Source organism: Myotis yumanensis, unplaced genomic scaffold (assembly GCF_028538775.1).
Source record: "Myotis yumanensis isolate MYYU_CA2020_CCGP unplaced genomic scaffold, mMyoYum1.0.hap1 SCAF_3, whole genome shotgun sequence".
In the NCBI taxonomy this organism is placed as follows: Eukaryota; Metazoa; Chordata; class Mammalia; order Chiroptera; family Vespertilionidae; genus Myotis; species Myotis yumanensis.
In genome coordinates this window covers 60,957,107-62,110,539 of record NW_027223754.1, presented here as the reverse complement: position 1 = coordinate 62,110,539, position 1,153,433 = coordinate 60,957,107, and the positions used below count along the sequence as shown (strand labels likewise).

General features: G+C 39.6%; 1 protein-coding gene, 1 non-coding gene and 4 pseudogenes across 5 annotated transcripts; all 6 read right to left on the bottom strand.

Annotated features, from left to right (window-relative positions):
- Positions 1-1,923: 1,923 nt before the first annotated feature.
- LOC139005003 (peptidyl-prolyl cis-trans isomerase A-like) lies at positions 1,924-2,409 on the bottom strand (annotated as a pseudogene).
- A 1,944-nt stretch (positions 2,410-4,353) lies between these two features.
- Positions 4,354-4,760, bottom strand: LOC139005002 (U6 snRNA-associated Sm-like protein LSm3 pseudogene; annotated as a pseudogene).
- Positions 4,761-63,025: 58,265 nt separating this feature from the next.
- Positions 63,026-155,260, bottom strand: LOC139006164 (elongation factor 1-alpha 1 pseudogene; annotated as a pseudogene).
- Positions 155,261-266,275: 111,015 nt separating this feature from the next.
- Positions 266,276-267,843, bottom strand: LOC139006163 (zinc transporter ZIP1 pseudogene; annotated as a pseudogene).
- Positions 267,844-478,851: 211,008 nt separating this feature from the next.
- KLF12 (KLF transcription factor 12) lies at positions 478,852-1,141,373 on the bottom strand. 4 transcript variants are annotated; one of them, XM_070408948.1, is made up of 10 exons: positions 1,141,294-1,141,373; positions 1,094,549-1,094,629; positions 893,308-893,350; positions 808,492-808,555; positions 751,899-751,988; positions 664,753-665,299; positions 632,034-632,169; positions 581,191-581,253; positions 537,871-538,028; positions 509,490-519,097 (listed from the first exon to the last, which is right to left on the bottom strand). In XM_070408948.1, the coding sequence occupies exons 4-10, from the start codon at positions 808,522-808,524 to the stop codon at positions 518,916-518,918; spliced, it is 1,209 nt and encodes a 402-aa protein (XP_070265049.1). In that variant the 5' UTR covers positions 808,525-808,555; positions 893,308-893,350; positions 1,094,549-1,094,629; positions 1,141,294-1,141,373; the 3' UTR covers positions 509,490-518,915. The 4 variants fall into 4 exon arrangements, with proteins under 4 accessions (XP_070265050.1, XP_070265049.1, XP_070265048.1 ...); XM_070408949.1 differs by lacking the exons at positions 509,490-519,097; positions 1,094,549-1,094,629; positions 1,141,294-1,141,373 and adding exons at positions 478,852-478,959; positions 961,748-961,885; XM_070408947.1 differs by lacking the exons at positions 1,094,549-1,094,629; positions 1,141,294-1,141,373 and adding an exon at positions 961,999-962,143.
- On the bottom strand, positions 493,616-493,808 carry LOC139007952 (U2 spliceosomal RNA). The gene has a single exon (XR_011471075.1). It is a non-coding gene; the product is annotated as a U2 spliceosomal RNA (small nuclear RNA).
- Positions 1,141,374-1,153,433: the final 12,060 nt, after the last annotated feature.

Below are 1,153,433 nucleotides of genomic sequence, written 5' to 3'. Positions count from 1 at the left end.
ATATTTCATATAGCACCTATGCTGTTTGTCTCGAGCTCACTTAAAAGGAAGAGTGGTTTTTATATGAAGAGGAAAACCAAAGCCCAAAGTCACCAGACCAAAGGAGGGCTAAGAAGGAGAACTACCTTCAGAGCTTCTAGCCGTTCCCAGCCACTGGACCCCATGGGTATCCAGAGCTTATGGCACAGTGAGTCCCTCTCAGCCCCGGCTGCAGTCTTTGAGTTGACCCACGACCTGAAGGGGGCCACTGAATTTCAGCTTTGCTCAGGGAGGGCCATGGTGCAGGGGAAACCCTGTCCAGCCTTCCAGGGAACTTCCAGAGCTGCGAAGTGGGGGCTGCATGCTTTGGTCAATTAGGTGTACTTCCCAGATGGTTGTGCTCCCTTTTGCCCTTGTTCACATGACTATTTGCCTAAATGTTTCATTCTGCTTTACTCTTTATTCCAGGGAGGAAAGTGTTGGTAATGGAGAGGGCAGACCAAGGGCAGAGAACTGCTCATTTGTCTGCATCACGGAAAATATAGGATGTGCAGGCAACATCCTTTTAACTGGCTTAATCCTTTCAGCGAGACTCATTTCAATGAGCTCTATTGTGTTCAGTTCTTATTGGAACATGATAAAAATAGAACACTTAGAGGACTATGTCTATAGAACCAGAGTGAAATGGAGAGTTGAGGTAATTGTCCAGATAATCCAAGCAAAACAAAACGGAACAAAATAAAACCAGCCATTGTTGGGAAAAAGGCAGCGTTAGGAGCCTGAACCGTCCAGTCTGGTTCTCTACATTGTTCAAATTCACCAGCTCTGCATCTGTATTTACTTTTTTCTACGTAGACTGAGCCTAAGTTATGTTGAAGAGTTTTTACCCCGATATTATCTCAAGTACTAACTACCTCAAAAAATGCCTTTGCTTTAAAGTATCCCTCTCAGTGCTATTTCCCGGCGAGGGGGAGGGTAACAATAGATTTACACATGTTATTATATAAGACAACAGTATAAAGAGTAGATGGCTCTGGAGATTGGGAGGTTTCTTTTTCATTTGTTTTTGTGAATTCCCCTTAGCTGGTTGCTAAAGCAGGAGATGGTTTATCTACACACTAACATGTTTTAAACCTGTTGCTTTATGCTTGGCTAAGTGCCTGTCATGTGTGTTGGCTGCCAGCACAACAGCTTGGCTCATTTGGAAAATCAAGGAACCCAATTTCCTCTGAGATAGTAGCTGGTAATATTCCACTGGATGAGAGTGAGACACTACCCGGCTTGCTGATGTCGTCTTGGCCAGAGTTCTCCTTAAACTGGCTTCCCATGTTGGGACCGTGACTTGCCTCTCACATTACACTCCCTGACCCTGTTGTTTTAAAGGCACTGCTTCTCACACCATTCTTCTCAGACAGACGCAAACCTTTTCATTCTTTCATTTGATTTTTTTTCCTTTTGCCTCTTTCCCAATGTAACCAATCACCAAGTCCTGTGGATATTTCTTCCCCGAAAGCTTCTCTGATTCTAAGCTTTTATTTATTACCATTGCCTGAATTTGGGTTCTTATTTTCTTACTCCCCCCAAATCCCCTGCTTTTTTTTTCAGTTTCATCCATTTCTAATTTGTCCTAGGTAAGTGCCTGAGCAACTTTCCTTGAAGCTCTGCTGAATTGAATTGTATTTCCTTGTACAAACTTCTTCCATAACTCCTTGCCTGTAAAAAGATTTTTTTTTTGACAGACAATTGTTTCATTTTTATTTAATAATCCTAAACTTAACTCTGCAATCCAGCTGGACTGGGAAGGGTAAGGAAATTATGGAACCCAATGAACAGTGTGAGAGCACAAAGATTATAGAACATTCTAAGCAGATGGGGTGAAGGGGTGCTCTCCTGAGCTACAGAAGGAATGGTCTGGTGGTTAAGATAAAACACAAGTCAAATTTGTCAGCGTTGTCCACAGTCAGCAATGGTGATCTTCTTGCTGGTCTTGCCATCCCTGGACCCAAAGCGCTCCTTGGCTGTCACAATATCCATGCCTTCTTTCACCTGGCGAAGACCACATGCTTGCCATCCAACCACTCAGTCTTGACAGTGCCGATGAAAAACTGGGAGCCGTTTGTGTTCAGTCCAGCATTTGCCATGGACAAGATGCCAGGACCTGTATGTTTCAGGACGAAGTTCTCATCCTCAAATTTCTCCTCATAGATGGCCTTGCTGCCTGTCCCATTATGGCGTGTGAAGGCACATAAATCCCGGAATAATTCTGTGAAAGCAGGAACCTTTATAACCAAATCCTTTCTCTCCAGTGCTCAGAGCATGGAAGTTTTCTGCTGGTTTTGGAACTTTGTCTGCAAACAGCTCAAAGGAGACGCGGCCTAAGGACTCGCTGCCGTAGAAGGCGCTGTGGAAGAACACGGTGGGATTCACCATGGCTGGTCACGGGCAGCTCCGGGCCATGGTGTCTGCAAAGGGCTGCAAAAACAGGCTTTGTTTAAATATCTCACCAAGGCATTGAAAGATTGTCATTTTGGTTCTAATGACTTCCCAGCCTTGTGTGAACTCATCTCCAGCAAGTCCTTCTACATGAAATGCCCTTCCTTGCTCTTCCTTACCCATCAAAATCCCAACCATCTCCCAAGACTAGATTGGGCATCCCAATTCCTCCAGGAAGACTTTTCTGACCACCTTGGAAAGAAGTAACTGTCTTTGAAATGGAGTCACGGAACCTTAGAGTTTGAAAGCATCTTGTAGGATTTTGAATCTAATTTTCTATCCTCAAAATCCTTCGATATTTGTTTGAACATATCCAAGCTTGGGAGCACACATGGCAGCTCACTGTATTTTTGGACAGCTATTATTGATAAGAATGTATTCCTTTCTTTTTAAAAATCTCTCTCTCTCTCTCTCTCTCTCTCTCTCTCTCTCTCTCTATCTCTCTCTCCTCTCTCAATTTCTGCCTCCCTGTACCTTACTTGTCTTTGATCTGTTCTCAGAAGAGATACAGAAGAAAGATCTTCCTTCTATATCAAAGACCCTTAAATATTTGATGAATGCTATCATAGCTATCTTGACTAATCCAAACACAACCCCATTTCTGTAGTTATTTTTCATATTAAAACTAGGGGCCCAGTGCACGAAGATTCATGCACGGGGGTGAGGGTGGGGAGTTGGGGGGGTCCCTCAGCCCGACCTGCACCCTCTCCAATATGGGAGCACTGAGGGGAGCCCTCTCCAATCCGGGAGTTTCTGTCTGTCTTTCCAATCATATAAGTGAATTGTCTGAGACCCCCAACCCAGTTTGGTTCGTTGCTCACAGAATAATAAAAGCATTTTTTTTTTCTTTGCTTCATTGGTGGAGATTTCCTGGAAGTTTTAGGATATTTTCCCTTTAATTTTCCTAGACACTCTGATTTTACTTATGTCTCTCACCTTTGCTTTCCCTCCATCCCCCACTGCAACAATAACTTGCTCCAGGCTCCCTTTGCTCTAGTGTTTAGGAGAACCATCTGCCACCAGAACTATGATTCCCAGCATTCCTGGTGCTCCCCAAGCTCTGGGCTTCTGCTTCTGGTCCTGAGGCTGCCATCAGAACTACTATTCCCAGAATTCCTGGTGCTCCCTGTGCTGGGAGTGACCGAGGGAGCCAAGGCCCCTCAAGCCTCTAGCTCTCCTGCTCTGCTCTCTGCCCAGTGACCAAGGGAGCCACGTCCCCTCAAGGGAGCGACCAAGGGAGCAACCGAGGGAGCCACGTCCCCCCAAGCTGCCGGCTTTCCCGCTTCTGCTCTCCACCCAGTGCCTGTGTGTGCAAATTAACCCGCCATCTTTGTTAGGTTAATTTGCATATCCACCCCTGATTGGCTAGCGAGTGTAGCAAAGGGATGGTCAATTTACATGTTTCTCTTTTATTATATAGGATGGTTTCTAGATAATTCTCCATCTTGATTGTTTTATCTCCAGGTGTTAATAATTTTAAAATGTACATTCTAGGAAAAACACAACTTTCTCGATCCATAGTATTCATTCTAGAGAACTTGATCTATCTGTATCATTCATTTGGCTTATTATGAGCTGTAGTATTTACAGGTTATTTTATTTCATTTTGGCCATGGTGGAGGGAGGGGCTATTTCCTGTGCCTTTGCATTTTTTTTTTTAAAACAAACATCAAATTTAATTTAAATTAAAAAAATCAGAAATTATCTGGAAAAAACAATGGAGCAAATCAACTCCTAAAAAAAGAGGACTGCGTTTTTGTGATCACATTTATTGGAAGGGTTGGAGAAAAATAAAAATGCTATTTAGCTTTAGAATTTGTGAGTTATATGCAAATAAACTCATTTCAGGAGCAGAAGAATCCTTGGTCATTTCTTAATATCAAAATTTACGCAGGTTTCTCTTTTGAATATCTTCTGCCTTTAAAGACGCAATCATATAAAGGCTCCTAATTTCCACACAGGATATATTCTTTGTTTCAACCAACTCTCAATGGAGGGGCAACTAGGACAACACCATCTCCCCGGACAAAAAGCATTGGAATATTCCATTTTGTTGATTTATATATCTCTTCATATGTTTCTTCATCAATTTCTATAGTAGTCACAGTTTCTTTCACATCTCCCAATATCATATTTAAATGTTGATCATAAGCATGTAATCTACCTCTAAGCTCTCTGTCATTTCTCATTTTCACATAAATTCGCTCATCCAGGCTGAGCCTGATAAGATCCAGGGGCTCTTCTACAGTGTTGGTAGTTTGTTGCTGGTCCACATTGTCTGCCATGTTTCAAACCCCTGCCTTTGCATTTTTGCTTGTAAACTAGATGATCAGCCCTGGAGAGCAGCAGCTTGGGCCTGGAAATGTCTACATCCTTCAAAAAAGGCCCTGCATGTAGTAGGCATTCAATAACTTGATTTTGGAAAACTAACTCTAGGTGATGAACATTGCTAAATCCAGTTTCACACCTTGTATTATTTGATCTCTTGGCAGCATTGCCGCTGTTGATAAACTTCCACTGGAAAGTCTTTTTTTTTAAAAAAATTGATTTTTATTGTTGACACTATTACAGATGTCCCCTATTTTTTCCCCCTTTGCTCACCTCCACACAGCCCCTGCTCCCCCTCCCCCACCTGGCTTTCACCACGCTGTTATCTGTCCATGGGCTATGCATATATGTTCTTTGGCTAATCTCTTCACCTTCTTTCATCTAGTACTCCCCACCCCACTTCCTTCTGACATTTGTCTGTTTGTTCCATGTATCCATGCCTCTGGTTCTATTTTGTTCGTCAGCTTATTTAGATCCCAAATATAATTGAGATCATATGGTATTTGTCTTTCTCTGACTAGCTTATTTCACTTAGCATAATAATCTCTCAGTCCATCCATGCTGTCACAAAGGATAAGAGATCCTTCTTTCTTAGAGTTGCATTGCATTCCATTGTGTAAATGTACCACAGCCTTTTTATCCACTCATCTATTGATAAGGAATGGATAAAAGAGTTTTTCCTGGAAACTCTTCCTTTGGTTTCCATGACAATCCACTCTGCAGGCTTTTTAACTCATTCTCTTCACTTTTCAGTATTCTTCTATAATTCATCTGACTCTTTGGTGGGTAATTTCTACCTTTTTATCATTAGAAATAATGTTGTGATCTACAGTGTTGCAGGAGCATGTTACTCCTCCTGCCTGTCCAGAATTATTCTTCTAGTTACTAGAATCTAGTAGTCGTTGTCTGATGCTCTCTGGAGCCACATTCTTGCACTCTTAGCCCAGGCACTCCGAAGAAGACGCAGGAGCTGGGCACATGGCCTAGGTCTAACCACAGGATTCCGCTGCCTGCAGTGATTGGCTCAGCGACAGGCTTGTGATTCAAAAGAGCCAACTAGGTGCAATGATTCCCTGGCTGAGACTTCTGAGAGACTCACACCCTTCCCTCAGATGAGTTACAAATGAGACATCAGGAAAGTGATACTGCTTAGACCATCTTGCCACCATAGGGCGTCTCAGAATTGCACTCAAGAGGAAAGCAAAGTGGAACAAAAAAACAGAAACAACAGAAAACAACAAAAGCAAACAAAACTTGACTTTTAACAAAGTTCTTTGAACTCTGACGTTAGCCTGTTATGCGCCTTGATGCTTCATTTATTGAACCAATAAATCCTTATTTTTAAGTCTGTTTGCATTGAGGGCTTGGTCTCTCAATGAGAAAGCCCTGTTGTAACCTCTTTGTTCACATATTATTGACTTCCCGGGAATTATGTCCTTTGGGTAATAAGAGCTAAGATGTATGGAGTGCTCACCTTGTGTTAGGCTTCATGTCAAAGATTTTACATTCATTATAGCATTTGGTCCTTCCAATAACCATTGTCCATAGCTATCATTATAATCCTCATTTTACACAAAAGGAAATTGAGGCCCAGAGAAATGACAAGTACAGTGTCACGGGCCAGCAAGTGGCAGAGCCAGAGCTGCGTCGCAACCTGCCTTTTCGTTACTCCTAATTTCCTTTATTTATTCCTGAAGAACAAAAACACTTTGTGAAATCAGACGACCCGAGCACATAAAGTTTCTTTAAAGAACAGTATAGTTAAAAGTTTTGGTCTTGGAGCAGGATGCAAGAAAATAAAAGGCTGGAGTTTAGATGGAGCAAAAAAAGAAAAACATGCTGAGAAAAGTCCCAGAGATGGGACTGAGGCATGTGCGTGCGTGCTTGCGCAATGGGTGAACTTTAGGATTCCTTCCAATTGTAGAATCTAGGATCCTAAAAAGATCAAGTCTATCCATAGCTAAAAGCTCAAGTGAAAACGTGAGTGATGAGATTGGATCAGATTTTGAATGCTACTTTAAAAAGTCTCCTTGTGATTTTAATTGGAAGTGGAGAGCCCTTAATTCCTTCAGAGGGTGTGGTAGACTGCTGCTTGGCCCCAATGAACTATACCTCCACTCTGATTTAAACTTCACTATTTAACCAGCTTTGGCCAATTTAACATTAGCACACATAATGCAAATGGAAGCTCGAAAAGCATTTGCACATTTGGGTTCATTCTCTTGGAAGCCTCTTTTTTTCTTTCTTTTTAAAAAATCTTTATTGTTGAAAGTAATTGCAGCCTTGACCGGTTTGGCTCAGTGGATAGAGCATTGGCCTGTGGACTGAAGGGTCCCGGGTTCGATTCCAGTCAAGGGCATGTACCTTGGTTGCGGGCACATCCCCAGTGGGGGGTGTGCAGGAGGCAGCTGATCAATGTTTCTTTCTCATTGACGTTTCTAACTATCCCTCTCCCTTCCTCTCTGTAAAAAATCAATAAAATATATTTTTTTAAAAAAGAAAGTAATTACATATGTGCCCTTTTATCCCCCATTAATCCTCCTCAGCCCTCTCCTCCCTCGCACCACCCGCCCCCCCCCCCCTCGTCCCGCCCCCAGTCCCAGGCTTTCACCATCTAATTGTCCATGAGTTATGCATATATACATACAAGGTCTTTGGTTGATTACATCCCTCCCACCCACTCTCCCCGCATTTTTCCTCCGAGATTCCCCATGGAAGCCTCTTTCTTGGAACCCAGCTGCCAACAGTGAAGCCCAAGCAGCCACAGAGAAAGGTCCATGGAGGAGAAATGAGGTCACCTGGCTGACAGCCCCAGCTGTGCTCCCTGATGGCATCCACTATCCCTGGACAGACACGTGCAACGAGGCCATATGGGATGCTCCAGCCATTCTAGTGTCCTGGTCATCACATCTGAAGCAGAAAAGTCACCTAGTCCACTCTTAGATCATGAGAAAGAATAAATGGTTATTTTAAGCCACTAAATTTGGGGTGGTTTGTGATGCAATAATAGATCACTGAAATGGTGGAAAGTGGTCTTCCTGCTCCTCGCCCCCCTCTTCCCTCCTTCTGGCTCTGTGGTCCATAGATGATGCAAAGACAGAAGGAAGCCTCATGTCCCCTATCCTGAAGGACCATGATTTTTGCACCTGTGGCTCTACCTTGCATGTTTTGGAGCTTCAGACTTTTGTTTCTAGCTGGTTATCAATATTTCCAAAGCAGAATGCCTTTACTTTCACTGCAAAACCCCCTTCTTCCCCCTTCCCCCATTTTGGTTATTGATATTGCCATGCACCCAGTTGGCCAAGTTAGAAATATCAGATTCATTTAGACTCTCCCTTCATTCTCACTCCCCATGTGCATTTACCATAATGTTGCTACCAGCCTGGCAATGGCTGCATTGGAAAGGGGATGGTCTAAAGGTCAGGAGATCTACTACAACAACTCTATTAGAGACTGCTAGGCAGCTGCAACATGGACCTGTTTTAGAAAAGAGACAGTAAGTAGCTAGGCCTCTAGACAAGTTGGAAAAAAAATCTCTCTTCTGGTAGTTTTACCTCCATAGTGAATGGGTATAGGTTTCTGTCCCCTGTTCCCACCTCCAGTCTTAGCTGGATGAAGATCCATTACAGTCAGGGCAGGGTAAGGAAGGAGGCTGCATCCCTTTACATACGAGAAGACTTATTCAGGCATCCTTCTTTGTGCAAAACCTGAAACAACTGCACACATTTTCCAAAAAGTGTTTTAAAAAGTTCAAAACATATTTAATAAACATGGAGTTGAATCAAGTGTGCTACATTTAGAATATGTTATATTATAATCACAATGAAGTATCCTGGCACTTTTCAAGCCAGGCAATCTGGTTGCATTGCCTTCTTCTTGGTGTACAACAAGCATGTCAAACTCAAAGGCTTACAGGGGCCAAATAAACAAGATTTAAGTTTATGTGGGCCGCAAAAAAACCCAAAGCTTCAAATTTCATAGAAACGTAGGTTTATTTTGATAGAGACATGCTGACTACAAAGGACTGAAATAAATGAGTAATCATTAACATAAAATAATGGAACATTTTAATAAAAATTAATATTTTTTTCTTGAACATTAACTTCTCAGACACTGAATAACTACACAAATTAATAAGCATAACACAAATAAGCCTATTTTTCTTGTTCTCCAAAAGTGAAATATTTCCTGTTGCACACACTAAACAAGTCAGTACAAGACTAATGACATGGCAATCGGCTGCTAAAATATTCGCTGCTAGTATTAGTGGAGAGAAATGGTGCTCCTGCGCAGAAGGCGAGTAAGGGAAATGAATGTAACACGATTATAGTAATCAGTCATTAGCGAACATTGTAGTTCGTTATTAATAATTATGTATAACAGGATATTGTAAGAATTAAGTTATGAAATTTTTATTAAAACGTTTCTTACATACCGTTATATTGGCTGGGCCGCAAAAATATTCGTTGTGGGTTGCATGCGGCCCATGGGCTGCAAGCTTGACATGCTTGGTGTACAATAATGCCATAGACGTTAGAAACCACTTATCATTTTTGGTTTTTCTTTTCCCATTTTTCCAAAGACAACCTTGCTTTCCTATTTAGCATGAGAAAAGGAGTCAAGAGGCTTGGATTCAGAGCTGCTGTTGGTCTACGTGGTGTCTCAGTGCATGTTATAAGGTGACCTCTTTGGGCAGCAGCAGCCCTGGGGGCAGATGACACCCTTCTTTGGGGGTGGCTGCACTCCCATCTCAAAACGTACTGACTGGTTGAGAGAGTGCAGGTTGGATTTTAGTCACTGCTTGCCTCCTTAGCCAGGGGCCTTTGCACTATGGAGAAAGAGTATACCTGTTCTTGTATCTCTCCTGGGACTCTGGAACAGCGCTGCCATCAGCAAGGTGTGTGACTTCACGCCTCTGATTTGGGTTGCCACTATGAAGATAGAACACTGCATTCGGGGCCAGGACACTTGGGTTGGAGCATTACCTCCTCCAACATGACCTTGAGCAAGTCCTTGATCTCAGCAGGCCCTAATATTTTTGTTTGGAAAATGGAGGTGGGTAAATTAGAGAATCTCCTCCTGATTTAAAAAAGTTTGGGCACTAATATGCTGCAGAAAGTCAGGCATGCATTCAGAATCTTCAAGTTTCATCACAGTACTTGCTTTTAATAGTCTGTTGCAGTCTTCCCTTATTGCAACCCAGTCAATTAGTCAATTTCTCTGTGTTTTAGTCTTGCTCTATTTGTCAGATGGAGATAATAAGGGATGCCTCAGAGGGATTCGGAGAGGATAAACTAATTAATGGTCATAAAGTCCTAGTGGCCGTGAGCCTGCTAAGTGGTTATGATTCTAAACAGATCTTTATAGTTCCTTGGCTGCTCACTGCCTGAGCGTCAGCACCATTTATAACATGATGTTCTTTTTGATCAAAATAGACTCTGAGGCATTGGGAGGAAGCATGTCAGGAGCAAAGGATAGCATACTGGCTAGGAGGGGCTTGGAGGAGGGTCAGAGGTGGGAGTTGAGGAAGAAAGGAACCAGTGAATGGAAGGAATTGCTCTTGCAGTCGAAATTTTTGGAACCCTAGTTCCCGGGAAGTTTCTCTCACTGGTAGGGTTAGGTAGTGGCAGAAAGGATGCTATCGAGATTGGTAGATGCACATTCTGGCTCTGTATGTGCTATTGGTATTCCTGACTTTGGGTTCCACATTCTCCTTATGTCCTTAGGAAGGCAAGAAAGCAGCCATAAGGAGGACAGGGCAAAATCCATTTCCTTAGGAGTTAGTCTTTTTAAAATAATATATTTTTATTAATTTCAGAGAGGAAGGGAGAGGGAGAGAGATAGAAACATCAATGATGAGGGAGAATCATTGATTGGCTGCTTCCTGTACGCCCCCACTGGGGATTGAGCCTGCAACCCACGCATGTGCCCTGACTGGGAATGGAACTGTGACCTCTTGATTCATAGGTTGATGCTCAACCACTGAGCCATGCTGGCCAGGCAAGTATTGTGTGTGTTTTTTTTAATCTAAGTTATGTTCTGGACAGTTTGGCATTTCAGAAACTAGAAAACAAAACAAAAATAAATAAAACTAGAAACTATATTTCAGAATAGAACATAAACATGAGCTATTGTCTACATCTAGATTTAAATTTGTCATTGAAGCCTTTTCATGGCTTTTCAGTTGAAATTAATTTCTTCTTTCATTTTCATATTGCTTCATAGACTGCCATGTATTAGAGGTTTTTTATGTACCTACCATTATAAATTGTGAGTTTCTTGAGAGCAGACATTTTATTAATCTACAAGCTCCTCATAGTGTCTAGCATACCTCTTTCAACATAGAAAGTTTTCAACAACTGCTTATTAAGCTGAATTGTGTTATGCTATATGAAGAAAGAATATGAAAGAATTGAATAACTTTATTTCAAAATTTTTGATCTTTTTAGATTTTTCACCCAGATAAAGAGTTTTTTTTTGATATAATATTCTGTGAGGCTAGAATTCCCTTTTGATGTAATAACACAGGAACTAGCTTATTTGGTAATCTAATCATATCACCTGGGAAATCACAAGGCAGTGATATAAGAGGAAAAAAAGGAATGAAATGAATTTTGGGAGTAGAAGGGGTAGGTGGGTAGATCTAGGATAGGAGTGGATGGGTAACCTGGCAGAAGTAGCAAAGGAAAATTTCACTCATTTTATGAGTTGGCCTTTGGGCAGATTTGATTTTAGTTATATAATGTCTCATGCGGACAGTTCCTCTCTGTGAGTCCCTAGATATGGAGTGACTTAAGTCCTTGGTTGCCCTACGTCACCAAGAACATTAAATGAGGTAAACACTGATCCTGCCTTATGATTTGATTGAACTTTGTATAGTGATATATATTGTCAGCAGATCCTTCTGCTATAATTCTGGCCACACAATTTGCTAAGAAATATTTACCTTTGCACTCAATGTATCTACAAAGCAGAGCTATAAGGTTATATTTCCATGTTCTTTGTGAGCAAAAGGAAAGTGTACTGACTGCTAAGTCATATGTTCTCACCTTACATGGGAAAATATATGGATTCAAAGAATTAAAGTGTTTTGGATCTGCCTTTGCTTCAAGAAGTTATCTGATTCCTTTTCTCATTTCACAAATGGGGATACTGAAGCCCAGAGAGCTTTAATGATAATGCTTATGGCAACTAGATGGGGATCAGAATCCAGGATTCCAACTGAATCCTGGATACTATTATAGTTTTCCCTTCCTGTGATGATATTGTCTGGCTTGAATTCATAGAAGTGATCAATTTTGTTTGGACTTATATTTTGCTTCATTCAGTGTATCACATACAATTCAGTAGATTGCCTTCTGTGTGGGCTTATTACCAGGATTTGCCAGCCCATGGCACTGGAGTCTTTACAGTAAGGATATTAGGTTCCTCCTAGCTCAGAAGCCATATGACCATTTCTAGAGGGCTTAACATGGTATATTTAGCAGCTAACAAAGGATTTCTTGGAATAATTGAGTCCATAATATGTAATGCAAACCATTTATTGTTACTCTTGTGCCAGAAAGGAATGCTTTATGCTGCAAGTATGCTGACTAACTGGCTTAAGCAATAAAGATGTTTAATTATCTCACATATAAGTGGGTGAACAGAGGTTCAACAATATCTTCAAAGTCCAAGACTCTGGCTTTTTGCTTTACCATCATTAGTGTATTGGGATGCAGACTCATCGTCTCAAGATGCTGCATTGTTTCCTGGCATCACATTTGTATTCTAGACAGGAACATGGGTCAGTATCGGTGACTTTATTTCCTTTTTGGGGGAGCTGAATAAGTGCTTTTTAGAAGCTTGTTCACCTCTGACCTATAGACTTTCTACTTCTTATTGGTCAGAACTCTGTCATACATTCACTCTTGTCTGGAAAGGAACTTGGAAAGAGTTATATAGTTTTCCTTCCTTCCTTCCTTCCTTCCTTCCTTCCTTCCTTCCTTCCTTCCTTCCTTCCTTCCTTCCTTCCTCCTTTCTTTCTTTCTTTCTTTCTTTCTTTCTTTCTTTCTTTCTTTCTTTCTCTCTCTCTCTCTCTCTCTCTCTCTCTCTCTCTCTCTCTCTCCCTTCCTTCCTTCCTTCCTTCCTTCCTTCCTTCCTTCCTTCCTTCCTTCCTTCCTTCCTTCCTTTCTCTCTCTCTTTCTCTCTCTCTTTCTTTCTTTCTTTCTTTCTTTCTTTCTTTCTTTCTTTCTTTCTTTCTTTCTTTCTTTCTTTCTTTCTTTCTCTCTATAGCAGATGCAGGCAAAGAGGTGTTGAGTTAGCCAAGCTTCGGTATAATGTAGCCCAGGAGTAAATACATATGACAACTACAACTATAAGTAATATTCTATAGCAACTTGTAACTCTGCTTCATTGTCTGGTTCATCTTCCCTGATGAAGAAGTCAGGAGGTGGGCTTCTTTGTCTGGTTAGATTCTAGAGAATTTACTGGGTGTGCCAAATGTGCCCCCTGAGGAAATGCAACATTAAAGTGTCAGTATGCAGGCTAGGATCAAGACGTGAACAAAAATGGGTCATCCAAAGGAGAGAAAGTAGATCAAAGTGGTTAATGTTATGGACTCTGGAGCCTAATTGTTTTGGGTTTAAGTTATGGCTCTGTTGCTTCCTAACTACTTCTCCAAGTTACTTTACCTCTCTAAGCCTCAGTTTCCTCATGAGCTTAATGAGGATAATAATAATATTAATTGGTTTGTTGTGAGAAGTTACATTTTTCAGTCCCTGGGCACAGTCTCAGGATCATAGTGGGTGTTCAATATCATCATCATTGTCATCATCATCAGCATCATCAAAACAGGAAGGGTTTGAAGTATAGGCATTACGAATTGTTCTATAGAATGAAGAACTCTCAGAGCCTGAGTTATGAGAGGAGGTTAAGTGGAAAAGCAAGAGAATGAAATCAGGCAATATATTATATGTTCCCTTAGTGAGAATGGGCTGTCTCCATTAATAGGATTCCCTATTGCAAGATAGCTTGAATGATTCATACATGGGGTGCACCTCTTATCTTGCAGCTTAAACATATCTTTTGGAAGGTGGTGTACTCTACAGGATTCAAGAGTATAGAAATAGGATGGTGGAGGGGAGAAATGATGGCAATAAAACACCAAGGAAAGAGAGGAGGTGAGAGTCTTCTGGTCATTGACCTTCTGCCAAGAGTGCCATAGGCTGATTGGATCCATTCACCACAGAAGACATAGAGCATTAGCTTTTCCCTTTTATCTTCCCTGCCCTGCTTTGATTGAGTGTGTGTGTGTGTGTGTGTGTGTGTGTGTGTGTGTTATTAGTTACTGGAGATGCCCATGAGCAGTGCTCACTTATATAGCAGTAATCCTAGGTAAGGTGGACTTTTGGGCTTTTGAAATGCAGCTTGGTTCACAGACTTGTGTGATGTGTCTAAATCTATCACTGGCTATGGTGTAAGGTGGGGTGCAGATACAAGACAAAGTTTAGGTGGTTTCCAGCCACCTTTCAGGCTGAACAATATCTGACTACCAAATAGATGACTGTTTCTCTGTATCAACAGCTATGACTAGTCAGTTGCATGGCTTCCTCACCTTCCAGAAAAAAGCTGATGTAGATGATAGCATTAAACACATGTACTAGACACCGTTATCCATGTTAACTAACGTAATACACAAAACAACCCTATGAAGTAGGTATAACGATTACCCTGCTTTTCACAGATGAGAAAACCGAGGTCAAGTAACTTACAGAGATCACAAAGGTGTCTGTTGTTTAGAAAGATGTGGCCAGGTGTAAACCTGCATGCCTAGACTTATGCTATGACCCATTCCTTTAGAAAGGCTATAAAATTAGTCTGTGGTTGTTCCTATAGATTGTTTTATTCTAACTTTTTCATGAAAAAGTGGGGTTTAATGAAACATTGATCCAAACCCTTTGTACTGTGATAGAGATAATAAAAAAAGAGCCCATGTCTAGGCTTTTCTTGACATTTGTTAGCAGATGACCAGTGCAACGCTCTTCTTTGCCCTCAAAGTACACACACAACAAGATGACTAGCAAGTGGGTAGATTTTCCCTATGCTTCTTAGGGTGGCAGATTGTAGGAGTTCAGCTTTAATGGAGAAGTTTGAAATGAGGAGAGGTTGTTGAGGAAATGTTTAGGAAGATTGAGTGGGATTTTGTGAAGGATGAATAGAAGATGATTGGGCAGGGGAAAGATATGGAAGCAGAAAAGAAATACAGGGCTTAATTATGAACAATTCAGTTTGACTGGAATATAAGGCATTTGAAGGGGAATATTTGGAAGTAAGATGGGAGGTAAATCATGGATAATTTAAAACATCAAACCAAGGAATATAAATTCTACTCAGTAGGCAATGGGGAACCTATTACCTAAAATCTAAGTAAAAATTGGGGCACTGGAGGAAGAACATCATTTATTTCACTTACGCCTCCATAAATTCAACCTGGGCTATTACAGCCTGACTCTAACTCCAGATTGAAGACTGTGACAGAGTAATTTCAACCCTCATTATTGTCTTCCTGACCACTACCAGGCATTTCAAAGTAAGACTGAAGCAAAGTACTGTTAGACAAAAGGTAAATGAGTGGGGCTTGAATTTATATTTTCTCTCAGAGCAGTTAGTTCATTTAACAAATGTTTTGAGTATTTTTGAATATTTTTTTTTAGGTATGGTAGATATAACCATTAATGAACATGGTTAAGGGAAAATGGTAATCTCCAAACTTAATCTATTGCTTATCTTAGTGGCTCAATCTTTATATTCTTGCATCTGACCTCTTTTTGTGCTCCTATGGAGCACCCAGGTCTGAGCTACCATTATTTCTTGCTCAACGTCTTTCATAGCCTCTTCACTGGGTTCATGGCTTTTATTCTTGATACTCTATACACACATGGCAGCCAGAGTGATGTCATGAAAACCAAAGTTAGGTCTCACCACTCACCTTCATTAAACCCTTCAGTGGTTCCCATGTTAATTAAGTTAAAACCAAAACACCTCTTCACACTCCACAAAACCCCATATGATCTTGTTCCTGCCAAGACCTTTGATCTATCTCCCACCTCCCTTGGTCTTGCTCACTATATGCTCCATCGTCACTGGCCTCTTGCTGTTTCTTGAACAGTTGTAGTGTATTCCTGCCTCAGTACCTTTGCTCTTACTGTTCCCTCTGCTTGGAATGTTCTTTCAGGTTCTATCGTGGCTGCACAATGCCACTTCCCCAGTGGCATTCAAATCTCTATTCAAATGTCAACTCCTCAGAGAGCCATTCTTTGACTAGTTATCTAGCTGTCCTCATGGCACTCAGCACTACCCGAAATTATACTTTGAATTGTTTGTCTATTTGTTTATTGTGTGTATTACTCATTAGAATGTAAGCTCTGAGAAGAGAGGACTTTGTTTACTTGTTCACTGTGGTATCCTCAGACCTAGAACAGGTCTGGCCCATGAGCACACATTAAGTATTATTGAATGAATGATTATTATTGGGACATCTGTCACAGCCTTTGTCCTTCAAAAAAGGGAACATCTATATATGTTTTCCTTATTTAACACAGCTTTAAATTTGCCCCTCTTGACATTTGCAACTTCTGAATAAGCAACATCATTTAACCATCTGAATGGCAGTCTGCAAATAGTAGAGCGTATTTCTGATTTTAATTCTTTTGGCTTCTGTGAATAGTTTGTCTCTGGTTGTTAGTAATTAAAACAAACAAGCAGAAAGACTCATATTATTCTATCTCAATGCCAAATTGGATATTGCTCAATTCAAAATTAAATGTACACACACCCATAAAACTAGCCAAACTGGCTATTACAATTACATAAAGTTCCTTGTGTTCATTAGCAGTGTTGCTTTTCATGGGTTTATCCTGTTTGGCATATACATCAAAGTAACAGTCATAAAGACGTCTACAAAAATTTGGAGCATGTAGATATGAAAAAAAATTTAAAGATTTTTGTTTGTTCCCAGCTAAATTGCAACAAAAGCATAACCCAGTTATTTTTGTGCTATAAAGCTTAAGGCACAGAATAGAGAAATTCAGTATTTTGTCAAAACTTGGTACTTCAAGCTCAACTGTCAGAGTCACCTAAAAATGACAGATATGATTCAGCTTTGTATTCTGCATCTTGGGAATTAGTGTCAGAATACCAGCCCTGATATCTTTCGTGAATGATTCATTTGGTAACATGCTTAGCAATTCTGAGAGGCAGTGATGCTGGCCACTAATATTAGATTTTTAGAAGTTGCCTAGGTTTAATGGGATTGGGAATGTGTTCATTTGTACTTGGGGGAGAAAGGATCTTGAATCTGCTATTCTGATTTTTAATGTTTTTATTTGAACAAGAGAATGAGCTTCTTTCCACAGCTTTTCATTTTCCTATGGCAATACCTATGCATGAGAAAAACAAAACTATAATAGTTCAGGGGAATTAAGAACACAAAAGAGTGACAAAATGTTTTATAAAGGAAACCTTGTAGATTGAGTTCATGGAGGTTTGATGAGTATATTGAGTAAAAAAATATTTAGCTTAAATTCATTGTTTGATTCAAAGTCATGGGTCCATACTTTTTGAATATAAGAAATTCAGAAAAATTGGGGCAGATGGTTAGATTGAAATTATTGCCACCTGGTTATTTGGTTTTCATGTCTGTGTCTAGGGAGGACTGTGAGCTCCTTGGAGTTAGAACCGTATTCAGCTTTATTTCCTATTGTCTGGCATGGCAAGTGGGACAGCGATGATTGGCTAACATTACTGAGCTCACCACATTGAGGCTATATTAACTGCTTTGCGTGCATTGCCTTGAATTCCCACAACAATATATTCTGTCCATATTTTGTGAAGGAACTGAGGTTTAGAGATGTTCATAATTTGCTCCCAGTCACATGGCTAGTGAAATGTTGGACCTGGGATTTGAAACCATTTCTGTTGTTTGTCTGAACTCCATGTTGTTAATTATAATGCTATGTGTTTATTGCTTGAATGAGTGAGAGAGTAGCTAACCAAGGACGCCCCCTCTTCAACCTGGCCCCCATGACTCAGTCAAGAGTTAAAATGTGATAAACAGTGAAAGGGCGAGGGCTACGCTCTCCATCTTGCCCCGAATCCTCCATTTTTGGGCAGAGCCATGTGCTCAGCAAGGAGCTTCTTCCCGGAAGAAGCCCAAGCCTCTGCTAGCCACACCTAGGGTTTCTTTAAACTAACCAATGATAATCAAGGGAAGTGTGCGCCATAGATATGACCACATCCTGTGTAACAAGACACTGACTTGTGCCTGGCCAATCAGCAGGGCCCACAGTCCTCTCTCCTCCCCTTACTCCAACGCCCTATAAAACCCCTCTACCCACAAAGCTCACTCTCTCTGCCCCAGCCGCTGCGTCGGCGAGTGTGTGTGGGGGGGCTCAAGCTAGCTTGAATAAAGATTCTTATGCTTTTGCATCGGACACGGCTGGCTCCCTGGTGTGGGATCCTGAGATCTGGGCATAACAAACATAATTGGACAATGATAATGTTTTAGACCTAACCATGGTTTCACCAACCAGTGTGAGAGACCTTCAGTGTGAATAAGAAGAGATGGAGGGGGTTACCTGTGTCATCGGTTAGCTCCAAATACAGAAAAGACAGCAGACTTAGAAAATAGGGAGAGAAAAGAAATGCTATAAAAGAGAAATTAAGCAAAAAGAATAGTAGGAATTTTTAAAGAGAAGGTAGCTTTTCATTCCTGGGAGTTTCTAAAGTGATGCTTTTAACCCCTCATTTTATTTAGATTCCCACTGGTATGCATGGAGCAGGCAAACAAAAAAGCAAAAGGTTTGAGCATGTCTCTGCACACTGAGACCCCCCCCCCCCGCCCCCCCTCCCCCGCCACACACACACACACACACACACACACACACACTCCCTTCCCCTGAATAACATGTGCTTTGGAAACAAATGGGTGGAAAGTTTTGCCCACTTTGGCTTCCTTTGCTTTTGTACGTGGGTGTAGGTTTTTTGTGCCCAACTCTACCATGGGGAGTTCAGGTTGCTTTAGCTTCTATGGAGTCCCAACAGGGTGAGACATGTGCCTGTGGTTGCAGGCCTGTCTCAGGAAAACTTGCCATACTGGATATGGAAATCGTTAAAGCCAAGCGGGAGGCCAGGCTGTCTTATTTTCATGCCGATACTGGGGTTACTTTCCTCCTGTGCAGCCAGACCAGGCATGGATGGAGTGAGTGGGACCAAGAGGAAGCCATTTGCATGTAATCCGCACCCGGCTGTTCTGGAGATGTTAGCCGAGAGAGCCATCATCATAGACAACAGGCATTAAAGAGGAATCCAAAAAACAAAGGATAAGAAACCTCAGGTTTTTCCAGCCCTTGTCATTTCTCCTCCCTCTGGACTACAATCCTGATGGCTCTCAAGTGTTTTAAACAGATTCTTTTCTGATTTCCTACTTTGGTCCTTGATTCTCTGTCAGGACTGTCCTCTGGCTTCTATTTGGCCAGTGGATTTTGAAGTAGCAATTTAAGCCTCAGCATAGTGTGCTGCAGAGCTGCTGTAGGAAGAGGTAACTCACTGTTATAAAGCCAGCATCAGCAGCCATTGATGGATGATGTCCTCCTGAATGTGACTGCATAAGAATTAATGATGGTAAACATCAGTGTTAAGAGATTTAATTTGGATAAACATTATAAAGCTTGTCTGCCTCATCAGAATTTATCTGATCCTTTTCGTTTTTGCTTTCTTTCCTCTGTTCTGCACATTTTTCAAAACCAGGTACCAGTGTGAAAGTCTTCCTACTTCCTTGTCTGGGACAGGAAGGAACTTTGTGAGACCTGACATTTTCTGTGGTACTTTGATAACTTCTACTTCAGGGGGAACAGATGCACACCAAGGCAAAACCAAACAAGATACCCAAAGGTTCTGGTGAGAAGCAGCAGCACTTTAGAGGAGTTCAGGTCTTTTCTGGATCTTGCTTTACTCTTTCCTTGCAGGTAGCAGTGGATCTGTGAGAGGGCTTGCTTTTGACGGCTCCTACCCAGAGGACAGACAGCCTTATCTACCATCTGTCCCCTCCTTCCAACCCTCAGGTCTTTCTGAATCCCTTTTTGATTTCCTGAAAGGTGCTCGGGACAAAAATGATTCACATCGAATGCATAGCTAATATGCACCTTTCTCAAGGAGGATGAAATGGTCATTGTTCCAATCTTCCAATCTTCCAATGTGACTTTCCTTTTCTGCGACAGAACCTAATTTCTCGCATCTGTTCGTGTTTACTGGTTGGCAGTCTGCTGTCCTATTCTCTGCTGGGTGTTGTGTGCTCCTGCTTGTGTGAAAAGACTCATCAGGCCGAACCATAAGCAGGCAGAGCAAATGGGACTTTTGGAAAAAAAGGAAATTGTTTGGTAGGAGCTTGTATTCTTTGTTTGATAACTGGACTGAATACTTTTTTAAAAAAATATGTTTTTATTGATTTCAGAGAGGAAGGGAGAGGGAGAGAGATAGAAACATCATTGATGAGAGAGAATCATTGATTGGCTGCCTCCTGCAGCCCCCACACTGGGGACCAAGCCTGAAACCCAGGTACGTGCCCTTGACTGGAATAGAACCTGGGACTCTTCAGTGCTTAGGCTCATGCTCTATCCACTGAGCCAAACCAGCTAAGGCTGGAGTGAATACTTTTTAAAGACTATTTTCCCCGTTGGGACAATCAGAAGAACAGTTCCATTCATTTTATAGTTTCTTGTTAGGTACTTAATTTATTAAAAAAGAAAGAAAGAAAATTCCAGGAATCCATCTGTGGTTACATTTCACAAGAATGAAATTCACTAAAAAATATGGCTAAACACTCTTTGTTCACATTTTCTCCACCTTTGGACTGATACCAGTCATAAAACTCCATCTTGTATAGACAATCTGTTTAAATAAGTTACTAAGAAACCCAAACAGGTGTAAAGGTCATTCTTAGTGTGAGTGGGCTTTCTTTTTGCTGTGGTTATAGCCAAACCAAAACTCACTTGGAGATGTGTTTTATAGTCAATATTTTAAACTGTAAACCACATTATGTGATTGTGGAACCGCACCCAAGAGAGTCAATTTCCCTGTTTCAGAATTCTTGTGCGATTCAGTGCATAATTCATGTTCACTCATCATGTTCTCACTTTGTTCTGCCCTCGGAGTTTCTGAACAGGTTGCTCCACTGCATTTTAAACATGTCATCTCTCCCAAGGTGTATTTTAAGAAATATATGGGCAATGAAAAGGAAGCCAAATGTGTCCTTAGGATGAGAGGCAGAGGATATTGTTAACAAACTGAAAGGCTTCTATTTCTGGAGAGCCAGAGGGAAAATGGATCAAATGATGGTAAGGGCATGTAAGTTTGAGGGCAAAAGCAAGTGCATTTAAAGTGAAGAGACTATTTGCTGAGCATCGGTTAGATATCAGGCATTTTGTTAAGCACTTGACATACATTATCTCATTCAATCCTTGATAAGCTTCCCTGGAATATCAAGAACATGGGTTAAAGAAGGTGAATGACTTGCTCAAGTTCTCATAGCAAAGAAGTAGTTGATAGACAATTCCAGCCTAGTGTGGTTTACCTCCAACGCAGCCTGTGTCCCAAGGCTACCTCTGTGATGGAGCCCTCTCTGTGGTGGTCTCCCAGATCCCTGCTCCCCTGAGCTTTAATGTTTCAAGGGCAAAAGAGTAGAAGTGTCTTTTGGGATTTGGCCTGTTTTTTTCAATGATAAGATAATGAATGGCTGTTAATAATGCTGAAAATTTGGGTGTTCTTGGTTGGCTTAGTCAAACTGAAGAGCTTCTTTGCTCATCTGGATAGAAAAGAAATAATGTGTGACATACAGACTTATCTTGCTTTTCTCTCAGTGTGAGCAATGGTGAGTCATTACTTTTGATAAAGTCAGAGCAGAATTTTTTTCTGTGCAAACAAAAGAAAAACGTATTGTGTTTTTTTTTCCCCCCACAACCCACTCCTCCTACCTTAAATGAATCTATTAAATCACCTTTGTTAAAATTGTATTTTAAATGAAACTTTTAAAACTCCTTTTCCTTCCAGCCTAGAAGCAGGAATGTCTCCTTTCTCCTCCAGTCTTGCCTCAGGAAAAAGGATACTTTCAGAACTTGATAGGTGAAGCTACCTTAGCTGACTTTGGAGATTTCTAGACCAATGCTTTTTTTTTTTTTCCCCTCCAAAGATAACACATTTATAGCAGTAATTATTCTGAAATGTAGTATCACTTTTCTCCATTCATTTGTGCTATGTGATTGAACTTTCAGTCAAATAAGATTAAGAAAAAATACTCATATTCTTCTAATTAGGAATTGGACCTCAAGGACCTTATAATTTAGCTGGAGAGTCACAAAAAACTGTAACACTTTAGTTCTAAGAGATGGGGATACTTATTAAGGGAGGGCTAGAGTAGATGCAGGAGTGTGTTACGGTGGGGGTTAGACTGGAGGGGCAGTTTATCACTGCTGCCTGGAGTAGCTGAAATTAATGAATAAGTCAGTATTTGAATAAATCTTGAGGAAGCAGGTGAAAACTACCAGGAAGAAGAAATTGCCATGCAGCAAGTAAACAGGAGAAAAAAATTCAAAGATCGGAATGAATATTGAATATGAAGAAAATGGTGAAAAATATTGTGAAAAACAAAATATATATGTTTGTCATGTAACTACTAGACCAGATTCTTTGCTTCCTTCTGCAGGAGTTTTGTAGAATGAGTCCCAGCAAGACTTGCAGCTGACTATAGCAAGATATGGGAGGAAGATAAACTTCCTTCATTTTTCTCCTACTTGACATATCTTAGTCAATGACAGGCACAAAGCTTTGTTAGTGCTCTTGTTGCTAAGACAACAAAACGGATGACTAACTGGCATATATTATAAGGACAACAAACTAAAATGAAGACCATCTATAATAGGGTTCTTAATCTCAGCACTGTTGGCATTTTGGTATGGATAATTTTTTGTTTGAGGGGGATGGAGACCATCCTGTCTATTGTAGAATGTTTAGCAGTATCCCTGACTCTCCCCACTAGATGCCAGTAGCACCCCCAACCCACTGGCCCATTTGGGAAAACCCAAAATGCCTCCAGACATTGTCCAGTGCCTCATGGGGGACAAAATCAGCAGCTGAACTCTACTGCTTTACAGTAGATAGAATGACCTAGTAACATGCATAGTTTCTTTACGCCTGGAAACTTGCTGAGCCAGGGTGAAGATTTACGACCTGAGAAAAGGCAACCACAGCAGGTGTGGAGCTTGAGAAAGGGTAGTGTCTCTGTCCTGAAAGGACCTGAGAATTAAGAATATGAATGGTTCATCTTTGAATCCTCTTCTTAGGGCCTAGCACAGTTCCCACAACCTAGCAAATGAATGATAAATGTTTGTTAAATAAATGGGATGTGTGCTTAGAATTTTTTAGAAGAAATCATAAGGACAAACAGCTATTTACTTGAAGCTGTAACCACTTATCGGCTTATTGTGCTCTATTTGAGGGTCTCTTGAAAACTGCAAAAGTAACCAAGGATACCAGTGTGATTACATGCAGCAAACATATGAGAAAAGAATAGAAGGACAAATGTCACAAAGCCTGTTTTTCAGGTTTCTTATAAGTGTAGGGTTTGCAAGAGAAGGTGTATAAAGGAGTAGGGTGAGAAGACTGAAATCCACCAGCCTCCCCTGTGTTGGAGATTACTTACAGTTCTCATAGCTTCACGTTATTAGTTTAACATCTCTTGCCTTTGAACTTGGAATCTTGTCCTAATCAGAGGTTTATGTATCTTCCTCTCAAGGGAGCAGGTCGAGATTCCTGAGTCCTGAGCTGTGGATCCTCTGCTTCATTTACTCAAGTGAAAGACTTGGCTAGTGAGGAGTGAAGGAAGATGTGGTGGAGTCTAGGATGGGAGATGAACTCGGTGTGTCAGAGATGTATGCGTCCATCCTTCGTTCAACAAAGTGAAGAATGAGAACAGCCACCTCACTTTTTCTTCTCTTGAGACTCTTATTTCCTGCCTTTACTCCCATCTTTCATTTTTGAGCAACATGTGATTTTGTATTTAACATACTCCTATTATGAACAACTAGTCTCAAAATTCCAGGGTTAGGATTTGAGGGGACTTCTCTTTGGAAGATGTTTATGTGAAAATTTTCAGGTTGGGAATTCTCCAGTGAGGCAGCTTTCACCGACCTCTCCTCTTCTGAATTTCAGACTCATTTATTCAAGTGTCTAGTTGATATTACTACTTAGATATCTTGCAGACATATCAAACATAACATGTCCCCAAATGAATGATTTCTGCCTACACCCCCCCCCCCCCCCCCCCCCCCCCTTGCAATGTGCTTCTGTGCCCTTATCCAGCTCATTGGAAGGTGATTTCATCCTTCCAGTGGCTTAGGTCAAAATCTGTGAGGTCATCCTCAACTCCCCTCTTTATCTCACACCCGATCATCACAATCTAAATTTTATTGGCTTTACATTCAAAGTAAATCTAAGATCTGAACATTTCTCACCACCTGCATTGTTACCATTCTGGTCTGAACTATCAAAAACTCAACACAGTGGCCAAGATAATATTTTAAAATTACAAGTTAGATCTTGCCACTCCTTTGCTCAAAACATTTCAATCAATGTTTTCCTATCTTAGAGTGAAACGACTTCTTTACATGGTTTTACAACTCTCCCCACCCTTTTATCTCTCACACCTACTGGTATGTCCTGCTAGTCTCTTGTCACTCACTCACTAGCTCACCTCCTATTTGCAGTTTCTTAAACATATGGGACATGTCCCACCAGTTCCCTCAGCCTGGAGCCCCCAGGTATCCATGAGCTTACATTTGGCCCTTCAATTTTTGCTTAAATATCACCTTATAATGAAACCTACTGAAACCTACTGTGACTATGCTATTTAAAGCTACGATCTGCTTTTCACTCTCCCTTCAACATCTGAACTTCTTATCCTTCAGCCCCCCACCCCCACTTTTTTAAAAATAAAAGCACCTATCAACTTCTAATAGAATATACAATTATTTTTTCAGTACATTTATTTTTCATCTCCATGTTAGAATGGAAGCCTCAAAAGGTCAAGAGTCTTTGTTTAGCCCAAGTACCTAGATACTCATAAATATTTGTGGTTGAATAAATATCTTTTTCAAAGCACATGTTGGCTGTTTACTCAGTCTTTCTTCCTACTCAGTCTCTCTTCCTGCTCATACTGTGAACTCTTTGAAGGAAATAATCAATATAATGCACTATATTACAGTGGTTAATAGTATTCTTTTCTTTAAAGTGTGTTCCTCAAATTGCATATGCTTCAGGCCCCATAGAACCTCTGCTCCTGTACCAATCTCATAGGGTTAGTATGAAAATTAAAAAGTTAATAAAGGTACAGAATGGCTATCATCAACAAATCAACAAATGACAGGTGCTAGCAAGGATGTGGAGAAAAGGGAACCCTCATGCACTGCTGGTGGGAATGCAGACTGGTGTAGCCACTGTGGAAAACAGTATTGAGTTTCCTCAAAAAATTAAGAAATGGAACTTCCATTTGACCCCGTGATCCCACTTCTAGGGATATGTCCTAAGAAATCAGAAACACTAATCAGGAAGAATATATACACCCCTATGTTCATAGAAGCACAATTTACAATACCTAAGATTTGGAAACAGCCCAAGTGCCCATAAACAGATGAGTGGATAAAAAAAACTGTGGTACATTTACACAATAGAATACTACACAGCTGTAAAAATGAAAGAACTCTTATCATTTGCAACAGCATGGATGGACCTGGAGAGTATTATGCTAAGCAAAATAAGCCAGTCAGAGAAAGATAAGTATCACATGATCTCACTCATATATGGCATCTAATGAACAAAATAAACTGATGAACAAAATAGATCCAGGGACATAGAAGCATGGAACAGACCGTTGAACCTCAGAGGAAAGGTGGGGGCGGGGGGGGGGGGGGGGCCAGGGGCGTGAATGGGAAGAGATCAACCAAGAACTTGTATGCATATGTGCATAACCCATGGTCACAGACAATAGGGTGGTGAAGGCCTGGGGAGGGGGTGGGGGCAGGCTAGATTTGTATGTTCCACCATCCCCTTGTGATGAGCTCTGTGGCTAGAACAGAGTAGGGGGCAAAAGAAACATCTTTGCTAACAAATCAATTGAAAGATTATATGTATATTTATTGAATCTATTGAGGTTACATTGCTTAATAAACTTTTATAGGTTTAAGGTGTACAGTTCTATAATACATCACCTGTATATTGTATTGAGTATTCCCTGCCCAAAGTCAAGTCTCTTACCAGCACCATTTACCCGCCTTTACCTCTTCTATCTCTCCCAACCCCTCTTTCCCTCTAGTAATCACCATACCGTTATCTGTCTGTGTGTTTTTTTCTTAATCCCTTCACCTTTTTCACCCAGTCTCCTAACACAACTCCCCTCTGACAGCAGTCTGTTCTCTGTATCTATGTGTCTGTTTCTATTTTGCCAGTTTATTTTGTTCATTAGATCCTACATATACGTGAAATCATATGGAAGATGTCTTACTCTGACTGGCTTATTTCACTTAGCATAATAATCTCCAGGTCCAGCCATGCTGTCACAAAAGGTAGGATTGCCTTCTTTTTCCCATTGTGTAAATGTATCACAGGTTTTTTAATCCACTCATCTACACTTGGGCTGCTTCCATATCTTGGCTATTATAAATAATGCTGCAATGAACATACAGATGCATATTTTCTTTTGAATTAGTGTTTTGGATTTCTTAGGATAAATCCCAAGAAATGGAATCCTTGGCTCATAAGACAGTACCAATTTTAATTTTTTCAGATAACTCCATACTGCTTTCCACAGTGACTGCAATAATCTGCATTCCCACCAAAAGTGCAAGAGGGGTCCCTTTTCTCCACATCCTCGACAATACTTGTTGTTTGTTGACTTACTGATGACAGCCATCCTGTCCTTTGCCCGGTTTTTTTAACTAGATTGTTCTTTTTTTTTTTTTTTTGCTGTTGAGTTGTATATGTTCTTTATGGAATCATTGACTGGGTGCCTCTTGCATGCCCCACACTGGGGATCAAGCCTGAAACCCAGGCATGTACCCTTGACTGGAATCAAACCTGGGATCCTTCAGTCTGCAGGCTGACGCTCTATTCACTGAGCCAAACCAGCCAGGTATAAGTTCTTTATAAATTTTGGATATTAACCTTTTATCTGCTGTATTGGTGATATGATATGTTCTCCCATTCCATGGGTTGTCTTTTCATTTTATTGATGGTTTCTTTTAATTTGATGTAGACCCATTTATTTTTTCTTTTGTTTTTCTTCCTCTAGGAGATATATTAGAAAAAATATTGCTTTGAGAAATGTCCAAGATTTTACTGCCTGTTTTTTTCCTAGGATTTTTATGGTTTTGAGTCTAACTCTTAGGTCTTTAACTGTTTGAGTCCCAAGCAGCGCGATTGCGCTGCTTGGTATTTCTCAACATAAAATAAAACAAGCGCTATCACGCTGTTTGGGTCTTTTCGTACTCATTTAGAGAAAGCGCGGTTGCGCTGTTTGGGATTCTTCGACAGTGTTTTTTCAATACCCCCTGGGACTCAAACGAATCGTATGTTTTCTCGACATAAAATCTCAGCAGCGCAATTGCGCTGCTTGGGACTCAAACGGTTAATCCATTTCCAGTTTATGCTTGTGTATAGTGTAAGAAGGTTGTCTAGTTTCATTTTTTTGCACATATCTGTACAATTTTCCCAACACAGCTATTGAATAGACTATTTTTACCCCATTGTATGTTTTTACCTCATTTGTCAAATATTATTTGACCATTAAGGCGTGGTTTATTTCTGGGTTCTCTATATTCTGTTCCTGAATAATTATATTTTGATATGATAGTGCAACCATCTTTTTAGGTTTCTTATTTCTAAGTGCCACCTTCCTTCCTGTTTCTTTCAAAGACTATTTTTTTTAGTAGTTTTAGATTCATAGCAACATCAAGAAGAAAGAACAGAGATTTCCATATACTCTCTGCCCTACATATACATAGCCTCCCACATCATCAACATCCCTCACCACAATGGTACATTTGTTACAATTGATGAACCTACACTGTCATATCATAATCACTCAGAGTCCATAGTATACATTAGGGTTTAGTGTTGCACATCCTATGGGTTTGAAAAAATATATAATAATATGTAGCGACCATGATAGTATCACACAAAGTATTTTTACTGCTCCTCCTATTCTTCCCTCCCCATTGATAACTCCTGGAAACCACTATTCTATATTTTTTCCATAGTTTTGCTTTTTCTGTAGTGTCAACTAGTTGGAATCAGGGAATATGTCTTTTCAGATTGGCATTCTTCCCTTAGTAATGTGCATCTAAGTTTCCTTCACATCTTTTTTTTTTTCTTCACATCATTTCTTTTTAGAGCTGAATAGTACTCTATTGTCTGGATGTACCACAATTTATTTATCCATTCACTCCCTCCTTCCATTTTAAAGTTAGATTTCTATTCTAAGGGATTTGTCTAAAGAGTCATTTGATTTGCTCGTATTTTATTATGTACCTATCAATACAGTATCAAAAGATATGGTATTTCAGGACATTTTAATCTGTGAATAAGACTGAAGGTCAGAATTATTTATTTTTCTCAGCAGTTCTTAACTTAATGTGGTGCTAGACTATATAGTGAGCATAAACACATACTAATCACAGTGAAGTTGAAATGAGACTTAAAAATGGCCTCTTTCTTCTTTAATGGGCCTATGCTAACACTGAGTTTTTCTAAGGTTCTTAAGTTCAGTCTTATCTTTTCCATCCTATTGATTTCTTGTACCTGCTTTGTTTATATTAAACATATTAGTAAGATTAATACATTTTTAATGTCTGCCTGAGATAGCTGTTTCTATATGGTAAGACAAGCCCTCTGAAGTAGATCTCAGAAAAAAAGTAGTTAAGACAAAGGTTTAGAAATGACTACTGAATTGTTTTTACATTTTTACTTTCCCTTTTCCTCTCAATGCAGTACAATCTGGCTTCTGACTTCACCATCTGCTGAAATAGCAGTTTCAGTGGGTTACTGTTAGCTCCTAGCCACCAAATTGCCTTCTGATGAACTCTCATTCTACTTGGTGTCTACACTGCTTCTTGAAACAGCCCCTGACCTTGGATTTTGTGGCAAGTTTTGTTCTCTTCTTTGGCTGTTCTTAGTATCCTGCCTGGACTCCTCAATGTTCTCCAAAGATTCGTCTTTGGCTACCTTCTTGCTTAGTACACTTTGCCAGGGGTTAACTTTATACTTAACCTATGTTTGAATGGTTCCAAAGTCTATATATTCAGACTTACCCTGAACTTCAGACCCAAATTTCCAGCAGCCTCCTGGAAATGTCTGTAAGAATACCTTTCAGGTGCCTCAAACTCAACATGTTGCTCAAGTATAACACACTGTCCTCTACTTTTAGCCCTACTTTCCCTCCCCCTGGGCTCTCCATCTCAGGTAATAGCAACACCATGGACCAGGTTTAGAAACACTGGAGTCATCTTTGAGTCATGTCTCTCCTGACCTCTCCTCTTTCCAATAATACATCCTCTCTACACAGTTGCTATTAGCCTTTCTAAGACATAACTCTAAAACACCAAAATGGTCTCCTGTTTTAAAAGACCTTCACTATCTTTCTATTGAAAATGACATTTTAAACACTTTAGAAGGGTTTGTTGGTAAAAAAAAATCCTGACAAAAAAATAACTGAAGGGAAGATAACATGACACTACAAAAAACTTTCCAAAGGTAGAAAACCAAAAGCTTTAAACTATTGAACAGTGAAATATAGAAAAATGTCTCTAGAATTTTGTATTTATTCTCTGAGAGTTAGATTGAACATAAGCTCTCTTTAGATTTTGACCTGATAGCTTAGAGTTTTTAGTTTCTTCCTCATATTTCAGTGCAGTGCAAGAAGACTTAAACAAAGAACACGTCTACAAAATTCACGTTTTTTTTAATTGTTATTTTTACCTTATACCAAAATATGAGTGAATACCTGTTGGTTCTCTATTGACTATATCTAGATCAGTATATACCAAATTTTTCTGCAGTTGAGTAAACATTTCAGTTCTTCACATTATTGTTCAGAAGGAAGAAAGAGGAGAGAGGGATCAGAAACAGAGGAGCTGGACAAGCATCATCCCACTGAGGAAGGGGCTGAGGAGAAAAGAGAGAAAGGGGTACATTGTAGCTAGGCTGGTATAGACCAGTGGTTGGCAAACTGCGGCTTGTGAGCCACATGCGGCTCTTTGGCCCCTTGAGTGTGGCTCTTCCACAAAATACCCTGTGCGGGCTGCGCGCACGTACAGTGCGATTGAAACTTCGTGGCCCATGCACAGAAGTCGGTATTTTGTGGAAGAGCCACACTGAAGGGGCCAAAGAGCCGCATGTGGCTCCCTAGCCACAGTTTGCCGAGCCACAGTTTGCCAACCACTGGTCTAGACCATTTTTCACGACACCAGAAGAAAAGGTGAGAAATCCAGTTCATCACTGGATTCATCCACTTATTTGATAACTTCTGACATTGTGTGAAGCAGACATAGACCACAGAATTTTCCTACGTCAGACATGTTGTGTAAGAAAGACCTCATCCCGTGTAATATCGTTCTAGAGCACTTAACACTGAGGGATTTAGCATATGTAGAATGTAATCACTTCCAAAATTCATGCACTATTGAAGAAAGAACCTTCCACACCAACCAGTTATTCAGTGTGCTGTGGATTTTCTGATTTACATCTTGACAAGTGCAAAACTAAAAAAGAAAAAATAAAGTTTGCATCTGTCCTTTTTCACCTATGGAGTTAGCTTTTATCACCCATCTCACTCTATATAAAGACTATTCTATCATTCAGGAGTATATGGTTTGTTAATGTCATTCCTGATTCATGTTTTCCAATCAAATAACATCAAGTATGCCACTCATTCTGTTTTTAAATATTAAATGTCTCCACTCTTTAGAATCCATAAATGTTGGCTCTTAAAAAAGCAAAAACAAAAGATACATATAGTAGATCTCCCCGTGAAGTAGGAGAACATATTCACATCATTTAAGTGGAATTGAAAGAAAGACACAGGTTGAAAGTAAAATACAGAACTGAAAGTAAAATATTTATAAAATTATCGGAAATCTTTCTTGGAACAAGGTAGATATGCATACATAAATAGGCCTAAGAGAAGGAAATTTGAAAATTCCTGACATATAGTCTTGCTCATACATCTACTGTGATGGATAACAACAGTTTGTTTGGTTATGATCTTATATTCAAGAGTTGGTAAAATAAATGTTTATAGTAAACACCAGGTACCTCCTGTGATGTGGAAAGTTGAATATTTTATGTACTTAAGCTGTTAGAACATTAGCATCCAATGTTAAGTACTAGTGACTTTAATAAAGTTCAAATATCCATTAAGTGTTTTTTAAATTTATACTTTGTTAAAGTATTAAGATGTTCCCCCTTCCCCCTCCATTGACCCCCTCCACCTGTCCCCACCCCACCCTCAGGCCTTTTACCACACTATTGTCTGTGTTCATGGGTTATAAATATATGCATTTAAGTTCTTTGGTTATTCTCTCCTCGCCCCCATTCTGACCCTTCCCTCTAGAGCAGCGGTTCTCAACCTGTGGGTCGCGACCATCAGAAAACACATATAGCATATCAGATATTTACATTATGATTCATAACAGTAGCAAAATTACAGTTATGAAGCAGCAACAAAAATAATTTTATGGTTGGGGGTCACACAACATGAGGATCTGTATTAAAGGCTCGCAGTATTAGGAAGGTAGAGTCTGGAGAGAAGAAAAGAAAGAGAGAGAGAGAGATGGATTTGTTCCACTTATTTATGTATTCATTAGTTGAGTCTTGTATGTGCCTTGACCAGAGATTGAACACACAACTTTGGTGTATTGGGAACACACTCTAACCAACTGAGCTACCTGACCAGGTCTCCATTAAGTTTTTTATTTTTTATTTATTTATTTATTTATTTTTTTATTTTTCGCTTAAAGTATTACAAAGGGTATTACATAAGTGTCCTTTTTTCCCCCCCGCCCTTGACAAGCCCCTGCCCTCCCTTACCCCCCAGTGTCTTATGTCCATTAGTTATGGTTATATGGGTGCATACAAGTCCTTCGGTTGATCTCTTACTCCCCTCCCTCCTGTCCCCCAACCCTCCCTGGCCTTCCCACTGCAGTCCGACAATCAGTTTGAGGCAGCTCTGCCACTGTATTTATTATTGTTCAAAAGTTTGTAATGGTCTTAATTATCCATGAATGAGTGAGATCATGTGGTATTTTTCCTTCATTGACTGGCTTGTTTCACTTAGCATAATGCTCTCCAGTTCCATCCATGCTGTTGCAAATGGTAGGAGTTCCTTCTTTTTAACAGCAGCATAGTATTCCATCGTGTAGATGTACCACAGTTTTCTAATCCATTCATCTACTGATGGGCACTTAGGCTGTTTCCAGATCTTAGCTATGGTGAATTGTGCTGCTATGAACATCGGGGTGCATATATCCTTTCTGATTGGTGTTTCTGGTTTCTTGGGATATATTCCTAGAAGTGGGATCACAGGGTCAAATGGGAGTTCCATTTCCAATTTTTTGAGGAACCTCCATACTGCCTTCCATAGTGGCTGCACCAGTCTGCATTCCCACCAGCAGTGCACAAGTGTTCCTTTTTCTCCACATCCTCTCCAGCACTTGTCGTTTGTTGATTTGTTGATGATGGCCATTCTGACAGGTGTGAGATGGTACCTCATTGTTGTTTTGATTTGCATCTCTCGGATGATTAGTGACTTTGAGCATGTTTTCATATGTCTCTTGGCTTTCTGAATGTCCTCTTTTGAAAGGTGTCTATTTAGATCCTTTGCCCATTTTTTGATTGGATTGTTTATCTTCTTTTTGTTAAGTTGTATGAGTTCCCTATAAATTTTGGAGATTAAGCCCTTATCAGATATGACGTTGGCAAATATGTTTTCCCATGAGGTGGGTTTTCTTGTTGTTTTGTTGATGGTTTCGTTTGCTGTGCAGAAGCTTTTTATTTTGATGTAGTCCCATTTGTTCAGTCTCTCTTTAGTTTCAACTGCCCTAGGAGCTGTATCAGTGAAGAAATTGTTTTGGCATAAGTCTGAGATTTTGTTGCCTTTGTATTCTTCTAGAATTTTTATGGTTTCCTGTCGTACATTTAAGTCCTTTATCCATTTTGAGTTTATTCTTGTGTATGGTGTAAGTTGGTGGTCTAGTTTCATTTTCTTGCATATATCTGTCCAATTTTCCCAACACCAATTATTGAAGAGACTATCTTGGCTCCATTGTATGTTCATGCCTCCTTTGTCAAAAATTAGTTGAGCATATTGGTTCGGGCTAATTTCTGGACTCTCTATTCTATTCCACTGATCTATATGTCTGTTCTTGTGCCAGTACCAGGCAGTTTTGAGAACAGTGGCTTTGTAATACAGCTTGATATCTGGCATTGGGATCCCACCTACTTTGTTCTTTCTCAGGATCGCTGCAGCTATTCGGGGTCTTTTTTTATTCCAGATGAATTTTTGGAGAGTTCGTTCTAGATCTTTGAAGAAGGCCATTGGTATTTTAATGGGAAGTGCGTTGAATTTATAGATTGCTTTGGGTAGTATGGACATTTTAATGATGTTGATTCTACCAACCCAAGAACATGGTATGTTCTTCCATCTGTTTATGTCTTCCTCTATCTCTTTTTTCAACGTCCTGTAGTTTTCTGAGTAGAGGTTTTTAACCTCTTTAGTTAAGTTTATTCCTAGGTATCTTAATTTTTTTGGTGCGATGGTAAATGGGATTGTTTTTCTAATCTCTCTTTCTGAAAGATCACTATTGGTGTATAGAAATGCCTCAGATTTCTTGGGGTTAATTTTGTATCCTGCTACATTGCCAAATTCATGTATTAAGTCTAGTAGCTTTTTGATGGAGTCTCTAGGGTTTTGTATGTATAATATCATGTCATCTGCAAATAAGGACAGTTTTACTTCCTCTTTTCCAATTTGGATGCCTTTTATTTCTTCTTCTTGCCTAATTGCAATGGCTAATACTTCCAGTACTATGTTGAACAGGAGTGGTGAGAGTGGGCATCCCTGTCTTGTTCCTGTTCTTAGGGGAAATGGTGTTAGTTTTTGACCATTGAGTATGATGTTGGCTGTGGGCCTGTCATATATGGCTTTTATTATGTTGAGGTATGATCCTTCTATTCCCACCTTTCTGAGAGTTTTTATCAAAAATGGGTGTTGGATTTTGTCGAATGCTTTTTCTGCATCAATTGATATGACCATGTGGTTTTTTTCTTTCAATTTGTTTATGTGATGTATCACATTTATTGATTTACGGATGTTGTACCATCCTTGCATCTCTGGGATAAATCCTACTTGGTCATGGTGTATGATCCTTCTGATGTACTGCTGGATCCAATTTGCTAAGATTTTGTTGAGGATTTTGGCATCTATGTTCATGAGGGATATTGGCCTGTAATTCTCTTTCATTGTGATGTCTTTACCTGGTTTTGGTATTAGGGTGATGCTGGCTTCATAGAATGAGCTTGGAAGCGTTCCTTCCTCTTGAATTTTTTGTAGTAGTCTGAGGAGGGTAGGTTTTAGTTCTTCCTTGAATGTTTGGTAGAACTCCCCTGTGAAGCCGTCTGGCCCTGGGCTTTTGTTTGCTGGAAGCTTTCTGATGACTGCTTCAATTTCTTCCATAGTTATTGGCCTATTGAGGTTTTTAGATTCTTCCTGATTGAGTTTTGGAATGTTGTATTTTTCTAGGAATTTGTCCATTTCCTCCAGGTTGTCTAGTTTGTTGGAGTAGAGTTGCCCATAGTATTGTTTAACAATCATTTGTATTTCTGTGGGGTCTGTTGTTATTTCGCCTCTATCATTTCTGATTTGGTTTATTTGGGACCTCTCTCTTTGCTTCTTGGTGAGCCTGGCTAGGGGTTTGTCAATCTTGTTTATCCTTTAAAAGAACCAGCTCTTGGTTTCATTTCCATTAAGTTTTTCAAAAAAGCAAATTAGGCCCAGCTGGTGTGGCTCAGTGGTTGATCATCATCTACCCATGAACCAGGAGTTCAGGGTTGGATTCTCAGTCAGGGCACATGCCTGGGTTGCCAGCTCAGTCCTCTGTAGGGGGCATGCAAGAGGCAGCTGATTGATGATTCTCTCTTATCATTGATGTTTCCATCTCTCTCTCCCTCTCTGAAATCAATAAAAATATATTTTTAAAAAAAGCAAATTAATTGAGTGCCTAGGGTAATGTTCTCTGTGCTATCTATTCAGCTGTGAACAAATAAAACCCCTCTGCCTTCACTGGAGATGGCTAATACAGAGAGCTATTTGCCTGACACCGATTTGAGCATTTTACATATATTAACTTTTAAAATCTTCAATTAGCCCTTTAAGGTACTATTTTTATCCCATTTTACAGGTGAGGTAGATGAGGCACAGAGTTGTTAAAAATATTGTCCAAGGTCCATATTGGTTATCAGTGGTAGAGCCACGTTTAACACCAAAGCAGCCTGCTATAAAGATAAAATAATGGAAGCATAATTCATAGTGATAAGAATTTCCCCCCAGAATATGAGGTCATGGGTGGTTCCCTGCTGTAACCTATATTCCAAGTTGTCACTGATTTTGAAGAACACTTAATCCAGGGATTAAGCACTGTTATTATCCTATGGCACTTGTTGATCTGCTTTGCTATAAATATAAAAAAAGTATTTTATTAGATACTCGTGATTTTAGAAACATTTGTTATTTTAGATTAGGAAGATAAAGCCTCTAGAAAACATTCAAAGGGAATGATAAGGTTTTGCATCCAGGCTACAACATGATTTTTTTGTGACCACATCCTATAGAATGCTCATGCTCTCTGGATAGGATCTTGTATTAAAGTAAAGCAGAACATGTAATGGCTTGATTGAACTTGAGACCAGCATTCAACACAGGGACCTGACTTACTGCTTGGGAATGCTTCAAAAAACAACACTTGATAGTAATGTTCATACTGATGTACTTTGAAGGAAATATGTCACTTGTGTTATGCACTGAAAGTGCTTTCAAATGAGAATAAGTTTCATATGAAACCCAATTCAAGCCTCAATAGCTCAATTGCTGAGAGCATAGAACTGATGAGATCACACACAGGCCAGTCAGCTCTACTCCATTGTATGGCCTGAGACCACGCCCCTCAGCCAGGCCAACCAGGAAAGTCCATGTAGTGGATTAGCAAAAATCCACCACACTTCTGGAAATACAACTCAAATGCAAGCTTTAGGGATGAATCAAGCTTCATCTTTACATGTGGAAAATTGTACCAGAAAGCTTAGATGTCTAACATTTATGCGGTTTTTTTTTAAAAAAAGAAAAAGAGCCTTTTTGATATATTTTCAAGTAGGCTCCTTGGCTTAGTTATACCAAGGCAAGGCAGGTAGGTTTAATGGATTATAACTAGGGACATATTGAATTTCAACAAAATGTTATGGGGATGATTATTAAACTTCAGATAACTATGCCATTTCAGCTATATTATTATTGATATTTTAAAAATTATGGTCAGAATTAAAAAAAAAAATCAACCCCTGTCCCATTTTGGGTCTAATTGGTCAGTGTTTGAGGTGGAGGCCAATATGCATGTGTGTGTTTATGTTTGTGTGGTTCCAGAGTCTCCTATCAATGGTCTTAGTAAATAGAGAAAATATGAATTGGATCCAATAAAGAATTTCAAGATGTGCTGATGTAGTGTTGGTATAGGTTGAATTGTGTCTCCCAAAAAGGTATGTCCAAGTCCTAACTCCTGGGACCTGCAGATATGACCTTATTTGGAGATAGGGTCTTTGCAAATGTAATCAAGTTAAGATGAGGTCATACTGGAGTAGGGTGGGCCTCAATCCAATAGAACTGATGTCTTTATGAAAAGAGTGAAAGAGACATACACACATAGAGGAGAATGCCATGTGAACATACACACACAAACACACACACACACACTCACACACAAACACACACACACTGGAGTGATGCAGCTGTAAACCATGGAACACCAAGACTGGCCAGCAACCACCAAAAGCTCAGAAGAAACAAGGAAGGACCCTCCCATAGAGCCTTTAGAGAGAACATGGCTCCATAGACACTTTAACTTTGGACTTTTAGCCTGCAGAAGTATGAGAGAATGAATTTCTGTTGTGTTAAGCTACCCAATTTGTGGTACTTTGTTATGGCAGCCCTAGCAAACTAATGCAACAAGCATCATGCCCCAGTGAGGTGTTGTGGGCCAACCTAGGAAGATGAGAAGCTCTCTGGCTGAATCCTGAAACGTCAGGTAATGTTCATGTTTCAAGCACTCAGCTGCAGAGACAGTGTGGGCCTGTTAAACGCCCTGCTTGGCAGCCCCTCAGCAGAGGCAGAGCTGAAGAAAGTGGGTGGAATCAGGGAGATTTAGTGAGGAGAGACTTGTGTAGATTAAGTTTAGCATAGAGAAGAAGAGACCAGTGCATATTTGTATCTGGAGGGGAAGAAAGCAATTAGAGAGGGAAGTTTTGAAGAGGCTCTGTGGAGAAAAGCTATTTGAAGCAGCGAGGTTGGGGAAACTTCGAGCCAACAGTTTTTAGACAAACTTTTAAGTCGTCTCACTACAGAAAAGTGCCATTGAATGAGGTCCTTCAGAGTCCGTTCAGAGTTCCTGACCTTTGAGTAAAGCAAAGCACAATAACTTGGGAGTCAATAGACTAGAGTTTGCATCTGTCCCAACTTCCCCCAACTTATTAGCTGTTGGCCTTGGGAAAACGGCTTAGCATCTTTGCTCATTTGCTTACATGGGAACAGTGGAGAATACATCCAAAAGAGGATTGTTGTGAGAAATAATGAGATGATTCTGTTTGGAAAATGTCAAAAGCCTGGGTGTGGTAATTAGCAGGTTCTCAATAACAAATATATACTAATACCATCTAAGTGAAACAGTAATAACTAATAACGAAAGTGTCCCTATGTGAAGGGACCTTTGCATTCTATCCCAGAGATGGAACAAAGAATGCATGTTATTAGACAGTGTTAGTTGATCATAGCACTCTATCACAGAAACCAGAAGTGGCCTCAGAATTTTTCAATACAGTGCTGTGGAAACTACTAACAATGTATGTGTTGCACATACATTGAAACACATTTTATATTCTGACCTACCGTGTATTTAGGCATAGAATTCTTCCTGGCATTTTGCCATTCAGATCAATAGATATGGACTATAGTTTGAAAGTGAAAATATCAATCTCCTATATATACTACTAGCCAATCCTTTATTATGCAAAATAAAGACCAGGTTATCATATTTGCCCTTTACTATGTTTTTTAAAATGTTATGTTTAAAAGGTATCAGTAACTTAGAAAGCTCACAATGAAATTGAAATAAAATGTAGCCTAAAATTGTACTTTTCTATTTCTTCTAAACTTCAGGGAACATATAGCCATCATTTGTAAAGACTTAATTCTAAACTTTGGTTAAAGTTATTGACCAAGGTTTTCTCTCACTTGAATATGTGTAACATTTATTAAAATCAAATAAATGCATAGGACTGAGGGTAAATATGTATATTCTCTAAAGTCTCAGTAAAAAAATCTACTCACAAAGCAGGTTGCAGTGTCTTGCTTTTCAAGTGCTTGTGTCTGTTAATGGAAGAATTTTGTTTGTACTGTGTATGAAAAAAATAAATATATGATACATTGGAGCGTGGTGATAAGATCATGTTTCTATGGTATCATTTTTTCCCCAAGTATTTCAGTATTTTAAGATGTTATCTTTTTCGTTTTCACAGCATGCTAAGGACATGTTGTTCTCACCTAACAGCTGAACTTGAGGTAAGCAGTTACTCTCTTGCATAAGTCACTGATTGAGTTGGGGATGTGATATTAAACAGCATTCTATTCCCTAGTCCATTGTGACCCTGCAGCATTTTTGGTCAATCCATTAATCCATTTTCTTTTTCTCAGTTAATGACTACACAGTTGATTCTTGCTTATCTGCTCTGAGGGGAAAGGAAAGAACAGGACATAATCTTAAATGGTAGATGATACAAAAATAATTTGGATTTGGCGATAGAAAATGTTTTTGTACTTGCATTGGAACCTGGGCGTGTCCGGTGTACCGGAAATTTATAGCATTCCTGTCCAAGTGAAGAAACTAGGCAAGGAGACCCAGGCTGAGGATAGGCCCCAGTGCACCTGATTTGTCTCTCGTGACTCCCAGCCCACCTGCTCTACCCACTTTGCTCTGCTGAGGTCAGAGAGCCTCATTTCTCAGATTGATTCATGGAATCAATCCAAGTGAATCTGCCTTTTCTTTCTCTCTAGATTCTATTATGAGGCTTTCATTTCATCTTTTTCCTCGGTCTCGGAGAAACTGGTGACTTGAAATAGCAAATGTTAATCATTTCTTAAAGGTTTCCTTTTTAATGCAAAGGCACTAATGATGTGCTAAGGAAATTTAAAGTAAGCTTTTTGTGAACATGTAACAGTAAGAAGAGTGCAGGAAAGAAATTGAAAGCAGTACAGTGCCAGGTAATGGCAAGAGAATGAGAGACCTTATAGGAAAGTGAAAGTATCTTTTTACTCTAAATTTTGTGACTGATGAGAAATTCTTTTACATTTATTTGTGTGTTCATTTAAAAAAACAAACACTGCTTAATATCTACTCTATGCCAGGGATGATTAGTGACTGAATTGATGATAGGAATTTGCACATAAACAAATACTAAAAGTTGAAAGTTAAAACAGGTTGATGGTATTTTTGCAACATTGTTTTTTTTTATTCATTTTTATTGTTTAAATTCTTTATTGTTTAAAGTATTACGTAAATCTCCTTTTCCCCCCATTGACTTCTCCCCCGCTGCTCCTACCACCCAGCACATGCCCTCACCCCACTATTGTCTGTGTCCATTGGTTATGCTCATAGGCATGCATGCAAGTCCTTTGGTTGATCTCTTACTATCTCTCTCCCTCCCACCTTCCCTCTTAGGTTGGACGGTCTGTTCGATGCTTCTATGACTCTGGATCTATTTTTATTCATGAGTTTATGTTGTTCATTATATTCCACACATGAGTGAGATCATGTGATATTTATCTTTCTCTGACTGGCTTATTTCGCTTAGCATAATGCTCTCCAGGTCCATCCATGCTATTGCAAATGGTAAGAGTTCCTTCTTTTTTTCACAGCAGCATAGTATTCCAATATGTAGATGTACCACCATTTTTTAACCTACTCATCTGCTGATGGGCCCTTAAGCTGTTTATTTTCTCACTAACTAGGAGTAGTCTAAAATAACATTGTTTAAAATTATTATTGTTGTTAATATGCTTTTGTTGTTGTTTTTTTATAGAGAGAGAGGAAGGGAGAAGGAATATCGATGAGAGAGAAACATCAACATCGATCAGCTGCCTCCTGCACCCCCCGTCCTAACTCCCACCACCCCCACAGTCCGGGCATATGCCCTGACTGGGAATGGAACCAGTGACTTCTTGGTGCATGGTCTGATACTCAACCATCAGATCATGCACCAAGGGCTAAAATTATTTTTAATTGGTTTTTATGTTTAACAAAGTTATAGATGCACAAACTGAGAGATTCAAAAAGTGTTTCAAGATATGTTTGAGAATTATTCTTCTTTCATTCCCTCACTATCCACTCCTTACTCTCCACCCCTCCACCCCTCCACCCCTGCCCACCCCCAACATCCTCCTCCTCCTCTCATCCTTTTTCTTTCTCTTTCTTTTCAGGCAATCACTCAATTTTATTAGCTGATTTGTAGGGTGTGGCATTTATCTCCTTGTTTCTAAATAACACGTTTATATTCTTTTAAAAAATATTTTATTGTTTAAAGTATTACAAATAGTAGTACATATGTCTCCTTTTTTCCCCCATTGACCTTCCCCCAGCCTCCCCTACCCCCCCAGTGTCTTGTGTCCATTGGTTATGCTTATATGCATGCATACAAATCCTTCGGTTAATCTCTTACCACCTCCCCCCACCCCTCCCCAGCCTTCCCACTGTAGTTTGACAGTTTGTTCGATGCTGCTCTGCCTCTGTATCTATTTTTGTTCATCAGTTTATAATGGTTTTTATTATCCATAAATGAGGGAGATCATGTGGTATTTTTCTTTCATTGACTGGTTTATTTCACTTAGCATAATGCTCTCCAGTTCCATCCATGCTGCTGCAAATGGTAAGAATTCCTTCTTTTTTATAGCAGCATAGTATTCCATTGTGTAGATGTACATAGTTTTCTAATCCACTCATCTGCTGATGGACATTTAGGCTGTAAATTGGAACATCCGGGTGCATATATCCTTTCTGATTGGTGTTTCTAGTAACTTGGGATATATTCCTATAAGTGGTATTACTGGGTCAAATGGGAGTTCCATTTTTAAATTTTTGAGGAAACGCCATACTGCTCTCCACAATGGCTGCACCAGTCTGCATTTCCACCGGCAGTGCACAAGGGTTCCTTTTTCTCTGCATCCTCTCTAGCACTTGTTGTTTGTTGATTTGTTAATGATAGCTATTCTGACAGGTGTGAGATGGTACCTCAAACACATTTATATTCTTATCTGTCCCTCTCTTTTGTTAAAATTTTAGGAATCATCTATTGATCATCTAGCGAAAGATGAGGATTTAGCTCTTCACACATACTTTCCACCCCCTGCTATATTCAGCCATGTTTCCCTGCCTTCTCTCTTTTAAATAGAGTTATCTTGTTATTTTGGTCAGATTAAAATTCAGTCTTCACATAATGCAATTACATAATACATAATATATTGCAAATAATATGATACATTGCATACAAATTAAACAGAGTAAGCCATGTAGTATATCATTAGTACTTTCCCTTTCCTAAGGAAGTTTTATTTTCCTCTGGTGTTCTGGAAATTTATGGCATTCCAATCCAAATATTTTTGGGATTCCTTTGTTTTCTTTTTCTGTGGATACCAGGTTTTACATTGACTCATTTTGTTTCCTCGTTTATTCAGAGCATTTCCTCCACTTGCTTTCTGTACATCAGTGCAAGGCAGACAAGTAGTCTGACACTTCACGTGTCTGAATATGTCTTTATCTTAAACTTCCCATGCAGTTAGTGGTTTTCTTGTGAATGGATTTTGATACTGGGAATCATTTTTCTGCAGAATTTTGAATGTATGTGTTCTGTTTTCTCCAATGTTTTAGCTAGGCATGTCATTCTGATCTTTAGTCTTTGATATGCAACCTGTCTTTTTCTCTCTGGAAAATTGTAGGATGAACTTTTCTCAGGCCATGTGTTCTGTAATTTTACCATGATACATTTCCGTCCATTAGGCTGGATACTCAGAGAACCGTCTAATCAGGAAACTCATTTCTTTTAGTTCTAGATAATTTTCTTAAATTATTTTATTGCTGATTTTATTTTCATCCATTTTCTCTGTTCTTTTGTTCTGGAACTTTCATTATTTGGACAACGAAGTTACTGAATGAATCCTCTAATTTGGACACAGTCTTCCAATTTTCCAGCACCATCATTTTGCTTGTCTTTCAGGGATATTTTCTCAATGTGATCTTTCACTCTTCTATTGAGTTTTTCATTTCTGCTTTTCTTTTTAAATTTCAAAACCTTTTTTGAATTTTGTAATCTACCTCTGTGAGGATGCTAATGGTACGTTTTGGTAAAATTTTTCTCATTTTGTTGTCTCTGTTTCCTTTGCATTGTTTCTTTCCCTCATGCTGTCTTTTATATTAGATATCTTATCAAATGTCTGGTGATCCTTGGTTGTCTTCTCATATTTAAGAGTGGGGCCCTAAAAGTTGTTTGGAGTTTCTTAGCCTGGCAGTGGGCCTTGCCAGTTGTCTGGTTCACTGGACATTTTATCTGAGAACTCGTAGTGTTAGCACCTTCAATTCTTTTATCTAAGCCTGAAGAATGCTCAATTTCCCAACACTTAGTTTGCACACTTCCACTTAACCCTTTCATTTTCAGAATGGTCCAAATGCCCTTGACTTACTTGGTGTCCTCTGATTCATAGATCTTCTCCCTACTATCTCCAGAGAGCCTTTAGTTTTCTTCTGCAGGAGGATAGGAATAGGAGAATTTTAATTGCTGCTCAATCACACTTCCAACCAGTCCTCTTGGATTTTAAGCCTACTTTCATCCCCAGTTTTAGATTACTCAATGTTGTTAGTTTCCAAGGGTTGGTATAATCTAATTATTGGCTTTCCCTACCGCTTGCTTTCTGAGATCTGCTAGGTCATCTACCACTAATTGTTTTGTTTTTTTGTTTCTAAAATTTAGTAGCTGTCATCATATCTCCCATATTCTTTGTCCTTTGGTGTAATTTTGGTGGAGTTTGCAAGATATTGGCGGCTTACCTCTATTTCAAATTGATATTTAAAATTATTAAGAGGTCTTATTAAATACCCATCTGCATCACGTGGTCCTTCCCTAGGCATTCTATAATAAAATTTTACCTAGGGAGTCTCAAAGGATATATGCTTACCGAGTAGTAGAGAAATAGCGAGTGAAAGAGATGTGGCAGTGAAATTATTGACTAAGGTTATCCGTATTCAGAGTATTATACTCAAACCAGTACCTGTAGGCTAAATCTAGTGGTTATTGTCTGGCCTATATATCATTAAAATTTTATAAAAATAGCCTTCTTCTATAAGTAGATTTTTATCATTATTTATTTTATTAATCCACATTTCCAAGTTCTTTTCAAAACTAGGCAATCTGTCAATAATGGCTCTGCATTTTCATATGCAACAATTGGCTGGAAATGAGAAGGTAAGGCATGCTTTTTGTGTATCCATAAGTCCCCTTCACCTGTCTCCACCCAGTCTGCTTCTCATTTACATTACTGGCCTGGCCCTTGTAAGCAATCCAGCCTCAGAGGCTAGACACACTGGACATCATCTTCCTTGGGGGCAAGCAGCCAACGAGAAAGGACATCCTTGAAAACCAGCTGCAAAAGCAGCTGCAGAAGGGGTTCCAGTTTTATTAGCCCTCACTGATCTCTCTTAGAGATATTGTCCAGGGGACCATATCAAAAGACACTTTGGTTAATATGGAATCAAAGTAAGGGAGTAGTTTCTGTGAACCAAAGGATTAGTGGCACTCCCTGAGACCAATTCAGATGCGTTTACATCAGGAGGATAGGAATAGGAGAATATTCCGTGTTTACATTGTCCTACCAGGGACCAGCCAAAGTACAGGGTGGGGCAGAAGTAGGCTTATAGTTGTTCATATGGAAAATAATACAATCATTAAGAAATAATAATACAAGAATAAACTGTTTTGTATATTCACAATTGTATAGCTCTCTGATTAAACCACCTTCTAATCTACACTAATAAAAGAGAAACATGGTAATTGGCGTACGACCGCTACCCTTCCCATTGGCTAATCAGCATATCCTTATGCAAATTAACTGTCAGCCAAGATGGCGGCCGGAAGCCAGGCAGCTGGAAGCGAACATGAGGCTTGCTTCCTCCAGGGACTGCAGACTCCAATGTTCCCCGCCTGCCTTGACGGCCTCTGAGCTGGCAGTTTGAAACATTCTAACAAATATAGAAGGCCGGGATCTCAGAGCTGGAGTTATACATTGTTTCGATTATAGAACCGAAACAAACCAGATACCTGCTCTCAGAGATAGAGCCAGAGCTAAAGCTGGCCCAGAATAAAATAAAAAAAAGGAGTGGTTGGGAGCTTCAATCAACAACCATCAGCCTGAAAGCAGCCCTCAGCCCCTCACCCAGACTGGCCAGGCACCCCAGTGGGGACCTTCACCCTGAAGGGTGTGTGACCAGCTGCAAACAGCCATCATCCCCTCATCCAGGCTGGCCAGGCACCCCAGAGGGGACCCCCACCCTGATCTAGGACACCCTTCAGGGCAAACCAGCCTGCCCCCAGGCCTCTATCCTATATAATAAAAGGGTAATATGCCTCCCAGCACCGGGATCAGTGGAGCCTCGAGGCCTCCTGGCACCGGATCAGCGTGACAGAGGGCAGCGCCCAAACCCCCTGATCGCCCTGCGGCTCTGTGTGTGACAGGGGGCGGCGTCCCAACCCCCTGATCGGCCCTGCTCTGTGTGTGACAGGGTGCGGAGCCCCAAACCCCACCACCACCACAGGCCCTGCTCTGTGCATGACAGGGTAGAGCCATAACCTCCCCATCGGCCCTGCCCTGAGTGTGACAGTGGCGGCGCCCCAACCCCCTGATCAGCCCTGCTCTGTGGGTGATAGAAGGCGGTGCCCTAACTCCCCTATTGGCCCTACTCTGTGCGTGACAGGGGGGAGCTCCCCAACCCCCTGATTGGCCCTGCTCTGTGGGTGACAGGGTACAGAGCCCCAACTCCCCTGATGGTCCCTGCTCTGTGTGTGACAGGGGGTGGTGCCCCAACCCCCCAATCAGCCATACCCTGAGTGTGACTGAGGGTGGCATCGCAACCTCCTGATCCGCCCTGCTCTGTGCATGACGGGGCGGCGCCCCAACTCCCCAATCGGCCCTGCTCTGAGCCCGACCAGGGGCTGCACCTAGGGATTGGGCCTGCCCTCTGCCACCCGGGAGCAGGCCTAAGCCAGCAGGTCGTTATCTCCCGAGGGGTCCCAGTCTGTGAGAGGGCACAGGCCGGGCTGAGGGCCACCCCCTTCCCCCCCCCCCCCCCCATGCACAAATTTTTGTGCACTGGGCCTCTAGTAAATATAATAATATATTAATATCTAAGCTTATGGTCAGGCCTTGTTATGGCTTGAAAGCAACTTTACTGTCTTAGATCATGACACTAATGATAATAATAATGACAACATTAAAAACAAATCTTTATTGGACGTTTGTTGGTGTTATCGACTGACATATATATTCTATCAAGGAATCCCCACAAACTAAAGTAAGTGTTATTTCTTCCCATTTGAGACTTGAGAAATGTGAAAATTAAGTAATTTATCCAAGGTTACATGATAATGAGTGAAAGAGTTAAAATTTGAACCCTGGTCTGCCTGATTCCAAAATCCATGGTTATTATCAGCATTCTGAATTTGTATGTCCTCGCATTCCTCCTGAATTGTCAGGACTCTTGGTTGTACTGATAGAAGCCCACATCAGCTTACATGACAAAAGGAAATGTAATTGAAAGGGCTAGGGTCTCACCGACCTTAGCAATGATTAGGGCTAGAGACCTGAATGATGTCAGGGCTCCCGATTTGTCTACCTTGTCTCTGCTTCCCTCTGAAGTCTGCCCCATATTTGCTCTCTTCATGGTGAAGCAAATGGGGAAGAAGTTGACCTGTCTACAGGCAACCTTTGATTTAGTGACTTGAGAAATAAGAGATTCTTTTTTTGGCATCCTCAGCAAAGAAATACTGGGAAGATTCTCAGTGGTGCTGTTTGGTTCATGTGATCTACCTGGACCAATTGCTGTGTCCAGGAAAAGAAAAGACTCCAATCTGAGTTCCATAAAACCCTTTCATAAAGTTAGTAGTGTCTGTTAATGTAAGGAAGAGGGGAAAGGAGTGATGGAGAGAAAAAATTAATAACTACTGTGCCTCCATATGTGTGATTTTTAAATATAGGATTTAGTTTTGCCATAAATGGAATAGTTTTATCAGAAAAAAAGGGAAAAATCTGGGAGGCAAAATTTTTTTAGTATTCATAGGATAATCTTAATGTTCTTTTTAAAAAATTCTCCAAGGCACCTTAACTGTTGCCCCCAGGTGCCATTTCAGAGCCTTTACAGGGGCTGATGGACAGTGTTCACTGGTTACAAATACACTCCCAGTTACATAACTTGAACATGGACAGGTACAGACTAGATTTTGCTATTTCCAAATAGGCCCAGTTTTACACAAAGAAAAGACTGCGTATATGCATTGCCCATGGACATAGACAATAATGCAGTGAAGGCCTGGGGTAGGGCAGGAGCTGGGTGGAGGGGAGCAATGAGGGAAAACAGGGGGGGACATCTGTAATACTCTCAACAACCACCACAACCACCACAACAAAAAGAATAAATGGATTTAGTGGATTGAGGAGTGAAGCGGGAACTCCTATTGAAGAACTATTACCAGGGGGAATCTCATCTGAAGAGAAGATTCCTAGAGGCTATAAGATAGTGCTATTGAAGAGACAAAAGAGAAGATGCCTGCCAATTAGAACAAAATTCCAGGGAAGTTTGAACTACATGAAAGAGATTTAAAACAGAAGAAGTAAAAATGCTGTCAATTGGCAAGTTTGCGTATCTCCTACTCTTCTATTATTTTATAGGAAGAAGATTAAAGAAAATAAAGAAGCTATATTTAATATGCTTATGTGAATAGGTTAAATTAATATATTGCTATTATCAGATCAGATTTACATTTTAGAAAGTTAATTCAGGCTTCTGTTTTAAGAATGTAATGGGGAACATGGGGATGAATGAGAGCGAGACTGTTTGGGAGTCTTGTGATAAAGAGCTGATGGTGGCCTGGACCAGGGAAAGAATAGCAGGAAGTAGGGTAGATTTGAGAAATAACAGAGGAATATTAGGACTTGGTGCTTGTTTGGAGATGGGAATGGGAATAGGAAAGAGTGAAGGATTGGCATCATCTTCCATCTAGTTTTCTGGTTTGGGCAACGGGATGGATGAAGATACCATTTACTGAGATAAAGAACCTGAAGGAAGAACAGGTTTGGGTGGGGGGAGATTCTGAACTCAGTTTTAGACATGTTGAGATTGGAAGTTTACAGTTATATTTACACTAGAGGCCCTGTGCACGAAATTCGTGCACGGGGGAGGGGTCCCTTCAGCCCAGCCTGTACCCTCTCCAATCTGGGATCCCTCTCACAATCCTGGACTGCTGGCTCCTAATCGCTCACCTGCCTGCCAGCCTGGTCGCCCCTAACTGCCCCCCGACCCCCGCCGGCCTGATCGCCCCTCACTGCCTCTGCATGCCAGCCTGATCATCCCTAACTGCCCCCCTGCTGGCTTGCTTGCCCCCAACTGCACTCCCCCCTCCTCGCCAGCCTGGTTGCCTCTTACTGCCCCCCCTGCTGGCCTGGTCGCACCACACCCTGCTTGTTCAGTCGTTTGGTCGTCCCTCACTAACCCCCCTGCTGGCCTGGTCATAGGCAGCCATCTTTATGAGGGCATGAGCATTAATTTGCATATTACCTCTTTATTATATAGGGTATATACCCAAGTCTGTCTTATATTAGTCAACAAACAAATTCTGTTAATTCATTCTTTGATTTTTTTTGTTCATATTTGCTCTTTCTATTCTATTTTTTTTTCTACCACCATAATTTAGATTCTCATCACCTCACCTTCGAAAAGATGAATACGATTCTGTCTTATACTTTTCCTAATGTTTGCTCTGTACTAGGTTGCAGTATTACTCTACTCAAAAGCTGATTTTGCTATGTCATTCTCCATCTCACATTTCAGTGCTTTCCTATTGCCAACATAATACTTTGAAGATTGCTTACAAATTGGCTTCTAACACTCCGAACGTATCTATCTCTTTCCTGAGAGTTTGCCTCAGTTTGGTCAAGTTAGAACTTCAAATACAATATATTCCTCCCTGTCTGCAACTGTGCTCATGTCGTCTTTGTGTGGCCTGAGTTTGCTTCTCTTCTCTACCTATCCAACCCTTTATTATTTTTTAAATTTTTATTTATTTTTTGTTAATCCTCACCAGAGGATATTTTTCAATTGACTTTTTAGAGAGAGTGGCAGGGAGGGGAAGAGACAGAGAGAGAAAAATATTGATTGGTTGCTTCCTGCAGGCATCTCGACCAGGACCTGGGATCAGCCTGCAACCGAGGTGGAACCTGGGACCTTTCAGTCCATGGGCCAACGCTCTGACACTCTATACACTGCACCGAACTGGCTAGGGCAAAGATTACAAAAACACACATATACATATACTAGAGGCCCAGCTCACGAAATTCGGTCCCTAGGCCTGGCCTGTGGTCAGGGCCATCTTCCCCAGCTGCCCACAGCCGGCCCCACCCACCACCACCACCCACCCCTGGTTCCTTGTTTGCCATTGGGTGATCGGTGCCTGATGGCTGGGGGAAGGGACTGAGAGGTTGGCTGTTCCTGCCCGCTCGCCAGCCCCACCCCCGCCACAGGTGGCCATCAGGCGATCGGAGCCTGTCGGCAGGGGAAAGGGACCAAGAGGTGATCAGTGCACCTCATAGTGATTGGTCCAGCGGTCGTTCTGGTTGTTCTGCCTTGAGGGTCAATTTTCATATTAACCTTTTATTATATAGGATAGAGGCCTGGTGCATGGGTGGGGGCTGGCTGGCCTGCCCTGAAGGGGGCCCCAGATTGAGGTGGGGGGTCCCCGCTGGGGGACAGGGCCAGCCGGGCAAGGGGCCTTGGGGTTTGCAGGCCAGCCACGCCCCCGATCAGGGTGGGGGTCCCCACTGGGGGTCGGGGCAGTCCTGGGCGAGGGGCCGTGGGCAGTTTGCAGGCTGAACACACCCCAGCTTTGTCAGGAAGGATGTCCAGAATGATGTCCGGAAGACATCTGGTCTATCCAATCTATCTGGTCTAATTAGCATATTACCCTTTTATTAGTATAGGTATATTTTGGGGGTGGGGGTGGGGCTTAAAAGGCAAGAATTTATTCTCTTGCAGTCCTGGAGGCCAGAAGTCTGAAATGCAGTTGTTGCAGAGCCAAGATGCCTCTGAAGACTTGGGGGAAAATCCTTTCTTGCCTCTGCCAGCTTCTGGGACTCCTGGCATTCCTTGGCTTGTGGTTGCATCGTTCCAATCTCTGCCTCCTTCATCCCATGGCCTCCTTTCCTGTGTGTCTGTTTCAAATCTCCCTCTGCCATTTTTTTTATTCCATTAAACCTGATGAAATATATGCAAGAGTTGTTCTTTGCTCCCTCCAGAAATTCTGATAAAAGGCCGAGAGGCCCACCAGAAGACTAGCCTTGAGTATGTATATGGAACGCTCATGAATAGACAGCCAAGGATCCACCAGAGCTATGAGGGAAGTCCCTCACAAAAAAGCAGGCCAAAACAGGGGGGAAAAAAATACTGTGACTGCAATCTCCCTTTCCAGTTCAGGCACAGCCCTAGGGTGGCTCTGCTGGGCTTTAGGTCCATGGGCAACATGTGGAGGTCCTTGGGCGCTGCTTAAAATATTTTTATTGATTTCAGAGAGGAAGGGAGAGGGGGGGAGAGAGAGAGAGAAAGAGAGAGAGTGAAAGAAGGAGAGAAAGAGAGAGGGAGAGAGAGAGAAACATTAATGATGAGAGAGAATCATTGATCAGTTGCCTCTTGTATGCCCTCCACTGGGAATTGATCCCAAAACATGGGCATGTGCCCTGACTGGGAATCCAACCGTAAACTCCTGGTTCATAGGTCGACACTCAATCACTGAACCACAATGACCGGCCACCCAACTCTTTAAACTCAGTCCACATCATACTTGGAGACCATCAGTTCACTCCACTTCAGCTCATTCTAAGTGCTTCCTTCTCTGAAACTCTGAGTTGCTGTCTGTGCCCCTCCCATGGGCACTTAATCTTATAGTGCATTGTTTTGCAATTTCATGTTCATTTAATCTCTCTATAGAAGACTGAGGACAGAGATCAGGTATCACACTACTTTTGTATTCTCCAGAGTACCTAGCATAGTTCTTTGTACAAAATAGGCACTCAGTAAGTATTTGTCAACTTGAAACATTAAGGTACATTTTTCCTTTCCCACTAGCCTTATCTCTGCCTGAGTAAATGAGGTTGATATGTGAAAGCAGTTGAGATTAAGCAGGTAAAGTGGAAGAATAAACAGGAGACAGGAGATTTTAATAAAAACTTTATAGTTATTTTAAAAAATCATCATTAACTTTAAATCTGTTCTTTAAGCTTTTAAAATATTCAAAGTTCCCCTCTCATCCTCATGTCAATTTTTTTAAAGTTTATTTAAGTAATAAAAAGCACACAGGTGTTAAAAAGAAGAATAATTACTTTAAAAATATTTGACAACAAAAATAAACTCTTTTAATAAAAAAGTTCTCTTGTGATCTTTTTTGTTTCATATGACTTCATGGCAAATCTCATTAAGTTTTAGTAAAGATCACCTATTTTGACTCCAAATTGACTTGGTTTGGAAAAAAAACTAATTTCTTTTAAAAAATCAATGATAAATAAAATACTTAAATCATTTTGGCATAGATAGCAATATATTTGATTATAAATCTAAGTCTTCAATAAATAGGTATTGGGAGTTAAAAATGACCAAAATATGAACTAATAAAAAATAAATAAAAAGAAAAAAACACTTAGACTGTGATTCAGTGTGAACATTTTCCATGAAACAAGCCCTGTTATTTTCCCTACAGAATTAGAGAAGTCAACTTAAAGCGTATTTAAGTCAACAGAAACTGTTCTAGGTAAATGAATTTAATCTTCATGGTCACTGACACACAACAATCTTGTTTCTCTCTGGATTTTATTCTTTAAGCAACTAAGTGACTCATAAGCTCAGAAAATATTTTCTGGTGCAGGTAAGTCTGAGCTTAGCATGAAATACTCTGAATATTTCTTCTCCTCTTCAGATGAGTATTTCAAAAATAACAGCTCTTTCCTGGAAGGTGTAATTGGCTTTTGGTTAGGAATGTCTAAAAATGATTGCCCTTTTGTGGAATGTATTTTAGGACAAACTGGAATACACTTTTTCCTTTCTCCATCCATCAAAATCCTACCAATACTTAGGGTTTAGTTCAAATGCTGCCACTTTTATACAACTTTGCTCTATTTTTAGGCAGAATTAATCACTCACTGCACCTTTTTTTGGGAGAGAAGTGATATCTCATAATATTTATTTCAATTTATCAAATCCCATAGTTGGTGTGTATATTTGGTTTTATTCCATGGAAACTATAAATTATTCATCTTTATATTTCCCTTTGTACCTTAACATAGTACTTCACGTGCAGTAAGTGGTCAGTAAGTGAATATATTTTATTTTTCAATGTTTAAAAAATTATAACAAAATAATACATAATGATAGTTAATACAATTCTATTGAAAGGTTGGTAATACTAAGATAATAGCCCATTTTCCACTTTTTTCTACCACTAATCTTGCTTATTAGAGGAAACCACATTTAATTTCTTTAAAAAATATTTTTATTGATTTCAGAGAATAAGGGAGAGGGAGAGAGATAAAAAAATCAATGATGAGAGAGAATCATTGATTGGCTGCCTCCTGCATGCCCCCTGCTGGGGACTGAGCTCAACCCGGCATGTGCGTAATCTCGAATTGAACTGTGACCTCCTGGTTCACAGTTTGATGCTCAACCACTGAGCCACACTGATTGGCCACATTTAATTTTTAACTGTTTTTGAGTTTTAAAAAATTAAGTTCTTCCGATGGTTACCTACATTTCACTAAAAAAAAACACAACGTAATTCTTTATTTCTTTTTAATTTTTAACATTTTCTATTGATTTTCTGTTATAGAAAATGCCCATTTTGGGAGATGATAATTTTTTAAACTTCCATCTTTAACTACCTTTATGCTATGCTTATGTTATTTTTCTTTCTCAAAGATTGTATGTAGTCCCTGGAATAAAGGGAATATTCTCAAATGCCTTCTAGGAGCCTTCTGTCCTCTTGCTTGCCATCTGGATGGCTCCCTCACAGGTTATTACAGAGCTGGCATTTTGGGACTGTTCTCTTTTGTTCTACTTAGTTGAATTTGCTTCTTTCTAAATCTCATAACTTCTTACTTCTTGGTTTTCATCCACATTTTTTGGGGGAGTGTATCCTTAGGAAACTTCCTAATCAAGGATGCATGAAAGGGAAATTTTCTTAGTACTCATTGATTTATATTTGATTTGTAGTGTGGTTGGATAGAGAATTCTGTGTTAAAAATCATTTTCCCTCTGAGCAGTGAAAGCAATGGTCAACTGTCTTCTGGTGTCCAGTGCTGCTGCTGACTCATTCCTTTGTAGATGAGAATTTGTAAGATTTTAGAAACTTCCAGTTCTCCCTGGGGTTTGGAAATTTCCTAATGACATATTTAGGTGGGGGCAGTTTTTGATTCTTCAGCTCGGGAATAGTCTCTTGATTATTTGCTTGAAGATTTTAGATCTGTCTAAATCTTTATTGGGATATATAATTCACATACTATAAGTTCACCCATTTAAAGTGTTCCATTCAATGGCTTTTAGTATCTTCACAGAGTTTTGCAACTATTATAATTATGGAATTTTATAATATTTACATCATCCTCAAAGGAAACTCTTACCCATTAGTGGTCACTTCATATTCCCCCCTTTCCTCAGCTCCTGGCACACACTTATCTGCTTTCTGTCTCTATGGATGTCTCTTTCTACATATTTCATATAAATGGAATCGTACATTATATGGCTTTTTGTATCTGGCTTCTTTCACCTAGCATAATGTTTTCAAGGTTGATTCACATAGTAGCATATATCAGTGCTTCCTTTCTATTTCTGGCTGAATAATATTCTACTGTATGGACATATCACATTTTGTTTATCCATTCATCAGATGATGGACATTTGACTTGTTTACATTATTTTTTAAAAGTATTACTGCTATGAACTTTCAAGTACAAATTTTAGTGCAAACATATATTTTCACCTCTTTTAGATATATTCTATGAGTGGAATTGCTGAATCATAAGGGTAATGATTATATTTTAACTTCTTAGATCTTTGTCATATTTTTTAGTTCTCACTTTCCATAGTACCCTGTTCTTATTTTACGATTTTAACATATTCTTAAACATCTTTAAGAAACCAATTAGTTTTATTGGTTACCATTGCCACATCTGCTGTCTCTTAGAAATCTGTTAAAATCTTGTATTCATTAATGCTCTTTATCTTCCCCCTAATTCTTTTTATTGTTTTGAGCTTACATCTGAACATCTGTTTAGCAACTTTTACTGGTGTAAATCCACCATCTTGAATTCAAATCAACAGATATTTGTTAATGGTTATCCAACTGCCTCCTAAAGTGGAGGTTAGTAGATTCTTTACATATTGTCTTTCTATTTACCTTCACGTTATAACCATGGAGTACTTTATAAAAATCTGAACTGTGGAAACTGACTTTATAGGCAACTACTATTATAGCAATATATTTGACCCTAATAGCTAAGAGATTACGACCATGATTTTGACATCGAAAAGAGTGGAATGAAAACTACTTATACTATTTTATTGGCACGGAGTTTGCTATTGATTCACATTATAACCAAAGACAAGTAATTTATCTTTTTCCCCTTCATCTACCAAGTAGAATTTATAATCCCTCCAGAGTGTTATTTTATAAATTTATCGACTACTGAGAAGTATTAAATAAAACACATTTCCTATGTTCAAACAAATAAAAAAAAATATAAAATAGTATCAGGTTGGACTCCATTTTTATATGAAGAAGGATGCTAGTCTACCCTTGGTCATGCTCACTATCCTATCCCTTCCTGGGACAATGTGTAACTCTTAAGAAGTGATTGACAGTCAAGCGGTAATTCAAAGTATACTGGTTGTCATGAAGAGAGGTAATTGTATTGCTTTTGGGTTTCCCCACTGATTCCTTTTTTTAAAAAGTATTTTTACATTGAATTTATTGGGGTGACATTGGTTAATAAAATTATATAGGTTTCAGGTGTACAATTCTACAATAACCATCTGTATATTGTATTGTGTGTTCACCACCCCAAGTCAAGTCTCCTTCTATCACCATTTCCCCCACTGATTCTTATACAAGGAGTTTCGTGTCTAGCACTACCAGTCTGGAGCATTGATGCTCTACTCAGTAACTTCCCCACTCTTCCATTTTTGAGAAAGTTTTCCCTATGAACATGTAGGGCTCGGTTACTTAGTGGCTGGATGGACAATACTTGCTTAATTCTCTAATTGGTGGGATGTGTTCACCAGGAGTATTGCAATGAATGGGTGATTTTTTTCCTATCCAAGACTGAGCTCAGTTTTTATAGGGAAACTGCATGTTTCTATGTGTGGCCTTGAGAAAAATTTCATTATTCATCTTGATTTCCTTATTGGAAAACAGGAATACCTGTAATGGTTTGATCAAATAACCACTGTGTCTTGACTGAACAAGGAACCTCAGAAAATGAATGCTTCATATGGCCTCATTTGTCAATACTGCATATTCATTTCATGGTTGGGGTGAGGACACCCCTCCCCCCTCCCCCCACACACAGTTACTAGTTACTAGTGTGAGGCCTCATTCCTTTGCCAGCCTTAGCATCTATCATTGCATTCCAGATTCTATATGATTTAACTTGATAATGAGTTACAGGCTTAAAATTATATGCCATGGGATGACTCATTATGAATAGGCATACTTCTATCATCCAAGTGGGCTTCTTTTAATTAAAGGACTGGGAAACTTTTAGAATGTGGCTTTGTTAGTCTAAACTGTGGGAGAATAATCCTTTCCTTGGTGAGTTTAAGTTGCGTTGCACATGGTGTTGGTTGTGGTTTTCTCCAATGAATCTCATTTTTCTTTTTTCTTTTTTTTCTAGTTTCTAGTTGGTTTGATGTTGCTGGTATTTAAAACTTAAACAATTCTAAATTTTAAGTTACTTTGGCTTTCCAAGAGGGCGCATTTGAGTCAGGATTTCCAGAAATGCAATTCTACCCAGGAGTTTTAGAGAGAAACATAACTTGGGTGTGCTATCTCAAGCCTCCGTGTGTCCTAGAGACTAAATTCTTTCTTCTCTGATTTTTTTCTTCTCTTTCTCCCACAGTCCTCTTTATTTTCTCCTCTTTCTTCTCCTTCAAACTGCTGCCATGGTGGCTTTTAAATGTATTTAAACCTCAAGAAATAAAGACACTTTGTAGTTCCTGGGGCTAATGTCCTGAATTGAGAACAGGTCATTTCTGCTTTCAAACCTGTATGGTTTTTCATGGTAAAGATATTCTGTGTTGAATAAAAGGTCCCACTGCAGGATATCTAAGAAGCATTGCATCTTAGGAGTCCTGGGGTTGTGAAAAATGAAGTGATTGATCATATGAACTGGCTAGGAAAAAAGATAGCAAGAATCTTAAATTATGTATTTGTTCATGAAAAGGCTTAAAGGCTCTGAGCCACATTCAGCTCCTTAATTCCACACATACACCTCTCATTGAAGCTAACAGCTACCATGGTATCTCCACTGAAGTCTTTGGATAACATACTGAATGTGTTAATATTATATCATACTGTAACTTGGGTGTTTGGCAGGGAAGCATGCTTCTCTCTTTAGAAAAAAATTAATATTTTCTTGATTCTCTGATAGAATGAATACTACAAAAGAATATTGCAAAACCTTGGAGGTTTGGCAAGGTTTCCCATGTGGGTGAAAAAATGTTGTTCTAAAGCCAAGCTGGAATTGCTCATGAAAATATGACAAGAAATACAGTAAAAAAGAACTTTAATCATGAAAAAATACACATATAAATGTATAAAACAACATAGTTTATGGACTTTACCAGCATGTATTAGTAAGTACAATGATGTCATTGTGATATCATGAAAACTGCAAATCTCTGTTATTAGAAATAATTGGGATCTCTTTATTATGCTGATTTGTCTTATCAGATTTCCTCTGTGTTTGGAGCTATGTCTATTGGGTGTTGATATGTTTATAATTTGCTCCCACTCCCACTTCACCTCTACAGCTTTGTTATATAGCATAGCACTCTTGCTTCTCAGAAAAGAAAGCTACTTAAAACTGGAAGACCTTTTATCCTTGTCTTTATTCTCATTGGGCTTATTAAAAATTAATCACTGAGATGTCCCTAGTTTAGAGGCAAAATTACTTTCCTTACTCCAGCGTCATGATTTGAACTTGTGTTTTAACTGATTTCCATATGTCCCCCTTTTTACCCAACCATAACCTCTTAAAAATGCTTTAGCATAGTAATGCTTTTCCCATTATGCCACATGATAAATATATGGGACAAAGGAGAGTGAACAGGCTGTAAAAGACTAGTCGGTTGGATAAACGATTTAGTGTTTTCAAAAATGATTTATTTTTTGTTTTGTTTGTTTTTTTTAACAAATTGAGGGGCATATATTGAAGTGTGTTTCCTAAGCATTGGTTCCGTAGATGTCTGTCTTTCCACTTATGACTAGCTGTTCTTTCTACAGAAAAATATTTAAAAAGTGGCTTCAGGAATTCCCTATGAAGAAAAGATGTCTAATGTAAATTGCCATGGTTATTGTACCCCATAACTCCTGGGACTGTGTGTATTAATGGCGATTCTTTGTTCGATGGCATATAGTCAATTTCCCCTAAATTAGAGAAACTATTACTTGCTAAATGAAGGAAGTGAAAGAGTCTTCACAGAGTAGGTTGGGGATTTTCCCAAACAAAGGGTATACTATAGCTTAGCAGGAGTGGGAGAAACAGATGATTGAATTTCCTGAGCAGTAGTTAATGAGTAATCAATGAAGCATTTATTAAGTTATTCTTATATTCCCAAAAGTGAAGTAGTCAGTGTGAGAATCAATGATGTCTCTGACATAATATTTTGCCTGAAAGGAACTTATGATCTGGTTAGGTAATTTGAACTTTACATATCAAATGAAAGTACTACATTCTTTAGAACTGTCTGAAATGGGTAAAGAGTTAAAAGAAGAGAGATATTAGTGATGCATAGAGAAGCTAGAACAAGATGAAGGAAGCTTAAAGATGGTCATTAGATAATTTTAGGTGGACATTGAGACTCCTGGCCTGAGAAATGAGCCTGAGGGGCCATATCTGAAATTTGTTGAGGAGACAAGCATTAATGTGCAGTAGTATTTATGGAAAATAAGTTTGAGGACCCTGATCATTGAAGGCAGATGAGTTTAACCTTGATAAAAAAAGGGAAACCATAGTGGATTCCTAATGAAAGTGTTATACCAGGAAGATAAATCTGCCAGCAAGGGATAGATTGGAATGCAATAGGGAGATATTGAAAGCTGATAGATTTGTTAGAAGTCTGTTTTTAAAAAAAGTAATTTATTGAGGTGAAATTCACATAGCATAAAATTAACCATTTTAAAGTGAACAATTCAGTGGCATTTAGTACATGCACAATGTTGTACAACTATCACCTCTATCTGGTTGGTTCTAAAACATTCCCATCATTCCAAAATAAAACTCCTTACCTATTAAAAGCAGTGCCTCCCCCGTTTTTCCTGCCTCTGACAACCACCAGTCTGTGGATTTATTGATTCTAGAAATGTTATAAAATGAGATCATATAATTTGTGACATTTTGTGTCTGGCTTCTTTCATTTAGCATAATGTTTTCAAGGTGCATCCCACCTTGTTGTATGTATCAGTACTCCATTCTTTCTTATGATAATATTCATAAAGTTATGAATATTGTCAACTTTTTACTAATGTGGAGGAAGGTGGCTGAAATGACTAGTCTAAAACATGTTTGTTTAAAAAAGTTTTTAAAATCTTTACCTGAGGACATGCTTAGAGAGAGACATTAACCAGTTGCCTTCCTCATGTGACCTGACCAGGGATTGAACCCACAACCTAGGTACCTGCCCTGACAGGGAATCTAAATGGCATCCCTTTGGTGCATGGACCACGCTTCAACCAACTAAGCCGCTCCAGCCCGGAGAAAACATGTTCTGAAGCAGGAGTCACCGTTAAACTTTATAATTCCATTTTCTCTACATAAACTAAGACTCTAAGATGTTTATACCTGGGGAATTGAGGGAGATAGACATAGACATAGTTGAAGGGAGATCAATTTTAGGGAGTAGGATCTGGAGTTTAGAATAAGAATGAAATTAGTAATTAGAGGATATGTGACAGAGATCTGAAAACTCAGGAAAGAATTGAGAGTTGAGGTTTAGAGTAAAAAAATTTGATAATCATTCTTTATGTTTAAACTGATAGTGGTAAGTTAGAAAATATCCTGATAATGGGAATGGACTATTCCACAGAATGTCAAGGATAAATTTTATTTTGGCAAAGTGTTTGTTCTGCCTATAATGGGACAAAGTTTAAAATTGGAGTCAGAAGATTTATGGAGACAAGGAGCCACGCTGAAGAGGTGTTGCCCAAGCTTATACCAGCTAATGTGGCAATGGAAATATGGTGGTGAAGGCTCAATGGTGTTTCAATCCTGTTAAATGCCAAACCTACAGACACCAGAGAGTTGGGTGGAATGGTGGCAAGACCATAAGATTTTGAATCAATTAGACTAGGGTTCAAATACAGACTCTGAATGTACTTAGACAAATAATTTAACTTTTCTGAGCAAGGGTTGGGAGGAGGATGATTAAACAAGATAACATTTGCGACAGTGAAAGGTAGATAGTACTAAGATAGGGAATTGCATATACAATATTTGGAGGGGTAGGGTAGGCAGAGAGGAAGCTGAAAAATCTATGTGGCACTCATGTGTTGGGGAAGATGAATGCTGAATCTTGAAAAGAGAACAGAGAAGCAAGTTGTTTGTTTGTTTATTTATTTATTTATCTTGTTTCTAAAAGGAATTATGAAGATAGTTTGCAAAGATGTATATATAAAAAAGTAGTTTACAAAGGTACTTTATGAAGGCACATATATCACAAGATCGAAATAAGTAAAAATTAGGTTTAAGAAAAATGAGACAGCCCTGGCTGGGTCCTTAGTTGGTTAACCAAGGTTGCAGTTTTGATCTCCTGTCAGGGCAAAGAGAAGAATCAACCAATGAATGCATAAGTAAAGTGGAAAAACAAATCTCTCTCTCTCTCTCTCTCTCTCTCTCTCTCTCTCTTTCTCAAAAGAAAAAGATAAAAATTTAAAAAAGAAGAAAAATGAAGCAAAGGCAAAGTAAAGAAATAGAACAAAAGAATCCTCAAATGGACTCAGAACATAAACCGAGTGGCATGAATTTGATACCCTCGCTAGAGACAGGCTATAAGTTCAGCTTGAAATATTAGATATTGTTGTTTCATTTGCCATAGAGGCATCTAAGAGCAACTGTCCAAGGCTGAGAGAGGGCAGCTGGCAAGGAGGCTGATAGAGTAGTTAACTGCAGCTAGTAAATGGCTTTCTTCTGATGGATATCCCACGTCACTGCTGTAAGCACATCTTGCTGTCACATCTGTTAACAGCTGGTGTAAAACTTTGATTTGTTTTTCAGGGGTGTGTTTAAGTAGATAAAGGTTTTGTAAACCTTTCACGCTGCTCCTTTATTACTTTGCATCTCACTAAGTGGTTTTTACGAAGCCCACATATTGAAGCCATCTGAGGGAGCACTGGAGAAAAGGTAGGTTTGCTTGGTGGTGAGTGACAGTAAAGATCGGGCTCTTCATCCCCAGGATGAACTGGTTTGCAGAGAGGAACTGACCGGGCTCAGAGAGGAGAGTAGACATTTTAGCACCTTTTGGATTGGATCTTCAGTTTGGCATCAGTATTTTGTTTGAACAAAATTGCCAGAATATTAGAAACACACATATTTAAATATCAACACGCTTCAGAAATACATTTCTAAGCCAACAGTACATACATGTTTTGTTGAACTGATCTTGTCAGTCACCCACATCTTAGCTCTATTCCTATTAGCAGTAAATTATAGTCCGCATTAACTCACAAAATAGTATGCCTATGTCTGTATAGCTTTAGACATTTAATGCGCATCAGGGAATCTGCTATGCTCTGAATGTGTCCGCCCAAATTCACATACAATCATGCATCACTTAACAGTGGGGATACGTTCTCAGAAATTCCATTTTGTTATTGTGTGAACATCACAGGTAGCGCTTACACAAACTTAGATGGTATAGCCTATTGCTTCTTAACTACAAATATGTACAGCATATGACTGTACTGAACACTGTAGGCAATTGTAACACAATGGTAAATATTTGTTATCTGAACATATCCAAACGTAGAAAAGATACTGTAAAAATATGGTATAAAAGATAAAAAAATGGCACACCTGTACAGGGCACTTACCATGAGTGAAATTTGCAGGACTGGAAGTGAGTCAGTGAGTGAGCAGTGAGTGAATGTGAAGGCCTGTACAGTACTGTAGACTTTATAGATACTGTCCCACCTGCACTCTCCTGCTACCTTCTGACAGGGTCAGAAATAGAACACTGAGCTTTCGATGCTGCTCCATGGACAGGGCTATGGACTGGATTGACTGGAAATATCTAGAAGAAACTGGCTTACCCAGGTGTAGATCACCATAATAGAGACTGTCAGGAGGGAGTGAAAAGTGGTGGCCTGAGGATCAGGAGGAATAAGAAATCAAGATGGAGAAATGAAGGAATTTTAAATAATCCTCACCTGAGGATATGTTTTTATTGGGGGGGGGGGGAGAGAAAGAGAGAGAGAGAGAGAGAGAGAGAGAGAGAGAGAGAAACATCGATGTGAGAGAAAAATTGATGGGTTGCCTCCTTTATACATCCTGACTGGGGATGGAATCTGCAACCTAGGTAGGTGCCCTGCCCAGGAATTGAACCTGCAACCTTTTCATGCACTGGATGATGCTCCAACTAACTGAGCCACCCAGCTATGACAACATAGGGGATTTTCATGGCAGTGTGATTTTTGCCTATTGCATGTTGGAGCAGTGATTAGATTAATAAACTTTGTGGCAATTCATTAAAAAAGAGGATGTTTAACATGGAGAGGGCGTGGAACTGAAGATTCTCAGTTTTTGATTTGGAAGTCTGTGTTTGGTTCCACTGTCCCTATCTGACACAAAGGGCTCTCTCTGGCATTGAGCTGGTGGAAGAAATAAAACTTATCTGTGCTTTATATCTTTACAACCTGAAAATATTTCCAAAGTACAGGGACAGGCTGGCTCCACGCTGCCCCAGAAAGCTTTTACTAAGGTGGCAGTGTCATTTAAGGCTTGTTAACACTGCTTCTTTGGACCTGTATTCTTGGACAGGATCTTAGGTCCTCAACAAGAATTTACAGCGATGCACTCTGAAGACCATCAAGCTAGATCTGGGATGGCAGTAGTGCCCTCTGAATATGTAATGCTGGGGAGACAGGCTCCTCTGTGCTGAAACAGGTCAGAGGCTGACTGGGAAGTAATATGTGCACTCAAAATTGAGGTGTTGTGAGTGAGAGGGAATCTATGGCCAAGCCTCATAGATACTGCTCCCATCAGAGAAAAAAAATTCTTCCTGAACAACATACTCTCTATTTCTTACAGGAAATTCAGCTCCGTTATAATTTTATGTGAGCGCCATAATGTACAGTCTTTTTTTGACTGAAAAGTCATTATTTGGCACGTGACCATATTGAAACTTAACCCCTAAAATGATGGTATGAGGAGGTGGGGCCTTTGGAGGTCGTGAGGATGGAACCCTCATGAATGGTATTAGTGCCCTTATAAAAGAGGCCACACAGAGCCCTTTGCCCCTTTCCTCTATGTGAGGATACAACAAGAAGTCTGTGACCTAGAAGAGGGGCCTCCCCTGACCATGCTGACACCCTGATCTTGGACTTCCAGCCTCCCAAACTCTGAGAAATAAATTTCTGTTGTTTATAAGCCACCCAGTCTGTGGCATTTTGTGATAGCAGCCTGAATGGACTAAGGCAGTACCCATATCTACATTTATGATTCACACAAACACATTCTGAATAAGGCAGAGCTGATATTATCATTCTGATTTTATGAATGAAGAAACATCTTCAGAGTGTTTAATTTAGACCTAAGTTCATATTTCTGGGAAGTGCAAAGGTAGAGTGAGATCTTTGCATTCTGCTTTTCCCATGAGAAATAGAGAAACCTACAGGATCCTGGAACCGAAAAAAATGCAGGAAAATGATATTAGTAAAAAGAAATAGTCAAATCTAAATAAAATTTGAAGTTTAGTAAGTAGTAATGTACTGATGTTGGTTCTGAGTTTTAACTAATGTGTCATGGTCATGAATCTAGAAAGAGAGGGGGCCAATCTGAACAATTACGCCCCCCCCCCCCCCCCCATTAAACTTTGTTTTAATGAGTCTCAAAATTCTGTGACAGATTTTTGGTCAAGTTGTCTGCATTGAAAAGCAATGATTTTAAAGATGAATAATTTAAAAACTGCCTCACACACAGAGAAAAAACCAAATGGTTCACAAAATATTCTTTCCTTCGGAAGGTTTTACAATGTTTTATAATCATTAATCAGCCTTTTACTATTAAACTTCGGTGGCCAATTGAGACAAAGAGTTCTGAGACTGTTCTTCCACCACTGATTAAGACTGGGGTGGCAGGTATTGGGGAAAATATCCGTTTAGCCTTCTGAGCTTTCTGGTCAGACCTGGTGACTGCCAGCTCCAGCTGCCTTCTTGTCCACTGCTTGGATGACACCCACAGCAGCTGTCTGTCTCCTGTCATGAACAGCAACATGGCCCAACAGCAACATGGTAGTCAGAGAAGTTCTCAACACACATGGGCTTGCCAGGAATCATGTCAACAATGGCGGCATCACCAGATTCCAAAAACTTGGGGCCATCTTCTAGCTTTTTCCCAGAATGACGATCAATCTTCTCTTTCGGCTCAGCAAATTTGTAAGTGATGTGAGCTGAGTGACAACCAGCACAGGTGCTTAGCCAGCACTGATTTGGTCCGGATGGGTCAGAAAACTCACCTGAGCTGGAAGCCAGCTGTTTCCATTGGTGGGTCATTTTTGCTGTCACCAGCCACATGGCCACGGCGAACATCTTTGACAGACATGTTCTTGATATTGAAGCTCACATTGTCCTCAGGAAGAGCTTCACTCAAAGCTTCTTGGTGCATTTCAACAGACTTTACTTCAGTTGTAATGTTGACTGGAGCAAAGGTGACCCCCGTGCCGGGTTTGAAAGCATCAGTCTCCACTCGGCCCACAGGGACAGCACTAATATTACCAATTTTGTAGACATTTTGGAGGGGCAGACATAGGGGCTTGTCAGTTGGATGAGTTGGTGGCAGGCTAAAATCCAAAGCTTCGAGCAGCGTGGTTCCACTGGCATTGCCATCTTTACGGGTGACCTTCCATCCCTTGAACCAAGGCATATTAGCACTTGGCTCCAGCATGTTGACATCATGCCAACCAGAAATTGGCATAAATGCTGCTGTGTCAGGGTTGCAGCCAATTTTCTTAATGTAGGTGCTGACTTCTTTAACAATTTTCTTATATCTTTTGGCCATAGGGTAGCTCAGTGGAATCCATTTTGTTAACGCCAACCATCAGCTGTTTCATACCCAGCGTGTAGGCCAGAAGGGCATGCTCACGGTCTGTCCACTCTTGGAGATATCTGCTTCAAATTCACCAACACCAGCAGCAACAATTAGGACAGCACAGTCAGCCTGAGATGTGCCTGGACTCGTGTTTCTGATGGAGTCTGTGTGTCCTGGGGCATCAATGATGGTTACATAATACTGCTGGTCTCGAATTTCCACAGGGAAGCTTCCGGCAAATGGTGATACCACACTCATATTCAGCTTTCAGTTTATCCAAGATCCAGGCATACTTGAAGGAGCCTTCCCCATCTCAGTAGCCTCCTTCTCAAATTTCTCCATGGTTCTTTTGTTGATCCCACCATATTTGTAGACCAGTTGGCCAGTAGTGGTAGATTTGCTAGAATCTATGTGTCCAATGATGACGATGTTGATATGGGTCTTCCTTTCTCATTTTGGGTTTGGTAGTTTTCACAACACCTGTGTTCTGGCAGCAAACCCGTTGTGAAAAAGCTGAACAATTATTATTTTAGAATACCTGTATTCTTATTCATAAATAAGAATTTTATAAAAAGATGCTGAATAACGTGCCAGAGAATTATATTTTAAAAAAACAGAAGAATAGCATCTAAAAACATAAGCAAGAAAGAAATAAATGGAAATAGTGTCAGGTGCAATATCCCACTGCCTGTGCATCTACAACTAACTTAATTCCTTCCTCCTCAAACCTGCTGTACCATTCAAACCGGTTGTATGAATGACATTACCAGAAGTTGCTAAGCCAGAAACCAGAGACTCTTCCTTCTTCCTGAGCCCTCCATCCAATCAGTCATCATGGCCTGTGGCCTCCATTTACTGAGTATCTCTCTCATTCCTTCATCACTGAGTTCAGGCCTCCAGCATCTCTCTTACATCAAATATTTACTGCAATAGTTCCCTGTCTGTTGCCCCTGTTTCCCCTCTTCTCATTTTCCTTCTCATTTTCTAGCAGCATTTTCCCCTTCTTTTTTTCTTTTTCTTTTGGAATTTTTTAAGATTGAGAAAAATCCAAGAGAAGAGAATAATTCACATTCTAATCACTCAGAATTAATCACTGTTGACATATTATTTACTTAGTGCCAGTTTTAGTTCTGACAGAAAAATCACTCTTTTGTTTTTAAAAAAATAAAAGGGCCTGCATTCCATATAAAGTACTGAAACAAGATAAAAGAATTACAAAGATGAAAGTTTAGAAATCACCTCTAGTCTCATATTGCAGGAATTATCATCGCTAAATTAGTAGACAACATTCTAGTCCTCTCTCAATACACAGTCATCTTTCTAAGTTAAAACTCAATCAGCATCATTCCCATTCTTTTTTTTAATTTTTATTTTATTGTTTAAAGCAGTACACATAGTAGTACATATATCTCCTTTTTCCCCCCATTGACCTTCCCTCAGCATCCCCTACCCCCTGCCGCATGCCCTTATCCTACCCCCGCAGTGTCTTGTGTCCATTGGTTGTGCTTATATGCATGCATACAAGTCCTTTGGTTGATCTATCATTCCCATTATTAAAATCCTTTAACCTTCCAATGTAATTAGGAGAAAAACAGCAGGTGAAACCAAATTGAAAGATAGTTTGCAAAACTGACCAGTACTCCTCAAAACTGTCAACGTCATAAAAATAAGAAACACTGAAAAATTATCCCAGCCAAAAGGTACATAAGGGGACAGGATTCCTGCATGGGATCCTGGAACAGAACAGGGACATTAGTGGAAAACCAGGTGAAACTTTATAAAATCTGGAGTTTAATGGGTAGTAATGTGCTATTATGGAGTTCTGAGTTTTGACAAACGCATCATGATTGTATAAGATGTTGACATCAGGGGAAACTAGATGAGGGATAGACAGGAACTCTCTGTATTATCTTTGCTACTTTGTTGAAATCTAAATTTATCTCTAAATTCCTTCCTCCCTTCCTTCCTTCCTTCCTTCCTTCCTTCCTTCCTTCCTTCCTTCCTTCCTTTCTCTCTCTCTCTCTCTCTCTCTCTCTCTCTCTCTCTCTCTCTCTCTCTTTCCTTCCTTCCTTCCTTCCTTCCTTCCTTCCTTCCTTCCTTCCTTCCTTCCTTCCTTCCTTCCTTCTTTCTTTCTTTCTTTCTTTCTTTCTTTCTTTCTTTCTTTCTTTCTTCTCTCACCTGAGGATATGTTTACTTTTTGTTATTGATTTTAGAGAGAGGAAGAGGAGAGAGAGAGAGAAAAAAAACATCGGGTGAGAGAGAAACATCTATCAGTTGCATCTTTTATGCATCCTAATCGAGAGTCGAACCTGAAAGCTAAGTATGTGCCCTGAACTGGATTTGAAGCTGAAAATTTTTGGTATGTGGGATAATGCTCTAACCAACTTAGCCATCCAGCCAGGGCTATCCCAAAATTTAAAAAAAATTATATGAAAAAACGTTCCCCAGAAAAAGAAAATCTTTAATGGTATCTCTTAGCTTTATACTCCTTAGCTAAACAGACAAGGCTTTTTATGGTTTAGGGCCTGCCTTCTTCTCTCTAGTCCCATTTCCTATAAACCTACCTACATTATTATCCACCCTTCACTAGAACTATATGTTGGAACTACATAATCATGGCAGGTTTTCCTTAGCAAATCTGCTTTACCTCCTGTGTTTACTTCTTCTTTAGTGTTACCTTCTAATTTTTTCCCCTCCTATACTTTTTTCTCAAGTCTGTCTACTCCCTTTCCATATTACCACCCTGTCTGAATCTGCCATCACATCTTACTGGGATTACTAAAATAGTTTTCCAACTAGTTGCCTTGCACCCACTCTTGTTCCCATCCAATATATTCTCTATTCATCAATTACGGTGATTTCTTAAAGTACAAATTGAATTGTGTTCTTCTTAAACTTTTCACTGGGTTCTCTTTGTTCTTAGAATAAAAATCCAAAAACCTCTGCAGCCTTATCGCTGTAAGAGTTCAGGGGCAGCATTTCTATATCAGGTTTGATGATGAAGTACAGTGGTCAGAGAAGGGGTTTTATCTTCAAAGTTATACTTTTGTAGGTTGCATTTGTCCCATCTCCTCATTTGGTTAAGTCCTACTAATTACTCAGTAACCATTTTATAAAAACTTTCCCTGATGTATCTCCCTCTCCTTGTCAACTCTCACACATACCATTGATTTCTGTCTGAGGAGAGGAGAGGCTACTATCTTCTCATGGTTAAGAGATATTTGGCCTGAGTTTGAATCTGGCTCTACCTTTAAACACACACACACACACACACACACACACACACACACACACACAGAGGAAGGGAGATAGAGAGAGAAATAGAAACATCAATGATGAGAGAGAATCATTGATTGGCTGCCTCCTGCATGCCCCACACTAGGACAGTGGGGATCAAGCCTGCAACCCAGGCATGTGCCCTGACAATGAGCTGAACCATGACCTCCTGGTTCAAAGGTCGACACTCAACCACTGAGCCATACCTGCTGGGCTTGCTCTACTTTTTAAAAAGATATATAATTTATTGATTTTTTACAGAGAGGAAGGGAGAGGGATAGAGAGTTAGAAACATCGATGAGAGAGAAACATCGATCAGCTGCCTCCTGCACACCCCCACTGGGGATGTGCCCGCAACCGAGGTACATGCCCTTGACTGGAATCGAACCTGGGACCTTTCAGTCTGCAGGCTGATGCTCTATCCACTGAGCCAAACCGGTCAGGGCATGGCTCTACTTTTTAACATCTATGGGATCACAGGCAAGCAACCTGGTCTCTTTGAATCTGTTTTCTTAAAAGTTGTTCTGAGAATTCAATAGTTATAAGTGCCTAAACATCACCTGGAAGCAGACAGGTTCAGAAATAGCTGTCATTATGCTGTACTGTGTTCTTCGCCTTTGTGACCCCAGACACAAATACAACTACTGCATTATATTGGCATTGCTGGGTTTCTAGCATCCAACAGAAATACTTGTTGAATAATTATTGTTTCCTTTGTCTGGAATTCACCTTCACTCTTTCCTCACCTTTCTCCATGTAATTAGCTAATCAATGTGTGCTCCTCGTTCCACCTCAGCTCAGTTCCAGTTCCACTGAAAGCCTCTTCTGCTCATGACACTTTCCTTTGACTTGGAGATTGTGCCATGGCTCCTATTGTTCCCTCTTGGTTAGAGCAGCCTGTCTCTCTCATTAGATAGTCCTGTGAGACTACCACCATAGGCTCACTGTCAGTCAATGACCATAGGCTCAAAAAGAAGCTCCTGAAGGTGTCACATAAGTAAATAAATAAATATATTATTAGATTAGTGTCTCCAGGATCACAGTGTTGTTTTGCGGATCAAATGGTAAGGTCTCAGTAATTTTCCTACCTGAAGTGTCTAAAGAATAGTGAAATAGCCCTAGTTGGTTTGACTCAGGGGATAGAGTATCGGCCTGAGGACTAAAGGGTCCCGGGTTCTGGTCCTGAGGGCATGAACCTTGGTTGCAGGCTCGATCCCTGGCCCCGGTTGAGGTGCAACCAATTGCTGTGTCTCTCTCACATTGATGTTTCTCTTTTTCTGTCTCTCTCCCTCCCTTCCATTCTCTCTAAGAATCAATGGAAAAATATCCCTGGGTGAGGATTAACAACAACAACAACAACAACAACAAAGAAGAATAGTGAAAGAGTCAAGGCTCTCTGATATAATCCTGGCAATTAGTAAAGACTTAGAACTCACTGATATCAGGGCTTTTGGGTACAGGAAAATGAAAAAGTGTTTGATAACTTTTAGGTGAAAAGTGGAAAGCTGATAAAGTTGAGGAAATTTAAGGGTCACGTACTCACGTTATATCTATATGAGTAAAGTTCTCCTGAAAAAAGGTAGGATAAGCGTCTCAAAAACCTTCTCTTTTTAAATACATCCAGATATCTTGTATGTTGTTTGTCCATGGTAAATGTTTGCAAATGCAGAGTGGAAGAACATGAACACACATCAATAAGAGTAAAGCATGAAAGAATCTTAGAGGCATCTGGTCCACCTTCATGATGAATGCACCAACAATTCTCAGAAGGTTTCAAAATGAAAGATAAAAATTTTTTATGCATCAGGTATAAAATTAAAAAATTAAGTAGAACTTTTCTAGACCCTGAGTAGGGATCATTTTCTAAGCTCAGTCAGAATTATAATGACAGAGAAAAAGTCAAATTCTGGGTTTTCTTAAAAAATAGAGGATGGTATTTTTATATTCTAAGGCACTCATTCTTTTAATTTTTATTTTGTTCTGAAATGACCAACTAGTCTTAAACACAACAGGAAATTCAGCTCACATCTTTCCCAGATGGCAAATTGCCAGTATCCTTTTAGGAAGTCTTTAAACACGGGGTAGTTCTGGACTATTGCAATTGTCCCAGTGTGAACCTTCCTGTCTATGGGGCAGTTTTGGAGTGACTTGTAATTTACTTCCATTTTCATTTTTATTCAGCAGTAGAGATTCAAGGCATATGACCATGAAAGACCAAAACAATTTAGAACCATTTTAATTTGGTGGCTACTTCTCTCTTTTATTCTTTTTAAAAAATATTTTTATTGATTTCAGAGAGGAAGGGAGAGGGAGAGAGAGATAGAAACATCAATGATGAGAGAGATTCATTGATCGGCTGCCTCCTGCAGGGCCCCCACTGGGACGCTGGGGATCAAGCCCGCAATCTGGGCATGTGCCCTGACCAGGAATCAAACTGTGACCTCCTGGTTCATAGGTTGATACTCAACCACTGAGCCATGCCGGCCAGGCTGGTGGCTACTTCTATCGCAGAATGTAAAAACTGAGAAAAGCAATAACAAATAAACAAACCAAACACATTTTTGGCTCTTGTATGCCACAGAAAGATGAAAAGAATAGATTACTTATTAGTAATGGGAACTTGCGTTTTATAACTAAGTCATTGGTGAGTAAAAGTATTTTTTAAGAAAATTAAAAAAATTAATATAAAAAATCCATCTCAGATAGGAACCAAATATTCAGCATTGAAACCTTGGTTTTTCTTTTTTTTCTATCCTCTTTGTGGAGGAGCAGTCAGATGATTGGAACGTTGGTTAACTACAAATTTGCATTGTGAACAACACATTTATATCACAAATGCCAACTCAACATGGTGTTGTTCATCCATTTGTGTGCCAAACGCATGATCAGAAGTGGGCTGCATTATGGGGAGAAAGAGCTAAGGTGTTGCAATTGTCATTTTTGTAGCAGCGGGCAACCTCAGCAAAGTTATAAGGAACTTTCTTCAAGTGAGATCAATCTAATCACAAAGGATTATATTTCTCTGAGATTTAAAAACACTTTTCATGAAAAAAGACTAAGAAAGTGAAATCTGAGAGTGCCAGCTCTCCCAGCAGGACAAGCATGAGGCCATATTGAGACTTAATTTTCTTTTGAATACTTTAAATGAGAATTTGGATTTACCTGAGAGCTTTAAACCTGATTGACAAAGCCCTTGAGGCCTTCTTCTCAGCTGCAAGACAAGAAGAATTAATTGGGCTAAATAATGGAGTCAATTTTGTTAATTCTTCAAGTAGTACAGTTTCTTTTCTGTTTTAGTCAGTTTGAGAGCTAAATATAATAGCAGGAAAAATCAGATTTACAAACTAAAGGTCTTTCCAAGTGATTTAAATACTAAGGGATGACTGAGCAGCATAATGAAGCTCAAGATTCAGAGGCACAGAAGACTATTGAATTTATTTTTAAAAAATATTTTTTTTGGTTAATTCTCACCCGAGGATAATTTTCCATTGATTTTTAGAGAGAGGGGGGAGATAGAGAGAGAGAGACATTGAAGTGCAATAGACACATTGATTGGTTGCCTCCCACAAGGAGCCTCAATCAGGGCTGAGGTTTGGCCTCAAGCCTGCAATCGAGGTATGTGCCCTTGACCAGAATCAAACCTGAGACCCTTCAGTTCACAGGCCAACACTCTATCCACTGAACCAAACCAGCTAGGGTGACTACTGAATTTAGAAAATCCAAATTCTCCTACAGATTACTTATTTTAAAAAAAGTTCACAAGTTAAATTTCACACAGTATTTAATAAATATGATCTATCCCTGATCATGACATGTTGAAAAGTTGTCACTGTGGAATTTTGATCACATGATAAATACAAAGTTATTACATCTTCCATTTTTATAGATAAAGAAGCCTATTTCTTTTAAAAATATTTTTATTGCTTTTAGAAAGGAAGAGAGATAGATAGATACATCAACGATGAGAAAGAATCATTGATTGGCTGCCTCCTGCATGCCTCCTACTGGGGATCAAGCCCACAACCCCAACATGTGCCCTTGACTGAAATTGAACCCAGGACCCTTTAACCCACAGGCCAACATTCTATTCACTGAGCCAAACCAGCTAGGGCTATAAGTAGTAAATATTGAAAAATATTCAGTTCCTTTTTACAACCAATACAGAGAAATACTTGAAAACTCTGTGGTCTCCTCACCCCCTTTTATGGACGGGAAGGCAACTCCAAATTACTCAGGAAAGGGTATATTTTATGTGAAGAGCCAGATGTAGAGAAGGGGAAGGAAGACCTCTGTGTTCAATAGGATTTATTAATCATGAAGCTGCGCACTATAGCCACTTCTTCTATAAAAGTCTAATTGACGTCAATGACTGAACATTCACACTCATTGCCTTTGATTTAAGTCTTATCTTGGTTTCATCATACCACCCACCACCTCCCTCCACCTTCAAACAATGGCCCCATCAAGCCAGTTCTGAGCAGGCCCCAGGATTACTCTCCTAGGGGAAAACTGAGCATTACCTCACTTCCTGAAAATGTGTCCAACAGAAACAAAACACTTCTCTCTATGAAAAGCAGGCAGCAATATTAATGTTTGCCAATTTGGTTGGTGATCTGCTCAATTCAGGGACCAGAGAATGTTTGTAGCAGGGCTAAATGTGTACTAGTGTAGCCTTTGGAGGCTTTCCCCCCCGTCTTGTATATATTTTTAGCAAGTGAGAAATAGTGCTCTTTCATAATAAAACAGATGGTGGTTTGCACAAAATTAACATGATTTGGCTTTCACTAGGCAAAATGAAAGTCATGAGTGATGCAGTATTTCAAATCAAAGATATTTTATAGAACATTAACATATCAAGTTAGAAGAATGTTCTTTCCAACCAAAAATATTGATTCACTGAAAAAAACCCCAGTGAAATAGAATTGTTCATAAGTTATGATTGCTGTTCCCATAAAAATATTTTCTGTTTAAATTTATAACAAACGTTCTGAGGAGGAGAAATGTTTTTCCTATGTCCCATTTAACAACACAATAACTTTGTTTTCAAAATCTCATTTTATTCTAGCTGGAAGACATATGATCTTATTACACAAAACAACCACTTCATCTCTACAGAAACTTATTATTGGAATATATGATTATAATGTTTTACAGAGGGTGTAAGGCATAACCCTCATCAAGTTTAGACTATATGTGGTGCAGCTGAAACCTCATCTTTAGGAGCGTTATATAGAAATTATTTCAATAAAGTTATAAGCACAGTTCAATATTAAGACACTGACAGCATTTAATAGAAATGCAATCATTAGTATTACTCCATAATGAGAGTACTAAATAATATTATTAATAAGCAATCCATTGTAATTGCTTCTGTTTAATAAAGAAATTTAAAAAATGGAAAAATATAAAATGTGGGATAAAATGATGGGTGTGAGCTTTGAAAAGGGAAAGTGTCAGTGAGGTGCAAATGCTAAAGTATGAATACTGAATAGGTGTGGCAGGTCATTCCATGGAGACATTCTTCACACACTGCTGATGTTATCACACATGAACATTCCTGACCCCACATCTTCCTGCCTTTAAGTCTTTGACATGCCCTTCCCTCTGACTACAGTTCTTTTCCCTCCCTTTCCTCTACCTTCCTCAGGCAAAATCTTAGGAATAGTTTGGGTCTCACCTTAGGCATCCCTTCCTCTGAGGGCTGCCCTGAGGACCCCATTCCTCCTACTTCTGGTGACTAGATTGGTCTCTCTACTTTGAACTTCCGTCACACCCTAAGCCTCTCCATTTGTATGACCTCCCATGAAATTTATTGCTGCTTATATTCTCTAAACAAGATCAAAGATTTGGCTGTCATGCCAACATACTACATACCCATCTCTTCTGGCACAGAACTTTGGGTATAGTGATGCTCACTGTATGTTTCATGAATTGAACGAACAAATCTTCATTTGTATAGAATTAATTATGGTCCTTCTGTCAGTAGGCTATTAATTGTTATTATCTCAATACTTACTTGTTAAATCAGAAGATGGATAGTTCAAAGAAGAAAAAAACACCATTTTCAGTTTAATTATTATATCTCCTTAAATTTTGTATGGTGGATATATTGAATAAAGGCTCTAAATAAGTTGAAAGCAATAACAAAACATATCTTAAAATTAAAGTTATTTTTTTGCCCTATTTAACTGCAAAGTTTAAAGAGTAAGCTTGACTTTGGGAATGAATGGTGTGCAGTTATAAAGCCATGTTTCTTTCTTCTCTTTTATCACTGGTGTCTTTGAGTTGACTTCATTCTTAGGCAGGATCTCCCTATGTAGAGGACAAGTAGGCCACAGGCAGCTGACATTGCTTATATATGGCAACAAGATCAACAACTCCTAAATGTCCTGACTAGCACTGTTAAGGGTTATACATCCATCTCAGGATTCATGATGTAACCACAATAGTTGGAACTTTGGCCATCTAAGAAAGTGCTTATCCAGTGTCTGTAGGGGGAAGATTCTCACAATAAAGAAGAGTTTGTTACCAGAAAAATGGGGAAAGAGAGTGTGTGGTGAGCAAACACCTTAGCTACCATGGCTTTCTGCCAAGTAAATACTTAGTATTCTGGAAAGTCATTTACATTGGCTCAGATCAGGCATCTTGCTTTTACTTGATTGATATGGAAGCTGATGGGAGAGCACTTTGATCATTTGCTTCCTTTCATGTATTGAGTCATTACACGCAATATATGTCTAGGGATACAAGAATGAAGAGGACTGACAATAGTCCTTGCCCTGATGGAACTTATATTCCCAGAAAAGAAACAAATATGATCATTAAAAATTATAATAAAGGCTATAAGGGAAACAAACTTGGAAGTAGCCATGGAGTAACTCATTTTCTTGATCTTTTCTTAGTGTCATCAATATTAATGAGGCCTACCCTGATCTTCCTATTTAAAATTATACTCCCCCTGAATTAGTGTTTCAGATTTCTTTGGATATGTACCCAGAAGTGGAATTGCTGGGTCAGTTCCATTTTTAATTTTTTTGAGGAACCTCCATGCTATTTTCCACAGTGGCTGCACCAGTCTGCATTCCCACCAACATTGCACAAGGATTTCCGTTTTCTTCACATCCTTGCCAACTCTTGTCTGTTGATTCATTAATGATAGCCATTCTGACAAGTGTGAGTTGATATTTCATTAGTTTTAATTTGCATTTCTCTGATGACTAGTGATGTTGAGCAGTTTTTCTTGTATCTATTGGCTATCTGTATGTCTTCTTTGGAGAAGTGTCATTTTTAAATTGGGTTGTTTGTTTCTTTGGTGTTCATTCGTATGTTCATTGCAGCATTATTTACAATAGCCAAGATACAGAAGCAACCCAAGTGCCCATCAATAAATAAGTAAATAAAAAAGTTGTGGAACATATATTCAATGGAATATTACTCAGCCATAATAAAGAATGAAATCTTACCATTTTCAACAGCATGGATGAAACTAGAGGGTGTTATGCTAAGTGAAATAAGTCAGTCAGAGAAAGACAAATACCATGTGATTTCACTTACATGTGGAATCTAAAGAACAAAATAAACACACAAAATTAAAACAGACTCATAGATACAGAGAACAGACTGATGGTTGCCAGAGGGGTAAAGGTTGGGGACTGGCTGAAAAAGGTAAAGGGATTAATAATGCACAAATTAGTAGCTACAAAATAGTCATGGGGATGTAAAGTACAGCACAGGGGTTACAGTCAATAATATTGCAATAACTATGTACAGTCCCAGGTGAGTACTGGAAATATGATTCTCTAACCATTATGCTACACACCTGAAACTAATTCAAAATAATATTGCATGTAAACTGTAATTGAAAAAAATAAAATAATACTCCCTCCATCCTTCCTTGTTCACTTCCAATTTTTTTTCCTTTTTTTTTTATGCCCTCTGGCATTCTAACATGATCTGAATTTCTAACTTACTCTATATTCAGTTGTGACTTAAATATTAAGTTTTTATATTTTGTTACCATTTATGATACATGTCCACTAGGATCCCCCCTAAAGACAGGTATTTTTTTCTGTTTCCCGCACCCCCCCCCCCCCCCCCCCCCGCACCAGTGTATCTTCCAGTGCTTCAAGCATTCAAGCATAGTAAATAGTTGAGATAAAGAATAGCAGAGAAGATAGGGGAAAGCAATGGCCTTAAGGATATAAGATTTGAGTTGAGATTTGGCCTCAAGTCTTCTTGAGTCTTAAAGGCCCTGATTATCTGCCTCTCCCTTTCTTCTTGCCCCTAACTCCGTCTCTTGTTCATTCCTCCACAGCCACATTGGCCTTGGTGTAATTTCTAAAACATACCAAGCTGTTTCCTTCTTAGAGCTTCCCCCAGGCTTCTCTCTCATCCCCTCCACACCTGGTTATTTCTTCTTTACCTCTTTTAGACATTTGTCTAAATGTCACTTCCTCAGGGAGATCTACTTTGCTCATTCTCCAACCCACTACTCTAGTTAAACACTCTCATTACATCTTGTACTTTTCCTCAATAACATGATATAAATACTTGCATAATTATTTTATTTATTTGTTAATTCTCACCCAAGTATAATTTCTCCATTGATTTTTAGGGAGAGTGGAAGGGAGGAAGGATAGAGAGAGGGAGAAATAGAGAGAGAAAGAAAGAGAGAGAGAGAGAGAGAGAGAAAGAGAGATAGAGAGAGATAATTATGTGAGAGAGACACATTGATTGGTTGCCTTCCACATATGCCCCGACTGGGGACAGGGGATCAAACTTGCAACCCAGGTACATGCCCTTGACCAGAAATTAAACCCAAGACTCTTTGGTGTGTGGGCCAGTGCTTAACCACTAAGCAACACCAGCCAGGGTAGGATAATTATTTTTTAATGTCTCTTCCTCTCAAGACTATAATTCCCATGTGGGCTGGAACTGTGTTTATCTTATTCGCTGTCTAGCACAGAACCTCATGGTTGGAGTTGAATACATATTTATTGATATAACTAGAGGCCCAGTGCACAAAAATTTGTGCACTCGGGGGGGGGGGGGCGTCCCCCAGCCGGGCCTGTGCCCTCTCCCAGTCTGGGACCCCTCAGGAGATAATGACCTGCTGGCTTAGGCCTGCTCCCAGGTGGCAGAGGGCACGCCCAATCCCTAGGTGCAGCCCCTGGTCAGGCTCAGAGCAGGGCCGATTGGGGAGTTGGGGCGCCGCTCCCTGTCATGCACAGAGCAGGGCGGATTGGGAGGTTGCGATGCCACCCTCAGTCACACTCAGGGTAGGGCCGATTGGGGGGTTGGGGCACCGCCTCCTGTCACATTCAAGGCAGGGTCGATGGGGAGGTTGCAGTGCCACCCCCTGTCACGCACAGAGCAGGGCCAATCAGGGGGTTGGGGCGCTGCCCCTTGTCACTCACAGAGCAGGGCCCATCAGGGGGGTTGGGGCTCCGTACCCTGTCACACACAGAGCAGAGTCAATCAGGGGGTTGGGGAGCTCCCCCCTGTCACGCACAGAGCAGGGCCCATCAGGGGGTTGAGGAGCTCCCCACTGTCACTCACAGAGTAGGGCCGATAGGGGATTTGGGGCACCACCCCCTGTCACACACAGAGCAGGGCGGATCAGGGGGTTGGGGCGCTGCACACTGTCGCACTCAAGGCAGGGCCGATGGAGAGGTTATGGCTCTACCCTGTCACACACAGAGCAGGGCCCATGGGGGGAGGTGGGGTTGGGGTGCCGCACCCTGTCACACACAGAGCCACAGGGAATTGGGGAACTCCCCCCTATCAGGCACACAGCAGGGCTGATCAGGGGGTTGGGACACCTTTCCCTGTCATGAACAGAGCAGGGTGGTTAGGGAGGTTGTGGCCCTGCCCCCTGTCACTCACAGAGCCGCAGGGCAATCAGGGGGTTGGGCGCTGCCCCCTGTCACGCTGATCCCGGTGCCGGGAGCCTCGCTGCTCCGCTGATCCTGGTGCTGGGAGGCATGTTACCCTTTTACTATATAGAATAGAGGCCTGGTGCATGGGTGGGGGCTGGCTGGTTTGCCTTGAAGGGTGTCCTGGATCAGGGTGGGGGTCCCCACTGAGATGCCTTGCCAGGCTGGCTGAGGGGCTGAGGGCCGTTTTCCGGCTGGCGGGTAACTGAAGCTCCCAACTGCTCCTTTTTTTCTTTTTATTCTGGGCCAGCTTTAGCTCTGAGGCCTCTGCTGCTTTGTTTACCTTCTGTATTTGACACAATGTTGCGGTCCAGCTGGCTGAAGCTCGCTGACTGAAAGCTGGTTTCTGGGGTTTTGTTTAGCTTCTATATTGGCAACATAGTTGCTTAGAGTTGCAGCTGAGAGGCCAGCAAGGCGGGGAACGTTGGAGTTCGCCATCATTGGAGCAAGCAAGCCTCCCTGTTCGCTTCAGTGCATGGCTGCCGGCCGCCATCTTGGCTGACAGTTAATTTGCATAAGGATATGCTGATTAACCAATGGGAAGGGTAGTGGTAGTACGCTAATTACCATGTTTCTCTTTTATTAGTGTAGATGAATTAAATAGAATAGGTTAAACAAAGCACAATTAGACTGGCCTTTTAGTTATTTCATTATTCATTTATAGACCTTTTATAGTCACACCCATTTAATTTCTTTCTGCCCTTTTCCTTTAACATCTTTACTTTCAGGTTTTTTTTTTAAATCCTCATCCAAGAATATGTTTTTATTGATTTTTAGAAAGAGAAGGAGGAAGAGAGAGAGAGAGAGAGAGAGAGAGAGAGAGAGAAACATTGATGTGAGAGAAACATCGATCAGTTGCCTCCTGTACTTACCCTGACCAAGGATTGAACCTGCAACCTGAGTAAGTGCCCTGACCAGGAACCCAACCACAACTCTTTGGTGTCTGGGATGATGCTCCAACTAACTGAGCCGCCCAGCCAGGTCTTTACTTTCAGTTTTAATGTACAGTTGACCCTTGAGCAACATGGGGGTTAAGGGTGACAACCCAATGTAGTTGAAAATCCACGTATAAGTTTTGACTCAACAGTCAGCCTTTCACGTCTGCAGAGTCAACCCACTGCAGACTGAAAACATCATTTTCATTCGTGGTTGGGAATCTGTGATTGGGAATGAGAAAATACTGTTTTCTATTTGTGGTTGCCTGATCCTCTGATTCGGAAACCCTCGAAGGAAGTGATGACTGTATTTGTTGGGAAAGAAATCCACGTATAAGTGGACCCACAAAGTTCAAACCCAGGTTATTCAAGGGTCAACTGTATTTTTCTTCTTCGTCCTAGTCTAGCAGCCTTTCTTCATCCGTTTTCTTTGACAAGAGCATGTCCTTTGTTAGGAGTTCTTGGGCCACCTGTGTCCACAAGCAGGAACAGTGCAACTGTCTCTCCTACTTCCCTGCGTTGGGCACAGGGTCATTCAACTGGTCTGGGCCAATTCCTTTACACAGGACTGCATGGCTCCTCTTCCAGACTCAACTGATGGCTTTACAATGCTAAGAAAAGTGCCTCCTCTAGAATTCTTGGTTTTAAATAAATACCCCTCCAGTCAAGAGGAGCAAAACTTGACAGTAGGAAACTACTGTGTGACCATATGCCATGCACTGGGATGGCTCTGAGAGGGTATGAGACCCTCTTCAATGAAAAAAAACCACAGAAAACCCCAGCTAAAAAAGAGATAAGCACAGGTTAGCATGCTAAGACCAGGGTTACTCTTTCTCAAGGAGAAAAGTCAAGGTCATTTTAACAGGAGGAACAACCCAGGTGAACAGGGGTTGAAGCACCGACCAGGTTCTTTTCTCTTTAGTGGGGCCTGGACCTACAACTTCTCCTCACAAGGAATCCCTAGGAAGTCCATTGGCACCCAGCTGAGGTGAAAGAATTGGCTGACCAAAACCAGATCAGGGCTGTGGAGAGAAGTGACATCCTTCAGCAGCGGCTGGGAGGGCCAATAGAGAGAGGATTGTAGGGGGGACACAGGCAGCTAGAAAAGGAGTTTGCCTCGTGTGGCTTAGTCAAGTCAGTTACATGAGGCTCAGCCTTCAGCTGGGAGACTTGGCTTCACAACTCCCACCCAGCTCCGGATGGAGCTCATGATACAGTTTTACGTAATTCTGCCTTTATCCATAGAGCACGATTAAACATGAAACCTGTGTGGCAGAAAGGGCCGGCCACAGTTTTCAGTGCAGAGCTTTTCAACAAAGCCATAAACGAGGTGAATCATGGCTCGCCCCAGCTATTCTTTCCTCTTGTGTAATTTTAATCCTCTTGTATGTTTCTGAGCTAATTTCATCATTTCAGCTATTTGTCCAAATTAACCCAAACCCTTAAAATTTCAAGGTAGTTTTTGTTACTACTTAATTTTTCATGCCAGGTTTCCCTATTGGATGCAGGGATGCCACCAACATCAGCATGGCTGGCCGTGTGAGTCCTTAGAGTATCTCCTTCTCAGGAGTATCTTCCCTGGAGATCAGTGGGTCATACTTAAGTCTTAGGGGCTTCTCCATTGTAACATTTGAACAAAACTTTGTCACTGGGGACATGGTTCTAGAAAGAAACCTTTAAAATAGTGATTTTCAATCTTTTTCATCTCATGGTACATATGGCCTAATCACTAAAATTCTGTGACACATCAAAACATATCTTTTTTGCTGATCTGACAAAAAAAGGTTATAATTTGGATGCATTCACACCAGATGGCTATTGTTGCATTGGCTGTTGTCATTTTTTTTTATTTGACAATCTAAGAGAAAAGAGGTCAGTGCCCTGACTAAATAGTCAGGTATTGCATATTTTAAAAACTCCTGCAGCACGCCAGTTGAAAATCACTGCATTACAATGATTAAATGTTCTAACTGAAATGTTTTTACTGCTAGATTTGAAAAACTGAAGATAGGAGAGCTAACAAGTTTACTGTTTAGGAGAAAAAAATAGAATAGAACTGTTACCAGTAAAAGGTTCTAATCTAACTACTTAAGTTGTTTTTTTTACTTATTTACTTATTTATAACCATGTGGGAAGTGGATAATCATTTTAAAATATCTTTAGTATAAGGGACTTTTATTTAACCAAAAGTATTGTATACCTTATTTTGGTATTTGAGCACATGTTTAAAACTTGGTTTGTGGTAAAATGTAGCATTTTCCCCAGTGTTATTTCACATGGTAGAGTTGCACAAAAAAGTGAAATTTTGTATTTTATTACAACAGAGGACTAAGAAAGATGACTAACTCTCCTTATTTGGAGGACAGGAAGTGGCCTAGGATTAAGATCCAAAAAAATCAAATTTGTTTGATGTTGCCAGTAGTAACCTGCCTTGATGTGGCTTCTTCAGATGCAACTAGAACTAAAAATTGTGACATCTACAAGTGGTGGGAGAGTTTGAGAAACATTAGTCAGAACCTGTTACCTGGAATTTCAGCCATGGAAGTTACAATTCCCAGGGTGTATGCATGGTCTTACAGAATCTCTGCAGTTATTATTTCCTGGAGAAAACAGTTGTTTGAGAAGACCAAGATTAATTGAAATAGAGTTCTGAGTATTCTTTCTAAGCCATTCAAATGTCTTTATTTAATCGCCGTAGCTACCTCAGCTCCTCTAGAAAGCAGTTTTTGTCTTTCTATTCATTGACTGAATAAGAGAAAAAAAACCAATTTTTGGTTTCTTGACACTTGCATCAAGATAATCTAATGTTGGAACTATCGGGGTCGGGTGGGGTGGGACACTTTGTAAAGTATATGATTGTCTAACCCTTGTGCTAAACAGCCTGAAACTAATACATAATAATATTGAATATAAACTGTACTTGAAAAATAAAATTTAAAAAATTGTTTGATGTTTCTTAAAGATATAAAGCTGGACTCCTCACTGACCAATAGAATTCAAGTTTTGGAAACTGTATTTTTAACAAGCTCCCTAAGTGATTCTTTGGCATCCTAAAATTTTGGAATCGTTAGTTTGTGGTATAGGAACAAATAGCCACACATAACGAATGCTTTAGTTTGATAGTAATACTATGACGTGAATTTATTTTAATGAAAACTAAAGCTGATTATTTAAGACACTGTTATTGCCTATTTCTGCTTAAAGAATTCTCTATAAAGAATATGACAACTCAGGGTAAAAGAGAAAATATAATTTATTTTAGCATCCTCTGATCTTGAGCTAGAATATTCTAGACCAGTGGTTTTCAAACCTAACAGTGCATCAGACTCACTGGGAGGTTTTTTTAAAAATAGATTGCTGGGCCCTATCCCCAGAGTTTCTGGTTCCATGGGTCTAGGATGGGCCCTGAGAGTTTACATCTCTTACAAGTTCTTACATGTATTAGTGCACCAGGGTTGCGATTGCAAGAAACAGAAATTTATTTTTCACAGTTCTAGAGGGTGGGAGCCCAAGATTAAGGTGTTGGCAGAGTTAGTTTCTTTGGGGCCGCTCTCCTTCCTTGCAGATGGCTGCTCTCTAACTGCCTCTTCTTTCACATGGTTTTTTCTCTGTGATTTCAGAGAGGAAGGGAGAAGGAGGCGGGGGGAGAGAGACTGGTGATCAAGCCCGCAATCTGGACACGTGCCCTGACGGGGAATGGAACTTTGGCCTTCTGGTTCATAGGTTGATGCTCAACCATTGATCCAGGCCAGCTGGGCCCTGGTGACTCTTTATGTAAGGATACCAGTCAGATTGGATCAGGACCCATCCTAATAGCCTCATTTTAACTTAATTGTCTCTTTAAAGGCCTTATATCCAAATATAGTCACAGTCTGAAAAGCTGGGAGTTCAGGCTCCAACATATGAATTTTGGGGAGACACAATTCAGTTCATAAAACTAAATGATACTGAGGCTGTAGGTCCAGGGACCACACTTTGAGAACCACTGTCTGGACTTCACTGGTGAGATAGGGAAATGACTTCTGAGAAGACATTTCCCAATCGTGTGAGACAATCCTTGGCTTTCCTTCTTTCTACCAACTTTCTCTTGATGATCCTTCCTACTTCTCTGTTTTAATTATTTTCCTTGGCAGATGATTTTCCAGGCTTCAGCTTACCTCCTTCTGTCCTCAATGACTTCAAGTCTGTGTCAGATATCAACCTCGGTGTCTTGCCAGCAACGCTTATATATGAGTGTTTATATATTCAGCCCAGCACTTACCTGGGTTGTTGCAGTCCTGCTCTTCCTCCTGCTTTCCCTGTTTCTGTTCCTGGCACGATTACTCACTATACATTTAAATGGGCCTATGGAGTCTATTTTCCTCTCCCTTGCTCCCCATGCCTCATAACCAAATGAACAGCATCTACCTATGCATTTCAATATTCCCATCTCTTCTTTTATTTCCCTTGCATCCAGCTCTATTTAGGTCTCATTAATTCGCCTTTGTATATTGCAATAGCCTTCTTGCCGGAATCATTTCTTTCAGTGTCTCCCTCCTTTAATGAATACTATCTACTGTTTTAGAGTAATCTTCCTAAAGCATAATTCTAATAAAAAACATCAAGTGTTTTTCCTACCACATGTTCATGCCCTGCTAAATAAAATTCAGGGTTCTGTTACAAAAAGACAGGGGTGAGTAAAAACCTATCAGACTCTGCTAGGCTGCTCCACTGACTCCCCAAATATGCATACACACCTTTTCTTTCATATGTAAGATCTTTCCCAGGTGAAGACACCACAAAGTACAACACAGTTATAGTCTCCAGCTCAAGGTTAAGAATCTCTGCCTACATGCAGTTGGCTTCTTCAGATCATCATAGTCTAGCAAAATGTTACTGCTCATCATACCCAGTATTTGACGGTAGAGTAGAAACATATGACTGCAATATAACTTACTTGTGGAAAAGGGGAAAACCATAGACATTAGGCCATGGCAATTTTTATTTTTTATTTTATTTTTCAAAGATCTACCATTTCTTTTTAAAAAAAAGCACATATTTTTTAAATTTTTTACAGAGAGGAAGAGAGAAGGATAGAGAGTCAGAAGCATCGATGAGAGAGAAACATGGATCAGCCGCCCCCTGCACACCTCCTACTGGGAATGTGCCCGCAACTAAGGTACATGTCCTTGACCGGAATTGAACCTGGGACCTTTCAGTCAGCAGGCCAACGCTCTATCCACTGAGCCAAACCAGTTAGGGCAGCCCACGGCAATTTTTAAATACTGTTGTGTCGGAATAGTGAAGACGACAGCACTGGCAGTGGAGTGCTTTCCATAGTTATTGTCCTCAGTGTGCCATGGCTTTGCCCTCTGGGGTGCTCTCCATGGTCCACTCTCCTCTGTGCTCTTTCCAAGTTGGATATGAGAGAGTAGACTCTTTGTGGGGGCTGCATTCACACCTCACCTCTTTTCTTGGGATAAATTTGAGGACTCGGAGTTTGTTTTAGGGATTGGACTGTCATGATGCTGCTGGCTATGCTTGGGATACCACTAGCAGTACAATTCCCTAAAAACCTGAGGGGGGTTCCAATCTACTTGCTGCTATTCCATGTCATATGCGAATAACCAGAATCAGAGGTCTTGTCTTGACATCGTTTCTAAGACTAAAGACTCTGGTTTATTATATAATTGCATACAGGCCTCTGTGCTTTGCCAGCTCCCTCTTCCCCAAATTAACATGAGATTGTTTAAAAAATAGCCATGGTGATCTTTGCTAACTGTCTCCACAGTTTGAAAAGGCACGGGACCATTGTTCTTGTCTCCTAGGAAAGTTGAGCATTGCTCCTGCCTCTGGCCATGGCCTATGGTTTCACTTAGAAAGTATTCAGCTTTTCTTGATCTAAAAAAGCTCCAAATCAGTCTCTCTGTTAACTTAGTTTGTGGCCTAGAGGTGCTTAGCAAAGCTGTATTCCCCTCTACTCTGCTGACAACTCTAGCCTGGACCCATCTCTTTCGTGTAGTATGTTGTTGACAGTGTCAAGAATCAGCCAACACAAACATTCTAAAACTTTCCTACCATTTTCATTAATGCTACAGTCCTTTGTACCTTACAAGGTTCTGCTAGCCACTGTTTTACCAGCATTGCCAATTCACCAGTCTGCAATAGTTTTGTCCTTGCTGATGTCACTTATCCACCTCCTTTAAACTAATCTTACATTTTAGCAAGTGCAGTAGCTCTTTTGGCTTCAACACCTATGTTACTTAAAATTAAGTTTGGGTGCATATGTCAGTGTCTTAATGCTATGTAAATATATTTCCCTCTCTTGTAAAATAATTTTTTTTATTTTTTTAAATTTATTTTTATTTATTTTTTTTGTAAAATAATTTTTTAAAAATATATTTTTATTGATTTCAGAGAGGAAGGGAGAGGGAGAGAGAGGTAGAAACATCAATGATGAGAGAGAATCATTGACCGGCTGCCTCCCGCACACACCCCCGTACTGGGGATGGAGCCCACAACCCAGGCATGTGCCCTTGACTGTAATCTAACTTGGGACCCCTCAGTCCACAGGCCAACACTCTATCCGCTGAGCCAGACCAGGTAGGGCCCTTGTAAAATAATTTTGAAGGAGGCAGTCTAGAACCAGTATAAAGGCTCTGCAGTGTCATGAATGTTCATGATCTTCTAGCTTTCCTCTCCACCTGCCTAGAGTGAGGGCATTGACCATGTGCTTCAAATGGTTGTTGGAATTCCAGCCATCACATCTATTCTCCACACACAGATATAGGAAGAGAGAGAAGAAGGGTATACCCTTTCTCTTTCATTGAGATTTTTTTTCTGGGCTTTCTATATTACATTATATCTGAACGGTCAAGGTTTAGTCACCTAGCTTCAAGTGAGGCTGGGAAATATAGATTTTTAGCTGGATCGATGTATCCAGCTGTTTATCAAAGTTCTATTACTAAAGCAAAGAGGAAGGTAGGCATTGAGGTAAGAAATGATGCTCTGTCACAGGTAAATCTGTAAGCAATTATAGAATAAGGTAAAGAGATTTACATGCCTTAGAGGAGCTTCAGGTTCATTTCAGTGGAGGCCCAGCTGGACGGGCTATGGAAGTATTTCAGAAGAAGGCAACACTCAAAATCATTCTTCGAGTAGGAGAAAAGTGGGACATTGAAGCTGGAGAGCCCGAGGCACTCAGTCTCAGGGTCTTGCCAATGTCAGATGAGTGCAGCAATTTTGGGCCCTCGTTGCCTCAGTTATCTAACCCTAGTTGCAACCCTAGACTTGAATAAAAGATACGTTAAGGAGACTGGTGACAGGCAAGAGTGGGATGTTGGCTCTTACAAATTCCAAGCAAAGAAATAGAAGGCTGCTCCCACACATGTCAAGAAGAAAGCCCAGCACGGTAGGCTAGTTCCACTAAACAATCTGGCAATCCTTCAAAGAAAGGAAGAATTTTGCTGCTAACTAGCAGAGTAATTTCTTGTAGACCATTCACCAAAGACAACTTACATTCATTTTGCCATAGATATTTTGAGATTCTGGGTAGTATTTTAATCACCTCAGATCCCAACATGAAGAAACATTCAGGGCATTTGCTATGATGTTAATGTGGCTGACACCTGCTGTACAGGCACACAAAACAAAGGGTGTGTGTGTGTGTGTGTGTGTGTGTGTGTGTGCGTGTGCGCGCATGCTCACACAGTCAGCGCGCATGCTCACACAGTCAGCGGGAGTGAGCGCTTTGTGCTTTCCCCCTGTAACACTGGAGGGAGGATGCAGGGCAAGGGGGGTGTTGTTTTCTTAGTCTGAGAGTAACATGGTTCACATGTATCCAGTATGAAGATGAGTGGTTACAAAAGCTTTTAATAAAAAAAAAAAAGTAAGCTGGGAAATGCAAGACTTTGGTTATACTGCTTGGTTATAATATCATGAAAGCAGTAAATGCCACATCACCTCTTTAATAACTTCTTTAATTAAGAAATCGGAGTTCTAGACTTATAATTCCTATAACCACATTTAGATCCTGATTTTCCTTCCAATAATTGAAGATAGTGAAGCTATTGGTAGATGAAGATATTGGAAACCCCATGCATTAGTTGGCCTACCTTCAGCTCTGTGGTAGCGGGTGGGGAGTTGGTTATAGGCAACAAATGAGAAGGAATGGATGCAGTTTATTGTAGTCTCCAGATGCCAACTTCTTGCCATACATTACCTCATAAGCCTCTTTGTTCTTACCTCTAATTATAGATAGAAGACATGGAGGTTTATAGAGATATTAAGTTTCTTGCTCAGTGGTCATCTTGCTTATATTGGAGAATGTTCTCAGATGGTCACCCACTTCCTCTTGAGAAGAATATATTGGGTAACCCGAACATAGAAAAGTTTTTTTCCATGTTTGATCCAAAAGTTAATTCCTTGCAACTTCTGCTTACTGGTCCTAATTCTACCCCTGCCACTAAAGGGTTCAAAATATGCAAAAATAGTGTTCTTGTTTGCAGATTATATGCTTGTCTCCTGATTAAAAATTCAAATTTCTCACATGGTCTGATTTCAAACTTTTTCCTCATTGGACTTGCTATTCTTTGAATATATTCCATTTTGTTGATAAACTTAAAAGAACTGAACACAGTAATCTGCCTGTGTGTTTCTAAATGCATATTCAAAAGGGAATATCCTTCATTCTAGATATTTTAGTTCTATTAATGGAACTTAGGATTTCATTGCATTTTCTAGGGTGTCAGGGAGGGGGCAATAGTATTTATAGTTGATTTCTATTAAATGTACTAGTGACAAAAATCCAAAATCTTTTCACATTTCCTTTCGCTACAGCTTGTTACCTTCATACACTGCTTCTGCGGTTGTTGTTTATTTTTGGATGCAAACACAGATCTTTAATTTGTTGCAGTTAAATAGCATTTTATTGAATTCAGTCCATTGCTTCAGTTGCTAAATATCTTTTTGAAGATTGATTTTGCCAACTACTGTACTCATGATTTCTTCTGGCTTCGCTTCCACAGCTCATTTGAAAGCCTGCCCTTCATATTTTCTAAGCAAATACAACTAATAAACAGAGCAGAGGTCTGACCAGTGTTGGCACTCCTCTCTGCTTGACATCGGTCCATCCCGAGGAGACCGCTCCCCAGCACCTGCCAGTTGGGCAATCTATTCTTCTTGTGCTCCTTTTGGCATTCGGATCCTTCTTTATGTTTTCCCTTCAGCGATGCCCTAAAGTCTTTCATCACTTCATGTTTGAAGCTCTACACATTTTTCAAGGTCTCATTCAAAGCCACCCACTACATGAAGTCTGCCCTGATTCATTGTCAATCTCCAATTTCAGAATTGCCTTTGCATAGTTTAATTCTTAATTCCCAACCCCCAGTGATTTTCTGTGAATGTAAACTGCATATTTACCTCCTGTCTCATGAAAGCAAGAACCACATTATTTCTTAGCCTCTAGCATCAAGCTATGGCAGGGCTAGGCAGAGAGCAGTGTTCATTGTTACTTGCTTTTAATTGGTTAGGCCAGTAGTTCTCAATGGCAGATGGTTTTGTCCACCTCCTCCTAACCACCCTAGGGGAAGTTTGGCAATGTCTAGAGACATTCTTGGTTGTCCCAACTGGGAACGGTGCCACTGGCTTCTAGTGGGTAGAAGCCAAGGATTCTTCCAAACATAGTAAAATGCACTAGACAGCCCCCTCCACACCAAAGAGTTATCCACAATGACAATGGAGCTAATGTAGTAACTCTGTAATAGACAATTCAGGTGTGTTTTGATTTTTAAAGGCTGCTCTATCTACCTGATAACAGGTACACTTTGGTGGCAGGTAGCACATTTACTGAACCTTCCTAGAATGAATGCTGTCTCCACATAGTCACCTCTGGAGCTCAGGCCTGAGTAATTAGTCCTGGTTACATTACTGAAAAGAGATGATTGTAGGCGAGTCAACAAGTATCTCTACAGGCGGAATGAAACTGATTCCATACGCTACACCTAAAGATTAGTTTTATTGGTTTCTGGCTATGCCTTGCTTAAGTATCTAGGTTTTTGCCTCAGTTTATTTCTAAGTTAAAGTGACATAATAATAGCTTTCCTCCAGCTACTTCATAGAGATAATTTTGAAGAAAAAAGAGATAATGCACATGAAGAGTTTTGAACTCTTTGATTGGGAAAATTACTATTAAAGCATTAATAATGATAATTAGTAGTGGTAACCTCAGGTATGGAGGAACAAATTTTATATACTCCAAAGAAAAGAACTAATTAAGGCAAACGTGTTGTTCTGGATCTAACTTCTGTGACCAGGGTTGGTCTCCTAAACTATAAATATGCCTTCTGACGATGACCTTGGGAGACCCTACTGGATACTCTGGCCCGGACCCATGAAGTGTGGCCAGGCCAAAAAATAGTGGATGAGGGACAATAAGAAAATGTTTGCCAATCTTGGCATGCATGAGTGCTTTTATTATGATTTAAAGTTGAAACCTTACTAAATGTATAAAGTCATCCTTTGATGAAGTCATCTCATTTCCATGTTCTCTCACATGGTGCAGAAGGATTTTCAAAACAGGAGTGAAGGGACTTCTGAGTGATGACACTATGGCTGGTCCCAAGCATGTGTCCCTGTGGCATGCAGTCTCTCGTCTCCAGACGCCTGCCGCCTCACCTATTTGTCTGTGACTCTGTGGCTGTTGTGTGGTTGGCATCCACCCCCACACTGGCGTGCCAAAGGAGTGAATGAACAATGGGATACCCTGGCACTGACGGGTGTTTTAATAACTGTGGAAAATGAGGAATTTACAGATGCATGATTCAAGCTCCCACTTCAAAGGTGCTCAACCGAAATCCTCCTGAAATTAGAAGCAATACTACTGAACACAATGCAACCTTTTGCATGGCTGCCCAATGTTACTATAAATCGGTGTGTGCAGTGTTTGGGAAAGTTACATTACTGGAAACAGATGCCTTGCTTTCATCTGGAATTTATGTGTAGTGTTCAGTAGGTAGGACCTGCCTGGGAAATATGAGGTGTATAATGGGAAACAATTTGCTTTTCACTGGCAGCCAAGACTCAAGACAGGCCAGGGCTCTTTGACCAGGGGCTTAACCAGCAGCCCTACCTGGCTGGATCTTCCATGTCTGAGCTGCCTTCACTCTGAATGAATTGAGAGCATTCTCTCTCTCCTGAGCCTGGTCTGAAGCTCTACCAGGAAGGAGGCAGAATCAGTCCTGTGTCCACTCCTTTCTCGGTAAACCCAACTTTTTCACTACTTCTCAGGGAATACCCCGAACACGTACAATGTTTTTAGTGGACGCCATCTCTCCTGCAATGGCTTCCTATTCAGGCCTATCTTCCTCAGCCAGGCCTAGGCTCCAGGCTTACTTTTTCCTTTCAGGTGCAATTACTATCACTCATCTAATGCTGAGCATGTCCCACACTGCACAAGTGCTCAACAAACTTCACCTCAACTTGTGAGGTAGATATTTTTTATCCTGTTTTATACATAAGGGAACAGCCTCAAACAGCATAAATAACTTGCCCCAGGTCACACAACCAAAATTAGAAGTAGAAAACATAATTGTGATATTTCCCATTCTTTCAGATTAGCAGCAACACAACGATTTAACTCGAACACAGTTTCACCAGTAGCATTTATATCTTATGTCTTCTTGGACAAAATGCCTGAATGCGAGGCCTTTTGTTATTGTTAGATTTTCCCACACTGTGGCAATTGTTGAGGGGAAGGTGGAGCCTTTTAACTCTCTACCAAAAATATCACCCAGATGGGAAGGCCTGTGGTTTGTTAGCCTGATTTCTCGTCCATGAGAGAGTTCTGTAGCTCTTCCTACCAGACAAGAGGAATCCTGCACAGTGCTCCTAAGGGTCCTGTTGTGTGCCTTGAGGATTCTCATTTTCCCCCTCTAATTTCAAGGCTGATATGGTAAAACCTTCAATCCAGGTTGACGTCAAGTGTTTTCCAGATAGTTCCTTTACAAGGTGGCTCTCTGAGACAGATACTAACTGTGAAATAATGACTACTAGCAGAAGCCACAAGACTCTGTGCTATACTATTTTTATCACCTCATTTCACCAGAAGACATTTGAAAAATGCATTGCAATTTTAATTTTGAGGAAATTAAATAAGGAAAACGGAACAATTTAAATGATTTTCCCAAATACACACCATTTAGTAAATCCAGACTTAAATTGACGAGGCAATAGAAGCAATGTTAAGAGTTTAGTTAAGGCTGATGTGACCTATAATTTATTACTTTTTTACTAGATCCAAAATTATAAACTGGATGGTTGTGCATGGTTGACTGTGGTAGAGATTGATGGTAGTTCAGTTAGAGATCAAAGAAAAATCATTTTTCCAGTTCTCTACCCATTCACATTGTTTTTTTCTTTTTCTTTTCTTTCTTTCTTTTTTTTTTTTTAAATCCTTCCTACTGTTCCTTCCTTCCCAGAGAAAGTGCAAGCCAAGAAACCTTTGGAGTGTGACTTCAGGTCCAGGCTGTACTTCAGTGCCACATGACACTATACGTCATTAATTGCTGTTTCCAAGACGCCTTGGATGATGGAGCACTTACTGGAAGTCTGTTGTCGGGGGGAAGGAGGTTAGCGCATGGACAAAGCTATCAAGTTGGTACAACACTTCTTTATTATTATTATTATTTTTTATTTTTTTGTTAATCCTCACCCAAGGATATTTTTCCATTGATTTTTAGAGAGAGTGGAAGGGAGGAATAGTGACAGAGAGAGAGAGAAACATCCATGTGAGAGAGATACATTGAATGGTTGCCTCCCACATGTGTCCCAACCGGGACCAGGGACTGAGCCTGCAAGCCAGGTACATACCCTTGACCAGAATCAAACTCTTAGTCTGCAGGCCAATCCACTTAGCAAAACCAGCTAGGGTGGTACAACACTTCTTAAAGTTAGTTTATTTTTTGCCTTTCTTCCTGTATATTGAAAGTATATTAATGTTATGTATTTCTTCTTGAGATTTGGCCTTGGTAACAATACTTCCATTCGTCATCGAAGTATTTAAAATATTTCCAATATGATTTCTTTTGCATCTCATGAATTATTTGGGGGTGTGTTTCTGACTTTCCAATTGCATGGGTTAACATTTATTTTTGTGTTTAGTGTCTAACTTGATTATAGCATGGTCTGAGAAAATGGCCTTTCTATATCCATTCTCTGAAATATGTTGAAACTGGTTTTATAACAATTTTTAGTCAATGTTTGTAAGTTTCTCATGTGCGTTTCAGAAAAGTATTTATTTTCTAATGGGGTGGTCCAGAGTTCTATATTTGTCTATTAGTTCAAGCACACTGATTTTGTTGTTGAAATAGATTTCTTTTAAAATTTCCCTCTGCTTGATTTGTCAATAAATGAGACAGGTATGTTGAAAGCACTTACTGTGATGATAGATGTGTTTATTTTTACAGTATATTAATTTTTGTTTTAAAAATTTCCCAGTTATTTTATTAGGTAAATACAAATATAGAATTATTATACCATACTGATTAAATTATGCTTTGAAAAATTTATTCTGTAATAGAGATTTACTTTATCTTTAATAATGCTTTCTGCTTTAAAGTCCATTTTATATTATGTTAATTTTATGGCCCTAGTTGTCATAATTTTGATTAGTATTGGTTAACATAGTTTTTCTTTCTACCTTTGACCTTTCCATATGTGTATATTTTATAGAGTATCTCTTGTGAAGTCTATCTTTAAAAGAAATAAGGAAATAAGGATGTATTTTGACTTGCTTCTATCATCTTACTTTAACTTTCAACTTGTCTCTTTTTTATACTCTTTTTTATTCTTTAGTGAAAATACTTGAAACTTTTCTATCTTTTCAGAAGACCTTTATATTTTAATAAGATGTAATATTCCACTCTGTTCATGAAGCCGAAGTGTGGCTGTGGAATTAACAACCAAAAGCGTACACAGAAGCTAGGTTTCTGATTCCCAAAACAAAAAAATACTTCAATCATTTGATGCCAATAATTGTCTGATGGTTGAAAAATTGTGAACTTTTGCATAAAGCACAAGTTTTTGTCTTGAGACATGCATGAAAACACTACAACTTTTTCTCACAAACTGATGTAATAATGACTTTGCGCTCTTCTTTCCTGTTTGTATTTCCTTTTCACCATGTCTGGATTTTTCCTGGCTGCCTAGTTTCCTGGATCTTTTGCATAAAGCTTGCTGCCCCCCTTCCATTAACCATTACTCATTTTTTTTTACCAGCAGCAACACAGTAGCCCACGGCCATTCACACCTGCACACTCTAGCAACTCACACAAAGAAACAATTACACTTTCATATTTGAGATATATAATAAACAAACAAACAATGAAGCTTACAGATTTGGATGGAGTTGGAGAGCAAGAGAAACAGAGCTTTTTAAAGTTCATGGAACTTTTCTTAAACATTCAAAGATACCAATCTGTTTTGCTTGATTTGCCACATGCCCCTGTGCTCTTCCATTCCAGCTTTTCCACTTTCAATCAGTCATCCCTGGTCTGAAGAATTCTATGTTACAGCTTATTCAAGAACCTATTCTGTTGAGTGACGTTATAAAATAACGTCACATTTTCCATTGCTCAATGGGAAACATTTTCTGAAAGTCACTGAGAGAATTAACAATTAAAGTTGTAGGAAAAAAAAATTAAAGTTGTGGATGAACAGGAACCACGGGAAAAGAGACTTCTTTTTATGTATTCTTTACAGTATTCAGAAGTTAAGAAAGATCAGCACCAAACTTAAGAATACCACCAAATGTCTCTTTGTAAGTTAATGATCCCATGATATGATATTGTCCTTTCTTGGTAAACTTTGGTGTCGATGCTTCACATGATCTGTCCAGGTCTTTACCTGCAGTTGGCTCTTTTGGGCTGTTAGCTGGCATGTGATCAAGCAATGGAAAGTGACACTTTATATGCATCTAAGCAGATTATTTAAGGCAAATTTTCTGGGGGAAAATCCAATAGGGATGACTACTGGTCTTCCTTATGGTGAATAGCATATGGATGTTGAAACTGTCTCCAATTACTCCATTGGTTTTTGCTGGTTTTGGAACTCAAAGTCATAGGGTTTTTTGTTTTTGTTTTTTTTTTAAATAGTTTTAGGAGATAAGGATCAAAATTAAATATCCAGAACAGGTGCGTGTTTGCAAATGTGCGCATGCATTGGCACCTTGCTACTTGAATGTGCAGTGTGTGCCAGCTTGGCAATTGTGGGTGGAATTTGGGCATTAGCTTGAGAATGCAGCCTGTGGTGTTGTGTGTTTTTTCCTCATCCAAAAAAAAAAAAAAAGCATCCAAGATTTTATCTTTTACATGTGAGCAGAGATAAAGAGTTCCTGCTGTGTCCATTTCCTAATCCAGAAATGAACACTGAGAAGTGAGTTGTCCCACGTGAGATAATTGTGATTGCCCTCCTAAGTACTTCTTTCAAATGCCTCTTTATAAAATCTGTTGTACTCTTTGCAGCCTTCTTTTGTGGAATATACAAGATAGAGTTTAACCTCATCCAAATGAGTAGAGTCATTAGTAAGAAACTGATTTTTTTCAGTGCAAGAATACAGGATGCCAGTGGGTTATTGAGCTATGTGGAGATGTAGGCCCTGACTTAAATGCCCTGCAGGCTGTAGTTATTGAGTTTATTTGCTTATTTGCTGTCCATACTTATTCTGTTTCTGTCTTATGGTAAAACTGACATTCCTATTTTTAATTCTGCCCTATTAGCTATCCTTGACATTTATTGTTTGAATTAACAAATAGTTGATCATTACTGGAGCTGGGCAATGTTTATACAATGCTTATTCCATTCTCTCTGCTGGGGCTATGCTTGGATATTCCCAAAGTGGATTGGATGGGACACAGGAGCAATTACACTTCAGGTGAGGGCTTGTGGCAGATTGCCCTCCCCAACAATCTTCCATACCACATCCCCTTTATACTGTGACCTTGACCCCCTTTGAGAGATGGGGGTCTACATCGGAGCAGTATGGCAGAAGCGGACACTCCGTGTCTTCTGAAGCTGAGTCAGACAAGGTGATGAAGCTCCTGTGTTGTCACTTATTTTTGGAGTCCTGAGCCATCATGTAAGAGATCTGACTTCCATGCTACAAGAGAGCCCAAGACACACAGTGAGGTGGTACAGCCATCAGCTCCAGCTGAGATCCTAGCCGACAAGCATCAACCCCAAACACATGGGTGAAGACACCTCCAGATGATCCCAGCCTTCGTCTGCTGAATCTTTCCCCCGAATCCCGCTTCTTCCAGGTGTTGAGTCTTCCCAACTGAGGGCTCAGATATCATGGAACAGAGACAAAGAGTTCCTGCTGTGTCCTTTCCAAATTTGAGAAGCACAGAATCTTGGAATGGTTTGCTATGTAGCAATGGTGACTGTAACAAAACCCCAGGGAGTCTTCTGTAAGTGGAGACCAAGAGCTTTGGTGCCCATATTGGAAGACATTGTGTGAGGTAGTGGTAAAGATATTGAGCTCTGGGGATGGAGAGGTCTGAATTCAAATCCTGGTTCCGTCAGTTGCACCCTAGGCAAGTTCTATAAATTCTTTGAGTTCCATTTTGAACCTATAAAATGGGGACCATGCTAATACCCCATCATGGGGTTTTATGATAAAATATTTGTTATAAAACATTCAATACAGAATAAGTACTCGGTAATTTTTAGCTATTTTTTTTGTGTGTGAAATAAGTTTGAATTTTCAAAGAATCCTATTAGTGCCTTCCTGATTTTCAGCTGTGTTCATGATAATTAAAATTTTCAGATAAATTATGTTCTACTATATTGCTATTAAGATTTGGCAATGCCATTTTCACTACTCGAAATACGGAGAGAAAATAGCAGTATATACACTCAGAAGCAGAGGTTGCTAGATTATAAGTTTGAGGAGTCCAGGGATCACAGCTCTATCATCACTGCATCTCCAAAGCAAGCACAATTGAACACAGAGAAAATGCTCAATAAATACTGTTTGTATGAATCACCATAAATTCTGTTGGTGTAGCTTTTGTACAACACTGAAGATGGATTCACCTCATCATCTGCTTATTTTCAGAACTGTCAAAGATAAAGAGGAATTTTCTGAAAAAGAAAAATTATCCAGAAGCCTAAAATTTAATTATCCATTACAGCTATTTTCAGATTATTTAATTTTATTTAGGGCCACAGAAGCACACAAAACATTAACCCAAAATATTTTCTTCATATTCTTAGAATATTATGATGGATATGAAATAATTTGTTAAGTAATTAGCCCCAGACATTTTTGCATAAGTGCTTATAGTTTGGGTTTTTATGATTGAGAGGCCAAATTGATAATGTTGAGGAAATGCTCTGATTTAAATTAATTATAACCTTAAACTTGCTTCATAATTGCAATCACCCTAGGCAAGGGGTCAATTTTTTCATTACAACATATAGAACCTTAATTAGAGTGCAGATTATGATCTATGGCAAGAGATTTTGATATATGCTAGCAACCCAACTTTAATGGAAACACTAGAATCTGATTTTTATTAGATGAAACAGAAACAAGCTTCTCTCTGGGAGTTGGATAATCTTGAAAGCTTTAGCATTTTATTGATGACTAGCAGACAGACCACAAAAGAAAATTTTGCTTTCTAAGATCCAGAGTTATGTTATCCACAGAGTTTAGGTTATGCTATGGTGACAAAAAATACAAAATTTCCTTGTCACATCAAATTCACTTAAGGTTCAGGTGACTTGCCATATGTTTGATCTTGGGGTGCCTGCATCTCCCTATTTGTGTCTGTGATCAATGTGGCTGAGGAGTGGATCCTTCTGCTCAGAAGTGATGTATGTCACTTTCACTTCACACCTCATTGGGCCGAATAAGTCAGTTTCCATCTTCAGTTTCACCAGCAGTCTTTCTGCTATATGTCTAGGGATGGGAAGAGAATGGGAAACATTGGTGAGCCTTGGTAATGTTCCAGGGAGTAACATAGTGGTTGTAAGAATCTGGTTCAACATCTTTTTAGGGGAAATCTTTTTTTCACTTGATGAACATTGAATTGAGTAAAAATAAATCTTGCTTCTTTAATATAATCAGTAAAAACTGAAGTATAATAAAATGTGGTACAATTTGCTGCAGAATGGATTTGATAGGACATGGTTCTGTCTTGGATTCTTTCCAAGGAGTGGGGATACTTAGTGCTGAAGCTGCCAGGGGGACCTGGTTACAGCATTGCTTTGCTGATAATGTAGTTCTGAGGCCTAACTCTAGAAGACGATACCATAGGGACGCTCTCATTTAATTATCTCCCCCTTGGTGTGGGCCCTGAGCTAAAACACAGTTTGCAAAGCAATCATTGGAAGCTACTGTAGAATATTGTTACATTTCAGATGGTTACTATATGGATTTAAATATCTATTTTTCTTTTTCTAAGACTCAATGTACAACTTCTTCTATTCCCTACCAGTCATTGTCCTATTTTCAAGAAAGGAATACAGGGTGAGGCAAAAATATGTTTACAGTTGTTTGTATGGAAAATAATATAATAGTTAACATATAATATACAAGAATAATCTCTGTGTTTCACGTTCTCACAACTGTAAACCTACTTTTGCCCCACCCTGTATATATACATAGTGAAAGTCTGATAAGATCCAGTTGGTAAGATGTGTTAGTTGTAATCTTTTTTTTCACCCCTCTAAACCAGCTAGGGTATATTATACACTTGCCACGTTTTAAAGGCTGGATATGATTTCCTGTCATGATTTTCTACTGCTGCATATGGGTTCTTGGCCTATGCTAGGAAAGTGCCAGTAATTTGAACCTCTTGGCACTTTCTTTAGTGGCCTTTGGCCAATAAGTGCTAAGCTAGCCTTTGACGAGGAGACTTTGGACCAGTGTGTTGGTGGTACATTCTTGGACCAATCTTTTAATTGAAATGAATCATGGCGAAATCTGGGTTAAGAGGTGACATTTATTGTGCTTTGTGTTATTTTCATAACACAAAACCAATCCCTAAGTGTAACTAACAAAAGAACTTCCCTGGTATACTGTTTTTGTCATATTAACCCAGGATTTTACTGGTGAGCATACATGGGGGTCCGGGTGGGGTTGGCATTGTGTTGAGAGTCTGTGGAAGTGTTATGCAATGGGCCTTTCCCATTAGGTGCCAGGCATTTGAGAAACAATCTCAATCAGGGAATGCACTTGATTTTGGTGTTTGTCCACATTTTCCATTCTTTTATTATTACCACATACAATTTTTATTCCTAAAAGCACTTTGATAGTCTGTCACCTTTTCAATTAAAAAAACGGCAGTGCATTAAAGGATGCTGTCTTGCAATAGAAATAAAAGAAATTTCCATTTATCAGGTGACCATACAGAGTACTGGAGTCAATATTTGAAAAAGGAGCATTAGTACCCTGGCCTGAGGGCATTAGAACATTGTTTACCAGAGATGGCTCTTTCTAGGAAAAGAAAACGAGAAGAAGGCACATTTTGTGAAAGAAGCTGATCTTTGCCACTAATGAGAAAGATTTAATTAGATTTTTCTTATATAATTTTCTCTCTTGATTTCCCCCCAATTTATTGTCAGATACAATGCCATATATGTTGTTACATTTATTCCTTCATTCATTTAACAATCATTATTGATTAACTACTATGTGACAAGAAAAGGCTAAGTATTAGGCATAAAGGAATATGACTTAAATCATTTTCTGTCAACAGGAGGAGATAAATAGATGAATAATTAGAGAAAATAAACAAGGTGTTATGGGACCACAAAGAAGGGTATATATAAGTATCTAAGAGGAAGGGGAGACAGGAGAAAGATTATCACAGCTTTCTGAGTCTCCAAGGATAAGGGTAAGTAAATCAAAGGGGAGAGACTGTTCCAGCAGAGGGAAGAGCCCAGAGACATTAATTAGTGGAAGGGTCAGGGAGTGGCAGGTGACCTGTGATGATGGAGCTTAGGTGAGAGAGGGACTGTGGCAGATGAGGCTGATCAAAATCTGGAAGCCAGAGTCATAACTGAGGACTTCAGAGCCATATCAAGGACTTTGGACTTCATCCCATAGCTGGTGGGGAGCCACTAAAAACAAGGGAGGGCTATGATCTGATTTTCATGTTAGAAAGATGACTCTAAGGCAAAGCAGAGTTTTGATTGGAGGCTGTGTTCTTCCAGGTGCAAGAGATGACTGGAGTGGCAGGGGCATGGCAAGAAGAGGAGGTAAGGGATATTTACACTGTAAAATTAAGGGAACTGAAGTGATTGGATGCAGAGAGTTAAGAAGAATCAGTGATAATTTTCATATTTCTGGCTTGTGTTACTGAAATATAAGGGGAAAAGCACATTTGAAGGGAACGTGTTTGAAATGCTTAAAAATTGAAAAGGATAAATTTGTTAATCTATTGGTCAGCATTTATTGAATGCTCAGTATGTGTTAAATATTATAAATTGTATGTTGTAACTGATTTAATCCTCACAACCACTATGATAGCTATGCTAGTTAACTTCATCAAATTTAATAAATCCATCAATTGTAAAACACATCCTGATATCGAAGATGTTAAAATTGTCCTTCCTAGAACTGATAAAATATGGTATTACTCCCATTTTATAGATAAAGAAACTAAGGCAGAGAAATTAGGTAACTTATGAAAGTCACATAGAGGAGCTAAGATTCAACTAAGCAGTTTGGCTCCAGAAATTGTTCACTTAATCATTGTGCTATGTTACCTCTTGGTACACATGAATCTCAGGAGAGAATGATCTGGAGGGAGATTGAGATCTGAGAGTCATCAGATCTATTATATGGCAAATGTGGAGATGGTGTGTATGGTACATGATTCATAAATTTGTGATAAAGTCATTTAAGATAAAATGGAAATAAAACATTGATGATTACCTCTAATGCTTATTTTGATACATTAACAAGTCTCAAAACATCAAAGGCCACCTATTTTAGGCAAATGTTCTATAAGAGAAACGAAAGATGCACTATCAAGAGAGTGGTAGATCAGAATTGCCCAGACTTCCTTGAGTGTATTGCATTTCCTCATACGTCTTGTGAAATAACAGCTGAGGTTGAACAGGATGGAAAAGAAATCTCCTTGAGGACATTCCTATACAAGTGTGCAAAATCAAAATCAGGTCTGTGGGTTTGCATGTTAAGGTCATGAGATCTGTACTCCTGGGAATGAATTCCTTAGTTGTGGGCAGTGTGTATTTGGCCAATTGCCTTTATTTATTAGTAAGAGGGCAATGTCATTCAGCACAGTGAGTCGCAATATTTTGGATGCAGTCCTTCTAACCCAATAGCAACTAATTTGTCGTTTTAGGCACAGTATTTTTCCTTCCTTTCTCCCACCACCCTTCTTTCCTCCCGTTTCTCCCTGGATTCTCATTTCCCAACGGGGGAAGCAGAGGGTGAATATACAGGCTGTTAAAGGCAGGGACCCAATTACAGAGTTGCAAGGGAAATCCAAAGAAACATTTGGAGCCCAGTCCTCAATTTGGTTTAAGCTTTAATCAGGCCAAGGGGATAAATGGAGAACAGCTCCGAGGAGGAGGGTTGAATAAAACCAGCATCTCCATGGCCTCTCAGCAGGATCAGGTGCAGAAGGTAGGTATTAATTGTCTCTGAAAAGAAAACAGGAGAAGAGCTCGGGAAAGAGGGCTGCTCCAGTAGCCAGGCTTCCAGATGGGGTCAGTATGAACAGCTTATGAGCAGCTGTGGCTTAGCCCACACAATTGCACATGTTTGTAAGTGCCTTTCATCTAACTTGTTGAGAGTGTAATGACAATAAACAGAGCCAATGAAGAAGCCACTTCAGCAAGGAATGGGTTTTCGAAAGAAGAAAGCCATGTTTTGAAGAATAATTCTAAACTTTTAATTTGCTGCATTTTGGCCCCTGAAGAAATCAATAATTTCTTTAATTTGCTATGCTTATTTAATCCCACTCTAGTTAAATCATTCTCATCAGATGTTTTTTTTAATTCTAAAATATTGCTTCTTTGTTTTTAGAAGGGTGCTTGGGTAGGAAACATTCTATTTATATCTCTTTAGCTATCATTGGCATAAAACAACTGTCTCTATATTTTTACTTTTTATTTGTTTTCTAGCATGACCTCTTCTATCAGCCCAACAACCCATATTAAGTAATTAGATAAGCTAGGTGATAAACTGCCTTATGTAAGTCTTTTGAAAAGGAGGTGGCTTATAAATACATTCCAAGAAAAATACAAAATAGTGCAAGCACCAAAGTCATTTTAGAGAGGATGGAAACAATTCCTTTTTTTTTTTTTTCACCAGAGAAGAATTTGGCGGAGATAAGACCTGAGACATGGAGAGAAAATATAATAATTTATGAGAGGTAGAAGTGTGTGATAGATTCTTTGGTGAGTGTCTGGGGCGGTGGAACCCAGGCAGGAGTTGGGGTGGGAACTTCTCAGAGAGCATATAAAGAATTACATTGTGCAGCTGCTAACGAAGACTGTGAAATGGTGTCCTCCATAAGATGAGGACATTTACATTTATCTCCTTTAATCACAAATTCAGAGGTAGGCAAGCTGGTCTGGTATATGGAAGCTCCCTGACATCATCAGGGACCAGGCTATCTACTCTCATCCTCGAACTTACAAAATAGTTGTTGGAGCTCCAGCAATCACATCGATAGACAAAAAAAAAGAAAAAAGAAAAAAGAGAGAGAGAAAGAGAATGAGCAGAAGGGATCTTCTACCCAAGACAGTCTCCTCTAAAGAATTTTCCCTGAAGCTCTACTTAATAACATGCCTATCTGAAAAATGCCTGAGAAAGGTAGTTTTCTGAATTGGGCACCCATCTCCCTCCCATAATATTTCTGCTAATAAGGAAATAGGAGAGAATGGTCATTGGGTAAGATCTAGTTGTCTTTTTTTTTTAAATATATATTTTTATTGATTTCAGATAGGAAGAAAGAGGGAGAGAGAGTAGAAACATCAATGATGAGAGAGAATCATTGATTGGCTGCCTCCTGAATGCCACACAGTGGGGATGGAGCCTGCAACCCGGGCATGTGCTTAGACTGGGAATTGAACCATGACCTCCTGGTTCATAGGTCAACACTCAACCACTGAGCTGTGCTGGCCAGGCAATCTAGTTGTCTTTGACATACTGAAGTGGGAGGGAAAGCAATAGATTAACAGCATGGAAGGCAAACCATGCTGGTTTATTATTTTAGCTAGGGTCAAGTTTTTTTCAGAATGCAAACATTGCCTTTACAGTTTAGCCCTGGACACTAAACAGTCAATATTATAACATTGCACTATGTCCAGGTATGGCTGAGCAACTAGGGCAAACAATTACAGGAAATTCGTAGATTATGGAAGAATTGAATATTGATACTGACTGATCACATACTTCTATAGGGCTGTCCTTCCTTTAAGAAGGTTACTATAGGCCTGGCCAGTGTGGCTCAGTGGTTGAGTGTTGACCTATGAACCAGGAGGTCATGAATCCATTTCTGGTCAGGGCACATGCCTGGTTTTGGGCTCAATCCCCAGTAGGAGTTGTGCAGGAGGCAGCCAATCGATGATGTTTCTCTCATTGATGTTTCTATCCTCTCTCCCTTTCCTTTCCTCTCTGAAATCAGTAAAAAAAAGAAGGTTGCTATAATTTTAATAATAATAATAATTATTATTATTATTTTGAATGGTGTTTGAGACTGAGGAGGTGAATGTGGAACTGGCTCATTTTGTTTAAACTTATTTTCCAGAGAACTCATAAGCAGCTGAATTCGTCTCCCTGGATGCCATATGATAGAAACAATATGGCCCCAGGGGTTTCAGAAGGGAACTCTTTGATCACTAGAACTTTTCTTATTGATGTCAATGGTGTAATAAACAACTTTGTGTAGTTGGTTGTGGTATTTATACTCTAAAGAAATACAAACCTCTGATATCTATCTTGCAGCCCTCTGTCCACCAATAACCATCACAAAACTCCACGTGTCCTTCACCCCCATTCAGCATACACTAACGGAATTTAAGTAGGGTGTTCACGTCTAAAAAAAAAAATCCTAAAACAACAAAAAACTTTTCTTAACTTTAACAAAATTCTATAATTACATCAAATGAAGGTAAGTGGAAGTTACTGGTAACGTAGTTCTACCTCATTTGAAACGTTTATTTTGTCTTCTAACTGAAGTAACCTTCTGGGAATAAAGAGTGGGTTTCATGATGGCAATTGCTTTACATGGCGATAGTAAGCTACAACATACCCCCGGAGACTGGGCTGGATTGTGGATCCCACTGGCTCCAGAAAGCCTCTGTGCTTGGATTCCCTCCACTGGGCATGAAACAAGGCACAAAATTGACCGTTCTTTTTTTTCTCTAGAGAACTTTGTACATAGCTACACTCCCCGTGTAAAAAATAGAAATGCTTTTGTTTTAAAATATGAACCAAATGAACCAACTTAAGAAATGTGGAAGAAATAAATTCAAGTGTGTGAAAGAATGAGGAGGCAAAAGGAAATAATTCTATTATATTTATTTTTCGACAAGGGCTTACATCTGTTTCTAATTTACACAGATTATTGACACATCTGGTTGTTTGGCTTTAGGAATTGTAAGTTGCTGTAGTGGCATTTATTTTTTGAATCAACTCTTCAGACCACCCTGGAACTCATGCAAACTAGTTGGGAGAGAAGGTTGTAATATTTTAAATAAAGTTACCTTCTGGCATTTCAAAACCAGTGCAAATGGATCCTGTCATCTTGTGTTTTGTAAATTGTGGTTTTGCATTTTTGACACCTGCAGGAAAAATAAGACCAAAGCCAAAGGCGTGATGGCTTGACAATGACAAATTGTAATAGCCAGATAAAGCCATCAAGGGGACACTGGAGATGGGTGTAAGGTTAGCCATTCACAGTAACCATAGGGGATCCTAATTCTAGTAGAAAACAAATAGTAAAGGAGTGACTGATGAAAATGCTGTTTTAACATGGCCTGATGGGAATACACATTCTAACAAGGAAAGTGGGACTGTGAAGAAGTAACTTTGATTAATACTTGACCTCTTGGATGGATTTCTTTTGTAATTAGGAGTTAACTTTTCTCCCTATGTGGTCTAATTGTAGTAATTTATTCCAAGAATATGAATAATGGGAATCATGGAGTAGACCTTTAAGATTTTAAAAAACAAAAGCATGATGAAACACTTATTTCATGGCAAATACTTCTTAAATAGAGTAGCACGATTTTACTAAAATAAACAGAAAGCCATACATCAAAATCCTAATACAAATTGGTAAAAACAAGGCAGAACCCTCCAATAGATAGTTCTTTAGTCTAAAGGTACAATATAAAGCATTAAGCACACAATATGATTTGATTAGTTTTGTGAAGAAGGCTCTGGAGTTTTCAGAGTAGTGTTGGTCCTTTGTTTTTCCGTCACAGCAAACATTAAAATTTTCTCCGATTGGAGATAAAGTTTTACTAGATGGAGTGAGATTGCACAGCAGATTGACATTTAAAAATGACATATGGCTTTAGCAGTCTTTACAGGCAATTTTGCATCCCATTTTGAAAGGAAATGATCATAATTATAGAACATCTGATATATCTTAGAAACAAACTTATCTGTTGTGCTGACATTCCCTTGTCTTTAGATATCATTTTATTGAATATTCACAAAGCAAAACACCAAATGTATATCAATGCCAGAGATAAATGATAAAATGTCTCAAGTATGAACCCACAGTCAATTTATAATGTATAATAAAGGTGTAATTCCTACAACTTTTTGGTAGAGATGGCAGAGAAGGAATCAAAATTAGGAGGTCAAATTCCAAAGACCTCACCTTGCATAAAATAGCTATGTAATTAGCAACGTCTTATCTCCATTTCAGTACAGTCTTCTACTTTAAGAGGCTGATAGGTGTCTATTGGGGTCAATTAATGGCCTCTGGGAATGATTTCATTGGAACTCACTAGGGTGTCATCATAGTATTGTCCAATATTGACTCAATGATTTTAAAAATATTATCACTTCTAGCATCACCTATAATCCCGTCATTTTCAAGCCTTAGAGTTCATAAACGTATGAGTCACAAAGCTAATATGGAATATTTCTAGTTGATCTTTAGTGTCTAACTCTTGATTAATTGACCTTTAATAGATGTTTTGACGATGGAAGATGGGAGTGATGGTGAATTCCACAAATAACACAAGCATTTCATTTAAGCAAAACATCACCAATTTCTTCTAACCAGAGTAATGATAACAGTAGATTGGCGTGCGTTTTGATCCATCCTCCCTTCCCCCCTGTTCACAGCAAGTGACACAGGTTATTCGTTCAAAGTAGGGGTGAGGGGAAAGATTGTTGAGGAGTTTCAAGTTCCTTTAAAGATAAACCTTTGGAAATGCTCATGGACAGTGACAGCTAAATAGTGTACTGGTAGGACCACTTCCTTAGACACTGTCAGGAGGTCTGGGCAAGTGTGGAGGGATTTCTTTTCTGGATGGATCATTTGCTGGGCCCAGAAGACAAACATTGCTTATTGTACATTTCTCTTTCCATAAACCTTTCCTTGGCCTGGTCCAAGCCTCTATTGGAGCTACAAATCAAAGGATAGGAAGGAGCAGGACTGGGAGAAAATCGAATGTGAAAATGCCAGTTCGGAGAGAAGAGCAAAGCAAGAAGAGAAAGCAGGGAAGCAGATGCAGAACTAGGCTTGATCCTCATTCTTCGGTTCAATTTCTCTGGTGTGCTGCACAACCAGACCTCACGCCCCCTCCTGTCTTGCTTCTGTCTGGAATTAGAGACCTGAAGAAATATGTCTTGGGGTAAATGCCATTGCGTACTTGAAACCAGGCAGTTCCAAAAACGCTGGAGGTGAAAGGCAGAGTTAGAAGTCTTTGGTCAAACTTTCTTATGTAGATAAGGAATCAAGGCCCAGGTGAAGGGATGAGTGGAAAACTCTAAGCGTGACCCAGGGCAAACAAATGTATTTCTGCTCACTAATGCTTATTACTTTATTGTCGGTCTCCCCTCACTAGAATGTAAACTAAATGAGGGAAGAATATTTGGCTTTTGTAATTGACAAAAATGCCTTTGATTTTCTGATCCTAAGTAGGAGGAAATAATTATTGAAAATATTCAGACCATTTAATAAACTGTCTCTTAGTGTTTACTGAACATGTAGGGTATGTCCCATACTGAACCTGGTGCAGTGGGAAGAGAAAAGCATGGACTCTACACAGGCACATTTGATGCCTATAAAGCAGGCATTCAGTGGCGTGATAAGCAAGTGAAAACACAGGTGACTTCTCTCTGAAGGTGAGAGTTTAAGATTCAGAGGAAGGAAAGGAACTTTCCTCTCGAGCCTTCTAGGTCCAACAGGTTAGATGGAAGTCATACAGGCATCATGTCAAGCCATTTTCCATGAAGCAAGTTTGGCCTATCACACACACTTGGAAAGGGAGGACCTTAGAATTGTTTTGGTTTGTGGAGGTGGCAGGATTTCCGCCCTTCAACTATTCTGGACAGCCTGTTGCTCAGCAGGATTGGGAATCTTGAGGTGTTTGCTAATCGTTACTTGAATCATCAGAGGGCCTCTTCTTATTGTTCTCTTGCTTCTTTTCTGTTTTTACTGGTTGGAGCACACTCAGCCTTGCTCTCTCATCAACCAGAAATTCCTATTCTTTTGACTCATTCATTTCCTTCATCAGGTAATATCAAAATGAACCACTATATTATCAGGGCTAATCCTTACATGATTTACTGTTTCCTTTTCATCATCCAATCCTTAAATTACTATCAACTATGTTTTAGATTTACAGTGCTTGTTTTAAATTTATTTCCAATAGAAGATGATATTTTATCTGTTAATTAGTAAGACCTTTTATTCCATATCATAACTTTAACCTTTTAAGCATTATTATCCTTTTACTTTCTGGATGAAGACTCAGTATTTTATAGTTATCTAGAAATCTAGAATTCTTTACCTTCCTTTATAAACTTATTTTGTTACTTTAACTAATATAAAACATTCCTTATTGCTTCTCTTTTTAGTTAAAAATTGTGTTGGGGCTTTATATTTTATTTGGTAATGTTAATTTTGGTATTATTATAGAAAATCTCTAAAGTCCAAATTTTGATCTTCAGTTTTCCTGATGAGAGAATATACATTCTATATTCAAACCGTCCTTTGAAATTTGGCTCAAATCTTTTGTTCCATATTCAATGAAAGACAGTCCTTCTGAATGCCTTAGGGAATCAAGGGAATAGGGCACCTCCTTTCTCCGGGCCTCTTCTGGCTGGGTGCCGGCTTCTGCTGATGAGTTCAGTTCATGGCTCACCCACCTCCCTTCTACACACGCTGTCCCCCACACAGGGTGCTGCCCAGGTCCTTCTTTTCCACATTCCAGGGCTGTATAGCAGATGTTCGCTGAAGTTTAGGGCAATACAGTTGTTTCATTAAAAGAAGTTTGAGGAGGGCAGGAAGGAGGTGGGTAAGAGATCAACCGAAGGACTTGTATGCATGCATATGAGCATAACCAATGGACATAAGACACTGGGGGGTAGGGGAAGCCGGGGTATTGTCAAGGGTGGGGAAAAAAAAGGACACATATGTAATACCCTTTGTAATGCTTTAAGCAATAAAAAAAATAAAAAAAATAAAAGAAGTTTGAGTTATAGATCATAAAAATTAAATATATATTATTAAAGGTCCTTGAGAACTTCATACTCTACTTGTTTTAAGCAGGCTGCCTGGTTTGTAATCTTCCTCTTTATTCTCCTTCTTCCCTCTGGTCTCAACTCCAGCTTTTCAAGTCTTGTTATTTCTTACACTGTGAGTTTAATTATCATGTTAAGGACCAGGGCCTGTCTTCATAATCTTAATTCACACATAACTTTTGATCTAGGAACATTCCTGAACAAGACTATATATTTTTTCCTGTGATGAAACCTGGCATGTGTTGTCAAACTCCACGGCAGCACATCCCTCATCCCTTCTTTCAAAAAGATAAATTTTAACCCAGAGGAAGCCATACTCTCTATTGGCTAAACCTTTCAGTATTCTCCTTATTTTATTTATTTATTTTTAATTATATTTTTTATTGATTAAGATATTACATACGTGTCCTTATCCCCACGTTACCCCCTACCCCCCCCCCCCCCCCCCACTCATGCCCTCACTCCCCCGGTTGTCCATGTCCATTGGTTAGGCCTATATGCTTGCATATAAGTCTTTTGGTTGATATTTCCTCCTACTCCCACTATCCCCTACCTTCCCTCCAAGGCCCGACAGTCCAATCAATGCCTCTCCGTCTCTGGATCAGTCCTTGTTCATCAGTTTATGTTGTTCATTATATTCCACAAATGAGTGAGATCATGTGGTATTTATCCTTCTCTGACTGGCTTATTTCACTTAGCATAATGACCTCCAGTTCCATCCATGCTGTGGCAAATGGTAAGAGTTCCTTTTTCTTCTTCCTCTTCTTAAAGAATACCTTTCAGCATTTCATATAATGCTGGTTTGGTGGTGATGAACTCCTTTAGCTTTTCCTTATCTGTGAAGCACTTTATCTGACCTTCAATTCTGAATGATAGCTTTGCTGGATAAAGTAATCTTGGTTGTAGGTTCTTGGTATTCATCACTTTGACTATTTCTTGCCACTCCCTTCTGGCCTGCATGGTTTCTGTTGAGAAATCAGCTGACAGTCGTATGGGTACTCCCTTGTAGGTAACTGACTGTTTTTCTCTTGCTGCTTTTAAGATTTTTTCTTTGTCTTTTGCTCTTGGCATTTTAATTATGATGTGTCTTGGCGTGGTCCTCTTTGGATTCCTTTTGTTTGGGGTTCTCTGCGCTTCCTGGACTTGTAAGTCTATTTCTTTCACCAGGTAGGGGAAGTTTTCTGTCATTATTTCTTCAAATAGGTTTTCAATATCTTGCCCTCTCTCTTCTTCTGCCACCCCTATAATTTGGATGTTGGTACTCTTGAAGTTGTCCCAGAGGCTCCCTACACTATCTTCATATTTTTGGATTATTTTTTCTTTTTGCTTTTTCGGTTGGGTATTTTTGTTTCTTTGTATTTCAAATCTTTGACTTGATTCTTGGGATCCTCTTGTCTGCTGTTGGATCTCTGTATATTATTCTTTATTTCAGTCAGTGTATGCTTAATTTCTAGTTGGTCTTTTTTCATATCCTCCAGGGTCTCACTAAATTTATCGGTGGTTTCCAGAAAATTCTTGAAAAACCTTATAAACGTGGTTTTGAACTCTATATCCAGTCGTTTGCTTTCCTCCATTTCTGTCATTTGTGACCTGTTTCTTTGTATCCGCATTTTGGCTGCTTCCCTGCGTTGGTAGAGTGGTTTTGTGTGCTAGGTGTCCTATAGGGCCCAGTGGCTCAGCCTCTCCAGTTACCTGAGGTGGACACTCTTGGCGCATCCCCTTGTGGGCTTTGTGCACAGTCTTGTTGTAGTTAAGCCTTGATTGTTGTAGGTATCACTGGGAGGAATTGACCTCCAGGCCAATTGACAGTGAGAATCAGATGTGTCTGCAATGGGAGAACTTCTGTGCTGGAGACACCCTTATGGGGCAAGACTTTCTTCAGTGGGGCTTTGGTGCTCACTGAGTCTGCCCCCTGAGTGTGTCTCATGGATCTGAGGAGTTGTAATCTGGATGGTCCCACTCCGACCACTGGGTACACCGGCTCTTGGATCTAAGGAGGTGCTAATTTAGCCTCTGCCTGAGGTTACCCAGCAGGAGCTACGAAGAGATCTGCAGATTCCCCTTCCTTTTTTGGAGTTTGGAGGTGCCCAGATGAGACCCAGCTGTGAAGCAATGCAAGCTGCTGTGGGGCCTTGGGCCTTCTCTTGGAAGTTCTGAGTCTGCCTGGCCCAGCTGCAATTTGTTAGGTCATTTTCAGGTTGCAAAGGGCCAGGGCATTCATATGCAAAAGCCTCTGCAGCAGCCTGGGTGGGTTGGGGTCTCAAGGAATCAAAAGGGCGGAGCAAGCAGCTATGGCTGATCCTCAGCCCTGCCCTAAGGGGCCGTGCGTCTCAGTGTCCTGCTAATTGCTGCAAGCACCTCTGAGGGAAAGCTGCCCTCAAGTTCTGAGTTCTGTCTGCTGCCAGACAGTCCAGTTTCTCCCCGTATGAGTCCTGGGTCCCCAGAGACTTCCCGGAACTGGAGTTCAGAGCAGTCGGGAGCTTGTGACTCCCTCCTGATTCAAAAAGGCAGCCGCGTCCTCAGGTGCCAGCCCCTTTCCCAGCGCTCGCTCGAGCCGCGTACCTCTGCACTTTACTTCTGCAGCTCCTCTGAGTCTCAGTGTGCTTTTCTCTTTCCTTCTAGTTGTAGAATTTCCACTCAGCCAGCCTTCCTGTAGTTCTGGATGATGTCTGTTTTGTCTTTTCATTGTATTTTTGAAGTTGTTGTGGGAGGCAGCAATTTCCGGTGTTTACCTATGCTGCCATCTTGGTTTTTTTCTCTATTCTCCTTATTTTAAATGTCTGGTCTTATTTCATTAAAAATATTTTAAACATTATACTTTATTTACATTTTTAAAATCCCATAAAATTTTTGAGAGCTTAATACAAGTGAATACAAGTGAAAGTGAAAATACCAGGTCAGCTTTGACAAAAATTGTTTAGCATGCATGATTTCAAACAATTTTACCTTACCATTGCATTTAACTTAGTTTCTTTTTCCCCTCTAGTGATTCAAAGTTATACATTCCATTTCTATTTTTTATGATTAAGGTCAACTTAATATACATATATAGTTCTCTACCAACATCAAGAATGAAAAAGTATGGCCTGGGCGGCATGGCTCAGTGGTTGAGCGTCGATCTATGAACCAGGAGGTAATGGTTCAATTCCTGGTCAGAGCACATGCCTGGGTTGTGGGCTCGATCCCCAGTGAGGGGTGTGCAGGAGGCAGCTGATCAATGATTCTCTTTCATTGTTGATGTTTCTATTTCTCTCTCCCTCTCCCTTCCTGTCTGAAATCAATAAAAATATATTTAAAAAAAAAGAATGAAAAAGTATGGATATTCCCTGGGCTAAATGAAGAAATTTAACACAACTTCCCAATACCCAGAAGTTGTTGAAATAATCTGAACTTTTTGTTTTCAGAGCATTATTATTTTATATTATATACTTTCAATTTCAAGAACTCTCTTCATATTTTCAAACAAATGTGTCAAGTTTCACCATTTCATTAACAACAGTTGTTTAGACTTAACTGTAAATTTTACCGACTCTATTGGTCGCTACTCTTTTGGGATATCTTTTCCTTTTCTTGAATTATTTATTTTAAAAGAAAAATGCCTCCAGTTTATGGAGCCTTGGGCACCTAAAGCACAGCAGGGCAGGCAGCTTCCCTTGCTTTGGCCAGCTCTGCCCTTGAAAATGAAAAACCATAAATGAGACCAAATCTTCTCTACTCCTCATGAACTTTGACCCTGGGTCTGAAGCTTAAACAGGTCCTGAATTTGTTCCATGAACTTTTGTGGCCTGTCCTAGTGTGGGGCCTGTTCTGACCTGGAGGGTCTAAGTCAGGATCTGGGTGGATTTAGGCCTGGTTGGCTTCTCCTCTGCTAGCTGTTTGGGGTGCTAACACTCCCATCACCTATGCTGTTTCTTGATGAAACTCCGGTTCTATAGTATTATTTCAGGAGAAATAGAAAGCAACATTCATGTGTTCAGGACATCTAATAGTTCTGGGTTTGTACCTTGAACAGGTATTTTTTACTCACCTTTCTGTTTTTCTCTTCACCACCTCCCATATCTGCTTGATTTTGTTCTTCATGTACGTTAAAGCACACACATTTCCACACTCAACCAGAGGGGAAAGCACATTGTTGGGTAAATAAAATAATATAAAGACTAGACTCCAGGAATCTGTATCAGGGCAGTGAAAACACCTCTTAGCAGGTATAACATTTCTTATTTCCTGTGCTAAATTGGTCATGGTCTGTCCTGCAGGAGCACACAGTGTTGTTGGGAGACCTGATAGTGCAGAGGAAGCATTACATCGTGGAAAGAACAGATATGGAAAATCTGAGTTCAAATCCCCACATCATCACTAGTGAGTTGTATGAATTTGAATAAGTTTCTTAAATTCTCAGAGCCATAGTTCTGATTTCTTCTGACAAAAACAGATATTTTCATTAAGAGCCACAGAGTTTGGCAGAAAGAAATACAGAAGAGAATTAACAATGAAGTCTCTCTATTTTTAAGACTATACCCCACGAGGGAGGCAAGACAAGCACACCAAGTAATGTGAGAACATCAGTGTCCTCTGTGACAAATACCCTCCTTGGTGCTCCTATGGGATCAGAGAAAGACACAAGATAGTGGGAGAGAAAAGAGATGTTATGTAACATCAAATTAGCTAAAAAAATACACTGTTTAGTAATTGTGATCTATCATCTCAGTTTTAATATAGCAGGTGGGTCACAAAATTGGCAAGAGAAAGGGAAATTCTGGGACAGGTGGAGTGGCCATGTGGGCAGCTGGCCAGTGTCTAGTAGCCACACTCATCCCCAGAGAGAACATTCTACTATCAGATAGGATATGTTCCCAACTTGTACAGTGTCTTCCATATGTCTCAAAATACTAACCGCCTTAGGAGATGATGTAAAAGAGCAAATAAAAAGTGAGGAAGAGAGATTACCCAGGACAAACAAGAAGAATGGAGGCCAGCTGTTCTCCATTCTTCCCCAGGGACAAAGAGTTCTGTCCTCTGATCTGTCCCAGCACGTTATCTTATTGCACTTAGCACTTTCTACCTTGGATTGTGATTATTTATGTAGGAGGCTTATCTTCCTTACTGAACTGCTAGTGTGTGGAGCTCAGCGCTTGCCTCCTTCCCCTTTAGATCCCCTCAGCATGGGCTTTGCACTTAATAGGAACCCAGTGACTGTGTGTTAAAGGCACAGAGAGGCTGTTAATAGCCCTGGTTGGTATTTAAATCACACTGAGTGAAAAAAGCGTTTCTTGAGGGCTGTTGGATCAGGGGATAACTGACTGAGGGAATGTTATCCCCTCTAGAGGTCTTTACAAAAAGTAACGTATTCTTATCAATTTGAAATGATTTAAATATGGTATTGAGTGTGCCAGAGGCAGAGAGTGGCTGAGCTGTTCAGATTCCTTCCAGAACTTGGAGCTCTGGTTCTGTGATGGAAAACACCAGCTTCAACTTCTCATTCTTTCATTCACTCTCTTCTCCCATCTCTTGGTGAAAAAGTACTTAAACCCACCTGAGAGCCATAAATTAATGGTAGGAGTTATGCACCAGGTGCCTTCGTGAAAACCTCCTCTTACCTAAAAGAGATATCTGGATTTGGGATCATTCACCCGAACAAGGTCCAGTCCTTATCTGAGGCCGGCAGGTCTGTCTTTCTGCTGCTCTCATGACTGTGCCCTTAGGAGGAAATCGGATGGTGGGGCAGCCCCCTCACCTTGCCTGGAAAACATTGAGGCCGTTAATGACGTGAATGTCTTCAGCTACATGGCTTTCTGGAAATCTTCCAAATAGGAACTCTAACCTAGGCATGAAGAGTTCCTTAAGGCATCTAAGATTTTTCTGCTTGTCCTCGGAGGTAGCACCACATGTCAGCAATCATAAATGGAGGCCAGGAAAGCTTTTCCTACTTTTTGCTCTGAACCTTTCACATTTAGAGAAAATAAAGGGATTTCTGACAAGAAATCTTCATTTTTCCATTTGACAGTGAAATGACATTTCTCTATTTGAAAGAAACGTTGCCTCTGGAGTCTAATTTTTCGAATGCTCAGGAATGAGATGTTCAAGGACCATTGAAGGTGCATCTTTCCCTTTTTGATTTCTCATTTCACTCGGGCTTCAGAGATTCCACATTTGCTTATATTTCCTAGAATTTCCTTTAGAAAAAATGATAGTAAAGGCTGGGGAACTGTTGGTGATTTGATGAGACTGGGTTCTTTGGGAAAGAAAAGAGAATAGTGGTTCAACATTGAACTGAATTGTCTTGAGCCTTCACTCTGGGTTGCTGGAAGCTGGAGATGGCATCTACATATCATTGCTTACCTCTTCACCCCAGGTCTCCAGTGGGAAAAAGGCCTGCAGAGTGCAATAAACTGCCCAGAGACTGTCATATTGGGTCATGGAAGGACATATTACTCAACTACACATATTGTGGGAATTTTAATTGTATAAAATGCTGCTCTGCAGTATGGAGTCACTAATCCCATGTGACTATTGAGCACTTAAATGGGGCTAGTCTGCCTTAGCTGGTATGGCCCAGTGGATAAGGCAGCAGCCTGTGGAGTGAAGAGTCCCGGGTTTGATTTCCATGGCACATGCCCAGATTGTGGGCTCAATCTCCAGTGGGGGGTGTGCAGGAGGCAGCCGATTAATGATGATCTCATTGATGTTTCTATCTCTCTCTCCCTCTCCTTTCTTCTCTGAAATCAATAAAAATATGTTTTAAAAAAATGGGGCTAGTTTGAACTGAGATGCTCTGTCAGTGTAAAATACACATTACAATTTCAAAGACTGAGTGCAAATAAATAATGTAAAATAGCTATGGTTCATCAATATATGTCAGAATTATAATACTTTTGGATATATTGGGTTACATAAAATATACTATTAAATTTTAACTGTTTTTAAAATATGGCTACTGGGACATTTGAAAATACATATGTAGCTCAAATTATATTTCAATTGGATGGCATTGCTTTAGACATAGCACTGGAAAGGAATGGGAGTAATTCTCCTCACTAGATTTTCTCCTTCACTCTATTTCTTGTAAGGACTGAAATGGTCAACTTTGGCAAAGATTCTTTGAAAGGTGCACATGCCCTTCTCCATGTGCTTCTTGTTAGATTATAAATATTTTGAGTGGCTTCTTGTCAGAGTGTCAACAAAACCATAAGAGTGATGACTTGTGTTAGGTATGGGTTTTAGGATTGCAACATTAATAAGACCTGGCCGCTGCCCTAGGAACCAGCTGTCTAGAGATAAGGCAGGTAAGTACACAGCTGCTAGAACCAAACTGGAGAGGTGCTGTGGAGGAATCTGGCACAGGAGGTTGCTGCATTTCCATCATGAGAATAGGGATTCAGAGGATGGGGTGTTCCTCTGGATCACCTGTTTCTATACGCTCCCCAGCTCTACTCAATTTTATATATAATATATTTTATTTGTATATGAGTTGTTTTTATCACACAGGCAAGAGAAAGTCATTGTAAAAAAGGAAAGAAAAAAGAAAAAAGGAAATACAGATAAAGCAGAAAACACAAACTTCCTGGTGCCACTGTTAGCATCTGGGTATAATCTTTCCCAGTCAAAAGTCTCTCAAGTGTCAGACTCAAACTCAGATTAGGCATAGCAGAAAGGAAATTTGTGGCTTCTCAGAGATTTAAGCAATTATCAAATGTATATATGTCTATTCCTCTCTATTCATCTTTCATTGTGCTTTTATCTGTGCTGGCTTTATTCCCAGGCAAACTTTTTGCTTATTCTGGAATGTTGGACCCTGGCAGTTCAGGCTTACATGATCCTTTGTGCCTGAAATTTTAGTAGAGGAGATATAGATATGGATATAGATATAGATATACTAGGTAGACATAGATACATAGATAGATACATAGAAAATAAACCATTGGATCAATCTCTGTGTTCAAGAAAGATTAATCTAATTGATCTAACCAACAAAACCCTGAATTGAGAATGGAAAAAGAATGTTACCCCACAGACAAAGAGGCAGAAAAAAAAAAAGATGTTTGTCTGTCTAGTCCTGTCCACCTACTTACCAACCTACTCATTTATTTGGCATAATAAAGTATTTGGGGGATGATGGAGGTAGGGAAGTACGTTATATTTCTTTACTTAATAATGCAGGCTAATTTTACTGAAAGGGGCAAGACTAAAGCCGGGTTAGCAGGAGAACTATTTTTAACTCAATGTGACATTAGACTGAGCTTTGTCCAAGAAAAATATTATTGTTCTCCTTGGTGAGGTGTGCTTACCTCTTCTTAGTTGACATTTCTAGTAAAGGAATCAGTTGTAGCTGTCTCTGGTAGCAAGACTGAACTGGACTTAGAGCCTATATGTTCACTTTTGCTCAGAATAGGAGGGTTCATTCCCACCCCAACCCCCCATCTACAATAGAGACCTACCTGATGGGTTAGCCAGGGCTGGAGGTGTTGCTTGACTTGGCTGAATGCAGGAAGGACTTAGGAGTAGAATCTCTTCTCGTTGGAAAAAGGGAGTGTTGCATTTCTTAAGGGAGAGATTGGGGTGAGGGAACAGGACTGATAGATTAAAGAAAAAAGCCACAATTGAGTGTGTGTGTGGCATCTAAAGAGACCAGCCATGAAAAAGAGAGCCTTTTCAGGGGACACTCTTGTTGCAGACACCTAAGGCAGTCAGGACTTTCTGTTGTGTTATATGGGAGCAATGACATGGGAGCAATGACATTACATAGCATTCTTGCTTTGTTCCTCATACTACTGTTTCAAGATGGACTTGACCCCGCAATAGCTACAATCTTACTTGGCAAGGTAGGGTCTGGAAAAGGGAAGGGACATATCTGCCTTCATTCTATTGGGAGGAGGGATCTGATGGGAAATGGATGTCAGTCCTAAAGGAAGAGAGTTTAGAGACCAATGTGGCAGCAATGGCAAAAAAAGGCTAAGTATGAAGATAAGAATAAATTCATGAATCTACATCTGTTTTCTGCTAAGAAAGAATGTGAGACATACTACCTTTGGACCAAAAAAGAAAGGTCTGACATTTATATATATAAACTAGAGGCCCAGTGCAGGGGGGCTGATTGGGGGTGGGGCTGGCCATAGGGTGGGGCTGTGGGTGATGGGCCATTCAGCCCCATCCCCAAATGGGGTGGGGGGGGGCAGATAAGGGGTCAGCAGCTGAGGGAGGGGCCGTGGGAGGTTGGCCAGCCAGTCCCACCCCAGATTGGTGTGTGTGGGGCTGATCAGGGGTGGAGCTAGCTGGGGGGAGGGGCTTCAGGCCAATCGGGGTGGTGGGGACTTATTGGGGGTGGGGCTGGCTGTGGGGAGGGGCTGTGGGTGGTGGGCCAGCCGGCCCTGCCCCCAAACGGGGTGGGGGAGCAGATTGGGGGCTAGTGGCCTGGGGGAGGAGCCATGGGTGATTGGCCAGTGGGCCCTGCCCCTGATGGGAGTGGGGAGGCTGGTTGGGGGTGGAGCTGGCTGTGGGGAGGGATTGTAGGAAATGGCTGGCCCTGCCCTCTTTTGGGGTGGAGGGTGTGATCAGGGGTGGGGCTGACTGGGGAGAGGGGCCGTGGGAGGTTGGCTAGCCAGCCCCACCCCCTGATAGGGCTGGTTCACTGGCCACAGTGGGCATCATAATGACTGGTCGTTCTGGTGTTCTGGTCACTGGCTTTATATATATATACTAGAGGCCCGGTGCACAAAAATTTGTGCACTCGGGGGGGACGGGGGGTTCCCCAGCCCGGCCTGTGCCCTCTCGCAATCTGGGACCCCTCAGGAGATAACGACCTGCTGGCTTAGGCCTGCTCCCAGGTGGCAGAGGGCACGCCCAATCCCTAGGTGCAGCCCCTGGTCAGAGCAGGGCAGACCGGGAGGTTGCGATGCCACCCTCAGTCACGCTCAGGGTAGGGCTGATTGGGGGGTTGGGGCACCGCCCCCTGTCACACTCAAGGCAGGGTCGATGGAGAGGTTGCGGCGCCACCGCCTGTCACGCACAGAGCAGGACCAATCAGGGGGTTGGGGCGCTGCCCCCTGTCACTCACAGAGCAGGGCCAATCAGGGGGTTGGGGCACCACTCCCTATCACCCACAGAGCAGGGCTGAATCAGGGGGTTGGGGCGCCGCCACTGTCACACTCAGGGCAGGGCCAATGGGGAGGTTATGGCTCTACCCCGTCACACACAGAGCAGGGCCCGTGGGGGGCGGGGGTTGGGGTGCTGAACCCTGTCACACACAGAGCCGCAGGGCGATCAGGGGGTTGGGGCGCCTTCCCCTGTCATGAACAGAGCAGTGCGGATAGGGAGGTTGTGGCCCCGCCCCCTGTCACACACAGAGCCGCAGGGCGATCAGGGGGTTTGGGCGCTGCCCTCTGTCACTCTGATCCTGGCGCCGGGAGGCCTCGCGTCTCCACTGATCCTGGTGCTGGGAGGCATATTACCCTTTTACTATATAGGATAGAGGCCTGGTGCACGGGTGGGGGCCGGCTGGTTTTCCCTGAAGGGTATCCTGGATCAGGGTAGGGGTCCCCACTGGGGTGCCTGGCCAGCCTGGATGAGGGGATGATGGCTGTTTGCAGCTAGTCACACCTCCTTCAGGGTGGGGGTCCCCACTGGGGTGCCTGGCCAGTCTGGGTGAGGGGCTGAGGGCTGTTTTCAGGCTGGTGGGTGACTGAAGCTCCCAACCGCTCCTTTTTTTCTTTTTCTTTTATTCTGGGCCAGCTTTAGCTCTGAGGCTTGGCTCCAGCTCTTAGGCCTCCGCTGCTGAAAGCAGATATCTGGTTTGTTTAGGTTCTATAATCGAAACACTGTTTCAACTCCAGCTCTGAGGCCGGGCTGGCTGAAAGCAGGTTTCTGGGGTTTTGTTTAGCTTCTATATTTGTAACAATGTTTCAAACTGCAAGCTCAGAGGCCGGCAGCAGCAGGCAGGGAACGTTGGAGTCCTCCATCACTGAAGCAAGCAAGCCTCCTGTTAGCTTCAAGCTGCCTGGCTGCCGGCCGCCATCTTGGCTGGCAGTTAATTTGCATATTGCCCTGATTAGCCAATGGGAAGGGTAGCAGAGGTATGGCTAAGTACCATGTTTCTCTTTTATTAGTGTATATATATATATATATATATATATATATATATATATATATAATGTTGGAAATGCCAACATCTCCCCTGTAGATACTTGTTCAGCAAAGAGAACATTTAGAGTCACTTGGGTTTCTTTCATGATTTTATAACAATTGACCAGTTTCTAATAGAGAGGAACTAGGGGGGTAAATACTGAAAGTTGGGTGCCCTGAATGGCAATAATTCTCAGACCCCATTAAGGGTGCTTCACAAGCTGTCTCTGTGGCACCCAAACACTTCTCTTGGTCTACTCTAAGATTCTTCTGGCTCTTGAGAAAGTAAAGACTTGTTTAGGCTGCACAAAGGTCAAAGGGACACAAATAAATAACGGGTGTGCATACTGAATAAAGAGCAACCTTTGTCTCTAGAATTGATATCCCACCTGCTAATCTGATCATGTTGAACATGGTTCTTAGACTAACATAAGACATGATAAAACTTGACTTATAGAACAATGTACTTTGTAAAATAAATAATTGCAAAACACTTTGAATGTATAAAGTATTATATGGATCCTTAATGATCATGGCAATTATTTTACAACTTAATTGTGGGAAAATGAAAGGAATAGAGTGGCTCAACGAATTCAAAAATTTATCAGACGGTGTGTTATAAAGGAGATAAAAAGGAAAGTTTGTAGCTTACTGCCACATTCTGTGAATGTTAAACCTACAGTCAAACTGCTCAGCATTTTTAAAACAGGAGAGAGGGTTCTTAGAGTTAAAAAATGATTTTGATTATGCAGATAATTAACTTAAAGTGAATTGCATTTTACATTCTGTAAGAATAATCTTTTAAAGAAACAAAAAATCTTATGGGCCCTCTTGGCACTAGAGATGGCAGAGCTGATGAAATAGTACACACAGGAGAAGACTTGTGCATTTGAGACATGACTCTATCCACATGAGTGAAATTTTGGAGCCTGTCTTCAAACTCTGAGCACAGTTGAAATTACATGGGTATCTTTTTACAAAACACACTGTATATTGAAATAATGAGATGATATAAATTTGGGCTTTGATGTGGATTTACTAAAGGCAATACTGTGTGGTGTACACTTTGTCAGGGATTACAAAATACTGGGTGTTTGTTCTATCCATAGACTTTCCCTGCGGCTCCTGAGAGCTGCACAGCGTAAGTTGAATACAAATGGATAGTCAAGTTTTATTGTATTTGGCTACCGCGTGTATCAAAGAAATAACTTACCATTCCTGTTCCCTAAAGGTGCTTTTGGCCTTGGGATTTCTATACCTTTGGTCCTTGGCTACAATAGTTCATACATAATAAACAGAGATTAAAGTTGTTCCTATCATGAGATGAATAATATTTAACATAGCTATTCAACATATCTAACCAATAACCTTTGACCAAGTCACTGGAATAATTTGATTTTAAAAATCAGATTTCATCCTGCTTTGACGTGAACTGACGCATGACCTCCAACTAAAGGTTTGAAATGGGCACTGAGGCATACATGGCTTTCCTAACCTGTAAGGAAGGTCAATGTCCAAACAGTCTTTCATATTTGCAGTTCAGATTTACTCTCTCACTATCATTTTGCAACCCATCTGCATAGAGTTTACACCTTTGAGGTATAATCCCAAGTAATTTATCACTTTTTCTGTACACTAAAATTAAATGGCTTAATTCTCAGGGGATTAGTTGAGAAAACATTTGCTGTTTCGGCCAAGCCCCTATAATCTATATTTCTCCAAGTTGTTAAAATGTCAAATTGAAAGAGGGTCAAGTCAAGCAACAATAAAGTTCAAAGAGAATGAACTATACTCTCTCCAGTTATTGCAATTTTTTATCGGTTTCATTGATTCAGGATAATAAATGCACATGGCTGTAAGTTTCAGAAACTCAAGAAGATTTTAAGAGAATCAATTTTAAGAATAAACGTATCACTAAAAAGAGGATTTTGCTGGCAAGGTCAAGAGCTGGCTTTTCCTGAAAAAAAAAAAAAAAGGAAAAAGAAAAAGAAAAAGCTGGCTGGGGTTTTCTCACAGATCTTTGTTTGATGATTTCCAAACATTTAAAATAATATACCTGCTAAAAGTATGTTTGAAAAGGTAATATGGTCGAGTAGCACAATTAACAAATTAATGAAATCACTTTCCGTTTACCCTTGATTATAATTGTTAATTGCTGTTGGTTAATCTAAGTAAAGCCTTGGGCCTTTATTGAAAGTGTTAATATTTAAAGCATTGGCTGCCTGAATTTCTTCAACTCAAGACTTGTGAAACTTAAACACACTTGTAAACTCCAGGCATCTATTAATGACCATCAATGAGCTGTAATCAAGGCCCGGATCTATTAGCAAAACAAATAAGCAGCCCTTGGAATTAAAAGGTAAATGTAAGAATTCATGAATATACTAATTGCTCCTTCATGTTCCAGTTGTTAGCTCAAATTTGGCTCCCAGCAAAGTTTTTCTTTTCCAGCAAGAGAAACTGTACGTGTGGCATGCACAAGTGCACACACACATGGGAAGTTATTACCTCTATGGGGAATTCAGCCTTTTAAGTACTTCTGGAAAAGAATGATGTGTTAACAGTTTTACTTTACCTTTAATATTTGCATAGGCACAGTCCCTTTCCCACTGTTATTTGAAAAGCCCTTTTCCTTATTCCTTCTTAGTCATTTCCTCCTCTTCGGTCTGACTCGACCTTGAATGTTCAGGCATTTGCCCACATTGCCCATCTGCCCACATGGGAGCTGGTCTCTTCCAAGCAAGTCCCTGCACATCCTGACAAGGGCTGAGTGTGGGTAAGAACCAAAGGCCAGACAGTTGTTTGCTCAGTGGGGGGGGTCATTACTAGCAGGGAGGACAGAACTGCTTTAGGGATGTCCTATTGGTGACCAATTGCCCCTGCCAGCCAGCCAGCCAGCTAGCAGGAGGCCCTGTGTTTCCTTTCTCTTTGATCAGATACTTGAGCTAGCTGTACCTATAAAAGGCTAAATTGCAAAATGCAGCAGACTCTTCAAAGAGTAGCCATGAAGTTGCAGGACACAGTGGGTAGCAACATGGATTGTTTTACAGGGGTGGGGAACCTTTTTTCTGCCAAGGGCCATTTGGATATTTATAACATCACTAGAGGCCCAGTGCACAAAATTTGTGCATGGTAGGGCGGGTGTCCCTGAGCCCAGCCTGCACCCTCTCGCAATCCAAGACCCCTTGGGGGATTACCAACTGCCGGTTTAGGCCCTAAACTGGTAGTCAGACATCCCTCTCGCAATCCAGGACCACTGGCTCCTAACCACTCACCTGCCTGCCTGCCTGATTGCCCCTAATTGCTCACCTGCCTGCCTGATTGTCCCTAACCCCTCTGCCTGCCTGCCTGATTGCCCCTAACCACTCTGCCTGCCTGCCTGATTGCCCCTAACCACTCTGCCTGCCTGCCTGATCACCCCTAACCACTCTGCCTGCCTGCCTGATTGCCCCTAACCCCTCTGCCTGCCTGCTTGATCACCCCTAACCACTCTGCCTGCCTGCCTCATTGCTCCTAACCACTCTGCCTGCCTGCCTGATCACCCCTAACTGCTCACCTGCCTGCTTGATTACCCCTAACTACCTCTGCCCCAGCCCCTGCTGCTGTGGCTTCATTCGGAAGGACATCTGGAATGATGTCCAGAAGGTCGTTTGGCTGTCCAGTCTAATTAGCATATTATGCTTTTATTATTATAGATTTGAGGGCCATAGAAAATTATTAACTTAAAAATCAGCCTGTGCCTGTCGGTTGTAGCTCAGTGGTTGAGTGTCAACCTATGAACCAGGAAGTCACGTTTCAATTCCTGGTCAGGGCACATACCTGGGTTGTGGGCTTGATCCCCAGTGTGGGACATGCAGGAGGCAGCTGATCAATGATTATCTCTCATCATTGATGTTTCTATCTCTCCCTTTCTTTCCCTTCCTCTCTGAAATCAATAAAAATATATTTTAAAAAAATTAGCCTGCTATATTTGGTCAAACATTTAATTAACTCACCCCTAATGCCTTGGCAGGGCCAGACCAAATGATTTCATGGGCCTTATGTGGCACATGGGCAGGACGTTCTCCACCTCTGGTTTAAAAGAATATATGCATTGATGATTTTCCATGTCTGCAGAATGCATGAATTAGATACACCTGATTATTGCTAGAGCTTTGGGACAGGCACTGTACTAGGCACTTGAGATAAAAATCAATCTTCTGTCATTCTAGGATTCAGACTAGAAGGGAGGACGATTGCAAGGCCCTGCAGTGAAGTCAAAATAGAGGGCTGTGCAGGCTGCCAAGGAAGCATCCGCAGTCTCCAGCTCTTTCTCTATGTTCAGGGATGTGTGGTGTGTTCACAGTAGCACTTTCTGAAAGGTCAATGACTGAGATTGCAAGATGGACTAGACATGAGGTTGTGTGGTCTGGGCTCAGGAAGGCCAGCAGAGGCTACTTATAAGAGTCTGAGAGATGCCGAAACCGGTTTGGCTCAGTGGATAGAGCGTCGGCTTGTGGACTGAAGGGTCCCAGGTTCGATTCCGGTCAAGGGCATGTACCTGGGTTGCGGGCACATCCCCAGTGGGAGATGTGCAGGAGGCAGCTGATCGATGTTTCTCTCTCATCGATGTTTCTAACTCTCTATCTCTCTCCCTTCCTCTATGTAAAAAATCAATAAAATATATTAAAAAAAAAAAAGAGTCTGAGAGTCGATGAGGACTTGGTCTCGGTGAGCTTGGTGGAAAAGAAAAGGTTAGATACACATTTCACACACACATACACACACACACACACACACACACGATATGCTCACAAACATGAAGTTTTTGAAATATAAACTATAGAGCCCAAAGCGGTTTTGTGGGGTCTAAAAGCCCATGCAACGTTGGCTTCTTTTTTAGGAAAAGGAAAATCAGTTACAAAGGTGAGTATTGTGAATGAGAAAAATGTTTTAAATTTGACAAATATCACAAACATCACAAAATTTAGAAATATGACATCATTTTTAGTCACCAACTATCTGACACACTTCTGTAATGCTTTTGTTCCTACATTTTTTTGCTTTGTATTTTTATTACCTCTACATATAACAATATTTTTGTAATATTATTATCTGTGGAGAGCCTGGAAAAATAAATCAGTCTTTCCTCTAGCACAGTTAATCAAAATGTGTTTTTTGTTGTTTTATTGATGGGATGCATAAAAGCCCCAACATTACTGCTACAGAGCTATCCCCTACAAACACAGGAATTCTAAGTCCTTTTGTCAATTTCCAACAACAAAGAAAAAGGTATGGCAAGTGCAGAGTTACACTTGCTCCTTTTTTGAGCATCCTCTGGAAAGAGCTGTCTCTTTTGCACTCAATGCGGATAAGAATCAAATCCTCCATTTATAATTTTTGGTGTCTGGTGACCAGAGGAATTTCACAGGCTGGCTTTGGTTTATTCTAAACTTTGCTCCCTCTCTACGACCCACAAACTTGAACATTTTCAGACACATTCCCACTTTTGTAGAGCAAAACAACCTTTCTCATTGTTTTGCCCCTTTGTGTCACAACACAGGGTGAATACGTGCAGTGAATTTTAGGAGCATTATTTTCACACAAGAAGGGAAGTGACTGCAAACGAGAGAAATATAAGCACCAAATCAAACTAAATAGTATATCCTCTATTCAATCTCCCTTTAGCCCAGAGTTTCTCTGCCACGGCACTGCTGACTTTTTGGACTAGGTCATTCTTTGAGGTCGGGGCCTGTCCTGTACATTGTAGGATGTTCAGCAACACGCCTGCCCCTATTTCCCTCGATGCCAATAATATGCAGCCAGTGAGAACAACCAAAAGGTCTCCAGACATTTCCAAATGTCCTCTGGAGAGCAAAATCACTCCCACCAGGCTTGCCACGGAGAAACACTGCCTTGGACAGATGCCCCCGGATGCACTACGGCCATTCCGACACTGCAAGAGAGGACCTTGTCAAAGCAGAAGTTTCAGTGGGCATGTGACAACAGTCTTTCCCAATTGCAGTTAAAATATTTTACTTGCAGATTTTACTGAAACATGCAAACACGTTGCTGGCTACTCTCCAGGCCTTGGGAGGGACCTATAAAGAAGGGTAAGTATGCCTGTGGGAAAAAAATAAGTGTCAACACAATGACAATAGTGAGGAGTTTGTAGTTAGTACCAAGGTCCAGAACTGGGTGATTGTTGCCTTGAAAGAGACAAATTTTCATGCAAATCTATTATTTTGTTGAATGGGTCATAAATCCGACCTAATCTCTCATGGATCAATCCACTGCAAGAAACACTGACATGGCCCAGAAACTGACATAACCTTCTTGGCTCACCGGGGAAGCATAAAAATCCCAAAACTTCTTGAGATTGGTTGGCAATGCAAACTATTTCGTAGGATTAAAAGAAGGCACCTGGCTGGTGTGGCTCAGTAGTTGAGCGTCGACCTATGAACCAGGAGGTCATGGTTCGATTCCCGGTCAAGGCACATGCTCAGGTTTGGGGCTTGATCCCCAGTAGAGGGCCCATGCAGGAGGCAGCTGGACAATGATTCTCTCTCATCACTGATGTTTTTATCTCTCTCTCCCTCTCCCTCTCCTTTCCTCTCTGAAATAAATAAAAATATATTTAAAAAGAAAAGCTAGTAAGGCATTTTATATACCAGCTATATAACTTGTGAATCAGTCCCAAGTAAGTCTAGGTAAGTACTTTCTTCCCTAAGTTTAGCCAGCCTTCATGTGAGACAATCTTCCTTTTCTCCTTGTGATGGAGACCATCTTTGCTCAAGAGGCCTTTATCCTTAAAGATCATACCATCACTAAGGAATTTTAAGTGTTCTGCTGGATACTACTTGAAGAGACATATGCTCATTTCCACAATGCACCTGTTTCTATGATGGCTTTCCTCCCCACTCCTCTCAGTTAAGAACACTACCTAAGCACTAGCCCTCTTTCTTCTTCAGGATAGCAAAAATAGCTTATGTGTACTAAGGGCTTATCAACAGCCTGAAATGTCTTATGAATTTTTATGTGCATTATCTTATTTTATTCATACAACACTCCTACGAGGTAGGCAGAAGACAAAATTGAGTCTTAGAGAAATGAAGGCACTTGCCCAAGACTACACAGTTAGGAAATAGTAGAGCCGAGATTCAAACCCCGGCAATCTAACTCCAGAGTCTGAATGCTTAACTTTCATTATGAACACTGTGACTGTAAAGATTTCTGTGTGACTTATGTCCATATGGATGCAAAGAATGTTATGGTGATTGGACTAGAAAGGGCTTAATAAATTCTCTATCATCATAGGACAGCCAGCAGCACTTCACTGGGATTTCTTTAATACAAATTGCCCAATCAATGGCAGTTCCATGATGAATAATGATAGAGAATACTAAACATGGAATTTCAAAATTGGGAGGAATTGAGTTGGATATCTATATGACATACATGTATTTCTATGTGACAAATAGACATAGGTACATGTATTTCTATATAACATATAGGCAGACATAAATGTATTAAGGAGTATCAAAGAGTTTTGATTGCAGAACAACTTGACTAGATGTAAATAATATTCTTGGAAGGTGACCTCTTCCTGATAAGAGACTTAAAGGATGCTCTCAATTTTGTACATAGAAATCCTTCGGAGATTTGTGTATATGTGAGAGTGTATGCACACTTCCGTAAGGCAATTCTTTTTCTTGCTACTGTGGTACCATCCTCACAAACCTATGATTCACAACAGGAATGTAGCTTGGAACTTCTGCTATGTAAGCAGCTGCAGATACTTCAAATACCATTGTACATGTGATCCAGGACTTGCTATAAATTTGCCCCTAAAAATAAAGTAACAAGTGACTGAGCAGCAATAGGAATTAATCACTGCAGTGCTTGAATGGAATGTGCTAGGCTCTACCTCAAAATCCTTTTATAAAAAGATTGATATAATTAAAACAACAACAACAACCCCAAACCCAGAACACCCAAAGATACTATATTTGAGCAAATGTGCTGCAAAATTCTGGAAAAAAGATTTTTTAAAAAAGGAAAGACATGGTAAAAACAAGTGTTTCCACACCTTCTATATCATTGGAAATAGGATGATATTATTACGTCACTGAAGAATTTATCATACAGAGGAATTTAAATTGGATTAAATCTTGGTACACTGGGATTTTTTGAAGGCTGAGGGGATAATCGAGCCTCTCAGTTAAGCCGTTTGCCATGATGAGAAGTAACTTCACAGTTAAAATTTCTACCACAAATTGTAGCAAAAATTACGTTGGTGATTCAAATGTGAATAACCATTTGAAATCCCCAGACAACTCAAGCTTTTAAAATTAGATGTGAGCAATTGAATTCTTTAATTGCAACCAAAGGAACAAACAAACAAAGAATATGACTTCTTGAAATATACTTTTTTTCATCTGACTTTAACAGATTCAGTATCCAAGTCCAACACCCCTTGTCCCTCTGACCCCTGATACTTCCTCAAAAAAGAGAAGGAAGAAGGAAAAAAAAGAAAAAAAAAAGATAATGAAAGAAAGGAGACAACATTAACCAGAAGAAAAATGAAAAAAAATAACATTAACCAGCACTTATAAAAAGGTCACTAAAAGGTGAGAAGGATGAAGGGATTAAGCAAAGAAAGACTCATGGACACAGATAACAGTATGGTGATAGCCAGAGGGAAAGTGGGGTGGGGAGAGGTGGAAGGCAAAGGGGGGCGGGGATAATGATGATGGAAGGAGACTTGACTTGGCATGGTAAACACACAATATAATATACAGATGATGTATTGTAGAACTGTATACCTAAAACTTGTATAATTGTATTAACCAAGGTCACCCCAATAAATTAAAAAAAAAAAATTTAAAGTGAAAGGTGGAAGCTGGAGCCAGTAGAATTTTCCTGAATTGGAAAGGGTAGCACCAACGTTTTAAGGAGGCATCTGTAGCCTTGTGATCTGCAACTGAGGGAGAGAAAACAGGTCACGGTAGCCAGGCAGCCAGCTGAGTACCCTGCAATCATACATTTTAATTCCTCCAAATGGAATGGGAAGAGGGGGGCAAGAGAAGGAAAAAATAAAAATTAAAAATAAAAAGGTCACTGAACAGATGGTTCAGAAAGGCCTCTCTGTTCTGAGTCCACCATAGGTAACAAAGTTTTGGGGCCATTTGAAAGAGAATTTGGTTGAAGATCAATTTTTGACATGGGGAAAGTGAAAGAGGTTTCTTAAACCCACTTGAACTACCAAAGATGAAAGGTTAAAAGCTCTAAAGACCAAAAACTACATTAGCAACTGAACAGTAAATACCATCAACAGAGACAGAAGAATTAGCAAAACAAATATTAAATGAAGAGGGGGAAAAAGAATTCATTTCAGAAGCCAAAAAAAAGTTCCTTTTCTTTGTATACCAAAATTGATTTTGCAGTTTTAGACGGAAGTACTAATGGGTAATTTCTGTTTAATGCTTTCTAAACAAGTGCACAAAATCACTCTCAACTCCAAAGGGGCAAGGATCAAAACCGGTAGCTTTTCTTGGACAGCTTTGCCTCTGCTCCACACTATGTTAGGAGCTGTTAGTGCTTCTACAAAGAAAGATGATGTATTATGGTCTGCAGCTCTCTTAATCTTACATGAATTTGGCCTAAAACCATGCACTATAAACTTGTGTTTTGTGACACTCTTTGGTTTCTAGAATAGCAGTGTTGCAGGGGAAACCTGCTATGGTGTTGCATAGCACAAATGGTTATATCTTATTAATTTAACATTAATAAGATATGGATCTCTGAAATCTATACCCACTGAACAGCTCTCCACTTCCCTTTCCCTCTGACAACTACCACTCTGTTTCTATGAGTGTGAGTATTTTAGGTAACTCATACCTAAATACTACTTTTCTGGATCTCTGACAAATACTACTTTTGCATCAATATTGCCTTGTAGTTTCTTTTCTTCTATTATCTGTCTGGAGCAGTTAAATGATTTTTAATGGAAGGGAACATATACTTCAGCCCATGATAGCATCATGTTATTATATATCAGTAGTACATAAAGTTTATAATGATGACCGTGAATTATCAAAAAGAGGATAAACTATGTTCAATTGTCTCTTTAAGAAGGCAAGAAAACGCATTATTGTTTCTAACTATAATGGTAAGTTTTTTTTCAAGGTTCCTAAGAAAATTACCTCAACATAATAAAGGCCACACGTGATGCTAATGGATACCTGCTCTTGCCACTTCTATTCAACATAGGACTGGCAGTACTAGCCAGACCAGTTAGGCAAGAAAAAGGAATAAAAGACACCCAGATTAGAAAGGAAGAAGTAAAATTATCTCTGTTCACAGATGACATTGTATTTTATGCAGAAAATCCAAAAGATTCCACAAAGAAACTGTTAGAACTAATAAAATAATTCAGCCAAATTGCAGGGCCTAAAGTTAACACTCAAACATCAGTTGTTGTTTTTGTTTTTACACAACAAACAATCCAAAAAAGAAATAAAGAGAACAATCTCATTTGTGATAGCATCAAAAATAATAGAATACTTAGGAATAAACTAAACCAAGGAAGCAAAGGTTTTTAGACTAAAAACTAGAAAACATTACTGAAAGAAATTAATGAAGACACAAATAAATGGAAAAACTTTATGTTTTATGGATTGGAAGAATTAATAATGTTGCAATGTTCATAGTACTCAAAGTAATCTAGAATCAATGCAACCCCTGTCAAAATCTCAAGGGCATTTTTTGCCGAAATAGAAAAAAATATCTAAAATTTAAAATCTCAAAGGACTCAGAATAGTCAAAATAACCTTGAGAGAGAAGAAAAAAAAAGCTGCATGCTTCCTGATCTCAAAACACGTTACAAAACTACAGCCAACAAAACTAATGTAGTTTTCACATAAAGGTAGACATATAGATCCATGGAACAGAATAGAGTATCTAGAAATAAGACCTAGTGTGGATGGTCAAATGATCTGTAGTTCTACAAGTGCACCAAGACTACACGATGGTGAAAACACAGTCACTTTAACAAATGGTATTGGGAAAACTGGATATCCACATGCAAAAGAATGAAGATGGACCCTTACACCATATATAAAAAGTAACTCAAAATGAATTAAAGACATAACATAACATTTGAAACTCTAAAATTCCTAGAAGAAAACATAGGGGGGAAGCTGTATGACATTGGAATGGGCAATGATTTTTTGAATATGACACCAAATGCACAGGCAGAAAAGAAAAACTAACAAATAGGACTACCTCAAACTGAAAAACTTCTGCTCAGCCAAGGAAACCATCAATAGAATGAAAAGGCAACTACAAAATGGGAGAAATATTTGCATATCATAGATCAGATAAGAGGTTAATATCCAGAACATATAATGAATTAATGTAAGTCAATAATAACAACAAATAGCCCAATTTAAAAATGGGCCAGGGACTCAAATAGACATTTCTTCAAAGAAAATATACAAATGGCCACTAAGCAAAAGAAAAGATATTCACTATCACTAATCATCAGGGAAATCCAAGTCAGAACCACAATGACATAGCACCACACACAGGTTAGGATGGTCACTATCACAAAACAAAACAAAACAAAACAAAACAAAACAACAACCCCCCAGAAAATAGCAGTGTTGGCGAGAATGTGGAGAAATTGGAACCCTCGTGCACTGTTGGTGGGTTTATAAAATGGTGCGGTGGCTATGAAAAACAATATAAAAGTTATTTTAAAAAATTAAAAATAAAATTACCATATGATCTAGCATTCTCACTCCAGCTATATATCTAAAAGAATTAAAAACAGAATCTTGAAGAGATATTTGCACATTCATATTCATTGCAGCATTATTCACAATAGCTTAGACATGGAAGCAACTAAAATGTTCATCAAGGGATCTCTATATATAAAATCCAAATATGCAAATAGACTGAATGGCAGAACAATCATACAACCAAACAACCGGCTGCTATGACATGTGCTGACCACCAGGGGGTGTGCGCAGAACATGGCGGGTGTCAGTAGCAGGCAGCTGAGTGCGGAACATGGCAGGCATCAGCCCCAGCAGGATGGTGGAGCAGGTGAGCAGGGGTGCCAGACCAAGGTGGGGTGTCAGTCGCTGTCATCAGGGCACGCATCTGGTAGTTATTGAAAATTCTTTGCTCCCGTGCACTGCGGTCCCACCTGGCGCTCACACCTGCTGCTGGCCTTGGCCCCGCTTGCACCTCAGGGCTTCTCTACCACCCCCTGCTCCTGAGGGGTGATTGGGGCTGGCAGCCACCTCTTGCACCCGCTCTTGGTGATGTCCCCTCTCGCACCCACAGCCGGCACCAGAGCTGCTGCTCACACCTGCTGCTGGCACCTGATGCTGGTCCTGATCACTTGGCACCATCGGCGGGTGCAAGTGGCGGCTACAAGTGGCGGCTGCTGGCCCTGATTGCCCCTGAGGGCTTCTCCACCTCCCTCTGCTCCTGAGGGGCGATCAGGGCAATAGCTGCTACTTGCACCTGCTGCTGGCGCTGGCCCCACATGTGCCTGCTGCTGGCACCAGCCCCAATTGCTCTATGCCCTCAGCAGGTACAAGTGGGGCTGGTGCCATCAGTGCAGGAGCGGCAGGAGTGGGGCTGCCAGCGGGGGCCGTGGTAGGGGGGGCCAGGTGGGCAAGTGTAGGCCGAGACCTGTCCTTGTGCCCACTGCAGCCTTGTGGCCCACAGTTCCTTTCAAGGTGCATGAATTCGTGCACTGGGCCCCTAGTAAATAAATAAAAATGTGGTATATACATGAAATGAAATCTTATTCAGCCTTGATAAAAACAGAAATCCTGGCACATGCTACAACATGGATGGTTCTTGAGGACATGCTAAGTGAAATAAGCCATTTTAAAAAAACAAATACTGCATGAGTCCACTTGTATAAGTTACCTAAAGTACTCACACTCACAGAAACAGAGTGGTAGTTGTCAGAGGGAAAGGGAAGTGGAGAGCTGTTCAGTGGGTATAGATTTCAGTCACACAAGATAGAAAAGGTCTAGAGATCTGTTGTGCAACCGTGTGCATATAGGTAACAATTGTGTATTGTACGCTTAAAAACTGTTCAGAGGGTAAGTTTACGTTCTATGCTTTTTATACCACAATAACAAATTCAACTGCTATATTTTTAGAGTTCTTTAAGCTTTTAAATTTAAATTCATTTGAATAAATTTCTGTTTCTTCTTGTACTGCCAGTTCTTCTTACTTCTGGATGTCATAGGTGTATCTAGTTTCTAGTTCTGTCTAAGGCAGCGGTTCTCAACCTGTGGATCTCGAACAATGAAAATACATCCTGCATATCAGATATTTACATTATGATTCATAACAGTAGCAAAAATTACAGTTATGAAGTAGCAACAAAAATAATTTTATGGTTGGGGATCACCACAACATGAGGAACTGTATTAAAGGGTCGCAGCATTAGGAAGGTTGAGAACCACTGGTAAGGTAATAAACAATGTTGAGATGAACACCTGAATATGACCCCGTCTCTTACAAATGCTTGGGTTTCGTGTACAGCTTCTTTCTTCTCCAAAGCCTATTTCCCTAGTTATGCCTCATGAATATACAGATTTTAAAAATTATAGCTCAACAGGAAAAATAACCACAGAAAAGTATAAATAGTGAGAAGTCTCCCTTCTATTTCTATTTCCCAGCCCCCATCTTCTTCATCTGAGCAAACAATTGTTTTGACAACCTTACATAAGCTTCCAGAGATATATAACTTAAAACACACACACACACAAATGGGAGAATATAATAAAGCTGTTCTCTACTTTCTTCTTTCACTAAATAATAGATATTAAAGATGTATTTATTATCTCATATTTGAATCAATCTTATATAATAAAGTGGTAATATGCAAATTAACCCTCACACCCTCACAAGATGGCTGCCTACAACGAGACCGGCAGGGGGGTTAGTGAGGGATGACCAAACAACTGAACAAGCAGGCTGTGTGGGGCAACCAGGCAAGCAGGGGGGACAGTTGGGAGCAATCAGGCCGGGGAGGGAAGGCAGGGGGCAGCTAGGGGCGACCAGGCAGGCAGGCAGGTATGCGATCAAGAGTCAGTGGTCCAGGATTGTGAGAGGGATGCCTGACTGCTGGTTTAGGCCTGATCTCCGGGATTGGGCCTAAACTGGCAGTTGGACATCCCCCGAAGGGTCCCGGATTGGAGAGGGTACAGGCTGGGCTGAAGGGACCCCACCCCGTGCACAAATTTCATGCATCGGGCCTCTAGTATCATATAATAATAAATTAGTGGATAAATGAAATTAATTTAATTAGTGTATATTGATGGATATGGCTGTTTTCATATTTTTATCATCACAAACTATAAGAATGCTATTAAAAAAAAGAAATCCCATGTGCAACTCCAATGCATAAAGCAGGTGATAGGACTAGTGTATAAGCCCATCATAAATCCAAGGCAGATAAAATAAAACCATTCAAATTTACCATAGGAGTTAAAACTTTCTATAGTAAGATGTTTATGTGACATGATGCACCACTAAATATGATGCTGAGATGAGCACAGAGGCTCATGGGTGACACCCCATGACTTTTGTCAAGTATGGTTGATCCAGGACACGACGGCTATGGAACCATGTTTGCCCATAAATGGGCCTGTGAACGTGTGAGTTGTAATAACGAACAGTAAAATTGGTGATACGTGTGCAAGTTCAAATGCATGCTCAAAAATGTCAGGGAAACCTCCTTTGAGTTTATGCAGAATAAATCAACATGTTGGAAATATCTAAGGTGTTGAAATGTGGTGCTTAGCATGTTGCACTGTGTATTGATTTTGATAGGAGTTTAAAACTAAAGAATGTAATTTAAAACCTGAAATCTAATTTCTTACTTCTCAGATTGGCAAATATGATAAAAGTCAATAACTCAAGGTTTGGCAAGGCTGTGGGAGACCAGCACTGACATGCATTGTTTACGAGAACATATACTTGCAGACATTTTGGAGAGAAAATTGGCAGTTTTAATAAAAAAATATGCATATCCTTTGATCCCCCAGCTACATGTTTTGGGACTTTCCCCAAATATATCCATGTAAAATGGTTTTAATTACAGCACTGTATGTACTCACACAAATTAGAAACTCTCTAAATGCCTAAGACGGTAAAAGTACTTAGATAAATCACAGTGTGCATTACTTTAATATGTAGCTGATTAAAAGAATGAACATATATGCATGAATTGATTGGAAGGAAAGGTTTCCAAGGTATTTCATTTAGTAAACAGAGCAAGCAAGGTAGGGAACAGCTGTGTATAAAGCCATCTTTTTGTGTGTGAGAGATAAAAAGGATATATATCTACATGCACTCACCTGTGTGAAAGATTTCACAACCAACTATTGATACAGTTTACTTCAGGGAGGTGGGTTGCGGGCTCCGAGGTGAAAAATAGACTGACCTTTCACATTTTTCTTGCCCTGTTTCATGTGTTTTCATAAATACACATTTCAAAATATAAATTGAAATAAATTATTTATGGAAGCACTACAGTGTTTTTAACAAATTAAATTAGAAAACCACTTTTCAAAGACTCCACTCTTAAACAGAAGATAGTGGTGAAAATTCAGGGCATGGCAATACCACTGCCAGCTTGTTAAGTTACGGGGAAGCAGAGGACTCCAGGTTCCTTGATTTTCAAATCAGAATGTTTTGAAATGAACTTTCAAAGATTTCTTCTAAGATGATGATGGGAAGAAGGTTTCACTCCAGAAGAACCTAAAGTGGCTGGGAATTAGGTGGGTGAAACGTCATTCGAGCAGTTGCCAAACCTCGGCTTTGCTGGGCGGAGGAAGGAATTTTCTAGGAGCTTTTGGGACTCGCATAATCACTGGGAGCCCCATTTCTTTTGGCAGTAAATTCTTACTATTAGGGTGTAATAGTCTCTCCCAGACTTGTAGCACCACTGTACACATTTTGTTTACTTTTATGGTGGAGATGGAAGGAAAATTCCCACTATTTTAATGACTCATTATTATTATTTTCTTAGCTTTCTTTTAGTTCAGTCCATCATGAACAAACATGAATAACAGAGACATCTCAAGAAAAATCAAAAAGAAAAATTTCCACTGCTCAAAGAGAACTGTCCTTTCATACTCTGGTAGACCTCTCCTCCGTGGCTTTTTGTTTGTTCACTCATTCAATTTGAGCTTTCACGTGAGCCATCACACTGTCTATACAATTTCATTTCCTGTTCAGACAGGCCAGGGAAGCGCTCCTCAGGACCCTGCTCTATAATAAGGATGTAAGGGGACCTGGATCATTACTATTATCATGGAACAGCTACAACCAACCAAAACAGTCATAAAACTCCTTAGGAAAACGTGGCAGCAGGTCACTGAAGGTAGATTTAGAGAGTCAGGCTGAGAAGGGAGATGGATGATAAAAATTAAATTCGGGGACCAGGAGGGTTCTTGATTTGTTTGCATTGTGTGACAACTTCTCCACTTGCAAGAAGGGAGACGGATCCTTTGTTTTCTTGTTGTGTGTGTTCTCAGCCACAGCTCCTCCTGATCTGGCAGAGCCACCCCAGTGGGGAAAGGACGTCTATCTGCCAGCCCAGACTCGGTAGAATCAAACCAGGCATGTTTAACTTCAGGTAACAGGGCATTAAACAAATAGGCTTTTCGTTTTCTCTTCTGATAAAGCTTCAGGAGGGAAGCTGCGACCGGCTGCAATTCAATGGATGGATGGTGATGGGGCTGGCCCTCTGTGATCCCTTCAGGCCTGCACTTTACGGCCTCATGGCCGCTGCACTGCAGACACCGTGACTGCTCTGAGGTAGGGAAGAGGGAAAGGGCACTGCAGCCAAAAGTGCTTCCTTTGATCAGGAAATCCAAAGCTACCTCAGAATCCCCACGTCTGCTCATGTCTCACTGGCCAAAACTGGGTAAAAAGGCTGCCCAGGCTGCGGGAGAGGCTGGGAAGAAAGGTTTATAGCTGACCGTATTGCTCCATCCTGTGAAATTGGGATTCTGTTGTGGAAGAAGTGGGAAGCAGGCATCCTGGACACAGACACCTCGTTTTGTTTGCCACAGGGGACAAAGGTTATCCACTTCAAGGTTCTTATTTGCAAGATGCAAGTGGAAGAAATGTTTCCTTTGCTTGCTGCCCCAGAGCTGGGTGTGGTGGAGGATTAATGAGAATGGGACCATGAGAGCAGCGAGCAAGGAGATAGGCCAGGAGCGGAATGTCAGCTTTCCTGGCATCCCAGGATCACCCATGTAACTGAATCTCAATCACTGCCCAGGGGAATGGCCACCTCATGTCCACCTTGAGCCTATGAGGGGCTTGACCATGTGGTCTCATCATGTGCAGTCATATGTGAGGGGGAAATGGACACTTTCCTCTCCCTACATTTCAATCCAACACCAGAGAGGTAAGCTCTGGGAAAAAGAGCGGGTGTGAGAGAAAGCTGGGTATACTTGTCACCTTTAGATTATGGAAGTCAGAGAATAGACTCTGAGGGTGGGCAAGTAAGCTTTGTATTACATAAAGTGGCCTGAATCTTACAAACCTCAATCAATGAAATGGCAATGAATACTCTGAGTGCCTGAAAAACTATGGAGTCAGACTGGGATGCTGTAAGGAAACTGCTACTCAGCGGGAGAGGAGGACTTGACTAATCGCAGTCATAGAAGCTATTATGGGTGGAATTGTGTTCCCCCCAAAAGCTACGTTGAAGTTTTAACTCCCAGCACCTGTGAATGTGACCTTACCTACAAATAGGGTCTTTGCAGATGTAATCAAGTTAAAATAAAGTCCTACTGACTTAAGGTGAGCCCTGATCCAGTGTGATTGGGATCCTTATAAGAAAAAGGAAAACTGACCCAGAGATGCATTAGGGAGGATGCCACGTGGAACAGAGGCAAGAGGTTGGAACGATTCAGCTGGAAGCAAAGGGAAGCCAAGGATTGATAACTACCATCACAAGCCAGGCAGAAGCAAGGAAGGTTTCCATCCAGAGGAAGCAGAGCCCTGCTGACACCTTGATTTTGTACCTCTAGCCTCCAGAACTGCGAGAGAACAGATTTCTGTTGTTATTAACCACCCACTTCGTGCTACTTTGTGATAGCAGCCCTAGGAAACTAATACAGCAGCCACCACAGTAGGAGAAAAATCGCTTTATATGTATAGGCCTAATGACGCGAGACTGTTCACGAAACCAAGACACACACCATCTTTGGTATGGATTGACCTTCCTTACTACACTATTTTCATTTCCTTACCTGGGCTTAAATAAAAACTAGTCTTTAATTGCTTTGATTTTTTCCCCCTAAAACAGAAATTGGTCAGGCTTGTCTTGCTTAGAGAATGCACAGTGTGTTTTTGGTATTTAGGCATTTTTAATTAGGTACACAGCACTTATTAGAGAGAAAGCATTAATTGCTACCCAACTCTCTTAATAGTATCTGAGAGAGGATATCTTTAACTGTCTCTTCTGGATCTCTTTCTGTGTTTTTTTCCCCCCCTTGTATTTATTTTTGCAAGGGGGAAAATTTTATTTTCACAGGCTTGAAAGTCTTGTGTCTTCTTACTCCTATCACAACATTGTACATAAGGCAAAATTAAGGAAAAGCTCTATCCATTCTAGCTGTCCATGGTGGTCTTATCCTATCTCTTGGTTACCATGGCAACAAGATTTGAACTTTAGCCATTCTCTTGTCTTACCTAACTGGTAATATACGTATGTATTTGCGTGCTTGGATGGGTAGGGAGAGGTAGGTGAGAAGCTAACATTTTTGGAGGATTTAGGGTATTCACAGAGTATCTGTGCTACATGGTTTATTTTATGGAAATTTCCTGGCTAAATTCTTTTAGCATTTTGCAACTTGCCTTCTGCTTCTTACACAACTTAAAAATTTTTCCTAAACATTTAAAATAATTTAAAAACAATAGAACTTGGTAGTGTTAAGTTTACTATAGTTTCCTCACATCTTTTTTAACTTTAGAGAATACTAAATCAAATTTCACCAAATCACATTTTGAGTTTTGCATTAAATGCTAATTTTAAAAACAAAAATGATATGATGAATTCTTGAAGAATGATATCCCAAATTTTTGGTTAAGATTAAAAAACATTTGATTTGTTTAAAATTAGAATACCCATATAATTATGGCACACTAATTATATTGGGATATTTCCCCATATTTCAAAGTCTATGCTTTGAAATATATATTTGTCAATTTGAGGATGTTTGACATATTTGTTACTGTAAACATGTTTTTAATAGGCAAGTATAAATATCACTTGTTAAATCTTCTAATTCTTATAAAATTCAAGTTAATATTTAACACATGAAACAAAATAATAAAGAAAGAAACCCTTAATGCTGAAGTTTCATCATTAAAAACTGCTTGAAAGTTTTCTGAACTTAATTTGAACCTTTATTTTCATTTAGGGGCCATTAAGGAATCTGACAGGGGATGACAGAAACACAGTTGAAGTTTGCCTTTAAAATAACTTTAACCCTTTGAATGCATGTTCCAGGGCAGCATTAGAGAGTAGTCAACCTGAGACAGAATTAGGGGAGAGAGTTACTTCTGGAGCCTCTGTTTCTGTCTGGTGTTTCTTCTCTTCCTGCACAAGAGTGATGTGAGGTGCATAGGTATCTTGGGAACAGGATGCGTGGTGAGGCCAGTCACCAAGATCTGAACTACAGGGGAAGCAGGGGAACTTTCTGCCCCCTGGCTTTCCCCTTCTCCTGTTTCCTCTCTTGGTTACTGACTCTGCCACCCAAGCCATGAATATGGGAATGACTTTCATGATGCAGTGCATAACGTTTCAGTTACTGACAGACCAAGTATATGATACTGATTCCATTAAGATGATAATGAAGCCTGGCTGGTGTGGCTCAGTGGTTGAGCATTGACTTATGAACTAAGAGGTCATGGTTCGATTCTGGTCAGGGCATAAGCCCTGGTTTCAGGCTCAATCTCCAGTGGGGGAGGGAGGCATGCAGGAGGCAGCCGATCAATGATTCTCTCTCATTATTGATGTTTTTATCTCTCTTTCCCTTCCTCTCTGAAATCAATAAAAATATATTTAAAAAAGATTATACTGAAGCTATAATATCTATCTCCTAGTGACTCTCAGCCACCATAACATTGTAGCACAATGCATTACTCATGTGTTTGTGGTGATGCTGGTGTAAACAAACCTAGTGCACTGCCAGTGGTATAAGAGTATAGCACATTCAGTTATGTATAGTACATAATATTTGACAATAATAAACGATTATTTTACTTATTTATGTACTTACTATACTACACGTTTCATGTTATTTTAGAGTGTACTCTTTCTAATTATGAAAAAAAAAGTTTGCTGTATAACAGTATGCTGTGTGACACCTGCATCAGCCTCACACTCTAATGCTTACCTCGTCCCTTGGTTACATCTTCTCTTTGTTAATTTAATCTTGTGTTGTTTTCTATAGTGACTTGCTGTACAGGTTTGTAGCCAAGGAGCAATAGACTATACTGTATAGCCTAGGTGTGTAGTAGGTTTGTGTACGTGCACTCTATGAGGTTAGCACAGCAACAAAATTCCCAACATCACATTTCTCAGAAGGTATCCCTCTGGTTAATCAGAGCATGGCCATACTTTCTTCCCCCTGTTTCTACTCTTATTAATACCCAAGTCTGATGTTACCTCTTTGTCCCTTTCTCTCTACCCCTTGAACTTATTTGAAAGGACAATTCCAATAATCTCCTTACTTGCCCTCCAGCCCAGCCTTATCGCCAATCCAAATTTGATGCTGATATTAGGGAAATCTCCCCAAACCACAAATATGATCATATTACCTGCTTACAAACTTTAGTTCTCAATGCCTTTAGGATAAATCTTAATTCCTAGAGCTGGTCCTTATCTTCTGACCAAGCTGTATCTTTCACTGTGGGCTTCCCAAACCTTCACTCACATCCAGAGTCACTGCTTCTGGAGTGGTCAATGGTACCTTCCCTCTGCCCAAAACTCCTTTTCCCTGCCCTGTCTTTCTTTCAAGACACCATGTTTCTTGAGTTCCTCTATCAGTGGTTCTCAACCTTCCTAATGCCACAACCCTTTAATACAGTTCCTCATGCTGTGGTGACCCCCAACCATAAAATTATTTTTGTTGCTACTTCATAACTGTAATTTTGCTATTGTTATGAATCGTAATGTAAATATCTGATATGCAGGATGTATTTTCAGGGGTCGCGACCCACAGGTTGAGAACCGCTGCAAGTATTTCCCTTCCCTGAAAACAGAGCCCTTTTTTCTCTTGTACCTTGTACCTATTTCTTTCATATAACTACTTTGCAGTTTTTCAATATCTAATACTTTTACATGATTCAGCTCTCTGCTCCCCAGTTAATAGTAAGCCCCTTGAAAACAGAGGCTATTTTATTTATTTTTATATCCTCAGCACTTAGCATGGGACATATTGATGCTTAATATTTTAAATAAGAGTACGAGTGAATGAATGAATGCAATACAATTATCTTTGGGTTGGTGTGGGCAATTCTGGGTCATCTTTTTAAAATGTTTTTTAATGTGCATTTTGAGTGTGTTTCTTTCTATACCAGCTTTGGTCCTATCCTAACATTACCTGTCCCTCCTGATTGTTTTATAGTTGCTTTACCTGTAGCTTCTGTCTCTAGCAGGATTTGGCTTTCTCCTGGAGCAAGTATTATCTGCCACCATGCACTATCTACTCTCTTGTATCCTATTTCTCTTTCTTTGTGGGGATGACCAAAGGTTTACTGTGGCTGCAGTACAATTGGCAGCTGTCAGAATCAAAACTCATTAATAAAAAAACGATAATGCTTCAAAGTACATTACATTACTCCTTCAAAGTCCTTTGTGAACATTATCGTATTAATCATCACAATAGCTCAGGGGAAGATAAACATTGTTGGTTATCTTACCTAGATCATATTTTGAAAGAACTTTTTTTTTCTTGTTATTGTTTGATTATGCTATGAAATCTGGATAGCAATTTTCATATTGGTTATTTGGATATAATTTGATATGCTGATGTAAAAATGTCCCTGGATCCGTAAGGTGGTTTTTATTTTTATTTTAGATGTCTCACCCAGACTCTTGTTGAATTCTTTCTAGAGGCTGAGCAAAGAATAACAAGCAAAAGATCCAGATACTCCTGCTCAAGGATTGAAATTTTCTGAGTAGTTTGAGGCTCATTAAACCATACATACACTCATGATCTAGAAATCAAAAGATACACATAGTAGGTGCTCAAGTAATTGTTGAATGACTGAATGATGTACTAATTTATAATCCGGAAGTTTAACTGAGGGTATTTGTAGGAAATTAGTATCCTAGTCAGGAATTCCATTAGTAACTGGTATCAAATAGCTAAACAACAATTCTTTTAGGAAAGGAATTTTACCTAGAAAATCAGCTTAAACAAATGTACTCAGTATTTCTGTCCCTACCTCACTTCTAGGATTCTAGCTTTACTTTTCACATGTTTCATGTGTCTTTGTTTACAAGTTTAGTTTCCCTTCTATAGCAGGGACTCTATGTCCTTCTGGACTTTGCAAATAATGGTGCCTCAGTAAAGGACTGTTGAACTGGAAAAAAATTAACTAGAGAAATCTTTCCTATAAAAAATTGAAAGGTGGACAGGTTCCATTTCAGCAATGAGCTGCAGAGGCCCTGGAGGATTTTCTTCTTTCTGGAGATGCGCAGTGTCACAGTGTTTGGCACTTTCTATGTTCTAAGATGGAGTCTCATTTTGTGGGACTGTCCAGGGTAGAATGAGCATCAGTGCCCCTAGACCTGTTATCTTTGGTGATGAGAAAGTGTGTTGGGGTGAGACTTCATGAGGTTTACTTCACATTTTTTCCAGTCCAGGCAAACATTTCTGGCCTCATAGACTCTGTCAATTCTATGTCCACCCTGTAAGCATAGACTCTAATGCAGCGGTTCTTAACCTGTGGGTTGCGACCCCTTTGGGGGTCGCACGATTCTTTCACAGGAGTCGCCTAAGACCATTGGAAAACACATATATAATTACATATTGTTTTTGTGATTAATCACTATGCTTTAATTATGTTCAATTTGTAACAATGAAATTGGGGGTCACCACAACATGAGGAACTGTATTAAAGGGTCTCGGCATTAAGAAGGTTGAGAACCACTGCCCTAATGACTAGGCTAAAGTCGGACTGTATTGGTAACCAAGCATCTGCCTTTTTTAACACATAGTTTTGTGGCAACTGGGTGTGGATGTGGGTGGAGGGTGGGACATTTCTCTTGGCTTGTAGTTCCCCTCCTGCTTGAGCACACACACACTTTTCCCTGGCACCCTTCTTCCCACTCTTCTCACTGTTACTCCAGGGAGACCTGGTGCCCAGGACAAAAACGGAAGCTTTCTAAAAACTTCCTCAATTTGAGCACACTCTTGAAGTCTTTCTCTGAGCCCCAGGGAATTGTGACCCATTATTAAAAAACAATGAGTAGAACATGCAGGCTTCTATTTGCCATTTTTTAAAATTAAGAGATAAAACACCTTTATGCTTTTCTAAAATCTTTTTCATTCTTGCCTTGTCTTTTCCATAAGAAAGTGGGTGATGACATCCTATAGAAGAAGCCTAGCAAAGAGGATTTAATAAGTCTAGATCCCCATTAGTAATGTGTACCTCTGCCACTTTGCTGTAGAGGAAAGAGTCTTAGCCAATGGCTTTTCAGGAAAATGATAATGCTTTTAAAACAAAAATCCAAATTTCTAGTAAATCTAGTTTCCTCAGCTTCAGCTCTTAAGCTTTGCACGTACCAGCATATGCTTCATCATTATTATTTTGTTAGTATATTTTTTAAATTTTTAAAAATATATCTCTTTATTGATTTCATAGAGGAAGCAGAGAGAGAGAGATAGAAACATCAATGATGAGAGAGAATCATTGATTGGCTGCCTCCTGCACACCCCCTACTGGGGATCGAGCCCGCAACCTAGGCATGTGCCCTTGGCCGGGATCGAACCTGGGACCCTTCAGTCCACAGGCCGATGCTCTATCCACTGAGCCAAATCGGCTAGGGCTGCTTCTTTCTTTTTGAAATAATATTGTTTTGATGAAATGTCTGTGTCTCAGTTGTCCGTGTTTTGCACAGCAGTTTTAGATTGGGTATTCATAGCAATCATGGCTGTGATTTCTATCCTGAAGAGTTTGCAAAACAGGAATATCCCCAGTGCTGAACTTCTCTTAGGGAGCTTTCTATAGATTTTGAAAGCTACAGATCTCTCTGTGTAGCTTGATATTTAATGGCCTTGATTAGAAAAATGTGAACCTCTGTTTTCAAGAAAATCCTTGGAGCCAGGTCATGTCTTGGATGGAGAAGCCCAAGTAGTAGACCATAAACATGTAGGGCAACCATCCCCCAACTCCTTTTCAACCATGTTCGCTCCCCTTTTATCTTTTCTCTGTCTTGAGGTGGGCAATCTGATAATTAGCAAATCAAATGTTTTCTAGAATTTTTGAAGCACTTCCAGGGAAAGTAATTACAATTTGAAAGTCACTACAGCAAAGCTCTAGCTTGTTAACTAAAACTGTAATTAGGAGACTGAGCAGAATTTCTGAAACTGTTCACTTTCCTCCTAAAAAGAGCAATGCTCCCTAATCTAGAGGACTAATTGGACCCATGATTCTTGGAGGATTGATTTCAGAGCTCGCAAGTTTAGGATTGAAGTATTCATGACCTTTACTTGAGAAGGAACATTTGTACCTGGATTGTGATTCTGTTCCATGTCTTTGAGATAAACTTAATTTGATTTATGGGGTCAGTCCTTAACCTTTTGAGTTGTCAAATTAGTTGCCAAATGGAGGCAGGGTGTGGGTGTGTTAATTTTTTCAAGCATCAACTGCGAGATCCATTTAGAAGTCCAGCAAACTTGTCTCTCTTATGCTTGGCTTCCTCATTCCCTCTCTGAATTCTGCCCTCTCCCCCACCTGAGATGTTAATTACAATTTCAGCTCTGATATCAATAGAGCAGTAACTTAACCTCTTAGGGTTCAATCTTCTCTTAAGAAAATAAGCAGAGACTGCACTGAAATGATCAATAAAGGCCTCTTTAGTTGCTAACAATTGATGATTACATGGGGTCTGGTCTCCCACAGCCACAGAGCTATTGGCAGTGCCCTATGCAACTCCTCAGGCCACCATTCTCTTAGGTTCCCACGTACCTGACCCTGGAGTTGTGCAACACAGTGGCCCCATGTGGGGAGGTTTGAAAGGTGTGACCAAATTTCTCCTCAGCCTTAAAAAGCCTTCCTTTCCAGATGCTTTGAAATGTTGCCACTGGAGACCCAAGTTTAAATATTATTCTCTCCAGTATGATTCTTGGACAGATAACACATTAAATCATTAACAGGTTATGTGAATTGTTTTTATTTCCTCCATGACAGGAAGACCCAAAGAAGTATGAGAACTCAGGGTAGATGGTGCTGGAGAAGAAATACTTTCTTCTATTCTCTTAGAGGTTCTGTGGCTGGGTCCGAGAATTAGGCTAGTATAAGACTGATTAACAGGATAAAAACATACACACTTTAATTAATATTTTTACATGCACACGGGAATCTTCAAAAGGAAAACGAAGACCCGAAGAAGTCGTGAGGCCCCAAAGCTTATGTAACTTTTTAAACGAAGAATGATAAACTGTGGGGATGTGACAAGACAAAGGGGCTTGGGCTAGGGGGGTAAATTGTGGGACAGTGACTAAGAAACATAAGGGGGAAATTAATGGCAGATCAAGTTTATTTTAGTAAGTTTGTTTGTACAAGGCCATTTTGGCTTCTACTCCCAGTCTCTAGTGATAAGAACATTCTTCTTTTCCTGGAAAAATAAGGGCACCTTTCTCACGGGAAATCTTATCACCTACGTTTAGGTAGAAAAGGGTAGGTCAGAGAGCCCGTCCTCCTCTATTGTTTCTCCAGTGCCTTCAGCTCAAAATAATCAGGAGGCCAGAGCAGAAGATGCTGGGGTGGCTTGTTCTGAACCTCTTCACTGGAGAGGTTGGGAGTGGGCGGGACAGGGAAATTGAATAAAGGCTTTCAAGTCAGAAATAACTGAAATCAAATCATGGATCCATTAAGAAGATGTGTGACCATGGGTGAATTATGTCACATCTGGGCCTCAGTTTCTGTCTCTGTAAGGTGTAATGTCTTCCCCAGGAGGACTTTTGTGAGGATTGAACTGTATAGCTCCTGCTGTATACACCAGGTACTCCTTAAAAGGACTATTACCTATTACTTCATCATTTTACCCACAGCTAGATTTGCAATTAGATGTTCCAATCATCTAGTTGAAAACAAAACTCAAATAGAAGTCTTGGTATTCAAGGGACAAACAGACACACCTTCCCACTTGAGGAACAACTTTTACATTTCATAATCGTCTGTGCCTGTGGCACAGTTAGGCTGGGATGCCAAGAAGTACTTCTCTGATCTTCCTCACCATTCTCTCCTACCTCGGAGTTGTTTGGCACATGCTTTGAAATGTGAAAATGGGGATGGTACTCTGTAAACAGTGAAATCATTATGTTAAAAGCTCATTTTATTTTCTTCCATTTGAATATGAACTACAGTGCTGGAGATAATCTTTGTTTTTGTAGGGAGTGGGTTTTTTTTTTTTCTCTCTCTCTCTCTTTTATCTGTCTTCCATTAGGGAAGTATTTTTTGATTGCTTATACCATTTATTTTGTGGAAATAAGAGTCTATTGTTCTATCAGGGAAAAAAACCACTTCAATAACCATTTAGAACAAGGAGAAGAAAGGAAAGTATTTTGGAGAAAAATAATTCCTTTCCCATATTTCTCTTAAGTTGTGTATCTTGGAACTAGTTTTCCATTATAAGGAACTCGCCTTTTGTTTATGAAAAAAATCTCTAAGAAGACAAAACCCATAGGATTTGTCCATTTTCCTAACTAATTTTCAGGCACGATGCAAAACTGCCATTAAGGATCTCTGATCTTTGCCCAGTCCGATTTAAAAATATTTGTTTAGAGGTTACAAAAAATTTCAAAAACATGTTAAAGGACTTTTAAAAAAGTTGACTCCCCTTAGGAACTTGGAAATTAGATTTTTAAAATGTTCTCTGAGCTGCCTCTGAAATTTAATCTTGACTATCATTATACTGTCCTCCTAGCAAAGCGTAGCTTGATCTAGCTTTCAAGCAGTGGGATCATGGAGGTGAGAGCCGGTCGGACAGTGTGCCCAATTTGGAGGTTTTTTCACATCTTTTATCTCAGTTCACCACTTGGATTGCAAAGGCTGATTCTTTTTATGGAGTGCATTTCCTTTTCTCTAACCAGAAATACTTGCATCGAGGCATATTTGCTAACATTTTTTCTTTGTGTATGTTAGGTGTGTTAGTGTTTTCCCTCAGCAAATAGATTAGAGATTCCATGAAGCTGGGGGACCCTGTATGATACTCTTTGGAATTCCTTATGGTGCTCAGTTCAGTGGTGGTCCCTGTTATGCCCAGATTTCAGGATCCCCAAGAAACCACATCAGGGAGCCAGCCATGTCCGATGCAAAAGCATAAGAGTCTTTATTCGAGCTAGCTCGGCTCCCCCACCTTGCCGACACAGCAGCAGGAAGCAGAGAGAGATAACTCTGTGTGGAGACGGGTTATATAGGGGGAGTTGGAATAAGGGGAGGAGAAAGGACTGTGCTCTGCCGATTGGCCAGGCAAGAGTCGGTGTCTTGTTCCTGGGTGTGGCTAGCAGAGGCTTAGACTTCCGGGAAGAAGCTCCTTGCCAAGCATGTGGCCAAGGTAAGATGGAGCACTTACCCTGGGGCAAGGTGGAGGGCCTAGCCCTTACCCTGGGGCAAGGTGGAGGGCCTAGCCCTCGCCCTTTCAGTCCCTTTGTAGCTGCTCCATAAACACTGTACTTGTTCATTTATTGGTTGATTATCTGTTAGCTCAATCTGTAATCCAGTAGAAAGTTAGAAAAAGGCTCGAAGCCCTTTATGCTCAATTCAGCTAACCAGAGAGAATTTCTAAAACAAAATGTTCACTTATTTCTGTGCCCCAACTTGACTACACACCCCTTCCCTCCTGATTAGGTATGAGCTGTAAAAACCAAGATGGCCCTGCTGAGTTCAGCTTGATGTTTTAAAGGATGGAAAGATGGAGCAAGTTCTTAGATCTTTTTGTGTTGGATCTGCTGATTATAGTTTATCACACCCTCATTAAACTGTAAGGCAGATACACATAGCTTTTGGATGGTTTGCAGAAATACTTCCCTCTCTCTAAAGAGATAAGAATTGGCTGCATTTCTATTTTGCTGTGTTTTGTTGAACTCTTCTTTAAGGAACGAGGCAATCACACTGACTTATCTTAGTTTGTGAGAAAGCAGGGGCGAGCCTCTGATCTAACCCTGCCATTTTACACAAGACGAAGGCTCAGAGGGAACGAGTGGTTTATAAGGCCAAACAGCCAGCCAGAGGCACAATCAGGGCTACTTTGTTTTGTTCCCCTTCCGCCTTCCTTCACCACTTCTTTTTGGTAAGTAAAGGGATTGCTCCGGAGATAAGTTTAATCTATTTCTTTTTTGGTTGACCTTGCTTACGTATAAAATGGAGATGTCATGGCAATGAAAATATTTCCAAATTCCACCCATAGCTCTTATGGAATTTAATGTTGAGTGTTAGATCAAAATGTGAGGCCCTTTAAGCTATTTAGTAGAAATTTGCCATATAAGACAGAATATTATTTTTCTGGTTTGATCAATGTGGATTGTTATTCAGTCATCATTCTTTTTTAAATTTAATTTTTTAAAGTTTGTGGTAAAATAAACATAAAATTTACCACTGCAACCATTTTTAAATGTACCGTTCAGTAGTATTAAGTGCATTCACAATGTCATGCAACCATAACCGCCATTCATCACCAGAACTCTTCATCTTGCAAAGCTGAAACTCTGTACTCATTAAACACTAACTCCCATTCTGCCCTCCTCCCAGCTCCTAGCCATACCATTGTAATTAGTTAGTTATTTTTAATAGAAAAGGAACAAAAGGGAGGCCATACATTATAAGCATGTCATTTGGGCAGCTTCAAGCAGGAAGTTGCATTTCACACTTCCCAGGGCACCACCAATGCATTCCCTGCAGATCACTGGGGAAGGGACTGCACTAAGGGAAAGATGGGTGCCTGAGCAGTGAGTTAAGTTGACCTAGGGAAGGTGCTTGCTGTCAGTCAAACATGGAAACAGAAATCACTAGTCAGAAGGGGTGGAGTCGATGCAAGCCCGTGAAAATACGGGAATACTTAATCCCCTGAATGAAGGAGTTCGCACTTTGGCCCTTGGCTCCTGGGGCTCTTGGCTCCTAGGGCTCCCAGCTCTCTTCCATTTGCTCATAATGGTCTTATAGCCATGCGGACCCCACATGCAATGGACTGATGGACTGCAACTGGGAACACAAACTAAACTAGCCTGACTCTGCCTTCACGGGGAACGGAAGCTCAGACACTGGCTCTGATTTTAGCTCTGCTGAAGCCCCAGCTACACTTTTTCTATGGCTGGACTAAGGAAAATGGGACCTTGGAAACTCAGGGATTTCATTTCATGCAAATAAAAATCACTCATTCTCCCATGCAAGTCTCAGAAAATTCTTTTTCTTGGGATGTCATATAAATCATATTTGTCATTTTGTGGCTGGCTTATTCTACCCAGAATAATGTCCTCAAGTTTCATCCATGCACATCACACATCACAATTTCCTTTCTTTTTAAGGCTGAACAATAATTCACTGAATATATATATATATATATATATATATATATATATATATATATATTGTCTATATATAGAGAGAGAGGTGTCAAATTAGACAAGAGGTCATTTTGTCTATCCATTCATCCATAGGTGGACACTTAGGCTGCTTTCACCTTCCAGTCATTGTGAATAAAGCTGCCCTGATTATGGGTGTACAAAAATCTGTTTGAATTCCTACTTTCCATTTTTTTGGGTGCATACCCAGAAGTGAAGTTGCTAGCTCATATGGTAATTCTATTTTTAAATGTTTGAAGGATAACCACATATTCTCCACAGTGACTGCATCATTTTGCACTTTTACCAACAGTTCATAAGGGTTCCGATTTCTCTTCATCCTTGATAGTTTCTGTTTTTCTCCACACTTGCTGTTTTCTGGCATGTATGTTTTTCTTTTCTTTGAGAGTCATAAGATAGTGTATTTTTGAGATTAGACAAAAAAGGACAATCATGGAGAAAAGCCAAAGAGTAAATATCTCTCCTTGCTTTTCCCAGTCACATCATGCTAATGAATTTAAATTTGATTATGATTTTTAGGAGATATATGAAAAATAGCTCTGGAGGAACCAAAAAACATAGGCGTGTTATTGTTCTATCATCACAGTTTGAAAGGTGTGGCAGGAGAAAGTGAACAGAGACTCTCAGATGAAACACAATATTGATATTTGGCATGCTCAGAGGATTTTCCACCCAAAGATCTGAAATCCCTTTACCCACAGTAATTACGCCTCTCCACCAGGGCCCCCCTGGGCACAGCCCGGAAGTCGGCAGAGGTTGACTTTGGCGCCTCCGGCCTTCTCTTGCGGTAGCGCATTTCCTTTCTGGGGGTGCACTTGCCACTAATTGCTAAAGAAATAGGTTCCTAGGCACCAAGCTGAGCTACTGAATCAGAATATCTATGACTGGGCCCAGGGATCTGCATTTTAACTACATATCTCACTCTCATCCTCATGATCTTCTTCACACTGAGCTTTACAAATCACTGAGCTAATAATCATGCCAGCCTCCCACAGATATATGTTCCTCTTCTGCCTGACAAACTCGCTCTTCTGAAGTGTAGATGGCAATGGTGATTGTCTACAAGTGTTCTCCAATGATATTGGAAAAGCTCTTTGCTTTGAGACAGGGTTCTTCCTCTATCTCTTTCGGAATGTTGGGCATTTGGAGTTGAGTTAAGGAGGGTAATTTTGAAATCTATTAAATATTAAATCTTTTAAATCTTAATTGCTAGTGTTTAATTTTTATTTTGCACAGAAATTTTTATTACTAATGATTTTTGTCACTTGGTCAATTGAACAGGCTTGGTATTTGAAATCAGAGTCTTGGGTTTAAATCCTGACGCATTCTCTTGTTAACTTGGTCATCTCACTAATTTACTTACGTGTTCTTAGCTTCACTTTCCTCATTTATGACATGGAGAGAAGCCCTGGTCTGTTAGCTCAGATGGTTAGAGCATAGTTCTGATATGCCAAGGTTGTGGGTTTGATCAGGGCACTTACAAGAATCAACCCTCTAAAATCAATAAAAAAAAAAAAATGGAAAAAAAATAAATGGAGATAATACAATAGAAATTGAAGTATTATTTTGAGAGGTAAATGAGATAACTGGTTTTAGAGAGTTGCCTATGACAATGTCAGGCACACATTAGATGTCCAAAATATATTCAATGCACATGTACTGAGGACCTTATATTAATTGGTTGTGGTAGGGGGTAAAGCGTTGAAGATAGCCACAGTGACCATCTAACAAAGAGTTTAAGTCAAATCAAAAAGAAAGACCTAGAAGTTGTTTTAAGGGAAGGTAAGTGTTGAAACAACATTCAATCATGTGACAAATATTTGTTGAGTTTCCATTACATGTACAGATGGTTCTGAGTTAGGCATAGATATCCAGTGATAAATATGACATATGCGTTTCCTCATGGAGTCTGCAAGTGGGAAGTGGGACACAGAAAATAAACTAGTATACTAATAATTAAATGGATAACACCCAATAGTGAGAAGTGCTATGAAAGGATTAAGGCAGGGTTATGTTAGAGAGATGTATTAGTTTTCTACCACTGCTTTAACAACTTACAACCAGCTATGAGGCTTAAAAATAATGAATATTTATTCTCTCAAAGTTTTAGAGGCCAGATATCTAAAATCAAGATGTTGACAGGATTGGTTCCTTCTGGAAGCTCTGAGGGAAAATTCATCTCATGTTTCTGTTCTAGCTTCTGATGGCCACTGGAAACCCTTGGCATTCCTTGCCTTCTAGGAACATTACTCTTACTTCTGCCTCCATCTTCTCTTTACCTTTTTCTCTCTGAGCCTCTGTATCTTCGCTTCACAAAAGTACACCTGCCCTTCAATTTAGGGCCTATCATAAATCCATGATGATCTCATCTTGAGATCCTTAAGTTAATTACATCTGCAAAGAACTTTTTTCCAAGTAGGTCAACTTCACAGGTTGCAGGAGTTAGGACTTGAACACTTGGGGGTGGGGTCAAGACTCAACTCACTACAAGATAGACTGTGATTGGGTGGGAAGCGGCTAGTCTACTTTGGATAGGATGGTTGTAGAATGCTTTTCTGAAGAGGAGACACTGATCTGAGACTTGGGCATGAGAAGGAACCAGTCATTCAACAAGAAGGATGAAAGGCCCCATGATAGAAAAGGAAAGGAAAAAGGGCCAGTGCATGGAACAATCAGAGTGAGAGGGAGAAAAGTAAAGATATGGGAAGAGGCCAGAAATGTAGGAGGGGGCTCAGATTACTCAGGGTTTTATAGTCAATAATTTTATGCATGTGTTTTATTATTGCTGCACTAAGAAGGTACAGGAGAGGTTTTATTAAAGACGTACAGTAAGCAATCAGATATGTGATTCTGGAGCTCAGAGAAAACTCTAGACCAGATATATGTTTGCTAGTTATCCTCTTTAATAAAGAGGTAATATGGAAATTAACCCTCATACCATCACAAGATGGCTGCCTATGACCAGGCTGGCAAGGTAGTTAGTGAAGGATGACCAAATGACTGAGCAATCAAGCTGCGTGGGGCGACCAGGCCAGCAGGGGGGTTAGTGAAGGACAACCAAATGACTGAACAAGCAGGCTGAGTGGGGTGACCAGGCTGGTGGGGGGCTGTGAGGGGCAACCAAATGACTGAACAAGCAGGCTGTGAGGGGTGACCAGGCCAGCAGTGGGAGGGGCAGCTGGGGGGCAGCTGGGGGTGACCAGGCCAGCAGGGGGGGAAGTTAGGGGTGACCAGGCTGGTGGGGGGGGGCAGTTAGGGGCGAATAGGCGGGCAAGGGAAGTGCAGTTAGGGGTGACCAGGCTGGCAGGGGAGGCAGTTGGGGGTGATTAGGATGGCGGGGTGGGGGGCAGTGAAGGGCGACTAAGCTGGCAGGGGGGCAGTTAAGGGCAATTAGACCAGCATGCAGAGGCAGTGAGGGGCGATCAGGTTAGCAGGGGGAGGCAGTTAGGGGTGACCAGGCAGGCAGGCAGGTGAGCGATTAGAAGCCAGCAGTCCAGGATTGTGAGAGGGATGTCTGACTGGATAGGGCCTAAACTGGCAGTCGGACAGCCCCCGAGGGATTCTGGATTGGAGAGAGTGCAGGCTGGGCTGAGGGGATACCCCCCCCTCTGTGCACAAATTTCGTGCACCAGGCCTCTAGTCAATAAAATGGTGTTTTAAGCTATGGTACAGGATGTGGTCACCTAGGGAAAGAATAGCAATAGCAAAGGACAAAGTTTGGGGTCATCTAATATTTAGAATCCAGGAAGAGGACTGAACAAAAGAGAGTGGGAAAGAGTGGGCAAAATGACAATAGAACATTAACTTGGCAAAATGAATGTTAGTGGTATCTTAAAAAATGACTTCAGTGGAGTGATGGAGATTAAAATCCAACTGAAGTGAATTAGAGAATGAATAGAGCCCGACTGGTATGGCTCAGTGGTTGAGCATCTATCTATGAACCGGGAAGTCACAGTTTGATTCCTGGTCAGGGAACATGCCTGGGTTGTGGGTTTGATCCCCATTAGCAGGCGTACAGAAGGCAGCCAATCGATTCTCTCTCATCATTAATGTTTCTATCTCTCTCTCCTCCCTTCCTCTCTGAAATAAATAAAAATAGATTTTTTAAAAAAGAGTGACTGGAACATGAGTAGGTGAAGACAGTTTAGGTAACTCTTAAGATCTTTATTATGAACAGATGAATATATATTTTATTATCCAAGCCAAAATACTTTTGAGAATGAAAAGGGGAGGGACATGATAAGAATAAATAAAATTATGTAATTAAAAAATTAGGTTATTGAAGCATAATTTATATACTGCAAAATTCATTCTTTTAGATATATAATTTGAGGAGTAAAACTACATAATTTTGAAATAAATATTAAAAAATTGGTTTAACAAATTGAAAACCATTTTCAAAAATAAAATTCTCTCTAAAAATAAAATTTATATGTAGTAAAAAAAATAGTCCTTACTATATGGATTTGCTGAACAATAAAAGCAACATAAACAAAATAACTATTCTTGACATATGTTCACAAATTTGAAATGTGTCCTTTGTTGTTATGGATCGCCATTATTTTTCTAAAGAATGTACTTTTTCCAATGTTGCTTTATTATCTGGAATTTTTCATAAACTTGTCTGCAATCTTCAGTGTTGTATTTTGTGAATTAAAAATTGAAATTATGATAATTTCTTTACTTTTCTTTTTAAAACACAATATTTTAAACGACAGCCTCTAACTCCAGCAGGGATATGTGATAAGTTTACAGCAAGTTTTGTTAATTGAGGAAGTCTTCATTTCTCTTCTCTTTCTTTAGAGGGATAATGTGCTTTATTTTTTAATTTTTTGTTAATCCTCACCCGAGGATATTTTTCCATTTTAGGGAGAGTGGAAGAGAGAGAGAAACATTGATGTGAGAGAAACATGTCGATTGGTTGCCTCCTGCACGAACCCCAACTAGGTCCCTGGCCGGAGAAAAGCCTGCAATCCAAGTACCTGTCCTTGACTGGAATCAAACCCAGGATTCTTTGGTCCACTGGTTGATGCTCTATCCACTAAGCCAAACTGGCTGGGGCGAGGTATAATATACTTTAAATATTTGAGCTCAATATATTTTTTAAAAATATATTTTATTGATTTTTTACAGAGAGGAAGGGAGAGGGATAGAAAGTTAGAAACATCAATGAGAGAGAAACATCGATCAGCTGCCTCCTGCACACTCCCCACTGGGGATGTGCCTGCAACCAAGGTACATGCCCTTGACCAGAATCGAACCCGGGACCCTTGAGTTCACAGGCTGATGCTCTATCCACTGAGCCAAACCGGTTAGGGCAATTTTTTTTTTTTTTAGTTTATTTTTCCCCCTTTATTTAAATCACCTTTTAAAAAAATATTTCTGTAAGACAAAACTCTCTAATTTACTCATCTTCACATATAAGTCTTTGATTATTGTACAAATTTTAATGCTATAAAATCATAGGCCTTCCCAATTTCTTTTCACTTCTGTATAAACTATTATTTTTTCCAATAACAAAAGGAACTCTATCAAAATGTGCTCCCTCAAAATTAAGATATTCTAAAACACAATTATAGAATTTCACAATCAAGTCTTGTATAAGGAGTGAATTCTTATCACTTAATCTGAAGTTACTGAACGTGGTACTGAAATTGTAGGGATTAATTTCACTGCCTTTATATTTGTAAGCTTTATTTCCAATCATTCAGTTTATGGAAAGCCTCAAAATTGGAAAGTTTTTTGGTGCTCAATGTATTGACTGCTCTGATTAAAATTGTCCAGCTGATTCTAAACAAAATACAACAAAAGTTTGGAGGACTTATTTATAGAGAGCACATTACCATTGTAGGACTTTAGTTGTATTTACAAAGTAGATATTTTTAAACTCCAATTAATTTTAGGCAGCAAAGAGAGAAATAATTTACTGCTATGTTGAAGTAATTTTTTACATTCAATTATTTGGTAGTTCTGTTACTTTTGTATAAATATAAAATATTTCTATTATGATCAGTATATTATCTTTATTTATTTATTTGTGTTTGTTTGTTTGTTTATTTATATAATCCTCACCCGAGGACATTTTTCCATTGATTTTTAGAGAGAGTAGAAGGGAGAGGGAGAGACAGAGAGAAACACCGATGTGAGAGAGGCACATCAATTGGTTGCCTCCCACAGCCCCCCTCCCCCCGCAGTGCCGGGAGCTTGCAACCGAGGTATGTGCCCTTGACCAAAATTGAACCCAAGACTCTTCATTCCTCAGGCTGATGCTCTATCTACTGAGCCAAACCGGCTAGGGCAGTGATGGTGAACCTTTTGAGCTCGGCGTGTCAGCATTTTGAAAAACCCTAACTTAACTCTGGTGCCGTGTCACATATAGAAATTTTTTGATATTTGCAACCATAGTAAAACAAAGACTTATATTTTTGATATTTATTTTATATATTTAAATGCCATTTAACAAAGAAAAATCAACCAAAAAAAATGAGTTCTCGTGTCACCTCTGACATGCGTGTCATAGGTTCGCCATCACTGGACTAGGGCTTATCACAACCTTTTAGATGCAATTATGAACTACAGGAGCACAAGAACTAGTTCCTAGAACATATCTGCACCAAAGTTTCATTTAGTAGGAATGCTGTGCTTAATAATGACACCATGTTCTACCACATTTGTCTCTGTATATTCACCACAGGCAAAAAAAAATAAAAAAAATTATCTTCCATGTTGAATTTTAAGTGGCTTTACAATACTATTCACAATGAAGTCAAGTCTTTCAACATTTACAAAATGAACCTCTAAAAACAATCCTGTATTTCATGAAACAAATTAAATAACTGAACCTTATTGGAATTAATTCATTTTTTATTTGGAGCATTAATATTACTGATATAAAATAAGCATTATTTTAATGTTAGCAAAGTTCTTCTGCTAATGAAATCACACATTGATAATCATCACTTTAATCGTGCACATGTAAAAGAAAACTTGGAATTCAAATAGGAAGAATTAATTTACAAGAACAACTATTTGATCTAAATGATTATGCCTAATAGAACGATATGCATAGGCATCTTCTGTAAGCTATGCATGTGAAATTATCATCTTTGGGCATAGCTCTTATAAACTCTTATTAAGTTTTGCAATAGATGTTGATGTTCTTTCAACACCTGTGTATCTTCTGGTTTTGGCCCTCACGGTAGGTAGGTATGAATGTCAACAACATTTTTGCAATTACCATTCTGTGTTAATGTCAACAAACATTCTTTTCTTCCTCCGTCTCCCTCCTCTTCCAATTCCTCTTCTTCTTTGTGTTTGTCTTCATCTCTAGCTTCTTCTGTAACCATTCCGCTAAAGACTAGAGGAACATGAAGAAAGACTATTGCCCTCATTGTGGAGGCTGCCCTGATGATATGAAAGGAATAACTTGCGAACCAGAGATCCTTTCAACTGCTCTAATGTTCCCATGTTTTGCTTTATTAGCATTCATATTTACAATGTGTCTTTCTCCTAAAGATCTAAAGAAACCATACTATTATCATATCACAGGGTTGTGACTCAAATATATGCAAATTTAGATGTAAAGGGAGGATGATTAATCTAGGGGAGGCCTTGCTTACTTGGTGCTGACTTGCTTCTTTTTTCCGTGGGGAGCATGAGTTTTCTGAATCAGCTAGTGTGTCCCTCGGTAGTGGAATGATGACCTAGCACCTCTCTTTGCTGAATCAGAGGGTGCTGTGTGCTCACGTTTCCTTTGGGTTCTGTGACTACAGGAAGCTCTCTCATGCATACTTATTATTCACACGACGCATCAGGTAACAAGCAGCAGCAAAGGTTAATTCCCAGGGAATGCCAGCAGGACTACTCACTCAGAGGAAATGGGTTGTGATAAGAAAAAAAAAAAAAAAAAATCACCTGCAGCTAAAGGCTTTTATTCTCTTTCCAAGCGTGTTTCATGTTTAAATATCGCTTATGTGGAAAAAAGCCAGTGATATTTTGAGTGTGTGCGCGTTGTTTTGTAAGTCGGGGTGATTCTAATATGATCAGCAGAAATCATGAATGACTCATTTGGGTTCTGCTTGTTACGAAAACATCTGTGTGATTTCTTTTTCTGATAAAGGCATTTGATTGTGAGTATTCCAGAAGATTCTGTTTTTTATATTTTAATACTCTTGGTAGATATTTAGTTAGTGCTTATTGTGTGCAAAGCTCTGTACTAGACGCTAGGGAGGTTACGGGAAGAAAAGAGGAAAGAGACATCACGATGACTACAACAGAAGCTTTCCATAAGTGGGTAGACATAGCTGAACCCAGGAATTCATAGACTGTCTTTAATTATCTCCTTTTTTCTCTGTGTGGGTTTAATATCAGGTATCTTCTTTTCATGTTATGGCAATGACAACTACCAGCAGTTACGGGCTTATATTATCCTTTCAGTTAGGGATTATAGTGAAAAGCCCAAACTTCTTTCTTAAAAGAGTCGGGGGGGGGGGAGCGGTCAAGAAGGGGGGTAATTCCAGGGAAAGCTCTGATTGGGCCAGCTGGGGCCACATGTCCACTCCTGAACTTGGAGGATGGATTACTCTGGCCAGGCCCCAAAGCTGTGAGTTGTGGTCAGTCCCACTTGAACTATGTGGACTTACGATGGGGCAGAGTTGTTTTCGAAGAATTGTTAGGTATCTAAACATGTATATTCTACTACACAAACTCTAACTCAACATGTCCAAAACAGAATTCTACATCTCTTCTTCTTCTTCTTTTTTTTAATGCCCTTGACCATAATCGAACCTGGGACCCTTCAGTCCGCAGGCCGACGCTCTTTCCACTGAGCCAAACCAGTCAGGGCTCTTCATCTCTTCTTAAATCAGCTCCTTTCTTCATTCTCTTCTCAGAGAATGGCTCTGCCATCTTCTACTTAGTTGGCCAAACCAGAACACTTGGAAACATTCTAGACTCTCCCTTTATCTTTTTTTTTTTTTTTTAAATCCTCATCTGAGGTTTTTCCATTGATTTTTTAGGGACAGTGGAAGAGAGAGGGAAAGACAGAGAACAACATCGATGGATTGGTTGCCTCCTGCATGGAATTGAACCTGGGACCCTTTGGTTCACATGCCGACACTCTATCCACGGAGCCAAAGGGCGACTCTCCCTTTGTTTTTCACTTTTCATGACCAATCACCAAGTCTTTCCAGTTTGAATTTACTATTTCTCAGATCTGTCCACTTTCATCCAATCTGATCATACAATCTTTATTTAGGTTCACCACCATCTTTGGATTTTATAAGCCTTCTAACTAGTGCTCTGCAGTCCAAATACATTCCTGACTGGGAAACAGTGACCTTTTCAAAGTAAAATTCTGTTCATTTCACAGCGCAGATTAAATTACCTCAGTAACTTTTCATTTCCCTCAGAATAAAGAGTGAACTCGGCATGTTTGAAAGGTCTTTCTTGGTTTGACCATAATATATACCAGTGCCACAGAATAAAAATTTATGTTGATTGTCAGTTTTGCTTGGTGGTAATTTAAAACTTTATTTTTATAATAATGGATTTAGAATAAGGCAAGATGCAAAATTTGAGTAATTTTAAGATAAAATAATAAGAGTAGACATGGAACACTCACTGAGATCTGGCTCTCCTCTCCTCTTAGGCACGTGGGCTACCTTTCTTGGCCCCTAAGATTGAATGCTTACTAGTAGTTCTGTCTAATGCTTTATGAGCAGGTCCTTCAATTGCTGGTGTGAGGCCTCCCAGACCTCTATTTCCTTCTGACAAAGTGATTTGCAATATTTTCAGATAGTGCCTCTCTGTCAGCTTGGATCTTGAAGTGGGAATTATGCTAAGCAGATTTTTGAGTCAACTTGTGATAAACATGAGGTGGGAGTAGAAGAAAATCTTTTAATTTTAAGCAAATGTTGGGGATGTTTGTTGCTGCAGCACAACCTCCCTATCCTACTTGAGGCAATAATCATCCTCTCCAATTCTATGGAGGCAATTCTTCTCACTATTCTGCTATTAAACATTCACATGTAGCCCTGGCTGGTGTGGCTCAATTGGTTAGAGCATCCTCCCATGCACCAAAAGGTCTCGAGTTCAATTCCTGGTCAGGGCACCTACCCAGGTTTCAGGTTCAATCCTTGGTTAGGGGTTGGGAGGGGATCAGGGCATGAAAGGGAGGCAACCAATGTTTCTCCCATTAATGTTTCTCGCTCCCTCTCCTTTCCCCTCTCTCTAAAAATCAGTCAATCAATCAATCAACCAAATATTATAAATTCAGGAGCAGTTTGAGAAGTACTGTTTTGTGGCATCTAGCTTAGTGCCATATTTCTATTAGATGCTTAATTAATGTTTTAGAAGAGAATACATCATATCTTGAATGATTTTAATGTGATCTTTTCTGAAGTTAGGAGTATATATTTTTGGCTTTTCTGTATAATAATTCTAGAGCATTAATTATTAAAATGATCTGTGGCATTTTATTTCTAGTTTTCCCTTCACAAATGGCAAATACTATTTTTGGGACACATATAACCACAATTCCAACACATATTCTAGTACCACATAGCAGTCATAAACCACAGTCTTTTTCCAAATTTATTTTGTAAATACCTAAGGAATTTTTAGCATATTTAAATTTTCCTTTCCCATGATAGAAATGTGATGCATCCAACTTTGCGAGAAACACAGAAATGGCTACCAGTGGAGGTGGGTATTATACATACACCACAATGTCTGTATTAGAAGTTAATCTTTTCCCAAACAGGTTTAAGAAAGGTGTAAGTGAATGCTTGTAAGTTTGAGTCAGTGTTGGAGAGCAGTAAAAACAAGTAAGGAATGAGCAGATTTCAACAAGACAGTTCTTTATTGCTATAAAACTACTCTATGCCCACTCCACCCTAAAAATCATTGCAATAGGCAACCGTGGGACTCATAAAGGACTAAGAACACTCACACTGAACGATGCAAAACCCTGCAATTAACAATGCTGAGACAAGCCATGAGATTCCCAGGGGTGGCCTCATTCTCTTTCTATCTGAGTGAAGACTCTTCACTTGTTTAGGTTTGCATATATTTGGCCCTGGAAGTTTAATAACCTCTACTGATTTTGCTTGTTAGTTGTTGCCTCATTCATTCATGGAGCACAAATTTAAACCTTTCCACATCTCTAAGTAGGAAAAGAATTTCTAATCTGGAATAAAATGTAAACTCTTTTAAGATATTAATGTATTTAGTTTTCATATAGCTTAAATAGTCACATTTTTAGAAATGCTTTTTGAGAGTAGTACAGCTATGAAAATAAGTTTATATAGAGAAATATCTTACTTAAACTTCAAACTTTATATAAAATTTTATTACAGGTTTGTTTATTTTTGAGTATTAGTATTTGTTTCATTTTATGACTAGAAATTGGATTCAGGAGAAAGTGTCCATTTTTATTTATTTGCAATAGATTCAATAGATTTAATTCCTGCTTTCTCCAAGAAGTTTTCTCTGTTTCATTATATCCACATATTAATTAATCAGATACATTTTTATGTACATGCTTCATATCTTTTTATTTTCTCTTTTTTTGTTCCATATATATATTTTTTAAATATATATTTTATTGATTTTCTTACAGAGAGGAAGGGAGAGAGATAGAGATAGAGAGTTAGAAACATCGATGAGAGAGAAACATCGATGAGAGAGAAACATTGATCAGCTGCCTCCCGCACATCTCCTACTGGGATGTGCCCGCAACCCAGGTACATGCCCTTGACCGGAATCGAACCTGGGACCCTTCAGTCCACAGGCCGACGCTCTATCCACTGAGCCAAACCGGTTTCGGCATTATTAAGAGATTTTTTAAAAATTAATAAATCTTTATTGTTCAGATTATTACAGATGTTCTTCTTTTTTCCCCCCATAACTCCCCTCCACCTGGTTCCCACCCCACCCCATGCCCTTACCCCTTGCCACTGTCCTCATCCATAGATGTAAGATTTTTGTCCAGTCTCTTCCCACACCCCCCACACCTCCTTCCACCCAAGAATTGTCAGTCCACTCCCTTTCTATGCCCCTGATTCTATTATATTCACCAGTTTATTCTGACTTAATTTTTAGGTTCACTTGTTGATAGATATTTATTTGTTGTCACTTTGTTGTTCATAATTTTTATCTTTACCTTTTTCTTCTTCTTTCTCTTCTTAAAGAATATCCTTCAGCATTTCATATAATCCTGGTTTGGTAGTGATGAATTCCTTTAGCTTTTTCTTATCTGTGAAGCTCTTTATCTGACCTTCACTCCTGAATGATAGCTTTGCTGGATATAGTAATCTTGGTTGTAGGTTCTTGCTATTCATCACTTTGAATATTTCTTGCCACTCCCTTCTGGCCTGCAAAGTTTCTGTTGAGAAATCAGCTAACAGTCATATGGGTACTCCCTTGTAGGTAACTGACTGTCTTTCTCTTGCTGCTTTTAAGATTCTCTCTTTGTCTTTAGCCCTTGGCATTTTAATTATGATGTGTCTTGGTGTGGTCCTCTTTGGATTCCTCTTATTTGGGGTTCTCTTTGCTTCCTGGACTTGTAAGCCTATTTCTTTCATCAGGTAGGGGAAGTTTTCTGTCATGATTTCTTCTAATAGGCTTTCAGTATCTTGCTCTCTCTCTTCTTCTGGCACCCCCATGTTGGTACGTTTGAAGTTGTCCCAGAGGCTCCTTTCCCTATCTTCATATTTTTGGATTCTTTTTTCGTTTTGCTTTTCGGGATGGGTGTTTTTTTGCTTCTTCGTATTTCAAATCTTTGACTTGATTCTTGGGATCCTCTAGTCTGCTGTTGGATCTCTGTATATTATTTTTAATTTCAGTCAGTGTATGTTTAATTTCTGACTAGTCCTTTTCCATTTTTTTGGCATTCTCGTTAAGATCCTTGAAGGTCTCACTAAGTTCCTCGGAGGTTTGTAGAAGATTCTTGAGTAGCCTTATAACTGTGGTTTTGAACTCTATGTCCTCCATTAGTTTTCTTTCCTCCATTTCTTTCATTTGTGACATGTTTCTTTGTCTTCGCATTTTTGGCTGACTGCGAGGACCCACTGTGTCTACAGTGGAAGAACTGCTGTGCTGGAGACACCCTTATGGGGTAGGACTTGCTTCAGTGGGGCTTTGGTGCTCACTGAGTCTGCTTTTTGAGTGTGTCCCTTATGGATGTGAGGAGTTGAAATCTGGTATCTGACCAGGGGTACCCTGGCTCCTGGATCTCCAGTCAACCACTGTGTGAGTCCACCCAGCAGGAGCTACAGCGATATCAGCAGATTTCTCCTCTTTGTTTGGGGTTTGGAAGTTTTGGAGTTCTCTGACCCAGCTGCAGTTTGTTAGGTTAGGCTGCAAAAGTGCAGGTGATTCCTTTGTGCTGCTGCGCACAGCTTGGGTAGGGATGTAAATTTAGTGGGGCGGGGTCTCAGAGAATCACCAGGGCGGAGCAAACAACAATGTCTGTCGTCAGCTATCTCTGTGACTCCGCGTCTCTGTGTCCCGAGTCCCTCTGCATCCCCGAGTCCTGTGCCCCTACAGCAACAATGATCCCTGCGAGCAGCTCTGGGAGAAAGTCACCCTCACTTTCCGACTCGCTGCAAGACAGTCCAGTTTCTCCCCGTAGGAGTCTGGGGCCCCAGAGTCTCAACATAAATGAGTTCAGTGCATTCGAGAGCTTCTATCCCCATCTGATTGAAAAAAATCGCACACCCAGGTGCAGCTGCCTCTTGCGTGCCTTTGTACCTCTGTTCTTGGCGTCTCTGCACCTCCTACCCAGTCTCAATGTGCTTTTTTCTTTCCTCCCAGTTGTAGAACTTCCACTTGGCCAGCTTTCCTGTGGTTCTGGATGATAACTGCTTTGTCTTATAGTTGTAGTTTTAATGTTGTTGTCGGGGGCAGCACGTATAGGTTTATACCTTATGCCGCCATCTTGGTTCTCCCAAAAGATTTTTATAGTGGTATCTTTTCAGGAAACTTAGATTTTCTTAAATGTTTGAATTTTCTATTTTTTGCATTATAGTGAGCCTCTTTTATAATGTGTCATCTCCTTCATCAAAATAACATTATAAAGTCGCTTAAGTGCCAGGACTACATGTTTTTCTATTCTTCCATTTCATAGACTCCAATATAGAAATTTCAAACATTTTAATAACTATAGATTTTTATTAAAAGGATTAGAATATTTCACCTTTTTCTCAAGGAGCTCATTTAGGTGTCACCGTTCACTAACTTTAAACTATGCCTATTATATCTCAATAAAGATGGAAACAAAATAAAATGAAAATTTTATTATCATAAGTTCCATAAGATCTGTATTTCATTGACTTTTGTCACCATTATTATTGAGAACACAAGGTGCTGCTCATAGTGTCTAGAATTTAATCAAGGTGTATCCCCTCTTGCAGTGGAGTGTGTGTGGGGAGGTGGGTAGAAGTGGTTCACCTTGGGTGCAGGCAATAAGGGGTTGTAATATCTGCGGAGAACTTAAAAACACACAACTTAAAACTAACTAGATGTCAGTCTGCTTTCGTTATGACCACGTGCTAGCATTTCTAAGCAATGGCTGTGGCCAGTGACCCCTCCCCTCCAGGCGCACTGTTCAAAGCCTTCCTCTCATGGTCTTGGTAGGCCAATACTCTAGACCCCATTTTTGTTGTTGTTGTTGTTAATCCTCAGCCAAGGATATTTTTCCATTGATTTTTAGGGAGAGTGGAGGAGAGAGGGAAAGAGAAAGAAACATGGATGTGAGAGAAACAAATTGATTGGTTGCCTCCTGCAAGGAGCCTGGAACCAAGATTCCTTGACTGGAATTGAACCCCAGACCCTTTGGTCTGCAGGCCGACGCTCTATCCACTGAGTGAAACCAGCTAGGGCAAGGCCCCAATTTTTCAAGCTAAATTGCTTACTATTTCACAGAGGCTACGTATTTCAAAGCACTAACATTCTATGTGAAGAATTTAGCACACTTCTGAATAATCTTTAGCTTCAAAGAATTAAGTTAGCTCAAGGAAGGGAGCAGTTTTATCTTTATTTGAGGATGATAAAGAATAGCCATTTACTATGATTCTGAGCTCAAAAAGCCGAGGGTTGTTTGTTTGTTGAGGTGGCCTTTTTATTGGTAACTCAGCCATCAAAATTTCAGAAGACTTTTCAGTGTCTTCCTTGATCTCTGCCCTGATCGTTTCTTCTTTATCCCCCTTACTGTAAATGTAGGCCACTGAACTTGGCAATTAAAGATAAGCGAAGGTAGCTGGCTAGAATTGGGAATGTGTCCACAAAGAACACATGCCTGAGTAATTACGATATCAATACATCACTTTTATAGTTCTCATAATGTGTTTGCCTAGGACATCACCACAAATTATTCACAGCATGTGAATCCACTTCATTGAAAACATTATGCGAACAATCATAATAATGCTCTTTTTCTCTCACAATTGCTCAATCATTTATTATGCCTTTTAATATTCTAACAACTGTGTCTGAAAACTTAAAGCAACCAAGAACAAGGTGATTAGAATACATTTACTCTGTATCTGTTTAGGAAAGCAGTGTTTTATGGTAAAAAATATATATATTTTTTAGATCCACCATTTACGAATTGTGTGGGTAACTTTCAGCAAGCCCACATTTCCTGCTCTAAAAAGGAAGAATGATAGCAGCTAATATAACCCCCCCTGTGGAGTAGTAGTGAAGAATAAAGGAAACAATGTACAAAAAATGACTTTGAAAACTTAAGTAGAGCTGGCAGACTCAAAATTCTACAGGGGCCACAGGCAGCACCATGTAGGAATTAGGCTCAGTGTAATGATTAGGGCAGTGGGGTGTGTAGTTGCGCTGAAGAGTGTGGCCCATGACTAAATCCACCCAAATACACTTGTTTGTTTTGTAAAATGTACCAGAGTATCACTGATTATGACTCTAATTCAAATGCTCATACAGAGATGTAAGGGTCATAGTTATAGGAATGTGTATGGTATACGATGTCCATTTTCTGAAATAAAAGAAAAAGAAATTAGCTATTGAAAAGGCCTGTCCAGCAGCAGAAGGGATTTAGATTAAATATTAGGAAAAATTTCTAAATACTTCAAAAGTATATTATCCACATAACAGTTTAAAATAAAAATATGGTCATAAAGTCCCCACATGTTTGACAGAATGCCATATTTCTTCCTCTCGAGTTCTCTCCTGCTCCCTCCTCAGCTGTGTAAGATTCCTGAGAGGTACCCCAGGTGTGTCAGTGGGTAGAAGAGAGAGTGAACAGGAACTGCTGTTCTGGCTCTTCACTATGTTTTGGCTGCTGCCCCATGTTATTGTTGAAGGTAAGTCCTGCACAGTCAGAGCAACATTTACCCATTGGCTGTCCTGCCATGAGCTAAACATTGGCTGGCTCCAAGCCCTTTAAAGATCATAGCAATGCCCCATTCTTGGAGGGCAGGTTATAGCTGTCTTGTTTTATACCAACAAACTCAGCTATTTTTCTTCCCATAGGTAATTTTGTGTTGAGTGCGAAATTTCCAACAAAGAACTGGCTGAAACAACAACAAAAACAAGAATGAAAAGGTCATGTGTAAGATAAGGTAGAACATACTTGGAGAGGAAAGAATAAAGATAAAGTACTAACAACAAAGATAACATTTAACTTACATACAAGTCACTTTGAGAGTGGATTAGAAACATTAGAAAAGAAGCCAGTAATAAAATATATAAAGTAGAAAACTTTTTTTTCACCTGAAATAAATATGGGTATAGAAATGGAAAACTTTTACAGTACTCTACACAAAATCATTGAAAAGAGCTTCATACCTAAAAACGCTTGTAGTATTTAAAATAATTATTTATTTCTTTAAAAAGTAAGATAAATAATCAAAATTCAAAATGTACAAAAGTGTTTATGGAGGAAAGTCTATCCTATCTCTGTCTCCTCACTATACACACGGTGGCATTCTACACATACCTTTATGTGCCTTTACTTTTTTTCACTTAACAGTGTAGCTAAAGTATTTTCTATATTTTCGAATCAATGAGCTGCTTCTTTAAAAAAAAAATTTCCAAACACTGTATAATGGTCTTTTATCTTTTTTTGAAAAACAACACAGCCAATTCAAAGTCAATAAATCCTACCCACATGAACAGAACTTTACAAAAGGCTTTTAAAACTTCTTAATCATGAGCAGACAATCAAGGATTACCACATATTTAAGGAATCTTTCTGAAATGAAAGAAAGAAACTAGACAGAGAAATATAGAAAAAAAAACAACTTAGAGGTTTGTTTTGTTTTGTTTTTTTGTTAATCTTCACTCGAGGCTATTTTTCCATTGATTTTTAGAGATAGTGGAAGGCAGGGGAAGAGACAGAGAGAAACATCGATGTAAGAGAGATACATTGATTGGTTGCCTCCTACACGTGCCCTGGTGGGGATTGAGCCTGCAACCCAGGTATGTGCCCTTGACCAGAATCAAACCCAGGACCCTTCAGTTCATGGGCTGACACTCTACCCACTGAGCCAAACCAGCTAGGGCAAAACACAACTTAGAGGAAATGAAGATTACTCATGAGAAAGAAAAGTTAAAAAAATATATAGTACTTTTAACTTTAGAAAGATAAGGGAGGCAAATGTGTCCATAAAATAATAATTGCAGAAAACAGAAATGGAACATACAGAGAAAAAAATGGCTTATTAGATATCAATAATATGTTAGTAGAAATGAAAATATCAATATAAGTATTGGGAAATAAACTTGAGTCAATAGTCTAGAAATTAGAACAAAAATATAAAGACTTGAAAAATAGTAAAGCAAAGGTAAGAAAAATCATAGGACCAATTCCATAAGACCCAATACTGGAATAGTACAAGTTACAGAAATAGAAAACAGAACAATCAGAGAGGATAAAATCATTAATGTTATGATTCAAGAAAATTTTCTACAACTCTGAATTTCCCAATCAAGAGTTTCTATCAATGGATGAAAATAAACCAACATACAATATTTTACATATTAAGACCCTTGGGAAAAAGAGGAAGTTCTACAAGCCTCAAGGGAGACAAAGTATCATATAAAGGATTAGAAGTGAAAGTGGCTGCAGGTTTCTTAATAATAACACTAGAAGCTTGAAGATAATAAAGGATTGCCTTTAAAACTATACAGGAAAGTAATTTCTATACTAGAATTATTTTTGCAGCCACACTAACAATCAATGTTGAGGGTTAAATAACGATTTCAAACATTCTATTTTTACATGTGTTTTTAGTAAGCTACTGGAGGATGAACTGCCAAAATGAGGAGTAAATGCAGACGATGAAGATGTGTGACTCAGGTAACAGGAGATGCAGCACAGGAGAGTGAAAAATAATGGGAGATTTCCAGGAAGACAGCTGTGTGGACAGGCCTGAATAGAGACAGTCTAGCTAGAAGAGAAACAGAGGACTCCAGGAGGATCTAGACAAGGTGACTGACTTTTTGGAAAACTGTACTGGTGGCCTACTGCAACATCCTTGACATATTAAATGAACTTTGCTAAACTGAAAAGAAAACTAAAAAAAAAAAAAAAAAAAAAAAAGAAAGAAAAGAAAAAAAAACACAAACCAAATCGATGACTAACTCCAAGGGGTGGTGGGGAAATAGTATATTAAAATGCTCAGCTGTGAATAATTTTTGCATGGTTTTAATTATGTAATATATTATAGTACAAATACTATGGATTTGCCCCCCAAATTATATTAATTTGGGGATGCAGAGGGCATTAGAGAAAATACATAGCTAACAATATGAAGATGGCATATATTTGAATAATTATTCTCCCTAATGATCAAATTCTCAGAGAGAAATTAAAAGTTCAAAGATTGTACCCCTTGCTGGTTAAAGTTCATAAACAAAATAAAAAACTCCAAAGGAATTAAATTTCTCTTTCTTACCCTGTGAATTAATATCCAAAGAAATAAAAATCCTTATTAATTTCATATTCTGCTCAGTCCTAGCCAGAGAGGTTCCTCTTTGCCTGGGTAGCAGCCACAACCGAAGCTCTTTTCACAGGTGCTCTGTGGATTTCTGCAGGACCTCAGAAATTAATTCCATTCAAAGCCAAGTCTCTGACACATGCGTCACTTTTAGGAATCTAAATACTTAACAGTCTGTGACAGCCGTGGGCAAACTACGGCCCGCGGGCTGGATCCGGCCAGTTTGAAATGAATAAAACTAAAAAAAAAAAAAAAGACCATACCCTTTTATGTAATGATGTTTACTTTGAATTTATATTAGTTCACACAAACACTCCATCCATGCTTTTGTTCCGGCCCTCCGGTCCAGTTTAAGAACCCATTGTGGCCCTCGAGTCAAAAAGTTTGCCCACCTCTGGCTCTATGAGCTCATCACATGGCCTCACACAATGTATAAAAATAAACAGTCCACAGACCCAAAATCAGTTATTCCAGGCAAAACAATGTTCCTAATATCCCTGTCCTTAGAGTAGCCAAAGACCAAAGGAGAAGCTCAAGGTATCAGAATGAAAAAGAAAATATTCTTGGTTTTATCTTCATCTTTCTAGAGGGGTCAATTAATTATATTAATTTTTGGAATTATAACCAAAAACTTAAAATGAGGTGAGAGTAATTTCCCAGAAAGAAGTAAACTTTGGCCCATGTATTTACTGGGTCTTTGGGAAAGGCCGCTCTGCATACTGGCTTCTCTGTCAGTGACATTTGAGACACACTTCTTGTAAAATGTGGCTTTGCCTCCTCGGCCCCCATGTTTATTTCAGCCTGATGGTCTCCTTCAGCCGATTCCTGAACTGCAGCTGCTGCTGATGTTTCTGAAGCATCTGTCTCTGGGGCCTGGTGAGGGAAAGTACATGTGCCATATGATGTTCCTTTCTTTGCTTTTGAATACTGCAGGCCACCTGTAGCATTACTTTCTGCTCTATCATTTTCTACAATAGCGGGATAAGCTTCTAGTGCAGGGGTGGGCAACCTTTTTGTGAGTGCGTGCCAAAACCAGCAAAATCTCTGACTCAAAATTCTTCCATGTGCCAACCCTAATTTTTTGAGAACATGTTATGCCTACTTGATATCTCTTAAGGTGTACATATGTGAAGAACCTTGAAGAAATAATAAAATTCATTCGAGCGACAAAAACACAGTATATGATGATGAAAAATACATTTATTTTTTAATGTATACATGTACACTGATAGTCCGACAGAAAACTTTATGACTCTGTTTGACATTATTAGTGGGACTTTTGCTGCTGCATCACTGATGACAGAGATTTTACATCAGGTTTATATTTCGTGACCTTCAGAGATATGCACAAGCTACTACTTTCATCCGTCAGGCTACTCCTATTATTAGACTTAACAAAATTCATCACTGAGAACAGAGATCCACAAGCGTATGTGGATGAAACCAAAACACTGGTCGGATCTAGGAAGGCAGGGAGAGTTAAGGCAGAGGCATAGAAATTGCTCTTCCCATCTCTCTTCAATCCATGTCTATGGTCTTTAAGATAACTTGTTATGTAAAATTATTTATTTATCTAAGATTCACCTACACTAAATTTATCTAAAAAATAAAGAAGTCAATATTAAGAAAAAAATTGTAAATGGAAGATTATAAGAGAGGGTTTTGAGTGCCAGCAAAAGTTACTGGCGTGCCATGTTTGGCACGCGGGCCAGGGGTTGCCCACTCCTGTTCTAGTGCTTTATTCTCCCCTACTCTCATTGGCTATATCCAGGAAGATTCAGCTGAGTTTGGGGACTGGCCTGCTAAACATCTTCCTGGTTTTGTTTTGTTTTAAGTATATAGAGCCATTGCACCAAAATATTGAGATTTTTAGGGACCCTGAATCAACTCAGAAATAAGACAACAGAGGGCAGGGAGAGCACAAAAATTGCCTTGAGTAATGAAAAAGTATAAATTGGAGGACATTGCAGTATCAGTTTCCTACGGCTGCTGCAACAAAATATCACAGAGTGGCCTACAACAACAGAAATGTATGGTCTCACAGTTCTAAGATTCTAAAAGTCTGAAATCAAGCTGCCAGCAGGGCCATGCTCCCTCTGAAACCTGTATGAGAGACTCCTCCTTGCCTCTTCTAGCTCCTGGTGTTTGTTGGGAATCTTTGGAGTTCTTTGGCTTATAGGTATCACTCCAATCTCTATCTCCATTGTCACATGGCTGTCTTCTCCCTGTACGTCTCTTCTACGGACAACAGTTATGTTGGATTCTGAACCACTCTAATGAACTCAGCTTGATTATATCTGCAAATATCCTATTTCCAAATAAGATCATAGTCACAGGTACTATGGATTAGGACTTCAAAATATCTTTTGAGGGGTTATAATTCAACCCATAACAATAAGTTAGAACTGGAGCCAAATGGATGAGCTACTAAGCCTCAAAACTGGGCAGACTTCCTTGTTCAGCTAGGGTGCTCTATTTTAGGGCAGGACTCTCCATGTCAAGTAAGACTTATGGCGTGAAGAGTAGAGAGGAGCCTTTACTTCTGGGAGTAGTTAACCCTCCAGAGCAGTGGTTCTCAACCTTCCTAATGATGTGACCCTTTAATACAGTTCCTCATGTTTTGGTGACCCCCAACCATAAAATTATTTTCGTTGCTACTTCATAACTGTAATTTTGCTACTGTTATGAATCATAATGTAAATATCTGATATGCAGGATGTATTTTCATTGTTACAAATTGAACATAATTAAAGCATAATGATTAATCACAAAAACAATATGTAATTATATATGTGTTTTCCGATGGTCTTAGGTGACCCCTGTGAAAGGGTCGTTCGACCCCCAAAGGGGTTGCGACCCACAGGTTGAGAACCACTGCTCCAGAGGGAAAATCATGGGGCAGAGCTGAGCATGCCCATTCTTTCACATTAGACTAGTGTTATGCCACTCGTCTCCAGGGAGATGTGAGTAGAGTGGAGAGAAACCAGGAGAGTCCACATGAAAGGAAACACCAGGAGTGGGGAAGAACTCTCCCTCAACACAAAGGTCAAGAACAAGTTTGGAAAGAAAATCCATAAAATGTAAAAAATTTTTTTATCTTAATAATATCTTTACTCTGAAACTCCAAATTATCTTTATACATCTAGGAAGTCAGGGATGAATTTCTCATCTTGTATAGGTAAACTCAAAGTTAATATCACTCTGATTTTGGTAACCAGAGAAATATATTTTAAAATATACATATTTTAAAAACTGAAATCAAATAACTAAGAATTAAACATTGGATACGTAGCTTCTAAAAAATTCTGCAGAAGGTAAAAATAAACAAAGTGTATTTCATATATTATAGAATACAAACATCCACGATTCAACAAGAACACATAAAGAGCATTTACAAGCAAATTTTAAAATGATTAAACACATTTATTATATCAGTAAATATGAATGATTTAAAGACTACATTAGGTATCCTAGACACTCAGTTAGTCAAAGTACAAAATAACAATCGTCAAATGTTTATCAATAAATAATATTAATAAAAAGAAAACAAGGATAACAATAATTTGCATGACAATCATTAATAAGATTCAATTTCAATTTATATTGCTGAATAACTGGAGAAAGATACATGGAAATAAGCTTTAAAATAAGAGGAGAAATTGACAGAAACAATAACTTAATCTCTCACTCTTCCCAGAACCTTCTTCTGTCCTCTACTCCCAAATAAGGGGGTATACAAGATCTGAACAATGTAATTAATGGGCATGAATTGATAATTATATAGTATATAAAATAAGCAATAATTCTTTTCAGGTGTTCATGGAATATTATCAAAAGTTGATCATATAATTTGATCATATGCATACACAAAAAGCCCTAAAAAATGAAACACATTCTCTGACTACAGATAATAAGTCAAAAATAAATAGTAAAATTTAAAACAAAATGAAATCTTTTTTCAAATAGACTATAATAATTTTAGTGAGTGGTCATTTGAGAAATATTTCTTAATTTTTAAATATTTGGAAAGGATTTGATTAGCATCTATTTGGAAAAAAACCCTGGAAGATGCCAGATTTCTATTCAGAAGCAAATTCATAGACCTACATTATATGGAAAAAATGGAAGGAAATAAATATTCAACTTAAGGTGGGGGAATAATAACTATGATCGAAAAACTAAAGAAATAAATAAAAGTACTCTAGAGAAAAGTACATGTCTAGTTATTAAAAATAATTACAAGCCTAAAACTGAGACAGTGGGATTGATAAGCAGTTTTATTTATTGTTTCTCTTTCTGTTTCTACTAGTTTGTAAGAATCTGTTGTGTAAACTCTGAGGGCATATTCACCTTGTCAGAAAATGGGTTCTGGAGCAATTGAAAGAAGAATGACTATTGGAGAGTGGGCAAAATAGGAAACATGTAATGTAGTACTCTTTAACCAACATCTTACCATTTCCCCCAGCTCCTGGAAACACTACCAGTCTATTTTGTTTCTGTAAACTCAAAATCCAAACTTTTTTTTTTAAGATTCTAACTGTAAGTGATACCATATAGCATTTATTTTTCTTTGTTTGGCTTATTTCATTTAGCATAATGCCCTCCAGTTTCATTCATTTTGTCACATATGGCAGTATTTCATTCTTTTTTATAGCTGAATAATATTCTATTATATATATACTAGAGGCCCGGTGCACAAAAATTTGTGCACTCGGGGGGGAGGGGGGTCTCTCAGCCCTGCCTGTGCCCTCTCACAGTCTGGGACCCCTCGGGAGATAACGACTTGCTGGCTTAGGCCTGCTCACGGGTGGCAGAGGGCAGGCCCAATCCCTAGGTGCAGCCCCTGGTCAGGCTCAGAGCAGGGCCGATTAGGGAGTTGGGGCACCGCCCCCTGTCATGCACAGAGCAGGGTGGATTGGGAGGTTGCGATGCCACTCTCAGTCACGCTCAGGGTAGGGCCGATTGGTGGGTTGGGGCACCGCCCCCTGTCACACTCAAGGCAGGGTTGATGGGGTGGTTGTGGCGCCACCCCCTGTCACGCACAGAGCAGGGCCCATCAGGGGGGTTGGGGCACTGCCCCCTGTCACACACAGAGCAGGGTCGATCAGGGGGTTGGGGAGCTCCCCCCTGTCACGCACAGAGCAGGGCCCATCAGGGGGGTTGGGGAGCTCCCCCCTGTCATGCACAGAGCAGGGCCCATCAGGGGGTTGGGGAGCTCCCCCCTGTCACACACAGAGCAGGGCGGATCAGGGGGTTGGGGTGTCGCCACTCTCACACTCAGGGCAGGGCCGATGGGGAGGTTATGGCTCTACCCCGTCACACACAGAGCAGGGCCCATGGGGAGGGGGTTGGGGCATTGCACCCTGTCACACACAGAGCCGCAGGGCGATCAGGGGGTTGGGGAGCTCCCCCCTATCAGGCACAGAGCAGGGCTGATCAGGGGGATGGGGAGCCTTCCCCGGTCACGAACAGAGCAGGGTGGAGGGAGGTTGTGGCCCCGCCCCCTGTCACACACAGAGCCGCAGGGCGATCAGGGGGTTTGGGCGCTGCCCCCTGTCACGCTGATCCTGGTGCTGGGAGGCATATTACCCTTTTACTATATAGGATAGAGGCCTGGTGCATGGGTAGGGGCTGGCTGGTTTGCCCTGAAGGGTGTCCTGGATCAGGGTAGGGGTCCCCACTGGGGTGCCTGGCCAGCCTGGATGAGGGGATGATGGCTGTTTGCAGCTGGTCACACACCCTTCAGGGTGGGGGTCCCCACTGGGGTGCCTGGCAAGTCTGGGTGAGGGGCTGAGGGCTGTTTTCAGGCTGGTGGGTGACTGAAGCTCCCAACTACTCCTTTTTTTCTTTTTTTTAAATTCTGGGCCAAGGCCTCTGCTGCTAAAAGCAGGTATCTGGTTTGTTTGCGTTCTATAATTGAAACACTGTATCATCTCCAGCTCTGAGATCCCGGCCGGCTGAAAGCTGGTTTCTGGGGTTTTGTTTAGCTTCTATATTTGTTACAATGTTTCAAACTGCCAGCTCAGAGGCCGGCAAGGCAGGCGGGGAACGTTGGAGTCCTCCTTTACTGAAGCAAGCAAGCCTCATGTTCGCTTCCAGCTGCCTGGCTGCCGACTGCCATCTTGGCTGGCAGTTAATTTGCATATCGCCCTGATTAGCCAATGGGAAGGGTAGCGGTCATATGCTAATTACCATGTTTCTCTTTTATTAGAAGGCCTTCCCTTCTCCTGGCTGCGGGCACCGGTTTTCCTCTGGCACCCAGGACCCAGGCCTTTGCTCTGGCTGGAGCCGCCTTCCATCCTCCATCTTCACGGCCCCAGCCGGAGCCACCTTCCGTCTTCCTTCTTCGCTGCTCCGGCTCGCCTTCAGTCTTCGCTCTGCCTCTTGGAGCCTATGTATGCAAATTAACCGCCATCTTTGTTGGCGGTTAATTTGCATATTGTGCTGATTAGCCAGTGGGAGGCGTAGCAAAGGTATGGTCAATTACCCTGTTTGTCTATTATTAGATAGGATATATATATATATATATATATATATATATATATATGTATATATATATATATCACAATTTCTTTACCCATTCATCACTGATGAATACTTAGTTTGTTCCCATATCTTGGTTATCGTAAATAATGTTGCAATCAATGTGCAGTTGCAGATGGCTCTTCAAGATACTGATTTCATTTCCTTCTGCTATATACCCAGAAGTAGGATTGCTGGATCATATAACAATTCTACTTTTAATTTTGAGGACCTTCCGTAATGTTTTTCTTTTCTTTTTTCTTTTCCCCGCCCTTGACAATCCCCTGGCCTCCCCTACCCCACAGTGTCTTATATCCATTGGTTATGCTTATCGTAATGTTTTTCATAATAATTGTTCCAATTTATTTTTCCACCAACAGTGCACAAGGGTTCCTTTTCTCCGCATCCTCATCAACATGTTATTTCTTGTCTTTTTTATAATAACCATTCTAACAGGGGTGAGGTGATAACTCATTGGGCTTTTGATTTGCATTTTCCTGGTGACTTATGATGGTCAGTACCATGAAAAGGTGTGCTTTAAATATTGAATATATACTTCATTAGAAATCTAAAATAAAAAAGACTGAGAGAACTTTAAGGCAAGGGAATTACCATTTTTATGTTTATATTCTTAGTGATGAGCACTCTAAATTTGTGCTATAATTAATTATTAAACAAAAGCCTCTTCAGTATATATATTTATTTATTTCTCAAACAAAGGAATAAATGAAAAGTGTGGAGAAAAGCCAAGTTACATTACAGAACTGAGAAGAAGTTCTTTGACTGGGAGGGGCATGAATGATCTTTCTGTGGTTGTGAAAATATTCCTTATCTTAATCTGGCTGGTCATTACCGAGGTATACATCGTTTAAAATCACTTTTGCTGCACACTGAAATTTTTTACATCTTACTGTGTACAAATTATAGCTCAAAACCAAAACCAAACAAATAAGAAAAACTGAGTGTCCAAGAAAAAAAGCTTATTTTTTGGTATGTTTGATCAACTTTTGCTTCTTGTTTCTTTTCTCCTATTAAGCAAAGTGACTTAAATTTGATTAAGTTTTGATGTGGAATAGATGCAGTAACTACTGTGAAATTTGTTAGTATGGTTGCCTATCTCTAAATAGTACATAATTGTTACCATTGGCTGTTTTGATGGTAAGAGAAGGGTAAATCTACAAAGACATGCTCTCTTTTTCAACTTTACAAATTATTTCCTGCACAGGAACAATCAATCTATGTGTTGAAAATAGAAAATTCATCTAATAAATTTTGTAGATCCTTGTTTCAGTTATCCTATATAATAAAAGCCTAGGTGGCATCATGCTCTCATGCAACATCATCACAAGATGGCTGCCACAAGATGGCTGGCAGGGGAGGGCAGTTGGGGGCAAACAGGCCAGCAGGGGAGGGCAGTTGGGGGCCATCAGGCCAGCAGAGGAGGGCAGTTGGGAGCCATCAGGCCAGCAGAGGAGGGCAGTTGGGAGCCATAAGGCTGGCAGGGGAGCAGTTAGGTGTCAATCAGGCTGGCAGGGGAGCGGTTAGGGGGTGAATAGGCTGGGAGGCAGAAGAAGTTAGGGGCTATCAGGTAGGCTGGCAAGCGAGCGGTTAGGAGCCAGCAGTTCCAGATTGTGAGGGGGATGTCCGACTGCCGGTTTAGGCCTGATCCCAAGGGGTCCCAGATTGGAGAGGGTGCAGGCCAGGCTGAGGGACACCCCCCTCCCATGCATGAATTTCATGCACAGGGCCTCTAGTACTTTTATAATTTCCTTAATACCAGCTATCTTCTTAAGTCATAGTTCTGAGTCATAGAAAGAGCTCAAATTAAGGCTGCTCAAGTGATTTGAACAAGGCAATATTTCTTTTCTTCAGAGGTGGATACTTTAGTCTCTTTCTCAAGTGTGAGTGCATCTAAACTCTAGTCCATTTTCTCGTTAACAGGATGTAATGAAGATGTAACATATCCACAGGTTATTTACAGATGGCCCGTATTTTTCACTGATTTCTAGCATGTGAGATCAGTTATCATTTGGTGGCATTAGAGTCATCTCAAAAGCATTTTTCCCATGGTCAAGAGAATTTCAAAGATCACATTTATCAGGTCTTGGAAATGGACAAGTGTTTTTTTTCCACAGGATGTGTGCAACTGTCTCCCCTTGACTCAGCCCTTTGGTATGGTGTTTTTATTTGAACACAGTTGTAACAGCACAGAATGTCTATCGAGGTTGTTTTTTTTAACTATGGATCCGATCCTGCTAAAATGTCAATCTTCGAACTTTTTAATGAGTATATTGGGTAGAGCAGGAGGACAGGAATGATACAAAATAATTTCTTAAAAATTAAATAATAAAGACAATTTTTGAATAGTTAATCAAATCTATCCATATTTAGAACTTTGTAAGTGTAAAAAGAAAAATCTACAAATATATTACCTCAAACTGTGAACAAAAAAAGTGCTGCACAGTTAAACACATACACATTTAATTGTGGCACTAATGTACTATTTTGTGAATGTAAAAGCATTTTCTTCCAAGGAATTTAATGCACTTCATGATCCAGGTGGTCATCCCTCACTAACTCATTTATTCTCATTTGCTCAAAAGTCATCTATACTTCTTGCCTTATGAATCAATTTGAATAATGTCACTTTATAATTTTCAAATTATTCAAAATAGATGAATATTAATTAATCATTTTTGCTTTACAGATCCAATAGTGGACTCATATTGTCTATCAAAGCAGAAAATATTCAAACTGTATCTATCAAAGGTGTTAGAGAAAATATTTCTACAATGGGAAGGCTGTTGAAATAAACCTCCACGTCTCCTTCAAACTCTAAGTAATTTTAGGCATGGGTCCTCTTTAGGGCTAAAATAACTAAGCAACAATGGCAGGGCTCTTTCCTGACTATCTTACAGGCATTTTACTTATATTATCTCATATCCTCAAAACACTGTAGTAAGGTTGGTATTAATATTCCTGTTCTACAAGTGATATTACCGAGATTCAGAGAGGGGCATTTAACTAGTGAATTGTTTATCTGAAATGCAAAAGTAGGTCAGTCTGATTCCAGAGTTTACACTCTTCTCATTGCACTTGCACTGGGCCCTGGAAGGATTCTGGGACACCACGATGGTGTGGAAGGACACGGCATTCCATGATTTTGTTATTCTCTTTTATGACATGGTTTATCACATGGTTAAAGCAAAAAGCAAGGACGGCCTGTGTCTCAGGACTTTCTCTCTTCTTACCCAGGGGCTGCTCCCATGTGCTCTCTTATGGCCTGTGATTTGGCGAGTCTCCAATACGTTAGGACTGTGACATTCTAGTTTCTAGTGTCACTGGCTCTCTGAGGAGCAATGAGGGTGAGGAAATACCCAGCGTACAATGAAATGTCTGCATGTGAGTGGATTCCTGAAGAGTACAAAGGGAACAAACACCTTACATTCAGAGAGGATTCCAGGCAGCACCATTCTACACCTTCTCTCAGGGGCTCAACCCATGCCCTCTTTGTCAACATATGTTCAAATGCCTCATTGGCCCTGCATGTGTCTTAGTTGGCATTGCCTTGTTTTCTGCCCCACAAAAGGGAACAATTGAGCTTAATAGGTAACCAATCACCATAACTGCACTTTCAGGTGGAGATGGTACTGGGCTTGAAGGAACCACAGTTCCAAGGTTCTAACTCACTCTCTCTGGATGGCAAATCAGACAATGCAGGTTTTAAACACAAAAACTCAAAACAATCAACAAACTAACAAAACCCCCATAGGCCATGGAAACCCATGATATCTGCAAAGAACAAGGTATTCATCTTTGAACAATATGGAAAGAACACACAGCCTTTTGAGTCGGTTAGGTCAACCTACATTTGAGTTCGTCCTTTCCATTTATTGTTTTATAATCTTGGGGAAGTCATTTAACCTCTTTGAAACTTTGTTCTTTATCTGTTATGTGGGGACAATAATTTTGACCTTATAAGGTTGTTGTTGAAGAAAAATGAGATCTGTACAGAAAGTACCTAACACAAGGTGTGGCGGTAAATCCTTGGGAAATGCTGGCTTCTTCTCTCCCTCCCTCATGAGTTTTTCCTAGGGAAAGGTTGTTTTACAAGGTCAAAGGTGCTTGGCTTTTAAGAATCTTGAACTGTTTATTTTGCATACGTTTTAAAAAATAGCTTTGTTAACAATTTAGGAAACACAACTACAAAAGGATAATCTAGACTCTCCAAAACTGTATTAAAAAAAAAGAAGGTAATGGAAAAGCAGAAGAGAAAGACAAGGAGAATGATGTGTACATTATTTACCAACAGGAACACTTCCCACGCACAAGCTCTAGGCACCTCATTGCTTTGTAAACTGTATAGTCTTCTCAAGTCCAGGGCTTAAAAGTTAATGATGTGATCCATTCAACCTGCCATGTTTTATTTATGTTTTCTTCAACAATGACATGAATAGTCAAAAAACAATGCCCTGCTTACTCTGTGAACAAGAAGAGGAAAGGGGGGTGGTGTGTGTGTGTGTGTCTGTGCATGCACGCACACACGTATTTGGGTCTCCCATGATTTGGGAGTCAGGGTGATTTTAATTAATCCAAATTCAAGTTTCTTTCAAAAACTTCTTAATAATGTTCCAAAAAAAAGCCTAAAACTATGAATAGCAAGTCACAAAAACTCTGTGGACCTCTCTGTTGAAGACCAACTCTCTTCCTCTCCTGCTTCAGTCTGATTACCTCTGGGGAATGTGCTGTTCCTTGGAATGAATCAGCCCTACACAAAATAAGAGAGGTTGAAAAGTTTAGAATGTGGAAAATATGTGGAATTTGCTCTTGAATAATGATTTGTATTTTTCTTTTGCAATAAATATGACCAATGACCCAAATAGAAGGATGGCAATTACTTAATGAATCAAGCTTTAGAAATGTAAAAACACTTCATAATAAAAATGAACGCAATAATAGTAGGAAGCCAAGTTAAGTAAACAAGTATAATGCTCCTTGTATCTGTAGATGTACATTTGCAAATTCCAAAGCTATGACTGCAGAAGGGATTATTCTAATGATGCCAGTGCTCAGTTTTCATTGCTTGTTGGATTTGTTCTTTTGAATTGTGAACAGATAATGCTTGGCACTGACTTTCCTCACCCATCTGGGAGTCAGTGAGCTGGGAGGATGTGTCACTCGTGTGGGACTGTGATTTAGCAGTCCCTGGCTCTGACAATCATTTACCTGTATGCAAGGAACTTTTGCCCTAACAGTCTCAGGTCTTTCAAAGTAAATCATTTCCAAATCTGTTACAGCCTGTGTAGAAATATCTTTTTTCCCCTCAGTTATATATTTAAAATCTGCTGTCTATGTGAAGCTGTCCTTGACTACTGACCAGTCCCTTAATTTGTGAAGTGGGATGTATTTCCAAACTTTAGGGGAGAGAAGACATTGCCTTTATAAAAGGGTGGGTGAGAGAGAGAGGAAGCAAAGCTGATTCTGCACAGATTCTGGCCAGTATAGAACTCATGGAGTCACCAACGTGAACATTTTTGTTATTTCAGAGAAGAGCTGGCAGTCACTTGCCTGAGGGTATACGGTGCCTCAGATTGGTGACTTTGAAAAAGTTGCAGCTTTTCTTATAAAACAAGAGATTGAATTAGATGATACTTAAGAGTTCTTCCTGTCCCAAGATATGTGAAAGCAAAAAAAAAAAAAATTTTTTTTTCAAGGTCAAGAAAATCTTTTAGAAATCAGGGAGCTATTTAGATGTTAAAAACAAAAGTTTCAGCCTTATTTCCCTTCCTGGTCTCTGAGTAAATTGCAGTAGGTGGGAGATTATCCTGAGTTATCTGATGGCTGTGTCTATAGCTGTTGCTGTCCTCTGTGCCAACATTTCTCAGATGTTCCCATGCATAAGAATCATCAGAGAAGCTGTCAAAAAGGCAGTTGCAAGGGTCACACACAACTCCAGAGACTGTTCAGTATGGGGGCTAGGGCTCAGGAACCTGCTTTGGAAGACATTGCAGGAGATTCTGATGTAGGAATCACTAAAAGTCACTGTGCCCTCAAGGGAGAGGGGACATCTTTCTGGCAGCTATGAGGGGTTACCCAGCTAGTGGTAAGGGTAAGGGTAAAGCCTATTTCTGCTTAGGGAAGCTTGGTTGCAGGTAGGGGAATGCACAGTACTACTCATATGGGTGAGGTTGAATCACTGCCAGAAACTACTGGTCTGTTTCATCTAAAAGCAACAAATAAACAAACCTATTGAAAAAGCATTACTTGAGAAGAAAACAGTTCTAAGTATCCCAGCAGTTAGTGGAGAGTAAGGGAATTAACTGAGGGAACATGAGGCAAGGAAAGAATTCTTATCAAATTTCTAAAATGTGCCAGGTGCTTTATATGCATTGTCTACTTTAATCCTTACAACAATTTATGAGCAAGGAATTAGTTCTACAGTTAACCCTTGAACAGTGCATGGGGTAGGGGTATGAACAAACCCACACACAGTTGAAAATCCACATATAACTTTTAACTCCCCAGAAAATTACTAATAGCTTATTGCTGACTGGAAGCCTTACTCATAACATAAATAGTCAATTAATACCTATTTCATATGTTCAATGTATTATATACTGTATTCTTATAATACAGTAAACTAGAAAAAACATTATTAAGAATATTATATATGATGAACAAGAATAGATCCAGAGACAAATGGCGGTTGAGGGGGGGGGCACGCGGTTAGAGAGCAACCAAAGGACTTGTATGCATGCATATTAGCATAACCAATGGACACAGACACTGGGGTGGTGGGGGCTTGCCCGGGGTGGGAATGGCTTGGGGATGGGGGTCAAGCGGGGAAAAAGGAGACATATGTAAAACTTTAGTCAATAAATAAATTAAAAAAAGAAAATTATAAGGAAGAGGAAATAATTTTAGTATTAATTTTTAAAAATCCAGATATAAGTGGATTCATGCCGTTGAAACCCATGTTGTTCAAGGATCAACAGTATTTTGTAAATAAAGAACCCGAGGCTGACAGATCCATTAATTCTCAACCTAACTGCACATTAGTCTCACCTGGGGTATGAGGAGGAGAGGGACACTGAAAAATTGTTTATGCCAAGCAAACTTGTTTATGCTGAGCCCATACGCCCAGAGATTCCGAAACCATTGGTCAGGTCTTGATATCTTTGTAAATGCCCTGAAAATGCTAACGTACAACCAGTGATGAGCATCACTGTTATTAACCAAAGCTCATGGGATTAAAATGATTCCCAAATGACCACTCACAGTGCATCTCCTTCGCCCTGTTTTGGGAACAATTCTGTGTTTTAGCCCGAACCTCCACAATAAGTTGGTTGAATGAAGATCTGACTTTGTTAAAAATGTGCTCAGGTCATAGAAACAAAATCTTAGAGGGGAATTTTGCATAATAAAACTTACGTTATTTCATTATTACTATGATCCTGAGAGGTCAGTAATATTGTTATGGTCCTCCTTATAGTTGAAGAAACTGGGGTCTGGGTTATTCATAACTTTCTTAGGGACAAAAATTGGAATTTATATCAGAGTCTTTGGAGTATTGACCCCAAGAAGGAATATATCTGTCAAAAAAAATCTAGTTAACTGTGGTTAACTGAGCCCAAATTTATAATCAGAGTCTAGCATTCATTGTTTAGAGGGAGCATCTCACACATGCTGCATTTCAGAGAAAAGTAACAGACTGGGCTGCCAGCCTTCTGCACTCTGTTCCTGACATCTGATCCAGCTCATATAAAGGAGTTCCTGAAATCATATTTTGACCAATGGGCTGAAACATGTTCATCCAATAGGAGCTATATAGCTATATTCTCATTTGCATATTTATCTACCAAAGCATCTTGGTAATGATCAATCAGGACACTTGATTCTTACCAATCAGAACAGTGTTATATGGACCAATCAAACTGTGCAGATTTGGATTCCTCAGTGGCATAAAAATGAACCAAACAGGGACTAAGGCATGCACTTTCTCTATATAAGCAGGTCTCCCCTTTGTTTTGGGGGAGCACACTTTCAGTTTACACCAGAGGCTGTTTCCCAAGTTTGCAAACTGTTCACCTGAATGAAGTCTCTACTTTTACTGCACTCCAGATTGGGGTCTCCTGTTGGCATTGTATTGGTAGCAGCAAACCTTTGTTGACACGAGTATGCCAAATTCTGGAGTACACCACTCCTCTTACCTCAGAAGTTTTCCTGAATATTTTCACCTTCTAAATAACTACAGTTTTACTATTCCAGGTGGTTTAGAATTGTGGATTTTTAAAGACTTTTTGTTTCACTATATTTATCAAGCTCATTGCAAGGCCATTTAATCTCCTGAAAGTCATGATTATTAAACAGAAGCAGTGATATCAACCATATTCAAAAATGCCATGGTAATGAGTAAATACATAAAAAATAATTTTTAAATATATTTTTTATTGATTTAAGAGAGAAAAGGAGAGGGAAAGAGAAATAGAAACATCAATGATGAGAGAGAATCATCAATTGGCTGCCTCCTGCACACCCCACACTGAGGATTGAAGCTGCAACCTGGGCATGGGCCTAATGGGGAATCAAACTACGACTTCCTGGTTCATAAGTTGACAACCAACTATGGAGCCATGCCGGCTGGGTGTAAATACATGTTAAATGCTTTTTGAAAAATATTTTGTTTTACAATAGGAAGAAGAACAAGTCTTTCCCTTGTAATATCAATGTTATATTAATACCTTAATAATAATATTAAAATAAGAAATAATTAACTTACCAATTTTTTTGTACTTTATTTTAAAATTAGGACTATGCTGTAATATCAGCATTTATTTATGTAGCATTATACATTTTTTCCATAAGTTTCTAGTGTCCTCTTAATGCATTTAACTCTACTATAATTGCATCAAAAAGGATGAGTAAAGTTTTCAGGTAAGGGACAATGAGATGAGGGTGTTCCAAAAAGAGGGAACAATATATTAAAGAAATAATAAAACTACTACAGTATGACTAGAATGACAAGTGCATATGGTTGAGAGGTGTGACATGAAGCTAGAAGGTAAGCAGGGTAAGATCATAAAGAATTGCCAAAGAAATAATTTTAAACTTTTTCTTCTAGATCTGCACCTTCAGTACAGTAGCCACATGCGGTCATTGAGCACTGGATAGCGGTTAGTCCAAATGAAAATAAGCTGTAAGTAAAATACATACTTATCTTTAAAGACTTTTGTCTGAAAAAGTGCAAAATATCTAATTAATAAATTTTATATTTATTATATGTTGAAAAATAATATTTTGGATCAAATATAACATGTCATTAGAATTAATTTCACCTGTTTCTTTTTACTTTCTTTTTAAACATGCAAATACCCTTCAATCTAATATTTCTTTTCTTTTTTTTTTTATTGAACACTTTTTTTGGCCTAGTTAATGTACCGGCTTTTATTTTATTTATTTATTTATTAAATCTTTATTGTTCAGATTATTATAGTTGTTCCTCTTTTTTTCCCCCCATAGCTCCCCTCCACCTGGTTCCCACCCCACCTCTGCCCTTACCACACCCAATGACCTCATCCAAAGGTGTACGATTTTTGTCCAGTCTCTTCCCACACCCACACACCCATTCCCCCCGAGAATTGTCAGTCCACTCCCTTTTTATGCCCCTGATTCTATTATATTCACCAGTTTATTCTGTTCAACAGATTTTTTATTCACTTGATTTTTAGATTCACTTGTTGATAGATATGTATTTGTTGTTCAAATTTGTATTTTTACCTTTTTCTTCTTCCTCTTCTTAAAGGATACCTTTCAGCATTTCATATAATACTGGTTTGGTGGTGATGAACTCCTATAGCTTTTTCTTATCTGTGAAGCTCTTTATCTGACCTTCACTTCTGAATGATAGCTTTGCTGGGTAAAGTAATCTTGGTTGTAGGTTCTTGGTATTCATCACTTTGAATATTTCTTGCCATTCCCTTCTGGCCTGCAAAGTTTCTGTTGAGAAATCAGCTGACAATCGTATGGGTACTCACTTGTAGGTAACTAACTGTTTTTCTCTTGCTGCTTTTAAGATTCTCTCTTTGTCATTTGCTCTTGGCATTTTAATTATGATGTGTCTTGGTGTGGTCCTCTTTGGATTCCTTTTGTTTGGGTTTCTCTGTGCTTCCTGGACTTGAAAGTCTATTTTTTGACCAGGTAGGGGAAGTTTTCTGTCATTATTTCTTCAAATAGGTTTTCAATATCTTGCTCCCTCTCTTCTTCTGGCACCCCCATAATTTGGATGTTGGTACGCTTGAAGTTTTCCCAGAGGCTTCTTACACTATCTTCATATTTTTGGATTCTTTTTTCTTTTTGCTTTTCCAGTTGGGTGTTTTTTACTTCTTCGTACTTCAAATCTTTGACTTGATTCTTGCGATCCTCTAGTCTGCTGTTGGAACTCTGTATAATATTCTTTATTCAGCCAGTGTATGCTTAATTTCTAGTTGGTCCTTTTCCATATCCTTGAGGGTCTCACTAGATTTATCAAGGGTCTCACTAAATTTATTGGCGGTTTCTGGAAAATTCTTGAAAAACCTTATAACCGTGGTTTTGAACTCTATATCCAGTAGTTTGCTTTCCTCCATTTCTGTCATTTGTGACCTGTTTTTTGTCTCTGCATTTTGGCTGCTTCCCTGTGTTGATTGAGTGGCTTTGTGTGATAGGTGTCCTATAAGGCCCAGTGGCTCAGCCTCCCCAATTACCTGAGGTGGACACTCTTGGTGCACCCCTTTGTGGGCTTTGTGCACAGTCTTGTTGTAGTTAAGCCTTGACTGTTGTTGGTATCGCTAGGAGGAATTGACCTCCAGGCCAATTGGCTGTGAGAATCAGCTGTGTCTACAGTGGGAGAACTTCTGTGCTGGAGACACCCTTATGGGGCAAGACTTGCTTCAGTGGGGCTTTGGTGCTCACTGAGTCTGCCCTTTGATTGTGTCCCTTATGGATCTCAGGAGTTGTAATCTGGATGGTCCCACTTTGACCACTGGGTACACTGGCTCTTGGATCTCTAAGGAGGTGCTAATTTAGCCTCTGCCTGAGGCTACCCAGCAGGAGCTACAAAGAGATCAGCAGATTCCTCTTCTTTGTTTGGGGTTTGGAGTGCCCAGATGAGGCCCAGCTGTGAAGAAATGCAAGCTGCTGTGGGGCCTTGGGCCTTCTTTTGTATGTTCTGGGTCTCTCTGACCCAGCTGCAGTTTGTTAGGTAATTTTAGATTGCAAAGGGCCAGGTCATTCATATGCAAAAGCCTCTGCACACAGCTTGGGTGGGGCGGGATCTCAGGGAATCAACAGGGCGGAGCAAACAGCTATGGCTGATCCTGTCTTGCCCTAAGAGGCCCTGGGTCTCAGTTCCGTGGTAATCGTGGTAATCCCTGCAAGCACCTCTGAGAGAAAGCTGCCCTTGAGTTCTGCCTGGTGCCAGACAGTCCAGTTTCTCCCCGTATGAGTCTGGGTCCTCAGAGACTCACCCGGAACTGGAGTTCAGAGCAGTTGGGAGCTTGTGTCTCCCTCCTGATTGAAAAAGACAACCACGTCCTCAGTTGCCAGCCCTTTCTGCATGCGCCTCGGTACCTCTGCACTTTACTTCTGCAGCTCCTCTGAGTCTCAGTGTGCTTTTCTCTTTCCTTCTAGTTGTAGAATTTCCACTCAGCCAGCCTTCCTGTTGTTTTGGATGATGTCCATTTTGTCTTTTAGTTGTAGTTTTAAGTTGTTGTGTGAGGCAGCAATTTCAGGTGTTTACCTATGCCACCATCTTGGTTTCTCCTATTTTATTTTTTCCTATTTCTTTTTTTTTTTAATGTTTTTTTTTTTTTAATTTATTTTAGAGAGAGAGGAAGGGAGAGGGAGAGAGAGAAACATCAATTGGTTGTCTCTAATCAACCAGGAACTGAACCCAAAACCTGCGTATGTGCCCTGATCTGTAAATGAACCAGCAAGCTTTTGGTGCATGGGACTGCATTCAACCAACTGAGCCACACCGGCCAGGGCTCTTTTTTTTTTTTTAAAGCATGGTTACATGGCAATTTAAAGTTATATTTGTGACTTGCATTGTGTTTCTATTGGCCAGGACTGCTCTAGATTGGCATCAGTAAAGTACAGCCTGTAGGCCAGTGCATTATTTTGTAAGGTCAATGCGTTAAGAAAGATTTTTACATTTTCAAAAATTTTTTTAGAAGAAGAAAGTGGTGGTGGTGGTAAGGAGGAGGAGGAGGAGAGACAAAAACTGCAGGTAGCTCAAAGGCCTCATATATTTACACATGGCTCGTTCCAAAAAAAGTTGCTGGCCTCTGTCCATGGAACAGGAGCATTGGCATCACCCAGGAGCTTGTTAGAAATGCAGAACCTCAAGCTCTACGTTAGATTTACTCTTACGGATTTGCATTTCAACAAGATTCCCAGGTGATTCATATGCATGTTAAAATGTAAGAGGCCTAAGGGTAGATGATAGGGAATCATTGAAAGATATTAAAGGAGGAGAGTGATGGGTTTATTGTCCTACATAAAATCCTTTCTTTTACACTTAGATGAATTATCTAAGTACTTTGTAATATTTTTGTTGAGAGGATGAATAAATATTTTATTTTTAAAATATTAATTTTGAAAAACTATTTCTGAATTGACACTGTGTCTGAGATGAATTCAATTGACCTAACCCCATTAAGAAATACATTTTACTTTGATATTGAGTACACATATGAATATTTAACTGAAATCAAAACTTCACAAAACAGTATTTATCTTTGCTAGAGACATGCTATCTATTTTATATTCTATTCCATTCATTTTAATCCATTCTATTTTATGATATCCTCCCCTCCCTTCCCCTCCCCTCCTTGCCCCTCCCCTCCCCTCCCCTCTCCTTCCCTCCTCTTCCCTCCTCTTCCCTTCCTATTCTATGCTGTTTCTAGCTTTGATGGATTACCTGGTACTGAACTAGCCTTCCCACTATAAACAACTATAAAATTTGGTGAAGTGTATAAGACTACTGTTTTTTGGCAGTCAACTCTTAGGGAAAAAAACTTTTGAGATGTACCTCATAATCACCCATTCTATTTGGGCATAATTTTCTTACTGTGATTCAGAGAGTTGGAGTCTGAGCTGAGCATGGTTATTCCATTGATCTGAGGAGACAGAGATCAGAATCTGGAATAACTGAAATGGCTGGAATCCATGAGTCAGGACAACAGAAATGAGAAAATGAGGGGACCAAGGAGTTCATGTTGGATTCACCCATGAGTCATGGCTGAGGGTTAGGCTATTCATCATGGGCAGGGTGAGACCACCTGAAACTTACTAGAGAGCAGCTGCTACAGGATTGAGAGCAGAAGAGATTAGAGCCCTGGCTGGTGTGGTTCAGTTGTTTGGGCATCATTGCATGGACTGAAAGTTTGCCAGTTGGATTTTATGGTCAGGACACATGCCTGGATTTCGGGCTCAATCCCCTGTGGGGTGTGTGCAGGAGGCAACTGATAGATGCCTTTCTCTCACATTGATCTTTCGCTCTCTCCCTTCCTCTTCCTCTCTCTCTAAAAATCAATTATGTATATATATAGAAGGCTAAGTGACTGACCGTACATCTGTCCAACCAATCAACCAACCAACAGGCCGGCTGGTACATATGACGCGCACTGGAAATTTAAAAATAAACATTGATTTGAGCATGCCCGATACATATAAAGCTCTCACTGGTGCCAATCGCACACGTGTGTTTCCATCTGTCATGGTTGATGGTGAATTTGGCTGTTTTTGTTAACATTCTGAAGCTGAAAGAAAGCATAGAAGAGTGTGTGATGTTAAAGTTAAAGGTGTAAATACTTCATCATAAGGGAAGTTAGTCAAGTACTCTGAAAGTGCTTTTCCTCTTAATGTGGTATGCAGTGAGATATTAGAATAAGTTTAATCACTTTATCAGTCATTGTTTGCATCACTGTTGTTTTTATATCATGCTTTTGTTGCTTTTATATCATGTTTTTGTTGTTTTTATATCATGTCTTTGTTGTTATTATGTTGTTATTGTTTATTAATCAATTTATATATTATTTTTATATACATTTTACTAATTTTCTTTAACCTCTGACACTTCTATTATAGAGAAAGGGAGAATAACGATATTAAAATATTTCTTCTAATTAATTTCCTTTCAATGTGCATGAATCTGTGCACTGGGCCACTAATATATATATATATGTATATATATATATATATATATACATATATATATATATATATCCTCCTATCGAATAATAGACAAACATGGTAATTGACCATACCTTTGCTACGCCTCCCATGGGCTAATCAGTGAGATATGCAAATAACCGCCAACAAAGATGGCGGTTAATTTGCATGCATAGGCGCAAAGCGGAGGAGCAAAGACTGAAGGTGGCTCCGGCCCGAGCAGCAAAGGCTTGAAGGCGGCTCTGGCCAGAGCAGCAAAGACTGAAGGCGGCTCTGGCCCGAGTGAAGGCCTGGGTCCTGGGTGCTGGAGGAAAACCGGTGCCGGCAGCCAGGGGAAGGGAAGGCCTATTGCACGAATCTTTTCATGCAACAGGCCTCTAGTGTATATATATAAAGAATAGACTAGAGTTAAGCATGCTGAAGGAAGGGTGTACAGAAAAATACTGGAGTTCCAGCCTTGCCAGAGAGGAGAGATCACAACACTAGCCTGGAAACCCAGAAATGACAGCACCTAGAGTAACACCAATTTAAGACCTGCCCTAACAAAGCCAACCCCAAAGCTCTAGGGGAGACAAATTTTGTAGAATACTGATTTAGTTAGCTTTGACCACAAATTGCATCCAGTCCTATCTGGTCAATTTGACAAGTACAACCTTGATAAATGAGTATAGCTGGAACTGACTAAATTAGTTATTATACCTGAGGTTGAAAGAGAACATCAAAGTATATATTCTATTACTACTGAAGCATTTTCATAAACAAAGAATATTATTTTAGTTGATCCCCAAATCATCATTCATTTATTACTTTATTCGTTAAATAACTTCTGAAGAACTCATCTGAATCTTATATTGAGCTGTCATTAGGGTTACAAAAAATTAAAAAGATAATTCCAACTGTCATGATGCATACAGTTAGTGGGAGAGATAGTGTTTATCTATGAAGCTATTCCAGCTGATAAGTACTTTGACACTTTGCACTTTCCTTGTATTTCTATAAAGTATTTCCAGAGTCGTATTCTTTTCCTGGTGTTACAGATAATGTGATTTTCCCCCTCATACTTTTAGCAGTTTTACTAAAACAATTATTTATCAAATAGCAGAAAATCTGTTCTAATGCTTAAATTTATTGACATTGTTTTAGTAATATCCTAAGATAATTATGCAAGTTAGTTTCCAAAGTATCCTTGTTAAATTTTAATTTCTGCACTACTATATATTAATTCACCTTTGAGATTTAAGTGAGACATCAGTCTAACATTTTATTAGAAAAAACTTAAGATGGTTTCTGTTATTGTTTTTTGAAGTTGGAGATTTTTTTAACAGTGATTCAGTATAAGAAGTATTCATAATTTCCTTAAATATGAAAGTAAACTCAAAATAAGAGTGCCTCACTAATGTGCTGCTGCTGTGACGTATACTAGTACCTGCAGACTGCTTGGTAGAAAAGCCCCAGTTATCATTATTAATTATTACAACTCTGCTGCTGTATACAAAGTGTATTGGGAATTTTGGTCCATGTGAAAATAACAAACCCAAGCTCTGTTTTCTCTGATCTCTCAAAGCAGGGTGTATACAAAACAGGTAAACATGTAAGCTGTCAGCAGCATTGGGAAACAACTCTTCAGCAATCGCATCACCTTTATTCATTTGATATCCTTCAGCCAGACTCAGTCTAATCTTATAATCATTTCCTTATTGGCCCTAGACTGTGTAAAAGTCTGTAAGCTACATTTTGGAAGGAGACAGAGTATAAAACTGAAACTATAAAGTAGTAATAATAAAACTTATAAAAGGTCAGTTGAAAAATAATCTCAGATGAGGGCCTCTTCTGCCGCCTCCATGAATTCTTTCACATTACTTTTTTTTCTTTCTTTCTTTTCCATGTTCTTAATTTTGGTTGGAGGGATGACTTAGAATAAAATGCTGAAGGGAAAATTTCTCATGATTTAAAAAAACGCAGGGGTGTTGTTGGTTTCTGTCTACTTCTGGGTTAGTACACAGTGGGACTGCTTGCCACGTTGTCATAGTTATGGAAATAACATGATGTCCTCAGGTCCCACCAGTTTGGTGCGGAAAAACGCAAAGGGAATATAAATCACCTAAATGATGAATCCCAATCCTTTTAACAGCTTTCATATTTATGAAAAGGCTGTGGATTTGTAGCATGGAAGAGAGTAGATGATTTTACTTTGTTGGAATAATTCAAACATCTGCTTCTTACTTTGAATGGATTCTGATTTAGGTGCCTGTACAAACTTGAGATCTATAAAACTGACTAGCAATGTTATATTTTTAAATTTATTCTCTCTTTGCTTTAGGGAGCTCCAGAACCTAGGAAGTGACTAATGATATTGCAGGAGATATATTAACTTAATTCTTTCATCATCGATTTTTGTTTGGGACTGCATGGTAACAAGCAAAAAATAGAGACTAAATGCTCATTGTTTGGAGTGGTTCTACCTTCCTGTTGTACAGCACTAAGATGCAGTTATGTTCCACAATTTAAAGGGTACCTATATTCTCCATGAGCATCACAATGATTCAGCAGTTTAACCATAAGCAACAAAAGCAAAAAGGAGAAAAGCAGAATGTTCAGATTCTGACTTCGTATGGTGTGGATGGAAGGATTTCACAACCAATCAAATTGAAGCTTTAAACTCAATAGAGCACCTTAATAAAAAAACTATACAATACTGGATGAATGTGTTTTAGCACGATCACTAATGTTTTATTTGGCAGTTTAAGTCTTAAAAGAGAAACATCTTCATTCTTCCATCCTGCCTGATAGCCCACTCTTTCTCCAAGGAAAAGGTTGTTATTTTCCCTACGTTGATGATTCCAATAACTTGTGTTGAAGCTTTGCAGAATTTCATTCTCACTTTAGATCTATTGCTTTATTATTTTCCAAATCGAATGTTTTGTAATCTCTAAAAGAAACAGTGTTTGCAAATCATTTTTTTTTCTTATCCAAGTATCTGCTATTTCTCCCATTAATCTCTCTTTCCCTCATTTTTTGCTTTCTCATTCTGAGGAGCCTCATCTGAACTTTCTTTAGTTACAGTATAATTTAAATCTGATTTCATAAGCTGATTACTGTAGGGCCAGATGACAGAAGAACCTCCCAAAAGATCACACTTAATACAGGAAGTGAGGTTAATGATTCAGTAGGCGAAACTCTTCTGACTCACCGTACCACCTAATAAAATGCTATATTCACAATGGAGATTTAGTAAATGTTTGTTGACTGGTTACTCTACTGCTGGTAAATCCTGAGTATAAGGAAAATGTCCTGTAGGAACCAACCTATTTCAGTTCTAAAGATTAGGAAACAGAAGCATCAAGAAATCAAATGACATGTCTGTTACAATAGATGAAGGAGTTTGTAGTAGAAATCTTCCTATTACTGGCCCTGCATGATTTCTCTTCACTTCTATCTTTCTCATCTTTAAAAAATTTACATTATGTCACTCTATATACTTTGAAAGCCTTCTTTTTTGGAACATGGCAGTAAAAAAGAATAAGTACTAGGACGTTAGATTCTGAAATGTGCCTTTGCCATCTGACCAGATTGAGCACAACACAAATTGGAGGCCAAGTTTCATGTAGTTGATAGTTGATCAGAAACTATGTGGTAATCTGCAACAACCAGTTCAGTCTGTAGACACAGAACCGGGCCTGCTATTGTGCAGTGCTTTTTATTATGTTGGCTGCCTCTGAGAAGTAGTCCCTTCTTGAAACCATACTCTGTGAATTAATTACCTTGCGTGGTTTAGCAATGACTGAAATTTTCAGGAGGCCTGGGATAAGAATGCACATATATACTACATGCCCTGAGTATTTTACATACAATTTCAGCAAGTTTATAACCCTCTGAATCTCTTTGTGTACCTTCTATGGTACCATGGCCTATAAAATAAGAATTTCTGGTTTAGAGAACTAGAGTGTGTATCTACTCTTGTTTGTTCATTTGCCTCTTTTTTTTGGTGGTTGGGGGCACTAAGTTGTCTAGTCTGTGTTTTTGTTTTGTTTTGTTTGTTTGTTTTTAATCTTTACCCGAGGATATTTTTTTTTCCATTGATTTTCAGACAAAGTGGCAGTGAGGAAGAAAGGGAGGGGAGAGGAGAGAGAGAGAGAGAGAGAGAGAGAGAGCGAGAGAGAAACATCTATGTGAGAGAGACACATTGATTTGTTGCCTCTTGCACAAGTCCTTACTGGGGCTGGGTATCGAACCCGCAACCCTTCAGTCTGCAGGTCAATGCTCTAACCACTGAGAAAACTGGTCAGGGCACAAGTTGTCTAATCTTTAAATTGTTTTATAAAATTTTAATGGTAAAATTATTCCCTTTCAAAGTAGAGAGTAAATTTCAAAATATTTGTGACTACCATTCACAAATAAAATCTTCCTGCTAGAATGTAGAAATTTTGTCTCATATTGAAAGTTAGACTCCTAATATCAGAGTCATCATGATATTTAGAATTCTTTCCAATTCAAAAAAAATAAATAAATAGAGGAATCTTTAAAGGGGAAAAGACCTATATCAGAAGTTAGCAAACTAAGGCAGGAGGGCCAAATGGATCCTGCCTCTTGGTTTGCAAATAAATATTTTTGGTGCAGAGCTGTGCTATCCATTATGGCCTACAGCTGAGCTTGAGCTACAGGAGCAGAATAGAACAATTGCATCAGAGACCGCAAAGGCGACAAAGCCTAAAAAATATATTATCTGGCCCTTTACAGAAAGTTTTACCTACTCCTATCCTATACCATTCTAATTAAAAACTTCTCAACCTTAATGCTATTGGATATGTGTGTGTGTGTGTGTGTGTGTGTCTGTGTGTGTGTTTGCGGGGGTGGGGGGCAGGGTGTCTTGTGCATTGTAGGATGTTTAGCAACATTCCTGTCCTCCACCCACTGGATGCCAGGAGAACTCTCCCCCACAAATGGTAACCTCAAAAAGGTCTCCAGATATTCCCAAATGTCCTGGTTGAAAACCAGTATTCTAACTAGATAGGTCCCATCTTGGCTAGAGGGGAGAGGAGTCCATACCTATTTCATGACTTAAGGAGCTCTTCTATTAGATCCTTTCCACTACAGCATGCTTTCTTTCAAAGAAGTGCTGTCTTGCCCAGCCGGCATGGCTCAGTGGTTGAGCATTGACCTATGAACCAGGAGGTCAGGGTTCGATTCCCAGTCAAGGCACATGCTTAGGTTGCAGGCTCAATCCCTTCTTTTATATATATAAAAGAAGGGCTGTTTTCTGCTGTTATATCAGTTATATCCCTCTTTTTCAGTTTTTAAGAGGCAAATTACTATTGATCTCCACCTCTTGACTAAAAATACATTTAAAAACCTTGTACTTGTTAAATCACCCCTTTCCTCATTATTTATTAAGTGCTACTGTCACTTCAAGTCCAAATAAATGGAATAATTTTGATTTTCTATAATAGAAAAAAGTAGCAATTGTATAAATATCACAGATAATAATTGTGAGTTTCTCATCTTTTATAGCTTGGTGCCAGTGTGTAGAACCATCTCCATTAAGAAATTCAGTGAATGAGAAAATATTATAGCAAATATCCCAATCAGAGCATCATTCTCTGAGAATGTGAACTTGCTTTCCTTTCTAAACTCTTAGTTGATTCTATTTCTCTTAAGTATTGCTTTAATAATATAATTATACAAGTATTTTTCTTTTAATTTCTTCATCCATTTAATGACAAAACCATATATATATATTTATATATATTTCTTCCATCTTTTTATAAACAAAAGAATAACTTAAAAGAGAAACTAACTTTCTTTAAGGAATATTCTCTTAAAAACTGACATCTAAAGTTAAAAAAATCTGTGTATTTATTTCTAGATAGGTAAACAAAATTACAATTTTAGCCCTCTAAGTAATATTCTTGAACCTGGTAGCATGTGTACTTTCTGATCTAAGTAGATATTATCTTTTAATATTTACCTTGAACAGATATGAATGAATTAGGTTTGTGAAAAAATCTTGTAGAAATCAGGCAAGACATATTTATATCTTTCATAGAGTCTAATCTGAGGTGGATGACATTTACGCAGAAAAAGCTCTTTCATCCCTTCCGAATGAACTGACATGATCTATTACTGCAAATAAAACCCCACACAGATTATTGAGAAAATAGAAGTTAGTGGTCAGGACTAAATTAATTATTTAGAGGAGTGAGAGGTGAGTTAAAAATAAATTTATTAACTCCTGTACAATAATGATCTGCAGTTATCCTTTCTGACTTTTACCTGATGAGGTAAATATGACCTAATGTCCTGGAGCTTTGTTTCATACGTGTGACGACTATGACATTGCCATGGATCCGAGCAAAATATTGTTTCTTCGGCACTGCCCTTGTTGTCATTACCATTATGCAACCTTCATTTTCATTTAGTTTAAATTAGAGAACCATCAGAGTTTAGTCAAGTTACTGTAAAACAATCCCACAGAATGTTTACCATTTTTTGTATTAAAACGTCTTGTCAAGGGAGATATGTTCCTTTTTTTATTTGGGGATAAGAAATAACTTAAACTATCAGGAAAACAAATATTAACACAACATTTTCTCTAACACTAATGCCAAAGTGATCAAAATTCCTCATGACATGCAGGTTGAAAACATGTAATGTTTTCTTTACTTTGTCTTCAGTGATACAAGGTGGTCTCTTTTCTTCTTTTGTTCAACAATAAAATTTCCAGAGCCGGAAACTATTACCCTTTCATACTTGTGCTGGTAGTTACTCTGACCTTTTTACACAAAGAGTGAAAAAAAATCAATTCAAACCCACAAACCAGTGTTTTTATTTTGAAGAAAAACAAACTTTTTTTTTTTTTCCCCATGAAAGGGGAGAAAAAAAGAAAAAGAAAAAAAGAAACCATAGCAAACAAATGTTTAGTGATTCACAACTGCTTGTTCTCACAGTTGTGGTGGTTATTATCCAATTATATGTGGTTTCTCCTGTAGCATCTTGTCTGTGTATTTTACGGGTGTCATTTTGTTTATTTTTGCTTTGATTATTTTAGAATTAGTACAACATATAGTATGTCTGAGTGCATCAGTTCATTTCAGGCCCAATCTTGTAAATCTCCACACCCATTTTGCATAAAAGCTTCCACAGATCAGATGAAATCATGTGTTGACGACTTGCATGAATCTGGTGCTTAAAGAAAGTTCTAACATTCCTCCTCTCCTTTTATTCTCCAGGTTGCTTCATTTATATTCACTTACATAATAAAACAATATTTGGATCCTCAGAATGTGCCCGTGGTGGTGCTCTCACATGATCTCATTTCATTCTTTGGCCAATTCTGTAGTGTCGGTGTATATTTATTCCCATTTTATAGATTAGGAAACCACGGCTCTGGGGATAAGATTTTTTACAAGATTACATAGCTAGAAAGTACAGTTCTATGATATTATAATTTTCTGCAACATGTATTTGTTTACCAATTTAGGTGTCTGTATTTGTACATTTATATCCTATATAATAAAAGCCTAGGTGGTGTCACGCCCTTGTGCCATGCCCTCGCGTGATGCCATCACAAGATGGCCACCACAAGATGGCCGTGCGCACAGCGGAGGTGGGGACCATTGGCCACTCTGCGTGGTGAGGCCTGGGGTCCTACAGCTCTGCATGGCATGAAGGAGGCTGGTCCTGGTGTTTCTGCCACCTCACGTGGAGGAAGCGGGTCCCGGTGGAGGAGGCAGGTCACAGCAGGGGAGGGCAGTTGTGGGTGATCAGGCCTGAAGGGGAGGGCAGTTGGGGGCAATCAGGCCATCAGGGAGGCACTTAGGCTTCAATCAAGCCAGCAGGGGAGTGGTTAGGGGGCGATCAGGCTGGCAGGCAGAAGCGGTTAGGGGCAATCAGGCAGGCAAGCAGTTAGGAGCCCGCGGTCCTGGATTGTGAGAGGGATGTCTGACTGCCAGTTTAGGCCTGATCCCTGCTGCGGGTCCCAGTTTGGAGTGGGTACAGGCTGGGCTGACCCGCCCCCCCCCCCCCCCCACGTGAATTTTGTGCACCAGGCCTCTAGTAATAAAAATAAAATAGTTTAAGAAATGAATTACAGTGTTCCTTAACTGAATCATTGTGAGGGAAAATAATAAAGAGAAATCATGTGAAAACCTTCTTAATTCTTAGGCTGTATATTCAAGACAACACAAGAATTGCCTGGAAAGTAAAATATTTAATTAATCAAAAATTTATTTTCTATGTGGCATTGCTATAGAGTTGACTGATCTTCTTAGGAGATGTTTTGGCTTTACAGAGTCTGTGGCATTAGGCTAGCCTATCTCTAGCATTGGTGGTCTCCAGCTTCCTTCTCATGTCCTTTCTCCATGCAACAGCAGAAAACATTGGCTATGTAGGTGGCATTTTGCTTAATTTTGAATAAACTGAATTGCATTTCTTTACATTTTTAAAGGCCACTTAAATTTTTTTTTATTGTGGCAAAACATAAATAAAATAAAATTTACCATTTTCACCATTTTTAAGTGTGCAATTCAGTGGCTTTAAGTGCATTCACAATGTTTTGTAACCTTCAACACTATCCAGTTTTAGAACTTTTTCATTATCTAGAACAGAAACTCTGTACCCATTAAACAATAACTCCTCATTCCCACATCTGGTAACCTCTATTCTATTTCCGTCTCTATGAATGTGACTAGTATTTTAGGTACATCATATAAATTCAATCACACAACATTTGTCCCTTTGTGTCTAGCTTGTTTCACTTAGCATAGTATTTTCAAGATTCAGCCATGTTGTAGTATGTATCAGAATTCCATTACTTTTTAGGCTGAATAGTATTATATTGTATGCAGGTACCATGTTTTGTTTGTTCATTCATCTACTGATGGACTTTTGGTTTGTGTTCACCTTTTGGCCATAGTAAAAATAGTATTATCAACATTGGTGTACAAGTATCTGCTTAAGTTCCTACTTTCATTTTTTTTTTAATTCTTTATTGTTGAAAGTATCACATATGTCTCCTTTTCCTCCCATTGACCTCTCCTCAGCCACTCCTGGCCCCCAGCACATGCCCTCGTCCCCCTACTGTCTGTGTCCATTGGTTATGCTTATATGCATGCATATAAGTCCTTTGGTTGATCTCTTATCTCCCTCCCTCCCCCATCCTCCCTTGCTTTCCCTCTGAGGTTTGACAGTCTGTTCAATGCTTCTATGTCTCTAGATCTATTTTTGTTCATCAGTTTATGTTGTTCATTAACTTTCAATTCTTTTAGGTATATACCCAGAAGTGGAATTGCTAGATCATATAATAATTCTACCTTTAATTTTTTGAGGAACCACCAAACTGTTTTCTATAGCTTCATATTGTATATTCCCTACAATAAACAAGGGCGCTAATTTCTCCACATGCTTGCCAACACTTAGTATTTTATGATTTTTGTTTGTTTGTTTTATAATAATATCAGCCTAGTGGTATATATTTAAGTTTCTAATAAAACATTTTCCATAAATTATAATTAAAATAGACCTATATATTTCTGTACCCATTTATTTTAAGTAATGCAATCTCCTAATTTGCATCTCTTGTTTCTGAATATAATGGTAAGGATTATTGTTGGAAGAATTTTCTGAGGAGTACATGTTTTGAACCTATCCTTGTAGTCAAATTTATACAACCCTGAGTCCCCTGAAATTAATTTATATAGTTTATGACAATGTAATCTTTGTTTTAGTATTAAGCACAAATTATGTACACTGTCAGAACACTTTCTGGGAAACAGAAATAGCAGTAAGCTTTTGAAATATTAAATTCTAGGGAGAATCAAAGACACACAAGCTTGATTTTTTTCAGGTGAATCAAATCTTCACGTTCTGCTTAAAATACAAAACAGATATGGAAGATCATAAAAATAATTAGCAACGGCTTTTATTATTACATACAAATGTAATGCAAAGAATGTCATCCATTCTCACCCAGGGGAAGGTATGAAATTAGATCAATGCAGGAGGAATTGCCACTCTGCCTTCCTTCCCGTGAAATTGCTAATGGGGAAGAGAAAACAGGCTTTGGTACAATGTCCAAAGCAAACCAAACCTATTAATGATTTCCTTCTCATTACACCTAGGTTTTAGGAAATTATGTTAAAAAGAAAAATGTCTGGGGCCTAACTACAATGATATTGTTTTCGTTGTACTGTATATTTTGAGAAAATGGAGTTTTTAGTTAAAATGTTTATGGCCTTTAATCTTGTTAATCTTAATTGCAATGAAGCACTTCTTTAAAAGCCCCAAAAGTTGGAACGAAATAAATTTTTGTTTCACTTACCTGCAAGAAGATATCATAGCTACGACTTGAAATTTGATGAAATTCTTAAGTGGATGGCCATATGTTAACAGAGTAGTTGGGCCAAGGTTGTTTTATATTAGAGAACTTTTCATCTGTTTATGGCTCATAATAGTTTTGAAATTTCTGAAATACTATTTTCCCCACCTTAGCAAGAAATCTGTAAGAAATACAACTTTAAATTGTAAGATTTTTTTTGCTTTATCCAATAATTAAAATTTAAGTATCAATTTCTCTGGGTATTGCATATGTACATCAAATAAGTCCTTACTAGTATTTTGTCATACTCTCAGTTAACACAGAGCCTGGTGTGTGGTAATAGTATTTGTGGGAGTGAGAAACTTCTTAATTTAGCCCTCGTAGTATTTTCCAGACTGTAATGATACGCAAAAGGCAATATTTGGGGAACGTCTGGGATTGGGGAGTGATTCCTCCAAGACTGGGTAGAAGAAAGGGTGTTAGTAGAAAATATTTGTAGAGTCAGGATTGGGAGTCGATAGCTAAGTTTTTCTGACCCACCCCCACTAACCCAAATTCTTCTGATCTGATGGATGTGCTCCCCCTCTTTGCTTCTCTGTCATATATGGATATTCTCTGTTGTCGGAAGCCGGTCCATCCTTGCTGCTTGACACAGTCGCTGCAGGAAAGAAACATCTGCACAGCATATGTTTCAATGGACCTGGCATATATAGCATACTGTTCTTAATATGTTTGCTCTCCTTAGCGCCATGTGTTTTAACCAAGGTCACCTCTCCGAGAAAGGTTGTTTCCCCAGGTGGGGATTTTTCCCTGAGGTTAGGGAGGGGATACAACCCCTTAATTAAGTGCCAGGCAGGTAGTTAAGCTACATAATCTTTACTCCCTGGAATGGAGATAAGAAACACCCTAACCTTTGTAATAGAAATTGACAGGATTAAAACCGGCTGGTATAAATACGGATGTAACAAGACAATAAACATCAGATCCTCATCAGATCCTCATCAGTTCCTAACCAGAGCTCCGACCAGAACTTTGGCTGGAGATCCTGGCTAGAGGTCCTGGCTAGGCTGCTGATCAACTGAAGGCTGTCTTCGTGTCATTCCTTCTTCGCCGACTTCGTCCACACCTTTGGGGACCCCTGGACCTGCTGGGGTTGGACCCCAGCACTCTGTGACAACAGACAACTGTCCTCTAGATGAGGTTCCTGGTAGGGCAAAGGTAACCTGTGGGAGTAGTGACGTCTCTTCGCCAGAGCACTCTATGACTGTTGCTCAGTCACCAGTGCTTCGTGGCGAAAGTGATGTCACTAATCATCAGAGAGATACAAATTAACACTGCAATGAGGCATCACCTCACACCAGTCAGAATGGCTATCATCAACAAATCAACAAACGACAGGTGCTGGCGAGGATGTGGAGAAAAGGGAATCCTTGTGCACTGCTGGTGGGAATGCAGACTGGTGTAGCCACTGTGGATAGCAGTGTGGAGTCTCCTGAAAAACTAAAAAATGGAACTGCCTTTTGACCCAGCAATCTCACTTCTGGGAATATATCCTAAGAATCCCAAAACACCAATCAGAAAGAATATATGGACCCCTATGTTCATAGCAGCATTATTTACAATAACCAAGATCTGGAAACTGGCCTGGTTGGTGTGGCTGGGTGGTTGAGTGTCTGCCCATGAACTGGTTCAATTCCTGGTCACAGGCTTGGGTTACAGGGTCGATCTCTGTTGGGGGTAGTGGGGTGCATGCAAGAGGCAGCTGATCAATGATTCTCTCTCATCATTGATGTTTTTATTTCTCTGTCCCTTCCTCTTCTCTGAAAATTAATAAAAACATATTAGAAAAATTAAAGATCTGGTGGGCCCAAGTGCCCATCAGTAGATGAGTGGATAAAAAAGCTGTGGTACATTTACACCATGGAATACTATGCAGCAGTAAATAAGAAGGAACTTTTACCCTTTGAGACAGCATAGATGGACCTGGAGATTATTATGCTAAACAAAATAAGCCAGTCACAGAAAGACAAATACCATATGATCTCACTAATATGTATAATCTAATGAACAAAATAAACTGATGAACAAAATAGCACCAGAAGCATGAATACATGGAACAGACTGGCACATGTCAGAGCATGGTGGAAACTGGATAAAAGAAGGTGAAGAGAATAGCCAAAGAACATATATGCATATCTCATGGACACAGACAACAGGGTGATGAAGTCTAGGGGAAGAGGGGGGCTGGGGGCTGACTGGAGGTAGACAAAGTGGGGAAAAATGGGGGACATCTGTAATGGTGTTAACAATACAAAAAGTGGGGGGCAGGATGAAGCAACCTAGACAGGGAGGAATTCTCCCCCTCACCCTTACAAAGTAGTGTGAGCTATACTACCCTCTCCCCCAAGCCCAGAGCCTCTTGGAGAATAATGGTAAAGGGAGGAGAAATCTGAGATACTAACATCCTATAAGGAACTATATACCCATTTATCCAAAGGGATGTTTAACTCCTATACAATAATGATCTGCAGTTATCCTTTCTGACTTTTACCTGAGATTGAGAGTTTGTTCCTTTTATCAATTCTGGAAACAGTTCCACTACTATCTCTTTAAATAGTGCCTTACCCACATTATATCCCATTATATATAGCTGTCTTTCTTTATTCTCCAAGACACTGAATCTACTTAAGCATTTTCTTCATAATGTCTGAAAAACAAAGGTTTTTGTATTATTTTAGTACACAAAATATTTGTTGATTTATTGTTGCTTATTCATGTATTCAATATTATTACTGAATGCCAATTGAAGGCAAATGTGCTAGAACCTCACTATGTGCTGAATATATATTGTCCAACAAGGAAAGCACAGTCCTAGTCTCATGAAATTTAAAGTTTGGTTACTAAAAATGGAATAGCATTAAAATAATAAAATATTTGTTGTCAGTGATTTTAAGACATGGAATAGCTGTCATTTATTTAGCATTTACTAGGTGCCAGTCATCAGGCTAATTACTTAAATACAGCATTATCTTATTTATCAGTATATGTTAAAACTCCAACTGTCTTATTTCAACATAAAAATTTTATGTTCTAGACTCAGTCTTTTTCAGAGTAATCATCTACCACTCTAATTCACACCTCCACTCAGGTGCCTTGAGCAATTTAACTTTTCCAGAATCAACCACATGTTTCCAGGGTTTCACCTTCTATACCTTGGGAAATCCTACTAATCTATAAATAACTCAATTTTACTTCTTTACCAACTATTATAACATTTCCCATGTTGCAAGTCTTTCCCTTCTCTGTGTTCCTATAACAGTTTATTCGAATTCATATAATAGGAACTTCTGCCTTCAGTATAGCTGGAATACCATCTAGACTGGATCAGATTTACTCTCTTGCATGACACAACCAAAGGATGGAAAACATGTAAGAAACAATTTTCAAGACACTGAACAGTGGTCAACAATTGGTCTCAGTGATTCCTGAGATACAGATGAGCCCTCTGATTGTCCCACCTCATTGTCTGGAGAGCATTTGCAGGCTGCTGAATAAGGAGAGGGAACCCAAGTTGGGATACATGGCTAAGAGCCAGGGAAGCCAAGGTGGCTAGAGTTCTCAGCATAGAAGAGTCATCAGAGAGGAAGGAACTTCACAGCGGGAGAGTTCCAGAGACCTGCAAAGGATCTCCCATTGGTGTGCTACTGAGTACTGGTCAGGAAATTATTGGGGCTGGGGGGCTGGGGAAAGAGCCAACTAAAAGGATTCTAGGTGACAGTGCATGGAGCATATACGGGGTTGAGAATTGTGGCTGTTTCCACTAGCCAGACTCTTCTGTCTTCTGCATAAGGCTAAGTAGGTGAGGTGAGTGGGAATGGGGTGAATATCACCACCCCTGGATTGTTCAAGTCCTTGATGGTGGCACTGATCTCCATGCTCTCTCCAGGAATGAGGTATTGTTTTTGCTTCACTACTTTCCTAGATAAAGGCAGTTCTAGTGGCTTCTACTTGGTTTTTTCCACCATAATGGCCTTCACTTCACAGGTTTGGGAACCAATGTGGGGATTCTGCCAGCTGCTAAGTATACCTATTCCAATTCTGCATTCTGGAACTGGGGAAATAACTGAAGGATGGATTCGGAGACCCACTGGCTCATTGTGATGGGTCTGAGATAAAACTTCATTGATTTTCTGACCTCTATAAGCCCCTTCTGTGATGATGGGCCACAATGATGTTTTAGATCTTTTGGAATTTGTATTGGTTCAGAGCCAGTGTCCAGTGGTTCCTGAAAGGCACAGTCACCCTGGTAAAAGGCTGTAGGTCCCTTGGGGAAGACTGGAAGAAAAATCAACAGTATAAAATTTTGGCAGCTTATCAGGTTCCTTCCTCAGGGGTCCTGTAAACTGGTTCAAATGTGGAAATTGACTGAGAGGCATGGCTTTCTGTTTTTATGATTCAGATTAAAGTTTTGTTCATTTGACTTGGAACTTTTCTGTTTATACGGAGCAAGTAAGAATTTAGTAGGCTTTCTAGCTATTTCACTTCTAGGAAGACCATGATCAAGTAGCCAATGCCATAGATATTCACTAGTCAGACTACTTTGATAGTTACTTCAACTCTGCTGTCCATTAAGGTAGCCAGACACACCTTTCCTCCAGCAGGTGGATGCTGCCACTTGGCCTCTGCCACCCTGGGATTCAATTATTCCTGTTGCATGTAGGCTTTCCAATTCAGTGACTGCAGAAATTTCAGTTTCTGGCCAGAGAAGATTGATTTCAGAGTTCTTCAAGGATTCCAGGGTTCACCACACAAATTTATTTCTCACAGTTGGGGTTAAAAGATATATCTTCTAGACCCTTTCAGTATATGAGAGTAGATCTTATATGACAAATCCACTTCAATATTCCAATCTCCCCAAGCCTTTGAATCCCTTCCTCTACATTAAATCAAAGCAAATTTGGCATTTCTAATTTATTCACTGTGGGCCACCTTTTTGTCTATGTTTTAGCCAACCAACCAAACTGTTAGAATCCTTCCTAACTCCCCAAGCTGCAACATTAAATGCAGAATCTCAGCTTGGCCCGTGTAGCTCAGTGGTCATGCATCGAACTATAAACCAAGAAGTTGTGGTTCAATTCCCGTCAGAGCACATGCCCAGGTTTCGGGCTTGATTCACAGTAGGAGGCGTGCAGGACACAGCTGATTCTCCTCATTGATGTTTCTATCTTTCTCTCCCTTTCCCTTCCTCTCTGAAAAAAATAAAAATATATTTAAATGCATACATCTTAAGTGTTTCAGAGCCATGAGTTTTGACACTTGAATAAATCTGTGTAACCTCTGTCTATGTCATGAAGAGTGAACTGGAAGGCAGCAGGACTAGAAACATGGTAGAGGCCATTATGGGAGTCAGGATGGTAGGGCTTGTGAGAAGGAACTTGAATGAAGAGATATTGCATAGATCATCACATCCGGCTTTTGTGAAAGGGTATCAGTGGTGAGGAAGAAAAAGAACTCAAAGATTTCTCCCAGCTTTCTCCTTTAAGCAACTAGCCATACAAGAGTATTATTTCCTGAGATTGTGAGTACTCAGGAGAACGCTATATGTGAATGTGTATGTGTGGTGGGGAGAAGCATAGATGAAAATGCTGATTTCAGTTTTTGACATATAGATTTTTTTCTGTGCTTGCAGGACATTCAAATGGTGATGTCCACAAGAAACATGACTGGAGTTCAAGAGAAAAAGAACTTGACTAGAGATATAGAGTTCTTTATCATTGGCAAATAAGTGGTTATTAAAAGATGGCAGTAGGTGAAATTGTCTACAAGGAGATGTGTAACTCTTGGAGATAATTAGTATATTGTTTCCTAAAGTAGGTTCTATGGTGGAACTAGTTCTATTAGATACTTTGAATAAAATTATTTTGTGGTCAAGTAAGTTTAGAAAATGCATCAAATAGTACCATTATCTTGAAAATGTACAAGATACACTATTGGATTAAAAACTAGGAAGTCCAACAGTATCAAAATATGTTTTAATTTTCATAATGCTGTGTTTCTCAAACACTCCAATTGTCATACAGTGGGAGAAGAAAACAAATCTTATATGTCCTTTCTACCTTGTGGTTTCATCTTACTGATGACCTACACCCAACCAACTTGGCCCTGGGCTAGTGGAGTTCTGCTTCACTTTCCAGTAACAGTAGGATGTAACAAGTCTTTGTACAGAGAGTTTCAATGTGATCAAGTATTTTTGTTTGTTTCTGTTTGCTGAATGCTTAACATCATATTTAAACAAATCTAGTTGTCATGCCCTATATTCACTTTATTCTCTTAATTTAGTTTAAAATTTGACATTGGTGTTATTTTTGAATACTAAGATAACTACACTTTTGCTTTATTGTAGTGGGGAAGACATAAAATCATTTCAAGATGTTTTAGAATATAGTTAATATTCTTATTTCTTTCCTTCTTACCTAATTTATTTATGGCTTTGAAAATGTTGTAGCAGCAAGGTGGTTGTTAAATTTTTCTATGGTAAAATGAACCCAGGCTGTGAAGATATGCAGTGCCTATTCAATTAAACAGGGTTATTTTATAGTTTAACAAGAGAAAAAGTATCCAGGTATGGTCTTTTAAAATCAAGTTAGCTAACTGCCTTAGCTGGTTTGCTCAGTGGATACAGTGTCAGCCTGTGGACTGAAGGGTCCTGGGTTCGATTCTGATGAAGGGCACATGCCTGGGTTGCAGGCTCGATCCCCAGTACGGGGCATGTAGGAGGCAGCCAATCAATGATTCTCTTTCATCATTGATGTTTCTATCTCTGTCTCCCTCTCCCTTCCTCTCTGAAATCAATAAAAATTAAAAATAAACAATTAAAATAAATAAATAAAAAATCAAGTTAACTGGAACAGTACTCTTATCTACTCCATGGATTCATCAAGTGCCTCTAAGATCCTGACCTTCAAGGTCATCAGGGTCTCTCAGCTAAGCATTGAGCCTATATTCCAAAATGCCTTACTGACCACTCTACCCAGATGTCCTCAGGCACCTCAAGACTGATTTATCCACAACAGAGCTTGTCTCACTGAAAGGAGATATGGGAAAGCTCCAATCATTTCTATCAAAGCTACTTTTCTTCTCGGTTTCCTATCTTACTTTGTGACATTCATTGATTTATTCATTCAGCAAATACTTACTGTATACAAAGAGTCAGTCATTGTTTTACATCCTGGAGTAGAGCAATGAAAGAGACAAAGCACTCATATTTGGATAATATTTTTTCTTAGTTCAGAAATTCAGTCAAGTATCAAGTCACCTTGACCCTTTTCTCTATTTTTTAAAAAACCAGTACTCCACCAATTCAGTTGGTCTGAAATACTTTTGTTCTTCTGGACTCACTCCACTCCACCCTCCTGTGACAGATTGTCTTAAATCAGATTATCATCTCTAACCTGGGCTGTTGCAATATCCCTCCCTTGTCTAGTTTCTCTGCCTTTATTCTCTCCTTCTTTCTACTTCCGTCCCCACCCTTCTGCTAGACTTATCCATCTAAAACTCAGATCTGATCAAGTACTTCTGCTTTAAAATCTTTGATGACCTTCTGCAGATGACACCTAATCTTTGAATGGATCAGGAATCCTAATCTGATTTCATGTACTTTCTTAGGCTCATCTCCCACTTCCTTCTACACTCCTTACAGAACTTCTCCCAGACATAATAGGAGTTTGTTATTCTCTGTTGCTATGCTATGCTTTCTTTCTCCATGTACTTACTTAGAATCACCTTCATTGCCTCCATTATCATTAAATAGACTCATGAAATTCAGACTTCTACAGCTAAAAGAAATAACTTTCCCTCTGTTATTATACTTCTATCATAGCACTAACGAAAACTAAGTGCCGATGTGTACCTCTGCCCCACTAGAGACTGAGTTTTTCAAGTAGGAGTTGGCAAACTTTTCCTGTAGACAGATTTGCAGGCCAAATGGTCTCTGTGTCAACTACTCAACTTAGCCATCTTAGTGTGAAAGCTTCCATAGATAAAATGCAAAGGCATGCGTGTGGCTATGTTCCTATAAAACTTTATTTATGGACATAAATTTGAATTTCATATAAGTTTCATGTCACAAAATATTTTTCTTTTGATTTCCCCCCCAACTCTTAAAAAAAAAAAAAAGGTAAGAACTATTCTTAGCTAGTGGACCATACAAACACAGGCTTGGTCTGTGGGCTTTAGAACTATTCTTAAGAACTATTCTTAGCTAGTGGACCATATAAACACAGGCTTGGCCTGTTCTAAATGGAAGGGCTTTTTCATACTTATTTTCATATACTGCTGGAAACCAACAAAATACCTGGCACTGAATGAATATTTGCTAAAATGAATCATATGGTCATATGGAGACAAATGTTTTTCATTTTATGTTATCTTCTACCACAAGCTGCAATGGTGTGATAGAGTAAAATTTTTTTTTAATTAACTGAGGATTAACTAGGAAACCATTTTTAAATTTCAACCTTTGTTTAAAATAATCTTTCTGAAGTATGCTATTCCAATTTTCTGCCCTAGTAAGTACAGTTTAGTGAGTACATTTAATGATTATCTTGCAGTGCCCCCAGGTCATGTTTAAAGATAAGAATTCTCATTGTGCCGCCAAGTACGTGTAGGCATAGAAGATATAGCTAATTGAACTCTGAATGCAGAGAGTGGGATTGACTCTAGAAAGTGCCTTTTTGATGTAGAGGCTAATCTCTGATATATACTTGTTTTCTAGCAAGCTCTTTTCTCTGTAAAGTGGAACATAGGAACCAAAACCAAACTAATCACTAAGAATGGTTCTTACCAGTTGGGTTCTAATTCTACTGCTTCCTATATAGGAAACTCTGAACATTGGTGTCATTGATTTTTGTGTGTCTTTCTTTTTATCCCCTCACACAAGGGAGTTAAAAGTGCAATGTTGATAAAGGAGAAAAGACTGAAAACAAGCAAATTTGTAAACATCAACCTTAGGAAAAAAATTGTAGGTACATATTGCATAAATGCCTGGTTTTAATGATCCAGTTGAAGTTTTCCTTTAAATTAGAGTGCCAAAATGGAAACTTAAAACAATATAGTAGTAGAACAAGCTACTGAGATTCCCTCCAGATGGCAAACGCATGGAGCCTCATGGTTTTTTTCCACCTAAAGTTCACCTGACCACTTTCTTCTCTTCAACTCATGGTAGATTCTTCACCTTATTTATTCAGTATGGTGCAGTGGGAAAACTACACTCATTTGGATCAGAAGAACTTGAGTCTATCTTTGTTCTATAAATTAAGTTTTTGCTAATATGAATACTCACTCCACAAAATTACAATGAGATTTAATACTATAACACTGGATGGTACCTCATATATGGAATTTTCAGTATGCATGCACTCCCTCTACTTGCCCATCAAATATAGAAGAATAACATAATACTGAGTTATATTTCTCATCACTTTGTCATATATTAAGAAAGGGCCTTAAGTGATAGTCTTGTTCAGTAACTGCATTCTAATAAAAGAGGCAGCATCCTTATTTTTACAAATATAACCACTGAGGTAAAAAAGGATTAATTAACTTGTCCAAGGTAAATCGTGCCACTCTTTTTTTAAAAATATGTTTTTATTGATTTTAGAAAGAGAGTAAGAGAGAGGGATAGAGAGATAAAAACATCTATGAGGAGAGAAACATATCGATTGGCTGCTTTCTGCATGCCCTCTACTGGGGATCCAGCCCACAACCAGGGCTCGTGCCCTGACAGGGAATTGAGCTGGTAACCTCCTGGTTCATAGGTTGGCGCTTAATCAGGCAAACTGAGTGGGCGTTAAGTGCCACTCTTGAGAGAGTTGTCACTGGGAGAGATTAATTTGGCCAATGAACCCTGAGAAGATAAATGCAGCTAGGGGAAGTTCCAGACAAGGGTCAGCCTGAGCCTGTTGCAGCTCTTCTCCACTGCTGGGGTCCAATCCCAGCGGGTCCAGGGGTCCCCAAAGGTGTGGACGGAGTCGGCGAAGAAGGAATGGCACGGGGTCAGCGTTCAGTTGATCAGCATAGTTGGGTTCTCTTGTCAGGGTCTCCTGCCATGTTCTGTAGCCATGTTCTCTTGCTAGGTTCTCCAGCCAGGGTTTCCAAATTCTCCAGCCAGGTTCGGTTGCCAGGTTCTTTTGCCATGTTCTGTCTAGGTTCTCCAGTGAAGTTCTGTAGCCAGGTTCTGTCCAGGATCTTTTGCCATGTTCTCTGGCTAGGTTCTGGTTAGGATCTGACCAGGATCTGATGTGGATCTGATGAGGAGCTGATGAGGAGCTGATGTTTATTGTCTTGTTACATCCGTATTTATACCAGCCGGTTTTAATCCTGTCAATTTCTATTACAAAGGTTAGGGTGTTTCTTATCTCCATTCCAGGGAGTAAAGATTATGTAGCTTAACTACCCGCCTGGCACTTAATTAAGGGGTTGTATCCCCTCCCTAACCTCAGGGAAAGATCCCCACCTGGGGAAACAACCTTTCTCGGAGAGGTGACCTTGGTTAAAACACATGGCGCTTAAAGAGAGCAAACATATTAAGAACAGTATGCCATATACACCAGGTCCCTTGAAACAGCAAGGATGGACCGGCTCCCGGCACTCCACTCAAGATACAAAGTGTAAATATCGACACCAAGTTGGTCACCCAAGCAGGATGCTTTCAGAGGCATTAGGGAGAGCCCTCTGGCAAAATCTACTTTTATCCTAAGTGTCATTGTGTTTGGAATTTCATAAGAATTTGCTCTTTTCAGTTAAGCAGTGTCCTGGAAATTTTCTTCTTTTCTCTATTTATTCAAGAATCATTTATGGATCTTAATGTGCTAATGCTGTACTAGGTAGTTGCTGGGGTCCAGCCCCAGCAGGTCCAGGGGTCCCCAAAGGTGTGGACGGAGTCGGCGAAGAAGGAATAACATGGAGACAGCGTTCAGTTGATCAGCAGCCTAGCCAGGATCTCTAGTCAAGTTCTGTGTCCATGTTCTCTCGCTAGGTTCTGTCTCTAGGTTCTGTAGTCAGGTTCTGTTGCAAGGTTCTCCTGCCATGTTCTGTCTAGGTTCTCCAGCCATGTTCTGTTGCCATGTTCTGTCCAGGATCTTTTTCCATGTTCTCTCACTAGGTTCTGTCTCTAGGTTCTTCAGCCAGGTGTACAGAGCATGAGACTCTTAATCTCAGGGTCGTGGGTTCGTGCCCCACGTTGGGCGCCAGTTGTTGGGGTCCAACCCCAGTGGGTCCAGGGGTCCCCAAAGGTGTGGACAGAGTCGGCGAAGAAGGAATGACATGGAGGCTGCATTCAGTTGAACATCATAGTCGGGTTCTCTTGTCAGGGTCTCCCGCCATGTTCTGTCTAGGTTCTCCAGCCAGGTTCTATAGCCAGGTTCTGTCCTGGATCTTTTGCCATGTTCTCTTCCTAGGTTCTCCCTCTAGGTTCTGTCTTTAGGTTCTGTCCAAGTTCTCTTGCTAGGTTCTGTTTCTAGGTTCTGTGTCTAGGTTCTGTATAGGATCTCCAGCCAAGTCCTGTCTCTAGGTTCTGTCTAGGATCTACAGCCAAGTCCTGTCTCTAGGTTCTCTCTCTAGGTTCTCTAGCCAGGAACTCCAGCCGAGTTCTGGTCAGGATCTCCAGGGAAGTTCTGGTCTCCAGCGAAGTTCTGGTTAGGATCCAGCCAAGTTCTGGTCAGGATCTCCAGCCAAAGTTCTGGTCGGAGTTCTGGTTAGGAACTGATGAGGATCTGATGAGGATCTGATGTTTATTGTCTTGTTACATCCGTATTTATACCAGCCGATTTTAATCCTGTCAATTTCTATTACAAAGGTTAGGGCTTTTCTTATCTCCATTCCAGGGAGTAAAGATTATGTAGCTTAACTACCCGCCTGGCACTTAATTAAGGGGTTGTATCCCCTCCCTAACCTCAGGGCAAAATCCCCACCTGGGGAAACAACCTTTCTCGGAGGTGACTTTGGTTAAAACAAATGGCACTAGGAGAGCAAACATATTAAGAACAATATGCTATATATGCCAGGTTCCTTGAAACAAATGCTGTGTAGATGTTTCTTTCCTGCAGCGACTTTGTCAAGCAGCAAGGATGGACCGGCTTCTGGCAGGTAGTAGAATAAGATCAAACAAAACTGTCTCAGTTATTAAGATGTTCATAGTCTGCTGAATGAGACAGAGAAAAGTAATAATGCCCATAATTGCTAGCATTTTCCATGTCTGAGAAACTGTGTAAATTAATTTGCAGGTATTGTCTCACCTAATTCTCATATAAAACATAAATTAGAAGCTATTTTAAACCTTATTTTCCATATGAAAACTGAATCCCAAAGTGGTAGACCTGGCCTAAATTAAGGCCAAGAGAGTAAAAATGGAGAGGGAAGGATAAAAAATGAATCAAGAAGGCTTCCTGGTATTTTATTAGGTGCTATTTCTTAATATTTTTTGTAAGTTTCTCCTTTTCTCACCAAGTTCCTGATGTTGGAATGTCCCCGGGCTCTGTCTTTATTTTTCACTTTTCTATTTTATTTTCTCCCTCAGCTAACTAATTTAATTTTACAGCTATGAAAACCATCCATAGGCTGGCAATTTCTAAATTTATTTCTCTAGCCCAGTGATGGCGAACCTTTTGAGCTCAGCGTGTCAGCATTTTGAAAAACCCTAACTTAACTCTGGTGCTGTGTCACATATAGACATTTTTTGATATTTGCCGGAAGCCGGTCCATCCTTGCTGCTTAACACAGTCGCTGCAGGGAAGAAACATCTGCACAGCATATGTTTCAAGGGACCTGACGTATATGGCATACTGTTCTTAATATGTTTGCTCCCCTTCTTGGCGCTATGTGTTTTAACCAAGGTCACCTCTCTGAGAAAGGTTGTTTCCCCAGGTGGGGATTTTGCCCTGAGGTTAGGGAGGAGATACAACCCCTTAATTAAGTGCCAGGAGGGTAGTTAAGCTACATAATCTTTACTCCCTGGAATGGAGATAAGAAACGCCCTAACCTTTGTAATAGAAATTGACAGGATTAAAATCGGCTGGTATAAATATGGATGTAACAAGACAATAAACATCAGAACCTCATCAGTTCCTAACCAGAGCTCCGACCAGAACTTTGGCTGGAGATCCTGGCTAGAGGTCCTGACTAGGCTGCTGATCAACTGAAGGCTGACTCTGTGTCATTCCTTCTTTGCCGACTCCGTCCACACCTTTGGGGACCCCTGGACCCGCTGGGGTTGGACCCCAGCAGATATTTGCAACCATAGTAAAACAAAGACTTATATTTTTGACTAGAGGCTCAGTGTACAAAAATTTGTGCTCCTGGGGGGGGTGGGTCCTTCAGCCCGGCCTGTGCCCATTCACAGTCCAGGACCCATGGGGGATGTCCACCTATCGACTTAGGCCCACTCCCCAGTGGATCAGGCCTAAGCTTGCAGTCAAACATCCTTCTGGCAGCCAAGGAGCCCTTGGGGGATGTCCAACTAAAGGCTTAGGCCCCCAAGAGATCAGGTCTAAACCGTTAGTTGGACATTCTTAGTGCTGCTACAGAGGTGGAAGAGGCTCCTGCCACCACCACTGTGCTGGCCAGCCATGAGCCAGCTTCTGGCTGAGTGGCACTCCCCATATGGAAGTGCACTGACCACCAGGGGGCAGCTCCTGCATTGAGCATCTGCCCCCTGGTGGCCAGTGCGCAACACAGCAACCGGTCGTTCTGCCGTTCAGTCAATATGCATATTAGCCTTTTATTATTATTATATAGGATACTTATTTTATATATTTAAATGCCATTTAACAAAGAAAAATCAACCAAAAAAATGAGTTCGCGTGTCACCTCTGACACGCGTGTCATAGGTTCACCATCACTGCTCTAGCCTAACCTCTTTCTTAAACTCTAAACTTATATATCCTATATAAACTCTAAACTTATATATCTAAACTTATAATTGCCTATGTGAAACCACCCCTTGGATATATCATAGGTTCATCAAATGTAACATGTTCAAAGCTGAGCGCTCATCTTCCCCTAAACCTGCTTCATCTATCCCTGTTGATTACTCCATCCTTACAGTAGTTTAGAACAAAAATCTTAGAGTCCTTTGTGATTTCTCTCATTCTCGTATTCACCACATTTCAATGTGTCTAGAAATCTCATTGGAGATTAACACCACCAGATAATAAGATTTATTGGTATCTACACTAATAAAAGAGAAACATGGTAATTAGCGTACGACCGCTACCCTTCCCATTGGCTAATCAGTGAGTATATGCAAATTAAGTGTCAGCCAAGATGGCGGCCAGCAGCCAGGCAGCTGGAAGCGAACATGAGGCTTGCTTGCTCCAGGGACTGCAGACTCCAACGTTCCCCGCCTGACTTGCCGGCCTCTGAGTTGCAACTCTAAGCAACTATGTACTATGTTGCAAATAAGAAGCTGAAACCAGCTTTCAGCCAGCCGGGATCTCAGAGCTGAAGTTATACATTGTTTCGATTATAGAACGGCAAACAAACCAGATATGAAGCCTCAGAGCTAGAGCCAGAGCTAAAGCTGGCCCAGAATAAAATAAAAAAAGAGAAAGAAAAGGAGCGGTTGGGAGCTTCAGTCAGCCTGAAAGCAGCCCTCAGCCCCTCACCCAGACTGGCCAGGCACCCCAGTGGGGACCCCCACCCTGAAAGGTGTGTGACCAGCTGCAAACAGCCATCATCCCCTCATCCAGGCTGGCCAGGCACCCCAGTGGGGACCCCCACCCTGATCCAGGACACCCTTCAGGGCAAACCAGCCGGCCCCCAGGCCTCTATCCTATATAGTAAAAGGGTAATATCCTTCCCAGCACCGGGATCAGCATGACAGGGGGCAGCGCCCAAACCCCCTGATCGCCCTGCAGCTCTGTGTGTGACAGGGGGCGGGGCCACAACCCTCTGATTGGCCCTGCCCTGAGTGTAACAGTGGCGGCGCCCCAACCCCCTGATCCACCCTGCTCTGTGGGTGATAGAGGGCGGTGCCCTAACTCCCCTATCGGCCTTACTCTGTGTGTGACAGGGGGGAGCTCCCCAACCCCCTGATGGGCCCTGCTCTGTGTGTGACGGGGGGCAGCACCCCAACCCCCTGATTGGCCCTGCTCTGTGCGTGACAGGGGGTGGCGCCGCAACCTCCCCATCGACCCTGCCTTGAGTGTGACAGGGGGCGGTGCCCCAACCCCCCAATCGGCCCCACCCTGAGCGTGACTGAGGGTGGCATCGAAACCTCCTGATCTGCCCTGCTCTGTGCATGACAGGGGGCGGCGCCCCAACTCTCCAATCAGCCCTGCTCTGAGCCCGACCAGGGGCTGCACCTAGGGATTGGGCCTGCCCTCTGCCACCCAGAAGCAGGCCTAAACCAGCAGGTCATTATCTTCTGAGGGGTCCCAGACTGCAAGAGGGCACAGGCTGGGCTGAGGAACCCTCCTCCCCGCCACGAGTGCACAAATTTTTGTGCACCGGGCCTCTAATCATATATATTCTGATATGATTTATGGAGAACAACACGTATAATTTCTGTGGTGTTCTTGACAAAATGCAATCCAAATCACAAGAAAATATCAGATTTAAATTTTGGGATATTCTACAAAATCATTACTCATCAAAAGTGCCATTGTCATGAAACAGAAATACAAAGGAACTGTTCCTGGAAACTAAGGAGAAACAACTAAATGCAATTGGAATCCTGGAACAAAATAAACATTCGGGGGTGAGGGGCAGGGGGAGATGGAGAAAGTCTAATAAAATTTGTATTTTAGTTAATGGCATTGTATCATTGTTAATTTCTTAGGTTTAAACTGGAATCCTGGAACAAAATAAACATTCGGGGGTGAGGGGCACGGGGAGATGGAGAAAGTCTAATAAAATTTGTATTTTAGTTAATGGCATTGTATCATTGTTAATTTCTTAGGTTTAAACATTACACAACAGTTCATATAAGTTGTTAAAATTTGGGGAAGCTGGGTGCAGGTTATATGAAAGCTATATATTTTTTGTAATGTTTCTATAAGTCTAAAATTATTTCAAAAGGAAAACAAGACAAAAAAGGCAAAGAAAAATTGTTGTCCCGCCCCCCCCATTTCAAATTTATGTAGAATTTGGTCACTTCTTATAACCTTTATTGAAACCACTTTAATTTAGGATATTATCCATCACTTAAATTATTGTAAGAACTTCCTAATTTGTCTTTTTGCTTCTATTCTTGCTCTGCCAAAGTCAGTTTTCAATGCAGTAGCCAGGATGATTCTTTTATAAGTAAAAAATAAAACCCTATAATTCTTCCCCATTAGACTTAGGTAAAGGCCACAGCTCTTACATTGGTGCAAGAAGACCTCCTACCATCTGGCCAGGTTTCCCTCTGATGTCCTCTGGCTCCCCTCTCCACTCTTTAACTGGCTACAGCCACACTGGCCTCCTTGCTCTCCCCTGAACATAGTAGAAATATTCCCATTATAGAACCTGTGCACTGGCTCGTCCCTCTAACATTATGGCTGATGCCTTCATACTTGAATATCATGTCTCAAGAAGCCTTACTTGCTCTCTTCCTTAAAAATTTCACCCCCCACCGCCCACTGTTCATTCGTACGTACTTGCATTCCCAATCCTATTAGCTCTGTTCTACTTAATTTTCTTTCCATTGTACTTCTCATCTGCCAAGATACTGTTGTTTTTTATTTATTTATCGTCATCGTCATCATTATCATCACCATTACTATTAACAGTCTGGTCTCCAAAAACTCAAATGTAAATAAACTCCAGGAAGACAGAAATTTTCCCCATTTTGCTTGCTGATAAATCCCAAGAGCCAAGAAAAATTCCTGGCACACAGTAGGCACTCCATGAACATTTGATGATGAAATTGAAGTAAAGGTAGGATAGAAATTGAAAACTACTGTTGTGGTGAAGGAAAAAATAGGGCGTAGTGCAACTCTCTGGCTGTTGATGTGGGTAGTGGGAAGGTTGACTGCTCCACTAGTCATTACACAGGGTAAGTTTATAAGGGAAGCTATTGTTGAATATGCCTATGGAAATGTCCAGTAAACTGCTTAATCTGTAGCTTTGCAGGGTAAATACCTGGGGTAGGGAGAGGAATTTGGAAGTTTCCTCTTGTAAATGAAGGCATGAGAGGAATGGGAAAAGGAAGGTCTCTTGCAGTTTAGAACACACTTGTTTATTATATCCATAGCTGAACTGGAGGGTGCCTGAGCGACTCTGCAAAGCTAGGGGAGGAAGGGATGGAGAAAAACTCACAAATGGATGTGACTGGGTGCTGGAGACCCATTTTGGCCACTCCACAATTTGACAGAAAAATAACCCTTTTATGATTGAGGGAGGGAGAAGATTAGAGAATGCAGAGAGTTCCTTGTCATTTAAAGTAAAGCAGAACCAAAGGATGATGAGGCAGGGTTTCTAATGCCCTACCCCAAATGAATCAAATCAGTCTTAAAATATATGCAATTTTTCTGTTATAGCTGAGCCAGAGTTGGGGCAAGATGGGGGACAGTAATGTGGTGTAGAGGAAAGATCCTGGCCTAACTCTTAATTTTCTAAACTGCAACAGTCAAAGAACACTCAGTGTTGTTTTGTGTGTTTTTTCCCCCTGTCTTTTAGATGATCACCTTCTCCTTCCTTCAGAGCATAATTTTGTCATTAAAGCTTTCACTTGGCAAGAATCTGACTCATCAAGGAAGATGGAACTCTGTGTTTGCATGCTTCAAGGCAGAGTTAAAGTCTACTTTGGCAAGCCTTACAAGGAAAGAGAGAAAAGAAAATAAGAGCCATAAATCATCTGGAGGCCAGAATACAGGATTAAAGATACTCGATCCACTTCAGAAAGGACTTCTTCTAGCATGTTTTTACCTAATGACCCTTTATTCGCCTATCGGCTTTTAGGTCACTTGGTTTGAGCGAGGGAAGTGACATCGTATGTTAGAGGCTGCTGTGGGGAGAGAGGAGACCTCATGAAGACTGACATAAGGCTTACTCCTCAGAGATCCTTCTGAGGGTCCTTGTTCTTAGGCTGTGTTCACTCTGAGAATTTCACATTTGTGTTTATGTTTTTGTTTATGTTCCTGTTTCTAAAGTACATCTTCAGAAATAATAAACTCTTGTAACTCAACCCCTGTTGGCTGTATTAAACAGAAGAGAATGGCATGATTCCTGTTCTGTAACTAATCTGCTCTCCTTCACATGACTAATTTAAGTTGTGCAAATAAAAGTCTTGGTGAGAATCAGTTTTTAAGGGAACGTATACTCCATGAAATTGGGCAATTTTTAAAATCTTGGCTCTTAGATTTGTGCTTTGTACACCTGAACTATAATGAACTTTTCTTCCTTTTTAGATAGGCTAAGAACACTTCATCATGAGTCACCTAGGTAATTATTACCTGTTGATTTTGTAATAAAATACTGCTGATCAAATCTATGTCACTCTTTACATTATGACGGGGTTTGGGGAGGGGGAAGCAATTTATATGTGCCAGATTAGCTCTAAAGACCAAACAGAAAAATACTTGTTATAGTTTGTTTTTAAATGTAATGATATTATGTGTTAAGAAATTATGTGTAAGGAAACTACAGAACTTCAGGTAGTACAATGAGCTTTACTTCTCACATATGGAAGGCTGTCCTACCTTAATTCTGTTTATCAGTATCCACTTAGAAATGAGGTAATTTGAAAAAGGAATCAGCACTTTGGAGCTCCCCATAACCTTCATATTTTATAGCTTAAATTTAGTTAAAGGCAGTCTTGAAAGGACTGCTTGTCAGTTCATTGTTTTCAATGAGAATATATTTACCCAGAAAGAAGAAAGAAGGAAACTAGCATTTATTTAACTAGGGTTTCCTGCTATAGTGTGTTTCCAGTGTAACGATGCATGCACCCAAGAACTTAGTATACTGTGAGTAAATATTTGTTGAATGAATAAATAAGCAATTAGCCAATGGCAAAGTGTTCTCTTTGATTCCAGGGACAAGGGGAGCCTTTCAAACACATTCACCTATTGTTCCCTGGAATTGAGATAATATTAATAGAGGAAGTACTTATGGACCTTCCACTGATGGCTTCCCTGCCTTAGCACTAGCAATGGAAAAGTGCCCTCACATTTTCCTGAATACTGTGGAGAACTAATTACTGTCTGGCTGGGAATAAAAGGTCAAGGGTTGTAACTGTGTAATCTTTCTGGGACACTCAACTTCCTGTCCTATGCTGGTCCATTGGCCATGCCCAGAGCAACAACTTCACAGTGGGAGAGTCTCCAGTTTCTCCTCTCCCTCCTTCAAACTTTCACTAACCAGCTGGAAGTGTTGATAGCAGAGTTGTGCTTTAGCATTTGGCTTAGTTGTGAAATAAATATAGCGATAACTACTTCATATCCTTTTTTTTTTTTTACAGCTGATGTGATCAGAACCATCTAGGTCAGAATCAATAAGTAACCATAGAGTCTTCATGTCCCAGGTGTGGATTTTAGTCATCTTCTTTACACTTGTATAAACCACAAAGACAAAAGCTAATCCTATTGCATAGCCATGGTGCTTCCATAATAGGCCTGGAGAAGTTAGCCTTGGTTTCAGATATGTCTAATTAAGCCACGTCAATTTGGAGTGGGGGAGAATCAGATGAGGTCGATGGACTTACTGTGAGTAAGCAGGAGACTCATGTTTCTAAGGTGCATTCGGTTACTTCAGGTCAAAGAGATTTGCATGACAAATTTTTGCACCTGGAAATATAAAATGCATGCTTAATGATTGCATGTGCGGTAAAGGAAATTTTATTAAGGCCTCAGGGAAGATTAGACTTATAGGCCGTACCTGCTAACACCAGTGGAGAGCAAGCGCAGAGGCCAGTTGCAAGGATCACAGTCTGAGTTTAGAGCAGGTGGGCACGCAGAGGCAGAGCAGTACTCTCTATCTTTTTATGGTGGTACCAGGCGTTAGAGCTGGGAAATGCCTCTGAGCTAAATGAGCGGCAACAGCAGAAACGTAGTGCTGCCCTTCTTTATGTGGGGAAGATTAAGCCTGAGAAATCTAAGAACAGTTTGAATAGTTACACTGAAAATCTGGCAAGATGAGAGGTGAGTGATTAAGGTGGTTTCGGTCTAAACCATAGTGAGTGCTCAGCACTCTCTGTGGCACAGCTCCTTTGGCAGAATCGCTACGCCCTTCCCAGGAGAAGCTTGGGGCTGAAAGATTAAGGGCATTGCAGGTCAAAGGTTAACTGTGTTAATGTATTTATTTGGGAAAGTGTACAAAGGCCCTTATTAACCTTGGCTTTTGAAGATTGAGCTGTCAGTCTCTCACTTTCATGATCACATTTTCATCTAAAAATGTTTTCTAAGTAGTCCAGTATCAAAACAGGATCTATGTACCTCAGGTAGGAACATGTTACACTGCACGGTACTTGTAATACTATGTACACTGGCAGCTTTGTTGGTTAGATACCTATCATGTGAGCTATTCTTTTGGTCCTAAAATTTAGTTATTATTTCAGGAGAGAAGATAATTTATTTAAAAGAAGAAGAAAAAGAAGGAGACTAAGAATAAGAATAAGAATAAGAAGAAGAAGGAGAAGAAGAAGAAGAAGAAAAGAAAGAAAAGAAGAGAAAAGAAAAGAAAAAGAAAAAAGAGAAGAGAAAAGAAATGAGGTGGCAGAATGTTCTCTATTACTAAAAAAAAAAAAATCCTCTTTAGAAATTAAACTTTGAGTTCCCTAATCTTTTAGGGGAATACTTACTACCTGAAAAAAAGAGAAATGCTAGATGTCTTTTAGTCTGAGGGGGGTTTAGCAACAAACCATTATTGTTTGCAGACTGATTCTTCTGTGAGAAGGCAAGCTTTCTTAATGACAGCTTCTGCAATAACAAGCCATGATATAGTACTTACCTGAATGCAGCAACAACTGTGCTGTAAGCCAAGAAGGAGGAGAAAAAAAGTTAGTATCTTGTGCGTGAGAAGCTTGTAGATACCCTGAGGTGACTTCATATAATTCTGAAATAGCAGGTAGCTTCTTGCATAGCTAATCGAGGCATCAGCGCCCGGAGCAAGTGGAGGTGGCTGACAGTGTACTTTGGTTTCAGATGCATTCAGCTCTTTTTGAGTGATAGCTTAATTCATATTCTAGTTTTTATACTAAAAGGGTATGTGTTCTGCTTTGGCAAATATCCTCCCCCATAACCTGACAGCTCTGTGCTTTGCTAAAGCTGCTGATCTTAATGTCTTGTATTTGTTCATTGTACGTGGTGAGAAAGTTAGTGCAGCTGAATAAAGGGAATGGTTGTTTTCCTATTTTCTAAAGCATGCGACTTATGCCCCCAGCCTCCACTTCCATTCATTGCTTAGCAAAGGCCACAGGTGGCTCACCTGAAAAACTTGAAATACACACTGGAGGCGAGTGGAAAGAGCCTACAGAGAAAGGAATCATCCTGACTTTGTGAAGTGGGTGGATCACTTCTGGAGAGAGCAGTCTCTGGGTCAGAGTGAAGGTCACGGAGTGATATGCTTAGATAGTTCGAATTGCCAGTGTTTTCAGGTTTTCCAAAGAAAGCCTAACAGGGAATGGCTTTGGTGTGTCATCAAGTCGATCTAAGACCTGAGCTACCTTTGTGGTTCTATGAGTCTCCCTGGTTGAGTACACAGAGGAAGCAGTTTCCCTAAGGACCGCTGGCCACTTGCTTGGCAATCAGCATCCTGAAGCAGATGTGCCTTACAGAACCGAGGGCTCCGAATCACATTCATTGCTTCGCTACTCAGGAAGCTGCAAGTGGAAACTCCACATGCAAAGAGCCCATAATTTTGCTCTAATAGATATTTAGCAGCTTAAACGAAATAACAAGGAATACGTTTACCCAGGCGCCATGCAGGAAGATTTGGTGGGTATTTTACATTCCACTGTTTGAAAGGAAAAACATCATTTTTTATACTTTCCCAAGATATACGGATATTTTGGTACGCAAAGCGATAATACATAGCATACCTTTAAAGTTGAACCAAGTTCGGTTTGTCCCAAAGAACTTACTGTTATCAGTATAACACAGTCCAATCCATCAAGTTGAATTTTCCTTCCAAATCAGTTGATCAGAACTCCCCAAGCAGCCACTTGCTTTCTTGCTTTGTTTGTTGATTTTCTTGTGCACAGTGTCAACAAGTCCGAATGCCAAGACTTGCCACTCTGTGTCTGTTTTCTCTTCATCCCAGGCCCCCAGCTCTCTCAGGGCTCCTTTGTGGTCCCTGAAGTTTTCTTTTTGAGCCACTTGGGACTCCATAGGTCCAGGGGTCCTCAAACTACAGCCCGTGGGCCACATGCGGCCCACCGAAAACATTTATCCACCCGCTGGGTGTTTTTGCCCCCGCTGCCTGTTGCTTAGCAGCCGACTAGTTTTTTTTTTTTAAACTATAGTCCGGCCCTCCAACGGTCTGAGGGACAGTGAACTGGCCCCCTGTTTAAAAAGTTTGAGGACCCCTGGTCTAAGCAGAGTTTATTATCCTTCCCCCACTTCCGGTCTCACGTTCCTTCACGTCACAGTCCTGAGTCTCTTTTGATCCCTCAGTGGCAACTCCATTCAGTGCTCTCCCCCTACAACCCTTGCCCTCATGCAGCCCGCCTCCGCCCCTCCCCCCTACCCCTGCCCCCAACTCTAGGCTGGACCACCACCATGCCCACAGGATTATAGTGCAGTGGCTACCCTGGCAGAGCACTCAGGCTCTGCAGTTAGAACCTATCTGGGGTCAAATCCTGCCTTTGCACTTAGTGTGTGACTTCTCTCACTACCCATCTGTAATATGGAAGTCATGATAAGACTTTCCTTTCAAACAGGAGCATGCCACGTAAATGTTAGTTAGTATGAGTGTCGACTGCTCTTCCTGCTTCTCTACCTCACCATTCCGCCCACCCTCAGCAGAACTGTCTTCCTTCTACCTGGAATAGACCAAGTTGCTGCACTCCTCCACAATCCCTGGACATTGCCAGTCCTGACGGGCCAGGTTTGCATGCCCTCAGAGCCATTCCTGCCATACCTACTTCACACCCAGATCTCCTCTGCACCCTTCATCCCAGCCCTGCCCATCCTCCACCTGGAATGTCACTTTCTTTCTCTGTCACTTGTTAAAATTCTACTCATCCCTGGAGGCCCTGTTCAAGTACCACCTGCCCGAGGAAGCCTTTTTATCTAAACATGTTTTGGCATCTTCCCTAGCCATCTAGTTAGAATTGATTACTCTTTTGGCCACAGTCTCACAGCATTTGTTTGCATCTCTGGTTAGAGTTGGCCAATGGAGTTTTGTAATAGAGTTGTTTGCTCATATTTATCTCCTTTAGGGGATGCTAAACAACTTCAGGGCAGGAATTGTGGCTTTTGAAAATCTCGGTATCTACGTAGTGCCTTGCTTATTATGTGTAATCAATCAATGCTTTCAAATTAAATTAAATTATGCATTTATGTATTTACAGGGATAGCCTCTAAAATACCTGTAAGTGAGCAGGAGCCGCTGGCCTGGGCACATTGATTACCAAGCTTAGTAGGCAAGTGTGGCTTTGGGAACACAAAAGTAAAGTGAAAGGCACAAGACTTTTCCATCTTTTTGACAGACAGCAGCAAGGGGAGTCCTCAGTTGTCTCAGACCCTTGATGAGATAGCCGATGGGATCTGAGCTGGTGGGCAGAAGTCATTTTCACTTGGGCTCACAATGGAGAGGTTAGGGGACAAATGTTTCCTCCTCTTCTTAGAAAGTAGAGAGAGGGAGAGCTCCTTCTGCTTGGTGTATCGTTCCTACATGTGGTTCCTGGCCACCCATGGCAAGATCTGGGCAGGGAGAGCTGAGAGTCATCCTTGGATTGCAAGAGGTTGACATTTCATAGAAAGCTTGATTTCAGCATAGAGGACACTCTTTGTCATTAGATAAAAATGTTCACTAGCGGTGCTTATGGGAAAGGTGCCCAGACTGCCTGTATCTAGGATACTACTGGTCCACGGAAACCTCTCTTCTCTTCCTTCCCTGATAACAGAGTTGCCTCTGGAATGTGGATGCCTAGCTCAGGACTGCAGGTCACAGCTTCCTCTCCAGGTAGGTTTTAGGCAAAGAAATGTGCTCAAAATGCATCTGTGCAACTTCTCACTCATATCCTGAGGGAACATCTCTGGCACTGGATCTCCACGTTTCCCTCTCTTCCTACTGGCTGGGGCGGACACCATTAAATGAGCCCTGGGAGCCATTTATTGAAGAGAGCAGAGCTGCATCAGCCTGGCTCCCTGAATGTCTGTGTGAAGGACCACCTCCTGCTGTAACTGAGGCTGCTTCAGCCACTGTGATGCATTTGTTATAGTACTATCTGTCTCTTTCATTCTACATAAAACTCTCAACAAATATTTATTGAACATTGACTATGTGTTGGGCCCTCTCTATGTGAAGGTGTAAAAGCATGAATGAATGATTCATAGTTCCTGTCTTTAGGGAGTTTGTAGTTAGGTTGGACAGATAAGACACATAATAACACTAACTGTACAGGTATGCTATATCTCTCAGACCACAGACAATAACCACTAGAGATTAGATTCCTTTAGGTTGTAGTGAGCTGGAAATTTTCATGAAGGAGGTCGGACTTGAGAAATTTTTAAAGGATAGATTATATTTGGAAAGGTGGAGAGGTTCAAGGCAGGCATTCCGGATGGGCAAGTGCAGCCTGTGTCTTGAGATTGGGGAAGGTGATAGTGAACCCACTAGTTAGGACAGATGGAGCAATTAGTCTGCACCAGGGAGCAATAGAAGTTACCTTGGGTGTGATTGGGGAAGGTCTTGAATACCAGACTGCCTTGGGAATTGGTTTCTTCCTGCAGCCAATGGGGAGCTGTTTAAAGCAATATCATTGCATACCGGTATGAATCTTCCTATTTGCATGGAGTTACCCAAGCAACCTGTTGTTTGTTCACAGAGCTGTTGTCTTGGCACCTGGTAGGAAGCTGAGAAAAATCTGGTACGATCTCCAAAGTACAGTTTTTCTACAAAGAGCTGGTTTGTGTACCAAGGCCCTGAGGCCATTCCACAGAGCAAACTGCGGAGGAACAAATACATGGAGGGTTGTGTCACTGACTCAATCCTTTTATCCCCACCTTTAAAACAAACTTCCTCTCATCTGCCTAGTCTCCCATTTTCTACACCACTGACTTCTCACTGCACCTGTCTTTGTGTAATTACTTCTTTAAAAAAAAAAAAAAGCAAGTAAACTTCGCATGCTTAATCTCATTCTTCTTACCTCACTAACTGGCATTTTATGGATTTCCCTGTCCAAGAAGTCATGTTCAGACTCGGTTTCTCTTCAGTTAACCTTGTTTGTTTTTATTTATCAACCACTTAGCAACATAGTCTTTAAGGGAGTTCTCCTTAACAATTGGTATCTTACATGCATCTCTACATGCATTGTGTAGATTTTTTCAGCTACTCATAAACTTCACTTCCTTTTGAACCAGTGGCAATTATGTCAAAACTTGAAAAAGTCTGACTTATGGAAATTTTGTTTTTGGGTGTTTTATTTTGTCTTATCTCCAAAGAGTTAGACTCCTGTGGTCTTGAAAGGTGCAAAAGTTTAGATGAAGAGTTTGATTGCAGCTGGTGAAATCTGAGTCATAACTTTCAACTTGGGTGGGCTAACATTAATTTCAATGTGTTTCCTAAACATGTGAGGGTGGAAGGTCAAGATGCCAGAACAATATTCTGTGACCCTTTGTCCCAAAATGACCTTTCTTAAATTATTGAATCAGATGTGGGAGAAAATGGGGTAAAAATAAGAAGGCTTCTCAGATGTTTGAATTGTATATATTCCTGCTAATATAATGAAAAATGTTGTATAATTCACTTTAACATCCCAGAAAATAAGGAATGGGATCTCCTTTAGAGCTATAGAAAAAAACCTTTCAACTTGTACATTTTTCCAGTCTCAGCAACTTCTTAAGTTATGAAATATTCTGTAGCTTTAATCAACAGAGTTGTGGTCAACAGTATGGTAATCCAGCTTCATTTCTATTATATTCTGACAAGTTGTGTTTAAATCGGTCATCATACTTAATTCTTTAACTACTATCTCTGTGTTCCCCCTCCTTACAAGAATAGGACTATTAATTAGGGAAGTGAGCCCACATTGGTGCTAGTATCACTAGGATGCTTGCTAAAATAATGATTGGGAATGAACTGTTTATTATCTTCATACATATATGGCTTTGCTTGTGTTTTCCTACCCCTTCCTGACAGTTGTTTCTTCCTTTAGTTTCTATCTTTTTCTCCCACATTGATTTTCATAGTTTTACATACCATCGTTTTTGTTTTTAAAGTTTATGGTTGGGGATGGAGGAAGAATGGAGAGTGACTGTATATGAGTATGTAAATTTCTTTTTGGGGTGTTGAAAATGTTCTAAAATTAATTATGGTGATGGCTACATGACTCTGAATATACAAAAATATATCTTTGAATTGTGTATTTAAAACATATAAATTTCTTGAGCACCCTGGCGAACCAGATTCTACTTAGGTCCTGGGATCAGAGGTAAATAAACAAGTTTGTTATTCTCAAGGGATTGACATTCCAGTAATAGAAATACATACTAAATAATTTTAAAGTTATTTCATATAGTAATAAATGCTTAAAGTAATATTTAAAAAGGAAAATAGTGTAGAAAGTTAATTTTTATTTAAGATGGAATCTTCAGGAAGGTTCTCTCTGAGAAGATAACCTTTTAGGTGAACCTGAGTGAAGGAGGAGAAACCCAGACATGTGAAGACGTGGGGTGAGAGCACTCCAGGCAAAGAGAACATGTAGGATAAAGTTCTAGTGTTGGTGGAGCAGCTCAGGGGTCACCTCAAGCAGTTTTTGTAGGGCAGGGTAAACCCTTGATTTTTGTTGTAATCGCAATGGGCATTCATTGAAAGATTTAAAGGAGGGGCATGCTATACTTGACTTCCATTTTAAAAAGATTCAGAGACAAGTCAGAAGACTGTTGCCATGTTGTAGGTGGGAAATGATGTTTGTTTATATTATGGTGAGAGTAGTAGAGATGTAAGAAGTGGTTGGTTTGAGAGGAATAGCCCAGTGTGTGTGTCTTTGATATTTCTTTGCATGGTATGGCATATGGCATACATGATGGACACTTTGAGTAAAAAAAAAAAATTGGACAGAGCCATTTTGGAAGAGATATCTAAGCCACAACATAAGACCAATGATATATTGACCTTAGATGCCATAAAAGATTGGCTTTTGAATTTCCCAGTAGTTGCTGAGTTCACGAAAGATGCTACTATGGACTGCAGTCCAAACTTGTAACAACAGTAGAGATAATACAGAGTAATTCCTTTGTATTTCACCGTTCATCACAATGCAATGCTGAAAGGGAGGATTTCATTTGAGGTTAAAGATATTGTGCAATGGCAAAGCAGGGGTGGTTTTACTTTTAAGGTAATCTCTTTTCTATATCTTAATATCTTCCTGTCACTGCCTCCACTTGTCCTAGTGATATTTGCTGAGTTTTAAAAAGCCCAAACCTAGAATTTAGAAGGCCAGTATCATTGCAATAATGGTCTCTACAGAACAAAAATGGAAACCTTGAGAAGTGGCACCTACTCTCTGCGTGATCCACCTCACTATTCAAGATGTGAAGAGGCCACAGGAGTTGCTGAGAATCAGTTTCCATATTTAGATTTCTGGTTTGCTAGAAATTAACTGCATCACAATAGGTCTATGCTCCTTTTCTGGGAAGCAGTTGGCATGGAAGGGGAAGAACATGTCTTTTAAATATGAGTTTATAGCCTGGTTCGGCCACTTACTAACTGCAAGGGCTTAGGCAACACACTTCACTCTGGGCTTGATGTGCTGAACTGCAATATGGTGGCAGTAATCCACTATGTTCAAAAATAACTACTTTTGAGCATTATTTCTATGGGAGATCACTGATATAAAGTAACTCAAAGCCTGGTTTCTTTACTTCCCTTCCCTTTTCTTTCTGGAGGAAGTAATTGTCAGGTCTAACTTTATTGCTTAGTCATATTGCAATTGTCTTGAGAGAACATAGGAGGGTGATGGCTCTGTGGGAAAGGCTCACCATGGTGCTAAGTTGGGCGCAGAGTCCTGGCTTCCCCTTTAGGACACACAGGAATAGCCAAAGTAATCAAAGATTAAGTAAGCTGATGGGTTTCTATAATGACGCCAGGATCTCAATCAATGGTAAAGATATATGACTGGGAGAAGGAAAAGTAAAAGCTGGTGATGTTGTAAGCACACTTGGATGAAGGCTACTGAGAAGGAAGAGGACTGACCCTCCATTCAGATGCAAGTGTTTGACTTGGTTACACTTTGTTTCCTCTCCAAACTGGCACTTTCTTTCCAGCCCTCAAATAAAGAACAGCCATTTGATTTTGTAATGTAAAAACTATTATTGCCCTTAGGAAAAAGATTACTGAACTCTCTGTACCTAGTGTTTATGCCTTTAATAAGCACAGTGTTTCCAAGAGAATTGAATGCCTTTTTGTACTCTGATTTTTTTTTTTCTACTACTACCTCTGAGTTTTGTACATTAATGTCTGGGAAACTTGTTTTTACAAATTCACAGAAACCTGACAAACAGTAGGAATTTGTTCTCTGTTCTGGAGAGATGGGCAAATCCCTAACGAGCTTGTTGATTTCACGCTAACCTCTTTGCTGAGAGCCAGGCGCCTTTCTTTTTTATGGAAAAGATTTATAGACAGGAGTAAGGTTCATGGGAAACATCAGACTCAGATAACTGCAGCTTTAGCAAGCAGCACCACATATTGGAAGTTCGCTCACCTATATATGAAAACTTGTATGCACTCTAACGTTTGACTGAGTTTGCATATAATATTGCATGTTGATTCCAACCATGACGTTATAAAGGGCAATGGCATAAAAAGACCCGATAACTCTCCTAAATATAAAAGCCTAAATATGAGACGGAAGATGAAGAAATGAGGCTGAATAGAAAAGCAAGAGTCAGATGGCAAAATGCTTTGTGTGCCAGCCTCAAGGGCTTAAACTTTCTTCTAAGAAAACTTCATGAGGAGAAGGAAAGCCATGGGAGGCATGTGAGCCATAAAGTGGGATATTCAGTCATATATTTTAGACAGGTCTCTCTTGGGGCTCTGTGGAGGCTTGATTTGAAGGGGGAAGACTGGAGGCAGGCAGAGACCACCAGGCGGAGAGTTGTGGAGAAATCCAAGTGAAGAAAGAGGACGTCTTGAAGCCAGGTCATGGTAGTGGGGACAGAGCTTGGGACAGGTCTGGCTGAATAAATGAATGAAGGAACAGTGATAATAAAACAACGGCAATTGGAAGATGTGATTAATTCACTTTTTTTTGGCTAGACAGTTTCTTAACCAGTCAATAGATTAGACTGTGTTGAAAAAAAACACCAAAAAAGTTTATAGTTGGTGTCAGCAATATGACAAGAGTAGGAGAGATCAGCCTTTCTTTCCCCATAACAAACAATAACAATTAAGTACCTATCCAAAACCCAAAATTGTGCTGGGGGGCTTAAGAGTCCAACTTAGAACCTATAGCAGCACAGTGGGGCAAGAAATGGAGACTAACAAAAAGGATCACTGCGAGATCAGCTTAGCTGAAATGTCTGGAGATGGCTGGGAACAAAGATGAGGGTTGTGCAATTAGTATCAGCCACATGGCAGACGCCATCCTGGCCCCAGTAGTCTGATCTGTAGAGGACCTGGCAACCTTTGCCGCTGAGGACCTCCCCAGCCCTTGCAGCTATACTCCTCACAGCTTTCACAGAGGAGAACCTAATAGTGTTCATTGGCACAAACCTCAGTGACCTGCTCCTCAAAGGACACTGGAAGCTTTTGCCACTGAAGTCACCAACAACCACTGCAGTTGCGGATCCCTGGAGAGAAAACGCTGCTGTGTGGCCTCCCTAAGGCTGTTTTGCCGTTCTCGGACCAGGGCTGGCCCCCAAAACACGGTGCACATGCTAGACCCCAGAGCCACACCTGCTCCACGTGCACCCCTATTTCAGATCCAGCTCTGGGACTGCTCTTCACCTGCAGCCACTCTAGACCCTGGCTCCATGGCTGCCCTGCATTTGACCATGTCTCAGGCACCAGAGTTATGGCTGCTTGTAGGCCAGCCAGCATCCTCGCACCCACTTCCGGGTGAAGTGTTTACTCACCAAAACCAATCCATAACCTCAAGAAGAGGCCACTTCTCCAACAAATGTGCAGACATCATTGCAGGGCTACACACACACACACACACACACACACACACACACACATCAAGAAAACAAGACATCACCAAAGGAACACAAAAACTTTTCAGTAACTGACTTTAAAGAGGTGGAGGCAAATAACTGAAAGACAATGAATTTAAAATAATCCTTTAAAGGAAGCTCACTGAGCTACAAAAGAACACAGATATTTGACACCAAAAGCAAAGGCAACAAAAGCAAAAATAAACAGGTGGGACTACATCAAAATAAAAGGCTTCTGTATGAAAGAAACAGTCAACAGAACGAACACAGAATGTAGGGGGTGGGAGAAAGTATTTGCAAACCATATGTCAGATAAGGGGTTAATATCCAAAATATATAAGGAACTCATAGCAACAAACTAAATAATCTGATTTAAAAATGGGCAGAAGAACTGAATAGACACTTTCCCAAAGAAAACATACAAAATAGCCAACAGGGACACGAAAAGGTTCTCAACAGCAATAACCATCAGGTAAACACAAATCAAAGCTACAATGAGATAGGGACTCACACCTGTTAGAATGGCTATTATAAAAAAGACCAGAGATAAGTGAAGTCTAGTGCAGTATTGGTGGGAATGTAAATGGATGCAGCTACTATGGAAAACAATATAGAGACTCCTCAAAAAAATGGAAATAGAACTACATATGATCTAATAATCCACTTCTGCGTATATATCTGAAGGAAATAAGTGTCTCTAAGAGATATTTTCACCCTCATGTTCATTACAGCAGTTTTCACAAGAGCGAAGACATGGAAACAACTTAAGTGTCCATTAGTGGATGAATGAGGAAAAAAATAGATGGTATACAATGGAATATTTTTTTTTAATTATTAGAAAAAGAAGTAAAACCTGCTATTTAGAAATCCATGACATCATGGATGAACCTGGAGGACATTATGCTAAATGAAATAAGCCAGTGAGAAAAAGACAAATACTGAGCAGTACAATTATATATGGAATAAAAAAAAAGTCCAAGTCATAGAATCAGAGAGTAGAATGGTGGATGCCAATGGCTGAGGGGTGGAAAATGGGGAGATGTTGGTAAACAGCACAATTTTTCAGTTATAAGATGAATAAGTTCTGAGGTTATAATCTAGAGTCTGGTAACTATAATTAATAATACTGTATATTTGAAATTCACTGCAAAAGTGAATATTTAACATTCTCACCACACACAAAGATGTAACTATGTGAGGTGATAGAAGTGTTAGTTAACTTGATAGTGGTAATAATTTCACAGTGTATATGTATACCATCATCATGTACACCTTAAATAAAGGCAATTGTATTTGTCAATTATACTAATAAAGCTGTAAAGAAAAAAAAACTTAAAAAAATATAAATATATTTTTATTGATTTCAGAGAGAAAGGGAGAGGGAATGAGAGATAGAAACATCAATGATGAAAGAAAATCATTGATCGGCTGCCTCCTGCACGCCCCACACCGGGGATAGAGCCCACAACCCAGGCAAGTGCCCTTGACTGGAATGGAGCCTGGGACCCTTCAGTCCACAGGCCGACGCTTTATCCACTAAGCCAAACCAGGTAGGGTGCAAAAACATTTTTAGGCAGATTTATCAGGAGTGTTCAATTTGGTTGTGGAGAATCTGTAGGCCCTGGACAGAGTGCTTTTCCAGGAACCTTCAAAATATTGCTTTACCATCATTCAGAATCACTTTTTAGGAGATTCTCCCATGAAAATACCAAATGTTATTAAGACCAATGAAAGGAAAATTGCAAGATAAAATATTGTATATTTATTTTACTTGTGTTGTTTGATTCTCTGTATGTCTACGTGATTTCTTTTAGCCCCAGTAAGTCTCTAATGCTTGTAATAGAGTTCATCTCATTGGTTACTTTCACTTTAGGAAATAAGGAGAAGATTTAAATGGAAAGACACAGTATTAGTTGTGCTTTTTAAAATTATAAAATTTATAGGATATTAAAACATCTGGTATGCTTGGTGTGAAATTACATATTATTTGGATATTTTCCACTTTGTATCCTCTTTATGAAGTATTTACAGTTTCTATTTTACACCCTCTTGAATCACAAGATCACAAATGCAGGAGTCAATCATCTATAAAGAACATACATTGCTGGGGTTAACGGGGAGATGTTGTTGGTCAAAGAGTACAAAGATTCAATTATGTGCAATGACTAAGTTCCAGGGATCTGCTGTACAGCATGGTGGATATAGTCAATAATACTGTAGTATATGCTTGAAAATTTCCAAGAGAGTTTATACTAAGTGTTCTTACCAAACATATATGAATGTAATTATGTCAGGTGATGAATATAGTAATTAGCTTGATAGTGGTAATCATTTCATAATTATTCATATATAAAAACATCACATTGTACATCTTACATATATACAATTTTTATTTATACTGCAATAAAGCTAGAAAAAAATAAAGAAATGCAAACATCATCAAAAGCTAGATTATTTACCACAAATGCCTACTGAGATGCATAAATGCCTGTGGATAAACCACAAAAGTGACCATAAAATTTTAAGGGAAAAAAATACATTGTTATACATAAAGTATACATTAGACAAAATCATATTTTCACCCATGCAATAATCTTGTGCTGAGAGAAAATTATTGAGTTAGAGTGAGAAATTAAGAGATGGGTTCAAAAAACAGAAGAAAAACTCCTTTACTTACAATGTAGTTGATGAGACAATATACAGTATTTGATTAACTAGGGTGGAATATTAATAAAGACAATATACAAGACACACTAACAAGCACCATATGGTTGGGAACCAAATGAATGATGGTGACAGTAAATGTCCAAGGGAAAAAGAAATTTACTAGTATTTGAGCTCAAGTGGCTCCCAGTAGAATTTTTTAAAAAAATATTTTTATTGATTTCATAGAGGAAGGGAGAGGGAGAGAGATAGAAACATCAATGATGAGAGAATCATTGATTGGCTGCCTCCTGCCTCCTACTAGGGATCGAACCTAGGTATGTGCCCTTGACAGAATAGAATCCAGGACCCTCCAGGCCACAGGCCAATGCTCTATCCACTGAGCCAAACCAGCTAGGGCCCAGTAGAATTTTAAAATAATATATTTTTATTGATTTTTAGAAAGAATGGGAGGGGGGGGGGAGAGAGAGAGAGAGAGAGAGAGAGACATCAATGTGAGAAGGAACATTGATCTACTGCCTCCTGCACTCTCCCCCCCGGGTATCAAGCCTGCAACTAGGGCATGTGTCCTGACTGGGAATTGAACTGGCAACCTTTTGGTGCACAGGACAACACCCAACCAACTGAGACACACTGGCCAGGGCACCCAGTAGAATTTGTATAAATGGAGAAGAAGAAGGAGAGAATGCAAAGATAATGACATATGAGTTATGCTTTTGAAGAAAGGGAAAAATGGAAAATTGCAGTCTGAAAAGTAGGTTGGTATCTAAGGATAATTACAATATGTCCTGAATATTAAGAGTCACCTTTGAGTCTTGGGTTTGCATCCTAAAATAGTTACCTACTTATTAATTTTCTTTGGGCAAGAAAGCATCTTTCTAATCCTCAGATTCTTCATATATAAAATGTAGCTAATAATAATTATTTCTTAGAGGTGTGTATGTGTGTGTGTGTATTAACAGACATAATGCATAAACGAAGTGCTTAGTAAAGTGTTGTTTAGTAAATGGCAAACTAAGGAAAGTGAAATATATGTGTCCATAGGTAACCAGAGGTGGTATTTGATGTGGACAGTGACATAATAAAAAACTGCCATAAGAAAACATGGTAGGATAATAATGTAAAAGGTAGACTAGGGAGGGGGATGGAGTTATAGGCAAGGACAGTGTTCAGGAAGCTATTGCATTAAATCTAGCACAAGCACTTAAATGTCCAAATTATAATGGTGATAATGGGAATAAGAACAACAACAACAACAATAGGAAGTTAGATTTAGAGATTTTGTATAGAAGAAAAATAGGACTTTATGACTAATTGAATAATGGTAAGGGGGTAAAGGTGAGAGGAGATCTACAGGTAATTCTGAAATTTTGAGATCCTTTGACTTAGGAAATGGTGATGTATTAACAGAGAAGTGCAGAGGGGTAGCCAGTTTTCAGAGGGTAGAGTGGGGTTAGTGTTGGATATGTTATTTTGCAGGTAGGCTGCAAAATGAAATTGCTCAGGTGCAGTTTGAGAGGCTCAGAGAGCAGACACTACACCTGGGAGAACCTCATACTTTGAGGAGTGAAAATGGATAGAGGAGCCTGGGAAGAAGGCAGGTAAAGGACTGGCAGGGTAGAAGGAGAAGCCAAGGGATGTAACAAAATGCAGAGAAAGGAACTTCTGGTGGCAAGTGCAGGATCTAATGTGTAGACAGACTACACGGCATCTAAGGAATATGCCAAGGCCCCTGGACTAACTGGGAAGGAGGGCATTTTTAACCTTTGAATAGGTTATTTCAGAAACACAGTGGGTTGAAGAGAGACCAGGGTGAGAAGAGAAGGCAGCAGGAGGGGCAGAAGGCAGCAGGAGGGAAGTTTGACAATCAAAAGAAATGGATTAAAAGCAACAGGAAGGCAGATGGGTTTTTAAGATGCCCTTTGGAAGGCAGAAGAGGCAGAACAATTCAATAGGGAAACCTAAGTGCGCTGGAGAGGCAGGGATTAACAAAGAAGTAATTTCTTAGACAGGAATATGATAGAATGGAAAGAAGGCAAGGAACTTACCTACTAGATAAGAAGGAAGGAAAATACAATTGATATAAAAACAGGTATTTTGAACTGGGACTTGCCCTAATCTTGGAGAAATTAAATTTGAAAATGAAATTTAAAATGGTCTCCAAATTGGGAACTGAGAAAACAGGAACCAATAAAAGAAAAAGGAGGGAAATTCTTCTAGAAAAAGAATCATGGTGTTTGGGCCATCTTTAGAATAGTAAAAGAACAGAGGCATGGATACATGGAACAGACTGACAGCTGTCAGAGGGGAGGGAGAAGTGACAGAACTGGATGGAGGAAGGTGAAGGAATTAGCCAAAGAACATATACCCATAGGCCATAGACACAGACAACAGTGTAGTGCTGACCAGATGGTAGAGGGAGACTGGGGGTTGGGGCAAAAATGGGAAATGGGGACATCCGCAATAGTGTCAACAATAAAAAATTAAAATAATAATAACAACAATAACTGAAAGAATAGTAAAAGAACAACAAATGTCAAGTCCAATATTTTGGGGCGAGCCATGGCATGGTCAACTAAAGAATTATAATAACCTATTATAATTCATAAAGACATTGGTGCCTTATCATAGAATTTTTAAATAAATTAATGCAAGTAATGGCAAATTCAAGGTAAAGTGGTACTAGGGAACAAGATTGTTTTTGGTGATGAACTGTGAAGGGAGGAAAATTGGCATTTGCTGATCAAGTGGAACTATGAAAAATTAAAAAGCAACAAACACAGTAGGATATAACAGTGTAGAGTGTTTTGACATCAGTCAACAACCAGTAGGATTGTCCAGAAAATACATTGAAAAAGGCAGTGGAAGTGATCCAGTGAATAATAAATTGTTCTTTTCAAGCCGCCCAATTAGAAAATGACATGTCAACATATAAAGAAGCAATATAGCAGCATTTTATCATCAAACATGCTACGTTGACAACCCAACCAACTGAACAAAATGTTACAGAGTAGGACAGGCCATTGTGAAGGGAAACGGCTTTCAAGCCAAAATAAATACTATTACATGTGACATTTCAGAATGGCGAGGCTTCAAAAGCATAGCAGGTGACATAACCCTTACTAATAATGAATGAGAAGAGAGAAGTACCCTGGGATAAATGAAGAAAGAAAAATAAAAGAGAAGGCAGAATTTAGATCAATAGTGGTTTAAGAGCATGGACTACATTTCAAGAAACCTGTCATCTAATCAGTCTTTGTGCTTGAAGGTCCAAATCCGTTCCACTTTGAAGGGTGCCAGATGTCCAACCAGTGCATGGCGCTGGTGCGGGGCGAGTGCCTGCTGCCCTGCAAGGACGCGCCCGAGCTCGGCTACGTCAAGGAGTCCAGCAGTGAGCAGTACGTGCCTGATGTGTTTTATAAGGACATAGACAAGTTGGGCAACGAGATCACCCAGCTGGCCCGTCCGCTGCCTGTGGAGTATCTGATCATAGATATCACAACTTTCCCCAAGGATCCAGTTTATACTTTTTCTATTTCACAAAATCCATTTCCTATTGAAAACCGGGACGTGTTAGGGGAAACACAGGACTTCCATAGTTTGGCCACCTACCTGTCGCAGAATACCTCCGCCATGTTCTTGGACACCATCTCGGACTTCCACCTCCTTCTCTTCCTGGTCACCAATGAAGTCATGCCTCTGCAGGACAGCATCAGCTTGCTGCTGGAGGCCGTGCGGACCCGGAACGAGGAGCTCGCCCAGACCTGGAAGAAGTCGGAGCAGTGGGCCACCATCGAGAAGCTCTGCAGCACCGTTGGGGTGCAGCTTCCGGGCCTCCATGAGTACAGAGCCGCAGGGGGCTCCTCGCATGCCGCCACGGCCGCCTTGTGGGCCTGTGAGCACTGCACCTTCATGAACCAGCCGGGCACCGGCCACTGCGAGATGTGCAGCCTCCGCAGGACCTAGGGCTTCGGCCCTGCTGGCAGGACTGGGCCCCCGCCCGCTCTGAAGCTGGACGTGGAGACGGCCACTCTTCATGGAGGGGGGGGGGGGCTGCCCCGGGGTCTCCCCCACGAAGCCTCTCGGCACCAGCCTTCCTGGAAGATGGAGCCCCTCCCAGCAGAGGGGCAGGTGCTGCGGACGCCTCTCGGTGGGAGGACTGGCGCCCCGACAGCTCTGCTTGCTGCCAGCCTCCCCGTCCTCTCTGGACACTGTTTGCTCTTGCCCCCACTGGTCGTGGCTGGGCTCTTGCTGTCCTCTGTAGCCTGTTCTCTGGGCAGACCTCTGGTGCTCAATAAGACACTGGTAATGTTTACTTTTACCAAAAAGATAAGCTTTTCAAATTTAATACATTGTTTGAGAAACCAGAAACTTGCCTTCTATCTACAATTGAAGAGACTTGTTTTTAATGGCAAATTTACTTTTATTTGTAAATGAAAAAATTCTATACTTTAAGCAGAATGGGTTGAGAATTATGTCAGATAAATAGGGTTGGGTTATTAGTGACCTATATATTTTATTAAAATCAGATTTGTGATTGAAGCATATGAATTATATTTTAAAAGCCTATAGCATAACTCTTCACTTGAACCTATTAAATTTTAAGGTTAATTTGCCAGGCATTTTGATCACTGGTTCTTAACATAATTCAATGAGCAAAAGGACTCTCTTAAATCTTTGAAACAGAGAAAGAATTTCCAAATTAAAGACCAATTTCAATCAACATATAGTTAAGGAAGACTTGCTTATTAATTTTTTTACATTTTTGTTTGAAGTTGTATGTGATTTGTTTTAAAATACAAAAAAAAACATTTACTATAAAATAAAGCATGAAGATAAATGTCAACTTCAGGTCTTCACGTAGTCATAGGGCTGATTTAAGTAAAATTGTGATGTATGTATCTCGGGGATATCATAGGATTTACCTGTAAGGCTAAAGTCAGAGAGTCAGAGACTGAAAATTTTCTATTGGCTTAAGTGGCCCCATCCCATTAAGATGTTTCATAATTGGAAGAGCTGAGAAGTTCAGGTTGCCACAATCTCTACCCTGAAAATAGGCCCAGTAAATCAAACTTCCCCAATATTTTATTTATTTCCAATTGGCTATTGCCACATATAAACATTTTTATTTTGGCTCTATTCATTGAAGAAGTGTTTTAAGTTGTTGAAGACTTAGTGTAAGATATGACCATCTGTACAAGATCATTCACTTTACAAGCAGAGATTATTGAAAATATATTTTAGTGTGGGACGTAAAATAAGTGCAGCACAAGATTCATCTGTAGTGTAATTTTTATCACCTTATCCTAATATGTAAAAAGCAAGGGGCCTTCACGACTGAAACAACCAGACGGACGACCAAACAGCAGGCTGCGTGGGGCAACCAGGCCGGCGGGGGGGGGGGGGGGCAGTTGGGGGTGACCAGGCTTGCAGAGGGAACAGTTGGGGGTGACCAGGCTGGAGGGGGAGCAGTAAGGAGTGACCAGGCCAGCAGGGTGGGGCAGTTGGGGGATACCAGGCTGGCGGGGGTAGGGGGGAGGGGGGCAGTTAGGGGCAATCAGGCAGGCAGGCAGGTGAGCAGTTAGGAGCCAGCAGTTCCAGATTGTGAATAGAATGTCTGACTGCCAGTTTAGGCCCAATTCCTGGGATTGGTCCTAAACCGGCAGTTGGACATCCCTCGAGGGATCCTGGATTGGAGAGGGTTCAGTCTGGTCTGAGGGGATCTCCCCTCCCCCCGCACGAATTTCATGCACCGGGCCTCTAGTGTAGGAATAAAATTGTACCTTTTGAGTTTAAAGGCCTGACATCAAGGGGGAAAGGAAAAAACCTAACCTAAAACTGAAATTGCTTTGCTTGTTAAAATGGAAGACTAATGTTCAACTACAATCTTTACTGTACACAGATTACAAAAATAAGGAACTACTTTTACAGTAAGTCAAATTGTTAGATCATATTTTTACACCACTAAATCCTAGTAATAGAAAAAATAATATGTCAGGAAATCTACAAAAAGATTCAACAGCAAGTTGAGACTTGGAGAGCAAAAGAATTGCATAGTACCCACCTGTATCAGCTTAGCTATAATTATGTAGATAAAATTATGTGTACCTTTTTTCATTCAGTAACCATTTATTCAATTCAATTCAATAGCTAATAATGAAGAACCTGCCACAAAGCACTGTGTTAGGCAATAGCAGAGCGGCACAGATAAGTAAGATGCTATAATCTCTGTTCTGAAAGAGTTTATCATCTGATGGGGAAGATGGACAAGTAAGTCTATTATAGGTATGGCTGTGACAAGTGCTATATGATATGACAGTTTAAAAGGAAGTATCATTAATTTTACACTTGATCTTAGCCAAAAGGCCGAGAAGCGATAGTATCATTAATTTTATCTGGAGGATTTAGGAAGGCTTTAAAGAGGTGAATGGTGAGTAGAACTTCGATAGGCAGAGAGGGAATAAAGAGCTTTCCAAGTAGAGAAGCAATATGTTGGAGAGTATTTAAGTTTGTCTGTAACACATAGCCTTGGTAGAGAATGGTTGAAGATGAGTCTTCTTGGGGATGGGTTGGAGATAAAAGATATTGGAGCTGAGAAGACCAGTAGAAAGGCTAGAGAAGCTTCGATGGAGACCAGAATTAGAGTATTAACAGTGGGAATGGAAGTGAGCCTGGGGCTGTGTGGGCCTTGTGATTCTACCTTGATCATATTCTTTTTTGATGCCTGAAATGATCTCCTGGAGAATTTCTGTTCATCTTTCAATAAACACCTCCTGGTGAAGTCTTCCTTCACCATCTCAGATGGCATATGTGCCTCCATCTTTGGAGCCTCCATAGCATTTGCTCAAACTATGCTTGGAGTTCTCATAGGATGCAGTTCTTCTGGGCAGCAAATTGGGAAGAGAACTTCATTTTGTATCCATTGTTGATAAGGGTAGTAGGTGAAGATGGACAGCAGGCAGCTGGCATTTCCATCTGTGTCTCAGGAAGAACATAAGGTTGAGGGTAAAGATTTGGGAAGAATTTTCATAGAAATGGTTATAGAATTAGATAAAGTTTAGGAAAAAATAAATTTAGTACATGCTGAGTTCCAGAAGTCTTTAAGATATTAATTTTAAAAAAATTAAGTGCTAGCTGTGGACTTAAGTTTTACAATCTAGATGCTAGTAAGTCTGACCAAAAATAAAGCATGTTGTTTGGTGGTAGGCTCAAGGTTTTTGCTGGGGGAATTTAAAACCTGATCATAGAAAGTATTATTAATATAAAATAAAAAACATCTTTTCTAAAAAAATTTAGGTGTCATTATTTTAATAAGGTAATCAAATACCCTAATTGGAGCTTATACTACTTGGGGATTTGTAGGTTATAATTATTAGCAGGAGGATGCTGTTTATGTGAAAAATCAACAACTAGCTTTGGAATGTGCATTAATTCATGACTGAATAAATACTGTTAGAAGAATAAACCCAAGTGTGTGTTGAAAGCAGTCATTGGTCCTCCAACCATTGCCAAATCAGTAAGCTCAGGAGAAGAACAGATCTGTAAAATGATGCTCTGGAAGACATAGTTGGTGAGGCTATGGGAAAAATTGTTTTGCCTCACAACTTACTTAAAGTTACAATATAAAGAAAAAAATAAGCAGAATAATTTTGTTTCCAACTATATTGAGGAAGCTGCTCAGAAAGGACTTTTCTGAAGGAAAAAAAGTTATCTTGTTTTGTCATTTGTTGTTCTAGTTGTTGATAAGTCTGGAGTTAGCATGTTTTTTTCCACGTTGGATTCTACATAAGAGTAGAGAGGAAAAAGTTTTGGGGTAGAGGGATACATGAAGCAGATCCTGCAAGAGAAGAAAAGAGAGTGAAAAAAAGAAAAGTGACCTGGGAATGAACAATTCTTGACAAAGTCCAGGAAGGTGGGAATAGAATCAGGAACAGAGTGAGGAGGAGCACTCAGGGAGGAAGCAGGGGTGGGAAACCTTTTTTCTGCCAAGGGCCATTTGGATATTTATAACATTTTTCTCCAGCCATACAAAATTATCAACTTGCCTGGCTGGTATTGCCCAGTGGTTGAGCGTTGACACATGAACCAGGAGGCCATGGTTCGATTCCCGGTCAGGACACATGCCTGGGTTATGGGCTTGATCCCTAGTAGGGGGAGTACAGAAGGCAGCCAGTCAATGATTTTCATCATTGATATTTCTATCTCTTTCTCCCTCTCCCTTCCTCTCTCTGAAAACAATAAAAAAATCATATTTAAAAAACAAAAAAGAAAAAAGAAAACACAAAATTATCAATGTAAAAATTAGCCAGCTATATTTGGTCAAATATTTAATTAACTCACCCCTAATGTCTTGGCAGAGCCAGACCAAATGATTTCACAGGCCTTATACGGCCTGTGGGCTGGATATCCACCCACTACAATGGATGAGCATAGAGGCAGAAGGTGCTCTAGGGGAAAAAACCTGAGCATGAGTTGATGCCAGGGAATCAAAAGTAGGCAGAGAGCAGGCAACAATGTCTAAAGTAGCTTCTACTGCTAGAGAGTGCCAATCCATATTTATGGAATTCGCTAATCTCTCGGGATGATGATGAAGAGAGCAGAAAAAGGTAGAGAGAAATGGAGAATTTGGTTTGAGACTGTTGGCCTTACTGCTGTGCTCACAGTGGTTAGAGCGTCAGCCTGTGAACTGAAGGGTTGCAGGTTTGAGACTGTTGGAGATCTCTAAGTAGTTTTAAAAGAATGATAGGACAGGATGAAGATTGGAGGGGTTCAAAGGAAGAGAGTAAATTAGGGTGAGCAAGAGAAGAAATGGATTAATTGAAAAGAGAGTGATGGGGTTGACTGGGTGGTGTGTTTGGTTTTCTTTTGTTTTAGCAAGAAGGAAATTAGAGGTCATTTGACTGAAGACCATATGCAGCCTCAGAGGAACCAAGAAGAGCCTTAAAACAGAAGACTAGGAAAACTGCCTATGTGAGAGCACAGAATGCAAAATATAGAGCAGATTTTGTAAAACTAGGCCAGTATAACATGCCTCACCAATGGCTCTCAAAATTTTTCCACTGTGCACACATGGTTGAGAATATTCATATGGTCTATGCTATCATGGGACTCTATAATTTCTGGCAAATTAATTGTAATTTCACCTCATTCTCACTCACTCAAGAAAGCCTACCAAGGTACAAATGAGAAAGGGTAAAGTTGAATCCACTCTCATTTAGACAAATCACTCGCATGCGTAAAACAGAAACCAAGAGAAAGGGAAGGTCCAGAGGTCTGCATTAAGGGGATAATGTGCGTCAGGGACATGGACGAGGGGGCTTTTGAGCTTCAGCCATTCAGGTTGAGAGAAAGGAAAGGGCCCTGTGGACAAATAAATGAGTCTTGAGATATAAAAAAATATGGTAAAGAGGAGAATTGGGGGAGAGGTTGAAAGCTGGGGAGACTATGAAGATGGAGAGACTATGAGGAAACATGGTGGAGAGAGAGTCTGGGGAGGGGTCCTCAGAGCAGAGCTGGTTCAGCTGTTCCGACCTGTCAGTGTTTCTCTGCTGGGGCCAGAACAGGCCCTAAGATCTCCGGGCCAGGCGACAGGATGGGGCCACGTTGCAGGGCGGTCCATAAAAGCAGTCTTTTTGTTCTGCTGGTGACTACAGACTGGCGGGGTGGGGTGGGGAGATGTCAGACGTACCAGTTTTGCCACCTCTGTCCTCTTTTCTTCAACTTTTGAAAGCTTCATGGGCAATGTGCATAGTTAAGTCTTTAAGTGCCTCTCAATCAGAAGGGATTTTCCACAAGGACCTACAAAACTGCAGATTACAGTGGTAAAAATGCTTTTCAGTCAATAAAAGTCCTGTTTTACTGAGCAAATTTCTTTGTGATGTTTAATTTTGGTTCAGGTCCTGATTCCAAGAAGTGAAATTTGGTGGAGTGAGAAGGAAAAACAACGCGGAAAGAAGAAAACCCCAAGATAGCCATTTAAAACCCCACAATCAGACCTTGTTTATGTGATGTGGACGCAGAGCTTTCTCTTTAAAAAATGCATGCGATTAAGAAAATACTTTGAGAACCTAATAATAGGTCCCTGAAACCTGAGATCCACCTCTCATCTTTCTAACTCTTGGGAACGCAGTTAATAAGAACGTATGTTTTTAATACACTGATTCTTAGCAACAAAGTAGTTCTTTAATTAGTACAAAACTTGAATAATGCATCGCCTATTATTGTGCACGGCACATAACATTCGGTAACTTGTACCGGCAGATTCATTTACATATGTCACCACCGTACCTGTAATTTAGTTTAATGCCAGGTCAGTGTGCCAAGTGTGTGTGTTTAAAGTTTTCCCCAACAGTTGTTTCATGGGGCACCACAGTAATGACTAAAGCAGTGTCTATATTCAGAAATCATAACCAGTCAAAGTGACTGTCCCTTACAGGTACCCACAGTTATTCTTTGCTCACACTAGGAGCTCACTTTTTAGGGGATTATTTAATATGATCTTAAAAAATAGGAAATACTGCCTGAAAGTATGGTCAATTAGTTGTCCATAATTTTGCCAAGAGAGGTACTATCTTTTAGGCACATGAAATCAAAATAAAAGCACAGGAGTTGAAATAAATCTATGAGACCCAGTCAGATTGTTAATTCATGGGAAAGACCAGATGCAGATGATCTGACAAATCTGTTTTGGTTTTAGTTTTTCTAATTTCTCACATCATGATATGTAGTTTTCTGATCCAGAGAATCATTTCTTGGCAGAGAAAACAAGTTTTTCCCACATGACCAACTTGCCCAAAAGGAGGATGTCCGAAAAAGAATGTGTGCCAGGCCCTTTCTACATCAATCTCAATCACGATGTCTTGTCTCTGCAGGTGTTGTAGCTAGAAGCTTTGAGTGAAAAAGGACTCCAAAAATAGGAGACTTCAACTTCTATATTGAACTACTCTCTACTCTCCTGATGGACTGTCAGTAGGAAGAGTATAGTTTATTCCCTCACTCCACACTAGATTTAAATGGGCAGATAACAGCAGGATTTTAAAAGTTTTTTGTCATGCCTTAAATCCTTATGATTTAGAGTATTTTGTTTGTCTGAATGGCTAACCAGTACAAACTGTGGCCATCAATATTAAAATGGGGAATTCCTTCCTTTGGTATTCACAAGCATAACATACATAATCCTTTATCTCTGGCAAAGCTATTAACTTTTTGGCCTTTGGCTGGTTGATGTATATAGTATCTATAGTTATTGCATGCAAGTGTTCTCAACTGACTTGCAAACACTTTGATCAAACCGGCTAAACTTGATTTTCCAGATTATTCAAGAGACAAGGTACACATCTATCAGCTTTACAAGTCCTGGCAAGCCATCAAGACCCCATGCTCCCCCACTCCCTTCACCAGAATCAAAGGTACACAGGGAACCAGTTCTCATTTAAATACGCAGCATCAGAATCTTGCCTCCACTTTCACAGTTGTAGCAGCAGAAGAAAAACAACAGTCGAAGTAAGAAAAAGGTTTCCTTGGCAAGGATGCCAAACTAAATAATGACACCCAAAGCAAAAACATGCTTCACTGAAACTAAACTTTAGTCAATTCAGCCTACTTAAAACAAAGCTTTTTTTGTGATTTCAAAAGTGAACATTGTACTTTGCTCTGGCAGCCATTTATATGTTTTTGAATGATCCGATTATGCATAAATCCCCGGCCTAAAGGCCTTTCAGCACCTCAATCCCATGAGTGATTTGAAAACATGGCTAAAAATTTCTAGATACAGTACCTGCCCTTTTCTTCCTCTTAACTTTTTAAAACATACACTTCGAGTGACAATATTTTGACATACATTGTCATTGTATATCTCCTCCCCCTACCCACTCTCTTTTATTGCTTTGGAAATGTTTACAGGAGATCAGGGTCTCCACTTCTTGTTCCCCAGGAGCTCACGTTCATCACCACGTCATCTATTTCTGTTTTGTGGATGCCGCCATCCTATTGAGTTCACTAAGGCAGAACTATTTGAAGAGGCTATACATGTCCTCCTTTGTAATCCATGTAATTTGTAGTAGGGTGGCAACAAACAAAAGTCAGAGGTTTTCTTGTTTTGTTCTTAAGTAATTGAAGCAGCGATGTGTCAGGGTCTCTATTTGAACAGGGACATGTATGGTTGGTTTGTGAGCAGCCGACTGGACAAGAGAGTATAGATGGTTTGTATTTGAGACACATGGTGGTTTGGCCAAGGTTACAGCAGCAGAGAACAATTTCAGGGCCCCGCTTTTGAATATATTTTTATTGATTTCAGAGAGAAAGGAAGAGGGAGAGAGAGATAGAAACATCAATGATGAGAGAGAATCATTGATGGGCTGCCTCCTGCACATCCCACACAGGGGATCAGGCCTGCAATCCTGGCATGTGCCCTGACCAGAAATTGAACCATGACCTCCTGGTTCATAGGTTGATGCTCAACCACTGAGCCACACCGGCCAGGCAGGGCCCCGCTTTTGTTTGGAGGACTTCAGAGCTAGCAATGCTAGCACAGTCCTAGGGGAAAGTGCACTGTTCAAGGCAATAGTTCTTGAAATACCCTGAACTATGTCCCAGGGTCATTCGCAGTTGACATTTTTTTTTTTCTTTTAAAATAGGAGAGATGTCCCTATTATTTTGGCTAATTTTTTAAATGTGCCCTTGCAGTCTGTGTCTTAGGAGTTTCCATTGATGTTAACAGGACACTTTCCTTACTTTTCTCTATAGCATCTTCTGGCAGCTCTGTTAACTCTTGCTCAGCATCACAGGGCAAGTCGATTGAAGGTTGTCTCCATGGGTACCATGTAGGTGTGAGTGACAAGTATGGTGAAGCCATAAATGACACTTTCTACCAGGGCATACACTCCTGGGGGGCTGTAGAAATCATAAGACAAATTTTCCACAGGTCACCCCCATGTTCCATTGTAGCCATGAATTGATCTCTGAAAGCCAACTCTGGGAGAGGGTAAGTCCATAAACCATCATGGAACTTCCCTGAAGAGTTATTGCTGCTAAGTCCAAACTTTAAGAAGAATAAATAACTATATTTAGCAGCTTGGATGGGGTGGGGTTTCAGGGAATCAACAGGGCGGAGCAAACAGCTATGGCTGATCCTCAGCCCTGTCCTAAGAGGCCCCCAGGTCTCAGTGTCCCGTCTCAGTGTCCTGCGGTAATCGCTGCAAGCACCTCTGAGAGAAAGCCGCCCTCGAGTTCCGCCCGGTGCCAGACAGTCCAGTTTCTTCCTGTATGAGTCTGGGTCCCCAGAGACTTGCCCAGAACTGGAGTTCAGAGCCGTCGGGAGCTTGTGACTCCCTCCTGATTGAAAAAGACACTGGCGTCCTCCGTTGCCAGCCCTTGCCCCGTGCGCCTCCATACCTCTGCACTTTACTTCCGCACCTCTTCTGAGTCTCAGTGTGCTTTTCTCTTTCTTTCTAGTTGTAGAATTTACACTCGGCGAGCCTTCCTGTGGTTCTGGATGATGTCTGTTTTATCTTTTAGTTGTAGTTTTGAAGTAGTTGTGCAAGGCAGCAATTTCAGGTGTTTACCTATGCTGCCATCTTGGTTTCTCGTCTTTTGTTTTTTTTTTACCTTACATGTATGTATTTATAAATATTATTTGGAATTGTTTTGTGCACTGTTAATCTTAATTATATGGGATATTCTGTGTATTGATTTATTTGCTTTTTTGGGTTAACTTATTTTCTGACATCTATGTTGATAACTTATAGAGACAATTCATTCACTTAAGCTTTTATTTACATTATGTGAATAGAGCCTAATTTAATGATTCATTCAGTTACTGCAGGTACATTTAGGTTATTGCCAATTTTGTGTCTTTACAAATAGCACCACAAGAACAAGTTGCTTAAATATTTCTTTGGTCATGCATGAGAGAGTTTCTCTCAAGGGTATATGCTTAAGCACAAAATTACTGGGTCACAGATTATATGTCTCTTCAAATTTACTGGATATTTGAAAGTCATATAAATGACTAAGAGTTAGTATGCAGAACATATAAGAATTCCTAAAAATGTGAGAGAGAAAAAAATGATCCAATAAAATAAATGGACAAAGGATATAAATAGACAACTGAGTAAAAAGAAACTCCAGTTGGCCAATAAATATTAGAAATATGTTCAACTTACTAGTAGTCAGGGAAATGCACTTTGAAACAAACCAGCAAACTCAAAAAATTTGGCTACTGTATAATACATTTCACAGTGGCAAAAATTGTAAAGCCTGAGAAAAAAAGGATGCTGGAGCAAGCATTCTAGGAGTCATGGTTCAGGATGATAATGAAGTGGCATACCCTTCCTGGGGCTTTGTTATTTCATCTGAAGAATGAGGATGATCTCTAAGAATCCTGAAAGCCCTACTTTTCTTTAACCTCCTCTCTCTGTTCAATTAAATATGATTCTACCAGCACTGGATTCAGGAATGAATGTCATGATGTGCAGGAGAATAGAAGGTCAATAGGAGGCACTATAACTCAGAGTTGAAACTTTGGAGAAGGAGTCCTAAACAAAGCTGCATCTAAAGGAGACTTGAAGGTTGAGTGACATCAACTGCATATCAAGAGGAGCAAAAATATAACCAAGCAAAAGCAACGAACAGCCTGAGGGAAGAATGAGAAGTAAAACAGACTATCTAAAGCAGTGGTTCTCAACCTTCCTAATGCCCTGGCCCTTTAATACACTTCCTCATGTTGTGGTGACCCCCAACCATAAAATTATTTTCTTTGCTACTTCATAACTGTAATTTTGCTACTGTTATGAATCGTAATGTAAATATCTGATATGCAGGATGTATTTTCATTGTTACAAATTGAACATAATTAAAGCATAGTGACTAATCACAAAAACAATATGTAATTATATATGTGTTTTTCAATGGTCTTAGGCCACCCCTGTGAAAGGGTCGTTTGACCCCCAAAGGGGTCGCGACCCACAGGTTGAGAACCGCTGTATTAGTAGAATTTTAATTGCCTACTATAATAATCTGAACAATAAAGATGTATTTAAAAAAAACAAAAGACAACACAGAATACTGTTTTCTTCTAGGAAAAAAAGCTGGATAAAGGTAGGCTGTTCAACTAGGTCTGCAACACTTTTTTTTTTTTTAAAGAGATTGGTGGAAAGTATAGAAAAACTAACGTGCTAATTCTGAGTTGTGAATAATTAGTGTATGCATTATTTGTGCATGCTTTAAATATTTTCTAGGTAAAGAAAAAGTATGGCAACAAGGTATGTCAGAACCTTCTTTCAGGCAGAAGTGACAGAATATGCATACCTTCGAAACCTAGGAAAACAGGAGGCATTTGAGGAACTTAGAGAAGAAGTGAAGAGTTCTAGTGTTGAGAGAAGGTGCTAGTGAAGGGGATGAGGGCGGGTTGGGGTGGCGGGGAGAAAGGCAGATCATGAAATACCTTGCTGGCTGACATAGAGTTGGGAAGAATTATAGGCCTATGAGTATTGTAATTCCTGGAAGGAGAAACATATCTGTGAGAATAATAATGTTTGATTGAATCTTTATAACTCATTTTATTTATTTTTATTTTTTTTTAATTAAATCTTTATTGTTCAGATTATTACATTTGTTCCTCTTTTTTCCCCCCATAACTCCCCTCCTTCCAGCTCCCACCACACCCTCCACCCTCACTCCCCACCCACTGTGTTCATCCATAGGTGCATGATTTTTTTTTTTTTTTTTTTGGGTGCGTTTCCTGATTTTATTGGCGCTGGCTACACAGGTCCATAGGTGCATGATTTTTGTCCAGTCACTTCCCGCATCTCCCACACCCCTTTTCCCCCCAAGAATAGTCAGTCTATTCCCTTTCTATGTCCCTGATTCTATTATAATCCAGTTCATTCTGTACATCAGGTTATTTATTCACTTGATTCTTAGATTCATTTGTTGATAGATGCATGTTTGTTGTTCATAATTTGTATCTTTACCTTTTTCTTCTTCTTCCTCTTCTTAAAGGATACCTTTCAGCATTTCATATAATACTGGTTTGGCGGTGATGAACTCCTTTAGCTTTTCCTTATCTGTGAAGCTCTTTATCTGACCTTCAATTCTGAATGATAGCTTTGCTGGATAAAGTAATCTTGGTTGTAGGTTCTTGGTATTCAGCACTTTGAATATTTCTTGCCATTCCCTTCTGGCCTGCAAAGTTTCTGTTGAGAAATCAGCTGACAGTCGTATGGGTATTCCCTTGTAGGTAATTGAGCCTCTTTCTCTTGCTACTTTTAAGATTTTCTCTTTGTCTTTTGCTCTTGGCATTTTAATGATGATGTGTCTTGGTGTGGTCCTCTTTGGATTCCTTTTGTTTGGGGTTCTCTGTGCTTCTTGAACCTGTAAGTCCATTTCTTTCTCCAGGTGGGGGAAGTTTTCTGCCATTATTTCTTGAAATAGGTTTTCAATATCTTGCTGTCTCTCATCTTCTGGCACTCCAATAATTCTGATATTAGACCGCTTAAAGCTGTCCCAGAGGCTCCTTACACTATCTTCACACTTTCGGATTCTTTTTTCATTTTGCTTTTCCAATTGGGTGTTTTTTGTCGAATCTTTGGTTTGATTATTGTGCTCCTCTGGTCTGCTATTGGGTATAATATTCTCTATTTCAGTCAGTGTATGCTTACTTTCTAATTTCTTTATCGTAGCATCGAGGGTCTCATTAGTTTTCGTGAGGCTCTGCACAAATTTATGGCAAGCCCTCAAAATTGCGATTCTTAGCTCCATATCCTCCATTTCTGTCATGTTTTTTTGTCTCCGCATCTTTTATGCTTTCTTGGTGCACCCCCTTGTGGTCTCTGTGCGCAGTCTTGTTCTAGCCAAGCCTTAATTGTTGTAGTTAACACTAGAGGGATTTGACCACCAGGCCGACTGGCTATAGGAATCAGCTGTATGGAAAACGTCTGCCTTCTGGGGAGGCGCTAATCCAGCCTTTGCCTGAGGCGATCGGCAAATGGCTGTGCGCAGGGTTTGGGCGGGGCGGGATCAACAGTGCGGGCGGAGGGAGCAGTTATGGCCACGCTCAGTCCCGTTCCCAGAGGCTCTGCTTCTCAGAACCCCGGCAGCCGCTGCAAACCTCGGAGAGAAAGCTGCCCTCAGGTTCCAACTGATGCCGGATAATCCCGCTTCTCCCGTTTGAGTCTGGGTCCCTAGAGACTCGCCCGGATCTGGAGCCCAGAGTCTGAGACTCACTCCCGACAGAAAACGACAACCGCGCCCTCAGCCACCAGCCTGCTTTGCGCGCGCACCTCGGTACCTTTGTATTTTCCACACTGCGCCGCCTCTGAGCCTCGATTTGCTGTTCTCTTTCCTTCTAGTTGTAGAGTCTCTCTTCAGCCAGCCTTCCTGTGGTTCTGGGTGATGTCCGTTCAGTCTTTTAGTTGTATTTTTGAAATGGTTGTTTGCGGCAGCGGTCTCCGGTGTTTACCTACGCCGCCATCTTGGTCTCGGACCTATAACTCATTTTATATGAGTAGATTATAAGAGCTGAAAAGGAACTCAAAGGTCATCTAGTTCAACTCTGTCATTTTGATCATAGAAAAATGAGACCTCAAAAAGTTAAAGTAGAAAAAAAAAGGGAGGGCATTTTATATAAGGATATTGGGACACAATTAATACAATCATTCAATATATTTATATTGGCTGACTTCTATTGATGTGACATGTAATTGTTCTTTAGAGATAGTAGGGTTTTAAAAGAATGGTGCAGAGCATAGATCTATTTTAATAAGGAGATATGGATATTGTTTTTACTATTGGGATATAACAGTGTAGACTTTTTAGTATCAAACTGGTAGCACCAAGTGGGCAGCTGCCTGTGATATGGGATATTCAGAATGGAGAGACAGAATACATAGTGACATTGGAGTTCAATTACCTCACAGTTGTGTCCAGATGGGTCCTGCTTGCTGGCTGATCAATATCATGCCGGATCCCTCTGGGCTTTTATGGCTCCAATAAAGACTATTTCATTAGGTATCCCAAGGCCAAGAGATAACAGTGAGGGTTTTCCATGAAGATCTACAAAAGGTGACCTAAATGGTTGCCTCCATTGAGATGGATCACTTTGATTTTTCTCAGGTACTTTCTTCTGGTATGGACCAGTTATGAGACCTGGAAAACACCATCTTTGTCTCAATGACGTCTTGCTGAGGCTCACTGTTGGGTCTAACTGCAGGTAAAGGTAAAGGAGGCAGCATGAACCACTCTGTCCAAATTAGCTCATCCATGGGCTATCCTATCATAATTGACCTCACATTCTCCCATTTAGAAATACTGACTAGAGCACCAGAGGGGCTTGATATCTCCTTTGACATGAACATATGGGGCCACTCATAGAAGAGATTCTTCTGAAGGTAACTCCAGCTTTTCCCACAGTGTATCAATACTATGAACCATACTATATTGAATCAGACTAGCTAATTGAGTTTTTAAAGGAATGAGGAGCTTTGTTCTATAGGCAGGTTTCAGCATACTGATGATAGCAAAAAACATTCCATCCTTGAATTTCTCTGGGCCAACTCTTCTCAGACATCTTTAGGATAGGTTCTTCTATTTTACCTGTTCTCAGAACTCTGCATTTTCCTTCGTATCACCTATTAATGATTGGATTAAATACTCATTTGAGTGATATGAGTTTAATGTTAACCTTCCTAGATAAACTGAAGTACAAGGAGCACATCTCTCTTATTGTATGCATTATCATGGAGCCCTAGCCTGGTGTCTAATGAAGAGTAGGCACCAAACATGTACTTGTTAAATGATTACATAAGTGAATGATTATAAGAAAAAAAAAAGAGTGAATGAAGAATGAGTGAATCACTGGATGGTATTGTTGCAGCAGCAGGAACACTGCAAAGGAGGGTAGCCCCATATAGGTCACCATAGTGGGGCCCTGTCCTTCAAATTTGAGGTGGGGCAGGAGCAGCAAATGTTTTAAGGGCAGGAAGGAAAAATCCCTGGGTTGTGGGGGTACAAGGACCTGTTTCTGAGAATAAAGAAACTTAGTTATCCCTGGAGGTATTCCAAAGTCAAATTTAACCTATTTCTTATCTTTCCTGGGTTGGCCACATCAGAACACTTCAGATGATTGCTGCAATTTCACCACACAAACTTAAAAGACAATGAATTCTAAAGGAGGGCCTTGAGAGAGTCTCTTTAAATACAGATTTAGTCATTATGGAGTTTGTAACTTTTGGCGCGGGTAATCCTTAAAGTCTTAACACAATAGTTCCTTGTAACTAGCATTGTCTTTTATGACTTAATTGAACTATCCATTTGTGAGATGACTCAGGAAATAAAGACCTTGCATAAATATGAAATATTATTACTATACCATTTGATTCCAGATGACTTGCTTTAAAGAACAATATGTTCACATTTACTTTCCCATGACATTTAAATCTTGGGTCATGAGATTTCCAGAATAGGAAGTACAAAAAAACCCAGAATATAAAATTAAGTCATCGATGCGATCTAGCCACTCCCCTGTTTACTTGATATCTATATTGGTCAAAAATATAGAAATCGATGTAAAATATTGAGTTTTGATACTGGGTTGAAGAATAGAAGTATAGATTTAATGGTGATTATCACTGATCCTCACTTTAAAACCTAGTGTTTCAATTTATTTTCTGGTTCAGAATAAAATAAGAACTCCATGTTAATATTGCTTCTTTTGAATATGTCACATACAGGTTAAAGGAGCAGTTATAACTTCTTTGGCCTCCTTTTGAATAAATTGAATGTGTATATAATGTGTAATCTCTCTCTCTCTCTTTTTAGAATGGACAATGATTTATTTATTTTTAAAATTTAAACAGACTTTACTTTTAAAAGCAGTTTAGGTTTCTAGAAAAATTGAGCAGAAAGTTCAAAGAGCTTCCATTATCTTCGCTCTCCTCCACCTTTACATTGCCCCTATTATTAACATCTTGCATTATTTTGGTACATTTTTACAAAATTAGTGAATGGATATAGATATATCATTATTAATTAAAGTCTGCAGTTTACATTATGTTTCACTTTTTGCATCATCCAGTTCTATGGGTTTTGACAAAGCATGATGCCATGTATTCATCATTACAGTAACATACAGAATAATCTCACTACCTTAAAAATCTCCTGTGCTTTACCTATTGACCCCTCCTCCCCTCCCCAAACCCCTCAATGATTTAATTTTATAAAAAGTAGAATCGTATTCTTCTAATAGCAACATAGAATAATGCCAGAAACATGATGAAAATAAAGGGACATGTATAATATTTTATTCTCATTCTATTATTATTTTTAATCTTATTACTTCAAGCTCTGCTTTTGAACAATACATTGATAAATACAAATTTAATAAATTTTTCAGAAAGCTTATAAATTTATTCTTATCCTCTGTTTCTGGCTCTAATGTTGGATTCCATTCCCCCTGCCCCACCTTCCCTCCCAAAGGACATGTCTGGAATAAGAATAGAAAATTTCTTCCTTCTTTCCCTCGCTCTTTTACTGAAGGTGAGAGGCACTAAATTGTCAACTGTGGTTCATCTGTGAGTACAATTACCTCTCATCCCCAAGTGGTCAAAATAATCACATACCCCCATCAGTAACACCATCTTTAGCATCATTGTCTATACTATCAGGAATCTCTATTAAATACCTATATGTACACCATGCTCTTTGGCTTGACCTATCAGAAAGAACTACTTAACAGTCCTTCTCTGGATCTCAAGACTTGCCCAGAGCTTCCCCTGCCTTGCGGAGCGGGTGCTGGGATTAAGGAAACCCTTCACATGGAATTGCCAAGCAATCAAGATTAGGGCCCTAGGATGGATACTTCCAACATTGTTGCAGTGTGTTAAGGAATTAAAGCACATTTAAAGAGGATGGAGGCGGCATCTCTCCATTCTTGACCAAAAGAACAGGAATTTTCCAGATCTGCAGCCACTGAACTCCCTAAAGAACAGCTTGCCCAGTTCATGTGAGTATCACATGACTTTCTTTAGCATTTGTAGAATCCAACATGTTCTCTAGAGCATGATACTTAATTGTTTTCATTATTAGTTCAAAAATAAAACATGGTGACTACATTGCCATGGCTGCTCCTCTAATTAATAAAAAGACTGTGTTGAATTTAAAAACAACTAACTCTTTTCATGTCCAAGTTACTTTTAATCGCTATTATAAATTATTACCTTCTTCCACATCAGAGGTGTCTTATGACTAAAAGACGAGACAGTCGCCATGATGCTTTTTAACAATGACTCTTATGTTTCTTCTGGTAAACTCATAATGTTAATTACACTCTACAACAGTTGGAGTGCCTTCCATCAAGGGCCTCGATGCACCTTACAAATGTCATGAGTCATCAAAGCCCTTCTACTAGTATAATGGAGGTAAGTATCCGTGGCCACAGTTTTATAGTTAAAGAAGCACAGAGAAGGTTAGTGTTTTTGTTTTTTAAAGTGGAATATATTTTAGTGAAAACATTTAGTCATTATTTAAAAAGGCAGAGAATTTCAATGAATATTTATTGAATGAAACTCAATGAAAATAAATGAATGACACAACTCATCAACAAGATCTGACTATCCTGGCAATGAACACCTGGACCATATTAATTATTTGGAGGAGTGGTGAATTGATCATAAGTTATCTAATCAATCAATGTTTACAATGATTACTGTAGAAACTGGTGAGTTAACCATCAGAATGATAAAGCAGATCTAGAAAATAGAAATGGCCAAATATTTTTGTAACATTGATGCAATAACATTGCAATTTAGAGGCAGAAGATTCCAGAGATGATTTAGTCAAGCACTTTCATATTTCAAATGAGAAACTTGAGATACCGAAAGGTTAATAAGTAACTTGCATGAATCATTCAGCTTTTAAAACCTTAATTTAATTTTTTTATACTCCCTTCTGCTTCAGACAGGCTTTAATTTGGCTCAGTCACTCAGCTAGTTAGTGGCTTCGCTAACTAGAATCTAGGCTCCTGACCTTAATTGATCCACCTTTCCACTAAATCCCATTTTAAAAAATTTTCATGAGTGTCCTTCTACACCCTAACTACCATAAAATCATGGGATGTGAAATTTGTAAGAAGGTCACTTTTGTGATCTTCCTTTTTTTAATCAGTGAGGCGTCTGACATTCAGGGAGTTTAAGGGAATTGCTCAAGGTTTATGGCAAGTTACTGACAGACACAGGCCTAGGATCCCCATTCCCTGTGAGCCTTTCACTCCTTCAGAATCTGGAACTAAAAGCAGGATCCTAATACCCCAAGCCACCAATATAATTTTGTCATTATTCTTTGAAATCCTCTTTTACTAAAGACAAATGAGAAAAAGCATGAGATAATATTAAGAATTTTAAAATGAACCCCTCACCCCTGGCAAAAAAAATAAAAATAAAAAATAAAAAAAAATAGTCCAGGGCATGTTATTAGGTCAGTAGTAATTAAGGTTTCACCTATTTATTTGTTATCTTTTCAACCTGTGAATTAAGGCAATGATGACTATTATTTATCACAAGGACACTGAGGAAGTGAAGATCTCAAAGTGCTTACTAAATTTTCCTTTTAAAATTTTTTAAAAATATATTTTTATTGATTTTGGAGAGGAAAGGAGAGGGAGAGAGAGAGAAAGATAGTAACATCAATGAGAGAGAATCATTGTTCAGCTGCTTCCTCCACGTCCCCTACTGGGGAATTGAGCCTGCAACCCGGGCACATGCCCTTGACTGGAATTGAGCCCTCAGGCCTAAGCTCTATCCACTGAGCTAAAATGGCTAGGGCACTTACTAAATTTTCAAAGATTAAGTTATTTCTATTAAGGTTTCAAAGTTGTTTATTTTTATTTATGATGAAAATTGGCAATGACAGGTAAAATGTATGATAACCCTGATTGAATATGAACATCTACAACTAAAACAACATGTCAATTCTTAACTACCATTGATAATTAAGAATTTCTAGCATTTTTATGTGTTTTAAGTTTGTATCATCCCATTCTATATCCACAAAATTTTAATTAAATGGGGATCACTAGATAAAACAGAAGAATGCTGAGTTTTCAAGATGGCTTTTCCTCTTATTTTCCATAGCCCTCCTTCCTTTAGAAGCTGTCATACAATTATATACTTTGGACCATCTTCTCTACTTTTTTATAAGGAAAAACTTATAAAAGAATACAACTGTGTCAAATAAATCTTGCAATATAATATATAACACTTTCCATGTGTATGGTGTTTTTCAATGAAGCTAGTAAAGTACATGGGCAATTCTTCAGAGATCACTGAAGCTGGTGAAATAGACACTTCTATTAATGAGATGGAAAAGGTGAGCGCTGGGGTGAGGGGCGGGTGACCAAGCGCGTGATCAAAGGCTTTCCTTGAATCATATAGTTTCCAAGTCTTCAAGTGCTCCTGCTACGTCCTCAACTTTAATGGCAGATATAGCAGGCCCAGGGAGGTTGTATTGGCTTCTGATTCTGAAAATCCTCACCTCTAGACGTACTTGCTGTGACTGATATTTATTCCGTTGCCTTTACATATTGTTTCCTTGACACACATATGCTCTACATATGAAAATGATTCCCTTCTATTATTTGTATAAGAAATTCACTGTAGAGCTCCTAATTACTCTATCTCTCGGTGCATACTTAGGGTCTTGGAAAGATTCTAAGTGGAATTTGTACTGCGAGTTGAATATTAATAAGATAAGAAGAAACAAGTTCCTCCTTCCCTTTAGAGCCCCAAACTGGCCCTGTGAGTAGGAACATAAGTTCACACTGCTAGGCCTAGTTGTCCCAGCTCTTTACCCAGTTCCCCATTAGTACCTCATAACCACTTGCAGGGATCACTTCAAGGTAGTTGGGATTTTCTAAGCAAAATATTAAAGAAATCAGCATCCTCTGCTTTAGTTAAATGCTTTGTTTTATTAAAAGTCTGTAAAATTTTAACATGCTGCTCTTCTTTTTACTTTCCTTTTGAAGTACCAAAAAGGTTAGCAATGACACTTAGCACAAGAAACAAAGCATTTCAAGCTCTTTAAAGAAATACAAACAATATTTACATTATGCCTGTATTTTATAAGTACAAATGTTTATTTCTATAGATTGTTCCTCTGGCAGGCTCATTCCTTCCTTTCCTCGTCTAGGCTCCTGACTTCAACATAAAAGAAGCAACGTATCTACAGAAAAATATTCTAGGTTTCTATGTAAACGAGGATTAGAAAGTTGAGACTGTGCACATATTTCTTTATTCTTCTCAAAAGCTGATTGATAGGTAAACCCCAAGGCAAAGTTTTAATCAGTGGTTATGACACTTTGTACTCTTACATCTTCCACCATCTAAAAATACCAAAGTGTTTAACAGCAGTTGAAATGGAATCCTCATAACATCTTTTCAAATTAAATAGATGGTTTGCACTACTAGTCTCATTTGTTAGAGAGAGAAATAGGGATGTTAATGTGTATTACCTGAACCACAAAACATAGTCACTGAAAATCTAACTTCAAGTTCTTGCCCTAAGAATCTGAATTTAAGTCAGTTCAATAAATAGGTATGGCATTTTCAACTATGTGCCATGCACCAGGCTAGTTAAAAATTGTAGCATAGGTGGGAAAGAGAATCAGAGTTAAATCAAGGTTAGTTTCCAAGCCATCAATTTTGTATTTAAAATTGTGACTATTCAGAAGTACATACTTTGTATTATGTTCTATAGCTGGGAGGAAACATGTAGAGAGCAATGTGAAGTCCAATAAATACTCAGATATGAGAATGGAGTGAATAATTGGTAACTAAGTTATTTCAAACTGAAATAAGATTGAAATTTACTTCGATGTAATAGAAATTTAAAAATATATTTGGCCCTAGCTGGTTTGGCTCAGTGGACAGAGCATTGGCCTGCTGACCCAAGGGTCCCTGGTTTGATTCAGGTCAAGGGAACGTGCTCAGGTTGCGGGCTCGATCCCCAGTAGGGGGCGTGCAGGAGGCAGCCGCTCAATGATTCTCTCTCATCATTGATATTTCTAACTCTCCCTCTCCCTTCCTCTCTGAAATCAATAAAAATATGTTTAAATATATATATATTTAAAAAAATAAAAATTTGTTTGCCAAAGCTTCTGAAATTACTTTAACTTCTAAGAGCCATTCTATCCATGATATTAATGAGTCTTGATCATATGCAAATCATGATTCCAGGTACTGAGAAGATCCAGAAATAAGAAGCCAAGGGCCTTACTCTGAGCAGTGCTCATTACTAGGTGCTACGATGGAATATGTGTTTATATAGAGTCATTATCTCTGTTTTTCCGGTAATGAAAGTCTATGTTATTTTTCGGCATTATCCAATCAATAGCTTTGGTTTACTTAGCCTCCTACTTTCAGTAGAATTTATAGAACTCTTTTTCACTGTATCTTTTTAGCATCGTTGTGATCAAAGCAATGCTGTTATTACTTTCCCCACTTTATAGATAATATACTGAAGTTATTAAAAAGTTATGTGAATTGTTTGAGGTCAAGCAAAGTCTCCTTACTGCACTCTTTTTTTTTTTTTTTTTCCACTAAACTCTTTTGCCTGAACAAGGACCCTTTGAGGTTCCTAGCAAAAAGTAGAAAGACACTTGATAATTTTTTTCAGTAAAAATTTTAGTTATTAAAATATTTTATTATAATGTCATTACAAAGAAAAGAAGGAAAGAAAAATACATCTTATCCCACTCACCCAGTTTCTCTTTCTAGATAATCATGTTTGTTCATTTAAAATTTTAAAAATGAAATTGTAACCCTAGCCTATTTGGCTCAGTGGATTGAGCATTAGCCCGTGGACTGAAGGGTCCCGGGTTCAATTCCAGTCACAGGCACGTATCTCAGTTGCAGGCTTGATCCTTGGCCCTGGTCTGGCTTGTGTGGGAGGCAACCATTGGATGGGTCTCTCTCTTACATCGATGATTCTCTCTCTGTGACTCTCCCCCTCCCTTCCACTCTTTCTAAAAATCACCGGGAAAATATCCTTGGGTGAGGATTATATAAAAAAAAAATTTGTATCATATAAACTGCTTTGTGTCCAATAAATGTTGAACGATTGTTGTACTAAGTGTATGAATGAACTCTAAAATAATTTTACCCCTGCCTTATGGCACATATTCTCTGCCTTTCATCATTTATTTATTATATTTCTTGTTTTCTGAATGAGGTTTTAGTTGGTTGGGGTGAAATTTATACCCGATTCGCCTTTATTTTTTTATCTCCTCAGCACTTAGCTCTACACACTGAACAGAGTATGTGCTCGATAAACATTTGTTGAATGAATACATGATTACTTCCACTGGGAAAAATAAAACACGGACATGTGGGTGACAGTACATTGCCTGCTCATGAGATCCTTGAGGTCTGTGGCTTGTTTTTTTTCTAGTAGCATAGCATGTAGCTGAAAGCCTGACTTAAATTCTAGGTCTCATATTTATAGTGTCTCCCTCAGTAGCTACCTGGTTCCATGCAGGTACTTCATAGATATTTGTGAGATGAAGAGAACAAGAAAAGGAGGAAGGGGAGAGAAAGTAGCTTTTTAAAAATTAATGCTTCCTAGTTGTGGCATGCTTTCTGAGGGCCAAGAACTGCTCTAAATGCTTTACTTGGATTATGTTGTTATCTATTGAGATAGATCCAATCAGTATCCTCATTTAACAAACCAAAGCACAGAGGGAGTAAGTCATTTGTCCAGGCTCACATAGCTGGTAAGTGGTAGGAACAGGATTCAAACCCAATTTTCTTTATCACTCAGTTGTACCACCTTTTGATACAGCCGCACGGAGTTTCAGTGTAGCACAGGAGGAAAAAAGGAAGGAAGAAAAGAATGGTTACCAGCAGAGCATCATGACAGCCAACATGTGATAATGCAGAAAGCACTGGAGAAACATCTGAAAGCCCTGTATCCCAAGAATGGTTCCTGAATCATTTAAGTTAATCCAATTACTCTGGACTTGCTATTTTAATCTGCTAAATGGGTGTAGAACTGCCTTACTCAGAGTTGTTGCAAATTTACATAAACACAATTTGAACTGAATGAAGTATAATTTTTATGGCCATGGAAGCTGAATATTTTGATAACTTTTACATAATGGCAGAGTATACTTTGTCTGTTACTCTCAACAAATCTTTTTCACATAACAAATATAATTTATTCAACTGAATAGAGGCACCAAATTGAGTGTTATTTGAATTTGCTAGATCATTTACAAATGCAGTTTGAGAAAATGGAAAAATTTTCAATATTATCATAGATTTTTTTTAATGAAGTTTTTTCAATGCAGCATAGATGGCATCTCAGTTTAAATTTGACACATGTGGTTTTGCCCAAGTATCTCACAACACAATGGTGGGGAAGTGGTTTGAGATGGGGGTAAATATATAATCAGAGGAAAGAGCTCCCCCTACTGATCAGCAATGACATTTCCTACCACACCCTTGAAAGTCAACTAATACAGAATGTTAGGAACACAATTACCACTACCACCAACCACTGCACACACACACAAGCACACAAACCCCACTATTTATTGACTATTTATTATTTGCCAGGCAATTAAAAGCTATTTCCATTAATTTTAATGACAAGCCTTGAGTAGTAGTAGTTAACAGCAAACACTGAATCCCTGCCACCTGGGCTCAGAGCCTGAATCTGCCATTTTCTAGGTGAGTGGCCCTGGGCACTTTACTTCATCTCTTTGGGCTTCCATTTCCCCATCTGTAAAATAGAGTTTTTGATAACTTCTCTCTTATTGGGGTGTTAGGAGGATTAAATAAATCAATGTTTGAAAAGAGCTTATAAAAATGCTTGCATATAATATAAAAAAAAGGAAAAGAATGGATGAGGATGCTGAACTCTTCAAGAGGAAGTCAGGAGTTGAACACAGACTATCTGACCCCCAGTGCCCGTGCTCTCAAGCACTAAGATATACAGCTTCTTTAAAAAAAAAAAAATATTTTATTGATTTTTTACAGAGAGGAAGGGAGAGGGATAGAGAGTTAGAAACATCGATCAGCTGCCTCCTGCACACCCCCTACTGGGGATGTGCCCGAAACCAAGCACATGCCCTTGACTGGAATCAAACCCGGGACCCTTCAGTCCACAGGCCGACGCTCTATCCACTGAGCCAAACCAGTCAGGGCATACATCTTCTTAATATATGACTGTATGATGGAAATAAACCTAAAAGAATTAAACCTAAAAGGGGGACATGTGCTTGGGTTCTTATTTTCTGATGATGATTTTGCTATTTAAATAAAATAAAATTTAGCCTTTTCCACTTTTATCTTGGATTCCTACTCATTCTTCCATCCCTTAGCTTTATCCCATTGTAGCTATAAGAATTTTCATGAAAAACAGCTATAATAATCTCCCCAAGTTCTAATGATCATGGAGCATTTCTTTTTTTATGTTCCTTGCAATTTTGAGAGCCATTCCTAAGCATCTCTTTGTCATTGTTCACAAATTTCTCATTTCAAGGTTCTGGGTTGACCTGATTGTTAAAATCACTACTCAACTCCTGGGCAGTAGTCATAATAATCTGATCACTACAGTGAAGCTGCTCGTGGGAATGTTCCCAGGAGGTCATAAAGAAAAGACCTGATGTTTGGCATAGAATTGAATTAGCACCAACTTCTGAGGTAGTGAGTTCAGACTCATTGGCACAATTTGGAATGTAGGTAGCAGGGTAAAACCCAATGCTTTGGTTGACTGATGATTCTTACCTGAGAAAGGTAAATACACTAAAGGTAAGGGGGGATATTAGAGGAAAGTCTAAGCTTCAGTCATCCCCAATTGAAGATGAATAAGAAAGCCATAGGAAAGTCAGCAGGTTACAGCTTCTTTTCCTCCCTCAGTCAACATATTAGAAGGTCTAGTCACAACTTAATTATATGTGGGATGGGATAAAATATTTATTGGGGAAAATTATTCGAGATTTATTACACCATTTTAAGTATAGTTGGATCTCTCTGTATTTTACATGGGATTTACAAAATTTGTTAAGCATCTAGGGAGAAGCAAAGATAATTAAGATGTTGGGAAACAGAATAAATAAAGAAAAATTAAAGGACTGTGGGGAATTTAATCTGGAGGGAAAAGCAATTAGGGATAACTTATGCGTTTTCAAGTCTATGGAATGTTATTTATTAAAGAAGAAGTATTTGTTCTCTATTTCAATACAGGTCAAAAATAGAAATGGGCTTAAGTTGCCGCAAGAAAGCTTATGTATACACACAAGAAAGAACGTCTTGATTAAACTCTAGAACTTACTAAGGAAGGAAATTGTAGGTCTTTGCTTTAGGAAATCTTTAAAAATTGAAAAGGTAAGCCCTGGTAATCTGATGTGGTGTTGGGTTGAAGCAGAAGGCTTAACTGGAATTTCTTTAGGTCTCATCTAGTACTTAAATGGCATGATTGCATAAATAAGAATTTGTCCACAAAGCAGGAAGAGAAGCAGACAGAACAATCAGGCACGACCCATTTAGCAATGCAGTTGCTATTCTTGAGCAAAGATTTTTGAAATCTCTGCTGTGAAGCAGAGTCACAGTGTAATAGCCAAAACCTTATGAACACTCTGGAAGGTCCTGATCAGGCATTCATTTTTTTTTAGCCTTACGAATAAGGTCAACTTGAGCAGCAAAGGACATACTCCTCATTTTCCATTTGTGCGGAAATAATGAATATTTGTGTGTGTGTGTGTGTGTGTGTGTGTGTGTCTCAAAAATACTTTGTTATAATAAATACAATATTTTATTTTAAAAAAAATATTTTTTTATTGATTTCAGAGAGAAAGAGAGAGGGAGAGAGAGATAGAAACATCAATGATGGGAGAGAATCATTGATGGGCTGCTTCCTGCATGCCGCATACTGGGGATCGAACCCACAACCCAAATATGTGCTCTGACTGGGAATCAAACTGTGACCTCCTGGTTCATAGGTCAACTCTCAACCACTGAGCCATACTGGCCGGTCAATAAATACAATATTTTAGATAAATTTGTCTGAGATGTACACAATTTACTTACTTTTTGGTAGTTTTCTGATGTAGATCTTAAGTTGAAATTAAAAGCTGTGGTCAATATCTGGGAATGATGGTGAAGTGTCCCCCAAGATTTTGAAAATAAGGTTTCCTTTATTTCTTTCCTAAGTTAGTTTTTCTTAAAGTAAAAATTGGAAAATTCTTACACAGTGGATATGATTAGATACCTAATCATAGAGCTTTTGGAAGCAACTGATACTTCAATCAAGATAAACTGAAGAGGAATATTAGAAAGGAGAACTAGAGTATAGATGTAACTTTGTAACTCAGTATGCGGAAACTTAAACCTTTGCTTCCTATCCTGTATTGGAGAAAGCATTTGTGTATATAACAAGGCTCATCCACTGTAGAATCTCAGAAAATGCCTAGTAACCAAAGTAGAAATTGTCAAGGGAGACTTGGCAACAATCTCCTCTACCGGCCGAGTGTCTCTTGCTACCCAAGATTCGCTCAGTCCTCATGTTTTGACTCCATTCCTGCTCACAAAACAACCTTCAGCTAATTTGACTTCCCACATCACTTGACTATGGGAGAAAGTGTATTGATTTGCCAAGTCAATCATTCCAACCTTCCTGACGGTTAACTTTTTCATTGTAAATGACTTGTAGATCAGTCCTTAGGAGCTGAATTAACATAAATCTACCCAGAAGAGGTGGCTCACCCATTGGCATACTGATATTAGTGGTTTGAATCTACAGGTTTCATAGCCTGGCGTATTCACTAAGGTAAATGGAAACATGTAGTGGTTTGAGCAATCTCTTTCTCTCTCTTTCTTCTTCCCTCATTATTTACCTTTCTCAAGCTGAAACAAAAATATGATCTAAAAATATTTTCACCTAAGTGACTATTCTCCAGCTCATACAGATGAGAGCTCCCCCACTAGTCCTGCCCAGGTAGAAGTGAGGAGACTGGGTCAAAACTCTGGGAAGGAGACACGGAGAGGCTCTCAGGCTGCCTAGCAAGTAGGATGATTCTCATGCCAGAACTGTGATAGATGACTCACTAGTTCAGCAGCCACATTTATCAGACACTTTGTACCTCAATCATTTTGAAATATAACATCCTGGTATTTACTGGGACACATACTAGCAGTTTCCTGTATGCTCTCCAGTGCTCTACTGGAATGGCTTTGTCTAAAATGACTGCATGCATCATAAACTGTATAGACATACATGTTTTGGTTTCTGATTGTCATGGATTTCCTGACTCTTGCACCAAAACTCTAGTGGGTCTCACTACCACACTACCTCCGGCTGTGACCTTATCAGATTTCATAAACTAAAAAGGCCTTGGCTGGAGCAGTTCGTGAATGGCAGTGCTCCAAGGAAAACCAGGTGCTACAGGAAGTGGAGTTGGTGATTCAGTCAGGTGCATTCTTTCTTATGATTCAGGCTGACCCACTGACTAATCATTGTGAGTGGGCACCCTGCTCTCAGGAGCCCTTGTGAATAAGCTGTATAGAAAAGGTCTTAATCACTTTTGCTGATTAAGAGCTTTCACAGAAATTGCTCTGTGCAATGCCTTCAGAATTTCAAAAGGGAGGAATTGATTCTATTGTGGTAATAACAGTTATTGGTAATGCCATTTAAGGTATGCTACGTATTCTACTTCCTATCTTTACTCAAACTGAAATGTGGACAATGTCATTCAGTACTCAAGGCATTTTGCTTCAGAGTTAATTTTATACTTAGCAATGAGTGTATTTATTCTTGTTGGTTCTTTTTTTTTTTAGTTTGTTAAGTCTTTAGATTCTAAAGCAATATATGTAAGTAAGGTAACTTGTTTATTTAATTTATTTGTGCTTTCTCTTTATGATTTAAAATGGTCTACTAAATAGAAGCAAATAAATTAATAAATAAGAAGACCAAGGCAAGAAGAAAATATGAATAAGAAAGTAATAAGAGTGAGGAAAAATATATATACATACATATACAGGACGGGGTAAACTGTAGGTTTACAGTTGTGAGTACGTGAAACAGTTTATTCATTATTTATTAATTTTATCATTATTTATTAATTACTAGAGGCCCAGTGCATGAAAATTCGTGCACTTGGGGTGTGGGGTCCCTCAGCTGGTCCTGTGCCTTCTCCTAGTCTGGGAGCCCTTGGGGGATATCTGACTGATGGCTTAGGCCCGCTCCCTGTGGACATCCCTGTGGGAGCGCACTGATGACCAGGGATCAGCTCTGGCCCCGCCCCCCATAGTCCTGTTGCCACTGCCACTGCTACTCCCTCTGTGGGAAGCCACCGGCAGGATGATCAGGGGGCCAGTGCCAGCTGGCGAATGGCCAGCCCTGCCCCCTCCATTGCCCCTCCGCCGGTTGCCGCTGCCCCCAGATCGTTGTCCCCTCCCTCTGCCCTCTGGCACCTGCTTTGGCTGACCTGGGGCCACCCACTCACCAACTGGTCGTTCCGCCTTTTGGTCTATTTGCAAATTAGGCTTTTATTATATAGGATTGTATTATTACCCATATAAACAACTGTAAACCTATTTCCCCCTATCCTGTATATATTTGGGTATACATATAATACAGTAGGTCCTTGGGTTATGTCGGAGATCTGTTCCTATGGCGCAACGTAACTCAATTTTCGCCATAAGTTGGAACCCACCTACATAAGCACCTACGTCACTCACATGGAGCACATACACAGCAGTAATGAAGTGAAACAGTAAAAAAATTTAAAAGAAAGATAACAATTCCTGACCTTTACTTGTGGTAAATAAATAATAAAAAACACAAAGCACATATGTACATACATTGAAATGACAGCACTTTTCTTTTTTAATAAATAAATGGGAGATGGCGACATAGCCACGAAACGATGTACGTTGAGTCCCTGACGTAACCCGAGGACTGCCTGTATATATATTAAAGTATCTGTAGCACATGTCATATTAACCTATTAATAACAAAACTATTCTTGCCTGATTCAGAGGAAAAAGTCAGAGTAACAATTAAGCTCTTGCTGTTTGCCACGAGATAGATCTGGGTTTACGTCTCAACTCCTGCCATCTACTAGCTGTGACACTTTGCACCCATTACTTAATGTCTATATGGTGAAATGTAGATAACAATAGTATCTACCTCAAAGAGTTATTAATGAGTAATAAAGGAGATAGCCAATGTGACCTATTTAGCATGATGCCTGGTACATAGCAAGGTGTAACAAATGGCAACTATTTTTATTATGATAATAATTATTATATTAATTCCCATAAATTTATGCTTGACTAGAAGAGTACCCAGTAGGCCTTTTTTCCTTAACTGCTTTATTGATATACAGTTCTTTTTTAAAAAACACCCGTCCTTTTGAAGGTTGAAGGAGGCATGAGTACAGCAGGCCATGAAGTATATTACATCATTCATGTCCATTTCTTCCCAAGGCACAGAGTGGGATCTCACAAAGACATCCCTGACCTACCTTGGGGGCTGTAACCAAGTTCCTGCTATACTTCAGGCTTGCAGTGCCTTCATCACTTACAACTTTCCAAGAACTATATGTATGTCTCTTAAAAGTTTTGATGGTCAATACAGGGAGCAGCTAATTTTATAAGCAATGTAAGCTTGCAGTTTTCTGGGTCATCTTCAATCATACGTGATAGGGGGTCTACTTGTCTTGGCTGCCCCTCATTGTCAACAGAATCTGCCCGGTTAGCAGAGACCTCTACAACCTTCAGGGGTCCTCACTTAATTCCTCTGTCCTTTCTTGTGGAGGAACTGTCTCTGATTACTGTCACAGGCAAAGCCACCTACTTACTTTGAGTGAAACTTTGATCCTGAAATATAAGAGTCATCTTAACGAAGCAGAAGCTGCCTTGGGCAGGGTCACAGCTCACGATGCATGTGGGGATATACAAATCTGCCACGGAAAGTACAACCAAGAGGTCAGAGACCGGCTATGGGAAAGAAAGGAGGGGACCTCACTGTCCTCTCTACACACCTCCTACTGGGTATGTGCCCGCAACCAACGTACATGTCCTTGACTGGAATCGAACCTGGGACCCTTGAGTTCTCAGGCAGATGCTCTATCACTGAGCCAAACCAGTTAGGGCTATCAGTGATTTTTTAAAAATATATTTTATTGATTTTTTACAGAGAGGAAGGGAGAGGGAAAGGGTTAGAGAGTTAGAAACATCGATCAGCTGCCTCCTGCACACCCCCCATTGGGGATATGCCCGCAACCAAGGTACATGCCCCTGACTGGAATCAAACCTGGGACCCTTTGGTCCACAGGCCGACGCTCCATTAAATAAGTACTATTTATTTCTTGAGGGCATCTACTATAAGGAAAATAAATCATCCTTCAAAAGCATCTTATTAATTAATTAATTAATTTTTATAGAAACAACTTTTATTTGGGTAACATGTCCCCAAACAGATCAGTAAATAAAATAGATTCTAGAGAATATGGCCCTGTGCACAGCCTAACCGCTGCCCCCCCCCCCCCAAAAAACCCCTGGGGGTGAACATTCTCCTTCCCCGCTTGGGATCCTATGGTATAAAAAATTTTGGCAGCTCAATGCTTATCATCTGTTTGGGGCATCATGTCCATGTTCAGTATTTCCAGGGTGCAGCAATGGTAAGGCCCACAGATCTGCAAACCCTCCCTCTACCCCAAATCAGCAAACATTTCTGGCTCACCCAGAATGGGACTAAAATAAGGAGCAAGAGGACCCCTTCACTGAGGTACTGGGCAGGGCTCAGTGCATCACTGTGCTTTGAGAAAGAGGGAGGCATTTTATTTGGCACTTTAAAAATAACGAGCAGAACTGGAGAAGCCAGAGAACCAATACTGGCAGGAAGAGGCCACTTGGCACTGGTGTCTTGGGAGAAGGAAAGAAGGAGGTAGATGTGAGAGTAGGAGCTAAGAAAATTAGGAGGGGTCCACTCCAAATGACAGAGGGCTGAAATGGGCTAGAAACAAGAGAACTGCTGACTCTGGGCCTGTGTTCTCTCTACTTCCATCCCAAAGCACCTCAGTATCATGCCCAACTTTAGCCTCCCCGGTGTCAGTTTGTCCGTGTGTAGTGTCTGCCTGATTCTAGCACTCTACTGTCTTCCCTAATATTAATGTCTCTTGATCATGTCTCTAGTGACTTATCATGCCTTGTCCCTTTAGCCTGTGGACCAGGCTTTTGTCTACCCACTTCTTTCCCATTGGTCAAATTGTTCCAAAGGCTGCATTCCCACCTCTCAGAGAACTTTTTGGTTCTCAATACTTCCCTTCCCCATTCCTGAGGGGAGGTGGATCAAGGGCACCTGGTACCCAATCTCCCCTGCCCCTCTTGGAGCCCCTTAGACCTGAATGAAGAGTAGGCCAGTAAGTAGGGCAAAGCCTGATAGGAGCAGAATGACCTTGAGGATCCTTGGCTCAGTAGTGGCCAGCTCCTGGGGCAGGATTTCCAAGAAGGTGATATAGAGAAAGGTGCTGGCTGCCATGCCCTCCAGCTTAGACTGGGCCAGCTGGTGCAGTGGGCCAGCTCTCTGTGCCAGAGCTGCTCCCCGCCCAATGCCCAGAGGTGTCATGCATGAGAAGAGGATGCCACAGCCAGCCACTACCTTTGCTCACAGGTGGCTCTGCAGCAGCCTCAGGGACAAGCTGACAGCCAAAATACCCTTATGGAGCAGCAATGCCAGACACAGCTCCATGGCCCGAGCCCGGTTTCACTGTAGTCCCACTGCCAGCCCCTTGAACACCGAGTGCAGAACCAGGGAGAAGACCAATACACAGGCACGCAGGGCTGAGGGAGCTGCCAGAGCTCCGCCTGCCTGTGGGAGGCCTTGCCCATCATGCCAGTGCTGTGGCCCACCATTCACTGTTCCCAGCAATGCCCTTGTCTCCTCTCGAGGTGGTAGCACTGACTGCTCCTTGTAAGCCGGTGTGATCTGCTCCATCACCAGGACCAGGAAGAAGCCCATGGCCAGGATAAACTCTTGTAGGGGAAACTGGAGCATCACCTTCAGGGCTGTCAAGGCCTCATCTATGGCAGACAGGGAGTCAGGCAGCAGGTCCAGGAGATAGGTGGCCAGAATCCCCCCTCCTCCCCCCCGAGACAAAACAGCTTACAAGGCTCAGGGCTTTCTGGCGGAAGGCTGAGGCTTCCAGGTTAGCTCCAGGCCGGCGTAGCACACAGGTGGACACTAGACTGCAGATGAGAGTGAGCACCAGCAGGAGCACCAGGACCCCCAACCTCACCTCCAGTCCCATGGGCACTGGGGGATCTGAGGCTACGGCCTCTGGGCTCCACACCAGGAGCTCTGGTTCTCCCTAGGTGGCCGTGGTTGCTCCAGTGACTCTCAGAACTTCTTAGTGTGGTAGGCAGTTAGACAGACATGAGCAGAGCAAGGACCATGGGCCAGATACAGAGGGTCGCCAGGGCCCAACCTCGTTTTGTTGGCTGCAGACTGAAGGGTCCTGGGTTCGATTCCAGCCAAGGGCATGTACTTTATGGCAGGCTTGATCCCTGACCCTGACCAGGTGGGAGGCAACCAAACCATGTGTCTCTCGCACGGATGTTTTTCTCTCTCCAAAAGCATCTTTTAGGCACCCCATATTTTTCTTCCAACATTTCTTATTAAATATAGTGATTAAAGTTTACATATAATTCAGGAAAATTCAAAACTAGCAGATCTTTCCATCTGATAATAGGGCAGCCATATGTGGGGTGGCAAGCTTGGTGTTCACATGCTAGAAATGAGCTTGTCAAGCTGTTCTTTGTATTGCCTCACAGCGTGTTCTGAGAACCTTTGCCCTTAGTAGATATTCAATTAAGCAGAGTAGTCAAATTGCTAAAATAACATTTCTGCACTGGATTTATTTGTCCTAGTAAATTCTTACCTGAGTACATTTCAAACTTTTCCATGGTCTCCAAACTTGTTCTCTTCTCAAATTACTAAATATGATTACTTTTGGTGGGCTTTGGAGTCAGAATGTCAAATCCCGGTTCATGCACTGACTAGTTGTGTAACTTGAAGCAGGTCATCTCACCTTTTTAATCCTAAATGTTCTTGTCTGAACACTGAGTATTACTAATAAGGTTGTGAAGATTAATGTGTCAATTGCTTAGTGCACCACTTAGCACAATTCATGTTAGCTACTACTACTATTATGGTTATCATTTCAATGTTAAATGTTTATTTCAAAAGTGATCAATTTAAAGGATGTGAGAGTATAATATGCAGAAGAAAAAAATGAAAAGACACATAAACTTAGGAAGAAATGTTGCAATTTACTAAAATTCAAATAAATGCAAATTAAACATTGATAGATAAGTTTTACTATAAAACTGGAAATATACTTAAAATGATCATCTTCAATTTGGGCAAAAAAATAATTAAGCAAGCAGGTACTCTCAGACCTAAGAGTGAGACTATAAATTGGTATTCCTTTTTGGGAATGCAACTTAATATGTATCAAAGGTTTCAAAAGTTTCACACTCTTGACCCTATATTTGGATGTGTCCCTCATGGAGATAGTCAGTGAAGCTATCAAAGCATTATATATAATAATGATAAATGTGAAACTAATTTGTGAAAACTCCTGAGTGGTAAAATCCACCAGTTGAACATTATGAGGCTTAAAAATAATGTTCTCAAAGAGTACTTAAAGTTAGAAAAAATACTCCTGTGATATTTCAAAACTGAATAGAGTATATGACCTCACTTTGTTATTAACATATAAATTATATACATGTATCAGTGATATTTTTATTAATTCTCACCAGGAGATATTTTTTCATTGATTTTTTTCTCTTTTTTTAAAGAGAGTGAAGAGAGGGGTAGAGACAGACAGAGAAAAATATCAATGTGAGAGAGACACATCAATTAGTTGCCTCCCACATGTGCCTGCAACTGAGGGACATGACCTGGACCAGAATTGAAACCAGGACCTATCAGTCCATGGATCGATGCTCTATCCACTGAGCCAAACTGACCAGGGCTATCAGTGATTTTTAAAAAAACATATATTTTATTGATTTTTTTACAGAGAGGAAGGGAGAGGGGTAGAGAGTTAGAAACATCAATGAGAGAGAAACATCGATCAGCTGCCTCCTGCACACCCCCCATTGGGGATATGCCCGCAACCAAGGTACATGCCCCTGACTGGAATCGAACCTGGGACCCTTTGGTCCGCAGGCCGACGCTCCATCCACTGAGCCAAACCAGTCAGGGCTATCAGTGATGTTTCTAAACATCTCCACATAGACGACCAATAGGTATCTCAAACTTGACCTCTATATATCCAAATTTTTTAATTCCCAGCTGCCAGTCTCTAAATCTGTTCCTCCTCTAGTCTTCCTTATCTCAATAAGGGGAAAGTCATCCATCCAGTTGTTCTAGTCAAATATCTGACATCTTTCCTGAATTTGTCTCTTTCTTTCATATCCACAGCCAGTCCAACAGTAAATCAATTCACCTCCCCTTTCAAACGACCCAGAATCTAACCACTTTCCACCATCTCCACTGCTCCATTGAGTCTTGGCTTGCTCACTGCTGAGGTCTCTTAACTGGGGTCTTTCCATCAGCACTTCCTCCCTCCATGCTCCTTTCTGAGAGTGAGCCTTTAAAATATATCCAATCCTGTCACTCTTCTGCTCCAAGCCTCCAAAATAGAAGCCAGATCTATGTCTTGGCCTACAAAGGCCTTCTCAGTTGGCATTTCTGCTCTCTGAATTCTTTCTCTACCACTCTTTTCCTCAACCTGTTGGTTGCAGCCACACTAGTTCCCTTTGTTTCTAATACCCACCAAATACCCTCCCTTTCCACTGAGCCTCTCTGTCTACTTTTACCTCCACTAGGAAGGGCTGGTGCCTTTACTACCTTTAGAAATTTGCATACGTGTCATCTTCCCATGTGATAACTCATAAGTTATATTGATAGCTCAGTTCAAAGTTTAACATTCTAGTTCTTTTTTTATTATCTTTTTAACTTGGAAATCTTGGTTCCTAATAACATTAATATTAACTTACATGTTTTATTTTAATAAGTAAAAATATACTTATTTTGTAATATACAAAAGTACAAGAACTACAATATTACTAATAATAAACCGACTGAATGCAAATATATATATATATATGTATATATATGCCCTAGCCATATCCCAATATTTCCTCCTCACTTGGACAGCATATTAAAATAGCACATATCACCAAGTGACTTTTTTATCCTCTTTTGTTTGTTTTATTTATTTATATTAATTTTAAGACTATTATTATTATTTTTCTTTAATTCTTTGTTGTTGAAAGTATTACATATGTCTCCTTTTCCAAGTGACTTATTTATATTTTCTTTGTGTACTCTCTCCCCCATAGAACCCTTGAGAAGTGATGACTTTTCTTTTGTCCCCTATTGGATCTTTGTTACTTGAAACAGTGCCTGGTTTATTTGTGAAATAAATAAACAAATGGACAAATAAATGCTATATCTTTAGATAAATTGGTGCTTTTTACTTTCTTGTTTTTATTCTTCTGAACTTAAATGTTCAAAAATGACATTTGTTTTTTACTTTTATTACCAGAAAAAAACCCATTCCACTATAAATGCTATTCTTTTTATGTTTAACTTGCTAATTGCTAGTAGTAAAGGGCTAACTGAATACATAACCCTTTCAAACTTTTATGTATTTTGTCTTGGGTAGCTCTTTGTCTTTTCTTAACTCACATTTCCTCTTTTATTCATGGCATAATTGAAGACATCATATTTTTGCCCTTTCTAAATCTGAATCAGTATTAGACTGGTGCATTAACTCCTTGCCCATCCTTTAAACTTTTAAGTACTCCTGCCAGTAGCACAGCAATTATTTTGCTGTTTGAACCTTTAAATTTCTATCTTCTCTCTGCATTTCTTCCTACTTTGAGGTCAATGTATCTGTGCACATTGGAAGTACACTAATATTTATAGGACAGAACAGGTCTGGGAATGTGGCTAAGTCATTTTATATATACTATATCTTTTCATCCCAACAATAACCCTTTTTAGCAGCTATTGTTGTTCCATATGCAATAACTAAGGCTCTGGGAGGTTAAGAAACTCATGGGCGAGCACACAGCTAAGAACTATTGGCGGAGGGCACATCTGTCTGACTCCAAAACCTACACTCTTCACTTTTCATAACCCTCTATGGTCACCTCCCTGCTCTGTAATTTGTTTATTTATTTCTACATTTGTACACTCCCTCCTTTCGGAAAGGATCTGAGGGAGATGATACTATTGTTATTATTATTATGCTCTGGTTTCTGCCTTCATACTACCTAAGCCCAGGAGATTGGGGAGGAAGGTATGGGCCGCAGATGGATTGTGGAAGAAAGCTCATCCTGTTACCACAACCCATCCTCTTAGCATCAGCTACCAAGGGTGATGAACTTGCCACAGAATCTGGGATGTGTCTGCCAGGGGCAGTGTTGGGGCATTTGCTACAGGGTGATGCCAAGCTTAGCATGATGAGATTTGATTCTTAGCCACTGTACTAATAGGTCTTTGCTCTAGAGTGTTTATTAGTTCTTTGGTTATCTTTTTTAAAATGTATTTTTATTGTTGATAGTAGTACAAATATTTCCCATCAGCCCCTTTCCCCCCCTCCTCCCCTCCCCCCCATCCCCCCTTCTCCCATCCCAGGTCATTATCTTTTTTTTTTTTAACAGATGAAAAAATTTGGGTGGAAGAAAATTAAGTAATTTACATAGCAGGGTCCTAATGTAATTCTATTGGGCTTTATTGTCTATTTTCTTTCTATGTACTCATTCTATTTATCTGTGTAAATATTGAGATACATTGGACCATGGTTCTAACACTCAGGGTCTTTTAAAAAAGAACAGCCCTGGCTGTTGTGCTCAGTGGTTAGAGCATTGGCCCACCCACTGAAGGAGATCAGGTTCGATTCTGGTCAAGGGTACATACCTGAGTTGCAGGTTTAATCCGTGGCCCAGTAGGGGCCAGTGCGGGAGGCAACTAATTGATGAGGTTTCTTTCACATTGATGCTTCTCTCTCTCTCTCTCTCTCTCCCTCCCTCTCTTGCAATTTCTCTAAAATCAATGGAAGAATAGCCTTGGGTGAGGATTAACAAAAGAAAAAAAAAAGGAGAACATATAGAATAGTTTTAGAATTTGAGACTGCTGAGAAAAATGGCAACATTTCAATGAAGTAGAGAAATGTAACCTGGCCTCCTGGGCTTCACATAACATGCTATTGATCATCTATCTGTGGCTTCCTTTGTGGTTTAAATATGTCTCTACACGTTCACTTGTATCATCAAGATGTTGATATTCCTCACCAAAATTAACATTACCAAGCCGCTTTGATGTATAAACGTCTGTGTAAGAAAGTTTAAATATTGACTTGTCTAGGTACAGCATGGTGGTTAACAAAACGGCTTTCTCAGCTCTTTTTCTGATTTTAACTGATCTAATTCTATTGCTAAACTTATCTAGAATGAGGTCTTCTAAAGGTTGCTTGTACTTGGGAAGAATCAAGTTCATCTTTGATGGTATTCAAGGGGCTGTAGATGTAAGCTAGTTCCACCAGTGTCGGGAAACTGTGAGTCATATCAACTCTCATGCTATCTGACTTTGAATGAAGAAGGGCAATGTTCACATAGGAACCATTTTATGTTTTTTTTGTTATGTTAAGAACAGATTGAGCTTATTCTAATGCTCTTGCAGAACTCCATATACCCTTATATGAGAATAAATTTTCAGGATTTCATAAAATAAGGTTCAGCCTTAACGAATGTGACCAAGGTATCTGAGATAAGTGACTCAAACACAACAAGGGAAAGATACTCATAGTTTTAGCATTTAAACAATTTTGTATTTACTTGAGATTTTTTGAAAGTCATAATTGCTCATTGTTTTCATTTTATAGCTATAAAAGAAAATCAACCATTGAAGAGAAAAAGATAAAATGTTTAGTCCCTAAGGGATATGTTGGTGTTGTCTCATAAAAAAAGAGTCAATACTTGATGCAATTATTTGCATATTAACCTTAATGCACGATCTTAATCTCATGATTATTTCCCAAGATAATTTTTTAATGTCCACATTCCCTGAGTACTTTGTGCCACTCCCAGGCATGTGTATATGTGACTAGGTCTGCAGGCCTGTGAGGACAAGTGTACATACAAGTGTATACATAGATAATAACCAGCCCTTCAGGGATATTAGATGTGCTGAATGTTGGAAATGGGGTGTTTGATGACCTTTGCCAAAATGCAAAGTGAAAATTGGCAAAGTGAGCTTTATCACTTATAACCATAGTTTTGGAGATGGAAGAGATAATTACCTAGTCAAATCCCTTATAATATAGAGGGGTTTTCTTTCTTTCTTTTTTTTTTAGGATATGTTTTTATTGATGAGAGAGAGAGAAACATTGATGTGAAAGTGAAATATCCATTGGTTGCCTCCGATACAAGCCCTGAACAGATATTGAACCCAAAGCCTAGGTATGTGCCCTGAACAGGACTTGAACCCAAAACCTTTTTGGTGTACAGGACAATGCTCCAATCAACTGAGCCACTCAGCCAGGGCAGAACTGAGTGTTTTCTTATAGCACATATACACTCAAGAGATTGCTTACCCCACCACAGTGCTCTCTATTATGTTCTCAGCACTTACTGCTTAGCACATAGTTCCTACTAACTACCTGTTAAATGACTGACTGATTGACTGACTGACTGACTGACTGAATGAATAGATGAGTAAATGATAGAATGAGTCTTTCCATGTGACTAGAGATTGTGCAAGCACACACCAGGAAAAGAAACCCAGGTGCTTCTTATCTTTCTTACTGTAGTTCCTATGAGTTTTCATGTTAGATCCTTATACCCTATTCCTGGAAACGCCACCTATTTTTAGCGGAACTAGGCCCTTTCCTTCCCTTATTTCACCTCTTTCCCAAAGCTTTACTTAATAACTGGATAAAAAGAGATTTCTTCCTCAACTCCATTTTGTCTGAACATGCAGCAACATATGAGTCACTCCTCACTTCTAAGACACAATAGAGCTGTGTTTGCTATAAATATTTACTGCCCTGATCTCTGATTTACTTAATATTAACACAATGTTCTGGGTAGCCTCAGAAGTTTGATAGATCTATACTAGTGTTTGTTTAAGATCTCAAACTACTTTGGGTTCTAAATTTGGTAAATATAGGATCCATTCCAATTAAGGCTCTTGACAAAGTTGAAAACACTATATCTTTTTTTTTTTTTAATGAAATGATAGGCATTGTTCTAGAGAATATTTGTCTATCTATCCATTTATCTACTTAACCTCAAGTACTTCTAATGATCTCATGAGGTAAAAGATGTTATCCTATTTTTTTTTTTTCCAGATGAGGGAGCTGAGACTACAAGCAGTTAAGTGACTTTTAGAAAACACTGGATCCAGGATTCAAATTGAGATTGGTTGGATTCTTCAGATCAAGTTCTTTTCATGACATTATGCACTTACTTCTTCCCACCCCATAATTATGGACGCCATTTAAAGGCACTGGGACCATTAAGCACTGACCCTGTGTGCCTGCCTACTAGAGACAACTTTTGCTCCATTAACCCTTGCAGGCCTATAGATCCTAGGAAGACAGAGACCATGAGAGAACAGGGTGTAGAAAACTGTTCTCTTGCCATATCTTTCAGACCAGTTTATAGTATCACTGAATGGGGAGCCAAGTGATATGATCTCTTCATCTTCTCAGAATCAAGGCTCATTAATCTCCCCTCCATATCTATGGGGCTACTTTATTTATTTTTTAAAATTGATTTCATAATGCCAAGCTGAGGTGGGAAGGTCAGGGCCATTGGTGACTTATATTTTAAAAGGCATTTACATATTCTTTAACATTGCTGCTATAACACTATTCTCACACCTCACTTTTTTCACAGCAATCATTCACTTAGTCTCCATCAGAATATGATTTTTATTTTAAATTAGTAGACAAACAATGAGTGTCTGTTTTGTGGGATTTACTCTAAAAGGTGCCAGAAGAATATAAATATGTATATGACACTTCTGTTCTCTTTCCAATGGAGGAATAAGACATGTAACTCTTGTAAGCTAATCTATGATCAACACTATAAATTCATTTATTCATTCATTCCATCAATAAACATTTATTAAACTTTGCTCTGTGGAAGACATGGACTATTAGCATAAAAGGCCAGATGATAATTAACTTAAAGGATGTGCAGATAAGGAGGTTTAGAAGAGACAGCAATTATAGTCAGAGAAGAGAACAGGGAAGGTTTCATGGAGGATGTAGCATTTGCACTGGATCTTGATGACTCTGCAAAGGGAAAGCACCTTCGGTAGAAAAGTCCATACAAATATAAGGCCATGGGGCCAGGTTACATCAGGAAAAAGCAAAAAGGTAGAAGTTTGAAGAACTGGGGATAAGTCTGAAGAAGGTTAAACTCCTCCTGGGAGACAGGAACCATGTCTGGCAAGGTTGCTTCATGAGGGCTCAGTACATTCTTGGAGTGACAATCAGGCCTCACATCACAAGAGTGGATTTATATGGAGAGGATATATTTGTGGAGGACTTGGAGGTGATGGTGGTGGTGATGATGGCAGATGTGATAATGACTGTAGTGATCTGGCGTAAGGGTAATGGAATAGGAAGAGCATACTCAGCAGGAAAGGCAGATCATTGGAAAGGAAATGGAAATCCTGCATTCTTCCTACACCATATTATTGGTGAAAGTCTATCCTACTTCTACTTAGGGAATGCAGCATCAAAGATGGCATTAGGCACAGGGGAGATCATGTAATTGATAATTCAGTCAATTTAATAGTTAGCTAACCTAATTAAAGAAGGCAACGAATTTAATGAGAGCGATTGGGCTTCTTTCAAACAAAAGAAGACCCAATTAAAGACAAGTAAAACTGGTTACAAGGAAACAACCTAAGATGTATAATTAATGTGTAATACTTAATGTCATAGGATAGAATTAATGGATAGTATTAATTTAAGTAGAACTGTAAGATTTAAAAAGCATTTGGCACTTAACATGAATAAGCAATGTTATTAGTATCTAATATCCCCAGAGATAAGTATCATTATCATTTGTTAATTTCATTTAAGATGCTGACATATATATTCCATTGCTTGCCCTTATGAAATTCAATGCATATGAGGACCTTATATTATATAGTCTTGAGTTTATTAGGAGCCGCATAAATTCTTTTGTATAACATCATTGAAATAAATAGAATCAAAATAACAATCTGTTTTTGCTTCCAGGATTGTTGTTCTTTTTTCAAAAATTCCCATTAATATTATTTTCAGTTGGTTTTTGATGTTCCCAGAATGGCTTAGGAGATTATTGCCCTAGGATATTATTTTTTAAAATAATAGCGATTACTGTCTAGCAACTTTTCTTTACTCAGTCTCACTTCCAGATATATAATCTTCAAGAAACACAAAAGTCCTTACCTAATACTTACATATATGTATTTCTTCCTTCTAATAGTTGTAAACCTATATTTTAGAATTTCCTTTTCCTGAACCCACTTCCTACATTTACTTACTAGTTTTTTAAAATTTATTTTTCAATTATAGTTGACATACAATATTATATTTGTTTTAACTGTACAAAATAGTGATTATACATTTATATGCCTTACAAAGTGATTATCCTGATAAATGTAGTACTCATCTGGCACCAAATATAGTGATTACAGTACTATTGACTATATTCTCTATGTTGTGTTTTAGATCCCCATGACTATTTTTATAACTGGCAATTTGTACTTCTCAATCCCTTTCACCTTTCTCACCTATCCCCCCAAACTACCTTCCATCTAGCAACCATCAACTTGTTCTCTGTATCTATGAGTTTGTTTGTTCATTTATTTCCTTAGAGTCAACACATAGTGAAATAATATGGCATTTATCTTTCTCTATCTGACTTATTTCACTTAGCATAATACCCCTAGGTCTATCCATGTTGTCACAAATGGCAAGATTTAATTCTTTTTTATTGCTGCGTAATATTTCAGTGTACATATTATTCATTAGTTTGACAAACATTTTTTCAGATGCCTATATAACACATTGACAGGCAGTTTGGAATGAGGATGAATTTGGAACCTATCCATCTGATAGGCCAAGGTTAGGATCCTGACTATCTCTTTATATAAAACTCTAATATGCAAACAGACCTAACGGCGGAACAACCAAACAACCAAACAACTGAACAACTGGTCACTATGATGTGCGCTAACCACCAGGGGGCATGTGTAGAACATGGTGGAGAAGGTCAGCAGGGGCGCCAAACCAAGGTGGGGCACTGGTCACTGTTATTGGGGCAAGCCTCTGGTGGTTACTGAAAATTCTTTGCTCCCACACGCCATGGTCCTGCCTGGTGCTCGCACCTGCTGCCAGTGCTGGCCCCGCTTGCACCCACTTCCGGTGCCTGGTGCTGGCCCTGATCTCTCAGCACCATCAGCAGATGTGAGTGGCAGCTGTTGGCCCTGATCACCCTTCAGGGCTTCTCCACGCCCCCTGCTCCTGAGGGGCAAGCAGGGCCGGCAGCCACCTCTTGCACCTGCTGCTGTTGATGGTCCTGCTCGCACCCACTGCCAGCGCCGGGCCCTCTCGCACCCACAGCCAGTGCCAGAGCCACTGCTTGCACCTGCTGCCAGTGCCTGGTGCCAGTCCTGATTGCTTGGCGCCGTCAGTGGGTGCAAGCCGCGGCTGCCAGTCCCAATTGCTCCTGAGGGCTTCTCCATCTCATCCTGTTCCTGAGGGGTGGTCGGGGCAGCAGCCGCCACTTGCACCTGTTGACAGCACCGGCCCTGCTTGCACCTGCTGCTGGCACCAGCCCCAATTGCTCTGCACCTCAGTGGGTGCGAACAGGGCCAGCACTGTCAGCACATGGGAGCGGTGGCAGTGGGAGCAGGGCTGCCAGCAGACAGGGGACTGGGGGACGCGGCAGGAGGGGCTGGGTGGGGGCACGGAGGATGGGCTGAGACCCGCCCCAATACCCACCACAGCCTCGTGGCCCACAGTTCCTTTCAAGGTGCACGAATTTGTGCACTGGGCCCCTAGTGGTATATAACAGTCATGTGACCCTGGACAAGTTGTTTAAGCAGCTTGAGCTTTGACCTTCATTTGTGGAAGGGAATGGAAATGCTTGCCTAGCACTGTTCTTGTGAGAATTCAAAACAATGTTTACCTAGTGCCTGGAATACGATGGACCCTCAAGGAAGGATAGCCATAGGGTATTTTCCTTACTTTGTTGGCAAATGCATTAGTCTACTTTAGTTTTGCACTACAATGTCCTAGAAGAGAGAGAATTCAGGGGAAAGTGTCTTTTAGCACTTCTTCATTTTTTTGTGTTTCTTGCTTTCTATATATTTGACACTTGAAATCTCATTTCATGCCTAACTAAACTCTGAGTCCCCTCAGTTTCTCCCAGTGCTCCTCCTACTTCCCAGAATGTGGTGTACTAGCACCGGCTGACTACATGGAAGGTTACCCCTGCTTCCTCAGAGTTCACCTCAATGCTGACAGTGTTTCTTTGTCATTTCTTCCAAATCTATAGGCTATCATAATGTTAGGGAAATCAAAAATTCACTTTATGAAATAATTTTGTTTCTGATTTATGGAATGGAAATAATTTCAAAAGAAGGAGCTTTTTTCTAGTGTAAAGGTTCTAAAAGGCATGAATGGTATTTCTGGTAGAGAACATTTTTACTTGTTTGCTTTGTTACTGGCTGCAAAATAGACAAAATATGAAATTGCACTATAACATAAAATGTACCTGCTTGTTTTCTTTTTTTTTTATTGCTAAAAGTATTACAAAGGGTATTACATATGTGTCCTCCCCCCCCCCCCCCCCCGCCCTTGACAATCCCCTGGCCTCCCTTACCCCCCAGTGTCTTATGTCCATTGGTTATGCTTATATGCATTCATACAAGTCCTTCGGTTGATCTCTTACCTCCCTTCCTCCTGCCCCTCAACCCTCCCTGGCCTTCCCGCTGCAGTTTGACATTCAGTTTGAGGCAGCTCTGCCTCTGTATCTATTATTGTTCAAAAGTTTGTAATGGTCTTTATTATCCATGAATGAGTGAGATCATGTGGTATTTTTCCTTCATTGGCTGGCTTATTTCACTTAGCATAATGCTCTCCAGTTTCATCCATGCTGTTGCAAATGGTAAGAGTTCCTTCTTTTTTACAGCAGCATAGTATTCCATCTTGTAGATGTACCACAGTTTTCTTTTTTTTTTTTTTTTTCATAATAAAAATCTTATAATTTATTTATATTTTTCTACCTCTTCCTTATTACTATAATATAATGGCTAAGAATTCTCTATCATTTTCTTTCTTCTCTTTCATTTATATTTTTTTTTTTTTTTTTTTTTTTATTATTTTTTTTTTTCGCTTAAAGTATTACAAAGGGTATTACATAAGTGTCCTTTTTTCCCCCCCCCCGCCCTTGACAAACCCCTACCTTCCCTTACCCCCCAGTGTCTTATGTCCATTAGTTATGCTTATATGCATGCATACAAGTCCTTCGGTTGATCTCTTACTCCCCTCCCTCCTGCCCCCCAACTCTCTCTGGCCTTCCCACTGCAGTTTGACAATCAGTTTGAGGCAGCTCTGCCTCTGTATCTATTATTGTTCAAAAGTTTGTAATGGTCTTTATTATCCATGAATGAGTGAGATCATGTGGTATTTTTCCTTCATTGACTGGCTTGTTTCACTTAGCATTATGCTCTCCAGTTCCATCCATGATGTTGCAAATGGTAGGAGTTCCTTCTTTTTAACAGCAGCATAGTATTCCATCGTGTAGATGTACCACCATTTTCTAATCCATTCATCTACTGATGGGCACTTAGGCTGTTTCCAGATCTTAGCTATGGTGAATTGTGCTGCTATGAACATCTGGTTACATATATCCTTTCTGATTGGTGTTTCTGGTTTCTTGGGATATATTCCTAGTAGTGGGATCACAGGGTCAAATGGGAGTTCCATTTCCAATTTTTTGAGGAACCTCCATACTGCCTTCCATAGTGGCTGCACCAGTCTGCATTCCCACCAGCAGTGCACAAGTGTTCCTTTTTCTCCACATCCTCTCCAGCACTTGTCGTTTGTTGATTTGTTGATGATGGCCATTCTGACAGGTGTGAGATGGTACCTCATTGTTGTTTTGATTTGCATCTCTCGGATGATTAGTGACTTTGAGCATGTTTTCATATGCCTCTTGGCTTTCTGAATGTCCTCTTTTGAAAGGTGTCTATTTAGATCCTTTGCCCATTTTTTGATTGGATTGTTTATCTTCTTTTTGTTAAGTTGTATGAGTTCCCTATAAATTTTGGAGATTAAGCCCTTATCAGATATGACGTTGGCAAATATGTTTTCCCAAGAGGTGGGTTTTCTTGTTGTTTTGTTGATGGTTTCTTTTGCTGTGCAGAAGCTTTTTATTTTGATGTAGTCCCATTTGTTCAGTTTCTCTTTAGTTTCAACTGCCCTAGGAGCTGTATCAGTGAAGAAATTGTTTTGGCATAAGTCTGAGATTTTGTTGCCTTTGTATTCTTCTAGAATTTTTATGGTTTCCTGTCGTACATTTAAGTCCTTTATCCATTTTGAGTTTATTCTTGTGTATGGTGTAAGTTGGTGGTCTAGTTTCATTTTCTTGCATATATCTGTCCAATTTTCCCAACACCATTTATTGAAGAGACTATCTTGGCTCCATTGTATGTTCATGCCTCCTTTGTCAAAAATTAATTGAGCATATTGGTTCGGGCTAATTTCTGGACTCTCTATTCTATTCCATTGGTCTATATGTCTGTTCTTGTGCCAGTACCAGGCAGTTTTGAGAACAGTGGCTTTGTAATACAGTTTGATATCTGGCATTGAGATCCCACCTACTTTGTTCTTTCTCAGGATCGCTGCAGCTATTCGGGGTCTTTTTTTATTCCAGATGAATTTTTGGAGAGTTCGTTCTAGATCTTTGAAGAAGGCCATTGGTATTTTAATGGGAAGTGCGTTGAATGTATAGATTGCTTTGGGTAGTATGGACATTTTAATGATGTTGATTCTACCAATCCAAGAACATGGTATGTTCTTCCATCTGTTTATGTCTTCCTCTATCTCTTTTTTCAACGTCCTGTAGTTTTCTGAGTAGAGGTCTTTAACCTCTTTAGTTAAGTTTATTCCTAGGTATCTTAATTTTTTTGGTGCGATGGTAAATGGGATTGTTTTTCTAATCTCTCTTTCTGAAAGTTCACTATTGGTGTATAGAAATGCCTCAGATTTCTTGGGGTTAATTTTGTATCCTGCTACATTGCCAAATTCATGTATTAAGTCTAGTAGCTTTTTGATGGAGTCTCTAGGGTTTTGTATGTATAATATCATGTCATCTGCAAATAAGGACAGTTTTACTTCCTCTTTTCCAATTTGGATGCCTTTTATTTCTTCTTCTTGCCTAATTGCAATGGCTAATACTTCCAGTACTATGTTGAACAGGAGTGGTGAGAGTGGGCATCCCTGTCTTGTTCCTGTTCTTAGGGGAAATGGTGTTAGTTTTTGTCCATTGAGTATGATGTTGGCTGTGGGCTTGTCATATATGGCTTTTATTATGTTGAGGTATGATCCTTCTATTCCCACCTTTCTGAGAGTTTTTATCAAAAATGGGTGTTGGATTTTGTCGAATGCTTTTTCTGCATCAATTGATATGACCATGTGGTTTTTTTCTTTCAATTTGTTTATGTGATGTATCACATTTATTGATTTACGGATGTTGTACCATCCTTGCATCTCTGGGATAAATCCTACTTGGTCATGGTGTATGATCCTTCTGATGTACTGCTGGATCCGATTTGCTAAGATTTTGTTGAGGATTTTGGCATCTATGTTCATGAGGGATATTGGCCTGTAATTCTCTTTCATTGTGATGTCTTTACCTGGTTTTGGTATTAGGGTGATGCTGGCTTCATAGAATGAGCTTGGAAGTGTTCCTTCCTCTTGAATTTTTTGTAGTAGTCTGAGGAGGGTAGGTTTTAGTTCTTCCTTGAATGTTTGGTAGAACTCCCCTGTGAAGCCGTCTGGCCCTGGGCTTTTGTTTGCTGGAAGCTTTCTGATGACTGCTTCAATTTCTTCCATAGTTATTGGCCTATTGAGGTTTTTAGATTCTTCCTGATTGAGTTTTGGAATGTTGTATTTTTCTAGGAATTTGTCCATTTCCTCCAGGTTGTCTAATTTGTTGGAGTAGAGTTGCCCGTAGTATTGTTTAACAATCATTTGTATTTCTGTGGGGTCTGTTGTTATTTCGCCTCTATCATTTCTGATTTGGTTTATTTGGGACCTTTCTCTTTGCTTCTTGGTGAGCCTGGCGAGGGGTTTGTCAATCTTGTTTATCCTTTCAAAGAACCAGCTCTTGGTTTCATTGATTTTCTGTATTGTTTTTTTGGTCTCTATGTCATTGATTTCTGCTCTAATCTTTATTATCTCCTTCCTTCTGCTCACTCTGGGGTTTTCTTGTTGCTCTCTTTCTAATTCTTTGAGTTGTAGAGTTAGATGATTAACTACCATTTTTTCTTGTTTTTTGAGATAGGCCTGTAGAGCTATAAACTTTCCTCTCAGGACTGCTTTCATTGTGTCCCAGAGGTTTTGGATTGTTGTGTTTTCATTGTCATTAGTGTCCAGGATGTTTTTAATTTCTTCTTTGATGTCATCGGTAACCCAATCAATATTTAATAACATGCTATTCAGCTTCCAAGTGTTTGAGTATTTTGGGTTGTTTTTTTTGTAGTTTATTTCTAACATTATGCCATCGTGGTCTGAGAAGATGCTTTTTATGATCTCAATCTTCTTGAATTTGTGGAGACTTTGCTTGTGACCCAATATGTGGTCTATTTTTGAATATGTCCCATGAGCACCTGAGAGGAATGTATATTCCGCAGCTGTGGGGTGTAGAGTTCTGAAGATGTCAATTAAGTCCATCTGATCTAGTGAGTCATTTAGGATTGCTGTTTCTTTGCTGATTGTTTGTCTAGCGGATTTATCCAGTGATGTCAGTGGTGTATTAAAGTCCCCTACTATGATTGTGTTATTGTCGATATCTCCCCTGATATCTTCCAGAAGTTTTCTTATGTATGTGGGTGCTCCTGCATTGGGTGCATATATGTTTACCAGGGTTATATCTTCTTGTTGTATTGATCCCTTTAGTATTATGAAGTGGCCTTCCTTATCTCTGGTTATGGCCTTCACTTTGAGATGTATTTTGTCAGATATAAGTATTGCTACCCCAGCTTTCTTTTCCTTTCCATTTGCGTGAAAGATATTTTTCCATCCCTTCACTTTCAGTCTGTGTGAGTCCTTTCCAATGAGGTGGGTCTCTTGTAGACAGCAGATGTATGGGTCATGTTTTTTTATCCATTCAGCCACTCGATGTCTTTTATTTGGAGCATTTAGTCCATTTACATTTAAAGTTATTATTGAAAGGTACTTGTTTGTAGCCATTTCTTTTTTTGTGTGTGTGTGTGGCTGATTTCTTTCTGAGCTTGATATTTCTTCTTTTACACCAGTCCCTTTAGCATTTCTTGCATGGCTGGCTTGGTGGTGATAAACTCCCTTAGCCCTTTTTTGTCTGTGAAGCTTCTTATTTCCCCTTCAATTTTGAATGATAGCCTTGCTGGATAGAGTATTCTTGGATTCAGTCCTTTGCTTTGCATCACTTTGTAGATTTCCGTCCATTCTTTTCTGGCCTGATGTGTTTCTGTTGAGAAATCATTTGATAATCGAATGGGAGATCCCTTGTATGTTACTTTCCGCCTCTCTCTTGCAGCCTGTAAGATTCTCTCTTTATCCTGAACATTTGCCATGGTAATTATGATGTGTCTTGGTGTGGGTCTTTTCGGGTTCACCTTGTTTGGGACTCTCTGGGCTTGTGTGACTTTTTTCTTCCCCACCTCAGGGAAGTTTTCTGATATTATTTCTTCGAATAGGTTTTCTAATCCATGTTCATCTTTCTGTTGTTCTGGCACCCCTATTATTCGTATGTTGCTTCGTTTCATGTTGTCCCAAAGTTCCCTTAGGCTCTCCTCCTGTCTTTTAATTTTTTTCTCCATTTGCAGTACAGTTTGAGTGTGTTTTGCTTCCTTGTCTTCTAATTCACTGATTCGGTCCTCCGCTTCTCCCAGTCTACTGTTGATACTTTCAATGGTGTTTTTTATTGCAGCTATGTCGCTCTTCATTTCTTCTTGGGACTTACTTAAGTTGTTGATTTTTTCATCTGTTTCTTCTAGCTTCTTGCATACGTAGTTGAGTTTTTCATCTGTTTCTTCTTGCTTCTTGAACATCCGGTGCATGTACTCTAGGAACCTTATTCTGAATTCTTTTTCCGTCATGTTGCATATCTCTGTCTCACTTAGCTGCTTTTCTGGCGAGTCCTCCTTTTCTTTCCTTTGGGGGTTTCTTTGTCTACCCATGTTTGATCTCACTGACATTACTTGTTGTTGAATCGTTCAGTGGCTGGACCCTGGGTGGCAGTGGCTGCTCCCTGGGTGGCAGTGGCTCCTCGGTCTGTGGTTGCTCCTTGGGCGGTTGTGGTAGCAGCGGCTCCTCTGTTGATAGCAGAGCCTCTGATGGGTGCTGTTCACAGTTGTGGTGGCTCTTCTGGCTGGTGGAGGGTGGCTTCAGACGCAGCAACTGTTCCCCAGGCAGAGCGTGTGGTGATCAGGAGGCCGCTGTTGCTTGAATCTTTCCGTGGAGGGGTGCAGGTCTCCCCTTGGCTCTTGCAGTCGCGCTGTTTGCGAATCGTTGCCTCCGGGTCAGTAGCCGATCTCTGGATGCCGGTGAACGCTGCCTGAGATGGCGCGGTCTCGCCGCTGCGCTGGCGCCCAGAGGGAGGTTTCAGCCTCAATCTCTAACCATCCGCATTTTTTAGGAGTTTTCTGTCTTTCCTGGCTGCAGACTCTCTCTCAGCTGAACCTCCCCAGCTTGATCGGGCCGATTGTTACCCGTTTCAGCTGCTCGCCCCTATCTGGTCCGGGACAAAGCACCAACACGTCTGTCTAAGCCTCCGCCATTTTCTCTCCAAAGATCCACAGTTTTCTAATCCATTCATCTACTGATGGGCACTTAGGCTGTTTCCAGATCTTAGCTATGGTGAATTGTGCTGCTATGAACATATGGGTGCACATATCCTTTCTGATTGGTGTTTCTGTTTTCTTGGGATATATTCCTAGAAGTGGGATCACAGGGTCAAATGGGGAGTTCCATTTTTAGTTTTTTGAGGAAACTCCATACTGTCTTCCAGAGTGGCTGCACCAGTCTGCATTCCCACCAGCAGTGCACAAGTGTTCCTTTTTCTCCACATCCTCTCCAGCACTTGTCGTTTGTTGATTTGTTGATGATAGCCATTCTGACAGGTGTGAGATCGTACCTCATTGTTGTTTTGATTTGCATCTCTCTGATGATTAGTGACTTTGCCTGCTTGTTTTCTTGTGGTTTATATTTTTAGTGCTTGACTGTTGATTTAGCTTTGGGTTGTTTTAAAATTATGTCATATATCCTGGCCAGTGTGGCTCAGTTGTTGAGCATCAACCCATGAAACAAGAGGTCTCTGGTTTGATTCACAGTCAACGCACATGCCTGGGTTGTGGGCTGGATCCCCAGTAGGGAGCATGCAGGAGGCAGCTGATCAAAGATGTTTCTCTCTCATGGATATTTCTATCTCTCTATCCTTCTCCCTTCCTCCCTCTCTAAAAAATAAAATCAATAAAAACATATTTAAAATTATATCACATAGATACTGTAGCCAGATTTGAAAAGGGAAGAAAAGGAAAGGGAAGAAAAGGAGAGAAACACTTCCAGAACAAAGATGAGAGAGAGATGAGAGAAAGAGAGAGAGAGAGAGAGAGAGAGAGAGAAATGGAACAAGATTCAGTTTGTCAGGGAACTAGACATCAGCGCGTCTCTAAGTTTTACTGAGAAGTCACAGTTTGCAAAGCACAGGAACTGCAGTAAGCTTGGCATCCAACAGCTGGTGTAGGACATTGACTCAATAAATAATCTGCTGACTGGCTCATAGCAGCTACTTGTTTTCTTCTAGTTCTCTATGTAAGTGAGACCCATTTCTCCTGCTTTCTTCATTCTAACTTCATAAGACAAGAACTTTTAACTTCTTGGAACTATTGCAGGGAAAGCTTCTGCCTTTCCTTTCACCCATTCTCCTTCAAAGTCACGGAGCAATGTGCTGAGGTAGAGAAAGGAGACTTCACATGTGTAGCTCAGGTGCTCCAGCCTACATCACCCCCCGCCCCGACCCCCCACTTCCTGTGCTGGCCTTTTCAGTCTAGTCTCCCTGGAGGGTGGACACATACTTGTCCTACTTTTAACCTCCCATGCAAGGCAAACCTGGCTCAGGGCCCAGCACCTACTACATAAAGACAGGCCAGAGGCCCATCTGGCCTTGGGGCCATGACGGGTACACTCTTCAGCACACTTGGACAGGCCTCTTCACAGATTCTCCCCACGAGGGATTGTTGGTCTCAATTTTGGGGAAATTTGAAAAAAGCCTCTTTTCAACTGGAAAGTCAAGTCCAAATCTTATTTTCCAGGCCAGGCTTACAGCTAGCATATTTGGATTCCTATCTGACTTTTGAGTATATGGGTCAATTGTGTCAGTCTCAGAGGGTTAAGGGGATGAGGTGTGTTTAATGATTTTCTTTGCGAGATGCAAACCGTCAGACTTCTTTATCCCATGGCGAATTTACTGGGAATGTTTGAGAAATAGGTCCAAGGGCTAATTTGTATAAACAAAAACAAGTCTTGGAGAGATCAAGGCTTTGAGCTTAGCAGAAGTAGGAAGTATGGGTCCTTATTAAAACACACTGTTCATTGGCCTTTTATTTTAAATGCAAAATTTCAATTTTATTAGGTTGTTCATTGAACACATGCATGTAATCAAAAGTGTGGTGCAGTCATATGAGACTTGTTGAGATGCATTGCAGCCCAATGCCCCTCTATCCTTCTTCTTTCCAGTAGAAACCATTTTCAACTCATATCACCAGTTCTTTTCGTATTTACCTCCAAATAACTAAAGAACACATTTGCTTTGTTACTTCTAGATTTTGAAGTTGTAAACAATACTTGTTTACTTAGACTTTATTTTTTGACTTCCCACTTTGGAAAATAAGGGTTTAGGTTGCTTTCAAACTCCATCTTCCATCGCACAAACAACCTTCCCATGTCCCATTCTCCTAATACACAATCATGTGTTGCATAACGATATTTCAATCAACAATGGATTGCTTATCTGGTCCCATCCTATATAATAAAAGCCTAATATGCTAAGTGTCCGGTTGACCAGTCTGCCATTCAACCAATCAAAGGGTAATATGCTAATGATATGCTAAGGCTGCTCAACTGCTTGCTATAACATGCACTGACCACTACGGGGCAGACAGTTGATCAGTTGCTATGATGTGCACTGACCACTAGGGGACAGATGCTCCAACTGGTAGGTTAGTTTGCTGCTGGGGTCCGGCTGATCGGGATTGAGCTAGATGGGTCAGACACGCCCTGGAGCCCGCCCATGGTCCCTCCCTGGCTGGCCAACCTCTCGCATCCCTCCCTGGCCCTGATCGTGCACTGGTGGGGTCCCTTGGCCTGGCCTGTGCCCTCTCACAAGCTGGGACCCCTTGGGGGATGTTGGAAAGCTAGTTTTGGCCCGATCCTGCAGGCCAGGCCCAAGGATCCCACTGGTGCACGAATTCGTGCACCAGGCCTCTAGTAAGAATATGATGGAGCTGCAAACCTCCTATCACCTAGTTTCACTTTTCAAAGCTGTCTCCCCTAGATATAGCTGGCCTGTCTAGTATGGAGTCCCTCATTTCTGGTGCTCCACTGTCATTTTGGGATCTCTCTTCAGTACAATCCTGAGGATTCCCTTCATCACTCTTGTGTTGGATCCCTTCCTTCCTGGACACTAGGCCTTCCTTGTTCTTTACATTGAGGACATCCTCTGGTAACTTCCTGCCTAAAACACTCAGTATAGTGGAATCAGACTTTGATTTCCCCAGAGATGAGTCTCTAGTTATACAGCTCTCTTTAAAGTTAACAGAAGTGAGTTACATTTTAAGATTTAAGATTTTCCAAGTAATTTTATATTACCACTGGGTTATATTCCCCTAAAAAGAAACAACGAGAACTTTATCTGAATTTATAGATATTAGCCTATCATCATGACTAAAAACTCACATTTAATAACACTGCAAATGCACACACACAATCTTAAGTGTGTGCATGTGTGTATATATATGTATATACTGATAATACACACACACACACACACACACACACACACACACACACACACTTGTACCTTTAAAAATCCCAAATGATTGATTGACTAACTGTTGTAACAAATTACCACAAAGTTAGTGGCTTAAAACAACACAAATTTGTTATCTTACAGTTCTAAAGGTCTTTCTCAGGATGACATTTCCCTGGTTCTGACTGATTCTTTTGCTTCCCGTTTTCACCATTTAAAAGACCCTTGTGATTACTTTGGGCCCACCCAGATAATTTATTTTAAGGTCAGCTTATTAGAAACCTTAACTCCATCTACAAATTTGATTCCCCCCCTTGCCATGTAATATAACAGAGGCACAGGTTCTGGGGATTAAGACATGGATATCTTTGGGAGCCATTATTCAGTCACAACATGCTAGAACTCTTTCTTCCCCTGAAATGTACTTATTTTTGGAATAGATATGATGATTTTTACCTTTGCACACTCATAGTATCAATTTAATAGTTTAGGACAGAAAGTGAACAATAATTTGGCCAATCCAAACTTGATGGACAATTAAATTGGCAGAAAGGCAGCTGGGGCCCTGAATTTGTTCTCAGTTTACCAACTTTGGGCTTTGATAAAAAAAAGATACATTTATGTCATCATAAATTAAATAAAGAAAACATTATTTTAAATTACTTGGTTCTAACAATCTCCATAAAAGTGGCTAGGCTGATTATACACAAATATAAGCTTTTATATTCTTCATTTTCTTTTGAGTGCTTTTGCTTAATATTCCATACAATTGATTTCAAATAGTCAGTGTCATTATATCATTTCTGAAAAGATTCCTAACAGCAGTACATACCACACAAGTTAAATAACAGCATAGACAGAGATGCACACACACACACACACACACACACAACCACATACCTCCCTATTGTTAATGGTCTAGAAGTCAGAGTCAAAGTGGAGACTGTTGTAAAAATATTAACATACTAATCATCATAGATTATTGCCTCAAAAGATACACTGAAAATTAAAATAGGCATTTTCCAGGAAAATGAATAGGTAACATTTGGAAGGGCTGCATCTTTCACTGGTCTGTCTAATAGGCTCAGGGTTTCATTTCCTTTGTTTTGCTCAAGTCAGTAATGCAAATGTTACGCTCCCTCTCTAATAGTGCCCCTTAAAAGTAAGTTGATACTTTGGAGCTTTTAAATGGACCTAAATGGTTTTTAGGCATTTTCATTTCTACTGGCCATGGAGACCCTAAGGGTGGGGAGTCATGCCTTCTTTGTAACTCCTCAGAGTCCCTGCAGAGCCCATTATGGGCTTAGCAGGATTTTTGTTATTCACTTGGGAATACGATAGTTGGTCAGTACAAAGTTGTCTGTAGAAACGAACAGGAAATAAACATTGCTTACATAGTACAATTACTAAACTATTTACTTAAAGTACATTTTCCAAGCCTATTTTTTAGTTGCGATCCAGAGTATAGGAAGCTAAGGGTTCTATAAGATATCTTTGAACAGGGCCATTTTACTTTAAATTAGTGACGTCTCTTTGACTCCAATGATTCAAGAGTCAATTAAAATAAGTTAGAGTTGAGCCTGAAACCATTTGTCCCCTCCCACTTCCCAAGTTTCTAATTGCTTTGGGTGCCTGATCTAGAGGCGGCCAATAAAATAGTACAGTTTTCTAAGCTATATATTAATGGGCAACTTAGAAAATGCATGTGGGTCATCTTCCATCTCCAAACTTGGTGGAGCAAATTGCAACGGATGACTCATTTCTCACAGATCCAGCATGTTAAATCAATGAGCGTGTTTGCTTGAATCTTGTCTCCTAATGAGCTGAAACAGATAGAACATTTCTCATGCATCCAGATGGAATTATTTTGGAAAGTAAACGAATGCACATGCCCACACAAAATTCCTCTGCTATCTCTGGCCAGATTCTGTTAGTTGCTCACCAAGATGATTTGCCAGCAATAGGAGACCAAGCTGCTCCATAAGATTATTGGCTCCATCGGAATTCTTCCAAAAGACAGATTTTTCTATTTTGCTTTCTCAATTTAATAATACCATGTACAATATTTTCTAGATGAGTTTATGTGTGTATCCATGAATGTGGGGGAGCTTTAAATTTTTTTTTACAATAGTTGGAATTTGCTTAATAGGGTTATTTGACTTGACATTAATCATTTATTTCAATAATTGCTAACAATTAAAATTATTTAACTAAGCTCATTGCCCTTAATATATAAAATTCTCTTACAAGTCACTAAGAAAAAGTATAAACAACGGGTAACAAGTAATTTGCTTTGGTTATGCAAATTGGAATAACTTCTGGAGGGCAACTTTTCAATGTGTATCAAAAGCTCTAAAATGGCCGAAGCCGGTTTGGCTCAGTGGATAGAGCATTGGCCTGTGGACTGAAAGGCCCCAGGTTCGATTCCGGTCAAGGGCATGTACCTGGGTTGCGGGCACATCCCCAGTAGGAGATGTGCAGGAGGCAGCTGATCGATGTTTCTCTCTCATCGATGTTTCTAACTCTCTCTCTCTCTCCCTTCCTCTCTGTAAAAAATCAATAAAATATATTAAAAAAAAAAAAAAAGCTCTAAAATGTATACTTTCCTGTGCCACAAGGAATTATACTTCTAAGACTACATATTAAGGGATTGATAATGGCCATATATCAGATTTTACAAGAAATTTAATTGCAATGCTACTTATTGAAAACAAACAAACAAATGTAAAAATTTGAAATAACTTAAATGTCCCAAAATAGGGAATTGGCTTCTGTTAGCTCAGATACTCTCAAAGACAAAAGTCAAGATAAAATGAGTAACACAGTAGATTTACTAGGGTAAATGCAAGTGAGGGAGAATGAGGAGGGAGAGCTATCAGACAACAATGCAGGTCCCACCCTTGTGAAGGAGAGAGGGAAGGAAAGAAGTTTGGGTGGAAGGGTCTTGGATAGTAAGTAGTGCAGCTGAACAGTTTGGTAAGGTTGATAGTCTTTAAGCCAAAGCTGCCTATCAAAGAGGTCCTGGGTCTCTCAGGACTTCTCAGGGAAATGTGACTTTTGTTCAAATTCAATGGTGGGTGCAGAGAGCAGCAGCTGAAGCTATCAGTCAATTACATGCCATGCAACAGATTTAAAGGAGTATTTTCAGAGCCACCATGTGTTAAATAAGTCCCAGCACAACCACACATGGATTTAATCATTAAAGTGAACTAATGAATGATTGTTGACAAGAAAAAATGCTTATAATTTACTTTTATTTATAATTAAAATATTAATCTACCTAAAATTTTAATTAACTTTATATTTTTTAATATATATATATATATATATATATATATATCACAGATCATTTTTATACCTTTTACAATTTGGGGAAAAAAGACAATTGAGATAAAGAAAACACATTAACAGAATTGTCATTAGAAAGACAATTCAATTACTTCACATTTACTATCACTTTTGCTTTCATAATCTGTGATAATCACAATAAGAAGACAGAAACTTATAAAATTCAAATGAGTATGGGTCAGTCATACATGAATCTTAGATTGAGGTAACTAATCTGGTTAAAATACAGGGCTGTAATTAAGGCTTTTGCTTTGAAATATTTAAAAATGAAATTTCTTTTATTTTTTAGAAAGAAGTGATATATGTGTGGGGGATACAATGCTGAGTGGAGAAACAGACCTTGTTGATTACTAAGACTTGATTACCCCGTAGGGAAGGCAAGGAGAGTAACAGGTTGCAATGAGTTCTATCAGGAATGAGTAATACCAGTTTACCTTATGATGAGTCTGGGGCCTTATCTCTCTGACCATGACCTTGTAAGCATGTAAGGTCAGCACCCCCCAAGGGTGAGAAAATAGGTGGAGAACAGGAAAACCCTCCCACTCAGGTAGCATTTTGTATATGCCCGCTCTGTTCCATGTTCCCACACATCCACCTCTGAGTATATCATTCGATGATGATTAATAATTGCTGTGATGAGGACCTTTGTATACATGCCAATTTGCAATTAGCTACTTCAGATTGAAAAATGAAATTTTAGAGCTGGAAGCTCTAAATAGATTGTGCTATTCCCATGATGCTCCATGAATGAGTTCCGTGGTCAAATAAGTTTATGGTAGTAATTAGTATATTAAGAGATGTGATCAATCCTGTCATAAAACTCCATTTAACTTTGTTTAATACAGTATTTCTGAAACATAAATAAAAGTGAAACTCTTCATATAATAACTCTTAACCCACTGTGTCCAGGAAACGCACCGTGGGGAATGAGAATCTTATCCTATCTTTTCATTTTCAAATGAAAACTCTGAGGCTGAAAGGGGTTAAATTACCTGCCTGGGCCACACAGATGGGCACATGGCTCACTAGTGAGACTGACTTTGTCTATAGCTCCCTCTTCCTATTATTAAAATTGATATGGCCATTTTACCGTCTTTTTTATGTAAAGGCAGTTAGACTACTTTTGGAAAAAATACAAATAACCAAAATAGCTACTTCAGAAAGTATCCAAATTATTTGAAGTATACAGAAGGAAAATAAGATTTGCCCTCTTTTTCCTTTCTCCTCAGCTACTGTTTTCAAGATGTGTTTTAGATTTATTGGGCTAAAGAGCAAGCTTCCTTGAGCGCTGCTTCGGAATAGCAATTTATTAATTGCTCCTGAAACGATTCTGAGTTATGTTTCTTTTATTGGATTCCATCGTGGAATGCCTCAGAGCGTGCTGCTTTTCTTTGATGCTTTCAGAGTTATTATGGAGGTATCCTTTCTGCCAAGTGGAAAGCAGATTAAAAAGCAACCATCTAACTGTGTGCTTCGGGGTGACTGTAGATTCTTCATCTCCTCTGGGAGACTGAGCAGCTGTACCCTCAAGTTGCCCCTTCTCCGGCCTGGAAGGCTGAACTCATTTCCCAGAAGATTAGAAGTAGATTGATGTAAGGGTGTGCAGGCTGGGGGTCAAACCATAGGCTAACTGGCTCTTCCAGTTGTTGATGTTTTTGTTAAAGTTTCCAGTGATCTTGATGCCTCATGTTGAGTAAGAGATCCAAGAACGTAGCCAGGTCGCTGGACTGAGACCAACTATACAAATTCTGAAGCTCTGCTGGGCTTGCACCAAGAAACACAGGTGGTCTCACCGAGCCACTTCAATCTGAGCCCGGCCTGAGAAGAGGAGCAAATACCTGGGTGTGTTTATTATTCTCTAACAAATATTTTCCCATTTATTTCATTTTTAAAACAACCAAAGAGAGAGCTTATTCAGCTGTAAAAATGAATTTATGTCCCGATTCGTTGACTTTTCTTTTGTCTTTTCCTCAGTGAAAGGGCAAAGAGAAAGTGCTGGCAAAGAGCAATTATTTCTACAAGGGCATCCATTAGGGCGTCCTGAAAAGAAAGCGTAACTTGACATATTTTGGGTGGGGAATCGGGCAGGGGTCTCCTGCCTTAATTATTTCTGGACTGTTCCACAAAGACCCTGTGAATGTTTGTTTCCACAGAGATCTCGACAAACACTGAAGGCTCATCAACCAGAGTGAATTCCCTCAGTGAGATCGCGATCCTCTGCCAAGAAGCAAAGGTCATCCCAGCGGAGTGCCGTCTTCATGTGCAGCCGCTACGGAGTGTCTGGAACAGAGTGAGAACAAAAATTATCCCAGTTCGACGCCCCCTGACTCTTTTGGGAAGAATCCCAACAAAACTGCCACTGGGAATTCAGAGAGCGAATTTGGAGACTGGGCAAGGGCCAGGCTAAACAGAAGAGAATAGCATGCTGATTTAGAGACAATAAGATAAAGGAAATAAATGACTCAAAGAAGTGTTTTAAGCCAATATTTACACCCATATTGCCATATTTACAGCTTAAACACTATGCTCTGGACTTGCAGGAAGTTAAGTTTTTATGTGTCTCTTAATGAATGTTAAGTCAATAATAACCCAAACAATGGGCCCCAGTGAACTTTACTATGAAGGCTATACAGTGAGTTATTCAAATGGAGTCAGAATCAGTTGAACTCTGTAAGGCACATTTTTAGAAAAGAGATTTTCAAATTAGCCATTCCTAGTATGATTCGAGGCCTTATAAAAGTGTTTATTAGTAAAGAAAACCATGACACGGAATTAGAAGACTTCTTATAATGCTTGACTAAAAACATCTATACAGGAGATTTTATTGTCAACAGTAGCAACAGTCAAAGAACAGGTGTCAGCAATATGCAGACAAAACTAATTCAAGGGCTAATTAGCAAACTAATATACGAAACTGTAACGTCTGTGACAGCTGGGCATCTGAGCAGATAGAATGGATTTTATCAACTGGTTGGTGCCATGTAATCAGTAACTGCTTTTTTTTTTTTTTTTTTGAGACATCTGACCCATATTGGCTTATTGGCATGTCCAGATGAATGATGAGTAAGACAGAAATACTTTGATAAACATAAAACACAAGCACAGCAAAAATACCACTGAATTCTTTGATCTTAGTGAGATGCTCAGACAGCATTTTTGAAACTTTTATTTTTCAGGTGCCCCATTGTTCAGTGCCCTCTGTTTGCATTTCCAAATGTAATAAAAAATGACAGTCCTTCCAGTCTTTCTTAAAATGTCAAAGGCCACCCGCCCAGCATGGCTCAGTGGTTGAGGATCAACCTATGAACCATTCACGGGGTCACGGTTCCATTCCTAGTCAGGGCACATGCCTGGGTTACAAACTTGATCCCCAGTAGGGGATGTGCAGGAGGCAGCCAATCAATGATTCTCTCTCATTACTGATGTTTCTATATCTCTCTGTCTCTTTCCCCCTTCCTCTCTGATATTAATAAAAATATATTTTTAAAAAATGTCAAAGACCACAGGAAACAAACCTCATTCAGAGACTTCCCCACTTGTGTGTATCCCGCCAGAGAACCAGCATCACAGAGCAGACCTCACACATTGAGAGCACTCAGTCCTGGAAATTCTGACTTACTGAAAAGAAAATCCTTCTGATCAAAAAAGATAGAATTCTAATTGATGGCTTGCATACAAATTAGTAGAAAACTGTTACACCTACCCACAATCAAACAGAGCATCACATCCAATTCCCTACCAGTAAAGACTCAGACTTCATTATCACACAATTTAGAGGACACCTCGTCACCACACAGTTTAAAAAGAAGGTTGTTTATTTAGTCACTAGCCTTTTCTTAAAAGGCAAATAATGGGATTATTCAGAGTTGTAGAGGTAGAACCATTGGTGATAAACATATGTGTAAATTTACCTCTGCAACCTCAGTTTTTTCATTGGCAAGACTGACAGTATCTGTCTCCTGTGATAACAATATTTGTATATATCAAATTATGCAGCACATTGCCTGGCAACTTCCATTAATTAAACCTGGGCAACTTGTTCTTACTATGAGAGATTTCTATTGATAGAAATCTGTGGTGGGTTTTGAAACATGTGTACTCATGAAAGAATGTGAGAGAAAAAAAGCAATCAATAATAACTATCTTAATACTTTTAGGAAAATAGTTTTGACCTCAAGGATTTCCTGAGTCTTGGCTCCCCACTTCCCAGATTTCTTTATACCAACCTATGAATGCCACTAGGCTAGGCAAAACCTTTGAACCTGTTGGGCAGGGAGAAGCCCTAACAGAGACAGTAAAGAGCATAAATGAGAAAGGGGAAATTAAGTTGAGTATTCCTCTGTTGGGTATTTTTACCAAAATTTCCAGGCAAAATGTGTCATGGTGAGCAGATACTAAGTAAGAGACGGTTGCTAAGGAAAGACAAATTAAAATATATGTTGATGATTCCTAGGAAAATAAATGAGTTGGCAAATAAGAATAGGTATTTCCCCCCCTTAAACTCAAGCCTCTTATTTTTTTTAAATATATTTTATTGATTTTTTACAGAGAGGAAGGGAGAGAGACAGGGAGTTAGAAACATCGATGAGAGAGAAACATCGATCAGCTGTCTCCTGCACATCTCCTACTGGGGATGTGCCCGCAACCAAGGTACATGCCCCTGACCGGAATCGAACCTGGGACCCTTCAGTCCGCAGGCCGACGCTCTATCCACCGAGCCAAACCGGCTTCGGCAAGCCTCTTATTTTTAATCTCCTTTTAGCTTTATCACATTTAAAAAAATCAGTGCTTCCTTAAAATCAACCCCCATCAATATCATTAATGTACTGTTGTACTTATGATTCTAGAAGATGCTGTAGGTACAAGAAGTTGAAAGAGAGGCAAGCACTGGCCCAGTAAGGAATGAAATGACCAGGGTGGTCTGTAAGAGGACTCAGTGAGCAGGGCTGGAGCCCAGGGATGGGTCCTGAGGGGGCAAAGGGCATCAAAGGAGCCCAGGACAGACCAAGGAGCCAGAAACACACAGCAGGTACAGGGAAGCAGAGGTGTCTCCTCATGTGTGTAATAAGCCAGGAATTATATGCAGGTGAGGTCCAGGCCAGGTTGGAAAGGCTCATCCTGGGAAAACAAAAGTGCTCATTATTGGGATCAAGGTAACATACATCAACATTTTGTCATGGCAACCAGGGCACTGTGTCTCAGGCTCCTAGATCCGCATGTTTATTCTCCAGTAAGTAAGCATGTTTCTATAGTGGAGATCCTATGAAAATTTCAACCACCTCCAAAAGATTTTAGGAACATATGCTCATGGCACATCCATATTTCAATCATGAGAAACTGGAAGAAAGACTTTTTTCCCCAATCTCAACTATTTTAGTAGGTCATAGAATAAAAAAAAAAAAATCAATGGGGAAAAAAAATTTGGCCTAGAACATAATTCTCAGCTTCACAAATTAAATCCAGCCACTGTAGTTTCTTAATTTTTAAAAAGTACAATTTGTATTCAATATGCTAAATCTAAATTATGTAAAAAAAGAAAACTAGTATAAATGCATTATCATTCTAAGAAAAGAATAAATGGCCACCCAATAAAAATAAAGTATATGCCCATACACTTATATATTCTATTTTCATTTAAAACTATAAAACTAAAATGCTTGCTCCCAGATTTACTCTTCTAGTGACTTATAACAAGATTTTTTTTCAACATGAAGTATTGAAGTATTATTAAAATACTCTGCTTTTTGTGAGGATTTTTTTTCTTTCACAGACAGATATATTCATCCCCCCTCTCTGTTGTTCTTTAAGCAATAGTATTTTTCAAAAATATGCTTTAACATTAGTTTTACAAGATGCCTGTAGGTGTTTTCAAAAAAAGTATTATTGACAAAGGCGTTCAACAAAAAAAGAAGTTTCTTTATAACAATACTTTCATAGCCTTTGTTATGAGAATGTTCATTAAGAAATTTTAAGGTTTTCCAGAAGACAATGCTTCCAACTTACTTGGTTTGAAAAACTTGACTTCAAGGTGGATCTATTAACATCTCTAAGAAGCAGAGATGTTAGAACTAAGCAAAACAGCTTGAGAAATGCTGCTTTGCACAAATGGACAAAATGAATAGATTTGTACTTCATGCCTTTGTAGAGCTATTGAGCTTTAAAAATCAGAATGAACCTTCTTTGGGACTAAAGAAAACAAAAATACATGATAAATATGGTAGACCTATTACCTTAATATTTTGTTGCTTTTCAAAATCAATAGCAACAAAATAGTTTAAGTTAGAGTAACCAAGGGTAGGAGAATGTCAGAGTAGAAATTACTTTCCTGCTGCTCTTCAAACCCAAGAAAAAGAAAGGGTTAAGAGGGAGACTTTGCCTCTGAAAAAAGAGAATGCACTTGTGGTGCTGTGTATGCGCAATTATTTTTAAATGCATATGAGTAGACACTGAAGTTTAATTGTCTGCCGGTCATGTGTCCAGGGCCATTTCCTCACTCCTTTTTGGTCAGGCTAAGCACACACAGCACTGACTGGCAACATCATCAGTTTTCTGCATGGAGTGAGGAACAAGGGGGAATTGTGTAGCTAATGGAATGGGGAAGATAGCTGCATCTACCTTTTTCAGAACAGGAGCTTTCTTATTCCGTTTGAAGTATTTTAATCACTCAGAAGTCATATATATAACCCAGAAACACTATTCAAGGAGAAATATTCAGGATTCTTTTAATGCCTTCATTTTTAATCATTACCATTCTCCTTTGTTGACAGGGATGCTCCAGAATGAACTATACTTGTTTTGTGCATATGTGCAAACATTAAATCAACAGTCATTTGAAGTTAAACTATGCTTAATTTAAACGGGCTTAACTAGAAAAAGTAGGCGTATTCAATACAAAAAGCACTACTGAGGGTTTATAATTTAGTTAAATCATCGTATCCTTATAGAATTCCCAACTGTCACACAACCACATTGCTCTCTGGATTTCTGCAGATACTGAAGGGCCATTAAGTCCTTAACATACCTCAACAGCTGTATGAGCCCATTACGTCTACAATAGAAGAGAATACTGATTCCAAAAAGGAGGAGGGGTGCAGGCGAAGAAGGCAGGCTAAAGTCTAAACCTAATTAGCCATTCAGAAAGTTGCCAGCACACATGAGTTCATATCTTCTTTCCACAGTGATAGCATTTGGTTTCTATATGTACATTCCCATATCCTGTGTGTACAATGTAAGCTTTGTTATGCCGTGTCTGGCTGATGTTTTGCATCACTTTACAACAGGCAGTAAATGCGGCTGGTACGTAATGTACCTGGGGGTGAAGTGTTGCTGGAATCTCCTTTTGGGCAGGATTCTAGCTGGCAGGCCCATGATGTTTTTTATTTCCCTATCTCTCCAACCCTCCTGTTTAATGACAGTCTTAGGTTTTATTTGCTTCCTCTGATCCGACATATTTATGCGAGGGCAGTTCTAGAATACATAAAAGTCAGTTGCAGGGTGGTAATTATTGACCACGGTTTTACATAGCACCTCATGTGGTAAGAAGATAAATGCATAAGCACCTGGTAATAGGAAAGTCTCTGACTGAAGGACCAAAGGACTTTGTCATTTTACTCCACCCTCTGTGAGTCAGTGAAATGGATTGAATTATAAGCCAGAAACCAACACTCCAATTTGACGAAACTCATCCCAAAGAGGAAAGTGTCACTACATGTTGGCAGTTTATAAAACACGATGAGCTGCCCTCATCCATTGGAACCGACATGTCCTCGATAATACCAACATTCTTTGTAAATTAAATAGCTATTAATTTTTTTAAAAACCTGTCAGGATCTGCTTATGCAGTGATACACATGTGATCATAGGCAGTTCCATTGTGTCAGAAACATAGAAAAAGCCCTGGCTGGGTAGCTCAACTGGTTAGGGCACCGTCCCGATATGGCAAAGTTGCGGGCTCGATCTCCAGTCAGGCACATATAAGAAGCAACCAATGAATGCATAAATAAGTGAAATAAAAAATTTCTTCCTCTCTCTCTCTCTCTCTCTCAAACTGATAAAAATTTAACAAACATAGAAAATTATAACATATTTAGGAATTTTTAAAATAGTGCCAGCTTCTGGGAATCTAACGGCATGAACCTAACCTGAGTTAACATTCTGGAAATTTCTCCACATCTGAAAGAACTGAGTCCTTGGATGCTGATGTATGTCACCAGGTCACTGTGGAGCAGACCCCCAATCAATCACAGAGCAAATATTCATTGAGCACCTATGCGGCTCCAGGCACCGCGCTAAGGTGCAGCACCGAGAGGACAGGAATCTTACTTACCCATTTCCATTTCTCAGCTGCTTGTTCAACTATCTCTTGTCAGCGACACGATACTTGGGGTCCCTTCTTTCCTTTCATGCCTCTAAGGAGATGACCTTCTCTGGGCCTTGTGCCTTTAAGGCTGGCCCCACAAAGGATATTCTCCCACCAAAAAGGAGTGGGTTATGTTGATGGTTTCCCTGAAAAGGAATGTATTTCTAGCATAATACTAAGGTAACTTTTTTCTTCTTCTTGTAACCACCGTGGACCTCAAGAGAAATTCCCTAGAATTATGTTAGAGCACATTACCAATTCTTTTGCAAGCTTATTTAATGACCTGATGATTAGAACAGAGATTGTAACATGAAGTCACCCAAGACAGGCCTAAAATAATTTGAGAATTTAGAGAAATTTTCTGACATGTCTTAAGGATAAACCACTGCAAGAGTCATCTTAAAGTAAGGCTTTATCTCTGATACATCAGCTTATAACCTTGGTAATGACGTGTCTGAGGCAGACAGGATATGGCCAACTGGGAAGCCAGGGTATAATCGGGGGCTTATTATCAGCAGATCTCACTTAATGGAATGTTATCAAGGTACTGCTGAAAATTGCAAATATTAAGCTTGAAAAACCTTGTGGTTTCTTTGTCCATAATATTTGAAAATGAGAACAGCAAATGAACAGTGAAAATCAGAGCTACTGGATATGTAGGTTAGGCCCTGCAAAAGGGCACCATGCAGAGAAGGCAGTTGGCTGGGGGTAAATCCAGCTTGCCCCATGCTCATGGGGCCATGTCCCCTGAGGTGAGGCTGCATCTGCCCAGGGGGGTGCCTTTTTCATATTGCACAAAGGTGCTGTATGCCATGGATCTGGCACTAGCACACTTGTCTGTTTTTCAAGTTCTATCAGGCCAATGGAAAAGAGGCACATCTCACATGGCTAGGAGTTGGGAAGGGCTGTCTTACTGCTAGTGGGGATGCTGATTCCAGCGAGGGTTGATGTTCTTTCCCTAAGCAAACTGGCACACCAGTGATTCCAAGATACTAGATAAATCCGGGGATTGAACAGCGCTGTTGTTCCACTCACCTCCCTTTCCTGGAAAATTGTCAAGAACACAAGATTTTCCCAGAGCTAGAATAATTACTGAGTAGAGTCCAGCCCAGCTGAGAAATTGTAGAGTAAATTTCTCCTGAAGGCCATGTCTCCTGCATCTTGTCACCTGAATCAGGGTTGCAGTTTAAAAGTCTGGTACAAGGGACTGCAAGAATATAGAGCCCAGACTTAGAGCTGCTCTCTGCACAAAGTGACATTAGCTTGTAAAAAAATCTGAGTTTCCAGTGTTATCACTAAATGCTTCCATGAAATTGTGTTGGATCTCATTGATTTTGTGGAATGTTCCATATCTTAATGCAACCCTCCTTTGTGTGTGTAATATGAGAGTGTAACAGCTCAAGAATTACCACATTGCTCTGCACTACATTTCCTAGCTCAACTACACACATACTCCAACCACTATCAGTACCAGTAAAATTAAATGAGAGAAGCTATCAGGAAATAGATAAAGAGGCATACATGAGACTTTTTTTTTTTGAGAGAATGAGGCCAGGCAAATGGATTTTAAAATTCTGTTTCTATGACTGCACCGCATTTATAAGCTGAAGGCATCAAAAGTTGACATTGCTCATAGAATATCAAGGGAAAATTATGAAAAGGAAGTATCTATTCTCTCATTACCAAAATGTAAATTATATGTGCTCTTGAAGTATGCCCTTTATTTAATTTTAATGCATTTTAAATTTTAATATGTATTGCTCTACATGAATCACCCTCTTTGTTTCCAATACCATTAGCAACCAAAATTTGAGGAAAGGCTTCTATTTTCTGGCAATTCAAAGTATTTTATGAAGTATAGCACATAATATTGTCTCTTCCATAGAGGAGGGATTCAATATTTGTTGAAGCAATTTCAATGTGGTATGTTAGCTATGATCTACAATGAGAAGGTAATGACTTCCTATAGTTACAGCTTAAAAGGATTTTTCTATTGCCATTTGCATTAAAAATTATTGGTTCTCAATAAAACCAACATCTAGTTATAATATGTTGGCCTCTCTCTCAAAGATTTATGCAACAAAAGAGATTCAAAGTCAATTGTTTTGAGCCAAATTATTTTATTATCCTATAAAGAGACTCTATAAGGTCTGAATTCTATTGCACTTGAATAAATCCAGTGACTGAAGAACCTGTATTTGATGTATGGATTATTTAAGTCAGTGGGCTAGATAGGAGACAAACATTATTTTTTATAAACAAACAGCTAGATCAAGAGAAAAATAAAGATTTGGCTCAGGTTTTGTTGTACTTTTGACTTTGTAAAGGAGAAAGGCACAAATACAAATCACTGTGATACAAGTTAGAATGTGAAAAATGTCTGACAAGAGGCCCTCCCACCCCCACCTCTCAAACTGGGACAGATGTTCAGAAGACAAGCCTGGGATAGGATTGAAGACACCACGGAAAAGGTGAAGAATGTGGCATGAACACAGACATGCCTCATTTGATTAGAGTAGAAGACACGTAAAAGGGAGAAGTTGGAAGATTGAGCTGCAGGATAGGTTAGAACCAGATTAAAAAAGGCCTGGAATACTGTGTATAGACAGTGGCATCCTGTTAAAAGTAGAATAACCAGATACAGAGTGGGAGAAAAGGTTGCTGCTGCCTTGGTAGCATTTGCTGATTTTCTATCCCCACACAAGGCCCCTGTACAAAAGTGAAATTAGGAAGAGATGATAACAAACAGCTTTCATGAACTGGTACAAATCAACTCCAACAAACCAGGGACTACGTGTTAGTTGTAGCTATGAGATGAGAGGAGATTGCAAAGGGAGAGTATAGAACAAACAAATAAAAACACAGAAAGGCCAAGAGAGAACCTGTGGATTGCTTGTGCTTGATGACAGTGAGGGGACGTGGAGCCAGATGAGGAAAAGGAATTAGAAATCATTAAAACAGAAGATCAAGATGAGTGAGTGGCACACAAGTCAGAAGAGGGGAAAGAATACCACAGCTGAAGAATGACGTTGAGTTTGGCAATTAAATAAATTTGGGATTTTCAAAGAACAGCTTTAGAAATCAGAATAAAAGGGATTAAGTACGGAACTTGCAAACTATAGATTTATATTTATTAACAACCACCAAATGATTGTACCCTCTAAAGGAAAAACTGTACAGGGAAATAAATGTACAAATTAGTCCAAAAAGCAAAGTTAAAAATTCCACAACCAAGATTTTGGCAAACTCTCCATGACTCAGCTTGTTTGAGATGCTTCAGTGACTTTCACTTTCTCCTCCACTTCTTGAATTTGTCCATTCAAAGAAGCCCTCTTCAAGGCTTATCCATGAGCAATTAGGCGTGATATATGAGGTAATTCTTTTTCGGTCTAATCCCACATTGAAAAGAATTTCAAAATGATTAAATCTGGAAAGTCCATTGAACTCTTTATAAGACACTTTGGTGCTGCCTACATTGAACTGTCCACCTCTTCTCCTGTTGCCTTCCAGAGCCTTTTATTGCTATTTGTCTCTCTAAAAGCTGAGAGTACAGGAACCTCAGCCTTCAACAAGAGTTCTCCCAGAGCTCTGGGCCACAGAGTTTCATATACATCAGGTTTTTCTCAGGCCCTTTACCTAAAGTGACCATAACGTTTATTTTACAAAATGAGAGACTTAGGAGAGTGAAAGACTATGTATGAATAATTACAGTGGCACTATATGCTTATAATCACCTTTACCCCATGAGAAGGCTTGCCACATAAAATACAGGTCACCTGGTTAAATTTGAATTATCTATGGAGAATGGATAATTTTTAAATATAAGTATATACTATGCAATATTTGGGACTTATACTAGAACTGGGTGTCTGGATGTTTATTTGCTAAATCTGACAACCCTAATCCCAAACCCTTTACCACGTGCATAAGCAACACATCATTTATATGCAGAGCAGCAAAAGTTTTCTAACCTAAAATAGGTTAATTGCAGAGTTTAGTGCAAAATGAAAATGTGGGGTCTCAATGCTCAAAAATTATTACACATTTTCAGATGGTAGCAACAGAGTACTAAAGCAAGCACGGGCTCTGGGTGACTGCACAGATCACATAGCCATGAAGCTGGAACTGGTTTTCCTGTTTGGTAAGGCGCATTTTGCTGCAGTAAATCTGAAAGCATTTCCTCCTACATGTATAAAATAAACAGGCGAAAACTAACATGCTTAAACTTCAGATTTTAATGAAACAGTCTGAGTGATAACTACATTTGGAGTGAATCTTGATTATAAGGAGCACAAGAGTGGGGATCATGCCCAAATATCTAAGAAAACTTCTGGAGGATATCAAGGGAGAGATTGACAGCAATACACGCATAGTAGGGGAATTTAATACCTCTCTAACACCACTGGATAAATCCTCTAAACAAAAAATCAGCAAAGAAACATCAATCCTAAATGACTCTCTAGATCAGATGGAATTAATTGACATCTTCAGAACATTTCACCCCAAAGCTATAGAATATACATTCTTCTCAAGTGCACATAGGTCATTTTCAAAGATAGACCACATATTGGGGCACAGGCAAAATCTCTTCAAATTCAAGAAGATAGAAATTATATCAAGCATCTTCTCAGATCACAATGGCATAAAATTAGAAATCAACTACAAAGAAAACAATGAAAAAAATCAAACACCTGGAGGCTAAATAACATGCTATTAAACAATGATTGGGTTACCAAAGAGATCAAAGAAGAAATAAAAAGCATTATGGCAACAAACGACAATGAAAACACAGCAATCCAAAATCTATGGGACACAGTGAAAGCAGTCTTGAGAGGGAAGTTCATAGCTCTACAGGCCTGCCTCAAAAAACGAGAAACAATGGTAATAAATTATCTAACCTTACAACTCAGAGTTAGAAAGAGAGTAACAAGAAAAGCCCAGTGTAAGCAGAAGGAAGGAAATAATAAAGATCAAAGTGGAAATAAATGACATAGAAACAAAAAAGATACAAAAGATCAACAAAATCAAGAGCTGGTTCTTTGAAAGGATAAACAAGATTGATGAACCTCTAGCCAGGCTCACCAAGATGCAAAGAGAGAGGACCCAAATAAACAAAATCAGAAATTAAAGAGGTGAAGTAACTACCAATTCCACAAAAATACAAAAGATTATGAAAAAATACTATGAAAAACTCTATTCCAACAAAATGGACAACCTAGATGAAATGGACATATTTTTTAAAAAATACAAGCTCCCAAAACTCAATCAGGAAGAATCAAAGAACTTGAATAGGCCAATAACCACTGAAGAAATTGAAGCAGTGATAAAAAATCTTCCAGCAAACAAAACCCCTGGTACAGATGGCTTTACAGGGGAGTTCTACCCAGCATTCAAGGAAGAACTAAAACCTGTCCTCCTCAGACTATTCCAAAATATTCAAGAGGAAGGAAAATTCTCAAGCTCTTTCTTTGAAGCCAGCCTTACCCTAATTCCAAAAGCATGATAAAGACACCACAAAAAAGGAACTAAAGGCCAATATCCTTGATGAACATAGATGCTAAAATCCTCAACAAAATTCTAGCAAATCAGATCCACCATTACATTAGAAAGATCATACACCATGACCAAGTGGAATTTATTCCAGGGATGCAAGGATGGTACAATATCTGCAAATCAATAAACATGATACATCACATAAACCTATTGATAGGTAAAAACCATATAATCATATCAATCAATGCAGAAAAAGCATTTGACGAAATCCAACACACTTTCTTGATAAAAACTCTCAGCAAAGTGGGAATAGATGGATCATACTTCAACATAATAAAAGTCTTATATGACAAACCTACAGCCAACATCATACTCAATGGGCAAAAACTAAACTCATTTCCCATAAGAACAGGAACAAGACAGGGATGCCCAATTTCACCACTCATGTTTGATATAGTACTGGAAGTGCTAGCCATAGCGATAAGACAAGAAGAAATAAAAGGCATCCAAATTGGAAAGAAAGAAGTAAAACTGTCCTTATTCGCAGATGACATGATATTATACATAGAAAACCCCAAAGACTCCATCAAAAAACTACTAGATTTAATAAATGAATTCCACCTTCAGGAGAACAGAACAGATGAGGGGCCACACAGGACCTGGGTACAGGTTTAAGGCCATGAGGGCAGCAAAGTCTGGGATCCAGTTATCAATAGTATGGGCTAACTGGGAACAAGAGTTGGATAGGCTCCTATTAAATATATATTCCTAGTTTCATGGACATTTTATTCTGTGGGAAAGGGAACAGATAGTGTAGAATCAAGGCAGGGTCCTCAAAAGAACTGAGCCCAGAGCTGAGGTCATCTTCTCCACATCTAAATGTGATACTTTCCAGTCCTTATTGTGTTCCAAAAATGGGCTCTAAGTTACTAGCCTTTATTTTTTTAAAAATATGATTTTATTGATTTTAGAGAGGAGGGGAGATGGAGAGAGAGATAGAAACATCAATGATGGGAGAGAATCACTCATCGGCTGCCTCCTCCACACCCCCTACTGCGGACCTAGCCCTCAACTCGGGCATGTGCCCTGGCAGAAAATTAAACTGTGACTGCCTAGTTCACAGGTCGATACGCAATCACTGTGGCAATGTATACTGTGAATCCCTGAGATTTCTGACCATGAAACACTGTGTGTGAGTGTTCTACCTTCACCCGCTTTTATTTTCTTGTTCTTTAGTCTTGCTAGGTGATGTCATCCATATCCAAGGCTTTGATCATTAACTCTATTCCAATGATTCCAAATTTTTCACCTCTCTCCTGAGCTCCATGTTAACTACCAAACAGCTATAGCTGAATACACAAATTCCACACTGATAACTCATCATCTACCTCTAGTCTTCCTATCCTAACCCACTCCTCTAGTGACTTCCTTCTTAGTAAAAGTTTCATCATCTGACAGTTTCACCATTGCCCTAGTCAGAATTCCAGAGGTATTTTGACTCTTTTCTTCACCTCCTCCCTAATTTCTCTCCACATGTTGTTGATTCTGTCTCTTTGGTATTTCTCCAGTCTCTCAGATCTATCACTTTTCAAGGCTCTTATCATTTGTTGCCTAGATTCCTGAAACTTCCTATTTCCCCAATCCTTCTTTTACATTGCAACGACAGTATTCCTTTATGATTGCTAGGCAGATATAAAATATTGAGGAAGATTTTTATGAATTAGAATGAAAATATCTCCAAGATATATAATTTTTAAGTTTAAAAAAGTCAGATGTAGAACTGGGCATAGATATTGAGTTTTATGTAAGAAAAAAGGAAAATTAAAATATATTTACATTTATTTATATTTGCAAGCAACTAATAAAAGTGGTTATCTGATAGAAGCATTTAAAATGGGTGTTTTGGTGGCAGGGATGAGATAATAATTCATTGTATACCTTTTTGATTATTTTGGTTACTTTGAAAATGTGAATATACCAAATTAAAAAATTAGTAAAAAATTAAAGCTATGTTATGAATTTTGCAATTATTCATATAATATAATAAATGAAAATGAAAAAATTAAAGAATGGAAATCTAAAAATTTATATATCCAATCATGCCACTGATTTGTTTAAAATATTCCTGGGTTCACTACTATTACGTTTAGTACCAAGTGAAGACCGTTAGAATGGCCTAGAGATCCTTTCAGGATATAAACTTCATCCACTCTGGCAGCCACATTTTCCCCAACACCCTCATATGTTCCACACTATGGTCATATTGAGTGATATGGTCATTGAGATGACATTTTCCCATTATTTGGAATTCCATACCACCTGAATTTCTGCCTGCTTAACTCAACTGTCTTCATGACTCTGCTCAAACACCATCTCTTTCCTCTAAATTGAATCAAGTGAAACTCTTCTGCTTTATTGCTCTATACCTTTCTTTCTTATTGTACTCACCTCTTTGTGCTGTATTAACTTACATGATTCTTGATGTAAGCTATGCACACATTAAAGATGAAGACTATCTTGTATTTATCTTTGTATCTGAAGCACACATGTAGGGCTTGCTCAGTGTATCTACACATGAAAAACAAATGAAAGAATAAATGAGTGACTGAGTGAATGAATGAAGAAGGGCACTTATAATGCATTTATCTCTCTCCTATAGGATCCTGCTATGGACCCAGATGGAATGCACTAGAAAAAGACATTGTTTTGCACCATTTATATCACTGATTTGCTTAAAATATTCCTGGGTTCAGTGCACCTTACTTATGGAGTCTTGATTTTAGTACAGCTTCTATACCTGATTCATGTTGTTGCCAATCCCTCATGCCTAAATCAAAATTACAGTTGGCTCTTCCTATCTGTAGTTTCCACATCTGTGGATTAAAGCAACCACAGATAAAAAATATTTGAAAACAAAAAGTTACATTGTTATTGATATGCGTTATACAGTTAGGCCTACAATGGTTGTGTCTACCAAACACGTGCTGATTATTTTCTCATTATTATTTCCTGAAGAATACAGTTTAACAACTTATATAGCATTTACATTGTATTAGGTATTATAATGTAAGTAATCTGGAAATGATTTAAAGTATACTGAAGGTATGTGTTAGTTACATGCAAATAGTACATCATTTTATTTATTTTTTATTCTTTTAAAATATTTTTTTATTGATTTCAGAGAGGAAGGGAGAGGGAGAGAGATAGAAACATCAATGATGAGAAAGAATCACTGATTGACTACCTCCTGCATGCCCCCACTGGGGACCGAGCCTGCAACCCAGGCACGTGCCCTTGACTGGAATTGAAACCAGGACCCTTTAATCCACAGGCTGACGCTCTATCCACTGAGCCAAACCAGCCAGGGCAGTACATCATTTTATATGAGGGACCTGAGCATCTGTGGATTTTGATATCCAAGGGGATCCTGGGAACCAATCAATTCTTCTCAGATACTGAGGGATAAATGTATCCTTCACAAATTAATCCCAAGTGCTTTCTGTCCTTACTGAAATAGTTTAGCTTTATAGTTTTATTTCATTTCAACTTTCTGAGAAAAGGGTCAATTTCCCTAATGATTTTTCCAATTTTTTTCTGTGTTAGGGTTCAGTCCTGGAATAAGAAGAGAGAATAAGGGGAGACAAATGTGGATCTTTTTCTTCATAAATAATGCCCATGAGTAAGTATCAAACACAGTATTTCATTCTCCCCACAAAACTGCCAAAGAAAAAAGGATGGCAGTTCATCATTCTGGGAATTGAGATGTAAATTATTCCATAGGTCATGGAACAAGTATCTTTCTGGAATTAGGAATTTCTTTTTTAAGTCTTGAGAATATGTTTTAATAATTACCTTTGGAATGAACTTCCCTGGAAAGACACAATTTCTCTAAATAATGCAAAAAATCCTAATTTTGATTAGCAAAATCTAAAGTAAAATAGATCAGTAACTTTCAAGCCGGTTCTAAGTAACCTGGATTCTAAGGATGGGAGGTTATTCTGGAATTCTGAGCAGAGTCAGGCCCACCAGATCTCGATATGGGGCTGCCTCAAGGGCTCTGAGAAGGTTACTGCTCAAGTCTTGAGGTGGAAAGAGCCCAAATGATAAATCTCAGGCCACTGGCCTCCTTTTCCAAGCATCAGGGGTATTGGATAACATTCTCTACTTTGATGTTATTTCACTTATTTGGGTTTTGGGCCTGTCAATACCACAAATTCACAAAGATTTTAATATTAAAAGAGATTCTGACCCTAGCCAGTTTGGCTCAGTGGATAGAGCATTGACCCATGAACTGAAGGGTCCAGGGTTCGATTCTGGTCAAGGGCATGTACCTTGGTTGTAGGCTCAATACCCAGCCCTGGTGGGGGCTCGTGTGGGAGGCAACCATTCAGTGTGTCTCTCTCACATTGATGTTTCTCTGTGTCTCTCCCCCTCCCTTCCATTCTCTCTAAAAATCAATAGGAAAATATCCTACTTGAGGATTAACAATAAACAAGTAAACAAACAAATAAACAAATAAATAAATTCTTTTTGTGAACTACACTGAGAAAATTATTCTCTGGACCTAACAGCTTGAACTCCACTGCTTGTTTTTGCATTTTAGGTAAAGCCTCATGCGTTGCCTACTATTGTTCTGTTGAGACATGAAGAAATTTTGCCAGGCCATATTTTCAGAAACGTTTAAAACTGAATCAGAGAATATGCACTCTGAAAGATGTGTTAGTGTTAGGATTTCCAACAGGTGACTGAAGCAACAAAAAATTAAATAACTTGCCCAACGCCACTCAATGAATATTTGTCAGTGTTATCTTAGGTTTTGGACCAAGATTCTGTGCTCATTTATGTTGCATAAAAGCTCAAACACATCTGCCTGTCTCTTTCTCTCTTCACACACATGCTCACACACACTATATTGCGCACAATAAGGACATATTTTATTACCTACTGCAAGTTGAGCTAAAAAAGTTAACTTAATGATTTTAAATGTCATAGATCTCACAAATGTAAACTAATAGAAACTTTATGACTATTTTTCTAAAGCCTAAAGGGTAATTTTAATATAGATGTTAGTACCCATGAAAGACATCAGATAGACAGATATGATATCCCATTTCTTTCATTTATGTACAAATGGAGGCTGCTCATCTTCTGCTAGCACATTTCTTTCTGGTAAAATCAAAGGTGCTGAGGCATTTTGGTACTCTGTCCTTGAAGGATTATTTGTGTTTCAAAATATGTGTATTTATTGCAGGCGCGGGGAGGGTGAAGGTAGGATTTGGACTAAGAAATGAATGCATTTTCAGTAGGATTCCTAACTAGATCTTCTCTGGGCACAAAAGCCGTGGTGACTGCTACAACAATATCTTCATGTTTGACAAGCCTATTATTGTTGCATAACTTTTAGGCTTTGCCAAGGAGCAACACAGCCTCACCTCTCTCATCTCAAATCCTTGGGCTGGCACTGCGGTGGGCAGTCTGTGTGATTTGGCTCTATGTACCTTCTCTGTATTTCAGTAAATTTGGTCTATTATTAATCATGGATTTCAATCAGTGATTTATTAATAATTCTTCCAGTAGTTCTTTATAAACCTCATCTATAATACTATTTTGGGCCATTTTTTGACTGGATCGATCACATAAGAAAACATTTGTCAGGTACTATCTGGCAAAGTCTGTCCGGCTTGGGCTCCCTGTGCTTGGGTGTGATATTACTACTACAGGCCAAGATAACATGGCTTGGAAGAGGTGTAAATCTGACAGCCAAAAGTCAAGAGAAGAAGGGAAATGAACATGCATAATAGTTTTGTTTTGAGGAAAGACATGAATAGTCATAATGAGCCCCCAAAAGAACATTTACTTAGAAGCAGACTTGAAACCTGGCATGTGAAGAGAGTTCTAGAGTTAAATATAACTGTGTTGCATTATCCAAGTGTCAGTTTGTGAGTCATTTTTGAGAGTTAAATGAAAACTTTTTCATAAAATAGTTACTAGAATGTAGAATCACTAGTTTTCTCTATGTATTCCATTGAGTTATTTAGTTTGCATGCTGTGGTCCAGCAGCAATTCTCATACATAAATACAGAATACACATCTGTCTAAGCCAGTGGTTCTCAACCTTGGCTGCACATTAGAATCACTTGGGAATCTTTTTAAAATCCTGATTTCTGGGCCTCATCCTCTGGAAATCCTGATTCTTTGTTATGGGGTGGGGCCACAACATTAGTAACAAAGAAACAGAATTTCTGGAGGATGAGGCCCAGAAATCAGGATTTTAAAAAGATTCCCAGGTGATTCTAATGTGCAACCAAGGTTGAGAACCACTGGTCTAAGCCCATTAAAAAAATGACTGATGCTTTAGCCTAGAAATGTGCTGTTTTTTTTTTTTGTTTTTTTTTTTTATATCCAAAACCTTTTTTTTTGATCTTATAATTATGGGTGAGCTCACACTCAAGTTAAAATTGCATGTATGAGATTTAAGATTTTAAAAAGACATGATGCTGCTTCACATGATGTAAAAGGTTTTGATTTCTGATTGAGGACAAGAAGCAATGGAGGGAGAGATTCCTACAACAAAAAATCAAGCAATGAAGAAATCTACATTAACCTTTCCTCAGTGGTTGCCACCATAAGTAATGGTCAACTCAAGCCCTAATCATTCTCCAAGAAGGAGGAGGAGGGTTGACAGTACTCTTTGCAAATGGGAGCATTGGGGAGGAAAGAGTTGGACTTGGAATCATAAACACCAACAAGTTTTTTTGGTGGGCAGCCAAAAGCCTTCTTGTTGGAAATGCCCATGTCTTTCCCAAAGCATTTGGCTTACCTCCTGACATAATTGCATCTGAAAGAGAAATATTTAAATGGGCTGGAGAGAGGGTAATGGAAGGATTGCAATTACCAAGGCACATACTGGATTACTTTAAGTGGCATCAATTGGCTTTAAGGCAAACTCAAGGATCTGGCCTAGCATAGCTCTTCAATGCAATATGCATCTACCCTCTCTGAAGGTAACACTATGTGCTCTTAGGTAATGTAAAATAAAGGTTAGGAGTCAAGATGTAATTTGAACAGAAATCTGTTGGGAAAAACAAATCATAATTTCAAATGTGGAATAATGCCAAAATGATTGAGTACGCTGAAATAATGGTCAAGGGGCTTTAGGTAAGTTTGAAATGATATAAATGATTTTAAAAATTCATGTAAATATTTATTTGAAAATATTTGGAGGCACCAATAAAGAGCGGTTCCAACGCTTTAAAGCAAAACACATCTTGAATATCCATCCAATAGATAAAAAAATCAGAAACTTTGGGTTTAAAAACTTTGAGCAAAATAGAATAAAGCGAAGCACTAAATGTAGAGATATATGTTTTACTGTCTAGCTCTCATGTCATTGGCTGTGTGTCAGCAATGCCTACTTATTGAGTGCTGAAAGGTTTAGTTAGATCCATTTCCAGTCACTATAGAGGCAATGAGCTGTGTAGATTCAGCCGTATAGTTCTCTTTCACATGATTTATTGTTCTATTCTTTGCCTTTCTTGCCTCTTTGCTTTCTTCTCATACAGATTCTCTCATGTAACACCTCCTAAACTCATTTGTCTTTCTTCTCCTCCTCCATCTAAAACTCCACCTCTGTCCCAAGGCTGGTTTCCCCTATAAAGCATCACGTTCATTTTGCCCACTTGCCAAAGCCCACTCTGCCTTATTTCTTCTTCCAAATCATGTTCTACCAACTAAGCTCCTTTGCTACTTGGTCAAGTGAGTCAGATACAACACATGCATTTAAAAAATGTTTATCTCTGTGTCTAATTAGTTGTGTTTTTAAATTAATTTTGAGAAAGAAAAGGAGAGGGGGGAAGAGAGAGAGAGAGAGAGAGAGAGAGAGAGAGAGAGAGATGATTCTTGTATGTGCCCTGACCAGAGATCAAACCCAAAACTTTGGCGCATCAGGATGATGCTCTAACCAACTAAGCTACCTGGCCGGGGCCTGCAACACGTGCATTTTATATATGATATTCTGGAAAAGGGGTTGAGACAAGACCACTCTAAAACAGCCTATACATAGGAAGTCACAATAATTAAAATAATATGATAATGGTACAAAAAATTGGTATATGTATTGATGTCACAATAAAAGAAGAATAGGGAAGCTAATGAATTCTGACATGCAACATAGCTAACATTTACTGATCACTTACTATGTGCTAGATGTTGAATTTATGTGTTTCATAGTCACAGTAAGCTGACAAGGATGTGTGATATCTGAGGATGTGTATCATTAGACATGCAGGAGCTGAAAGTTGAAGTAATTTTCATCTGGACTGGTGAGGCTCAGTTGGTTGGAGCATTGTCCTTTACACTAAAAGGTGGTTGGGTATGATCCCTGGCCAGGTCAGGGAGTGTGCAGGAGGCAGCCCATTTCTCTCTCTCAAATTGATGGGGAAAATAAGACATTTTTTGGGGGGCTAGCAATCTGAATCTGTGCCAGTAATCTAATGTACATTCTTGATAGCCTATAATTAAGTCACTGCCCCTTTCTCCACAATCTGGTCTTGTAAGACTGGTTTATCTAAATACTCACATTTTACAGAGGCCATAAACCATGAACAATACAATACCTGGAGGGGGTTATCAGCACTGGCACCAGGCCAGGCCTTTAGGTGTGGTCTCACAGCCCCCATCGCAACACACAGGGCTTTTTGCAAAGCCCAGGAAAGGTCCGGAAGTTCCATCCATATTTGGGGGACAAAGAAACCAAAGGGTATAAAGGTAGAGCTTCCTCCATATTGGTGGGCTCAGGATTTGGAGAGAAACAGTCTCCCCCGAGTCACTGTACTAGTACATGTGAAACATCTGAAAATAAATGGGTTTATCCTGTATTTCCAAGTACTCCTGTGTATTTTTCGGTCGCCTGCTAAATTCTGTATTAAGTTCAATTAAAAAAAAAAAAAGTTGAAGTAACTTTCCCAGAATCAGCTGGAGCTGAAGCTAATATTGAATCTAGACCACTGGACTCCAGAGCCATATCTTAACCTTTACACTCTACTGCCTGTGAAAAAGGCAGTTTAATAAAGCAGTTGGGAAAGTAATCATCTATACTAATAAAAGCCTAGGTGACCCTCATACCCTCGCGCCCTCACGTCATCACAAGATGGCCGCCCCCATGTCATCACAAGATGGCCACCCCCACATCGTCACAAGGTGGTCATCCCCACATTGTCACAAGGTGGTCATCACAAGATGGTCGTGCGCACATTGTCACAAGATGGCTGCCCCCACGTCGTCACAAAGATGGCCACCACAAGATAGCTGCCACAAGATGGCTGGCTGGGGAGGGCAGTTGTGTGTGATCAAGCTGGCAGGGGAGGGCAGTTGGGGATGAACAGGCCAGCAGTGGGGGCAATCAGGCCTGCAGGGGAGGGTAGTTGGGGGCCATCGGGCTGGCAAGCAGAAACGGTTAGGGGCAATCAAGCCGGCAGGCAGGTGAGTAGTAAGAAGCCAGCAGTCCCAGCTTGTGAGAGGGATGTCCGCCTGTGGGACTGAGCCTAAACCGGCAGTTGGACATCCCCCGAAGGGTCCCAGATTGGAGAGGGTACAGGCTGGGCTGAGGGACACCCCCCAGGGCACAAATTTTGTGCACTGGGCCTCTAGTTAACTAATAAGTATTTTGGGTATAATAAGTCTTATGGTTATTTTATACCATAAACCAAAATGAACCAAGAAAAGTGTTACATATTTCTTTAAGCCATGGAAAAACACTAGAAACCACATCCTAGAATTATTTCAATCCTATAGGAATGACAATTTTGTAATTGTTGAACAATATAAAATATTACAGAAACAAAGTCACACATTTGTCTACAATTGATTTTATACTACTAGAGGTCCAGTGCACTAAATTTGTGCATGGGGAGGGAAGGATCCCTCAGCCCGGCCTATGCCCTCTCACAATCTGGGACCCCCTGGGGATGTCCAACTGTTAGCTTAGGCCCGATCCCTGCAGTCAGACATCCGGCAGTCGGACATCCCTCTTGCAATCTGGGACCACTCTCTCCTAACCACTCGCCCACCTGCCTGCTCAGTGTGCGTCATAGTGACTGGTTATTCCGGTTGTTCCGGTTGTTCCGTCATAATGGTCGCTTAGGCATATATATAATTGACTTTTAAACTTCAAAATAAAACTTGACAATAAAACAAAACTTTAAAAACTATCAAAACAAGAAAATATTTATGATAAGTATGATTAACAGAATTCATGTCTCCAGTACATAAAGAGCTTTAGTGTTTATAAAAATACAAAAATTGGCAAAAATGATTGACACAAGAGGAAATACCAATGATAGTGAATAAATTTTTACTGGTCAGGCCATATACAGAGTGTTAAAATTATTTTTTAAATGAATTTTATTATAAAAGTGATATAGAAAAATTAAATATGCTATAAAAACAATTAGGATGATGAAAATAGTTGAAAAAAATAATCAAATGAGGAATGGTGAACAGTGAGGCTACTGGGGAAACAGAGTTAAGGGCCTTGGAAAGTAGAAGGTGATGCCCAAACAAGATGCCCAGATAAGCCATGTTTGATTCACGAGGACTGCCAGACCTTGAGCTTGGAAGAGGCTCAGAAATTAGGATGGAGCTTATGGCAGTGGTTATCAAATTTTAACATGCATTAGAATCACTGGAGAGCTTGTTAACACACAGCTGGGCTCCTCTCCCAGAGCGTCTCATTCAGTAGGTTTGGACTGGGGCCCATGGCCTGCATTTCTAAGGGGTTCTCAGGTGATTCTGATGCTACAGGTCTGGGGCTCTCTCTGAGAACCACTAGCTTATAAGAATCATCTGTAGACAAAAAGCTAAAGGTGGGAAGTACAATGAAATAACAATGGAGAAAAGGAGGATGGAGGGGGAGGAGACAGGGAGAAGGAGAGAGGAAAGGATGGAGAGGAGAAAGAGAGAAAGAAAGAGAAAAGCAATAAAAAGGAATATTTTCTCTCACCAGAGAATATCTATCAAGGGCAGCTGAGTGGGGCTAGAGAGAATTACTGACAGGGCAGACTGAAATGACCTAAATTTATGATCACCATTCTCTCACCCTGCCCTGTCCTCTTTCCTTCCCTTTCTTGTCAATGATTTTGAATGATTAATAATCTACCATGACCCAGTCGCCCCACCTCTAGACTGCACCCCAGCCTTCACTTCTTAACTAGCTTGCATTCTTTAACTCTTCAAAGTCTGTCTCCTGCCTTCACCTCTCCCTTGAAATCACTCTCTTAAAAGTCACTGAATCTGTGGATCTGTTCTCAGTCCTATATGCTTGACACATCAGCTGTGTTTGACATTCTATCCACTCACTTTTCTCTTGGTTTTCATAACACACACTAACCTGGTTCCCTTTCCAAATATGGAGTCCCTGACCTGCATTTTTAGTTGTTTCTTTGTTTGCAACCAGCAAAGAAGACTTTAATATATTGAGTGATACAGCAATACAGTAATAGCGTATTGGTGATTGGTCCTGATTATCAAGGGAGATAAGGTAATTTCTATACCATAGGTGCAAAAAGGAGTGTGTTTGGAATCCAAAGTAATTGCAGAGGCACTTCTTAGCACTTTATCATTTGGGAGTTAAAGTTCATGAAAGAAGACAGCAACCAAATACAGGCAAGAACACTAATGGCTCAGACCCTTTAGGAAAAATAGTGTGAATCATCCTACCATGTAAAGAACCAAAGAATGCAAAGGAGTCAAGGTGCTGGCTGAGGGCAAAGGGAACCTGAAATCAGTTGCACAAGAGAAAATCCACATGGCTTCATGACCAGCTATGAAACAAGGACTATAGTTACTAGGAATATTTTCTTCTCTCCTTTGTTATTTATATATTTGTGTATTTTAGTTCTTCATCACCATCCTGCCCTCCAGCCACTATGTTATATAAGATGCGTTGGTGGTGGAACTTTAAAAACTTGTCTTTAAGTTGTAAAAAATGAAAGGGGCATGTGACTGAACTAGAAGACTTAATATTTCCAAGAGATGAAGAGTGACTGGTGAGATTATTTTTGTCCCCTTTATGAGAATAAATTTCCATATCTTCTCAAAGAGACCCTCCCTGATTACTCTAACGTTGGTCCCTTCCTATACTTATCCACCTATTTGTTTTATCCTTTCTGAGACTTGTTAAAACTTATTATGACTTTCTTTCTTTGTCTAGTTTTTATACTTTACTAGGGGCCCAGTGCACGAATTCATGCACCTTGAAAGGAACTGTGGGCCGCAAAGCTGCGGTGGGCACAGGGGCGGGTCTTGGAGCATCCTCCTTGCCCTTGCCTGGCTCCTCCTGCCAGGCCCCTGGTTCCCTGTCTGCTGGCAGCCCCACTCCCGCTGCCACCACTCCCATGTGCTAAGGGTACCAGCCCCAATCACACCAGCTGACAGCACAGAGTGATTGGGGCCGGTGCCAGCAGCAGGTGCGAGCAGTGGCTGCTGCTCCAATAGCCCCTCAGGAGCAGGGGGAGGTGGAGAAGCCGTCAGGGGCGAATGAGGCCAGCAGCCACCACTCACACCCACTAACGGCACTGAGCAATTGTGGCTGGTGCTGAGCACTGGCAGCAGGTATGAGCAGCAACTCTGATGCCAGCAGTGAGTGTGAGCAGGGCCGGCACCAGCAGCAGGTGCGAGCACTGGGTGGGACCGTGGAATGCGGGAGCAAAGAATTTTCAGTAACTACCAGAGGCTCGCCCCAATGACAGTGACCAGTGCCCTGCCTTGGTCTGGCAACCCTGCTCACCTGCTCTACCATCCCGCTGGGGCTGATGCCCGCCATGTTCTGCGCACGCCCCCTGGTGGTCAGTGCAAGTCATAGTGACAGGTTGTTTGGTTGTTCTGCCATTCAGTCTATTTGCATATTAGGGTTTTATATATAGAGAAGATTTGCCTATATTACTGGTAGGGAAGTTCCAGAAATAGTTTCTGTCTCAAATTTATATATTTACATTTAGCATAGTACCCAACATAGTAAGAGCTCAATAAATACTTGCTGATTCAATAAATAAATTGGCAGTAATAGGAATGGTGTGTGTGTGTGTGTGGGGGGGTAGTTTAGAAGGGTTTCAGGTCCCATCAGTTCTCTACACAGCAGCTTCTTAAACCTGAACAAAAATTAAAATCCTTTAAAGTCACAATACCTTGAATTTTAGAGTAGCTTTTAGAATAAATTCTTCTAAAGTCCTCTAAAATTCTTTTGTTGTATCAAGGAGATAAGTATATTTTGCCCAGATAAGTATATTTTGTCAATGAAGACAGTAACATTGAGGACTTATAATTTAGCAAATACTTATTCAGTATCTATGGTGTGTCATTGGGGATATTGCAGTGAACAAGCTTGATAGAGCCTTTGTACTATGAGGCTGACATTCTAGTGAGGAGGGCACAGGCAATACATTGGTTAACACATCAATATATGAGATAATTACAACTGGTGAAAATACTCTAAAAAAATAAAACAAACTGATATAGTAAGGTGGCAAAGGGGGCAGTACTTTGGGTTAGAAAAGTCAGGAAGATTTGTCTGAGAAGTTGATATCTGAGCTGAGGTATGAATAGCAGAAAGAAACAAGCCATGTGAAGATATGAGGAAAAAGCCTTGAAGCATCAGGAAGGCCAGGTGTAGGGTACAATAAGTGAAAGGGGAGGAGAGGTAAGTGATGGTGCCAACACAGACAGAGTTGTTAATATAAAAAAGAAAGCAAACGGGAATGAAATAATTTTCATAAACTGGAAAGCAGGAACTAGCAACAAAACAGAATTTCTGTCTAGTTTACTGGTAAACAGACCCATTAACACACTCTAGGGGAGGGTGCCACTGAGAGAACTTAGTCCCTGAATGGGACAGAAAACCTTAGAAATGCCAAAAGCCCAGGAGGTGGGGGAGGAAATTCCTCTGCTGGGGTGCATTCAACAAGAACTAGATGATTTAATGCAACTTTTGAACATGCGCAATGGGAGTCAGGGTGAAGTAATAGAGGGGCAGGGCCTAGTGTGGGAACAATTAAAAAGGTAATTGGATTGGGTAGAGAGCATGAAACCCCAATAGAGTTTACTGGGAGGAGGACCCAATCCAAGCCCAGGAAAAGTGAGAAGTTTGGGTTGGATGACTTCAATTGTTCTTTGTCTTCTACCCAAACCAAGAAGATATATGGAGGATTAACAAAAGCCTCATGGCAGTATTTCTAGAGCCTGCCCACCTTCTGGGTCCCCGAGGGTGTATTGATTCCCATTAATTCACAATAAAGTCTTTCCATCACGTTTAAACTTCTCCACATGTGCGCATTTGGAATTCTTTCCCCATGTCGCTGCCAAAGGACCTATTGTGCACGCCGGCCACAATGGGGCAGAAAGACATCCAGGATCATATGGGGTCTCAGAGCCATGCTAACATGTTTGAATTTCATCTTTAATGTGATGAAAATTCATTAGAGAATTTCAAGCACCAACTCATCATTTTGGTTAAAGATGTTAAGGATGGCCAGTTAACCACATGTAGTTTTCTCCTCATATTACAGGACTTTTTCTGAAATAATAGTAAAGGAATATAAAAGGCATAAAACTTTCAGAACAATGACAAGGGGATAAGAAACAGCAGGAGCTAGAGCATGACCACATATTTTTGGAAAACAGAAGCAGATGGACAGAGGAATGGTAACTGATTTAGATAGAAGCAGGTAATTATAACCTAAAGTATATGCAGAGAATACCAAAGAGAAGTCAGTCAACTTTACTGCCCAAAACTTGAAGTTATGAGGTACCATGGAGAGTGGGGTGGGGCAAAGGCCTAGAAATAAAGAGATTGGATGGAAGTTTATATATGAAAATGTTAGTCTCCAGAGGCTCATGCCCAGTCATGCATCAAGATGATGACTTCTATGGGAAGAGAGGAAACACATATTCTATGGAGAATTTGAACTTGAATCATAAAGGAATCAGGGGCAATGTGAAGGACAATAATAGAAGATTAATCTAAAACCTGCTAATTGAGTAGGGTAAATTCCCATTCCCTTTTACTAGCTTGTTGCACAAATGTTGGTCTATACTCTACAGGCAAGAAACTCAAGGAAATTTTTCTCAGAAGAACATGGAAAGCCCCAGAGCACACTTTCACATCATTCTCTGACTAGTCAGCCTACAGTGAAGCCCACCACTTGATCAGTCCTGACCCAGGGACGTGATATAGTTTCCAAGCGCTATTAAACATAAAATAGTGAGATAATAACCATTAGACATTTGAGAAAAACCTCCAATATAAAAAAGAGATCAAAATAAACAAGAAAAAACCCTAAAGGAAGCAAATAAATCAAAGAAGAGCATAATTCTTTTTTAAAAAAATCTTTAATATCATATTGCATATCTAATATGGGATAAGGAAACTATGAGAAAGAAACCAACAAAGAAAAAAAATTAGGCACTCCTTCTCTAGGGAGAATGCCCCCTGCCATTCCCTTCCTCCATAACATGGATCCCCTGAACGCTAAGGGACCCCAGGAGACTTGCAGCCAGGGGAGCAATGGTCACTGGCAGCTCATCCCAGGTTAACCCTCGGAACCTGTCTCCAAGTTCCCCTTATCTCTGACTTGCCAGTGAGCCAAAGCAGCCCAACCTAGGCTCTGCTGTCACTTCTTCTATGCTAAGCCCTTCATTGTTCCACAATCCTCCCCAGCATTAATAAATGTACCATCTGAGTGTGTATTTGCTGCAGTCAATAAATTTTTGCTTGCTTGGCTACACTTTGTCTCTTGATTGAAATCTTTCCTTCAAAAAGACAAGACTTGAGGTCTCCTCATCTCACCAGTAACAAAAGGACTGCAGCAGGACATGTACAGCCCTGGAGAATCTTGGGACCCTGTAGCACTCAGCACTTGTTTTCCTTCTCTTCCTTCTACGTTTCCTAGCTGCCTTCTCTTCACCAGATGCTCTAAGGTACAGCTGTGTCTGGACATTAAAAAAGCAAGCAAACAATGACATGACAAGGTCATGCCAGAGGCCTGTGGGGGCCCTGAGGAGTGGTAACCCCTCTAGAGAGATCAGGAAGGCTTCTGGAGGAGGTGGTGCTTAAGATGAGGCAATAAGGCAAAGGGGCTTGCTTGCTCAGCCCAACAGTCTTCAGTGTGGTCCCCAGGGCCAGCAGCATCAGCACATTCTGAATTAGAAACCCTGGGGGAGGGGTCTCAGCTGCAAGGGAGGCTGGGAAATGGAGTTGGACAACCTTCCAGGTGATTCCAGATGCCTGCTTCAGTGTGAGAACCACTTGTCTAGAGAAAGGGAGGGCATTACCACTCCAGAGAATATAAATGTGAAAAAAAGTACAGTGAGAACTTCATGAATTTTGTTTATCTTTGGTCTTAACCCTGCTATATTCAAAAGTAGGACTTGTGTCCCTTTGACTAGAAAACAGAAACCAAGCCCATAGCACTTGTGCAAGCTGGCTTTCTGAAAAATTTCTTGCTGTTTTAAGAGTGGGTCAACAGGCTAGAAAATCAACTTATCTATTCTTAAACTTTTATGTTGAATGCTTTTTTCCCCCAACATTTGAATTTAGTTTAATTTGCACTTTAAACAAGACATTCTGGAATCTACACTAATAAAAGAGAAACATGGTAATTAGCGTACGACCGCTACCCTTTTCATTGGCTAATCAGTGAGTATATGCAAATTAGCTGTCAGCAAAGATGGTGGTTAACCGCCAACAAAGATGGCAGCTAATTTGCATACATAGGCCCAATGATGGGAGGCAAAAGGGGAAAGATGGAAGAATGGTGGCAAGGCAGAGCTGGGGGGTGGGCAAAGGCGGCCTGCAGGGCCGCCTTTGCCCGCCCTCCAGCCAGTGATCGCCATCAGAAAGCCCAGCAGGCCAGGCAACACCCCTGTCAGGGGTGCTGGTGATCGCCATGGCCATCGGAGGAAGAGAGAGCCAGGGTGCAGGACCACAGGGGCCAGGGATGCCAACTAGCCTGCAGTCCCCTGATCTGTGATCTTGAAGGGAGAGGTGCCTGCGGCCTGGATATGCGATCACGAAGGGAGGGGCGGGTTAGCAGGCATGGCAGCACCCTGAGCACGGGGTGCAGGCCCAGGGTGCAGCCATGCCTGTAGCCCTCTGATCTGCTATCGTGAAGGGAGGGGCGGGACCACAAGCATGGCGGCACCCAGGGCATCAGGTGCAGCGGTGCCTGCAGCCCCCGATCTGCATGGAGAAGGGAGGGGTGGAGCAGCAGACATGGCAGCATCCTGGGCACTGGGTGCAGGCCCAGAGTGCAGCCATGCCTGCAATCCTCTGATCTGCAATGGCGAAGGGAGGGGCGGGGCCACAAGCATGGCAGCACCCAGGGCATCTGGTGCAGCCATGCCTGCAGCCCCGGATATGTGATCATGAAGGGATGGGCGGGGCCACAGGCAGGGGAGATCGGGGCTGGTGGGGCAACCGCAGAGGTCAGCCAGCACTCATGCTCCCAACCTGCTCTCCCTAGGAGTCCGGAGTGGAGGACGCTCTCCCTGGGAACCTGGAAATCCGCCTCCCAGGGCAACTGTGCGGAAACCAAGCCTGGCGAGCCATGGAGAGGGCAACCTACCTGGAGGCCACGCAGCTTTTATAGTTGAAGTCGCCTTGGATGGAGGACTGGGGTAGCAGGGATCAGAGTCGGCCAAGTCAGCCATGGAACCCCGGGTCCCCGACAAATGACTAGAGCACATGGACTTCAATGGTCCTCGGTCACTTGCTGAGCAACAGTCAGCCTGGACCAGGAATCAAACTCAAAACCTAACAGAATGGAACCCAAACCTTTGCTGTGGCAGAGGAGCTCTGACCCATAGCAGGGGCCAGGGCACACCAGAGGGATTTTGTTGAGGGGCCCTGACAGGCGGCACCCTGAGTAGTGGGTTAGAACCTCCTCCTGATACAGCAAGGTTGCAGGTTGGATCCCTGGTCAGGGCACAGACAAGAAGCAACCAAAGAGAGCATAGTAAGTGGAACAACACACTGATGTTTCTCTCCCTCCCTTCCTCTCTCTAAAATAATCAATCAATAACAATGAAAATAAAAAATAAACCTTCTGGCCCTAACCAGTTTGGCTGAGTGGATAGAGCATCGGCCTGTGGACTGAAGGGTCCCAGGTTCAATTCTGGTCAAGGGCATATACCTTTGTTGCGGGCACATCCCCAGTAGGGGGTGTGCAGGAGGCAGTTGATCGATGTTTCTCTCTCATCGATGTTTCTCACTCTCTATCCCTCTACCTTCCTCTCTGTAAAAATCAATAAAATATATTTTTAAAAAAAATAAAAATAAACCCTCTGGCTTGCAGAGTTGCTAAAACAGTTAGAAAGCAAAGTCTCATCCCTTCCCGTTCATTCAACAAATACTTCATATGCTCCTTCAATAATCACACTGGGAATGGGTGTTTGTTTGTTTGTTTGTTTGTTTTGGTTAATCCTCACCTGAGGACATTTTTGCATTGATTTTGTTTGTTTATTTATTTATTTTTTTACAGAGAGTGGGAGGGAGGGAGAAAGACAGAAACTAATATGAGAGACATCAAATGGTTGTCTCTTGCTGAATCCCCGACCAGGGCACTGGATTAAGCCGGCAACCCAGGTATATGTCTTCAATTGGAATCCAACCTGGTACCCTTCAGTCTGCCTGCAGAAGCACTATCCACTGAACCAAACCAGCATTTTTTTTTCTTTTTAAGTCCTCCTCTAAGGATATGTTCTTTTCATTGATTCTAGAGAGAGAGGAAGGGAGAGGGAAAGAGAAAGAGAAACATTGATCAGTTGCCCAAGCAACCCACAACCTGTGTATGTGCCCTCACCTGGAATCGAACTCATGACCCTTTGATGCGTGGGAGGACACTCTAACTACTGATCCACACCACCCAGGGCCTGGAGCTACAATGAGTTCCCTCAGGGGGGGTGCTGCTCATCCAGAAGCCGAGCTCATGGCTGGTGAGTGCAGCGGAGGTGGCAGGAACCTCCGAGGCAGCACTGAGGAGCAGCGAGCCGAGTGGTAGGGAGCAGCAAGCAGGTGGGCGGTAAGGAGCAAGGGGTCCCAGACTGTGAGAGGGCACAGGCCAGGCTGAGGGATTCCCCCCACCCACAGTGCACGAGTTTCGTGCACCGGGCCTCTAGTGTGGGATATAATGATCAAAATAATTTAATGAACAAGAATAGATCCAGAGACAAATGGCAGGGGAGTGGGGGGTTAGAGAGCAACCAAAGGACTTGTATGCATGCATATTAGCATAACCAATGGACACAAACACTGGGGCAGTGGAGGCTTGCCTGGGATGGGAATGGCTTGGGAGGGTGGTGGGGATCAAGTGGGGAAAAAGGAGTCATATGTAGAACTTTAGACAATAAATAATTTTTTTAGAAAAAGAAAAAAATATTCTGAGTTAGATGTTATATACCCTGATCCTCCAAGTCTTGTTCTTTCTCTTCCTCTTTCTATTATTGTGTTTCTTGTTCAACTTTAGAAGTTTTTTTTCAACTTAGTTTTTCAACTGTTTTTTTGTAACTTAAATAAAAGAATAAAGATATGAAATTATAAATCAGGTTTGAAAAATAATTCAGAGTACTTAAGGTTCAAAATACACAGTGAAAGTCTACATGCTAGGACTTGAGCAGTGGAAGAAATTCCATTAAAAAATGAGATGACCAGACGGCTTCACAGGGGAGTTCTACCAAACATTCAAGGAAGAACTAAAACCTACCCTCCTCAGACTACTACAAAAAATTCAAGAGGAAGGAACACTCCCAAGCTCATTCTATGAAGCCAGCATCACCCTAATACCTAAACCAGGTAAAGACATCACAATGAAAGAGAATTACAGGCCAATATCCCTCATGAACATAGATGCCAAAATCCTCAACAAAATCTTAGCAAATCGGATCCAGCAGTACATCAGAAGGATCATACACCATGACCAAGTAGGATTTATCCCAGAGATGCAAGGATGGTACAACATCCGTAAATCAATAAATGTGATACATCACATAAACAAATTGAAAGAAAAAAACCACATGGTCATATCAATAGATGCAGAAAAAGCATTCAACAAAATCCAACACCCATTTTTGATAAAAACTCTCAGAAAGGTGGGAATAGAAGGATCATACCTCAACATAATAAAAGCCATATATGACAGGCCCACAGCCAACATCATACTCAATGGTCAAAAACTAACACCATTTCCCCTAAGAACAGGAACAAGACAGGGATGCCCACTCTCACCACTCCTGTTCAACATAGTACTGGAAGTATTAGCCATTGCAATTAGGCAAGAAGAAGAAATAAAAGGCATCCAAATTGGAAAAGAGGAAGTAAAACTGTCCTTATTTGCAGATGACATGATATTATACATACAAAACCCTAGAGACTCCATCCAAAAGCTACTAGACTTAATACATGAATTTGGCAATGTAGCAGGATACAAAATTAACCCCAAGAAATCTGAGGCATTTCTATACACCAATAGTGAACTTTCAGAAAGAGAGATTAGAAAAACAATCCCATTTACCATCGCACCAAAAAAATTAAGATACCTAGGAATAAACTTAACTAAAGAGGTTAAAGACCTCTACTCAGAAAACTACAGGACGTTGAAAAAAGAGATAGAGGAAGACATAAACAGATGGAAGAACATACCATGTTCTTGGATTGGTAGAATCAACATCATTAAAATGTCCATACTACCCAAAGCAATCTATAAATTCAACGCACTTCCCATTAAAATACCAATGGCCTTCTTCAAAGATCTAGAACAAACTCTCCAAAAATTCATCTGGAATAAAAAAAGACCCCGAATAGCTGCAACGATCCTGAGAAAGAACAAAGTAGGTGGGATCTCAATGCCAGATATCAAGCTGTATTACAAAGCCACTGTTCTCAAAACTGCCTGGTACTGGCACAAGAACAGACATATAGATCAGTGGAATAGAATAGAGAGTCCAGAAATTAGCCCGAACCAATATGCTCAATTAATTTTTGACAAAGGAGGCATGAACATACAATGGAGCCAAGATAGTCTCTTCAATAAATGGTGTTGGGAAAATTGGACAGATATATGCAAGAAAATGAAACTAGACCACCAACTTACACCATACACAAGAATAAACTCAAAATGGATAAAGGACTTAAATGTACGACAGGAAACCATAAAAATCCTAGAAGAATACAAAGGCAACAAAATCTCAGACTTATGCCAAAACAATTTCTTCACTGATACAGCTCCTAGGGCAGTTGAAACTAAAGAGAAACTGAACAAATGGGACTACATCAAAATAAAAAGCTTCTGCACAGCAAAAGAAACCATCAACAAAACAACAAGAAAACCCACCTCTTGGGAAAACATATTTGCCAACGTCATATCTGATAAGGGCTTAATCTCCAAAATTTATAGGGAACTCATACAACTTAACAAAAAGAAGATAAACAATCCAATCAAAAAATGGGCAAAGGATCTAAATAGACACCTTTCAAAAGAGGACATTCAGAAAGCCAAGAGACATATGAAAAATGCTCAAAGTCACTAATCATCCGAGAGATGCAAATCAAAACAACAATGAGGTACCATCTCACACCTGTCAGAATGGCCATCATCAACAAATCAACAAACGACAAGTGCTGGAGAGGATGTGGAGAAAAAGGAACACTTGTGCACTGCTGGTGGGAATGCAGACTGGTGCAGCCACTATGGAAGGCAGTATGGAGGTTCCTCAAAAAATTGGAAATGGAACTCCCATTTGACCCTGTGATCCCACTTCTAGGAATATATCCCAAGAAACCAGAAACACCAATCAGAAAGGATATATGTACCCAGATGTTCATAGCAGCACAATTCACCATAGCTAAGATCTGGAAACAGCCTAAGTGCCCATCAGTAGATGAATGGATTAGAAAACTGTGGTACATCTACACGATGGAATACTATGCTGCTGTTAAAAAGAAGGAACTCTTACCATTTGCAACAGCATGGATGGAACTGGAGAGCATTATGCTAAGTGAAACAAGCCAGTCAATGAAGGAAAAATACCACATGATCTCACTCATTCATGGATAATAAAGACCATTACAAACTTTTGAACAATAATAGATACAGAGGCAGAGCTGCCTCAAACTGATTGTCAAACTGCAGTGGGAAGGCCAGGGAGGGTTGGGGGGGAGGAGAGAGGGGATTAAGAGATCAACCGAAGGACTTGTATGCACCCATATAACCATAACTAATGGACATAAGACACTGGGGGGTAAGGGAGGGCAGGGGCTTGTCAAGGGCGGGGGGGAAAAAAGGACACTTATGTAATACCCTTTGTAATACTTTAAGCGAAAAATAAAAATAAAATAAAATAAAATGCATTCAAAGCAGAACCTAAAAAAAAAAAAAAATGAGATGAAATAAAAAATACAACTTTTCAAAAGTAATCATGCCACTGAAAATAGGCAATGGGGGAATGCTGACACAGCACCAAAGAAAATTTTATAACTGTATACCCAAAAATTATCAAGTTTGATGGTAAAATATAAAATTACTTTCAGACATTCAGGTCTGCCAGGTCTCAATAAAAATTACATCCCCAAATGAAACACAAAATAAATTTAAAAAACTATTTTTTAGCTCTAGAATATAAAAATATTTACATGAACAAAATAATGAAAACCCTGATAACCTGTTTGATAAGAAAATAGGAAATATTACTATTATGAGATAAATGGAGGAGTAGAAGTAGGAAATGTTGGTACAGAAGAGCTAAGTCTTCACCAACCATAAAAGGAATCCAATAGATAATATCTAAATTCATAAACCAAGAAATAGAAATCATGTTATTTAGAAATGTAGAGATCAACAATAGAAAATAAAACAAGAAAAGGGGTAATAAGGGATGAGATAAGGAACTGCTGTTTTTCACTGAAGTTTTTAAATACCATTGTATATTCAAAAATATGTGCATATATCACTTTGATCAAATATAAACAAAACTAAGGTAAAAGTTGATTGTGTAGGGGAGTGGCAGGAATAAATTAAACAAAGAACTTAATATGCATATATGCATAACCCATGGACACAGACAATAGTGCAGTGAAAGCTTGGGGGGTGTGGGAGCAGGGTGGAGGGGGTCAATGAAGGGAAAAAGTGGACATCTGTAATACTTTGAACAGTAAAAATAAGTTTTTAGAAAAATGTTGATTGTGGCAGGGTGGTGATTAGATTGTGGAGAGGCAAGAATAGAAATAGGCTTTTGTTTCAGTGGTCAAAATGAGAGATAAAATTGTCTGGGGTCAATGTGGTAGTGGTAGAGAGAGAGAGATGTAGACAGATTTAGAATGTGTAATGGAACTGAGTACATTTACTGAGATATTGGCTGTGGGGTGTGAGGAAAAGAGAATTATCAAGGATGACACCTAAGATAGTAGATGGTGGTACCACATGTCAAGGTAAATAAGCTTAAAGAAAAACTCGATTACTGAATGTGTCAATCAAGATTTCTGTTTTGGGCATATTGTTTGACATTCTTATCCCTTCAAGAAGAGTATCAAGAAAGCAATCCAATGAAGTTTTGGGTTGAATTGTATCCCTCAAAAGATGTTGAAGTTCTAGCCCCCAGTACTTTTGAATGTCATCTCATTTGGAAATAGGTTCTTTACAGATGATAAAGTTAAATTGAGGTAATGAGGGTGAACCTTAATTCAACATGAATGTATCTTTATGAAAAGGGGAAATTTGGACACAGAGACAGACACACAGTAGGAAAATAACGTGAAGACAGGGAGAATGCTGTCCATTAACTTTGATAAGAATGTCTGAAGTTACCAGAAGAGAGAAATATAACAGATTCTTTCTTACAGGCCTCTGAAGGAACTAATGCTGTTGACGCGATTTTGGACTTCTGGACTCCAGAACTGTGAGACAATAAATTTCTGCTGTTCAAGTCACCCAGTTTGTGGTACTTGGTGACGGCAGCCCCAGAAAACCAATATAGAGAGATATGCATCAGAGATTTGGGGAGATGAACTAGTGAAGATACACATTTTGGAATCACATGAATATAAATGGCATTTAAAACCATGTGATTGGGAAATCACTTAAGTAGTGAGTGCAGATGCTGGAGAGTCAGGGTTGAGATTGGAGTGCTCTCATATTTAGAGACTGAGCAGAGAGGGAGGAGAGAATAAGTGGCCAGGGAAGTAGGAGGAAACCAGGAGAATGTGGTGCCATGGAAACCAAGAAAAAAAATGTTTTTGTTGTTTTGTTTTGTTTTGTTTTAAGAGAGAGTGGATAGCAGCTCAGATGACCAGTAAGATGAAGACAAAGAGAGATCACTGCTTTTGGAAACACAAGACTCATTATTGACTTGAGTTGGCACTTTCTTCTGTTTGAAGAGGGTTGAGGATAGAATTGGGGGTGAGGAAGTGAAGACACTATAGAGTGCTCTTGTGAGATGAGTTGCTGTGAAGGGGATCAGAAAACACAGTGGTGGCTAGAGGAAGACATGGGATCAGAGGAGCAGTTTTAAATGATGGGAACAATGGTGATGGATGGGTTATCTTTGTGGAGGTTAAGTGACAGAGGTGGGTGAAGAGCAATCTTAGTGAGCTAAAATTTTCAATAAAATAAGGTCAGTGGCCAAGGAGAGGTTGCTAATAAAAAATAAGGAGAAAAACTAGATGAGTGGTCTGATGGCATAAACATCAAAGAAATGAGGGCTTTTGATCGAAGAAGGAAAAGAAATGACTTAAAAACCACAACATACCCCAACTCCAGGCTCTTGTGTACAGAAATATAAGGAAACCAAATAGCCTCCTCTGAGAAAGCTACAGAGGGAGTTGTGACCTATGGTCAGAACCCTCACTTGCACTGGCCTCATGCAGGGCAGCTGTGGACATTTTGTATTTGTCATTTTACATGCACTGCCCTGGGTATTTTATTTTACTTGTTTTCTTTTATTTAAAAGGGCTCCCCAAATTATACACATTAAGGACTCCAAAAACCTAGCTCCACCCTTGCTTGGAGGAATGGGTGGGGTGGAACTGCAGATAGTTTCAGTTAGTTTAAAAGAGTCAAGAGAGCATTCAGAGAAAAGGTTGACGAAATAGGGGAATTTGCCAATGATGCATGGTGAGATGTAGAGAGTCTACTAGAAAAACGAGAGAATCAACTTTCCAGAGATTTACCAGTCACTATCTGTAGACAAAAGAGGAACACAAATTTTTCAGTCTCCCCCTTCATTTCCTTCATGCAAGTTCCATTTTAAAACAAGGCATGCCATCCTCTGACACTTTCTATGAATATAGTATTTCCCTCGGTCTACTGGTTGAAAGATGATATCTATAATAATAAAAGCATATATGCTAATTAGACCAGACAGCCAAACGTCCTTCCGGACGTCCTTCCAGAAGTCCTTCCAGACAAAGCTGTGGTGGCTGCAAGGGCCAAGGGCAGGCAGCCGCAGCAGCCGGCAGCAGCAGCAGTGGCGGGGTGATGGGGATGGCGCCTTCCCCTGATCAGCCCAGTCACCTCCCACAGAGGGAGGTCAGACTGTGGAGCCATCAGTAAAACATCCCCTGAGGGCTCCTGGACTGTGAGAGGGGGCAGGCTGGGCTGAGGGACCCCTGCCCCCAGTGCATGAATTTTCGTGCACTGGGCTCTAGTAAAGAAATAAAAATAAACTATTGATAGCTTCAATTCTTGGTGTGGACAAATATTTCTTAAACAGGGCAGAAAAAGTGCTAATTTAAAGGGGGAAAATAATAAATTGATCTGTATTAAAATTAATAGCTGTCATTAAGAGACACCATTATCGGAGAAAACCAAGATGGCGGCATAGGTAAACACTGGAAATTGCTGCCTCGCACAACCACTTCAAAAAAACAACTAAAAGACAAAACGGACATCATCCAGAACCACAGGAAGGGTGTCTGAGTGGAAATTCTACAACTAGAAGGAAAGAGAAAAGCATACTGAGACTCAGAGGAGGTGCGGTGTGGAAGTAAAGGGTAGAGGTATGGAGGCGCACAGGGAAAGGGCTGGCAACTGAGGATGCAGCTGTCTTTTTCAATCAAGAGCAAGACACAAGCTCCCGACTGCTCTGAATGCCAGTTCCAGGCGAGTCTCTGGGGACCCAGACTCATACGGGGAGAAACTGGACTGTCTGGCAGCTGGCAGAACTTGAGGGCGACTTTCTCTCAGAGGCACTTGCAGCGATTACGGCAGAACAGTGAGACCTGGGTCCTCTTAGGGTAGGGCTGAGGATCAGCCATAGCTGTTTGCTCCACCCTGTTGATTCCCTGAGACCCTGCCCCACCCAAGCTGTGCAAAGAGGCTTTTGCATATGAATACCCTGGCCCTTTGCAATCTAAAATTACCTAACTAACTGAAGCTGGGTCAGAGAAACCCAGAACTTCCAAAAAGAAGGCCCAAGGCCCCACAGCAGCTTGCATTGCTTCACAGCTGGGCCTCATTTAGGCACCTCCAAACTCCAAACAAAGAAAAGGAATCTGCAGATCTCTCTGTTGCAGATCTCTCCATAGCTCCTGCTGGGTAGCCTCAGGCAGAGGCTAAATTAGCACCTTCTTAGAGATCCAAGAGCCAGTATACCCAGTGGTCAGAGTGGACCATCCAGATTACAACTCCTCAGATCCATAAAGGACACACTCAGGGGGCAGACTCAGTGAGCACCAAAGCCGCACTGAAGCAAGTCTTGCCCCATAAGGGTGTCTCCAGCACAGAAGTTCTCCCACCATAACCACAGCTGATTATCTCAGCCAACTGGCTTGGAGGTCAATTCCTCCCAGTGATACCAACTACAATCAAGTCTTAACTACAACAAGACTGTGCACAAAGCACACAAAGGGGTGTACCAAGAGTGTCCACCTCGGGTAATTGGGGAGGCTGAACCAGTGGGCCCTATAGGACACCTAGCACACAAATCCACTCTACCAACACAAGGTAGCAGCCAAAATGTGGAGACAAAGAAACAAGTCACAAATGACAGAAATGGAGGAAAGCAAACTACTGGATATAGAGTTCAAAACCATGCTTCTAAGGTTTTTCAAGAATTTTTTAGAAACCGATGATAAATTTAGTGAGACCCTCAAGGATATGAAGAAGGACCAACTAGAAATTAAGCATACACTGACTGAAATAAAAAATATTATACAGAGACCCAACAGCAGACTAGAGGATCCCAAGAATCAAGTCAAAGATTTGAAATATGAAGAAGCAAAAAAACGCCCAACCAGAAAAACAAAAAGAAAAAAGAATCCAAAAATATGAAGATAGTGTAAGGAGCCTCTGGGACAACTTCAAGTGTACCAACATACAAATTATAGGAATGCCAGAAGAAGAGAGAGAGCAAGATATTGAAAACCTATTTGAAGAAATAATGACAGAAAACTTCCCCTACCTGGTGAAAGAAATAGACTTACAAGTCCAGGAAGCGCAGAGAACACCAAACAAAAGGAATCCAAAGAGGACCACACCAAGACACATCATAATTAAAATGCCAAGAGCAACAGACAAAGAGAGAATTTTAAAAGCAGCAAGAGAAAAATAGTTAGTTACCTACAAGGGAGTACCCATATGACTGTCAGCTGATTTCTCAACAGAAACTATGCAGGCCAGAAGGGAGTGGCAAGAAATATTCAAAATGATGAATACCAAGAACCTACAACCAAGACTACTTTATCCAGTAAAGCTATCATTCAGAATTGAAGGTCAGATAAAGAGCTTCACAGATAAGAAAAAGCTAAAGGAGTTCATCACCACCAAACCAGTATTATATGAAATGCTGAAAGGTATCCTTTAAGAAGATAAATAATTTGATGAACAGAGTAAACTGGTGAATATAATAGAATCAGGGACATAGAAAGGGAGTGGACTGACAATTCTCAGGGGGGAAGGGGTGTGGGGGGGTGCAGGAAGAGACTGGACAAAAATCATACACTTATGGATGAGGACAGTGGCAGGGGTAAGGGCAGAAGGTGGGGTGAGAACTGGGTGGAGGGGAGCTATGGGGGAAAAAAAGAGGAACAACTGTAATAATCTGAACAATAAAGATTTAATTTTAAAAAAAAGAGAGAGACACCATTATCAGAATAAAAACTCCAGCCATGGATTGGGAGAAGACATTACCTGCAGTAGTGTAGTAATCAAGGACTTGTATAAAGAATTATATGACGTTTGTTGAGTCTGATTCCAGTCTTTATTTTATGAATAAATTTTTGCTTTATTACTGTTTGTGCATTATTTTACAAAAATGGGATCATACTACGTATTTCAGTTTGTCCCCCTTCCCCCTCACTCCATTTAATAGTGTACTACAAATGCTCAGGTCTTAGAACTATAAGGCACAAATAAAACCATTTAGTCTAACCATTTTTTATGTCAATGTCATTTTGTTTTTTTAAATAATTGAGATATAATTGACATGTGACATATGACATTATATTAGTTTCAGGTATACAATATAATTATTTAATTTATGTTTCTGAAGTAAATCACCACAATAAATCTAGTTAACATCTATCGCCACACATAGTAATGCATTTTCTTTTTCTTTTGATGGCAACTTTGAAGATATACTCTTTTAGCAACTTCCAAATATATAACACAGTGTTGTTATTTATAGTCACCATGCTGTGCATGACATCCCCAGGACTTATTCACTTTACAACTGGAAGCTTGTACTTTTTGACCACCTTCCTCAAATTCCTCCTCCCTCAGCGCCCTCCTCTGTCAACTAGTAATCTGTTCTACATTTCTTATAGAATCCTGGAGCAGTGAAGGGACTAACTCAGGGTTACATAACTGATTGAAACTGGTGGAGTCATGTGGCCTGACCCTGATCCACTCACTGCTCCTCATCTTGAAAGTCTTAAAGAGACCTTGCATTCGTCCTTTGCTCTCACCCCAGGCTGTATCCAAATGGGTTCCTGCTTCTTTTAAAAAAATATTTGTGAAAGTAAGTTTCATGATTTCTTTCACTAGTTCATTTTTTGGGGGTGCCTGGATTCCTGTAGGGATACATTTTGATGAATTATAATTCCCCTTTATCCTCAGGATGAAAAAGAAAAACTCTTCAGGAGCAAGAAGGAAGAGAAACATTCACTGCTAAGAAGGTTCAGGTTGCAAACTTCTCTTGCTTATTTATTGAGGTTAAAAGTTAAACAGGATTAGGACAATCATATTTTTCTGACACATTGACTTGCTTCTTAAGAAAACATATTCAGCTTTTTTTTTTTTTTCATGAATCATTTCAGTAGAAGAGCCAGAAGTTATGTTCTTATGCTGAGTAGAAACACTGAAGGCCCCTTTGTGAGGAATTTAGCTTGCTACATGTATTTATTTGGCTCTTTTTTTACCTTTGGGCTAAATTTTGACTTAAAATTTATGCATGGAGCCAGAGGAAAGGCATTTGGGCTCATTTTTGTGATTTTCCACAGACAAAATTAGCACCAAATTTATGGTCCTGATAGCGCTGTTCTCCAAACTGTGGCCAGGAAGGTTTTCTCATCGTTGTCACCATTTCCTTCTTTCTCAGTTCCCTCCAATTACTCTTTCCCCTGGTTCCCAATATCTGGCTACTTTGTGCTGGTGAAGAAGAAAAAATAGGGCTGAGACTACAAGAGGAGCAACTCTTCAGAATAATAATGTGATACTAAGAAATCTCCCCTCCAAATGAACTGCCACAACATGTAATCTTTCATTTCATATGACCCCTCTGTTTGCAGAGGTCATAACCTCTGTCTGTAGAAATTGCCCACTGTCGCTGTTTGATGCTTCAGGTATGAAGCACACTTTCCATTTAGGTTTTTATTGGAATATAAATACTACTATTTTCTGGACAGAGAATTAAATTTCAAACTCACCTAATAAAAAATGGGCAGAAATTATTTACCATGACATTTCCCCTTCATAAAGGGGAGATGGGAATATTTATTGGTTTTATTCTGATTGTAAATAACTTAGGAAATATAGACACATATAAAAGAGAAAGTGAAATTCTATATAACCCTGCTATTAAAAGATGACTATTGACATAATTTTAGTAGATCCTGCTATAAACATTCTTTTTGTAACTAATTTTTAAAAAATTAAATATCCATTAACCTTTTTGTATGTCAATAAACAAATTTACATACTTATTGAATTAATATTTCACCTATAAATGTACCATATTTATTTAACTAATTCAGTATTGATAAACAGTTGACTCTAGTTTCTGCCAATGTGTGAATCCCTGTGATGAATATCTTTATATCTAACTAGAAGCCCAATGCACAAAATTCGTGCATGGGTAGGGTCCCTAGGCCTGGCCGGCAATCAGGGCCGATCTGTGGGGTGACCGGCAGGGAGATCAGGGGGCCCCTGCAGGCATCCACCTTGGCTGGCCTGGGGCCTGCAGGCTGGGGGCAGATTCTACATTAAGCGTCTGCCCTCTGGGGGTCAGTGCGTATCAGTGACCAGTCATTCCACTGGTTGTTCCTCCGTTCAGTCAATTTGCATATTAGGCTTTTATTATATAGGATACCCTATGCTCTTCTCCATCAATTCTTAAGGACTGATCCTTAGAAGGAAAAATCCTTGTCAAATGAACTAAGGCTTTTAATACATATTGTCAAGTTTCTCTCTAGAAAAGTTTTAGCAACTTATGTGCTCACCAGCAGTGTATAAAAGTGATGTGTTTCCTACATCTTCAAAAGTATAGACATTCTTACTCTAAAAACTCTAAGTCTACTAGGTGACAGCTTACCATCCCATTGTTACTTAATTTGAATTTCTTTATCTGTGAAATTGAATATCTTTTCTTATTTTCCATATGTAAGCCTGATGAAGTAAATTCTCTTTTCAAATCTGTGCCCATTTTTTATGGGAGATAATTTATTGATTGATTTTTGAGAACTCATGTATTAAGTAGAGTAACCTTTTGTCCAACATGTGTTTTATGTATTCTGTCTCTAGATTTTATTTATGGTGGGTATTGTTCTACAGAACATGTCATCTTCAATAGTCAAATCTATAAATCTTTTTCATAATGATGTCTGCCTTTGGGTATCATGTTCAGAAAGGCCTTTTAAATCAATTTTTAAAATAAAGCCATACACAGTAGTTTCTTTTTGTACTCAATAATGGAAAATATGAATAGATTGATGACAGAAGGGTCTTTGAATTACTAGAGGATGTCAGATCGAATTTTTAAAAATATTTTTTTATTGATATCAGAGAGGAAGGGAGAGGGAGAGAGTGATAGAAACATCAATGATGAGAGAGAATCAATGATTGGCTGCCTCCTGCACACCCCATACTGGGGATTGAGCCTGCAACCTGGGCATATGGCCTTGACCAGAATTGAATTGGGACTCTTCAGTCTGCAGGCTAACACTATCCACTGAGTCAAACCAGCCAGGGCTCACACAGTGTTTTTTAAGCATAGAATTTACATCATTTTTTACTTATGGCAAGTTAATGAAAGATAAAAATATTTAAAATTCACAACTACTTTGTGATTACAATTTTCCAGACCTCATCAGACTTAAAAGAATATACATTTTGGTATTTGGCATTAACAGCCATCTATTTTTTATATCTGTATTTATACCATTCCAAGATATTCATTTTGTTTTCTTATTGAGTAATAACTCAATAAAAATTCAATTGTAATGCGGAGTAAGTAAATAATATTGAAAAGAATAGTGCTTAAAATCCTATTTAAAGTGATACAGTGATATCATAGCAAAAATTAGTATATTCATATTTCATAAACTACTATTTAAATTAATTATTGTTTCCATAACTTATTTAAATTACAAAAAGTAATATATTTGAATTTTCTCAGAAGCTAGAATTGTCTAGACATTTCAGTTTTTAATTAGCAAAAGCATAATACTAGTTTTTCTCCCTTACTTAAAAATATTATAAAATTTGTAGATATACTGAAGAGGAGAGATGAGGAAATACATGCTGGGAGAGAAAAGGAAGAGCAGTCTAGACACTGGATATTTTCCATGTCACATCATTTTTTAATTCTATGCAATGTACTCATCTTTAGGGTACAGAACTTCAAAATTCAAAATGCTCAAAATAAGTTAAGTTTTAAATTCTGATAGCATTTTTTAAAGAAAGTTTCATAATATTTAGATTTTAAAAAATCACTGAGTAGTCAATTAAAATACCTCTCATATTTCTTATCAGTTTTAAAAGGAGCCTCAAAACGTCCAGGCTTGATCACAATTAATGTCCAAGAACTCTGTACTGCCCTGGCTATCAGTGGCCCTGCCTACCAGTGACCCGGGCACAGGTTTTCATTTGCTCTGGCCCTCTTTTGGTCCTGTAAATCTTTCTTTCTTTCTTTTTTTTAATTCTTTATTATTTAAATTATTACATACTAGAGGCCCAGTGCATGAAATTCATGCACAGCGGGGGGTGGGGTGGGAGTGTGTAACCAGCAGTCGGACATCCCTCTCACAATCCGAGACTGCTGGCTCCTAACTGCTCACCTGCCTGCCTGATTGCTCCTAACCACTTCTGCCTACCAGCCTGATTGCCCACTAACTGCTCCCCTGCCAGCCTGATTGATGCCTAACTGCTCCCCTGGTGGCCTGATGGCCCCTGACTGCCCTTCCCTGCCAGCACGATTGCCCTCAACTGCCCTCCCCTGCCGTCCTGATCTCACCCCCAACTGCCCTCCCCTTTCGGCCTGATTGCCCCCAATTGCCCTCCCCTGGCAGCCTGGTCGCCCCCAACTGACCTCCCCTGCTGGTCATCTTGTGGTGACCATCTTCTGGTGGCCATCTTGTCACAGCCAGCTTGTGGCGGCCATCTTGTGATGATGACGGTGCGATGCCACCTAGGCTTTTATTATATAGGATGGTATTACATATCTCTCCTTTTTCCCCCATTGACCTCTCCCTGGCCACCCTCACCCCCCCTAAAACATGCCCTCACCTCCCTAGTGTCTGTGTCCATTGGTTATGCTTACATGCATGTATAAAAGTCCTTTGGTTAATCTCTTCCCCCACCCCACCTCCCTCCCCTCTGAAGTTTGATGGTCTGTTTGATGCTTCTCGTCTCTGGATCCATTTTGTTCATTGGTTTATGTTCATTATATTCCACAAATGAGTGGGATCATGTGATATTTATCTTTCTCCAACTGGCTTATTTTGCTTAGCATAATGCCCTCTATGTCCATCTAAGCTGTTGTGAATGGTAAGAGTTCTTTCTTTCTTACAGCAGCATAGTATTCCATTGTGTAGATGTACCACCATTTTTTAATGCACTCATCTACTGATGGGTACTTAGGCTGTTTCCAAATCTTAGCTATTGTAAATTGTGCTGCTATGAACATAGGGGTGCATATGTCCTTTCTGATTGGTGTTTCTGGTTTCTTGGGATACAGTCCTAAAAGTGGGATTACTGGGTCAAATGGGAGTTCCATTTTTAATTTTTTGAGGAAACTCCATACTGTTCTCCACAGTGGCTGCAGCAGTCTGCATTCTCACCAGCAGTGCAAGAGAGTTCCTTTTTCTCCACATCTTCGCCAATATTTGTCGTCTGACGATTTGTTGATGATAGCCATTCTCGTAGGTGTGAGATGGTATCTCATAGTCATTCTGATTTGCATCTCTCAGATGATTAGTGACCTTGAACATGTTTTCATATGTCTCTTGGCCTTTTGTATGTCCAGTTTTGAAAAGTGTCTATTTAAGTCTTTTGCCCATTATTTTTTTATTGGATTGTTTATCCTCCTTTTGTTAAGATGTATGAGTTCCTTATAAATTTTGAAGATTAAGCCCTTATTGGATATAAAATTGGCAAATATGTTCTCCCATGCAGTGGGCTTTCTTGTTGTTTTGTTGATGGTTTATTTTGCTGTGCAGAAGTTTTTATTTTGATGTAGTCCCATTTGTTTATTTTCTCTTTAGTTTCCTTTGCTCTAGGAGCTGTATTGGTAAAGATATTGCTGCAACATGTCTGATATTTTGCTGCGTAAAGATTCTTCTAAGTTTTTTATGATTTCCTGTCTTATGTTTAAGTCCTTTATCCATTTTGAGTTTATTTTTGTGTATGGTATAAGTTGGTGATCTTGTTTCATTTTTTTGAATGTATCTGTCCAATTTTCCCAACACTATTTATTGAAGAGACTGTTTTGACTCCATTATATGCTCTTGCCTCCTTTGTCAAATATTAATTGAGCATAATGGCTTGGGTTGATTTCTGAGTTCTCTGTTCTGTTCCCTTGGTCTATATGTCTGTTCTTGTGCCAGTACTGAGCATTTTGAGAACAGTGGGTTTGTAATATAGCTTGATATTTGGTATTATGACCCCTCCAACTTTGTTCTTCTTTTTCAATATTGCTGTGGCTATTCCGGTTCTTTTTTTATTCTATATGACTTTTTGGAGAGTTTGTTCTAGGTCTGTGAAATATACCATTGGTATTTTAATGGAGATTGCATTAAATCTATAGGTTGCTTTGGGTAGTATGAACATTTTAATGATGTTGATTCTATCAATCCATGAACACAGTATATTTTTCCATTTGTTTATGTCTTCCTCTATCTCTCTTTTTTTTTTTTTTAAAAAAATATATTTTATTGATTTTTTACAGAGAGGAAGGGAGAGGGATAGAGAGCCAGAAACATCGATGAGAGAGAAACATCGACCAGCTGCCTCCTGCACATCTCCTACTGGGGGTGTGCCCGCAACCAACGTACATGCCCTTGACCGGAATCGAACCCGGGACCCTTCAGTCCGCAGGCCAACGCTCTATCCACTGAGCCAAACCGGTTTCGGCTTCCTCTATCTCTTTTTTCAATGTCCTGTAGTTTTCTGAGTACAGGTCTTTTACCTCCTAGGTATAATTTTTTGGTGCAATGGTAAATGGGATTAGTTTTTTTGTTTGTTTGTTTGTTTCTCTTTCTGTGAGTTCATTATTGGTGTATAAAAAAAGCCATAGATTTCTGGATGTTAATTTTGCATCCTGAAAATTTCCAAATTCATTTATTAAATCTAGTAGTTATTTTTATGGAGTCTTTAGGGTTTTCTATGTACACTTCATTGTCATCTGTGCGTAATGACAATTTTACTTCTTCTTTTCTAATTTTGATGCCTTTTATTTCTTCTTCTTGTCTGATAGCTATAGCTAGCACTTCCAGTACTATGTCGAACAGGAGTGGTGAGAGTGGGCATCCTGTCTTGTTCCTACTCTTAGGGAAAACAGTTTTAGTTTTTGCCCATTGATTATGATGTTGACTGTAGGTTTGTCATATTAGGCTTTTATTATGTTGAGGTATGACCCCTCTAGTCCCACTTTGCTGAGAGTTTTTGTCAATAAAGTGTGTTGGATTTTGTCAAATGCTTTGTCTGCCTCAATTGATATGATTATGTGTTTTTTTATCTATCACTTTGTTTATGTGATATATCACATTTATTGATTTGCAGATATTGTACCATCCTTGCATTTCTGGAATAAATCCCACTTGGTCGTGGTATATGATCTTTGTAATGTAATGCTGGATCTGATTTTGTTGAGGATTTAGTATATGTTCATCAGAGATATTGGCCTGTAATTCTCTTTCTTTTTAGTGTCTTTAGCTGGTTTGGGGATTAGGGTAATACTGGCTTCATAGAAAGAGTTTGAGAGTTTTCCTTCCTCTTGAATTTTTTGGAATAGTCTGAGGAGGACAGGTTTTAGTTCTTCTTTGAATGTTTGGTAAAGCTCCCCTGTAAAGCTGTCTGGCCCAGGGCTTTTGTTTGCTGGAAGTTTCTTGATTACTGCTTCAATTTCTTTGGTGGTTATTGGCCTATTCATATTTCTTTATTCTTCCTGATTGAGTTTTGGACGGTCATATTTTTTAGGAATATGTCCAATTCTTGTAGGTTGACCAGTTTGTTGAAATAGAGTTGTTCATAGTATTTTTTTTACAATCCTTTGTATTTCTGTGGGGTCTGTTGTTATTTCACCTCTTTCATTTCTCATTTTGTTTATTTGGGTCCTCTCTCTTTGTTTCCTGGTGAGCTTGGCTAGAGTTTCATCAATCTTATTTATCCTTTCAAAGAACCAGCTCTTGGTTTTATTGATCTTTTGTATTACATTTTTTGGCTCTATGTCATTTATTTCCACTCTGATCTTTATTATTTCCTTCCTTCTGCTCACTCTGGGCTTTTATTGTTGCTCTCTTTCTAATTCTTTAAGTTGTAGAATTAGATAATTTATTATCAGTTTTTCTTGTTTTGTGAGGTAGGTCTGTAATGCTATGAATTCCCTCTTTGGACTAGTTTCCCTGTGTCCCATAGATTTTGGAGTGTTGTGTTTTCATTGTCATCTGTTTCCAGGATGTTTTTATTTCTTCTTTGATCTCTTTGGTAACCAAATCTTTGTTTAATAACATGCTATTTAGCCTCCAAGTTTTTGAATTTTTTTGATTATTTTTATTGTAGTTTATTTCTAATATTACTCCATTGTGATCTGAGAAGATGTTTGATATGATTTCAATCTTCTTGAATTTGAAGAGACTTTGCCTGTGTCTCAATATGTGGTCTATCTTTGAAAATGTCCCATGTGCACTTGAGAAGAATGTATATTCTGTAGCTTTGGGGTGAAATGTTCTGAAGATGTCAATTAATTCCATCTGATCTAGTGAGTCATTTAGGATTGATGTTTCTTTGCTGATTTTTTGTTTAGAGGATTTATCCAGTGGTGTTAGAGAGGTATTAAATTCCCCTACTATGCGTGTATTGTTGTCAATCTCTCCCTTGATATCTTCCAGAAGTTTTTTATGTATTTCAGTGCTCCTGCATTGGGTGCATATATGTTTACCAGATATATGTACCCTCTTGTTGTATCAATCTCTTTAATATTATGAAGTAGCCTTCCTTATTTCTTGATATGGCCTTCACTTTGAGGTCTATTTTGTCAGATATAAGTATTGCTGTCCCAGCTTTTTTTTCATTTACACTTGCCTGAAAAATATTTTTCCATCCCTTCACTTTCAGTCTGTGTGAATCACTTGTTCTGAAGTGGGTCTCTTCTAGACAGCTATATGTGGGTCATGTTTCCTTATTCATTCAGCCACTCTATGTCTTTTGATTGTAGCATTTAGTCAATTTACATTTAAGGTTATTATTGATAGGTACTTATTTGCAGCCATCTTTATTCTTTATGCCTGTGTTCCTTCTTCCCTTTCTATTTCTTCTTTTTACGACAGTTTCTTTAGCATTTCTTGCATTGCTGGTTTGGTATTGATAAACTACCTTAGCCTCTTGTTGTCCTACTGACACCCCTATTATATGGATGTTACTTCATTTTATGTTGTCCCTAAGCTCCTTTAGGCTCCCCTTCTGTTTTCTAATTTTTTTCTCCAATTGCTGTTCAGATTGGGTGTATTTTTCAGCCTTATCTTCTAACTGACTAATTCAATCCTCTGCTTCTTCTAGTCTACTTTTGAAACCTTCCATTATGTTTTTTATTGTAGCTATATCATTTTTTATTTCCTCTAGATTCTTACATAAGTTGTTGATTTTATCATCCATCTGATTTATGAACTGTATGAACTGTATGACTCTAACTCTGAATTCTCTTCTGACAAATTGCATGCCTCCATTTCATTTAGTTTTTTTCTGGCGATTTCACCTTTTCTTTCCTTGTGGAGTTGTTTATTTGTCTCCCCATTTTTGCTGTCTCTTTCTGTCCTTGGACATCCTGCTTGAGGTTTCAGAAGTTGAAGACCCTATCAGGGCAATGGTCCAGAAATCGTTAGCCCAGAGGCTGGGTGTGCCTTGAGTCTTACGTCTTCATTGTTTCTGCTCTGAGTTGTATCCGCATCTCCTACGGATCTGGTCCCTCAGTTGTCTGCTTCATATGCTCAGGGTTGTGGGAGTGTGTGCACAGTTCCTCTTGTGTGAGACTCCCTGTGAGGATCCAGAGCCCTCTGACATGCAATTCACTGTGAGGCCCTGGCACCTGTGGCAGGGTGGCACCTAAGTTCCCTCTGGCAGCCCACTTGTCTTTCTTTTTTGCTTTATCTCTATTGTAACCCAATAAAAAAATGTTAACTTGAAAATTTCCTCTGAAAACATTTCACAGTCCAGGTGCCAATCCCACAATTTACTCAGGGCAAAACATTCAATACCTTCTATTGTTTTGCATCTAACCTGGGTTCTCAGGAAAATTCAATTGTAAAAGGCTTTACATAGGATGACTGTACTTATTGTCCAAACTATGATACCTTTAAGAGTGAGAGGATTGTATGAACTATTAATAACTGAGCCAGTATAACAGGGTTAAACTGGAAGTGTCCCAGGCAAACCAGGGCAAAATATCACCCTATCTAGAGTAAGATTATAAACTATCCTGTGAGAATATTGTCATACATTGAATATAAACTCTTATTGAGATTGCTTATTTAGGCACATCTCTAAATGCTCTGGTATCTTAAAGAAAGAAGAGGTAAATTCTAAAACTAATCTGGCTATCTTTTATTAAATTTAAGGCTTTCTAGTCCCCATTCCCAATAAAACATGTTTTTTTTGTTGTTGTTGTTGTTGTTGTTGTTATTGTTTTGAGGTTGAGAAATGACAGCTAAAAAAATAACATGAAAGATTTATAGGAAGACACCTCCACCTGAAAAGCCTTTGAAAGCATGTGTTTATGTTTTTAATCTGTATGTTTGCTTGTTTTTGATGATTGTGAGTGTTTGTAACCCTCTAGGAAGGGAGTTACTGGGTTAGAAAGTAGTTTGTGTACAGTAAATATAAAAAGCAATAATAGCTAATGAGCAGTATACCAGGGTTTGAGTAAGCAGATAATTATCATAGTCATTCCACATCTATTACCTTTCATACTTATAAACACCCTATAAGGTACCATTAGTCCCATTTTACAGATGGAGAAAATGAGGTTCACTAGCTTGCTTAAAGTTACAAGTTGGGATGCAACAGAACCACTGTCTGAATCAAACCCCGTGATCTTCACATGTTGTTTCTCTCTTAGGACCTGGAGATTGCCATTGTCTAATCTTCATCACCATCACCTCAAATTTCCCCTGGGATAATTAAAGGCCTATAATCATAATAGAATCTTATGCACCTTTTCCAGCAAAAATAAGTGTTATTTATTTATATTGTTTATGGTCTTCCAGTCTACCTGTTATGCCTGCTTTGCCAACATGTTTAACCAAACAGAATTACAACAGCCTTCCACAACTGATGGTTGTATACCAATGACAGGAGCAATAGTATTTACTCAGCCACAGTGGTTTTGGAGGTAATAATGAACTAAGACATTCCAATATTTTCCTAAAACAGATGACAACCCTGATCGTTCAATCTCCCAAAATGGCAATCTGCCTCAGTAGCCAGTTTGAGCCACTTCTTATCTAGGTCTGTTTCCTGTGCCCCACAGCCATAGCACCCCATCTTCCTGATCCAGACTTAGATAACAAGTAGTAACAGGACTCTGATTACTGTGAAAACTGTTCATAGGAACACAGTCAATGACACACTGATGAACATAAACTTAGTATGTTCATAGGAACACAGTCAATGACACACTGATTATACGTAACAACGATACCCTCACTAATGAGACCTTCCTCGGTGTCTTTGTAACTGGGGGGAAGGCAATCAGAGCCTCCTATGGGAGACGAGGTCCAGGAATATTGCGAACATTGGCCCTGAAAATTCTGGCAATTGTTATGTCCATCCCTATCAAGACTGGCCTACAGTTCACCTCCTGAGATGTTTTAGAGTCACTCTGAGGTGAAAGGGTGTGTTTTCCTGCTTTGAGGCATTTTTAATCCATTTTCCTGAAGGCAAAAGTGGAGACTGCTGGTCTCTTTGCCTGTTACTTTCTTTCTGCGGCCCACAAAATTTAGCATGCTGATTGAAGCATTTATTAGAACAGGTTCCAGCAGCATTTCTCTACTAACTTTATCATTCTCCCCTGTCTATAAACATATCAACATTCTCCCAATTCTAAAAATCAAAACAGAAAAAAAAAACTCCACAAAAACCTCACACTAATTTAACATTGCCATTCAAATTTTTTCCCTATCTCTAGTTTTTTAAAAATTGATGTCATGCATTTTAAAACATCATTTAAAAACATTTTAAATGATTTATTTTTTTAATTGCAAACAATCCCAGCCTTTTCGAAAATGGGCAGATAAAGTACTTTTTCTCCCCAAACAACGTAAATAGTAAGTTGCCAACATGATGCCCCATTACCTCTAAGTATTTATGATCTGGGACAGAGACCTCAATACATTCCTTCTCTATATTCCCCTCATGAGAAATCACAATGCTTTATCCACAGATCTGCCATAGGATATGTATAACTCAACTTTACCAGACAATGCCCACATCTTCTCCACAGAGGATGTCGCACTTTCTGAAACAAGTGTGTGTTTTCCACCGTCTTCATGAACTCGCCTTGCTTTAATCCTACTCAGTCTGGCCTGAATCCTGTGCTCTCTGGGAAGGGCTCTGCTGAGGATCCTTCCAAACCCCTTATAATTCACAATCTGATGCTCTTGTTTCCTTTTTTGTTTAATTTTTGTTTGTTAATCCTCATCTGAAGATATTTTCCCCATGGATTTTTAGAGAGAGTGGGAAGGAGTGGGGGAGAGAGAAACATCGATGTGAGAGAAAGACATTAACTGGTTGCCTCCCACAGGCACCCTGACCGGGGACAGGGAGTGAACCTGCAACCCAGGTATGTGCCCTTGACCAGGAATCAAACCCAAGACCTTTCAGTGCCTGGGCCATGCTCCAGCCACACCTGCCAAGGCTGATGTTCTTGTTTTCTATTCTCATCCTCCTTGGTTGCTTTGTAGCACTTGACATTTTTACCTCCCTATACTTTTTGAAACTCTGTCCTCATAACTGGTTTCATTTGTTTACTAATTTATTCAACAAATATTTATTTGTCGAGCACATGTGATAATCCAGGCATTCTGTTAAGCATTGTATCCAATGGCAAGTCTTCTGCTCTTATACTTAAAAAAAAAATATATATATATATATATATATATATATATATATATATATATATTTTATTGATCTTTTTACAGAGAGGAATGGAGAGGGTTAGAGAGTTAGAAACATCGATGAGAGAGAAACATCAATCAGCTGCCTCCTGCACACTCCCTACTGGGTAAGTGCCCACAACCAAGGTCCATACTCCTGACTGGAATCGAACCTGGGACCCTTGAGTCCACAGGCCAATGCTCTATCCACTGAGCCAAACCGGTTAGGGCTGCCCTTATACTTTTAATGCCTTCTTCCAAATTAAGAATAAACTTTTTCCACATCCTTCTATAATATCCTAGCCTTGCTTCCATTACTGCCATACCTGACACCAGTGGTTTTGAAATAGAGGGCCAAAGGTCTCTGCCTTTGGGAACCAAATTACTGTGCCAGTGAATTGACAAATCCATGCACCTGGTATATTTCAATATTAGACTAAATAAACATTTGCTTTGTGCATAGAATCTCTATATTGTTCAAATGCAGATAGGTAATGTGGTAAATTTATTCCAAAGTGAATTTAGAGTAACTTTGTCTTCATGTATTATTTTCTGTGAAAAACTATAACACAGTGGTTATCATGTTGGGTAGGGTACAAGCTTTTTTGATGCTTACAATTGCACCTAAGTTTCCAAAGGCATAATTCTGACAAACCTTACATTTTCTCTCCCCTCACTACTCTGTCTTCAAGCCTTTGCTAGAGCTCAGTGTCTTATGGCTCAATTTCTCCTTCAGAAATTCTATCCAGAGTTCAGTTTTTATTTCAAAAATCCCATACTCTAAGGTGTCTCTTCTTGCCCACTTTTCCCTCCGCACTATCCTTTCCTATGGTTGTCCCAGGCCTATGTGTAAGGGACTGTGTTTTACTTGTCTCTGTGCCCCTGAAACACCCAGCAGAGTGCTGGCACATCATATTAGCAAATAAAAAACTATTGTCAAATTGACACGACCATCATCCCATGAATAATCAGCATCACTAAATATATAACAAGACTTCTACAGTACAGTCGGTAGAAATAAGGTGACATATTTCAAGGATTGCTTACATTATTGAAAAAATATTACATGAACCTATCATTATACTACTTTAGGGCTTTTAGAACTCTAGAATTCATCTTGCTTTTAAACTATATCCAGCCTATAAACTCAATGCATAAGAAATTGAATTATCTCATGTTTATTTCACATTCAAAATAAATTTTCTCTTATAGATGATTAATAGAATAAGCTACCTCCAAACAATATTGTCTAATTACTGCATTTCTAGAAAGGATTAGCTTATGAAAGTTAAGGCAGGAGCTTAGACATAGCACTGTGCTATGATAGAAATATCACTACCGTTATTTACTGTACAACATTGGTAGATTTTTAAGTTGTTATTGGGGAAAAGACTCTCTCTTTCTTCTCTGTATGCCCTACTCCTAAAATAAACCGCACTGCTTCACACATAATGTGCACTCAAAGTATCTATTAAGCGAATACACTCACAGCCACAGGAGAGACTCTGTGCTAACCTGGATGTCAGTCCAGTTAAGCAAAACAGTGATTATTACTATCAAGGCCCAGTAGATAAGATAGACCTTCATTTATATTTATACTAGTAGCCCTATGCACGAAGATTCGTGCAAGAATGGGCCTTCCTTCCCCTGGCTGCCAGCACTGCCTTCACTCTGGCCAGAGCTGCCTTTCTGCTTTCCCACACTGCCCAGAGGCCCCGAGCAGCTGGGGCTGTGCAGAATGCCTGCGTTGTTGCCATGGCACCTGAGTATGCAAATTAACCCACCATCTTTGTTGGGTTAATTTGCATACTCACTCCTGATTGGCTGTTGGGCATTGCAAAGGTATGGTCAATTTGCATCTTTCTCTTTTATTAGTGTAGATAAGAGAAAATTTTAACCCCTTTATTCCACTTCTTTTTCCCATTTTATCAAAATTATACAATACATCTTTTCTCACAGAGAATTTTAACAAATTTTGATTAAAAAAAAAAAAAAAGATGGGCACCTTTCTTGGATAGCCAGCATTCAATCTACCTAGTCGTTTTAGCTCTGTTCCAGTTATAAAGATGTATCTCAGAGAAACAGAGAACTACAAATCTTTGGAGACCTTCCAAAGTTTCAGAATATAATTTTGGCCCATCTACATCAATCAGGGGAAACTGGAAATGGGAAGTTCAGGAATCATTTTCCCCTTGCCCTTTATCTGTGATTTACGTATTATCAGCTGAGAGTCAGGATATCACTTCTCTGCCAGTTCAGAGGCTAGTAATTAGGATTTTAACTGGAAAATCATCTAAAAATCATAAGTGATACTTCTGCAGAAAGAAAAATCACTTCGTGTGATAGCACTAACAGAGCACCAGAAAAAGAAACCATGAGGCCCAAATAAGAGAGACTTTTCTAGGGAAGAGTGTAGAAGGCATGACGCTGTTTCAAAGCAGCTTTGTGGGACTCATTAAAACTATCCCTCCTCCCATAACAAAGCTAGGAACAGGATCTGAGAAATCCCAAAAGAAAGAAATGGGACTACTGTCAGAATAACAGTCATATAACTTTGGAAACTAACACTTCATAGCAGTAGGATTAGGAAATATTCCTTAAGGTCAATTGATTCTATCACCAGACAAGCTATTTTTAAAAATGTTTTTTAAAAACCTCTATATAGTCTTTCTGGGGTGCGGTACTTATTTCCTCTGTCCTTTATCTTGGCAGAACATCCCCATACTTGGTTTCCCACAAGGAAATGCCAAATCCTAACACCAGACAGTTATACTCAGAGCAAATAAAAATTATTCCACATTTTCCTTTGCAGATCAATCATCATTATTATTACCCATTATATTTGTAAAAAATGTACCCAATTGTTTAATACATTTCTAGCCACTTGGACATGTATTTTTAAAGATCTCGGCTTTAGTAAAAAGTCAAAGAAAAGAGTAAAGCTTGATAGTAAATGAGATAACTAGTTAACATACTTCAGGGGTTCCCAGGCCTTATCAGACATGAGGATTTTTCAAGACAGGGCTCTCTTCCTGCAGATCCTCAGCTCCAAGTGTGGGCTGTGAGGGGCAGCAAGGAGAGGCGGCCCCAAGGTGTCTCTGTCTGGAGTCAGGCCGGTCCCTTTCAGGTTTAGTCATAAGGGTGGAGAAGATGCCCAGGGAGGAAGGTGATAGTTCAAGTAGTTGAGATATACAGTCAAGCTTAATACCTCCTCTCACTGAGAATCAAATAAGGAACATGAACAATTCTCAGCCACAAGTGTGAGCCAAAGCAGGCTGACCTTGGCATTATCCATCTCCTAGAACTTCAAACGTCTATTAAATTGCTACTTATAGTTTAACTCTAATCCTAGGAGGTTGATTTTTCTTCATTAGTTTTAAGAAAATGCAAGGAAGACGCATTCTTCTTTAGGTTTCATCCCCAGGTGCATGCCACATTGGATAATCCAGAGTTTAATGAGACTTACTGCCTTGAATTTTCTAGTTCTGTTCATAGCAAAATGAGCTAAGTAGAACATTCAGATACACAATGTTAGCAATATCACTGCTTCCCAACTCCTTTGAAAGAGACAAAAATACCTTCTGCTAAAATGTTGCTTTTTGTTTCTTTCTCATTCTTCCTTAAAAATATACTCTGAATATCCATGGCATTTATTATTATTATTACTATTATTATTATTCGTGGAATGAACTACATTCACTAAGGAGACCCAAAGATGTGCTAAAGCAGAAAGGTAATTTTCTTTAGATTTTATCCTGCCTATTAAAACCCCCAAACTCCAAAGCATAAAGTTTGACATCATGAGTGGTTTCAAAGAGTTAGCAAGTTTAAACAGATTCATGTAAGAGTCAAGGGTATTTTTAATGACAATTATCACATATTAAAATCCAAGTAAACATCATCTATGACCTGTGTTAAAACAAAGTGTTCAACTACACTGTTGTAAAAAAGAATAAACTCTTACCATTCGCAACAGCATAGATGGGCCTGGAGAGCATTGTGCTAAGTGAAATAAGCCAGTCAGAGAAAGATAAATCTCACATGATCTCACTCATTTGTGGACAACATAAAGTGATGAACAAAAATAGATCCAGAGACTGTCAAACTTCAGAGGAAAGGCAGGGGTGGGGTGGTGGTGGTAAGAAATCAACCAAAGGACTTGTATGCAGGTATATAAGCATAACCAATGGACACAGACACTGGGGCAGGGGGCGGAGGGTGAGGGCATGTGCTGGGGGGTAGAGGTGGCCAGGGAGAGGTCAATGAGGGAAAAAGGAGACATATGTAATACTATATGTAATACTTTAAACAATAAAGAATTAAAAAATAGTAGTAAAAAAACAAACAAAAACAAAGTGTTCATGCTTTACTTGATTCTTGAAACAATCACATTAGGCTTAAATAATGCCTCCCAGGGCTTGTGCTGAAACACATGTTTTCTTAAGCAGCATGGTCTCCATGAGAAATAAATTCCAAGTAAGTAAATAGGACATGAGGCCACTTTACAATGTGTGAGAAGGTAAAACCAGAAAGTACCTTCTAAATTAAGCCAAATAAGGACAGAAATACTATGTGACAAGTTTGTCTACTAGTAACTCTATGTTGTTAATTCATCTTTTTTTCTGAAGCTGTTTGATTTAATATGGTCTTAAAAAATAAATGTATGTTACTGAGCTGATGCCAAAGCCTACTTTATGGTGTACTCTACTTTTTTAATATTGGAAGAGTGTCAGACAGAAAACATACTTTAAAATTTAAAATATCAGGGCCATTTTTGTTTTTAGTTTATTAATTTATTATCTATCTATTTTTATAAAATATTATAACAAAATAATATGAGCCCCCAAAGGCTAAATTTTAAAATTGGCATTTTTAATACCTAATATAATATTGCTTTACTTTTATATTTTGCATTTTATTTTTATTTTTTTAAAGCATCCTATTGAGGTTTGGATTGACATACAAAAGAACTACATATTAATAAGTACAATTTGAGTTTGGCGATAAGCATACACTGTGAAACCATCACTATGATCAAGGCCATAAACTTATCCATCATCTCCAAAAGTTTTACCCCTTCCCCTTTATTTATTCAAATATATTTTTGTTTTGTGGTAGGAGCACTTAACATAAGACCTAGCCTCTTAGCATATTTTAAGTATTGAATTAGAATTCCTGTGTTGTACAGCAGATCTCTAGAACTTACTCATCCTGCATAACTGAAACTTTGTTCTCTTAGACCAACACCATCCCATCTGCCCTTCCCCCTGTCTCTGGTTATCACAGTTCTGCTCTGGTTCCATAAGTTAGACTATTTTAGATTTCTCACAGAAGTGGAATCACGCAGTATTTATCCTTCTGTGCCAGGCTTGTTTTACTTAGCATAGGTCCCTCCATGTTGTTGCATGTGGCAGGATTTCTTTCTTTCTAAAGGCTGAATAAAATCCCATTGCATATATATATATCACATTTTCTTTATTCATTCATCCATTGATGGACATTCAAGTTTCTTTCATATCTTGGCTATTGTGAATAATGCAGTAATAAATCTGAGAGTGCAATTATCTCCAAGATCCTGACTTCAATTTCTTTCATATACCCAGAAATGAGAATCCTATTTTTACTTTTTTGAGGAACCTCCATACTGTTTTCCATAGTGGCTGCATCAGTGTAGTACATATACACCAACAATCCATAAGGATTCTCTTTTCTTCCTTTTGTGGGTTTTTTGGATAATAGTCATCCTAACAGATGTGAGGTAATACTCCATTGTGATTTTGATTTTCATTTCCCTAGTACATGCTTTTGACCGGGAACTGAACCCATGACTTGTTGGTATGTGGGCTGACATTCTAATCACTGAGCAACACTAGGCTGGGCCTCCTCTATCTTTCTATTGCCTCTGTCCCAATCCTTCTGTCACAGCAGTTGTCACACTGAATATATATCATGACTTGCATACTCTTCTGAGTCCTCTCCCAGATAGTCATTTCTGGATGTCTATTCTTCTGTGTATGTCCCATAATGCCTTACACAGTACCTGGCATATAGCAGATGCTCACTAAAATTTTTCAGTGAATAAATGAATGAAATAAATAATGCCTTAATTATTTAAAGGCCTGGAATTGAGCCATTTTAAAGTACCAGGGATAGCAAAATAGGAAATTTCAGTATTGCTATTTAGAGGTAGGCATTTCATAGGTAGGAAGCTTCCTTGCTGCTTATGACCCTTTCAAAGGGCAAAAAAGAAAGGAAAATAAAATCTTGTAAATCATGACAGTAATTTTATTGGCTCATCAGATTGATTTGGTGGTAAAAAAAGTTTTTGTTAAAAAGTATAACTAGCCAAAACAAGAAAAATGCTGTTACCCCTAACAATTCCAAAAGCTTGACATGAGTATTGCTATTCTGAGATACACATATTTGGTAATGATTTGTTTGTTTGGGTTGGTACAGAAAATGTGCTGCTGTAACAAAACCATAAAATAGTGTGTGAGATGGAATCTTGAGTATCTAAAGGTATTTAAAATAAATATTTCTACCCTCAAGTTTACCAACTTTCAAAACAGATGTCTTCCATCAAAGAGAATAGCAGATTTTTTTCTTCTTTAACTTGGCAGGAATTTTTGTAATTTCTATACTCTTGATCCTCTGATAGAGAAGGGTTTTGTTTTGTTTTGTGTTTTTCATTTTCATGGTTTTGAGTTGTTCTCTAAGAGACAGAGGTAATGTGGTGCAATGGTTAAGGACGTGGACTTCATAGGCAGGCAGTAATGAGTTTTAATCTCAGATCAAATAATAACAATAGCTAACATTTGTGGAGAGCTTACTAGGTAAGTATCTCTTAGCTTTGGGATACTTCTCTTTTTCTTTTTTTTTGGGGGGGGGGGAATACTTTTCTTTACATTGATTATTTTATTCAGTTTTCACAACTTAAGTGATACTATTATGCTTACTTTTTAGACAAGGAAACTGATATTTAAAGCACTAAATAAAATTGTCAAGTATACCCAGCTAGTTAGTGGAAAGACAGCATTTGAATCCAGGTCTACTTCATTCCAAAACCCATATTTTAACCATTACACTTTTAAATGCCTACTAACCGTGTCCTTGGTCAAGTTCCTACGCAAGTCTGCATTTTGTGTATTATGTGGGCATTATGGGAATTAACATTTTTAGCCATACTTATATCTGGAAAAATAGATTTCAAGATAACAAAGGTAATGAGAGACAAAGATGGATATTTTATAATGATAAAGAGGACACTGCATTAAGAAGACATAACACTTCTCAATATATATGCACCCAATTAGGAAGCACCAAAATATATAAAGCAACTACTAACAGAACTAAAGAGAGAAGCTGACAAAAACACACAATATTTAGGGGACCTAAATATTTCAATGATAGTTCTCTAGACAGATCATTCCAACAGAAAATCAATGAAAAAAAAAATCAGTCTTAAATGACACTATAGACCAAATGGACATAATTGACATTTACAGAACCTTCCATCCCAGAACATCAGATTGTACATTCTTCTCCAGTGCACATGGAACATTCTAGAGGATAGACTATATTTTAGGTCACAAAAGTAGCTTCAACAACTTTCTGTTGACCTCTTTTCAAGTTTACTGATCCTTTATTCTGCATTGTCCAATTTGCTGTTCATCCCAACAATGCCTTTATAAATTCAGATATTGTATTTTAAATTTTAGGAGTATTTTTTCTTTTTTACAATTTCCACAACGCTAGTGAAATTACCTATTTCTTCATCCATTTTCCTGAAGATCCTTTAATACGTTTACCACAGTTATCTTAAAGCCCTGGCTATCAACTTCAGCATCAGAGTGATCTGTCAATCTGTTTTGACTGATCTTTTTCTTGACCATGGGTCACATTTTTCTGTGTAATATTTTGTAAACAATTAATAACTTTTTAACTGTTGATGCACACTTAGTAATTTTAAAATATTTATATTAGGCATTGTGAATTAATACATTATAGGGATTCTGTATTCTGCAGTTTTCTATGAAGAGTATTGAGGGGGTTTTAGCAGGCAGTTAAATTACATGTGGATCACCTTGATCCTGTCAATATTTGACTTTAGTTTTGAACCATGTTAGGGTGGATCTATTTCAGTTTTATCTTAATTCTGGGATGTGATTCTCCCCCTAAAGGTGTGGCCCTTCTGGGGTTTTAATAGGAAGTTCAAGATGTTACCTTAGTAGGACTTAAATGTCAAATTCTGTCCCCTCAGGACTAGGCAGATGTTGAAATCTCTGTTCAGCCCTCTCAGCATTCCTGCACATGATTTACACTGGGACATTACATTCTTGCTTCTCATTCGTGCAGTTCAGACAAATCTGATGGTAGTTGGTAGGCAGATTTGAGGATCTGCTCCCACTGGGGACGGACGGCTTCCTGCGCAGAATTCCTTCCTTCAATTTCCTGGCAGCCCTGAACTCTGACTTCTGACTTCTCAGTACAGAAAGACTTCTGCTTTTTTATTTTTTTTTATTTTTATTGATTTTTTACAGAGAGGAAGGGAGAGAGATAGAGAGTTAGAAACATCGATGAGAGAGAAACATCGATCAGCTGCCTCCTGCACATCTCCCACTGGGGACGTCCCCGCAACCCAGGTACATGCCCCTGACTGGAATCGAACCTGGGACCCCCCAGTCCGCAGGCCGACGCTCTATCCACTGAGCCAAACCGGTCTCGGCAGACTTCTGCTTTTTGATTGAGTTCTAGATCCCATATGCTTCACTGACTGGGTTTGCCCTAAAAAGAAAAGCCAGAAAAATTTATATCTTATCCACTTTGTTTCCCTTATTTCAAAGATTATATTGCCTCCATTTTCTGCCTGCTTTTGGTTGCCCTTTAAAACATTAAGCATTTGTATTTTATATTTGGTCCAGAGTTTACAATTGACAAAGGCAGGAGGATTATTCCGCTCTATGCTACTCTTTTATTACCAAAAGCAAGAAGCATACATTTTCAATAAATTATATTATGAATATTAATCATCTTTTTATCAATGGGATACCTACTATTAATGCTACATGTCTTTGGCTTAGGACCACATCTGACTATAGAAAAGTGCTTTCTAATTATAAGTCATCATCATTAGAGGAATGACTTAGAGCTCATCAGAAGGACAGCCAAAGAGCAGGAGACGACTACGGAAGAGAAAGTCATGGTAGGAGCCCAGCCCTACAGCAGTGTGAACTCATGATAACCTGCTGTCATTTGCACAACATCCACTGCAGCTGTCTGTGACGTTCTTCTTATAGCCAGATGTTGCTTCTGAAAAAGTCATTTTAAAGTTCATAAACTCGGGCAGAGACTTTTAGTTCTGACCTGGTGTGACTAATATACTTATCGTACGGCAGAAAGAGAAATCAAAGAAAAATATATAAGACTGATGAAATCTGGAAATAATATTCTACATTGGAATGAACAAAACTCATTGCCTGCATGCAGATCGTGTTCATATGCTCCTACTTCAGAAGGATGTAGGAAATTGTGTCACATAATGTGCTCATGTGAAATGTGTAACACATCACTTATTCATGGCATTTTAGCTAGTGTTCTAGGCCATAGTTGCCTTTATTTTATTTATTTATTTATTCATTTTTAAAATATATTTTTATTGATTTCAGAGAGCAAGGGAGAGGGGGAGAGAGAGAGAGAGAGAGAGAGAGAGAGAGAGAGAAACATCAATAATGAGAGAGAATCATTGATCGTCTGTTTCCTGCACTCCACCTACTGGGGATTGAGCCTGCCGGGAGCCGGTCCATCCTTGCTGCTTGACACAGTCGCTGCAGGAAAGAAACATCTGCACAGCATATGTTTCAAGGGACCTGGCATATATAGCATATTGTTCTTAATATGTTTGCTCTCTTTAGCGCCATGTGTTTTAACCAAGGTCTCCTCTCCGAGAAAGGTTGTTTCCCCAGGTGGGGATCTTTCCCTGAGGTTAGGGAGGGGATACAACCCCTTAATTAAGTGCCAGGCGGGTAGTTAAGCTACATAATCTTTACTCCCTGGAATGGAGATAAGAAACGCCCTAACCTTTGTAATAGAAATTGACAGGATTAAAATCGGTTGGTATAAATATGGATGTAACAAGACAATAAACATCAGAACCTCATCAGTTCCTAACCAGAGCTCCGACCAGAACTTTGGCTGGAGATCCTGGCTATAGGTCCTGACTAGGCTGCTGATCAACTGAAGGCTGTCTTCGTGTCATTCCTTCTTCGCCGACTCCGTCCACACCTTTGAGGACCCCTGGACCCGCTGGGATTGGATCCCAGCATGAGCCCACAACTTGGGCATGTGCCCTTGACCCGAATCAAACTTAGGGCCCTTCAGTCCACAGACTGATGCTCTATCCACTGACTAGGGCCATAGTTGCCTTTAAATGCAGCTTATGAAAAGAAAAACTGAATTTCAAAACCACAGATGGAGAAAAATATCAACAAATATTTATCAAATGCCTACCATGAAAAATCTATGCAGAGTACCCAAAACACTGACTTCATTCTAAAAATGACAAATATAATCAACACTTGGTGAAAAATGACTGGACACATAAAAGTTTTAGGGAGCACTACAACTTGAACCAGAACTTAAAAAGTGAGGGTAGCAACTCATAGGAGAGGGAGATAGTATCCAGGAATGGGGATAAACATAACCGAAACCTAGGAAATAAAATGACATGAATTAAGAGAAAATGTCAGTTTAATTGCTGTGGTGTATACATTGAAAGGCATGAGACTGAGTTCATAGGTGGATCAGATAAGGTTAAAGCGAGTGTCAAATATTAGAAGGAGGAGTTTGATCCTGCCAATAGGATATTGCCCAAGTCTAGAAGATAGTAAATGGAAAATATTATATACTTAAAGAAAAAATCTTTAATGGAGAAGGTGTAATTGTTCTTATGATAATATCACACATTCAATTTTACTTGATATTACTTCTGAAGTTTTTCTCAATAAAAAAGATAAAACAGTATATTCAAGCAGCAGAGGAAAAAAAGAGACAGATTCTACACTTTCTGGGAGCTTAATTACTATGATAATAATGGAGATAATTATTATGGTGATGTATGAAAGGAAAGACCTTTTGCACACATAGCTTTTTCTTCTTGATTGTACCCCTTTTTAGGAGCGTATTTCCACTCTGGTGTAGCCAGTTACTTTTAAAGCCACTTTGTGCAGCACACACTCAAGTTGACATGAAAGGGACTTTTATTTTGTGTGCTGAATTGTACAAATCCACCTCTTGTGAATGCATTTATTCACTCACCCATTCATTATTAAACAAATATTAAAGAGCATCAGCAATGTGCCAGATATCATTCTAGGCACTGGGAACACTAGATGACAGGATTCTTACCCCACAAAACTTACTTTTCTGGGCTTGCTCCTTACTCTGCTCCCTCTGCCTCCTGGAGGTCACAGGCTTGCTGCTCATTTTTGTTCCTTCAGACTATTACACAATTCAGCCTGTTACAGTTAGGAATCTCAGCTTTCCTGTCTTCTCTCCTCTCAACTTTCTTCTTAGTATTGTATAATCTTGGAGAACTTCCAGAGTAAGACCTAGGCTTTCTGAGGTACACCTTCTATATCTCAGCCTGCATGAAGAATAGTTCCAAGTTGGTCACAGCCTCGCAAGCCCCAAACCTTGTTAGGTCTTGGGAAAAACAAGCTGGATATTAACCTACTTTACTTTGAACAAACCATGGTGATGAACAGATTCTCTTTTAAGATATACTAAGTGTTTTTATAGCATACACACTACAATGACCCACATACTTTTCCCTCAGTTTATTAACATAATGCCTCCTCTTTCATATTATCTTCTTTGTTGAAATAAAGCAACACTCATAACTTCATTATGGAATTTTATTATTTTACTAGAGGCCCGGTGCACGAATTCATGCACAGGTGGGGTCCCTCAGCCTGGCTGGCGATTGAGGCCTATCAGGGGTCCGGATGGTCAGGGGGAGGGGCCATGGGAGGTTGGCTGTGGGAGTGCACTGACCAACAGGGGGAAGCTCCTGTGCTGAGCGTCTGCCCCTGAGCGTCTGCCCCTGGTGGTCAGTGCACGTCATAGTGACTGGTTGACTGGTTGGACTGGTTGTTCTGGTTGTTTGGTCGTAATGGTCACTTAGACTATATATATATATATATATATATATATATATATATATATATAGATTCCAAAGCTCAGGCTACCTCAGCCTGTCTTACTGGCCTGACTGGGCCACAGGACATGCCATCCTGCAAATGAAGACTATATATTTCATGCTTCCTAATAATTCATTAAAGCAGCTTAATTCATAAAATATTTCACAGCTACCATAAGTGTGAACTCAATGGATTTAAGCATTTAGTTATGTAAGTATAGTAGACACACACTGGGTTATCTGACCTCCCTCCTCTGGGATTCTTCTGTTACCTTAATCCACTCAGTCACAGGCACAGGTTTTTGGCAGCCATCTTCACACATTGTGAGAATGTCCAACAGACTCCAGTTTTATTGGTCCAGGGGTAGTCACCTGAAATCAGCTGAGCCTAGCAGAGTCACTTTCTTGACAATTTTGACTAAAGTCCAAGAGATTCCACCCTCAATGGGCTGGTGAAAGAAGATGTAAACTTTTGGGGCATGTTTTTTACCGCATAGATCAGGAAGCAGAGAAAATAGTCTGGAAAGACAGAAGGAGAGCAAAAGAAACAGAAAGATGAGAAGAAAACTTTGGTGGGGTATCGGGGTCTTTGAAGAGGTTCCCATGACTATCTCATTTCTGGCATATTGTGAATACCCATAATATGTTTTTTAAATCCCCCTAGACCTCTCAGTATTCTAGATGTCTCCCAGTATTTACATAATAAATCACCCCCCCTTTTTACTTTAACTATTGATTTGCATGATTTGAACCCAAAAGTCCTAACTAAAACAAGAAAAGTTAATCCTAAAACAAATTTTAAAATTCATTTAAAATAGAAATTCATTACGTATGTTCATTTTCCCTATTCATATCATGAACATTCTTTGTCTAATTAATTGGGAATTTTATGTCCTACACTTACTAAGTACTTCTTGCTTTAACATGCCCTTCCTTCTGTTTGTAATGCCTCCCCTTTAATACCTAGCAATCAAAATCTGGGTCAAAACTCGGGTATTCCAGGAAGTCATCACAACATAACCCAACCCATACTGGTTTCTTCTTAATTCATTGCTCCACAGCCCTAAAACCACACTGGATTATTTTGCATGTGTTTAAGTGTCATCTTAAAATTATACTTAAATTGTTTTGTCTACTAATATTTTTTTTCTCCAAAGAGCCAATAAATTACTTTGCAAAAGAGATAAAACATTTTACTCCCTATTTTATTTTAAATAGCTCCAGTACTATGAATTGCACACCACAGGTACCCATAAGTATGTATGAACTGTCTAACACATCCTAAATGAGTATTCAAAAATCCCAATTTTATAATACTGGGAGCAAATATTTGAAAACTATTGACTTAAAGATGATAGTGATATTGACTTAAAATAAGATAGTGATGACAGTTAGAAAGGCTAAAAATGTTAATCATCTAAAGTTTACTTCACTCATAGATTTCCATTTCTTAAAGAGAAGCAGTGTCAGAGTTCTAATACAAATTATTTCATGCATAATATGTTTGGATGACTAAACACAGAGGTCCCACCTTCCACATGAAGCAAAACAAAAGTGCAGCTGTCCTCAGAGTCCAGTGCTTTGGATTAGATTTCCCAGGTCTAACTCATCAGATGCAGTGAACAGTAAACTTTGTAGAAAGAGCACACACTTGCAAAGCTATGGAGAGCATGAGACATCATAACCTCTGAAAAAGTGTTTGTAAAAAGCAGAGGAAGCCAGGCTGGGTGGCTCAGTTGGTTGAGCGTTGTCCTCTGCACCAAGAGGGTTGCAGGTTAGACTGCCAGTCAGGGCACATACTTAGGTTGCTGGTTCGATCCCCAGTTGGGGCCCATACTAGAGGCAACCAACTGATCGATGTTTCTCTGGCACATTGATGTTTCTCTCTCCCTCTCTCTCTAAAAGTTAATGGAAATAGCCTTGGGTGAGGATTAAAAAAGAAAACATAGGGAGAAAATTTGTAGATTCTACTTTATAATCTATAGTGTGTCATAAAAAATTTACCATCCTCTACTGATGAGACTGTTCTTTAATTGTAGATGTGTCTTAAAACATTTTTTAAATTCATCAGCAATTAGAAAATAATGCAAATGATCTACAGGAATTCTTATCTTAATGTTTCCTGAGGATCAGGAGGAAGCTATTGTATAAGACTGAAATACATAGAAATTTTCTCTAATGAGTTTTAATTTTTATATTGTCACATGCCCCGAAGCTACTAGGATGAGAACATTTTTGCAAATCTAAAATAAATAACTGGAGTAGGTCTGTAACTCACAGAAAAACACAGCGTGTTTACATGAATACCTCTTCTACTTGATTCCTTTGACCTGAGAACTTGAGTGAAACTGAGAAAGCTGCCAAGTTCCAATGCTGGGAACAGACCCAGCCCAGCATGATTTTTATTCTCTTCCTCTAACTACCTGGAAACATTATCTCAAATAGATAGGGACTGAACATTTACAATCCCACTTTCACCAATCATTATTTGTGATACTTTTGAGACTGCATATATGCGAAGAATGGCAAATTATTCTGTTTTAAATCATGTGTTAGGTGTGAACAGATGTAACTCAACCAGTTTTCTTGCTTTTTCTTCTTATTTCTCCATCTCTGCCTTCCCAAATCCAGTACACCTTGGATTTTTATCCCTTGCCTTTGCCCCAACATATTTTGCAATGTCAAATCTGCTTCTGCTCAAACTTTCAGACCACCAGTTTCCCCCCAGCTGTGGCCCTGACAGGTGACACCTCTGGTCATGTTTCAGGTATAAGGACTTTCGGAGCACTTGTTGGATCAGGAAAAGCCGGTAGGAAGCAGGCAAGAGTATCACCTGAGAAAGATCAGCAGAGGAGCTGTGCTGTCAGGGTTCTTCTCTGGCAACCTGGTAGCCACACCTACTCCTCTGTTGCTGCCCTGAGACCGTCCAGACCTTTCTTCTCTTTCTTGGAGTCTGCTCAAGTACCGGCCACTTTATCCACTGCCATGTCAATTATCCTTCTTCCAGTCTTACCTCAATACATTTTATTTCAGGATCAGCAAAGTAGACATATACTTTGTCTGATCAGGGTATTTGACCATTTCTTTAAAACAGCAATTCCTTTCTCTTCCTGAATTTCAGACCTATTGGCTAACTAGACAGCCATCAAAAAGTTTGCCTGGTTCTTACTTGACCAATCATAAATTGGGATTTCTGCAGCCAAAATTTTATATGAGCAGCAAAGAAGTTTTTAGGTAAAGCCATTCCACTGCAGTCTACCGACTCAGTCAGTGTGTGGAAACATCTCTCAAAGATACTCAACCTCATTCCAAGAATAACCCCCACCTCCCAAGTCACTACTCAATTCCCCTTTCCCTTCCTCTCTGACTATCCTTATTTTAACCTGTCTCATTATGTCAGAAAAAAATTAGACATTTCTTATGATGTATGTTTGGCTTAAGGTCATAGCAAGATACATATAATGCCTGGCGGGCGTGGCTCAGTGATTGAGCATCAACCTATGAACCAGGAGGTCATGGTTCGATTCCTGGTTAGGACAGATGCCTGGGTTGTGGGCTCGGTCCACTGTGTGGGGTGTGTAGGAGGCAGCTGATCAATGATTCTCTTTCATCATTGATGTTTCTATCTCTCTCTTTCCCTCTCTGAAATTAATAAAAATATATTTTTTAAAAAAAGATCTGATCCGTATAATAATGAACATGTAAACATCAGACCTTAAAAATAACCTAAATAAGCAAAATGTAATTTTGGCTTCACAAACTATCTATTTTCATTTTCTTTTATGTTATCTCCTTAGGTTGACCCATATCACAACATCATTTCAATTTAAAATTTTTTCCTTATTGGTTTTATGGTTCCCATATTTTGTAAATGATCTACCATTTTTCTTTTTTTGGTGTATGTTGGCTTTCAAATTTTTAAAAAAAGTAAAATTATCTAATTTGCCATTAATAAATTTTTGACTTACCATGCATGTAACAATATTTTTCCCATGTGGGTCATTATACTTTTTATACAAGGAAGAAATAACTTTCAGATGTAGGGAGCCTTTGGAATGTACGTTTGAGTCCTTTAGAAATTCAAATAACCCTAACTTTTGGATGCAAACAAAATAGAAAGACTTGCAAATGTTTGTAATCCATAATAGAACTTGCCCTTTTATCCAAAGAATTTTTCAGCATTTCAAAAATGCTAGTGAGAATGCAAAATATTACAGCCACTTTGGAAGACAGTTTGGCGGTTTCTTATAAAACTAAACATGCTCTTATCATACCATCTAATTGTGCTTCTTGGTATTTACCCAAATAGATTGAAAACTTATGTCCACACAAAAACCTGCACACAAATGTTGATAGCAGGTCTATTCATTATTGTCAAAACTTGGAAGCAACTAAGATGTCCTTCAATAGGGGATTGTATAAACAATCTGTGGTGTCTTCATACACTGGAAAATTATTCAACAATAAAAAGAAATGAGCTATTAAGCCACAAAAAGACATGGAGAAAATTTAAATGTATATTGCTGAATGGCTTTTCAGAATAAGTCAATTTGAAAAGGTTAAATACTATCTGATTCCAACTAGTTGACATTAGAAAAGTCAAGACTATGAGACAATAAAAGGTTGCCAGGACTTTGGAGAAAGGGAAGGAGTGATGAAAAGGTGGAGCACAGGGGATGTTTAAGGTGGTGAAACTATTGCTCTATATACTATAATGGTGGACACATGTCATTATACATTTGTCGAAAGAATAGAATTTGCAGAAAGAAGAGTGACCCTCATGTGAACTAAGCACTTTACTGAACAATCATATATCGATACTGGTTCATCAATTCTAACAAATATACCACAATAAGGCAAGATGTTAATAGTAGGAGAACTATGGGGGTGTGTGGGGGAGTGGGGAATAAATGAGAGCTCTCTGAACTTTCTGCTCAATCTTTCTGTAAAGCTAAAACTGCTCTAAAAATAAATTATATTAATTTAAAACAAAACAAAAATGAGCCTACTTCTGGACTATGACAGGGTAAGAAAATCATAAGGCCTTTCAAGGGTACTTTGGGTAACTTCATGGCCCTTCAGTAGAATGGTGGACATAACAAACCTGAAGCAGTCCGTGCATCTTCGGTGCCAACCTCTTTGAAAGGTGCTTTCCATGCATTACCTCAGTGGAGCCCTGTAAGGCAGGTATTGTATGAGGCTTGAAGCTCAGAGAGGTTACATAATTTGCCTCAAGAAAGGAAATGGGAAAGCCAAATTCAAGGCCTGGGACTGCTCTGTCCCCATCCTCAGGTGCCCCCCTGCTGGGTGAGTCCAGCTGAGATTTGGGATCTCTCCTAGAGGTGGCCTGAGCTCCTGAGTCGGAGGGAAAACACAGTCGGGGGAGAATACTTGTGCGGAAGGCCTGTATGGATGATCTGGCATTAATATTAGATAATACAGAAAACACTCGCAACATCCTTTATAATCCTCTCAGGATATTTTTATTACAATTACGGGTAGCATCCCTTGAAAGGTAACGCCCGCAGTTCTCCATTTACCCTACTATATTCTTGTCTTTACTCTGCTCTTACATTAAAAAAAAAAAAGTTTCAGGGCTCACATATTACCTTTGCTAATTTTGAAAGAGAAGGAAAACCTGCAGAATCAAAAGCTCAAATAGCTCACTTAAAAAGCACTTGAGAACAAGAGAAAGTTTTATGTGATTACATTAATAGCAGTGACAAATGCATGTAGAACACTTAACCACGGTCTGTGATGCAAAGAAAACCCATTTAGGTGTCATTCATCTTTTTCGCATTAGTACAGCGAGTACTCTCTGCTTTCTCTCCTGCTCAGACAACACTTGAGTTAGAACCCTGCATTTTCCAGAAGCCGGCCTCTGAACTTTTCCTTCTAGCTCCCTTTCATAGAAATGGTTTAGACTTGGAAAACCAAAATATAAAACATTTTTTTTTTCCTTTCAATTCTATTTCTCTAAAAAAACTTCTTTGGAGACACTCTTTCTTCGAAGGGACAAAATTTTTATTTACCAGTTGGCTATCTCCAGTGCTCTTCCTCCAAAGTAAATAAACGATGCAAAATAAATCCTAACTCCTGAGGAGGTAGTTCTAAACTCAGAATCATGAACAGAGGGAAATAGGAGATAGGAGAGAAATTAGTGATGGGATGTGAAGAAACTGGGTGGGAAGAGAGAGGAGACAAATGAAAAAGGAACAGAGAAATGTGAATGGTTGCTCTGAACCCAGCTTCCTACAGTCAGGGACTTGTGGAGCATGAAAACTTCCATAAACTTTAGCAATTACCCCCCACCCCCACCCCCTCCATGCACATAATTAGGTTGTGTGATGTGGTGAAAAAAATATTTTTTTATTGACAGTCAGGAGCCCTGAGACTAACTACCCGGGTCCTTGGCAGGCTGCTCAACTGCTCCCACCTTCCGTTTCCATACTAGAAAGAGTGCGAGTTGGGCCTGAAGATTCCCTTGAACTGTTCATCCTTGGCTTATCTGAAATGGGTCCTGGAGAAGTTACTTGTGCAAAATCATATAGCTAGAGCAAGGCCAGGGTCTCCTGAGGAAGCATTAAGGTTTTTATAGCTTTCTTTGGGTGGAGTGGTCTGTGAAGATGTTTATTCCACGGGCTGAGGCAGGCCCCTAACTTTCTGAACTGCCCTGTGTTTCTCCAAACCTCTTTACAATTTTGTTCTCTCTTTTCAAATTTTCTTTGGTGGGTCAAGTCAACCTGTACATGATATTCTAGCTTTAGGGTCTGGCTCATTTGTCCTGCAACTGAGAAGCCTGGAAAAGAGCAGTCTGTTTACTAACGGGAGCAATGAGGCAGCGCCTCACTAGAGCAGAAAAGGGAAATCAGGCAGGTAAGTGCTTTGGAGCAGGGGGAAGAGAATCAGACCCTCTGTCTCCCCTCACCAACCTCATCCCATCCCCCACAGCTGTACAGAGGGTCTCTGAGCTCAGTGGACAAGAGAGCCACTCTCCTCTCTGCCCTCCCAACACTCAAGTAAAGACTCCCAAAGGGGTTTCTTGCAAACTTGAGTTTCTGATGTGGAAGGAAATGTTTCCAGATATTAAAAAGAAAATCAACAAGCTCCAACATCATACAAAAGAAAAGGAAATACTTAGGTTTGTAATGTTGAAGGGATATTAAATAAGAGATAGAATTTTGGTTATACCAGATATGAATGCCAGTACTATAGGAAAGAAACTCATAAAACATATCAAGCCCAGGCAAAAATAAAACAAGCAAAAATAGAATATCATTTGAACTATAGCAGGCCCATAAATTTAGCTCCATAATTACAAGCCAACACACATACCATATTGTACAACTGAGCCTGAAAAGGGGGAAATTAACAATAAGCCAAAAAGCTTTTAAAAGTAACATAGTGAAGAAGGAAAAAAAACCTGTAAAGCTGCAAAAGTCAGAATAAGTAGTATCTGGGAAGAAACAGCAACAAAATATGTGATTTTCCTTTTTAAAGATTCTGGATTGCAGAGTGCATATGAGACGGTGGATGAGTCAACCTGGGTGGGTAGGCTCAGTGTGTTTGACAAATAAGTTTTGCTTCTCACCAGGACATTTGGATAGTACATAAATAGAAACCTTCTTTTCATCTCGAGAAGCATAAGGAAGTGCTTTCTCAGAGTGAATATTTTCCTCAAATCAATTGGAAAAGAGAAAGAACATTTATTTCCATGTTTCTCATATCTAGCAAACTCTATTGACCTCAGGTTGAACTTGAAAACATTGTTCTAGTACAGACTCACTCTAAATTCCACACTTGTCTTTCTTTACCATCTGTCAATGGTCTTAGAAACATCATCTTCTGCAGTACCTCCCACATTAAAGAATGCTTTTCATTTTGTGGGGGGCGGGTTAGAATCCCCGATAGTGTAAATGCCAGCGTGTGAAGTTGGGCATGTGCCTGTCGCCAGCCTCCCCACAAACCTCTGGTGGTAGCAAGGGGTCTGTGCTAGCTGATGAGCTACGGTGCTAAACCCTGGGCAAGACAAACTGTTGGTGATTTGGCAGTTACTTGTTAAATCAAGATGTTCTTTTTCACTTGGTTGATGCAATAGCTCATACCTTCTGGGGTCTGGAGAGACAGAGAACCCTCTGGCCCTTCTGCGAGTACCATTCTGTGAGTGCAGCACTCACCATGCCAGGCTGTTGTGTTTCTGAAATGATGAGCTACTTCCACATCTGTTTCTACCCTGTGTAGAAAGCAGCTCCCAGCTGCACGCTGCTAACCTCCTGTTGCCAAGGTCCAACGTTTGTAGAGCTGGAGGTGTGGTATGTGTTCGGAAGGTGATACTCTGCTCTCTAGTTGCTTCGTACCCAGTTTCTGAGCCCTTCCAAATTTAAAATTCAAACTTTCCGTTTCTACCTGGTGTTAGTAAACTTGTTTATTTCAAAAGGAGAGGGAGGAAGGATAACTATATACATGCCCTAGAGAGTGAAAGAAATTGTCCAAAGGAAACAGATCAAGTGCTTGTGTTTTTCTATTTATTTGTCCCTCTGCCTCTATTCTCTTTGAGTTTCTCTTATTCAGTCTCTGACCCACAGTTGGATCTAGAGTACAGATCACTATCCTTAGAAGGAAACTGAATAATTAAAGGTCATTCAATATACCGTCATTCTTTTATGTAACCTCCAAGGGAAAGGCACTTAGAACTAACAATGCTGTCCGGTTCAATTCTGTAAAAGTAGAATTATCATTGTAATCCTAGAATGCCATGCTTTCTACTCAGCATAGGCCCTTCATGCTCATTCTTAAATAGTTGCCTTTATATTTATTTGTCAGGATATGTAATAGGGTGAGCATTGCGGGGCATTTTATTTCTTCAAAGAGCTGATGTTTGAAAATCTCAAATATTTGCACTTACCTTAATTGCCAAATATATATATGTATATTTAATTTGCATATACATAGTTGGAAAATATATACTTAATTCATTGTCAAGTACATGTATGTATGTGTGTATGTGTATATAGATATTTGATTACCATATATATTTTCCCTTATAACACATTCTACTTTCAAAAAATTCAGATTTTCTCTTCGTTTTCTTTTAGATCAACTCTTACATGTAAGATACAATAGTATGTAAACTCTTACTCACTGACTAAATATAGAAATTCCATGCATATTGAACATAGAAATTCTGTGGATTTCATATTGCAGTCCTTTTTTGCCTGCCCAGAGAAATATTGGGAAAAGATCTGCACGTACGCATACATATTGCTCCTGTTGGGAAATGTCTGCTTGAATGAAGAGGTAGGATTTCTCCACTTTTGTGTGGGGAGCACGGGCTGAACAAGTGGTTAGCTGGGATGTAAGCTGCCCTAACAAATCTCGGTACTCTGGGTTGGGCCATGTGTTGTAGAAATGTTTGATTTTACATTTGCTGTTGCTTCCTGTCTAGAAGACTCTTCCTAACATTTTTTACATGATGTTACTCATAAAAAATAAAAATATTTGTATCACAAACTGGTAAACTTAAGAGTATTTGGAACGTAGTTGGGGATCCTCTCTGGGACAAGCGACTTACTCCAGGACTGGGGCCATCTCTTACCTCCTTGCTGCCTGAGAGCTTCCTTGTCTGGCAGCACACCAGTTGGAATCAAACCCTCATTGAGCAGGGTTAGGCAGGCAGGCTAGGCAGTTGCAAAGCAGGCAGGCTTGGGTTTTTTCTCCCTATCTCCATCCATGTTATTCAGTACTGAAAGTATTTACTAAAACTCTAAAAGATGCAGCCACTGGATTTTTAATGTTCTACTTGTAGTAATCAGAGCTGTTCAGGCATGACACATAAATGCGGCAGTTACATATCTGGATTTATGCTTATGTATCTTAAAAAAATGTGTCTAAGAAAGAAAAATGGATTATTTTCCATCTTTCCTTCCACTTTATGTTCTGGGTCTCCCGTGTGTCTTACCCATTCAGAAAGCACTCCCTTTATTAGCCCCAGTTAAAACTACCATTGTCCGATAATTAAAGTAATTCAGGTTAAGATGAGAATAAAGTTGAACCCATTCCATTTAAAAGAGTTTGTGACCACAAATCAATCTTTAATTACTGGAACACAGTGCAGCAGCAAGTGTTCTTAATTTCTTCACAAATCTGTAGGACACACTCCTCCTATTTATCTTCTTTTTTAAGGAGTAGCCTATAGGGAAGCAGTTTTTTTTGTGCCAAAGAATCTCCCCTTCCTCCCTGGAGTCCCTCCCTTTCTTCCCTGGTTCAGGAAGAAAAGAGTCTCCCATTAAAGAGAGTGTATATTGGCACCGGTAGCTGAATTCTCAAAACTTAAGTCAGAATTAGGTGAAAAGTGCTTCTTTTATCCTTGATCAAATTGTCTTGAGAGGTTTAGTTTTGGGCTAAGAACATCAAAATGTCTGAAAGCTCAGCTCTATGCTAAAAAAAAGGAGACCTTGATCATAATATTACCAAGACCAATTGGTTTGCCTCCTGCTTATGGCTGATGCTTGGCTGCTCACCGGCAGCATCGCGATGTGCTGAGCTGGATAGCACAGGACTTGGCATCTGAAAGACTAAAGTTTAATCCTGATTTGGCCCCTTCCCAGAAAGGTGATTTTGTGTTGATTACTGAAGTTCTCTGAATTGTCTGTTTCCTCATCTGTAAAATGGGCTATTCACCCTAGCCAAGATATGGAAACAACCTAAGTCTCCACCAATGGATGGATGGATAAAGAAATTATAGTGTGTATTTATAATGAAATATTATTCAGCCATAAAAAATAATGAAATATTGCCCTTTGTGACAACATGGATGGACCTTATAGGCATTACACTAAGTGAAATAAGCCAGACAAAGGTAAATATCGAATAATCTCTCAGATGTGGAATCTAAAAAATAAAATAACAAAGATACAGAGAACAGATTGGACAGATTGCTGTTTGCCAGAGGTTGAGAGGGAGGAGACACAGACATGAGCGAACTGTTTTTTTTGTTTTTAATTTAAATAAATTAAAGACAAAACAAAACAAAAAAGGCCCTAGCTCAAAGAGACTGATGTGCCAGTCTGAAGTTGCTGAGCACATACAATCCCATCTGTAAGAACTGGTCTGAAATTAAGTGCATGATACTGGACTATGGTTTCTATAAGACATTTCTCAGGCCTCTATCCTGTCATGTGACTTTGGGTTTTGATTAGGGGAGTCCGGAGGTAACTTTCTTTCATCCTTAATCTTGGGGATGGGGAAAAGATAAAGTAGAACTTGCCTGTACATTTAGTCTAACCCCATCTTACCTAATAATAGACAAACATGTAAATTAACTGTCCCTCTGTTATGCTCATCAGCCAATCAGGAGAATATGCAAATTAACCCAACAAAGATGGCAGTTAATTTCCATACATAGGGGTGAAGCGGCGGAGCGAAGACTGAAGGCTCCGTCCGAAGTGAAGGCCTGGGTCCCAGGTGCCGGAGGAAAACCGGTGCTGGCAGCCAGGGGAAGGGAAGGCCTGTTGCATGAATCTCTTCGTGCAATGGGCCTCTAGTCCTATATAATAAAAGTTTAATATGCTAAGTGTCTGGTCGTCTGGTCAGCCATTCAACCAATCAAAATGTAATATGCTAATGGTATGCTAAGAATGTTCAACCATATGCTATGATGTGCACTGACCACCAGAGGGCAGATGCTCTGACCAGTAGGTTAGCTTTCTGCTGGGGTCCTGCCAATCAGGCTGAGTGAGATGGGCCGAACATGTCCTGGAGCCCTTCTATGGACCCTCCCTGACTGGCCAACCTCCCGCATCCCTCCCTGGCCCCAATCATGCAATCTGGGGCCCCTTGGGGGATGTCAGAGAGCTGGTTTTGGCCCAATCCCACAGGCCAGGCTGAGGGACCCCACTCGTGCACAAATTTGTGCACCAGGCCTCTAGTCCTATCTAATAATAGCAAAAATGGTAATTGACTGTACCTTCGCTACGCCTCCCATAGGCTAATCAGTGTGATATGCAAATTAACCACCAACAAAAATGGCGGTTAATTTGCATATACTGGCTGGGAGCGTAGCAAGCCAGGTGGCCAAAAACAAGCTGGGCGGTGGAGGTGGGAGCAAAACAACCCAGGCCGGTCAGCTGAGGGAGGCGGGAACAAACAACCCAGGCAGGGCGGCTGAGGGAGGCGGGAACGAAACAAGCCGGACATCCCCCGAGGGGTCCCAGACTGTGAGAGAGCACAGGCCAGGCTGAGGGACCCCCCCCTCCCCGAGTGCACAAATTGTTGTGCACTGGGCCTCTAGTATTAGTAATATCAAGCCAGGCTTCCCTGGGAAGCCAGAAATCCCTGCAGAGTTGATTCCATTATCCTGGAGACCTGCTGTCTCAGAAGCAATGCCTGGGTCATGATCAGATCGTGGGGATGCCTCTTGCTCCCTCCTGTCAGGAGCTAAGCTCCATCCCTGCTGCACATTAGAATTTTCTATGGAACTTAAAAAAAAATACTAATAACAAAGCTCTCATCCCAGAGATTCTGATTTAGATGGTGTGGGTTAACAGTAATTTGTTGACTGCCTCAAGTGATCCTCACATGCAGCCCTGGTGAAAACCACTGTGCTAGATATTGCAAATCTGAGTGGCCTGGAGGCCTTAAAGGTCAAGGTTGGAGATGTCTGATGGTCAGACACTGGAGAACCCTGTCTCTCTCAGGCCAGGACAAGAGAGAAGGAAGTGGGTAAAATTAGCTCTGCCTGGAGCAAGTGCTGGGCTCTGATATGCAGCCCTTTCTTGTCTAATTTTCTGAGTAGCTGTTGAATAACAGAATGTTGAAGGTTTTTACAACATAACTCCAGAGGCCTCATTTAAGCTGATATCATTATGGACTTTTAAATCTCCTGCTTGCATTTAGTTCCTTTATTTCTGAATTAAGAAGTACTTAAAATGTAATGACTTACTTGAATTGCTTGTTCTGTAATGGTGGTTACAGTGCTGTGCTCTTAAACCACTGCACACGGAGGATATTTTGATCAAGTCAGAAAGAGCAATGTGAAAGCATTGAAATTATGGGAACAGAACCAAGATGTCTCGATTTCCAGTCCTATCTATCAATTAAAGCACATGATATAACTCAAGAGGGCCCCTCCTCTCCTTGAAATAGTGAGATGGACCTGCTTTTTTTCCTTCCTTTTACTGACAAGGATCTCTGGCCAGCCACAATGACCACATTTCTTTTCTGCCTCATCTGATGAAATCCTTTCTTACCCTTTCTTGATGAAATCTAATTTCCACTTTCATTCTTGTCTATTCACACCCCCAATGAACCGAGTCTCCTCCTCTTCTTCCTAGTGAACAAAGGCTCATACTGAGTAAATAGTAATCTTAAGCATCTTAGAAAACAGAAACAATATCTAGTCTGTCATTCTTAAATAATTAGAAGCTACTTTAAGAACTATATAAAAAGTAAAAACTAATGCAAAAATAAGTATTTCTGACTTAGATATCTGCACATGTAGATTCATGTAATTACCTGAACCAAAGTCAAAGTCAAAGGGCCTTACTGTCCTTATGCTATTCTCCTCCCAGCCCAAAAGATATTAATTTCAATACTTAAGGAGAAAATTTATAACCCACGCATTCTGATGTAACCAGGATGGATTTAATTACCTTTAGTCAATTTGGGCAGGCAAGCATAAGGATAGTTGTGAAAATAAGTTCCTACTAAATCAGAAACTGTCTTTCATCCTAATGACAGTAGGGCTAAAGAAAAGAAGAAGGTTTTTTAAAAATACATTTTTATTAAAATTTTTAGAGAGAGAGGAAGGAAGAGGGACAGAGAAATTGAAACATCAGTGAGAGAGGAACATCATCAGTAGGCTGTCTCCTGCACACCCCCTACTGGGGACCGAGCCCATTACCTGGGCAAATGCCCTGACCCTGATTGAAATCGAACTGGTGTCCTCTTGGGTCCTGGGTCTATGCTCAACTGCTGAGCACACCGGCCAGGCAAGGAGAAAAGTTTACCATCTGACTTGCAGATGGAGGAGAGCACTTCAGAAAAGGAGCTCTCAAGGCTCATTGCTGGTTCCCTCTGAGTAGCGGATTCCTTCATTCCACAAATAGGTACGGAGCACAATGAGTTTGTTGGAGGTGTAATATCTCGTTGGGAGGCAAGGTGACTCTGATAAGTAGATCACCTGGACCTGCCTGGGCTTAGTGTACCTGAATTTAAAATGATCTCTGGATCCCTGGTCCCAGGGCAGCCTTATAAATGATTTACCAGTTTCTTGGAAAATCGTCTACTTATTTCCACTTTTAACTTTATTTTTATAGAGTTGGGCTCCACAAAATTAAAATTCTTTACATTTTCCTTCTATTTCTACTTACTTCATTGGAAAAGGAAGTCAGTTTGTATTCCCACTTCCGTACCATTTACATTCTTTACCATGATTCACTTTACTACTAATAAAAGTAACTGTTCTAAATGAATTAGAGAATCTAGATGGATATTAAACAGGTTCACTGAGCACATTGGGGACCTGTTTTCGAAGCCCAGTAGTGTCAACCCTGTGGACTTAGGCTTTAGTTCTACCGAACTTGATTGTGCTTTTGATAACTGGCAGCGTGTCATCAGGGTGGATTGCCAAAACACTTAGGGGAAGTCACTTGATCAACTTGTCCTTGGCGCAACAGCCATTCTGAAAATAGACATACTCAAGTGAAATGAGTTATATTAAAGTCTTATTCCAAATGTTCAGTTAACTGAGTGCATGTTGTGTTTGAAAAACATGTTTTAGAATGTGGAATCATTTTACAATAAAATGAAAAACCCTGCCTTGATTGCAGCATTTAGTTTTGAGACATGTCTCCCTATGATCTGGAGTGCCCTTCTGGGCTGGCCTCCCTTGCCATGATCCATTTAGAGATTTCCAGGCATATACCAAAGTAGGAAAGATTCCTATGTCTGGAAGTGAGAGAAAAAGAACATGTAGAGAAATTTGCCAACACAAATACACAAATCGAGGAAAAATATATATTTTTTACAGCCATAGGGTTACCCTTTTTATTATAAGGTGAATTTTTATAAATTCATTGAACACACAAAGATAAATGAACAAAGGCTATAAATCAACGGTCCTCAAATGAGGAAATATGGTTCATTCATTCATTAGTTTAATACAGTTTTGTTTGAGTCCTTGAGATGCAAAACTCACAAATTTGTCATCAGGTCCCTAACTGAGACAAATCAGAGGAGAGAACCTCACCTCCTACACATTAAGAACCTCCATCAATATTTCTAGTCTAATGACTACAGAGAGCATTGCTTTAGCCTAAGATAAATGGACTTGCGGGGAGCACTCCTGAGCCCTCCCTACCACAAAGGAGTATCATGTACTATGGTTACTTAGTTTGCAGCTTTCAGACAGGTAGACTTGTTATAACTGCCAACACCAAGTCATACCTGGTACCGTTCTTTAGCCTCCGAGCAGCATTTCTAGCTTGCACCATTTCCCTTGTGCTTCCCTTTCCTGTTTACCCCTCCTCACTTCCTGCTGCCTGGGTACTACTCACTAATTTAGGACATAGAAATAAAGGATATAATTTGAGACCTAAGAGTGTGGTGGAAGCAATAGGGACAGAGTGAGTAGATAAATTCATGAACTACTTCAGATACTATCTTGGTAGAACTTGACAATTTTATTGGATGGAAGCTTTGGGTGAGAAAAGGGGAGGAGTAATGGAGAGCACTCTTGTTTTCTTTTTCTCTCTCATCTGAGGATATTTTTTTCCATTGATTTTTAGAGAGAGTGGAAGGGAGGGAAGGAGGGAGGAAGGGAGGGAGGGAGGGAGGGGAGAGAGAAAGAGAGCGAGAAAGAAATATCGATGTGAGAGAGAGACACATTAATTTGTTGCCTCCTGCAACTCCCAGACCAGGGCCAGGGATCGAACCTGCAACCAAGGTCCGTGCCCTTGACCAGGAATCAAACCCGTGACCTTTAGGTATGAGGGCCAATGCTCTAACCACTGAAAGCACCAGTCAGGGCCACACTCAGGTTTTTTATGTTAGAACCTAGGGGTCATGGTAACTGCAACCAAAATGGGAAAATTACAGGAAGAAGAGTATAAGGAGATGAACTTCAGTTCTGAACATGTTGAATTTGTTGAGTTTGGTCTGTGAGATACCAAAGAAGAGGGTTTGGTTATATTTATCTGGAGTTAAGCAAAAAGATCTGGGCTGGAGATACATATTTAGTTGTCATCAACATAAAGATGGGAATCAAGCCATCCATGGGTGTGGATGAGATTGCTTAAGGCTTGTTTATAGTGAGATGGTAGTGAGCACAGGCTAGAGACCTGAGTAACCCCAATTATTTAGGGATGGGTCAAGGAGGAAGAGGTAATAAAACAGCTAGAGAGAGAAGGAAAATTGGGAGTGTGCCTCTGTTCATTCTGATCCCTTTCCCTGGAGTGACCTCCCTCTCTTCTGTGCATGGTCAAATACAGCTAATCCTTCGAGGCATCTCAAATATCTCTTTGATGAAGGAAAACTTTTTTGATTCACTCTTTACTTCCCCAAGTGCATACAAACTGCTTTCCTTTCTCTGCTTCTACAGAACTTCAAACAAAAACAAAATTGTGAACGCAGCCACTGAAAACACCTCGTGCCCCTACCCGACTGTTTTCTGAGCTAGTAAATAGAGTACAGGTGATTCTATTTATCTTTATTCTTTAGATAAATTAGCACCAAGCAGTACATATAAAATGATCAATAAGTGTTCAATTAGTTTTACTGGTTTGGCATTGAAAACTTTGTTCCTCATTCTGATAAAGATTTCAGCTCAGTGGGACACATTATTCAGAAAAAAATATCTATATGTTTTAAAGAACTCTTGCTTTGTAATGAAATAAATTGGTTTGTTTTTATAGCCTTTGTTTTATTTTTAAATTTATCTTTATTGTTGAAAGTATTACATATGCCCCCTCCCCCATTTTTCCCCCCATTGAACCCCTCTAAACCCTCCCCCTCCACCACCAGGCTTCATGGCATTGCAAGTTAATTAGTTTATTATTCATGCCACACCTACTTCCAAAAAGGATTTGAGATAGCTTGCAGTGAGTCACATGAATAATTACATATTTAAAAACAGCATGAAAGCATCAAGCACTGGAAAAAGGTGATAACATTACCTGATAAAATAGACCAAGGAAAGTTACTGCAATTGAGGTTAAGATATAGTTTCTTACTTCTTAGTAGACGAGGTGATACATTCTCTGTTTTTGAACAGCTCTGGAATTTTTGTGGGACTTTGTGTAGGTGGAGGACAGTACATTACTCAGACTAGCTAAAATTCTGCTTAATTATACCCTTAAACTATTTATTTGCAATGTTATATATAATATGCTTATAAGTGGCCTGTGAACTAGAACAACAAAAAATAACTCTCTCACTTGCAGAAAAAACTAGACAGACCTTCTGTCCTGCAGAATGAGGATTCTTTTAAAGTTAAAAACAATTTTAGCTATCTGATAATTGTATTTTTAGAACATATTGCTCAAAAATAATGACAAAAACTACTGTAAATCTAGTAATCCTTAAATATTTTCAATTTTTAAAAACAATATTTATGAATATATTTTTAAGAAAAGACACACATATTTGCATAAGATTACATGTATAGTATAGACATTACTTGGTGAATACGTGAATTTGGAAAGTTTTTGCAGTAGCTCCAGGAGTCTTCTGATCAGAGATTAGGAATCACTGTCTAAGTTAGTGGTTTTCCAAGTTATTATTGTAATTAGTTTGTTTGTTTAGTTGTAATTGGCTGAATAGAACTCATACTCTGGAGATCAACAAATCACAGATCAGATGAAGACTAGAATTGTATTCTATCTGAATGGGTCCACAGAGGAATTTATCAAAAAGCCTATTATCATCCCACAAAAATTATACAAAAAAGAAAATATGAAATATCACCAATTTTCCTACATGCTGATGATTAGCTTGACATTTAATGTTAGCTTCCTTTATTTTTATTCTTTAAAAAAATATCCATGACTTTAAAATAGGCACTGCCTTTCACTTTGTATCTTCAAAATTGCCAATGTCTTCTGAGAACCTTCCCAAAGTACTAGATTCTTTAAATTGTTTATTAGTCAAACATATGGACTTTGAGGGGAAGATGATACTCTGTACTTCATAAAATCAAATGGAATTCTGATTTTTCAAACTTTTACCAAAAAAGGGTATGTTGAGGTAAATTTTTTCTCTAAATGTTTGTTTTACCTACTGCTACTATATCACAAAGCACATGCTATAATTTTATTCTGTGATAGAATGTCCCTCTTCTAAATGTTTTTATAATTCAAAGGTAATGTTCACTCATAATTTCTTTAGGTCACCTTCATTTCTTAATGTTGGTAGAATGTAAAAAATTCAAGAATCTTTCTTGGTGTGTTTTAAACATATACACATACACGCCCACAAATCATGCTAAAATCCACAAGTGAAAGAATGAAATTATTTTTCCTTCACAAGCCAGCACTTCTGAATCAGTGCTCAGTATCATTGTTGGACATCTTGCATCTCACAGATTATTTATACTGTGATTCGACATAGATGCTGAACCCTGAGAATCTACTACTGACTCAAGCTCCTTGAGGGCAGAGGCAGTTTCCTACTGAGCCTTGTATTTAGCATAATCTACATTCACAGAATTTAATTCAATTAAATATAAATCCCTATCCAAGTATGAAAGAAGACAGGTGCCTCTTGCTGCCCTCTCCACCCTTTCAATCCCATCTTCCCATCCCTGATCCTATCCCTCAGTCACTATAAACTTCTTTTGGTACCCACCTGCCTCTCTCTGAACTAGCCTTTGGCCTTTTGCAAATAGTATTCCCTTCTTCTGAAATATCCTTGTCCACTTTTTGCCTGGCTACAGTATATTCGTTTTTCAGGTCTATGCTTTTCCTTGCCTCTTCTCTGGGAATCCTATATAATAAAAGGGTAATATGCAAATCAACCGAACAGTGGAATGACCAGTTGCTGTGACGCTCACTGACCACCAGGGGGCAGATGCTCAATGCAGGAGCTGCCCCCTGGTGGTCAGTGCGCTCCCACAGGGGGAGCACTGCTCAGCCAGAAGCTGGGCTGATGGCTGGTGAGTGTAGCGGCGGTGATGGGAGCCTCTCCCGCCTCTGCAGCAGCCCTAAGTCCGAGTGCTCCCAGATTGCAAAAAGGTGCAGGTTGGGCTGAGGCACCCCCCCCACTCCCTCCCCCAAGTGCACGAATGTCATGCACTGGGCCTCTAGTCTATATATATAAAAGCCTAAGTGACTGTTAGGGCTGAAAGTCCAGAATAACTGGTCGACCAGTCACTATGATGCTCACTGACCACCAGGGGGAAGACGCTCAATGCAGGATCTGTCCCCTGGTGGTCAATGCACTTCCATAGCCAACCTTTGCTGTCTCTCCCTGTGGCCAGCCAACCTCCCACAGTCCCTCTCCCCTGGCCCTCCCTCTGGCCGGCCTTGGTAGGTCCTGATCACCAGCCAGGCCTAGGGACCTCACCCATGCACGAATTTGTGCACCAGGCCTTTAGTCTATCTATAATAATAAAAGCAGAATATGCTAATTAGGCTGGACATCCTTCCGGACCACCTTCCGGATGAAGCCAGGGCTGCAGCCACGGGATCGAGGCAGCCTCTGTGGCTGTGAGGGAGGGATCAGGCAGCCACCGTGGCTGTGAAGGCCTACTCTTGCACGGATTTCGTGCATTGGGCCTCTAGTATATATAAAAGCCTAAGCAACTATTCGACCATTCGACTGGTAGCTATGATGCACACTGACCACCAGGGGGCAGATGCTCAATGCACAGGAATGGAAACATGGAATAGATTGATGAATCTCAGAAGGAAGGGGGGAGGGGGGGAGGGTGGGAAGAGATTAACCAATGATCTTATATTCATACTACAGGCCCCAAATCTGTGCACTGGTGAGTTCCCTCGGTCTGGCCTGCGGGATCTGGCTGAAACTGGCTCTCCAACATCCCCTGAGGGTTCCCGGATTGTGAGAGGGTGCAGACCAGCCCAAGGGACCCCAGTATTTTGTAAATTCCTAAATCTGATTAAGTGTCCTTCAAGATTTGCTCCCAGAACATAATGTGCATCATAGCCCTCATCAAACTATTGTAATTGAACTATCCCTACTAGATTGTAAACTTGAAGGCAGGCAGAATTTATTACTTTATTTACTTACATATCCTCAGGATCTTAGTACAATGACAGCGACTTAGTAGGTGCTCAATAAATACTTGGATAAATAAATGAATGAACAAATAAGTGTAACGACAAGAAATCTTTTCTCAAGAATTCTTTCTTCCAGAATCTCTCCAGCAATTATGACTTATTGTGGCCTTGTTTTAGGTTAAACTCTGTTGCTATGTTTGTAAAAAACAATCAAACAAACAAACAAAAAAACCCTCACCAACCTGCTGAAAATAAATGGTCTTGAAGCTGGAAGTACCATAGGATCAAATCTTGTAGCTGTGTTCACACCATTATATTTGGTGTAAACAAGAATAGAACTCAGGCTCCTTGCCTTCAGCTGAAAGATGCCAACCTAGCCTTCCTCCTCCAGTTCCCACACATGCCCGCAGATATGCCATTGAATATGGGGATGTGATCTCTTCATTTTTATTCATTCAACAAGTATTGATTAAGGGTCTCTTGAAAAACAAAACCAAAACTGTGGACTTGGCAGCCACTCAGGAACCAGAATTCCACTGAAGCATGCCGTCATTTTAGCAATCATGAACCAAAAAATGCCAGGCAGAGAATGGGTAAAGTAAAAACCCTTACACACTATTCTGAGAGTGCTCTCTCAGCTATAAATATGTATTGGCTAATCCTTTGATCAAGTCTTAATATATGCTTTTCCTCATAGTAAGGAGTCGTCCCCACCCTCTCTTACAAAAACAGATTAAAGCACATTGAGAGCCATCTGGAAGAAGATGCTGGTTGATTAGGGTTCAGTCTCTCTCCTTAGAGAACAGTTTACACAAAATTACACTGAATAGAGTTTCAGAATCAAGCTGCTTTTCCCTTTTCCTTTTACAATATGTACTTCACAGAATGCATACTGATCTCTCTTAAGACATTTTTCTCTTTTATTTCCTAGTCTCTTTCTGACAGAAATTCTTTTCTTTGCAGGGAAATAAGGCTTTTCTTTCATTGCTTCTATTCCCTTGATGACATGAAGTATTCAATCACAACCAATTTGCAGATAATGTTGTGCTAGTTTCTTGTGTGTGTTTGTCAGTTTCGTCACCTGTGCCAGATTGTCAAATGCATGCCCTAGATAATGTTGATACCTTAGTCAACAAGTTTCATCCTGCTTCTAAATGGAAATGTTCTGGAAATTTTCCTCTTGGCTCTTTTTTTTCTTGCCTGAATCTTTTTGGATGACTCGGAATTGGATGTTCTTTGCTTGGCCAGTGCCTCATGTTCTGTAGTACTTCCAGTTACAGAGTTAACCCTGTTGTTAGCTATTTGTTCAATCAACTTGTGAACAAGGTGTCAAATTAATTCTCTAAGTCACTGTAGGTCATCAGCTGGGAAATGCAGATGAGATGTTAACAAAGCAAACCTTCCACCAACAGGTCCAAAGGTGTCTTATCAGTGGCAGTTTGCTGAGCCTAAGCTCTTCAGGTGGTTCCACTTTGCCCTACAAAGGAAATTTAAAACATCAAATGCTAAGGAAATGCTGCTAAGAGTCTAGCAACCCAAATTTTCAGTATAATTTGGGTAAAGTAGCATGATCAATTTTACTTCAAAGTGCAGGATGGGACTACCTTTGCTTTTGGTGTGGGGAGGGACAGGCAGACGGAAAGAGTTTAGTGTTAGTGTTACTGATCTCATCTATATTGGTGACTTACATTGCCTTACTAAAAATGAAGTGAAAGATACAAGGCAAGGTAACTACAGACTGCAGATTTCTAATTGCCAGATCTCTATCCATATATTTATGGAGCCAGATTCTCTTTTTCTCTTTATCTTAGTCAATAGCACGAGCTGTGTGAGTCGGCTTGTTGCTGCTCTCTAAGTTGACAACCATAATTGAAAAGTTGGCATGTTCCTGGATTATGACACAAAGATGGCACCTTGTTCTATGATCAACTAATGCTCAGTAGGTAGGAATTAGCTATGGTTGGGATAAGAGCTAGAGGCAAAATTCTTGGGTTCTATGGTCTCCATGCAGGCTGACTTCAGGGGCATGTGACCATAGACAGTTGCTTAAAATCTCTATTCTTGGTTTAATAACTCTGTTGTTGCCTTCTTGAAATCTTAATAATTTTTGAAGATGAGGCTTTGCATTTTCATTTTGTGCTTTGTCCAGAAAATTATGTAGCTAGCCTTGTCTTTAAGACATGTTGTTAAGCCTGGCCAGTGTCTCAGTGGTTAGAGCATCAACCCACACATTAAAGGGTCTTAGGTTTAATTCCCAAGAATTAATGGCATCTACCTAGGTTTCAGGCTCGATCCCTGGCCCTGGTGGGGGCTTGTGTGGGAGGCAACCAATCGATGTGTCTCTCTCATATAGATGTCTCTCTCTCTCTCTTTCCTTTTCATTCTCTCTAAAATTAAATGGAAAAAATACCTCTAGTAAGGTAAGGATTAACAACAACAAAGAGACGTGTTGTTGAGAAATTATAAAGTGGTGTAGAAAAATATGTATAGCAAATGTTTAGAAAACCTCAACTCATGTATCTAGGCTTTAACCCCCCTCCCCCCCCCCCCCCCCCCCGCGCCACACACACACACACACACCATACTTGAATATATATTGAGAGACAATTTTGAGTTGTAGTTAAGAGTAAGGACTCTGCAGCTAGATTGCCTGGATTTGAAACTTACCATAGGAAAGTTACTATACATCTTGGTGCCTCAGTATCCTCACTTGTATTATGGATAAAAATAGTTCATATTTCATACAATTGTTGTAAGGATTAAGTTATTTAATAAGTGGAAAGTCCTTAGAGCAAAGGCTGGTCCTTAGTAATACTAGATTATCTATTATGTTATTGTTTAGATTATGTTATTATTATTTAATTAGATTATCTCTGGCAGACTATGTAAGAAACTAGTAAAACTGGTTCTCTCTAGACAAAGGAACTAGGGAACAGGAGTAGAGGCAGAAGTGGGCCTTGCGACTCAAACTTACACCAGTTTTTTTTTTATAAAAAACAATATAAATTATACATACAAAATAAGGCAAACATTTATTTAAAGATAAAACATTTTTAATGTTAAAAAGTACTACAAATTTCAGAGACAATTAAACAATATTTTTATGTAATTGACTAACAAACCTCTAAAACACTTTTTCTCCACACTTTTTGCTGAATAATCTTTGTGATAATTGTATAATATTGTCTTCTATGAGAAAATAAAGATATCTTTATTTCTTGTGAGACTAGAAAGATAATTCTCTTTTTTCTGTCTATATATTTTAAATCAGTGCTATTAAGGTAACATACCATAAAATTTATCATTGTGAGTGCATAATTTGGTGATTTTTTGGCAAATTTATATAGTTGTACATGTTTTAAAACATTTTCATCAACCCAGAAAGTCCTCTCATGTCCGTTCACACTAGTTTTATTAAATTCCTCAGTGTTTTATTCTTTTTGATGCTACTATGAATGGAATTGTTTTCTGAATTTTATTTTCTGATTGTTGCTAGTATTTCATACAATTGATTTTTAAATTGATTTTGCATCCTGAAACCTTGCTAAAATTGCTTATGTTATGGCATACTTTTAACAATATGTATTTCTTATGATTTTGTACATGTAGGATCATGATGCCTGCCAAATAAAGTTTCACTTTCTCCTTTCCAGTTTGATTGCCTTTAATTTTTTTATCCTTGCAATTCTGTACTGGCTAGAAGCTCCAACACAAAAAGTGGACATCTTTACTTGTTCTTTTTCTTTGAGGAAAAGCACTCAATCTTTTATCACTAAGTATGATGTTAGTGGTAAGTTTTCTCACTCTGTTTTAATTGCCCTTCAGTTTGTGAAAATTCCCCTCTATTCCTCATTTGTTGAGAACCTTTATTATGAATTGGTTTGGATCTTGTCAAATGTTTTGGCTGCATCTATTGAGATGTTCATGTATGTTAGTCTTTTATTCTATTAACTAGAGGCCTGGTGCACAAAAATTTGTGCACTCAGTGGGGAAGAGGGGGTCCCTCAGCCCATCCTGTGCCCTCTCGCAGTCTGGGACCCCTCAGGAGATAATGACCTGCTGGCTTAGGCCTGCTCCCGGGTGGCAGAAGGCGGGCCCAATCCCTAGGTGCAGCCCCTGGTTGGGCTCAGAGCAGGGCCGATGGGGGAGTTAGGGCGCTGCCCCCTGTCATGCACAGAGCAGGGCCCATCAGGGGGGTTGGGGCTCCATACTCTGTCACGCACAGAGCAGGGCCAATCAGGGGGTTGAGGAGCTCCCCCCTGTCACTCACAGAGTAGGGCCAATAGGGGAGTTGGGGCACCGCCCCCTGTCACACACAGAGCAGGGCCGATCAGGGGGTTGGGGCGCCACCACTGTCACACTCAGGGCAGGGCCGATGGGGAGGTTATGGCTCTACCCAGTCACACACAGAGCAGGGCCCATGGAGGGGTGGGGGTTGGGGCGCCGCCCTCTATCACCCACAGAGCAGGGCCAATCAGGGAGTTGGTGCTCCGCACCCTGTCACACACAGAGCCGCAGGGCGATCAGGGGGTTGGGGAGCTCCCCCCTATCAGGCAAAGAGCAGGGCCGATCAGGGGGTTGGGGCGCCTTCCCCTGTCACGAACAGAGCAGGGCGGATAGGGAGGTTGAGGCCCCGCCCCCTGTCACACACAGAGCCACAGGGTGATCAGGGGGTTTGAGTGCTGCCCCCTGTCATGCTGATCCCGGTGCCGGGAGGCCTCGTGGCTCCGCTGTTCCCAGTGCTGGGAAGCATATTACCCTTTTACTATATAGAATAGAGGCCTGGTGCACGGGTGGGGGCAGGCTGGTTTGCCCTGAAGGGTGTCCTGGATAAGGGTGGGGGTCCCCATTGGGGTGCCTGGCCAGTCTGGCTGAGGAGCTGAGGGCTGTTTTCAGGCTGGCAGGTGACTGAAGCTCCCAACCTCTCCTTTTTATCTTTTTTTTTTTAATTCTGGGCCAGCTTTAGCTCTGAGGCCTCGGCTGCTGAAAGCAGGTTTCTGGCCTTTGTTTACCTTCTGTATTTGATACAATGTTGCGGTCTGGCTGGCTGAAGCTTGGCTGACTAAAACAGGTTTCTGGGGTTTTGTTTAGCTTCTATATTTGCAACATAGTTGCTTAGAGTTGCAGCTGAGAGGCCGGCAAGTCAGGCGGGGAACGTTGGAGTCCACCGTCACTGGAGCAAGCAAGCCTCCTGTTCGCTTTAAGCTGCCTGGCTGCTGGCCGCCATCTTGGCTGGCAGTTAATTTGCATATCGCCCTGATTAGCCAATGGGAAGGGTAGCGGATGTATGGCTAATTACCATGTTTCTCTTTTATTAGATAGGATATGTATTATATTAATACATTTTCAGATGTTAAACCAACTTTGTCTTCTTTGGTATAATTCCTTTGTATGTGTTGATGGATTGGGTTTACTGACATTTTAAAGACTTTTGTCTCTATATCATAAGAAACATTGTTCTATAGTTTTCATTTCATGTAATGTTTTTATCTGTCTTTGACATCAGCGTAATTCTGACCTTATAGAACAAGTTAATAAGTGTTCACTCTCTATTTTTTTAATGAATTTGGATAAGACCAGTATTATTTCTTACTTTAATACTTGAGAAGATTCAGCAGTGAAGCCGTCTGGACTTGGACTTTTCTTTGAAGAAAGATGATTAGTAACTAATTCAATTTTTCAACTAGTTTTGTTCTAGTCAGTTATTCCATTTTGATGGGGAGAAACGTAGGACTTACACACTATCTGTACTCACTGGTTTCAGAACTGCTACATTTTTGTGATTTACAAATTAAGGAATTCTGATAAATTCTATTTTTTGCAATTCCCATTAAAAAAGAGGGGAAAAGCCCTGGCCAATGTGACCCAGTATTTAGAGTGCTGGCCCCAAAACAGAAGCGTCTCAGGTTGGATTCCTGGTCAAGGGCACCTACCTCAGTTGTACTTTGTTCCCATGTCCTGGTTAGGGTGCATGCAGGAGGCAACCAATTGATGTGTCTCTCTACATCAATGTTTCTCTCTCTCTCTTCTTCCCCTTGTTTCCCTCCCTTCCACTCTCTCTAAAAATCAATGGAAATAATATCCTTGGGTGAGGAATAACAAAACAAAAACAAAGGGAAGGAAACCTATGGAACATTTTTAACTGTAAACACTATATGACTGAGTATATTGCTGATAAGAGACAACTCTATTTTGCCTAGACATCAGTGAAAACAGAAACTTCTATTTATAATTTTACTTGTCTGCTGTCTGTAAGAATCTGTCACAGACTTGCTTCTGGTTCCATATCATTCATAATTAGTTTCACTTCCACTGTGCATACACCTCCAGTGTTGAGAGCTAGGTACTTTAGCACACCTTCATATAACATGAGCTCTGGTCTGAATACCTTTGTGTCATGATACCATGTGGGCTGGAAAAATGGTCAGTAGGATTATTTGTTGAAGTTAATTCTACTTTGAATCTGCTAGTAATGATGTAACTACACACAGAAATGACTGCAAGCCACATAAAAAATATCCCATTAAGTCCAAGATGAAAGTGCTCCCTACTCAATTTCCCCTTAGTTGGAACCCTAAAATGCCAATGGCCACTCCAATGCCAATAAAAAGAGAGAAGGCATGGCAAAGTAGGACTGGAAAGAAACATAATTCTCTACTAATTTGTGATTAAATTATCTAACTTTTGAAAATATAAAAATGTTAGCTGTGTGAACATATTGTTGGGTCCCTCAAGAGTCTCAAAAGGAGTCCATGCAAATGAGGGACCCTGCAGCTTATTTTATGAGTTTCATGGTAAATGATAAATTAAGGTCTGGGTGTAAGAAAGACCGACTCCAAAAAGCACTGAGTTCCGTAACTTTCTCTCAGAATTTTGCAAGGTGTGTACCTGATCTATTGAATAAATTTCCTGCGCTTTACCTTTCTCACATGGAATAAAATTAGCAACAGTAATTGTTGGCCTTTTTAATCACTTCCTGCATGTTATGCACTTTAAGCGCATTACCTCAATTCTCACAATCTTTTGAAATAGGCCTTATCAAAAATTTCCATTTTACAATTAAGGAAAGTGGATAACTTTCCTGAAAAATACTAATGATGACTTCATATCATTGTCCTGTGCTGTTAATGTGAAAATAAATAATACATGTGTCTCTATACTCTGAAACATTACATCAGTCCCCATCAGAGAGAGAGAGCTCTTATAAGTGTGAGAAATTCATCAGCTCACCTGCAAGTCAGAGGACCATTAAATGGCCAATCAGACTGAGCAGTCAGGTCCTGGAGTGTCTCCAGTCTACCATTACTGCTCATCAGGATACAGGTCCAATGGGCAGGATAATGGATGATTGCACACAATACACAGAGCAGTGGTTTTAAAACTTTACTGAACATAAGAATCATAAAGAGGGAATCGTACTGTTGAAAGCAAGGATTCCTGGGACTTATCTCCAGATATTCTAATTCAGTTGGTCCAGGACTGGGTTTCAGGTCTGCATTTTTATTAGGTATTCTGGGTGACTTTCATATAAAGCTTCTTGGATTGTAGATTAAGCACAGAGAAACTGATTCTTAGGGGAGGAAGCTACTAGCCTACTTGGTGTTATTCTTTTCCCTGTGTTTTTATGTCCTAACTTTAAAAAGAGAGAATGAAAAAAAAAATATGGTTACACCACCTACTTGTTAATGCTTCTAAAACTTTGATCCCTCTGGGAGATGATTTTGCATTGTTATGTATTATTTGGATTTTATTGTGAGTGAATTTCAAGTGTTTTCTTCTTAGGGCAAGTTTTAAAAATATATATTTTTAAAAATATATATTTTTATTTATTTCGGAGAGGAAGGGAGAGGGAGAGAGAGATAGAAACATCAATGATGAGAAAGAATCATTGGTTGGCTGTCTCCTGCATGCCCCCACTGGGGATCGAGCCTACAACCTGGGTATGTGCCCATGACTAGAATCGAACCTAGGACCCTTCAGTCTGCAGGCTGACACTCTATCCACTGAGCCAAATCAGTTAGAGCTAGGACAGGTTTTAATATAAAGAGAATATAAGGGCACAAGGTCACTGCAATTGATGAGATCTTCCCAAGGAAAGAAAAGACAGACAACTGGGAAGGACAAACTTGCCAATTTCTTCATTTCGCTTACACAGAGTAATGCCAGACAGGGCCAATAAGTAACTTGTTACTCTGTGAGACAGCTATGGGCAGACCTTGGCATTAATTCAGCCAGCTTGGATTGCAGCTAAAAGAAAAGGAAGATCTGAAGTTTAGGAAGAGTTCTTAAACTTAGAGCCCAAAAACCATATAGGGATTATATGTCAGATTTTACCAGGTTAGGGATACTAATATTTTGTCAAATATCTCTGAGGTACTGTGTCCTTTAAGATGTAAACAAAATTCACTGGAGCACATTCCAGGTGAATTTAGTGAATTGGAAGCTTCTGTGTCCTCTCGGTTTCTAGAGGAGGTGTCCACACATTGTTCTGTAAAGGGCCAGATGGCAAATATTTTCAACTTTGTAGACCACACAGTCTCTGTCACACTTACTCAACTCTGCCATTTAAGCAACTATAGACAATATGTAAACAAATGAGTGTAGTTGTGTTCTAATAAAACTTTATTTATAGAAACAGGTGGCATCCACATTTGGCCTAAGGGCTTAGTTTACAGAAACCTGTTCTAGAAGGTGCAGATGGCTTACTGCTTATCTGTGTATGTCTAATTCCGAGTTTCTGCTTCTACTGAATTAATTCAGTTTACTGGTCATTTTATAATCCCTTGAATTTCTCTCTATTCTACAATTTGTAAGGCTAGAAATGGAACTCAAGCAGTCAGCATGGAAGTTTATTTACACTGAGATCCAACCGTGAGACATGTTGCTTGTTAATAACTTACATGTCATGCTCCAAAGTGTTATATAATTCTCGGCTGACTTGATGTGGAAAACAGGTTGTATCGCCTTGCACTAGAGGAAGCATGAATGGAACTGATAGCTTCTCAGCAAATTCTTGGGGTAGGGGGAGACACATGGGGCTCCATATATTACTCTGTAAACCAACAGTTGTCAAACTAGTGCCCCAGATTACGCTGGTCTGCTATCAAATTGTCTTCTCTGACTGAAAAAAAGTATGGGGTTCCTTCATGACACTTGGAATTCAAAAAATGTCACATTTCCCCATTTTGCTAAATCATATTAAGTACAGCTTGAACTTTTTATTTTCTAAGATTTCTGAGAGGTCCAAACTCAGTGATTTTTCAGTGCTTCTCTCTCTACCTTGGACCTTAGCAGAGCCCCAAAATTTGTTGGCTACACATCTGTGAGGAAAATAGAGAGCGGCATCATTCCTCAAGCTCTCATGCTTAGAGCTGCCATATGCCATGTTTAATGTTTGTTAAAATATGGCCAGGTGTCAGGCAGTCCCAATTGTCCCATCCATGAATGACTTAAGGACCTTCACTAAAACTCACAAGATCATAGGACTTAGTTCATAGTTCTTTCCTCTGCAAGAGGCTGCATTTTAATCAGCTCTGATCTATATCACTTATGCAAATCGATCCTTTTATCCTCTTCAGTAGCAAGAATCAAATCAATTTCCCAGGGACTTGGTTGCTCCCATGACCAAATTTTAAATCACTGAGCCTCTGAACCCCTTTTTTTAAACTCAGGCAATCCAGTTTAATATTCTTATTGGGTCCAGAATGCTAGAGAGACAAATTGTTTTCTCCACTTTACAACCCCCACCACTCCATTATTTTGCTCCAACTAGCCCTTTCTGTTGTTACATCTGTCTGGTCTTGGAGGGGTGGTAGAATAATTCTTTTGTTTCTTTCTAGAGTTTATAATAGTAAGAAGTAATAGCACTTGATTTCTTCATACAGTATTTTAAAATTAATAAATTTTAAATGAACCATTCTGTTGTAAAGATTCTATAAATAATAGCCCCGTGTTCTCAAGGTGTAGGATTTGACATAGTAGTATCATCTCCTGGGAACTTGTTAGATAAGCAAATTCTCAGGCCCTAGTATTTACTGAAATAGAGTCCTGGGAGTGGGGCCCAGTGATCCACATTTAAGCCCTCTGGATGCTTTAGATCAGCGGTTCTCAACCTGTGGGTCGAGACCCCTTTGGGGGTCGAACGACCCTTTCACAGGGGTCGCCGAAGACCATCAGAAAACACATATATAATTACATTTTGTTTTTGTAAATCACTATGCTTTAATTATGTTCAATTTGTAACAATGAAATTGGGGGTCACCACAATATGAGGAGCTGTATTAAAGGGTCGCGGCATTAGGAAGGATGAGAACCACTGCAGTTTAGATGGATGTGCAAGTTCAAGAATCACTGTTCTAGAAAATGTTATACAGTAGGTCCTCACTTAGTGTTGTTGATAGATTCTGGGACTTTAAGCCAAAGTATGGATAATGAAACCAGTTTTACCATAGTCTAAGTGATATACACAAGAGTTAAGTTCCTATGGCATCTCATTCATATTAAAATGAAATGATGCTCAACTAAATGGCATTATTGGAGGATCTGATATACTTTTGACTGATAATCTGCTAGAGGAAAATCTGTCATCTAGAGCTAATGGTAATTCTCAGATTAAGACTTAGTCTTTGGTCCTTTTTCTAGACTCTCTTGGAATGCATGTTTTCTCAAATTACTTGAGGCCCTCTTGTGGCTATGAGAATTCCCAAATGTATCACTAGATCCCTGACTATTATTGCCCTCTGGCCTTGTATTGTTTCATTTCAGGAAAGCTCAATTTTAATGTGTTGACATTACTTCAAACTATATTCTTCATCTTGCCCTACCACACAGATTTTTCTTCCGCTTTACCCCCTGTATTATCAATGAGCCTGGAGCAGGACTGGACCTGGTACTCATTAGGTTAACTTGGATAAGTCACTGACTTCAAGTGCAAAATTTAAGGGGACTCCAAAAATCTCAGAATTAAGATAAATATTATTTTAATGAATTTTGAAAGTTAAAATTAATGCAAGAAAATCTATGATGACCAAAATAAACATTTTTGAAAGACATTTAATGCCTTGTCATACCAAGCCATATTGGATTGAGATAAAAGGGAAAAAAATCAGTAATATTGATCTTGTCTTTATTTAAAATTTTGATATTTTGTTCATTATGTATACTTTTGCATAGTTTTTATTTTAAAAAGTACTGCACTAAAATATTATCTATCGTGGTTACTGAATTTTTTGCTGCCCATTTAAATTTTGTCCCTGAGGAGTAATTTTGTGCCTCACTTCCCTCACCAAACCCTGAAGAGTGGAATGTCAATGTGTCTCCTATGCCTCCCATACAAATGCAATTGCTTTATAGAGATGCCTCTTACTCTCTCCTCTGTGTTCTCAGATGTCTCTGCTAATTACAGATGGAACCAGCAAGCAGGAAAGAAAGTTGATTATAAGCAGTGATTTGAGGCAATGAAAAGTCTGCTGACCTGTCGAACTCATCTTCTTTCTTTATTTTAGATTATTATGCATAGTTGACACATTGGTCTCAGAGGAAATAAAACACATTTTGGTTCCAAGTTCCAAAGGAAATACATGGAAAAGTCTCAGATCCCATAAGTCTCCCTTGTATTGGTTTAACAAGTGATGGGGCTCTGGAGAGCAAGTTCCCAGGTAAGAGGATAGTTGAAATGGAAGGCAGAAGCCTAGAGCAGAGAAAGATAATCACTTGCCCAAGGCTCAGGGCTATCTGCTCATCATCTCTTTAATAACTGCACACTCAGTGTATACTAAACAACCTTATACTTGCTCACACACTGCCTTATAATTAGTCTCTAAATGAATCAAACGTGTATATTTATCTTCTTCAACCAGATTGAACTTTTTTATTTTAGGGTTCATGTTCTCTCTCTCTCTCTCTCTCTCTCTCTCTCTCTCTCTCTCTCTTTGATTCTAGTCTTTGAAGAGGATGAACTACATAGCCATTGCTGAAGCGTGCACTATGCCACATTTGACTTCATTCATTCAATTCTTTTCTTTATTAAGTTCACAGTACACTTGAGATCTAATACAACTGAGGAGATGTCATTGAATGAAGCAACTTCATATTAGAGGAAGTTAAAAGCGTAGTTAGCTTTGGTGTCTACTAATTGCTGACAGTTATATGGAGATAATCTCAATTCTCCAGGAGCTTCTAAAGCATGGAGGTAGATGCCCCAATGCAGACATATATAAATAGTACATATAAAATAGCTTAAAACATTAAATCAATATACCAAAGTAAATTGACAGTTAAATCATATTCTTAAGGGATAGCATTGCTTCTTTCATATGTTTCCAAACCAAATGCTACACGTACCCACAGCCAAACTCATGGGTCTTTGAAGATGCAAGCATTCTGAGCACAAATTCACCTTTCATGCAAAAATTCCAAAACCCAGTCCACAAACATGCCCTTCATAAATCACCACACAGTCTCTTCAGTTGTAGTACTATACAAATTAAATTGTCAAGAATGTTTTCCTTTTATAGCAGTTGACTCAGTATCTTTTACAGTCTTCAAAGCTGTCAGATTTCTACATTTGAACTCCAATAAATAAACTTACGCCTTTCTTTGTATTTAGAAGTTTACAACATAGAATTTCAAGCTCTGACCTGTTGAGAAAGTTACCGTACCAAGTGGGATTTTATTACTATGGTAACTTAACAAGAAAGAAGTATTAAAAGCAATTTTCCCTAGTACTTTCAGGAGAGTTTGCCATTTATGACTTCAAATTACTGTCTTACATTTTTTTAAAAAAATATTGGGCAATGATCTTTAGATGGAGCATTTATTTTATATTCTTTCATGTTCTAGAATGAATTTACAAGTGTATTAAACAGAGTGAGTATTTTTTGGAACATTTTTGTGCTGGTGGAAAGTTGTTCCGCTTTTGTGGGGCTTTGTGCCATCAAGAAAGCACATATGCCAATCCACTCTACTTGGTTCAGCAACTGCAGCAGGCAAGGAGGAAACGGTGTCAACTATGTGATGATTTAATTTGTTTTGAGCTGATGAATGGCTATGGGAAGTGCCAATAATTGATGGAAGAAAGCCATTCCAAAGTCACTGTCCCAGAGATTCACTGAGAGAGCCACATGTGTAAACATCTTCTAGAAGATATTGCCCCATTGCCAAGTTCACTGGGACATGGGTACAGAGCCCTCACTGTGGTTGACCTTCAAATCTGTGAGGCACAGGAGCACAGACATACAAATGAAGGACATGATATCTATTTCTATGTATTATATTTACAGAAGATTCAACAAAGGGATACCCGGATGACTGACACAAGGAAGGGCTCACAATAGTATTATACACCTACTGTACAAGATTGTGAAGCTCATGCCCTGATGGAGGGAGGGACCCTTCACTGTCAGTACTGTCCTGGGGAACAAGTGAGTCACTGTAGGAAAAAGCCACGGCCTTCAGACATTTTGCACAGTGCTTTGCATAAACAAGTCATGAGTCAACTTTGAAAGGTATGAGGTTAAAAGCAACTTTTCATATTAAAATTTTGAAATGAGCTCTAAGCCTTATCACAGCAAAATGTGTGTGTGTGTGTGTGTGTGTGTACGCACATATGTGTTTTGCTTGGTTCTTGGTTACTCCTCTGAAGGTCATCCTTCCAGGGTTTGTCTGCTCCTACAATACCTGCTGAGGGTGAGTCAATTCCCTTTCAGTTGGATATAATTTGCAGCCACATTATCCTGTCTAATAGGAACCAAAAGCAGCCAGAAAGATTTCCTGCGGAGCAGCTGGCACATGCAAATGTGAGGCTGCTCATTTTAATTTGGGTTGTCATGACATTTCCTCAATTACCTCACTGACCTCACTTCCTTACACTGCTTCAGCCTCACTGTCTAGAAGATACAGACTTGTTTTCTTATTTGGAGAGCCCAGAGAAAAACCATGAGCAAGTCTGGATGTTACATTGCTCTCAAATGCTGGACATAGGCAGAATGTGTCATTTGAAACCATCACCTACCAAGAATACAACGGAACAAACCTGCCAATCGAACATTCATTGGGCTTATTTCTTTGTCAAGGAGCCATTCATGGATGATTTCTTCATTTTACAAATAGAGAGAAAAAAGCTCATAAGTGGTAAATGTGGAGGATGCAGAGCACATTTGGCTAAGAAAAATAATGTAATATAAGTATTCATGTGAGACCACCTGGATGGCATGGACACAAATTTATGTATGTTCTGTAAAACAGTTTTCCCTCATTCTTCCAGGTAGATGCTTAAGAAATGCTAGCCCAGCCAGCATGGCTCAGTGACCTATAAACCAGTAGGTCATGGTTCGATTCCCAGTCGGGGCACATGCCCGGGTTGGGGGCTCAAATCCCAGTAGGGGGCATGCAGGAGACAGCTGATCGATGATTCTCTCTCATCATTGATGTTTCTATCTCTTTCTTCCTCTCCCTTCCTCTCTGAAATCAATAAAATGTATGAAAAAAAGAAATGCTAGTCCTCATCTTCACTATTGCTGGCAAAATAAGATTGCTAATAGCTCTCAGTTGTGTTTCAAAACATAGAGCAGAAAACTATTGGTCAAATCTCTGCAATCACTATAATTTGTCATTAAGAAGACATTCGGTACACATTCTACCTCTTTCTTATGAATAAATATCCATTAGAAAAATGCAGTAACCAGTAAACGGACACATAAATATATGATAAACAAATTATAAATGTAAGGTATCTTCTCATAGCAAGAGATATGATATGCTTTTCATTAACAAGGGAAGAATTAGCACTGATTGATATATACATGGCCAAATACTTATATAGAATTAGCCTTTGGGGTTAGTGTGGCAAAATAAGTGAAAGGAATGGTTACAGTAATAATTCTCTGCTAAATTTCATGAATGCACACAAAAATTTTTCATTTCTTATTAGCTGTCTTTATACATTGCGAATGAATAGAATTTACTGAAGTAGATGCTGATGGACATATGGACAAATATAAGTGGGACCTCTGCTCATGTTCCTTCTGTATAAACTCTGGAAAAATTCAGGCCAGTCTTTCCCAGAAGTGGTGAGGGCACACTGTGTCTGAGATCAGGTGGTCAGGTGCGCAGCCTTGGTGAATAGGCCTGTTCTGCTAATATTTACCAAAAGCCACAAGTTCCTGTAGCTGGGCGATCCGGGAGCTAAGCGATTGTTTGAGCAAACTGAAGCTTTCTTTGGAAAATCTTGGCAATGGGAAGTGCATTTGCGTCTTTATTTATAACAACTGTCATACATTTTTCCCTCTAAAGAAAAATAAGTCTTTAATTTCCTATTGAAATTGTTCAGTTGACAGAACTTTTTGTTATGCAATAACCTCATGTATAAAACATGAAGCAGGAACAAACTGCCTGTACTATATGGAAATCTTCTGAAAGAAAGCTCTCTTCAGTTTGAATCATTTACATTTAAACACAAAGATGATCTTATTGAAAGCAGTGCTGTATGAAGTGGATGGCTGAAATAATTTCCAAGTTTCATTTCTTTAGAGTACAGATAATATGGTAGTAAATTGAAACAGGCACACAGTGATAATTTTAGAAATGGGTTTGCAACCCAATTATGACAATATTTTTTTTTCATAACATCTTCTAGTGTGATATTTTTCAAATATGGAAGAATACTAGAACACTTATCTTAGAGATACACAGCCTACATTATGTGTATAAATATTATATCTCATATGCACTACCTGTCTACATAATTCCTTAAACTTCAGCAATGTCTTAAAGCTGAGGAAGGCACCTAGCTTATGAGAGCACTCTATCCCTCTATCCTCAGTTGGATTCTGGAAGGCTACCAAGCCCCTTTATTCTTTCAGACTCTGTTGCATTCCCCTTACTGGCTACAGCCTGGGCTCTGGATTCCACAATTACTCCGTCAAAGCTGGGGACTGGGTCAAGTCAGAAAGCCGGGCAGTAACAACAGCAGGTCCTTTTAGCTATTACATTTCCAGAAATTCTGAATTCTGCTCATTTCCCCTGCACCCTATCCCCACAGTTATTTGGAGACAGAAAAGGACTTAGTATATGTGACCCAGCCTAAAAACACATCCGAGATCAGTAATTTCAACTATAATCTGAGACCTTCAAATAAACCTGTATCATTCCAAATGGACTAATGTTTTCTGAGCAGGTCTTGGCTAGCTTAAGCAACAGTACAAGAACTCTCTGGAAATGAAGCAAAACAAACACATTGTTTTGCCAGCTAATTAGCTTTCTGATTGCTGATAGGGAATGTTAAGTTTCCATGTGTTCCTCCTTTCCAATACCTTGGTCTGGTATTAGTTTAGCCTTATTATGGCAAAAGCTATATGGTATGTGTTTGTTGACCTGTGTAAATATGTTCTTTCTGAATCAATCAAATATTTTTATTGAGCTCCTTCTATTGCTAAGCACTATGTAAGGTGCTATGGTTATAAAAGAGGCAGAAGATTCAATCCTGAGTTTCAGGTTTACAATTCTGTTGATAAGACCAAATTAATGGAAATTGAAAAGGCAATGTATTGCTAACTGATCCAGTATTGAATTAGCATACGATGAAAGAAGTTCACAGAGTAATGAAAAGATGTGGGAGAACTGAATGGGGAAGGTTCAATGCATAAGGTAACACTGGTAGCTATTTTTTGAAGGATGGTCTCAACAGGTAGAGTGGTGACAATAGCCTTTAGCAAATGGTCCCAAAAGGAATGACCATCATAAAATTGGAGAATAGGAAAGAGACCTATTTCACATTCATTTCATATTTATGAATATGAAAGATGTCATACTTTTTCTCTAGACATATTGTCTGTCTGAACCATGTAATTTCCTTCCAATGCAATAATATGTTATTCCAAATATAAAATGGTCACCTGAAAAAGGAAATACCTTGTTCTCAGATTTCCTGAATTACAAGTGCATTTTTTTTCTTCAAGGCCAGGAAATTAGTATGATAAATATGCTTTTTAATATCCAGTGAGATTTGGGGAATGTAATCTTAACAGGATCCAATACTTGGTAACTCAACGAATCAAGTTTTAAATGCCATGATGAAAAAGAATAACATATTTCTTACTAACTATGTTAAAATAAATGACCTTTAGGACAGCGGTTCTCAACCTGTGGGTCGTGACCGCTTTGGAGGTCCAACGACTCTTTCACGGGGGTCGCCTAAGACCATCAGAAAACACATATATAATTACATATTGTTTTTGTGATTAATCACTATGCTTTAATTATGTTCAATTTGTAACAATGAAAATACATCCTGCATATCAGATACTTACATTATGATTCATAACAGTAGCAAAATTACAGTTATGAAGTAGCAACGAAAATAATTTTATGGTTTGGGGTCACCACAACATGAGAACCTGTATTAAAGGGTGGCAGCATTAGGAAGGTTGAGAACCACTGCTTTAGAAGAACCTTAAGCTTTTCAGTGATCTAAAGATGCAGAAAGATAATTGTGATATAGTTAAAATCTAGTTAGCTCCATAGAGTCCACCAAGGACTCCTTATGCTTATGTATTAGCATGTCCTAGGTTTGGTAAAGCCATGGTTACCTTACTATGGCCAGAAACTATCTCTCTCTCTATTTTTTTGCTCAGGAGCAGTGCCCCCCAAAAGGCAAAATGCCTAGCTCTCCAAAGCTAGATCAAGATTGCAAAAGTCCTGTAAAGTATCATTAAAGACATTAAGTGTCATAAAGTTTCAGAGTTTGAAGACATTATAGAGATCATTATCTAACCCTTTCAGATGACAGTGAAGAAAGGTAAGCTGTATCAGAAGTCCTGGCTTTGGGGCTGAGGGGTTCGAGCACATCCACATGTAACTTCTAATTTACTCTGTATGTGGATAGTCCCTTCTATTTTCTTTCTTTCTTTTTAGAAAAGTGAGCATTCATTTTTCTCACAGGTTGATAAGTAAGGTGGGATAGCTTTGCTAATCGCTTCTATTTTCCACAAACTTTCAAAAAAGCCTGTTTGGAAGTTACCATCAGGTCTCTTTTTGCTAAAAGGAAAGAAACTTCTCAGAGGCCACAGACTGGTGATATTGGTGGTCATCAGCTGTTATGGACTGAATGTCTATGCTGGTGTGATGAGTAAATGCACAAAGAAGACAAGAAGACTAAGAGGGACCTGAACTTGAGCAAGTGTATGTGAGCACCATATGTCCTCTCAGAGAGCCCAAAGACCATTTGAGGCTGATTAATTTATGGAAAACAAGTGGGTGGGACTCAAGTATCACTTTAGGGGCTTTACAAGGAAATATAACCTTATTTAATACTCATGTGTATCTTAGGCTTGAACACTTAATTGTAAAAATTTTTGTAGTAAGTACCAGAGACTGGTCCCTTCTTCTTTATTGGAGAGAATAATAAATCATCATGCAACAGACCATTTTCCAGAAACTCTTGAATGGTTTCCTTAGTTAAATAAGTGTGAGATGAGTACTGAGCAGTCTTTAGGTGGGGGAAGAGTATAATGGGAACACTTTGTGGCCTGGCTGAAGCTAACTCCTCCCCATTTGCTAGAGAGGAATCTGATAAATTGCAAAAGAAACCTAGGACCTTTTGAGAGAAAAGGAACCTAGTCCTGCTCACGTCTTGGGGTGGACCAAGAAAAGTGGACCAAAGACTTAAGGAAGCACATCAAGATTCTTCAAAGGGAAACACAGCAAAGGAGAATGAGGCATGGGAGCAGTAACCCTTAGCATATACAAGAGGAGGGCTATCTTAGGAAAAACATTGTGGCTGAACTTGGAATTGCCTTAGGACCCAGCTCTGCTGGCACATTGCTGGGGTTTGGGAACAAAGGCTGAGCATTGAAACCTGGGATACCCTTTGGTTGAGTTATGAGGTGTCATCACAGAATGGACATGCTTTCATGGCACAGTGCACGTCTAGTTTTGAACAATGGCATTTAATGGTAGCAAAAAACAACAGTAATGCAGGATTAAACTCTTTCTTCCACAGGACTGAGTAAAAACCTTGAGCTTCTAAACTTAAAAAGAGTCTGTATGTGTGTGGGAGGGGAAGACTTTCCAGGGGAGGTCTCAAGAGTGAGATGCTGGACTTTCCACTAATAAGTCATGTGGATGCTCATTGGAAAAACAAAAAGATTTCACTGCTTTGTACCCCCTTGTTAATGACTCAGGACAAGCTTGTTACATTTGTAAAATTATAGAGAAATCACACTGTTGCATTATATAGAGTGATCCCAAATCATAATGCATATTATGACTTTCCCCCCATGTTTATTAATTTAAGTGTGAGGTCCGTGGAATCTTAGATTAGCCGAAATCCTAGAAATATTAAAGAAGAGTTTGTGTCTTCTAGAAGGTCTATGAGAGCAAGTCATAGCACCTAAATTCCTTTGCTATCAACTAATTCCTTAATCTCCCTTTTAACTGATTTCAATGGAAGTCTGAAAGAATATAATATGAATGGTGGGTAATTTATCAACCTGTGGCTTCTAATTATATACTTGATCCAATATCTTTGTTGCATTAATATATCTCTTCATAATTGACAAAGCACTTTCATATACATTATGTTATTTGTGTCTCACTTCAACACTGATGGACATGTAGAACAGTGATTATAACTCTATTAATACATGAGGACACTTGGGCCCTAAGAGATTAGACAATACAACTATAAATGAGTATAAGAGGGCTTAAATTTAATTAATTACATAGAAAAAAATAGCAACTTTACTGTGAAGACACATAACTAAGTTGTCAAAATTAATGTCACCAATAATGAGATACATCAGTATTATGTACCTTCTGATATTATGCATTGAAAAGGGCATGACATCACCTTTGGATGATTGTTGGCAGATATACTAAACCTGAATCATTAGAAAATATCAGACACAGAAATAGAGGATCATTCCACCAAATTGGCCAGTACTATTCAAAAGTGTTGAGATCATGAAAGACTGAAGAACTGTTCTAGGTTGTAAGAGATGAAGAAACCATGACAGTTAAATGCAATTAGAGAATCTGGATCCTGGACCTGAAAATGGACATTAGTGGAACATTTGGAAAAATCTGAATGAGATCTATAGATTAATTAATAGTATTCTTGTCAATGTTAATTTCTTGATTTTTCTAATTGTACTGTGGTTATGTAAGATGTTAACATTTAGGAAAGTTGTGAGAAGGGTTTACAGCGAGCATGTCAAACTCGTGGCCCACAATGAATATTTTTGTGACCCAGCCAATATAATGGTATGTAAGAAACGTTTTAATAAAAATTTTGTAACTTAATTTTTACAACATCCTGTTATATATAATCTATATATATAAAAGCATAAGCGACTGGCCTACCAGCCTGTAGCTATGACACACAATGACCACCAAGGGGAAGATGCTCAATGCATAGGCATGGAAACATGGAACAGACTGATGAATCTCAGAGGAAAGGGGGGAGTGGGGAGGGCGGGTAGAGATTAACCAAAGAACTTATATGCATGCTAGAGGCCTGGTACACAGATTTGTGCACCAGTGGGGCCCCTCGGCCTGGCCTGTGGGGATCGGGCCAAAACTGGCTTCCAACATCCCCCAAGGGGTCCCAGATTGCGAGAGGGCACAGGCCAGGCTGAGGGACCCTACTGGTGCATAAGTCAGTGCACCGGGCCTCTAGTTATTAATAACAAACTACAACATTCTCTAATTACTCATTACTATAATCGTGTTGCATTCATTTCTCTTATGTGCCTTACATGCAGGTGCACCATTTCTCTCCACTAATACTAGCAGCGAATATTTTAGCACTGATTGCCACGTCACTGGTCTTGGCCTGACTTGTTTGGTGTGCGCAACAGGAAATATTTCACTTTTGGAGAACAAGAAAAATAGGTTTATTTGTCTTATGCTTATTAATTTGTGCAGTTATTCAGTGTCTGGTAATTAATGTTCAAGGAAAAATATTATTTTTTATTAAAATGTTCTATTATTTTATGTTAATGATTACTCATTTATTTCAGCCCCTTGTATTCAGCATATCTGTATCAAAATAAACCTACATTTCTATGAAAATTGAAGCTTTTGTTTTTATGCGGCCCACATAAACTTAAACCTTGTTTATTTGGCCCATGTTAGCCTTTGAGTTTGACATGCTTGGTATACAGGAACTTTGTGTACTATTTTTGCCACATTTTTGTAAGTCTGAAATTATTTCAAAATCAGAGTTAAAATAAATAAATAAATAAATAAATAAATAAATAGGTTTGCTCTTGCAGCCAAGCCAAATTAATTTTTATCTTCAATTACAATTTTCATAAATTTCAAAATTCAACTGGTAATAAATAAATAGACCATTTTTGCAATAGTCAAACCCATGGATAATGTTTCTATGGGATTCTTCTATGTTCTACAGTAGAATTCTGGGAGATACAAAGCATGGAGGCAAAGACTATCGGTCCTGGATTTGAATAGACCAGTGATGGCGAACCTTTTGAGCTCGGTGTGTCAGCATTTTGAAAAACCCTAACTTAACTCTGGTGCCGTGTCACATATAGAAGTTTTTTGATATTTGCAACCATAGTAAAACAAAGATTTATATTTTTGATATTTATTTTATATATTTAAATGCCATTTAACAAAGAAAAATCAACCAAAAAAAATGAGTGTCATAGGTTCGCCATCACTGGAATAGACAAATCCCAACCCTGCCATTTTCAACATATATCTACCTCAGTTTCTCTATCTGAAAAACGGGGTAAGTAATGGGATTATAGAATTGTTGTGGGATTGAATGATTCAATGCATGGTAAGCCCTTACCACAGTGCTAGGTATATGTTCCAACTTTTTAGCTATAATTAAATTTAAATAAAAGGGTGGAAAAGGATAGCTTCCTGGGCCAGTCACCACTTTGTGTCCGAATGACTCCATTGGTTGGTATTTCACCAACTTAAATGGACATGCTTACTCACAAGCCGTTTAAGGCATGCTCACTACTAATAAAAAATCGAAAAGAAAGGATGTCATTTACACAAATTCCCTAGGGATATTTTGAAACAATAAGTGAATCGCAGTGAGAAGCTCGAAGTGGAAAATATCTCAGCCATCACCCTGCCATCAGTAGTCAGTTGGGTATTGTCACTGGAAGAGAGAGTGGAAAATAGAAGTTCTTTTCAGAGGTTTCTCTGCTCATGATGGAGAGCAGGGAAGAAGCCATGACTGCTCCGGGAGTCCAGCAAAACCTGCCCTGAGTGGGCGGACAAAGCTTTAAACAACTTGGAAAGCCTCTTCAAAGAACAATTAAAAACAACCTCCCATGGTGGGAGGTGAATCTGGCTGGGAGACTCCTGCTATCTTTCCCCCGGGGTAGAATTCCCAGGCTTCTGCATCCTTGCGGAGTGGCCTTGGCAGTGGACTCTGAAGTATGTTCCCTTTTCACTTTCCCGGGTTCAGAGTGGTGGTGTGAATACACGGGGTAAAGAACATCTGGCTCCCCTGAAGCTGAAAGAGATTTGCAGTCAGCAGGTGGGGGTTGGAGGTTTATGAAAATAGTGGGGCAAAGTTCATTTTGTGGACAACTCTTGGCCATGGGTGTTATTTATTTCAAATTTTATGCTGCTGAGCTCTTGTGGGCTTATTACAGACCAGTTCATAAACAAACACGCGCTAAGTTGTGTCCTGGGGATAAATGATGAGTTTATGTGACTTTGGGGTTGCGTGTTCGAGGTAAGAGGGGAGCCACCACGAAGGACTCGGCGTGATAAACTGAAATTCCAGGCTACACCCCTATCTGGGCAAAAGACTGCAGAAAAGTCCATGAACTGTACACAAGTGTTCAGGCACTAAATTAATGTCTTCAATGTTTCTAAAAAGAGTGGTTATGGACTAAAGGCAATAAATAATCCCACAGAGCATCCAGCTTTAAGTGTATGAAAAGATAAAATAAATACTTTGGAGACCTGAAATATTCTATAACATAACTTTAAATATGCATTTAATATTTCTAACAATGATTATCCAAAATCATAATTTATTCAGTCACCTCGTAAATATCAAATTGTGTGTCTACTACTAGTATATGCCAGAACGATATATGAGCCAAGCTTCTAACTAATTTATGGTCAATATTTTTTTGATGACTTGATAGTTTCCTCTTCATAAGAAAGCTTCTACTTTTTGATGTAATGAGCATCAAGAGATATCCTTTGCAACTCAAAATAGATCCCCATGTAGCAGTTCTTTGCACACACACTGTTATCTTTATGTGTTTAAAGTGGTGGAAACTCATTGGATGACAGGATGAGTAATCATGAGAGGGTTATGCATGGCAGTCCTGTCTGAGCAGAGCCATAAAAAAGGAGGCTGTACATTCCCAAGCTAGACATGAAACAGAAAAATGTTTATTTCTCACTGTGAGGTCGATCTCAATATGATCTCAGGAATAAAAGCCATCATCAAAGAGAAAGAATCACAGTGATCCCACGAGATCATTTATCCTGCAAGTCCAGAGTGTCTTTTTTGCAACACAAAATGTAACAGGTAGGCAATGATATATTTGAAACAGAAGCATGAGTGGAAAATAATGAGAGAAACAGCACATTGGAGATGGAGAGAATCAGACAGCAGTTAGAGGGAGAGCGAAAGAAAAGTAGATACCCCTGGAAGGACAGAGAACCCTGCCCTAACTCCCGACATGTGATGCAGTAGTGTTTGTAGCTCGAGCTGCCCTCCCTGCTTCAGTCCATGCCTCACCCTCAAGAGAGGTTCCTCCCCATACAGAATGGTCAAAAGCGCTAGAGAGGATACAACCCCAAGATTTGACATCCATGTTAGGGAGAGTTCATGTTATGAAACTGACTCTAGATGAATAGCAATATTTATTGGATAACTTCATTATCTGCAGAGTAACCCAGAGTGGGAAATAGTTTGTGAGTTAATGATGGGATCAGCATGCTTTTCAGTTCAATCAGTAGAACTCTCCATTATATTGTGACCTTCAGCATGAGATAATAGTGACTTTGGTAAATAAAATAGAAATTGGACAGTTAAGAATTTGTTAGTGAAATCTGTGGATGTTAATTCAACCCAGTCATGGCTGAAACCGGTTTGGCTCAGTGGATAGAGCGTCGGCCTGCGGACTCAAGGGTCCCAGGTTCGATTCCGGTCAAGGCCATGTACCTTGGTTGCGGGCACATCCCCAGTGGGGGATGTGCAGGAGGCAGCTGGTCGATGTTTCTCGCTCATCGATGTTTCTAACTCTCTATCTCTCTCCCTTCCTCTCTGTAGAAAATCAATGGAATATATTAAAAAAAAAAAAAAATTCAACCCAGTCCATTGGAAAGAGGCACTCTCCTTGACAAAAACAATTATTCCAATCCTGCAAGGGTGAATTTGATATCTGGGACAAGAAATCTCTCTCTCTCTCTCTCTCTCTCTCTCTCTCTCTCACACACACACACACACACACACACACACACACACACTCACAGCACACTTTGTGTATCAACTGTACTCAATTTCTTTTTGCCATTACAAATTTCTGTGCTTCAACATCAGCTCAGTGTTCTTTGAAAATCATTTTCCTGCCCTTTCTAAGCCATCACAAAAGTTTATTGCTCTCATCACCTTCATTATGTTTATTACTCTCACTGCCTCTGCTTTTGAACTACCCCTCCTTCCTCTTTGGGAGCACTCACTCTAATTCCTTAGTCTAGTGCAAGCATGTCAAACTCAAAGGCTAACACAGGCCAAATAACCAGGCATGTGGCCCATGGGCCGAGAGTTTGACATGCTTGGTCTAGTATATAAGGCCTCAGATTTCAGTGCCCATTTTGCTTGACTTCTCTGAGGTATTTGCTACAACTGCTTCTGACACTCTCTCCTCATTTGTTTTCTAGAATACCACTCTCTCTGTTTCTCCTCTGCCCTCTCTGACTCTTCTGTTTCTTTCCTTTCAGTGTCACTGTTGGCTAGAGCTCTGTCCTGGGCTCAGCACTCTAACTGGGAAATTCATCCTTCCCCCATGTAACCCACTTACGTACTCAGCACTCTCAAATGCAAACCTCTAGGCTGGCTTCTTCTCCATCACTGCAGACCAAAGTAAGTAAAACTCAATATGTATGGAAAGAAACCCTCATTTTTCTTCCCAAGCATGCTCCTACTATCTTTCTTAGCTTGGTGAAAAACATGTCCATCCATCAAATAATCCAGGGCCAAACTTGGGTTTCTTAGATTCATCCCTTCTTCTCATTTCCTACGTTCAAATCTTTATCTACTTCACATTTCCCAAATCTGTCTACTCCATTCCACCCTAACTGTTGTGCCTCAGTCCAGGGCCTTATCACCTTTTAATTTGGGAGAAATTTAAATATTTTTACAACTGATTTTTCTGCCTCTATTCTTGTATACCACTAATTGATTATCCACACTTCAGCCAGAGTGATTGTTTTAAAATTCAAATCTAATCAAATTACTTCTCTAACTTAAAACCAATTATTGGCTTCTCATTGCTTTAACATCTCTCAAATGCTCTTAGTGTGATGTGTAAGGTCTGATACAGCCTGCGCTGTCCTGACCCCTGGCTTCTCTTCTTCCTACTGCCACAGGCTGTGGTCCAGGCACAGCTCAGTAGAAAAAAGGTCATGAATTGAACAGCTGGAGTGATTGATCCTATAGGCTTTAATTGTATCTAAAAATATATTCTTAAATGGCTAAGAAAGATTAGGCTTGATATTTCCTTTGCCTCTATCAGCTTGCACACTGATGTATAGATTATGTTGAATGTCATCATTATTGGATATTGTTTTCATGGCCTTCAATCTTATGTATACTGGTTGTTCAGGGCCCATGTAGTGCCTCATACCATTTCTGGTATTTGTTCCTGCTGAGTAAAGAAGACCTTCTTCATGTTCTAACAAAAAAATGGAAAAATTTAACATCACATAGCTAGGATCTGAGGCTCTCTGGCAATAGCATATGTCATTAATTTCAGTCTTTGATAATCTGAGAAGTATGGAAATTTCCCACCTCCTACTCTTTTGCAGGATTCACAACTCTGCCAAGTTTTATAGCTCATTGGGATATTTACAAGCTAAATGTTGAACTGTGGAAAAAAGACATCTTCACATCTTTAGTTAGAAACTTCACAAAGAGCATGTGTGGTTAGGAAGGCAAAACACTGGATTCCATTTCCAGCTTTTCCAGGAATGAGGGGTGGGATCATGGACAAATTCCTAAACCTTTCTAGGACTCAGTTTCCTCGGCTGGTCTCTAAAAGGACTTCTAGCACGAAAGCAAAACAAGACAATCAAAACATTGACAATTTTTTTTTTTTAAATCCCTGCCCAACATAGTGACTAATGACTGTTTCCTTCATGGGGAGGGGATATATAAATTGGCTCTTGAAGTTTTCAAAAGTAGTTGTTCCTTAGGTCCCTCAGTCTTTCACTGCCTATAGGTCAAGTTATGTCCATGGTAAAGTAGCTACTGAAAAACTGAAGACACTTTTCCCCCTCACCAACTTACCCTGTGGATAACACCCTTTCACGACTGCTGGTGGTATAATGTACAGCCCGAAGAGTTTCTTCTGCTTTAAAAGGAAAATCAGCTTTTCCTCTGGGTAAGAAATACCCTAGAGCTTTTTACTACTCTGAAATTAGCATGGAAAAGTGAATGTTTAAAAAATGGTACCCAGTGTCTTAGTGGCTGGCCCTCAGGAGTGAGGGGTGAGGAGCCACATGAAAGGAGGAAGAGTGTGCGTGGCAGGAGACTTTCAGAAGTGAACTTTCTATAGAGGGAATTTCCATGTCACTTTCCTCAATTCTTTCACACTCTCCCCCAGAGGATCACAGGATCCTTCTCTTTCCTTTCAGAATAGATGACAGACAAAAAATGCGTGGACTAAAACCAGACTGGAAGCACAATGAACATTTTGGCTTTATCAAAATTGGAAATCCCGACATGCTCAGGGTGACTATGTTTTCTGTCATCCAGAAACAATTACAGCACAATTAAATTATAAATTGCTAATAAAATTATCTGAAAAAGTCCATACATTTGGAAATTAATGCACATAACATAAAATCATACTGAAAATTAGAAAACACTTAGAACAGAAATATTTTTTAAATCACACATCAAAATGTGTGAGAAGAAAGTAAAGCAGTAATAAAAAATTTTTAGTTTTAAATGTATGTTAAAATAAAAAGTAATGCATTAAATGGCCAACCCAAGAAGTTACAAAAGATACAACTGAGTAAATTCAAAGGAAAAAGGAAGAGAAAAAACAAAAAGCAGGAATTAATTAAAATATATTTAATGCTGTAGAGAAAAATAATAAAATCAATGGCTTATTCTTTGCAAGGCTAATAAAATAGATAAATCTTTAGAGAGATTTCTCCACATAAAAAGTAGAGAGAGAGAGAGAGAGAGAGAGAGAAAGAGAAAGAGAAAGAGAGAGAGAAGAAATAATAAACAATGTTGGAAGTAAAAAAAAAGTGGGGCTTATCTGTAGATGCAGCCTAGATAAAAAATAATAAGAAAATACTATCAATAATTGTGTGTTAATAAAACTACATATTTGAGTGAATGGCAATTTCCTGGAAAAAAAATCATAACATCAAAACTGACTCCAGAAAAAGAATACACCTGAATAGTACACACTGTAATGTAGACACACACACACACACACACACACACACACACAGGGGTGGGCAAAATAGGTTTACAGTTGTTCATATGGAAAAAAAAATGCAGGTTATGATTATAATAATAGCTTTAACTGTGTTTCTCTCATACTCAAGACTGTAAGCTTGCTTTTGACAACTCTTGTATATATACCAAACACTGCCCAGACAATTTTACAAGTTCTACCCTATCATATCCAACTGTTCCAAGGAACACTAATCAGTGAAAGCTCTCTGCTACTTTGCATGAGCTCATTTGAACTTGATTCTTTAATCAGAAAAGATAATATGAGAAATCAAAATTATTCATTCATCTCCTTGGTCCTCATAAATGTAAACTTTCTTTTAAATAGAGTAAGCCAAAGCTAGCAATGAATTTATTACAAGACATTATTTCACCACATTAATAGATTAGAGGAATAAAAATTATATGGCTATCTTATTATATACAAAAAGTGGATAAAATTTAGCAACTTCTGAGTTGATAAATACCCTGCAACTAGGAATAAAAGTGATTTATTCATCCTGATAAGGAGTGTTTTTCAAAAAATCTATAATAAAAATCATACAATTCAGTAAAAATTTAATGTATTCTTTTAAAATATGGAAATATGAACCAAAAAAATTATGCCCACTATCACCCTTTAAACTGGAAATCTCATCCAGAACAATAAGATGAGAGAGAGAGATTTTTAAAAAAGAGCAAATCTGCTATTATTTAGAGACTTGAGGCCTGGTACACAAAATTCATGCACTAGGGGGAGGACGGAGGGTCCCTCAGCCCGGTCTGCATTCTCTCACAGTCTGGAACCCTTGCTCTTTACAGCCCACCTGCTTGCTGCTCTTTACTGCTCAGCTTGCTGCTCCTTAGGGCTGCCATGGAGGCAGGAGAGGCTCCTGCCACCACCGCTGTGCTTGCCAACCGTGAGCCCAGCTTCTGGCTAAGCGGCACTCCCCCTGTGGGAGCACACTGACCACCAAGGGGAAGCTCCTGCATTGAGAATCTGCCCCCTGGTGGTCAGTGCACAGCATAGCGACCGTTGTTCTGGTCATTCCACCGTAATGGTTGCCTAGGCTTTTATTATATAGATAATATGATTATAAACAAAGAGGATGAAAGAGAATGTACAGGAAATTAGAATAATAAGAGTCCAGAGAGGTTGTGGGATAAATGCTTATTATTAAAAAAGCAATCATTTGACTTTAAATTATCCACAAAGAGAAAATTTGATTTAAAAAATGTAAAATTAACAATAATAAAAAAAATATATGATACCTAGGAATAAATCTAATAATGGTGTGCAAGACCTGGTTAGAAATAATTATAAAATTACTGAAAGAGATTAAAGAAACTGTAATATCTAATAGATATTAAATATCTAATAGATATCTAATATCTAATAGATATTAAATATCTAATAGATATCTAATATCTAAGAACAGGGAAAGACATGCTGTGCATAGCAGTAGGAAAAATCAATATTAAAAATGATATCAATTCTCTCATAATGCAATCACAACATTATGCAAAACATGGCCCATCATCTGATTCATTACATTACAAACAACCAATGTGCCAGCCACTTACTTTGTTCCATTTCATATTTAAAGTAGTATTAATAAAAGCCAAATTGAACTGTGTCAGTTTTTAAATAGGTACTGGAAAATTAAGTGCTCTTTTTTCCCCTCACCAGCTGACCCTGCTGACAACACCATTTCACAAACACTGGCAGGAGGATGCACAGCCTGAAGATAGTGTGCCACACTCTTTAGGCAACGTTTTCATTGGGAGATTTTTGTTAGTCAGAGAAGCGTCTTCATGGCCAATAGAATTATAAAGTTCCCTTTGCTTCTGCTCACTGTCCTATCATGATTTCCCTGGTACTCACTGTGTCCCTGCTGTCAAAGTAAGAGGGAGAGGCACGTTAGGTTTTGCTATGTTGGGTAGTCATGGAAGTTGAAGATTAGCCACTCCTCTGTGTGGGGCTGGTTTTCTTCCTAGAGAGAAGCAGAGGAGCTTCTGGCTTCTAGTCGTGGTCAATCTCAGCCTCAATTAGTCCCTTGTCTCCTCATTCCTTAAGCTGCCCAGATAAAGCCTCGGGTGAAGGTAAGGTGGCAGCAGAGCTTACTGGCAGCTGGTAGAATCCAGCTTTTCTACTCGGCTTGCAGAAACAGCTTTGGATAGGGCTTGTCCCCTTACTGACAGGTCCACGATTAGTGTTGTTAATGCTCTGTGACAACAACATACCTTTAGCCCAGAATCAAACACTGGGGGAAAGTGTTGTGAGCATTTCACTTTGACTCTATCACCGAAGCCTCTAACTTCTACAGTTAAACATCCTCCCTTTTTCTTGTTTTCCACTCTAGCTACATCTCTTTTCCTCCCTCTAGTTCTCATCTGTACAGCATCTCTCTTGTAATTTTAACTCCATTTCATTATTCTTTATCCCTTTTTCCTTAATTCTCTCCTTACCCTCATTTGCTCTTCTTCTATACTTTACTACCCCGCCCTATCCCATTTTTCTTCACTTTCTGGGTATGTCCCAGGTCTCTACCAACTTCCCAAGGTTCTCTTCCTCCTTGATCCTATTCCCTAGCCCCCTGGCAGTCACTCTTCTACAACTTTTTTACTTATCTCATGGCAGCATGTAGGCCACCATTCTAACTAGAAGAATGAGCGAAACTCCCAACACAGCAGATGCACATTAACAGAACAAAAACATCATCCAGATGAGGGTCTGTGTTCCATGAACTTCCAAGCCTCCTCCTCTCTTGGCAAATGTATTTCTTTATTTTCTTTTTTGTGTAGGCAGATAATGTTTCGGATAATACTCTAGAGATTAATTATCATGAATTAGCCCAATGCCATTTTTACAGCTATGTTTTTTATTATTTTATATTTAAATACTGACTTAACTAGGAATCCAGAAACGCTAACCAGAGCTCTCTGCCTAAGTTATCAACAAGACTATTTTACAAAGAACTGGCTACTCATGTGTGCTTATGAAATTGTAATTATATGTGCCTCAAGAAATTAAGTCAGTGATTAACATGTATTTCAGAGGGAAACTATGTCCTGGCTGTTTGATTTGTAGAATCATTTTCATCTTTGTATCCTTGGTACCTAACACAGTTCTTCATGTCAAAGAGAATCACAGAAAGTGCTTGTGAAACAAATATTGGTTCCCATCCAATGTATCCTTCTGGGGCCCCTAAATACATAACTGAAAGACTCTCATATTTCCATTCCTGTAACAAATAACAAAATTTGCACATAAAAGATTAGCATGACTGAATTATTTCTTGGCATTCAAATAATCTTTTACAATTGCAAGCCATTTTATAGTTGTTATGAACTAGCTATTCATCATAAAAACTCTATGGAAAGGGGATTTTTACAAATTTACTGATGAAAAACCTGAGGAAGAAAAATGTATATCAGATCCTTGAATAATGTCATCTAGTTCTATGTCCTTTCCTTATAACATCAATGAGATGCTGTAGGAACTTAACTCTTGTTTATATCAATTAACCTATGATAAAATAGCTTATGGTTTCATTATACATCGTTTTGCTTAAAGTCACAAAACTATGGACAATACTGAGAACTTACTGGGCACAGATCCTTACAAGTGATAGTCCCCCCCCCCCCCCAATTTAAAACAAATAGTAAAGTCATAAAGGAAAATTATTTATTGTGACATATTATTAAAACATAGCTATTTTTGAGTAAAGAATGGGAAGAAATAATATGAACAGGAAAAAAAATATTGAACCAACTTCAAGTGATCTTGAAAAGTCTCTGGATTTGTCCAGTTACCACCCCCCTCACCCCCCCAGCTTTCTCTCAGTTTCTCTCTATATAACTAAAGAAATAGCAACTTAGCAGCAAAACTCAGTGCTGTATTACTTGGTGGAAACTATTAGCACAAAGCAGAGGCACAAATACTATGTCTTTAATGATATTTCAAAAAGCATTTCAAAATGGCTACCCCTAAAATCATGTTTTTTTTCCATCTTTTTAATTATAGTTTAGTGATTTTTTAAAATTCTGAATTATATATAGAGGAGGTGTAGGCACTACAGCAGGTGATAGTTTAGGGCCTCTAAAGGCTAGTCCAGGCAGGACCCAGGTATAAAGCTTGGCCATTGACTTCCCTCTAAAGTTTTTACTAACATTTTTGTGTTTTTAGCAGATAATCATATACATGAGCAGAAGTGAATATAGGCCAGGTAGCCATAGAGAAATCAAAACTGCCAAAAATATTCATCTGACCCACACTGAACACGGCACCTATCATTACAGCACTATTAAAAGTATTAAGTACAGATTGTGGGAGGTTGGTGAGGCAATCTTGTTCACAATCAGGCTCAGGACCACTTCTGGCCCTTAGCTCTCTCCTCCCCATCCCCCCATTATGGAGCTGAGACTGAAGACTTGTTAGCTAAGGCTTAACCTGCAATTCTCCTGTAGCAGGGTGGTCAGGAGAAGGAGAGCCGTATAGAGTTGTGAAAAGCAGTGGGCTTAGGGGTCAGACAGACCTGACTTTGTGTTGTGGTTATTTCACTTCCTAGCTGTGTAATCCTGGGCAAGTTTCCCAAAGTCCCTGACTATAGAGACAATAATACCAATCCCATAGAATCTTGGGAAAATTAACAAAAGAAAAATAATGTGAAGAATTAGAAAATGTGTGAAAGCTGACCTGGTACAAAGAGTAGGTGTTTAATAAATGGTAATGACTGCCCAGCCTTTGAGTCTCAGTGGTTGAGCATCAACCTATGAACCAGGAGGTCACAGTTCGATTCCCAGTCAGGGCACATGCTCGGGTTGCAGACTCTGGGAGCTGTGTAAGAGGCAGCGATCAATGATTCTCTATCATTGGTCTTTTTATCTCTCTCTCCCTCTCCCTTCCTCTCTGAAATCAATAAAAATATATTTTAAAAAATGGTAACTACTGCCACACAGTAATCACAGCGTGGGTACCTAGATAAGAAATCTTTAATTATCTAACCAATATTTATTGTACACAAACTATGAACCAAGCACTGGATTAGGTACTGAAATGGGCTATAGACTGTTTCTGATGTGGGGGAAAAAAGTAATACGGGAACTGGAATTGAGGAAAAGATGTGTAATATGACAGAATGTTTCGCTCAGCCCCTTGACCAAGAGAGGCAGTTATTCCTGCTTCTACAGGACGAATTATCAACAATCAGAGGGTCTGTAAAGTTGATGAACCCAACACCAGGCAAAACTAAAACAGGTATTTTCATTTCATGCAGTTTCCTTATTTTAAACTCCTCCTCTCATGGGTGAGTTAGCTCCAGTCATTTAGATGCTACATCCAGGCCCCTCCCAAGTTACCTGGATTTCAGCTCCAAACAAAATGGACTGGATAAGGAATGGAAAGCAAAGTAGTTCCTGTCCCTTCCCTCCAGCAGAGAAAAGTCTACCAAGTCTACCAAGATACAATAATAGCCCCCCAAAAACTGTCCTAATACTGTGAGCATTTAAATTTACATGGCAAAAGTGATTTTGCAAATGTGATTAAGTTAAGGATCTTGAAATGTGAAGATTATGGAGGCAGGCCCAAGGTAATCGCATGTGTCTATAAAATATGAAGACTCTTTCTCAGACGTGATCAGAGAAAGACAAGTACAATGGAAGCACCATTAGAGAGATGCTACATTGTTGGCCTTGAAGGAGGAGGAAGGAGGGCATGAGCCAAAGAATGTGTGGGGCCTCTAGGAGTTGGAAAAGATAAAAAAATTAATTCCCTCCTATGGTCTCCAGAAGGGATGTAGCTATGGTGACATCTTGATTTTTATCTCAGTGAAATCCATATAGGAATTCTGTCTTGCAAAACTATAAAATAATAAATTATGTGTTGTGTTAAGCCAATAAATTTGTGTTAATTTGTTACAGCAGCAATAGAAAATTAAGGCACAGGGGACAAGGAAATAAGAACTCTACCCAAAGAGGGAGAAATTAGAGGGACTAAGGCAGAACAGTGGAAAAGTGAGTTGAGTGAATCCCCTTTCTTCACCCAGAGACTACACACAACATGAGCACCATGTGGCTGACCATGGATTAAACCAGAAGCTGGGCATTGGCATACAACAGGCATGTACACGTATTTGCCCCCTTTAAAAGAATTTGATTCCCCATTCTGGGGCATTTCGTCTCTAAAGATCTCTGTCCTTATTTTACATCCCTGTCACTATTTATTACCTTCTTATAACTTCTCATGAGGTGTCAGCATCTTGTTTCATTTCTGGATTACTCATTTAATACTTTATTTCACATTAGAATATAAATCCCCTTATTCCACATTAGACTGAAAACTCCAAGAACGTGTGTATATTCATCATTGTATTTGCAATGCTCATTCACTGCAGAATTAATGAGGGCATCTCTATCTGCCTTCTGAACCTGTCATCCCCTCCAGGCCCCTACTGTCCTCTCAGGCCACAACCTACCATGGAATTCCAGGGAAGGTCGGTATGAACTAAGAAGGAGGTTGGTCCTTCAGTAGCTCATGGTCAAGGAATTGATTTGTTTACAGCAGCTAAATCATTTATTAAAGTTCATTTTGTTTTGTTCTTTGGGGTTAACCTCAATTTCAGATATGTGAACCATTGAGTGTTAACTTTTAATATGATCATGAAACAATTCTGAAAATCAAAACACTAAAATAGTCACCCTACAAGGGCAGGAAAATATGTGGTTTTACTCAGTGATCAACTTGAAATACAAAGCCCTTGAAAATTACAAGGAAAATTATCCAAAGGGGAGCCAAAGGCTAGTAGAATGGACCAGCCAAAGGTCATATATAAAAAGACTAGGTGGAGCTAGAAAAAAAATCTAGAATTCATGATTTTTAGTTTAGAAGTTTGTTTGTTTTTTTCCTGTTTTTCTTAAGCACCTCTTTCCCCAGCAGACCCATCTGAAGGTGGGTGGGACTTAGACAAATTCTGTTTCTTTTTTAAAAAACTTCTTTCCCCACTCCTCCAAAAAATATGTTTATACTGGTAAAATCAGGTGAAAAAAAAATGAGCCTCATTTCTTATAAGAACCAATTGGTCATGCTAGAAAGATAGGGCAGGGCCCTTTCCTCATTTGCTGTCCCCCTCAAACAACCTGAAACATGTGCCATAAGAGTCCTCAAGTATTGCCCAAGAGGGCCATATTTGGCCCTTTAAAAGATGCTCAACACAGTCAAATCTACCACAGCAATTAAATTTATTGCTTTGCATTTCTCCATCTCTTCTCCCCATTTCCTCTCTGTCTCTTGTTGGTGTCTCATGTTTGTCCTAGACTGTAGTTCTGGTACCTTCTCTAATTTAGCTCCTGGCCTTTCTCTGTTCAGAAACTGATTCTGGCCTTGCTACATTACTCCACCTCTGGCTTCCCAAACAGGACTTGATATTCATCCCTGTCTTTCCAGCCAAAAACCAGCCTGCTCCAAGTTTCAGTCTCAATTAACATAGCATGTGACAGGCTCGCTATGCTAGGGACAACTCTCTGTTTTATTATTTTTCTTGTTTTTCCTGATAATCAATGAGTGAGGTACTTATGATAGAATTCTTCTCTTTTCTTTCCTTTTAAAAATGTTTTCCACTTAGAAACAGAAAATAGAATGGTAGTTAACAGGGGGAAGGGGGAAGGAGGAGTTGTTTAATAGGTATAGAGTTTTAGATCTGCAAGAAGAAAACTTTTGAAGATCTCTTTCACAACAAGGTAAATATACTTAACACTACTGAACTGCAGATTTTTTAAAAATGGTTACAATGATAAGTTGTACATTATGTGTGCTTTTTAAGAATCACAACATTTTTTTTAAAAGAAATTAAATTTTTTTTTTTTCTCAAGCGGGGGCATCTGCAATACTTTCAACAATAAAGATACATTTTAAAAATTTTCTCCTGAGCTCTGCTCTTTATGCTTTTTGAGTATTGAATTAGGTACCAAATTTATGCAACTGAATTCTAGCATATACCAACTGGACCTATCTTTAAGTTTGCCCAAATTATTATTTTTCACTTCACAGACCTGAGCCCAACATATGGAAGTATATTATTCCAGGAATAATGAATGGTTGAGCACCAACTATTTCCTAAGCAGTGGCAGAAATTCAGAGATGAATTGAACACAAGTGATTATTACTGAAGTTTACACACCTAAACTATAATTATTGTAATAATTGTAACAGAGCTTCCATCTATTACATGTTACTCTGTGTCAGAAACTATAATGTTTTACATACATTATCTCTTTATATATTTTTAACAACCTAATTAAGTATATAATTTTTCTCCAATTCTACATTCATTTTTGTGTTGCTGTTAATCCTCACCCAAGGATATTTTCCATTGATTTTTAGGGAGAGTGGAAGAGAGAGAGAAAGACAGAGAGAAACATCTATGTGAGAGAAACACATTGATTGGTTGCCTCCGACCAGGGGCAGGGCCCAAGGAGCCTGCAACCAAGGTATGTGTCCTTGACTGGAATGGAACCCAGGACCCTTTGGTCCACAGGCCAACACTCTATCCACTGAGCAAAACCAGTTAGGGCTCCACAGTCCTTTTAATGAAGTTGATATGCACCCATTCAAAAAGTGAAAACAGGATGAAATCTATTGAAAATGGAATTAATATATATTAATGTATTTATGCCAAGCAGAGTACTGAAGAGTCTTACCCATGACATTTTATCTACATTTTACAGATAAGGAAATTGAGGATCAGCCAGGTTAAGAGAATTGCCAAAGGCCATTTAGCTAATAAGACAAACAATGTATCTGGAACCAGTGTCTGGCAGATCCCCAAGGCTGCATAAAATCTTACCATCATGTGGCCTTTTTACATAGCAGTAATACAAATGGGAAAGTGGTTAAGTGTTTCCGGGTCTATATAAAATCATATAGGAGATGAGAGAAGAGATTTACTCCCAGATGAAGCTGGTGAGGTGAGAAAGTAATCTAAGAAGGGGAAACAACATATGTAAAGGAGCAGAAGGAGGAACACAGGGCTTATATGTAGTAAACAAGCAGTCAAGTTGGCTGGGAACTTCCTGGCAAGAGGTAGAGCAATAGGAACTCAGACCAGGAAGCCATACAAAAAGCCTGGGCCTGCAGGACTCAAATGTGTCTAACGGGTTTGGACTTCAATAGCAATGTGGTGGAGAACCATTAAGATTTTTTTTGTTTTAAGAGACAGAGAAAGGGAGAGGGAGAGAGAGAGAAACTGGCGTAAGAGCAAAACATTGATTGTCTGCCTCCTGTACGCCCTCTACTGGAGATAGAGCCTGCAATCTGGGCATGTACCCTGACGGGATCCAAAGGCAACCTTTTGGTGCTAGGGACAATGCCCAACCAACTGAGCTACACAGGCCAGGGCCCATTAAGATTTTTTGAGCAGAGAAACTACAGGACCAAGAGTTGAGTTTCAGGTATGTTTATCCACCTAAAGTGTTGGAGATAAACTGAAGAGAGGTTAGCAGAGAAAAAAGAAAAAAAGAAAAGAAGAAGAAAGAAAAACCTAGCTAAACTTCCCTCTCCTCAATTCTACTTCTTTTTAGGTTCACATTGGCCTTGACACTGGGAACATGTCCTCAATGTGTTGAAATCAAGGATTCAGTACTGTATTTGCCTGAAACTACTTGTTTTTCAATGAATTAAATATAATTTTTAAAAAACATTTTCTCTTAAATGTCTGTAGGTTTAAGACATAATTTGAAGTTCATTTTCCAGGGAAGAATCCAATTTGGCTTTTGTTGTTCCTGGTCAGATATTATATGATTTTATTTTTTTATTGCAAGCTTTTAGAATGGTTCACAGATGTTGCTGCTAAAATAAATCCTCCTGGAACTATTTGGTTTGAAAGAATCTCTGTTGCTGTAGGTTAAATGAATAGGAGACCTCATTTAAAATTTGAGGCTGTATTCAAATTTAGAAAATAATAATTCCTTAAATTTATAGAAGGCAGTCATAGGGACAAGTGAGACAGGTCCACATAATTGCACTTACGGTTGAGTTATGCTGTGTTCAAACTAAAGATCATCTCTCCCAAGGACACAGAGATCAACCAGATCAATGTTTTTATAAGTTAAGAAATTCATGCTCTTACTTGGTCAATTATACTGAAGAAATATGGTTATTAAAAATACCTCTGGCTTAAATTGTACATATGGACATGCTGTAATTTAAAAGACCATTTACCATTAAAAATAATTTTTTAAAATATGGTCAAATATAAATATCAACTAAACAGCAAAACAGCAACTGTCATTGCATGTAGGCAGCACCTAAAATGTATTTCTAGTCAGCTCAGCCATTTCCACTAAGTCTTCATTGTCACCCACAAATGAAGGATTTGCATGTCTATATCTCCAATTCTGACTTATCTTTCAAAATCCAAATCTATAATATTCTACTATGCCTCTCTCTAGCAGGCACCTAACACTCAAGATGTCCAAACCATTTTATCCACAATACTGTTGCTCTTGCATCTGGTGCACAGATTTAGCCCTGGCCGGGTGGCTCAGCTGGTTGGAGTGTTGGATGGTACACCAAAAGGTCGAGGTTCAATATCTGGTCAGGGCACAAACCCATGTTGCCAATTCTATTCTGGTCAGTGTGCCTAAGGGAGGCAACCAAAAGATGTTTCTCTTTCACATCGATGTTACTCTTTCTCTCTCCCTGTCTCCCTTCTTCTCTCTAAATATCAATAAAAACATATCCTGGGATGAGGATTTAAAGAGAGAGAGAGAGAGAGAGAGAGAGAAACTTATAGTTAACCAAGTCTGAGAAAATCCATATCCTAAGATCAAACTTCTATCTAAAGGCTCTTAGCTCTCCTGCAGTAGTAAACATGTTTATCCCAGGGTTTCATTTGGTGTTGGACCCCTTCTGTGTATAACATCTATTAATATTTTGAAAAACTGGTGATCACAAAAGATACTTGGAGAACAGCCACTGTAGGCCATTTTTGATTCCTCCTCTCCCTTAATCGCTACATAAAATTCATCACCTCTGGTGTAGTTATGCTGAGAGTACATCTAGAGCCACGCTATCTGAATCCACTTCCTGACTTCACCATTTACCAGTGTGTTAAGATCTGGGAAAGTTACTTTATCTTTCCTTGCTCAGTTCTCAGATCTTTAACGTGGCTAACCCTTCTTAAGGAATTGGAAGCATTAAATAAAGCAATGCATGCAATGCACTTAGAATAGGGCCTGGAACATAGTATCTCCTAAACAAATGTTCACTTGTATTACTGTTATTGTTAACTCTTAAATGTCTCCAATATTTGCTGTTTCCCATTGCTTTTGACACTTCCATGATTTAGGTACTCATGATAACAATAGCAATTTACATGTAGCATGGTTCTTTATAAATTTACTTGATGTTTTCATGTGCATTATCCAATTAAACTAATAAAAACTTCATTTACTCTGTTCACAAACACTCTACTTTGAAATTAATTCACTACACTGCCATTTAATTCTTTTTAATGCACAAATCTAATGATGCTATTCTTATGCTCAAGGACATTTAACGACCTTCTAAGGGGGGCACAGGCTGCTTTCCCATCACAGGGCGTATACTCTATTCACCCTGTACCACTCCTTGAGTACAGATACAATGGGCTGGTACTGTATTTGTTTTGCCTTGGATACCGCTTCTTTCTTCTTTTACTTATTAAAAATCCTACTTATTTTTTAAGGTCCACCTCAAATTTTTTCTAGTCCAGGGAATATTTCTCAGTTCTATCTATTAACATTCTCTTTATGATTTTACATTTTCTAAAAAAAAAACACAAAACACCAAGAAACTCATATAGCCCTGGCCAGTGTGGCTCAGTTAGTAGGAGTATCATCCTATACACTGAAAGGTCCTGGGTTCAATTACAGGTCAGGGCACATGCCTACATTTTGAGCTCAGTACCCAGCCCCAGTTGGGGCACTGATCGATGTTTCTCTCACATCAATGTTTCTCTCTCTCTCTCTCTCTCTCTCTCTCTCTCTCTCTCTTTCTCTCCTCCCTTCTCCTCCTTCCCTTCTCCCCTCTCCCTAAAAATCAATGAAAATATCCTTGGATTAGGATTAAAACATACATATATTTTAATTATCTGTATATATAAAAGGCTGATATGAAAGTGTCCCCTCAGGAGTTCTACCGGGAGACTGGGAGTTCGCTCACTCGCTATGATGTGCGCTGACCATCAGGAGGCAGTGTGGAACATGGCAGGTGACCAGCAGCGGTGGTGGGGCACTGAGGGAGTGAGGGAAGGGGGAGGCGGGGAGGTGGGGCACCTGATTGGTCCTGATAGCCTGCCAGGCCTAGGGACCCTACCCATGCATGAATTTCATGTACTGGGCCTCTAGTATATATATATATATATCTCATATAGTATTATGTTCCATTTTACACAATTAATTTTAGAGATACAATCTTCCACATTAAATTGTGAGCTCAATGAGAGGCGATGTCAGATTCATTCTTTTATACTTTACCAATCAAACACAATGCCTTACATAGAGTAGGTGTTCATATAGATATTTATTGACATTTGCCTAGATAGAGGGCTTCTTACTACTCATTAGGATATAGCACCCCTTAACCAAATATTACATTTAAAAGAATCAAGTGATTGGTAATCCTCTCCTTGCCAAAAGTTTCTACTCTTTACAAAAGAATTCACAATAGAACTTTTAATAGGGAAGTGAGTCAATATCTTTAAATCAAAACATAATCACATGGAACTTTTTAAAAACACACCCACAACACACACCTGTATCCACTAAGCATCCCAGGATTCTGACTTCTTGGGATAGTACCATGTTTTTGTTGGGATTCTCTTGGAATAAATATAAAAGCCAATTAATATACTGGCTCTATAATAACAATATCATATCTTCATTTTTCCTATGGAGACTTCCTGGTTGGCTCTCAGAGAAGTGATCTAATCTACAGTCTCACTCCCTAATCTAAGTTCACTTTCAGGTCATATGTCCACAGCTTGTTTCTGATTCAATGACCTCATCTCCTTCAAGGTAGTACCTCTTCCTTCAAAGGCTGCTATTGGAAAATAACACTGGAGACTTACCTACTACAGATACAAATTTTCCAGATCTGAAGTATGAAACTCGCTCTGTGCATTGTTTTCAACAGTTCCTTCCTGGTTTAGAAAAGGATGGCTAGAAGTAGGATGAGTAATTCTTTAATAAACCTTCTATTTTCTGACAAGTGCATTTAATTAATGTTTCCCAAACAAGTTTGAATGCTTATGCTTGAAGGCATATTTTCATTTTTTTTTCTTATTCTATGACTACAGCGGGACTCACGTCAGGTTTAAGTAGGAGATGTCTCTGTGGCATGAAGAGGTTTGGGGCCCATGTAATGGGTCACATTCTTTGTTTATCCCAATACTTACTGATTCACACTTATACACAGTCTAATGCTCTAGACTTCTTAGCCATTACTGCTCCCCATGACTTGGATAGTTCAATTCCACTTTTCTGGTTAATGATAAACTATTATCTATCCCTGTTGCACCTCTGCCAAGTGCTTTTTTTCCCCAGCAATTACTTTATAGTTATTATCTAATCTTTATAAAACCATGGAGGAAGTTTTCCCATCTAACAGACGGTAAATGATTAAGGAGAAGACAGTTAAAGAACCTGCTCAAGGTGACACTGTAATTCAGTGATAGAATAATACTAACTGTTCCCAATGTTCATTTTCCATAGTTCAATATGCAAACCTCTGAATGTTATCTGAGTTTGAGTTCATTTATAGTTGCCTTATTTTTCTTAAAAATTACTTAGTGGCTACGTAAAATGAGAAGATGTGTATGAAAGTATGGAATAGAGCTACAAGTGCTCTGTAGAGAGTTATATGCTGATTTTATTATTGTTGACCACCAACTTGGCTGGTATACACCCGTTTTTAAAACAATTGCTTGATTACAAAAACAGCTACAACCACAGGTGCAATTAAGTACATAAGCTATTAAGACTTTCCCTGGAAATTATATAAATTATCAAAATAATATTAAAGGCTATATTTTAAATTTTTTAAAATTAAAAAAGAGTATATTTTCCCCTAGAATGTTTGTATTCATTTCAGTGGCACACTCTACTTTTTATTAACCATTATAATGTTATTGAAGTTTCAATCGCACTGTATGTGCACGCCCGCACGTGGTATTTTGTGGAAGAGCCGACCACTGCTCTAGGTTATCAAACAACATTTGGAGTTGGTTCTAATGATGATATATTGCTATTCATGGTAAAACTAATTTTTGAGATAAAAATTTCATTCTACATTTTGTTGTCAATCCAACAAAATTTTGGTGTATGTAATTATCTTATAGTGTATATTTTATCTTATAATAGTGTGCATTTTATTTTAGTTTTAAGGAACCCTCATATAAAACATCCTATATAATAAAAGGATAATATGCAAATCAACTGAACCCGGAATGGCTGGAATGCCCGTGGCCCCTTGTCCCAGCCGTCCTGTCCCCGATGGCCCCCATCCCATCAGGCGGGCAGCTGGACCCCACCAGGGCATGGATTCGTGCCCTGGGCCTCTGGTACATAATAAAGACAGGACATTTTTAAGTCTTTTCAGATGCATTTCCATACCCTATAAATCTTGTTTATGGAGTTTCCTATCTACTGTGGCAGGCCACCTCAACGCAAGCACTCTGCTTTAAGTGTCAAAATAGATAAAACAAACAAATAAACAAAAAACCAGACACAATTCATTGTGAGGAAATGGGCTTCAAAGGCAGTCACTGACAAGAAAGATAGACTTTTCTAATGATCTCAGCTTCTCCAGCATCAACAGCGAGGCCTGGCTGACCTGATTACGGTGTGTGGGGACTCTTGCCCACCAATAACTTCGTTCCCTTTCTCTTCCTGGGTGCAGAGAGACCACATGCCCAGCCTTCCTGCTGCCAGGTGTGACTAAATGTGCCTACATCCTAGCTAATGCAATGCAAATAGACGTGTTATGTGTCATGTCCAGGCCAGGTTTAAAAAATGTCCCATTGTGATCTTTCCTTCTTCCAGATTTCTGGGATGAAGAAAACCCCCAAGATGACATTGGAAGTTACGTGGCAGAGCATTTCCGGATGATTAGTGACACTGAGCACCTTTTCATATACCTGTTGGTCATTTGTATATCTTCCTTTGAAAAATGTCTTTCAGGCTCTTTGCCCATTTTAAAAATTAGGTTATTTGTTTTTTTGTCTGTTGACTTGTGAATTCCTTGTATATTTTGGATATTAACATCTTATCAGAGATATAGTTTCCAAATATTTTCTCCCATTCAATATGTTGACTTTTCACATTTTGGGAATCACAGCTCTGCCATAAAGGAGATGAGGAGAACCATTGGCCAACCCTGTCAAACCGAGAGACCAGCCCACAAGTTGCACATGCATCAGACCTCAAGAGTAGACACCCCAGGCTATGTGGGACACAGGGCCAGGGCCAGTCAGGTAACTTATGTGTCCAGACACAATCCTTGAGAGGAGCAGAGTCAGGAAAAGAACATCTATGCATTTTACCCAAATGAGACTGAGAATTTATCTAATGAGATTGTTTAAATTATTGAGTCAGAAAACATGAAATTGTTCTATCATAGCATATAGTACCTAGCATTGTGGGTATTCATGAAGGAAATAAGCTTAGTTGCAGGATAAAATAAAAAGAGAGTACATTTTCTCTATACATTGGATTGCAGTTTGAGTGCATTTGTGACCCCATTTCTATTTTCTAGATAAATAAATCAATCATCAAAGTTGGAATTATATTCATGATACACCAAACACTAAACCTCTTTTAAAGCTCAGCCCAGTATTTTTTTTTATAGACATTGCTGCCTCCTGTCCCCATACTCTGTCATTGTGCCTTAAAACTCAGATGTAACCCTTGGACTTTGTTTTGAGATCTAGTTATAACTTATTGTGAGGGAGAGAGAGTAAATGCTTTTGAGGGGTTTACCACAACACACACACACGCACATATCCACACAGATTTGAACAGTAAATATTTCCTATGTGTTTACACACACATAGGCAAACATCACAAAGTACACATGTGCATGTGCACAAAGTTGTGTCATAGTGTATAAAGAATTCATTTTGCATACTTATCTGTGCAACTATGGATACCTGGTGATTTCTCATAGGCTTTGGGTACTTCTTGTTCCTGTGCCCTAGGAGGAATGTCTGAAAAGGAATGTGGCTTGCTTGCCAAATACTCTACTCTCCTGAGGTCCACCGTTTCTAAGAGGCAGTAAAAGGTTCTACATTACCTTGCCCTTGGAGGGATGTTCTTGGGGAGTGTATAAGCACACCCCAAGCTAAAAAAGAGTTAGGGAGTCTATAATCTTCCTCTGGGAATCATAAATGAGAAATAAAAAAGCTGTTCAATGATATTTCAGAGTACCATGTAGATCTGCTTCCCCAAGCAACTTACATTCTTTGTAAAAATTACAAGGTCTTGGTGGGCTCAATAGAGTAAGAATAGTTCTCTCCATATGGTGCTGTCATACTAGTACTCCCAGAAGGTTCTGGCAGTTCTTGGTATATGAGGAAGTGAGGAACAGTGGCGACCCTACTCCACGGAAGATGTGGCTAAAGGGAAGCTCTGTTATCAACTGTTAGTGAAAGGACCCACATAAAGGGGAGCAGCTGGCACAGGAGATGTAAGTGGGAGCCAATGGAAGTGACTAAAGAGAATCACAGGAGGGATCTGCTAAATAGGACTTCTACCCTGTAGTTCTCTTCCAGGGTGAATTTTTCTAAAGAGATAAGGAAGTCAATCCACATTTCCTACTTATCATCCTATGAGGGTAAAAAGTGAATTTTCTTATTAAAAAATTAGTGGAGTTAGAACATCAGAAACTCCAGGTTAGAGCTTATGTCAACACAAAGACACTGCCCACCGCTTCTAAGCCTTGTGAGTAGACTTAGGGAAAGCGCGCTGTATGAACATGAGATGGTGAGTGGTAAACAACTGCGCCTGTAACCTTATGTTAAAACCAACAGAACTTCAGCCAACAGTCCTTCTCTTCTGCATTTAAAGCACAAACTGGAAAACTGTTGAGTTTGAAAGGTTTATTTTGAGCATTGCTGTCACCTGTGAAAGAATCCTATATGCAATCCTAAAAGCCTAATATGCAAATTGACCAAACAGCGGAATGACTGGTGGAACGACCGGTCACTCTGATGTGCACTGACCACCAGGGGGCAGATGCTCAATGCAGGAGGTGCATCCAGCCCGCAGGACCCAGGCCAGCCAAGGCGGGTGCCAGCGGGGGCCCTTCCACCCCCAATCGTCCAGCAAGTTGCCCTGCAAAGGGAGGTGACCAGTGGCTGCAGGGCGATGAGGGGGCGTGGCCAGCTGGCGAGTGGACTGGAGCTGCACTCCCTCTCAATTGCCCTGCTGGTCACCTCTCGCAGAGGGAGGCAGCTGGTGACAGAAGCAGGGGGTGGGGCCAGTGAGTGGGCAGCACCAGGCTGGCCAAGGCAGGTGCCAGCAGGGGCCCCGATTGCCCCACCAGTTTCCCCACAGGTCAGCCCTGATCGCTGGCCAGGCTAAGGGACCCTACCCATGCACGAATTTCATGCATTGGGCCTCTAGTTTTAAAAGTAATAGCACTCATAAAACAAAGCTGAAGAGCAGCAGACTGCCCCCCACCCCAATCTTTTAAGTCACAAAAGTCATGAAAAAGAAAAAAAAACCAGCATATAAAAGAAGAGTGGAGTGTTCAGTTCACCTGCTGTGTCTTACTTGATGTCTAAGGTTTAAATAGGTATGTAGTACTCTCTGTATCTCTAAACTTTGTTCTTAGGTATAACTGCAACTCTTCAGTTATATTGAATCACTATTTCCTAATGTTGAACTATTACTGTATTCCTAAAATAAATTATATTTTTAATGTCCAGATGGATTTTTATTTATGACTCTATATCTTAATAATCTTATTTTTGCTTGCCATCTTTGTCAAGTCTTAGTAGATTATGCTAGCCACATATAATGAACTACCATGTCCATAGTTATATGTGCTCCTTAACAGCTTCATTAGCATAAATATAATTTATTCTAAAAAGATTTTCCAGAAATTTATCATAAGAACTACAGGGAAATTCAGGAAAAATAACAATTCTTTGACAAATTTGTTGATTTATTTTGTGGTTATTGTTCCTTTGCTGTACTGTTCTTTTAAGTTCTCCCTGTTTTCATTTTTTATATTTATATATTTCCTAGAAAAATCACATATTTCATCATTTTCCAAGTATATTAGCAAGGAATTGTGGATAGTGTTCTCTTAAAATTTTTAACTTCCCATGAGTCTATAATTATATTCATCTTTCTTATGTTACCTAGTTTTGGGTTGAAAATTTAATTTATCAAATGAGGTATTTAAATTTCTAAAAATGCATAGCTTGACTGTGCCTTATAAGCATCTTATATAGCAATTTATACTCAAACAACATCAACTTAAATGTTAGTGTTTGAGGAATTTATCTAAAAGCCCACATTCAAAGGATGTAAATATGCAAAAAAAATGTGAACACTGTGAGAACAGTGAAATTTCAATGAGCTATAACCAACTAAGTGGAACTATCCAGTTGGATTTGTGTCTTGTTTTCTGATTTTAAAAGCAAATTGTATGGTGAAAACTCACATAAGATATATATTAAAAATAAAAAAAATTCTTCAAAAGGGGTATTTGGGTCAATGTATATTAATTCCAAATTCCCATACCCTTTTTCAGTTATTAAAAAAATATACATTTTTTTTTATTGATTTCAGAAAGGAAGGGAGAAGGAGAGATAGAAATATCAATGATGTGAGAGATTCATGCCCCCTACTGGGGACTGAGCCCTCAACCCAGGCATGTGCCCCAACTGGAATCGAATCATGAACTCCTGGTTCATAGGTCAACACTCAGCCACTGAGCCACACCAGCCAGTTCTTATAATAACCTTATTCAGTTCTTTATAATAACCAATTATGTCCAGAATGATGTCCTGAGACATTGCAAAATTATCATCAGAAATTACATTGTCTTTACTGTACTAGTCAGGAAATGTCATGAGTACGTTTCTTTTTTTTCCTCTTTACAATTTATTTATTTTTAATATATCTTTATTGTTGAAAGTATTACAGACATCTATGAGTACATTTCTATAAGAATTGGAGTAATATTTACAAGGCTTTTGACACAAAGATATTTCCACTTAATTCTTGATCATCTACAAAATACCTCATTCTTCGAGAGCATTTAAATGAAACATGATTTTCTAGTATTTATTCTATACCAATAACAATAATGCCTGCATTTCCTGAGGGCTTACCATGGGCCAGTTGTTATTTTGCCGCTTTAACTGTATAACATAACAACATAATGAGAAAGGCAGTGATGAGGAAACTGAAACACAGAGTGATTAAGTCACATAGCCAATAAATAGCAAAGTCAGGACTCAACCCCTGTCTTCCTTCCGAGCCTGTGTTCTTAATTCCTTACTACACTATCTACCAAATGGGTTGAAAAATGTGAGGCCACAATCACAAGAGAAATCCTTTGTAAATTTATCATTGGCTGGTATGAGACAGGACAACATGACCTAGCAATATGGCAGCATAGCTCTTTCGAAGCTATTTCACCATACCAGTGACAGAGTGGCTTCCCTAGTGCAGAGACACCTTTTTCTGCCATCCCAACAAATAATTATGTCCATCAAAGCATTAGCATGAACACCTAGACCGTTTCTGCATTGGCTTCCTAGTCATGTGTAAATTTGCCCATTCAAAGGAATTAAATCTGAAGGAGCTTTCGCCTCAAGATGTCGCCATACCTAAATGAAGTATGTGGTTTTATTTGTTTGTGGCATCAGTGTTGGGAACCAGGTGCAATGTTCCTAGCAGATCAGAAGATGTGCTCCCCACACAGGCCACCCTCGAAGAATGTTTTCTTTCACAGCCATATGCTCTTTCCAACTTGGCATGGGATGGAAACTTTGGTTTTGCTTCTGGAGCATCCTTTGTTTTTAAAAAGCTAATATTCATTTCCTCATTTTCCTTGGCAAAAAATAAAACAGTAATAGTAATAATAGTTGGCACTAACAGTGAGAACCCAGAGAAAGATTAAAAGTAGCAACTAATTAGGCTACTCCACTTCATTCAAAGGGACACTCAGAAATTTTACTTAAAATCACCAATCCATACCTAATCTCAAACTTTTCCATTTTCATAAATTTATCATGATTTTACCATACTTCCATAACAATTAGACCAAAGATAATAATCTTATTCTGACTCTTATTCTGCATGGCCTGTTAAATGTTTGCACAGCACAAGTCTTTCTTTGCAGGGACCGAATGTATGTCACTTTTATTGTGCTTGTTACCTTACCTGCCAAATGAGTATGAGTTTCTCTTAGTTCTTGTACTTGCTTAGTCACGCAATGTCTTCTTTAAAAAAAGAAAAATAAAGGAGCTTAAATAAAACAAACAGTTGATATTGATCTAAGCTCACTACAAAGGAAAGTAATTAAAGGAAGGATCATTATTTCTCTGATGCAATTGTTAGTCGCCCCCACAGTAAATTCTCTACTCTGATTATTACATTCAGAAATTTGACCTATTGTATTCTAGCTTTTATTCAGTATAGTTCAATTGAATTACCTCATGAATGTGATCAAGGCAGTTTTATTTGGTTCTTGTTTTAGTAAGTACTGTCTTAGTCAGGAGCTGGGATTTCGTTGTTTTTAAAGACTCTGGGCAAATAACTTCAATACGAGAGTCTATAGAAATATAACTATGTCAACAAAAAATGAGTTGCTATTCAATGTTAGTCTAATTATATCTTGTATTTACTATATTGAATTCAAATGAGAGAGAACAAAGTCTTCACATTTAAACTGTATCTTAGCAACTTTTATACATTCTATATAATAGAATAAAATGGAATAGTTTAAATTCTTGTTGAAAGGGAATTAATTTTGTTTCAGTATGACAAGACTTCAGAGCATTGTCCTTATTTTAAAAAATAGAAGAAAATATGCATAAATTGATGTTTTCACTGCATTGATTTTCTATTCATTGTCTTCTCTGAATATTGAGCTACTCATAATTTTGGAATAACAGCAGTAGATATTATAATACAGCATTTAGTATTTAACGTGGTTGCATCTCATTCCTTCATATGAAAGTCTTTTCTTTCTATTTTTTCATTAAATTATTTATTTCTAGTCTAAGCATGGTCATGTTCTGCCACTTACTGGTTTTTGTTTGTTTGTTTGTTTGTTTGTTTGTTTTATTTACACATGTTATCTCCCCAATTAGAATATAGTTCCCTTACAAAAAAGGGGAGCATATATTTCCTTCTTTGTATCTTTAACATCTACTTAAGTCCCCTAAATATTAGATAAGCAAGAAATATTTATTGACTATGAATTGAAACTTACTCAATAAAAATGATTAAAGAGTGAGAAAATAATGTACTACATATAATATAATATTAGAACAAAGAGGATCAATATTTATGAAGCAAGTGTGATATACCTGGCACTATATATACATTATGTAACTTAATCCTTGAGGTGATTATAATTATTATTTTGCTGCAAAAAGATTTATTGTTTTCATTTTGTTCAAGGCATGGGAGAGAGCTCAAGGGTGGTTTAAAGGAGGCCTAGTGGTTGCAGGGAGAGGCTCCTAGTTGTACATAAGGGTGAGCCTTTCAAAGAGATACTTGCCCAGCCCAGCCTGGGGACTGGCCAGCCTACAGAGGTTAGTCAGATGGTTGCCCATCTTCTTGATGAGTTTCACCTCCTCATCCAGGAAGTGGTTCTCCAGAAAAATCACAGAGAAGAGGGTTTGCAGGGGTAGAACCTAGGGCATGCAGATCCAAAAGGGTCTGATTCAGGCTCTTCATGACCATGGCAGCTTCCATGGAGTTAAGTTTTATCCCACTCATCTTGGGAAGGCTTCTGCATGTCCTGGAAGAGGGCATGGTCACCATGCCAGTTTTGCATCTTCAAGAGATGCTTGGCACCATCGAGCTTCTTCTTGGCCAACTTGAGGAAGAAGTACCCACATCCTTCAGAGCCACATCCTCATGGTCGAAATAGAAGCCCAGAGAGAGGTAGGTGTAGGAGGCAGCCTCAGCCTCGATGGAAAAATTCTAATGAGTTTAGGAGATCATGGTTATTTGGTAATAAGAAGTTATGCTAAAAAAAACAGTGTTGACTGGTCTCAAAAACCAAGGATGGAAGAGATAGTTCCAAAGGTGGTGACTGAAAAAGAGGTTGGAGGGTGGTTGGAAGGGAGAAGAAGGGGTAGCCCTAGATCTGTTCTGTCCAAATACTGTTGGAGGAAGAGACAGATCTGCTGAGGGCACTCCCTTGAGGTAATTATTTATCAGTTACACTTTTCAAAGTGGAAATAGAGAGACTGGATGAGGTGAGGTTCAGAAACTTAGCCAGAATCAAACAGTTTAAAAGCTGTAGAGGTAGATCATAGATCTGGCTGACTTGAGAGCAGGCCCTCTTTCCGCTGTGCCATGGTGCCTTTCATGAAAACATTAAAACGCAATCTCTGCACAAAACTGGATTGATATTTGGTCTGTGAGAACCGAAAGATGTTTCTTGCTGCCAAAGATGGTGATTTCTTTTCTTCTTCTGCTGAAGATTCCAGGGGAAAGCAACTTGTCACCATACTATGCAAAGATAGGTGTGTACTACAGACTATTAAAAAACAGTTTTTAAAAATGAGAGAAAAGAAACTTCTGATCCCAAATCAGAAAATGTAGATGGGGATATAACTCAGTGAGGAGATAAAATTCCCAGAAAATTTGGCAGTATAAGAAGAAAAGATGAAGGTATAGGAAGAAACTCATATAATGTCCATATCTGAGTTTTTAAAAAGGAGGGGAGAGGAGAAAGAATGTATACATGGAATCTTTCTGGAAATATCCATAAAAAATATTGGTTTCTCCCAAAGAGGGGCACTGAGTACTGGGAGACTGAGAAGGAAGAAGAGACTTTTCACTATATACTCTTTTTTATGTTTTGAATTTTATAAAATGAGAGTTTGTTTTAAAAAATCAAAATGAAAAATAAGCAAATTAAGAGACTGATATGGTTTCATAAATATCTCTTGAACTCAGAACTAAAGGATATGTCTAATAATAATAGTAATAACAATAGTTAAGTTTTATATATATATGAATAAATAATTTACAGAATTTTTTTGCATATGTTATATAAATTAACAATGAAGTTATAATGGCATCCCTTATAAGAGGGAATATTTTTATAGACAAGGAAACAGACTAAGCAACTTGACCCAGGTTGTAAGCAATAGATGGCATCCTAATGTTTTGACTCATAGTTCAATATTTCCATCATACAAAAGATAGCAGGAGAGACAAACAGTCCAGAAAAATACAGAAGAGTACCTTCAACCTGTTATAAAGGGACAGACAGAATAAAGCCCGGATTAAGATAAATCTAACAAACTAAGTAAATTCAGAACAAGAAGTTAATAAGCCTCCCTACTTCTGAAAGATGTCAGAGACAAGATGAACTTGTTTGCATTCTAATTTTTTTTTATCATCTTTGTCAACATGATTGGCTAAAAAAGAGGGGAAACACTTGTGAAGAGGCAACTGAAGCCTGAGATTGGTTAAGGGATAAAAGGAGAGGATGTAATTACTCTAAATGAGTTTGAAATTCATTACTCATATAGATTATATCTGGATACAAAAAGAGCTTATGTTAGTGAATTGTGGTGGACAATGGAGGTGCTATATATGTACATACCCAAAATTTGGGTATATATTACCTACACAATCTTTAAAGGGGTAAAGAAAATAGATCTTGCAAACTACATGCCATAAACTGAGGTATTGATTCTAGACACAATTCTAAACAGAATTAACAAAGAATATCTTGGAAATCCTTAAAAATCCCCCAGTCATTGAGTGGAATCAATTAGATTATGCATTAGTTTGCTAGGGCTGCCATAGACTAGTGACTTAGTAGAAATTTATTTTCTCACAATTCTGGAGACAAGAAGTCTGAGATCCAGGTGCTGGCATGGTTGGTTTCTTCTGAGGCCTGTCTCCTTGGCTTTATATAGCCATCTTTCCCTGTTTTCACATGGTCCTCCCCAGTACCTGTCTTCAAATTTCCACTTCTTCTAAGGATAGTGATCATATTGGATTAGGGTCTACCTTAATCATTTCATTTTAACTTAATCCCTTCTCTAAAGATCCGATCTCCAAATAGTGTCACACTATAAGGCACTGGGGGTTAAGACTTCAACAAATAAATTGGAAGGGATAGCATTCATCCCACAGTAGATTAAGTCAGACTTCTTTTTATTTTAAATGACAATATAGTCAGTCACATGTCATTCAATGATGGGGATACATTCTGAGAAATGAATTTTTAGGTGATTTTGTTATTGTGTGACTATCAGAGTGTACCTACAGAAACCTAGATAGTATAGCCTACTACATACCTAGGCTACATGGGATAGTCTACTGCTCCTAGGCTACAAATATATACAGTATGTTAGTGTGCAGAATACTGTAAGCAATTTAACACAGTGGTATTTGTTTATCTAAACATATCTAAACATTAAAAAAGGTACAGTAAATATCTAATCTAATAAAAGAGAAACATGCAAATTGACTGCATCTCTGCTACACCCCAAGCCATTCCCACCAGACAAACAGAGCGACTATATGCAAATTAACCCAACCAAGATGGCAGCGGGCAGCCATGGAGCTGGAGCAAGAAGGAGGCTTGGTTGCCCCGGCAATGGAGGAAGCCAAGCTTCCCGCCTGCCCTGGCTGGCTGTGGCCTCCACTCAAGGCAACAAAGTTTCAATTATAGAAATTAAATAAATCCCAGATACCTGCTTCCAGCCAGCCTCCACTGGGAGCTTAGGTGGCTGGGGGCCGGGACCAGCCTGCAAACAGCCATCAGCCACTCACCCAAGATGGCAACACCATCATGGGGTGAGGGTTCCGCTGGGGGGCTGTGGCCAGCCTGCAAACAGCCATCAGCCCCTCACCCAGGCTGGCCAGGCACCCCAGCAGGGACCCCTACCCTGAAGGGGCTGTGGCCAGCCTGCACACAGCCATCAGCCCCTCATCCAGACTGGCCAGGCACCCCAGTGGGGACCCCCACCCTGAAGTGGCTGTGACCAGCCTGCAAATAGCCATCAGCCCCTCACCCAGGCTTGCCAGGCACTCCAGCGGGGACACCCACCCTGAAGGGGTTGTGGCCAGCCTGCAAACAGCCCTCAGCCCCTCACCCAGGCTGTCCAGACATCCCAGAGGGTCCCCCTCCCTGATCCGGGACACCCTTCAGGGCAAACCAGCCGGCCCCCACCCATGCACCAGGACTCTATCCTATATAATAAAAGGGTAATATGCAAATTGACCCTAACAGCAGAACGACTGAGAATGACTGGTCACTATGACACACACTGACCACCAGGGAGCAGATGCTCAATGCAGGAGCTGCCCCTTGGTGGTCAGTGCACTCCCAGAGGGAGCTCTGCTCAGCCACAAGCCAGGCTGATGGCTACCAGTACAGCGATGGTGGTGGGAGCCTCTCCCGCCTCCTCAGCAGCGGTAAAGATGTCCGACTGCAGCTTAGGCCTGCTCCCCGCTGGCAAGTGGACATCCCCCAAGGGCTCCCAGGCTGCCAGAGGGATGTCTGACTGCATCTTAGGCCCAATCCCCCGGGGAGCAGGCCTAAGCCAGCAGGTAGTCATCCCCCAAAGGGTCCCAAACTGTGAGAGGGCACAGGCCGGGTTGAGGGACCCCCCTGAGTGCACAAATTTTTGTGCACCAGGCCTCTAGTCTACACTAATAAAAGAGAAACATGGTAATTGGCGTACGACCGCTACCCTTCCCATTGGCTAATCAGCGTATCCTTATGCAAATTAACTGTCAGCCAAGATGGCGGCCGGCAGCCAGGCAGCTGTAAGCGAACATGAGGCTTGCTTGCTCCTGGGACTGCAGACTCCAATGTTCCCCGTTCCCCGCCTGCCTTGCAGGCCTCTGAGCTGACAGTTTGAAACTTTGTAACAAATATAGCTGGCTGGGATCTCAGAGCTGAAGTTATACATTGTTTCTATTATAGAACGGCAAACAAACCAGCAGTGGAAGCCTCAGAGCTAGAGCCAGAGCTAAAGCTGGCCCAGAAGAAAAAAAAAAGAAAAAAAGGAGCGGTTGGGAGCTTCAGTCAGCCTGAAAGCAGCCCTCAGCCCCTCACCCAGACTGGCCAGGCACCCCAGTGGGGACCCCCACCCTGAAGGGTGTGTGACCAGCTACAAACAGCCATCATCCCCTCATCCAGGCTGGCCAGGCACCCCAGTGGGGACCCCCACCCTGATCCAGGACACTCTTCAGGGCAAACCAGCCGGCCCCCAGGCCTCTATCCTATGTAGTAAAAGGGTAATATGCCTCCCAGCACCGGGATCAGCGGAGCCAAGAGGTCTCCTGGCACCAGATCAGCGTGACAGGGTGCAGCGCCCAAACCCCCTGATCGCCCTGCGGCTCTGTGTGTGACAGGGTGTGGCATCCCAACCCCCTGATCGGCCCTGCTCTGTGTGTGACAGGGGGCGGTGCCCTAACTCCCCTATTGGCCCTACTCTGTGCATGACAGGGGAGCTCCCCAACCCCCTGATGGGCCCTGCTCTGTGCGTGACCGGAGGGGGGGAGGGGCAGTGCCCCAACCCCCTGATTGGCCCTGCTCTGTGAGTGACAGGGGGCAGCGCCCCAACCCCCTGATTGGCCCTGCTCTGTGCATCACAGGGGGTGGTGCCGCAACCTCCCCATTGACCCTGCCTTGAGTGTGATGGGGGCGGTGCCCCAACCCCCCAATCAGCCCTACCCTGAGCATGACTGAGGGTGGCATCACAACCTCCCAATCCGCCCTGCTCTGTGCATGACAGGGGGCGGCGCCCCAACTCCCCAATCAGCCCTGCTCTAAGCCTGACCAGGGGCTGCACCTAGGGATTGGGCCTGCCCTCTGCCACCCAGGAGCAGGCCTAAGCCAGCAGGTTGTTATCTCCCGAGGGGTCCCAGACTGCGAGAGGGCACAGGCCGGGCTGAGGGACCCCCCCTTCCCCACCGAGTGCACAAATTTTTGTGCACCAGGCCTCTAGTATAGTATAAAAGATAAAGAGTGTGTGCACATTAGCGACAGGGCAAAGTATGTGAAGGGAGGTGCCCTTAGAGGGAGAGTAGAAGTCAGGAGGAGAGAAGGAGAGAGGAAGAAAAAATAGGAGGAAGAGAAGGGGAGAGAAAGGGAGAGCAGAGACCAAAAGGGACCCAGAGAGATGAAGATTGAGATGAGAAATAATAAAAGGGAGAGAGGGGGAGAAGTATGGGTGGAAGAAAGGGAAAGGGGAATGGGACTGGGAGGAAAGAAAGAGAAAGAGAAATGGATGGAAGGGGAGTGTGTGCACACAGGTGTGTGGGTGTGGGCATGCTGTATTAGGGGCAGGCTCCTAGACTTGCCTTCCTCCTGGCTTTTTCCCCTGGCTCCCTCACCAACTCCGAGTCTTAGCCTCGGGGTACACAGCAGATGAACAGAGTAATGAGCCTCCTTGACTATTTAAACCACCCAGAACTAGCAATAAATTCATTTTAATCAGGGCCAACCTTTTCTCCCAACATTGCAAACAAATTTTTGGTCATAATCCATTATAATTTTACTAGAGGCCCGGTGCATGAATTTGTGCATGGGTAGGGTCCAGCCAGCCCAACCTGAGCAGGGCCGATAGGGCCAGGCCAGCTGCTGGGAGGGGCTGCGGGCAGTTGACAGGCGGTCCCCACCCCTTGGTCAAACTCTCAGTCAAGGGGACAATTTGTATATTAGCCTTTTATTATATAGGATGGGGTCACTGTAGTAGTAGTATATGTAGTCTGTCGTTGATTGAAACATCAGAGCTTCATTATGCGACACATGACAGCACAGCTGAAAAGAGAAAAATGAAATATGCCTGATTCTTAACCAAGATGGAGGAGTGGTATATTAGAATCAATTGACACATTTTTTTTAAAGTATATTTCCTGTCCTACATGGAAATTCTGATTATTTAATATTTTCTCTCTGCCCCAATTGAGGGCTACCATGTTACATTTGTAAAAGCCAACATTTTTTGGATACTTGCTATCAGTCGGGCACTGGTTAAGTGCTTTATGTGAGTTCTTTTATCTAATCTTCATGAAAACCCTATGAGATATTAATATTGTCCTCATTTTGTAGGTAATAAATCTGAGGCACAGGAGCTTAAGTAACCTGAAAATGGTCTCAAAGCTAGCAAGTTGAGGAACTAGAATTCAAAACCAGTATATCTGGCTCCAGAGCCCATGCTTGTAATCACTGTATCATCCTCTCTCATAACAGTGTACCTGAATTTCAGCAAAGCATTTCTCATATGACTTTGTGAACACAATGATATAATGGAAACTGAATTATACAACAGTTAAATGGGCTGATAACGTTTGAATGACTTTCTAAAGAACATTAGCTAGTGGATTGATTATGAAATGGAAAATGGTCTCCACTTTCATGCCTTAGGCCTCTTTCTTTGCTTCAGCTCCAGTTTATATTTAAATCAATGACTTACAGAAGATCATAAACAAGAATTTTAAATTAACAAATGAGATAGAACTGGGAAGGATGGAAATTATTTGTATTTTAGAATTAAGATTTGCTTTTTCAGCTCTGTGGGAAAACACAAAGGCGATCATTTCTTTGAGGGCTGAGGCCAATGGAATGAGGATCACTTAGCCTGTGGGTTCTCAGAAGCATCACAAAGGCTTCTTGGTCTCTCTTGATGTCACCTTCTAGTCCTCCTGATAGAAAAGTCATGAAGAACATGAGGACATGGAATCTGGGGGGAAATATGAAAGAGGTGACTTTGTGAACCCTGACATAGGCATAGCTAGCGGGATAAGGCCCACTTAACACCTCACTCATGATCTTAACCCAAGACTTCTGAAGCTTTGACAATTTCCCATGTTTGTTGGTTTGGTTTTTACTCTTGTTTATTTCTCTGTAGTCATTACTAGGAAGATTCCCGAACCCTTGAAATCACAAAGGGCCTAGGTGATAATCTTTGAAGAGGGCAAGTAAAGGAGAGACAAGGATATGGTTTTTTGCTCTTCAAACTTGGGGGCAGAGATAATGGGAAGATCCGAGGAAGCGGTGTGACTGGTGACGGAGGCCAAGAGTGTCTGTCTTCCTGCAGTTGAGAAAGGAAGGTCTATAAACTGTCCAGGGGCCCCAGGACAGAAAAACAAATTCCTAGTAGAGCCTCTAATAATGACTTATTTAGTAAATGCACAAGAGTAATTTTAAAGTAATGAGTTTCCTGCAGAGGAAAGAATTATAGAGGGGATTTGTGTTGAGAATAAGAGGCTATTGTAGATTCTGTTATGAACCTATTGATTCTATTATCCACGATTCTATTATCATTGAGACATGCAAATTAAATAGATTAATTATTTCAAAGGACAGTTCCAAGTCCAGAGGTTATACCTAGGATTATACACTGATAAAAGTCTACTATATATTTGCAAAACTTATGAGTAAATAAAGTGTTTTCAAAGACTTTACATCCAATATTTACATTATCTCCTTTAATTAATCACTGGTCAAATAGCTCCAATCTAGTTTCCACTTCCACCACTCTACTAAGTTGTTTCTAATAAGTGATCACCTATTTTCTACATAAAATGGATGTTTTTTTCACCCTTATTTAACTAGATGCACATTCCTTCTGCTCCTGCTTTCTATAATGGCACCTGGTTCCAATTATATTCCTATCTCTCTGACCATGCCTTCTTGATCTCCTATCACCATTGCAGGCTTTTCTGGCATCTTAAAAACGTGGAATTCCTTGGGGTTTTTCCTTGCTCCTGTTTACTTCTCAAGCTCCAAATTCTCCTAGGACAATCACATCTAAAACCATGGCCTCAAACAGCTAGTTAGTGATATATCCAGCTGAGTCACTCTTCCTGACCTTTAAACTAACTTTTCCTACTGTACACTGAGCATCTTCACTTAGACATCCCAGAGGATTTTCAGACCAGGGCAGGTCTAAAATGGAATGATTCATCTGGCCTCCTAATTTCCTCCTTGCTCCTCTCTCAGTGTTTCCAGTGTTGTTGGATAAAGTTTCTGAATTTCCAAGTCATTAACCTGGAAATAGTTTTGGATCTTTCCCTATTTCACACTCATAATCAGTTACTAAGTGCTGTTGTTTCCTAATCATTTCTTAAACCTTTCCCTTTTGCTACCCACTTGGTTATTTCCATAACTCCAATATTTACCCTCTTTTGCCCGACAGTTGTAATTACCTCCTGCTGTGGTATTAGATTTCATCAGTCCAATCTCCACATCACAGCTTAAGAGGGCTTTTGAAAACACAAACCTTGGGGTGCCACTGCTCTGCCAAACTTGCTCACCATTGCCTTCAGGATTAACAACCTTTATACCTCAGCACAGAGTACAGTCTCACGCAGGTCTACATTTGTGCCTTTCCACCCACCCTTCCTTGCTAGGCACCACATGTGCAAATCACATTATGCTCTGGATAGTTTCTGATCACAGCATACTCTACCACACCTCTTTGCAGGTGTTATCACCTGTCTGGACCATTTTGTTCATTCTCTCTTCTACTCAGCTCAGACATCACTTCTTTTCTGACATCTTTACTAGCTGTCCCTTTCCCCTGAAAATCAGGAATCTCTTCTATGCTCCTGTGGCACCCTGTGTAAAGCTCTATATTTGTACTTATTCTGTACTAGAGGCCCGGTGCACGAATTAGTGCATGGGTGGGGTCCCTCGGCCTGCCTGGCTGGCAATCACGGCTGATTAGGGCTGTCTTGCCCAGTCCCTATCAGCCCGGCTGGTGGTGGGGGCCTCGGGGGGGGGGGGGGGGGAGAGGAACTATGGGAGTTTGGCTGTGGGAGCACTCTGACCACCAGAGGGCAGCTCCTGCATTGAGCGTCTGCCCCCTGGTGGTTAGTGCATGTTATAACAACCAATTGATTGCTCGTTCAGTCAACTGGTCTTAATGGTTGCTTAGGTATATATATATATACTAGAGGCCCGGTGCACAAAAATTTGTGCACTCGGGGGGCAGGGGGAGGGGGGACCCCCAGCCCGGCCTGTGCCCTCTCGCAGTCTGGGACCCCTCAGGAGATAACGACCTGCTGGCTTAGGCCTGCTCCCGGGGGGCAGAGGGCAGGCCCAATCCCTAAGTGCAGCCCCTGGTCAGGCTCAGAGCAGGGCCAATTGGGGAGTTGGGGCGCCGCCCCGTCATGCACAGAGCAGGGAGGATAGGGAGGTTGCGATGCCACTCTCAGTCACGCTCAGGGTAGGGCTGATTGGGGGGTTGGGGCACCGCCCCCTGTCACACTCAAGGCAGGGTCAATGGGGAGGTTGCGGCGCCACCCCCTGTCACGCACAGAGCAGGGCCCATCAGGGGGGTTGGGGCTCCGTACCCTGTCACACACAGAGCAGGGTCGATCAGGGGGTTGAGGAGCTCCCCCCTGTCACTCACAGAGTAGGGCCGATAGGGGAGTTGGGGCACCACCATCTGTCACACACAGAGCAGGGCGGATCAGGGGATTGGGGCACTGCACCCTGTCACACTCAGGGCAGGGCCAATGGGGAGGTTATGGCTCTACCCTGTCACACACAGAGCAGGGCCCGTTGCGGGGGGTGGGGGGTGGGGGGGTTGGGGCGCCACACCCTGTCACACACAGAGCAGGGCTGATCAGGGGGTTGGTGTGCCGCACCCTGTCACACACAGAACCGCAGGGCAATCAGGGGGTTTGGGCGCTGCCCCCTGTCACACTGATCCTGGTGCCGGGAGGCATATTACCCTTTTACTATATAGGATAGAGTCCTGGTGCACGGGTGGGGGCTGGCTGGTTTGCCCTGAAGGGTGTCCTGGATCAGGGTGGGGGTCCCCACTGGGGTGCCTGGCCAGTCTGGCTGAGGGGCTGAGGGCTGTTTTCCCGAAGCGAGTGACTGAAGCTTCCAACAGCTCCTTGTTTTCTTTTTTTTTTTTATTCTGGGCCAGCTTTAGCTCTGAGGCCTCCGCTGCTGAAAACATCGATACAATGTTGCTAAAGCCCGGCTGAATGAAAGCCGGTTTCTGGTGTTTTGTTTATCTTCTTATTTGCAACATAGTATATAGTTTCTTAGAGTTGTAGCTCAGAGGCCGGCTAGTGAGGCAGGGAACGTTGGAGTCTGCAGCAAGCAAGCCTCATGTTCGCTTCCAGCTGCCTGGCTGCCGGCCGCCATCTTGGCTGACAGTTAATTTGCATATACTCACTGATTAGCCAATGAAAAGGGTAGCAGTAGTACACCAATTACCATGTTTCTCTTTTATTAGTGTAGATATATATATATATATATATACACACACATATATATACTAGAGGCCTGGTGCACAAAAATTTGTGCACTCGGGGGGGAGGGGGGTCCCTCAGCTCGGCCTGTGCCCTCTCGCAGTCTGGAACCCCTCGGAAGATAACGACCTGCTGGCTTAGGCCTGCTCCCGGGTGGCAGAGGGCAGGCCCAATCCCTAGGTGCAGCCCCTGGTCGGGCTCAGAGCAGGGCTGATTGGGGAGTTGAGGCGCCGCCCCCTGTCATGCACAGAGCAGGGCGGATTGGGAGGTTGTGATGCCACCCTCAGTCACGCTCAGGGTAGGGCTGATTGGGGGGTTGGGGCACCGCCCCCTGTCACACTCAAGGCAGGGTTGATGGGGAGGTTGCGGCGCCACCCCCTGTCATGCACAGAGCAGGGCCAATCAGGGGGTTAGGGCGCTGCCCCCTGTCACTCACAGAGCAGGGCCCATCAGGGGGTTGGGGAGCTCCCCCCTGTCATGCACAGAGCAGGGCCGATCAGGGGGTTGGGGCACCACCCTCTATCACCCACAGAGCAGGGCCGATCAGGGGGTTGGGGCGCCGCCACTCTCACACTCAGGGCAGGGCCGATGGGGAGGTTATGGCTCTACTCCGTCACACACAGAGCAGGGCCCGTGGCGGGGGGGGGGGGGGGTTGGGAGCCCGCACCCTGTCACACACAGAGCTGCAGGGTGATCAGGGGGTTGGGGAGCTCCCCCCTATCAGGCACAGAGCAGGGCTGATCAGGGGGTTGGGGCGCCTTCCCCTGTCACGAACAGAGCAGGGTGGATAGGGAGGTTGTGGCCCCGCCCCCTGTCACACACAGAGCCACAGGGCGATCAGGGGGTTTGGGTGCTTCCCCCTGTCACGCTGATCCCAGTGCCGGGAGGCATATTACCCTTTTACTATATAGGATAGAGGCCTGGTGCATGGGTAAGGGCTGGCTGGTTTGCCCTGAAGGGTGTCCTTGATCAGGGTGGGGGTCCCCATTGGGCTGCCTGGCCAGCCTGGGTGAGGGGCTGAGGGCTGTTTGCAGCTGGTCACACACCCTTCTGGGTGGGGGTCCCCACTGGGATGCCTGGCCAGTCTGGGTGAGGGGCTGAGGGCTGTTTTCAGGCTGGTCATGCACAGAGCAGGGCGGATTGGGAGGTTGTGATGCCACCCTCAGTCACGCTCAGGGTAGGGCTGATTGGGGGGTTGGGGCATCGCTCCTTTTTGTCTTTTTTTTTTTTATTCTGGGCCAAGGCCTCGGCTGCTGAAAGCAGGTATCTGGTTTGTTTCGGTTCTATAATCGAAACACTGTATCATCTCCAGCTCTGAGATCCCGGCCGGCTGAAAGCTGGTTTCTGGGGTTTTGTTTAGCTTCTATATTTGTTACAATGTTTCAAACTGCCAGCTCAGAGGCCATCAAGGCAGGCGGGGAACGTTGGAGTCCTCCTTCACTGAAGCAAGCAAGCCTCATGTTAGCTTCCAGCTGCCTGGCTGCCGGCCGCCATCTTGGCTGGCAGTTAATTTGCATATTGCCCTGATTAGCCAATGGGAAGGGTAGCGGTTGTACGCTAATTACCATGTTTCTCATTTATTAGATAGGATATATATATATATATATATATATATATATATATATATTAACAGCCTATGTATTCAACTATCTCCTTCGAAAATGCAAACTCCTTAAGTAGATATAATGTATCATTTCTCTTTGTGATCTGGCAGTTAATACAGTGCCTGATTTATGGTGGATTACAAACATCTGTTGGATGAACAAAACATGTTCTGCCTAAAAAAAAATTAGCCAACATTAAAAAAAATCACTAGGATAAACTTACACAAAGTGATTGATTTCCATTGCAGAGCATTTGCGCATTAATGAAGTGCATATACCTCTGACAGGCATGCCTACATCACCTGAGATTGCTGACCTCCAAGAGTTCTAGCACTACTTTTGCCCACTGCAACAGCCAGGAGCCCATGAGCAAACAGCAAATGAGGCTCGGGAAGACTCCCTGGCCTTGGATGATCACCTGGCTTATCTTCAATGCCCCTGGTTGACCTCCTATATACCCACCCTCCACTCTCATAGGCTTTAACAAGAGGTAACTAAGAGGATACAAAGAGCAACAAGGCCTGACCGTCATGGCTCAGTAGTTGTGCATTGACCTATGAATGAGGAGGTCATGGTTTGATCCCCAGTCAGGGCACATACCTGGATTATGGGCACAATCCCCAGTGGGGAGCATGCAAAAAGCAGCTGATCGATGATTTTCTCTCATCATTGATTTTTCTATCTCTTTCTTCCTCTCCTTTCCTCTTTGCCCACTGCAACAGCCAGGAGCCCATGAGCAAAGTTGTTAAACTTTGTTTATATTTCAACCCATGGCCTGTTTTTTTTGTTTTTAACAACTTTGTTTAACAACTTGTAAAACAACTTGAAATATATATATTGATTTCACACAGGTATGTATGTGTGTGTATATATATATATATATATATATATATACACACACACACATACATACACATATATATTTAAAGAGGGACAAGTATATAAAGTGAGGAGGGAAGGACACTTTGAAAAGGCCCAACATGAGCAAATAGTTATCTAGAGAATGGAAGCATCATGTCCCATGACTCCCAACTGCAAGGGAACTAAGAAATAGTGCATGAAACTAAATCACAGACCCTGCAATGTACCAGAAGGGAGACCCTGCACGTCAACTGGCAGAGCAAGAAATTCAGAGACCACAGGTGGTATACCTCATTTGAAAGTGGGTAATTTGTGACCTTAAAGAAAATTGCCGAGGAGGTGACACAAGGCATGCTGAATGCCTGCAGGAGGCAGCAACGCGTTTATGCTACAGCAGTCAGTTATGTGGTCACTGTCAGTTTATCTTCTGTGGACAAACAGCTTATGGGACAAATCCAACCCATGGCCTGTTTTTTTTTTAACAACTTGTAAGCTAAAATTATTGTTTAAATATTGTAAAAATAATAAGAAAGAAGAGTATGCAACAGAGAGCATATGGCTGCAAAGCTTACAACATTTACTATCTGGCTGGACCTTTACAGAAAAACTTTCCTGGCCCCTGTGTAGACCCCTCTGTACCCTTATATCCCACTCACTTCCAGAATAGTTTATAAAACTTCACACAATGAGTTTTTTGAAAATGATGCTCTTATTACATTATTATAGCCAACTTGGATTTCTCCATATTCAAAGTTAAAAAGTATACCTTATTATCTTGCTTCTGTGAATAATTTTTATTTGTAGTGAACCTCTATGTTCTAGTGGGGTAAAGCATAGGTCAGGAAGTCAGGAGATCTGGTTCCCAGTGACAACATCAGGACTATTTGCAGATCTTAGGCAGCTCATTTAACATCACAGCGTTCTCATTTCCTAATCTGCAAAATGGGATCATGCCTGCCTTGCTGCCCTGGCATGGTGTGAGGATATAGTGAGATAACAGATGTAGCACACTTTGCAAAGTTGAAAGGGAGATACAGATAGAGGCATTATTATAAATATGACATCATCAACCCTTAATTATGGCTACTTTGGAGGAAGATGAAAGATAAATTGTTAGTTATTAGTGGAACTTTCTACTCATTTATTCTTTTATCTCTTTCCTCATTAAAAGTTTAATAAAACTAACAAGTGTCAAGACTGATTGAGTTTAAAGTTTGTTTCCTTTAATTCAATAAGTTTGTGTATTTGTTAATTGTGTATTATGTGCTTAGTAATTTTGAGAAGAGGGAAAATGAGTCACTAATGGCCAAAAAACATCATTAGAATTTGAGGAGGGAGGAAGATAGATACCGAATAAATTTTAAAATACAAACAAACAAAAACACCACACACTTTTATTATCAGCTATCTATTTTATTTTTCTTGGACATATTTTATTCTTTAATTAAATCTTTATCAAATAAGCCTTATTAGATTATTTTGCTCAACTGTAAATTAATGTAATTGTTCTGAGCAACTATAAACTAATGTAATGTTTAAGGTAGGCTAGACTGTGCTATGATGTTTGATCAGTTAGGTGTATTAAACGCATTTTTGACTTATGGTATTTTCAACTTACAATGGATTTATTGGGATGTAACCCCATCCTAAGCTGAGGAGCATCTATATTTATTTCCTCTACTTTGTCCCTCTTTTCTTCACTTACTCCTGGAAAAGAGGGTATAGGACTTCCACTTCCTTTTCCCAAGTGCTCAGAACTCCTTTCATATTTATGACTCTTTTTTCCTGGGCAATGAGCCTCATGGTCCAGCTTCCGTAGGTATGAAGAAAAGCTTCTCCACATTATGGCAGAAACTGTGTGGTTCTTTAATCGAGATATACTTGACATATAACATTATATTAGGTTCAGGTGTATGATATAATGATTCAATATTTGTATGCTAGTATATTACAAAATGATCACCATAATAAGTCTAGTTAGCATCCATCACCAATCATAGTTACACATTTTTTCTTGTGATGAGAACTTTTAAGTTCTACTCACTTAGCAATTTTCAAATATATAATACAATATTATTAACTACTAGAGGCCTGGTGCATAAAATTGTGTATGAGGGGGGGGGCGTCCATCAGTCCGGTCTGCACTCCTTTGCAATCCAGGACTGCTGCCTGCCTGATTGCCCCTAACCACTATGCCTGCCTGTCTGATTGCCCCTAACTGCTCACCTGCCTGCCTGATCACCCCTAACCGCCTCTGCCTCAGCCCCCGCCACTGCGGCTTCATTGGGAAGGACGTCCAGAATGATGTCCGGAAGGTAGTTCGGCTGTCCGGTCTAATTAGCATATTACGCTTTTATTATTATAGATCAGCCGTTCTCAACCTGTGGGTCGCTACTCCTTTGGCTGTTGAATGACCCTTTCACAGGGGTCGCCTAAGACCATCCTGCATATCAGATATTTACATTACAATTCATAATGGTAGCAACATTACAGTTATGAAGTAGCAACGAAAATAATTTTATGGTTGGGTCACAACATGAGGAACTGTATTTAAAGGGACAAAAGGTTGAGAACCACTGTTCTAGATAGTCACCATGCTGTACATCATATCCCCAGGACTTCTTTATTTTATAACTGGAAGTATGAATCTATGATATGGTTCTTGATGGGCAACACACTAGAAACCAGGAAGTGTTGTAGAGAGGGTTGTGGCATTAGTTAAGAACCTTCAGCAATTATTTAAGAGCCTTAAAATATGATTTTTATTGTATCAGGAAAGATGACTTGGAACAAATGTTAATATGCTGATGAACATATTCTAAGGTGGGAATGCAGTTCTGTCCTTAGAGGAAATATGAGCCAAATTTTCTAAGAAAATTATTTATTCATTCTTTATATAAGTATTTATAATTCCTTCTATAGGTCAGGCAATAGGTTAGGCACTATGGATCAAGTGATGACTAAGACCCAGTTTATTTCCTCAAAACGTTTATAATCTAGTGGTAAAAACAGACAAGTAGCTTGACAGTTATGCTGTAGTGCGATATATAAAGACTATAATATGACCAGGATGGGTTGCAAACAGGGAGGCATCTAGTCCTGGAATCCAGGGGGACTATGGGTTGGGAATGCCATTAAGCACAGCAGTTAGTTAGAACTTAGTGGAATTAAGTATGCTATCAACCTATGCTATAACAGGGGAATTCTACTTCTGGTAAATATCCCAGAGAATTATATATAAGTCCACAGGAGATGCAGATGAGAATAACAATTGTAATATATTGTAGTTTGTAACATCAAAGAGTTGGAAATAACCTAGGTGTCTATCACTAAGGGTATGCATGGACATGCATGGTATTTGCTGCTGATGGAATATGTAGCAGTGAGAAAAAATTAGTTAAATGGACATATATCAGCATGGAAGATCACAAAAAAGTAGTGAATGAAATAGATATGAAACAAAATGAGGTTTAGTGCACAACTCCAGTCATTTTTATTTAAAAACTCTATATAGCCGAAGCCGGTTTGGCTCAGTGGATGGAGCATCGGCCTGCGGACTGAAGGGTCCCAGGTTTGGTTCCGGTCTAGGGCATGTGCCTTGGTTGCAGGCACATCCCCAGTGGGGGATGTGCAGGAGGCAGCTGATTGACGTTTCTCTCTCATCGATGTTTCTGACTCTCTGTCTCTCTCCCTTCCTCTCTGTAAAAAATCAATAGAATATATTTAAAAAAAAATAAAAACTCTACATAAATTTAACTACATAGCATCTTTAAGGATGCATATTCATCTAAATAAATAAGGAAAGTGAAATGAAAAGACATATGTTTAATGTAGCTAAAAGTTGCAATCAAGAGGAATGGAAGAAAATGGTAGGGAGAATAAAGGAGAAAAACAATAATAAATAATGACATAAAAAAATAACATCAAAACTATACTGGGTTGAACAGTACCCTCTCTAAATTCATGTCCTTCCTGGAACTTCAGGGTGTGACTTTATTTGGAAACTAGAGGCCCGGTGCACGAATTCGTGCATGGGTGGGGTCTGGCAGGCCCTCCCTGATGGGGGCCATTGGGACAGGCAGGCAGAGGGGAGGGGCTGTGGGAGATTGGCCGGCTGGCCCCACCCCTGATTGGGGTGGGGGGGGTTGATCAGCAGGGCCATGTTATCTCTGAAGTATATATATATATATATATAGTTATATAGTTATATATATATATAATTGTTTCAGATATAATTAGTTAAGATGAAGTTGTACTGAAGTATGGTGGGCCCTTAATCCAATATGACTGGTATTCTTAAAAGAAAAGAAGTGACATAGAGACACACATGCACAGAAGGAAAACAATGTGAAAACATGCAGGGAGAATGCCATATGACGATGGAGGCCAAGATTGAAATGACATCTCTACAGACCAGGACTGCCATAGATTGCTGGCAACCATCAGAAACTAGGAAGAGACAAAGAAAGGTCTCCACCTTGAGCCTTCAGAGATAACATGGCCCTGCTGATACCTTGATTTCAGATTTCTAGCCTCCAGAATTGTGACACAGTAAATTGCTGTTGCTTAAAGCCACCAAATTTGTAGTGCTTTGTTATGGCAGTTCTCACAAACTAATACAAAAACAAAATAAGGTCTTGCCTAGACCCATGATAATGGCCATAAGCTGATGTATATTCATCTGAGTTATTAAAATAAATAAAGGCTTCAGTGGAACTCTTTTTTATTCTGGAATTGGGTGATAATATTAACAGCAATATGAGAAGCCAACATTATGCTAAGACTTGTACTCCATAGAATTGTTCTATGCCTGGGCTGCATTTTGGTTTATGCTACCTCCATGGTTGTGTACAAGTAGCTATCAAAGAAGGGTCTCCTCTTTCTGTAGTTGGAAACACAGCCCAAACTGCTTAATTGGGGGTATTATTAGAAAAAAATATTGGATAAGTCTGTGTCAATAATTTCTACAAGAGGTTCTTAGGTCCCTATCAAAGAACTTTATTTCTGAGAATGGCTATTTTAAATTCTGTTGAGGAACAAAAGCACTAGAACTGGTCCCAAATCTCAGTTAACTATTGGCACTTGAGGAAAGGTGAGTGAGCATCTGAGATTATACCCTGAGATGTGGCTTGTTCATAAAAACACACATATTCCCCCAGAACTAATGGTCTGAGCATCTGCTTCCCCTTTAAAGTCAGTATTGTTTTGACTTAGAAGCAGAGAGTGCTGCTTCATGACTGAGTACCTGTCCCTGTTGATACTCTACCCTGCTTACAAGCCCTTCCATAGCTTTTCAGACCCAAAACCTAACCAAGATCAGAAAGTTTCAAGACACATCCTTTAAAACAATTGCTCTCAGTTTCATTTTTCAGCTTTATTGATGAATAATTGAAAATAAAAATGTAAGATATTTAAAGTGTACAATGTGATGATTTGATATACATATACATACATTACAAAAAGATCTCCCCCATCATGTTAATTAACGCATCCATCACCTCCAATATTTATCCTTTTTTTTCTTTTTGGTGTGACTATTTAAGTTCTACTCTCCTAGCAAATTTGAATTATACAATACAGTGTTATTAACTATAGTCACCATGTTATTACACACTAGGGGCCCAGTGCACGAATTCATGTACCTTGAAAGGAACTGTGGGACACAAGGCTGCGGTGGGCACAGGAGCGGGTCTCTGCCCATCCTCCATGTCCCTGCATGGGCCCTCCTGCCGCAGCCCCTGGTCCCCTGCCTGCAGGCAGCCCTTCTCCCGCTGCCACTGCTCCCACATGCTGATGGTGTGGAGCGATTGGGGCTGGAACCATCAATGGGTGCAAGTGGCGGCTACTGCCTCAATTGCCCCTCAGGAGCAGAGGGAGGTGGAGAAGCCCTCAGGGGTGATCAGGGCCAGCAGCTGCCACTCACACTCGCTGATGGTGCCGAGCGATCAGTACTGGCACCAGGCACCAGCAGCGGGTGCAAGTGGGGCTGGCACCAGCAGCAAGTGCAAGTGCTGGGCAGGAACGCAGAGCACGGGAACAAAGAATTTTCAGTAATCACCAGAGGCTCACTCCAATGACAGTGACCAGTGCAACACCTTGGTCCAGCACACCTGCTCACCTGCTCCAACATCCCACTGCAGCCGACACCCGCCATGTTCTGCGAGTGCCCCCTGGTGGTCAGTGCCCGTCATAGCGACCAGTTGTTCGGTTATTCCACCTATTTGCATATTAGCCTTCTATTATATAGGATTAGATGCTAAGATCTTAATCATAACTAAAATTTGGTACCTTTTACCAACCTCTCCCTAATTCTCGTTACCTTATGATTCTCAATTTAGATGCTCAAAGATTCACTAGGTAATTGTTAAAATATTGATTCCTTAGGCCCCTGTGCCCTCCACCACAATACTTTTCCTCTCCCCCAGAGATTTCTCATTCAGGAACTAATATGGGCACCAAAATATCTGCATTTTATTAAACAAACAAAATAAATACTTCAATAAGATTTTTGACAATACTTAGAGAGATTATTTTCTATAATTTCCAGTTTTGATGTGCCTACAATTCACTTGGTTTCTTGTTGAAGTGCATATTCTGATCCTCTGTGGGTTTAGGATGGGGGATTTCCAAAACTTCTCACAGGTTCCCAGGTGGTGTGGACACAGCTGGTTCAGAGACAACCCTTGAGGCAGGAAGCTTTCAAGAACTGGCGCCTCAGCATCTCTGGGAGTGACCCCCATCATCAGTATTTTTCTAAAGCTTCCAGATGATTCTAGTATACAGCTAGGTACTATGCGACAATGCTAGTAGCCACTTCCATGTGGCAATAGTAGCTTTTAAACTCACAGACTTTTTCCAAGCACACACTGACAGTAATTGATATTTCAAAAGAAGAGATGATTGGCTTCAAGAGAAAATAAATTTAAGAAAAATAAAGCCTTGGTATAACCACAATATTTTTTATTTAACAAAATCATTATTTTACTGCTAAAGAAACACTGGAATTATTTTCAACTATATTCTTTCCAGCTCATTCAAAACATTGTGAATAGACCTCCTGCTTTTGTCATTTGAGAATCAGAGTTTATAGTGATATTTTTCTTCTTTGTGTCTGAAGTTAATCCTGACTTCTCAGCTTCTTACTGTACTGATTAAGCTATGGGATAGTGGTTCTGAAACATGGCTGGACAGCCCTTAGATACTTCTGTGAGTTAACAATGAGAATGTAAAAGACATCAGGGCAGTCACACGCTCACTATGTGGCTTTATCCCTCAATTTCCCTCAACTGAGTACTCAGCTATGTCAGAAACTGCCTCTGGCTATATATATATATATATATATACTAAAGGCCCAGTGCACGAAATTCATGCATGGCGGGGAGGGAGTCCCTCAGCCCGGCATTCATCCTCTCCAATCCGAGACCCCTCAGGGGATGTCCAACTGCCTCTCATAATCCGGGACCACTGGCTCCTAACCGCTCACCTGCCTGCCTGCCTGATTGCCCCTAAACACCTCTGCCTGCTTGCTTGATTGCCCCTAACTGCTCCCCTACTGGCCTGATCACCCCTAACTGCTCCCCTGCTGGCCTGATTGCCCTTAACCACCTCTGCCTCACCCCGCACCCAGGACCCAGGATTTCCTCCTCCGGCCGGTCACAGGGACCCAGGACCTGGGCTTCCCTCTGGCTGGCTGCAGGCACCCAGGACATGAGCCAGCTTCTCCCAGGCCGGCCACAGGCACAGGGGACTGTGGGCGGGTGGCTTTGCCTGGCTGCAGCCACAGGTGCCCGGGACCATGGGGCAGGCAGCTTGTCCCTCTCCTGGCCTGCAGGCACAGCCACTGGCGCCCAGGACTGAGGGGCGTGTGGCTTGTCCCTCAACCTGGCCACAGCCTGGCTGGTCCCATTCCTCTCTCGTGAGCTCATTTGTGCCTGGCTGGTCCCCATTCCTCTCTCCCCAGTGTTGAGTGTCTGAACCGTTAAGGCGTGATGGCATGAGGGCGTGATGTCCATTTGCATATTAGCTCTTTATTATATAGGATAGCTCTTTATTATATAGGATATCTATATCTTCATTGTTGAAAGTATTATAGATGTTCCCCTTCCCCCTCCCCCACTGACCTTTCCACCCCACTCTTGTAGCAGCAAATATTCTGATTGTTCAGACCAAACCTGGAATCCAGTTTCCAAATACTTTTTTTCTTTCTTCCTCTTTGTGACCTTTTGCTTACACCAAATGATTGATTAACAAGGACACTATTTATACAATTAAATTCTGTTCTCTATAACCCCACCTGTTTCTGTGGTTTCTTCAAAGGGGCTTCTAGGATATTTGATTGCAAGGGCTAAATTTCTTCAGTTTCTGATCATTAAAGGGGATGACAATGTGAAAAGTACCTTGCAAATTGTATTATACTAGGTCCTCACAGTTGATAGTAGTAGTAATTCCATCTTCTTCTGAGGTGATTAGGAATAGCATTTATCCAGATAATCAAAACATTTCTCTAAAGTAAGAAATTGTTTTAAAATGATCTAAACTATCAAAATGTTATACCATTTGTAAGCAGAACTGACATTCGGCCACTATGCACTGGCATGGCTGTACCATTGCTGAAGTTTGAGTGCCCTTTCTGGTGGGACAGGCATTTGTTCTGATTGGTCAGTGTCAAAACCATACTGATTGTTAAGATATTTGGATATAATCCCTCTATATTTATCAAGCTTTTGACGTAGAATCAAAATTTCTTTGAGTATAGGTCTTCTGATAGGAATTCTGATTCTTCCCATAAACCACACCATAACATATCACCTTGAAATAAAAATCACTTAGTGCCGAAACCGGTTTGGCTCAGTGGATAGAGCGTCGGCCTGCGGACTGAGGGGTCCCAGGTTCGATTCCGGTCAAGGGCATGTACCTGGGTTGTGGGCACATCCCCAGTGGGAGATGTGCAGGAGGCAGCTAGTCGATGTTTCTCTCTCATCGATGTTTCTAACTCTCTATCTCTCTCTCCTCTCTGTAAAAAATCAATAAAATATATTAAAAAAAAAAATCACTTAGAATGCAGAGTACAGACTTCCACAATTTTAAGACCCTCTCCCCACAATCTTTCAGAATATCTCAATCTTTTAAGTATGGACCTCACATAACAGCAATTTTTAAATATCACCATAATGAGTCTTAACAAAGCATTCAATCTAGTTTTCATAGAATCAACAACTTTCTTCTCATACTCATATTTATAGTTTATGAGTTTACATAATATCTAATTAAATTATGTGATTATAAGAACAAGCACAACTGTCATAAAATGTTTGGGAACAACACAACTGATCCTGGTTAACATATAAGTCAACTGCTGGGAGTGGAAGTTTCTAGGCTTACTATATTTAGCCCCCTAGTGTCAAGGGTTCAATCTACGAGGACCATTGATATTAGGTGGCAGTATATGAAATAGCTAGTGTTCCATCATTTTTTTACCTACAAAACCATAAATTTAGTATGATTCAATCAGTATGTTTTACAGAGTGATGCATAAATAGCTGGTCTGTGAGTTACCTGCAGGTCAACTGAGGCAGCTTCTATTATACTAGTAATATTAAAAGAACAGAGATGCTGTTCAACACTGTGCTTCCTCTTTAAGATTTTGGACTGCCCTTATTAATGGTGCTTATTCTTCTGCCAAGCATTTCACAAAAGCTTTCCTATCACCCAAAGCAAAAGTTCAAAAAAAAAAATGCTATTGTTAAACAAGTTTGGGAAACACCATACACCATACCTATTCAGGAGATTCTTAATGCTCATTAACATATTAAAGCCTTTGAGAATTCCCATAGCAAAGGTCTTTGTTTAACTTTGTTTACCTTAGGGTTTCATAAATTTATTGACAAAAGTAGGCCCATTTCTTGTAACATCTAATCCTGCAGAGCTAATGTTTAATGAAACAAACACAGTTTAGTAAACACAACCCAACCAGCATTAAGCAAAGTATTATTCTGATTTTGCAGTAGATTAAACAAATTCCATCTCAATATCTGCTCAAAACAGTACAATGTGTGCAGATGTCCCAAAGCACTATACAAATTTCATTTCATGTTAGTGCTCTCCCCCATACAAACAGAGAAACAGAGATATAAAGAAGCATTAGGTTGCTTGCCAAAATACACACAAGATTGAGACAAACTGGAACCAAAGCCCACATGTCCCAACAATGATTTCTAAGCTGTGTTTATCAACAGAACCAAATTGTAGCTATTCACCCGATTCTAACTGCAGGGGTTATTCAAGCAAAGTTCTGCCTTGGTAATTGCATTTTCAATTACTGAATTTTAATACAACACACTTGTAACATTCACACATATTAATTTTTGGTACTTTTCTTCCCTTTTGTTAACGGAGTGGTTAAGAAAGCAAAAGAGACTCTGCCCCTCACTTAGACACACGTCTAACTGAGTAGTAGACATTTCTTCATGTTATTTTAACATTAAATAAAATAAGAATCAAGGTAAAAAGTGTATTTAAACCAGAAATAGAAAACTCGGCTTTGCAGCTCATTGGGACAGAGTAACATTGACCTATACGTATATTTGATTTCTGATGATTTCCATCAATAATTGAGAAGAGAAACTGTAAAATTTCTAAGGTACAGGGATTCAAGGATCTACTGTCTTAGCTCAGAAGCTCATTGAAAAAACAAGACATAAATATATGGCTCTCTGTTGGCGAGATTCCGACCTCGAGAGAATGAATTTCAGTCATTTATAAAGCTAAATAGATTTATGTGTTCTGAAGCTTGTCAGAATAATGGGTGTTTCCCAGTATTTGGAATTGCATGCTACGTGACAGGGGAATAACTTTTAGAACATACCTGCCCACCCCCTCTGCCAGGGTAGGAGGTGGGGAATGTGATGTATGACTTAAGCATCAAATTTATAGACATCTTTGCTGCTTATACTTTATCTTTGAATACTCTCCTACACCACAGGGCCTCATTCCCTCTGTCACAAACAATATCTGTTATTTCAGAACACTGCAGTGCTTTACCTCAAGGCCGAATGAGAGTTGTCAAATAGAGATGAAGAGCCTTTTGGCAAAAAAAGTGCTCTTAAAATGTTTACCTTCTCATACCTAATGGTTTTAGATCATATCTTATTAGCCTAGGAGACCATTATATAAAGTACAATTAAGATCTCCTTGACATTTTCTAGGAGTTCCAGTTCAGCTCTGCTAATGGCTATAACTTCATTGCTTTTTTCCCCCCTTTTAATTTAATGCCACACAGTGTAGGAAATGCAGTTTACAATAACGTGGACTACCCAGGGTGCACTTGCAGTAATTACACAGAATGTCAACAGCCTCTCAAGCTGGGTCCTGTGTTGATTGCTTCTTGCGACATTCTCATTTGGTCAATTTGTTAGAATTATACCTCTACTTACAGGCTCCTGCCCCCCCCAAAACTGTCCAAAAATTGTTCTCCAAACTTTCAGTTTGATCTTGTCTATTGAGTTTAATATTCCCCAGATGAGAGAGATGAATTAGAGTTAGGCCTAAGAACTGGAAAATTATTCCCATAGCCAGTATCTCACTCATAAAGTCAGTAACTTTCATTCAAGAAGCAGCTACTGAACCTCTATTCTATGTATTCAGCCCTATTTTAGGCGCTAAGGACACAAAGCTGAGTAAGATCCTCTTCTGTTGTTCAAGTAAGAGAGCTCAGAGACATGTTTCCACACACAGAAAAAACTCTTCACAGAAAAGAAACCCACAGGAGTTAACACGGGCCATGGAGTTCTATCCATACCCCCTTTCCTTTATTCCTTTACATGTTTTCCTCCATGGGCCCCTGCTCTCCAGACCTCTGGTTATCAATAGGGTTTATGTGGTTTAGAACTTGGTAAAGAGATAAAATTTATGTAGTGCCCATGCTGTATGTATTGGGCTCTATTATAACCTATACATACCAACTCATTTAATCTTCACAATAAGTCTATAAGGCAGATATCATTATCTCCATTTTACAGACAAGTAATCTGAAGTACAGAGATTTTTAAGTTTCAGACAGATAGTGAAGAGGGAATCTGAAGCTTGATACTTGATTATTTGCCATCAGAGAGCCTGATACTGCTCTGCCATTAAGAGGAAAGTCCGGATAAAGTATGATAAATTAAACAATACAGTCCCCAGAAGATGATTAACATTTGTCATAAAATCAGGATGGTTGAAAAAGAAGAGGGTCAGGACAGGAAGAGAACAAAGACTCTTCTTTTAGCCATCCCTGCTTCAGTACCAATGGGACCGATTTTTTGTAAAGAGGGATTGAGGTTATAACAAGAACAACCGAATCCATATGTAATTCCTAATTATTTTTTTTCTAATTCTTTTCTGTTGTTGTTGTTAATCCTCCCCTGAGGATATTTTTTCCATTGATTTTTCAGAGAGAATGGAAAGGAGAGGAAGAGACAGAGAGAGAAAACATCTATGCCAGAGAGACACATCGACTGGTTACCTCCCACACATGCCCCCATCTAGGGCCAGGGAATGAGCCTGCAACCAAGGTACGTACCCTTGACCTGAATATAACCCTAAACCCTTCAGTCCGCAGGCCGATGCTCTAACTACTGAGCCAAACGGGCTAGAGCTGTAATTTGATTTAAATATACTACTGCTTAGATTAACTTAGTGTACCATATGGTTGATCCTATATGAGAGGTTCATTCAATCAAACTACCCAATTTTGTTTTATTTTTCCTGAGACACTCATTATTTTTAAGCCCAATTTTGAATCTGAAAAGAAGGAGCAAATAGGCAAATAGGTTAACTGCTCAGGTTAGCACTAGATTTGAGAAAGTGCTAAATTACATACTAGGAAGTGTTAAACCATTGAGATGCCTTGCCTGTTATGAAAGGATCACCTTCATTCTCAAAGTTAGAATGGCTGGGGTTAGAGTTTCTCTTTCCAGTATCAAGCATAGTTTTTACTTGCTGGACTGGTTAAAGAACAGGTTGGGTCCTGTCTCTAGATTTCTTCAGGGTTAAAATGTGAAAGAATTGTAAAATAGCTGTGCTTATTTGCACTGGCTCCTATTTAGTTCTCATTGGCTTTGAATACAATTTATTACTTACCATTTATGTTCTTTTTAAGCTATTTGATTATCCTTTTTCTGACTGCAAATTCATTTGAGTCTGGCTAAAATAAGCTCCAAAGTTTATTTATGATTCTCTTGGCCATTGAGTTAGATGTTTTTTGTCATTCTTTAGATATTATCATGCTGTAAGTTATTGGTCATAAAACTTTTGTACATTTTTATAATTGTGTTGGCTAAAAGAAACAATGTTTTGTCAATATATTTGAAAGATGAAATATGTTTGAGAAATTTATTTTTAGCCATATATTTATATAAAAAAGTCTTTTTACTACATTTCATTACACTTAGTTATAGCTGGCTTTACAATCTCTATGCTGAACATTGAGCTTATAAAGTTTTAGTGCAAAATTTTCTATAAATTAATATAATGTGGATATACTTGTAGTATTAAAATAATAAAAATCTGGGGTTTTATTATGAATGAATAAAAAATACTACCTTTTTTATTTCATTTAGATGAGACTGTTTTGCTATTGCCTTTCACTCCTGAGTAAATGCAGAGTATGTAGGACAAATAAACAGATAAAATAAGAAAATGTAATATCATACATCACTGACACATGCCATAATAGCATTCATGATGAGAAAATGACAATAAAATGCTTTGTTTCTCAAAATAAATATCTAGACTTGTATGTCAAAACATATATCTGCTATGTTTGTCAAACTTGTTAACTTATACAGTTAAGATCTGTGCATTTTACTATGTTAATTATTTCACAAAATATTATGCATTGTTTAGAAACTTACAAAATGACAGGTAGAATTACACTGGTAAGCATTTTAGTGAAAATTTAAATTTCATTTAAAAAATAGTACATGGTAAAACTATACCATGCTATGTATGAATATTAGCATGTGTATAGATTCATTCAATCACTACCACAATCAGAATACAGAACAGTTTCATCACCCCCAAAAAAACTCCCTCATGTCACCCACTTTTTTCCCTCATACCCTTAACTTTGGCTATCACTGATCTGTTCTCCATTTATGTCATTTTGTCTTCTGGAGAATGTCATGTAAATGGATTAATACAATGTGCAACCTTTTTTTGTAATTCTCACCTGAGGATATTTTTTCCATTTATTTTTAGAGAGAGTAAAAGGGAGGGGAGAGAGACAAAAACATTAATGTGTGAGAGAGACTCATTGATTGAGTGCCTTCTGCATGTGCCTGGAACCGGAGCAGAGAATGAACCCTCAATCCAGGTACATGCCCTTGACCAAGAATCCAAGACCCTTTGGTGTGCAGGCCCATGTTCTAACCACTGAGAGACACCAGCCAGCGTGAGCGTGCAATCTTTTGAGACTTCCTTCTTTCACTCAGATAATGCCTTTGAGATCTATCCAAGTTGTTCTATGTTTCTAAAGTTCACTCCCTTGTATTGCCATATAGCATTTCATTTTATGTTTTTACCATAATTCACTTACTTATTGAAATCATTGAAGAACATGTAGGCTATTCACAATTTGGGCAATTACAGAGAAGCTATAAACTTTTGTGTACAGGTTTTTGTATGATCCTGATACTTGATTTCTTTACACTAAGTGCCTATGAGTGGGATTGCTGGGTCACATATAAGTATATGTTTAACTTTATAAGAAACTGAAAACTGTTTTCCAAGGTGGTTGTTCCATTTCTGCATTCCCACCAATTCTGGTGGCTCTGCATCCAAGCAAATGTTTTTCAATCCTCACCAGAGGATATGCTACTGGTTTTAGAGAGAGAGTAAGGGCGGGGGGGAGGGGGGGGAGAGAGGTAGAAACATTGATGTGAGAGAAACATTGATCAGTTGCCTCCCATACTCACCCGGACTAGGGATCAAAGCCACAACCTCGGTATGTAGCCTGACTGGGAATCAAACCCAAAGCCTTTCAGCACACAGGACGATGCTCCAACCAACTGAGCTACCCAGCCAGGGTGCAAGCATTTTTTAAAATTTTATCCATTCTAATACACATGTAGCAGTATCTCGCTGTGTTTTAATTTGCTTTCTTTAATGGTAATGACTGTGAACATTATCAAGGATTGTGAAGGGTTTGAGATGCTCTGTACTTGCATGATAGCAAGTTAGCCTACAGTAGGCCCTACACAGTTTCATGAATGCTGACAAAAGACATGAGTCTCCAGAGTCAGAAACCAAGGACAGCCCGATTGCTAACAGCAGTAGAAGTAGCTAGAGCAGCGGTTCTCAACCTGTGGGTTGCCAACCTGTGGGTCGCAACCCTTTGGGGGTCGAACAACCCTTTCACAGGGGTCACCTAAGACCATCAGAAAACACATATATAATTACATATTGTTTTTGTGATTAATCACTATGCTTTAATTATGTTCAATTTGTAACAATGAAAATACGTCTTGCATATCAGATATTTACATTATGATTCATAACAGTAGCAAAATTACAGTTATGAAGTAGCAACGAAAATAATTTTATAGTTGGGGGTCACCACAACATGAGGAACTGTATAAAAGGGTCGTGGCATTAGGAAGGTTGAGAACCACTGAGCTAGAGGATCAGCATGTGCCCTGCTTCTACAAATGCCTATTTCTACAGAATGATATGAAGAGAGCCAGGTGATACCGGAATGTGCAGTGGATGGAGTTCCAGAAGAGGAACCCTGATCTTAGAGAACCCAAGTCTTTTATAATGGGCAACAACAAGCCTCTCTACCCTTTCCTTGAGGGAGGCACCATCTTTGTCTTCAAAGGCTATTTGCTACACAAATATCCTTGAAATACTGTTTGAAACAAAAGCAGCCCATGCCTCTGATCCAACTCTTGGGGATAAAGCAGAGAACAAGAGTCCTGTTCTGGTGGAGATCACACTATAAAAGAAGAGCTGGGAGGGAAGGTCATGGAGGGAATTTCACCAATAGTATATTGTTAAAATAGCCATACCCAAAGTGATGAACATGGGAGCTGGGGCTGGGTCAATCAAGATGAAGACCAGATGAATCTGACAAGGGGGCAGTGAAATAGAAAAACAGTAGGATTCATAACATTAACTAAGAAGGAGAGAAAAGAAAGGAACATTCCTAAGCTTCAAGTTTGTTTAAATAAAACTCTGCATGGATACAGAGAACACGCTAATATTGCCAAAGGGGAGAAGGGAAGAGGGGATGAAAATTTTAAAAAAGAAGAAAAAGAAATGAATAAATTAATAAAACTTTTCAAGGTTTTGGACCATGTTATACATTCAAAGCCTACATTAAATCAAGTCATAAAATATTAATATTAACTATGTATTTAAGCAAAAAGCATTTTTGTAATTCCATTCCGGACGTCAGACTGTTTAATTTAGTGACTCTGATCAAGCCACTCACTTTATATTTATTTATTTATTTTATTATTATTTATTCATATTTATGTCTTTACTTATTTTTTTGTGGATGTATTTCCACCTACAGAATACAGGCCAAAATATATGTTTTTATTCTTTTCACAGGAAGATCATGGCCCATTCAGGAAAGGATTGCAAACTTGTAGCTCTAAGTGAAAATTTCTACTATCCTATATAATAAAAGCCTAATATGGTAAGTGTCCGGTCGTCCGTTCAACCAATCAAAGCTTTATATGCTAATGATACACTAAGGCTGCTCAACTGCTCGCTATGATGTGCTCTGACCACCAGGGGGCAGACATTCTGACCAGTAGGTTAATTTGCTGCTGGGGTCCAGCTGATTTGGACTAACCCACCCTGGAGCCCTCTTGCGGTCCCTCACCGGCCCCAATCATGCACTGGTGGGATCCCTCCGCCTGGCCTGGGCCCTCTCACAATCTGGGACCCCTCAGGGGATGTCAGAGAGCCAGTTTCAGCCTGATCCCGCAGGCCAGGCCGAGACCCCACTGGTGCACGAATTCGTGCACTGGGCCTCTAGTAGTATTATAAGACACTTTGAAATTAGAAGTATTTACTTTTTGTAAATGTTTACAATTGGGACTCCTTTCAAGCTGTGTAAGGTGGGTGATCCTAGTGGGAACAGACATCCAAAGGTTCTGCTGGATGAGCATCAGGTTGGACCAGAGATATCTGCTTGGATGGGCGAGTGCCTCTTCTAGGGTTCATTATAGCCATCAGTACAGAGAATCCTGAATCGCCAGGGTGGTTTCACCTGTGCCCAGTTAGTTGTTCCTCTTTTTTGCCACATGATTGCCATTGTTCTTTCTCTTCTGCTCTGAGTTCCTATAAAGATATCCTTTGCTGCTACTGCCACCAACTACATTAATTATGGTGCAGAAGCCCTTAGAAGGCTCCCTCACTGGTGCCCACTGATCATGCCCACACTACAGCTTTCTGCAATGTCTGTCCTGAAGCTATTAATGTTCAGGATACTGACTTCTCTGCAAGGCTGGCTTTATCTTCTAGAGCTCCTGGTGGTGTTTTCCATCACTGCCCATGCTGCTACACCAGGGCTACCACTTTGCACTCTTAACATTCCAAGCAAATTTTAGTAAATTCATCCTTGATTTTTTGTTTGTTTGTTTTGTGTGTGTGTGTGTAGGGGGAGTGATATTTGTCCCTTTATTGCCACACAATGCAATGAAAAGACTCTTGTCAAGGACTCATTAGGACTAGGCCAGTACCTGAGTGGCAAACTTGGTGTGATTCTCACAATCTAATCTCCCTCTCCCAAATCTGCCCTGTGTTCTTGAGTTATTATCTGCCACTAGGATGTGTCTTTTCATGGGATTTTTGTTAGTCCTTCACTCAACCTTAAATGGCTTGCCTCTGTTATCCTGCAGATGGGTCCAGATTTGCTGAATCCCGAGTGCACACAGCATCACTGGCTAGATATAAGTAGTCTCCCAAGTGTAGTTACATTTCACGTTTCTATTAGGTAACCAGTGACATTCTTAGTAGACTTGTTTCCTATATTTTTGAATAATAAAAGTGGCCAATATTTACTTAGCACCTCCTATACACCAGGCACTGTCCTAAGTCATTTATAATCAACATCTCATTTAATACTCTCAATCCCAGGAGGGAGAGGCTTTTGCTCCCCCATAATTTAGAGATAAAAAACGAATGGTTCCTGAGAGGTTAAATATGTTCCCCAAAATCACACACCAGGAGTGACAGAGCTGAGTGTCAAACCCCAGCTGTCTCTCTCCAAAGCCTGCAGTGTGAAGCCTGCCCGCCCTCATACCATGAGAAGGATGCACATTATTACATCTAACACATAAAGTCTGTCAGGAGGTCCTCTAAATTGATTTAGATTTATTTTAAATAGTTTTTAAATTGGCATCATTGTATCTGATTACATTTTTTCTAGGCTCAGCTAGTCATTCCCATGTTGTTTCTCAACTTATGTTCCTTTGCAAAACTAAATTTTGTTAAAATACTTCATAAGGAAGGTCATATACTAAAATTATATGAGATGTGATTTTTCCAGAATTTTATATCCAACTTGCCCTCCTTTTGGTTAAACGTGTTGGAAAATGGTTTGTTAGCTGAAATTAAATTGCCCTTTTAAAAATCAGAGACAGCCTGGCCGGTGTGGCTCGGTAGTTGAGCATTGACTTATGAACCAGGAGGTCATGGTTCGATTCCCAGTCAGGGCTCATGCCTGGGTTGTGGGCTCAATCCCCAATAGGGGGTGTGAAGGAGGCAGCTGATCAATGATTCTCTCTCATCCTTGATATTTTTTATCTCTCTCCCTCTCCTTTTCTCTCTGAAAGAAGTTCTTTCTGGAGCTCCTGGTGGTGGGCAGGGGGATGGGGGGTGGAACTACATGCTGTGGGACTTGGATGGGATGGTGCCCTCTTATTCTGAGCCAGTAGATGGGAAGTTCCCCAGCCCAGGTCTGAAAATCTTGTCTTGTTGTTTGGCAACCCATGTGTGTTAATCATTCACCTCAAGGATTTCTTAAAGAGTATTTATTCCCAAAATAGAGATGTGGAAGTCAGTTTATACCGCTGGGCAATAATTCCATCTCTTGTAACTTTCCCATAGGAATAAATCTGATCAATGTCACTGTTGTTGAAGTTATACAAGTGAACCAACTATAGAGTGGAATTTCCCCCCTGGCACCCTCCCTCTTGTTTTCGTGTACTTTGTAACCTGAGGAGAAGTTTCCACGAGGAAGCAGAGTTTATGTTGAAGTTACTGAGTGATGTATGGAAGATCTCAAACACAGAAGCTGCCTTCAGACTTTAAAAAAGAATAAAACTCTGTTGTGTCCACGATTGACCTGTGCAAGTAGAATGCTAAATGTTTTCCTTTGCAGAGGCGTTGGCAAGGTTCCTTCCCTCACGTGAGGATCTTACAAGATGCCCACTGTTCTCCATTCTGACGTCCCCATGGTGACAGAACCGCCTAAATAACACTGCCCATGAGGGATTTTCAGCCCTTGGCAATGATGCTCATTCATGATTGTGTGGGCAGCATTCTTTGCTTTACGTAGGAAAAGATTGCCTACTGTACGGATGCCTGCCTAAATGTAAGCTAAATATAAACACAAAATGAAGAAACGACTTAATTATCTAATAGCTCTGGTTAGTATTTGGATTATTTGAAACGAAATTGAGAAGTTTTTCTGTGTAACTCTTCAAAGCCATGTAACTTGGTATATGCAGTAATATCAGAGATTAAAGCTATGGAAGTTTTTGCCACTCATTTCTTCTTTATTCAAAATTGCTTATTTTTTAAAAATCTTTTCCATTTCAATTTTATTATAGAAATTAGTATAATTATGTGAACATATCTGAGCCATACCATTTAATAGAATTGAATCAGGAAGAACAATATTTTACCTGGAAATTTTTGACAAATGTTGTTTACGTTTATTTAATCTCTAAAATTACCTGAAATCTAAATTGAGGTCTAGTTTTGAGGGTCTTGTTTTGGGCACTTTACTGGTGCTTTATCTCTGGAACCAAGTTGGTTCCAAACTGAAGAAAAATTTTGATCATAAGCACAATCCACTTCTCTAAGGTGAAACTGCATAGAGGGATTTGTGAAGCCTCCACAGTGGGGTATTGGATCCCTTATTTATAGTGAAAAGATATCACGTTCTGGGTCCAGTCCCTGACCCAGAAAAATAAAGGATAGCTGAATGAACAGGTAAAAACTAAAACCATTTAGAGAAAGAATCATTAATTAATTTAATTTCTTAGATATTGCCTGATGACACTTGTGTTTTTAGATGAATGGTTATGTCATTAAATGGTAGCTGTTGTTCCCCAGAGATGCTAATAATTCTGTGGTGATTGTATAAATGGCCAAGAATTACTGGGTACTCCAATGTTCCCAGGCCAATGCTATATACTAGTATATGTTTTATATGTAATCACTCATTCATTCATACAACCATCCTGCAAAATTGAAGCAGGTTCTATTATTACCCTCAGATCCTGGTGAGGGGTTTGAGTCTCAGGGATGAATTTACTTAATTTGGTCAGAGGGAGAGTGGAACAGAAGGGAAACAGAACTGACATGCATTGAGCTCCCAGTATATGCTAGGCATGCTACACTCACTAACTGAAACCAAAAGAATACCTAGAAGAGCAAACGTTAACCCTCTTTTAGGAAGGAAGACTAAGATTCTGAGACATTAAATAATTCCTGAATATATGTCCTAGAAAATGAAAGTAACAAGAGATAAATCCAGGACCCCTCAGCATCTGGTCATTCAAGATAAACAAGGGATCCAATTTGCAGCACCCCCCCGCCCCCGCCCCCAGTACTCTGTATGCAATTTCACCTTATACAGAGAAGGAAAAAGTCCCTTGTGGACTTTTGTGCATTTGGAGACCCAGGAGATGTTCCTGATTTCTATGGAAGTAGACAAGTGATTACAATCATAAATTTCTCCTCTGTGTGGCTATAGAGATAAAACTTAAATGGCATCTGTATTAGTTTCCTAGGGCTGCTGTAGCAACGCACCATAACCTTGGTGGCTTAAACAACATGAATGTATTGTCTCACAGTTCCGGAGGTATACGTTCATAATTAAGGTGTCAGGAAGATTAGTTCCTTCTGAAGGCTCAGGGGCAGAGCTCTTCAGGCCTCTCTCCTTGGCTTGCAGATGGCCACCCTCTCCCTATGTTTCTTTATATCACCTTTCCTCTCTGCAAGTCTGTTTCTGTGTCCAAATGTCCCCTTTTATAATGACATCAGTCTTATTGGATTAGGACCCACCCTAAGAACCTCTTTTAATTGGTTACCTCTGTAAAGACCCCCAGCTCTAAATAAGGTCACGTTCTGAGGTAATGAAGTTACTAGCATATGCTTTTCTTTTTTGATGAAGAGACACAATTTCACTCATAACAGAATTAAATCACAGACTTTACAGAAAATGAACTATGGTGGTGCAGAGAACTCTGAATGCTTATGAAGCATCTCACTGGGCATTCGGTCCTGTTATTCAGGTTTAGTTCAGAACTAACCACTGGCTAAGGAATGAGAAGAAGAAATAAACACAGTGAGTGCTGGACTCTAGATTCTATAATGTGTAACACTGACTTTCTTTCCTGGCAGAGAGGTGTGCTGCCACTCCCCTTCGTGTGAGACCCTAGGAAGAAAAAGGACGTCTTGCTTGGGTCTCTTGCCAAGCTTCTAGTCCCACTGACCCAGTGGTTGACATCTTCCCACACTGGGCAGTGCTGAGAGTGGGCTTCTATGTAATCAGAGGAGCTCTGATGGCCTGCAGCTCAAGCAGAAAGACCTGAATTGGTTTCTCCCTTATGTTCTTCAGATCCAGCACTGTAACAACTTCGCTGTGGAAACACGGTCTGTGCTCATCTTTCTAGTCGTGATAAGCTGCACTCCCTTCTTAGAATGTCTACCTTTGCCCTAGCCGGTTTGGCTCAGTGGATAGAGTGTTGGCCTGCAGACTGAGGGGCCCCAGGTTCGATTCCGGTCGAGGGCATGTACCTTGGTTTTGGGCACATCCCCAATGGGAGGTGTGCAGGAGGCAGCTGATCGATGTTTCTCTCTCATCGATGTTTCTAACTCTCTATTCCTCTCCCTTCCTCTCTGTAAAAAATCAATAAAATATATATTTTTTAAAAAAAGAATGTCTACCTTCACATGTTGTCTAGTTGGCAGGTAAGATAAATGTAAATTTGATATTTATCTGATCTACTCATGTGGAATCCATATGATAACTTTAGTATAAACATATTCAGATGCAGATTTATCTGGAAATATTTTCAATGATGAATTACATATATTTTCTGTAATAGGATTCTGAAAGCTCACTAGAAAAAAGATATGATCTCGGAGGCCAAATTGGTGGGTAAATAGAGAATTGTTATCTCTGCTGATAACATTCTTGCAGCTTACTATATGATGTGGGAGTAAAGGTCTGAGAGAAAACTGGAAAATGCTAAAATGAGTGAAGGGTTTATATTACCCACACATGAGTGCTTGTATGTGTGTGTGTGTGTGTGTGTGTGTGAGAGAGAGAGAGAGAGAGAGAGAGAGAAAGAGAGAGAGAGAGAAGCCAGAAGAGTGAGAGAGATAAAAGAAACCCTTTACAAGTGTTTTTGACACATTCGTGGTCTGCTCCTAGAATGCACAAAGGTATAATTAAGTCAACAAAATCTGAGTCTTAAACCCAGGAAAATCTCTATTTTTACTCCAGGAACCAAGGAGCCAGAATTATTAAAAGTAGGGGATTCCTTGTAGTAGAAACACAGTCATAGATTCCTAAATTCCCCAAAGTCTGACTTCCCTCATTAACCTGACTTTCTCCTTCTCATACCAGGTGTCCTATTTGGAGATCCATCTCTCCCTGAGGATGGACAGGAAGAATAATCTTATCTTCTAGGTGAGATCCACTCCTGACTCTGATGGGTGAAGCTAGACCCTCGATTTCTCCAATGGAAAACCATGGCAGAACACAAGCCAATAATCCCAACATCCATACAAGAGAGGTACACTAATAGTCATAGGTGCGTTGAGACTTCACAATCTGTGTTCCTTTTTATCCATCCATAATGTTGTTGCTAGTATGGATTGTGTCCGTTAGATTTTGGGCTTGATGAATCCTGGGATATAAGGCCAGCTAAATGCCTTAAGAAGGATAGAAAGATGTTCCAATTTGTATGGGAAGGGCTCACAGAAAGACCAGGTACTGAAGGCTACAGGACTCAATTGACCAGGTGAGTCATATCATTCTCATTCTCCCATCTCCTGAACATCCACAGCTATCAGCAGTTACCAGAAGATATAACCCAGTTAACACTTATTTCCCAAGATCCAGTTCCAGCTCTTCTCTCTTTAGGCCTTTCTGTTGTTAAAGCAGTTGGTTTTCATGTGAAAATTTTCAGAATTGCCTAAGAGTGCAAGAGGCAGGCTTTTCCCTTTAAGTCATTTATATTAATGCAATTACTTAAAATAATTATTTCTCTTTTTTATACAATGCATAGCAACACATTTGTCTTCCTCAGAAAATGATTTCTATAACTATACAGGTATTTTGGCTTTAATAATAATTTAATTACCTTATGTTTTAAAGTATTTGAAAACACACTGGAGTATGAATTAATTCAGAAAGAGGTATATTGTCCCAGTTTGTTTGTTTTTGCTGGCAGGGTAAAAATATTTTGCTCTATTTGCCCAATTCTGCTGATTTCAATAGCTTTTTGTATCTAATCTAATTTACTCCAGATTCTCTAATAAAGCATTGGGGTCTGAGAATGGCATTAAGTATATAAAAAAGTATAGCAATGAGAAACAGTGATATATAACTGGTAATATGCTAAACTGTAGTTCATGGCAGTTTTTATGATGTGTTTCTGTGTCTGTAATATGCTTATCCATCTTGTCTCCTTACACACATTCTAGGGAGGTTAGGGACTGTGATTTATTATGCATTAAAGAAACTAGCCCGTTGTGGGTGCAAAAAGAAAGCATATGCATTTCCTTGTTATATTTTATCTAGCCAATGAAAAAGAACCTGGTTTTGAAGGGACAATATTGTTTACAAAGAAACCATATATTAGATATCCCTAAGGGATATTTTTGATAACAAGCACCACTCCAGATCTGGGCACACAGCCCTGAAGATGCATAAAAAGAAAGTCAGTCTTGGCATAAATTGTGAGGAGCTGTAAATATTAAACAAAAGCAACATTTCCAAGTAGTAACTGTTCAAAAATATATAAAACTAGAGGTCCGGTGCACAAAATTAGTGCACTCAGTGGGGGGGGGGGGGGGGGGAGTCCTCTCACAGTCCAGGAGCCCTTGGGGGATGTCTGACTGACAGCTTAGGCCTGCTTCTCCCATCAGTAGGACATCCCCAGTGCTGCTGCTGTGGAGGCAGCAGAGGCTCCTGCCACCGCCACTGTGCTCACCAGCCGTGAGCCCAGATTCTGGCTGAGCTGCACTCCCCGTGGGAGCGCACTGACCACCAGAAGGTAGCTCCTGCATTGAGCATCTGCCCCCTGGTGATCAGTGCATGTCATAGCAATGGGTCATTCTGCTGTCAGACCTAAACTGGCTCTCTGACATCCCCCAAGGGGTCCTGGATTGCGAGAGGGTGCAGGCCAGGCTGAGAGACCCCATCAATGCATAATCAGGTCTGGGGAGGAACACGGGAGGTTAACCAGCTGTGAAGGGACTGCAAGAGGGCTCCAGGGTGTGTCCGGCCCATCGCACTCAATCCTGATCGACCTGACCCCAGCAGCAAGCTAAACTACCAGTCAGAAATCTTCCCCCTGGTGTTCAGTGCACATCACAGCGAGTGGTTGAGTGGCCTTAGCATATTATTAGCATATTATGCTTCGATTGGTTGAATGGCTCAGGGAACAACCGAGCACTTAGCATATTAGGCTTTTATTATATAGGATGTAGGAAAAGCTTCCCTAACTTCACAAAATGAAAAATGTAGGCAGTTGGGGAAAGAATTAATATACACATTTGTATGTCTGTTCAATGAGAAACTTCTATTGAAGTAAAGTATAGGTAATCCAGAATATTTACATAGTAAACGCAAATTTCTTTTGATCCACAGGTTTTCTTATATTTTTGGTCAAACAATGCTCTGCTATTATATAATGAAAGCCATTGCATCTTGTCACTCAAAGAATCAACACAAGTTCTAAAGAAGTCACAATAATTTCACATTTTAAAACATAGTGAAATATGATATAGTCTGAATGATATGTAAAAAGTGAGAATAAATCAACATTTATCTGTTTATATTGTGGTTGTGATTCACACTAAGGGGACATCTAAAAGGATAGCAGTAACTTCAGAAATAGTGATAGGCCTTCAGGTTGTAGATGTATGTTGTGATACCCTTTTCCTCTGCACGTTATTCCTTAACTAGGTTACAATAAGATTGATTAGTGAATAATGCTTCACTATATTTCACTACTGGCAAGCCTGGAATTGCTTGCTTTTCAGTGCTGTCATTAATAGTACATAGCAGCAGCTCACATCAACACAATGTAAAGCTACAAGAAACTTGAGGCTATACAAAGGAAATGAGAATGGTGTCCAGGCACTACAGTCCCAGACAAGCCTGAAATTGTTTTTAAAATAGCTAATTAAAAAAAATTGAATCTAAAAATTGACTCATGGAAGATATGTTATTCTTGGAGTAATAGAACATGTAAAAGTTCATTAAGACCATGAAGGTTCCAGGGAATGTCACCAATGAACTCCATGTCAATACCCATGCTTTCTCTCCCTTAGTAGCTCCTCAATAATAAGATTTCACTTTGTAAGAAATTGTATACATTTCTGTAATAAAATGTGTTTGCAAGTCTAAGCACACACTCACTACAAAGGCATCAGAAACAGGTTGAATGCCAAAGGTAGAAAACTTATATTTAAAAATTTTAGATTTAGAAGTTGAGCTGTAAGCAAGGAAAAAAATGAATCACAGAGATCAGCTATTCAAGGAGATATTCAACCGACTTTGCTGATTGTTTTAATGCTTCTAGAGTTCATTTTAAACTAATTCCTATAAAAATGCACACAGAACTCATTTCAGGTGGCACCCTTAATTATTTTAGATCTTCACCCAAGAATATTTTTATTGAATATAGAGAGAGCGAGCGGAAGGGAGAGAGAGAAAGAGAGAAATATCAATGGGTTGCCTCCTGTGTGTGTTCCAACGGGGGAATCAAACCTGCAACCTTTTTGGTGTATGGGATGACACTTAACCAACTGAGCCACTGGCCAGGCCACCCTTAATTTATAAGTCACAGAAGAGCCCAAGACAAGTAAGAGATCAGAAAGGAAACGCCTGTAATTCTTGAGGAATGTAGTATACAGGGAGGATAAGGCATCCAATGACTACAAATATCATTGATTAGGACTTCATTAAAAAATTGTGTTCACTTTGAGGTCCCATGAATAAGATACAACTTAGAAGACTGTGTAGTTAATCCTTAAAATAAAATCCCAATGAGTATAAACTAACTTGATAGCTATCATCTACAATGGAAGACTGAAGAAGAATGAAGGACATAAATTATTTTGATGTTACTGTGTTGACTGAAATAAATACAAGAGTATAATTAAGTCAATGAAACTTATAAAATAATGCAAAAAAAAGGGTAAGCCTTAGAAAGAATATACTTGCTTTCATAGTTGTGAAACTTGGGACTTTGGTAAGGAACCTTATTTTTTGGAGACTATTTAAGAAATACCTACTCAGCTGACTTTATGGATGGTTTTCATACATTTATAATTTAAGGGGGAGGGTGGACAAGATGGCCTCTTGAGTTATTTTCAACCCAACATGACAAGTTTTAAGTAGAGGTAAAATTTATAACAAAACACCATCTAAAGTATAAACACATGCAAATCTCTAGTTGGCTTAGTAACAGTCATTAATATGTTACATAGGAAACAAAATTATGCCTTACTGTTGCTGATTTATTTTAACAGTAACACTCATGGAAGATATATTACTTTAAAAGGTTAAAATGGTCTTCTTTGCATACACAATTTAATACATAGTCTGAGGAAAACCCAACCACAATGAATCTCAACTATTTAGATGTTGATATTATCATTTGAGTGGGTATGCTGCAAAAGCATATTTGAAATCAAGAGGGTTTGCCAAAAGAATTAGAAGATAACTGCTCTAGATTTAAGTAACAACAACATGAAGATTGAAAAAATGTTGGACTGTAATGTTGCTACTTTCTCTAAAGATTCACATACTTGGTTGAAATATTATCATCATTCATACATTTATTCATTCAACAAGTATTTATTGAAGTGTACTGTGTACCGAAAACTAATTGTAGCACTGGAGAGTCAATGGTGAAAAAAAAAAAAGACAAAATCCCTACTCTAAACTTGTAGCTTATTTAGAGTTTACAAACATGTGATAGAAGACAGCCAGTAAATAAGTAAACTAATAAAATTCTAGGGTCTCATGGATTCAACGAAAGAAAGAAAGGGATTTGGTAGAGAGCATCTGGATGGGGTTGAAGGAGGTAGAGTTGGGAGTACTAGATAGTCTGGTCATGGATGGCCTAGATCAGAAATCAGGAAGGCTAGATTTTTACCCAAACTTCTGCCACCAACCACCTGACTGGCCTTAGATAAGGGACATCTGTGGAATGATCAGATTAGTTAGACTAAATAATTATGGGAGCTTTTTAACAGCCTGTGGTAGGCAGAATGGCTCCATTAAATATGTCCCCCCCTAATCTTCAGCCCCCCACAGTCCACAAAACCTGTTACTATATGATGTTAGAATGGCAAAATGGACTTTGCAGATGTGATTAAGATTAAGGATTTTGTAATGGGGAGATTATCCTAAATTACCTGGGCGAGCCCAATCTAATCCCAGGAGTCCTTAAAAGTAAAGAATTATTTCTTCTGGTTACAGAAAAGTTAGCAGAAAAGAAATGCAACAGAGAGATGCAACAAAAAAGGGAAGTTGGAGAGATCTGAAGTGTGAGGAACTCTACCTGCTGTTGCTGGAGAGGGTCCATAGGGAAAGCATGAGAAAGAATTCGTGCAGCCTCTAGAAGCAAAGACCAACTCCTGGCTGACAGCCAGCAAGGAATGGGGGTCTCAGTGCTACAACTTCAAGGAACTGAATTTAACCCTCAACCTGAATGAACTTGGAAGCAGATTCATCCCCACATTTTCCAGAAGGGAACAGGGCTCTGCCAGCAACTCAAATGGAAAGAACCCAGCCTTATGAGACTCTAAGCAGGGAGACCCAGCTGAGATGAGCTCTGAGATAATAAATGGGTGTTGTTTTAAGCTGCTAACTTTGCAGTAATTTGTTGGGACAGCAACAGAAAACAAATACACAGCCACTAAGTCAAAACATGGGGGTCATTGTCTTGCCCTCCTTGTCTTCTATTCCTCACACTCCCATCACCATCTCCAAACAATAATTCCTATCAAGTTTACTTCCAAAACATGTATTGACCCAACTCATCTCCACAGAACTCAACTTCCTCTTTCATCTGGACTGCTCCAAAACTGGTCCTTCTACCTCTGTCTTATTTTGACTCTTGACCTTGAACCTGCCCTCCAAATGACAGCCAATAATTTACTTCAGAAATGTAATTATGACATCTCTTTTCACAAAATATTTCCACAAACCCAACAGATTCAACTTCAGCCTCCATGGACTACAAAGACTATGCTCTCACTATGGAGACATGTGGCTTCCCTTCAGTACCCTTGGATCCAGGCCTGTAGCATATCTGTTCTGAGCTCTGCTCTTTAGAGGGCTCCGGTCTGGGGCTCCCTGATCTTCTGCACTGGTCAGTTGTCCATGTGACCAAGGGGTAAAACTCACTTGGAGTCCATGCTTCCTCCTTGTGGACCATGCTACTGATGTCTGATCCTCCAAATTCCCTGGACAAATAGCCCACAGCCCTTCCAGTACCTGTATGGGACTCTTCCCTGAGTTTATGCCCTAAAGGATAGACCATGACTCTGGGCAGATCTGAGGTGGGATGGCCAGGGGGCAAATGTTAGCATTGCTTACAAAGAGAGGAAGGCGGACTGACCAGGGAGCCAGGAGTGAGAAAAGTGGAAATTGTGCTATGGCATAAGGACTGGCTCTCTCCTCACTGTCACATTTCTAGCCTGGAATTCTAATAAGTTCCAGAATTCCAATGTATAACACAGACGTTCAGGATGTTATGATGCTATATTTGCCAAGGTAGGAGGATAAAAGTTATAGCAGTTTACTAGCTTAATTGATCACTTCTAAATATTTAGACCTAGGGTATGCCGGCTCCATGTGCATTGTTGTTCTGATCCCTGTACATGTCAGGGGTGTTTTTTCCTCACATGTCATGGCTTCACGCTTTTCCCTCCTATGTTCAGGCTCTTCCCACTGCCTGAAAGGACCTGCCGCTATTCTCACAGAGTTCAGGATGCAAGTCAGCGGTTGCCTCCTCCAGGAAGCCAACACTGAGTCCCCAGTGCCCCTGCCCATTCAGTGGGTACGTATGCAAAGTTATTAACTAAGTCTCTCCTACACTGTAAGATGAAGAACAGAGGCTGCATTTTCTTCCTTTCCTTGTCTCACTACCATGGAGTCTGGCATGTGGTATGGGTTTAATTAAAGTTTACTAAACTAAAAGCAAATGGTTCAATCAGAACACATTCAACAAACATTTATTGAGGAATAAAATAGCACAAAGTGAGGGGAAAATTAGTGTGTGTGTGTGTTGAGGGGCAGTGGAGGGGGTAGATGTGGCAAATTCCTTTTTTCAGATCACATTATAATAAGAGTCCATATTTCTGGAACACTAACCATTTGCCAGAGATTGTACCAAGTCCTTTACATGGGTTGCATTCAATTCATGCAACTAGATGAGGTAGGAACTATCATTATCTTCATTTTACAAATGAGAAAACTGAGGCATGGAGAGGATAGGTGACTTGCGTAAAGACCCAAAGCCAGGAGGCGATAGAGCCTGAAGGGACTCCAAAGCTTCAGCTTTGACCATTAGGGCACGCTGCTTCCTGACACCTCCCACACGGAAGGGAAACTAGACCCACAGGGCCTTTTTGAGAAAGAGAGGATAGCTATGGTAATCCTCAAGGGCATGCGTAAGAGTGGGCTGAAAGTTAATTGCATGCACTTCAGAAATAAATGTAGGAACATCTGAACTGTGTAAATAACAATAAGATTGAAAAGTAAAAAGGAAATTTAGATTGAAATAAGAAAAGCATAATACACTCTGCTGAGGGTAAGCTGGTGGCGTGTTCCAAAGAAAGCTGGGAGGTCTTGTCAGAAGGTTCCCGCTGCAGTGGAGTTTCTGGAAGCTTCATAACACAGGATGTAAGAGGAGAATGTATGGGGGCTGAGTTAATCTTCAAATCCAAATGTAATACTAACACAAGTTTTATATTAAAATGTTTTAAGACATAAATTCACAATAGTTTTTCATTTAAAAGAGGAGTTGCCACGTTTCCTAAAATGTTATTTAAAGCTACTTTGCATGCCAATTAATTGGATTAAATTATTATTTTTATTATTTTTTAATTGAATTCAGAAAAGCAACTATTTTGCCATTTGGGGAACCACATTCATGTCATATAAGCAGTACTATTATTATTGCAGGCAAAAACCCATCCACAAACTCTTTTGTATAAGAAATTTCTTTATTTTGTTGTAACTGAACTTAATGTTTATTTCTATTTCCCATTTTGCCAAATGGATGAAAATTTTATCTCAGTCTATGTAATGTGGTCTCCTAACCCCACCTTCACCTACACCCTCCTTTCTCCAGGAGAAGATCTAAATTTAGAGTGCCTTACAGGGATGTGAGGCATGGGAAGGGCTGGAGGGATGAATGACATCCACACTGGCATTCCCAGAGCACCCTTACATCATTCTTGCCTCCAGGCACCATTTATCCTTAGGTCACTGCTGAATTCCTCCTTCACAACCTCAGACCTTTTCTCTCCCTCCCACTCTTGTGTGTGTCCATCTGTCCGAAGTGTAGAGGATAATTCTATTGGTTCTGTGTTAAGGAGTAGGAAGGAAAGCCTTTTGGGGCCTGTTTGCCCAATATCACCTCTGCATCCCAGCCATGAAAGCCCAAGATGCTAGAAACTCCCTTGCTCTTGAGGACTCAGTTCCACTTTGCTCTTCAACCTTCTAACTATATCTAGGGCAGCATGTCAAACTCACGGCTGGAGGGCTGCAGGCCTTCAGCCGTGAGTTTGACATGCTTGATCTAGGGTCTCTGTCGGCTCCTCTCCCCTGGGTGTTTGGCTAAAGAAAAGCAGGTCACAGGCCCACTTTCCAGAAAGCAACAATGTCTAAGCTCTTTGCATCTGCCTTTTGAGCTTCTCCTTTCTCATCCCAGATCATCTTTATCTGGCCCTGGGCTGGAATTGCTCTTACATCATTATGCATTGCTCCACATCGTTGATCTCATTCCAGGACCCAGGCTTATGAAATAGAGTAAAACCTTGACATAATGGACTAATTTTGGTGAGGTGGTGTTCGTTATATAATAAAGTAGGTTTATCAAATGTGTATGTTAAAAAAATGACAAATTAGTTTACCTGTCTTTATTTATGTAGACTCATGTGTGTTATGAAAAGTTTGCTTTCACAGAAAAGTTTTCAGTGATTTTAAATATGTACTAAACTGGAGGCCAGTGCACAATATTCATGCACAGGTAGGGTCCCTAGGCCTGGCCGGCAATCAGGGCCAATTGAGGCCTTCCTGCTGCTGGCTGGGGCCTCCCTTCCCCCACTGCGGACTACCAGCCAGGGCCTTCCTTCATTCGGTGCCACCCCCCGGTGGTCAGTGCACATCATAGCGAGCGATTGAACTCTGGGTCTCCCCGTCAAACTCTCGAGGGGACACTTTGCATATTAGCCTTTTATATATATAGATAGGTCTAGCAAATGTGTGCATTCACCAGTCACTGAGAGTGAACAAATGCACATGGCTGGGGCATGGCTAGGGCTCACGGGAACATCGGCCAGGGGCTGCATTAAAACGGCTGCAAAAAGTCACACCAGGGACAACAGAACCAGTCACCAAGCAATGCGATGTGATCACGTGCAGTCATTTGCCAAACGTTTACAAGTGGTGACTCTTGGATTTAAATATGTAGACTATAGTTGTGGATCTGTAATATTTATTTATGTAGGTGAAATTACTACAGTGTTTTTTCCAACATATGGCTTATTTGCTAAAATTTGTTAAAAAAAATAACAGTGAATTAATAACAAAAAGATAACCTGTTAATTTAATGATAAGCAAATCTTGGTTAAAAGCATTTTGAAATTAACAGGGTGTTAATTTTCATATATGACATATGGACCAGAAGTTTTGTCCATTAAATCTGAAATCCTTTAAATCAAGGTCTGAAAAATCGAGGGTTTACTGTGCCAAAACCAGGAATAGACTTTTGACTGCAATTTCTTCTCTTCCTTGATACTGTGTACAAGAAATTTCCTACTTGCCTGGGCTTAAGGAACAGCCATAGGAGTGGGGAAGATGATACAAATGCGGTAAAACTTACAAAACACTACATCACTGCCATATTTCAGGAAAAAGGCACCAGATAGGGAATCAGGAGATTTGGAACTTACCCACGTGATCACCGGAGGTCATTTCCTCTCTGGCACACGGTTTCTTCATCCATATAATGAGGGCTAAGAAGAGATAATTCTCCATGTTCTCTTTTAACTCTAGACATGCTACTTTAACTGATTTTTTGGGAAAATTTTCACCCAGTTCTGGTTACTTTCTCTGTGATAATATAGATGTGGTAAGTGAGCAGGGGGTACACCCCACTCCTACCCATTTGCAGCATGAAGAAGTAGAATCCCTAGTAACCATAAGCAAAATTAATGAATTGAGGCTAATATCAAATTTCCAAAGCTAAAATAATTCATGTAATGGATTCACCTGATGGAATTTAAAAGTTTTGTTCCCTAAAATTGAAAACCTTAAATATACATAGGCTTCTCCTCACTCTCTTTTAATGTGTCCTAATTAGTACCACAGTTATTTACTTTCTATGAACTTTTCAGTTTGCTTATTATTAGAACTGGAAAATTTAACAAGGTCAGTGAGTAACTGAGAAGTGTTTTACAAAAGAATTACAGTTATATTCTCATGAACATTTAAAAAAGTGGCTTGTTTTAAAAAGTTGTGGACTGTTTTATACAAAGTTACCAATTTAAAAAATAAATGACTGGTAGTAAAACTCCATCAGACATGGTCAAGTGTCCTTTTTGAGAATGTATTCCAAAATGTAGAGAGAAAAACACCCACCAAGTAGTAAATAAAAAATAATGGCTCGTTTCTAGGCCACCAAGAGAAGTAGACATGAAGTGTTATTACAAATACCACACGTTGCTCTAAATCAGTGTGGCAGAGCCTACTGGTGTTGTGTGCTAACTCCTTTGTTATTATTTTGTTCTCAACGATAGAGCTGGTATGATATATACAGTATATGTGCTATCAAACACCAAGGTCATGCTTCCAGTTTTCACAGAGCATGAAAAAAATTTCATACAAGTCTCATTTCATGTTTGATGCCAATTACCCGTGTGACTTTGAGAAAGCCCTTTAGCTCCATTTGCATTAAGAGTTTAAGAACGTGATTTTTTAGAGCTCTGCCAGCTTTACCATGATTTGATTCTGTACCTTTTTCCTTAGGTGTAAACTAGAGACAATAATGTTTGTACCATCTCTTCAGAGTTTATATGAGAATTAACTATATTTTTTACTCAGTAGTGTCTGTAATTTTGCATTCATGTAATTATTTGATTAATGCCTATCACCCTAGTAAGCCCTTAGTCCTGTGAGAGTAGGGAGAGTGTCCGTCCTACCCCCTGCTGTATTTCTCTGACCTAACACAGTGCCTGGCACATCACCGATGCTCAATTCATAAATCTGTTGAGTGAGAAACTTCAGCCTAACCTGGGTGTTCATATGGGACACTGAAAACATCTCAACCCTGCTTTCTCAGAAAAAAAGTTACAGAACATGTGGTCATGGTTTTTATTAACCATTGATTAAAAACCAAAGTCCTTTTTAGAAGCAGAACACCCTACATTAGTCTTGCTTGAAGTACAGCCCACAGACCAGCTACATCAGTATCAACTGGGAACTGGTGAGAAATGCATTCTTTCTTCACCCCAAGCCTACTGAAAACAAAAACAAAAACAAACAAAAAAACAAAACAAAACCGAGAGTAGAGCCCAGTGATCTGTATTATCACAAGCCTTCCTGGTGATTCTGATATATACTAACACTTGGGAACGGCTGCCTCCGTCTTCTTTGCACATTGCCTTTGTATATTATAAATGTATTTCTTTACCCCCCTCAGCACAGATTAATATAGTCAGCTCAACATTAATTTCCTGGCTTAATCTTAGAAAATAATAACAATTACATCAACAACAAAATAATAATAATATCTAATGGTTTTTGAGTACTTACTACGTTCCAGGCCTTGATTACAGCTCACACATCTCAAAGAAACTTACGAGGTCACAAATATTGTTCTATCTATATTATATATAAAAACAAACAAGATTTTTTAAAAATTTTCTATGGTCAATAAATAAACTACTGCTTTAATCTCAGTGGCCTAGTACCAGAGCTGGGCTCTTAACTACAACATGATACGGATTTGGTGCCTAGCTGAAGGTGGACCCCTTCTGCTTTGGGTCACAGCCATGTAGTGAGGGGCAAGTGAGCAAGTCCACACAGCTGACCTGACTCCACGTTTAGATAAAGAGCGAAGCACCTTCCCAGGAGATGGGTCACAGGATGCCTGACATTGAGGTCATATTATTCCTTAAGAATTATCTTTGGGTCTTTTCTCATGTGAGGGTGGATTGTTTAGTGTTGTCTACATAAACTTCGATGAGTGCCAAAAACTATGATTATTTCCAGTTTGGCAGAATTGCTACTAATCAGTCATTTCTGGAAATACTTAGACAATGGTATCCATTGTTTCTTGAGATTTATTTTCTCCCTCATCAACCTCAAAAGAGAACGTGGAAAATGGAAGAAGGGAATACGTTGAGGTGGGAGGTAGAAAGGGAGGGGAAGAGAAAGAATATGTAAGAAGAGAAGGAAAAATGTCAGATGTTGATGCTTTATCGTATCTTTCACTATTGGTGTAGGAAGTGTCACCCACAATGAATCAAGAGTAGGTGGAGATCTGCCTGGTCACAGTATCACGGCAAAGAGAGTGAAGCAGAGGTCCACTGGCTGCAGGGGAACTGGATGTGTGGGCTGGGGAGACCTTACCTACTTACTGGGTGGGAGAAGTCCAAGGCTGTTACATGTGGCCAGAATGACTGATACTAAAGAAGAAGAGGCAAGGAAGGCAACAGATGGATCATGCTCAGAGGCAACAGCTGATGGAACTCCCCGAGGGCAGCTGTGCTGATGAAGCTGGCTGCCTCGGCCTTCCTCCGAGAGCTCTCCTTAGAGACTTGCCTTTTCTACACCATCCAGGGTGGTCTCTTCTAGGGGCCCAGCCCAGGGCAGTGAGAAAGAGTAGAGAGCTGTTACTGAATGAGTTCCTACAATGCAAGGAAGTTTGCTACTCACTTTACAGATACTAATTCAGTTGAATCTCCCCAAATATCTATGGGGTAAGTGGTATTGTATCCTTATTTTATACATGAGGACACTAAGGTTCAGATGTTAATTAACTTGTCCAAGATTACCAACTGGTAAGTAGTAGAGCTACTCAGATATCACTAGCTCTATGTTTGTTTGTTGGTTGGTTGGTTGGTTTTTATCAGATGCTGCCTCTTAAAATGATAGGAGGGAGAGAGAGGAGAATAGAGCATTTTAGGAAACAGTGCTACTTCTTCAGGTTACTAGTAAATAGGAAACTGTTGAGTGAAACTAGACCTCTCCAGCATATTGCTCTTAAATGATCTTTTTGGAGCTTGACTAGGTCCCTGGTTAGAAATAATCAAAAAGTAGTCTATGAATTTAAACAATTACTATACGTGTGTGTGTGTGTATAAATTGATCAGTGTTTCCCAAAACATCAGTGTGGGGGTAAAAATGAGATCATACTGATAATTTTTCTTGGACTTTCATGCTCCTGTACTATTATAGACCCCCTCAAGACAGCCTCCAATTACTATAAAGTCTCCAAGGCTGTTTCATGTGGGCTCACTAACAAGTCTTATGTCTGCTGCTGGGTCTCTCAGCACTACAAGCCAAGTTGCTTGAATTGGGTTCATGATGCTCACGGTAGTAGCCATGCCCACCTGGAGGGCACAGCTGACCCTCTGGTGCTCTCAGAATAGCCAGTGCTGCTGGCACTGCTTCTGTGCTACAGATTGGGTGGACCCACTGACAGGAGCCACCAGAGGCATTCTTACTAGAATTTTCCCGCATTTCTTGCGTGAATTTTCCCACCACTTTACTGGAGTGACCAGACATGTCTGAAATCAGTAATGTATGCTTCAGGGGTTCAAACTGGAACACCCTGTGCATTTATGTGTGCACACATGCATGTACACCCCACTTTATATATAAGTGGATCAAAGCTTTAAATACAAGGGAAAATCAAGGTTATATAAAATATAGTAGTAATGACTATCATTTCCAATCATGTAATTCTACTAATTTATTTTTTCAACACAGAGAGACTTGGCCAAGATGTTGGAGAATAAGGAAATCCTATTAAAACAGGACAAATAAGATACATAATAAGAAAATGTTCAAAGGATATAAACTTTTGTTCTTCTTATAAGTGATATTTTCCACAAGAGGCATAAAGCACTTTGTTTCTATTACGATGGGGTATCCTTTGGATTATATTATTAGGTACTAGAGGCTCAGTGCATGAATTCATGCATGGGTGGGGTCCCTCGGGGTGGCCTGCAGGGATCGGCCCCAGCTCATGCTCCCAGCCTTGCAGCCCTGCAGCCCTGCTTGGCACCCTGCCGTGGCCTGGTGCTGCCCCCTCATCCACTCCACCATCTTGCCTGCAGGGCGATCAATCAGAGCCAGGCCCCCCTGCCCGGCTCCCTCAATGCCTGAGAGCTGGGTGGCAGCCCCGCCCCCCGCCGCTGCCGCTGGTCATCGTCTGCTGGGATTGGCGGGGCGATAGGGCCCCCGCTCACACCCGCCTTGGTCTGGCACCGCCTACTCACCTGCTCCACCATTCCACCATGGTCCCACTCTCATCAGGGCCCATCAAGGCCAGTAGCACTTCCACTGTTGCCCGCTGCCAGCGCTGTGTCGCCAATGCCCATCATGTTCCACACTGCCCCTGGTGGTCAGCGCACATCATAGTGAGCGGTCGAACTCCTGGTCGAACTCCTGGTTGAACAATTTGCATATTAGGCTTTTATTATATAGGATTATGGCTAACTGCCCTAGAATACCATATAGCCAGATGGTCTAGCCAGTCTCCATTGCAGATCCCCTGACATTGATGGAGCAACAGCAAACAGAGCAATGGAAGGTACAGTATTGTACCTCAATATGCGGAGTCTTGGGTGCTGAACTCCATTGCCAGCTTCTAATGAGCTGAACAGATCTCCACAGAAGACTCCTTTTCCCTAAACTAATGATTATGTTAAGTAAAAAAGCCAGACATTGAAGGCCACATATGTATGGTTACATTTATCTGAAATGTACAGAATTGGCAAATGCAAAGAGACATAAAGTAGAATAGTAATTCCGGAGGTTGAGGGAGGGGAAATTGGGAAGTGACTGCTAGTGGGTAAGAGGTTTGTTTCTTTATGGGGTGATGAAAATATTCTGGAATTAGTGGCGATAATTGTACAACACACACACAGTGTCTTGCACACACAGACAGAAGCACCTACCCCAGCCTTGGGGAAAACTGGATGTTGAACTTATTAGCAAAGTCTCCCCAGATGTTAAAAAAACCTGAGGTCAAGGAGGAGTTAGCCCAACAAAGAAGGGGGTGGTAAAGGCAGTTGGGAGGTGGAGGAAAGCCATTCACAGGATTCAACCAGGTACAAAGGCACATAGACAACAGAAAGCAAGTGATTTGGGAGCAGAAATCCTAACAGAGGAGCAGGCTCCTGTGTTGGCTGAACCATGGCTGAATTCCTCCTGAAGGACTGCCTGTCTCCCTACATCTTCAGCTGCTTCCTTCAATGGTGAAGAGAGAAAGATAAAAATGACCAGTCTCCTGCCATAGAAGAGCTGGCCTGAGGTGAGGGTTAGAGAAAGACAGAAGGAAGATAGTAGAAATAAATAGATATTGGTTATAAAATCGTGTGACAAGTGACTTCAAGGGATGGACATTTAGTGAAAATCAGGGGGTCAGATTAAATAAGAACAGAGGTGAATATTCTGGCTTACGCAAGAAAATGCCTTTGTTAGGCAAAGTAAGATTTTCCATTTAGGGGGTGTTTAAGCCAGGAATATGTGGGATGTTAGCTCTCGCAGTGGGTGCAGCATCTCCCCTCAGAGTAGGAAATGAAGGAGTGGCCCTCTCAGCTCCTGACTGGGCTCCATGGATCCTCCCCAAGCCACTCTAAGGGCACTGTCTGGGCAAGGGGAAGAAAGGGACACTTTGGCAAGTGATGTCATTATGCAGTAATGAGTAAAGTAAGTACAAGTAGATGTGTATGTGAATGGCAGTGATTCATGAAACCAGGAATCAGTTAGATCTAGGTAAATCTATCATAATGAAAGACAATATTAGTACAAGTGGAAGAATGGAGGAAGTGTACAGTTCCGGGGCAAACCCTTTCAAGGAGAGGAAGTCACAAAGAGAACTGGGAGAATGAGAACAAAGGACAAAAGGACCTAATGGAGGGGGAACGTGGAGGTGGCCATGGAAAAGAGGGCACAGTCCATCAAGCCTTTTCTGCTGCCCAGTCTCCACGAGGACACCTGTTTATGGCCTTTGGAACCAGAGGCAAACAGATAAAAGGAGGTTCGTGTGCCTGCAGCAGGAGGAGGAGGATTGAGAATGGTGATCATGGAAGTGTTTTATACTTTGAGCCTCTCCTTCTACTTTAGGGAGACAATGACAATGTGTTGCAATCGTGGAGAAAAGATTTTTGAATGCAGAAGAGCAACTAATACAAAAATGTACTGACTACCCTATGTCCCTGACAGCGCTCTCAGAAACACATGTCTCTTGGCAATACCTCTTTCCTAAGTCCACACACACAGACCAGCAAGACCAGGACAACCACTTGAATGTCACATAGCTGTGGAGTCCAAAATGATCTCCTTATTTCCCTCTCTTATCCACCAATATGGCTCTCTTCCTATGTCTTCTCCCAGAAAATATCACCATGGTCTCATTGTGTAGGCCGATAACATAGAAACTGTTGCTATCCTACCCATTCAATCCACACACCCAATCAATACTCGAGTGTCTTTCAATAGTCACTTAATGCTCACACCAGCCCCTTAAGGTTTGTAATTTTATGCCCATTTCAAAGATGAGGAAATTGAGGCTCAGAAAGTTTCAAGTTACATGCCTAAATGTGGCTTAGCTAGTTAGTTAGTAATACAGGAATGATGAGACATGCAAAACAGCTATCATTTCACTCAAACTACAAACCAAAAATGACCTACAAGGTCCTCCAAGAACTAGCCCCCTGACTCTCCTCATAGATTATCCCTTACTGCTTTCACCTCCTGTTCCCTGTTACTGTTCAGGAATTCACACTGAAGGTCCTGGCTTGGCACCTGCTGTATCCTCTCCCTGGAAATACTTCCTTGCTGAGTCACCAAGATGGCTCCAGCAAGGCCTCTTCTCTGTGTCACTGTGTTAAAGACTCCCACTTTGAGTGCTCTTTCTAAGAGAGTGGCTCTCGCCTGGCCTCCTTTTCCCCCTTCCCAGCTGTATTGTTCTCCAGCACATTCATTCACCACCTAATGTCTAGATCTGAGGGCAGGACCTTTGGTAACTTCCTGTCTTTGGTACCTAGAACACTTATTGCTGTGGAGAGCGTGGATGCTTTATAAATATTTGACAAATGTGAGTTCAACCTGGCAAATGCCTCTTGGATCCATCTGTCTTCCCCATGTCTACTGTTCTACCTTGGCTCGGGTCACCTCCATAGCTTGTCAGGACTCCTGCCCTGACCAAGTGATCCTCAATGATCTCCCTGCTTCCAGCCTCTGTTGATTCAAATCCATCATTCACCTTTATCTGATTTTTACATGGATACCAATGTTACTGGGATCCATTATTCACTTTCATCTAAATTTTACACTGATGGCAAAGTTACCTTTTTATTATACTCATCTATCATGTCATTTACCTCTTCAGAGACCTTCAAAATCTCCACTGCCTACCATAAAATATGCATTTCTTACTTTGATATTCATAGTCCTTTATCACTTTGCCTCTAATTACATTTACGACAAAATTCCCCTAGTAATATCCTGTGCTCCAGACATACGAAGCTGCTCACCAGTCTCTGCAAATACCAGGGATGATCAGATATGTTGCATTCTCTACCAGTTGGAATTTTTCAAAAACCAGTGCAAATGTCACTACCAAAATAATAAATTTATGGGAGAATATTTGAAGAAAGGGACAAAGAAAAAGAAAAGAGGAAAATAAAATAAGTTCACTGCTTTTGCAAATGAGAGCTAACCCACGAATAGATGAAGCAAAGATTGGAAAAAAGATGGAAAAGAAAATAGAAAGCAGGCTAGAAACAGGACTATTAGAGTCCTGATGTTGAAAGACAGCTGGAAACTTTTGAGTTTTATTTGGTAATATAAAAATTACTTACTTTTTCTACCTTGTTTCAAAAGGCTTAAGGTTTATAATAGCTATGGTTTCTTGAGTAGAACATATACGAGGCCAAATTCTGGGCTAACATGTTTTCATGCCTTAACTTATCTAGTATTTGCAAACCTATGGGAATGGTGATGTAACCCCTGTATTTTATTTGAAAAAATTTTAGATTTAAATTATTTGGTCAACACCACAGCTGGTAATGGACAAATTAGTTTTTAGAGCCAGGAAAACCTGAATCCAAGCCTCATGCTCCTTGCTTATATCACGTGGATACCTTTGAAATTTGGAGATGTGCTCTGAGTAGTTCCTTTTTCTGTTTCATTTCTTCCCTCTCTTTTCTGGCCAGGCTGTTAGATCCATGGCTACACATAGCAGCATACTTAAAAGTACTATACTGTACTATACTATGTTACAAAGCACAGAGCCATTTTCTTACAACAGCTACCTCTGAATTTCTCCTTTTAAACTTTTTACCCAGGGTAGGTTTCAGTTGTCGTCTTTTATAAAAAAAAAAAAAAAGAAGAAGAAAAAAAAATCTTCAAAGTCTTCAGTATTGTATTTTTAATACCTAAATTTTAAAGAAAAAATTCTGAAATATATGCCTAGTGGAATTATTTACATTTAGGGGACAGCATATAGTGAGACCCTTAAGTGAATGAGCTTTGAAGTCAGAGTTGTCTGGGTTCAAATCTAGCTGTGCCATGTACTTGCTATGAGACCCAAGTCAATTTTCTTAATTTCTCTCTAAGCCTCAGTTTTCACATCTGCAAACTGGGGACAATAATGGCACCTACCCTGTAAGAGTATAAGGAGGCTTCAATGCCAAGTATTACTAAAATTTAAAGTGAGTAACATAACGCAATACTGGTAGAACTACTTATAAAACTACGAATAGAATAGGAAGTTCATCTGGAACCTCCTTTTATGCAATTCAGACCTGTCTGACTGTGCTTACAAACTGATAATATTATCTTAAGGAATCCAAAGGGGGGAAAAAAAGAACCTCACAAAGGAAGGAGTCAGGTGGGCAAGTCTTTGTCATGGGATGGTGCAACCTGAAGATAAACTGGTTATAAACTTGGATTCATCTTCCCCTCACAACTCTACATCAACATCATGGACCTGTGACTGGTGGGAGTGAGAAGCTGGCTAATGGAAACCTCTAAGTGTGCTTTCAAAACACCATGACACACTGAGGCACAAGCAGTACTAGTATTCCATCAAGCAAGAGAGAATTGTGGAAAGGGAAGAACTGCATTCTTCTAGCTGCACCTCACACATTGGGTAGCTTTAGTGTCTCAAAGAGTGCTGCATCAGTGATAAAAGGATTGGTGTTAGCAAGGAGGTCAATTATCTGTAAGGAGAGCAGAGTCTGGCAAATTAGGGAACCCAAGGAGGGAAAAGGAGGCTGGTGCAAAAGAAAAAAATATTCTCAGGTAGGAGGCAACTGAAAACAATGGGATAGTTCCTCAGAATTTATAAGACGTTATAAACATCCTCAAATAGCAGGTACAAGAGTGGCGAGGAGAAATAGCCAGGGAAACCTAGCCTAGAACATCTGTGACAACCACCACGTGAAAGAGACTAAGCTAGTGCAGAATGTGGTAGACTATCACAAAATGGCCATAAATTCTTCCCATCCATTTGTAATATAAGTTTGTAGCTCCTCCCATCAAAGGCAGGGCTTAGTTTCTTCTTTCCTTGAGTCTGGAATTGGCCATCTTATTGCTTTGGCCAGGGGCACATTAGCAAACTTGATGAAGGGCCTAAAAAATGCTTTCAGTGGGAGGATCCCTCTTCTGCTGCTCTTGGGATCCCTACAACAGCCACCATGTGAACGAGCCTAGGCTAGCTCAGTTACCTTTTTGTCCCTGTCAACAGCCAAGAGATGTGAGTGAGGACATTGGCTTCCAAGCTTACCACAAACATGACTGATTCGAGCTAATACCAAATGGAACAGAGGTAGGATGTCCTAGCAAAAGCCATTCCAGCACATATTGCTGAACCACATAGAATTGTGAGCTAAAAGGGGGTTATTTTAAATCACTAAATTTGAGCTGGTTTATAATAAAGGTTTTACTTACTGACATCCATAGATACATTCATCTATCTATCCATCTATCCGTTTCTTCACCTTTTTCTCTAAAAGGTACACACGGTTATTTACAACAAAGAACTGAATATTCAATAGTTAATGGAAATATTAAAAGATAGAGGAAGTATATACACTGGTCATGAGGTCTAATATGATTTCTGTTGGTTAGCATTACATTTAACTCTGAATTTCTTGAAATCTTAACCAAAAAGCAAAATATGTGAGTAACATAAAGACAGATCAAACACAAAGTTCCAGTTATATGCTAAGTACTTCACATATGTGGTTACCAATGTTTTCAGTTTTGTGAGCTGGATATTACTATTCCCATTTTACAGATAAGGAAATTGAAGACTTGAGATGTTTCTTTACCCAGCTAATATGTGAAAAGCTGAAATTTAAATTGAGGAGTGTCTGAGTCTAAAATCCATACTCTTTCTAAACTCAGGCAGATAAGCTACTGTACTTTATAAAATGTGATATAGTGTATAGTAAAAGGTACTCTAAATCTTCTAAATGTCTCCTTTCTTCAGAGCATTCACTACTGCCTTAGTTCCAAACCCCATCATTTCCTAGATATACTCTTGGGCTCACCTAATAGCAAGTTTCTGTCCATCCATTCTTACCCCACCTCCACCCCGTACAGTTTTGTAGGAATGACCTTATTAAAATTCAAAGATGATTCTTTCAAGTTCCTGAATAAAATTGTTCAGTGACTCCCCATTATCTTTAAGATCACAGTCCTTCTATCCATGTCTGGAGTTTCATTTCCCCCCATTCACCACTAGGCTTTCCCCATTCTCTGCTATACTGACCCACTTTCCAGTCCCTGAGCAATCACCATTATCTAATCCTTCATGCTCTGCATTCCCAATTCCTTTTCTCACTTCTCAAGACTGCCGCAGCCCCACCCCACCTTCTGCCTCAAATCTTTCCAATCAATACTACTTCTTCAGGAAAGCTCAAAGATCCCTAAACTGCCCAGGCTGAATTAGGCAACATGAGGCCTCCTGGATATGCCTTTAAACTTAAAACTCATACTCACTGTAGGCAGTTAGACGGACATGAGCAGAGCAAGGATGCTGGGCCAGGCACAGAAGGTGATTGGGGGGAAAGCCCTGGGTGCCTAGCAAAGGACAATTGTAGGATGGGACCTCACCCCCAGGAATATTCCTTCCCTAGCCTATCACTGGTCATGCAGTTTGGACCCCCTGACCTTTCCTCTCTAGAGATAACATCTAGGCCTCAGTTGTATTTCAGCTCCAGGCCCAGAGGAGCCACAAAACCATCCACAGCTGACCTCAGGACCAGCTGCATTGAATAATGACCCCTTGCCCAGGTGCCAGCCAATCAATCAGTGGAGATCACAACCCTGGAAGGACACACCTGGAAAACTGCTGAGATCATCCCCTGGGGTCTCCCCTAAAATCTCCATCCTTAAGACACTTAGGAGGGAGACCAGTTCTCTCTCCTTCCTGGGAGCCTGCCCATTCCTTTCCCTTCCCCCTTTCCCTCTCCCACAGGCACATTATTATTAGCTTCCTCACTCCAAGCTCCAAGGGCCCTTCTACCTCTTTAACTTGTTTCCTAAGCACATTTCTTCTAGAAATTACTTTTTCTACCTTTGTGATTTGCCAAATAAATGTTCTCTTATAGTTGGAGTCTTGGTTCTGAATTCCTTCCTAGCCAGAACTCAAGTATCGAAGTTGCTGAACCCAAGTCTGGTCCTACCCCAGCAGTCTAACAGTGGGTGCTGTTTCTGTTGCCTACAACAATACCATATCAGACTCTATTGAGGAAGAGAGTGTGTCTTGTTCATGAGTTTGTCCATAAGCCCAGGGCCTCTCCCCGCACCCAATCATTCAAGGAATATTTGTTGAGAGAGAATAATTGTCTTCAACAACAATATTCCCAACGAATGCAGTAGTCCCCGTACAGCTGATTTGAAGAAACATCTCAATTCCTCTGTAAACTCTAGGCCTAGTTATATTTAAAGTGATCCTATTGCTTCAAATGTGTAGCCTTTCAAGATCAAATATGAAAGGATATGCTGGGGTCCAACCCCAATGGGTCCAGGGATCCCCAAAGGTGTGGACGGAGTCGGCGAAGAATGAATGACATGGAAACTGGTTTCAGTTCATCAGCATAGCGAGGTTCTCCCTCCAGGATCTCCAGCGAAGTTCTGGTCAGGATCTCCAGCGAAGTTCTGGTTAGGAACTCCAACCAAGTTCTGGTCAGGATCTCCAACCAAGTTCTGGTGCCATGTTCTCTCGCTAGGTTCTCCAGCTAGGTTCTCCAGGTTCTCCAGCCAGGTTCAGTCACCAGGTTCTTTAGCCAGGTTCTTTGCCATGTTCTGTCTAGGTTCTCCAGTGAAGTTCTGTAACCAGGTTCTGTCCAGGATCTTTTGCCATGTTCTCTGGCTAGGTTCTGGTTAGGATCTGATGAGGGTCTGATCAGGGTCTGATGTTTATTGTCTTGTTACATTCGTATTTATACCAGCCGATTTTAATCCTGTCAATTCTATTACAAAGGTTAGGGCGTTTCTTATCTCCATTCCAGGGAGTAAAGATTATGTAGCTTAACTACCCGCCTGGCACTTAATTAAGGGGTTGTATCCCCTCCCTAACCTCAGGGAAAGATCCCCACCTGGGGAAACAACCTTTCTCCGAGAGGTGACCTTGGTTAAAACACATGGCGCTAAAGGGAGCAAACATATTAAGAACAGTATGCTATACATGCCAGGTCCATTGAAACACATGCTGTGCAGATGTTTCTTTCCTTCAGCGACTGTGTCAAACAGCAAGGACGGACCGGCCTCCGGCAAGGATACACTTTAGAAGGGAAGGAGGAAGGGTTCCCAAATTAGAAGCTTTCAGCTTTGGACACTTTGACGGCTTCTCCTGCACTGGCCACACCACTGACAGTCTTTCATGACATTCATGCCCCGGACTTACCTCTCCAGCCAGACAACTCCCAGGGCCACACCTTCCCTTTCCACCCACTAGTGCAGTGTGGTAGCCACTCCCCCAACTGAGGCACCACAGCGGGTGTGTGTGTGTGTGTGTGTGTGTGTGTGGTACCATTATGGAAGAGAACAGAGAATCCTGGGAGAGATAGGGAATTTGGGTCAAGAATGGAGCACTATGGGATAAAACAGAGCATTTGGGGAGAGAATGGAGAATTCTGGAGAGGAAGAGAAATGTGGGGGGATGGAGGATTCTCCACTGGAGGACTGTGGTCGCATACAAAGGATTGTGGGTGAGAATGGAAAATTGTGAGCTCAGGGGAATTACAGGAAAGAAGATACTGTGGGGAGAGGAAAAGAATCATCCGATGCTCTGCCACTGCCTTTCCCACGGGCCCACCGTGGGTGGTTCTGGCCACGCCCTCAGCCCCTCTATCCCAGGTCACGCCACCTTCGCTCCTTAATCGCCTCCCCTTTTCCCGCCCCACAGCTCTTCTGCTGGAACTACACAGCTGTTATCTATGGACATCCCGCAACATTCCATCATAGCCACTGAGAATTGTGGGAGAACACAGACATTTTTGGGAGAGACAGAGGATTGTGGAAGAAGCAAGGACTTTGGGGAGAAATTCGAAGTTGTGGTAGATATAGATAAATGGTCAGTGCTTTACCTGGTCCATCCTACAGGAGCTATATCCCCTCAGATATGGTTGTGCCCCTGTTCTCCATCTGGGTCACGTCCCCTCTTGCTTTCACACCCCCATCTCCCCTGTCTCTGGGCTCAGCTACTGTCCAATCACGCCCGTGAGTGTCTTCATAGCCACACCCAACCTCTTGAAGCCGCGCTCCGGCCCCACAAGGACCACACTTTTCTTGACTGAGCTATACCCTTCTCTCTATCATGCTGCTCTTTTCACTAACCCTCTACCTTCCTGCTTGGCCCTACCACAACTTCTGAGGCAAAAGTGCTTTCTTCCTCCCAGGCTGCTCCCTCTTCTTGTAGCCAGTCTGGGTCCTGTGAGCTCAGGTGTGGGCACACTCCTGCCCCCGGGGCCTCGCTCCCTGTGCTCTACAATAGCCATGCTCCCTTCTGTCCACCATACCCCTTCCGTAAGGCTGTGCCCTAGGGTTCCACCTGTATCAAGGCCCTATCGGCTAGGCCTTGGCAAAGGCACTCTGTCCTAACCAGATAGCCTCCCTCACTCAACCACACCTTACCCTCCAAGGCCACTCTCCTAGTACTGCCCAGTGCTCATCCAAGTTCACTCTCCTCCCAGGATAGCCACACCCCATTCACTGGGCCTGGTCAGGCTCCTCTTGTCCAGCCAAGTCCTTTCAGCCCAGGCCATCCCTTCTCTCACCCCCACCACAAGTCTGAACTCCATCATTGCCACATCCTGACAATCAGCAATCTGCCCCATTCCCTGCAAAGCTAGATGTACTCTCCCAGTTTAGCTATTAACACTTCCTTTCCCCACCCCCGCCTCCCCCACTACCACCCCCCAGAAACCCAGGAGGAGACAGGGCTTCTAGATCTCTTGAGAAACCCATTCAGCCCCAGAGCTTGGTTCCAGGAGCATTTATAGAGTAAAGTGAGGCTTGTGGACTCATAATTCTTGCCTAAAAAAATGACTTTCTTCAGGTTCCTCCTACCTCTCTAAACAGGACTTGATGAGAAGCAACTTGATTATTCAGCGGGGAAACAACTGGTGGACAGCTTGCTGACCAGGTTTCCTCTTGTGATTTTTCATATCCACTAAGCCCATGTCCCTTCTAGCCAAGTTTCATGTCCTCTAACTCAACTTGTGGACCAAGTTTGTTCTGGCTCTTTGTCTTTTTTAAGTTTTTTTCTTTTTTAAATACATTTTATTGGTTTTTTACAGAGAGGAAGGGAGAGGGATAGAGAGTTAGAAACATTGATCAGCTGCCTCCTGCACACCTCCTACTGTGATGTGCCCACAACCAAGGTACATGCCCTTGACCGGAATCAAACCTGGGACCTTTTGGTCTGCAGGCCGACACTCTATCCATTGAGCCAAACCAGCTAGGGCTGTTCTGGCTCTTTAGCTGACCTTAAGTGCCAGGCATGAGCAGGGGATAAGCACACTGCTTCCTGATGTTTCCTCCAGGTGACCTTTCCTAGGCACCTGGCGCCCTGTTGCTGTCCAGGGCCTGTCAAAACAACGCCATCCTGGGACTGAACCTCCGGTTGCAGCCCTGAGCTCTGAGACTATTCTGCTGTCCTTATTCTTTCCCTTTAGGACTCTGGGTCCACAAGAAATCCGCGAAGAGGTTATAACCAGCTTTCTTTTGGAGGTTTCTGAACAATACATAGGAATAAACTTAACCAAGAAGGTGTAAGTTTTCTTTCATAAGGTGAAAACTACATGGGTGAACTTGCTAGGTAAATATTATAAAACACTGCTTAAAGAAATTTTAAAATACATAAATAAATGGAAAGATATCCCGGGTTTGTAGACTGAAGTAATTGTGAAAATATTCCTATTAACCAGAGTGACCTAAAGATTCCGTGCAATCACTATCAAATCTCAATAGGGCCAAGCCAGTGTTGCTCAGTGGTTATGACCTATGAACCAGGAGGTAACAGTTTGATTCCAAGTCAGAGCACATGCCTGGGTTGTGGGCTTCATCCCCAGTGTGGGGCATGCAGGAGGCAGCCAATGAAAGATTATCTCTCATCATTTATGTTCCCATCTCTCTCTCCCTCTCCCTTCCTCACTCTGAAATCAATGAAAATATATTATAAATAAATAAATAAATCAGAGTGGATTCAAGATGATCACTATTATAATGTTGCTTTCAATCATACAGGCTTCGAGTGGGAATTGAACTGAATACAGTCATGGGAGAGCATCTCTAAAGTAAGCTTTATCCACTATGTGCATGAGGGTAGAAGAAAGGGTGAGAATTTTGTCTTAGATTATCTTTCTTTTCATTTCTCTGTCAGGCATTTGACAGAATCATGCAGATGACAATTGGAAGTTACACTTTCTGAAAAGAGTATTTTGTACTGAGGCTGCACCCACATGTTCTGGGAACTAGAAGAGAAGTAAAAAGTTAAATTTGATCTTAAAGTCAAGAACCTAGATCAGCACTCCTTCAGCATGTGAGTTTTCTATTGCTGCAAAACAAAATCCTACAAACTTAGTGGCTAAAAACAACACAAATTGTGTTATCTCACAGTGACCCACCAACACTGTGTGATAGATCCTTGCTCAGGGTCTTCCCCAGCTGAAATCAAGGGACAGTCCAGAGCTGTGATCTTACCTGAGGCTCAGGGTCCTCATCCAAGTTCACTGTTTATTGGTAGAAGCCAATGCCTGTGGCTCTAGGACTGAGGCATTCAGCACGTAGAGGCCCCCACTGTTCCCTGCCACCTGGCCCTTTTCCCATCATGGCAGTTTGCTTCATCAAGGCTACTGTGAGAATCTCTCTGCCTGCTAAGGGCTAGCTCAGCCAGGGTAATCTCCCTAACTTAAACTAAACTGATTAGGGACTTTATTATATCTAGAAATTTTCTTCCTTCTTTTGTGAATCTTGGGGGCTATCTCAGGATTCCACTGTCCACGCTTGAAGTGGAAGACATTGCCCTATGTTAATATTTGTTACTACTGATGTTGCTGCTGAGATTCTTGAAGATCCAAGAATTGCCTTTCACAATTTTCATTTGGGGAAACAAAATTATCTTTTACCTTCACAAAACTAGTGCAGAAAATAGTTGTCTCTTCTTGGCCACTTGGATATATTTCAAATTGAAGAAACTCTTAAAAATATATTTTTATTACAATTAAACTGTGGGAAGCTGTGTGGGAAAATCAGACTAGTTAGTTGAAAGAAATGTAGATCATGAAAGAGACTCCACAAGAAGAGGTCAAGGTACCACTAATTAAGAAAAGATTGTGTTGAATAGCCAGTCACCTGGATTAAATTAAATCTATTTCCTTGGATACAAGGCGCCTGGACTCAAACAACCAGTCTGTTCTAGAATCCCTCTGTGCCTTTTCAGTAACCCACAGAAAATTTGGTATTCAATACTTGGAGTCCATAAATCCATTTAAAAAATAAGAATGCACATTACTCTCTGGGAGGTCTGTTTTTTTTCTAATGAGCAAAGAATAAAATAATTATCTCACACAATGCTGCAGGTGTAGCATGCAAGAGCAACTTCAGTAACTGTATGTGCAATTGATAATAGGTCTCCAGTGAAAGGACATTTTTGGATCTCCCTTTTCTCATAGTTTCTTTTCTTGTAAAGTAGCTGATGCCAAAAATAATTCAATTGCTGTTAGGGGGGCCTTCAAAAACTGCACTCATGCTATTGGGTCCTTTGTTTAATACAATCTATCCATATGCTTCAGGTTGGCCTATACAGAGAGCTCAAACCTTTGTGAATGCCCTTGGGAAAAGATGCATTGCCTCAGTTCTGAGTCACAAAAGGCAGTTTCTTGACTCTGCCTCTGACTTATATTCAATTGTGTTGGTGCAATTTTTAAATGCCAATAGAGCTGAAAATATCAATAGTGTTTCAAAAATAAATTACTTTTTGTTCACATGTAATTGTGAAGTCCCTGGATTAGGAACTGTGAAGTCTAGTTGAGTAGCATTATTCAAAGATGCATTTGTGTCTGATGTTATGAGCGGCATGGATTCCTTTGTAAACCATTGTCCTGACACTAGTTTACAAAATGCCAGATGCTCCAGTGGAAAAAAACAAAAACAAAAACAACCACACACACACAAAAAAGTGGTTCTGGATTTGAAACTAATTAAAAACAGAAGGTTAATTTTAAAAATAAAAACACTTTTATTGGATTAACCAACAAGTAAATTGAAAAACAATAAAAATTAATTTAAAACACTTCTGAGTTCTAGAAATACTGTTGCTGGCCGCCTGTCTCCCCCTTCAGCCCTCAGCAGATGATTTACCTTATTTCACTGAGAAATTAGACCACCCCAGGCAGTGTCCCTTCAAGCTCTCTTCCCACATCTTCAGTGCACACTTAGCAGGTGCTCCATGAAAGGCTGTTGGAAGAGGAATGGGATCCAAGAATGCCAAAACCCATTGCTGGGTCCTTTACTCTTGTCAAGTACAAGAGATACTCTCTTCTTAATAATGCCGCCTAAAGACCTAGTCCTCCACTTGTGCTTTGGCTTCATCCTCCAAAATAGTTCTTAGATCCTCCTTGTCAAGGACCTGGCTCCCTTAGTCAATCCTCTTGAATAACTTCTCTCTCTCCATCTTTCCATTAACAAGTAAACATGCTTCAGCTCTCATTTCTGATATGTGTGTGTATGTGAGTGTATGTCTGTGTACATATTACATATGTGTATGTCACAATTTATTTAGACTTTCCCTTGTGAAAAGCAATTTGGTTTGTTACCAAATTTTGGCTCTTATAAACACATGTCCTTGCACACAAGTGTGACAATTTCTCTAAGGCAATGGTCCTCAGAGTCCTATTTCAGAGCTATTAGGATAAAATCTCCAAGGCTGCGTCTTAACAGCCTTTAAGATAATTCTAAGGAGCAGCTTCAGTTGAATACTACAGCTCTAGAGTGAGTGGGCCTAAGCCATCAGTCGGACATTCATAGCGCTGCCTTGGAGGCGGGCCATTGCACCGGCTTGTGGCTGAGTGGCGCTCCCCTGTGGGAGCTCACTGAGCACCAAGGGGCAGCTCCAGCATTGAGCATCTGCCCCCTGGTGGTCAGTGCTCGTCATGGCGACCAATTGTTCCACCATTTGTTCAATTTGCATATTACCCTCTTATTATATAGGATTCTGTTCACAACTGTATTAAATTAGTAGACTAATTGACACCTTTAAGATATTACCTCCCCTTTCTTAAAAATTGGGTATTTCTTCATTTATCTAGGTTTACTTTCATATCTTTAAAGGTTCTTAAATAATAATAATTCTTTACATCTTTTAACTACTATAAAGGTTGTTTTTGTTATCTATTTATAACTTATTGCTATTGTAAATTGCATCTTTTTTATCATGACTTTTAATTGCTTATTAATAATGTTGAAGAAGGCTATCAAAATTTACATGTTGATATTTATCAAGTAATCTTGTAGAGTTTTAGTCCATCTAAAATATCTTTTAAAAGAATACTCTATCCTTTGTATGACTGATTTTATCCCCAGGGCATTCCCCATTCCCCAAAGGTAGTACAATACCAGGTCGATATGTAATGTGGAAAGAGCAAGTTCCTACTCCATCTCCCTGCTCCAAAAATTCACTTAATATGTTGTCATGGGATAGAGGGCTTATCAGAACTTAAACTGATAAGAACAGATACTTATGCTTGATCTTTTCCAAAAGGCCAAGAATTGATTATCATTTTTTTTATGTATACAATCTTACTGCAAATGACAATTTATACACACACACACACACACACACACACACACACACAACACACACTAGAGGCCCAGTGCATGAAATTTGTGCACGGGTATGGTCCCTAGGCCTGGCCTGCGATCAGGGCCATCTTCACTGAACCCACCCCCTCCACTGCAGGTTGCCCTCTGTGTGTGGGGGGGACCAGTGGGGAGGGGGCCTTGGCCTGGCACCACCTGCATCCCCCGTCACCCACCCCCAGTTCCTGTTGACCCAGCTTCCGGGAGCACTGTCAGCAGGCAACCATCAGCTGGTAGACCCCTTCAGGTATTGCTTCAGCTGTAGAAAGCCACCCTGCAAAAGGTCATATCTTTTCCCTCATGGCCAGTGGTAATGGATCTTGGCCCAGTTCAGGATGACTCAGAAAAGTCCTTCTAGTTCCACAGCTCTACTGGTATTGACTGAGGCTGTGTTGGGACTACTTCACAGTTCAACTTTTCCCTCTCCCAATCCTGCTTCCTTCCCTATCCTCTCAATGGCACTTCTTAATAAACATCCTGCATGCCAAACTTCATCCCAGAGCCTGATTCCCAGGGCACCAACTAAGACACAATGATTTGGGCATCCCTGATGTTTGCGTGGCTTGTTATCAATCAGAATCTAAGGAATCTAAGATTACAGAGAGAGAATGCCTCTGGGTTGTTGGGCAGAATGTAAGTTCCATGAATGTGGGTATATTCATCTGTTTCATTCACTAATATATTGCACACATGTACAAAGGAAAAATATACTGAAGGATATAGGGAGAACCTTGGAAGAGAGAATAAAATAAAAAAGTTTTGAAACCCAGGACTGTAGCCAAACTCAGGCGTATAATGAGGACACTGAAATGGGTGTCTCCCCTTGTATCACTGCCTTTGAAAACCACAGGTTGCTGCCTCCCCTGCTGAAAGGAGTCCTCCATTGCCTGTTTTTATTCATATCACTTTGTTCAGAATTAAAGTCCAGAAAGGAGTGTCATGTGTCCTAATCCTGGCTCTCAGGGGCAAGGATTTTTTTTAGCTTTGGAAGTGGGAGATCTCATCTCTTCCTCTCCAGGACTTTTAAAATCAGGAACTCCCCACCAAACAGCAAGGGGAGTTCAGATGCTGGGCAGCCAAAAACATGTAAAACTGTAGCTTCTATAATTGTACTATTAGGCAGTAGCATCTTAGTAAATGTTTAACTAGAACTCCAGGGGGAAAGAAGCATTGATTTGTAGTATTTGCCAATTAAGGAGATGAAAGTATCCCACTATGTCCCATTTCAAGCTACCAATGTGTGTTTCAGAACACAGAGTTGGGAAGAGATGAACTTAATTCTCTCATGAGCCGGCTCATGAATACCAGTATGATGATAGTTATGTTTGATTTCTCCTTTACAAAAATATGACAAAAAAACACCCCACATTCCTCTTTAGTTACAACCCTTAACAGCTGATCATCACTTGCTAACTCCACCACCTCAAATCATTCCTTCCTTATCTCTATGCTAAGTCCATCTACTCCATTATATATCATCTAATTAAGTCCCGGTGGCCAATTCCCTAAACTCTTTTCTGTGCTTGTTATAGCATTCTCTACCTGTGAATTGCTGTGTCTTTTATGAAACTCTTCTGTTAGTGTCTGCAACACCACATTCTTTTGCGGTCTCTCTGATTCTCATCCTGGTCTTTCTCAGCCTCTTTTATAAACGCCCCCCTTTCTGTCCTCCCTTTGAAAGCTAGGCTTTCCCGTGGCTCCGTCGTGGCCTCTCTTCACAATCTACCATATCATCTACAAAATAGAGACTCCTGAGTCTACATCTTCAGGCCCAATTCTTTCCATTGAGGCCCAGACCTATACCAGCAGTTGGAACTGCTTTGGGATAATTTTATCTGGCTGCTTCCTAGGCATTTCAAATTTGATAAGCTTAAACCTGAACCTGATGCACTTAAACTTCCACCCATCTTGCTCCTTGCTCCACCCCCCATCTTTTTCCACCACCCCTAGCCAAATCTTCTCCTTATATGTTCCTTATCAAAACCAGAAATATGTGATCTTCAAGTCTCTTTTCCTAACCCACATCAAATTATCACCTAGTCTCATACATTCTTTCATTTGAAATATAATGGCCTAAGATAAAGCCAAATAACTCTTGACGAATGCAATATCTTCCTTACTGGCTTTCTTGCCCCACTACAAGTTATTTGAAAAGTGTTCTTGTTCGAAGACACATCTGAAATTGCCACTAACTTAAAATCCTTCAGCGATTCTCAAAAGTTCTCAGAAAAAAAAATTATAGTTCATTAGCAAGACATTCATTGTCTGTATGGCTAATTGCCAATCCTATTCTTCTGCTACACAGCAGTAAAGTGATTTTAAGAGTTGATCCTTGCTTCAGAGGTAGACCCTGTTTAGTCTAGCCAATCATGATGATCTCATGCCCCTTGTCAACGATTGACTTAGGAATCCAGGGCTAAGACCACTGATGCTGGGTGACATTTATTGATGGAGCTGTGTGTTTATGACTAAGTGGAGCCAATCTAAGACTGAAGTGAATAAGCTTTATTCCACAAATAAGAGAGTTCTCTCGCTTCCCATGTTGAGGAGAAACAAACAAAGAATGTAGCCTTGATTACTCTTGGCTACTACCTTAATAGGCTGAAATTGATGTATGAAAGACAAAGCAGAATGGTGAAAAAAGTCAATAAACTCTAAGCATGTCATGACGTATCTTACTTTTTTTAGGTTGATTTGAAGTCATCCTAAACATTATAAGCTTCGTCTCTCCTTATTTGTCCTCTTGCACTCAAAGTGTTGTCTGCAGACCAGCAGAGCCGATAGTACCAAAGAATTGGTTAGAAATATGGGACTTCAGTCCCCACCCTTGATCTACTGAATCAGAATCTGCATTTTAATAAGACTCCCAGGTGATCGTATGCACATTAGAGTTTGAGAAGTGCTGCTCTTGACCAGTGGTTCTTGAAGTGTGGCTCCCAGGCCAGCAGCAGCAGCATCGCTTGGGCCTGATTAGAAATACATGTGCAGAGGCCTCCAGACCCGTGGAATCAGAAACTCTGGGGGTGGGTCCCAGAAATCTGTGTTTTAATGGCTGCCACTTCTCCTCCAATACCATTTCTATTTTTAGGTAATACTGCTACAGTCTGTCTCTAGACCACTTTTTGAGAAGTATTGTTTACAACCACTGTTTTCTAAACTTAGCCATAGGCTGAAACCACGCAGAGAGCTTTAGAAATTACTTATATCTGCACCTTATCCTAATAGAATTCTGACAACACATTTAGAGGGTAACCTGGGCATTGGGTGTTTTCAAAGTTTGCAGGGTAATTTAATTTCCAGATAAATCTGATACCACTGAACTATACTCTAACCATATTAGGCTACTTTGGCTGTTTCTCCACAACCACAGGCTTTCTCTTTAGACCAAATAACATGTTTTTCCCCACTCACTTGTATTTCTTTACCAAACTGACTTGTATTTGCCATTCACAACTTTGTGCAAATATCACTCACCTCTTCCCAGGGGCTTTTCCTGATGGCCAAGTTTGGTTTCAGTGCCTCTGCCATGTACTCGTGTGGCAGCCCGAGCAGCTTTCACACTGTACTCATTTCATTTCTTCTGACCTGTCTTCCTCATGGAAGTCTTTCTGAGTGTGGTAAGTCAGCCATATACACTGTTTCATTCCCCAAGAGTAAAGGAAAACTGGCGCTCAACAAGCATTTGTTGAACATTAGGGCAGGGATTGTGTCTTCTACTTCCTTGGTGGTTATAATAGGTCCTCAGAAAATATTCATTAAAGTTTTCATAATTGCTTCTTAAAGGAACTTTTTAAATTTGAAAGCCCTCAAATAAAACTAGAAAAAATGCTATAGATGTAGGAAAATTAAGGGAAAATAAAACTAGGTAAACTTAGCTTAAACACATCAGTTTCCTGCTGTATGAGGACTGCACCTTGTGTAATTGAGTTATTTTTTAGTGGGACCGGGAGGTGGGTAAGACTGGATTACCTTGATGACTGTATATAACATTGAAACGATTAAGAGCTTGGATTAGGGGGCAGGTAACCCCAGCTTTGCCACTTACTCATGGTATGTCTCTCAGCAGCTGCTCGACTTTTTTAAGGCTCAGGATCCTCACTTCTAAGATTGGAATAGTAATGTGTGCCTCACAGGGATATGTATAAGTCAAATGAGACAATATTTTTCTGGCATGTAGCACATAATCAGGGTGGTACATGGTAAATGCCCCACTTGTGGGAGCTAAGAGCAAAATTCCACTTAGACTCATGGGCAGAATTTGGTGCCATCTTTGCTGATCAAATGATTTTTTAAATATAAGCTTGATCTCCTCCGACTCTTCTTGTTTTATATTTAATTTCCGATTATCCATGGACAAAAGCAGAAAGAAACTTTTGTTACTCCCTCCCTGCTGTATTCACAAAACTATGCTCTTATAAATATTAGTTTCAATTTTTTCTCCAGAACAATAGCTGCATTACAAAGTCATGGAAACTTCCTAAAGATGGCCAGAAGGAACAGAAAGATGAGTGGTGGGGGAAATTTGTGGGTAACTGGCTCATGCAACAAATTTTTTTGTTTGAATTGTAAGTCCCAGGGATGCAGATTTCCACAGCAATCACCAAGCTGTGTGAGAGGAAAGGAATCATATAATGCCCCTGGAGGTTGAGTTGTGGCCCACAGCCATAAAATACAGCCCTTTGTGTGCTGAATGCTGAACCAGGACACATTAAGTCAAGAAGTGTTTATTTTATGGGCATCAATAAAGTGAAAGCATAAGGTGTATGAACCGAATGGGGCTGGTCAAGGACAGCTAATTCCTGCAAATACCTTGTTACTCATTGAATGTAAATGATCTACTTCTGCATTTTATCATGTTTACACAATGATATTTTGTGGTGGCTGCTTCCAGGATTATGTGTATTTTTAATCTGGGAAAGTCCAGGGCTTAATCACCCTTACGCTGAATAAAAAAGGTCATTGGTAAAAATCAGGAACCAATTTAAAACAAGAGAGAGATGGCAAGTTTTGCCAAATGTGTACCCACTTATTTCAATATTTGCTTAAACATCCATTGTCTCGAAGCAAGAAATGGCTTCTCACATTGCAAATAAAAGACCAGGTGTTTTAATTGGGCAAGCAGCAGCAGCAACAACAACAACAACAACAAAAGGAGTACCCTCAAATGGTGCCCCCTGCCTTCCTTAGCCACAGAGGGATACCTTTGTGCGGATATAGTGGGTAAAAGGGATTAGGGTAAGAGGAAAATAAGCAGAACCTCAAACTTCAGATACAATATTTTATTTAAACGATGTATCATCCTATGAAGTCATGACTCCCATTTTACAATAAAGAACCTGAAAATCAGCAAGCCTGATTTATTTTCGCAAAACTCACACAGCTAGTGAGCAATGGGGTTGGTCACCACCCCTGGGTGTATCTGCTTCGTTTAATCCTGAGTTTTTCTCTACAATATGAACTTCTTTTATTTCTTCAGAAAAAAATAAATAAATAAAAATAAAAAATATTGTGGGCATGTGTGTTTTCTTTATTTATTGTACAACTTAACACCTGTAATAGATGAGCTCATTAGCATGTAGTGGTCAAAACATAGGCTTGGTTCTAGCTCTCCTAGTCATGTGACCTTTGACAAATTTGTTAAACTTCAACTTGAAGTTCAACTTTAAACTTGAACATCGGTTGCCTGATCTGTACAGTGGAATAATGTCAACAGCAAGATCGTTGAGCAGATAAGAATAACAATCCTGCAAAGCCCCAAGAACAGTGCTTGGGATAGCAGAAATGCCCAATAGACGTTAACTGTGGTTTGCAAGTGCATTTTGTGCTCAGGCTTTAGGTAGGTGCTCAGAAAGGATACAAAGTTGAGAAATACATGATTATTGTCCTTGAGGAAATTGGCCAGAAAATAGAGAGAACTTGCCTTTAAATATGGTTTAGGGGTTTGTTTAATACAGAGAAGAAATATTTGGGGGTTTTGGATTTTGTATGCTGAATAAACGTGTTTTACATACCTGAAGATTATTATTTTCTGTGGAATTTCTACAGCATGAAAATTCATCCCATTGAATTTCAGCTCATTAATAATATCCTACCAAACAACCTGTTCAAGGACAGAAAAAAAACTCTCCTAAATGACAGACATAGAGTGGTTTAGAAAGCTTAAAAAAAGACTAAGTTAATGTATTCATAAATTCATAAATATGATTTTGACATGGATAAATATATACACATATAAAATACATAATCTGAAGCTGTTTTATGATGCAACATTTCTAATGTAAATATTCCCAGCAAGGCATTAATACATTTTTTTAAAAAAGTTATTTATCCTCTGTCACCTTGACCAATTCTCAACCATACCCCAGAGGGGCATTCAATTCTCCTAGAGGAAAAAAACAGAAATTTACAGGGAAAAAAGTATGCCACAATTCTCTCAACCTATTTTTTCATTTCTCATCTTCTTCCTATTTTCTCTTTTTTATAAAAAATTGGCATTTGATGGCAGTTTGCAGTCAAATAGCACACTGCTCAGTTTCGATTTGCCCAGAACACTCAAATAAGAGAGATACCTTCAATAAAGCAATTTGTAGGACATTTATTTTCTAAACATTTTCCATTTGGGTATTAGATGAAATATCCACCTGGGTGTTCGATTATGTGGACTCCAGTGCATGAATATGTAATTTGACCATTCCTCCTACTCGGCAGGGAGCACGCAGCTCAGTAACACATCCTTTACCTCTTTGGCAGACTTTTCCTGGGCAAAACGATAAACTAAGTAAAGTTATTTTCCAGGACTCTTATCTCTCCTTCATGAACTTTTGCAATGTCTCCCTTTACCCCTGCCCACTTCTATAACTCCCAACCTCTGCAAGTAGCCACAACCACCACAAAAACAGCACAGTCACAGGAGGGCAGTGCTTGCACTATCTTTGTTCCTCCTCTTAATTCAAAGCTGCCCTTCTCAATACATTTATAGATTCATTCTAAGTTCATATAGTTCATACGGTTCATATTAAGGTGTGATAAGGCTACCACTTTTGCCCTTCCAGGCTTGTTGAGTAAGTGATAAGAAGCCTTAGGCAAATAAATGCAGTCTAATGTGTAATTTCAAACACCAAGTGAACAACTAGGGAATATATATACTGGGGAGGTGGGCTAGAAGGGGTATTGTTAGCTGACCCCAAAATAAAGTAGTTACCAATCTGTGTATGCTTCAGGCAGGTATTGTCTCATCCTTAGGTAGCTGTGATGTCCTTTGTCCCCACAATTAAAGCCGACATTCACAAAGTGAAATATTGCCTCTACTTTTACAGGGAGACCACTGGGAGATGGCTCCAAACCCAATGGGAGGCAGTGGTAATAATAAAAGGCCCCTTGCTTTGGATCTGATTGAGAACCAGGGCATCTCAAGGACAGAGTGTTCTGAGAGAGGCAGAGGGACTGAGCCACCGTGTGCTGTGTGCTGGACTTTCACCCAAGTTCACAACACAGACAGGTGGCTCCTGCTTCCTTAGGGAAGGAAACACAGGGAGGCAAGTGGCAGGAGTTGAGCTTCCTGTATGTTCCCTTCCCTCCTGAGCAGTAAAGTGGGCATTCCTTCCCTTCTATGAACTTGAGAAGCCGGGGATGACAATAAAGCTCTTCCTGAAGTGACTTTGGGGCCGGCTCTGCACCGTGAGCTTCATCTATGATGTAATCACGTGGACACCTCACAACCACGGAAGGTGGTGTTCCTGCCCCCCGTGTTAAGATGGGTCTTCTCGGGAGGAGCACTTGGCAAGCACCACTCTGCGGAAAACTGAATAACCATTCGGAAACCACTTCCATCTGGCCTTCAAGCGAACCCTCTCCCCTCGGTGCTGACATTTTCAGTGTCTTCAACCTTCTGTAACAGAGCCTGTAGCTCTACCACTATAATTTTATCAAAAGTTTTTTTCTTAACCTCTGTCCTCAAAACACAGTTACAACTTTAAAAAAACAAACAACAACAACAAAAAACCTAGCTCCTTTGGCACAAATGGAGAAGAATCTATTTCCAAGTTTGGTCGAAATGCCACATCACACCCACTGTCAGCATCTGACTGGGGCCTCTCTGTTTTCCTTCTACACATCAAACAGGTCATATCTGTGCATTGACGCCAACAGGCCGATGGCATTTTCTTACGGGACAGGAATTGTTCACTGATAATCCATTCAAAAGAAGCAGGATTATAAGAAATAAGATGAGAGAGTCCTCCTTTAGCTGATAAGGAAGGAAAGAGGCAGCAAACACTGGTGCCTACTGGGAGCTTTATGGAGCAGTTGACCTTGAGACCCTGCTGTATGTAAAGATTAAACTGCAACTTCTGGTTAACAGATTTATAGAGTTTTACAAATACCTCGGCCTCAATATTTGTGCCTTTATCTACTTCTGAACTTTATTACTGCTCTGTGTCCAATGATAAACACAGAAAGCCAAGAGATTAAACGATGAAAAAGAGTCAGAAGGTTGCCTTTGTCATCTTCGGTGTCCTAAAGGCTTTAAGAGAGAGGCACCGCTTCCACCAGTTAGAGATCCACTACCCCTCACCTTGCACAGGTGACAACAGTCACCTGATCAATAAAGGCAAAGACAAAGAGGAAGTGGTCGAGAGCTATGGTGGAAAACAGCTAGGCGATGACTCCCAGTTTGTTGCACACACAGAATCTAAATAGATACTTCATTGGATACATTCAGCACACTGGTGAATAAATATAGTTACACATCATAATGAAGGGACTCTTGCTTTGATTTTATGTGAATAAGGGCAGCCACATCAGTGTCAGATGCATTTTTTTAAAAAAATATACTTCTTTATTGATTTCAGAGAAGAAGGGAGAGGGAGAGAGAGAGAGAAACATCAATGATGAGAGAGAATCACTGATCGGCTGCCTCCTGCACATCCCCTACTGGGGATCAAGCCCGCAACCCAGGCATGTGCCCCTGGCCGGAATCGAACCTGGGACCCTTCAGTCTGCAGGCTGACACTCTATCACTGAGCCAAGCCGGCCAGGGCAGAGATGCATTTTTAAAAAAAGAAATGCAAAAACGTTTAGGCCCCATGTGGCCTGAATGACTTTAATATTACAGAATCCTTCACAAAAGACAGGAAATTACAATGTTGGAATAAAGTACATTAATATTGGAATAAGAAAGGAAAGATCAACTAACAGTGTGAGGAGGTGGCCTGTTTCCACTTGCCCTGGATATGAGGAAGTATTGTGTAAGCTCATGCCTTGTTGCTCCTGAGGTCCCTAGTGTCACAGGGGAAGCTACCAAACCATGTGAATGCTACGACTTGAGGGAAAGCAACCTTTCAGACCAAAATATTAAGTTTCTAATCCCCAGTTCTACCTACTCAGCAAGAGCTATAGTCAACAAATTTTTTATTTTTACTTGAGGAAAACAATTTCTTTTTCTTTTTGTCTATTCTTTAAAATGTATTTTAAAATTATAGTTGACATAAAATATCATATTAGCTCCAGGTGTCCAGCATAGCAATTGTACATTTATTTTCTGATTTTAGTGAACTTTGTGTACCAACTATCATTCTGAGTTCCAAAACTCTTTTCATCATGTAGTATGTCTTTAAAACCCGACCAATAGTCAACTAATCAGATGAAAGCTATTTCTAAATAGATACTTATGTGAGTTATGATATCAATTTAGGGTTTTCCAAATGTGAATTGGCTTAAAGATTTTCTTTGGAAAGATGCAGAAGTATTCAAGTCACAGAAATAAAAAGACATTTTTAAAAAATTGTCATAAGACTTTGTGGATTGAAATAATGAAAAGTGAATCAGATGCTAAAGAGCGTAGGCACTGGCAGAGAGTCTGAGCAGAAACTTTCAGGTAAATTGGCACCTTGTAATTTTAATAATTTTTGAACTTTTCACAATATATTCATAAAAGTCTATTTTCTAATGTTTGAAAAATGGAATTTCCTACTTTACCATATGTATATAGATAAGGAAGTTTCAGTGAAAGGTTATGGAATGCAATTTGATAAGCCACCTACTGATCTTAATTTGACAGGTGAAAAAAATTTAATTATCAGTTATTTCACTATGCTTTATTTAAGAAAGCATAACATATATATATATATATATATATATATATATATATATATGTAGCAATGAGTATAATACACATAGTCAATTTCTTAAATTCTCTCTCTCATAAATATATGATAGTGAGAGAATTTAAGAAATTGACTCACATGATTGAAGAGGCTTAGTGAGCCTAAAATCTGATGGGCTGACTGGAGACTCAGAAGACTTGTAGTTCAAGTTTAAAGGCAATCTGCTGGCAGAATTTCTTCTTGCTCAGAGGAGGTCAGTCTTTGTTCTATTAGGCCTTCAACTGATTGAAAGAGGCCCACCCACATTATGGAGTGTAATCTGCTTTACTAAAAGTCCACTAATTTAAATGTTAATATTATCCATAAAACACATCCTGAGTAATGCTTGACCAAACATCTGGCCACTGTGTCCCAGCCAAGTTGACAATAAAATTAACCATCCTCATGGATAAGTTGGTCAGTGTGAGAAACAAGGACACCTGGATTTTCTTTTTTTTAATTTTTTATTTTATTGTTTAAAGTATTACAAATAGTAGTATATATGTCTCCTTTTTATTCCCCATTGATCTCCCCCAGCCTCCCCTACCCCACAGCATATGCCCTCACCCACCCCCCATCCCAGTGTCTTGTGTCCATTGGTTATGCTTATATGCATGCATACAAGTCCTAGAGGTTAATCTCTTACCCCCTCACCCCCTGCCTTCTCACTGTAGTTTGTCGGTCTGTTCAATGCTTCTTTGCCTCTGTATCTATTTTTGTTCATCAGTTTATAATGTTCTTTATATTCCACAAATGAGTGAGATCATGTGGTATTTATCTTTCGCTGACTGGCTTATTTCACTTAGCAAAATGCTCTCCAGTTCTATCCATGTTGTTGCAAATGGTAAGAGTTCCTTCTTCTTCTTTTTTTTTTTTTTACAGCAGCGTAGTATTCCATTGTATAGATGTACCATAGTTTTCTAATCCACTCATCTGCTGATGGGCATTTAGGCTGTTTCCAAATCTTAGCTATGGTGAATTGTGCTGCTATGAACATAGGGTGCATATATCCTTTCTAATTGGTGTTTCTGTTTCCTTAAGATATATTCCTAGAAGTGGGATCACTGGGTCAAACGGCAGTTCCATTTTTAATTTTTTGAGGAAACTCCATACTGTTTTCCACGGTGGCTGCACCAGTCTGCATTCCCACCAGCAGTGAAGGAGGGTTCCTTTGTCTCTGCATCCTCTCCAGCACTTGTGGCTTTTCCCTGGGTAAAGTTGGTCAGGGGGAAAGGAGAGAGGCAAGTCAACCAGAGGCTTTCAAACTGTAATTTTTATGTTGTGTCACACACATGCCCATGTGTACCTAACTAAAATCTGCTCTTTGTCTTCTTTTCTCTTCCCTTTCATTCCATTCTATCATACCCTATAGTGTCCCATTCCATTCTTTATTTGGTTTTTGAAAATGTTCATTATTACCAACTAATTGGATTTATTTGCCAGTAATGGGTCAGTTTACAAACAATGAATATATAATTTACAGGTGTGCACATGCACGTATGTGGTAAACCAAGGAGGAGCTGACAGGACAGTGAACAGAGAGCACAGTTCAGACCTTGAAATGATCCATAAACCAAGAGAATGAGGAGATTGTGACAATGGCAGCAGCCCTGCCTCCCTTCCCCCAGTGCTGCACACACCCTCAAAGTTCACAGAAATCTTGGGGAGAGCTTTGATCTTTCATTGGGTATGAAATTAGGGATCTGATCATCTGCATGTAATATTGATCTTCTAAGGAGTCATGGAGGCCTTCTGATTACCTGTGTTACTAAAGCTATTTTCCATACCTTTAAACTTCTATAACTCCTCAGGCAGTTCTGGTACTGCCTAACCACTTATATTTTATACTATAGAAACTGTATATTTATCTACTAATAGGCTATAATCTATTTTTGGTCAGAGATTATGTCTTACATACAATTTTTGTGTCCCATATCAAATAGCACAATACCTATACAGTGTAATAACAAATATGTGCTTTTTCTTATTTTATGTATGCAAAAGTTATTACTACTAACCATAACAACATTGACTTGTTATTAGTGGCTGAATAAACTTTATGAAATTTCCTAACCATTTCTCCATGTTTTAGACATTGCAAACATATAATTTAAATGCCCACTTAAGATGCATAATGTTACATATATCATGAAATAATCAACATCAATGCCCAAGTGACTCTGCGGATTTTTGCTGAACATATTAAAAAACAATGGCTCCAGATAAGTAATGAAAGGTGAAGTAGGCCTACAGACCCTAGTTCAGCAACAGAATGTACTGGCCACACTAGCATAAGCCTTAAGGACCCTGCAGATGACTAATAATGTCAACCACATCTACCCCATCACCTGGTCTATGGTCAAGTTTAAGAGTTCAGAGGAGTCTGAGGCAGCAGCAAGACTACCCTAGAGATGCTGGAACTGACCTGAATCTTTGGTGCAGTCTGAAAGCTCTAAGGAACTATAGACATCACAGACTTATCCTGCCTTGCAATCCAAACAATGGATTGTAATGTGTGCATGTAAACTACAGCTATACTAAGAGAAAAGGGGGCATTATAATGGCCATACTTGTATTTAAGTAATTCTGGAGTATTCCTTAGTGAACCTGTGTTTAACATACCTGCTGATGTCACCATGGCCTCATAAAACTGAGCTTCACACAAACACACATACACACACATTTAAACAGTGAAACTATAAAAGAAAAAGATAATGTAAAAGTTGTTTCTGTACAAAGAAAATGTAATTTATTTTAGAAATAGACAATCACTCAAGTGCATGACTGTGTAGGCGTTCATTGGTGAATTTAGACTAAACAGGAAGTGATGTAAATTATAATTATTACACTGCTGGGAGAGAAATATATTAAATCCAGACAGCACTAGGACAAAGAACAAGGAACTCATTGTGTTGAAGGAAAGCATGCAACTTTGGTGGGAAGACAATGCACTATATGGTATGAAAATCATCAGTGACCATTTGGGACTAAAATAATATTTTAGGGAGTGTAATTTTGTTCTAGCACTGAAATATTTTTTTTTTTCTGTTTGATAAAGCCCCAAGGTATTCTAATCTTAAACACATTGCTGTTTCCGTGCATTTAACTATTTCATGCTGTTGTTTTATAGTCGTTAACTTTGAGAGAATAAGAAATAATGAAGCCATCAATGCTTAGATTAGAAATCTTAGATCTGGTGAAACATCCAGAGCAGTGGTTTTCAATCCTCATGTTGTGGTGACCCCCAATTTCATTGTTACAAATTGAACATAATTAAAGCATAGTGACTAATCACAAAACAATATGTAATTATATATGTGTTTTCTGATGGTCTTAGGCGACCCCTGTGAAAGGGTCATTCAACCCCCAAAGGGGTCGCGACCCACAGGTTGAGAACCGCTTATCCAGAGGAAAGGTGAGGATTGTGGAAGTTACAGAATTATCTAGCACCTATATAATTCCACTTATTGTTGAAATATCCAAGAATCAATTGGTAGAAGACATATTGACAAATATTTACCTTGAGAGTAGAACAATGTTGTGCTCTATTCCATTGCATTTATGTCATTGGTCTATCCTTAGGACAAAACCTCATGTGATGAATTGAAAAAAAAACACACACACAAAGAAACAAGCATGGCCAGCATGGGTCAGTGGTTGAGCATTGACCTATGAACCAGAAGGCCATGGTTCAATTCTCAGTCAGGACACATGCCCTGTTGCAGGCTCAATTCCCAGTAGGGGGCATGCAGGAGGCAGCCAATCAATGATTCTCAGCATTGATGTTTCTCTCTCCCTCCCTCTCCCTTCCTCTCTGAAATCAACAAAAATATATTTAAACAAACAAACAAACAACAAAAACCCCACCCAAAACAAAGCTAGAGAGCTGGTTTGGCTGCTTGCATGGTTTAAAGAGAACTCTCAGAAAATCAGGCCAAAGACATAAATCGATTGCCCACCTTACCATTTTGTTACAAAGTCATATCCAAAATGAGGTAACTGAATGAATTAGGTTCCGCCCTCCAAGTTGCTACCATGCTTGGAGGTGTAGAACAGGATAGTTTATTGGTCCCTGTCTTAATGGGATATTTCTAAATTAGCAAAGCTAAAGCCTTCACAAATAAATTAGTCAAAATGTGCTGATGGTTTATTGCCTTAATTTCCAAACCATCTTAGAATTTTGTAGTGAATTATTTCTGTTGTCCAGTTGATGCTGATAGCTGTAAAGTGAAGCTCTCATTGGGAGAGAAAAATCACTCCCTTAGGACTCTTTCCTAGAGCTCAAAGCAGCAGATTTGGGAAGTCAAAGCCACAGTGCACTGATCCTCCCAACTGATGCGAACATAGTGTGCTCTGATGGGAATGCAGTGTGACCAGCAGCCTCCTGGCTCTCACCACACAGTGTCTTTGAGTGGAACAGAACAATTTCACAGAACTCATCGCTCATTTGGAAATAGATCTGACCAGTGATAAAGTTAGTCAAAATTAATTTCAATCTCTGATTTCTACGTTATTAAACTACACTATGGTTTGTGGAGTATGAAATGAAGGATAGTGCTTTGCTTGGTTTATTTCTATTTATTTGTACATATACAATCAAAGGTATTTGTTGAAAATTTCTATGATACTTGTTGCCATTAACTGTCTCTTTCACCTTTGACCCTGCTCTCTACCTCCATTATTTTTCATCTCTAACCCATAGCCTTTTAGTGGACACCAATACTTGAACCAGACTGACTAAGAAAGTGGCCTGAACTCAGTGCCTCTCTTTTTCATCTGTAAAATTAGCATAATAGCAGAACGTAACTCAAGATTTTTACAATGAAAAATGGGACACATATAATGCTTAGAACACTTTCTGGAATCTAGGAAGTACTTAAATGTTAGTTATCATCTATCATGTATCACCATTCTCTGTAATTGTTAGTATTTACTACCATATCCTTTGTTAAATGGATTTTTCTAGATCTTCAGTTGAAGAACAATCTACAGGAAGATACTTTTTTAAGTGCTTATTTTAGCCAACTACTTAAAATTCTACTCATTAATGGCCTTATTTTCAAAAGCCTCTACAATCCAGTTTTCTTTAAAATTTACAGAAATCACCTAGCCTGGGCATGTGCTTGATGGATAATTCTACATTTAAATGACACATAAAGTCTGAAGAATTATAACTAATGGAGATTCAATTTTAGTCCATGAAAGATGTATTTTTTATACCACTTCCTACTTCTGGACCTTTTTTAGTTTTACATTCATTAAAATATTGTTAGGAATCCCTCTTCAGGTACTGGCTGTTATGAAATAAAAATCCAGTTCATTTTTTAATGTAGAGTCTATCTAGTTCTGTGTTTTACATTACTAGAGAGAAATGGTAAAACTTTTCATAACAAAGGTTTAATTAGAATGGTTAATAGCTATGATTTCAAAAATGTCTGAGTCAGCCTTAGTAATAATTAGGGAGTTTTGTTCCATACAAAATGCTTTATTTAACCTTCATGCCTTCATTCAGATAATTATACAAATGCATACAGTTAAAGGTTTAAACTCTATTTCAGTTCACAGCTCAATTCATAGGAAAGTTGAATACAGAAAAGCAATGCACCAACAGAATATGTCTGAGACACCATTAAAAACGATAACACTTGTTCATTTAAATCTCTGAGAATAGACTGGAATAATCATCCTCTGAGAGAATCTCATTAGGAGGGTCTCCCTTTACATTATCATAGGGCCAAAAAAAACAAAATCACCATTTTACAGTAAAAGGAAAAAAAGCTCTGAGTATATTTACAATACATACACTATACATAAATACAAGAACAACACTTACATAATATTAATAAACTTATAACAGAGTCTGCCTAAACACTACAGAGTATATAAATGCAGAGAAAACTATTGGGAAATTAGATCTGTAGATAAGCTGGAGAAATAAATTCATTCGTTAAAACTCTGAACAGAAAACCAAATGAAGATTTGGAAATGAACACACTTGCTTGCCAGTATCATTGAGGCGGGGTGGGGGGTTATCCTCTAGTGGGTATGACCTCCTCTGGGCACTCGAACTCGCTGGGGTTAGAGACCCAAGAGGCTTTTGTAAAATTACATCCGACACGTGAATCAGATACAGCACATCTATTCAATTTGCTGTTCAGGGGTTTCAAGCCTAGAATAACTGCTTTGTAGCCTAAAGGATGTTTTTGTATTTTTACACAGATAGATCCTGTAATCCAATCACCATGTATAATGAGCTCAGTGTTAAGGAAAAGGAAAAAGATGCCTGCTTGATTTGGCCAAAGATGATATTTTTCTTTAATCCCACGTATTTCTTTTTTTCAAATATGACTGAGAGATTTATTCAAAAGAACGTGACTCCCCCCACCTCCCCCCCACACAACAAAAGCAATGTCTAGACTACTACTAATTATAACTAAGTCATTTTAAGTGGCAGGTGGGTATCTTAAAGGTGGTCTGTTCTCATCGTTTCACAAGACACAACATTCTGAGTACATTCTTCTATGGACAAACGTGAATTTGCTGGTTTCTCTCTTTTTGTAAATGAACATGTTATGATACACATAATTGCATTATGATGCAGGATGACATCATACATAAGACGATGTTTTCAAGCTGGTTTTGTAAGTAGTTATCTCATTTCCACACAGAGTTGGTTTGCCATGTGATGCAATGTGTCCCACAGACATGAACAAAACAACACAGCCACCATTCCGTGTGTGTGTGGGGGGGATGGTAATTTTTAAAAATGAGCTTTCAAACACAACAAATTGTGGACAGACAAGTTGATAGGAAAGAGCCTTGAATATAGGCACCAGTGCCCCAGTTCAACAATACCCATCCAATGTAATAAAGTTTGAGGAACAAAATAGATACTACAGTCTGGATGCAATTACAAAATTCTGCTATGGGAAAACTAGAAGCACAAGTAGGGCAAAAGCATTTTCTATAATGTTTTATGCAGAATCTTTGGAGCATGAAATTAGCGGAAAGGAAAGACATTGATAAGTCCTCAAAGTATCTTACTTTTTGATTACTTGGACACTTTTAGTAGTAGAGTTTGACCCAAATGCTACTCTTCCATTCACCCTCATTTCTCAACCAAAAAATCAATCTCCATAAAAGTCTTGGTAAGCTTGCTTTGGAAAAAGCAAGATATAATAATTCACACAAAGAGTCATTGGTTCTTGCTTTACACAAAGAGCAGACTCTCTTGGCTCAAGGATTTTAAATGTCTAGAGATGAAGTCTAGAATGAAAAAAGTACTATTTCCACCATTCATCTCTTTTCAACTCAATGAAAGGTGTGGTTTTGTTGTTGAGAAATTATTGCTTGTGGAACCCAATTAACTGGGAAGAGAGCCCCTCTCCGAGTGGGATGTGCACACCAAACACTGGCTTTCCGTGCAGGAGGGAATTTGTTTATGCAGGTTGATCTCTTCTCTCAGCCAAGTAACAGGGAGAAAGATCATAATTCAGGAGATTCATTTTCAGAAAAAGAAACACCATGAGAAATGACATTCTCTTAATGTTTTCTAAGTCCATTAGTACTTCTATGAATCAATACTGTCAGAGACCTTGTGATACACAGAAAAGGAGGAGGGGATTTCATTTCTCTAATGTTGGACAGCTTCTCACAAAAATTCAATTAAACTAACAATACGATGAACAAATTATTTCTAAGATTATTTAAAACATTCCCAGGTGGTGCTGTTAGGTGAGAAATCTGAAAAGGAGTGATCTGCATCTCTCCTTGCTCATCGCCCGAATGTTTATGATTGCCACCTTATTAGCAGCTACTAGGAATGGGCTGTTATTAACAACTAGTTCCATGGAGGTACATTCCAAATGCCCCTTAAGCAGCCTCTCTCTAGCAGGGCTGTAGAAGTGTGAAGGCTTTTAGTACATCTAAAGAAATGCACAGAATGGTAAAAAAAACCAACAAAAAACACAAAAAAAACCCCACTCTGGCTAAAATGCTACAAAGTAGGGGAGAGTTTTGATGATTTGGGATCTTTAGGCCAAACATTTAGGAGGATGGTGACATGAGGGTACTGACAAATTCAGGGAGACATCTGGTTATTGCAATCTGCATATACTAGGAGAAGACAGATTTCAAATATTCTGTTCCACCGTCATGTGCTATAGCATGTCCCTGTATCTTACTTGGAAAATATGATAACTATGCATTCATAATAAAAGCTACTTAAGAGTTAGATATGGAAAGTTGGCTGCTGGGTACACAGGTGCTGGGTGCTTTGGTGGAAAGAATACGGGCTTCAGAGCCAGAGACAGGTCGCTTCACATCCCCACTTTGCCATTTATGATTTCTGTGTTTGAGGACCACACAGCCTCTCTCCGTGCCTCAGTTTACCATCCATAAAATCTGAAATTGTTGTGCAGATGAGAGGTAATGTGTCTTAAAAAATTAGCTAGTACAGGGCTTGGCACATAGTAAGTGTTTAATAAAGAATAGCCATTGTTTCATAGCTTGCTGACCTTTTGACCTTTCATGTTCTGATAGTACTTTCAGACAACTTCCAGAAAGCAGCCCAGTCAGAAGACCTGATTTCAGTAAGGTTAAGGCTTTCCTTTGACACTTAATTGATTTTCCACCTTCTCCGGGCTCATTTCTTTCTTTCTGAAACTTGGAGGAGGAAGCGGTAGAGGGCTTTCTAGGCCTGGGGTCTGGTTCTGGAGAACACCAGGCATCCGGGTCACCTTCACTGTCTACAGCCCGAGTGTTTAATTACTGTCATGCTTTTAAATTGCTCTTACCAAATGTTTGGTTCTAAAAGAGTATAATTTTACTGATAGCCCTCAATAGCTTGTTTGGGTGGATTTATGCTGAGATGGCAGGGCTGGAGAATTTCCAGGGCTCTTGTCTACCCATATAATTTCGTTGTATATTTCTATTCATGACTCCACTTTTAGCAGTAAAATAATGATAGCTCAACGTTGTGAGGTTCTAAACGTAAATCTGGAAATTTCCAGGACGAACTGCAAACCTTGGCTTACTTGATGTCAGTTATATCTCAGTAGACATTTTAGGAGATAGATAATTGTGTCAATATTCATTCCAAAAATGGTTATTCGATGAGAACAGAAAATATCAGGAAAAAGGGAAACAAAGATGGATTTGTGCATTTGATATTAGTAGATAAAGTAAGGCAAACAAATATCTCTAGTGTTTTGCTCTAAACAAATTGGCTTTTGTTAAATAAACACAACTTTTTGAGGCACACTCAGTGCTTCCTAAATTTGGGGCAAATCACAGTGAAGTTTTTATCTTAAAATTGTAACTGCCATATGCCATAGTGTATGTTGAAGATAACTTTAATATTCAGGTTTGCATTCTGACATTCTGTAAGATTGAATTAAGAAATACCAACATCAACAAGATTGGGTATATTTAAGAAGACACAAGAGAATTTTTTTGTGCGTGTGTGAACAGATCCAAATTACTGTGTGCATATATGCATGCGTTTCTCAAATGTAGAGGAAAAACCCAGTCTGAAGAAGAATTATTGCTGTGTAAAAGTATAGGAATATCTCATTGGTCATAATGTTTATTGACAGGCACTTTCAGCTTTTAATCACTTCGGAAAATGGGTATTAGCTTATTTCTATTGCCAGTATAGATTCATTTAAATGTGGCCGAATCCATAACACTTAATCTTGTCAAGATGTAGCTACTCCTAAAAGTATACCCTCTGTAATTAAACAAGAATAAATACCAACACCTGTATAGTTTTCATTTTTATCAAGAACTACTTGGTCGAGGAGGAAGATAACTGAGAAAAGAGAACAATGGCTAGATACTTCTCTTTAGCATAAGCAAAAAGCTGTGCAACTGTTTCCCCCTTTTCAGGTAAAGACATTTTGAGTTTGGAATCAGTTGTCTGCAACTTAAAATGATTTCAATGTGTTTTAAACCACCCTGGCTGAATTGAGACAAGTGGCCACTCCATTTGTCAGAGCACAAGGGATGTGCTGTGAGAATGTGGAACAGAGTTCCCATGGCAATATCGATAATTGCATGTAAGATATACAAGGCATATCTGAACAAGTTTTCTTTTTTTATTGTGATGAAAACTAGAAGCTCTTTTTCCCAACATACTTCATCAAACTATTTACAACCCCTGTAAAATTTGTGTTTGAAAATACTTTTTCCACTATCACATATGTTACGAATACAGCAAAATATCTTCACTCTATTTTTTTAAAGATGCAGTATCCTCAATTTCATTTTCTTATGAAAATCTGAATTTCTATTGCAATTGCACAGTATTTAGCACACTTAAAGTACCAATGGACATGAGTTGCTAAACAGACATTACTCTATAATGAACCTGTGAAAATATAGCATTTAAAATTTTTATGTACACTTCTTAACTATAAAATGCAGGCAAAGTCATATATAGCATTATAAGTGGATTCCCCATTAAGGTAAATAACTTACATTTGTAGACAGTATGGATTATTACAAATTCATTCTTTTAAAAAAGTTTTCTGTTGATATTTATGAGCCCACTGGCTGCTGCATATACAGGTATGTATACAGGTATGCATGTATCAGTGGTGCCTGTGCAGGTAAGTACATGGCAGTGTGGGGATAAGTAGAAATGTAATATGGAAGACATAACTTACCAAACCTCATTTTTAAACAAAACCAAATCAAAGCAAAAGATTTTTTAAATGAGATACACTACCTCACAATAACTGAACAAAGAGATTTGGTCAGTGAAGTTGTAGAATACATTTACTCCTGAAATCTATAGGCATTAGTAAAGAGCAAAATCTGAGACTGGATTATGGACTATGAGCATTAAGGCTTCCTGGGCCTATTATGATGCGTAAAAGACATGCCCAGTCCCTTATATGAAGGTCATAACTCAATGTATCATCCATGCTGGTATTCTTATCACTGCTGAATTCTGTCAACCCTTACTATCAATGCTAAGACACCTTTATAACAACATTCTGGCCACATTTCTAAGCAGTCATAACAACATAACAAAGGCGTATTCATACATTTGAAGGCCTCACCTCACCAGATTTATTCAACTGTTGCTTTGGTAAGTATAATAAATAAAGTACAGAATAGGAATACTGCATCTTTATCCATATACATGTTGTCATTCTAATGAACTGATTCCATAAATGTAGAATTATACTTAGGTTTGAAACACAAACGGCAATTCGAAGTTTAAAAAGGTTGTATAAAAATGAACACAGCTTTGTATGAGCTATTCAAAATTTCAACCATCATGAGAATGGCCTTTCTAATCTAGAACTGGCATTGTAAACACTGGAGCTTTTTCTAAGATCCCCTCCTCCCCCAACAATCCTCTTCCTATTTTCCACTTAAACTGTAAAGTGAAAAAAAAAAGTGCTCTTTTCCCCTCATTGTGGTTTATGTTACTGTTACTCAACTGCTTTTTGGAAATAAATGTCCAATAGTGCTTTGTAAAAGTAATGCCAGGCAGTAGTATGATCTTTACGGCCAAGTCATTAGGAATTTCAGTCTAAATGCCGTAAGAGAATGTAAGTTCTCCAGCAGGCTTCTCCGAGTCCGCACACAGTTGACAGGATGGGGCCGGAGGAGGATGGGGAAGTGTGAATCTCTTTCTGACAACTTAAGATCAGAACATGAAGAGGAAATCTATTGAAACCTCAAAGCCTGAACCTTAGTGCTTTTCCAATCATGTGAACTCCCTTGAACTCAATCTCCACAATGCAGAGAGAGAGCACGGTCTCCTGTAGCTTCTCAAGCCATCTCCGGCACCCGTGTGTAAGTTCCCAAACGTGCACACATGTCCAGCTGCAAAGTGGCTGAACAGCCTCAAATTTCAGACCAAAGAACACTTCTAGGGAGAGAACATCTGATGAGTCCTTCAGATTCTACTTATTCTATTCATTATCTACTGTGCTTTTTAAAAGAGGCTAGAATGGACATAAAACTACATGGAGGGGGCTATTCTTTGCCTAAAGACATTCCTACTTATAAAGCCAATTCCTTCTCTCCCAAACCACTTTCCTTTCCATGGGGGAACATTTATAGAAAACTCAAGTAAGTTTGAGTCCTGGGGTGAGAACAGCAACTCATTCACTACTTGTGCTTGGATTCCTCCTTAGAAGTATAGACACGTCAAAGAGGGAATGGTGTTAACACTGACAGGTTTTATCAGTTACCTTACTGTCTCAGTCTGGTTCCCCCTTTCAGAGGATGAGGAGAAAAATGCACTTTCCCGAATCTTTCCTATGTTATTATAGAGGAGCAGCTCATGTAGTTCTGGGCTAAATTTAAATCAAGCTGCCACTCAGGAAGCTCCCACTGCCTGTCAGTTTCATGAATTCTAAACACTATTCCTACCTGTAACACCCTCAAGACATCTCTCAGCAGAGAGCAGGATTGGCCCTTCTTATGAGAGCAGTTAGGATGAAATTAAGCCTACACGTCACCTGAGTGATTCACCTACTACCTGCCAACTAGGTTCTGGGACTAGCTGAGAGGGTTCCCCACTCTGTGCTCTTTGCTGCTGACCAATAACCAATGCTGGCATGCATCAAGCAACCCTTTTCTATTCCACGTAGTCACAGGCAATGAGAAGTAGCAGTTGCATACAGTACAGATAAAAGTTTTTCCAGTTGGTGGAAAAAAAAAATCCCAGTGCTTGGTGGGTAGTAGATCGTGTAGCTGAAGAAGCTATTTGTCAATAGAATTGCAGCCCTTGTTGGAGGGAAATTGCCTGATGAATTTTTCAGACCTGGCAGAAAATGCAGAGCACATATTTCTAAAGACAGAATTTGACCTGAAAATCATTATGCTGTTGCTTGAACATTAGAAAATAATTCCTTTTAATACCATCCAACACAAATTGTCTTTGTTTCAATGTTTATAATCCTTGCTTCATCAGAATAAGATTAACTGAATTAGAAGACGACCCTTAAAAAAAGGATAATTCTGCAACTGGAAATTATTTCAGAATGTTCAAACATTTAAAAATGAGCTAGTAATATTGTGAGGTTAATTTGTGCAATTCCAAAAATCAAGTGTTTTTAATGAAAATATATTGCAAAAGTCTATATGCTGGCAACATTTGTATCTAAGCTATAAAAAATCTTAACAACAATAATAACTAAAAACCTCACCAAGCCCCTTAGCCACATAAAGCTGAAAAAAACCCAGCTTTTAGTGGGGGGAAAAATATGGTATTTTTTCTGAAAGAATGCTTGTTGGTAATGTATTGCTTTGTTTACTGTATACTTTGCTAGATGCCAAAAAGGCTCATAATTTTAGGGGGTCAACAGGACTGTAATCTCCTCTCACCCTCAGCACAGGATGAGTGGGTTCAACATCCCTGCAGGTGCCAATGCAGAACCACTGGGTCCTGACAGAGTGTAGAAAACGAAGTCGGGATAGAAGAACCCACTGGAGAGTCTCGTAGCCTTGGCCTCAAGTGAGGAAACGAGCACCAGGTCAGGCTTTCCTCGGGGAGCACGTCCTTGCTGCTGACTGTGTTCCAAGGAGAGCTGACCCATTAACCCAAGAGTTAATTCCCTGCTATGCCTCCCTGGCCTCGTCACCAAATAACCGTTTTCAAACAAGAGAAGGGGAGCATAATCTTTAATTGTGGTAGTCAACCTAGCAGGACAACAAACAGCAGAAAGATTACCTCAGTGCTGTGCATGTAACCAAGACCTCTAAAATGCTGGGGTGTTTTTTACAATCCCTTTAGTAAGTATGAAAATTGGTAACGTGAGTCCTCAGTGAAGTTATTGTAGGAAAGTCCTTTTATTCGTTATTGCTTTTCTCCTCAAGAGGCGCATTATTTCCATCTCTGCTTTGTCTGATTTTTCATGTTCACTGACTTTGCCTGGGCAGCCCCACCTCTCCTTACCTTGGTGCCAGTGTGTCTAAGAAAGTTTTTCCCTCCCCCCTGATTCCTTGTAATCAAATCCTAGGGGCAGGAAGAGATGATGCCTGGGTGACAGAACACTGCAATTTGAAGTGGGGCAGTAGTTTTTTAGACAGGCTCTTCCTATTCAACCACAGAACAGCCCTGTGCCAGTCCATGCCAGGGCAGACACCGGGACCAGACTCCGACTGAAATGTCGCCGCCCCTCTGCGCGAACAGATGAACAAAACAGAATCAAAACAAAAAAAACAACAACAAAAAACCAAAAACAATCAGCAACAAACACATGAAAGACTCAATGTTGGTTTTCTTCAGGGCATGGCATAATGACAAGTCGCGGGCGCTATCTAGCTGCCGCCATCGCTATTGCAAAGGGCTGCCTGAGTGCCCCTTTCTTTTCAGGGGATGGAACCTCTCCAACAGCTTCTTCTTTTCTACGTCCGTGCTGCTGGCTGGTAACAGATTGGACGGGGGTTCTATCTCACTCAGATGGTAACTGAAATTCCTGTAAAAAGAGGTTAGGGGGCGGGATGATGGGAGAATCATCCCCAATGTGAAAGGTCTCCGCTCTAAGCCATCCATTTGTGGTAGATGACCTTTACAGTATCAATAACAAAATGTCTGACAGCTCAGAAAGTGGACAAGCTACAAACATCGTTCAGTGGCCGAGCACACAGCACGGAAAACAATGCCGGTCTCTCCCGCATCTGTGTCACCGATCTGATCTCCCAGGCCAGCGTGAAGACGGGTCTCGTGGAGTCGCGATGGGGGTTACCTGCAGACCGAAAGGAGAAGTGTTCCTTCTTGTTCCTGCTCTGGTTTCAGACATCGTGGGATGGTGATGCCCTTTTGTGTTAACACTGTGGAGGGGAGTCAGCCCTGCTGAACCGGGTGCCGCTAAGAGAGCCAGCTCTTACGCTCAGCTGGACGGGTGGCATCCCTCACACCAGCATATGCCTCCGGCGGTGCAGTGCCAAGTGGTCTGACCGGGAAAAGCTGCGATCGCAGTCCGCGCACTTGAATGGCTTCACTCCCGTGTGTTTGCGGTAATGCCTGGTCAGTTCATCCGAGCGAGCAAACTTCCAGGTGCAGCCTTCCCAGGTGCACTTGTAGGGCTTCTCCCCTGGAAGACACAAAGGGACACGCGCTTTGGTGCTCCATCACTTTTCTGTAATAACCAAGCCAGCACTACCTCCTGGGAAATGGCTGTTTTCAGTGGGTTTTCCATTTGGTCATAATCCTTCCTCAGGAAACTTAATCATCCCATCAGCAGGTGTGGGGTCAGATGGGGGGGGTTACAATCTCCTCTCTCCTGCCGTGACATCTGGCAAGTGCGTTAACACTTGCATCTTCCATTACAGGCAAATTACTCTGCAGTCAAAATATCAAAAGGCACAGACGGCTACTGGGTGGAGCAGCCGCGGACCACTGGTAGACTCCAATGGGCTATCAGAGCTCTACCTTGCTTGATGTGGCTCTACGGCTGAAACGCACAACAAATCACCAACGGTAGTTAATTACGTTTTGTTTCAATACTCCAAAATGCGCATCTCACTTAGATGGGTTAAGGCTACTTTGGAATACAATGTCCACTTATCAGTAACTGAAAATAAATATAATTGCATTAAAATGGAAAGCACCCCCTCCAAATGAGGTATTAATAAGTACATATAATTCATAAACATCTACTTTTTGCATGTCTATTGGGAACGAATCTGAGATATCTTAATAGTGTAAAGTTTAAATACTTTTTTCAGTGACTTGGGAATTAGAGCAAGCCCTGAGGAATCCTAGAATCGGTTCAGTGTAGAAAGTTAGAGTAAAAAGCAGTCTGAAGAAGTATGTAATCTGACCAGGTCCCTCAGTCAACTTGGAAGGACAGTAAAATATGCAAAGGCTTTGCTGGGAAAAGATACACTATCTATTGTCCGAATGAGCTCCCAGGGGGAGCGGGACAATAGCTGACCCAGGTGTGCTTTTTCCTGGCTCTCATTCAGAACGGGAGCCCTGTCCCCATGCAACCCCACAACACTCATCTCGCCTCTGCCCCTGCCACCCAGTAGCCAACAGCATGCTGCTTGGCCACATGTGGCCTCTGGTGGACAGGGCCTGAGAAGGGAAGAAAGCTACCTGTTGATCCGTATGTAGAGAGCGGCAAAGTGAGCACTGTTAACCCCACTTTACGGATGAGAAAGCTGAGGCTCAGTGTAGTAAAGCAACTTCCCCATGGCCAGTAAAAAGATGTGTTAGGCTCCAAGTCCAGCACTTTTCACTGTGCAACGGTGGAATGGGTAACTCTTTCCTCATCTAAACTTCGTTATCTCTTCAGACATAGTGCTACTTTCGTAGCTACTCCCCAATTACTCACTTCCTATTCCTATTAAATCACCTATCACAGAATATACAGATTTTGTTTAGATGCCTTTCTCCTTTACCAGCTTCTCCTGAATACATGGAGATCAAGAACCAGGTCTCCTCTAGTTCAGTATCTTCACAGCCTAAAATAGGTACCAAGCAAGTGCTTAAATGAATTAATAACACTGCAACACATACACAAAGGCACACATACACAGAACTACGAGTAATGCCTACATGGGAAAACTAGATGGAACTGGACCCAACATTTTTCATTTAATTGTTAACGAAATACTATCTATTATCAAATGGCCCTTTCAGAAGTAAGTGAATAGTTCAGACCAGTTAAATCTACAACTATTGATGCACTTAAGTGTGGCCCAAAGAAACCTCCAGGTTACTCTGAAAGGGTTCATTTCAAGAGGAAGCCTACTGACTGGATTAACCCCACACCTCACCTTCAGACTCATTCTGGATGTTCTATGGAGACAAAAATCTCCTTTGCAGATGTCTATTGACCAGAATTTAACAAAATTAAAAAAATAAAATAAAATCAGCAAAACCCCTAACTTAAAAAGATTGGAGGGTGTGTGTGTGTGTATTATATTGCATATCAATGGCAACTGTTGACAAGCTTTTATTTACATGTCATCCCTGTATGTTTTTGAAATTTAAATCACGAACATGGATTCTAGTAAATTCAGCTTGATATAAATCATGTCTTCATTTTTGGGGCACTGAGCTCAGGTAGCTGACCCTTTGTCACCAACAGGTATCTCCTAGCTATCATCTCGTATGTTACTATGGAACCAGCCACTGAGAGTATAAGGCCTAAGAAGGGAAGGCTAAAGGATTTTCTTAATTGGGAAGAAGCATTTCTCAGTTGTGTGGTAGGAGGATGTGTGTGTCCAGCTTGGTGAGGAAGTGTCACATGAGCATGGGTGGGATCAGACATGCTGCTGGACCCTCACCTGGCCATCCCAGGTCAGGTGAGGGGAAGAGGCTCCACAGCTGGATGGGCCTAGAAGGTCAGTAAGGGCAAAGAGAAGGAGACACGTACTATCTGACACTTCACAGAAACTTTGCTGACCTTTGATGTAAGGGAGGCACCTCTGCTTTTTGTAGGCTTTTGGATTCTGTGAACTTACTGAATTGGAGTATATGATGCAGATGGTTAGTTTGGGATGGGTGGCTATAGGATAATCACTCATTCTCGACTCAGGACCTCAGTTACAATTCTAACAATTCTCTCAGTAATAAGCACACAATATTTAACATCAAATACTCCGAAATGAGAGTCCTCGGCATCAGAAAACGAGTGATTCTCTGAAAAGGCTCACTGGATTCAATCAGGGTTTAAAAACTATTTTCAGGATCTTTTTTGCTCATTAAAAAATGAAGGTCTTCGTTATGCGGGTGAGGGTAGGTCAGGAATGTCTCTCTATACTTTACCTGGTAACTGAAAGAGCAATGATTCTACACAGAGATGAAGCTCCCTCACCCCCATACTTTTTAGTACAATTGTGTTACAATGGAGGGAAGAATCAGAAAGCTGGAGCTTAGATGTTCGGCAATGTTTCTAAGATGGATATTTCAAAGGGGAGGAGTAGGGAAAGCAACAAGTTAGGGCACTGGACCAGGGAAACAGTAAAAATCTGAAAAGTACTTTGTGAGGTAGAATCAAGTGCAATATGTGATCATGAAAGACAAAGGTGGCAAAATGGGTGAAGGTGATCTAAAGGTACATCTTCCACTTATAAAATAAGTCATGGGGATGTAATGTACAGCACGGTGAATAGTGTACAGCATAGTTAATAATAATACTGCATTATATAGCTGAAAGTTGCTAAGAGATTATAAAAGTTCTCATCACAACAAAAATTGTATCTATGTGTGGTGATGGATATTAACTACACTTATTGAGTGATCATTTTGTAACATAAAAATATCAAACAATTATGTTGTACACCCAAAACTGGTATGTTATATGCTAATTATGCCTTAATAACAAAAGAGATAAGGGAATAGACCTCAAAAATACAAGAGGCATATATTTCCCTAGTCATGAATAAAACCAATAAAAATAACATATCGTATATAATAAAAGCCTAATATGCTAAGTGTCTGACCATTCATTCGACCGGTCGCTATGACGCACACTGACCACCGGGGGCAGACACTCTGATTGGTAGGTTAGCTTGCTACTGGGGTCTGGGGGAGATGGGCCAGACACACCCTGGAGCCCTTCCATGGTCTCTCCCCAGCCCCAATTGTGCATCAGTGGCGTCCCTCGGCCTGGCCTGCACCCTCTCACAATCCAGGACCCCTCAGGGGATGTCAGAGAGCCAATTTCAGCTCGATCCCCACAGGCCAGGCTGAGGAACCCCACCTGTGCATGAATCTGTGCACTGGGCCTCTAGTAAGCTTATAAGTGATTAATGAAGGCATAAACAAAGAATATAAACCTCCACTGAGGAGGGGAGGAAGGATAAAGTATGTCAAAAACCAGTAAATTTAATTATCTGAGTGATAAATGAGTTTTCCTTAAAAATTTTCTTACAAAAATGTATAGATTCTTTTAAACATCAAAAAAATCTTATGCTAAATACTAGAGGCCCGATGCATAAAAATTCATGCAAGAGTAGGCCTTCCTTCCCCTGGCTGCTGGCACCGGCTTCCCTCTGGCACCCGAAACCTGGGCTTCCCTCCGGCCGCCAGCAGGCACCCAGGACCCGGGCTTCACTCCGGCCCCGGCTTTGTCTGGAAGGACGTTCGGAAGGCTGTCTGGTCTAATTAGCATATTACTCCTTTATTATTATAGATTCCTGGTCCTTACTACCTCCTTAATAAAATTGGGAAATGGGTATTCTATCTCCATGTTTAAAAACAAAAGAGAAAGCGGGGAAAAAGCAAGGTCTTCTAATCTCGTTTCAAAGTCAGAGGCCAAGCTGTGGAGGTGGGGGAAGAGGAGACGGCTACTCTGAGTAGGCAGGGAGCTAGCTGGCTCCGGGCCCTCGCTAAAGAGAGACCTAGGTTTTGATTGTACCCACCCAGTGCCTAGCATTTCATTATAAAACAAACAAACAAACAAACATGAAATGCTCCTTTTGAACTAGTCAAGTTTTAGAAACAGATATAAGAACAACTTCAGTGGCTACTACATTGTATTAAACAGCACTTTACACTTTGTGCTTGTGCTTTGAACAATTTAAAGGGTATAATCTTATAAACAAATTAAGATAACAGAAACTAACTTCCTGATGTAAATAAAACTAACTAAAGTGGTAAGTTTGTAAGATACATTATAGTGTGCATAAATGATCTTTGAAGGATATAATGAAGAACAGACAGAATTCTACTTTCTTTCCTTTAAATTGTGCTAGAAAATAGAAAGCTAAATTTAATGTTAAAATGTCAGTGGTAGCCCTGTCTGGTGCTGGGTGGAGAGCAGTTGTCTTGTACACCAAAAGGTCGAGAGTTCAAATCCCAGTCAGGGCACATACCCAGGTTGTAGTTCAGTCCTGGTGGGGGTGAGTGCAGAAGGCACTGGATTGATGATTGATGTTTCTCTCTCTTTTTCTCTCTCTCTGTACCTCTTCCTTTCTATGTCTCTAAAATAAACTAAAAAAAAAGCATGTTTTCAGGTGAGGATTAAAAAAAAAAAAAGCTGGTGGTAGAGAAAGAATGGCAGGTAAGTTTTCCACAAAAGTCTTCTTATGGGAAGTGTTGGCTTGGACAACAAAAGGAGTCAGGCTTCTCCCCAGGTCCATGTTCTGCTGCTCACAGCTGGTCTACATCAGGCTGAACGACGGCGATAGTACACATGACTTCTAGTAATTTCTTTAGGAATAGTGAATTGTCCTTAAACTCATTTCAACTAGAATTCTGCAAATATACTATTCAAAACTGTTTTCCCTAGAAATAAACTAAAAATGAAAATAGCCTGCCCATCTTCTTCCTTTTTTCTAACCCACAAATACACTTACAATCCCTTGTGGCAACATCACTGAAAATATATTCAACATTTTTCAAAATAATTGAAAGTTTTGACTGCACCATCACATCCCCTTTGATTTTCCTTATATTAATCCTATGAAATAATGCAATGATAGAAAATGGCATGGCATATGTCTTAGTAAATGATTTTTTTTAAGTTGCTACTGTATAAGGAAAATCAAAGGACGCAAGCTGAGTAATTGGGAGTTTAACCTAAGCCATCCCCCCTCCCCGCCACATGTGGGGGCTTATTAACTTCTAAGTCTTCAATTCTGAAGTGAAGGTCCTGAGGAATCCACAAGCCATTTCTACTTTTCGTATTTAACTAGAAGAATCTTACCATTTTAGCACAATTTCTGCCCTCCCCCAGTTCTCTAAAAACAACAAAACAATGACAAAAAAAAAACACCCCCCCTCCAAAAACACACACACCTGGACTAAACTATAAAAGCATCTGATGCCGAAACCGGTTTGGCTCGGTGGATAGAGCGTCGGCCTGTGGACTGAGGGGTCCCGGGTTCGGTTCCGGTCAAAGGGCATGTACCTTGGTTGCGGGCACATCCCCAGTGGGAGATGTGCAGGGGGCAGCTGGTCGATGTTTCTCTCTCATCGATGTTTCTATCTCTCTCCCTTCCTCTCTGTAAAAAATCAATAAAATATATTAAAAAAAAAATAAAAAAAAAAAAAAAATAAAAGCATCTGAAAAATAAAATGTTACCTGAAACTAGGAGCAAGAGCTTCTATTTACTAAAGTAAAATAATCCTGTAAAGTTTTAAAAAAGACCATACCTAAAAAAGAGGGTTTGTTAATTTCATTCTAAAATACTCTTTTTAACTCTACATTTGGGGTTTATGTTAAATATAATTTGTTATGCATATCAGCCTGTGTGTGTGTGTTTGTGGTGTGTGTGTGAATGTGTGTGAGTGTGTGTGTGTGTGTGTGTGTGTGTGTGCGCGCGCGCACACGCTTTCACAGGCAAGAATCCTAATTAAGTGTTCTGGGAAAATAAAAACTCACATTAGGATTTTTTTTTTAAATAGTCAACAAAGTGATTTATTATGAGAACTGCTGTCTCTTTCAATTTTAGTCAAAGAAAAGGATTAAGAGTCACTAAATGCATTTCCATGACATTTACCCAGCAGAAGGCATAATAAAGGCTAAAGAAAACACCAGGTATTGAAAGGATTCCCAAAACTCAGGAAACAAAAATAACTTTTTCAGGTACCTCCCATTTCACCATGGGAAGTGCTGAAAGGTAAATTTGTACTGAGACAAAAGACAGGTGCCCTTTCATATTAAAATGACGTGTGAGCAATACACATAAGAGGAATGTGCAGTTTGAAAATGCTTGGGTCAAACAAAACACCCATGTTCTCACATCAGCTTCTCTATTATTTTCTCAAGCAACTGAAAAGGAACACCTTTTGCAACAGGAAACAGGCATTTTCTTTGGTTCAGAAGTACATTTCTGAAATGATCCCCGGTTTAACTTTTATAAAAAGGTGCCCCAGACACTGACAAATGAGCTTCATTACACTCAAGGTTCAACATATTTGCTGTGACAATCTGTTTCACTTGAGGAATGGTATTTGCATATGAGGGAGAAAAAACCAGAATCAAGATTCCTATCTTGTCTTCTGGTTTCTGTTACATTAGTTCATAAAAGTTCACAGAATTTTAGATCTGGAAGGAAACTAGGTGCTTTTGAAATGAGAAAACAGAAAGCTAGAGCTGAGAATGGATACAAGGCCCCTAAATTGTCCAGGGGTAGACTAGCTGCCTTCCTTCCTGGTGGGGTGAAGGGGACCTGGAAGAGCACAGGCTTTGAAATAAGGCGGAGTGCACGCTCCAATGCAGGCTCAGTACTGACCGACAATTCAGTCTCAAGCTAGGGAGTTAAGCTTTTGGAAACATGGTCCCCCACCTGTAAAGGGGACCACTATTCTTACAAGCACTGTTGTGAAACTTAGAAATACACAGGCCATGTGCCCGGCCAATGAAAGGTGCTCAATAAAGGATGTTCAATTGTAAGGTTATGAAATTCAAAATTTTTGTTTTTGTCTCTGCCCAGGTAGCTCAGTTGGTTAGGGTGTCATCCCGATACACCAAGGTTTCGGGTTTGACCCCGGGTCAGAGCATATGTAAGAATCAACCAGTGAACGCATAAATAAGTGAAACAATAAATTGATGTTTCACTCTCTCTCTCTACTTTCCTCCCTCTTCCCTTTGCTCTCTCTCAAATCAATTAAAAAACAAACACAAAACAATTGTTTTTGTTAAGAAATATAAGCAATAAAAAATGAAAAATAGATCCTTTTGCTATTTTTAAGGAAATGAATTAAGGTTTTTAGGTAACTAGAATGCCTATACTAATCTTGATTTTTTCTAACATTTTAGATATAAAATTATTTTTTAGGCCAAACAGACCAATCTGTTCCATAATTTGCTCGATCCATTTGGTTCTGTCAACTCAATCAATATGTTAGTCTCTGCCCCACAGAATTTTCTGGTCTGAGTTAATTGATTATCTTTTTCATTATGTGTCAACAAGACCTTCCCCATGCAATTCCATAATGGATCTCTTTGATTAAAAAAAAATTAAAATAGATAGTACTTTCTATTTACCACACTTGTCTCTAAGAGCTTTCTGGATCTGAACTCATTTAACTTTGACAATTTCCTGATGAAGTAGTTGCAATAACCAATCCCACTTCACCAGAGTTAGTATGTGGTGGAGGTGGGATTTGAACCCTGGGAGTCTAACACCAAAGTTCATAATCTTAACCAATACTCTATAATGCCACTGAACACTTGAAATCACTGCTTTAATAAATCAGGGTATCTAGTCAGAACTGGACCAGCAGACTAAGAATGTGAATTAGCAGTTACAGTACAGACAATGTGTTAACACAGAGGCTTAGCCCTTCTCATCTAGAAATCAAATATAAATAAACAAAAATATCATATAATAAAAACATATTTTACTCAAAACAAAAAGTTCAAGGTCTAAGATAGTACTTCATTTGGCTGTTCTGAGTTTATTTCCATGTAGTCACAATATTTATTTTCCTGTGGGTCTGGTTACTTTTTCCTCAGTTTCTTTTGCAGAGACCTCTTCCTTTACTTGTTACATAAATGTTTACCAAGATTTTGACTTTGACTTCTCATCTGCATGTTTTCCTTGGCTCCCGTGGCTTCCACCACAACTCATCAGGGAAAGATTCTGAAGAATCTACACCTTGGTCTCTCTCCTAAGCAACACAGAGATAAGACATTTCCAACTGACAGTCTGAAAGCAACCTCAACATGACCAGAACTCTACTCAGCATCTACCACCTAGACAAGACATGTTCCTCCTTCTGTTTGTCTATCTGGGGAAAAAAGGCAACTCCATCTACTGTGGTATCAAGTCATACATATCTCCACCTGGAGAGATTTCTTGGACTCCTTCCTATCTGTTAGTCTCTACCTGCCCCAACCTGACTATGACATCTGCCAGTTCTGTCTTCCAAGTATCTGTCTAGTTCTCCTCGCTTCCTTTACCCACACTGTGCTGGTCAGCCTTTCTTTAGATTCTCACCACCGCTCACCAATGCCAACTTCTAATGGTTCTGTTTCCCTCTCTTACGTCCTACCCCTCCAAGTTATTGTCTGCACTGGATTAAATGAAAACTTCCTGGAAGGCAGTCTGACCATGTAGCTCTTGGCATCCTGCACACACCTGTGTTAAAACTCTCATCACGGCCCACTGTGTCTGGTGGTTTTCCTGTCTGCCCACCCCACTCAGCAGCACGGCCCTGAGGACATCTTTGAGCTCTGTTCATCACTGTACCTCCAGGACCTAGCACAGTGCTCTGTGCTAATAAATGCTTATTGATTAAATGAATGAAACCAATTTAATTCAAATACTTCTTATGTGAAACAAAGAGAGTACTGCTTTCATTGTATGCATTCTACAATTTGATCCTATTTAATGAATTTGAATATTTATTTTTGAGGGGGTTGGGGGGATTACAAAAAGGGTAAAGGGGGTCAAATATATGGTACTGGAAGGAGACTTGACTTTGGGTAGTGAACACACAATGCAATATAAGATGATGTATTATAGAATTACAGACTTGAATTCTATAAAATTTTATTAACCAGTGTTACTCTAATAAATTTAATTAAAAATAAAAATAAATAATAAATATTGGAACCTAAAAAAATAAATGAGCTGTCAAGCCACTGGAAAACATGGGGGAATCTTAAATGCATAATGTTAAGTGAAAGAAGCCAATCTAAAAAAAGGCTACATACTCTATGATTCCAATTACATGACATTCTGGAAAAGGTAAAACTATGGAGTCAGTAAAAAGATCTGCATTTGCCTATAATTTATGAGGGTGGAGGAGAGATGGAAGGAAGGATGAATAAGTAGAACACAGGATTTTTAGGGCAGTGAAACTATTCTGTGTCATACAGACACAGATGGTGATGCATTTCATTATCTAAACCCATAGAATGCGCACCACCAAGAGTGAACTCTAATGTAAACTATGGGCCTTAGTTAAAAACAATATATCACTACTAGTGGCCCGGTGTATGAAATTTGTGCACGGGGTGTGTGTGTGTGTGTGTGTGTGTGTGTGTCCCTCAGCCCAGCCTGCACCCTCTCCAATCTGGGACCCCTTGGGGGATGTCTGACAGCAGGGATCGGGCCTAAACCGGCAGTCGGACATTCCTCTCACAATCCGGGACCGCTGGCTCCTAACCACTTGCCTGCCTGCCTGCCTGCCTGCCTGCCTGCCTGATTGCCCCTAACCACTTCTGCCTGCCAGCCTGATCGCCCCCTAACCACTACCCTGCTGGCCTGATTGCCCCCAAGTGCCCTCCCCTGCAGGCCCAATTGCCCATAACTGCCCTCCCCTGCTAGTCCAATTGCCCACAACTGCCCTCCCTTGCCACAACCTGCCTCCTCCACGCTACGAGGAGCTGTGGGACCCCCCAGGCCTCATCACCGGGCCCCGCCTCCACTGTGCGTGTGGCCATCTTGTGACAATGTTGCTCGCGAGGGCCACCTAGGCTTTTATTAGTATAGATTGTCTCATCAGTTGTAACAAATGCACCACACTAATGCCAGATGTTAATAATAAGGGACACCAGGGAGTGGGGGAGGAGGGTGTATGTGGAGACTCTAAACTTTCTGCTCTTTTTCTGTAAATCAAAAGCTGTTAAAAAAACATCTACTCATTTTAAACTATATATATATATATATATATATATATATATAAATAATCCCTTATCAAATATATATATATATTCAAAAAGAAAATAATTTGAAAGGTTTTTCTTTAAAACTAGTGCCATTTAAAGGTCTACCTGCAAAAAATAATCTTTTTAAACCTTTAAAATTAGGAACACAATATGTGATGGATATATTTACTCGGTAATTATTCTTGTTATCAAGATTTTTATGGAATTATCTTAAACATTATAAATAAACATTATTTTTACATATTTTCTTTAATGGAGAATATATTTTCTACAAAAATAGTTTCTCATTATCATTAATAATTCCATTAAGGCCACAAATATTATATAAGTAATAGTTAATTTTGCCATTCAGAAAAAGATGACCACAATCATAATCCAGTTACTCTTCGGCAGAGTGTGAGGAAGTACAAGGGCTGGGGATGTTCCTACCCTACTCCTTACAACACAGCTGTGAGGGCTCTATGACAGAACAAAACCTGAGGAGAAGGAAGGGAAATAGGGAGCATGGTCATAATTTTTTAACTTTCCACGGTCACGGATGATTTATGTATTAACAACAACAGAATTAAGAACTGGTAGGCTGTTTTAGAAGCCTTTACTTTTCTAAATGAATAAAAAAAATGAATTTTTAAAAAAATAAATAAGGTAACATTTTAAAAACCAAACTGAATCAAATTCGTACAGCACTGGTACGAATCCAGGTAACTGTACATCTTAGGTTCAGTGTATTTCTCATAGTAGCTCTCTATAACAGGTTAAAATAACTCCTTTTCCAGAAGTGAAAACAAATGTGATACTTTCACAGCATTTTGTTACCGATGCAGATTTTTCGGCTTCATTTTCAGAGGTGGCACTTTAGTGCGTGTGCACGTGGGTAGGTGATGTTACCCCGGCACTCGGGATGCATCGCCCCTTCTGTGTTGCTTTTGCAATTTGTGTCTCAGGGCTTTCCTACCGCACTCGGCGTGGTCGATGTTTGAGGATGGGGTTGTCTCCTCAGCCGGAGTGAGAACTCCTGGCTGTCCTCATCTTTACTGTTCACAGAGCTGGGTGTCCAGCAAGCACTCCAGGTGGCTTAATTTATCTGTTAAGATTTCTGGTCCTTGTCTTGTTACTGGTTTTCTAACAAAGTAAAATTGTAGCAGACTGGAAAGAAAGACTAGTTCAAGTTAGTGAGAAGCCTTAAAAATAGACCATTGAAAGTCGCTCGTGTCTTATTACTTCAAAGTACTCCAATGACCTAAATCGGTAGGTGACTGCGGAGTGTGGCCCTGGCGGGGAGGAGACTGGCAGGTTGTTAGCAAATGTGCCTGAGAGCAGGAGTAATGACAACAGTCCAGGCTCTAGAGAAACCGAAACTAGAATCCCAGCTCCACTGCTTGACTACAACAGGATAGGGGACAAGTGCTCTGACCTTTCAAGGGATTTACAGATGTGGTTACAACGTGGAAGCACTAGCAGAGCTGAGCGCTGCGCATGGGGCCTGGCAGGGCCTCAGGAAGTATCAGCTCACTCCCACCTACGGTCGGTCTCCATGTCTGTTTACGGCCTTCTCTTCTCCTCACCACACACCCCCGTTATCTTCAAAGTCTCCCCTTCCCCTCCCCTCATGCCAGTCAGACACCTGCTGTTTCTGCTGCTCCAGTGTTTCCCACATACCTTCCCTTCGGAGCATCGAGCTGCTACATCAGGGACATTTCCAAGTGCTTTAGGGTCACAGAGGATGGAATTCTACCTGCCTAGGAAGGAGGGTGGTCAGAGACCTTCTGGGACAAGGTGACATTGAGGCAGTTTCAACAAATAAATAGTTTACCAACTAAAGAAGCAAGAAGAAAGGGGGCACTTAGGAAGGTCACTGCAGGAAGGGGGAAGAATGGGCTCCGTGCAGTTGGGCATATCTGGAGATTCGTTCATTTGTATGGCTGAGGAATAGGGGGGTGGGGGAAGTAGGGAAAGGGCCAGCAAATGATGTTGAACAGATGAACAGGATGAGAGGGGCCTTGCACGCCCAGCATAGGAAGGTGTCCCCAAACTGGCCATAAGAGAAAGCTCCTACTGTATTCCTTTGTCACTGTACTCGTGCCCTTATTATAGGGTTTTGCACACTTGGCCTTTGTTATGACTATTTTGATGAGTCTTATCTAGTACACGCATGGACAAGTTCATTGATGATGGGGTCTATGTCTCTTTCTGTCATTTTCAAGAAGAAAATCTACAGTGTCTTAGACATGGACAGTTCGCAATATATATTTCTTTTGTTGAATTTGTCTATGAATGGGTCTTTTTGAATGGACACTATGCTTTACTATTTTAAGTATATTCTTTAAAAGATTATTGACACTCAATGAAGGAAAAACACCACATGATCTCACTCATTCATGGATAATAAAGACCATTACAAACTTTTGAACAATAATAGATACAGAGGCAGAGCTGCCTCAAACAGATTGTCAAACTGCAGTGGGAAGGCCAGGGAGGGTTGGGGGACAGGAGGGAGGGGAGTAAGAGATCAACCGAAGGACTTGTATGCATCTATATAAGCATAACTAATGGACATAAGACACTGGGGGGTAAGGGAGGGCAGGAGTTTGTGAAGGGTGGGGGGGGATAAAAAGGACACTTATGTAATACCCTTTGTAATACTTTTAGCAAAAATAAAAAAATAAAAAAAAGATTATTGACACTATCGTTTTATTAAAATGACAAAAGGGCCTATTACACAACAGTTAGCTTTACTTCAACTTTTTCTAAATTATATAAACTTTAAATTAGTAGAGTCTGAAGTAAAGAGATAGGTGATTGTGACGAGTGTATACTACATTATCCAAACTTTTTTTTGGTCCTGAACCTATTGTTCACAATAATAACATATGTCCATATCAGTATCCATAGATATACAATTTCAATTCAACAAATATTATTGAGCCCCTACAATGTAGTAGTCATTATACTTACTGGGGATATAAAAATGTGTCCCCTGTGGTAATTATGTAACAACTTGGCATGTTTATGTTTAAAGTTAAAAAAGAAACAGACGGCCTGAGATTCACAGAGCAGCTTGTCTAAGTTCACCAACCACTTAGGGACCAAAGACAGATTCAGACTTTTGTCTCCTGTCTTCAGATTTGGTGCTATTTCTTTTCTAGTTTTCTATTTCTCAACAGTTACCAATATGGCTTATATCTGTGAGCTGTTTCACCAGGACTTACAAACAACTTATGAGAAGAGGATTTTTACATGACAAAAATGTCAGCTTGCTCTTAAGTGATTAATTATCTTGACATCACTAAGCACTATGTTTTATCTAACAATGAATCTAGACAGAGGTTCTGATGTGGAGCTTTATATGTAATGAGTTATTTAATTAATGAAGATAGACGTGAAAGCAGAGGCAGCACACTACTACCGAAGGTAAGATTAGCGACCACGGACTTGTGAACTAAAGGCCACCAAGATGCATAGCTGTCACAGAACACAAGCTTTTCTTTGTAGAAATATCATCAAATCATTTCAGAATCTCATCCAGTAAAACAAGTTGTCAAATTAGAAGCAAGATATATAGGAAGAGCAACGAGAAGGAATGAGGCAAATAAAAAAAGTGAAAAAGGCTGGGGTCTGTAAGCATTCAAGATTGATGTGTGTATGCGTCTATGTGTGCATTCCAAATACAAAACCATTATCAGATATTAATTACAGCATATGGTATTAATTACAAAGGTTTCGTTCCTCAAGGGAAGAGCTAAATAGTGCATCATTTCATTCATTTGTAAAAGTAGGAAAGGACATATTTTAGAGATTTTAAATTCAAAATTGGTTCATATTTTAAAAGCATCTTTGTGAGTTAAAGTACTGGATGTGTAAAATTCATATATGAATAATTTTGACAAACATAGATAAGAAATGTGACTCCTTTATGTTTACCAATTTTAAAATTTAAGTATACAGTTTTCACAGGAATTAAAATGAATATTAGATAAGATTGGCTAAATGAGCCTCATAGATTTATTAGAGAACAGGCTATCATGTTGGAATATAAAATATTTCCAGATTCATTTGGAACTAAATATTTTAATATGTTGCAATTACTTTGTCAAAATTCTGGTTTAAAATTTATCATTTATCTTTATTTTGCCTTTTCCTTGTTCATCATTAAACTGTGAAATTCTGCAGATCACGGACAATCGCCTCATGTCATACAGACCGCTAGAGGGTTCTAGTTTCCTCTTTTCCAGGCCCTCTGAGACCAGACCAGCTCAACATCTGGTGCTAGTGCACCATCTAGTGGCTTTGGAATCACTGCTGTCTGAGTGTAATTTGCTTATTGTACTGCCTTTGAGAAAATACTGTGGCATGTATTTTTAGAAAGTATTAAGAATTCTAAACAGCAATGCCAAATAAAATGAAAATACTTTCTTCTAAAATTCACACTTAAATCATTTAATAATGACTTTAATTCTTAAAATGAAATGAGAGAAAATCACAGTACATAGTAGTTGTATATAGCCCAGATTTAAATGACCATTCATTTACATATACTACATATTTATTTAAATTCACTGTACACTGCTTCATGGAGATAAATCACACACAATTTAGACCAGTGAATAGGAACAATTACCTGTTGACAATCACGTGTGTGTGATTACTGATATATATATATATATATATATATATGTAAAAAACACATATATATTTGTTTGTTCCCCTCCCCCCCACTACTTTTTTAACAGGCCTTAAATAATTTACCACTTGTAGAAGTCAGTTAAGACATTTAAAATATTTGATCAAATCTTTATGCCATTATTTAAACTGCACATTTACAAAATAATCCTTATTTTTCTTTTAAAAAGGCATTCTTCAGCATTTTTTAACTCTAACTTCCTTGCTAATATCTAGAAGATGTTCCTCTTTCACATTCTCACAAATGTTTCACTTGCTGTCTAAGTCCTAAATAGAGGACTTGATCATGTACTCATAAAGCAAAAGATCAATGTTAAAGGTAAAATTAATGTGACTTGCTCAAAGAAAGCTTCTCATTGCTACTTGCTTATCTCCCATAGCATGAGTAGTTCTCATAAGTCATCTGTTACAATCCATAATCCCAAACTTCACATTATTGCCAGTCACACACGAATAACTTGCTCAATATGCCTGAAGCAAAGGTAAGGCTAAGAAGATATTTATTGAAAGCAAAGCAAGCCAACCAAATCCCAACAGAACCTGTGTGGATTTCATTTTGAACACAAAGTTATGAAATCTTACAAATAATTGTAAATCAGGAATCAGTATGGGCTCACTTTGAACCAGTGGCAGCAAATAAACCAAATTTCATTCTTTCTTTTGAAAAATCCTGTTCTTTGATAGTTTAGAAAACTCCACCTTGCACAATGTCACTCTGCTAAGTGGATGAATGAATTTGGCATATGGTTTATAGCAGGAATCTCACATAGACTTTTTAATGTAGCTAAGGGATCAAGAAATATGGATTAGATGTCGGACAATTAGGTGGATTTTTAATTACTGATTGATGAATTAAGACCCATAGGGATAGAAGTTACTAGGATCAGCTCTCAGAGTTTTTTCTTTGAACCTGTCCTACTCAATATCTGGCAAAAATAGAGAAACTGGAGGAGAGAGATACTATACTAACAGCAAGTTGGATGGGAAGAGGGTTCAAAGTTATCTCAATTTAATAGAATAATGGGTCCAAATCAGTAAAATGAATATAGAATAACGATCTCCCAGACTTGAAGGTGTATGCGCAGCCTTCACAGTAATGATGCTGGCCTGTGTCTCCTACAGGAGATCATCCAGACGATGGCTGCACACACCCAGGGAGAGGAAACCCACTAAGGCATATCTCGCTTTATTGCGCTTTGCTTTATTGTGATTCACAGGTGTTCACGCCTTTTTTTTTTTTTTAAGTAACAAACTGAAGGCAAGATTCTCCATCAATAAAAATATTACGACTCGCTTTACTGCGATGGTCTGGAACTAAACCTGCAATATCTCTGAGGTATGCGTGCAGTCCCGAAGGAGCCATCATTTGAGGGACGGATCCAACTAAAATTTGCATGTTTAGGTTTAAAAGAAATCAGTTACAGGTACAGGGGATGGACAAGACCTAGTTTTCAGCAGTTTTTCTTTTTTTTAATTTAATGACCTAACAGAAAATCAACTGTTAAAAGACTTAACATTATCTTTGACTCTGTTAAGAGATGCCCATTAACAAGACCTGTTCCCTCAACTTGTGGTGTAGAAAACTGAAAAAGACACAGTGATAACTTGGAGTATATCTAGAAAGATGTGGCTGAGAGAACTGAGGGTGTCTGGAGAAATGAAGGTGCCAGTGGTTCATGCCAGTGTTATGAGGAGCACCAGGGTCAGAAAGTGAAAATTACAGTGTGATAATTGGAGTTAGCCCAGTCAAGGGACCGAGAGCCAAACACCACTGTAAGAAACAATTCAACATGGCAAGAGAGGGGATGGTAAGGGTACAAACTTATAACTAGGAGATAAGTTCTGGAGATCTAATGCACAGCATGGTGATTATAGTAAACAAATTGTTCTCCCTACAAAAAAGAAATGATAATTATGTGACACCATAGAGTTTTTAGCTAAGCTATGGGAGTAATCATATTGTAATACATAAATGTATCAAATCAACACATTGTACACCTTAAACTTATACAATGTTATATGTCAATTATGTCTCACTTAAAAAACACAAATTATTAGTCTAGTTACTAACTCTTTACTGATTTTAAACCCAAGTATTTAATTATCTACTATACAAAGAATATGCCTTCAGAAATGTCACCCAACTTATTTTGCATAAGAATAAGCTCTCTGATGCTCAAAGTGCTTGAAGAGAGATGGGAAAATGATGGCTGTGTGAATAATACTCGATCAGGACCCACACTTGTACACACAGGAGATGATGACAGCTGCAGCCACAGGTGTGAAGGTCAAATCAAAGGTGTATACGTGTGCAGAGAGCAGCACAGCAGTGACCTGACCTCTGTGAGAGATGACAAACACAGGATCCCCCTAGGTAGGAAACAAACTAGATTCTGAACCATTTGGACCCCAGAAGTCTATGACTTCATTTGACTAGTAAGCCAAGCTAATGAATTCCACTTCAGCATGCAATGTTTATCTCGCTTTGAATTACATTGCGTACATCATGTCTGCCCTACTTCCACAGTATATGGTAAAACTTGTAATCTTGTAACGCCATGGAGTCATATCCCTTAGTAGTACCAAGTTAAACCTTTTCCTCTCTGTCACTGTTCATCACTTGGATAAATGGAATAGAGGTGTCCGTGTGAAAATGAGGCTAATATGTATTTTAGAAAGTTCAGGGAGAGGAAGGTAATTTAAAATATATGACGACTAACCGAAGAAAGGTCATTCTTTTATTATTTAAGCAGAAATGGTCCCATAAAAGTACTATGACTTGATCATACTATAATTTTGTTCACTATCTAGTGATAGAGTAAAACAGGTTACTCATTTTCATATCTCTATACTTCATGCTTTGCCCCAATGATAAAGAAACTGATTCCAAAATAGTACCTAAGAAACAGGAGAAAACTTCTCCTGGGGAAGCTCAGGAACAATGGAGAGGGAGGAAACAAACTCAGTGGGAAAAGGGGAAGGTATTGGAGGCAGGGAAGGAAGAGGGAAGAGGTAATTTGCAAAATGTGTTGATTATTTTGTAAGTATTAAAAGTATAATGCATTAAATGAGCAAAAAAGTCAATTTCTGATCTAATAATGCTTTTGTGACTTCAGGCAGGCCTCCTCCTCTGCCATCACTTCATTATCATCATCACACACACACACACACACACACACACACACACACGACCCCTGCTTTCACGTGAGGAGACACGGGGCAGTCTCTGGAAAGGAGCCTTGCAAGTGTCTCTTAGAAGAACGTGGCTCAAGAATGGCAAAGGATGACTTGAATGACTTTACTACCTCAGCTGGGAAATGGTTAATTTAGTGTGGTTATGTATTTTCATTTATTTTTTGTTAATCCTCACCTGAGGATACCTTTTCCATTACTTTGCAGAGACATAGAAGAAATACTTCACTGGTTGCTAAAGTTCACTAAGACTTAAGCCTCTTTCAGCTGAGGGAGGGAAAGCATTCTGCTCAGAAAGGAACTGAACTGAGGAAATGCGTGCGATGACACCATCCAGCACCTCGTGGCTCCGGAGGTGACCAGCTGGCCCTTTTGGACTCTCGCTGACCCCCGGCGAGAAGCCCTGCGGACTGTACCTGTATGTGTCCTCCGATGAGCCTTCAGGTGAGAACTTTTTGTGTACACTTTGTTGCATCCCTCAAAATCACATCTGTGAATCCGCCGTTTTCTGGAGTCTGGGGATTCAGACCGTCTCTGGCGTCTTGTGCTCTCAATACTAAATGGTGAAATGGAACTGGAAAGAGAAAAAATGGAGTTAGACAGTGAGAAACACAGCAGTCTGTCTTGGTCCTCGTAGCAGGAGACCTTTGTCTTACAGTCTAAGCTTCACACAGACGCAAGGCCCCGGTCCACATTTCCCAGACACGTTTCATTTCTCAGTCTCAAGGGCAGGCAGTTTGATCTATTTCTGGTGAAACACTCGTAAGGAGTGAAAGAAATGCTTAAACCAACAACAAGACAAAAACAAAACCTAAATGAAAGCAGTGGCAGGTGACTTGATCCTCATTTTTGAATAAGAAACAAGCTGGTGGTGTTGCAATTATACCTTAAAATTGTGAACTTCTGAACACGCTTATAGAGAATATTCTAGGAAGTCCTGCTATAGACAACTGACAAAAATGAAAGCATTTAATAAGTAACACGAGGGTCTGAATTGCACATGACAACAGAGAAAATCGTGTAAAATCACAATGTACATTTCAAAACAAGTGAGGTCGGGCTGAAAGAAGTGCATCCGTACATCAATTACATGACTCATGACAAGCTATTTCTGTTCGGTAAAATGCACCTGACATTTAACTTTTACAGTTGGTGGTTTTTCACGGTGAGGAATAAAGTTCATTGTATTTAAAGATTAGCTGTACCACCATTAAGGAAAAAAAAAGTTTAACTATGAAATTTGGCCCCAACTTGCACGTTGTTTAATCTTAATGCCATGGTAGAAAAACAGGATTAGCTTGTAATGCCAGGTAATTGATTAACATGCACTTCTTCAAACCTTAATCTCTTTTGATTGCGATAGAAATGAAGAACATGACTCATTTTTTGTTATTCATGAAGTTTAAAAAAATTATAGTGAAATAGAATTAAATACGTCTACTGTACTACACCATACTTCTGCTATAACAAATTTAGCACTGTTGATATTTTGACATATTTTCTTCCAGTTTTCCCATGTGTTGATGCTTTAAAAATGTATTTTGTATTAATAAATCACCTTTAAAATAAAACCCTGTACATTATAGCTAGAGATAAATCTTTGTCTTCTATAATCAACCTGATCCCTTCTCCTCCTCTATCATCAGTTTTCTTTAAATCCTTCCAGTTCTTTTAAATTATGCTTACGTACCCATATTTGCATTCATCAAAACTCATAATATTGCTTTGTGCTTCTTTTTTTAAAAAAATATATTTTATTGATTTTTCACAGAGAGGAAGGGAGAGAGAGAGTTAGAAACATCGATGAGAGAGAAACATCGACCAGCTGCCTCCTGCACATCTCCCACTGGGGATGTGCCCGCAACCCAGGTACATGCCCTTGACCGGAATCGAACCCGGGACCCCTCAGTCCGCAGGCCGACGCTCTATCCACTGAGCCAAACCGGTTTCGGCTGCTTTGTGCTTCTTAAGAGATAAAATAATATACTGTTCACATCATTCTGAAAATGGTTTTTCATGCAACATTAAGCATTTGAGATCTGTCCATGTTGATACGAGCACAGCAGTTTATTTATTGAAGTCCTATGTATCATGACTGATTCCAAGATGATTTTTTCAATATTTTAATGTTGCCAAAATTAGGATTCTTAAAATTAGTAGCTTGTCATAGTTTAACTGGCATACTGTTTTTTCTTTAGTAATGGTACATAAACCAACTGTGCATTTTCAATAGATGACATTTTAACTTAGGTCAGGGGTTGGTAAACTTTTTCTGTAAAGAGATAGATAGTAAATATTTGATTTGAATTTTGAAAGCCAAAGAGTCTATGTTGTAACAAATCAACTCTGTAATTATAGCATAAAAGCAGCTATGGACAAAATATAAACAAATGAGTAAGCTATGTTCCAGTAAAACTTTATTTATAAAATAAAGAGTGGGCTGTATTGGTCCATGGTTTTAATTGGTTGATACCTGACTTAGATGAAATATGATAATAGTCCAATGCATATTCACTCCAGATATTTATTTATTTATTTATTATTTATTTTTGTTAATCCTCACCCAGGGATATTTTTCCATTGGCTTTTAGAGAGAGTGGAAAGAGGGGGAGAGACAGAGATAGAGAAATATCGACGCGAGAGAGGCACTTTGATTGGTAGCCTACTGCATGCACCCTGGCAGGGGTTGGGGACCAAGCCTACAACCAAGGTACCCGCCCTTGATCAGAATTGAACTCGTGATCCTTCCAAGAGCCGATGCTCTAACCACTGAGGAAACCGGCTAGGGCCATCCAAGAGTTTTAAAATCCACTTCCAAAGTGATGGCCAGAAGATTCTGTCTTTTTAAATTTATTTATCTTTATTGTGAAAGTATTACATATGTCCCCCTTTTTTCCCATTGACCCCCTCCATCCCGCATCTGCCATCCCCCAAGGCCTTCACCACACCATTGTCTGTGTCCGTGGGTTATGAATCTACGCATTTGTTCTTTGGTTAATCTCTCCCCACCAACCCACCCACCCCCATCTCCCTTCTGAGATTCATCAGTCTGTTCTATGCTTCTATGTCTATTTTGTCCATCAGTTTATTTTTGTTCATTAGATTCTACATATGAATGAAATCATGAGATACTTGTCTTTCCCTGACTGACTTACTTCCCTTAGCAAAATACTCTCCAGGTCCCTCAATGCTGTTAGGTTATTTCTAACATTTTATTGTAACATTGCTGCAATCAAGTTTTTAAAATTTATTTTTCTAAAATATTTTTATTGATTTTTAGAGAGGAATGGAAAGGGAGAAAGAGAGAGACATCGATGTGAGAGCAACATCCACTGGCTGTCTCCTGCACACCCCCTCCCTGGGATCAGAGCCTGCAACCTGGGCATGTACCCTGACCAGGAATTGATCTGGCAACCTTATAGTACACCGGATGAGGCCCAACCAACTGAACCACACTGGCCAGGGCCAATCAACTGTTTTTAAATGTCTCCTTCTACACATGTGCCTTTCAAGTTTTCAATATATCTTTTTACTTGTAAAAAGATTCAGTAGCAAAAGCTGTATATTATTAGGTAAGTTAAAATAGAAACGATGTTTATCTACTGTGTCTTAAACAGTTTTATGTAAGATCTCTATTAGTAGAATGAAAAAAAAAAAAAAGAGTTATCTAAGCCACTTTTTCCAGCCTTCTTATCAGTCAGTGTGGATTTGTGGTTATCTACGTAACTGACTCAGTTGCAGGGATTGGAGCCTATTGTGAAAAGAGTCAAAACGGTGTGACTGGCATGCTCACAAAAGAACAGCTTTAGTCAGTCCTGACAAGGGTGTGGTTCTTGTGAACAAATAAGATTGTATGTGTGAAAATAGGGCAATATTTCCTGAACATCTAGTCAGGACAATAAATATGGATCTTGGTACTGGGGACCTCAAAAATAGAAACTTTTGTGTTTTGATATGTTTGCCATCTTCTAAATGGAGAAAATAATATGGTATTTGTTTCCTTCAAATTATAACTTAAAGTCTATAATAAGAGCCCTTTTTTGGTACACTACTTTATATATACTAACTAGAGGCCTGATGCACAAAAATTTGTGCAAGAGTAGGCCTTCCTTCCCCTCGCCCCCACCCCCGCCTCCTGGCCACCGGCAATGGCTTCCCTCCGGCACCCGGGACCCTGCTCCCTCCTCCGGTTGCCCGCAGGCACCTGGGATCCAGGCTGGCTTCCCTCTGGCCCAGCTTTGTCAGGAAGGATGTCCAGAAGAGTCCAGCCTAATTAGCATATTATCCTTTTATTATTATAGATGTGAAGAAGTCTAAATACGCATAATTACACACATACTGTTTTGTCTACAGTTGATTTTCTATTTCTCTTGGTATGTATTGGTGCATAGAGAGAAAAGTGAGCAATACTAGTAAATCTGAAATCAAAACCAAATAATTATTTAGCAGGTCTATAAGGGACCAATGAAGTAATGCTGCAATACAGTCCACCAACCACTGAACTATATGCCAGGCAGAGGAAGGAGAGCAAAGGCTACAGAATGGCATGAAATTACTTCACTAAGAGTTCTTAATTTACATGATAACAAAGACCTGTTAGATGGAAATCTTTAATGCTACAAAACTTTGTACCCTTGTTTTCCTCATTTTAAAGAGAATATTTTTTGGGACATTATAAAGAACATTTTATCTGTGCAATAAAAATGAAAATAATTCTTTAAAAAGGTATATGCAATTAATAACTGTACCCAACAAAGCTGGACTTAAAACGACACGTGATGGTAAGAATACTCCTTGGTTCCCCTTTTTAAACGGCAGAGTTATCCTCATATGTCAAAGAAACTTCAGCTGGGTTGTACCTTTCAGAACTACTTATTTGATCTCTTTGTGGAAAAGTGGGAAGGTAAGTGGGGCTGAGGGAAAAGGGGACCAGAAGTGCAGAAGAACTTAAAGGACACAGGGAAGAGGAGAGGACAGTCCAAGTCCACAGGGAACGGCTGTTGTCCTGGGGCCCACAGCATGCTCCGCAGTTGGCTGGGACGGTTAGAAGACAACCATGAGTAGGGAGGTTAGCCAGTCAATCCCATGGCAGGAAATGTGACAGTCAAGATGCTGGTACCAAGTCCATTTATAACTCTAGAGCAGTGGTTCCCCACCGACTGGGGAACCACTTTGTTGGCCATGCCCCACCGACACATCTTTAAAATCCTGATGATCCCCTGTGACACAGAATTCTTATTATCTAAAGAGTGAAGTCCTCTTCACATGGAGGAAGTCTAAAAGGCCATTAACTTGGTCTAAACAAGCTTCCAAAGAACATGGTATCCATGAAAGAGAAAAATAAAAGAACACAAGGACAGTTGAAGTACTGAGGAAGAAATCACGAAGAAATTATTTAAAAAATAATATTATCAAGTGATATAAAAATAGCAAATAAAATTTCAAAACATATAATAGAGAACTGAAATGTATAATATGTCACAATATATATTTATATATTGTATATGAGGCCCCTAGAACGATAGAAATGCAAAAAATTCACTATTAATAACTCATTCTTGAATTGTCCCCCTTAAAAATCACATTGCTCCCCAAGTTGGAAGTCACTGCTCTAGAGCCTATTGTGGACATTCAAGGAATTCTTGTTAAATAGGAAGAATGAAAGCATGAATTAGTGTATTAACTTAGGCATTCCTAATTTTTAATTTAATATAATCAAACAATTAACCCCTGTGATTAATTTATTTTCACTAGGATCCTTTGATTGAAAATCTTGAGATAATGGTTCCTCAATTCCTTGCTCTAACTCTTTCTCTCATTTACCTAAGTTTCATATTTTAAGTGCTATTCCAAAGTGGCTACTAAATAGAAGGGAATGCAGGTAACCATTAAGATTACATGTACCAGAAGAAGAGAGAGAGAGTAAGGGAGTGAGAACCTATTTGAAGAAATAATGACTGAAAACCTCCTTACCCTGGTGAAGGAAAAAGACCCATAAGTCCAGGAAACAAAGAGAGTCCCAAACAAGATGAATTTAAAGAGGCCCACACCAAGACACATCATAATTAAAATGGCAAAGGTTAAAGACAAAGAGAGAATCTTAAAAGCAGCAAGAGAAAAGCAGTTAGTTACCTAGAAGGGAGTTCCAGGTGAAACTTTGCAGGCCAGAAGGGAGTGGCAAGAAATATTCATTGATGAAAAGCAAGAACTTATAACCAAGATTACTCTACCCAGGAAGTTATCATTTTTGAATCAAGTTATCATTTTTAATCATTTGAGAGATAAGGGTTCTCAGACAAGAAAAAGCTAAAGGTTCATCGTCATCAAATCAGTATTTTAAGAAATGTTAAAGTTTCTTCTTTAAGAAGAAGAAGAAAAAAGGATAAAAAAATATGTATAATAAAATGACAATAAATACATGTCTACCAACAATTACTTTAAATGCAAATGGATTAAATGCTCCAATGAAAATATATAGAGTGGCTCAATGGATAAAAAGACAATACCCTTACATATGCTGTCTACAAGAGACTCACTTCAGATTGAAAAACACACATAAGCTGGAAGTAAAGGGATGGAAAATAATATTTGCTAAAAGTGGAAACAAACAAAAAAGCTGGAGTAGCAATACTTATACAGGACAAAAGAGACTTTAAAACAAAGGCTATAAAAGAGACAAAGAAGAACCCAGCAATTCCACTTCTTGAGTATTTATTTGAAGAAATCCAAAATACTAAATCAAAAAGACATATGCATCCATATGTTCATTGCAGCAACATTTACAATAGCCAAGATATGGAAGCAAGCTAAGTGTTCATCAATAGATGAGTGGGTACAGAAGAAGTAATGCATACATATAGTACAATGGGAAATGACTCAGTCATAAAAAAAGAATGAACTCCTGCCATCTGCAACAGCATGGATGGACCTAGAGGGTATTGTGCTGTGTGAAATAAGTCAGACAGAGACACATGTCGTATGATTTCACTCATATGTGTAATCTAAAAAACAAAATAAACAAACAAGCAGAATAGATACAAGAGAACCTTTTGATGGATGCCAGATGGGACGGAGTGTGGGTGAAAAAGGTGAAGGGATTAAGAAATAAAAATTGGTAGTTACAGAATAGTTCAGGAGAATGTAAAGTATAGTGTAGAGAAAGAATATATCTATAATAATGAAAGCATAATATACAAATTGACCAAACGACCAAACAGCAAAACAACTGTCTGGCGACCTTCCGGATGACCACGCTATGACATGCACTGGCTCCAGGCCATCCAAGGTGGGTGCGATGCGATTGGTCGAGGGGCCCGCCAACGCCCCATGATCACCCTGCAGAGGCAGGCCCAGGCCACCAGCTGGTGGGGCGAATGATGGAGGGGATTGGGGGGGGGCGCTCCGCAATCGCCAAAGAAGGAGGCCCAGGCCACCAGCTGGTGGGTTGAAAGATCAAGGGGTTGGGGGGGGGGGGGGGCTCCGCAATTGCCCCAAAGAGGCCCAGGCTGGGGGCACTCCGGTGAGTGAGCACAGCCTCCCTCTGTGGGGTGATCGATCACAGGGCCCCATGATCGATCTCCCTGTAGAGGGAGGCCCAGGCCAGCCAAGCGATTGCACCCAATACCTGTTGCCCAGAGAGGGAGGTGACCGGTGGCGGGGGAGGGGAGGGCAGCGCTGCATAGATGGCAAGCAGTTAAAGCAGCAGGGGTGGGGCCAGCTGCTTGCAGCTGGGGGAAAGCCCCAATAGGCCCTGATTGGCAGGCAGGGCTAGGGACTCTTTTCAAGGAGTCCCAGGGAGGGCACAGGCCGGGCTGAGGGACACCCCTCCCTCCCAGTGCACAAATGTCATGTACTGAGCCTCTAGCAGGGGTCCTCAAACTTTTTAAACAGGGGGCCAGTTCATTGTCCCTCAGATCGTTGGAGGGCTGGACTATAGTTTAAAAAGAAACTATGAACAAATTCCTATGCACACTGCACATATCTTATTTTGAAGTAAAAAAACAAAACGGGAACAAATACAATATTTGTATTTGCATGTGGCCCGCGGGCCGTAGTTTGAGGACCCCTGTGAGTCTAGTTCAATAATATTGTAATAACTATGTACCATGTGAGATGAGTTTTATCAGAGTGATCACTTCTTAAGTTATATAAATGTCTAATCCCTGGTTTGTACATTTGAAATCAATATAGTATTGTGCACATTAACTGTAATTGAAAAATAAAAAAATATTTAAAACATCCCATATGTACATGAGTACCTCAGTTCTTTGCTCTAAGTTCAAGAGAAGGGCATTCTAAAGCATCGTTTACAATTAAAATTCTCAGTGGAAGGCCACTGAAATCCCTCTGAACATGCATAGGATGCTGGTGAATAAAATAAAAATCTTCCCTTTGATCCTAGTTAGCATCTAGGTAAGTGGCAAAAGGTGAAGGAATGATCCTTTCTCTCAGCAATGCCATCCTGTCCTGTCTCACTCCGGGGGTCAGAAGCATGGCATTTGGTAACAGAATAGCTATAATGACCCTTTGGGTGTTTTTATTCCGCCCAAGCTTTCTAGGCAATATTTACTTTGTTAAAAGGCACTTAAGATATCCTCAACTGCATGAAAACTGACCTCTGTGCTTCAAAAGCTGGCCTTGTTCTAAAGCATGGGATGCACAGGTAAGTACTGCATATACCAGCATACGATTCTTCCAGTAATTCTTAGTCATAAGCTTGGTATGATGAAAACGGTGGAGGGAAACAAGGGCTAGTGTGTTCCCAGAAAGTGCACTAAACACATCTGTACGGTTCAAAGAAACAATAACTAAAGACCCACTCCCTTCCCCAGAAGGTTAGACCATTTAGAATAGTGAAGGAACGCCTGAGGGGGCCTCCTAGGCACTGAGTGGGTAATAATTAGATCTAGAGAGAACAAATGAGTGAATCATGACTTCAGTTGCACAATAGTCCCAGTTGGAATGGCAGGTTAAATTAGAATTAAATCCAGAGAGGCTTGAAAAGTCACATCCAGGAACAGCTCTATTTAAATAGAAGGCACCGCATGACTGCCATGAAAGAAATTAAGGTTAACTGTAATCAGCAGGTAATGAAAGACCATTTGTCACGTGTGACCTTAGTGGGCTGAGATGCCCTTCACTGAAATTGGAGTTTCTGTAAGAGTTAAAAAAAAAAAAAAAAGTTAGGACATTCTTTTAAGGCCAGAAAGAGGGCACACATATCACAAATTTTAAAACCAGAGCAGAAAACAGTGGACTAGAAGGTACACTAGCAGTTTCACACAGACAATCTCAACAGAGCTGGGAACATGCGTGAGGATGACAATGACAACTGACATTCAGTGAATGCTCAGCATGTGCCAGGCACAGCTCTCAATGCCCTAAGATTCAAACAACTCTCTAGGCCAGCGGTTCTCAACCTGTGGGTCTCGACCCCTTCGGGGGTCGAACGACCCTTTCACAGGAGTCACCAAAGATCATCGGAAAACACATATATAATTACATATTGTTTTGTGATTAATCACTACACTTTAATGATGTTCCATTTGTTACAAGGAAAATACATCCTGCATATCAGATATTTACATTACGATTCATAACAGTAGCAAAATTACAGTTATGAAGTAGCAACGAAAATAATTTTATGGTTGGGGATCACTACAACATGAGGGGGTCGAGGCATTAGGAAGGTTGAGAACCACCGCTCTAGGCTATTCTTACTATCCCTACTTCACAGATGAGGAAACAAAGGCACAGAGAGGGGAAGGCCAACGCCACAACAAAGAGGTGGCCACACCGAGATTTATTTGAACCCAAGTAATTGACTCTAGACCCCAATTTTGGTTACTGCATTCTCCTGACTCAGACAGATACATGGAAGATAAACCAGCATCTGATAAAATAGGAAGAAGTAACAAAATAATCTGTATCATTTCAGTTTTCCCTCTAACCCAATTATAGAAAACATCAGCCCATAAAAGCATTTGAAAATGTACCCTGCTAGAAGGCATATATATACTTTTCTCTTGAGAATTTTAAGAGTATTATGTTTCACAAATACTGCCAGTGGCGTTAGGTACTCAGTATAATTATTTAATGATAATCTACCTATGGAAATACTTTCTTAAGGTTGTAGTAAAATATACATTTAAAAGCAGGGGAATAAATGTTTTTAGAAGGCAGAGTTGGGCAGTGCTGTGCAACTGTCTTCCTTCACCATCAAAGGCACTGAACTAGTTTCTTACCTGCAATGCCCGTTAATTATGATTGTACCAAAAACGATTCTAAGTTTTCTGCACCATGGAAGTGCCTTAAAGGAAGGGGGCCATTCAGTTTTAAAACATATATTTAGTACCCTTTTCCAAAGTTCATTTTAAAATTATTTTGAATAAAACATTGAATATCACCTACTGGAATTCTGAATTAGTTGCTGACATGGACATAAGAACCACTTTCGTGCTAGTAAATCAAACACCACAGTGGGAATAAAATATCAAGGCCACAAGCGAGAGAGAGAGAGAGAGAGACAGAGAGAGAGAGAGTGAGTTAATGAGACTTTCACTTAACCAGAAGTTCCCTTTTTGGAACTTCCTTTTTTGGAACTAGAGATTCTATTCATGTGGACAAGCCAGACATTTCTTTTTCTTTCTTTGCAGGCTTTCTCTCAGCCAGCAGATGGCTCTCAGATGCAGGAATCCTTGTACTTACCTTCCATACAATAACAGACTCTACTAGCTCCTATCAAATCACGTCAATTTCTTTTCTGATATTAACTGGGGAAAAGGTGCCATTTAAACACACTCACTGTCTAGTCCCCAGAAGCTACATTCCGAGGCAGTGCGGATTCACCAGCATGGAGTCCGCTTCCATTCCCAGGCGCAGACTCCTGGAAAACTGTAAGATTAGTAGCTGCCAACCTTTCCAGGAGCTGTGATAAATAAAGCATTCCACCACTTCATGTTCTAATGTGGATTCAATAAAAATGTAGTGATTTTCAAAAATCTATAAACCAAGACTATCCCTTTGCTACAATGTGTCAAAAAGCTCACATTATTAGCATACATTCAACTAGAAATTGGTACATTTTTCATATGAGCAGATTATGTATTTCTAAATATTGTTTTATTTTAATTTAAAAATCCACTAATTAAGAGATAACTGATTTACAACTGGGCCTGTTTTGGGGCGAGTCTGTAGGCAGATTCAGAGTATATCATGATTCTACTTAAATATAATAACAGCTACTACTAAGTATTTTTTCATCAATTTATAGACTATTACAATACTCAAAATTGTTACAGGCCTAAATTTCTGTTCTTTTCTTGTTCTGATATTAGCATGTAAAACCATAAGCTGTACTAAGCAGAAAGTTTAAAGACAAAACAAAAAAAATGGCATTAGCTGTGATTGCTTTTATTAATAATTTAGGGAGAAACAAGGGCTCTGAAACAAGCATGGATTTCTGAATTAAACTGGACATTAAGTGGAAGACACATAACTGACTGAACTTTTCCACAGAATTTCTTCAGAGAACATTGGGGTTTGAATTATTGTTTATGCCAGGAGTTGTAGCTCCATGGATTATTTGAACCTTAAAAAGTCTTTCTAGGTCCAAACAGGATTATTTGAATCTGAATGCCTTCAAGGAAGGCCCTGTTCCCCCCGGGCTGGCGAGAGTGCTACCACTGCCCACCGCCTTAAAGGGCAGCGCTTTACATCTATCTTACTGGTGTGGCCCTTGGACCCATCTCATTCTGAGACTCTCTAGAACTGTGATAAGTTAGAAAAACGAGTTCTCCTTATTTCATTAAAGATAAACTTTAAAATCCTCAAGAATGAAGACAGTTTTATGCATGCCTCTCTAGAAATTGGCCTATCGGTCGCTACTTGAAAGTGTGAAGGGTAGGAAAGGGAAGAAGTAGCATGGGGAACAGGGTCAACCTCATGAGGACTTTTCCAAGTGCATTCACCAAAGTCTCCCCTTAACAGGGCTCTATGGCAGAATTTGATATAAAGAGGTTAACTTTTCCATATCAGAAGGATCTTATTATAAAGCAGATTCACTAATAAGGTGGTCTTATAAATGTAATCCTGGCCAGGACAGTACATAATAAGACTGTGTTTTAAATATTAAAAAAATATATGAAATGTTCCAACTATACAGTTCTAATGAGATACTGTAATGTAACCATAAATAAACTTTGGAAGTGACCATCAAAACAGGCCTCTGTCTACTTTATGCTGATCATTAAGCAGGTCTAATGTTACACTAGAGATTTGTTCTGTTAAAGAGCACTGGAATTATATCAGTTAACTAGCTGCTACTTAGGCTGATATAAATTATTAAAACAGATTTTACTGCTTGTATGGGGATACATTCATAACAAGACCAAGGAAAACTCATTGGTAATGTTCCACTTGAGTTTTTGTTGGCCATAAGGGTGATTTGGTGCCTTAAATAAGGCATTTCTCAAAATGTGCACATATTTGAATTTGAAGACAAATAAAAATCTTCCCATATATTGGAGAAAATACTTTATCTGTTTTTTATTTTCCTTCTCAAAAACTTTAATTTTTGAATACTCTGCCAAGTTAATGTTGGAAAAGTAAGAAGGTAAGTCAGTGTGATCCAAATTCATATTTAAAGGACATTTAGAAGATGAGGAAACGGAGGTTCAGAAAGTTAATTAAATTAGTTACTGTGCCAAGGCCATATAATTACATAGTAGCAGAGTTGAAGCCAGGAGCCATTTCCTGACCCTTAATCCAGGACTTTTCTACTCTCCAATGAGGTTGAAGAAAGGTCTGTATTATAATTTTCACTTAGGAAGAACATATGAATTTTTATTTATGAAGGAAAATCTGCTTGGCAACACTGATTTTTTCTTAAAAATCAAATAAATAGTGAGAACTGAAATTCCTAGCCTATTTACTTTTTTGCTTTGGCTGCCAGGACACTCAGCCACAAATAGCCTAAGATTTGCTGTGTTTATTTTCCACTCGAACTCCCAACCGCAAACCATTTAATTTTAAATAGTAATTTTTAAATGTATGTCTTATGAAATTCTTTCTGAACTACAGAACATGCTGCTCTTAAAAGTGTGGAAAATATGTGAGATTTAAATCTCAGTTTTAATATGAAGACTTCTAAATTAAAGTTTTGTGATTAATAAGCACATATTATTGTCTTTAAGAAAAAGATCCCACAAGAATCCTATTTTTTTTTTTGTAGCTGTTCCTGTAGGAAAAGCATAGGCTATAATCTGAAAATCTAGACATGAATTATAGCTTATTACAATTTATCAGCTATGGCATCTTGGACATTTAATCTCTTTGATTTTCAGATTTTCGTGTTTCAAATGTGGAGGTGCAGGAAGATTAGCCAGTAATATAAACCTGTCACTCAATGTCCAATATATCTTCAACACTTCTTAAACTTCGGCTCCTTCTTCTTCCTCTTTTGATTCACATACCATAAAATTGCCCTATAAATTGTACAATTCAGCATCATTCATTATATTCATAATGTTGTAGAACCATCACCTCCATCTGGTTCCAAAATATTTTCATCACCCAAAAGGAAACTCAATCCTCGTTATCGGTCATTCCACCTTCCCTTGGCCCTAGGCAACTGCTAATATACCTTCCGTCTCTATGGATAAGCCTATTTTGGATATGTGCTAAAAAATAGAATCATAAAAGTATGTGGCTTTGTGTGTCTAACTTCTTGCATTTGGTGTAAAGTTTTCAAGGTTCATCCATGTTGTAGCATGCATTGATATTTCACTGCACTTTATAGCTGAATTACATTCTATTGTATAGATATACCCACTTTTATTCATTAGTTGATAGATGTTTGGGTTGATTCACTTTTTGGCTATTATGGTTAATGCTGCTATGAACATTTGTACAATATTTTGTGTGGAAATATGTTTTAAATTCTCTTGGGTATATACGTAGGAGTGGAATTACTAAATTATATGGTAATTTTATGTTTAATATTTTGAGGAATTTTCAAACTGTTTTTCAAAGTGGCTACAACATTTTAGAATTTCACCAACACTGTAAAAAAGTTATAATTTCTTCTCATCCTCACCAACACATTATGTCTGTCTTTTTAATTTCAGCCATCACAGTGCGTGTAAAGTGTTATCTCATTGTGGTGTTTATTTTCATTTACCTAAATACTAATGAAGTTTAGCATCCTTTAATGTATTCATAGACCATTTGTATGTGTTCTTTGGAAAACCATCTATTCAAATTCTTTACTGATATTTAAACTGTGTTGTCTTTTTATTGTCAAGTTGTATAATTTCTATATGTTCTAGATACAAGTCCCTTATCAGATATATGATTTCCAAATTTTTATCCCAATCTGTGGGTTGTCTTTTTATTTTCTTGATTGTGCCCTTAAAGCTTTAAAAGTTTTAAGTTTTGATTAAGTCCAATTTAATACTTCTTTACTTGAATGTGTGATTGGTGCCATATCTAAGAAGGCTTTAACTAACCTAACATCTTGAAGATTTACTCCTATGTTTTCTTCCAAGAGTTTGAAAAGTTTGGCTTTAATATGCAGATCTATGATTCACTTTAAGTTAATTTTTTAGTATGGATTAAAAAAGGAAATAGTCTGATTGCATTCTCTTGCCTGTGATATACAGTTGTCCCAGTATTATTTGTTGAAAAGATTATTCTTTCTTCATTGAATTGTCAAAAATCAATTGACCATAAATGTATGGATTTCTGGACTCTCACTTATATTCCATTGTTCTATATGTGTACACTTATTGTAGTACCATATGGTCTTGATTTTAGAGCTTTTAGGTAAATTTTGGAATTGGAAAGTGCTAGCTCTCCAAATTTCTTCTTTTTTTAAATATATTTTTATTGATTTCAGAGAGAAAGGGAGAGGGAGAGATAGACACATCAATGATGAGAGAGAATCACTGATCAGCTGTCTCCTGAATGCCCCCCTCCCCCCCCCCCCCGCCACACACTGGGGATCGAGCCTGCAATCTGGGCATGTGCCCTATCCAGGAATCAAATAGTGACCTCCTGGTTCATAGGTTGACGCTCAACCACTGAGCAACACTGGCCGGGCGGTGTTTTTCATATTAATACTACTGATTCAATAAAATAAAACAGCAAATACTTTCTGTGAGTTCACCATAAGAAAGCAGGTGGGCATACAAAGGCATCTTCAGAGAGTTTATAATCCTGTGGGTTGTAGGGCTTGGATATTTATTTACCGCAAACAGGTGAAAAAGACGGAAATATTTGGTAATTCTGTGACATGTAGAAATCTAACCTCCACCCCTAAAAATTATTTGCAAATCTTTGGAGGTTTAATAGTATATTCTCAGGGCTACCTTGGCCACTAGCATTAATCCTAATGCTACAATCAGCACCATCCTCAATTTCACACCAAGAACAACCACATAAACTCATCTGGGCATTTAGTGGCCCTTTTTGCTACAGATGTTGAGGGACTCCTGGAGCTTCAGCTCTCTCTTCCTAGTGTTCCCTGTGTTTGTAAAACACGTTTGGCCATCTCTGTGCTGCTCACTGTCCCACCCAGCCTCAGGCAAGTCTTCATCTCTCTGGCATCCTCTCTCCTCTGATTTCTTCTCCCACCCCCACCTCATCTTTATTCAAGAGAAACACAACAAATTCCTTCCCTTGGCACGTGCCGAGCTGCTTTCCCCTACCCAGAGCCTTGGGGCTAAGGTTATATCCAAGTCCTTGGCGGGGAAGTGGGAGTGGGGTTCAGCGTACAGTCTACCTGCAAGCATTTCAAAAGGCTCATTTTCCACATCAAGGGAGTTTTGTTCTAGAGGAACTTGGTGCCAGCTGTTGAGATAATAAAAATTTCTCCAGCTTATATATGCAAATCATAATTATACAAGCCATAAAAATGATGTGTGATAAAAAGAGGAATAATAAAGGGCTATGGGAGTAAAGGGAGAGAGTATCTAATGCTGTTTGAGAGCATCAGGACAAGCTTAATTAGGACACCAGCAAGTCAGTCTTAATGAACACTGTTATGCGGAATGCGAGTGGTAAAGAGAAAGCAGGAGAGATCAGGATGACCAGGGCCAGGCACCATGGACTGTGAATGTTCTCTTAAAGAAAAATGCACTTTGTAGGTCCTGGAAGTGTCAGGATTTTTTTTTTTTTTTTTTTTTTTTTTTTTATAATCGATTTTGAAGAGGAAGAGAAAAGGAGAGGGAGAGAGAGAGAGAAAAACATCAATGAAGAGAGAGAATCATTGACCAGCTGCCTCCAGCATGTCCCCTACAGGGGATCAAGCCCACAACCCGGGCATGTGTCCTTGTCCAGAATCGAACATGGGACCCTTTACTCCACAGGCTTATGCTCTATCCCCTGAGCCAAACTGGGTAGGGTGGTGTCAGGTTTTTTTGTTGTTGTTTTTTTTAAGATTTAGGAGGAAATTTCTGGCTTATGAAAGTAGGACTCATTGTTGAGGAAGTGATTAATGTTAAAGCCTTTATTAATTAGAGGGCTATTTATTGCCATCATCTAAGAGGTGGGGAACCTTATTTCTGCCAAGGGCCAATTGTGATATTTACAACATCACTTGTGGGCCATACAAAATTATCAACTTAACAATTAGCCTGCTATATTTGGTCAAACATTGAATTAACTCACACCTAATGCCTTGGCAAGGCCAGACCAAATGATTTCGCAGGCTTTATACCGCCCAGGGGTCGGACGTTCCCCACCCCTGATAGTGAATTCTACCTGAACCAAATCTGAATCAGAGGGGAGCAATTCCAAGGCATTTCAGAAGTCGATGTGTCAGTCCTTTGCGACTGACAGGATTGTGGTGGCCAAGGGAGAGGGAGGAATGAAAGGAGACCCTTGTGTCAGCCTGGGTGACGGGAACAATAGTAATGTCATTAACCAACCTAGAGTCCACAGGAAGAGTGGCAAGATAAGAGAAGCTAATGATTAAAATTAATCTATACATAAACAATAGATTTATGTTTAACAGATAACAGAGTGGCATTTTCTTTTCATTAGTTAGACAAGCAATAATTTAAAAGGGTAGCAGAAACTAGGTAATGAAGTATTTTCAGGGATAACTTGAATGAGTTTTATAAAAGAAAGCTCATAAAATAAATTTAATTTAATGGCAATGGGATTTCGTTAAGTGCTATCTAATCTGTAATTCTAAAGGCTAGGTACTTTGTAGAGAAAGTCAGAATAAAAATGCATAGTTTATGTTTATTCAGTCAATTAACATTCATTAAATTCGTTTAGGGATATTACTAAGTTTATAGTTGGCAGTTTATATACTTGATGACCTAGGTGATTGCTTTTCTGATTGGTTTTAATTATAGGCATTTATTTTTCAGGACCTCAAAGAGATCCACTTAAGTGGGGGGAGGATGGAGGGATGAAAGCAGCAGGTCTGAGGTACCCACTATTGCCCTGGGCAGCTTGCTGGGTGGTTTATACATTAGAAGAGCTTGAAACAGAAGGACTGAAAGATAACCGCCCAGAACCAGCAGGGTAAGAATCTTGCCGATAAATGTTTAGTTGTGTCTTAGAATATTTTTAGCTTCCCTAAACTCTTTTTCTATAAAACAATAATCCCCATCTTGCAGGATTATAAAAAGGATGAGGGTTATGAAAATACAATACTTTGTATGAATAGGTGGATATTCAGGAAATGACTGAAGTTACTGTTGCTTCACTTAATTTTAATCATTAGCTTCTCTTATCTCACTACTCTTCCTGTGGACTCTAGGTTGGTTAATGACATGACTATTGTTCTGGTCACCCAGAATAACTTCATTATTAACCCCATTTTACAGATAAGGAATCTGGGATTCAGTCAAGTTACGTAACTCGCCAAGAGCACAAAATTAAGAATCGGGTGCTGCCTTTTTTAGCAAGTGTTATCCAAATCACCAAAAACAGAGCCAGACAGAGGAAATGCTCACAAGAAACTTGCTGAGAAAAGCATCTCACATGTAGGTTCCTTCCTTACTCTTCGCCTCTGAAGGCTGGGGGGTCCCTGAACTCAGTCCTCCAGCCACTTCTCTTTTCTGTTTCAACTCTTTCCCAGGGTGATTGTGTGCATTCCCATGCTTTGTATAGTGTGCTTCATACACCGTCTTTTTGTATGTGGCCTATTTTAATTTCTATAGCCCCACTTCCTTGAGCTCCAGACTCACATATCTTTTTGACCTTCTACTTGTGTTAGACATATCTAATGTAACATGTTGAGAGCTGAACATGTGATATTTCCCCCCAAACTCACTCCTTCCCCAGTTTTCTCTCTCAGGAATTGACCGGTTCCCTCCTGGTAGCTCAGAAACAATAAACAAAACAAAACAAAACAAACAAAACAGGAGTCTATTGTGATTATTCTATTTCACTGACAACCTGTCAATAGGACCTATTGGCTCAACTTACAAAATGTATTCCAATATTGAATACTGCTCACTAATATCATAGCCATACTCATGTTTTATCTGGCATCCTGCTATAGCATCTAACCAGAATCCCTGTTTCCACAACCTTCCCCCTGCCCTTTCCTCTCTTGGAAAGTAAAAATAAACTTCCTCTCTGCATCTCTTCTTTTAGTTGTGAATTCTTTCACAGCCCATGTCACCGGCCAAGCCCTAACAACTGTCATTAAGTATTTTTCATTATCTTTTCTTATACAATATTATCTCAATTATGTATAAAAAGAGAAATTAAAATAATGTACAATAAAATTTATCACTAAAGAAGAATTTTAGAGCAATATGACACATTTTATTTGATCTGTAGTTCTCTCTATGATAGACTAACTTCCAAAAATAAATTGATGCTCTAATATAAATGATTATGTACCACTGATTTTTGAGATGTCTTCCCTTATTTAACAACCAATGCAATGTATTTCTTTTCCTTTTGTCTTTTATCTAGACGATCTGAGGGCAAGTTCTGAGGCCTTTCAAAAACGCCGACTTTCCCATAAACCTAACAAGTCACTATGGAGCTTAATGAATACAATGTATTACTAGCAATGACATCAGCATGAATTATCAGAAAACATTTGTGAATCAGATACAAAGTTCATACTAAGGACCACTTTAATTTTCCCTGTTTATTGGGTAAACAAATTTAACATAGACTAGAAAGGCTTTTACTTTTTCTAATTCTGTGCATGAATATACACATCTGAGAAAATATATGAAACTTTATCTGAAACCTGTTTTTCTGCAGGAAAAACATTAGTTCAAGAATATGTACACTATTAATAAGAGCTAATTAAACATCTTCTTTCTCTGTGAGTCTCTCAAAAGATGACTGAATTGAGTTCCATTCTTTGCTTGTTACTTCAAAGCAACTAGTTAGACCTTCTTTGCCCGGTCAGGGGAAGCATTCTTGAAACTCGCTCTCTGAGTCCTGAGGGGAAAGCATTTTGTGCTCTAACATATGTCTAAGCGCGAGACTCTGCAGCATATCAGTGTGGGGGCAGACTTTTAGGAAAATGCAGGAGAAACAGCGGAGCCGTCTGTTCTGACAGACAGTTAATTCACGAATGCAAAGCTTCCCCAGTGTTCATGCGACTTACACATCCACAAGACAGGCCTAAGCATTCCAGGAGCAAAGGCGAAACGTGAGGCATAAAATGGGACACAGCCTCAAAGTGCTAACAGCATTTTTACATATCCATTTTTTTAAGTGTATAATAACTTCCTCCATTCCTAAAGCATCTTTCCTCTGAGAAGTTTAACTTCTTCTAAAGATGTTTTATTCATTTTTAAAGTTGCAATTCATCCTGACAATGTTTCCATGGAACAGAAAGAAATTTTCCTGCATTTTATAGGAGAAAAACCAAAGCCCAAACAGGCAGCAGATGTTAACGTGAGGAGCACAGAGGAGAGTGACTAAAAGCTCATGCATGCTGTGACCTGGAGACGCACCATGCCTCCACGGACAAGGGAGCCTGCAGGGACTGGTCCCACGTCTGCGAGTGGGTTGCACCAACAATGCTCCTATGATCCACAAAAGCTTTGGGTTGGTCAGATATAGCTGTGACTTCAAAGCCTTAAACTCTGGTTTTCTTGCAGGACAAGAACCTTGCTTTCAGATTTACAAAGAATAGCGGCAAAGACTTATTGTACCAGGTAATCCCCTGGATCACAGTTATTCATACGGTCCTTAGGCCAACAACACATTCTCTCTTAAGTCCATGTGCAACGGGACCTTCAAAACTTCAGGGTCACTATTTTGAATTATTTCTATTGCAAATACATAAGGCTAAGACCATAAGACTATAACCCTCAAACTTGGCCCTCCAATTATAAATTTCATATGTTTATCAACAGCTCTATTGCTCTCATGGTTGATTTTAAAATAATAAATTAGTCTAAATTTATGAAAAATGAACTTATATTAATAAAATACTACTTTTACTTCTTTAAATATTCCATGGAAGGCTTCGTTTGTGTGTTTTTTTTAAACTGTTGCTTTAAAAAAATCTCAAGAAGATATTATTATAAGGTCTGTCACTTATTTTGTATTTTATAATCATTTACTGAGCACCTACTATGTGTGCGCACAGCACTACGCTCCGGGGGTTCAGCAGTGAGTGAGGTAGTGATGATGGTCCCTGCTCTCACCTGCTTATATGTAATACAGGCTGCCAGTGACAAGAGACTTCACATTTCAGCAGCCACTTATGTAGACCTTTTAAAAGAGAATGGAAAGCCTATTGACATGGTGTGTTTTAAGTCCAAACTGCTAAGTTTTCTCTTGTTTTGTGGTTGCTGAGCAGAGCTAACAGTTGATTTAATAAAATGCTGGGCATTTAAAGATATAAGCAAAGAAAAAAAATGTTGGAAGCAAATGGTACTGCACATTATTTCAGATTCTTGCTATAGGCATTAGACTTGGAGAAGATTACTGAATATCTAGGGTGTTCTGTGAAACATGCATAATTTTTCTCTTAGAAAAGAAGAAAATTTTAAGAATTGGACCAAATATTTGAAATTACTTGCTAGCTTTACTCCAGTCAAACCCGAACTCTAAAGATAGAGTGTGTGTGTGTGTGTGTGTGTGTGTGTGTATTTTATATATATATATATATATATATATATATATATATATATATATATATTTCTATTTATATATATTTCTATTTGAGAGTATTACAAATAATAATTTCCCTCTTACTAAACTTTTTGGTATTGAAATAATAATAACTAACATTTTTAGAGTTATTTAATGTTAGATACTTTGTTAAATCTTTTACATGTATCATTTCATTTAGTTCTTCCAACAATTTATATGATAACATTGTTATCCCATTTTACAGATGAGTAAAATAAAGCTTAAGTAACTTTACAAAGAATGAGGACCAACAGTAGAGTGTTAGTAATTTCAACCCTCTTAGTTGCATTTCAGATGGACTAAGGACATCAGCCGTATTTGTTAGTAAAGTCCTCTTTTCTTCAGCTTTGTCTACACTCCGTTTCCAAAATCTGAGCTTAAAATATGAGCAAATATGGATGAGGCATATTCATATATGAATTACCCAAGTACTGCATGTGTTGCATTGTTACTATTACTCATTCTTCCAGAAAACTTCCTCAGGATCAACTCTTCTTAGGTAGAGTCTTAAATTCTGTTGTCTGATCAGTACTATCTTTCATAAAATAGGCTACTATTTTAAGATCCTGAAAGCACCAGAGAATTTTGCTTTGCCTAAAAACTTACTATACAATTATCTAACAAGTTGAATGTATTTAGAAGGGAGAAAAAAGTACTAGAAAGAACTTTTTCTCATTCAATTAAAGTTACATGGAAACTTCTTTAGAAACGACTTCTAAAAAAAACCTACCAAATGAAAAAGCATGCATATTATGTTATATGCATAGGTTGATGTACATTTATGTATATTTGGAAACAGTTGATCCAAGGAACACATCTAAAAAGTCATTTGGTAATAGTCTGCTTTAGAATCACCAATAATTTCAGAATAGTTACCTTATTTTGAAGTTCTACTGTGTTCATGATAAAAACAAAGGTGGTTTCTAAGAAAGTTGTGACATCCAAGAGAAGGAGAAAGATCATACACTGAGAATTCTTAAAATTCACTAGTTCCTTGAGGCAGGATTGTATTTCAAGCATTCCAGAGATAAAACTAATCTATACCTTTAAAGAGCTTTTGAAAAGCAGTTTCAACCCGAGAACCTTTCATGTTTATCTGGAAATTCTTCTTTCCCCATCTACAAATATTTTTTTCCATACTTCAAACAAAACCAAATGTCAAGATCTATGGCATCTTTGTACTGAAATAAAATACAGCTGATATGTCTGCTTTAAAATTCTCCTTCCACAAACAGAGCTGAAGTCTGACTTTGGGCAGCGTGAGTTAGCAGACCCAGCGCTCAATTTGCAATGAGCAGTTCTAAATGTGCCAGCTCTGTTGCACAGCGGCTGTTACATAGATCTGATCACTGAACCTCTATTTTGGACCCTTAATTTTATCACTGACAAAATGGGATCAATAACATCTATGTTAATGTCCCAAAGGTTGGTTGTGAAATTCCCATAAGAGAATTGTTAAAGGATGAGCATAGGCCCCTTGTAGTAGGGATCTTTCCAAGGCAGGTCTTTATGGAATCCTTTTGACAAGCCAGTGGTAGGAGTGGAGAACAGGTGATAGGGGTCTGGTTGGTGGACAGCCTGGAGCCTGGGTCAGCTACACGGGAGCTGGGCTAGTGTGGGGAAGGTGATGGCAGCAATAACCAGCCATGCTGGGGGTGGGGGAAAGCACAGGGCAGTCCGTGGTGGAGCCCCGGGGCTCAGGAGCAGGGACATGGGCACTGAAGAGCAATGCAAGAAGGGACGGGAAAGCAGCAGGTGCTCTGAGGGCCAGCCTGACAACATCATACTCATCACCTGCACAATTTCTGTGATGATATGAAGGAATCAAACTACAGGGTGAGACAGCATAGGCGTGCACATATATGTGGATGTTTGTGTGTACTCTGTACTTCATTAGCGTTCATTATTTTCTGAGTGCAGCCAGTTGAGTTGACCTTCAACAAGGGCAAGTGTTTCAGAAATGAAGAAAGCTGGCATTTATGCATCCTGGTGTTAAATCTCGAGACGATGGCTGTACCTAGAAGTATAGAACCTTCTTGTTTTAGCAAGCTACATTTTTTGGACCAGGCTGCTAATGTAATCAGTTGCTTTTATGAGTACCTACAAGTACAGCTATTATTTATCAATTAGAATAAACAATTTATTCATTTATTACTTATGAGAAGCTGTAGTTCATGTGTTTGTGTTCATTACTATGAATCATCTACAGTATGGGGTTGTTTCTGTATGTGTGTTCTCAGATTCCTGGGGACACTAGAGGATGCATATTGCAAATACACATTCGCATAAAGGGTATGATTCCTGTAGGAAAGCGGTGGCACTCCTCTTTCCGAGCTGTGATGAAGGTTGTTAAGCTGTGGAAGAGCTCACCGTGGGCTGTGCCAGCAGCCGGGAGCAAACCCTGGTTTCCCCCCTCCACGTGCACTCATTCATGTGACATTTAGGTCGACTGGACTGAGAGCTGAGGACATACTCAAACCAATATAATTACAGCTATGCTATTTACAAATATGAAATGTAGCCACTATTACCCCCAACGTGTATCTAACAAAGGCCATGTTATACCTAGATTGTGACAATGACTAGTTTCACAGTTTGTGAAAGTATCACAGCCAAGAATCACTAGACTTCACATACTAAGTCAGAGTACCCAGAGAAAAAGAGAAAGAAAAAGGAAGTGCTCCTTGTCAACAGGTGTTATTGTACAGCATGACTATAATTTCTAGACTCACAGGCCTCCAAATCCATGGATCAGCACCAACCTGCAAAAGCAAGGCACCAGCCGTCCAGTGATAATAACACCATGACTCTGATTTCACTCACTGCTATTTTCAAGACAGCCAACAGTTTGAAAGCACGAAGTCAAGGGCATGCCGCTACACAAATGAATCAGTAACGGTGGAACAATGTTAGTAGTCATGCACTACATAATGCCTCATTTTTACATTTCAAGGATAGTCATGACTTAATAGGTAGTACATGCTGCCTACACCAGGCAAAAGGCTATTACAGATGCTTTCAAAATGGGTCTGTAAACCCAGTGAAAAATCCGCATTCTAATGGCATCCATAGGGGAGTAGCAGCAGGCTGGTGAAGGTCCACAGATGAAAACAACAAGCGACAAGATTGCGTTACCAACATTAGGAGTGTGCATCTGTACAGCTGGGCAAAAATGATGGACTGCATTAGTTCAATTACTTCTCAATTTGCACAGGTGGTAAAACACCCTAGGGGCAGCACTACAGGGGCAAAGGCAGTGGAGACAGACACACTGGGTTAGAACTTGTAAGTGAAACTGTAAATAATGAATTCCCTTACCTCAACCAACGCTAACTGCTAGGGCCTACCATGATTCAGTCTTTAAAAATGTTAAACTGGTGAGGCACAGAAGCCCTACCTATGAAAGAGGTGATATGATCTTTAGAGAAGACTATCAACACAGAGTAGCAAAGTAACTTTGTTAACTCATTCCTGAATGTTTGAACTCTGTGCCAAAGACAGAAACTCCTGGGAATACTTGTATTCCCCGTGTTAGCATGGTGCCTGGCAAGCAGGAGGCACTCAAAATATATCAGACTTATAACTCATAAGTTATTTTGATTGAGAAAAAGTTGGAAAAAATCTTAAAATATTCCAGAAAGTATTCTAAAAGAATTAGAACACTTCAATTTAAAGCCATGCCTGACCCTTTATGGGCCAGGCCTTATGCAAGACATTGGGGACTTGGTCAAACAGAAAGAAGCACACACACAAAGGGACACACTCAAGGGTCTGACAGAAATTCTTCATGGGAGCCCAGAGCAGAAAGTGATCAACCCAAGCTGTCACCAGCCAAGGGGAAGGGCCTTAACTTTGGTGAAGGCTGTTATCATTAAGGGAGATTGTACAAACCGAGACGGAACTTTGGAGAGCATGAACATTTAAAAAGCAGGTAAGGGAAGATAAGTGAACTGGAGGGATGCCACAGAAATATCAAGGTCAACATAGTGAATCACAATAAGGAATTCAGTTAATCTAGGTCTGTAAAAGAGTCAAAATATGCCCTGGCCAGTTTGGCTCAGTGGATAGAGTGTCAGCTGTGGACTGAAGGGTCCCAGGTTCGATTCTGGTCGGGGGCACATGCCTGTGTTTTGGGTTCCATCTCCAGTAGGGGGTGTGCAGGAGGCAGTCGATCAATGATTCTCTCTCATCATTGATGTTTCTCACTCTCTCTCCCTCTCCCTTCCTCTCTGAAATCAATAAAATTAAAAAAAAAAAGTCAAAATATGTTTTAGCCCTGGCTGGTCTGGCTCAGTTGGTTGGATCATCCTCCTGTGCACTGAAAGGTCACAGGTTTGATTCCTGGTCAGGGCACCAATGCCTAGATTGTGGGTCCGATCCACAGTCAGGGTGCATGTGGGAGGCAACCGGTCAATGTTTCTCTCTCATGTCAATATTTCTCTCTCTCTCTAAAATCAATTAAAAAAACAACCACAACAACACCAAACACATATCCTTGGATGAGGATTAAAAAAATACTTTCTAGACATTGATGAGATAATTAATGTTAGCTATATATTAGCTATGGCCCTGTATAAACTAGCTTTGTATCCCCTTGTAATAATAATAGTTGACATTTATTAAATATACTAACCACTATCCTTAGAGCTCTATATGTGCTCGTACATTTAATCCTCACAATCACCATGGGGCAGGTATCAATGCCAAACCCTATTTTCTAGACTAGGAAACAGGCACAGAGATATTAAATAATTACAGAGATAATACGCGGTGGTTGAAATATGAAAATATGCAGATGGTTCTTTAATCCCCACTCTATTCTGCCTTTCCTCATTTTTACGACTAAGAAGATAACTTCTTTGAAGACATCCCACATAATGGTTATGAGGAATAAATGATATGCATGAAACTGTCAAACTATAAAAAGCTGAAGAATGTACAATGTCATGGAAAGGTGGTTCTTACAAGGAGCACTGTCCATGTCCTGAGGAAATCAGACTTCGCTGTTTCCCTTTGCAGAGAAGTGTTAAAAATGAGGAGTTTGTGGAGAATCACTTTGGAGACCTACCTCTACCACCAGAGGATGAATTATTTACTAGCAATATAACCAGGCATGCCTGGGAGCAAATTATTAATTTCAGGGCCCATTTCTAATTCTGTATTCAGTTCTCTCTATCATCAGGTAGCACAGAACACACAGCGGGCAAAGTCAGACACAAATGATGCTCAGATGATTGTCTGAGAGGGTAGATAATTGGGAGTTAGCATTTTAATAAAAATAATAGCTAACATATATGATCCTGCTCTGTCCAGACCTTTAACCCAAATTAACACATTTAAATTTTAATCTGGTGAGCTCTAGGAAAGAGATATATTTGCTGTACTTTTCCCCAGAAAAAAATGGTGGTAAGGAATTTGATGACTCGCTTAAGGTCGGAGAGCCAATAAATGTAGCAAACAGGATTTGAAAGCTAGCATCCCCTGATTTCAAAGCTTGTGTTTTTTTGTTTTTTTTTCCCCCATTGAGTTGCTTAGACTTCAATGTTTAAAATTTATTCACCCCAGGTCAGTTTTAAAGGCATTAGTGTACTGTTGGTGGGAATGCTGACTGGTACAGCCACGGTGGGAAGCAGTATGGAGTTTCCTCCAAAAATTAAAAATGGAACTGCCTTTTGACCCAGTGATTCCACTTCTGGGAATATATCCTAAGGATTTCAAAACACCAATCAGAAAGAATATAAGCATCCCAATGTTCATAGCTGTGTTATTTACAATAACTAAGATCTGGAAACAGCCCAGGTGCTCATCCGTAGATGAGTGGATAAAAACGCTGTGGCACATTTACACAATGGAACACTACGCAGCCATAAAACAGAAGGAAATCTTACCTTTTGTGAAAGCATGGATGGACCTAGAGATGATTACGGTAAGTGAAATAAGCCAGCTGGTAAAAGACAAATACCACATGACCTCACTTACATGTGGAATCTAGTGAACAAAATAAACTAACAAACAAAATAGAAACAGATAAGAATACATGGAACAGACTGACAGCTGTCAGAGGTGTGGGGGGACTGAATGAAAGAAGGTCAAGCAATTAGTCAAAGAACATATATGCGTAGCCCATGGACACAGACAACAGTGTTGCGAAGGCCATTGGGGGGCTGGTGTGTAAGGGGGTTGGGTGGAGGTGGGCAAATGGGGGTAAAAATTACATTCAGTAGAGACCACATTCCCCTCTGTGGCCAATGACACTGCGTGATTTGCTCTGATTGACATTTCCTATCAGGTAAATGATCTTTCCTTATGGTCATCAGAAGACACTTTAGTGTGTACTCTGGGACCAGGGACCTACCGCTGCTATGATCCTGGGGAGGTCCAGCTTCTTAGCTCTTAGAAAGATAAGTGATTAACTCTACACACCAACATGGACGGACACTCTGCACAGTGCCACTTAAAATTCAGGACCTACTGAGCCAGTTAATAAAGATTTTAAAAAGATTAAAAAGAAAGATACTTATTCTTGGTTCACCTGAGAGTGTCATAGGTCTTAAGCCTGTTAAACCACAGACCCAAATCTTGTTCCAAATCCGATTTCCAGAGTTGTGGTATTTGTGAGTGCTTGTATTTTTGAAGGTATGACAAAACTAGAAGGTTGATGTTCAAATCAAAAACAAAAACAAAAAACACAAACAAAACCACCAAATCAGTACACCCAAAGGACAAAGAATTTAAAAAACACACACACAAAACCCTACTCACACAAAGACCATCCAGGAGGTCACCCTTTATTTATTGGACTAATTATAAGGAAATATAAAAGGGCAAGCTTTTATTAACCAAGCTTTTTTCACTCAGCCATAAAGAACTGCTAGGCAGAAAAGAAGCAATGAGACAGGGTGTTAATATAAACCTGATAATTAAATTAAGAATCAAGTGGATCAGAGAAATAGGCATAAATGGAAAAGTCAGGGGGAGGTAAGGAACAGAACCCTCATCTTTTGTGGGAACAAGAAGAAAAAAAGGAAAGCAATCAAATAGATATTTTTAAGGCATCAATAAATGAGGTTACATTTAAGAGAAAAGTGAACTATGAAAAATAATACCACTGAGGCATTTTGTAGCATCTTGGCTTCCATAGTGTAAAATACTTTCCTATATAATCTCCTCCATTTATTTTCATATCATCCCTGCAAAATGTATAGGGAAGAGCATGCATGTGGAACTGAATCTCGCCCTAGATCACATAATTAGAGAGTGCCAGACAGGCCCCAAGTCTCTGAAATTCAGGTCAGTATTCTTCCACTCTTGTTCTAGCGCTTTGTTGAATATAACAATTACAAGCAGAGAAAGAGTAGAGATCATGTAACCAAGGTTTAAAGATGTTTCTAACATGAAAAAAATTATTGTTTCCCTCTGAATCTGAATGTTTCTACTTTTAAAAAAAATATATATACTTTATTGCTTTACAGAGAGGAAGGGGGAGGGATAGAGAGTTAGAAACATCGATGAGAGAGAAACATTGATCAGCTGCCTCCTGCACACTCCCTACTGGGTATGTGCCTGCAGCCAAGGTACATGCCCTTGACCGGAATCAAACCTGGGACCCTTGAGTCCACAGGCCGACGTTCTATTCATTGAGCCAAAAACGGTTAGGGCTGTTTCTACTTTTTTAAAAATACTGAATGAGGAATAGGAAACAGCCCTGAAAAAGTTGAGGGGAAACTACCAAAGCAGGGGATCCAAGTTCTAATTCCAGGCCTAATTTTCAAACTTGGACAAAATTATTTAAACTCTCTGGGCCTTGGTTCTCCCACCAAGATGAGGATTTTGATCAACATGCCCTGAGCTTGCTGCACCATGTGCTACTAAGTATGTTGAAAGTCAGGAAATGATGGTCCTCACAGCAGAGGGCCTCCATCTAGAGGTGAGAAGCGGGGAGACCACTGCACACAGGCAAACAAATGATGAACATAACCTGTGATGAGGGTAGTCATTTGGTTCATAGGGTGGCACTGAATCAGAGAGAGAAGAGGCTGATGGGATGGAGGACTGCAGGAAAGACTGCACAGAAGAGAGTTCTTTTTTTGTTTTGTTTTGTTTTGTTAATCTTCACCGGAGGATATTTTTTCCATTGATTTTAACAGAGTGGAAGGGAAGGAAGGAAGAAGGGGGGGGGAGGGGACAGAGAGACTGATGTGAGAGACACCTTGATTGGTTGCCTCCTGCTCACACCCTGACTGGGGCCAGTGATCGAACCTGCAACTGAGGCATGTGTCCTTGATCAGGAATTGAACCCACGACCCTTCGGTGTGCAGGCTGAAATTGCCGATGCTCTAACCAGTGAGAAACACCAGCCAGGGGGAGAATTCTTAAATGGAGTCTTCCAGAATTAGTTTTCTTGGCAATCAAGGTGTTTTGGAAAATGTAAGTTCAGCATGACTAGAATGTAGGGCCCAAGGAGGATAGGGAAATTTAAGAAAAGTGAGGTATGGAAGGAGGAAAGCAATTGTCTTGAAAAGGGTCCCATAAATTGTGCTACAGATGGCAAGGCTGGGCAGAGTGAGAAAGAGAGGAGCAATATCATTTGCATTTTATACACATCACTGTGGGCATGGTGAAGGAAGGGGCCTTGCTAGTCTTATTAAATACATGTCCCCAGAGTGCCGGAAAGGGACCAGATCAGAGTGGATACCATATGTTTACTGAATAAAGGAACAAATGAATGAACACAAATATTCTAGAAAAGTGAGAATGCTATTGAGTAAAATATAATTTCAAAAGTGACCAGGTTGGTAAGTGACATAGAATGTAAATGCTTAAGTTGTAACTTAAGGTTAAATACAGGAAAAGAAAACAAAAGCAAAAAAACAACAACAACAAGAGAACAAGAGGGGCAAGGAAGTGAAGCAAGGTAGAGAAAAGATACAGCTCATGGATTCTGAAGGAAGCAGTCGGGTTTAACAGAAACGAGGAACACTGATTGCTATCCTCTCTTTCTAAAAAGGTATTACGGATACCTTCTGGTGTTTCTGAAGTCCTTTTATCTCAGAAAACCATCAAACAATCAACAACATTCAATCAAGTCCCTCATTCAGGAAAGAAGAGAGGGGCAGACGTAGATGGACTCACACATTATCCTTCCATTTGCTCGCTTCCCACGCCCATGCGTCTTGCTGTAGTGCTCTGGGAGGCACCCTTCAGAAAGACTGCGGTGTCTACAGTGTGCAGAACGGGGCTGTGCAGTCCTAAAAGGAGAGGACTGCCAGCCACAGGTGGGAGCATTTCTGCCCATCTAGGCTGTCTATCTATCTATCTATCTATCTATCTATCTATCTATCTATCTATCTATCATCTATATTTATTTATTTATTTAATGAGGGAGGCTTTGCCACTGAAAATGTCCTGACAAGAAGATTTTTAAAAATGTCTGTGCTCTGAAAAGTAAGGTCTGAATAACCAAAAGGAAAATGGCCAAATGGCATGTTATTCTTGTGGCTGGTACCACATTGGTTTTAGGTTTTTGCATAACTCCACGGAATCTCGGGGTGCCTTCACCTCCTCCTCCTCCATTTTGGTGGAAACAAGAGGTAATTTATTAAATGCTTATACCCTCTTCTTAATGGTGTTCCCAGGAACGAATCTCTGCTCTCTTCTCGCTGGCTTCCCTGCTATCAGTGGTTTCCTCTGAAACAGAAGAGCGTCAGCCGCCCACTTTAGTGAGAAGTAGCCTTCGTGGAGCTCCCGGGGTTACCATTTGAAAGAGATAACCTGGGTTATGGAAAGGACATTCTCTATTAGCCACAGTAACAGGAATCTCCCAAATAAGTGAATTTCATTAAGCAAGAGGAAGATTTCCAAGGACTCAACATGAATTTTTATGGCCGATAACAAGGCTGCTGCCCACAAAAATAGAAAAACCCACCAAGGTCAGAAAATGTCCATATGGAATGTGGGCACAATACCAACAAGGAAAGGGGCAGAATGAGTCCAGTCCCCCTTAAAGGGAGAGACTGAGGCAGCTGGCTACATTTAGTTGTATGATGACATTATATCAATGTCTACGTTCAAGATCATTTCATGAGCATTCACAGCACACTCTCAAAATGTATCAGTTTTGACCTCTAGGTGGCAGCAACTTTCTTCTGTTCTCCACATGGTTGCCTTTGGTCTTTGTTTCCTACAGGCAACAAAAATCCACACTTCCTTCTTTTCCCCAAATAACCACTTCACAGCCTGTAAAGTTTGGGGAAGATTGCTGTAAGCCACTTTCACTGGAAGAAATCAGGCTATTCTTACGGTTAAGCTACAGGGTTCATCAGAGAGCACAACATAATTCAAGTCTAAAGTGAAAAATAACAGCAAGGTATTTTCTTGCTTTCCCCATCCCTATTCACTGCGAACTCTGAAGAGAGCAATGTTTCTTTTCCTTTACAGATCTCCGAGGGAAAAAAGCAATGAGTAGAGAAATGGGAAAATAAATGGAATTGGAGAGCTTTCTACTTTATAATAACAACAATTTAGCCCTATGGGTGATGTAAATCATCGCTTTCTAAGGATGTGACCCGATATCTTCATTTATGAAGGTGTCCCAAGTATATTGTCGGATAGAAGAGAGGATTTAATGATCACAATCATGATCAGATTGGTAATAAATAGAGAGTCACCCTTCTGGTTTATTCAGCCTTTACAGAAACTGAGGGAAATGGCTACATCCATACCCTAAAACGCTACCACTTTTGCTTGGATGTAACATGTGCCTCTTCTGGAACATGCATTTACCTATATATAGAACCATAGTCCTACCTGCTCCGGATTCTACCTTGTTAGAGTGAAGAAGGACCCAAGAGAGCCGAAGTGAATTATAGCTTCATTTGAGGCTATAATAAATGCTGGGTGTATCAGTGAAGCAGCGAGGTGGTAGTAAAGAGATTCCTTTTATGGAAAGTTCAAATCTGATTGTGGGCTAATACCCATGGTTTATGAAGCACTTTATTTCAAGGTGATGTTATAAAGAGTATCATCTCTTTTATACTCTCCCCAAGATCAAATTTGAATAGTTTGGGTCAGACACCATTCATTCATTCATTCATTTAATAGTAATGCTGAAGTACAGGAAGTACAGTGGGGCCTTGACTTACGAGTTTAGCTCGTTAACTCAAATTACTCTATCAGCTCAATGCAAAAAATCGGCCAAGAGACAGCTGGTATCTCAAAAAACTCCTTAGTCGGGACACTCCTAAGTCAAGGCCCTACTGTATAGACTAATTTAGTGTAAGTGAAATAGTTACACCAGAATTTGAGTCTGTGGACTCAAGCTTTATGCATTTTATAGGATGTACCTCTGTTTTGACTATCTTATATATCTAATCGTAATTATGTATGTTTGGCTTTAAAGGCTGCTTCTTAAAATATGCGATTTAAAGTAGGAAATCTGGGAAAATGAATGGTTTAAAGGACTTAGGATGAAAAACTGTAAGTGTTGAAGGAGAAGGAAGTCTACCTATTTTGACCTTCTTATGCTTCAGTCACTGAATAACCAAGAGTAAGGCCTGAGAGACTCCATTCATTTTAGTTACTACTTACAGAGCACCTTGCCATCCAAAATGTAAGAAACGATGGCCTCCAAGGAATGACATTAAAGTTCATTAGCTACCTGTAATGGCAGCGTCTAGTTCACTGAATAGAAGGGACAATCAGTGGTGCCAGTTTATGAAGAGCTGTAATTCTTCCCATCATTTATTGGTATCAGCACCTCCTTTTCCTTTGGGACACCATCCTCTCCTCATCACCTGTGATTCTCACTACAGGGGGTCTTTCTTGGACTGTTAACCAAGGCTGGGCACCTGAGCCAGGCTGGGCCCATCAGACTCCGAGGCTTCCTCTACTGCGATTTTAAGGAGGTAGCAGCAAGGAGCTGCACTGCCTCACTCTAAGCCTCCACCTGCTTTTTAAATCCTGCTCCCTGGACCCTGGTGCTGTCCCGGTCCTGTGTTTCCTGAGGCCCAACTCTTCTGCTCTTCCTGTGCCTCCATCACCTGCCTCATGTCCTTCTGCAAAATTACCTTTTGCTTAAGTTGACAAGACGCAGTCAGTTTCCATTACTTTCCACAAAAGATAAAGGAGACTAATCTGAATGAAATTTAGAGAGCGGAGAACGGATTCCAGCAGAGTCCTCAGCCCTCCAGCTACTGTCAGCTGTGGGACGTATGTTGAAATCTGTGTGATATTGGGTTGGCTTTAACTTTTGGATTAATATATCACACATTCTCTATTGCTCTCCTAGAATGGATTAAAAGAAAATACACTAACTATGAATATGTTTCTAAAATATACTAAATATATCTTAAGTAATCTAGTACTATATTTAAAAATGTAATAAACAGCCAATTTTAAGGGAATTACTTAGAAACTATGAAAACTTAGTGGTCATAGTTATAGGAAGTTGAGAATACATATAATTTTAAAATTGCTAGTTCACTGTCCATGTGTATACAGAGAAATCTCAACTAGGAAGATAACATCGAGAATATGACTGACAGATGAAAACCAAACCAACACTGCTGGTATACTCAGCACTTTCACAGGAAAATCTCCTCTAGTTTTATTATCCTGAGCAGTATTCTTAGCATATTTCAGAACACATTAGGATTTTTTATTGGGTCCCCATATCAGTCATTATTCTTCCAAATATACATTTAGAAGACAGCTAGAATTAGCCAATTTGTCAATCCATATATATCCATTAAAGGTACTATAAAACACTAGGAAAGAATGCGGCTTCTCTGGATATAGTATATAAAAAAAAGATCTTTCGTCATTTTAATTTGATGTTAATTACAACATGGCATGCTATCATATATACATATTTTTTCATAGTGGGACACAGTTATTTTTTCTGCATTACTCATTCATCACTCCCCAAACTCCCCTCATTGGTCATCTTTCATTACAATATGACCACTATTTTAAAGTTCTACCTCTGACCAAGTTTAACAGGGAAGGGATTATGATGGAGAAGAATGCACACAGCACAATTTAAAACTCATAAAATATGCAGTTTAAGTAGCTTTTCTAGAGTAAGTCATCAATCCCGATTGTTTCATTTTAAACAGCCTATGTGTATAAAACCTACCTAGAAAAATAACAATTATATTAAAAAGATGCTACAAATCCCAGAACTACAAACAGTTCATTTTATTTCTCTTCTGTTGCTGCTTACTTTGGATTTAATTCAGCTCTTTTTGTGGTTTCCTAAAGTGGAAATTTAGATTATTGATTTGAGATTTTTTTCTTTTCTAATATATGCACCAGTGCTATAAATTTTCTTACAAATTTTAATAGGTTGTGTTCAAATTTTCCACTTAGCTAAAAATATTTTGAAATTTCACTTGTAATTTGATCTTTGACCTATGCATTATTCAGAAGCATGTTGTTCAGTTTCCAAGTATTTTTAGATTGTCCAAACAATCCTTGGGAATTCTGAACTAATAGCTCTAAGTCATGCCAAAATTAGTTAATCAACAGAGATGTTTTGTTACACACTAGTACCACACCTATTACAGTGCTGAGAAGATGCCAGGAATCAACAAGTACACTGATATGGCCTATGGGTTCTTATAGCAGGTTTCTAGTAAGACACTAAAATGGTTCTGAGTAGTAGGTTGGTAGAAACAAAATACTCATGGACTTTTAATTGAAAAAATGTCTCAGAAGTGGTGATCTTTAAAGCTCAACATATTCTTATAGCCCTAATACTCCTAAATAATTGCAGAAAATAATCTATCTTAAATTTTTTTCTCCCAATTACCTCTATTTTGACTGAAGCAATACAAGGCACAAAAATCAGCTATTACTAATAGGAATGTGAAACACTTATCATGAGGTTTTTTGCTGAAATTCTGGGTAATAGAGAATTTATGAAAATTAGACCAAAATCTTGATGGATGTTAATCTGAAAGATGGTACACAATTTTAAAGTATACATAATTGTTACCAACCTAAATTTGAGGAGGTGGTGGAAGTAATTAGCAGGATACAAAATCAACACCCAAAAATCGATGGCTTTTTTATACATCAACTAGGGGCCCAGTGCACGAATTCGTGCACCTTGAAAGGAACTGTGGGCCATGAAGCTGCGGTAGGCACAGGGGCAGGTCTCTGCCCATCCTGTGCACCCCCGCCTGGCCCCTCCCACTGTAGCCCCTGGTCCCCTGTCTGCCGGCAGCCCCGCTCCTGCTGCCGCTCCCATGCGCTGATGGCGCCAGCCCCGCTCACACCCGCTGATGGCGTGGAGCAATTAGGGCCGGCACCAGCAGAGCCTGCGCTGTCAGCGGGTGTGAGTGGCAGCTGCTGCCCTGATTGGCCCTCAGGAGCAGAGGGAGGTGGAGAAGCGCTCAGGGGCGATCAGGGCCAGCACCGCTGCTCACACCTGCTGACAGCACCAAGTGATTGGGACTGGTGCTGGGCACTGGCAGCAGGTGAGAGTGGCAGTTCTGGCGCTGGCTGCAGGTGCGAGTGGGGCCAGCATTGGCAGTGGGTGCGAGGTGTGGCTCTGGCATGAGCTTCGGGTGTGAGCGGGGCCAGCGCTGGCAGCAGGTGCGAGCTCCTGGCGGGATAGCATTGTGCGGGAGCAAAGAATTTTCAGTAACCACCAGAGGCTCGCCCCAATGATAGCGTCTAGCACCCCATCTTGGTCTGTTGCCCCTGCTCACCTGCTCTACCATCCTGCCACAGCCAACGCTCACCATGTTCTGCACACGGCCCCTGGTGGTCAGCGCATGTCATAGCAACCATCTGTTTGATTGCTCGGTTGTTCCAGTTGTTCCAGTTGTTCCGGTTGTTCTGCTGTTTGGTCTATTTGCATATTAGCCTTTTATTATATAGGATAATAAATTCTCAGAAAGAGAAACTAAACAAATAATCCCATTTACCATTGCAACAAAAAAATTAAAATACTTAGTAATAAACTCAACCAAGGAGGCAAAAGACCTATACTCAGAAAACTACAGGATGTTGAAAAAAGAGATAGAAGAAGATATAAACAAGTGGGAGAATATATCGTGTTCATAGGTTGGTAGAATCAACATCATTAAAATGTCCATACTACCCACGGCAATCTACAGATTCAATGTAATCCCTATTAAAATACCAACAGAATTCTTCACAGATCTAGAACAAATATTCTAAAAATTTATATGGAATCAAAAAAGACCCCAAATAGCTGCAGCAATCTTGATAAAGAAAAGCAAAGTTTGAGGAATCACAATACTAAATTTCAAGCTATACTACAAAGCCACCATAATCAAAACAGCCTGGTACTGACACAAGAACAGGCATACAGATCAATGGAACAGAACGGAGAACCCAGAAATCGAACCAAGCCATTACATTCAATATTTTACAAAGGAGGCAAGAGCATATAATGGAGTCAAGAGAGTCTCTTCAATAAATGGTGTTGGGAAAAATTGGACAGAATCATGCAAAAAAAAAAAATGAAACTAGACCACCAATTTACACCATACACAAGAATAAACTCAGAATGGATAAAAGACTTAAATGTAAGTCAGAAAACCATAAAAATCATAGAAGAAACCATAGGCAGCAAAATCTCAGACAACTCTATAGCAATATGTTTCAGATGTATTTCCTAGGGCAAGGGAAACTAAGGAGAAAATAAACCAATGGGACTACATGAAATAAAAAGCTTCTTCACATCAAAAGAAACCATCAACAAAATGAAAAGGAACCCCACTGTACAGGAGAACATATTTGGAAAGCTGATACATCTGATAAAGGGCTAATATCCAAAATATATAAGGAACTCATACAACTTAACAGAAGAAAGACAAACAACCTAATTAAAAAATTGGCAAAGGACTTAAATAGACATTTCTCCAAAGTAGACATACAGATGGCCAAGAGACATATGAAAAACTGCTCAAAGTCACTGATCATCAGAGGGATGCAAATTAAAATGACAATGAGGTAACACCTCACACCTGTCAGAATGGCTATCATCAACAAATCAACAAACTACAAGTGCTGGTGAGGATGTGGAGAAAAGGGAACCCTAGTACACTGCTGGTGGGAATGCAGACTGGTGCAACCACTATGGAGAACAGTATGGAGTTTTTTCAAAAAATTAAACATGGAACTGCCATTTGACCCAGTGATCCAACTTCTAGGAATAGATCCTAAGAAACCAGAAACACCAATCAGAAAGAATGTATGCACCCCTATGTTCAGAGCAGCACAATTTACAATAGCTAAGATCTGGTAACAGCCCAAGTGCCCATCAGTAGATGAGTGGATGAAAAAGCTGTGGTGCACTTATACCATGGAATACTATATAGCAGTAAAAAAGAAGAATCTCTTACCCTTTGAGACAACATGGAGGGACCTGGAGAGTATCATGCTAAGTGAAATAAGTCAGTCAGAGAAAGACAAGTATCACATAATCTCACTCATATGTGGAATCTAAGTAACAAAATAAACTGATGAACGGAGTGGATCCAGAGACATGGAAGCATGGAACAGAGTGTGGAATCTCAGAAGGAAGGCGCGGGAGGGAGGATGGGAGGTAATCAACCAAAGACCTTGTATGCATATATGCATAACCCATGGACACAGAAAATAGGGTGGTGAAGGTGGGGGGCAGGGGTGAGCTGGAGGGGGATAATGGGGGGAAAGGGGGACATATGTAATACTTTCAACAATAAAGAATTATTTTTAAGCCCTAACCAGTTTGGCTCAGTGGATAGAGCGTCAGCCTGAGGACTCAAGGGTCCCAGGTTTGATTCCGGTCAAGGGCATGTACCTTGGTTGCAGGCACATCCCCAGTAGGGAGTGTGCAAGAGGCAGCTGATCGATGTTTCTCTCTCATCGATATTTCCAACTCTCTATCCCTCTCCCTTCCTCTCTGTAAAAAATCAATAAAATATATTTTAAAAAAGAATTATTTTTAAAAAAGAATTTAACAGCAGATCCTGCACTGCAACATTTTTAAAGGTGTGAATTTGGAGGGATTTAAAGTATAGCAACATCCTGGAGGCACTTCTTTTCATTGTAAGCCAGTGGATACAGAGAACTTACAAACTGGCTCATGATTATATGAATGACACCTATAAATGAAATCTAAAGGCAACCTACTGTTACTTATTTATCAACATATATGGATTAAAGAAACCAGGAAGGCTAGGGATTTGGGGAACTGGAAACTTCACATATTAAAGTCCATATAAATTATTATAATTTTTGCCCTGTAAGTAAAAAAGCAAAGCAGTGGAATGCTCTGGTAATTAAGATAACATAATCCATATTATCTACAAATAATGAGCATGCAAGAAGCCACATCATGATGATAAACATGTTGGCAGGGAGAAACTGCCACATATGGGAGTGGGCAGCAATGTCTTCATTAGGCCTCTCCTACTTCTCCTTTTTCTGCCCCTGTCACATCAATATCATGGGAGTTTTCCAGACAAAAACCTTCTGCTTAGCTCAAAATGAATTAAGTATTCGTCTTATTTTATCTTCTGCATTTCTCCAACAGTAGGTAACTGCTGAGTAGCAGAAAGATGACTGGCCAGTGTGCAAAGCCTGGGTTGATACCCCCTGCTGACATGTTACATTTTGGAAAGTGAGTTGAACTGAACCCAATGATGCTGACATCTCTTCTACAGCTCGGAAATTGATAACGACTACATTTGGAAATGCTATGTCTCTCCTTAAAGGGCTAGCTCTGCATCAGCTTTCTGAGAGGTTTCTTCCAATATCAATGGCTTCAGTGCTTTCCTCTTTTAAGGAGACGCTTTAAACAAGAATGACTGTTCTTTTTTTTTTTTTATGACAAAGATTTCTACTAGTTACATTTTCCAGAAGGAGTCTATGAAGTCATGCCTAACATTTGCAACTGTACGCATTAAATATTTAAGTTCATTGTGGCACTCCATCTCCCACCATAAAACGTCCGTGTGAAAAGGCTCTTCCTGCCCTCCGCCAAGATTTGCGACACAGAACTTTATCACATCCAAATGTGAAACGTGATTCACACCCAGAATGTGTCATCATTTGCACTGATACTCTATTCAAAACTGGAGCCTCTTTGTGTATACAGCTGCATAACATTTCAGGCATGTGGGTAAGAAATAAATCATAATTGAGACTAATAATGGCAGCATCCAATTGGTTAGAGAAAATCACTTCTATTTTACTAATGAAAATTCCTATGAACAATACTTTATTTTCTATGTCATCATGTACATTGCCCATAAAGTCTCTATCATGTAACACCCACTACCACTGTTACATAATAGCTCTAGATGGATGTTCCGAGTGCAGAGCACAGCTACTATCACCACCATCATCAAAAATAATATATGCCCCTCCTTTAAATCTTCACAAATGGAGCAGGGTAGAAGGGTTCTAGAAGTGCAGGGGAGAGAAGAAAGGGTAAAAGGCTAAAAACAAGCACATGCTAATATGGATGTCTTCAGAATACACTGATCTAGAGAATTTTGGAGACTTAAATTAACTTCAATGTTCAGTTCAGCCATATTCTCTACGAAGCCCCTCCCTGTCTTGCTCCCACCAAACATGGGGTCCAAGTTTCTATTATATCTTCGGGGATAAAACAGCTAAAAGATGACTTGGAAACAGCTACTTTATGTGGGTTTGATATCAGAATATAATAGCCTGATACAAAAAGATCTGTAAAGAACAAAAGTCTATCTGCATTTCCAACTCTCTAACAATGTTTGCCCTATTCCCCCCAAGTTGCCTCAAATGGAGCAAAATATTTTCCTGGCATTACCACATACAAGAGAGAGTGGCAAATGATCTTTAAACAAGTTTATACAGTTATTGGACAAAGGAAGGTGTGATCAACTCTTAGGGCCAATGTTGGAGGGAAGAGGAGAGATATGACTCATGAAATAAAGAAGGAAATTCATATGCTAAACTTCAAAGGCTTTATGAATCCTCAAATCAAGAAGTATAACTATTGTGGGCTGGCTGTAAGGGGAGAGCCATTCTGATGGAGAGTTTATGTCTGGCCTGGGTTGCTGCCTTTAAGGGACTGTAGTTGTGCAATGATCCCGTGTTCTTTGCTGGGGTGCTAATATATCTTGACAGAAGTTCTTATTGCCATTCTTTAATCCCTGGGAGTTAGCAGGTAGTTACAGCAACCTGGCTCCATCCTAACATCTGTTTGGACCCCTTACATGCGGGTGCTTTCATCTTCTCCCTGGATACACACATTTGTTACATTTTCTTTCCATTCCAGCAGGTTTGTTTGCCTTGAACAGAAATCCTTTTCCACACATTTCTTCATCTCCAGAGGAAATGCTGCCACAGGAACGAGGCCAGTGGATGCCGCCTCTCATATTAACATTTTGTAAAGAAAAACACCACTTAAACTTTAAACCATCTTTACTCAATGATAAACACTGGTTTGATAGCTCAACCACAGCCACTGACATTTGCAACCTACCAATTGTCATGCATTTTCTATCCTTAACTTACAAATTCCAGCCTTTTCATCTTTTCCTGGGGTTTAATTTCTTGTTTGATGAACACCATTTTTTTACCTGAATAAAGCATTTGCTAATTCCACTTCACAAAAATCACCTAAGTCACTCATATAAGAGTGTTTGCAGATCTCACTCAATCCGGAGCCATGCTGGTGTTGAACTTCACATCTAACTCTATAAATTACCCCACACTTTTATTTGGGGGAGAGCAAGGGTCGCTTTTCCTCCATCTCCCTTGCTGAGCATGAGTATTTAAACTTCCTGAACTCTCAGAGCCAATATTTCACAAAGAAACAGTGAGTGATTACCAGTTGACCAGAGGTAGATGCTGGGTGATTCACTGGCTTCGTCCCAGCTGGGTGATTTATTTCCATGTACCAGCTTCGCAGTATTTACTTAAGGAACATTCAAGGTAGTACGTACACTAGGAATTCAAACTAACTCATGACCAAATGAAGCACATGGCCAAATGCTCCTACTATAGTTCATTCAGAAATGTCTCCAGGTCCTTGTAAACGTTTTTCAATTTATAAAGAAGGCACTACCTCAACCCTCTGCTTTTCCTACTAATTCTGGGTCTTTACTCAAAAATCTTCTCCAGGTTGGGTTTTCTCATAGTCTCCTTCCTTCTTCTATACTTTCTCTTTTCTCATGACCTACTCTCAAATTAGTATTAAATAGAGTTGATAATATTTCCCTCTGCACATTATACTATGAATATATCTCCTTAGGGAATTTTTTTATGTGTTGTTTATATGACATCGCATAATATTGAATATTACATGTGTGATCACACACACACACACACACACACACACACACACACATACCCTACAAGACAGTGAGCCCCTTGAGAACAGAAACCATGTTTTATTTATCTTGCTAATCTAGTGCCTTGCACACAGCCAGGGACAGTAAATAAAACTGCTGAATAAATAAAAGTTGAATTTTAATTTTATCAAGGCTAATAGTAAAAATCTTTTCTGTTTTTCATGGCTTACTTCTCAGGTGATAAAAGTGGTTTGAACTTACTAACCGAATAATGTGCTATAAGTTATGTAGGAATGAGTTATCATAACTCTAATCCTCCGGGAAGAAAAAGTGAAGGAAAGAATATTTGTTATTCACTCAATGTTCCACAATTAGTAAAATAAGTTGTAGAAAATGGATCTCATAACTGACATTGTTGTACTCTATCCATTAACTTATGTTGCTCACTTGAGCATTTCATAGTCTCTACATGTAATAAAGTTTCTTTAGTGCAATATGCTGTGTGCGGAGAAGGAATATCAATTCTGTGCAGTCAGGAAAAGCCCCGGTTTCTCCCTGTTCTTTTATGTAATGGCCATCAGCGCTATTTTCCCCTCAGCTTCCTAGGTTGGACAGGGGACAATATGCTTTAGTGACCGTGAGAAAGCATGTAGGAGGCCCCAGCTTTTAGACAGTGTGTAAGCAAATAGCTGAATCATCTGTGTTCCATTTCCCTCTCTGTGCAAAAAGAAAAGCATAATATTTAACAACATCACCAAGCTATTGTGAGGGTTAATTTGATTTAATGGGGGAAGGGAGGTGAGCTGATTAGACACCATTCAAATTCAAAGAATCATTATTATGTGTCTAAAAATAATCCTGATTTAGGAATAAAATTAATTTGGAAGCTCAAGCTTCAGTAATCATCTTCCCTTACTTAAAAAAAAAAGCCATGATTTTTAATCAAAATCTCATCCTAAGCACAATTTAGTGAAGTAAAAATGGATACCTGTGCATTTCCACTCACTCCTGAAGTAAACAGTACACAGTTCAAGTTCAATCAATCCTTCTTTCCTTCCTTCTTTTATGAAGATACATTATGTTTAGAAAGAGTAATTTTGTGCAATGGAGTAGTTAATGTGAACATAATGGATTTGAAACCTACATTAATTAATTAATTTTTTGTTTCACATAAAACATTTATAAAACATCTTAAATCGCTTCTTTATAGGATCAATCAATGATTTGTGGTTGAACTAACTTTTCAGGTCATTTCTGATAATTTCCATCTATATTTCTGTTCAAAAGCTGGTGAGTGAAAGAAGATACTTGTATTCCCCAAATTTAAAAATAAAATCCTTGGATATTTAAAGCCCAGTCAGAAAAACACACACATCTAAATAATAATCAGTGAAATTAATATAATAGACTAGAGGCCCAGTGCACAAATTCGTGCACGGTGGGGTCCCACAGCCTGGCTGGTGATCGGGGCTGGTCAGGGCCAATGGGGGCCGGTCGGCCAGGAGAAGGGACCCCGAGGAGGTTGGCTGTGGGAGTGCACTGACCACCAGGGGCAGCTCCTGCATTGAGCATCTGCCCTCTGGTGGTCAGTGCATGTCATAGCTACCGGCCAGTTGTCCAGTTGTCTGATCATAATGGTCGCTTAGGCTTTTATATATATAGATTACTTTACTATGAAATAGAAGTTGGTGCCTGAGAAAAATCTGAATTATTGCCTAAATCTCATTTGAAAAGCTTATAGTATTTTCCAAAAAGGGGAAAGAATTTTTAAAAATGTAAGAGTTGACAATCCTGGGAAATATATCATATCTGTTATGAAAAAAAAATATTACATTCAGTTTTTAGTGAGTAAAGAGTTTTGGCTGGAAAGGAATTTTTCAAAGGAAAGGGAGACAACGTAATTCAGTTAGTAGAAACATATTCTCTGTAGATGGACTTTCAAACTCTTTCATTTCATGGCACACATAAACTAATTACTGAAATTCTGCAGCACGCCAAAAATATATTGTATTTTTTGCTGATCTGACAAAAAAAAGTAGGTATAATCTTGATTCATTCACCCCAGATGGCTACTGTTGTTTTGGCCATTGTAATTTTTTATTTCACAATCTAAGAGAAAAGAGCTCAGTGTCCCTGACTAAATAGTCAGGTATTACATGTTTAAAAATTCTTGAGGCACACCTGTTGAAAATTGCTGCTCTACAGAGGAATAGAAATAATTCTATTTTGTTATAACACAGATCTATTAAAATTTCCCATAAAACGGAAACATTCTCATAATTTAGGCTGTGTACTCACCAAGCAAACTTCTGGTTATTCATCCGACTTCCCCTGACCCTTGATACTGGGGACGGATGTACCCTGTAGATAGATGAGAGTAATCTAGTCATTGAAAAAGCATATTCCCAATTACGAATGAACAAATGAAAAGGCATCTGGTTTATAAATAATCTTTTAGACTTGCTTTACTATCAAATCCCCAAGAACCTGGTCACCTCTTAGTAAATGGATGCAGGTAAGTTCCTATGCCTGCAAACCTGAAGGGTCTCTTTTTTCCCTTCTGTACCACCTATACCATGACAGGAGTTTCTCATATGTTCACTGTGAAGACCCCTAAAAGAGGACCAGCCGTTTTAATTAACTGATTTCATTCATTCAATCCAACAAAGAGTTACCAGCTAGAGTACCTGCCCTAAATGGGCCCTTTCTGCTACCTATTCCCACATACAGGGAGGGAGGGACATAAGAGACAGTCTGAGAGCACACTTTCTCAGTTAACTTCTAGACTTAAAAAAGCAAGATAATAAGGGGATCAGGATACGCCACCCCAAAATATGCTACTTTGGCGTAAGGATTATTTTCAGCTAAAAGTAACTGAGAAACAGCAGACTTGGGAGGAGCTCTCTATCTTCTTTTAGAGGCCTAATAGCAGGACATAAACTTATCTTTTGGAAAGAAAATTTGCACTTGTAAAGGTGTCCCTCTCTCCCATCCTGGGAAGAGTAGTACATGGTATAACTTTTATCACCAGAGATGGTACTGAAATGAGTCTGCCTAAAAAAAACCTTTATTTACCATTATTTTTCCGATATATTTCCTACTCACCTTCTTACAACTTATCCCCCATTGAAGCCTAGACCCCTTTTCTTTTGACTAGTTCTTTCTCCACAATTTATCAGCCTTTGTTAAAATGGTGTACAGTATAAGCTCCAAATTCTAATCACATTTTTAGTTACTTATCACTCAGTACTTTCACATGTTTGCATGTTATACATATAAACTGCTGGGCTTTTTCCCCTCTTGCTAATTTGTCTTTTGTCAATTCAATTTTCAGCCTCCACCCCCACTGAACCTGAGCGGATACAGGAAAAACTTTTTTCCTTCCCTACAATAATTTCATCCAAATGTCCAGGAACAGAATCTGGGGGAGGAAAGAGGGGCCAATAGTTAATTTCTAGAAAAAAAGGCCTTCTAGATATGATGCTCTACAGCTTTGGGCTTTGAGGAATGCAAAGTCAACTAAAAACTTCAGCTAAATAATAAAGAAGTAAAGACTAGACTGTTGTACACGCTTCCAGGGCTGGAGTCATCCCCTGGAAACAGTTTAAATGTCCGTGACCTGCTGACACCTTCCAATCACAAGCCAGCTGCTGAACCGCCCCCTCTCTGTGGGTCACTCACTGGCAACACCACATGCCCTACTTCCTGCTTCCTCCTGGCCAACTTCCTGCGTTACTAGGATTTGTGAGGTCTAGGCAGTGTTTTAGCTTGTCTTAGCTTGACTCTTTATGTCTCAGACATTACTCTTTTTTTAAAAAAGATTTTTATTTATTTCTTATTTAATTTTTTTCTTTATTGATTAAGGTATTACATATGTGTCCTTATCCCTCCATTGCCTCCCCCCACCCCCCTGTTGCCTGTGTCCATTTCAGGCATTACCCTTATTTATAAGACAGAAAAAAAACACAGGGATTTTAAACTCCTGTCAAAGTCCAGTTAGAACCGAAAGTTCCAAGGTTCCTCAGAACCCCGGTTTTCCCTGAGTGTTTAGCAAGTGGAAATCATTTCAAAATAGATAACACAGGTCTAGCCACTCAGAAGGGCCAACTTGCAGTCTTTCAGTACAGCCAGAGCCAGACTGCACTTTGCACCCGGAAGGCTTATTTCTTCCAACTTCCCTTATTAACATTCTTTCCCTCACAGCACTTCTCAATGGCTACTGCAGCTGAGCGGCTCAGCACAGATTTTCTGCTCTGCATGGGGGAGGGGATGTTAATTATGCAGAAAGATGGAGGGAGGCCAGACAGCCCCTCTGGTGAACTGTCTCATTCAAGCAAGGCCCACTTCCTGCTGTTTTGCAGCTACAAGGATCACCTGTTGGTCTTGGCGCTGGGCCAAACTGGGGCCTAGCGGAAATGGCAGACTGGGCTAGAAATGAAAGCCTGTTCATAGTCCAGCATCCCAAATTGAGGAGAGAGGAAAAACATGCCGTAGAAACGTGTAGGAAGTATTCGAAAGGTAGCAAAACTCTCTTTTTTCTTCTTTTTTATTTCTTTCAGTTTGTCTGTTTGAAACACAATCATCAAAATGGAACTGTGAGCCAAAAAAATGTCTCCCCAGTTAAAGGCCCCGTCCTAAGGGGAAACACCGGAAAGCCTCTTGAACCTCCCCGGCATCCCCACTGGGGTGTCAGAGTTATGCTGCCCAGATAAAGCTTTAAAAAGTAATAGCCCAAATACAGTTACTTAATTCACTCTCCAGCCTTTAAAAGTTTATCTCTTTTATTGCTTCCTCCTTAACCCTGGGATTTCTATTCATCATGATCATTCCACTTGTTGAAGTTTACTAGTAAATATATGCTCTTATTGATGGTTCTCACTGCATATATCAGCAGAGAAAAACAGGCCTGTTTGACCTTTAATTATAATATTCTCTAGTTATTTGTATCTTGCAGTAACACTTCACTGAACCATCCATATATCAAATACTATAAGCAGGTAATTTCTATAACAGTTTAACAGTCTTCAAAGAATTCCCAAAATTATAGCATTTCTTCAAAGAATTCCCAAAATTATAGCATTTCTTCAATGAAAATGGTAAAACAAGAAAGCTTTTTCCCCTCCCCCAAATTAGTAAATGGATAACCTGGAGCTTATTTCACCTAATAAAGTACACCATAAAGGTTTACATTCAGCTATCTCCCAAATTGTATTTTTTCAAAAGGCTATGCAGTGTTTTTCGTGAGCTCAGTCTTTAGTCTTTTTTGTGGCACTTTTGCCATCGCCTACCATCTTTCCACATGTAGCAGCCAGGCAGGTAGCAAAGTCAAAACCCCAGTAGGAGAAACTACCACCTAATCTGCATGCCATGCATTATTCATGACCCCCTGATTCCTGCACCTGCATCTAGGCAGGAAGCTTGCAGGGAACATTCATTATTCTTCCCCTTAGCCTCACACAGGCTTGATTACTGCTAAGCCACTTTGTTCTGTAACTAAGGGTTTCAGGCCTCAGTACTAACTGCTGGATATGGAAAGAAAAAAAAAAATCAAGATGCTGGAGAAAAGGGCAATCTTGGTTGTTGTGTAACACGTACTGAATCCTACAATGTGCTCTTCTGCGACTGACAGTTTATGTCAGATGGAAATGCTCACATTGGTGATTTACATTACACAGAAAATGGGAAGCTGCACCATTCAGGCCATGCACACCAACTGTTCTATTTATACACACTTACTCAGTGTCTGAGGCAGACAGCATTTACCCAGTGCTGGGCTTAGCTTTCCTGCTAAGCATGTGAGAACTTCTTAGGTATCTTAATACAGAAATGACTCTTCCTTCTTTGGGCATACGCACCAAAGGACCTAACCGTTAAGTTTTGTATTTTAATGACTAATATTTAGAGTTAAGAGAATATGATCACTCTTTTTCAAATTTTTCATGAAGCAACAGAATGGCTGGTGGTTGGAAGTAGGATGTGAAAACCGGACACCCAGCACAAATTACGGATCACAGAGGAATTGCTGGGGAAGGGTACCGATCCAACCTTTTTACTATCCCCATCACTGCAAAGCAGTGACAACTGAAATGTGACAATTTAATTTCAATCTTGTAGCCTCCAATGAAATTAGGATGAAATGTACAGTACACACTGTGTAACCAGGCTGCCTGGGGTGGAATTCCAGCTCCACCTTTGATCAACAGTGTCATCCTAGGGTGAGTTACTCAACCTCTCTGTGCTTCAGTTTTCTCACCTGTACAAATGGAGGCAACAATGATAACCACCCTCGAGGGCTGGGAGATTTAAATGAGTTAATAGCTGTAAAGTGTTTAGAATAGTGCTTGGTACCCAGGAAGAAGTTAGCTGTTATCACTAGCAGAGCTGATTATATTGGAAGGGATGGAAACATGGAAACTGACTATCCAGCTCATTCCAAGTGACTAAGACAACAATTGTGCTCTATAGAGCCTGCAGTCTTAATTACTGTGCTTCTATGACTTGCCTAAAGATGAGGTAACAAAGAGAAATGAGCACATATAGAGTAACATGAACCAAATAATGTGATTTCTAACATATGGCTTACTCTACGGTACCTCATTTTTCTATGGTTTATTAGAAGACCTGTGTTCAGTTATGTCCCATTCAAGAACAAGTAATCATGGCGATACAAAATCACTTCCATTTACTAAGACCTTACTATGTGCTAGACCCCATGCTTAGGACTTTAGGTACATTATCTTATTTTATGCTCATATCCTTATTACCCATATTTTAAGTTTGAGAAAATAGGTTTAGAAGAGTTAGATAACTTGCCATGGTCACAGAGCTAGTGAACAGCAAAATCCGAACTTGAACATAAGGTATAGCTGACTTGTCCTGCTTCAAATTACCTTCCAGCCCTTAAGACCACATAGACAGGGGTGGATAAATGTAGGTTTACAGTTGTTCATATAGAAAATAATACAATAATCCTATCTAATAAATAGGTAATATGCAAATTGACCATCACTCCAATACATAAGATAGCCACAAGATGACCAGCAGGGGAGGGAAGTTGGGAGGGACCAGGCCTGAAGGGGAGGGCAGATGGGGGAACCAGGCCTGCAGGGGAGGGAGGGCAGTTGGGGGGACCAGCCCTGCAGGTGAGGGCAGTTGGGGGGACCAGGCCTGCAGAGGAGGAAGGGCAGTTGTGGGGGACCAGGCATGCAGGGGAGGGCAGTTGGTGGGGACTAGCCCTGCAGGGGAGGGCAGTTGGGGGCAACCAGGCTGGCAGGGGAGGGCAGTTAGGGGTGACCAGGCTGGCAGGGGAGGACAGCTGGGGGGGATCAGACCAGCAAGAGAGAGCAGTTAGGGGCAACCAGGCTTGCAGGGGAGGGCAGTTGGGGATAACCAGGCCTGCAGGGGAGGGCAGTTAGGGCAATTGGGCTGGCAGGGGAGCAGTTAGGCATTGATCAGGCTGGCAGGCAGAAGCGGTTAGGGGCAATCAGGCAGGCAGGCAGGCGAGTGGTTGGGAGCCAGCAGTACTGGTGGGATTGGGCCTAAATAGGCAGTCGGACATCCCTTGAGGGGTCCCAGATTGGAGAGGGTGCAGGCTGGGCTGAGGGACACCCCCCCCTCGTGCATGAATTTTGTGCACCGGGCCTCTAGCTAATAAATAATAATACAAGAATAAACTCTGTGTTTCATGTACTTACAACTATAAACTTTCCTATATGCCCATACCAGTATATTCCCTCCACACTAACCTAGAGGATGCAATAAAGTAAATTAAGTCCAATTGTACATTCTATAGTATAAATGATGCAAAGTAAAAGTGTTGTTGTTTTTTGGCTTAAAGTTGGCACTGTACTAAATAGCAGACCATGTGGGTACTCACAAAAATACATTCATAGTAATATGTAATACACTCTGTTCTCTCTTTAACTGTTTATGAAAATTCCTTGTTACTAATATTTCTATTTAAATACAAAATGTGCAACAGTGTAAGTGTATATGGTAAAATTAATTCTAGCTACATCTACTCTCTCTCTTTCTTTTTTTCCTAGAATCCAATCCAGTGTGTGTTCACACCCCTGTGATGAAATCATTCCTATCATCACCATCAATGGCCTCCATGTTTTCAAATCCAATGGTTAACCCCCCAGTCCTCATCTTCTCAAATTCTAAGCAGTCACTGATCACTCAATCCTGAAAAAGCTTTCTTTAATCAGCATCAGTGACATTCTCTGGCTTCTGTCCTCTTTTTTTGTTTGTTTGTTGTTTTTTTTTTTGTTTCCTTTGCTTGAAGCTCCCTCTCTCATTCTTTTAAATTCTAAATGTAGGCCTGGCCTGAGGCTCTCTTTCCTATGACCTTTCTCTTCCCAATTTTAACTCACAAGAGTCTCCAAAACAGTTACCCTCATAACCTTGATGAGGGCCTCAGCTAAAGGCTTTATATTCCATCCATATTATAATGACCCCCAAATTTCTATCTCTATCATTATGCCTATATCCTCTCTGAATACCAGACTCAGATTTTTCAATCCTAACTTGAAGATGTTCTTTCCTTTCACCCTAGTTGTTTGGCTCAGTGGATAGAGCACTGGCTTGCAGAGTGAAGTGTCTCAGGTTCAATTCCGGTCAAGGCCACATGCCCAGGTTATAGGCTTGATCCCCAGGAGGCAGCCGATCAATGATTCTCTCTCATCATTGATGTTTCTATCTCTCTCTCCCTCTCCCGTCCACTCTGAAATCAATAAAAAAATATATATATATTTTTAAAGATGTTCCTTTCTATATCCGTTTCAAAAATTGGTGGTATCCTTCACCCAACTTCAACCTCAGAATAATATTTGAGTCCTTTCATGCTCTTACACTCCATATATTAAATAGACTGCTTAATACTGAGGAAAATCAGAATAAATTATTATTTCACACACCAATAAAATATTTATTATAGTAAATTACTTATTTAATAAGATTAGAAATTTTCATTATCAAGATCATGAGAAATCATTATGTACAAATATTTTCTATTCTTAAGTTCATTTTTTTCTGTTTTTCTTAGCCCATACTTTCATCCATAAATTTTTCCAATTATTGTATATAATACACACTGTAAGAACTCAGTTTACTACATTTGTAAAATATTAACCTAGAAATAATTCCACAATTATTTTTAAATACCAGCATTTACCTATGCAGAATCACATAAAAGGTAATTTTAAAGTAATTGTTGGTATTATTTCTTTTTCATATATAGTTATGCTGAATACAAGTTCTCATGGTTATTCAGGTGAACCTGGATATTTTTATTATAATATATACATATACATATATACACTACACTTGGCCCAATAAAAATAAGCATGACCAGTGTTTACATTAGGTGGTCCCTTTTTATTCTCTGCTTTTACCAAGCCACTGATTAGATGGCCTTTAGGAATGCCAGATATTTTCAAAGACCCCTCCTCCCCACTATATTTGCCTCTTTCTCATATGCAAAGCCATTGATGTTATTTTCAGAAGAATGGGCTGAACTGGAACATCATATAGAATTAATGGGATAATTTTTTCCTGTCTACTCTAACAGTGTAAGTTTTGTTAAAAATATAGTATTTTGAAGGGAACAACATGTACTTCAGCCGTGCGCCAACAGAATGAGGAATTCTAAAAGGAGGACATTTGGTTTGCACAAGCATATGCATTAATCCCAGCCTCTTCTCCCAACACCCCTCTTGCTCTGTGTGTGGCAGTGACACTGAAGGGTCCCCTCCCTCCTTTGTCACCTGGTTAGCTGATGCTTAACTCTAAGAAGCCATCCAGAACCTCCAGGTCTAGGTCAACTCACAGCATAGGGTACTTAGCACATGTTAGTGGAAGATTACACTTTTTTGTAAGTTTAACTCGCCTGTCTCTTCAACTTGACAATATGCTCCAAGGGACAAGGGAACTTTACTCGTTTTGCTCACCATCAAATCTCCATTACCTGCCATGCAGTGCAGTGCACACTCAATAAGTACCTGTTGGATGCTTAGCCCTATTTTCCTACTAGACTGGAACTTCCAGGGTGGTTGGCAATGGCCACACCTGTCCCAGTCACGATGCCATCCTCAGAACTTAGCACAATAAGCAAGTAATAGACATTTGATAAGCCATGAGATGTAGAAAATAAAAAGTTTTAGATTTAGAAATCTGAGCTATGCCACAGAATTGTTTACTAAACATCCCCAGAATAATTGATCAACATTAATTAAATCCAACAAACTTTACTCAACAGCTACTTTCAATGAAGTCTTGCATTGTGGAGTAAGACAGGATCTCTGTCCTCCAGATGCTTAGAGTCTAGTTGAGATAAACAGGTAGCAACAATCATAGAATGGGGTAGAGAAATGAAAGGAGATTTCAAGTTTTATTGGAGTGAAGAAGGGGTTAGAATTAATTCAAACTGTGAAATAACAGAAAAGGTCCGAGGAAGAGACCTTTAGGCTGGGAAGTGAAGGATAAGTAAACTTTCAGAATCAGGAGTGAATGATGCTAGGAAGATAACTTCAAGAAGAGGAGCTACGTTAGTCCTCTATATGGGAGAGTGCATTGTGGTGTGAGGGGAAGTTTCTTAGAAACTTTAGGGGGAGATGAGCTAGGATGTTCATTCACAGTTAGAATACAGATCAGTCAATAAATGTCTGAATATGGAGTTAGTAATTGGGGCAGTCAGCTGTCGAATAATATTAATCCTCTGTTGCTCAGAAACATATACACATCACTTATATCTTTAATTTAACCAATTTTATTACTACCTATTATTTATTCATTAATTTAAATACTAATTGAACATCTATTGTGCCAGGCACTGTTCCAGGCTCACAAGTACTGCGAACTGTGTCAGGGGAAGGGGCATTACATCTATTAAAACGTGGTTCCTGACTTCAGGAGGCCTACAGCATGACATGTGTTTAGAAAAACAATTGACCATCATGGTGCAGTGTGATAAATGACCATAAGAGTAGACAAAAGGGACATCTTAATTAAGCTTTGCAGTGGACCTGGAAGCTTATCTAGGACAATTTAGAGAAACACTGAGGGTAGATATGTCCAATAGCAAAACTACAAATTGTGGGTGACTACAGTAAAGGATCTGGCAGGCCTGGAGGGGCTGGAGATTATGTAATCATGGAAGTAGTAGGAATGACAGAGGGTTGTGGGAGGAGAAAAAGGAAGATGAATATATACGAAGTTAGCTGTTACCCCTGAGATTTGGTGGAAATATATTCAAAGTGTGGGGAGGCAAGCAGAATTAAGAGAACAGATTATGGATAACACCTGGGTTTCTGAGATGGTGGTCAGAAGAGCCAATATAAGGAATAAAGATCATGTTTTGGATTAAAGAGAATACAATGAGTTTCTGTCAGGCGCATATACAGACCTGGGGTTCAGCAGAGAACTTGAGGAAGAGAGCTAGAGATGTGAGCATCTTTATCATATAAATGGCAGATAAGCCCCGATTTTCATAGAGGCAGGACTTAAGTGAGAATATCTGTAGAGCAAGGGTAGGACACCAGGAAACACTACATCTTCTTGGATAACTTTAAAACCCTCTTCCTACTCAAGCAGGGAAAGCCAGATATCCCCAATTACTGATGAGACGTTGGAGCCTCATGGACTGAATTTAGGTCAGATCAATATCAAGAGAGGTAAGACAGGATCTTTCTACCCTGATGTCAGAAAAGCCCCACTGTTTTTCTTTCAGTGCTGCCCTGGGCAGCAAATGGCACTGATATCAGTTCTGTAAACAGCCCAGAAACCCAGGAGGCATCCTTAACTGACCTTCTCTCCCCATATCCAACCCATTTCTGTCCTGTGCCCTACACTGTCTTCATTCTTTCCACTTTTCATTTGCACAGTCACTAACCTATCTTAACCCACTCCTCTCTTATCAGCACTAACCCCAAACCTTCTCCCCCAATCCATTTGCTGCACTAGAGCCATGGTGTTCTTTTTAAAGGCAAATCTGTTCTTCTTGCTCCCTTATCCGTTAGTGGCTTTTCACAGCTCTTGAAATAGACCTACATCTCAACATGAACTAAATGCCTATGATCTGGCCCCTGCTCACCTTAAGCTTCATTTTCCAAAAATGTCCCCTTTCCTCTCCCCTGCTTTCTGTGATCCCCGATCTCCTTTCAGTTTCTCTTGGCTCAGTGCCTTTGCATGAGTTATTCCTTTTATGTAGACCCCGCAACAGGCCCTCTGTCCCTGCATCCAGTTAACTTACTCACACCCGGCTCTCAGCTCACATATCACCTCACAACACATGACTCACCAAAAAGGATTACATCTGTACATTATAGACTCTCACTATTCTCTTCATTGTCCTGCATAGAACTTACCAGGTCTGCAGTTATATAGAGACACGATAATTCAGTGAAAAGCAGGAGCTATTCCTCTTTAACTCTCCACAACTTGCCCAGTATTGGACCCTACATCTGGTACAAAGTAGGTACACATAACTTACTGCTCTACAAGTAAGAGGAGATGATGAGAACTCATTATATAATAATCTGGAAAAATAGATAAGTAAATATAACAATGTAATACATATATTCATATATTTAATATATACTAAAGATAAAGTACAAAGTGTAAGAGAAAATGAGAAAAAGTGATGTAGCCCAGGTGTCGTCCAAGAAAAGCATTGGACCCACATCAACCTACACCCTGCACCATCTGCACAAAGGACCCATCTGAGGCAAGGGTGCCTAAGCAGACATGGCTATCACTTCCTTACCTTTGGAGAAACCTGTGGAAAATTAGTAGCCATTATGGAGAGACTGGTGAAATGCAAATGAGGTCTATAGTTTATTTAGTTAATAGTGTTGAACCAATGACAATTTCTTAGTTTGAATAATTTTAGTATGGTATTTCTGCAACCTTTAAATCCTAAAATTAGTTTAAAATAAAACATTTTTAAAGTGCTATTCTTTTGCTGGGGTAAGAATATAAGCAATATAGATTTTCTAAAAATGACTTTTTCCTGTTTTATTTAGTGACATATTTTCTATTCTATAGATGTTTATAAATATAGAGTACATATATAAATATGTGTGTACATGCTCTCTCACTCACTCATTTTTTAAGTAAATAAACTCATCAATTATACTACTTTCACCAACATGATTTTTAATGCACTAGGTACAGACTTATTAATAACAAGTAAGTTGAAAAGTAGTAGAAAGAAGTAAGTAAAATAAAATAAAAGATGAAGATATTTTAAAAGGTTAATAATGCTCATGTCTACAGAGCAACAACTTATATTGTGGGACCTAACATTTATTCAGGTAATATAGAACCTAAATTCCTGCATTCATCTGAGATACCCTCATAATTGCTTCAATTTTCCACTTCATTTTGCATGTTTATAAGTCTGACAGATTATTTTGCAGTGTTTGGTGTATGGTGCATTAAGGTCCCTGTCCTTTATTACATGAACTGAAGTACTATGATTTAGTCATTAGTGTGGACTGAGTTGGAGGAATTTCATGAACTGACAGACATTCTGATTGGTAGTTATTCTATTAGTCACACTGGTAATGCCTTTTATTCGGTGTGCTCTGTTGAGAAATAATGTAAGTTGTTGAAAAATTACTTTAAATGCTTTTATTGCCTCTGGCTGCATTCATTTTGAGATGCCTCATTTAGGCTAAAAAAAGAGGCAATGTTCAAATATGTAATATGGGCATTTTGTCATCTGAAAATGGATCTATTAGAATATAGTATTCTCTCAAGGTGTTTTAGCTCACTAAGCTGTACCATTTTTCTTTTGAGTAGGACAAAATTTTTCACTGTTTGGTTCACGGTCTAATGAAAATGGCAAAACTAGACTTCAAGATGATAAGCCATATTTAAGGAGAAAATGTAGCTTGCATTTCACTTACAATAAAATTTCAAATGCTAGAAAAACCCCAACCTGGTATTTATATGTAAACATTATCTTTAATGATCTATCCTATACAATAAAAGCCTAATATGCTAAGTGTCCTGTTGTCCATTCAGCCAATCAAAGCATAATATGCTAATGATATACTAAGGCAGCTCAACCACTTGCTATGATGTGCACTGACCACAAGAGGGAATAAAGTCAACAGGTGACCAGTCACTATGACTTGCACTGACCACCAGGAGGCAGGCACTCCGACAGGTAAGTTAGCTTGCTGCTGGGGTCCAGCCAATTGGGACTGAGTGAGATGGGCCAGACATGCCCTGGAGCCCTCCCGCGGTCTCTTCCTGGCTGGCCAACCTCCGGCGTCCCTCCCCGGCCCCGATCGTGCACCAGTGGGGTCCCTCAGCCTGGCGTGCGCCCTCTCGCAATCCGGGACACCTTGGGGGATGTCAGAGAGCCAGTTTTGACCTTATCCCACAGGCCAGGCCGAGGGCCTCCACTGGTGCACGAATTTGTGCACCGGGCCTGTAGTATATATATTAAAGCCTAAGTGACTGTTACAATGGAATAACAGGAATGACCGGTCACTATGATGCACACTGACCACCAGGGGGCAGACGCTCAATGCAGTGGTCGTCAGTGCGCTCCCACAATGGAAGCACCGCTGAGTCAGAAGCCGGGCTCACGGCTGGTGAGCCTCTCTCACCTCTGCAGCAGTGCTAAGGAGTGGCGAGCCAAGTGGTAAGGAGCGAGCAGTTCAGGCAGTAAGGAGCGAGCAGGTGGGTGGTAAGGAGCAAGCAGGGAGGTGGTAAGGAGTGAGCAGGTGAGAGGTTAGGAGCAAGCAGGCAGCAGTTAGGAGCGAGGGGTCCCGGATTGCGAGAGGGCGCAGGCCACCCCCCGCCCTCCCCCTCACCCCCCCGCACAAATTTTGTGCATCGGGCCTGTAGTTTTAAATAATGTGTTTAAAAGAAATGAATTTATGTTTGTGTGTGTGTGTGTGTGTGTGTGTGTGTGTGAGAACCCTGATTTGTCTCTTGACGGACAATGTTTAAATCAAAGGGAAGTCATCTCAGAGATGGATTCAGTACTGAATTCCAGACAATCTGATCAGTAGGCCACAGAAGCCGTCCTCTCATTGCCCAAACTGAAGGCCAAGAAGCTTGGAGGACTTTAAGGCAAAGGAGCCAGGAACTAACCTACTAGCTTATGCAGAGACACTTTACTTCAGAAATTGGCACCTGTGACCAAGAGCTGCCAAACACATCCATCAGCATCCACAGAACTAAAGCTCCCTTAGGCTCTCCTCCTGTCTTTTAATTTTTTCCTCCAATTGCAGTACAGTTTGGGAGTGTTTTGCTTCCTTGTCTTCTAATTCACTAATTCGGTCCTCCGCTTCTCCTAGTCTACTGTTGATGCTTTCAATGGTGTTTTTTATTGTAGCTATATCGCTCTTCATTTCTTCTTGGGTCTTGCATAACTTATTGATTTTTTCATCTGTTTCTTCTTGCTTCTTGCATAAGTAGTTGATTTTTTCCTCCATCTGGTTTATGCATGCTAGGACCCTTATTCTGAATTCTATTTCTGTCATGTTGCATGCCTCTGTCTCACTTAGCTGCTTTTCTGGCGAGTTCTCCTTTTCTTTCCTTTGGGGGTTTCTTTGCCTACCCATGTTTGATCTCGCTGACATATGTAGATGTTGAGATGTTCAGTGGCTGCTCCCTGGGTGGCAGGGGCTCCTTGGGTTGTGGTTGCTGCTCAGACGGTTGCGGTAGCAGCTGCTTTCCAGTTGGCAGCAGCTCCTCTGGTGGGTGTTGTTCACAGCTGTGTTGGCTCTTCTGGCTGGTGGGGGGAGGCTTCACGTACAGCTGCTGTTCCACAGACAGAGGTTGTGGTGATCAGGAGGCTGTGGTGATCAGGAGGCTGCGGTGATCAGGGGGCTGCTGTTGCTTGGATCTGCTGCATTGATTTAAAGGCACAAAATACAACAGAGCAAGGCACAAAGTACCAGGCACTGAACACAAGTATATTCACAATATTAATAACCCCAAATAAAGGTGACCACCCGAATTAAGAGAATTAGGGGATAAGGGAGAAAGAAGAGAAGAAGATAAAAGAGAGAACAGAAAAGAAAAATAAGAAAAAAAAAAAACAAACAAAAAAGGAGTGCAAAAATAGAATTGGGAAAAAAGAGAGCGAAAAAAGAGAATGAAGTAGAAGCGGGGAAGAGACTATTTGTATGAGGAGCAAACTCCAATAGAACTGCCACTAATCTCAACAAATTCCAGCAACAGATCCCTGGAGATGAATGCAAACTACAAACCACCAATAATATCAAGAGGGGTAAGGGAAAACAGAAGCACAAAAATAACCAGGGTGGGGTGGGGGAGGGAAAGGAAAAACCAGCAGAAAAAAAAAAAGAAAAAGAAAAAGAAAAAGAACCTCACAACCAGTCCTAAAAAAGAAGAAAAAACACAAAACAAAACAAACAAATAAAAAACAAAACAAAAACAAAGCCCAATATATTCAACAATCAAGAAAACAATAGAAAGATAAGAGAAAAAAATGTTTGGAAAGTGAAGAAGGATAAAGAATAGGTGTATAAGGATTTAGAGCAGTAGATTGGAAATAGGATATATAAGTAGGGTGGAATTAGACAGGGGGTAAAAAGAAGGAATTGGGAAAATCTGAAGCAGGAATAGGGTAAGAGAAACAGGACACCAAAAGGGGAAAAGTAAGGAAGAGGGTTTTAGCAAAGAGGTGAAATTGAGATAGGGAAAATTAATGCTAAAGGAACGATGAAAATAGAATGGAGAACACTAATCCCAAAAGAAAATAAAGAGAAAATAAAATGGCACTTTAAAAAATGGTAAAATGGTAGCAGTAATAATACTGGTTAAAAATAAAAATGTGGTAATTGAAAGGGTAAAATCAGGTGATGGAAAAAGAAGAAAAAGAAAAAAAAAATTGGTTTCTTAGTAAAAAGGCGAAAAAATAAAAAAAAGAAAAAAAAAGAAAAAGAAAAAATTTGCAGTAGTGATGGTCTTTCGGTTCTTCTACTCTTCAGCCTGGTTCGCCTTAGTCCTGCCAGGTATTTAGGAGAGTGTTGAATTTCCCTGCATTACACTGTTCCTCCGTGTTGTAAATCACAGTCCTGATTTTAAAGCAGGCCGTATTTGTGATCCAGTCTGCCTTAATTTGTATTCCCCTAAGAGTCAGTTTGTGGCTCAGCCTCTGGGTGGCAGTGTTTTAGGGTTGGCCTCTGAGGCTATACAGCTTCTCTATCCTTTTTTAATCCTTACCCTGCTCTGTGTTGTTGGTGGGACTGAAAGTCCCTCTATAGGCCAGACCCTGGTAACTCCCAGGGACTAATCAGCTTGTTTTAATCCTTTATCTCATACAGGGTGGAATCTGGGTGTGGCTGTGCTCCTTGCCTGGGGGGCTGGGGGGAGGAATTCCACCCTCTGGAGGGAGTGGCTGCTCCAGTCCTGGGCCCAGGGGTGTCTCAGCACTCAATTCGCTGCCACTTCCTCCGGCTCCCCCTCTTTCCTCAGCCTCTCCCCAGATTCCCCTAGTCTGCACCTTCGCCCTCTCTTCAGCACAGGTGAGTGTCTGTATCCGAACTGTCCTATGAGCAGGGTTCAGTGAAAACAAAGAAACAGACAAACGCCGGCTGGCCGCAGAAACGCTTCTCTCTTACAGGTCTGGGAAACGCTCCTCTCTTACCAGCACTGCATGATCTGGGAAACGCTCCTCTCTTATGGGCACTGCATGGTCCGGTCAGTTCTTCAGGATGCCCCCTTTAGTCTCAGTTCTCCGCAATCACAAAATCCAAATCTCAAATCTCCTGGCGCCAGCAAACCCTCGGAACTCCTTACCCCGGTCAGGGTCTGTGTCTGTCCCAAGAGACGCGGCTGTCTGCCATGCAGTCTCCCTCCGACCCTCTGGGCTCAGGTCTGGCAAACTTTCCTGCCCAGATCCCTGGTTTTTAACCTTTCCAGGGGAGGTCTGCCCTTCCCGGCTGCAAACCGTCTCACCAGCTGAGTAAATTTGCCAATTCGGGGTGGGTGTTATTAGTTTCAGCTGCTTACTCCGTTTGCTCTGGGACAAGACCTGGGACGCGTCTGCCTATATCGCCGCCATCTTGCTCAGCATCCACAGAACTAAAGGTGTTTGTGGAGATCAGCAAGGAGAATATGAAGTATCACACGCCAGCTTACCAACAGATTGGACGAACAGCAATGCACCCGCCATATAGCACTTCCAAAATGCACCCTCCACCATTGATCAACATCGCTTACACTAGCTGAGTTCACATTCACCATTCCCTTCTCTGCACCACTGTCAGCCACCAGTCTGCCCTTTCCTCTGCTTCTGTAGCAGTGGCCCAAGAGGTTACAGAGCTTATCCTGCGGAAACACGCATTGCTTATTACACTAATAAAACAGGCAAATCCAGCTGGTTTCGATATTTTGCTTATTTCTGAATTTAATACTGAAAACTACACTGGTATTCTGGTTGCTTATTAAGCTCCAGACCATTAGTGTGATTGAAAAAAAAATAACTAAAAACAATTGATTAAAATGTATTAAGTGCTACTCCGTTCCAGGCACATCCAATATAGGTAATACTAAGGTTGTATAATAACAATACAAGGTTAAGAATCTCAGTTCTCTAAATAGGAGAGTTGTCACAAGACAGTAAGTAATGGAAAAATGGAAACTCATTACTCCAAGTGGTCAGAGGAGACAAAATTCACTGCAAGGTAATGCATGAGGTTTGGGTTGGGTCTCGTGGGACACAGGGAGAAACAGCCAGATGTGCAGGTGTGCAGGTGAGGACAAAATTATGAGCAAACAGGAAGATGTGGGAAAGATGAGTAGAGCATGTGCAGCCTGGGCTGAAGGAGGAGGTCACAAAAGGCGATGCAGCCCTGAGAGTGGAATGCCTTTGATGACAGGTGATCCATGTTTTGGGATTTTTCTCTCAAGAAAGTGCAAAGCTGCCGGAAGAGTTCATTGCAGAGGAGTAATGTTATCACATAAGAATTCATCCGCAAGTGGTGTGCAGAATGCCTGGAAAAGATAATCCTGATGACACTACAATGCTTCAGATGCAAAGACACAACGTCTAAACTGAAGAGGTCTCAAGGGAAGGGAGAGAAAAGAACAGATGAGATAACAAGAAGGATTGACACTGGACAGAGGAAGGTAAAGGGGATACTGAAGTTTTGAGACCAGGGGAATGATGGGAAACATGGTTTAATTTTAGGCAGTTGGGAACGAGCAGCTGCAATTCAGGAAGGAGGGTAGACTTACAGGAATGGATCCGAGTTTCATAAACATAGAGGAGAAAGCTGCTGCTGAAAAAGCAGGTGACATTTCTAAAGAAAAACCTGCAAAGACAGGAGTTGCAAGGGTGCTGGCTCTGACATATCTTACAATGGGGGCAGAGGAAAAGAATCAAGGATGTGAAAGGAAAAGTCAGCAAGAGAAGAGGAAAACTAGTAGAAAAAAAATAATGTCGGAAGTAAATACAGTTACTCTGTCAAATTTTTTAAAAGAGAAGACAGAGAGAAAGAACAATTATATGGGTCCATTAGCGACCACCATCAGAACAGATTTTTGGAAAAGCTACATAAAATCTTTAGAATGTGAATGCTTCAGAGTGGGGATAAAGAATGGTGGGGAACAACATCTGCTTGAGAATTTTTTCCATGAAAGAGAAATACCTGGAATTCCAGAGAAAATCATTTGGTTTTTCTTTTTTTCTCTCAAGAAAATGGAAGCTCTAATGCTGTATGTTAGATGGAACATGCAACTGAAAAGAAGACCTAAAATTCTTGAGAAAGGAAAACTGAGTAACAAATCCCAGAGGAACCACAGGATCAGGAGAATGTTCTCTGACACATATGGATAAATATTTTCTTAAAAGTGAGAGCTTACTTTGAACTTCATGCTGTGCTAAGAGTTTTACTAAGGCTAAGTTCAAACAAGCAAGACAAACTAAGTCTCATTTATCCACACAACAATCTCCGAGGTAGGTATCATCATTCCCACTATGTAAATGAGAAGAGCAAGCTTAGAGAGGCTGTTGCATACCTAGTCCAACGTCACAGGCCAGAGCTGAAACTCACGTCTTGACACTCACCACTCACGCCCCACTCTTAAAAAAAGTCCCACTCTGTTTATTTTATGAACAAAGAAGTAAATCTATTTTTTTTTTTTTAAAAACATGTTAAGTAGAGATTAACTAGAGTAGGACATATAGCAAAATTTAGTTACCACTTATAATTTCATATTTACCTAAGGATGCTGTTTGCAATTGAGAATTGTGTACATGTATTCCGGAAGTAGTCTGAGATCTTTAAATGATCATATAATGTGTACATCCAAATATTGCTTATAACACACATATGAGTCTGCATATACTAGTATATGGTATAATAAAAAATACGTATTTGGTGTTTGCCCCAGGTTCCTGGTACAGAGCTCCAACTCCTAGAATTTTCTAAGTGACAGCAGAGTCCTTCGTTATTCATAGCAAACCCCCTTTGACTGCATCTGAGTTTATGTTAATGAGGTGACCCTTCATAAGGGCCCTCACAGCCACCAGGAAGACAAAGCACGTGATTAGAAGGTTTGAACTTGGAGTCCCACACTGGAGCAGGGGAAGGGGCCGGAGATTGAGTTTAATCAGCGATGGACAGTGATTTTTCATCCATCATGCCTGTGTAATGAAATTTCCATAAGATGCCCTGGATGACAGGATCTAGAGAGCTACTGAGCTGGTGAACACATGCGTGTGTTGGGAGGGCGGCAAGCATGGAAGCTCTGTACCGTACCCCCCCCCCCACCCCACCACCACCACCACCTTGCCCTGGGAATCTCTTCCATTTGGCTGTTCCTGAGTTGCATCCTTTATAATAAATTGGTAATCATAAGTAAAGCACTGTCCTAAGTTCCATGAGGCATTCTAGTGAATTATTGAATTTGCGAGGGGGTTATGGGAATTCCCTCTCAAATTGTTGACCAGACAGAGGTGTGGGTAGTATGGGTGCCATCAAGAGTGGGGGCTGGACCCTTGACCTGTGGGGTCTGTGCTAACTGTGTAGTCAATGTCAGAATTGCATTTGAATTGTTGGATTCCCTATTGGTGTCAGAGTATTTGCTTGTGTTTGGAAAAAACAACCACACAACATACTATACAAATAATTTTATATTGGACTTTCATAATACTCCTATTTCCCACGTGGTCTGGCCAAACACAAAAATAATGCACATAACACCAGTGTCAACAAGCGCGGTCATGATTTTTGAAGTCTATAAAGTTAAAGCATCTACCAAAAATTCTGCAAAATGTTGTTGGGACTATTTTCCCCCCTTCATCATCATTATTAGAAAATGTGGAAGGATGAATCGCCATAAAATAGAATTAACCTATATTTAAATCTACCAATCCTGATGACTCTCTTTTAAATAATCAAGACAAACTGAATTTACAAAATATGATTAGAGCAGTTTGCTTAAATTTGTAGTCCCTGATTAAATACAGATGTTATGCAAAATAGGCTGGGTCTGGAAATTGCCCACAAAAGCAGTCTTATTATTTAGCATTATTTTTGCTTTGAAAAAAAAGAAAAAGAAAGCAAGACTCTTCAGAATCCCAGTGATATCTGCAAAAATAATAAGAATCAACTTAGGAATAAAGAGAATAAAAATCGATACATGTATTAAGCAACACAAAGTATAGGCCTAAAAACTGCACATTATCAAACAGTAAAATAGAAATGCCATGATTTAAACACATGCACACACACACACACACACACACACACAACAAAAAAAAACAAAACAAAAACAAACAAACAAACAAACAAAAAACTGATGACATTAAAATAGAACCAAGTGATGGTTTCACTTTTATGTTTCCTGCCCAGGAAATCTGAGAAAAAAAGCAATATGATTCAGTGGTTGTGCAAGGAATACTATTACATTCAATATTTGAAAAGAATAATTAATGGATCAAAACAATTTCTTAGTTTCTACTGTTTGTCAGGCCCAGTGCTAGACACAGGTGATGTAAAGATGCCTAAAACACTGCACCCACCCTGGAAGTACTTTTCCGGATGATAGTTCAAATATAGACATTTCAAGGAAGGGCCGCATAAGGCCTGGTTCAACCACCAGCAGTTGTACCACTTACTGGCTGTGTTGTCTATGGGTAAGATATGGAAGCTTTATGCCTCAGTTTCCCCATCTTTACAATGGGGTACTTACATTGTCATTCAGAACAATGCCTCGAGCGCAGCATGTGCTACAAAAGTCTTAGCTCCCGTGATGACCTTGTCCTTGCCTAGCAGAGGCCCTGGGCTGCAGGGTGATGTCTGCCCAGGGCTGCTTGTGTCTCTGTGTCTCATTTTCCTCCTAAGCAAAGGCAGTAACTATGAAGAGGATCCTATGTCCCGGCACTGAGCACAGGTTAAATGCTAAAAGATGAAATGAAGATCGTCACAAATTAGCCAGCTTCTAATTTGTACATAACTAGAGATATTCATCATGAAGAAATGTAAAAGTTTAACTGTTTTAATAACAAGTAACCAGGATATTACAACATCCTGTTAAATAGCAAGATAAACTCAAATCATTATAGCTGTAGTAGACTATATTCTATTAGAATCCTAGAGTAACCAGTATTTTGGAAACTAAATGTTAAACTTACTACACAAATGATCTGCACAAGTATGACCCAGTGGTGGCAAGGCGACTTTAGTTTCTCTTTAGTTTTGAGTCTGTACATTCACAAATTTGGTGTTACTTTAATATCAGATGAGTGGCTGGCATGGGAGTCAAGAATGTTTACTGAGGGGGGCAGTTTGTGGGGCTAGGTGAGAAAGATGAAGCGATTAAGTACTAACAGGCAGTTCAAGAATAGTCACAGAAATGGAAAATCAAGCATTGGAAATACAGCCAACAATATTCTAACACAATTATGTATGGTGCCAGGTGGATCCTTGAAATATTGGGGGTAATACTTTATAAATTATACTAGAGGCCCGGTGCACAAAAATTTGTGCACTGGGGGGGGGGGGGGGGGGGGAGGAGTCCTTCAGCCCGTCCTGTGCCTTCTCATAGTCTGGGATCCCTCAGGGGATGTCCACCTGCTGGCTTAGGCCTGCTCTCTGGGGGATTGGGCCTAAGCTGGCAGTCAGACATCCCTCTGGCAGCCCGGGAGCCCTCAGGGGATGTCCACTTGCCAGCAGGGAGCAGGCCTAAGCTACAGTCGGACATCCTTAGCACTGCTGAGGAGGCGGGAGAGGCTCCCGCCACCACCACTGTGCTGGCAGCCGTCAACTTGGCTTGTGGCTGAGCAGATCTCCCCCTGTGAGAGCGCACTGACCACCAGGGGGCAGCCCCTGCATTGAGTGTCTGCCCCCTGCTGGTCAGTGTGAGTCATAGTGACCAGTCATTCCCAGTTGTTCTGCTGTTAGGGTCAATTTGCATATTACCCTTTTATTATATAACTGTTTAACTGTTATGCTGTATACCTGAAACTAATACAAAATAATGTTGAATGCAAACTGTCATTGAAAAATACAATTAAATAAGTAAATAAATTTGTAAAGGGGGAAGGGTTTACTAAATAAGTAAAGGGGCTGTACTGTCAGGGGCTCTAATCTGCCAATCCGACTCCTAATTGTGGCTGAGCTCACAAAAGCATCACCAGTCCGAGCCGGGCGGAGCAGGGCCGTCAGTTGGACTGATTTACTGTATTCTGTATGCTAAGCAGTGTTGAAGAGCTAGAACCTTGAAATTCCCTTCCGCTCACATACGTACAATTATGCTAAGTATATGCCTGCTCGCCTGTTTGAATCCATGCAAAGCAAATAATGGATGCATTAAATTACAGCTTTTTTAGGTAACAGCATGACCAACATAAAGGTTCAAGGGTTTCAAAAATAGGATATTTTTATCTTATATGTGAATTACTGTAGAATGCCAGTGTAGTCTCCTGAGGGTCTGCATATACCCTACATTTTTACTTTGACCATGAATGTATCCACAAGTATGCAATTTAGAAATACATTGGCACAATGTTAAATTTAAATGATACCATCCTGTTCTTCCTATAACCTTTAATAAAAATGTAGCATCTTCATGAACTTCAATGTCTTTGTTTTATAAACCATGCATTTGTCTAACATAGACACATATTTAATACTGGCTATCATGTTAAATTTCAACATGCATAAGCCCTGGCCAGGTGGTTCAGTGGGCTGCAGCATCGTTCCATACACCAAAAAGGCTGTAGGTTTGATTCCTAGCCCGGGCACATACCTAGGTTGCGGGTTAGATCCCTGGGTAATATAAAAATGCATAGAATATTGCAATCGATGTTTCTCTGTTTCTCCCCTCCCCACCTCCCCGTCCCCCTCTCTCCTTTTCTCTGTCTCTAAAATCAATAATAAACACACCCTTGGGTGATATATATATATATATATATATATATATATATATATAAAAAGAAATTTAACGGCATCTATATGCCAATTCCAAACCACCTTTAATTAAGCTCTCAGAACACTGCTGAATTTGGTATCCCGACAGCAATTTTTAACATGAGATCAAAACTTTTATTTTTTTTACAAGAAATGCCTGATTTATTATTGGGTGATATTGGTTAATAAAGTTATATAGGCTGCAGGTGTACAATTCTATAATACAGGGTATAGGGAGGGATAAATGGTGATGGAAGGAGACTTGACTTGGGATGGTGAACACGCAAAGAAATGCCTGATTTAAATCACTTGTGTTTATGAACCTTTTTCCTGGATCCAGAAAAAAATACAGAATAGGCTTTCTATTTTTTAAAAAGAGAGGAAAAAAATCGCAATTTCTGTCGCTTCCTTCACAGCTTCACCTCTGCAATGGATGGCCAACCTCTGCCCTCAGGACAGTTCCCAGGGACTGTGCGGGCAATTCTATAGAGGACAGGTCTGTCCTGGGCACACAGAAATTAGCTTTTGGCTCTTGTATCAAACACACGTCATGTTCCTTTCATCTACACGCCAGCACTCTAGTTCTGTTGAAAAAGATTTTGTTCCATGAAGTTGCTTTTATCTCTTTTTGATTTTTGTTTCAGAACATTTCAACCTTATATATTAAATTTCAATTTAAGTAACTAGCTAGAAAAATGGAAATTCTCTGCAATTAATTTTTCTTCTAACTGGGGAAACTTGCACCTTCACATGCTGCTAATTATGACATGGATAACAGTCAGAGTCTGGTGAGAAATGACTAGTTTTCATACCTTGACAGTCGTCTCAGCAAACTGCCAAGTTCCTTCTAGAGAAAATTTCACACTTTGTGTACACTTCAAAATACTTTGCTGCTATTTCTGAAAGCTATTAAGACTCCATTTTCTTCAAATTGTAACAGTTTGAGTCATTAATAAAACTCACAACTACTGAGAAAGATGTTCATTTCACTATGGCGAGTGAAGAGCATGAATGCTTTGGATAACACACAACAGTTTCATAAATTGCATCTAAAGAAAAGGTTTGCATGCCCTCGTTTTTCTACAGATATTTTCATTTTTCAATCACTGGCCTTTAAGCGAGGCTATGGCTGGGGTCACATGACACCCTCTATTTGGGAAGTACTTAGCTCACAGGAAGCCTTCCCGGTATTATCTCATTTAGCCTCACAGAAGTCCAGTAGCACAACCAGAGGCATTTCTCTGTTTGCATTTGATAACTAAGCACCTTAAGGGGTTTGGGGACTTGCTGGGTGTCACAATAGTGCTAGTCAGACAGAAATGAGCACCGATTCTAAATGTATTTCTTTTCCTACTGCTGTGACAGAATCCGGAGCCAGGAATAATTCTGCAGATGATCTGGTCTGTGCCCGTTGCACCCCTCCCCTGACTGAGGATAACACCACATGACTTGTCCTGGGTCATAGAGTCCGATTCAGGCCACACAGGGACTAAGAACTCCCATGTTCGTCCAGAATGTAATAGGAAGGATGTTTCAGAGTCAGGCAGAGCCAGGTTTGGACCATTGTTCCAAAATACACTGCTTATGATCTCGTGCAAGGTACATAGACTCACTCCACTTTAGGCTCCTCATCCCTGAAGTGGGGGTATTCATACTACCTAATGCAGTTGTGAGGATAAAAAGAAATAAGGGATGTGGTGTATCTGGCTCATAACCACCCCTCAGCACACACTGTTTTCTTTCCCTCATTCCAAATCTCTGTTTACACATAATGCTACCAAACTTTCAAATTTCATCCCATAAAGTAAAAGCACTCCAGCAATCCATAGTTGCTTACAAAAATAGATTTTATGTGTCTTGTTTCTGATTTTTTACATGTAATCTTTACATTTTGTTGAAGTGTTATCTATACTAATAAAAGGGTAATATGCAAATGAACCGCCACTCCACGACAAAGATGGCAGCGCCCACAGCCACAAAGATGGGACACTTGGCTTCCTTTGTTGCCCCAGCGATGAAGGAAGCCAAGCCTCCCGTAAGCCCCGGCTGCCCACCGAGGGCCAGCCTCTGGGTGGCGGCCACGGAGCCGGCCAGAGCGGGTGGGAGGCAGCTCCGGCCTGGACCGAAGGTGGAAGGCGGTGGCCAGAGCGAAGGCCTGGGTCCCAGGTGCCGGAGGAAAGCCAGTGCCCACAGCCAGGGAAAGGAAGGCCTATTCTTGCACAAATCTTCATGCATTGGGCCTCTAGTAACATATATATATATATATATATATATATATATATATATATATATATGTATATGTATTCCTTTGCATTAAAATACTAAATCATACAGTAAACATTACTATCCTTATTATAATTTAAGGTTTTAAAATGTAAGTCAAAACCCACATAAGTCTGCTCTGGCCAATATACTTTTTATAACTTTATTTTTGTATTTTCTTTTCTTTATTTTTTTCTTTATTTTTTATTAGGGAGAGGGAGAGGTTGAGAGAGAAACACTGATGGGTTGCCACCTGTACATGCCCCGACCAGTGATTGAACCCAGAATCTGGGTCTGTGCCCTGGTTGGGAATCACACTTGCAACCCTTTGGCGGATGATGCCCCAACCAGTTGAATCACACTGACCAGGGCTGTCATTTGTGATTAGAATTGAAGTTAATCCTTCCAATTATCAAGTATTTTGTAAACTGACCCCTGCTGACACTATTTTACAGCAATAACGGCCAATATTCTCTAGGGTAGTGGTACTTAAAACTAAGTAATAGAGATAGGAATAATTATCTATTACATTCTCTCTACTGCATGCAGTGTTGGGCATGATGCTGGGGTCATAGAAAGCACCCTTAGCTAATGTTCATGGAATGCCACAGTACATTTAGGACCAATTTTATAAAGAAGCAGAACTCAGCTAATTCTGATGTTTCCCTCCTCAGAGTCTTAATAGGTGAGGAAGGAGAAGGAATCCTTATCTCCATTTTGCAACTGTGAGTACTGAGGCTGGGCAACTTGCAAACAGAGCCAGCAGAGCACACAGGTGGAATTAAATAAAATTCAGAGTAAGGACACCCAGTTCCTGGGCCTCCACTAAATCACATTCTCTCTTCCATGAAAGTCCTTTCTATTCTTCCAGGAAATAAAAATAACACATTGTGTGGATTAAAAAAAAAAAAGAAGAAATTCTATTCTGGTCTTGAAATCTTTGATGAAAAGGGGGAATTGCCCCTTGGAACATGCGTTCTACATTTTAAATTCACAACAAACACATTTTAAAAGAATTCATTTTCATTCCTCTCAACATCTCTAAAACTTTGTGTGTGTGTGTGTGTGTGTGTGTGTGTGTGTGTGTATGTTTAAGTTGTCTGGGAATTAAATGGACATAAACAAAAATAATAACCAGAGTGAGTGGATAGATATAATTTACTCTTTATATAAAGTCAGGAAGTAGAACTTTTTAAAAAATGTTTTTCATTGATTTCAACAAAAGAGTAAAAGAGAAGGAGAGAGAAAAACATTGATGTGAGAGAGATACATTGATTGGCTGCCTCCCAAATGGAGATCGAACCCGAAATGTGGGTACGTGCTCTGACCAGGAATCGAACCTGCAACCTTTCACTGCATAGGATGATGCTCATTCAACTGAGCCACACTGGTCAGGACAAGAGTAGAACTTTTTATTAGATTTAATTAACACAAGTGTATATTCATATGTCCACTCACATGTAATAAAAGTTACAATTTATTATTATACTAGAGGCCCAGTGCATGAAAGTTGTGCACGGGAGGGGGGTCCCCTCAGCCCAGCCTGCACCCTCTCCAATCCGGCAACCCTCAGGGTATGTCCAACTGCCAGTTTAGGCCCAATCCCGGGGATTGGAAGTTGGACATCCCTCTCACAATCCGGGACCGCTGGCTCCTAACTGCTCACCTGCCTGCCTGCCTGATTGCCCCTTACTGCCTCCCCCTGCCAGCCTGATCACCCCTAACTGCCTCAGCCTGCCTGCCTGATCATCCCTTACTGCCCCCCCTGCCAGCCTGACCACCCCTAACCACCTCTGCCTGCTGGCCTAATCGCCCCTAACTGCCCCCTCTGCTGGCCTGGTCACCCCCAACTGCCCCCCCCCACCAGCCTGGTCACCCCCAACTGCCCCCCCTGCCAGCCTGGTCACCCCCAACTGCCCCCCCACCAGCCTAGTCACCCCCAACTGCCCCCCCCCGCCAGCCTGGTCACCCCCAACTGCCCCCCCCCCCCCGCCGGGCTAGTTGCCCCCAACTGCCCCCCTTGCTGACCCGATCGCCCCACACAGCCTGCTGTGCAGTCATTTGGTCGTCCCTCACAAACCCCCCTGCTGGCCTCGTGACCCCACACAGCCTGGTGTTCTGTCGTCTGTCTAGTTGTTTCGGTTGTGACAGCCCCTGGCTTTTTATATATTAGGACTGTCTGTTATCTAATGATGTAATTTAAATGAAAGTATCTACACTAATAAAAGAGAAACATGGTAATTAGCGTACGACCGCTACCTTTCCCATTGGCTAATCAGCATATCCTTATGCAAATTAACTGTCAGCCAAGATGGCGGCCAGCAGCTAGGCAGCTGGAAATGAACATGAGGCTTGCTTGCTCCAGTGACTGCAGACTGCAACGTTCCCCGCCTGACTTGCTGGCCTCTGAGCTGCAACTCTAAGAAACTATGTTGCAAATATAGAAGCTAAACAAGACACCAGAAACCAGCTTTCAGCCAGCTGGGATCTCAGAGCTAGAGTTATGCATTGTTTCGATTATAGCAGCGGAAGCCTCAGAGCTAGAGCCAGAGCTAAAACTGGCCCAGAATAAAAAAAAAAAAGAAAGAAAGAAAAATAGGAGTGGTTGGGAGCTTCAGTCAATTGCCAGCCTGAAAGCAGCCCTCAGCCCCTCACCCAGACTGGCCAGGCACCCCAGTGGGGACCCCCACCCTGATCCAGGGCAAACCAGCTGGCCCCCAGGCCTCTATCCTATATAGTAAAAGGGTAATATGCCTCCCAGCACCGGGATCAGCGGAGCAGCGAGGCCTCCTGGCACAGGATCAGCGTGACGGGGGCAGCGCCCAAACCCCCTGATCGCCCTGCGGCTCTGAGTGTGACAGGGTGCAGCGTCCCAACCCACTGATCGGCCCTGCTCTGTGACAGGGTGCAGCGCCCCAACTCCCCCCCCCCCCCACAGGCCCTGCTCTGTGTGTGACAGGGTAGAGCCATAACCTCCCCATCGGCCCTGCCCTGAGTGTGACAGTGGCGGTGCCCCAACCCCCTGATCCGCCCTGCTGTGTGTGTGACAGGGGGCGGTGCCCTAACTCCCCTATCAGCCCTACTCTGTGAGTGACAGGGGGGAGCTCCCCAACCCCCTGATGGGCTCTGCTCTGTGCATGACAGGGGGCAGCGCCCCAACCCCCCTGATGGGCCCTGCTCTGTGCATGACAGGGGGAGCTCCCCAACCCCCTGATGGGCCCTGCTCTGTGCATGACAGGGGGCAGCACCCCAACCCCCTGATTGGCCCTGCAGAGTACGGAGCCCCAACTCCCCTGATGGGCCCTGCTCTGTGAGTGACGGGGCAGTGCCTCAACCCCCTGATTGGCCCTGCTCTGTGCGTCACAGGGGGTGGTGCCGCAACCTCCCCATCGACCCTGCCTTGAGTGTGATAGGGGGCGGTGCCCCAACCCCCCAATCAGCCCTACCCTGAGCGTGACTAGGGGTGGCATCACAACCTCCCAATCCGCCCTGCTCTGTGCATGACAGGGGGCGGTGCCCCAACTCCCCAATCGGCCCTGCTCTGAGCCTGACCAGGGGCTGCACCTAGGGATTGGGCCTGCCCTCTGCCACCCAGGAGCAGGCCTAAGCCAGCAGGTCGTTATCTCCTGAGGGGTCCCAGACTGCGAGAGGGCACAGGATGGGCTGAGGGGCCCCCCTCCCCCCTGAGTGCACAAATTTTTGTGCACCAGGCCTCTAGTTTTTATATAAATAAGTGATATTGTAGCATAATTTCAATGTAAGTTTTCATACTTCCTCATTGAATTGACTTTTTAAAAAAATCCTCACCTGAGGATATGCTTTTTAATTGATTTTAGAGAGAGAGGAAGGGAAGAAAGAAGGGAGAGAGGGAGAGAGGGAGAGAAACAACAATGTGAAAGAGAAACATTGATCTGTTCCCTCCCATATGCATCCTGACTGGGGATCAAACCCACAACCTGGGCGTGTGCCCTGACCGGGAATCGAACCCACAACGTTTTGGTGTATGGGATGACACTCCAACCAACTGAGGCACCCAGCCAGGGTTTGATTTTTTTTTCCTACCATGTTAACTGTCATTCCAAATAAGCTATCAGGTCCAAAACAATTACTGTCTTCTTGAGGGCAACATTTTGTGGCTACTCTAAAGTGTTTCAGAAGTGACCTTTAAGTACACAGGGATGACACAAGCATCCTGCCTCTATTTATTAGGCAGAACCTCATGCTGTGCATATCTAAGTATTAACAGTTTCCCAGCTTTGTCTAACTGCTCTTGCATTATTTTTCCTGCAACTTGATTTGTTTGCCTGGTTGTTAATTATCAGTTACACCATACTTGGTACATTTATATAAACTACCTTGAAATTACTTTTTAGATGGGAAAAAGAAAAAGTAAAAAAATAAAATATACAATCCTGTTGTCAGATCAAATGTCACGGCTATTGTTCAGGAATAATGACCCTTGTGGGCAAGAGAATACATTCATCAAAACAGGAACCTGGCATCATGCTGGAGTGGTCTCAGAAAGTTGTTCCCACAATTTGCTATTTGGTTGGTAGAATGAACTAAATATGCTAAGCCACGGAGCTACACTGAGTGGCCCGATTATCATGACCACCTGACGTTTGTAGGCAAATTAGCTATAATTTTGCGCTGAAGTTGCTAGAGGGCCAGACCATTATAAATAGGGAAGTAAGTTGTTTACCACGACAGTAGAGTGATTTTTTTTTCTGAAGGTAAACAACGCGATTTAACAGCCTTTGAATATATATATATATACACACACATATATACATATATATCCCATATATATACATATATATGTATAAACATATACACACACACATATATATATATATATACACACACACACATACATATACACACACACACACATATATATATACATATATACACACACACAGTATATCAGCTGTTTCATTTGCTCTCTTACATGTTCATAGACAGGCAATTCCCATGTGTCATGGAGACAGGCAAATAGACATAAACAAACCCAGACTCTGAAGGTCACTCACTATGGTTCTGGGACAGATAGCAGGTTAAATGACATTTCCAGCCAGTTAGCTGCGACTCCATTCTCTCAACTGATTCCAACACATCAGTGAGCCCTAACACTCCAATGTGTACCCATTTCTTAGTTGAAAGCCACCAGTTCTAGAAACCTTTTTACAATGAAATTATACACAGAATCCAAAAGTATAAGATATAACAACAATATTTAGTTATACAAATTATTTTATAAATGAATGTCCTTAATAATTATGAAGTAAATATAAAAAGAATATATTTTGATAAATACCAAACTCTGACAGTTTCTGTAATATTAATGGCAGCATTCGAATTGCCTTGTATTTTGTTTCCACTAAAGAGCACAAAACTGAAATTCATAGTTTTAAATGGTCAGAGTGTTTAATAGACCATCTTCTACTGGAATAATTTAGATTAGCTCTGGATGAAGAAGTACTAAAATAATCTAGATTATTACTGTGTGGGAGTAAATGATGAACCTTTTGAGGTATTTAAAATATTCTTTATCTTCAGCTATAAGAAGGCCACATGAATGCATTCTCTTATACACTTCAGATGTATATATGTAACAATACCTTACAGTAAAACAATGACTCAGAGGCCTGAAAAAGAGTGACGGAAATTCTTGTTTCGAAGTTAATTAATACAAACTTCTAACAAATGTATACATTTATCATTAACAAGAACCAAAATGATTTCTAATGTATTATCTTGGCCACACATGCTAAACATTCATTGGTTATTAAACAAGTGACTGCTAGCCCATGGTGAGGGCACATGCTGAACACGTGTGCCTGATGCTTGATCGAGTCTGGCTCATATGCGCTGGAGTGATGTACCCAGCTGTGCAGTTTTTTGTGAGTGGACATCTATAGACATGGATTTGGAAAGAACTAGTGCAAAGTGACAACTCTTACATACAATACAAAGTGATAACAGGAAGCAGCAAAACTAACATTTATTGAGGTTTTATTACATTATAGGCACTCGGCCAAGTTCTTGCGTTCACCACAAGAGTTACATTTACTGGAATTTTAAACATATGAACAGAGATGGTTAGAGATCTGTTTTGTGACCTGCCCCCCAAATAAGATGATCTGGTAGTACAAATTAGCACACTTATAGGCTTCAAGTTTGTAAAAATATTGGTAGGCAACTCACTTACATATAATTGTGTTATAATTGCAACTTAAAAAATAATTAAACTTCATTAAAACGAGTCCTAAAATCTAGAATTCTATAGGTGTTATCTTGAAAAGCACAATGAAAGCAACTTTTCTGATACCAGATGTTATCTTCTCATTCTCAGAGTTTATAGTTGGCACAATAGAGTTATCAAGTTTGGAGCCTTGACGTGAATGTATTTCCTGACTTAGGACTCCCTTCCTTAACAACCATTATCTTCAAGATTAATATTTTTCACATAAAAGTTATTGACACTTTTTATTGTGTCTCTTACAAATTATCTATTATCATTAAATTAAATCTTATTTGACACTTTTATTTCTAAAACTCTAAATTCCAAACACCTGCTTGATTGCTTAAATTGAAGTAACTGATTATTGATTTTTAGAGAGAGAGGAAGGGAGAGGAAGAGAGAGAAACACCAATTGGCTGCCTCCTGCACACTCATTACTGGGGATCAAGCCAGCAACCTTCGCATGTGCCCTGACTGGAATCGAACCTGCAACCTTTCAATACACAGGATGATGCCCAACTGAGTCATGGTAGCCAGGGCAAAGTACCTGACTGTTAAAAAACAAATTTATAAATGTGGATCAAACTGTGCTAAACCATAATACACATGCTCTCCTACTTAAGGCGAAGCTATCATTCTAGACAGTTCTTATGAGTCACAGTAGAGGAGAGACACAAACTTGGACCCACAAAGCAAAATGGCCCAGACATTGGATGGGTTAACAGAAGTTATATTTACCGAGGAGAGATTAGGCCTTTCAACTATATTAGCAAGTCAACAGTTTAGTACATAATAGACCTGAGTAGGCCCTAAGAGATAATTTAGTTCAAACCTCTTGTTTTCTGTTTAGGGAAAAAAGAAGTCCACAGAGGTTAGGCAACATGTTCTAGGTCTACTGCTTAACAGTGATGGGGCAGACCGGCTCCTCAACCCAGCTCTAAAACTATAGTTTTTGCCACATATTGGAGTAGCCTTTAAAATAATTGCATGTACATAGTTATACACACCTCAATGTATTTAGCAGAGAAAACATACAACTTATGTCTTGTTTTGTTTTTTTTTGTATTTATTCCAGTTGAAACAGTTAAACCCTGCCTATTGTCTGATGTCATTTTACTTAAACATAACTTTGAAAACATTAAGTTCCCCTTTTGCTCCTGATGAAGCAATTTCAAAACTCTAACTCTTCCAAGTTGTCAGTGTAACATTCTGACTTTGCACCATCAGCAATACCCCGTTTTCTTCCTAAAAAGGTATTATTATAAGGAGAGTGCAAAGATCATGAAGGAATACAGTGGGGCCTCAACTTACGAGTGTCCCGACTAACGAGTTTTTCGAGATACGAGCCGTCTCTTGGCCGATTTTTTGCTTTGAGTTGCGAGCTAAAATTCGGGTTACAAGCCAGCTTCAGATACCCCACCGCTAGTTGGCGCAGCGAACGTCACAGTGAATGCCACAACATCAGCTCAGCATCACATGTCTCACTTGTTCACAATTGATTTGACATACGAGCTCAGTCACAGAACGAATTAAACTCGTAAGTCAAGGCCCCACTGTATGTAGATTAACCTGTCCTATGCAAGGTTTACCTTCACTTTAGCCAACAGAATTAAGAAACCATTAATTAACACATTTATTAGATACCTTTATCTAATCTTTAATCTAATGTAACAGATAATTTATCTTACCTATCTACCTGTGCTCTGCACTGCGCAATACACATCTTTGGAGTCCCTGTCTCCCAGCTACAGCCTGGTTACTACTGCTCTCCTCTATTTCTTTATAACTGGTTTCAAAATCAACAAAGTCTGGATTTTACAAGCATCAGACTTGCTAAAAAAGCCAAGTACTGATGCCCTTTTCCCTCCTAAATTGGAAAAGAACATTTGAGACAATCGTGAATCTTTTTTCCCTGGTGATAAAGATGGTTTTGTCTGACCCAAGCAGACTTTCCACAGTGACTGGTGACTTCTTGGCATATATTCAATGCTCAATAAATGGGATCGTGCAGGAACAATAACATAAATTGCTGCAAAGGAAAAGCTTTAATGCCCTGGAAATCTTCTTTGAATACAAATATCCTAGGTATCACAGTGGACAGAAAATGAAATCTTTCTTTGCATGTTAAAGATGACATTCTCTACTTGTCTCCTCCTCAAAGCCTAGCATGGCATTTTACAAAGGCAAATGTTCAGTAAGCATTGAATGAATTGAGTACAAGAATGAACTAATTCCCTTCTGATGTTTGAGGTGTCATTATGTAGCACAATGCAGTCACTCAAAGTGATCTGGTAATAGGCTACATCTACTTGGAAAACTAGTGATTTCCTATAAAGATAAACATGCACCTATCTTTGACCTAGAAATTCTCCTCCTAGGTATTTACCTAAGAGAAATGAAAACATGTCCATGGAAGAGCTGCCTGCACATGCATGCTCATAGAGCCTTACTATAATAGCCCCAAATTAGAAACGACCCAAATGTTCATCAAGAAGTGAATGGATAAATAAATAATGTTATATCCATACAGTGGAATACTACTTAGCAATGTAATAACATGCAAGAATTTCAAAAACATGTTGAGAGAAAGAAGACAAACAAAGGGATACATAGTATGTGACTCCATAAATGAAGGACTTGAACTAATCCTTGGTAACAGACACAAGAAAGTGGTTGTTTGGGGGCTGGGAGGAGACAGTGAATTTACTGGGGTGACGGTGGGGCACAAGGCAACATTCTGGGTGAAAGAAATGTTCTGTATCTTGATTTAGGTAGCAGTTACATGAATACATACCATTATTGAACCCTTAAAACAAGTGAACTTTATTATATGTAAACTAGAGGCCTGGTGCACAAAATTCGTGCAGGGGGGGGTGTGTCCCCTCAGCCCAGCCTTCACCCTCTCCAATCTGCGACCCCTCAGGGGATGTCTGACTGCCAGTTTAGGCCCGATCCCTGGGATTGGGCCCAAACCGGCAGTCGAACACCCCTCTCACAATCCAGGACCGCTGGCTCCTAACTGCTCACCTACCTGCCTGATCGCCCCTAACTGGCCTCCCACCAGCCTGATAACCCCTAACCGCCTCTGCCTGCCAACCTGATCGTCCCTAACTGCTCCCCCCTGCCAACCTGGTCACTCTCAACTGCCCCCCTGCCAGCCTGGTTGCCCCCAACTGCCCCCTTGCTGGTCTGGTTGCCCCTCATTGGCCCCCCTGCTGGCCTGGTCACCCCTCACTGCCCCCCTCTGCCAGCCTGGTCACCCCACACAGCCTGTTGTTCAGTCGTTTGGTTGTCCCTCACGAACCCCCCTACCAACCTGGTCACCCCATGCAGCCTGCTGCTCAGTCATTTCATCATCCCTCACTAACCCCCCTGCCAGCCTGGCCGCCCCACGCAGCCTACTGCTCAGTCGTTTGGTCGTCCCTCACTAACCCCCCTGCCAGCCTGGTTGCCCCACGCAGCCTGCTGTTCAGTTGTTTGGTTGTCCCTCACTAACCCCACTGCTGGCCTTGTCGCCCCACTCAGCCTGTTCGGTTTTCTGTTCAGTTGTTTCGGATGTGACAGCCCCTGGCTCTTTATATATTAGGATGATACCTCAAAAAATAAAAATAAATAAACCCCATTAATTGTTCTTAGGCCAATGACTCCCTTTTTATATTTCCAGTTCTCTCTAATCAGTTCCAGTTACAGATCTACAAATACCACCAGGACAGTTCCATTTGAATCTTTCATCATTATATCCAACACTCCTCCCAATTACATTATTCACTTCAAAGGTAAGGCCATTCCTTCTTCCTCCACTTTTTCCTTTAGAATATAGTTATCACTAAAACTATCAATTGTTCATTTATAATATAAATCACAAATCCTTTCCCTTTAAGATGGAAGGCAAGAAAGAGCACTTTTAACGTGTAGTGGAAAATGACATTTGACTAGGCACCATTAATAGCATTCCTTATTAGTTCTATGATGTCAACTAAGTCACTTACTTTCTTGAGTCTAATTTTTCTTTTCTGAAAAATGAGATTATTCATTGTGAGGAACACTGTGAGATACATAAATAAAAATAAATTAATAACAACAAAGCTCTACATTTTTATTACAACACTTAGGGCTATTGTTACTGATACTTATTCAAAAGCCACCGCCAGAGCCTGGCTCAGGCCCAGAGCTGCTCATGTCTGAGCTACTTCAGTAACTTCCGATATATTCTTCCTGATTTATTTAGGCACATGACCAACCTGTTACTCATTTTCATGACTAATAATTAACCATGCAATCCCTTTTAGAACACTACTGTATACGTTTGATCTTTTAAAGATACATGTGGCAAGATTTATAAAACCCCACATTCGTTTCAAACGAGCTGTCATTCTGGAAACTTGGGTAAAAATGTAGGTGTGAAAAGCCAAAGCTATAAATACATTAACAACAACAACACGAGTTGATTTCAGTAAGTACAAACATGATTTTTTTTATTAATTTATTTTTACTCTTACTTTTGTGAATTTTCACCAGAGGATATTTTTTTCCATTGATTTTTAGAGAGACTGGAAGGGAGAGTGGGAGGGGGATAGAAAGAAAAACACTGATGTGAGAGAGACACGTCAATTGGTTGCCTTCCACACACACCCCAACTGGTGCCAGGAATGAAACCTGCAACCCAGGTACTTGCCTTGGACTGGGAATTGAACCCGTGATCTTTGAACCACACCATCCAGGGCCCACATTACATGTTGTTAAATCAATGACTGTTTTTTTTTCTTGAACAGTTTCTAATTTTGCTGTATATTGTAACATGGTAAAACCTTTACTGGTCTGCTGACTTTACTTGGTAATCTAATCTAATAAAAGACAAACATGCAAATTGACCATACCTTCGCTATGCCTTAAACCACACCCACCAGCCAATCAGAGTGACTATATGCAAATTAACCCAACCAAGATGGCAGCCGGCAGCCACGGAGCTGGAGCAAGCAGGAGGCTTAGTTGCTCCAGTGATGGAGGAAGCCAAGCTTCCCGGCCGGCTCTGAGCTCCACTAAAGGCAACAAAGTTTCAATTATAGAAGAAAAATAAACCCCAGATACCTGCTTTCAGCTGGCTGCGGCCACGGAGCTGGAGCGAGCAGGAAGCCAAGCTTCCTGCCTGTCACGGGGCTCTGAGCTCCACTGAAGGCAACAAAGTTTCAATTATAGAAGGTAAATAAGTCCCAGAATAAAAATAAAAAAGAAAGGAGAAGCTTGGAGCTTCCGTCACCGGGGGGCTTGGCCAGTCTGAAAACGGCCCTCAGCCCCTCACCCAGACTGGCCAGGCACCCCACCAGGACCCCTGCCCTGATCTGGGACACCCTTCAGGGCAAACCAGCCGGCCCCCACCCATGCACCAGGCCTCTATCCTATATAATAAAAGGGTAATATGCAAACTGACCCTAACAGCAGAACGACTGGGAATGACTGGTCACTATGACACACACTGACCACTAGGGGGCAGACGCTCAATGCAGGAGCTGCTCCCTGGTGGTCAGTGTGCTCCCACAGAGGGAGCTCTGCTCAGCCACAAGCCAGGCTGATGGCTGCCAGTACAGCGGTGGTGGTGGGAGCCTCTCCCGCCTCCTCAGCAGCATTAAGGATGTCAGACTGCAGCTTAGGCCTGCTCCCTGCTGGCAAGTGGACATCCCCCGAGGGCTCCCGGGCTGCCAGAGGGATGTCTGATTGCCAGCTTAGGCCCAATCCCCCAGGGAGCGGGCCTAAGCCAGCAGGTGGTCATCTCCCAAGGGGTCCCAGACTGTGAGAGCGCACAGTCTGGGGTGAGGGATCCCCCCCACCCAAATTTTTGTGCACTGGGCCTCTAGTAAGATTCATAAAAAAGCTGTAGTGAAAATTAGTATTTTAACTCCACCATGTACTTTGCCCAATATAAGATGACAAGAAGATATTTTAATCTCTTGACTTCAAAAGGCATTTATTTTTTCTAATCAATTTTTTCTTTGAATTTTCCTATTATATATTAGAAACATTTCTTTAAATGTACAATTTAAAATACATTTTATATTTTCATTAGAAAATTGAAACTATAAGAATCAATTCCATATTTTCTCTTATTTGTAGTAGTGCTTACATACAGAGAGCTAAAGAGACTGGATGCAGCATTGAAGACCAAATATACTTTTTGCTTAAAGGTCATAAAGTTTTAGCTCAAAGATTTTATTTTCAATTATCTGTATAATAGCTTCAATTTTTATGTTTTATTTCTGTTTTGCCACTGTTTTAGCCCACAGCTATAAAATTTCAGAAATCAGGGGGGAAAGGCACAACAGCTAATGTTATTCTTGACATCTTGTGCACTATAAGAGATTAATCAATGATAATTTGAGTTTAGGGACTAAACATAAATTATTTATGTTTTTAGTCTATTTTTAAGTTCTCCTATGACTGACCCACCACGAAGTGGACAGAAATGATAAATCACACAGTTAACCTGGTACAGTAGTTCTGAAACAGCAACCTCGGGCAGTCTAGCTACATCAGAATCAACTGACTAGCCTTTTCAAAACCATATTCCCAGCTATTTCCCCCAGGTCTCCTAAGTCAGAATCTCCCATGATGGGACACATTATTTCTCCAGGCTCCATGGGCACTTCTGATGCACAAGCAGTCCTTAGAACCCTTGATTTTGCAGATGCCTTACTCTCAGCGTTCTGAACCTTGTACCAAACTTGAATGAGGGCTTTCTGCTCAGCTACCTGCTTGAGATACTAGGAGGTTGGTGGGTTCCATAGGACTCAGGTACTTCCCAACAATAAGAAAATTATTCTGTTTTTTTGTTAACCTTCACCCAAGGATATTCTTTCCATAGATTTTTAGAGAGAGTGGAAGGGAGGGGGAGAGACACAGAGAGAGAAACATGGATGCAAGACTCACATTGATTGGTTGCCTCCTTCACTCGCCCCAATTGGGGTCAGGGATTGAGCCTGCAACCAAGGTATGTGCCCTTGACAGGAATTGAACCCGGGACCCTTCAGTCCATGGGACATTACTCTAACCACAGAGCCAAACTGGGTAGGGCAAGGAAACATTTTTTTTAACATGAGGACTTGATGAGGAAAATGAGACAATGTTTAAGAAAATACAACCCCCTATAATTAAATGAATTAAATACATATTACTTGTAGTTATCTAAACAGAAATATGTTCAGTAAAATATACGTAATTGCAAGTATAAATACCCTTCTCTCCAGGACACTGTTGAAATCCTTAGCTGCCAGGATCATTTAAGAGAGAAGCCCTGTCCTTGTCCAAGTCCAACTATCCTTAACCATAACTATATTGAAAAGATTTTGCTTATTCAGCTGGAATTAGCCTTCTGTAAAGTTCTCTATTTTAGAAATGCAAAAGTACTTGGTGAAATAAAATATTTCTGAGAGTATAACCCTGGAGATGAGGATTTAAACTATGAAATTCAAATATCAAGACAGAATGTATATACTATAGTTATTACTGATTTAAAAATACATTAAATGAATTTAGAAAGAAGAATTTATGAGATCCATCAGAACCATCCAGAAGTTTTATAATGGAACAATGCTAAAATTTGCTACAATGTAGGAAATTAGATTTTAAAAATAGGTAAATTAGTAATTTTAATTGCTTGTACAAACAACAGTCTTTATTTTCCAAAATAGTCATTACTCTCTTAAAGCTCCCATCTCCATGGGAAGCTCCCTACCCATCTCCCTGGGGTAGAGCATGCTGGGCTTGGTCATGTGACTTGCATTGGACGATGGGAGATTGGCAGATGAGTAACTTAAGCAAAGACTTAAAATGTGTTTGTACAAGTTGGGCTTGCCTTTTTGTGCTCCAGCCACTAGAATGAGAAATACATGCCCTGGGTTGTCTGTTGGGTTTGGAAAAATTAGAGAGAGGAACAGTGCAGCTCCAACAACCTGTAGACCTGCCCCAGCTGCCTAGCTGATGCATGGAAGAGAACTGTTTTATGAAGTGTACCAATGAGTTTTGGAAGGGTTGTCCATATAGCAATAGATGATTAAAAAAGAATTTGGTATCAGACTTGGGGAGGTATCATGTATGTATTTTAAGTATTAAATTAAATTTTAAGTTTGGTGGTAGTTATTATTGGCTAACCGACTCCATCCCTGTCCATATTTTTCTTTTCCTTAGCCATGTTCCAATAATTGGGACCATGTAAACTAGTTTGGGCTGATAAGATATAAGCAGATGTCACAGGGTGGGCTCCAGAGGAGAGCTGACAAGGTTGGCTCCCATGTTCCTCTGGTTAGTTATTTTCTTTGTTTTGCTTCTACTCCTTCCCTTCTGACTAAAATGAGAGCAGCATACCTAGCAATATAGCTGACTTCATATAACTATTGGGAAGAAAGCCACAAGTAAAGGATATCAAAACAGAAAGAGAAAAGAAACCTTGAGAATATTCTGAGCACCTCCATCAGCCTGTCCTGTTATACTAGAAAAATTACTCTGTTTGAGCTCTCTAGTAATGTTTGTTGTTACTTGCAGCCAAAAATGACACTAACCAATATTTAGAAGGATAGACAGGTAGGTAGGTAGGTACCTAGGGAGGGAGACAGACAGAACTCTTTTTATTCAAATTCTTTAGAAAGATACATAATTCTATCTAGAAATATTATTTGACTTAATCTAATATTAAAAATTAGATGGAGCCCTAGCCAGTTTGGCTCAGTGGCTAGAGAGTTGGCCCTTGGACTGAAGGATCATGCATTTGATTCTGGTCAAGTGCCCATACCTTGGTTGCAGTCTCAGCTCCATCCTCGGCCCCAGTCAGGGTGTGTGCAGGAGGCAACCAATCAATGTGTCTCTCTCACATCAATGTTTCTTTCTGTCTCTACCCTTCCTTCCCACTCTCTCTCAAAATCAATGGAAAAAAATCCTTGTGTGAGGATTAACAATAACAAAAAAATAAGATTGATAAAATGATCATTTTAGCGAAGGATATATAATTACATTAAAATTAAGTTCAAGCTTCACTTTTTTATTTTAGATATGCTTTCCCATAACTAGAGATGAAATAACACTGATAATAGATCAGATAATTTTAAAACTAAAGTGTGGCAGATTTAATGTAGTTCATAATTTAAAGCTTGGAGTTCTTTTTTCCTACGCTAATAATTTAGCAGATTAATCAGAAATATTATCAACATTTGCTGGCATTTTTACTATGCTAACTGCATATGGGTTAGGATTTCATTGTAGGATAAGCCGTGATGCAGCTTTTTTCTGGGTGGCCACACTCAGGTATGTGATTGTGAAAGCAGAATATCATGGTAAAATGTCCGCCAGGTAAGATTCACTCTCATCCAAGCTCTCTTTCTGTTATCTATACCACATCTTTCTATATAGCAGCCAGTTCTCCATGAAAACTTATCCTTCAATTTTTTTTTACTTCCATTTGATGCATGTAAGTAAATGTATTTGATGAGATTCAAGTGTATGCCAAAGTGCTATAAAGTAAAGGAAAATTGTGGCACACTGGCTATAACTCATGAAGAGTAATAAGAAGAGAGAGTGTCTAGAGCATTTGACTGAAAATAAAAAAGATTATATCCCGGTGAATTGAGTTAATTTTGACTCTATTACAGTATGGTTCTTTATCATGTGTACTCTGACTATATTAACAAATGAAATAGTGATGAATCGTTCCAGGAACTTGTAGAAAACATTAATATTTCAACATTATCACTGAGTATCTATGTCAACACACATCAAAAATGCATGAGAAATGACTAGCTATACTCACTAGTTACATTCATTAAGAATATATATGAGAAATATAAATTGTGTACATAAATTTGCAATATGATTATAGGTAGAACATACAGAAAAAAAAAAGCTACATGAAGAATGCTCTTGGGAAAATATGTCAAGCAACTGAAACCAAATAAATACTTGTAATCAGTTTAAAGTATACCGTATGACCACATGAAATACCATTCTATTTAAAATTATGAGTTATCTTATAAATTATTAGTATTAAGTCATTTTTAAAAATAATTTAAGAGTAGCAAAAATAAATAGCCACTCTCAAATAAAACTGGTTCCTCAATTCTATCCATGATGTAATTTTGGAATCCCTTACTTAAAAAAATAAAAAGTTTGGCTTTTAAAAGTTTGATTTATATTTATTTTTAAGTTAATCACCAAGAGGTAATAAATTCGCATGAGAATGAGGTATGACACTTTGAAAAACAAATCAACACTCAGTTACCCCAATAATTTTCAAATATTTAGAAAGGCTAAAAATTGTTTATACTTATATTTATAGAAGAAGATGATTATTCAGTTGTGGTGGGCTGTGTGTCAAATTGATTGTTTAACATTATGCACAGAGTATAAAATAGCCACCAGAGAGATGAAAAATAAAAAACACTATTAAAACAGCAACATCTGTGCAATAGCTCTCCCATATTATACCTTTTATCATTTTGTTTTGTTTTTTCCCTTAGTGCCCTTGACTGGAATTGAACCTGAAACCCTTTGGTCCACAGGCCGACACTCTATCTACTAAGCCAAACTGGCTAGGGCCCTTTTATCTTTTAATGATCAAAAAGATTTTTGCATCACAAAGTCTGAGAATAAGCTATAGTTACATCATTTTTAGGGACAAAAGTGTTAATGGCTGCTAAAGACAGTAACAATATATAATAATTTTTTTCTAGGATAGTAAGTTTTTTGCTTCATCAGGGGATGTATGTGTCAAGAACCCAGAACAAAAAAAGTAGGCATAAAATAAGCAAATGTTTTGAAAGAAAAAAAATTTAACATGCTCGTTTTTCCTTTTTGTTGTTGTTATTAAATGACTATCCTGACTCTCTCTAGGAATGTGATGCTAGAATAATGAGTTGGCCTCTATGGAGCTCAATTTCTTCTGTAACATTAAGACATTCTAATTATGTTCTCTAGTTGGTCAGTGAGTTTGTTTGTTCATTTATTCATTCCGGAACTTTCCTGCCTCAGGGTCTCTGGATTTGTTATTCCCTCTGCCTGGAATGCTCTTTCTTTAGAGATCCTTGAGACTTGATATTATAACTTTTCAGGTCCCTCCTAAAGCAAGATCTTATGAGAGTTCTTCCCTGAATACCTGCCATTAAATAGTAAACTGTGTCTACCTCCTCCACATTACCTAGCACTCAAATCCTACTCTCCTTACCTCCACAGCACTTACATTCTTCAGAAATATATGCTTATTGTCATTCTGCTCCTACCCCCTCCACGTGCATATAAACACCACAAGATCAATGATTAGTTTATTCAATACTAGAGGCCCGGTGCACGAAATTTATGCACGGGGTGGGTGGGTGGAGGGGGATCCTTCAGCCCAGCCTGCACCCTCTCTAATCTGGGACCCCTTGTGGGATGTCCAACTGTCGGTTTAGGCATGATCCCGCAGAGATCGGGCCTAAACCGGCAGTCAGACATCCCTCTCTCAATCTGGGACTGCTGACTCCTAACCCCTCACCTGCCTGCCTGCTTGTTTGTCCCTAACCCCTCTGCCTGTGTGCCTGATTGCCCCAACTGCCCTCCCCTGCCAGCCTGATCACCCCTAACCACCTCTGCCTCGGCCCCCGCCACTGTGGCTTTGTCTGGAAGAAAGGCAGGATGACCAGAAGATGTCCAGTCCACCCGGTCTAATTAGCATATTACCTTTTTATTAGTATAGACTGTTTTTAAAAGTGTCTGGCCAGGCACCATGTTGGTCCTAGAGAGACAAGGATGGTGAGGACATGGTATGTGCCTTCTGTGTACTCAACATACAGGAGCTAAGTACAGTGCTCAATCTGCACAGCCATACTCAGCTTCCCTGAGATGATACCTACAAAACACAAACTTGAGCATGGCATGCGATTTCCTCTTAATGCTTATCGATGGTTCCCCCTGTCTACAGAATAAATTTGTCCTTCCTGATCAGGCCCCTCCCTCTCTCTCCAAGCTGCTTCATCTCCCATCTCTCCCCCATACTCACTTATCCACCAGTTATTAGGAACTATGCACCCCTACCACACGCCACTGCTCTTCTCTGTTCCGGTCTGAGTTATGTGCCACCTCCACTGTTTCTCTCCGCCACCCTTCATGTTTTTATCCCATTGTATTTTAATTCATCACATATATTTTGATGCTGAACCCTTTGCTGTCAAGTACTAGGAATCATTCATAACCCCAGCCTGTAACACGGGGTTAAAAAAATGGATGAATTCCTCACTACATAAATATATGACTTAACTTGATAATTCAGGAAATAATTCACATTACTGGCCAAACTTGATTACACTTTTCTTAATTTAAAAAGGGACCAACTCTGTCCCCAAAGCAGATAAAAGGAACTGTGTTGAGTGTACAGTTTCCATTTTGCTGCTAAACCCAGGGAAAGAGTTATTCAGTGACCACTATTTCAAATTTTTCTTTCTTTAGGTTTGGAAGACAGTTGGGCTGCTGAAGGCGAGGCATACACTTTAGGTTTTATCTGTGTTCATTCACAGTAAATCAGTAGTTTTTTCTGACCTCCTTCAAAAGAAGAACAACCTAAAAGTATTTATTTCCCATGGCAACAGAGTGAAACCTCTCAGATTTACGCACCAGCAGCCCCCTGCCAGCCAGGGCAGTCACTGGGAGAGAACTAGAGCTCCATCCAAAGGGCGGAATCAGAGGTTATTGCTTTGGTTAGACATGAATGAAGTGGGAATGTGAAGGTGTCCCAAACACCTGAGGCTTTTAAATAAAGATATACATTTCTCTTAGTGAAACAATAATCTGGGAAGGATCTAGGAGCAAAAGCTGACATCATTTGACATACTGAGCTCTCTGACATTTTCTTGGACACAATCAACTCAGCTGGATTCATTCTAATCAGCATAAAAGGGAGCAACATAACCCTATACTCTCAAATCTTTCAGTCAAGGAGTGCAAAATAAGATGACACAGTACCATTTCAACTTCAACAAACTTTTCTGTTTAAAGATTGACAGACAGCCCAGCTGGTGTGGCTCAGTGGTTGAGCGTTGACCTATGAACCAGGAGATCATGGTTTGATTCCTGGTCAGGGCACATGCCTGGGTTGCAGGCTTGACCGCCCCCCCAGGGGGTGTGCAGGAGGCAGCAGATCAATGATTCGCTCTCATCGTTGATGTTTCTATCTATCTCTCCCTCTCTCTTCCTCTCTGAAATCAATAAAAATATGTTTTAAAAAAATAAAATGGTTAATAAAAAAGTTATCTGGTGTATTATGTAGAAGACTTGCTTAACCTTTTAAACTTGAATAATTATCACTGAATTTTAGGTAGGATTAACAGTTAAACTAGTATCAATTACTAGATTTAATTACACTTCAAACTGGCCAATACCACATGTATTCTATGAATGTCATTATTTTGAATTAAGAATTGATGTTAAACATTCCAAATTATGTTTAAAGTTCTTGATGTAACTTAAAATATATTTCTTTTCAATGTTTCTTCAAATTTAAAATAAGGTTAATATTTAAAATGTCAAAAAATCTGTTGTGATATTACAGAACAGTAGAGGGAAGACAGGGGTGGGGGTTGAAGAGATAAGAGATCAACCAAAGAACTTGTATGCATATACTAGTATGCATAACCCATGGACACTGACCATAGGGTGAGGGAGGCTAGGAGTGGGGGTCAGGGGCAGGCTAGAAGGGGTCAATGGGGGAAAAAAAAGGATATATGTAATACTTCCAACAATAAAGATTTTTTGAAAAGGGAAAAAAACAAACAAACAACAAATATCAAGGCATTTGATGGAATCCTTTCCTCCTAAATCACATTATCTTTAAAATAACGAGTTAAAGATTTAAAAAAAATCTGAAATTAGTTCATAAACACTTTCTTACTTTTCAAGACTCAAAAATCCTTATTTTGGATGGGTTTAGAGGTTTTAAAGGCACAGCATAAAAACAGGAGCTGCCGTCTTAAAGGAATATGGGTTTATAGTCAGACAAACATGGATTTGAATATGAGCTCTGCCTATTACCAGCTGTAGGGCTTCTGCGAACAGAGTAAACCTCTGAGCCTGCATTTGTTTATCTGTAGGATAAAAGCAGGATCATAGAAAGAATGAAATAAAAACTATGTGAGTTTTCATAGAATCTGCCAAAAAGCAGGCTCACTCAGAGTTCTTTTGTTTTTTCTTTCTTCCTCACTTCTAATAATTTTCTGCTATAATTTAAAAGACATTAACGCACTCATAAGTAAGGAGATTAAGAGAGACGGGAGTGTGTTCAAGCAATTTGGGACAAGAAATATAAAGAAAATAGATAACTACCCCCTCAAGATTTTTTTTACTTCCTCTGATCATTAAATGCAATTTTCTAAATTAAGAACCATGATGTCTGAACTAGCAACAAGGTTTGAAGGCAGCAATAGTATATTTAACTTGCTACCAAAGAGCATTTAAGTGAAAATGTCCTAAAGATAAGACTCTCTATTTCCAGAAATTCACAAATTGTTTTTCGTTAAGAGAGCCACTCACATGAGCAATATACAGTTGCTGCTTGAACAATGTGGGGGTTAGGGGCACTGACTTCTGTGCATTTGAAAATCCATGTGTAACTTTTTACTCCCCCAAAACTTAACTACTAAATAGCCTGCTATTGCCTGGAAGACTTACTGATAACATAAACAATTAACACATGTTTTGCATGTATATGAATTATAAACTGTATTCTTACAATAAAGTAAACTAGAAAAAATGTTACTAAGGAAAATCATACATTAGCAGTATTTACTTAAAAAAAACCACATATAAGTGAACCTGAGTAGTTCAAATGTCAACTGTAATAACAACAGGAGGAAGACAGTGAAGTGTTTAAATTAGCTGAAATGTAATCCACAATGAACCATTTAGAAACATCCCTTTAATAGGCACAAATATCAGAGATGCTAGCCAAAGCAAAATGTTACTGACACTACTAATTTCTGTTGTTTTTGTTCGGTTCTGAGCGTTGTAATCAAAATCAGAGGGCAGACTACTCAGATATGGTATGAGTTAAACCGTCATGTGCACTTACCAATTCTGAGAGAAATGACACTGAGAAACACAGGCGCATCTCCTTAACATCTTCATCCCCTTTCTCCACCCGCCTCTCTCTCATTTCCCATTTCGCTCTTACTGAAAGTATTACATCCCTATTCTTTTAGTTCACTTGTTTCTGGTTAAATAGAAATTTCTCTGAACAAGGCCCTATTTTAGATATTCTGATTCAATTACATGTTAACTTGAAGGAAGTGGATTAAAGTACTCACATCAACAAATAAGGATTACCAATATTTGGAATTAGGAAAAAAAAATGTTTGGAATTAGAAAAAAAGTAGAGAAATGAGAGGTCTGGATAACAAAGCCAGAGCTTGCCTATTTAAAAAATATCACTGTTTTGCCACAGGTAAGAGTTAGATATGCTAATTTGCTCCAATCATGTGCCTGCTCCTCTCTTTTTCCAATAATTATGTTTGTCAAGTTGTTAAGGGTAACGACCCCATTTTACCATCGGGGGTAAAAAACAATTAAGAAAAGGGTGGAGCCTGTCTGTGGGCCTCTCCATGGCCATTTCTTCCAATTTATCTGAATTCACTGATGCTGAGCTGATAAACGGGAATCAAGTGAATCAATGAAAATGGTTGAAATGATCAGTCCCAGCACAGACAAGTAGCTTCATTATATAGATCTATATAAACTGAGGTAACCTCAGGTTCTAGCCACCAAGCAATGTTCTTTTTTAGTTGAAGATGAATATGTGAATGTTTGGGGGAGGGTTGATAGGGGATGCAATTTTGACAAACAATGTCTGCATTTCAAATCAAAGGGAACATTTCTTAAACTGAAACTTTATTAAAAGTTCATTTTAACAACTAGTAAAATGCATAATACTAGACATTTAGAAAATATTTATTAGCATATTAACTTTTATGCTATGTAAATATAATAATGTAGTAAAGTACCAAATTAAAAATTTAAACCATGATGATTATCGCATGAGGCAAGACTAGGAACCTGAATGAGAAAGGGCAGTTTCAGCTGGAGGAATTTACCTTGTGGGCTAGCATCTTGTTTTAAGGGCTGGCCTAGGACACGGCAGTTTCATCTCTCTCCAGTATCAATCTTCGTTAATATCCTTTTTTCTCATCTTTCCCCTTCTCTTCCTTGACACTTATGTGGTGGTCAATGAAATAACAGGCCAGCCTTTGAACCCCTCCTAAACCATGGCTCCTTTTGTCTTTAATTGGAAAGACAAAAGTGAACTGGTTGCCCAGGTCTTTTAAAATGTGCTACCATTACTGTATATAAAACTTTGATTTCATCACCTCTCTACCTGCAAACATTCTCAACCTAACCCTTTCTGGAAAGTTCAGCAAGGGCAAGAAAAAGATCCACAGATATCTTTAGAAATCCTCTCATTTTGACCATGCCAAGCTGTTGTTTTAGCCTTTTATTATTTATTGCATTATTTTATTGATCATAGTATGGATTATTTTTTTGTTTGACAGCTTATCCTATACTAGAGGCCCGATGCACGAAATCCGTGCAAGGGGCTCAGCCCTTGCAGCTGTGGTGGCTTGCCTTGGCCCTTGCAGCCCCAGCTTTGTCCAGAAGGTCATCCAGAAGGACATCCGGAAGGTCGTTCGGCTGTCTGGTCTAATTAGCATATTATGCTTTTATTACTGTAGATAATAAAAGCCTAATATGCGAAATGTCCAGTCATCTGGTCGGCCATTCAACCAATCAAAGCGTAATATGCTAATGATATGCAAAGGCCACTCAACTGCTCGCTATGATGTGCACTGACCACCAAGGGGTAGATGCTACAACCGGTAGGTAAGCTTGCTGCTGGGGTCTGGCCAATTGGGACTAAGCGAGACGGGCTGAACATGCCCTGGAGCCCTTCTGCATTCCTCCCCGGCTCCGATCGTGCACCAGTGGGGTCCCTCAGCCTGGCTGCACCATATTGCAATCTGGGACCCCTCGGAGGATGTTGGAGAGCCAGTTTCAGCCCAATCCCACAGGCCAGGCCGAGGGACCCTACTGGTGCACAAATTCGTGCACCAGGCCTCTAGTGAGTTAATAAAAGGCATCAAGATCCAAAGACAAACAGGAAAAGAAAAAAGAGAAAATAATAGTGAAACAGAGATGTGCATTAAAGAATAGAAGAGCAGAAAGACATGTCACAAAAGTTAACTTTGGGTAAACCTAGGCACAGTTTTTATTTTTTAATTCTCTGGGAAGGATTATATATTTATCTGTCCCAGAATGAAATTTTTCTCAATCTATTATTGTAAGTTTTGAAATATACCTACATCAAAAGGTCTCTGGAAAACATTCTTTTTGCTCCATTTAAGAGCACCTTTGTACTTCCCAGTGTTGATACACACATACTTAGTCTTGAATGATGGTTAATTAACTATTGATGAGTCCTAGCATTCTAGGGCTTCCCAGGTGACAGCTCAGTATTCTTTACTAATCATTTAATGAAAACACTTACATGAATAATGAATCTGGCATTTCCCTAGGTATACATGCAACTTTCTTAACAGTAATAAAGACAAGCATAGGTACAGTTATACTAAATATTGTGGTTTGAAAATGTTTTTACAGAGCAAATCAGAGAGGTTATGTTGAAAATGAAGCTCTGGTTTCTGAAATTATTAAAAGTTTCACATTATCACCCCAGTAAGTTCAATAAAAAAGAAAAATAAATAAATGACGGAACACTGAAAAACTCTAAAAAAAGTTTCACATCAACATATAGCATTATATCATAAGCACATAATATTAGAAGTATAACCATTACTTGCTATGTAAGCCCCAAATGGAGTAAGCATAATTTAGATTTTAGTAATCACAATTCTAAATTTGAAAGTTTGAATTGAAAGAAACACACATATCTATAAACACGTACACACTCAGACTATATATATCTGTATGTGTGTGTGTGTGTGTGCTTGTGTGTATGTGTGTGTGTGTGTGTGTATATATATTCCACGTTCAAAGGCTGTGAAGTCGCGTTGTTTACCCATATATTCAGAAAAAAATCACTTCTACTGCTGTGGTAAACAACCTGCTTCCCTATTTACAATGGTCTGGCCCTCTAGCAACTTCAGCACAAAATTATAGCTAATTTGCCTACAAACATCAGGTGGTCATAATAATCTGGCCACTCAGTGTATATATACAAATAGTGATTATATATAGTGTCCAAAATGTATATACACACTTCGAATAATTATAAAGGCAGTGTTTATTAAAATACATTTTATTTTTTAAATTAAATTTATTGGGGCAACACTGGTCAATACGAACATATAGGTTTCAGGCGTGGGACTCTATGTTACAGGAACTATATATTGCACCATGTTCCCAACATTTCATTTTCAAAATTGAGCTATCAGCTGTTAGAGTGTGTATACTTATTTTGGGGATATTCCATATATGGTGCAGAGAAAAAATATGATTAAATTGTCTATGAAATTTGTTCTGCTTCTCAGAATTGAAACTTGTCATCATTTGGTCTAATTTTACAGATGAGAACATGGAATCTCTGACGTTAGGATTTAGCTCACACAAACCCATGATTGCTGTGCTGAACACTGAACTAGCGCTGAGGTAACTTGGCATGCCAACACTTTCAATACAATTTCAGTAACCCCTTTGATTCAGTGCCATCCTGGTCCAAGTTGACATCTGCTTTGGAGAAACTAGGTTACTACAACCAGTTATTTGAACAAATTTGAAAAAAAAAGTCTTTATAAATTGTTCCAGTGGAAGGATATTATGGAAACAGACATTACAAACTTTTAGGAAAAAATCGGTTTTTGGAGTCAGAAGCCGAAACTTTGTCTTGTTACCATCTATTATGTGACTTTGGACAAGTCATTTAACTTCTCTGATCCTCAGTGTTTTCATTTGTACAATTAGAATTATGGCACTTGTGACACTTGTAGTTCTTGGTTGTCATGTATTACTTATACTATACACTATTACTATTGCTGCGACCACTACTTCTATCAATACTCAAAGCCTTCTATGTGCTCAAACTCTGTGATTTGCTTGTATGCCTTAGGACTATATCACACCCTCACACAGTCCCGTAAGCTAAGTGGTCTGATTTTCTCATCACAGATGAAGAAACATCTCCATGTGGTTAAATAATATGCCAAAAAGCACACAGTCATTAAGAGCTTGAATGTGAATTTGAATCCAGACGTGACTCTAAATTTCAATTTAGATCCTCTATATCCTGGTTTCCTCTAATGCACTATATATATTTGTGTGTATACACAAACATACATAATGTAAATAATAATACATAGTACATAGAGATATGTTACTCATTTGGTGCACACACACATACATACATACATGTTTTAAATTCTAAAATGCTATACTAATTTTTTTAAATGTTAAGGCTTAATATGTGAAACTGAGTAGGTACTTAGTAGTTAATATTTAGGGGAAAGAAATTAATATAGGGTAAATAACTAAAATCATTTTGAGTAAACTGTTAGTTCACGCATGTCAGCAATAACAGTGGCTATTTAAATCCTCATCTTCTTCAAGATTATGTTATTAAAAATTATTCTAGAGGAAAAAATGTAAGTGGACTAGCCATAGGTTCAAATCTAAATACAGAATTGACAGAGACAGAAAAAGAGCTGTTTTCAGTAAGCAAGGGCTGAAATCTAACCCTATGGACTGAACAAAAGAAAAGAGAAAAGATCATTTTAAAAATTACATGTGGTTCTGATTGTTCAAAGTGGTAGCATAATACTTTCCAAATTTGAAATTTCAAAAAAGCTATTCCATACTTTCCTATCAAAACAAAATAGCAATACTTGCTATTTTTATTTCTCTTGACTATTGTATATGAATAATAATAATGATGATGATAATTGGATAATGACATTCAGAATGAACAACTTTTTCAGAATTAAGGAGAAGGGGCAGGTGGTATCAGAAAAGATTCACAGACGTCTTATTTCTAATCAAAACACGTTTTTTTCAACTATGTAATCGCCTTCCAAAGAACATCAGGCTGAATGGAAAGATGCCGACACGTGTGCCAGGTCAGGGCTAGAATGACATGTCTGGGGAACAGGAGATGCCGCTATTTCCATTATCCATTGAACACCTTGGCAATTCTTATTTCATCCTGAGAATGTGATACTTACTCTTGAACTGCTCTGGCTATGGAAAGGGCCGTAGATCCAGTTTCATTAACGCTATCTAAGGTCACATTTGGCAGGTCATCATCATCACTGTCACTTTTACTTTGTCTGGGAGATAGGCCTCGGGGGTCCATTTGTGCTGGGGAAAAAAGGCATATATATGAATTAAAATCAGCATGCAGAAAGTTAACCTTGTCCTGGACCAACACCAAGCATGGAAGGTCTCTTCTGTGTATATCACGCACACGGAATTCTCTAGAAATCCCAGGAATTAGTGAAAGCGACGTATTTTATGTACTGAGCGCTCAATGACTCTTTTCCCTGGTTCATTTGATTTACGAAACCTTCATCAGCTCTCAATAGTTTCAGGATATGACTATGGAATATAAACTATAAAATCCACGATATTATCTACTCCTGAGTGGTCAGAAGCTAATTAGGTAGCTCACAAGTTAGTGCTGGACCCTCTGGCTTCTCCTTGCTTCTGCTGCCAGAATCCTGGCCACCTTACTGCTCTGGCTTACAGCTCTCACAATCAGCTGACGGAAGAACAAGGTTTGCAAGACTCAAAAGTTTTAGGTACTTTTCATACTTCAGTGAATGACTATCTTCAGTTTTTTACTACAATTTGAATAGAAAAATGACAAAAGCAGTAATAGTGTTTTTAATTGTGTGTTTATATGTGCTAAAACGTACTCTTTTTCTCCATCCTGATTTCATTTTTCAAAAGGGCATTTCCAGATACAATTCTCCCCGCCCCCACAATGTGAACTTGCCAAAGTAAGAAACGCCCCACGACCTGAGCCCTGATGACGAGGACTTTCAGATCCTTTCAAATGAGAGGATTATAGTCAACATTTCATACCTTAATTCATATTTAAAAAATTAGATTGCATTTCCACCTTCTTCTCTCTATGAACAGCTTTAATAACCATGGCGTAGGATTTCCATCAGCCCTCACCTCAAGCACAAAATACACACATCTTCTAAATTAAAAGTACTGCACTCGCTGCCAATGGCATTGTTAGAATTAGTGGCTTCAAAGCCAGCCAGTTCCAAGCAGACTGCCACTTCTCAAAATGCCCAACAACATTTCTAAAACCACTGCTGCTTACAAAAAGCAAATCCACTTAAAGTCATGGTTACAATGACATCTGGGTATATTTACAATTTCATTTTTTTTGTCAAAACATTTTTTCTTACAGTGTATCATGCATTAGGTAGATCATCAGGAAAATACTAGTATTTCATCATATTTTACACACAATTTTTTATGATTCTACCTAACATTTAAAATATGAATAGAAAAACTATACCTAGAGAGTTTCAACATGTTTGTAACTAAACGTGCTTAGGAAGGAATGTATACCTGTTGAACCTACTGCCACACATTATTCCTGTAAGTATTCACATATTCAAATGTAGTATGGACAATGAAAGTTCTTGATAATTGTTGGTTAAATTAAAGAGAAAATAACTCAAATAACCTAAACTAGTGGTGCTCAAACAAAGGCAAATTTCTCCCCAAGAGACATTTGGCAATGTCTAGAGACATTCTAATTTGACACAACTTGGGGAGAGGGAGATGTTACTGGCATCTTCAATGATACTCCTGGACATCCTACAATGCACATGACAGTCCGTCCCCCGTGACAAAGAATTAACTAGTCTAAAATGTCAAGAGTGCCAGGTTAAGAAACTATGAGTTAGAGATTTAAGGGTTTGGATATAGAAACTAGAAAAGATATTAAGTCATAAATTGGACTATCCATATTTTCTGGCCCTCAAATAAAACAATACACTGTTATGTGACTTAGCCCTCACCAATTCCCCATATACTAGTACATACAGCATTCGCTTCTGCAAATGCCAGGAATTATGCAGTAACACTCATTAAGAGTTTTTGAATGTTTTCTTTGTCCCACACATGGTGGGACAAAAAGACTTTGTGTCTGATCTCTAGAGAAGATTTCCTAGAAGAGGGATGTTGGATAAACTCTTTCTAAAAAGGACCAGTTCTGCAACCATCTGATAACAGAGAACTACTTAAGCATCAGCCACTCCAAAGGCACTGAGGCACTGTATCATTTAAGATTTATCTTGGCAGCAGGCAACAGAAACTGGCTCAGAAAAACTTATAGTAAACAGAATGTACTGGAAAGATACTGAGTAGCTCAAAGAAAGTAAGGTCAAGATGAACAACCAGCATTCATGTAGCACAGGTCACAGGGATCATACAGGCATTACAACCAGGAATTCACAAATAGTTTCTTTTGGGCAATCTGTTATAGAATGATTCTGTTACCAATCATTCATAACTACCCAAATGCAGCCAAAAAGGAGTAACAGATCTATGTAGGCTTCTGAATCACATATTGTGTGGTGTTATGTACGCCTGTAAATGTCAACAATTTAACATTTAAAGTTGTTGAAACATGATGCACGAAAGATTCCTTTGCCAAGATACCAACTTAACAGCTAGCTAAAGATAAGGGAATGTTCTGGTGGTCCTATTTTGTCCAAGAAAACTAGAGTTATCATAGGTAAGTAATACAACTCAAGGGAGATACGGGCAATTAGCCAATAAGCAACCTGACTCTGAAAGTTAAAATCTAGCCATATAAAAGACTCTAAAGAGCTGGTGTGAGAATTGATCATCTAAATTATGTTATGTTTATATCTCAATGAAAGTTTAAAATATGTTAAATATGATGTCCTTTTTTGGATGTACTTTTCAGGAACATTATAATTGAGGATTTCTTTCCAATATTTTCAATCAATATTATGAAATACATCTGCTACCATCATGCTGAGAAGCTCTTTTACCCATACCTTCAGCCAAGTTGAGGCAGCAATTAGAAAGGCTTTTTGAAATCTGCATTGCTGATTAGGTCAGATGATTAGCTTATCTGCATACTTGCATAATTCCACTCTCCTTTGATGAAATGTGGGATAGGGACATCTACCTTCCTTCACCTCCATTAGTCTCTGAGTTTCTCAGTTCATTTAGGAAGCACCCATTCACTGGGGTGCCCATTCAGAGAAAATGCAAAAGTAACCTGAGCACCAGAACCAAAACCATATCCACCTCCCTAAGTAAGAGAGCAATAGAGGACCTGCAGGCATCTGAAAGGAATTTACATTTGAGATTCCATTCCTTTTAAAGGAAAAGGGATCAGGCAGCTGGGAGAATGCCAGCCCATGGCTGGTGAGGTGTCCCTTCTCTGAGTTGGAGGAGTTGTGAAATACTGTGTGAGCTTCACTTGCCGTGACGAAATCCCTGGAAGGGTAACTGCAGAACTCCAATACCTCAAGTTGAACCCATTTACTTTGACTTTCAAAAACATACTTAATGGTAAATTGTTTCTGTAAAGATCACCCCAATAAATCATAATAAATGACTTATGCTGAACCTGCTGGCTTGGAACCTGGTCGCATCTGAAGAAGCCCAGGAAAACCTAAGAGACAAGCTGCTCAGCTGGCAGCCAACCCCAACTGATGTGAGCCATGCTGGATGGACCGACCACATCACAGCCACCCATATGCATGACCAGCATAAGCATTTCCTGGCTAAACCCATTCCAAATATTTGACTTACAAAACTGTGAGTGAATAAAATAGTTGCTATTTTAATCTACGAAAGTTTGGGGTGCTTTGTTACACAGCACTATAGCAATACAAAAATCAATGTACCATGCTACTCTCCCGGCTTCTTCAGAGATTTCCTGGCAATGACGTGGACAAGGGGCTACTACTGTTAGAGTCAGCCTATCACACTCCTCTCTGTCCTGCTCCTCAGAGGAAGCCTGGCCTTAAGTGGCATACATTTAAGTGAGCGATTAATATGAAAAAGAAAAGCCACATATTATCTGACACCATTTCCTTCTCAAGTCAAAATATGCAAAACGTATTCACAGGCACTTTAGTTTTGAAGCATCTTCTTTGATCCTTGGCTGTGCCTCAGGTAGGCTTCTCCCAGAGGGGAACATCGGCTGGCATTACTGCTCAGGAGAACAACCCATAGCGGACAGGAGGCTCACCTGGGTGGATCCTCCCAGGTGTGTGGTTACCCCAAGTCCGGTACATTTGCCTCTCTTCAAGGCACCTGAGACATGTTCCCTTTCCTTTCCCCCAGGTCACAGTGGACTGGCACCGACACAGGGACCTCAGTGCATTCTCGCTTCCCCCACCTCATCCTAGGCACTGCCAAAAGATTCAACACCCTTCCAACTTCCTTAGACTTCAATAGGCCTATTCAGCTATTCTTAAAGGAAAGGAAGTTTTTCCTTCAGTCACCATATTAAATATGTACAAAAAACAACCTATGAACATACATTGAAATTTACAAAGTAACCTTTTCTAACCAGAATGAATCACAGAAGGAATTATTCAAGCCCATTTACCTCCACCATTAGGGCTGGAGGGGAGAGAGTGGGGGGGACACAGATGGACAGAAGGGGTGTGAGGCAGCCAGCGGCTGGAGTGCTGTCAGCCTTTCTCCCCACTTCAGGCACTGACAGGCTGCCTGCCACCCACAGATGCCCTCATTGTTCGCCCTGCCAAGGCTGAAGCATGGCCCAGTTAGAGAAGCCTTGGCTTCCAGGAGGGCTGCTGCTGCTAAGAGAAAGAAGGGCAGTGGGAGAAGGAGGGGAGGGAAGGGAAAGGACTGTATCGGGGAAGAAGGTGCAGGGGAGAAGTCACAGCATCATGGCATCAGAGAGTAGAAGACTATCCTTTTAGGAGCAATTCCTGCACTCATCTGGTGCAGAAATTGTTCCTAAAAGGATAGTCACAGTGTTTCTTTAGGATGAAAACAGAGCTCTGGCTTCAGAGAACCTGGGTGTGACTTCTGGGCCTGTCACTTGTCTGACCTGGGGCGACTGATTTCCTACAGCTCATCCAGCAGGTTCCCCTGCCACTGCTGCTGTGATGAGTAAGTGAGATAATATATGCAAAGCCTTTAGTACCCTGCCTGGCACTTAGCAGTCAACCATCATCCCATTTTACTCTGACAGTAAATTTAGTGCTTCTTCAACCATCCCTTCCATCACAGTATCTCCAAGTCCCTCACCTTTTCTTGGACTAATTCAAATTAGGCAGTTTTGTTTTTTTTAAAAAGTATTTAAACTGAAAATACCACTACAGAATATATATTGGATAATATATAAAACCACTACTTCTAATGATCCACAAATTCATTTATAGATTTGGTTAACAGATATTTATTGGGCACCTATGAGGTACCAAGCACTCTATGGGGTGCTGGGGAGAAAGCAGTGGAGAAGGCAGATTAAAATTCCTGCTTCCACACTGGCACAAGACAGATAACAAACAGATAAATAAAAAAACACATACTCTGTAAGTGCCATGGAGAAGAATGTAACAGGGAAGGGGGTAGGGGCTGCTGACAGGCAGGTAGATACTTTCAGAGGGTGGTCAGGAGAGGCCTCACAGAGAGGACGACATCTGAGCAAGGAGGGACCTGAGGAGTAGAGGGAGGCTGACAGATATGGTTAATTTGGGGGTGTGGGGTGGTAGTGGTAAACATCAGGTACAAAGGCTCTGAGGTGACGCTGGTTTTATATGTCTGAGGACCTGCAAGGAGCCTATACCTGCAGCTGAGAAAAGGAGAGCGAAGTAGATGAACACAGACAGGAAGGCGTGCAGAGCACTAAGGGCTTGGTGACAACATAAGGATTTTGGGTTGTGTTCTGGGTGGGGAGGAAAGCCATTGGAGAGCACTGAGCACAAGAATGACATGATCTGCCCGACCGGCATGGTTCAGTGGTTGAGCATTGACCTATGAACCAGGAGGTCATGGTTCGATTCCCAGGCATGGCACAGGCCTGAGTTGTGGGCTCAATCCCCAGAGTGGGGCGTGCAAGAGGCAGCCAATCAATGATTCTCTCTCCTCACTGATGTTTCCATTTCTCCCTCTCACTTCCTCTCTGAAATCAATAAAAAATTTATTAAAAAAAAAAGATGATCTGAATTCTATCCTGTGATTAGGATTATCCTGGCTCTATGAGCTGGGAGCAGGGCAGAGATTCAGCTGGAGACACATGCATGAGAATCAATAGAGACGTAATATTCTGTAAAATCACACCACCTTTTTCTCTTTGGGTACCTTGAGTTGGCTGCACATACTATTACTCAGGACTTTATTACTTGAAGGGCGATAAAGCACACTCTTCATAATATATTGGTACAACTGATGTTCTGACCTCATTTGGTTTGAGAATATCAGTTGCTCAAATATATGCCCAATTTTTCTAGCATATCAACATATAAGATGAGAGAAAAATTCATAAGTAAATAAAGCCGGACTCAAAATATGGTGAACTCCGAGATTATGACCAGCCCTCCAGGGTCCCATTCTGCTTACTGATGTTTCCATAGGCTGTGTTTCTTACTTTCTTTACTTTTGCTGCTACTAGTGAGACTCTATGCCTCACTATGTAGCAACTGTGATTGATATAATCCCAAATGAAGACTTAAAAAATTCAATCAGTTATGTAAATCTTAGTTGTTGCTACTGTGTAGATATAATATGCAATTTACTCATTTTTTCCCAATTCCTATCTGCACACTTGAGAAAGTAATGGTGTCTGCTCCTGTTACCTTAAAAAATAACCTCATAATGTTCCTATAATCCCCTGGTACAAAGTCCACTTCTCAGTTATAATGTCATTGGACTTCTCTACAGACTGTGGATTATCTCTCATTTTTAAAACAATATATTTCTATTTATTTCAGAGAAGAAGGGAGGAGAGAGAGAGAGATAGAAACATCAATGATGAGAGAGAATCATTGATTGGCTGCCTCCTCCACACCCCCTACTGGAGATTAAGCCTGAAATCCAGGCATGTGCCCTGATCGGAATCAAACAGTGAGCTTCTGGTTCATAGGTCTACACTCAACCACTGAGCCACACTGGCCAGGGCTCATCTCTCATTTTCACTTCTGGCCTCTTCTTAACACTCTCCTCCCCTGGTCTCAGGGATGGGCACACTAAGGCCTGTTGGTCTTGCCACCTGTTTTTATTGATCCATGCTCATTTATTTTGTTTCTGGATGCTTTAATGCTACAATGGCAGAGTTGAGTAGTTGTCACAGAAACCATATGGCTAGCCACAAAACACCATTTGACCTTTAACTTTTTTATTAAATTTATTGGGGTGACATTGGTTAATGAAAGTATATACCTGGTTTCAAATATACAGTTCTATGATACATCATCTGCATATTGCATTGTGTGTTACCTACCCAATGTCACCATATATTTAACCCTCTGTCCTTTACTACCGCACCATCCCTCTTTCCCTCTGGGAACCACTATACTGTTGTCTGTGTCTATGAGTTTTTATTTATTTGTCTTGCTTGTTAATTTATTGCTTTTAGCTTTATATCCCACATATGAGTAAAATCACATATTCCATATTTGAAAACCTTGAATTTTCCCACCATCTAACAAATAAGGTTCAATAGCCCTCCCAACCATTCCACAATTCACTTTTCATTCAGAACTCATGTATCTTATCCCCAAAGCCCCTTAATCCAGCTGGATCTTCTATTCCCTTCCACCTGCAATTCGGTCAACAAAAATCCACTCTCCCTACAAAATGATAACTTATTCAAGAACCTCCCTTTCATTTTCTAACAAATACCATTGCTTAAAAAACACACACACACAAACCTCATACTTTGCATAATGGTACTCTTGCACTTTCCATTTGAATTATATTTAAGCACATACTTATTATCATCCTTATAAGTTTGTCTACTCCTTGAGAGAGACCATATCAATTATACGCCCTGTACACAGTAAAATGTAATATTTATTGATGAAAATGATGGTAATAAATGCAGATCTCTTAAGATGATCACAGCGGTTCCAAGTTGGCAAAAGATTCTGTAATATAATGAAATGTTTCTAATTCATATTTTAAAAACTACATTCTGGTTTATAGTCTAATATTAGCATTGGTGGAGGAAAAGTCACAATTATTAAATTTATATTACTCTATAAAGTCTTAGATAAGTATATTTTTAGTTTGAATAGGCCATGGGATGACATGGGAATGAAAACATTCATAATTTCTGTTCCCTTTTTAGCTAAATTACAATGAGTCGGCTTTTTTCTCCTTCCAGGAAAATACTTTAAACATTTCAACATACCTATCATTTCTATAATACTGCTTAGAAACTGTAATGAAGGAATTCATTTAAAAATATAGCTTAAAACTTAATGTTTATTGAGATTATCACAACAGCTACTAGGATTTCATATGCCTACGGGACCATAACTAAAACTATTTCTCTTATTTGTAAAAGGAAAATGAATACAGATTTACCATTGTTTTGAATTCACTGGAAGTATGTCTTTGAACACAAAAGGCTTTTTGTGTTTAAAAAAAGTTCATAAAATTTTCCACTTAATAAGTGGACTTTTACACTATGCTTGGTAACCTCATATAACTCTCCAGAGACAGCCAAGAGTCTCTAACTCTAGGAGCCCTCTGAGATTTCAGTGCACCACTATTTTCCGCTACCTTCCCATTTTGTCCATTCATTACAGCTGCTTAAAACCCTAGCCAACCAACTCCAATTGATTTATTCATAACTGAATCCACTTTAGGCAGAGATGACTTAAAATACTTAATAATAAAGTGATTTTGTGGTGAGAACATATGGGGAGTAATGAGATCACTGAACTAATTTTCATCTGTAATGCACAGAAAAGGAAGATTTTAGGCATTAATTTAGGGTGTTTTTGCTCACGTTTTATTTCACTTGGTCCTTTTCCTCTATCTGCATTTTCTGAACTGGGGAGAATTGAATGTTTCAAGAAACAGACTAAGATTTTGCTGTAATAATTTTTCACCCACGCTAACCTTTTTATGTCATGACAAACTAGAGTTACATGTTCTTAAATGTTCACTCCTAAGATCTTCTTCTGAAGTTCCAGAGAGACAGAGGCAAAGGCAAAGATGGTGCATGCTCCTATAGATAGCTGCCAAATGTCTCCCACCCCACAACAATTTCCTTTTGGTCTGGCAGGGAGGAAAAGCCCAAGTGATGATGATAAAAATGACGATGACAACATTTAGCTAAGACAATACCATCATGGACCTATATAATTCCTTACAAATGAACTCTGAATTCTATATCTCATTGTGTATATACGGCAAGTTGTGATTTCTTTTTCTACTGTTTTAATATAATAATTTTAAGTACCACTGAATCATAGACCTCATCTTATGTGCTTTTGATATAAGAAACAATTAAGGAAGGGCAGAAAATCTACATGCACTTACCAGTTCTGTTTCTATATCAGCTATGCTATGTGCAGTTAGTTGGCACAAAAGTAACTTATCATAGACAGGTTCTTTGCTGGTTTAAATGTAAAAAGATTAGTAAAAAGTGGGCACATTTACTAGTACAATCAAGGTTGCTGTTGCCCTCCACCCCTCTTCAAATGGTTTTGCTCTCTGTGCCTCATTTATACTTACCAGTAAACCTGCTAACCTACATGTCCCTAACAGGTAATCAAGACTTAATTTGTCTTCTTAGACATACAACAGAGCCTTTGAATTCTTGAAGATATATTCTGAAACCATCCAAAATTTGTGAATTATTTATCCATGCTATTGGATTTCTCTATGGCTTTCAAGATTATTGGTTATCTCCCTTCACTGTGAACTCTTAAAACTCTCTTCCCTTGGCTTCAGGAATGGGCACATTGTCCTCACACTCCGTAACATTTCTACTGAGACTTACAGATTTCTTGGGCACATCCTCACATCACATTTTAAAAATGTTATGAAAGTTTTATTTCTCATTTGATTGATAATTTACACACACACACACACACTCTCTCTCACACACACACCTCCCCTCTCCCCAACAATTTACAGGAGTTACTGTGTGGGCCACAAGCAGAGAGCACGAAGCAGCCCTGATAAAGTCCTAAGTTGGGGAGGCTCACTCATGTACTGACACCTTGTGGGTTCATGGGACTCTAACATGTAACTTAGCTAAATATAAGCACTACATAATGGACTTCTGGGACATTTGTGAAAAGCAGAAAAATGTTATACCTATGAATGGCCCACAGTATTAAAATTCTGGAATGTGATTTGTCTTTATGAGGGAAACACAGCGGCCAACTCTTCTCTTTCCAGTGCACTGCATAGCATCGTCCTGTTTTGAGCTGAATAGCTTTTCAAAAATGACCTGTAAATATCTTTGGGCCAAAAAAGCAAGTATTCCTACATTTTTTCTTCTATTTCACTCTAGGTTGAAGGATGTGAGTGTTCATGTATTAAAAGAAAAATTTTCTCTATAAAACTGAATTTACAGGTGTTTCCATATCAATTCTAAGAGTGGTATGTTTTTATTTGTGCCGGAAGCCAGTCCATCCTTGCTGCTTGACACAGTCGCTGCAGGGAAGAAACATCTGCACAGCATATGTTTCAAGGGACCTGGCGTATATGGCATACTGTTCTTAATATGTTTGCTCCCCTTCTTGGCGCTATGTGTTTGAACCAAGGTCACCTCTCCGAGAAAGGTTGTTTCCCCAGGTAGGGATTTTTCCATGAAGTTAGGGAGGGAATAAAACCCCTTAACTAAGTGCCAGGCGGGTAGTTAATCACTTTAACTACAAACAATTACGCTTAAGCTGCATAATCTTTACTCCCTGGAATGGAGATAAGAAATGCCCTAACCTTTGGAATAGAAATTGATAGGATTAAAATCAACTGGTATAAATACAGATGTAACAAGACAATAGAACACAGAACTTGGCTGGAGATCCTGGACAGAACCTAGCTAGAGAACCTGGCTAGGCTGCTGATCAACTGAACGGTGTCTCCGTGTCATTCCTTCTTCGCTGACTCCGTCCACACCTTTGGGAACTCCTGGACCTGCTGGGGTTGGACCCCAACATACTTGAAAGGACAATTCCATTAGTTTCTGTCGATCCATGAGAAACAAGGGCTGTATGTGTTTTGGTTTGTGTCCAAGAAAGCCAGTGAGATCCCTACCACCTGTAAATGGAGCTATGACTTCCTTTGGCTTTAGGCATCACTAGATTGGGGATCTTTTATTCAGATGCTTCCTCAGCCTCTGACATGGTGAGGGAAGCAGCTCATATAGGCAGGTGGCGCTGTCTCCAGAAATGACTCTTGAACCAGATCAAAGTTATAATTCTGCCTAGAAGACAGGCCAGGGCAAACAAGTATTTTGAGAACACAACTATAATATACTAGAGGCTCAGTGCATGAATTTGTGCACAGGTCGGGTCCATCAGCCTGGCTGGCAATCGGGGGCGATCAGGGCCGTCTCGCCCAGTCTAAGGGTAGGGACCGCGGGAGGTTAGCCAGCCAGGGGAAAGGACCGCAGGAGGTTGGCTGTGGGAGCGCACTGACCACCAGGGGGCAGCTCCTGCATTAAGCGTCTGCCCTCTGGTGGTCAGTGAGTGTCATAGCAACTGGTCAGTCGATCGGTCATTCAGTTGACCGGTCCTAACAGTTGCTTAAGCTTTTATATATATAGATGCTATATTGGGAGGAGCAAAGAAGGTAAACACTAGTCTATTTTTCACTCCTAACTTTAAACTGGGTTTACACTCACTTCTTAATGAAAGTCCACCTGGGTTATCTAAGTTCCTGAAGAAGACATAAGAGCTATGATGGAGGATGAGGTCTTGGGCATTCCCAGGCAAAGGTCTGGTAGGTTGAGGTCAGTATGTTTAAGTGTTAAACAGACACAAAAGCTTGATAGTGCTTTCTTTGAATATAATAATAAAGACAGATAGAATTTTTAGTGGTAAAAAACAATAACACTTATGTTTGGATAACTTCCGAAGTTTATTACGTGCTACTAATAAGCATCCTGAACATAATCTACCTGGATTTCCTTAACTAAAGCTGGCCAGTCACCTCAGCACAAAGCACTGGTTGTCTCCGAGACCATGCTGAGGCCCTGGTGGCTTATTACAATCCATGCAGGTTCACATGCCAATCTTCCTATGTGCCCACCACACTTACACTACCAATTAAACAAATCAGGATTTCTAGTCCTGCTTCCCCTTCAACTATTCGAAATCTTGAAAATTGCTTCTTCCCAGTGTTTCTCACACCCAACAATCCTTCATGTAAAAGACAAAATATGAAGAGCCATTTAACATATGAGCCAGCATGTGCTTTCATAAACTTGCTTATAAAATTCAAGTCATTTTAACTTAAGAAATTCTATACAAACTTATGATGACCACCTATTTATTCTCCTAAAAGATTAAAATAACCTTAACATTTGCAGTAGTTACTTCAGATTATTAAAAACTGTATTTAATGATATCATATTCTATGACGTGTTTATTTTCACTTAACATAACATTTGAGATTTTATATTTTTTTACTTTAATTGTTATATGTTATATCACTTTATAAATGGACCACCATTATTTATTTATTCTTATAATGATGGGAAATTAAGGTGTTTGCAATATATACTGTTAAAAAAGCTATTGCAAGTTTCCTCATAGTCTGTGGCTGGTAATATAATTATGGGTCATGCAGATCATCAGTTTTATTAGATACTAGAGGCCCAGTATCCGTCAAAATTTGTGGACTGGGGGGGGGGGGGGGGGAGGGGTTGGTTCTTCAGCCTGGCCTGGGCCCTCTTGCAGTCCAGGAGCCCTCAGGGCATGTCCTACTGTCGTGGAGGCAGGAGAGGCTCCCGCCACTGTTGCTGCACTCGCCAGCCACGAGCCTGGCTTCTGGCTGAGCGGCACTCCCCCTGTGGGAGTGCACTGACCACCAGGGGCAGCTCCTGCATTGAGCATCTGCCCCCCTGGTGGTGAGTGTGCGTCAAAGCAACCAGTCGTTCTGCTGTTTGGTTGATTTGCATATTAGCCTTTTATTATATAGGAGGATCGCCAAACTGCTCTCAAAAGCAGTTGAATCAATTAACATTACCACTGCTGTATGAACATACCCATTTTCCCATCCTGTCTAATAAAAGAGTAATATGTAAATTAACCATCACTCCATGACAAAGATGGTGGCGCCCATAGTGGCTGGGGCGGGACACTGGCAGTGTTGCCCTGGCAATGCGAGCCCAGCGTCTGTGCACCGGCAGTGCGGTGGGAGAGGGGGAGCCTCGGCGTGAGGGACGCTGGCGTCATTGCAGGCCAAGCTGAGTGACACCCCCCCCCCCCGTGCACAAATTTCATGCACCAGGCCTCTAGAATCGTTAAAAGACTTAATATGGCAAGATTTTATATTTTTCTAATATAATTTTGTATATGTAGTCTCCTCCAAAACACAAAAGGATTTAGCATGTTATAACTACTAATGACTATTTCCACTGCCCCATTTCTCTTCTTCACTAGAAATTTGGCTCATGTCTTCTTATCAAGAGTTAATTAAAGTCTCTGTCTTTATGCAGATATTTATATATATTTTAAAAGCCAGTTCTAAGCTCACCTTTCCTTCTGAGTTCTTTTACTTCATTCAAAAGTGCATTTTTTTACTTCTTTCCACAAATTTGTGTGGGTGATAAGCTCTTAGTGCATATATGTCTGAATTTTTGAAACTATACTGCCAACAGAATTCTAGGAGCCCTTAGCCCTTTGGAAAGTCTACTGCAGTGATTTTCAACCTTTTTCATCTCATGACACACAAAAACAAATTATTAAAATTCTGCAACACACCAAAAATATATTTTTGCCAATGTGAGAAAAAAATAGGTATAAATTTGATTCATTCACACTAGATGGCTATTGTTGTGTTGGCTGTTGAAGAGGTCAGTGCCTCTGACTAAATAGTCAGGAATTGCATGTTTTGCATACTCTTGCAGCACACTAGTTGAAAATCACTAGTTTACTGCATTGCTTTCTGGCATTTGTTGTTGCTGACAGTCCGTCATTCTTTAATTCCTTTGTAGGTAAGCCTTTGAGATTTTCTTTATGAATCATGCTTGACAATTTCACTGCTGTGTCCTGAAGTGGATTTATCCTATATAATAAAGAGCTAATAAGCTAATTAGACCAAACAGCAGAATGAACATCCGGATGACCTTCCAGACGACCTTCTGGACGAAGCTGGGGCTGTGGGGGCTGCGGAAGCCAGGGCTGCAAGGGCTAAAGCCCTTGCATGAATTTCGTGCATTGAGCCTCTAGTTTTAACATATTTGTGTATACTCTAAGATTCATGACTTTCCTTAATTTTTAAAAATTCCTAGACATTTCTTTGAATATTGTATTCTATCTATTCTTATTTTATATAAGTCCTTTTAGATAAATTTTGGAACACTTCAATTGATGTCTCTTAATTTTTCCTTCAAGTTTTGGTCAACTTTCCCACTTTGCGTTGTTTTCTGGGTAAAATTCTCAGTATGAGTTTTCAATTCATATGTTCTTCTATTCAACTTTCTCAACAAGTTTCAGTTGCTAAAACAAGAACTAGCCTACATTTATGTTTTTCCTTCATCTTTGACATCTACATTCTGTCCATCAGATTTCCATTCATTCTGCCTCTGTACAGGCCTGTAGGAATTCTCACCTGGCTTCCTAAATAGCCTCTTACCTTTATTCCCTTTATTTTCTCTATATTCAGTTCCTCATCCACAGATTTGAATGTTACTCCCCCTACTCTCAAACTTTCTGTGTCTCCCTGTATCATTCAGTATATATACACTCCTTAGCTTGGCATACAAGGCTTTTCATAACTAGATTCATGAATATCCTTGGAGCCTCATTTCCATTTCTTATAAATACCCTTTATTTCAACTAAACTAACCTATCTATTTGTATAATCTAGAATCTATCATGATACACTATGCTCTTTAATATTCCCAGGTCTCTGCATCTGTGCACTGCTCATGTGGTGAAATCATAAATGTGTATTAATCAAATGAATAAGTGAATGGAAAGAAATACACTGGACAATTTCTGGATAAGACAAGCAGTTAAAAAATAGTGCTTAAAGATTTCTTTTTAAATAAAATGCTTAATGTTTTTAATCTGGAAGTGTAAATTTTATTTAGTTTTGATAAAAGAATAAGAAAGCAAAAAAACAAAATAAATTAGTGCTTTAATCATGTTCATTTAAATAATAATCATGAAGATTTTTTGCCATTTAAATGATACAACAATAGGGAACAAAATTCAATCCAATATAATAATAGAGGAATATGCAAATTAGCCAGGACGCTGTAACGTCTCGACCAATCTACAAGCTGCGGAGAGCTACAGGAGGGCGGGGCAGCGAGCTGCGAGCAGCAGAGAGTTACCAGCGGCGGTGGGCAGGGTGGCCAGCTGAGGCAAGCGGCAGCGAGCTACTCACAGGGCTACTAGTATATTTATAATAAGTCAACTAACTTCATTTACTTTATAAAGTATAAAAGTTTCTGGGTGGTATTTTTAAAAATACGAATATACTATATGAATATACTGTGTTTTTATTTATATCTATATAGCATGCATGAATAAGGTAAAATACCAAGCTCTTCTCTGAGTACATTTTAACATACCCAGATATGAGATGGTCACTTCACCCTGCTCCTTACAAATATGCAAGGCCTCTCTAAATGAACTACCCACTGACTGAAAGTAATAATATGGCTGATACTCCTTATATCTTCTCTGGAATAAGGTTTAGGATAAATAGTATTAACAAGTAGAGTCTGAGTCCTTGATAGCTTACTCTTGCTGTTAGTAAAAATGATTCTATTCTCAATAATAATCATAATTCTATTCTCAATGTTAATCATAATGAAAAATAGCTATAAACCATCCAATGACTTACTTAGACTTGTAAACTGAAAAGACTATAATATTTCACTTCAATCACATCATATAAAATTACACTTCTAAAACTAGTTTAAGCCCTGGCCAGTGTTCTCAGTGGTTAGAGCATTGGCTTGCATACCAAAAGGTCTTGGATTCTATTCTAGGTCAAGGGCAAATACCTAGGTTGCAGTCTCGATCCCAGCCCCTTCTCTCCATCCCTTCTACTGTAAAAATCAATGGGAAAAAATTCCTTGGGTGAGGATATTTTTAAAAAAATTAAAAAACAAGTAAAAAAAACTAGTTTAAATTATAGTCAAAAGGGGGTTTACTTTTAAGTATAAGAGGCTTATTATGGTGATTAATGTAACATGTGATCACAATTGGTCAAAGAAGGAAAGAGATAGGCCTCTTAATAGTTGTCATTGTTGCAAAGTGGATGCGATAAAACACGTCACTGGAGGTTGTACTACCTTGATTAGTGTCAATTACACGAAGGGGCATACCAATGCCACTAAGCAGTGCCTTACCTGCAGTGCTCATTGGTTAGATATAGATGGATTTTGTTCTATTATAACCAAGACTTGAAGAATGTGTTGGAAAATACTTGCTACCACCCATCATGATACCAATCAACTATGGACACCATACAAGGTCCTTTACTCTTTGACAAACAATACAATAGTAAGGGAGCTATAAAAACAGAAAAGATACTATACGAGACTGAAGAAACACTGAAGTAAAAACTGGAAAATGTCAGATCTTACCATGAAGCTATTCTCTGTAACCAAAAGCACACGTTTTATGGAATTTATTTTCTAATTTTGAAAAAGGCATTTCAGAACATCTGCTTATATCAGCTAAGATAATTCTAAAACTGTAATGTTATAATGATTATTAGCTATTGGCTAGTGCTGAGAATTTTATTGAACTCATTAATCTAAGAAAAATAAATGTAATTATAACAGTAATAATAAATGCTGGCTGTATTTTTGTTTTGTGGTTTTCCCTTTGCTTTTCAGAAAACAATCACCACCAGAACGAGGCAAGACTGAACCGATGTGTCTGTTGTATACGTCTGTCTAACCAATTCCCTGCTCAAGAGAGCTCAAGGCAGGGACCAGATATGTCTAAAAATGACACAGATGCCAATCTCTGAAATCCAGTGAACCACACTTTGACAAAATTTCCCTAAACCTAGAAATGTTAACCTACAGCTCGAGGCTGTTGTTTTTAATGCTGCAAGATAATGGAAAAATGAAAATACATAACATGGTACCATGAAGCTAATATTTAACAACATGAAATTGCTTTATGCTATTCATATATGTGTGTATGATTTATATGCAGGGTGGGGCAAAAGTAGCCTTACAGTTGTATGTGAAAGTTTATTCTTGTATTATTTATTGTATTATTTTCATATGAACAACTGTAAACCTACTTTTACCTCACCCTGTGTAGAGTAGATTTCATTTGTAACAAATTTTAACCTTCACAAAAAATTTAAATGATTTAAAAATACAATGTGTCTTATTGAGGGAATATGGAACTGGGCTATTTAATATTGACAAATTCTCTAGAAAACTAAGGCATATATTTTAAAGTAATAAGCCCAAGTTTAGCAAAATGGCATGAAAGTATTAAAAAGTTTTGATTTTACTCAAGTCTCTACCACCAATAAGCTGTGACCTTATAAGAAGTAGAGGAAGTTACATGGGTCCTCATTTTCTTATATGTAAAAGACAGGCAGTAATACCCATACATTAAGTCTTACATATGTAAGATTCACAGATAATGTATGTAAAGCACAAAGGATATATAGGCATTCAATACAGGTTAATTATTGAAAAGATTCTTAATAAATATCTTCATAAGATTGATTACATACTTTGTTGCTTACCTCAAATAGACTGAGCATAATTTACCCTTTCTGTCATTACTAATGGTCATGATTTCGAAAACAATTATTATGCTGTAATAAAGTATTATCTCCAAGGACTGAAGAACCGTTTAAGCCTATTTACTCCAATCTCAAAAGACCTTGCTGGGATTTTTCAAGTTGTTATTTGAATAATAATTTTGACACCTTCCTTGTTGGCTGTCACGTTTTTACCTCAGTGTATCTATGGATAAAGGCAGTTTCCTGATTTGGACAGGGAGTTGACATATAAGAACCTCAGGGGGTACGAGATTGGGGATACAAAAGTCAGATCTACTTTATTTTACTACAGAACATGAAATGCTACAAATTTTTATGGCTATTGGGAAGACATAAAAAACATCTATTGAGAAAACATTTTAGGGGACCTGAGTAATAAAAATAAAAAATTGAGAACTACTAGTATTCTTCTCATTTATTTGTCCTTGGTCATTTCTATGCACAGCTGGAAAATCATATGCACAAAGAATGTAAGAAGCATATTGCAGCCAAGAGTTCAAAGGCTTTCTCTTTCAGAGGAGGAACTCAGATCCTCTCCTACATGTAATTCAAGGTATATATCATGCATGCAATAGGTGTTTTATACCCTATGCAATGTGTAAGTGCACTATAGCCTACAATTCAGTAAAACTACACTATTCTTCATTCTTTATGAACCCTCCATTCTCTGCCCTCACTGTTTACTCTTTGCCTGGTCTGCAATACTTCTATCTACTCTGAGTAGCAAAGCCTTATGCTTCTTTAACTTTCACCTCAAATGCCACCTACTCTCCCTTCATTGTAACAGATGGCTTCCTCCAGAGTTTAATTCATGTTCTTTGGGGATTTACAACCTAGGTCTCTAGGAGGTTTCCTTTGTTTAAAAAGCCTCTGTGTTTACAGAGGGCTGATTTAAAACATCACCTCTGACAAAGGCCACCGGGAATGATTAGGGAGCCCTTGGTTTTAACACAGAAGAGACAAAAATACAATCACGAAACTGACAATTCCTTCTAAACACACAAGATTTGAAACAATCAGACAAAGCAGTTTTAGAGTTGTGCCTAGGTCTGCTTAATATACCTTTAAGATCTGAGATCTGTGGAAGGAAACCAAATCATCGTCTTACGGCTGCAACAAATGGGCCCACCACAGTAAATATGTCATTTTATTCTTCCTCACAAAGAGGCGTTCACTGCATAGTGCAAATAAAAGTAGCATTTTCCTTCTACTTAAGGTTCGTTAGGTGAAATTTATGTTTTTTAAAATGCACTGCAAACATCAAAAACTGATTGCACCGTTATCAGCTTTTAAATCAAAACAGCTTGCTCTCTGGTAAAGACAGGAGATCTGGTCGATTTATTTCATAAAACTTTATGTACAAAGAGACAGTGTCTATGAACTTAATGGAGAGAATATAGAGTCCGGAGGGGTAATTTTTATTACAATTTATAGTGGGATTATCCGTACGCCACAGTTTTCAGGTTTTATTGAGATTTTATAGTACCGATGCTGACACAGTTAACTGCAGTGGGGTAGGAGGTGTAATTTGTTTCAGCCTGACTGGGAAGTGAAATTGGCATTACTATTACATAAGAAACCTACCAAACACTATTAATTGTTTGGGTCCAATCAAAGGCATTATTTATCCTAGCTTCATGGTAAAATATTTTACCTGAGACTAAAAGAATAAATTAGAATTGACTATAATTTTCATACAGCAATATCTTTTCATTATGCCCATTTGGAAGCCATAAAAATAGTTTTCACCCACAGGGGTTCAATTCCAAAAACTATTAAAACCTAAATAAACACTTATTGTTTATTGTGTGCTAGACAATGGAAAAGGCAGTAAAGTAATGATACAGTTATTATTATAATTATATATAATATATATTAAATTGAGCCAAATAAGAGATTATATATATATATATATATATATATATATATGAAACAAATTAGTTTACAATTTGGAGTATGCATTTCTAGAAAAAAGAAAGGCCTTCCAGGAAAAGGAAAGTACAGGATAAAGGTAGATTTGTCATTACGAAAACCCATGGAAATGGTGTCTGGGTCAGGAGATCTAATTGGTGGAATGACAACAAATTGGAGAGGCATAGTGGTAGGAGCCCGACTGTGAGGCTGTGAGGAGCCCTGCTGGTTATCATTTTATGTTGTTGCTGCTTCTACTTCAACATACAAGGGAAGCTTCCTTTTATGGTAGGGTTTAGGACTATAGGCCATCACCAGCCAAAGCATTTCTAGGCCATCTGAAACAAAACACTGTACCACCCTGGACAGTGTGCTCAGTTGTTAGAGCATCAGCTTGTGCACAGAAGTGTCGTGGGTTCCATTCCTGGTCAAGGGCACATACCTGGGCTACTGGTTAGATCCTGGGTCCTGGTCTGGGCTCATGTGAGAGGCAACCGACTGATGTCTCTCTCTCACATCAATATTTCTCTTTCCTTCACACTCCCTTCTACTCTCTCTAAAAACCAATGGGAAAAAATATCCTCAGGTGAGGATTAAAAATATCTGTGTGTGTGTGTGTGTGTGTGTGTGTATGTGTATATATACAAACTTAGGGATATATATATATATATATATATATATATATATATCCCTAAGTGATTGGTCCACTGTTAGACCTGTAGACCGTTTGACCAGTCGCTAAGATGTGCACTGACCACCAGGGGGCAGACACTCAATGTAGGAGCTGCCCCCTGGTGGTCAGTGCGCTCCCACAGCTAGAGCACCACTCAGCTGACCTACGGAAACCAGATGCCGGGCTCACAGCTGGTGAGTGTAGCTGTGGCAGTGGGAGCCTCTCCTGCCTCTGCAGCAGCACTACTAGTGGCGGCAGGCACAGCAGGGCAGGATGAGTGGGAGCAGGAGCCACGTACCTGGCCCAGGCTCCTCCCTGACTGCCTGCCCCTTCCTGCATTACTACATCCCCCAAGGGGTCCCGTATTGCAAGAGGGTGCAGGCCAGGCTGAGGGACCCCACCGGTGCACAAATCCATGCACTAGGCCTCCAGTATATATATATATATCCTACATTAATTAATTCTTTGTTCATTCATCCCTTCATTCAATAAATAACTTATTGAGCATTTACTAGTGTTGGGCACAATGCAATGAAGAAACACTAGCTAATGAGGGTTGGATAGATTTGGGGAGACATCAACCTATTTTATCCTTAGAGCGAGGATTTATAACCTACACTACGTTACATAAGCAACCCCAGTTTTTGACAACAGAGGAGTCTATTCTTATTGTAGGTCACTCAAGTCCCACTAGGTTTTTCTCTCCCCAAGAAACCAAGAAACCCATATACCTGCCATGGGATTATCTTTCTAGTTCCACTCTGTTTCTACTGAACTTTTCCTAAGCCCCCAGCTATAGAAAAGGTGGTTCTCTGATGAATTCTCCAAGGGCTCTTCCTAGTTATCTGTTTCATCAAATTCTCCTATTTTCTGTCTTCCTCAGTTCTTGCTATCCCAAGACATAACTCTTCCTTTTTTGTGTGTTTTTTTCTATAGCATCAACAAAGCTTGTTAATAGTTCACAAGCTGGCATTCTATGCTTCTATTTATCCAACAAAGATAATACATAGTTACAAAAACAAAACAAAATGAAGTCAGCACAGATACACAGAAAGTAGCATTTTAATTCAGAAGTCACATACAAATGTGCAGGATGGGAAGTGGGACGAGTAGGCAGAAGTGATGCTTTTTCTTTCTAGCCCAAGTTAGTTAGCTTTTTTTTTTTTTTTTTTTTTAATATTTCATATAATAGAGCTCTAAAAACAGAGAATATAAGTTAGGTTTCAAGTTCAGGTTCAAGTTTTATTTAAAAAGGGCATATTCATTGCACTCTCTGACAACCAACTTTAAGCTAATTGGAAAAATCTAGGAACAATCACAGAATAAATAATATATAGAGTTCTTCCTCTCTCAGTTCACATTGTTTTAAAATTCTACCCCTAGATGGCAGTAGAAAGACTGTAATTTTTAATATGTATCATTTAGTTCTATAATAATCACTTCTGAGATAGGAGATTTGGTTAGATGGGGAAAAGAAAGAAGAAATCAAGATTCAGCAGAAAAGGTAGAATGGTGGAGGGTGGAGGGTTGAGGGAGATAGAGAAGGACAACTGGGAGGAGGAAGAAGACAGGGAAATGGAAGGAAGATGGAGAGTGACAGGGCAGAGAAAAGAAGGTGGAACAACCAAGAAGGGTACTTTGAGAAGGAGTTGTAGAAAAGAGGAGGCATGAATGGACCTAGAGGGTATTATGCTAAGTGAAATAAGTCAGACAGAGAAAGACAAGTACCATAGGATTTCACTTATGTGTGGAATCTAATGAACCAAATAAACAATATAGAAATAGACTCATAGATACAGAGAACAAACAGACAGCTATCAGAAAGAAGGGGATTGGGGGGCTGGGTGAAAAAGGTGAAGGAATTGAGCAGTAGAAATTGGTAGTTACAAAACAGTTTCAGGGGTGCAAAGTGCAGCATGGGGAGTATGGTCAATAACATTGTGATAAATATGAATGGGGCCAGGTGGATACTTGAAGCAGTGGGGAGACCACTGCGAAGTGCACGGTTTTCTAACCACTTTGCTGTACATCTGAAACTAATACAGAATAATACTGACTGTAAACTGTAATTGAAAAATAAAATTAAAAAAAGAGAGGATAGAGAAAAGAGGCGGAGTTAAAGGTCAGAGAAGTACAGTACAGTCTCTTTCAAACTTTCTGGACAGGAGTCGTAATAAGAAATATAAATCTCAATATGACTCAGCATACACACATGCACAGACATCCCCACTCTCACGGTACCTATCTGCATGTAGTATATAAATAGGGTGCTGCACATAAGTTTCATAATACAATCTTATTTGGGAGATACTATCAGATATTTTTTAATCTACCTCATTCTCTTTAATTTCTTTCAAACTGCTGATTATGAGCTACTAAATTGATTTCAAGGCTCACTAACAGAAAAATAACCCACAGGGTAAACAATATTGTTTTAGTGTCTTGTACACTAAAGTTGGCTTTTAAGAGGAGTTTTTTGGTGTGTTTTTTTAAATCATCATAGATCATAGTAGTCGACATTCTTGGTCATATCATCAGCTGTAAAACATTTGTTGAATAAATGAACTAATTAATGGAAGAAAAAAGCAAATGAAGCCACCTGGTCATGAATAACATATAATTGGCCAATGATCAAAGTAGCATGTCGCCCACATAAAGGTGGCTGGAGGAAAAATAGAGTATGTGATTATTACCCTGTAAATTAGTAGCTTTTCTTTTATTTATTGGATAAACAAGTATCAACTTGTTCTTTTCTAAAGACTACAAAGCAGAATACCAGTTAATCAAATTCTCCCTTAAAAATGGAAAATAAACATTAAAAATTTGTAATAAAAATGGGAAAATAAGCAGAGAGAAAGAGCCGAGAGAACAGTAACAGTTTAGAACAGAAAAAAAGAGCTATTATTAAGGGAATAAGAAAAAATAGGGAACAGAAATCACAGCCAGAGAGTTGTAAATAATTAAAAAGCCAATAAAAACAGTGCTGGCAATGATTCTAAGACTAAGTTTCACTCTTGGATCTTATATTCTTCTTCTTTTTTTTTTTTATTTGTTCTTTCCAGGTATTCAAAGTTATTGGGTAAAATGCCCAATTGCTAAATATAGGTGTGTGTACTTATCTCCAATACCCCAAAGTATGTATGTCCAATTATCATCAAAGTAATCCTATAAATACCTGTGATCTAATATTTAAAATAAGAATTTCCTTGTAGCATAACAGTACCTTTACTATTTCAAATTAGAGGCTTTATATTTGAATAGAACATTATTTCAGGAGAGAAAAAATATATTAATAATAAATGAAACAACAAAGGAAACAAAATATATTATATTTCAAAATCCAATATATAATGTTCAATGCCTTAAATATTATCAGAGAAAACTTTTCAGGTGTGGTAAAAATGAATATAGAGATCACTATATTAAAACACTATATTAGTTACATATCTCATTTAAGTACGTATTTGTGTAAACATAAATTTTTTATTATAGGAGAAACTTGTCCTAACAAAATAAATTGGTGTGATAGGTTATCACTTTATAACAGAGTGAACATAAAGTTCACTTTATTAACTTCCTGCTTTAGCTACTCTATTGAATAGATTTGTCTCTTGTCTGTACCTTCATTTCCTTAAGTAATATCTACCTATGAATGAAATATCATCTCTCTTGTAATGTGGATCCTCTTTCATGGCCATCCTTTTCTTTTTGCCTTTGTACTTTTATTTACTCTTTAACTGTATGGGGAGGGGTGGGAGGGAGAAAGCCAATCAGACTCACTCCTGCCCATTTTACAGTTTCCACAGAGCTCACCTAGTGTTTTATCTTTTCTGCTAATTCTTTTAGAAAAATGCAGTTTCTGTCTCCTCTCTGAGCCAGTTATTATCAAATTTTAGAACTAAACCAGTTTATGCCAAATGAAGCAGAAGAATCAATAGACTGAAGATATTTCAGATAGATAAAAGCATAATAAGCCAATTTTTTGGTGGTCTCTACTTAAATTCTTGTGCATGCTCAGAAGTAAAAAAAAAAATACAGATAGGTTTTCCACTCCATGTTGAAAATCAGGTAAATAACAAATGATTACTGTGTCTATATAAAATAAAATTTTTCTCAACTCCTATTTAAAATTCAATTTTTCATAAACAAGTTCCTGTCTTTGTTTTATAATGATAGAGGTACACTCAAGTCCTACCAAAATCTACTTTTAAAAAGAATAAACCAAAAAAGTCAGCAATTCTCCAGCCCCACATCCCACTAAACAACATAAAAAAAAAAGAAATAACATAACTAGATGGAAAGTTGATAAAAATCAAATTCAGAATTAAAATATGAATCTATATCTAGTAGTTATCATACTTAAGCATAAGTATAAGAATACATTTACCAAAGGAAGCTGAGGCAGTTCAATCACTCAAGAAGCAAAGACAACCGTGCACATAAGCACAGGTCAGCTGCCCCAGACTATTCTGGTCATATGGACAGATGACACCAGGATCCCAGTGAATGGTGGACTAAAAGAGGACAGTCACGTGTAAGGTAGACAGAAGCAGCAAGTCAGTGACAAAATGAATCGGGGTGTGCAATAAGACATCATTACCATCAAATGGGAAACCTAAGAGCAGAAGAAAACTGCTGAAACAAATTTAGACCTGAAATGGAGAGTTTCATGGGAGCAACTACAGTTGTATTCAATGGTCAGGAGCTAACTCCAAGCAGCTTTGCAGCAATCACTATCATAACCATATTGCCTTTCACGAATATAAATGGCATAGGACTAAAACCACACGTGTGGCTCCTTCCTCTAGGCTGCTGAGCAATCTAACAGTCTGGAGGAAGAAAACGCGTGTATTATAGATTTGCTCATGGCCACATCCCTTTGAAACTCCTGAATGAATGCCATGAAAATAAGACTATATTTTTGGAGGATTCTTCATCACTTCATCTAAATATACTAAGGAAACAACATTCTTTTAAAGGAGATGACCAAAACCATGCCCAACTGGGGTTGGTTTCCAGACAACAGTATCAATATGCTATTGTCAGATAGCTTGGAAAAAATGTAATTTATACTCAAGGACCTAATCACATACAAGTTTTAAGTCAGGAATAATGCACTTATGACTATAAGTTATTTGTCAAGTATGACACCATTACAATAAAAAGTCTTAATACAATAAATTTTTTTGTTTGCATTTCCATGGGCTTCTGGGGTTGCATTCCCATGAGAGGAAATGTGCTGCGTAGGAATCTGGAGCTGAGCTCATCCCTCCAGGTAACCTATTTGATTAGAGTCATGTGGACAGTCAAGTGATGGGTTTGGGAGCTAAGGAGAAAGCAATAATGGGGGAAAAGGGAAAATAACAGATCATGTGCATAACCTAATAAAAAAGAATGGGATAGTGATCAGAATAAATTGGGCAACAGTGAAATGCTCAGGTGGATGCACTAGACTTTTCAGTTCTGACTGTTTCAAAACCATCACTCAATCACTCCTTTGATCAAGTCTCATTTCTGGGCATCGAGGGAATAATACCTGTTCCTCCGGCTACATGAAGACAGAACTAGCTCAGGTATGGTAGGGAAGATATAAGTCCTTTTTTGTTTTGTTTTGTTAGCTCTTTAGTTGGATTTTCACAGACTGTTATGATATTGACCTTTAAGTACTTTGAATTTCCCAAATGTGGTACCTATTAATACTCAAATGTAAAAATGTCTTTAAATAACAAATATAAATTATTTAGGGTTAATTTTTTGTTTTGAATGAATTCTCTATATTCCACTAGGTCAGTGGTCGGCAAACTCATTAGTCAACAGAGCCAAATATCAACAGTACAACGATTGAAATTTCTTTGAGAGCCAAATTTTTTAAACTTAAACTATATAGGTAGGTACATTGTTATTAACTTAATTAGGGTACTCCTAAGCTAGCCTTTGCTAAAAACATCCTCAATCTGATTGAGGTATGTTCGCTGAGGTCGACCCCTTCCAACTCTCCCATCCACACTCGTCTTGTATACTTGTTTCAGATAGACAAGTGTGGATGGGAGAGTTGGAAGGGGTTGACCTCAGCGAATGTACCTCAAAACAATGTACCTCCCCTGCGCTGCATATCCCGCAGCCCGCCTGCACTGCGGCTCCCATCGCCTGACTGAAAGACACCCCCCACTTCTTCTAACGCCACTTCTTCAAAATAGACTCGCCCAGGCCGATAACCCACTCCTGCACATGGGCCATGAAGTTTCAATTGCACTGTACATGCGTCCCCGCACGTGGTATTTTGTAGAAGAGCCACACTCAAAGGACCAAAGAGCCACATGTGGCTCGCGAGCCGCGGTTTGCTGACCACTGCACTAGGTGATGAATGAGAAATGTTTGCTCTCATAGTTATAAGTCTGGTAACAATCTTATAATTCTCAATAGAACCAAAATTTTACTGAATTTCTGTTGGATTTTCATTGTTTCTAGATTAGCTTCTATCTTCACATTTTCTTTGATTTTCCTAAATATTTGTCACTACAACAAAATTACTTTAGAATCTGTGTGAATTACTTACTACAAGATGCAGCTTACTTCCACAGTACAAGCAACTAACGTGCAATTAAGGACTTTGCTTCTACAATTCTTTCCTCTCTAGAATTAACCATTTTCACTTATCTACTGGATTATTCTTGACAGAATACAAATATGCTAAACTATCCCCCTCTTTTTTTTTTTTTTACTATCCCCCTCTTTTAAAATCCTTCCCTTGAGAGCTTAAAAGTCTCCCCAGCTATCATTCATTTCTCCACAACTCTCTCCAGCAAAACTACTCCAAAGAGCTGTCTAGACTTTCAGACTCTCCTCTCTCACCTCCCATCTGACACATTCACTTCAGTCAGTCTTTGTCCCGCCAGCCCACCCCACCCCGTGCTCAATTCTTAGTCCTTACTGTACTTGGTCCCATAGCAGCTTTTGATACAACTGATAGCTCCCTCCTTGAAACATTCTCTTCACTTGCATTCGCTTTAGCTCTCTTCCTCTTTCCTCACTAGCGGATCACAGAAAGGACAGGAGGGAGGATGGGAAACCCTAAACTTCCTACTCTTCCATTAAGGCAAGAACACTTTGTTTGTGATGTAAGACCCTCTATGTTTTCGGGTATTAAATATCTGTCAAAGGTAATGAAAATCTGTGAAAACTACCAAACACTTCCCCAGGCTGGACTGAAATTCCTTTATGAGGTAAAAATAATAACCCCTTAGGGTCTTGTTTATAAAGAACATGTTTCAGGTTGCCTCGTAACAAAACTTAAGCCAGACCAGTCTACTGGTTGCTCCTTCTAGATGGAGAGCCTTCTACTTCTCAGCACTATCACTCTGAGGGGTTACTATTTTGTAATAATAATAATAATAATAATAATAATAAAGAGTCTTCCTTGGGAGACCTTCTATGACATCCTCCCTCTTATAGCTCTAGTATAAATTATGCTTGTTGACTGTACCTTCCAGAACAGCATGCCGTTTTTCTTCTTGTCACGTATTACATTTAAGGCCCAACTGAGATATGTTGGTACCCTGGGCTAGCTAACAACTTGCCATTCTTTAGATCAATATTCTTTAAATACTTAGCTGGGCTGAGGTTCTGTCCATTTCATATCCTTTTGTTGTTAGTCAAGCATATCCATGTGAAAGTTTTACCCCACACTCCCAAACCCTAACCATACCTTCCGAGCATCACAGTAAAAATATTTCTCCCAACCATATATAACACCCTCCGTGAAAATACTGTTGTCAAATACCACTTTCTCTATCTGCAATTATAATTAATCTCTGTCCTGGGAAAATCCATGGCTATTCTATGTTTCATCCAATTCTGTCTACAATTACCAGTTATTTGTACAATTTTCTATTTTATGTTGATATCTGCGAATAGACTATAAACATTCAGATAGAAAAGGCATCTGTTTTGTTCAACACTGTATCCCTGGTGCCAAAAAAATGCCTAATACATGACAGACGCTCAATAAGTGCTTGAATAACAAATTATTCAATCCATAAGCTATGTTATTTTAGACATGAATGTGTCTATCAAAAGCCCTTTGTATAATGTGACATAGAGAATTTACTTCTCTACCAGCGACCAGATATGTTATACCAACTTTAAAAATTATTAGCCAGTATAATCAGTGACATTTATTGGCGTTAGTTTTCTATTTTCATTACCAGCATTTTGGAAATTCAACTCCTTTGCCGTATTTTCTTTTGCTCATCCATACCAAATACACAAGTCCTAAGTGGGAATGGAAATAGGGGATCCCTTTATCACTCAGGCATTTCATTGCTGGCCTAATGCCCAACTGCATATGTGCAAAATAAAGACTTAAGGAACTACTGAAATACCCTTTCCTTTATTCATTTTGGGAAGTAGGCAGACTTCCTCCACTAGACACTTTTACCATCATCTAATTAGTCAGTTAAACAATAAAAAACTTATAAAATACCATAGCAATATTTATAGAATGTGGTGATTATAAAAACTTAATATCAACTAATAAAAACAGAAAATATGGGGTGTTTCCAGACAATTTCTCATGCTAAACTCTCATCCCTTATAATTTGTTGTAGTAAACACTTAGAGAGGCATTTCTGTACCAACTTCTCAGAGCAGTTTTTCATTTTAAAATTCAGGAAGTTTTTATTTCCTCCAACTTTCTGTTTTTACAAAATAGAGAAAAACATTCTGAACATTATTGCTTTGTGTGTTTGAGAGGGGAGATAATAATTATAAATAACTGCAAACTTGTATGGACAGCTGAATAATGCTAGACATTTATACATAAGCTCTTGCTTAATCTTCCTAAGAATCTTCAAGGATCGATCATGTTTTTAATCCCATTTTATCACTAAAGAAAAGATAGATTAGTGAGACTAAATAACTTTCCTAAGTCCAAAGCTGTAAAGGAGAGACCCAATTCTAACTCGTACCTTCTTGATTCCAAATCCCACGCACCTAATGCCCACATCACAGTCCAGTGTGTTTATGGCTATATATTCATTTTTTATATAAGAAAACTTCTGAGTAAACAACACTAAATATAACTAACAAATATACTCATGTAGAGAACAAATTACAGCCTGAGTTTTAATAAAGTTTTTCTGCACAGATATATTTTCCAGAAAATTAAATTTTGGCATTTTGGCAATATGCTTTATAATTCACTTTAAATAAAAATAATCTCTCCCATAAAAAATGATAATGGTAAATAAAAGAGATATCTCTTTTTTCCTTCATTAGTGCACCAAAATTATAAAGAGGTCATGAACAATGTTAAAATCAATCAATTTCAGAATAAAAGCAGTATTTCCCTTAAGTGGTATCAGACAAAGAGTGGATTCTATGTTCTATGGTATATACATACACACAGATCTATAATAATAAAAGCATAATATGCCAATTAGACTGGATGTCTTTCCGGATGAAGCCAGGGCTGTGAGGGAAGCCCAGGTCCCACGTGCCTGCTGGCGGCCAGAGGGAGGCCTGGATCCCAGGTACCGGAGCGAAGCCGGTGCCAGCAGCCAGGGGAAGGAAGGCCTGCTCTTGCACGAATTTTCGTGCATCAGCCTCTAGTATAAAATAATGTAACACGCAAGATTATATTTTTGTCATTTGCTAATTCCTATTTCTTAAAAAATATATATAAAAACATCTATAATTACTGTGCTGTACACCTGAAACTAATACAAAATAATATTGAATGTAACTTTAATTTTCAAAAATAAAAACAACAGAAGGAATTGGACAGTTTTAGTAGATATGGAATAAGTTGGGAGAAAATAAAGTCCAAAATACAATGTGGAAAAATCTATAATTATAAAAGACCAGAGGACTGGTGTACAAAATTCATTCACTGTAGAGGAGGGTCCCTCAGCCTAGCCTGTGTTCTCTTGTAGTCTGGGACCCCTGGGGGGGATGTCTGGAACCCCTCGCTCCTTACCACCCGCCTGCTCACTGCTCCTTAGCAGAGGCGGGAGAGGCTCCAGCCATCGCTGCTGCGCTCGCCTGCCATGAGCCTGGCTTCTGGATGAGCAGCACTCCCTCTGTGGGAGAGCACTGACCACCAGGGGGCAGCTCCTGAGTTGAGTGTCTGCCCCCTGGTGGTTAGTGCACATCATAGCAACAGGTCATTCTAGTCATTCCACCATAACAGTCACTTAGGCTTTTATTATATGGCCCAGTAGCCCTGCGCACGAATCTGTGCACCAGTAGGTCACTGATGCCCTCCTGTAGCTCTCCGCCCACTGGTCCGCCCTCCTGTAGCTCCCCCTGCCCCCCCATAGCTTGTTGTCCTGCCCTCTCCTGTAGCTCTCTGCTTTCTGCTTGCTTGCTGCCCGGCCCCCTCCTGTAGCTCTCTGCTGCCCACTTATAGCCAGTAGGTCACTGCTGCCCTCCTATAGCTCTCTACTGCTTCCCCGCCCTCCTGTAGCTCCCCCCCCCCCCATAGCTTGCTGCCCTGCCCCCTCTTGTAGCTCTCCGCAGCCCGCTTGTACCTGGCTGGCCAACCCTCTGCTGATCTGTGATCTGGTCGTGACATGCTTGGTCGTTACACCTCACGTAATGGCTAATTAGCATATTCCTCTCTTATTATATAGGGTAATAAATACCTGATGTGTCATCAGTTATGTTATTATTTAAATCTATTAGCTCATTCTGTTCAAAAGTATAAGTAATATCAAAGAGGGTTCAGCTTAACTAAAATCCATAAAAAGGCTCCCTACTCACTCTTTTTCTTCTAGCTATTCATGAAGAGGATGGTGGAACTCGTTCCTGGCCTTTGCCCATAAAAGCACAAAAGGGAAATTGTCAGTAAGTATAGTATACTTCTCAGGATCGCAGCCTAAAATCTCTGATTGCTATGAGTCATGAGATTTTTCACTTGGTAAAACTGGGAAGGTAAAATGTATTTCATGTGCTATGAAAAAAGTCATAGCACTACTCACAAACACTAACTTGCCAAAAGTGAATGCACAGCTCTGTAGTATATGTTTGCAAAAATTTCTCTAAGTACACAATCCAATGGTATTCCTACGCATCGAAGCCGGCCTTACATAACAGCCTAAATATCCAGTTTTACTAGCATTTATGAGAAGGCAATGTTTTATGTATTCATCAATCGTCTTTTAATTATAGGCCACTGATGGTGAACCTATGACACATGTGTCAGAGGTGACACGCGAACTCATTTTTTTGGTTGATTTTTCTTTGTTAAATGGCATTTAAATATATAAAATAAATATGAAAAATATAAGTCTTTGTTTTACTATGGTTGCAAATATCAAAAAATTTCTATATGTGACACGGCACCAGAGTTAAGTTAGGGTTTTTCAAAATGCTGACACGCCGAGCTCAAAAGGTTCGCCATCACTGTTATAGGCCTCAATAGTAATATGGTATTCAAAGTAAAAATACAACATAAAGTCTTAATCCATCATTTCAAAGTTCTGAAGACAAAATATATACATTTGTATTCAGTTTAAAAGGGAATGAATCAATAATCATAGGCATTTTACATTTCTATAGAAGGGTGGCTTACTTTAGATTAATAGGAAGGGAAAAAGAAAAATCCCAAACATGATGCTGTTACAAGTTCCTTCTAATAAATTGTGGAAAAAAAGAACTTAGAAATAGATAAATAACTTCATGCTCAGCTATAAACTATCATATATAGTTAACTCTATTATTATTATTATTAAAGTCATGTAGCAAAGTATCTTCCTGCCTTCTAAACCCCAGAGGGAATATTAATATTGCATGTTGAAATATTTCCATCATACTGAGCCATCTTGCTATTTAAAATAATAACTTAAGATATATATATAAAGATAAGAACTCAAGCTACATGATAATTTTGTAGCCAAACACCTAACTTTAAAATTCTTTTAATGGCCACTTAACAAGTTAGTTAAAAGTGAATAATCAGATTTCAAGCATTACAACTTCATGGCATTTTATATCATTGTCATCCAAGTAAGTTCCAATCTGAAAACTGCAAGAAGAAACATCCTGATTCACTTTTTAAAAATTTCTCAATGGAAAATTTCTATGAGAGATTTATGCATTTATACTTACAAGCAGTTACTCTATAGATTGTCCTTTCCATCTGGGTATTTGCAGGTAAACGTTATTTTGCAAATTTAAATATTTTAATTCTGACATTAAATGACTTGATACATAAAATATATAGTAAGTAACATTGAATCGTATACCTACGTAAACCTGAGTTTAGCTCTTGCTCTCAATGGCTCTGTGCTTGACACAGAACTCGATTGGGTGTAGTGTATTGCATGTGATTTAGGGTTCGTTCACTGAATAAAAGAAGAGTTACCTCTAGTGCTGAAATAAATCGAGGCTTCACTTGTGTCCCTTACCTTTGCCATGACTTCTCCCATCCTCCAAAAGCGGCACTACAATAGTGTTGTTCACATTTCCAGGTGATCGCACGGCTGTGTAGACAACAGGCACCGACTGTACCACCACGGGGATGCGGTGAACGTGACTCAGTTTGTTAGACTGTAAATTCATGGGACTTGACGGTGGTACAGGATGGATAATGTGCAAAAACTGCTGGCCTCCTACACCAGATGCCGAGGCAACAAGGGGCCCTGGAGTTAATACTGTTGACGAAGATGATGCTGAAGATACTGATGTTATAACAGTTGGGGAGGAGGCTGGACGACTAGAAGATGATGAAGAGGTTGAAGTTGAAGAAGGTGAGGAGGCAGACGCTGTCATGGAAACTGGGGAGGATGAAACGGCTGTGGGGGATGTCCTGGCTTTGTTGATAGACAAGTCCACTGGCTCAGTTTGTGTTTGGAAGTGATCTACAGATAACGAGTCCTCCGGGGGCTCCCCTTTCACATTATTTAACAACAGAGGAACAGCTTCCATATCGGGGTAGTTGTGGACGTTTGGAGACTGTGGGGAGAAAAAGGGAACACACATTTATCTTTGTTGGTCACACATTTTAATAGATGCAAGATTTTTACTGGAATGATTATTAATTTTTCTCTTATTGCTATGAGACAAATATTTCAAGGATTGCTCTGTGCTAATTGTGATTAAAGTTGAGAGTACAAAAGTACCAGGCAGAGTAACACAGGCCTCTGCTATAAAGACACTTCCATCCTGTTGGGAGAGACAGGCAGAGCCGTTAAAATCCAGTGAAATAAGTGTGTTATGGAGGTGGAAGGAGGACATAGGAACCTAATAGTGAACAGCACTTTATAGAAAATGTTCTAAAAGACAAGTTCAGTATGTAAAGCATTACCTACTTAAAACTATAAATACAACCTATTTATAATTAAAAACATTCATTTTGTTGGTTTTACCCATTCTTCATTTATGAGTCTCAATTTCCTCAGTTATAAACTAATGGAATTCTGATTAGATAACCATAAACATCATTCCAGCTCTAGGTTCCACAATTTTACAATCTAACCCTTATCCAACATTATCATAATCTGGAGGCATAATGTTACCTGGCAACGATACTGGGAAAACTTTTATGTTTGCTGAAAAAGATACCGTACAATTCTCATGAGCATTAATACAAATCATTTCTAACAATCAGATTATAACTTAACTTAGTGATGACAACATTTTTTCTCGAAATAATTTACACAACTACTAGAATGTAACTTTCAGAAAATAATCATTTCAGGGAAAACATTTTTTCTGGATATTTTAAATGGTCTATGACTATCTTGTTTAACTTAAGATAATGATAATAATTTGACCATATTCAATTTAATTCTTTTAATGTTTTTTAAAATGTTTTTATTGATTTGGGAGAGAGGAAGGGAGGAAGGGATGGAGAGAAAGGGGGTGGGGGAGGGAGGAAGGGAGAGAGAGAGAGAGAGAGAGAGAGAGAGAGAGAGAGAGAAAGAATGAGTCTCATGGATGGATATGGATGTTAGAGAGAAACATCAATGGGCTGCCTTTCATATGTGCCCCAACCAGGGATCAAACATGTGCTCTGACCTGGAATCGAACCCGCAACCTTTCATTGTATGGGCTAACAACCAACTGACCCACCTGGCCAGGGCTCATTCTTTTAAGTTTTAATGAGCAAATTTTAATAATAATAATAATAATAATAATAATAAGACTCCAAGATTTTACCCAGACTAATGGACGCAGCATTTTATTCCTGGGCATTAGTATAATTTATATACTCAATTACTCATAAATTCAACAAGTATTTATTGGATACTACTTCTGAGGCCCATAATGGCTCAAGCGTTCACTTGGCACGTGTCAGCCTTAACGGAGAGTTTATATCTAACTTGACCAGGCTAATATAGAGATTATTGTTCTATTATATGAAAACCAAAAGCTCTTTTTCAGCTTCATTATGGTATCAGAACAACAATGCCTAAAGTTATATTAAATTGGTACATTTCATTGTGAAAGATTTTGGTTTACTATTCCCCAAAAAACTTGAACATACATTTACAGGAACAAAACATGTTTCTTAAAATTTTCCTTTATAGAATATAAATTATACTTTCATTCAGAACATATAATAGGCATTAGTGTAAGGGAATTTTATCTTGCAACAACGGTACCAGATCAACTAAAAAGGGGAAATGAATTGATGTTTTATTGTTGTTGGGTTTTTTTGCTTCTAAGATAACATGATTACTGACCTACAGAAAGATAAAATTTGAAAATATAAAAATGAATCACCCAAAATATTTCCTGCATGAAATTCTAAATAATATTTCATTTATGTACTGAAACTGAGAAATAAGTTTTAATCTTCTCAGACATTAAGAAACAAAACAAAATATGAACACCATAAACAGCTACTTTTATAAAAAGCTGTTATCATTATCCAGTGTTCTAACTAGAACATTTTTTCAATTGGTTCCCAGCATTATCACCTAATTTCTTTGTCGGACATTATGTTTCTCATTAGTATGTTATTGCCACATAGAAATCCTGTTATTTTATGAAAGGTTGCTTTCATAAAACATCTCAAATGATTTATCATTATAATTATAAAATATGTCATTAAGCCTACATTATCAAATACTTTTGACTTCAGATATAGTCTTGATTAAATTTTCTCTTTGTACTGTATTAAGACACTAGAGGCCTAATGCACAAAATCCGTGCATGGCGCGGGGGGAGGGGGTCCCCTCAGCTCAGCCTGCATCCTGTCCTATCTGGGACCCCTTGGGGGATCCAGCCTAAACCAGCAGTCGGACATCCCTCTCACAATCCTGGACTACTGGCTCCTAATCGCTCACCTGCCTGCCTGCCTGATCGCCCCTAACTGCCCCCCCCCCCGCTGCCAGCCAGGTCACCCCCAACTGCCCGCCCCCAGCAAGCCTGGTTGCTCCTAACTGACCCCCCGCCGACCTGGTCACCCCTTACTGCCCCCCCTGCTGACCTGTTCGCCCCCATCTGTCCCCCTCTGCTGGCCTGGTCGCCCCCAACTGCCCCCCCATTGGCCTGGTCGCTCCTCATGCCCCCCCCCCCACAGGCCTGGTCGCCCCACACAGCCTGTTGTTCAGTTGTTTGGTTGTCCCTCACTAACCCTCCTGCTGGCCTGGTCACCCCACGCAGCCTGCTTGTTCAGTTGTTTGGTCGTCCCTCATTAACCCCCCTGCCAACCTGGTCATAGGCAGCCATCTTGTGAGGGTGTGAGGGTGAATTTACATATTACCTCTTTATTATATAGAATATTCAAAATTCTAATTTTGGCAATAGTGACCACTTCCAGCACACATTATTCTCCTCAAGTATCTACTTACACACAAGCTTTCTAAATAGGTTTACAAACCAAGGACTGAGATGTAATTCAGCATTGTAGAAATATTTCATAAAGTAAACAAAAGACTACTTTAGCAAATTATGACAATACAGAAGGTGATACATACAGAGCTTCTTTGTAAAGAGATGGCTTCTGAGGCATCAAGCTTCCCTGAGCTTTGTAACTGGCTTAGAATTCCCCAGATTATGAATAGGAGTCCACCCTTTGAAGGTAGCTGCTTAGTCCCTCACCAGGAAAAAATATTTACTCTTAAAGCTGTTTTACAACACCAGAAGAGTGTTTCTCTTATAGTTCTGTTGTATATATTAGAAAGCTATGAAAACTGTACATTAATAACCCGCAGGAGCTTTCAAAAAAATTGAGCACTACATAGCTTTTGCATGAGCTTACACTAAAATATACAAAATGCTCATAAGAATTAGGAAGGGTACACTAAACCTTTGAACTACAGATTATCCTATGTGGAACCTTAGACACATTATGCATGAATATATAAGCATAAACATCAATAGGCACATGCTGGTTCCTTTTGCATATGTAGCAATTGAAATGCAGCCAGCGTGTCCAAAAATAACGCCTCATCAGCATAAAGAGGACAAAATCCTTATTGTACCATTCATCTCTTTACAGTGTTGACATAATATCATATCCTCACAATCCATACTAATCGTTTCTACAGTGAAAACGTGAAAGACAAAGCAACCCACAATTCCAGGTTTAGGCTGCACATACGCATACATAAAGCCAGCAATACTGCAGAAATATTGTTTCAAAACAGCTATGGCATACTCTTGCTCTTCCTTTTAGGAAAAAGACCTGAGTGAGTTGATCCTCAAAATCAGTATTAGGAATTCATTTCTTTCCTTCAGAAAGTGGAACATTGAAATGGACTGGTTCTGAGGTTTGAATCCATGAATGTGTAGCTATAGTGAGGTGACGGGGAACACAGGAGACAACCAAGAGAGAATGAAAGCTGAGAGAAACCAAGGGAAAATATCAAAAGAGAAGTACATAGATCTTCCCTTTAACAGTTAAATAAAAGAACTATACATATTTGAGAAAGCGAGAAAAGATATGGATATGTTATCAGAAAACTAAGGGGTAGAGACACAGAAAAGACCACAAATAATAAGAAAAGTTGTTAGCTGTAGCACAATGAGGAAGAGAAACTTCAGTAAAAAGAACAAATAAAGGATCCCATCCTAAAATTTTCCCTTTGTTATTAACTGGGCAATTCTTCATACAACACTGATAAACTAGTGTCAACTAAACTTTGTTGCTTTTGTTGTTTGTTTTAAAGCTCATGAAGAGTTTTGCCTGGGAATGGTAACTTTAGCTGATTTTTTGCTGTTCATCACCCTGGTATGGAGGACATGATTCAACACTAAATTCAATATTATCTGAAAAAAAACTCACACCTTTAAAGACACAAAGATTTTAAGAAAAGACTGAAGTTTTGTCAAAGAGAATTAGAGTAATTTCATTTTTCAAAATATTATATATCACTTAAAAGGGTCTACAAGTAATTTTTTAAATAACGTGTCAAGAAATAATTGTGTAAATACACACAAAAGTGCACTAAGATAAACATAACAATACACTTCATAAAAACATGTACTTGAAAACCTAAATAGAAACAAGATTATTTTGTTACACTATCACTTTCTCCAAAAGTCTTACAGCCACTTTTATTCACAAAATAAATATACATAATATTCTGTGAACATATTCTTCTCAGTGATCTGGAGATTACATGTGAGTTTTTCTAATCACATAATCATTTTCCTGAACAAACATGTAAAATATTGCTTCACCTCTTGGCATTTTGTTGAGTGTAAAAGTGAATCTAAAAGCCTCCTATGTGTTAGTACCCAGAGTAGTGGATGTGTTTCCTATAGTCATCCACTAGTATCAATTGAATAAAAAGCATTTTTTACACTAGTCATGTATTTTAATCACACAGAGATCTTAAAAAAAAAAAAAAAAAAAGGAGTGTCTGAACACCTCCCTATCTTTGGAAAGACCTTCAGAGATTATGGGTAGTCATGGTTGAGGGCCACTTAGACAATATTCTGTTAAGTGTGCCCAAGATTTAGAAGCTTGTTTTTAAATTAATGGCACCAGGGATTTTTACAGAAGTGGCATACATACATACATACGCACGCGCGCGCGCGCGCACACACACACACACACACACAGGATGTCTCCAACTAACAATTCATCCGTTCATCTCTTCAGCCAGCCAGTCAGCCAGCATTTAAATAAATATTTAATGTTATCCCTATAAATTTTGAGATATAATTTCATGGCAGTTTTTAGAAAAGACTGTAAAGACTGCCTAACATTACATAGCTCCTGTCTTAAGTATTTCAAGAATATTTGTTTTATAAGCTTGTTGTGTGGCTATTATAGAAAGAAAATTTGATTTGGATACAAAGGACTTAACATTCATTTATTTGCTGGCAATCTTGGTATCATCATTAAAATTCTCTAGGTTTGAGTTTATCCACCTAAAAAAGAGTAATATTAATTCCAAATTCATACAGTTGTTGTGAAGGTTGAATTAAAGGTAGCAAGTGCTTTTAAGTAATAGTGAGAACAGTGAGAGTGAAGCACCTGAGTTTCCCCTCTCAGAACTAAAAATTCCAAACACAACCTCACCTATTACTATAACTCTCAGAGTGACTTCCTTTACTGAACTCAGAGTAAGATATATTCTGATGCAGGATAATTCATCCACATAGAGGTATAGTGTTTGCCAAACACTGTATATTACAAAACTAGCTGAACAAGTAGGAATATTGTGAGCATTTTTAGATTCCACATATGATTTTAAATGAACACAATTTCTCTTAAAGTATAGAAGAAAATAATCTGAAACTATTTGTTTCTGTATTTTTTAGCTTCATTAGATTGGTCCACAGAATGATCATGTAACAGTTGATGGAATACACTGTAATTAACTGGCCTTATTTCTTGCTGCCATGATATAAATAACCTTTATCAATCCATAGTTCAGTTTGTATCCATTATTATAACACTATGTAAGTATAGTAAAATGATTGCTTTAACAGTCTTATTGTGGGATGAAAACAGCAAAGCATTATTTGTTTTTTTTGTGTCTCAGGAACTAGTTTATATAAGTTTCACTGTCTGAATTTGTGAGTAATCGAACATGTCATTTTTTATGGGAAGTGCTTAAAGAAACTTAGTGTGCACTGCACGTAAAAAAAGGAGAGAAATTTAATCTAGGATTCTGTATCTTGTGATCATTTGAGCATTTAAGCTATATAGCATTATTTTAAGTGGAGATACAATTTAATTAAAGAGCTGAATTCCTTTTTTTACAGGAAATGCACGGTAGGTACATACCTTAGTTTTCATGTCTTCCTTCCCAGCGTTAGTAAATGAAAGTATCAAGATATGAGCGCCAGGCTTAACGCAAGCAACCTGCAACTTTCACCATTTTTGCTCTAAGTATAAATGTCACTGAAAACCCATCTGTGAATAGAGCCTGCACTTCACATTCCACTATATTGTTTTATTTTACTAAAAAGGAAAGCCTATTTTTCAAGATTGGTCTTGCATGGGCCCAGGCCCTCATGGTCATCATTTACCTTGTTTTCAGCCCAGTGGTTTTTATTCTTTACATGTTCAAGGGCAAACTCTTAAAAACAAGTGTCGTTTAAGTGTGAATTTGTAAAACTGCCAAGAAAAAAATTAAATCCAACTATACTAAAGAATGAGAGATAGAATGAGACATAAAATGAAGCTGCTCTAAAAGCATAGAGAAAGAATAAAAGGAAACAAGTAGAAATACCTTACACTGACAATCTGGAACTTGGTTTTAAAAGGATTGAATGAGTTATCTACTGCATGTAAGGGGAAGTTATTTTGAATGAATATTTAATTCAATTGCTTTATATTAATTTCTCAAGTCTTAGTTTAAGAAATGTTGGATTCTTTGAGAAAATTCAGAACATATGCATAACATAATGGACTCTTTGTGCTCTTATATATATTTTTTATGCTTTCATAAGTGAACTAAAAATGCTAGCCTTAAAAAAGGGTTCAGCACACACATAAATTTATTCCAAATTTTCCTTCTTTCCTAGTTATTATGTTTTTCCATTACATATTTATTTCCTAAGACTTTCATGAATCATATTATTTATGCAAAGCAATCAGAATCTATGTTTATAGTTGACTGCAATCTGAAACTGGTTAGGCACGTGCATGGGAGTTAGTATGAGGTGAGAAGGATTCTCCTATATGGTGGTAGAGGATAGAGAGGATTCTGTTTATGCATTAATAGCAGACATTCTTAACTAAGGAAAATACTGACAAGCATGTCTGACATGAACATAATGTTTATATGTTATATGTAAATACATAAATATTTAACAAATTAATAATATCACAATATAATCAGTGAATACTGAATCACACACCTGCTAGATAAGAACATTGTATTCAAGATATTAAATCACTTAAATCCTATTCACCTCATCAAATAAGATTAAAAAAAAAGTAGTATCATTAAAACACGTGTCAAAAAGGAAGTCTAGGAAGTTAGTTTTGCTCCTGTTTTCTTACAACTGCTATCAAACTGAATCTAAAAAACATACATAGATGTCCTAAAAATAAATTTTATGTTTGCAACTATATGACATTTTAGAAAAGGCAAAATTATAGAAACAGTGAAAAGATCAGTAGTTGCCAGGGGCTTGGGGGGAGGGAGGGAAGGGATGAATAAGTGAAGCATAGGGGATTTTTAGGGCAGTGAAACTCTTCTGTATGTTACTGCAATGTTGTTTACATGTCACCATGCATTTGTCAAAACCCATGGAGCTGTACAACACAAAGAATGAGCCTTAATGTAAACAATGGACTCTACTTAACAATAGTGTACCAATATAGGTTTGTTAAATAATTAAATGTAACAAATGTGCCCCACTAATGCAAGACTTTAATAAAATGGAAACTGTTCAGCATTGTGGTAGGGTGGGTATATGGAATTCTTAGGTACAATCTGACAAATTATTCTGTAAGTCTAAATTTGTAATAAAACATAAAGCCACTAATTACTTTCTAAAGAAAAATTGAATTCAATATTAATGCTAGCAATGAGATCCATTTTTGTTTATTATTTTGTCTACCATTCTTTGTAAAATTAATAATCCAAAACTATTTTCACAACATTTGTAAATTATGAAAAAAGAGGCAAGTGTTATAAGCTTATCTTTTCTACCTCATGATTAAAATTTTTTGTTCTTTTGGTTTTAAATTATTATCATTCAGTGACTGATAATTTAAAATATTAATTAGAGTTTCACTATACATTAGAGAAAAACATGTTTTATAGAGATGAAAAAGTTCATTCACTATACGCCATAGTCTCACTCCAATGCCTGAAGCAATGTTCTGTGTTAGTTATATATTTCAAAAGATGCAATGTTTACCATTATCAATTAGATTAATCTTTTCTGCTATCAGATGGAACTTGATTTTATTTCACAAAATGTTTACCATCAAGAGTTGTTATTTTTATAATGAAATCACACAGTAGTGGAATACATCAAATTTCAGAGACAACCTGACCTCAAAGATATTTAGATAACCAAATTTTATTAAGATATAGGTGACAAGGAATATTATATTAGTTTCAAGTGTACAACATAGTGATTCAATTTTTTTAATCCTCACCTGAGGACATTTTAACTGATTTTTAGAAAGAGAAAGAGGGGGAGGGAGAGGAAGAGGGAGAGAGACAGAGACAGAGACAGAGCCAGACAGAGGAACAAAGAGATAAAGAGACAAAGAGAGAAACATCAATTGGTTGCCTCCTGAAGGTGATGGGGTGGGGATCAAACCCACAACTGAGGTATGTGCCCTGATTAGGAACAGAACCCTTGACCTTTCAGTGTACAGGATGACACTCCTACCAAGGCTACAATGTAATGTCCATCTGTGAGCTAAACCTAAGAGTAATTCTTAAGACTGAACTCATTTCCCCCATGCTGCCCTCGTCAGCTCTGGAAGAGGGAGAGAGAGAATATGTGTTATTTTTATATGAGAAATTTTTTCATGGAGTTCATATGCAATTAGTATTGGCAATGTCCAACTGAAGAGAGTGTAAGAATGACCACAACTTGGACAGCTGTCCAGGCACCAACTCACTTCCCCAGTATACTTTGCCCAAAACAAATGCAATGGTGGGAAGCAGACTGCAGTGATCCACATCATCATGCATTTCTTTTTTTTTTTTTTTTTTTTTTTTTTCTTTTTTTTTTTTTAAATCTTTATTGTTCAGATTATTACATTTGTTCCTCTTTTTTCCCCCCATAACTCCCCTCCTTCCAGCTCCCACCCCACCCTCCACCCTCACTCCCCACCCACTGAGTTCATCCATAGGTGCATGATTTTTGTCCAGTCTCTTCCCGAATCTCCCATTCCCCTTTCCCCCCCAAGAATAGTCAGTCCATTCCCTTTCTATGTCCCTGATTCATTATAGTCACCAGTTCATTCTGTACATCAGGTTATTTATTCACTTGATTCTTAGATTCATTTGTTGATAGATGCATATTTGTTGTTCATAATTTGTATCTTTACCTTTTTCTTCTTCCTCTTCTTAAAGGATACCTTTCAGCATTTCATATAATGCTGGTTTGGCGGTGATGAACTCCTTTAGTTTTTCCTTATCTGTGAAGCTCTTTATCTGACCTTCAATTCTGAATGATAGCTTTGCTGGATAAAGTAATCTTGGTTGTAGGTTCTTGGTATTCAGCACTTTGAATATTTCTTGCCATTCCCTTCTGGCCTGCAAAGTTTCTGTTGAGAAATCAGCTGACAGTCGTATGGGTATTCCCTTGTAGGTAATTGAGCCTCTTTCTCTTGCTGCTTTTAAGATTTTCTCTTTGTCTTTTGCTCTTGGCATTTTAATGATGATGTGTCTTGGTGTGGTCCTCTTTGGATTCCTTTTGTTTGGGGTTCTCTTCGCTTCTTGGACCTGTAAGTCCATTTCTTTCACTAGGTGGGGGAAGTTTTCTGCCATTATTTCTTGAAATAGGTTTTCAATATCTTGCTGTCTCTCATCTTCTGGGACTCCAATGACTCTGATATTAGTCCGCTTAAAGCTGTCCCAGAGGCTCCTTACGCTGTCTTCACACTTTTGGATTCTTTTTTCATTATGCTTTTCCAATTGGGTGTTTTTTGTCGAATCTTTGGTTTGATTCTTGCACTCCTCTGGTCTGCTATTGGGTATAATATTCTTTATTTCAGTCCGTGTATGCTTACTTTCTAATTTCTTTATCGTAGCATCGAGGGTCTCATTAGTTTTCGTGAGGCTCTGCACAAATTTATGGCAAGCCCTCAAAATTGCGATTCTTAGCTCCATATCCTCCATTTCTGTCATGTTTTTTTGTCTCCGCATCTTTTATGCTTTCTTGGTGCACCCCCTTGTGGTCTCTGTGCGCAGTCTTGTTCTAGCGAAGCCTTAATTGTTCATCATGCATTTCTTATTTAGTTTCTGTTTGTTTTCACATTAAGCTTTAGGATAACAGCACCTAGAAAAATCATTCTTAATCTAGGAATAGCATTAGCATTTTATGCCCTGGTCCCCAGTCTTTGATATGTTTCAAAGAAACGTGTAAAGATGAGAGAACAAAATGGAAAAACCAAAAGCCTAATTAGATTTTTAGCAGGACAATTAGAAATCTAAGTAGAAAAATCAGTTTACTATCTATTTCTTTTGTTCCCTTTCTCTTAAAGCTACCACTCAGAAATGAAAAAAAATACATCATTTTATTTTTGACTAATGATGTATATTCCTTGATAAAAGCAGTAAAGCGTAACTATTGTAAATGGTGATAACTGTTGTAAATGGTAAGAGACACTGTGGTTTTGTAAAAAGGGTACTTGCCTGAGTTCTAGTTTAGGTTCTACTTTACATGACCAGTTTGCTCACCATCTCTTTAATGAAAATGACCTCAATTATGCTTTAGCACAGTCAGGTATCTATTACCAACTCCAGCCTTGCCAGATTCCACCTGCCCTGCATTCGATAGCACTCTGTGCTTCCAGAGCACTCTCAGGCTTGTGTGTCTTTCTCTAATGAGGCTATGAGCCAGCACCTATCACAGTTCCCAGTACAAAGTAAGCACTTAGTTAAAGCTCATTGCTACACCTCCTAGTGCTCCCCAAAGCCCTTATTAACTCTAAAATGGACTATATCTATGAAATTACTCCATGTCTGAAACTTAACAAACAATAAATAGAGGTAAAAGTTTCCATCAGCTTATTCTTTCATTACAACAGTTCAGTTTATTAATTCCCATTTAAAAAATTTCTCTCCCTTATAGAACTTCACATGACTAGTTTCAATATATTATTACAAAGTAGTTTTGTTTTGTTTTTGTTTTTTAAAAAAAGGGATAAAGGAACACTTCCAATGGGTCTGAAACCTAACACATGTGTCACAGTTTGTAAACTTGTTAATTTGAAGTGTTTTACTTTTTTAATAAATAGAATATGCATAGATAGAATTGCTAAGTATGTATTCAGTAATAGTAAGTTGAAAGATAATGTTCTTTCAGCTTCCAAAATTAGGTTTTAATGTATATGAAATTAAACCAAAGTTAGTTATACTTCTGTAATTTTTCTGTCATTCTGCAAATAATACACAGAAGGGAGACTATCCTATCTAATAAAGGAGTAATATGCAAATTAACCATCACACCTACACTCCCTCACTCCATCAGTCCATCACAAAGATGGCAGTGGCCATGGAGCTGGAGTGAGCAGGAGGCTTAGGTTGCCCCCCGTGATGGAGGAAGCCAAGCTTCCCGCCTGCTCTGGAAGGCCCTGAGGTCCGCTCAAGGCTACAAAGTTTCAATTATAGAAGATAAATAAATCCCAGATACCTGCTTTCAGCCCACGGCCGTGGCCAGCCTGAAAACGGCCATCAGCCCCTCACCCAGGATGGCCAGGGACCCCAGTGGGGACCCCAACCTGAACGGGGTGTGACCAGCCTGCAAAGAGCCATCAGACCCTCACCCAGGCTGGCCAGGCACCCCAGTAGGGACCCCCACCCTGAGGGGGTGTGGCCAGCCTGAAAACAGCCCTCAGCCCCTCACCCAGGCTGGCCACGCACCCCAGAGGGACCCCCACCCTGACCTGGGACACCCTTCAGGGCAAACCAGCTGGTCCCCACCCGTGCACCAGGCCTCTATCCTATATAATAAAAGGGTAATATGCAAATTGACCCTAACAGCAGAACGACTGGGAATGACTGGTCACTATGACACACACTGAGCACCAGGGTGCAGATGCTCAATGCAGGCGATGCCCCCTGGTGGTCAGTGCACTCCCATAGGGGGAGCTCTGCTCAGCCACAAGCCAGGCTGCCAGCACAGTGGTGGTGGCGGGAGCCTCTCCCGCCTCCTCAGCAGCACTAAGGATGTCCGACTGCAGCTTAGGCCTGCTCCCTGCTGGCAAGTGGACATCCCCCGAGGGCTCCTGGGCTTCCAGAGGGATGTCTGACTGCCAGCTTAGGCCTGATCCCCCGGGGAGTGGGCCTAAGCCAGCAGATGGACATCCCCCAAGGCGTCCCAGACTGCAAGTGGGCACAGGCCGAGCTGAGAGACCCCCTGCCTCTAGTGCACAAAATTTTGTGCACCGGGCCTCTAGTAAATTTTATAATTAAATACAATGATAAATGTATGTAACAAATGAAAATGCTCTCTATTCCCTTCTGTGTAGGATGCTCTATACCAGTATCTCACTAACTTTACTCCTTCCTTCCAAACTCTACTGCAAGCTTTCTGTGGATTTCATTCTATTTCCCTTTCTCCTCTTATCCTATTTGCTTACTGTGCTCAGCTCCTTTATGCTGATCTTATTTGACTAGACTTTTGCCTATCAATGCCATGGTCTCCAATTTCATCTACACATCTAACATGTGGGATTATCACAGTGCTAGGCAAGGTGCTAGGACAGTCTCCATAACAATGGCAAAAGTTCAATAGTGCCAAGGTTGAGAAACCCGGCACTAAGCTATCAGCCCTTTCCTACTACCTCTTTTCCTCTACCATCCTATTCCCGCTCTTTCAAAAACAAACAAACAAACAAACAAACTTTTTAGATTCTTTTTCCTTTCATTTTTCCTTTCTCAACTTCTTCCATATGTTATCAATCTACACAGTGCAAACATTAGTATGTGCATCTCTGTAGGTATGGCTTATATATTGGTATGAATGCTAGTTAGCACATATAATATATACATTTCTATGATCTCTTGGCATAAAGTGCACTTAAAAATTATGGGAGGAATGTGTGTAGTGAGAATATGCATATATTTAACTTGAGGTATTTATGATCTATTTACGCATGTGTGTATGTTCAGATGACTTCATTTTTGTTAGTTTTCATTCTTTATTGTTGTTGTTGTTAATCCTCACCCAAGGATATTTTTTCCATTGCTTTTTATAGAGAGTGGAAGGGAAGGCGGAGAGAGGGGAGAGAAACATGGATGTGAGACACATCAATTGGTTGCCTCCTACACTCGTCCTGACCAGGGCCTGGGATCAAACCTGAAACCCAGATACATGCTCTTGACTGGGAATCAAACCTGTGACCCTTTGGTGTGTGGGGTGACACTCTAGCCACTGAACCATACCAGCCAGGGCTGTTTGTTTTCATTCTTGTGCATAAGGTCATGACTTGAAGAGTGCAGATATATTTCTTTTCTGTAACAGTCCAGCTGAGCTGGCTTTGGGTTAGAGAACTTAAGTCACAAGTGCAGTGAATAATTCCCATCTCTGTTAAGAATATGCCTTTCCAGTAAGGAGTCTGGATATCAGCCCAGAGGATGCCTACAGCAATTAAATCTAGGCATGAAACCTGAATGAACTTTGCCACATATAAAGGTGGAATAACGTATTTAACACTTACGGATCCGTGTACATGCATATGGTCTACTCATTTAATCCTCACAACACCTCAATATAGGAAATTATTATTAATCACATTTTGTAGACAGAGACTTGGTGCTGGAAGCAAATTCCAGCAGGTCATAATTATGCAAGAAGTTCATCAAAAGACTGATGGGCTTCTATATTCAGCAGAGCTGAAAATCTGCATGTTATTACCTGCTGCTGGAACAGCCAAAGGCAATTCCCCTAACCTGAGGGTCCTTTATTGTTTACCAGGCCTTACCTTTGATATGTATATCTGCTTTGCTAAAGAGGAAAATGTGGGAATAAAAAACCATGGGGCTGGACATTCCAGGAGCCCACTTCACTAGAAAGTGGAGCTTCCCCTGACTCCCCCATGCCTTCCAAATTTTTATTTCTTGTCTAGTGTCTAGTTATTCATTTAAATCGCAGCCCCTTCTCCAGATTTCTGAACCCTGAATGCGGAAAGACCCTAGCACTTGGGACAAGTTAAGAAATGTGCCAATGGCTCTACAGGTGGTAGTGTCAATGTCAAGATGTAATAGTGACTTCTGTTAACAAACCTATGGCCTCAATATATTATAACACTGATTCCCACAACTGATTCTATACTGTATGCCTACAGTAGATCAGGAAAGACTGAAATGACTGTAATCACTCCAATAACATTTTTCCTTTTGTTTCATGCAATTTAAAGAAGACCATAATGTTCAATAGAGAAAGTGTCAAAAAGTTCAAGTAAAATCTTTCATGGATTTCACAAACATATCTTAGCAGAGTTATTTTCCTTTATTAGTTTCCCCTCTAATATTTCTAAGAAAACAGGTGTACATTATTCAATTCTTCATTATCAAATAAGAAAAACAATAGAATCAGGCACATCAATCACTTCTTTGAGCCAAATAATAGAACTTTGATTCCCATGAGAAAAAGTTAATCTGTGCTTTTTGGTTTTAAATGATTTCTGTGATGAGCCCTCAAATTAATTATTAAATAAATAAGCAATGTCACATTTACATAGTTCATTTCCTACTTAGCATCAATACTTTCAGCTGCAGTAAAAATAGCCAATGTTCAATTATCTACAGTCTTAAAAGGGATCACAGTGTTAAGTAATCCCAAATGACAGATAACCCAAAAAGCATTTATGTTGGGTTTTAAATTCATTATATGATTCCAGCAGATTTATTGCCATAATTATATGCTTTTTCTCAGGCTCATATTAAAATTCATTTGTATTTCTTGAGCACCAGTCAAGTGACAGTAGAAAGGAGGATTCCAGATACTCGCTGAGTGACAAAAGAAAAGTTGATTTGCTATTAGCATTTTTTCCCTGTAAATAATCAACAATAAGATAAGCAAGAATTGATCATAAAACTGCACTTCATATTTATTTAATGCTTTATATAATTAATTAAAATGATATATTACAGCCCAGCAGGCATGGCTCAATGGCCTTGAACCAGGAGGTCATGGTTTGATGCCTCGTCAGGGCACATGCCAGGGTTGCAGGCTCTATCCCTAGCAGGGGGACATGCAGCAGGCAGCCAATCCATGAGTCTCTCCCATCATTGATGTTTTTATCTCTCCCTCTCCCTTCCTCTCTGAAATAAAAATGTAAAAAAAAAAAGTAAAGGACATATTACAACACTATAGCAGAGGTTTGAAGAACATGGCTAGGGACACTTCGACTTGGGTTGTGCCCTGGCACTAGCCTAGTTCAGGGATCATAAGCAAGTTGCTTGTCTTGCTAAACTTCAGTTCTTCACTTACAGAAGGGTTCAGATAGTAGTACCTACATTTGAAGGGCGTTCTGAAGATTAAATGACACAAAGTATTAAATTAAAGTACTTTGTCATTTTTTTGTTGTAGCGATTATTTTTGTCTATTTTACGGTAGTGCTATAAAACTACAATACTACAACTGATAGAGTGCACCAGTTTAGGTTCCACAAAAAGACACAGCCTTTAATTATTCAGTAAATTACATAGTATACTGTAAGGTCAAATGTTAAAATTTGTTCATAATCTGCTATAGCAGAAGACAGTAGGACCTCTTTTTGATGTAACTATCAAAACAAAGTGGAAAGTAACTAGAGACACACAGTTTCTTGTTTTAAACTCCTAGGCAGTATATATTTCATTAGGGTTTTAGGAAGGTAGTAGCACACTGCTGAGAGGAACTGGGGTGGAAGTGCACACTCAGACACTGATATTTCTACAGTAATACCAATGAGCATTTACACTGTGTTACAGAGAGATTACTAATATCTGCACAGAGTTCAGCTCAGGCTTTAATTCTACCTAAGTTTTTCTAATGTTAATTTTTCAGAACTTTTAAGAATTTTAGAATTAAATATAAGAGATTCTGAAACTGGATTAAATAAAATTATATCAATGCTACAGTTTTTCATTAATACTGTATTACATATCACAGAATTATAGGGTAAGATAATGAGGAATAAAAAGGTTCTCTTAATTTGCATAAAATGGTCCTGGAAAACTTATCAATGCAATTCTAAATAGTGATTCAAGTGCATGTAATTACGCCTTAATTTTAAGAGCATAAGGCAAATTTATAGCAAGATGACAGATAGATGGCATTATTCTTTGCCCCTTGTATTTCAATTAACAATTTTTTCTTAGCTGTATTTTACTGGTAAACTGGCTTAAATTATTATATTTCAGTTTTAATTAAGCTATAACATTTTTTATATTTTCACAGATCAATAGATGAGATAGAATATAAGCAATATGACAGGAAATCAGTGTATTTTTAAAAAATTTTCTCACAAAAAATACACTGATTTATGCTGTATCTTCCCAGAAACATGCACAAAGTATACCAGGTTGTAAATATTCCCCAAGATGAAGCAGAAAGATAACATTTTTATATAACATTTATAACATTTGTAGAAGATTGAAAGAAAGGGTTTACACCATTCACCGACACATGACTATTCTTATTACCAGTAGAGAAAAACATTATTTCAATATTTTCTATAATTTCAGTATATAAATCTAATATGTATATCTAATCAGAAGATTGAATATTGTTTTAAATTACAAAGGAGCTCATTAGTTAGTTTGAATGCCAAGGCAGAACTTGCTGAAAATTCTGTTCAACAGGTCCATAATCAACACAAAGTTCATAAATCGGGCTATTCTAAATTTCTGGAATATATGACATGAGAAATTCACAGAATAATAATAAAATACACGTGCAATAAAAGTGGTATGTAAAGTAAAAGTCCTTAAAAATAATGATTTTGGCCCGACCAGCGTGGCTCAGTGGTTGAGCATCTATGAACCAGGAGGTCACAGTTCTATGGTTCTATTCCTGGTCAGGGCACATGCCCTGTTTGCCCCCTCAATCCCCAGTGGGGGACATGCAGGAGGCAGCCCATCAATAATTCTCTCTCATCATTGGTATTTCTATCTCTCTCCCTCACTCCCTTTCTCCCTGAAATCAATAAAAAATACCTATATTTTTTAAAATAAAGATTTTGAAGAAGACAATGTTGGCAACTCCAAATAAGAGCAACAGTTTTCAAAAATAAAATTAGAAAGTTCTTCAAAGCTAAAAAAAAAAAAAAAAGCAACAGTTTTCAATTCAATCTGAAATTAAGGAGAAAGAAAGAATTAACAGGCTTAAAAGCTTCAATTTCCAAGTACATGCATAGGGAGAACACTGATAGAAAGACATATATGCCATTACATAATAATTAAGAAATAGGTAATTAAAGCAAAAAACAGGGGAGGGTGTGCCCTGTAAAATAAAGCAAATGCTTAGGACAACTTTATAGGCAAATTTTAAACATGACTTTGTGCCTCTGTGTGCCTCTTGTTTGTCAGGATAAAAAAGTAATATGTAAGTAGCTCTCTAGATGACATTATCTCAAAAAGGGATTATAATAATTTTCACCATTGTTTCCAAACATGCCTTAAATTGTAATACTTTTTCATAAGTGGCTTCATGGGTAGAATCCAAAGTGGTGAAAACAAAAATAAATTAGCCAATGTATAGTGGATAAAACGTGGAAAAAGAAAAGACTAAATTTCATTTCAGCTAAATCGTCTATATATGATCAACTCTCCTGATAGGAACAATAAAAAATTGGACGAAACTTCAAAAAGTACAATTTTAAGACACTGGAGGTGAGCTAAAGCAACCAAGACTTGAAGTACAGGATCCAGAACTGAAATAAACACAATGAGAGGAGCTATTGTTCTATAACTACTTTATTTTTTGAGGCATAATCATACCGTCTGGAATTCACTTAAATATTTTTTAAAATTCTATGAGACTGTAACAAATTACTTAAAACTAAAAGGAAACAGTCAACATAAACAAATTACCAGTAACTCAGAATTTTTAGAATTATCAAACATGGACTTTCAAATAACTACAGCAACATGCTTAAGAAAAAAAGTAAGAGTGAAATTTTACTCAAAAATTAGAACCTTCCAAAAAAAAATAAAAAAGGAGATACAAATTCTAGAAGAGAAAAATACAATACCTGACACTGAAAATTTGAGACCTGTGTTTATCATCAGAATAGACACAGCAGAAGACAAGATTAATGAACTAAAACACTATCGAGTAGAAATTGGCCATACTATAACACACACCATACAGAATAGTGAACAAATTATAAGTGTGCTGTTTGTGAAATTTTCACAAATTACAAATGTGCTGAGCATAGACATGTACCTACCACGCAGACAAAGAAACAGGAAGTAATGTTTCCCTTTCCTGTCTCATCATAGTCATTACATATTTCAAAAGTACTATCCTGACTTCTAAAGCTATATAGTTTTGCCTGTTCTTGAATTTTGTCAAATTTTGATACAAGTTTGCCAGCTTCATAAAAAATGTTTGAAATGAAAGAGACAAGCCTTTCTGGAGGCCAACATTAATCCATTACATGTGAATTGTCTAAAGAATAGAGTTATTATCTAGCTGTACTGCTAGTCATATATATATATTGCTTCTGTCCATCAAATACAATTAAAAGAAAAAGAGAAATGCCATGCTGAAATAAAGCCAAACTATATCGGTGGCACTTTTTCAATTCCAAGAATATGAAAAATATGTTTGATATGATATCTTCTTAGGAAATACATTTAAATTTATATGAATAGTATTATTCTTTCTAAACACCAATCTAACCTATGCATATAATAATACATTGTAAATTCTAACAAATCAGCAATACATCTTTTCCAGGATTTAATTTTGCATTTTGAGAATTATATAAGAAATAATCTGTCCAATCCTCTCTCCTATTTCTCATAGGTTTTCTACAATTACACAGGTAAACATAATTATGTTACGTGTTATATTTAGCACTTAACATAGTTCCTGGTACCTTGTCCTTTTAGGTACTCATTAATAGTCATTAAATGAAGGTATGAACTCAGTGATAAATCAGATGGTCTTTTAACAATTTCTCTTCCATTGAAGATTTCAATTTCCTCTTAAAAAACTAGTTGCCCTCTCACCCTTGCCCCTTTCTAAAAGTTAGGGGATTGTTTTTTTGTTTTGTTTTTTGAGGGAACAAGTTTTGAATAATTATCTTTTCTCTATCCCTAGCTAACTTATCTTATGCAATTCAAAATAAAGCAAAAAACTCCTATTAGAGCCACACTGATTCCTTTTGGATATCTTTGTCATTTACATGATGCACATATCCAGTTAGATCACTCATTTGGACAAGAGTAACTGTTTTGCTATTCGTAGCACTATAAAAAGTCAGTTTTTCTAAGTTCACCCCTCTATTAATTTGTCTACCTTTTCTTTTCTTTTTCTTTTTTAATTTACAAATTTCAATATAAATTTCATTTCTCTCCAGGTTGCAATCATTTTGACTTCATAAAGCAGTTCTTCCTTCTTATTCAAAACCTAATCAGAACATCATCAGTTTCACCTCATTGCTTCCTTTTCCATCTGGCAAAAAATATAAATAACAGATGCCTTAACACTATACTCTAATAATATTTTAGTTATATGACTTAAACAGTTTACATATTATTTCATGATTTTTGTAATAACATTGTAAAACACATGTCACCATAAATTTGGTTCCCTGGTATAGTTACAACTTTTTAAATGTTTCCCATTTTGAAGTCCATAGCTTGCTCTTTATTCTGATAAAGATATTCTTGAAAGTACTTAAAGGCAACTATCAGAGGTGTGTATGTGTATAGACTGGTGGTCTTAAATACATTCTTAAAGTGATACTTTGTCCTCATGCCTACCTGGTCATTCAGCTTTATGATATACATAATGCCAGAATATTTGCATTCAGAGCTCCGATGAGATTTAAATGGAGAAAAACAGAAGGTTAGAGTGGCAATTAGTGAATTAGTGTAAAGGAATGATCATTGAGAACAATCTAAAATTAGCTACAATGATGATTTCCCTCTAAACTTTGCCATCTCTTTGTCCTTCAAATGTACCTTATTTTTAACTCTCTATTGCAGGCAGAATCTTATTCTCTAGACTTCTTTTTCATTCATTTTGATGGCCTTTTAAAAATTTCTGATTACCTTCATACTAAAGGTAGGTTCTTTAGGGGATGGGAGGAAATCATATTTAGCATTTTTCAAGATACATAAACAAGAATATTATACTATACACTAGAGGCCCGGTGCACAAAATTTGTGCATGGGAAGGGGGTGTCCCTCAGCCCAGCCTGCACTCTCTGCAATCTGGGACCCGTTGGACATCCCTCTTGCAATCCGGGACTGCTGGCTCCTAACCACTACCTGTCTGCCTTCCTGAACGCCCCTAAACACCTCTGCCTACCAGTCTGATTGCCCCTTACCTCTCTGCCTGCCTGCCTGATCACCTCTAACTGCTCTCCCCTGCTGGCCTGATCGCCTCTAACTGCCTCTGCCTCGGCCCTGCCACCGTGGCTTTGTCCGGAAGGTCGCCCAGAAGATGTCTGGTCTAATTAGCATATTACCCTTTTATTAATATAGATATGATTAGTTGCTGCTTATGAGGAATTGCTTCTGCTTACTTATATCTTTCTGTAACACAGGGGCTAGTACATCAAATCTCTTATGCTGTGGTTCCAGATTCTGCCAGTGAGATGGTCATGCAGGCATTAGAAGTGAGACGGAGGTCATCTTGCTGGTGTGGCTATTAGCAACAACATTCAGCATTGCAGGGCCAATGCTAATTTTTGTGAGTCAGTTGTGTCAATAGCAGTAATAGCAGCAGCTTCGTCATCTCATTAGGCCAATGTGTCCTGAAATCAGTGGTAGAAAGGCAAACCCAACTTCCATCCCTCTCTCTATTCAATAGATTACGTAAACATCTAATTGCTATAATAAATTCCTGTCTGCCTGAAATTCCACTCCAATTCCTTGTGTTTCATGCTTCCTGTACTATACTCTAATGGGCACAATTGTTAGAAGGTTGGATGAGATAACATGAATATAGATACGAAGTGCAAGTGGGAGAGTAAAGTGCAATTATCGAGCATATCCACGCCAAGTTCTTTAACGTGGTGTAAATGAAGGTCCACATGCTACACCCACCTCTCGCATCCTTTCACTCTCCCTGCCTTAAACTGCATGTAGCTTCCTTACGTTCTTAACTCTTCTGGGCTCTTCACACATTCTCTTACCTCTAAAAAGAGGAACATAATCCACCCTCATCACTTTTCCCTACTCTCAACTTTTTCTGAACTCCCAGACATATTTAAGGTGCACGTCAGACATTCCCTCTTCCCTGCAGCTTTCTCTGATACTCTAGGAACTTTCTTCTGGAATCCCAGAATACACTGTGTCCATCCAACTTTTCCACCTACTGTGCTGCATTAAAATTAGCTGTCCATGTTGTATCTCTCTTAGAAGACTGTAGCTCCGTGGGACCACATTCAGTGAATATTTCCAAATAAATAAATGAGAGAATGATTTTGTATTTTTCATTGCTCCACCTGCCTGAAGAGACTAATCACATCAATTAAAAAGCATAGTCCCCATCTGAGACAATGGAAGGTGAAATTTTTGTAAGGTTCAGTTTTCAAAGGGGATAAGAAAAAATTCATGGAATTGATCACATTAAGTCATAAGTCAAACTAAGATTTCCTAAAGAAAGTTTTATTTCTTCTTTTAGGCTATTTACGTGCTTACGTCATACACCCTCTAGAAGGGGAGTGATTCTGACACACCCTATTCGTGGCGAATGATGTTTTTAGTCTGGCTTTTCATTTATGTCTGGCCTTTCACATTACAAATATATTTCAAAAAATTAATCTATATACCTATATACCTTTATAAACCTATGTATCTATAGCTATAATCTATCTACCTACACCCTGTATAAACTGACTTAGTGGCTGAGGTTTCTCATTAAGATTTTGAAATGCCTTTCAATATGATGACATATATAAACACAAAACCAGAAATAAAAATAAAAAAGGTCAAACTATGAGTTTTGTTCAGTGTTCTGAACTCTCAAGTGTCTTCAGTCAATTTATGAACTACCAAGACTCCTCAGTGCCTAACCTGAAAACAGAACGCAAGGCCGGTGATCACATGCTAGAAATAAGAGTGGGGAAGTGAGATTGGACCCTGGCAGGAACCTGGATTGCTGTTCAAGATAGAAAGGGAATGGGGGTCAGACTCCACTGCTGAGATGGAAGTGGTGTAGATCTGGGAGCACCCAGGGATCCACTGGCTATCACTGGGTCATGAGCTCTTGATTAGTGTAGACTTCAGGTCCTTAGTCATTTGGCCAGAATCCATTCTGAATGATCAGATAGTTTCAATATCTCACTTGGCTAAGATAGCTCAGAAGTGGGTATGGAAGTGGTAAGTGGAGTGAAGAAAGGAAGGAATTAGGTATAATCTGGTAATTTTTGGAAACACTGTGAAAAATAGTCAAGTGTTTTAGCAGTGGAGGGCCCAAGGCTCAGGTTCTGTTGTTGGAACCAAGACAATTAGAAACAGAAGAAATAAATGAAATTTCATGAGAGTGGTGAGTTTCACTTCATTCACTGTTACACCCCAACACTGGGAATGTCTGTTGAATGAGTGAAAGGAGGCAAGTACTGTCATGTGCATCTCTATCCTATTTGCTTATTTCTCTCTTGCTTTTCTCCTTTTTTAAAAATATATTTTTTATTATTGATAGTATTAGATATCTCCCATTTCCCCCCTTTCCCCTCCTCCTCCCAGTTTCTACTTCCCCCACCCCAGGTCTTCACTACCCTATTGCCCGAGTCCATGGGCTATGCATATAAGTATGTAAATTCTTTGGTTTATAAGTATGTATGCATGTAAGTATGTATCTCTTCTCATCCCCCAACCCCACATCTAGGTATGTCTTGCTTATCTCCTTTGGTCACTGAATTGCCCACTGCATCTACCATGCTTTTATGGTTTTAAGCCTAAAGCAAGAATCTTCATTCTGTCAGATCTATGTGTTTGTGTGCATGTATGCACACGTGTAATAACAAATGTAAGTTGAATCACATTAAAACTCAAAGGTGAAAAACTAATCACATAATTTTGCCACAAAACATTCTATTGGATTCAGCAACTGATGTAAATGAGTGATTTCATTAGCTTTCACCATTTGATAATAGCCTGTTTAACAACCTAATCAATGATCAATTTGACCTGTTTTGCTCTCCTCTCAGCTTCCCTGATAAGTGAGAACTTCAATAAGTGGCCAGAGAAATCACTTTAGTTGATTAAACCTCTAAAAATAAACAAAAGGGAGAATAAGCCTAAAGATGAAATGAACCGAGAGAATCATCTGTCAGATGCTGAGAGAGGTTTCCTGACAAAGCTTTATTGATATAGTTGAAGATTTCTATCATTTTATCATCAGCCTAATTTTATGTAGAGAACAATTCTCAAAATACTCTTTGTCAAAAACATTTTTTTTGCTTTAGTTTTAGTGTGGTTGCTGTATTTTTACTGTTTAGAGAAAACATGCATCTTATTTATAAACAACACAGACTATACAATAAGGCTCTGAACAAAATTATATATTATAATCAAAGCACTGAGAAATTATATATTAAAACCTCACTTTATTATTTCCTTGTATCCATATTTGCTTTTGTGGATTTTCCTGAAAACTAAAACTTTTGCTCAGCCTGAACTCTCAATTAACTATTTTATTTAAAAAATAATAGTAGTAATAATACATGAAACAGACTGTGTTCTGCTCCCAGTAAAAATATGTAAGATGAAAAGAATTAAGCTATTTTTTGGAGAAAAGAAAATGTAGGGTTATGAAATATCAGTAATACAGGGTAGGACAAAATTGGGTTTACAGTTGCTCATATGGAAAATAATTAGTAAATAATAATACAAGAATAAACTCTGTATTGCATGTACTCACAACTGTAAACTTACTTTGCCCCACCTTGCATATATTAATCTTTCAAACTATCTAAAAATAATTAACACTGATGATGTATTCAAAAGCCCTACTATAGTGTTCTAAATTAAGAAGGCACACAGAATTTATAATGTGAATAGTAAACATGTCACCACTCAAACAAAGGCATTGGAGCAAATAATTGATTAAAAATGCAAATTAACACAAGTGAACTTGGGTAGAAAAAGAAAGCCATGGAACCAGAGGCTTCTATGGAAGCGGAAAAGTGGGAAAGGCAAGACGGAGGACTGTTCAGGGGAGAACTGTGGTGAAGTGAGGACAGCCCCGGAGCTGTGGACAACTTGTTAAGGAAGTAGCAGTTCTGCATTTCTGTTACTGGGTTTTGTTCACACTGTGAAGATTTCTGATAAGGTGTTTATAAATTTTCCGAATAGTTGACCTTGGGACTATTTTACGGACACTAGAAACTATTGCTTTTTATGGAGAAGATAGGCAGTTCAATAAAGGTAAATCAAAAGAGAAAAGGAGGGAGACATCCCCTGTGAAACATTTCATGCCTGTTCAATAAGTTTAAGCAATTATGTACTACAGTAAATTAGAATAGATTGTAAATCAATGAGTCAAGCTTACTAGAAGATGTATGGTCATGTAAAATAAATGATGCCCCTCTTTACGATAAAATTTAGTACTGATAAATTCAGTTATTTAAGAAAATCTAACTATAGCAATATCAGTCAATTCTGAATTACAACCCTTCAATAATGGGCTTTTATTTTATTCAGCACAGAGCACTGACTTTACACCAAAGTGAAGAAAATACTTGATTAGGCTTGGGAAGCAGAGAGGCATATCATATATCACACACCAACTTGACAAATGGCCTACCTTGAGTGAAACCATTAACTGCTACCAGTTCAAGGCACTGGAAATAAGAAACACGGGACACCTGACTATCACAACTTACTAATCATACTATTTTCCTTAGTAACATGTGCCGTTTCTAATGTTTTCAATGACTGCTTTCTTTAAGTAAGATCTCACAAAAATATCTTTTGGATTAGATATTAACAAAAGAGAAATTTTAAGAACCATAGCTATTTGTCCTCACCAATATGCAAATATCTAGAGCCATTGACAAATACCAGATGTTTTTTATTTGTTGTTTTATTTTACTTTAGAGAGGAAAGGAGAGGGAGAGAGAGAGAAACATCGATCAGTTGCCTCCCATATAGACCCTGATTAGGGATTGAACCCACAACCTGTGCATGTGCCCTGACCAAAATTGAACCTGAGACATTTCAGTGTACAGGACGATATTCAACCAACTGAATCACACTGGCCAGGGCTAAATACAATGTTTTAATGAGAAGTGTCAATGTTGACATCCTATATAATAAAAGCCTAATATGCTAAGTGTCCGGTCGTCTGTTCAACCGATCAAAGTGTAATATGCTAATGGTACGCTAAGGCCACTCAACTGCTCGCTATGACGTGCACTGACCACCAGGGAGTAGATGCTCCAACTGGTAGGTTATCTTGCTGCTGGGGTCCGGCTGATTGGGACTGAAAGAGATGGGCCGGACACACCCTGGAGCCCTCCCTCGGTCCCTCCCTGGCTGGCCAACCTCCTGCATCCCTCCCTGGCCCCAATTGTGCACTGGTGGGGTAAGTATAATAAATTTATATTTAAATATTTGAATAAATTTATATGAATCATAATGAAATAAACACCCATGATTAGCTTTTCTTCTCTTCTAAAATATGCATTTATTCCTTTTTAAGGTTATAAATAGCAGTTTATAATATCCTATGTATTTTGATATGTATTGTATTTTAATTATTACATAATTCTAAATATTTTTTAAATTTCCATATTGACTTTTTAAAATATATTTTTATTGATTTCAGAGAGGAAGGGAGAGGGAGAGAGAGATAGAAACATCAATGATGAGAGAGAATCATTGATCGGCTGCCTCCTGGGCAGTCCGAGCCCTCAACCCAGGCATGTGCCCTTGACCAGAATCAAACCCAGGATCCTTCAGTCCTCAGGCTGATGCTCTATCCACTGAGCCAAACCAGCTAGGGCTCCATATTAACTTCTTGTTTGATTCATATGTTATTTATAAATATGTTAAATTTTAAGATTTTTATGTTATTGACTTCTTATTAAATGCAGTGGTCCAAAAGTATGATCTCTGGGATAGGAATTTTAGAAATTTGATGAGAGTAGTTTTTATTGCATATTTTTGATAACCTTTTTGCAATTTTAATAATTTTGAAAGAATGCTTATTGCAAAAATCGTCGTCTTTACTTGGTTTTTCGGTTTGACATAAAAATAATTGACAAAGGTATATTGAAATTTCCCTCCATATGATAAGAGGATTTTCTAATTTTCTATGGTTTGCTTTATATATTTTCATGCAACTTTTTTAGTCGCTTACAAGTTTATAATTGTTATGCCATCCTGATAAACTATGCAGTGAAACTCTCTCTTCCTAATTTTGTTTTCTGTACTAAAATTTGTATGGTTTGAAGTAAATGGACATATTGCCATAGTAAATATGTCATCACTCCTTTATTTTCAATCTTTGTTTTATGTTTAGCTGTGTATTTTGTAAATCCAAATTAACAAGCAATATCTTTTGACTTTTGTGTTTAGTCTATTATATTAGTTTTCTATTGTTGCATAACAAATTACTCCAAACTCAGTGACTTATAACAACATGAACTTATCATTTCAGTTTTCATAGTTCAGGAATCCACCAGCTAATTTTAGCTGGGTACTCTGCTCAGGGTCTTTTAGGATAAAATCAAGGTTTTAGCTGGCTTAGTCCTATCTGGAGGTCTGACTAGCAAAGATTCACTTCCACATTCCCATAGGTTATTGGCTGTTATTCATTTCCTTGTGGCTGTAGGACTGAGATCCCCATGGTCTTACTAGCTTTTAGATGGTAATGTTCTCAGCTCTTAGGGGCTGCTCAAAGTCCTGGCAATGTGGTATCTCTCTGACTTTCCTCTCTAAGACCAGTCTGAAAAACTCTGCTCTTAGAAGACATGTGTGATTATATCGGGTTTATGTATATAAGCTCCCTTTCTTAAAGTCAGTTGTGCTATACAACATAACCTAATTACGGGAATAAAATTCATCAAATTCAAAGTTTCAGGGACTATATGCATCCTAGGATGGATGGGGCAGACAGGAAATCTTGGGAGCCATCCAGAAGTCATTTCTGCCCACCACATTCATTATGATTACTGATATTGGCTTTAATTTTATCATCTTACTTTTTGCTTTCTATTTGTCCTGCTTTTCTGTTTATTTGTTCTCATTTCTGATTTTTAAAAAATATGCAGAAAAAGACAGAATTGGTTATACTTTTTTCTTTCATAGTCGTTATATACAATTTTCCCATTTTCCTAGTTTTGGAAATTATATAGTGTAAATCTATTCTTTTAGTGGCTACTCTAGAATTTTTATAATCATAATTAACAGTGTCACATAGGTAAATAATGTAAGGATATTAGGAAACTAACTTCCAATTTCCTCTCCAAACTTAAAAATAATTATAGTTTAAGATTTCAATTATTTCATTTTATGAAAATCCTATATATTAAATATTAAAAGTAGTATTTTATGAAGAAAATGTGTGTACATGTGTGTATAAAATGTCTGCCATCTTCTTTGGTCACCATACCTTTTTACATTTCAGATCATCCTTTGAGATCATTCTATTTCCTTCCTCAAGTATTACTATGTCGGGATCTTTTAGTTGAATACTTTAGAATTTCCTTTATATAAGGTCCTTGGTTTCTGCTCACTTGTTTTTGCCCATATTTTTGAAAAAATATCTCAAAGATTTATAGTAACTATATAATTTAATGTTAACATTTTTTCTAGCATTTTGAAAATATTACCCCACTGTCTTCCAGTTGTCATTTTTGAGAATGAGAAGTTTTATGATAGTTTATTGGTGTTTTCTTTGTAAAATGATGTATTTTCTTGTTACTTTCCTTAACTTCTTTGTTTGTTTTTTGTTTTTTTAGTTTTAACATTATAATTTGTACATTGAGTCAATTATATGTTTTATTTTTAAGAACTCCATTTGGGTCTTGATCTCCATCAGCCCTACTGAAGTTTTTGTTTTTGTATGTGTATATGTGTGTATTTGCCATTGTGCTGATTAGGAGAGCAACAACTGGGAAGGGTGGAACACCTAAAGATCTCCCTAATTTCTTCTCTTCTCTGATTATTTTGTAGCAGGATTACTTTTCAGAGTATGAAGTTCTCCATACTGTTGGAGTAGAACTAGCTATAAAGAAAAATTCATCAAATTATTTTTATTAACTGTAGATTTTTGAAAAGTTGCCTCTTGCATTGCTATGGAGACTTTTTTATTACCGTAACTCCACCCTAAGTCATACCATTTCTATAATGCAGTTATTTTTCATATTTTGTATAAATCGCAAAACAATTATAAAATCCAGTTGACCCAGCATCCTAAGTCTCACCTGCCTAATAGAGCAAGATAAGCCATCAAAGCAAACCTTGCACATAGCATTGAATGACCAGATAGTTTACTTTAGGCATAATTATATAATTCAGGCAGAAAAAAAAATGGAACAGAAATTGCTACTTCATATTCAGTGATGTATTGCTGAAGTATTTTCCCCCCAAACATTTTCTTACCATGATTCATTATATGATATATGGAGAGATAAAAAATTTTAACAAATGTTTGCTAAGCTCTCAACCAGGAATGACTACAAATACCCCTTTGTTTATTCATTTCTTCATGAACTTCACCTAGGTACTCTCACACCTTATACTGTGCCCCTGAAGAACTCAGAGAGCCTCAGAGGTTACATATAACTGCTTACTAGATATAAAATAAGTATCTGATATATTCTTTCCTGGATCTGGAGTATTTTCCTCTCACATAGACATTTTTTTTTTTTTATATTTTATTGATTTTTTTTTTTATTGATTTTTTACAGAGAGGAAGGGAGAGAGATAGAGAGTTAGAAACATCAATGAGAGATAAACATCGATCAGCTGCCTCCTGCACATCTCCCACCGGGGATGTGCCCGCAACCCAGGTACATGCCCTTGACCGGAATCGAACCTGAGACCTTTCAGTCCGCAGGCCGACGCTCTATCCACTGAGCCAAACCGGTTTCGGCCTCTCACATAGACATTTATCTAGTTAATAAACCCTTATTACATGTAATCTAGTTGCCACTCTTCCTAGAATTTTAGCTGCCATAAAGGACTTCATGATAAAATAGTAGTAACTCTAGTGGCATTTTCTTTTGACCTTCAGATCTGAAAAGGTGTTAATGGATCTCTCTCATGAATCTTAGACTCTTCATGAATCATAAAGAGTTACACTGACTTTATACCAGGTTTTAGAAATGCATAAACTCAAAGTATATTTAATTAAATTACTTATTCCACAGCCTCTATATATAATTATATCTTATATAGATAAGCACATAAAATTTATACAATGACTAATAAAGAGGGGAAAATTTTTTTCATTTCCTTATGGGGCCAAAAAACATAAAATTTAACCTTAGCAATTTTATGTCTCTTACATAAAAATAGAATTTCTCATTTGGACATGTTATGGGAGCTACTCAAAGTAGGCAAAATTAAAAAAGGAATAAAGAATAAAAGAACATGTGCCCTGGCCAGTGTGGTTCAGTTGGTTGAGCACCGCCCCGTGTACCAGGAAGTTGCCTGTTGGATTCCTGGTCAGGGCACATGCCCTGGGATTGCAGGCTTGATCCCCAGTAAGGGGCGTGCAGGAGGCAACCGATTGATGTTTCTGATGTTTCTCTCTCTCTCTCCCTTTTCCTCTCCTGCTCTCAAATCAGTAAAAACATATTTAAAAATTAAAAGAGTAATAAAAATGTTTAAAAAGTGCAAAACTCCTTTTAATTATTTAAAACTATTTCTGGCCTAAAATATCCAGAATTGTTCTGTGCTATATGCTTCTCTTAATTCCTCGGCTGAGGTTCTCATGTCATTTGACCATGGTCCTTACCTTTTTTGTAGTCCAACTTCTCAGGTGACATTAGATTTAACTTTTTAAAAAAACAGAGATGTTCTAGCAAGCAAAAAGCTTAGGGGTGAGAGACTGTTATGAAATTTCTAGTTAGATGGGGTGTTCATAGAAGGCTTGTCTGATAAAATGAGATTGGATCTGAAGCCTGGGTAAAGTAATGGAGCTGTTCTCATGAAGAGTGCTCCAGAGGAACTGTGAATGCCATGAAGAGGAAGTTTGGTGGGTACACTCCAAAAAGGCCAGTGGAGGTAGAACAGGAAACATGGAAGAAAATGAGTTCAGACAAGGGAGTAAGGAGCCAGGTTACATCAAATCTTCTTGAAAGTGGCAAGGATTTTTTATTTTATTTTTTGAGGAGGAGAGTCTTCAAATAGAGGTGTGATCTGATTTATGTTGCAAAGGATCATTTTGACTGTGATGGGGATAATGGACTCCGTAGAAGAGCAAGAACTTGCCACGGGCTGCAAGATGATCCAAACAATTGAGAATATCAATTAGGCAATTTAAAACAGAAGATGGACCTATAATCGCCAGGTTTTCTGTTGTTCTAGAGTACTTGATGTTCGGTGAATACTGTATTGCCTTTCACATCTTTTTATTTCTGCTAATGCTATTTCTTATGACCAAAATGTCGTTTCTGTTTTTCATTGCTTGGAAAAATTCCATGTATCCCTTAAAAGCAAACTCAAATTTTACTGTTTCATAATGCCTACCTCTATGACCCTGGGACAGACAATGCTACTCATTACTGTGACATTTTGAATGTGAACCAAACTTGGAAAGCAAAAGAAAATAGAGCAAAAGATATGAAGATAATGAGACCTTATAAGCAATTATTATAACTCTATGCTAATAAATGTTAAAATATTCATAATAGGAAGCAAATATCAGATATTAAAACACACAGTAAAATAATAATACTTAAAACACAGAAAAAAAATGTTTTGAAGAGGGGTATATAAAAGCTTTCCATAATTCTACCAATCCATAATCCTACCTATACTATACCATTTAGATCAATCCCACAAAGACAGCCACAAAAGCAACAAGCAAATTATTCAAAGCAGTAGATAGGCATGGAGCTAACAAACTCTATATCAGGGGTCTGGCAAGCTGGAGCCTCCAGGCCAAATCCAACAAGACAAGTTTTGCAAATTGTAAGTATGGAGAACATGGCCACACTCACTCATTACACAGTGTCTGTGGCTGCATTGTGCCTGACAATAGCTAAGTGGAGCCATTTTATGAGACCATATGGTCCATAAGACTGGCATAGCCTAAAATGTTTACTATTATTACAGAAAATAATTGCTGATTCCTATTCTCACTTCACCAGAAATTCCTTAAACACTTGGGGTTCTCAAATAAATCATGTTCCTTCGATTCTCATTGTCCCTCCAAATCCTTCTGCTGGGAGCACACCCTCTTCAGGCTAAACCCATTACTCCTTTAAAGACTCAACTCAGGCCATCTCTCTAACAAAATGTCCAGTGTGCACAGAGACCTCCTCTCAGGTCTACATCAACTCGTGCACATCTGGAACTTCACACATGGCTCTCTGGGTTTTCATTTTTATAACTACGCCGCTCCAATTAAATATGAGATCGCTAAGAACAGGAAACGTTTTGTGCACTTTGCATTTCTTCGCCAAATGAACACATATTAAACTTGTCGACCTACGTAGTTGGCATCAGAAGCAGACTAAGAAAGACTTAAATGAGTCACAAGGAAATTCAAATTTAGTTCATTGCCTCATACTACAAGTCAGCATGGTAAATTGCTCACATGCCATAAGTGTAGGGGAAAAGTTTATAAAAGATTATTCCCCTAAAATGTATCTGTAGGGTCTTTGGTCCTTATGAGAAATTGCTTCCAACCTGTGATGAGGTTTCCTCTGTCACTTCCAGCTGCTTCCAGATGCCTCTAGCCGTGACTCACCCATTCCCTTCCTAATTTGCTGCTTCAAAACTACTTTTAGAGCTGGAACACAGAACACAATGTGGTAAAACCGGTGTCTAAAATTAGAATAAATAGACTGTTAAGGACCTATGGGATTTTTCTTTCACAGGTGCATGAACAGGGTTGCTCTTCCAAAGATACTTTCTCTACATTCCAGATTCTTGGCTGTGTTCTAAATGGGTGTTTTTCTTGAATCAGAAACTTAGTACAATTCACTGAACTGCTATGGAAGACTATACCTTGACCTGTTGAAAGAAAAATAAAATACACACACACACACACCTCTTGCCTTTAAAAAGAATAGACTTGATGTTAGCATACAGATGTCATATTATTATGTTAAAAAGTAAAACATCACCAAATTTTAAACAAGCCTGATACCTTAAAATGTTAAAACAAATTAGAGCTGTTTTATGTACCTATTTACAATAATTAATTCCTGAACATGCTCTCTAGAGATAACAAAAGTCAAATTTCAGAAGTTATTTTCAAGTGAAATTAAACAGAAATGAAGGGCACACGGTTTTGGAAATGAAAGGTAAATTAGAGAAAAATATGCCATTTTTGTAACTCAGGTATGAAAGTGATTTATAAATTATTATAAACCATTTTAAAAAGCAAACTGTGTGTTTATCTCTGCTGTTTATAGACAGAGCTAAAAAGTACCCACTGGTTACAAGGCCTGATTTATACTTACAAACTTAAAACAATGCTCCATACTGGCTTTCCTGTTCCAAATTGACTAATAACTTTAGAAATCTAGTCCCTGTCCCAGCACAAGACCATGAATTTTCTTCTTCCATGTTTTACTCCTAGTGCTAATGGAAGAGTGATATTAAATCTAACTCTACTATCACTAACGTGGCATTATGTTATCAATATGTCAGTAATAAAATGTATTATAAAATAAAGTCAGGTAAACAGGTCTTTTACATCAGTACAACTTGAAGTAAATAGCTTGATTTGTGGCTTTGTCTCAAAAGTGCACAGAAATTCAAAACTAGGAGCTTGTGGAATGTCTTGTTGGCTCACTTAACCTCGACTTCGCTACATTTAAAGGACAAAGTACTGTTATTATGTTTGATAATGACAGCACCAGCTTAGCTCTCCTTGTCTTTTACCTGGTTGGCTTTTTCTGATTCTACTGCCTACACATCCATCACAGGTATTAGAAATACTGACCCCTGCAGACAAACCCTGAGGTTTAAAAACTCCTGTTCTTTTGCCCTGGCCTAATAACATAGTTAGAATATTGTCCCCATATGCCAAAGTTGCAGGTTCAATCGCTAGTCAGGACACATACTGCAATGAACCAATGATTACATAAAATAAGTGAAACAAAGAACCCATCTTTCCCTCCCTTTCTCCCTTCTTCTCTCTCTTAAGAATACCTTCTCCTAATAATTACCATCGCTAACATCAACATTATATTGCCTGCTGTTCTCTACACATTCTGAAGTTTTTCATTAACCATTAAATAAAGTAAAAGATTATGCTTTATTACACATCTTTTTATTAATAACCAACCTTATTGAGAACAGCAGTAAATTCATTAAAACCAAAAGTTATTTGCATGAGAAAAAAAATGAGTGATTCTATCAGTCTCAAAAGTCTCTCTTTGATGAAAAAGACTAAGCACCAATTCCTATCATAGACGACTTGCCAGTGTGGCACAATACTCTAGAAGACAGATAAATTTAAATGTCCTTGCCAAAGTGGCAACTTGCCTACATAAACAGAATGACATTCAGTTGGGAAGGCTACATCATAGTATAGTTAGAATTTATTTTTATTCTTGTGAATTGGAGAGATGTGACAGGGAAGGGCATCATAAGATCATGCACAACAGGAAAGCAGACAGAGATACTGCTGGCCTGAAACTGATTCAGCAGCAGTAACACAGTAATTAATGTAATTCAATATAACCTGCAATCTATTTAACATCTAATTATTTGCAAAGCTGTGGGTAGGGCACTCCAGGGAAAAGAAAATATGCACCCATCTTTACACAGGAGCTTATAACCCTTGTGTTGTGAAAATAGGCATGCACATAGTAAATTCAATTAGAAGGCACAACGTAACAAAAGGTAGGACATTTGCCTCTAATTGATAGTTGATTAACTCATATTTTAACAAAGCATTGTTTTTTGTTAGAAAAGTTAAGTTCAGGGTATGTGCTATATGAAAATGTGTAAGATAAACCACGTTCCTGTTCTACACTGCGTGGCTATTCTACTTAATAGACATAACTGCTGAAATAGAGTGGCAACCAAGTTAATTACAGATGAAAGCTACTGGACAAAGCACCGCCTCTTCAGAGCATAACCTTGACCTAAATTAATACCATTTAAAAAACAGCAGCAGCAAAGTCTTTTGGGGGTCCTATGTTAAACTTTAACTCCCCTACTTGATTTTTAAAGGTCTATAGAACAAAATCTCAGTTCACCCATTCTCAAAAGAACAGAACTCTTTTTGTTTTCATCTGGAAAATAAAGATCTTAATAGTACCTACTCTTCTAAAGTTGTGCTGAGGATTAAATGTGTTGATATGTCTAAAACACAACCATATCTATTCCCTCCCCTCCCCCCCGCCCCCGGCTGAAGGGTATGCCAATACACTCTTGTGGATTGAATCCTATTCATCTTCAGTCTTTCATAACCATGCCTACTGAATAAAATTTTCCCAGACAACACAAACCCTTATAATCACTTCCTCCAGTGTCCTTGACCTCCCATATATGTCACTGCACAAAACAATTTAACACTTATAGTCAATATAATAAAAGGCTAATATGCAAATTGTCCCCTCGGGAGTTCAACTGACCTGGAGTTTGACAGTTCGCTATGACGTGCGCTGATCACCAGCCAGCATCCAGGAGGAAGAAGGCTCCCATCGGCCCCGATTACTGGCCAGGCCTAGGGACCCTACCTGTGCACAATTTTCGTGCACCAGGCCTCTAGTAGTCAATAAAAGAAAAGACCTTTCATTGTCTTCAAAACCAGAGCGAATGTCTCCACGTCCCCAACTCTTCTGGACCACTCCAGTGCTTTCATCTTCACTACTCTGCCAGGCAGTATCCCCTTTAGATCTGGGACCTGCGAGGCAGTGTCTGAGTTCTGCTCTGGTCTTCCTCTGGCCACACCCCTCCCCAACGGGAGAGAAGTCTGTCAGGCCAAGAGAGGATGTGGCCACTTGGAGCTACACTTGCCTTCTGGAACAACTCTGGCCAAAAAACACTCTGTGATGTTAGCAATGTTCAATATTTGCACCCATATGGTAGCCACAGCCTGATGAGGCTATTATACATATGAAATATGACTGGAGTGAATAAAACACTTTTTATTTTATAATTTGAATTAATCTGTATTTAAACTTAAATAGCTACATGGGATTATGGACAAAATATTGGCCACTGAGAATTCTCTTATCAAGATCACTGATAATCTCCTTGCTGCCAATCCATTATTGACCTCTTTATTGTCACTTTCTTTGATGTTTCTGTAACATTCAACATTGCTGAAATTGTTTCATTAAGTATTGGTTTGTTTTGATTTCTGGGGTACCACACTTTCCTGGTTTTCTGCCTATATCTTAGTCTTCTCTGCTGACTCTACTCAGAGTGTTCAAACTCTCAGTATTGAAATGCCTGGGAGCCTAGTCCTGTATCTTATTTACACTCTCTTTGGAAATCTCATATGTCAATCTCTAAGAGATCTAGGAGAACCCAAGAGTATCATTAAGTTTCTGAGGCATATTATACATTAAAAAAAAATCAGCAAGGATAGTGTTAAACATAGAGTTAAAACAATAAAAAAAAATCTAGAAAAGTTGGATCAAGAACAAAATAATTTTTAAAATATTTAATCAAAATGTCACTGTTTCTACTTTTGTTTAGACTACTACAAGATAAAAGGAATTATAAATATAATCACTTTTCCAAACAGTATGTTGTGAGGGAATCTTTCTAATATAAAATAGGTTTTGCATATTTTTCAAATAGAAAAGTAAAGAAGTAATTAAACAATGAATCTCTAGGTATACTTTTTATAAGATTTCCTCTTAGTAATGGGTTCTGGAACTAAATTAAGAATATAATTATGATATAATAAGTTGATTTATCAGACATATATTGATCTGAAACATATCTGAAGCAGAGAACACAGCAGGACTTTGTCTTTAAATGTAACAATAGTAGGATAGTATCTAGTCTTATTTGTAGTTTATTATCAGATAAATAATGATAAATTTTATTTGACTCATTTCCACTCACTAAACTATATTCTTTATCTCCTGCCTCTTAAGTGTCAAGGGTCAGAGACTTTACAAGCCTCACATTAGGCTGTAATTAAAAAATTATCACCAAAAATGCCACTTCCTACTAAGCAGTAAGGAATTAACCTTATAAAGTTTCTATGTGTTGGCTTAAACTTTCTGACTAGTAATCCTAAATACTCTTTCCATAAAAATAGGAAAAAAAATTCAATTGTCATCAGGAAAATTAACCCTTCTAACCCCATTAAGAGTTATTTTTAAAAATTGCTTTACAGGTCCTGGCTGAGTAGCTTAGTGGATTGGACCACTGTCCTGATATACCAAGGTTAATGGGTTCGAGTCCCGGTCATAGCACATACAAGAATCAACCAATTAATGCATAAATAAGTAGAATAACACTTGTTTCTCTCTCTCTCTCTCTCTCTCTCAAAATCAATAAATAATATTTTTTAAAATCATTTTGCATACTTTTAAGTGGAGTTGTTCTTGTTTCATTTTAGACAATGATGATGGAAGGTTTTAGTTTTCTAATGAAAGCTTTAAAAATTAATGGACACTTACTTTAATAGATTTTAACCATGTACAATCTAATGATTTTAATTTTTAATTTTCTACTGAAAGCTTTAATAAATTAATAGACACTAACTTTAATAGATTTTAACAAAGTACAACCTAATGGTCTGTTCTAAAGAAGGAATTTGAAGGAAACTAGTTATTTCACATTTTTAAAGACAATGTAAATGTTGAAGATGAAAATAAACAAAAAAATACATATCTTTTTTAAAGTGCTTAAAACCCTTGCCAACAGCTCAAGGAATTTGCATTCCAACTTTTTATCCAAAATATATAATGCACTTTCCTAGGCTATTCCAACACTTCTCTTCACATGAATGAGGAAAAGAAGTAAAAGAACAAAAACAAAAATATTTCCAGTAGAAAGCTGAAAGGAGAAAACATTATGCTAGGGCACTCTAGTTTTTTAAGAGATATGAAGCATACATATATTCAAATACATTTTCACAGGTATAAGTAAGTTAGGAAAGATCACGAGAATAAACTTTGGTTGAAAGATTTACATTTTTATATTAAAAATCAAATGTTATTTAAAATATATTTTCATATAATTCAGAAAATGTAGATTGCCTCTCATACTTTTGCTATATAAGGATAAAAATCCCACTAGTGTAGAATGACCTAGAATAAGAACCATCTCCTCTCCTCTGAAGAGCTGAATACATTAAAGTTGGGACAAATAAAGGTCAAGTCTTCAATACTTTTTATATGAAAATATGCAGTAACTGAATTAATTCTACCTCAAAAATGAAACTTAAAATGGAAATGAAGGGCCAGAAATATAGTTTTCCAGAATCATGAGCAATGATGAGTTCTAGATAAGTACACTTTCAAAATAATTATAATCAAAGCTGGTTTTAGAAGAAAACATTTCTAAAATAATTATGCATTTCCTTACCTTCTTAACCAAAAAAAAAAAAGATAATATAGTCTTTTCCTGAGTAGGGCCTACTTATATACATCAACTTTTGTCTTCTTCTAAAAATGTAGTTGCTGTTGCACATGCAGATGATGAGGAAGACAAAAATTAGTAAACTCTACACTTTTTTACAACATTTATTTCTAAAAAAGTTTCTCTTGCTGCTTGCATTTTTGGATCATTTATCTCTTTCTTATTAGTAAGGCAGAGTAATCATGTACAAACTCCTAAACAATGTAATATGATTATCTTCCAACAAAAAGTCAAAATATTGGCTTATTGAATTAAAATATTAAATCAAAAGCCAAAGTAATAATTTTCCATGTAGTCACCAACCTCCTAGAACACAATTTCTTCATTAATGCTATGTCTGGTCCATTTCTCAATAGCATTTGTTCACAATGTGTTATTTCTGCTTTACTACAAGAAGGAATTCTGTGGCAAGAATTTATCTTATGGCCCAGTTTGTTGTTTTAATGGCATTAACTTATGAATTCAAATACTTTGGATTGGATATTTGATAAAGCCTTATTTGAAAATCTACAAATTATTCTCCATCAGAAATCTCTCCTGAACTATTTTATAATCTAAATGTTATTATGACATAACCCCTAAAAATAATGGGACAAAAATGGAAGGCAAAAAGAATAAAACTATTAGGAAATAGTGACCTTATTTCTTTAGGATGAACTCAAACTCCTTACAGCGGTAGAATAATAGTATTCCTGTTCTCAAGTAATAATACTGATTTTGGCTTTCGGTGAGATTTTAAAAGATACCAGAATCAAATACTCACATATAAACTCAGGTGTATTAAGAGTGTTAGGAAGAAACCAAGATGGCGGCATAGGTTAACTCCGGAGTTTGCTGCCTCGAACAACCACTTCAAAAATACAACTAAAACACGGAACGGAAATCATCCAGTACCACAGGAAGGCTGGCTGAATAGAAGTTCTACAACTAGGAGGAACTGAGAATCAGAGGAGGCGCAGCACTGAAGTAAAATACTAAGGTGCGGAGTGCGCGCGGTGTGGGCTGGTGGCTGAGGGCGTGGTTGTCTGTTTCAATCCGGAGGGAGCCTCAGACTCTGAGCTCCAGATCCGGGCGAGTCTCTAGGGACCCAGACTCAAATGGGAGAAGCAGGACTGTCTGGCTACGGTCCCTCCAAGGTTTGCAGCTGTTGCTGGGACAGAGAGGCAGAGTCCCTGGGGACTGACTGAGTGCAGCCATAACTGCTCCCTCCTCCGCCCTGTTGATCCCATGGGACCCGCCCCGCCCAGGCCCTGCACAGAGGCATTTGTTGGATAGCCTCAGGCAAAGGCTAGATTAGCACCTCCCTAGAGGACACAAGTTCTTCCACTGCAAACACAGCTGATTATCACAGCCAGTCGGCCTGGAGGTCAAATCCCTCTAGTATTAACTATAACAATCAAGGCTTAACTACAACAAGACTGCGCACAAAGACCACTAGGGGGTGTACCAAGAAAGCGTAAAAAAATGCGGAGACAAAGAAACAGGACAAAACTATCAAGGGAGGATATTGAGTTCAGAACCACACTTTTGAGGTCTCTCAAGAGGCTTCTAGAGTCTGTTGATAAACTTGATGAAATGTACAGGAAATCTAATGAGACCCTCGATGGTGTGATAAAGGACCATCTAGAAAGTAAGCATACACTGACTGAAATAAAGAATATTATACAGACTCCCAACAGCAGACCAGAGGAGCGCAAGAATCAAGTCAAAGATTGGAAATGCGAAGAAGCGAGAAACACCCAACCGGAAAAGCAAAATGAAAAAAGAACCCAAAAATACGAAGATAGTGTAAGGAGTCTCTGGGACAGCTTCAAACGTACCAACATCAGAATTATAGGGGTACCAGAAGATGAGAGAGAGCAAGATATTGAAAACCTATTCGAAGAAATAATGACAGAAAACTTCCCCTACCTGGTGAAAGAAATAGACTTACAGGTCCAGGAAGCGCAGAGAACCCCAAACAAAAGGAATCCAAAGAGGACCACACCAAGACACATCATCATTAAAATGCCAAGAGCAAAAGACAAAGAGAGAATCTTAAAAGCAGCAAGAGAAAGAAACTCAGTTACCTACAAGGGAATACCCATACGACTGTCAGCTGATTTCTCAACAGAAACTTTGCAGGCTAGAAGGGAATGGCAAGAAATATTCAAAGTGATGAATACCAAGAACCTACAACCAAGATTACTTTATTCAGCAAAGCTATCATTCAGAATTGAAGGTCAGATAAAGAGCTTCATAGATAAGAAAAAGCTAAAGGAGTTCATCACCACCAAACCAGTATTATATGAAATGCTGAAAGGTATCCTTTAAGAAGAGGAAGAAGAAGAAAAAGGTAAAGATACAAATTATGAACAACAAATATGCATCTATCAACAAATGAATCTAAGAATCAAGTGAATAAATAACCTGATGTACAGAATGAACTGGTGATTATAATAGAATCAGGGACATAGAAAGGGAATGAACTGACTATTCTTGGGGGGGAAAAGGGGTGTGGGAGATGCGGGAAGAGACTGGACAAAAATCGTGCACCTATGGATGAGGACAGTGGGTGGGGAGTGAGGGCGGAGGGTGGAGTGGGAGCTGGAAGGAGGGGAGTTATGGGGGGGAAAAGAGGAACAAATGTAATAATCTGAACAATAAAGATTTAATTAAAAATAAATAAATAAATAAAAAATAAACTCAGGTGTATTTGAAAGCTATAAAAATTTCATAGCCACTAAGGTTTTTATCTGCTCTAGCAGATGTTTTTATTAAACAGGAACATTATAAAACTATGGCAAAAACCCCATAAAACAGTCAAACTCTTCTTATTTTATTTAAAGTTGCCATCTGCTAGGATAGAAGCCATGGCCAAAAACCAATGCCCATCAGTAAGAAATCTGACAAATAAACCAGGCTATAGCCATACAACAGAGTACTATGCAGCTATTAAAATGAGTGGCATAGCATTGTGGATTGCTAGTGAGAGAAGTCTAAATTTTTCTCTTTAGTAAAAAAAGAAGTGCCCAGCTGGTGAGGCTCAGTGGTTGAGCTTAGACCTATGAACCAGGAGATCACAGTTCGATTCCTGGTCAGGCACATGCCTGGGTTGCTGGCTCAATCCCCAGTAGGGGGTGTGCAGGAGATAGCCAGTCAATGATTCTCTCTCATCGTTGATGTTTATATCTCTCCCTATCCCTCCCCCTTGGAAATCAATTACAAAATATATTTAAAAAAAGAAGTTGCCAAACAGTACACATTGCAAGATGCAATCTGCACATTTTTTTGTTTTGTTTTATCCTCACGCAAGGATATGTTTATTGATTTGAGAGAGAGAGAGAGAGAGAGAGAAACATTGATGTGACAGAGAAACAGTGATGGGTTGCCTTCAGTATGCGCCCCAACTGGGGATCCAACCAGCAACCTTTTGGTGCAAGGAGGACATTACAACTGACAGTAACCTGGCCATGGCTGCATATTCTTAACATATGCACAGACCACTGTGAGGTTACAATCACCATCTACCTTGGTTACATTTGAGCAGATGGAGGTGAGTGAGATGAAGCCACTACTTTTTGACCACAATTTGCATTGAATTAATACTCTGCTTTTGTTAAAATTAAAAAAAAAGAGAGAGATAATTGAAATCAACCATTTTGCTGACAAAGTAAATGTGTTCAGATAATACATTGTGTTCAGAAGAGAGAGCTTTGAAAGATAAAACAAAACAACAACAAAAAGACTCCAGTTGTTTTCTCTCTTGCTGACTCCTTCTCAGCCCCAAAGCTGACTTCCTAAGATCTGATTTGAAAAGGCCCTCTTGCTACCCACGACCCACACCTCTGCATTACTCTCACAATTAGCACTGGGTCAGAGACAGGGGCACCTTCCAATCCCTTTTCTAATGACTAAATAAACACAATCCATGTGATCTAATTTAATTATGTGTATGGTGCAGGTCCTTTCATTAGCTTTAGCTGAGTGAGTACCTGACAGTAATTTGATCAGTTTATTTTCCTGCAGCTTCATTATTTTAAAATGCATTCAATCAACAATATTGAGTGTTTGCTATATGCCAGATATTGTCCTATATAGATTTCTAAACATAAATAAAGAAAAACACAATAGTTTCTGTAAGTCATGGTCCAATCAGATACCAGTGCCATTATGGGTATGTTAACAGGACATTTAATATGGGTGACAACAGAGCGGAGAAGTCAAAAGGGGCATAGTGGAGTAACCCAGATTAGCAAAAGCAAAAAGCCACTCTTATCCCTAGGACTGGAAAGACAAAGGGTGAAAATGGTATGATAAGAATCCAGGGCTGGCTCAATCTAAAGGGAGACAGAACCACAGCAGGGGCTGCCTCAGGAGCTGGAGAACAAAAGCCACATCCACTGCAGAAAAATCTGTCCAAGTAAGAGATAGAGAGGTGGAGATGGAGATGGAGATGGAGATAGAGATAGAGATGGAGATGGAGATGGAGATGGAGATGGAGATGGAGATGGAGATGGAGATGGAGGGAGAGAGAGAGAGAGAGAGAGAGAGAGAAAGATAAAAGAGCCCTGGTTTAACCTCTCCAGCTGTCTGCCAAAACCTACCATTGGCTGAACTTCCTGAGAAGTCAGTGGGCAAGGGAAGTTGGAAAGCACAGTTTGTAAGAGAATGAATAATGCAGAGAGACAAGAAGACTTCAGTAATAATTACCACTTAAATTTCTCAAAATCTATAATACTTTTCATCTCCCAGATGTCTACAACACAAACACACACACACACACACACACACACACACACGGCCACCATACTTGGCAATGAAATGAATGCCCTATAAGGAGTATGCAGAGTCAGATCTTTGGAACCCATGGGGATCCTAGAGACTCCCTTGACCTTCCCTCCTCTTCTTCTTTTTATTCTTTTGAAATTTATCTTTTGGTTAGCTCATTCGAAGCTGCCACCATAAATGCCATTATACATGTAATTTACTTATTAATGAAGCACAGATACGCTATTTACTTCAGCACCTTTACTAAAGGCAAGTCACTTAATTCTAACCCCATATTTCTCTAATTTGAGGCATTCAATTAGACTTTCTCAAAATAATAAAATGTTTATCTAAGTTTATCTAGTGTTACTATTTTTCTTTGTGTTCCACGTGCACACTGAATGATTTTCTAAAACAATAATTATTATTGTGCTAGCAGGTTGTTTATTTTCTGATTTTAACATAAATTCTCCTGTGTTTTTTTTTTCCATTAAGTGTACTGTTAACTATTGGTTAGATGAAAAACCTATTCCAATATTAAATAAGTCCTATGTTTTGGTATTTTCATAGAGAATGGCTGTTGAATTCTATCAAATGTCAGATCTACTGAGAAGATTAGAGAGTAATAGTTTTCTTTATCTAACAATGGATGTCCTTTTTTAAAAAAATTATCTTTATGATTGAAAGTATTACAGATGTCCCTTTTTTCCCCTCATTGTTCCCCTCCCCCCTCAGGTCTTCATCACCCTATTATCTGTGTCCATGTGTTATGCATATATGCATATCAGTTCTTTGGTTAATCTCTTCCCACCCACCCACTCCTACCTTCCCTCTGAGATTCATCATCACTCTTCTGTCTCCTTTTCCTCTTAGTCTTCCTACATTTCTTGGCTTATATCCAAAATGTCTTGGCATTATAATAAAGCCAGCCAACAAAGGATTTATTTCTTTGTGGTTATTTCCCTGTGTATGAACAACACAATCATAGTCTGAGCAGTATCTGTGGTTTCTTCACTAGTTTCATCATTGCTGGATAACACAATGCTGTCTCTTTGCTGCCAAATCCTTGTTTTTATTCAGTTTCCATATTCTAGATGGCTGAGGTTACTTGAAGCCTAACTATCTACTGTATCATAAAGGAATTTATTTCATAGGCCCTCAAATTGCTAAAGAACTTAGAACATTTTTGCTCTCATTATACAGTGAAAACATATATCAAATCACCTAACACCCAAAGAGTTAAGCAAATTTTCCAATGGCATGCAAAAGTGTGTAGTCATCTTAGGCCAAGATCTCAGTCTGCCAACTAGGTAATATTTTTTACATATCACAATTTGTCTCTTGTCCATTTAGTTTAGGTAATGGAACTTTCCCCATATGAAATTATATTTAAGACCTGAAATATTAGGAAAGGAAATTAAGTGCTTCAATCTATGCCAGCCATCCTTGTATCTTCATAGTGGCTAGTTAGTAATGCTAACATTGGAGGGAAGGTTACTGAATGAATTATTAGCCATGTTTCAAAGAGTGGATGGCAGTACCTAGGACATGGGGGGAATATTAGGGATATAACAGGAATAAATGAATGACATTAAACAATAAAAGACTGCCCTAACTGGAATGAAGGAAGTGGACAATAAGATAGTTTGAAATTAAGTCTTGCTGCCCTAGATCATAAGTTTGATCATAATGAATAGGTCAAAGGTAAATTTCCATAGGATTTTTCTAAAAGTGGGAAGAATACAAACTGCCTACAACAGATAATGAGATTTTGAGGAATTGTGTCCCAAGCATACCTCACATTCATAAGAGAAGTTAGTATCAAAATTATTTGCCTCTGGCAGGGTGGCTCAATTGGTTGGAGCATCATCCCCTGCATCAAAAGGTTATGGGTTCGATTCCCAGTCAGGGCACATACCTAGGTTGTGGGTTCGAACTCTGATCGGGGCATGGAGGGGAGGCAACAGATCAATGATTCTCTCTCACACTGATGTTTTTCTCTCTATATCTCTCTCCCTTCCGTTCTCTCTAAAATCAACTTTAAAAAAAAGAAAACATATCCTCCAGTGAGGATTAAAAAAAAAAAGATTTGCTGTAAAGCAAGACATGCTGCTTCCTTTATGTTCATTATAACTCGCAGAGCAGGTCATATTGAACAAATAGTCCCCAATGAACTGATTTTAAATCTTTGGATGAGAAATAGTTTCTGATGAAATCAAACTGCCATACTGGGAAATATATTTTTTTCAAAAGCAATGCAAATGTGTGGGAAGGAAATTAATATTTTCTAAAAGTCTACTATGTGCCAAGCAATATGCTGAGGACGACTGCTGAACTCTGCTCCAGAGTCGGGAGCCTGCAAGTCTTTGATCGAGACATTATTAAAAGCTGGCAGTAAAAGTGTGGCATATTCAGCTTAATCTATGAAGGAGCAGTTCATATAAAAAGCATTAGAGCAATATAAACCAGATCTTATATGAGTTTTTCATCCCCATCTAATTCACTTTTTCCTTGAAGCATTTTAACATCTAATAATTTTTTTCTAAATCTAGAGGCTCTTCTCTTCACATTAGCAATTCTTTTCACATTTTGTTCATTGCCTTAAAATCTAAAAATTCTTTTTGTTCAGGGAGATTCATTAAATCCACATATATGGACCCTAAGTGATGGACTCACATTTTCTCCTGCTATAAGACAATGGCTAATGGTTGGCTCCCTCCAAGAGAATAATAGATTGGAATAGTGAAGAATTTCACTTTATAATTTCTATGTTTTATCGTGTTAAACATTCTAAGCTCATAATACAAAGCATTCTTGTCCTGGGCAAAGCCTTTTTATCATAAGTCATATCTAGTTTCTAAAGGCAACAGGCCTGCAAAACTAATGGTTACATTTAGATCTGGCATGTCTATCTTTGACTTGGCAACCGCATTTGTGTACATACACACTTAGGCACATGCAGAACTATTTTAAAGGGCCAGAAGGTTGAGAACCACTGCTGTTTCCTATGGCAAAAATTTTCTTAAAATTTCTAAGCTATGGTGGAAGGAAGGAATATCAAATTTAGAGCATATTAAAATATTTAATAAATCCTTTGTAGGGGGGTGGGAGGAAACTACTTCAAATGAAAGTTGACTTAGCTAACCCAACCCCTGTGATATGTAAGGAAGAACAGTGTTCCCTTATCCTTATTTTGAATGAGAAAGAGCTTTGGTGATGAATTCAGCTTTTCAAGCACAATCTGTCTTTGATGGCCAGTTACCTCCTGATAGCTCAAATGCTATTTGACATCTTCACATTTATGTCCCTCAGGCACTTCATGTAAAACTAAATCTATCATCATCTTCTTCCTAATAAGGTCTTCCTCCTTCCAATATTCTCTAGCCCCTGTATAGACTAGTATCAAATTACCTGGCATCCCAGGACAGAAATTTGTCCTCATTCTTGATTCCTTCCTCTCCTCTCCTTCAACCCCCCACACACATATCATTGGTCTTCAAATACTGACTACTTCACACCCCAATATGCTCTCTAATTTGTCTATTTCGATTCACACAAAGCTACACTATCCTATCCTGGGCCACCATCATATCCCAGGTGAATGACTATAGTAGCTGTTAACTAAACTCCCTGCTTTCTCCTCACCTTCTTCAATTTATTATCTCCCAACATACCAGCAATCATTCTGTAATACAAATCTCATGATGTCGATATTAAATAAGTCCTATGTTTTGTTTTGTTTTTATAGAGAATGGATGTTAAATTCTATCAAATGTCTGAATTTACTGGGAGGACTAGACAGTAATATGCCCCTACTTAAAATGTTTCATTAGTTCTCTAATTCTCTTAGGATAATTCTCAAAACCTTCTCATGAACTGGTTTCTATTTCTTTACAATCATAGCCTTGCCCTACAAGTTCTGGATATTCTAGACCTTCAGCTCTTCAAGGTTCCATGTTCTCTCTTCATTCTGGGTCCTTGTAAAGACAGTCGTCTAGAGAACAAGAACACTCTTGCCTCCTGCTCCTGTCACCTGCCAAACTCCTACTTCTCCTTTGGCCATCTACTTGGATTTCACTTCCTCCAGGAGACTTGCATTTTTCTGCCTCTTAATAAAAACCTTTCTTCCCTTTGTATGCTCTGTGCTTGACAGACAATAAACTCCTAAAACATGTCCAAAGAGTAAATTAACCTGTGTAAGAGTGACCATCAGGTGAATAATTTGCAGATAGAAAGAACAGCAATATATATTTTCTTTTCCCTCCCCGCTTCCTCTCCCTTTCTTTCTAAAAGAAAACCTTATTACATAATACTTGCAGGATGCATTCTATTGCACTTGATTTCTCCACTACCCAAAAGCTAAAGACCAAAGAGAGAGAAACGACTTCCTATTTAAAGAGAGTCATAAATATCTAGTGTCAGACAATTCCCTCAGGGCTTTCTAAAACATAACCGTTATCCAAGTCTGGCCCACTTCTTAAATCCTTAAGAAAAAGACCAGAGAGAAAAAGGAGAGAATCATGGAATCATGAGTCTTCTGCCTGGGTTGCCAGGGTAGGGAGAGGATGGGGATTTGGTGTTTTCTTTAACCAATGGTATATGGGTAGAGAACAATAGAATCTATCAAATTTCCTATCTCAAACTGTTGGGGTCCAACCCCAGCAGGTCCAGGGGTTCCCCAAGGTGTGGACGGAGTTGGCGATGAAGGAATGACATGGAGACAGCATTCAGTTGATCAGCAGCCTAGCCAGGATCTCTAGCCAGGATCTCCAGCCAAGTTCTGGTTGTCTTTTATTGTCTTGTTACATCTGTATTTATACCAGTTGATTTTAATCCTGTCAACTCCTATTCCAAAGGTTAGGGCGTTTCTTATCTCCATTCCAGGGAGTAAAGATTATGTAGCTTAAGGGTGATTGTTCGTAATTAAAGTGATTAACTACCTGCCTGGCATTTAGTTAAGGGATTTTATCCCCTCCCTAACTTCAGGGAAAAATCCCTACCTGGGGAAACAACCTTTCTCGGAGAGGTGACCTTGGTTAAAACACATAGCACTAAGGGGAGCAAACATATTAAGAACAGTATGCTAAATACGCCAGGTCCCTTGAAACATATGCTGTGCAGATGTTTCTTTCCTGCAACGACTGTGTCAAGCAGCAAGGATGGACAGGCTTCCGGCATCAAACTTGGCTGAACATGCATTTAGGCAATACACTGATTGATTATCCTCCTACCTACCCAATGATGGGGGAAAGAAATTAGGGATCAACAGGTAAGAACAGGTGGAAGCATGAGTATAGCTTATGTCCCACCTTTTGGTATTACAATATGTGAGAGTCCCATAAATTAAGGGACATTTCAGAAGGAAGCTGAGCAGTGATGCATGGCAACTGCAGCAGAAAGAAGCCAAGAAATGTGCTTCTGATGGCAACAGTGAAGGTGGTAGGTAAAAGGGGTCATGCTAGTACTATGTAATGAAGCTGCCCCGGTGACACCAGCCCAAGCACCCTGCCCAAAGAGGGTACTAGAGGCTTGCACCAAACATGGCAACCATGTGGTCTGAGGAGGTGGAATAAAACTGATCATCAACCGTATGGAGAACAATGGGTTACTGAGGCCACCAGCAGCAAAGAACTAGCCCAAGTCAGATCAAACTGCAGAATGTTTCCCATTAAAGCCTTATCTCCCCTTCTCCCTGCCACTCCCACCTATTACAAAAAGGGGAAGAAAATGACCCAGAGGCCAACACTGCCTCCCTCTCCACTCCCCATAGCACATGCCAAGGTGGGAAATAAGAAAATAAAGTAAAACAACAACAATAACAAAAAGAATTACTTTCCCTCCTGTGAGCCATTTGCAAAAAAGGAGCTTAAAGTAGGATAGGAGGTTGACATATAAAAGTGAACTGAAAGCTTTTTTCTCTTTAAATAACCAAAAGTCACTGATAATCTATAGAAAACATTTGAGATGTCAATTAAGGCATAAGGAGTAAGAACCTAGTAGACAGAAAAAAATATAAAATCATTTTGTGTTTATACATTGGCAAATTCAGATTGTTCGAGAAATTGACTACAGACCTAACCATCAAAAGGGGTTTAGCACATATATGAAAGTGAAACTGTCCAAGTGAGACAAGGATTTGCCAAAGGACTGACACCTAATTAGGCCTCACATGTTAAAGACAAACTTATCTAAGCTATTGCATAATATTTAATAAACAAAATGATTTTGTTCCAAACCACCTCTCTTTTCAGTAAGTCTTTTTAATTGCTAATCACAATGACTCCAAAAACGGTGTCTATAAAAGAGAACACATCCTAAACTTAATATGTTTTTCTAATATAACACATTATTGCAGAATTTTAAACTTCAGTGGATTTCATTTAGTCAGGGCTCTATATCCTATCAGCATGAGTACATGGTTTCCAAACAAGGTCTTACACAACTACATCATTAGTCATGAAAAATCTAAGTACACAGATTAATGATTCTGAAACTACTAGTTTCTAACTTCTAAGGAAAACCAATTATACACAGTAAGCAATTGGTTTTTACAGCACTGCGATTGAAATCTCATTTTTGAAAAAAAAGTGAAGAAAATTCAAGAGTGCTGCCCTAATTAGTGAAAGATCTATACATCTTCCTTAGTAAGAACATCGTATTGGTTTAGTAGATGTACTGCTAATGACTATAAATGCAGGCATACAAACCACTCCACACCACATCCTAATCAGAATGAAATTTTTGTTGGCCCATCTGCTTTACATTTTATGCCAAGAACCAAGAAAAATCTTGGAAGTCTGAGTCTTAGTTGTAAAAACAGAAGATAAATTTTGAATCTCAGACTGTTAGGCCTGGAAAAATACACTCAGGACGACTTGATTAATTCAAAGCCCATTTTGAATGAGGTCTTTTCCCATAAAAGAAATAATAGACTTCTCTAAACCGACCTTTTGGACCTCACAGACCACCAGGGGACCACTGGTTGGCGACCGCTGCTCTAAACAGCATAAGTGCATACACACTACTATCATTTAACACACACCGCTCACTCTAATTGTATTTTTGTGTTGCTGTTTATGCCGTCTGCTCAAAAGCTTCATATGCACTCAGCAAACATCCTATAATTAGCTAGGGCTTCACCTACAGAGACAAGTAGCACAATGATCTCAGGCTCTTCATATTCCTTTGAAATTTATTTCAAAGCTGTGCTAAACAAATCAGTCAGAAAACTGCAGCTAAGCAGTCCACCCACGTTCAACAACCTTTCTCCACCTAATGATAATTACAGTCTGTAGAACAGGCAGCCTCTCTAATAAACAGCATCAACTTAAGAAGACAGATATCTGTAAGGGGCCTTTCTGTTGCCATAGAAATATCTTCAGGCCACCTTGTCCTCAGCATGAAACATTACTTTCGCATTAACCTGCTATTAAGGGTGTTTGTGTGTGTATGTATGTATTGGGATGAGTAGGGAGTATATATGAGCCCAAGTTATAGGGTAACTCACCCTGTCCTGATGGTTACAAATGATATGTGGTCCTTAGTTCTAAAACATTCCCCAAAATGGAGAACACAAATCTTCCCAGTGACAGCGTCCCCTGACTAATGGGTTCTTGCTCTCTTGGCTGAATTGAAAACTTTCCTAATGCAGCAAAGCAATAAAGAGCAGGAAAGAATTCTCCATATCCCTTTTCTTCATCCTGAGAAAGAGGTCTTTCGGGGTTAGTGACTTCCTAAAGTAAAGGTATCATCCCAGTTCTGAAACAAAACAAAAAAATCTCATCATGTCAACCCAAACATGAAAAACATTTTTTAGAATCATTAATTGAGGATGAAAAAGCTGGAATACTTTTTTTATAATTATGTTAAGGGTTGTTTTTAAAAGAAATAAATGAACTTCCCTCAGGCATAGTAATGGCTAAAAATATGAATTCATTTTATATATGTGCAAATGCTTTCCGTGGAAATTCATAGTGTACCATGTGGGATCACAGGTACAAAATAGAACTGAGTCATCTATAGTGCTTATATTTGAATGTGCTTGTTTTTAAGGCCCTTTAAACATAAAATTCTAACTAAATATAAAGGATAACTTCAAAAGTACAATAACAAAAATGTAATTACTTGGACTTTTATTATCCAAAAAGCTTGTTATGCCAGGGAACCGGTAAAGAGGGAAGGAATGAAGTGTTAGAGGAGTAAGTGATTCAGAAACACCAGGAAGTGGGGGCTAAAAATGTTTCATGCTCAACTACTTTGAGATAGGCATCATGTTACTTAGTGACTTTACCTACCTAGCTTGTTTAATGCAAGACCACCAGGAATTGTAATAGACCCTTTAACATATGTTCCCTCAATTATTTCTAAAATATGACCTTGGGAGGAGGTGGAAGTAGAGTATCTTTCCATTGTCACAGAAGCAGACACCAAAGCTCAGGGAAAGTAAGTAATTTGCCCAAGTTAACAGATGTGCTCACAGAGCTGCCAGGAAATGAAAATAATTCTAACTCGATAGCCTGTGCTCTTTCCAGGAGTTCATTATGGTATTACTATAGGTGCTCCTTTAGTTAGCATAATAACCAGGATTTACATTTGAAAATGTTCTTTAAACAAAAAATAACTGTCTCAGCACGTGGTAATAATTCATTCTTAAATCTAAAATATTAAAGATTTCGCCCAGCTGGCATGGCTCAGTGGTTGAACCAGGAGGTCACAATTCAATTCCCAGTCAAGGCACATGCCCAGGTTGTGGGCTCCATCCCCAGCTGTGTTTGCAGGAAGCAGCCGATCAATGGTTCTCTCTCATTACTGATGTTTCTATCTATCCCACTCTCTTCTTCTCTGAAATCAATCAAAATCCTGTATAATAAGAGAGAAATATGCTAATTAGCTGTTAAGCCCTGAGGCATAATGACGAAGCACAACGCAACACAACCAGATCACAGATCAGCAGGAGGGTGGGCCAGAGAGGTACAAGGGGACTGTAGAGAGCTACAGAAGGGGGCAGGGCAGCAAGCTATGAGGAGGGTAGAGGGGGAGGGAGCAGGGGTAGCTACAGGAGGGCGACAGCGACCTACTTGTGCACGGATTCATACACAGAGCTACTAGTATAAAAATAAAATAAAATATTAAAGATTCCATTTTTTATCCTTTTAATATTGTTCTTAAAAATAATTCCAAATTGTATAAATATACAAATCTACTCCTCAACAGCCCTAAGTTACTTTCAATAAGATGATGGTATAACCGGGATTGGTGGAATTTTAACCCAAGGACAAATCTAAAAATAACTGTTGTCCCACATGATGACACTGAGTGATTTTTCTCTTTTTAATACCCTCTCTTTTAGAGAATCTCTAAGGCATCTATCTGCATAATCTTCATTACTTTATCATAGCAGGATACAGCTGTTTTATTCAGATCAGTTCCTCTGCATGAGCCACTGAAAAATTATTTTTATAGTTTTTTAAACAACAAAAAAAAATTGGCCCGTAAATCAAGACATTATACTTTTTCATCTGGGCTAACAAGAGTTTTTAAGTAACATGATCTAAAAAAAGATAACTTTTCACTTGGCTGATGTCTAATTGATACATTAATTTTTAAAGCAATACCATCTTTCTAAAGAGATGCTGTCTGTGTGTGGTCCTTGTGTGTGCCAGAGCACGCTGAGACAGTGATGAAGTGATCTTCACATCAAGAGATGGGCAAGGAACACTAAAATTAACCACAGAGGCTGAGAGCTTATTAACTGTGGCATTCCACAAATACACAATATGCCTGTAAGTAGAGCAACACAGGAAAATAAAAGGGAATGATAAAGTTGACATAATATTTGAAAATATACAAAAAGAATATAAATCTGGCCATCTTTCTACAGTTTTCATGTTAGTATGAAGAATCATAGGGCTTGTACCTAATGTCAAATTCAAGAATAGGACTACATAATTACTTTTTAAAGTTTCTCTATCCACATACAAGTTCATACAATTCGCAAATAGGGAGACCAACTGAATTTTAACAATGGAGTGTGTGGGAAAATTAATGCTCCAGAAGTTTCAAAATCCTGTACTCCTCTTGGGCTCGATCTACAAGGTCAAGCTACAGATATACTAGTGAATTTAAGAAAGTGGCCCACATCAAGTATGGCCATAACCACATACTTTTTAACTACAACATGGGCATTCAACAACCTTCAAGCAAACCTCTGGACAGCAGGCAGAGGCAGGACAAGGTTAGAAATACAGACTCAATAGATGAAAAATAAGAAATCAAAATACTAGTAATGTCAACTGCAGACATCAGGAAAAAAATGGCAGTTATGGCTAAAGGTTCTGCATGTTAATTATAGCTATTACGGGTCATTGATAAAGCCTACTCCCCTACAGTTTCTCCTGGCACAAAAAATGCAACACATTTGTTTTCTGTAATGTACAGGTTGATTTATTTAACAATCAAGTCACAAAAATCTCTAAAGTTCTTTGTTTCATTGGATAAATCAAATATAGCAAATGCAATTTTCATTCAAGAAGACAGAAATATGTACTATTTAACTTTACCATTTTCACTCATACATGGAAAGGTAGTTTCTCTCATATGTATTTTGTTTTTTACTCAGTTTACTTAATTTGATTCCATTAGCTCAATGTAAAATGTGGGTCCTAATAGGCCAAAATACATACTGTCATAAATCCCAGCTATTTCTAAGAAAATGATGTCACTTCATTTTAGTGATCTTAAAAATTACTGTATCTATCTTCTGGATCATTTTATGATAGACCTGCCATGTCATTTCAGTGTCTGAGTTGGTACCTGTGCTTACTATTTTACTAGCAAGCCGTTGAGATACAACTTTAACATCCAGGGTTAATTTGGTGGGAAAAAAATAGGGTGGACCTAACAGTGATGCCTGTGAGCCAAGCAGAGGCAAAATGACAGGGCTGGGAGCACAATGATGGCTTCCCAGTAGTTCAAATTGAGAATGTAGCAGGAATCCACAGAACCAGTACACCAGGTTGTCAGACTCAAAAAACCTGTGCTTCAGCAATCAGTAGCCATTCATTTTGACAGCAGTTTACACTCTGTGAAAAGTCATCATCCATCAGAGACTGATATGAATGTGAATTCTGTAGATTTATAAAATGTTAATTCTATTTAATTTGCATATCTGTTTTGTTTGTATGGCTATGGAGACCTACTTTACAACCATTTTAAGCCTTTTCTTAATATATTCTTATTTAATGCAATATTATAAACCAAAAAAATCATATATGATTTTAAAGGTATTTAAGATATTTTCCTCTTCAGAAGAAATCCATTTATTACTCATATTTAACCTGTAGTTCAACATTACTCTTCAGTAATTCAGTCGCCTCTGACTCTCAAATTATTGTTTTACTTGTGCAAGTAAAAGGCTTTAGGTATTTTCTGCCTGCCTGAAATCTTTTCATGAGGCTCTGTTAAAATATGTTCTCATCATGGTTAAGCATTCCATTGCTAAATTAGTCACTTGGGTAGGTCATAGTACAATAGCTTTAGAAACATACAATTAGGAGTAAAACCAACATACGTGTGTCCAAGCCCAAAGATTTCTACAAGCATTAGTTCCTATACTCTTGCCATTGTTCATTTATGTTAACAAGAACATTTCAGTCCCAGACATTTCAGTTAATTTAGTAGCTGAACTTACATTGTATTATTTCTTTTTCATTATACCATTATAATACACATGCTGAAATTCTACACTAAGGTGTCCTTATATTTTGAACTCTGGATATATAACAAAACAGAACTCTATGGTTGTGACAAAATTTTTTTGTAATGTTCATAAAGACAGATTCTTTTCATGTACTTTTTATTTCAATATGCCACCAAGCCCCCAAATTTCATTAACCTAACATCTAAAACCTAACATATTTTCCCTATAATTATTTCATCTCAATTTCCCAACTTCTCTCAATTCCTATATTCTGGTCATAAAACCTGGAATAAAAGTCACTTTGAATTTATCTTTTCCTTCACTCTCATATCAGCTCATTCATTTCTCACACTGGATTTTAATTCAAAATTTACACTGATCACCTCTTCATCATTACAGTATGTCATTAATTCAGTCATCTTCTTAGACCACAATTATGGTAATCAGACTCACACTCTTAGCTGATGTAACCAACTCCAGGTTTTAGCCCCAAATGCTCTAAAAAGAGAAAACTAAAGTAGATTTTTCTTACAAATACTGCCACATTAACATTTTTATTTATCCCACTCGGGATATTTTGTACAATTTGAATGTTTAAATTCATATGTCTGACATGATCTACAAATGACCAGCCAACATGTTTTCAAGTAGTGACTCTCCTTTATTCTCTCCCGCTTTGGGAAGTCTGAGAACATGTACATTCCACATCTAGGTTTTTTGTTGTTATTGTTAATCTGCTCAAGGACATTTTCCCCCCACTGATTTACAGAGTGTGTGGAAGGGAGAAGGGGGGGGGGGGGGGGAGGGAGGGAGGGAGGGAGGGAGGGAGAGAGAGAGATCCATTAGTAGCCTCTTGCACAAGTCCCAACCAGGCCCACAGGGCCTGGGATCGGACCTGCAATCCAGGTATGTGCCCTTGACCAGGAATTGAATTGAATCTGAATCTGAGACCCTTCAGTGTGTGGGCCTACACTCTAACCACTGAGAAACACGAGCCACAGACACATCTAGATATTTTGGTGTTTTCATTTTCTTTTCTCTCTGTATTGGTTTCTGAGTAATTCTTACATATATTTTCCAGTTTACTCTCTCTTTAGCTCTGATTTATCTTCTTAGCCTCTCTACTTCATTCTCATATTTCAACAATGTTTTCCATTTTTAGAGGTTCCATTTAGTTTTTTCCAGATCTTCCTGGTCATTCCCAATGATCTTCCATTAGTTGTTCACATTTATGTTTCTCCTTTCATTTCTTTAAATATGCATACAAAACTATTCTATTTTATATATTTGATAACTCTGATATCTGAACTCCTTAAATGTTCAGTTCCATTATTTTGGCTACCTTTACACAAAAAAGCTTGTCTTCTCACAAAGTTGGTGATAAGTGATTGTGACCTGCTTGAGCTTGTTAAAATCCTGCAAACCTATACCAGGGCTTGAGATAGGACTTCTGCCTACCTCAGCTGAGAGTCAGGGTGCTATTGACCTGGAGACAGTTTAGCCCATCTCAAATGCCCCAATTTAATGAGAATCTCAAGTTAAGAACCTCTCTCCTTATTGCTTGCTCCTTATTGATATGAAGATAGCCGTATTTATATACATTTTCCCTCAGAGCCTTCAACATTCTAGCTCTCATTTGTGCTCATTTGTTCTATTTAGATAAGGAGGATGGAGAAGACCCATGCTTTAGCAGGGGTGTGGAACGTCCGGCCTGAGGGCTGTTTATGGCCCACAAAATCATTTGGTCTGGCATGTGCCAAGGCATTAGGTTGAGTGCAAAGTGTTCCCACAATACCAGTGAAAGAGTACAAAGCACTTGTCAGAAAGCACTTGTCAGAAATTTCAAACAATTTTAATGTTACCAAGTTCTTGTTTCCTCATATATACCAATCTCGCCTTTCTATAACTTCCAAAATTTGTACTAACACTGCTTTCTAAACTACTTATAATAAAATATAGATCATCTATAATAATAAAAGCATAATATGCTAATTAGACAGGACGTCCTTCTGAACGACCTTCTGGACGAAGCCATGTCTGAAAGGAAAGCCCGGGTCCCGGAGGAAAGTCAGTGCTGGCAGCTGGGGGAAGGAAGACCTACTCTTGCACCAATTTCGTGCATTGGGCCTCTAGTCCTATATAATAAAAGCCTAATATGTGAAGTGTCCAGTTGTCCAATCGGCCAGTCAACCAATCAAATCATAATATGCTAATGATATGCTAAGGCCGCTCAACTGCTCGCTATGATGTGCACTGATCACCAGGGGCAGACGCTCTGACCAGTAGGTTAGCTTGCTGCTGGGGTCCTGCCGATCGGGACTGAGTGAAATGGTACAGACATGCCCTGAAACCCTCCCATGGTCCTTCCCTGGCTGGCCAACCTCCCGCGTCCCTCCCCAGCCTTCACTGTGCACCGGTGTGGCCCCTTGGCCTGGCCTGCACCCTCTAGCAGTCTGGTCTGAGGGACCCCTCCTCCCCCCCGAGTGCATGAATTTCATGCACCGGGACTCTAGACTATAATAATCTTTAAAAAATCTGGAAATCTGTTGAGTCTCCTCATACATGCATTCCTCTGTTACCTCACTTATGCTTATATGGAAGGATTTCCAAATTCCTCACCATCCTGGCCACTTGTATGTGGAGAGATTCCATCTTCTCAAAGTGTATTGCCTTAATAAGTCAGATGACAATTTTCCAGCACAAAGTCAAGAAAGCTTACAAGTTGCAATACCTAGACAACCATTTGTCATCTATCTGCATGCAGTGAACCTCCATTATGTCCCAGGCATGACTTATTTCTGCTAATCAAAAACAAACAAACAAACAAATCTTTGAATATTGACGTTTAACAGTTTTGAATCTACTTAGTGTTACTCTCATTCAGCCCACATTTTCCCATCTTATGTAAGTGACTTAAAAAAAAAACTTCCTCTTTTGATTTTCTGTAATGGCTTGCTGAAATAAAAGTCTGGTTTTTCCTTGATCTATTTTCCCAAGAATCTTCTCAATTAGGTTAGTTGTATATCATTACTCTATACATGTACAGTTATTTATAATTTATAAATTTTTATTTAAAAATTTCAAACTTTAGTGCTTTGGCTACATCCAATGGCTCAGCAATATGAGGAGAATAGCAATTACTATAAGTAGATAAGTATTTATAAATAAGTAAGCAGGAACTCACAGAGGTTACAACAAGTTAGGTATATGGTTAGTATTAAATTCCAAGGTTTTTTCCTCATTTGTACTGGGTCTTCTCCACCCTGCTCAGCTCCTAAGCTCGGTTTTTAGGAAAGAGCCATGTTCACTCCACAGTAACATAATCTCTTTAATATTTTTCTCAAAAAAATTGAGGTGGGGGGGAGATTGACAACAACTGTAAGATTCTGTAGTTTTTGGAATCCATGTATTTGTCCTATGTAAAAAGTTAGAACATTTGATAGAACTAAAAGCAGTTTTCATCCTGATTTTAGTCCTCATGTGCTCTAATTGACAAATACCTAAATATATTGGGCAAAATTTTGTAATCAAAACACAAATGTAACATTATTTAATAAACCAAAGCTACAGACTATTCTACTTGTATTAAGGCATCATAAATTTTAGCCACAAAACTTTAGCTAATGGGAATATTGAACTATATAACAATGAATTCAAACTCATGACTAAAAAATACCTTATAATCTATATATATGTAAAAGCCTAAGCGACTGTCAACATTTGACCGTCCAACCGGTAGCTACAACACACAATGACCACCAGGGGGCAGATGCTCCGACTGGTAGCTATGATGCCCAATGACCACCAGGGGGCAGATGTTCAATGCAGGAGCTGCAGAGCGACAGTAACTTTGCAGAGTGCCCTCTTGCACTCTGGGACTCCTTGGAGATGTCAGACTGCCGGTTTCAGCCTGCTACCCACAGGCCAGGCCGAGGGACTCCACCTGCCGGAGGGATCCCGCTCATTCTACAGACGCCCTTCAAGCCCAGGTGCCGCCCCAGGTGCGGCTGACTGGGGAGGGACCATGGGAGTTTGGCTTCAGGACGTGCCCGGCCTGTCTCTCCCAGTCCCACCCTGCTGGCCACCTTCTAATTAATTCCCTTTCAATGTGCACAAATCCATGCACTGGGCCTCTAGTAAGATAGTAAGAGACAAGAAGATATGGTATGGTGGTACATAAATAAATGAGAAAAAAATTTAATCTCTTGGATTATTAAAATGAAAAGGTTACATTAAGAAGCTATTTCAGCTTTTGGTCATAAGGCCAATATAAGATAATAAGGAAGTAATGACCCCCTTCTAATAATATAAATTTAGTGGAACTTCAGAATAATCTTTGAAGATGCAATTCAATGCAAATCAAAGCCTCAATTCTGCTACCCACCAGGCAGATTAACAGCCAAGCACACTCATAAAGCCAGCAACAGAGAAACACAGAAGAGTGGTTTTCAGGTTCACAGAATCAAAACGTTCCTGAAAAAGTGCAGATGTAGTGAATTTCTGTGAAGGAGAGGACATTCATTCACTTATTCTAAATGAAGAATTACAGATTTTAAAAAATGTAATAAATACCACACCAGGAATTACAGAAGAAAAACATTCAGATCATGAGAACAAGTACAAGCACTTTAACAAAACGTGCAACCCCAGTTTTGAATGACAGAAATGTATACTGTGCTTTGTGCTTTCATTCTATGACTCCCTTTATTTCAAAGCAAACATAACCTTTTAAATAAACTGTTTTGTATGCCAGAGGCCCTATGATTTGTTCCAATGTTTCTGTTCCTTTTATGATGCTATAAGGTACCACAATTTAGGGCAGGCTGTGTTTAGAATATTTCGTTTCCCCAGTTAAGCATCTTCCAAAGGCCTAAGGTCTTACTGCTTCTTCACAGTAACTCCCAAAAGGTAGTTTCTAAAATAGCTTCTCAGAAGAATGCTATCAATTGTTGACTCAAAGAGGGCTACTAGAGCAATGAATGTTTAGTGTTCTTTTTCTAAGTTCATTAAATTGAGCTTTGCCCATTTTTCTTACAAAAGCTCACCATGGTTTATCAGCACAGGAGCATAGGTTCCCACTGAGTGGCATTCCTTCAAGCAACTCCCAGGGAAAATATAAACTTACATACTCCATTATGGATACTGCCTGGAGTTGAATTGTGTCCCCCACACTGATATGTTGAAGTACTCAACATATTTTCCAGTGCCTCAGAGGGTGACCTTATTTGGAAATAGGGTTCTTGTAGATATGATTAGTTAAGATAAAGTCGTACTGGATAGTGGACCTTAATCCAGAATGACTGGTGTCCTTAAAAGAAGAGAAGAGACACAGAGGCAGAAATACAAAGGGAGAAGACAGTAACAGAGATTTGAGTAACGCATCTAACAAGCTATGGAACACCACGGATTCCTGAAAAACACTAGAAGCCAAAAGAGGAAAGGAAGGATTCTCCCACACAGGTTTTAGAGGGAGTGTGAACCTGCCAACCCTTTCATTTTGGACTTCTGGCCTCCGGCACTGTGAGAGGATACATTTCTATAGTTTTAAGATATGTTTCATGGTATTCATAGGAAATGAATACATACACTAATTCACTGTATTTCTTTCTTAACTCAAATCTTCTATCACTTCTGTGTTTTAACATCCTCCCACAATGGCAAACTACTTACCCTGCCCTCACCACAACACATCGTTTTTTTGCTTCTTCCTCTTTGCTTATAACCTTCTCTCTTTCTTCAATAGCCTCCACACACCCCCACCCCCACTTCTTCACTTCTTAAACTTATTTAAAACTCATGAGTTACCCTCTCTAAGAATCCTTCCCTAATTTCCTTCCCAAGCTACGCTTCTGCTTTCCCCAAGAATAACATATGCTTCTCAGACACATGTCTGTCTTCCCCACCAGACTGTATGCTCACCATTGTACTCCCAGGACCAAACTTAATTAACATCAGGATCACAATATGTGCTGCGTGGTTGAACTACTCCTATCTTGCATTTTCATAAACTTTCCTTTCTTCTTCATATCACCTCTTCTTTTCTGCCCCAATGCATCAATGAATCATCAATTTTATATCTAGCAAGTTATTTTGGGGCTTCCTTCCTTTGAGAAAATCTTTAGATGTGATTCTAGAAAAAAACAGCTGAGGCAACACTTGAGAGCCACAGCCCAGCTACAGGAACCGGGACTGTTCCTCGTGTTTGCCATAATTTTAACCATCACCTATAAATGGGGGTCTACATTCCATTCATCTAGACTGCAGAACTAGTCGTCAGCAAGCAGGCTGGCAGAGCATTCTGTGAGTTTAAGTATGAATAAGAGAACCTTTTCCTTCTACTGGTGTAAGTGACCATGAGAGAATTCTCACCCTCTGTGATTCTTACAGCACAAAAACAGGGGGACCTGACTGGCTTGGTCAGTAAATAAAAGAAAGCATTGATGTTGACAATGAGCAAGAGGGCAGATTTGAACTTATGGGAGGAAAACAAAGCCATGTTTTTCATACTTTAAAAAAAAAAAACAGTTTTAAAATATTTATATTTAGAAAGGACTTTTATGTATAAATTAATATTACCTACAATATATTTATATCTGTTATTGTTTTAACTTCAGCACTTGGGACATTGTACAATATAAGCAGTGTATGCCAAATTTTGAAAACATGGGAAATCATAATTGCATTCAGGCAGCATTATAAACATTTGTATTGTTAAAAGAAAAAAGTTAAGTAAAAAAGTAAGAGCACTGTTAACCATTTTGTAAGAAACCATTTACACTGTGTATCTATGAATTAAATAAATTTATTTTTAAACTTTGCTGGTCCCTGACCAGCCCAGCCTTGAGTCTTCAAGCTGCCTGGCTTGCTTCCACCAACATCAATAAATGGCCCACAGCACCTTCACTCTCACAGTCTCTACCCCAAACCACCTTACTTTGACCTACTTTCAACCCCATTTCTGACATATTTCTGATTTCTGCTTCTGATCCCTTAAATTTCTCATTTGAAGCCTTTCTCTTGCGCCCTTGATGGTTATATATATATATATATATATATAATTGATTTCAGAGAGGAAGGGAGAGGGAGAGAGAGACAGAAATATCAATGATGAGAGAGAATCATTGATCAGCTGCCTCCTATATGCCTCACACTGGGGACTGAGCCCGCAATCCAGGCATATTCCCTAAACAGGAATCAAACCCATGACCAGTGAGCCATGCTGGCAGGGCCCTGTGGGTTTTCTTAGGTTGGCCCGCACAAATGCCTGGCTGGAATCTCAAACAGACCCACTCTCCCTTTGCAGATCATTCTGCTGTGAGTCATAGCAGCCACAGGAAGACCACGATCCACTTATTCTCAAGGACCTTAAGCCTGATGTAGACCCTCATTGCCAGAGAGTTGTGGGGTATGTTCTAGCCCCAGGGGTTGCACTAAAATGAGAGATTTCACTAACTTCTACTGCACTTAGAATAGTGTATATAATTGGCATGCAATAACATTACTTACATTGAATGGGCAAATAAATTTTTTTCTCAATAAAAATGAGTATCTATAATAATAAAAGCATAATATGCTAATTAGACCGGACGTCCTTCCAGACGACCTTCCGGACAAAGCCGGGGCTGCGAGGGAAGCCCGGGTCCCAGGTGCCTGCTGGAAGCTAGAGGGAAGCCCAGGTCCCGGGTACCAGAGGGGATCCTGTGCTGGCAGCTGGGGTAAGGAAGGCCTACTCTTGCACTAATTTCATGCATCGGGACTCTAATAAAGTTATAAGTTATCAAAAAGTGAAATTATTTGGCTGGTCGTTGACAATAAGCCAGAGTCTAGGAAACTGAAAGAAACAAGGTTGGGAGAAATCACTGTGAAAAACTTCTATTTCTGTGTTTATTCCTCAAGGGGGAAAAATGCAGGAGACTTATTCAGAGCTATCATGGCACATTCTTTCATGACCCCCTCTATGCCATTTTTGAGGTAGTTTTTACTTTAAAATAATTGTAAATGTACATAAAGAATGCAACAAGATACAAAAACTCCCATATACCCTTTTACCTGGATTTCAAAGTGTTGCCCTTTTTACATGTATTTGTACATGATTATACCCACATGCTTAATCATATATCTCTTTGTATATTTATATCTAAATGCATTTGCATACATATAAATATATAAATGTATATGAATATATCTACACACACAATTGTATACATGTTTACAAACATATCCATTTTCCCTGAATATTTGAGAGTAAATTTCAAACACACTGTCCCTTTATTCTTAATACTTCAGCATGCATATACCAAGAACAAGTACGCTCTCAGACATAATCACTTCATGCTCAGAAATCTATATTTAAATACTCATTTTTTTGTACTTGCCCATACTACTTATAACAAAAATATATGACCGCAACATAGATGTATATTTAAGAGCCTGGCCTTTGCTTTATACCAAGCATCAAGCTAAACTCTGTCATTTACTTATAGTTATTTCAGTGATTACCATATATTTCTTAAGAATGAGATTCTTTAATGAAGAGGAGATTAATAATACTGAGGCCTGCCAGAATAATTAAATGAAATAATGTATGCAAAATGCTAAATCTAGTAAGTAAATAATAAGTGCACATTAGCTAATATTATTCTTCCTACTGCAATCTCATTCTGCTTCTAAGTGTGAACTCTTCATATCAGGGATTATGTGTTATGTTTTGGTGGTCCTGCAGCATGTAGGGTGATGTGTTGCACATGACAGATACTCAGAAAGCATTTTTTAAAATAAGTTAAAGCTTTTGTTTCTGTTTTTTATTTTTATGTTTTATGTGTTCTTAAATTTTTTAACCACAGGTGACATACAATATTATACTAGTGTCAGGACACAGTGAAACTAATATAGTAGAACATGGTGATAAGATATTCATATAACTTATGAAGAGATCACCCCAATAAGTCTAGTGCCCATCCGACACCATACTTAGTTATTACAGTATTATTGACTATAATCCCTGTGACTTCATCCCTGTGACTATTTTATAGCAGAAGGCATTTTTTTAAAATATATTTTATTGATTTTTTACAGAGAGGAAGGGAGACAGAGATTTGGAAACATCGATGAGAGAGAAACATCGATCAGCTGCCTCCTGCACATTTCCTACTGGGGATGTGCCCGCAACCCAGGTACATGCCCTTGACCGGAATCGAACCTGGGACCTTTCAGTCCGCAGGCCGATGCTCTATCCACTGAGCCAAACTGGCTTCGGCTAGAAGGCATTTTTAAAAAATATATTTTATTGATTTTTTACAGAGAGGGAGGGAGAGGGACAGAGAGTTAGAAACATCGATGAAAGAGAAACATCTATCAGCTGCCTCCTGCACGCCCCCTACTGGGGATGTGCCCGCAACCAAGGTACATGCCCTTGACCGGAATAGAACCTGGGACCCTCTATCCACTGAGCCAAACCAGTTAGGACCAGAAGGCATTTTTTAAATGAAATTGAATGAAACATTAACTGAATAACACTTGTTGAGCTTTTCCATTCTGAAGGCACAGTGAGAAATAAAAAAAAAATATCATTTCTGACTTTTAAGTCCTCAAGGACTTTAGTTAAAAAACTAAGCCTAGTTAAAGAGTAGTTAATCTTTAAGTGCTTAGTCTATATGTACAGATATTTCGCCCACAACACAGTGAAAAGGACCAAGCAAGCAGGACAAAAGTGAATGCTGACTTGGCAAACACAATTTTAAGTGACTTAAACTTTAAACTTATTTTCCTCCCTTCATTTTTTCCCAAATATACTTTCCTCTATAATTTTTCTTTCTTCTTACTCCTACTCAAATCTTTGTTTCCATGGCAATACGTTTCCACCTAGAAATTCCACCACTGGAATGTCTACGTTCAGCCTACAACTATTTCTACTGCTCTCGCTTTTACGTTGCTCCTAGAAAAAGTCAGTTCTCTACTCTGATGTAGATGAACTACAACTTAAGGTATATTTCTTACTCACCCTTCAGTACAGTACAAGAGTTCTTAAGAACATTTCCGTACTTGATGATGATAATAATAATAATAAAAACTAAAAAAGAATCATATAGTCTTTGTGATGTGAACTACATATGACTCAAGCTTGTTCGCATTCAAGCTCGTTACCCAATACAAAGACGGCATTTAGAGCGCTACTTAGCAATTAAAACCAGAAGAAAGGAAGGCTGCCAGTAAAAAGAGAATTACCCAACAAGGACTTATTTCCTACCACCTGATCCTGAGTTTGGCTAGACACTGGGTTTCTCTTGCCAGAGCCTCAGGATCGTTAAGGGAACCCTAATTGCTACTGAGGTTTTCCACTGATGTGCTCTAAACCCTACTCCTATTAGACTTTTTAATGCTGCTTGATTTACTCTTAATTCCTCTGTTTTTAGTTGTGCTGCCAAAGTCCTGCAGATCTGAAACACACCATTACCTCTGAACAGGTGTTTGATTAGACTGTTCCGAAAACCAATCAGATTCTAGAGAATGCCCTCCAAATGCCACAGGCTAAATAGGTGTCCTGTCATCAAATTATTGGTCGTAACTCAGAGCAGGTCTTCCTCTAAGCTTCTGGGAGCCAATGGAAGTCTTTGTAACTAACACAGGAATGCAGCACAGGTTGAAGGAGGCCCCCAGATGCCTCAAAGTTGACACAGGACTCATAGAATAAGTTCTGCTGTTTTTTCAAGAATTCTAAGGCAGAAAGTTCCTAATTAAGGAGCAAGCCAAGAATTACCATGAACATTTCTAGGATTGTTATCCACCAATAGGATCAATACCCTAGAAAACTTTCTGACCCCATGACAGAGTTTTGACTGCTATCGGAAGCCCTAACACTCACTATCCCATAATGACTCGTGTGTATGCTCTCTCAGATGGAACAAAGGCAACCTGGGTTTTCTCTGTTGATCCAGCTTATCTTGATATAGGGAAGAAAGCTTTCTCTCTCCAAATCCTAAATCTAGAACAGAGTCACTGAAAAACTAAATGAAACTATTTCTTAAAAAACATAAATTCCCTAAACATTTAAAATTCTCTCAACAAATTAAAATTGGCTGCATCACTTTGCAGTTTGCCCTAATCGATCAAACGATCCTGTTTATTTTATGGTTGCATTTTACTCAATTTCGATTTCTAACTACATTATTAACATAATACACCATATTGTCCTAAATAAATCCTTAACATTCCATTTGAATGCATCCAGAATTCTGGGTATTGTAATCAATATGCCATGAAAAGCAAAGTAACTCCCTAAAGATTTGCAATGTGGATAAGCAAATGATGTCATTCCTCACATGAGGCATGTTCTGGTACATCAGGGTTGCCTTCCCACAGACTCTGAAATATCTTTAGATTCTACAAACTTATCTGAGAGACATCCAAGCTGATTGCTACTATCAACTCCTTATCTCTTACAAATCTTTCTCCCTTAACTTCCCTCAATATATTGCAAGGAAGGAAGTCCAGCCAACAAGAACCATTAGGGCAGACACCACTGAGGGACTGCCCTGTCATGATACACTCCATCCCCTATCAGGGGCTCCACTTTTGACATCTTTCCCCTTCAAATTCAGAAAAAACATAAAGTAGTTTGAAAAGCCTTTCCTAAACAATATAGCACTGTCAATACTGTGAATAGTATTTGGTGTTTGTGCATACAGATTTATTTATACATAAAATTATATATATGTATATATATATAAATTATATGAATATACATATATACAAATACGTACACACAGTATTGACAGGTTTTTTTTTAAATCCTCACTTGAAGATATGTTTGGTCTTTTTTTTATTGATTTTAGAGGGAGGAAGGGAGAGAGAGAGAGAGAGAAAGAGAGAGAGAGAAACATCCATGTGAGAGAAACATCGATTAGTTGCCTGCCACATGCGCCCTGACCAGAAATCGAACCAGCAACCTTTTGGCATACAGGATGTTGCTCCAAACAACTGAAGCCATACCAGCCAGGGCCCTGTTTATATGCATAAATTTATATGTGTATAGATATATAACATACATTTAAATATGTATAACTACATATATGTACATGTGTACCGTGTGTGAGTGTATGTGTTCATGCCTGCACATTTATTTTTAAAAATACCTTGTAATCTAAGTGAAGGTGAACTGCCAGGCATAGCAATGTGTCACAAGGAAATTCCACTCCATTAATCAATAAGTAATTTAGATGTTAAGTCTCTCAAACAAACAAACAAACAAAATTAAATATGATTATAATACACAAACTTCTAAAATGCCCTTTTCCCCATTTTCAAAATTTGAAACATTTGGCAGATCTTTCCTGTCCTGTCCACCAAACTTTTTAACTCTCTATACAAACTTGCCTAAGCTTTTTTTTTGGCTCTTATGCTCACTTTCAAAATCAATTATTCTCTCACTCATCAACAAGTTCTCTGCCCCTTTCAGAATAAAGCAAAGCTTTCCTGCTTTTTCACTTCTACTCCCAGCACCACCCTCAAAACGCATCTTCCTCCTGCTATCCGAATTCTGTGTAACCAAGGCCCAGAACAAAAAGAAGCTGGCAGAAAGGAGAGACTATGAATACTTACACCTTAGTATGTTTTCCTGTCCCACATGTATACCAGAGAATACTCTTAAAGTGACATTTTTTTATCTGTGTACAATGGGAAGACTACTCTTAAGTTTTCATGTCAGTTGGACACGTACACATTCTGAGACTTCACTACTTGGACTGAAAATGTTGTAAGCAGAATCAAATGTAATCACATATGTTAAAAGACTACAACAATTACCTGTTAATAAACATAGGTCTCACCTGCCCTGTCAATCAATAGCATTTTAACATAAACTCAAGTTTTTTTAGCTTGATACATTTTAAAGTAACTCAAATATTCTAAAAGTACCTTCCCCAGTGACTCAATTATGCACGTATTGAAAACCCATGCAGTAAGATTCCTGGATACCAGGTCTTTCAAAGTTATTTCAGTTGTCCTCTATAACCTACTCTTAGAAGGACGGAAGTATCCTCTTGATTTGTTGAAAATCAAAAGAAATATTAAACCTCTATCATCACATGTAGAAGTTTTTTAAAAAAAGAGCTTCAGAATATGTGGACTTCCTATTAGGTGCTTGCAGGACCAATAATTAGAAGTGTGTTGTTGTTTTTTTGTTCTATAATATTTATTGGGTGACATTGGTTTATAAGATCATGTAAGTTTCAAGTGTATACTTCTATGCTACAAGATCTTTATATTGCATTGTGTGCCCACCACCCAAAGTCAATCATCTTCTGTCACCATATATTTGTCCCCCTAGAACAGTGATGGCGAACCTTTTGAGCTCGGCGTGTCAGCATATTGAAAAACCCTAACTTAACTCTGGTGCCGTGTCACATATAGAAATTTTTTGATATTTGCAACCATAGTAAAACAAAGACTTTTATTTTTGATATTTATTTTATATATTTAAATGCCATTTAACAAAGAAAAATCAACCCAAAAAAATGAGTTCGCGTGTCACCTCTGACACGCGTGTCATAGGTTTGCCATCACTGCCCTAGAACAAGGGTGGGCAACCTTTTTTTCTGCCAAGGCCCATTTGGATATTTATAATATAATTCTCAGGCAATACGAAATTATCAACGTAAAAATTAGCCTGTTATATTTGATCAAACATTTAATTAACTCACCCCTAATGCCTTGGCAGGGCCAGACCAAATGATTTCTTGGGCATTATACAACCCGTGGGCTGGACATTCCCCACTCCTGCCTTAGAAGTATGTTTTAACTGCACAAAATCTTTTTTTTTTTTAATAGAAAAGTCATATGCTTTGGGAAATGCAAAGAATCTGAGGGATTTCTACTGTTGTATGAAGTTGTTTTTATTTTTATATTGAGTTTCCATTTAAGTGAATGAATTTATTGCCTATTTTCAATTGGATTGTTTTCCATTTATACATAAGTTTAAAAGTAACTCAAATTTTCTAAAAGTACCTCCCACAGTGACTAAATAATGCACATACTGAAAACCCATGCAGTAAAATTCCTGGACCCCGTGTCTTTCAAATTTATTTAAGTTTTCCTCTATACCTTCCTACAAGAAGTAAAACCTTCATATCCTGTATACATAGTAAATTACTTTATTCTTGCCCATCTTTGTTTTAAACATTTCACATAAGAACGGAGGGTTAAAATTGTTTGCTTTTTCTTCCCCCCTTCAATGGTGCATGTTGGAAATCCTACAGATAATCTCCTGGTGTCATGAATAGATCATTTGTGTATTTCAAGTGCACTATAAAACAGAAGGTGAGAGCTTAGCATCTCTGTATCCATAGAAAAGACCAGCAAAATCCAGAAGCTAGCCTATTGTAAAAAAGTTTTGAGATATTTGATCAACAAAGGTTTTGCCAATAATTACAATTTCCTAAAAAATCCAAACAGAAATACTGCTCTCACCTCAAGATGATTTCAGCCAGGCATGAGAACACTACTGATAGAAATTATAAAGGACAATTGCTGTTTTGCTAACAAGGTAAACAGTTCACCAGTGGTCCTATAGCTCCAGAGTATTTATGAGTTGCGTCTGCGGCTAAACCAAAAATCACTTGTCAGGTGTTTAAAGAAAAGTAAAGTATAGAATTAAGTTATTATTACTAATATTATTTCTACTATAGAAAACTTAAGTTAAAAGTATAATTTCCTCAATAGTTCATACCGAAGCATGTATTTTTAAATACCACTATGTAAATATTAAGATAAAAATTCTCCTTTCCTTTAACTAGATATCTCTCTCTCTCTCTCTCTCTCTCTCTCTCTCTCTCCATATTTATGATACAATTCTTTTTCCATCTTAAAAAAATAGTCACCTAAAAAAATTACTCACTGGAGTCTTTGTCTTGATTCTTACATTAACATTCAACTTCTGTATATACTCATCTCTGACTGCTAAGGAGAGAAAGGCAGAGAAACGACACTGCCAAAGAGGAATGAGAGATAGGTTAGGAAAACGAGAGGGAAAGTGAGAGAGGAGAATAGCTTGAAGATTTTATAAAAGTTGCTCATTTATTTTGTTTTGTTCAGGTAGGGCGATGAATCCCTCTTTTCTTACACCTCTGACAAGGATGGTCTGAAGGTGGATGCTTCGGACCATACCTGTCAAAGGTGACAGAATTGGGATTCTGTGTAGCAGTATCTTGACACTATGTCACAGGAACATAAAGAGAAAACCTCAGATTCCTAGTCAGATTGAATACATGTTTTAAAAAGTAATCATGTGTTGAGAACCTACTTTATGCATTGTCGTAGATGCTGTGAAAGACTTCAGTTCACCCAAAAAGCCGCTGTTCAAACTTAAAAAAAAAAAGGCGGGGGGGGGGGGCGGGGGGCAGAGAGACACATCTCTTCAGATGAGTAATTAGAAAAAAAATTAGCCTAGAAAACTCATGTGCTAGAGCTCCTGGTGGGCCAGGAGAGCAGAGTGAATATGAACCCCAAGCTCCCCTCTGAGGGCCCTTTATGTGGCGCCCCCCCACCTGCTGCCAGGCTGCCAGAGGGGAACTCAGACCCAACATCACAGTTTCACTCCAATAGCGAGTCTCATTCTGTGCAAAAGATGTGGAATCTTTGGAGACATCACTTAAATGCCAATTTTCATGCTTCCTCTTCTAAGTTATGGCACTTACAACATCAATATTTTAAACAGTTCAAGTATTTTTTAACTTCTAAATGAGTCATTCACGCTCTTAGCAGAGAAGAGGTAAAATAAAATGTCAATGACTGAAATGTGAACGACTTCTTCAAAGATAGAGTTAAGTGCATTTCTCGCTATTCAATGGCAATGTAATTGGCTGAGAACTGGAAATACAATGCTGCACCTGACAATGGGAACTCAGGGGGCTCCACAGGCATTGAAAAGCTGCTGGAGACAGAGGGCCGGCACTGTCAGCATCACACTCACTTCACTCCTCAGGCAATTTCCTCATGACTCTCACTGAGTTTTTAAAGGAATCATCTGTGCCATCCAGAATTTACAGGCATCTTCTAATCAATTCAGGTGCTAAAAATCCCTAAGATGTCTCCAGACTGCAGTCCACTGACTCCTCTAAGAAGCCCAGCCCAACAGCCAGGACGGACGGTCCCCAGTGGCAAGGCAGACACGTGCGGCCTTCCCTCGCTCCACAGTGGAAGGGAGGCTCTGTGACTTAGATGGTAGCACCTTAAAGTCAAAGGCTCAAGAACCCTAATGAGCCAGAGCCCAAATTACCTCCCTCTGGATCAGCAGTTCTCCAAAATGGTGTAGGCATGAGAATGACGGAGGGAGTTAGCTGAACGTACAGGTTGTCTTTTCCTGCTCCCAGAGATTGAGTTGGTAGGTCTGGGGTCAGAACTCAGGAGATTTTGCAGCCATGGTCAGCAGACCACACTTAGAAAAAAGCTGCTTTCCATTCCCCAGGTTCTCAAGTCCTGAGATGGATATATCCTTCTGCCCATTCTACTTGGCTCACAATTTGATCATAAATGTCATGCTAGAACACCTACATTCTCTGGCCATCCCTTAGAAGCAATTATCAAACCATATCACACTTAAGTCAGAATGTAATTGCTCAATTTTCCAATGTGAAAAATTATGATCACGATACCTGATCTAGTCCACCTACTCCAGGGAATTGATACCAATCACAATGCACAGGGAAGCTCTGAAGCACGCTGAGGACATTTAAAGATGTACATGGGAACTCAGGTATAGCATGGCCAGCTCTTCAAATAATAATGTACATCAGTATATAAGAAAGTGTCATTTACTAAAACTTGAAGTATACACATAAGGTCATATTTTCAGGGTTCTCCCATGTCTACCTGTTCAATGCCCCCCCTTCAGTTTTTTTTTACATAAATAAATAAATAACTGGGAACTATAAAGGAGTTAGAGAAGGATAACTTATTTTGCAAAACTAATCAGACTAAGTCATTCTAACTAATGAAAGACACAAAAGAAATGGTTTGGTTTTAAGCTCATGTGGTTTCTCTGCTTGAATTACCTAAGTAATTGTAGCTATGCAGAATGAGGCTAAATTCACTGCATATCTGTAGTACAGTATGATTTCAGTAAAATGGAGTCTCAAGAATCACAATCACACCATTTTAAGACTCTAACTGAGAATATGACAGAACAGCACTCAAGTTACTCTCCAGGCCTATAGAAATAATGGGCCTAAAGTAATGCCATGAATTATTCCCATAGTGTTACACGAATTGTAATGAAATCATATTAGATAAATGAAATGGCATAAAGAATTTGAAAGGGCGTGAAACATGAAACTCAATTGTCTAACCACTTATCTTTAACACAGCTTTTATGTTAACAAATATCAATAATTCCAAATTTATATAAATAAATGCTGGAACAGCTGAACAGGCTTGAAAATTCAGTCCCGAAGCAAGATTTGGGGAATAACACACTGAGGAGGTGAAGAAAGGAAACAGAGAAACCTGTCATATTACAACTAACAGAGTTCTATTGTCTAAACAAAAGGTTGAATGATACCCTCTTTTACTCTGAAAAATCTGCTCTCAGCCTATTCAACAATAAGCCCCATTCCCACCGATGTTTTTCCACATTATCTGCACCCACCCAAGAATGTCCTTTCATCTTCTTTATGCCTCCTCTCAAAACTAAGACATCAAGCCTCAGTTCCATCCCCTTTGCCATCATCAGGCCTACACCTCCGGGTACCAACACTAACATATTCTGGGAATCGTGTCTGTCCACAGCTCTGCCGAAAATCCTAACCTGTATACATACTGGCACTTGGAATATGTGGGCAATTAAAGTGTTGGAATCCTTGGTTTATAATCTAACAACTGCACTTTATAAGTGATTACATTATGTTCCCAATTTTTCATGTAAAAAATGATCACAATACTTTGTTCCATTTTTTCACTGAATTCATGCAAACATCAAATGATAACATACACCGAAGTCCTCTGAATTATGCAAGGGATACACAAAGATGCAAAGTAGTACTGTTGCCCATCGTTTATCTTCAGACTACAAATTCTGAAAAAAGCCAGAAGTACATTTCCAACACAAAGAAAATGCAAGGCTAGGATAGCCAAATCAGATTCAGTCTAAGCAAAAGACAACATTATTTCAATAAGTATTTTTCAGAAAAAAAAGTGATAATAAAATATGAGAATATTCTTCAAGACCTGTCAAAAATCAAAATAAATGATTTTCCATGATTGTTTCATTTAGGGTATGTCTAGCATTCGTTCCATGGGAGCTTAGTATCACAGAAAACCATCACTTTTTTTTAGTTCAATCATAGCTGGTTCTGATACTGAAAAGCTGTGTGATCTTGGATAATTTACTTAACCATTATTAATTATAACTGTTCTCATTGGTGAGGTAGAGATGATCACTACGGGATTACCAGGAGTGTTAGATGAAATAATATAAAAGACCAAGCACATAGAAGTGTTCATAAATGGTACATTCCATGACTATTCTCATTGGGAAATTTAATTTTAATAACAGGATCATCTTCCAAATAAACTGTGAAGCTCCTTCCTATAAGTCAGGATATTGCCTATCTTGATCCCTAACAATCTGCACCATCAATTACTCTTTTGAGACAAAATTAACAAGTAAATGTGCTTGAAATCAAGCTGAGAGTTAATACACATAATGCAATTTGAGGTCAAGTAAGTGTTAAATTAGGTGGGTAGTGATTATATATAGATTCAATAAAAGTGCAGAGAAGAGAAAGATCAATGAGAACACTTTGAGAATACTTTATAGATGAGTGGTTTTTGTCTTGGGACTTGGAGGATAACCATGATCTACATAAACAACAGGAAGGGAGAGTATTAGGTTGAAACAACACCAGCATGATCACTAATATATGTATGTTCTACAGGGGATTGGAATTACAATATGGGAAGCTAACAAAGAGTCAATATGATAAAAGATGCCAGGCAATCACAGAGGCCACTACACATACAGACTAACAGATCGGCTGAGAAGTTTGGGTGAATAATATCAGCTACTTAAAGTAGGGTCGATCATGTAGGTACAACTTCACTTCATTTGAAAACAATGTGCTCTTTCTATCAAAGGCCATAGGTCTCTTATAATACTAAGACATTTTCAAGCATAAAGATGATAATTTATGTAATTCAAAATCTAGAAATATCAATTACTTAGTGACTTCCCCCCCCCAACTATTTCAAATGTTATAGCATAACAAGATGCATCATTTTTCCTATAAGAACAAGCAAAAGATATTAATTTAGGATACAGGCCATATTTTGTATCATATATTATTTTGCCTCCTGTAGTTTTCTCATACTTTTTATAAAAGATCATTTTCCAAGAAAATGAAAAATTTCAATGGTGGGAATATAACTTTATCTTTATGATAATAAAAATGTGAAATAAAATACTTTTTTTGTTTGTGTCTAGTTCTTTACATTTAAGGAAAGTTAGTTGTATATGATGAAATTCAGCATTTCTAAGTAAAGTACAAGAATGTAGATCTAACAGCACATTTTAAAATGTGAATTATGGGTAAAACAGGTATATAATAACATAGAATCAAGATATATTATTTCTATTGTGTTAACAGATTGACAGCAGCATTTTTAAATTGATAATGGAATCATATGGAATAGCATAATCTTGGAGCATCATTCATCTTAAATGCTTTTTCAAGATCTATGTAAATAAATGGACATGTTATTATAATTTACATATATATACTATATCACAAAAAATAGAAAATTCATATTAACAATAACAATTAAAAGATCAGGTGCTTTCTATTGACTACTTAATACACTGTACTATACTAAGCATTATGTATATAATTTATTCTAGCTGAATTCTATAACCTTTACTATACCTGAACTTAAATATAGGAAAACATTACACAGCCTTTTCAGAAATATTTCTATAGTTCAAAAACACTGCATAAAAATGTGAATATACCCCAAGGATAGTAATTCTAAGAGGATAAAAGCACAATCTGTGCTTGTATGTATTTAGAGAATGTCAATGTAGAAATCAGAAGCTATAGTGGCAAATAAAATTTGGTGGGAGGATGACGAGAGCAAATGGCACTATATAGTCATGCAATGTGAATGGGAAGAGGCAATTTTCTCTTTATTTTATGACTTAGTAAAACAATAGACATTAAGGATTTTGCTATACTTTTGAAATTCATTTATCATATCAAGAATGATGATGTTTATGAAAATCATTTTCCTTTACAAAATAGTTGACTAAAAGAGTCTAAAAAATTTTTCAGCAAGATTTGTAAGTTGTTTGATTTTAAAATTGATTTTTAGAGACAGGGGAAGGAGGAGAGAGAAAGAGAGAAGGACTGAGAGAAACATCAATTGTCGTTCCACTTATTTATGCATGAATTGTTGATTAAAAATTTTTTTTAATTTGTATTGATTTCAGAGAAGAAGGGAGAAGGTTACAGAGAAACATCAATGATGAGAGACAATCATCGATCAGCTGTCTCCTACACACCCCACAGTGGGTAGCAAACCCACAACCCTGGCATATGCTCTAATGGGGAATCAAACTGTGACCTCCTGGATCATGGACTGACGCTCAAGCACTGAGCCACACCAGCTGGGCCATGGGTTGATTCTTTATGTGCCCTGACCAGGGATTGAATCCACAACTTTGGCATATGGAAACGATACGCTAACCAACTAAGCTACCTGGCCAGGGCAAGATTCATAAGATTTATTGAGTACAATATTGACAGGGGAAAAGTATATAGATAAGGAGGTCATACATATGGACTTGAAAAAAAATCCAAACTCTCCTTAAAATGTGCTAGCAGCCACAGCATTGATCAAAAAAATACTTTGCTACTTTTAGTAAATAAAATAATATATTGATGATCATTTTTAAATGGTCTGAATATCCATCTTTCTATGAAACAAACCTTGAAGAGACCCAGGAGACTTGTTCTACTACTTTGTTATAACTGACTAAGCCAAAGGAGTTTGGAGGTTTTAAACTCACAGTTGCATTAATTTTTTTCAAATTGAAAATTTAAAAAGATTACAGCTAAAGTTACAAAAAAAAACCCTCAGAAAAGTACACTCTTTACCTTACTTTTAAAGAATAAGATTGTCTTATTTAGCAGCAGGAGCTTTAAGACTGAATGATCTCAATCACCATCTTCGTTACTTTATCAAAAGAGTTATAGTTAGTTATGACAAGAACATAGCAATGAAATTAAAGTTTGAGAGTTGGAAACAGAACTGATCATGGGTACTATGAGTCATCTGAACATCAGAGTTCATTTACAATTAATGAGAAGTGCATATTTCTTTACTTAAAAAATCTCCACAATATTTCCTTAAAATAAGAAAAAAGACTGACCAGTGGATCAGAAACAGTTCATTTATTCCACAGGCCACAGAAACAACCACTCAGTAAGACATTAAATTGATCAAACTTGCCACCAGGTTGAATGTGCTTTGGTAACAAAGCATACATATTTCTCAGTGATAACTCTGACATAACTTGTAAAGCAATAAAAAAAAAAACACCCATTGTTGGCATCATTATGTTGTTACATATTTATGAAATTCTGGGTTTTCAAAATACTATTACAGAGAAGTTTTCTAGAAGGTAAATCTAATATGTGACTGTCAACTCTGCTCAAGTTGTTGATTTCTGAAATTGATAGACACACAGTAAAATAAATTTTTGTCTGTGTAACAACCAAAGAATATTACACAGTTTTACCAATTTTTAAATAATTAAAAGCATTATTTTATATTAAACAAACATACCTTATGTGGTAAAATATTTTTTAATCCTATGCAATCAAGATAAAAGAGAGATTTTTAAGAGTTCTTACTGCAGGCTAATATGGGCAATGACTTCTGAACCTCTGCAGGTAAATTTGCATTTATTGGAGTATCTATCTATATAAAACCCTAATATGCAAATCGACTGAAGAGCAGAACAACCGGTAGAACAACCGGTTGCTATGATGCACACTGACCACCAGGAGGCAGACGCTCAATGCAGGAGCTGTCCCCAGCCTGCAGGCCCTGTTCGGCAGTGGCGGTGGGGGGCAGGGCCGGCAAGCAGGCAGCACCAGGCCAGCCAAGGTGGGTGTGAGCAGGGGCCCTTGATCGCCCTAAAGGTCATCCCCCAGAGGGAGGTGACCGGTGGTGGGGGACAGGGCCAGTGAGTGGGAGGCACCAGGCCAAGGCAGGTAAGAGTGGGGGCACCTGATCACCTCGCCAGTCACCCCACAGATTGGCCCTGATGAACACATAATCATAAAATTTACCCTCTTAACCATTTTACATGCATAGTTCAGTAGTGTTGACTATATTCATAGTTTCTAGAACTTTTTCATCTTGCAAAACTGAAACTCTATATCCATCAAAGAACTTCCCATTTCCCCCTCCACCGAACCACTAACAACTACCATTCTATTTTCAGTTTCATGATTTTGACTACTCTTAATTCTATCTGTTCGCTTTTAACCTATCTGTATCGTTCTATTTAATGGGAGATTCTTATAGCATAGAGCAGGGGTGGGCAAACTTTTTGACTCAAGGGCCACAATGGGTTCTTAAACTGGACCGGAGGGCCGGAATAAAAGCATGGATGGAGTGTTTGTGTGAACTAATATAAATTCAAAGTAAACATCATTACACAAAAGGGTACGGTCTTTTTTTTTTTTTTTAGTTTTATTCATTTCAAATGGGCCAGATCCAGCCTGCAGGCCGTAGTTTGCCCACAGCTGGCATAGAGTTTGGTCTTGCTTTTATTTCCAGTCTGACAATCAGTCTTTTAATTAAAGTGCTTAAACCATTTGCATTTCACATAATTATCAACATATTGTGTTTAAATGTGCCATCTTGCTATGTTTTCTATTTCTCCTATCTATGTTCATTTTTCCTTCCTTCCTTTAGGTAAAATTGAGTATTTTTTTTTAAATTTTCCATTTCATCTTCCATTAGTTTATTAACTATATCTGGTTGTGTTATTTTTGTGTGTGGTTGCTCTAGGATTTATAATATGCATCTTTAGCTTAACACAGTCTATCTTTAATTAATACCATACCACTTTGCATATACAATAGTATCCTTCATCCATTCTCCTGTCTCTGCTTCTGTTGTTGCTCATTTCATTCAATATGTTATAAGTTCCATAATACATGTTATTATGTTTGCTTTGAGTAGTTTTAAAAAATGTTTTTATATGTGCCCAGATTATTGACCATTTTGAGTGCTCTTCATTTCCTGTGTAGATGCAAATTTTTATCTAGTGTCCTTTTTCTCCTACCTAAGGAAGTTCTGTCCTGAATTGTGTCTGATACCAAGTCTGATTTTTGTTCCTCAGCATGTCAGATATATCCCCCTTTCTCCCCAGGCTGCTTTTAAGTCCACTTTTCAGTACCTGTTTCTAGCAATTTCATTATTATATGCTTAATGTGGTTTCTTCTGCTTGGGGCTCATTAAACATCATGGATTTGGGGGTTGATCATTTTTGTCACCTTTGGATAATGTCCAGCCATGATTTATTCAAAAGTTTTCCGACTCCTCCCAATATTCCTAAGCGTCCAACTCTACATGTATTAGACAACTGGAGATACAAGGCACTAATTCTCTATTCATTTTTTTCTCTCTCCGTCTAATCATCAATCTGATCAATTTTGATCAATTGGCCGACATTGTGACTTTTACATTACTGAGGGCTAGATCTCATGGTCTTCCTTTAGAGTGCTGGATTTTGTTCTGGAACAATTATATAATTTTCAGATCAGTTCGATCCTTTCAAGGCTTGCTTTGCAGGCTTATCATGGCAAGGGGCAAGACCAAACTATTATGGGACTAAGTCAGCCCCATTACTAAGCTCTGACTTTCTGAGAGCTCCACCAAATGCCCCATGTAAGACGAGGTTTCTCCAACATGGTTTGTGTGAACTTTATGTGAGCTCTAAGAAATGTTCAGCCTATTGGATTCTTTCTTCTTTCTTTGCTTTCCTCCACACACAGGCAGATCATTACACAGCCAAACCCTTAAGGGGACCACTTAACGATTTCCAGAGCCCTCTTGTAAACTAAAAATGAGTCGCCTTGCCCTCTCCAAATTCAAATCCCTGCTACTGCATTCAGTGTGACTGTTAGCCTTGTCTCACTTCTCCCTCCCTGCTCTGCCTTCAAGCAGTAGCCTGAAGCAATCACAGCATTCACCTCTTTTGGTGCCCTATTCCTAAGGATCATAGGCCATACTGCCTGTTACGTGATATGTAAAAACAACAACAACAAAAAAAAACAACACAAAAAAACAAACAAAAAACCATTCCATATATTTTGCCTGGTTTTCTAGTTGTATATGATGGTTGGTCAATTCCCACAGCAGCTAATCCCTTGTGGTCAGAAGCAAAAGTCCTCCAGGGGTTAAATATGATACTTTTGTGAGGTACTTCATAAACTGTGAGTCACTATGCAAATATTAGCACAAGAAAATACATCTTGATAAAGAGAAAATGAGAAAATACATGCCTCACGGTCCAGATTTCTTTTTTTTCTTTTTTTTAATTCTACTACCAAGGCTAGTAAATGAAGGAGAACATGATCCTGCATAAGCTGAAATCCTGGAAAGGTTAATTTTCCCCAAATCAAAATTCCCAAATTACTCGGCACATAAAATTTCTTTAAGAAGTGTTCCTTTTTACAAAGCATTGACCCTGTAAAAATGCAAATTTTTGCATTTTTGCATTTTCTCTTGGAAAGAATAGCATTTTATATTCTCAATTAATGAGACTGCAGTTAGGACTGCTCATCTGTTGGCACCTTAAACCATTACAGCACAGAGGGTCAGGTGTCTGAATAGTGGGAGGAGGAGAATGAAGTTGAAGAAGAAAGTACATTACTAATGGGAAAGAAGGAGGGCAGAATTATCGACTTCAGCGCTTTGCCCAGGGCAGGCCCCGAGGGAAAGGATTTGTCTGCCTGCTATATTTCCCTTGGGTACTATCTGTAATTACTATCACAGCTCATTGATTTTCAATTCATTCTATTAATACATTTATTGGCCATTCTGACATTATTAAAATCAGTCCAACTCTGCTTCTGTTGTGGAGGTGATCTCTTCCCTAAAATATGGGTTTTGCAAGTACAGATTTTTTTCTTTTTTTAAAAAAATGGTCTTCTCATATTAGTGATAACACAGATTCTGCATATGTTGTTCTTTGAAGACAGGTAGTTACAAGCAAACATTTCACCACAGATCAAAAGATCTCCAGCAGTGGGCCATCAGATAATATTAAATGATAAGCAAATTCAAACATAAGATAATTCTACCAATTTACTAGCTATGTTGTCTCCTCCTCAGTAGGGGAGGTAATAATGAGGTTCTGTTAAAGGGTAATGCACGTGGCATTTTTATAATGTCGTTTCTTCTTCTCTGATAAAATCATTAATGTAACTCTCTCTTACCAAGCTTTTACACAGAGATGCATATTAAATCTTTGTTAAATTAAACATAATGGTTTACTGAGGAACAGAAAAAGTTAGGTTTGTTATTGGGCTTTTTCCTCTGAAGCTCCTGAATTTTCATGCAAGTGCCTTAAATAAGCATTTTATAGCACATGTCTAGTTCCGTCAACAAAACCTATCTCTATTTATTAATAAAGTCTAAAGATTGGGGTCTTTTCCAAAGTAACACCTATCTCAAAATCCTCTCATTTCTACAATGTGACACTGGCTGTCAAAATAAATGGCATCTGAATCAACTGCTATTTATTGAGCCCTCCCTATCTATGAACTCCTCACGCTGGGATGATGAGGAATAAGGAGAAACATAAAGTACAAGCTCTGCTCTTAAGGAAGTTACAATAGAGTTGGCTTAAAGGTGCCAGTCAGTTCTTTGTAATATAGAAATGGCCTCATCACCTTGTTAGGAATGTCCTACAGAAGTTACTTTAAGCTCCCTCAGGGGAAAAGATCCTCCCACTAAAGCAGTGGTTCTCAACCTTCCTAATGCCTCAACCCTTTAATACAGGTCCTCATGTTGTGGTGACCCCCAATTTCACTGTTACACATTGAACATAATTAAAGCACAGTGATTAATCACAAAAGCAATATGTAATTCTATATGTGTTTTCCGATGATCTTAGGCGACCCCTGTGAAAGGGTCGTTCGACCCCCAAAGGGGTCTCAACACACAGGTTGAGAACCGCTGCACTAAAGTTAGGGAGCTCAGAGGGACCTATGGTCTTACTAGGACTGATATTTTCTGCTAGTAAGCCATGAAGAATACAAGTGAACCTATACCTGCCTGCTACCATCCTCTACCCTTCCCAGCTATGTGGCTGTGGCAGAGACAATGGGCTCTCTCCCTGAATGAACACAGAGGGGTCTTTTACCACGTAATTACTGACTGCTGGGAGCACTTAAAATCTGCAAATCTCCCTCTCTCTCTCTCTCTCTCTCTCTCTCTATCCCTCCCCCTCCCCACCTCCTTCATTCTCTCCCTCCTTCCCTGTTCCACTACTGCCACCACTCTCTATCCACAGGCCCAAGGCCCAAGGATCACAGGATCACAGTATGTATACCTGCCTCTGCAAGAGAAGAGAGACAAAGTAAAGCAAGGGCTTCCGCCCTGCTCTGGTTGGTGGGGGGCCTCAGGTTGGCTCCCACCTATGGCAGATTCCTTGGGCCTTGGAAAACAGTGAGGGTGACTGAGGAAGGTTTCTTTCATGTCTCCCCATGACAACTCTGCAACTATGATTTTTTAAAAATGGATACTTTTATTTAGAGAGCTCTTTTCTTCTTTTAATCATGTTATATAACGAATTTCAAACTTATACAAAATATTAGGCAGAACACTTAAACGAGTTGCCTTGTACCCATCACCCAGCTTTGATAATGGCGAAATCATGACCAGTCTTGTTTCTGTCCCCATCCATTCTTCCCTCCATTTATTCTGCAGCAAGTCCCAGACATTTAACCATTTCATCTGTAAATATATCAATAAACACGCTTAAAGGGTATGAACTCAAAACTCCTTTTTAAAAATTTGTGGCCAAATGCCATTTTCACACCAAAATCTTAAGTCATGTTTATGTTCAGTTAATAACTGATTTCTGGCTTCAGTATTCTGTCTTTCCCAACATTAAATCTAATCAGAATGTAAGCATATCTCCAGATATACTTAAATAAAAATTCAAATAAGACATAACTCCAACTTGAGATTTTCCTTAAATCTAGTTTTAAATTATGAACTAACACAGATGCTAAAATCTTTACTAAATGCCTTATGAAAACTGCAGCAATGGAAACGGAAGCAACGGAGCCCTTTCTATTCCTGTTTTTCTTTGAAAAGAGAACATTTACTCAGCACCGTCATATGCAGAGGCTCTTGGGAGGCTGGGCAGTTCGCAGGCGAGGAGAAATAAGCAGACAAAGCCCCACTGTGACCCGCCCCGCTAGCTCTCTGCTGACCAGGCATCGGAGCTCAGGCCCATCTCACTTTAGAGTCTATGCATTTCCACTTCCACGCACAGATAGCTTCATTGCAGCAGGATCATTAAACTCATAATTAGACATCCTTCCTCGAACCCCTTGCTCCTCACCAGAATCAGAGAATGCCAGACTGAACCTGGGAAGGCCTCCTCTCCCTGCACACAGAAGGACCTAGAGGCCTGGAGATAGGAAGTAACTTCTCAAAGTCATTCAAGCCTGTAAACTGCAGGGCCAGGATAGAATCACGTTTCAAGTCTCAGGGCAGTGCCCTTTCTCTGCACACTGCCTTTGCTCTGTGTGTAATAGTTCCAGGACTCTTCCACCTGCCTTATTCCTTTCTTAATGACATGTCAGAACATCCAAGGGCTGACAGCACTTGGGAAGTTCTTGTAACGGCAGGACACAAGCACCAAGGTCACAGAGTCATTCCGACACTCCTTGCTGTGGCCCTGAAGTGTATCACTGAGTGCACGCCCTTCCCACGGATGGCTTAACAGCACGTACTGACTGTATTACCAACAAGCCTGAAGAAAACTGAAGTCGCATTTCAGGTGACTGCAATAATGATCTCCTTAGATATCACACAACTAAGGAAGCAAGAATCAGAATGTCAAACAAATGGACGGTACAAAGAACTGGGCTCAATATACCAGCATATCATCTATCCAGGTCCCATGGGTGCAAGATGAAGACCTCTGCCACCAATAAGAATGTGTATTTCCAGTTTTTATTTTTATGTTCACAACAAGCCTAATAGATAGTAGGAGCAGGTTCACCACTAGTTTTGACTGCTTCCATAGTTTTCATCATGCCAATTGTAATGCCTGGAAAAGTTGAATAACACAAGTATCTACTGAGCACTGACCATCTGCCAGGAACTACCAGAAAAACATAAGAAATAGTTCTTGCCCTTTCAGTGCTTACAACCTGATTGAAGAAACATGACCACATACACAAGCAGAGTGGCTAACCTAGGCCTATTTCAGTCTTTTTTAAGCTCTAGAATATGCTCACAAGGTCCTGGAGGAGCAGAGGGACACGTAGAGACCAGCTGACAGCAGGAGACCTACGGGACTATTTATAGCATGAGGGAGAGAACAAACATGACTTCATGGTACATGGAAACATGAGGTCCATGTAAAGGAACAAATCTCTACAATGCTGCTTGTAGCCTGACAAGCAGACTAACTTTTCTTCCCCAAAAGACTGGAGTTTAATGCCCATGTCCTATAAACAGAGTCTCAAAACTAAGTTTCCCAGAATCATTTCAGAATCCAGCCAATATACCAACTTCAGCCTTTCTCATCCACTGTTGTGACACATAGATGCATTTCTACAACTTGCTGTTCATTATAACTAACGTGTCTCATCTTTTGCCAAAGTCATAATCGCAGATGTGATTAATCTTACCACTGTTTATATTTTCTTATGAAGAAGCAAATTTCAACCAGCCTTAACAGTAAATGAGGAAAGATTCCTGTAAGACTGAAATAAAAAAAAATCTTCAGAATTCTAGCACTCCTTATCTAAAAATAGTTCGGAGAATCTGAAATTATATAGTATGTTATCCATCCCTTTATCGACAATGGAAAACTAGTAAAGTGACCAAAATGAACTTCTATTAAAATTCCAGATTTTATCTCCAACCTCCAGAAGAGTTGATTTAAAGTATTATAAATGACTAAGTATGAATTATTGAATTCTGTAAGTATGTCTTAATACCTTTTGTTAAACACTGCTGGCTGCTTTTCCTGAAGCTTTAATGTAAAACAGAATGAAATATCTGTTATATATTTTTTAAAAGTACACAACAATTTAAGAAAGAGAATAAAATCAAGTTTCTACTTCCCCCTAAAATATAGAATCTAAATTAAGGTTAAAATAGAAATATCAGCTCCATTCACAAGGAGGAAATTTGATTTTAATAAACAAGCATTAAGTACAACCTATGAACCTACAATTTTTCTTTTCCTTATTTGAGGACAGAAAAATACTTCTTATAAATGTGGCATGAGGGTCTTACTCACACTATAAAAACTCTTGGAATATCGGCTTTTGTTTTTTGTGTACCTAAATGTTTCATACAAACCTTTCTTTACCACTGAAAACTAATACTTTAGGGAGAGTAGTATTTAGATATCATTAAAGAGTCCCAGGACTGGTAACACTAATACACTATCCTGGCTTTGACTAGTGGCCCAGGTAGTATTTTCTGTGATTTTTTGCCTTCTACCAACATGTGTGACCTGAATGGATTTACTGGTATTCAAGTTGAAGAATATAGGTATTACGAAATACAAAACAACATTGTGGCCCTGGCTGGTGTGGCTCAGTTGGTTGAGTGTTGTCCCATGCACTGAAAGATCACTGGTTCAATTCCTGGGCAACATGCCCATGTTGCATCCAGGATCTCAAGTAGGGGGCGGGCAGGAGGCAGCTAATCCATATTTCTCTCTCATTGAGGTTTCTAACTCTCTGTTACGCTCCCTTGCTCTCTCTTTAAAAAAAAAGAACAGAAAAAAGTGGAGCTTTTCCCTTGATAGAATGAAAGGCTTGAAAGATAATTAAAAAGAAAATAGCTTCACCTTCCCTTTAAAAAAAAACACACCCAAAACAAACAGAAAAACATTGTGAAATATACCATTTTCACTTTTTTATCAGCAGTGGTAAAAAGACTATCTTCTCTGAACGAGATGCCACGGTCAATATCACTAGTTAAACTTAAATATGGGTTTTGCAGAAACATATTCCATTATACTGAAGCTAATGCATTTAGATTAAAAAACAAAACAAAACCTGAACTCCAAAAAATAAAACAAATCTTCCTGTGGTTAGGTTAAACAAAAAAGGTAAGAACTACTTAGTTTGGAGGCTATAGAGTTTAATTTGATGAGTCAGGAAAGAAAACCCAGGTAAAAACATAGCTTGCTCTGAAGGTTCACCTATACTGAACAAATCTATACTAACAAAAGGGTAATATGCTAATTAGACCAGGTCGATCTGGAAGATGTCCGACTTCCTTTAGGACAAAGCCATGGTGGCGGGAGCCGAGGCAGAGGTGGTTAGGGGTGATCAGGCTGGCACAGGGGAGCAAGCAGTTAGGGGCACAATCAGGCCAGCAGGGAAGCAGTTAGGCAGCAATCAGGCAGGCAGGCCGGCAGGCAGGCAAGTGGTTAGGAGCCAGCGGTCCCAGATTGTGAGAGGGATGTCCCAGATGGGAGAGGGTGCAGGCCAGGCTGAGGAATACCCTTCCCATGCATGAATTTTGTGCACTGGGCCTCTAGTAATATTAATAACTGCCACATTCTCTTTGCTGCCACAATGCTCTACTGACTAAGTTGAACTATATGATCCATCACATAATGTCATGCACAGAACTGTGGAGTTGTATTTGGGGTTAACATAGTCCACAGAGTTCATTTCAGAGCTATGACAATCAACACCAAACATAAAGGTGAAATGATGTCCTCTCCATGGCAGTGGAGAAGGGGAATGTGTAGAGATGTCACACACCCTGCCACATATAGCTCAGGAATGAGGAAGGTACTGGAGAAACCCTGTAAATGCTACCATCCAGGTCCATGCCTTCAGATGTCCTCATTAGAAATCCTTTTGGTACAAAAGTGTTCTAACCTCTTGAATGTGATCCCAGATGAACTTATACATGCTGATTTTTATAGCAGTGAGATTTTATTCAAATTCAAATTCTATTTGGATTGTTTAAAAAATGCAAATGTTTAGTTTTGATTTTTTGAATAAGTGATACACTAATAAGATTAAGGATTTATGTAATTGATGTGTTGTTGTTTTTTCAGGCATCTGTACTGCCACAGTGGTGGTGGTTTCATAAGATAGGAGGGTAGCGTGCACTCAGATACAGGAGAAATGCTTGTTCGCTTAAATACAAAACGTGGTCAGCGGTGCTGCAAGTGATCACACTGCCCTTATTGTAATTTTAAATGGTGAAGATATAAATGTTAACAATTGTAAAGTCTCCAACATCCTTTTTAGAAAATCTAGCTGTGCTCTTAAATCTTTATATTTTTAGTAGCCATAAACTAATTCATCAATTTGGCTATACACTGTTAAATAAGCTTTCTTTTGCTTTTGTGCTCTTTTCAAACTCAGTGACCTCAATTTTATCCACTGTCCTCTCTTCTCATGGCATGAAACAGGATAAATACAAATGTCGAAAGGGAAGTCCACCCAGCAAACAGTAACAGTCCCATACCCCCACGCTGTAATTTCCTAACAAAAACCAACCAAGCTATTTTGACATTGAGGTTATATTCCCTTTCTATTTTTTTTTAATACTTCCTCTTTGCTTTGGATTTTTATTAGCTTTTCAAAACATTCACCAATTTAAATAAAGCCATATGGTTCTTAGAAGGTCACTAAAACTTTGTAATTTCAGGAAGTTATCTTTTCCAGATTAGTAATATTTGAGGTTGCAAATGGGTGAGAATCAACCATAGTCTCAGGTGATTTTACTCAAGAGAATAAAGCTTAGACACAAGAAAAATCCTGCCAACCTCAGGATGCTCTGGAAATGACTGCCACTGTTATAAAGAGCAGAGGTGGTGGTGATGTCAGAAACTTCTGCTTACCCCTTGTTCAGATTCCAAAAGCTCTGTTTTGACTCTGACTGCCGGCATCCCATCAAGCATTAACATTCTGTTTTCAGAGGTGTTGATATTCTGAGAATCAAAAAGAGAGAAAGGGAAATTCAGCTTTAACACATTCAAAAGAGGACATCTGTTAGAGCCCGCTTTCATTGTAGTACATTTAGTACCCTTAACCTAATTTTTTAACAATGAAGCATAATTAAATGAGAATATCAGCACAACCAATTATCTGCTCATTCTGAACTTTCCTTTGAAATAATGACCAAGAAGTTGAATTAATCAGTCTGATTCTCTGACCTCAGGGTTGGAGGTCAGACTATAATAAACCGGCGTAAGGAAACCTTACATTAATTTATAGGGAGCTGGAGCAATTCATCACACTTTTGCAAAAGTGAAAGGAAATAGAAGGCAAGATTCTTTCTTCATTACTTCTGGAGGTTGTACTGCATACAAAAATCCATAGAAGAGAAAATAGATAAAAATAGTTTATATAGTCTCAAATTATTGTCTCAGATTATTAAAAACAAAATAATATAGTTCTAGAAACACTGAATTTTGGTATTATAGCAATTCTTATCAAATGAAAATTTTAACATATCAACAACCCCAAACATCTTTAAAAACAACTAACATAATAAGTCTTGGATAAGAGTGAATGTTTAATCTGAAGTTATAACTAAAGAATAACCTGATTTTTGTTACACTATATGTTAGGCTCAATTAGCCACCTCTTGAAAGGAAAACCTTGTTTCTATTGTGCTCAATAGAATTTCAAACTCTATTTATAAAAAGATTAAATCAAGGTTATTTTCTAGTCATTTTCACTGCTTTGGGAATTTTCTGAAGTCAATAACTTATGAAGGTAGTCAGAAAGCCTTATATCAGTACTTGCTTAAGGCCAAAATCAAGCTCATGTTTTAAAACATGTTTAGAATGCCAACTTTACCCTTGTATACTGACTAAACTAAAACATTTAAATGCCTAAATTTGAGTTTTTAGAATGATTCCTTTGCTCAATTATAGAATGTAATCATATGACACTAAAATGGTGTTATTAAAAGAAAAAGTTTATAAATATTTATAAACTGTTTATAAATATTTTTTCCTACCTGGTAATAAAGGTTAATACCATTTCTAAACTTTAGATTTTTAGTCTTTCATATAGTAGTTGCTTTTATACCATGTAGTTAAATAAGAACACCGTCCACTTCAATAAATCAAAAAATTAAATGTTTTTATCACCAAATAATACCAACAGAGTGCAGTATAGTGAACTCTAATTACTTCTCCTATTTCTTGACTCCTCTTTTTGTTTAAGAAAAATATTCTAAGAAATAAAATGTATGGAATCTCTTATCCCAAATATTTGCTATGAAAAATCAACAGGAAGGAAAAGCAAATTTATCCCAGAGTTAACTAAAGAACATTTTAAAAAATTCCACAGTACCTAGTCTATTAAGCAATAAAAAGAAAATAAATGACTGCTATGTTCCTTTCTTAGAAATGTACAGTATTATTAAAATAGGCAGGATACTGTTTTTTAATCTTTGCTTTTAACTGGTCCGTATTTTTAGGGATTTTACATCCTAATAGATAGCTTAGAGCAGAAGGACCTTTGGTAATACTGGCAAGCTCAGTTAATTTGTTCCTAGCTTAAAATCCATGAATGGAGGCTGGTGAGTTGTTTAAATATCAGGCGTGAATCTCATATTCTAGTGTGTCAGTTGCTTCTGTGGTTGGAAGCAGCCAGCCTGGCTTGCCACCATCCAGTCTCAGGAAAGCCTTCCAGCAGAGACCAGCCCTCAACTCCCTCTGCCTTGCTCAGCAGCCAGGAATCTACAGTAGCAAAGCATCCCCTAGCCCGTGGTCGACAAACTGCGGCTAGCGAGCCACATGCGGCTCTTTGGCCCCTTGAGTGTGGCTCTTCCTAAGCCTTAGGAGTACCCTAATTAAGTTAATAACAATGTACCTACCTATATAGTTTAAGTTTTAAAAATTTGGCTCTCAAAAGAAATTTCAATCGTTGTATTGTTGATATTTGGCTCTGGTGACTAATGAGTTTGCCGACCACTGCTAGGCTGTTTGGTGGGTAGACAATGAAGGATGAGTTGACATTGCTTCCTACCCCGGAGGCGATCCTGTCCAGAGGAAAAGGGAAGAAGATGCTTTGCAAAGGAGGGGGAAAGACAAAGAGCATCCTAGAAAGGCAGGTTTAATGAACTGTTAGAATCTGATTAGAAGCTAATGTCCCTTTTAGTGCTTTGTACCAATTTACAGCTGGTACACTTTAACCATTTTCCTCACTAGCTGGGATAAACTCATTAGTCTAAAAAATGCAAGCTAACCAGAGTCTTTGAGGTTAGAACTGTTAAATCATGCAAACCTGACTAGGTTCATGTTCCACTGAGCACATTTAAATATCACTATTTTCATGATAGTTTTCTTTTTATTGTTGTTCTTGAATAATTCTACATGTGCAAAGACAGGATATACATTTTAGTTTCACGTAAAAGTGAAAAAATAAAGTACATTTTCAAAAAATGTTTAAGAAATTAAGTTTCCCCTGGATATATTTCTCTTTCCATGATTTTTCAGATCATGCACAGCCACACCCATAAATAAACACCATACATACCAATCAATGCTCACCACTAAGGAACCAATCCTTAACTATTAAACTCTTTCAACTAGAGAAGATGCAATCTGTATATATGCCCGAGTGTTACATTCCAAATATATATGAAGCATATTAATCTCTACATTCATGACTCTTACCCTGTTTAGCATAAACGTAAGCACTGAGCATCACAACATATTCTAGGCCAGTGGTCAGCAAACTGCGGCTTGGTAAACCACGGCTTGCGAGCCACATGTGGCTCTTTGGCCCCTTGAGCGTGGCTCTTCCACAAAATAGCGACTTCTGCGCATGGGCCACGAAGTTTCAATCGCACTGTACGAGTGCACCCGCACGTGGTATTTTGTGGAAGAGCTACACTCTAGGGGCCAAAGAGCCACATGTGGCTCTCAAGCCGTGGTTTGCTGACCACGGTTCTAGACCATCCAAAAAGGTATATAGTTTTTATATAGTGCATGGTAATTATGCAGCATAGAGGATATAGTCCTTGGAAAAAATATCAATATATTTATCTCTCTAAGCTAAAATCAGATACATACAAACTCAGTTAATTGTAGACTTTAAATATGTAATAAAATCTAATAATTTGAAATTATTGTCAAATATATCCTGCCATGATATTAATCAAAGCACATTTGCTGTGGAATCAATAGCTCAATTGATGCCCAAGAGGTAAATAAAATTATATAGTCATCAATTGTAGTAACATGGTCCTCTTTGTATATTAATGTTGCAGCAAATATTTTGATATTATACAAGCCTATACAATTTATATATGTATGCAAATATTCATACACACATGTATATACACATGTGTATACACCTAAGTTATTTTGTATGAATAAATTTTATCAATTAAAGCAAAAACTATCATCAGATTCATGAGTTGGCTGTTGACCAATACATGTGAACTGAATGAGAATAGTACCCTGGATATTCCTATTGGTAACTTAGATTTGCCAAAACAATTGTCCAGCTGATATCGCTCTCCTAGTCAAAAGCTGTATAAATACAAAGGTCACTAATCTTACCAAATCAAAATATTATGAATGGAATATGCAAGAAGGGAAGAGATTGATGCTCAATGATCATATCTCATAAAAACACTGAATAGGAGTGACTTTCCAGGTTAACCACTGCAATCTACCCTCCTTCTCCCATAATCAGGTCTTTTCCTATCCCTCCTCCTGATTATGGGCCATCTAGTTTGTACAACTGGAGTAAGAAAGAATCAGTCAATCAATATTTAATAGACCTAATTTCAAACAAAGCTTTCCTTTAGAAGCCAAAAATATCTATCTACTGGTGTTTTGATTTCTTGAGGTACGGGGCATGTTTACTTAAATATTTATCCATCTTAAATTTTCATGTTTGGCTACAGGTGATGAGAAACATGAATGGGCTCCATCCATACCCACATTATGTTAAACAGTGACATAAGGGACATATGAGTAGCAATTCATGATTCATTGCACCAAGTTGATTAAGGCATTTTCATAGAAGATTCTTAAAGGATTATAAAGCAAGTGTGCCAACTGGTTAAAAGTGTCATCCTTGAGTATAGAAAAAGTTAAGTATCAGAATACAAGGAAATTGGGGTTTTGCTTAAAAAAAACAACCCTCCTTAGAGAAGTCAACCTCTCCCCTTTCTTGAGTCACCTCTACCATAACAATAGATTAGAATTACACTCAGCCAGTGGTTTCAGTTATCTATTGCTGTGCAACAAATCACATAGTAGCAAAACACAACTATCATTTTATTATTCTTGGTAATAAATATAACACCTTCTATTTGCATATTTACTATTGACCAGGCTCTGTGCTTATAGCAACCCAAGAGGTCAGTGCTATATTCTCTGAAGATGAGTCAGCTGAGACACAGGAGATTAAACTGTCCAAGGTCACAAGATAAGTAAATGGTATAGCTCTGTTACAAACCAAATGAGTCTGAGCCCAAGTGAGCTTCTAACCACTTGTCTCCTCTCTGTCCTCCTCCTCTCTCTCTCTCCCTCTCTCTCTCTCTCTCTCTCTCTCTCTCTTCCTCCAAGGGCTGAGATTATTTAGTCATTGAACTAAATGTGCAACTTCTAGTCACTGGTGAGAATTAAGAATCAGCATTAGGGGAACAATAATGAAAGGTCAAATAAGCCCCTAAATTCACAGCTATTTCACTCTTTAAATCAAGCTTTCAACATACTTCCTTGGCTTGATAAAATTATACATCCCTATCTTTAAATATCTCATAATTAATTTAGAAGGTCAGTCCCATCCTGACTCAAGATCCAGAAAAATCTATGGTAATCACATTTGCTGCCCAGTGTTTTGAAGCTATTCATATCCTCGGTGGCTCATTCAATATTTTTACAGTAGTTTCATGTACTTGGATGAAATAGGAACTTTATACTCAGGAGACATACAATTGGATAACACATTTAATTTATTATCACTTAGATTAGTGTAAAAGCATGTTTTCCTTGCTTACATATCCTCACACTGGCAAGTCAACTTGGAAGAGGGCAAACACCTCAAATGTTACAAAACAAACATCTAAAATACAGACTTTGCCATTCTAGACCAGCCTTTTATCTTTCATTGCTTTGCAGCATGGGTGAGTGGATATCACACTAATAACCATATTTTACTGGCAGAACTAAGAGCCAACTATAGATCCATTGGGACTCTCAACTTAAATCCCCTTCAGTGGTTTCAATGATCCATATATACATTATTATGAAATATCTGTCTTCAGCATCAAAAACAAAATACTTCCATAAATATCTCACATTGAAACATGGAATTGTGACTCTCCTAAGACTGGTAAAACTATGTGTGCAATGCAGTAAGTTATATTTTCCTGATAGTAAATATCATTTTATTTCCTACGTTGGCAAAGTGCTAAATTACCACAACAATGTACAGTTTACATTAATATTTCAGAAATGTGATCTGAGCTTCTGAATAACACTTTCCACCCTCAGAATTAATACAAATTGTAATAGATTATTGTTATTTTTGTCATATTCTAATGAGTTGCATGCACTTGGGGGTTATGAGTTGGCCAGATCTCTCCATAAAGATACAGTGAGGATCACTGCTATGCCAAAATCATCTCATTCTATCCACTCCATGTTCATGAACCATAAGGCACAGTGTGAGATAACAGGGCAAGCCAGAGACTAGAAAACAGAAAGCATGTTAAAAACCAAAAAAGGATTTGGTATGGTTGGAACAGAATGGTCATTAGACAAGAAACTAGAGATAAGACTAGACAGGTAACTTGGGGTTAGATAGCAAAGACTCTTACATGCTACAGTAACTTATTCATTCAAAAATACTTCTTTAATGCCTGCTATGTGCTAGTTGTTAGGGGTGCAGGTGCAACTGCAAGACAAAGAGGCCCCCGCCTCAAGAAAGCTTGAGGTAAACAGGGAAGAAATGTGTTTAGGCATCACACAATAGGCAGCAATGGGGAGTCCTAAGGGCTTCTTAAGCAAAAGCATAATGTGTTTAAGTTTTGTGTTTAGAAAGAGAGCACTAGAATTAATTTGGAAGATGACTTATAAACCCGTGGATTTGATGCAGAAGGGAGAGCCAACCACACTTCATAGTCCTCCAACGTCCCATGAAGGACCTACCACACTCAGGAACACATGAACATTTGGATTTATGGTTTAATTTCAGTATATTTCTGCTTACGCAGAGAGGAAGATTTCTCTCACGCTGAGGATGCTCAAATCTTACTGTAGATATATAAAGTCAAATTGACCCAGAGTTGGAAACACACAAGTTTGGTTGAAATAAAGCAAAAATAATAATAAAATAAAGTACTATATAAGTGAATCAATTTATTAGCTATAAATTCCAGAAAAGAATTAACTCTGCTTTTCCTGACATTGTTTCTAGGATTTATCAGTTTTACAGACTTTCATGGTTATCAAAACTTAAAAAACACACCAGAATATATATTTGCCAAAGTACAAGTTTAAGAGTACTGAACATTAACATATACATCGGCCATTTCCCTTTATAAAAACTGTGTGAAAAGTAATGAAAAAAACACCCAGAACACTGACTAGAATATGTAATGAAATAACATCACTGGTCCTCTGTGCCTACAGAGAATGAAGATTACTATCAAGTATTAAGTCATTTATTTTCTGTGGGAAACAAAGGAAATGACTATTGACCTATATTTCCACCTTTCTTGGTCTATAATGATGTCAAGTGGCTCCTTATCAAATCCAAAATGAATTATCTTATTAAAACATGGGCTGTTTGAGTGTTTCTCTCCCACACAGCCTGAAGAAATAGTACTGAAGAGTTGAGAGTAAGTAAAAGAATTTTGAGGAGAAATAAAAATCCAAGTCAATTTTTTAAAAGTGTGACTATTCCAATGAAAACAAAATAAGAGAAAGATCCAACCCTAAACATTCTCCTCCATGGTCAGAAAAATGTGTCGACTACTAAACACATAAACTAGGTTTTGCCTTTTCTTCCAAGAATCTATATTCGCTCCCTTCTTGTTTTATACTTTAAACATTCAGTTAGTTAAGGTTTTGTACCAAATATAGTATATTCCTTGAAAACCCTACACACAATATTGGTTTTTAAAAAAGTAAAGTAGAAGAAAATAAACTTGAAATTTATTTCATCCAAGAAGTATTGTCAAAGTGATAGGGGAAAATTGACTGTAATGTGCGGTGTTCCCCGGGGCAGGATGGCTTCCCGGGCTCTTTGTCCGGTGGAGTCGAAGAATGAAACCATGGATGGAAGATGGTATAGCAAAGGTGGAAACTTATTGAAAAACAAGCACAGACTCCCACATGTGGAGGGAAAAGAGTCCCACCACACAGACTCCCACGTGGGGAGGGGGAGTCCCACTGAGTCCTTTTTTACCACAGTTTATAAAGGCTGCAGATTTTTATGCCTTGATATCCCCTCTAATTGGTTACTCTCCCCCTTAGATTGGTTATGATAGCAACTCCTGAGCTCAAGCCTCACCTGAAGTACCTGAGGTTCCCCCTTTCATTTCCCTGATTGTTCTCCTATGTCCTCTCAGCTTTCTTCCTCCCCCTTTGAATGAGGGGCTTCCTTCCCTTTATTCTGTAAATGTATACCTTTAGCAGCTCCCAGCTCCCTTATCTTACAGGATGTACCCTTTGCAGCTCTATAGACCTGTGCTTTTTCCATAGACCCCTTAATTACTAAAATTTCCTAAACCTGCTTATTTCACCCCTAAAAACTCCTTTCAAAAGCAGGTACAGGCATTATGTTCGTGTTTGTCAAAAGGTGTAATGAAAGTATAAGTTATTGTACCCGGGAAGTTTCTATTATTTTTTTCTGTTATTTGACTGATTACAGCTAAAATAAATGTTGCCTATACAGAGAGGAAATACTTAGGAAGTCCATTGCCATAACTCAGATATTATGTTAGACCAGGGCTTTCCAACGTCTGCAATATGGACATTTTAGCCAAATAATTCTTTGCTGTGGGGCTTTCCTGGGCATTGTAAGCTGTGCAGCAGCATCCTTGCCTTCTACCACTATGCTGTCCCAGTAGCACTCGCTCACTCCCACAGCTGTAGCAATCTGAAAGGCCCTCAGAAATTGCCAAATGTAAAGGGGGAGGGAGAGTGGAGGGAGAAAGTGCCCCATTTCAGAAGCACTGCTTTATAATTACTAATATAATGAACTTATTAGGAAAGAATTTTACTTTTATGTTGAATTACATTGCCCTATAGTATAAACATTACCTCAATATTAAAAGAAAATACCCGCTATAAAGAATATTTATAGTTTACTTTAGAATATACTTTCTGGGAAATTAGCAACATTTTATAAGATTTTCTTTTCTTTTATTTGAATTCCTTCTCCTCTTCCTGCATATCCAAATTTTCCCACAAGTGAAAAGATTCTAGAAAGCAGCTGCAAATGTGCTCATTAGTTCAAGCTGCAGAGCCTGAAAAAAAAATGTTAAGGTTTTCAATATTAATATAGCAACTCAGGGGAGATCTCTAGACCCACTGAGACATGGCCAGTGAAAATCTACCAAATTAGCCTCAAAAAATTCCCAAAGTAAGGAACAGTAATTACCCAAATGGACACGGTGACTTAACTTTCAACAAGAAGCTAGAAGACAGTTTTCAATCTTGGATCTACATCAGATTTGCTGGATAATATTTTATACTTTGCTTTTCTTTATAGAAACCAGGACTGACTCCTCTATCAAAAACAAAGTATTCCACAATATGAACTGAAATATAAGCCTGTCTTTAATTGATTAATTTTGTTAGGAATGTTGTCTTTTAGGTAACATAAATACAGCCTTGTGGTAACAATAGAGTCCCTCGTGGGACTGCGGGAGTCAGTCCTGTCTGGTTGCAGTGAACTAAAGGAACAAATTAAAATCACCACGGGCTGTGTAAACGACATTGCAACAAGCAATACCCTTGCTAAAGAAGAGTGCTTCCTTATAAAAGAAAAAATAAAGATGTGAGGGGTAGTAGGTCTCTAGAACACCTTACTGTAAATTCAAAGAAGGAAATAAAAGAAGGAAGTTGTTTTTAGAAGATGGGAAAACATGCTGAAAAGGCAAACCACAAATTCACTTCCATTGGTATACACATAGTCTATAAGCGTACTCTGTATCTATGGTGTCTGGGTAACCACCAGCTACTTGCAGCTGAAATTTGATTAGTCCAAATTACATGTGCTTTACATGTAAAATACACACTGGATTTTGAAGACTTAAAATGAAAAAGAAACTGTAGAATATCCCATTAATTTTTTATTGATTCCATGTTAAAACGGTATTTGGGTTATACTTGGTTAAATAACATATATGACTAAAAGTAACTTTATTTTAAATTTTACTAGAAAATTTAAAACTACACATATGGATTTCTAATATTCTATGCTATCATTTCAGTAGACTTCAACCTGTATTTGTATCATGAGCTTCTCTCCACCTTCTACCCAATACTTTTGGAAATGTGGTGGTGGGGAAAAGGGAGAGTGAGAAGTGACACAAAATTGGAAGAGTGTCACTGGCCTTTAGTGTCCAGGGGCCAGAGATGGCAAAAGTCCTCATTGCAGGAATCAGTCCCATACAATGAAGGATTGTCTTCTCCAGGATTTCAGTTGTATCTCCACTAGAAAACAGGCAGGTGATATTATTAGCCAGCCAGACTTCAGAAACTATTTGCTGGGACCCAACTTTGTATTTTCAGCCCTGACCTCTTTCTCTCAAGACACAGAAATATATTCCAAATGACTGTTTGACATCTCCAAATAAACATTCCATGGGCCTGGCACAATTACAAATCTAAACCAAATTCAGTATCTCTGACCTCCATACACCCCAAAAAAAAGAAAGAAAAAGGAAGGAAGGAAGGATGGGAGGGAGGGAGGAAAGAAGGAAGAAAATCTTCTGCTTTATTAATTTTCCCTCAAGGAATGACATTCATCATCAAGGCTAGAAAGAAACCTTTCCTTTGCTAACTCACATGACATGTTTACTGGAATCCTTGGCCAGTCACAGACAGTCTTTTCTCTCAGTTCTCACTAGTCCTTGTCTCATAGGTGACAGTCCTGTTACCACTCTTCTGCCAAATTACTGAATAATATTTATTCACGAAATTTATGATACCTAGCTTTTTGCATTTTGTTGGGGAGCATAAGAGACTTGGTTGGAAAGTTGTAAGGAGGACATTCTGAGAAAAGGAAGTGTGTGGAAGGCTGCCTGCCCTGTTTATCAGAATTCTGACTTAGGGGAGACTCAGGGGAGTGTCGAAGGTGGTGCCCCTAATTATTCCTTGACCTTTCCAAACAAGTCTGTGCATATGCAGACCCCCGGGTGTTTACGGGAATCCTTATGCTTAATCCCTGGATGCCCTTGCCTAGAGGACAATGTAAACACACGTGTCCTCCCAAGATTACTCACCCTACTAATTGCATCTAAAGATAAAAATTCCAATAAAAGCCTAACAAGACAGGCAATCGAGGCTGCCTGGCTTCTTCAGCCAGGCTGTCCCTTAGCCTTCTCATCCACAGTGAAATTGTGTCAGAGTAATCTGTTCATCCATCATTCAGGGGCTGCTGGTCAGCCCCAGCAGTATTTAAATAGATAAATGAGCACAATTAAGTGATAAAGAGATAAGAGAACAATATGTTTCCATGCCTTTAAAAACAATGTTAATAACATAGGAAGGGAGAGGGAGAGAGAGAAAGAGGATACAGAGAAAGCTAAAAGTATTTGGGGTGGTGTTTTTCATTTTTGTCCTGAAAAAAGTCCTCATATTTTAATTAATTTCATATATTATCCATGTAATTAAAAGAAATACCTGGGGGTTCAACATTTCGGGTAAAAAAGATCCAAACAGGTTAAGAAAAAAACAGAGAAAGTATACCAGAGAAGTGAGTTTCTATCCAGGAGAGTGTAGGCGTACACACACACACACACACACACACACACACAATTGCATGTATATTCATGTTATAGCTAAAATTTAATTCCTACTAATCTAAAAAAAAGGTAGGTGAAATTAAAAGAAACTTATTATCTACGTATATTTGTAACTGATGGACTGAGTTGTTATGGCTTCAAATGGACTATCAGCTGATGTTTGCAAATATCTTCATTAGGCAGACAGCTATATATTGCTATGTAATCTGCAAATGCTATAATTTTTTTAAGTTCTAGGCAACTACACAACAATAGAAAAATGGATGCATTATTCTGTTATGTTGTGCTAAGAATTTAGCATCCAAAAAAAGGGAACTATGGGCCAAATACTTTTTTTTTTTCCTACAAAGAGCAGCCAGTGAGTGAGGTTTAAAAGATTTTAGTCTTGTGAAAAATGAATCTTCTCTGATATGTGGAAAAGTATAGGAGCAAAAAGACTTATACTTGTCAGATTTTTAAAAAACATATAGCATCTTATAACAACCACAGATAATTATATTCGCTGCCCTTTGTGGAGATCTCCAATTCCCTGGGCCTTTAATTGTTAAGGCCGCATTCTCTGGTTATATAATAATATTGGAATTGTTACTTGAGAAAATTCCTAGAGAGTAAGGAGGAAAAGAACTGGGTTCTCAACAGTGTATTTTTGGAAGAACTAAAAATATCCTCAGGGGCTTTCAGTTTCTGGTCCACCTTGTAAGAAGCTTAAAGTAGCCAATCCAACATATAAAAAGCTGAATAAACAAAAACCACTTCTGTTAAATCTATCAAAGAAGTGAGGTCATAAGGCAAACTGCTACCAACACTGGAGAGAAAGGCAGGAGAATGCAACAACACCTCCTTCCCCAAACCAAAAACCTCTGTGGGAACAGTGCTGGGGTAGAGAAACGTGCCTTGTAATGGAAGAATTCTTAAAGGCTCAGGGTGGATAAGCCTGAGAGTTAAAAACTCCAGGGCAATGAAGTTATAGGGGGTGCCCACACTTTTGTGAGTTTTATCTCCAGGAACTGTACCTTAGGTCCTTAAAGTGAATACTGGAGAACAATCCCTTCATACTTCCACCAGGGGGAGGGTTTCCATTTGAATTATGCCACAGTATTAAATTCTTCTATAAAGGCCTGCCCTCAGGAGAAATTTACTAGAGCCTAGTCTGCTAGGCTCTTATCAGCATCTAACCTATAAGTGGGCAGGTAATTATACAACTAGAACCCCATTAAAGGTGTGGGGTGACTGAGAAGCACTGGTTAGGTACATAGTGGAGAGGTACAGGCTCACCAAAAGACTGAAACCTAACCATCCTCTCACAGAATAAAGAGCTAAAATACTAATTAGACTGAATAGCAGAAGGACGACCTTCCGGACAAAGCCAGGGCTACAAGGACCAAAACCCTTGCACGAGATTCGTGCATGGGGCCTCTAGTCTATAAATAAAGCATAATATGCTAATGAGACCGGATGTCCTTCCTGACCTCCTTCCGGGGCTGCTGCTGCGAGGGCCGAGGCGGCGGCCGCGGCTACTGCCTCAGCCCTCAAAGCTCCTTGCATGCATTTCATGCACTGGGCCTCTAGTTTGATCTAATAAAGAGGGAATATGCAAATTGACCGTCACTCTGCCACAAAGATGGTGGCACCCAGAGACACAAGATAGCAGTGCCCATCCTCTCAGCCCCGCCGGAGTCCCCTAGTCCCGGGGGGGGGGTGGGGGGGGGACAGCCTCTGAGAGCGGGCAGCATGAGCAGCCGTGGCGACAAGGCAAGCATTCCACCACAGCCGCAGAGGGCCTCTGGGCAGCAGACACAGAGCGGCCGGAGCGGAACACTTGCTTCGTTGTCCCGGCGATAAGGCAAGCGTTCCAGCCCTGCCGCGGAGGGACAAATGACAGAACAGACTGGTACTGATTCAAAATGGCACCTACTCCATTGGCCTTCACCCCAGTACTAAGGCTGGAGAACTGTCTTCTAAATAAAGTAGATACCCTACATGACCAATTACGACCAAAGGCTCGACCAGACTGGAAGCCAGTGCTGGCTTGCCATGGTGACCCAGCACTGACTGGGGCCGCTGCGGGCACTACGACCCAGCTCTGACTGCCTAGGAGGCTGCGGATCAGGCCCGGAGAGAGGCCTGCAGAGAGAGAGGCAGGGTCTGATCTCTAGCCTCTGTGGCAGCCATTGATCAGAAGTTGTCTCTATTTCTCTCCCAGCCTGGCCAACAGCTGCACCTCCATTTCTCTCCAGGCCTCCACCTGGGCTGCTGATCAGCCCCGCCTTTCTGATCAGGCCCTGTTGATAGGCCAGAGATGCTGACTGGCATAGAAACTGACCAATCAGAACCAAATCTGGGTCAATTGTGAGGAGCTAATGACTGCCTAGGAGGTGGAGCTTTTGACGCTGACTGGCATAGAAACTAACCAATCAGAACCAAATCTGAGTCAACTGTGAGGAGCCAATGGCTGCCTAGGAGGTGAAGCTTTTGATGCTGACTGGCATAGAAACTGACCAATCAGAACAAAATTGGCCAGCAGAGGCGGGCAGTTTGGGGCGAGACCAGGACTGCAGTTGGAGGGCAGTTGGGAGCGAGATCAGGCTGGCAGGGGTGGGCAGTTAGGGGTGATCAGGTAGGCAGAGGCAGTTGGGGGTGAGATCAGGCCAGCAGGGGAGAGCAGTTGGGAGCTCAATCAGGCCAGCAGGGGAGGGCAGTTAGGGGCAATCAGGCAGCCAGGCAGAGAGGTTATGGGCGATCAGGCAGGCAGAGGGGTTAGGGGCAATCTGTCAGGCAGGCAGGTGAGTGGTTAGGAGCCAGCGGTCCCAGATTATGAGAGGGGTGTCTGATCCCTGTGGGATTGGGCCTAAACCAGTGGTCAGACATCCCCCGAGGGGTCCCTGATTGGAGTGGTTGCAGGCTGCACTGAGGGACTACCCCCTCCATGCACGAATTTTGTGCACTGGGCCTCTAGTATATAATAAAAGACTAATATGCAAATCAACCGAACGGCGAAACAGCTAGTCACTATATTGCGCACTGACCACCAGGAGCTGATGCTCAATGCAGGAGTTGCCCCCTGGTGGTCAGTGTGCTCCCACAGGGGGAGCACCATTCGGCCAGAAACTGGGCTCATGGCTGGCGAGTGCAGCAGTGGTTGTGGGATCCTCTCCCACCTCCGCAGCAGCGCTAAGGATGTCCAATTGATGGCTTAAGCTGCCAGTCGGACATCCCCTGAGGGCTCCCAGACTGTGAGAGGGCGCAGGCCAGGCTGAGGGACGCCCCCCCTCAAATGCACGAACTTCATGCACTGGGCCTCTAGTATGCATATAAGTGTTTTTGTATGTAAGTTATATCTGTGTGTGTATATGTGTGTATGTGTGTGTGTGTGTGTACACTAATAAAAGAGAAAGATGCAAATTGACCATACCATCACGACGCCCCATAGCCAATAAGGAGTATGCAAATTAACCTGACAAAGATGGTGCATTACTTTGCATACGCAGGTGCCAAGCGGCCAGGGGTGGGGCAGCCCCTTGCACGCACGCTGGCATAAAGTGGCCTGGGTCCCGGGGACGGGTGTCCTCGGGACCCAGGCCACTCTGAGCCTGTAGGAACTACAGCAGCCGGGGTCCCAGAATGCCCCCAGCCACTCTGGGCCTACGCAGGAACATCTCCAGGACCCAGGCACTTCAAGCTGGTGCACGAGCAGACAGCAGTCCCCCACAGTGAGCGAGCAGACAGCAGGGCCCTGCTTGGCCCTGGCAGTGGCAGCAAGGGGCAAGCAGTCCCCCACAGGGCCCCCACAGAGAGCAGACACCAGGGCCTGTGGTGGCATCAAGCAGGCAGGTCCACAGAGAGCAGAGAACCACGGGGAGCAGGCCTAAACCGTCAGTAGGACATCCCCTGAGGGCTCCCAGATTGGAGAGGGTGCAGGTCAGGCTGAGGGACCCACCCCCCAGCCCACCCCATGCAAGAATTTCATGCACCAGGCCCCTAGTATATATATAAATTTGATGTGCATGTCCTTGAAAAACGTCTAGTAGAAAAAACAATTGCAGGTTGAGACACAGCACTCTGCCTTAACTAACTAACCTTAATCTTTCAATCTGTTTCCAATTTTAGAATGCATTATGTAAACATTAAAAAAATAATTTTATGTAGTGTTAGTACTTCTCCTAACGTTCAATATTGCTTTTATAATGTTTCTTTCAATCAATCATCCTTTTACGTTAAAAAGTGTTCAACAAAATAGTTCGATTTCTCTATATGAAAAAGTTTTGCAATAATTTAGTACTTGGTATGATGCAATAACATCCATAGATAAATTTTTCACTTTATAATACAGACAGTCCTTGGGTTACATCAGACTCAACGTATGTCATTTCGTGGTTATGTCACCATCTCCCATTTATTTATAAAAAAACGTTCCATTATTTCGATGTATGTCCATATGTGCTTTATGTTTTTTATTACTTATTTAAATAATTATACAAGTAAAGGTCAGGAATTGTTATCTTTTAAATTTTTTTTACTGTTTCACTTCATTACTGCTGTGTATGTGCTCCGTGTGAGTGACATAGGTGCTTATGTAGGTGGGTTCCAACTTATGGCGAAAATCGCATTACAGCATGCTGTAGGAACAGATCTCCGATGTAACCCGAGGACCTACTGTACTCGACTGAGAAAACTTTAATATTTTGATAGAAAATAAGTTGTCAAAAAGAAGCAACATACAAATGATAATATAGTTATTTAAATGTAAGTACTCAATGCAGCATTTTACATTTCTTCGAACTATTCATTTTTAAATAAGAAACTATGTACAACTCTGATGGTTAAATCTGGTCGCCTGTGGATACATGCAAACATCTAGCTGGCAAAAGATTGCACCCCCTCAATGACAGACAGGAGGAAACCTGAGCACACTGTGATTAGGAAGGGTAATCTAAGCAGTAAAGGCATCTGAGGCTCAACTCATGACCCTATTTTTTAAAAAAGATTTTGATTGATTTTGAGAGAGGGAGAGAGAGAGAGAGAGAGAGGGAGAGTCATTGATGTGAGAGAGAAATATCAATCAGCTGCCTCCTTTATGCCCCTTACTGGGGATTGAGTCCAAAACCCAGGAATATGCCCTGACTGGGAAGAGAACTGGCAACCTATCAGTGCCCAGGACGAAGCTCAACCAACTGAGCCACACTAGCCAGGGCTCATGGGCCTATTTTTATAATTTATTACCAGTGAAGCCAACAAATAGGGAAGTTAACTGGGAAGAGCTGACAGATCCTTCTTAAAGTATTATTACAAATATCTCATGTCTAATTTTATACCATTCAGAATCTTCCATCCAAACCTTAGACAATGAGAAAGTGATCTGTGGTGTTGTAACTTTCAAGAGGAAACCCAGGAATTCAAGTACTTTTTCACACCCATATGAACTATAGCCAAAGATGCAGAGATATAGAGTCAGCAAGAAAATATAAATGTTAATAAGCAGGTCCATGCAACCGTAAGCGCCTTAATGGCTCTTATCCATGACTAATTACCTCTGCATCTCCCAATGCTTATGAGACAGCTCAACAGAACACAGGAGTGCACTGAAGATAGCAAAACTACCCTAGATTTTCAGAATCACTCTGAGAGAATCTTAGGTATTCTCTAGTTCTAGTGTAAACCACGAAACTTTTTGGATATCTCAATTCTCCTAAAATGGTATCAGAGTAATCTATAGGAGGCTGAGTCAGGATGCTCAGACACATTAATGTTGGTCTGAACCTGTTATCAGCTGGGGAGAGGTCCACGTCCCCACCTGTTGCTAGTGGGAGTGGGCTTCTTGTGATATCCCAAGAAAAACAATTTCCTAGACTTGCATGGTAGGATGAGGTATTGTAGAAAGCTTTATTTCTGTGGAATCAAGGTTCCATTTCCTTTTGTTGGACCAAGGAAGACGTGTAGCTGTGACTTCAGTAGAGCTAGAATCAGAGTCAGTGTCCAAAGTGTTCGCTCCATGTTGGAGCAGTGTCCAGTCTAACTCAATTTGTGTTCCCAGTTGCAGTCCATCAGGCCATTGCATTTGGGGTCCACATGGCCACTTGGCTAGGGAGAGAACACGGGCAGGAGCAGAGCCAAAGGAACTAGAGAGCCAACTGTAAGCTAAGAGAGAGTTCCTTCGTTTGGGGGATTATGTATTCCCAAATTTTCCTGGGCTTGCAATGGCCCTGCCTATTCTGGCCAATGAACTTTTTCCCCCAGATTTCACTGATGGGCACTTTCCCTAGTCACCCCAACTTCACTGAGCAAGCATCTCTCTCCCCTTTGCCAGAGCCCTTTCCCTCGTTACTTGCAGGGAATGAGCTCATGGTTCTCTGGGGAGTGGAACTGCAGCTTCCTGATGAAGCTGCGCAAATGGCCATGCTTATAATGCCTGGCCTCCCCCTTTGCTCCCTTTCTGTTATTGATAACTAGTTAATTACAACAGTATCAAACCTAGAGTACAATATTCTAAGAAGCCAAAGACCAAAACAGGTCTATAAGCAGTACTTCACAACTGTTTTCACATTATGAAAGAGTTAACAGGTAATGGCTCTACTGCACAGTGCAATAGTCAGACAAGGCTGGCCTTGGCAGACAGTCCTAAAAGCTCAAGGGGTGCAAACCTTAGGGACACCTGTAATGCATCTGTGGGGCACCATTGTGACTTGATACCATACCAGATGAAAGGCTTTGCCTTAGGATCAAATACCCTCAACATGGCTAGATTACAAACACAGCAAACAACAGCAAAAGCCGTCCTGTGAATCACAGCACCATCAATATCTTTAACAGATAAATGCTGCCACCATTAAGTGTGCGTTTTCCTTAGATAAATTTCTCACATATTTACTTCATATGAAAGACTCTTCAGGGAATATTTTAATCAAGTCTTCATAAGAAACATAATTTAGCCCTGACCGGTTTGGCTCAGTGGATAGAGCATCGGCCTGCAGACTGAAAGGTTCCAGGTTCGATTCCGGTCAAAGACATGTTTGTGGGCACATCCCCAGTAGGAGGTGTGCAGGAGGCAGCTGGTCGATGTTTCTCTCTCATTGATGTTTCTAACTCTCTATCCCTCTCCCTTCCTCTATGTAAAAAAAAAATCAATAAAATATATATTTTTTAAAGAAATATATTTTAAAAGCACACTTTATTTTTGGTGGCCCATTTCTTCATTTTCCCACAAAATTTAGAAATTGCATTAGCCTGATTTTGCTCACTAACATATAGAGGGCTTCCAGCCTCTCATTACCTCTGTACACCCCTGCAGAGAGAGAGACTGATCAGATTTACAGACCAGAATGGGATAAATGGGAAAATGAGTGTCCACCTGTTCCAAGATCTTGTACATGGCTGTTGATTGATCCTGCTGTACACAATCCACAAAAATACATTATGAAAGCTGATTCCATGTCCCTAGGGTAGGAGATGCAGAGAACATTCACATGCGCGATTACACATTGCTCCAAAACTCCTATTCCCTTTTTCCCCATGTATCTTTCCTCTTCAAAAGAGAATAAATATATTAAAGTTTGACACTCTAACAAAAAGGTAACAGGAATTTCAATAGAGAAAAGGAATGATGGATATTAAGCCCCTATTATAGCATGTTCTTCGAGCTAGGATGACCATCTCATGCCAGTGAGCTATCCTTTCCATGTTCTTGGGATGTAGCTATAATGTAAATTAATTAAGAGCAAGCCACTCTCACACTGGAATGGGTGGGGCTGTAAACTGCAGAGCAATTTGGTAGAAAATATTAAAAGCCATAAAGTGCACGTGCCTTTCACTCTAGCAATTCTAACTCTTGGAATTTATCCTTAGGTGATAATTAAGAATCTGCAAAAGAATATTTATTTCTCTACAACTGTTCAATCTTGGAAGCAACCTAAATGTTCAAAAATAGGATAGTAGTTAAATAAATTATGACAGAGACATAAAATAAAATGCCACAAAGAGTCACTTCAAAAGATGCAGAAATATGTCCACTGACATATACAGGTTTGTACTATGTATTCTTAACTCTAAAAATCAAAATACAAATGGCATATAGGAAGTAATCTCATTATGTTGAGTGTAATTAAAATTATGGTAGATTTACTTTTCTTGACTCTAACTTATATTTATGTTTCCGTATTTCTCCATTGAGTACATAATAACTATGTATTGTTTTTATAAACTAAAAGGGGGAAAAACAATAAAAGTTTTAAAAAAAACTTTAAAAAAAGGCCAGAGAAAATAAACTAGCTGAAAGAGGAAGGATTAGAAATGAGCTTTACGAAGAACTCCTTACAAGTGTGATTGTGAAGTTCTGAAATGTGCAGTCAACCAAGGTCATGAAGTCTCTTTTCCTTGGGATTTGTAAAAAAAGAGTAGCCAACCCTTATTTGAGGAGAGCTTGAATGCAGTCCTAACCTCTGTGGCCTCTCGTAGCTCCATGTGTGAAAGGATTGATCCAAAATACAATTTTCACTCAGTGACACACAAAGTAGTAAATTCCATACATTGCCGCTGATCCTCCACAACCCCTTACCCTCTTTTCAAGAGAAAGTAAACTCTATGGTCTTACACCCAGCACTGAAACACAATGACCTTGAATTTATCTGCTCAGCAATTTATTAGCACTGTACTCAGGAAATACAGTGGAATGTTAGTTAACATTCTACAAATAACATCTCTCTGACTTTTCTACCATAACAAAAATTCTAACTTATTTCAGCCACTTAAATATCACAAACTGAAAGAAAATGATGGTACCTATATAAAGTCTAATGCAAATGATTTAACTTGGGGTGGTGGGCACAACCTATTTGATCCTATTAATCAATATCACCTCAATAAAGATAAATATGTACATATAAATAAAATCTTATGCATGTTTATCTATGTTTTATAGATAGAAGTGTCATAAATAGTGGCTGAAATAAATGCCAGATATAGTTAAAGACCACCAATGGAAGCATTAGGAAAGATTAACAAGAGCAAAGATGTGTCATTAGGGACCAATGCTTAGATCATCCACACCCTTGGATTCCCAATGACTATGAATGTGAAAGCTGGACAGTGAAGAAGGTTGATAGGAATAAAACTAATTCATTTGAAATATGATGTTGGGAGGGGGTGCTTTTCTACAGATACCTTGGGCCACAAGAAAGACGAACAAGTGGGTCCTAGAGCAAATTAAGCCTGAAACATCGCTGGAGGCAAAACTTACAAAATTAAAGCTGTCCTACTTCAGGCACATCATGAGAAGGCAGGGTTCTTTGAAAGAGACAATAATGCTGGGAAAATTGAAGGCAGCAGGGAAAGAGGAAGACCAAAAATGAGATGGACTGACTCCATAAAAGAAGCCATAGGCATGAGTCTACAGAAGTTGAGAAGCGCTGTTGAGGACAGGACATGTGGACATGACTCAGTCACAGAGTCATCAAGAATAGAAGCCAACTCAGTGGCACATGATACACATGAATACAGACAAATAAAAATGCTCAATTATGACAATATTTTTTTCCTTCAGAAAGGCCGAACACTAATTTTTTGATAACCTCTTATGAATACAAATATAACATTTTCCAAGTCCATAAATAAATGCAGTTTTTACTTGGGAATCAGTTTTCTGGACTAGTGAAGGGGTAAAAGGTGGAGAGGCTGACAGCGATACAGGTTAAACTAAGAATGACAGGTTAAAATAAAGTTATGCCAGTCACCAAAACTTAGATAAGACTGAGTCAGTGCAGAGAGCCACAGAAATGCCAAGACAAAAGAATCAGCTGAGGTTGTACTGCATGGTCTCATAACAAACTCAAGCCGGGTGGTATTCAAAGACAGAAATCCATCTTGGAGCTGGAGGTGAATAATGTGTAAATGTGAATTTAAGAGACCAGGTTCTATGACAAAGTCAAGGGAAAAACAAACAACAAAAACAGAAACAAATTAACAAAACCCCCACACTTTCCTGAGGCTCTCATGCCTTCCACTGAGAATGAGCCTTAAGCCATCAGCTTTGTAAGACTAGATCCCTCCTTCCTCTAAACATTTATGAGGGCTTCAGTTCTAAACAAGGTCATGTAAACTTTAAGGTATATTATACTCTGTAGCATATGTCTAAGTCTCATCATTTTAATGAAAGAGTGATGTCTTTTTTTCCTCAATAAGCCTCACTTATTACAGCATTCTTGGAATACTGTGTTCTGAAGAGTTTAGTTTTCTGGATGGGTGAGGGTTTATAAACTCTTTTAATTTCAAATTGTAGATGAAAGGGGCCACATGCTGACCTGACAAGCTTGGGGGAACCTGCATGGCAGTCTTGCAAACTCAGAGGCCTAAAGTAACTACAAAGGATGGTCTGAAATTAAACTTTAACTAAAAACAGTTATGGTGGGTAGTTACACCTTCACTGGCAAGGTCAACCTTTACCTTAACTGAGCCTATCTGTCTTTTCGCATCTATAATAACATACTTTTTGAAATGTCTGGGTAACTTGTAACTTCCCTTTTTCTGGACCCCTTGGGGCATAACCTAATGTGCTGGGCACCAGGACAGATACCACAAATTCCTTCATTATCATGTTAATTGTTCCTGCACCACCTAAGTATGTGTTTATCATTTTACTTTTTATCTAATCCCAGGGGTTTCCCTGCTTTGCTTTCTCCCGTCTCTAATCTATCACCAATGGATTTCATGTAACCCACCTATGTCCCTTTCCTTTGATTGCAACATATAAATACAGATGTAACCCGCCATTCTCCGGAGCATTATCTCAATTCATTGAGGTTCTGCTTCCTGGCATATGTCGACAGTTTGGCTCAAATAAACTCACAAAAATTCTTTACAAGTTTCAATGGTTTTTATATTAACAAAATTCAAATGAAAAAATATCAACCACTTGGGATGGAAATATTCCTAATATATTTTACATAAAACATAAGCAACATTACTTGACATTTTCTTGATGACCCAAGCCAATAATTACAAACCTCAATGACAGTGCAATGCTGCTTACATAGATAACTTTAGGGTCCACTGAAGTGTCTCTACACTAAATGACCTGAAACTGCTGTGCTTCTTGCGGTTTTGTATCTGCATTTTATAGTCTGCCAGGCTTTTCCTCCACAATTTTGTCATGTGTTGTTTTCACGGAGGCTCCTTCTGCCCTATGGTGGAATACAAGGAACACCAGGCTAAGTCAAGTTGATTTAAGTTACTATTCTAGCTAAATGACCTTGGATATATTACTTAATATCTTTGGGCCTTAGTAAGATGAGGAGATTCAACTAAAAAACTCTTAAGGTCCTGTTCTTTGTTAAAATGTTTAATTTGAATTTGCTGCTTCTAATCTGTTGTAAATATTTTAAAAATAAGCCAGCTAAAATTGTATGGAAAGTAATATAAACACTTAACCATGTAACATGCTCTTGTGTAACTCAAGTGAATATACCTTGTGATATCGAGTTGTCTTCTCATAGACCTTAACTGTACAATTAATTCCCAGTAAGTGGTGTGGCTCAGAGATCTATAGTTTCTGGTAAATTAGACCCAATTAGTCAAATGTCACTATACTTCTATATGCCTCTATTTTACCTAATATTCTCAATACAAATAATTGATTTTTTGATAGGGCTCCATTTCAGGCCGCCGAAGAGCAAAATCTGCTTATGTCATCATCTATGCCTATCAGTAAATAGACTGCAAAACAAGAGTACCCTAATTTTGAGACTTTCTTTGCCTTATTAAGTATTTATTTAGAAAAAATAATTACTTCAAATTTTTTCTAAAAGAATGTTTTGTGACAAACACTTGGCAAAATGTAAAGAATATTTCTGCTAAGTCCTCAAGAGAATGGACTTTATTCTTTTTTTTCAGGAGTCCCTATCCCTAGGACATACTTTCCATCTATTACGTCTTCGGCACCACCATCAGGAGCCTGAAAAGCCCAAACCTCAGTCTGCATCTCTTCCCCTTTCTACACATCTTCCCTGAGAAATGCAAGTCACACTCTCTGCCATAATTCCATCTCTATGTAAGTAATCAATCTCTAGTTCTCACCTCTCACCTAAGTCCAAGATCTCTATTCCCTATCAGAAGCTCTACTTAGATTTCAGATAAGTTATAAAGTGTCCGAGAAAATTTATAAAGACCTCCTCTTCTCACGTATTTCTCTACCTACCTCATGCTTTCAAAAACCTACTTTTTTTTTCTCCCCCATTTTCTCTACTCATGTTAATGATATAATTATTACCAAATAAGAAATCTAGGAGTTTCCCTGATTCTTCTCACTTCCTAACCAATTACAAAGTTGTTTTAATGCCACCTTTGAAATATCTCTCCACACCACCCATGTTTACTATGTCCACTGTTACAACCTTTATTCAGGTCTTCATATCTTAACTGATGCTTAAGTAGTCCCTAACTGATTTTCCAACTGCCAACAATTCCCCTTCCAGTTTATATCAGCATAAGGGATGAAATATATATATATATATATATATATATATATATATATATATATACATATACATACATATATATTTTTTTTCCATAAATTATTACCTTCCATCACCAATAAATTTTATTTCTATAAAACATATAAATTGATGTTCTTCCCTACTGATATATGTATTTATATCTATGTATAGTTATATTTTAAGTCTTCCTATTACTTATAGCAACTACTCTAATTGATATCTGCCATCTTGGAGCTGGAGGATACTAATCATTGGGAAATACTGAGCTTCTGCTGAGTTAGGACTCCCATTGAGTGTGAGCATGCATGCCTGTGTGTGTGGTAAGAGGGGGACATAGGGACCAAGAGAAATGAGTCCAAGATCAGAATGCAAAACCTATCTTCTAGCCATATTCTAGACAAATACTGTGGATAATTAAAATGTATAGTGACCAGAAACCAAGATGGCAGCACAGGTAAACAACGGAAATTGCTGCCTCAAACAACCACTTCAAAAATACAACTAAAAGACAAAACCGACATCACCCAGGACCACAGGAAGGCTGGCTGAGTGGAAATTCTACAACTAGAAGGAAAGAGAAAAGCACACTGAGACTCAGAGGAGCTGCGGAAGTAAAGTGCAGAGGTACGGAGGCGCACGCACGTGGAAAGGGCTAGCAACTGAGGATACGGTTGTCTTTTTCAATCGGAATGGAGTCTCAAGCTCCCAACTGCTCTGAACTCCAGTTCCGGGTGAGTCTCTGGGGACCCAGACTCATACGGGAAGAAACTGGACTGTCTGGCATCCAGCGGAACTTGAGGGCGGCTTTCTCTCAGAGGTGCTTGCAGTGATTACTGGGACACTGAGACGCGGGGCCTCTTAGGGTAGGACTGAGGAGCAGCCATAGCTACTTGCTCTGCTCTGTTGATCCCCTGAGACCCTGCCCCACCCAAGCTGTGTGCAGAGGCTTTTGCATATGAAAGGCCTGGACCTTTGCAATCTGAAAATTACCTAACAAACTGCAGCTGGGTCAGAGAGACCCAGAACTTCCAAAAGAAGGCCCAAGGCCCCATAGCAGCTTGCATTGCTTCACAGCTGGGCCTCATCTGGGCACCTCCAAACCCCAAACAAAGAAGAGGAATCTCTCCATAGCTCCTGCTGGGTAGCCTCAGGCAGAGGCTAAATTAGGACCTCCTTAGAGATCCAAGAGCCAGTGTACCCAGTGGTCAGAATGGGACTATCCAGATTACAACTCCTCAGATCCATGAGGGACAAACTCACGGGGCAGACTCAGTGAGCACCAAAGCCCCACTGAAGCAAGTCTTGCCCCAGAAGGGTGTCTCCAGCACAGAAGTTCTCCCACTGCAGACACAGCTGATTCTCACAGCCAATTGGCCTGGAGGTCAATTCCTCCCAGTGATACGTACAACAGTCAAGGCTCAACTACAACAAGACTGTGCACAAAGCCCACAAGGGGGTGCACCAAGAGTGTCCACCTCAGGTAATTGGGGAGGCTGAGCCACTGGGCTCTATAGGACACCTAGCACACAAAGCCACTCTACCAACACAGGGAAGCATAAAAAATGCAGAGACAAAGAAACAGGTCACAAATGACAGAAATGAAGGATATAGAGTTCAAAACCACGGTTATAAGGTTTTCCAAGAATTTTCTAGAAACCGCTGATAAATTTAGTGAGACTCTCAAGAAATCTAGTGAGACCCTTGAGGTTATGAAAAAGAACCAACTAGAAATTAAGTATACACTGACTGAAATAAAGAATATTATACAGAGTTCCAACAGCAGACTAGAGGATCGCAAGAATCAAGTCAAAGATTTGAAATACGAAGAAGCAGAAAGCACCCAACCGGAAAAACAAAAAGAAAAAAGAATCCAAAAATATGAAGATAGTGTAAGGAGCCTCTGGGACAACTTCAAGCGTACCAACATCCGAATTATAAGGGTGCCAGAAGAAGAGAGAGAGCAAGATATTGAAAACCTATTTGAAGAAATAATGACAGAAAACTTCCCCTACCTGGTGAAAGAAATAGACTTACAAGTCCAGGAAGCACAGAGAACCCAAAACAAAAGGAATCCAAAGAGGACCACACCAAGACACATCATAATTAAAATGCCAAGAGCAAAAGACAAAGAGAGAATCTTAAAAGCAGCAAGAGAAAAACAGTCAGTTACCTACAAGGGAGTACCCATATGACTGTCACCTGATTTCTCAACAGAAACTATGCAGGCCAGAAGGGAGTGGCAAGAAATATTCAAAGTGATGAATAGCAAGGACCTACAACCAAGATTACTTTATCCAGCAAAGCTATCATTCAGAATTGAAGGTCAGATAAAGAGCTTCACTGATAAGAAAAAGCTAAAGGAGTTCATCACCACCAAACCAGTATTATATGAAATGCTGAGAGGTATCCTTTAAGAAGAGGAAGAAGAAGAAAAAGGTAAAGATAAAAATTATGAACAACAAATACATATCTAGCAACAAGTGAATCTAAAAATCAAGTGAATAAATAATCTGATGAACAGAATAAACTGGTGAATATAACAGAATCAGGGACATAGAAAGGGAGTGGACTGACTATTCTCGGGGGGGGGCAGTGTGGGGGGTGCGGGAAGAGACTTGGACAAAAATCGTACACCTTTTGGATGCGGACAGTGGGGGGGGGGCGGTAAGGGCAGAAGGTGAGGTGGGAACTGGTTGGAGGGGAGCTATGGGGGATAAAAGAAGAACAACTGTAATAATCTGAACAATAAAAATTTAAGCCAAAAAAATAAATTAAATTAAATGTATAGTGAGTATAGTAAGTTGAACATATGAAGATACAGAAGTAGGAAAAAAAATTAAAAGCCACTGGACAGGGTGCATGTGCAATTCCCTCCAATATATCCTACACATTTGAGAGGACATTGGGCAAACAGGCCCCAGATTAGCTTCTAACCACTCCTCCAATCTTCCCAACAAAATACAACCACTAGGATCATTTGCATTCTCTTTTACACATTAGGGCATGCCCACATTTAGTTTATCTTGGGAGAAATAACGTTTCCCCTTTTTTGATAACAGGACCCCTACTCATCCTTCAAGCCCTTGTTCAAACATGAGTCTGTTAAGATTCTTCTGTCTCTACTGTATCAGCCAGGTTAGGCTGCTATAACAAAATACCATAGACTGGGTGGCTTAAACAACAAAATGTAGTTTCTCACAGTCTGGGGGGCAGGGGGGTGGTGAAGAAGTCTAAGACTGAGGTGCTGGTCGATTTGGTTCCTGGAAAGTCCTCTCTTCTCTTACAAATGGCCATCGCATCATGATGGTCTAATCACCTCTACAGGTCCCACCTGCAAATACCATCACATGGTGGGTAGGGCTTGAACAACTGAATTTCGGGGAGGCACAATTCTGCCCATAGCATCTACCAAACTGAGTCATTTCCTCACCTGTGTTAAGGATTCTCCACTAGGTTGTAAATGATTCCTCAGGGCTGAACCCTATGTTTTTTTGTGTTTGTTTGTTTTTTAATATATTTTTATTGATTTCAGAAAGGAAGGAAGAGGGAGAGAGAGATAGAAACATCAATGATGAGAGAGAATCATTGATCAGCTGCCTCCTGCAAGCCCCCCACCAGGGATCGAGCCCACAACCCGGGCATGTGCCCTTGACCGGAATCGAACCTGCAACCTTTCAGTTCACAGGCTGACGCTGTATCCACTGAGGCAAACCAGGTAGGGCTGAACCCTATGTTTTAATTATCTTTGTATCCCCAGTCTCCAGCACACTGCTTGGCACCAAGCACGTCTACAGAAAGCACTCAGTGCACATGTGCAACATAAGCCCTTCCACCCATCTCAGTTAACTAACAACAGACCATTCTCAAACTCTTCCTCACAGGGCTTCCATCAAATCTTCTTCCGACTAATGCAGTGTACACCCAGAAAGGGAGACAGCATTATTTATATCTGTCTGTTAGACAATGTACAGAACTGCATCTTCACTTATCTATTTTTATCCTCATCATGTAAAGAAGATTTACAGTTTGATTTCTCATATAAGCAAAACTTTAAAAATCCCATAGTGCTTACTTAGGATCAACAAATGCTTCTTGCTGCCTGGCCTCCTGATGCAAGTGGCACAAGCAGAGTTCTTGGGTCCTTAACTTGATATATATTTGATACAATTTTACACGCGGTCAGGCAATTTTCTATTGGCCATGCCTTATTCCCTGTGTGGTACATGAGAGAGAACACTGAAGCTGGAATCCAATGATGATGAGAATATGGACTTTCAGCATCAATATTTTCCGTTTGACCAATTTCTTATCTGTAAAATGGATTTAATAGCATCTACCTCACAAGCATTTTGTTTGATTGGTCAAATGAGAAAACATATGGTAATGCACTCCATAAACCATAAAGCACTGCACAGGTAGCTTTTTTAACCATAATATATCCTTATACAATCTTGACATAGTACAGCGGTTCTCAACCTGTGGGTCGCGACCCCTTTGGGGGTCGAACGAACCTTTCACAGGGGTCGCCTAAGACCATCGGAAAACACATATATAATTACATATTGTTTTTGCGATTAATCACTATGCTTTAATTATGTTCAATTTGTAACAATGAAATTGGGGGTCACCACAACATGAGGAACTGTATTAAAGGGTCGCGGCATTAGGAAGGTTGAGAACCACTGACATAATAGGTCTCAGCTGTCTTAATTACCTGAGATCCAACATGACTGAATAAGTTGCCTACAAATTCTGATTTCCTTGGACAAATGTCACAGGGGATCTGAGAGTGCTTCCTCAAGCCACTTTGGACAGACTGGGGAAGCTCCTAAGTATCTACAAGTTTCCAGGTTGATGGGATCAAGTTCTGCCTTATGCCAACTGGCTACACAGAGGAGCATTGTAGTGCTACCAACACCCCGTATACACATCCACTTCCACCCCCCAGAGGTACCAGACTGTGGGACAACTTGGCCGCAAGCCTATAAAAATGTGGAAACACTGGAGAAACATTAGCCAATAAAGCACATACTGGCAGCTGAATCAAATATTTAGGCTCTTAGATGTACCCAAAAAAATCGTTTGTATGTTCTAAAAAATGTTTTATTTGGAATTTCCCAGTACAAATGTTGTCAAATACCCATTTTTAGTGGGTTAAATCAAGGGTTGGAAGTAGCAGAAGGGTGGAGAATGTTTTCTAAACAAAATTGCATAAACTGCAAAAATATGTTAATACCAACTGTGGGAGGACATCCTTGAAAAACCAAAGACTTGTTAGTGGTTTTCAATGTTAAATTTGTACCATCTGTAAATGTTAAAAAATTATAAACATAAATACTACAAAATGATAAAGTTATCAGGACTTGGAAAGTGATAAAAAAAAACTGGGCTATTTTTTAAAATATGTAATATATCAGTAAAAATACATGCAAAAAAACCCAAAAATATGCAATCAAGCAAGGAACCAAGAAGTTAAGCATTATAAATTAAACGCTTCACTTACCAGAGTCTTTTAATAAGCAATCAATCACAGACACATTTAAGGATTTTATATTGAGGTTAATAATTTGGGGAGAGACATAAATCCAAATTTGTTAGAAGAGGCTTCTAACAAATAAACCCTGGGACCAAATGCCAGACAGAGCCTCTGATAAGCTTCCAGACCCAATAATATACTGTAATAGACTGGGAAATCTATTGATCCTTGTTCTTAGGCAACAATGTAATACACATATAATTTGTCTGGGCTACATCACTCTTTCCCAGTTTAGTTCCACTTCATTGACAATATTCTACAAGACAGGAAAAGTTACTAAACTGTAAACTATGAAACTGATTACTTTAAGATCCAAGATTATAAAATGCAGGATGAATATTTCTCTTGAGACTTAAAACAAGAAAATTCCTTTGTTGTTCTTATAAAATATGTTTTTATTGATTGTTTTAGAAAGAGAAAGGGAAAGGGAGAGATAGAAACATTGATGATGAGGAAGAAATATCAATTGTCTGCATCCTGTACATCCCTTACTGGGAATCCAGCCCATAATCTGGGCAGGTGCCCTGACTGGGAATCGAACTGGCAACCTTTCAGTGCATGGGACAATGCTCAACCAACTGAGCCAGACCAGCCTGGCAAGAAAACTCCTTCTTCATTAATAGTGAATAGATGGGTTACATCACCAGCAATTTTCCAATAGATTCTGTGTGTAACTAATGGAAATAAAAAATATGACATTCATAGTGGAAATATGACCTATCATTAGAGCAAATAGATTTTATTTTTACCTAAACTGATCAGATAATGCAAAGGGGGAAAAGTTCTTGTTTGTTTGCTAGTTTGTTTTCCACTCACTAATTAACTGGTTGCATAATGACACTGGCCAAATCAATCATATTTTGGCTGTTATGCAATCAATCAAATTGAATAGTACAGAAAGACACTCAGGAAAAGAAATACCAAGTTGCAATTCCAAAGAAAATCTTAAAATTCTGGAATGATTACCCTGGGGGGAAAAAAACGAAAAAAAAAACATACACTATAACATGCATAAGTATCGCAGCAACCTGTTAAAGATAACAGAATAACTGCATCCGAATTTTAAGCTTCTTCTAACATTATGAGTTTTGCTTTATCAGGATAAAGAAACACTGACAATAAATAAAACTTCCTGCATTATCCTGATACATTTCCTTTGTGAATTTTTCATTACAGAAACATGAGAGATCGCCATTGAGGTGTCAAAAACAATCAAGGCTAACCTACAACAGGGGGTGTACACAGCGCACATGGGAGGCACAAGTGGAGTGCTTAACTCCAGTGATCGGGGAGACTGTACCATTGGACACTACAGGATAACTACTACACAAGGGTACTTTACCAAGCTCAGGAGACATAGCAGCTCTACCTAATACATAGAAACAAACACAGGGAGGCAGCCAAGACAAGCAGACAAAGAAACATGTCCCAAATGAAAGAACAGAACTCTAGAAAAAGAACTACACAAAGTGGAAACAAGTAATCTGCCAGATTCAGAGTTCAAAACACTGGTTATAAGGATGCTCGATGAGCTTAGAGGAGGAGTAGATAAACTCAGTGAGAACTTCACCCGAGAGATAGGAAACATAAAAACAAAGAGAGAAAACATAAAAAAGAATCTGTCAAAAATGAAGAACACACTAACTGAAATGAATAATGCATTACAGGGAATCAACAATAGAGTAGATGAATCAGAAGACCCAATCAGAGATTTGGAAGATAAAGAAGCAGAAAACACCCAATCAAAACAACAGGAAGAAAAAAAAAAGAATCCAGAAAAATGAGGGTAGTATAAGGAGCCTCTGGGACAACTTCAACTTTACCAACATTCCAACATTCATATAATGGGGGTGCCGTAAAGAGAAAGGAAGGTGCAAGGAAATGAAAACCTATGTGAAAAAATAATGATGGAGCTTAGGTGGTGGTTCAGTTGATTGGAACATCATCCCATACACCAAAAGGTGGTGGGTTCAATTCTAAGTAAGGGCACATACCTAGGTTGTGGGTTCAATCCCTGGACAAGGGGTGTGCAGGAGAAAACCGATCAATGTTCCTCTCTCACATTGATGTTTCTCTCTTTCCCTCTCCCTAAAATCAATAAAAACATATCCTCAGGATTTAAAATAATAATAATAATAATGGAAAACTTGCCTAACCTGGTGAAGGAAATATATGTACAAGTCCAGGAAGCACCGAGAGTCCTAAACAATATGAACCCAAAGAGGTCCACAAACAAAACACATCATAATTAAAATGCCAAAGATTAAAGTCAAAGAGAGAATATTAATAGCCTCAAGAGAAAAGTAATTAGTTACCTACAAAGGAGTTTCAATAAAACTGTCAGCTGATTTTTCAACAGAAACTTTACAGGTCAGAAGGGATTGGCAAGAAATATTCAGTGATGAAAAACAAGGATTTACAACCAAGATTACTCTACCCAGCAAAGCTATCATTTAAAATCTAAAGACACATAAAGAGCTTCCCAGACAAGAAAAAGTTTAAGGAGTTCATCACCACCAAACCAGTATTATAAGAAATGCTAAAGGCTCTTCTTTAAGAAGAAGAAGAAAATATCAAAAATATAAATAATAAAATGACAATAGCCCTAGCAGGTTTCTCAGTGGTTAGAGATTGGACAGGAGACTGAGGGCCATGGGTTCGATTTCCAGTCAAGGGCACATACCTCAATTGTAGGCTGAATCCCTGGGCCTGGTCAAGGCCCATGTAGGAGGCAACTAATCAATGTGTCTGTCTCACATTGATCTTTCTCTGTGTCTCTCCCCCTCAATTCCACTCTCTCTAGAAATATCAATAAAAAAATTCTTCTGGTGAGGATAAACAAAAAAATAATAAAATAGTAACAAATACATATCAATCAACAATTACTTTAAATGCAAATGAATGAAGTACTTTAATCAAAAGGCATATGGAGGCTGAATGAATAACAAAATAAGACCCTTACATATGCTGTCTACAAGAAACTCACTTCAGATTAAAAGACACATATAGACTGAGAGTAAAGAAATGGAAAAAGATATTTCATGACAATGGAAACAAACAAAAACTGGGGTAGCAACACTTATATAGACAAAACAGACTTTAAAACAAAGGCTGTAATAAGAGACACAGAAGGACTCAGCAATTCCACTTCTAGGTATTTATCCAATAAAACGGATAAAACACAAAACACATACACATACATATATTCATTGCAGCATTATTTACAATAGCCAACATAGGGAAGCAACCTAAGTATCCATCAACAGATGAATGGATAAAGAAGGAATGGTGATATATGCAATGGAATATGACTCAATCATCAGAAAAAAAAAGAAATCTTGCCATCTGCAACATGAATGGACCTAGTGGATAGTGTGCTAAGTAAAATAAGTCAAATAGAGGAAGAGAAATGCCATATGATTTTACTTGTATGTGGAATCTTAAAAAAAGCAAAACAAATGGGAAAAAAAAAACAAAACACCAGAAACAGACTGATAGATAAGAGATCAGATTGATGGATGCTATAAGATAGTGGGGTTGGGGAGCTTGGTAAAAAAAATGGAGTGATTATGAAGTACAAATTGATAGTTACAAAATAGTCACAGGGGTGTAAAATACAGTATAGGTAATATAGTCAATAATATTATAATAAATATGTATGATGTCAGATAGGTACTAGAGTTATTGCAGTGATCACTTAGTTATATAATGTTTAATCACTGGGATGTATAACTGAAACTAATATATTATTGTATGTCAACTGTATTTAAAAGATAAAAAATATTTAAAGCAAAAAAACAATCAATACCATAATATTCCTTAATATTCAAATAATCAGAGATTCTAAAATTAGAAAATAACACTCCAGTCAATCAGTGTTGTGTCTGCACACTTTATAATAAATATAAAACAACACAAATAAAATACTACAGCTATGGTAAAAAAAAAAATGATTTTAAAGAAGCATGGGAAGTCTTCAAAGTTTGACTCTATACTTAATCCTATCAAAATTATCAATATGATTAATAATTATCATTTAGAGCAGCATGGTGGTTCCTCAGTCACAGATATCCCTAAGTCACAGTCAATCTTTAGAACATATGACAAATAATTTTCTTATGGATCATCTCAATAGAAGTTTAACACCAACTGCATTTAAACATAAACATAATATAAACTGGATGTGAAGGGTGATTTCATTTTTTTAATTTTATAAATTTCAGTTTATTTTTACCATCTTGTATGTCTCAGATGGAATTCACAGTAATCACAGCTACAGTGGAGCAACTTCAAACATAAATGTTATGAAACAAATAACTGGTAGATCAATATGAGGTGACAGACTCCTGGTTAAAATCTTGCCCTCCTGTGACCTCCCGCTGCCCTTCTGCACTCTAAAGACTTAATGAATTACTAGAAGCACACTGAAGATCGTGTATGCTTTTCCCATGTGAGAACCAGATTTATATCAGTACCAATGAAAGGATCATTCCCTTCCATGAGATAAATACAGTGAAGTAAAGAGTACATTTCTACAAGGTACTGGGTATACTGATTTCATGCAGCTTATATACCTATTTTATAAATACTTCATCACTGTAAACTGAAATGACAGAAACTCAGGATACCTAATGAGAGAATAATTTAAAATCATGTGCACTTTATAGTAAGTTGTTTCTGTGTTGGCAACAGTAAATGGTGAAATAAAAATATATACAAAAGGAGAAATGTAAATTAAGCCCATTTAGTATTTTTTAATATATTTTACTCAAAAAATGTGTTAAATGACCTCGTTATTTAACATTGAAAATGCTTCTACTGGCCCCATAGTAATTTTAAATACTTATAATTACACTGTGGAGAAAATGTCAGTTCTTTAATAAATAAAAATCTATGTAACCGGGCTTATATGTGTAAAGAGGGAAGTCACAGTATGAAACATCATCAAGCTCCCTAAGGAGTAGCTTCATGCCACTGAGCTGAAAGGTGTAGAAATAGTTTGCATGACTTTGTAATGACATTTTATACCCGCGTGGTCCTTTGAAGGGCATCATTGTCCATGCATGATCAGAATGGGGAGAGAATACATGGGACATTTTGACAGAGCTTGCAAATAATCCAGCTGAGTCCTTTCCCTCCTCCATTTCCTTGAAATAAGCCCCATTTCACTCTTCAACTTGAACTACAGCAAAATGAAAGAGGTAAAAATTAATTCTCAATATGTAGCAACCAAGGTAAAATAGATAGGTCTCCATTATCATATGAAAGAAGGAAAGAAAGATTAACCAACAATATATCCTAGCAATTAGAAAAGATACTCATATGAAAAGAAGAAACAAGCAAAATAGGTAAACATGTCACAAGATAAACAGGAAATAAATAAGGAAGGAATACAAGAGAGATAGGAAAGAAAGGAAACAAGTGTGTAAAGGAGAAAAAGGAAAAAACACACACCATTCATTCCTAAAGTAAATACAACCTAAAACGAAGTTTCATATTTAAAGGGGGATTTCGAAAATACATGATTATGAGGAAACAGGTACTTAAAGGTGAACTGATAAAACAACAGAAACCTAAAACTTATTTCAGAGCCATCAAAACATTCTGAAAACCAAAAATGTATCAACTCAGTACTTATAATAAAAATATCAAGGGAATGAAGAGACATGGCTAAAAAATGAGAAGACATGGCTAAACACTGAATCACTGATGTAGAAAAAAGTCTTACTTTAATTCCAGTTAATACATAGAAGACAAATAAGAGGCATGAAGAACAAACTGAAAGATGCTGATCCTGAAGAGGGCGGGTGGGGGGGGGGGGTGTGAATAACTTGCCAGAAAAATATTTCAAATAATAATTGTATGAATTTTCCCTAGCATGAAAAAAGAACAGATTGAAATAATAGTGTTCCTGAAAAAAAGTCATGTGGAATTATTCAAAATAAGTTATATCCTTAAGTCATTGAACTGCAAGGTTAAAAAAAAATCTGCAGGTTTCAGGCAGAAAAGAGTAATTCACTTACAATGGGGGGTAGGGTGGGGTCGGGGAGTGTGAAATCAGACTAGCCTATTCTATGAGGAACATTCAATGCCAGAAGTACTTTGGCATTAAATTTCTACATGGTTCTGAGTAAAAGTGTGATCCAATTATTTTAATAAATCAACCTGACTTTAGAGCATAAAAGTAGCTGATTAATATGCTCAAACATAAAATATCTTAAAGAATGCAAACATGAGTTTCTTAAAATTACTTGGCAATGAAATTTAGTTGACCAAGAGATAAATGGGAAAAAAAAACTTATAATGGAAAAGAACTAGGATAAAAAGCAAACATTTGATTAATGAACATTAAACTGATTTACATATTTTGCTGCTTGAATAGTTGATAAAGGTTAAGAGCACAATGCAAGTTTCCTACCTTTCCAGAGGACCAGGTAGGGAGTTCTACATAGCCCATAATTTTGCTAACTGCAAAATTCAGTAAAAGAAAATCTTGAAACTTAAGAACTAAAATTTCACTTGTAGCATTATCCTTATATGCTCATTAAAAATTTTTAATTCTTTCATTAATGAATCAAGTGTTTTCATCCAAAAATCTGGGAGGGGGGGTAAGAGATAAATAACCAAAGGACTTGTTTGCATGAATATAAGCATAACCAATGGACGCAGACAATAAAGGGGTGAAGGCCTGTGCTGGGGAATGCGGGGGGCGGGCGGGTTGGGAGAGGTCAATGGGGAAAAAAGGAGACATGTTGTTGGAACTCTGTTTCTTCATCCTGCTCCACTATGCCAAGTGCTGGGTCTGAGTCCCTCTGCCAGGGACTGGACCTCCTGGGATGCTGGGTATCAGAAGATGGAGAAGCCATGAGAAGTTGTGAGAGTCTTTATTGTAGAAGCCAGTGGTCATGTAGCCATTGCTAACAAGGAGCCACTAGACAAAACAGTTCTTCAAAGTAAGTCCCAGACAGTAGCAGCACACCAGCTAGTTAACAATACATCTTTCCTACATGTAATACTTTCAACAATAAAGAATTAAAAATAAATAAATAACTGTTAAAAAGTTCAATCAACCACATATAAAGTATTTAATACAAAATAAACTTATAACTCTACAAATCCCTTTATCCTAAAAAAAAAAAAAATACACAGAAATTTTGGAAAGACTTTCTATATAAAAATGTTTGCCCCATTTATCCACCCTCAAGTTTTTGTTAATATCTGAGACCTGGCAAGTGTAAACACAGTTACAGTATGTCTAAAATTACCTACCATCATTTCAACTACCTTTTTTTCCCTCTAACCACAATAATTTAATAATTAATGCATTCTTACTTTAATATAATGAGTAAAATCAGAGGAATGAAATCAATGTTAATACAATTCCTTAAATACAACTGAAATATTTCTTTTAAAAAACAACAACAGGTTTTCAAAAGTATCTCAAGAGAGTATTATTCAATTAATAATATGAAGGAGAATATATAAAAAATAAAAAACCCTACAAACTGCTGTGACTTTATGATTAATAAATATAATTTAAATGCTTTTACAAGGTATGCAAATGGAATTAATTCAAATACCTTGAATAGTGTATACTCCAATATTATAATGCATTAGATATTTTGTAAAATGGCCCCAAACTGATTTTTCTGTCCTGTCCTAAACTATATTCCTCATTTAGTTTAAAAACTAAAGATTTGCTCTTCTTTTCTCCCTTTATGCAATTGTTTGCATTATTCCTTTTCCTTGGATCATTTTCTTTCACAACTGTTGATTTCCCACAGAAATGAAGAGGGAAATAAAGTACATATACAACAATATTAAAAATAATCAATGGACAACTGTGACCATCGTTGTTTTAGACTAGTTGTGTCCCCCCAAAATTCTAATGATGAAGTTCCAGTACTCAGAATGTGACTATATTTAGAGATAGATCCTTTAAAGAGGTTATTAAGGGAAAAGGGAACATGAGTGGGTCCTAATCTAATATAACTGGTGTCTTTATAAAAAGAAGAGATGAGAACACTAAGGTACACAAAGAAGGACCATGTGAAGGCACAGGGAGAAAAGAAGACTATCCATGAGCCAAGGAAAAACTTCTCAGAAGAAATCAACTTTCTCAACACTTTATCTGGGACTTTAAGCCTGCAGAATGTAAGAAAACAAAATTCTGTTGTTTAAGTCACCCAAGTTTGTGGTACTTTGTGATTACAGCCCTAGAAAATGAATACAATCTCACATCAATACATTTGAAAACTTGCAATAAACGGAGACATTTATAGAAATATTCAACTTACCAAAACTGACTCAAGAAGAAATTGAAAGCCTAAATAGTCTAATACTATTAAAGGAACTAAAGTACAAGTTCAAGTTTTACCTAAAAAGCAAAAACAAGTCATAGACAGTTTTACTAGTCTCAAATATGTAAGGAGTAGATTATCCTATTTATCCACATGCTTTCAAAGAAGAGAAAATTATTCTAACATTGATACCAAAGCCCAGTCAGATTATAAGAAAATTACAGGCCAATCTCACTTAGGAAAGTAGATGCAAATATCCTATAAAAAAAATTTACAAACAGAATTCAGTAGGGCATAAAATATTATCATAACAAATTAGATAAAAAAGCACTAACCATAGGACAAATATGTATTCAACAAAATTAAAAACTGAAGCAATATAAACCAAGTAAAATGAAAGTCCATTACTTGGTATCTTAGAGAAAAAAACTTCAACATGTTAATCAATCCTTAATATCTACCCCTTGGGGGAGGGTGATGGAAAGACCACCATTCAATAAGGAGGGAGGGGGAAGGCAAAATACATGGAAAGGAATTTCACAGAAGAGAAAACCCAAATAACCAGTAAACATATAAACAATTAGTGACAGGAAAGTACAATTAAGACCACAAGGAGACACTATTTAACACACACCAGACTGACAAATCTTTAAATGTCAGCAGATACTAAGAGTTGGTAAGGATGGGAAGAAATGAAACTACTAATCAATGCTATTTAAGTATTGCAATTATATGAGAAAACAATTGGCCATGATCTGACTCAAAATGTGCACACTCTGCAATTCAGCAATTAATTCTATTTCTGGGTTTATATGCCATGGAAACTCTTCTACTTGTGTACCAGGACACATTTAATTGACTGTTGATAAAAGCATGGTTTAAAATTACAAAAAGGTGGAAGGAATAGACATGTCTATTGCTGGAGAATGGATAAATTACAGTATGATCATATATTAGAATTCTATTTAACTATGGAAATAGTCTTACCTATATGCAGCAATGTGGATGAATATCAAAGACAAAAGTTTTGAATAAAATAGCCAATCACGCACACACAAGAAAAAATACATAGTATGGCATGTCTCATATGATGTCCCAAAACAAGCAAAGTAAATAATATATAGCTCAGGAACATGTACTTACACATGATGAAAGCATTATAAAAAGCAAGGAAATAATAACATTCATGTCTGGAACTAAAAGGGGTTTTGTAAATTATTAGAAAAATTCTCTTTCTTAAGTTGGGTTTCTCTTTGTTATTAGATAATTTACACATTCATTACATGTATTTTCTTCTAGCTATCAAATATTTAATAAATTCAAGAAAGCATCTACCCTACTTTTTCAATTAGAAAATGTTCTTTTAATTTATTAAATAAGAATTTTCAAAATTACAGATTTTGTAAAAAAAATGACAGTTAGTTGGCTAGGATTTGATTTACTAGGACTACAGAGTTATCACACAACACAAGCAATTACTGGTATTTTAACACAAGAATCAAACCATAATTTGCAATACCAAAGCAAAAGGAAAAGAGGGCAGAGGGAAATCCTTAAATTATTCAATTTACTAAAGTACATTTGTGTTTTTTTAAAGTCTTGTTGCTAGATGCCTCAAAATAAGATAGTTGGGCTCTCATAAATGTGTAGACTAATAATTAAAAATGCACCTAGTATAGGAAAGCACTTGCTTCTTATTTGTTATTATATTTAACCATAGCCTCAGCAATAATTTCAGAGCACTTTTGCCATGTCATCAGCATAGGATAACTGTTTAGGAAAATCCTTCCCTTGCCATTGTCCACATAATTAATTCCTGTAAACCCAACCTTTTCCCTTGACTAGGACTACTACTTAGTGGAAAAGTCAACCTTAATAAAAGAAATCTTCAGAGTTTCAGGTTTTTGTGATCCATTTGTCAATTTTCCTGGAGCATCTCTTTCTCTTCCATCACACATGATCATACTCTTTAAGAGGTGTTTTTTTGTTTTGTTTTTTTCAAATAAGAATAAAATAACAGAGAGATGTATTCTCATTTTCTTTTCTTTTCATCCATATTCCATCCATCCATTTATTGAAACATTCATTAAAAAAGGTATTAGGTACCTCTTGCTTTAAATTCAGAAATAGGCAAAAGTTAAACTTTCTTGCTTAAATTGGACCTTAAAATCTGTGAATTGCAAGTAACTATATTCCCCTTGCATCTTTCTTTCTTTCAAACCTCCCCCTCTATAATGTACTATGTGACCTTGAACAAGTAGCTTCATTGTCATTGATCTTTTTCTTCCACTTATATTATCCAGCAGAGTGAGATAATTCTTATGGTACCATCCAACTCCGAATTCCTACATTTCTAAGATAAATGTTTGAAATTTTCAGCATCGCTTGATAAGAATATCCAGAAAGAAGCTGCTCTTGATGCCAACAATAGCATCATCTGTTTGAAGCCCAGACTTTGCATCCTGGACTCCTGAACAAAATTAAGCCAAAGAAAATAATGACAGTTAGCTAAGCCCCCTGCTCCCTCTTAGTTTCCTCTCCCACGCTGACAACACATTTCAATGTGGAGAAAGCAACTGTTGTTACCAGTGGTTTCTGCTGGGGCTTTAGCAGTGTCTCGGTTTTACAGTTAGAGACAAAGTAATATTGAGATTCCATTTCTCATTCAAAAGCATTAGAGACTGAGGAGTTCAGAGTGGGTAGGCAGTTAGGGATGGGACTATGGGAAAGGAATGTGAAGGGGAGGTGCAGCTGAAGGCCAGTTTTTCAGCCACACCCTGTCCCATGAAAATTGCAAGAACAAAGGGCCCAGATCCCAGGCTGCACACACAAGGCGGAGAAAATGAGCCGGAACCCTGAAGTTTAAAATGGATGGATGGTGCTAGAGTCAGATTTTTCGAACCAACCAATGGGAAGTTAGCAGGGCACATTATTAACCCTTACCAGTGGTTCTCAACCTTCCTAATGCCGCGACCCTTTAATACAGTTCCTCATGTTGTGGTGATCCTTAACCATAAAATTATTTTTGTTGCTACTTCATAACTGTAATTTTGCTACTGTTATGAATAGTAATGTAAATATCTGATATGCAGGATGTATTTTCATTGTTACAAATTGAACATATTTAAAGCATAGTGATTAATCACAAAAACAATATATAATTACTAGGGGCCCGGTGCACGAAATTCATGCACTGGGGGGGTGGGGGTGGGGTCAGTGTCGCTCAGCCCAGCCTGCCCCCTCTCACATATTGGGAGCCCTCAGGGGATGTCCTACTGATAGCTTAGGCCCGCTCCCTGCTCCCCTTGGGGAGCGGGCCTAAGCTGCAGTCTGACCTCCCTTTGTGGGAGGCGACCAGGCTGATCAGGGGAAGGCACCAGCCCCATCACCCCACTGCTGCAGCCACTGCCAGTCACCGCAGCCACCAAGGTGTTTTCATCAACACAGACTCCAGTCCCTTCACCATGAAAAAATGACAACTTTCTTTAGGCATTTTCAAAATGTGTCTTTCATAGGATATGACATTTCTTTATTATTTTTTTATCCTCACCTGAGGATATGTTTCCATTGATTTTTAGAGAATGAGGAAGAGAAAGGGAAAGACAGAGAGAAACATCAAAGTGAGAGGAACACTTTGATTGGTTGCAGCCAGGGAACAGCCTGCAACCTAGGTACATGCCCTTGGTCAGAATTGAACCCAGACCCTGTGGTAGGCAGGCCGAGGCATTATCTACTGAGCCAAACCGGCTAGGTCAGGATATTTCTTAGCCCCTCCAGCAGCAAACATTCGTTTTTTTCTCCAGGAGTGAGGTGGAAAAGCCCTACATCACCTTCTTGGATTCTTATTACCTAAGTTACTAAGAATATTACTAGTGGCATATAGAGAGCTTAGCCAATGAGTGGTCAGAAAAGGTGTTTCCTCTGTAGTTCACACCAATCCCCGGCTCTGCCCCTGCCCAGGCCTAAGGCCTCTGGCTGGGGCGTTAGGCCTGGGCAGGGGACCCCCAGCCCGCTCTGATCGCCTGCCCAGGCCTAAGACCTCCAGCCGGGGCCTTAGGCCTGGGCAGGGGACCTGCAGCCCACTCCGATCGCAGGCTCCGCCCCTACCCAGGCCTCAGGCCTATGGCCGGGCATTAGGCCTGGGCAGGGGATCCCCAGCCCGCTCCAATGGCCTGCTCCGCCTTTGCCCAGGCCTCAGGCCTTTGGCTGGGGCATTAGGCCTGGGCAGGAGATCCCCAGCCTGCTCCAATGGCCCGCTCCGCCCCTGCCCAGGCCTCAGGCTTCTGGCCAGGGCGTTCGCTGGCTCCACTTCCCTGGGTGGCGTCTGGCACTGCCCACCCCACCTGCAGTATGCAAATTTAATGGCCATCTTTGTTGGATTAATTTGCATACTCTTCTGATTGGCTGGTGGGCATAGCGAAGGTATGGTCAATTAGCATCTTTGTCTTTTATTAGTGTAGATATATGTGTTTTCCCATGGTCTTAGGCGACCCCTGTGAAAGGGTCGTTTGACCCCCAAAGGGGTCGTGACCCCACAGGTTGAGAACCACTGCCTTAGACAAAGGAACTGCCCCTGCAACATGCTTGGGCCCCCTCCCTGCAGCAGGGAGCTTTTCTGTAATAAACCTTTACTTTCGCTCATCTCTGTCCGTGAATTCATTCTTTGAGTAACCATATTCTCCTCACATCTTTCTTTCTTCCATAAATTCTTACATTACAACAACATATATTGTTTCTGGCAGAACAAAAAGTAAGCATCTCTTATATAACAGAAGAGAACCAGGAAAGAGGAGTCAGTTCTCACCCTTAGTTGTAACACAGAAATCCCTAAGCTCTTTGGGCTGAGGAACTGCCAAAATGCAGGCCAGGTCCAGTTCAGAAGACCTGATATTTTAATTTTCTCCAAACTCTACAGAGAGAGTTAAGAGGTAAATTGGGCTGCAATAATTATCCAGTTAGACAAGTAAGCATGTAAGTTGCATTTAAGTCCTAGTATGGAACTAGAAATTATAAATGTAAATCTATCATGCAATTGCTTTAAAAACAAATTTTGCTCTACCTGTAATCACTCAGTTTCTCCTCTTCTCAGTGGATATTTCCACAAGTACCAACTCCATATTAATTTCACTACTGGCACATTTCACTCTAACTGGCACTTTTAGAAATGATGTACAAATAAGTGTCAGAAAATGGTGAATAGATATATGCAGTTCTGCGACTAACTACTGTGCAGCCTTAGGCAAGTCCCTTAGTATTTCAGAGACTGATAAAGGTTGTCATAGATGGACACAGAATTCTGGCCCAGCAGTCAGACTCCCACTTACCTCCCACACTCTCTCCTTTTTTAAATGAGCATAAGGTGCATCAGAGGAGTTTACAAGAATAAATATGACAAATTCTTCAGATAACATTTTCTGTCCTTATCTATAGTGGGGCAACAAGAAACCCCATGAGAAGTCCTCAACAGTTTTGAAGAAAAACTGAGTCGACAAAGGTAATCACCAAGTAAAGTGTCTTAATTCATTGATCCTGGTGTTTCAGAAATGTGAATTACATCTGCAATTCGGTTTAAAAGTAAGTGAGTAATTATACAAAAATTGTAATTAAAGCTCAGAAATATCTAGCATGCATTTACCCATAAATTAGAAAATCTCTCTCCTTCTCCCCCATACACAGAGAAAGTATAAATGTATAAATACAAACTGATATAGTCTACCAGTAACTAATTTTTTTTTTTAGCAATCTAATTGTCCTTATTCTCATTTTGATTACAACTCTACTTCTGAATTTATTCTAAATCACAAACTAAAACCATATCCTTTCTGGGGTTATTGATGGAATTCTGGAAATTTAAGCCAGGTTGTTTTCAAAAGCTTTGTTTTTTTTTTTCTCCTGGAATCCAGTAAGAGGCTAGTGCCCTCTCTGGGTACCTTCTCTTACCTCCCCAAGTGCTCCCTTTATCTCTGTTCCAGGATGTCCCATTGTACAGGATTTCCTAGTTCTGTACCAAGGCTCATCACAGCCCTCCAGGACACCTCACCAGATACCAGAGTTGACATGTGAGATAAGAAGCCACTTGCCCAGCCCTGCTGCAGAGAAGCTGCTGTGGCTGCACCTCTCTTAGTGCAGCAGGCTTCCCCTTTGGAAGTGCCACCAGGGTTGCCCTTCGCCCTCTAACCACCCACTCTCTCCTTCCCTCCTGTATTAGTGCCTCCTGGTTCATGCACCCAGTCTGAGTTATTTCCTGCCTCCTTATTAGCTGTCCTCCTGATACTATCCTCCAGTCAACCTCACCCCTAACCTTCTGCTGTACCCGATTTATTCATTCAGACTCTGAATAGAAACTCTTGATTACCTTCTCACTCATGATGTAGCTCCAAACTGTACTACCTGGATAAGACCTTAATGCCAAGACAACTCACACATTCCACACGCACAAAGTAAGAACCCGCCCTTGTTCTCATGCTGTTTGTCTTGCCTGTGCTCTCAGTGGTAGCTCCCTGAAGCCACATCGTCCTGGCCTGAACTTAATCGGTCTATGGCATTCTGATACACAATCAAAATTCAGGAACAAAGTGGTCTCAGCCACTACTGACACCAATCACAGAGCCAAGGACCACCAGAGGCCAAGGATGATCCTGCAGTTTCTTAAGAGATGAGCAGAGCTCAGAAACGGTGAATCCTGGCAGCTGGTTTTCCAGAACTGTGCACCTTCCCTGTGTGGGCCCTGGTTTCCCTGGCAAGGCTGGACCCCAGGGGCTGAGCTTCAGGCCTGCTGCAGGACTAGTAGGGTTAAGGAAAGAAAGCAGGACTCCAAAAAGGTACATGATCTATGACATTCAGGTGAAGGAAAGCGTAGGGTGAGAGACCTGTGTGTGGAAAGGGAGAGAACCGGCAGTGTGGGCCTCAGTGGTGGATACGAATGGCCACAACTTAACTGAGCTTGATCTGCATTTCCCAGGACTGTCTTCCCCACATAGTTCCATAGCTCCAGGCTTGTAAGAGTCATTTTGGTAAGATTCAGAAGGCAGAAGTGCAGCAGCAGTCACATTTACTTCACACTCAGGTCAATGCAGGGCTCCAGATGTAAGCATAGCTTGCACAAGTTGTCGCTGATGTGGCTCACCTTGCTGGTGCTGGTGCTGGTGCTGGTGCTGGTGCTGGTGCTGGAGCAGGGACAAGTCAGCCCACAGCTCCTGCAGCTCCCACAGGATCTCTCCAGCTGTGATTCGCAGGCCATGATGTGTTTGACTCACTGAAGGGCAGCAGCTTCTCCTGTACTTCCCAGCACCCTGAGGCTGGAGGCTTGGAGGCAGTGACAATCTGTGTGGCATCCAGCTCATCCTCATAGTTTCTGGTTTGTCCTTGCTCTCCCAGACTTCTTCCTCATCCTTCCTTCCTGGTTGCCTGACCTACGACGTCAGGCCTAGCACCAACTATACAGATGGAATTGCTTAAAATCTAGTTCCAGCAGAATTTGAGACCAAATTCTGATAATAAATCCCATAGTCTATCCAGTGGTCGGCAAACTGCGGCTCACAAGCCACATGTGGCTCTTTGGCCCCTTGAGTGTGGCTCTTCCACAAAATACCAACTTCTGCACATGGGCCACGAAGTTTCAATCACACTGTACATGCGCGCCCGCACGTGGTATTTTGTGGAAGAGCCACACTCAAGGGGCCAGAGAGTCGCATGTGGCTCGCGAGCTGCAGTTTGCCGACCACTGGATACCATCCCAATGGTTGTCTCTCTGATGGTAAGTGCATAGAAACTTCATTTCTTTAACATGACCTCTGCTCCTTTCTCTTTGATTCCAACTGGCCTCATCTACTACCTTGACTCACCTGCCTCCTTCTCCCTTGCATGACCATTCCCTTAATCATTAAGCCCCCAATACAATGAGGTTCTGATCAGCATCAAATAATCTTATAATCAAAGCCTCCAGACTATTGACACGAGAGACACAGTTCAGTCAAACTGGAGATAACGTCTAGGTCTCAGTTGTGTTTCAGCTCCAGGCCCAGAAAATTGGGAAAAAACAGATGAAGCTATGCCATGGCTGGCATCAGCATCAAATGCACTGATCAATTACCTCTACCCTAGCACTGATCCATCAGTAGAGGCCATGTCCCTGACCAGACCCTAACTCTCTTAGTCATCATGCTTAATAATTTCCCCCCTACTTAACCCATCCCCTGGAAGCCGCTGGGGAACCAGGTCTCTGAGCATCAGCTCACCTGTCTCGGGTCGTGGGCCACTTCCTGAAAATAAACCTTAACTTTCTTTTTTGCAAACTCCTATCTATGTCTTATTTGGCTTTGATGCTTGCAGGCAAACGGACCCCTTTGGTCTGGCAACATGATCTGACTGATACAGAATTTAGAACCAAAATCAGTTCCAGGAAAACAAAGTAGGTTGAATATTAATAATCAATTGACTCTTAAGTTGGAATAGTTGTGAATCTTACTTCCATTAGGCTGTAAAGTATACTGAAGGTCTAAATTATGTATAAGAAAAAGAATTGGACTCATTGTTGAGTCAATAATTATTCATGATTTTATTAAACAAAGATCACTTTAGAGAATAGTAAGACATTAATTCTCAGCTAACATGGCTTGAAAGAGGGGAAGGAGGTTACTATTTTTTTTCTAATGTGCAGATGTTGACACATAAAATGAAATAGATAGATATTATACTTTAATAAATGCTTTTAATAACCAATTACTGTGTTGCTCTAATATGTAATGTTCTCATTAAATCAAATTGTTAACTAAAAAGGTTGCATTTAAAAGATGTTCATATCATTTTTATGATCACTCAATTTTATATATATGTTATATAAACTACTTTGATAATGTATTCTAAATATGATGCTCTAAAGCTTAGCTGATGAACCACTATAATCAAGTGGCCAGAGAATGAAAATGCGTGAGAAGGAAGAGAGTGAGAGCTCAAGAGCACACGAGCAAGGGGGAGACAGAGAGATAAAGGAATGGGGGGAGAACAGGAGGGGAAAGACAGGGAGGAAGAGCAAAAATCATTTGGACCCATAAATGAGCCTCAAAGATTCTAGCTGAAATATTTAATGATATCACCAAATATCACATTTACCCTTAACTTCAAGAGGAGATTCTGCAGGGCACTTTTGTGCCCAAAGAAAAAAAAATATAATTTTCTATTTACTAAGAAATTTTTTAAACAAAAGATTGTAACTTTTCTTAATCGCTCCCATTTCTTCTAGTCAATGTGATTCTGTCATACAAGGTCCAGGTCAAATGTCACTACATATGTGAATCCGTCCATGGCTCTCACCAACTCTCTAAGTTTTTATTAACCATATTATGGCATGAATCACATCAAGTTGTAGTAAGTTATTTGCCTGTCCCTGAGCTGACATGTTGAAGATAGGGTTCAACATACTTTGTCTTTGTAGCCCAATGTCGAATAAATAATAAATGCTAACTATGAGTGCTAGATTTATTTACAACACAGGATAGATGTGATGGTTGATTTAATGTGTCAACCTGACTGAGCCACAGGTTACCCACAATAAACATTATTTCTAGGTATCTCTGTGAGGGTGTTTCAGGATGAAGTCAGTATTTGACTCAGTGGGCTCATAAAGCAGACTGTCCCCCCGCCCCCCAAAAAAATGAGTGGGCATATAATCTGTTGAGGGCCTACATAGAACAAAAAGTAGACAGAGAGAGAGAATCAGTCCCTTTTTGCCTGCTGAAGCCAGGATGACATCATCCTTCTCCTGTCCTTAAACTTTGATTTACACAATTGGCTCCCCTGGTCCTCTGGCCTTTGGGACTACACCACTATAGATGGTGGGACTTCTCAGTCTCAATAATCAAATGAGCCAATTCCTAATAACAAATTAGATATATCATGTAATTATATATATATCATATATCATGTAATTATATATATAATATATAACATATATTATATATAATATATAATTTATTATATATTATATGTTATATATATAATAATACATAATATATATATATATATATAATTACATGATATATATATGTGTGTGTGAGTATTTCTATTAGTTCTGTTTCTCTGAAGAAGCCTGACTAAAACAACAGAATTTGTCAATATACTGTAAGTGAACCGAATAATGTGTGTACCAACTACCACAGCATATCCAATGTCTTCAAGGACTTATTTCCTCCAAGAGAAAACCAGATGTATCAATCTTTATAAACAAAGAGTAACAATTTTGAAAAAATATGGGGTATCCCAAAAATGTATACACACTTTGATCATAAAGCCAGTGTTTATTAACATACAGTTCATTTTCAAAATTTAAAAGAATCTACGAAAATGAGTAATTTTTTTTTGTCAATGCCTGTTTTCAAACTGATGACCATTCTGGTCCTGGCAAAGCAATGAAATGGCAAACATCACAAATCATTTCGTTAGGTATTTGTGTGCCCTCAATTCGTCGACTATTGCCGGGTTTTACACTATAAACTTTATCTTTTGTGTATCCCATTAAAAAAAGTCTAGCCCGGCAGGTGTTGCTCATGGTTGAGCATCTACCTATGAACTGGGAAGTCACAGTTCCATTCCCAGTCAGGGCACATGCCCGGATTGGGGGGGCATGAGGGCATTCTCTCTCATCAGTGATGTTTCTATCTCTCTCTCCCCACCTCTTTCCTCTCTCTGAAATCAATAAAAATATATTTTTTAGAAAAGTCTAGTGGCACTTTACAATAAATTTTCTTTGTTCCAAGCTTCACTCATTATTTCACATCAGTTAAATCTGAAAAGGAGTGAAATTAAGTGAGTTATCAGCTGTTAAAGTGTGTGTGGGGGGGGGGGGGAGGTGTGTGTGTGTGTGTGTGTGTGTATGTATATATATATATATATATACACACTAGAGGCCCGGTGCACGAAATTCATGCACTGGGGGTGGGGGAAATCCCTCAGCCCGGCCTGTGCCCTCTCACAGTCTGGGACCCCTTGCTCCTTACCACCCACCTGCTTGCTGCTCCCTACCACTCGGCTCGCTGCTCCTCAGTGCTGCCTCGGAGGTTCCTGCCACCTCCGCTGCACTCACCAGCCATGAGCCCGGCTTCTGGATGAGCAGCACCCCCCCAAGGGAACTCATTGTAGCTCCAGGGCCTGGTTGGTGTGGATCAGTAGTTAGAGTGTCCTCCCATGCATCAAAGGGTCATGAGTTCGATTCCAGGTGAGGGCACATACACAGGTTGTGGGTTGCTTGGGCAACTGATCAATGTTTCTCTTTCTCTTTCTCTCTCCCTTCCTCTCTCTCTAGAATCAATGAAAAGAACATATCCTTAGAGGAGGACTTAAAAAGAAAAAAAAATGCTGGTTTGGTTCAGTGGATAATGCTTCTGCAGGCAGACTGAAGGGTACCAGGTTGGATTCCAATTGAAAACATATACCTGAGTTGCCGGCTTAATCCAGGGCCCTGGTCGGGGATTCAGCAAGAGACAACCATTTGATGTCTCTCATACTAGTTTCTGTCTTTCTCCCTCCCTCCCACTCTCTGTAAAAAAATAAATAAATAAACAAAAAAAAATCAATGCAAAAATGTCCTCAGGTGAGGCTTAACCAAAACAAACAAACAAACAAACAAACACCCATTCCCAATGTGATTATTGAAGGAGCATATGAAGTATTTGTTGAATGAACGGGAAGGGATGAGACTTTTGCTTTCTAACTGTTTTAGCAACTCTGCAAGCCAGAGGGTTTATTTTTATTTTTTAAAAAATATATTTTATTGATTTTTACAGAGAGGAAGGTAAAGGGATGGAGAGTGAGAAACATCGATCAACTGCCTCCTGCACACCCCCTACTGGGGTTGTGCCCACAACAAAGGTATATGCCCTTGACCAGAATTGAACCCGGGACCCCTCAGTCCACAGGCCAATGCTCTATCCACTGAGCCAAACTGCTTAGAGCCAGAGGGTTTATTTTTTATTTTCATTTTTATTGATTGATTATTTTAGAGAGAGGAAGGGAGCGAGAGAAACATCAGTGTGTTGTTCCACTTACTATGCTTTCTTTGGTTGCTTCTTGTCTGTGCCCTGACCAGGGATCCAACCTGCAACCTTGCTGTATCAGGAGGAGATTCTAACCCACTGCTCAGGGTGCTGCCTGTCAGGGCCCCTCAACAAAATCCCTCTGGTGTGCCCTGGCCCCTGCTGTGGGTCGGAGCTCCTCTGCCACAGCAAAGGTTTGGGTTCCATTCTGTCAGGTTTTGGGTTTGATTCCTGGTCCAGGCTGACTGCTGCTCAGCAAGTGACCGAGGACCATTGAAGTCCATGTGCTCTAGTCATTCAGCTGCCACCCAGGGTTCCATGGCTGACTTGGCCAACTCTGATCCCTGCTACCCCCACTCCTCCATCCAGGGCCACTTCAACTATAAAAGTTGCGTGGCCTCCAGGTAGGTCGCCCTCTCCATGGCTCGCCAGGCTTGGTTTCTCCACAGATGCCCTGGGAGGCTGACTTCCAGGTTACCAGGGAGAGGGTCCTCCACCCCGGACTCCCAGGGAGAGCCGGTTGGGAGCATGAGTGCTGGCTGACCTCTGCGGTTGCCCCACCAGCCCCGATCTCCCCTGCCTGTGGCTCTGCCCCTCCCTTCATGATCACATATCCAGGGCCACAGGCACAGCTACACCCGATGCCCTGGGTGCCGCCATGCTTGTGGCCCCACCCCTCTCTTTGCCATTGCAGATCAGAGGGCTGCAGGCACGGTTGCACCCTGGGCCTGCACCTGGTGCCCTGGGTGCTGCCATACCTGCTGCTCCACACCTCCCTTCTCCATGCAGATGGGGGGCTGCAGGCACAGCTGCACCCGATGCCCTGGGTGCCTCCATGCTTGTGGCCCCGCCCCTCCCTTCATATGGCAGATCAGAGGGCTGCAGGCAGGCTGCACCCTGGGCCTGCACCCGGTGCTCACGGTGCTGCCATGCCTGCTAACCCGCCCCTCCCTTCCTGATCACATATCCGGGGGCCTCAGGCACGGCTGCACCTGATGCCCTGGGTGCCGCCATGCTTGTGGCCCCGCCCCTCCCTTCGCATGGCAAATCAGAGGGCTGCAGGCACGGCTGCACCCTGGGCCTGCACCCAGTGCTCAGGGTGCTGCCATGCCTGCTGCCCCACCCCTCCCTTCTCCATTGTAGATCTGGGGGTTGCAGGCACGGTTGCACCCGATGCCCTGGGTGCCGCCATGCTTGTGGCCCCGCCCCTCCCTTCGTGATCGCATATCCAGGCCACCTCTCCCTTCAAGATCGCAGATCAGGGGACTGCAGGCTAGTTGGCATCCCTGGCCCCTGTGGTCCTGCACCCCCAGCTCTCTCTTCCTCTGATTGCCATGGCGATCACCAGCACCCCTGACAGGGGTGTCGCCTGGCCTGCTGGGCTTTCTGATGGTGATCACTGGCTGGGGGGCGGGCAAAGGCAGCCCTGCAGGCTGCCTTTGCCCGCCCCCCAGCTCTGCCCTGCCACCATTCTTCCATCTTTCCCCTTTTGCCTCCCATCATTGCGGCCTATGTATGCAAATAAGCCGCCATCTTTGCTGACAGCTAATTTGCATATACTCACTGATTAGCCAATGAAAAGGGTAGTGGTCGTACGCTAATTACCATGTTTCTCTTTTATTAGTGTAGATATATATATATACACACACACAGACACACACACACACACACAAATACTGGCCTGAGCAGCAAATTCTCCTAAAACTAAACTAACTACATTCACAATACAATTAAAATGGCTTAAAATAATAAAAATGGCCATTTTAATGAGCGCTTAGTAACAGCCAGGCAATAGGCAAATTCTGTAGCATTATCTTTTTCATTTAATCTTCACAACAACTTTATGGAGTAGGCATTATTATTAGGGGTCTGCTAGAAATGGCAGAGGGATGGAGACAGGAACCTTTGGCTCAGCAGCTGTGCCATAAATGGAAACCGAGGGAAACTCTGGAAGTGACACCTTTACTTAGAAAGTATTTGAAATAAGCACAAATCAAAGATTTGGACTCATCTAGCTCATACCCAAACTGTTTGTGCCCCTGCCCACAGTACTACCTGCAATGTTAGAATCTACTGGCCCCATTTACAGATGGGTAACAATCAGAGAGAGGCCACGAGGGAACTGTGCAAAAAGCAGAAAATATCAAAAGCAAGAGAGAAATGTAAGCAAAAGCCAGTGAAGAACAAAGATCCCTGAAAAAATCACTCAAAGAAACAGATGAAGAGTTGAGACAAATAGCACTTCGTAGACTCAAAAAAGAATTAGAAACAAAGGGGTCTTCCCTAAAAAAAGAAAAAAAAAAAGTTCAAGGAAGAAGTACAAGGGTTCAAATGATATAATACAAGATAACTGAAACATGTGAAAAAAATATGCTGACAGAGCTATAAATACTACAGAGATAAAAAGCCACTTAAGCAAGTACAAAATAATAAATAATTTGACTGAGAACATAGTAAGAAAAAAATGTTTAACGGAAAAGCACAGTAAGAAAAATAAAAAGTTAAAGGGGAAGATCACAGATATGGAAAACCAAGGAGAAACATTATACATATTTTCAGGGTTACTAAAGTAGAAAGCAAAACAAATAGAAAATATTTTTTCATTATAATTTTAAAATCTGAAGACATAAAAACAGACTCTGCTTCTCAGACGTCAGTGGCAGAAGCCAAGAAAAACCAATATAGATGATAAAAACCAGACAAAAATCGATATATTTACTTAACTTTTAGTTTACTAAAAATAGACCATGGATATCTGCCCAAAAAGCAACACAAGAACATATGAATGATCAGGTGGCATTCGCCTTCACAGGAACACAGATGCCAGACGACAGTAAGGCCTTGTTTTCATATTTCTGAGAAAAATAAGAATGAAGATGAAATAGCTCTCGTAATTATGACTAACAATCAGAAATAATGAATAATAACCTCAATTTTGAAAAGGTAGTAAAACAGGAACAGGGAAAGGTAGTTAGAAATACCATCAATTTCCCATCTTTCTTAGCAAAAAGTCAAAAGATGTTATTGAAAGTTAAATTCCGTCTAAGCAGAATTGCCAGAACTCAAAAAGTGGGTTTTTTTCTCCCTTAACTCTTAAGTAACAGCATCACTTTGATGATAGGACATCAGCTAGAAATTAATAAATGGTTCATTTTAAATTCAGTTTCTATTTCTTCCATTATATTGGAAGCAAAGTGAAAAAATAACTCTTCTTTGGAAATAAAATATATATATATTTATATATTCATTCCTATTTTTGTAAAACTGCCTCTATTTACTTGCATGTATTCACACAGAGATGCTGTAAATATTGTTCACCCACTGTTGATAGGTGTGAGGCGGGGAGACAATAGGGCTTTGCTTGCTTTAATGTTTGTAAAATGAGCAATGCATCATCTTTTCAAATAAGGAAGCCATTATTCTACTTCAGTAATTGCATAATCTTTCTCAACTCCCTGTATATCACTTTGTTCTAATTTCCCAGATCAGAGAAATGAGGGACCCAAAGGGGAAGGGACTTGACAGAAGAGTGACCTAATCGAGGACGATATCATAATAAATATGTGATGTGCCTACTGAATGTCATTACCCAACCTACTGATTTGGCTCATAAGAGGAAGAACTTGTAGTATAATTATATGTGCCTGGAAATAGGATGAACTGCTTCACACTGTAGGAAATTCCAAAGAGTACTCAACCTAATGCTAAAGCAGCCAACTCCTGTAGAAGGCCACCACACACCAAGCACGTGTCAGTCAGTGAACTTTGAGGGTGCTTCCATTTCTGAAAATGCTTGACTTTCTGATGTAAACTCATACAAAAATGTCGTGAATCTCTGTCACAGGCTGTAAAAATAATAGCATCAATACCACACACAGTTTTAGAATTCTATGATCTTAAATTGTTTCCACAAATATGTCGTATTTTCTTTCACCCCCTTAACAACTCTAGAAATAGGTAGGACAGGTGTTATTCATTCTACCTTGCAATTTGGAAGGTAAAATTCAGAAAGAAGTCACTGGTCCAAGATCATACAGAGAGAATTGCAGAGCCATGGCTTGACTGTTTTTGATTCCATGCTTACAGCCTAGGCAGCTACTATATATAAACGTTTGCCAACAACGAATGTTTCATTTCCGCCAGCAGGGCTTTCTGAGCAACTATACCTACTCAGTTCTAAATGGAAAGAAGGCTGAGTGGCTGCTATTACAATCTTTCTATCCTGTGTGAAGAACTGGAACTTCATGGAGAAGACATGTAAAGTAACCACATTCCATGCGTCCATCACGGCATCATTATAAAACAAACTTTTTTTTTTTATTTTGTAAGGAACTAAAGCTTTCTCAGAAAGGTTTGCTATTGTCCTCCTCTTAGATTCTAAACACAAGAAGTAGAAGTCACCCATTGCAAGGCCGCATGGTTTAAGCAGCTGTTCATCAGAGGTAGCCTGAGAGCAGAAGTTTTCATGTGAGCTCTGATAAGCTGGACGAATGCATGTGTATGTGCATGTTTTGGACACCTGCTCTAAGCCAGCTGCTGAGAAGCACCTGGTTAAGCATACTGCAGCGGCTGGAAAGCAAGTGGAGGAAAGCCAGGGTGTGGAGCCGGGTCCACAAACGAGTCACCTCATTCACAACGACAGCAGCTGCTGAAATGCATTTAAGAGCATGGAGACAGGACTTCACGCAAATATTTGGGAGCAAAAATAATGGATATCTGGAAGCTTTTTAGAATTTATTTGATATTTTTTAACAGGGACAACTTCAAGTGCAATGAAATTGAGTAAAAGAAAAAAATAGAAATTGAATACAAGAAATAACTTAATTGTGTGTGTGTGTGTGTGTGTGTGTGTGTGTGTGTGGTGTTTTATATATTTTTTTAAGGAAAGGATAGATGAAGACTGTTCCTGGAAGTAAGACTTTTATAGCCACAAAAGAAATTTTACAAATGCTATTTAGGCTGCTAATTTTAAAACCCAAGCACAAAGACACAGTACGATATTCTGTGACTCTTTGCAAGATTTTATCACCACTGGCAAACAGGAGGAAATGTACAAAATAATTTTACAAGCCATATTCAAATTCCTTTTCAATTATGCACACAGTGGCAATGTTGCTTCCACTGCTGAGGTTTTTTTGTAAACTTCATCTTAATAACGACCTCACCAATATATTCGAAATATTTAGAAAAGATAAATGTTCAAATTCTGCAATTTACCCCCGGAATCAGACTTTGTTAAAACTAACAGCATCAGATTTAAGCCAGCTTAAAACAAGCATCAAATGCATTCTGTTCTAAGGCAGCTATAACTGAAAATATGGATGGATCAGAAATATGAAAAACAGCAATAGAAAAAATAATTCATTGGGAAAACATATTCAGTGAAATCCTCACTGCTCCTTCCTCTATAAAGACTTATGAACTCATGAATTATAGCTATGAGGCACAATCATTTAGAAAGAACCACATATAATATATTATAGTCAATCATGATAATATTTTCAGAGTCCATCCTCAGGGAAAGTAGTCACACAATGATTCTCTTTGCCATCACCTTCAGTTATCATAAAATTAGTTACAGAACAACGACACTGTCAAAATGCATAAACTTACAAAGCTAACACTAACCCATTCAAACAAAAATTTAATAACAATTGAACATAAACATAAAGTAATATTATATCAACATCATACATAAGTTAAAGGAAACATACATTTTACATGATAATGAGTGAAGAAGGTTTTCATATGTACATAGGGATGAGCCAGGAAATTGTAAATTTACTACATTTGCCCTATTGTGTGACTGAGTATGTGACATTGTTTCACTACTTTGGAAATGAAATTATCAATGGTGTAAGACATCGAGTTAGCTGGACCCCAGCTCATCAGAGCCAACTGTTAAATTTTAAGGACACGTGCAGGCTGGTTGCTAAACCTTTGAAATCAGCTATAGTGGGCGCTTTACACCATGGTAACTGACAAATGCTACAGATCCAGCCTCCCAACCCCAGCCCCTTTGGCTGGTTCACTAGCACAGCGATAATCTGCATGCAAATACACAGTACAACAAATTCTCACAAAGTATGCCCACCTGGGCAACAATGAGGTCATGAAAGAGAACATCACTATTATACCCAGAAGTCTCCCTTATATCACCTCTGCATCAATACTTCCTCTAGAGTCTGAAACTTGTCCAGACTCAAGCACGTATTGGAAAGGAGCAATGTTAGCAAGGAGGAAGGAGGAAGGCAGTTTTACATGAAAGTTATAACCTGGAAAACCATTTGTAAGTAACTGTGAAAGTAGGCTCCCAGGAAAAGACATAGCATGACATACATTTATTTAAAAGTAGCATGAGAAGCTAGGGGAAGGAAAATACGAAATTTTATGTGCTGTGCAGCTATATGAAGAGTTGAGAGGCACACGCATGGGTACAGGTCCTGTTCAGTGTATAAACCTTATGAAATGAAGATGGTTTAACGTATTGTAACAGTATTACCTGTGATTTGTATACTAAAATCAGTATGTAGTACAAGAAAAGCTCAAATAACTACCACAAAGTAGTGATACGCAGCATTTGATTCCTGTTGATATTTGTAGGATTTTTCCTCCTCTAATTCATCCTAGTACATGTCTGTGAGAAGCAAAAGTTAAAATCCTTTCAGAATCATCCTACTCCTTAAGGAAAGCCAAGACCGTGATACAAAGAGGACAACATTTGACAGAAATCACATACCATACGGTGTTGGTATTGGAATTATGCTTGCAGGAACTGATATATATATTAAACAAAATCTGGCTACTCTTTTTGGTCTTTGCCCCCGTGATCAGTTTTATCACCTGGTTTACCATTTCCTACTCTCCATCTAAAAGTTGATTCTTAAAACACCAACTTAAGTTCTGAAAACTGAAGACAGGTAGACTTGTGCAAAAACAGTTTGCCTCCTCATACATTTACTTATACTTAAGGCATTAAAAATAAAAATTACACGCTACAGATAGATGCACATGTCTCAGTATTGAACTCTGTCTCATATTCAGACAAGGAAGTGCTCTAATGAAAACATCTGCCCAAAAGTCACGTTCAAAATAGGATTTTCACTGCAATTATACAGTTTGAGCAACCAACCTTTATTGTTTTCCTCTTCATATGGATACTCATTCATCCATTTGTTTCTAGAGTCACATTGATCCTGCAAGAAAAGCACACAAAAACAAACAATGAGGAAAAGTTCCACATGTTGATAACACACTTCCATTGGAGGAAAACAAAGAAAATCTAATTCTGCAATCCTTTAAGTTCTTTATTAGTGGAGTGACATAAACAAAATAGCTGAGGAATATGTTTTCCTTCATTGCTTGTTTTTTGCTTGCTCTTTAGCACCCATGAGAAGGGCAAACTGGAGAAATGAGGGAAGAGAGGCAGAAATACCAGCTATGACACTGAGAAAGATCCTGGACACAAGATAATGAAAATCTGGAGAAAGATCAGGGAGGGAAGAATGAAAAAGAAAGGGATGCAACAGAGAGAGAAGCCTGAGAAGCAACTGGTAGAAAGCGGTTTAAAAGTAAATCTAATATATGAAAGAGAATTCACAAATACTCCAACTGGAGCACTTGGCTCCATTATTCTTAGCAACTAAGAGATTTTTTAATCATGCTGGTTTTCAGGGGAAATGTTTATGTGTGTTTTTTTCCCTCTTTACAGATGATACAAATGTGCAGAATAATTAATATGACACATGATACATTTTTTATGGCTCCATGTTGGCCAATACCCAAGCAACTTTTAAAAACTGATCTAAGTTAATAAATGTCACCTCTTACAAATTAAGAAAATATAAAGCAAATATTTATATGGTCAAAAGCTTCCAAATCCCCAGGACCATTTGGATCTTCCCAAATATAATTGAATATTGTTGGATTGAAGAGTTCTGATTAAAATGGACCATTTGCCCCATTTGGATATATCTTGAAAATACTCCTATTTGTCTTTTTTCCTCAACATTATGTAACTTGCTTCAGAATTTCCATTTCATGAGACAAATTTTCTTTGGCATTCACTTAAGCCAGCTTATTAGATGCAATTGACTTTTTTTTTTTCCCCATTTAGAACTATATTCAAGAAGGGACACGCCTAGAGTCCTCAGACATTCTGTGCCAATGTCCGTACTGCAGCACTGAGCCAGATTTCCTTTGCATGTATTTCCATACATTTGAACAAAAAGAAAGAGTTCACTCACTCATAAGGCCCTACCCTAAAGGAAATGTACTAGAATTCACATGGGTGTAGCCAGTAAGGGGAACTGGCTTTAATTTTATCCCAGTTTTAAATAAATAAGTATACATATACACACACACACACACACACACACACACTCTATACACACACACATATATATATACAGACACACACACATAATATATGGATATATATACACATACACATATATTCCTGTCTCTGTCTGTCTCTCTCTCTTATATATGTCTCTTATGTCTCAAAAACATACATCCCAATGCATACTACAGCTTTTACTACTACTAGAAACATTACTAAAAAAATCAATCCTATATAATAAAAGGCTAATATGCAAATTGTCCCTTCAACCAGGAGTTAAACCAGGAGTTCAACTGGGAGTTTGACCAGGGGATGGGGCAGGCCGGCCAACCACCCATAGCCCCTTCCCCTGGTTAGTTGCAGCCCCTTCCCTTGCTGGCCCCCTGACCCCAATAGAGGGGCAAGGCTGGCCCGCCAACCGCCCATGGTTCCTCCCCTGATCGCCCCACCCACCCACCCCGACCACTGGCAAGGCTGGCCTGCCAACCTCCTGCATCCCCTCCTCCCGGCCAGCCTGGCCCAATTGGCTCCAATTGGGGCGGGCCAGCCAGACGCCATCCGTGCATAAATTCATGCACCAGGCCTCTAGTATAATATAAATATAATATTTTTTAATACCAAGTGGCAGACTAGAAATATTCTCTTGAAATTTAGAGTATAATTCTTCTGTTTTACATTATGAAGCCATAATATGGAATCCCTTGAAAGAATTGAAAAGTCATTTAAACCTCCATGTTCTTATCAAACACATATTGTCCTTCCTAGTCTTTAAAATATATCTAAATCAATCAGTTCCAACTTAGAACAGAATATACCGGTACTTCAAAACTGGCTTCAATCTTATATTCTGGCTCCTTATATCTCAAAATGTGGTTGTGTAATTTTTTTTTTCCACATTTTAAAACTCCATGAGCGTTTTCACGAGCCAATTTATTAATGCTTAATCAAAAATTTATAATACCCCATTGTAGGGATACATAATACTCCATTGTCTTAATAGGTTATGATCTGTTGCTATTACTGACAACAACTAAACACCCTTCTATGTAAATCTTGTGTACACTGGAGCCTCTGTTAGCCTGGATGACCCCTTTGTGCAACCAGAAAGGATGCCCTCTCTAGAAAGGCCCTAATCAGAAAGCGGGACTGGGGAGTGGAGCCCAGCGTGAGTTTCCACTACCACTCACCCCCAGCCAGTCAGCCTTCACTTGGCGGCTCTAGTCTGCACCATTATTTCCTTAGAACATAATTATATTATTACTGGATCAAAATAAGATGAATTTTTTTAGGCTGTCAAAAAATATCACCAAATTGCTTTTTAAACAGACTATACCAATTTATATTCCCACCAGGAAAAGAAACACGTGCTATTAACACAGTGCCGTTCCCACGTTTATTTCCCAATACACAGCACAGGGCCTAACAAAATTTAGGAGATCGATAAATATTTGTCGAAAGAGTGAAGCTAATAATGAGAAATGAAAGAAAAATAAAATAAAGAAAACTCCCCTTTAAATCAATAGTGGATATCTTACCCAAGTAACTATAGACTTAATTATATAATCCTTTTTTTTTTTTTACAATTAATCTGCAGACTAAAATAAACATGACATTATTTGGATTACACATAATACAATATCACACATTTTCACAGCATTTGGGGATTTACAAAGTAACCTAATGATAGCATTTGTTTTGAAACCAGTTCTCTGAGTTGAACACATGAACTATTTTAAGATCCATGTGACAGTGATGATCAGAGGTTAATTTTATATTCAAAGTAATAAGTTACATGATGCCAGGGTCCTTATAAACCTCTTATCCCAAATCTTAATGCACAACTCTTTGTGGGTTAACTTAAATGTACACCTCTGTGTGTTTTAAACCTGCAGAAAGGCTGGTACAATGCTCACTATGGTTTTCCATTTATTTCCAGCATCTCTGAGAGCACTCAAGGTCATCTCTGCCTCTGCTCCCATCCTGCACCTACACTTTAAGTAGCTCCAATGACAGTAAATAAGACACAGTTCAGAGTTGAAAAGACCTGCCCTAGCCTCACTTCCATCATCCACTGGCTGTGTAATCTTAAGCAACTCATTCAACCTCTCGGAGGCCCAATTTCCTTCTCCACAGCAGCAGCCCTGGCCAATGCGGCTCAGAAAATAGAGCGTCTGCCCACACACCAAAGGGTCACAGGTTCGATTCCAGGTCAAGGGCACGTACCTGGGTTGCAGGTTCTATCCTTGACCCCGGCCAGGGTGTGTGTAGGCAGTAACCAATTGATGTCTCTCTCTCTTACATTGATGTCTCTCTCTCTCCCCCTCTATCTCTCTAAAATTCAATGGGAAAAATATCCTCGGGTGAGGCTTAACAACAACAACAAAATAATACCTGTTTTATCTACCCCACCTACCCTAACTGAAGTAATTCTATACAAGTCTGTGCTGCCATACATGAGAATAATCACTCTTCAATCAACGGCCCAGGGTTTAAATAGGAAAAAGAATTCCCTAAATTAAGACCACAAGACAGACAGATGAATCTCTAATTTTATTCATGCTAAGTAAGGGGCCTTTGTGTTGTTCCCCAAATGCACATCAAACACAGGCCATGATATATAATAAAACAATGGCACATTTCCAATAAGTTAATATCTCATCAATCTCCTAATTAAGAGATTCCTTAGCTCTGCCAAATGGGCTTGTGAAATTATCCAGTAAATCTTCCCAAAGCACAGAAGTTTTAAAGGTCACTGTCCTCATCAAAAACTCATCGCAAATGGTTTTGGTCCCGCCTTTCCTGGATTCAAAAATATCTCTCCATTGTCAGGTGAAGAAAAGCAGAGGGTTGGTCACTTATTTCTATATGAAAAACATGACAAATAAGAAAAAAGTAAATTCTTACATGTTGAAAAGAATTTCAGATGTACTTTTAAGCAAAATTATTACTGCCTAGAACCAACTACTTATGTTTTAGTGTTAAGTCTGGAGAAACTCTTGTTACACCTGTTTCTCTTTAATAGCTACAAGCAATAGAGAATGATTTTCTAAATTCTTCACTTTCTGTTGTTGTTTTTCCTTTAAAATTGCCACACATGGTCAGCCAGCTTCCTTTAGAATTTAAAGAGTTCCCCGGACAACAGAAATGACCTTGGCCAGGATGAAAGTGCATGCTCCCCAGTTTAATGAATAAGGAGTTACTTTGGAATAATTATCTCAGAGTACAAGCACTATATTACCCTGTAGTAAAAGGGCGCTGGCTCTTCATCACATCCTAAATGATCTATTCTCAATCTTTAAAGGTTAGTGTTTAATACATTCTAAATACTTCAGGACCCATAAGTTCACTAGTTGCTAGTTCCTCTGAGAATCGCTTTATGCATCTTCAAGAGAAGGAGAAGCACATTGTAAGGTGTTTATAGACACCTGACTAGTCAGGGTATTCCACACTCTGCACAAAGGTAATTTAGTTGCTCTGTTTCGAGTAAATTGAATTCTGGTGCTGATGCAGCAACTCCATTCGCAATTCTGTCTTCTAGAGTCAGCTTTACAAATCACTGCTTCATTAGCTGTGATCTTGTGTTTTCAAACACTGATTTTTAAAAAGTCAAATAATAAGGTTGTATATACACATTCATTTCAGTGACTATAATTTTTAAAGCCGATTAGGGAACGCAACAGGCACTTAAGTCTGAGATATTATATAACAGATCCATGTTGGCCTTACTCTCTATCAAGGTCTCTGATATATAAGTTGCCTTTTTTTATGCAAAGTTATTTCTGTTTATCTGTCATGGTGAGTCATCTTGGGAACTAAAGGTAGTTGAAGGTTAATCTAAATATTTCTGGAGATAAATGTAAATCTAAGTACCACATTTTCATACCTGTTTTCACTTAAATGAAATGGTGCAAAGCACTAAGCTTGTTGCTAGGTGACAGGTGACACTACTATACCACTTCTGAACTTGTACAGCATGAGACATCTATCTTACTTCTGAGGAGACACACAGATTTCCATGGCGCACACATCATCTTCTATAGAAAAGCAAAATAGTGTTCAAATATTTTGTGGTATAAGCCATAGTAGACAGCAAATCATGTTGATAAGAATATCTGATTTTAGATATGCCTCTCACAATAAACAGAAAAGAATACTTCTTTATTTTCTGTTTTGGAGTACAGAAAATAATATTCTAAGTAACATCTACATATAAAATACACAATTTCATGATTCACAATTATAGGTTAAAGAATAATAATTCTTAAGAATGTTCAAACTTTTAATAGACATCACTTTATTTACAGTAGGTAGTGTGCAGAGAGAAAGCATCTATACTAATAAAAGAGTAATATGCTAATTAGACCAGGAGACCTTCCAGAGTACTTCCGGATGTCCTTCCAAACAAAGCCAGGGGTTTGGCTGGCCTGCAAACTGTCCCCTAACAGCCCTAGCCCCTCGCCCAAGCTAGCCACGCCCCCCAGCAGAGACCTCCACCCCATGGGGGTGTGGCCAGCCTGCAAACAGCCATCAGCCCCTTGCCCAGGCACACCCCACCCCCAGCAGGGATCTTCACCCCTGATGAAGGCATGGCCAGCCTGCAAACAGCCCTCAGCCCTCACCCAGGCTGGCCACGCCCCACAGCGGGGACCCTCACCCTGATGGGGGCATGGCCAGCCTGCAAATGGCTCTCAGCCCCTCGCTCAGGCTGGCCCCGCCCCCAGCAGAGACCTCCCCCACACCCCAATGGGGGCATGGTCGGCCTGTGAACTGCCCCAGCCCTTCACCCAGGCTGGCACCTCCCCCAGTAGAGACCCCCACCCCAATGGGGGCATGTCTGGCCTGCAAACCGCCCCAAGCCCCTCACCCAGGCTGTCCCCACCTCCCAAGGGGACCCCCACCCTGATCTGGGACTCCCTTCAGGGCAGACCAGCCAGCCCCCACCCGTGCACCAGCCCTCTATCTATACTAATAAAAGGGTAATATGCTAATTAGACCGGACATCCTTCCAGACAAAGCCATGGTGGCAGGGCCAAGGCAGAGGCAGTTAGGGGTGATCAGGCTGGCAGAGGAGAGCAGTTAGGGCAATCAGGCCAGCACGGGAGAGCAGTTAGGGAGATCAGGCTGGCAGGGGAGGGCAGTTAGGGGGATCAGGTCAGCAAGGGAGAGCAGTTAGGGTGATCAGGCAAACAGGGGAGGACAGTTAGGGGGATCAGGTCACCAGGGGAGAGCAGTTAGGGGGATCAGGCCGGCAGGGGAGAGCATTAGGGAGATCAGGCTGGCTGGCAGGCAGGCAAGCAGTTAGAAGCCAACAGTCCCAGATTGCGAGAGGGATGTCCCCCAAGGGGTCCCGGATTAGAGAGGGTGCAGGCCAGGCTGAGGGACATCCCCCCTCCCATGCACAAATTTCATAATATTTCAGTCTATAATAATAAAAGGGTAATATTCTAATTAGACTAGACATCCTTCCAGATGTCAAAGGGAAACCTGGGTCCTGGGTACCAGAAGGAAGCCAGTGCTGGCAGCTGGGGAAGGAAGGCTTACTCTTGCATGAATTTCGTGCTTTGGGCCTTTAGTTATTTTTATAATAAGTAATCCAATTTCCATTAGATTTATTGACAAAAGACCATTATAGTAGAGATCTGATAGATTAAAAAAAAAAAAAAACATAAAAAAATTCAATGCCGATTACCTGGACATATTTAGTAATGAAATATCAACTTAGTAGCATTACCTCTTTTCCTTGAGATAAAAACCCAGGTACACAGTTTCATACCCCTCCTTTGATTTATCAGGCAATCCAGATGACAAGAAAATGTCAAGAACACTTTTATACCCAGAACTTCAAGATCTCCCATGAATGAATGACATGCTTCTCTCCATAAGAGAAGGCTCTGTGCTGTCATGGAAAAGATCCAGGCATGCCCTGGGCAGTGTTGCTCAATGATTACAGTGTTGGCCCAAGTACCAAGCGGTTGTGGGTTTGATTCCCGGTCAAGGGCACATATCTGAGTTGCAAGTTTGATTCCTGGCCCTGGTTGGGGCATGTGTGGGAGGCAATCAATTGATGTCTTTCTCACATCTTTCTCTCTTTCTCTCTCTCTCCCCTCCCTTCCACTCTAAATAAACAAACAAACAAACAAACAAACAGAATCAAACAAAAACATATCCTCCGGTGGTAAGGGTTAATAAAAAACAAACAAACAAACAAACAAAAAAAAAAAAATTCCGGCATGATCACCAGGCAGAATGAACATTAGCTTTAACAGTTAAGGGTAATGTGACTTGGGCAAGTTGTTTAATTTTTACTTGCCCCTTTTCCTCTTTCTTAAAACGATATAATAAAAAAACTGGAGGGCGGCGCCAAGGAATATTGAAAAGCAGAATGTATACGATGTACATACCAGACTACCTGGCACATATTAGGTATTCAACAAATGTCAGTCCCATTCCCACTCCCTACATTTATATCATTTATAAAATTGCACACACACACACACACACACACACTTACACACACACACTGATTTACATACATTTATATCAAGTATCCAGACTCCTTTCCACTTAAACTTCACTGAGAACTCAGAACAAGCATTGACCTACTCTTGCCCAAGGCACACTTCCTCAATGCCTCCCCTAACAATGATTGTGTGTTTCTCACAGACAATAGCATCTGCCCCCTAGAATCAACATAGTATCTACAATTCTTCCATTAAGAGAATTCAATGATGAAATAGCTCACAGAAATAGGAGAAAGGGAATTCAGAGGTCATTAAGAATCCAAATTCAATAATAATTTTCTTGGAATCATATAAATCAATTGAAAAGTCTCCATGTATTAAATTGTTTCTCCCATTTCCAGTTTTATGTTTCCCTGAAAATATGATTCCACCCAAGAAACCCTTCACTATGAAAAAAAACAAAACAAAAACAGACAATAACATACAAGGAACAAACTTTAAGGTTCCATTTGGAGGAAGGTTTGCCCAGAAGCTTGAGAAATCATTTAAGAACAGAATTCACTGACTAAACAGCCCATTTTCAAAGGACGGAGTTAAAGCAAAAGCATACTGACATTGAAATTACTTTTTTAATCTGTTTTCAGCTCCCATTACACTCCATTATTCTATGCAGAGAACAAATGAACCTTTAAAAGAAAGGAACCATAGCAAATGAGTTAAACATTTCTTTTACATATACTGTGCTCAATATCATGGTTTGAAATGTAATTTATGCTGTGCTTATATTCAAGTGTAATTGCCATTTTATCAGGACTGCATAGTCAAAAACCTGATTTGTGTTGCAAAGGACTAACAAAATAATTAAATTCTGTCTTCATATGTCTAATTTATGTGATATAAATTGCAACACAAATACATATGAACATGTGCAACCTGTACTTCCACATAACACTACTTCATATATAACTACATTCTGCCAAAAGTAACTTGGCCTCGTGCAAGTTCGCATTCCCATAAGAAGAACATTGATATCCTTCCCTTAATCCTCTCTGTCAGAACATGTTTTAAACCATCATCATAAACTAGAGGCCCGATGCACATTCACGCAAGGAGCTCAGCCCTCACAGACCCAGCTTCATCCGGAAGGTTGTCCAAAAGGATGTCCAGAAGGTCGTTCAGCTGTCCAGTCTAAATAGCATATTACACTTTTATTATTATAGATGTTAAAAATCTTTGGATTTTTTTAACATATTTTTTTATTGATTTCAGAGAGGAAGGGAGAGAGAGAGATAGAAACATCAATGATGAGAGAGAATTATTGACTGCTGCCTCCTGCACATCCCCTACTGAGGGAGCATTGAGCCCGCAACCTGGGCATGTGCCCTTGGCCGGAATCAAACCTGGGACCTTTTAGTCCGCAGGCCGATGCTCTATCCACTGAGCCAAACCAGCTAGGGATCTTTGGATTTTTTTAAGAGGCAGGTGGGAGAGAGGGACTTATAGAGTGCTTAGCTATGTACTGATCTCCAGTCCACTCCCTAGCACTTTATCCTATGTAATAAAAGCCTAATATGCAAATTGTCCCCTCGGCCAGAAGTTCAACCACGGGGCAGGGCTGGCCCACCAACTGCTCGCAGCCCCTCCCCCCGACTGGCCCCTACTTCATTGGGGGTGGGGCCGGCCAGCCAACCTCCCATGTCCCCTCCCCATGACCATCCTGGCCCGAATCTAGTCTGATCGGGCCAGGCCAGCAGGACCCCACCCATGCACAAATTTGTGCACCGGGCCTCTGGTGTAAGTATAATATGGTTGTGTGGCTTATACATAGTCAAGCAAAGAACTGGAAATAAAATCATGATAAACATATACTTGGCACCAATTAAAAATGACTACTTTATACAGTAGAATTTCTCTACTACTTCACTTCAATGGGTGCTATCAGAACACAGCTAGGTATATATTAGGGGGTAATTACTAATTTTATACACTACGGATCTATGACATATTCAAGAAAAATAATTTGCCTTGTTTATTATGCAGCATACATAGTTGGCTTGCCTATTAATTGTTGCCATGTTTAGCTTGCCAAAGCTAAGCTGGATAAATCCCATTCAAATGCATAATAAACAGTTTGCTTCAGAAGTAAATTCATTTTCTAGTCCATCATAACAATAGTTGATTAAAATATGTTGCTCTTATCCAGTTTTGAATTAATGCATGTGAAATAAAACAAACATTTATTAAATTGTGGGGAAACATTCCATCAAACTGTAAAACCTGAGTAGAAAAACAAATGGCACACACTTAATTATGGTTGACGTTTAAATGAAATTTGCATCCTCAAAATAGTTAACAATAATTAGAAAATATCAGACTTGATGTATTTTTAGGATACTTTTATATTCAATCTCTTCACACATCTGAACCAAAAGAACTTTTAGCACAGGCAGATTTTAAAATATAATTTGAAAGACAGATCAAAGAACTGAGTAGATTTGTTTTACTGACAGTTTGACAGAGTGATACCAAAACAAAAGGGTTTATTTGATATTTTAAATGAATGTCTTACGGGTTACTGAGTGCCTTAATGAATAATAGTTTTGACCAGCTGAACTCATCATTCTAGTTTGTGCTTTCAGACATCACAATCATTGTCCTACATAGCTCAAAATCTGGTCCACTACAAATAGCTGGCTGTCATAATAAATACATAATCAATTAGTATTTCTCAATGACGAGCAAATTAGTAGACTGCCAATGGACTGTATGATCATATGCATCTCTCATAACTAAATAATACCAGAAAATCAAAATACTGTTTAGAATAACAAATGTTATATTAAATTTATTATTGTTTATAAGGGAGGAAAAACATCTTAAAACTGAAAAATACCAAAAACCAAAATTGGAGGTCAATTCAAATAGAATCCTTACAATTGCTAGCAGGTGATGAAGGTCCACTGATTTACAATAGTGATATTTATTATATGGAACATAGTCCACTATTAATTCATCCATGAATTGCCAATTTGCCAAGAACTGAGGATATTAAACCTCATATGCCACAGTACCTGATTTCAAGGAGCTCAGAGACAACAAAGGTGAGACAAGTATAAATAAACTAGAGGTCTGGTGCACAAAATTCATGCACTCGGGGCGGGGGCGGGGGGGTCCCTCAGCCCAGCCTGTGCCCTCTTGCAGTCCAGGAGCCCTTGGGGGATGTCCAACTGATGGCTTAGGCCCACTCCCCACGCTGCCACACTGCTGAAGAGGTGGGAAAGGCTCCCGTCACCACCGCTGCGCTCGCCAGCTGTGAGCCTGGTTTCTGGCTGAGCGGTGCTTCCCCTGAGGGAGCACACTGACCACCAGGGGCAGCTCCTGCATTGAGCTTCTGCCCCTGGTGGTCAGTGCGCGTCATAGTGACCTGTAGTTCTGCCGTTTGGTCGATATGCATATTAGCCTTTTATTATATAGGATAACTACAACAATAATAATTACCATCCATTGAATGTTTACTACATGTTTAACACTGACTAGGAATTTTATGTATGTTATTTAATAAATTCATGTAAAAAACATAGGTATTCCAATGACCTAGTATTAATGCCCACATTTAACAATAAAAATAACTGTGATCCAAGTCCATATTCTCCAACCCATACTAAGCTGACATTCCTAAGAAGTCATAGGAGCTCTGGTGAAAGAACAAAGTATAGTGGAGAGTTCAGGAAACCCATAGAGGCTTCACAGAGGAGGTGACACAAAGCTCAGTCTTGAAAAGCAGGGAAGAGAAGACATTTCAGGGAATGGGATACATTAGGAATTAGTACATTAAAATCTGATCTGAGAACATTCATATATATATATATATATATATATATATACAGTCACGTAAATATATAGATGTGCATACAGCACAAATATGAAAATTTACTGAAAACAAGTGTGTGCATTTGTCTTACAATGTAAATGAATTTATATTACTATATAAGTTAAATCAAGAATGTTAAAATATGACTTCAAAAGCTAATTCTATGAAAATATGACTTTAAAAGACCTTTCTCATGAACTGTATTACATTCCATAATTTAAGATTATTTCTAACATCTCTAATCCTCATCGATCAAATATTTTAAAATAGTTATTATTCAAACATAAATCACTGAAAATACTCCCACAGAGAGCATGTACATGCAATGCACACATGCACACACACACACACACACACACACACACACCTACATGTATTCACACACATACAAACACACAGCCAAGCATCAGTGGAAAAACTGACCAGTAAGAAACTCCTGAGTGTATGTAAGTAAGTTAACATGAGTAAATTTATCTGTTTTAAAATACTCCAGAAAATGCAAATGACTTTGAAAAATAATAGTGTAGCAGCCGATGAGTATTAAAAGCATTTTAAAATAATAACCTAAGAACAAAAATTAGTCAACTATAGGCTTAGATACCTACTTGGAGACATACATAAAACTAAAATACTAAAATCAGAATTAGTTCTATAAATATTATATTCATTAATCTCTATTCTAATTTTTAAGAAAAGTTCACAAGTAAAATAACTATCAAATAATCGTCAGGAGTAAGCTGAGGAATGTATTTTTACATTTTAATTTAAATATAGTAGTGTTCAAAAAAAACACCTGATTTTAAAAGTACAGTCCTTTAAATTCTCTAAATATATTCTCGAAGGTGACTAAATACCTCTTGGGAGATAGAACATGCGAAAGCTAATGGCCAAAGAACTGAATTCAAATTGTTCTCTGAGTAGAGTGGTGTCAATTCTCAGTAGTAGCAGAAGAAGAGGAAGAGGAGTAATGTGGGTATAGCACCAGCACACACAGACTTACAGTTCCTAGTTTGCACTGCTAACTACCCTACTTTGTAGATTCCTCAAAACCCGTGAGGTACATAGTATTAATCTTCTCATTTTACAGACATGGAAACACAGATTATTCAAATTACAGGGTGGTGTCCCCTACATGCATGAGTCACTTTAAAGTTAGTTATCACCCTGGAACAATCCATTATCAAGATGGGGCTATAGGAGCCACTCTTGGTCAGAGGAGGGTAAGCAACTTAAAACACCTCTAGTACTCCAACTCCCTTGAATAATCCGTTAGACCAAGCATGTCAAACTCGCGGCCAGCAGGCCTCATGCCTCATAAACCTGCCAGCCACAAGTTTTGACATGCTTGCTTTAGACCTTGCAGCAGTTTTGAATCAAGAAAATTATCTTATGCATTTTGTTTGGAGTTTTTTATTATCCTTAGCAATACTGAATTCTTGGAGCCGGCCACTAAACACTGTTTGCTTGGTGAGGTCTGTGTCCTATCAGATGGAGAAAGAAATATGCCATCACTCCTTTACTGCAATGCTGCCATTAACTACTGTGTGGCCACTGGGAAATGCGCGAACCTGTCTGGGCCTCAGCTTCTGCACCCATAAAATTACGGGGTTGAAAGATCTTCAAGTCTCCTTCCATTTACAAAGTTGTGGATCCCACAAATCCTACATTTTTAAAAAGTGCATAGCTCTGCAAGGTGTTTGCTATGAAGTAGGATGAATTAATATAGGTTAACAGAGTCTGAGTTCTAATTCTGAATTAGTGAGCTCATGAAATCTAACCAAACTTCTCATTCCTAGTGGCTCCTAACCTGCTTTGGGTAGGAATACAATGGATAACTAATATCTCAATTGTAACTTAGTACCTGCCCCCACCCCCCACCGCTCCCCCCCCGCCCCCCCCCCCCCCCCCCCCCCCCACACACACACACACACACACACGGCACCCTGAAGAGAAATCCTTAGGAGATAACAAGGGGAGCCTGGGGTGAAATATTTTCACTATTTCCAAAGCTGAGCCTGTGGACATACCAGTAGCTGAGCGACCCTGTGGAGGTGGCCTTGGAGAATTCTGAAGGTGAACAGGGAGGGTTTCTCTTCTAAGTACAGTTCCATAAAGCACTGCATCCTAACAGAGTTTATCTGTGACTGTAAATAATTCCTTTCCCAACAGCTTTACCACAGCCCCTTGGAATGCTTAGAAATGTATCTGTCACTTTGTCTTGTGTAATTTAAAGGAGTCCATTATTTATAATGGTATCTCAGCAGTAAAAATATAATCCATAAATCAGGTATGTGCCAAGCAGTGTGGCAGGTACTTCACACACATTATCTTAGGTAATCCTCACTGTGAAGAGGAGATAATAACCTCCACTTTACAAGTAAAGAAATAGTTTGATGGCTGTTGAATTGCCGCCAGGATTTAAACACACTCTGATCCCTCTACCTTTTTCTTCATGTCATAGTGCCTCTCACTGGAAGCTTCTGAGCCGGGAGCTGAATGGCAGTGCTATGCCAGAACAAATTTCTACAGTTACAGACGTGGGCAGGTTTCAGGAGTGCCACCAAGCACTGAAATGGCACAGATCGTCACTGCAGCAGTCACTCTGTGTGTCCTAACAGCCACTGAAGAAACTAGTGTTCTGGTTCTCAATTCTGACCAGAAGCCAGTGACAATCTGAGTCTTGCATTTCTCATAGACGTTCTGTGGGCTGAAGGGGTCTAAATTCAACCAAGTGTATGAGTTCTTGTTTCCCAGTGATTTTGGTTTTGATGCAGGTATTCTCAGAGATACAAGAAGATTTCCACATACCCCCAGAAGTCCCAGGAGCCTCAGAAGTTACTTGAAAGTAACCCCCCCTCCTTTTGTAATGCCATGAACATTAATTGTAGAGTTCATCAGAGGCAGCTATGCTTCCTTAAATTACATTATTCAGCTCCAGATGCTAAATGAGATTTAGCATTCTACAGCCCTGGATTCAAATCTCAGCTTTTCTTTTTGCCATGACCTAGTCATAATGTCTCTAAAATTCAGTTTTCCAACATCTGCAAAAATAAGGCTAAAAATTATGCCTATTTTTAAGCATGTTTGTCATGTCTGGAGAATCAAGAAACACAATTTGCAGATGACAATCAATAAAAATAGTAGTTATTAAATTATTACTTTTCTTATTGATAAGTACTACTCTGGTTTTAACACACAGAACTAAGCAATACTAACAGGCCACAGAATTTGCTGGAGCCCAAAGGAGATCAGAAAAGGAAAAAAATAAAACAAAAACACATGAACCTCTCTGGGTATCCTAAATTATTAAATATAAATATTGCTATTTAAAAAAGAGAAATAGTTACTAAAGGCAAACAGAGCTCCAGAAAACATGTTTACTTGTCATACTCTCCCTTTACAGAGAAAGAAGTGTAACAGAAGATGGGTTTATAATTTTTCATAGTAATATGAACCAAATAAACTAAAATCTGCAGAGGTAAAGACCATTCCGAGCCCTAGCCCGTTTGGCTCAGTGGATAGAGAATCAGCCTATGCACTGAAGGCTCCTGGGTTCAAATCCAGTCAAGGGCATGTACCTCAGTTGCAGGCTTGATCCCAGGCTCTGCTTTGGGTTCATGTGGGAGGCAATTTGTCTATCTCATTTCGGTGTTTCTGTCTCTCCTCCTCCCTCCCACTCTCTCTGAAAATCATTGGAAAAACATCCTTGAGTGAGGATTAACAACAACAACAAAAAAATCATTCTGAAAATCCATCACCCAGAATTCCTGTTTATGGAGATTATTTGGCTCTATTTTTTAAAATGTAATTACTTAATATCACATCTATTCCAGAATTAGTCAGACTTTGATTTTAAGTAACTTCTACAATCTCTCTTTTATTGCCTTTTTAATATCATCAGTCTTATTCCCTTAATTATTAGGGAGTCCACACTTTGACTTCTTTTACTCTGAATTTTAACCACTCATTCACTGAGTCAACAAGTGCTTACCCTCCCTTCCTCCCTCCTCTTTCTGACTAAATGCCTAGTAGAGTTAAAAATGAAGGAGGACTCCAGGTTTCAGAAAAACAGAGATTTCAGCACACTAAAAAAATTACCATGGACTTATGCATTGGAACAGTATAAAATCTCTGCTCTCAGTACTAAGGAGACTAAAGGCCGAGAACCACTAGTAGCTTCTCTGGTAGCCATCAGTCAGGTGTCCACTGAGCATGCAGAATGTGGCCTGTCCAAATTAAGTTGTTCTGCAAGCGTGACATACAAACCAGATTTTGAAGACCTTTTACCAATAAAAAATTCACTTATCATTTTATATTGATTACATGTTAAATAAGTAATATTTTGTGTATACTGGGTTAAATAATACATGATTTAATCACTTTGGGAACTCTAAAGTTACTTAAGCTGCTTGCATTATATTTCAACCAAACAGTAGGTCAAGGTCCCACATTTCAAAGCCTTGTACAACACACTGGGAATTTTCCTGGCCTCTAATTGCACTTTATATAGACTTTAATGACATGTCTACTTTGTCCACTAAACTCCCTAAAGATATGTTTTCTTGTTTAACTAGCATTTAATGTATCCGGATGTAAATGCATCACAACAAGCACTGTTAATTGAGCCCACTCTTTAGTTCCTTGGAGCTATAATTATACCGAATGTACTTGAGGCTTGCAGGTACCTGATTTTTATCTCCTTAGATTATCAATCTTTAGTTCTTTGAAAACTCTGCAAAGTGATGTCAAAGTATTGTGTGTGCCTTCCAAAAGCATAGTCATTCACGCACAGACATGCCTGAACTCAAGTGTCAAGGGCTTTCCATAATCCTCATAACCTATTAAAACTTAAAGATTCCCAGAGGACCAAAAATGTAACTTAACATTCACTGTTATGTCCTGAAGCACAGCTGTATTTAAATTGATAACATAAAATGTAGCCTATTCTACATCACATATCCATTCTATTGCTGATGGGAATTGCATTAGACAATACATACATCATTAAACTAAACACGGCCAGTATATTAGGTTACATCACCATTTGGAAACTCAGGACAAACAGGCTTCCTAAATTTCTTTTTTTTCCCTCCTAAATTTCTAAATGTCAAACCTACTGACAATAGCATTTTCATCTATACAGTGTCTTACTGTTACGCATTGTGTTTCTCCTCAGGCATTCTTCTGAATAAATATATTTGATTAACAGAGTTTATAACTTTCAAAATATATAAAAGTAGTGAAAGAATTCACTGTACCCTTAGGGAATTTTCAACTCTTTTATAAATAAACAGTAGTACCTTAAAAATAATCATATATTATATCCCACTTTTTCATGGATTTACTTGAAAAGACAGTACTTTCAATTATGTGATCTCTACCAAATATTACCATGCTGCTTGGTACCAGTTGGTGCTTTGTAAACAAGAATGCTGCCAGTCTGGGATATACCCCTATCAGGCAACATACGCAGGGCTATACTCAATAGACATTGGTTTGCTGACAAATTAAAACCTTTCACATCAGAGAGGGATGTGCCTGGTTAAAGGGCACTTGGATTTAATTCTTCTGAGTCTAAAGAAAGCCTTTAAGAGTTGACAGTTCTCCATATGCCAGGCCATGCACGTCGTTACCAAAAGGCTAACTCAGTGCTTCCCAACCTTAACCACATCATCCTCAAATGTATGAGGATATCAGTACTATCTCAGCAAGCTATTATCAACCCACAGAAAACCAGCTGAGAAGCTCTGGGCCCATTAACTCAGGGAGCTACAATCAGTAACAGGAGCCAGGAGGTTGAAAAGAGCCCCGTCAAAATAAGACTGAAGTGTCAGGGACAATGACCACCTTCTCTCAGAGGGCCCGTGCTACTAGGCTTCTGACAACAGATGGACTGTAATTCTATTCAAGTTAAAGGAAGAATCTGTACTCATTTATGGAATCTCCTAATTTTTAAAATATTGGCTATACTGCGATACTGAGTTTAAAGAGAAAAAACACAACAACAACAACAAAAAAACAACCACACATCTGCCAGTTCATGTTATGTGTTAGACATTCAGACTGAAAATATCTAGGAGGACAAGGAAATTATTAACTAGAGAGGCACTAGATTTATCTGGGCCCTTTCAAAGGTGTGCCAGGAGGAACATAAATTCACACAATACGGCATGGTGCTTCTCATGGATGCATACATTTTATACGCAGTTTTTTTTTTGAGAAATTAAAACAAACAGTAGGTTATGAATACAGTTCAAAGATCACAGGATTTAGTCCCGACCAAGATAGCCCAGTTGCTCAGAGCACTGTCCCGATATACCAAGGTTGCAGGTTCCATCCCTGATCAGGGTACATATAAGAATCAACCAATGAATGCATAAATGGGTAGAACAACAAATCTATGTCTCTCTCTCTCTCTCTCTCTCTCTCTCTCTCTCTCTCTCCCCCTCTCCCTCATTCTCTCTCTCTAATCAATAAAAAAGTATTTACTTAAAAATCCACAGGATTTCAAGTAAAACAAGGGGGTCAGAATAAATGTGCTGCATTCAGCAGGCTACCTTCAACCACACACCTGGAATTGGTATCCTTTTCTGAGGAAAAAGTGTGACAACTAAGCTACTGGGCAACCCTCGGAGGGGACAAAAGAACCTCTTAAACTGGTTCTGAATAAAATAAGATTACCAATGATTCTTCCATAGTTTGGAGTTCTTATCAGCTCTGGGCCATTTAGATTGCCAATCCAAATATAATTTGCATTGTCAAAATGTTCTAGAAGGCTCCTGGACCACGGCATTTCAGCAGTGTAGGCCTGCCAGCCTAGTGGATATAGGGCACCCCACTAACACAACAATAGATTTGCCCATTCTACACCAATAAAGTTTTCTTCCTGTGTTCTGCATTTGTTTACTGTTAATAAATAAAACATTAAAATTGCTATTTGGAATATAAAGCACTGTGGTTTTTGCAAATGGTAAAGTTATGTTGGCTATAGTTTAGGGAACTAAGGCTGTTATTTATAGAATAAAACTCATTATCACTACTCAAATATTGAACAAGAATAGTTTGTGCTGAAAGATAAAATTGCCACAGGGGACTATTGATATAGAAAATATGGTTGGAGAGATATGGGATGCATATTAAAATTTATATACTGAAAAGGAAAAATGTATTTAACAGGTATATTTAATATTCCAGCAGCATCAACTGGAATTGTAAAAGTTATGTTTGCTGACATTTCAATTATAACCTTCCATTTTCAGTGCCTTCAGTTCAGTCCAGAAATTGTCTACAGGCCCCAAAGTAATGTACTTACAAGGTCTCTGTCTGCACATTATTATTATTATTACTAGGGGCCCGGTGCACAAAATTCGTGCACTGGGGAGGGTGGTCCCTCAGCCCAGCCTGCCCCTTCTCACATACTGGGAACCCTCAGGGGATGCCCTACTGATGGCTTAGGCCCGCTCCCTGCTCCCCTTGGAGAGCGGGCCTAAGCCGTAGTCTGGCCTCCCTTTGTAGGAGGCGACCACGCTGATCAGGGGAAGGCACCAGCCCCATCACCGCACTGTTGCAGCCACTGCCAGTCACCGCAGCCACCAAGGTGTTTTCATCAACACGAACTCCAGTCCCTTCACCATGAAAAAATGACAACTTTCTTTAGGCATTTTCAAGATGTGTCTTTCATAGGATATGACATTTCTTTATTATTTTTTTTATCATCACCTGAGGATTTGTTTTCATTGATTTTTAAAGAATGTGGAAGAGAAAGGAAAAGAGAGAAACATCAAAGTGAGAGGAACACTTTGATTGGTTGCCTCCTGCATAAGCCCTGACCTGGGCCCCAGCCAGGGAGGAGCCTGCAACCTAGGTACATGCCCTTGGTCAGAATTGAACCCAGACCCTGCAGTGGGCAGGCCAAGGCTCTATCCACTGAGCCAAACTGGCTAGGGCAGGATTTGACATTTCTTAGCCCTCCAGCAGCGGACCTTCATTTTTTTCTCCAGGAGTGTGGTAAAAAACCCTAGATCACCTTTTTGGATTCTTATTACCCAAGTTACTAAGAGTATTACCAGTGGCATACAGGGAGCTTAGCCAATGAGCAGTCAGAAAAGGTGTTTCCTCTGTAGTTCACACCGATCCCCAGCTCAGCCCCTGCCCAGGCCTAAGGCCTCTGGCCCAGCATTAGGCCTGGGCAGGGGACCCCCAGACAGCTCCGATCGCAGGCTCCGCCCCTGCCCAGGCCAGAGGGGTGTTAGGCCTGGGCCAGGGACCCCCAGCCCACTCCGATCGCCTGCCCAGGCCTCAGGCCTCTGGCTGGGGCATTAGGCCTGGGCAGGGGACCCCCAGCCTTGGGTGATAGCTGGCTCCACCTCTGCCCAGGCCTCAAGCCTCTGGCCGAGCTTTAGGCCTGGGCAGGGGCCCCCTGGCTCAGGCCCTTCCTAGGCTGCTCAGGGCTCACACGGGGCCTACGTTAGAGTGACCTGGGTTCCCTATGATGTTTCCCAGACCCAGGCCACTGGTGCCTAGTATGCAAATTAAGCGCCATCTTAGTTGGGTTAATTTGCATATTCGCTCCTGACTGGCTGATGGGCGTAGCTGGTGGGTGTAGTGGAGGTACGGTCAATTTGCATGTTTCTCTTTTATTAGATTAGATTATTATTATTGTCAGTGTCATTCAGCACATTGAAACTTTGAGGAAAAAGAGCAAAAGCAAATTTGGATGTTTTTTCCTCACAGAACCATGAAATTTTGAAATGAATATAGTATGGATTTAAGAGAACATTTTTCCAAGTGAAGCATGAATGGTAAGAGTTTGCCATGGTAGCTAAATAATAAATGGTGGAGTCAGGAATCAAACCTAAGGATTTTAATGCCATTGCCCATGCTCTTAACTACTATAATTTATTGCTTTTTCATTATCATAAGGAGATAGAAGTATTATATATATAATAATTTATATATTAGTATAATATATAGATATAATATACATACTATTTTATTAATTACCTATAATTTTAAAACAATGTTAGAAAATGTTTATTCTTATTATCTATTCCAGTATCATAAAACTCACTGTTATGATACACAGACCCATATTTAACTCCATATCTAACTTAATTCTACTATAACCATCAATGCAATTACATTTGCATGTGCAATTTCTGAATTGCAATAAATTAATTTTAAATTAAATTAAATTTTCAGTGGTCAAAGAGGCATTCTAGAGCTGACCAAAGTTACTTAGTCATTCTAGGCCCCAATTTTCTCAAATTTTACATAATAACAGTGCCAAGGTCATAGAACGGTTATGGGAATTAAATGATATAATGCAAGCAAAGTGCTTAGCACACTGTCCAGCACACCAGAAACGCTCAGTAAATATTAGTCGATATTATTATTGTTGCTGTTAATAATTTTATCTGCCCTTGTGTCCTTGTGATTCACATGGAGTTTGGCACATTAAATAAATTAATGAATACTCTAAGACTGCTTAAATACCTCCCCCCATATACATGCAAACACACCCTTTTTCTCCACAGGCACTGCCATCTCTCACACATGATTTGGATTCTTCTACCTGAAACACTAGTCCTCATCCTAATTTTCATCTGGCTAGTGCCTACTTTTCATCTAAGTTCTGGCATCTTTCTTCTTTTATGAGAAGTCTTTTCTTAAACTCAATGCTATTATGCACCCCTGCGTATGCCTTTTCACTGGGCTTTCCTCTAGTCCAGTGATGGCGAACCTATGACACGCGTGTCAGAGGTGACACACGAACTCATTTTTTTGGTTGATTTTTCTTTGTTAAATGGCATTTAAATATATAAAATAAATATCAAAAATATAAATCTTTGTTTTACTATGGTTGCAAATATCAAAAAATTTCTCTATGTGACACGGCACCAGAGTTAAGTTAGGGTTTTTCAAAATGCTGACACACCAAGCTCAAAAGGTTCGCCATCACTGCTCTAGTCCCTGGTTATCAAAGCACTTAACACCAAGTCTTCTTGAGGTCTTTTTACCTGCCTAACACCCCACTAGATTGCCAAACTCTTTAAGGCGGACACTATCTTTCACCACTCTATAGTGTAGAAGGTAAGAGATACTCGATAATCATTTGTTAAATGAATGAACATATACATATTTCTATCTAAGTCACTTTTCCATATTTCTCAACTTCTTCACCAAATCAAATACTGGATTTGGGATTTCATACAATTTTAGAAATGAACAAAAAGGAAAAATACGAACAAACCTTTTTCTTTTTTGTTTAATGATCAAAAAGTCTCGGACAAGTTCCTCCCAAAAGATGGCCCAGTGGCTATTAACATATGAAAGGTATGCATTGACATTACTCGTTAGAAAAATGGAAATTAAAGCCACCAAGAGACACCAGTACATGGCCATGGCAATGGCAAAAGAAGAAAGCAAAAAAATATGGAGATAGTGACAATACGGGGCATCTGCAACTTTCGTGTACTATTGATAAACATCTAGACCAGTACAGTCACTTAGGAAAATTATATGGCAGCATCTCCTAAAATAAAAATACATTCCTCAATTATACTTACTCACTCAGCAATTATACTTCTAAGAATATGATACAAAGAAATATGTACATATGTGCACCAAAAAGCATTTATGAATAATTTTCACAGCTGCTAAATATTAGAATCAACTGAAATGTCCATCAATAGTAAATGAACAAATAAATCTGTGGAAGCTTTTGGATAAATTCATATAGTGGAATATCATAGAACAATGAAAAAGGAACCATATGGATGAATCTCGAAAACATAATGTTAAGGACAAAAGCCAGGCAGGAGTGCCTGCTGACTGCTGTGGTGTTCAGGGACAGAGTATCATCAACAGTGATGGAGTCGAAATAGCAGTTGACTCTTTCGTCAGTGGTTGCTGGTAATGTTTTTTTACTTAATCAGGGTTCTCAGTGAGTGTATATGTTCATTTTGTGGGAGTTCATCTATTTGTACACTTATAAAATGTGCTTGTTCTGCATGTGAACTGTACTTGGGTGAGAAGGTGAACTAAAAATAAGTGCATAAATAAATATTCCTAACCTAAAAAAAAAAAAGTCGACACAGATGATTCATACAACTCCAGGAAGTCTGAAATCCCCTGAACTGCACAATCATTTGATTATACTTGAGATCTCATCTTGATTTTATTTCTAACTCTTCCCTTTATTAGGAAATTCTTTTTTAGCCTATCTGCTAAATATAGATTTTATACACAGAGGTTTAACATTGACATAAAAAGTGATGCACTAGCAGAAATGGGCTTATTATCTTTTTCTTATAAATAGAAGATAAAGAAGGAAAGGGTTTTTCCTGAGATAAGCTAGCAAATGTCTAAAGAGCTGGCAATGATAAACACACACATATTTATGTCTATACTTACACATATATCTCAAACAAATGTTGGAAGTAATTGGCTAAAGAACAGTGAAAGACATGGAACAGCAGAGGCCTGGGCATAGCAAAGACTGCCCATTCGCTGAGGTGAAGCAAAGATAAGAAAGCATCGGAGCAGGCAGTTCCAGAGCTGTCACCCAGGGACACTGCTGACGGCTGTGGACCGGGAGGGTACAGAGGCCCTGGATTTCTCACAGGTGCCTGCCACCCTGTGTACCTTCCAGAACATGTCATAGGAGAATGTGAGAAATTAGGGTTGGAACAACCAAGGCAATGAGAAAACCTTTGAAAGTCCATATAATGATTACCTTTTACTTTTTTTTTTTTTTTAAAGCATAAAGCCAACATCCTCAATAAGAGAAACTTCAAGGTCAGTTTACCAATTTTAAATTAGTAATAATGTTGTTACACAATGAATTGTTCATTTCCCAACCCTTGCTCACTAGAAAATTTTCAGGATCTCCCTACCTTTCCAGCCCCTCTCTCCAGTTATTCTGCTTCCTTATACATAATACATGGCTAACTATCTCCTGCAAAAGTGACATAAGATGCAGAAATGCCCTAAGGGGAGCTCACTATTGTTGAAAAGATATACAAACAAACAAACAAAAAAATCCACACAAATAATTTCAACAAGGCAAAATCATCTTTGGGAATGAGCCACTGTTCAAAACGTTCATAGATGTGGTTTTTGCCAGACATCTATCTCATTTCTGTTTCACTGGAAATCATATTTGACTCCATAACATTCAAATATTTAGGAACATCCTAGTCTTGTCATCGATGATTCACTAGTACTTTAAAAAGGCACATCATGTTTTTATTTTTTACTGATGAAAACAACCCATGTCTACTAGGCATGCTTTATTCGCCTAGTAGAAATTACAAAAAAGTGGCTATATTTTTATCCACATTCTATTATCTCTCCATAAGATGGCTATAAAGTAACTGAATTTAATTCTATTTCATTGTAACTCTTGCTGGATAACAAATATATTCATCATAAATCAGTACAATTATTATAGAACTATCACAGAGAGAAAGCAGTTTCCGTTTATGTTGTTCATGTTGAAAATTAGATTTCTCTACTAAGCAGCTTACTCATAATAGGTCTTTTTAACTCACAAATCCTATGTAATCAAAGATCTATCTATATGTTTAAATAAAAGTAGGAAACAGATCAATATAACTTTGCAGCTCTTGTAATTAGACCGAGAAATAAAATTTCTCTTTTCTGGGAAATTTATTTTTCTTGTGGAAAACACTTTCCATTTTAATAATTTAAAAAGATAGAATCTACTCATCTACTTCTTTACATATTTCCTCAATAGACACAAAATAAAATTGTCTAGACAACAAACCACACTGGAACCCTCTAGTGTTTTCTTTCAGCTTCCTCTGTAATAGTGACATACACTCCGTCAATGGTCCCTGTACCCATCTGTTCTCATCACTCAATGCCATGGCCTGCACGTTAAATGTAAGTGTCAGGCAGTCATAAAATTTCCACAATTCCATACTCTTTGGGGATCAAACATAAAATGACATTCTGTTGAGTGGGAAATCCCAGGGCCTGTGGCCATGTCTTAAAGGGTTTGACATGCTACAAAAGAAAAAAAATGCAGCCTGCCCTTAAAACAAGGTCATTCTTACACGGAGTTTGGTTGCAAAGGAGACTGAAGGCCTCAAATTTATATTTGCTAAAATATCCAGTCATGGACATATACAGCTCAAGAAGCAATTTCAGAAATTTTATTTAATATATTTTTAATTGCACAGTACTCATCGACTAAAGCAGCCTCTAAAAATTCAAAGCAACGCAGAAAAAGCAAGCAGTCCATGCCAGTGATGGATTCAGGTTCTTCCTACTCCCAGCCAGCCTATCACCACTGTGCTGAAGAAAGAAGGGCCCTCTACTCACCCCAGGGCCAATCCAAGGAGATGGCAACAGCACTTAGTTGCCAAATGCATCACCCTCAGGTTCTTAGCATGGGAAGGACACTTGACAAAATGCAATGATTTAGAATGCTCTCCAATTTTTATGGACGTCAGTGTTATAGCCAGAAACAGGATAAATGAAAACTCTTAAGACACATGTTTTCTGAGATTTATAATCAGGTAGAAATAGAGAAGGGAGAAGAGATAAGTGTTTAGACTCTTCCATCAAAATATGGAATGGAAAAGAGGTTTTAAAGCCTGTTACTTCTTTTGCAACTGTGATGAAAGATGACTAACAAATCCCATGGTTTTTCATTACCATCAAGATCCAACACCCTTCTAACTCTGCTACTACATAGCTGTGTCGAGCAAATTCGATCTCGAGAAAGGTAGTTTCGGCTAAAGCGTATGCAGAGAAACAGGAAGCATGAAACAAAAAAAAGCATTTTTAATTAAACTCAAAAAGAACAGTTGGCCAGGCTGGTGTGACTCAGTGGTTGAGCATCGACCCATGAAACAGGTCACAGTTGGATACCCCGTCAGGGCACATGCCCTGGCTATGGGCTCGATCCCCAGTAGGGGGCATACAGGAGGCAGCCCATCTATGATTCTCTCTTATCATTGATGTTTCTTTCTCTCTCTTCCTCTCCCATCCAGTCTCTGAAATCAATTAAAATATATTTTAAAAGAACAGTTGGGGTTATGAGTAAAATCAGTTTATTTTGTTACCAATATGTTCATAAAATTGCTACTCACATTTGATTAATCAGGCATTTAACTTGAAGTATACTCATACTCTTCTTATCAAGAATAGAAAAGAGATGACAATATAATAAATCCTATTCTATTTAAAACTTCAGTTTAAGGCAATAAGGGTTGTGGAAGTTGACAGGCGATGATAATTCCATGTCTATAAAAAACTTTCAATAGAAGAGGTTACAAACAGGACATGATGTTCTTGGGACAGTAATACAGGAAACTGTTTAATGAATGCCTGTGGTGAGCAGAGAGGGAGAAAGAAGCAAAAGGGAGGGAGGGAGAGAAGGAAGGCAGGCAGGAAGGAAGACAGGTAGGAAGGAAGGCAGGAAGAAAGGAAGGAAAAAAGAAAAGAGGGAGGGAGGGAGGGAGGGAGAGAAGGAGGGAAGGTTATACAATAGAAGGAGGGAAGGTTATACAATAGAAACACTAGCTTTGGTATAAATCCAGAGTGGGGTTGGAGCTGACTAGTACAACCATGTACAAGCTGCTGTGTTCATCTCTACACAACCCTATAACTTCACTTTTGTAGTTTGAAATTCACCATAGTCAGAGTATTTATATCAAAGAAATAAGTAAATGCAAAGAATCAGGGCTTTTTATTCAGAAGATAGTTAACCAGTATGCCACTGGTTATGCCTAAATTACAATTCTCAGTGTTAATCTCCAACCAATAAAACAGAAGTGCTATCAACTGCCTCAAAAGATATATGAAAATTAAATACAATGATGCAAGAGTGCTTAGTAGACATACAAGAAGTTCAGATAGCTAAGACTATTATTACTCTCAAGAATTAGCTATCAAGCATACATGGCAGAAACCAACCTCAATGAGTTTCACCAATAATGAGGTCTCCTTAGAGGTAGCACTAGCTAGATCACAGGCTTCAAGGAGCTGAATTGTAGCAGCCAGATGAGTAGTGGAGTTTAGAAACAAAAACAACAAACAAAAAGGGAGTAATGGTCAACAGGAAGCTAGCAAGCATACAAACTTGTTAGTGAAACCAACACAAAATGAAAAGTCAATTATCGTGGCATTCATTCCAAGCTCACTGAGTGAAACAAACCTGCATTAAAGCTGATGTTTTTATGCCTTCGTAGATATTTTAAACATTCTGTCACTGTATTTAAATATAATGTCACTAAGAAATGACAAAAATGGAAAACTAGAAATAATACACTAGGAACATCAGTGTATTAAAAACAACCTCCGTCCCAGTCAGCAAGTACTTCAGGCACAACCCAAATGTCAAGTCTACACAGAAAACAGTGCATCACAAGATGGGGAGGAATGAAACCATCCCATAATACGATGGTGACATTCACTGAAAAAAGCATTTCAGAAAAAGAATATAATTTACTACTTGTACCTGTTTCTTCTTGTACCAGGAAAAGTGTGCCCTGGCTAGCTAAATAACTGTATGTATTTCCACCCACATACTTAGGAAGTTCCCTCTCTACAGACTCAATGGACATTCTTCACACTCACACTTCAATAGCTGGCAGTCACCACAGCACCTCTTTGCCTCCCCGGTTCTACTAGATGGCATTTTTCCTGTTCTGTTCCTTTTCACTGTACACCTGTTCACCGTCTATACTTTTTCAACTTGACACTTTCATTCTCATCTTCTTAATGTGGTCCCAGAATACGTCTTCCAACAGTAGAAAAGGCAATGGTACAGAGAAAAGGAGTGAGGGGGTAAATCTAAAAAACCCACCAACCCACACCCCGACCCAAAAACAGCCACCGATGACCACGCACCACTCCAGTCCCCGCAACATGCACATAACCTATTGGCCTCCTTCTTCGAAGATATCCAGGAAAGCCATATATTGTGAAAAAGGAAGAATCAGATAATGAATTTGTTTTTGTCTTGCTGAACCTACCATTAATCTAAATCTATTACATATCCAAAACAAAACGAAACAAAAACCATCTCTAAAAGTTGAATATTTGAAACATCCCAGCTGTTCACTAGAACATAAACACCTTTAGACTAATATTTCCCAACTCTGGCTGCACATTAGAATTCTCCAGGAACTTTTAAAACTCCCTCTGAGCCATGAGAATCCCTGACCAATGGCAAGAAAATCTCTGAGGATGACTCCCAGGCACCAGCAGGTGCTTACGTCACCCCGGTGATTACAATGTGCAGCCAGGGCTGAGAACCACTGCTCTGGACCCCATGGTTCTGGCTCCTTATCCTATACTAGTGATTCTCAACCCTAACTTCGTAGTATTCCCAGATCCCTTTTGGAACTTTTAAACACATACGGATGCGCAGGCCCCACCCTACACCGACAAAATTAGAATCTCTGGGAACAGGACTCGGAAATGGAAACACTTTCCCACAAGTTACTAAACTGAAGCTATGGTTGAAAACTAGTGCTCTTCAACCACAGTTCCGAAGTTTTGTTTTTGAAATTCTTTATTACAACTTTCCCTACTTATATGTTCCACTTTCATACCATTTCCAGTACCTTTAACCTTAAAATTATTAAATGCTTACCCAAGAAACTTGCAAAAGAGCAATTCAGGACTCTTCTGTTTACTGGCATGTGTATGAGTTTGCCAGGGCTGGTGTAACAAAGTACCAGCAACTTATGACAACTGATACTTACTCTCTCACAGTTCAAAGAAGTCCCAAATCAAGTGTTGGTAGAGCCACTCTGTCTAAAGGCTGCAGGGAGAATGTGTTCCATGCTATCTTCTCAGTTTCTTGTGTTGCCAGCAATCCTTGGCTTGAAGACACATCACTTCAATCTTCCCCTCCATCATTACATGGCACCCTCCCTGAGTGTCTGTGTCACTATGCCTCTTCTCTTAAAAGGACAAAGTCATACTGGATTTAGGGCCCATCCTATCCCAGGATGACCTCATCTTAACCAATTACATCTGCAACAGCCTCTTTCTAAATAAGGTCACATTCTGAGCTTCCTAGAAGCACATGAATTTTAGGGGGGCACCATTCATCCCAGTACTGCAGGAGGTCAGAAGCATCAGGTGTTGATTGTGAACAAGTAGTAGAACAGCCCAGTTTCTAGGGACCTCAAAGACAATGAAGGAGTACGTAAAAATAGGACTCGAGTTAAGGGTGTCCCTAAAAGATAACCTGGAAAGAGATTACAAGCCCTAACAGTCTGTCAACACCAGTGCAATAGAACCTCTACCCAGAGGTCCTCAAACTTTTCAAACAGGGGGCCAGTTGACTGTCCCTCAGACATTCCACACATGCGCACTGCGGGCCCGGGACGAGTCGGCTGCTAAGCAGGACAGGCAGCAGCGGCAAAAACACCCGGCGGGCCGGATAAATGTTTTCGGCGGGCCACATGTGGCCCACGGGCCGTAGTTTGAGGACCCATTAGTCTACTCCAACTTCCAGTCTTTGAATTTAGCAAGCTGCCTATGTATTTCGGCTTTCAGATCCATGTATCTACTGTCAGAGTTAGAGCAATATCCCTAAAAGTTCATATGAAAACTCAAGAAATTCCCAATATATACATTGTCATATGTAGGGTTCTAACAGTAAACACATAATCTAATGTGGAGGTGGGGGCATTATAAAGGAAACGTGCTTTGTAGAATTAGCCACCTTTAATGAGCGCATACTTCAGGGAAATCATTTCTGGGAGAATACTTTCTGAATTCCAACCTGACATATTCAGCAGAATAATAAACGCTCCATGATTGAGCACACTTAGCTGTGTTTTCATCAAATGGTTTACATATTTAATTCACCTCACAAGCTATAGTGAGCACAGAATTTTTTTCCCCAATCTATACTAATAAAGGAGTAATATGCTAATTATACTGTAAGACCTTCCAGGAGACCTTCAGGACATCCTTTCGGACAAAGCCATGGTGGTGGGGCCGAGGCAGAGTCTATTAGAGGCGATCAGGCTGGTGGGGGGTGGGCAGTTGGGGGCAAGCAGGCTGGTGGGGGGGGGGGGCAGTTGGGGGTGAGCAGGCCAGCAGGAGGGGCAGTTGGGGCGAGCAGGCTGTCGGGGGGGGGGGGGCAGTTGGGGGCGAGTAGGCTGTCGGGGGGGGGGGGCAGGTGGGGGCGAGAAAGCTGGCAGGGGGGGCAGTTGGGGGCGATCAGGCCGGCAGGAGGGGGAAGTTGTGGGCAATCAGGCCGGCAGGGCGGGCAGTTGGGGGCGAGCAGGCCAGCAAGGGGGGTAGTTGGGGGTGGTCAGGCCGGCGGGGGTGGGGGCAGTTGGGGGTGAGCAGGCCAGCATGGGGGGCAGTTGGGGGTGATCAGGCCAGCACTGGTGTTGACAAACTGTTAGGGCTTGTAATCTCTTTCCAGGTTATCTTTTAGGGACACCCTTAACTCGAGTTCTATTTTTACGTACTCCTTCATTGTCTTTGAGGTCCCTAGAAATTGGGCTGTTCTAATACTGAGCATGAGTAGTTGGGGGCAATCAGGCCAGCAGGGGGGCAGTTGGGGCGATCAGGCAGGCAGGCAGGTGAGCAGTTAGGAGCCAGCAGTCCCGGATTGCCTAAACCAGCAGTTGGACATCCCCCAAGGGGTCCCAGATTAGAGAGGGTGCAGGCCGGGCTGAGGGACACCCTCCCCCCCTGCACGAATTTCATGCACTGGGCCACTAGTAACCAAATAAAAGAGTATATGAATCACTTTGTCATGCTCGAAAACTTCTTTGGGATACTCTAAAAGCCCAATAATGATAGTGGCATCATTAATCACAGCTAAGTAAGAAAAAGAGAGAGAACACATAACAGACACATGTAATGCAAAAACTTTTTGATCAAAGCCATAATTCCATAGGTACATATTAGTTGGTCACCTGATATATTTCATCTTCCATAGCCTTAAGTATCCTATAAATACTAGTAAGTTAGCATTGTTCATTTAAACACAATTTTAAGGGAGATGGGTAGAATCATTTACTGTAGCAAAATTTTGTTTTTATGAATGAAAATGCATGAAGGAAAAAATATAAAAACTTTCTAAAACATCAAAATTTAGGAGAAACTCCAAGTACTCAAATAAATTTTTATCCATTAAATTGTTTTGGCTTCAGCCCTGGCCAGGTAGCTAAGATAGTGAGAGCCTCATACCAATTTGCCAAGGTTGTGGGTTCAATCTCTGGTCAGGGCACATACAAGAAGCAACCAGTATGTGCATAATAAGTAGAACAACAAACCCGTGTTTCCCTTTCTCCCCGCCCCCTCTCTCAAATCAATAAATAAAAATTTAAAAAAATATTTTGGCTTCAATCGACTTCAAATATGAGACTCTACAGCACTCACTTGCTCTCTGATACTTTTCAAATTTTAAGAACTGACTGTATTCCTAACTACACTAAAATATAAACATAAATAAGGCAGAAGAAATCTCCCTGCATAACACAGTTCAGAGAAGAAACAATCTCTTCTATTTACTAGACTGACATTTAATTTTATCTCTTACAAACCCTTTCCAGTAACAATGTATGTATAATGGAGTTTAAAACAAGCAAACTCCTTTGGGAATTTAAAATAACTTAGAAGTCATGATAAATGTAAAGAAACTGAAAACACAAGGGGGCCATATCTCTACTGCTTGCCTTGCTTACTCTGTTTGACAGCAGTGTTTTAAAGTATAGTTGAGGAAATAAATCCTTCAATTTGGCTGCTATACTTGGAAAGAAGCTTAAAGCAGTTTAATAACTAGAATAAGATTAAACCATACTTCTAAAAAAAAAATCAAAGGTAGCAAAAGGAAGTGCCTTTATGCGAATGCCATTCCTTCCCAGCTACTTCTGTTTTCCAATTAAAGAAATCTTTGTTGCTAATCCACTCAGATGAAGTGTCCAAATATATTTGATGCCCCATTTACTGCTGTGTCTTCAGAAGTGATTTTCAAGGTTTATCATTGTGCTGGTAATTGGTTATGAACACTAGTAAGTTATACATGTTGGACATTTGTGTTTTTATCTTCATAGTTTAAACAATCCATGAGTAGTCTAAATAGATGCAAACGTTCTGGTACTTCATTGCCGTAGGCCTACTTAGCCCATGGTAATAATTTACTAACATATACTGAGCATGAAAGATACACAACGGACTCAGATACCAAGAATATGCTCTGCCTTTTTATAAACAAATAATCATTATCATAAATACAAAATAATATAGATTATATCATCAATCAATAAAGCAAAATGAAATGTATTAGATTCATCTGATGAGTAACCAAATGACTGCAGAAATAGCTAAGTGAGGAGACCAAGTAGATATATATCAGGCACCTAACTTTATTATTGCCACATATAATCACTGCATTAGAGTTCCTCTGATAGAAAGAAATATTATTAGAAAAAATGCAAACATTACTTCCTTAAATAATTGAGATTTGCTAAGATTTTTCAATAATGCAGCTAAATTTGGGTCACCCTTACTCAAAACTTGACTTTATTGAGAATCATAATTCATGCCAACTGAAATGTATCCACAATTGTCAATTTCAAATTTTAATTTTTATAAAATTATTATAAATGATTGCACATAGATTGCAAATACAACCCATGAAAAAATTACCTTTACGTTAAGACCTTGAGAAAATAAAGATTGCTATATTAGAGGAGAAACAGGTTTAAAAGAATCTGGCAACAGTTCAACTACCAAAATACACGTGTAAGAAAAAAACAGAAAGGTAGGATAAAGAAAATCAGTTACTTATTTTTTTTTAAAGTGAAAAGATTAGCCTTAGCCAGTTTGGCTCAGTAGATAAAGAGTTGGCCTGTGGACTGAAGGGTCCCAGTTTCAATTCCAGTCAAGGGCACATGCCGGGGTTGTGGGCTCAAGAGCGTGCTGGAGGCAGCCGGTCAATGATTCTCTCTCATCATTGATGTTTCTCTCTCTCCCTCTCCCATCCTCTCTGAAATCAATAAAAATATATATATGTTTTTTAAAGTGAAAGATTAGCAAATCAATTTCTTTTTTAGCTTCATCCTTCTCTAATATAACTTTATATACTTTATTCTTGTTTAAATTATATAGTGACTAAAACCCACCTTAAATTGTACACTTAAAAATGGCTAAAAGGTCAATTTTGTGTCATGTATATTTTATCCAATTAAAAATTAGAGTGAAGTGATATTGACAGTTCTATTTATAAAATAAGTAATGGTGTTCATCTTTGTAGCTTACATATTCATGCACTTATTTCAAAGTTAGATACAGTTATGTTAGATACAGTTATATAAAGATTTAACTCTACTTTTGCCGTTTGAAGACAAGAATTAGTCCTAGTCATCTTTGAATTTCCATCATTTAGAAAAACTTTGCACAGTGTGAAAACCTACAACTTTGTCAAATAAATATGTAAAAAATGGTTAAAATAATAAGTTATATGTTATGTATATTTTACTACAACAAAAAACAAATCCTCTGACTTGGAATCGAATAACAATAGTCTTCACCTTGATTCCAAACCAGTTGAATCTGAACATCAATTCTAATCTTCTGCAATTTGTGCCTAGTTATATCAATTTTGATACATGTTTATATCAATTGATATATAGTTATATCAATTTTTAAATTTTCTAATCACTCTAATCTCAGTCCCATCAGAGGTCAAAAGGTAAAAAAGGAAGGGACCCATGTGTTCACAAGTTCATCAGCCCATCCCACAAGGAAGTCATGTGCCTCTGAAACTTTACAGGTTCTTTCCTGTGTGAACTGACATCTAGACATGGCAGGGGCCTGCTTTTGGTTTCCGACAGGAAATGGTGCCACTGAAGTGCAAAGTCACAAGGAGAAGCTGCAGGGCTGAAGCTGTGTCAACAGCAGGACAGAAAGCCAGCAAGTCAACTAGTGCTTTGTTTTTGTTTTTGTTAATCCTCACCCAAGGTATCTTTTCCATTGATTTTTAGAGAGAGTGGAAGGGAGGGAGGAGGAGAGAGAGAAAGATAGAAACATCAGTGTGAGCGAGATACACTGACTAGTTGCCTCCCAAGCAGGGCCAGGGATCAAACCTACAAACCAGGAACATACCCTTGACAGGGAATCGAACCCGTGACACTTCAGTGCAAGGGACAACACTCTAACCACTTAAGAACACCAGCCCGTGCCAGGCAGTGCTTTTCTTAAAAATAAAATAAAGAAAAAAGCAAAGAAAAAGAGATACAGAATTAGTTTGACCAAAACTACAAATCAAATGTTTGTCAGTAAACCTTAAACATAGGCTACTTTACAATTTACAAAAGAATTTGCAAAAAAATCTGATGGTAATGAAAACTCAGTGTATATTCCATTTCATACTTTCATGTGTTTCTCCCTAATCTCCTCCTTCTTACTTACTTTACTCTCCTTAGTTCTCACACTTTCCTCCTTTTTAAAAAATCTATTTATACATCACAAGGAAATTCCCTTACTCCTTTATGTCAATAGGTTAGCACAGGTTGCTAGGTATTAATAAAGGAAGGGAACAAAGGGAATCAGACATTATAAAGCCTAATAAATGGGAAGCTGAATCCAATATTGGACCTTCTTCACTACGAAGCTACAGCTTCACACACTCCCCACAGAACCACTGGTCAGTCCCCTGCAGATTACTGGGGAGAGGGATAGAACAATAAAGGGGAAATTGCTCTACTGGGCACAAGATGGCAAAAGGGGGTAGGGGGGTGCTACTACCATAAGGCATGCAGAGTTGGAGCCAGGATGGCAACCACAGAGGCCTGTCATCCAGACTGGGAAAAGGATGGGGTTGGATAAGGGATACAGCACCCTCCCCACCCCCCAAGCTCCCAAAGACCTAGGAAATGGATTGGTTAGGGAGGGGAAGCAGCAGAAGCCCCTAAAAGATTGGGAATTTGATTGGTTAGTCTGAAAGGGCACCTGGTCTTTCCCAAACCAGAGATAATATATCCCAAGCTAACAAAGTTCTCTCTCTCTCAGGCAGGGTAGGGCATGCTTGCTAAATTGGTTTGCAAGTTGGTTCTCCCATTGTCTCTCCACAGCTGCCATGCAATCCTAACAGCTGCCTTGGCTCCAGACAGCCATGCAGACTCCAAGCATTCGCCTGGGCAAAGAGTCAGCCAGAATACAGCCAGTAACAGACTAAGCTACCCAGATGTGGACAGACATGAGCTAAATTGGACTAACCTAGACAGGAAACAGGACTTTTGGGTCTCGGCCTTGGTACTGGGCTTGATGAAGGCTGGATTTTTTTCTACAGCTGGATGGACAGAGATGGGACACTGGGAACCCAGGGGCCAGTCCTTGATTTTGCTTCTACAATGAATCTGACCACTAAACCTCATCCTCCCACATGTGAGTCTCCCAAATGCTGTTCTCCTGACTCTGAAAGGACACCATTTCCTCTGGCAACAAATTCACCAATATGCCTACATTTTGTCTTGGGGGAAGGAGTGTCAGTAAATAATAATATCTGTCCTACAAATTAGGTAAAAAAGAGAGAGCAAGCTAAGGAGAAAGACTTTATATAGTTTGCCTTAATAGTAAACCTCAAGATAAAGATCCCCTAAGGCAGCAGTTCTCAACCTGTGGGTCGTGACCCCTTTGGCAGTCAAATGACCCTTTCACAGGGGTCGCCTAAGACCATCCTGCATATCAGATATTTACATTACGATTCATAACAGTAGCAACATTACAGTTATGAAGTAGCAACGAAAATAATTTTATGGTTGGGTCACAACATGAACAACTGTATTTAAAGAGCCAGAAGGTTGAGAACCACTGCCCTAAGGCTATTTTTAAATGCTCATAAACTAAGACAGTGGTTTCCAATTCTACATTTGGTTACTGAGGCTTCAGAAAGAAATGAGTTTAATGCAAATATTACACTAAGTCAAATAATCAGTAATTGGATCTATAAGCAGGAAATACTTTTTAAAGGTGCCTTTTTTTTTACTTCAAAGACTTTAAATTTTCCAATAAGTAGTTTCAACTGTGAGCATACAAATTCATCATATAAAAAGTCAACAAGTTGCATTAAAGAGTTTTCCTTTAAATTTGTTCTAACAACCTGGGCTTTATTTTAACTATAAAACAAATTCCAGAAAATTACAAAATGTGACCTTCTACTTCAATCAGGAACTAAGTATGCGCATATGCCAACAAGTTCATTTCTGTTCCTCATAAAGCACTAAGAGAAGGTGCGATATACATTGCATCAATTAAATTAGCCAATTTAAAACAAATACCCATTCTATCAATTGCTAGAAAGCACTAGAAATGATCTTACTAATACATTGCCTCTAGTGATACCAAATGAAAGGTACTTGTTTTTTAAGAGTGAAAATAGTTGATAGTCTTTGACCCAGTAATAGCATTTCTGAATTAATTCTACACACAAAAAAGGAAAAACTATAAGTATAAAAAACACATTGTAACACCATTTGTAACCTAAAAACTAGTAACAGTTCACCTCAGGGAAATGGCCAATTTAATTATGGTAAAACAATATAATGGACTTATTATGCTGCCATTATAAATTACATTCAACAAAAATGAGGGAAAAAAGCAATATTAAATAAAAATGGCCTGCATATAAAGAAGCATTAAACATTTCATGTAAAATACATGAAAACATTTGTTGAACAAGAGTGGTATAGTGGTTTGAATAAGGTATTTTCTTTCCCTATCTTAACCTGAATTACTGACATATAATGTTTTTATAAGAAACTAGATACACTATATATTTTATAAGTATATTTCCTAATATTATCTTAAACTATTAATATTAATAAACAGATGGAAAATGGATATGTTTATTAAAATGACTAAAAAGATCAATAAGTCACTCCTAGAATTTGTCTTAAAATAATAAATAATAAAATAAACATGGCTCTTACATTGAAAATGCTTCAAAATTTAAAATGTTCTTTATGTTAAAAGAATTTTAAAAAGCATCTTGCTAGGTGCTGCAGAGAATTACAGTGAGTAAAAGAAAAAATATAAGATCATCACATCATAAAAGGAATATAATTTAAAAAGAAATATTAAAAAGTATTTTCAAAATATTTTAAAAGGGACATATAGGACCAATTACAAAAGGGATATACATGAACAACTACAAAACTCTAGAGAAATACTAGCAATAATGTACGATGCTTAAAAAAAGGAGTTTGCAATTATCATTATTATTATTATTATTATTATTATTATTAAGAGATAACATTGTAAGGGGAGGATGGGTGGAAAAGGTGAGGGGAACTAAGAAGTAAAAACTGCCAGTAACAAAATAAGTCACAGTAATATAATAAGTATGGTGACAGGCACTAGAATTATTGTGATGATCATTTCATAAGGCCCATAAATGTCTAATCACCGTATTGTGTCAACTCTAATTTTAATGTTATAATAGATATAATTTTAACTATTTTAAAAATAAATTTTAAAAAATATTTAATATTCATTATGTACTAATATCTATATACTTTGCCAGATATTTCAAATAGTTATCATTTCACATTCAATATAAAACTATCAACCAGACAATTTATAGATGCATTTTATAGATGAGGAAACTGAAGCTCAAGTTGGAAAACGAACTTATTCAATCCTATATAATAAAAGGCTAATATACAAATCTACCAAATGGCAGAACGACCTGTCGCTATGACAGGCACTGACAACCAGGGGTGCAGATGCTCAATGCAGGAGCTGCCCCCTGGTGGTCAGTGCGAAGCCGGGCTCATGGCTGCTGAGTGCAGAGGTGGTGAGAAGAGCCTCTCCCGCCTCTGCGGCAGCGCTAAGGATGTCCTGCTGCCTGCTTAGACACACTCCCTTAAGCTGTCAGTTGGACATCCCCCAAGGGATCCCAGGCTGCGAGAGGGTGCAGGCCGGGTTGAGGGAACCCACCCCACCCCCCGAGTGCATGGGCCTCTAGTCAATAATAAATGGTGAATTGGACTTGAACCAGGTTCTGGGCCTTTATTGCATACTTCCTCCAAATGTTTATATTAAAAAATAAACATTGGAGAAACCAAGATGGCGGCATAGGTAAACACCGGAAATTGCTGCCTCCCACAACCACTTCAAAAATACAACTAAAAGACAAAACGGACATCCTCCAGAACCACAGGAAGGCTTGCCGAGTGTAAATTCTACGACTAGAAGGAAAGAGAAAAGAACACTGAGACTCAGAGGAGGTGTGGAAGTGAAGTGCAGAGGTACAGAGGCGCACGCGGAAAGGGCTGGCAACTGAGGATGCGGTTGTCTTTTTCAATCGGGAGGGAGACACAAGCTCCCAACTGCTCTGAACGCCAGTTCCGGGCGAGTCTCTCGGGACTCAGTCTCATACAGGGAGAAACTGGACTGTCTGGCAGCGGGCAGAACTTGAGGGCGGCTTTCTCTCAGAGGCGCTTGCAGCGAATACCACAGGACACTGAGACCCGGGGCCTCTTAGGGCAGGGCTGAGGATCAGCCATAGCTGTTTGCTCCGCCCTGTTGATTCCCTGAGATCCCACCCCACCCAAGCTGTTCGCAGAGCTTTTGCATATGAATGCCTGGCCCTTTGCAGTCTAAAATTACCTAACAAACTGCAGCTGGGTCAGAGAGACCCAGAACAACCAAAAGAAGGCCCAAGGCCCCAAAGCAGCTTGCATTGCTTCACAGCTGGGCCTCACCTGGACACCTCCAAACTCCAAACAAAGAAGAGGAATCTGCAGATCTCTCCATAGCTCCTGCTGGGTAGTCTCAGGCAGAGGCTAAATTAGCACCTCCTTAGAGATCCAAGAGCCAGTGTACCCAGTGGTCAGAGTGGACCATCCAGATTACAACTCCTCAGATCCATAAGGGACAAACTCAGGGGGCAGACTCAGTGAGCACCAAAGCCCCACTGAAGCAAGTCTTGCCCCAGAAGGGTGTCTCCAGCACAGAAGTTCTCCCACCATAACCACAGCTGATTCTCACAGCCTGGAGGTCAATTCCTACAATCAAGGCTTAACTACAACAAGACTGTGCACACAGCCCACAAAGGGGTGTACCAAGAGTGTCCACCTCAGGTAATTGGGGAGGCTGAGCCACTGGGCCCTATAGGACACCTAGCACACAAAGCCACTCTACCAACACAGGGAAGCAGCCAAAATGTGGAGACAAAGAAACAGGTCACAAATGACAGAAATGAAGGAAAGCAAACTACTGGATATAGAGTTCAAAACCACGGTTATAAGGTTTTTCAAGAATTTTCTAGAAACTGCCAATAAATTTAGTGAGATCCACCATAAATCTAGTGAGACCCTTGAGGATATGATAAAGGACCAACTAGAAAGTAAGCATACACTGACTGAAATAAAAAATATTATGCAGAGATCCAACAGCAGACTAGAGAATCCCAAGAATCAAGTCAAAGATTTGAAATACTAAGAAGAAAAACACACCCAACCGGAAAAACAAAAAGAAAAAAGAATCCAAAAATATGAAGACAGTGTAAGGAGCCTCTGGGACAACTTCAAACGTACCAACATCCGAATTATAAGGGTGCCAGAAGAAGAGAGAGAGCAAGATATTGAAAACCTAGTTGAAGAAATAATGACAGAAAACTTAGCCTTCCTGAATAGACTTACAAGTCCAGGAAGCGCAGAGAACCCCAAAGAAAAGGAATCCAAAGAGGACCACACCAAGACACATCATAATTAAAATGCCAAGGGCAAAAGACAAAGAGAGAATCTTAAAAGCAGCAAGAGAAAAACAGTTAGTTACTTACAAGGGAGTACCCATACGACTGTCAGCTGATTTCTCAACAGAAACTATGCAGGCCAGAAGGGAGTAGCAAGAAATATTCAAAGTGATGAATAGCAAGAACCTACAACCAAGATTACTTTATCCAGCAAAGCTATCATTCAGAATTGAAGGTCAGATAAAGAGCTTCACAGATAAGAAAAAGCTAAAGGAGTTCATCACCACCAAACCAGTATTATATGAAATGCTGAGAGGTATCCTTTAAGAAGAGGAAGAAGAAGAAAAAGGTAAAGATAAAAATTATGAACAACAAATACATATCTATCAACAAGTGAATCTAAAAATCAAGTGAATAAATAATTTGATGAACAGAATTAGCTGGTGAATATAATAGAATCAGGGGCATAGAAAGTGGACTGACACTTTTCAGGGGGGAAGGGGTGGGGGAGTGCGGGAAGAGACTGGACAAAAATCATACACCTATGGATGAGGACAGTGGAGGGGGGGGGTAAGGGCAGAGGGTTGGGTGGGAACCAGGTGGAGGGGAGCTATTGGGGCAGGGGGGGAGAGGAACAACTGTAATAATCTGAACAATAAAGATTTAATTTAAAAAAATAAAATAAAAATAAACATTTATGCCGTGGCTGTTGTGCTCAGTTTTTAGAGTATCAGCCTTTGACCAGAATTGAACCTATGGAAGGCTCATAGGTTTAATTCTGGTCAAAGGCACATACCTGAGTTGCAGGTTTCTCACCCCAGTTGGGGCAGGTTGGGGAGGCAACCAATTGATGTGGCTCTCTCACATTGATGTTTTTCTCTCTCCCCCTCCCCCTTCCCTTCCACTCTCTATAAAATCAATGGGGAAAAAAATATCCTTCAGTGAGGATTAATAAAAAACAAAAAGATAATAAACACTTATAAACCACATAAAACCAGTACTTACATATGTTTCTTTTTTTAATATATTTTATTGATTTTTTTATAGAGAGGAAGGAAGAGGGATAGAGAGTTAGAAGCATTGATGAGAGAGAAACAAAGATCAGCTGCCTCTTGCACACCCGCTACTGGGGATGTGCCCGCAACCAAGGTACATGCCCTTGACCAGAATCGAACCTGGGATCCTTCAGTCTGCAGGCCGATGCTCTATCCACTGAGCCAAACCGGTTAGGCCCATATGTTTCTTTATACAGTTCCACTACACTTGCTTTTTCTCAGCTATTTTTATCCATTCTTTTGGAAATGGAAGAATTGCTCAGCTATATGACAAGAAAATTTATTATGATTGGTCACCTACTTTATTTTCAACATATGTTTCCTATCAAATGTTTTGAACTAGATATTTTATCTTTAACATCATAAAATTAATGCAGACATGTTTCCTGACCCATTTACTCTTTATGTCAGATTAGCTACACCAGAAATAAGTTGCCAGAATATACTAGATCAGATATGTTTTCGCTTTTTTCTTGGGTGTCTAAGTTACTCATGATTTCTAAGGTAAATATTGTGGACCCTGAGAAGGAAGATACATTGGACGTGAACCCTGAGAAGGAAATTATCTGCTGAGATGGACACCCTCTGTCAACAAAAGACCCAAATGTTATAAATAATAAAATAGTAAACTCCATTTGCATACAAGGGTTTCTCATAATCTGTATTCCAGGAAGAACCTCAGACTGAAAACCTGTCCACACTATGCTTTGTTTCTGATATCTGAGTCAACCACGGCAGGGAAACCCTGGCTTTGTCTTTCTACCAATGGACTGAGACCTGCCCTGTCCAATCAGAACTGCACAGTTTAGAGACCTAATTTACATAAAAAGGACCTACTTGGGACCCTAGGTGGAACTTTCACTATAAAAGGCAGCCTCCCCTTTGTCTCAGTGGAACACAATTTACTTGAATCTCTCTCCGCAGCTGCAGCTTCTGTAGCTCAAATAAATGCTTCTAATTCTCTATTACAGTCTGAATTTAATTTTGGCTCATAGTATTTAGGAAGACCTATGAACGCGTCTGGGCATCTTGTGCACCCAGTACTACTATTTGTTCTCACATCTTTTTCTAAACAAGTCTCATTCTACATAGACAGTAAGTCTCAGACTCTGGGAAGAGGCTGCATTGAATCATCTCCTGGAAAGTCAGCCTCTTTCCTAAATAAAATGATTGGTTCTCGTTGCATTAAGTTCTGTAACTTAATCTCCTAATAGCATGGCTTATTAAATCTTACCCGGGCCTAGACCATGGGGAAGTACAGAACCAGGGCCAAGTGGAAGAGAAGTTTGGGAAGGAAAGAGAGTAGCTACTACAGGTCTATATTATTTGAAACTGCATTTTCTTATACATAAATGTGAATTTTCTCCATATCACACCACAGTAGATCTTTTTATAATACATTAAAAGTGTCTTAAGTGGTTATTTGTCTTGAATTACCTGAGTAAATTGATGATCACACATAATCTGTCAGGATACACACCAAGATTAGGACCTCTGGGACTACAATGAAGCTGAGCCTGGCTGAAAAGTGCGGGAGGTGGCCATGTTTTCCTTTGCGGTGGAGGGTTTATTGGCAAACAGGAAACAGAAGAGAAGATGACCAACAATAGAGTCCACTGAAGATGGAAGGGCTACCCCTTGGGATGAAGCATCCTATCTAATAAAAGAGAAAGATGCAAATTGACCGTGGCCCCGAACGCTTCCCATTGGCTAATCAGGGAGATATGCAAATTAATTGCCAGTCAAGATGGCGGCCGGCAGCCAGGCACTGAAGTGAACAGGAGATTTGCTTGCTCCAGTTACGGAGGAAGCCAAGGTTCCCCGCCTGCCTTGCCGGCCTCTGAGCTTCAACTCTAAGAAACATTGTTGCAAATATAGAAGGTAAACATTCCCCAGAAACCTGCTTTCAGCCAGCTGGGCTTCAGCCAGCAGGACCGCAACAGTGTTTCAATTATAGAACCCTAACAAACCCAGTACCTGCTTTCAGTAGCCGAGGTCTCAGAGCTGCAGCCGAGTCTCAGAGCTGCAGCCGAGCCTCAGAGCTAAAACCGGCTCTCAGCTCCAGTGACAGCCATAGAAGGTAAATAAATCCCAGAATTTAAAAAAAAGGAAAAAAGGAGAGGTTGGGAGCCTCAGTTGCCCGCCAGCCTGAAAACGGCCCTCAGCCCCTCACCCAGACTGGCCAGGCACCCCAGTGGGGACCCCCACCCTGAAGCAACAAGATGGCGTCTAATTTGCATACTGAAGGCAGGCGGCAGCGGGAAAGGCTGTTCTCGGTCCGGGACCCAAATCTGTGACCCTGCTGGGCGGGGGGCAGTGCTTGAGGCTGTCCATGGTCCCGGGACCCGGATCTGTGACCCTGCTGGGCGGGGGGCAGTGCTTGAGGCTGTCCATGGTCCCGGGACCCGGATCTGTGACCCTGCTGGGCGGGGGGCAGTGCTTGAGGCTGTCCGCGGTCTGGCACCCGGATCTGTGACCCTGCTGGGCGGGGGGCAGTGCTTGAGGCTGTCCGCAGTCCGGGACCCAGATCTGTGACCCTGCCGGGCGGGGGGCAGTGCTTGAGGCTGTCCGCGGTCTGGTACCTGGATCCGTGACCTGGCGGGTGGGGGGTTGTGCTTGAAGCTATCCACTGTCTGGGATCCAGATCTGTAACCCTGCTGGGTGGGGGGCAGTGCTTGAGGCTGTCCGTGGTCCCGGGACCCGGATCCGTGACCCTGCCAGGGGGGCGGGGGGCAGTGCTTGAGGCTGTCCGCGGTCTGGCACCCGGATCTGTGACCCTGCTGGGCGGGGGGCAGTGCTTGAGGCTGTCCGCGGTCTGGCACCCGGATCTGTGACCCTGCTTGGCGGGGGGCAGTGCTTGAGGCTGTCCGCGGTCTGGCACCCGGATCTGTGACCCTGCTTGGCGGGGGGCAGTGCTTGAGGCTGTCCGCGGTCTGGCACCCGGATCTGTGACCCTGCTGGGCGGGGGGCAGTGCTTGAAGCTGTCCGCAGTCCGGGACCCAGATCTGTGACCCTGCTGGGCGGGGGGCAGTGCTTGAAGCTGTCCGCAGTCCGGGACCCAGATCTGTGACCCTGCCGGGCGGGGGGCAGTGCTTGAAGCTGTCCACAGGACCAAGACACGGATCTGTGACCCTGCCGGGCGGGGGGCAGCGCTTGAGACTGTCTGCGGTCCCAGGACCTGGATCCGTGACCCTTCCCAGCAGGGTGGCAGCTCACACTGGGGCGGATCGGCCGGGGTTGGGCAGGGCAGGACGCCTGGCTTCCGCCCAGCCCCAGTCACTCTGGGCAGGTGAGCAGTGCAGAGAGCCTCTGGACAGGGGAGGCAGGCCAGCAGAGGGCGGCCTGTACTCCCCACATGGCCGTGGTGACAGCTGTGAGTACACCAAGCGGAGCCTGCAGGCTGAGCTGAAATAGCGCCAGCAGGCCATCAGTGCCCAGGAGTGGCTGCGCAAGATCCGCCTCCTGGCCCAGAAGGTGCAGGATCGCAGGGACAGCCACCGTGGCGGGCCAGACTGACGTACTCCTGGCCGCACCACGGGGGTTTGCGGATCTGCAAAGCCAGAGGCCTCCGGTGTGCACATCCCCCCTGGCATGCGAACATCCCCCAGCACACTGTCACCCTCCCGCACCTGCAACAGTTGCAAACCAAGGCGTGTACAAGTTCCCCCCGCTTCTCCACCGCACTTCCATCAACCCGGCATGCCTAACACCCCCACAGGATGTGCACACATCCCCTCTGATGCGCTCACGTCCTTTGGAGAGTGTCTGGGTGTTCTGGGTGCTGAGAGTGGGCGCCTGTGAGATGACAGTGAGAGGGCGGAGTGGTGATGCCCTGTTCCCACGGAGGCCAGTGCAGCTACGAGATCACCTCTGGGGGGTTAATGCAGGTGCTGAGGCAGGATCAGGTGCAGACAGACACACCTGGTGGGCGCGGGCGGCCCTCGCTGAGGTGCCTTTGGTCAGTGTTCAAGATCAAGAACCCAGAGGCGAAGAGGAATTCCGTCCTCTCAGTGAAACAGTGGGATAGTCGGGGTGACTGTAGAGAAGGAATGTGCACTTTGGGTGCCAGCACCCATGAGCGAAGGATGCCCTGACTGAGCCTCGCTTGCTTGGGGCCTAGCGCACTCCTGCCAGGCAGCGGGTGACAGGACATGCTTTTCCGAATTAATGAGAGAAAACGTTGATTCTTCTGCTGCCCACGAAGGTGGAAAGTAAAGTGGGGAGACATGTGGGGAGTGAGCGAGGTTCCCTGTCTGGGGGTTCCAAATCTGCTGTTGGTTTCTTTCACTGCTGACTAGAGATATACAGGGTGTCCCCCCAAAATGTATACACACTTTGAATACCTACTAATTCCAATGGTTTTAAGCATAAGAAAGAAACAACAATGGAGCTGTTATCTGTTAAAAGTGTGGGCACAAAGTTTGGACATTCCCTGAGGGGTCTCAGATTGGAGAGGGTGAAGGCCAGACTGAGGGGCCCCTTCCCCGCCACCTACCCCAGTGCACAAATTTCGTGCACCGGGCTACTAGTAAAAGAATAAATAAATAAAAAAAGCCACTGGAGAGAGCTGGGAGGAGAGGATAGTACTCTGCCCAGTGCTGTGTAATTCCCCTCCCATGTTATTGCCTCTCTGTTCTTCTACCAGAGTCACCAACTATATCTTTACTCCTATCAATCTCTGGTCTCCTTTCATCAGCAAAGGGATATCTCACCCTACCTTAAGATGGGGTTTAACAAAATCTTAAATTGGGGAAGGGACAAAAATTCAAAACATCTCCACTGTTCCAGAACAGGCTGTCATTTGCTTACCTCCTACCCCCTCCTTGACTCTGGCCCACTTCCAGTCAATATAATTTAAAGAGAAAATAACTGTATTCTCAGGATAATATTCAAGCCACTTAGCATCACAATAAAGAAGCCTATGGCAGACCATAAAGGAAATAGTTATATGTTAATGCAAACCACAAAAGCAGCATTCTGCCATAGCTCCATGTCTCTTTTATTTAAGGGTGACATTTAAGCTAACACAGTGCTGAAGGCTTTGCAAGATTTATCACATACAAATCATAAGTTTGGATATAGGTACTCTTCCTATACCACTTTACAAATGAGGCAATTTTAACTTCAAGGTAAAGATCTTGCCTAATATCACAGAGATGGAAGCAAAGGATTAAGGTAGGACTCAATTCCAAACTCTCTAATTTCAAACCACTAATTTTGCACCACTACTAGTATATTATACTGTAAGTTGTTAAAATCTACCTTCTACCCATTTTAACATCTGAAAGGCACTATCTACACTAATAAAAGAGAAACATGGTAATTAGCATACGCCCGCTACCCTTCCCATTGGCTAATCAGCATATCCTTATGCAAATTAACTGTCAGCCAAGATGGCAGCCGGCAGCCAGGCAGCTGGAAGCGAACATGAGGCTTGCTTGCTCCAGTGACTGCAGACTGCAACGTTCCCCGCCTGACTTGCCGGCCTCTGAGTTGCAACTCTAAGCAACTATGTACTATGTTGCAAATGTAGAAGCTAAACAAAACCCTAGAAACCAGCTTTCAGCCAGCCGGGATCTCAGAGCTGAAGTTATACATTGTTTCGATTATAGAACGCAAACAAACCAGATATGAAGCCTCAGAGCTAGAGCCAGAGCTAAAGCTGGCCCAGAATAAAATAAAAAAAAGAGAAAAAAAAGGAGCGGTTGGGAGCTTCAGTCAACAACTGCCAGCCTGAAAGCAGCCATCATCCCCTCATCCAGGCTGGCCAGGCACCCCAGTGGGGACCCCCACCCTGATCCAGGACACCCTTTAGGGCAAACCAGCCAGCCCCCAGGCCTCTATCCTATATAGTAAAAGGGTAATATGCCTCCCAGCACTGGGATCAGCGGAGCCGCGAGGCCTCTTGGCACCAGATCAGCGTGACAGGGGGCAGCGCCCAAACCCCCTGATTGCCCTGCAGCTCTGTGTGTGACAGGGGTCAGGGCCACAACCTCCCTATCCGCCCTGCTCTGTTCGTGACAGGGGAAGGCGCCCCAACGCCCCCCCCCCCCCCACGGGCCCTGCTCTGTGTGTGACGGGGTAGAGCCATAACCTCCCCATTGGCCCTGCCCTGAGTGTGACAGTGGCGGCGCCCCAACCCCCTGATCGGCCCTGCTCTGTGGGTGATAGAGGGCGGCGCCCCAACCCCCTGATCCGCCCTGCTCTGTGTGTGACAGGGGGCGGTGCTCTAACTCCCCTATCGGCCCTACTCTGTGCGTGACAGGGGGGAGCTCCCCAACCCCCTGATGGGCCCTGCTCTGTGAGTGACAGGGGGCAGCGCCCCAACCCCCTGATTGGCCCTGCTCTGTGTGTGACAGGGGGTGGCGCCGCAACCTCCCCATCGACCCTGCCTTGAGTGTGACAGGGGGCGGTGCCCCAATCCCCCAATCGGCCCCACCCTGAGCGTGACTGAGGGTGGCATTGCAACCTCCCAATCCGCCCTGCTCTGTGCATGACAGGGGGCGGCGCCTCAACTCCCCAATCGGCCCTGCTCTGAGCCTGACCAGGATCTGCACCTAGGGATTGGGCCTGCCCTCTGCCACCCAGGAGCAGGCCTAAGCCAGCAGGTCGTTATCTCCTGAGGGGTCCCAGACTGCAAGAGGGCACAGGCCGGGCTGAGGGACCCCCCTCTCCCCCGCAAATGCACAAATTTTTGTGCACCGGGCCTCTAGTTTGTAATAAAAAAGAGAAGAAAGAAGAGGAAAAGAATCGTGTACCAATATGTACAAGGCACTATGCATATTCCGGAATTACAAAGATTAGGTTAAACAGTCCTGGTCTTGATGGATTATTCACAGACTCCAACAATTCACCATTCCTTCCAGATAGAAACTTCCTTCGTCCACCAATCCCAATATTTAGGCTCTTTCAAAATTCTTTCTCACTTTGTCCATTCTGCCTTCCTTAACTAATTCCCTCTATTTATTTACTCAATCAGTTTAGCTATTGTATTTGTTATTATATGTGATCTAAATTTCATTCCTGTAATTTCTTTCGTTTGAATGGCTTTGAGCATTAAACTCACATTCAACAAATACAGAGATGGTGTCTTCTACTTTGTTCTAAATGACCATTGTGCCAACAATACACTGTGTGTTCAATATCAAGTAGAATATAAGATTCAGTTTGATGGGGGGAATCTCTGGTACACAGAACTGGATTAATATTAATTATAGCTTTACTAGAGGCCCAGTGCACGGACTCGTGCACATTGAAAGGAAATTAATTAGAAGGTGGCCGGCAGGGCGGGACTGGGTCACTGGACATGCCCTGGAGCCAATCTCCCACAATCCCTCCCTGGTCAGCCACACCTGGGCGGCACTGGGGCTCGAAGGTTGTCTGCAGAGTGAGCGGGGTCCCTCAGCCTGGTCTGTGGCAATCAGGCCGAAACTGGCAATCTGACATCCCCCAAGGGGTCATGGAGTGCGAGAGGGCACTCTGCAAAGTTGCTGTCACTTGGCAGCTCCTGTGTTGAGCATCTGCCCCTGGTGATCATTGAGTGTCATAGCTACCAGCCGGTCGCTTAGGCTTTTATATATATAGATGAGAAATTATCATCATAGGTATCTTTTATTTTATGTAGAGGGTGTATATGTTACTGGTAATAATCTAGTTTTTGTGTGAGGCACAAAAGTGTTCATTATTTTACTAATTAAAATAATCAACTTGAGCTGAAACTGGTTTGGCTCGGTGGATAGAGCGTCGGCCTGCGGACTGAGGGGTCTCAGGTTTGATTCCGGTCAAGGGCATGTGCCTGGGTTGCGGGCACATCCCCAGTAGGAGATGTGCAGGAGGCAGCTGATCGATGTTTCTCTCTCATCGATGTTTCTAACTCTCTGTCTCTCTCCCTTCCTCTCTTAAAAAATCAATAAAATATATTTAAAAAATAAAATAAAATAAAGTAAAATAATCAACTTGATTTAAATCATTACTATGAAAAAGATGTGATCTTTTATCAAGCCAAATATTTATGACTTTTTGTATATGCCCTTAATATGCTACCTGTCAAGTCACAGATAACTTTTTTTCAAATATAGAGTACATTATAAAGCAATAAAATAAAATAATTAAGAGAACATAAACATATTACTTGATATTTGTTATATTATTTTTACAGTCACAGCAAAAGATCAAGTGACATTTTATTTACATTACTTAACAAAGTAAAATAAAATATTAATACAGTCACTGACATAAAGCACTGGGCAGAGTACTGTCCACTCCAGATTAAGAGATTTAAAAATGTTCTTCCATGGTGCAATAAAAGATTAAAAGGTTTTAAGAAAACATTTCAAAGATTAAATTACTTCACTGGTAATTGAGTATTCCACATGATCCTTTCCCAGTAAGTACATATATTCTAGAAAACATGTGTGTGCTTTTAACTTTTCAGTTATACATATATACAGGGTGTGGCAAAAGTAGGTCTACAGTTGCTTGTATGGAAGATAATATAATAAATGCATACACATAACAGAAGTACAAGTTCTAGAACCTGCCCATTAAATCCTGGCTCCATACTTCCCACTGCTGTTACCTTGAGCTATTTAGCCTCCTGATAATTCTGGTTACTAATCTATAAAATGGTAAACTGTGATGAATATTGTGAACATTAAATGATATAATCAATGTAAAGCACTTAACAAAGTATCTAATATAAGCAAATTTTCAATGTTGCTGTATATCCTTGGCATAAATGCCATTTTGTCATACACTTCACTGTGTTGGAAATACCTGGTAGACAAACTTCCCTATCAACAAATTCAAAAATATTTCATTTTGAACAGAAGCCTAGTGTTCTTTATATCAATGTACCATATTTATTCAGCTATTATTGCTGCTGGACATTTTGACTGCTTCACAATCTTTACTAACAAGAATTCTGATGAACATAATTGTAGCCAAATCTTTGCATGTATTCATAATTACATTTTTGGAATAAATTCCTAGAAGTAAAATTTCTGGTCCAAAGGGTACTCATATTTTAATTTTATTTTTTTATATTTTTTTATTGATTTCAGAGAGGAAGGGAGAGGTAGAGATAGAAACATCAATGATGAGAATCATTTATTGGCTGCCTCCTGCACGCCCCCTACTGGGGATCAAGCCTGCAACCAGGCATGTGCCCTTGGCCAGAATCAAACTCAGGACCCTTCAGTGGACAGGCTGACGCTTTATCCACTGAGCCAAACCGGCTAGGGCGCTACTCACATTTTAAATGTTTACACTTCCTTCCCAGAAAAGTAGAAGTGTACACATGCTCCTACACGCATATTCACCACAGCCTCCTCAACATTGTATGGACATCTTTTCAACCTTATCCAACCTGAAAGAAGGAAAAAATGATCTACTTTATATATACTGCTTGAACTACAGGCAGGTGAAACATCAATTCATCGGCTTACTGGTCTTTGTCTTCTTTTGTGAAATCCCTGTTCAAATCTTTTCCCATATTTATTTTGAGGCAGCTGCCTTATTGTGGCTAAGAGGTTTCTTCCTTGAAAATATTAAATTTTCACTGTCACATATTGCAAATGGTTTTTTTCAGCTTATGGTTTGGCATTTAAATTTACAACATTTTTATTGCAGAGATGTGTGTAATTTCCCAGTCAAGCATATCAATCTATTTGGGATTTCTGGATTTGGTATCACTCTAGAAATTTCTTCCTCAAACAGGTTTATGAAAGTATAGTCACTTAAATCTTACTTTAGTACCTTTTGCACATTACTCTGATTCCTTTTTATGAAGTAAAGCATTAGGGAGATGTATTTGAAATCTTGGCGTATTATATCTGAAAATATCTCACATTGGACAAAGCATAATGCCTAGGCAAATCACTCTATTAAGAATAATGTAGAAGCAGCTTTATCTAAGCTTCCAGAGTAGAACACCATAAAAAGGCACATCATATACACTGGCTTCATATTTTTAGCAATTAATTTTTATCCCAGTCCATATACCTCTATTGTACTTCCCGGGCCTGTATATCCCACAGCTTACATCACATCTATACTCAAATTTCAGGGAAAATGGCCTCAGAGGTCCCTGTTATAAAGTGCTGAGAATGCTTCCCTTTATTCCATTGCAGATCTCAGCTGGAAGCAATACATACATTTGTATTAATTTGATTACTGAATCAGGGCAGAGATTATGACAATTTTTGATCCCCATAGCAGTAGCTGACATAGAGATATATAGATGACATACAGATAGAGACAGAGATAGAGATAGAGATAGAGATAGAGATAGAGATAGAGATAGAGAGAGATATAGAGATTTATACATTTATACATTTATAGATATATAGATATATATGGTCCAGGGAGGGAGGGAAAGACCTGATATAGCTTTTATTTCTTGTTTGTTTACTTAGTTTATCTTTCTTAGAAAAATATAAAGTCAGGTTGAAGCCAAACGAAACACTGGTAAATAGCCCTTCTTTGAAAGTAATCAATCTTTCCCTCACACATTTTTAGAAAAGTTGAAGAGGATCATCATCATTCTAAAAATTCATTCCTGAGAGGTTGAAAGAGAAATACATATTTCATCCTAAAGTGATCAGCTGAACTGTGTTATTTAGGTATCATTTCATGCTCTTAAAAACAGGTAAATATCAGCACCTTTTCAGATGCTCTTCAGTTTTAAATTGTACACAAATGAAATTTAAAAAAAAAAAACACATTCGATCTCTAAGACTGGTAATCAAACAGCAATAACTCAAATCTGTATAAAGTTGTACAGTCTACAGAGTTTTTTCATAAACTTTGTTTTATTTAGCATTGACAAGTTAGTGTAGGACAGGGATTTTAGTGAGAAAAGGAATTCAACCTGAATTAACAAATCTAGTAAGTGGAAGGGCTTGAACCCAGGACACCTCATAATCCCTCAAATCTAGGGCATATATTAGTCACCCAAAATGCACAGCAGCCCCAATTTCCTGCACCTCTGAACGCCCCCTTCTTCAAAGGCCCGCATATTCACTAAGCCTTCACACATTGCTCTCCGACCACTTCTATCTAGTCAGCCATGGATTCTCTAGTGCAGTGGTTCTCAACCTTGGCTGCACATTAGAATCACCTGGGAATCTTTTTAAAATCCTGATTTCTGGGCCTCATCCTCGAAAATTCTGTTTCTTTGTTATGGGGTGGAGCCACAACATTAGTAACAAAGAAACAGAATTTCCAGAGGATGAGGCCCAGAAATCAGGATTTTAAAAAGATTCCCAGGTGATTCTAATGTGCAGCCAAGGTTGAGAACCACTGCTCTAGTGCTTAATATTCCACAGCCCATTATATTTTACTAGAGTCCCAGTGCACAGACTCATGCACATTGAAAGGAAATTAGAAGAAATATTTTAATATTGCTATTCGGCCTTTCTCTATAATAGAAGTATCAACCAAATTGACGCTTGATAATGACAGATCAAAACACATGCGTGCGACTGACGCCAGTGAGAACTTTATATATATATATATATATATATATATAGACTAGTGGCGTGGTGTACAAAATTCGTACACGGGGAGGGGGGGGATGTCCCTTAGCCCAGCCTGCACCCTCTCCTATCTGGAACCCGCTGTGGGATCAGGCCTAAACCGGCAGTAAGACATCCCCCTCGCAATCCGGAACCACTGGCTCCTAACTGCTCACCTGCCTGCCTGCCTGATCGCCCCAACCACTCTGCCTGCTGGCCTGCTCACCCCCAACAGCCCCCCTTGCCGGCCTGATTGCCCCCAACTGCCCCCCCTGCTGGCCTGCTTGCCCCCAAATGCCCCCCACTGCCAGTCTGATCTCCCCCACTGCCCTCCCCTCCTGGCCTGATCACCTCTAACCGCCTCTGCCTTGGCCCCGCCACCATGGCTTTGTCCAGAAGGACGTCCGGAAGGTCTCCCGGGTCTAATTAGCATATTACCCTTTTATTAGTATAGATAAACCTGCTTAATTAGACTTGCTTTCTGATTTAGCTAAACTTTTTCCACCCCAGTGAAGCATCCTAGCTTCTCTTTCAGTAATTGTCAGCAACACAGCAGTAAATATCAACACAAAGCAGATTATTATTATAGATTACACAGGGAGAACAAAGGGTAAAATATTTAACTGCAGCAGTGTTTGAGTATATTCTGTGTAGGGAGAAAACCTGAAGTTATTTTCAAATTCCACCATTTCTTAATTCTTTTCAGTCGGGTCAAGTTTCTAAACTTTCTAAATCTCCATTTCCGGCTAATGAAAAGAAAATAGGATTTTACCGAGTCTCCTATCTACCTACTCCAGGACTTCTGTGAGGATCAAATGAGATGAGGCACAGGAAAACACTTCACAGACATTTGGTTAAAGTGTGAAATGTTTGCACCTGGCTATAAAGCAAGTCGTGTTCCTGGGCTGAAGAAACTCCAAGGAGGCTAGTTGCTAGGGAGAGGAAGCCAGGTGTTGCTACGTGATGTCATTACCCAGCACCCACAGTGACCTTTTCCAGGTTGGGCTGGGCTGGGGGCCGCATTTTGCACCATGGGGTCTTGGCAGCGTTGGCTGTGATTTGGTGGGCAGTTGCTCCGGGGTGGTGGCAGGGCCTGTGTCCCATTTAGGGGAAGCCGAGTGTTAGTTTGTTGGCACCAGGTCCATGATGCTGTTTATTTTTAAATGGCCAGTGCGCATCATGGCAGCTCCTGCGTTGAGCGTCTGCCCCCTGGTGATCAGTTTGCATCATAGCGACCAGTCGGATGGTAGGAGGGACACTTAGCATATTAACCTTTTATATATATAGATTACTGGTAAATCACTTTCCCACTTACAGATATGTCTTAAATGATCGTTAGTTCTTCTAAGATAAAGCCTTTTGTAACTTCCCACAGTACCAAATATAAGAACTAAAAATTGATTGTTAATAAACCAGAACAGGGAAGTTATGTTCCAAAAAATGAAAAACAAGCTATTTTTAAAAGCCCTGCATGACACTAACCCAGACATGTTGTCCCTGCGCCCACCAGCAGGCTCCCATATCTGCTCAAAGTGCACACACAAGAACATGCCCAACAGGCACACAGTGTTCTCAAGGTGGACTCAAGGTTTTTAAAACTGGGGAGGTGGCAATATTTTTTTTTATCCCAAGGCCTGGGGTGTGTTGCCTACAGGCTTTTCTTTACAAAACAGGCTTTTCATGCTTACTGCAGCCAGCAGGGGCCCCCGCCCCGGGTGGGGCAGGAGGAGTCAGGGAAGGAAGGAAAGTGAGAAGCAGAGTCAGCAGGAGAAGGTCTTCTCACTCCCAATGAGGAAATTCCTAATAGTTTCCCATTGCTTTATAAAATGTGAAAGAATAAGTAAGTGAGGGGAGAGGGCGAGACAGTGCCTTCTCTGCCATGCCAAGACAGGTCTCATGTTAATTAACATATAGCCCAAGTGTTAACTCTGTCATACTATTTTTATCTCTGGAGAGAGTACAAGTTGTTCATTTTCAAAACTCCCAACTATTAAAAAAAACACACCCAAAAACCTTTGCACAAGCACCTATTCCTCACCCTCCACCCCATATATATATCAAAAGTTTACTCCTTCCTTATATAAACACTAGAGGCCCAGTGCGCGGCATTCATGCACTCGTGGGCGGGGGGGTGGGGGGGGTCCCCTCAGCCCAGCCTATGCCCTTTAGTAGTCCTGGAGCCCTCAGGGGATGGCCGGGGAGTGGGCCTAAGCCACAGTTTGACATCCTTAGAACTGCCATGGAGGCAGGAAAGGCTCCCGCCTTTAGCCCAGCTTGTGGCTGAGCAGCATTCTCCCTATGGGAGAGCAGTGACCACCAGGGGGCAGCTCCTGCGTTGAGCATCTGCCCCCTGGTGGTCAGTGCACGTCATAGCGACTGGTTGTTCCGCCATTTGGTCAATTTGCATATTACCCTTTTATTATATAGGATGGTGGTTCCATCTTCCACCCAGCCTGCTGTATTCACTCCAAGGAATGGATTCCCTGCCAATACATGCAGTCACACATTGAGACATGCTAGGCCCGCTGCATGAACCCATCTTTACAGCTTCAATTATACACAAGGCATCCATCCTCATGATGGTGAAGACCCACTGGATTCACCAATTCATTGAACATAAGACTGCATCAAAGTTTTGTTCATAAGATCATGTTCTAAGATATGTCAATATTTAACTAAGATGTGTCAATATTTAACTCATTAATACTAGTACAGTGGATCCCCTATTTTTAGCATTCAGTTTATGTCTAGCAACCTCATGCATTTTTCTGGATAACATGAACATATCCTGTGATCTGTAAGTTCTGATTAATGGAAGTGAACTCCCATTATGACAATGTTGACAATTCAGAACTTTGGGGAAACCAACTTTAAGTAATGTTTCTTTAAAACAGAAAGTATTTAAACTAGTCATGGGCAAGGGATAACCTATAGATGGAGAAATAGCGGTAATTCTATCATTGCCTCTCTCTTTCTTGAACAAAAACATAATTCTTTTGTAAGCCATAGTTAATGCATAAGCAATGCAAAGCACAAAATCAGCACTATTACAAACTGGGTGGGGGGGGGGGGGGACACAATAAAAAGTAGCATAAGAAAGCCTTGTGGGGATGAAACCATTCCATACCTTCATTGTGGTCGTGGTTAAATATTACAAAATTGCATGGAGCTAAACACACACAAATGAGTACATGTAAAAGTGGTGCTATCTGCATAAGCTCTGCAAATTGTGCCAGTGTCTTGGTTTTGATACTGTACTACAGTCATGCACAATGATGTTACTACTGAGGGGAAACTAGATAAAGCAGTGGTTCTCAACCTGTGGGTCGCAACCCCTTTGGGGGTCGAAAGACCCTTTCACAGGGGTCGCCTAAGACCATTGGAAAACACATATATAATTACATATTGTTTTTGTGATTAATCACTATGTTTAATTATGTTAAATTTGTAACAATGAAATTGGGGGTCACCACAACATGAGGAACTATATTAAAGGGTCACGGCATTAGGAAGGTTGAGAACCACTGAGGTAAAGGGGTACAGGCATATGAAACCTGTATTGGGTGGGAGGTGATTTTCTATGAAATTATAATTATTCAAAAAGAAAACCCATCAGTTGCAAAAACTATTTGCTAAACATACATACATACAAACACACACACACACATTGTCAGTCAATCAATATTTCTTAAGCTCAAAGTGCTGCCTGGCACTGCTCTACATGTTGGGCCTATAGACAAAAAATGATATATCTTTGATCTTGAGGAACTCCCAGCTTAGTCATCCACCACAAAAGTAATGAATGGAGGGAAAGAAGGGTCAATCGTACATTAAGTGGAGAAGGCCTGGGAAGATCTGCAGCTGGTCCATGTCATAGTTGAGCTTGACATGAAAGCAAATGTATTTCTAATCACCATTCTATTCCAAAAATTATTGGTTATGTTTAACTAATATAAAATGCTCATATTAACATTAAAAATCTCAATTCTCTGGAGAGAAGTTTCTGCTGAATGTATTTCTAACTTAAGGACAAGGAAATGTTCAGTTAACATAAGCTGACTTCTTTCACAAGAGAGGGCATCACAGTGTTTGGCTTAAAAATCTCAATGTAACTTTTAAATTGCTCTTTGAGATATGTCTTTAAAACTGTTATTAAAAGTATTCAAGCTAAATTTACAGCTGACTTTAAAACATATAAAACTGAGGGGTGATAACCTCCTGGGGGGGGGGGGGGGAACACACCTACTTTATATTATTAGAATTAAACATCCATAACTAATAAAAGAACATTAACCTGGATGAGAGATCACGATTTTTCCAAATACAACATAGATTCACTTGCATTTATATGATTTCCTGGAAAAGTTTTGTAAAAGCAACAATTTCGTTTTAAATTAATATGACCTTTTATTTAAGAGAACTTTCTCCTTGATTTTGCTTAATTTTCAATTAATAACTCAATACTTTACTTTTAACTTATTAGTCTCTCTGCCAAATTAACTTAATCAAATCTTTGGATTCCCTCATATTTCTAATACTAGAGGCCCAGTGCACGAAATTCATGCACTGGGGGGGTGGGAGGAGGGGGTGTCCCTCAGCTCAGCCTGAGCCCTCTCACAGTCCGGGAACCCTTGGGTAATGTCCGATTGCCGGCAGTCGGACATCCTTAGTGCTTCGTGGGCACTCACCAGCCATGAGCCCAGCTCAGGGCTTCTGGCTGAGCAGCGCTTCCCCTATGGGAGCGCACTGACCACCAGGCGGCAGCTCCTGCATTAGCATCTGCCCCCTGGTGGTCAGTGCGTTTCATAGCAACCAGTCATTCCACCATTCGGTCGATTTGCATATTAGCCTTTTATTATATACTATTATATCTGGAAAATGCTACATCAGGAAATACAATTCTGAAAAATTTAAAAATAAGGGAATAACGCCAAAATTGTGCTATGGACTTATTAAAAAATTATTACAAAAATATGCTTTTGGAAATAGGAGAAAATAAAAAATAAAGAACCCATGTTAGGTTTCAAAACTTAATACAATTAAGATAAAGACGGAAATTCTACAGATACCTTTAGCATCAGCGGGGAAGGTCATTGGACTCAGGAGGGCAGAGGCAAAGATGGCAACGCTGACTACACAAGACTTGGTTTACACACAGCAACACCCTGTAATGCCCCAAACCTTTCACCCATGACCTGTCGTCCAAAAATTCAATATAAAATAATGCCTTGCAGTTGTCAATGTAGAAGTTATGTATTATGGCTTGTTCATAAACCAAACTCATGAGAGTAAATCCTAGGAATTCCCATCACAAGAAAAAAACATCCTTTGTTTTTTCTGCTATTTTTATTGTTCCTGTATCAAGGAGGGTGCTAATTAAATTTAGAGCAGTAATCATTTCACAGTATATGTAAGTCAAACCATTATGCTGTGCATCTTAAACTTATACAGTGGTTATATGTCAATTACATCTTAATAAAACTAGAAAAAAAAGGATGTTTAAGCAAAATTAACATGATTTACTATGTTATGGAATTTGCTTGTTTTCCTGTTAAATATAATATATTTGACCTAAAAATATATCAAGAAATATTAAACAGCCCTAAATAAATTACTAGAGATATCAAGTTATGAGACTTAAAGTATTTATTATTAAAATGTCATTTATCTACAAAAAGAAGGCATATGAATTCAATGCTATTTATCTGATGTTTTGTGGAACTTTATAAGCTGATCTAAAATATACTCATAAGTATAAAGGGCCAAGAAAAACTTCTTCTTGCAGGGGAAAAGAAAGAAAAAAACATGAATGTCAAAAACTGGGTGTGGTGTTAAACAGACATTCTGGATAAAAGAACTCAACTACAGATATCATATATAAAAATATACAAATGGCAAACAAGACATATAGGTTCATTAATTTAAATTTTCCTTAATAAACAGCATTCAGAATGTCATGTCTCTGAAAACTTAATCTGCCACAGACTTTGGGAACAAATCATCACTTCACTTATTTGTTTGTGTCTACCAGGTGTAACAATATAAAATGCTCATATTAACATAAGGTTCACATTAACATAGGTGTCTACCATGTACCAGGCATAGTGTCACGTGTTAAAATTCAACAGCCATCCCAAGCAAACAGGACTCATGCCACCATGGAGAACATCTAGAAGGAAGAGACGAAGGTATGCTCCATGCCACCTATATGTGAAATACAGGACTGTGCAATATAGACCACCCATTACTCCTGAATAATTAACTGATGCCCCGCGCAGATGCACTGAACACCCACAGTCCTGGACTAGGGCAGAGAAATCCAGAGACCGAGGGGGCCTCCATCAAGCCAAGAACAGTTTCAGGAATGAAATGGACTTCTAGTACTATAAACTCAGTGCCAACATGCTTACAGCTTCTCTCCCTTATTTTCAAACCACTTGAGGTTGAATAAGTGATTCTTAGAATACCTCATTTAGACACAAAAAATACTACAAAACAATGCTGCTGTTATTGATTGGCATTTTCTCCATAATTCCTCTGGGAGTGGTCCTCTCTCCTTAAACACACATCCATATACAATATCACCATATAACCCAGATTCTCAAAAGCTGAGGTACTAAAACATGTTTATTCCAAGTCTCACAGTAATGTTTGCCTTAGCAAAACAGGTTAGAATGAAAACCACTCTTTTGATTTCCATCCACATTATCTTATACCTCTACAAAGTCTCCTTGACTTAAAAGCTTGATGTCATTCCTTGACCCCTCCTCCTCCACCCAGACCTTTGTCATTCTATCAGCTGCCAAGTCCTATGAGTTCTGAGAATGACTCTCAAACTGAGATCTTTTCCATTTGCAGTGCCACAATTGTCTAGGAATAAACAAAATTCACACTCTAACCCCAAACCACATCTTGAAAATAATTCCCCACCATGTACACATTTTAGCCACACCTTTGCTCACATCATTCCTTTCCCCTCGAATACCTCTGAAATAAATTCCATCTTCCCAACTTAGCTGTAAAGCAACTTCCTCAAAGACAGTATGTGCTAATTCTCTACCATTTCTAAACGACCCCCTAATTCTCATGCCGTTCACAGGACTTGAGGGGTAGTTACTTATGGAAGTATTTATTATGGAAGTATTTATGTAAGGATAAGACTTGCTTTGTCCCACCCAGTTCAAAGATGTATCTTACTTACCATTTTATGAGTACCATGTGTCAGATGGGACTGCACAGAGGAGATGATTAATAAATATTTATCAAATGGAATTGACCTTGAACATTCCATTTCATCATTAAGATACTGATATTCTCAAATGCAAGCATTGTGTGAATGGGCTAAAATTTTGATGAGTGAGAGGACAGGAACTTTAATAGCTCAATTGATCGTGGCACCTGTTATTTCCTAAAACTCATCAAAATCACTAACATCCGCAGCTCAACCTCATGAAAAAGAAATCCAAAATCAAAGATACAGCAATGAAATTCCCCCAGATTTCTCTGACTACATCTACACACACACACACACACACACACACACACACACACACAGCAAAAAGGGGGAAAGGGGTGGAGGTCAGGACAGGATAGTGAAGTTTGTACAGCAATCTTTTGAGTCAGAATGCCTTAGTCTACTCTTGCCTCCACACTTGCTATAGTGTGAATGCATTCAAGGTATATAAATTCTCTGCACTTTAATTTCATCATCTGCAAAATTAAGATTATAACATACCACCTTCCTTCATATAAAACATGCATATGCCAAATAGGTGCTATATAAGTATTTGGTATTATTATTTTCTGCGATGCATATGGCTTATGCATAACAATTAAATATTTAGAATGAGGTTACCCACTAATTCTTCAGAGATAAGGTCTCAAATGCAATGAGCAGCATGACGACCCAATCTTGAAAATGGATATGACCTGGGAGCAGCTCCCCCTGCCAGGCATATTCCATGTTTTTACTATAACAATGATATCAAAAGGTCAGAGGGTCCCAAACACTGCTTAAAAGAAGCAAACCCAGGATAGGAGCTGTTTTGTTCAGCTATGTTAATCACTTGGAGGTAGAGCCATAAAAATCCTAGTTACAGCCTGAATTTGAATTGACTCAAAGACTTAATGGATTGCTAAGCCTTAACATCAATTAAGACCTGATAAGTATGTCCAAAAGGGTAATAAAATAATTCAGAAGGTCCTCATAAATATGTAACATTAAATATTTGCAATGTGTCATTCAAGCAAACAGATAAGATCTATGCTTCAGAGAACAGAAACTCATAAAGCATTTAAATGAATATGAGAAAAACATTAACTGAGGCACAAATTAAAACTGAGACAGCACAATGATCTCTATGGGTAAGAAGACTCTCTAGTACCTGGATATCCCAGGAGACACAGCAAAGTAAGAAGAAAAAGAGCAAGATAGGAACCAGAGATTCAAGAAGCAACAAAAGATTAGTCAGAATCTTCCTCAAGATTATCCAAACACACACACACACACACACACACCCCAAAAGAAAGGAGGAGAAGGAGATAAAAAAGGAGGAGGAGAAGAAAAAGGAGGAGGGGGGGAGGAGGAGGAGGAGGAGAAGGAAAAGGAAGAGGAGGAAAAGGAGGAGAGGGAAGAAGAAGAGGAAGAAAAGTAAATAAGATTCCATGCATGATAAGTAGAGTCTGACTGACTGAAAAACCTCTCCCCAAGGTTAAACTGAGATTGCCTCCATGAAATACTTCTTTTTCATTAAGTCTGTAAACTTGAAAGATTGGATGAAATAAGGGTCTAGCACTGCTCAAGCTTTTCTAATTATCCTGCTAATGGCCAGATGAAAAAAAAAATTAAAATCCTCATCCTTTGACAGATTAGACCATTTAAAATATCAAAAATTAATACACTCAAATGCTTCAGAAGAATAGGCTATGTTTAGTGATGACTAAATAAGGGTGTGAGGAAGGAGGAACAGGAAAAGGAAAATTCACAGTAGTGTCACTGAGGGTCATTCTGTCTATGACAAAACAGGGCAATGAAACTGAGACAACTACAAAATTCACTCCAATTTGCCTATAAACACAGAACAGACCCCAGTGGACAAATGGAAATTAACTTGTGTGTGTGTGTGTGTGTGTGTGTGTGTGTGTGTGCGCGCGCGCGCGCGCGTGCGTATACACACAAACACAATGATTTCAGTGTTTCTTGATATTTTACTAAAATATAGTAAATTCTAATCCTTAAGTGTCTTGGAACAGTAAAAGCTATCAAGCTTCCATTTATAAAGAGCATCGATAAATTACTTAATGCAAAGGGACAAAGGTAGTTTATGCGGTAAAAAGGCATAACAGGTTTACATTTTTCTCCTAGAAAGAGTCCCCTGACAAAGGTTTGCATTACTATATTTAAGGAAATGTTTATGTTTTCAATAAGGTCTAAAATGTCAAAATTGGTCAATGGATTTGTTAAGTTGGGCTGATCCTCACAGCAATTGCTGTTTAGATTGAAAGAAGAAAGCATTAAATCCGTAAAACATACACACACACAAGCTTTTAAGAACAAGCTTTTAAGAAATTTTGCATCTATACTTATAGTTACCAATAATATACAATATTCTTTACAGATCATGTTTCATTTCCATGCCTTTTTGGCAAAACAACAACACAATGTGGTCAATCAATGAATAACCTCTGCAGTCAGAACAGAAATAAAAACCCTCTTACACTTTGCCCTTAGATAAATGCCCCATCAGTGTCCCTAGGAAAATAAACCACCTCACAAAAAATAGGAAGAAAAACCTGTCAAGGCCCAAACTACAGACACAAGGCCTCGGACTCCACCCTGGAACCATCACTACCTCCACCCTCTTGCTTTACTAGCGCTGTTACCTGGGATCCCAATGCTGCACCTGTGAAACAGGATGATGAAAACACCTGCTTTGCAACGACCTCGCAGCAGCAAGCACACCTAGAACCCAGATCTTGGATTCTAATACCACTCACCAATAACAGGAGCCAGGTCTCCCTGGAGAAATGGCTGATTTTAGGACTGAGGCAGGAAATACAATATGAATGTATTCTTGCAGTGCCAAAAAAGTAGAGAAGTACATTTAAAAAAAAACACAATAACTGAGGTTTGTCAAAGGGATACAAGGCCAAGTAAAAGAGTTCCTAATGACCAAAACTGGTACAATTTGAGCAACAAAATTATTATAATCCAAAGAATAAAATAAAAATCCTCAGGTCTATACTGATTTAACTGGGAAGAAGGAAGGAATAGAAATGGATGGGATGGGATGGGATGGGATGGGATAGGGAGGGGTGGGGTGGGGTGGGATGGGGTGGGGTGGGGTGGGGTGGGGTGGGATGGGATGGGATGGGATGGGATGTAATGGGATGGGATGGGATGGGATGGGATGCGGTGGGGTGGGGTGGGGTGCGGTGGGGTGGGGTGGGGTGGGGTGCGGTGGGGTGGGATGGGGTGGGATGGGATGGGGTGGGGTGGGTGGGGTGGGATGGGATGGGATGGAGTGGGGTGGGTGGGGTGGGGTGCGGTGGGGTGGGATGGGGTGGGGTGGGATGGGGTGGGATGGGATAGGATGTAATGGGATGGGATGTAATGGGATGGGATGGGGTGGGGTGGGATGGGGTGGGCAGATAAATAGATGAATAGACAAGCAAATAAGTAAGGGAGAAGAGACAAGTCTCATAAGCTGAGGAATTCAAAATAATTTCTCTGTACACTGTACCGTCAAGCAAGTGCAGCATAACTCCCATTCCTTAAGTGACTTCCTTCCACAGAATACCAGAGAGAAAAGACGGAAACAGAGGGAATTTATGGTGGAGAAACCCTATCTCAACCAGGTAATCGAGGGCAGCAGCAACCATGAAAAGTCATTTTGATAGTATATACTGTTGATTTGACGTAATGAGAATGGCATTTTACCTCTGAGATCCTCCTCTCAAAAACCTGTACCTCCAGACCAATCATGGGAAGAACATCAGACAAACAATAATTGAGAGACATCCTACAAAATATTTGACCAGTACTCTGCAAGCTGTCAAAGTCATCAAATACAAGGAAAGTCTGGCAACTGTCAGAGCCAAGACAAAGTCAAAGATACAAGACCACAAATGTAGTGAGGGATGCTGGATGGGATCCTGGAAAGGACAAAGGACAGTGGATAAAACTGAAGAGACATGAACCAAGGATGGACTTTAGTTTCATGAATTATAATACACTAGAGGCCCGGTGCACAAAAATTTGTGCACTCGGGGGGGGGGGGGGGTTCGTCCCTCAGCCCATCCTGTGCCCTCTTGCAGTCTGGGACCCCTCAGGAGATAATGACCTGCTGGCTTAGGCCTGCTCCCAGGTGGCAGAGGGCAGGCCCAATCCCTAGGTGCAGCCCCTGGTTGGGGAGTTGGGGCGCTGCCCCCTGTCATGCACAGAGCAGGGCGGATCGGGAGGTTGTGATGCCACCCCTAGTCAAGCTCAGGGTAGAGCCGATTGGGGGGTTGGGGCACTGCCCTCTGTCACACTCAACCAGGGTCGATAGGGAAGTTGTGGCGCCACCCCCTGTCACGCACAGAGCAGGGCCAATCAGGGGGTTGGGGCGTTGCCCCCTGTCATGCACAGAGCAGGGCCCATCAGGGGGGTTGGGGCTCCGTACCCTGTCACACACAGAGCAGGGCCGATCAGGGGGTTGCGGAGCTCCCCCCTGTCACTCACAGAGTAGGGCCGATAGGGGAGTTGGGGCACCGCCCCCTGTCATACACAGAGCAGGGTGGATCAGGGGGTTGGGGCGCTGCCCCCTGTCATGCACAGAGCAGGGCCCATCAGGGGGGTTGGGGCTCCGTACCCTGTCACACACAGAGCAGGGCCGATCAGGGGGTTGAGGAGCTCCCCCCTGTCATGCTGATCCCAGTGCCGGGAGCCTCGCTGCTCTGCTGATCCTGGTGCCGGGAGGCATATTACCCTTTTACTATATAGAATAGAGGCCTGGTGCACGGGTGGGGGCCGGGTGGTTTGCCCTGAAGGGTGTCCTGGATCAGGGTGGGGGTCCCCACTGGGGTGCCTGGCCAGTCTGGCTGAGGGGCTGAGGGCCGTTTTCCGGCTGGCGGGTGACTGAAGCTCCCAACTGCTCTTTTCTTTTTTTTTTTTTCTATTCTGGGCCAGCTTTAGCTCTGTGGCCTCACTGCTGAAAGCAGGTTTCTGGCCTTTACCTTCTGTATTTGATACAATGTTGCAGTCCGGCTGGCTGAAGCCCGTCTGACTGAAAGCCGGTTTCTAGGGTTTTGTTTAGCTTCTATATTTGCAATATAGTTGCTTAGAGTTGCAGCTGAGAGGCCGGCAAGTCAGGCGGGGAACGCTGGAGTCTGCCATCACTGGAGCAAGCAAGCCTCCCTGTTTGCTTCAGTGCATGGCTGCCGGCCGCCAACTTGGCTGACAGTTAATTTGCATAAGGATATGCTGATTAGCCAATGGGAAGGGTAGCGGTGGTACACTAATTACCATGTTTCTCTTTTATTAGTGTAGTGATGCAATACTAATGTAAACTGTCAGTATAGGGGAACTGGGTGTGGGGTATGTAAGAATTCTCTGTACTAGCCTCACATTATTTCTGTAAATACAAAATATTTTAAAATAAACTTTAATTTTAAAAAATACCTGCCTCGTCTCCTCGAAGCTAAATTTTTTAAAGGTTTCTGGAAGGAAGCTGTTGTTTACTGGCATACAGTTATATGTACACAAGATGAATAAGTTCTAGAGATCTGCTGTGCAACACAGTGCCTATAATTGATACTATGGCAGTGTGCACTTAAATGTGTTAATCTCATTTTAAGTGTTCCCCCAAAAAAGCAAAGGGACACAGAAACTCTTGGAGGTAATGGATGTACTTATACCTTGATTACAGTGATGGCATCATGGGCTATGCATATGTTCAAACTCATCAAATTATATACATTAAATATGTGCAATTTTTATATATCATACTTCAATAAAGCTGTAAAAGATTATGGAAGTACTTCCTTGTGTTCACTGGCTACACCTTTTAAAAATGTATTAGGAAGAAATATTATACTTTCCATCTGTTTTGCAAAAGAAAAAACATATTCCATTTATTTTGAGGGGTCCTTAGAGGTTTGTTTTTCCACCTGAAAAAAAGGAACTGGGGTCACTATGACATCAGGTGGGACCTTTAGAGAGGATCACGGGAGAAGAAGAAGAGTTGCCCTTAAGAGATTATAAGTTAAAAACAAATCATATAAGGTTGTTGGTTTCTGGATTATAATTGAGATTGCTCAGATTCACGGTAACCACTCTTATAGGAAATGTTTAAGTATTATTAACAGAATGATCTCTATTTACAAACATTATGGGTTGATTTTTTTACCACACATTTTCATCTGATCATCTTACCACTGTGTTCTACATATGCAGATGACTCTGTACTTTCTTACTACACCATTGTAGATATTAATTGTATCTATCATCTATTTACTGCCATGGGGTCTCCTGTAAATTATTCATTTTAATGTTCATTGTTTTCTTTGGAAAGAAAAGCAAGAAATTAAAATTTACATATATATTTTTTTAATTATAGCAATATGAAGTTTAATTGTGTATATTGCAACCGAACATATATATATATCTTCCAAAAATCTTCTCAGAACCAGCACTTCTTCATCCCACATAAATTCTGCTTAGTCCCTTCCCCGCCAGCCTGGGAGTGGCCTATGACCTTGACCTAACCAATCTGAGCATTTTCCCAGACTAAGCCAATTGTGAGGAAAACTGAGCAGCAATATGACTTCAAAACAAAACAAAAAAAGTAAATGTCAGCTCCATATTAGTTAGATCTGCAGATATCCTACCTTAATAAACATGGATGACTACCCTCCACAATCCTAGACTACCAGTGGTTATTATCTGGTGAGAAAAAAACATGGGGCCTCTGCTGAGAGACCAGGGACACTGTGGGTAAAGGATTCATACTGAGAACAGAGTGAGGGAGGGAACAGTGATGAGATGTCCAATTTTCTTCTCGTTCAGGTTGCCCATACCTGTAGGCCAGAATCTTGAAGGTTTTTTTGATGGAGAATCCAATTAGCCCTAGAATCAAACTTAAAGATATTTCCTACCATCAGAGTCTCAAAAAACAGTAGCTCAGATAGGTGACCATGCAAAGAAGTCCACAGATGAACTCAAAGGATCAGAAAGCCGTTTAGTGATCCAACCAGATATTACAGAGATTATTAATGCAAGAAGAAGGAGGAGGAAGAGGAGGAGGAGGAGGGAAGTAGTCATTAAAAAAACATTATTTATAGCCCTGGCCAGTGTGGGTCAGGTGGTTGGGCACTGTCCCGTGCACTAAAAGGTTGCTGTTTCAATTCCAGGTCAGGGCACTTGGCAGGTTGTGGACTGGATCCTCAGTAGGGGGCATGCAGGAGGCAGGCAATCAAAGTTATGCTCTCACATGGATGTTTCTCTCCCTCTCCCTTCCTCTTTCTCTAAAAATCAATAAGCTATTCTTTTAAAAAAAGAGAGAAAGAATTCTCTTATTTTAAGAAAAGGATTATTACAGGAATAAAAACAATAATGAAAAGTATTTTAAAAGTTAAAAGAGTGAAATATTAGATAAAAAGATGGGAAAACTATGATGATACAATCTTTTAGAAAGTAGAACAAAAGACAGAAAAGAAGAGAAAAATAATTTTAAAAATCACAATTCTAGCCCAGGATGTCAGGATATGGGAGTTAAAGAGAAAATGGAGATGAGAACAGCATCGACAACATAGTTGTTCCTCAAACTTTCATTCTTGGAACTCATAATGAATGATGAAAGTGGACTTGAGGTAGTAATCTTTGGAGGAAACAGTATCCCTGGGTCCTCAAACATGTTTCTATGTGGTTGCTTGCTATCTGAGCTCAGCAAATGAATTAACTGAGATAAAATGAGATTTCTGTATTTGAAAAAAAATCTTAAAACAAGAATTTAAGTTTATGAATGATAAGGCCAGCTGGAGACTCTACAAAAAGTGATGGAGACAGACCACATAAAGGCACATCACTGAGAAAGAACACTTAGAACAAGAAGTCTCTTCTATGAGATTACAGAGAGAAAACGCAAGAGGCAGGAGAGAAAAGCTTATTAATAAAAGTATTAGGAATTATAATGTCATCCAAATAGAAACTGGGAGGGAGGATTGCTTTCAAAATTTCAAAGAAAAATTATTTCCCATCTTGAATTCCAGACCCAATTACACTATCAATCAAGTATAAAAGGTAAAGATATACTAAACATGCTAGATTTCAAAAGTTACCTCTCCTACAACCTCCTCCCTCAGGTAGGAAGATGTGTGTAGCAAAGAAGCGAGTACACAGAAAGGAAGGAAACTTGAGATGAGGAGACAGAGGGCATAAGAGAGAAGAAAGGATGGTTATGGAGACCCCAGGACAAAAGCTGTGCACAAGGCAGGGCAGGACTGAAGGCTCCAAGGAGAACATGAGAGAACACCTCGTGAGTCTGACTGCACAGAGAGAGTTAGACCATTGAGGATTGAAGCAAACAATAAAAATTACAGCAAAGGCAACGTAATCATTGTATACAGCACAGCTGTGAGCAGCATCTCCATAGGTGTAATTATGTAAACACTTAATACTGAGCTAACCAAAGGTGGGGTAACTACACTGGAGAGACAGGGAAGTTGTGTTTGGTGGGGGCATGGAGTTGAAGAAAAAAATCCTCATGTTACATTACTGGGCCATCCATTGATAAGGGCTAACACCAAAAACAAAACAAAACAAAACAAAAACAATGTGCACAAGTTAGTTAGAGATACAAAGTTTAAAAATCAAAAGAACCAGATAAAACAGATAACAGAAGTTCCTCACAGAATGAAAAAATAGGAGGAGGAAAACAAGCAAAGAATCATTGCTTTTTCTTAAACTCTGTTGGTCACCCTTACTGTTCAAACAATGTCGAGCCTGGCCAGTACGGCTGGGTGGATTGAGCATCATCCCACGGAGCAAGCGGTCAGGGTATATGTCCTGGTTATGGGCTTTATCCCCATTCAAGGGGCATGCAGGAGACAGCCAGTAGACCGGTCTCTCTCATCCATGTTTCTCTCTCCCTCTCCTTCTCTCTTCCTCTCTCTCTAAAAAGCAATAAAAACATATTAAAAATAAGTAAATAAATAAATCTATGTACATACAAAAGTTTAATAAAAATCAAAATGAGGAGGATTTCTGACAGAAGCGGGATGGCATTTCATGGGCATGCCTCGGACCACAGACACAGAAAAATAAAACTGCCTGGAAAGTGGAAAGGCAGAGGAAAGAGGGAAGTGGTTCCCATCCAGAGAAAATGTTTTTGATAGGATTTAGGAGGTGGGAGAGGTACTGGGGAGGAAGGAAGGAAGGAAGGAAGGAGGGAAGGAAGGAAGGAAGGAAGGAAGGAGGGAGGGAGGGAGGGAGGGAGGGAAGTGGGAGAGGAGGAAAGAATGGAGCACACACTGTGACATGAGTGAAGAGCTAGGACCATATTGAGCATACTCACCAGCACATCAGTCATGCAACATACATGTAACCCAAATCTCACTGACTACCACTTGTTTCTGAACCATCTGTTAGGGGCTTTTTCCCTGTATGTCTGTTGGTAGTTACTTAAAACCCTGCTTTTATTGCTCACTTGTCATTCTACTTACAGTAAAAATTAATAACACTGCATATGGTGTGTGATGAATAAGAAATCCAACTTATATGGCACTAGGTGTAAAATTATGCAGTATATCCCTTTGAGAGTGTAAGAATCCTATTTAACATACTTTCCTACACAGAGGAGAGAAGTAAAACTTATTCAAGTATTTGCCATGCTTTGGTCTACTACTAACAGGCTCAGCAAAGTAATCTGTGGAAATAAAAATTGTGTTACCCGACTGTCAAACTAAAAAATGTAATTCTAAAGCTATAGTAAACTCCAACACATCCAAAATCTACTCCACCAAAAAGCCAACAGTACCATAGTTTGTTTTGGCTTTATCCCTACATGTAAAGAGGAAAGTATTTAGAAGCCATGTCTGCCTTCTTTGGGAGGGGAGGGGAGTGAAATTCTTCTCCGTGGAAAAATAAACCTGCAAGCTTCCCCCTCCACGTTGGGGCCTAGTAGCGAAGGGGAAAGGAGAAGTCTTGGAGTGGGAAAATATTAATGAGCCTTTAGGTAAGTAAAAAGGGATCCGGAACTGGATCTGGGCACAAGAGCCAGGAAAGTTGTAGTGCTCTGAGTAACAGCAGAGCCCAGAATTACTTTTTGAAGTTACTGGGAGCCATTAATGAAAGAAAGAAAGAGGGTCACAGACCACGATGAGTGCCCACGCCCAGGTTGTTGGATCCTGATGAGGGAATTTTAAAAACATGGTCCAGTATTCAATTTCAACCTTTTTTGTTTCTGGACTTTTTTCAGTTTATCTTCATAAAGCTAGCTCTACATGGTCTTTTTCATATTACATATATATTTTTAAAAAAGCAAGCCCAGCCAGTGTGGCTCAGTGGTTGAACATCAACCCTTGAACCAGGAGGTCACGATTTGATTCCTGGTCAGGGCATATGCCTGGGTTGCAGGCTTAATCCCTAGTAGGGGAAATGCAGGAGGTAGCCCATCAATGATTCGCTCTCATTATTGCTGTTTCTTTCTATCTCTCCCTCTCCCTGAAATCAATAAAAACTTTTTTTTAATAGCAAGGTAAAGGGCTGTATGTGTGTATATGTGAGTAGGTACAAAGTGCTACAGGACAGCCAGTACAAGATGCTGAGACAGGAAGGAGCAAAGCTGAGCAGCCAGCTGCCCACAACCTCCTCCTCATCCCAGGACCAGGGGGGAACTCTGGCCTCCTCCCATTAATTTTGAAAGGGTTTAATTAATTTCACTGGATCTTCAATGAACAGGTTACAGCAGATTTGGTACTTTAAAAAAGACAAATTTGCCGAAACCGGTTTGGCTCAGTGGATAGAGCGTCGGCCTGCAGACTGGAAGGTCCCAGGTTCGATTTCGGTCAAGGGCATGTACCTGGGTTGTGGGCACATCCCCAGTAGGAGATGTGCAGGAGGCGGCTGATTGATGTTTCTCTCTCATCGATGTTTCTGACTCTCTATCTCTATCCCTTCCTCTCTGTAAAAAATCAATAAAATATATTTAAAAATAAATAAATAAATAAATAAATAAATAAATAAGACAAATTTAGCCCGGCTGGCATGGCTCAGTGGATAGAGCATCAGCCTGCGGACTGAAGGGTCCCAGGTTCGATTCCGGTTGCAGGCACATCCCCATTAGGGGTTGTGCAGGAGGCAGCTGATCAATATTTCTCTCTCATTGATGTTTCTAACTCTCTATCCCTCTCCCTTCTTCCTCTCTGTAAAAAATCAATAAAATATATTTTTAAAAAATAAATAAATAAAATAAAATAAAAAGACAAATTTAAAGCAATCGAAGTAGCAGCAACTATGACAACTTTTAAAACCAGAACACTCAGTAAGTATAAGTCGAAATGTCTAGCAATGAAAAAGCTAATTTTCAAGATATGTATCAATGAGTCACCTCCATGTCCTAAACAAGATAACTAATTTATTTTCCTATAGCTAGTCATGGACAAGGAGGGGAGGGATATGGAATCATTGGCCACAAATTACAACTTGATTAACCACTTCTGTTGTTGTTGCTGTTAATCCTCACCAGGGGATATTATTTTTAGAGTGGAAGAGAGGGTCGAGGGGAAGAGAAAGAGGAAGAAGAGAGACAGAGAAAAACATCGATGTAAGAGCCACATGGCCTCCTGCATGCTCTCCAGCTGGGGCTGGGGATGGAAACTGCAAGCCAGGTATGTGCCCATGACCTGGAATCAAACTTGTGACCCTTTGGTGCAAGGGGCAGTGTTCGAACCACTGAGCAACACCAGCCAGGGCACTGATTAAACACTGTTAAAAGAAAATGTATCTGCTTTTTAAATTGGTATAAAAATTTAAAAATTATTAGAGACAGCAACTTCTTAAAAGTTACTTTTGTTACACGTAAGGGAAATGAGAGGGAAAATGGGAATGGTAGCATGAAAAGGGAGAAAGAAAGAGTAAGGATGAAAATGAAGGAGAACCAAGAAGGGAAGAGTCAGATGAAGAGATATGGAGACACAGGGACAAGAAAAACAAAAACTGAAATAGAATTAATTCAACCACTTTTTAACTATATGATTTTTATAAGTTTTTTAGAGCCTTAGTTTCCTCATCTGAAAAAGATATAAAGAAATTTATCTCATAATTTTATCATTTAAATAAAATATACAAAAGTAACATATAAAAATGTATACCCATATCCAGCCAAGAATGAGAAATAGAAGAAAGAAGAGACCTAATATACAAAAAGACCATGAATAAAACCTGCTACTGTGGAGTGGGCATTGTTATTCCGATTATCTACTGTCTGTGGAATGTTCATTGAACTCTAGTTACAGGGTCTAACTTCTTAAACTTTATTCCTGATAGAGCATTTATTTCAACCCACCAGAAGGAAAATTATTTTCTGGTAAACAGCGGTGAAGTCAGAGGGCTAACTCTTGGTCCCTGAGCTACTTTGTATGGTCCAATACTTTGACACAAATAAAAATAGATCTTGCCAATGAGGAACTTGAGGTTACTATACAACAAAATAGCATTATTAGTCATCATAATAGCAGTCCACATTTACCTGGCGCTCTCTCTCCCTACATACCAGGCACAAGACTAGGCATTTCAGATATATTCTTTCAAAATGTCACAACAATCTTTTTCGGTAGATTCTATATTAACTTCATTTTACAAATGAAGAAATTTAGTCCCAAATAAGTAAGTTGCCCAAGGTCCCACAACAATAAGCAGGGAGATAGATTTCAAACTCAGCTTTTAATAATTAAACCAAATTTCATGATTCTTAAGTACATTCTAAGTATCAAAGGAAAAATAATGCCCAGAAAACCTTCACTATAAGCATATCACAGTTTTTCTGAATTTTTCCGCACAAAATGGCAAGTCAATTATTAAACATACTAGGGGCCCAGTGCACGAATTCATGTATCTTGAAAGAAACTGTGGGCCACTAGTCTGTGTGGGCACAGGGGCGGGTCTCTGCCCATCCTCTGTCCCCTGCCTGGCCCCTCGGGCTGTGGCCCCCGGTCCCCTGTCTCCCAGCAGCCTCACTCCCCCTGCCACTGCTCCCACATGCTGACGCTGCTGGACCCACTCACACCCGCTCACAGTGCGGAGCGATTGGGGCTAGTGCCGTCACTGGGAGTGAGTGGCGGCTGCTGCCCCAATTGACCTTCAAGAGTAGGGGGAGATGGAGAAGCCCTCAGGGGCGATTGGGGCCAGCAGCCACCACTCACACCTGCTGACAGTGCTGAGCGATCAGGACCAGTGCTAGGCACCAGCAGCAGGTGCACTTGAGTGGTGGCTCCGGTGCCGGTTGTGGTTGCGGAGGGGTCAGCACTAGCAGTGGGTGTGAGTGGCAGCTCCAACACCAGCAGCAGGTGTGAGCAGGGCCAATGCCAGCAACAGATGCAAGCACCGGGCGGGACCATGGCCCACGAGAGCAAAGAATTTTCAGTAACCACCAGAGGCTCACCCTGATGACAGCGACTGGCACCCCACCGTGGAAGATACCTGCCATGTTCCATGCATGCCCCCTGGTGGTCAGCACACGTCATAGCGACTGTTGTTTGGTTGTTCAGTTGTTCTGTTCGGTCTATTTGCATATTAGCATTTTATTATATAGGACTAGAGGGCCGGTGCACAAAAATTTGTGCACTCGGGGGGCGGGGGGGTCCCCAGCCCGGCCTGTGCCCTCTCGCAGTATGGGCCCCCCTCGGGAGATAACGACCTGCTGGCTTAGGCCTGCTCCTGGGTGGCAGAGGGCAGGCCCAATCCCTAGGTGCAGCCCCAGGTCAGGCTCAGAGCAGGGCCAATTGGAGAGTTGGGGCGCCGCCCCCTGTCATGCACAGAGCAGGGCGGATTGGCTGATCCGGTGCCAGGAGACCTCTCGGCTCCGCTGATCCCGGTGCTGGGAGGCATATTACCCTTTTACTATATAGGATAGAGGCCTGGGGGCCGGCTGGTTTGCCCTGAAGGGTGTCCTGGATCAAGGTGGGGGTCCCCACTGGGGTGCCTGGCCAGCCTGGATGAGGGGATGATGGCTGTTTGCAGCTGGTCATACACCCTTCAGGGTGGGGGTTCCCGCTGGGGTGCCTGGCCAGTCTGGGTGAGGGGCTGAGGGCTGCTTTCAGGCTGGCGGTTTTGACTGAAGCTCCCAACTGCTCCTTTTTTTCTTTTTTTTCTTCAGGTCCAGCTTTAGCTCTGGCTCTAGCTCTGAGGCTTCCGCTACTGGTTTGTTTGCCGTTCTATAATCGAAACAATGTATAGCTTCAGCTCTGAGATCCCAGCTGGCAATATTTGTTACAAAGTTTCAAACTGCCAGCTCAGAGGCCTGCAAGTCAGGGGGGGAACGTTGGAGTCCGCAGTCACGGGAGCAAGCAAGCCTCATGTTCGCTTCCAGCTGCCTGGCTGCCGGCCGCCATCTTGGCTAACAGTTAATCTACATAAGGATATGCTGATTAGCCAATGGGAAGGGTAGCGGTCGTACGCTAATTACCATGTTTCTCTTTTATTAGTGTAGATAGTACTCTCACTTAGATACATTCAACTAAGTTCCATAATACTTCCCAGATGGTGAGACTTTGGATAGGAAATACATTTTTTTGGGGGGGGGGGGGGAAGGGGTTGAGGGGGAGAAGTCTCAGTTTCTTCATCTGTACCAAATTAAAAATGATGGCCCAAATCATATCAAATAATAAAAACAAAAATTACCCTGTAGCTTCTCCCCCATTTTCTAAGCAATCCTAAGGAGAACATCTCTTTTGGAGTACTTTGGAGGGCACACCCACCTACGCTAAAGTTATATTATTCTGAATTCCTCAAGTACGGCTGAAATCAATGCCACCTACTCATTCATACTTTAACTTTATATGAGAGCTTTGTTAAACATTTAGCTGTTGCTAAATAAGAAACCTTAAGAGTTGTTCCTTTTTAATTACACATTTTAAGAAGTCAACAAGAGAACTATAAGATTTAAGGTCTATATAAATACCTATACCAAATACTTTGGTCTTTTTTTTTTCCTTTTGCACTAGGCCAGTGATGGCGAACCTTTTGAGCTCGGCGTGTCAGCATTTTGAGAAACCCTAACTTAACTCTGGTGCCGTGTCACATATAGAAATTTTTTGATATTTGCAACCATAGTAAAAAAAAGATCTATATTTTTAATATTTATTTTATATATTTAAATGCCATTTAACAAAGAAAAATCAACCAAAAAAATGAGTTGATAGGTTCACCATAGGTTCGCCATCACGGCACTAGGTCTTGCTATTCAGAATGAAAGTCGCCGCTGAATCTTCCTCAGTTGTCTGAGACTGCGGTTACCCTATTTCTAATAAACAAGACAGCTTCCTGTCTCTGGCTTCCCATTGCTCAACCAGGGTTGAATCATGGCAGCATTCAGTCGTGACCCCTGAGTGCACTCAAGCTCAAGAGTGTCTGCTTTGATTCAGTCCCTACTGTAGGAAGCTACTTATCAGAGAATACCTCTCGCCTTTTTAATTTAAAATACTGCACCAGTGAAGCTGAAAAAGAGTTAAGTTTTTATGCTCAAAACTTAGTTATCTCATGATCTCTAAATTTATCACCATTCAGTTGATGTGTGTGGACTTTTTCTAAGTCTCTGAAGGGATCAAGCTCTGCGTACACTTTTAGATCGTTTCGGAAGTGGTTGAAACAGCATCCGGTAGATGATTCTCTCATCAAATATTCTCTTATGCTTTTCTGAAGTATCTTTAATGACAGAGCCCACAGGCCGAGTTCATAATCAGAAAACTAAAATTAATTTCAGGTTTCAAAAAGTGTTTTACAAATGACAGATCTTTTTTTTAAGAATTCAATAAATGCAATTTAACAGCATTTTGTCCCACACTGGAGCTGTTCTAGATAATTCACTGTTCAATATGATTTTCCATTTGTTTTCAATATGCTGATAATCATATATGGTATGTGTCCCAGTTCCTTTACTTTGCTTATAGTCTCCTACAAGATTGTGTGGGCAAAAGGACAGCCTTTGCATTTCTGACCGTTCTGAGTAAAAGAAAAATCATCTGCCTTGCCATACAAACAAATGATTTCATCTCTAGCTTCCCACCATCACCATTCTCCTTACTCGTGGCGACCTATGCTGTTGGACAGTCTTGGCATCTTGATATTGAGACATCACTACAGATAACCTGAAAAGGAGAGGAAGCCTCTTCACCCTCCTCCTGCCTAGGCCTAATTACACAGACCCTTGTGCTTCCTGGAGTTGTCACAGTCCCCAGCGGTGTGAAATGGGGATGCTGTCAGTCAGCAGGGAAATTTTCTGCTTCTGAAAACATCTCTCAGTGCAGCACCTCCAGCTGCCTCAGAGCACCGTGTCAGTGGATTAAAATAGCTCTGGCCTGATGACTTCACTAGTTCTCACAAACAGGCCAGTTGGCAGAACTCTCGTACAGTCTGCTCCTATGGGGAAGACTTTTTTTTTTCCTTTCCCTACCACCCCCTAATATGAATATTTAGTTTCATTTTGACTCTGGAAGAAGTCTCCTTTCTGAGGTTAGATTCAGCACAAACCTAATGCAAAAATGTCAAAACACTGTAAGGAGGCCCTGGATCAAAAAGAACTAACCTATCGCCAACGCCTAGCACGCAGAGCCTAAACTTCATGGACATCAAAACTATTAGGTAAACCAACCTTACAGGTCATGTTCTTACTTCATTCATTTTAGAGCCAAATATCTTCCTGAAGAATATCTATGATAACTGATAATCAGCTAAATTTTTAAAGCCGTATTTCTCATGTTTACTCCTTTTCCCAGAAGTAAGAAGGTGAAATAAGGCATCAAAGAATTAATTACCACTATACCTTATCGGGCTAAGCATGACAAAGGGCCTTTAAATTTCTGCCTTCACAGCAAGCTTCAGTGATTAATGCTCAAATGGATTTGGGAGGGCGGGGGATTTAAGTGTAAGGCATTCACACAATGAAAAAGGTGTTAGATTCTATATTAGGTTACCAAATTTTCTTTAAATGTTTACAGTTTTCCCTTATAGAGTTTTTCACTTCCTTTTGCAGTTACCACATGCTAGTAAGAGAATATTCTATGGCCAAAACAGGTTTGGCTCAGTGGATAGAGCGTCGGCCTGCGGACTGAAAAGTCCCGGGTTCAATTCCGGTCAAGGGCATGTACCTGGGTTGCGGGCACATCCCCAGTAAGAGATGTGCAGGAGGCAGCTGATCGATGTTTCTCTCTCATCGATGTTTCTAACTCTCTATCTCTCTCCTTTCCTCTCTGTAAAAAATCAATAAAATATATTTAAAAAAAAAAGAGAGAATATTCTATGAGCAGAGGAGGACCTTCTGATGTTCCAGTATCATAACTCAGTGCTATGTCCAGTGCTATGTCTACACTGCACTTTGATTCCCAAAGAGAGCACTTAGATTAACTGCTTCAGTGCCCTAAGGACAGAAGATTTATGCCCAGAGAAAAAGCTCCCATATGATTCCATAACATAGAGCTAATGAAATAATTTGGTTCACTGGTTTAAGATGGTGTTTCTGAAAGGGGTGCAATGACTGTTCCCAAAAGAGAGAAAAGCACCAACATTCTACTCCCATCACCCCTCAGCTCCTCTCATTCTCTTACTGTCTGTCATAGATACAAACAGCATCTAAACAGCATCACCATCTTGCAAGATGATGGTGGGAAACCACCTCTCTCCACCAACACTTCACAAAGAAATCTTCAGAGAACACATGGCACATATACGACAGTGAATTCTGAAAGTGCATTTTATCATATGACTTCTTCACTCCACAATTATTTGCTGAGTATCTAGCATGTGGCATATACTATCTACAGTATGCACTGCCTATGGTAATGAATACTTCAAGGGTTTCACTCAGTCATTTAGAGTCCCTTAATCATTATAACCAGGGCCAGTTTGGGCATAGTTCCGAAAAAAATAAACCATGAAATTAGAGTTATGTCTCTCCTGCAGAGGCTAATAAGCAATGATACAATGGAGAGTCTGAATGCTGAAAGGTCAGATATAAATGCCATTACAAATATAATAATTCACATAGTGATGGAATAAACTAAGTAGTTGGTAACAGTGACTGCAATAACCATCTAATTCAGAACCCTACAGGACCTTAGTTAGAGCTAATAAAAATCTACATTTTACTAAGAGTGCTAGAAATTCTGTGTTTGTGCAGTCATGTATGTGTTATTTTGAAAATCAATATAAGTTTTATTTATACTGTTTCTCCAGGTATACTAATCTAAGTCTAATTCACATACACACATACTCGCACACAAACACATACTTTATACCACTATGTATCTGAATCATACACAAATATACATATGCACACATACACATCATACCTGCCTACACACACACAAACACATTATGCTGAATACTGTGTTGGACTCATACACATATATACACACATATACACACATACATATTATATTACTCTACCTAATCCATAGGTATATACTACTTTGTGTTTGATTCATATGTACACAAACACACATTATACACATATGTGCATCATACTATTATTTGAGTCATAAACACAACTTACTCATGTATCATACTTTGTATCACATATACATACTTTATACTACTGTGTATCTGATTAATATGCACCTACCTATTTATCAGCATATATACATACATTAAATTTATAATAGTAAATCTTGTTTGTATTCAAAATATATATTTTTCAAAGTGAGAAATTCAAATGTGAAATGGATATTCATGTAACGATCTTAAAATTATTGTAATTTATATTATGTAGTCATTTATCTGGCCCCTCATTTACATCTATAGAGTCCCTGAGGAGTCGAAAGGAAATGGGACATACCTAGGTGTATACGATGATGTGGAAATTTAGTGAACTCATAGGTAACCATTTGCATGAAGACTACTGAACCCATAAAATAGTGAAGGAGTGATGTGGAGAAAGTACATGAGCAACGTGGCTTGAGACCCCAGCTACAGGGGGTGAACTGAAGGGACAGTCTCCCCTCTGCTCAAGGGCTGACAATAAAGAAAGCTCTGAATGATCTGTCTAGAAGAAATTAAAAGTTCTCCCCTGAGTTTTTTACTAGATCTAACTTCTAAATTAGGAGTGAGAATTAGCAATGATGCGGGCTTTCAGGGTTTTATGAAGATGGGATATGAGCAAACAAGAGACTGAAAGAGAGAAGACTCTTCATGTTAACAAGTTGATGGAATGACTCATCCGTACCCAGAAGGTGCCTTGGAGACCAGGACAAAAAATGATTGAGGGAGACCTTCTGGGGGGGTGACAGCCTAAAGAATGCAAGTGGGTGCATAAACATAACATGTGAGTTGTTGTGCAGGATGCGGTCCATTTACACCCACAGTCTAGCATGGCCTGTGGAACTAGAGGCAATGCTGAGAAGATGAGACTATGAAGAGGAAATGCAGATGCCTGTGTCTGGGGATTTCAGAATGTACTGTGTTATTCTCAAAAAGTCTATTGAAGCAGATGGTGAATATTTTGAACACTTGCTTTTCTAAGCTACGTGATCTAATAATCCAGTATGCTTTTCTTTTTCCACAAATAATTTCCCTTTATTATGAAACATAACTGTTACTGACTCATATATGCATTACGTCGAAAGAGCCTGCATAGTCAAACTATGAGGTACCCTTTGTGAGACCCTTTTAAATAATACCCTCATAGTTTTCACTAAGTCGGAGAAAAGAAAATACCAAGAATAATAGCAATGCAATCTGAGTATATGCCTCTTGGTGTCAGGCAGGAGAAGTTTACCTAACATTGAAAAATCAAAAACAGCTGCCCACTGGGAAAGAGTCCTGCCAACCAGACAGCATCAGCACTCCAGCCCTGGGAGATGGCTACAGCAGGTCACCAGTCAACTCTTAAAAATGGGGCTTTATTCCTGAAAAGGAAACATGCAGCTTTAAGAAAATAAACCATAAGCCCTTTGAAGACCATTATAAAGACCTTATCCACTGCCCAAGATAAACATCTGCCAAGGATCAAAATGAGCAGGCCCTGGGCAGAGGCTTAGAGGACAGGGTAGGAGGAAAAACAAATAGCTAAATGCTTTGCAAAAACTGGAATGAGAGCCCTATCAAGGAATATAGGAAAACACTCAAAGATTAGCAGGTCAAGTACAAACTAATAATTAGGCCTGCCAAGATAGAATGCGAGAGTAACCTTGCAAAGTTCTCCAAAGCTAATAAAAAAATAACTATTGCTTCAAAAGATAAAACCTCTGGATATAAGTAAGATTTTCTGCAAAGTATGTACTTAAGATGAGAGAGATGGGAGGGCAGGGGAGAGGGAGAGACAGAAACTGAATAGCTCTTGTGGTCTTTATTAGGAAAAGCATCAAGACTATTGCAAATACCATCTTATCTTTTGAAACAGGTTGCAGGAACTAATTCAAACAGTAATTAATTTAAGGCAGTGTCTAAACCTAATTATTAAACTAGACATAAAAACCTGACTAGCATTGTCACAAAGCATAACCTCAAGGCAGAGTCTGCAAATTGCTGGCTCACATGTAAAATTCTAACTACAACCAGCTACTATATAGAAGGACATACTTGCTAACAGGATTCCCAATCACAAAATTCTCAAAATGAAGGCCTTCCCAATATTGAAGAAAGCAACACGTTGAGGGAAAAGAAACGAACAGTAATTAATGGTAGGATACGGTGGAGCACTCACTCTGCTTGACAGCAATGAACACTCTGGAGCAAAACAAGGACCAGTCTTAAAAACTGCACTTTGCCATGGTTAAAGCAGTAGACTAATGACAGAGAATCAGACGTATAAGCATGGGACCTTCAGGAGACAGGCGCTCAAAGCGGCCTTATTTAACATTGTTATAAATGTTGTGGCGGACAGAATGCACAGGAAAGCCAACACGTTTGTATTAAGCTCTGTTAGTTACCAAAATGCCAAGTAATAGAGATAACCATCCTTTTAGCATCAATCTGAGGTACGTGGTACAATGCTTTTAACCAACTTCCACTTAACCAACTGTCCAGATGAACCGATGATGGCCATTCCCTTTGTACATCACACTGACGGATGCACCTGCATGTCCCCAACAAGTAAGCAGACCGAGTTCCACTGCTGCCGCCAGCTGAGCCGGATCTGTAGTAAGAGTACTTCTGATCCTAAACCTGTTTTTGCAGTGGTACGTTATTATAATAATGAGATTTTATTAAATCACCTATTAAATAAAATAGGAATAAAAAAGAAGCACAATAACTCTTTCTATGAAAATAAGTTGAATACTTTGAACTTTACAAAGACTACTCCATAGCAAAATAATAATTTTTTAAAGTTGACCGTGAATATGGTCTGGGCATCATAACTGTACAACAATAGGAAAATAAAACATAAATGTCTTCCAAAGTGTTTTTAAGTTTTTACTCCACTTTAAAGAAACAAATTGGAAATAACAGACAATTCACTATGGGTGTGATTTTGGTAAGAAAGATAACAATGAATCCCATCTGTAGATCCATACTGGAATAAAAGTCTGGGCTTTGGATCAAAGAGTTGCCAAAAATTACATATTTATAAATTTCATGTTTGAATTATTTGAAATATGTAGACATCATTTTTCTATTTCTCTACTTTAATATTTTTTTATTAACTGACTAAATCAGTGATGGCGAACCTATGACACACGTGTCAGAGGTGACACGCGAACTCATTTTTTTGGTTGATTTTTCTTTGTTAAATGGCATTTAAATATATAAAATAAATGTCAAAAATATAAATCTTTTTTATACTATGGTTGCAAATATCAAAAAAATTCTATATGTGACATGGCACCAGAGGGTTAGGGTTTTTCAAAATGCTGACACGCCGAGCTCAAAAGGTTCGCCATCACTGGACTAACTATTGATTCTTATTTCTTTTGTCAAGAAGGTTCCTCTCTTTTTAATATTATATCTATTATGTGCCAGGTACAGAGACTGTGAATACAAAGAAAAAAAAATGTTTTACTACTCCAACAAGTCAAAATTTAATGGGAGAGATGGATATGCTAACAAATAATAGCTATCCATTATACTAAGCATCGTAAGTAAATGTTCAATGTTGAAATGAAAATAACAAACTTGGTGTGGAGAGCAGCAGGGTGAGTGATATGTCAGGAGACTTTCCACGAGGCCCGAGAGTGAGTTCAGGTGATCTAGACAGAGCACATGTGCAAAGTAGGGCAGCACTAAGAAGTGCCACAGGTCCCAGACACCAAAGGTTCTCAAGTGTGAATAAGTTGGAAAGGCAGGGTGGGAGCCACACCACAAGGGACAGAGTTGAATTTTAGACCATAAACTAAAAGGAATCATTATTTTTTAAACAAAAGAATGACACAATCATACCTGTATTTCAGCATGTTATCTTTCCAAACAGTTCAGAAAATGAATGGATGTGAAACAGGAAGTAAAGAGACCAGTTGAGATTATGAAAATGGTTTACTAAAAAAATAAGTAAAAGAATTCATGATGGAAAAAAATATCAGTTTATATGTTTATAAAATCAGTGGGTGGCAAGTTGCTAATGAACAGGAAATAGACCCAAATTCACTATGAACAACTCATACAAGATCACTCTCTAATACACTCTTAACATACATAAAAATATAAACATTACACAAATAGAACTGTAATAAAACATACATGACCTTTACAGAGTTAGGATGCTCATCATAGTATTAACCATCCAGACCTTAATAAATAACAATGATAAGATGATGCCTACATACAATTTAATGATCATGAGAATGGAGGAAGGCTATATAAAAATAACATTGTGTTTCGGTCTAGAAACAGAAGCCAAATAATCTATGGAATCATAACTGCCATGGATTTTATCACACAATTTGTTCATCTAATTCTGGCAGCAGTACACTCAGGTGTATCTCATTAAAAACTGAGAGAAATGCAGATAAGATAAAGAAAAGGAAAAATCACTATTTCATCTTAGGAAATAAATCTACATAAAAATAACTTCTTAATCTGTGAGACTAGATTTTTTAAAGTTCTATAAAGTTTTTAAAAGTTAGTAGATGGCAAACTAAAATGGCTTCAACACAAACTGGAAGTTTAAAGAAATTAAGATGTTAGTGGACTATGTAAAAACCAGTGTGGTGCCTCCGGAGACAGGCCTCCCCTGGAATGGCTATGGGTCTGACCCTGTATGGTGATTACTATTACTTTAAATCAAAAACAATGGGAAAGAATGAGAAAAGCTTCATGTATTAACAGAAGATGGTAAAACACAATGCAATCTAATAAATCTAAATTTTCCTCCTCCTTGGAACAACCAGACAACCTACCATAGATTACAGAATGCAGGTACAGTGTTCAAGCCTCTTTATGAACCCTCAAGTTCTCTCACAAAAGAAATTTAATCTGAAATAAATTTACCTGGAAATGAAAGAGATGAAAGCAGATCTATAACACTTATCAAATTATATTCCATATGTATTATTACTTAATTGTTTACATATCATCATGGTTTTCTTTAGTACCTATTAGCACTTAACAGAGTGTCTGCTACATGGTAGATGCTCACTAAAAAGACAAATTAGGCATGGTGTGGGGATTAGCAAGATGAGTACAGGTGGTGAAAAGGTACAAACTTCTAGTTATAAAATAAGTCCTGGGGATGTAATGTACAGCCTGATGATTATCCTATCTAATAAAGAGGTATATGCAAATTGACCATCACTCCAACACACAAGATGGCTGCCCCCATGTGGACACAAGATGGCCACCACAAGACGGCCAGCAGGGGAGGGCAGTTGTGAGCGATCAGGCCAGCAGGGGAGGACAGTTGGGGGCAACCATGCCTGCAGGGGAGAGCAGTTAGGGGCAAACAGCTCAGCGGGGGAGGGCAGTAGGGAGGGACCAGGTCTGCAGGGGTGAACAGGCCGGCAGGGGAGCACAGTTGGGGGGGGACCAGGATTTCAGGGGAGGGAAGCTGGGAGCGACAAACCCAGCAGGGGAGGGCAGTTAGGGGTGAACAGGCCTGCAGGGGAGGGCAGTTAGGGGTGAGCAGGCTGGCAGGGGAGGGCAGTTAGGGGCAATCGGTCCAGCAGGGGAGCAGTTAGGCGTAGAGCAGGCTGGCAGGGGAGTAGTTAGGGAGTGATCAGGCTGGCAGGCAGAAGCAGTTAGGGACAATCAGGCCGGCAGGCGGGCGAGCGGTTGGGAGCCAGCAGTCCTGATTGTGAGAGGGATGTCCCAGATTGGAGAGGCTACAGGCTGGGCTGAGGGACACACACACACACCCTGTACATGAATTACGTGCAGCAGGCCTCTAGTATTTAATAATACTGTATTGTGAATTTGAAAGTTGTTAAGAGTACATCTTAACAGTTGTCATCACAAGAAAAAAATTATAAGTATGTGTGGTGATGGATGTTACGTATACTTTTGTGATGATCATTTCACAATAATTATATACAAATATCCACCTAATCATGTACTCCTGAAAGTAATATAAAGTAATTTAATGCCCTCCCGTGGCATTCTGACTACCCCCAACTGCCCTCCCCTGCCGACCTGATCACCCCTAACCGCTCTCCCCTGCCAGCCTATTGCCCCTAACCACCTCTGCCTCGGCCCCGCCACCATTGCTTTGTCACGAAAGACGTCCGGAAGGTCTCCCAGTATAATTAGCATATTACTCTTTTATTAGTATAGATATGTCAATTATATCCCAACAAAAATATAAGAAAAACTGAAGAAAGCATGATTGTGATAAAAACGAATGAAAGCATGATTGAATTCTGGCCAACTCCTGATCACTACCAATTCCAACATGTTTATAGAAGTTTATATTAAAGATTACTCCACTTAGCTACCTACAAGAAATGAAATAACATGTAAAAAATAGCACATGATCACTGTAATATAAGCTACAACTTTTGAAACTTTCTTTTTCTTAAACTAAGTAGCATTTGTACCATCCTGCCGCCCTGACATTACAAACAATTATCTGGGAGTAACTGATATGAGCATGTACTTCCATTGGCTATTTCTTGTATTTTTTTGTTTGTGTTTTTTTACCTAGAGATTCTGATCATATGATTTTATGACTTTAAAATACAAGATTTTTCAATGAAGTCAATTACCATGGATTGGAGATGGAGGAGAGGAATCACATGCAGTAATGTTGACCTCTGCACTTCCGTAAACCTTTCTAAGACGTTTTGGAAGCATAGGAAGTTCCAAATCCTGCTCAATGTTGCTTAAGGAAATGCTTTGTTTGGGCTGTTTTTAGAGAAAACAGTCAATAACTATGCTTGTTCCTTTGAATTCAGCTGCTCCAGCTGCTTACTTAATGACACTGAAATTAGGAAGCTTTGTTCTAATGGTGGCCACACAGAAGCTCCTTTGGTATACTTATAGTTTCCAAACAAAATCCTTTAAAAGACATACACCAATACATACACGTCCAAAGAATAACTTATTTACAAAGTGAAAAGGCCCAAATAAAAAGTTCAAACACTGAGGGTTGAGGAATGAACCTCACTAGCTAAACTTTAATTACTTCATTTATAAGGTAAAAGCACAATGCGACATGTTTTGGCTGGTTAATAGTATTCACTACTGCATATATAAATTCTAGTTAGTATTATTCACTATTGCATGATATAAATTTAATAATGCCAATAGTGGCATCAGAGATGCAACCAGAAGGAATGCCTTATTAATAAACCTTGCAGTCTTTCTTTCTTCTTCCATTTTGTATTTCCACTAGAAGCACCACAGCAAGATACAAAATCCAGCAACACATACCCGCTTATTCTTATTCAGAAGATATTTTCTTCATACTGAGGAGCTGGAAAATAAAAAATAAATAAATAAATAAATAAATAAATAAATAAATAAATAACACACACACACACACACACACACACACATCACTGATTAAACATTAAAACCGCTTCTTCTGCTATTTTTTCTCACTCTTAAATGTGTGTATGAGCACATGCACAGGCACACCCATGAACATTTTGCTACTACTTGTAAGCACTTTTTTTTTTCCTTTGATAAGTAGTCAACTTTGAAATACCCAAGAAACTTGAAGCGCAGGAGAGATGATCAACCCAGCGCAAATATATAAACAAGTATAGCATCACACCATGCCTCCTCCTTCCTGCTCCCAGAGAAGGAAGTGCACAGTGGAGCTGAGTAGAAGGCTGGGATCTACGTATCAAGTCAGAATGCACAGGTCCTCTTTGGATAGCCTTCTCTGACTTACAAGTCAGGGTGTCCCCTGTCTCTGTCATCTAACTTAACACTGAGCTTACTCAAAACTCAGTTGTTGGGGGGACCCAGGTAAGTTTGTGACACATGGAAAAGTGAGGACTGAGTGCTGACCAACTTGATCCTGCTGAGTTAAACCCGGCTAGATTTGGGGTGTCCCTCAGTATAAAAGGGGAAGGAAACAGACAATAAGGAAATGACAGGCAGTGCTTGAAATATTCCTGGATATAAAAAAGACATGATTTCTACAAAGGATTTGAGCCGTAGCACAGCAGTATGCCAAAAGGGCTCAGCTGTGATTTTACTCGATTCAACAAATATTTATTATGCATCTTTTGCCAACTCAAACGTAAGAACTCCAAATTTTATTTATATCCTCAGGGTATAAAACAGTACTGGAACAGACATTGGGCACTTAATAAATGTCGAAGGAAGGAAAGGAAGAAAAGAAAGGAAAGGAAGGAGCTTCTATAGAGCAGGTATTTGCTAGCTACTGGCATCTGGGTCCCATGCCAGATTAAATTAAATTACATTGCAGAATTTTTTAAATTTTTTTAAATTTATTTTAAAGAAAGAGGAAGGGAGAGAGATAGCAACATCAATGATGAGAGAGAATCACTGACCAGCTGCCTCCTGCATACCCCCTACCCGGATCAAGCCCACAACTGGGCCATGCGCCTTCATAGATCGACACTCAACCACTGAGCCATGTTGGCTGGGCATGTACTAATATTGTTAAACACTCATGTGATTATAATCTGCATCAAATAATGAGAACCACTGCTCAATGAGTGATAAATTTTCTACCCAGGATCCTTGTGAACTTGATAAGCTAAAACAGTTATCTAGCCTACATTTAGTAACCACACATGTGTTTATGGCCCTTACAATAATATAGAAAACTCATCTGTTTAAGCAAACATCATCCATTTCACTTTTCTGACCAACAACTTTTAAAAATAAAAATGAAGAAAACTAAGACACTGCTATAACAACAACAATAAAAAAAAAAAAAAGAGAGAGAGAGAGAAAGAAAAGAAAAAGGATTTTATATTTAGTAAAGTTTTCCAGCTCAGCACACTGGCACAAAATGTCTCTAAATAGCTGAGAAGTAATTACAATATAATTAAAGGTTTTTTAAACACATGATTCTGACATTAATTTGAAGATTAATTATTTTGTTATAATCACACATACTTTTTTTTTAAGCAGCTCTATTTGTAGCATCCAAAAACTGCAAACAATCCGGATGTCTTTGAATACCTCTACTTTTAAAAATAGGTTTCCTTATGTTATAAAATTGTGGTAATCGCTACACAAGCCTGTGAATGTACTAAAAAGCACTGAATTGCATACTCTAAATGGGTGAATAGTATAGTATGTGAATTATATCTTGAATTATATTATATATTTTATATATAAAAGAATGTTGCCCTCGCTGGTTTGGCTCAGTGGACAGAGCATCAGCCTGCAGACTGAAGAGTCCCAGGTTTGGTTCCCATCAAGGGCACATGCTCGGGTAGCAGGCTGGATCCCCAGGGGGAGGCGTGCAGGAGGCAGCCGATCAATGAGTCTCCCTCACTATTGATGTTTCTCTCTCCCTCTCCCTTCCTCTCTGAAATCAATAAAAAATAGTTTTAAAAAAAAACGATGTTTAAGTATAGTTTTAAAATACTTTATAAATGACTTTTTTTATAATTATACATGGACTACTATATTCCACAAAATATTAATGTAAATAATTTTTAGTGCTAAATCTCATTTTCTTTTTCACATCCTCCTAAAATACAGAGTGCTTTCAATACTAACAGAATTTGGGCTTCAATAGCTTTTTAAAATCACAGCCTAGAGCAAAAATTTGAAACTATAAAAATTAATGTTAAAATACTTAAATGAATGATATCATAATTGGGGAGCGGGGGATGAAATGTGATTATCAGTGAATCACCAAGTGTGATATAGTAAAAATAAAATGGGCCTGATAATCAGAATTCCTAGATCTGACCAATTACTCAAAATTTCAATAGAAATTATAAATCAGAAGCTCACTATAAGAATGAAGCAGAGCCAGAACCAGTTTGGCTCAGTGGATAGAGCGTCGGCCTGTGGACTGAAAGGTCCCAGGTTCAATTCCGGTCAAGGGCATGTACCTGGGTTGCGGGTACATCCCCAGTAGGAGGTATGCCGGAGGCAGCTGATCGATGTTTCTCTCTCATCGATGTTTCTAACTCTCTATCTCTCTTCCTCTCTGTAAAAAATCAATAAAATATATTAAAAAAAAAAAAAAAAGAATGAAGCAGAGCTTAAAAAAACATTTGAAATGGTTTGGTGCTTGAAAAAACAATAGAGTTGAAGCTATTTTGGCTTTGTTACAAAGGGGGACAGAGTTCAGAGAGAAACTATGACTTTCTCCAAGAATCTCTAAAATGTTCTCCACCCACTTTTCCCTGTAGCATCACTTAAACTGCTTACATGTTTCTTGTCTCTGTATTTTCTCATCTATAGAAGAGAGAGAGATTTTTTTGTCTTTTTTAAGAAGTTATTGAACTACAAATTAAGTCCTTTAATTTATTCTGAAAAAATAAGGGCAGCTGAGGAAACAAACTGGTGGCTGGCTAACTTCTTCTGCCTTTGGGACTTAGCAAGATACAGTGTGTTTTTATAATATTGCAATTATATACTGCAAGTGAGTTTTGTTTGTTCATTTGTTTTGTAGTTTCTTGACAAGAGTCCTGCTAGCCAGGAGAAAGGGTAAGAGCTAAACGGAGCATTGCTGAGGGTCATGGAGTTTGGACAACTACAAGGGCAGACTGACATCGTAATTCTTATCAGCATGGGTCCATATTTCCAGTAAAGGGACAAATGCAAAATTCCATGCACAGAATTGTAACTTTTTATCGTAATTAAATGTTTTTCAGAAATCCCATCACAGTGAAGCTCTGCAAATTAATTGATCCCATTTCAAAAAAATAGTCACACTTTTCTCCAAAGCGTGTAACTATTACCTCCCAAAGATAAAAACCATATTATTAAAAATGCCTTTTATTTAGGAAGAGAAGACACAGGCATATGTAAATGTTTCTCCAAAGCTTTTCAACCATTATTTAAAACTGTTATAAGGCACAATTATAAATGGTTGTGAATTTAATATCATTATGTAATTAAATCTTTAACTCTTTTATAAGGAATAATATTTCCTTGTGTTAAAATTTCCCTCATTGTGTGATATGGAAATATACATACATATATACATATATACATATATATATATATACACACATATATATATACACACACATACCCACACATGTATGAGCTGCTCAAGTGTAATTAATGACACACTTTTATTCGCTATTATTGTGTGGAAAACATTCTGACACAAAATAAATGAAGCATAATCATTCAGAGTAACGATTTGAATGTACTGATTAATGACACCAAATAGCTTTGCTCTTCTTTAGTTAAATTAAAACATTTACAGTCTGGAAATGGTAAGGGCATCCCTAAATGAATGTTTTCTAGGTAATTGTTTTCCCTCACAGAAATCACCTACCTTACTGTCACTGAAAATAAGTTCCCATCAATTATAAAATGTACCATTACTTTATGTGCAAGAAACAAAAACTGTCAATTAAATTATTACACAATGCTAAGTTGCCTTCAGACATGTTCAAAAAGTGTTTGAAGAGGAGAGGATATGCATCTACACTCGATGATACATGGCATTCTATTCCAAGGACACTTCATAAATGTTAATTAAATACTTTTTAAATGTTGCACAAAATTTTTATTTGAAATAAGCCTGTCAAAAAGAAACACTATATGATTTCACTTTTATGATACACAGATACAGAATGATTTCATGTATGAGATATCTAGAGTAGTCAAATTTATGGGCAGAAAATAGAATGGTAGTTGCCAGGAGCTGGGAGGAGGAAATAGAGAATTATTGTCTACTGGGTATAGAGTTTCAGTTTTGCAAAATGGAAAAAATTCTGGAGATGGATGGTGGTAATGGTTACACAAAATCTGAATGTACTTAATGCCACTGAGCTGTACAATTAAACTGGTTTAAGATAGTAAATTTTATGTTATGTATATTTTATCACAATTAAAAATTATAATAATAAATACTTCCACAGGGAAAAAATGTGCAAGACAGAATCACAAAACTAACAATTCTGAGCTACAAAGAACCTAAATTCAGTACAACTAGTTAGTTAACTTGACAAGGTAGCTTTTGCATACACACCTCTTTGAAGAAATACTGGAATGGAGAGAAGGTTCTATGTTCTCTTACTGATTCCTAAAGCTGGCATAGGTGCAGTCTCTGAAGCATAAAGATTTGCTAAGAGAGTGGTTCACACACCTGGTCTGCCTCAGAATACCAGGGGGCCTTTAAAGGATGCTTTGACACCTCACACCCATGGGGATGGCTACCATCAAAAAGGTCAAAAAACAGAAAAAGAAATGAACATATATTGGCAAGAATGTGGAGAAACTGGAACCTTTGTGCACTGTTAGTGGAAATGTAAAGTAGTGCAAACCACTATGAAAAACACTATGGCATTTCTTCAAAACATTTAAAATTGGAACAGAGATCCCACTTCTCAAAGATTTGAAAGCAGGGTCTCTAAGAAATATCTGCACACCCAAGTTCACAGCAGCACTATTCACAGTAGCCAAGTGGTGGAAGGAACCCAAATGTCCATTGACAGATGAATAGATACACAAAATGTGGTATATGCTTGCAACGGATTATTCAGCCTTAAAAAGGAAGGGAATCCTATCACATGGTACAAAATAGATGAACATTATGCAAAGTGAAATAAGCCAAGGCAAAAAAGGCAAACACTGTATGATTCCATTAATATAAAACATCAAAAATGGCAAATTCATAGAAACAGAAAATAGAATGATTACCACGGGGTGGGAGGAGGGAGAAATAAGTTGTTGTTTAATAGGTATAGAGTTTGCAAGATGAAAAAGTTCTGGATGTCTGTAGCACAGCAAGGTGAATGTATACTACTGAACTATATGCTTAAAAGGGATAGAGGCTTTTGTTTTCTTAAAAGGCAATATATATGTAAATAAATAAAGATTTCCTGAGCCCCATCACAAACTATTGACTAAGAATTTCTGGAGATTGGGATAAGACACCACTATGTGTAAAAACTCCCCAGGTGATGGACCTAGAACCAGCAGACAGAGATCTATCAGTTTCCAAAGTGAAGTAATTAAAACACAGTAGCAGCCATGTTTTACACTTCATGTTGGTTTTAAAATCTGTGTGTAGATGTATGTCAAATATTTCCCACAATGGAAACTGATCAACTTGAAAAGATCACTAAAAAATATTAATACTGGACTCGAACCAAGATGGTGGCATAGGAGACTGCTGCCGCAAACAACCACTTCAAAAATACAACTAAAAGCGGAACGGACATCACCCAGAACCACAGGAAAGCTGGCTGAGGAGAGATTCTTCAACTAGAAGGAGAGAGAACAGCATACTGAGGCTCAGAGGAGGCGCAGTGTGGAAAATAAAAAGGTGCGGAGGTGCGCGCGCAAAGCGGGCTGGTGGCTGAGGGCGCGGTTGTCGTTTTCAATCAGGAGGGAGTCTCAGGCTCTGAGCTCCAGATACGGGCGAGTCTCTAGGGACTCAGACTCAAACGGGAGAAGCGGGATTGTCTGGCATCAGTTGAAACGTGAGGGCAGCTTTCTCTCCGAGGTTTGCAGCGGTGGCTGAGGTTCTGAGAAGCAGAGCCTCTGGGAACGAAACTGAGAGCAAACATAACTGCTCCCTCCGCCCGTCCTATTGATCCCGCCCCGCCCAAGCCCTGCACAGAGCCATTTGCCGGATCGCCTCAGGCAAAGGCCAGATCGCCTCAGGCAAAGGCCAGATTAGCACCTCCCCAGAGGACAGAAGTTTTCCCCCAGCTAATTCTCACAGCCAGTCAGCCTGGTGGTTAAATCCCTCTAGTATTAACTACAACAATCAAGGCTTAACTAGAACAAGACTGCGCACAAAGACCACTAGGGGGTGCACCAAGAAAGCATAAAAAATGCGGAGACAAAAAAACATGACAGAAATGGAGGATATAGAGCTAAAAAATGCAATTTTGAGGGCTTGCAATAATGTGCTAGAAGCTGCCAATAAACTTGACGAGAGCCTCACGAAAACTAATGAGACCCTCGATGTTGTGATAAAGAACCAACTAGAAATTAAGCATTCACTGACTGAAATAAAGAATATTATACAGACACCCAACAGCAGACCAGAGGAGCGCAAGAATCAAGTCAAAGATTTGAAATTCGAAGAAGCAAAAAACACCCAACCGGAAAAGCAAAATGAAAAAAGAATCCGAATGTGTGAAGATAGTGTAAGGAGCCTCTGGGACAGCCTCAAGCGCACTAATATCAGAATTATAGGAGTGCCAGAAGATGAGAGACAGCAAGATATTGAAAACCTATTTGAAGAAATAATGACAGAAAACTTCCCCCACCTGGTGAAAGAAATGGACTTACAGGTCCAAGAAGCACAGAGAACCCCAAACAAAAGGAATCCAAAGAGGACCACACCAAGACACATCATAATTAAAATGCCAAGAGCAAAAGACAAAGAGAGACTCTTAAAAGCAGCAAGAGAAAGAAAATCAGTTACCTACAAGGGAGTACCCATACGACTGTCAGCTGATTTCTCAACAGAAACTTTGCAGGCCAGAAGAGAATGGCAAGAAATATTCAAAGTGCTGAATACCAAGAACCTACAACCAAGAGTACTTTATCCAGCAAAGCTATCATTCAGAATTGAAGGTCAGATAAAGAGCTTCACAGATAAGGAAAAGCTAAAGGAGTTCATCACCACTAAACCAGTATTATACGAAATGCTGAAAGGTATCCTTTAAGAAGAGGAAGAAGAAGGAAAAGGTAAAGATACAAATTATGAACAACAAACATGCATCTATCAACAAATGAATCTAAGAATCAAGTGAATAAATAATCTGATGTACAGAATGAACTGGTGATTATAATGAATCAGGGACATAGAAAGGGAAGGGACTGACTATTCTTGGGGGGGGGAAGGGGAATGGGAGATGCGGGAAGAGACTGGACAAAAATCGTGCACCTATGGATGAGGACAGTGGGTGGGGAGTAAGGGCGGAGGGTGGGGCGAGAACTGGGAGGAGGGGAGTTATGGGGTGGGGGGGGAGAGGAACAAATGTAATCTGAACAATAAAGATTTAATTTAAAAATATATATATATATATTAATACTGATGAGGACAGGGACAAAGGAAGCCCCTTAAAGTTACCCTACAATATATCCTGTCACTAAATTGATACTAACTGGTGGAGCCCAGGTCCTCTGACAGCAGTATCTGCATTACATTCTACTTTAGGAAGAGCTCCAAGTTTTCCATTGGGTCTGTAGGTTTCCAGAGAGCCTCTGGTACCCAACTACTATCCTGGGCCACTCCTGCTCCAAACAGTTCTAGAAAACTAGAAAAGCAATTAAACAGCAAAGTAGTAAAAGAGGTTGACAGACAAGGTCTTATAACTCAGTACAAAGAAAGTACTCTACTATAAATAGCTAAGAAAGAATATAATGGTATTAAGCTAAGAAATCTGTCAATAAAGAAAAAGCACAATTTTCTCCCTTCATTCAACACCATACCTTGTGCCCTCCAACCCTACCTCATCTTCCCCACACCACAGGTTCCACACCAGAGCTAACTTAGCTTTCCACTCCTCTAAGAATGACCAGCACAAGATGTTTTTAGTGAGAATGAACATGCACGTATTTCTGTACAAGATGAGTATCTAGTTGGCTATTTCTGGCAAAGGACAGGGTATGTCCAAGGTTGTCAGCACAATTTTTATCTCCTTTGATTTAACTGGATCTTTAACAAGCACAAAATGTCACTTCAAAAGAAGAAAAGGATTTTTTTTTTCCTCATGATTAAACAAAGAAGTCAGAGAACGTTTTCCGGGGCAGGGGGAACACTGACAGACCTTCAGCCAAGAGTTAAGTAAAGAACAATCAGAAAAATTTCTGTAAATTATTACTTTTGCATTAGGTAAAGAAAAATAAGACAAGCATGGGCAAAGTAAAGAAAAGTGTTTCAACAAAGGTAATACAGTATAGAAAAAAAAAAGGATTCATTTGAAATATGGTGTTGGAGGAGAGCTCTAGGATACCCTGGACTACCAGAAAGATGAACAAGCGGATCCTAGAATAAATTAAGCCTGAACCATGGCTGCAGACAAAAACGACAACACTGAAGCTGTCCTACTTTGGGCACATCATGAGAAGACAGGGTTCTTTGGAAAAGACAATGCTGCTGAGAAAAATAGAAGGCAGCAGGAAAAGAGAAAAGTTGAGACAGAATGACTCCACGAAAGAAGCCATAGACATGAGTCTACAGGAGCTGAGCAGGGCAGTTGAAGACAGGATACTGTGGAGATCACTTGAGCCAACTCAATAGCATATCATACACAATACAGCAGGGGTCCTCAAACTACAGCCCGCGGGCCACATGCAAATACAAATACTGTGTTTGTTCCCATTTTGTTTTTTTACTTCAAAATAAGATGTGTGCAGTGTGCGTTAGAATTTGTTCATAGGTTTTTTTTAAACTATAGTCCGGCCCTCCAATGGTCTGAGGGACAGTGAACTGGCCCCTGTTTAAAGTTTGAGGACCCCTGCAATACAGTATAGGACTAAAACATAAGGAACAGTGACTTGGAGAGAAAAAGTTTAACTTTAGTTATCTGACTACAATGTTGAAATGGGCTGGGCAAAGTACACACAGTGAACTTAAATATTCTGGCTTTAAAAAGGTGTGGCTCACAGAACAGGAAATATTTCTAGATTATCAATTAGTAGCTGTCTTATAAAGAATAATGGTAAACAGTCCAATTGATTTCATTTCCACTAGCATTTCTTGAATGCAGCTGTCATGTACAAAATTTTGTACCTGTTCTCTAGGATAGAGAGATACACAAATCCAAGTCCAAGATGAGTTTTAAGTAACTCAGACCATAGTTTATTTTCAAAAGTGTGTGCGTTCAATGTTGAAGAATGACGTTCAACCACAGGAACTTGTTATGTTTAATGCTAAAAAATAGTTGAATAATGGTAATTTCATGTTTCAGCCTGAGATAGATAGGTAGATAGATAGATATCCTAACATTAAAAAAAAATGAAATAACTATGATAAAGAAGTCTAGGCAAATTGTCTCTAGGAGTATAGAAATTAAAATGCAAAAAAGAATTCATTTGCTGCGACTTTGGAAAGCAGGACAGCTTCTTGGAGCAGATGGCATATGAACTAGGAATGAGGTTTTGAGAGTTGAAATAGAAAAGGGAATATAGTGGGGAGGAAGTAGCAGATGGGAATTTTAGGGGAAAAGCAAGAACATAAGCACAGGATCATAAAGTATAACAATAATTCAAATGACAAAATCATTTATTTTAATGTCATAGAACAAGTATGTGAAGTTCATTATTAAAAATAAATTTAAATTCAATTCACTTGGTGCATTCCATGTTATGTCTCATAATCCAATAAAAATTTAGGATAATAAAATAAATTTAGGATAATAAAACAAATATAAATGTCTGATAAACAACAAAAGGAAAATAAAGAGAGGCAAGTCAACCATTCCCGAAGAACATTCTCAAGTTTGCAGAAGTCTCAATATAAAATAATACCCTGAAAGCTCCTCACTCTGCTATAGATGTATGAAGGCAAACTGTGCATTAGATGATTCTGTTCTGCTCAGTGACAGGCAATCGATTTCCTCTTGACTTCTGTCCTTATGGACACCTCTTTCCCAAATATCAGGGCTTTAGAAAAGCCTCCTTGGACTTAAAAGGTCAAGTGCTTCTCACCACTCCACCTACAAATCACTACAACTAACCATTATAAAGCTACCATGGTATTGGCAAAATTTAATGATCACTCGAACTTATTGGGCGTTTTGTAGGACTGCTGGCTTCTGCATGGTTATGAAGATAGTAATGAATTCCTACTCCACTACTCCATTAAACCTATTATCCTTAGCCACAATAATAGTGTTCCCTTTAAGCTTTGGGACAGTATTTAAATAGATGGTTTAGGAAACAATAAAGCCCCCAAGAATACTGTACATGTTTTCCAACAGTGCGTAGGAAACACCAGGGGAATTTTACCACTCCATCAAACAATCAAACACTCCGAGCCAGCGACACAGAGTCCAAGAAAACAGGGGACAGGAATTTTTTCTCCTTATTGGAGAGTCAGTGAGCTCATAAAAATACTAATCAAAGGACACATGAAAAGACTTTTCATTATTGTTCAGTGGGGAGCTTTTCTTTAAGAAAAATATTAAATGCTGTGCTAGTTATGTATGTAGCATACACTACATACCTTTGCCAGTTAAAGCGGCAAGATGAGGGGCAAAATGGAATTAGGGAACTAGTGAAGGGGGAATGACACATATATGGAGAGAAAAACACAAAACACCTCAGAAGAAAGAAATACAAAAACACCTACAATCAAACCTACATGAACACAGCACAGCCCTCTAACTGTTCAATCTCCCCAAACATTTCTAATAAAGACTAATATAAATGTCTGTCATGTTTTCATTTATATATGTAAAAGTCTTTCATTTATATATGTAAAAGGAATATACTACTGCCTTCTCGTTCCACCTAAAAATCATTGTCAGGGTCCTGTAACCATCTTAACATCTGGGTAGCCAGCTGGGTAAATGCTTTGGAGACCCTCAGGACTCAGGTGTTATAGTCCCTACAAATAGTAACATGGGAAAGGGAATTAGAATAGAGAACATGTAGGTAGGCATAGTCGTATGCCCAGCTGGGCTTCCTTACTGCCAAATTTGAATTCACATTGAATTCTAGAAACATGTTATCATTCATGTCCTACCATAGGCAACATATAAACAAATGGGTGACTGTGTACCATAAAACTTTATTTAAAAAAAAAGGCTGTAGGCCACAGTTTGCCAATGTCTGGCACTGCTTGCATAACTCTTGAAAATTATTTTTCTGGTAACACTCTCACATTACTCTTTAAGGGGATTATGAGCCCTACCAGGTATTATATCATGTGGGTACAATAGCAGGCAACATAGACCACCTCTACTACCAATAGCATTTCTTGAGCACTTTCTATATACCTAATTAGATTACATATAAGTCACCACACTTCTTCAGTGCAGCTACTATTATTATATATCCTTATTTCAAGATATAAATATCAAAGCAGCCATAAATGGTTGTGACTCGAATTCTTACCTGCTATTTACTTGCTAGTGGGCTTCTTCTAACTTCAGAGTTTACCACAATCAATGGGGAGCTTGCAAAAGTGCTAATTCCTGGGCCCACCATCAAAAGTTCTGATTTAGTCATCGGGAATTAGCCCCAGGACTCTGCATTTTAACCATACTTCTGATAAATTTGGTGCAAATTGTTAGTGGAACAAGCATTGAAAAATGCTACAGAACCATTCATTTTCCAAGCAAAAAGCCAAGTATCTATAATGAAATAGAGATTGCTGATGCTTGCTGAAACCATGATTTAGCAATGATTATCCTCAATGAGGATAAAATTTCAGGGTAGTTTTACTTTCAGCCTGGTTTCCATTTTATGCATTAAAATCTATGAAAAAGTACTGAGCTACTAATATTTTGTGTAAATGTAAAAGTACTTTCAATTTTAAAAATCATTTTTTTTGTTTTTTGGGGTTTTTTTGTTTTGTTTTGTTTTTAATTCTTTATTGTTGAAAGTATTACATGACCCCATTTTCCCCACTGTCCTCTCCCAGCCTGCTCTCCCTGCCTCCCCAACCCCAGCCTTCACCCCGCTCTTGTCTGTGTCCATTGGCTATGCTTACATGCATACAAGTTCTTTGATTGCTCTCTTACCCTCTCAACACCCCGCCAACCCTCCCCTGCCTTCCCTCTGAGGTTTGACAATCTGTTCAGTGATTCTAAGTCTCTGGATCTATTTTTGTTCATCAATTTATGTTGTTCATTATATTCCACAAATGAGTGAGATCATGTGATACTTATCCTTCTCTGACTGGCTTATTTCACTTAGCATAATGCTCTCCAGGCCCATCCATGCTGCTATAAATGATAAGAGTTGTTTCTTTCTTACAGCGGCATAGTGTTCCATTGTGTAGATGTACCACAGCTTTTTTATCCACTCATCTGATGATGGGCACTTAGGCTGTTTCCAAATCTTAGCTATTGTAAATTGCACTTCTATGAACATAGGGGTGCATATGTTCTTTATGATTGGTGTTTCTTATTTCTTGGGATATATTCCTAGAAGTGAGATTTACTGGGTCAATTGGGAATTTCATTTTTAATTTTTTGAGGAAATGCCATACTGTTTTCCACAGAGGCTGCACCAGTCTGCATTCTCACCAGCAGTGTACGAGGGTTCCCTTTTCTCCACATCCTCATGAGCACTTGTCATTTATTGATTTGTTGATGATAGCCATTCTGATTGGTGTGAGGTGGTACCTCATTGTTTTGATTTGCATCTCTTGGATGATTAGTGATTTTGAGCATTTTTTTAAATATGCCTCTTGGTCTTCTGTAAGTCCACTTTCGAGAAGTGTCTATTTAGGTCCTTTTCCCATTTTTTATTGGATTGTTTATCTTTCTTTTGTTAAGTTGAATGAGAAGAAATAAAACTGTCATTAATCACTGATGACATGATATTGTATAGAAAACCCCAAAGACTCCATCAAAAAACTGCTTGATTTAATAAATGAATTTGGCAATGTAGCAGGATACAAAATTAACACCCAGAAATCTATGGCATTTTTATACACCAATAATGAACTGACAGAAAGAGAAACTAAAAAAAAAAAAATCAATCCCATTTACCATTGCCACAAAAAAATTAAGATACCTAGGAATAAACTTAAATAAGGAGGTAAAAGACCTATACATGGGAAACTACAGGACACTGAAAAAAGAGATAGAGGAAGACATAAACAGATGGAAGAACATACCATGTTCATGGATTGGTAGAATCAACATCATTAAAATGTCCATACTACCCAAAGCAATCTATAGATTCAATGCACTCCCCATTAAAATACCAACGGCATATTTCACAGACCTAGAACGAACTTTCCAAAAATTCATCTGTAATATAAAAATAACCCAAATAACTGCAGCAATCCTGAGAAAGAACAAAGTAGGTGGGATCTCAATACCAGATATCAAGCTGTATTACAAAGCCACTGTTATCAAAACAGCCTGGTACTGGCACAAGAACAGACATACAGACCAATGGAATAGAATAGAGAACCCAGAAATCGACCCAAATCACTATACTCAATTAATATTCGACAAAGGAGGTATGAACGTACAATGGAGTCAAGACAGTCTCTTCAATAAATGGTGTTGGGAAAACTGGAGATACATGCAAAAAAAAAAAAATGAAACTAGACCACCAACTTACACCATATACAAAAATAAACTCAAAATAGATAAAGGACTTGAACATAAGATGGGAAACCATAAAAATCCTAGAAAAAGTCATAGGCAGCAAATTATCAGATATACTAGTAGCTTGTAGCAATATGTTTACCGACACATCTTCTAGGACAATGGAAACTAAGGAGAAAATAAACAAATGGGACTACATTAAAATAAAAGGCTTCTGCACAGCTAAAGAAACCATCAACAAAAACACAAGAAAGCCCACTGCATGGGAGAACTTATATTTGCCAGTGTGACATCTGATAAGGATTTAATCTGTTTTTCATTTTTAATTATTTGCTCAAGAAATCACTGATATTTTAAACATGGGGAAAGAGTGATGATCACCTGTGAGCCTTTTTGTTTTAATGATGTAAATCTATTCTACCTCCTTGTTTGTATCTTCCAATATATATACTGTTTAGAACATTTTACTTACATGCAACTGAGGATGCTAGAGAAGAACTATGATGCTGTTTGGCAATAATTTCACTTGGAGTTTATTCTGACAATACAACTTGTTGAATAGGAGTAGAAAGCATGGCCCAAGACAAGTTTGGACACAAAGCAGCAGCTATGTGAATTCTGCCATCAAAAGCTCATGGAACCAGAAGTGCACACAATGTAAATATTGACAAGAGTCCTTTGTCTGAAGTTATCTAGGTCACAGAGGAAACAGTAGAATGGTTTCAATATAAAAATCTTTCTCACTTCTCAAAGCAGCTGATGCCCCTGGGTCCTAAGAACAAGGCCTCAGGCTCCTTCCCTGAGTCTAGAATCTTCTGAGTAGCAATATCACAATGACAGAGTGGGTGCAGACACAAGGCATGGAGCAGGGAATAAACATTTGTGCAAAATGTACTCCCTGTTCGCAGAGTTTATAAATGGATAGAAGTCAGATGTGTGCCAGCTCCTAGTCATGTCATTCAAGTTCCTGAAGCTCAGAGGGTTATTATTTGTAAACTAGAGGCCTGGTGCATGGTTTCATGCACACTGAAAGGAAATTAATTTGAAAGTGGCCAGAGGGGCGGGACTGGATGAGATGGTCCAGACACACCCTGGAGTCAATCTCCTGTGGTCCCTCCCCAGCCAGCCGCACCTGGGGTGGTGCTGGAGTTCCAAGGGCATCTGCGGAGTGAGTGGGGTCCCTCTGCCAGGTGGGGTCCCTCAGCCTGGCCTGCGGGGATCGACCGAGACCAGCAGTCCGACATTCCCTGAGGGGTCTCCGAGTGCGAGAGGGCACTCTGCAAGGGTGCTGTTGCTCTGTTGCTCGGCAGCTCCTGCATTGAGCATCTGCCCCCGGTGGTCAGTGTCTGGTTGGCTGATGGGCCAGTCACTTAGACTTTTATATATATAAATTAAAGATAGTAAATTCTTTAGTTGTTAGCATCAAATGAGAATCTCCATAAAGTATAAGGTACCAATCTATACTAAACTGGTGTTTCTCAGAGCACTGTGCAGAGGAATCCTGAATTGGGCAATCAATGAAGCCCCACTGAGTGCACAAATAGTTAATGAGCAGCAAAGAAAGAACTGCTAGTTAGTGCACCAGGTGTGTTCTTAACAAGAAGAACACTAATGAGGGCATGATCCAAGGCAGTTTTACCTATATATTCCTAAACTTAGAAATTTCACAAGGGTGAGAAATTGGAGGAGGGAGTGATATCCTACAGACTGGGACAAAAATATGGTTGGTCTCTCTCTCTCTCTCTCTCTCTCTCTCTCTTTGTCTCTCTCTCTCTCTCTCAAAATCTTAAAGGGCAAGAGTCTGCTAAAAACTCCATAAAAGCATAAATACCATTCTTCAGAGGCATTGAATCCACCATAGAAACAACTGTGCTGGTGACAATGTTGCCTGGGCTATTTTTCTACTCTAGTATACCAAAGAACAAAAAGAAAAAGACTAGTGCCATTCAGAAATCAAAATATGGTCATTAGGTGATACTTTTATGGACATAATCCTATATAATAAAAGCCTAATATGCTAAGTGTCCAGTCAGCCGGTTGGCCGTTCAACCAATCAAAGCGTATTATGCTAATGATATGCTAAGGCCGCTCAACCACTCACTATGACATGCACTAACCACCAGGGGGCAGAGAGTCGACCGGTCGACCAGTCACTATGATGTGCACTGACCACCAGGGGACAGACACTCCAAATGGTAGGTTAGCTTGCTGCTGGGGTCTGGCCGATTGGGACTGAGCGAGATGGGCCAGACACGCCCTGATGTCCTCCTGCGGTCTCTCCCCGGCTGGCCAACCTCCTGCGTCTCTCCCCGGCCTCAATCGGGCACCGGTGGGGTCCCTCAGCCTGGCCTGCGCCTTCTTGCAATCTGGGACCCCTCAGGGGATGTTGGAGAGTCAGTTTCAGCCTGATCCCGCAGGCCAGGCTGAGGGACCCCACTGATGCACGAATTTGTGCACCGAGCCTCTGGTTTTATTTATAATAAGGAAATATGGCTGGAATTCTCAACACCTAAGTTACTATCTTTCTAATGCTACAATATAGATCTGCAACTTTAAGGTCTTTCAATGTTAGAATTTGTTTATCTAACAAATTAAGACCATATTAATTCTACCATTTTTAACAATACTTGGATGATGACCACATTAGATAACAAATGAGAAAGCACTCTGAACTGTTAAAATCACTCACAAGGAATTATGATTAAATATACAAACTTCAATTGTACCCATATGGGGATGTTACAAGACAACAGGTTTTAATTTTTTGGACTGGATTGTAAACAACTTACTCTGTTGTAAGCTCTTGAAAAATAAGAAAACTTTGCAACAAATTATTCTACCAACTCTAGTGGAACTGTGCAATTATCATTTGTAAAATTGCCCTGTTCCAATCATCAAAGAAAGTAATATAACACTAAATACAAATCCGAGCTTAATATCCATAAAATTCATATTATTCATACTTTAATATAGTCATTGCTTTTCAGGTAAATAATGGGATAAATGAATCCTATAAATACAGAGAGTCAGGAAACACTCTCACCAAAAAAATAAAATAAAAAGGTGGAGAGCAGAAAACACAACAGGCTCATGAATACAATAAATTCTTTCATTCCATTGGAAAAAAATAGGTGTCACTGTGGCCTCTTTCCAATCCTAAAAAAAAAAAAAAATCTTCAAAATATGATGGTGGGTTATTAATTCACATGCCATTGTTTTTAATATATGTGTACTTAGATAAATCCATAAAGAAATATGACATTAGTCACTGATAACATGTTGAAAATTTCAATTAATCTAAACATCTAGACATTAAAAATGAATTATTTGCAACCAAGCATCAACAACTATAACCAGATAGCTCTTATGAAGAGAGATAAAAACCCTTAACACAATACCAGTGATCCAAAACTAGCAAAATATAAAAAGAATTACATATCATGACCAAGTGGGATTTGTCCCAGGTATGCAAGGATGGTTTAATATCTGAAAATCAATTAAATAAATAGACTAAATAACTAAAAATAATAGACTAAAAAAAAAACACAAAAAACCATAATCATATCAATAGATGCAGTAAAAACATTTGAAATATTCCAAATCATTTTCACAATAAAATCATTCAACAAAGTAGGAATAGAAGGAAACTTATTTAACATAATAAAGAACATCAACAAAATGAAAATTACATAATTCTTAATGGTTAAAGACTAGAACCTTTCGCTCTGGGATCAGGAAGAAGATAATAAGAATGTCTGCTTTCACCATTTCTCTTCAACTTTGTACTAAAAGTTCTAGCCAGGGCAATTAGGCAAGAAAAATAAATAAAAGCCATTCAGATTGGAATGAAAGAAGTAAAACTAACTCTATTCACAGATGACATGACCCCGTAGATAGAAATTCCTAAGGAATTCATTTTAAAAATTAGAACTAATAAATTAGTTCAGCAAGGTTGCAGGATATAAGATCAATATGTAAAAATCAACTATATTTCTATATACTTGTATGAACAACCCAAAAATAAAATTAATAAAACAATTCTACCTAAAGCTGATACAGTGGTACTGTATTGCATATTTGAAAGTTGCTAAGAGAGTAAATCTTAAAAGTTCTTATCACAAGAAAAAATTGTAACTATGTATAGTGATAAATGTTAACTAGACTTACTATGGTGATCATTTCCCAGTACATAGAAATACTGAATCATTATGTTGTACATCTGAAACTAGGATGTTATATGTCAATTATATCTCAATAAGAAAGAAAACAATTCTATTTACAATAATATCAAAAATAATAAAATAGCCCAATTGGTGCTGCTCAGTGGTTGAACGTCAACCTATGAACCAGGAGGTCATGGTTTGATTCCTGGTCAAAGGCACATGCCTGGGTTGTGGGCTCGATCTCCAATAGAGGGTGTGCAGGAGGCAACTAATCAATGATTCTCTCTCATCATTGATGTTTCTCTCTTTCTCTTCCTCTTCTTCTCTGAAATCAATAAAAATACATTTTTAAAAATAGTAAAAAAATAAAATATTTAAGAATAAATTTAACAAGAGGAATACAAAATCTATACTCTGAAAACTACAGAACACTGTTTAAAGAAATTAAGGAAGATTTAAGTAAATGGGAAACATCACATGGTTATGATGAATTATGGTGTCTTCGTCACAGGTGGTACTGGAGAAAGAAACGTCCCCATCTTCTAAGAAAGCTGCCAGAAACTAACTTCTCACACTATAAGTGGAAAACAAGATACCTTCCTTCTCACTCCTGCACACTAGAGGAGGAGCCAGACTGACATAAAAACTGAAAGAGATAGAAACTGGATCTGTCCTTGATGATACTCTTGAGATGTTAAATCAAACTAATCCAGAACTTACCTCCCTCTGAACTCTCTATTATCAGGCACTGAAGTTCCTTTTATTGTTTAAAATCACTTTGAGTTCATTTTCTTTACTCATAATCAAACACATCTTAATTTGGCTAAGTCACAAAGTTTGGAATTGCTAGTAAACAGTGGAGCAGAAATATAATCTTGGAAGGAAGTGTTGAAATGGCAATGTTTGAAGAAGGCAAGCTGTGTTTCTCCATAGTATATTGAATTATGTCTCAAAGCTTCACCCAGAACTTTATGCTCAAAACTTTTTCTAGCTTAAAGATTTTACTTGAGCTCCAGTTCCATAATTCCAATGATATGAGCACACATCCACTAAAAGGATCTACTATCAGCTCATATGTGTAATATGGCATTATTGAGCTCAGAACCCAATCCCAAATCAACTCTCCTACAATGTCCCTATGTGAATGGTGTCACCCATTCTCGCAAACACCCAGACTAAAACTTAAAATCCTTCCTCTTTCCCTCTTTCTCCACATCTGTATTCTCAGGAGTCAAAATATTCTTCATAAAATACTCTTAATTCTACCTATTTCTTGCATTCTAAGACTTCCTTATTGTGGGGTAGCCCAGAATTTTTACTTTCTACCTAGTGTTCTTGACTCCAGTTTCTTCCCATTAAATTCAATCTGCAAGCTGCTCAGATTAAGCTTTTCACATTAATATTTCCACCATGTTGCTGCCATACTCAAAAAGTTCCATTAGACACCTCAGTGAATGCAAAGTAGTGCTCCACAATCTACCACCACCAGCCCAAGTTAAGTAAGTGTCTACTAAAGGTTACACTGGATAGTGGTAGTAATGTTGGTGGTGGTTTCATTTGCTCTAGTGAGATACAAAAAAGTCACCATGCTCATCTTTAGGATGATAAATTCTCTTTTTTAGGACAGACTGGGATCAGTATACCCAAAACTTGGAAAAGAAAGTCAATTTCTGGGTTATACACTTATCTCATTAGCACAAAACATTCAGTTATTTTCCTCACTTTCCTCATGCTCATGTTCTTCACTCACCAAAAACAGGTCTGTCCTCTTTCCTCCACCACTCTATGAAGAAATCATACCTAGTATATCCTAGTTCTTAGAATTACTTCCCACTTATTGATCAATTTATTTGACAGGCACATTTATACAAATCTAAAGTTTCCCAGTTCACATGGAGATTCGTTTGTTCCCTTTCAGTTGCCCTTGCTGACATTAATGTCCAAAATAAATGACATGAGGAATGAAGAAATAAAATACAGAGATCATAATGTAAACAAAGCTGGAGTTCCATTTAATGACAATTTGTAACCTATAAAAAACCATAAATAGTCATTATCACTTGCTTATAAATAAAATGAAGGAATTAGATTAAATTAATTTTTAAACAATATTTCAGCTTTTAAATTCTAATGTTTTCCAAAATACATCATTACATGCAAAAAAGAAAATAAAGTCAAAAATTGAACCTAGTAATTATATACAGTGAGAGGGACTATAATCAATCCATTAAGCCTCAGGCCAATTTCTCTAGGTAGGCAAAATAAAGAAAAACATAAACTAATGTAAATGAGCATTATTTTGGTTTAAATAGCAATCCATTATTTAAAGCACTCCAATTTCAACATTAGTTACTAATTACAAGCATATGAAAGTCATTCCTTCCTTAGAAGGACTAGTTTTCCCCAATATTTCAGAGCTCACCACGTGTATTTGTGAAAACAATAAAAATAATAGCTAGGAGAGATTCCATATTTGTTACACAAATACATATTCAGGAATTTAAATCAGTGTATTTTATAGATTCAGATGTACATAATCTTATATATTTTAAATACATCTATCTTTTATACACGTATACTATACTATACTCATAAATTTGTCATAGACACAAATACACTCAAACACAGCTGAAAAAGTTTAAAATCTTGTTCATTCAAATTATCTATACTTTAATCCAGGGGTCCTCAAACTATGGACCGCGGGCCACATGCAAATACAAATATTGTATTTGTTCCCGTTTTGTTTTTTTACTTCAAAATAAGATATGTGCAGTGTGCATAGGAATTTGTTCATAGTTTTTTTTTAAACTATAGTAGGGCCCTCCAACGGTCTGAGGGACAGTGAACTGGCCCCCTGTTTAAAAAGTTTGAGGACCCCTGCAATCACTAGGCAAATGAGAAAGCAATGATAGTGGTTTTATTGTAAATAACTATAAAACATAGGTCCTGCAGGTATTGAGAAAACAAGAGCTCCTAGCTTTAAGAAGCATATGCACATGGCCTTTGGAGATGAAGTGATCTGAGCACAAGAGGTGTCCATAGCCTCTGCATTTCCTTTACATAGCCCATGGGTTGTCTCCTCTCACCACCTTGTGCATTTCTAAGGGGAAAGGACTAGACGAGGAATCCCCAGAATGAAGCACAACACCTGGCACATAGGAGGGACTCAGTAAATGTGTTTGTTTGTTTTTTCCACAACCAGAAAAGCTCTTAGATCTACTGTTCTATTGATTTGGCTACATTTTGAAAGCGTTTTTGAAGCTACATATTTTCAGCATAAAAAAACCTCACATAAGTAATATGTTCTACAATTATTCTTCTCATGGTATGCAGTATTATTTCCTTTCAGTTGCTTTGTACTTAATCTTTCAGATTTCACAGGAAAACTCAGTTCTAATTTCCATTTATGAGATTTAATCAATAAAGTCAACATTTTATAGACGCTGAACATATACCCGCCAGCATGAAAAGTTCACATTTTTTAAATCTCCAGGTAGAACAAAGATCTGTTCATTTCCTTTTTTTTAGATCCATGTCTTCCTTGAGATATGATTGAAAATCCCACATGGGATTTCAAATTAGAAATGTCAGGGGTCTATGACAATAACACTAGAATCCTCAAGGAATAAGACCTCCAAGATGTCTGAACTTTTTTTACAGTGAACACTTTTCAGGACATATTTATTATTCTAATTTTAAAAGCCATGTTTATAAATTGTGTTACATATTTCCAACTCCGTACAAAGAACATACTGAAAACTTAAACTATTCTTAGTGACTTGGAGTTACCATTTTGAACACCGGTTACAGTGCGGAGTGACCTCTGCCAAGCCCCATATCTGATTGCAGAATTGCGCTGGGTGTGTTGGGTTGTGTTCAGGATGGTATTGTGATACCATCAAGGACACACAGTGTCCCCCACATGTAAACAAACCCTGTATCTCTTACACCTTCATGAAATACTCTGTGGATGGTAGTGTTTTCCCCACCCAAATTCCTACCCATCTTCCATCATGTCATGAGTTAGCTATTCTCTTTTAAAGAGGCTCAAAGTCTACTCTACACACATCCTGAGCAGTTCCTTTCAGTTATCCTCATGTGCTGACAAGTGCTCAGAGGTTGTTTCTGAAGGTTCTCTGCTTCCCAGTTTAGTTATGAACTCAGAAAGCTTGCATCTGAATTGGTGATAATGAAAGGTACTGCGTTCAAACAACTCTGAAAGTTTTCCATAAAATAATTCTAACTAAACTCTAAGCCAGTGGTTCTCAATCTTCCTAATGCCGCGACCCTTTAATACAGTTCCTCATGTTGTGGTGACCCCAACCATAAAATTATTTTCGTTGCTACTTCATAACTGTAATTTTGCTACTGTTATGAATCGTAATGTAAATATCTGATATGCAGGATGTATTTTCAGGGGTCGAGACCCACAGGTTAAGAACTGCTGCCTAAGCTCTTCTTAAATCGTTTATCTCCCTTTGCATCCACTGTCCCTTTCACCAGCATTCAGCATAGTGCTCAGAAAATCAAAAGGTGACTGAGTAGACTACACCCAGCCACAGGGGAAAAACAAACAAACAAACAAAAAAACAGAAAAACAACGGGACACCAGATATTACAATCAGAATGAACCTCAATCCAAATTCCACAGAATCACCTAATATGCAAGATGCACTCTAAATAAAATGTGGTTATTAAAGATTCAATGGCTGAACTTGATCTCTTCAGAGAAACTATTTTAAAGGCAGAAACAATGGCCTAGGATTTCCTTCAAGCTTTTTCAATCAATATTTTTAAATCATGTTTCTGTTTCCTAGGAAACTAAGTAGGTTATACCTATAACAAGAAAACTCTACCAATGTCATTTTTCTTTTATCCTTGGCTCACACATGTGGTTATTGCTTAATAGAAGGGAAAAAAATTACCTTCCATATCATGGATACCGCAATGAAATGAGAAGGAATATCACTTTCTCAACCTGCTTCTCCTCCCAGGGTGTGATGGAAGAACAGAATAACAGCCTGCCCAGAGAGTTAGAAAATGCTGGAGAGCAATTTATGGTCTAGTTCAGTAAGTGCCCCTCACAGTTTGTAGCATTTAGCTTAATTCATTATGTGAAAGGTGAGACAAAAAGAGTTAAAAACCTAGTCTTACTAGAAACATCAGGTTAGACATTTCTGGGTTCAAATTCCAAATCTTTTTCCTCGGCTGAGTCACTTCACTTCTGTCTCACTCTTATAAAAGGGAAAATACATACCTAGCTCACATTGTGATAATATGAATTCAGTTAAAAAATTAATATAAAATACCAAAGTCTGAACAATTTTGTGTACGAAAGTCCCAAGAGCCATGTTCAAAGATGGCAAAACTGGTAGTTTTTTCAAGGAATTTATGTCATGTAAAATAAGGATTTTTTGTTGCACTCATCTTAGAGTTGACATGAAGACATGGCATTTTCAGAAAGTACAGCAGAGTATTCCCTCTACAAACACCTGCAAATAAACTTTTAACTCAGAATGTAGACCCATCTTTGCTAGGTCCACAAATACCTAAGCTTGCTCTGACTTTTTTCTTTAATCAACAACCTTGATTTTCTTTAATAAAGAAGAAAAACAGAGGCACAAATCACAAGATGGATGAGTTGTAAAAGTAACAACAGATTTGTTTAAACAGTTTCATATTACAGAAACCATTATTAAATCTCAGGAATGGGTAAAGCATCCCAACCCTGGCCCACAGATCCAAATGCTGCAGGTGCTGCTAGATCTGCTTTCACAAGGCTCAGACACCACCTCCCAACACTCTTAACACATTTTTAAGTTTTAAGTATCTTCACAAACATTTCATCACACAGCATACTTTGAAACATAAATGTTATACGTATGTCCATGTGCTTTTATGATTTAAATGTGTGCAATTGCAAAGCAACTTTTATCTAAAGCAGCAACTCATTCTATTTCCATACTATAGGCCCCAACTCCACAAACTTCTCCTCCAAATATGTTTTTGGAATATTCCTTTTGACTTAGAGGTGCAGCTATTGGCCCAACATGCAAATATTCAGAATTCAATGACCCAACATGCAAATATTCAGAATTCAATTTTCTATTCTCTCCCCTTTATATACATATAAATCTAAAAAAGGAAGAAACTAAGAAATATAATCAACCAAACAGCTAAACTAATCTTCTAGGCCATGTTAGCCTGTAGTATCAAATGATCTTTAGAGACCGCAGCTCTCAATTTTCCTCTATTCCATTCACCTCCTCATAAAATCCCAGAAATCCTGGTCCCAGGAACGTAACCATTTCAGCCTTAATACTAAAAATAATTTAAATTTTTCAGTTTACCATACACGGCTAATACTGAACTCACTGCTCAAAATCTTAAAATAACACATTGATGAGAGCACATTGCGCCCATTTTAATTAAGTGCTAAAAATGGCCCATGTATTACTAACCATCAGTATTGCTTACCTTCTGACAAAAGCATAGCGAGATAAACTGCTAGGCTAATCATGTAATTATTACTATTATTATTATTCCACTACTACCACCACCAAATTCAAAAACACTAGGACCTTAGTTATAACTTTTGACCTAAAGCCCTAAGAGCTAAATTCCTATCTGGGCCTCTGACTCTATTGCATTCAAGATCTATAACCTAGTGATGGTCACTTTTCCATCATCTACAGGAGACAGATGATATCTAAAGCTCCTTCAAGCTTCCATGACTCTTTAGGCCTAATGCCTTAGAGATCTGTATACTGAAGAGTGAATGGCTGTATCAAACCTCATACGTGGGTCTTGCCATAAGACAAGAATGCATACTTCCCAGATATTTAGTCAATACCATAGGAAAGCACCATTGTAAAAATCAGACCTTGGTAAACTTTTTTTTTTTTTTAATTTATGCAAGGAGTCTTCATCATAGGCTTAACATTTTTAAAAAGTATTTTGCTAGGTAACATGTAGTACTAAACTGTAATCAAGCAATTACATTCAAAATGTAAAAAATATAACATATTTAAGCAAACAAGTAAACAAGTTCACATGGAAAACAATTATTTCCAAACCTTAAAGTGATAATATATTATATGACATAGGCCTGCTTTTAAAACACAAATGAGTAAAGTTTCATTAACATGTGTTTATTTTCTAAAGGTTAGGAAAGGCTATTTTTATGGCTCATTTTTACTTAGATTCCTAGTGTCATTCAATAAATGGTTTTAGAGAACTCTTTTTGTTCTACATCAACCCCCATGAGTATTTAAAAGCCTCACAATACAAGTCTTTTTTTTTTAAATAAATCTTTATTGTTCAGATTATTACAGTTGTTCCTCTTTTTCCCCCCATAGCTCCCCTCCACCCAGTTCCCACCCCATCCTCTGCCCTTACCACCCCACTGTCCTCATCCATAGATGTACGATTTTTGTCCAGTCTATTCCCACACCCCTTCCCCCCTGAGAATTGTCAGTCCACTCCCTTTCTATGCCCCTGATTCTATTATATTCACCAGTTTACTCTGATCATCAGATTTTTTATTCACTTGATTTTTAGATTCACTTATTGATATGTATTTGTTGTTCATAATTTTTATCTTTACCTTTTTCTTCTTCTTCCTCTTCTTCTTAAATAATACCTTTCAGCTTTTCATATAATACTGGTTTGGTGGTGATGAACTCCTTTAGCTTTTTTTTTCTTTTATCTGTGAAGCTTTTATCTGACCTTGAATTCTGAATGATAGCTTTGCTGGATAAAGTAATCTTGGTTGTAGGTTCTTGTTATTCATCACTTTGAATATTTCTTGCCACTCCCTTCTGGCCTGCATAGTTTCTGTTGAGAAATCAGCTGACAATCGTATGGGTACACCCTTGTAGGTAACTGACTGTTTTTCTCTTGCTGCTTTTAAGATTCTTTGTCTTTTGCCCTTGGCATTTTAACTATGATGTGTCTTGGTGTGGTCCTCTTTGGATTCCTTTTGTTTGGGGTTCTCTGCGCTTCCTGGACTTGGAAGTCTATTTCTTTCACCAGGTAGGGGAAGTTTTCTGTCATTATTTCTTCAAATAGGTTTTCAATATCTTGCTCTCTCTTCTTCTGACACCCTTATAATCCGGACGTTGGTACGCTTGAAGTTGTCCCAGAGGCTCCTTATACTATCTTCATATTTTTGGATTATTTTTTCTTTTTGTTTTTCCGGTTGGGTATTTTTTGCTTCTTCATATTTCAAATCTTTGACTTGATTCTTGGGATCCTCTTGTCTGCTGTTGGATCTCTGTATATTATTCTTTATTTCAGTCAGTGTATGCTTAATTTCTAGTTGGTCCTTTTTCATATCCTCCAGGGTCTCACTAAATTTATCAGCGGTTTCTAGAAAATTCTTGAAAAACCTTATAACTGTGGTTTTGAACTCTATATCCAGTAGTTTGCTTTCCTCCATTTCTGTCATTTGTGATGTTTTTTTGTCTCCACATTTTGGCTGCTTCCCTATTTTGATAGAGTGGCTTTGTGTGCTAGGTGTCCTATAGGGCCCAGTGGCTCAGCTTCCCCAATTACCTGTGGTGGACACTCTTGGTGCACCCCTTTGTGGGCTGTATGCACAGTCTTGTTGTGGTTAAGCCTTGATTATTGTAGGTATCACTGGGAGGAATTGACCTCCAGGCCAATTGTCTGTGAGAATCAGCTGTGTCTACAGTGGGAGAACTTCTGTGCTGAAGACACCCTTATGGGGCAAGACTTGCTTCAGTGGGGCTTTGGTGCTCACTGAGTCTGCTCCCTGAGTGTGTCTCTTATGGATCTGAGGAGTTGTAATCTGGATGGTCCCACTCTGACCACTGGGTACACTGGCCCTTGGATCTAAGGAGGTGCTAATTTAGCCTCTGCCTGAGGCTACCCAGCAGGAGCTATGGAGAGATCTGTAGATTCTTCTCTCTTGTTTGGGGTTTGGAGGTGCCCAGGTGAGGCCCAGCTGTGAAGCAATGCAAGCTGCTGTGGGGCCTTGGGCCTTCTTTTGGATGGTCTGGGTCTCTCTGTCCCAGCTGCAGTTTGTTAGGTAATTTTCAGATTGCAAAGGTTCAGGCCTTTCATATGCAAAAGCCTCTGCACACAGCTTGGGTGGGGCGGGGTCTCAGGGAATCAACAGGGCAGAGCAAACAGGTATGGCTGATCCTCAGCTCTGTCCTAAGAGGCCCCAGGTCTCAGTGTCAGGTCTCAGTGTCTCGTGGTAATCGCTGCAAGCACCTCTGAGAGAAAGCTGCCCTCGAGTTCCGCCCGCTGCCAGAAAGTCCAGTTTCTCCCCGTATGAGTCTGGGTCCCCAGAGACTCGCCCTGAACTGAAGTTCAGAGCAGTCTGAGCGCGCACCTCCGTACCTCTGCACTTTACTTCCGCAGCTCCTCTGAGTCTCAGTGTGCTTTTCTCTTTCCTTCTAGTTGTAGAATTTCCATTCAACCAACTTTCCTGTGGTTCTGGATGATGTCTGTTTTGTCTTTTAGTTGTAGTTTTGAAGTGGTTGTTCGAGCTAGCAATTTCCGGTGTTTACCTATGCCGCCATCTTGGTTTCCCCAATACAAGTCTTACTTTGCTCAGAAACATAAACTAGTATCCTTGGATCAAGAGAAGACTACATGAGACCATCAAATCAAAGTGCTGGTCTAATATTAGAATCTGAAACTCTCAGAGCTATTCCTTTAGCCTGGCCATATAGGTATTCCCACACCACAAATGCCAAATATTTCATTTAGTAGAAAATTAAAACACACAGACACATTCTAACAATAGTTCTAAAGGCATAAATGGCACAAATTCAGCCACAAAGCATTACTGTATTTTGCGCCCAGTAGCACTGGAGGACATGGAGTACTGTGGGGGGATGAAGCACTTACAATCATGGCGAAATGCTGGCAACTGTACTGTTCGTGCAACTTGCTGTAATTTAAAATTATTTCTAAGTAGATATTTTTTTAATTATTATTTCCATTTGTTTTATTTTCTTTTATTCCATCACCATTTATCCCCTCTATGGTCCTCTTCCACCTCCATCTCTCACCCTTCCCACAATCACCACACTGTTGTTGTCCATGTCCATGAGTTCTCCCTCTTTTTTTTCTTCTTTGCTCAACCCCTCCACACCCACCCAATACTCACCACCACCACCACCATCACCACCACAGCTGTCAGCATGTTCTCTATCTATGAATTTGTCTCTATTTTGCTTGGTAGTTCAGTTTAGTCATCAAATTCCACATATGGGAAAAATCATAAGGTACTTGTATTTCTCTGACTAGCTTATTTCACTTAGCATAATTTCTAAAAAGCCTATCAAAAAATGAATTCTAGGACACTGTACAATTTCATTATGGGCTGTCAAACATTCTCAGTTAAACTTTAAGTTTCCTCAATAGGAGTATCCTTTCAGCTGGTCATTGGAGGGTTTTTTCATGGTGACAAATTATAACAATGATTTGATTTTAAAATTTTGTAATTTCAAAATGTTAGTCTAGGTCAGTGATGGCGAACCTTTGAGCTTGGCGTGTCAGCATTTTGAAAAACCCTAACTTAACTCTGCTGCCGTGTCACATATAGAAATTTTTTGATATTTGCAACCATAGTAAAACAAAGACTTATATTTTTGATATTTATTTTATATATTTGAATGCCATTTAACAAAGAAAAATCAACCAAAAAAATGAGTTCACGTGTCACCTCTGACACACGTGTCATAGGTTCGCCATCACTGGTCTAGGTGCTAAGAAATATCAACAGTGCAACATGAAAAATGCCTGTTTGTAAGTACTCTGCATCTAAAAGAGCAGAGTGTAGTAGGAGCAGGGTTATGCTGGCTATTATTGGTCACTAACAAGCAAATCTCCTAAATAGGTTAAGTATACCCCCCAGAGAATCTTGAAGAACAAAATCCACACATTCAATTAGAGGTATTTGGCTAACTTATAACGTGTTATTTTATTTTATTGATCTTTTTTTGAGGGAAAACAATCAAAATTTTTTTTAAAAAGTTTCCTTTTCCTTGAAAGAATGTGAAATGAAAAGACAGCTTCAAAATCACTATGAATATGTATCAGTAAACTATAATGCAATTCTGCCTAATTTCAAAAGCTTAGATCTACTATAATGCTATCAAATAAAGTACAGTGATTACACAAATAACTCATCATCACAGGAGACCTACTTTATCATAGCATCACACTTTACATAATAGTTTAGAGAAAAACAATAGTTTTGCTAGAAAAATAGATGGAGTTAGCTAAAACGTGACATTGTAATAGATCCTAAAAAGTAGATTTAATATGAGAAAGAGAATAATTTTTCCCAGTTGAATAATTACCTTTCCAAAACTGGGTTATAAAATGTATTTTATACGCTATTAAAATACACACAGGGCCCTAGCTGGTTTGGCTCAGTGGATAGAGCCTGTGGACTGAAAGGTCAAAGGCACATGCCCGGGTTGGGGCTTGATCCCCAGTAGGGGGCGTGCAGGAGGCAGCTAATCAATGATTCACTCTCATCATTATTGTTTCTATGTCTTGCTCCCTCTCCCTTCCTCTCTGAAATTAATAAAAATATTTTTTTATAAAAATAAAAAAGCCCTGACCGGTTTGGCTCAGTGGATAGAGCATCAGCCTACGGACTGAAGGGTCCAACATTCTATTCCAGTCAAGGGCATGTACCTTGGTTGTGGGTACATCCCCAGTAGGGGGTGTGCAGGAGGCAGCTGATCGATGTTTCCCTCTCATCGGTGTTTCTAACTCTCTATCCCTCTCCCTTCCTCTCTGTAAAAAAATCAATAAAATATATTTTTTTAAAAATAAAAAAATAAAAAAAATACACACAGGCACACCATACAGACATAGAGAAGTATATACATACAGGAAACCAAATTTCCCAGATGAGGTGGTTTTGGGGTTTGTGAGTCATCATAGTTGCACATACTATTTATTTGGATGACTGGTACATTTTCTTTATACCATTCAGTACATTACCAGGTCCAAGTACAGCCTAACTCTGACTGTTTCAGTGTTGGTAAGAGATGTAATCTTTTACTAAGTAAATACAAAGAATGACTTGTACATTTTCTTTCTTGTACATTATACTGTCAAAGGATACAGTGTGTGAGTGCTGCACCTCTGTGGACAGGCAGAGATATTCAGTGAGTGATTATACTCATGCTCTGTTACCCGACAGGTATTCACAACCATATCATTACAGGCTGATACTTCTGCACATTCACATAAACTGAGACTCATAAAGACGAATACAGTACCAACATTTCTTGACTTGTGTGTCCTCTGAATCATTAAACATTAAAAACTACTAAATATGCCCTGGCTAGTTTGGCTCAGTGGATTGAGCATCGGCCTGTGGACTGAAGGGTCCCAGATTCGATTCTGGTCAAGGGCACATGCCTGGGTTGTGGGCTCAATCCCCAGTGGGGGATATGCAGGAAGCAGCTGATCAATGATTCTCTCTCATCACTGATGTTTCTATCCCTCTCTCCCTCTCCCTTCTTATCTAAAATCAATAAAAAATATATTTAAAAAAATAAAAATAAAAACTACTAAGTATCACATGGTTTCAGTGAAGCTACATGCTGGAAGTTTTCAATGACCAGGACGCCACCTTCTTGGTCAAGACCGATGTGGTTTTCACTGTATTTGTCTCCAGCTCCTCTACATTTTGCTCAACTTCTTAATTTCTGTTCTTGGCACCATCATTTTCCCAGTGTCACAAATTGAAAATATAATATAGCTAGAGCTAGTATACAATTTCAGCGGTCAATAATTTTCTATCAAGAAAATCGTTTTCCGAGATCTTGAGAGACCAAGATGGCGGCGTAGGTAAACACCGGAGACCGCTGCCGCAAACAACCATTTCAAAAATACAACTAAAAGACTGAACGGACATCACCCAGAACCACAGGAAGGCTGGCTGAAGAGAGACTCTACAACTAGAAGGAAAGAGAACAGCAAATCGAGGCTCAGAGGCGGCGCAGTGTGGAAAATACAAAGGTACCGAGGTGCGCGCGCAAAGCGGGCTGGTGGCTGAGGGCGCGGTTGTCGTTTTCTGTCGGGAGTGAGTCTCAGACTCTGGGCTCCAGATCCGGGCGAGTCTCTAGGGACCCAGACTCAAACGAGAGAAGCGGGATTATCCCGCACCAGTTGGAACCTGAGGGCAGCTTTCGCTCCGAGGTTTGCAGCGGCTGCCGGGGTTCTGAGAAGCAGAGCCTCTGGGAACGGGACTGAGCGTGGCCATAACTGCTCCCTCCGCCCGCCCTGTTGATCCCGCCCCGCCCAAATCCTGCGCACAGCCATTTGCCGATCGCCTCAGGCAAAGGCTGGATTAGCGCCTCCCCAGAAGGCAGACGTTTTCCATACAGCTGATTCCTATAGCCAGTCGGCCTGGTGGTCAAATACCTCTAGTGTTAACTACAACAATTAAGGCTTGGCTAGAACAAGACTGCGCACAGAGACCACAAGGGGGTGCACCAAGAAAGCATAAAAGATGCGGAGACAAAAAAAACATGACAGAAATGGAGGATATGGAGCTAAGAATCGCAATTTTGAGGGCTTGCCATAAATTTGTGCAGAGCCTCACGAAAACTAATGAGACCCTCGATGCTACGATAAAGAAATTAGAAAGTAAGCATACACGGACTGAAATAAAGAATATTATACCCAATAGCAGACCAGAGGAGCACAATAATCAAACCAAAGATTCCACACAAAACACCCAATTGGAAAAGCAAAATGAAAAAAGAATCCGAAAGTGTGAAGATAGCGTAAGGAGCCTCTGGGACAGCTTTAAGCGGTCTAATATCAGAATTATTGGAGTGCCAGAAGATGAGAGACAGCAAGATATTGAAAACCTATTTCAAGAAATAATGGCAGAAAACTTCCCCCATCTGGAGAAAGAAATGGACTTACAGGTCCAAGAAGCGCAGAGAACCCCAAACAAAAGGAATCCAAAGAGGACCACACCAAGACACATCATCATTAAAATGCCAAGAGCAAAAGACAAAGAGAAAATCTTAAAAGCAGCAAGAGAAAGAGGCTCAATTACCTACAAGGGAATACCCATACGACTGTCAGCTGATTTCTCAACAGAAACTTTGCAGGCCAGAAGGGAATGGCAAGAAATATTCAAAGTGCTGAATACCAAGAACCTACAACCAAGATTACTTTATCCAGCAAAGCTATCATTCAGAATTGAAGGTCAGATAAAGAGCTTCACAGATAAGGAAAAGCTAAAGGAGTTCATCACCGCCAAACCAGTATTATATGAAATGCTGAAAGGTATCCTTTAAGAAGAGGAAGAAGAAGAAAAAGGTAAAGATACAAATTATGAACAACAAACATGCATCTATCAACAAGTGAATCTAAGAATCAAGTGAATAAATAACCTGATGTACAGAATGAACTGGTGATTATAATAGAATCAGGAACATAGAAAGGGAATAGACTGACTATTCTTGGGGGGAAAAGGGGTGTGGGAGATGCGGGAAGTGACTGGACAAAAATCATGCACCTATGGATGAACACAGTGGGTGGGGAGTGAGGGTGGAGGGTGGGGTGGGAGCTGGAAGGAGGGGAGTTATGGGGGGAAAAAAGAGGAACAAATGTAATAATCTGAACAATAAAGATTTAATTTAAAAAAAAATCTTCAAAAAAAAAAAAAAAAAAAAAGAAAGTCGTTTTCCTAGTTTAGTATATAAGCTCATGAACATACATACAGTGTTACTAATTGAATCTATCAACTTCTAAATTCATTGGATTTATTTTTAAGAAGCAACAGACTAGCAATATAAAATAGAATACCACAGGAAACCAATAAATAATAGTGATATGAGATAAAATATGGAGTGTCTAGGCTCTCATATTTTAAACTTGATGAGTAAACATTAGTAAAGTAGGTTAGTACCCCCTTTATGCCCTGGACAGATTGCACAGTAGCACTGTGTACCTTTCCTTTGTAGCACTTTATCTACTTTAATTAATTTCTGAAATTATTTGTTCGATGTGTGTCTTTTCTTTTGGACCATAAGCTACATTGATCACAATGGGTTGAGTCACCATTATATTCATTCCAGGTCCAAGTACAGCCTAAGTCAATGATTGTTTCAGTACTGGTAACAGGGTCTGATCTTTTACTAAATAAATACAAAGTTTAATGGATGACGATATTTATAAATCTCTTTTAAAAATATTGGAAACACAATTATGCAACTCTGATGATCTATAAGAAGGGTCCAATATACACTGTCAAAGGATATAGTGACTTATTTAGCCATTTCAGAATTCTTACAAGTGTTTTCTAGAAATAGATGAGTTTTATACTCCCTAAGAACTATATGAGTTTTAAAATCTCCAAAACAGGATTGAGCTTTTCCCTAATTCTCTCTAATTTTATCATAGACTATTTGTTTCAATTTTCTTAAAATATCAATCTAATTAATGAAGTGAAAAACAGAAAGCAAAGCTAGGAACAATAAAATCATATCATTATCATATTTGAATTGGTCTAATTAAAACACGGTGGAATGGTTTGATATTATGTAGGTTTATGCACAACACAAAAAATTACTGAGAAGGCAAGGGAGGGGAAGAAAGGGTCTGGAAGAGACAGAAAGGGTCTTTGGTAAAGGAGTGAGTTCATAAATACATATGGAACTGGATGCACAGACTGAATTCCTGGCTTCGCTCACCGAGTCACAGGTGCAGGAGATAGCATTACTTGGCTTCCAACCTGAACGTATGAACAGAAGCAGAACATTTTCCATGAAAGGATGAAATGCTTGTTCAAATAATTCAATACTCAAGCACTGAAAATAAAAGTATAATAACTAATATACACTGCGCCTAATTATTTCCAAATGTGAAAGAGGAAGAAGAGGCTTTTGTAAAGTGAGAGGGGAAAAAATGCCTTTCATACCATGTGTAAGGAAGAGTGTGCCCAGAAGAAAAAAAAGAAGAGAAATTCAAGCCAAGACACAGATGCTCTCAGCATCACCTCTTATTGTAATAAGATTAAGGTAGCTATGAGATAGCAATTTCTTGTCAGTCTGAAAAAGAAGTATAAGTGAATTTCACACACTTGATTGAGCCCCTATTCCATATAGCTTTGACCACAGTAATGGGGAATTCAAGGCTGTTTATATTAGTAGCCCTGCACACGAATCTGTGTGCCAGTAGGTCGCTGCTGCCCTCCTGTAGCTTCTCCCGCCCCCTCCCCCCGCCCCCTCTCATAGCTTGTTGCCCTGCCTTCTCCTATAGCTCTCTGCCTCCTGCTAGCTTGCTGCCCTGCCCCATCCTGTAGTTCTCTGCTGCCTGCTTGTAGCCAGTAGGTTGCTGCAGCCCTCCTGTAGCTCCCCCCCTACCTCATAGCTTGCTGCCCTGCCCCCTCCTGTAGCTCTCCACAGCCCGGTTGTACCTTGCTGGCCCACCCTCCTGCTGATCTGTGATCTGGTCATGATGCCCTTGGTCGTCATGCCTCAGGGCATAATAGCTAATTAACATATTCTTCTCTTATTATATAGGATTGTTCCTGTCCTCAAGATACTCAAGCAATTATATTTCATGATCACATTTTTTGCTTACTAGCTATTAAAGGCTTCATCTATGTTTTACCTGTAGATAGAAAATGCTTGCAGAGCTTTAAACAAGTAACTATCTAAACTGATACCTGAGACTGTTTTGATAATACAGGTATTTCAACAGCTGCCTCTATCAATTTTTTTGATTGGAGATCCTAGACATTAAAAGTGAGTTCAAATATTTAACATAAATTTTCACTTCATTAGCTGTAAAGTTTATTTATTATTTTAAATATTTGTAAAATCATAACATACTTCACTACAAAAAGAAATTAATGATTTCCAATATAACAAATGTGAAACTAATTTAGGGTAGCTTTATAACTGAATTCCCATTTCTTTTACTCAATATTACATTTCAAAACATACATTTTCTCCAATATTCAAGTGTTCAAATTTTTTCAAAGTGTCCATCTTACTGATAAGCAATAATGACATTTTCTAAAGATTAAATCAATGCATACTTACAAAACTGCTCATAGGAATTCTGTATGCTTTACTGGGTTATTAAGACTATAAATTAAATTATATCCAACAAAATATGACTGCCTAGAAAATAGATGATGATAGATGATTATAAGATGCCTGCTATAACACAAGTATATATTGTTAGGTATTTTTCTCTATCTCTAAAAATACTAAGGTGTTTCAAATATCTCTTCCCACTAACCAACCATACAGGGTGGGGCAAAAGTAGATTTACAATCGTTCATAGAAACTAATTAATAAATAATAATACAAGAATAAACTGTGTTTTGCATACTCAAAAATGTAAGTCCAATTTTGCTCCACCCTATATAATACAGCCAAGCCAAACAATTCAAGAAAGACTTTCTTATTCTTCCTCTGTATTATGATAGTGTAGTCTTGGCAAGGAAGTTAGTTCCAATTCAAAACAGCTCAAAGAAAAAAGGATAAAGATGCCTCTATGGGATACACGTGTATTCAGGATTCAAATTCTAAGCTAATATCTTGGGTAGAGTTCCTGTGCAATTTTTCTCCAAACTTCCTGATCAAAACTTTTAATAACAGTATCAATAAGGTAAACTAAAGAAATAAGTTGAATTTAAAGATAATACTATCTCCATAGAAATAACAGTAAATAGGAATGTTAAGTCATCTCTTTTTAGATCATTTTATGTTCTACTTGTGTATGAGGTGTCTAGGTATATGTATCCATTTAATAAATAGAAAGCAGCTTAAAGAAATAAACCACATGTTAGAAAATAGAAATCAGGGAAAGGCAACAAAACCAATAAAACTTGCCCCGTACATGGAGGATGGTGTTCCTAAGCTTGGTCAGAGAATGACCTGATGAGGAGCAAAGAGAATAAACCAAAGTGGAAATGCCTATACATGGGCCTTCAGAGTCTAGAGTCAACAAATGGTCTCAACAAATGCCCCTATAAAGTTTCAGAAGAAATACACAAGTATTGCCCTAGCTGTTTTGGCTCAGTGGATAGAGCGTTGGCCTATAGACTGAAGGGTTGCGGGTTCGATTCCGGTCAAGGGCACATGCCAGGGTTGCAGGCTCAAACCCCAGTAGGAGGTGTACAGGAGGCAGCCAATCAGTGATTCTCATCATTGATGTTTCTATCTTTCGCTCCCTGTCCCTTCCTCTCTGAAATAAATTTAAAAATCTATTTTAAAAAAAGAAATAAGCAAGTATTAAGACAAAATATAGTTACAGGATATGTTAGACAATTTGTCCAGGCAACAAAGTTTTGATCCAAACTCTGTACATACGGTCCTTTCATTTTTATTCCATAAAAATTGCTAGCTAAATCTTCAATGTTCTATTAGGTCACATTATTTTTCAACATTTTATTCATCTGAGAAACTAAATGTATCACAGACACATAACACAACAGAGATCACAAAAGGCCTCTTTCTAAAGTATTTTAAAGTGTATCTCTCATCTTGCATATACGCTTATGTTCTCTACAATAGCAATAATTCATCCATGTCTACATCATTCTGGTATTCTCACAATCTCTTTAGATCAACTTTTCAATACTACAAGGAAAATAAGACAACCACTGAATTCCTAGCAACTCCAACTACTTACTCTACAACTCTTTGAGAGACTCTAAATATTCATTTACATATTCTTCTTCTTCAAGAAGCCAAGTAGAACCCTTTTAAGAGCAAAAGACAAAAGTTATCACACTCACATCAAATTTTATACTGAAAGTGATACACTCTGTTTTTAAATATACATGGACATTTTATCTAAATTACTCATACTGCATGAAAAAAATTTCAATAAATTTTAAAATGCAGAATTTATGTACTGATTTTCTAACTAAAAGTGAAAACAAAATGTAAAATCCAATCACTTTGAAATAACCACTAGAATATGCAACAGAAAACAAAACAGTACTAAACTTGAACATTTTTAATTAATAAATCATAAACTAGTTTATTCTTAATGTTTTTCCTTACTTTTTTCCTTTTTATTAAATTTACTGGGGTGACACTGGTTAACAAAATTATACAGGTTTCAGGGGCACAATTTCACAACACATCATCTGTAACTATACTGTGTGCTCACCACCCCAAGGCAACTTTCCTTCCATCACCCTTTACCCCCTCTACACTCTCCTCCACCTCCTCCCACCCACCTGTGGAACTAATGAACAAAATGGACTAACAAGCAAAAAGAGACAGACTCAAAAATAAACAAGTTTATTTTTAAAGATATAAAGTATAAAAAAATCATGAAATTAAGAAATGCTTTAACCACCAAATGGACATTTTAAAAATTTAGTCTGTTTAAATTTATGCTATTAGACTTGAAAATAGCCACAAAATTATTTTGGAAGGAACCATGAATATTAATCAATATTGACTTAAAATAAGCAGGAAACCCAACTGAATCAATCACTACAAAACAGATTTGGTGGGGTGGCGGTGGGGGGGTCGGGGGGGGGGGGAGAACACAAATAATTATTTTTTTAAAAGATAGATACAAAGTTTCTCAACAGTTAAAGAATTGATAACACATTTTAAAAGAACTTTTAAAAAGAAAGGATCATTCTGATACTGTAGGAATTATTCCAGAGCACAAACATAGAAAACTTACTAATTTATTACTGAAAAGCAACTTCTATAATCCAAAGTAGCAAGAGACAAAGAGAAAAATCATAAGATGCCTAAAAGCTTTGATAACATCTATTCTTAATTAAAATTCTTAGTGTAAGAAGAAAACGATTCTTTAACATAAAAATATCAATCCAAGCCAATGGAGATTTCCTACAAGAACATACTAATAATGACTAGTTAGAAAATATAAAGGGGACATTTACAAAAGCAAATACAAATATAAAATATCTGAAGAGCTCAAGTCATAAAACTTGCTAAATTTTACTTGAAAAACAACCTAAAATAAGGTTTAAGTTAACTGTAAAAACATATTTCTGGGGAAACAAAATAATTATAAAAATCATATGGAAGAATAAAGTAGCAATAATAGCCAAGACTTTTTTAAAAAAATAATGGAAGATTTGAACTACACTTGCATTTTAAAATGCCTAAAATATAGTAATTAAAATAATGTGAGACTACGGAAAGGTGGTAAGCTTCAACAACAACTGGTTGTAAGACCTCAAATGTTTCAAAAAAAAATTGGAAATCTAGAATTTTAAGTGAAAATTTCTCATGTTTCTCTGTTGGCTTGAGTCTATGAAAGCATTGTATATTTCCAAAGAAAGCATTTCTGTGGGCTACACCAGCCACAGTGGACCTCAGCCCTATACACACCCAGCACTTCCTGCCTCACCCTGAGCTCAAGCTGCTTCCTGTGCCTGGACAGCCCTTTCCTCTCCCTCCACCCATTAAAAAGCAACCCACCCAACAGTGTGTGGCTCCGAGGCCATCCCTCTACAGAGCAGTCTGAAAAGCCCTAATAGGAATTGCCATTACTTTCCCTCTACTACAAGGATTACGGTTCTTGTCACAGCTTAAGTTTAAAAGTTATCCAATGTGTCCTGTCTTTTCCTCTAGATTGGAGAATAAGAACATGTCTAATAATAATACATACAATGGGGTAAAGATAGTCTATTCAATAAATGGTGCTTGGAAAATTGGACAGATACATACAAATAAAAAAAAAAAGAATCTAGACCACCTTCTTATACCATACACAAGAATAAACTCAAAATGGATTAAAGACTTAAATGTTAGCCTGGAAACCATAAAAAATCCTAGAAGAAAACATAGGCAGTAAAATCTCATACCGTTCTCATAGCAATATCGTTTTGTTTGGGTTTTTTTTATATATCACCTTGGAAAAGGAAAACAAAAGAAAAAAATAAACAAATGGGACGACTAGTACATCAAACTAAGAAGTTTTTGCTCAGCAAAGAAAATCATCAACAAAATGAAAAGACAACCCACTGAAAGGGAGAACATATTCACCAATACATCTGATAAGGGCTTAATATCCAAAATTTATAAAGAAGTTATGAAACTCAACACCAAAAAAAACCCCAAAACAATCCAATTCACAAATGGGCAAAGAACCTAAATAGACACTCCTCCAAAGAGGACAAACAGATAGGCAATTGACATATGAAAGAATGCTCATCATCACTAATCATCACAGAAATATAAATTAAAACCACAATGATATATCGCTTCACACGTATCAGAACAGCTATCATCAATAAATCAACAAAAAATACGGGGAAAAAGAACTTCTGTGTACTGCTGGTGGTATGCAGATGGGTGCAACCACTGTGGAAAGCATTATGCAGTTACCTCAAAAAGAACCGCCTTATGACCCAGTGATTCCACTTTCTGGAATATATCCAAAGAAACCCGAAAGACTAATGTGAAAGAATATATGCACCCTATGTTCATTGCAGCATTATTTACAACTAGAGGCCGAGCGCACGGATTAAATGGTGCGCGGTTATGGTCCCTAGGTCTAGCTGCAATGAAGGCTCTGTCCACCGCCCAGCATAGCTCCTCCACCTCAGTGGCCCCTGCCCCGTGAACCTCCACACTCACAGCCCCCGCCCCACAAGGCTCCTCGGCCTCCACTGCCCACGCCCCGCGAGGCTCCACCTCAGCAGCCCCGCGAAGCTCCACGCTCATAGCCCCCACCTCGCCTCCGCCCCGAGATGCTCCACACTCAGCGCTCACGCCCCACGCCGCTCCTCCACCTCAGCAGCCCCGGAAAGCTCCATGCTAACAGCCCCTGCCCCGCAAGGTTCCTGGGCCTCAGCCGCTGCCATGATGCTCCTCCGCCTCAGCCGCCCCACGAAGCTCCATGCTCACAGCCCACGCCCTGCGAGGCATCCCGCCCTGCCACGCCATGAGAGCCAGACTGGTCCTTTGGTCATTTGGGCCCACAGCTCCCTCCTCCCGCCGCCACCGCAACGAGGGTAGCTGGGGGCCCACAGCTCCTGCTCCCTCAGCTCTTTAGCCTGCTGTTTGGTCATCCGTCTGGTCATTTAGGTCCTGACAGCACCTGGCTTTTTATATATTAGGACTAGAGGCCCGGTGCACAAAAATTTGTGCACTCAGGCAGGGGGGGGGGGGGGTCCCCCAGTCCCCCAGCCCGGCCTGTGCCCTCTCACAGTCTGGGACCCCTCGGGAGATAACGACCTGCTGGCTTAGGCCTGCTCCCGGGTGGCAGAGGGCAGGCCCAATCCCTAGGTGCAGCCCCTGGTCAGGCTCAGAGCGGGGCAGATTGGGGAGTTGGGGCGCCGCCCCCTGTCATGCACAGAGCAGGGCGGATCGGGAGGTTGCCATGCCACCGTCAGTCACGCTCAGGGTACAGCCTATTGGGGGGTTGGGGCACTGCCCCCTGTCACACTCAAGGCAGGGTCGATGGGGAGGTTGCGGCGCCACCCCCTGTCACGCACAGAGCAGGGCCGATCAGGGGATTGGGGCGCTGCCCCCTGTCACTCACAGAGCAGGGCCCATCAGGGGGGTTGGGGCTCTGTACCCTGTCACACACAGAGCAGGGCCCATCAGGGGGTTGAGGAGCTCCCCCCTGTCATGCACAGAGCAGGGCCGATCAGGGGGTTGAGGAGCTCCCCTCTGTCACTCACAGAGTAGGGCCGATAGGGGAGTTGGGGCACCGCCCCCTGTCACACACAGAGCAGGGCGGATCAGGGGGTTGGGGCGCTGCATCCTGTCACACTCAGGGCAGGGCCAATGGGAGGTTATGGCTCTACCCTGTCACACACACATCAGGGCCGATCAGGGGGTTGGTGCGCCACACCCTGTCAAACACAGAGCCGCAGGGCCGATCAGGGGATTGGGGCGCCTTCCCCTTTCACACACAGAGCCGCAGGGCGATCAGGGGGTTGGGGAGCTCCCCCTATCAGGCACAGAGCAGGGCTGATAAGGGGGTTGGGGCGCCTTCCCCTGTCACGAACAGAGCAGGGCGGATAGGGAGGTTGTGGCCCCGCCCCCTGTCACACACAGAGCCGCAGGGCGATCTGGGGGTTTGGGCGCTGCCCCCTGTCACGCTGATCCCGGTGCCGGGAGGTATATTACCCTTTTACTATATTGAATAGAGGCCTGGTGCACGGGTGTGGGCCGGCTGGTTTGCCCTGAAGGGTGTCCTGGATCAGGGTGGGGGTCCCCACTGGGGTGCCTGGCCAGTCTGGCTGAGGGGCTGAGGGCTGTTTTCGGGCTGGCAGGTGACTGAAGCTCCCAACTGCTCCTTTTTTTTTTTTTTTAAATATATTTTATTGATTTTTTACAGAGAGGAAGAGAGAGAGATAGAGAGTTAGAAACATCGATGAGAGAGAAACATCAATCAGCTGCCTCCTGCACACCTCCTACTGGGGATGTGCCCACAACCCAGGTACATGCCCTTGACCGGAATCGAACCTGGGACCTTTCAGTCCGCAGGCCGACGCTCTATCCACTGAGCCAAACCGGTTTCGGCGCAACTGCTCCTTTTTTTCTTTTTTTTTTTTTCTATTCTGGGCCGGCTTTAGCTCTGAGGCCTCGGCTGCTGAAAACATTGATACAATGTTGCGGTCCGGCTGGCTGAAGCCCGGCTAACTGAAAGCTGGTTTCTGGGGTTTTGTTAAGCTTCTATATTTGCAACATAGTACATAGTTGCTTAGAGTTGCAGCTGAGAGGCCAGTAAGTCAGGCGGGGCACATTGGAGTCTGCAGTCACTGGAGCAAGCAAGCTTCCCTGTTCGCTTCAGTGCATGGCTGCCGGCCGCCATCTTGGCTGAAAGTTAATTTGCATAAGGATATGCTGATTAGCCAATGGGAAGGGTAGCGGTTGTACGCTAATTACCATGTTTCTCTTTTATTAGTGTAGACAGCCAAGATTTGGTAGCAGCCCAAGTGCACATGAGTAGATAAATGGATAAAAGAGCTGTGGTACATTTGTATAATGGAATACTACTTGGCCATAAAAAATAAGGAAATATTATCTATTACCTTTTGCAACAGTATGGATGGACCTGGAGAATTATGCTGAGTGAAATAAGCCAGTCAAAAGAAAGACAAATACCATATGATTTCACTTATATGTGGAATCTAATGAACAAAATAAACTAACAAAGTGGAGATAGACTAATGGATACAAAGTACAGAGGGGAAGGAGTTGGGGGCTGGGTGAGAAGGGTGCATGTATCAAGCAAATAAAAAAAAAAGACTCATGGACACAGACAACAGTGTGGTGATTGCCAGAGAGAGGGAAGAGGGGGTGGGGGAAGGTGGAAGAAAATAAAGAGAGGATAAATATAAATGGTGATGAAAGGAGACTTAACTTGAGGTGGTAATCACGCAATAAAATATACAGATGATGTATTATAGAACTGTGTATCTGAAACCTATATAATTTTATTAACCACTATCACCCCAATAAATTCAATAATAAAGTAATTATTATTATAATACCTATTACTATCTATTGGCCAGATACAGTGATGATGCTTTGTACACAGCTTCTGAAATCCTCTCAACAAACACAAAATAGATATTATTCCCATTTTACAGATAGGTAGTGAAGTTCAATAACTAAACAGGCCGTGAAAGAAACAGGATTCTAATCTTTTTGACAGAGTTCACCAACTGTACCACAGTTAGGCTGAATTCAACAAAAATGACTTGGGATGTTCCTCTGAAAGGAGGTTAGTGGAATGAGAGATATGACTATAATTAAGACAAATGAGTCTGAGGCTAAGGATTTAGGAGCTTATAATCTAGAAATAGGATATAAGTACCACATGAAGCATTAGTATTCTAATTCTGCATTTTTGATTAACTTCTAAAATATAATTTGTATCCAATATAATCCAATAAAATATAATTTTGTCTTAGCAATTTTTAATGATTCACTTGAACTCTCTGTACTTAATGGCAAAAAAGAAACACATGGAAACTGTACTATAGCATGAAAGAAAGTTTGAGTTGTAAGACATCTTTTGCAACATCCTTCATATACTTTTTACTTAAATGCAGTGTTTTTATAATACCTACTTTGTCACAGTTTTACAGGAACTAAAAATAAGTCATCTTTTAGATACCAATACCAGTTTACCTTAAGAGAGTTGAAAATAATCCTAAAACAATTTGGTGACAATTACTTTGTTTGAGATGTTTCAGGAGGTAAGAGTGAAAACAGAGAAGACAATCTAATAACAAAGTTCTTTCAAGAGATGATATGAAATGTCCAATTAATCATTTACCCTAAAGAACACAATTTTTTTGCAGTGTCTTTAAAAGTACAATACAGCCAAACCGGTTTGGCTCAGTGGATAGAGTGTCGGCCTAGGACTGAAAGGTCCCAGGTTCAATTCCGGTCAAGGGCATGTGCCTTGGTTGTGGGCACATCCCCAGTAGGAGGTGTGCAGGAGGCAGCTGGTCGATGTTTCTCTCTCATCGATGTTTCTAACTCTCTATCCCTCTCCCTTCCTCTCTGTAAAAAAATCAATAAAATATATTTATTAAAAAATAAAATAAAATAAAAGTACAATACAATATCTTGCATAAGGAAACATCTGTACCAATGAAAAAGGACTAGTCTTTGAGTAATAGGCGAAAGACTTATGTGATCTGAAGAGAACCCAGAGGAGACGTGGTCTTTTAAAACTGTTATTAGTTACTTAACGAGAAATGTAGTCTTTTAAAGTGGTGGTATTCAGGAAATCATCAGTATGGCATGCTTCCTCTTTCTTTTGTGGATTTTTGAAATATGTTTTTTTAAGTTCCATTTATTCTAAAAGCAATGATGCTAAGGAAAATTTAAGCACTTTTCTGGCCATTTATAAATTTAATATTTGTTTAAGGTTAGGAAAGCCATAAATTTCAATCAATCATATGTTGGCTTAGATTTTAAGTTTTTCATATTTAATACTTGTTCTTTACAGCAGAAATACTTAACTCTCCTTCCAAAAGAAAAAGGGACTCCTACTTTAATATATCATCATATCACAAACAGGGGTCAGCAGATTTTAGAGCCCATGGTATGTTTTTATAAGGCCTGCTCTCTAAGAATAGTTTCTACATTTTTAAGGGTTGTAAAATATATATATTGTAAAGAGTTGCAAATGTTTGTATGTATGTATGTACACACACACCCTCAGACACCTTATGAAGACTGCAAAGTCTAAAATATTTACCTTTAGGCCCTTTATGCAAAAGTTTGTTCACAGCGAATAAAGAGTCATTTGTAATTGTGGCCTCATGTGTAGGCCACTAACTTCACACGACACTCCAAGCTGCCAAAGGGTCTGGGCCAGAAGAATAAGTGATGAAACATGGGTGAAGGGCAACTTTTTTTAATATATATTTTTATATTTACTACCGAGACAGACTACCGGAGTCTCAAATATGGCAGCTTAGAATGACAATGTGACTTCAGGAAGCTGCTCTACTCTTAATACTTGAAAAGACTGAGATTTTAGATGGAGTGTTCACATTACAGCTGGGGTTAAAGGAGCAGGACGTGCTATTTCCCCTCCCTCTAACTTCTCCAGTTCCTTTCTTCCAGCACACTCTTACTCCTCATTCAATCTCAGATCATAAGTTTCTTCCTCAAGGAATCATCCAAATTAACAAAGCTCTTCAACACTTTCTGAATACTCTGTACAAACTTCAATTTCACAATTTATTGTAACATTTCTATTTCTTTAATTTTCAAATAAATAAAAAATTGAATCCCTGGTGGCAAAAACCTTGGCTTGCTCAATTCTGCACCCCTAGCATTTAGCAGCATGCCTTTCCATAGTGAAGGGGATTGATTTCCTAGCGCTAACCTAACCAATTATTACAGACTTGGTGGATAACAACAGAAATAATCCTCTCACCATTCTGGAGGTCAAACACCCATTAAAATATATGGCCTTGATGACAAGGCCATACTCTCTAAGAAGGCTCTAGGAGAGAATCCATTCCTTGTCTCTTCCAGCTCCTGGTGGCTGCTAGCATAGCTTAGTGTTCCTTGGCTTGTAGCCACTCCAATCTCTCCCTCGACCTCCATATGGCTTTCTCATATTCTGACTCTCATAAGGACACTTGTCATTGGATTTAAGGCCAACCTAGGTCATCCAAACTGACCTCAAGATCCTTAATTATAGCTGCAAAGGCCCTTTTTCTAAATACAGTAACATCTGCATATCCTAGGGATTGAGGCATGAACATATTTTTTTGAGAGCCACTATTCAACACACTGCATTGTACATTCAATAAATGTGTTCATTGCTCTTGCCTTATATCCAAATGAAATAAATTTATCCTCTAACCCCAAAAAGAGAAAAACAGAAAAAGTAAAGCTTTCATTTCCTTCTCTTCTTTGCTAATATCCCATTTGAAAAGCAATCACTGAGGCATAGCCAGAGCTTACACAACATTTTCTTGTTGAACCCTAAGAATTACTCAACAACAAATCTTGGGAGATCATTTATTTACTCCTAGGAAAAAAGCCCAAAATTATATATCCGTGCTCACAAACCAATAGTAATTTTGAAAAGATTCTCTGAATGAGGTTTCCATATCTTTAAATTCTTTATATATGGAATGGCCATGACTGAGTTACAGCATGTGTGAATTTACTTGAGTGGTAGAAAGCCAAATTATTAAGAACACCCTCTTATGAAAAACTTAACCAAGAGTTAAAGCCTTATTTCTTGAGAATTTAGGCTTTGGATCTCTTACGAATTGTTTGTGCCCACACAAAATGTATGTGTTGAGGACCGAACTCCCAATGTGACTATATTTGGAGATAGGGCCTCAGAGGAGGTAACTGCAGGTTAAATGAGGTCATATAAGTATGCTCTAACCCAATAAGGCCAATGCCCTTTGAAGAAGGAACACCAGAATGATCTCTCTCTCTCTCTCTCTCCCTCTCCTTCTCTTCCTCTCTCCCTCTCTCCCTCTCCCATCCCCCTCCCCTCTCCTTCTCTCCTTCTCTCTGTTTCTCCAATGTAAGGACACAAGCCAGGAAAAAAGACCTCCGTAGGAATCAACCCTGCTGAACATTGATTTGGGAATTCTAATCCCCAGAACTGTGAGAAAATAAATTCCTATTGTTTAAGCCACCCAGCCTGGGGCATTTTGTTAAGACAGTCCAAACAAACTAAGACAGGACCTAAATATAATCCCATGCACATTATAAATATTCAATGAGAATGAGTTTATTTCCATGACTTTGATTGTTCCCAATATGCAGTTTAAGATTTTATAAATTTTTAAAATACTTTTCAGAAAATATTTAACCATATGGAGATCAAAGATTGCTATGATTTTCAAATTAGGTTTAGAAACTGGGATAACAATTTCAAAACTGTCCAAGGATTGCATTTTTAACTAAAGAGACCAATGGACCTAGCAAATTATTAAATAATGCTAAAAGTGCAATGTATCCATGGACTTATATTGGAGTTTTTTTGGGGGGAGGGGGTTTGTTTTTTTAAAATATATTTCATTGATTTTTTACAGAGAGGAAGGGAGAGGGATAGAGCCAGAAACATTGAAGAGAGAGCAACACTGATCAGCTGCCTCCTGCACACCTCCCACTGGGGATGTGCCCACAACCAAGGTACATGCCCCTGACCGGAATCGAACCCAGGACCCTTCAGCCCATAGGCCGACGCTCCATCCACTGAGCCAAACCAGTCAGGACTGGACTTATATTGTTAGAATAAACCATCCCTAGTACCCCAGCATAAAAGGGCACCAAGATAATGAAAACTCACAAAGGAGATAATGTTAAGAAAAATGGCAGTGACCTTACTAAATATATAGTGAAAAATCTATTTTTCCTATTCTTACCCCAGCAAGCTATATCCAACCAAGGGCATAAACATTAAGAGGGGGCCCTTCACATCGTAGACATCAGAGATTTGTATATTCATTACTAAAATGTTCTGGTGATAGCAGTATATTATAGATTATAACAATTTTTTGTCAGACTTGTTTTAAGAAAATGGGGCATTTTCTTTCGCACACATTGGCAATATATGAGCTAATGGTGGCTATAAACATGAAGCTGGGGAAGGGATACTGACCATTAGTCTACAGCAAGCATGTCAAATTCACGGCCTGCAAGCCACATGCAATCCACAACGAATATTTTTGCAGCCCAGCTAATATAACGGTATGTAAGAAACGTTTTAACAAAAATTTCGTAACTTAATTTTTACAATATCCTGTTATACATAATTATTAGTAATGAACTGCAACGTTTGCTAATGACTGATTACTATAATCGTGTTGCGTTCATTTCCCTTATGCACCTTACGCATAGGTGCACCATTTCTCTCCACTAATACTAGCAGCGAGTATTTTAGCAGCCAACTGCCACATCATTAGTCTTGGACTGACTAGTTTGGTGTGCGCAACAGGAAATATTTCACTTTCGGAGAACAAGAAAAATAGGTTTATTTGCATTACGCTTATTAATTTGTGCAGTTATTCAGTGTCTGGTAAATTAATGTTCAAGAAACAATATTAATTTTATTAAAACGTTCTATTATTTTATATTAACGATTACTCATTCATTTCAGCCTTTTGTATTAGCATGTCCCTATCAGAATAAACCTACATTTCTATGAAAATGGAAGCTTTTGTTTTTGGGGGGGGCTGCCCACATAAACTTAAAACTTGTTTATTTGGCCCGTGTTAGCCTTTGAGTTTGACATGCGTGGTCTACAGCAGTGATGGCGAACCTATGACACACGTGTCAGAGGTGACATGCGAACTCATTTTTTTGGTTGATTTTTCTTTGTTAAATGGCATTTAAATATATAAAATAAATATCGAAAATATGTCTTTGTTTTACTATGGTTGCAAATATCAAAAAATTTTTATATGTGACACAGCACCAGAGTTAAGTTAGGGTTTTTCAAAATGCTGACACGCTGAGCTCAAAAGGTTCACTCGCCATCACTGTCCTAGACAGTATTATGCTAAATGAAATAAGCCAGTCACAGAAAGACAAGTATCACTTGATCTCACTTATATGTGGAATCTAACGAACAAAATAAACTGACAAAATAGATCCAGAGACATTGAGGCATGCAAGCGATTGATACATTTCAGAGGGAAGGGAGGGAAGTGGGGAGAGATTAATCAAAGAACTTGTATGCATATATACGTAACCCATGGACAGACAATAGTGCAGTGAAAGTCTGGGAAGGGGGATGGAAGCTGGGGGTGTGGGGAGGGGGGTCAATGAGGGGGCGAAAGGGGGGCATCTGTATACTTTCAATAATATAAGGTAAATTTTTAAAAATAAAAATAAAAAATAAATGTAAATACAAAATTAAAGTCCTAAAATAGTTAACACTCAGAAATTTAAAACACATTCCTAGAAATTTTTGATTTGAAAAAGAAATCAATAGTTACAAATTAAATCACAATAAAATTATGAAAATTATAAAAATTATAAACAATGAAAAGGAGGATAATTTCTCCACAAAAACACACAGAATATAGTAAAGGACATAGCAGAACAATACTTCTAACTTCAAAGATGTCATAGTCAAAGGAGATTTTTTTGAAAGAACTAAGGAAAAAAAGAGAATAGAGAACTGAAAAAATGTAAGCTAAAAGTCATGAAAGAGAAACAAGGAAAAACCAGAACAGATAAACTTTTAAAACCCAAAAGCTTTTTTATGAAAAAATAATAAAATTAATAATATAGCCAAACAACTTGTAGAATAAATAGTAAATAATAGTATTAGGAATAAGAAAGAAGTTTCATATGTGTTACAGTAGAAATATAATTACATATTAGAGAATACTACATGTCATCTTGAGACAAGTTTACAACTATGAAGCAAATGGGGAGATAGAAAGATACAGAGATCAGAGATATAGATATTTGGTGGTTGCCATAAGTTCTGGGCATGTAATGTATAGCTTAGAGACTAGAGTCAACAATCTTATATTGTATATATGAAAGCTGCTAAGAGAATAAATAAGAAAAAAAACTACTGTAACTATGTGTGGTAATGGATATTAACTAAACTTGATGCAGAAAACATTTTGCAATACGTACATATATCAAATCATTATGTTGTAAATTGAAAACCAATGTAATGCTATATTTTGATTCTACCTCAACAAAATATTTAAAATATCTGAAGCAAATGGGCAATATCCCAGCCAAAACTTGATATAAAAAATAAAAACTTTAGTGGACAAATACAGAGAGGAAATTGGAAAAAAAGATTATCTGCCATTGTGTGTGTGTGTGTGTGTGTGTGTGTGTGTGCATGCGCACGGGGGGGTGGGGGGGGGAGATCATGGTCCAATGGAGTATTCATACCTGAGTATTAGCCTTCAATGGACAGTTCCAATTAAGATCATGAAAAAAGATAAATATTTTCTAAATTAACTTATACATCCACCAATATGTTTATTAAAAAATCTGATTCAACACCAAGAAAAATATTATAGCCCAATCCCACCTGTGACCCCAGATGTATGTATTCTAAATATCATTCCAATTTTATCAAATAGAATCAAGCCAAGTTATACATGAATAATAAACTATGAAAAAGCAAGAGGTCTTTCTTAATGCAAGGATAGTTCAATATCAACAAATCTCTCCAGCCCTAGCCAGTTTGACTCAGTGGATAGAGCATTGGTCTGTTGTCCAAAGGGTCCCAGGTTCAATTCTGGTGAAGGACCCATACCTTCGTTGTAGGCTCCTTCCTGGCCTGCGCACTGGTCAGGGCATGTGCAAGAGGCAAGCAATCGATATATTTCTCTCACAATGATGTTTCTCTGTCTTTCCCTCTCTCTTCCACTCTCCCTAAAAATCAATGTAAAAAATATCCTCAGGTGAGGATTAACAAAAAACAAAAACAAAAAATAAAACATATAAACAAAAAAAACAATTCTCTCCAATACAATACTTTATAATAGTCACCTAAAGTAAGAACTGATTAACAGTAGATGGTAAAAGAATAAATAAATATATAAAATTTAACTAGTATTTAAAAAAAAAAAAAGAAATCTAAGCACATTTAAGCTAAGAAAATACTTATATAAGACTAGAGGCCTAGTGAACAAAATTTGTGCACTTGGCGGGGGGGGGGGGGGGGGGGGGGCCAGCCTGTGCCCTCTCGCAGTCCTGGAGCCCTCAGGGGATGTCTGAGTGCCATGGAGGCAGGAGAGGCTCCCGCCAGCAGCTCACCAGCCATGAGCCCAGCTCAGGGCTTCTGGCTGAGTAGCACTCCCCCTGTGGGAGCGCAGTGACCACCAGGAGGCAGCTCCAGTGTTGAGCATCTGCCCCCTGGTGGTCAGTGCGCGTCATAGCGACCGGTTGTTCCGCAGTTTGGTCAATTTGAATATTAGCCTTTTATTATATAGAATGAATACCCTATAAAATCATGTGTGTATGTGTGTGTGTGTGTGTGTGTGTGTGTGTATATATATATATATATATATATATATATATATATATATATATAAAATGAAACCAAAGAATTGACGTGACAAGGCAATCAGGTGATCTAGTGGGTAACAAGCCTCTTTACAGAGAAATAGGACGTTGCTTTTGGCCATGATCATGGAGAAACAGTGAAGCTTCATAAAGGCAAATAAGAAACAGAAAGCACAATGGTGACTGCCAGAGGCTCAGGGGAGAGAGAAATGGAGTTGTTGTTCAATGAGTAAAGAGTTTGTTTTACAAGATGAAAAAGTTCAAGATCTGTTGCAAACAACATGAATATAGTTGATATTAATGAACTGCAGGTTTAATGATAAGATAGTAAATTTTTGTTAGGTGGTTTTTACTGCAATGAAATTTTTTGAAATTTTAAGCAAATAAAAAAAAAAACCACTAACATTTTAACAAATTCTTAAAAGCTGAATGTGGGCTAGCAAAGTCACTTAGTATCCCAGGAGACACAGGACATTCCACAGCCACTCACCTACTCCTCTGCTTTTGCACAAGCCTCCCCTCCCAAGTGCTAACACAAAGACTATAAAATTGAAAATTAAAAAAAAAAAAAGAACAGGAAGTCTAAGAAAACCCCCCTTGGAAGTGCTGACATACAGGTAGGAATCAGCTAACATCCCAGACTCCACCATCAAATGAAGCAAAAGCTGTCTGCCGCAGGGACAGGGACAGTAAATACTCATGCCCCATCCAGGCAAAGGCAGATTGCTGGTAGAGGAAACAAAATGATATCTGCTCTTATGAGGAAGGGAGGGAGGGAGGGAGGGAGGGAGGCCGGCCCTCTGCCTAAGCTTTTCCCCAGGTTTCAATAATAGCGGCTGTTGGGTGAGCAATAGGAATCACACACATCGGAACCTGCACAGAACTCTAGGAAAAACTCACCTGCTCCTGTAGGAAGGCAGGAAAGTCACTTAGGCCCAGAATTCTGTAGTGACATAAAAAGGAGGTTGGCCATAATGATGGAGGGAAAGAAAACACCCTGGAACAAAAGCCTGCCACTGATAAGAGGCAGAGGTCTAGCTACCATAAGAAGGGACAGGCGTCTTGATAAAGTCCCAATTCAGGTTTAAGTACACAGGCCTGCCTAAGACTGCAGCTGGAGGTAAGGGAACTACAACCCCACCCACTCCCCATCCACAACTCCACCCAGATTGGAATAGAGACAATAGCACAGAAAGAGGCCCCTGTGTCAATGGAGTTGAAGGCTGGCTGAAAGTTGAGGGTATAACAGGAACATTGAGAAGAAAAACTCTGTAGCACTCCAAGTCTTGCAGAAGTCACAAGGTAGGTAAAAGCAATGCATTCCTGAGAGAATTTGAAGTCTCTAGTGAATTGTCAATTCAATAGCAACAAGAAATCAATAACTCAGCACATCTACTGACCAAATTGACCCACCGCCACCCCTTCATGGACACTAACAACACGCAGACTAAGAGGCATGTCCATTTCTTACGTAATAATTACTTATCTCATCTCTACTGATGTTTTATATATAACAGCATCCAGTAGATTAAAAATTACAAGCCACAAAAACAAAACAAAAAGTTACCTATTGTCAAAGGATAAACCCATCAAGATAATTGGACCTTGAGATGACAGAAATGTTGGAAGTATCAAATGGAGACTTTAAAATAATTGGAGACTTTAATTAAAATTTAAAAGAATCTAAAGAAAAAATCAGATAACATTCATCAACAGAAATTCAGCAAAGAGTGATATGAGAAGTGATAGGAAAATGTTACAGAGGTAATTTTATATCAAAGATTAATTATTTCATTGAGCTTACAAAACACTGAACACAGTATGGAGAATTAGTAAACCTGAGGATAGATCAATAGAAATTATTCAAACTGAAAACTAAAGTGGGGAATGCGGGCATTTGCGTAGCATCCAGGATCTATGAACAATATCAAGCAGACTAATATACTAATGTAGTCAAGAAGGAGAAGAAAGAGAAAAAAGGGGAGAAAAGAAATTTTAAAAGATAATGGTTGTAAACTTATGAAAAGTTAGGAAGAACAATAGACTATAGATCTATTGAAGCTTAGAGAATCCCAAGCAATGTAATTATAAATCACACACTTCTGCATATCACAGCCAAATTGCTGAAAACCAAAGTTTAAAAAAAAATTCTGAAAGCAGCCAGAGAAAGAGAGAAACATACATGGAGGAAAAAAGATCAGAATGCCAAAAGACATCTCTTCAGAAACTATGTAAGCTAAACAATAATAACGCAACATCTTTAAATGGGACAGAAACTGTCAATCTAGAATTCAAAACTCAGCCAAAACATTTCAGAAACACAGGAAAATAGATGTTACCAGACAAGCAAGAGCTGAGAAAAGTCACTGCCAGAAAACCTGCACTACAGAAAATATAAAAGAAATTTCTTTAGGCAAAAGGAATATGTTACTAGATAGAAATTTAGGACAAAGAAAGAGAACCCTAGAACTAGAAAAGACATCAGTAAATACAAAAACAGACTATTTTTATGATTTGTAATCCCTATTAAAGATAATGTCTCTTTAAAGCAAAAATAGTAATTAGGAAATATATAGCTTATAACACATATATGTAAAATATATTAAGAAAATAGCATAAACAATGGAAGAGAAAAACAGCATTACACTATTGTAAGATTCTGACATCATAAAGTAGTTTAATATTGTTTGAAGATAGACTATGAAAAGTTAATGATGTATATTGTAAACCCTAGAGTAACCACTAAAAATATAAAACAAAGAGGTGTAATTAATAAGCCAACAGTGGAGATATCATTGAATACTGAAAAATAATCAAGCCTCAAAGAGCATAAGAAACAGGAAAATAAGGGCAAGGAACATGTAAGTCAAATAGAAAACAAAGAGCAAGTTAGTAAGTAGACAGTAATCCAATCATATAAAAATGTTTAATGTACATGATCAAATCATTCTAAATAAAAGTTGGGGGAAATAATATTGGATTGTAAAAGTAACACCCAATTACATGTTGTCTATTAGGGAAAAAGAGGGATGTTATATAATGAAAAAGGAGTCAGTTCATCAGAGAAACAACAATCCTAAATGAGTATGTCCCTAATAACAGAACTTCAAAACATGTAAAGTAAAAACTGGTAGAACTGAAAAGAGAATTAGACTAATTCACAAATGTATTTAAATATTTAAACCTTCTTCTCCCTAATTCTGACAGAATAAGGAAACCAAAAAATATAATAATAATAAATTAACAAAAAACTAACAATATAGATGGCTTGTAGAACATTATTATTGGTGTGTGTTTTTGTTTGTTTGTTTTGTTTTGTTTTGTTTTTGTTTTCTTACTGTTGATACTATTACAGATGTTCTATTCCTCCCTCCTTTTGCCTACCTCCATCCAGCCCCCATCCTCCTTTCTCTCTGGCCATCACCACATTGTTGGCTGTGTCTATGGGTTATGTATAAAAGTACTTTGACTAATCCCTTCACCTTCTTTCATCCAGTCCCCCTCCCCACCTGCCCTCTGACAGATGTCAGATGTATCCATGTATCCATATGAAGAACACTATTAACCAACATGGTTAATTGATACTTATAGAATATAGACCAAACTGGCATTTATAGGATGCTCCACCCACCAATGGCATAATACACTATTTTCAATTGTACATGTAACATTCATTAATATAGACCATATTCTGAGCGATAAAACAAATCTGAGCAAATTTTTCAGAAATCAAAATCATACATCCTTGGAAAATCATGGAACTGAATTGGAAAACAATATAAAAAAGATATTCAAGATCCTCAAGTTTCTGAACATTAAAGAACATAATTCTAAATAATCCAAGGTCAAAGAAGAATTCACAATAAAAATTAGAAAATATTTTTAATTGAATGAAAATTTAAAAGAGCAGTGCTCAAAGTAAACTTTATATAAAAAGTACATCCTGCCGAAACCGGTTTGGTTCAGTGGATAGAGCGTCGGCCTGCGGACTGAAGGTCGCAGGTTCGATTCTGGGGCAAGGGCATTTAACCTGGTTGCGGCACATCCCCAGTGGGAGATGTGCAGGAGGCAGCTGGTCGATGTTTCTCTCTCATCGATGTTTCTAACTCTCTATCTCTCTCCCTTCCTCTCTGTAAAAAATCAATAAAATATATTTAAAAAAATAAAAAGTACATCCTTATGTAAGAAAACAAAGGTATCATATGAATATTCTAAGCTTCCATCTTAAGAAACTAGGAGAAAAACGAATCAAAACTGTTACAAGCAGAAGAAAGGTAATAATAAAGATCAATGAATTAGGAAAAAAAGTAAAATACTAGAGAAAATAAATTAATGAAACCAAAAGCTGGTTCTTTTAAAAAACAACCTTTAGTCAGAGTGATCAAGACAAAAACCGAGAAATTACAAGTCACCACATCATAAATTATCAGTACAGATCCTACAAACATTAAAAGAATAGGGAAACTTGAACAACTTTATGCCAATAAATTCTATAACTTAGATGAAAAAGCTAATTTCTTCAAAAACACAAACTAAGAAGATTCACTCAAAAATGAATGTATAATATGAATAGCCCTATGTGTATTAAATAAATTAAATTTATAGTTTAAAACCTTCCCACAAAAAAAAAAAAAAAAAGACTCTAAACACAGACGTATTCTCTGGTGAATTCTTTTACACTTCTAAGGAAGAAATAATATTAATTCTACACAAAGTATTCCATAAAAGGAAGTACTTTGTGTACAGAAGAGGATCTAACACTTCAAAAATCATTTTAGAAGGCCCGAAATACCCTGAAAGCAAAATCAGACAAATATCAAAGAATAAAAATTACATTCCGCTATCCTTCATGAGCATAGATTTTTTTTTTTTTTAATCCTCACCCCAGGAGTGAGGATATGCTTTCCACTGATTTTTAGAGAGAGTGGAAGATAAGTGGTTGGGGGAGAGAGAAAGGACAGAGAGAAACATCTATGTGAGAGAGACACATCCATCAATTGGTTGCTCTACCAGGTGGGTACTGAACCTGCAACCGAAGTATGTGCCCTTGACTGGGAATCGAACCTGGGACCCTGCAGTCCAAAGGCCGACGTTCTAACCACTGAGCAACCAGCTAGGGTGAACATAGATTCTTTTTAACATTCTTAACAAAGTATTAGAAAATCAAATACAGCTATATAAGAATATACCAAACCCCAGAAAGGCCTGGCAAGTTGAGCATCTACCCATGAGCCAAGAGTAAGTATCAACTATTGATGATGGAATTTTAGGGAAAGGGTTATCGCCTACATTGCTGGTAAAAACAAACTGCTATACCATTTTTTATTTTTCAAAGAAATGTGGCAACATTTTGAAATGGTAATTCCACTCTGGGAGTCTATTCCACAGGTCTTCAGAGAATAGATATAAATATGCTTATTACAATTTTGGTTTTAGTGGCAAAAACTGGAAAAAAGTATTACCCATTGATGGTTAAATAGACTATGAAATAACCATACCTTAAGATATTATGCAACAGCTTTGTTTTGTTTTTTAATGGATTAGAGTTCTAGTAATTGGGTGGAAAGATTTCCCTTAGGCAGTACTGAATGAAAAAACTAAGTTGAAAATAGTTTCTAAAAAGTAATCAAATTTTTGTAAGCAGTGATCAAAAAACATTGTATGAATGTGTGTTAATAACACTTATGAAATAGAGAAAAATATAAAAGGACACAATGTAGTTCTGATGCCATGAGTTATAGGGGGATAGACTGATATTGTAGGCTAAAGAAAGAACGGGGGCCAAGAAAAAAAGTTCACTAAAAAATAAAGTTTAAAGTCTCCACAGGCGTATACCTACTTCTATCAGAGTTGTATTTGTGAACGCTACCCAATAAGTGAATTACTACAAAACAAAGCTTATTTCCAACAGATTGTAAATTGTGTCCACTCAAAAAACTAAGGCATAAAAGTAATAGTAAGTTCACATTTAAATACCATAAGTAGAAGCACCCCTGTAGTTGCTAGATGCGATGCTGCCCCATTCATGAATCGTTCAAATAAGCCAATTGGATCTTCAAAAAAATTAAAATACAAAATAAACACCATACATGCCTAGCTTTGAGTGGGTTGTAAACATTAAAAGAGATTAATGCCTTTAGAATGTATCATACATATTCTAAGTACAATAAATGTGAGATATACATTTTTTGAAAGACTATGAAATAACCATACCTTGTAAACCACCACACACAAAGCAATTTGTAAATCACCACACACTTAAGCAATTTTTTACTAGCCCATATACTTCTCAACTATTTTAAGCTATTAAAAAAATCATATGCTTACATGGAAAAAGCTTTTCTGGTAAGATTAAAAGTATTTAAAAGAAACTAAAACATAAACCTAAAAATATCTAGGGTATTATTTTTAGGTACATTAAGGATCTAAATGAAAAAAATAAACTATTCCAGAATATGCCAGTATGGCCCTGCCTTTGGGCTTAGCTGTGCTGCTTTTTCCCTGATCTGCCTATACTTTAAGCCATGTTTCATTTACCTTTGAATTTCACTCTTTATTCTCAGCACAAGCCCTGGTACATAGTAAGAGATGAACCATCTCCCTTATTTTTCCTCAAAGAATTATGGATGCCTCTAATTGCACAGTCCCTTCAAGGATTGATTAGGTTGATATCTCTGGGCTGATATATATGAGGTTTCTCTGTGTTGTTGTTTTTTAATGTCCTTTTAAAGTGAATTTTGGAAGGAGTTAAAAATTAATCCAATAATAATCAATGACTATCTCATAGGAGCTGGATTCTAGATGGTGGTACCTCTTTTGTGCAATGTACTTTCAAAATTCTGGCTTATTAAGACTAAGTGAAAGGAAGAGAGCATTGGAATGAAATGAAAAAAATTACTTTACTGGAAATCAAAGTTCTAGTTCTGACTCAGCCACATTCTAGTTATGTTACCTTCACTTGACTTTAATTTCCTCATCAATAAAAATGGTAACATGTCCAAACTACCTTATAGAATTGTCAAGATGAAACTAAAAGCACTCTGTAAACCACCACACACTAAAGCAATTTTTTACTAGCCCATACTTCTCAAGTATTCTAAGCTATCTATCTATATACATAAAAGCCTAAGTGACCGAATGACCAAAGAACAGAATGACCGGTCCACTGATCACTATGACACACACTGACCACCAGGGGACAGACAGATCGAGCTTCCTCCTGTCTGAATCAGGCCTGTGGGGATCAGGCCGAAACAGGCTATCTGACATCCCCTGAGGGGTCCCAGATTGCGAGCGAGCGCAGGTCAGGCCAAGGGACCCACCAGTGCATGAATCTGTGCACCAAGCCTCTAGTTTATAATGAAAACACAGCTGCTTCAACCTTTAGCCTTGGTATAGTCCCAATATACTAAATAGACAGTTCAGTGTGCAATAATTCCATCAATGCTCTTTATAAACTCATTAAGACTTTATTTCTTTTTTGTTATACAATCTGAAAACAAAATATTTTGTGTTTGCTTAAGTGTCCTGAATTTATAACTAAAGTAGAAATGCTAATGTACATTTTAGAGGATTTCACTCTTTAAATACCTAACCAATTTAATGTACAATTTCTTTCTAAATATCCCTTCAAGTAACACCTCTGATAAATTACAATTGACTCTGACTTACAAAACTGACTGGTTTTTAAGTTTTTTCTTCTATTGTTCTTCTGCAAAAAAAAAAAAAAATGTATTCCTATACTCAAAGATTTTTTATCAAGGCTAAAATTCACATCATTTCTAAATAAAATATCATCCATCAAATCTCTTTAGCAATATGAAAAAAATCATTAGATAATAAATATCACATAAAGGGTATTTTTAAAACTTTATTAATCAATCATTATTATTTCTGTTTTGGCCAAATAAACTTTCCTTAAACTCATTATAACACTGCATGTCCTACTGTCCAAGTATATCTCAGGATTTATTTTTGGAAAAGCAAGTTTTTTTGATATGGCAAATGACAGAACTTTAACCAAAACACCATAAAGTCATCAGCTCTAGAAGATAACAGAAAAAGAGTTGTGAAATCACCACAGTTGCCAAAATATCTTTTTCATTTGTTTTCTTCCACTTGCAGTTTTGCTTTGCTTTTCTATAAAAATAAATAAATAAACTATCTCCACGAAAAATTTTTGCCAATACCTGAAACCTTTGGTCTCTCAGATAGAAGCAATTTTTCCCCATGCATTTTGTTTAAAGGAACTTACAGCATCTGGTCCATTTATCTCAAATTACTTCGTATTATAATTTTCTACATAAGTCTTGCCTCCCCTACCTGATTTTCAGCACATTAATGATGATGTCCTACCCATTTTCGTTTAAGATTCCAGATACATGGTGGAAGCTAAATAAGTATAGGTCAAATGGATAAGTAGGCATTTCTATGTAGATAAGATGTTTTATTACTTTTATTATATGCATCTGACTTTAATAGCTTTATCAAATAGCAAAATGCATATTGGCCAGAAATTACTGGTCTACAATTACCAGTGTGGTTCTGTAGCAGTTGCCTTCTAAAAGTTTTTGGTTTAGATCTCATAATTTGTTTTAGTACATAAATTAGCAAAAGAAGAACTGGCTTCTATATGGAAGTAAACATTCCAGTCAATGTATTCTAGTAAACGTAGTATGTCACTATAATCTACAACTTAATGCATGATTTTATTATACATTATGTTGACACATGACATCTACTAGAAAACCTCTGAACACAGCATTTATATGTATAATACTCTCACTTTTTTTCTCTACTCTATAACAAGACTAAATCTGTAAAGTCTATTTACTCATGGAGGGAAGAGTAACACAAGGGAAGTTCAAAGACTTTCCAGTGTTTGAATCTCTGCTTTAAACCTAACTGGCTATTGACCATGATGCTATTACTTTGGTGAAAATCAGTTTCCACATCTATACAATAGAAACCAAAATATCATGAATGCATACTCAATAAGCATTCTTTAATACAGAGGTAATCTCTTTATATATACAGTGCACTCCTGAAACTTGTTTAAAACTAAATTATGCCAGAAACAAAAGAAAAATTATAAAACCTGTAATTACACACAATCTATTAAATACTGTCATTAAAAATAGATATATAATACTTTGTATGTTTTGTAATATATTTTTCAGAATTTATCAGCTTAACTCCTTTAAGCATTTTCAGTAAAGATTCACTATTCAACACACCTAATGATTTCTTTGTCTCAATTGTGTATCAAGATAATAAACCCTGTTTCTCATAACTAAAAGCAGCACTTTCGTTTTCCCTTTTTTCTATTCAGTTTGTTAATGAAAGGCAAAAAGTAACATTTTTAAATAGTTTTTCAAACATGGCAAAATTGCAAGGGGGGTTGAGAAGGATGTCACCTGGCAAATACTGTCACACAATAGCTAAAAAAAAAGGCATTCATGAAATGATGTTCATAAGTCAAAATTCAATGTGTAAATGGTGCTTTAAGGGTCTCAACATATAACATTCAAAGTCTCAATTATTTAAAAGTGAACTATACATACCTGTCTACTAAAAGTACATATAAATAAACTAATACATGAAAAGCACAGTGCCTAACTTCTGCATTTTAACAGCTGTTCAATGAAGAGTAGCTATTTTATTTTGTTGCTACTATTCATTCTGAATTGCTGCTTTTACTAAAAGAAGCATCAATATATTGGAGTAGACTATTACCATCAAGCACTATGTACAAGGTTCTATGTACTAGATGCTTTCCATACATAACCACAATTTGAATCCTCAAAAAAAATTCTGCAATGTTAACATTATTTATTCGTTTTTGTTTTTTTATTAACTAACTAGAGGCCTGGTGCATGAAATTCGTTTGCGGGGGGGGGGGGGGGTATCTCCTCAGCCCATCCTGCACTCTCTCCAATCTGGAACCCCTTGGGGGATGTCCGACAGCCAGTTTAAGCCCAATCTCGAAGATGGGTTGGACATCGCTCTTACAATCCTGGACCGCTGGCTCCTAATCGCTCACCTGCCTGCCTGCCTAGTCACCGCTAACTGCTCCTCCCTGCTGGCCTGGTCGCCCCTCACGGCCTCTGCATGTCAGCCTGATCACCCCTAACTGACCCCTGTGCTGGCCTGGTCACCTCTTACTGCCCCCCTGCCGGCCTGGTCGCCCCCACCTGCCCCCCTCTGCCGGCCTGATCGCCCCCAACTGCCCCCCCCCCCCCACCAGCCTGGTCAACCCTCATGGCCTCCCCGCCAGCCTGTTCGCCCCACGCAGCCTGCTGTTCAGTCATTTGGTCATCCCTCACTAAGCCCCCTGCGGGCCTGGTCCTAGACAGCCATCTTGTGAGGGCATGAGGGTTAATTTGGAAATTACCTCTTTATTGTTTTTTGTTTTTTGTTTTAAAGTATATTTTATTGATTTTTTACAGAGAGGAAGGGAGAGTTAGAAACATTTTTTGTTTTAAAGTATATTTTATTGATTTTTTACAGAGAGGAAGGGAGAGTTAGAAACATTGATCAGCTGCCTCCTGCACACCCCCTACTGGGGATGTGCCTGCAACCAAGGTACATGCCCTTGACCGGAATCGAACCCGGGACCCTTGAGTCCACAGGCCGACGCTCTATCCACTGAGCCGATCCGATTAGGGCAATTACCTCTTTATTGTACAGGATCAGAAAACAAGACTTGGAGAATTAACTTGCTCACTCAGGTAACAACTGGTTAGAGGTTTCAAATCCAGCACTAACTCTACTACAAGGTTTCATTTTGCAAGAAAATAAATTTCAGAAAAACTGGAGTGAATTATGGAATGGCTAATAGAGTTGAATATATTTCGCTAGAGATAAAAAGACTCAGATAGGAAATGACCGTGATATTGGCACTGAGCTACTGAAAGAATTATCATATGGACTGCATTCCTCAATTTGATCTTTCAATAAGTATGTTAGCACTATATAATCAGTCAGTATATTAGGCACTGTGTTAGAAGCCAGTAAAGTAACAATGAAGAAGATTCATATCCTGCTCTCATGGGACCTATTATTGGGAGGGGACAAGGCAAATCAAGAAGCAATTACAGCAGAAATTTTGCTATGGTGCCAAAGAATAAAGACTGGAGCCCAGCATATTCTTAAAGCAAGCGATGATAAATAAGAGTCACACAAAACGTTATGTTTAACAATGATTGTTATAACATGAGCAGGAGTTAGGCAAGGTATATGTGTGACACAAAAAGAATCTAAAATGAATTATATTGATGAGCTAGTTTGAGTGTTTAGGCAGAGTTTGAAAAATGTTTATTTTTGTTTCTTAACTGGAGAAAATATAGCTAGGGAGAAATGATGTAAATTAATATTGTTCTTAATTTTCTCAAATTTTTGAGAAATTTGAGAAATGCACATGACAGAAAACTGTGCATACAAATAAAATGTGTTCAGTAAGTTTTCAAATACCCATTTGAGATCTCTATCATCTAACTTCCTTTATTGTGCATATGTTTGTACTGCAACAATGTTTGAGTCTAACTAAGGGACCTAAGCCATAAATCAGACATAGCTTAATCAACAGAATCTTGGCTTAACTAGGGATTTACAGATCAATAAACTATTCTAAATTATAGTACAACAGCACAAATTTAATGTTTCTATTAAAAAATTAAGGGCACTTTTAATTACCTGTTGATAGAAGTTTTAGTTGACTCATTAAAGAAGAAGCCTAGAGGTTTACAATTTCTAAATAATCATTGTTGATTTTTATTTTCAACTTTCTGTAACTGATCATGGGAACTGTATTTACAGTTTTGTTTTGTTTTTCTTTTTGAAAAGCTCAGATACTTCACCTACTTGATAATGTTAATGGCAACTTTTATATCAGCTACATAGAAACTTCTTAAGAGTGACTTTCTCAAGGTCATGGAGCAAATCTCTGGTTAGACAGGAATGGAATTCATGACCTCTGACTGCCAGAAATTTTCTACCCACACTCGGAAATTCCTGCTCCATAAGTGTAATTTATATGCTCACTTTCAGAGGCTGGAAAGTTTAAGTCTTTTAGGGCAGGGGGTAAGGAGTAGTGAGAGAGTAGTTTTTCTGTCCAATCAGTTGCCACACCAGTCCTTCAAAATAATTTTTACCCACATTATCTCATTTCACCCTTTCCACAGCCCTGTAAACTACACATTTTTCTTCCCATTTCACAGACTCAGGTTAAGAAATTTAACCAAGGTCATTTAGAGTTACTAAGCAAGAAAGTCCTGACTCAAACTGCTATTTCTGCCACTTAACCCAGTCCTGATTCCAGTATGTATAATATTAGCAAATACCTAATAATTAAATGAATGAAGGTTTTCTTTACAGTTGTCTATTTCATTTTTTACAATAACCCATCTTTGTTGCTGTTAGGTATTGGTTTGTTTTTGGGAGGGCAGTGTTGCTTCCCTATTTTGTAATGAGTTTGCTTGTCAATCTAAAAAAAAAAAAAAAAAAGGCAAGAATAGTATTACCAAACATGGAATTTGAAAAAACAAACTTTGGCCCAGCTGGTGTGGCCCAGTGGTTGAGTGTCGACCTAGGAGGTCACAGTTTGATTCCCAGACAAGGCACCTGCCAGGGTTGCTGGCTCAATCCCCAGTGGGGACTGTGCAGGAGGCAACCTATCGATGATTCTCTCTCATCATTGGTGTTTCTGGCCCTCTCTCCCTCTCCCTTCCTCTCTGAAATCAGTAAAAACATATTTAAAAAACAAACTTTGTGTGTTTTCCCCTTTTTATATAAGTGAGGGGCTTTTTAACTGTAATTCTTGGTCATAATGTATATGGTGTGGAGGATATGTACAAATATAGGTAAAGAATATAAAAACATGCATTAATATTACATATACACATATATATATATCTACTTATGTAAAATGGTGAATATATGTATTATTGTGAGAAGTCCCCTCTTATCTACAGTTTTGCTTTCCAAGGTTTCAGTACCCAAAAAAAACATTACATGGAACATTCCAGAAATAAACAATTAATGTTTTAAATCATATGCTGTTCTGAGTAGCGTGATGAAATCTCTAGCCATCCAACTCAGTCCTGCCCAGGATGTGACATCCCTTTGTGCAGCATGTCCACACTGTATATGCTCCCCACTATTAGTCATTTAGTAGCCAGCTAGGTTACCAGATCAACTGTTGTGGTATCGAAGTGCCGGGTTCAACCTGGGTTCAAGTAACCCTTATTGTTGTTGTTAATCCTCACTTGAGGATATTTTTCATTGATTTTTAGAAAGGGAGGAAGGGGAGAGAGAAAGAGAGAGAGAGAGAGAGAGAGAAACATCAATGTGAGACACATTGATTGGTTGCCTCCTCCATGAGCCCCCAGGGCCAGGGATGGATGCTGCAGTCCAGGCAGGTGCCTGTGACAGGGAATTTGAACCCACCACCCTTTGGTGATGATAGTAATTCGGACATGCCAAAGAGAAGCCATAAAGTGTTTCCTTTAAGTGAAAAGATACATATGGATAATAGAAAAAAAATATACAAAGTGTTCCATACAATCCACAGTTTCAGGTATCCACTGGGGTCTTGAAACATATCCCCCACAAATAATCGGGGGACTGTATACTTGTAAGCACGGTGAATACAGCACTTGGAACACAATTCCTGGGTATCTAGGCCAGCAACTAGTAATATGGCAGCTTCTGTAGCCTCTGCTGGGGTAGGAAAACTATCCCAAAGCTCTCCCATTTTCCCCTCTCTCCTTCCCTGCAGCAACACAGCAAGACGCAATGGCTTCCTGCTAGTCCATCTGTACCTAAATAGCAATATTGTTTGGACCAGTCCAATCATTATACTAACAAATATTTTAAAATATATGCCACAGAATTAGCAACAAAATAAAAGTGCAACTTTAAGTGAGGGAGAAAGAAGTGGGAGAAGGAAGACCATACCAGGGCAGAATTCTTTGGGTGTATATCCTATAATCCACTGCCAGACCAAAGCAAATTTTTATAGAGCAATGTGACTACTCAAGTAGCCACTTTTATGACAATAAACACCCAAAACCGAAAAATCCTTTTGTAACATAATTACTGAGAATATACAGGGAAAGTAACCATTTAATCCACAGCATGTGTTCTCCACCACAGAACTGAAACGCTGACATCAGATGGGGTGTGGCTGGTCTAGGCCCTGAGAGTGAATTCTGGCCAGCTGAAGTCAGACAGTCCTCTGGGCAGGCTTGGGATCTAGAAACCACCAAGCAGGTCTCATGGAGCCTAAGGCTGTTGACCTTCTGGGCACAGGGCAAGGCCCATCTGTTTACATGCATTTTGATTTTGGGAGGGGTGATTGTGGTGGATGAGTTAAGGCAGTGGTTACAGGGTGTTGCCAATAATTTAGTTTTAATTTTTTTACCCTTACATTTTGTACGTGCTTAAGACGGAAAACTGTGCAAAACTTGTAGACTGAAAAACAAATAAATACGAATTTTAAAATGGAAAATAAACTAACATTAGGCAAGATATAAATATTTCCACTCTACAATCATATAGTATTTTCAAAATGTAAATGATAGAGGTAAACTACTAAAACCTATTTTAGGATTTATTAATGAAAATGAAAGTTGTTTTCTAGAAGAAAAAGTTAACCATGGTGTCCATTCTAAATGAAACTGTTTTGGGATTTTTTAGCTCTTTTTCATTCATTAATTAACATGGAAGCATGAGTGGGGAAACTTATCTAAAAAAAATAACTTTTCAAATGAGTTTGTACCATTTCTAGCTTTGTAGAATAAACTACTTTGTATTAATACATAAATCAACTACATCTAGATTTAAGAATGTGACACTGTAACAATGTTTCTTGCACAATATAAAGAAAACAAACTGTTTGACACCCCATTTTAATGTGATTATTCTAATGTTAATTTGCATAAATATGAAACTCCACACTTACCATTTTGTACAATGGTGAAAATGCCCAGGACCTTTACATACTCACTGTTTAACAATATCACTTCACTGATAAGGTTACTCAATACTAGCTTAACCAACACTGGCTTGAGTTCAAAATGCCCTCATTATAGGCGAGAGGCCTAAGCTTAGAGACACACTTATGTGTCTTTGCAGAGATTAAAAAGAAAAAACAACACAAAACCACTATATTTAAGACCAAATTACTTCATTAAGCTGATAACAGCCTGCTTCAAGATATGACATCTAAAACTCACTCTGAGTCTATTAAAGTCCATGTTTACCTTTCACAAGAGGTGGGGAAGTAATCCCTGAGGAGCATATAAATCTTTAAATGGCCAGAACACTATCGCTATTATTATATGCCTGATGCGTGCTCTTGGGAATGACCATCAAGCATCCTCGTTTGCTCTTCCCGGGGCCAGGGAGAGTGAGCACACCAGGGCTTGCAGTCCCTTCCCTGTCTGTACACACATAGGCTGCAGCTGTAGTAAACAACCACCAGCCAAGAGTTGCTAAGGTCAAGGTCTCAAATGCTATACGAGGACCAGCTTCTCCCAAATGACATTCAGTTGTTGAAAGGGAACTTTGTGGATAAAAAAATATTAAGGGCTCATAACCACAACAATTTTCATTCAATAAATAGCCATACAAAGCATTCCAAAACAAAGTTTAGCTGACCGTAGTGTCTTTTAAATATGTATTAATAAATCACTGAAGCACTTCACAAATAAACAGAAACCCCTCGAGAATGTTTTGTTTAGCAGACACAGCTCTATTGGTTACACAGTTTTAGTTCATCAATTATGAAAATTTTATGGGAAAATATTCCAAATTGTATTGTACCAGCTTAAGCATATTTCGTAATAGTTAGGAATTAGAAAGTAGAATTATAAACCTCTTTCCTAAATACATTACAAATGTCTGCCAATTCTGGTACCCTCAAATTGCTCTCTCTCCAACTCAGAGCAGCTTAATATACTCTAGGTAGTCTTCAGAGAGAGCAGGCTGCAGCGATAAAAAATACCTTATGCAATTGAAATGTTTGTCCTTCAACATCCTATTTCTACTAAGCTTCTACAGTTAAACATTTTCTAGCCTAAAAGTACACCCCTTTATCATAACCAATTCCTATGTGTTTTTATTTAAATGTAAAAAAACATTTGAATGAGGTCTGTAAATAGCACAACCAGGTTTTTTGGAGGGTGGGAGTGGGGGGTGGGATGGGGGTACTGTCTTTATTAAATACCAGTTCCAAAGAGTATTTCTTAGAAGATGGCATACACCCACTCTTCAAAGTGACCACTCCTATCCCCATCACAAGCTGCTGCCTGTAAAAAGCCACCAAATTTATTTTAAAGCATTTACTCATCTAAACAACTCTATCCTCCAGTAAGAAAAGGGCATGGAGGCGGCTAGGTGGCTTTGCAGAATGACGTGTATTTGATTGGCAGACGTCTATGAAGCCACTAGATGCACATGCACTAAATGTAAATAGAGCTGCTCATCTCCCCGGTGTTACAGGGAAACTGAGAGAATACTAAAGCTGATTGAAAATAAGATATCTGAGTGCTCCAGGAGAATTCTATTAGCCAGTGGAATTGCTTAAAACAATCCATATAGAGCCATTCTTAAACCATCTGCACAGTTAAATTAGAGAGCTGACAATATTAACCACACAAACTGTTTATCCAGATTACACATTCCGTTGTACTAATACTCTTTAACTCAACACAGTCCGGCTTTTATCAACTGAATTAAGGCTATTACTATTAAAGTATGCAAAAACTGGAAGAGCAGGCTGAAGGGGGTTGGGAAGCTGCGGGGCATATAACAAAGGAATTGGTACTTTTTCCCAAGCATTTGCCTCAAATACACTTCGAAACAGAACTGTTGAGTGCACCCCACCCTTTTCCCCAAAGATAAAAGTTTCCAAAGTTCTAATAGGCAGTTCTCTACCCAACAAAAGCAGGATTGATTCTCCTGGTAGGGGAGCATCTAACAAGAACACCAACTAATGTCGCGGAGGTCAAGTCCGAGTCCTCAGAGCGAGCTTCTAAGGCAAGAAGTGGCTCCTAGGCCGGCTAGCCAGGCTTCCAGGCCAGGGTGGACGTGCAAAGCTGCCCCTTGTCAACTCGGGCCGAGTCCCCCGTAATTGAAAATAACAGCCACGGGGCAGCCCCTGGCTACTTCCATGGATGAGGCACTGTAGCAAGTGACAGTTACACATCATTACGACCAGAGACAATAATGAATGTAGCACCAGGACCACTATTCATGCCAGCAGTGTCATCTCCGCCTTAACCCCTTCCCCTCCACTCTCTCCAGCGCACACCCAGAGCCCACACAGCCCGGTGCGGCAGCTATCCACCAAACTCGCTCTATTCTTGGGGGCAAACTACTTCCACAAGGACCCCCCACCCCTCCCCAATTCAGCCCTGGTGTTTTATTTCTCATCTTTGGCAACTGTCAGGCAAACACAGCAACCAACAATTCCACTAGGGATAGAAAAACATTTGCTTAATTCACGTTACTTGATAAGTTCTTTTTAAAAAAAGAAAGAAACGTATATATTGGGGGGGGGGGGGGGTGCTCCTTCTTTCTTCTCCACGAATACGACGGACGTTACTTGCTTTGCAATAGCATCGCCCTCCCTGGGCCCCCTCCCGCTTCCCAACACTTTCCCCCTTTAAGAACACAGACCAACCAAAATGATTTAACTTGAGCAGATGACAGAAGGAAAATAAAACATGTTAAGAGAATACGGTCTGATTTGGGATGGCAAAAAAAAAAAAAGAAAAAAAGAAAAGAAAAAAAGAGGAGGGGGTTGTTTATTTTGATAAGAAACGGAATCGGCACAGACCTGAACAGAAGCTGCAGAGCAGGAGAAATTGTTTTCTTTCCCTCACACAGAGTCCCCCTCTCTCCCTTTCTCTCTCGCACGCGCGCGCGCGCGCACTCACACACTCACTCTCGCACACACTCGGCGGCCACCGCGCACACTCACACGCACCCTCGCACACGCACGGGCAGAGCCTCTCAGCTGCTCTCTGCAGTTCTCAGGAAATGAATGGGGGGCAACCCAGGGAACTGTTGTACTTGCAAATGACTTACCCGGATCACATGATGCGCTAAATGTAGGGTGGGCCGGTGGGTGGAGGCAGCCGAGCCGCGAGCCCGGGTCTAGCGTGGGGAGCCTCGCCAGGCCCGCATCGAATTACCCCGGGGCCCCGCCGAGGGGGTTGCAGGACGCCGTGCTCCTCCCTTGCAGCCCGCAGCTCAGGAAACCGGAGAGGTGCTGGGGGGTGGGGTGGGGCGGGGCGGGGTGAGGTTGGGGGGTGAAAACACCAAACCCCCCAAACAAAAGAGCTCTGGGTCCTCCTCCCCCAGAAACAAAGCCCCGCCGCTGCGGGCGAGCCCTGGGGTGGGGCCGAGGGCGGGGGCGGCGGCGGGGAGGGGCGCGCTCAGCAGGCGCTAAGTCGCTTTATTGCCATAAAATGGGGCCCCCGAGCCGCTCCGCCCGAGGATTAGGAGGCGGGCTCTGAGTGTGATGGTTGAAATCCCCTGTGGGAAACTAACCCCTCCCCGTTCGCAGAGGTAGAAGGCAACACCCACTGCCCGGCCCTCGCTCCGCCGCCCGGGCCGCCGGCAGGGGGGTGGGTCCGCGGCGTCTCCACCCCGCCCCACCCCGCCCCACCCTCGCCCCCGCCCCCGCCGCGGCCTGCGCCCGCTTCCCTTTCACCTGCACCACCTTGCCGCGGCGCCCAAAATAACCCACACATGGCCACCGCGCCCGGGGAGCCCGCGGGGCCTCGCGGGGGGCGGGACCCCGGGATTGCAACTCGCCGGGCGAGGACTCGCTCGGAGCCGCCAGAAAGTCCCCTCTTTTGTGTGAGAGCGTGCATGGCAGCAGGAGGAAGAGAATTCGGAGACAAATACGGCGCGGAGCCCGCACGGGCCCCCCTCCCGTGCCCCCCGGGGGGGAGGGGGGAGAGGAGGGGCCGCGGCGCCCGCGCTCTCCCCGCGGCTCACCCGCTAGCGAACTTGGAAAGGTGTGGGCGGAGCTGGCGGGGCGGCCGCGGAGGCTGCGGGGCTGGCGGCGCCCTCGCTCGCGGGGACCGCCCCCGGGCGCCGGGCATCGCCCGGGCCGGGCAACAATGAGGTCGGGTGGGGGGTGCGGGGCCGGCCGGTGCCCTCCCCGCGGGAGTGCGCGGGAGGGTGGGGCGGGCGGGCGGGGCGCTGGGCGGGTAACGCGGGGGAATCATTGTTTGGGTCCCGGAGCTACACACGTTGCGGGCGAGGCGGGGGCGTCCTCCCTCCCCGCTCTTCACCTTGGAGGGATGGAAGGGGGCGAGGCCGAGACGCTGGCTTCGCTTTGGAGCCCCCGGAGTCGTGGCGCCCGCCCGCGCTAGTGATTTAGAAAAGCGGGAGAACTTGCTGGCGGGGAGGGGCGCCGGAGCTGCAGACCCCGGCCCAGGCCACGGGGCGGTGGGGTTTGGGGCACGAGGGAGTCTAGCCCTGCGCCCCAGAAGGGAGCCCCGAGCTCTGGGCTGCCGGGACCCGGGTCCTGGACGCCTTCGCCGGCGACCCCTCCCGCCCGCCTCGGTGCCCAGGGGACAGATCCGCGGGGCTCTGGGGCTGCCGAGAGGAGGCGGCGGCGCGACCCGGCCGTTCTCTCCGCGGCCCCGAGGGCGCGGGGTCAGCTCCGCGCGGGAGGGGGAGGGGGGGCAAGGGAGGCGGGGGTTGTTGGGGAGGAGACTGGGCGGAAGCCACGGGCGGGATGCGGGGAATGGGCTGGACACGGGCGGTCATCGATCGAGGTTGCGTGCGCCACTTTCTTGCAAACCTAGGTGAGCGCGCTGAGGCTCCCGGGCGGGCAGGACACCGTGCACGGTTCCCCTGCGTCCGCCCCGCGTGGGAAACCGCCCGTGGGTGGGAAGGCCGCTAAGGGAAAGTTTCTGTGGAGGCAGGAAGATTTGCAGGGATGTGACCCGAAGTGGGATAAGAAGAGAAACAGGAAATGAGAGCAAAGAAGCGAATTCCAGCCAGGAAAAGCCTCGCCTAGTTTTACATTTTGCGTGGCATCTTCCAAGCACTTCTAAAGGCGCCAAGTGCGTTATCAGTGAAAACAAAAGCAGTGTGTGGCCTGGTGCGTTCTCTGCCTCCCGCCACACTCTGCACGTGAGGACGATGAGAAACGTGGTCCAGCCTGGAGGGTCTGAATCCACAGCCCACCTCTTGCCCTGCCAGGAGGAATCGGTGGGCCTGTGTTTTACAAATAAGACACTAGTGAGGGAAGGTGTCTCTGACCTGATCCTGGGGTTTCGAAGAACAAAAAAGTGTGAAAGTGTTGAAAACTGTGGATCACTCCTTAGGCAAAGTATCCTTAGAGGAGGAAAGCAGTGGGAGCGGGAAGGCGATGTAAACCCACATCCGAAAACGTGGGGGCGGCAAGGGAATGAGGAGCTTGGAAGGCAAATGGAACCTGGAGGCTAAGGGGGTGTGTCGCTGGGGCCTGGATCTCTCTCTGTTCAGGGGCAAGCAGCTCTGGACCCCACCCTCTGGGCTGATCCTGGGCACTGGTAAACAGTCCTTTAAGCTCCATTACATCGGGTTAGAAACAACATGAAAAGTCAAGTTGGAAAACGGTAGAATATCAACAAATGCACAATATTTAAACGAAAAACTTGCCTCTATTAGAAACACTAATGCTTCCCTCTAGGTGTGGCGGAGAGAAGCAGAGAGTGACAGAAGTGAGTTTAACTGTAAAAGTGGAAGGACTCTTAAGAAATGTCATCCTGACAGCTCTTGTATAACAGCTCTTTCTGAGAGAGAGAGAGAGAGAGAGAGAGAGAGAGAGAGGTGGTGGGCTGACCATAAATATATTCCTTTTTAAAAAATATATTTTATTGATTTTTTGCAGAGAGGAAGGGTGAGGGATAGAGAGTTAGAGACATCCATGAGCGAGAAGCATCTATGAGAGAGAAACATCGATCAGCTGCCTCCTGTACGCCCCCTACTGGGGATGTGCCCACAACCAAGGTACATGCCCTTGACCTGAATCAAATCTGGGACCCTTCAGTCTGCAAGTCCACGTTCTAGCCACTGAGCCAAACCGGTTAGGACCATAAATACATTCTGTACCAATGGCTTCTGCACGTTGAAAAACGTTCCAAGTTGCACTCTCTGCCTATGGCAACAGCACTGCATATGTAAATTGAATGATGAAAGATAGAAAATAAAGTACAAGAATCTATTCCAGAGGGGTAGGTCAAAGTTAATATCTAGAATCTGAATAGTGTGGTTAAAAGAAGGAAATACGTCAGTATTAGTGGAAGAAAAATACTTGCAGATTTTTAAAAAGAATACAAATGTCAATTAAGGCAACTCCTCAATATAAAGAAGAACAAGAGAAAGAAAATACATATTTAAAATTGAGAATCACTTCATTGTGTCCAGTGGGGATGGGGATGGAAGAGCAAAACCAATGAAAGAATAAAGAAGTATCTATAAATTGGAAGTTGGTGTACTGGAGAAAATTATGTATGGGTATGTGTGCCTGTGTAAAGGCATGTATTTCCAATTCAGTTCATATAGTTCTATCTGTATAGAACTTAGATTTAAACATACTAAGGTGTGAACACAAGAGGAGAAGGTAGGAAAAAGTAGACATACCCTAGCAAAAATTTGTGCATATCTTTATGTTTGATTCTTTTTCCTCTATTTGTATGCGTGTGCAGGCATGTGAAAAATCAGAAAATGTAAATCAGGAAATGGCAAAATTATTTTACCAAGAATTTATAAATCTGACCACCTAAAAGAATATGTTGAAAATACAGAATCATAAAATTTCTGTGTTGAAAGTAGCTGAATCCAATTATATCTGAAACTTCCATTTTATTTAAAATCAAATTGATTTTTGGGTAAAGATAGGCCATTTCCCTAACTTTATATACTTCATTTACTTAGTCATTATTATTGCAAATACAAAAAGATTGAATTAGCAGAGAGGTTGGTATTCTGAGTTTCTTATAAATGGTACATTTATTGGACTTCTTTTACCTAACAGATTGTCCAGAAAAGAGGAGAACATATACAAGCACCTCCAAAGTAAATAACGTCTACTCCAATGTCAATGATATAGCAAAACATTACAACTAGCCATTTTAAGTGTTAACGTAATAGTAAATGTTACCTACCCAAAAAACTTTGTGTCAGATCTTTGTATACTTTACCAGTCAGTAGTCATACTCTTAAAAAAAAAAAAATAGTGTCAGTGGTAGAAAAATCTTTTACGGTATTAAGAGTATTACCTGTACGAAACCCTGGTCTCTCTAAGGTAAAGACTCTCTTCAGTATCTGTACATGTACAGTTCTTAAGCCTTTGGATTAGTGATGTTAAAAATTGCATGGATGATATAACACCAATATAATTCTGGGCAGGGGTCAGGGGAAATGGAGTCCATTTCCAGAAATAAAAGCTGTGTTGAAAGATTAGAACTGACTAGAAGTGAAAATAAAAGTGATTCCCAGAACTTTAAATAAATTAAAAAATATAATCCTGATTTTTCCTAGGGCCAAAAGTGAATATGTACTAGTAGTTTTTTATTGCCTATTTTTTTTCATGTGTCATGTTTTGGCAATAGTGTGCAGCAAGAGGGGATTTTCCTGTTTTAAGTATGAGAAAGGCATGAAAAGCCTTACTACAAATGCAAACAGCTGGTGATACTACATGATTACATGGCAAACAACGTTTTGATTTGAATTAGGTGCTATCTGGAAATTAGAGGGAAAATGACCTTTCACGACTTTGTTTTGTTGTAATCAATACAGTTTTTGGTCCTTCTAGATATCTTCATCACATCCACAGATGTCTCGCTTTTCCAAGATCCTGCATAGTACTTTCATTGAAGTCTCCTGAACCTACCACCACATCCCCTCCCCATTTCTCTGGCCCCTCCTTCTCTCACATTTATTCCACCTCTCCTACAGCAAAACCTTCATTATAAAAAACCCAAAGGCACAAATTAGTTTTAATACAATGCCATGACATTAAGGGCTCCATGTAGGTTCACGTGCTTCATACTTCCCCTTCCAGCCCATGTTTCACCTTGCCATGCCCCATCCATCCCGGATACCTTTACTTGATGGTCCTTCTCCATTTCCTCCTATGGAATTTTCCCAAAAATGCCTCCATGATACTCATAAACATATATATATATATATATATATATATATATATATATATATATATACCATCCCCTCACCAAAAAAATCATCTTTCCCTTTCTTAGAGCTTATTTTGGTATAATGGAAAGAGTGCCTCAACCACTAACCTGCTGGTTTTTCACCTTTTTTCTGATTCTCAATTTTTCACCTATTTAAATATTTCCCACCAAATGGTAATTCCCTTACTTATTCTTAAGATATTTAACACCTTTCTGCTTTCATTATACATTATTGGCTCCCCTGTCACAATGTGAATTATATTTAGAACTCTGTCACAGGTAACCCTTTGAGAATAAGAGCTGCATCATAGCCATTTATTTAGCCTACCTTTTACCCCTCACACTGTTTTGTACATAGTATGTGATGCATTAATGCTTGTTGAACAATTGAATGATTATATAAAATTGGAATGATACTAAAGTGCAATGTAGTAGAGAACCTATTTCTTCTGTTTGGGTGCATGCATTGAAAATAAGCAAAACTCAAATGTATCAGGAAATATCTTTTGAACATTGATTTTGGCAACATTCCTCAAGCAAATTTCTTCTACATTAGAAGTTTTTACATACAAGAATATATCTGATTCGGAGCATTTTTACCTAATGTCATTGTCCCTATCATATTTAATCATTTATAATCATTAAATCAACAGTGTGGAGGTTCCTCAAAAAAATTAAAAATGAAATTGCCTTATGACCCAGTGATTCCAATTCTGGGACCATATCCAAAGAAACCCAAAACACTAATTCAAAAGAATACAGGGTGGGGCAAAAGTCAGATTACAGTTGTTCACATGGAAAATAATACAACAATTAATAAATAATAATACAAGAAAAAACTGTGTTTCGCATACTCACAACTGTAAACCTACTTTTACCCCATCCTGTATACATTAATGTTTCAAAATATCTAAATATAATTCACATTGCCCCACCCTGTATATTACCCTATGTTTATTGCAGAATTATTTACAAAAACCAAGATTTGGAAGCAACCTAAGTGTCTATCAGTAGATGAGTGGATAAAAAAAGCTATGGTACATTTACACAATGGAATACATAAAAAAAGAAGGAAATCTTCCCTTTGGTGACAGCCTCGATCAGTGATGGTGAACCTATAACACGCGTGTCAGAGGTGACACGCGAACTCATTTTTTTGGTTAATTTTTCTTTGTTAAATGGCATTTAAATATATAAAATAAATATCAAAAATATAAATCTTCGTTTTACTATGGTTGCAAATATCAAAAAATTTCTATATGTGACACGGCACCAGAGTTAAGTTAGGGTTTTTCAAAATGCTGACACGCCGAGCTCAAAAGGTTTGCCATCACTGGCCTAGATGGACCTAGGGGGTAATATGCTAAGTGAAATAAACCAGTCAGAGAAAAGAAAATATCATATGATTTCACTTATATGGGGAATCTAATAAACAAACAAAACAGAAACAGACCAGCTGTCTGAAGAGAGGGGCTTTGGGGGTCTCAGTGAAAAAGGTGAAGGGATTAAGCAGTACAAATTGGTAGTGGCAGGATAGCCACAGCTGTGTGGATTGCCGCATGGAGAATATAGTAAAAAATGTCCAGATAATGGGGTATGGAGCCAGAGGGGTGCTTGGGGCAGCAGGGGAACCACTCTACAGAGTACATGGTTTTCCGACAAACTTGCTGTACATTTGAAACTAGTGCGAAATAGTATTGGATGTAAACTGGTTGAAAAATGAAATATTTTTAAATAATTTGATCAATTATATTGCTTTCCATTCTTTAAAATTAGAATTATATCGTATTAAATAAAAATTTTTAAAAGTCAATACTAGGGGGGGAATTCATAGCAAATTTGTTTTGTTTAATGGTAATGTGCAAGTTTTTAGATGGCTAAAATTGGAGTTATAATGTAATAAAAATAATATAATGTTTAAATATAACAAATCAAGATATGTCAGATTTGAATTATAGCTCGTCTTGGCTTTTTTAAATTTTTGTTTTTCAGTAAAACAATTTAATAAAACATTTTTGGTGAAATGCCTTGTGCGAGTAAGGTAATATATATCATGTACATGCTACAGTGTGCCCCTGGGACCTGTCCCTTGCCTAAGAAATGGGGTATTTCCAATTCTAAGTCCCACACTGTGGCCAACTGAGTTTCATCATTCTCCCATCCCTCCACAGGTAACTATTTTCTGACCTGGGGTTTATCATTTTATTGTAATTTTATTCATGTTTTTTATCTTGACATAAAGTCTTCAAAATCATTTTACCCTAATAGTTAATTGCTATTATTTATTTAATTATTATCCCTGAATTAGAGCGTTCTGAAATTTTTGTAATTTTTCACAATCATAGTGAACATCTTAGCTTCTTTCTTTTAAAAAAGATTTTTTTTTAGATAACCTCCCCTAAGTTGTGTTACTGAAACAAAGATTATGAGTTTATTTTTACTGTTTTGGAAACATACTGCCAGATTATTTTTCAGAAGTATTTTACCTGTTTACTATGACACCATCAAATGTGAGAGTGCTAGTTCCTGTGTTCTTACTTTGTAAAAAAAAAAAAAAAAAAAAAAAAAAAGAACACAAAACACTTTAAATTGGTAAACAAGAATAGCTTGAATTTTAATTCTCTTATTAGGAAGATTGGACTCTACTCCAGGAATGTCAATGTGACATGAATTGAACTGATCTTGCCACAGGCTGGCTGATAGGATGAGAATCTGGCTACAATAGGAAATGAACACTGGAAGAGCTGTGAAAGACATTACAAATTTAGACTCTAAAACTAACAACTCATAATTTCGGGGAAGGGGTATGAGAAAGAGGAAATCAGAAATCCTTTTTCTCATATTTCAAGTATTGGAAATAACAAAAAAAAAGGTTCTTAAAAGTATGAAATTCAGGAATTTGCTTTTGATAAATTTGGGAGTCATACAAATAGATTAATTCTACCATACTGCAAGCTAAAATAACAAATTAAATAGCTGCTAGAGAAGAACAGAAAAGGAGAATTAAAACCTAGTTCAAAACTTAGGAATAAAATAACATGAAATGAAAATGGGGAGAGAGAGGAAAGGAGGAAGAGAGAAAGGAAGATCACTGTATTGATTAGTAATGCTTTGCTTTCATCTGCAAACAACAGAAAACCTGACTAATATCTGTTTAAGGTACATATTTTCTGTATTGCCTTCACCCCAGTGGAACAAGAAATCCAAAGGTAGGCAACCACAGACCAAGACTATGTGGCTGCTCTCTGTTGTCCTGGGCCCCAAGCTCATTTTCTCTTTCTGCTCCCCTTCTTAAAATGTAACTTTTCCCTCCTCAACATTAAGAGAAGGGAAAAAGGCTAAAGATAAAGCTCAAGTCTATTCCTTTTAAAAAGGTTTTCAGAAACCACACCCATATCATCTGCTTATGTCTCATTCGCCAGAATGGTTTCCTGAGGACCAATCACAGGAAAGTGTACATGGAGAAGGGCATCTTAGATGGAATTTGAGAGTGTCTGCCTTTTTGCTGTGTAATTTTTAATAATGTTTTAGTCTTAGATTACTGAGACTCTATATTGTATTCTTGCTGGTGGCCAGCTAGAAAAAGAAAAGCATAGGCTTACAAGTTATTGGTACAATCATTGTAAGGTCATTAATTTATAAACTCCAAAAAAAAATTTTTTGTGATGTTTTTTAACATGCTCTTCTCTGCACAATGTGGTAAAAAATTTCATCAAAGTATACAAACCATAATATAGTCAGTTTTAGATTAATTCATGAGAGATTTAGCAAACTCAAAGTGTGAATATCAGCTTAGCTTCACCCAGTTTCATAGTCTGGTTATGGCTCATCTTTCCACTCCATCACTTTTCATGTCTTTGACAAGTGAACATTAATTTTTTTAAGTTTGATAAGCAGATTGCTATCAGAAGGTAACTATGAACTTCATTTCTATTTTATATTTGGATATTAGTGAGCCAGCAGTGTAAGTACTGGCACCTGTGAAACAAAAGTCCCAAAGTGATTTCAGTTCCATCCCTTTGATAGCTTAATTTTTCTTAGTTTGAATTTTCCTCCCTGTACAACTGGAACGGCACCTTCTTTATAGAGATGTGAAGAACTAATGATATATTATATTCCTTCCTCTATAATACTGTAAGCTCTATGAAACTTGGCAAGAATTGTGTCTAACCACTTTCAGTTATCCCACCAGTATCTAATCAGCAGCCAACTTACAAGTCCTCAAAACTTTTTGATGGAAAGTGAGAACTTCCAAATTGTCTACCACATTGTGGATGCCCTGTAATTATTGTGTGTGTGTGTGTGTGTGTGTGTGTGTGTTAGCTAGAACCATTAGCTTCTTTAATACAAATAACTTGTTTGTTCACCATTAAAAATACCTAAATATAGTCACCTACTAAAATAATAGAACTGTTTGTCAAGAAAAATAATCTAGATAAATATATATGTAAGGTTTTTTTAGAGTAGTTTAATAAAATGTTTAGACCAAGTTAATTCAATTAGCAGAAATCAGTATTTTCCTAGAATTGGCTTGCATCTGCTTTAACTGACCTACCTTCCAAGTTAGAATACATATAAAGCTAAATAGCTTAAACTATATCTATGAATTAAAAAGAAATTTTATCCTTAAGACTCTTATTAAAGAATTTTTCTTCCTCCTTCCTTTCTTCTTCCATTGCTCCCTCCCTCCCTGCTTCCCTCTTTCCCTTTCTCCCTTCCTTTTCTCCTCCTCCTTCTCCTGCTCCTCCTCATCCTCATCTTCATTCTCTCTCTCTCTTTTAAAGACAGGGACAAATTATAGATAATTTACCCATGAAAACTTAGGCTTGCCAGGTTTTATTAATTTTTATCCAGTACACAAATTAGCTTTTGAAACATTTATGTGGAATTGAAATACAATTTCATTCTCAATTCCAGATAAAAATGGCCTTGGCTAATGAAGGAAGGTCACTGCAGAGCAAACAAACATCTTTCTCAAAACAACCCTAAATTTATAAACTGACATTTCGCTCCTTCTTTTATAAACTGACATTTATTAACCCATTACTATGTGCCACACTATTCAAAGTATTTTGCACATAATCCATTTAATCTTCACAAGAATCCTAGGAATCTATACCATTATTTTCATCTCCTCAGTGTGAGTCTTGCCAAACTATTACAAGTCCCACAAGCACTCTGAGACTTCTTCACTTTAATATTTTTCTATATAACACCTATTACTATGAACTCTGAGAGAGGGAAAAAAGGATACTAAGAAGGGCTCCTGGTGGCTAACTGGGCTCGAATTTTTAAAAGCTGAGCCTAATGGAGAAGCCCCTCACTCGACTACCTGCCTCTGAGGTAACCTGCCTGCCTGCACTGTGTTTCTGCCATCTGAGCCAGCCCTTATAAAGGAGTTTCTGGAATCCTATTTCAACCAAGAGGATTGAGGCTTTCTCCATCCAGTCAGAGCTGCATAGCTCTGACCAATCACAGCAGCTCTATTCTGACCAATCAGGACAGTGCTTTTTGGATCAATCAGTCTTTGAAGATTTGGAGTCTTCATTTGCATGAGGACAGACCAATCAGGGACCAGAGGTGGGGACTCCATTGGGGCTTGGGAAGCACACTTCCTTTTTCCATGGAAGATAGAAGACGGTGTATCCTTGGTTGAGCTGAAACAGGAAAATGTCTCTCCTGAGCACAGCTGTCTAGCTAGAGAGAGGCCTGGCCCCAAGGCCACCTGGCCCCAGAGCTCTTCTACAGTTGTGCTGTTTTCACAGCAGTGCTATGTCATTGTTGAGCTGTTTGCACTAAATAAAATTTCCTTTTTCACTGCATCCCAAACTCGGGATTCCTGTTGGTGTTGAACTGGCCCCAGTGACATTGGTTGACATTCCCATCTAATATACTATCTATTTTGCTTTTTATATTGTTGCTTATTATCTATGTGCAGCCTGCCTCCACTACAGTAGGATTTCCACAAGGACCAATTTTTCTCTCATGTTCACTGCTGCAGCCCAATGTGTGGAAAGTGTCTAGCATGCAGCTGGCAATCAATAAATATTTAAGAATGAGTACAATTCCCATTGCATAGATGAGGACCCTGAGGCATCTGACTCCTTGATACCACTTTATCTTCAAAACTACAATTATAAGGATTTTGTACAATATGTCATTAACTGTTATAATATAACACATTTCCATATATTTATTGGTGAGAAAGAGATGAATAACCTCAATAGTATGGGTATTAGAAACTCAACAGGTTATCACAAGACCATGGCTAGAGAAAAGTTTTCTTCAAAAATGAGAATGAAACCAGAACAAGAAAAATTCACTGCATGGCCATTAACTATTCTTACAACTTATAACTATATTTCCTTACTAATATCAGCAATAGGTTTTGAGACTTTAAGCGAAATGATGTGTAATGGAAATTTTACTAGGGGATAATTGATATAAACAAGAGTTAAATTCCTGTGACATCCATTAACATAACAAAATGACATTGAGTGAAGTGATGTTATTTGAAGACCTGCTGTATATCTGGATATTAGCATTTAAATAAACTACTGACTCATTTTTTAATTAAAATACAATGTCACGCTTTCATATGTCTTTTAAATCAATCACTACATATTTATTGTATGAAAGTCATTCTTTAGTCCCAGGAGCTAAACAGTGTAACATAGGGGAATAAATGTTTAGCTGAACACTGTCTATATTTTAACTCACTGAGAGAGAAAAAGTAGATGAAATCATTATATTTTCATCTTCACATTATGCCTGATGTTTCATGCCTAAGTATTAAGATGATAGGTGCTGTAGAAAGGGTAAATAAACACAACAGAGGAAGTCTATTTAGTTATTTTAGAGTGGTTCTATTGAAATACTGTCTTGCTTACAATTTTCAATTCCACAAATCCTCATTAATTATTAAATATTTTTCTCATTGAGTTAAACAGAGTGACTATATTTTTCTCAGAAGAAAACGTCAAGTGAAACATAAGGCTTACGTTTAACACATAAAAATTTTCTTACATGAATGAAATTCTGTAGCTTTATTAAACTACCCACCCCACACCCAAACTAAGCAGAAAGTATACATTCTATTTATTTCATAAAATGGAAAACAATTTAAGTTTCATTCTTTATTCCTTTGAAGCCGAACGCAGTTCTTTCCTATTGCAATGACAAAATCAACAAACTATTTCATAGACTGTAACCACTGTTTATTAGGCAAGGTACTTGGGACTGTCCTGGCTGACTCCAGAGACGTTACAATAAAGGTAAGTGCAGACAAAAGTCAGGGAGAGGATGTGACTGTCACATCTTACAGTGCAAAATGCTATGAATCCTTCATGATCAAATATCTGTTTATTTTTACACTGGGATGATTATATTAATTTATCATTTATTAATTTATCAGAATTACTCATTTTAAAAAGTTTGATTGAGCCCAATCAGTGTGGCTCAGTGGTTGAGTGTCGACTTATGAACCAGGAGGTCACGGTTCAATTCCGGTCAGGGACCCCAGAGTGAGGTGTGCAGGAGGCAGCTAATCAACAATTCTTTCTCATCATTGATGTTTCTATCTCTCTCTCCCTCTCCCTTCCTTTCTGAATATATATATATAGTTTGGTTGAGTAGTGTTTTATAATGATACAATTTGCTATAAGCATGCCTCTTTGTTTCATTATGAGTTATGCTCATTGTTTATATGGCTTCTTGCCTGTAGAACTGTTATCCACATGCATGAGTTCCCTGGGCAGCCGCCTAGACAAGAAACATATGGCTGGGTCTGCTGTGAAAATCTAGATGCACACCATGTGTAATTCTATCTCTTTTTGTGCACGTGTGTTGACTTGTGTCCGTTCATGCACATCCACATTTGGGATGTGTATCTCTTACAATCATGTACCAATAAGCATATTTATATAATTTAACCCCCCAAATACTTATAAATATTACTTCTATTTAGTAACATGTAATCAAGGAGCAGAGAAATATTTTGCCATTTTACCTAGAAGCATCAAAGTTAGAAAAGAGATAGGCAACTCTCTATGGATTTGGCAATAAACTCTAGACTTTAGGTCTTGCATCAGTCTCTGAGGTTGAGAGCAGATATACTCAAACACATGTGAAGCCTATCTGCAAAATGTGGTGTATTTCTGAGTCTTGGCATCACAAAGCCTACAAATTATCCTTTTATAATAAGCAAGCAAACTTAATTATTTGAAATTTCAAACATAAAAAAGGCTTTATTTTTAACTTGATGTTTTTTAAAAATGCTGTAATTAGCTTGAAATTTTGTCAAAGTAGAACTTCTTGAAAATTGGTAGGTCCAAATCTTAAAGGGAGCATAAAGCAGGTACTTAAAGGACATTAGTAGCTAGCAAGACACATTTAAGTTAAAGGGAGAGAGGTTTAAATGGCCAGAGGCCTTTGAATAAAAAATATTAGGTGAATATCTTAACCATAGAGTTATAAACATGTCATAAATATAGACTTTCCCACTGCTCTATGAGCAGAACGATTGGGCCATATTGTTGACCTTCACTAGTCAATTAACCCTTCTGTAACCTTTATTTTCCCATCCGGAGTGATACCTGCTTGTAAAGGAAACGCTAGACCACAGATATAAAATAATATTATTTTATTACTATTATTATCCCCAGCAGAAAAGCCATTCCTTTCTGCAATAATGCAGTACAAGTTTGATAAGCCTCTGATGTAGACTGTTATCAAAACACTGGGAAAAATCAGATTAGGGATATTGGTAAGGAGCAAGAGGTTGGCTTCTTCCTTTTAAGAGCCAAATCTGTCTGTGTTATATGTTTTTGTTTAAGAACATTTTAAAATTGAATTTCCTTTGCCACACTGTTAATAAAGAACTAATGCTGCTTTACAATTTCATAGAACTTTTAATTTAGACAAGCGCTGCTCCCTATCTGCTATTGCATTCTCATGTTACAATATACGTGTAAAAATCAATGTGCTAAGTGTTTGACGTGTTTTCTTTTTTTCTCATTCAATCCTCACAATAGCCAGTGAGGTAGGTGATATCTTCTATTTTTTACAAAGAAGAAAACTGAGATCCATGGATGTTAACTTGTTTCCAAGGTAACACAGATAGTAGGAGCTGGAGCTGAGATTTGCTCCTAGGTGGATGGACTTCAGACAAATACTCTTAATCACTGTGTATTCTGTGCCCACCTCTGGTGGAGGGAACTTGTTCGTGAACATTTAGATCAGTGGTTCTCAACCTTCCTAATGCCGCGACCCTTTAATACAGTTCCTCGTGTTGTGGTGACCCACAATTTCATTGTTACAAATTGAACATAATTAAAGCATAGTGATTAATCACAAAACAATATGTAATTATATATGTGTTTTCTGATGGTCTTAGGTGACCCCCTGTGAAAGGGTCATTCGACCCCCAAAGGGGTCTCGACCCACAGGTTGAGAACCGCTGATTTAGATACTTTAGAGTTGAAGACTTGCCAAAATCGCCTACCCTGTGCATGTCTGGTCTGAGTTCCTGGGTCCCAGCATATTGTTTTTCCCTTTAGACTGAATTTATGGCTCATGAATGAGGAACTTTGGGAAAAGATTAGCACTTCTATGATGGTTTAAAGTCTTTTATGTTTTGCATCTAGTTCAGTGGTTGCCCCTTATAGATGGAATAGTGGCAAATGCAGAGTCGCTCTTGGGGAATGAATGGACACCTTTGGTATTCTGGAGGATGCCAATAGGTAATGCTACACAAAGAGTTCTATGCTCTCAAACTTTTGGGGAAAATTTGGTTACACAATGATAAACACCTTTTTTCTGAAGAAGATTCTGAAGTAGCTATTAACCTGTTAAATGACATTGTTGCTCTAGAAAACAGAGCCAACCTAGTATATAATGTTTCCCTACAATATTTAGTCACCAGGTTTTTCCAAGACACTTTTTAATACTCTGGAAATAATTTTCCAAGCAATATGAATTCCAAAATGTTCCTTTGGGATGTGAGTACTGCCCAACAATCCTTGGACATTTCCTGGGCCAATACCTGGTCTTCCATCTTCATTTTTCCAGAGATAGCCTTGATTCCTATTTCCCTGAGGAAACAGAAGCCCTCAGAAGTAAAGTGTCACATATATGTTTCACACCCCAGCTACCTGCCTCCTTTCAGCTCTGCCCTCCCTCTTGATATCATAGAAAAACCATAACGCTACTATCCAAAGCCAGCTCCTCCACCTTTGGCATTAAATTCCTTCTTTTCTCACTCACTTATGTATTTTGCTCCAGTAATTGTTTCCTCACTTCTGCACCACCAAGTTTTCCTTTCCTACTAAACATTCCTTTTAGCACACAATATGCTATAATTTACACAGTCTTAGAAAATACATTTTAAAACCATTCTCCTGACCACTCAGTCTCCTCCAGCTCCCACCCCACTTCTCTACTCTTTGCTATAACGGGTCTGCCAAGAAGTGCTCTATTTTTTCTTTGTACTCAATTTCTCCTCTCTTGAAACCAATTCAATAAGACTTTTATCCCCACCACTCATCTACAACTGCATTTGTTAAGGTCAACAAAAATTACATCTAGTGCTTAAATCTATTAGTAACTGCTCAGTCTTCATCTTCGTGACCTATCAACAGTACTTGGCACAGATAGGTCAAGCAGATGAAGTTTAACACTAACACTGACAGTTAAAGAGATAGTTTAACTATCTTCTCCTTGAAATATATTTTTCCCTTGCCTTCCACAACACCACATTCTCTCATCCTTTCTTCTCTCCCCCCCACCCCAGTTTTCCAGTGTTGAGTGCCCATGTTCATTGTTGGATTTCCTAACTATCTCCAGCCTCTCCCATAGTGATCTCATCCAATCTTGATGGCCTTAAATGTCATTTACATGCTAATAATCCTCAAATGTGTATCTTAAGGTGCCCTTAACTCCATATTTATATATCCACTACCTACTCTATAGTTGTACATTCATATGTGTAATGGGCACCTGAAGTTAACCTGTCTAAAACTGAACTGGAGATCTTACCCATGCTCACCCTGACCCTTACTCTATTCCTTATAGTCTTCTTCATCTCAGTAAATAGCAATTCCTTCTTCTCCACTGCCAACTCTCCATATCCCACATATCGTTCTTCTCCATCACAGTTTTCCACGCATTCAGAGCTTCTCATAGTTCCTGAGCACACCAAGTCACACTGCCCCAGAGCTATGCACCACTGCCTGGTTTGTTCTGCCATTAGGTCTGCATCTGTTGCATTTCCTCACCTTCTGGTGTCTGTTTATCAAGTCAGTTAGGCCTTCCCAGGCAACCTTTTAAAAAATAGCAACCACTTCTCCACTTCATCCATCTCCATTCCCTTCTTTATTTTTTCTTTATATATCAACTAGAGGCCCAATGCATGAAATTTGTGCATGGATAGGGTCCCTAGGCCTTGCCGGTGATCAGGGCTGATCTGTGGGGCAACCAGCAGGGCAATTGGGGGGTCCCCCACTGGTACCCACATTGGCTGGCCTGGGGCATGTGGGCTAGGAGCAGCTCCTGCATTGAGCATCTGCCCTCTGATGGTCAGTGCATGTCATAACGACTGGTCATCCCACCAGTCATTGCACCATTAGGTCAATTTGCATATTAGGCTTTTATTATATAAGATATCAACAGTAAACATAATTTATTTGTTTATATTTAATTTTCTATCTCCCCCTGAGAAAACAGAAGCCCTTAGGAGTAAAGTGTCACATATATATTTCACAACCCCAGCTACCCATCTCCTTTCAGGCCCCTCCCTCTTCATATCATGGAAAAACCATAATGCTACTATCCAAAGCAAACTCCTCCACCTTTGGCATTAAATTCCTTCTTTTCTCACTCACTTATGTATTTTGCTCCAGTAAGTGTTTCCTCACTTCTGCACCACCAAGTTTTCCTTCTTTATTGAACATTCCTTTTAGCACACAATAAGCTATAATTTACAGTCTTAGAAAATACATTTTAAAACCATTCTCCTGACCATTCCTTTCTAGGTTGTAACCTCAGGAAGGACAGATATTTTTGTCTGTTTTGTTTAACTAATGTATTCACATTGCATAGAAGCATGCCTAGAATGTTGTTGGCACTCAATAAATACCTTCTGATTAAATTATTGAGTGAATTAATGAGTAAGTCTTTAATATATGTTGAAGGAATTCTTCTCACCTAAATATACATGAAAAGGCTCACACTAATAGATGTAACATTAATATTTTAAATAAGATGGCTTTGTTTCCTTGAATTAAAGAAAAAAACTCCTGCTATCATTATTCATCAGTTATAATATAATACAAATAGTAGTGCTCAGTCTCTGATTACTAATTTTAGGATTTAAAACAGCTGATGGGTTTATTTACAATTAGTTATTTGGATATAAACTCATTTAAGTAATTATAAGTATGGATAGAGAATTTGCTTTAGGGTCTAAGAGAAGATTGACGAGTGAAGATTAATAATTCTGATGGATATGTGTTGATAACATGAAAAAATGTTATTTTGGGGGTATTTTCATATCACCATTTACATTGAAACTTGTAATTCCACTGGATAAAAATAAAATGTGATTAGGCATTTACAGTCAATAGACAAAGCCATACAAGCCCCAAACTAAGAAGGTTCCCCAAATCTAGGAGAAAGTCAAAGGAAACAGTAAGAAATTTTGACTAGGAAATGATTGAAGCTTATAAATATGTGAATCAGACAATAGACTTGACAGATGTAACTTCTGTCACTGTGATTCAGAATCATTACGGTAATGACATGAAGAATAACGATAGCTCCTTATATGCTGGTAAAGTGGCCAACCAAGAATATTAGGAATAAATAATAATGTATAATTACTTTGCAATCTGTTAAAAAATGTGTGTTGAAAGGAAAAGGATGGGGTGAACAAACACAAACTGGAGTGGTAGCACTCTTAAAGAATAGAAAGAAGAAATTAATAGGGGAAGAATGTTTCATTTTTGTTAGTATTTACTAAGAAAGAGGGTGGCCTGACTTTGGAATATAAATTGGTGCTCTGGGACAGCCCTTTAATGGAGAGAAAAGCAGTACATGGGGCTCCTACAACGTGATGGAAATAGCCTGCAAGACCACCCAAAGCATTTACTCTGATCCCAGATTTTCCAAGGCAGTTTAAAAATTTGTTTTCTCAATACAGCCTGGTTGGCAGGAATATTAAGCTAAGTTTCTCATTATCAATTATTTAAATGTCATCCTGGTACAAATAAGTCATTTGTGACTGGGGTCCAGATGAGCTTGTTTTCCTTTCCAGGCAAAATTACAAACTAGATACATTTTTCTAGAATGCTCCCCTCTCAAACCTCAGTCCTTATCTTTACCCTTCCACTCCTCCAAATTCCCATAATTACATCACTTTCCTAAGAGCCACAGATTTTATTTGTCAGGACTTTTGTGCCGCCTGATAAACTAACAGGACATTTTTAAGGTATTTGCTTTAATGGAAGGGTCCTAAGGCCTAAAAGTTGATGGCACCAAAGCATAAAGTTCAAATAAAAGTGGAGAGCTATAATAATACTCAATAGCAATAATTTATTAAATGTTTGCTATGTATCTGTCACTCTTGCCATATATATTGAGTTTAATTTTCATAGTCCCAAAATCTGGATATAAAAAATAAAAATGCTTTCTTTTTCCCATTATAACTGAAACTACTTAAACTTAAGAAACCCCAGTCTCTCTGATGGTAGATGTTTTTGTATTGCCAATTCACGTTCATTCAGTAATTTCTTGAATTGAATGTGGTCAATTTAAGGTTTTAAATCAGTCAGTTCATTATTCTCCCTCATTTTCTCTTGGGGTTGAACTAAAACGGGTCAGGAAGGAGTTAAAGAAGGGACTATTAAAAATATTGTTCTAGCATAGGGATGGGTCATCTGACCCAAGTGTTATTATCCTCTGTGCTCATTTGGTCCAGCAAATTATAACTGGCCCTGCCTGGACTTGAGCATCTTGTGTATCCACTACCCTCCAAGAACCTCCAGTAGTTAGACCCTGGTTTCTTCATCTTCCTATTCTAAACATGAGGTTTCCTTTAGTTCACCTGTTCTCTCAGTGCAAGACCCCAGTGGCTGTCCCACACCACACTCAGGTCAGGACCTCAAAAGTCCAATTGTTAACTAACAATTCAACCATTCTTAGTTAACAACATATTATTCTATGTTGGATTTAAAGCTTCTTTAGAACATTTGAAGTGCTGTGGGCTTCACCTAGAGAGGCCAAACTATTGCTTTTATGTTCTGGGATTCCCCTGAATCTATTTCCCACCATCCTGAGTTTCTAGGTATGGCCCTTGTGAATTTACTTTTCTTCTTGCCTTGCTCTGGATTTTTAAAGTACTTTCAAACTTAAAATGAAATGGCGACTTTTTGCTCTAAATTGGATCTGCCCCATCACCCTTCCTTGAGGCAATGAATACTGTTTATTCAGTCAATAGAGTCTTGAGACCATTAAGAACTTAAGAATGACTGAAAAGTAGTCAGTACTACAGAAAAGCCTTCCTAAAACTGGGATAACTAAGGGTAGTCTCTTCTTAGGGCTGTAGGAAATTATGGACAGGACCCCAATCTAAATGTGGCGTGGTGTCCACTGGTTCCCTGGAGTAGTGATGGTCCCATCACTATGTCCTGGAAGCTGAAGCTGATGGACATTTACCAATGCTTGGCTCTTGCATCATCATGGTGTTTCCACTCTTCAGGGTCTTCTCCTCACAGTTTGAACATAGGGCCTTGTTACATTTATGGCCTACGTTGGAACTCCTAGAATCAGCCTTCCCTCTGAGTATTTCTTTTGCATTTTAGAATAGAGCTGATAGCCTTAAACATAACTCTGTCACTCCATTTTATTCCTCTGCTGGCAATCAATATATTCTCAGTGAAATTAATTTCACAGTATGGGGTTCAAAGCTTTTGTTTTCTGTATACAGTTCTCTCACAGCATCATGGTTCTGGCTTGCTCTAATTCTTGTCTAAGGTTTGCATTAGTTCATGGTGCAAGTATGTTTTGCAGGAATGTTCCTGGGAATTTCAGGCAAGCCCTCACATGTAACATAAAGCTTTACAATCAGTAACCTAAGTGTTCAAAATTCTAATAATGTTTATGTCTCTATGAATGAAATTAACTCAGTTCTACAACTTCCCTTTAGAAGATGGAAGAAAGATAATCTGAGCAATTCAAGATGTCTCAGTTATTTACAATTTATGTGTGGTCAAATCAAGTTAGATAGTCAGTTGGTTGACTGTTCTCTTCCTCTCCTTCCTCCTCTTCTGGAATAATCTGTGTTTGGAGGAATGTTGTTGCTTTTGCATCATTCTGGCATTGAGTAGGGGTTTTTGATCCAAGTGATGTTTTCTGAACTTGCTGACATCCAAGAAGCTGTAGTTCATCTGTCTGATCCCTGTTGTAGTGCCTTGACATCTGTTACTGATGCTATGTTTCGCCCATGGCTTCTGGTCTCAGAGTCTACATGTTCTTGCTTCTCTCTTGCTTGTATCACTTCTATGTTCATGGGTACATTTTGTATAAACAACTTTTTTAGATCTTCTTTCCCATTTTTCAGGTGTTGTGTTGGAGACTTGCTCTAAAACTCACCTTCCCAAATTACATCTTGGGAAGCTAAGCTATAGTCCTGTCTGCTCTGGGAGCTCTTTAGATTCCAAATTTGTGTCCAGAGTTCTGGACACTTCTCAAAGGCCTTTGTGTAATCTTGTCATGTTTTCTTCCAAATCAGTTCCTTCTAGACATCTGATTATTCCCTTATCTCCTTTGGGTTGAGGAAAACTGCTCTGTAATAATCATGTATGGTTTTCTACAATGTAGTTTATAATATAGAATCTATGTTCTGAGTGAAACAAACTCTGGATCTTTGGAACCCATAAGCCCCTTCCTTTCTCATTAAGTCCAGTTCTTACAAACAGAAAGTGCTATGAAATATTTGACATGAAAGAAGCTTGGATAACTCCGCTTTTTGCTCCTTTTCCTAGGAAAATGGCAAAAGTCTAAGGAAGAAAAAACTGGACATTGAAAGCTTTATTTTTGTGTGAAATTTTATATATATATATATATATATATATATATATATATATATATATATATATATTCTACTGGCTTCTAAGTCGTGTAAGAATGGCCAAAAGCCTCAGGAGCAGGTGGGGAATAGAAACTCAGAAGATGCCAGAGCTCAGATCGAGCCACCTCCTGAAGATAAGGGGCTCTCCCTAAAGTGCAAACACTACAGGAATGGGTCTGGAGCTGGGGTGAGCAGGGCTATAGCAGAGGCCCTCTAGATTTATTTGGTCCAGATAAACATAACGGGTATGGTGAAACTGTCACACAGATGAGCCATACTGCAGAAAATAGTCTACCTCTGTGCTTGTACAGGAGGAGAAATGTCCCCCCAGGTAGTCTTCCAGACTTCATGACCTCCAGCCAGAAGTCTAACTGCTACAGCATCATGAAAAGATACTCTAAGAAATAAAAATATGTAAAAGAACAGCAAAATTTCTCAGCAGATAAAGAGCATACACCAAACTGTCAATATTTTGAAAACTCACAATACTCATAGAGAAACATGTGAGCCAAAGATTAAATATCCAGCCAAACTATCCTTCACATATAAACACTATAGTTTGTCCAGGCTGTCTTCAAGATGCAGGAATACAGGGGACATTGTCTCAATTAACTCTTTTTGATGACTTTGGAAACTCTGCCTGATGCATAGGCAGAGAGCATTGAATCTGTTTAACTATAGGCAAAGTTTAAATCAAAAGTGAGGGAACATGGTGAAAAAACAGATATATGTGTATGAGTCCTAACAGTTTAAAAAGTATTAACTAATGAGAATTGGGAGAGATAGAGGAAAATGGAAGTTAGGGTAAGTTTGTTGATTGCTTCATCTGTAATAGTTGAGAATTAAGAGATCTCTTTAAAGTTGACAGATCAAATGATAGAAATATAAGCAAATGTAACCATACTATTAAACATTTAAAAAGATAATATAGACAGAGAATGAGGGGGGAGAAGAAATAGGAAGCATGCTAATTTTATCATTTCTCATAACAGAAAGTTAATAGGTACTGTCTAAAGAAATGAAAAAAAATAAGAATATTAACCTATATAATAAAGAACTAATATGCAAATGGATGTCACACCCTCATGTTATCACACTGTAATGGCTCAGACACTCAACACTGGAGAGAGAGGAATGGGGACCAACCAGGCACAAATGAGCTTGCTAGAGAGGAATGGGGACCAGCCAGGCACAAATCAGCTCCCAAGAGAGGAATGGGGACCAGCCAGGCTGTGGACCAGGAGAGGGACAAGCCGCCTGCCCCATGGTCCAGGATCCAGCAGCTGGGGATGCAGCCTGGGAAAGAAATAAGCTGCCCGCCCTGCTGTCCTGGGCACCAGCCGCTGTGCCTTTGCCTGTGGCCCGCGAGAGGAACAAGCTGCCTGCCCTGCTGTCCGGGGCGCCAGCACCTGCTGCTGCGGCCCAGGCAAAGCTGCCTGCCCACAGTCCCCTGTGGCTGCGGCCGGCCCAGGTGAAGCCAGCCCAGGTCCTGGGTGACTGTGACTGGCTGGAGGAGGGAATCCTGGGTCCCAGGTGAAGGGTGAGGCAGAGGCAGTTAGGGGTGATCAGGCCAGCAGGGAAGCAGTTAGGAGTGATCAGGCAGGCAGGCAGGTAGGCAAGCGGTTAGGAGCCAGCGGTCCCAGATTGCTAGAGGCAGTCGGACATCCTCCGAGGGGTTCTAGATTGGAGAGAGTGCAGACCAGTCTGAGGGGACCCACCCCTTTCCCCCTTCCCCCTTCCTCCCTTCCCCCTCCTCCCTCCCTTGTGCATTCATTAATAGAAATAGGTTTAACTCTTTAAGAAAGGAGAAATATTTCAGACTGAGCTCAAAGAAGAGCCAAAGCTAATATACATGTGAGGCTTACCTAAAAAATTCTGATTTTAAAATATTGTAGTAAAAGTATGGTCAACTTTACAACAAGTAAACAAAAATTAAAGAAAGAAGGTGACTAAATTGGCTGAGCATAGTCCCATACACCAAAAAGACTGTGGGTTCAATTCCTCATCAGGGCACTTATCTGGGTTGCCAGTTCAATCCCAGTCTGGGAGGTAACCAACCCATGTTTCTCTTGCACATTGATCTCTCTCCCTCTCTCTCAAATCAATAAAAATATCCCAGCGGAGGAGAAAGCAAGCAGGGGTCATAATCTTGGTAGCAGATATAGTGGGTTTCAGGCCAAAAAGTATTAAGTAAAACAAAGAAGGTTTTTAATTCACAGTAAAGATACAGCTATAAATATTTGTGCTCCCCCTAAAACAAGAGAAAAATAGCAATACAGCAAAACTAACAACCATTAGGAGCAATTGAGACAATTGCATTATACTGATTTTGTTAGATCAAGTTCCTTTGTTGCCAGCTAATAGAAAATTGGCATAATTGATGTGCGAATGGCTCATCTTTAGCATCAATAAAGCTGTAACAAAAATGTTTTTTAAATAATAAAAATGTCCACAGTGTAATCAGAATTCCCTTGGATGTGGCACCTTATGCAGTGTGCAACCTAAACAACTGAAGATAGCGGCCTGATGAGTAAGTAGATTTGAACTAGGGTCTGCCTTTCCAGAGCCTGGGTACCACCCAGGTGCATCCCTTGGCTTCATAGTTTGTGATTTGGCCCCACCCCAGTTTCTAACCATTAATGTCAAAGGGAACTGATGGGTCAGATAGGAAGGAATAGAGCACATTGAGGAGGTCAGGCTTGTCTACTAGTATAGTTGGTGTCACTTTTCCCAAGTACTAGCATATGGCCTGGCACACAGTGGGCACTCATTAATGCAGATTGAAGGAATGATTCTATGAATGAATGCTGAGTCCATTCTCCCTCTGCCCCCCCCACTCAGTGCAGCCTGAGTGGGGGGGCTGATACCAGCTGAGTCCTGGGGTTTGCAGCACCTCCACATAGAGTGCAAGTTTTTAACTCACCTTTCTCACAGATCAAAACTAAGTGCCTAGAAGATTTGGATATTATAATTAGTAGAGTAGATTGGATATGTCCAGACAGATGTATAAATTCAATATTGTATCTTGAAAAGAGCAAATACACATTCAAGTGCTCAAGTCACATTCACAAATATTGACCATCTGTTATGCTACACAGAAAACTTTAATGAATTTTGAAAAGTAGAAATTATATAATTATCCTCTGAGCCTAATGCAATAAAAGCAGAAATTAATATCAAAATTTTAAATATTGTATTTATTTTTTTAATTTTTTAAAAAAATTCAGTTTTATTGTTTTGTTTCACTTATTTTTGAGCATTAAGAAAATGACATTATATAGTAATGTCATTGTTCTTTGTCTTCACTCAATGTCGTTGTTCCAGCCCTCCATCTTTGTGTCACTCCAAAACTCAGTGACACGAAATAACAGCCATTATTCATAGCTAATGGATATAAACAGGCATCTTATGGTATCTCTGGAATCAGGAATTCTGGAGAAGCATGGTTGGGATGTGGGTCTGGCTCAGGGTCTTTCATGTACAGTGGGACCTTGACTTACGAGTTTAATTCATTCTGTGACAGAGTTGTAACTCAACTTACTCGTATGTCATATCAAAAAGTGAACGAGTGAGACATGTGATGCTGGGCTGATGTTGTGGCGTTCACTGTGACGTTCGCTGCGCCAACTAGCGGTGGGTATCTGAAGCTGGCTCGTAACCCGAATTTTAGCTCACAACTCAAAGCAAAAAATCGGCTGAGAGATGGCTCGTATCTCGAAAAACTCGTTAGCGGGGACACTCATAAGTCAAGGCCCCACTGTATTTGGAGTCATATGGTATCTAGAGCTGAAGTCGTCTCTGAAACATCTTCACTCCCATTTCAGACTGGTCAGACTGGAGCTGCTGGGAACTGGAGCAGGCAGAGCTTCTCATGGCATCTTTCTCTGTCTCCACGTGTTTTCTTCATGGGTTTCTCCAGCCTGGTGGCTTTAGGGTCCTCAGAATCCTAAGGCAGCTCAGGGCTTCAAAGGCCAGGCAGAAACTATGTTGCCCTTAATCATCAGCCCTCAGAAGGCATATACCTTCTGTCCTGCATGAGGTAAGGCAGTCACAAGGACCCATCCAAATTCAAAGGGAGGAAATGTGAACTTGACCTCTTGATGTGGAAGGTGTTGGTGAGGGTCGTGGTTTAACGTTATGAGAGAACACGTGGGACTGGAAATACTGTTATGATCATTTTGGAAAATACCATCTGCCTAAATTATCTCCCAAGGATTTTATCCATAATATTGCATGTAGTTGCAGTGTATCTATTTTTGTCACTGTCTGAGAAGACTTTATTTTATTAATGCATTTTTCTGTTCATGGACATTTAAGTCATTTTTAGTTTTTTGCTAAAGACATTCTTGTCTGATATGTCTTTTGGGAATATACCTAGGAGCAGAATTGTTGTGTCAGAGAGTACCCACATATTAAACTTTGCAGCATAATATCAAATTATCTTCCACAAAAGTCAAATTTATGTAGAATCAGCCACCAGCATTACAATAGTCCCAATTACTTCACATCTTCTCCACTCTACTAGTATACTTCCCCCTCTATGGGTATATGCATCATAAGAATGCATTCGCTATTTAATAATGTAAATTTTAAAAATTAAGTAAGAATTTTTGTTTGTTTTTTCACTGCTACATTCCCAGTACCTAGAAAAATGCGTGGAGAATAAAATATTTGTTGAATGAATAGATGAAGTGTAGTCCTGTGACAAGTAATTGAACTTGGTTTATTTAGAGACTAGTGGCCTGGTGCATGAAATCTGTGCACATTAAAAGGGGATTAATTAGAAAAAATATTTTAATATTGCTATTTGCCCTTTCTCTATAATTAAAGTATCAGAGATGAAAGAAAATTAGTAAAATGTATATGAAAATTTTCCTCCTGTCAGAGTCTGGGGTGCACTGTGGGACCCAGAGTCAAGTCCCCGCACACCTGCAGTGCCTCAAAATCACGTGAGACCCAGACCCAACTGGCCCCACTCCCATTGGGTGAGATCCCAGCCTGGCTGGCCCCACCCTTGTCAAGCCCCACCAGGTGGGGGGCACAGCCTCAGGTCCCCCAGTGCACACTCAGGCCCCCCGGCCTGGTGCCGGGGCGGGGGGTGTGGTCTTAGGTCCCCTGGCCTGGACCAGGGGGGTGTGCCTGGGCCGGGGGATGCAGCCTGAGGTCCCCTGTCAAGCCCTGCCAGGTGGGGGCATGCACCTTAGGTCCCCTGGCCCAGCACCAGGGAGGGAGACATAGCCTCAGGTTGCCCAGCCTGGGCCAGGGTGGGGGCATGCCTTGAGGTCCTCCATCAAGCCCCGAGGGTGGGGGCATGGCCTGAGGTCCCCTGTCAAGCCTTGTTGGGCGGGGGTTGTGGCTTCTGTTCCCACGGCCTGATGCCAGGGCAAGGGGTGTAACCTGAGGTCCCCTGGCCCAGCACCAGGGTGAGGGGCATGGCCTCAAGTGGGGGGCATGGCCTGAGGTCCCCCAGACTAGTGCTGGTGTGGGGGACATGGCCTGAGGTCCCCTGTCAAGCCCCAACAGGTGTGTGGGGGGGTGCAGCCTCAGGTCCCTGCTGATTGCTCATTAAGGTTCATTATGGGAACTCGGCCCTCGGCTGTGGGCGCAGCCATCTTGTGTTATGGAGTGACAGTCAATTTGCATATTCATGCTTTATTAGATAAGATTTGTTTGGAAGTTTGAGGTTCCACTACTTTCTTTTAAAATTAGAGATCTTTTATTTCAAGAGTAATACTTACAATGTGAAAACATAAAAAAGCACGAAAGGAAATTTTTAAAATAAAACTGTGTTTTTTTTTCACTCTTTTGTCTCTTCTAAAAACTTCAATAATTTATTTTAGAATTCAAAGACAAAAATGTGACTATATTCTTCTAACAATTTTCTTCTATGTCCCCCTTTTCCTGAGGTGATAAGCCTCAGCTCTTCTCATCTAGTTCTGATGGAGAAAGTGCTATAGCATAAAGAAGGAGTTAATAGAAAGATACATTGGAAAATATTTCAAAACATTGTGCCACTACCATCTCACATTGTCCTGAAGCAACCTTTTGTCAGGTAGGCAATAATGACAAAGGTGACGTATATGAAGCTCAGCATAGTTAAATGCTGGGTCACGTAACTAGTAAGTGAGAGTTAGGATTTGAACCTATCATTGCCTGATTCTAAAGCTCATACACTTTTCCTTTTCCTATTCTCAAAATAAAGATAGCTAATTAAGTCCCTCCCCCAGTCAAAAAAATAAAACAAACCCAAAAAATACACAGAAAAACAAACAAACATCCTATTTGTTTTACTATAGAAAATTCAAAGAATATAGAAAAATAGAAGTAAAAAATTTGAAACTACCTGAACTTCTACTTTGGTCCTATTTTGGTTAAAACATCTTTCTGTGTGTGTTGGGGGTGGTGGTGCATAAGCTAGTATAAACTTATAAATGAGATCATACCATTGCTTTCTGCCTTCTTTTTTCATTTAACAATGACTCACAGGGGGCTTTCTTTATTATGAATAAAGATGTACACTTTTAATGACTGCCTAATGCCTTATTATGTATATACACGATACTTTATTTTATCAACAAATTGACATATGGTTTATTCATCAAATTTTGCAACTATATAAAATACAGCAGTAAATATTCATATACATGTATCTTTATTCCCCCCTCCCTCTCAATTATCTCTTTGTGGCAGATTTTAAAATGGAACTCACAGAACTCATAGGCTCAAACACTAGTTTACCTGATCCTACAGCCAAGAGCCCCATCACAGAGCTGGAGGCATCTGTAAAATCAAATTATTCTACTGATTAAGATATGATTACATAGAAAAACAACTTTTATGTTTTTAAAAACATATTTTCCTATAGCTGGGGGAGGGGATGGAGCTTGATTGTGCTCTCCACCCTGAGCTAGAGCAGCAGCTCTTAACATGGACACACATGTTACTGCAGAGCAAAAGGAGGGAGCTCACAGTGACCACTGGAGATACTCCACTTATGGCTCTATTTGCCTGATCCCTTTGACTTCCAGATTCATTACAAAATCCTGAACTGTACCCAAGACTTATCATTACTCTCCATTCCCCCCCCCCCCCCCCCCCCCCCCAATACTGGACAGAGTATGTTAATGTGCTGGGATAGGCAAATAGTTTGGATTCGAGAAAACAGTTAAGCACAGGAATTCGGTGATCTGAGGTTCTGGTTTTCTTGGGGCTTGGTGAATTGTGACCAGGGAAGATACTTACTGAGTCTATAGACATTCTGCTGTCTCATCAGGTAGACTCACAACCAACCCCTGCCTTGCAGATAGTTCCAACCCCCTTTTAATTCCGGCGCCTCTCTCCTTTGCATTCTCATATGCATTCTCATGTGTGAGTTGCTGCTGCTGCTGCACTTTGTCAGTTTGTTCTTACTCAAATTTAAAATGTTATAACATCTAAAGTGATGTTTCTCTTTAAAATGTTCATCATGACATTGGTGGAAATCAGTGGAGCAGAGATTGTACACGTTCGGGCATGACTGAGAGATGAGAGCAAAGGAGGCATGTCCAGGACTCCAGGGAAGGGAGGGCCCTGTGGGTGGTCCCGGAGGTCCATGTGAGGGCAGCGACCTGTGAAGGCTGCGGGGGCTGGGGTATGAGTGAACACACATGTGTAGCTGCAGGCTATTTGGCTGGATTCCTTTGCAGTCACCCTGTGGGGATTTGCAGGGGTTGTAAGATGGAGGAGATCTGGAAGCTGCTCTGAGTTCCTACAGCAATCTACCACTGGGATAAGGAAGCCAGAGTGACCTTCCATTGTTGCAGATGTGAGCAATTCACATCCCAGGATTAGGGAAGTAGAGGCCCACTGGGATCTCTCACTCAGACTCTTGCTTTCCTCATGGAATTTGCTTTTCCTGAACTTCTGACCTTGGGTTACAAAGCAGTGGACAGGCTTCTTGAGGAAAAAGAGTTCAAAATAAGTGAGTCCCAGAGAGAAATAAATCTTGGGGCAATCATAGGGAAAGAAAACATAAGGGGTGGGGGTGGTTATAAAGAGAGATTATTAGATTACTAGGAGAAAAAGAAGGCCATATGTGGATATGGAGTATTGAGTGAGGAATAGAAGGACATAGAATAAGAGGAAAAACTTTGAAATTATTAATTTCAATAAATTCTTCATTGTCTGGGACCTTGCCTGATACATAGCCAGCTTGCAATGAATGTTCACTGAATGAATAAATGAAAAGGTACTATTAGAGAAAAAACAAATGAGTAAAAAATCATTCACCAATTCAGATTTAAATTCAGCAAGATTTTGTAAAAATATTTAGAGTTAAGGGAGCTATTAGAGATGATTCGGTAATTCAACAAGCATCTGTACCTACTATGTGCTAGTCAGAGGGATGGGAAAACAAGCTACCCCAGTTCCCTATGTCTAAATACAAGGAAACAGGCACGAGTTTCCTATGCCTCAGGTAGTTTGAGGCAGAGCTGAGACAAGAGCCCAGATATCCTGAATGTTAGTGCTTTGCACATTCCTCTCAGCCATGTTACTTCTAGGAATTAATACAATGAAGGCCACTGTGTTTACAGGTGTCCTGGAGACCCTATGTGTTAAATACACAGGACTACAGATAGTAGGAAGGCTGTGCTCTTCAATTTGACGGAAATAGCAATAATACAAACGAATGAATATAGCCTTTTGGAAAAGATATTTTTCCAAAAATGTAATGTCATACAAAGATGAGTCATATGAGTGTGCCAGAAGTAAGATAGCAATACCTTCCTAAATGCCCATCAGGAAAACCCAAATCTATAAAGGTACTGGAAATCAAGGAGGGAGGTGTATACTGTTTCTGATAATTCTGACACTAAGTACAATTTTAGTCACAGAAACTTTTTTAAAATAATAAAGAACATTAAGAATTGATAACTGGATAATGAACATATTCTATTATTACTTTAGCCCAGTCTGGAGCAACTGGGAAATATTTTATTCTGTGTGGCATGTGTAACTCCAAGGTAGAGAAGTTGCTGTATATCATAAGATCATTTATTTTTTAAAAATCTCACTCAATAATCACAAGTTATTCTCTAATTTTGATTTTATTTCACAAGGAGACATTGCTATTGAGAAGGTACTATTCCAATTAATCAAAGTGAACAGTACAATTCACCTGGCAGTTATAGTTTCTATCTAAATTAATACACTGGCATTTTGGCTTACCAGTACTTTCCAATTTGGTTAATGTGAATTACTTTCCAGAAAGAGAATTGAAAATCCAATTTCAGAACTTAAATATATAAGAAATACAATATCTTCTTTAGTGTTAAGGCCATGGCATGATTGTATATGTTCCCACACTCTGCATGTATCATGTTTATCTTCCATACACTGGAGGCATCCATAGAGGCCTCACTGATACATGAACACCTATGGACCTCAGTCGACTAGATGGCTAGTAGGTCTCCCCTACCTGTTTTATTTACACTGCATTGTAAGTAGATGATCCCTAAATATAAACAGTGGGATGTATTCTGTATATTCTTTGTTGTGGAGAAAAGGGAAGTAGGAAACTTATTTACAATGAAGTTTCTGTGTTTTTAATGGAAGTTTTCAGTCTAATTTGTGTACATGCTCAGGCATTTCCAGAGGGCAGAGGGCATAAAACAATTAAAATATCTTTAAGTAAGTGCCAAATGATACTGAGGGAGATAAAAAATTATGAGGGGACACAATGTTTTGGCTACAGTCTGTGCAGCCCCACCTCCAGAAATTGGGAGACAGGGTTCACTCTTTAGAGTCTTAAAAGCTTATGTACTAGAAAGGGAAAAACCTTACAGAGGTTGGGGGAGATAGAGCGTGGGGACACACTGGACGAATTTGAGTCAGGTTTTGGTCTGCTCTAATTAATTTAAAGTGGAAGTATGCAAGGTTCACCTTGGAAAAATTAAAAACGTTTTGGTAGGTACGAGAAAGGAACAGCTCCTTCTTTCCCCCTTCATCAAGGCGTTCATGAGAGCAGAGCAGAGCACAGCAGAGCAAAGCAGCCGTGGGCAAACTACGGCCCTCGGGCCGTATCCGGCCCGTTTGAAATGAATAAAACTAAAAAAAAAAAAAGACTGTACCCTTTTATGTAATGATGTTTACTTTGAATTTATATTAGTTCACACAAACACTCCATCCATGCTTTTGTTCCGGCCCTCAGTCCAGGTTAGAACCCATTGTGGCCCTCGAGTCAAAAACTTTGCCCACCCCTGAGAGCAAAGGCACAGCCACAATGGAACCATAGGTGGCATTGTAACTAGGAGGCCACTATTCATGTGGGAGGAACATTCAGGAATTTTGGATGCATCCTGGTGAGGCTTCATTAAACTGAACTAGCAGGATTTGGTTGAATTAAGAGTTTTTTGCAAATTTGTTAGTCTCTGTGAGTCATATTTCAAAAGTTTGTTGTTAATTGCCTCTAGTGGGCTGTATAGTATCCCTCCCCTGCTCCACGCCCCTCGCCCCCGCCCCCCGCCTCAACCCTAAATTCACATGCACCTGTAACCTCAGAATTTTGAAATGAGGTCTTTGCAGATGCAATTAGTTAACATTCTAAGATGAAATCTTCCTGGATTTAGGGAGAGCCCTAACTCCAATGGCTGGTGTCCTTATAAGAGAAAGGAGAGGGAGATTTAGACACACACATAGACATGGAAGAAACCTATATGAAGATGGGGAAAGAGATTGAAGTGATGCAACAACAAGCCAAGAAATGCCAAGGGATGCAGGAGCTACCAGAAGCTAGAAGAGGGTCAACCAGAAGCTGGAGGCTCTGGTTCTTCCTCAGACCCTCCAGAAGGAACCCTGTCAACACCTTGATTTCAGATTTCTAACCTTTAGTCTGTGAGCGAATACATTCCTATTGTTTTAAGTCACCAAATTTGTAGCAATTTGTTATAGCATCCCAAGCAAACTAACACATCACCCATATTTCCCACTTTTAGAACAACCAAGGGTGGCCCATTGAAATATGGGTGCATCCGGTTAGTATGGCTCAGTGGTTGAGCATCGACCCATGAACCAGGAGGTCACGGTTCAATTCCTGGTCAGGGCATATGCCCAAGTTGCTGGCTCACAGGAAGCAGCTGGGGGGCATGCATGAGAAAGCTGATCAGTGATTCTCTCTCATTGATGTTTTTATCTCTCTCTCCCTTTCCCTTCCTCTCTCTGAAATCAATAAAAACATATTTTTTAAAAATAAAATAATATATGGGTTGCATATGTATTTATTTAGCTATTGAATAAAGATTATCATTCCTTCTTCCCTACTCAAGCACTCCATATACACAAGTGAACCATATGCCAAGAAGAACTCACAAGATAAAGATTCAAGGGCCAGGAAGAGTAATAAGAAATATTTAAAATGGTTATTTTTTTTATTTCCTGATTGATCAGGAAATAAATTAAAAATAAATAGGGTATATAAATCACTCTATTTTAAACCAATATTTTATTTTTTTTATTATTTAAGTAACTTCTTTTATAAGAAAATATTTTGACTATCAGGTATTCATTTTAACAAAGTATACAAATTCCCTGGTGGGGTGAAATTCTGGAAATGTGAAAGCAACAGACATTGCTTCCATTCCCAAGAGAGATATTTCTACCACAGAACCACAAAGCAACAAAACCTGTAGTCGCAACGAAGTTAGGGCCATTGAACCTTTCTTATAAAGGATATAAATTATGTGTGCAATCCCACAAAATTAATATTCTCCTTCTTCCTGTAGTTTGTCCAATGCCCTCCTCCTTATCAAACAGGGGATGAGTGACACTACAAAAGAACTCTCCTGTTTCTCCTGTTTGGCAACACAGGTTGATCAAACATTGAAGAGACCTTGACCAACGTCTCTTATCTTTAACCTTTAACTGAGTTTTGCTTCAGCCCCAGCACTGACCTCTTCAGATTTGGTTGTTAAATTATGCCAGATGCTTTTAATTTTGGGGTTTCTTATGATGCCTTCCTCTTTGGGCTTCCTGCAACAACCTAGCATATAGCCCATTTCCTTCTGTCTCTGTGTGTGAAATAATATGGTTCGGAAATAGTAAGATATAAGGCTGTTTATGTCTCTTCTCTTTTATTTCTTTCCTTCATTGCTCTCTTATCTCTGGATTCTGCTTGCTTATCCTCACTGCCACCCCACCCCCGCCCCCTAGCATTTGCATAGTCTTTATTTTCCACTCCTGGCAGAAGTCTGAGGGTTAACTGTGGAATGCAGTGGCATTGGCAAGAATGTCAGGTCCAGGTAATTATGAATATTACTGCTCTACTAACATTGGAAAATGGCAGGATATATCAGATAAAATAATAAGTACAAAGTTAAATTGTGTATTAAAAAAAACAACATGGTAATAGAAGGGGATAAAAATGAAAATAGAAAAAAAGAACCAATGGAAGTAAATGAGCTGCTAAACTATAAGAACAGAAAAATAAATGAGTGGAATGGTGACTAGAAGCTAGGATTTGATGCAAGAATGGAGAAAATACTAAAAGAAAGTAAGTAAAATAAAAATGGGTAATCAGAAGAAGAGAGAAGGGAAAGTTTAGGTAATCTAAATAGAAGAAACAAATGGAATAGTGAGAAAATAAGAAAAAAGATAAAAAAAGAAATATTAATGTAATGCTTAAAAAAAAAAAGGACAAGAAATAAGGGAAGAATTGAAGACAACAAAGAGGTGCATTTCAGGAAAGGACACACCTGGCCATTGCTTTCTAGGGAACAGATTTCAATAATTACGGCAGTGTTTTTAAGTCTCCTTAGGAAGTCAGTATGACGAAGTGGAAAGCTTTGACCTGAAAGAAAATGCTGTAGTCCTGCTTGTTACTGTCTAGTTGACTGATAACTGATAGGTCATTTTACCCCTTTATTTTGTTCCCAAGGTAAACTAAAAGCATATTTATGGCCTTTTTGCTCTCTGAAAAACTATAACTTTACATGCTCTTAAATCAATTTTAGTTAAAATGATTAATCAGTAGTCAACATGGTAATGTCATTTTTAAGTATCTGCACTTATTCATACACTTAGGTTTTTTACTGCAATTTACACATATTTCAATTTTCTTATATATCCATTTTTATATCCCTAGAAGAATGTGATAACACATGAAAATATCAGTAGTACAATTTGTTTTGCTTAAGCTGTCTAAATCTATGACAACAAGAGAATGTGCGAAATTATTTTTAAAATGTTAGTGTGAGATGGCTCATTTAAATAGTTCCTTGAACTACTGAACAAATGTGCTCTTTTAAGGCCTGAAAGACACAGTGAAGGTTATAGATGATTACCCAGTCTAGATACGACTGAGAGACTAAACGCTTTTAGATTCAAGTAACAGGAAATGCAGCTAAATAGTGACTTACTCATATGGCATGTTGATAGTTGGCAGTTGTTGAAACAGCCTCAGCTATAAAATAGGAGCCTGGCTCTCTCCATGCTTCAACTTTGCCATCCTTGGTAGTTGTTGGCTAATGGTTGCAAGATAGTTGCCACTTCTCCAGACATTATGCCATATGCAGGAAGGGATATGCTGCTGTGTGATCCTTTTATGACTATTAGGGAAATGCCAGGTTCTGGTTTACATGCCACTTCTGGACTGAACCATTAATGGGAAGGGAATGAGATTATTATGAATGACCTAGACCAATCACCACTTACTTCCTGTGGCTAAGTCGTCAGGATCCTTCATTGGTTGGAAGAATCAGGTTTCTCTTAGCAGGGAGGAAAGGGATAATGAGCACTAGGTGGGCAGGCAGATGTGTGACATCTAAGAGACCTGTATGGGCACAATCTAGAGAAGGTGTTTAATTGGTAGTTGGTAGTTCAAGATGTATCACTTGGATAAGATTTTTAACTAATGGATAAACTCTTTTGAAAAACGAAAAGATAGCCAAAAAGATAACAAATTGAGTGAGCCATCTGTGAATGGTTATGAGACTGAAAGTCCAGATAAAATCATAAGATTGCAACTCATGAATAACTGTTAAAAGAGAAACTGAAGGGTAGGGTGATTGCTCATATCTAAGTAACTGACTCCTGCTACAAAACAGTAGTTAAGTCCTCCTTGTATCACTTATGATTTCCCCCTCTCTACATTTTTCTCAACATTATTTTATCTTTGACCCTATTTGTCTGCTAATTACCTTTCAGTTCTGTTTCATTCTTTAGACTCGCTGACTCACCATCTACTTGGTTTTAATATTAAATCTGCAGCGTTGCACATCTGATACTTCTAATACCTCACTGGTATTCTCCCACACCTTCTTTAGCCTCTTTCAGATATATGCTCCAACACTGGGCTCTTCTGCTGAAGCCAGATTATCTTAGTGACTTCTATCACCGAGGCGTGCCCACATACCTGTGGCCATTATTGGGCCTTTGTAGTTATGCAGATGTAAGTGTAGGCAAACAAAGCCATTTTTCTTTCACCAGACTAGAATTTATGTATCGATCCTTCTCTCTGCTCATCTTGAATCCTTCCATTTTAATAAATTCCATTCTCTTCTTCCACATTCACACACTTGATCCTGACCCATGGTTATTCTTTTCTGTTTATTCTTTGCCTCTTCATCTGGCTAGATACCACGTGAGGTGCTCAAGCAAAGAATGCATCAGAGCATAACTGAATTGGCTTCCTTGCCCACAGCATAGCCTGTGGGGAGAGGCAAGTTTTGGAACATCTGGTGAACCTCCTTTCCTCCTTTGCATACAGAGGCCAGAAGGGGGAGGGCAGAGGCTAGAAGTTTAGGATTAGGCACACTGGAACCAGGATAAGGTCAAGAGGAAATAGCTTATTTTTTCCAGAGGCTGTTTCTAACTGGAGTTAAGGAAATAAATAAAATAAACTAGAACCTCACAGATTTGATTATTTCTTTATCTACTCTCCAAACTTCTCCACACCATAAAAACAAGACTGGTAGGATTCAACGCCAAGTAAAAAGTTAGCAAAAAATCTGGTGAGCCTGAGGTATGTCAAATAACAACCAAGTCAATTTGGTGATGAAAATGAATTTCTCTTTTCTTTAAAAGGAATGAGCAGTTCCTAAGTGGCTAACATATGCCAGGTACTGTGATTTTATACTTACTCTCATGTTTAATTTAATCCTCCATTGAATTTAATCCTCCATTGCACTTCATTGTTCTTGACGTGTACATAATAAAATCATAACAGATCTTTACTTTATTATCATCAAACAGCAATGTCTCATTAAAAGGGAGCAAACACAGGGTATTTGCTAATTTACTTAATCAATTTATACAGTTTGTAAAAGTATTCATTAGAGAATGCAAGACACAAAAATGCACTAAGTGAATCATCTATAAAGTTATCATGAGCATGTTTTAAAAATATGAAATTAAAGTGAAAGAATGTCAGACAAATTGACTAAGCATGCTTAAATGATCTAAAAGCAGTATAATTTTAATGAGAACCTATTCAAATCTAAAATTTTCCAAAATTGGTTGGAATGGTTATATCAAAAATGGGCCTGAAGGCCTGGTGGGGAGTGGGAGCTGGGTATAGTGGGTCAAGGGGACATCTATAATACTCTCAACAGTAAAGATAATTTTTTTTAAAAGGGCCCTGGCTGGTGTTCTCAGTGGTTAGAGCATTGACCAGTGCTCTGAAGAGTCTTTGGTTCAATTCCCAGTCAAGGGCATGTACTTGGGTTGCAGGTTCAATCCCTGGCCTGGTCCTAGCTCATGTAGGAGTCAACCAATTGATATGTCTCTCTCACATCTCTCTCTCTTTCTCTCTCTCTCTCTCTCTCTCTCTCTCTCTCCTTTTCCCTCTCTCCCACTCTTTCTAAAAATCAGTGGAAAAAATATCCTCAGGTGATGATTAACAACAACAACAAAAAGGAAAGATCTTCCTTAAGCTAATAAGTTGGAGGTGTATTTATTGATAACATAGAAAGGCTTTGAAATTGTATGTGTTTAAATTCTTTGCCTTCTGAGCCATCTCTGCTTTAAGTGGCACCTGTAAGACACTAATATGAATATCACTGTTTACAAGAAACCCAGAGGACGGGAAGGGGAAGGACCCAGCATCTTGGATTCGACAATATGATAAATGTGGAAAATGAAGTTACTGTTATAATGTGTAGGACTTAAGTTTAAAGCACAAAAACAAATGTGTGTGGGGCTGTCTAAGGAACAAGGCACCTTCTCAGGAGGACTTTCCAGATTCCTTCCTCCTGGATGACTCTGGATGCCCTCAGCACATTAGTATTTAATTCATAGCTATTTATTATTATTATCTTTGTTACTGTTTCCAAGCAAGTTTATGTGTTCTAATTTGATAAAGTGAAAAAACTTAATAAATGTTTATTTACCAACAAAAATTTATATTCCCAAATAAAAATCACAGGTGGTCCAACATGAACAGCTTTGGCAAGGGGATGGGATGGGCATTGTAACTGCTAGGCTATCTATCCCTGTCCTCTGCCCTCTGCCTGGGCTCTGGTTCCATATCTTATCTTGTTGCCTGTATTACAACTTTCCTTTGGCACCGGCATGCTTGGCTCTAAATATTTACTTGTGCACACCTATCCCTGATTCTGAGTTTTAACTCCTGCCCAGACCTCATGCCAACTTGGGCACAACAACTTGTGAAATAGTGCCACTGGTGATATTTGACACAGAGATCATGTGCCTCTCAGAGAAAAGATCAAAGCACACCCCAAGTCTGACCTAGAGCTGGCTGAAAAGGCTGGACTGTATCAGCACACACGATGACCACCACTTGTCTGCTTTCTCAAGGCTGTGGTTGGCAATTTAAAGTAAGTTGTGCTTTTAGAAATTGAAATAACTAGTGACAAAGACTCAGCACATCAGGAGGCTGTTGAAAAATGTTTGTGGCTTGTTTTCAGATAAATCACCTTTAAAGAATTTACTCACCTGAAGAAGTTGGGCTATTTAACAATTATAGCCTGGAAGATACCTATGGGATAATTCAATGCCTCTGAGATGAATCAAATAAGAAAAGGTTTTGTGCATTCATGGTCAAGTTTACTATAATATGAGAATATTAGGGATTAAAATGTATAGTCCCGAAGTATTGTAGCTGCCTTGCATTTACCACTGAGTAGAGAGCACAAGCCAACCATGGCTGGAGATAGAAATGCTTTTCACTGGATTTAATCACCTTTTGGTAGCTTCAAAGCAAGAGTCTTAGATTCTGTGGTTTATTCTGGAGAAATAGGTTTATATTTGGGGACTCTTTTTTTTTTATACCAATGTCATCCACTAATTCAAATTACAAATAAGTAATATTAAGAAAATAATATTACCCAAGAAAAGATTTTAATAGAACAGGGCTGTGATTTTCAGTGATTTGTAATATTTTAATATGTAATTTATCATCATCATCATCATCATCATTATTATTTGGTTGCAAGAGTTCTGTTTAGGTGACATAATAATAATCATCACTCTGTGTCAGATATCAGTCTATGTCTGACACTGAAAGGTGGTTTACAAGATATCATATCATTCAGTCTTTACCACAACTCAATAGTGTAGGTATTTTATTCCTGTTTTATAGGTGAGGTCATTGATTCATAAAAATATTAAATAATTTGAACTCCCGTAGCTAATAAGGAGCAGAGGATGGATTCAGATGCAGGTATGTCTTATTCTATCTGCAAAAGGAAGTCATAACTAACTCACAGATAATTGTGCAGATTAAATGAAACAATGTAGAAGAAGGTCTTAAACTGATATGCAACTGCTAGGTGTTGCTCATGTTGACAAGCTTTGGAATAAGCTACCACCCTGTGCCCTTGGAGAACTTCCTGAAAACATTGAGGTTTACTTCCTCTATACACCACACCCTCAGGTTGAGTAAATTAAGTAAAAGACAAGCTGACATGAAGACACCCCTGGACCACAGAGTTGTGATGCAGAAATGAAAGATAATACTTTGCATGGAGTTGAGGGGGAAAAGATATGAGGACCAAAAAGATTGTCTGGGGGATAAGAAAATCACTTGGGAAAAGGCTGCTTGCTTCAACTTTAGGTCACTAATTAGTTTTACAGAAAGGCAGCTGTGTTACACTGCCCAAGGGGTCAACAGCTTCACATTTTTCACTCCACCCTGTGACAGTCAAATTATTTAAAGGCAAATAAATATTAGTGAGTTTTTTTTCCCCTAGGAAGCAAGTGTCAGACCCATTGGAGTAGTCCTTTCCTTTCATCCTTATATGTCACATAAGTTTTTCACATGTACATTTATAGCTACAGATACTGCAAACAACAATCATTGGTATTTATAATAATAAATTCTCCAATCCCCTCTCAAAGTGATATTATGCCTTGTGTGATCTACTCCTGAAGCAGGAAAGCACAGAGTATATTAGAGAAGTGCTTTCCATTGAAAAGAATTAAGATGTTACAACTCTGCTCTCTGTTTCAAATTCACTTTCTGGAAATATGTTTAATTAATATTTATATACTAATTGGTATTAAATAATTGTTTGCAATTAAGACTTTTATATATACTTAATGCACTTAACAACCCTGGGCAGTATTATCCTTATAAGGCTTTAATTTCTTTGAGAATGCAGTGCCAAGAAAATGCTCTCTATCCTCAGAGGAACCGATATTCACTCTCCTTAATGAAAATCTAATATATGTAACTTCATTTTTCCCTTCATGTCCTGGCTTCTAGGAACCTCAGATTCTAATGTGATACATATTTATGACTATTATTATCAAACTATAAAGTTAGCATGCTTTCTCTCTTTTCTTTGTTCTAATTTTCTAGATCTGTTCCATCAGCCTCATTTGATTATTGCGTATATAATTTTTATACTCTGCTTCAAATGTTTTGAAAGAGGATATGAGAAAAGAAAAAAATGAATGTAGGAATGATTTGGCTATTATTATGCTTATTTTAGAGATAGGTGAAGCTACCTAAGCAAAGTTATAAAGCTCATAAGTGGCAAGCTAGGGCTTCTTCCCAGGTCTCTTGATTCTAAATCTCATGTTGTTTCCAGAATGATCCATTTCTTAAGAATAAGGTAAACTAAGATTTTACTGAATTAATGCCTTGCCTTAAGAAATAAAACTAGAGATATTTGAAGATGGCGACGTAGGTAAACGCCCATACTCACTGCCTCCCACAACCACATCAAAATTACAACTAAAATACAGAACAACCATCATCCAGAAGCACTATAAAGCTGGCTGAATGGAAGACCTACAACTAGAAAAGTAAAGAAGAAAGCACACTGAGACTGGTAGGAGGTACAGAGACACAGAACAGGCTGGTCAGGCACCCACATGTGCTGCTTTTTAATTGGGAGGGAGATTGCCTCTGTAGAGATGGACAAGGGACAAGGGGCAAGGGGTCCCAGCTTCAGTCAAGGATCCCAGAGCTAGGAAGAGAAGTCCTTATGTGCAATAAGAACTACTGGCTGTAAAAACCAGTGCAGATTGGGGTTCAGAGACACAGAGGCTGCTGCAGACCCAACTGTTCATCTTAAAAGCCCGGCACCATGAACTGAACTTACAAGGTTCTGCTTCCTCTGAGCTCCAGGGCCAGGACGAGGCTCTAGGGAACACAGACACATATGAGGAGGAACTGGATTGTATGGCATTGGGGCAGAAACTTGGGGGAAGCTTTCTCCCAGACAGGGGTGCTTGCAGGGATCATTGTTCCTATGCTGGGACCTCCCCCATTTCAGGGCTGGCAGCCATTTCTGTTTGCTCAGCCCTGGTGATTCCCTAAGTCCCCGCCTCATCCAATTTACAATGCCACCCAAGTTGGGTGCAGCGGCTTTCGCATATAGATGGACTGTCCTTGCTCAGTCTAAAACAATGGTTCTCAACCGTCCTAATGCCGCGACCCTTTAATACAGTTTCTCATGTTGTGGTGACCCCCAATTTCATTGTTACAAATTGAAAATAATTAAAGCATAGTGATTAATCACAAAAACAATATGTAATTATATATGTGTTTTCTGATGGTCTTAGGCGACCCCTGTGAAAGGTTCATTTGACCCCCAAAGGGGTCGCGACCCACAGGTTGAGAACCGCTGGTCTAAAATCTCTCAAACAAGCTGCAGCTGGGTCAGGGAGCCCCAAACCTATCAACAAAAGGCCCAAGACCCGGCATCAGCACCAGCCTACCTTGCTTCATAGCTGGGCCTCATTTGGTCATTTTCAAACCTGATACAAAGAGGAGGAATCTGAAGATCACTCTGTAGCTCCTGCTGGGTGGCCCCAGATAGTGGCTGACTTTGCACCTCCCTGGAGACCCAAGAGCCAGTGTACCCAGTGGAAAGTGTCAGACCATACCAGATTACAACTCTATACATTCATAAGTGACACACTCAAGGGGCAGACTCAGTGAGCACCAAAGCCTCACTGAAGCAAGTCCTGCTCCATAGACCAAAGCCTCACTGAAGCAAGTCCTGCTCCATAGGGGTGTCTCCTGCACAGTAGCTCTCCCACTGTAGTCATAGCTGGTCCTCACAGCCAATTGTTCTGGAGATCAATTCCTCAGAGTGACACCAACAGCAATCAAATCTCAACTACAATAAGACTGTGCTCACAACTCAAAAGGGGTGCACCTAGAGCTCCAAACTCAGGTGACTGGGGAGGCTGAGCCATTGGGCCCTATAGAACACCTACTACACATGGCCACTCTACCAACTCAAAGAGACATAGCAGCTCTACCCAATACATAGAAACAAACACAGGGAAGAAGCCAAAATGCAGAAACAAAGAAACATGTCACAAATGAAAGAAATGGAAGAAAGCAAACTACTGGATATAGAGTTCAAAACCATGGTTGCTAGTATATGGTTACTCAAGAATCTTCTAGAAACCTCCAAAAATAAAAATAAAAATGGAAAAGGACCAGTCAGAAATTAAGCATACACTGGTTGAAATAAAGAGTAATAGGGATTTAACGCTAGAGTAGAGGACTCTTAGAATCAAATCAATGATCTGAAATATGAGGAAGCAAAAAACACCCAACTATAATAGAAGGAAAAAAAAGAATGCAAAAATATGAAGATAGTGTAAGGAGCCTCTGGGACAACTTCAAGTGTACCAACATCTGAATTATGGAGGTGCCAGAAGAAGAGAGAGAGCAAGTTATTGAAAACCTATTTGAAGAAATAATGACAGAAAACTTCCCCTACCTGGTGAAAGAAATAGACTTGCAAGTCCAGGAAGCACAAAGAGTCCCAAACAAGAGGAACCCAAAGAGGACCACACCAAGACACATCATAATTAAAATGCCAAGGGCTAATGTAAAAGAGAGAATTTGGAGGGAGGGGGGTAAGAGATCAACTGAAGGACTTGTATGCATGCATATAAGCATAACCAATGGACATAAGACACTGGGGGGTAGGGGAGGCCAGGGGATTGTCAAGGGTGGGGGAAAAAACGGACACATATGTAATACCCTTTGTAATACTTTAAGCAATAAAAAAATTAAAATAAATAAATAAATAAATAAAAAGAGAGAGAGAATTTTATAAGCAGCAAGAAAAAAGCAGTTAGTTACCTACAAGGGAATGCCCATAAGATTGTCAGCTGATATCTCAACAGAAACTATGCAGGCTAGAAGGGAGTGGCAAGAAATATTCAAAGTGATGAATATCAAGGACCTACAACCAAGATTACTCTACCCAGCAAAGTTATCATTTAAAATTGAAGGTCAGATAAAGAGCTTCACAGACAAGAAAAAGCTAAAGGAGTTCATCATCACCAAACCATTATTATATGAAATGTTGAAGGGTATTCTTTAAGAAGAGGAAGAAGAAGAAAAAGGTAAAAAATATAAACAACAAAATGGCAACAAATATATACCTATCAACAATTAAATCTAAAAATCAAAATTAATGAATAAGAAATCTAATGAACAGAATAAATTGGTGAATAAAATAGAATCAGGGGCATGGAAATGGAACAAACTGCTGATTCTCAGAGGGAAGGGGGTGGGAGGACAGAAAAAGATTAAATGAAAATTCTATATGCATATATGCATTACCTATGGACACAGACAATAGTGTGGTGAAGGCCTGGGGAGGGGCGGGACCTGGGGGGAGGGGAGTACTGGGGGGTGGTGAAGAGGGACATCTTTAATAATCTCAACAATAAAGATTTTTTAAAAAGAAGTAAAGCTATTACATTTTCTGCCAAAGTTGTGCAAATCCATACCATTGCCTCCACTATCTCCTTGAGGATTTTAAGACTCCAGAGAAATACGAAAAAGTGAAGGAAGACTGCTCTTGGCATTCTGGATGTTCCACTCATTCAGTTAGGCAATTGTCTGGGTTAAAAAATGGGGGTGGGTTGGAATTGTAGAACCTCAGTGTAGCTACTATATATATATTTCCTCCCCTTTTATCCCAATAGGAGATAAATTATGCTTTTTTTCAAACAATCCATACATCTTTGCCGATTGAGATATTGCAGCAGCTGCCACCCAGTTCTCCCTACAGCTAAGCATGAATTTTTCTCTTTGTGGGAAAGAAGAGATAAAAAGTCAATGTATTATTTACAGTAGTTATTTTCATCATTATATAGTCACAATAACTGAAAGGGGGAAGTAGAGTAGAATAGAATAGAATGGGGAGAAAATCATTTGCAGTAACTTCAGAAACATCACAGAGAAAAATGTTCAGCTACTGAAAAAAAAAAAAACACAGAACACACACACACACATACACAAAGCACACAAAACCAAAAACAAACACTGGATCTTAAAATACCATGTAAGCCACCCACATCTGCAAAGCGTTATTTCTACTATTTATTTGTTCAAAGCAGTAGAGCAAGTGTAAAATAGAACCTGAAGGAGAATTCTCAATTCCTGCCATGTTATAGGGCTTCTAATGAAGTTATTTTCTCTCAGAGTGAACATAACTCCCGGTGGTTAGCCTTCTAATGAAGTTATTTTCTCTCAGAGTGAACATAATTTCTGGTGGTTAGCTCACCATCCTAATGTGGCCAAGGCAATGTGTTCTACTCTGACTAATTTCAATCCATTTCACAACCAAGCAGTATACCACTGACCCCAGTCAACTGGCTATCAAATATATGTTTTCAGTCACAAGGAAAACTTGTTGAGAAAATGTAGGTGGATTAAGCTAAATTTATTACCCTCATGAAACACACACACACAAACACACACACACATTCTTTTTTCTTTTCTAAATATGTTTTTATTGATTTCAGAGAGAAGAAGGGAGAGAGGGATAGAAACATCAATGACGAGAGAAGATCATTGATTGGCTGCCTCCTGCCCACTCCTTACTGAGAATCCAGCCCACAACCCAGGCATGTGCCCTGACCAGGAATTGAACTGTGACCTCCTGGTTCATGGGTCGATAATCTACCACTGAGCCACACCAGCCAGGCCACACACACATTATTTAGTGAGATGTGCTCTACATACTATCTTCATTTAACAAGGATATTGTACATTTATCAGATATGAACAATATATTTTCTATGACAAGGAACTAACCCTTAGGTTCCCCATGTGTGATCTGAGCTATTTAGGCTGGATAGCACAAAGGATCTTTATCAGTTAGGAGTCTTGCAGCTAAAAGTAACAGAAAACCTGACTCAACATGTCTTAAACACTAATAAAAATATATTATCCTACATAGTAATGTCTAGACTCTAGAGCAGCGGTTCTCAACCTGTGTGTCGCGACCCCTTTGGCAGTCGAATGACCCTTTCACAGGGGTCGCCTAAGACCATCCTGCATATCAGATATTTACATTACGATTCATAACAGTAGCAACATTACAGTTATGAAGTAGCAACGAAAATAATTTTATGGTTGGGTCACAACTTGAGGAACTGTATTTAAAGGGCCAGAAGGTTGAGAACCACTGCTCTAGAGGCTCTTATTTGGTGACTTGAAGGGCAGTTAATTTAGTAACTTAATGATATAATTGTAACAGGCTCTTTCGTTCTTTGGCTCTGTTTTGCTGCTGCCGACTTAGCCTTGGTCCAGCTCCCTTCATGGTCACACAATGTTGGCACAGTTCCAGATATTGTGTGCACTCCTAGCAAAGTCAAATGTATTCCCCGAGAATCTTTTAGTAGTACTAGTGAAAACTTTTTCCAAAGCCATCCATCAGATTTCCCCTAATGTTTCATTGGCCAGAATTGCATTTCATGCCCTTCCCTATACCACAAGCAAAGGGAATGAGATGACTATAGTTGACTAAATAAAGTCAAGAAGAGAACGGGCTACCTGAACAGAATTTTAGCTCTGTTAAAATGAAGGAAACAATGGAATTAATGTTGGATTAGCAATCAAAAATGCCTTCTCAGGTTCACCCTTTGTCCAATCAACATTTAATTATATACCCATTCACACTTGGTAAAAAGTGCTCACATCCATATAAAATATACCCACCACCTCCCTAAGTGGAGTCAGCCCAGTCTAATCAGTCAATATACCCCAATTCTACACTCAGGATTTCTGAGCTTTTACTTTTAACTTCTTTTTTCATAGTCTGTTCACATATGGTTTAAAAATAAATGTTCATCACTAGAATACCTAATATAAAATAGAATAAATTCTCCCTCTAACACCCCTCCCCCCAAATCAACTACAATTCGGAAAAAGAAACAATATAAACAACTGAAACTGTCACTGGTCCATAGTACCTGCATTCTGTTAGATGAGAGTAGCAAGGACTTCCTATACTGGCAGTAGAGACAGATACTTGGTCAACCAATTGTATAGCCCTCGTTCTGCTTTCAGGAATGGTCTTTCTTTTCTCTGTTGCACCAGCTTTGTTTCGCTGCCCTCCAGTATCTGTTTCTTCTTCCTCCTGGGAGCTAGGCCACCGCTCCCAGCCTTCCTTGTTGTAAGCATGTAGACTGAGTTCCAGCCCATAGAATATTAGTGGAGAGCCATGTCTCACTTCCAGGCTGATCAAACCACCAGCATGTGTGCTTGCAGGTCCTTTTTTTTCTCCTTCTAGCTCACTGAAGTGGAGATACCCGATGAGATAAGCTTAAAAGATTGTGCTCAATATGGTAATACCTCTTTGAGCCTGGATCCTTGAATTACTGCATGGATAAAGGCTGTGAAAACTACTTCTTCACTTGCTCAGTCCTGTTATGTAAATAAGAATAAAATTTCTATTTTGTTCAAGGCATTTAAATATTGGGTCTATTTGTAATGGCAGTCACTCTATCCAGATCAATATAATTCTCCTTTGTGGCAACACTGGAGATAAACATTGGAAAATGCTCTTTATGAGGGCTGGACAAGCTTTAGTATTCTATATCCTGCTGGTGGGAGTTTAGGAGCTCAGGGAATTGCCTTAGTGACCAAGTAGTCACAGGCCATTGTTTATTAACCTTGGGCTTTCTTAGGTAATAGAATTCCTGTAAGAACTCAGTAGGCTTCAGGTGCTTCCAGTCAAATCCATGGTCTAATACCAAGGCCAATGATCTTTTCTAGAAATAGACTGTGAGCCTGAGAATTCCTGACTCCGTGCCAGGGACTTCTACATGATGCCAGTCCTCCTAGACCTCAGATTAATGACCCCTGCCCTGAGGCAATTTAAAACAATAACCTTGGGTGGAAGGCAATACCTATAATCCAATCTTGGCCATCTGGGTTTTTCAATTTGTCAGGCAGAAACAACTTTATAAAAAATGTTTAAGAAGGGCCTGGAAGATTAAGCTTGTCGTTTGACTCAAATTTATCTGTTGTTGCTGAATCTCCTGCCTCCCTCTTTAACGTGGTCCATCCTTAGTCTTATTTCTCATGGACCCTCACCGAAAGCCATCTATTGATGAGCTCAAAGTCATCCATCCAAAGCCTACCTAAGCCCATGATCTATGTTTAGGAGCAACAGATAGTTTCACCAATTGTTTTACAACCTGATAAGGAGTCACTGACTTCCCAGTCAGATGCCTCACTACCATGTATAGCACCTCTTCCATTACCCAACTCCTCATTTTAGGCCCTGTTACTTTCAGCACCCCACTTCTGCAACAACCATCTGTATCTGTAGGACTTCATTTTCCAGAATAAGAAACAAAATCTATCAGATTTAAGAAGAAATTGAATTTACTCAAAGGATATATGGGTGGGATTCATGTGGGGATGAAAAACCAGGACCAGGGTGTGTCATCCAGAACAATAGCATAAATCACAGTTAGAACTGGTGGGTGAGAACACAACTTCCACTGCCGCTAAGCACAGCACCCTGCAGCTGAAACTGCCGCTGCCAAACAAGCTCAGAGCACAGGGTATGCCATTGCCACTGCTATTAATACTGCTCTGGGAAATTAATCTTGCTGCCATAGCCACCCCTACCCCCCTACCCCCCCTGCCCCCAGCCAAGAAATATTTCTGTCATCCCATATTCCAGATCCTAGCATAAAGTCTGGAAAGCTGGCTCTCATTGGCTGAGTTTAAGACCCATGCATGCTCTTGACCTGCAAAGAGACTGGATAAAGAGGAACTAGCGCAAGTTTCTAATCGTGACTCACCAAATGGGAGCTCCCTTAACTAGAGAAGTGGCTCAGACACAGGGCAGCCAGAAAGCATGCCAAGTATTCCCTACAGTCCTTTTAAGCAATTTGAAAATGTGCTATCAAAACTTCTAACAGAAAGTTAAAACCTACAGTTCATATTAATTCTTAAACAAATATATTTTGCGTTTCCCATATTTCAGACACAACAATCAGGTAATTTTATAACCTTTCATGGCTTGGAGAGTGAGTCTTCATTTCCTGGGTCTTACCTCCGACTGATGCTGCCAGGGGCATCCCCAAGATGAGAGTCAATCCAGGCCACAGCATATTCCTCCAAAAGCTTAAGTCATCTCTCTTATTGGGAGTTTTCCACCAGGAGGTAAGGATATGAAAATTTTATAATTTTAGTTCCAATCCACCAAGGTTAGAATTTATTTAAAGACACAATGACTTCTCAACAATGTTTACTTATGAACCCAGAACAAAGGCCACAGAAGGCTCACACTTCCTGTTGTAGGTAGGACATAGCTGAAACTCAGCCTAAGTCAACCAGCAAAGCACTTGTCTCTAGCATTTTCTTAAAATCTTGATGTCACATGGAACAGACTGTGGAATCTCAGAGGGAAGGTAGGGATGGGTGGGTGGGTGGGAGGAGATCAACCAAAGAACTTTCATGCATATATGCATAACCTATGGACACAGACAAATAGGGTGGTGAAGGCCTGGGGTGGGGGGCAGGGGTGGACTAGAAGAGGTCAATGGGGGAACTAAGGGGGCATATGTAATACTTTCAACAATAATAATAAATCTTGATGTCAGCTAATTCACTGTGCCTCACAACCCATCATCCTTGCAAAAATAAAAACTCCTCAGGTGATCTATGCTCTTCATATATTTAAAATGGTCAGCCTCCTACTTACTTACTTGCAATATTTTACTTTCAAGAAATCCCATTTCTTGATGAAGAAAATTCCATCCTCTTCATCCTCTTCATAAAAGACTTATTAAACTTTCTTGACTTAATTCAAATATGTTTTTTCCCCAAGAATACAATTTCCTTTCTCCCTTTCAACTAAAACTAATCATTTCTCCCTTCAGCATTAGGCTTTGGTACCTACCTGTGAGTGACTTCAAGGGCGAGAGAATCCTCAGTAATATTCCAAAGTCTTGTTCAACCATCATTGTGTAAATAATGCCTGTCTTGTGAGAGTTAAACTATTCAGCTTGACTATCCTCTGAGCCTCCCATAGTTGACCTTCTTCAAATACGGAGAATCCTCCATTTGGCTTGCATTCTGCATCTTTACTTCTTTTTCTAGATGTCTTGTCTGTTCATGTGGACAAGCTCAACACTCTAGCCTCATGGTGCTTATCTTCCTCACCTCAGTAATTGGCCAGTCTCATATTCTACTCCACACTCCTGAGTGCTCTGGGGATGTTCTCACTCCTAGGGATTGCTTTGGCATTAAAACCTTGAACTCAGATTTCCCATTTCCTAATCACAGTCTCCTCCTCTTCTAGCATATTCACCCATTACATCTACCACACTGACTCTTTGACTACATTGAGATATTCAGACACTTAATCTTTTGCTTTTTCACCTAGTTTTGTTAGTCTTTTGGGGTTTTCATTTCTTCCATATCTAATCTAAACTTACTCTCTTGCCTCATTTGACTTACACCTTTTCCTCCCTTTCAACCCCCCAGGAAAACCTGTGCTTTATATCAATCTGTACACTTTGTGGGCAACTCCACCTAGGTCTGCACATTAGGTGCTTAATGAATGTTGAATTAAATAAGTTAAATCCATGTGTTGTAAAGTTGCACTTGCTGCATTAGATGTTATCATTGCCTCAGATGATTGTAGAGCTAAACATTTTAACTGCCTTTGGGTTACTGGGAATCTGTTATAATCAAGTTCCCATATAGCCAGTTCTAAAGAATCTTCCTTGATCTCTCTCTAACAGCACATTAACACCTACGGGCAGCTATTAGAAACTTAATTTATTTGAAGCGAATTAAGTGCACTTATCAGTGACTCCTTTCAATATTTTTAGAAACTTCTCTGGTCTAGGATGTGGAAGGAAGTTACAAAGCATAACCATTGACTCCCCACATTATCTGGGTTACCTAGAAGGCTCACAGAATTGAAGCTGAATCTTGAACTCTGAGTAGATTTCTGGGAGTAAAAGTGCACAAGGAATTTCAGGCAAAATTATATGTGAACTCAGAAGGTATAAAAGTGTGTGGTGTGTTTGAGAAAGGGCTGAGGAAAGCAAGCCACATTTTCCAAGTGCCTATTTTGCCAGCCTTGCGTAATGCACTTTAAATGCATTACCTAGCAAGCAGTTCAGTGAACTTGAAAATAGGTACCTGGGAGGAAAAAGGTGATGGGAGGTCGTAAGATGAGGTTGGAAAGTTAGCATATTGTGGGGTTCCCAAAGGCCTTACATGAAACTTAAAGTTTTTAGTTTTGCTTATAGACTATGCAAAGTTATTTTAGGATTTTAAATAGGAAACAATGTGATCATTGATACATTTTTGGACAATCACTGTTGACAGTAAGAAGGAAGAATCCAAGATGTTTAATGGCATGAGCCACATATATCTATATCACTACTCTTTTTCTAGCATCTATTGTGCCTGACATTCAAGAGAGTTGCTGCATGCATGAATAAATGAATGAATCTGAAAGTAGACAGAACAATGAGGAGGCTTTTGCAAATACTTCAGGTGAGGAAAGTCTGATCTAAGGGCCAGAGAGGTGCAGGTGGAGAAGAGAGGCCAGAAAGACTTGGGGGAAATAGGATTTGTGATTTAAGAGGGAGAGAAAATTCAAGATAAAGAGAAGATTTGATGCAAGGTAATTCACTTTGGCCTTGTAATAGTAATTCCTACCCCAGAGGATTTCCTCTCTTAATGAGCTAGTGTATACAATACATTATATTAATGAATGAAATACACTTGAGGATTATGTTTGATTTCAAGTAACAGAAACTTCCAAAAACCAGGCTTTAATACATTAAGACTTTTACATTTTAGCATTAAAAAGTTAGTCAGGTGGTCCAGGACTGGCATAGCATTCAATAATGCCACCAGAGAGTTAGTTCCTTCTAGTTTTCAGGAACTAATGTATGTACTATAGGCTGAATGTTGGTGTCTCCCAAATTTATATGTTGAACCCTAATGCCTAATGTGATAATATTAGGACGTGGTGCCTTTGGGAAGTGATTAGGTCATTAGGGCTCTTATAGAAGAGGTCCCAGAGAGCTCCCTCCCCACTTCTACCATGTGAGGAGGCAACAGGTTGTCAGTCTGCAAACACAGGAGAATCTGACAGTACTGTCACTCTTGGACTAATGGCCGTCAGAACTGTGAGCACTACATTTCTGCTGTTTATGACTCACCCAGTCTATGGTGTTTTGTAATAGCAGCCTGTAAGGACCAAGGCAGTATGGCTTTCACCTCATGGCCATCAACCAGTGCTGGGCCCATATTCTATGAAGGACAAAGGGGAGGACCAAAGGGTGTGCACTATCTGATTCTGCCACCTTGAGTGTTCTCCCCAAAGCTCTAGCAGTGGACTGTTGCTTCATCACATTGTCCCCTGGTGCTAGTATGGCTGAGAAAAATAGTTTTTTTCACTACACACATTGCAAGCCAGAGAACAACAAAAACAACAACAAAAGGAGAAAGGGCTGAGCGGATATAAGCAGGCAACTATTAGTAGTGTCTGACATATCATACCAAAAAGGGAGGTGATATACTTTGATTGTTTTGATCATCTCTGTCTTAGAAAGGCCAGAAGTTTTCCTTGTGCTTTTTTGTGGTACTCACAAGCATAGAGGGTTCAAGTTGTTATCAGATTTCAGGAAATTGAATGAGGATGTCACAGAAGAAAGATAGTCTCCCTGTAAAAATGTTTCATTTATGAATAGAAATTTATTTTTATTTTCATCTCTTTAGTTATTTTTGTTTTAAAAAAGTCTTTATTGTTGAAAGTATTATATATGTCCCCCTTTCACCTCCTATTAACCCCCTGTAGCCCTCCAGCCCCCCGCGCCACCCCCCCCCCGGCTTTCAGCACCCTGTTGTCTGTGTCCATAGATTATACATATATGCATACAAGGTCTTTGGTTGATTATCTCCCACCCACCCTCCCCCACCTTCTCTCTGAGATTCTGCACTCTGTTCCATTCTTCCATGTCTCTGGATCCACTCTGTTCATCAGTTTATTTTGTCACTTAGATTCTACATAGGAGTGTGATCATGTGATACTTGTCTTTCTCTGACTGACTTATTTCACTTAGCATGATACTCTCCAGGTCCCTCCATGCTGTGTCAAAGGGTAAGAAGATAAAGATATTCTTCTTTTTCACTGATGCATAGTATTCCATGGTATAAATGTACCACAGCTTTTTTTACCAACTCATTTACTGATGGGCATTTGGGCTGTTTCCAGATTTTAGCTATTGTCAATTGTGCAGCTATGAACAAAGGGGTGCATACATTCTTTCTGATTGGTGCTTTGGGTTTCTTAGAATATATTCTTAGAAGTGGGATCACTGGGTCAAATTGCAGTTTCATATTTATTTTTTTGAGGAAACTCCATACTGTTTTCCATAATGGTTGCACCAGTCTGCATTCCCACCAGCAGTGTATGAGGGTTCCCTTTTCTCCACATCCTCATCAGTACTTGTCATTTGTTGATTTGTTGATGATAGCCATTCTGACAGGTGTGAGATGGTACCTCACTGTCATTTTGATATGCATCTCTTGGATGATTAGTGACTTTGAGCATTTTTTCTTATGTCTCTTGGCCTTCTGTATGTCCTCTTTGGAGAAGTGTCTATTTAGGTCCTTTGCCCATTTTTATTTTTTATTTATTTATTTATTTATTTTTTAAAATATACATATTTTATTGATTTTTACAGAGAGGAAGGGAGAGGGATAGAGAGTTAGAAACATCGATGAGAAAGAAACATCGATCAGCTGCCTCCTGCACACTCCCCACTGGGGATGTGCCCGCAACCAAGGTACATGCCCTTGCCTGGAATCGAACCTGGGACCCTTGAGTCTGCAGGCCGACGCTCTATCCGCTGAGCCAAACCGGGGCTAGGCCCTTTGCCCATTTTTAATTGGATTGTTGTCTTTCTTTTGTTATGTTGTATGAGTCACTTGTATATTTTGGATATTAACCCTTTATCAGATGTATCACTGGCAAATACGTTCTCCCATACAGTAGATTCTCTTTTCATTTTGTTGATGGTTTCTTTTGCTGTGCAGAAGCTTTTTAGTTTGATGTATTACCATTTGTTTATTTTCTTCTTAGTTTCCTTTGCCTTAGGAGATGTATCTGTAAACATATTGCTATGAAAGATGTCTGAGATCTTGCTGCCTATGGTTTATTCTAGGATTTTCATCTCCTTAGTTCTTGAAAACACAATTTTCCTGTTCCTGCACATATCCATTCCACAGACTGCAATGGAGCCCAGGACAGCCCTTTTACCAGGGGGCGTTCTTCCACTTGACCCTCTCCAGTTTTGGAGTTTTTCTCACGTACCTTGTTCACTAGTAAGTAATGATATAACATTTTTGTGCCACCCCTAGTTTTATTAAAATTTTGCAATCTGTTACTCTTTAGTTATCCAGTTTCTTTCAGCCTTTTACAAATGAAACCTCTGTCTTATCCTTTTCTAATACTAAATAATCAGTCAGTGGTCAATAAGCATTTGCCGTGTCAATAAGTGCCTAGTGCAGCAGTTCTCAACCTGTGGGTCGCAACCCTTTCACAGGGGTCGCCTAAGACCATCAGAAAAGACATATATAGTTACATATTGTTTTTGTGATTAATCACTATGCTTTAATTATGTTCAATTTGTAACAATGAATTTGGGGGTCACCACAACATGAGGAACTGTACTAAAGGGTCGTGGCATTAGGAAGGTTGAGAACCCCTGGCCTAGTGTGTTCCATGTACTATAAACTTGTAGCCCTTTGAGCCTTGCTTCTCTTGAGCACAGCCCAAACCTAGGCTGCCAGCCAGAACCATCACCTTACCACTCAGGTCCCTCCTGCCAAAGGCTTTAGATTTCATGACCCACAAACCTTTGGTTATGAAAAAAAGAAAGGCAAGAAAGCCTCATGGATGTAGTGAGAGCCCATTTGTACAGAAGCCATTACAGCTGCAAAGGTTGAGATATGTGCCTATTAGCAGAGATGAATAAAACCATGAGATGACTCCTGTATACATTCAACATGACCGGTTTTATCTGTCCTACAGGAGAGATGGTTTCTCCTCCAAAAATAGTATGTGTCAAGGAGGGTGCTCTTACCTATATATAACTGCCCTTTTTGAGCACCAATGTCACGTCTTACCCGTCCTCCTTTAGTATGAAGCAAAATGTAGGAATAAAATGATTTAAATGAATGTAGCCACACAATCTTGCCTGGAGATGTACTGAAAAAATTAGGCTATATGTCAAGGGAAAGATTTTTACCCATTCGGTCAGTAATTTAACTTTTCCCTGACCTCCATTTAAAGACATATTGATGTCATGGTTCTTCTGCTGGGCGGTTAAATTCTAGTTTTTCAATGGTTTATGAAGCACAGGTTCTTTATCAAGATCAGCACTGGAGAATAGAATATACCATGTGGCTAGAAAACTGACAGCTTTATCCCTCCTGCTTGTTTCAGTGCATGCATAGACTTTTTAGCTCAGAATCACTTTAAGATGTTCTAAGAAATGAGAGTGCAGGTATATAATCTCTCTTTGTCTCAAACAGTCCCCCAATCAGCATCTGGAAATGATGAATGATTGCATAAGTAACTTGCACTTAAAAGGAGAAGAACTTTTTTTGCCGATGTTAGAAAGAAATGGCTTATAGGGGATCTATTCTATTAAAGGTCAGAGCATGAAGAAGTATCACAGTTGTAACAAATCAGGAAGAAAATGATAGTGATATCTTTACAAATCATTTGTGTGCCTCTTTAAGACTTTTTGGCACATCCCTTGGCAATTATAAGAGCTTTGATTAACTGGGTTATCATGCAATGTATAGATTTCTCTATGTAAAATAATTTCAACCTACAAATCAAACCTAAACTAATAGTCAGTGTTTGGTGTTCTTGATTGGGCCAAAAGCCTTAACAAATTACAAAGAATATGTCCAAAGACAGATTAAGTTGGCTTGCTGAATTTAGAGAAATGCTTGGTCTGATAGTTAATCAATTGAAATACCTGCAACTGAAAGATTGTGTTACTAATTCTCTTCACAATGTATTGTTCTTTCCTCATCTCTTCTAAATAAAGGCTTAGAAATTACTGTCTTTGCCAATGAAGTGATCCATTTAGCATGTAGCTTTTCAGAAACAGGGATGGCTAAGTACATAGAGCAAAACTCTTAAGAAGGCTGGATCCTACTTTTGAAAATGATCCTTAGATTTTGTTTTCTAAGTTTCTTCCCAATCATGTCATATGAAAGATGAAACATGTATTTAATTTATTTAAAATAAATTAAGAAATCTAGAGAGATATAGACAAACCTTTTGAGAACACAAAGTTCTGAGTCATTTCATGGAAAATGGGTGTTGTTATGTTCAGTAGACAGTAGATTTTGGGTGGAGTCCTGCCTCACCTATAGGAATCACAAATTATAAATAGAAAATTGTAAAATATAATTATTACTCAGAAACTATATTTCCTTAGCTAATTTCTTGTTTGTTTTTCTACAAAGAAATAGTTGAGAAAAAATACGTGACATTCAGAACATGAAGGACAAGCTACAAGTTCCATTTAACTTTGTGTGTACTCTGCCCAAATTTTAAGATGATTCACCTATTTGACTTTTTTATTTCCTTTCATCATTAGAACAATATGTCCTGAAAAGTATCTTGAAAGTACATAAAGCATAAAAGAAAAAAGTGTAGAATTTAATGAGAAAAGTGAAAACAAAAACACACGGTCTTACCAATAAAACAAGGAGACCTTTGTTCTTGTCTTCTTGAAGGAAAGATTTTAATCAAGAGACAAAGTGTAGAAAAGCAAGCAAGAATTTATTGACCACAGCAAAAATACACTTAAGACAGTTAAACAGGGAAGGCCATAGAAGAAGCAACAGGAGAGCTTAGGCTGGGCTGCTTTGGCTTATTGGAAAGTCAGAGAATAGGGGGCCTTGGAGACAGGTTCAGGGGGTTAGCCAGGGATGAGCTGCCACTGCCCATTGCTTCCCTGGTTGCAAGTCTGGTGGGGCCTCTCTGAGTTTAGGAGGTACATGCCTGTGGGGCAAGGAGAAAGGGAAGGGAATGGCACGGTTGTGTTCCCTGGAGGGAGAGCACACACTGGTACTTTTATTTTCATGGGTTTTAAAGGCTGGGTGTTTAGGGGAGATCTTAGGGGAGGAGCAATAGAATATTCATCTGCTTTATGCTATGTACCAATATGAGGTTTATTCTCTTAATTTTCTGTCCTTGGGTGTGGTTGGCAAATGGCACTAACTGGATTTTTGTGATTTGTCTCCCTGAGTAGTGTAATTTGAGCTCTTTACCCTCTGGTTGGGGAGAAGTGCAGACCATTTACTCTTAAGTGTCCTTGGTTTAAGAAAAATAAGATTTACTAGGTGGCTTCAAACTGCTGTTTAACTATCTTAGCTTCCTTATTCTGCTAGTCCTAGCATTTTGTTAGCTTCTTACTATGCTATAACAAAAGGAAAAGGGGATTAAAACTTAAGGATGATACATAACCCATGGACACAGACAATAGTGTGGTAAAGTCCTGGGGGTGTGTGGGGTGGAAGTCAAAGGGGGAAAAAAGGGGACATTTGTAATACTTTCAACAATAAAAATAAATTTAAAAAGAGAATGATACTTAAGAGATTAATATATGAGCACGTTGTTTGCACCTCGATTTTACTTGAGCACAGACACTATATACATGTATCTTTGAGATAATTTTAGAATTATGAATATGAACTAGGTGTCAGATAATTAAGGGATTATTATTAATTCTGTTAGATGTGATAATACCTATATCTATCTATCTATCTATCTATCTATCTATCTATCATCTATCTATTTTTCTACCCATATGCCATTTGAACTGTAGATACTTTGGTATATATGTGTACCTTATTAGTTAGAGATGGATAGCTGAGTGATGAGTACAAAGATGTTTTCTTATATAGTCCTTCCAGTTTCTATTAATGCCTGAAAAATTTCCTTAATAATAATTATAATCTCAACTCATTGCTTTACAAAGCAGCAAAAAGACAAATTGGAAAGTGCCTTTTTTGGTATTAGTTATTACTTTAGGCATTCTTTATCAAGGAATCTCTTAGAGTTCCACGCATAAAGCTAGAGTCACTTTCGTCCAGGAGTAATTTTTCTTCTCTGTCCACAGTTAGCACAGAATTAAGGACACGATGGTCGCAGCACGGTTACACTAGGTTTAAATCAGATCAAGCAGTCTACTAACACCACACACCTGATGGCCTGCCCCAGGCTAAAATGATCCTGGGAAGTGGCAGGATTTACTTCACTTTCGGTTACCTCTGTGGGGGTGGGGGTGGGGACAGGGCTAGGAATGCTTTTCAATGACCTTTAGTGAAGGGAATTTGGGGGGGAGGAACACCTGGGATCAGGAGCCCCTCCTTGTCCTTACCAACCAGGAAACCCCTCTAACTGCTATGGACACTGCATGAGAGAATCAAGAGCCATCTCATTTTTGCAGTTAGAAAGGTACAGGGAGAACTGTTCTTGGCATTCTCATACTGGAACAAGTGATAAATTTCCTTATAAAACAAGATATTCCTTCCAGAAAACATTAATAGATACTATGTGGAGAAGGATGAGGTATAGGCATATGTCAGATAATTTTGAGAACTGTTTGGTTAAATTATATTAAACATTTTTTTTAATGTGAAATAACTTAGGTATAACAGCTAAACACATATGACAAACTTTAGGAGCATGTGTGGGGGACACTGAATACAGTAATCCCCAAACTCTTTTGGCCACTAACTTTTTCCAAGAACATCACATGAGACTAATTTGGCTTGGAACACTCATTGGGAAATGCTGCCCTTGGCCAGACCATTTTTAACTCAAGCCTCAAGTGTACAATGGACTCTTAACTTCGCTATCTCTTTCTTTTTGGTCCCACCATAACCATATTAAAGTTCTTTTGTACATTGACTGATTGAATCATATCCATTTATTGAGTGTCTACTCTCTGCTTGGTACTGGAGATATAAAACAGAATAAGACATGCTTCCTTGCCCTTGCAAAGTTCATCCTCTACCAGAGGAACCAGACACAATGCCAATGATCAGGTTAGGTGTTCACAAGCCGCATGAACATGGCACTCAGCACTGATGACACAAAGAAGGGTGACGATGTATCCTGAGGGCAGAATGACCTCTGAACCAGCCGTAGCTGCCACTCATTGACTGCCTATCTGATGTCTATCCCTCACCTCCCAACAGTCCCCTTATTTCTGCTTGGAAAAATTCTTGTGTTTCCTGAGAAACTGACTCTACCAGTGTTACTCTGGTCAGAACTTCCATCCCTCTGAACAAGGACATGTTCAGGAGCAACAAATAGCCTGAGCCAGTCCAGTAAGAATGAACCTCAGGATTCACTCCTAGGTGAATGTCGTGACTCTTAATTCTTGCCTCCTGATATACTGCAGCCATTTCTGCTGCTCTGAGAAAAGCCAGCCTGGAACAAAGTAGGATATAGAGGAACTCAGAGCTGAGAGGATCACGAGGAAATGAGCCAAAGACCTCTGGATGGAGTACATTAAAGCCTACCCTGCCTGTACACTTTCCAGTTCTCTGAGTAACAAATTTCCTTTGTCACTCAGGCCAATTTGTCTTAGGTTTTCTGTTTCTTGCACTTGAAATATCCTGTGATATAATCCTGTGCCCATGCATTTGCCTTGTCATTCTCTCCAATGAAAATAGCCATCTTTCCACTGGCCTAGGTCTTACTCAGCTTCTGTATCCCTCCTGGATTAGCTGAGTTCATACTGCTCTCTCTCTTATTTATTACTTATTTACACTGTGTTCACTTAGCACTTAAATACTTCTGTTACCCTCCAAAGCCCCCTCCCACACACACACTCATGTGTATGTCTTGTCTCATAAACTAGACTATTAGCTTTTCGAAAATAGAGATTATATAGCTTATTACATTATATGGAATAATGTACTCTATAAACATTGTTGAATAAATATTAAACTTATACATTATACCTCATTTCCTGCCGTTCTTAGCACAATGCCTAATAGACAGCAGAATCACAACAGTCATCCATGTTTTACTTCTCAGCTGTCACGCCAGCTTGGCATTGTCCTTGGCCCTTCCAAGGAGGAGTGATCACTCCCCCTCTTACACACCCATAATGTTACCACAGCTATTACATTGTTGTTTTTGTGTATTTCTGTAGCTCTTCCCCTGCTAGACTGTAGAGATGAAGACCATATTTTTCCATTTCTGTTTCCCCAGCACCTTATCAATTACATAGTAGTTACTTAATAGATCTTGTGAAATATAAGAAAGAGGGAATTTGTTTATTTCTAGACCTTACACTGGTAGCTAAACTAGCTATACAATTCCAACTGATATTACAATTCTTCCATTTTGTTCAAGCATATTACAGAACTATACAGCAAGCTAACTGGTTAAATGAGCTTGGCAATATGTTTCTTTCATTCATTCAAAGGCAAATCATATTAGTTCAAGAATAATCTTATCAGAACAACTTGCATGTCAAAGTTTAGTGCTTGATGATAATTATTTCTATGTCTGGGTGACAACCTATACTAGCACCACTTTCCTTACCATGATAAAAGGAATTGTATTAAATCAAAGAATCTATACAAAGTAGAAGAAAAGCAAGCATTACAAAATCTTTTTAAAGCACCATGACCCTTTGATAAATATTGAGTGCACCCAGTGTGATAGCTGGCATATCAAATGCCTTGAGTGATTTGCTCAAGGAGATAACATTTCATTAAGGGAGCACAGGAGCAAAACAGCCCAGCCTTCTGGCAAGCCTTGCAGCTTTTTCCCATTCCCAAGTTTTCCTGACTTGTCACAGATTTGCATCTATTCAGACCTACTTTCTGTGCCCTGTCTTCTTTAATGCCGCCCTCACATCTCTGCTGCTTTGCTGGGCTGGACTAATATCTTTCTTTTCTAAATTCTGCCACCTTCACTAGCCATGTCACTCCTCACCAGTTGTCTTTGAACATCACTCAGAAGAAACTTACATGGTCTTTTCTGAGTCACAGAACACTTTTTTTCTGGTTATGAAAACGCCATCTTAACCACCAAACTATGTACCAATTCCTCATATCAGGATAATTTCAAATAAATAAAGAAAAAAAAATTCCACTAATAATATATTTAGAAAAGCTGTCAAAGATTTTTAGAAGCATTTGTGCTGCCTTCTAATATAGTTATAGCAGCAGATGTTAACATAGGGACATGATATTCAAGGTGAAATGAGTGGACCATCAGCCTCAGTATCACCTGGGAACTTGATAGAAACGCAGATTCTCAGGCCCTGTCTTAGACCTCTTGAATCAGAATTTACATTTCAAATGATCTACGGGTGACTCCTGTGTGCTATAATGTTCAGGATGCAGTAAATATAAGCACAAAAAGGCTTTTAGACACCAAAATATTTTTAGTGGAATTGCTTTACTAGAGGCCCAGTGCATGAAATTTGTGCATAGGGGCATCCCTAGGCCTGGCCAGCAATTGAAGCATGAGCATCTGGCGTGGAAGGGCAGGTCCCAGCTGACCTCTGGGCCCTGGGCAGCACCTGGGCCCCCGGGCCCCCGCACGCCCCCCTCTGCCTGAATTATGGCACCTGAGTCCCCACGCAGAGATGTGGTGAGTGCAGCCTGACACTGCGGGCCAGGGCGCAGTATGGGCCTCTGGGCTTCCCAGTGGCACCACACAGAAGCCAGGCAGGAAGCGCACTCTCTCCCGCTGGCCTTGCAGACTGGCTCCTGCGCAAACCCACTGGGAGCCCGACGGCCTCTGCAGTCCTGGCAGCTGTGGTCCGGCTCACCTGGAAGAGGCCACGCAAGGAGGCTCCTCATGAGTACCCGGCACTGGGTGTGGGGGCTTCCCCAGCACACCAGCCCTGGCATCCTGGGCAGGGTAGCAGGGGGAGTGAGAGCAAGCTCTGCAGTTACCCCGCATTCTCACAACACCTCTGTTCCCGTCACCCCTGCCCCCAGGTAGCCTGCGAGAGGTTGCAGCTCCCGACCCAGGTGCCACGGGAGGTTGGTCGCCGCCATCCACCCCCAGTTCCCTGTCCCAGCCTGGCACCGATCGGGCGATCAGGGTCTTCCGGCAGCTGGTCACCATTAGTGGGGCGATTGGTAGGGGCAGGGCCCCCTGCCTGTCTCCCTCAGTGCCTGGGAGCTGGGCGGCAGCCCCACCCCTTGCTATTGCTGCCGGTTGCCATCTGCTGGGCAATTGGCAGAGCGATCAGGCCCCCGCTCGCACCTGCCTTGGCCTGGTGCTGCCTGCTCACCTGCTCCACCATCCCACCATGGTCCTGCTCTCGTCAGGGCCAATCAGGGCCGGCAGCACCTCCACTGGGTTACCAAAGCCCGCCATGTTTCATGCTGCCCCTGGTGGTCAGCACACATCATAGTGAGGGGTCGAACTCCCAGTTGAGCTCCTGGTTGAGGGGACAATTTGCATATTAGGCTTTTATTATATAGGATGTTTAGATAATTAGCCCTGGCTGGTGTGGCTTGGTTGGGGCATTGCCCCATATTCCAAAAGGTGGTGGGGTCAGGGTGTGTATCCAGGTTGCTGTGTTGATCCCCACTTGGAGCAAGTGCAGGAGGCAACCGATTAATGTTTCTCTCTCACACTTCTCTCTCCCTTTCTTTTTCTCGCTCTCTAAAAATATAAAAATAATAAAAAAGATAATTAAAATATAGTCTCAGTCAGGTTAGAGCTCACAAATTTGTAGGGATGACAAACTTCAATGAAAGCCCAGAAATGCGTGTGGCTAATTCAATATGGTAAACCAAAAGAGGCTTTAGTTTTCCAAATATGTATATAATATTTCTACTTGACTACCTCCCAAGGATGCTGCAATATTTAACAGTTATTTATGGAACACAGTAATATGCTTTGAGAAAGAACTGTGTAAGGAACATTTTCACAAATAACGTTTTGATGAGAATTACCTCCAGCAAATATTTTCTGCATTATAAATGTTCAAAAGTATGCAGAGATAAACTGTAATTATGCATGCAAGCTTAGTGCAATCCACAGTGGGCTCAGGGCTGCATTCACACAAGGAGCGAAGAGGCAGGAGAACAATAACCAATAGAATTCTGTTAACCAGGAGTAGCCTAACCAGAAAGAAAAATATTTTTATTGGTTTTATTTTAAAACAGTATTTAACTTTGCAATCAGTTTTTATCTAGAAAAGCTGCAGTATTTGTCTAAAAGTATAATTTTTTACTCTGCTAAATGGATTGCAGATTGGATATTTTATTATTTAAGTACAAAGTTGGCACTAATTTTACATAGTGCTTTGATATAAACAATTTATCACCAAGAAGTATGTATTAAGTGCCTCTTTAATCAACTACTATTGCTGTGGATAAATATGGCTCTACCTTTTAGGATGTGTCTACTCTGTAATGTTTATCTTTACTATTCTACTCCAGGTCAAGCAAGATGGAGTCAAGGTTCCCAGCAAAGGCTATATGTGTGCCAATATTTTTCTTTAAGGTATTATATATATATATATATATATATATATATAGTTATAAACTATATTAAACTAGCTTAAATTTCTCATAAGCTACATTACATTGTTATAAAATATATATTTTGTTATGAAATATAATACACTCTAGCAAAATAAATATTTATTCCTGTTCCATCAATAATATACTAAGAAATTCCTTATAGGGGTCCTTCTAACTTATCACCAAATGCTCTTAAATCATCCCAGAATTTATAACAATAAATGTTAGACATTACAGAGGCCCCCACAACAACACATGAGATCAAGGCAGAGTGAGGCTGGCCTATATAGCACTTAGCAAACAGTGCACATTTCCGTCAGTTAATATTTCTGAATCGATCAATAATAACTTGGAGTGCAGTTTTAACTTCATTGGCAGGTTATTATGCATGGTGCACTGACAGGCTTAGTTTAGGGACAGAGAAGTTTGAGCTGTTGCACAGAAGAGTGGGAAGAGGCAGCAAGGATCAAATAGCAGCCTTGGAACTTTTAGCTGGGAATGGTGCTAACAGTGGCCAGACTAATGACTTTGACTTGTAAGACCTCTCAACTTTGCTGTAGGTCATCTGGAGTTCTGTAGCCAGAGCAGTGATGAGCTAAGATTGTTACTATAACTAATGATTAATGAAGTACTTTAAAGTAGTGAGAATTTTATGCACACTAGTTGGTATTTTACCCTTTAAATGTGCAATCATATAGCAATCATCAGAATCTTCCAAAAAAAAAAGAACAAATCACTCAAAAAGACAATCCTAACGATGACCTTTTCAAAAAAAGTTTTATCTTAGGATATATATTGGAAACTACAATATTTTAAGATTGAGAACAGCTTCTTTTGCTGGTATATGCTCATTTCAATCGGCGGCAATTGTAATATATTTTACTTAAAACTTTGTAAGCTCAATTCTTCTTACTTTTCCTTCCCACATGTTTACATGAGGCTATGAACCTAACCGAAGCCCTATTTTCAGATATCATAGAATGGATAGGTGGGTCCTGGGTTCTCCCCAGAAGACCAAGCTGTAGTCCTGGTTTCTGAGACCGTTTGAGGCCACGTGGCTGGAAGTTCTCAGAAGGATGGTGGTGGAGGGTACATTTGGAGGCCAGGAGCATACTGAGGTTCATAGACACACCATGTAGGTCATGTTGAGAGGTGAGAATACTGGCTACATAGCATCCCATGGTGGGCTGTAGGGCAGAGCAGTTAATTTTTGCTTTCTTCTAATTCAGTGGTTCTCAACCTTCTGGCCCTTTAAATACAGTTCCTCAAGTTGTGACCCAACCATAAAGTTATTTTCATTGCTACTTCATAACTGTAATGTTGCTACTGTTATGAATCGTAATGTAAATATCTGATAAGCAAGGTAGTCTTAGGCGACCCCTGTGAAAGAGTCGTTCGACTGCCAAAGGGGTCGCGACCCACAGGTTGAGAACCGCTGCTCTAATTTTTTCATTTACCTTCATGGTTTTTTAAAAAAGTGCTTTTAGTTGTTTATTTAAAGTATGTTTTACTTAAAAAAAAACAGTTAAGAAATATAGTGCTTATTATGTGCCAGCCATGGTCTAAGTTTTGTTGATATATTCATTCGTTAATAATACAGATTCCAGCCGAAACCGGTTTGGCTCAGTGGATAGAGCGTCGGCCTGCGGACTGAAAGGTCCCAGGTTCGATTCCGGTCAGGGGCATGTACCTGGGTTGCGGGCACATCCCCAGTGGGAGATGTGCGGGAGGCAGCTGGTCGATGTTTCTCTCTCATCGATGTTTCTAACTCTCTATCTCTCTCCCTTCCTCTCTGTAAAAAATCAATAAAATATATTTAAAAAAAAAAAAAATAATACAGATTCCATAAGGTATGTACTTTCCCCTTTAACAGATGAGGAAACTGTGGCACAGAGAGGTGAAACAAGTTGCTCAAGGACATAGCTAGTAAGTGGCAGAGCTGGGATTTGAACCTAGGACTTTAGGTGATCAGTCTTGTGCTCCTAATTCCTGCCCACTACTGCTTCATTGTGTAGCTCTATTAAATGAGATACCATGCAAAAAATATAAAACATGGGACCTGTGCACAGAAGATTCTTAACAATTTTTAGCTCTCATATAAACATCTTGATGTATAGGCTTACTTTAAAAAATTTTTTTAAATTGATTTCAGAGAGGAAGAGAGAGATAAAAACATCAATGATGAGAGAGTCATCAATTGGCTGCCTCCTGCATGCCCTACACTGGGGATCAAGCCCACAACCTGGGAATTGAACTGGTGACTTCCTGGTTCAGGGCCTGATCCTCAACCACTGAGCTATGCTGGCTGGGCATGTATAGGCTTAGTCTTAAGGAGAGACGACTCCATTATTGCTCAGAGGTTAATATTGTAGACTCAGCAGTTAGTCAACCTGGGTTCAAAATCTGCCATCCTTTACTAGTTGTGTGGCTGTGGTCAAGCTGTATAACTTCTGGTTGTTTAGTGTCCTCATTTGTAAAAGGTGATGCAAAGAGTAGGTAGCGATCTCAGAGGGGTTGCTGTGAGCTTGAACAAGATATCATGTAATGTTCTTGCACACCTCTCAGTACATAGTAACCACTCATGAAATTTTGTTGTCATTATTAGGGAGCCTATATGGACTGATATAATGCCCAGTATCCCATGGGGAACATAGTAGACAGGAAGTAAATGTTTCATGACTGAAATGGCCATATAACTTAATTTGCCCAAGTTTGATTTGCCCCAGGGATGACTGAGGGCCAGAGAGATTGTATAATATCTTCCTGCTCCCTGAAGGATGCCAGGATGACTCAGCGAACCCTCATTCTGGCATTTGACAGTGATATGCTAAGCTGCTTGGGCACCGTCTGACTTTGATATGATCCCAACTCTGACACATTTCATGGTTTTAGATACTGACAAACTCAAGCCAGGTCAGTCCCAAGGAGCTAAGAATTGCTGCAGATTCGGGTGTAGCTAAAGAAAATACAGTTATTAACATTTGCTCACTAAATGTAATACATGTGACTTTCTAATGCTTAGAACTTACTAAACGACAATTATAATTTTTGAAAGAAAGTCTATATAACAAACATAATGTTTACAATGCTGTCCCTTTGAGGTAGCATAAATTCTGGGTATAGTTTTAATGTTTTGTAGACGTCGTTCTTAGATAATTCGTGTATTACTAAGTATATTAATTAGTGTATTCTATTTGCGCTGTCATTTATTCACCTAACAAATACTAATTAACTACCTACCATATGCCAGGCACTGTTCTAGGAGTTGAGGATAAAGTAGCAAACAAAGCAGATAATAATTATGTCAACAACAGATAATTTACATTAAGATTACATTAATTCAGTATAATAATACTGTCCTGAAAATACCATGAAGTTGATAATCAAATTTAATAACCAGATCTTCTAAGTCCCAAAATCTTTACTAAGTTGTAAATGTGATTGTAACATGTTGTTGTTTCTCTTAAAAATGTGTACCTATGAAACTGTGGCTTAATTATTATGCCTGGCAAAACATGACGGTAAAATCTGGGAGAGCAGGGGCCAGTTCCTCTAAACCAGCATTTTGAATGTTGTTTTCAATGAACTATTGATAGGTATTCAGCTTAAAAGCAAAAAGTGACTTTTTTGCATAAATGACTTTTCAAATACATCTGTGCCTCATAAATATCTGAGCACGGAGAATGATACTCAGGGTTTCTCAAACCTGAGTGTTTGATTGCAAAACCCTCTTTCTAATGAACCTCTTTGTTGGGCAATTGTCTTACTAAACACATTTTGGAAAAAATAGTTGCCAAGGCTCCTCTGTAATTTATTTTCAAGGCATAAAGAAATTATAGACTAATAGGGAAAAATTTTTTAAAAAAATGAATTTTTATCTTGTTTTATAAGATGAACAACAGGACAATAAAAATGCACTCTAGGTCAATAGCTTTCCTTCCTAAGTAACATCTGTATCTGACACACATTATTTCTTCACAGCGGGGAGGCAGCCTCACTCTCTCTATTGATGGCAACGACAAACCTGCACCTCCCTTACTTCATGTGCGATCTCTCGTGTGGAGCCGCCCCCACTCCGCATCCCCCATTTAACATCCTCCATAGTCAGTCATCCTCCTTTTGTAGGCCTTGTTCACACAACTGACTGTGGGAAGAAAAAAATTGTTTTTGTTTTGCAATAGGTAATACATTCACCTGGTTCAAAATTCAAGATGTACAAAAGAGTAAAAATCTCTCTTCCACCTCAGTTCTCCAACCACCAGTAAAATCAATGTTGCTATTTTTTGGTGTACCCTTCCAGTGATATTTTATTCAAATACAGGCAACATATTGGTGTATGTTTTCTCCACCCACCAATGTATATTATACATAAATTTTACATTTTTTTCTCAACAAGTTATATTAGAAATTACTGTTGGCCAGTCCTCGAGGAGTTTTCACATCTGATTTTGCCTAATGTGTGCAAAGTATTCCGTTCAATAGATGAGCCATAAGTTATTTCACTAGTACACTATTAACATTATTTCAAATATTTTGCTATTGGAAAGATTGTTGCAGAGTAACCTTGTCAAATCTATAAATTCACATGCTTGAGAGTATATTTGTAGAACATTCCTGAAGTATACTTTTGAGTCAAAAATATGTGCATCAGTAATTTCATAGATATTGTCAAATTACCTTCCACAGGAGTTGTACCAATATATACCCCAACAACAATATATATGTTTCTTTTGCCTATACTCATGACAACAGTGTACCATATCATAGTATAGTTTAAAATTGAAATTTATACCTTTAAGAAGCAATAGTTTTTTTCATTAAAAATACTTTTATAGAAATCATTCAAGAATATATAGCCTACTTCCCTTGTCTTCTTCTATAGCTCATATTCAAGCTAATCCTCCTAATCTTTCTTTGATGTTTAGCTGCCATCATTATGAACATCAATTCTGTGCTCTAATGCAGCGATACCTTAAGGGGTAGTGATGACTAGGGGCTTTTTGCTAGGCGTGGGACTGGGTTCAGAATACTATGCCTCTATTGTTTTTCTGGCTACATAATTTCTTTCAGCTGTTGCTGTGTATGTAAGCGAGTATCCCCTTGGCTTCTAATCTGTTTCCTTAATTAATATTATAACATTGGAGGAAGAGAGTGAAAGAGGTTCTTAGTCTTCAAAATAATAGCTACTATTCATTAAGTGTCTTTTATGTTTCAGGCAGATGTTTACATGTGTTATCTTATTCAATCGTTATTGAGATCTTATATGGTAGATATTATTTGCATTGTACTGATAAATTTTACTGATAGGCTCTTGACATTTATAAATGGGAGACCTGGGATTCAATATTCTAATGACCTGATCGGTTTTCTCCTTCCTCCAGAAGAAAATGTATGAGTTTTGTGACAACTGTTTTCCTCACTGTTCAAAGACCCTTTTCTCCACTTACGTTTGGATTCCCAGATGTGTTCTTGGGGCCTGGAGTTACTCTACCTGTGACCTCTGAAAGCACAGGGCACTACTGCACATTACTTTACACTTAATATGCATCAAAGCCTGAAGCTAAGGGTATCTTAATGTGAACCAAAATAACTAAAGAGCCAGGTCAGCAGTCATTTTAGCAATAAATGTCGGCTTCATTATATTGTGAACTCTCTAATGAAATTCCTTTTCAAAGGGTTTTATGTGAAGCATGCGACAAGCAGTATATTCTGGTTTTGAATTAGCAAGGAGATTCAAAGCGCTTGGCGTCTGTGGCATACAGGTGGCTGATTTATCACTTCCTATCTGGCCGAGCCACATCTGAAGTTCCTTTACTGTTGCCGTGTCACAGGATGGGTCTTGGCTTCTTCTTGACCACTGAGTGCCACAGAATATAAATGCCCAAAGCTCTGAAAAAATTTTTATTTTCTTGAGTTCAATTTGTTTTCCTGCCACTTACATTTAATGAACTAGCTCCATAGCATTCTGATGCAATCCTGGGAGAGGCTCATTTCTCCTATAGCTTCTCAGTCTCCAGTACCTGTATCCTGAAAAGCCAGGTTCCTCTCAGGTTAAGGATTCAGCACCCAGGATTCAGGTCTCTTGCTATCTTGCTATCTATCTATCTATCTATCTATCTACCTATAAAAGCCTAATATGCAAATTGTCCCCTTGGGAGTTCGACCAGGAGACCGGGAATTCGGTCACTCACTATGACATACACTGACCATCAGTGGGTGGCATGGAACGAAGGGAGGCCCCGGCTGGCCCTGATCGCTGGCCAGGCCTAGGGACCCTAACCGTGCATGAATTTCATGTACTGGGCCTCTAGTAAGGAAATAAGTGGCCTTAGAGTTTTTCTGGGATTGCCCTGAGGAAATCCTCTCTGGGTGGCTGCATAGCCTCTGCACACACAGGCTGGTTTTAGCGGGTACAGAGCCCAAGGCTTGCACAGGTGAGTCATTCCCTCACACCCTTGAAACAAAACTTCTTAGAATGTCAGACTGGTCAATTCAGGAAGAGATATTTGGTGGATATAAGCTGTGAAATGCTACCTTTGCAACCCCCCACTCAATTATTTTTACCTTCACCAGTCCACTTTAAAAACAGGGATGATTGAAATTCCCTCTTTTAAATTTTTATTATTACAATTTTTGAAGGAAATTGTTAAGCATTGGGATTTTCCCTTTTAATTAAGATCACCAAAGTGGGACATCACTTTCAAAATGGTTCAAGGTCCATTTTGAAACCTCAGCAGAATACTCGAATTTATGATAACTAAGCCTTTAAACAAAAGACTGAACCCAGGAGCACTTGGGGAATTTGTCCAAAGAGCCACAGAGAAAATCGAGGCGTACCTTGATTATTTATTATATTTTAATCCTTAAAGAAGGGAAAATAACCAACATGGACCTACAATAAAAGCAAACTTAGCAATCTGTTAGTGAATATCGTCCCCCTTCCCCAAATACTGTCTTTTAACTGGTTCCAATTCCTTTTGCAAACTACATTGTATATTTAAATACCAAAGATGGTTAAACTCCTAGGAGTAGAAGTAACAGTTTAAACTAATCAAGGATACTTGGTCTTCTCTTTCAAATATATTTCTACAGCCCTTAGTTTTAAATGATTACTTTTTAGAAATCTGAAAACAACCATTGGATGTGTTAAAAAGATATTATGAATTTGTAAGGTGTCCAGGCTCTGTAAAATGATTTATGAATGTTTATTATGCTCTGGCTTCACATAGTGTGAGATGTGATTACAAGGTAATGAAATGGGTTTTTGTATGTGGCATGAAAAATTAGCTTCATTACTTCATATTTCTCTAGTTTGACACACTTATAAAGTAGGTCTAAGTTGTCAATTCAATGGCAAAGCTATTATCTGCATTTGGATGTCTTACATTAAAAATAAAGAATTGTTGAGATTATTTTCATGCAATGGACACTTTGGGATGCTAGTGAAGTCTGAGGACTCCTCCATATAATTTAAACATTTAAAAAAATACATAGAGTTTTCAAAGAAAACCACTTATGTTTACATAGAATGTGTTCTTCTTTCCCACTACTTGCTGTCACTTCTCAAATTGTTTGTTACCACAGACCCACACACAACAGAGATAGGCTACCAGGTCAGAATCAGATTGAAAACTCTTTTCGGGAACCTTCCTTCTGGAAGAAGCTAGGATTCTAAGCCTAGGCCTTGCCCCCAACCCCAGCTACTCTTGGTCCCCTCAGGATTCCTATTCTCCCCCTTTCTTCTGTCAGGAAGAAAATCCTGGTGATCGCTACTGCATTCTTATTAAATAATTTAAAAGGTTACTTGTATTTGTAAGAGAAATGGAAGCGTGTGTTGTTTAGCTAGGTTCCTTCGACTTTTGTTATTGCCTTCTGAGCACAGTAGGTTTCATTAAGCAGACTGTGATCTTTCATTTGTCGAACATTTTAATGGGTTTGAATATATATGTTTGCTGAAAGGGAAATACTTTATTTACTTTTTTTTCCTTTTTTTCTGGAGGGAACATAATTTGGAGAACTTGAGGCAATGTGTTAAAAAAAAAAGGAGAGAAGAGAGGACAGGGACAGAGAAGATGTGAGAAAGATGGATGATATCTGATATAACTCCTGTTGTGCCTGCAAATCTCCACTAAAGTTATATTTCTTGGGATGGGTGGGAGGATGGTGACAATAGGTGGAGGTGATTTTTGTGTGCAGAGCAAGGGTATGCTTGAATTCAGGAAGCAAAAGAGTGAATAGAGCAGAATTTTACAGAAAAGTTTGTCAGTCACCTCTGGAAGAATTAATGAAGGTAGCATCATATATATGTTGTGCTCCAAGGGCCAAAAGGGGTCTCGGTAACATCTAGGTTTCACATTTAAAGATGCTCAAAGACAGAAGAAAACAAGAGAAATAAGGATCTTGATTTAAGGTAGTTGTCACTTCCTATTATTTTACATAGGAAAATAATCTGATTCCTCTATTCCTTTTTCATAGACACAGTTAAATCTATAAAAGCCTCTCAAATGATAATTATCTGCTTGCCTCTCTCTTTCTAAAGAATCTCCTTCAGGCCCTAACTGGTTTGGCTCAGTGGATAGATCGTCGGCCTGCAGACTGAATGGTCCCAGGTTTGATTTCGGCCAAGGGCATGTACCTTGGTTGCAGGCACATCCCCGGTAGGGGGTGTGCAGGAGGAAGCTGATCGATGTTTCTCTCTCATTGATATTTCTAACTCTCTATCCCTCTCCCTTCCTCTCTGTAAAAAATCAATAAAATATATATTTAAAAAAAAAAAGAATCTCCTTCAGGACTCTTTTCTTTTGAGGGGTTTATTATTGACCCTGGAGGTGGATTAGCCAACAGATAAAGCCGAGAGGCTATTGTGGGGAGTGGGTTTCTGTGGTTGGCCCTTTGGCCACTTATAAATTTTGAGATCTTAACTTTTCCAAGCTCTAATTTCTTTATTGGCAACAACATCTCATAGTGTGGTAGGCAGTGAGACAGACATGAGCAGAACAAGGACCATGGGCCAGGTACAGAAGGTCACCAGGGAGGAAAGGCCCAGGTGCCTAGCAAAAGGCAGAACTGGGAAAACAAGGACATCGCCCTCAGGGTAACCTTTCCTCCCCTAGCATATTGCTGGTCATAGGGTTTAGACCCCCTGACCTTTCATGTTGCTGGTCATGTGGTTCAGACCTTTCCCTGACCTTTCCTTCCCTGGCATGTTGCTAGTCATGTGGTAGACTGCCTTACTAGTAGAGAAGGAACAATGGTCCGAAGAGTGGCCTCATGTGACTTCCATGTGGGCCCTGGCAGGACTACTCCGGTAAGCATTAACCCCTAGGACAGTGGTTCTCAACCTTCCTAATGCCGAGACCTTTTAATACAGTTCCTCATGTTGTGGTGACCCCCAATTTCATTGTTACAAATTGAACATAATTAAAGCATAGTGACTAATCACAAAAACAATATGTAATTATATATGTGTTTTCTGATGGTCTTAGGCGACCCCTGTGAAAGGGTCATTTAACCCCCAAAGGGGTCTCGACCCACAAGTTGAGAACCCCTGCCCTAGGATAACATCTAGGCCTCAGTTGTATTTCAGCTTCAGACCCAAAAAAGCAGCAAAACGATCAGAACCAGCTGTATTGACTTATGAACCCTGTACTGGAACAACCACTCAGTGGAGATCCTGATCCTGAAAGGACACACCTGGAAAGCTGATAAATATTCTATTGGATCTGCCCCTGGGACCTCCCCTAAAATTCCCCACTCTTAAAAGCCCTGGGGACCGAGGACTAAAAGCCCTGGGGACCGAGGACACAGGCTCTCTCCCTTCCAGGAGAGTGCCCACACCTTTCCTGTCCCCCACTCCTCCCCCAGGTGCATTACCTCTACCTTTCTCTCTCCGAAGCTTCAAGACCCTTCTTTGGCCTCTATAACTTGTTTCCTGAGCCCACGTCTTCCATCACTCACTTGTTCTACTTTTGGAACTTTCTAAATAAACTTTCTCTTATAGTTTGTCTTGGCTCTGAATTCTTTCTTAGCCAGAACTCAACTACTGAGGTTACAGAACCTAGGTCCAGTCTGACTCCACTGGCCTAACAGCTGGTGCCATTTTTGCTGCCAACAATGGGATGGTGTTAAACTGTTGTTGAAAATATGTATCATCCAAATTTAAAATTTTTTTTTACAAACAACAGAACTTAATTTAACTAGCTTTAGTAGAAAACAAACTTCTTAAAGATAGCTTACAGAATCTTTGGGAGGGCCAGAAAATCAGACACGGTGGCCTCCTAGGCAAGAAAAAGATTGAATTCACACCATTGTTGGGCATGGACACTGCAGGCTGAGCAAGAGACACTTAGGTCTATGAATCCTGTCACTCTGGCCTCTGTGCCAGGCCTCTCACTAAGCATGCCAGGAAGAGGGAGTCCTGGTGCGGTCTCCTTCCTTCCTTGCGCTCTTCCAAACCCAGTCTTCTTTGGATGAGTCCGGTTGGCCTACCTGAGGCTAAGTGCCTGTGGTTGGGAAACTCAACTCTGGCTTCTAGCCTGGGATGCAAGACTCGAAGAGGGAAACTCTATAAATTCAAGGAGGCAATTTATGGCTGGTGGCCACAAAGCTTGACATACTTCAATCTAAGAATGTATGGTGCCTGGCACATAATGAAAACGCAGCCCTAGTCAGTTTGGCTCAGTGGATAGAGCGTCGCTCCTGAAAGGTCCGGGGTTTGATTCCAGTCAAGGGCACGTTCCTAGGTTGCAGATTTTATCCCTGGCCCTGGTTGGGGTGCTTGTGGGAGGCAACCAATCGATGTGTCTCTCCCCCTCCCTCCCACTCTCTCTAAAAATCAGTGAAAATATATCCTTGGATGAGGATTAACAAACCAAACACAACTAAAAAGAAAACTCAAAGGTATTATGAAAATAAAATAAAACAAATTACACTACTCTTGACATGCATGCATATATCCTTTCATAAGCTCTTTCCTACTTTTTATGAACATATCAAGTGTATAAAATATTTTAAAGAGCACACATGCAGCTAAGTGTAAATTGCAAGACAACAAGCTGAGTATGTTAGATGTGTTGTGTTTTCTCTCTAGCTTCACTTTCCACCCTTCTCCACCCTACTCTAGAGACTAAGATTCTGATCAACAGCAGCAGGCTTCCTTAGTCTCTGAATTCTGCCTGAGTTTGCCAAGGGGAATACTAGCAGGAGATCAGAGAGAGAAAGGAGAGTAAAGACTGGATATTTATTTCCCAGGCTCTTTGCAGGATATCTTTGGGTTGGCTCTATCCCTTGACACAGTCACATCATGTTTACAATATTGTCAATGAGAGGTGACAATAAGTAGTGAGTAGGAAAGATGAATAAACTCTGTCATTTAAAATGCTACTGGATTTTGTAACAGAAATACGTTTGTGTTCTTTAGCTTGGTTTCTTCATTTTTTGGTGGAGCCTTCTGAGGACGGTGAGCTATTACGCTTTCAGCATCTTGCGGTTCTGCTTCACTGACTGGCTTCTTTTAGCCTGAGGATGGTAACAACGCCCCTGGAAACCAGCCCCGTGGTACTGCACTATCTTTTGTAGTTTCCCTACGTATAGACCATACCCTTGAGAGCGATACCTTAATTAAATTCTCCCCAAATGTGATTTCTCTTTCTTACCTGGGCTCTGACCAATACCCTGAAGATTCGCTGTTGAAAGATACTGTAGATATACATAACAATTTTTGGTGTAGAATTTTTAAAAACGTGTGTTTCCTACATCTTTTGTATTGTTAGCTTAATTGAAAATGCACACACAAGCCCAGCCAGAGTGGCTCAGCCAGTTGGAGTATTATCCCATGCACCAAAAGGTTTGATTCCTGGTCTGGGCACATACCAGGGTCTTGGGTTAGATCCCCTGTCAGGGGACATATGGAAGGTAACCGATTGATGTTTCTCTCTCACATGTATGTTTCTCTCCCCCGCTTCCTCTCTCTAAGCATGTCCTTGGGTGAGGATTAAAAAAACTAAAACATGAAAATAAAATGCATACACATAGAGGGACAATGGGAATAGGGACAGTGACAATTAAAGTTTGAGGAAGGTGAGCTTTCACTTCCAATAATTAATTAATTTGGTAAATATTTATTTGGTTTCTTCACAATTCCAAGCCCTGAGCAAAAAATTCTAATAATAAAATACATATGAATAGAATTCAGCTGTAAGCCTTAAAGAGATAAGTTCTCAGACAAGTAGAATTTATTTTCAGCAACTTTCCAGTATATAATAGCTATTGAAATAGAAAAAAAAAAATGACTAGAATTATTTATGTGGTCATACTAAATAATTGATAACAGGAATGGAAATGTATAAACACTGTTTAGATTTTCTGGTTTATTCTGATGGTTATTTTGAATTCTATAAAGTAATATTGCAAGCGTCTTTATAAAATTATAATTTTTGAAACATACGAGTATTGAGAAGGAACCATCCAATTATTTCTGGGCAACTCAATTTTCATGAGAGTAAAGCAGAGGTTAATTCATATGTGGAGTTAAAATTCCAAGGGTGTGTAAGGATCACTCAGTTAACAACTAATTCTCTCTTAATTTTGTACACACATGTGCACACACACACATGCACACTCATACTGATTAAATCTTACAACTTCAACTTTATTTTATCTAGTGATATTGTTTTTGGCTACATTTACAAAACTCTTTCTATCTTCTTGTGAAATGAGTATATAGTAAAGGAATATATAAATGTTTCCATCCAAAGCATCATTTTATGCAATTATCAAGCATGTATAAGCAATAGTGATAGCTTTAAAATCTTTCATAATTACTCCTATTTGTATCATCCAGATGTCAGTAGTAGAGATTTTATAAAATATTTTTATATCCTGTACTTTCTTTTTTTTTTTTTTTTTGCCTCTGAGGCTCCCCACCCATTTTGTCAATGGCAGTTGTCCTTCCAGAAGGAGGGCGGGTACCATCTGGAACAAAGAGGGCATTGATCAGCTGTGAGTCCAAAAGCCAACTTTTAAAATAAACTCCAGCAAGAGAGTCAAGCCTTTTAGAGAGTGAAAATAGTTTTCTAAAATGCCAGAGAGAGAGAGAGAGAGAGAGAGAGGAGGAAAAGAAGAAGGAAAAGCAAAGCAAAAGGAGAGAAATTCCTCCTGTTCATGTACCAAAAGCAAAGAGAGATCTTTGTGTATAAATCCCAAGGGAGAGGAGACAGTGGAGAGGCTCCTGGTCAGAGAGACAGACACTGAGGGAGCCCAGGGCACTCAAAGAGGAGTGTCCTGGCTTAGCCCTGAGCTAAAACCTTGGGTGTGGTGACTGCAAGTACGTTTGGGTGTGGTGTGTGAAGGCTGTTAGAAAAACCATAAAAGAGAAACTGCAGAATCCAGCATGGTGGGATGTGGGCACTGCCTAGGAAGATTGAAGACCACCTAGCACAAGTGCTTGGTTCAACAAGGCACATCCCAGGCTGTCCTCATATTTCCCCAATCTTTCACAATCCTACAATCAAATTCACATTTCCTCTAGAGCAGTGGTTCTCAACCTTGGCTGCACATTAGAATCACCTGGGAATCTTTTTAAAATCCTGATTTCTGGGCCTCATCCTCCAGAAATTCTGTTTCTTTGTTATGGGGTGGGGCCACAACATTAGTAACAAAGAAACAGAATTTCTGGAGGATGAGGCCCAGAAATCAGGATTTAAAAAAGATTCCCAGGTGATTCTAATGTGCAGCCAAGGTTGAGAACCACTGCTCTGGAGGTCCGTTGCTGCAAGCTTACTCCAGCCCTCTGTTAGTCCCATCTGGTTGCAAGGTACCACAGAGTTCTGAATGTGCCCACACAGGTGAGAGCCATTGCTTCTTCTTCCCCTTCCTTTCTCTTCCCAGGCTTGGAATGAATTTGGCTAGATCTTCTCAATTATGTTTTGTATTCCTTGGTTAAGCAGATGTAAAATTCATGTCTATGAATTCTCATGAAGCTGTTTCCCATACTCCTGAGACAACGCCCAATCTTTTTTTTTTTTTTTTGATAGTGGTTCCCCCTATCCCCCCCACCCCCCGCCCCCATATTCTGACTTTGCATATTACTGGATATAATGTTGTGGCTAAATCCTTATGACTAGCCTGCACCTCATTCCATGATGGGGGGAGACAGATGAATGCAGGGACATAATTCAAAGGGACCCAGGAGTCAGGAAATCCAGGCTGTTCTGCCTCCTCTCAGATGGTTCCAATTTTGCTAGTATGACAGCCTTTGCCAAGTAGGGCCTTAATTTTAACCATAGAAACCTGGCAAATCAGACAATTCAGCTCGACGTTGCAATCCAGCATTGGGGACTATTAGTTTTGGATCTGATTTTAAGTGGTCTCGGAATACCGGTTACAAACAGAAAGGTTTTCCTGAAGCCAAGTCATACGGTGGCCCTGTGTTTCCTTATTTGCCTTCAGCCAGGCAACCTGAGACCAGAGCATGTGCTTCCCACTGCCACTGTCTAATCGCATGAGAGGCAGTCATCAGCTCTGGTGTTCTTGAATTTCATTTTCTCCTTTCATTTTTGCTTTTTTATTTCTTTATTCCCAAACCAGTGCATGGGCATTGGGAGATGAGGGGGTGGGGGAAAATACAAGTAATTGGAGAGATCTTAAAAAGTCTCATTTTCCATTTCAAAGTAACCACTTTTAACAACCTGGTGCCTATCATTTTAGAATGGGCAGTGCAGGGAGAAAGATACAGAGGGAGGGAGAATTTTACGTGCATTTCTTATTTCCCTGGAATTGTTTCAAAGCAAAATCACCAAGGCCTGGCTTTGGCCAGGACAGTATTCACTTTATCTTTGCCCCACATGGCTGGCTGGCTTGCCCCTCCATCCTAGAAAGGGTCGTCCAATCTTCCACAACCCTACAAGGAAATCTGCACCTCCTCAAAGGGATGGTGCAAAGCCACTTCTGACTCTACCTGTGTTAGCCACTGCAAGGCATGAAGGCGAATTTTCCTAATAAAAATGAGTGTTCTTTTATGCGCACTCATGCCAGATTTGCAATCGCCAATCTGTCTATGGTTCAGTACCTCCAAGGACAAACTTCTCTCTCTGTTTTTTCTAACGCAAAATTATTGGCTTCACTCGGCATTTGTGCTCTGCTCTCCTCTTTCTATGGATAGGTCAATCGCTCCCATATTCCACATCCAAATTATGGCAGGAACTAATCTACTAGATGCTGCTACCTTTTTTTTGAACAGAATGTTCTGAGCTAAGTGACCTCATTAATCACTGGCTAGTCTCTTGGCACATGTGTGTCTGCTCTGGTCCGTTTATAGGCAGCCCTTGTTCAAAAAACAGATGAAGGCTTCTTTCATGAAAGAGGCAAGATGGGAAAGGTCTGGGTGGGTGGGGCAGGCAGCATGGCTAGAATTTCAGCAATGAGGTGGCCAACAAAAGAAGGGGCTGGAGAAGGTGAGAAAGGGTTTAAGGGAAAGCTATTGAGGAGGTGAAAATGACAGGACAGACCTCAGTGAAAGATTATTAAACGCTTAGATTTCTGGTTTACATAAATGGGTTAGAAAGAGAGACCAAAAATATGAAAGAGGTAGCTAGTTTGGGGATTTATTTTTAGGAATATCTAATTTGGAGAATGTGTGGAGCATTGAGGAGATATTATCTCTTTGCAAGTACTAGTACAAATCTAGAAATGAGGGCAGAGGGATGGCTGGAGATAATGACCTGGGAGTCCTCGCATGTAAATTGCAGATTTCAGTCTATTGCTTGGGAACCTATATTCTCTCAACCCTGGAATAAAACCAGATGGTGGCAAAAAGATGGAAAATTGAGTTTTGAAGGGAGCACTATTTCTTTTTTTAAAAATCTTTATTGTTCAGATTATTACAGTTGTTCCTCTTTTTTCCCCCCATAGCTCCCCTCCACCCGGTTCTCACCCCGCCTCTGCCTTTACCCCCCCCCCCCACTGTCCTCATCCATAGGTGTATGATTTTTGTCCAGTCTCTTCCCGCACCCCCACACCTCTTTCCCCCCGAGAATTGTCAGTCCATTCCCTTTCTATGCCCCTGATTCTACTATATTCGCCAGTTTATTCTGTTCAGATATTTTATTCACTTGAGTTTTAGATTCACTTGTTGATAGATATGTATTTGTTGTTCATAATTTGTATCTTTACCTTTTTCTTCTTCTTCCTCTTCTTAAAGAATACCTTTGAGCTTTTCATAAAATACTGGTTTGGTGGTGATGAACTCCTTTAGCTTTTTTTTTTAATCTGTGAAGCTCTTTATCTGACCTTCAATTCTGAATGATAGCTTTTCTGGGTAAAGTAATCTTGGTTGTAGGTTCTTGCTATTCATCACTTTGAATATTTCTTGCCACTCCCTTCTGGCCTGCATAGTTTCTGTTGAGAAATCAGCTGACAATTGTATGGGTACTCCCTTGTAGGTAACTGACTGTTTTTCTCTTGCTGCTTTTAAGATTTTCTCTTTGTCTTTTGCTCTTGGCATTTTAATTATGATGTGTCTTGGTGTGGTCCTCTTTGGATTCCTTTTGTTTGGGGTTCTCTGCGCTTCCTGGACTTGGAAGTCTATTTCTTTCACCAGGTAGGGGAAGTTTTCTGTCATTATTTCTTCAAATAGGTTTTCAATATCTTGCTTTCTCTCTTCTTCTGGCACCCCCATAATTTGGATGTTGGTATGCTTGAAGTTGTCCCAGAGGCTCCTTACACTATCTTCATATTTTTGGATTCTTTTTTCTTTTTGCTTTTCCAGTTGGGTGTTTTTTACTTCTTCATATTTCAAATCTTTGACTTGATTCTTGCGATCCTCTGGTCTGCTGTTGGGAGTCTGTATAATATTCTTTATTTCAGTCAGTGTTTGCTTAATTTCTAGTTGGTCCTTTTTCATATCCTCGAGGGTCTCACTAGATTTATGGAGGGTCTCACTAAATTTATCGACAGTTTCTAGAAAATTCTTGAAAAACCTTATAACCGTGGTTTTGAACTCTATACCCAGTAGTTTGCTTTCCTCTATTTCTGTCATTTGTGACCTGTTTCTTTGTCTCCACATTTTTTTTTAAACTTTTTTAAAAAATATATTTTATTGATTTTTTTACAGAGAGGAAGGGAGAGAGATAGAGAGTTAGAAACATCGATGAGAGAGAAACATCGATCAGCTGCCTCCTGCACATCTCCTACTGGGGATGTGCCCATAACCCAGGTACATGCCCTTGACCGGAATCAAACCTGGGACCTTTCAGTCCGAAGGCTGACGCTCTATCCACTGAGCCAAACCGGTTTCGGTAATGTCTCTGCATTTTTTATGCTTCCCTGTGTTGATAGAGTGGCTTTCTGTGCTAGTTGTCCTATAAGGCCCAGTGAATCAGCCTCCCAATTACCTGAGGTGGACACTCTTGGTGCACCCCTTTGTGGGCTGTATGCACAGTCTTGTTGTGGTTAAGCCTTGATTATTGTAGGTATCACTGGGAGGAATTGACCTCCAGGCCAATTGGCTGTGAGAATCAGCTATGTCTACAGTGGGAGAACTTCTGTGCTGGAGATACCCTTATGGGGCAAGACTTGCTTCAGTGGGGCTTTGGTGCTCACTGAGTCTGCCCCCTGAGTGTGTCTCTTATGGATCTGAGGAGTTGTAATCTGGATGGTCTCACTCTGACCACTGGGTACACTGGCACTTGGATCTCTAAGGAGGTGCTAATTTAGCCTCTGCCTGAGGCTACCCAGCAGGAGCTATGGAGAGATCTGCAGATTCCTCTTCTTTGTTTGGAGTTTGGAGGTGCCCAGATAAGGCCCAGCTGTGAAGCAATGCAAGCTGCTGTGGGGCCTGGGGCCTTCTTTTGGATGTTCTGGGTCTCTCTGACCCAGCTGCAGTTTGTTAGGTAATTTTAGATTGCAAAGGACTAGGCCATTCATATGCAAAAGCCTCAGCGCACAGCTTTGGTGGGGCAGGGTCTCAGGGAATCAACAGGGCTGAGTAAACAGCTATGGCTGATTCTCAGCCCTGCCCTAAGAGATCCTGGGTCTCAGTGTCCCATGGTAATTGCTGCAAGCACCTCTGAGAGAAAGCCGCCCTCGAGTTCCGCTGGATGCCAGACAGTCCAGTTTCTCCCCGTATGAGTCTGGGTCCCCAGAGACTTGCCCAGAACTGGAGTTCAGAGCAGTCAGGAGCTTGTGTCTCCCTCCCGATTATAAAAGACAACCACGTTCTTAGTTGCCAGCCCTTTTGGTGTGCGCCTCCATACCTCTGCACTTTACTTCTGTACGTCCTCTGAGTCTCAGTGTGCTTTTCTTTTTCCTTCTAGTTGTAAAATTTCCACTCGGCCAGCCTTCCTGTGGTTCTGGATGATGTCCGTTTTGTCTTTTAGTTGTATTTTTGAAGTGGTTGTGTGAGGCAGCAATTTCAGTTGTTTACCTATGCCGCCATCTTGGTTTCTCCAGCACTATTTCTTTTTAAATACATTTCCCTTCATCAGATTTATAAGTTACTAGCACTAGTAGTAATAATCAAGGATTAATCCCCTCTTCCCCCCAAAAAAACAAACAAACAAAAAATTATGCGTCACTATGGTTCCTGATAGGGTCTAAGACAAACTGGCCTGTAGGATAAAGTAAGTAATGGCAATGCTGACGAATTGTAGCTGCCAATGCAACGTATAATGGTGAAACACAGGAAATGTTATGATTCTATGCAATGTGAAAGTCTGTATTCAGCTTGGTTTCATATAAGCAGGAAGCAACTCTTCTTGGCAAAGGAAGTTTAAAATGCCCTCCTCCTAGGCACAGGATAGAGGAGATTCATTATGGCAGGAAAACACGGCTACCACGGCGACAGCGGTGCCAGACTCAGGCTCCAGAGACAGAGAGCTCCAGTATCACCCGGCCATTCCCACTGACCCATGGAGGAGGCAGGTGGCCAAAACAGCTTTATCAGTAATCAGCCCCCAAAGACTTCATTTTGAACAATGAGTAAGTGGAGCCTCAGAAGAAGCAAAGCTTCAGTGACAAGATGCAGAAAGACCGTCAAAGGACACATGGAAACTACATGGGTGTCATTGTTTCTTAAAAGCTGAAGGGACAAATTCCAGAAGAGCATGGAGATACTATAGGAAGTAGAGGGAGGTGTGGCTGGTGCCTCCCCCACCCCTTCCACCATCATCACTGCTGAGAATGGCTTTGAAATGATACAACTTTGGTGTTAAATCATAGTTTTATTATTTACTATGTATATCGACTTTGGAAAAGTTTTAAAACTTCACCTGTGGACTAGGAATGTTGCTTAGTGTTGTAGCAAACCTGAGCTTATGGATGCAAAGTTCCTGGCACATAGAAAGTATTGAAATGTTTGCTATTATTATTTTTCTAAAAACTTTGTTAGTAAATACAAAAATATCTGTAAGAACTCTTCTAGATTCCCTTATTAAATTACTCTTCTCCATTTACTTCTCCTAAGTTTTAGCCTTTCAACCACAAAATCTTTCTTACTGAAATAAGTTAGGTTCTTAGGAGCCTCACCATACCATTTGAGGTGAATTGACTGCAGTTTTGAGGAGTAAATTGAATGACTTTCATTTTTCTTTAAATCTTAAGTGATTGTTAGATTTAAACACATGTTAAAGATTCTATTTTGTGTGTGGATCTGGCTGTTACTTAGATGACTCAGTGGCCCAGGTTTCTGTGTGGCATCTGGAGGGACTAGGAATTTGTGGTTGGGTGGGTGACGGCACTACCACTGCTGCGTGTTTGGGATATTTGGGCTACTTGGAGCAGTGTAGCATCTTGCTAGCAACTTCTTTCAAGTTCATTACTGCTGTTGCAAACTTCAAAAGATCTTCCCAGTCCTTCGGCTGTTGGGCTTTTTATAAAGCCAGAGACAGTCTAAAATAAATCACTAGGCATATGCTGATGACAGAAAATGACTGTAGAGTTATCTTCCCATTTACGCTTTATTGTTATATTTAGAAAGTGAACTTCCCTTGACCTTGACATAGCTGCCCTATATTATTTTGGTCCTCAGTTATGTTTTGCTGTGTAAATACTCTAAAAGTTATTTCCCTAATGGTCATCTGTGCTAGCTAGAGGGTAAATTCCTGAGGGACCTAGACCGGCAGAAAATTCACTCAGAGTGGAGAGAAGACAAATCACTAAATACATTTTGTCAAATTAAACCAACTTAATGGATGTATAATGAAAACCACTGTCAGTTTTATTGCATCAGAAAATGTTTTCAGCTGAAGTTCATTGTAACCAAATCTGAGGTAAAAGGAAAAGAAAGTCATTCTCCCAAGACAACTGGAATCTTCACTCCTGAGATTTACTGTCTTTCCTGGAACTAGACATGTAGATTGAGGTTTGTGAGAGGGCCAGCCGGGCATGTGGGCACTGAAGTGTGGGACTCTCTTCCTACCCAAGTGTATAGACTAAAGAAAAAGTTATCTAAAAAATGGTGTTTATTGGCTCTGACTCAGCAACACAGTCTTGGACCCATATGAGCACATAAAGCTTTGGTAGCCTAGTATGATTAAGGATTCACTTCCTGTGTCCTGTCCATGTAAATTTCCTGACCCTCACAGGGACAGAGAAAAGGAACTTGGTTCTCTCTCTAAACCATCCTATATAATAAAAGGGTAATATGCAAATTGTCCCCTTGACCGGGAATTCAACTGAAGTTCGGCCACGGGGCAGGGCCGGCCAGGGGGAGGGGCCCCGGGCTGTTAGTGGGCCAGTCTTATCCCTGATTGACCCCCCACACCCTAATTGAGGGTGGGGCCGGCCCGCCAACTGCCTGGGGCCCCTCCCCCTGGCTGGCCCTGCCCCCAATCGGCCCCCACACCCTGATTGGGGGTGGGGCTGGCCCGCCAACCTCCCATGGTCCCTCCCCCCTAGCCAGCCTGGCCTGATCGCCTTAATCGGGGTGGGCCCACTGAACCCCACCAATGCATGCATTCATGCACCAGGCCTCTAGTTTATAAGAAAACAGAATAGTCTAAAACTCATTCCTGGGCAGAGAAGGTAAAAGCACAAGCTTAGCTAAGTTTGAAGCCTACACTAAACTTAAAGGGCCAGGGCTGGTTGTAAAAGGATGAATCCTTCCTCCAGATTGTAGATTTTAAGACTTTAAGATTAGAATAGCGGGAGAGAACTGTCAAATATGAACTCTGTCACTAGTAGTTAACAGCTTCCAAATGTGGTAAACTGGATTTCTTGTTGTCTCCCAGGTAATATATTCATATGGCATCTGAACAAATATAGTCATACTGATGAGATCATTTTCTCTTTTTTTTTTCCTTTGTGTTCTTGGTTATGACCCACTTTATTTTTTATTTTTTTATTTTTTAATATATTTTATTGATTTTTTACAGAGAGGAAGGGAGAGAGATAGAGAGTTAGAAACATCGATGAGAGAGAAACATCGATCAGCTGCCTCCTGCACAACTTCTACTGGGGATGTGCCCGCAACCCAGGTACATGCCCTTGACCGGAATCGAACCTGGGACCTTTCAGTCCGCAGGCCGACGCTCTATCCACTGAGCCAAACCGGTTTTGGCATGACCCACTTTATTAACCAGAACTTCAAGTTTATACCATGGAACCCAACCATGATGAAATCTAAGGATCTAATTGTTAAGAGAGAATGTCTCTTCTCTTTTCTTTACCCATTATAAATTCCTTTCTATTTTAGAATACATTTTAAAATTTGCAATATATAGTTTACTCAACATACCTTATAACACTAATTACAATAATTATATTTCAAGTGTTTTTAGAGTCATGGCTTTGTAATATTCTGGTTATCTTGGTTATAAAAACATTGACTTTACTTAGAGGTTATAGCCTTTTCAAATATTTTAAAATAGTATTAAACAATGGACTCATTCAGTTTCAAACAATTACCTCAGGCTTTCATTCCCTACATTCCGGCCAATCACTTTTGAGTGGTCCATTTGTCTCTGGCTACCCTGGTATTTCCCTTCTCTACTCTTCCCTTCTCTTTGTATCCCATTCACCCACAGGGAATTGGGTAATCTATAAAAATTATCTCTTCCCTTCATTCACTGATCCAAGGAATATGAGCTGCATTGCTAATTTTCTAACAAGTAAAATGTAAAGTGTTGATTCTAGAATGAGAATGAATGAGCCAGTGGTAAGAAATGGTGGCTTAAGCTATACTTTGTATTTCTCAGGAGGCAGTAAGGCTCACTCAATATGCACAGAATTATGGAAAACAAAACAAAGTACAATACAACACATTGGCAATTAATTTAACACTGTGCTTCTCAACAGAAACAAGAACAGTTAAGAATCTAAAGCCAGTCTTTAAGAGTTTCTAAACATTTGAAATCTGCCTCCGTGCCAGTAATAGTATACTAATTAACACTTTTGTTCTTCTTAACAAACTTTATGTAAGTTATACACAGCACACAGTATGGGACAGGGAGTACAGTAGTCCTGAGTCTTTAGGACAAGCCATGCAGGAAGTGGTAGAAAGAGGATTCCATTCATCAAGTTCAGCCTGTTCACTTTTCAAACCACTAGGACTTATGCTATTTATCTGTTCCTTTCTTATTTTATACAGATCTCTTAATTCAGGGCAAATCACATTGTCATATGTGCCAATGGTAAAAAATAGAAAATATAATTCCTGCTACTTTGTTGCTCTACAAGTAAGTGAATTGCAAGTATCTTTGTAGGAAGTTTTTACAGATCTTGACTCATTATTAAATTAGCCCCTCCCACCAATTTTACTTAATTGCAATCAACATATAACACTGTATTAGTTTAAGGTATATTACAAATGAATATATATATATATATATATATATATATATATATATGAATAATTGCAATAAGTTTAGTTAACACTCACCACCTCACATAGTTACAAATTATTTTTTTCTAGTGATGAGAACTTTTAAGATCTATTCTCTTAGCTACTTTCTAATATACAATACATTATTGTTAACTATAGCCACCATGTTTTACTTTGAATCCTCAGAACTTATTTATTTTATTATGGGAAGTTTATAGCTTTTGACTCCACCAATTTTCTGGACCCTCCAACCATCTGAATTAGACATTTTTAAAGCTTAAATTTTAATTCGAATATACCAAAACACATGATGAAGAATATACAGGATGAAGAAAAAAATGCAATTATTAGTTTAAGTTTAAAGAAGTTAATTCTATTTTTATAAAATTACAAACAATAATATTGAAGATGCTCATTGGTTAGTTCAAAGGAATGGAACATTGATAACACATTGTTTCACATTAATAATATGATCCCACAAGGTTTAGTTATCAGAGTCAAACACATTAAAGATATTGTCTTTTCACTGGAAAATCTGTCTAAAGTATATCTTTGAAATCTCCATAAAGAAATGACTCTCAAACCTGGTAACATCATCTTGCAAACACAGGCAGTTCAGAGAGTTGCAGCATGGTACTTCAAGAATTTGAAATTTTGGTGACCAGTCTATCACTAACTGTGTAAATAGCAAAGAAGGAAAAAGATTACTATAAAATTGAATGCATATTTTAATAAAGATACATATTTTGTCTGAGAGTTTTCTAATATTAATATTTTGCTAGTGGTGTGTAGTATATCATCTTGTTGGAAGGCAGAGTCCTTAGCTTCAAAACATAATCTTTCAAATTTGTACTTTCTTATCAATGTGAGTTGCCAGAAAATCTTTTGGATTAATAATTGTCAATGTAACAGGGAGGTCCTGTTAGAATCCAGGAAAAGGGTCATATAAAAAAAAGTATATGGAACACTTCCTTGGAAAGAGAGAAGGGGCAGAGCTTTATTTTGCATTGGGAATAAGAATTATGGGCAAACTCGCTTGCTTATCTTTACAATGGCCTAAGTGCTGTAGATGAAAAAAAAAAGAGAGAGAAATTTTCCAAGTATTTTGTGAAAAAGGACTAAATACTGATAAGAGATTCTATCTCGATTCAATTAAACACAATCTTGAGTGACACAACAGTGCACCAAGCTTTGTGACAGTACAGAAGGATAAAAAGAGTTTCAACACTTAAGAAACTTACAATCTTATCATAGAGACAAACATATTAAAAACGTGTTCTGCAGCCAAGGATAATGCCACAAACCCCATTAGTATTCAATAGATGTCGGATTCTGTTCTTCACAATGTTCAAGTTCCTCTCTGTGAAGTGCAGTAAGAGCCCTTTAGTTTCCTCCCTGCAACATCTGAATTTCCTAGGCCAACTTTGAGGGTCAAACATCCATTTTTTTTTTTTCACTTAAAAAACTGTCATTTTAGTTGGAAAATATATAATATTTACCAAAAGCTTCTGAGCACTGGAATTGATTTTTAGCCATTTCTGACTCCTATTGAATATCCAGTACATTGGTTACTACACTAAATATTCAATAAACTTCTGTAAAAGAAAATACAATTTTTATATAAAAGAATGAAGGAAAGAGAGAACAGTTTAGTGTTCTCTCTCTCTCTCTCTCTCTCTCTCTCTCTCTCACACACACACACACACACACACACACACACACCCTGTAATGGTTAAATGTACAGCTTAAAAATTTGAGACCTGGGTGTTAAAAATCCAAGTTCTACCTCTTACTACCTGTGTGATCTTGGGTAAGATGCTTAACCTAAGTGGATCTTAGTTTCTTTATTTTCAAAATGACCAATATGAGTACATATTTGATGAAATTTTGTGAAGATTATATTTAATAATGTAAATAAAGTGCGCAGCATAATTTCTTACACAAAGAGTACTCAATAATTACTAAACTACTATATTATTTGCCACCTGCCTATGTTTAAAAAAATCTGTGGCAACTAACACTAAGAAAGAGATCTAATAAGACAAGACAAGAACCAGGATATAGAATTGACAGTTAACTTTTTTCAAATTCTTTAATCAAATAAGTGAAATTTATTTGTAGCTCAGAAAAACATGTCCCTAACCAGGTAATATTTTATGGAAAAAAAAGATAGATTTTTGCTGCATGTTCAAGAATTGTGTTAAAATTTATTCTTTACAAATTTATTTGAGTTAGGTGACAATATTCTAAAATAGAGAATGAAATAAAACCCTCAAAACAACAATGCAACAAATTTAGAAAGAATGCCTTCAGGTTCTTCGTTAATAGTTAATGAATCTGAAGAGTAGTTGGTTAAGTTTTTGTGTAGTCATAGGAAAATGCACTCTCTAGAAATCCAGATGTTTGGTCTTGAAACATGCTGACTTGGTAACTGACAAACTTTTCTTAATTATTATCCTATATAATAAAAGGCTAATATGAAAATCGACCAAATGGTGGAACGACCGGTCGCTATGATGCACACTGACTCAACACAGGAGCTGCCCCGTGGTGGTCAGTGCGCTTCCACATGGGGAGTGCTGCTTAGCCAGAAGCTGGACTCATGGCTGGTGAGAGCAGTGGTGGTGGTGGGAGCCTCTTCTGCCTCTGCAGCAGCACTAAGGATGTCCGACTGCCAGCTTAGGCCCTCTCAGTCAGACATCCCCCAAGGGCTCCTGGATTGCAAGAGGGTGCAGGCTGGGCTGAGGGACCACCCGAGTGCACCAATTTCATGCTCTGGGCCTCTAGTAGTGAATAAAAACACTTCTTAGAGGTGCTCAGCTCAGTGGAACTATGCTTTCCTCCACCCAACTGCTCATCAAAACCTGTTCAAAGATTCTAAAACCTGCTATATTTTAAAACTTATTTTAGGAGACTGGCCCATTAGTCTCTAGGTTAGCTATGCTAATATCAGCCCAGTTTCTAAGTTTAAATATTTCTTAACTGTGAGGCTGTGCTATTTGCCCCATCTACGTCTCTTCTGATATCAATATCTAGCTGGATTGATACTCTCCATGAAGTTACACTCTAACCATTCCCTGGGCATTTTATAATGCAGGAAGGAACTATAGCTTCAATGCGTTCTCTTTAGTTCCCCATTCTTCCTGCTTTAAAATTAAGTCACTACCCCAGACACGGGACCCGGTTTCCAGTTGGTCCCTTGTGCTCTCATAATAAAGTATTTTTGTTAGTGTCCATTCTTATCCCACTATCTATCTGTGATAGTACTTTCAAGTTCTGCTGTCAGGTATGTGTAGCCTATTTTGATATGACTTTTCTATTGCTCCCTACACATCAAAGTTGTCCTGATAATCCTGCCTGATCAAGGTTGGAAGGAGAATGGTCACACCTGTTACATGGTCCTATAAGCCATGTTGGTGCCTGTAAGCTCACAACACAACTCAAGGATGATGGCAGCCTCCGTCCAAATTCATGATCATGTTCCTTCACCTATGACTGCCTTTCCTGTGCTGTGGCTTTTTGAAAATCTTGGGTTGGCTCTTGTCTGAAACACAGTCTAATTTATAATGTTGCTAGGTCCTGTGTCTCAACTGCTCAATGACAGTTCTGAACTTGTGCATTTAGCTCTGAGCCCAGTCATTTCCCTCAATTCAATGTTTGGTTCTTCAGCCAGTTCCAAAATTTTCCATGGGCACTGACTTATCATGACTTGTGATTCAATACCAAAATATGAAAATAGCCAACCATCAAGTCAGTTGGAAAAAGTAAGGGAAGTAATTTCAGAGGAGGAACGCTTCACACCCAATGGTTTTCTCAGTTAGGGTGATGGTTGGACAGGATCTTGAAGTTGGTACATTCCAAGTAGAAGAACCTCATAAGGAGAGGCAGGTAAATAGTTTTGTTTTTTTTTCCTTTTGAAGGAAGTCAAGCAAAACAGTTTACCATGGAGTTTTAATTTGGATTTATGGAGTTTAATACACATTTCATAGTAAATTTTGAATGTAAAAATAAAGAATTTGACAGGATATTATTTATCCAAGGACGAAATGTTGAAAAATTTTAGAAGGCAAACATTCATTAAGTGCCCAGTGATTTTATTGGTGCTGGAGAACAAAGAATAACAAGACTAATATATGATATTTGCTCTCAAAGAGCTAACTTCCCAGTAGGGGAGGCAGAAAAACAAATAAATTATTTTTATGTTCATTGGAGCTCTTTCATCTAATGCAATTTGGTCCAGAATTTGGTTTATTAACCAAATAAAAATTTGGTTGTAGGAGCGAATTTAAAAGTACCTTTTAATATTTTACTTTAAAACAAAATTGTACATTCTTCCACTGATCTTTTGATATGTCACATTATTTTTCTTATGCAAACCACATTCGCAATGCGTGGTGTGTGCTTTAATATCTGTATTTTTAAAAAGTGGAATGAAAAACTAAAGAAACTTGCAAAATAATGGTATAGATCCTCCTAGAGTTGCATTAACTTTGTAAACTAGCATTATAATGATGTCAACATTTAACTTGATAGTATTATTTTTTAGCACTCAACTTTATCCAGTCTTTTAAAAAAATATTCACAAATGCTTTCACTGAAACAACTCTCTTTTCATATAGTGTTTCATTAATTCTAACATAAAATTTAATTACGTAATTAAAATAGTAAAGACAACTGGTTGGGGAAGAATGTTACCAACGTTTGGGTGAACTTGGACTCAGCTGGCAGGAACAGAAGCTTGTGGCTATACTGGAGAACAGCTGAAACCTGGGGAATTTTAGCATGCTTTGGGCATCAGCCATATTTTACAAAGGGAATGGACAATACCAATATTTAGTTTAGGTATATTAATTGGAGTTCCACTAAGAACTCTCCTATAGTCCTAAAACCGAGGTACGCACAAGACGTTATGGGCGTGTAGTCTAAGAGCAACTGAGTATTTATTAGATTAGGTAGGTCAGAACCTTGGGAAGCATCAACTTGGGAAGCATCCAACCTTTTGTAAACAACAAAATAATGAAAAATCAAATCATAATAGCTTTAGTAGAACCTGTCTTGCTTAGTTAGAATAGGAGAGAAAATAGCTGTGAGTCCAACAGAACCTGGAAAACAGAGAAGCAGGTAGGAGAGACAAAAAACGGCATCTGGGAGCCATTGAGAAGAAATCGTTTTAATACCACAGATTTTCCTGAGATCAGTGCTGCTCCAAAGTGCAGAACAATACAAAGTGATGATTTAAAAATAAATATTTTAATTCAGTTTCTTGGGTAATAATTGCAAGTTATTTATTAAGAAACATAGAAAGAAGAAAGAAGCAGCAGATGGGTTAGTACATGTTTTTTAGGAAAGTAAGAAAAATAAAGTTTCTGTTATAAAAATGAGGTTGTTACTAATTAAAAATTATGTGTATAAAACAATTTCTATGTGTAGATAGTGTAGAAAATTTAGAAAGTTTTACAATAGAAAACTGCATACATATATCAGAAATAAAAAGTTATCTATAATTTTATAATTTTGATTCATATCTCTTTTTTGTATTATGTATATATACACACATATATAAATGAAAGCATACTAAACCTTTTTTCATTTAACAATATACGGTAGCTATTTTTCACAATAATATACTTATTTATTGTTCTTTTTTGAAGCATTGGCTATGATTGTGATCAAACTGCTGACTTTTAGAGTTGAGAGCACTGCTCTTGTTCTCATCTTCCTTTATTTATATTGCAAAGGGTATAGAATTGTATTAGTTTTTTTCACATCTATAGATAGATTGACTAAACCTATCACCTCCTTTAACTGGTTGATATAATGAAATACATTTATGAAATATTCGTGCTACCCTTCCTTCCTTCCTTCCTTCCTTCCTTCCTTCCTTCCTTCCTTCCTTCCTTCCCTCAAAGTTTAATTCATTTCTATTCTATTTAAATATTTTGATTTTTTCCAAGTAATACATGTACATAGTTTAAACAATAAAATATATTTACAAGACTGATATTGAAAAATAAGTCCCTGAGCTCCAAATTTCCTATATCCATGTACTCTTTCACAAGCTCTGTTGGCTATATCTTTTGGCATTTACTTTCTCATATTTTATAGTGTTATTTCTTAACTTGTCAATTTTAGTTATTATATATTTATTTCTTATGTTTCCTCTCTATTGTTTCAATATAATATTGTCAGTTTTGTTGAATTTTTTTATCAGTATTTATCTTACTATGACTATTTTCATATTGTTCTGAGCTGAACCAAGCAACATAATTATATTATCTCTCTTATGCAATTTTTTCTTTTCCTAGAGTTAGTACTGTAATTCCTGTTTTCATTATTTTTTAAAATTCTTCTTTTAATCCTCGCCCAAGGATATTTTTTCCAATGATTTTCAGAGAGAATGGAAGGGAAGGAGGAGGGGAAGAGAGAGAGAGAGAAACATTGATGTGAGAAAGACACATCAATTGGTTGCCTCCCACATCAGCCCCTACTGGGGCTGGGAAACAGAGCTATGTGCCCTTGACCGGGAATCACACCTGTGATTCTTCAGTCAAAGGGGTCCCGGATTGGAGAGGGTGCAGGCTGGGCTGAGGGGACCATGCCCCAAGCATGAATTTCATGCACCGGGCCTCTAGTTTATTATATTCTGCTTATCACCAATGCTCTGGAATTTCATGGAGATGTGCATTAAAATTGATATTTTTCATTTATTTTGTTGAGATTCATTTTGCAAACTTTTATTATTTTTTTTTTAAAATTTATTTTATTTTATTTTGTTAAATTAAATCTTTATTGTTCAGATTACATTTGTTCCTCTTCCACCCCCGCCCCCCCCCCGCCCAACTCCCCTCCTCCCAGCTCCCACCCCACCCTCCGCCCTCACTCCCCACCCACTGTCCTCATCCATAGGTGCACGATTTTTGTCCAGTCTCTTCCCGCATCTCCCACTCCCCTTTCCCCCCAAAGAATAGTCAGTCCATTCCCTTTCTATGTCCCTGATTCATTATAATCACCAGTTCATTCTGTACATCAGATTATTTATTCACTTGATTCTTAGATTCACTTGTTGATAGATGCATGTTTGTTGTTCATAATTTGTATCTTTACCTTTTTCTTCTTCTTCCTCTTCTTAAAGAATACCTTTCCGCATTTCGTATAATACTGGTTTAGTGGTGATGAACTCCTTTAGCTTTTCCTTATCTGTGAAGCTCTTTATCTGACCTTCAATTCTGAATGATAGCTTTGCTGGATAAAGTAATCTTGGTTGTAGGTTCTTGCTTTTCATCATTTTGAATATTTCTTGCCACTCCCTTCTGGCCTGCAAAGTTTCTGTTGAGAAATCAGCTGACAGTTGTATGGGTATTCCCTTGTAGGTAATTGAGTCTCTTTCTCTTGCTGCTTTTAAGAGTCTCTCTTTGTCTTTTGCTCTTGGCATTTTAATTATGATGTGTCTTGGTGTGGTCCTCTTTGAATTCCTTTTGTTTGGGGTTCTCTGCACTTCTTGGACCTGTAAGTCCATTTCTTTCACCAGGTGGGGGAAGTTTTCTGTCATTATTTCTTCAAATAGGTTTTTAATATCTTGCTGTCTCTCATCTTCTGGTACCCCTATAATTCTGATGTTGGTGCGTTTGAAACTGTCCCAGAGGCTCCTTACACTATCTTCGTATTTTCGGATTCTTTTTTCATTTTGCTTTTCCGGTTGGGTGTTTTTTGCTTCTTCGCATTTCAAATCTTTGACTTGATTCTTGCGACCCTCTGGTCTGCTGTTGGGTGTCTGTATACTATTCTTTATTTCAGTCTGTGAATGCTTAATTTCTAGTTGGTTCTTTATCACAACATCGAGGGTCTCATTAGATTTCTTGAGGCTCTCATCAAGTTTATCGGCAGTTTCTAGCAAATTATTGAAAGCCCTCAAAAATGCGTTTTTTAGCTCTATATCCTCCATTTCTGTCATGTTTTTTTGTCTCCGCATTTTTTATGCTTTCTGGGTGCACGCCCTTGTGGTCTTTGTGTGCAGTCTTGTTGTAGTTAAGCCTTAATTGTTGTCGGCAATACTAGGGGTGAATTGACTTCCAGGCTAACTGGCTATGAGAGTCAGCTGTGTCTGCAGTGGGAGAACTTCTGTGCTGAATCTCTAGGGTGGTGCTAATCTAGCCTTTGCCTGAGGCTATCCGGCAAATGCTTCTGTGCAGGGCTTGGGCGGGGCGGGTCCCAGGGGATCTACAGGACGGGCTGAGGGAGCAGTTATGGCTGCTCTCAGTTCCGTCCCCAGCCGCTCTGCAACTGCTGCAAACCTCGGAGAGAAAGCTGCCTTCCCGCTTCTCCTGTTTGAGTCTGGGTCCCTAGAGACTTGCCCGGATCTGGAGCTCAGAGTTTGAAACTCCCTCTCGATTGAAACCAACAACCGCGCCCTCCGCTGCCGGCCTGCTCCATGTGCACCTCCGCACCTTAGTATTTCACCTCTGCACTGCACCTCCTCTGAGTCTCAGTATGGATTTCTCTTTACTTCTAGTTGTAGAATCTCTCCTCAGCCAGCCTTCCTGTGGTTCTGGGTGATGTCCGTTCCGTCTTTTAGTTGTATTTTTGAATTGGTTGTTCGAGGCGGCAAACTCTGGCGTTAACCTATGCCGCCATCTTGGTTCCTCCCGCAAACTTTTATTATTTAATTTTGAAAAAAATTCTTGAAATAATTTTATATCATATCCTCCTATCTGCCCCCACCCCCTATATATTCTCTTTTCAAACTATGATTTGTTGGGTATTTTATTTTCTGAACTGACCTTTTAATCACCTTATTTCTCTGTGCCAACATTTTTAAAAAATTTTTTTTATTGTTTAAGTTATTACATATTTGTTCTTATCCCCACATTACCCCCTATCCCCTCCACTCATGCCCTCACCCTCCTGCTGTCTGTGTCCATTGGCTAGGCCTATATGCTTGCATATAAGTCCTTTGGTTGATCTCTCCCCCTTGCCAACATTTTATATTTTTCTTTTTATTATGATTTCAGTATTTGTCTTGCATGAACCATTAGAGATGTAGCATGTACCCTGAGCAGTGAGAGTTGCACCACTAAGATTTTTCCTGGGGAACTACACTCAGCATCAAGCTGCACAGCTTTGGACTGTGTCTGTGAGCATCTGTTATTTTTGATGCATCTGTTAGGAAGCTGTGTCTAAGGTATCAGAAAAGCCTAAGAGAGCTCACAAGGGTGTTATGCCTAATGTAAAACTGGACTTAATCAAATGTTTCAATCATGTAAACAAAATAAAGACATTGTGTGTGCATTGGATTTGGGGTCTGGGAACACTAAAAAATCGTCCTATAAATTAATGATAATGGCTTCTGTGCTTTATGCCAGTTTGGTTTATGTAAGGTTTGATAGGAATGTTCTATCTTTTGGGTATCAGGAGAAACCTGTATATAGAGGTATGTTACCCAGATTTTTTTTCATACAGAGAAATTCAGTCAACATTCAACACATATTTAATGTAATGTTGTACCTAAGTAAATGATTACTAAATATCAGTGGAATGAAGGAACATAATTTATGTATATAAAACTGGTAATTTGCATTGAAATTTAGAAAAAATAGCCAAATACAAACACCAGACTTTTTTATGTGACACTAAACTGCACATTTAGGTAATGGGATTCACTTGAAAGAGATAAAAAATGAACAAACAAAACAGAAATAGAATCATAGATACAGAGGACAGAGTGCTGGTTGCCAGAAGTTAGGGGGGTTGGGAGACTGGGTGAAAAAAGTGAAGGAATTGAGGAGTACAGATTGGTAGTTACAAAATAGTCATGGGAATGTAAAGTACAGCATAGGAAATATAGTCAATGATATTGCCAGGTGGATAGTGGAAATATCAGGGGGAACACTTTGTAAAGTATATGATTATCTAACCATTATGCCATATACCTGTGACTAATACAAAATAATATTGGATATAAACTGTAATAGAAAAAGATTAAATTAAAAAGTAAAAGAGACGATAAACTGTGTTCATATGAAACTGAGTTGAGGGTTTGGGCATAGCACATGAGAGAAAAAAGAAAGAGATACAGAGTTAAGTGTTATTTAATTTAACTGAACTCATATAAATATATGTTTTTGCTAACAAGATTGTTAAAAGGAGTGGGGGTCACTCTCCATACTGATTGTGATGTGATTGGCATCCCTGAGAATTGGGCAATATGACAGCCCTGGCTGAGCCTTAGCAAATGGTTAAGGATAGTCTATTTTTCATTTATACTTACTTTCTCAGAGAAATGTACATCAAGAGAAATAATGAAAGGGAAGAGGTGAAAGGGAGTTACCACACTATTGAAATTCGAGTACTCATAAAATTCTTGTTTCGAACTTCAGAAAATAAACAGGATGCTGCCGATAATTACACAGGGACACGGGACTTAAGCTAACCAGGACTGTTCCAGAAATCAGAATGTGTATTCATCCTCATTAAAATCCTCTGTAACAAGAAGTCTTAACCAACTTTGACAGGAAGGAGAATTTCAAAAATAATACAATTGATTGACAATGAATTTTGTCTCAGCACTTTTATCTCAAATAGTTTTCTATGGAAATTTATGACTTTATATTAATTAGCTAGCTATCAACTAGCATCCCTGAAAAACAAACTGTAGAATGATTTTTTTTTATCACCTATATATCTTCCATATTTTCCAGAAGAAAATATTCAGGAAATAGCCAGGGAGTTCTAAAAGAAAAATCCAAGTCACAAATTTCTGGGAACATTTTTTATTTTTCTTCTTGGTTATTAGAATGTTAAATGTTAGAAAATGAAATTGTTTTGTAAGAAAAAATTTCCTACAAACATTTATGGTAGTACAACTATTATAAATGTGTAAAATGCCTTTCAAAAACCAAAGTTAAGGTAAAGGCCCAGGACAGTTGCTAATGCAAAGGAAACATGAGGATTGATATAAGACCTCGTTTCTCCTTACAATGTATCTATATGCTAGGTATCTTTTCAAGTTACAAAACCAATACACAGAATTTTGAAATGACCTGTTTAGAATTTTACTTAGTACAGAATTTACCATGATGTGCTGGAATGCATAACTCCAAGTCTTCCATATATTTAATATAAACAATCCAATAAGCTGCTCAGATTCCTTCCATGATTCCTGTTGTAAATTGACAGTGATATATTCAGATTGGAATGAACCTGTAGGCTTATGTGGCAGGCTCCATATTCAACAAGCCTCCAAAAGATGTTACTAGGCTTTACTTGTTGCAAAATTGAAGGGTAAAACTACAGGTCTGAGAATTGTCAGGTTAGAATCCCAAAACTGTTGGTGCTCCTAATCAGAATGGAAAAAAAAAAATAGAATTCCTTTTTGAGGCAAGAGATAGTGGTTAGGTCAATCTCTATTGCTTGAGGTCTTTTGTTATGAGAATGGATATGGTGGGGGGGGGGGGTGTGAGAAATCCTGTTACATAGAGAAAGTGGGAGAAAGCAATAAGGAAATGGAAAGGGAAAGCTAAGAAATGAGAGTTTCTGGCTTAATGCAGTTATGTTTTGAGTTGACTTACTGTAACCTGGGAAACATGGTGGAATGGGAATATCAAAGGTAGATTTTTCAAAGAAAATAAGATATGAGTCATTCTTTGTGGGCGAAAGTGCTGCCAACTGCTGGTACCCTCTGGGTTCACGTGGTTTGACTGTTTTTTGTTATTGCTGCTTTTTATTTTTTCATCTCCTATGATCTGCAGCATCCACACAATGTCTCTTGCCAGGAGACTCGGGCAAAAACTTGAAAGCCTGGTTCCTTGGGCTAATAGATAATCCACAAAAGAGTCATTTTATTCTCTGTGCAGAGCTAATTGACCTACACAAGAAACAAAACTTCAGGGCAGGCTTCATTAACACCATGGCCTACCCAAATGAGATAACAAGTGTAGATCTAAAACAGCATGGTGCTAGTTGCATAAATGTGATTTTTATACTAAAGGTCTCAATAAATTGAGGATACTACTAAAAAGGTTTTACTTTTCCAAATGAAAATGATGATAGTAAAGAATGCAAATAAAATAGAAAATGCAGACAGCCAGTCGGCCTGGTGGTCAAATCCCTCTAGTGTTAACTACAACAATTAAGGCTTGGCTAGAACAAGACTGCGCACAGAGACCACAAGGGGGTGCACCAAGAAAGCATAAAAGATGCGGAGACAAAAAAACATGACAGAAATGGAGGATATGGAGCTAAGAATCGCAATTTTGAGGGCTTGCCATAAATTTGTGCAGAGCCTCACGAAAACTAATGAGACCCTCGATGCTACGATAAAGAAATTAGAAAGTAAGCATACACGGACTGAAATAAAGAATATTATACCCAATAGCAGACCAGAGGAGCACAAGAATCAAACCAAAGATTCGACAAAAAACACCCAATTGGAAAAGCAAAATGAAAAAAGAATCCAAAAGTGTGAAGATAGTGTAAGGAGCCTCTGGGACAGCTTTAAGCGGACTAATATCAGAATTATTGGAGTGCCAGAAGATGAGAGACAGCAAGATATTGAAAACCTATTTCAAGAAATAATGGCAGAAAACTTCCCCCATCTGGAGAAAGAAATGGACTTACAGGTCCAAGAAGTGCAGAGAACCCCAAACAAAAGGAATCCAAAGAGGACCACACCAAGACACATCATCATTAAAATGCCAAGAGCAAAAGACAAAGAGAAAATCTTAAAAGCAGCAAGAGAAAGAGGCTCAATTACCTACAAGGGAATACCCATACGACTGTCAGCTGATTTCTCAACAGAAACTTTGCAGGCCAGAAGGGAATGGCAAGAAATATTCAAAGTGCTGAATACCAAGAACCTACAGTCAAGATTACTTTATCCAGCAAAGCTATCATTCAGAATTGAAGGTCAGATAAAGAGCTTCACAGATAAGGAAAAGCTAAAGGAGTTCATCACCGCCAAACCAGTATTATATGAAATGCTGAAAGGTATCCTTTAAGAAGAGGAAGAAGAAGAAAAAGGTAAAGATACAAATTATGAACAACAAACATGCCTCTATCAACAAATGAATCTAAGAATCAAGTGAATAAATAACCTGATGTACAGAATGAACTGGTGATTATAATAGAATCAGGGACATAGAAAGGGAATAGACTGACTATTCTTGGGGGGAAAAGGGGTGTGGGAGATGTGGGAAGTGACTGGACTAAAATCATGCACCTATGGATGAACACAGTGGGTGGGGAGTGAGGGTGGAGGGTGGGGTGGGAGCTGGAAGGAGGGGAGTTATGGGGGGAAAAAAGAGGAACAAATGTAATAATCTGAACAATAAAGATTTAAAAAAAAAAAAAAGAAAATGCAAAAAAAAAAAAAAATAGAAAATGTAGAACTTTTTCCTTACTCCATAATCCAGGAATAATGACTGTATGTATACCCATCTAGACGTTTCTGGATATGCAAATTTATAACAAATAGATTTACAAATTTAATCTGTATTGGATTATATGAAACGTGCTGCTCCATTTGCCTGCTTTTTTTCCTACTTATTGTATTATTATATTGCTTGAGTACACAAAGACCTATATAGTCTTCTTAGTGCAAATTATGAATGCATCATATTTTATGTCAATAATTCCCTATTGGTGTACATTTCACTTGTTTCCAAATCTTTGATAAAGTAAACAAACTTCTAACAATAAATGCATTGTATGTATACATCTTTTCTTGCTTGTCCTATTATTTCTTAGGAATAAATTCCTAGGATTGGAGTTAGAACTATGGGTGAATACATTAAAAGTAAAAAAATTCTTTAATGCAGGTTTTCCCTCTGAAAATGTCTTTATTTTAGTCTTTTTCTGAATGATACTTCTGCTGTGCATAGAATTCAGATTAGTCTGTTGAAGAAAATATTCCAGTCTTCTGAGTAAGGTTACTGTTGAGAAGTCAGCTCCCAATCTGATTGTTGTTTTTTGAAGATAATTTGTCTATTTTTCAATGGCTGCTTTTAACTAATTCTTTGTCTTTGGTTTTTTATATTTATGCGCAAATGTGTTCAAGTATGGATTTCTTTCCTTTTTAAACGTGACCCTTAAATCTAATATGTTTCATCAGTTCTGGAAATTTCTAAGTCATTACCTCTTCAAACATTACATCTGCCTCAACTCTCTCTTCTGGAATCTTCTCACTATAACTTTTAACTTTTTTCAACTTGTTGTCTCTCAGTATATTGTTCTAGTGATTCCTTTTGATGAAACTTCTAGGCTATCAACTCTTTAATTATGCTTCTGCTTCTGTTAAACTCACATATTCATTAGGCTAAACAAAATATTAGTGTGTAAATTTTGCACTCTTTAAAAAGAGGTAAAATTTATTTGTAAGTAACTAAAAGGAAAATATGTATTTCAAGAAAGATCACGTTGGTCTTGTTCCTTAAAATATTTTCAGGATCTAACAAAGTGCCTGGCACAGAGTAGGAACTCCATAATAGTAGAATGAATCAACAATCGAATTTAATAAAAGCGAATTCCTTTTTTAGAAATAACATTCTTGGTTTACAAAACTTAGGGGAAAAAAGTTAACCCTAGTTGATTTAACAAACAAAAAAAGTACTTTGAATCAAATAAGCCAAGAAAAGAAGAAAACAGGCACATAATACCCCACCCTTTTTTCCTTCTGCAAATTTCTGAATCTTTTTTGTGATGTTTTGCAAATTTCTAAATGGCTAGATGTTCTTGGTGGAAAAGGGGGAGAAAGAATAATTTATTTTATGAGTGAACAAAAGTATTGTAAATAACTTAGTTTCTTACATTATTGTTTAAATAATATACAATTGGGTTCTTCTATTGTAGAGCATGACCTGATATGGAGTTGATGAAACCATACATGCTGCAAATAATACCTGGTAGTTTATGAATAGAACTATCAAAATCTACTGAGAACCCCTACCTAATTCTTTAGGCTCTTCTGACTGCTTATGTAGCCCTCCATAGTAAATAGCTTTCATACACATTTAACTCTGGGGTCTGCTGGGAACTCCTCTCCAGATCTTCCACAATACAAAAGGACAATTTTCAGATGATGGTGAGGAATACTTTGTTATGTTAAGGGCTAAAGATCTTGCCTTTGAACTATCTCTGGGATCCAGTAAGGCCTTCTCAGGTATATGACCTGAATGGAGTAAAAATGGAAGATGGACTTCACTATGGTCAGAAATGCTCAGAGCAGTCATTTCCCACCACTTTTGTGTTGAGCAATCAATGCTAAGTTACATCAATCCAAATGGATCATTCTCACTCAGCTTTATCTTCCTTCCTTTCAGCTTTGGAGTTTTGCCTCTATTTGCTGATCTTGCACAATGGGTCCAGGTGAGTGTGACTATTTTGTGGGCCTCCATAGCCACATGGGTTTGACTGTCAGTTACCAATTCTGTATTATGCAAACCCACACATTTTTCTTGTTTTAACTTTCCCATATTTGCCATCTGTGGAGTAGGGAATAACATACCTACTGTGTATTGTCTCTTAGGTAAACTCATTCATTTACCAGAAGAGGACCTTATGTAATAGTGAACTGAAATGTTAGCTGCACCCTGACCCTCACCTCAATCTCTTCCTCCTACTGGGTATTTTCCCTAAGAAGAAAAATCTTCCTCAATAACTATGTACTTTCACCCAAGGTAGGGAATCCCTCAGAGGTGTGGTTTTATGTTCCCATAAATACTCTCATCCTACCTCATGCAACTCCCAATAATTAAGAATGTACATGCACTAATGACTTGAATAAGACAATGTAACCCAGATCTTACTGATCATTTGCATAAACATAAAAGAGATTTGACCATTTACTTATTCTATTCATTCAAAAAATAATCTGTGTAGACCCTAGACTACCTACTGGGAATAAAGAAAGAACCAACACAAATATGTTTCCTTGGCCCTAGAATATGTGATCTCAGGATTTTTGACACTGGGCTAGTTAGATCTATAAAAATCAGGATCTTTTAACTTTTTATATGGAAGAAACCAATACACTATTAAGCCAACCAACCAACCAACCAAACAATGTAATTAACTGATGCTAAATGATGGAGTTAAAAAAAGAGGAATCTTCTTTCTTCCATTTTCCTAGCATTTGAGTTCTTCCCAAGTTTCACTACTCAAAGGTCCACAGTACCTTGTAGCATATTTCTCCTTGGAACTGACTACTTTAAATCTCCATTAGATAATTAGGAACACCATGTATGGACTCTATACTAGAGTGGAAGCACTTTGCCATTTGAGATTATGGCTTTTTTCTCTCTCAAATTATCTTATAACCAGTTCTTCAAAAGTAGTATAATGAATAAATACTTTGAAGAACATGTTGAATTTAAGATGAATATTGTTGTAATTTTACCAAGTATGCCAAGGTATCAGTTTAATCTCATTGGGAAAACTATTTTGAGACTTGGCAGGTAATTTAAATCTGCATTGTTACACACTCAAGTAAGTGGGAAAAGAAGTGCATTCTAATGCTGCCTCCAATTTTATATTTTATTTAAATAAAATAGCCAGAAAAACTGAGGCTTTTAATCAGCTGAAAGTATTCTTACTATTAAATGGCTTTCTCCTTGATTGCATACAAATTAGAGAATGTCAATGTCATAATATAACAGAATTAAGCAGAAACTAAAATATAACACTACAACCATATTTAAAACAGGAATATTTTGACTGTGGCATATTCAGGAAGAATTTGAACATCAACATGGATTATGCACGTATTCTTCTCTCCCTGCACATGATCCCTTGATATCCTCATCCTATTCCAAAGTTTCAATTACCACCTCTACAAAGAAGATATCCAGGACTAGAATAGAATATCCCTAATTTTTCTTCCACTACTAGTCTGGATTTCACACTACTTTAAGAATATTAGTTGAATCTTTGCTATCAAAGCCATGTTGTTAGCAGGATAGAGTTATGTTTTCTTCAAAACGTTCCTTGCAGATGAACTCTAAATTTCCATGAGGTTTATTTCCTACCTCTTCTCCATGAAGTATTGTGTATAGTCCTGGTTTACATTTTGATTATTCTTAAGAGGTGTTCATTTATTTGTACAGTATTCAACATTGATAGTGAAATCAGTCAGCCATTCAACAAACATTTAAAAAAAAATTTTTTTAAACTAGTGGCCCAATGCACAAATTTTTGCACATTGAAAGGAAATTAATTAGAAGAAATATTTTAATATTGCTATTTGCCCTTTCTCTATAATAGAAGTGTCAACCAAATTCACGATCTATAATGACAGATGGAAACACATGTGTGCAATTGGCGCCAGCGAGAGCTTTATATGTATTGCGCATGCACAAGTCAGCTTAGCCTCTTATAGATATAGAATAAACTCGCTTAATTACATCTGCTTTCTGATTTAGCTAAACTTTTTCCAGCCCAGTGAAGCAACCCAACTTCTCTTTCAGGTAATAGTTGGCAACAGAGCAGTAAATATCAACATGAAGCAGATTATTATTATACCAGTAGATCATGCAAGGAGAACAAAGGGTAAAATATTTAACTGCAGCAGTGTTTGACTATATTCTGTGCAGTGAGAAAACCTGAAGTCATTTTCAAGGTCTACTATTTCTTATTTCTTTTCAGTCGGGTCAAGTTTCTAAGCTTTCTAAATCTCCATTTTCCGGCTAATGAGAAGAAAATAGGATTCCACCAAGTTTTCTATCTACCTACTCCAGGACTTCTGTGAGGATCAAATGAGACGAGGCACGGGAAAATCCTTCACAGACATTTGGTTACAGTGTAAAATGTTTCCACCTGGCTATAAAGCAAGTCATGTTCCTGGGCTAAGAAACTCTAAGGAGGCTAGTCGCTAGGGAGAGGAAGCTGGTCATTGCTACGTGACATCATTATCTGGCACCCACAGTGACCGTTTCCGGGCTGGGCTGGGCTGGGCTGTGGGCTGCATTTTGCACCATGGAGTCTCAGCAGCATCAGCTGCGATTTGGTGGGCTGTTGCTCTGGGGTGGTGGTGGGGCCTGTGTCCTAATTGGGAGAAGCCACGTGTTGCTTTGTGGGCGCCAGATCCGCAGTGCTGTTTCTCTGTAAGTGGCCAGTGTGCGTCATGGCAGCTCCTGTGTTGAGCGTCTGCCCCCTGGTGGTCAGTGTGTGTCATAGTGACCAGTCGGATGGACACTTAGCATATTAGCCATATATATATATATATATATATATATATATATATATATATATATTCTACCCACTGAGCCAAACCGGCTATGGCGACAAACATTTATTGAATATATGCCATTTACCTGGCTAATTTAAGACATGGGAGATGAAAAGGCAATGAAATCCAGCCCATACCCTTGAGAATTTTGTTGACTGTTGGAAGAGCTCTGACATATAAACAGGTCAAGTCACAACAAAATGAGGATAAGTGCAAAAATAAAGGTAAAAGCAATGTCCTCTATGGATATAGGGAGAATCTAATTTTCCAGCCATTCTTAAGGAAGAAAAACTGATTCTCTATATGGTTCTTGAAGAATGACAAGATGTCCAGGCTTAGAAGAGATAAAGGGGACATTTGAGGAGAGCACAGAGCATGTGCAATGGCCATAGAAGGATAATCTTCTCTGTGGCAATTTGTCAAAGACGGTGATAAGTTCAGTGGGATGAAACTTGGAGCATTCGGAATAGCTGTTGGAAAACTATATTGAGGTTACATTTAAAATGTCCTTTTATGTTATACTCCAAATCTTGAGTTTTGTTTTTCAGGCATGTGTAAATATCTGGAGTTTTAAGAGGTGACTGATGGGAATGGCTTTATTTTTTAAGATACCTTTGGGAGATGTGTGGAAGATGGACTTGAAAAGGAGACTGCGATATCAGATAGAAAACCAATAAAATAATCCAGGTGAAAGTTCATGGAGCTCTGAAGCCAGGAAAGAAAGTAGCATAGGAAGGAGAGGAGGGGGCCCAGATTTGAGGGAAGTTTCTGAACAAGAATTGGTAGGACTTACTAATGGTTTGGATATAGAATTTCTGAGTGAAAAAGAATAGCAGATATCTTTGAACTTTTGGGCTTGAGAAACCGAGTGAATAATGAAAGGCAATAGGAGAAATACCTTAGCAGAGAGGAAGGTGAGTTTGATCTTGGATGTATCCACTTAATAAGTTTGTGGAATATACATGTGTACATATCCCTTATACGGTGTGAAATATGAATCTGCTGGGCAGAAAGACTATGGATAGTTTTCATATTGTTAGCAAATTGATCATGATAAAAGCTGGGGGCTGTTATTAAAAAATAAAGATCAGCCCTGCTGGCATGACCAGAAGGTCATGGTTTGATCCTTGGTCAGGGCACATGCCTGGGTTTCAGGCTCAGTCCCCAGTGGGGGGCATGCAGAAAGTAACCAATCAATGATTCTCTCTCATCATTGATGTTTCTATCTCTCCCTCTCCCTTCCTCTCTGAAATCTATAAAATCAATAAAAATTAAAAAAAATAAATAAAGATCAACCCGTATCTTTTCAACAAGACTGAGGGGCTGAGGAAGAAACCCTAACTTTTATTCTCGTGTATTCTGTGTCTGATACTGTACCTAACACATACAAGATTCACTTTTCTCCTGGGCTGGTAGTGATCAGGAAGCAATAATATGCATTTGTTATTTACAATTCCAGTGACATAACCTCCTAACAGATCTCCTTGCCTTCCGTCTTCCCTCCTCTAAGGCTTCCTGCATATTGCTCTCAGACTATTTGTCCTAATTAAGCACTGGTCTAATCATGTTTCACCATCATTTTGCCCCCAAATCTTTTAAGCCACATCCCACTACATACTGCATACAGCCCTTTTTTCAATGGTACTCTTAACTCCTTTCTTTCCCATGCATCCTATCTCGCATCAATTGCCTTTCCTCAAACATGGCTCTCTTCATAGCTTATAATGATGCTTTTGTTCCTTCTTCCTTGAATACCTTTCCCATTTGTCTGCACCTCTGACAACCCTCTTAATCTTAAGGATGGTTCAAATATCAGCAATCTGTGCTCCTGCAGAGTGTTATACCTCTATCATAGCACGAAACCACTTTATGTCTTAAATCTAGTGTGTTTGTGGTTTATGTCACATAAGCTGTCCAAGCGAAGGGTTGCCTTGTTTATTTTTGTATTGCCACAGATTGCATCATGCTGCCTCTTACAGTCTGGTTGAACAATAATGGTAGATATTGTCTATACCCATTTGTATTTTTGTCTCTTAAACATTATAAAGTCATATATGGCAACTCATCAAAGCTTTTCCATTTTAAGTCAAAGGGATTCCCTGCTTAAAGTTTTTTCCTCTTTACCTCCATCCATAACCAAGGCTAATAATGTGTAAACACTCCAGTGGTAAATAGAATCAACTCCCCACAATCCAGGCCTTTTCATTCTAGAGTGGAAAATATCAGGAGAAACAGCATAAACCATAAAATAATGAAATGTAGTTTCATATTTAAGAAAATAACTCCTTTAGAAGTTCCCGATTTCTCTGGGAAAAGAAAGAAACAAAGTCCAATCAAATAAGATTTGAGCTGGTATATCAGGACAATAGAGAATGTAATCTTTTAAAAATTATGTTCAATTTTTTTTTTTTTTTTAGTTTTTCTTTCTGGTAGAAGAAAATCTAGTCAATTGTATTGGACCTTAGACAGAATCAAAGATCAGTCTGTTGAAGTTAATCAGTAACTTGAAATGCCTTTTTTCATGTGTTTGGAAGAAAGAAAAGGAGACAGATTGCTGTGGAAGTATAAGATGTTATTTCTGCAAAAATACTTGTATCTCTACCAATTTTAAATGTCAGTTTTCTTCTCCCTAAGTTTATTTTACCTGTCTACTTGGATGAGATTCATAACTACCCATGTCTGAGGAATATTATCTTTCTCTTATACATTTTTCTATAGAGCATTTTGTCATACTTTATGCACTGTATGTTGAAAATTCTGAAACTATATTATATAGCAGAAATAATTTAAGACTTAACTTGAAAAGGAATCACAAATTGGACTGGAATAAAAATAATACATTTTGGAAAAGCAAACCAGTAAAAGCTGGACATATTCTTCTAAAATAATTATGTTTTAAAATATTTTAAAAAAATATTTGAAATAGTATTTATGTATTATTTTCCCATAAAGTGTTACATATAGTTACTATTTTAGAATAGGATGGGATTTTGGAGGTCACTTAGACCAACTGTATCACTTCATGGATAAGGAAATATTAACCTTAGAAATGTCCCCTTTCTGAGGTCACACAGAAATCAGTAGCAGAGCTTGACAATTTAACTAGTCCGACTCCATATCTATGTCTCCTTTTACTCATATTATAGTATCTATAGTGTCTGAATTCAAATCTGGAATGTATATCATGACAGTCTAATTTGAGTTAAATGAAAATAATGGAACAGAGTGTTTGAAGTCAAAAATGTCCTCCCAAATCAGGACACTTGATAATTGACACACAAGTTTATTTGTGTCCCTTAGTTTATGCTTTTCACTGTAAATATGTTTTTGTGCTTTATCAATTTTATTGGTCTTCTTTAAATTGGACAAACAGAAAAATGAAGGAAATCAAACACTGCTTCTCCACACTTAGTAATTTTAATATTTGAATCTCCATCGTTAAGTATTAAGAATCCTGAGTATATGAAATCATTCAAAGTTAAATATAGTTGACCCTTGTATCCTTGGAATTACATGCTTAAAAAATGTAGCAATGAAGAGCATCTTAAAAAATAATACAAACAAGGAAACAAATAAGCCCCTTTAGATTTGCTATTTGGGATGGCACTATGTATTGAGCAAAATAAAGTTACAAATAAAGTTGCTATATCCCTGGCTTCTTGATCTTGGAGCTCACCATTAAAATTACATCATTCTTGTGTGACATTATAAGGGGAGATATCCTTTAGGAACAAAAACTTTGAACTAAGGTAAAAAGTACATAATAAGCCATATGCCTCTAAGCCAGTGGTTCTCAACCTTCTGGTCCTTTAAATACAGTTCCTCATGTTGTGACCCAACCATAAAATTATTTTCGTTGCTACTTCATAACTGTAATGTTGCTACCATTATAAATCTTAATGTAAATATCTGATATGCAGGATGGTCTTAGGCGACCCCTGTGAAAGGGTCGTTCGACCGCCAAAGGGGTCACGACCCACAGGTTGAGAACCGCTTCGTCTAAGCCGTCTGAAAAACGCATTCTTGAAGAGTGAAATCCTGCCCCCCAAAGGTCTCTGAGACTGGATTCATTGTCCATGCTTTTGAATATTCAGGGTTCACAGGTCCAGCCTGTGCTTGGCAAGAGTTCTGTGTTTTCCTGAGCCCCATGGTGTGCACAGCTGCTTGTAAAACTGAGTGCTGGTAAAGGTGATGCGTGGTAACATTTTTATTTCAGTCAGACTTAAATGGTGGAGAGTTTGGAGAATCAAGAGCCCATGATAATAGTCTTAATTAAAGAAAATTACTCCTACTAACACTTGGAAAGTCACTCAAAGTAATAACTTCTTTTAGATTCCAAAGTTAACAGGTAACTGTTACTTTGCATTTTTTTCATAGGTCCCTGAGAGCAGCTGGAAGCCACTAACAGCCAATGGCTGAACCTGAGTAAGCTACAAGGATTGATTTGAGGCCGAAAACCACAGCTGAGCCTAATTTAGTTCTATTTCTTATAAGACTATTTTAGTCCTGTCTCCCCACTGTTCCCAATGTTGGGTTTCCAACTGATCCCGACTCTTCATCTTCTAAAAAGAGATGTGTTTCTGTGCTCCTTCAAAGCAAAATGCAAAGGGAGAGAGAGACAAATCCTACTTTTGTCATTTACTGACTGTGTGTAGATGGGTAGATGAAGACGTTATTTACTTGCTCTGAGCCATACTTTTCTCATCTTTAAATGAGACAATTCCATCTATGTTTTAGGTTTTTGTTGTGAGGATTAAATGTAGAAGAAATAGAATAGATACTCAATATATAATAGGTATAATTGTATATACTCCACCTCCTTCTCAACTACCTGACAAAAACTCTACGCAAGGGCTAGGATTCTTTTCCTTCAGTTCAGACCTCTCTAGTTCAACTATATTTATCTTAGTTCTCTAGCCAAATGGATACCAGCTGGTTTTGCATGGAAATAACATGCAAAGAAGATTTTCTGCCTTATCTACCTGGGATGAGTTGTATTTTGAGGCACCACACCCCCATTGGTCTAACCTCATGGACACTCTGTGTATTCATGTCTGTCAGGTCTTTACCCACTGTCCCCCAAACCTGGTGCTTTTTTCCCTCTTACTCTTCTCCTATTGATTTGCCTACCGATCTCTCCAATATACTCTATGGAATTCTCATTCCCTTTTAAGTAACCCTCACTCACCTCGCTTTAAGTCACCTCGCTTTGATTGAACTTTGTCTGCCATAAAGATGCCAATTCTCTTTTGCCAGTGTTAAGTCCAAAACGCAGTTATCAGTCCTCATCTTAGTTAAATTCTCTTCTCTTCCACTGCTACCACCCTTGTTCAAGGCACAGTGATTTATTTATTTATTTTTTTGCCGGAAATGATACAATGGTCTGTAAACCAGATATCTCTGATTCTACCTTCACCTGTCTATTACACATTCTCAAAGTAGCACCCAGAGTGATCCTTATAAACCAAAGTCAGATCATGCTACTTTGCTACATGGCAGGGACCATGTCACTTCATCTGTAAATCTCTAGTGCTTATTATTGGAATTTAGCAGACATTCAATACATATTTTGCTGAGCAATTAAAAACTGAGGACAAAGGAGGAAGAAATATGCCATCACTTGCCGCATCCTCTCTTAATTTCTTAAATATCCGTAACAATGCCTTATTTTGTTCTTAACTTCACATCATTATTTTTGATAAACAAAATCATCATCTAGAGAGGTAGGGCAGATGTGTAAACTGAGACCCAGAATGGTTAAGGATATGCCCAAAGTCACAACGGCAGTGAGGTTAGGATGCTGGGTTTGAACTTAACTTCCTTCCTCCAACTAGCATATTCTTTATGTTATGCTGTATTTCACATACAAGTTTGGGGGCCTCCCAGCTTGTCTCTTCCAAGGTGTGGTTTTACCATTATGTCATCTTTGGAAACATCTCCAATATTTTCATAATGTTAAATTTTGGGGAAAGCCAAAAGCCAAAATTTAACCTTATGGGACACCATGAGGTGGACTTGGCAGCTTGGCAGCCAGTTTGGATCCTCCTAAATAATTGCCTCTTCCCTGCACACCATCTTCAGAGAACACATCATTCAATATAAGACTTGGAAATGGGAGTTATTATTATATGCTTGCAAATAGTCATTTCATTAGGTCTGTATACTCTGGAAAAAAATTGGCAGAAAGCATCTAACCTATTAAAATCAAATCTTCAAAAGAAATTTAATTTTTTGTCTGAAATGAAAATGTAAAGAATTGAGATTAAAATTTTAGACACTATGCTGACTTTATAGTATAACAAGAGCTGGGAGTTACAAGCTAATTTACTTTCCCTTGTAGATAATCATCTTCCTTCAGAGTGATGCTAGAAGAAGTGATTGGAAGAAGTTGTGTAGCAATATTGGAAGGAGGAGGGAATCAAAGTGAATTTCATCATGTGCTTCTTGGAGAATGGGTTCTTAAACAACAAAAACAACAGCAACAACAGAACTCTACCTTTCCAAAGTATACAAAAGAATAAGACGAGCCCTCGCCAGTGTAACTCAATGGTTAAAGTGTCGGCCTGACACCAAAGGGAAGGGTCACGGTTTGATTCCCAGTCCAGGGCATATACCTGGATTGCAGGTTCAATCCCAAGTGCCAATCAGGGAGTGAGCAGGACACAACCAATCGATGTGTTTCTCTCTCACATCAATGTTTGTCCCTCACTCTCGTTTTCTCTCTGTTCCTTCCACTCTCTAAAAATCAATGAAAAGAATATCCTCCTGTGAGGATTAACAACAACAACAAAAAAGAATAAGATGACATCAAAATACATTTTGAACAGCTTTTCTTCTTCTAAATTGACAATCATGGTCAACTAGACTTTCATGATTCTTTCTAGGTGACTGTGTTTTGCCTTCAGACTTTGTTATGCCAAACTGTTGTCAGTTTCTGTTTCTGCCACATAAAATTGACCTTGATTGCCTCATCCTTCAGGTATGTTTGTCCTATTGCTTGAACTGGACTGTGATAAGAAACTGTTTTGTTCATGTTATGTCTTCATAGTAATTCAAGTTCTCACATTTCTAAATAATTTTTTGAATATTAAAGATGCTCAATAAATATTTTTGAAAATTTTACTTTAGAGTCCAAGAAGAGAGTCCGGTCTACGTCTGAAAGGTTCTAATGTCCGAGAATGGAACTCATAAGAACAAAAGTATTTCTTTATACAATTTCAAAAAAAAATTTTTTTAAGTGATGGACATCCACTTATGACATATAGAACTTTTTTTTTTCCATTCCAAGTCGGTCAACAACAATTGCAATAGAATCACATTTTCTTTTTCCAGGAGTGGATCAAAATGACAGAGAACACAGTCTCGTGGCCATTGCCAAAGATAACGGAGCACCTCTGCTTAGCATTAGGAGCTTTTACTCCCCAGATCTTGCCTGGTTCACTGTGAACCAACCTTGTTTATAGACAAGGAATTGATCATTAAACAAAACAAATGAACAAATCCCAGGCTCACATTTTGATGGAGCTACTCTTTGGTATTCACAGGTTTACAGGAATAGCTACAGCCATCAGTGAGACAGAACCTTTCCGCACAAGACACTGCAGCTCGTCAGGGAGCCTCTGATCATTCTGATCCCGTTGTCTGGCAATCCTGACCTGCTCCATACACTATATCCCCTGAAACACATTTCTTCAGTGGGCAACAGTCCCTGCAGAGGCCTATTCCACAGCAGGAAGAATGTGACAGTGCTTTGGGGGAGTATTTTGTAAGCAATGGAACGGAGTATTATTGTTGCCAGTTCTTCCAGAAACATATTTGCTCATGCAGATTCATCATGTGTAATAATTAAATGCAATTCCTTTGTTTCTGACTTCATATTATAGTTTGGAAATGCATGATAACATTCAATTAAAAATAACTAACAAAATATATACAGAGATGCTTCAGCTGGCTAAATATTCTACTTGAAGACAGATAAATTAAAATAATTTTAATCTCAAATCTAGAATACACTTTTTAGAAGTAAAGAGCAGAGTCTTTCATAATAAGGTAGCTTGCCATGTTATGGGCATTTTTCTGATCATTTTCTGATAAAGGTGTGTTATAATATTTAAAAGTGTCATCCTAATAAATGGCTATAGCAAGGTTGCAGGATACAAGATTAATTAATATCCAATTGCCTACTTATATACCAGTCATGAACAATTGAAAATTGCAGTTAAAAACAGGAGATGTGACTTTGTGGCCACACAGTGTAATGTACAGATCTTGTAACGTAGAAACCCATACCTAAAACCTATATGTTCATGTTGACCAATGTCACCCCAATACATTTAATAAAAAATAGAAATAAATAAAGTACATTGGGGGAAAAATAAAGCAAGAATTTGGCTTTCATTCGCTTGTTTTGCTACTTATTGTAAATCACAGAGACATTAAATTCATGCTACAAAGTGCATGTGGCTATTTGCAGTAGGTGCTGGTAAGGAAAATCAGAAAACATTGTTTATAGTGTAACACATGTAAAGAGTTTATCTCAATTATTCTGCATAACAAAAACTCAAAATTGCTATAGTCATTATAGTTCATTTTCTTAATTTCTCCATGTTCATTTAAAAGTTTACTTGTTATAACTTAGGTTTATGACTTGAAGTAATGTAATATCTCATGTGCCTCAATTACAAAAGACAGAGGAGAAATAGAAGGTAATACTTAAAAAACATACATATGTGAAGTAGTACAGGAAAATGAGATAGATCTTGATCTATTAATAACAACTAATTTCTATTTACAGTCACTTTTTCTAATTTAAAAAGTTATTCTTTTTTTTTTTTTTTTTTTTTTTTTTTTTTTTTTTTTTATAATAATTTTTATTTCTTAAAGTATTACAAAGAGTGTTACATATGTCTCCTTTTTCCCCCCCATGACATTCCCTCGGCCCCTACCCCCCGCCCCCCCCCCCGTCCCGTGTCTTGTGTCCATTGGTTAATCTTATATGCATGCATATAGGTCCTTCAGTTGGTCTCTTAATCCCCCCCCCAACCCTTCCCAGGCTCCCCATTGTAGTTTAACATTCTGTTCAATGTTGCTCTGCTTCTGTATCTACACCTGTTCATCAGTCCATACTGGTCCCCTTTATTTGTCCCAGCCTCACTGGAGCAGTCTCAACCTCACCAGGGCCGTCTGAGCCTCACCAGGGCCGTTTCAACCTCACCGGGGTCGTCCCTACCTCACGGGGGCCGTTTCGACCTGACCGGGGTTGTCCCTACCACGCCGGGGCCGTTTCGACCTGACTGGGGTCGTCCCTACCTCGCGGGGGCCGTTTCAACCTCACCGGGGTTGTCCCTACCACACCGGGGCTGTTACAACCTGACTGGAGTTGTCCCTACCACACCGGGGCCGTTTCAACCTGACCGGGATCGTCCCTACCTCACGGGGGCCGTTTCAACCTGACTGGGGTTGTCCCTACCACGCCGGGGCCGTTTCGACCTGACTGGGGTCGTCCCTACCTCACGGGGGCCGTTTCAACCTCACCGGGGTCGTCCCTACCACACCGGGGCCGTTTCGACCTGACTGGGGTCGTCCCTACCTCACGGGGGCCGTTTCAACCTCACCGGGGTTGTCCCTACCACGCCGGGGCCGTTTCGACCTGACTGGGGTCGTCCCTACCTCACGGGGGCTGTTTCAACCTCACCGGGGTCGTCCCTACCACACCGGGGCCGTTTCGACCTGACTGGGGTCGTCCCTACCTCACGGGGGCTGTTTCAACCTCACCGGGGTCGTCCCTACCACACCGGGGCCGTTTCGACCTGACTGGGGTCGTCCCTACCTCACGGGGGCTGTTTCAACCTCACCGGGGTCGTCCCTACCACACCGGGGCCGTTTCGACCTGACTGGGGTCGTCCCTACCTCACGGGGGCTGTTTCAACCTCACCGGGGTTGTCCCTACCACACCGGGGCTGTTTCAACCTGACCGGGGTTGTCCCTACCACGCCGGGGCCGTTTCGACCTGACTGGGGTCGTCCCTACCTCACGGGGGCTGTTTCAACCTCACCGGGGTCGTCCCTACCTCACGGGGGCCGTTTCAACCTGACTGGGGTTGTCCCTACCACACCGGGGCCGTTTCGACCTGACTGGGGTCGTCCCTACCTCACGGGGGCTGTTTCAACCTCACCGGGGTCGTCCCTACCACACCGGGGCCGTTTCGACCTGACTGGGGTCGTCCCTACCTCACGGGGGCTGTTTCAACCTCACCGGGGTCGTCCCTACCACACCGGGGCCGTTTCGACCTGACTGGGGTCGTCCCTACCTCACGGGGGCTGTTTCAACCTCACCGGGGTCGTCCCTACCACACCGGGGCCGTTTCGACCTGACTGGGGTCGTCCCTACCTCACGGGGGCTGTTTCAACCTCACCGGGGTCGTCCCTACCACACCGGGGCCGTTTCGACCTGACTGGGGTCGTCCCTACCTCACGGGGGCTGTTTCAACCTCACCGGGGTTGTCCCTACCACACCGGGGCCGTTTCAACCTGACTGGGGTTGTCCCTACCTCACGGGGGCTGTTTCAACCTCACCGGGGTCGTCCCTACCACACCGGGGCCGTTTCGACCTGACTGGGGTCGTCCCTACCTCACGGGGGCTGTTTCAACCTCACCGGGGTTGTCCCTACCACACCGGGGCCGTATCGACCTGACTGGGGTCGTCCCTACCTCACGGGGGCCGTTTCAACCTGACTGGGGTCGTCCCTACCTCACGGGGGCTGTTTCGACCTGACTGGGGTCGTCCCTACCTCACGGGGGCTGTTTCAACCTCACCGGGGTCGTCCCTACCACACCGGGGCCGTATCGACCTGACTGGGGTCGTCCCTACCTCACGGGGGCTGTTTCAACCTCACCGGGGTTGTCCCTACCACACCGGGGCCGTTTCAACCTGACCGGGGTTGTCCCTACCACGCCGGGGCCGTTTCGACCTGACTGGGGTCGTCCCTACCTCACGGGGGCTGTTTCAACCTCACCGGGGTTGTCCCTACCACACCGGGGCTGTTTCAACCTGACCGGGGTTGTCCCTACCACGCCGGGGCCGTTTCGACCTGACTGGGGTCGTCCCTACCTCACGGGGGCTGTTTCAACCTCACCGGGGTCGTCCCTACCTCACGGGGGCCGTTTCAACCTGACTGGGGTTGTCCCTACCACACCGGGGCCGTTTCGACCTGACTGGGGTCGTCCCTACCTCACGGGGGCTGTTTCAACCTCACCGGGGTCGTCCCTACCACACCGGGGCCGTTTCGACCTGACTGGGGTCGTCCCTACCTCACGGGGGCTGTTTCAACCTCACCGGGGTCGTCCCTACCACACCGGGGCCGTTTCGACCTGACTGGGGTCGTCCCTACCTCACGGGGGCTGTTTCAACCTCACCGGGGTCGTCCCTACCACACCGGGGAAAAGTTATTCTTATTATGGGAAATATTTCTCTCTTTTGGAGAAGGTAAGGCACATACACAAAATAAGAGAAAAAAATAGGACAAACTTATCTTCATTTTCTTAAATATCATTATCCTGGCATTTTATATTAAATAAAAATCCCTTAATAGCATGCATTAAAGCATCTTAATAGAGATTTAGCAGTGAAATCTGGATATTTATACACTGGCTTTGATTCTCAGCTACCAAATTTGTAAAGTAGAAATATTAAAAACTCTACTGCCCACTTCACAGAATGTTATTGGAGAAATACATTTTTAAAAATTGAACATTTGCATGATTATTACTTAATTTTTGGTCAAATATAAAATATTTGTTAATGACATTACCACTTATAGGAAATACATATCAGTTGAACAGGTTTTAATCATGTAAAAATAGGCACTTATTTTGAAATGAGTTTATATGTCATTGCATTTTCTTTGACATATGTATGACACGAAGTAGTGAGGCTGGTTCTTTATGAGTTTTAAATCTTTAATGTACTCATCTAATAATTAATAGGTTTAATATGTGTCAGGGTCTTGGCAGGTTGCTGATGATACAGAGAGAAAGAAGGCGTGGCCTTACTCTCAAGGACTTCACACTCTACGGTGGGAGATGACCATAATTATTTTTACAGAGAGTGAGGCCATCAGAGTCACGTGTACCCAGAACTTCTGGGCACATGGAGATGGAGACTCCTAATGCAACTGCCGTGGTGGCAGTGCCATTAGTAAGGAGATATGCTTTTGACCTGGGTTTTGAAATACAGTTAAGTAAGGATTTTACAGTTGGAATGGGGTCTGGGGTGATAACGGTGTCCTAATCAACAGGCGCAGACTGTGCGTGCAGTGCCCAGGAGGCCCGAGACTAGTATACCACATGCCTGGTGATCTGTCTTGTTTTTAATTTATATATTGGAGTTAAAAAACTGAACGTGCTCTCACTAATTGGGTATCTGAAACTTCTACTACAGGATGTTTACCAAATGAATCACTATTGCGGTTCCTGTTGTGGTTGAATTTTCTGTTTTTAACCTCAAACCCCTAGAGTGAAAATGTCGCTTATGTTCCCACAGGTCATCTCTTCAGTGTTTGCTAAGAATTTCATCTTTCATTTGGACCATGACCCGGAGTCTCCACTCCAGTCTTTGACCCATACACCACGTTATAATCCAGAGGTATCAGACTGTAGCTTAGAGCTGTTATTTCTAAAAGATAGATGATCCTGTGATTCCTCCACTCTAAACTTTCAGGAGTTCCCCATGGCCTAGCAGATTAAGTCTTACTGTGGGGGACAATCCTTTTCACAAGCTTTCTCTCCAACCTTTTGTTGAACTCATGTCTTTCTACTTTCAACCAGGTCCCCTAAACTGGTAATATCATCACGAATTATTCATTGTTCCCCTATATCCAATTCCGATGCCCAAATCATGCTTTTGTGCATGAAACAACATAGCATGTTAAGATAAAGGTAACTTGCTACAGTTGAATCCCTGGGTGGGAGGGGATCAGGAGAGGAAGTTGAGGCCATAAAGATAATAGGTACAGACCAAATGAATTGCAAATGCTACAATAAGACATCTTGGTTATATACTGCACTCAGAGTACTTCTCAGACATTTGGACTCTTTCAAAGTATTCCAAAGAGGAAAGAAGACTAGCCCTCTCCCCAACATGGGTTTTGAGTACATAGCCTAAAGTGGGCCATCACAAGTAAAAAATTTATTTGAGCTTTCCTTTCATATTTTTACATTCTACTGTGTATTCTATTAGTTTTAATACTAAAGTGATATTTTAAATTTTTTACAATCAAGTAAAATTGAATTTCCTCACATATGTTATCCTGGGGTTTTTAATTCCCCAGGCACATTGCCAGGACTCTTGGGGAATTTATGTTTCAGACTGAGAAACAAACTGGGTGATGGGCAACAACTGGTGGATTTTCAGATGGTGGTGGCAGCAACAAACTTGTGGTTCAATGTGTCAAACGTAGAGAATGAATTACTATTGTTGGAATTTGAAAAGGTTATTCTGTTGATGACCTGGAAGATGAATTAGAGGTATGAGGATATATGAAGAAGAATTGATTGCTCAGGGTATCAATTGGATGGTGATATAGCTATCAAGGAAAATTTCCAGTTTCTGGTTTCAGTATTTGAGTAGATAATATTATTATTTACTTAGTTACAAAAATAGAAGAGAACTTTTAATTTCACACATGAAAGTTGGACATGAATTTAGGACAGAATAGGTGGAAATATTCAGTAGAAATATGAATATCTTGTTTGGAGATTAAGAGATAAGTCTATCTATCTATCTACAATTGGGAATCATAACTTTATGAAAATTAAAACCACAGGAATAGAAGGAAGTGCCCAGGAAAGTAATATAGAGTCAGAAGGAGAAAGTGTTGAATAGAAGAAAAAAAAAAGGGCGGGAGGGTCCCCCTAAAGAAAGCAGAGCTAAAGGAAAATAGAAAAAAAGACCTACGAAGGAATGTTAACATTGCCAACAAATTTGGAAACCTCTTAACATCCTTTCTGATTTGATAGATTAAGAAGTCAAGGCTTGAAAATCACAAATGATTACCCTAAGAACCTTGTTTTATTTTCTTCATTTTGGTTGAATGTTTTTTACCATATTTTATTGATGGTGTTTTATCAATAACATTTATAGTATTTTATTAATCTCACATGTGCATGGCATACTGCAAAGTGCTTCACAAGAGTTTCACTTTAAAATATAGTTTTTTAAAGAAAGAAACTAATTAACAAGTTACTTCTTAGAAATAAAAGTGGACAACAGCTTTGTTTTGGACAGGTCAAATTAAAGTGTAACAATAATAGTGAATTTTTTAAAAAGCATCGCAATTTTCACCTAAGATGTCTTGCAAAGGGACTTTTCATTAACTTTTCCCCAGACATTTTTCGAATTGGAGGGTTATTTTGTTGTTGGTTCACCTCCCTCTGTACCTTCTTTCCTTGCTCCTAGAGTTCTCTTTCCCAAGCTTTCTTCCACATCAGTGCCCCAATCCTGCCTCAACAGCACACCCAGGCCCATCTCCAAATGCCCACACTTCAACATCAGCCCTAGAACCCAGGTCCCAGGCGTCAGAAGAAACAGTCACCAATTTCAGATCTGCTTCTGTTATAAGTGGGTGCATCCTGCTGTGAGAGGATGACAACTGTGTACTTTTCAAGGAGAGCCACCTGGCATGCGGGTTTGGTTACATTCCACTTGGGAGTTCCAGGATGGAGCAGAAATAGCACATTCTTGTACTCGGTGTGTCAGAAGGTGGGTGGCTCCCCTGGACAAAAGCCCATTTTCTACACTACTTTCCTGTCCTCTGGAAAACAGAAGGGGAAGCATTTAGAATGCTGCCCAGGGTTATTCTTTAGACATAAAATGCAGTGGGCTGGATTCTTTGCGCTCATTCTCAAGTAATGATTAGCTTGAATAAGGCAGCCTTTGCCTATTCTTAAAATACAGGAGAACCACTCTCTCTGCTTTTGAGAAAACTGAAAGTGGCTGCTTGCCAGAGACTCGTGCAGCTTACTGGCTGGGTGGGTGGAAAAAATAGCACAGACCAACGTGAGGGAAACATCGACTCCCCCTCCTTCCAGCATGTGCCCATGATGCCACCTCAGAAACATTAGACAGATGGTGAAAATCAACTTGGTGGCATTTCCATCAGAAATTGAAGTCTGTGTGCAGCCTTCCATGGGGGGTAGGGGGCGGATCTCAGCAAAGTCATGAACATCTGCACTTGGAAGTCAGAGCGCAATGGCTGAGATTTGCATCTGTGTGTGGCAAGTATGAGAAAGCGCATCTGACAATGCTAACGACCGTAGTTCACAGTGGTGTAGAGATGAGGGAGGGTCAGAGGAGTTAATTACTTATGTTCAGAAAACTAAATGCTTAGAGCAATTAACTGGTATTCTATAATTAATTTTTAAAAAGGTTTTTTTTTAGTTGAAAAACCTGATCTTAATATAGACATCAGCAGTTTGTATTCCATCCACAGTTACCGTATTCTGTGAAAATTATCTTATTGTACTAATAATGAGCTTGGAGGCAGTAAGCTACATTCTTTCGACCAGATTTCAAAGCAAATAAATTGGGAGTGCAGGAAAGACAAAGCAGAGAAAACAATATCTTTAATATCTTATCTTGTTTACTACACTGCAGTGAAATGGATATCACAAGTGTTCTTGATGACAGAGACGGTTTAGACTACTTTGAATTGAGAGGACGAGATAATATAAAATTGTTTCCTTGTTGGTACAGATTTTCTAGTGCATAGGAATGACATGGATTAAATAGTAACATTTCACTGTAATGGTAACTTTTTGAATAAATATCAGAGAGCAAATTTTTTTTGGGGGGGGCGGGGTCTTTACTCCCATTAATTGAATTTTCCTCTGTAAACAGTTTACTGGCACATAGCAAGACGCACCAGCCCATGTATAGGTGAAGAAGGGAAATATGGTAAACATCCCACCTGGTTTTTCTTGTCTCCCCAAAACAAACCGCAGGTCACACTTTCCTCCTACTTACTTTGGAATCCTCCGCTGATGTCATGTGGAGACTTCAGAGAGGGACTCCCCAAGAACTTGTAAATATGTGGTAAACAACGGAACTCTGAGGCTTTACCTAGGAGAGTAATGACTAAAACTCAGAGTTAGAACAAGTTACCTTAAACAGACAGAATGTTTTGCACATCTGTGAGACATAACAGTAACCAGATCGAGTGGATTAATGTTACTAGAGAAAGATATTTTCATTTCTGAGGAGGGGGAATCACAGAGGCCAGTACTGACAAGTGTTTATCTAAGCACTGTGCCAAGGCGGGGGAGTGGGGGGCAGCTGAGGATCAGACTTCCGGTCCCATTGGCAAGCTATCGGTGTTGTGGCATTGGGTGCTCTGGGCTACCTTCAACTAAGGCCATTCTATACTCAATTAAGGTAACTTCTCTTCCTCTGATTACAAGTCAAACTTTTACTTATGACTTGTTTTTCTCTATAGGGGCAGAGTTCTGAGTATACCAACGTCAATGTTGAGGACTGTGTGATAGGCCTGTTTGTAGTTCGATGTTGGTTTTATACATCTGTTTGTGAGTTTAGTCACTATGTGTTTACGCAGAGAGCTTGTATTTGCACGTAGGCCCTGAAAACATTAGAAGTTGAGCCTGAGAAGCCAAGGGCAAGGGTACTTTGAAAGCCATCAGTCAGTTTTTCTCTGACAATGCTTGTATGCAAAACTATTAGTTGAGAGAAAGACTAGTCATACTTCTGTCATAGCCATTTGAGTTTCTCTTTTTTGTTAATTCAGCAAAGGTGGGACATTGGTTCTAAAAGTAAAGTTCACATGCTACCAGGAAGAATGAAGAGAGCTTCAGGAAAGCAGAAGAAATAGCCTTCGTCATTTAATACAATCACAGCCAATGATTAATAATCTATGTGTAAGCTGGGCTTCATCTTGGGAAGCACTTGGGAAGTTGCAGAACTTATTTCATTCAGTTTATGTTCTAGCCAGTCATTTAAACACATGTTGCAGCAATCATAAAAATACCTACCATTAAGGGCTGGACTAAGTTTATTTCTCACAAGAGACCAGTCCCTTTGGTTATGTGTTTCTCTCCAGCCTTGAGCAGCTGGAAGGAAGCAGACAGAGGAGGTAGAGTGTTGGGTTGAATCAGGTTTGGGGTTTTACCAAGTAAGCATGCAAAGGAAGCAAACCACAAAGAAACTGGAGGTGTCTGCGGAGGAATGTAATTGGCCATGGATTTTACCCTGGGTGAGGAGGGATGAAGAGGGGTGGAGCAGAGTAAAAAAGTGGTGGGAACAACAGATTGTCAGTGTTGGGGAGGCAGAAGGATTGATGGAATAGGGGCACTAGAGGATGAATTAGAAAGATGGGAGGTGGTGGTGGGAAAGTGGGTTGTTTAAGAAAACCCAGGCAAACATGGGTCCAAAACAAACCACTCTCTGACACTTGCTATGTAAAATGTTGCAAGTATTTTAGCCTTTCTCTCTCTCAGGCTTTATTTTTATTTCTAAAGTGGGGATAATAAACTCTATTTTATTAAAAAACTATGAACATAGCCAAGACCGGTTTGGCTCAGTGGATAGAGCGTCGGCCTGCGGACTGAAAGGTCCCGGGTTCGATTCCAGTCAAGGGCATGTACCTGGGTTGCGGGCACATCCCCCGTGGGAGATGTGCAGGAGGCAGCTGGTCGATGTTTCTCTCCCATCGATGTTTCTAACTCTCTATCTCTCTCCCTTCCTCTCTGTAAAAAATCAATAAAATATATTTAAAAAAAAAAAAAACAAAAAAAAAACTATGAACATTAAGTAATGTAATGGAGGTAAATAATCTAGCACAGTGAATAGCAAACATTTGATACTTTAGTAAAAGTAGATGTCAACTCTAGTATTTCTATTACAAAGTAAATGCTTTGAAAGCAGGGACCTCTTTCTCTCTCTCCCTCTCTCTCCCTCTCCCTCTCCAATAACCATTTGCAGAAAGAGAGCACAGAGCCGGACAACGGTGAGTCTAGATCATGAGGCATCTCAGTATTTCCCCAAACAGCTTGGTCCAGGGGTGGGTTTAAGTGGGGCTTGGGGTGGGTGAGAGGAGCTTGAAAACACCAGGTAAAAGTTGGCAAAAACAGCTTTCTTTTAAAATTTGATTTTCAACAACCATAATTATATTTGAGGAAAACATATGGATCCAGAAGATCTAATGAGTAGTTAAAAAAAAATACATAGAAAAAACTTTAAAAAATGTATTCCCTCTTTTGAGGAGTATTTGATTGGGAAATGCTTTAGGAGTTCCTTGGAGAATGTGTTTTGTATATGGATATCATAAGGAAGAGCTTCTTTCGTTTTTCCCTGATTAGGTAGGTGGAATCTCTGGAAGTTCTCTGATGAGGTAGACATTCTTTGGAAGTTCACTGCACTTGACCGAATCACTGGGAAGGCTCCTAGGAGTAAGAGGAGGGATGGTGGTGGTTGCTCTGCCCTGTGCTGTAATTTTAAGTTCTGTCTTTGGTAATCAGGTCACCAATGGTCTCCAAACTTTGGAATTGTAGGTAGTAGCCTCGCAGGAGACATTTGATCTGGTGCTCAGCAATGAAATATACTTGTGACATTTATGGCATACTAGAGTCCAGGTGCATGAAATTTGTGCAGGGGGTGGGGTGGGGGGGGGCTGTCCCTCAGCCCAGCCTGCACCCTCTCCAATCTGGGATCCCTCTCACAATCCAGGACTGCTGGCTCCCAACCACTCACCTGCCTGCCTGCCTGATTGCCCCTAACCGCTTCTGCCTGCCAGCCTGATCACCCCCTAACCCAGGGGTGGGAAAACTTTTTGACTCGAGGGCCACAATGGGTTCTTAAACTGGACCAGAGGGCCGGAACAAAAGCATGGATGGAGTGTTTGTGTGAACTAATATAAATTCAAAGTAAACATCATTACATAAAAGGGTACGGTCTTTTTTTTTTTTTTTTAGTTTTATTCATTTCAAACGGGCCGGATCCGGCCCTCGGGCCATAGTTTGCCCACAGCTGCCCTAACCACTCCCCTGGCAGGCTGATTAACACCTAACTGCTTCCCTATCGGCCCGATCACCCCCAACAGCCCTCCCCTGCTGGCCTGGTCACCCCTAACTGCCCTCCCCTGCAGGCCTGGTCCCCCCTAACTGCCCTCTCGAAGGCCTGGTCCCCCCCAACTGCCCTCTCGAAGGCCTGGTCAACCCTAACTGCCCTCCCCTGCTGGCCATCTTGTGGTGGCCATCTTGTGTCCACATGGGGACAGCCCTCTTGTGTTGGAGTGATGGTCAATTTGCATATCACCTCTTTATTAGATAGGATGTCTGAGGTTCTGAGGTAAGTTTGGAGAGAAGAGTGAGAGTTCATTAGGACAAGCCAAAGCAAAAGACAGGCCCAAGTGAATACAAAACCAACAAATAAATGGATGCATAGAACTTCCAGTCATTAAATACATGTCCTGGAGGATAAATGTAAAGCATAGTGACTGTAGCTAACTTTACTGTATTACACATTTGAAAGTTTCTAAGAGATTAGATCTTAAAAGTCCCCATCTTACACACACACAGAATTTCGTCACTATATGTGGTGATGGAGGTTAATTAGACTCATTATGGGTGATCATTTTGCAATATATACAAATATTGAAACATTATGTTGTACACCTGAAACTAATATAATGTTATATGTCAATTATATCTCAATTTTAAAAATGAATGAATAGAGGGAGTCATACTTGGAGAGGAAATGTTGACTAAGTCAGGGTGGGATTAATCCACCAGGAGATGAGGGAGCTGAGGACAAGATGTTTGCAAGCACAGAGCTCTGTGCTTAGCAGAAGGAGTAGATCTGCTTTCTTTGTGTTTTATGGAGCAAGAACTTTTGGTCACAGAAATGTCAGATTATTCCAGAGAGATCTTGAAATCATGCACAGAGATGCCTACATAGTCAGGAGCAGTTGGGATATGGAGAAGAATCAGAAAATGAAAGGAGGAAGGCATGCAAACAGGGAACCCTGGAGAACTGGGGAGGAAAGGGAAGATGAAGAAGAGCAGAGTAAAAAGTAAAAAGGTTAGAATCAACAGAGACTGCTGAAGGAAGTGCTGAAGGATTCAACATGGGAGAGGTGTGGGTAGAGCTGGCTTCTCCGTGAAGGCGCTTAACCTTTTTTGGGAACAGGAACCCTGGCCATTCAGTTCTTGTGCCAGGCCTGTCAGGTACTCATTATGTCTTACACACCAGTGACTGATGGTCTTATTACATCAGACTTCAAAAAACATCAAGGCTGCAATAAAAACGAACCCAGCCTTGCAGTTTTGTTTTTCTTCTAACTATTCTGTGTATTAGTCACCACACTGAAAAAGCAGTGGGAAGACAGATGTGCCAAAAGTGGAAGAGAAAACATGTCAACATTGAAAGAATAATTAATGAAAAGTGTTGCTGGTTTAACACCACAAAATTGTTTAAGGTAGTCCCAGTCTTACCCAGTTCTTTGCAAGAGTACCTGGGATCTCCACCCTCTGGATCCAGCCACATCTGCTTGCTGTCTGTTCTGACCCTGCCCCAGGTGTAGAAGTTTAATGCAAGCTTCTTCTCTACAGACCGGAGCCCGCTGTCTGACATGTAGGGATAAATCCTCCAGGTATCCAAGTGCTCACTAGCCTGAGGCCTTCCTTGCTATCTTCATCCTTTTCTAATTTTTGCTTTTTGAAGCGTGGGTTTTTACTTTCCAGATTCACTGTGACTGAGTCCCGGCCTGAAACCACAGTCTGCCTGGATGAGTTCCCAGTGCACTGCTTCCCCTTCCTGCCCCCCTCTCCTTAGGGATTAAAATGCCCGAACCTCCCCCATCTTCCACTCTTTCCTGCCAGGTGAGAAAGGGCCCATTCCAGAGTTGGCGGGCTGATGTCCAGAACCAGGTTTCTGATGCCCCACCTTGAGGAAGACACTCTCAAGGGAAACCAAGGCTGAAGCTTGAACGGAAGGCTCAGTTAGACGAGCTGGTTGTGCCAGTGAGGGTTAGCCAGGGCACCTGAAATGCAATATTCTTCCTGGCACAGAGGCTTCTGTTGACCTCCAGGCTCTATGATTTAAGACAGTTATGGACAGTTTCCAGACCCCACTTGCGAGTAGGCAGGGGCAAAGCTTCTAATTCTGCTGGGCTGAGTCAGTCACTGGTGCCCAGCTAGGTGTGGCTGAGGGCACAGATGGCAGGTAATCATTAGGAGAGGTGGGGCTGGGGCTGGGGCTGGGACAGGCTGACATTGACAGCTGTGGTTCTGGTTCACTTAGGGCCCAGGGGTCCTCAAACTTTTTAAACAGGGGTCCGGTACACTGTCCCTCAGACGATTGGAGGGCCGGACTATAGTTTAAAAAAAAACTATGAACAAATTCCTATGCACACTGCACATATCTTATTTTGAAGTAAAAAAACAAAACGGGAACAAACATAATATTTGTATTAGCATGTGCCTGCGGGCCGTAGTTTGAGGACCCCTGACTTAGGCAGACACTCCTTCCCCCAAGGATCCTGCAAGCCACACCATTGTGTGCCATGGTTTGCGTGTGTTTCTTTCTTTCTTGTTATCCCTTAGTTGTTAATAAACTATATTGAAAAATAGCATTGCTGATGTTATTTTCCAGAGGCTTAAAGATATTAACCCAAACCTTCTTTACCTTTCTAATGTAATTAATTAACTAATTAATTAATCCCTTTAAATCCTAACCCGAGGATATGTTTATTGATTTTAGACAGAGAGGAAAGGAGAGAGAGACACACATACACAGAGGTAAACATCAATGTGAGAGAGAAATATCAACTGGTTGTCTCTTTTAAGTGCCCCAACTGGGAACAAACCCACAACCTAGGTATGTTCCTTGACCAGGAATTGAATCTTTCATTGTATGGGATGACACTCCAAACAACTGCATCACACCAGGTCCTTTCTTTACCTTTAAATAATTCTTATTTCTGGGCTCTGCCCTCCAAAAGACCCCATAGATGGGGCAGCAAGCAGAGTCAACTGACTTCCCCTGTCCTTGGATATGACGACTTGGGCTGTTACCCTTAAAGGCATGTCACAAAAATGTTATTTCCTCAGCTCAGGCTGTTCCAGAAATACCTCATTTAGCCACTGTTCTTAGACTCAGCCAGGACACAACCATCACACTTGTTGACCAAAGGGCCTTCTTTAAAAGCATCACATTTACCAACATCTCTCTCTTCCAAACCTGGTCTATATATTTAGTGTTTGCTTATTATCAAGTGAAGCCTTGAATTATCTCTTACATTAATTATTGTTCAACCTTTTATGCATTTGTAATTAAATTATCTCCACTCAGTCTAAGTTTATGTTTTGTAGGATTGTGAACTTCCCTGGTGTCAGTTGGTTAGGATGAAGAGAAGCTGAGAAAGAAAATGAAAAATGAAATATCAGGCTTTAGGAAAGGAGACAGGAAACTGCATTCACTCTGAGTTTTGCTACATTTTATGGATTTTAAATGAGCATTATTATAATCTATATATATAAAAAGCCAGTGTCTGTGATGACCAAAACAACCAAATGACTGGTCACTATGCGGTGCATTGAGCACCTCGTGGCCCCTCCCTCCTCTCCCATCCCGATCAAGAGCGGGGCTGCACAGAGCCTGGACCCTTCCTGGCAACCCTAAGTCCCTGGGGTTGAGAATTCTGATGGCCCTGCCCAGAGAGTAGAGGTGCCTGACGGCCAGGGACAGGGACCACAAGCCTCCAGAAAGCACCACAGAGTTGGCAAGGAGAGGAGAGGGCCTGCAGAGGGGGAGGAGGCGAAGCCAGTGGACAACAGCCCAGAATCCAGCCCTTCCCCCCAGATGTAGTGAGCCCTCAACCCAGAACCCCAGCCTCAATCAGAAGAGCCTGAGGGAGGCTTAAGGAAGCTCTACACAGAGCTGCACGTTGAGAACAAGAGACTTCGTGAGGCTCTGACCGAGACCACACTGCTGGCTGGCACAGCTCAAGGTGGAGCTGGAGCACGCCATGCAGAGGCAGGAGCACTTTGCAGAGAGGCTGGCCCTCCTGGAGCTGGAGAGATTTGAGCACAGGGCCCTGGAGCACAAGGCTGCTGAGCTGGAAGAGGAGCTGAAGGGCCTGTCCAACCTCTGGGCTGACAACCAGCACCTGAAGGACATGAACGTGGCCCTGATTTGTGTCATCAGCAAACTGTCCAAGTGACCCTGGAGGACTTGCCCCTGCACCTGCATTTATACAGCTGCTTCTGCCAAACGCACCCCTTCCCCTGTGTGAACATGAGTGACAGGGCTTCCAGGGAGTCTCTGAGAAGCCATTAACTCCCCTTGGATAGGCAAATGGAAAGGAATAGAATATTCCTTTCTTGGGACCTCCAGGCTGGGAGGGGAGGACAGAGGCCTCAGGAGCCAAGGGGGCCATCTGAGGCCAGGATGGAGAGGGGAGGCTGAGCCAGGTAGGGGGACCAGGGCTGCAGGCAGGACCAGGAAGAAACTGAGGACCAGGAAGTGCCAGGACCAGAGTGGCCACCCAGAGGTCCCCTCTCACATGTGCTGCCACCAGTCACCCCTCCCGCCCCTGAGCAGAGATCCAAGAATGTGCCAAGCATCCTGCAGGCCTGGGCCAGGTGGGCCTGTATATAGGGTCCATGTGCAATAGGGAGGGACGTCTTCTATTTTTTGCTGCCCCCTCCCCGATGCTGTCCCCAGCAGGGGGAAAAGGTATTTTTGAGACATCGCACAGGCACTGCAAATAAAAGTCATGAAGTTGCCAAAAAAAAAAAAAAAAAAAAAAAAAGAGTGGGGCTGGAGGCCAAACGCCCCCTCCCCCTGACCACCCGACCTCTGATCGCATTCCCACCCCAATAGGGGGCGGAGCTGGCCAGCCAACCTCCTGCAGCCCCTCTCCCCAGTCAGCTATGCCACCGATGGACCCCCCACCACCCTGATTGGGCTGCAGCCCCACCCCCAGGCTGGCCTTGCTCCTGATTCTCCCCCCCACCCCAATCAATTTAATTATGTTCAGTTATGCCAACCACCCATAGCCCCTCCCCCAGGCCGCTGCCCCCTGATTGGCAACCTCCACCCCATTTGGGGGCATGGCCGGCCGGCCCACCACCCACAGCCCCTCCCCATGGCCAGCCCAGCCCCAATCAGCCTCCCAACCCCAATCGGGGGCAGGGCCCACAGGCCAATTGCCCACAGCCCCTTCCCGGAGCCAGCCCAGCCCTGATTGGGCAGATCCGAGGTGGGCCGGCCAGCCAACCTCCCACCATCTCCTCCTCCCAACAGGCCCAGCCCCAATGAGCCCTAATTGGGGCCGGCTGGATCCCACCTGTGCACAAATTCGTGCACTGGGCCTCTAGTGATGATAATTATTATCATGTACTGTGCACTTATGCTCTACAGTGTGCCAAGTACTTGTTATTTCTTTTAATTCCAAAAACAACTCAGTGAGGAAGACATTATGAATACTTCTTCCTAAAACATAGTAGATATTTCCTGGTTTAAATCTATACAGATATGTAGCCAAACTGGAATTTGAACTCATATATCTCGCTGACCTCAAAGCCCATGATCATGATCATTTTGTTCATTTCCCCCTGAATCTGGAAGTCCGTCAGTTTGCTCCCAAAGTGATAAAGTGTAAAGGTGGCCTCTTCCAGATGGAGTGAGGCTAAGAACTAAGCAGGGAGACTACTTCCCAAGCTGAAGATAAATGTACATATGTTCTAAGCCACATGATCCTGTGCTATGTTTGGTGTGTGTATATGTGTGTGTGTGTGTGTGTGTGTGTTTATTCCTCTTTTGTTATCCATTAGCTGCTAATAAACCACATTTAAATATTCAGGCTTTATTGAGTTTATGCTATGGGTAATTAAAGAAAAGATAAGACGACCATAACTGGACAATCAAGCTAAGGAAGGCCAGTTTCGCAGGGGCCATGATAGTTAGCCAGAGGTTGCCAAAGAGAAGAAGAACGTCAGGAGAAAAGGTTGGTGCCTGCAAGAGTTGGCTTCCTTCGCTTCTATCAGGATGCTTTTTTTTAATGTCTAGAACTTAGTTTTAGAAATTTAGCACTTTTTAAAAAATTGAATTCTTTACTGCTTAAAGTATTACATATGTCTCCTTTTTCCCTATTGACCTTTCCATGGTCATTCCCCCCCCCACCCCACCCCAGCACATGCCCTCACCCCCCTACTGTCTATGTCCCTGGGTTATACTTATATGCATGCATATAGTCCTTTGGTGGATCTCTCACTCCCCTCCCACCCCACCCCCGCCTTCCCTCTGAGGTTGGATGGTCTGATCCATGCTTCTATGTCTCTGGATCTATTTTTAGTTCATCAGTTTATGTTGTTCATTATAAATTTAGCACTTTTTATGCATCTTCTTTAACAAGAGATTTGGTAAACTACTTTAAAGAAGAGACAATTTTATTATCCCTTTGAAGAAACCATAAGGTTAGCATGGTAACTTGTCCCAAGCAGATGCTCAATAAATAATAAGAGAGAACAAGTCTGATAAAAGAGGGTGTTTGGGCACAAAGAAAGAAAAAACACTTAGCACATTGAATGTGCTACAGTGTAATTTTGAGATTGACGATGAGATATTGAGATATAATGTCACTGTTTTTGGAGTATATTCATTTAACTTATATAAACTAGTTGAGTTTTTAGTTTCTTATCAATTACATGGCATTTAGCCTTTTATGTTGTATCATTTGGTAGTAGGCCACTAATCAGAATTTCATTTAGCTTTCAACTGAATGATGTATTGAGACCCAAAATAGATCTAATTTCAGGAAGGTGTTTTACCAAATTATTTTTGACCTGAGAAGGATATCAACAGAGCAGTTATTTGTAGCTTCTATTATATTGAATGGTTTTTACTTAATTAAAATTGTGTCTCTAGTTTAAAAATTATTTTCAAAAAAATGCTTTCTTGCTCAATAAGACTGTTACATATACAGGAAAATGAACTCTGTCCACTGAATGCTGATGCACATTGAGGAGAAAAATGCCTTTCCATAAATTTTAAATAAAATATTCTTATGTTCCAATGTATTATCTTCTACTGAGAAGACACCTAGTTCTCTTAGAGAAGTCAAGAACAAATAGCTTTAAGTTTAAGGTATACTTGGTTCAAGTTTCTGATAATGACTAACACTGGGATCAGGATGGCCCAATGAGTAAAAACAAGAGGAAAAATAGACACATAAAACAACAAACACATGACCTAAATAAAGACACTGGCGCTGAAGCCGGTTTGGCTCAGTGGATAGAGCGTCGGCCTGCCGACTGAAAGGTCCCGGGTTCGATTCCGGTCAGGGGCATGTGCCTGGGTTGCAGGCACATCCCCAGTGGGAGATGTGCAGGAGGCAGCTGATTGATGTTTCTCTCTCATCGATGTTTCTAACTCTCTATCCCTCTCCCTTCCTCTCTGTAAAAAATCAATAAAATATATTTAAAAAAAAAAAAAAGACACTGGCATTCTAGTCCCAGCTTTGCCACTGTCTCCCTTTGTGGGTCTGGGTCCTGTACAGTGCAAATCAAAAAGGATGTGTATGCATGCCTATGAGCATAATCAATGGACACAGACACTGGAGGGGGGGAGGGGTGGTGGGTGAGGGCATGTGCTGGGGGGTGGGAGTGGCCAGGGAGAGGTCAATGAGGGAAAAAGGAGACTCATGTAATACTTTAAACAATAAAGAATTTAAATTTTTTAAAAAAGAGAAGAGAGCTAGAAAAAAAAAAAAGACTGAAACTTGCCCTTCTCACTTTCTGGGAAGATGAAAGCTAGTACCAATGTGGATCTGGTGGGGCTGTGTTAAAGGTCAGTATAGTAAATCAATTATATTGAAGTAATCACTCAACCCAATAGGTAAATCAAGGTGGGTGACGATGAGGCTTGTCACCTACCAGTGAAGGGAGGAGCTGGCACTCTGCTCACTGGTGGTGGTGGAGGTACGGTAGGTTTGTCTGCCTTAAGCTTTTCTCTCGTCAGTGGAAGAGTCTATGTAGGGCAGTGGTTCTCAACCTTCCTAATGCCGTGACCCTTTAATACAGTTCCTCATGTTGTGGTGACCCCCAACCATAAAATTATTTTTGTTGCTACTTCATAAGTGTAATTTTGCTACTGTTATGAATCGTAATGTAAATATCTGATATGCAGGATGTATTTTCATTGTTACAAATTGAACATAATTAAAGCATATTGATTAATCACAAAAACAATATGTAATTATATATTCAATATGTGTTTTCTGATGGTCTTGGCGACCCCTGTGAAAGGGTCATTTGACCCCCAAAGGGATCGCGACCCACAGGTTGAGAACCGCTGATGTAGGGCTTCTCTCTGAGGTTTTTGTAACTTCTGCCATACTGTTTTGGAAATGGCCTAGGATTTGCAAAGAGACTGTAATTCAGCAGTCTCATTTTTAATCCTACTCTAAATCTTATGTTCCACATGACAAGGCACAATAGGAATTAAAATTTGCATCAATGTCACTGGAGATATATTTTTATATATTAATTGATGATTAATAGTCATTTTCTTTTGGTTGTTGCAGTTATTATTTCCTGACACATTCTCTATTCAAGCAATTAATCCATGAGGCATTGAAGAACAGAAAAAAAAAGTGAAATTTTTGGCTTTGGGGATCTTCAAAGCTAAGGTCAAAATGTAAGGCAAAGCTTGAAAGAATTTTTAATCAACTAGGGTTAGTTTTCCTAGTTATGGAGTCTAGACTGGGGAGGCGATGGCCTGGGGGAGGCCAGAGCCTGAGAGGTTGGCCTGTTCCCTGGAAACCCTTCTGCTCCGTCCTCCCTGGCCCGAGGCCCAGGACCTGGGAGAAGCTGGAAACCTGAGACAGTGGAGCCCGGTGCCACCTTCCCTAAGCAGGGCTGAGAAAGCAGCATGGCTCAGGAACAGAGGAAATGCCATGAGCGACATCCAGGGGGGTGAACCTCCCTGGGTCCCCACACTCCTCAGTTTGGCATGAGGAGAAGTAGACCATTTTCCATGCTGCCTAGAGTGGTGTAAATGTGGCACAGAAAGCCAGAAGACCTCCAGTAGCTTGATGGTCAGCGTGTGACCAATGTAGTAGGAAAATGTGTGGACTGATGGCCAAAATATAAAGCTATTCAGAACATTCATTGATGTCCTGGTCCTTTGTCAGCACCCCAGAAGCTTGGATGCAACCATGGTGGAAAGTCATAATTGGATGAAAATTAAATGTTGTCCTCTGGGGGCCTATGATCTTGATACAGAAATGAATTTTAGTTATAGATTAATACAAATGATGCACTTACCCATCTAATGTTGTGGACCCCGATTAGTTTTCACAGAACAACTGTATTGACATCCACCCAACTCCAGTGCAACACTGGGTGCTGTTGTTTCCTTTTTCTAGATGTGTTCAGCTCCAAACTTTTTCTATCCTATTGATTGTCATTTTTGAATTCTGGGGAGTGGTGTTTTGATAAGTATAGTAACTAACAGCTGCTCTCAGTATTAGTTGAGCACTCTTGTTTGTATTAAATAACAAAGGTCACGTAGATACATACCTTATCATTACCCAAGGCTACTGAACTCCTTCTTTTACACATTAACTTCTATTATCTTTCAATTCAGGAAAAAGAAAAAAAGAAAACACATGTGCCAAGAGGACAAGTTTTAGAATGGTATGAATCATGATTGTTGTGTTTAAAACCTGCTCTTTCGTTAGCACTATGAAGAACTGCCTTCAAAACAAGTTGTCTTAGTTCATTTCCATCTATAGGGTAAAATATCCATTTCCTATCATTTTGAAGGTTTCTTTTCCCTGCTGGCAGACCGCTGTGGGGGAGGGTACACTTGACAAACAGGGAGACAGAGAGTCTTCTTGTTTGCAGGCCTCCACTCACCAACTGGGGTGACTTTGCTGAAGTCATTTATCTTCCCTGTGCCTCAGTAGACTTACCTTTAAAGTGAGGCTTCCAACTAAATGTCTTTCAGGTCCTTATTGACGCAGAGGTGTCCTGGCTGCATCGGTGCTCCTTCTCTGTGAGATGGTAACCAAAACAACCCGAGATCAGTAACTGGGACACAATTATGTAAAGCACTAAACATACTTTTGTAAAATTACAGATCAAGTCTCTTCATCACTGTCAGCATTCGTGGTCCTCTACTCTACCGTTAGTAGACAAACAGTGCAATTTAGAAGATCTATCCTTGTTACTAGGAAAACACAGAGTTGGCTGAATATTATGGGGGATGGGCAACTAACTCAGGTTGGATAGCCAATAAAGGACGAAATCTTTATCACCATCTCCAAATACTTATTCTTCCTCAATTTCCTCAGTCTGGGTTCCTCCATAAGACAAGGATTTGATTCTAAGCAACTTACTAGGAGGTAAATCCCAGGAAGACTGATAGGACAGTGAGGAAGTAGCACGAAGAAGAGAAGAAGACGATGTAAGGGACGTGGTGCTCCAGTTGGGGACCTCTGGAAGATGGAGTAGAACATACCCCAGACTTGTCCCTCTCTGCCTGGTGGGAGAACTGGGGTACAAATGCTCTAAATTTCTCTCCATTCCTGGTTAAGGGCATTAAGTTCCCCAAATGTCTGGATAGGCCAGACATGCTCCTGTGGCCACAAAAAAATCCTAGCGAAGAGAGTTGCAAATATTTATGTTAGGTAGCAGGTGGTGTGTATGGAAACGGGATTGGCATACCAGAGGGATTTGGGCAGGGCACCAATAGCATCTGCCACACTACCCTAATCCGGGCAATAAAACTCACATTCTGCCAAAGATTCCCCTTCTAGCCTCTAATTGCTCTTACTCTCAGTCACTTTATACTTATGTTTTATAATATACTTCCTTAGATAGTAATTGTTCTGATATTTCTCACTTCTGTGCACCTTCATTTTATGCTACTCATAATCTTCACTTCTATAACCAAGCTAATCCACACTTATAATTTTGCTTCCAAGTGATTTCTTCCACTTAGATGATGTTCCTTGGGCATTTACAGCTAATCCATGTTCTTCCGAGTACACATAATTTTTTTAAAGAAAATATTTATATTGATTTTTAGAGAGAGAGAAAGGGAGGGAGAGGGAGATACAGAGAGAGAAGCATTGATGTGAGAGCGAAACATCAATCAACTGACTCCTGTATACCCCTTACACCAGGGATCGAGCCTGTAACCTGGGCATGTGCCCTGACCAGGAATCAAACAAGCAACTTTTCGGTGCATGGGCTGATGCCCAACCAACTGAGCCACACCAGCGAGGACAGTACACAGAATATTTTACAGAGAATATGGCTAATGCTTAAAAAATATTTTTAGATAAAATTACATACCATCTGAGGGTTTATCTCTGTCCTTAACCAGCTTAAATATTCCTTTAGTCAGTAACCACTCAGTCTTTGTATTCTATTCCTTTCCATTTGCCTATCCAATGTTATTAATTTTTTTAGTGTAAACATCCTTAAGTCAAGGCAGCCTTTTTTGAGCCCCATGATTAGGTTGGGTTTCCATGTTGCCTGCTTTAAGAGAATTTAATGCTTGTCCTTTGTAGTGCTTTAGCTTATCATTTCTGTTCACTTTCTATTAGTCTTCCAGGATATACTTCCTTGATCATGAGGCCAGGTACCATGCTGTTACTGCATGGCTAGAACCTAGTTCAATGACTGCCACAGAGTGGGCACTGAATAAAATTTGCCGAATCAATGTATATGAATAAACTATGTCATTCTGGGATGACTAATATTCTTAAAAATGATTTTAGTTCTTCTGAGCATTTTTCATGAATTTATAAATATATCAAAAGTAGAAATTGTTTCTCTTGTATCCCCTCTAGAGTACTATATGCAATGTACTTCATACAGTAGGAGCTTCAAAATGTGTGTCACTAAGTGAATTCGATAACTTCCAGGTCTCATATTGTGTGCTTTAGTGAGTGATAACTTGGACCACCAGAGGCACGCTGCTTTCTCTCAGGTAAAATACAGCAGCAAATCAAATAGAGTAAATTAATTGCTGGAGCGGAACTAGGTAATAAAATAAGGTTTCAAATAGAAAAACAATGAAGAAATACATCCTGTGTTTAGGGGGATAATGAAAATAGACACCAATTCTAAAGGTTCAGGGAATGCTTGGAAAGATAAAAACATTGGGATATATGTGCCAATTGGTCTTAATAAGACACATCAAGAAAAAAAATTAGTTTAAAGAGCAAAAACAAGCACAAGATTTCCATTCATTAAAAAGAAAAAAGTAAATGATAGGATAAAGCAAACTAATTAAAGCAAACTAAATTTTAAAAATACAAAGCAAAATAATCAGGTAATATCAACGTGCTTTAAAATAGCAGAGTTACTTTTGAAAAGACCTAGTGTTTAACAGAGTAATATTAATAAACATTACAAAGAAAACTACTCTAAAATATGCTGTGTTTTCCTGGTAAAAATAAAAAAATATAGAATAAACAGAATAGAAGAATATTACTATCTTCATATGTATATATTTTATCTGTTTATGCACTCAAATACATAATATATATGCAGATATTTTATAAACGGAGATATAAAAATAAAAATATTTCAAAAAATATAAAAAAATTCCTCCCTTAGGGCCTGTCCTCTTTAGGTTTTAAGTCTCTTTCCCCCATATTTATCTCAAAGTGGTAACTAGAGTTCGAGTTTATCACACTCAATTATGGTGTATACCTTAGTAATAGATTATAAGATAAAATAAATGTATTTACCAATTTATATTATAACATACATAGGGGAAAATATGTGAGACTGATTTCTGAACATGGTTAACCAAAGAGTGAAAAAAAATATAGTTTTAGGTTAGTAAGATTTTTTTTTTACATAGGTGCAATTACCTGACTTTATTGTTAGGTAAGTTGACTAACAGAAAGCTCTACTGATTGGTTATCATACTAAAGAAAGTTAGATGCCATAAATGATTTGCTATAATATACAGAAAGGAATCAAAAGACTAGATTTACCATGTTAATATTAAGTTTTTCCAGTGTTCTCTAAATAGGCACAGAAAACCCTCTCCTGGGGAAGGGTTAAATCCTTGAGAAATACTTCAAAGAAGGAACCACCAGCATATTTTTAAAATGTAGGCAGGGATCTTGTTGGAAGACACTAACATTGAAGTGGTCTGCTTGATTACAATGTAGATGGAAGATCCCAGGGTGGAGGAGGGCAGGTGCACAAGCCAAGTCAGGCACTTAACTCCCAGAGGCTAGCTGGTTTGCTTTCTCTAGCAGAGACACATGGGTATTTCACATTGGTTTGTTGATCACAGAGCCTACACTTCTGAAATGTATAGCCAACTCACAAAGTTCCTAATACTTTTTTTATAAGAACTCCATGTCTATTGATAGAGCTCAGCCAAAGGGAGACACAGTCATTATCCCTATTCCCAGGCTTGTGGTCATTTTCTGGTGTAAATACATTCCAAGGAAAGGAATATAAATAGACCTTTCACCTGTTTCTGGAAAATTGGCACCAAAATAACACATTCCCGGTAAAGAAGAAAGACACTGTGGGTTCAGTGGTCAGAGCAGAAGCTTTTGGTTGTCAGGTGATAGATGGAGTCTTGACCCAAGTCCATAATACCATAGGCACAGTGCGAACTGCAGACATATCCTCTTTTTTCCCTTCTGTTTCCCAAGTGTATTCTGGGAAAAGATATCCTAGCCAACTGTCTGGATAGCCACATTTGCTTCTGGACTCATGAATAAGAGTTATTATGAGAGGAAGGAACAGGAATGGAGTTCTTCACTAAAAGAGTAAACCAAAAGCAATAACACATTCCTGTGGAATCCCAGAGATTAATACTACCATCAAGGACTGGAAAGATAGGGAGTGGTCATTTCTATTACAGCTCCATTTAACTCTCCAATTAGACTGATGGGGAAGACAGATGGGTCTTGGAGAATGAGAGTGGATTATCATAAGCTTAATTAGGTGATGCCTCCAAGTGCAGCTGCTGTTCCAGATGTTGTCTCCTTACTAACCCAAATCAATATAGCCCCTGGCAATCAGTCCAGGCTTCAATGCAGTCAGCTCTATCAGGCAGCCCATATGACCTAGCAGATTCAATGAAGCTTAAACAGTTTGTGGCAGATTGGGGTGCATTATGGAGCTCCAACAGTGAATGCATAGCTAAGACCCCTAATATTATTTTTGAAATAGAAGTTATGGACTCTCATCAATAAACCAGTTATATTCTGAGAAATAACTCAAATTGTTACTGGAACTTGGAGAGATTAAATGTCTGATCTTGTGAACTGAGCTTCCCATTATGAACTGGTCATTAGCTTATTCACAAAATCATAAAGTGAGGCATACCCAGCAGTACTCCATCAAGTGGAATACACATACAGGAACATAGATAAGGAAACAGATCCAAGCCAATCTTGAATGCACAAGTTAAATTGCACAAGGAGAATGCTCATCATTCCCAGTTTTCTCTTCCTGCTGCACTGCTATTCTCTCTTAATACCATAGGAATAGACTTATGGAGGGGATTCCATGACTCGTTAATAGCTTGAGAAATCAGATGATAGATAGATAGATAGATAGATAGATAGATAGATAGATAGATGATAGATAGATAGATAGATACCTGGTTTACAGATACTTCTTCCTGCTTTCCTGGGACCAAGCATTAGGTAGACCTATGCTACTTTATTGAACCACTCAATTCAGTGGTGGTCCTAAAAGAAGGTACATTTTGATATCTAATTTGCCAAGGAGAAGTCATGGATTGAGTTAAGTTAAAACACAAAATCCATGGTAACCAATATAAGCCCAATAAATTCAATTAAAAAAATTAAACACAAACCATGGTGGGGGATGTAGATGAAGATAGTTAAAAGGTACAAATTTCCAGTTATAAGATAAATGAGTTCTGGGGATGGTAACTATGTGAGGTGATGGGTGTTAACTAAACTTATTGTGGTAATCATTTTGCAATACATACATGTATCAAATAATTTTGTGTATACATGAAACTAAAACAATTCTATATGTCAGTTATATGTTAATAAAACTGGAAAAAAATAAGAAAAGGAATGTAAAAAAAAAGAATACAAACCAATGGGTAGTGGTCAATGGTTTGAGCAGGTGGTTAAAAATTTGAATGTATAGTATCAAGACTATTTTGGTAGAGGTATGTGGATATAACACTCAGGAGGGACCAAGTGTAGGAAAATATTAATATACTATTTAAGTGCTCATTAAAAATCCCTTAAGAGCCAGAATAAGGTAAGATGACCAACTTTTTGGATGTCAGTCAACTTCCTCTCCCATTCTTCTCAGTGCTTGCATTAAGGTCTCATGAGTAATGTAGCAATGGTGGTAGTAATGACATCTATTATTATGGCTTGAGTGGTGGTCCCCAAAAGATATGTCCTTGCTCTAACCCCCAGGACCTGGGAATATAGCCTTATTTGAGAAAGGGGTTCTGCAAATGTAAGTTAAGAATCTTGAGATGGTATCACCCTGAATTATTTAAGTGGGTCCTAAGTCTGGTGACAAGAGAAGACACAGAGAAGGATACAGAGATGGGAGTTATGTGTCCACAAGCCCAAAAAACACCTGGAGTCACTAGAAGCTGAAAAAAGCAAGAAAAAATTCTTCCCTAGAGCCGTCAGAAGGAACAGCCCCTGCTGACACCTTCAGTTCTGATTTCTGGCCTCTGAAGAGTGAGAGATGGAATTTCCTTTGTTTCAAATCATGAAGTTTGTGGTAATTTGTTATGGTAGTCACAGGAATTGGGGCATCTCTATGTTAGGTTTAATTTACCATCACCATTACTGAGGGTTGCCATTTTCCAGTAGAATTTTCCAGGTTGCCTGAGCAAAGAGTAGGACCTAGGTGGAACTCCTGGTAGGTTGACTACTTTAGACAGTTTGCATCAAGAATTTGTGCCAACTAGGGGGAAAGAAAACACCCAAGATAAGGATTTGCTCTTTCTGCTTATTATACTTCTGGAAGCACCATTGATTGTAGACTTAACAGATGCCTTTTACTTTATCAGAATATTTTGTTCATCAAATCGCTAGCCACACAATTGATTTTAGTGAATGAAACCAGTGAAGGTGTTGCTGCTCATGGGATTATTAGTTTTGTCAAATAGCCAGTCATCCTAGAGCAGCAGTTCTCAACCTCTGGGTCGCGACCCCTTTGGGGGTCGAATGACCCTTTCACAGGGGTCGCCTAAGACCATCGGAAAACACATATATAATTACATATTGTTTTTGTGATTAATCACTATGCTTTAATTATGTTCAATTTGTAACAATGAAATTGGGGGTCACCACAACATGAGGAACTGTATTAAAGGGTCGCGGCATTAGGAAGGTTGAGAACCACTGTCCTAGAGCATCTTACTTATAGAACAGTCAGATGACCTATGGAAGACTCCCTTTTGGTCCCAGCCAGGAAATCCCCCTGTGCGGTTAGAGTACCTGCTCAGGGGAGTAATGCATAGAGCCATTTATCTCAGGGGCAGGATAAATAAATCTGGAGAAGAAGGGATGACAGAATGTTTGGTGTTTCCTAATGTACTCAAGAAAACTGTGCTAACTTCTGCTTTGAGGATTTAGTAAGCAAGAGAGGAATGTATCTACTAGGTATCACACAAAGGTTTGAGTAGGAAACTGAGACAATCTCTGGCCCTTTAGGTTCCTCACCATAATTTAAATATATTTTTAAAAAAGAGAGATTATGGTGCTGTCTGGGGTGATTAATTCTGACACCAAAGGAAAAATGGGGTTGCTACTTAACAATGTAGGTAGAAAGGAATATCAACAAAAAATTGGGGCTGTAATGAATATTAGTATATTATTTACTTTAACTTCTAAGAACTACTTATAATTATTCTCATCAAAAAATTTCTATATAATCTGAAACTTATTTTATGCTTCTACCAATTTAACAGCTGATGCACTGATGGATACTCAATTTAGTATATATTCATTTAATGGCTAAACTTAAAATGTTATAAGCTGTATGTATGATAGTTGTCATATGAAAGTCTTTGAGGAAGGAATATGACTATGCACAAAGGCCTGAAGATAAGATTGCACAGATTAGGGATGAAACCCTGAAAAGGAGGCTCAGTGTCAGGTGATAACACTGACCTAGGAAGGGACAGAGGCAGATGCTGTGGAACATTTAAAGAATGTGAGAGTAGAAAGTTGGAAGAAACAAGAATGAATTCTTCACCCAATTAGGAGATAGAAATAAAAAAGTATTTTGAAAAATTCAATAATAAAAATTTAGAACGAGGTTGGGTGTTCAGAAGGGAGAGTGAATAATCCATGGACCATTGTCAGGTTGGAGTTTAGGCAGTTTGAGGAGCAAAATTTTCCCAAAGCCAAGAGAGGGTCTGATTTGTAGACAAAAAATACTTTGATTTGACAGGTACCTGGATTTCTGAGCAACAAAAACCAGGTTGTGACCAAGGAATAAAAGTAAAAGTAAATTTTAAGAAAGGTAATAAAAGTCGTGGCTAGGAAAGAACTACATATTGCTCTAAAATAAGTAAAGTCAACTGGGTCAAATGGGAAACTGCAAATGCAGAGTTTTTTTTTTCGTTTTGTTTTGTTTTTCCTTTTGGAAGGGGTGTGCTCTACTAGTATTCTTTCAAATAGTATTCATTTTTGTTTTTTCTTTCCTGCTTGGAAAAATCTAAAGATAGAAAAATTGCTAGGCAGTTATTTACAGAATTCCTTATTTTGTGGCATGTAGCTACAATGCAACTGGAAAAATGATGTCAGATTTTGTTTGTTTGAAAAATGAGAATATTTGAAGTTTATTAAATATGAACATATAATTCTTTATGGTGAAAATAATACAGTAATATTACTTCTACTTTCCATATGAGCAATTTATATTCTTTTCTCCTCAGACTCATTTTTCTTCTTGGTAAGTGTATCTGTACTGCCTTGAGAAATGATTAGAATTGACTTATTCCTGAAACACAGTTTTGATATCCTGCTTTATTTCTTGAGCATGTACAAATATTTCACAAATATTTTTCCATATTTGTGAAATTTCTTCTTTATATCAGATCTTTCCAATAGTTGTGTCCAGTTCTGTTATATTCTAATAGAACTATGTCTAATATTTCTCATAAGCATAGTAGTCAGTACTCAGTAAAATTACACTAATAGCAATAATCAACCTAAATGAGTTATGTGCACTAAAAATTTACTCCCATAGACAAGTGGACTTGCAATATCTTCGTCCTTTCAGAGGTTGATAAATTGATTTCAGACTTACAGTTTTCTGGGAAAAGCCAAGATCACCCAAAGGATTTCAAATATTGCTGGGATTATGTAATGCATGGCAGCTGGTGGGTTGAAGACAGAATACTCCATTCTAATTCTTACTTATTTCATTTCAGTAATAAGTGGTCATTCTAAGTATCATTTTAAGGAGCTAAGTGATATTTACTCTAATATGTACCCTTGTCACACAATGCACAATGGGCTGATCAAGGATTAAAGTATAATTAAAAATAGAAGGCTGAACATGAAGTTAAATAACAAACCTTCTTACAGGCATGAACCAAAAATCATCTTAATTTGACAAAAATTTCTTCTGTGGTAAATTCCTCTAAGGAATGTGATTATACCACTTCCTTCTTTACTCAATACCAATGTTTGCAAATCTTCTTGTATCGAAATCTTATCTTATATTTAACCTAAATTCCTATGTGGACGCATAAGCCCACTACTTCCTCTTCTAGCTTTAGTGAAGATGCAATACAGCTGCCATTTCCAGATGATCCTTAAAAAAAAACAAAAACTTGGGCTTATCTACACTAATAAAAGACAAAGATGCAAATTGACTCTACCTTCACTATGCCTCAAGCCACACCCACCAGCCAATCAGAGCGATGGTATGCAAATTAACCCAACCAAGATGGCGGCCAGCAGGAGACTTGGTTGCCCCAATGATGGAGGAAGCCAAGCTTCCCAGCCGGCTGCTGCCTCCTCTCAAGGCAACAAAGTTTCAATTATAGGAGGTAAATAAACCCCAGATACCTGCTTCCAGTCACCATGGCCACGGAGCTGCAGCGAATAAAAAAACAAAAACAAAAAAGGAAATGCTGGGAGCTTCAGTCGCTGGGGGGCTTGGTCAGTCTGAAAACAGCTATCAGCCCCTCACCCAGACTGGCCAGGCACCCTAGTGGGAACCCCCACCCTGAAGGGGGTGTGGGCAACCTGAAAACAGCCATCAGCCCCTCATCCAGGCTGGCCAGGCACCCCAGTGGGAACCCCCACCCTGAAGAGGGTTTGGGCAGCCTGAAAACGGCCCTCAGCCCCTCACCCAGGCTGGCCAAACCCCCATGAGGTGAGGGTCCCCACTCGGGGGCTTGACCAGCCTGCAAATACCCATTAGCCCCTCACCTAGGCTGGCCAGGCACCCCAGTGGGAACCCCCACCCTGATCCAGGACACCCTTCATGTCAAACCAGTCGGCCCCCACCCATGCACCAGGCCTCTATTCTATATAATAAAAGGGTAATATGCGAATTGACCCTAACAGCAGAATGACTGGGAATGACTGGGAATGACTGGTCACTATGACACACACTGACCACCAGGGGGCAGATGCTCAATGCTGGAGCTGCCCCCTGGTGGTTAGTGCACTCCTACAGGGGGAGCTCTGCTCAGCCACAAGTCAGGCTGATGGCTGCCAGCACAGCGGCAGTGGCAGGTGCTTCTCCTGCCTCCTCAGCAGCACTAAGGATGTCCGACTGCAGCTTAGGTCTGCTCCCTGCTGGTAAGTGGACATCCCCCGTGGGCTGCCGGGCAGCAAGAGGGATGTCTGACTGCCAGCTTGGGCCTGATCCCCCAGGGAGCGGGCCTAAGCCAGCAGGTGGACATCTTCTGAGGGGTCCCAGAGTGCAAGAGGGCATCGGCTAGACTGAGGGACCCCCTGAGTGCACAAATTTTTGTGCACCGGGCCTCTAGTTTACATATAGTTGTCTCAGCTATTCCTTCTCTATCCCCTCAATAATAATAATAATAATAATAATAAAAAGACTGCATTGCCCCCCTTTACATTCTATGTTCTCTTTAAGGTTCCACATTAACATTTCATTTTATCTTTGTAGTTAAATCTTCCCAGCAGTCCCTGATTATTTCCTTATGATTAATTTCCAAAAGTAAAATTTATAGGTCAAAAGGTAAGCACAATTTAAATGTGTTTTTTTTTAAAGTTCATATAGCCAACTTTCTCTTAACAGATTGTATTTATTTATGCATCTACTGCTCAAGAAGAGCAAAAAGAAGAGCAAAAAGTCTCTTTTCACTTTTGATAATGTTGTGGGTTATTCTTTTTATCTTTGGCAATATGGCGCCATTATTTTATTTTTCACTTATTTCCTTATCAGTGATGTTGAATTTTTTTTTTTTAAATATATGTTTTTTATTGATTTCAGAGAGGCAGGGAAAGGGAGGGAGAGAGAAACATCCATGATGAGAGAGAATCATTGGTCGGCTGCCTCCTGCACGCCCCCTACTGAGGAGCGAGCCTGCAACCAGGGCATGTGCCCTTGACCGGAATCGAACCCGGGACCCTTCAGTCCGCAGGCCGACGCTCTATCCACTGAGCTAAGCCGGCCAGGGCGATGTTGAATTTTTTTAAATGTATGTGTGCATACGAATTTTATTTTCTATTCCCTTGCACATTTTTTACATTGGAATTTCTCTCTCTCTCTCTCTTTTTTTTTTGTAGAAAAGAAATTATCCTTCATCTGGCACATGTTACTAATGTATTCTTCCACTTGTTGCTTGATATTTTATTTAATTGGAACAAAATGTTTTTAATTTTTATGTAGTAAAATTTATTAGTCAGTAATTTGTGAGTATTTTTCACCCCCCAATTATAATTCACCTATATTTTCTTTCTTGGGACTTCAATAATTTTAGAGAAAAAAGGAAAGTTATCACCAGGAAAGTGACATCTGGGTAAAAATCTGAGGAAATAAACAGGCAGCCACATGCATATTTTCGGAAGAGAACCACAAATGCAAGTACCTTGTAACTGGAACCTTTATGTATTGTTTTGAGGACCAGCGAGAATGTCAGTATGTTTGAGGCAGAATGATTAAAGGGTGAGAGAACTACAAGATGACGTGAGAAGAATTTATGGGTCAAGTTACATAGGGCCTTCAAGGTCACTATGAATCCTTTGCTCTTTGAGAGATGGGAAATTATTGGGGTTTTTTAATCACAGAAGTCATGTGACTGACTTTCATTTTAACAGGATTACTCTTTGTTCTCTTATAGTTTAATCAGTTGATTTCAAAGTATTTATTAAAGAATTTTTTTAGACATAGAAGCTTGTGGGTTTTTGTAAATACAATTTGAATTCTATAATACATTTATTATATAATTAGAAATTTCATTTGCTCACTTTAATCTCAACTTTTGTTGCATATGTTTTATTTCTTGTACCTTAAAGAATATTCAAAATCTAGTTGGGCATATTTCTTTTTATTACTCTTCACTCAAAATTTTCTTGGCTTTTTGGAGGCATTTTTCCCCCCTATAAACTTTAATGTTGTGATCAAGTTAAAAAATCCATTGGCTTTGGATGTTTGAGTAAACAATACAGATTATTGTAAGCAAGAATTGAAAGCTATACAATACTATCTTTCAATAATTAAGCCTAATTAAAGTCTTTTAGTAAAGTGTTATAATTTCCTACATACAGGTTTTGTACATTTCTAATTAAAGTCTTAAGTTTGTTCTGTAGTTCAAGATACTTTGATATCTATCATAACCTGATTTCAGTATTATAAAAAGATAATTTTTACCTAGTTAACCATTTAAGCATGACTTTTGTTTTTCTATTTCTTTGCTATTTACACTTTGTACTCACATGTATATTGGTATTGGGGAAAGACAAGGTCTTTGATTTTGGACAGATCTGGATTTGAATCTTGGTTCTGCTACATATATTGCCTTGAAATATTTACTTTACATGTTTAAATCTCAGTTTCTTCAATGGAATGATGTTAATAGTCACATATAGGAATTTATGGAGATTAAACTAAGTAAATTATGTAGGATAAAGCACAAAATAGTCATTTAGTACATTTTTATTTCTCAACTTTTCTAGTGATTTATGTTTTTCTCTTAGCCTTGTAGTTTATATTTAATCTTCACAGGACAAATCCAATGCAACATTAAGAGAAGGGAACATTTCTCCTTGGTGCCTAAAGTCTTTTCCGTTTCCAGAGCCTTCACATTTAATTTTCCTCTATTTCCCAGTCATGTAAACAGGCTCTCTTTAAGTCATTCTAAAATGTTAATAAATAATATCCTGAGAACTTTTCTTTTATTACAGAAGGCAACTTTTAAAAAGAAGCATTCCAGTGGTCTCTGTCATATTACTTCATTGAAATACTAGTAACTTTCTATTACCTCCAACTGGGAGGATTTGGGACATTTCCCTCCATAGATTTCACCACTATGAAATAACAACCTTGCCTTTCCCATATTATCTGAGGTAGCATCCCTATCAGTAAGACACAAGAGTCAACCATTTGAATGAATAAAACACTCATTATAACATAGTTAGGAAATTTGGGGTATAACTAACTATAACTATATAACTATCAATCTTATTTAACTCAGTTGATTTGACTCAGCCAAAACCATCTTTCAGCTTCTTCTTCATAGTTGAGCTTAGTCTTTTGTCCTTTTGGTTTTACTTTTAAATCTTGCTATCAGGGTGAGCCAGTTCTCTTTTGTTTGCAAAGTTGATGATTGGAGAAGCAGTCCTTTTATGTCTGGAAAATAAACCCACTCTGTAAACTTTAGGTAGACACTGTCCTCCTCATTGGACTTGACCTCTGATTTAGCGGCCTCCTCTGGATGATGTATATAGCCATACCCTTGAGGGCATCTCTTGTGTGTTTCCCAGTCTACCCTCTTTGAATAAGCTTCATCTGTTTCTGTTTTAGTACTTGCCAGCAACCTGATGGCCTCAGCCTCTCCAATCTCATTATGGTTCTCCTCTTGCTTTCTGTTCTCATTTACTATAAAAATGATTATACACATCTTCACATTGCCATCTATAGCCTAGTCATTTCTTTAATTCCTGGAGACTAATTGCATCTCATCATCTCTATGCTTCTCCTATTATTACATTTTTCTCAAATTCTGTTGGTCTAAATATGAACTTGGTGGAATGATATTAATCTTACATGGCCCATGTCATATATGACCATGTCAGTGAATTCTTTTTAGTATATTCAACAGGACGGGGTTCCTTCCTCATTTATACTCTTTAATTCTCTTTACCTCTTCCCAGGTATTCGTGGTATTCTTCCTTGTATTTTCTTTAAGTATTTAGTGTTAACTATGTACAGTCACTATACTGTTCTTTGGTCTGGGTGGATGCTTAATACTGGCACTTCCTATTACAGGTCCTCTTTTGGGTTAATCAGAACCTCCCTCTTCTCCAATTTGTCACATTTCACAGCATCCCTTCCTCTGCCAGGACCAATAGCTAAAGATTTCTATTTTCGTTTGGGCTGGTCCTTTTCTCTTCCCTCAGCTTTAGGAATTTGGTAATACTGCCAGATTCTCTCTGGTGAGATCCCTTCCTACTTTGGATATTTTTTAAGGTCAGGACCTAAGATAACCCCAGATAATTGCTCTTTCATTCAACTGGCCACATCTGGTCCAATGAAAACTTTAATTAATTCATTGGCTACTTCTTCTCCTCCATCTCCCTATCCTCACCCCTAATACATTTTGGTCCATATACTGATCTCAATTCAGCAACAACTATTTCACTCTTCCTCAAAGCTATCTGCAAGCCCACCTTTTACACTTCATATTTCTAAGCAAAAATCAGGCACTGATCCACTGTATCTCCCAATAGCCTAGGACACATATTGAATCCTTCCAGTTGTTTCCTTAAAACAGTCTTTTGACTTGAGACAGAGGATGAGCACCACACCTTCTCCCTGTAGCTCTCTCCAAAAATTCTCCTCAATTCACCTCACTTTTCTCAACTCTTCCTATCCTTTTAAAGATATGCTGTCATTTCAGGGTTAAGCAATTAATTTCCTGCCATCCTTATTTTTTCAAATCTCACTTTGAAATGTAGCATCTGTTATTTTCATGCTTCAGTCAAAACAGAGACAGAGAATCTCATTTAAATATCCAGTTACATAATGATGGTATTGTTAAAGAGGAGTTCTTATTCCTGACTTCTCTTATTTCCATGGTGGGGAGATGACCTCAGCTGCTTTCTCCAGGAAGGGGCAGCATGTCTTTTCCCACTGCTACCCAAGATGCTCTAGTGTTATCCACACTGATTGATAAAATTGGAGACAGCACATATCCTTGTACCACAACCCATGCATTGATGGGTCAGCTGACCCTGTCTAAACAGGTTCTAGACTCACTATTTCCTCTTGGACAAACCTGTCCTAAAATCCTCTAGGGGAGAGTTTCATCACAGCACTGGGGTGTTAAACCATAATGGGAGGTAGAGAGTCCCTTCGCTTTTTAATTTAGTTGATACTAGACAGCTATGCCTTTTACTAGTATACATACTATTCCTTTTATACTATCTAAAAGGAATACATTTGGCTCATTTCTTTATGTGTAGGCTCTTGACTAGAATTCTACATGAAAGAAATGTTACCTAACATCTAAAAATTAAGTTTTTACGTTGGTAAAGTATGGTCTAACTTTTAGTAAGAAAAATACTTTTTACATGATAATTCAGTATCTCTTTTAACAATTTGAAATAAATAGAACATATTTGTTGACATTTTCTTTAGTCATAAGTTTCTTTGAAGAATATAATATAAATATGCAGAGATGGGAACATCAGATCTGTAACCAAAGAACAAAAGGGTGGATGATATAACAGTCTGAGAGTTTAGCTGGAAGAAAAACACCTAACACAAGAAAATACATCAGGGGCTGTTCCATTCTAGACTCCTTAGAGTAAGAGCGTAGAGTCCATAATGGCCATTGTTAAGTGTTGTTAAGCTTGTTGGGTCTGAGATTTTAAGGACCCTTAAATCCCATGTCCAAAAAGTTTAGACTTATTCTCATGAGCAAAGAGAATATAGGGATTGGGAAAATATATGGGAACAGATGCAAGTCTCTGAGAGCTGAATGATGTATAAGGATATTATCTTATGCCCAGAACACCAGAAGTGTTGAAGACTATTGGTGTGGACAATGGGTCAAGGAACGCATCTTAGCAGTAATGTTTTCTGCTACCATGGACTGTGGGATACCATTAGAGTTGAAAATGGGCATGCAAATCTTTTTTTAAAAAATATTTTTTATCTATTTTAGAGAGGAAGGGGGACAGAGCGAGAGAGAGAAACATTAATGATGAGAAACATTAATCAACTGCCTTCTGCACACCCCCTACTGGGATTAGAACCATGACCTCCTGGTTCACTGAGCCATACCAGCTGGACATGCGTGCAAATCTTTAATTTTTTTTTATCTTGCATAGTTGGTGAGCATATGAGTAATTGTTAGTATTTACTAAATTCCTCTGGTGTGTCGTATAAATAACTACTAATCCCCACAAAGCTGCAAGTGACTCTTACGTTTTCTTTATAGATGAGAAGATAGATACTCAGAAGAGTTAAGGACGTTGTACAAGTTTCTAGAACCATGACTACAACTTGGTGTGGTCTAATATTCTTTCTGGGTAGAGAGTCTGATGATCAACTTCCTCTCTACTGCCCTCTCTACTGTTTCAATGTCCCTGAAACAACTGAAAAGAGTTTTAGTAGATCGCTGATAAAAGGTGTGGTTAGGGAAGTAACCTTGCACTATTACCTGATTTACTCTTGAGTAATATTAAAATACACACTAGAAGTTTACAAGTCTGTACACAGATTGTATCCCAAGGTAGTGAAAACTGTACCAATATGGGTGTGGCAGGAGAGGCTAACGAAAGTGGGGAAGTGGATCTTGAGACCAAAACACAATCTCTGGTCTTTCTTTACTTTTCTGCAAGTTGATGACAGTAAGTGACTTGGTGGATGGGGTCAGACCTAACAGTGGAAGAGTCTTTTGTTTGCAGCCAGTGAGAGTCATAGGAAAAGCTGTTCTGTGAACACGTCTATTTACTTTTTTCCCTAACAGAATTTTGGAACAGCTCTAGCTGTGTGTAGAAACCACAAAAATGAGACAATAGGGGAAAATAAATTCAAGTGCATATTATTTACTTTGATGTCATAACCAGATAGTTACTACAGTAGTTCCCCCTGAGTATATCCTGGTAACTGCAGGGTATACAATCCAAGACCCCCAATGTATACTTGAAATCATGGATAGTGCCACCTCTATATGTACTATGTCTTTTTATATAAATGCATAGTTATGCTAAAGTTTAATTTCTAAGTTAGGCAGAGTAAGAGATTAACCACAATAACTAATAATAAAATAGGAAAATTGTAACCATATACTATAATAAAACCTATGTGAATGCAGTCTCTCTCAAAATATTTTATTGCACTCACCTTTCTTCTTGTGATGATGTGAGATGATAAACTGTCTACATGAGGAGATGAAGTGAGGTGACTGAGACATTCTTAAGTAAAATAAAGGTTTCTTGAACACAAGCACTGTGATAGCCCAACAGTCCATCTTATAACCCAGGCGGCTGCTAAGTGACTAATGGGTGGGTGTATATAGCTTGGAGATGCTGGAGAAGAAATAACTCACTTCTCAGGTGGATGGAGGCAAGCAAACATCATGAGATTTCATCATGCTACTCAGAACAGCAGTGTGCAATTTAAAGCTTATGACATTTTTTCTTCCGGAATTTTCCACTTAATATATTTGGATGGTTGACCACAGGTAACTGAAACTGGGGAGAGTGAAACCTCAGATAAGGGGAACTACTGTACTTTTCATATGTCTGGTACCCTCTCCTATGACTAATTGACAGTGAGGTGAAGTCTGTCATCCATTACTAATTGGCCCTTATGTTTCTCCTCGACTTCTACCTCCATGTAGAGTCCTGTCTAGAGTGCACCAGATGTTCAAGGCCATTCTGAGCATGGGAATCTTAATCAGAAGTGTTCAAGGCTAAGATGCTATAGGCAGGTGCAAGAAGCAAGGACACAGTAATCTGACTGTGTACACTGCACAAGCGTGACTTTCTATAACCCAAAATATGAGGGCACTATTTGAAAGAAGCCTCTTTTGTCTGAGCAGTATAAAGTATGTTACTGACCAGCAGGTAGAGGGCTCAGAGGCAGCTGCTTAGTCTGGCTGTAGCTCTAAGGATGGCTCCTGTATAACTCCTATGTTGGAGGCTACAGCTACTTTGTAGGAAAGGTGTATTGATAACCAGCCAGTGTACAGCTACTGTATGGGACTTTACTTTGAAGAACTGTTTTGTCTAATGGCTACTTGGGCTACAATAAAGACTCTCTTATATATCCAAAAGTTCTCATGGCTTCTCTGTTACATACCTGGCATCTAAGGGGGTCCAACTCCTGGCAGAAGCAACTGAGACCTGACACTCCACATTCTCATAATTTTGTACTTTGTTGTATTTTATTTTTCTGCCCATTTTAAATCTTCTTTTAACTTTATTTTTTAAAAATAATTTTTAAAACTTTCTTCTCTATTTTTAAAAAATATATCACTTTGAGAAGCCCACACACAGTTTCTTTCTCATCACACTTCAGGAGTTATCCTGGTAGAAATGTCACTCGCTATTGTCCTCCGTGCTGGGCTGTAGTAGTTTTGCAGTGACTGTTATCAGAAGGAAATGTGGAAACTTATTTTGGCCCCGCTTTTCCTGAAAACCTTGAGACAATAAGAATTATGTCATGTGGAATATTAAAGAATTTTTGGCATGACAAGTAGGGATGAAAGGCATTTAAAAATTGAATATGAATATAGTTATTAGTCAAAGAAAATTAGTCTTTGCCTTATATAAGTGGAAATAAAGGAAGTACTGGGTTATATATTTTGTTGTAAAATACATTAAATTGCTTTAAACTACATAAAACTATAAATACATTTACAAAATTAGCTAGAATCTAAGTTTAGAAGCAGACGAACATTTTCCTCTGCCAAGGTAATGGAATATGGTATAAAATGAATAGTGTCAAAATTTGTACAAACTCAATGGCTCACATAAATCAATTTTTGATCTATGTGCTTGGTTGCAAGACATTTTCCATTTTGGAAGATTGTTGCAATCTTCTTGGTGGGCACGGAAAATATTTTTCCTGCGCAATAATTCAATATCTCTCCCAACAGTTTGAAATTAATGGCAACTCTGTTGACATTTTCTTCAGGCAGATGTAAAATCCTTCTACTACACATTGCTATCTTCTGCAACTGAGAGATTTCCTTGGAAATTCTGGTCGGCGAGGTCTTCTGCCTTCATAAGCAATGTCCTGTCCATGCACACATCTTCAGAAGTACAGCCCAGCCACTGAACAGTCAGGACCATCTCAAAGTTCAGCCCAGTCAACCTTAGTGAGGTCAGTCAATTACTGGAGGAGGTTGGCAAAGGTGGGGGTGGAACCTGCAATTTGACCAGAGCCCTGGCAAGTATGACTCAGTTTCTAATGGCAACAAGCGCAAAGCTCCTCTGTGAGGCGGCTTCATAATTAAATGTTAAAAGTACTTTTCTATGAAGGAACACACTCTCCTTCCCAAATCCTAATTTAATATTCATCTTCAGAGCTCAACGCTTAGTAGAAAATTCATCCTTAAGATTCTGCACACTTAAACAGGTAGTATGTGATGAAGACACTGCCTTGGTGGCAAGACTTTTAAATCCCGTGCTCTTATTTGACACATATAGGCAACCTGATCTTTGTATTCCCCCCATATTAATGCCACACATGATTTTCAGCATTTTCTGTGGAGGTCCCCAAGGATGGGGACTGAATGAGGGAAGTGTGCTGGTGGTCTGAGGTTCCCAACAGTTACAGGGTGATGATATTAATATCTCTGCATGCCAGCCTGGCCACAGTGTGAAGAGGTACTTCTCCTGAGAGGCAATGTGATGAAAACTCAAATCTACGGGTGACTGCACAAGAGCATATGCAGAAAAGAAAACAGGAATAATAATGTACAGGGCAGGAGAAAAAAGAAAACCAAAGAATAGAAATGAAACAAAGAATACAAACTGAATAGAAAGGGTGACAACATGAAGGGGATTCCAGAGGTTGGATAACTTCATTACGTTTTCAGTTTTGTTCTAGAATGCTGTGTGACTTCGGGCAAGACATTTAACTTCTCTGGGTTTGGTTCTCTCCTTGGCATGTTTTGAGTATATGATTCATGTGACGTTTTATAAATCTATCATCCTAGTAGTCTATTATCTCTACACTCATATTTTGATTTTCAATATGTTCCTAGATTTTCCTACAGCAAAAGACAAATGTGTCTTCATTGCTAATGACATATAATAATGATTTAGCAAGACTATTAGTTAAAAAGTGGCCAAATAAAGACTCAACATTCACAAAGTTCCTCTACTTTAAAAACGAACCATATGCAAACTAGTTCCCAGCCTACCCAGTTAGATATACCAGAGGCAATGCAGACTACAACATGCACAGACTAATCTTTTCTGTGTAAATCACCTAAACCAGTTAGAAAGTGTCTTCCAAAAATTTAAGACTATATTGTTTTAATACTCATTGTAGATTTTCAATGGTTACTTCAGGAATATTTTAATGTAATAAGGTTGCTTTCCTCTGATTAATACAGCTACTAGGAAGACAGTGGTATAATCTAAAACTTCTGTGAACACATATAGCTGTTACCAGCTGAGCTGTAATTTGGAAAAGAGCAAAGCAAGTAAAAATGCTAATAAGTTCAATGGAATAGCTCAAGAATTTTGCATTAATAAATCAGAACAATCAATTCATCCAGACAAGATGTAAACTAAAGATCCATAGTATCTTTCCGCACAGACAGACCTTCACAGGTGTTTTTAGTTTTTCCTAATTAATAAGAGAATGCACGTTAATGGGGAGAGTAAGCATTAGGCTGGAAGACAGGGGGATTTGGGTTTTATTTTGGATCCTTCCATTGTTTACTCCATGACTTTCTCCATTCTCAATCCTGTGCCTCTGTTTCTACATCTATTAAAATAGGGATAATGATATGCACCTGACCAATGTGAGATTAAATTATAGACTTAAAAGAACTAAAGCCTATTGATGTCTAGAAAAAAAGTGATTATTACTATTTCAATGACTGAAGCTTTTGTCAAAATATAATCTATAAGTATATAGAAAAGTCCTACAAGTTTCTCAGAGCCCTTAAAAGTTTCCAGGTACACTAAGATCTTGTAGTGGATGGACTCATCCTTTATGCCTTCAGGTCATCTAGCTGACCTATGCCCTTGAGTCCCACAATAAGGCTGAATTCCAGGTAAAAAATCGGGGGGTTGGCAAGTTCTTAAAACAAACTCAGAAACAAAAGTATTAGAAGGGCATGTGGGCATGTGAGAGTGTGGTTATTCCATATGTAACCTTACATTTGGAAATGTGACCTGTGGAATAAAAGCCCCTTTCAGAGAACAAGGGTAAAGCAGGGTGATCATTCTTGGAGAGCCCAGGACTTCCCGGGCTGGTGAGGAAATTGGCCTACCCTGCTGAGGCGATCCCTTCATTAGAATGCAGAACTTCATCCTCACCTCGAAGGTAAAGAGACCACAGTCAGTCTTCCTTTTCCATTTATAGGCATGTGAGAGGCCAAGGCTCGGCTCCTTCTGGCTGTGCTCAAGGTACGTACTTCTAATGCAGTGGTTCTCAATCTTGGCTGCACATTAGAATCACCTGGGAATCTTTTTAAAATCAGGATTTTTAAAAGATTCCCAGGTGATTCTAATGTGCAGCCAAGGTTGAGAACCACTGTTCTAATGGATCTCCTTAACAAAGACACGGTGTGGCCGTGGCTCTAAGCCTCTTAGGCAGTGGCAGCTTTGGAGGCCAGGGCAGACCCTTTCAATGGGAATATCATCAAAGGGAGAACATGTGAAAGGGGTCTTTGCCCCACTCCTGTGTGCTCAGCTCTCAATTATACTATGAAACCCATGAGAATTATGGGCCTCATAGTATATTTACAATATGTTATAGAAGTATGACAACATTCCCACTTATCCAACATCCCGTATCCCATTGGAAAGTGCAAATGTGTTTTTTGTTGCCCATTATGAATATGACATTTTAGGTAAGCATGAACTCCCTGAAATATGAGGTAATATATGAATTCCATTGTACTGTTCATCAGATCAAGGTGTGGGAGAGTTCCTCTTAACCCATCTGTTCTCTCTCTAGAGGAGGGTAAGTTATTGTATACATAAATCTCATGTGTTGTTGTTGTTGTTTTCTTGTGGGCATGTGAAAGCCACTTACTCCCCTTTATAACACTTTTATAGGATCAGATGTATGTAGCCAGCCCTACCTGACATTTTTCACACCATGGAGAATTTGGCTTCTTGTTAATTGCCTCTGTAGTCTCAAAGCTCTTTACAGAATCTTTGCTTATCGATATTAATAGTAATGGTGGTCCTTTATTAATAATGCACAATAACCATAGCTCTCATTAAAACAACATCAGTTAAGTGATTAGAGAAATGGTTAGAGCTGTGGTTAGAAAATGGGCCTGTAGACATCTGTACTACTAAAGCCATTGATTCTTTCCCTCATAAAACAGAAACAAATATAATGACCGACTAAGATCTTAATGCAACTCTGCCACAATTACATACCTGCAAACTGGTGTTTTCATTTGTGGGAGAGTTTCCTTGGCTATATTGTGTGATAGGGCAGCCCCAGGAGAAAGAACAGAACACACAGGATTATTTGCACGCGATCCCTGCTTACCCTGTGGTTTTCTTTCATTCTTCCCAGGCTGGAGTCATCCTCTGTAGCAAAATGTGAGTAGGGGGCTGGTTCCTCATCCTGATTTTGTTACACATGTTGTGTGATTACATGACAAACATCTCTGAGCCTCAGTCTCATGTGTGAGATGGGAAGAATTATATCCATATGACAGAAACTTCATTTAGCTTTCAAGTAAAACCGCACCTTTGGAAAGTGCTCTAAAAGAACTACAAACACTCCCTGATCATTCTCAGCCAAGCCCTGAAGTAGGTGAGCTCTGTGCCCTCACACCTCTGCTTCCAGCTTCTCCTCTCCTGCACCATGGAAGATGCCCAGAGGGTGCAGGTTGTCTTCTTAGGCACAGGGAGGCCATTCACACACATGCAAGCTCAGCCTCTCTCCAACCACTACTCCAGCTCCCTCATTCTACCTTTCAAGGGATAACTGACTATAAAAGAGATGAATGAATTCATGATAAGATGTTGAGTGCTAATAACAAGGTCTTGTGACTTCTTCCTTTTCCTTCTCTCTCTTTTTCTCCTCTCACTTCTTCTCCTCCTTCCCTTCTTTCTCAGTGGATACATCACCCCAAAATGGATGTGAGGCAATACACACAGTAAAAAATGTATAGGATATTAAAATTATAAAATGATGTGAAAGAAGGTAGAAAGCCATTATTTAAATAACATAAGATGCCTGGAGGAGAAATTACACAAGAATATGTAAGGAAGGGAGGATACTGAAATTCATGATGAAATTTCATATTGAGGTTCCAGGCAGACAAGACAAAAAGGGAAACAGCAAAATAGTATGCAGGGGAGACAAAATTTGCCTGCTCTTAATTCTGAGGAAAAAAAATCATATGCTTATTCATAGGTGCTTAAGTTGGGTAATATCTACAAAGCCAATTTTGTTTTTAAGTAGAGATAGTCTTCATATGACTTTGTTAAAAATATTAACCATTGATAAAATATAAGCTGACCTCACTCTACAAGGACTTCTGGGGCACTTGCATTTTTCACACTGAACTCTGATCTTAACCCTGAGATTACTTACAAAATCAGTATCTATGGTCTGAGGACTTGGGGGCTCATTTTGTAAGTGGGAACTTCTATAATAATCATTTTCTTCACTTACTTTGGTTTTGCGTGTGTATTTTCCCCATGGTGTTGGGTTCAGTGTACCTTTCATGAGTTTTATGTCCATGTCTGGTTTTTGGACTGGGGGGATTCAAGAAATGGAGATAGAGCCTTAGAGAACATGGCTCAGAAATCATTTAAACCAAGCTGTAGCTGTCATTTTAACTCCTTTGGAAGGAGATCTCCTTGGAATTATTTCACAAATAACCTCTCAAAAATATTTTAAAATAAGCTTCCTTAATCATTGACTGTTTCCTAGGCCTTGTCCCAAAGGTCTGGTAAGCTTTAAATCCCTAGTGACACCTGCTGGGGAGACCTCTGCTCACAGCTGCAGGCTTTCCATTAGCCTACCTCTTCTCTAACCTGCAAAGCTTCGCGCCCCAGGTGGGGAGCTGGCCGGCTGCCTCCTCAGCCTGCAGCCGGTCTGCTCCTCTCATGCAGGTGACTCCTCCCCAGAACACCACTGCACTAGAGCCTCCCCGGGACTCCCTCGGGACTTACTTCCAACCATTCCAGCCCCAGGAAACAAACTGGGATCTATCAAAGTTAGAGAGGGAGGGAGGAGGAGAGAGACAGAGAGAAACAAAGGGGGAGAGGAGAGGTTCTTTTGACAGTAACCACCCCCAATCCCAGCCCTAAGTTACTATATACCACTTCTTTGTCTGAAAACTCGGAGGTGAAAGAGTCTACTTGAGCCGTATGTTTTGTTCAAGCACAAACCAAATTATGCTGTACTTGCTTATATCTGAACATATGGGTTTATCTTACATAGCGTTTAATTGATGCAAACTTGAACTCCAGTATGTTAGGTTTCAGAGAAAACACCATGCCTGTGATTTAGATTGCTGTTTTTCTTTGAACAAAGCAAACAGGAGCAAGGCAATTGCACCTCTGCTTCCGTGTATTTCTTCCATAGTCACCAGCCATCACAAGAAGAGTGTGTAACCTCTCTTGCAGTATTACCTCTTGTGTCCTTTACTGCCCAATTGCAAAATGTCTTTCTGAGCCAACATCTGCATCCTTGGACAGATCAACTAGTGTGTAAAGTCCGTGTTAGCTGATCAAGCGTGGCTTTGTTTGCTCTTATTCACCGCGCACCCAGCACTGCAGAAGTGGTTGTGCATATTAACTAAGTGCACAGTAACCTTCCTGTACCTCCTCAGAGCTCCACCCCCTCCCTCACAGCCTCCTCCTCGGAAATCAACACTGTTACTCGCTCAGGAAGCTGCCAAGAGGTTGCCATGGCAACCGTTCTGCTTTCAGCAGCTACTTTTCTGGTTTTGGGGGGTGGGGGGGGGGGGGGGAGTGGTGAGGGGGAGGAAAAAAAAAGCCTGGGGGGAACTAGGCGGCTTTCTGATCAGAGTTCAGATAAAGAAGGTCACAGTAATTTGTGGGCACTGCCTAAAATAACCCAATGGATTTGAGAGTTACAGCAAAGGAAGCAAACAGACAAACTAAAAGGTAAGCACAGTGGAGAGGCAATAATTAAATGATTTGGTAGTGGTCTTAACCTGAAGCATTTCAAATTGCTATCAGTCCATTTCATCTAGGATGCTATTTTATGAGTCGCTTCGGTTCTGTCCAGAGCCAAACAAAGATAATGAGTTTTATGAGATTATAAATGGCAAGGGAGTAAAACAGCACCAGAATGGGAGTCTAACATCTGAAAGTCATTTTCTAAAACTTCATTCAGCTGGAGAACAATGCAGCATTCAGGCATAACGAGCGGAGAATGCGTGGTGCGCCAGGTCAAGTCTGCAACCTCTGAGCTCTTCTCAACAGAGTGGGCTGCCAAGGTAGGCCATGAAACAGCCTCATTTCAAAGGAAGGGGGGGGATTAGGCCGGGAAAGGTGCAAAGAGTCAAAAAGTGGGAGGCAGGACACACCAGACAGATGAATTTTGGCGACATGAAAACTGCTCCAGACACCTGGTTCCTGGGATTGCGGCAGCTGCCCACTCAAAAGCTGAGCAGTTCCCAGTGATTTCTGGCAGAAAGCTGGCAGGGCTCAGGCCAAGCCAGGTCCTGACAGTGGCAGTGACTTACAGAGTCTCTTACTTGCTGCCTCCGTTCTGCCCACGGCCCAGCACACACCTGTTCCCCACTGGCTAACACACTTCCCAGGGCTTCTCTGCCTTCCACTGTCCCTTGTATTATTTATTCAGCGGAGATGAAAACAGTCCTGTGACCTTCTTCATACAAACTACTCTTTTCTGAATCTATATAGTTTTGTCCAGAACCCAGTAACAGCTACAACGCTGAGATAAATGGAAAAGAATTAGAAGTTAGAGAGGCAAAACAAGTCCAGAGAGCCCAAACGAGGATCATAACACTGAGTGTCATCCTGGAAACATTGTCATTAATGTTTGATGACAAGATTGTAAATATGCTTAGTGGAATAACAGGTGAAGCACTAAGATCTCATACGTTAACACCTCTTTAAGGACTTGTAACCATGCAGCAAGGAGTCCTGAGTTCGAAGCAAAGAGAGCTCACTTTCAGGTAGAGACTTGTTTCTGACCTGAAATACCACCATTTTTGCCTAACTTCATATGGTCTGAATATTTGTCTTTCCCAGCCCCCCAAATTCATATGTTGAAATTCTAACCTCCCAATGATTATGGTATTGGGAGGTGAGAACTTTGAGAGATGCTTAAATCATGAGGGTAGAGCCCTGATGAATTAGATGAATGCTATTATAAAAGAACCCGCCCCCCAAGAACTCCTTAGCTCCTTCCATCACCTAAAAGGAGATATTTACACCTAGAGAGGGCCCTCACCTCTATCTCACCCTTCCGGCCTCCGGAACTGTGAGAAATACATTTCTCTTATTTATAAACAACCCAGTCTGTGATATTTTGTTATAGGAGCCCAAGAAGACTAAGACGGCCCATCTTGTGGCAGAGATGATAGGTTTACGTTGACTTTTCATAGACTTTTATTGCTCACATTTTTCTCAAATTGTCCCTGACAAATAGAGACGTATTCAGGTAGGAAGGACGAGGTAGAAGGAAAGGGAAGAAAACATAAATATTTGGAACAGAAATGATTAAAGCAAATTTACTTTAAAGCAGGATTCAAAATGTTTCACGGTTTAAATCCTGAATGATCTTTGTAGATGACAAGAGAGAGTGAAACAAGGTTGAAGACAATAAAATAAGGCTGAAGACCCAAAGCATTTTACTTAAGCAAAGTAGTGCAAAACAGTAGAAGCCAGTCTAGAAGGGGAATGGATGTATGGACAGCCCCTACACTGGCACACTCTCTCCTAAGTTAAAGCGAAGTACTAGGAGTTAAAGCAGAGTGGGCTCTCCCGCATGCTTGATGTAGCCCGAGGCCCTATGTTATAATAGTATAACAGCAACAGGATAGAGAGTGACAGTTCCTCACAGACTACAGCACATGTGATTAAATTATCACATCAGCTTCGTCCTCCTGAGTATTCCTAAAATGCCAGAAAACCAAGCGTTAATCTGACCTGTCTGCTAGACCCCAGAGAGCACAGGCTGGCACTATTAGCATTCAAAGAAACCCCTCCCTCAAATGGCTGATTGGAGGGATACCAAGTTTAGTCTGTGCTGCGGTCGAGTCCAGGAATAACACACTGAGAAATAATAAGGGGGGAAGGAATGAAAGCAAAGAGAAAATTCAGAAATTTGTTTGAGCTCTGCAATAGTTTCTAATCCATTCCTTTTCACTGACCTGATCTACTCCAAGCAGCGATTACCCCTGTGAAACACTGCCACAGCTGAATTTATTTTTTATTTTCCCTGCTCAAAGGCAATGCAAAGCAAATTTGAGAGCACATCACCTTCAGGGAAAAGACTGCAGAGTATTACTCACCACCTCCCTCCTCCCCTCTGTGCGAAAAGGTTAATTTGAATAACGCTGCTGCTTCCACAAATAGAACAGTAACCGGCGTGCAGAAGATCGGCCAATGAGAATGCTTTTCAATGATGTCATACTTATACCTGCTCCTTATTATTTGCTGAGTTGTGACAATGTGTTCCTTGAATCTCACGCTTTTATTGGGTAAAAGCCCTGTCATTCTGAGTGCTTCTGGAGAGTTTTAGACACTGCAGTTCTCTGACAAGCCCAGAATTTTTTCAGCTTCTGCACTTCAACAAATTGTTGGAAAACAGAGGGTATGTTAGACACTGCCATCTTGAAAACAAATAAAAACCTTTTATAATGTATACAAGCTTAACAGGGCTTCTGATACTGAGGTCCATTTGCAGTGTAAATGCAGAATTAAGAAATGCCTGATTTTTGTTAAACATTTTGTTTTGTTGAACAGAACTTTACAGAAGTGTCCATAGAAAGGTTATGTTTAAGGAAATATTGTCACTCCTGGTTTAACGGAAAACAAAACTATCCAGTTTATTCTACGACAATTTAACCCATGGGGCAGAACTTTCTTAAAAGGAACTAGCTCTACAATGTATCAGTTTGTAGGATAGAAGGCATTGGAAGAAGGGAGACCTACCTGGTTTATTTTTATCCTAAGTGGATTTTATTATTTTAACTCAATTATGTTTTACTGTCATAAAATGCATACTTCTTGTTACTCAGATTCCAGGGTTTTCCCAAGGAAATGCTTGAAAGCACATTTGAAAACCTTACTACCTTGTAGTGAAGGTGATAGATCAGTTGTGCTTGAGTTAGGAATTGTTCAACTAACTGAAGGATTTAAAGAAATATTGTGGTCAGCAGGATATACAAATTTGGTTGGAGGCATAGAAATAAATGTTGGTGATCAAAAAGTCTAAAAATCTATCTAAAGTCTTATAATCTACTACAGGCCCGGAGCACCTCCCGGCTGATTGGGGCCATCTCGCCCAGTCCCAATCGAGGCTGATTGGGACCGGCTGGCTGTGGGGAGGGACTGTGGGAGATTGGCAGGCCACAGCAGGTTGGCTATGGGAGCGCACTAACCACCAGGGGTCAGCTTCTGCATTGAGTTTCCCCCTGGTGGTCAGTGCACATCATAGCTACCGGCAAGTCAATTGGTCATCCAGTGATAACCGTCACTAAGGATTTTATATATGTAGACTAGAGGCCCAGTGCATGAAATTCGTGCACTGGGTGGGGGGCCCTCAGCCCGACCTGTGCCCTCTCACAGTCCAGGACACCCCGGGGATCAGGCCTAAGCTGGAACTCGGACATCCCTCTCGCATTCCGGAGCTTTCACAGTCCAGGACCCCTTGCTCCTTACCACCGCCTGCCGTGGAGGTGGGAGAGGCTCACACCACCCCTGCTGTGCTCACCAGTCGTGAACCTGGCTTCTGGCTGAGCGGGGGAGGGGGAGAGTATGGCTCAACCAGAAACCAGGCTTGCTGCTTCTTAGCACTGGCCCCACCCCCTGCCCACTGGTGTATGTGTGGGTGATCTGGGGCTAGGCCGGCTGTGGGAGGGGCTATGGGAGGTTGAGGCACCATGGTTGCACCCCATCCAGCCTCTGTGGAGGCTCTGGGACCATGCAGCCCCCTGTCCCCCCGACCTCTGCGGAGGCGTGGCTCGGGGACCGGGCCTGCACCGCTGCCTCTGTGGTTGCCTCTGTGGAAGGGACACGACCACACAGCTCCCTCTCCTACCGCCTCTGCAGAAGGGGCCATGGCGCTGGGATCTCCGGGCAGCTTCACCTGGGCTGGCTGCAGGCACGCGGGACCCCAGGCAGCTTTCCCCGGTCCCCGGCTTTGTCAGGAAGGACATCCAGAATGACGTCCGGAAGATGTCCAGTCTATCCGGTCTAATTAGCATATTTCCCTTTTATTAGTATAGATGGTGGTGAGTGGACAAAGTCAGGCCCTCAGAGACTTAGAGGACAAAGCCAAGCTGTCCATGGTTAGTTGGTGAAGTAGAATGTGTATATTGAAGGTTAATCTATTACACAGACAGGGCAGTATATTAAATGCTCCAGTGAGCAGGGCAGGGTGAAAAGAACAGCCAGATTTTAATGGGCAGAGAGAGAAGAGCAAATGTTCTTGTGTGGGAATATGGGAGAGGAAAGGGTGAGTGTACTCGGAACAACCTCCTTGAGTGGATATATGTATTGTGAGATACATTTAGAAAAGCAGGTGCACAAATTAGCAAATTAGGAAGTAGTCGAAAGTACCAAACATTTTGAACATCTGTATCTCAAATTCAGTAGCTAATATCATGTGTTTTTGAAATGAAAATATCTTCACAGCTGTGTATCATGGCTTTTTGCCTATTGAGTCTGAGGAGGGGCTAACTACATGTTATAAACATAGGATTATTTTATACCTTAAGTAAATACTAATACATAATTATTGTGGATTTGAACATTCAACGAAATATTATTGTGTTAAGAATATGAAAAATGTGACCAAAATACAATTTAATTGTGGTAATATCTCGGGAATATAATTCTACCTTTCTATTATAGTTAGAAATACCTATAGCCATATTTATTGTACTTGTACTTCACAGAATTTCCATCAGTAAACTTCATGTAAATGTTGATTTCAGAGATCTGTCTATAGTGACAGCATCATGGAAATTACAATTGCCTCTGGTGTCAGACAGACGTAGGTTCAAATCCCAGCTCTAATACTTGCTAACTGTGAAACCTTGATCATGTTGATTAATCCCTCCAAGCCTCAGCTTTCCTAAGGGATAATGATGATACACAAATATAGAATTATTGTGAGGATTAAACTGAATATATATATATATATATATATATATATATATATATCTTATTAGTATTGTGCCTGTCTCAATAAATAAAAAATGTTATGTTTGTTTTTATTTTAATGTTATCTTCAAGGTCCTTCAAGGACCTCCATGATCTGGCACCAGGCTGATCACTTTCTTTCGCTCTCACTCTACTCTAGCCTTGTTTAACTCTTGCCACTTCCCAAACATGCCCAGTGGGGTTTTGCCTTTGTAGTTCCTCTTGCCTGAAACAATTCCCGCCCAAACCTGATCTTTACTTTATTCAGATCTCAGCTCAAATATCAACTCCCTGGAGGAATCTGACGTACCATCCTGTCTAAAAAAGCATCCCTATTGTTCTCTTTCTCATTATACTATCATCATTTTCCTGGTCACTTATCACTACTAGACCTTACTTTATGGTTATACTTCTTAATTTATTCATTATCTGTTTTGCTCACTTTAATGTCAGGTCTGTGTGAGCAGTGGTGGCTTTATTCACCTCTGTGCCCCAGAGCCTAAAACAGTGCCTGAATATAGTAGGTTCTCAAAAATCTTTGTTAATGAACAATGATAATGATGAAGAAAGCAATAGAAACCCTAAGTTCTTTAGGACAGTGTCATCACAGGGAAGTGAATACACTGACCAGAGAGGGTATATGAACATCCCTGACTCACACCAAAGTTTAAGATACATACAAGCTTTTCCTGCTGAGCCAAGAGATAACATTTTAATTTGCCTATCACATCTAAAGGATTCTTTACACAAAGGATGCTAATGCTCATAAATAGATGAGGTTGGGAAAATCTGGTATAAATTACTGTGCCAATGGTTCAGAAGAAATTCGAGGGCAAATCCTCAGTAAAGATTTCTTGCTGGTATACCCTTTCTGAAATCTGTCATTTTTGTTTTACCTCCAGGTTCTCCCAAACCTGTGTTAGCTCTGATTATCATGAATTGTTGGGTGAAATCTAGGGACTTTGAAAAAATAACTATTAGAGAGCAAATTAGTAAATTCAGGAAGGCGTTTAAGACATTCTCAACATTATATACACTTACACACACATTAATACACATGTGTTGAATGAACCGATTGAAGGCTGAGAAAACTTTTAAGATCTTTCTGCTCTGTCCCACTCTAATCAATCATGATGGTAAAATAAACTCTCTTTTGGATTTCTATTTTCCCAGTAACTGAAGGACAATAAGAGACAGCGTAGAGCTTATGTAAGCATTATCCCTGCTGACATTCCAAGTGAGCAGATCAAATGCCACCTAATCATTTGGTTACAGTTTGGATTTGGCAGTGTTTAATAAAGTACTGAATTTGAAGAAGCATCTGCCTTTTAAATCTTGGCAATGTCAGCACCTGTGGCTGCTACTTCTTCTAGAAACTAATTAACGTAATGAAAGTAATATGAAATAAAATCATTGCTAATCAGAATGCTTTTGAAAGCTTGTAGATACATGCTCCAAATTGAGAGTTTAGAGCCTATCTTTTTCATTTTATTTTTTTTTCTTTATTGATTAAGGTATTACATATGTGTCTTTACCTCCCCCATTTGCACCCCCCCGCTCATGCCCTCACCACCCTGGTGTCTGCGTCCATAGGTTAAGCTTATATGCATGCGTACAACTCCTTTGGTTGATCTCTGCCCCTGAACCCCACCCTCCTCTACCTTCCTTCTGAGGTTTGATGGTCTGATCGATGCTTCTCTGTCTCTGTTTTTGTTCATCAGTTTATGTTGTTCATTATATTCCACAAATGAGTGATATCATGTGATATTTATCTTGCTCTGACCGGCTTATTTCACTTAGCATAATGCTCTCCAGGTCCATCCATGCTGAAACAAATGGTAGGAGTTCCTTTCTTATTACAGCAGTGTAGTAGTCCATTGTGTAGATGTACCAAAGTTTTTAATCCACTCATCTGCTGATGGGCACTTAGGCTGTTTCCAAGTCTTAAAAGAAAATTGCCTCTCTGACACTTTACCCCTCTATTCCCCTCCATATTAGTTTTCCTAGATTAATGCTTTGTAAAAAAATCTGGAGATATTGTTAAAATGCAGATTATTTCAGAATGGCCCTGATTGCCGCCCCCCAACTGCCCGCAGCCCCTCCCACCAGCGGGCCCGGCCCTGATTGGCCCCCATCAGGGTGGACTCCATCCGTGCATGAATTTGTTCACCAGGCCTCTAATATATATATATATATATATATATATATATATATATATATATATATATATGGATTGATTTCAGAGAGGAAGGGAGAGGGAGAGAGAGAGAGAAAGAAATATCAATGATTAGAGAGAATCATTGATTGCTGCCTCCTGCATGCCCTACACTGGGGATTGAGCCTGTAACCCAGGCATGTGCCCTGACTGGGAATAGAACCATGACCTCCTGCTTTATAGGTCGGCGCTCAACCACTGAACCATAGCAGCTGGGCATTGGGCCACACTTTAAGTGACATGATGCCACATGTTTGGTTCTGCTCTTCCAAATAAACATAAAGATTTTTAATGAAGTAGTTCACTATTGTTCCTGACACACATTTTATCCTATCTGGGTTCAGAGATTTTATTCTGAGGTATGTTCACATCCAATTGGTAACCAAGCTTCTTTGAGTCTCTTTAAGAAATGTTTTCCTCTTCTCCATTTGCACAGGAGCTGGCTCACTGAGGCCTCCCTCATCCTTCTCCCACAGAGCTGTAATAACCTCTAACTTATCTCCCAGTCCCCAGCATTATCTCCTCCAACCCACCAGCTTACCTTCTGTTACCATACTTCCTTTTCAAACACATCTTTTTGATGAGGTCACTTCTTTAAAGACCCTTGCTGGTTCTCCTTGCTTAAAATAGAGGTTGGCATGGGCCCTGTCATCTGACAAACCTGGGCTAGCATCCAAGTTTCTTCAATTTCTTTTTTTTTATGTAACTTTGGGCAACTCGCTTAACTTCTGAGAGCCACACTTTGTTCATCTGCACAACAGAGATAATACTGCTTATCTCATAGTGTTGTCACATGATTTAGATGCAAAGGCATAGGTAAAGCATCTGGTACAATGCCAGCCATAGTAAATGTTCAGTAACTTAATCACTTTGTTGTTTCTCTTCTGTCTGTCTGATCAGTTTTGACTTCTCCAACTTTGTATATGGACACTCTTGAAACTTCGTTCCTCTTCTTATTTCTCCAAGCCACACATATGCATTCTCTAGCCCAACTGAACATCTATTTCCCAATACATCTGCTGAAAGACTTCACATTGTCTTCCACCCAGCAAATCGCCCTGGTACTTCAGGGCATAGATCCTCTTCTTTTTTTCCTAGGAAGCTGAAGCCTGCTTACTAGGGCAGAACTTGTGACTCCCTTCTTGTCTTCCCACAGCACTGTGATCACACATCTCTGGTAATACACTTGCTGTAATGTGCTGTTATGATTTGCACTGTGGCTGTTGCATGACTCGATTGTAACCTTTTAGTGGCCAGGTTACTGGATTTCTCAATCTCTCATTTCTCTTATTTCTCAATCTTGAGGGATTGAGCATTTGTTTAAGGAATGTAATTGATACGGTATGTACTTTAAAGAAATGTATGCTTTAATATTATATTCTAGAAACTCTATAGAGAGAAAACCAATTCTGAAACTTTTCATAGGTGGAAGCAATAGCCTAGGGTAATAATGCTCGTTTTCTAGCATATTTTACTATTTTTAAGCCCCGTTTTACATGCTTTACATACACTATCACATTGAATTCCCTGCACTATTTGTTGTAGGTGCTATAATACCCATTTTACAGAAAGAGAAATTGACATTCAGAAAAGTTAAATATCCTCCCATAGTTACACAGTTTATAATTATTAGAGTAGGGATTTGAATGTGTCTAACTCCAAAGCTTATCTTTTACAGTACTATCTCATGCAATCTTATGCAATAGCCTGGTTTCTACTTAAATATAGGTTAAAAGAATGGATAGAAATCTTTACTAAAAAAGAATTTGTAGAGCAGATAAAGGTATTCTCTGAGAGAATCACATATGTAAGTGGTCTGAAGGTAGTAGTTATTAGGTAGATAAAAGATAGAACTATCTATACTAATAAAAGCCTAGGTGGCCCTCATGTCCTCATGTCATCACAAGATGGCTGCCCCCATGTCATCACAATATGGCCACCACAAGATGGCCACCCCCACATCATCACAAGATGGCAACCACAGATGTCCGCCACAAGATGGCCACCACATGATGGCTGGCAGGGAAGGGCAGTTGTGGGCGATCAGGCCAGCAGGGGAGAACAGTTGGGAGTGAACAGGCCAGCAGGGGCGGGCAGTTGAAGGAGACCAGGCCAGCAGGGGAGGGCAGCTGGGGGGGACCAGGCCAGCAGGGGAGGACAGCTGGGGGGGACCAGGCCAGCAGGGGAGGGCAGTTGGGGGCCAGCAGGCCGGCAGGGGAGCAGTTGGGATATTTTCCCATTGATTTTTAGAGAGCATGGAAGAGAGAGGGAAAGACAGAGAGAAACATCAATGTGAGAGGTACACTTCGATTGGTTGCCTCCTGCATGAGCCCTGATCTGGGTCCCGGCCAAGGAGGAGCCTGCAACCTAGGTACATGCCCTTGATCAGAATTGAACCCGGCCCCCCTGCAGGTTTGTGTCTCCACTCCAGTCCCAGGCCAGCAGGGGAGCAGTTAGGGGGTGATCAGGCTAGCAGGCAGAAGTGGTTAGGGGCAATCAGGCAGGCAGGCAGGTGAGTGGTTGGAAGCCAGTAGTCCTAGATTGTGAGAGGGATGTCTGACTGCCCGTTTAATGGCAGTTGGACATCCCTTGATGGTTGCCAGATTGGAGAGGGTGCAGGCTGGGCTGAGGGGCACCCCTCCAGTGTATGACTTTCATATACTGGGCCTCTAGTACAATTATAAAATCTGGAAACCTTGTAAATTCTTTATTTTTTTTTTACTTATAAGATCATTGTTTAATCTCTTCCTGCTCCCCCATCTCTCTTCCTTCTGAGAATCATCAGTCTGTTCTATTTCCATGCCTCTGATTCTATTTTATTCATTGGTTTATTCTGTTCATTAGATTTCTTATTCATTTATTTTGATCTTTAGATTCAATTGTTGATAGGTATGTATTTGTTGCTATTTTGTTGTTCAAGTTTTTTCTTTTTTTTCTTCTTAAAGAATATGCTCTAACATTTCATATAATACTCCCTTCTGGCCTGGTGATGAATACCTTTAGCTTTTTCTTGTCTGTGAAGTTCTTTATCTGAACTTCAATTCTAAATGATAGCTTTGCTGGGTAGAGTAATCTTCGTTGTAGGTTCTTGCTATTCATCACTTTGAATATTTCTTGCCACTCCCTTCTGGCCTGCATAGTTTCTGTTGAGAAATCAGCTGACAGTCGTATGGATACTCCCTTGTAGGTAACTAACTAATTTTCTCTTGATTCTTTTAAGAGTCTCTCTTTGTCTTTAGCCCTTGGCATTTTAATTATGATGTGTCTTGGTATGGGCCTCTTTGGGTTCCTCTTGTTTGGGACTTTCTGTGCTTCCAGGACTTGTAAGTGTATTTCTTTCACCAGGTAGGGGAAGTTTTCTGTCATTATTTCTTCAAATAGGTTTTCAATATCTTGCTCTCTCTCTTCTCCTGGCACCCCCATAATTTGGATGTTGATACGCTTGAAGTTGTCCCAGAAGCTCCTTACACTATCTTCATATTTTTGGATTCTTTTTGCTCTTCTGGTTGGGTGTTTTTGCTTCCTTGTATTTCAAATTACTGATTTGATTCTCAGGATCCTCTAGTCTACTACTGAATCCCTGTATATTCTTTTTTATTTTAGTCAGTTTATGCTTAATTTCTGACTGGTCCTTTTCCTTTTTTTTTTTTTTTTTTTTAGAATTCTCACTAAGATTCTTGAAAGTCTCACTAAGTCTCTTGGAGGTTTCTAGAAGATTATTGAGTAACCTTATAACCGTGATTTTGAACACTATATCCAGTAGTTTGCTTCTTTTATTTCTTTCATTTGTGACATGTTTCTTTGTCTCCGCCATTTTGGCTGCTTTCCTGTGTTTGTTTCTATGTATTGGGTAGAGCTGCTCTGTCTCCTTGAGTTGGTAGAGTAGACTTTTGTAGTAGGTGTCCCATAGGGCCCAGTGGCTCAGCCTTCTCAAACACCTGAGGTGGACACTCTTAGTGCACCCCTTTATGGGCTGTGTGTACGATCTTGTTGTAGTTGAGAATTTATTGCTGTTGGTGTCACTCAGAGGAATTGATCTCCAGAACAATTGGCTGTGAGGACCAGCTGCGACTACGGTGGGAGAACTACTGTGCAGGAGAAACCCTTATGAAGGGTTTGTAGGTTCTTGCTATTCATCACTTTGAATATTTCTTGCCACTCCCTTCTGGCCTGCATAGTTTCTGTTGAGAAATCAGCTGACATTCGTATGGATACTCCCTTGCTTCTGTGGGGCTTTGGTGCTCACTGAGTCTGCCCCTTGCGTGTGTCGCTTATGGATGTGTAGAGTTGTAATCTGGTATGGTCTGACACTGACCACTGGATACACTGGCTCTTGAGTCTCCTGGGAGGAGTAAAGTCAGCCACTGTCTGGGGCCACCCAGCAGGAGTTACAGAGAGATATTCAAATTCCTCCTCTTTGTATTAGGTTTGGAAGTGACCAGATGAGACCCAGCTATGAAGCAATGTAGGCTGGTGCTGCTGCCAAGTCTTGGGCCTTTTATTGATAGGTTTGGGGCTCCCTGACTCAGCTGCAGCTTGTTTGAGAGATTTTAGCCTGAGCAAGGACAGGCCATTCATATGCAAATCTGCTGCACATAGGTTGGGTGAGCTGCAAATTGGATGGGTTGGGGTATCAGGGAATCAAACAGAAATGGCTGCCAGTCAGCCCTGCAACCAGGAAGGTTCCAGCATAGGAACAATTATCCCTATGAGCACTTCTTTCTAGGAGATGGTCACCCATGAGTTCCTGCCCAGATGCCAGACAATCCAGTTCCTCCTCGAATGTGTCTGTGTCCCCCAAGAGCCTTGTCCTGGCTCTTGAGCTCAGAGGAAGCAGGACCTTGTAACTTCAGTTTGTGTGCAGGCCTTTTAAGAGGACCAGCTGGGTCTCCAGCAGCTTCTGTGTCACCAACCCCCAATCCACACTGATTTTTACATCCCTAGTTACAGGGACTTCTTTTCCCATCTCTGGGACCTTGGGCTGGGGGATCTGGTGTGGGGCTGGGACCCATTGCTCCTTTGGGAAGCTTCTGCAGAGCTCCAGAGGGAAGCTTCTCCCTCCCAATTAAAATAGTGGCACCTGTGGGTACCAGACCAGCATCTTTAGTGTCACTATGTCTCCTACTAGTCTCTGTGTGCTTTCTTCTTTACTTCTCTAGAGGTAGGACTTCCATTCAACCAGCTTTCCAGTGGTTCTGGATGATGGTTGTTCTGTAGTTTAGTTGTAATTTTGATGTAGTTGTGGGAGGCAGTGAATATAGGCGTTTGCCTACGCTGCCATCTTGGTCTCTCCTTTTTTTAATTTTTATTTTATTATTTGTTTTGAAGAAGTGTTTTGCAGTCTTGCTCCTGAGAGAAAACTATTTTAATGATGTGTTTTGACTTTCAAAGATAGTTTTCCTTTTCACCACACAGTAGTTTCATAGGCAGTCCTTACACAGACATCATTAAATCATGTAGGAGAGCTCATTCCTGTCATCTCAGGGCAATCACACTACATTTAAGGCAAATCTTGAAAACTCCCATGTGTTATCTGGGTCTGAGAACTGCTAGTTGTAGCAGACCCTCCAGTTATTTTCAGGAGGGGAGATCTTGTCTACAAGAGCCTTTTAAAGAATAATCATATAGCTAATTGCATCTGCAATTAATGATAAATTAGTAGCTTGATGAGCAATTGTGATCCCAAATATGTTTGAAGCCTCTTGGCAAAGCAACTACAAATTGTGAGAAAAGTTTTCAGTGGGGACTCTAGGACTACACAGTGGAAGTTATTTTCATTAATTCACTCATTCACTCATTCACCCATTCACTCATTCACTGGTCTTATTGATCTCTTGGAAACCTCAAATCTAGTATCTATAGAATCTACAAGGTTTCTGAATCATTTGAAGGTATCTAGAATATGCCAGAATATTTAGAAACAGGAAATTTATACGTAGGAATACCTTAATGTCGAATAGCATTTCTGTGCATGTATTCCCTGTAACATTTGTTCCATGGGTTATTAAGTGATGTCAGATGAGAAAATAAAATATTCTAAAGCCAAATTCACAGAGAAATATGGAGTTTTTTAAAAGTCAACAGATTTCTTTGCTACCAAACTTCTCAGAATCTTCAATATAGCAATGTATATTCTAACTCTTCTGGGATAGTATAGTTGTCTTTTCAATTTATTTTGTTCAGGAAGTATTTAAGAAATATTAATCTGTAGAATAGACACTGTGGAACTGTGGGCAAGTGTTTTTTCCCCCACCAGGCTTTCAACATATTTTGTCTGGCTATTAGCTAATGTTCTATTCACTGGCATGGCACAATTGAATCAATTCTATACAGATCTGATGTTTAGAGAATAATAAAAAAAGACCCAGCTGGCATGGCTCAGTAGTTGAGCATCAACCTATGACCAAGGAGGTCATAGTTTGATTCTTGGTCAGGGCACATGCCTGGATTATGGGCTTGGTGCCCGGTGTGGAGTGTGCAGGAGGCAGCTTATCAATGATTCTCTCTCATCATTATATATATATATTAAGGATTCCTACAGCCTGGCTGGTGTGGCTCAGTGGTTGAGCATCCACCCATGAACCAAGAGGTCACTGGTTTGATTCCCAGTTAGGGCACATGCCTGGGTCTCTGGCTCGGTCCCCAGTGGGGGGGGTGTGGGGGGGTGGGAGGCAGCTGATCAATGATGTTTCTCTCTCATAGATATTTCTATCTCTCTATCCCTCTCCCTTCCCCTTTCTCTAAAAAACAAGCAAACAGTAAAAACATATTTTAAAAAAAGGAGTCCTACAAAAAACACAAAGAAGCAAATATTTTTAGTTAGTGAATTCATTTGGATAAGCTTGAAATTTTCTATTTTCTCCACAGTATTGCTAAGAACACTGTTAACTTTCAACTAATGTCAGAATATCACAGGTAATAATAATTCATTGACAAAATGGGAGAATTTAAATTTTATGTAATTAACACATTTGTGGTATTTCAGAAACCTAGTTATTTGGTTTCAATGTCACTTTTCAGTTCTGATTCTTGGCATGTGAAAATTATGGCCTATAATTTGTGTGGTTAAGAGGAATGAAATTAAGTATATTCAACCTTTACAGTAGCACAATCAGTGTACAAGATTCTAAACCCAACGTTAATGTGAATCCTGGATTCCTTATATTATTGATAAATGTACTCTCTCATCACAGAGACCTGAGACTTGACTGTCAAAGAAGTTTTGCATTTTTAGTTTTCTAAGAAATTTGCCTGAAAAACAAGGGGAGTAATAAAGCAAGTGACCAAGAGAAGAAAAGGATATGGGGTTTGTAGGTGGATGTAGATGAAGATTGTGGCATTGACTACGTGTTATCCACTCCTTCCATGTTTGGTAGGGAAAATTTATCTTCATTAAAGATGCTCTTCTTGAATTAAAAACTCAGTTTCTCAGTTGCATTGGTCATTTTTCAAATGCTCAATAGCCTCGTGTAGCAAGTGGTTACTGTATTGAACTGTGTAGGTATAGGACTTTCCCATCATTGCAGAAAGTTCTGCTGGACAGCAGTGTTTATATGCTGATTTTAGAACCATGTGGGAGTTAGCAGTAGGAAAAAAGGATTTTATCAGCATGTGGTTGTTTGTGAAGTTATAGAAGAAGAACAAGTATAATGCCCTAAATTCTTTTAAATTTTAGAGCTCTATGAAGAATTTTATGCTTGAGTTAAAAAACCCCACAAACACATAAAAGTGCAGAAACACAGACAAAATAGGTTAACCTTTAGCTCTGGATTTAACATATTTATGTTTCTCAACTTACTACTACTAAGGAAAGAAACAAGTTAGCTTGCTTTGAAGCTAAACTTTTACATGACTCATCAAAATCAGGGACAACTTTGCTTGAACAGCTTCATGAGAATTCAATTCCATGACAACTTTCAATCTACTGTATTTGTCCAAATATTATAGTCGGAGTAAACTCAAAAGCAGAGTCCCAGCAGGGAAAAGGAAGGTAATATGTGGGTGAGAATAGGACCATGCCAGACAGAAAATAGAAAATTAGAAAGTTTCAAGGGCTCTAGAGATATCGATGGAATGAGGAAAACATTGAGAATGAGGAGAAGATGGAGAACTTTTTGTGCTGGAGCCAAATGAAACACAGATCAAAACCAACCAAGAACATTATTGTGTGAGAACTTACTGAACAAAGCAGTGAGCACTACTCTTTAAGTAAGGAAAGAAGAAAGAAGGCATTATGTATAAAAATGAAGGGACAAAAGAGGATTTCATTTGAAAAAATGTCACTAATATCAATATATAATTTTAAATATGAAAAAAAAGACCTCTGGGTTTATTTTAAATCAATTTATAACTCCCCTGAGTTAAGATTCAGGAACAAAGATAAGTATGATTTTTCTATCAAGACACAAAAATAGAGGTCTTAGAAATATGGAATTATCTTAGCATTTAAAAATTGGAAGTTCCTTCATTCTCCATTCATTTCTTTAACAACCATTTGCTGAGTCCCCACTGTGTTCTGGGTATTGTTGTAGACACTGGGGAACAAACCAAGTCAGTGCTCTAAGGGAGCTTGCCTTCCAGTGGGGGAAGACAGACAACAAACAATCAATAAATATACAGAATATCGGATGTTTACATGTGCTCTAGAAAAAGTAAAGAGGACTACAGGGAATCAAGGACACTGGAAATTGCAAGTACTGTTGACTGATCATGGCGGCTGCTATTTCACATAATGCCATCAAGAAAGTCCCACTGAAAAGTTGACATTTGAAGCAGAGATCTGAAAGAAATGCAGGAGCTAGCATGTGGCCATCGGAGGAACACTATTGTAGGCACAGGAATTAGTTTATGCAAAGGCCTTGAAGCTGACATATGTTTGGGTTGTCCAATAAGCAGCAAGAAATTTAATGTGGCTAGAACGGAGTGAATGAGAAGGAAAGGGAAGAAGTTGAGCTTATATGGGAAAGAGGATCAGAGTGTAGAAGGAAATCCTTTGCAAGTGCATTGGGCTTTCTCTGAAAGAGAAGGGAAGCCATTTGAAAGTTCTAAGTAATGTGATCCAACCCACGCTTTGCTGGGATTTTCTGTCCTTGCACCCCATATATGCCTTTCACAAAACCTTTTTATTTCTTTACCTCATAAATTGGAATGGATATATACAATTATTTTAGTACTAGAGACCTGGTGCATGAAATTCGTGCACGGGGGGGGGGGGGGTCCCTCAGCCCAGCCTGCACACTTTCCAATCTGGGACCCCTTGAGGGATGTCCAACTGCCCGTTTAGGCCCGATCCTGGGCAGTCGGACATTCCTCTCACAATCCAGGACTGCTGGCTCCCAACTGCTCGCCTGCCTGCTTGCCTGATTCCTAAGTCAACCACTGCAAGTTTGGGGGGTGTATGGTGCCATGCCCACACCTCACTTCAAGTCATTTTATATGATTTTTAACATAAAATTCATCCTTGTCGTTTGAGGTTCATTTTTTTTGTTTGCCATCTGATAATAAGATTGAAGAAAATGGACCTGAAAAATTTTAATAGTCCACTTAATAAAGAAAAGCAGTTTCCAGAATTGGTTGTGGAAACTGGTTTCAGGAAGGTGAGTAGTCAGGACTGGGTTTTGGAGGTGGCATTGAGGAAACCAGGTAGGCTTTATTAGTAAGCTCGGTAGGCTCTCACTGCTCTTATCCATTCAGTTGCTCGTACAGGACTAACATTGACAAATAGGGAACTTTGTGGGACATTCTTTGGCTAAGGACTATGATTAAACCATTTTTTTGGTTATTTATCTTTAGATTGAGATATACTTGACATGTAACATTTTATTAGTTTACCACATGCTTTGATACTGTGAAATGATTACCATCCATAGTTATGATTTTTTGTTCTTGTGATGAAAATTTTTAAGATCTACTCTCTTAGCAACTTTCAAGTATGCAATATAGTATTATTAACTATAGTTATAAGTAACTATAAGACAAGTGTATTTTTCTGAGAAAATTTCCCTTACAAGTTGATATGTTGAAGAAGATTCACTATTGTATTTCTAGGGGTCTTAAACACTATTTTGAAAGTCAGGGAAATTTGCTGTGTTTCATAAGACTGTTGTATCTACATATCATTTATTTTTTGTAGCATTCTACAATGAGAAACCATACATCTAAAACAGTATTTCAATATAGTCCTTAGCTGACTTTCTTAGCTATAGCAGATCCCCAATTACTTTTGCAGCTAAGGATGCAAACCTAGAAAAATCCCTAAATGGAAATCCTTTTCTCCCTATACAAACACTGTGCACTGTACAATGAAGGCCACCCAAAATAAATCAGTGCCATAATTTCCATGATGACAGTCCCCAATACAGAATTTTGTTATTATTTCCTTCAAATCACTAGAATTCTTCCCATGTGCTGTCATGTCTCTAGATAACAGCCACAGGGAGATTAAACATGAGTTTAAATGAACTTTTACATGCTTCTATATTTTCTTCTTGGATTTTATTATTTTTAGAAGCAAGTGATGAAAGGTTATTCCCTGAAAAATTTAGCCAGTTAAATATGCAACAGAAAGCCCTGCAGTCAGACACATAAAGAGCAAAGGGGAAAAAGGGAGAATGTTCCATTGGGGCTGCAGCTTTTCAAAATGTGCAGGAATGATGTCATTTGTTTTTACAAGCCCAATTTAAATTTGCTCCTGCCTATCAAGAACTGCAGCAGAGTGCATCTGTGGAGACTTCCTGCATTCCATATTTCAGGACCAAAGAGTGTATGCTGCATCAAAACCCAGCCAATCGCAGTGTGCAGGCTTGCCCTCCCCCATTTTCATTTGTTCCCCCTACCTGAAGCCAGTGTGTGCTGCCCGGGTTAGATCACTGCTCTGCACCCTCCAGCTGTGTAGTAGCTGCAGAGGCATCACTCCATGCCTTGAATGGTTTAAAGGAGAACAATGCCAAGATAAAAACTCCCTTCTGGTCACCCACTTGCATTTCTTTCCATGACAAATAACCTCCAGGAAAAGGACTGTCTGTGAATTTGTTTTGTTTTGTTTGTTTTAAATTAAATCTTAGCCTTTTCTTTTCACATCCCCTGTGTAGTACTGGAACCATCGCAAGAGGTAAAGAAACAGACATCCTGGTCAATTGAACTCTTAGCAGCAGAAGCAAGGACTTTCAAACTTAATACTAACAGTTACCTTTTCCAAAGCAAACCCCATATCTATGTATATATTGTTACATGATGATTGGAGCAATCATTTTTACAAACTATGTTAAAGCGGTAGAGGGAGATGATGGTTATGCAGTTCACTTGCAAAAATAATGGTTAAGAGACAGAGTGAAAAAGAAAAGTGCTAGAGTGCTAGCTAGTAATTGTGTCACCTCACTTTTCCTTCATTCTTCCCCCCAGGTAGAAATACAGCCTATCAGCAATAGCGGTTTCAGTGTGGGTTTACTGGTTGTGAGTAGCAACAACCAAACTTTGACTATTTTAAACCAAACAGGTATTTATGGGAAGGCTATGAGGAAGCTCACAGAATGGAAATAAGGCAGAAGCATGGACTTAGAGACAAGAGGGGCCATGCCACTCTGGGGGGGGTCTCTGTGGTGGAGGATGCTTATCTGGATTGTCAGTAAACCTGCTGCTAGATTGAATGATCTCCACACTTCCCTCCCTCTTCTCTCATCTCATCGTTAAGCCCAAGGGGCAAAGTTCCCTATGAGTGTGTTCCATTGGTGCTGTGCTCACATGCTCACACCTTGGCTTAGAGAAAAGGGAGGACCCTTGATTTACCAACACAGAGAGACATCTCTCAAAGAGATAGGAGAAATTCTTCCAAAGGCAGTGGGTGTGCTGTTTCTAAAAGGAAGAAAATGAGATGTGGCCATGACCACTGCTTTGAGTCAGAGCCTTATCATTTCTTGCCCAGGTTAATGGTCCTCTTCCTTTAACTCACATTTTACATCTTTTAATGGTTCCTCATTTATAAATGACAAGTCAGGGAGCTTTTAAAAGTGAACAGAAGTGCTATTGATAATCATACCAGGACAGGAGGCATAAACTGGGACCATCTTTGGCAAACTGGCATGTACGACCACTCTCCTTTTATTACACACTTGTAATTTTCTGTGCTTGATGAATGCCTATTCTAATCCCCAAAGTTCTTTAAGGATAGAAACGTGCTTTCTCCTTCTTTGTGTATTCAGCATCCCATCTCGTGCTTGGCACAGGGCAGGTGCCTGGTGGACCACCACTGTGGAGTTGCAATTGAGCATAACTACTAAAGTCCTGTCTTTCCTCATCACATGTGCTTCCACATCCAAATTTTCAGTGCATTTAGGGAGTACACCACCTCCCAATATTCACTTTGGGGAGGCATAGCTAGCTAACTCCCTTTTTCCTTTCCGACTGTCATTCTTTTTTTCTAACAGTGGCACTAATATGCCTCTCTACCCAATAATGGGTAGGATAAAAAAACTAAATGAGCCTAGAACATTTCTACTTATGGAATAGTAATAACTTAATGGAAAAAGTGATTTTTGGCTGAAATAAGAAGTATGATATTTTAAAATATTGTTCTTAAACTTGAAAGACAACTATTTTGTTATATATAGTGGAGTACTCTAACAGATTTTTCCCAAGCAAACTTATTTCCGGGTTACCAGATTTTATAAACTTATAAATCCTCTAGGCTGACTTTTGGCTAGATATAACCTTCTTATACCAGGGATGCTGCGATTGGACTGTAACTTTCTGATCTATGAGTACAAAGAGAGCTACCGTGGATTGTCTTTTCCACAGCCTGCTCTGTCCTCAGGATGAATCACAATGGCATGTACTTGATCCCCACCAGTGCTCAGATCATGTCCTAAGGCCTTTCCTTAAGCAACATCTCCCTTATGAAGCAGAGGTTTAAAAAATTCCTGAACTTTTCTGCATAGCTGAATCTCAGAGTGAGAATCAAAGAGGTTTCCTAGATCAAGCAGAACCCCAGGCAGATTCCTTCTAGGCCTTTCCAAAGGCCCGCTTGATGGACTAATGAGTTGTGCTTTACTCCACATGGATGCCCTTTCTTCTTCCAGCGGAGTGTTGTGAGAACAGGGAACCCAAGCCTAATGAGCTACCACGTGCTGCACCAAGGCTCTGCGATAAAGGTCCAGGCTTTCCAAGGCCCCAAAGCCTACAGATACATTTTATATCAGAAACTAGGTCATTTCCTGTCATTCTCATTGTTCTCCACCTTATCCATACTGTTTGCCTTTCTTGGAAATGTTTACTGACTAATCAATTTTTAAAAAATTTATGTACAGATTACTTTATAATACCAAATATTGAGATTTTGGTTATTAATTTAAGAGAAAAATTAGTTAACAGGAACAAAAGAGAGGAGGATAATTTCCCGTAAGGATGAAGGAAGAATGGTAGAGAGATGGCAGAGTCCTTTGGGATGTAAAGTGCATGCAAATGGGTGGAGAGTGATATGTACTAGGTTACTCAGCTGAGGGTAAAGCAGGGTAGCTTTCAGACTAGAAAGTTGAGAAGTTTTTTCATAAAAGAAAGCATGCATCAGTACCCATCAGACATCCAGTTCTACAAAACAAAACAAAAACACACATATTTTTCCTGTTAGAAATTCTACAACACTTAACATTTTCTTCTGTTCCTTATTGCTGAAGATAATTCTTTTCCACACTCTTATTTTAGATTTTCTTCTCAGAATCTGTCTATAGTATCTGAGTTAATGTCAAAAATGACTAATATCTGGATAATCTAATCAATATTTCTTGTTATACATCATTAATCTCCTCTCCTCTCTGTGCCCCCCACTCTCACTCATTCTCTTTTCCCTAGTAGCACTCTTGATTTTTTTAAAAATCTTGAATTATGTGAATAACTGTTCGCTATAATTCACATTGCTTGAATATACATAATATGCCTGATATCAATAAGAGTTCTTTAAAAATTTCCACATCTATAGGGGGTATAATGGAAAGAAAATAAAAAGCTGCAAATCTATTGGCTGTGCTGGTTACCTAGTTCACATTTTAAAAGTACTCTAAATTTAAAAATGGTGCTAACATATAGAAGCATCAGCACATCCTTGTATTGTAACTGGCTTATTTATTTATAGTTCACTTTTCTCCATTTAACTTCATATATCTATTAGGCTACTAAAGGTTACTAAATCTTTATTTTTCTTTTCAAATTGTTTTTCACTTAAAATTGAAGAATAATTAATTCTCTCTCTCTCTCTCTCTCTCTCTCTCTCTCTCTCTCTCTGTTTTCTCAGGGTTTAAAATCTGTGAGAGCAAGATCTATATATGCTTTACTTATAACAAACACTGAAACTTTATTTCCTGCTTACAGTTCAATGGGACTCACTTAAGTTACATTCAGTGTAATCCTTAAAAAGAAATCTTTCCATCTCCCTGAAATTATCTTTCTAGTAAAACTTGTTTGTTAAATGACTAGAGCTTCCTTAGAAGATAAAACAACGCTGTTTGCTGCTCTTTCCCTCTGAGGTAATGACAAATTGCTGAGGAGTAAAAGCCTTTATACTAATAATAGAGAAAAATTGACTCTAAGATTTCATCATTTTGTTTACCAGCTGTCTTTACAATTCTATAAGAACCCTAGCCCACATTTAAAAAAAATGTTCAGAGATAGTGAAATAGATGAGAAACAAATGATCTCTGCTGAAATTATTTTAAGCAGGGGAACAGGCTGGAAAGAAAGATTTGATTCAGAAACTTACCTATATCTCAGGCATGATATCCGGTGACCACATACTCGGTGCTGAAACACCACTCAGGAGCATTACATCATCATGACAAACTTTCATTGGCTGCAGAAACCCCAAGGATAAGACAGGCTTTTAAGGTACTGTGTGAAAACTCCTGTTGGTTCTTTATCAGGCTATTGCCAAAATATTGAAAGACAGACTTTTCCTACAATAGTACTGCCGTTGCTGTACTTATAAAACATTGTTAACCATTTCCTAAGCTTGTTTATCTCCTCTTTAGTGATTACTTTCATATTTAACTCTAACCTGTTGAGAGATTTTTTTTCCTTTTAAAAATTAAAAGATATATGTTTGTTTTCATTTAGCTTGTTGTTGTTTTTTAATTGAGAGCACACAGTATTGCTCTGTCACTGGCTCTTATTTCCCTGTTACTTCTTATCATTAAACTATATTTGAATCAGTAAATCTATTTCCTTTCTATTACCCAGTCTGTCCTTATTCTCTCCAGACAAAGAAGACCAGCACCCACAGATTCAAGAAACCACAGTGTATTTATTTACTGTATTGTGAGCAGTTTAATTGAAACTAGTACACAAAGCCCTTACTTCCTCATTGTTCATTTTCATTGTTAGTTTTTTCTTCTATTGAACTCCATGAGTTATTACCATGGTGATTTACAAAACAAAACCATGCATATAGTTTGAGGGCTTGAGGAGATCTACATCCCTTCTACTGCCTGAGCTGGAAACTTTGGATGGAGTGAAAGTGCTCTTGTTATATATAAAAAGAGGAACAATTAGATCAATTATTCAGAAAATGACAGTAGTATCACATTATCAGTGAGTGTTAACCCCTCTCTCTCTGTCTTTCCCTGTCTCTGTCCGTTTGTCTGTCTGTGTCTCTTTCTCTTTAATCCTGCAGAGAAAAGCCATGTGGTGACAACAGTGACTGAATCAATGTTTTTGTTTCTTTGTTTTTTATTTTTCTCATCACCATTTATCCCCTCTATGCCATCTTTCACCACCATCCACCCCTACAATCACCACACTGTTGTCCATGTCCATGAGTTCTCTCTTTTTTTCTGTTTTGCTCAATCCATCCCCCCAATATCCCCTCCCCACCACACATACACCAGAGCTGTTTGCCTGCTTTGCATTTATGAGTCTAAATCAATCTTTTTAAAGTATCTTATGTCTGCTCTCTCCTAAGCACTGGACTCTCAAGTCTCTTAAAGACAAGTAAACACACACACAAATACCATATGAAATTCTCAAGGTCAGGAACTAGGACATACGTTTTTAGTATATGTCTGGGCTACTAAGCTCTGTTGAGTTTGTCTTCCTGTTGCTCTCACACCCCTGTTCTTAGCTATGTGCTATGGAAAGAGCTAATCTATTTATTTTTCAAAGAGGAGTATCTGCTAAAACACATGACCTTCAGAGAGATCCTTTTACTATTACTCCTTAGACTCTGGTCTGGGAAGAATAACTAGTGACTGCTTTTCCATTATGTAGAGTGATGTCAAGGAGTCAAGACTCTAGATAAGAATTCTGAGATATTTAAGAACTTCCTAATGGTAATCAGAAAGGAGAGAAACTTTTCTTATCTTGAAGTAATCTATAATTACTACTAAAGTCTGATAAAAATATGATAGGTATGCAGTAGTCCCTCTTATCTGTTTGGGATATGTTCCATGAACCTAGTTGATTCCTAAGACAATAGATAGTACCAAACATCCTATCTAATAAAAGGGTAATAGGCAAATTAACCATCACCCTGTCACAAAGATGGCAGCGCCCATAGCTGCAAGATAATGGTGCCCAGTCCCCTCAGCCCTGCCACTGGAGTGTCCTGTCCTGTCAGCCTCGTTAGGGAGAGCAGCAGCTGAGCGGTGTGGCTGGATCTGCCCTCTCAGGTGGATCCAGCTTCATTGCTCAGCTGCCGCTGGAGTGTCTGGTTCTGTCAGCCCTGCTTGCCCCTCGCCAAGACCAGACACCAGGGCCGTGCTTGCCCCTGGCTGCAGTGGCGAGCCAGAGACCAGACAGCAGGGCCCCCACAGCTAGCAGACAGCAGGGCCCCTGTAGCGAGCAGACAGCAGTGCCCTGCTTGCCCCTGGCCACAGCAGTGAGCCAGAGAGCAGACAGGCAAGCAGGTCCACAGAGAGCAGAGAACCATGGGAAGCAGGCCTAAGCCATCAGTAGGACATCCCCTGAGGGCTCTCAGATTGGAGAGGGTGCAGATTGGGCTGAGGGACCCCCCCCCCCCCCCGGCACAAATTTTGTGCACCAGGCCTCTAGTGTGTGTATGTGTAAATATATATACACTAAAAGCCCGTTACAGGAATATTCCTGCAAGAATAGGGCTTTCTCGGGCCAATCTTGCCACCAAGCCCCACTGTGCAGGGCCGCACACGGGGGTCCCAGCTGGGGGTGGGGCTTAGGTGGCACATGGGGGCGCGGATGGCAGCTCGCGCTGGCCCGCCCTGCCTACAGTATGCAAATTAGCCACCATCTTTGTTGGCGGTTAATTTGCATATCACACTGATTAGCCCATGGGAGGCATAGCGAAGGTACGGTCAATTACCATGTTTGTCTATTATTAGCTAGGATATATATATATATATATAGTGTTTTTATACACACAATTATGATAAACATCAATATATAAATTAGGCACAGTAAGACATTAATAGCTACTAACATGGAGCAATTGTAACAATATACTGTAATAAAACTTATGTGAATGTAGTCTCTCTCAAAATATTTCATTGTATTGTACTCACCTTTTTACTTAAAGGAAGCACTTTATGGCTTCTTTTTGGAATATCTAAATTATAGCATTACTTCTCCCGTGCTTTGGGGTCAGTAAAACAAGGGTAACTTGAACACAAGCATTGAGATGCCGCTATAGTTGACCTGATAACCACTATGCTACTAAGTGGCCAATGGGAAGTGTATATAGCATGATATGCTGCATAAATGGACAATTCATGTCCCAGATAAGATGAAACAGGATAGCCAGATATTTCATCACACTCTTAAGAACAGTGTGCAATTTAAAACTTAAGAATGGTTTGTTTCTGAAATGTTCCATTTGGTATTTTCAGACTCATGGGAAGGGAAACCTAGAATAAGAGTAGACTATGTATACATTGGTGGGCATATAAATGAGAGTAGGACCTTGAGGAAGGGCTATTTGAGCTAAATTTCGAAGAAGTAGGAGATAGCTAGTTGAAGGGAGAATAAGAATTTCATTAAGAGAAAATAGAATGGAAAGAAAATCAGGAATGCATACCATGGCTTTTTTGAACAGCAGCAAATAGTTATCTGTTTATGGCAGGTAAGTGTAGTGTGGAAGGTTGATAGATATGATCAAGTCGTGGAGGGCTTTGTGAGCTAATCTAGGCTTTAACTTGAAAGCCCTGTAGGTCATTAAGGAACTATAATCAGATTTGTGACTAAGCTGTATTAGTCTAGTGGTAGCATGTAATAGATGGGAATGTACTGGAACCAGGAATATGAGTTAGCTTGTATTCCAGCTAGAGTCTTGGCAGGAAACAGATGGAATTTCAAAGGGTTTAACTGTAGAGACATTAACAAAGGACTATATAAAGGGAGTATGGACAGGGTTAAGGGCATTAACAAAGGATGGTAAAGCACCCAGGGAGCTATAACAGTAGGAAGCTCTTACTGCCCTATGCCTACTACCAGAAACTGAATCTAGAAGAAGCACCACAGAAAGAAAGGTGGGTGTTGCAGTAAGTAGAGTTTAGCCTCTTGGGGCATAGAGAAGGGTAGACCAATGTAGAAAAAGTACTCTGAGGTGGAAGGATGATAGGAAATAAATAATAACCAGCATGGCTGGCTAGCATAGTACTCCAGGATAGAAGCAATCAAGACCTGAACTAACGTAGTGGGGCTGCAAAGAAGTAAATAGATACCAGAAATTTTGAGGAGATACACTCAACAGTACTGGTTAGTGGTAGTGATGTATGTGTGCATAAAAACATCTAGTTAGAACAATTTATGGATTGTTTTTTAGTCTGGACAAATGAATGGATAGTTGTTCATTGACAAAAACTTTCATGAGTGTATGCTTGCTTTATCCAAGGAACAGTTAATTATATATGAACTAGAGGCCCGGTGTATAAAATTTGTGCATGGGGAGGGGTCCCTCAGCCTGGCCTGCACCCTCCCCAAACTGGGACCCCTTGGGGGATGTCCAACTGCTGGCAGTCGGACATCCCTCTCGCAATCTAGGACTGCTGGCTCCTAACTGCTTGCCTGACTGCCTGCCTGATTGCCCCTAACTCCTCTGCCTGCCTATCTGATAGCCCCTAACCCCTCTGCCTGCCTTCTTGATTGCCCCTAACTGCCTCTGCCAGCTGGCCTGGTCGCCCCTAACTTGTCCCCCTGCTGGCCTGATCGACCCTAACTTGCCCCCCTGCCAGCCTGATCACCCCTAACTTGCTCCCCTGCTGACCTGATTGCCCCTAACTTGCTCCCCTGCCGGCCTGATCACCCCTAACCACCTCTGCCTCAGCCCCCAGCCTAAGCCGCAGTCTGGCCTCCCTCTGTGGGAGGTGACCTGGTGGATCAGGGGAAGGCACTACCCCCATTACCCTGCTGCTGCTGCTGCCACTGCCAGCCTGAGCCTGGGTCCTTTGCAGCCACACCTCGGCCCTCACAGCTGCTGTGGCTTTGTCCGGAAGGATGTCCATAAGGTCATCCAGAAGACGTCCACCCTAATTAGCATATTACCTTTTTATTAGTATAGATCCTTTGGGAATATCTAGTTAAAAATATCCATGCCTGGAGTTCAGAAGAGAAATCAAGGATCAAAGATGGAGCTGTACATTTGGGAGACAGGAGTATACGCATCATTGTTGAGGCCATGAATGTGGATGAAAACACCTAATGAAAGAGTACATAATATAATGTGAAAGAAGGGAGCTGATGTATAAGCCTGGGGAACACCGATGTTTAAGAGGCAGCTGAGTCTAGAGGCCCAGGAAGGAAAACAGAGAAAAAGATGTCCAGACAGGAGAAAAGTAAAACATAGAGAAGAGTTATGTTATAAAAGATGAAGAAGAGCCCTGGCTAGTGTAGTTCAGTGATTAGAGCACTGGCCTGGTCACTGAAGGGTCATGGTTCATTTCCCAGTTAAGAGCACATGCCTGGATTATAGGTTCCATCTCAGGCCCTGGTCGGGTCATGTTCGGTAGGCAACCAATTGATGTTCTCACATTGATGTCTCTCTCCCTCCCTCCCCTCTTTCCACTCTCTCTAAAACCTCAATGGAAAAAATATACTCAGGCGAGGATTAAGAAAACAAAATAACAATAGCAACAACAACAACAAAATATGAGGAAGAAAAAAGCTCCAGAAAGAGTGGTCTGCAGGACAGTTTTGGAGAGAAGTCGATTGGAGTAAGAATGGTAAAAATAAGTACCTGTTTGTTGTAGGTAATATGATCATTGGTAGTACTGGAAAGAATGGGTTTAATATAAGAATTTGCAAATTACTACCCTCAGGACAAATTTGACTTGGCACCTGTTTTTGTATCGCTGATAAGCTAAGAATGTTTTTAAATATTTTTTAATAATTGAAAAAAATCAAAAGAACAATAATATTTTGCTGTATGTGGACGTTATATTAAATTCAAATTTAATGTCCATAATAAGTTTTATTGGAATACAGATAATATCATTTGTTTATGTATTGTTTATGTTTTTATGCTGTAATGACAAAGCTGAGTAGTTGCAACACAATGCATATGGCCTGCAAAACATAAAATATTTACTATCTTGGCATTTACAGAAAAAATTTGCTGCCCTGGCTAGTAGAATGGTAATGCTGATGCCAGGTTATAGTGGAAGGTTTCATGACTATGAGATGAGGAATAGAAAAGGTCAGACCTCAATGTCTTATGCTAAACCTGGCTATGAAGGAAAGGCAAGAAATACAATAGTTGGTAGAAGTAATTTTAGAGTTGAGTTTTTTGTTGTTTGTTTTATTAATGGGAAATAAAAATTCTTGCTTGGAACAGGATAAGATCAAGACATTTTAAAAGTTAATAAGGAAGCACAGAGGGAATGACTGAGAAAAATATCCTTTAGAATGCAAGAATGAATGGAAAAGTTTGCCCCTTCAAGGTGATAAGAAGGCCAGTCCTGAAGCCCTGAATTTCTCAGTGAAGCAGGAGGCAAAGTCATTTGCGGGAGCCTGAAGAGGGTGATAACACCTGCCGAGTTTGGAGAAGGAAGTGAAATGTTAGAATTTGAGGAAAATGGGAAAGGAAATTGAACAGAAACATAGGCAGCACAAATCTGTGGTGATACCAAATTAAACTTACTGGTCTTCAGCAGTGTTTGTTGGAATAGGTGTTAAAGTGGAGAAATGAAATAGTTCTATCAATTTAGGTTTGAGGTCTAGTAAGGCAAGTGCTGGCGGGTAAAACATTAAGGGGGGTAATCAGTTAAGGATAATGGTTAGGAGGGTTTTAGAAGAGACAGATCATAGATTCCTCCATTGTTACAAACTGTCATATGGCAGATGTACAAGCCTCCTACTGATTGGATCTACCTTATGAATAGGTGGAGAAAGACTAAAGTGAGGAGAAAGTCAACTGTTGGGGATTTGAATTTTCAATGAGCTTAGAAAGTAACGTATTGGGAGTGAAAAAAATTAAAGAAATGTTTATTTTATTTTTTAAAATATATTTTTATTGTTGATAGTATGACAGATATCTCCCATTCTCCTCCTTCCCCCCCTTTCCCTCCTCCTCCCAACCTCTACCCCACCCCCCCTTCAGTACCCTATTGCCCATGTCCATGAGCTATGCATATAAGTATATAAGTTCTTTGGTTTATCTCTTCTCGTCCCCCCAACCCCATATCAAGGTCTGTCAGTTTGTTCTATGCCTCCCTGCTTCAGGTCTTATTTTGTTGGTCAATTCATTTTGTTCATTAGATTCCACAAATAAGTGAGATCATGTGATATTTGACTTTCTCAGTTTGGCTTATTTCGCTTAGCGTAATATTTTCTAGGTCCACCCATGCTGTCCCAAAGGTTAAGAGATCCCTCTATTTTTTTTAGATTTTATGGTTTTAAAAGTCAGGGCTAGTGCATTAGACAGCCAGGGTTGCCATAACAAAATACCACAGACTGGGTGGGTTAAACAATAGGCATTTATTTTCTCACAGTTCAGGAGGCTGGAAATTCCACAGGGTTGGTTTCTTCTGAGACCTCTTTCCTAGGTTTGTAGATGGATGACTTTTCTCTGTGTCCTCACTTGGCCTTTTCTTTGTGCATGCCCATCCTTGGTTTCTCTTCCGCTTCGTACAAGGACACCAGTCCTGTTAGATTAGGGCTTCATTCTTGAGACCTCATTTAATCTTACTCACCTCCTTAAAGCTTCAACATAAGAATTTTGGGGGAACACAATGAGCCCATAATACCTAGGTAGAGTGTGGGTTAGGGGAGTGAGCTGCTGAAATGGAGAGTGAGTGAAGATCATTAGAATTAAGGCAACCTAAAAATTATTACTCTCACTATCATGCAGCCCCATATTTTGTTATTGAATTTTGTAACCATCATGTTTCAGTGAGGTTTTTACTGAATTTGCAAAATGAAGTAGAATAATAACAGTAGTAGTATAACTATCATATTTATCTGTAAAACATGCAAAATATTTATCTATAAAACTTGGATGGAGATCAGTTGAAGCATTTTACATAAAAAATTGTTCTACATTTATAGATCAAGTTGAAGAGTCTCCTTTTCTGTATGTGTATGTATCCATGTATGTGTACCACATTCACTTAATAGTTTGTTGTTGTTTTTTTGCCTCTGGACAAGTACATTTAAAAGTAAATGTAACTGATATGGAACTTCACATGGAAAAGTATAGAATGAAAATTTAACAGAAATGCACATAGGATAGTCTTTTTCACATATAAAAGTACTTTTATATGTAAAAATCTAATTCTGTAAGTGATCAACACATGCTTAGCTTGTTGTGTTTTTATGTATGTATTTATATGGCTGGTAAATGCCAGAAGACAACCTAATCAGGAATTTTTTGTTGGTCTCATTTCTCTAAAGAGAAAATTGAGGCTTGGGAACAATATATAATTAGCAAAAGAATTGCCAAACACTGGCAGGAAAGAGTTGAGCACCATCCCTCCCCACCCCCCGCCTGCCCCCCGATCTTTTACATTAGTACATGTTCAATTATTTCTTTCTCGCCCTGGCCAGTTTGGCTCACTGGATAGAGCCTCGGCCTGGAGACTGAAGGGTCCCAGGTTCGATTCCGGTCAAGGGCATATACCTTGGTTGCGGGCGCATCCCCAGTGGGGGGTGTGCGGGAGGCAGCGGATCGATGCTTCTCTCTCATCGATGTTTCTGGCTCTCTATCCCTCTCCCTTCCTCTCTGTAAAAAAAGCAATAAAATATATTTTAAAAAAATTATTTCTTTCTCTAAGTAAATGAGGTTTACTCAGACAATCTTCCCTAAGAGGCACAAAACTGTACTTTTAAAGTAAAGAGGCTAAGGTATCATCTACTTAACTAACTTGCTAGTTTTCAACTCAGAAACAGGACAAGGAATGTTATTCAGATCCATGCCTTCTGTTCTTAAGAACTGGAGCCTAGACCTTCGGCATGTCCCTTCAATACTCAGGGCTCAGTCTGATCATCTGAAAGATGAGGAGTTGAATACAGATAATATCTTTCCCCTCTAAACTCTTATGTGTCCATAATCTTTGCTTTCCAAGAATTCTAGGGATGTCCAGGGAGCCAACTCTGACACAGTTATAATCCTTGAATCCAGAAGATACTACCAAGGGTACAGCATATGGATAGCACTGGAAACAGAAAATTCTCAAGATTGCTTTTGTATACAGTGTGTCTGGGTATGTCATAGATATTGTGGAAAAGTTTCAAAGCAAGAATAAATGTATTTGATTTAGTTCATATGTATTGTAGATGAGAAAGCAATGGAATACATTGATTAACCACATAAAATCAGCATCATAATCAAAGACGATTAGAAATCATTGGAACACGAGTTATTACAAATAGACAAAAATAATCTATTTTTTTAAAGTAGAGAAAATTGAGCTTATAGAAGCATGGACTATGCAAAAATAGAATATATTTAGTTATAAAAAATAAACAGAGGTCTGAAATTTAATAAGTGCCAAAGCATCTTTGTAAAATAAAATAAAATTGAAGATTGCATCACTAGATTATATCTCAAAGATAGAGTAATGTAACATAAAAATAAAGTTCTCCAAAAATTCTTGAATGAGATTCTATACAAATAACATGGTTATGAAAATCCAAAAATACTTACAGGACATTAGTAACCATTGTTTCTTGACTCCAACTGTAACAGATATTGATCAGTTCAAATATAATTTCTGGGGCATGCCATTTATAGCAACTTTTAAGTACAAATTTTCTCATCAGCCCCCAAACGTACATGCTTTAAGAGCCCCAAGAGAATGAGATTGGAGCAAAGAATACAATAGCAGGGCAATATCAGATCAAGGAGATGTCTGGGTTACAAAGGTCCTATTTAATGGAAAAAACAAAACAATGCATATTTAAAATTTGATGACAGAGAATTAGGAGCTCTATTCAATTTCACCTAAAATTTTGAATTCAGAACATAAGGTCAAAAACAACCTTAGGATTAAAAGTTAGTTTATTAAAAACCCAACTAAACATTTTTCCATTGCTGCAATTTTTTAACTTGAAAAGGAATTTAATTTTCTAAACATCATTAATTTAATTTTTTTCTGGATATTGAGTATGTCAATCTTATCTTCCATTTTATCTTCTGAATGAAAGTTCTGGTGTAGCAAAGAACAGCAATACCAATTGTCGAGCTGCCTCTGTTGCTTTTATACACATGTATGCATGTATGAATGCTTAGCTGCTCTCCCACTACTCTTTATTACTCCCTTTCCTATAGAAAGTATGGTTTTTGAAAGTGAAAATATTATTATTACATTCTACTGGATTAGCTAAAACTTAAGTTTCAGAAGGCTCTAATCTTTGAAATGTATTGGGAAAGTATTTGGGGTAAAGAAGCCTCCTTACTGAATTCAAGGAAGGCTGGGTCTTGAGACCCTTCATAGTTAATTTCCAAACAGCATCTTCTGCAATTTTCCCACCAATCTCCCCTCACCTTAGAATCAGATGCCTAATTGTTGAGACTTTCTAGGATTATGTAAAGTGTAAAGTTATTAATCCACAGTAGGCATTATTCAGAATTACTAAAGAGGTTTCAGACTAGAAAACTGTAGTTTTAAATGTGCTCTGTGGGTCTGGCTTGGCATTCATGTTCTGAAGGAGAAGTCTTATAATTCTTAATTTTAGGATAAATATTTCAAAGCAGGCATTCTTTATTTTTTTTAATCCTCACCTGAGAATAATTTTCCATTGATTTTTAGAGAGAGTGGAAGAGAGAGGGAAAGACAGAGAGAAATATCTATGTGAGAGAAATACATTGATTGGTTGCCTCCTGCATGAGCTCTGATCAGGGTCTGGGCCAGGGAGGAGCCTGAAACCAGAGTATGTGCCCTTGACTGGCGTTGAACCCAGGACCCTTTGGTTCACAGTCTGATGCTCTGTTCACTGAGCCAAACTGGCTAGGGCTAAAGCAGGCATTCTTTATGGACTAAATCCACAGTTTGCCCAGGAAAGTTTGCTTCTCTCCCTAACTGTGCTGCACAATAAACCCATTGTACCTTTCAGATATAGTTAACTACACATCTATTTTATTTTCAGTTGTAGACCCAATGCGCATGAAAGAAGCAAGCATCATCTGAGGTTTGGATCCCAAAAATTGAGATTTGTTCTTACCTAGGGATTCTCTTTCATTGGGTGACTACTGGACACTTTTTTTTCATAAAGAAATCAAGGTATTACTTATATAGTTGTGGTATGTTTATGTACTGCAGGTATATTCAGAGAGTTCATTTCTAATGTTTACATCTTTAGTCAGGAAGAAATTTCTGTCATTTATTTGAGAATGCAGTACTTTCCTCACCCACTATACATCAAACACACACAACACAGCATCACACAGCATCCATCACACAACAGTTGTCAAGGAAATAGAGAGAGGATGGGGAAAAAAAAAACCTTGCACATAACTGACAGTCTGCTTAGACAAAGCTCATGCTGCATTAGACAGCTGTATTAGAAGACACTATTATAAACACGGCAGGAACGGTAGTGTTTACACCATTTTCCCTATAAATAACTAGGAATAATCTGTAATTTAGAACTTTACATTTTCATAGAATATGGCTCAGCATGTTTATTGAACATAATAAATGAAGCTCTTGCCATACATATTATGAATAATTACATTACAGCAATGCTGGACCTGGGAGAAAACATGGCATACATATGATCTCAGAATTCACCAGGAGGTATGTGAGCTCATTTCCCCAGTAACTCCTTATTTGTTTATTTGTATATTTATTTATTTCAAACACCAATGAACAAATTAGTCTAACATATTGGCTAATTAGGTGAGGTGCAGATTAGATTTATGACATTTAGAAATCTGTACAATTATGACTTTATAATTACTGACTACGGGGAGTACACTGAGGCCTATGAAAGGCAAAGCAATCAACTATAAAGAGTTAGTTTGCCTGTTAAGAGTATAAGCTGCGGATTCCTTTTTGGTAATTACAGTTATGTATTGACTGTAACAGTCAACCAGTCATACTCAATTTCATTATACTAAGACTATTTTTGTATTTGATTCAATATCCTATATATAAGGTGTCCCACCAAAATGTATATACATTTAACAGCTGATAGCTCAATTGATGTTTCTTTCTTTTCAGATTTAACCCATTGAACTTAATAATTATTCAATATATATATACATTTATTTATATACTGGAGGCCTGGTACACGAATTCATGCATGGGTGGGGTCCCTCTGGGTGGCTTGCAGGAATTGAGCCGAAACTGCAGTCCAATGCTGCCTGCATTTCCTACCTGCCACTCCCACTCATCCCAGCCCCACTGTGCCTGCCGTGGGCTCGAGCCCAATCACTCCCAACCGGGAGAAGCTCACCAGCCATGAGCCCTGCGTCTGGCTCCCTCCCAAGGGGAGTGG

Coding starts and splice junctions, on each gene's coding strand:
- KLF12 (XM_070408948.1), bottom strand. CDS start 808,524: ATGAGTATCCATATGAAGAGGAAAACAATAAAG. Junction 632,170..664,752: donor TGGGAGAAGTCATGGCAAAG/GTAAGGGACACA, acceptor TTTTTTCCCCAG/CACAAATGGACCCCCGAGGC. Junction 538,029..581,190: donor AATAACCAGAAGTTTGCTTG/GTGAGTACACAG, acceptor TTCTCTTTCCAG/TTCCATTTCACCATTTAGTA.